The following is a 1,079,737-nucleotide window of genomic DNA, read 5'->3' on the forward strand; positions in this document are numbered from 1 at the left end:
GACTGCCCCAACGTCAGCTTCAATTAGATGCTGCCTGCGATAATGGTGGGCTAAGAATCCCGCTTGCCCGAGAATGGCTGCCCCATTTGATTGATTGGGTAGTTGACTTAGTAGGTATTAAGGGCGCAACGGGCCAACGGCAACACTGGAGTAGCAGCCTACTCAGACCAACCCAGACAGACCGACTGGTTCGGTCTGTCGGTCTGTCAGATCTGTCTGTTAGCCACACTGGTCTGAGTCTCAGCATCGCTGGGTGCCGACGGGGCAGGTGCCTCGCGGCGTGGGATGTCCCTGACGAGGCGTACAGAGCTGAATAACTCTTCTTTTCATGGCAGAGTCTGCAAAGCCAGTACCGTACTCCGTTGTGGTCTAAATTCGCGCCATGTCGATATATCCGCGATTCTTTGGTCTTTGTGTCGACGACACTTATGTGACGATGCCTCTTTTTGGCGTACACAGCTCGTTTTCCGCAGTGCCAGATGTTCTCCCAGTCGATATCAAATCCGCCTTGTGGAAAATCTGTCTCGTCTGGCGTGGCGTCTGGCGTGGCGGGCGCGGCCTCAGGGCCGTCATCAACCGGGGTTGGAGGTGGACGGGACGTTAGAGACCGCGGTATAGACGGCACGGGGCTCGGAGTCCTACTAGAAGACATAATATCGTGGGTATGAATGCGCATGTACAGGGCACGACGCGAAAGTTGCAGGGCAATGGATTCAGGCAAGTGCAGACGTGTGATGCCAAGTAAACATGCCTTCCCCTTATTCCTGAGAGCACGACGGGCCAAGGGCAATACTGAAGCAACAGCCTGCTCAGACCAACCCGGACGGACCGACTGGCCTGGTCTGTCGGTCTGTGGCCTGAGTCTCAGCTTGCTGGATGCGCCGCTTGTGTCGTCGAAGTCTTGCCCCTGATGCGGGTCTGGTGACATTCCTGTTGCAGTGGATCCAGGGATGCTGTCGTGGCACGAAGTGCTCACAAATGCTTCGCTATCCAAGAGTAGCGCCGGGATCACCTCAACAGGATTGGCAGTACGTGGATGGTGCGTGCGCACTGAAGGGGAACCCTGAGTGCTCTGTGCCACTTGAGACTCGTTTGGCCAAGTTGGAGAGTCTTCCACCTGAGCCATGGATGCCGTTGGCGTAGTGTCCACCCTGGTGGCGGCCTCTGACCCAGTTTCGCCATGTTTGGTGCCCATGCTATCTACACATCAGTTGTTAGGACCTTCACAGGAGAAAAGAACCATAATGTCAAAGGCTTACCTAAATGGCATGGGATGCTGATTGACGTACGGTAACTGTTGCACAAGATTACGAGTCGTCGAAGTCTCGACCCTCATCGTTGTCTTCATGTTCCATATCAGCGTCGACATCGGAGGGAATCCAAATTGTCATTTCCTTGGATTCCCAGAATCCAGGAGTGCCTTCTTGTCGCACAGCGATGCAGTGACCACCTGAGAAGCAGGAGAAGCAAAGCATTGCCCCAGATTCTGCATCAAAATGGCGAATGCCATGTTTAAGTTGCCGTGTGCCTGGGGAGATAAGAGATGAGTGGTTTGGTCGTAGTACGGCTAAGAGGAAGATGGGTGGCATTGTCCGGCTTATATGCTTGTAGTTGAATAGTGTAGATCCTATAGCCCGCAGGAGCCCAGCCCAATTTCTTCCTACCAACCTCTCCAAGTCCGAGATGGGGAGCTACTCACGAGGAAGCGACGCATGACCGTCTCGTTCCTTCAAGCCAATCATCCAACTGCCGAGTCACACCAACAGACTTGTGCAGATAAAAGAACCTCCTGGACGCGTCATCTTGTTCATCTCCAAGGATTGGATTCCTCTCATTGGCAAGGCAGGGTTCTCGGAGATACCGGACAAGCATGTATCCGTGACTGTTGGCTGTTCGCCCACGACTCGTGATCTCCAATCGGCCAGGCAGCACCGAGAGGAAGCAGAAGGCCACATGGCAAACGCTCCTGGTGCTCAACATGTGACCAATCCGAGGCAGACTTCGGACGGGCCGATGAGAGGGCGGGTAAATGGAAGTGAGGCAGAGTCAGAAGCATTGCACAGCATCGGAACATCAGAGTGAGGATGACATGAGAACAACAGCCATCGGAGGGGCCTGATCACTCCGCGGATCTTTCTCAACCAACCCGAAGACAAAGTTAGATGTTTCTCAGCATGCCTTATCTTACATCCAGGTATTATCCCAGGGCATCCATGGGCAGCCTGAGGCGCAAGTGTACGGTACCGCAAGAAAACTAAGTTTGACGCCCCTGGAATATCACGAGTTGAATCTCAGGGGCTCACTATACTATTTTTGTCAATCAAGGCCGTATTCAAGTATCATATACTCATCCTTCATCTGAAAACACCTAACCGTTCTTCCGAGGCGCAAGCATGCGCCTGCCATCTCACGCTCAGGGGCATAAACTCCGCCATCATCATTAGCCACCGAGACTTCATCCAATGCCCTCTCGCCACGATCATCTCGGACCACTGCCCCCCTATACTACCTTCCATCTCAAGGAATGGCCGAGCCGGTATCCTTCCTTCCGGTTTATCTCGGCTGTGTAAGGGCGCCTAGACGTGGGTATGGTTGCCTCGGTGTTGCTGTCATCAGGCTAACCCGGTGACGTCCCGACGCCGACAAGGCAGATTGAAGTGATCTATCGTTGGCCGTGTTGATTCCTCTGCGTTCTATGGGGGTGGTAGAGAAGCTGTCCGTATGTGTCGTTGGACTTACCAACTATCAACTCAACGTCCTGGATAAGCAACCATGTAGGTCTGGTGCCGGAGGTTTCTCACTTGGTCAGCATGGTATGGATGTGATTGTGAAATCAACATAAACTCTATGACAATCTCAACTAGTGGAATATACCGGCAACTGAAAATGAGATGCTGTGTGTTTATCTCCAATTTCATCAAAGCAACGGTTGAGCAAGCCATACGTAGTATGAGCTAGCATCTGTGAGGTTATTTATTGTGGGGTTGTTCTATTTTTGTCCATTACCGGGGGCCGAAACCAGAACCGCCGGCCCACATTTCTTTGTTGGCTCACCCGAGCTCACCACCAGCTCAGGTTAAAGCAGCGACTACTCAGGATCGTGGGCGAGAAAGGAAACAGTGCAAGTCGATATTCGCATTGTGTATTGAGCTGTTTCCGGGTTTTCCTTCAGTTAAATCCGCGATGCAATGACTTGGTAGAGACGTGTTGGTTGTTGGTTGTTCGTCCGGCTTTACGCCGTACACCTGCAGCGGATAAAATCCATCCTTCCACCAGAGCCAGGGCGGGACCTGGATGTTGCAGATAATTTCTTTTCTCCTTAGCCGATGTGATTTTCGCCGAATAAACCCAGCGCTGTCGTGGTATCTAAACTAAAGCAAACCTACGGCCCTGCACCAATTGTTCTTCACTCTCCTTCACCACCACCGCTCACTTCCTCCTGATCTGATTTAGAAGCCTGCGGCCCTTCACAATGGCATTTTTTATCGATGGCAAGGACTGTATGGTAAGTAAAATATTGGTCTTCTTAGCCAGGCTTCACGGTCCATAAACTCACAAGGCTATGTAGATCTCCGAATGGATCTTGTTGGCCGTCTCATATGTCTTTGTCGGCTTGCGTATTTACGCTCGCCTCTTCCGCCAGCGAGAAAGACTGTCATGGTCTGAAATTCTTCTGATCATTTCCGCACTCAACGCCCTCGCGCTCATCATCTGTGATACTTTGACCTTCCAACTTGGCGTCATGGATAGCTGGGAGCCGTCCGTGACGCTGTCCAAGGTAATATTGCCTGGCAAGCAACAGATTACGTTTGGATATGGCTCACACGATACCTCTAGATCTCTTTTGCTTCCAACTACTTCTACGATGTTGGTATGGGCTTCCCCAAAATGAGCATGCTGGCCTTCTACTGGGCTTACTTCCAGCCCTCCACTGGTATCAGCTCTGTCATGCGCAAGTCGCTTTACGGAATCACTGCCTTTGTTTGCATGTCATACATGGCCATCCTTTGGGACGACACTTTCTTCTGTGGCAAGGACGTTTCCGTTCAGTGGTCTCAGGAGGATGGAGCGTGCAGTGTCTTCTACGCGCCCGAGCCATTCATTCTCAATTTCACTCTGAACCTGGCCTGCTACATTGCCGGTAAGTTATAACGTCTCTCTCATTCCCCAACACATCTTGGCATGCACTAACTAACGCGTCTTTAGTCTACGCTCTTCCTCTTATCTTGTTGATCCAGGGTGTCATCAAGCCCTCAACTGGTGTCACTGTCACATTTGTCTTTGGAACCCTCACTATCTGTACCACTATTGTCCGATTCGTGACTCTGAAGGTCGGTACCGGACAGGAAAATCTTGTTTGTAAGTCATAACTACTCATTCATGACGATATATGATTATCTGACGACTTCTTTACAGACCCTCTCAGTATGCTTGAGATGGCACTGGCTAATATTGTTGTGTCTCTACCCGGCTTGAAGCCGCTTGTAAACCGCTCTTCCAAGTATGAGGCTACCAATGTGGTGATAGATGCAAAGAATTAGGGAAAGTGTAAAAGTAATGGAGTCTGCTTGTTAGTAGGTATTGAATCTCTCTTGTTATTAAAGTAAATTTAGAGGGTTAGTCGCCTCATTTTTGTTTGTTATCATCTTCTTAGTAGCATGGCATGTCTGGCTCAAGTTAAGATAATAATGTGTTATTGATCATGGTGGTCTCGCTGTGTAGCCACAAGATCTTGACCTTGATTATCATGTCATTTTTTTTTCCCTTGGCAGCTAGCCACAAAAGCAAAGTCAGGCACAAGAACAAAGAAGACGACCAACACAATATTAACATCACCGTGAACATAATGCTAGAAACAGCAGGCATCAAGTCGTAAAAGCAGCGGCCCGTGCTCGCTTGGGTTTCGTCTCATTATACCAAAGTTCCGTGAGAAGTCGACAGATGACGAGTTTGTCATGTCGAGACACATATTTCTATTTCATTTGCCAAGCCCAGAGAGTAAAACGAAGTATATAGAGCTTACGTTAGACCAGGCGTATGTCTTCCACACCGATGAGACTGTCTCCATACTCCCAATCGTACCACTCTGTATAGTAGTCGTAGCCCTCTCCGTACATTATCCCGTGTACATATGCCTCGCCCACGACCCGATACTTGCAACCCTCCACGTGGTGCAGAATAAAAGGCACTCTTGCCCCCATCAGGATCCATACCTCATCCTTGCTACTGGGATCTTGTCCAAGAGATTTTGGGCCCAGTCCGAATAACCCCGATTCTGTCATGAATAGCTTCCGCCCCTCGGTAGCACTGTGCATGTTTTTCTCAAAGTTGCGAAGTTTCCTCCTCTCCAGGGGTGTGAGTCGTTGCATTGAGGGTCTCTTGTATCTTCCGCGAAGAGGGTCTTTGTCTCCTTGGGCCTCGTCTACTTGAGCGTGGAAGCACTCGCGAATATGTGTCGCGGTGGGGAGGAACTCTCGCTGGGATAGAGGACCATCGTCATCCTCCTCCTCATGCTCATCTGGCTTTTTAAATTCTCGTTCAATTTTTCCCGTTTGATCTTCCAGAACCTTTTCAAGATCGGGAATTTCCATTTCGTCGGATAGTTGTTTTCCGTCATACATGGCCGACCAGAGAGCCATGCGAGTGCAAAAGGATTTCTCGATGAGTATCCGCGTCCACTGACCTTGCTCAAGCTTAGCCCATTCTGCGAGCAGATCGCGGGCCTCGAGGATGTCCGTCAAGATCCAGTTGCTGAAACCTATCCCGAGGTTGTCTCTCGACTGTAGACCACTATAGTCTTCTTCCATCTCCGTCAGATTGTCAATGACAAGCGTACGCCACAGAGCTTCTACCCGCGTTACTGCCCGCGACGGGCGTATATGACGGTCACCGTTCATGAACCACGCCCTTGGATTGATAGGGTAACGTGGTGGACTGCGAAGTGCCAGCCGTAAAGCCTGGATGACGGCGTCGTCGCCTAGCTGTGCCGACACTGCGACTTGGTCCACTTTGATGCCCTTGACGGTGAGAGTGTCATCAGGGTTGATATGGAAACCAAAATCTTCCATATCGATTTCCAAACTAGTCCCGGCACAGAAGCGGTCATCATGTCCACCCTGGTCGAATGGGATCCGGCCCAGCCTGGCACTGAAGTCGGGCACCCAGCTGGGAAGGCCTTGTATCCCGGTGTCTGACGAGTCTTGCAGGTGGGATAGAACAGCGAGTATAGAGCCCTTGCGCTTGTTGACCATGGCCCTGGCTGCCTGGATAAAGACGTCTCGTACCCCTGCAGAGTAGTTTGGTACCAATCCAAGGTCATCCTCGGCAAGATTCAGGAAGGCAAAGATCTTGTCTCGTGGGTCGGTGGCCTCAAGATCGCGGAAGTGAGAGAGAACAGACAGCAAGTGTAATGGTCGGCGTTCGAATCTGAATCCATATACCTTGAACTCCTCGCTATACTCGCGTATAATATCGTGATCAGCGAGTTTGATGGTCTCAGGGAGCTCGACGTGCCATCGATTGCTCATGGACGACTGATGACTCTGTTCTTCGCGATCTTGTAGATAAACCATGGGCATGCCCGCGTTGCAGAGCCCAAGGCGTGCACGGGTACGATGACACCCCAGGATGAATGATAATGCGTCGCGTGGATTGACTTGCAGCTCCTTCACCGTGTTCGGCGATTGGGACGAGAACGAAACCAGCTTCTCCCAATGCTGAGTCTGATCAGACGTGGCTCGATCGGTGAGAAAGTTACTGCCCAGCTGGCACAACTCATAGTCAAGTCCAGTTTCCTCAAGGAATGCAACGACTGCCAATACCAAACTCATGTCAAAAACTGTTGGACCGCATATCATATGTATGTTGTGCGCAAAAACCACCTCTTGAACGACCCAAGCCCTGCGGAACCACAATCGCTGAAAGAGGGCGAAAAGGGCAAACCAGTCCACCACAGTCATTCCCGAAACTGAAGAGAGCGTGACCTCTTCCTGCTCGGGATAGGACGAGTCTCGTGCATGGGAGCGGGTGGCGTCGAAATCTAGAATTGTACCCATCGCTAACAACGCCCGGTGTGAGAGCCTGTCAAGCTTGCCCACCCAGGCATACTCCAAGCGCGCTGTTCTGTATAGCTGGCCCATCAGCTTGACTTGGGAGGCGCGTTCTGCCAAGTCGGCTTGGTTGATACAAAGGGCATCCGCCCAGACAGGAGGCCACTTCTTGTCAGAATCCTGGTCGTTGTCGCCGCCTGAAGCTTCATCAAGTTGTTTTCGGATGTTCAACAGCGCTTCAAAGCAAAGGAACAGGTTCTCCTCGACGGGGACCCGATTCCCATCAACTTCGACCTCTCTCGACGAGCGATTCTGCCAACGTAACTCCTCACGTGGGATGTAGTCGTAATTGGCGTAGAAATCAAGTTTTGCCCTATCGACCATGCATATCGGCTCGCCATTTGGTCCCATTGGGGAAGTGAAGTAGCTAAAAGGTAGCTGGTCTGCATGTTCTTCCAGTGTAAGGCCGGTTATATCTGGCATCGGGTCCTCATGAATTGTGATGGGGTCGCCCCAAGTGTATGAGATGGCGGCAAACTCGAGACCCTCATCTTCCAGATCAACCACGCTCATGGAGCATCGAATTACATCGTCTCGGGATTCGATGATATCCAAGAGCCTAATGGACGTCGGTGTGGGAAGGATGTGGGTCTTGTACATCTTTGACGGTCTTACCGTCTACGTTGACGGTTTGGGACGTATGTTGAATAGACGAGTGTGGTTAACATTGTACAGTAGAAGCGCGGGGGCGCTACCGTTATTTCTAAGGCTTAAAAGAAGCGATTTGGGGCACGCAAAGACAGTCAAGAGTAGGCTGCCCTGCTGCATAGACGCTGGTGGCGCTCCTCATGAAACGCTGCCAAGACTCGAAACGCCTCGCCAACGCCGAGTTTGGTTGACGGTGTTTGAATGATTGGTTGAACAAGTCCGGGGTTTTTCAGCTTCTTCACTCTAATCTGTATTTACCAGGGTGTCGACTACTCTGTATCTTGAGTGTGGATGCTAAAATGCCTCACTACACTTCAACCCATGCTTCATTCCGCCTCACGGCTTTTTGGAAGCCTATGCCCAAAGTATCAAGTATTACTTGGAGCTGAACTGTATCAACATCAACCCTCAGCTGTGCGTGGTTTCCCCCCCTGGTTAGACCGGATTTGTACTACATCCATAGTGAGCCTGCGACGAGGACGACGGGGCCCTATCAGGTAATTTGTGATCTGTTAGGTAAAATAGGGCAAGCTAGATCGGCTGCGCCGAGAATTTAACGTATTACGATCGTATCAACCCTCATAACTCGTACTGCCACTCAAGGGCTTGCCTTGCCAAGGAGACGGAGAAGCCAGTCACAACAACAAAGAATATGCTTCTTACATAACAACAATACAGAGCCTCATCGTTGTGCATACTTGACTAATACTGTCTCAAAGGGCAGTCTCCTGGTTGGTTCCAGCACAGCCCCTTTCTGTAAGGGGCGCTTATTGTTGCAATAAGAGTGTCATCTTCCTCGTAGGAAAACAAAGCTCTTTCGACCCTTCTTCGTGCACTTCTATCAGGAGATTATGAAATAGCACCCCATCACACACAACCCCCCACCACTCCAAAGCCACGACTCTTCAAGCACGACACGATCCAGTGTCTATTCTCATCTCAGCGCCCTAATTGGATCGTCTGACCTGAGTATTTGCATCTTTTACCTTGCCTTTACGTTATGCCAGCGCCTAGAAATTTTAGGAACTACCTCTTCGACGATCAGGACCCTCAAAAACAGCCCATCCGCCGCCCGCCAGATCCTCGCCCACCAGATCCGAAGTGGATCGACATAGAGCTCATTCATACCTGGATCAGAGAGTGCGATGCCGAGCATGGCGATCACTGCCAAAGATCACGCCTGCCTGATGAATCTCATCTAGGCCTACCCCGCTGGCTGATACATGTCGGGACAAAACGCCTGGTGCCCTTCGACCCAGCCTGCCGATATGTCGCTCTCAGCTATGTCTGGGGAACAACGGACCGCAATGAGCCCCAGCTTTTATTGGACAATCTCCTTGCCTTTCAGGAAGTTGGCTCTCTTGAGACCATGTGGGAACAACTTCCCCGAACACTTCGGCATTCGATTGACTTTGTGAGACGAATCGGGGAAGAATATCTATGGGTCGATCGCCTCTGCATCGTCCAGGATGATGATGCGTCAAAGCAGGAACAGATTCGCCACATGGCCTTCATCTACGGCAGCGCGTACTTTACGCTGGTAGCTGCGGCTGCTTACCGTACCGCAGAAGGGTTGAAAGGAATTAAAGACGTCACGCCACCAATGGTTAGCGACCGCTGGTCAGCTGGAGGTCACTATGGTCTCGTCGCGGGCTCAGCGTGGAATCGCCGAGGCTGGACGCTGCAAGAACTCGTGTTTTCTCAACGATCACTCTTTTTCCATGAAAACGAGGTCACTTGGGAGTGCCATTGTGTAGTGTGGCATGAACGCACGCCCCTAGAAGACTTGAGCATGAAAAATTGCCTCGGGACATACGCACCAGATACTCGCGGTTTCCCCTATTCCCCTTGGCCGAATTTGGAGGAGTTCTATCAATTGGCGGCCAGCTATAGCCAGAGACAACTAACTTTCCCAACCGATATCCTGCCAGCTTTCACCGGTATCACGACGGCTTTGACTCATTCATTCCCTGGCGGTTTCCTATTTGGCCTCCCTGAAGTTGCGTTTGATGTTGCTCTCTTATGGAGAACAACAGGTGGAGCATCTTTCCGTCACCAAGTGGGCGCGGGATCTGTGCCTAGTTGGTCATGGATGTTTTGCCTGTACCTGGAGACATCGGCGGATTTGCCACCCTGGGCAAGCGCGTTCTCGTACTTGGATAGATCCGATTTTCACGAGGATCGCCATCAAAGATACGGTTCTGCTTCTTCGACTCGGAATTCTCCTCCTGAAGGTCTTTTGGATGGCCTAGTAACCAAGTCGTTCTGTACCTGGTATGTCAAGAAGAATACAGGAAACAGACACATTACGAACGACTCGGATCGGTTCAAAGGTTGCAGCCTTGAGCTCCCTCCAGGCTGGCAAAAGGACAGGAATCTCTTCCATCATCCATGCGACCCAGAACGCAGATTCAAGTACCCGATTCCTCTGGTGACCGATGGAGAGGAGAGAGGGCTGATGAAAGAAACGCCATTTTTTATAACGTGCAAGACGGAGCGAGCGTGGTTTTTGAACATTCCTGTGCCATACAGGCTGGCCGTTGACAAGCTTGAGGGAGAAGCCGTCATCAATCTCCACGACAGCGAAGTAACGTGGGTTGGGTGTCTTCGCGTTCATACTCGAACTGTGCTGTGGCGGCTTCTGTGCAAAAGGAAAAAGTGTGAGTTGGCGGCGATATCTATAGGATCTATAGATTCGACTACTGGTGGGTGGACTCGCCTTGATGAATATCCGGAGTTGAAGAATCAGAATAGGGAATCGTTCGAATTCTACAATGTCTTGTTTGTTGAATGGAAGGATGGTGTTGCTCACCGGCAGGGCATCGGCCGTGTTTAACAAGTCAGCTTGGGAACTGCAATCTCGGGAGGAGTTTGAATTGGTGTTGGGCTGAAGCATGCACAGAAGCCACAGATATTTCTTTGAAATGCTAGTCCGCGTCGTCAGTTCGAATTAACTCCCCAGATTCCTCGGCGGTCGGAGAAGAGCGAAGGCAGAAGGTGGAGAAGGAAGCATGATATCGTTGGGTGGCCGACACGCGTCAAAAGAAGTAAACAGACTGCTGCCAATGACGCTATCGACGATGGGGAAGGGGGAGATTAAGAAGCTACTTTGTGTTTGGCAGATTAGAGGCTGTGGCGAAAGGTAACCCACTAATAGAGGGCGTAAGAAGTGATCGTGATTGGCCATATTCAGTCCCTAGATATGGCACTCACAAGGTTCCGGGTAGGCCGCAAAGACGGACTCAGCAGCCTGGCAGGTTTAAATGTTATTTTAAGTTCGGATTTGTTTACTTTAAAACAAGGTTTTAGGGTATTTTATTAATTTATTTAGCAGTTTGTTTGATTGCATTTGATATGTGGGCAGCGCTGGTCATGGCCTGGCTCATAAAGCCCACCACCAGTAGCTCAAGTGGATCTTTACATGGTCGTGGACAACATGTTCACACCGGATTAGAGCCCTTTCGCAGTTATTCACACTCGAATCCATCAACAGCCACAAAGACAGCCAAGGTGTGGCATTGCCCTAATGCGCCCCAATGAGCATCCGGGACCTTGATTGTAGTATATTTGTTCTCCTTTTGACACTCCCGAGGACCCGAGTTCCGTTCGTGATTACGCTGACCCAGGTGTGACCCTGGCACCGGACTCGGAGGCGGCGCAGAGTGATACGGCCGAGACTCACCCCGACCTATCATGTCAGCAAACAGAGAAATGCATTCGAAGTCACGGTCTCACTGTGAGGGCCAAATGTCTAGATGAAATAAGGCTGTAAGTTCCTCTGCTTCCCCGTCCTCATTGGCATGATCGGATCTTGTTTAATCACACTGTAACGGATAAAAATCCAGGAGTTTGGGAACAAGTAGATTAAACAACAGGAAATTCTTGCCAGTAATGAAAAAGAAGACCCAACAGAGGGGGTGTATTGGATATGGTCTGTTTCACTCACCAGTGACACAAGAGTGCTGAGAGCCAACTCAATACTAACGTCATAGGAGTACATCATAGGAGCGCTAGGTACCGATCTGCAATGAGCTCAAGAGAAAGGTACGAGCGTCATATCACACAGTTTGCACAATATTTAAAAACCAGGACAAATCAGGGATGCTTTGAACTTGACAAGTTGTGTAAGAGCAAGGAATATCCATGGTTACTGGGTTGGGATGAATTTTATCGTTCCATGTTGTCTGCGTCCTGGATTATCCCACAAATAGCGGCACCTATACGAAACAGAATCCTCTAATGAAAAGATATTCCTCTTGCAATACTACCGCGTTACATTGCTTAGACCGGAAGATCATATAGTATTACCCTTCATTCAGGAAGGTGCTTATCCTTGTCCTGGGTATAATTGGCGCGTTTATTTCTATGCTTATTCCTAGAATAGCTTTCGGACGTGTATGGTCCGGGGAAGACCAATTAGACTTTTCCTTCGTATTTGGTACCACTGTGATTGGTGCGATTTGTCTTTCTTTTCTTTGCTTCCCGCCATTAGGATTAATAGGTATCCTTCCAGAAGCCAAGTATGATACTCGAAGCTCCTACGTGCTCGGACGACGTGGACTGATATAAAAACTAGTGTCCTGCATCGACAATAACCGTTTGACTATACACAACGGCCTACAAAGTCGAATCATCTTACATCACTTTTCATCTCTCTACTCAAGTCCTGATGCGTTTGACAGCCTCTCTCTCGGCCATTCTGGCCTTGGCACTAACCGTCAATGGCCTTGACTTGTCCGAAAGCCAAGACAGTGACTCTTCTGTCTGGCCAGCTCAAGAGACTAGTTCTCACGAGACTCGCGACACTCGGGTTTGGAATCGACCCGAGAAGCGTCAATCCGGCTGGAATCCGCCATCCAACTTGGTGACGCCACTGAAACAAGTATGGGATCATTGCAAGGCCACATATTCTAACGGTCTCTTTGGATTCCGCAACTACGGCTGGGATCAGATCAGAGCCACTTCGGGGTATGCATCATCTTTCGTTGGTATATGGAAGCGGCTAACCAATATTTTAGATCCATCAATGTTTGTGTCCGGTGGGAGTCCAACACCCCAGTCACCGAAGCCCAGCGCAGGCAGATTGCTACTGTTTACAACCAGCAGTATCAGAAATGGTTCCAGTGGGTCTATGGATTTGACGGATTTCCGTATTCTAACATCAAGGTCAACGTTGTGGGTTGGGCTGTTCGCGACCGATCTTTGCTTCAGGGATCAACGTCGGGCATTGATGTCTACACTGACAGAGATAGTGAGGGTGCTCCTCAATGCGCTCCGGCTTGTGGACGCTTCTTCCACCAGAACGGGGACTACAGCCAGTGCCCTGGGGGTGCCTCTCGTCACTATGATCAGTCTTTGTGGCTCACTGATGGCTTTGGCGGTGGTGCTGGTGGTGATTGGGGCCAGAGGATGGGTCGAGAGTATTTCATGAACAGCATCGGCCTCTCGGACATTCAAATCCTACTTCACGAGATGGGTCATACCTTTGGCTTGGATGATTTCTACGGTTTGTCTCTGACATCAAATTCACGCACTGAATTGCTGACTTTGACCCTAGACTGGACTCCCTCTGGTGTTAGTAACTTTATCATGCTGGCTGGTAGTTCTGGCAGAATTACTGATTTCGACGGCTGGATGCTGCGTAACTGGTGGTATGAGCTGAAGAGAAACCGTGGGTGGTGATCGGAACAACTCAACCAAGTATATCTTTCATAAATCATGTTGCTTTTTGGTATGGCATGGGTAACCTGTATTCGTTGATCCATGAATTGCGCCAGTTGTGTGGCATTCGATTCTTGTTTATCTATTAGTTCAGAGACACTCGCGAGTCTCTCCCTCGCAAATGAACAGTGTGCGGCCGTGGAACTGGATTCTGTAAAGTTGACCAATATCACTCCGGATGTCTAGTCAAGGTATTCTGTTTTGAGTCTAAATGAGTTACCGTGGCCTCGCTCAACATGACGGTTTTTACATGTTCAGTGCATGTCTTCGCTCAATCGGCATCACAATGCTCAGTTAGTTGCGAACATTGAGTTTGCAGTTTCTATAACTACGTTTTAGTGTCATACGCGATTGGGTGTTGATGCCGTCATTTTGTCGGTGAGTATACAGGCTCATTATAAGGGCCACGCGTTACATGTATAAACATACCCTACGATTTATTTATAAATAATACAAAGGCCTTTTAACCCCTTTAACCTGCTATAGTATAGGCTCGCTCTTTCATAGAAATCAATACATCCGTGTTCGGGAATCAAAAGGTTGCCATCCTCCAAGATGGGGTCTCCTCACGAGTCTCCCCACGACAGGGGCTGGCGCTTCGCATTTCCCTTTCCTCCATTTAGAGGGGGCATGATCGACCAAACGGGCCTTTACCCCAGTTTCAACATGGTCGGCAGTTGACGTCGGATTTGAAATTTACGTAGTAGGTCGAAAAGGCCCGATTTGTGGGGTTGTTAGTCGCGGGGAATGCACCCTTTGCGGAGATCAACAACGGTTCTGAGGTCATGGGACCGGTTAAACCATGGGGCCCCAAACCACTTCGCCGATGAGAACAACCCATATTGTAACGACTGCTAGCGGGACCTCGGATGGTTAATGTCACCGAGCGGGATGATAGAGCCGATGGAGGAGAGGAGACATGGCCCGATACATAAACCCAGTGGTTGTACTGTCGTCCAGGTGTGGTTTCGGGACGCAACCACGGGATTGATCAGACACTGTTTTCTACTTGTACTTCCTCCTATGTGAGCTACGGTCTCAATATGATGATTCCTTTGGTTCTCTTTGGACTTTTTGGGTCAGCAATATGCTTGCCCGCGAGACTTTCACCGACTGTCTCAGTCAAGAACGGCACCTACGCTGGTGTTTATAGTCCACAGTATGACCAGGATTTCTTCCTTGGCATGCCCTATGCTCAGGTTAGATATTGTTCTTGACACCCCTTCACCGTGCTGACTTCTGCCTAGCCGCCCGAGCGGTTCACGCTGGCGAAAGAGCTGGACACGGCATGGAATGGAACTCACCAAGCTGTCGAGTACCCGTCCCACTGCTTTGGCTATGGCTCCGATCAGATCGGATACGCCCAGTCCGAGGACTGCCTCTATCTGAATGTCGTGCGACCAGCTGGCATAAAAGATACCTCCAACCTCCCTGTTGCTGTCTGGATCCACGGAGGAGGCTTGTTCATGGGCGGCTCTGCTGACCGGAGGTATAATCTGTCCTTCATCGTAGAGCGCAGCGTCGAGATGAAGACCCCCGTCATCGGCGTCAGCATCAACTATCGCCTTTCTGCTCTCGGCTTCCCCTGCGGTAAGGAGGCTTTGGATGAAGGGATTACCAACCTCGGGTTCCGAGACCAACGTCTCGCCCTACGGTGGGTTAATGAAAACATTGGAGCTTTTGGTGGCTCTCCCGACAAGGTGACAATTTTTGGTGAAAGCTCGGGCGCTGAGAGTGTCTCTGCTCAGGTCTTTGCGTATAATGGTGAGTAAGACGTTTATTGACTAAGCCATTTCTAACAGAAATAGGACGCGGGGATGGTCTGTTCCGAGGTGCCATCGCTCAGTCTGGTTTCGGCGGCGCCATCGGCAGATTCCCAGGGGGCTTCAATGCGACCTCCGACATGCAGGCTGTATACGATGCTCTCGTCGGTAACGTCACTTCGTGTGCGGACTTGGTTGGGAAGCCAGAGTCTCTAGAGTGCCTACGAAAAGTACCTTTCGAAGAGATCAACCATGCGTTGAACGTGAGCAGTGTTGGACCATGGCCTCCAGTACTGGATCACGATTTCATTGCCGACTATCTCGCCAACCAGGTGGCCAATGGAGATTTCCCCAGGATCCCGATACTTGTTGGTGCCAACTCAGATGAAGGATCCGCCTTTGGTTCGGGCAAGGGACCCAACGGTGGCGGAGTCAACACAGACGATGAGATGCGGGATGCAATCGAAAGCATAATCCCTGCTGACGCAGAAATCCACTCTGGTAAGTCTGTTGATGAGTTGGTTGATGAACTCATGGTCCTCTACCCCAACGATCAGCGAGTGGGTATCCCGTCTCTAGAGACCTGGCCCCATGTCATTGAGCCGGGGGACACCTTTGCGCAACAACTTGGAGCCCAGTATCGACGAACGGGCGCTCTGTTCGGCGATTTCTCCATGCAGTATCAGAGACGTCGTGCCAACAAGGCCTGGGCAAAACACGGCGTTCCGAGCTACACATATCGCTTCAACGTCACCGTAAATGGTTTGCCACCGTTCACTGGCGCAACACACTTCCAAGAGGTAAGCCATCGACCACAATAGTATCATCCCTGTGCATGAGCTGACAGCTGACCGGTTAGGTTGCCTTTGTTTTCAACAATATCAACGGAGACGGATACAGCACGAACCCATTTGGCGGGAACGGGACGTATCCGGAAAAGGCCAAGGCGCTAGCCAAGACGATATCCTCTTCGTGGATCAGTTTCTTTGCTAACCTTGATCCCAACGGAAGCCATGACTTGGGTCTTCCAGATGGCCAAGACTGGCCAGTTTACTCTGCTTCATCGGATGTTCCTGATGGGGACGGTATTGTCTTTGATGTAAATAGAAACCATATTGAAGTCGATGATTGGAGAGCAGGAGGAATGGACTGGATGAACGAGCATGGTTTGACTGTCTTTGGGAACTAACAGACGGAGGGCATTGAATCTTCTCAGATAAAATAAAGCACCAATGAGACTTGGATGCTCCCCTCCATCTTTCTGTGACCCTGGATAGTAAGCACTCAAGCCAGACGGCACTGCCATCCATGTCACAATGACAATGTTGATTCGTAAATTCCAAGGGTATCCTCATTATTGCTATGGTAAATAAATGAAATGTACAATGCGCAACTCAGACTGTTATACCAACTCTCTTCATGCATCCAGCGCTGCCAACTCTTGCTCGACTTTGTCCCACAAGCCTTGTACTCGATATCCGCAGAGCCAAGTGTTCTCATGTGAGTCTTTTCCAACAACAATGAAGCCCTCTGGGAACTGGAAAGGCACTTGACAATGAGCGATGTACGACGCGTACAGTGGCTCGTCCCTGGGTGTGACAGCCGCCGCCGAAAAGTCCGCTCCGTACAAATCGGCCTTGGTCCAGTTGGAGTATGATATCTGGTATGTGTTTCCAGTTCCGAAAAACACTGGCAGCGGCGCGATTGAGTCTCGTACCAAAGCTTGGTATGCTTCGATCTGGGCGCGGGTGCCCTGCTCATTCAGCGCCGTGCGCATCTGCGACGCGATGCTGCTGACTGGTTCCCGCTTAAAGTTCATTGCTGGTAGTAGCAAATTGGTGAAGCCAAAGCAGTTGGAGACGTATGGGTTGCCGGGGGGTAGAAGGTCCTTCTCAAGAGACTTGCGCAGCGACATGGCGAGTTGTACGGTGACAGGACGGTCAGAGTCTGGAGGGAGATGGGACAGTGCAATGCGTGTCCACCAGGCGACGAGAACGTCATTGTCTGTGAGGAAGGGGTTCTGAACGCCTGCAGCAGAGAGCTCTTCGAGGGCAGTAGTGCGAAGCTTGTCTAGGTACGCGCCGGGAATACAAACCATTCGGCACTCCTTCTTACCGAACGCCAAGCTGTATCCATTCTTGAAGGCATATGTGAGTAGAGAACCAGTGTTCATGCGCTGGTCAGCCAACTTGTGAGCTTCCTTGGGATGCTTTCCCAGCACCTCGAGAGGGTCAGTATCGAAGCCCTGCTGGGCGGGGACTTCTTTTCCCTGCATCGTGAGGACCCAACCTCCCACCAACGCCTTCATCCCCAGGGCATCGCAGGCAATGTGTAGCCAGTGCAGCGTGACAAGAGTGGCATCCTTGAGGGAGACGACGTGCAGTCCGAGTATGGGCCGGTCAGAGTAGAGGTAATCGTCGATCGAAGTCGGACAGCCTGGCCCACAGGCGAGATCGATACACTCATCGGGATCACCGACCACAGCGGGACGTGAAGATGGCTTGGGGAGGCGGGAAGCGAGAGGGTGATCGACCTTTGTCACCCCACTGTAGTCGACCCTGGTGAAGCCGATAGCAGGACGTTGTGCGCTGAACTCTTCAGGAACATGATACTCAAGACCACCTTGGTCCTACACGTAGCAACGTTAGGTCCAGGGCACATTGAACGAGAAGAAAAGGCAACAGTGTCACTCACGTTCTTCCTCAACCTTCCTCCCAGCTTCCTCCAAGTGTCCTGAGAGGCCAGGGCCTCAAGACTACTACGGAGCATCTCCGGATCGAGAACATCATCAAACACCTTGAGATTGTACAATGCGATTCTCCGATAGAGGGGACTGTCGTCCCAGAAGTGCAGCGGGATAACCTTGTCGGTCGGTACGCGGGCCGGGGCCGCGGGGCCCTTGAAGAACGACATTGGGACTATTGAAACGGCAGATGCATGCAGAGCAAAAAGCACATGCAGAGAGAAAGAAGCAGGAAAGCAGACCTGGGAACGGGACTGGTAATGTAACAAAAACACGCCTCGCGGCATCAGCTACACGATAGCGTCCGTCCAACGGCTGTCCCCGAGACGAGTCCATTACCCCTTTTAGAAGCCGAAGGGAAATGCGTAAAAGAACTAATGAAACCCCGGTTCTTTAACACGGTTAAAACGCCCTTGCCTGGGCGCTGGACCCAGTGTCTGCGTTGCCGTGAAAATGGGTCGAAGAAAAAGGGCCCATACAAGGCGTGGGTGCAACGCTAGACGGGCAGGAAGCTCGGCTGTTGGTCGTCGGTTTCAAGTTTTGCGCCGGACCGCGTGCTTTGGATAAATAATATCGTGAGAGAGCCATGAAGTGTCGTTTCAGTGAGGTATAGTGTCTGAGCACGGTGGTTGTGGAGATGAAGCAATTCGATATACTCGGGGGATTAGGTAATCGATTTACGCAACCCCTCTGTTTATCACAGAGGGGGCATTATAACCTATAACTACGTCACTGCTATAACCACCTTAAGCAACTTAATTACCTTATTTCTCCACTAATTAAAGGCTAATTTTAATAAAAATATAATCATTAAAAAGCGCTTCATCTAATTAATTGATTCTAATAATTTGAACCTTTTAGAAGCTATTCCTATATTATTATATATAAGTGAATATAATACCTAGTCTCAGGCCTGCGACTACGGCATGGGAATTATCATCCTAGCCACCACAATGCACGCCTTGACCCTCTCGTCATCCGAGTAGTTATTAGGCACGCGATTATAGCCAAATCCGCCCCAATCTTCTCAGCGTAATAGATCCTCTTCCTAATCGCTATTTTTAGGCAAATAATCCCCTCTTCTGGCCCTCAAAGAGGCTTATATAAATCCCTCGATCTATATATTTATAATAATCTTAATATTATTATAATCCTCCTCTTTATTACTAGGCAATAGCGGTATTAAGTCTCTTAATAATACTAAGAAAATATCTTTAGGTATATTATCTAGCTAACCTCATAAGGCTACTACCTCTCGCAAGGCTATAGCCTTATTAAGGTTAGCTAAATAATTAGCGGCCTCGGGAATAGCTTTAAGAATATACTAGCTCTAAATTTAATAATAAAAGTGCTAGGTTTTCTTATTAACTTCGGTCTAAAGGCGCTAATAATAATCTAAGATATCCCTTTCTGACTTATCTATTAATCTCTAGCGGTTAGCCTCTTATAAAGCCATTACGGCCGCTTTTATTATTACCTTTTCCCGCTTTACTTTTATAGCTGCGCCGCCATAGAAATAAAGCTAGCTATTATTATAAAGGCTCTAAAGGAGGTTATTCTACTACTAGGTTAATTTCTTCTCTTTTAATCTCTTATCCTCTTACTTTTATGCTTTAATTATATACTTTAACTTATTTATACTAAAAGTATTATCTTTAATACCCTTAATTTACTATTAACTTTATATATAGTATCCCTTAAGTTATATATATTCCTTATATAAAGTAAGGCTATTCTTATATAATTTTTAAGTTATAATAGCGAAGTTAATATATACTTTAGCGTACTAGATAACCTTCCTTATTAGTATAAAAGTCCTTATTATAAAGGTCTTTTATAAATATAATTCTAGAAAAATAAGCTTATAAGATATAAGCCTAGGACTCTATTGCCCTATAGTATAGCTTATGCGCTATCTTATAGCTTGCTTACCTAAGCTTTATATTCTTAGATAAGTAAGATATTAAGGAGTTATAATAATTCCCCTTTTAGGTCCTATTACCCTTTTAGGAAGGGTCACGTGACTTCGGACTTAGGGCTCTTATAGAGCCCGATAAAGCCGATAAAGCTATGCCTTTCTATAGGGTATTTCCTATCCGGTTTTAAATCTCTTAGTTTAAAACCTTTAAGGGTTTTAGCTTCTTCCAACTATAGCCCGGCTTTAAGCTATCCGTTTCTAGCAAAACTAATAGGGTTTTAAAGCCCGGAATTAGAGCTATCCGACGGTATAACTTTTATCCGAATCGGGCTAATAGATTCCGATCAATTAGCTATATAAGCTATAAACCCTCTCTTAGAAATAGCTTCTTAGATCTTTAATCAATACAAGCAATAAGACTACCTATAAGAAGCTGGCCTTCTTCTTTATAACCTTATCTATTTTCCCCACTTTTATTGCTCTATGATACCTTATCTAGCTAATTAGCTTTTTATAAGGACTGATTCCTCTACCTATTCTCCTCCTATTTTAGTTACCTACCCTATACTATTTTTAGACTTTATAGTCTTTATTTTTTAGTCTTTTATAATTAGTATATTAAGGAGGAATATAGACCTTTAAATAGACTAATTAGAGAGCTACTTCTTAACCCTCCTTAGGGTTACCTTATTCTTATTTAATTTTACTAGGAATAAGGGCTTATCTCGCTCTTTAGCGTACTAGCAGAGTAGACCTAGGATAAATTCTAGGTTAAAAAGGGATAACCCTGACTTCTTAAACCTAATATATATATAATAGGCCTTAAAGGCAGCTACATATATCTAATTCTACTAGTTTAAGAAGTTAAATCGAGAGATCTAGAGACCGCCGGCTATTATAAAGTCCCTAAGTATATACTTTTACTTATTCTTAAGGTATTAATAGACCCCTATATTAAGAAGTTATAAATAATAGCTTATATAACTTAGGAGCCAATATAGGATAATATTAAATATCTTATAATACTATAGGAATTTAGGATTCTTATAAGCGGAAAAGAAGTCTACTAGGAAGAGCTAGTATAAGGTTAGAGCCTTCTTAACTTAATAGCGAGGTTTAAACGCATATTCCTTATTAAATTAGGACTTTATAATAGTTATTAAGTAATTAAACTACTCCTTAATAGAGGATCTAATAAAGGTCTCGCTAGCGATAAAGAAATAGTAGTTAAAGTATTATAGCTACTAGATAGCTTAATAAAAGTTATTAAAACCTATATTAATAAATATAAGGATAACTTAGCTATTAATATTAGCCTAGGTATATTCCTCTAATAATACCTTTACTATAAGTATTAAGAATAAAGGAATTAATTTCTTAGCTATATTAATTATATTAATAAAGGTTAAAGTTTTCTTATTCCTAGGCTAAAAGATAATTATCTATATATTTTATTTTATTTATATAAAAAAGAGCTTAATATTATTATTTACTTACTTAATTTATAAAGGGGTCTTATTAAAGTTCTAAAGATTATATTTTTAGATACTAAAAATATATATTAGGGCATTAAATTCCTTAAACTAATTATTAATATAATATATATTAATCTTAGTAGTAGCATAGGTAATTTCTTAGACTTTTAGGGACTTATATTAAAGCTCTAAATAATACTTTTTAAACCTCTATACCTAAGATATTAATATAAGAGGCTATAGGTTATTAAATTAGTATCCTTAATGGAAATTAGTATAATTATAGATAAAGGCTTTTAATACTATAAAAGTACTTCTTTTAATTAAATAAATAAAGGTCACTAGAGCCTATTCTTCTAGCCTAGTTAGCGCTATTAAAGTCCCTCCTTTAGAGTTAAAAGGTAATAGCTTTCTAGCTTTCAATAAATATATATATTTCTTAGTTAAGGCAATATTTATATAGTAGAGCATAGCTATCTCCTTAATGCTATATTTGCCTAGTAAGGGATTTACCTAAGTTATCGGCGGGGTTAATACCCCCGATAGATATATATACGCCGCATATGCTATAGTAGCGCTCTCTTTATTTAAAAATTAAGGCATAATTAATTTTAATTAAGTATAAAGTCTAGCTTTAATTTAAAGCTATTCGGACTTTAATTAATAGAGAAATAAGGCAATTAAGTTGCTCAAGGTAGTTACAGCAGTGACGTAGTTATAGGTTATGATGCCCCCTCTGTGATGAACAGAGAGGTACGTAACTTGCTTACCTAACCCCCTGGGTATCCCACACCATCTCACAATCACTCAAGCATCATCTACGGTTCTCCAAGAAACTCATGAAAGAAACAACAAAAGCAAAAAGTCCGGGTAATTTCCAACCTGAAGTAAAAAATAAAAGAACCCTGCCTAACTCAGGCGAGCAACAGTTCGTTCGCCTAACCACCCAACATCAAGCCCCCCTGGACCCTGCACGCCGCGCCGTCCCTGACGCTATCTAGGACCCGGGTGATCCTTCAGCCCAAAGACGCTCCAACGAGACGACCCAGCGGGTTTCTAGCGCCTATTTGGAATACAACCCTACCAGGCTTGTGGAACCCGGGAACTCATCCCTAGGGCTGCCGGTAGCTCAGGTCGAGATGGTTCGATTTAAACCACCAAAGGCGCGAGTGAGAGGCCGCGCTATCCCCTGCTCATTCCCCCTGGCCCGTATACCCGTTTTCCCTTCTTGGTAACTAAAGAAGCCAAGACTAGACATACTCTGCAGCTCTTTTCCTCAAGGGTTCTAGTGTAACGGGGTTCTAATCAAGTGGGCGAAACGGTCGCGCAATGCACGAAAAAAGCTCTCGCGAGGGATTGCCCTTGATATACAGATATGGCCTGGCGCCCCAGTTTCCGCTCCCTCGGAGCCGCCCTCTTTTTCGTTTCTCTCTGCTTGCTTGACCTTGTCCGTTGGTTCATCATTTTGCTTGTTGGTTCTCGCAGGCATATGTAGGCATGGTGCAGGTGCAGTCTACGGCCAACCTCACGGGGGAGGAGATCTCAGACATCGCCTACGCCCAGTCTTCCATCCCTTCGTCGGGCCTGGGGCTCGCGGCTGAGGTGCTGATTTACATCCTCACCGTCGTGTGCGCCGTCGTCATCGCGCTGCGGGTGTACGTCAAGACATGGAGTTCTGAGGCATCTCAGGGGTGGAGGGTCAATGACTACCTCGCCGTGATTGGGTTTGTGAGCCTTCCATTTCCGTGTGTCGTTGATCGAACCATGCTAACAATGGCTTGTTTGTAGCTCCCCTTCATCCCCGCAAGCGTGCTGGGCGCGCTCGCTGTCCACTATGGCATCGGTTCGACGGACGCGTATCTCAACAAATTCGAGATGAGAGAGTTTCTCGAGGTCCGAGGGATGGAGTATCTAATTCTCTACGAGCTCACCTACTACGCCTCGTCGTCGCTTACCAAGTTCGCCATCGCCGTCACGATCCTACACATCTGCGTCGAGAAGAGATACGTCTACATCATGTATAGTCTCATGGGCGTCATGATCGCCACCAATGGTACCTGCTTGATATGGCTGTTCGTCAATTGCGTTCCGTTTGCGACGTACTGGAATCCGAAGCTGGGCCATTGCAAGTCGGAGGACGGTTTCATGAACCTCAGCTACATCGGAACTGCCGTTCAGGTGGCTTCCGATTGGACATGTGCCATCACGCCCTTCTTCATCGTCTACTCGCTACAGATGCCGAAGAGAGTCAAGATATCGGTCGTCGCTATCCTTGGTCTTGGTGTTGTCGCCAGTGTCGCCGCTCTGATGCGCATCGTCAGTTACAAGTACATCGACGTCAGGGTGTATCCAAAGGATCACTTTCGTGAGTACCTGGTTTCCGCTGTTCTTATCACAAGCTAACCAGTGCCAGTCTCCCAAGGTCGACTACTTTTCTGGTCCCTTCTTGAGTCTGCCTTTGCCATCATCGCATGTTCACTACCGTCACTCAAACTCTTCGGCGGATGCATAGCCCGATCTATAAACCGCTCGACAAACAACGTATCAGGAGGAGCTGTAAGGTCCCCCAACATCATCCAACTCGAAATTTCATTGCTAACCTCAACTACAGAGACCGCCATACCGCCACGAGACGCCCCTCCATTCACTCACACCAAAAGGTCAGACTCGCACAACAGTCTCAGGAAAAGGAAATTGGGATCGATTGCATGATGATGACTCGAGCGGTCGACATATCATTCAAGAAACGACAATCCACGTCGATTCACGGAGCACCGCATCGACATCCAACTATCATAGGAGCGAGAGCAGTGTCGTTTAGCGACGGAGCGAAGGATAGTAGATGGCATAGATTACGAATAAAATACCCTATAAACATGCGAACGGTGCTCGCTTCAGCGTTCCATCGCCCTCCGCCCTGTGCCCATGGATGTCAACCAATGACTGGTGTAGAAAAGAAGGTATATGCCAAATTAATATTACTATATACTCTTACACATGTACAAAAGAGCTTGAATGCCTGAAGAGGCCCTCATCAATGCCCCACAGACAAGCGATCACCATGAGACCTAGTTATCGGTAACAATGCAAGTCTCATCACAGACGAAGCAGTCCAGGTTAGACCACTCCATCATATCAGCCTCATCACCACCACTCTCCCACTCAATATCGCTAACAGTGTTGACGCTAGCAATGGCGCATCGCTCATCAGTGTAGCCAAAGACCTTGCAGCCCTCGGTTTGCTGGCAGATGGTTGCGCAGCGCTCGGCGTATCCCTGCCAGGGGTATCTAGAGAGATCCAGAAGCTCAAATGCGGTGGAGGGGGCGTTGCCTTGGACAGCGCAGAAGGTGTCTTCGACCTCGAGCTTAGCCTCACAGAAGACGGGGCCGTCGTCCCAGGTCGAGGGAAGGCAGCCATCGGTGGCAGTGGCGGCAGAGGTGCCGGCGGTGGTTGTCTGATCTTCCTCTTCAGCAGCTGAGGTAGTCTCGGCAGCAGGGGTGGTGGTGATGGATTCCTCCTCTTCCTCGGCAGCAGAGGTGGTCTCGCTGGCAGCGGAAGTGACGGTAGTGGACTCGGCCTCCGCAGTGCTAGTCTCGGCTGCAGAAGTCTCCTCAACAGTGGTGGTTTCATCAGCAGCAGAGGTCTCAGCAGCGCTGGAGGTCTCGGCGACGGTGGTAGTCTCGAAACCAGAAGCGGTCTCCTCAGCAGTAGTGGCCTCCTCGGCAGTGGTGGTTTCCTCAGCAGAAGTCTCGGCAGCGGTAGAAGTCTCAATGACAGTGGTAGAGTCGGTAGCCTCAGTAGTAGACTCCTCAGTCTGAACATCGGTCTCAGAAGCCGTCTCGACAGCAGTCTCGCTGGCAGTAACAGAGCCAGTGGCGGCATCAGTCTGCTGAGCACCACCATCACCAAAGTCAAGGACGTAGTCATCAATAGTCTCTGGAGTAACAGCATCGGAAACAAAGATGGAGTCAACAAGGATGGTGGCATCGTCACCTTCGCAGGTCATGGTGATGTCAATGGGCGAAGTCTCATAAGGGGATGTAATCTGCTCGAGCACCTTGATCCATCCAGTCTCGCTGGAATCGACCTCGGCAGAATAGAACGGAGCTCCCCCGAGGGTGGCCGACAGCAGACATCCCGCGTTTCCAGGATGCGAGGTGATTCGGTAGAAGAACTGGATCGTGTACAGACCGTCCTTGTCCAAGTTGGAAAGATCCTGAGAGATGCTGACAGAGGGCCCAAGGGCTCTCTTACGCCTGGGGTTTCCGTTGGCAGCGAGAGAAGCGCAGTTAGTCTCCTTGCTACCGCCGCCGGTGTATCCCTGGCCGCTGACGCCCTGGCCGCTGCCCTCAATGCGGAAGTTGGGGATGTCGGAGGGATCATTGGGGTTGAGCTCGTTGCAACCACCGTTGGCGACCAAGTTCCTGACAACCTTGTTGCCTCCAGAGCTTCCAGTCTCGGAGGAAGAGGGCGCAGTAGTGGTGGTGGTACCAGAAGGCCGGCATTTGGCAGCCGCAGCGAGCTCAAGGGAGCCCGAGAGGACCAGGGCGCCCAAAGCGAAGAAAGAACGCATAGTGGTAAAGAAATTGTGACAGATAGAACGAAAGTATCACCGAGTTGGACGGTTGGGAAATCAAACAAGAGAGCTCCCAAGAGGGAGCGGAGTATTTCCCACATTATATGCTGTCTGGCCCCTTTCTCCAAGGTGCCAAGACAGTCACGAGCTACTGGCTCAAATTGAAGAGTTGGTGAGCCTGAGCTGAAAATAAGATGCGGCTTTGGAAATAGTAATCAATAGCTCAGGAGGCGCCGGTTGGCCGTCTCAACCGACATGCTCAGCTGGTGCAGTCTCACATGCCGCAACGGCATGATGGAGCCGAGGACTTGAGACCGGCATATTTTACATATTTCGCCTTGTTTTTTTTTTCTTGTCCTGATTTGTTTCGTTTCATCCCATCGTTCAGAAAGACGCAAGGAAAGGCCAATCGCCAAGGAGCCTGTTCATGTGTCGACAGATCCAGTCGAATCACAAACAGAATTAAGCTTGATTAAGAAATAAGACCGGGCCTTGATCGGTTGCTTTGGCCATGTGTTTGATGACGCCAAGAATAAAGTGTGGAGTTTATTGATTGAGGCGGCTGGCTTTTTCGTTCCAGACTTTGGCGCTTGAGCCGAGATGGATAGCGCATAGCTTCCAGCCAGTGACAAACTTCATGTGCCTGGAAATGGGACCTGCCAAGGATCTTTTGTTGGCGCCTCTTCATTTGAATCAAGGATCTACCGGATGTCGGCTACGAAACGACGGGGTTTGTTTGCTTAAATTCCCGAGCGGCTGCAGGGTGGATGGGGGAAGCCAGTTCAGTTCCCGGATGTGCCGAGCCTTATGAAAGATGGAAGCAGATCAAGTTTCTCCGGCAAGACAGAAGGAAAGGAGCCCTGCGGCTTGAGAATAACCATCAATCATATAGATAGAATATCAGATTGCAGAATTTTATTAATTACCGGGTCCTTAGCCTTCCCGAAACGCCGGGTAGGTAAGATCTTGTAACTGTTGAGTACTCGATCAAGACAAGACGGTCTCTCGCAGACTCGTCATTGAAGATGATAATGATTGTTCAAGACACGTTGATGATAAATGCTAAGAGATACCTCATACAGGTACCGCGGCAATAGGTCTTATATGCTTCTCAACAGCGAGATTCAGAGCTAGCTTTCCCTATACCCGTCTCGATGCCATATCATTTCATACTCCTCCAATGCTACCTAACAATGAACAATGCGCTAAACTATTGTCACTGTCTGCAACAGTTCACTGTCTCGCCGAAGTCTCAGCGTGCTGCCTGTTTCAGAACTCCCATCAACTTTCTCTACATGCAGCCTGAAAAGCTCAACTCCCCTCTCGCCTTCAACAGCGGGCGCATAAAGGTAGCCTATACGTTCGTAAGTGTCACCAGCACCAGTCCCTCCATCTGTTTCGCTTTTCCTTCGTAGCACCACCCCTTCTGCGCTACTCCAAGATCCGCCCGGCATTCCTTCTACTACAAGCATAGTCGGCATGACCCACAGTTGTTGGTCTTCGAGTTCATCTTTGAGTGCTGCGTCAAGAACAAATGTGCCCTCTCCACCCTCTGTGACCTTGCCATCTATCTCAAATGACAACTGATCTCCTTGTTGCGATATGACCTTGAAAGAATAGAGACTTGCTTTCACCGTCATTTGTCCGCCTTGAACTTGGGCCATCTCATCATTCCCGAGTGGCACGACACTTGCGTCTACCACTTCGACCAAGTACTCCTCCCAGACGAGAGTACGAAGCATCGCCGGAATTCGAGCAGTGAAATAGATGGGCCCATCGATTGACGCCCACGACCACGATGGTGCACGGTAATCCGGTCGAGCCCTTGCTTCCTTTTCCTGGCGATCATCTCGACTCCAACAAAGAAGCCTCGCAGACGGTGACCACCATATACCAGCGAGATAACGATCTTTAAACTTCTGTTGGAACAGCTTGGCTACTCCAGAGAGGGCAATCAGCTTGTCCTCGCCAAAGGTAAGCTTGCTCTGGGAATATTGGGTAACAAGACGTTCCCATACTGCAACTGGTTCCTGTGATGTAGTGTTGACCGGCACCTGGCACCATTTTGAAATTGGTGGGATATCCATGCAAGCCTTCTCATCCAATGCATCCAGGTCAGTGCCGAATCTAAGGGCTTCGCCTGTTGCAAAGCGAACACCCTGGGGCCAGGCTTCGGTTGCAAATAGCTCTGAGCATCTCCAATACACCTGCCTCTTGCCGAATTGCAAGATCCGAGGCGCCAACAGTCGCTCTTGGAAAACCCAACCGCGCTGCGTGAGAGGCGCGGATTCGAAGTCGTCTTGTAGAGCTGACTCGTCCCAGAGAAGATAGTTCGTCTCTGGTTGATCGTCCCATTTTGATCCGATAATGACTGATTCAACTGAAGATAAGTCTCGTGGAGGGAAGAGTCCATCTTCAGGGCCATCAGAATGACCTGCCACTATGTTGACGATAGCGAAGCCATAAACATGACGCATAGTGGGCGCCTCTCTGACCCAGTCTTCTCTAGAGTCTTGCTAAATGCATAGAGAGTCTATCCACATATAACGGACACCTAACTGCTGTGCAATGAAGACAGCATCTTGGAAGGTGGCCGGGAGCTCATGGATCGGTATGCCCGCTGTCAAGGCTCTCATGGTCTCTGAGTTGAGCTGTAGGAACGCAGACGAACCCCAGCGATGGCTGAGCGTGAGGTATTCTCCGGAGATGGAGCCCGAGTCAGTCAACACTAACCGACAAGCCTTACTTCCCAGTACTCCAACATCAAGAAGCCGGGTTGGAAGCTGGAATTCTTCAGCATTCTTGCCGCGCTGTGTACATTTTTGATGCCGAGCAAGGCAAGTTTCCAGCCATGACTGCATGAGTTGAAAAGTGGCCCTGGATTTAAAGCCGCAGCTCTTTGGCTGACATAGATGCTGAAGTTCAGCATCTACCATGGTAATGTGTGAGTAAGTCCTGTGAGGGGAAGAAGTGTCTTCTCACCGGAACTAAGTGGAAGTAGACCGAAATCTAGAGCGTCATTTTCCACTTCACCATCAATTTCCCAAGTCAGGAGAAATGTAACGTGGCCAGGGTGACCAAAGTCATAGAGAAGATAACCAGAGCCAAACGAGCCTAAGGTTTCTAGTCCCGCGGATTTCGACGCCACACGTCGAGCAAGCCCGGTACAAACAACGCATCCAGTATTGATCCCACTTCGGAGCTGTTCAAGAGATTTCAGGTGCTCGACTACGGTCAAGGCTCCACCAGCGCGAGATTGCTCGCGTTTAGGGCCTTTGAAAATCGTGTTGCAGATATCGCAGAGAAGATTCGACATTTTAGTGCCGCTAGCTGAAGAAGGGCGGTGGGCCAATATTGGAAAACCAAGATCGGACAGATCGATGCCAAATGCGGGATCTATAGTCACAGCGTGGGCCCGAGGTCGAAGAGTCGAGCGAAGATGTTTCTTCTGCAAAGTGCCCAGACACGATGGTGGGCAAAAGTCGCAGCTTGCGACACGTGATAGACCACGTGTCCCTAATAGACGTCTCTACATGCATCAGACACAAGATTTGCATAGAGAGTTTTTAGGGGGCGTGATTCTCAGGCCATATGGTGGAGAAAAGAGAAAATATTGAGCCCCAATAAGATCCCTTACACACAATGTCCCGCTTCTCAAGTGGTTTATACCTCATTTCAATAGATCTATTCGCCGCGCCAATATCAAGTTTCAGGATTTCGTCCCTCTCCTTCGGGCAGTCTTTGACCCTCAACTGCGGGTCTCCCCGTGGCTAGGCTCTGACATGATTCCCACTCGCAATCGCCTTGACCCCAGCCCCCGCTTTGACCGTCTTGAAAGACTGCACGCCTGTCAGCTTCTGGCAGAGGACGGTGAGTTCCAGGATCGTCTCCCACGCGCCGCTCATCTTGCCCGTCTTGGCGACGTAGATCGTATGTAGCATGTCCATAATTTTTACTATAGTGGCCTAAAACCATATTGCTTCGCTCGAGTTTCACTCAAGGCGTTCCATTACTACTAAAATGATGACTGAAACTCAGACGAGATGTGCTTGAACATCTTTCAAGAGAATCTCGTGTATCTCGGCCGTGCTCGATCCAGCCAACACGCACTGGCACACCTTGACGGTGCGGAGCAGGGCAACAAGTATGTACAACTGCTCGGCCTCGTTGAGCTCCTCGTCAGTGAGGAAGTCCATGACATTATCGGCCAGGCCCTGGATGTCCTGGTGACCGCCTTCCTTGGCCGAGAGGTCGATGTTCATGAAGTCGACCTCAAACTCGGTCTGGAGGAGCTGCACAAGCGCCGGCGCTCCGTTCAGCAGGTCCCTGGGCCCGCGCGAGATCATGTCAGTCCGACCGACGTAGGAGAGCCAGGCGTCGATTCGCATCAGCTCGATATTCTGCTCCTCGCAGTGGAGTTCCTGGTCGTGCAGGTAGCTAGACACCTGCCAGTCGTACGAATAGAGTAGCTCGAGCGCTGGGATGGTGCACTGGAAGGCCGGGACGTGCACGCCTTTATAGGCACCCTGCGCGATGACCCCACCGCGGGCATTGCTTGCGTAGGCCGGATACGATGTGCGGCCGCGAGAGATCCAACCCTGGGTCTGGTAGTAGAAGAGGCTTGGATCGCAGTAGATTAAGCTGGCCTTCTCTTCCAGAAACCCCAGTAACGCCTCCAGGATAACGGTGATAGCACCAACCAGTGACGTCTGCAGGGGCGCGACAGACGCCCATGGCGTGGCCCAGAATCCCTGGTAGATGTCCACCTGGCAGAACCAATACATGTCCATCCGATCGAGGGAAACAACGTTTCCTCGCGATTTGTTCCGCTTGTCTCGCTCGAGCTCCCTCTCCTCTCTTCTCTGGTGGCGTTCCGCCTCTCTCTCAAAAGCCATCTGCTCTTCTGTCATTGACACTGGCCTTGAAGGCTCTGAGTCCGACCCGTCCTGCGGGTACGTTAGCAAGCGTTGAGGCCTGCCCTCATTCTTTTTTAACCCTTCAACAACGGCTTTGTCCCTCTGGATCTCGCGACTGCGCTCGTTCCGTGCTTCTTGTCGCATCTTGGCAGCAAGACCCCGGTCATGCGTTTCGGGGTTCATTGAACTTCCATCGCGAGATGCCCCTTCTTCTTCGTCACTATCCGGTGCGTCTTCTACCGTGGCCTGTCTCCGCGTTTGGCGTTTCCTTGGCTGCTGGCTAGTCGACCCTTTGGGTCTTCCTTCGGGCGATCCCCCCCAATGCGGCGTCTGTGTGAGAAGGAGAGAAGACACTGGCCTTCCAAAAGTAGCCAGGGAGCCTCCTACACCGGCTTGAGGTGCTGGTGGCCTAGATTCACTAGCTTCCAAAGAGACTCCCCGTGATTCATTCTGATCTTGTTCCTCATCGATATCTTCCATCGGAAATGCTGATGCACTAGTCTTTGGCTCACCTTGAAATGTGGGCATTGGAACCGGCGCGGGTTGAGTATCATCACTTTGTCTCGATGCTTTGTCGCCCTCTTGCGTCGAGTCGTTGGTCTGGTCAGGGCGGAGTGCATGCTCAGGCCTTTCACCCCCAACGAGATGTATCCCACTGGACTCAGGAACTTCTTTGGCATTTGACTTCCCGCCCGAGTGTTGCTCCTGAGCCGTCTCTACGGACGTCGTAGCCTGCCCTCCAGACAAGGCCGGGCCAATGGTCGACTCAGGTGGATGTGATGGTGTGACATGAACTTCCTCATCTTCCCCGGCTTCGCTCTGGACGTTCACCACTGGGGCTTTTTCTTTGCCTCCAAGGTCTTCCACAACACCTGATCTGGGAGGCGAATCTGGCTGAGTGATGGTCCAAACGCCGTCCTGGGGCCGGCGGGTTACAGACCTGGTGGCTCGAGTCTGAGGAACCAATTGTGTGTTCTGTTCTTCTTCGGGCTTTTCACCGGCTTCGGCAGCCCCATCCTCTGTATCGTATAGCTGTTTGAGATCGAATTGAATTATTCCGCCCCGTTTGAACGCTCTTTTGCGTGCCTTGGCGCTGGTAGGGTTGTTGGCCTCCTCTTGATAACTGGTCCATCGATCGTCTAGGCGCCTAGCAGTACGTTTACTCAGCGAGTTGAAGAACGTCCCAGCGACGGTACAGACGTTCCATGTCCGCGCCAGCCATCTTGGTTCAACAATTCCCCTGCCATCGGCGCTCCCAGGTGCTAGAGACCGAGGTATGACTGAGGCAAAGGGCCTAGGGGTGAAATGAAGTATCGGTCCGAGAATGGCATGGTTGGAGCTAGTAATCGAGCCGACGGCGCCCTGCATCGAGATGGACTTTTCCATGAATGAACAGCTCGTAATTTTCATACCCGCCGTCAACCCCATCACGGCAACATCCCTCATAGAAACTTGCATCGGTGCCGTTACTAGATCTGAGGGGCATCGGTCGGCATCATAAGTGACCGAGTGGTATCGCACTGAAGCTCCACATGACCCGTTGATGGCTTTGGAGAAGGACACCCAAGATGCCTCACCCACAGATCCGTCGACAGAATGAATGGCTCGTCGTTCCTTTTTCGGGAACGGCATCCTTGATCGAATTTGACTGGACCAATAGCTAAGCCAGATGCCCACGAAAGGCCAACCAGTACGAAAGCGCTGAAAGCGAGTCAATTGACCCCAAGATTCACTGTCGACGTTCGCTGCATGGATTTCCCACTCCCTAGTACGTCGGCTTCGGGTAGTCGTACCGTCGACTGAGGAGCCTGAGAAGGTCGAGGTGCTCGATGATAAGTTGTCGGCCACAAGAACTAGATCGAGGTCAGGAAGATGCTGCTGCCCGATGGCATAAGACTTGATATGTGGGCTCTGTTCAGGCCACAGGTCGGCCTGGAGACTAATTTGAGGGATAACACCACGCGGAAGCGAAACTGGGAGAGTTGCCAGATGCGGCGGCCCTGGCCAGGGAGCGGGCCAAACACGACACTATCGCAGAGGCGGATGAGCTGGCCAGTGATTAAGTACTGTTGCAATGCTTGGGCTACAGCGACTAGGAGCGCGAACAATGCGAAAACCAGGGCCACTACGGCCGAGATCGCGCCTGCGTCCCATTCATTAGCCATAACGGCGGCACCCTGAAGAGGTGAAGAGAGAACTGTATGGGATTCTTGTTCGCCCTCCACGTGGCAAAAGTTAGGCTCGACGGGACGAGCCGTGATGGGTTGCCAAAACAAGAGTTCCTCCTAGAGTAGGTATATTCGACAAAGTGGCAAAATAGGTGACGAACACAGAACCCTTGCCGAATTTGACAGGAAGAAGAGGTAGACGTTTAAGAAGCGGAAGGTTGCCAATTGGAATCTCTCGGGGCCCAACAGTAGTAGGTTGGTCTGGCTACCTTATTTGTGCACATCAGATGATAACATTTGTGGTTATTGCGGCTGCTAAAGAAATAGAGGTAGCCTAATCCGGAGTGGCTTAAGATAACTTTACAAAAAGTGTAAAAACAAACGGCCGAGACCCCAAAAAATAGTACACGTGAACGCGCCATCAGCTTCCTTTGGGCTGCGCCTTTAGGCAGCCTTCAATGGCAGCCTTCTAAGCCTCTTTGGTGGCTGTGGTCATGGTACTGTTGGGTTGAAATTATCTAACATTTCTACACAAGCGAGCTGACGAGGATATGTCATTGACAGGCTCCTTACTGGCTATCATCTCTGAGTGGCGGCCACACGATGGCCTTTCGCCAGACCTGACTCCGTGATAAGATATCAAGGGCATGCAAGTCTACGAAAAAGGATAAAGACCTCCTTAGTTCGTTTAGGTAGTTATGCGTTAGGCAGATGATTGTCACATGTTGTTGTAGCCAGGTGTGTTAGATTTACGCGAGACCACGAATAAATCACAATATCCCACCATCCTCTGTGATGATTTGATCCGTAACTTCCTTCATGTTTCACCTAGACGAGCTTAAACCGAGTCTTTCGACCCTTCACAAACTCCTTCATAAGATCCGTGTCAAAGATACTCCCGACCCCAATCCTCTGATACACATTCTCTCCAAGCTCCCTCAGAAACAAAACATCATAAACTGTACCCCTATACCGGCCACGAAATAGGGACACCTGGACCTCAAATTTGCTCAGTCTGCTAGATCCCACGTTGTGGCGCGTAGTAAACCTCGTCAAATCTTGCGCTTTTGAGCTTCCCCTTAATGATGTTTTGAGGCTCACGAGTCATCTCACCTGTCATTTCCCGGGCTCTCCAAGTTGCAAACAGTTGCTCGACTCTCATCTCTCTGATATTCTGCGGGCTTTCCTCTGCGCCCTTGACGACCACCTTGACAAGCCTCCCGTTCAGATGAAGTGCCCTGTTTTTGAGAGCGTTTGGATCACCAGGCGCGTGGACTGGTACTCGTAGAATCTGGAGCGCTTTCTCTGTCCCCCGGTGGCGATTGAACCACACCACAGGGCTGCAGAGAGACAGCCACGACCACGAGGGAGCACCGCAGGTGCAAGCAGCCGCCTGAGGTGCTCGAGATCTCCAAAGCAGGCCATGATGCAAATCTTCTCTCCAGAGACCAAATGCATATGTTGAGACAGGAGGGACATACTCCTTGCCCCTTCGAGCCATTGATCTGGCAATCAACCTTTCCTGCCTTTTACGCTGCCACGAGCCCTTGACTACCTTGTCGTACTCACCAGCGACGCCAGAGATGGCCACGAGATGGTCTTTGCTGGGAAACGTAAGATCTGTACTCGAGTATCCAGCAACGATGGTGTACCAGCGAGTATAGTGTGCCGTCTTCCGTCCTTCTAGGTCGACCTTTAAGGTACGGTTGAGAGCCATGCCAAGCCTGCCGATACTAAAATTTACGTCTGGCAGGTTCCGAGCATTCATGGTGGATCCGGGCAGTAGTTGGTTGCTAGGGATGGTTTTGGGTGTGGAGGAGGCGCATTCTGCAAATGTTTCCGAGTCGATGAAATACACGATTCGGCGGGAGAGCATGTGTTCCTAGAATACTAACCTTGTTAGTAGAGTGAAGTTCAAGTTTAGAGAAAGCAACTCACCCATCCCCGGGACACCAAGTTGCTCTAGTCAACATCACGAGAGAACAGCCTCTCAGCTTTGAGTGGTCGTCGATACGCATACATGTGACCAGCACGCTTCCCGTCTTCAAAGAACGGCAGCTGGGCAATAGACTCCATGCCCGGGCTCTTCATCTCCAAGAAGCCATGCTCTTCTGCTCCACTGATGGCACAGATTGTGAAGAGTGAGTGCTGATAATAATCTCCCATCCTTGTTGCCTCTTCTGTCCAGTCTTGACCGTTATCTCCACTTTGGGTGATACAGAGGCTGTCGATCCAGATATAGGAGATTTTGAGGCCCCGAGCAACTGCTATGGCATCTTGAAAAGTCGGAGTGAGCATATGCACGTCCACCTCGTTTAGACGGTCGCCGAGATTTGAGACGGTGGTATTGCATGCTGACGTGTTGTCATGCCACCTATGGCTCAGCGTGATGTACTTTCCCTTCTTACCGCCGGTGTTTTCTAGACAGACATGGTTCTCTGTCACCTTGACGCACCGCGTTGGAAGAGGTGACTCCGAGGGCTTTGGGCGTGCGTCTCCTGATGTCAATTTGGCACACGCCGTGTGTGCCCGACCGCCGTTCATGCATTGATCCAACCACTGGTTTAGCATCTCGTAAAACTCAGGAGTGTCCCTGTCTGTGCCTAGATATCTCCCTCCTAGCATTCCACTTTGCAATGCCCGGCTCTCTGGACAAGATGACAGCGTCAGCTCAAGACGTCAAACTTCCGGGATAGGCTGGTAAAGGCTCACCATCGTCTGCGGCAAGACATATCTCGTAATTGGTGAACTCCTCTGTGATCAAAACATTGATATGATCCACGGTCGAACTCGCAAACTTGTCATTGGCCAGGACCACATGAACCGTATTGAGCCGAGGCTTATCCTTGTTGGTGCCAGTTCCTCTAACATGAAGTCGAAGCCAGCGGCATGTGTCGGGCAAAGCTTTCTTGGCCGGCGTAATATGTTCATATTCCTGTTTGCGGAAACCTTTCCTCATGCTTGAAGCCACCTCCCATAGCAGGGTGCAGAATCGACATCCATTGAGGCTTTTCTGTTCTAGATAGGCGAGACTGCGCGTCCAGGGCAGCACACTGGCTGCCATGTTGAACTTGCAGATGTCGAGCTCTGCAAATGTTGTACAGAGGGTCATTTTGACGAGAACTGGCGGCTAGGTGATGGAGGTCGAAGGAAATGGGGAGTTGGGTATTGATTGACAGCAACTTTCCTCGATTCATCACGCTGTCGCGTGAAAGAATAAATGTTACAGAACAAGACAACAATAAGCGCTTGCTACCCCCTGTCATCTTACTCCACCAGCCAAGATCCAATCATGCCAACAGTGGTGCTGATCCTACCTGCAAGAAATCCTTGGCATGCGTCGCAGATCCCTCAGCCTGATTTCAACCCCGGGCTCAACTCTCGCGTTCTTCCTTCTCTTAATGACGCCCCCAAAGAGGCCATCAGCTTCTCTTTAGCAACATCCTCAATGACTTTGCGACCATGGCGCGCTTCGACATATGGTCCTTCAGGCCGCCCCTCTTCTGGAGGCGGATTTTTCAGTCTCCATACCAGAAATGGCATATCGGATTATGTGCCTGGCATAGTCTTTGTTGTATCCCCATTATCACGCTCAACATCCTCGCTAGGGAGATTAGACCAGGGCTCGAGCTGCGTCTGACATCGATATTGCTGTCTGTGTCCTTTACCTTTGTCACCCTTTTTTGCGGAACAATGTCTGGGACTATGCTTCCTCAACAGGGGATTTTACTGATGCACGCTGTATTGGCCATGATTAGCGCTATCCCTGCTGTCATCTTGTTTGCTTCGCTCTTCAAGGAGGGCGATGCTCATCATTAGAAACTTACCTGGTGGTACTTTGCTACCGCCATCATGCCGGTTCCTCTGAGTTGCCTGGCAACACTTGTCACATCGGTTTACCTGATGATCGAAGATGGCCCAGTTGTCAAGACTTCAGCCCAGGCAATGAACAGTGATGAGCATCTCCGCAATGAACCCCAGACCAGCATGGAATCCCTCCACTATGAAGTTCTTCTTGGCGATTCAGGTGTCGATACCGAAGGCGCTATCAGCGATGGGCCAATTGGACAGTGATACCTGAAGCAGATACGCCGCGAAATCCCCGATGAAGCCATGAGCAACACCACCTTCCATCAAAGTGGAGGAAGTTGGCCTCCACCATATCCATGGGGCAAACGCACCAGATGGCCGCGTGATGAAGAGCAGCTTCCGGCAGACTCTACAATGTACAATACCGAAGACGGTGGAAGATACTTTACACACGTCTCTGATACCAAGCCGATCTGGAGGGACCCGCGATTCCGCACTGGATGGACCAAGTTTGTCGACGGAGGAACAGGGAGGACGTGTTATGTCGATCACAACAACAGATATACAACCTGGCTCAAGCCAGCTCTACCATATCTGAAGGGATTCGATGACGACAGTTTCAGAGAGTGCGAAAAGATCTGGATAAGGCGCGCAAACCGCTTCTTCTTTGTCAACCACCGAACAGGAGAGACAACATGGAAAAATCCGCAGCGCAAGAAGCAACCGAAGGCAGAATTCGTCGATAAATCAGGGGATCTGCCTCCTGGATGGGAAAAGTACTCCTCTCCCGAAGGCAGGGATTACTATGTCTGCCACAACACTCAAACCTGGACATGGCTCGACCCAAGGGGTTCCCAACCTCCTCTCGACGCCAGGTGGCTACAGGAGTTGCATCACGGCCGCGGCGGTGGCGAAGGCGCGACGATCCGCTTCTTGGACATGCAGACCGGCGAGTGGTCTTACAAAGACCCCAGAAGGCCTGAACAACCTCCAGACGCAGGTGAACCCCCAAAATCAGCCCAGTCGGAGCCAAGCAACAATGGAGAGAGTATACACAATGACATCGGCTTCAAACAGCGTTACATGGCGGCAAGGTACACCCGTCTGTATGCCCTTTTGTCAGGAATATTGATGTCGGCCCAGGGTGGAATTGCAGTTACTATTGCACTGCGGCTGCGACTTAATACAGGTGATAACTGGTATGCAGTTCGAGTTTACGTGTTGGAAGATTGTTAACATTGCTAGGTTGATATTTGTCCCATGGATGCCCGTACTCACCGGCACCATTGACTTGGGGGTAACACTGACGACCCTTTTCTTCTTCTTCTACCTTGGTCCTCCTACATTGGATGCAATAACTAATCATGTGAGCTGTTTAGCTTGGATAGCAAGTTCAGCTACGATGGCTTTTCCGGTTGCTGTGGAAGTCGTTTTCGTAGAGAACGTTCGCCCGAAGAATATAGGTCAAGATGATGCAGACGAGTATCTAAGGGTAACTCGAGGATTGATCAAAGGGCTACTAGTTGTGAGCTGTTCATCTGCACTGGCAATGGCTCTTTGGATATGGCATGGGTATGCCTTTGGCAGATATTGGAGGTAGCAATATTGTATACATACTATTGGTTAGGTGCTGTCAAGATCTACTATTCCCTAAACCTGCTCCTGACATCGATATTGTCATAAACACCAAATGCCAATTAAATAATCTTTAGCTTCTGTGACAAGGTTAAGTATTTGTACTGGGGCCTCCAGCTGCTGTTGAGCGTCGCTCATCAGAAGCCTTGCTTTCCAGCCTCGCCAAAAGATGCGGATATAGGTCTCGAAGATTGACCGCACGCTCCAACAAAGAGGGGTCGACGACGTCCTGCGCAAGCACTTCCAGTACAGATGCAGCTACATGCCGAATCTTCTCGGTACATGGCTCACCGTTCAGTCTGAGGCTGTCGAGGCCAGAAGTATGGATGACGTACAGCATGTCTTCGGCGATCTGCAATATTTGACGGTCTAAGCCAGCGCCGAGGCTTCTTTGTACATGCTCGGTCTGTGGTTGAGCTTGGTTGCCACGGTTTGAAGACAATCGAGACGTAGGACTCGCGGCCATCAAATCTGACTGCGATAGAGACATCTGGGAGTCTGTCCCGGGTGATAGGTTCGGCAGCTTTGGGGCTGCCAGAGGATTGTTAATCCCCAAGAATGAATAATTCCGTAGGAAAAAGAGTTTCAGATATTGATGAGATATGTGCAAGTTTGTTCGCTGTATTGCAAGGGCCTGGGGGACGCGAGGCTGATAGTCCCCTTGCTTGGCAAAGGAAAAGCCCTCGAGAGTGATGTCGACAGAGTTGTGGAACCGAAGAGCTGTGGGAAGATCGTCGAGAATTGCGCAAAACCTGAAATATGAAGTAGCCAGTCGGCTGTCCGATGTGGCTGTATCGACTGAATCTCCTTCTCGCACCGCCTGTAAGAGATTCTCTGCTGCCTTCCACAGATCCTGGTTTGCGTTGAAGCCTGTTAGGATGCCGATACTGTGTTGTCGACCATCATATTTTGTTATCACAGCCTGATCCTCTGGGCCAAACTCTTTGGGGTACCTCGGAACCCTGACACCCCTGAACAGGCTCTTGTTGAAGATACTCGGATGGTCGCCAAGGAAGCAAGATGCCTGACATCCAGTGTACAACGCCCAAAAGGCACGTCGGCACAGTTGGCTTTCTACAAAAGGCATTGACTCATACGTCTTCTCATCGTGCAATCGCATCAGCAATGCTGTATTCATGGCTTGCCCAAGAACATACCATGATGCCTGGGGATTTCCAGAAACATGGTGCCAGGCGGCATGCATGAGATGTATGACCACGGAAGAGCTGTCAAGGCATTCGATGTCCTGTAGCCCGTATTCATCCTGTGCCTTTTTGAAGGCTGCGTAGAATACATGGGCAACTGGCCATGAAACTCCAGATATTGAACTTGGCAGAACCGCAAGGGTATAAGCACAGATTGAGGTCGAGAGCATGAAGGATTTTGTGTCCCAGGCCCCTCCCGGGTCCTGTAACTCTACCAGAGTATGGTCAAGAGAAGGTCTGTACATGATGGGATATATCGGGTAGATGTTGTCATAAAATAATTCGACGCAGGTTTTCATATAGGAGATGACACTTTCTGCGTCGACATTGGCGGCCACCAAATCTCTGGACAAGTCTTGCAGCCAGACGTGAAACTTGAAGTTCTCAGAGCAGGGTAAAGCGCAAGATACTCTCAACGAAGCTTCTGGATTCGGACCGAAAGACGCTTGACGCCAATCTTGGCGAGAACCGGGCACGCCATGATGCTGCAGCCCAGGGCCATGGTCCAAATTACCCGCGGCAGTTCCAACATCCGCGGCCGTGTCCCGTGGCTCTGGCAAGGCGGGACGGAGAGGTGCCAAGGCTTCTGTATCAGGTAACCGGCTCCGGGCTTTTCTGCCACGCTTGCTAAGAGCTCGTAGCGTCTGGCATCGAACACCAATGTTTTGGCAATTTGCGCATGATGGTTGTCTAGCATCGCACTACCGGCCAGGACGGTTAGAATTTGGGCGCACTAGAGCATGTCTCGATCACTTACCTTGATCTTCCTTTTGTGGCATGAATCACAACTTAAGCTCACCCTTGAGGTGAGAGTTCGGGTTGGCCGTCGAACTGGAACATCCGATGTGATTGGCACAGGGTGCGGGATGGGAAAAGGCGATGTCGAGGTCTCGGGGCTGTCCAATGGAAGCCGATGCTCCCCTAAGAACGAGTCCGAATCTGACGGCATTGGAGCTTTCTAGGAAAAAGAAAAAATGGGATGGTTGGTTTAGAAGGGGTTGTTGGATGGGGCGAGTGTTGGAAAACTCCGCGACTTTTGAGTTTCCCCCCTGTCGAGAACGGCTAATTCATAGCCAATGACGGTTCAGGAGCTAGCAAGGACTCGAAATAAGCTTCTCGAGTCTCATTTGCAGAATCGTGCCGGCGCTAATCCCAAAGTGCTTGGATCGTGTTGATCCCCGGGACCTACTATGTAACAACCTCGCTCGTGTGATCGTGTTGTCGCGGCATCTCCAGTCTACCCCAGATCCATGAACCCAAGTCACAGACAGCTCCGCCTTCAGACTCCATTATTCGGTCCTATTGCAAGCCTAGAATGCATTAGTTCTTCAACCGACGTCCGTTGAACCTCCATGTTGGCAGTCCATGTTTTCAGGCCAGGGCTAGATACTAGCCGCGGCCATGCTCCCACTTCACCTCATGTTTCCTGGCCAAAGGCCCGAAAGAATGGCATCGCCAAGTGGACCTTGCTTTCCAGGTTTTGTAGAACCATTCATGACTATTACCGCGGGGTTCCGGGGTACGGGGATGCCCAACCTATCCATTATAAAGAGGGAAGCTTACGTACGGTCATGATGTGAACAAGATCTACATGGCCTCAACGCCCTTTGTTCATTCCAATCAAATCAACTCCCACCAGTACCTGGCTACACCATGAAGCTTCTTGTAGTTCTTGCAGTTGCGTTGGGAGCACCCGCTTATGCGGTCCAATGCGCCAACGAGAGCGCCTCTTGTCACGAGGAGCTCGAGAGGTTTTGGAGCTACGGCCGTTCACCTCCTGTCTACCCTTCTCGTAAGTCTTATTCACCAATCAGTCACTGTTTCACCCCGTGAGACTTATACTTATCCATTCAGCTCCCGCTACTGGTCTGGGTGACTGGCAGGAAGCATTCAAGCAAGCTCGGTTATTTGTTTCCCAAATGACCATCGAAGAAAAAGCAAACCTCACCAGTGGCTACGAAGGTATCAACGGCTGTGGCGGAAATGGTGGCAGTGTACCACGCCTCAACGTTCCTGGCCTATGCTACGCCGATGCGAGCGCCGGAGTGCGGGCGCAGGAGGGCGTCAACTCGTATCCCCCAGGCCTTCACGTCGGCGCCAGCTGGAACCGAGAACTAGCCTACGCCAGAGCTCTTCATCTGGGAGCGGAGTTCAAGCGCAAGGGAGCCAACGTCGCCTTGGCCCCTTCGATCGGTGGTTTGGGGAGAGTTGTCAAGGGAGGACGAAACTGGGAATCTCCGAGCAACGACCCTTACCTGACGGGCGCCTTGATTCGTCCGACGGTCCAGGGTCTACAGAAGTCGGTCATTGCTTGTGTAAAGCACTTAATCGCAAACGAACAAGAAACCAGCCGCAAGGCTCCCGAGTTTCTTCCCCACAAGTTCAATGCCTCTGTCTCGTCTAATCTCGATGACAAGACGATGCACGAACTTTACCTGTGGCCTTTTTACGATGCTATTCACGCAGGAGCTGGATCTGTCATGTGCGCCTACAATCGTGTCAACAACAGCTATTCCTGCCAGAACAGTAAGCTTATAAACGGCCTCTTGAAGGAAGAGCTTGGATTCCAGGGCTTTGTCGTCACGGATTGGTATGAGCACAAGAGCGGCGTGGCGAGCGCCAATGCTGGTCTGGACGTTGTCATGCCAGTGGCTCCCCTGTGGAACGGCAAAGAGGGCAGTCTGGTTGAGATGGTCAACAATGACTCAGTGGATGCTTCTCGTCTTGACGACATGGCGACTCGTATCGTTGCTTCTTGGCTGAAGTACGGTGCTTTGAATGGTACCAAGCCTGGTGTTGGCTTCCCCATCGACCCGACAAAGCCTCATGACTACGTCGAAGCCCGAGATCCTGCTTCCAATGCCGTCATCCTGCAAAGCGCCATCGAAGGCCATGTTCTCGTCAAAAACGTCAACAACGCTCTGCCTCTGAAGAAGCCTCGCTTCCTCTCCGTGTTTGGGTACGACGCTGCAGCACAGAACCTGAACACGCCCGATCCTAACCCCTTCACACTTTGGGCGATGGGATTCGGAGGTGGCCAACGCTACCTTAATGGTAGTCTATTCACCAACGATACCCTATTCTCGCTTTTCGGCGCGAGCCTAGACATGAGCCAAGTTGGGCCTTCTGTCTTTCTCAACGGAACTCTTATTTCTGGTGGAGGCTCTGGTTCTTCGACAGGCGTAATCGATGCACCTCTGGATGCACTGAAACGTCAAGCATACGATGATGGAACATTTCTCTTTTGGGACACGGTATCCTTCACCCCAAACGTCAACCCAGCTTCCGAAGCTTGCTTGGTCTTCATTAACGCGATGGCGTCCGAGAGCCACGACCGCAAAAACCTGACCGACCCTTACTCGGATCACCTCGTCACATCTGTGGCGTCCAAGTGCCGCAACACAATGGTTGTGGTGCACGCAGCAGGCATCCGGCTTGTTGACCCTTGGATCGAGCACCCCAACGTCACGGCCGTCATCATGGCCCACCTTCCAGGTCAAGATTCTGGTCGTGCCTTGGTAGAGATCCTGTATGGAAGACAGTCTCCATCCGGGAGACTACCCTACATGATAGCCAAGCAAGAGTCGGACTATGGATCTATCCTAGACCCGGGCTTTCCGAGTGATGAGACACCGTATTACCCTCAAAGCAACTTTACTGAAGGTGTCTTTATTGATTATAAGCACTTTGAACATTATAGTATCAAGCCGAGGTTCGAATTTGGATTCGGTTTGACTTACACGACATTTGAATACTCCAACCTGATGGTCGACGTTGATGAGTCTGCCAGTCTCCTCCCACCTAACCCGAAAATCGTGTTGGAAGGTGGGGTCAGCTCACTCTGGGATCAAATTGGTTCCGTAACTTGTACAATTAAGAACACGGGCAACTTTACATCCGCCGAGGTTGCTCAGCTGTACCTGCATCTCCCTGGCGACGGGCCATCCAAGGTCCTCCGCGGTTTCGAGAAGAAGACGCTTGTCCCAGGAGCGAGTAACAATTTCACATTTCCCCTGCAGAGGCGTGACCTCAGCTCCTGGGATACCGTTAGGCAGCAGTGGGTTCTTAATAGGGGTTCGTACGACGTCATGGTGGGCAAGAGTGTTTTGGATATCCAGCTTCGCGGAAACTTTACCTTGAACTGAGGTAATCGTCCATAGTGACAAAGTGTCCTGAATAACAGTATATTGGAGTCTTTCAATTTCACAGATACGTTCCATGGCGTAGAATGGGGTGCGATTCAATAGAGCAGAGTAAGCCGTATACTTCTCATGTCAATATCCCTTTGAATAAGCCCCGAGTCAATAGAGCAATGCATTCATGCTCCTCAAATAGACCTTATCTGCGAAAAGAAAAAAAAAAAAAAAAAAGCCTCCTTGGCGTAAAAGAACACGTATGTCATGCATGTTGACAGCAATGGCTCTGAAATGTGTTGGGCAAGATGTGACATGCGCAATTACGCCTTGCGAAAATCTTATTTTATTGCCGAACGTGGCTCCTCTATAACGCCTCGTCTCCTCCACCTCCGTACGTGCTCATTCGGTTTCTACTCTCGATTTCCCGGCCTTGGTAAAATGAAATCTTAGCAAACTGTCGCTCTCGTTGCAGACCTTCTCCCAGAAGGGCGTGACGGGCGAGATGCTAGAGGATACCGCCATCCTATTTAGGGGGCACTGTGGCTTCTGGGGCAATGGCACAGGTCCGGCCGGTAAGCCGTGGTGCCCTACGTCTTGTCAAGGCCAACTCTCTGATGTTTACAACAGGGAAGTGTGTCAGGATCAACCCGAAGCGACTTCGAGATCAATGCTTGCCTGCGCATGCCAACTACTGCTACACCAGAGCCCTTTTAGACGGTCGACCCGTGGGTCATATAATCACATGTCGATTGGACTGGGATGGAAAACGTGTCTGCTGGGTGACGCAGCTGGTGGTTCACATGGAATATCGTCATCAAGCATCGCAACCACCCTTCTATGACTATCCAGGGTCGAGTCCAACGACATCTATGGCATCCTGAGTTCGCATCCATTCGCATGTATGGCGGCGGCCACCTATTGTTGCCATCTATATCAAAGCGACATTAGGAGGCCACAGCGTTCCTCGCAACAGTTTAGGGTACGTATCTTTAAGATACTCCTCTAAGAGCATGATTCTTTTATCATAGGTTAAATAAATGATACATAAGTCTTATGCTCTTATAGATTACTCGTCCATAAGTATTAGTTATGGCTTGCACAACTCTGGTTCAAGTCTTTGTGAGTCATACATAAGGGCAAACCAACGCGAATACACCCACACATGCGACTGACTTTGCGCCAGCAGGCCTGTGCTTAACTCTCCCACTCTTCACTTGTACCACGGTGCAAGAACAAAGCAGTCATAGGCTCTTTTCCAGAGAGATATTAAGGGCAACTGATTTAACTGTTTTCAATTCCATGCAACAGGGCAATTTACTTAATGACTAATTTCCAGTGGCAATGCTATGTCTCACTCCCAAAGACCCATTCGTTAACAATGACCTCGCATCTCGCTCCTTAATCTCCAAACCAGCACCCAACGATTGAGGTACTTTGACCCCATCCTTTGACGGCGCAGGGCCAAAACCTCCTCCTCCAGGAGTCATGATAATGACACGATCCCCAACCCCGAAATGCGACGTCTTGCGTGGTCCAAGTGAAACCTGCCTTGTCGCGCCGGTGACGGCATCCTTGCGGACCCAGATGTTCTGGCCTCGCTGGCCATCCTCTCCACCTTCGAGTCCATATGGTGCGGTGACTCTTCGGTCTGTGAGGACGGAAACCTGGAGCGGCATTCGGAACTCCATCTCCCGAATACATCCATCACCACCTCGCCATTGACCATCACCACCACTTCCCTTGCGGATGGAGAACTCGTGAAGAATCACGGGATACCGTTTCTCCAAAATCTCTGGATCTGTGATGCGTGTGTTCGTCATGTGCGTGTGAACAGCGCTGGCACCGTGCCAGCCCTGACCAGCTCCAGCACCACCACAGATGGTCTCGTAGTATCCGAAGCCCTTGGTGACCTCCCCAGTGACGGGGTCAGTGCCACCACAGCCAAAGCTGAGGTTGTTCATTGTGCCTTGGGAGGCGGCTGCGGCGTTGAAGGCGCGGAGAACTAGATCGGCCACCTTCTGAGATGTCTCCGTGGTGCAACCGACGGTGCCGGCAGTTGGCGAGGGAGACAGAATGGTGTTCTTGGGGCAAACAACCTTGATCGGCTTGAGGCAGCCCTGGTTGAGCGGGATATCTGTCGAGATCATGGATCGGAGGCAGTACTGTTGAGAATGTTAGCGACCAATAACCTGGAGGTAGGCGGTGAAGCGAAACTTACCATGATGACAGAGTATGAGCAAGTAGGGGGAGCATTGAGGTTGCCCGAGTGCTCGGGGCCTGTACCAGTGAAATCGAAAACAGCCTCGCCAGTGTCCTTGTCGATGGTAACCTTGAGCTTGAAAGGAATGCCGTCGTCGTTGTACTCGGTGGCCTCAAGAACACCGCCCTCATGCTTGACGGCAAACTGCTTGAGCAGGTCGCGGACTGACTGAGCGGCATTGTCCTGAATAGCATGCATGTAAAGCTGCACAACGGGCCAGGTAAACTCCTTGATCAGAGCCCGAATCAGCTCAATTCCCTTTTGGTTGGAAGCAACGGCGGCCTTGAGATCGGCAATATTTTCGTTCAGTGTACGTGTTCCACTGCAGCCAGGGTAGGAAGCAGGCTCGTCATACAGACGCTTGATGAGACCAGCCTCATCGAACACGCCCTGGTCAATCATCTTGAACGACTCGATGGCGGCGCCCTCCTGCCACAGCTCAGTTGAGTTTGGCGGCATGGAACCTGGAACGATGCCGCCAATATCGGCGTGGTGACCACGGTTGGCGACAAAAAAGATGATCTCCTTAGGGTTCTCTTCATCGTCAAAGACGGGAGTGATGGTTGTGATATCCGGCAGATGTGTACCGCCAGCTGTGGGATGGTTGCTGATGATGACATCACCAGGCTTCAGCTCACCAGCCTTGTATCGCTGTGCTTGGTAGGCGATGGCTGTGCTCATGGATCCAAGATGGCTGGGAACATGAGGAGCATTGGCAACGAGGCCTCCATCCGCAGAGAAGATGGCACACGAGTAATCCAGTCGTTCCTTAATATTGACCGAAATGGACGTCTTTTCCATCGTGTGTCCCATCTGCTCCGCAACCGTCATGAAGCGGTGGCCGAAAACACTGAGCTGCACAGGATCGACTGTCTGAGTAGTGACGCTTTGCTGTTCAGCCTTATCCACCTCGAGGACAACATGCTCAGGAAGGACGACAGCCTTGCTCAGATGATCGACAACGATAGTCTGCGTCTTATCGATGATCATAGCAGGACCAGTGATATGAACTCCGGGGCTGATCGACTTGAGCTCATAGACACTTGTTTGAGTCCAGCCATGCTTCTCGAAGAAGATCTTCCGTGAAAAGATGGGCGTGGGCACAGGAGTCAAGCCGTCAGAGTTGTACTTCTTAAGCTCTGCGAACGGACTGGAGATGTTGAGCACACGAGACTTGCCCACACTTCGAACACGAACATCATCGATCAAGATGTCTCGGGACTGGGAGAATCCAAACTCCTGCGTATGTCTCGCGGTGAAGGCATCACCAGCATCCTCCACGCGAGAAGAAACGGGGATCATGAGGGATGTATCGCTTCCCTTATATCTCATGTTGAGGAAGTATTCGTGCTCGGTTGACTTGGCATCAAAGCCTTGAGATTCCAGGCCCTTAGCTCCCTGGGATGATAGAGAGTCGAGTCTTGCCTTCACCTCAGGCACAACCTCCTTGGAGAAGGTGATTGCTGCAGGCTCTTGGTTCTCGACAACGACATCAGCCAGGGCCATTCCATACGCTGACAAGATGCTTGAGTAGCAGGGAATGATGGCTCGCTTAATACCGAGATCGCGGGCGATAAAGACGGCGTGCTGTCCACCGGCACCACCAAAGCAACCAAGGTTATGACTAGCCGCTCCATAGCCGCGGCCTTCGCTAAGAGTTCGGATAGGTCGAGTCATGGTGGCATTCGCAATAGCGAGGAAGCCAAGAGCCAGTGTCTCTGGGGTGAAGGGCTCGCCACCATCCTTCTCGCGGTTGACGACGTCCGTGAGAGCGGCAAACTTGGACTTGACAATGTCGAGATCCAGTCTTCGGGGGAAGAAATCGGGGATGATTCGGCCGAGGAGGAAGTTGGCGTCCGTCACGGTCAAGGGACCTCCTCTTCCGTAGCACGCAGGTCCTGGATTCGCACCAGCACTGCTGGGGCCGACCTTGAGGAGACCGTTCTCCCAAGCCAGGATAGAGCCACCACCAGCGGCGACGGTGTTGATGTCGAGTTGAGGAGTTTGGATCGTGACCTCAGCAATGGTACTCTCGAAAATGTGTTCAAGGGCACCGGAGTATCTGGCAACATCCGTGCTTGTACCGCCCTGGAGAAACGGTTAGAAGGAAGAGAGAAAAAAATAGCGAAACGAGGCCTTCACATACCATATCAAAGCCTAGCACTGGTGTGCCGTCAGCATCATCGTAGCATGTCCTCGACAAACCGACAACGCCTCCAGCAGGACCACTCAGTACGCCTCTCAGTCCGGTGAACTTGGACCAACTCGTCAGGCCGCCATCAGACTGGCAGATAAGAAGCTTATTCGCACTCTCGTCCTCCAATTGGCCCTTGAAGTTCTTGCGGAAGCCATCAAGATAGGCCATAGTCATAGGTGTAAGATAGGCGTCGGCAACGGCAGATTGACTTCGAGGCACATACTTGGCCATGGACTGAAGAACGGAAGAAGCAGAAACCTTGAAGCCCATCTCTTCGGCGAGGTTCTTGACCTGGAGTTCGTGTTCTGGGTAGGTATAAGAGTGCATGAGACCGATGGCCACGTTCTTAAAACCTTGGGCTTTGAGCTTCTCGAGATCGGCCCGCACAGTGGCGAGATCTGGCTTCTTCATGATCCTCACGACTTCTCCGGTCTGGCCCATAACAAGGGCAGGGTCTGATGCAACATCGATGGGTGCATTTTCTGGTGCTTCGCTGGCACCCTCAATTGTAACTCGCTCATCGACCTCAACCACGGTCTCGTAGAGTTGCTCTAATCTCCGGACAGCAAGATCGAATAGGTCTGGTCTGGTCTGGTTGCCGATAAGAAGGATATCTCGGAACCCCTTTGTAGCAAGGAATGCGACTCTGTCTCCCTTTCGTTCTAAGAGAGCATTTGTGGCGACTGTTGTTCCCATGCGAATGGACTCGATGGGCTCGAGATCTAATAGAGATCCTTTGGGAATGGACTTCTCCAAGGCAATCTCGAGGATCTGTCTGATGCATTCTGTCGGAGCGTCGTCGTACTCATCTGGGCACACTGAGAGGATCTTGAAGACTATGTGCTCGCTTCGCCCAGGAACCTCTGCCCAGGCATCTGTAAAGGTGCCGCCACGGTCGATGGCGATGCGAATGCCTTGAGTTGCCATTGTGAATTGTGAAGGAGTCGTGGAGGAGGAAGTAGGAGGAGCTGTTCAGGGTGGGGGAGGATGACTGGGATGGAGAAGAAGTTGTAGGATTATCTGGATCTTGACCGCCTCCATGGTGTATTATATCAATGCCCAGTGCAATGATGAAGCCTCAATGTTGTGGGGGAATCTCCGTGATGCAATCCTGGGCGTCGTCTCCCGAAGACGGTATTGGTCGGTTCAAAGCTTAGTCATCGGCAAAGTTGAAATAGCCGGTAGACCCACTCGGTAACGTGACACTTGCCGACGTCTCCACCTCCGTCCTCGGCTCTCTAAGCTCACCAACCGGCAACTCGACTCGAAGCCAGGCCGACTACCCCGGAGTCAAGACATCCATCGGACCCGCACTCCGGAAGACCGAGTCTGTTCCATTTACCTGTGGGTTGACCAGGCATACGAATGGAATCCACCCAGTTCGTCACGCACCCAGGATGAGCGTCCAGACCACCAGACGACCCAGAAGACTGCTGGCAGCGTGAGCATCTCGCCTACTTCTGGCATCTTACGTACAAGATATTCTAACTAAGAATCACTGCAGCTGCCATAGATGTCATGTTCAAAAGATCAAATGCTCAGGGACCCAGCCGTGTCAGTCGTGCGTGAGTACCAGCAGGGTTAACGAGTGTCAATTCCCTGCCAGGGAGCGAAAGATTACAATCTCCGAAAGGTGTGTGCTCCGGCAGTGTGTCAGACTCCATGTACTCATCTGAATACTCTCCTTTAGCTACCTCAAGAAGCTCGAGGCAGACAGCAAACGACTACGTGCAGTTACTCAGAACCCAACACCCGAGAGCGAGCAGAGCTTCAACACCCCTTTCGACGATAACGAGACCGAGGACGAACCCCCATCGCTGTCTAAAGAGGAGAGCAATCTTTTCAATCCCCTATTCGATCGTCAACCAGAGAAGCCCGTTCATGAGCGTTCATCAGAGCCAGGCTTCATCGGAGAAGCATCATGTGCTGCCTTTAGTAACCGACTCATGTCGTGCCTAGACGACACCTACACACCGTCCTCAGCCGGCTTATCCAACTACTATCGTCTGAATACACATGGTCGAATGCCTCCAGAAGAAGGCCCCGAGTTTCCTGAGCGGATGCACGTCAAGCTCCTGTTGAACGTTGCTCGACGCTTCATTGGCAATTACCATCCTCTATTTCTAGAAGTCACGTTCATGCGAGAGATTGATGCTGTATATCGACGGGAGCTGATGCCCTCGACACTATGGCTATGCAAGTTCTACGCTCTGATGGCTCTGGGGGAGATCTACACACATAGAAGAGGCGTCGGTGACAACAACAGAGTGCCCGGCACAGACTATTATGTGCGGGCAGTGAACTTGCTCCAAGAGAATCAAGACGCCTATGAGGAACCCTCTCTGATGCAGGTCGAGGTTCTGACGTTATTGGTAAAGGGAAGGGTCCGATTAGTCTTACCCTGCTAACATTCAACCAGGCATGGGCGTCCAATATTCTCGGTCGAATCAGAACTGCATACTGCTATAGTGGCATCGCCATGAGGCTTGCTCAGAGTCTAGGCATGCATCGGTCCGCTTCAAGACATACAACTCTCACCCCGGTCGAACGAGAAAGCCGTCGGCGAACGTGGTGGGTGCTTTACTTCTTTGACCGATTCTCGGCCTCGAAGCTTGGTCAACCCATCACGGTCAGAGACGAGGATATCGACGTCGAGATGCCAAGTATGGACGGTCTGACAAGGGAAGAGATGGCAGAATTCTTGGACCCCCAGAACCTCATTATCAACATCAAGCTCGCGCGAATTATCGGGAACATCCGTGAGTTGTCACATCTTGCTTCCTGACTTGTTCTAACTTGGCTCTTCAGTGACACATATCTACGGTATACCGAAAGCTACGAACGGGCTCTATATCCATCAGGTACATGGCATCTTGAAACAACTTCGAGCATGGAACGACGAGCTGCCGCCTGAAATGCGAATCAAAGAACGAGGCACGCCTCGACCTGTCGCAAGTCTTCATCTTGCCTACAACCAATGCATCATCCAAACAACCCGCCCTGTCCTTTTACATCTCTTCAAGATGCAATTCCAGTTGGGTTCCAAGGTGCGAGAGGATGTGCCCCCACGCCAGAGCGTCTCTTCTATTACCTTGGCTTTGGCAGAGAGCTGTGTGAATGCGGCCCAAGCATCAAGCCGAATCGTCGAAGGCCTGTTCCTTGATGGTTCAATGGCTACTTTTGGGTACTGGGATGCACATCACATCTTTTCAGCGGCCATGATTCTGATCATGTCGGCCGTTATGAAGCCAACGGCTGTCAACTCGGATCATCTCGAAACCCTGCTGAGCGTGCTTCGGTCGCTCAAGACTGATGGAAACATTCCTGCTGTCGACTTTTGCGAGAGGTTATCGCAAATTCAGGCAGGAGTCTCGAACCTGAGAGCCACTGGTCGACTAGACCCCGTATGCATCGAGAAGCCTCCGGTTGCTGGTCAAGTGGATGCAACGCCAAATGCTACGATGGATGCAGGACATCACTTGCAAGCGACCATGAACATGCCGAGCGGTGCAGGAGGAGATTTGGGTATCATTAACTATGCTAATGTCGACGTTCTCGGCAATCCTCTCCTTGGTAGTTTTCTAGATGGGAATCAAGTACAGTGGTTGGATGCTCTGTTCTCAGAGAATGGCACTTGGAAAGAGTTTGCCTCTGAGATTGAGGAGCAGTTCCAGTTCGGCGCATAAAGCGGGCTTTCGGGTTAGATGACGATGATACCTCGACTGAAATGATTGACAAGCGAACGAAGCACTCCCTGCAATTACTCTGTCTTACTATGCTCCTTGATCGGCCGGCTATCAACCAGTTACGGAATACCTGCTACAAATAGACTAGTCGATAACGTAACAGTATTATCGGTCGGCAAGTTCAAAGTTGCCACGGGTATACTCGCTTGTAGATATCGCCTATCTAAACAATGGGAACCAGAACAAGGGTCCGAGATAGGTCAAGGCAGAAAATCATAAGTTTGTTATCGGAGTTTGTTATGAGATATATCCGTATCTACCGGGGTCTGTTTAAATGACTCGCGTGAAACCCAGCACCTGACCCTTTTATCCTCGTTTCGAGAAGGATTCCATGCAATCTTAACTCGGGCGGAGAAAACCTTGCGGCACACCAGCCAGTGACGTCAAAGCCTTGCCTCGAAAAAGATCGGCAAGACACAAAATACCGGTTGCAACTGATTCATGTCACCGGCAAACCCCTCACGGACCGGACCCTCTCCACCCCGACAAGGCAGGTCGTCGAGAACTACGGGATCCCATCCCGGTCTTATCCTGGTCTCCATCCATGAACAATCTGGTGATATCTCCAGACAAGATTCCCCTCACTATCTTTTAAGATCCGGGGTATTGTGGAGTAACGAGGCCCATAAATGGTCCATGACCCGGCTCTCTGTTTGACATTTTCCACCCTCTGCTCCATCACCTTTCTTCATCTTCTGCAATCATGGCTTCAAAGATCGATGCAGCACTTTCCGACACGCTCCCTGACAAGGAAATCGAGGAGCAGCAACGCACCGCTCAAGATGACATCTACATCGACCCAGCAGCCGAAAAGGCTCTCCTCCGCAAACTCGACAGATGGATTGTTCCTCCCGTCATGCTTCTCTACCTTCTCAGCTTCCTAGATCGCGTCAACATTGGCAACGCTCGACTTTACGGTATGGAAGAAGACCTCGGTCTCACCGGCGACCAGTACCAGATCGCAGTCTCGGTGCTATTCGTCACGTACATTCTGTCAGAGCTGCCTTCCAACTTGGTCATTAAAAAATTCACTCCGTCGCGCTGGATCGCGTTCATCACGACTGCTTGGGGAATTGTCGCAACTTTGACGGGCATCGTGCAGGACTACAAGAGCCTGGTGGCCTGTCGCGTGATCCTCGGTGCCCTCGAAGGTGGTCTATTCCCCGGTCTGACCATTTACCTCACCATGTTCTACACAAAGCGCGAGTACGCCCTCCGAATCGGCTACCTCTTCGTGTCAGCTGCCATTGCCGGTTCCATGGGTGGACTCCTCGCTTATGGCATCGGCCACATGGATGGCGTTGTTGGGCTACGCGGTTGGCGATGGATCATCATCCTTGAAGGCATTCCCACCGTAATCCTGGGCATCTCAATCTGGTTCTGGTTGGCCGACACGCCTGATTCGGCTCACTACTTGACCATCAACGAACGCGAGCTCATCGATCTGCGCATGCGACAGCAGATTGGACACACCAAGTCGTCAGACCAGATGCACAAGGAGGATGTGTATGCGGGCCTCAAGGACTGGAAGATCTGGCTGTTCTGCATTGGTCAGTTTGGCGGAGATGTTATTCTCTACGGCTACTCGACTTTCTTGCCTACTATTATCCGAGGCCTTGGTGATTGGAGCACCGCGCAGGTCCAGGCTCTTACGATCCCTTGCTATGCACTGGGAGCCATCAGCTACATCATTGTGGCCTGGCTCTCTGACCGCAGTCAACGCCGTGCAGTCTTTACTGTGATTTTCGGCCTTGTCTGTACCACTGGATATGCTGTTTTGGTTAGCACAGCTCCGGGAGGTGTCAAGTATTTTGGCTGCCTCCTCGCGGCCATGGGCTTGTACGTGGTCGTTGGACTTCCCCTCGCTTGGCTCCCAAGCAACAACCCTCGATATGGAAAGCGTACGGTCGCAACCGGTCTTCAGCTGACCATCGGAAACTCTGCCGGTATCCCGGCCCCATTTGTAAGTTTCATCTGCTCCAGTCAATTGAGGAACACTGTCTGACATTGTTGCAGTTGTACAAAACCCATGAAGGCCCTCGTTTCGTCAAGGGACACGCAGTCTCCATGGCCTTGATTGCCATGTCTTCGGTTATCTATCTATCATTCTGGGCCTTTTTCCGCCACCAGAACAAGCGAAAGATGGCTGGTAAGGAGGATCACAGGATCCAAGGTCTTACTGAGGAGGAGGCCGAGGAGTTGGGAGAGCACAACCCCCGGTTCCACTACACATACTAAGTCAACGGGCTGGAAGATGCATGGGTTTAATTCGTATATACTGCTTTTTAATATGCAGAAGAGTTGGATAATAGTCAAATTACCTTAGTAAATCGCAGTGACAGAGTCAATCGACAGGTCTACCACAATGACTGAACGAGCTGGATTGTATCGCAATACATGGCACAACCGCTTTAAAGCGAAAATTGAATGAGATATGAATATGTATAAGCCTCTGTCCTGTAACCTCCCAGTATTTACTTTGCTTTTCACATTGTACTTGTCTCATCCCACAACTGTGACAGCGGCTATCGAGTGCGCCTTGTCCTCCAAGCCTTCAGCTGGTGGTGGCGTTCACGCCAAGGCAAAAACAGCCATCCAAATACCTTACAACTCCCTGCCTACATGTAGGTGCCTCGCGCCATCGAAAACACCAGCCCCAATCGGCAATCCGGAACATCCACCACTTGAAACAGGGTCTAGATCATGTCGGCTGGCGAACTACGTACCTCAGGCAGAAAGGCTGATTGAGACTTGGCAGTCGGTGACAGGCCACAGTGAACCACTAGCCTCTACCCGATGACATGATGCGGCCATACGGACGTATGACACCAGCCAGTAAATCCAGTTCTTTCAGAGCCTTATGCAGCCACAGCTGAACTTGGTCGGCCTTGGATGCGGTCGCCTTGCCGCTGTGGAAAAACGAAACTGCGCGTCTCAGCCTGATTCTCGTTCTCAAGTGCAAAAATATGACGGATTACCCCTCCAAGTTTCTTTTTTGTTCTGCAGCAGTTCAATCATGTCTACCAAGTTGAGACGGAGCTTCTCCGAGGTCTTTCGGGGCAAGAAGGCCTCGAGATCGACCATCAGCCTCGCCCCGGTCTCCGAGTTTCCCGAAATCGACCATCGGGAGCCTCGTCGCGTTTCGAATGCCTATGAAGATGTCGCATCCTTCGCCCCGTCGATCCATGAAGAGGCTCAGTTCGAGACTCATCTCCAAGATGCTGTCGTCGAGTCTCTTCGCGATCGGATCAAGACTCTCGACCAGGAGCGAAACCAACAGGCTGCAAAGGCAGGGCGTCTAGAGCATCAGCTTCTGGCGAAGGATCAGGATCTTCAGGACATGCGACAACTTCTCGACCGGGACAGAGGAAGATGTCGACAACTGAATGACAAGATTGCTCGCTTGAGGCAAGAGAAGGGACAGCTAGAACACCAACATGCACAACAACTACAAGAACAGGAAGCTCGTCTGGCTGAGGAGAAGTCACTGATAAAGAATTATGCTGAGCAGTTGAAGGAGTACCAAGTGTCTTACATCAGAATGTCCGAAGCCCAGGGTCAACTACAAGAGAGAGTCGGCGAACTCGAGGCCGAAAACCGCGCCCTGCTACAACCCACTGACGATGCCCCCGCCACGATGCAGCAAGAAAGGATAATGCTCAAGAACAAGGTCAGGGCTCTGGAAACTGAGCTGGCACATGAAAAGGCAGAGTGCGATGAGGGAAGAAGGGCACTTTTCGAAATGCACCAACGAAAGAGCGCAGTCGATGCGGAAAACAGGGACATGGCTGAGAAATTGGCGATGCAGGTTCAAGAAATGGAGGATATAAAGGTGATGCTTGATCAACAGATGGCTGAAGTTGAGCAGGAGCGGCATAGGCATGAGGTTCAGATGGAAGAAGTGGCCAGGGTTCCTTGGAGTAACCCGACACCTCGGATAATCCTGGTTAACAACATGTTCTCCCAAGGTTTCCAGAACGCGGCAGCTCCTGGAAATGCACCGAACGCGGCTCCGTTCTTGCAGTCGTGTTCCCTGGCCATGCTGACCAACAACCTCCTCGACATCAAACTCGACACTCAACAAGCGCGTCGGCTAGCCGAAAACATTTCGACAGCAGATCTCAAGATCCTTCCTTGTGACTTGTGTCAGCTGCCCAAGTTTGCAAACAAGTCCAACAACCCGCGAGTCCGCGTCAACGAGTTTGCGAGCGCATCGCAGCCGACTGCTTGCTGCTCCAAGTTCATATGCACTGAGTGTTACTTGAACTCTATCACGGAATCTCTCACCAATGACTGGTGGAGTAACTTGGGGAGAGGAAGTTGGTTGACTTGCCCGGCGCCGAACTGCGACCATGGTCTGCGTCTCACTCATCGGGGAGCCCTTGCGAACCTGCTGCGGCAGCTGGGTGACAAGGACTCTGATAACAAGATGGCCATGTAAGCATCGCTCGATGAAGACCATTACTTATGCTCTTCACTAACTTCTGACAGGTACGATCGTATCCTCATCTTCCGAGCTGCTCTCGCCAAGTTAAATCCTCAGCCAAGTGATGAGGCGCTGAAGATTGCAGCCAGAATGCACAGCCAACTAGCCGTAGTAGGCCGAATGTATTCGCTCTTTGACCCAGCCTTCAACAACACCGAACCTGATGAAGATGGCCGTATCCCTCCTTTCAATCCTGGAAACATCAAGATGATCCGCGTCGATCACGAAGGTGGCAGCATCCTAGTGCCACTGTTTATCCGGTTTATCCGACGACAACGAACGCCAAAGGAATGTGCAGTCTGTACTGACGAATTCTTTGATGTCGACTTTGCTTCCGTGGAAGAGTGGCTAGACCTGTGTGCCGGTTTCCACGGCGAGTGGATGTGGAAGATTCTCCTGTTCCCAGTGAAGCTTAGGATAGGGTGTAGCCATGAAATCGACTTTTGCACAGGCTGTCTAGAGCAACATCTCAAGACGCAGCTTGAGCAGTATGGACGGAACAGATGTGATCAGCTCGCTTGTCCGTCTGATGGTTGTGCTCGACGGCTTGACTACGACGAAGTTCGACTCTATGCCGAACCGGAAACCTTTGAGCTGTAAGCCATCTCTTGGTTCGCTCAAACAAGCTACTCACGATATTTTAGGTATGACCGCTACCTTCACCTCAATGCAATAAGCAAGCTCGAAAACTTCCGATGGTGTCTCCGCCAAGGCTGCCCCAACGGCCAGCTCTACGACGACGGTGATGAGATTGACCCTCATATTCACTGCCAAGAGTGTGCCTTTGAAATGTGTTACAAACACATGATTCCTTGGCATGAGGGTCTCAGCTGTGAGGAGTTTGAGAGTGCAAGAGATCACGGTGATCCACAGTACCAGCAGACGCAAGACTGGATTGCCAACAACACCAAGCCGTGTCCAAACTGTAACCAGAACATCCAAAAGGGCGAGGCCTGTTTCCACATGACGTGTAAGTTTGCAGAGCTCTCTTAATAGCTAACCTCAAGCTAATTATTTCCCTTAGGCTCCAACTGTCACCATGAGTTCTGTTGGATATGCCTCGCAGACTGGGCCCAGATCACGCCCCGTCCGGGAGAACACAATCCGGAGGCGCATGGGCAGGACTGCATCTTTCGCACCAATGGATTAACGCCAAGTCAGCTTTTTGGAAGAACAGTGGAGGAGGCGTTGGCGCCCCGACGACGAAGATGAGCCGCTGAGTAAAATTGTCGGTTAAGATCAAAGAACAATGTGTGTGTTTCTTTGCCTATACGAAGAATGGATATGTCAGTGTAAATCGATAGAATTATTCTTTATAGCCAGTAGTAAATAGTATCTAAACCGTCTCTCCATGTAACGAGTGTCTAGGAGTTGTTGTCATTTGCCAATACACTCAGGTCGGCTCTTGCAGCGATGACATCGCATACCCTATAGCTCCATAGAGAAAACCAGGTTCCTTCGCGGGCGTCCCGAACACGACCACACACGTTGGCCAGCCATTCATGTCTCAGTTGAGGTTCTTAGCGAGAGAACACGTCGGAAATTTTCTTAACAGAAGACTCCGAACCCAGTGCATGAGCAAATTATGATCGCCAGCTATTGCATCCTACCCTGTCCCTTGACGCCGGCTGATTTGACACCTGGTCACGCGATCGACAAAAAACATGGCGATTCCAGATATCCGGGAGAGATCAACGCGTTTCGTGAAACAAACGACACGGCAGGAAGATAAGGAACCATTCTTTATCTCAAACATTTCCTATAAAACCAGAAGGCATGAACTTGTCTGTTTCATAAACTTTAGAAGAAGCAAAAGGATTGTCAAAGCGGTGGAGCTAAATCCGCCGAGTGGGCCACGTTTTGACCTCGGGTAAGCCACTTTGGCGTGAGAGAATATTCCAGCCGGCTTCAACGGAATCGATAACTGACCAGTTCTTTCATATTTATGTCAGCCTCTCCTCGCTTAAGGGGGACCCGAGTCATGGTGGAAACTTTAATACAAATATGGTCGTGAGATCATCAACTGCCGTGAAACGATAGACTCGCTCATCTTAGCGTACCCACCGGCAGAGACTGAGCGCCTCCAAGTCTAATTAGAGCTCAGGGGTGGACGATGCTAGATGATTACAAAGAGGATCTGTGCAGATACCTTCAGTATGCAGCAGAGTTCCCCTTGGGCCAAGTATCGTGTAAGGCTCAGCCCTGAGCCGCAAGTCTCCCCTTAGCAATCGCGGCATTCAGTCAAAGTGATGGAACACGTCCCGCATGAAACCCTTGTAATCTGCCTTGTAATCTGTGGGCATAACATGACAACGCGGATATACATGATCCGACAGATCCTTTGCACAAAGCCGACACCGGGCTGTCAAATATGGCTTGAAGGCGTTTATTACTAGACGCTACCCATCTTCTGACGCCTAGGTCCAGCTGGAGCTCCACGCAACAACTCCATCATAATGTTGTTCCACCGGCTGTCAGTTCTCTCGCTGCTTTCAGCGGTGGCTTGGGCGGCTCCAAGCACCACCCCTACTGAGGACGCTTGCGAGGAAATCTCCAAGGCCCTGCCGAAGCGCGTCTTCTTCCCCATCAGCATCAACTACAACTCCCAACAATCCGACTACTGGTCCACCCTCCTCCGCGGTATCAAGTCTGCCTGCATTGTCGTCCCACAGTCGGCCGAGCACGTCTCTACGGCAGTCAAGATCCTGAATAAGTACCCCGACGTCAAGTTTGCGGTCAAGAGTGGTGGACACGATCCCAATGCTGGGCATGCGACGGTCAGCAATGGAGTGCTCATTTCTCTTGCGGAACTCAAAGGAGCGACGTATGATAGGGACAATGGTGTCGCGTACGTGAAGCCTGGCGGAGAATGGAACGACGTTATCTCTGAGCTCAACAAAGAAGGTGTTGCCGTTGTTGGCGGCCGCCTAGGTTAGCCGGACATCAACTTGGGGATGATATGTGTATTGACCGAACCTAGGCATTGTTGGAGTTGGGGGTCTTCTCCTTCAAGGAGGCATCTCTTTCCTGAGCGCCCAGTATGGTCTTGCTGCCGATGTGAGTCGATGTTGCCCTTATGCCCTTGAGAAATGGAGACGTGGCATCTTGCATTGCAATCCTCCTCCTTCTATCTTTGAATTTCTATGGCGGCAGCCATGAAAGGTTAATAAGATGAGCTTACTATGTTTGGGCTTTGATGCCGTCATATATCTGTCTTGGCTATTGTGGCTGATGGAAAATCGACAACCCCTTTGGAACAGTGCTAACATCCGCTCAAGAACATCGTTGGCTGGGAAGTCGTCACCGCAAATGGCACCATCGTCCATGTCGATGCTGCTAAACAACCCGAGCTTGCCGTTGCCATGCGAGGCAGCGGTAGCCAGTTTGGTTGGTTCCTCCCTATGATCTATCAACAAACACATAACTAACAAGCTGCAGGTGTCGTCACGCAATTCACCATCAAGGCTTATCCCGTCAACGAAGTCTGGGGCGGTATCCGCATCTACGACGAGTCCAAGTCGGACGAGATCTTTGAGGCTCTGCACGAGTTCACGCCTTACAACAACCAGGACAACAAGGCTGCCATTATCGTTAGCAACCTGTACACTCTTGGTGCTGCGAGATCTTTCTTTGTCTTTTACTTCTACCATGGCCAGAAGCCCCCGACTACGGGTCCGTTTGCCAAGTTCTTGAAGATCAAGACTTTGGTTTCTACGACCAAGACACAGCCTTATCCCAAGCTGGTGAGTTACCCGCAATACTGGCAAGGCACATTTAACGAACATCACATTAGCTCAAAGCCAACGGATTTGGAGTTTCCCTCCTGAATTCGAGACAATCATTTAGAGTATGTCACCTCACCTCGCTGCGACTGGCCCCATCTGACATGTATAGACGATCACAATTCCATATGCCGCCTCCCATCCCGGTATCTACGCTGAAATCTCGGACAAGATGAAGTCCATCTCCAAGAAGTACTTCTCCAACCCCCTCAACCTAGCCTCTCAATGCTCCGTCGACTTCCAACCCCTCACATCCATCATCGGAAAGCACTCCGAGCAAAGAGGCGGCAACGCCATGGGCCTCACCAAGAACGACCCCGACCGCATCATCTTGGAGCTCCAGTGCAGCTGGACCGACAAGGCCCAGGATGACATTGTGCCCCAGTTCACCAGGGACTTGACGGATTGGATTGAGACGAGGATTCCAGAGTGGCTTGAATCCGATGGACAATCCGCGGATCAGTATCTTCCCCTGTTTATGAATGATGCCATGGCGGATCAGAATGTCACAGGGAGCTACAAGGATTACGCTAAGTTCAAGGCTCTTCAGCTCAAGGCGGATCCTGAGGGTGTTCTGAGGACGAGAGTCGGTGGATTCAAGTACTAAATTCTTTCCACGTGTTATAATAAGAGGATATTTGCCTGGTGCTGATTGCTAGAGGCAAACCTAAGTCTGCTGGCTTGGGCAATGGCCGCAGACTTTGTAATAATACCAGTAAAGTCGAGGACGAAACTGAGTATATAAAAATCTAGTTTCATTTCTAGGGCTGAGTTCCTGCTGGTCTAAGCTGAGCTACCGACTCGCTACCAAACGAGAGTCAAGGCCTTGATTGACTCACTCGTAGGTTTGAGCGCGCAATCAGGGCCTGGATACTACTTAAACAATCTTGACTACCTGCTTTTCACAGTCAAAGAAGGTAAAGAAATCTCCCTTCTGGTAATAAGTCGCTAGTCCTACGCGTGTCATCTCTGTACCCTGACCGGAGCGCTTGACGACAAGCCCGTTGAAGCGCCATTCGCCAAAAGTCGGCATTGTCACCATTGGAATAATATAAATGACAGGTATCTCTTCAATCTCATACGCCGCGTCAGGGAACCACTCCCGACGTAAGGATTCCAGCTCTGAGCAATTAGCGTGAATCCCCGTGGCCACGAGACTCGCAGGAATTAAAAACCCATCCAATGTAACAAACCCATCCTTGACTTCACCTGTCAGCGAAGGGCCTGCTGGAGTACACTTGGCCTCGCAAACCCGCGCGTGCTCCTTCCAAGGGGCTCTGAAGCCTTGCGAAAATAGCTCTGGATAGTAACTTATAAGTCCATCGATTGAGGCCCATGACCAACTCGGCGCCCGCCATCTCGCTTGATGCGGTTTCTTTGCTTTTGGAGAGTTCACCTTCCAACACATGTCAGCCAACAGGGTCTCTTTCCAAAGTCCTGCCAAGTAGCTCTCTTGACTTCTAGGCCTTATTGCTTGCGCCAATCCAGATAGAGCCGGCAGCTTGTCATTGGGACATGTGAGTTGCAATGGTGAGTATTGCATGACCAATCGACGCCATAGTCGACTATCGTCCTCGATGGCGGTCTGGTTATCGGAGTTGAACTTCGCGACCACTTGCCCCGAACCGTTTGTTGCTCCACACTCGCATGTGCACATTTCCATGCAATACCACACTATCTCCTGTTGTCCGAAGTAGATTACCCTGCGTGCCAACAATCGCTCTTGAAAAGTCCATGCCCTAGTGAGTATAGGAAACTCGGTTGAGTCTTCTGGAGTCGCTGTAAAGGGAAAATGGGATACCTTGCGCGCCATGACAGGCCCAATGGCAACGCCGGGATCTGGTGTAGTGAAACAGCCGCCGTTGGCTGAGGTTGCCCAAGCCGCAGCTATAGTCAGGTAGGAGTTACGATAAATGCTCGCCATGTTACCGCATTCGCGCTTCCAGTCTTCGTGATCGTCCTCATCTTGGATGATGCAGAGGGCGTCAATCCACAGATATCGCAACTTCAGTTCTCGGGCGACCTCAACGGCGTCCTGAAATGTTTGTGGGAGGCCTTTGAGTTCGATTCCCAGTTCTAGGTGGCCTTTAAGGTTGCCCCGTGTTGTTACCGTAAACTCGGACTTTCCCCAGCAGTAGCTGAGGCACGCATATCGGCCTCTCCTACCCATTGGTTCCCACAGTGATACCCTGGTAGATGCATCTACACCCAAATCCAGAACTCGGGTCGGTAGGACTGGATCGTCTGGTGATCCACACGACGGGTGATTGTTGATACAGTCGTCCAACCATCGGCGAACAAGACGCACACAAGCGGGAGACCATGTTGACTCTGCTGATGGTAGTAGGCCTTGAAGACCCCACGGATTCGGAGTGTCTATGGGTTTCAATATTATCGGTATCTACCCAAGTCACAAAAGAGAAGAAATACCACTCACTACCGATTGCGGACAGGGTTGCAGACAGCTCCAAAACTAACGATCGCTCGAGTCTCAAGAACGAAGTTTCCTCAATAGAGCGCCATCCAACTATGAAGGATGCCCGAATGATCACTTCCAGCTCATAACAGGACTGCAGGAGAATTTGGCACTGCTGACACTGTTCCGTACAACCTTGAGGGTATATCCAGTGGTCATGGCCGTCGTTTGGTTCGTAATTATCGCGAGCTTGGGATTTCAACGCTGTGTTTAACCACTCCCACTGCGGACAGGCCCTAGTGAGCTGAGTTCCAACTATGTCGGGAACAGGCACGGGTAACGAGTTTGGAGAGGCCGAGGTAGTTAGTTCCTTGATGTCGTCTCCGGTGATCTCGTTCAAACCAGCCTCGTTGGAAGCCATCCTCGGAGGCGATACCTCTGGAGAAGTTGCCGTGGCTGGAACGTAGAAATATTTAGAGTGACAAGTTAAAAATTAGGGGAAACTAGAGGGTCGATTGTATGACAATTTGGCTGGTGTCAGGAATTGATATCACCCATGACGGTGCGATAGGATGTAGTCATGATGGCTGCGTCGCGTAGTCGACAACAGAGTTGGGGTTTGACGTTAAATAGGTCTTTGGAAATAAAAATAAAGAATTGGAACTGTATCCATGTAGGAAAAAGCCTCGGAGGGCTTTTCTGCCCAACTGTGTGCCCAAGGCTATGCCCAAGGATGAGATTGCGGCAGTGTTGGCGAATGATGTGCGCAAATTTGTATTGGTGGGTGCGATTTGAGAAGGTGCGCGGGTGAACTACGTGTCAGTTTGGAGGAGAAACATATGGTGGGCAACATAATGCCTGGAGGCTGCCTTGAGGCTTGCCAGGTTTATCCGTGCCTTCGTAATTTCATTGGAGCCAAGCACCGAACTGACTGCAAGGCAAAGCGAGTTAGGCTCCTGGAAAACCCGTCTTTCGCCTCAAGCATCTGTTTCCGTATAGGTTCCATGACTACTCTGATTCTTTCAAAAGTAGCGCGATCAGAATCTTTGATGTAATTACTCCAAACTAGGCCCCCAAAGAAATGCGAGTTCATATCTAAAGTAGGTCGGATGGGCTTTTCTGAAGCTCATCTTGATCAACCAAGCCGCTCAACGTGAGACTGTGTTATCCTCACTCCGTAGTCTCCAAATAAGACGCATGGCCTTCAGATACTCCCCCCGATCTCTAGCTAGCCCCCACTGCGCAGGGTATTTGTACCGATTCGCCGACAATGCAACAAGCACCCTACCGTAAAGCATCGAGTTAACTAGCCCACGGAAGCCACCGGCACTCATCAACTCGGCCGCCGCATCTTCAAGGGGACCCCTGGGCTGTATGAGCCTCAGCTCTTGTGCTTCAACTTGCTCTTGGCTCATGACTGTGATTTCCTTGCTTGGGCCCAAACCGACTTGATCCAGAGTGGTGTTATGCCCACACCGTTCCTTAACGATGGTTTCAATCAGATTGGCAAATTCCTCCTCGTTTTTAACCTCCCAGTCATCGTGGTCATGGTGACCCTGGCAATCAATACCATACTTGCAAAGCGCCATGTTACCGTTGGGCGAACGTCGGTGAAAAGCAAGAAATGCGCGGAGAGCAAAATTCCACACGAAAAAGGTTGACTCCGGACAAGTCAACTTGTCTCTGTCTGTCGCTGTCGGTTCCAAACACGTTTCGCACGACCGTTCATTTTCCGGAAAGGGAGCATATGCCTTGGCAATATCAAAGTGCCGGAGGTAAGGATGTCTTTTCGGAAGCTCTAGGTGTTTGATAATATTCCGCCGTATCTCTGGGGGCATGTTGACCTTAACGAGGGCCTTGTGCACTAGAGCATATTCCGCCTCTGTCAAGCACGGCTCCGTCGTTTTTCGCGTGTCCAAGACAAACCGACGCGAACGATCGAGAAACTCGATATACTCGTGAAAAAAGCATAGTCTGAAACTGGCTGGGCGGAGGTGGTCGGACACTGTGGAATAGTAGCGGAACCGTTGTCGGATCGGGCCATCGGAGCCGACCTGTTTCCAGAAACATTCCCCAGGCTTCACCTGGTCATTGCCTGGGACCGAGTACTTGGCACATTCTGTGGCGTCACCTGGAAGACCACCCCTGAACAGCTTCCACTCTTCAAGATCTCCTTCCCGCTCGTTGGCCGACATTGCCCATATGAAACGTCGCCCCTCGATTCCGTTCATGGCATCCAGTTCCTCCGGCGTGAGCGCTTGTGCAAGCTTTCGTAAGCGACTCGCTCCGTCTTGTAGATCGTCTTCAGGTTGTAAAGAATATTGTGTAAAGACCCAATCGAATCTTTCACTCTCGCCACTCGCGGTCCAGATATAGCGCAGAGATGCAAGTAAGGTGTCGTCAATTGCCCTGCACAGTCGAAACACTGGCCGACCCTCTATTGCAGATCCAATTTTGGAGAATTTCAGGTCTAGAGAACGCTGATTCAATAGCCCACTGGACAGGTAGAGGGTCATGCGAGCAGAGAGGAAATGCCCCGAAGGAAGCTGACATAGGGCGCTGATGGGCCCCAGAAACGATTTCCAGACCGGGAGGATGTCTGGATTTCGTACGTCGGGATGGCGAGTCTGCTTGCTAAGCATGGCGATTGAGTCGTACATTTTCAACAAAAGCGTCTTGATCTTGGTGTAAACTTTATCTTGCCGGGTGATATTGATACGCAGTTCAATAGCTAGTTGGTTGATTTCGGATATCAAGTCGGAGTTTTGGATGGCAAGAGCCTGAAGGAACGCTTTATAGCCTGAAACTTCTGTCATGGCTCGAAGAGTAGCATTCGGCGAGGGTTGGTCTATTAAAGGAAGTCCGATGAAGGATGAGTTGTGAAAGGACCAACAGTTGAGTCGGGTCGCTAAGCTCCCGCCTCTGCCTCCAAGGAAATGCGGTGGATCATCTTTTGGCCGGAAGCAAGGACCAGCAACCTCCAAGACGCCCACGCTTAGCTAAGATTATAGAAAAGAACTACATCGTCTAAACATAAGTAAAATAAAGATAAATAAGGGAAATAATAATACAATCACTTTCTAATACTATTTAATTACTTATGAAATTTTCCTGCTTATGACTTAGTCTATTTTGCCGTGATAACTGCAGAGGGCTGGCTGGTTTAGCGTCAGATTTTTTTTACGACCGCTTGGGTGGCTTGTCAGGCGCGGGATTGGGGATGGTGTGTTCTAGATGAGATTATGTCAAGGTCGAAAACGATTGATTCAAGTTGAGATCAATGATGCTACGTGAACTATTAACGAGAAATTGCCAGCAAGAATCGACAAAGCACTGAAAATAAACAAAAATCATTGCTATGAATTCATCAAGCATGACTGTGATGTAATACCTGAAGCGTCAAAACAACGCCTCTTAATACGACACTGCCACCTGATCAGAATCCCCTAACACGGAATTTCTATGACAATAAAATCCCGATGGCCGGTAAATCAAATAATCTGAGGGTTCAATGTTGATTAGGTTGGACCGGGCTCCGAAATTCCGACCATCGAGGCTTAGAGACAGGGATCACCACCTTCATTAACCACTCCCGTCAGCCCAATACGTCGGGAACGGAATCCCGTTTGAGCCGGTAACCACCAAGTTGACGACGACTCGATGCAAAAAATGATCAATCAGCCCTGTAGCTCCAATTTTAGACAATTAAACGCGCGTCTTTAACGTCAATCATTTAAGCTTATTCCTCGATTTTATCTCTATAAGAACGTCGGACCATGATGTGTCGATGAGGTGGCCATCAACCACTTGAACCAGCTTCATCCCCTATTTCTACGATGGGGCTTTTTTGGCGACAGCTTTGGACCTTGACGGTCAAGGACTTGAGAATTATTCTGTTTCGGAAATGGATATGGACTCCCCTTCGCGCTTTTGTCCTGCCACTGCTTTTTGTCGTCTTTTTGCAAGTCTCCCATATAGTCGGAAGAGAGGCAATGCTAACTTAACCAGATGCTACACAAAGAACCTGTTCTTTCCTCCGTCTACCTACGGGATTGGACCACCTCTTGCTATTCGAACGCTTCCTCAGGCTATCAGTGCCGTAACCGGACACCGAGATCGCATCGTCTTTGTCAACAACGGCTTTACAGGAGGCGATATCGACAATGTCATTTCCAAAGTCACCGAGCCCCTCCACGATTCGAACATCAACATCAAGACTGTCAAGAGTGAAAGCGATCTCGGGGTTCTATGCAGTACTTCTGGCCAGGGTTCTTCTCCTTGCGTTGCTGCGGTAGTCTTCCACTCTTCACCTTCTGAGGGAGAATGGGGCGTTTGGAACTACACTCTCCAAACCGACGGCTCTCTGGGCGGCTCTGGCATCAACATTGACAAGTCGGACAATGATGCCCAAGTCTATAGCCTCCCATTACAACACGCCATCGACTTTGCCATCGGCAGCATCAACTCGACCGTTTCCAAAGACGTTCTGTCCACCAAAGTCCTCGAATATCCCTTCACGAACCGATCAAATAAGGAGCAAAAGAGATTCATCTACGAGCAATACATGAAAAACATTATCTCCATTCTGGCAATTCTCTTCTACCTCGCCTTGATTGGTGTCCTTTACCAACTCGCCGGCGTCATGGCTACCGAGCGAGAGCTAGGAATGGCGCAACTTCTCGATACCATGATGCCCAACGACGCAACATGGCAGCCCCAAACTGTTCGTCTCTTGGCTCACTACCTTGCCTTTGTCACTCTTTACAGCCCGGGCTGGATTGCCATGGGTGCTGTTATGGGCGGGATGGCGTTCAGAAAGACCACGGTTATCATTCCCATTCTTTCCATGATTTTCTGCGGACTTTCTTTGACTGGGTTTACCATGTTCATCGGAAGCTTCTTTCGAAAGGCACAGCTGAGCGGAATCACCTCGGTCCTCATTGGCCTAGTCTTTGCCATTATAGCCCAAGTCTCTGGCAACCTTCAGACTTGGCTCGTCGTTATTCTATCTCTCCTTTTCCCTCCCATGAACTTCGTCTATCTCATCGTTCTCATGGCCCGATGGGAAAGACACGGCAAGGGCGCAAGCTTCGTCGGTTCAGCTCCAGAATCCAATTCTACCAACCCGGTCATTGTCTTCTGGCTGTTTGCGATCGTCCATACGATCGTCTACCCTCTACTCGGTGCCTTCGTTGAGAGAGCATTATTCGGAGCGACTTCAGCCAATCGCAAAATTGGCCCAACTAACTCCCCGATAGCGGTTCGGCTTGACAAGTTTACAAAGACCTACGAGCCACGAGTCATCCAACGGGTTCTATCCCACTTTACAAAGAGGTCGCTGAATTCGGTCCATGCTGTTCGGAATCTTGACCTCGAGGCTTTCCGAGGAGAGATTATGGTCCTTCTCGGCGCCAACGGCAGCGGCAAATCAACCACTCTGGACGCCATTGCTGGCATGCATTGTGCTTCGGATGGCGAGATATCACTGAGCTACGAGATGAGTGGCGGAAAGCTCGGCTACTGCCCTCAGAAGAATGTCCTATGGGATGAACTCACAGTGGCGGAACACATCCACATCTTTGACGGCATTAAGAGCACCAGGGGTCACTCTTCAGCAACCCAGATCAAGAGACTGATCGAAGGATGCGACCTGTCCAAGAAAAAGTCGACATGCGCCAAGGCCCTATCGGGCGGTCAAAAGCGCAAGCTGCAGCTAGCTCTGATGCTGGTTGGTGACTCTACAGTCTGTTGCGTCGATGAGGTTTCTTCAGGTGTCGATCCTCTCTCTCGAAGAAAGCTCTGGGATATTCTCCTTGCTCAACGTGGCCGACGGACGATTCTTCTTACCACCCACTTTCTCGACGAAGCTGACTTGTTGGCTGATCGGCTTGCAATCCTCTCTCACGGTTCACTCAAGGCCAGCGGTACTTCAGTCGAGTTGAAGCAAACTTTGGGCGTGGGATATCGCATCCACGTCTACCATCCACCCGGATCCACCGAGCATCAAGTTTATGGTGACGAACTCCATACGAAGCATGACGAAGAGACGGTTTATCTGTCTGGGAGTTCTGAAAATACTTGTCGCCTCCTACGGAGATTGGAAGCAGATGGTGCCACTGAGTATCAAGTGGATGGCCCAACGCTCGAAGATGTCTTTCTGAAGATTGCAGATGAAGACTCTCCAAAGCCAGCTCGAAAGCCTCGGAGAAGCCGCCGTCATGAGCGAGGCATCTCTGGTGACTCGTCTGCCTCACTAGTAGGGCCATCACGCAGCAAGGGATCCTCGATCCAGAACCTCCTGACCGGAAAGCGAACGAGCATCTTTACTCAGGCCAAGGTGCTCTTCTCCAAGAGATTCGCCATCTTCCGCAAGAACCCGATGCCATACCTGGTAGCCATTGCCATACCCATCATCGCTGCAGGTTGTGCTTCAATCTTTATCGGTGGACTTGCTGCAACGACATGTGACCCCAGCATCGAATCGCTCAAGTCAAGTTCAGACTCGACATCCCCGCAATCCTATCGAATTGTGGCCGGTCCGGAAGAACAGCTCTCAGAAGCCGCAATGGATACAATCAGAAAGAGCCCTGAAGGATCTGTGACCCTTGTCGACACCCTTGAGGAGTTTCACCAAGAGGTCCAGAAACAGTATGCCAACCTCACACCGGGAGGTTTCTTCCTGGGAGATGAACCGAATTTTGCCTGGCGTGCAGATGGACCTCCGATATTCGGACATACGGTTCAAAATCTGCTCAATGTTGAACTTCTCAACGTCAGCATCTCAAGCAACTACAAGGTTCTCGCGGTTCCATATTCTGGAAGCATTGGAGACTTTTTCATCTTTTCAACCATCTTTGCTCTGGCCATGGCCGTGTACCCGGCGTTTCTTGGATTGTATCCAACTTTTGAAAGACTTCGAGGCATCAGAGCGATGCACTACAACAATGGAGTACATGCGTTGTCTCTATGGCTGGCATATCTTGCCTTCGACTTTTTGGTGACGTTGCTAGTCAGCACAGTGGCTACGATTATCTTTGCAGCCATGTCAAGAGTTTGGTACCATCTCGAGTATCTCTTCACGGTGCTGCTTCTCTACGGAATCACTTCAACACTCTTTTCTTATGTCTTATCGTTAAGAGCCAAGTCTCAGCTGGCCGTTTTTGCCATTTCGGCGGGAGTCCAAGTGCTGCTCTACCTGATCTTCTTCATCGCCAACACCACAACTTTTACGTTTCAGGATCCGGCAGACCAGAGCTCCATCCTGAACATCATTTTCTATGTCATGGGTGCAGTGTCGCCTATAGCCAGCTTGGGTCGCTCGATTTACTTGTCCATCAACTTGTGGGGAATTTCTTGTCAAGGAAGAGACTTCGCGTCTTATCCAGGCACGATCGACGTGTATGGAGGACCCATACTATACCTTATCATCCAATCCCTTATACTCTTGGCTGTTCTGCTCTGGAACGACTTGGGCTTCAGTCTCCGCTTCCCACGACCCCAGCCGAAGCCCAACAACACTGATGGGGATCCCATTGAGCTCGAGTTGGGATCACGGCGCAACGGAACCTCGACAATCAAGGAAAACTGTCTCGAGGTCATGGGTCTACAGAAGAAGTTCAAACGTGAATTCGCTGTCCAAGACGTCAGTTTCGGAGTTCCCAAAGGCGAGTGTTTCGCTCTTCTCGGCCCGAATGGAGCGGGCAAGACGACCTGTGTCTCCATGATCCAAGGTGATCTTCCGCCTAGTAACCGCGATGCCGAAATCTCTGTCGATGGCATTTCCATGATCAGACACCGTGCTCAAGCCAGGTCTAAGCTAGGAGTTTGTCCACAGATTGATCCGCTGGACACCATGACGGTCGGTGAACACTTGCGTTTCTACGCTGAGGTTCGCGGAATCAGCAAGCCAAATCACAACATTGACATCATTCTAGATGGTCTTGGCATTCGCCAGTATGTCGACAGAAAGGCGACCAAGCTTTCAGGTGGCAACAAGAGAAAACTGGCTCTTGGCATCGCACTGATGGGCAACCCGACTGTGTTGCTGCTTGACGAACCCTCTTCAGGAATGGATGCCCTGAGTAAACGCCTGATGTGGCGGACCCTTGCTTCCGTGATACCAGGACGAGCTCTTGTGCTGACAACACATTCGATGGAAGAGGCCAATGCCCTTGCGAGCCGAGCTGGAATCCTCGCTGGTAGGATGCTCGCCCAGGGCACCACAAAGGAGCTGAAGATGAGATACGGCGACGGCTACTCAGTGCACCTGGCTCATCGCGACGCACCAAACACCAATCAAGCCGACATGGAGGATATTTACGATTGGGTCCACGGGCAGTTCCGCAACTTGAAGAGTGTCGACACGGACTCTATGAATCACGGGCAGATGAAGTTTGAGATTTCCCTTGGTCGGGATGACACCAGCTTGTCGCTAGCGGATCTATTGGAGAGGATTGAGATGGCCAAGAGCAGACTTGGGATCGAGTATTATAGTGTTAGTAGGGCTACTCTTGATCAGGTCTTCTTTGGTGTTTTGGAGGAGAACCATTGTGACGAGGAAAATCATTAGGGAGGGTATGAAAAGGGACACACCTACTGTTATTGCGAGATCCATTCACCGAAAGAGATGAGGAAGCCAGAGCCTAGAAATGCAAACCTTGTGGCAGATGTGCATCTCTACTGCAGCACACGGTATGAGCCGAATCAGGCTCCCACTCCAGACATGTCAAACAGGAAGGATGGGGAGATGACGGTGCTTATTGGACCAAGCAGAGGACCTCATGCAGTCATCATTGTTTTTTGTGTCTCGGAACTGACAGGACCTTTTGCGTCACTGTTGTGATTGCCTCCCATGACACCAAATGTGACGATGATGCAGTGTGTAAATGGCATCAGAGGGGAAAACTCCCATCCTTCCGTGACATTGAGCGCCTGATATAAAACGAATAGATGCATTCTAGCGAGGAAACACCCTTGAACTCAACTCTGCACGGAATTTCTCAGCCAAACTAGAAGTGTACATCCTCATCACTGTAGAGCCAGACGAACTAAACGAGGCTGCGCACTTACACCAATGCAACCGTCGTACCATCACAACACCTCCGTGCCGCTTGCAGAAACACTGCCAATCAAAGATATCATGACGCAACCTTCTCGCCCGGCATGATAGCTCCTCTCTACTCATTGGCCCATAGCGAGATGCCAGTTCAGTCAATGCCGGCTCGAGTTGCATTTACTCCTTTATCCAGATGGCGCGTATGCTTTGGGCGTTCAACGTTGAAGCGGGCATCAATGAGACGACTGGCGAGAGGCACAAGGTGGATGATATGGACTGCACTGAGGGTTTCGTGACACTTTCCAAGCCCTTCGGGGCCGTTTATCATCCTCAAGGCCAGTGGGTGAGAGATGCGATTGCAGAGTCGGGCACTACGCATGATTTGGACCACGCTGCGATTCTTGATGGAGCGAAGAAAGAAGGAGCCAAGCCATAATGGATTGGATAGAGATATACCAGTTAATAGTATGTGGATAAGTTTATTACATAGCTCCTCGCACATATTGCGAACTAAGAACGTGCAAAAATAGCTGAGCAAGGACTTGGTGGACATAGCCAAATTGACAATCAATAAAAAGAGGTGTAAACACGAATACTTCCATCGAAGCTGGCCCCCTGATTAAACAACAAGCTTACTCAGCCAAAACCGCGTCGCGTCTTTGGGGGCTGAGCCGGGGCAATGATCTGACACAACCCATTCACTCATCCCAATGCTCGTACAAGCACAACTAAGTTGATGAAATATGGATGCTGACGCTTCAAGGCCGAAGGGTCTGAAAGCCTGCACAACATGTGCTACCGCCAAGGTTCGATGCGAAACAGTAGCTGGCCAAAGGAGATGCAAGAGGTACCATCAACGCCGCGCGTCAACCACTATGATACTAACCTAGACTTTACAAGATGTGATCGACTAGACAAAGAATGTAGTATACAGCCACGCGGGAGTCATAGTCGAAAGAATGGTGCTCGAGGATATGGAAGAGAGTGAGTACCTTGGACTTATCTCAGAGCATGGATTAACCAGGGCCAGGGACCTTTTGAGACTCGAGTCAAAGTTCGATTCGGTTGCCCAGCTCTTGTCCAGCTCCTCAACCGCCAGGGGAAACTCACCAGGAGCTGCTCCAACCTCAATATCAGCATCCGATTCTCCCATCGCTGCTGTCTTCACGCAGCCATTGACACCCGAAGCGCAATTGCTGGCTTACAAGATGTTTGAGCTCTATCACCGACAGATGATGCCTTTATTCCCCTTTGTATGGATATCCTTGGATGAGTCGCCTGAGACACTCTTCCGAGAGAGACCTATGCTGTACATGGCCATCATGGTGGTAGCATGCCAGCAGGACTTGGACGCTCAGCAAGCGCTTGCTCAACATTGGCGAGAGGAACTTGGCCGTAGGATATGGGCTCAAGGAGAGAAAAGCCTCCATCTTCTGCAGGGAGTTCTGGTATACCTAGCTTGGTACGACTGCATCTTCAAAATATTGAACTCTAGCTAACATCATGGCAGGCACCATGTTCATCTACACCTCGGTTCCCAACTCAACAGCCTCATGCACACAGCCATGTCATTGGCTGAAGAGCTTGGAATCAGCAGGGAGAAATCCATGAATACGAAGACCTCCCCAGGAGGATTGAATGATTATTTCACCACCAACCAAGGGACTAGGGAAAAGACTAACGAAGAACGACGATGCTACCTCGGCTTGTTTTGGATTAATTTAGTGTTTGTTAAATTTGATCTTTATGAAAGAAAGGTACTAATATCACCTCTAGGTTGAGGATGTGCGTAAAGGACACTTGCCCTATGCCAGGAGGACAGTCTATCGAAGAAGCTCGCTTAGCATTGCAGCAAGCGGCAGAGCTCCCTTGTGATGAGTATCTCGTCCAGCTTGTTCGAGTACAGCAAGTTGCCAACACTATCGACAAAACACTTTATCAAGATCTGAGTGCAACAGAAGCCATCCTTCCTAGTGCAGTACTCATGGCTGTTTCATATCTTGAAAAGGAAGTAGAGGCGATTAAAAGCTCTTTCCCACAAGGACTTCCTCAACAAGGTAAGTACAATTATGCTCAATAGGGTCAATCTTACTCACCTATGGCAGAGTTGTTGCTGATGTCTTGCCATGTGTTACAAATATTTTTGTACAAGGTGGGCATGGATGACCGCCTACTGCAGAGCCTAGACACAGCAGGTTCTTCGGCTTACTCTCTGCGAGTGTCTAACCTCCTGGCTTCATGCTTCAAGGCAGTAAAAGCCGAGACTGCATCCGTTCTGTCCTTGGCAAACACGGTCATTCTATCAATGCCATACCCATACTGGATCCAATTAGGCCATGCTATCTTGATATTTTCACGCCTGTTGGTCACACATCACAACTTCTGGAATCCAGGACTTCTCACCAGCATCCAAGATTTCGCAGATACTGTCGAGGCGTTATCGCAAAAAATCGAAACAGCCATGAACGAAGGCATTAATTCCTCCCCGCCTCGGTTCCTACCAACTATATTCACTAAACTGCGCGAAATATTTATTAATATCTGCAAAGGGGTCGAAGAAAGCTCAAGAGCAAACACACAAAATAATCTTGGCAGTACAGAAACATCAGCCTCTAACATTTTTGAGCCCGGAAACATAGTCATAGATGAGCAGACGGAGGCTTTGCTGTTTAGCTTTTTCACAGATGGGCTCATGTAGACATTGCTTTAAAGATGCTTTTGTGTTAAACGTTGCCAATGAAGCCAGTAATGAAACTTTGAAGAACAAAACCAGAATATTAACTCTCGTTAAGCCCTCAATCTCACGATTAATATGCGCAAAGAACCAAAACATAAGCCACTGATAGCCCTCCATTCAATAAATCCCACAAGGCCGTCCTGAAAGCAAAGTAGGTTTCGCCCATCCATCCAACACCTAACCACTGATCTCCCTTCTCAGTTCGTCCTGCTTAAGGGGCGACGCTGGGCCTCGTCAAAGTGAACTTTTCTTTGCGGCCCTGTTCTGTGGGGGCCATAAGTCACTGCCAGACAGAATCGGCGCTGCGCAAGGGGACTGGTATACCCGGAGGAGACACCAAGATATGGCTGCTCTCGGGGGGACTTCTCCAAGACTTGCCGTATTTGCCGTGCAGGTAGTACTGCGCCTGTAATGCCGCCTCCTCGTCATGGTAGGGGCACTGGCTGTTGTAGTTGTCCGGGCGTGTCCATTGCTTGTTGGGTTGTGAGGCACCTTGCTTTATAAATATTGGCACACTTGCTGTGCGAGGTGTCTGCTGCTGCAGCTGTGGTTGGGTGGCTGGGACCCTCGTTGGTCTCGGTTGACCGGTTGGATTTACAATTGGCTGGGTCCATGTCTTTTGCTTCTTACTGCCCAAGAGCGCAGAGAAAAAGCCACACATGTTGATTGTTGTGGTGTGTGAAGCCGTACAAAATCGTGGTCGGTGGTTCGTCGGTAGACAATTAAGTGGTGGATGAATTCATGAGGAGAAGTAAGACCGTGTTTGACCGAGTCAAAGAGCAGTGTAGAAAGAATGGGTAAAGATTGCTGTGAGATTCTGTCTGAGTAAGGGATCAAGTAGTGATGTGGGCTGACTGAAGTTGTGATGATGATGAAGATGGAGATGGGAAACCAGGCAACTCAACAGAGCCAGCAGAGGTTTTGATTATATAACTGAGTCTCACAAGCTTCAAACCTCAACGTGATTGTTGGCAAACAAAGCGTCGGTCAGGTCGGAAGACGTCTGCAGCTATTAATTAACTTTCGGGCGTCAACAACGTCTTGCATAGATGCGTTGACTTTGACGCACAACCTCACAATACTCAAAGTTAAAGATGCGAGGTCTAACCTACTTCTGCCGTAATTTTTAGAGTAACCTTGGAGAGGAGTGCAGACAATGTTTAAGTCAAGTATGTACAAACCGTTTACGTTCGAATCTACATAGAGGTGATAGCTCATACCTCAGGACATCATCCAAACGTTTTAATTCTTTCTACGTGTCTCCGGACCAGTGTGTATGCCACAATGCATAGCTTGAGCATAACGTCCAAGGTCAAAAACGCGGGACAGAGACTAACACTTTGTGGACGAGTTGCGTCCTCCACAGCACCGTCTATCACATCAGATGTCCGTGTATCTTCACTAGCCCAAGCTACTTATGATTCAAATCATCATCACATGCTTGGTGCGTCTAGAGTAGAGTAGTTGCCTCTGTAGCCCTAAAGGTCGCTTGTGACGCTTAATCCCCTTTCAGCCAAACTTTTCTCTGCCTAGTCTCCAAGTTCACCAAAGAACTCCTCAGGGTACTGTCCCCTCCATTTCTTGAGCTTCACCCCAAGATACTGAGCGTCCCCCTTGGATAATCTTCTTAACAGCCCCATCATAGATGTCTTCTTCAAACACGGTCGTGAGGATCCATTTTACTCTTTTCTCCAGCGCGCCAATCACTGCATTGAAGACAGTTATATTGGATTATCTCAAGATGAGCTTCGAGGCTAAAGGACGAGATTTAGAACGAGTTATCGCACTCTTCGATGAGGGAAGGAAAATTTTTGTCACGTGTCTGATCTGAACTCTGGCCTTTTTATGCTAAAGAAGTAGTTTAAAGCAGGTTAATAATTGTTCTCCCAAGTAGTATGAGAGGTATTTGAGCCAAGTGCCTAGGCTTTCAAAACCCTTGCTGTAGACGACGCCTTCTCAAGCTATGTCACCTAGCCGTTCTCTTCTTAAACTCTTTAACAAAGTTTCTCACCCTAGGCCCAATCCTATCAGGTCGGTTATCCCCCATTTCTACATCATTGCCTTCTTCCAACGAGACCAGCGCGTCTGCGTATGGCTCCCACCCTTGACTATTCCCAAAGTCAATCGCCACTGTTGGTCTCCCACTCTGGGGCTGAATGATAGATCTCTTGTACTCCTCTGTTTGCAGCTGGAAGAGTTTGAGGCAGGGACATGATACTATCCTGGCCTTCAGACAATATTTCTTTAGGAGGAAATCATGCGTGCCCATTGCGTAGTGAATCCCAACGCCCGCGCTTATCAGTGTGATATCAAAGTTCTCGTCATGACAGTTGGAGAATTCATATGCTCCAAGCGTTACGCCTAGACGAGATGAATGACCTGTAAAGCTGATGGCACCATTCTGCGGCAGAGAAATCGTTGTGGGCAACTCGGTCGACCTGATGGACACAAGAAAGGCGCCTGCAGCTTCTTCAGCGTCACAAGGGCGGATATGAAGGGTTTCGGATTTTGTTCCGCCTGGCATCGAGTGTCTACCTGGCTGTGACGGCTTGATTCTCCTCAGAGAGCTATGTTTTCCTCTCCGGGAGCGCGTCAAGGACGAAAGGGGTGGAGTTATAGGGCCTGCAGCGGTAGTCGGACAATGTTGGTGTCCCGTTGACTTAACGAGATTCTTGCCTGCAACATTGTCCCAAAACTCCTTGGCAAGTGCAGGGTACAATTCTTGATATGCCTTGACTTTGACTAGCCAGTCATCCTCATAGACGTGGCTTCTCTTGCTCACATCCTGGAAGAAGTCGTACAGTTCGAGAAGGAGGTGCAACGGAGTGTTGATATTAAGAGGGAAGGGCAGTCTATCGGACGTGGAGCTGTCTGGTGGTTGGATATTGACAAAAGTCGGTACATTGCTTCTTCTTGCGGCACCTAGAGCTATACACAAGGCTTTCTTTGGGGGTTAAAGACTAGTTTGAATCGACGCGGGAGAGACTGGATGAACTCACCAGTGACGAGGTCGTTGTCGTTCACCAGTTCAATCGCGTTCCAACCACGCGTCTTCAACTTTGAAACATCAACGCTAGGACTCAGAGCGCCATTGATGCCATCGTAGATAACGCAAAGGTTATTTAGTCTCCAGCAGCCAGCGAGGGCGACTGTCTCAAGAGCGCTGTCCTGTTGAAAGTTGGTATCGTCAATGACACACCAGATCATGTTATCCAACAGCTCCAAGCCAGGCTTGTTGTACAGCATTGCCAAGTTCTTCATTGCAATCGCCTGACCGATAGCATTCGAGATTGCTTGAGTTGAATGACACGATGGAGTTGATGTTCTGGAAAGGACGCTGACAAGACTAATCGGGTCGACGGCGAAGCCTTCAGATACAATGAGGTGCACGAATAAGTCTTGCCATTTGCTCGTATAGCCTATGGACACATGTTAGACTAAGTAAGTAAATACGTCCAGGGGGTGGCACCACGAACGAGACGTACGTCCTGATGTGACCAATCGATCGCGATTGAAGTAACGACTGTTGCCCACTCTATATCTCATCACATACTTAAAGAGGGCGATTCCGATAGAGGCTTTGAGCCTGGCGGATCTACATGAGGTTTCAGATAAACGATCTGCAAGAAACTATTTTCTGGTGAGACTTACTCATAGTCTCCTTCGTCCGAGTTGGAGACGAGACCAGTAAGCAGCTTCAAGACTCTATCGAGTTGCCGAGGATCATGACAGAAGCTTCCACTGGCCCGAGAGATATCTGAGCCCCCAGTGGAACTATGATGCATCGTATAATTCATGGCTGGAGATCAGGTCGACTGTGTGTAGTAGGTAGGCAGTGGTGAAGAGTGGACTGATGAATCCTGTGGGTCTGCTGCTTCATCTATCTATTCATTCTACAAGCTATTGTATTACCTATTCATACAACTGGTTAAGCTTACCCCCTACCCAGGTTCGCCAGTTGTCATTTTAGAGTTTCATTCGCCGACTCCTTTGATCACGTTTTGACTTTGCTTGATTCGAACAACATAGCCTAGAATCAGGGGGTGGACCTCGCTTCGAGGTCGGCTCGTAACGAGGCCGAGCAGCAGTTGAGCTCGGATGAGGCAACTCGGGGCCCAAATCTGGAGTCCGGTTCGATGCGGTTTAGAAGCCAAAATTGACCGCAGCTTGTTTTGTTCCAGCGAGGTGGCTACTTTGAGGCAGCTTCGGCCAGGCTAGAAACCTCGGTCCCTAGGATGATTGATCGTCAATACTCCTGAGTGAGAAACGCTCTTTTCTTGATCAGTGAGGTCTCCAAAAAGGCCATCAGCCATGTTATTACGCACGGATTTGACCGAAATTTCGAAGTATCCATTGCCAAGTAGCTACCACTGTGGGTGTTGACATAGATCTGAAAAAGAAGCCAGGGCAATAGAAATTCTAGTTGAGTCGAGTTATCATTGTCTGGATGATTGCAACTATTCTAAGCTTTCCCGCTGCTGCCGCAGATATCCATCCATCGCTCAACCTCGACCTGAAGAACTTCCATACCACCATCCATGAGCTGCATCAGCGGCTCTTGAGCGTGCTCTCTCACATGGACATTCCAGCTCTCCAGGATAAGCTTGTTAATGTTCAGCTTTACCGCACCGTGCTGGATACAGCGCTGCATAATCTCGGGTAAAAAGTCATTGGTCCCATGCAGCGCCATCACCACTCGGTTATTGATCTGGCTGTTAACCTTGGACAGTCGGTCAAAGTCCAGTTGAGGCCCGGCTGGGCCGTAGTCACCATGGATGTTGCCTATGCTTGGTGCGAGAAGATCAATCTCAGCAGCCAGAAAGTCCTCGACCTCCTCCGGCGTAGTAAAGAGTGCTGGCACCGAGTTAGCCATCAGTTTCAAGCTTCCTCCTTCAATTGTAACCTCTATATCGCCTCACCTTCTAGAGATCCCGTGTCTGCGATGCCCTCTTCTCCTCCATTAATGCGCCCGCTCTCAGCCTCGACGGCAATGCCGCGGTCATGGCAAACCCTCGTCAAGGCTTTTGTCTTTTCCAAGTTCTCGTCATGCTCATAGTGACTCATGTCCACCATAATCGAGTCAAATGGTAAAGTTGCAGCAGCCTCTCTGATCTGCGCTTCATCCTGCGCATGGTCGAGATGCAACGAGAGCGGCACAGTTGCCGACTTGACTGCTGCCGCCGCTGCATATGCCAGAGTCGGCAGCTGGCTGACGGTTGAGGGGAAGAGCTGAAGGATGAGAGGAGACTTCTTGGCCTCGGCAGCGCGGACTAGGGCTGTCAGGTGCTCGATATTGTAACTGTAAAAGACGTACATCGAGTGAGAACAGTTCATACCTGATGTGAATGGAGAAGTACCCACCAGATTATGGCCAAGACTCCATACTTGCCCTCAGTTGCTGAGCGGAGGATTTGCAGGGTGCGGTTTTGCTTCTGAATATCCAGCCAGGAACCCATTTTGCGGTCAGTTTTTCCTTGATCACGGATAAATGGAAGAGCGCGTGAATCTCCAGATACTCTCTGATATAATACTGACAAGGATCAAACATCTATGGCTTCCATACTGCTTGACCTCGCTTAGTGGTGAGTCGAGGTGGGGCTGTCCTCGAGACGAGGCCATCATGGACTCGAAGCGAGGGCGACCGAAGCGAGGTCTCACACCAATTAAGCCATCTGATCTACTCGGACATGCTACACGGCAATCATTCTCACTGCAATCGAGCTCAGGCTCGTCTCGAAGTTGGGAAGTCCCGGCCATCAACAGATTGAACGACTACAACTTGTCTTGGACGAACAATGAATGCGATGCAACGTCCCAGTATATCTAAGGGCAGACAGCTCGCGATGAATCTCCAGCTTTCACTTCATAAGCACATCTCATTACCAACAACAAGGACTCTACACTTATCGCGACATCATGGCTCCTACACTGGAACTTTACGAGAGGGCTGCCGTTGACAAGATCCCTACCAAGTCCCTCCCCACCAATGGCACCAGCGTCGTTGGCCTCAAGCTCGAGAGTCCAGAGAAACATGACAGAGTCTTGAAGGTTTTTAGAGCGTTCATCGCAGATCTCTGCCAGCAATTCAATGGTGGACATCCTGGGTAAGCGACCTTTGTTTGTTCGTTCTGTTCACATGACTGATTGGCTTGACTCCTTCAGGTCCGCTATGGGCATGGCAGCGATTGGCATCGCCCTCTACAAGTATGTCATGAGGTACTCTCCCAACAACTGCGAGTACTTTAACCGTGACCGCTTCGTACTGTCTAATGGTATGTGGTTTCTACCGATTCACGATGAATCACGCTGACCAACCAAGGGCATGCCTGTTTATGGCAATACCTCTTCATGCACCTCGTCGGTGTCAAGAGCATGACCCTCGAGCAGCTCAAATCATATCACTCAACAAAGACTGATTCGCTCTGCCCCGGCCATCCTGAAATCGAGAATGAAGGTGTCGAAGTCACTACGGGTCCCCTCGGCCAAGGAGTCGCCAACGCCGTCGGCCTCGCCATGGCCACCAAGAACCTGGCTGCCACATACAACAAGCCAGGATACGATCTGGTGAATAACATGACGTGGTGCATGATTGGTGATGCCTGTCTTCAGGAAGGTGTTGGTCTCGAAGCAGTGTCTCTCGCCGGTCATTGGAGACTCAATAACCTCTGTATTATTTATGACAACAACTCAATCACTTGTGATGGCACAGCGGATGTTGCCAACACCGAGGATATCAATGCCAAGATGAGAGCTACTGGGTGGAATGTACTGGATGTCCTTGACGGAGACTCGAATGTTGCTGGTAAGTTCCAAGCGGCCCTTGCCGAATAACCGTTAACCCATGATTAGCCATCGTCAACGCCCTCGTCGCGGCTCGATCAAGCGACAAGCCCACCTTTATCAACATTCGCACAACCATCGGTTTCGGGTCTTCCAAGGCTGGCAACGCAAAGACACACGGAGCTGCTCTCGGGGTTGACGACGTGGCCAGCATCAAGAAGTCGTTCGACCTTGACCCGAACGAGCATTTCCACATACCACAAGACGTCTATGACATATTCGCAGATGTTCGCACCCGTGGCGATGCCTACGAAGCCGAGTGGCAAGAGACTGTGCAGAGGTACAAGAAGGAAGATCCTGTGCTGGGCACAGAGTTCGGCCTCCGTGTTGCTGGAAAGATGCCCGACGACTGGACAAAGTGCATCCCCGAGAAGTCAGAGCTTCCAACGGAGCCCACGGCATCGCGAAAGTCTGCGGGCATCGTGACCAATATCCTTGGAGAGAGGATCAAGTCCTTCTTGATCGGCACCGCAGATCTTACTCCTTCGTGCAATGTGGCCTTTAACAACAAGGTCGACTTCCAATCAGTAAGTATGAAGAACGGGAGTGTTAGCAGCAAGCACTAACGCACGAACAGCCCGACCTTCGAACCGCCTGTGGTCTGAACGGAAACTACAGTGGCCGCTACATCCACTACGGCATCCGCGAACACGCCATGTGTGCCATCTCCAACGGCCTTGCTGCATTCAACAAGGGCACCTTCATTCCCATGACGAGCTCTTTCTTCATGTTCTACCTCTACGCCGCCCCGGCTGTCCGAATGGCAGCCCTCCAGGGACTCCAGCAGATTCACATCGCTACCCACGACAGTATCGGCACCGGCGAGGATGGACCAACGCATCAGCCGATTGCCCTTCCAGCTCTCTATCGTGCCATGCCGAACACTCTGTACATCCGTCCATGCGATTCGGAGGAGGTGGCAGGCGCTTTTGTGGCCGCTATCCAGGCCACTGAAACACCAACCATCATCTCTCTGTCTCGGCAGAACCTGACACAGTTCCCACAGCACTCCTCACGCGAGGGTGTGAGCCTGGGCGCATACGTCTTTGTAGAGGCTGACGGCGATGATTTCGACGTGACCCTAATCGGAGTTGGTTCCGAGATGGGTCTGACGATGCAGGCTAAGGATCTGCTTCTCAAAGAGTACGGCATCAAGTCAAGAGTAGTCTCTTTCCCCTGCCCCAGGCTCTTTGAGCAACAATCACGACTGTACAAGCAATCGGTCCTGAAGCCTCGCTCTGGAAAGCCGACCGTCGTCATTGAAGCATATGCTGCGAACGGATGGGAGCGGTATGCCGATGCGTCGATATCTATGAGGCGATTCGGAAAGAGTCTTCCATCAAAGGCAGCATACGAATATTTCGGATTCAAGCCTGATAATGTTGCGACAAAGATCAAGGATCTTGTGGAGGAGGTCAAGAGAGATGGCATTGAGATACTGAGGGGTGATTTCAGGGATCTCAATGGAAGCTTGGGCGTTGGCTTTGAGCATTAGGGAAGCTGGTCCATATTGTTTGTTATTGTATTTCAATATTCCAAGTGTGTCACTCAACTTGATGCAAAATTCTCAATGTGCATCAAATCATTCATTTTGACTCTTGCAATAGTAGAACTCGGACTAGTCACTTGCTGATATTCCCAACTTGAGAGACGCCTCGGATATCGACTTCCTTTCATGGAATCATCTCCACGGGGAACAAGCAGCTAAACTGGTCTTAGTTCGGTGGAGAAATGCGGGGTAATTCAACATTGGACGGGTCGTTTAAGCTCTTGTCAATAAATGGAGCTGGTGCCCTCGAGACGAGACCCAGAATGTTTGCCATCCGTCATCAATGGACGCCCATAATCACAATAACCCCCGACGATCTCGTCGCAACAGACCATCCCGTGCTCGCGGTTTGAGAACCTCAACGGGCTGGTAGGTGCTCACTCAGCTCACCTTTATCCTTACTGACACCATCCCACAGTCTCACTTGCAGAAAGAGACGCGTCAAGTGTGATGAAGGCAAGCCCAGATGTGTTCAGTGCTCGAAATCAGATCGTGACTGTCGCTATGCGCAGCCGAGCGACTCGGACCAAGCGGACCGGGATGTCCCCGAGACGGCCGGGCTGCAGGAGAGTGAAGCATGTTGCAGCGGGAATAGTCCGAGCGCCACTCAAGGAACAGACAATACAGAGAATCAGCCCAGTATCCAAGGCACAGCCAGCTACCAGGACACATTTACCGTTCCCCCCGAGACTTCCGTCACATTTCAGCTCCATGACTCCATCGAGGTACCACAAGATGACCCGCCGGAAGCGAGTAGTGGTGATGGAGGTCTACCCAACGTAGACTTTGCGTTTGCTGCCTCTCCGCTAGCCAGGAGCCAGGTCTCGCTGCTCAACATCTCGCCATTCGAATGGTATGACCTACTAGCTCAGGATGCCATCTCCCAGATTCAGCGATGGAACGATACCTCGAATGGTGAACCACGGTGGAACTTTGACGAGAGCACTCTCTCTCGTCGACAGTCACCGGCACCGATATCTACGGATGCCGACTCTCACACCCATCACCGTCACGATGATATTCTCGGGACTTCTTTGGTCGACCATGGTCTGGCGGACAAACCATGGAACACGGCTGAGAGCATTGAGCTCTCGCCAGAAGACCTTGGTTTCTTTCGCTACTACACTGAGGTCGTTGGGCCGATCCTCGATCTATTTGATCAAGCGCGTCATTTCACTAATGTCGTGCCTCATCTGGCCCTGCGGAATTCGGGGCTGTTGAAGGCTATACTTGCAGTCGCAGCCAAGCACATGTCTCTTGGCCTCAAATCCAGGAAGCGACAAGGTGATGGCGAAAGCACGAGCGAGAACAGCTCCTCGTCGCCAGAAGCAACAAATAGTGGTCAACCACAGGAGCACGGTCAAACTCCGGCACACATGGCCACCCAGTACTACTACGAGACTCTCCAGTATCTCTCACAGACCCTACTCTATCCCTCCTACGCCAAATCCCACGAGATCTTGGCCACGGCCATAATGATCAGCACATACGAAATGTTTGACGCCGACGGAACCTCGACGAGCGGAAATTGGGAACGGCACCTACGAGGCGCATTCTGGATACAGCGTTCCCAAGACAATGACGGCGAGTCTATTGATGGATTGAGGCGGGCCGTATGGTGGGCGTGGCTTAGACAAGACATTTGGGCAGCGTTCCGGGCAGGGAGGCCAACTCTCACGATATGGCGGCCTTGGAAGAGGCTCGAGGATCTTGATTCTGATGAGCTTGCCACGAGGATGGTCTACATTTGCGCAAAATGCGTCGAGTTTGCTGCTCTGGACAAGACTTCACCTGACCAAGATATACGACAGAGGATTGAACATGGCAACAAACTTCTCCAGGCACTTGATGATTGGCATCGGGTTCTTCCTAGCTCATACAAGCCGGTCACCTCGGCGTCCGGGTCTCAAAACAAGTTCCAGTCTATATGGTTTCATCCGCCTAACCACGCCGGTGCGATGCAAATGTACCATTTTGCAAAGGCCGTCGTGCTGCTGAACCAGCCCACGACCGGCGGCCTCAATGCATATCGCCAGCGGCAAAAGTGTCTCAACGAAAGCCTTCACATGGTCTGTGGGATTGCCAACGCCTGTCGAGAGGGGGAACCCGCCATGGCGTTTGTCAATGTGCAGGCCATATTTGCTGGTAAGCACCCATCTGATGAATCATTTTACTATACTAATCGGCTTAGTTGGCCAATGTGTTCAGATGCCAGAGAAGCAGGCCGAACTACTCGATACGTTGGACAGGATGCTGGATATTAGCAAGTTTCCTGCCTCAGGGCTCGTGGAGGAGCTAAAGAGTGTTTGGCAGGAATAAAACTCCACCTTGCGATTGTTAATGAGTTAACATGAAGCCTTGCCTGTTCAGTCAAGGATTTAGGGAATGCTGATCCATCAAGTCTTTCGGGTTCGGGTTCAAACAATAAGCCATTGATCTGGACAAACTCATAATATTCCTCCTATCTTATGCTTCTATTGCCTGCTTCTAACACTTCACCAAGCCCCTACAATTCCAGCAACCGGGATATCGATGCCCGTCGTATAGGAAGCACCGTCAGAGAGCAAGTAGACATACGCACCCCCCAGCTCCTTTGGATCAGCCAATCTCGGCATGCCGCCATAGTACTGCATCTTGAGACCCCAATCCGGTGTCTGGTCCACAAAGTATGTCATGGCCGTCTTGACGAAGCCAGGCGAGATCGAGTTGACGCGAATCCCGTGCTTGGCCCACTCCATGGCTAGAGTGTGCGTCATGTTTCGCACAGCACCTTTTGTGGCTCCGTAGGGAGCTGATGGTGCTGCACGGTTGGGACGGTAGGAAGTCATGGATGCCGTGAAGACGATAGAACCCTTGATCCCCAGCTCAATGAACCGCCTTGCAACGGTGGTTGCACAAAAGTATGCCCCAAACACATTGAGGTTGAACAGCTTGTCCAGTTGGGCACGGTCAAAGTCGAGCGCTGGTTGATGCTTTGTCATTCCAGCGTTGGCGACGAGACCGTGGATGGCACCTCGCTTGGAAATGATGGCATCGATGGCCGAGGTGATGCTCTCCTCGGAGGTGACATCGCAGTTGATGTAGCCAAGACGCTTAGGGTTGGCGGTCTGCACAGCGAGGAACTCGTCGCCGGGTTCGAAGAGGTCGAGGCTGAAGACGGCGGCTGCTTCGTTCGCTAGACAGACCTCTGCGATGCCCAGGCCGATGCCCCTGTTGGCACCAGTGATAGCGATGACTTTGTCCTTCAGGGTGATTCTCCAGTCGTGGTCTGGGCCAGGCTGAGTATTGAGAAACATCGACGATGTCTCAGGGGCGGCGTCTGGTGTTGGGGCTGGTACTGTATTGGTGTTGCCGTTGGTAGGGACGGCGGTAGGGGTATCAAGTGCGCCGGGAGACATTGTAAAGATTCTGTTGATGTGTAGCGAGTTTGAACTGGGGAATGTGGTCTGTGTTGTGTTGGCGCCTTTTGTTACAGAATGTTGTCGAGTGATTGTTGGAACATGGTCAAGAAGACAATGCGTCTTATTCTTATGCCCATAATAGAATAGCAACTTTGCCACAGAAACGATGAATCGATCGAGCATCTGGATGGAGCTGGTATAATGCACTCAATTGACGATACCCGAGGTCATCGAGACGAACCATCGAGACGAGCCATCGAGACGAGCCATCGAGACGAGGCACCGTTACATGGTCTTGGCATACATGGACCTCGTAACGAGACCATGAGGCTCGTTTCGAGGTCACCCTCGCTTTGGCGCCACCCTCGCATCCACGCCGGGCGTCCCCGATCGTACCAGCTTTACCGTTAGTTCATGTCAACGTGAGACTACCCCATACCCCATGGGGAATTGGTTACCCGTCCCCGTCCCCGCATTACTATTGATTCAACTCAACTGTAATGTCCGTCGCTCCGGCCAGAAAAAAACTTAGTTCTGTGACCGCGAGGTTGGTTATAAGTCTGTTGGATGCCACGACGACTCTCACCGTGTTCCAATGACATCGATTACTTGATTTGACAATCGCTTTATCGACAACCATTTAATCGCACCGCCTCAATTCTCACAACTCTTTCAACCCCCTACGCACCATGGCGCCCGACAGAACCAGTGCCGAGGCCGTCGACCAGAAGGACTATCTCGAAAGTCCCAGTCAAGTCGCTGAACATGTCGAAGTCACTCAAGACATTAGCTGGACTGCCGAGGAGGAGAAGAAGCTCGTCCGCAAGATCGACCTGTTCCTCTTGCCCAATATTTGGCTCATGTACCTACTGTCTTATATGGATCGAACCAAGTGAGTCAGGCCCCGGTTGATGATGTGAGTGACTGGCTCTAACCGTGTTGCAGCATTGGAAACGCCAAGATTGCCGGCATGGCTGATGATCTTGAACTCACCTCGTCTCAGTATAGCATCATTCTAGTTGTCTTCTTTGGTATGTCCCTCTGATGTTGATCACGCCGAGACCAATTAGCTGACACAGAACACGCAGTTGGTTATGTCGTCTTCGAACCACCGTCCAACATGATCCTAGTCCGAACCCGCCCGTCGCTCTATCTTCCCGCCATCATGATTGTTTGGGGCGTCCTGACATGCATCATGTCTGTAGTCCAGAGCTACCACCATCTCATCATTCTTCGAGTCTTTGTCGGTGTCATGGAATCAGGCTTCGCCCCAGGAATTCTCCTTATCTTTTCATCTTGGTATAAGCGAGGCGAACAGTCGAAGCGATTCGCCGTCTTCATGTCCGCCGCCATCCTTTCCGGTGCTTTTGGTGGTCTTCTTGCAGGCGCCATTACTGGAGGCCTCGAGGGTGCCCACGGCATTCGGGGATGGCGCTGGCTTTTCATCGTCGAGGGCGTGGCCACCATTGGTTGGGCTATCGTTGCCGCTTTTCTGCTCCTTGACTTTCCGGCCAATACCAAGCATCTTACAGACCGTGAGAGAGCCATCGCCATTGCACGACTGCAGGAGGATAGCGTGACTGTTAGGGGCGAGGGCGAGAAAGTTGGCAAGATGCAGTCGTTCATGCTCGCTCTGCGAGACTGGAGGACTTGGGGTTTCATCTTTGGCTACATGGTACGTCCCTGCAGTAAGGACGTCTTTGCTATTGGCACCTGCTAACTCTACTTAGGTCATTGTTGGTTCCTCGACTTTGTCCTACTTCTACCCGACTCTAGTTCACGGCCTTGGCTACACCAGCACTGTTCAAGCGCAGTACATGACGGTAAGACGACATTCATGGTCTGGGTTGCAGATAACTAATCAGCTTGAACTAGGTTCCCATTTACGCCGTAGCATTCGTCTGCACCGCCGTGAGCGGCTACTTTGCCGACAAGATCTCAAACTACCGTGGTCTCGTCATCGCCGGCTGGCTCAGCTTCTCCATGATAACATCAATCGCGGTGTGCGTCGTCTACGACTTCACAGCTCGATATGCCCTATTGGTTCTCATGGCTGCGGGCCTCTGGGCTTCCAATGCCATATCCCTGAGCTTCGCGTCCTCGACGTTTGGATCAATGGATGCCGAGGTTCGAGCTGTTGCGCTGGCGCTCATGAACGCTCTGGGCAATCTCGCGCAGATTTACGGCGCGTACTTGTTTCCTTCTGACGATGCACCCAAGTATCTGATGGGCTTTGGAGTTATTTCTGGCATGTTGGGTTTTGGTGTCTGCGTCTACATTGTTATGCATGTTCTTGTCCGACGGTGGAAGCCATAAGCATGAAACGGTGTCCAACCTTATCTTGAAGGATGGTGGTATCTAGGTTGTTATTCCTGTTGGGCGATTGACGTAGCTAGCTCGGCCAAGTCTTCGTGGAAAGACGAGAATAGACTCATCTATGAACCGATATTGAGGCAGTGAGGGTGACACTCAAGGGGCGTGCATGTCAAGAACATGATCTCCTCAACTGGGCTTTATATGGTCTGGAGAAATACCCTCCATGGCATAGGGTAAGAGGTCGTGATTCGTCTGTGCTTGGACTCGTCTCCAGGATCGTCGTCCGAATTAGGAACAAGCCGAATCAAGGGGATCTAGGCAGACGCTTGCAGGGTTATGTTGCATTATGAGACAAGGGGTGGTCTCAGCCCTGATCCTTCTGCCTTGGCAATTCGCTCACATCAAAAACTTGACAGCTGGACAATTGGTTAAATTGCTGCTTGGCAGGAACGATTCATTAACTCGTTTATATGCAAATGAAAAGGGTTGCTACATATAATGATCTTTCGTGCCTGGTCCAGGCTTCGTGCGGATATTCGGCAAACTTCCTTGCATTTGTGAGTTGGCAGAGTATCATTGCAACCCCTAATCCTTGCAGGTGCCAGCCCCTTGTATAAAAAGAATCTCCACTCGTCATTACTAAGGTATTTTAACGTCATATCCCACGGATCATCTCCACGGAAGCCTGTTCGCGTGGTGTTTGAAGATCACCGCCCTCCAGCCAAGGCACACAAACGCAGATCATCCACAGCCAGACTCATTAAGGACACAACACGCCACATCGCGACAACTAGCTACCACTAAATGACCCCCGGCGCCTTCGACTACGGGTCTTGTCGTCCCTTCACGCACAATGGGAGAGTATGAGCTGGCCTCTTTGGACTCGGAGCCTCTTTATCGTCCGCCCAGCATCGCGTCCAAGGCGAGTAGCCAGAAACCATTGACAGCCACGCCAGAGAAGAAGCGATATTTCGGCGGATGGAGAACCGGTCTGGCCATTTCTACTTCAGCAGCAGCCTTTGTCACGCTCGCCAACATCATCTTCCTAGGCGTCGTCGGAGCGAGGGTTAACGCCAATGGTGGAGCCCTATGGACGGGGGACTGCAAGACTGCGAAAGAGTATTCCCTATGGCTTCACCTTGCTATCAACGCGTTGGCTACCGTGCTACTTGGCGCCGGCAATTATACGCAGCAGGTCTTGACCGGGCCGACGAGGCAGGAAATCGACCAGGCTCATGATAAGAGGCAGTGGCTGGACATTGGCGTCTCGTCAATTCATAACCTAACTAAAATTTCTATCAAAAGAGTGGCCGCTTGGACAGTCCTGGCTTTGAGCTCTCTACCTATTCACCTACTGTACGCCACGGTCAGCCACAGTCAGCCATGGGTTGCTAACAGGCTGATAGATACAACTCGGTGGTCTCTTTCGAAACCAGCGCCAACTACTTCTTGGTCTATACTGCCACACCCAATGACCTCAAGGAGCAAACTCTCAGCAACGTAACCAAAACCTACAAGAACCTCAAAAGTTCTCTCAGCGATTTCGACAAACTTCCAGTTGACGAATGTCTATCAACCTATCGTCGAAATCTCCTCTCAACCAGAGGTGATGTGATTCTAGTCCTAGACACAGATATCCCATACATATGGAACAACAATTCCCTCCCAGTCGAGATTAACCCATTGCAGAACCAACCCCCATCCAGAAATTGGATGTGTAACTTGGACAGTGTCTCTGGCTTTGCCGTCTCCCTTCAAGCCTGGGACTGGGAATGCGATACGGCGGCCATCAAATCGGAAAACTGGACGATCGAATTCGATATTCAGTTGGATTCTGGCCTCAAGCCTCGCCAAGCAGTACGGGTTGATCACTGCTATAGTAAATCCACACATGAACATTGCAAGGTGGTTGTGAACCTTCCCCTGCTTGGCGGTGTTATTGCGTGCAACTTTGTCAAGCTTGTTGGTTTGGCTTTGACGTGGCTGTATCTGGAAAAACGACCTCTCCTAACCCTCGGAGGTATGTTTCCCTCGACCAAAGCTAGTGTTTGCTAACAACTTGTTAGATGCCGTAGATTCATTTCTCACCAATCCAGATCCAGCCACCGACAAGCGTCATCTCATGTCCAAGGTTTCTGGCAAAAAGCTGTCCTGGGAACCCGGACCTCGCGCTTGGATTCCTCAGAAGCGTCGCTGGGCCACGGCAGTTTCATGGAGAAGATACGGAGTAACAGTTTTTCTGTACTGTTCCCATTCGTACCCAATTGCATTTTTACGCAACTAATATGAACCTAGGTGTATTGTAACGATCATAGCGGCCGCAGTCCTCCTTAGCATGGGCCTCAACACGCTGGGACATCCAAGCATGACCGCCCTTTGGAATCGAGGTTTCGGCCAAGTCAATGTCGACTCTCTCATTAACTTTTCCGTGTACAACATCAACGGGGCCACGAAAATGGTGGTGATATCCAACTTGCCCCAGTTAATCTTATCCCTTCTATACACGGCGATAAACGGCATGTGGACAACCATGCTCGTTGGAGCCGAGTGGAATAGTTACGGAATGAAACACAAGGGCCTCCGTACGACGTATCCCGTTGGGAAGCAACGCAAGACATACTGGCTGTCTCTTCCTTTGGTGAGTAGAACCATTCTTGGTTATACAAGCACATTGCTGACGTTGGTGATTGTTAGCGATACGGAGTCCCTCTTATCCTCGGATCAGCTACCCTCCACTGGCTAATCTCGCAATCCATCTTCTTCGTAAAGGTCGTGCTTTGGAGAAACGACAAGCTGCTAGTGGACAGATACCCAGACGAAACAACTACATGTGGCTACTCTCCCATCGCCATCATCTTTTCCATCATTCTAGGAAGTCTGATCCTATTAGCCACTGTCGGTGGAAGTATGAGAACGATGACGCCGGTGATTCCTTCAGGAGCCACGTGCTCAGCTGTCATCAGCTCCGCTTGCCACGCACCCGAGGATGATGAGGATGCCGCTTCGGAATATGTCAGGTGGGGAGTTGTGCCAGGGACTGATCATTGCTCGATGACCAGCTTCGCAGCGGAAGATCCGGTGAGCGGGAAGTGGTATCAGTAGTGCAATAGATTTAATACAACCTTTCGAAATTCCGTTCATCTGAGGTCTTCGAAAGGAAGAGAGCGTCTCATGAAGTCTGGTCAGTGACATGTCGTGTAGACGTCTAATTCTCCATCATAGCCCTAGCTGACCATGGCACCCGGGGTGTGCCATTTATAACCAAACTACCGATTCACCTTATCTAAGCGGAAGCTTACATCTACCCGAATGACCCCATAACTGCGCTTACTTTATGTTGAAACGGAAGCTGCTATCCCCTGCCCCCTTTCTAGGTTCCCTGCCAGATATGCCGACTGATCCGTTACCTGTTACCATGAAGCAATCCAAACGCCCTTTTGTGGCGACGTGATTTTCGTATAGCTTAGAAATTAGGCGAATTACTTCTATACGCGGCATAAGCCTCGATGCCGCGGAAAGGACTGGCTAGGAAGAAATGACATCGATTACCGAGAGCCTCAAGACATGGGTTAGTCTTGGAACTATTGTCAGGACCCGTTTTGGAATGTTCGTTTGGTCGACCCATTGAAATCCAATGTCAGCGTGGATCAATTCACTATTCGTGGGCTTATTCACTAAACCATGTTTCATGACCAAAACCCCATGTCCGCCTCTACCCCTTCTAATTAAGTCGGCCTTTTGGATACGACGTCAGTCATTTTGAATACAAACATGTTCATCTACCGATCACAGCAGCTGAATCGGCGTGTGGCAGCTGATATAAGGCTCGAAAATACCCGTGTCTTGGCTTTTCTTGTACACCTCAAGACAGTTGATCTGTTTGTCATTTTCATAGCTTCATTCGCTCGTTCATTTCTATTCAAAACCGCCAACATGCGATCTGTATCTTCCCTTGCCGCCATCGTTGCCGCCCTCGCTGTGCGAGGTGTCGCTGGTCAGTATGACGACTGGAAATTTGGCAACTTATTCATCGCCGGTCCTGCCAAGAGCGCCATCAAGAAGGCGACTTACACCTTATCTCCTCCTCCCATCCCCTGCGGAACTCAAGTCAAGGACCCTTCGCACCAGCCTTGGATGTCTATCTGGGTCGGTATCTCGGATTCCGTCAGCGACCAATCCTCGGATCTGTATCAGCCTCTTCTGAACTGGGCCCCTAACAACGAGCAAGAGTAAGTTTTGCTATACGAAGGGAGCGAAATGTCACTAACTAGCTTCGTAGGGGTTGCCCTGCTCCTAACGATGCGTGGTGCGTTGCTGCCAGTACCTTTGACTGTAAGACAAGTCGAATCCCGCGACAGAGAGCATATCTGAAAATGTTTTAGCTGGAACCCAAGTTGCCCAACCCTACGTGGCCATTCCCAAGGGCGCCTCTGTTGGTTTTGAGAGTGAGTGCACCCGTCGAAGCTTTTAGATGAAAGACCTAACAAGACCCAGTCACCTACAATGGAAATGCCGTGACTCAGGTCGTTTCGATCAATGGCAAAGTTGTCTCGAAGCAGACTGACCGTGAGTTCAAGTCCCCAGTCGCCTACTCTAATCTCTTTCTAACCTCATCAAGGCACCGGCTCTCAAGTCCCTACCTACATCTACTCGAGCAACGAGTGCTATCTGGGAGCTTGCGGCACCCTCCAGGAGTATAGTGAGTCCACTTTCTCTTCAGGCTTGACAACCCACTGACACATATTAGGCTGGGACGACTTCACCGTCGAACTCACATCGGCCGACCCCAACTTTGGCAAGACCCTCACCGTCAACGGCGGCGACTCGACCGGTCTCAAGACTTCCGACGGCGGCAAGACCTGGCACGCCGACTCCATCGTCATTGCAAAGGATTACTTCTACACTGACGGCTCCAAGAAGGAGTGCTCTTAGAGGTGGAGAGGATAGGCTCATTGTATTCTGTTCGTAGACATATATTTGATTTGGCGATGTCGAGTTTTACAAAAAGGACATTGCTGCAACTTTTTAGATAGATAATTACAGTCTTTATTGGTTTGGAATCTTTTCTCAAATGTGAGGTGAACCCCAGCTCGACTCAATGACCTCGCCAAAGATGTGCCGGTCCGCTCATCAGACTCAGGGTCGAATTCAGCAGCTTTAGTTTACTTCTCAATCCCCCAAACAAATCCAATAGCATCAATGCACCCATCATAGTACCCATACACTCCGCGCAGAGCCCAAGTGCCATCAAGCGCCGGCGCAAGCGACGTCCTGGCAACAGCCGTGGTCCAGCGGTCGTGGGCATGCGGCGCGATGTACTCGTCTACCTGCTGGTACCCGTTGGTCTTGTCGAAGCCAAAGAAGGTCATGTTGGCGAGCGTCTGGTAGGGGAGACGAGGCTCGAAGTTATCCGTGACCACGTTGACGGCCACGATGGGCCGGTCGGGTGATTGGGAGACCGTGTGCACGGGTGACCCGTGGAGGACGCCGTAGCTCTTGCTGCTACCGTCCGTCCAGTCCACGGTGAAGCCGCTGACCCAGTTGCCGTCGCTGTGGATGCGGAGGGTCTTGAGCTTGGCGCTCTCGGGCGCGTCGTCGAGCGTGTTGAAGAAGTGGCCGCGGTTGGCCATGTTGCCGATCCAGGGCGACAGCCTGGCCCAGGTGGACTTGCCCTCGTGCGTGGCGATGCTCTGCTTCAGCGGGGTAGGGGTAGTCTGTTTGAAGGGGAAGATAGAGTCGTTTGGTGGCTGCCAGCCGCTGCCGCCCGTTGACGATGCCAGCTTGGCTTCAAGATCCTGAACCTTGGCCTCGAGATCCTGGATGGTGGCGTCGGTCTTCTTCTTCAGCTCCTCGATTGCCTTCTTCTTGGCATCACGATCCTTCTTGATGGCCACCAGACCAGCTTCCAGGCCCTCGATGATCTTGTCCTTGTCATCGCTCTCAGCCCTAGCCTGCTCGAGATCCTCCTGGGTGCGAGCAAGCTGCTTCTGAGTCGAGGCCAGGCCGGACTCCAACTTGGCGACCTTTTGGTTGAGTTCCTTGTTGCTCTTGTCAAGCTCCTTGTTGTGCTCACGCTCCACGTCCAGTTGTCCGCTGAGGTGGCTGACCTCGGAGTTCAACTCCGAGATCTGTGCTGACAACTGCTGGACGCGGGCCTGGGCTGCTGCCAGGGCAATCTCTGTCTCATCCAGGTGCTTCTGAAGCTTAGCCTTGGCTGCCTGCTCCTCGGCGATCATCCTGTGAGCGTCATCGAGGGCCTTGTGGTCGGCTGCGTCGTGATCACGATCACTCGAGATGATCTTTTGCAGGTCTTGGATCTGCTTGGTGAGCTCTGCTTCCTTCTTGGCATATTCATCACGCGCGTCGGACAGTTTCTTCTCTAGGTCGGCGCTCTTGTTCTTCTCGAGCTTGTTCTCAGCACTGAGCTCGCTGATCTTGCCGTTGAGGTCATGGATCTGCCTGTTGCACTTGTCCACCTGCTCTCTGAGCCCATGGAATGACTTGTCAAGAACGTTGAATCGCTGTGCATGGTCAGCGCGGTGCTCCTGGCAATATCTGGTAGACGAGTACAAACCTCGGTAGCATACTTGGCGAGGTAGCCGGCTTGGTCAACGAAAGAGGCCGTGTGCGTTAGGGTTTCGACAAGATCGTGAGGGAACGGCATCTGAGTCTGGATGCGAGGAAGCGCAGCCTCGGTTTGAGGGTAGCAAACTCTCAGTTCAGCCTTCTCCATGGGTGGTTCTGGCGGCGTCATCTCGCTGAAGAGATAATGTTAGCAGCGTCGAAGATGTCGGGGGCGTCCAGCTTACTGAGAGTGAGACTGCTTGCTAACTGCTTGCGTAAGACCTCCAAGTTCCTTATCACCTTCTGGCCCCTTCATATGGACTGCAAGCTTCGCAGTCCCCTCATCTCGGATGCAGTAGAGGCTATAAGGGGGGCCATCGAAATCGAATTTGAGAGGCTCGCCTGGTCCATTTTCCGCCCTCTGAACGGTGTTTATGGAGAACGGAACCTTGGACTTCTTTTCCGCGTCCTCGGTCCACTGCCAGAAAGCCAGGACGGGCTTTCCAGCTCCGACGCCCTCTGGGACAAGGACCAAGATCGGCTCGTTGCTAGCATACTTGGGCCAGTCCAGCTTTCCAGTCCAGATTCGGAAGGAATCGGTCGCTACCGCCTCTCCCTGGGGCTGGTAGACGCGATCAAGAGTCATGTAGCTCTTGTTGTTGGCCGGGTTCGACATGGTAATGTCGAGCTTCCCGTACGCTTGCTTGGTGGTGATGACATAGGTGTAGAAGTTGTGTGACATTTCGATTATGTCCTCACCATCCTCCGTCTTGGACACGTTTGTGACGACCTTGGTGTCGAACCAGTTGGGCTTCCTGTTTCCGGCGGCATCCTTAGTCCACTGGGAGAAGAGGTAGACGCTGTCGCCGCGACGGGCCGTGCCATCGGGGAGGATGACAATGAAGAGCTCGTCCGTAGCAGAGGTGCCCCAGTTTAGCTTTCCAGAGTAGACAAACATATTGATGGCGGAAGGAGGTGAAGGCTGAGAAGTATGAGTTGAAGAAGATTGGGTTATTGAGGAGATGCTGAGAGAGATGTTCCAAGTTTCACATTATCAGGCGTCAGTGAGTCCTTTATAGTTGCGCAACTCTTCTCTTCTCTTCTCTATTGTCTACCTCTTCTCTGAAAGCTCAGACTGTCATACAATCCACAGCTTCATCTTCAGCTGCCACCAGAACACGCATTGGCATTACCTTCTCAATACTTTTCTGCAGATTCTGGCTAGTAACGAGCTGAGAGACCCCATGTGGCTACCTGATGGCTAGATAGGGAAGGGAGAGGCAATCCCGCAGGTAAGCTGGCTACCAATGAACCTCTGCTCCTATGAATGCCATCAAGCGGTAGACCATTATGTTGACCCTTGTACCTTGCCATCACCATCCCGGCGGCCCTCTTCCAGCTGGGCAGTATCCATATTGGCCTTTCCTAGGACCCTCGGCCACCCCCGCTTTTATGCAGAAGGGCCTCATTCGTGCCCCGGGCGTTCCGGAACAGTCATTGTTGATTCTGTTTTCAGTCGATGCTGACCTGCATTCTGTCAGGGACCTAAGTGGCCTCGGGCTCTTGCGGAGAAACCATCCGGGCTCGCAATTGGCCCACAGCTTACATAGTGCAGGGGCCCGAGGCGCCTTGGCACATCTCGAAGCGGGAAGATTCCGGGTCAAGTGGAGAGCTGAAGACGCTGTAAGCAAGAGAATGGATAGCCGTCAGCACTTGTTCAGTGAGTTGATGAATATTGGATAGGAAACACCGTTGATGGTGCATTGGGGCCTTGGCTGTGGGCGAGTAAGCAGCTGCTCCGAATGCGGAGAGTTGCAGGAGTCGTACACCTAACGTTGTGATCCTCCTGGCTAGCTATGCCTGGGGACCGAAGTGTGCAGAATCTGGTCCAGCGCTGGCAAGGCTTGCGTCCGAGGTGGCTGGACGAAGCAGAAGGGGATTGTCTTCGCAAGGCACTGCCGAACATATTCCAGAGGAGGATTCTTCCTAATACAAGTCTAGCCGGTAGGTTTTTTCGAGTATTAGATAGTAGAAATAAGAGTACTTCCCTTCTTAAAGGCCTATATTACGTCTCGATCGGACGTAAGATCAAAGACCACTATCCTCCAGTACATGACATATGTTGTCGGTACAAACTACAAATGCCCTTCGGGTATACCAGCGCGGCCCTATTGGCCAATTCTAAAAACCACCACTGCGTTACCCTGGCCCTTACCAAGCCATCCGGGCCAGCACAGAGTTTGGCCAGCGACGAATACATGCCTTTCTACCCTCATCCAGGCAGAAAAGACCGAGTCCAAGCGCCGCGGGATAGAAGTAGTGCTCAACCGGAACGCCAGCGGTACTTAAAACGTCTTGAAGGCTTGGGATATACAGCCAAATGACGGCAACACCCAGGGTAAACAGGATTGCAGGAAAGAGAAGCAGATTCTGCGTGCGCTTGTTGAACACAGGGGGATGTTGGAAGATGGACAGGTGCCTATTGCGAACCGCCATCAGGTTGAACCATTGCCTACAAGGATCAGTTGGGCTCAAACATAAGTAGGTAGAGACTGACATGACGACGAGGTTCATAAAGTAAATCGAACTAGCCTCGTTAAGCCGCGCATTGTAGTAATCCGGATCAACATGTGTAGGAATCTCGCCAAACTTGAACCACAGGTCCGAGAAAGGGATGCCTTTTCGTTCAAGATACCAGTACGCCATAGCAAATGAGCAGACACTCTCGATGACGCCAACAAAGGCATACGCATGGAAGATGAGCTGCCAGTTGACAAGATGTGTCTTGCTAGGGTCTCGTGGAGGTCGGAATAGGACGTCTGCTTCGGGCTTTTCGTAGGCTAGGACGATGGCGCCGGCGCAATCGGTGAAGCAACTATAGCTATCAGCCTCCAAGTCAAAGCAGTACCGCACGCAGAACATACCATATGATGATCATGAGGAAAGAGGATAAAATCTGCGGAAGCCCAAAGACCACATTGGTGAAGACTGGCCAAAACTCGGAGAATGAGCCTGCTGGGAGCAGGTAGGCAATGACCTTCTTGAGGTTATCAAAGACGACCCGCCCAAATCTTACTGCCTCGACAATAGCGGAAAAAGACTCCAGCAGTACCATATCGGCCGCCTCGATAGCGATATCGGAACCACTGGTGAGACTTATGCCCACATCTGCGGCCTTGAGAGCCGGTGCATCATTGACTCCGTCACCGGTCATGCCGACGATCTGCTTCCTGGCCTGGAACTCGCGGACGATGCGTAGCTTCTGGTCAGGTGTTGTGCGTGAAAAGACAATCTCGTTATACTTGCAGAGCTGTTCCCACTGGTGTTCGTTGAGACTCATCAAGTCTGAGCCAGAGAGGAGGAGCGCGGCATCTCGTGGTGAATTCGAGTCGTCTTCACCTTCTGTTGGGAATCTCACAAGGGAGGATGCGTCGTGGACGACTTGAGCAGTAACCATGCCGCACTGGCGAGCGATAGCCAAGGCTGTAAGTCCAAAGTCACCCGTAACCTGTGTGAGTGTCAGCATCAGACGACCTATTTCACCACTTTCAGGTGTGTAAACAAACCATAAAGGCACGAATTCCAGCTCCACGCAGCGTGGCAATAACCTCAGGCATCTCAGGACGGGGCGGGTCGATCATGGCCAGGAGGGAAACCAGGGTAAGCTCAGATTGAAGTTCGTGCATCATCTGAGTCTCAAATTCAGGCGACGATGTATCCGGGGGGATTCTATCGGCACCGAGTATCTTTCGAGCGAGTAGAATCACGCGTTTGCCGTTAGAGGACCACTGATCTTTGAGTTGCTTCACCGCTATCGCTTCATCCTCAGTCAAGGCCGCCACAGAGCCATCTGGTTGAACCATGCTGGTGCATCGTCCGAGCAGAATGTCCGGGGCACCCTTGATTGTCAGCAGCCTGAAGTTGTCAGTACGGAGAATGAATACCTGGTTCCAGGGTACAACTTACACGCTGCCAGCCGTGAACTCTTTGGCCCCTGACACGCCAAGACAAATATCAACATCCTGATTCTTGGGCGCCTTAAACGCCTTTGCCATGAACTTGTTCTTGCTGTTGAAAGACAGCTCAAAAACGCTCGTCCACGTCTTACGTAGCTCCGAGACGGGACCAAACCCTTCCGAAAGCCTCAAGGCTGCCTGATCGGTGGCATCTCCAAAGATGTGCCGGTCCGTCAGAGCCTCTTTCTCAGACTCGGGGTCAAACTCAGCAGAGTTGCAGAGTCCTGCTACTGCTCGTATTTGATGGATACCTGAGCTTCGTTGATGGAGGCGGATGTCGTCCATGGCTGATTCGGGAGTGAAAGTGGTGGTGTATAGAGAGCAGTCGGTGGCAAACATCTTGTTCTGTATGCCTGTTAACGATCCACTGTCCACAGTATCACTTCATTCTAGCTCAATATGCATACCTTGGTCAAGGTTCCAGTCTTGTCAGAGCAGATGACAGAGACTGAACCTAGAGTCTCGACTGTTTTAAGTGACTTGCACAGAATCTTGTTCTTCTTCATTAGATTCGCCGTGATAGTCAGGCTAGACGTAACGGCGATTGGAAGACCCTCGGGGATATACGCAATGGCCACGCTGACACAGCTCACGATGAGAGCAGATACGTTGATCCAGTCAGGGTGAGACTTGCGGAGCCATCCAGCCCTAAGGTAGAGTTAGCAAATGTTCAAGTCCAAGCAGGATTTTGACGGTTTCATACCAGACGGCCACTAGAATAATGATCCACGACACCATGATGAGAACGATGAGTGAGACAAAGCGAAAGATGTCCTTTTCCATCGTTGTCAAACCCGTTTTGGGTTCGCCAGTCAGTTTTGCAATTTGGCCAAAGACTGTCGCATCACCAGTGGAAACGACAACACCGAGCGCACTACCGGAAACACAATGCGTGCCTTGCAGGCCAATGCAGTGAGTTTCGAGATAGTTGTCATCAGTTGAGTCGACAGTAGCCTTGATAGGCTTTGATTCACCTGATCAAGTCAGACATGCATCTCCCGACAAAGGTCAGATACTCACCGGTCAGAACAGCACGGTCAACGGATGTATCATGCGAGACCTGGAGGTAGCGAACATCGGCGGGGATCCTGTTCCCAGCCTTGATGAAGATGACATCGCCAGTAACAACGTCGGTAGCGCTGACTTCAACCTTGGCACCATCGCGAAGAAGAACGCACGACTCGGGTAGCATCTCGGTGATGGACTGCATGACACGAGATGAAGACCAGTCTTGCCATCCGTTGAAGGCCGCCTGAATGACAAAGACAGCCACGAGGACTATACCCAAGGCGAGGTTTGCGATGGCTGGAGGATCTCCCAGGGGCTTCCAGGAGATGAAGACGAGAATGCCTCCAACACAGAGGATAGACCCAAAGCCTTTGAAGAAGTATCCGAATATCTTCCAAAACAAGGGGTTCGGGAGAGGGGAGATCTTGTTTTTGCCCTGCTTTCGCAACCGATCGTCGGCTTCTCGAGCCGATAAGCCATGAGCCATGTCGACTTGAAGGCGTTTCTGAACTTCTTCGATTCGTAGCTTGTGCCACTCGATGGTTTCGAATTCTAGAAGTGTCAGTTTGGTTACATCGATTCATAGGATGCCGTACATACTCAAAACAACAGCATCCTTGGCCTTGGACTTGGACTGCGCGTGATGATGGTTTCTCTCAGCGTCGTCTATCTCGAACGAGCTGGTTCGCTTGGTCAGACATCAATCACTTACAAAAATAGTGGTTGACTCACATGCTGCGATACTGGATCGGCAGGGTCGCATTCCCTCGGCGGCTCTGGCTCGACGAGCGCTTCTGAGGCCCGGGTTCGCCATCCTCCCCAGAGCACGTCTGCGTTCTACCGCCGACTCGGGTGCCGTCCTCTTCGTCGCCTGTCTTCCAGCGCAGGGATCCTAACACGACCATGTTGTAGCTTCTAGAGTATCGAGATCAGATGCAAAAGAGATGATGTTGGAATGTGGTCAAACTCAACATCATCAAACGAGGGTCTTATATGGACAAGATGCAATACGACACCAAAGGAGGCATCCGAGCGCATCTTTTCGGGTGCAAAAGCCACACCGGAAGCACAGATTTGGTATTCCTTTGACCACCAGCCGAATATGACCTCGTCTCCAACAAAGACCAACTCTCCCACACCATCCAAGACACAATCCATAACGTTAAATTTACCTAATTGTTTTCCCAGCCCATTGCCTCTTCTTAAATGCCTCACATAGAGCCATCTCGCGACACGAGGAGGCCTCCTGATCCTGAAATGTACTGACTGACTCCGTCCAAGGGGATGTGTGGTACATCATGTACGGCATGCATTCCCCGCACTTCAGCTCCTGAGGTAGAGATACTTGGACAGTACTTATGACCGCTAGCGGCTCTTTTGGCCTGTCATTTGTGACTGAACCCCTGGATGGCGGTGACAGATGCACACCCGCCTCCATGCCGAGCAAAAGGGCGAATATGTTCTGACAACCTCAAATCCCTCAACGCAGGAAATAATTACATATGACATTGAGTCAAATATGACTCTGACGAGCTAAAAACTGGTTGTTTTCCCTTCCCATCCCACGTCTACTCTTCCACATAGCGTGACCCCCGCGCCTCGCTTCTTCTAGCGGTTCCCATGGCGGGATCCCAAGAGAACCCTGAAAGCCATGGCATGGACTCTAGTACATTGTACGGGCTTCTCTTAGTTGCTCTCATTATAGTAATCTTTGTCATCATCTACATCGCCCACCGTGCCTTGCACACCCGGCCAGTCCCTGATGTCATCAGCCACCAACTTCTCCGGTTCAGAACGACTGCGGGCTTGGGAAGAGACGCGGTAGAGAACATTCCGACCGTCGAGTTTCATGCGCGGCCAGCCGCAAACAAATCCCCTATACACATTTTCCGAAACCCTCCAGTTCACGCAAAACCGCCTGCGCCAAAACGCTCGATAATCCAAGTGTTCCAGCACCATCCGGGCTTCTCCCCTCGCTCTCTCGAGTCTGGGACAGGGAAGCCACAAGATATCTCATCTCTGTGCTCCATTTGCACCGAAGATTTTACCGAGGGAGTGAGATTACGGAAACTGCCGTGTGGACACGTTTTCCACCCACAGTGTATAGATCCGTGGCTAATGGATCGCGCCCGTACTTGTCCTCTATGGTCGGTAAGCCCAAGTCAGACATGAGCAGGCAACCAGCTAACATGAGTGATCTCCAATCTCAAGTCGAGTCGATCTAGCCTTTTTATCTGGCATGGCGATCCCTAGAGTGCCTCCTGCGGTTCGTACAGCTCCCTCCCCCAGCACCAGGGTTGCTGGTCGAAGTTAGTATGGTCTGAGAGGAAAGTCAAAGAGATCTACCTTGTATCAAGCAATGTGCTACGCTCGCCGCATCTCGAACCAAAAGCTCGGCTTCAAAGGGACAGCGCTGATTAGTTACCCCTTAAAATCATAAAACCTCACCCCTATTGATCTCTTCATACCCCTGAAAAGTAGAACCCCGAGACGACAACCACATATGCAAGCAAAAGAATGCTCCCCTTGAAGTAATTGCTCTTTCCTTCGCCATACAGATACCCCAAAAGGAACACACAAATGACAACAAGCACCATATCCCACTGTGGAAAAACAAGAGGAAACACATAGTTCCTCAAATCCTCGTGAGGGCCAGGTTGTGAGTGGAACACTGCAGAAAAGAGCACAAGGGCCGGGATCTGGAGGAGGCAGACCTGAAGTACGTAGGCAGAGCCAATCTCCATCGACAAGGCAATATTACCGTTTATTGCAAATAGAATAGCATTCTTCAAGTTGCGTTAGTGACGGCATCTTGTGGAGGGCAAAGAAACGTACCCAGATTTCTGTCGTGTTTGGCACAAGGGCGAAAATGGTCAGTCCGACAAACTTTTCATCTACATGGACTTCTTTGAGGATGGAATCAACCATCTCAATGATGATATTGGCAAGAATACCGTAGAGAATCGTTGCTCCAAGTAGTATCAGCAGGCTCTTTGTTCTGCTCCAGTTGGGTACAGAATGCCAGTCAGTCTCTTTTGATGCTCTCGTCCTGGAAACTTGAGCGTCTGTGGATGAGATGGGTGTTCTGTTTGTGCCATCCTGAGCGCCGTCCTCCTCAGGCAATTCAGGCAGAATATCGCAGTCTCTTCGTGCCAGATTCCTGGGTGGAACCTCTGGCTCGACCCTTTGCAATGGGGGTGACAGAGGAGATAGTTCTCCGTGCGGAGATCCCACCGTGGTGGTCGACCTAATGCTTGCGCGATAACTGCTGAAGGAGTGTCTCCGTGCACCAATGGGGAGTTCTGGCCTTCCCTGGTTCAAAGGTGTAGTCACTGGCTGTTGTCTGCGTGCGAGGTGCTTCTTATCCTCTGCATCGCTGGCCCAGATGACGGTGGCGTGAGTGCGAAGAGTGAACAGCAGCCCAATCACATATGCCAACAGGAGAAGAGCGGCACAGAAGTAGCTGAATGGTCGAAGAACATGGACGTAAAGGTACCCATCAAGATCAAGCTCCTGGGAGATGGAACAGGTTTGGCAATTTGCAACACTCCGCTGAGAGTTGACCGTCAAGGTCTGAGTGGGGTTGTAGGAGCAGCCCCGGCATCTCACGACATGAGTGCCATAGACTGCATAAAACAGCGTAGGGCTAAAGACCCCAATGATGGCGAAAAGTAACATGGTTGAGGTGACACCAGCTGATTTGGAGTTGAACCGCTGCGTCTTGCGCTTGAGGGCGCCAAAGCACATGGATAATCCTGGGAGGAATAGAACTCCAGCAAAGATGCTTCCAATGATGCACCCTTCGACGAGGCGGCTCTTTCCCTGCTTGAGGGCCACGCAGTAGAAAAGGACCTCGAATATCGTGGAGAAGAATGCATTCACCACGGCACTCACGCCCATAGATGATTGAGCAGAGATTGAAGCGACAGCCTGGCCTATAAAATAAGCTAGGGGTATGATGCCAAGAAGGCTGGCCGGGAAGAGTAGGCCGGGCGGGATAGTGAAGATGTGAATATGCAAGAGCTTCTGAAGAATAAGCCAGTTGAAGATTATGATCAAGGCGATGCCCATGAGGTCGATGAGAAAGATGCTGTTCCCGCCTATAGAGTAGCGCCAGTATCGAAAGCCGACGGCAGAGTAAGTGCAGAGCAAAACTTTGGAATCTTGCCCCTCATCTGATCGCACCGATTGTGCGTCTGAATCGAAAGCAAGGGCGAGAGGACAATGTCGAAGATGACGGAGCAAATGCATGCAGGTCTTGGCCATGGGAATGGTAAACACGAGGGCCCAGCAGGTCAACGAGACCAGGAACAACGGCGGGATAATAAAAATGTATAGGACAGAAAAGAAGACGACCCTTCCACTCTTCCACTGACCTCGACTGAACATGGTAGTCTGCCCCGTGGGCTGCCCTTGTCTGGGACCGAAGAAAAGATGACCATGATTCAGGCTGCCATTCTGCCATTGCTCATATTCATGCATGCTGCGTCCCTGGTTGAGGCGGTCGTTTGTCTCAAGTCGCACAAGCTTTCCAAGGGATAGAATATGTATGCAGCCAAGCTACACAAGACACGGCCATATTCTCTCGAACTGGATGTTGAAGAGGCTATACACACAAGACCGCCGACGGCAGCGAGGATAGCCAGCCACCAACCGAACAAGATAGTCCAGAGGATGTTGAACAGCAACGACCACAAATTGGCGTTCTGACCTGGTATGGAGTTGGTTCCATTGCTCTCATCGTCGTCGGGTGGTTTGCCTTGTTGATAAAGGGCGGGTTTCCATAGCCTGATTCCAAAGGGATGTGTCTCGTTGATGGCTTGCTGGCGGAGTTTGAGAGTGAAGCTCCCAGCGTCCGAGTCGACTTCCGCATCATCTTGCACAGGTGACTCGTCCGGGGCCTCTGTCAACTCCAACCTAGGTATTCTGGAGGGAGCAGGAGGGCCAACGTGATGCTCTGAAGGAACAAGGCCAGGCGGAGCTGATTTCCTGCGGCCTACGAGGCGGCGTCTGAATGCATCAGCCTCGACTTCGGCGGTATCGTCGTCTGCGGAAAAGAGATGGTCTCGACGAGGTACTCGTAGGGTTGTCGACAGTCGACGAGGCATTGCGGCGTGAGATGTGTCAGAGCAGGGCTATTTCGTTGGCCAGCGCCCTGCAAAAGGTTTCTGAAACAAAGAGACAAGCATCAGAATGCGAAGTCAGGCTCTCACCTTCTTGTCACAGCATTGAGAGGGCATTTAGAATCCCCCATTGTCCCGCAAACTACGTACCACACTGCCACCGTCAACAGCCCGCCTTGACCAGATGCGCTCCACAGGACGGAGCCTAGAACATGTTTTACCTGCTCACCGATCAGCGCTGGGGGCGTTATGCTTGATGATGCTGCCTCGGTAGGTAAATGCCTCTCACTACCGCGCTGTACATTGACTCAACAAACACATCTGCCTCCAACCGAGATGGAGACCGGGAGGCCGCCAGCCGTAAAGCATACGAATAGAGTATCCCGACATGTACGCTTGCCTTGTTATGATCGCCGTGACCGGGGCCGGGAATAGCATCTCCACTCGAGCTAATATGCCGTGTATCAGGTAGTCGACAACCATACAAAACACCAAGATTTCTACCTATCTCTACAATACAAAAGGGCATTGCCATGCCCAATCCAGCATCGCCGCAACGCCCTTCCAAAAAATCCCTCATCCACCGCCACTGCGGATTCGACAGACGCTCTGTGCATGTCGGCGTCATGGTCATTTCTCATGTCGCACAACCAACACAAGCATCGTCCGGGGATGCCAAGCTTTGAGCCCCTGTCTGTCTGTGTGCACAGGCCAAGGAATCGAGGTTCAAAATGCGTTTAATTGAGGTACTCGTGAGGTAACAGATTAATTCCAGGAGCGACTATACTCACTCACCCGAATATTCTGTCCGGGCTCAAGGCAATTCCTAGAATCAATTAGTCTGACCTTTTCTGCCGCCCCATCCCACGTACAAGCTGGGGATCCCAGGTTGGATTTATCCCTCATACCGTACCTCTTTCACCTGTTCATCTCCGGTGGGTGGATCGTCGTCTGCACCACGTTGCCAAGCTCCCTCTGGCCGGCGCTAAAAAGCTTACTTGGACCCTTGTCGTGTCAACAGAAAGCTTGACATGTGCCATGACGCAGTTCTTTTCTCTTTCCCTCTGTCCAACGAGGCGCAGCTCGGCTCCATGTGCTCCCTCGACACAGCCCCCGTCCCCTCTCGAGTCATTTCAGACAAGTGCCCCGTGCAGGTTGTCAGGTATGTCGATCGTGGGTATGATTGGGTCACCATCCGATAAGGTATTTCGTTTGTACCGTAGGAGCACCTTTGAACAAGACAGGTCGCGTGTGGTCGTACTTGTGCCTGATACTCTCAGCGTCATCGGTAGAGAACAAGTCTCGTAGGGTATTTCTCGTAGTGTGTTCCAATTCGCACTTGATGCTATGGCAAATTTCTCCACACATCCAGAGGCAAAGGTCACAGCCTCACGATCCGCTGATCCCGTCAGTTCACGAGAGGGGAAGGCCAAGCGATCTAAACGATGAAAAATCCCTCTGAACCTCCTGTAGCTATTACGGCTTCTGCCCGTATTTGCAGAGGCCGGCCTTGTACTCAAGCGATACATCCGTATTCCCTCTAATCCGTGCAATGGACGACAGCATAGACGATGCCGACCCAAGCCCCAGCAGCCACGTCGAACATGACGACAACGACATTCTCTTCTTTGAAGCGGATGAAAGCGTCGAGACGGATCCATGTTTTGACATGGAACAAGACCGGCGTGCACCTCCAGTTTTCATCAACATCCACCGGTAGGTTTTGGTGGAAATACCCATTCTCTCGAAACCGTGCTGACCAACCAAGGATACGGAAGTTCATTATCGCAAGCCTTGGTATGCTGCTCGACACAAATGAATCGCATTGACCAACATTAACCGTCAAACAGACGAGCCATATTCCCTGGATCATATGACTAGTCCAAGATTCAACAACCTTGTTATCCGCCCATTGCTCGACAGATTGTACGATGAGTATGATTACTCAATAGGTTCGCATCTTTCCTTTGCCCTCCCTGCCTGATCACCATGTTTTTCCTTAGCAGTTGTGCATGTCCTCCAAGTCTCAAAATCTCTGACTTTTTGTGACTAGTGTATTGCCTTTTGACAAACCGTGTTCAGTTCCTCCGCGAACAGTCCAGTGTTGTCCATCAAAGCACCAGCATCGCCAGAGCCAACCTGTGCGAGCTACTAGCCATACGTATCATACGCAACTTTCAAGAAGACAACCCTGGTCAGGGTGGCTTGCTCACACTCTCTAAAATCCTCGTCGAAGGCTTTGACCCCTTCTCGGGTGCTCCAGAGGATATCCAAACTTCAGGCCGCTACCCCCAATGGCCAATCCAAAACCGCGGTGGACACGAAAGAAAGATCACAGCCCTCGAGTTGGCAATCATCTCCGAGAGCAAGAACTTTATCAGTTCGCCGGGCTGTCAGCGAGTCATCGAGGCAGTGTACCAGGGGTGGGTTGTGTATACGCCACTGTCATTTGTTGACCTTTTACCAAATCACTTCGAGTATCAGCCCGTCACTCTCTACGATCCCCAGAAGGCGCCTTTGCTCAATCATCGTCGGCTTATCGTGCCGCGTTCTCGTTATGCAATCGAGTTTGTGCAGTACATTGTCCTAGTTGTGCTCTACATCTTGACAATGATGCACCGCGGTACCAACACTCTGTGGGTGTACGAGACGCTCTTCATAAGCTACTCGGCTGGTTGGGTCCTGCATGAGTTTGCCGCCATCATCGAACATGGATGGACCATTCACTCCCAGAAGCTGTGGTCATTTCTGGATCTCACCTTCACGCTCATCTTCACCATATACGTTATAATCCGGGGTTGCGAAGTCACCATTGCGTCCCTGGAAAGAGGCATGGCGCTCAATTTCTTATGTCTAGCAGCACCTGTGCTGCTCACCCGACTGGCTTTCAACATTCTTCCGGATCACATCGTCTTCATATCACTCCACGCCATGATGAAGGAATTTCTCATCTTGACTTTTCTCGCAACCTGGTGCTTCACTGGTTTCTTATTGGCACTGCAGTGGTTGGCAACAGGAGACGAGTCAACCACTATTCCTGGGGACTTCACCATCATCAAGTGGCTTCTATGGATCTGGTTTGGTCTAGATGGAACTGGCATAGAGGCATCTGTTCAGTTCCACGCGATTCTCGGACCAGGTCTCACAATCGCTTTTGCGTTTCTCGGCAATACTCTATTCCTCACTATTCTTGTCTCGCTTCTCACGAATCGGTTCTCCAAGATTGTTACGTCAGAAACGGTCGAGATACAGTTCAGACGTGCAGTTTTGACATTCGAAGGTGTCAAGAGCGATGCTATTTTTGCTTATCCTCCGCCCTTCAACCTATTCGCCCTTGCTATGCTTCTTCCCCTGAGGTTCATTCTTTCACCACGAACCTTTCACCTCACGCACGTAACACTTGTCAGAATATCCAACGCCCCGCTATTACTTGTCATTGGCCTCTACGAGAGGCATCGGCAATGGACCATAGTATCAGGAAGGAAGTCATCTAGACCGTGGCAGTTCACAGGTTTCTCGCCTCATGGTGATATACAGGCTGTTTTCGAGGTTGAACCGCCGTTGTATGTCCAAGAGGAGGCTGACGAGCTAGATGGCTTGAGTGAGATGGGATTTTCGGACAATGATGCGGTTTCCAGGTTGTCGAGGGAGATGAGACAACCAGTTGTGTTCTCACTAAGCAACGCGAAAGTAGGGAGCCCGAGGTAGACGACAGGAGGTACATAATATAGACACCGCCGGAGGTGCAAACAAGATATATTATTATATAAGAGGCATAGATATAAGAGAGAGATATCCTCTTTTTCATTCGTTGTTTCAAAAATCCGCTCTCGCTGTCAGCGTCGAAATCACGTTGCCCCTTACATAACAGATCTTATCTGCACAGCCAGCTGTGCACGTATGGGTCGCCGTAATAAAAGTCCTCCAGACTGAATGACATTCGTGATTCTATTTCGAATACCCTAACGAGCTAGACTATAGCGCGCTTATTCAAGCTTGTGGTCTGATTCTATGAAGACGGGACGGTCCTCGTAAATGCCATCTTTCAGGTCCTGACGTATCTTGTCAAACTTCTCCTTATGCTTTTCCATGATTTCCCGCTCCTCTTTCCGCTCCTCTTCTGACAATGGCAGAGGAAGTATACCAGCAGGTGGATTATACCACTGTTCTTTCGGTACCCTAGTTCCGTCGACTCCACGGTAGCGTTTCTCTGCCTCCTCATCGTATGGTAGACGGTCGAGAAGAGCCTTGATCAAGGTAGGCCTCAAAGGGGTAGCGTAATGAATGTTGCGATCGGCGTCAAGAAAGCGAAATATTCCGTCATCGCCCAGGTGTGCAATACCCATCAAGTCAGGGTCGCGATCCATGTGACGCAAGATGTCGCTCATTTCTTTTTGTTCCGGTGGAAGAGCTTCGTATGCGATGCCATCTTCAGTGCTGCATTGTGGTGTTTCTGTGGTCTCTTGAGTCTTTGGGCTGGGTTGAGACATGATTTATAGGAATTTCGTGTGAGAGAGAAAAGCAGGGAGGAGATGGGTTAAACTCAATAGATTGGAGCCAGGTAAATCTAGACTGATAGTGCAGATGGAGTTGGTCATATCAATCCTGGGTGACCATGCATTCCAGTTCGTGGTGACATGTGACACCAGGATTCTCTGATCCCCGTTGTTGGTTGAACCAACAATGTAACAACTCACAACATATCATATGATTTTATAACGTAATATTTATTGCCTTAAAAATTTCGTTTGTATTCAGCATCATGATTCGATCCATGACTACCTCGGCGAACAGTTCAAGAGTTTCTCCTCCTGCACCACATGAGTTTACTCTCTCACCGAGTATCAACCAAATTGGATACCAAGTTCAAATGCACCTGCCTCGCTTAAAAACCCCTCCGGTGAGCCCAGTACAGACATAGCAATGGGAGTAGGTAGTACAAATTCCTGGACCAAAGCAAGGAGGGTGAGAACATTTGTTTTTGTGTCCATGAATCTCCGTGTTCCGCCTGTTTGGAGTTTGTGGCTCGCTTTCGGGTTCCGCGTCATTCTTCTCCAGTCCAGCGAGTAGATCGTGAATCTTTTTGGTCATCTTCTCATCTGTGGCCAGAACAATCTTGTCATCCACTTCAACGACAAAGCCTCCGTACTTGTAAAGTACCGTCTTGCCAAACTGGGGGCCTTCAGCATGATATTGCTCCCAGGTGGTGACCCAGATAGCATCATCTGGAATCTGAACCGTGTATTTGGCGTTCACGAGGTTGCCAGCGAACAAGGCCACGAGAAGAGAAGAACCTACTACTCCTCCGTTAGACCTTGACAAGAATTCTGCACCACGAGAACGTTGAAACCGTACCGAGCTTCATATTTGCAAAAACGTTCAGAATGATTTATGACCTGCTGAAGGCAATGACTCAAAGGCAGTCAACGAACTGTACCAGTGCATTGAGAATCAACCGAACTGGCTTTGCTTATTAGTGTTTATATACCTGGAGAAGAGATTATCACATGGGATTTCCCAATGCTGTTCATATTTCCACAAGCATGATTAACCCCGGTTATGATGCTGGCTGGAAATACAACTTTCCTGATATAGTTGATAGTTTGAGAGTTGCCGCAGGTCAAGGTGCCCTCTCCAGGTTCGTTACCAGGAGAGGGATCGTGGATGAACGACTTAGCGTGCCGAGTGCCGAATCTGCGCGGCGCCTTCTCCTGTCTGATCTCATAGAATACATCCAATGAACGGGCATCGTTTGGATAACCTCCCTCCATGGCCAGGTCTGCGTATCTCTTGAGCGAATGACATTCCTACTTCTCTGCAACCGTGAGGGTTCGGGACCAACAAAAGGCGCATATAAATATACATCAACCATTTGCCATCTCAACACGGCATGACCCACAATGAAGTTTTGTTGTAGTCAAATCCAGACTCGCCGTTTTCATTGGTCATAGATCCTTGAGACGAAGTACAAGAGCTGCATTGGTCGGTCGATATTCGGCATCAAATAGGTACCTCAATGTCCTTTTGTCACCTGTTGGTTGAGAAAGAACAAGATCCACACGCTTGCGTGCGACTGGGTACTCAAGCCAGTATGTTTCCATCACCCTCAGCTCCTTGTCTTAGCTTAGACCTTATCAGATCAAAGTATCGGATCAAGCAAGGACTGAATACGACAACCAACATGCATACACTTCCTCCACCGACGTGGTAATAATGCCGAAAGATTTGATGCCCGAAATGACATCCATAGCCATCTGTGACAACCGCGGGTACTCCTCTTGGTCTGGCTGTCTAGCTAACATGTACTTGATTATGGCGATATAGATAATGAAATTTCTCAAATAGTCTTATTCGGCCTCCATCTTGCAAAAGTTGTAAATTGATTGGTTCCCTGATGGTCCGACTCAGTGTTCGTCTTGGTGATATTGGCGACCGTCCGAAAGTCAAGAGGAGCCACCTCTGTTCAAGCATTGCTAGCACATGGGCATACCAGCATCTCTCACGTGATGATCTGTCTTCTCTAACCCTCTTACTCCCCTCCACCGGACCCGTGATGACCTGTCTTTGCGAGATCCCGCATCAACCCACAAGACAACGTGGCCGAGTGGTTAAGGCGATGCCCTGCTATCATTGATCGTATAGGCATTGTGTTCGCACGCGCAAGTTCGAATCTTGTCGTTGTCGCTTTGTTTTTTTGCTGCTCTTGTCGACATGAGCATGGTGATGAAATGGTTGGTGTTGAGGTTGAGATGGTGGGCGGTGGTGAGTCCATCTCATCGAAAAATAATGGGACCTGGCTGTGAGGAACCTTCCGCTTAGTTTTTCCCAGTGCTTGTTATGGTTGCCTAAAGTTTTCTAGAATCCTGAATGCTTGCCGGCAACTCCAAGTCCAAGAGCAGCTTCACGCCAATCAGACAAGACACAGTCGAATCTTAGTAAAAGCAATTCGCTGATGTTTTATCCAGCTATTTTCAGTCCAGTTGTGGTCTTATTAGTACTTTATCCTGCCTCAAGTTGCGTGTTGTAAAGAAACAACCCAGTTGTGAGGTAAGTCTATTTTGCAGAGTGGTTAACAAATACCAGCACTCCGATAACTAGCCTCCTTCATATGAGCAAAACCGTGATCACTCAGAAAGGGCAAAGCAGATAAACTGCTTGATTCCCCATTTTGCAGAAGTTGTAAATTGATTGGCTCCCTAGTGGTCCAACTAAGTGTCCGTCTTGGTGACTGAGGGGACCGTCCAACAGTCAAGAGGAGCCACTATCTGTTCAGACATCATTGAAATTACATGACACAAGTGCCTTCAAGATTCCTCGTCTCCTCGAAGAAGTCTTCTCCTCTTCTCCTACACCCAGACCCATGATGAGGCGTCTTTGCGCGGTCCCGCATCAACCCAGCACAAGACAACGTGGCCGAGTGGTTAAGGCGATGCCCTGCTATCCTGCATAGAAAGGCATTGTGTTCGCACGCGTAGGTTCGAATCCTGCCGTTGTCGTTGTTCTTTTTGTGTTTTTAAGCAATTCCTTTGCTATTCTCAAGTGCTGATGCCATTGTCATTGTCTTGTGGCGTCGTTCGTTGACTTTTGCTGCGTTTCGCCGATTTGCCTGTTTGGGTAAATCCCTGTCCACGCTCCTATCATAAGAGTCATAATAAAATTTACAACCTCGTATTTTGCTCTTTTTACCTCTTGATATCATCATCTTCTGCTCTCGGTGTGGTTGTTGTCATCTCTCTTGATCCTCGCATCACGAGTCTTTTGGCGGGTGTAGCTGTCGTTTTCCCGCTCTAAACTCATTATGTGGAGTATTGAGCAAAATACCCTGTCATTCTTTTGGCCTGTCACTCATAAATGCCTCAATTGTATCGCTTGGCTTCATTTTGGCTTCCATCTCCTGGTCTCCGCGCCCAAAGTTCCCAAAACGCCATCTTCCGGCCGAAATGCGGGGCCGTGTGGGTCTCCACAGCGCCGACCACCGGGCCTTGGTGGGACGGGCTCCGGTCGATTTCGAGAAGGCTTCTCCGGAAATGCTCCCTACAATCTGGCCGAAAAATCTTTGGGCTGCTTTCAAAGCGATGTATCCGAATGTTGCATGCCGAATCACTTCAATACATAAACACTTAAAGATCAATAACGCTGTTCCTGTTGTAGGTAACGAGACAGACGGCCCAGGTCCCCCGATCGAAGCGAAGCCAGGTCAGAAAGAGGTCAAGCGCATTCCAACGTTATGATCATGTAAAGTATCGAGATAAGCCAGCAGGGGCCTTTACGCTCTGTGTTTATCCAGTCAACTGGTCACAACCTCTTGGTCCCGGGTAGCCTTGTTGTGTGCGGCAAGATTCACTTTGCGTTCGTTCCAGTTGAGCACGGAATATCAGATTAGTGTTGGTTGCATCTCCGTATTCATCATAAAAGAGGGCAGAGTATGTCCTAGTCTCGAGGCGGTTTTGCTAGTACAAGCAACCCAATAGTAACGAGGCAGCGAGAATGAGGTCCAAGTTCTGGTATCCCGCCAGATAGATGTATGACGACATCGCAGCTTCACCCAAACCTCACATCGGCAAACAGAAACGAGTCGAAGCAAGGCACTGGTTCATTTTGTTTTGTTATACAACATCTCGGTACACGTAATATACACATCATCTCTCCACCATCTTTTACAAGTCAAGACTCCCATCCCTGACCGAATGTCCCGTAATGCCTTCCCGTCCCAAAATGCTGTTTTTCTATAAGGCGACTTCTCTCTCTCTCCCTTCTCAGTCTGAAGATGACGTGACTAGCAGACTTCATCCCCTCCGTAAATTCGCCGTAACACAAAAAGATTACAAGACATTAATTAGTGGAGATGTGCTGGCACCTCTTTGGGGCTTCTTAGGCCTTCTTCTCGGGGGGTTGGTTGTTGCCAAAGATGCCAGAGAAGGAGCCCATCATGCTGTTCATGGCCTCCTTCTGGGCCTTCTCCATCATCTCGGCCTCCTCCTTGAGCCACTTCTCACCATTCTCCCGGATCTGCTTCTCGAGCTCCTCATAGTTTCTCTGGCCACGCTCACGGGCGATATCCTGCAACATCTTGCCTTGGGCGAAAGCCTCGGTGGGGTTCGGCTCGCCCTCGGGGGTCACCATCATGCTCATGTTGCTGGGGTTCAGACCGAGCAAACTTCCCAGGGCGCCAACACCAGAGCTGTGCTTGTGCTTGGCAGCGAGCTGCTTGGCGTTGAACTCCTTACGGGCGATGGCCTCACGACGGGCAAACTCGGTAGGGATGTGCTTGCCCTCAAACGACTTGATAACCTTGCGGACATCCGAGTACTGCATGGTGTGGATGTATTCGAGGAAGGGAATCAGACCAACAAGCTCCTTGTCACCGGGCTCACCCTTCCAGGGCTTTAGGACAATGGCGTTTTCGGGCTGGTTGCGGACGTGCTTGGCGTTGGTGTCGATAATGATGACCTTGGAGAGGTCACGGTTGAGATAGGACAGGTCCTGAAAAGTCAGCACAAATGGAAGCTATATGGAGGGGTTGAGCATACCTTGACGACCTCGCCATCCTCAAACTTGGTGGCCTCCCTGTACAGAGGCCAAAGAATGAAGCGGAAGGGATCCAGTTTCCTGAGAAGAGGTTCACCAGTGGCGAAGGGAACAGTAGTGAAGAGAACCAGCTCATAGTACTGGCTGAGGTATCGGATGAAATAGTCCATGCCAGGTCGCTTGGCGATTCTCCAGCCGTGCTCGCGAGTCCACTCGCTGTGCACAAGGAGGTCATCCAAGCTCAGACAGAGGGTGTAAGGGCGCTCAAAGGAAGGATCGGGGTCGGGCAACAACTTCTCGAATGAAGGTTCCTGGTAGTAGGTGACAGACTCGGTCATTCGGGCCTTGGCACGCTTCCACCAGAGACCGAGGCCAGGACCATTAGGAATATCGGAATGACGGTCGGCTTCGATGGTGTCCTCCCAGTTGCGGCCCATGTATAGCACGGCAAGGGTACCACCAGCAGCGGTCGCAACTAGCATGAATCTTGTCCACCACTTGCGGTTACGATCCGAGGTTGAGACATATTCCGATCGCTCACGTCCACCACGGCCACCCGAGCTTTCTTCCTCAAGTTCCTGCAGAGCCTGCGATGGCTTCTTCTTGTCGCCCTCCATCTCATACTCCAATGTCGAAGGAATACCCTGGGTCAAGTCGGGGAGCTTGTGGAAAGGTATTTGCTCGCCCTCCTTCGGGACCTCGGGCGACTGCTCTCCGGCCTTGTCGACATTCTGCTCGGAAGACTTGGCGGCATTCTCGTTCGCTGCGGCATCGACGTCTTTCTGGGGTTGCGCGGGCTTCTTGTTTGTCTCATTGGGAGGCGATTGGCTTGAAGGGCCCTTGTCCTTGGAGTAGGCTCGAAGCCACGGCGACACAAAGACGGGAGCTGCTGCGGGACGGACTCGGAGAGCAGGCGATGCGGCGGGCCTCGACAGACGAGCTGCCGTCAAGCCCAAGCGCGAAGCCTGGGCCACTCTGGACAGCATGACGAAGATTGAAGAGGGAGTCCCGGATAATACCACAAGAATTGGGGTGGCTGCTGGCGCGGGAGTCGATGGCGAAGCGGACTCGACTTCAATGGCGTAGCTTGACGAAGTTGGTCTGATTGCTCCGCCGTCGCAGGCACCGCGCCCGTCGGCTGTGGAAAAAAAATCGGACGGCGGGCGTGGAGTGGGGCTTTGGCCTTGGAGAGAGCCGCCGTGGATTAGCCGGGGTCACGGACTTTTAGATTGACCGATGGCGTCATGCCTTGATTGGTGAGACCTTCACGTGAGGCCCTGGTCACGCCCCCATCATGAAGCAGATTCCGATTCCCCGCCGCCCCCTCCATGATGCTCATGTCATCCAGTGAAGGCCCCTGCTCACCTCCCCAGGTTCATGGCGTTTATGCCCATCTTCCGACGTTGAAGGCGACATCGAACGGCGGCATGGCCTTTCCAATTTGCAACCCGAACCCTCATCTCCTTCCCCTCACAGTGCCTCACGATCCGTCCATCTTCTGAGTGGACGACAACGACAGTCAACATAATTGACTTTGCTGGTCTTGACCAATTTTCTCTCTAATTCGCCACGACCCCAATTCCCGCTGATTACCTATCCCGACTACCCGAGAGACACCATGGTGGCCGTGGCCGTGTCCGCTGCCTTCTAGAGGGTGGTCTCCTTGTCGTCGAATGCTACTACGCCATGGCACCACCCTCTATGATAAGCCTCGTTCCTCGAGACCGACCGCAACGACCCTGGCGACCTGCTGAGACCATATCATCTTAATTTGCGACCGTTGTCATTGCGCAAGGATTTGATACAAGCCTCTTCACCCTTTTTATAGACTGAATTCTCCTCGCCACCTCGCCTCGCCTACCAGACTCTGCAGTTGAACCGCATCACGACTTTACCAACTCACAACATGGCTCGACGAACGAGCAAGAGTTCTGTTTCTCGCCCGGTGGGCACGTTGCGCATTGTTATGCCTTCGTCTTCCAGCCGGGCGCAAACCCCATCCGCGAACCCGACATCTACTAAGCCTGTCACCGAAGATGACGTGAACAAGCTCTCCATCGCCGACCTCACCCTCGATACTCCTCTCATCCCCCTAAGGCCGAAGCGTCGCGTTCCTCGTACACCATTCCACTTCCTATCATTACCCGCCGAAGTCCGCATCCAGATATACACCTACTTCTTCAACGACGTCGACACAGTCCTCGACCTCGGACCGCACAACTACAAGCAAGTGCACAAGAAACTTGGTCTCATGAGAGTATGCAGACAGGTTCATGATGAGGCAACCTTTGCCTTTTACAGCACACGTACCTTTCGCCTATTCCCTACCTTTCCCGGCCGCTACTTCAAGAGCAAGAAACCTCTCCTAGCAAGGCTGAAGCCGCAACAGCGTCAGTGCATCACATCTCTCGAATTGCGCCTCGGCCCTGGGTGGAATGCGCCGCCCAAGGGGTGGGTCGTCAACCCGGCGCTCGGGCTCTCAGATTGCGTCGACGTGCAGCGGCTCAAGGTGTTTGTCGAGATCGACCCAAGCGACAGCGCAATTAGGGGATTCCGCCGCTCGGATGGATTCTACGAGGGGTTCAGTGTGAACCTCCTGACTGATGTCTTGGAGGAGCTGCCCTCTGTTGATACAGTTGAATTTGATGGCTGGACCAGCGTTAAGCAGTCTGGTGCCATGATGCAAGGTCTCATGGAGGCTGTTACACAGTTTGGCTGTGCCATTGAATGGGGTCCTGAGAGAGGATGGACCGACAAGATGGAGGACGACCAAGATATTCCGGCCACAGCAGTAGTGTACCCGGAAGGCCTTCCACATCCCGGCTACGAGTCGCACGGGTTGATGGCTCTGGCCTAGCTTTTACGGAGTGTTTGCATTCGTGCCAATGATTTCACGATAGTAACGAGTACAAGGGGTCTTTTGATATTGGGTTTATGCAATCAGATAGCACTTGGATTCGTCCACCTCTGTTCTACAATGTTCGACTCTGAAACTTCCTATGCATGGCCTATCCCATCCCAACGTGTGGTATCGTCCGCCTCGTTCTAGATGCAAGTCTCATCATAACCAATACTAACCTCACTACGCCAGACTACTTACTGCGCTCCCAGCAGAGCAAGGGCATTCCGCAGCTCCTTCACCGCCGTTGGAACATCCTCAAAGTTCAAGGCCGATATCGCCCACTTGGCATGTTTCTGTGCCTGGTTGATATCCCTATGATCCGCCGTAAAGCCGCCCATGCTTTGCGCCGACACAGGGGCAGGCACCGGTGCGGGAACAGGAGCTGGAGCCGGCACGTACGCGTGAGGAGCAGGCGCCTGAGGGATCGCTGGAGGAGGATTCGAAACGGCTGGATGAGGCACGCTCGGGGTCGTGGACCAGGAGGGCGGTGCAGAAGAGCCGGACGAAGGCTGTGGAGGAGGGGGCGCGAACTGGGAGGGAAGCTTGGTGGGAATCTGAGGAGATGGCTGGGGAGGGATCTGTGTCGCTGGGTGAGGCGGAGGGATCTCGGGTACGGGGGAGATGGCCGCTGGCGCCGCAGGAGGTGGCGGCGGAGGAACCCCCGAGAGACCGGGCGTCGGACTCTGGCTCAGTGGAGAGGGAACGAAGGGTTCCGGCGCCCTCGCATCAGGGTGCGGCTGAGGAGGGAAGTATCCCGGGTCAGGAATCTCTGGCGGCGCATCCGTGAAGGTGGGAACACTGGGCGGCTCCCCCGCGTCCGGCGCGTCCTCCACAGACGCCGGGTGCGGTCCCGTGAGCTGCTGCACATCAGGGTCGGACGGGTCCAGCGCCGGCGCCGCCTCAGGCTCGGGGGCCTTCGGATTCGACTCGTTCGGGTCCTTGCCCTCGCGGACGGCCTTGAAGATGCGGGCGGCGTTCCATTTGGCAAACTTTATCTTTTGCAGGACCTCGGGGTCGGGCTCGCCCCACTCGCGAGTGAGATCGAAGAAGGTGGCGGCGGCGTCGAATGTATCAGCAGTCTGTCTGTGGCCGGTCAGAGGCGATGAGGGTCAAGAGGTATGATGATGTGCTTACCTCGTTACTTTGTTGGCTCGTAGGGTTCGATCGGCGCGGTCGAATGTCTCGTTGGCAAACTGCTCGACGTATGCCTGGCCTGCGACATTGTCGACAATGGCGTCGTCGTCGGCGCGCTCTGTCTTTGTTGACTCTAGACGTTCGATGAGGGTCTTTGTGAACTCAAAGGTCTCGTCGTCTGTATTGTGTAGACCCTTTCCCACGATCTGATTGACGGCATGGTATTCACCTGGAATCTCATGTTAGCCATCTCTTAACTTCGTATCTTGCAGTGGTGCCTACACCAGTATGAGATGGCGGGCTTGTGGTTCCTCAGCTGATTTGCGCGGTTGATAAAGCGACTGACCTCGGGGATCTTCAGCGCGGCTGGGAGAGGTTGCGCCATGATGTCGATATCGATCCCCTAGACGTTCGAGGCAGTAGAGAATGAATTATACGAGTAGTAATTACCCTCGTCCTGGGAGATTTCACCGCAAGAATCGCGATGGCGCAAGTAATGTCAAGTCCAACTTCACCCCACCACCTCCTCCTCTCTTGGCTGCCTGCCTAACTTGACGTAACGGTGGCTGGTGCTGCGCCACATAGTTCCCCAGGTTTGGTAGCTCACGCCACAGGTGGCTCGAGCTGTCCTTCGCCCAATCAGAGACCTGCATACCCCCAGCTTCACATTGCACTGTGGCACCAGGTGGCTTTTTCTTTCTTTGGACATTCCGAAGATGCCACTTTGCATTCGACGGCAAACAACAGATGCTGACCTGGCCTCGGCCTTGACCTTGGAGCACAAAGAGATTCTTCTCCTCTATTTGGCCTTTTGATCCAAGTTTCTCCCTTTATTGCACCTCGTCGCCTGATTCAGCATTCGTGATGCATAACCCCACCTCTTCTCTGCTGGTGACGTTGACGGCAGCGCTGGCGGCTCTGCCCGCGGCTGACGCTGCCATCTACACCAAGAACTCGCCCGTTTTGCAGTTGAACGCGAAGACTTATGATAAGCTCATTGCAAAGTCCAACTACACTTCAGTATGTTTCTATTCACAAATGCTCATACTTGTCGCTGACAAATCAGATCGTCGAGTTCTACGCCCCTTGGTGCGGCCACTGTCAGAACCTCAAGCCCGCCTACGAAAAGGCCGCCAAGAACCTTGAGGGTCTCGCCAAGGTCGCGGCCATTGACTGCGATGATGACGCCAACAAGCCTTTCTGCGGCTCCATGGGCGTCCAGGGTTTCCCTACCCTCAAGATTGTCCGTCCTGGTAAGAAGTACGGCAAGCCTGTTGTTGAGGACTACCAGGGTCAGCGAACTGCTGGTGCCATCAGTGAGGCTGTCTCGAGCAAGATCAACAACCATGTCACCCGAGTGAGCGACAAGGATCTGGACTCTTTCCTGGGTGGTGATAAGCCCAAGGCTATCCTGTTCACCAAGAAGGGAACTACCAGCGCTCTCATCCGAAGTATCGCCATTGACTTCCTCGATGTCATTTCTGTGGCCCAGATCCGTGATAAGGAGAAGGCTGCGGTCAAGAAGTTTGGCATTAAGGATTTCCCAACTCTTGTCCTCATCCCAGGTGAGGGCAAAGAGCCTGTCCTCTACGACGGGGAGCTCGTCAAGAAGGACATGGTCAAGTTCCTCTCCCAGGCTGCTCAGCCCAACCCTGACCCTGCTCCCGACAATGGCAAGGCTTCCAAGGCCAAGAGCAACGGAGCCAAGAACAAGAAGAGCAAGTCGACCGAGACCGTCAAGGAGGAGCCTACTGCTGAGCCCGAGTCCGCTTCTGAAGCTGCTGAGTCTGCCATCCCCTCCATCATTCCCATCGACACCATCACTTCGCTTGAGAAGCTCACCAAGGAGTGCCTTGCCCCTAAGTCTCACACCTGCATCCTTGTCTTTACCCCCGGCGAAGCTGGCGAGAAGGCTGTCGATTCGCTGTCTCATCTCAACACCAAGTATTTCCACGGCGGACGACACACTTTCCCCTTCATCTCCATTCCCAGCGACAGCGAAGCTGCTTCAACTCTTCCTAAGGCTCTTGGCCTTAGCGACGAGGTTAACCTGATCGCCATCAACACACGCCGCAACTGGTGGCGTCAGTACCAGGGCGATTTTAGCCTCCACAGTGTCGAGAACTGGGTTGATGCCATTCGCATGGGCGAGGGCGCCAAGAAGAAGCTCCCCGAGGACTTCAACGCCGAGCCCAAGGCCGAAGGCGCCCAGGAGGAGGCCACCCAGGCTACCGACCCTGAGCCCGAAGTTGAGACCGAAGCCCCTAAGCAGGCTGAGACTGTCAAGGAGGCCGAGGTCGAAACCGAGGAAAAGACCAAGGCTGAGGCCAAGAAGGAAGCCGAAACTGAGGCTAGGCCCGAGGCCGAGCCTGAGGTTGAAGCTGAGACTGAGCCAGAGACCAAGAAGCCTGAGGCTGAGGCTGAACCCGAAGCTTCACCTGAAGTCAAGACCGAGGCTGAGCCCAAGGAGCAAAAGATTGTGCACGAGGAGCTGTAAAGGGGTTGGGTATCTTGAGAATGTAGGCATTAGCTTTGTGACACTATGATTTTTTACTGAAAGGCGGAGACAAACCTGTACCATACCTAACAAAACACAAAAACTCCGATATATCCATGGATATTTGCCTGAACCAAATAAAACCCTTCGTATGCCACCCAGGTATCAAAATCTATTCATCCAACATGACGTCCATGGCGTCGCTCCTCTCGGCCGCTCCCTCCCGAACCATCTCGGCGCCCTTGTCCTTCACTACCTGATCCAGGAACTGCTTCACTTGTTTACACCCGTCTACGCCTACTACCAACATTCCCTCTAGACGGCTGACCTGCACGCGACTCTCGCAGACGAGCGCAGCCACACGGTCACTCCCTCCCAATGTCGCGACAGTGAGGAACGGCAGTTCCTGCTCCTCTTGGTTGTTAAGGTCCAGCAGAGGATCCGCCGAGTCGTCGCCCGCGGCGTATGTAGAGGTTGAGCCTGCTGTGCAGGCGGCGATGTAGTCCGTCATGGGGATACCGGCGTCGATGAGGGCGAGGGTCGTCGCGTTGAGGAGGGCGGCGAGGAGAGAGCCGTCTTGGGAGAGGACGTGGAGGGAGATTGTGATTGAAGAGTGAGGGAACAGATGCGTGTGCAGATTCGAGGCGAATGCATTCGCAATTGTGACTTCAATCTCTTGAGTGCGCCTACAACGAGTTAGCACAGCTACCTTCAGCATCACATCTATAACTCACTTGTCGTTGCGCCCCCTCTTCTTGCGATCCACGCTCGAAAACCCAGCAATAACCACATTCACATTAATAGCGGCGACATCTCTCTGCGCTGTCTGCACACGTCGCTGTTGCTGCCCCTGCTCCGACGGACCTATCACTACACACATGACTTTTGTGTGGCCCATCTCGAGGTATGATGAACCATCTGCGGCATCTTGGGTGCGGATCTGGGCATTGAGACGGCGGAGCTCGTTCCAGCGACGGCCGTCTACGCGCAGGAGGGCTAATGAATATGTTGATGTGTCGAGAGGCATTGTTTTTCGCTGTTTGCGCAAAATGAGCTTTTGAGTGATCGCCAAACGAAAGGCTGAAGTTTATGGTGGGGGAAATTTCTTTGGAAGATGCCCGTCTGTGGCTGATGCTGTGGCTAATGCTGTGACATTGGTGGCTGACTGTGGCTCATGCTCTCATATTCCGGATAAACCATCGGATCAACTCTACGGCTTTGGAACATCTCCCCTTCAACAAATCCGATGCCTCATCCCGGCCCTTGGCACCCAAGCTCTGATCTCCGAACGCAAAAGACGCTAGCGGGAGCAGCCGACCGATCGGACTTGTCGACATCGTGATGTCACTCTTCGGCCGCTCGTCGGTGACGATTGGAAGACCATAATTCCGCATCTGAGGAGTGAGGGGCACGGAGTTTGCGGTGATTGAACCCGAAAGTTTCAGACAGGCAGGTTGATTGTTATTCTGTGTCTGGTTGGTGGGGATGATATGTTGTGATATGATTCTGGTCGTGTCTGGCTGATATAAAAGATATGGGCTTTCCCCGGTGTAAAGGTTGTGTATCATTCACTATTGAGCATCAAGCTTCATCCATCAATTGAACAAACAAGTCTCAACCCAATTGATCCAAACTTCATCATGTCTTCCCTCCCCAAAACCTACAAGGCCTGCATCCTCGAAAAGGCCAATGGCCCCTTCACCCTCCAAGAGGTCCCCCTCAAGCAACCCTCCCGAGGCGAGATCCTTGTCAAGGTCCTCGCCTGCGGTGTCTGCTTCTCCGATGTAGGCGTCGCAACCGGCCACATGGGTGATGTCTTCCCCCGAGTCCCCGGCCACGAGATTGTCGGCAACGTCGTCCAGATCGGCGAGGGCGTGACGGGCTTCCAGGATGGAGATCGTGTTGGTGGTCCTTGGCACGGTGGACATGACCAGACCTGTCGGCAGTGTCAGAGGGCTCAGTTCCAGATGTGTAGCAACAAGGCTGTCAACGGTGTAAGCCGTGACGGAGGCTTCGCCGAGTACGTCCTTCTCCGCGCCGAAGCCGTCGTGCGCGTCCCCAAGGAGATTGATCCCGCAGAGGCAGCTCCCCTGCTGTGTGCTGGCGTCACCGTCTTTAACGGAATGCGCAAGCTCCACGTTGAGCAGGGCGCCCTCGTTGCTGTGCAGGGTCTCGGAGGTCTCGGCCATCTCGCAGTTCAGTACGCCAACAAGATGGGCTACGAAGTCGCCGTGCTCTCCTCGGGCGACGACAAGGCGCAATTTGCAAAGGAGCTCGGAGCCAGCCATTATATCAACACAAAGAAGTCGGATGTGGCAGCTGAATTGAACAAGCTCGGTGGAGCCTCCATCATTGTCCAGACGGCACCCAACCCCAAGGCCATCACACCTCTTGTCGGAGCTCTCGCGGCCGAGGGAAAGCTACTGAGCCTTGCGCCTGTTGGACCTGTCGAGGTTGACAGTGCAGCTCTTGTCGCCAAGGGAGCGAGTGTGACTGGCTGGCCGAGCGGTCACGCCATCGACAGCGAGCAGGCTATCCGGTTCGCCATGATACACGATGTCAAGTGCATGATTGAGAGGTATCCGTTTGAGAAGGTTCAAGATGCGGTTGACAGTCTGATCGCTGGAAAGCCCCGATTCAGGAACGTGCTGGTTATGGAGTAGATGATTGAAAAGTGGTTTGGGGGTGACTGGAGTTGGGTGAAATAATTGTAGTTGAGGTGTTGAGGGGCGTTGTGTAGATACCAGGTCGAAGAAAAGTAGCATGAACAAGACATCACTCATTTCACGCAAGCTGTTTTCTGGAGTCCCTTCCAAGAGACTAAATGCCAATTATCTAATGGCCGATGAGGATCTTCAAGCGAAACCTTGATGCCATCACTTTGAAGAGATTACAACTGCAACTGTGTCTCGTTAACTTCACATCGTCATAATCTACCTACGGACCTTGCAGCTTCGTCCGAGAAGCTGGAGGTATCGTGACCACCAATATCTCGCATTGATATTTAAAAGGAGATTTTTATTAACAAAAGCTTTCTCTCTATAGTTTTGTTCATTCCCCATGTTCATCAACCCGATCATTCTTCACCTCGTGAACGCCTCAACTCCTACCCTACACGTACGAGATCTCAAAGTTTGTTCAACATTTCAACACATAACGCCGAAAGCTAATATAGAACCGTTGATAAAGATCAAAAGGACACAACAAAAAGAGGGGAAAACAACAATCTAACATGATCACACACAATCCCCACGATGCGTCTCCCCCTGTTGGCGACCCTGTTCGTTGCTGTCGCCCACGCCCGTAGGATACCACAACGCATGTTACCAGACTACAACAAAGATGTCTGCGGCTCCATCAAAAACACCACGACGATAGAAATCGCCTTTCCCATGGACAAAGAGTACCAAGACGAACGCTTGAGCTACCATTCGACCGCCGCTAGGTCAAGGACACCCTCCTGTGTCCTGTACCCTTACAACCCCGATCAGGTCCGCGGTATCATGACCATCCTGAGTCAGAGCGATCACAATTTCGCCATAAAAGCAGGAGGATCTAACCAAAACGATTTCTTCTCAAGCGTGGATAACGGGCCGCTTATTTCGCTGCGAAAGATGAACCATGTCATCCTCGACACCGAGTCTGGACAGATTGATCTTGGACCGGGAGCGATATGGAACGACGTCATCCCTAGACTCGAAGGAACAGGATGGATGTTGCCTACACCGAGGTTTGGACAAATCGGCGTTGGGGGGTATCTCACCGGGGGAGGCCTCTCTTTCTACACGCAGCAATACGGCTGGGGAGCCTCGTCAATCCTCGAGATGCAAGTCGTTCTCGCCAATGGATCCATGGCCATCGCCAACCACGTCAACCACGCAGACCTCTACCGTGCTATTCGAGGCGGCGGAAACAGATACGGCATTGTTACCTCGTTCCATATGCAGGGCTTCAAGCAGGGGATAGTCTGGGGCGGCGTTATGCTCTTCCACAGAGACGAGTACGTCGATAGACGTATTCTAACGGCGGTACGCGAGTTTACCCAGTATAACAGCGATCCAAAAGCATCCATCATGCTCAAGGCGAGGCGGATATACGAGGACAAGTTGGATATTTGGGTGCTACATGCGTTTTACGATGGGAGGCAGATGGACTGGACGATCAAGGCGGCGACACTATTTCAAGCCTTCCTATTCCTCGACCCGTACAGAAACACCTGCAGAGACCGAAGCTACTCGGATCTCATCAAAGAAAACGACAGGTTCGTAACAAAAGACCGCATTACCGTCATCGGAACAGAGACGATCCCCAACCCACCAAACGCATACCGCGATGAGCTCCTCGTGGGCATCTACAACCACTGGCGCAGCGTCGTCGACATGGTCCAAATCCTCCCCGGCATGATCTCCGAAATCAGCTACACGCCCTTGACACACCAAGCCGCGAGGGCAGCGCACGACAGAGGCCACGATATGCTCGACATGGAGACCAAGCACCACGACCGCATAATAATCGAAGCTAGCTTCAGCTTCTTCGGACACAAAGTCGAGGACCTGAAGCCGATTGCACGATACGACGAGATGCAGAAGCGCATAAACGATCTGATCAAGAATGTTACGGACGCGACGTGGGATATCACGCAGGACATGGTCTCGGACGGTGACATCAAGGGCATGTACGTGCCGCTGCTCATGAACAGCGCGGGGACTTATCAGGACTTTTACGAGAGGTTGAGGTTGCCGGGGCAGCAGTTTGCGAGGGACATGGTTGCCGACTATGATCCGAATCAGGTATTTAGGAGGACGGGAGGGTTTGAAGTTCCAAAGGTGTAGTTGTTGGTGTATGGAGTACAATAAAGTGATTGCATTATTGGAAGAATTGTTGCTCTTCAAAGTGGCTGAAACACCAAGACCCACTACCTCTCTCCGCTTTTACCCTGACATCATCAGCCTCACCTGCCTCAACAACTCCATCTCATCTCATGCTTCGCTCACTTCCCCGCCTCCAACACATGATCCCCCGCATTCTATCCTCCACAATGAAACCACCTCAGTCACCACCCTCCTTCACGACGACACCCTCCGCTCTCCTCGCCGAGACATCCTCCAACATCTCCTCCACAACTGCCCTCGAAGACAGCCTCGTCTCGACACTCACAACCTCTACTGCCACCTTCTCTAACCTTCTCCTCCCCATCTTGCATCATGACCACCATGTCTCCAAGTCTGGCCTCATCGCCCGTCTCTTCAGCTCCGTCTCCGAGGACAAAGACCTTCGCGACGCGTCCCGCAAGGTCGAAGAGATGACCCTCAAGGCCAACGCCGAGGGCCTCATGCGCAGAGACGTCGCATCCCTCGTAAAAGCCGTATACGAGAAACATCAACGTGGTGAAGAAGCGTTAGACGATGAGTCGGCGTACATGCTCTTCAAGACACACCGCGCCTATCAAAACACAGGCGCAGGCATCCAAGATGAAGCCCTGAGGGAAAAGTACATGGAAGCTGTTGAAGAACGCAACCAAGTCCTCGTAGCAGCACGGAAAACTATCAGCGAATCCGACGAGGGCATCTACTTCACACGTGATGAACTGGCCGGTGTCCCTTCCAACATCCTGGATGCCATGACCCTCAGTGAGGACGGCACGAAGCTCAAAGTCACATTTAAAAAGGGCCATCTCATCTCGGTCATGAAGCATGCTATTAGTCCTCGTACGCGCAAGGCTCTTCTCACAGCCAAGGAGCAGCGCTTCCCCGAGAACGTGGCGCGACTCGAGAGAGCCGTGGAGCTGCGCAACAGCACCGCGAGAATGCTGGGCTTCAAGACACACGCCGCTCTTAAAATGGAAGATAAAATGGCCAAGAGCGTCGAAAGCGTCATCGCAAGACTCGAGAGACTAAGAACAGAGCTCAAACCACTTGCCGAACAAGAAATGAAGACACTCTACAAGATCAAAAAGACGTACATCCAAGACCACGGCACCGACGAAGACATCGATGATGCATCCAGACTCAACGCATGGGACTGGGCCTTTTACGCACGAATCCTCGAAAAGGAGCGATACTCTGTCGACTCGCTGCTCATCTCCGAGTACTTCGAGGTCAACCACAGTCTCAAGGGCATGCTCGGCATCTTTGAGGAATTGTTTGGCATGGTCTTTGTCCCTACCGATGCGCCGACATGGCAGAAGGATGTCACAGTGTATGAAGCTTGGGATTCGGAGGAGCAGGGCGGAGGGTTCTTGGGATACCTGTACCTTGACCTCTATGCGCGAGAGGGTAAATACTCGGGTGCTCACAGCTCCCTCATCCAACCAGTAAGTACGCCCATCTCCATACGCATCCCATACTAACATCCCCAGGGCTTCACAACCCCCGAAAACACGCGCCACTACCCTTCCTCCTCCCTCGTAACATCCCTCATCCACACGCCCTCCCGTCCAACGCTCCTCATGCACTCGGAGCTCAAGACAATGTTCCACGAGCTCGGTCACGCAATCCACAAGCTTGTAACACGCACGACGCACCAGCACGGCTGCGCCCGCGACTTTGTCGAGATCCCCAGTATTCTTCTCGAGAGCTGGATCTGGGTTCCGTCCGTCCTGCGTCGTCTGGGCCGTCATTATAGCTACCTAAATGAAGAAGGCCTGGCATTCTGGGACAGTCAGAAGGGTGAACGGGCGAGGCCAAGTGAGACGCTGCCGGAAAAGCTGGCGCTAGATCTCGCGAGGACCAAGCATGTCAATGGAGCGCATGCGATGCTGCACCAAGTATTTCTTGCGCTGTTTGATCTTACCATTCACAACGCCGAGGAGGGCCATCCCGTGGACACCACCGAGCTCTGGAATAAGAGCAAGTCGGAGATCATGGGGCTATGGAGAGAAGACAGCATCGGCCAGGCTTCATTTGCTCATCCATTTAGAGGCTACGATGCTGCGTACTTCACCTATGCCCTGTAAGCTTTCACATCCCAGGCATTCACCTCATGCACTCACAGTCACAGGTCCAAAGTCTACGCCACAGATCTATGGGTCAGCGCATTCAAAGCAAACCCCATGGACAAGGCTGCAGGTCTCAAGTACCGTCAGCTCGTCCTGCAACCTGGAGGCAGTCAGCCAGAGCTCAAGAGTCTCACCAACTTTCTAGGACGTGAACCCAATGACGAGGCCTACTACTCCGAGATTTCCAGTTCACCAGACACCCAAGGGCTCAACACAACGCACCCATCGGCGCTTCTGTAATTATAGCAACTAAACAACGCTTATATGCCAAAGAGGGTATCGTGACAAGCTCCATCATAAATTACATCATGTACGACCGATTGATTAGTGCAGCAGCCTCAGTCTCGGGAACGGTGCTGCCTCAACATCCACCACAACCAGTCCCCTCTCATTAAGACTCACGCCCACATCCGTGATGGGCGTAATCTTTCTTGTGTGTGCCACCTCTTGTCGACTAACACGGGCGTCGTCTCGCGGGATCCATAGAACGGGCTTGGGCCTCCAGAGCTCGGGTGGCCAATAATTGGACAGCTTTTCGTCCACCTCGTAGTCAAACTCGGGCTGATCCTCAACGTGAATCAGCTTTCGCAGGGCGATAAAGTCTTCGTAAATCTCGGGGTGAAAGAATCGCTTCACAAACGTCGGGGGCTGATCGGACTCGGACGGCTCATTCCCACGAACGAGAATCCACTTGTTCAGAAATTTCATGACGGGCCCCTGTTCCGCCTCTTTCGCCTCCGTCTTTAGCTTCTCCTTTGTCATCGACTTGATCCATTCGGTCGTCAGCAGCTTGAGGCCACCTGCTCCTTCGACTGCTCTTGAGCTTTGGGGTCCCTCGTGTGTATGGTCGTCCTCGTCCTCGCTCGGGGCGTCTTCCATTTCTTCTTCGCCAAAATTCTGCTCTGTATCGAAATAACTGGCAGCAGTGCCTGTGCCGGCCTGGCCTGATTCGACAGCCTCCTGCAGCCTTGCCTCTGCCGCCGCCTTCTCTTCCTGCTGCAGTTCCTCCTCCAACGACAGCGTCTGCGGGAGGTTCGTGAGTAGCGGCGAGATCGAATCGCGGAGGGATAGGTGGACAAGGCCGGTGATGATGAGGAAGATGAGCATCATGACCATGGGCGGGAACGCAAACTTGAGGGCAAAGAGTCCAATCATGCAGATCTCGGCCAAGTACAACCCGACGATGAGATGGATCAGGGCGTTCGGATAAAACAAGCCCAGGCTGTCCATCTCCGAGTCGAAGACGTAGAGAATATTGTATCGATAAATGATGCGCACAAATGTCATTCCAGCACAGGCAAAGATGAGGATTAGAGGAGCAATGCATGTGTAAGAAAGGGCTGCCATAGAGTCAGCCACGCCTCCTTTATGAGATAATCCTGGAGCCAATACTTACCGATGACGGCCATATTGGTGTAAATAGGGTATATACCACCCCATCGAGGAGGCTGCAGTTTATACCAAACATTGAAACGAATCCTCGGAATCTGCGTGACCCTTGCAAAGCCATAATGCCGAATTAGTTCAAAGATATGTAGCAGACCAGTTGCGCCAATGGCCAGGCACTGGACGAGAATATACGAAAGGTAAAAGTTGGACGCCTTGGGGAGATTCTCGGCGAGAAGGTCGGGTGTCTTCAACGGCTCTTTGATGATGGTCATGACGGTCGCCGAGGCCGCCGAGGTAAGAGTCGTGATCAAAAAGACCTGCACGATCTGGAATGCAAAGTAGACTTCTTGTGTAAACAGTTCGACCAACACCATAGACGGGATGCCAGCCCTGATACCGCAGACTGCACAAGTTAGAAGGGGGGTTATCACGGGGGACATGAAACATACATCTAAGCATCGCAGGGACCAGCGACATCCAGAACGACAATGCAATGGCGGGCAGGAATCCCTGTAGAAAGCCAGTAACAGCACCGGGTAGCAGCTTGATCCAGGTGAGGAAGGGGAGGCTGCTGAGGAACTTGATGTTGGAGATGATGCCGATAAAAGCGGACGGAATCGACCAAAAGATGATGGCGACTGTGACCAAACCCATGATGAGAAAACGACGAATGATTCGTTCCCACCAACGCATCCTCAGCGAGCTCCATACAACCTCATCAGGACGGACACCTAAAATACGCGGTGCAAGCTGGAGAGGTCGATGGTGAGCCACTACTTGGTGGGCAGCCTGGGCGCTCTCTTGGGTATCGAACTCGATAAAGGCGGCGGGTAGAGTCTGGCCATCTCCTCGACGAACCTGACGGCGTAGCTTGAAGATCTCGAGGTTGAGTTCCTTGAGTCGCTTGCGGCACCATCGAATGGTATCGACACGTCGGAAAAAGTTGTGAAGGGGTCGGTGATGGGGCCGGACGGTGACTGGAATCCACTGAGCAGCCACGGATCCACGGACATCGGGGAGGTCTGGGTTGAGTCCGTACGGGTGGACATACTCGGGATCTTCAGCCGCCTTTTCGAGCAAGTCGTGTGTGTCGGTCTGAGACACTTGTGTCAGGTTAGATTTGAAACCTTGATCTTGGCCATTCTCGTTCTGGGTGTTGTCATTTTCGGTAATCTCAACACGAGGCCCACTAGATCGAGGCTGCTCGCTGTCGGTTTCTGTCCTGATGGAGGAATTGGAGGGTGCAGCGCATGGTTCGGCAGAAGAAGAGGTGGTCGGTGGTTGGACTTTCATCTGCTTCTTGCGGGCCATGTTGGCCTTTTTGATGAGCGTGATCTCGGCCTTTTCCAGTCGTAGTGCCGTCTGCTCTCTCTCTTCCACGAGCTTGATAAGGGCCTTGGCTGTTCGGGGGATCCATACACGCTTGACCGAATCGCCGTAGAGCTTCCGGATTCGAGCTTCGTCGAGATAGCGTTCGGGTATGGAGGTGACTAGGAGGGTTCTGGATGATAGACGCTTGGCATAGTGAGGTGAAGAGAGAAAGGCCTGGCGGATGCCGACGTAGTAGATACACTCTCGGCTGATTGTGAAGAGGACAAAGCCTGCATTGGTTAGATTGGGTATTCTCGTGACTGGACTGTTTGGTCGAGTAAGCATCGTCTATCACTTACCAAAGAATAGCCACGCAACGACGACGTGTGCCCACATGCGCCTGGGGTCCTTGATGTTGCCAATGGTCAAAAGATCAAGCTGCTTGACGTCGTTGTGGCCGGTGATGTGGACGGCAAAAAGGATGGGCCATGTAATACAGATGCCGACAAGGAAGATGTTGCGCAAGACCCTGAGGTAGCGCAGAAAGAAGAAGCCATCAAGAGAGCTATGGTTAAGGATGAAGGTATCTGGGATCTTGAAGAAGGGTACGACCCAATTGAACCAACCATTGGGGAGGGTTGGAGTTGCCGGGCTATCGACAGTCAGTAGGCCATATAAAATGAATCCGGGGTTTCGTACTGTGGCGATCTCAGACTGGGCATTGTCCGAGGAGCATAGACTCTACCGCATTTCCGGCGAAAGCAGCAGAAGAAGAGCAAGCAGCAGGTAGCATAGATAACAACGGGAATAAAGGTAGCTCCGAGGGATTGCAGAGAGGATGACTTCTCGTTGCTGTTGGCGCTGAGGGTGCCTCCGCTGCCACCATTTCTGGTAGAGCCGACACGGGAATCATCGCCTTCCTGGGAGGAGTTAGACACTACGATGATGGATAGAGTGGTGGATGAGACGCACAACACCGAACTGAAAGTCCGTCCTGGGAAAGAGGGAGGCCCAGCTGGAGGTCATGATGATACTGTCGGACCGGCGAGAGCAGGATCCGACTGTCTAGAAACGAGGATGGAGCGATTGGTGATGATAGCTCGCAGCGACAGTCGACGATTGCGGCACGGCATTGTCAGGGCGCGAGAAGAATGGCGAGAGAGTCAAGCATAGCTTGAATGCCTACAAGAGGCAGTAATAGCTTTGCTCGTGTGTAGTTGGAGGTGACGTCGTGATGAATGTCAAGTCAATGTCCAAGTGGGATGGATGTTTCTGAGAGATGGAGCCTTGTTGGTTCGTTGGCTGACAGCAGGAGCGGGCGGCGGACTTCTTGACACCTCAGGACCCGACACGTTTAGCGCGATTGCCAAGGGGAGTTTGAAGTCGTCGGGTAGAGGCACAGGTACGGGTACAGGTGTGTGTGGGCAGGTAAGCCGTTAAAAACAGGGGCTCGCGGGGCATTAAATTAGTTGGGCCGGGACTGCACTGCAGGTGAGCTCGATCCGATCCATGGAGAAATGTCTCGGAATCCCCTCGTCCGTTGACCAGGTCCAGGGCAGGCCTCCCGCTGTGATTGGGAGGGTGGCCCGTTGAGCAATGTCTTGGCGGTGCGGAAAGCGGGAGAAAGTCAAAAAGATGGGGAAACCACACGTACCCGATCTTGGGTAAAGGGAACGAAAAAAAAGAAAAAGGGTGTGATGGAGGTGATGGAGAAGGTGGGAAATTGGGCGAGAGGAGGCGTTGAGCGTTGTTGAAATGTGATTCGCGATGATCAAAATCAGCTAAAAAATCAACCCGGATGAAAAAAAAAACAGGGGTCTACGCTGCCCGGTAAGCCATTCCGTGTCCCCTGCAAAGACGCCAATCATCATCTTTGCCCTTCCTGCAGCTGCAGCCCTGGATAACGAAAAAACCAGGGTCCAATCCAATCCAAATCGCCATGGAGACGGTCAAGGGTTTGAGGAGGTGACAATTGCGCAAACAGGTCCCCGAGTCCTCAGTGGTCTAGACTCTTGGGATAGGCACAAACGACGCCATTTTCCCGCGGATCAGAATCTCACACAGACTGTTCTCGTCGACGATCCCGCGCTACGAATTGCTTTTGTGGCTCCTTGATGATCTGATGTCGCATGTGGCGAGTCAAGGCGAGAGAGACACGGCAAGATAATGGGGGAAAGCCAAGAACACACATTTCATCATCTGTCAATAATTCACAAAGAGACGTCACGTCACAGAGCCTGACTGCTGCTGCTGGTGCTGCGCCTCAAACGGCGTTGCCGCAAGCATCACCAAATGCAGGAAGCTGAAGCCCACCCTCGGACATGTTCGAGAGCTGAAGCCCAGGATTCACGGTCGGGATTCTCCTTTGGGAAGCCTTATCCTTATCTTACAGGGGGGAAGGGTCATCATCGCATCAATCTCGGCGTGGATGGTCTGGGCATGGGATGAGGTGTCTGTGCCTCCGGGCGAAACAACTTTAACCTCCCTGTCGGGTCCATCCATCGAAAGCGATATTATCGTGGCTGTCTCTGGATGCGACAGCAACGGTGCTGCCCAGGGAGGGACCTCCTCCGTCATCTCACGCTGGAATGGATAGATCGCCATCGCAAAAGGTAGATTTACCCCTGTTCAGCCCATCGTGAGTGGCTGTGCAGTCGTGGCTGGAAAGGCCTCCCACGTTAGGCTCGTAACGATTACCGTTTTAGCGATGGCCCCCCATATAGCGATGATATCATGAGCCAAACCTCGGTATTCGGAATGTCAAGAGACGGCTGGTGTCGAGTCAAGATGATTCTCAAGTTGCATCTTTCACAATGACGTTGATTCAGGGGAACTCATAGAACTGCACTTAATTCTAACCGAGCTGTACCATCCTCCAAAAGGCTAGGGAAGGACCCCATGTTGAGAATGTCACTCCTCCTCTACTAGACGCGCGTCTGGGACAACAGCTGAAAGTGGCTGTCAACTAGACAAGGACACGCTTCCGTGGCTATTCTAGTAAGGGTACAGGTTGGGGCGGCTGTCGCCAGATTGTTGGAGGAGCTTCTTGTTTGCCCTGACAAGCATCCATCGCAGCAACCAGGCCAGAAAAACAGCGCCAATGGAAAAGGCAGCACTCGCAAGCATAGGAATGGTATATCGCGGCGCGTTCGACTTTGGCCAGAGATACTGGAGAGGTCAGTCCATGAAGAGTTCAAGCCAGAGAGAGACAACCTACAGGACCGTAGATGGCAGAGATTGACGCAAATGTATTGACGATGGCGAGCGAGATGGCCTTCTTCTCCCTAGTTTGCCCACAGGTTGTCGATACCCAACCAAGGATGATGCTATTCGCCGAGTAAACTCCTGTTGCAAATGTACACATCGCAAAGTACCGGGCTCCAATGTTCAGAGTTGTACAAGCAAGCACAAATCCAAGTACTGCGACACACTTTGAAGCCGTGATGTGCCAGACTCTTTCATTAAAGTGCCCTAACATGGTTAGCCTGTTTCAAAAGTAGGTCGGGTGGCAATATACTGTATTGCTGTCAACTTACCGGAGCTCGCTGCCCACGCAATGGAGATGACGCCCGACACGAGGTAAGGAGGGCACGTCAGCGCGAGCGTGACGTTCCGAGAGAACCCTAGAGTTTCGACAATAGTCGGGAAAAAGTTCTTGAAATTGCTGGCGGCCAAGTGTAGATGTTGGACGAAGATCAGAACCCAGAGATTTGAGTCACGCAGCGCCTCGACGAGACCTGCCCAAGTGTTGGTGTTGGCCTTGAGACGGACCGTATCCTCAGCAATGCGAGAAGCTGCGAGGCTGCGTTCTTCCTGGGACAACCACCGAGTGTTTTGAGGCTCGTCTGGTAAGATGAAAACGGAAACGATAGACACAATAAAAGTGATGATACCCTGGAGGATGAATAACCACCTCCATCCCGCGAGACCGGCGACACCGCTCATCTTGAAAACGCCAATAGCAATGAGACCAGCGAACGCGGTGCCGCAAATATTCGCAGTAAAGAGGATAGAAATCCTCGTGGCGATTTCGTTCCTATTGTAGAACATGGACAACATATAAAGCGCACCGGGATAGAATGGAGCTTCGACAACGCCGAGGAAGAAACGAGTGAGAAGCAGCCCTTTGAAATCCTTGGCTATGGCTGTGAGGGTACTGATGACGGCCCAAAGGGCCATAAAGGATGCCATGAATAGGGACGGGCGGATTCGAGTGATGAGCATGTCTATGGGTGTCAGTATACGCTCCTCTCTGAAGTGGGCTCGAGATCGGGTACTCACTGCTGGGCACCTGGCCGAGGATATAACCGACAAAAAGGATAGCTACAGAGGTTTGATACTGGGTCGACGTCAAGTTGAGCTCCTCCTCGAGGCCGTCAAGGCGAGCAACCGTGATTGCGTTTCGATCTAGATAGTTGAACCAGTACCTTACTCCAGTCAGTTTTGCCTCCTTGTAACTATTGCATACGTACATGATCCAAAGAGTAGGCAAGATGATCCAGTCGAGCTTTCGCACAAGCTTGATCTCTGCAGGAGACGTCTTGGGGGCTGTAGTAGCATAGCTCCTAGTGTCTCCCTCAAGGTCGTCGGGCTTGAGTTCTTCGTGGACGCACTGTGACTTCTCAACATCATGCGAGACAGTTTGGGCCAAGTCACGGGCGTTATCCTGGGCTTGGTGCGCCATGGTTTGGGTTGGAATAAATAGATGATAAAGTAGATTGGGAAGAGAGAAGTGAGTGAGCTGGGTCTTGTTTCTGAGCTGTCGTACTTGATTCTCAAGCCTTCTTATACTTGTGAGAGCCCCCAGCAGGCACGTAGCCCCCCACCCCGGATTACCCCGGATTTTTAGAATTCCAAGCTCCTGGTGAACCTCTAGTCCATCTTAGATTATCCCGCTTCCTACCCAACTCGTCCAAGTCAGCATCCCCCACAATGCTGAACTGCCCTCGGATATCGTCTTGGGTATGCTCCGGGATGCTGGGCTCAACATTCGGCTAGAGAAGCCCCGGGAGTATTCAAGATCAGTGATTGACGTTCATCCGGAAGGAATCATTAGACAATGTCCCACGGCCAGGACTGCTCGGGCGTGGCTCTAAGTGTGCTTCATACACAGCCCCGGGTGGTTTGCAGCCAAGACTCGCCCTTGGATTAGTACATGGGCTGTCTGCCAAGTCGCCAAGCTCACAAGTTCAAGATCTCGATCCAATCAACTCTTGACCGTCACCATCCGTCACTTTCCATCAACACATGCCGAATGGAAGTTAGATGAACTTGTTGTTGTCTCCGAAGGCCGTTGCATGATCATATGTGTTGACATGACTATCGCGGGGTATAGCCAAGCAAAGACGTCTGTGATTGCGGTTTGATCTACCTTGGATAATCGATCGGTCAGCAGCTACGTGTAAAAGGCTGCGGTACACGATCTGGCGTTCGACTCGGATGGATATTGGTGATGGTCTTTGGTATATCGGTGGCTGTCCTCTGTGCTGACAGAAAAGCGCATGAGCGGATACTACCTTAGTTTGAGGAAATTGATGCAAGATATCTCAACAGATACCACAATAAAGCGAGAATCTAGAATGTTTTCTTTACCTTCTTATTATTCTTACGATGCTTTATTGAGTACCGATAAGAGAGCATGAGCTCATTGTCTTTGTATTTGTGTCTCGTTTGTAGCTTTTTTCCACCTCCACAACTTCCAACCCCGCCCCTGATATCACGAATTCAACAAAGTAGCCCTATTCTAGGATATGATTCATGCACCTCATTCATGCACCCCGGTGGCATCGTCATAGTGGGATCGAGAAGCGCATGAGCAAAATAAGCTTAAAAGCAACCGCCTCGAACCGTCGTGTGGGGGACCGGATGCGATCCGAACCTCAGAGATTCACGGCTAACAGGGTCGGAACGGGCTCGGAATGACATCTATCTACCAAGGTCATGACCACTGGGCTCGGCAATTGCTGTGATCTGACATGCCGGCCCCTCTCGTCAAGGGGTAGGATTGCGGGGAAGTCGGCACTCCTATCTCCTGAACTATCCGGACCTGGCCGGTTTCGCCCCCTGAGCGTCGGATAAACTCAACCTGCTCCGGAGATGGAGTCATTGCAGACACAAAGAGTCAAAGACGTTCGTACATATATAAGGAGCTTGTGATGTTCATGATGTTAGTGTCTTGGCCAAATGTCATCATCTAAACCCAAGGCATCAAACAAGTTTACATATCGCCATCATGAATTCAAGCATCGTCAACACCCACGAGTACCCCTTCCACTTTGACAACCCCATCAAGACGGAGCAGAATGGGAAGCCCGGAGAGTTGAGGGGTGTGTCACTCTTCATCTACCCAACGTCCGTGGCAAAATCCCGCCCATCCAGGCATCTCGCATGAGGACCATGATCCTCGAGTCTTATCGTGATCCGGCAAAGATCGCTGCTCATGTATGTACTTATGATGGTCTGACTTCGCGTCTTGCTGAAGAGGCTAGGTTTCCATTCGTCTTCCTTGCTGGATATGCCGTCGCAAGTTCGTATGGGTATGGTCCCCCATAGTTCAATCTAATAACCAAGAACCAACGAGCTTTACATTGCAGCCTTCCGGATACAGGATATATCGCCCTGCAGGAAGTCTGCGACAAGGTCCAAGAGGCTGTTCGCCAAGTCTCAGTGCCCGTCATGGCAGACGGCGATACCGGGTACGGCTCGCCGATGAACGCCAAAAGGACTTTGGAATCTTTTGCACGTGCTGGAGCCGCCGGTATCATGATTGAGGACCAGACCTAGCCGAAACGTAAGTCTAACTTATCCGCCTACCATCATCGACAAATCCTGCTTGACTAACAACCTCTTTCCGCAGCATGTGGCCACACAAAGGGCAAGTCAGTCGTTTCCAGGGGCGAGGCCTTTATCTGTATGAAGGCAGCCGTCGACGCCCGAGATGAAGGACTAGACATTGTCATCCAAGCGCGTACAGACTCTTATAATACCCACGGCTGGGAAGAAGCCATCCACCGAGCCAACAAGTTTCTCGAAATCGGCGTAGACCTTGTTTTCATCGAGGCTCTTCCCGACAGAGACACAATGATCCGCGCCGTCAAGGAGGTCAAGGGCCTTCTCTGCGCCAACATCATCGAGGGCGGCCTCATTGAGAACATGCCAGCCAAGGATCTTGCTGCCATCGGCATGGTCACCGTAGCCTATCCTTGGACGCTCGTGGCTGCACATCTGAGGAGCACAAGAGAGGCTCTCGAGTCGTTGAAGAAGAGCTTTTCTATTGGGAAGCCGGAGCAGAATCTCAGCTACAAGGAGGTCTGCTACGGAGTAGGGTTCAACAAGTACTGGGAATTGGAGGAGAGATACAAGTATTATGCCAATGGTCTGACGAATGGAGGAAAAAAGTCAGGTCAGAATGGCGCGAGTGCGTAGACAGATGGTTGATGCTGGGAAGTGGCCATTTCTAAGATTATGTTGATAGAAAGACGAATACCAAGTTAGGCTGCTAAATACTTTCTAGAAAGGCGATCTAGTCATATTTAGAAAGCTAAAGTAAGCCTTCCGGATATAGGTAGTTTATATTATATTTCTTTTTAATATTCTACTATGCTTAATAAACACTGTCCATGTCCGAGGCTGTTTGAACAAGGCCTAAATGCTAACTAGCTAAGTTACTATATATAGTTGCATAGTAGTATCTGAGCAATAAAAAGCTGCTTCGGGGTGTCCGAGATGGCTTCACGTCTATTAGCACGTAAGGCTTACCGAGGAATTCGAGGTGGGTTAACTATTTGTACCACGAGTCTAACAAGGGGCTGAACTGTTCAAACAGTGTCAGATATCGTCCAATCCTGATGGTCTGTCTGGCCATGTGCTTGCTGGGGAAGAAGCTATCCGTAGCAGTCCTGGGTAACTTGGTTTTGCAGAAATACTGCGGAAGAATCACCTCTCGGTCATAAAGGAAGCGCCTTGTAGGACTTGTGTAGTCCAGTAAGAGTGTCTGTTGAAAATAAGGAGGAGAGTTTTCCGCCACGTTCCCTTGCTTGCAGATCGACATAGGTAGTTGTCCCTTGAGCAGTAACCCAGCCCTGAACGTCGAATCTCCGACGACTCAACAGCTCAGAACCTTTACTCATGAGGTTCTAGAGAACCACCACATGGGGAGCCTGATTCGAGGCCTTCGTATCGTTAAAAGCCAAACCAACATCGCCCAGGTCGTTGGCGTAAGCCAGCTCGTCGTCTGAATCGCAGGGGTCATATTCATTTGCAAATCTGAACAGAACGTCTCTGGCATCATTAAAAGACAACCCAACAGTTCTTACAACTTCCTTGTCCATACTCATCTGGTGAAGATGAGTCGAGCTCCCTAGGTCTAGGTCTCACCCTGTACACTCACTGTGCTCCCTCACGTACTTGACGCACACTCGAAGATTGAAACTAGGCTCGCGCTTGGCCTTGGACTTGCAGTACTGGAGACACGCCTCGTAGGCCCGCTTCCGGACGTCTTGTTTGCTGACAATTGATCAATGTTCGTAGAGTGGGATGCCCGGTCTGTGGGGAGGTGCCGGGAAGCGACGGGCTGAGTTATAGCCGAGGGGGGCGGAATATTTCCGAGGTGACCGGCGTCAACTCAGGTGTCGATAGCCATCATTCGCCTAGCTAGGCTACCTAGGTAGGTAGGCATGAGTTTGGTATGTCTTCCATGGGCAGGTGGACAATTATGTTTGCTTCACCGTGGATGCTGTGAGCTCTTAGGAAGAGAAACAGGTAGGCTGCAATACACCCCCCATACTCCGCATGACAGGCATGCATTTACAGAGCGTCATTTGTTATAAAAGCATGCATCCAAGGCTAAATAGCGCTACCATTTCGCCTAGTGCAGCCTGCCAGCTTCAGAGCCGTGACTTTCCGGGTGGCACTCGGCATCTTGGCCAACTCCTCACTCCTTGGCGGACCTCAGATACAAAGTGTTTGGCTTGGTAGTTTTTATATAAGACCAATACCCTTCACCGTGACTGCACCAGTCTGTGACAACAGCGGCATCGCGCATCTCATCCCACCCTGATTTCCCTCAACTCACTTTCGACTGCCGGCTTTCATCCCGTTCGATGTCATCCCACCACCAATCATGGGCTCACTCACCGCTGAGGTATCATCCGATGCCACGACCCCTACTATCCCTCTCGGGCTGTACCTCTGGACTCGGTGAGTTCAGGTTCCTATCAAACAGGAGTCTCTTGCTGACCGCTGGTTAGAATTCGCCAGCAGGGTACAGAAAGCATCATGGGCGTTCCTGGTGACATGAACCTAGAACTGCTCGACTACGTCAAGCAAGTTCCGGGCCTAAGATGGGGTGAGTTGGCCTTTACAGCTGTGTTCTTTAACTGCTCACATGTCCGATAGTTGGCAACACAAACGAGCTCAACGCAGCATACGCCGCAGATGGTTACGCTCGTGTCAAAGATTGCCCAGGCGCAAGTAAGCTTTGTTCATCTTGGCAACTATGTACGATGCTTACAGAGGGTTTAGTCACAACCACCATGGGCGTGGGAGAAATGAGCGCCCTGAACGGTGTAGCAGGCGCTTATACCGAACAAGTCAAGGTCATCCACGTGGTGGGAACGACTCCGACTGAAGCGCAAAAGAACCGTGTCATGATCCATCATTGTCTAGGCTCAAATCCTGACCACAGAGTAAGTTTGCTTCATGTCTTAAAGATGGAAAGTCTGACGCAGTTACAGGTGTTTGACAAGATCTCCAGCCATGTCAGGTGTGCGCACGCATGGATCGACGATGCAGATACTGCGACGGCTGAAATCGATGTAGGCGAATTCTCATCTGGTTGACGATATCTAACTAATGCCTTCTAGCGGGTCATCCGGGAATGCTGGATCAAGTCTCTGCCTGTGTACATCTTTGTCCCAATGGATTTTGTGCACATCCCCGTGTCTGCTCGCCGTCTGGAGCAACCAATCGACCTGACGTATCCCATCAACATCGAAAAAGAAGCTATTGCTATTCAACAGATCGTCAACGCCGTCTGTCAAGCAAAACGTCCTCTTCTTCTCGTTGACGGTTTGGTATCTCGACACGGCGCGGTTGAGGAAGCGAGACAGTTGGCAAACCTTCTCAGCCTCCCCGTTTTCACGGCTCCGATGGGTAAAGGAATTATTGACGAGACCTTGCCGATCTGGAACGGTATTTATGCTGGGGATGTGTCTACACCTGGCCTGAAGCGATACGTCGAGGAGAGCGACTGCATCATCAACCTTGGTCCTTTCCTGTCAGATAGCAATACTGGAGGCCACAGCAGACAGATAGGTCTTCATCAGTCTCTCATGCTTGAACCAGACAGCTGTACGGTTCGTGTACCCTATTTTAACACAGCCTGTTTTCTTGTTACTGACTAGCTTCCAGATATTCGGCCAGAAGTTCGACCAAATCTTTCTGCGGCCTTGTAAGTCGGGCCTTTGAGTATCCGGACCATGGTACTGACGACCATCTGAAAAGTGTTGAAGAAACTACTGTCTGCATTCGAGGGTGCAAAGATCCCTCCTGTTCCTCTACCAACCTTTCACGAGGAGAACGCAAACGATGCAGATAGCAGCGAGATCAAGCAGTCCTGGATCTGGAAGCGTATCGGCCAATTCTCCAGACCAGGCGACGTCGTGGTTGTCGAGTCAGGCACAGCACAGTTCGGATTCTCCGATGCCATTCTGCCCAACGACGTCAAATATATCACGCAAGTGTACTTTGGCTCCATAGGCTACTCGGTCGGCTCGTGCTTGGGTGCTGCACTGGCGCAGTCTGAGATCCAGGCCCGGGGTGGCATTCCCAAAGGCCGGACTATTCTGGTAGTTGGCGATGGGAGTTTGCAGCTGACTGTCCAGGAGATAGCGACCATGATCCGGCACGGCTTGGCGCCTCTACTGTAAGTACTTCCCAAGAAGATATACCACAATCTAGCTAAGACAACCGCAGACTCGTCATCAACAACAACGGCTTCACTATCGAAAGAGCCATCCACGGACCCGAAGAAGAGTACAACGACATCTCGCAGTGGCGTCACCAGCAACTCCTCGAAACATTTGGCTCCCGCAACGGCCGAGCCAACAGCCGCGAGGTCAAGACAAGGGAGGAGTTGGAGGTAGTGCTCAACTCAGCGAGCTATCTTGAGCCAAAGGAGATTCAACTGCTTGAGATTTTCATGGGGACGTATGACTACCCGTGGCGTTTGGAGAAGCAGATAGCTTTGATAAATGCGAGAAACGCAGCCAAGAAGCAGGCTTTGGTGAATGGCTCTTCTTAGAAGGCTCACAGGTGCGGATCGAGTTTAGAATTAGAAGCAGATAATTCACAGCCATCTTTCCAGGCAAACACCTCATATTTTACATCCGCCCTCGTGAATATTCACTTCTTTAAAGAGGAGAAAGTACTGATTCCGCTTCAACGTGCTAGACTTCGATGCTGTTACTGAGCTTGGACATGTTTCTTTAATACTCGTAAGAAGAGAAGCATCGCCATCGACAACAACAAAGAATACTACATAGTTTGCGTTGGGCTGGAGAAATCATATTCAACAACAAATTACTAAGCTGTTGGTTGGCTTCCTCAAGGCCACAGAAAGAGTGTTTGGCGAAGCAACAAAGAAGACTGGCTTTGTTCCACCAAATTGTTGGTCGTACAAGGTGCCCAGATTGCTCACCCCGCGTTTGATAGTCTGGGTACAAACTGATGAGTGTCCAAGAACGCTAGCCACTGTCTAGTCCTCGGTTCGACCTAGGGTGCATTCCCATACCCCGCGTTTGTCGAGGTTATTCGATGTCGGAATGACGTCCGAGTTCCGACGGATAGTAGCCGATGCAACGAATATCCGCAAGAACTCGGCATTTCTTTCCCCAGACCAAGCCTATTAAGGCAGAAATAGAGTTTCAGTGTGTCTACAAGTACAGCTATTACGTCCAGGAGCTTTCCGCCCTGAAAAGAAAGCCTCCATTGCTGCAAGATGTTTATCCTCAGCTTTTTTTCAACCCATCTGGATCTCCTCGCTGGACTTCTTGTCCTGTCTCTCCTGGCCAGGTTAGTCTACAACAGATACGGCCATGGCATCTCGCACGTCCCTGGTCCCTTCTTGGCCTCTCTCAGCGACTTGTGGAGATTGTATGTTGTGTGGGGCCGGCGACCAGACATAGACCACGTCAAGCTACACGAACGATATGGCAAACTCGTGAGACTCGGACCTAACGCGATATCCATATCCGACCCCAGCGCCATCCGTCAGATCTACGGCCTAGCAGCCGGCTTCAAAAAGTCCGACTTTTATACCGTCCAGCAGACACTCGCCAAGGGACGACCTTTGTTCACACTCTTCACATCAACCGACACGAGATTCCACGCCAAGCTTAGGAGGTCTGTTAGTAGTGCCTACGCCATGAGCACGCTGGTGCAGTTTGAACCATACGTGGACTCGACGACGGTAGAGCTTATTCGACAGATTGACGCAAGGTTTAAAGATAAGCAGGTGCCTTGTGACCTTGGCAAGTGGTTGCAGTTTTATGCGTTTGATGTCATTGGTGAACTCACGTATTCAAAGAGGTTGGGGTTTGTTGACCGTGGTGTTGATGTTGATGGAATCATATCTAGCATCGAGTGGATGCTTGACTATGCCAGCGTTGTAAGATCTACAATGATTGTCTAACTGTCTGCCGGCTGACCGAGAGAACAGGTTGGCCAGATGCCACTCATTGACAGTTTCCTACTTAAAAACCCAATCCGGCTGTTTCTATCCCGGCTGGGCTTGATCGGCTCGACAACCCCCATGGTGGCATTTGCCCGCCAGAGATTCTCCGAACGAGTCGATCTCGCAACAGGTCAAGAAAAGCCATCTTCAAGAATGGACGCCTCGTCGGCCAGACGCGACTTTCTTTCTCGGTTTCTCGAGGCACACAAGAAGGATCCCGACTTTGTCACGAGTGAACGTGTCCTCGCACTGACTGTTGCCAATATCTTTGCCGGCTCCGACACAACGGCAATCTCTTTGCGATCGGTATTTTACTTCCTTTTGAAGAATCCAGACGAATTAGAAAGGCTCATGGCAGAGTTGGATGAGCAAAAGAGGACTGGACAGTTCAAACGGACAGATGGGCTAGTCGACTGGGAAGAAGCTCGCGACCTGCCCGTCTTGGGCGCCGTGATAAAAGAAGCACTGCGAATCCACCCAGCAGCTGGCCTAACCCTTGAAAGAATCACACCTCCTCAAGGAGTCAAGATCTCGGACAAGTTCATCCCGGGAGGCACCATCATTGGCTGCAACGCATGGACGATCCATCGCGACACCTCGATATTTGGATCGGATCCGGACAGTTTCCGACCTCTCCGATGGCTCGAGGCGTCTCCAGATCAGCGACGTCTGATGGATAATTGCCTCTTTAGCTTTGGGGCGGGATCGAGGACTTGTATCGGCAAGAACATTAGTTTGTTGGAGATGTACAAGTTGATACCCGCTCTGCTGATGCGGTATGAGGCAAGTAAAAGGAAGGTCTCGTCTTTTAACCAGCGGACTAACATTAAGACAGTTGGAGTTTCCAAGCGCAGACTCAGACTGGAAGCTACATAATGCGTGGTTTGTTAAGCAGAGTAACCTTTACGTCAAGTTTAAGAGTCGAGACTATAGTGTTTAGTATCAAGACGAGTGGGATCTATGAGTAATTCTACTACTTCTACTTGTCCCGTTTCCTCAGATGCAATTTTTAGATCATCGCCGGTCTCTATCTATTGTTACACAGTCTATCAGAAGAAAATGCACCGGCTTTGCCAATTTCTAAACGCCAGCAGACCGTTGTCTAAGTCTGCATCACCGCAAACAATTCCCGGCACCCGACTCAACAAGCAAACTCGAATACCGCCTATGCAAGAACCCAGCAACTCCACCAAACGGATCGGGATCCTCCTTGGCCCCCTCGGTCCCGTCAAATGTGAGGCATCTCAACTTGAGCTTGACGACTTTTCGCCGCTCATCCAGCTCGGCCCGCAGCTCAAACAGATTGTCGACGTTCTGTGGTACTATAGGGTCTTGGCGAGGGCCGAAGCAGCCGCGCATTGTGAGGCATGTTGGGGTTTTTTCGAGAACGGCAAAATGGTTTGTGAAGACTGTGCCTGCATGGTGTAAGTAATTTCCTGTGTTGCGTTGATAGGGTGTTGTACCAGGCTCGTATTTGCACTTGAAGAGTTCTTCTCGAGACCAAACATCGTGTTTGCACGTCTCATCCTTGAAAGATTCCAGGATTCTCCGTTGAATGGCATATGCTAGAGCTCGTTAACAAACATTCATCTGATTGCCATATTTACTCACCATAACCTCCCCACATTCCCTCCGAAAACCTCTCAATCAGCTTGGTCCCACCCTGTCTCGCATCCTCCAACAAGCCATCATCCAGGTTGTCAAACGAAACCTCTCGCACGCAGGAATCAAACGAAAGCGGTTTGTTCCATGGATTAAGCTGCTTCAGCATGGGATGTCTGAATAATGGTTCGTTTAATTCCGGTCCGAATGGCTCAAAATAGCAGTTGCGCGTCCAGAGATAAAAGCCAGTCGCGCCAGTGGCAGCGAGACCCACAGCGGTTTTGGCGATTTGACCGAGACGACGGCGAGAGATGGAGAAGCGAGACATGGCAATGAAAGCGATATTTGCACGCAAGAATTACAATCAAGAAATGGATGAAAACCGAATAAATCCAAGTGGAAAGGGGGAAGGGGGAGCTTGTTCTCCTTTTAAACATTAGACGCTGATCAGCCAAGCCCACCAAAAGTGTCCAGTTTTGTCTCCACGGCGCCCTTGGCTGCGGACTTTCTCGGCAAACCGAGCTGCGAAAATACGCATTTGGAAGAGAAGAAACGCCACTTGTCAGCCCAGGAGGCTCGAGCGTCGAGACAAGTCCTCAGATTAAGCCTCTTTTTCGTTTACAACGTCTTTTTTGACGTGTGGGTGGGCGGGAATGGTGGTTCAGCTGGATACGAGGGAGGCTTGATGCCAAGACCTGGGTGCTGATGGGCTGAACTTCACCGAATCAGTGGACGTCGAATGTACCAAGAATAGAATTCCTGCTATGGCTTCAGATTGACAAACTGTCAGCATCCACGTCAACAATCGAATTACCTAGGTGGCTCATCCTAGACGCACATCGACCGCCATCACCCGCAAAGCAAATGCTGTGTTCACGCCTTCATGCCAGACCTTGCCTAAACTAAACAGAGGTCCTCGGCTTCTCATCACCCAGCTGGTCTACCCCTCCGTCCTGACTCAAGATATGAGCGAGACCAATCTCACGGTTAATCTCATCCATGCGCTCAGCATCGGCCTGAGCTGTGCCCTCGGAGCCAAAGATGAGATCCTGCAGCATGTCAGCATTTGCCTGGTCAACAGTTTCTGTAATACATACCATTTCCTCGAGGGATAGACGCTTCGTCTCTGGCACGAAAAAGTAGATAAAGGCGGCACCGATATAGGTCAATAGACCAAAGAGGATGTAGGTGCCGTAGGTGATGCCGTCAAGCATGTCTGGTGTGACTTGGCCGACACTGTGAAGTCTTGTGTTAGATGGGTTAAATTATCTCTTGAATTTGACTTACATAAAGTTGTTCCTGTTCATCCATGTTAGATACTTAATAGTATATGAGGCATAGGGAGGAAACTTACATCCAGTTGCTCGAGGCACCAAGCGATGTGCCATAAGGACGAGTGCTGAGAGGCCAAATCTCGGCAATTATGATCCAAGCACAAGGACCCCAGGAGTCTATATCTGATTAGAGAGACTTCTAAGCAAAACTAATAAGTAACACTTACAGCCAAAGTGCACAACAAAGAGCCAGACCATGCAGATGGCAGCCCATCCCGCCGCTTGATGATTGTGGAAGTTGTCAATATTTTTGGCCAGTATAACAGCAATGATGATATGGCAAGTAGCCATGCCAATGGCACCGACTATGAGAACAGGCTTGCGGCCCAGACGATCGATCCACAAGACTGCTGGCACAGTTGCAATGAACATGGCAATACCCACAACACCTGTTGCAAGGAGGCTTGTGGTGTTCTCGCTCAGCCCCAGCTGACCGAAGATCTGGGGGGCATAGTAGAGGACCTAAATAGTGTTAGTTGTAGTCTTAAACAGCTATTTTAAAGGCAACTTTCGGCGTTAATTCCAGTCCACTGCTGGAAGAACATCGTAACGGTTGCGACAATAACACGCTTGAACATGGCACGTGACTGGAAGAGAGCCCTTATAGACACGAACTGGAGTTTGAAGATGTTGGACGCTGTCAGGGCTTGCAGGTGAGGGAACCGCTCTGCCAGGCTTCGTTTCTCGAACAGAGACTGAGCCTTGATCTCGAGGAACTCGAGTTCAATGAGTTCGTGGTCGGTGGGAAGGCCCCGGAGGTCGGCGAGGATCTCTCGGGCTTCGGTCTCTCTATCGTGATGGATTAGCCAACGAGGGGAGAAGGGCATCCATATCATTCCAATGAAGAGGATAAGAGCTGGAGCAAGCTGGAGGCAGATTGGTACCAGCCAAGCAGCGTCGGATTGGGTGTCGACGTGAGTGCCACCGATGTAGTTGCAGCCACTGCCTTGGTTAGCATTGTTTGGGATACCACAGAAGAGGAGCACGAACTAGTCAATCCAGAAACTGATCATGATGCCAAAGGTAATAGCTAGCTGCTGTAGAGCTACAAGGGCACCTCGTACTTCACTGTTGAGCAAAGAGTTAGCCAACATAGTTCTTTGAGCAAGGATGGCTTCTTTTGGAGACATCACTGAGACCCACAAAACCTCTTTGAGTAATGCAGCGATTATAGACAAGGAGGCGAAATCGGGGGCTCGGACTTACGGAGGAGCACATTCAGAGTTGTAAAGAGGGACGATGGTCGACAAACTACCAACTCCCATACCACTGGACAGTCTGTTAGCAGGGAAACCAAGCTCGCTTCGAGGGCTTCATACGTGATAAAACGGCCTGCGAGGATAGAGTCATGGCCGGCTTCAACTGCCGTAGCTTGGATGATAACACCCAGCATAAAGACAGTTGTGGCAATCAGAATACCGTACTTTCGGGAGCACAGCTCAGCAATGGCTCCAGAAAGAACAGCACCAAGCCAAGCACCAAGCTCAAGAATGGCCGTGAGCCAGCCTTTCTTGGTCGTGTTCTCAACGTAGTCGCCCATATCTGCAGCAGGTCAGGGGTTGTGGTTCGCCGAGAATCGGGGTGAGAGACACGTACGCCTTCCAAACGACGCCATGGTCAGGATACCCGAAAACATTCCCTGGTTGTAGCCGTAAAGAATACCGCCAATGCACGCAAAGGCTGCAATTCGAAAGACTTTGAAGTTCTTGATGAGAGCTCGGGCACCGCTGGCGCCCATGAGGGCCTGACGTCGCTGGAGGGCCACATCGTAGGTGGTTGTAGCCTTGGCTGCGCCCATCTTGGATGCTTGAAGTGATAGCTGAGGTTGCTCTTCAATTGATGTAAGGGAAGCTTGACGAATTCAGGCAGAGTCCCAGATAAAGAGTCCCCGGACGTCATCCATTATATGCACGAAGCATCATGACCGGGATGCACACGCCTCACCGTTTAAACGGCAGTTAACAAGGCTTCCCTACGACCGCATGTAGGATTCGGTTGCATCCAACTCTCAATTCAGGCTCAATACAAATGCCAACGTCCGCTCCAATCAAGCTTTGCGAAAAAGTAGCATCAGACGGTTCGGCACCGAGCGTCGACCGCCGATCTCATGCGGAGACGCACAACCTCCATGGGGCCCCCGCACAGGTAGACGTCGATCAGCTCAGGTCAGCATAGCCGGATCCCCAGGTGATCAGAGTGTATTTATCCGCTGTTGGATGGTTGCTGGGGTCTCTTTTCCGTGGATGTAACCGAACCCATGCTCTGACGTTACGTTGGAGTCGAAGCGTCGGGGGAACGCAAGTATGCATCCACTGGACAAGTCAAAGTGCTGGGAATGAAGATGCCTAAATGCTTGATCCTTGGGGAAATCGAACTGCAGGTTAGCTGGTAAAGTCGACAGTCATGTAAGCTTGCTTGGGTCTGGGCTTGGCAGGTGAGGAGTTCGAGATCGCAGGTAAACGCTGAGATGTTAACGAATCATGGAATGTCCTAAGATTCGCTACCTTGTTATGTTACTTTTGAAATTGAGGAAGCTCCGTGAAAACTCTCTCGCCAGCATTTCAGTGAATATCAACATCAAGCTGGGCAATGATGCTCATCCTGACCAGTGAGACAGTCCAGGAGGCAGGTGCTCCTTGAGCTTCTCAAACCCCGGTACTACAGTCCCCCGGGAAGATTCTAATTCTGCGATCGCATGCCCATATTCAAACTCAAGGAGTTGATCTGTTGTGTTGCTTAGTCTTTGATTGTAGACTATATCGAGGTCCCTGTTACGCTCGTGCTAGTCGTGCTCTCAAGCCAAGGCTCTCAGAGTTTCTTTCGCCCGGTAGCTTCCCATTCGTTCGTTTCCTCATTTAATGATCGGAGCAGTTCTCGGTCGCCTTTGGTACTGCTGGCCTTCGTTTGGGCCCTTATCGTTAGTCCACGATGGACACGGGAGGATGGGTTTCGGTGACGGAGGAGTGTTCGGAGACTTGAAAAACGCGTGCGAGTCAATGGCAGGATGGTAAATAAAGTATCAACCTCTGTTTCCGCCGGTCGGGGATTGTTCGGGGTCGTAACGCATCATCTCGGTTCTCGTGCCCATGTCGGCCGAGAGATGGCCCGAAACCAACAGTCGGTTGCGACTTTGCAGGGACAAGCTCCGAATCGGCCCTATTTCCCCAGCCTGGGCACCATGTCTGTCACAGGATGAATCTGCTGATTCTGGGCGCTTATAAACCGGGATAGAATATGGAGTAGCTAAAGCCAAAGCTGAGCCTGGTTAATATTGGGGAGAAAGAAGAGTTTGAACAGCTTATATCAAAGAAGCGGTAATCCCTTTGCTTGGTTCGCATTCGGAAGCTCGAGCCCATGTCATTTATCTTCGAGTTAGCAATACTATGCGATGCTTGAAGCCAAATCAACACACCTAGCACTCCCCGAAGGCTCGTAAACGGTTGTCCCGCCCAGAATTCACTGCCTTTTGGTTTGTACGTCGGAAAGGGACCTGCTGTCGGTCGGAGGTATCTTTCGTGGACTGGCGACTCGCGTGTGATTAGTGTCAAGGCTAGCCACTACAAATCGCGTACGCAGATGCTGTTCTCTCTTTTTACGAACGTGGAATTTCAGGTATGCTCGACTTTGTCGTTCCGAACTGTTGCGCTGTCAGCAATCGACTCCTGGCTGGTTTAACATGCTGCACCTGAAGACCACATTGAGCAAGGCCTCTATGAATCTTTGGGAATGTCTTTCACATGGAAGATAGGGAGCAAAGTGCGACCAGTCTTATCAAGGCAAGATTGAAAAGAAGGAACGGTAGGGGGGGGGGAAGAGCAGTCGCTGTCGTGATACCGAGATTTGGGGCGACATTTCGAGACCTGTGTTGTTTTCAGGAGCAAACAAGAGATCAAAGAAAATTTCCTTTTGAGAAACGAGAGCCGCAAACGTACCCACCATTCCCCGAATCGAATCGCATGATGGAAAGTGCATGCCTCGCCCCTGACTGTCGAAAAACTCGAATATCTGTTTGTGGGAGAATCCTGAACCTCGGCATCTCGACCTTCACCTGCCCAAAGATGCAGACTCAAACTCTCGGCGCGGCCCTCGTCCCGCGGCAGTGACTTGGAGGCCTCAAAATCGTGAATGACGATGTACAGAACTCGAATGTTCGAAAAGCGAGGGTGTCGGCTCTGGAAACCAGAGTCGCCGGTCTCGGGCCAAGGAGAGCCGCCCTTTTCTTAGCCGTTTCAAAGACAGCCACCTGTTTCTTCATCCGGTCGTAGCCAGGAGATGACATCGTCGTCGGTCATGAGCGCCATTCTCGGGATATGGATGGTTCTGGCTGGTTCAGTGGGAATCTCGGCTCGCTAGGATTTGGGGCTGGAGGGTCTGCCTACCTAAGGAAGTGAGCTCGACGGTCGAATTTGGCGCCAATGAATGGCCCTTGGTGACCACGCTGGGGATCACGAGAGGTTGAATCAAACCAAACATAATTTCTTCATCCAAAAAGTCAAGCAAGCATGTATGAATCATCGATGTCTCATGTCAAGGTGGCTCGCCGCTGGCAGTGCTCCATCACTTATATACCACTTCACAGCAGACGAAACTAAGATAAGGCGTTTGTCTCGGCCACTTGAGTTATAAAATTCCTAATAATCGAAAATAAAATATGGCGAGACACTCGATCGCCAAATGGTTAGCCATATAACAAAAGATGATCAAAAGAACAAAGACTTCACCGTGGCTAATCTTAAGTAAGAAAAATCAGTCATTATGAACATAGACGTAGCAAGGTGTTATTTAACTTGCTTCGTCTTGGCACATTGACATCAAGTAGCATCATGTAAAATCAGGTATCCCTCAAAATGTCACTTTATTATCTCGTCTTGCCCCTACTTAACCACCAAAGCCAACCACCCCCTCTCGTCCACCCTAACCACGCATGACGTTGCGGCAGTCCATGCACACACTGAAGCCGCAGCCTCGGCACACCATCTGGAAACGCCCCAAGTAGACGCCGCACCTGCTACAGGTGCCTGCCCCCTTTCGAGTATCCCACTCGAAATGGGGGCAGCCCGAACCGCTGGGAACGGGACGGGGGCCGGGGCGGCTGGGTCGCCAAGGGGCGACAGTGGTGGTGGTGGTGGTGGTGCCACAAGGGCACACGGCTAAAGTCAACGTTAGCTAAGTCAAAATACAAGATAGAACGAACACAAATTACCCTCTGACTGGCCGAGGAGACGTCTGCAGTGCTGGCACTGCTTCCGCCCTTCCCGGCGGCCGTCCCTCACCAACTGCTGCTTCGGCCGGTCCTCCTACGGACCGACCTTGGCAGCAGGCGGCAAGATCCGAGCCGCGCGGGTTGCCCTCGCCGACAACGGCAAGCCAAGCTTCTTCTCCATGAACGCCTCGAGGACGTCCTTGTCGAAGATGGTCGAGTTGACGTCGACCGGCACTGGCTTGCCGCAGCAGAGAGGCGGGAAGTGGGACGAGTCTCCGCCAACAGAAGACTCGACGATCCGGCCAAGACACTGGGGGCAGTAGTAGTGGCCGCACGGGCAAAGCACGACAGACTCTTCGCAGTCGTTTCCGCAGGAGTGGCAGTAGACGTTCTCCTTGTCGGGATCGGTCTCTGCGTTGGCGCCACGGAGTCGGACATTGTCTTCGGGTCGAGGGTTGGCGAAGGGCGCAAAGCGAGAAGACGAAGGCTGAGGGCGAAAAAGCCGAGAAGAAGAGGTCTCAGGTCGAAGAATAGTGCCGCTAGAACGAACAGAGGTCTCGGTACAAGAAGATTCCGGAGGAGAAGACTGAGAATAAGAAGAAGACGTCTCGGAATGAATAGAAAAGGTCTCAGGTCGACGAAGAGTGGTGTCAGGACAAAAAGACTGAGTGTGGCGAGAAGGTGTTCCAGGTCGAAGAAAACCAGAAGTCCGAGAATGAAGAGAAGCGGTCTCAGGGCGAGAAGGCTGGGAAGGAATAGAAGATGATCCAGAGATAAGAAAGCCAGAAGAGACAGAACGAAGAGGGTTGACAGGGAGAGAAGGCTGAGAACGAAGAGTACGAGTCTGCTGAGCTTGAAGAGAAGACTTTCCGGAGAGAGTAGAATCAGAGGCCATAGAACGAAGAGAAGAATCCTCGGGCTGAGTTTGAGGACGGAAGGTGACAGTGTTCTCAAACGAAATCAGATCTTCCTCGTCGTTGTCCTGGTGAATGACAACAGACTGAGAGCGTCGAGCAGGAGCACCAACGACTTGGGTAAGGCCACAGACGGTACGGCGGCGGTCGTTAGCTTCCACGGGGAGGTTGGAGAGTGGATCACGACGGCGAGCTTCGGCCGCGATGCGATGGGCTTCTCCTAGGTTGAGGATCTTGAAGGGTTTCTTGTCGCGAGGGAGGTTCTTGAGAGTTCTCTGCCGATAGGAGATGAATTTATCGTCACGGGAGAGATTAGTGTAGATGTCTTTATGAAACAGGATTAGCTTGTGCTTCTCTTGAGGTCTTGAGGGTTTGGGAGTAGTGTTTACCTGTGAGGCGAGCAACAGAAGGCTTGGGCTTCCGGTCAAGGGCCTTTCCATCGTCACGATAGATATCACTGTCTTCTTCTTTGTCAAACAGAGTTAGCCAGTACTTCTTTGAACAGGTACGAGGTGGTGCTTACCTGTCACGGGCGCAGGAACGGGAGCAACAGTACGGGCAGGACAAGCCTTGGGCTGCCGGTTGATGGTCGTTTCGTCGTCACGATAGAGGCATACACCGTCGTCTATGTCAAACAGAGTTAGCTGATGTTTGTCTCGAGGGTTGGGGGTGGTGTTTACCCGTCACGGGCGCAGGAGAAGCAGCGGCAGCTGGGGTAGGAGAAGCCTCGGGCCGCCGGTTGATGGTGACGCCATCATCCCGGTAGAGATCATCGTCATCTTCTCTGTGATCATCGTCTTCTACGTGAAGCAAGGTCAGCCTGAGTGTCTCGTGGGTTTGGAGGTGTTGTTTACCCGTGACGGGCGCAGGAGAAGGCTTGGGAGCATTGCCAGCAGCGTCAACAACGAGCCCTTTCTCGCCGGCAGTCTCTTGAGAAGGTTGATCGACGACAGAAGGACCGAGAGTATCCTGATAGAGATCACAAAGGCGACCTGTGTGAGTAGAAGTGCCCGAGGGCAAAGCGGTGCTCTCCTCAGGAGCAGTCCGATCAGCAAGCACCTCGGCAGAAGCACGCTGACGCCTCTTCTCCTTCAAAGCATCATCCACTTCAAGCTCCTCGATCAGCAGCTTGATTGCCAGCTGGTGAGACAAACTCTCCTCGTCATCCATGGTTGCTGTGGTGTTGTGTTTGGTCGTACCGTGAATGCGCGAGGAAGAAAGGCGTGGGAGGGGGGGAGGAAAAGGTGTGGGTGCAGAAGAATGAAAAACAAAATGGATGGGAGGGGGTGTGTGTGAATCACTGGGCCTGCGGCAACATGACTTGGGAGGGGAATTTGCCAGTTGACTTGACAGTGTTTGCAAGTGTCAAACGAGGGGAGAGGCTTTGTAGTCATTATGTCTAGACGAAAGATATTAATGGTCAACATCTAACTTTGAAACTGAATATTTTTCATCGCAACTTGAAATGATAGAAAAAAAGAAATAGAGATTAGAATATTAGATGTTTGAATTTTTCTATTATCCCAACTATTGAACCTCTTGCAGCTTGTTTGGCTGCTACGGTTGCATCTTCAGCAACCCAGTCAATATGCAGGCCCCCGTATCAATGCATCTCAGCGGCTAGATACAGCAGCACAGAGCCCATTTACAGCACAAGCAGCCTTGTAGAACCGTCGAGAATCCTGTCACAGAGAATTTGAGTAAGTCAAAGCCCGATGCATTGGCATTCTTGGTCATCTAGTAATACAGAACAAAAAAACGACAAAATACCTCCCCGAAACCAACCCTCAAACCCACCGTCCTGAAAGACATTTTCTCGTTCAAAGACATACCCAAAGGCAGATTCGATGCACAGAGGCAGAGTGGAAAGGTTTGTTATCCTTCAGGTCCTGGTCCGTTGCGTTGCTTTTCCTTCCCTTGCGCCGTTTCCTCCCATCCACGAGCTGACCTCTTTCGTGTTTCCTAGGTCATCATTGTCTTCAAGGCCATTCCGAGCGTCACCACCGAGTGATCTTCACCCTGTACCCCTGGGGGCTTCTTGTCAACGCCCATAAGCCCGTACACTGCGATCTGCGCGGACCGGACCGAGTACTCCATCGTAAACGTCACCTCGCGGTCGATCTCGACGAACTGACCCATCAGACCGAGGTTCTGGCTTCCTTTGGGGATCACGTCTGGTCTATCGCCCTTCTTGCGCGTCAGGAAAGGACTACCGATGAGCGGCATAAGGCAGGGGATGGTGATGGATCGCTCGAGAGTTGGGTGTAGAGGGAATGCCATTAGGTGAAGCAGCTCCGTCAGGATTTCAGCGCCTGTACATTCGAGCATGGGCTTCTTTACGTGTCGGCCTGCTTGGTCGGGGAAGAGGCCGTACCCCCAGAACACAAAGACATCGTCAGGCTGGTCCTTGATGTGTGGTTGCTGGGGGATCGTGAGCGACAGCATCCAGGGACAGTCGCGGAAGGTGATCAGAGGCACGGCACCGGTGAGTGTTCCCGTCCAGGAGCGGAGGTGCTCGAAGAAGGCCGGATCGCGGAGGGTGACGGTGAAGGAGAGCCAAGTCGACTTGGAGGGACGGTCGAAGAAGGCCTCTGGGTTGCCAAAGGTCTCCGGTCGGTCCATCGCCAGCTTGTCCCAGAAGGTCCATGAGGGATCCAGCTCATGGGGAGCAGAGTCGCGGAGTTCCATTGTCGGGGGAGGCTTGTTATTTGAGCCGTAGCCCATGCCAGAGGTGAGTGAGCCCAGCGTCATGAGAACGAGGTCCGAAGGACCCAAGGCGAGATCGACGTGCTTGTTGTCTTGGTAGGTCTTGAGCGCAGTCACTCTGAACTCGGGACCGATGTCCTCAATGTCCAGTCCGCTGACCTGAATGCCTGACGATGTTAGTCCCTCATACCGCTCGAACCGAGATCCCAAACTCACCATGACGAAACTCGACATCCATTGCCTTGAGATACTGCGTCAACGGCTTAATAATAGCTTCAAAGTCCTCCTCCGGAGCCTGCTCTACCCCAGACAAGGTCCCCATGTTGGGAAACTCGTGCAAGAAGCGGTGCAGACACCTCCTGAACTCGACGGCACTGCACCAAGGATGAAACCGGTTGAGCGACGACCACAGATCCCAGAAATTGGTCTCGAAGAAGTCGGGCTCGAATAGGGCCTGGATCTCGAGCCCCTCGAGCTCTTTCTCCGTCTCGAGCACTACCCTCATCAGGTCGCACTGGTTCTTGACACTCAGGCCCATGGTGCTCACGTCGACAGCCTCCGGCTTCTCAACACCGTATTTGTCCATTACCTGCCTCACCAATCTCGTACCCGATGCGCCCAGCTTTCTCCTCGCTTGGTTGAACCGGTTCAGCTTGTCGGCAAGCGTCTCGCCCTCAATGTCGGAGGGAACCTTCTCCAGCATGCCGTACAGACAGCGATACGTAAGACTCATCTTCCTGATGGCCGACACACGATACCCAGTCTCCCATGACGGCTTGGAAAAAGTAGCCATCGATCCCCCAGCCTTGGATGACGCCTCGAGAATGTGAATGTGATCTCCCGGGACGTGAGCATCGTCAATCAGAAAGACGGCGGCAGCCAGCGACGCTATCCCACCGCCGACAAGCCACACATGAGGGCTGGGTCCATTGATGATCTCGGGGCTGCTGCCGAGGCTGGCGACATTGTTCCCGTTGCTGTTGTCCATGTCACCTGGTGTCGCCGAGCCAGGTGTACCCGTTGTAACCGCAGGATCCTCCATCTTCTCCCCGTGGTTCGTTTCGTGCCCAGGCTCTCGGTCTAACCGAGAAGGATGCTGATCGTCAGCTTTGCGACCCTTGGCGAGTTGGCGAATATGCACGTATTTGAGCCTCTCTCCCCTCTTGGGCAATTCGTCGATATCGTGAAAAGATGCCCAGTCGCAAAAGAGAAGAAAAATATCACGAGAGATGGGAAAATTTATGACTGGCCGGTTCGTCTCCCCTCACCCAAAAAGACCACACAGAGCACAAACCTCCCCCCATCAGAGCTTGTCCCCGGCCGAATTTCAAGGGAGAAACAAGTGGGCGACCAATGGGGACGCCTGTCATCACACGCATTGTCTCCCCAAGCGTTGTTCCAACACCCCAGCCTCGGCGAGACCGGTTCAGAGTCTGGCGTCATTTCCGCCCACCTAACTCGTTTGTCTCAATTTTGACTTTCTCTGGCTATTCCTTATCTCTACTAAACTCGACTGTGGCCTTTGAACCGACAGAAAAATTGCAAAGACCCAGAGGGGAGCAATCGTACGATGTTGGACAGCGGACAGCTTGGCGTGGCACCGGGTGGATCGCCCGTCCATCGGAAGCGGGCCGCTGCGTAGGTTGCGGAGGGCCGAGGCATGAAGCTCCGGAGCTGTTTGATCGGTGTTGTGCATTGCTTCTTGATCGTACAGACGGGGACTCGCAGTGAGAGAAGCAAACTGCACTGCAGAGAAGCATCTCGTAGACGTACAAATAGCCGTCTTGCTTGCCTCCCTTTGCTACCAATCTCTACGCCTCGTCACGAAATCTCTTCACTTGCCAACGCAATGGGCCAATGCGCATAGGCCTCGACCTGGCCTGCGGTGTGTCGTCGAGTTAGCGGGGCCCTCAACGGAAGGCCTCTCTTATCAAGGTTGAAAGATTGGACAAAAGACAAGCTGCATCCATCCACAAATGCACTCATCAGGCTGCTCTTTCATCTGAGACCAAACCCTTTGCTAACCGCCCAATATCAACAGTTGTAATGCTCCATCGAGGACAACTTGAGAGTCGAGAATGATATGATGCCCCGTCACACCGGTCCTCAGGGTCCTTGACGGCCCCGCAAAGTGCTATCCGGAGGGTGGACCTCCAACGGCTGGGTCAGGGTTCCTTGGAGGAGCAGAGCGTGAGATGGGGATTTCTTGCATCATGACACCATGGGAAAGTTGAACCTCTCAAATCAGCATCATGGAAGAGGAAAAGCACGGCCGTCAAACTCTTTCCCTAGATCCGGGTGGTTTGCCGGTCACTTGTCTCAATGTCACATCATCAGCCGAGCCGTGGATTGCCGGCATACGGAACGGATGGATGCGCTGCTTGTTTCAAGAAGCCGCATTGTGCTCGCCTATTACTGCTGCTGCATGTTTGCGATACCACCTCGCGGGTATTGTTTCATATTCCACCTGCGGGAGATCACGCATGCTCCAGAGGGCATTCAAAACGTGGCCGCCAGGGTCTTACGGAGGCAGCCGGATTCCGAGCGGTTTTGCTGACGGGAATAAAGTCTGTGATGGAGACTCGTCAAGAGAGGTCACCGTGAGAGCTTCACCGAGGAGGGTCTTGGGGCGGTCAATTATTTACACGAAGAAACAGCTGGCAGGCTTAAGCGAACTCCATGTCAGATCTTGGTCATTGGAGATTTACCAGGTCGAGCGAGATGACCTGAATTTGCCCTACCGGGCTTGGCCAAATTGCCTTGACGAGGACCCTGTTGAGATCCTCGCCGACGGTGCAAAACCTGTTTCCTTCCCCAGCAATAGCCAGTCGCTTGCTGCCGATGAGCCTTGTCTTGGGGTTTCGAGACGCGGTTGAGGTTGATCGTTGCAGATCCTTGGCTGGGCTCTCACGACAAAAAAATTAAACAGAACTGAAATTGACCCCAAAATGTCTCGGCCACTGCCAGCAGCCGCAACCCGCAAGACCCGGAGTGCGTGCGGCTCGGCATCATCAGCCAAGGATCCAGCTCCTTTTTTTCCTTCAATCCCACTTTGAACAAACCCTCATCCGTACAGCCGTTCATCAGCAAAGCTCCGGTTCTTTACTCTTCTGAGACGCAGCCGCAGCCCCAAATGCCGAAGTCGCAGGTCCTCCCACGCTCTTAACCCCCACCGAGGTGGTCTAGCGCTGGACGAACTTGGACTTTGAAGCCGTGCTGATGCCCGTCCGTGATGGCGGCAGTCCAGTGACTGATTGATAAGGAGTGGGCCGCGGGCGACGGCGTCCGGGACGGTCTGAAACGGTTACGTACAGAATGTAGCGAGACCCATCGCGGACAGAGCCGGCGACGATTCCCGGAGGATGGGGGTGATGAGGTTTGAGAAGTGTCCCTTATGATGAATTGCGTATCCAATGTTGTTGCAACAGGTAGACAAGCTGTGTCTCTGCCAACCAACAAGGCATTGTCTGTACCTACGTATCCGTATAAGCAAGCAAGCGCTTAACAGTCTTGATATCAGAAACCAGATGGGGATCGGCATCAAGAGGGCATTTCGGCTTTGGTGTGGATGATCTGGGATACCCCTGGCTTGGCTTCACGCTGGACCCCCAGCTTCGCATTGGGTCCTTGACTTTTTTTTTTACCACAGGCCCGCCACCCTCAAGACGTGTCCCATCGACCTTGGAAGCATTGCCAGCGGCTGCGCCTCAGGTAATCATCAAAAGAGGGCAAAAAACCTGGTCGAGCTGGACATTACGCGTGCACAATGTCAGAAACGGGTTCACGACTGCGGCCTGCGAAGACGTGTTGATGCAGCTATCCATATGTAATCACCTTGAGGCGTATTCGGGTTTTTCGCGTTGACGATTACGAGAACGTGTTTGGAGGGGGGCACGGATAGATTAGTTAGCCTATTGCCGATGAAACGGAACAATTCTAAGGGACAATCGCAAGCCCTCGCCTCGGGCAAGCTAATGACAGCAGGGCAAACGCTTTGGCGACATTTGGAGCTATCAAAGGTGTTGTCCACGTGCAGGGCATGTCATCGAGTAGGCCGCTACAAAGGAAGACGTCTCATGACGGGCATACCCGTGATGCAAGGGCTCACAGTGTTGCAGCGACAGAGGCTCTTTCTGGCCCGTGTAAAAGAACAATATCATCAAGAACATCAGCAGAGCAAAACCACTGATATATACATTCCTCCCAACCCTCGAGATATCACTCGAAGCTCTGATGAATCTCAACTTCTTGCATTTGGCCCCACCCCATTGAGAAGATCCCCCCCGGTAATAACCCACGCGGTTGGTGCGCCACACCAACCTTGGAACCGACATCAAAGGGCGCTAAAAATGCCGCCTGCCAGCGGCGGTCTTTCAACGGGGGGGAGCGTCACAGCGTGGCATCCACCATCCTTTTTCCATCAGGCACACAAAAAGAGAGAGGGAGCTGGGGGAGCGAGATGAGACAGGGTCAGGGTGCTTGCATCGGCAATTAGCCAAAGAAAGACGAGAAAAAAAATTGAGAAAAAAAAATTCAAGCTCGTGCTTTGCAGAGTCAACAAAGATATTTTTTCCAAGATTTTTCTTGTATTTATTTACTTTTTTTCTTGTATCTTTGCCCGTCCTCTACGTGCACCTAATTTCAACAAAAAGGCGCCGCCTGTCAACGGACCATAACGCCCCAATTGCTCCTTCCTCTCGCCAATTTCTTTTTTTTTCCCTCTCTCGGCCCCCCGCTCAACCTCCGACCCGGCTTCCTCCTCCATCCTCCACCATCTTGGGCCGCTTCCGCTCCCTCCCCTCCACTTGTTCCGGTCTGGTTCGGGTCCCCAATTATTTTCTGTGAGCTTAGCTTCCCGCTGTTCACATTCTCTCTTATCCCTCCACACCCTCCCACCCCCTTTTACCGCCTTCTTTCCCTCCCCAACCCTCCTACGATCCTCATCCTCCTTCACCTCCATCTTGGTCTCGCTCTCTCTCTGTGCGTAGGCTACGGACCAGCAATTGGCTTTGTTTGTCCCTTTTATCGCCCGCTTTCTGTGGCCCAGGCCTCAACGCCTTGCCCCTCCTGCGCGTTTAGTCGCCCAGAAAACGTTGAAGCATTGTGTGCTGCCTCCGCCTCGGTGAACTTTTCGTCCGCCTCAGGACCTCACCCGCCCTAGCAACGTAAGTATCCCCCTCAGCCTCCTCTCCCGTCGTCATCTGTTGCCTCGGTTCAATCATGTGCCCTCCTGGTTGCCCTCAATGGCTCCGTCAAATATCTAGCCGTGCCCCAGACCGTCCATCTTGGCCCCGGACTTACACCTGCGCTTAGACCAACCAGCTCAAAACGCACCAGACATTCAATGTGGTAGACGACATCGACGGGTCACCTCTCATCACTCCGAAACCATCATGGCTTCCTTCCTCCCGCGTCGCTTTCGCGGCGAGACTCAGGTCACCGAAAAGACGACGCCGTCCTGGGCCTCCAAGCGCCTCACTCCTATCGCCCAGTACCTCGCTCGACGCGCCTGTTCCCACCCCATACATACCGTCGTCCTTGTCGCCGTCCTTGCGAGCACCTCATACGTCGGCTTTCTTCAAGAAAACTTCTTCAACGTCGATGTTGACACCACCGCTGTGGGCAAGGCCGATTGGTCTTCTCTAGTCGAGGGTAGCCGCGTCCTGCGCGCCGGCCCAGAGACCGCCTGGAAGTGGAAGGGCGTTGAGCAAGATGTTGACGTTGCTGGTGCCGATGCCGACCACCTCGCTCTCCTGACCCTCGTGTTCCCCGACACTCTATCTACCGACTCGCCTAGCACTGCGCCTCGATCTCACCACGTTCCTGTTCCTCAGAACCTGTCCATCAGGCAACTCCCGTCTACCGAGAACCCCTTTACCACCTACTCCCAGGACAGCATCCTCGCCTACTCTCTCCCCTACGCCGAGGGCCCCGAGTTCCTTGCTGCCACCCAGGAGATTCCCAATGAGGATTCGGAGGAGACCGAGACGGAACATGGCCGCGAGAAGAAGACCTGGATCATGAAGGCTGCCAAGGTCAACACCCGTAACAGCATTGTTCAGTGGGCCAGCAACGCCTGGACCGAGTTCCTCGATCTTCTCAAGAACGCCGAGACCCTCGACATTGTTATTATGCTCCTGGGCTACATTGCCATGCACCTGACCTTTGTCTCACTCTTCCTCTCGATGCGTCGCATGGGTTCCAAGTTCTGGCTCGGTGTATGCACCATCTTCTCCTCGGTCTTTGCTTTCCTCTTCGGTCTGGCTGTTACCACCAAGCTGGGTGTCCCCATCAGCGTTATTCTGCTGTCTGAGGGTCTTCCCTTCCTGGTTGTCACTATTGGCTTCGAGAAGAACATTGTCCTGACCCGCGCCGTCATGTCTCATGCCATTGAGCACCGACGCACGCAGGCCAAGAGCTCCAAGTCTGGCAAGCGATCCCCCGAGCGCTCTATGCAAAACGTCATCCAGTACGCTGTCCAGGCAGCCATCAAGGACAAGGGTTTCGAGATTATGCTCGACTACGCCATCGAGATTGTCATTCTCGTCGTCGGTGCTGCCTCTGGCGTGCAGGGTGGTCTCCAGCACTTCTGCTTCCTTGCTGCCTGGATCTTATTCTTTGATTGCATCCTGCTCTTCACCTTCTACACTGCCATTCTCAGCATTAAGCTCGAGATCAACCGTATCAAGCGCCACGTCGACATGCGCATGGCTCTCGAGGACGATGGCGTCAGCCGTCGTGTTGCCGAGACCGTTGCCAAGAGCGAGGACTGGCCCCGTGTCAACGGCAACGCCAAGGACACTTCCCTCTTTGGCCGTGAGAGCAGCAGCATTCCCAAGTTCAAGGTCCTCATGGTCCTCGGCTTCCTCCTCGTCAACGCTGTCAACCTCGGCTCGATTCCCTTCCGCAACCCCAGCTCCCTGTCCAACATCCGTACCTGGGCTAGCAGCTTTGGCGGAGTGGCTTCGCCCATGTCCGTTGACCCTTTCAAGGTTGCCTCCAACGGCCTGGACGCCATCCTGGCTGACGCCAAGGCCAACAACCGACCCACCCTCGTCACTGTCCTCACCCCAATCAAGTACGAGCTCGAGTATCCTTCCATCCACTACGCCCTGGCGTCTTCTCTCAACGGAAGCGGCCCTGAGGTTGAGGAGGGATTCCACCCCTTCCAGCGATATGGCCTCGGCGGTCGCATGGTCGGCGGTCTGCTCAAGAGTCTGGAGGATCCAGTTCTCTCCAAGTGGATTGTCGTCGCCCTCGCTCTCAGTGTCGCTCTGAACGGCTACCTCTTCAACGTCGCTCGATGGGGTATCAAGGACCCCAATGACCCCGAACACCACATTGACCGAAACGAGCTCGCGCGCGCCCAGCAGTTCAACGACACCAGCTCGACCACCCTCCCTCTGGGCGAATACGTTCCTCCCACTCCCCAGCGCACCGAGCCCAGCACCCCCGCCGTTACCGACGATGAGGCCGACGGCCTGCACATGACCAAGGCTCGACCCGCCAACCTGCCCAAGCGAAGCAACGAGGAGCTCGAGAAGCTGTTGGCCGAGAAGCGAGTGCGCGAGATGAACGATGAAGAGGTTGTTTCTCTGTCAATGCGCGGCAAGATCCCTGGTTATGCTCTGGAAAAGACTCTGGGCGACTTTACACGTGCTGTCAAGATTCGACGTACCATCATCTCCCGAACCAAGGCCACGACCGACCTGACTCACACCCTCGAGCGATCCAAGCTACCTTACGAGAACTACAACTGGGAGCGCGTGTTTGGTGCTTGCTGCGAGAACGTCATTGGATACATGCCCCTTCCTGTCGGTGTTGCTGGACCTCTTGTAATTGATGGCCAGAGCTACTTTATCCCCATGGCTACCACTGAAGGTGTCTTGGTTGCCAGTGCCAGTCGAGGTTGCAAGGCCATCAACTCCGGTGGCGGCGCCATCACTGTTCTCACCGCTGACGGTATGACTCGTGGACCCTGTGTTGCTTTTGAGACTCTCGAGCGTGCTGGTGCTGCCAAGCTTTGGCTCGACTCTGAGGCCGGCCAGACCACGATGAAGAAGGCTTTCAACTCTACCAGCCGATTCGCCCGTCTCCAGTCGATGAAGACTGCGCTTGCTGGTACCAACCTGTTTATCCGATTCAAGACGACTACCGGTGACGCCATGGGTATGAACATGATTTCCAAGGGTGTCGAGCACGCTCTCAGTGTCATGTCTACGGATGGAGGCTTCGACGATATGCAGATTATCTCCGTGTCAGGCAACTACTGCACGGACAAGAAGCCCGCTGCTCTGAACTGGATTGACGGCCGAGGCAAGGGAGTTGTTGCTGAGGCCATCATCCCTGGTGAGGTTGTCCGCAGTGTTCTCAAGAGTGATGTCGACTCTCTGGTTGAGCTCAACGTGACCAAGAACTTGGTCGGTTCGGCCATGGCTGGTTCCGTCGGTGGATTCAACGCCCACGCTGCCAACATGGTGGCTGCCATCTTCCTTGCCACCGGTCAGGACCCTGCTCAGGTTGTTGAGAGTGCCAACTGTATCACCATCATGAAGAAGTAAGTGTTTTAGTCACATATCACCAGAATCATGCTAACCAACTGTCACAGCCTGAACGGAGCTCTCCAGATTTCCGTGTCCATGCCCTCGCTTGAGGTTGGAACCCTGGGTGGTGGTACCATTCTTGAGCCTCAGGGCTCCATGCTCGACATCCTCGGTGTCAGGGGATCTCACCCCACAAACCCTGGAGACAATGCCCGACGCCTGGCCCGCATCATCGCCGCGGCTGTGCTCGCTGGTGAACTGTCTCTGTGCAGTGCCCTCGCCGCTGGTCACCTGGTGCGAGCGCACATGCAGCACAACCGAAGTGCGGCCCCCTCTCGCAGCACGACTCCGGCTCCTCCCATGACGCCGATTTCCCTGGCCATGACCAACGCCCAGGAGCGTTCTGCCTCAACGACATCGATGAGCGCAGCCGCCATCCAGCGATCAAAGAGGTAAAGATGATGAAGTGTTTGACGGAGCATTTGGCGGGTTGGTGTCAAAATTCATAGATGTTGCTTGTAGGGCACATCGTCTTGGTTGGTGAAGGTCACAGCATGGAGTTTTCGCATTATGGGACATTCTGGAAAGGTCACGCATAGCGTACATATACATACACTACACGTAAAAGATATAACAACAACAACAGGTGGATTAAGTTCCGCTTTAAAAAATGCATTTTAATCCTCTTTTGTACTTGTCGATCTGGTGTTTAAGTGAATGTCTTTACTCTAGCAACAGCCTCGCCGTCCATGGATGTGAACTTGATGCCCTTCTTCTCCATCTCCCTCTTGGACTCTTCCCACGTGTCCTGCATGACAGGCCTTGTACCCTCTTCCACGATCCAAGTCTGATATCCCTCGTCAACAGCATGCTCCGCTGTAGCCTTGACGCAATAATCACCCGCCAGACCAACAACGTAAACATCAGTAACCTCCTGCTCGTGAAGCATGCCCGCCAACCCACTGTCACTCAACCGAAACGGATCATAAAAAGCACTATACATCTCTACCCTCTCATCCTGTCCCTTCTCAATAACAGCATGCACCCTCGAGACATCCAGCTCAGGGACCAGCTCCGCGCCCTCGGTACCCTGGACGCAGTGCGTCGGCCAGAGTGTCGTCTCGTATGTGCGCGAGGGATCGTGGGGGTGGGTGATGACGGTGGAGGATGTGTAGGGTTCCGCGGAGGGGTGGTTGGATGCGAAGGAGATGTGTGTTGGCGGGTGGAAGTCTTTTGTTGCGAGGATGAGGGGGAAGGGGAGGGAGGTTAGGATGTTGATTGGGGTGGCGATGGAGCGGCCTTCTGGGACCGGGAGGGAGCCGTTCTATAAGAGTTAGTCCTGAATGTGAGGGTATTTTGAGAGAAGTGAGGAGCTCAATTGCGTGTTGAGAGTCGTATCACAGGTTCATGTCAAGATTGGGTTCGTGAGTCAAGGAAGTGGAATGTGAATAGAGATGCTCTCGTCATCGCCGGGCGGGCTTGAGTAAGATGCGCAATTTTGTCGCATCATCATCCCTCCGAGAAAATGAAAAATCACGGTTCGTGCAGTTGCAATTTCGGGTGAACGAGAGGACTCCTTGGTCGACTTCAACTTCACCATCTCACCCAGGTAGCATGTGACAGAGACAAAAAGAGGCAACTCACTGGTGGGCAAAAATCCTCCTGAAAGTCCACAATAATGAGGGCCGGCTTGAATTGTTTCTCGTATGCCATTCTGAGGTTCAGTAGTGACGTTCTATAGGTGGGTTGGCTGCAGGTGATGATGGAGGGGCTGTTGGGGAGTTCAAGTTGAGGGTCTCGGGATAAGCCGATAAGCGACCCCGCCATGAGGCATCACGGGACAAGAGTAGCACAGCGAGTCAAGCACAATTCTAGGCTTTGTACTGAGTACAAGGTTACCAGCACCATGAACCAAGCAAGGTTCATTCAACCAAAAAGAAAAAGTAGAGACAAACAGCAAAAAAGATGAGTTATGTTATAGGAAAAGCCCGATGCGGGGGTCGAACCCGCAACCTTGAGATCGCGTACTCATCACCTGGTTTTAAGAGGGACACTCTTTATTTTACCAAGGTGATCTAAGAGTCTCACGCTCTACCGATTGAGCTAACCGGGCTCAATCTTTGTTTGAAAATTTGCCTCAGAATGTAGTACATATTGGGCTGAATGAAAAGAATCTGCAAGTCAAAGTTTCTCTTCATGTGTGGGGCTGGGGCGTTGAGGTTTGGCTTGGTGGGTTTGGTGGGTTTTTTTGGTGGCGTGGCAGGGATACCCTTGTGTTTTAGGGCGTGATTATGTAATGGCAGGTGTCAGTTGAGCTACCCTGGACAAACATGTTGACTTCGGAGGTCATTCAATGAGGAGGAAACATGCAGCAATTGGCTTTTTAAGAATAATAGGTCGGGTCGTAGATCTCTTTATTTAGTCCCATTACGCGCTCGCATAAGCAAGTCACCAGATTGGTGTCTGCTTTTGCTTGTCAGCTTTGTCGTGCCTAGTCCTGCTCTGCTCATCTTTACCGGAAGAGGCGGAATGGCAACAGCTTGATTGACCCCAGCCAAGATATCGACATGATATGGCCTTACGATTTAATGTAGCTCGCTAAGCCCTTTACTATCTCTCTCTTTGGTCTAGAAGCTCAGGCAATCTACTCTCAGCGTGGGATGTGAAGGACACGAGTTCCATCTATGATGAATTGCTCAAAGGCTTCGTTTAAAAGAGCAACACGGACCATACGGCGAAAGAGGCAAGCATCTCACTGAATAATAACGCAAGTGCCCCCTTGTATCGTCCTCCCTTGCCACTATCCTATCCCTACGCCGCGTGAATGCCCAGTCCCTATCCACCCACTTCACATCACCTAACCGGGTACTTTACCCTGCCAGATCAATTCGAAATCTTACCCCAAGCAGAAAGACGCGCCATGATTTGTCTGCTCGAACTTCGTCAAAATCCGACCCGGTAAGCGCTAGCCTTAGCGAAGCGAGAGAGCATGGTCCGAAAAGCGCTTAACTATCCCAAGACCCTGGGTCAACTGCGGCTTCTTGTATCTACCGCTCGTTTAAATACAAGGTGTCGTCTCCCCCGCGGGTCTGTGGTTTCGTCATCTTTGTTATGGCGCCTTTACTGCTGGATCAGCTACCTAGCCTGACGAGCCCTCTGGGCATCGTCTTGGTGGTTTTGGTGACCATTGTGGTGCTTTACTTTGTCGAGAATCTCATTCATGTGCCGTATCCTCCGGGGATTCCGCTTATTCGTGAACCTGAGGGTGCTCGTCGGTTTAGTCTGCGGACGAGGTATGCCTACCTCACAGATTGCCAGGCACTCTTTCGCGAGGCATATCACGACGTTTGTCCAACCCTCGCCCAAACAAATCGACTCTACTAAGAATTTCTCTCAGTACATCAAAAAGGGAAAGCCCGTCGTCATCCCCGGCTTCGGCTTCCGAAAAGAAGTCATCCTCCCCCAAAGCTCCATGAAATGGGTCCTCTCCCAACCCGATGAAGTCCTCAACGTCACCAAAGCCTTTGCAGAGGTAAACCAGATCAGATGGAGCCTCGGACACGAAGAGATCGCCGTCGATGCATGGCAAGGCATGCTCGTCAAGAGCGATCTGAACCGCGTGCTGGAAAACATTGTCAACGCCATGAACAATGAGCTAAAGACTGTGTTTGATGAGCAGTTTGGGAAGGATACCGAGAATTGGAGGGAGATTGATCTTAGGTCAACGATTCAGATTATTGTTGCGCAGGCTGCTAGTCGGTTTACTGTTGGGCTGCCGTTGTGTAAGTTTGTTGCCTTGTTGATGTGGTGAGTTGCTGACAGGATGAAGGCCGTAACAAACATTACCTCAAGACATCTCTCAAGATCAACGACCTTCTCATTTTAAATGCTGGTCTCACTGGAGGCTTGCCTCTTGTCTTGCAGCCCATCGTCGGCACCCTTCTCAGCATCCCAACAGGCATACAATTCCGCAAACTTAAGAAGTGGTTCGTTCCTCTCTGGAAGGGGCGCATGGAAGCCGACCCAAGTGTTCCCGAGCCCCAGGATCATCTACAGATGATGCTTCGATATGGCCAGCGCGAACGCCCAGATGAGATCAACGACATGGATGTTATGACCGGGCGTCTGATTGCTCATAACTTTGGTTCAATGCATCAGACACAGATCCAAGTCACCAACCTGATTCTCAACGTGCTTGGTTCTGACGCCGAGTTCAACACCATCGCCGTCTTGCGCGATGAGATCGACCGCATCCTCGGTCCCGACGAGGACGCTCAATGGACGAAGGCTCTTGTTAACCAGATGACCCGTGCCGATAGTCTTTGCCGTGAGACTCTCCGCCTGGGTGCTTTCGGAGGAAGAGCCAACTTTCGCAAGGTCATGACGTCTGATTTCACGACCGAAGATGGCATCCCACTTCCCAAGGGTCTTATGATTTCGTTCCTCGGTCAGCCAGCCCAGACGGACGAGGAAACCATGGAAGACCCCCTCAAGTTCGACCCTTTCCGCTTCTCCCGCATGCGCGAACTTGCTGTCAGCCGTGATGAAAAGGTGCCTCTTGTGAGCATGGTGTCAACGTCGCCCGAGTTTCTCCCCTTCGGACATGGAAAACACGCTTGCCCTGGTCGGTTCTTGATTGATTTCGAGCTCAAGATGATTCTTGCGTATATGTTAAGGAATTATGATATTGCGTTCCCGAAAGAGTATGAGGGCAAGAGGCCGCCGAATGTCTGGATGGCTGAGGCCGTGTTACCGCCAGAGGGCGTTAGGATCAGGATCAGAAGAAGGACGAGTCAGCCTAGTAATTAGAAATATAGACTATGCTAGAGAGATATATGAATGGCCTGACTAGTTAATCGACTTCATCTTATTATCTAGCCTTCATATGTGGTATAATTAATTTTACCATTTTTCTTCTGAGTCTTGCAAGATCTAACCTCTGCCGAAGTAGATAGGTTGAAGCAGGCTGTATTTTATGCACGTATCTTTGAGCTCGGGGTCGTCTAACCCTGGCAGAGTAGAAACACGTAGAAACACGTAGATGAGATGGGATATCTTCCAAGGTGATTAAACACGCACATAGCATTATTATCAAACTTTCATAATATTTTTAAAAATACTTATTAGTCACAATAAAAAAAAACTCAGTCATTGACGCCTGCCAACATTAAACCCAACGCTGTAAAATACCGTACCCGCATAGCATTATCCCCGTCATTATCATCCTCTCCCAACCGAGATGGTGACATGCTGTCTGAACAGCTTTAGTCCGTATTAGGTTCCTCAAATCAACTTGACAAATGCCATCCTTGGGACTGTTTCTATTTCTCGGCATCTCGGTTCTGCATGTTGTTTCGTCAACCTTCTGCCGTTTCCCGTTGCAAACTTGGTGTACGTCAAGGTATCCATGACCCTACCCAACTTCTCGACCGCAGCTCTCTGTCTCGATTCAAACTGAAAGCCGGATTTGATAAGTACGTGACCGCTTGCCGGATTCCCCTCAAAGACTACGGCTTCCAGCCGCAGCAAGTGCTTAAAGTTTCCAAAGGCCCAGTTGGAGAAGGCAGTGACCACTTCTGTTGCGATGCCTTGATGCCAATAGTCTTCACATAACCAGTAGCCAATCTCCATGGTACGGTAGTGGATGTCGTCTCGCGGTTTGAGGCCGATGCCGCCGATGACGGCTAAGCCGTCCAGCCGGCAGATCGCAAAGTCGCGAATAGGGGATGGGACATTGGCGATGGAGATCCATTTCTTGGCATCTTCGACAGTGTATGGCTGCGGGAATGCGTTGGTCATCCATCGCGCTACTCGTGGGTTGTTTGCCGTTTTGGCGAGAGACTCAACGTCTCCTTCATTGTAAGCTCGCACCAGGCAGCTGTTGAGCTGAAGAATGGGTTTTGAGGACATTTTGGGCGTTGTAATTGCAGATATCCGCGTTGGTAGAGATGAGAGGTGCCGTGCCAGTTGCATGTACTTGTCTTGGGGCTTTATACCGAATACGCGACCGGCTGACTCACGTTTGAGCTCCGATTGCTGCTCCGGTGGCGGTGGGCGTATGACAGGAAATCAGTGGAACACACCTATTACTGACCAAGCAGATGGCGCGGGGGACGAATTGTGGTGTGACAAAAGCAGTCATTGCTTCCGATGACAGTTTTAGGCAGATTAAAGAGAGAAACAATGATACCTTGAAGGGAGGCTATCTCAACGACTGCCAGTCGCGTCATGTGGTCACAACGTTGGGAGCATATCGATCATTTAACCGCACTGTGGTCAAGCCGCCTTAATGAGTGAGCGCCAATGCCCTTCTGACTAAGGGTGTTTGCATTAGATAGCGTAGTGTCATGGAGGACCGGTATGAGCGAGCGAGATCTTGCCATCCCCTTAAGTGGAGAGCTGCAGAGTTCTTCAAGGACGTAAAGGTGAAGATGCAGCGCCTAACTAACACTTTGAGGCAATATGTCCATATGTCTAGCCGAGTATGAAGGAAGAGAGGAAAGTTTAGGTCTTGCCAGGGGAGGGAGACCTGGTTGAATGCCTAGGCTGCCTACTATAGGGGTAAGCCTTGAGAGACTTGTACCTGACCGCTGGCACCCCAAAGGGGCGACAGGCCAATACTGAGATTTGCATGACATAATGAAGAATGTGGTTATCAACATATGAGAGCGGTAAAACCCAATACCTTAAAACGCCAGTAGGTAAACACCAAGGTGGCTCTGGAGACGTCGTTGAAGCAAAGCCACCTCAAAGCAGGTATTACAACTTTCTCCTGGGACCATTGTTAACCCAGTGGAAATAGAAATAATAATTGAAGCTGACACTGTAAGTGGTTTACGTTTAGAACGGTTTACTTGAGGTCAATTCATTCTTCCTGGTAATCTGCCTCATATCTATCGGTTGATATTTAGGACCCGCAACACCGATAACTCTCAACTCAAGCGCTCAAAATAGTGCATGTCATGCTGTTTAACTCTGTTGACTTTATCTTACCAAGTACCCTATCTGAATGACTATTGAGGAACTCTCTGCTCGACTACAGAAGGGCCTGTAGCCTTTACGCTTGGCAACGCAGGCTTAATAGTCTCAACAGGGGCCGCCAATGTTGCATGAGCAGATAGTCTCTTCTTTCTCAAAAAGCTAACAAGTAGAGCAATTGTTAGCCAGTGATCAATACAAGATATCAAGAATGATTGGTGTGACTTTATGGTTGTCGGTCGGGAAATAAGGCAAAATTCAGTTCACTTATAAAACGGTAGCAAAACCTCCCAACAGAAGAGGCACTCTAAGCCCCATACTCACGCCTATAATGACGCTATTGGATACTCCGCTAGTATTTTGGTTCGAGATGCCAACGTCGTCATCGGGTGCGCTAGTTTCAGTCGAAGATGGGACAAAAGACTTTAGAGCACCTAAGGTTGCGGCCAACTTGTTCGCACTATCTCCGAATGGGATCACGCTTGCGACAGTATTATGAACCGAGTCGGGAAACTTGGCTTCGCTGTCGGTCGGAATAACTATAACATGGGTTCGGGTAGTCATGTACTTGGACGTTTTCTGAAGCGACACGGGGCAATTGGTTAAGTCTTCTAGACACGCGATAACGACAAAGGTCTCCTTAGTAGAAATCGTTATCGTCTCTATGCCAGATTGATCTTCGTCTTCATCTCTGGCTTCAAGTGCGGCGGATATTATAATAGCTTCAGCGGCCAAAGGTATGCTACGACTTCGTTAGATTGCACAAACCTCTGCCAACGTGGTATAGAAGATGGGAGTCTCAGTTTCAAGCACTGGCCCCCAAGTGGCATTCTGAATGGCAACTAAAGCTCCTCCTGCAAGCCCAACAGCTAGCTAATATCCTTCCTCAACATAAAGGCAGCAGTCGTCGTCTTCGTCCATGGAAAGGGTAACATTAGTAATGAACTCGGCGATATTGGCATATAGACCCATTTCAACGCCCACACCAACCTTTACCACGTCCTTTCCAAGAATAGTCAAGTCGTTTGATCCTACCTCAAAGCCTACTTGTACCCCTACATATAAGATAGCCTTAAACACGATACCAGCGCTCTCGACCGTGACTAATAGAAACTCGAACTCGCCACCATTACTATTGAGTGCTCTATCAGCTCAGGCTACTATATGCTCGCAGAGTCTAGACTTACTAGGCTATACTCGCAATCTCCTTAGAGAAAATGCCGAGCTCAAACACAACGCCATCATCCAGCCTAAGATAGAACCCACTGCTAATATTGATCTCCCCTTCCACGGATAGGATAAGGTTAACGGTGAAGATAACACCCACTTCCAGGTTATCGCTAACCGCAAAGCCCACAGGTATAGTAGAGGTATATAGATTAAGGGTATAAGTGGCCCTAGCCAAAAGAACCATATCGATCAGCATATATATTTCTAAACCATCAAACTAGAACTAGAGCTGGAACTCTGGGATTTCTAGAAGGTCAATATTGAAGTTAATATCTATTAGTAGTAGGTCAAAATCGTCCAAGTCTACTCCATTATCTAGCCTCATTATTACCCCATTAATATATTCCTCTACGTAATCAGTTACTTAGGTCGCCAGGCTATAGACTTCGCTTTTAACCTAGTTAGTAAAATTTTCAAATGCATTACTAATATTAAAGTCGCTATTATAAATGAACTTTATTATAGTAGTTCCTTTAATATAGCATATCACATAAGTAATTTCAATGCCTGCTAAAACTAAAGAATTTAAGCCCATATTTTGCTCGCTATATAAATAGTATCGTGGTTAAAGTCTAATGCATGAGAGAGAAATAGGGGAACTATAGGCGCACATTATAAAGGCAAGGAGTATAGCATCTTCCCAACTTTTATCCAAGGATATGCTCTTCTCCGTAGTATCTCTTTGGTATAAACCAGAGCCGGCAAAGGCTCTTCGCATGGCTTTCCATATATCGTATCCAGAAGACCCGGGCAGGCTGCGGGTACAAAGGAACGCAGAGCGTCCTAAGACGAGGAGAGTTTAAGTCAACCAAACAAGAGCAAGAAACAGAATATTAGGCAATATTATATCGGGAATCTAGTGAGGGCTATTCAGAAAATGAGGAAGCAAGACAAGAAGAGGCGAGAGGGGATCTAGCAAGATTTATGCCATTTCAGTAGCCGATTAACCCTCATTCGCAATTCTGCCTTTTGGTTCTAGGATATGCATATTGGTTCCATGTTCTGCATATTAGCTCCAAGCTTAAGGGGCAGGCAGGGGTGCGACAGGGGATTTGTGCCTCAGAGCCTGGGGCTGAAGGCTTTTCTTTGACCAGTTGGGGTAAAGCTAGGAAGTTAATGTTACAGTAATGTCACATCGGCACAAGATGCCATGTCTGTCTCAGAAAAGACCGTGTCTCATTAAAGGAATGGGTCGTCAAGGGTGAAAACGCCGGGGCAATGCCTCTCGGTGGGGGGAGTAGTTGAATCCGCGATAACGCCCCGATCAGGGTCAAGCAGTAGCGCGGAGAGTATACAATGATATAGGCTTTAAGCAGCGTTACTTGGCTGCAAGGTATACGCGCTTGCATGCCCCCTTATCCGCAATACTTCTATTTACCCAGTGTGGAATTGCATTTCTCTGGCATAGCGACTCCGTCTCAACACGGGCGTTATGGTATAGAGCGCCTATGGTTACCTTAAAGCATAAAAAAGTTAGTTAAAAGAGCCTTATTCTTTTAAAAATAAGGGTATTACCTAATAAGGTAATATAATAGCGCATAGCCCCTTTAGTGGGAGTATTTTAATTAATTAAAGTTTGCTTTTATTTTATATACCTCTTATTTAGACATATACTATTAATAGCGCTTAAATACTCTTATAAATAGCTTTAATAAAGAAAATTACTTAAAATAAATAATTTATAAAAAAAAAATTACTTATTAAATTATTTTTAAATATATATAAAAGAATTTATTATATTAGACTTATTTTTTATTTATATAAATTATTATATTAAGTATATAAATTAAAGTCTTTAAAGATAAAAGGGCTTTTATAAGTATAGCTTCTTTTTTTTTCCTTTTAATATTATTACTTTAAAATACTGTAACATAATTGGGTGGCATGCCAATTGAGCCAATAGACCCCTTTTGCAAAAGATCAACCAGTTCTGGCACTTCGTGCCGGAACCGTGCCACACCTCTATCTATAAGGTTCTTCCGTGGTCACATGACCCACTTCCTTACAAATACTATTTTTATTTTATAAAAACCTCTTTAAGCGCTATATTAATTTATTAATAATTGTTTTATATGTAAATGTTTATTATTATTATATCTTAGTGCTTTAATTATATAAGTTTATTACTTTATATATATTACTTTTATTAACTTTATAATATAACTTTAATATATTATTTTACTTTTAAGTAATTTCTTTATTTCTTTTTTTTAATTATCTTCTATTTATATTTTAATTATTATCTTTTAAATTATTAACTGCATCCTTTAACTATAGCCTATCCTTTATAAAGCGGGTATGGTATCTATCCGCCGTGGCCATCGCCCCATCAGTACTTGACTTGACTTGACTTGATAGTCGGAGGGAAGAGAGTGTACGGTGGACATCTTGTCAGTGCATTGAGCGTTGGTGAAGAGGGTGGAGCGATGAGCCAAAGTTTGGAGCGGGCGAGGGTTTTACATACGCAAAGTCGAGCAGATCAAGTTAGCGGATGCCCGGTGAGTTGTCTGTCTCGTCAAGATGGATATATTAAAGAGGTAGTTACTATGTTGCGACACGTAATCATATCATGTCATTGGTCTGTAAGAAAAATCTACAGTCGTTGCGTTTCGTGAGCCCGGCGATCATCAGTCTTGGACTAGATGATTTCGAGATACTGCACGCAATGATCCGCAGTGACGATCTACCTCCCTTAGAGTGGGAACAAGACATCGTAAAGACCTTCGATCCTAAACAATCTTAAACGACGGCCCCCCTAGCTAAAAGAAACGCAGATGCGTGCATATTCAGAGACCAAACTGTTTCAGATCCACCGTTGGGTGTGTCTTCTTGCAATGCCGCCTAAAATTGTCCTTCCTGAAATCTGGTTTATCATATCTCTTACAACCCTTCACCGTACAAACCCAATAGGTCCGACCATATTCATGTGTGGTTTCGACGTGACGTTTCAGGCCGCTGTTGCTAGCGAAACTCGTGTTGCAAACATCACAACAGTGGCGAGAAGTGCTGTCGCGCTGAGACACTCGTGTTGTTTCGATGGAGGTCGGGCCTAAGGACTGCTGCTGAATCTCATCCCAAGGGTGGGCAGAATCTGGTACAGGGGAGTGAGGAAGGTTATGGAGATCAAAGCGGCCGTAGCCTGAGAAACCGTCTTGTTGGGCATGAGACGAGACTCCTAATCCTGAATGGACGCCGTCGGCACTCTCATTTGCTGACAAAAACGAGGAACTATTGGGGGGTGGGACACTTTCGCATGCGCTACAAGTCTCGCAAGCGTCGCCTCCCACACAACCACTGAAGTAGGAATACTCGAAGTGCTCTGATGAGGGTGCTGAAAGATCGTAGCCGTCCGAATGGTAAAAGGAGGCGTGTTGTCTGAATGCTTCACACGGCTCGTCGCCTGACAAGGGTCCGGCGGGGCAGGCCTCCTGCTAAACGCGCGGGAGACCCGACTTTTATGGTTTGGTTTGGAAAAAAGAAGTTGGAAATTGTTCAGTCCTGGGCACTTCAAAAGAAGCTTTGCCCAGGACTGTTTATGGAAGATGAAGTGTATGAGGACGAGGCGAAGGGGGTCGGGTTGCTAGGAGCTTGAAAACCTTTGTGCCAGTGAGACATCCACCGGCTTTAAATCTACCGTTATCTTCACAACTCCTTCGCCCGGTTGATCAAGGGCAAGATTGTGTAGGGGCCAATTGCCCGCTTCCTGCACGTTCGATGAGGCTGTGCCCAACGTGGCTGTCCAATGACTTATGGTGATGCTGTAGTGTGGGGATTCGTAGCAAAAGCAGCCTCAAAACTGACCAATAAGGGAAGATGAAATGCCTAATGCAAGCCTCACCGAGCTGACCGCAGAACAAGAGCATTTTCCTCACAGCCCATGAATCATCTCGCGTGGAGCTTGAGATGTACGCAGCCTCAAAACTGGCCAATTGAAAGGGAACTACACATGCGCGCCTCACGACGAACCAATCACAGATGGTATCATAGCATCGCAAATGCGCTCGGTTTCTTTCAATCCGACCAATTTGTATTGGCCATTTTACTTGTGACCGAGACTCTCGCACAATCATGCATATGACAGGCTGGCAATAACTTTCTGGGTGTTGAGGGCCTCAAAAAGAGCCAACCGCAAGCCAAGCCACGTATCAATACGGAGATATCACCACCGGCCAACTGCGGGTTCTTTGTTTCTTGGAGTAACATGCAGCATCGCGAGTGACTTCTTCACTTATAAAAGAGATGGACGGACTCGAAATTTTGGACTTCAGACTTTCTACAATCATCTTCTATTTTCACACTGATTTCTCGACCAAGATCACATCACTCTGCCCACAACTTCTAAACATGAACGTCGGCCGCGATATCAGCATCTTGTCAGACCCGGCATTGCTTGAAAAGGTCGATAAGCTCCGCGACTTGAACATTGGTCAACATGTGCCTCTCCCTCAGGTAGGATCAGAAGACCGATATCTTGCATGATTCAGCATGAGCTCACACATAATATAGCTTGTTGTAGTCGGAGATCAAAGCTCTGGCAAATCCTCTGTACTGGAAAGCCTCACCGGAATTCCGTTTCCCAAGAACCAAAACCTTTGCACCCGCCACGCAACACAGATCACATCTCGGCGCGATAGGCAGGACAGTGTCATCATACGCATCATTCCTGGGCCAAACGCATCAGACGAGCATAGGAAGCATGTCGGGACATTTCAGGTGTCGGGACTTTCAGGTTTGGAGTTCCGGCAACAATTCGCGGACATTCTACGGAAGGTTTGTGAGCATTGAATATCGTTGATCAACTCCAATGGCTCACGAAAGACTAGGCGAATGATAGAATGGGTCTGCGAGCCGATGTCTCAGTCGGGAATGGCTCTGTGTTCAGCGAAGACGTCCTCAAGATTGAGGTATATGGGCCTCACGAGGACTATCTCACCATCATTGATGTTCCGGGAATCTTCCGCACTACTACCCAAGGAACCACTAAAGACGACATGATCATGGTGAAGGACCTCGTCACGAAGTATATCAAAGACGAACGAACCATCATCTTGGCGGTGTTGCCGAGTAATGTCGACATTGCCACGCAAGAGATCTTGGAGATTGCCGAAGATTACGACAAGAATGGTGAGCGTACTCTCGGAGTGCTCACTAAGCCCGACCTGGTACTTGAATCTAGTGCACAGGCTGCCGTCTGTGACCTTGTTCAAGGCCAGAAACGCCCGCTCACTCTTGGCTACTTTCTTGTCCGCAACCGTGGATCGGATGGCGCCTCAAAGGAGCAGTCAGAGCTTGACCAGATGTTCCGAAACCAGCCATGGGCTGATCTTCCACGGGATCGAGTAGGCATCCCGGCCCTCAAAGAGCAGCTTGCTTCGCTCTTGGTCGACATTACCCGACGAGAGTATCCTAAGCTGCTCCAAGATGTCGGCAGTCAGATTAAAGAGTGCAAGAGGGAACTGGACAGCCTTGGGCCTCCCCGCCAGGATGAGCGCGAGCAACGCAGATTTCTCTGCAACATTGCTGGAACTTTTCAAAGTCGTGCCAGGGCAGCGTTGGCGGCCGATTATAACGCAGATCCTGTTTTCGATCAAGACGCTCTTCGTCTCATCACGCACGTGGTTAACATCACTGATGTTTTCAGCGCCGATTTTCAACAGGGTGCCCATTCACGACACTTTCAGAGTCTTGAGCTGCTCCCACCATCTGATGACGATTGTGATGGGACTTCAGTCGAGCTGACGATAGATTACTTGCGAGAGCTACTTCATCGTGCAAAACTGGACGATGTTGCGCCAGCAGAGCTTGCCGAACTCGGCGACGTCATTGAACTTCCGCGGGAAACACCAATGCCGCATGACGATGTCACTTCATGGATCAGTAACATCTACTTGCAGAATAGGGGGCTTGACATTGGCACCTTCAACGCAAACTTGGTTGCTACGGCTTTTGCAGAGCAGTCGCGCAAGTGGGCCGAAATGACCAAGACCTATATGAGCAGAGTAATCCTCACCATCCACCGCTTTATCGCCGCCGCAATTCGTTCCGTCTGTCAGGAAGAGCAAGCCCGTTCCCAGTTGTGGTCCGCAATCCTTGACAGCCTAGTCGAACGCTACAGGATGGCAATGGATCAAGCGAAGCTATTGGTCGAAGTCGAACAGCATAAGCAACCTTACACCCTCAACCGACAGTTCGCCGAAGCTCTGTCAAAGGCTCGGGGCCACCGAATCACTGAGTTGCTGCGTCCTAAGGCAAGAAAAGACACCAAGCAGTGGGGAGAGATCCAGTATATGGTCAATCTGGACGACATTGCAAAAGCCGCTGAAGGCAAGAGCAATATGGAGCAACTGCAGGAAGAGATCCATGACATTCTTCGCGCCTACTACAGACTGGCGCTTGACCGGTTCATCGACAATGTCTTTCAACTCGCTGTTGACTACTCCCTGTTGCATGGCCCTTCCAGCCCTCTGAAAGTGTTCACTCAAGAGTGGGTGATCAATCTGGAGCCCGAGGAGCTGGAACGGATCGTTGGCGAGACCAAATCTGCCAAGAAGCGTCGCTCGAGACTTGCGAAGAAGATCGAGGATTTGTCTAGCGCTTTGAGGATCCTCAAAAGCTAGCTGTCTGTCCGTTCTTTTTTCGTGTGTGGTATCAAGTCTCGCAGGTGTGGTGGCAAGGGTCACGAATTTGTCAAGGGCAAGGATTACAACCATCGTGAATAGCTTCACGGTCAGCGTGAACGCTACACCATAGGTAGCACCCGGCAACAGCTTGCGGCCTTTGAGGCCGGCAGACTGAATATAGGTATAGGAAACTCACTCTCGTCGCTCCTTTAGATAGAAAATTAAGCGCTCATTTAATCTTCATGGCCCATCAGGACCTGCGGCAGACTTGAGGGGATACTATTTGGGCCCTGTCCGTTTGGGTGACTGAACTTCCGGATAAGGATCAGCTGCAGGGTGAAGGCTACCATCTTATGTAACATATCCTCTTCTTGGTATGAATACCAGACAGAAGCGCACTCTTTAGTTCAACCTTGCATCAGCTTGCTCATCGATGTGGAAATCATCTCTATGATCAGTAACGCTGAAAAGCATGATATCCTGAGGAAGGAAGGAAGCTCAGCTAGGAGCCAGGCGGTTAGCAAGGGTTACTCCCTTCTTATATACCGTTTTGATGAGTAGCCGTTACGGTAAGCCGGAAACGCCGATGCTCTAGAAACATTAGGCTGGTCGCTCATGGTAAGAGGAAGGTCTCTGAAGGTCGCGTGGTGTGATATGTAACCCGGTTATCCTATTATGCATAAAGCGTGGTTTACGACGCCATTGCAATCTAGGCAGCCACACATGAGATCCAGTTCGAGCGCAATGAAAGAGTGCAGGGGCAAAAGAGCGGTGCAAATAACTTTGCTGCTTCTAGCTTTTCATGGCAGTAGCTTAACACTTCATACCCTCTTCGTCCCTCGACACCTCAGTATCAGCACTTCTTTCCTCCGATACCCCCCATCCCGCCCAAACCGAAATTCACCGCAATGGCAATCGTTCTGGCAGAATGGTTTATGCTAACCTTTGCCCAGGCTCACTCCGTTGAGTTCTTCCAGTGCGCCATATAGCCACACGGAAAAGGGTGTGCGAGACAGTGTATCATGCTCAGGCGGCTCAAACGAAGCCCTCCGTAGATGAATCGTGTGTGGTCTTCAGTAGTCAACATTCCCTTCTTCCCATCGTCATCAACTTCGTAACCATAATTATAAACTCAGGTACTGCATTGCCGTTTGAAGATGAGGTTCAGCGTATCGGGGGCACACCATCGCGAAAAACGCGCTACAGGTAACTACCATCATATACTCGTGTCCATCTCATCCACCTCATCCGTCCTGACCCACGACATGGAACCCCGGCAGTCGCGGTACAAGTGCGCCGGCACAGGAGAGGCGTTTGATGTCCCTGGGTTCGCGTACTCCCTCTCCTCACCGTGGTAACTACCCACAATGTGGAGATTGCCACGGTGCTTGACGAGCCGGTCAACCAGGTGTTCACTGATCTGGTTGCCGATGGAGTTCTTGTCGCGACACACAAAGATCAAAAAGTCGAGGGCACCACGACCGATGGCTGCTCGTTCGTTGGCCCAGGAGATGTCTTCGGCCCTCGCGAGACGCTGCTCAACTTCCTCATCTTGCCGGATAAAGGCTATAGATGGGGGCTGCTCGGTGTTGGCAGCCTCGTCGTCCTTGTGGGCCAACATCTTGCGGTACTTGTTCTCAATCATTTGCCTGGCCTTGTAGCGTTCCACCCGTGAATCATTCTCGGGCGTCCTGGGAGTCGGGGGCATGCTCTGGCCTGTTCGGAGGCAGTGTGCCTTGCCGAAGTGGACAGACTTGATCTTCTTCTCCTTGACAAACCTTGGCATCCTCCCGGTTCTGGAGGCATTGTCCCCGTCAAACGAGTGACAAATGCTGTCAGTGTCACTGTCGTCATCAGATGACGAGAAATCACTGTCGCTCTCTCCAGAATCCAAGTCGTCACAAAAGTTGACGAGAGCCACCTTCCTGAGACACGACTTGACGGGTGTCCTTGTCCGATGCTTGGGCTTTCGAGGGGAAGCACCGGACGGTCAAAGTCGTAGGTCTTGTCGGACGGGGACTTGAGATCTCCCCACGAATTCCAGTTTAGGAGAATACCCTCTAGACGAAAGACCTCACAATTCTTCTTGACGACAGACCTAGAAGAACACCCGCAAGCGCTGTGATGATGTTCAGCAGGCTTTAAGGGGGGAGGTTTGGGAATCTCCTCCATTCTGACCAATCGGCGAAGTGCCTTCTTCTTCTCGTAGTCCACAACAAAACTACAATCCGCTCTGCGGCCTCGGCCCATACCGAGGATCCCACGGGGACGCGACGTAGGCTTGGAGTTTCGGTGAGATGTCGAGCGGACTGATCCCACCACTGAAAGAGAAGAGAACATGTCGGAGTCGGATTCTGGGGTGGTCATGGGGAAATTGACCTGTGCCCCCGACGAGAAAAAGCTGAAGCTGTGAGAGTCAACCATGGGTACGTCGGCGGAAGTGTTGTAGGAGATGGCGAGTTGAGCATGTCCGAAGACGGCGGAGTGTTGGCTAAAAACCGAGTTGCAGCCTTCTGAGTTCATCTTCCTGACTTGACTGCTGAAAGGTGGTGCAGCGGTATCGGGAAGGGTAGGAGTGTCGCTGAGATTGTTGAGCCAAGCCGTGATATGGTTTGGCTGAGGAGTAACTCGATCTTGTTCTTTCTGAATGTATTTTGTGACCGAAGAGCAGCCACAAAAGGGGGAGTGAATATGAGCCATAAAAGGTAGAGTGCCCAAAACGATCAAAAAAGGTTAAGAAAGAATCAAAAAGGTAAAAAAAAGGTCAAGAAAGTGTTAAAAAGTATAAGGTGGTGATCGGGAGAAGTTGAGGACTCGAGATAATCGGAGTCGAGGGTTGCAATGCGTGTGAGTGCCTGCTAAACGGAAGAAGCTGTTGTCAATTTTCGTGAATCTGTCAGAATGATGACCAGAGTGGAGAGAGTGGGTGATTGATCAAGGAGAAGAATCAAGCAGGGAGCTTGGTGGTTTAAGTAGATGTCGACGAGGGGCTGGAAAGTTTATCGTGTCGCAGGCTTCCGTGAAGATATATCAACAATTCGGCCGAGAGAGAGAAATTCGGATGCGATTGAACAAACGGACAGAGAGGGAAGGAAGCTGGTGTTATGTACATCGTGAAAGAAGCTCCCGTGCTGCACCTAGGTGGCTGAAGTTAATCTTTCAACGTAGTCACCGAGACGATGAGTTTTGTTAAGCGGAGTCATGCGATCATAGACTTGGCAGAAGTTTCAAGCTCCAAAGATTTATCGACTCTTGGATTTGGATGCCAGGAATAGATATGGGGTCTTAGAGCTAGGTGATATTGGATGAGAACCAAGTAGGCCATACATCAAATGAAGAGGCAGTACACAGCCGACACGAACGTTTCAAACACGTGCTTACAGGGCTGAGCAGACATTGCCATAAAGTAATCGAAGGCAGGAGCACTCCCCCGTGGGTCCAGGAAGGATGGGTTTACTGCAGACCCAGGTTATTGCATGTGGGCATAGATAAAACGCGGATCGGCCTAGAACCTCGGGGGGGAAATCAACTTTGCTTCTACACACACGCCTACCTCCCTGTTGGATCCGTACTCTTAATATCAGTCACATCTGGACTGTTACATGAGGTTCTCCTGAGTTCTTGACCCTCTGGATCTCCCTTGTGGGAAACTCGTTATCTACGTGGCATGCAGCAGCAGGAAGCAAATAAACTTTTGTTTGTGACTCAATCAAAGATACTTACGTTATGCATTTGTTTGTGAGGCAACGTGTGTTCTTGTGGTTGGTAGCTGGAGAGGAGGCTTCTTGGGAGGAGATGAGGATCGGGGCCAGAGAGCGGATGGTTGTTCGGGAGCGAAGGAACGGTAGATTGAGTTGAAAGTCAATCGTCCACTAAAATAATGCAAATGATTTTCGGAACTGGCTTGAGGGTAGCTGCCAATGTGGCTGTCTTGCTGTCTCTGAGTTGGAGTTGACCATGGGCCTAGTGGCCAGGACGACAAAACTGAAGGCATCAGAGCTTTTCATCCGGATACAAACGATGATTACCTCTTCAGCCAGGTACCGTAAGGTAACTCCTCAGTTGCATTGACTTTGGCGTTGTTAGAGTTCTGCCCTGCAGGGGGGCATGGGCCATGATGCGTGATTTCGAGCCCTCGCTTCCATCCAATGACATTGGTGAGATGGCCGAGTTGGTTATGGCGTCAGGTTAAGGTCACCTTAACAACCTAAGATTCCTGATGGAGCAATCCTCCTGGGTTCGAGTCCCAGTCTCATCAAATTCTTCTTTTTGACTTTTTGATGTTTACCTCTTTTACTGACTCTTTGTGGTTAGTGGCATTTTGCCGTTTGAACATTAGAAAACACTTCGCTAGATGTCTTCGCTGGATGGAATTAGCTTTTGTTTGGTACTCGAATTATAGCCGCAGTTAGCTTCCATCTTCAGGATAGCAACACATCTACTCGTATAGCTCGAGCCTGGACAAAGTAGCTACATGTCCATCTATTAAAATATTCTTCATTAACCTAAGAACTAGAATCGACCCACCGAATGATATGTTTGTCGTACGTTTGATCCTGGGGCACCAACCTGGCAAAGATCTGAGGCTTACATCGCATGCCTATCCTCAACAGCGCCTGTGACTCGTCAATGTATGCCGCAACGCTGACAAATGCATCTAGATAACGGCAACGATCTAGAGATATGGGTCGATATGTTTCAGGCTGGACTCGCTAGGCGGATGTCGGGGATTGATCATGAGGAGGCTCAACTTGCGTTGTATCTGTGCTACACTTGGCTGAATTACTTGGAGCTTATGAACAACCTCAGTCACCAAATTGTCAAACGCAAAGAAGCAACGCAATTCGTCCGACTTTTTGAGTCACAGCAAGATGAGTTGGCGATATCGTATCTGGTCTGACTCTTGTTTGTGCGGGGTTGAGCACATTCTTCGGTTCTCGGTAGAGGAGCTATAAAACCCACTACAAGCCAACAGATGCCGATTTCGCACTTCACATCTTTCACAAATAACTTTTCAACAAAGAGATACACCAATTGATTCACCGAAAACATGATTGGCTCGATATTAAGGCCTTGGGGCATCATGTCCATCTCGACATTCTACCTCTTCGCCACCGTCGCCAAGCTCGCTTTCTCTGGCGATTTACGCACCTTGTTCTCCTGGGAGGCCTTTCACGACGCATGGTTCGGCAACTTTTGGGTGTACATGGGTCCCAAGTCCAAGGCTGGGGCTGAGGGCTGGGTAGTCCCACTGCTTGAGGGTCGTGTCAAGGATGGCAAGATTCACGAGGATGCTCAGGGCCCGCCAATCGATGGTGTCATCTTGGAAATTGGAGCTGGCAGTGGAATCTGGACGCAGGTCCTGGCTGATGTCATTAAGAAGACGAAGGCGACTTCTGAGAAGTCCTCTAGCAAGATCTATGGCGTCGAGCCGAATCCCATCTCTGCTGCGGCTCTGAAGCGACGCGTCGATGAGACAGGGCTTGTCGGAACATACGAAGTCCTGCCTTTTGGCATCCAAGTCTTGAAGGATGAGACTTCTATTGGCCCAGGAAGCGTCGACTGCATCATCACTGTCCAATGTCTCTGCAGCATCCCAGAGCCAGAGAAGAACATTCGTCTTCTGTACGACTATCTCAAGCCAGGTGGCCGGTGGTACGTCTACGAGCATGTCAAGTCGGAGCAGGGCACCGTGATCCCATTGATCCAGCGTGGGTAACCTAAAAATCGCGATATTGATCACAAACTAACACTAACATGCGCCAGGTCTCACCAACATCCCCTGGGAGTATCTCGTCGGGTCCTGCAAACTGTGTCGGCCGACGCTTAGGTCGATCCTCAAAGTTGGCGATTGGGATAGATTCAATGTGGCTCCTCTCTCTGGTGAGAGTTGGCTCGAGGTGATTCCTCACATTGCTGGGACCTTGACCAAGGCGTCGTAGATGTTCAACGGAGGCTAAGACATCAAGCATGGAAGCAGTCTAGAGTCGTTGCTTGCCGAACATTTGGATGATACAGGTGTCACTAGCTTGCTAAGGCAGGATTTCTTTTTATAGTATTAGCAGCAGAGTGGTGTTAGCTGTAAGAATGACAGTCCACCCCCGCGGTGCCATTAGGCTGTTTCACGAAACACCCGACTTATTCGTGGCTGTAGCGGGAAATTACTGCTCGGCAGTTGTCAACAATGCATTTGTTTCTCATCGGCAATAGACCAGCTTCGATCTGGACGTAGCCCTGTAAGACGGACTAATAATTCCCGAAGCTTAACACGACCCCTGTGAATAGAGACCGAAACAACTCCAATAGAAAACAAAAAAATCTCTGCGGGGTGCCAATCACCGACGGTCCGTGACCGTAGATCATTGCAGTCCCTCAGTTTTCATCTAACTGTGGAGTCGATCTCAATGCTCCGAGTCAGCCTTGTGCCCCTTTTGCTAGAGGTCGATGCCTTGCACCTTGCTCTTCTTGGGTTGGGGGTTTGATGGTGCGACCAGACGCGGCAGGGATCAACGCGGACAACTCAGCTGGCAGTCTAATTTGGACAAGGTCGTGAGAAGCTTGTACAAGTCATCTGCAACGTCAACGGCACAATATTGCCCCGTCAATATGAAGGGTTGTGGTATAAAGACCTTCATTGACACTACCTATCTGATATTGCGTGATCAAGAGAGACTATCAAGCAGACAACTATTCAACTCCTTATTCAACTCTATCTTAACAGCTCTACCTTTTCAAGATTTCAACATGAAGTTCACCGCCGCGCTCCTCTTCCTCATCCCCCTCGCCGCCGCCGGCCCGGCTAAGCAGTCCGCCGAGGTCCTCCCTGAGCTGTCTTCTGCCTCTGCCGGCGAAGACCGTTATGATCTTGGTGGCCATGGCGAGGCTATGCAGCTCGCCGCTGTTACCTGCCCTGCCAACTACCCCCGATACTGCTCCATCGGTGGATTTTGCTGCCGTACCAAGAAGTGCTGCAAGTACGAGTGCTGCAAGAACACCGCGAGATACTGCAGCGCTGGCCGATGCTATCTCTAAGCGAATACACGGTGGGTGAAGGAAAGATGTCTTTGTGTGAGGGTATTGCTGATAGTTTTGATGACAGTAGAGACTGAATCGCTCTGAAGCATTGCAAACTCAGCCATGCAGCTTCGTTCATGAGACTGGGCGAACGACGTCCTCGTCGCCGGCACTTTCTGGATCTTTTCTTTATTAAATCTACAACATGCATTTTGGATTCAAGTAGAGAAATTTCAATGTATATAATTACAGAGATAAATTTTCTTTCTTATCACTCATCTTGCTCTCGGCCCTCGAGGGGATAACTGAGCCAGAAGACCAGCATTCCCCATGGCGCCGACGGGATGACCAGCCAATTATTCCTTGCTAATTAGGAGTTCTGTATCGTAAAGCCAATACAAAATCAGGGAATGAGACAGCAGCCAAGATTGATGAAGATAAAATGGAGAAGGATATGGCCGTGATAGCTTCTAGTCCTTAACGGGCAGCCTCCTGGGCAAATGCATCAAGGTCTTGTTATATTAAAAAAGAAAAGAAAATATACTAGCACATAAAACTCATAGCCTCTTTTCAATAGTCGCACGATCAATAATAGATGCCGGTGCCTGGACGACCTTGTCCCGGAAATAGTCAATAAAGCCCTTTCCAAAACCATCCAAACGTTTGGAACTGCTAACGCCACGACCAAGGATCCCATACACGACAAAGTGTACAGCGAAAATCTTTGGAAACTCTACACGCTCGATGGAGTAGCCAGCCTTCCAGTCAGCACCCAGAAACTCCTGGACCCTGGCTCGCGATAGATATGATCGTAGCCATTTCCACTGGGCGGGCGTGCGGACAAACAGGCCAAAGTTGAGATTTGCGCCCTTGTCACCGGAGCGACCAAGTGCAATGTCACCAAGACGCACATGACGGAGATCGGGATCAGTTTGGATATATGGCTCTGCGTCATATGATTGACGCTGGTCCTGATCCTCAAACGCTGGTGGCTGGCAAGTCGCAAACGACTCAGTTTCTCCCTCGGAGTCAACGAAATGAACACATTCGTTAATGTCAGACTGATGCCACAGGGCGGGATAGTATGCGATATAGGGACGGGGAATCGCTGTCCGCATATCGAGAGAGCTATGAAACCCTACGACTCGGATTAGTCATGCCAGCTCTACTCCCAGCAACCGGGCACTAACCTGAGAAATGTTTGAGTGAGATGTTGCGCACAGCAACACCGATGGCATTGAGAAGAGACGCTTCAGGGGCTTGCGCAAAAATGCGGAAATAGACGGTGCTGCTGTTTTGATCAGCCGGATCGGGGGCGGTAACTCCAATTCTTCAGCCTCAGTTAGTAAGTAAGATCAGACCAGGGTAGATCAACTTACTGCTGAAACTCAAGGACGTCAAATCGCTGTAAAGCTTCTTTTCCAAGAAAAAACCGAACCTGCTTCTGAAAAAGCTCCAACTTCTTAGTTACACCGTAACCTGAAGCATTGAATAGCGCCTGCATTTCGTAACCGCCCTTGTAGAAGACGGCAAGCTTTGTCGTGTTTGGAGGCGGAGCTCCACGAACTCCAGAAACACGGACCCTAGCACGAGGTTAACATTTCTTCGTCATAGACTGCCAGTTTCCATCATGTAAAGGCTCACCTATCTAACCCAACTTGTTCCATAGAAACATCATCCAGGTATGCCTTGACATCGCTGTTGAGATATACGTTGCCTTGCAACTCGTAAAGAAGCTGGCAACTGCAGGTATCAACAGTGACCATGCCTCCCGTCCCTGGATGCTTGGTAATCACGCATGTTCCATCCTGGTCTATCTCGGCAATTGGAAAGCCAGGGTCGACGAAGCGTTCAATGTCAAAGGCATCAAAGCCGGCAAAGTTGCCGCCTGTGACGTAGGCCGAACATTCGATCAAGTGGCCAGCGATCAAAGCGCCAGCTAGCTCGTTGTAGCTCGTGTTCTTCCATGACCACCAGTACCATGCGCAGGCTATCACGGGGCTTGCATCTGAGGCTCGGCCGCAAATGACGACATCTGCCCCTTTCTGTAGAGCCTCGTAGATGGAATGCGCGCCGAGGTAGGCATTGGCCGAAACAATTTCACGGGGCTCTTGGCCCTCTCGTGTAAAGAGATATGACTCTGGAGAAACGGTAACGTGATGGTTCCCAGAGTCAAAATGTGGCAGAGCTTGTTCCATCTGCTGAGGCATGTGATTGCCGAGCTGGGGCAATATGTTGTCGCCAGAGATGTATGCGACCTTTAGGTCATGGCCTCTGTCTTTGACCTAAGATCCTTTTAGTCAAGTATTTCAAGATCCAGTGCAAACTATTTACCAGTTTGGCCACTCTCGTGGCTAGACCGCCGGGATTCAGGGCGCCTCCATTAATGACAACCTTGATGCGTTTCTGCGAAATCATATCGATTGTCTGTTCTATTCCATCCCAAGCGGTTTCTTCGTAGCCGGGGTGCCGGCCCTGTCTAAATGCTTCGGCGTTATTTGCCATGTTGACCTCTTTGTACGATTAGCCAATCTCAAGCTTGAATATGGGATACTAAGGGACATACCGGCCAGATAATCGCCAGTAATGAAATCGACGTCGCCCAGGGTAGCCTGCTTATACATTTCTTGAGCCGGATCACCTACAAAGTTCATGATTAGTTTAATCCATGTATGCTCCGCCCTCCCAATCGAGCCTACCGTGATAGCCAGAGCAGTTTGCTATACGCACTGGCCTGACACCAAGTGCCCCGGCTCGCCAGTTGTTTGTGACACTCATGATGCAAAAAAGCGGCACACGATCAGAAAGTGGTGGTATCTTGGATGATGGAAAGTTTGGTGATTCTGCTCCGTTATCAAGGCACACCCCTCTCCCTTTATTTACGTCATGAACTGAACAGATATCTTCTTTCCGATGCCGAGAGTATTCTGATCGGACTCTTAACAATGTGGCCAAGGTCAAAACTCCGAGGACAAGACCCAGGCGGAGGACCCGGACCGCTCGGCCCGTTGGTCTATCGGAGTTCTGAAACTCCGACTCACTATCCGAGTGACACCGAATCGCCCAAGGCCGAATAATGGAGTTTTCATGCTCAAGGTAAAAACAAAGTCAAAGGGAATTATTCCCTTCTTTCTTAAATGGTTTTCTTCTTTCCTTCACTTCGTCTCTGAAAGCAACATTCAGAAAAGTCTAGTCCACCAAACCATTGCCTTTCACATTTTCCGAGACTCTCTTTGCTCAACAATGTCGCGTTACTCGATCTTCTCAGAATCTGCTAGGATTTTAAACCAAGTCCTCCTCTCTGATCCTAAACTCGACCTTCCTCCGAGCTTCGCCGAAGCAGCCAAAAAGGTCGAGTTCGTCGGAGGTGATGACCAGCCTTTCGTCCTGACCCCTCTTAAAATCACCGAGTCATGCGCCTCGCTCACTGGTCTTGTGGCCACTGCTGCAAATGTAGTGGCCGCAGAGCGATATGGGATTCCGTATCAAGGTGTTCAAGTCAACACTGATGTAGCCGCTCTATTCCTAGAATCAGTTTTGCTACCGACCATCGGTGGCAAGCCATTTACGCAACATCCACAAATGATCAAGGAGCTCGCCAAAATGGACATTCATCAAAATATGAAGCCCATCAAATTTTACGCTACCAACATCTATCGGACCAAGGATGGTCGATGGTACCACCTCCATGGTTCCATGAACGCAGGCCCGACTATGGGCATGCTTGGCGTGGACGATGCCGACGTTACTCCACAAGAGGCAATCGAGATTTATGCCGAAAAGGTCGCCAGCTGGGAATCCGAAGATCTCGAGGAGACTGCCAACAACAAATTCGATCAAGCGGGCGTTGTATGCCGGACACCTGAAGAATTCTTTTCCAGCGAGCACGGCAGGATCATGGCTCAAGAACCGCTGTGGAACAAGACGCCCATATCAGCACCAATGAAACCTTGGCCTCAGCCGAGAAGTCACGACGGATATAAACCTCTCGCTGGTATCCGAGTCATCGACTTCTCTCGCGTCATTGCAGCCCCAGCTGTATCCAAGCTTTTGGCTGCTCTTGGTGCTGACGTTCTTCGTGTGTCGTGCGACAAACTGCCCGAGTATCCTGCGACCATGCCCGATCTTCAAACTGGCAAGAGAGACACAAATCTTGACTTGAAGACAGAGGCAGGAAAGAAGGCCTTTTCCGAGCTTGTGAGAGGCGCTGATGTCCTTATCGATGGGTATCGCCCCGGGGCCTTACAGAGACTCGGGTTTGACTCGGGCTCGTTGCGAGGATTGAATCCCAGTTTGATATACTTGCGGGAAAACTGTTATGGTTTCAAGGGTCCACTGGCTGGCCGATCAGGCTGGCAACAGATCAGTGATTGCCTAGTTGGTTTGTCTTGGCTACAAGGCGAGTTCCTTGGACTGGATGAGCCTGTCGTACCACTTCTGCGTAAGTTGACCATCATTCTACTCCTCTCTTTTCTCTTCCTTGCTTCCGTCAGAACTCTCAGACTAACCCAATAATGCAGCCAATTCGGACTACCAGACGGGTTTAGTCGGCGCTGTGGCAGTTATCGACGCTCTACTGGCTCGCGCAAAAGACAACGTGACGTTTGATCTCGAAATCAGCTTGACTCAATATAACATCTGGTATTACCGGTTGGGCACATATAGCGAAGAGCAGCAGCAGCAACTGAGAAACCGGGACACCCATTTTAACCCACGGCATTACGACGAGATGAGTACCCTTGTCGGCAAGACGCACAAGTCTTTGGAAAAGGTTCGTCCGGATCTCTTTACCCACCCAGAATACTTTTGGAGCATGTCAGGCAAGGACTATGGCATCGATGAAGACCTCAGGATCCTAGCGCCTGCCTTCACTTTTGAGTCTTCAGATATAGCATGGGAGATTCCCACCGGGCGTCGGGGCAGGTCTAAGCCTGAATGGTTGCACTAGTAGATCGAGAGGACATCGGAGTTGTCACCGGGGGCTTGGCGGGTGGAAGAACCATCGAAGTTCCAGACGGGGAGGTCCTCAGGCTTTCTCTTGATGTCATCACCTAAAATGATATTTTTCACTGCCTCTATTGCGTTTCCCAACGACCCAGTGTCAATATAGGTTATAGCTTGGAAATACTCTTAAGGTATTCCTTCGAAGGTCGTAGCCTGACTCATGAAGCGTCCTCTTCAGGCCGGAGTTTCGGCAAATGAATTGTGGGTCCACCAAGCGGAATTGACTTTGGCAGACGTGAACCAAATGAACCAAGTTTGCTCATGACACTTTCATCATCGATTTGTTAGGACCCAGATTTCATTACTTTGAGATAACGCCCAATCGAGATCTACCGAAATCTGTACATCAGTAAACTCTACTCGGAAGAACCGTTTCTTGATTTCAATGGCTGGCGTGCGTGTGGACCGTCGGCGCCGCTTTGCCAAGGTACGTCATGCTGGGAACCATCTGAAACTCCGAACATTACTGAAATACGTCCACTCTAGGCTTGTGATGCTTGTCGGCGTAAGAAACTCCGATGTGATGGTCAGCGCCCAATTTGTACTCGCTGCCAGCGCCTCGGTAACTCATGTCGCTACGCCGATGTGGCCAAACCCAATAGGGGCTCTGTTCAGCGCTCCCTGGCTGCGTTACGAGAGGCACGCGCCGAGGAAGCCGGACCGAGCAATGCTTGTATGTCGGATGTGCAGACACCCCCTATCGGCGCAGCAGAGCAAGTCATAGTCGCACATGACAATGGTCCCCGCTCTCGAGAGTCTTCTCAGAACCCTGCCAGCCAAAGTCCGGGTGCAGCGAGCACCCATGGTTCGCCATCGGGCACTTCTACGGGCATCGTCGTGGGTGATAGCAAGGATATGCGTTTCTTTGGTAAGTACGAATCATGGAGCTTGAAAATGTGAACCCAAAAAATCCTTTAACATGTGCTCTTCTCATTCTAGGACCATCTGCTTGGGTGCCGCCCGGATTCTCGGATCTCACACACGGCCAGTCTACTCCTCAGCACGCACCAAAACAAGCCTTTCCTTATAAAGAATCTTGGTCCAGGTGGACACACCCGTCAGTTCGTACCACTTTAGAGAGACGTACGAAACAACCCTTGCCTCCTTGGTCAAAAGCCTTCACTCTAGTGAGCGAGTTCTTTGAACACGACCACAAAGCTATGCCGTGCCTGCATCCACCTACCTTTATGACTCTTCTTGGACAGCAATATTGCGATACTTCGGAAGAAAGTCCTGCTTGGTGGGTTGCTCTCAATGCGGTGCTGGCAATCGCTCAACGTCGCCGGGTTGAAACCGGCCGCAGCCCGCTGGCAGAGGAGGATCTGGCTTGGGGTTATGCAGCTAACGCATTGGGATCTACCTTGGACGTTCTCATGCGAAGCTCATGCCTCTTGTCAGTCCAAGCACTTTTGGCAATTGGCTGGTTCTTCATCGGCACGCCCAATCCGCAGCCAGCTTTCATGTTGGTAGGGAGTGCCGTGCGCCTGGCTCACACCATTGGGCTTCACAGAAATGACTACAACCATAACCTCGGCTCCATAGAAAAGGAAATGAGGAATCGAGTTTTCTGGGTCGCTGTGAGCCTTGATAGTCAGCTCTGTCTTCAAACGGGGAGACCCCCAGCACACGACTTGCACGATTTTCATCCCAGACTACCGAGCGATGCTCTAGAAGATGATTCAGGGATCCTACAGGCTACTGACGGCTCCAAGATCAACACTCTTAGAGTTCAAGCCCAATTCGCACTTATTCAGGCTAGTATTTCTCGGGAATTGTCTTCGGTCACCGGTAACTCGACTTTGAGCCGAGATCGCGCAGTAGAGCTCAATGGACAGCTAGACGAATGGTCTTCCAGCTTGCCTTTACTCTTCCAGCCAGGTGCACAATTTGGCAACCAGAATGACTGCTTATTAAAGCGGCTACACGCTTCCTATCACCATTCGGTGATAGCGGTCAATCGTTCTCAGAGTCCCGAATATTGGATGGCTCTAGATCGACCAACAACCTCAGAGTTGACTGCTAGTGTCATGGCATCAGTTCAACGTTGTCTGGCTGCGGCTAGGGCTATTGCTGCGATCGGTGGTACAATACCATATACCCGGAAAGAACTTTCTTGGTATGTCTGTCTCAAAGGAGTTTTCAAAGTTACCTCAAGTTTTTTCTTCTCTCTTTCTTCGTTACTAACCTCATTTTAGGAGCTTACTTCCTTCCATCCTGACGGCTGCTATTGTTCTCTCCTTCAATCTATTACGAACCCCCGGAACGGATAGTGCAGACGAGGACCTAGAAGCTATCCTCTGTCTTCTTAAGCTATTCGATGCTATGGATGAAGGAGATAAAATGACATATCTTGCGTATCTCCAGATGAGGTGCCGGAAACTATTTCAGATGGCTCAAGAAGCCTTGTCACTCTATAGAACGAGAAATGCCCCTTGTGCACAGCAACATGCGGACACAGGCCAGAATCACAAGGAACGGGGTCAGGGTCAGGAAATATCGGAAGAAAGACAGCCCACTCACGGTTATCGCAATACTGCGCCGCCACGGGATGATCCTGGCTCGATGCATTCTCAAATTGATTGGAGCGGCCCTCTCGCGGCGTTTAATACTCAACAGGGTGGCACAGAATGGATAAATGGTTCGGCGGGAGTGGAGAGAGAAATTCCATACCCTATGTTATGGGGGTGGAACTTGGATATGTTATTTGAGGGAAGTATATCCTTATAAAGTAAGTAATGGTATTATAAATAGTATACAGCCTAGTCTACTCTATCCCTACGTTGTATCCTGTTCCCACCTTTTCTCTCTCGAAATACACCTTGACATTTCCACTTGTCAGTGGATGTAATAGGACTCATTGACGTGGCAGAAAACAGAGGAAATTGGGTTCACTGAACCATGTACATGTAGCAAGTTCGCTAATTTTGTGTTTTTTTTTATATAGCCGAAGCCCGGCCCATGATGGGTTAACTGAGCCAGAAGATCGAACAGAAATTCCTGACCTAATCTAACCAGTTCCGCTTGCTCAGCAAGCGTTGTTATATCAACTGCACGAACCCTTATACACGTTACAGTATGAAGAATAAGCGTGAAGCTGTGGATACTCTTGAGGATGCTCGATTTATCAAGGCCTAGATTTGACACAGATGGCTGTTAGATAGCGATGGAGAGTATAAGACGACATTCTTCGAGTGCCGATTGCTTAACCAATAGTTACAATTTCTCGTACCCAAGACCCCGTCGCTTGGAGTGAGTTGCTGAATCAAGGGACGTCTCCAAACTGCCCCTAGGTAGTTCCTCTTCAAGCTGATGTCGCCGTGTGCTTTTTTAAAGGACACCGTTGTCCAACTCCCCATCTTCCAACCGTAATTCGATAGTTCAACGTTAAATAAAGCCCACAAATGCTGCAGCCGTAGCCCAAATGGACTGAAATATGTCTCCTTGACAAGGCAATCCATTAATTACGCGCTGGGCCGCGAACCCGCTAATAGTGGCTGCAACAAAGCAGGTTGCAATCTTGCGTGATATGCCAGGCATCACGATGGCTGTCGCGAGGATAAAGTCGAAGACAGGAATAAGACGGGCCTCAGTCGACCCGTCATCAGCCCTGCGCTCGTTCTGGAACTGGTAGAAGCTGGCTGTAGAGGTTGCGCCATGCGTGAACCGCGAGGCACTGCCGTAGTAAAGGAGCAGGGCGAGAGAGATGGGTAGATATTTTTTGAGCAGTGGCAGAGACATTTTGGCGGCGTAATCACAGAGAAAAGGGTTAGCATCCCAGGGAAAGATGCTGGCCTCGAGATGATGATGAGGAGAACTTCTTGTACGACGTTGAGTTGAGCATTTGAACCTTCGCTTACTAGGGCTTAGTCAGACTCGAAGCGACTTGAAGGAGGGCAAAGTTCAAAGTCTGTTATCTACTATTCATCGAGTTTGAGTATAATAAACATTGTTGAAAAATAGTTCCAAAAATGGATAGGTAGGCGAGAAAGTTGAGCCTTATCTGGCGACAAATGACCTTTGAACAACAGCGCCTTCTGTCCTTCTACGAAGGAAAGTCTGCGACCTTGTTCAGACCCTTTGGGAATGTAGTTGTCTTGGCTCTTCCAATAGATGGCTGTGTGTCTACCTTGACAAGGTCCGATATTCACGACAAAATTCGGCCCTGCGACCAACCTCTGGATATTTTCCCTTTCCACGACCTAGTCAATATCTTTCATGCATAGATTACATCTACAAGGAATAATATTAAGGGCAGATCTCGTGTTGGCCTCAACAAGATCCTTTCTTTCGCATTCCAAACCTGGTTTATTCAGGCGACATGGCGAACCGCGCCGACCCTAGCCGGGGGCTTGAAAATCAGGCTCGGGGATTGTAGGCCTCGCGGTATGCCTTGCCACACAGCAGGCGCTTCGACTTGCAGAAGCTGGACATCCATGTCGAAAAAGGATTGGTTGGCTGTCATTCTCTTTGATGACAGGGGGCGAAGGTCCCCAACGGTGACCTGATTACATCTTGGCTGTAACATGGCAGCCCCTTTTGCATTGCCCTTTCGGAATAACAAATTTGGCGGGAGGAGGTTAGCATTCGCCGTTCTTCCTCTCTAAATCCATCTCCCCTCCCTCATTTTTTCTCTTTTCATCAAACCCAAGCCATCGTTTGTCCTCCGGCGGCAGCCCCGGTCGCCCGCCCCAAAATGTCAGACCCGTTGTCCGTCGCGGGCACTGCCGTGGGAATCACATCTCTGGGGATCCAAGTGTGCCAAGGGCTTTTTTGGTACCTTCGTTCTGTCCATGGAAAAAGAGGGGAAATCGCCCGGGATCTGGGCGAGATCCAGACCTTGATATCCATTTTTTACTCGCTCAACGACATCCTCCCCAAGATTAATCAAACCCGATGCACAGAAGCGACGACGATTAGACGATGCCTCGAGGATAGTGAAGGAAAGCTGCTGGAGCTGCAGCAATTATTAGTCAAGCTAAGGGGGCCCCAAGAGTCCACCGCCAACCGCGACAAGATGAGAGAGGCGGGTCGAAAGCTTGTCTACCCATTCCGAGCCGATACGTTGAAATCGCTTCGCCAGTCGTTGCGGGAGCTCCTGAACAACTTGAACTTGGCTATCGACATCACGTCACTGTAAGTTCAGTTTGATGTCCCTGCCGATTGTCCATACCTATCTGACGATCCCTCAAGGGCGTCCCAAGTCACCAATCGTGACAAAATCGATAGCATCAGCCTCTCGATACAGAACTTGGACGTTCAGTCGAAAGACTCAAATGCCGGCATCCAAGATCTAAATACCAAGATGCAACAAAACCTGAGCCAGTTCCGATCACTAGAATCCACCATCGCCGACTCCCTCACTGAGTTCAACCAACGGATCTCACAGGTAGAGTGGGCTATCCAGGATCTCAGTAATGACATCTCTGGAAAGCTCACCATCACGGAAACCGAAGTAGTTTCGACTCGCCGTGCCATGTCGGAAATGTTGACAGACATGGCCGGGAAGCTGGACTCACAATCGGCAGAGATCTCACAGCTGGTAAGACGGTCTGGCGAGTGTGCATCCCTGAGAGTTTTCCGACTAACAATCCCACGTCAAGGGGATAAAACTATCCTGTATCCAAGACCAAGGCGCCTTGTTGCCGAACGGTGCTCCTGAACAGGTCACTCGCTATGCGTCAATTACTCGCTCCTCAAGTCGCTACTCCCCACCTATCTGTAATTGCAGACGGAACAGCCGCCCATCTGGGTTCTCCTTTGCATTTTGGAACTTGAAGTTCGAATTCCAGCAACAAGTCCCAGGAAAACACCGTCGGTCTTGCAAGTTCTTTGGAATTGACGGACAGGCACAAAGGCGCGTCAATGTGCAGTTTCCGCTGAGACTCGCATGGATGTCTGCCCGAATGACCCTGGCCTGCATGGAGTATACAGTCGGCACTAGCAGTCCAGGCTGTTCAGTGCGCTTGAAAAGCTTTGTACCTGGACAATATAGTCCAGTCGCTCGAGTGCTGATTGAAACGGGAGGCAGCATCCTAACTTCGCGATCTACTAACGAGACTATACAATTGCTCGAAGGCGCTGAAAGGGAAATCCTATCTCTATATAGGGATAGAGAGGCTTCTCCAGATGACCGGGATGAGGATGGCCGTTGCCACTTGAGGGTTAGTGTCAGAGAATACGTTCATATGTCGGCCACCTAACCCTCGATAGATGTTTATCGACGCATTGGCGAGCCCTGATGAGACGTACTACTCGATGCATGAGTTTGGGGTAAATTTAGCCGACCCTTATGAAATAGAGCAAATACTCTGGCGTGATAACTCAGTTCTGGCCACGATGCTGAGAATCTTGCAAGTGCTACATGAGCTTGTGCAAACAGATGATATCGAGGTGTAAGTTGCGCTCTCTTCTGGTGACCGCTAGCAAACAAAAGTTCCACTAGCTGATACTCACCCGAACTCGCCGATTAGCTGTATGCCAGTCTTCCCATTCTTCCGTTACAGCGAGGATGAAATGGGGGATGCCCGCCTGACTAGGCGCGGGGGGGTGGAATTGGTATCATACTTGGCAACAACGCAACATTTCGACCAGAAGTGGCTTATTGAGCAATGCCTTGAAGCCAAAACTATTTCCTCATTGAGTTCAGTACCCGGTCTTATGGATGGTGGGTGCTAGCCTCACAGGGGCGGTATGATTTAAGTTCGTCACTGAACGAGTCTCTAGTGATGGAACTCCCGCCGATGACGCGGGCCATTGTTTCGAAATCCGTCATGCAACTAAAACAGTGCATCTTGTCCAACCCAACAGATGTCAAAAAGAGAGTGTGGGGATACAGTACTCTCCAATTTAGCGCGGCGTGGCCCGAGGGACTGGGAATGTTACTCACGACCGAAGCTCGAAACCTTGTCCATGATGACACTGGAAATCCTTTTTACTGGCCCACCGCCTTGGCACTGCGATATGAGTGTGAAAAGTCCTTGGACATGCTTATGAAGGCAGGTTTCCGGTTTCAACTTGATCGGGGGTGGAGAAATACGTCACCGGGATGCGCCATGGTTGCTGCTCGCCGGCTCTTTGAGAGAAGGGCAAAGCTGTTTGAGCTCGCACAGAATCAACTCCAAGATTTCGAAGGCGAGTACACTTGCAATACTTCCGAAGAAGAAGCAGAGTGCCTTTATTACAGACTTGTAGCTGCAGGAATTCAGGTCGATCCGGGTCTGGAAGTCCAACATGGCTGCACAACAGTATTTCATTGTTCTAACCTGCCACTTGATTACTTCCGAATATTCTTTGAAAACGGGTTTCGGAATAACTCTGCCCATGACGAACTTGGGTTTACCGCGGCCATGGTCTACCGTCGCAACCTTTTCCCCGAAGACATGCATGGAAAAGTCAACATTGAGAGCTGCCTGAGCACCTTGCAATGGCTGCAAGAAAAAGCATTTCTCGACCACTCGCCCGAGGATCCATGCAATCTTGGTCTCAACACCAACTCCACTGGCTGGCACTATCTTGCTGCACACGCTTACTTTGAGGGACGGGCTAAGAGCATTAAGATGCCCTTACGCGAAGTTTCTCGATCGTCAGCTAGAGATTCCTGCGTTTGCTGGTGTATCCCTGAAGGAGAGGGCTGCTCCCCGCTGGGGTGTATCCTGAAAGCCCACGCTGATTCTTATTGCGCTCTTGCAAGGTTTTCTTGGAAGGAGAATCTTGCAGAACTCTTTGAAGTTTCGGGATGTGGCGACACGACATCAACTGTCATGACTCAATTTGTGCGGTTCCTTACATTCGAAGCTCTTGAGATGACACACACGTGTTGCCATTTTCAGATTTTGGACCAGGACACCTTGGAATTCGTCACTTTCGATGAGTGCGATCCGAGCTTCAAGCAGCTAGTAATTCTTGATCATGACGCAAAAGTGATCCAAAAGACTAGAGCTGACAGGGTCGAACAAAAGAATGCAGGTCTCCTGGATTCATTGATGGAGGAATTCAGTGTCCAGCTGAATGTGGCCGAGCCAACGGTGGAAAATTTTGTCAACTTTCTCAAAGGCGACTGGAGATCACGGATTGAACGATTGTTCACTGTTAATGAGGACATCGTCAATGGGATGAGGGAGTCTCTAAGCGATGTCAAGACGCGTAAGTGCTCAAAAAAGCGCGAATATGATGGTTTCTAATCTGGGGCCCAGACGTGTGGCCTGAAAGAGTCCAGTGCTTTGTTCATTTTGGTGACTCGGAGTCAGAGGATTCTTGCTCACGTGCCGAGTCAATGTGCGATACTGAATACGATTCGGGCGACGAAATGCCTCAATCAGAGCCTAGTGGAAGCGAGGAGGAATCTGAAGATGGTCAGGAGGAGTAACGCGGGCAGCGCCCTGAGCCCAACATTGCAACTCTCCTATTCTCCTTTTCGTTTGTAGTTGATGAATTACGCACAAGCTCACCCTGATATCCACTCAATACCGACTCGTGTGTCCTAGCCTCTGAGTGCCAAATAACAGCTTCAGAGACTGATTGGTGAAAACGGCGAACGCTCCCGTTGAGCTTGCGTATTTGGTCAGCCCCCGGTTGCGCCGTTGGGTTAATGACTGGTATCAGTGCTTGAAAGATGTTCATTTTCACTCGAAAATGCTTTGGGTTTCTGTTTCTTTGTGACGAGTGACTGCTCCTGTCGAGGGTGTCATTGTGCTTGGAACACGAGCATTCTGTCGACCCAGATGGTCGACGCTCGCTCCAAACTACGTCGTGGGCAGTGGCCTTGTGAAACGTTGGCTTGTCACGGTGCTACCGAATGCCAAGACCATCATTTGTGGCTTGCCTGTGTCTTGTTGGCTGCCTCCAACACGTGAGTTGATGGCGAGTGGCAGTGCATAAAGCAGGCTCGCCTGAATCGTCACGTAAAACCCCTCCTTAACGCTCTCCATTCTCCCAACAAACACGAATCTCAGAGAGACTGGACACAACCTGGAAATTGAAAGATCCATCCCCAGGCCAACTTCTTTCTGAGAAAATCACAGCCTCCTTGTTGAACAGCCTCTCATTCACTAGAGTTCGAGATGGGTGACAGCCAGAACTCTCGCGCCAACGACTCTGTTCGCAAGCGTCAAGACGCTTTTGGTATGCAGATAAAGGGTTTCCCGAAGCTGACCAGCGGGTCTCAAAATCCGGATGCCGTTAAGAAGGCCCAATTATCTATGCAGGCATCCCTCCTCGGTAAAACTCCTGTCTGGAGCGTCAAAGGGCCAACCGGCCTTTCCTCCACTTTCCAGAATCCGAACCAAGACATATCCGGGTTCAGTCCGCTGCAAGCTTGCTCTGAATGCGCCAAGCTTCTGTCATTTCGCGAGTCCCATGTCTTAAGACAAGGGTACAGCTGTACGCGATACCTGTCACTGCTGCATAAATCTGCTCGAGATGGATGTTCCCTCTGCCGCTGCATTTTATAGGACTTCAGGCCGTCGGTGGCTGGGAAACTGGGCTGCCCAATTTTTATGAAAACCCATCCTTACGAGACAGATATCTCGATGCGCGTGGCTATCCAGGGCTACAAGAAAGCTTCCCTTATGTTGAGGGATATCGAGAATCCTGAGGGGAAACCGCTTTCCTTCACCATTGCCAGACTCTCTCGATCAGGTAAGAACCAGTAGCCATGCCTACCTATATCAAGCATTTCCGCTATGCCGTTGGAATTAAGACGATGATCCGGCAAAGTCTCTTACTCAGGCCTGCATGTCGGAAAAGGAGGTAGCAACGGATCGCACTTTTGGACTTGTCAAGGGCTGGATCCAAGATTGCGATACAACTCATCAGCACTGTCATAGGTCTCTTGGGCCTCTTCCCACGCGGGTTATTCAGCTCCAGAAAGGCGCCCCTCCGAGGCTTGATGTCTCACAACGAGAACCCTTGCCTTATATATGCTTGAATTACTGCTGAGGCGCGAAGCAGCCAGTTGTCACAACCACCGCCACGCTCAGCTCTCACCTCCGGGAATTGCCAGTCGACCAACTCCCCAAAACTATCAAAGACGCCTTGCATGTCACCGAGAAACTTGGGTTTGAGTATTTGTGGATCGACGCCCTCTGCATCGTGAAGGACTCTGACGATGACAAGGCCGTAGAGGTCAGCAAGATGCATGAGGTCTATCAGAACTCCTCCCTTACTATTTGTGCCGCAAGAGCAGAAACCTGTCTCGAGGGATTTCTTGGCCCCCGGGAGATGGCGTCTGTAGATTTCACGATATCCTTTCGACTCAACTACAAAGCGACGATTCAAGCATTGAACGCTACGGTCCTTCTTGTCGAACAAAATCAAACATTCAAGGGGAAACCCATGGAACCTCTTCATCACCGTGCCTGGACTATGCAAGAAACCATTCTTTCACCGAGAATTCTGCTATTCTCCAAGTACCAGCTTTTCCTTGTGTGTCAGGAACAGGCTCAGCAGGATGGAGGTATCGATGACTGGAATGCGTATGCAGAGGCCTCAAGTTTTCACCGGTTATGGGGTCCACGCGACAGCTCAACAAACCCTACGAAGCGGGCGATAGGTGACTTTGAGCTTTATTTTAGGCCCTTAGCTTCCCAAGACACGACAAGCTTGGAAGAACCCTCGCTGCAGACAACCTGGGAGCGCATCATGCAGGACTATTCGCGACGAAGCATCTCTGTGCCATCTGACAAGCTTCCTGCACTTTATAGTCTAGCGACGATCTTTTCACAGAGAACCAACCTCGACTATGTCGCCGGCATGTGGAAGCAGTGGCTTCCTGGCGCTCTCCTCTGGCGATTGTATAAAACCGTCTCCATCTCCAGACCCAAAGAGTGGAGAGCGCCGACCTGGTTATGGTTCTCAGTTTAGGGGCAGGTGAAGAGCTATGAGAGCCTGTCTCAGTTATCTTCTTCTGCTGGTAACGTTGCAGAGATCGTGGAGTGCTACACAATCCCAAAAACGCCCTCCGCTCCTCTCGGAGAGATATCGAGTGCTCAATTAACCATCAGCACCTTCAAGCCTAAGAGTTTTGAGGTGGATGATTGGGGCGTAGGAGAACAGAATCTTTACAAGAAGTACGATTCTGACTACCCCTCAAGCTTGGCACCGCATATCTTGACCTTCCTATGGAAGATTCCCCGTCCGATAGACACTCCAGACAAGCCATGATGGTTGGTCGGTTGCTTCGTTTCACCAAATGCATGTGCATTCCTCTACGGATGTGTGTTATCTCTAAGTCAGTTCAGGGGCTGATAATTGAATCTGTGGGAGATGGTGCATTTCGGCGTGTCGGGATGTTTGAGTCAGGTCATTCTCAAGGTGGTGTCTATCTAGAGGGGCCGAAGGTGATATCCGAGTTGATTTGAGGATGTCTTGAAAGGGAGATGGGAGAGATACATTAGGATGTAGATTCCGTCTATTTGTGAGCTCGGTGGCGCTTCCAAAAGAAGCCATCAGTCACGAGAACAAGAACACGGTTATTGGCACGTATAGGGGTTAACGCAGTGCCGAAAAAAACCACAGAGCGGCAGACAAAACAAGGTTATCAAGCCCTCTGAGGCCAACGTGTAGTCTCACCTTGTACCCCCTGCAAAAGCTGTCATGACGCCAACTATGGATTATCCTGCTGCTCTTCCACGATACAGACAGCAGGAAATGATGTTACATCACCTCGACCGCTACATCTACATTATTTCTGACCCAGGAAGTGCCAATGGAAAGTAGACCCGAAGAAGTAGTTAAAGAATGAGTTTGAGATTGATCTTGGGTCCTCTGCTTCCCAACATACGAGCCGGGAAGTGTCCTCCCCGCAAACAGCATTCGAACGGATTATGCAGGATTATTCTCGACGAAGCATGCCTGTACCATCTTACAGGCTCTCTGAACTTTGTAGTCTAGCGACTATTGTGTTCTTTGCTATAGTCAAAGTCTGGCTCTTGATGGATAACTAGGCGAATGGATAGATAGCTCTTATATTTAAAGTCCTGATACAAATGAATCTAACTTTAAAATCAGCCCTTTTATCTCCTCTTCTGATAAAAACGAGCTGGAAATACTATTGCGAGCGAGAGTAATAATGTCGTGAATGGAAAGACCGAGCGCGGCTTGACTCTGTATGAAGTTGTCATTTATATAAGCGCCAAAGTATGGCGGATCGTCAGAGTTGATCGACACCTTGACTCCCGCGTCGAGCAGCTTTCGCAATGGATGGCTAGCAAGCGACGATACCACGCTGAGTTTCAGATTCGACACGGGGCAAACCGTCAGCGGGATCTGTTTTTCAACAAGTTCCGCGACTAGTGCTGCATCCGAAAGACAAGCAATTCCATGATCGATCCGGTCGATCCGTAGCTGCTCGATAGCCTGACGTACATAGTCCGAGGGGCCTTCTTCTCCAGCATGGATACAGGTTCGGAATCCACGTTCACGGCACGTTTCGAAGTAGGTAGCAAATTTTGAGGGTGGGTTTGGCATCTCGGGCCCACCCATGCCGATGCCAATAATGCGTTCTTTCCACGGCATGATCGAGTCGAGTAATTCAAGCGCTTCCTCTTCCGTTCGATGTCGGTGGGTGCTTATGATGAGCCCTGCGCTGATGCCCAAAGCCTGCTCGGCTTCGTGAATTGCACCGAGGACGCCCTCCATGAGTTCGGATAGAGGAGTACCATTTTCAGTAAAAGTTTGGGGGCCAATAAAGAGCTCGGCCCGGACGACGTTCTCGGCGTGTGCTCTCTCAAGGTATGCCAAAGTCACATCGTAGAAGTCCTGCATTTTGACCAGAACTTTGCATCCCTCAAAGTATAAGGCGAGGAATGACTGAAGATCATTGAACTCGTAGGCATCCCGCAATGCCTCAGGAGATTTCCATCGAAGAGGGATTCCATTCCGCTCAGCGAGGGCAAACATCATGGTCGGCTCACTACAGCCTTCGATGTGCATGTGAAGCTCTGCTTTCGGGATGCCCCTAATAAAATCCTGGATGTTCTCCATACTCGTCTGCTTGGTTTGGGATGTTTGGCGTCACTGTATGATTGAATGTCGGTTGCCTCCTTTAGCTGATGCTTAATGCAGATATGGAGGAAGACACGTACGTATGAGAAGTGTTGCGAGACCGAACTAATAAATCCTGTCGCTTATGGATAAGATGGTTGTTCTTGCACCAGAATCAGGGTGGCTTGTGGAAAAGCCGAGTGAAGACAGGCAAAAGAAAACAAGGAATGGAAAAAGCCTCTGTCCAAATCATCTCATAAATAACAATTTGTCGAAATTCGGGGCCCTGCTGACAAACCACATAGCTTTGGGACTTCGAGACTCATGGCGGTATGCAAGCTCAACTCCGACAAGTGGGCCCTTCAACTCCGAGATTAAGGTAGGCATCTCAACTCCAACACCTTGCAAGTAATGACACTTGATCAATGTCACTCCATGGTCTTGTGTTTCTAGCTTTGTACTCGTTGTGCGATACTTTGGGATGGAACTATTGCAAGAGGGGCGCTGATGTCGAGTATTCGTATCTTGACGATGATGACCTTGAAACGAGCGACCAGGTCCATGTACAGAAATCAGGGCAAGGGAATCATAAAGGCGCTCATGATTGGCGAACAGAGGGCGATGTTAGTGCTGAGGATTCTTCAGAGCCCGCTGACGGAGAGTCTTACAGAGATTAGACAAGTGGAGCATAGGCAAGTTAAGATGTATTCTTTATGCAGTCTAGGAGAATACAGAAAGGTAGAGAGATACCGATAACGAGGCAACGACAAAGGAAATGATCTCTATGAATCCAACCAAAACGAAAAGCAAATGTATCAAAACGCCGTGACCCATGCTTAACTTCTCCCAACTAGTTCCCTTGACTCCTCCTCTTCTTATACCCTCGGGCCCCAAAGTCGAAGCCTCTCAGCCTCAAAGCCAGCCTTATCCTCCGCCGTAGACTTCAAGAATCCAATCTCCTTCCAAATGTGAATGTACTTCCGAGTGACGACTTCTGGGACAGGCCCAACGGCCCTGAGAGACTTGGAATGCTCAAGAGTGTTCTTGACATCCAGGACGAGTCCTCCGCAGGCCATCCGGAGGTAAGTACTCTCTAGGAAGTCGACCAAGAGGGCGGCGGGGTTATCTTGCTGAGGCGCCTTTCGAACAAGTTGGAGCCAGTCCTTGAAAGGGACGAGGTTGGGGATTCGGAGGGCGTCTGAGAGGATGGCATTGACATCGCGCCACTGCTGACCAACTGGGTTGTCGATGTGATAGAAGGGGTGGGGGGTGCGGTCAGACAGAACAAGGTCGGACAGTGTATCAGCGATGTCGTTGACTGGCGTCCAGTTAAGAGCACCATCGACATCAGGCAGGGCATTCAGAGTTTGGGACGACTTGATGAGGAATCCGAAATGCTCCATTGGGTTCCAGTAACCGCTTGTCTTGGAACCAGCAATCTGACCAAGGCGGACAACCATGGCGCGGAAGCGGTTAGGATACCGGTGCAGAGTCTCATCAAGCATCCTCTCACACCCCCACTTCGCCTCTGCGTAGCCATTCGAGAGCAGAGAATCGACGGTCGCACTCTTCTCAGGGACGACAATCTTTCCAGTTTGGCCAGCAGCCAGACCGTATTGTCCGACGACACCGATTGAAGACACCATCTGGAAGCTGAACTTGAAGCTCTCAGGGCGACGAGAGGCGGCCTCATTGCCAAAGTCGACGAGGTTGCGGAAGACCTGGAACTGCGACTCAAAGCCCGACAGGGGACGCTTGGCGCTCATGGGCCAGGCGTTATGGATCAAGTGAGTGACTGAACCCACAAGGCCATCGTAGTCAAACCTGTCAAGTCCGAGATGAGGCTTGGAGGTATCGGTCTGGAAAATTCGGAGCTTGTGCTTCAGGTTCTCGGGGAAGCGGATTCCCTTCTCTCTCATGGCCTTGTACTGTCGCGTTTCAGGCTCTTCCCTGTTGTCACGGTTGAGACAGATGACGGTCTTGACGTCTTCGAGCTGGGCGATGGAGTAGACAAGATGGCTGCCAAGGCCTCCGGTGGCACCTGTGATAAGGACGACCTTTTCGTTGTCGGCGGGGGGAGTAGCTGAAGGGTCTGAGGATGGGGCGGAGAAGCCGGCGGTGTACTTCTGGACAAGCTTGTCGACGGCTTTCTGGCGGTCATCGAGGTTGGAAGTACCGCTGTGGGCATTGATGACTGCGATTGTCTTGCTGGGAGGAGCTTGAGCAACCTCAGGCACTGGGAGAGCGACTGGTTTGCTGATGGGAACAGACGGGACCGGGGGTGTTCCTGCCATCTCCCTCATCAGCATTTCCTTCAGGTCGCCGACAGTCTGGCAGTCAAGGAAGAGAGTCTCATGCCCAACATCAAGTCCAAAAGCATCCTGGAAACGACTGGTGATGACAAGAGACAGTAGAGAGTCAACGCCACAGTCAGCAAAGTTGGTGTCGTCGTCAAGCTCCTCTCGAGCAACTCCACTCTCTTCCGAGATGATGTCAAGCGCGCGGAGAAAGTCGACCTCAAAAGGGTTGGCAAAGTCCTCGTGCACATCAGGTGTGACGGCTCCAGTGATGAAGCCGCTGGGTGGCGACTCCAAGCCAGAGTCACTGGCGTTGGAGGAGGAGGTCGCGCTTCCATCGTCGCCGGGTCCCATCAGGAACATCTTGAGATCCTTAACTGTGGGATGGTCGAAGAAGAGGGCGTTGAAGTCAAGATCGACATCGAGTTCTTCTCTGAAGCGGGCGGAGATGGTCAATCCCAGAAGCGAATCGATGCCCACGTCAGAAAAGTTGGTGCTATCGGTAAGATCGGCCACGTCGATGCCACTCTCTTCAGCAATGATCAAGAGAGCGGTGGAGATCCTGGACGGCTGGACCTTCTCAAGTGGTAGCGCAAGCTTCTGGGCAGCCGATGTCCCATTCACAGGAGCAGAGATGGAGATGGTAGGTGCCTTGTTCTGAGCCGGACGCTGGGGCTGAGTCTTCTTGCCGCTCTCAAGAGAGAGAATGACCTTGAGGACTCTGCGAGGTACACCTTGAATCTGGTCAAAAGTCAGTTAGCTCTACTTGATGATGCAACTGGATGTACATACCGCAATCTGTCCGAAAAAGGCGACGACCCGGTCACCATCAAAGATGACCACATCACCATGCCAGAGTTTATCCTCACCGGGACGCATCTGAGTGTAAGTGGTATAAGTCTTGTCAAACTGAAGAGGCTCAAACATCTGCAGAGATCCCCAACCATGGTTCATAAAGACCTCAACATCCAAGTCGGTGTCATCGTTACAGTTCATGGCGAATCCACAGCCCTGGGTCAGAGAGTCAATGATGGCGGGATGAGTGTGGAAGTTGCCGTCGCGCTTGACACTGCCAAAGCTGAGACGACTCGAAGCCTCGTATGTTGGGCTGTTCAGGATGATCTCGTCAATCGCGCGGTAGTCGTCGTGGAAGCGGGCCAAGGGACGGATGGCTCGGAAGACCATGGCACGGTTGTATCGTGCCGTCTCACCGGTCGCGATTCCATTGCGGAGGACCTGCATCTTCTGCTTGACACTGGCTGCCTTGTCTTGCAGAGTCTTCTGGAGACTGTGGTCTCTGAAGCGGACAACACACTCCGAGTGCTTCTGCAGGTTACCCTTGTTCTGGATCTTGTTAGCTTACTGGCAAGTGCGAAAGATAAGATTGAGGTATCTTACATCAAAGGTCATGAACTTGATGGTTGCAGACTGAGAAGCCCAGTCGGCGTCAAGGTGGGCCTGAAGAGGCTGCTTGCTTCCATCGCCTCGCAGGATCAGAGCCTTGGAGATGGTCATGTCCGACACATCGATCAAGTTCTCCTTCTGCTGGGGCTGGTAGCGCTCCAGAAGGTATCTTCCAAGAGTCAAGGCCATGTCTGCGTAGACCGACGGGGTGCAGAGAGGGATTCCGTCGACCTCATGACCCTGCACCAGTGGACTCATGTCCTTGCGTGAGATGTCTGCTTCGACGATCATGTGTGTCTTCTTGGAGTCGCCACTTTCCTCAACAACAGAGTGGATCGTGGTGCTCTCGAGTCTGGGGGCGTTGTTGATCACAATTGGAGCATCTCCCTTGCGCAGAGACCAGTCGTTGACATACTGGATCCAGTAGTCCTTGAGGTCCCAGCTGTAAGCAGGAAGAGCGACGACAGAGTGAGAGCCCTCAAAGTCGCTCTGGTACTCTGCCCAGCTGATGTTGGCTCCAGCATCATACAGACCCTTCAGTGCAGCGCAAAGTACGTCCCAGGGCTGTCTGGCGCGCTGAAGGGAGGCGATGCATGTCACTTGCTGGCCAAGGGCAGCTTTGACCATGCCCGTGATGGCGGGGTGGGGACCAAGTTCGAGGATCATGGATCGATCGGTGATGACATGGTGGCGGTGGGCAGTTGAGAGTGCAGCCAGCATGTTGACAGGCTGGCGAGAGTGGTTCGCCAGGTACTCGGGACCAAAAGATTCGCAGTGGTCGACGACGGTACCGTCAAGAGGGCGCAGGACTGGGACACTGGGCTTGGAGAAGGTGACTCCAGCGGCAACCTCTTGGAACTCGGACAGAACCGGGTCAAGCTGTGAAGAGTGGAAAGCGTACGGGACCTTGAGAAGGGTGGACTTCATGCCGGCGGCCGTAAGAAGTTCCTTGAGATCAGCGACTTGCTCATTGGTTCCAGCGAGAACAGTCTCGATCGGAGAGTTGATGCAGGCAGTCTCATACTCGTTGCCCTTGAGAACATCGGCAATCTCGTCCTCGGATCCCTTCACAACAAGCATGGAGTGAGTGCTTCGAGTGCACTTCTGCTCAAGCAGCTGCGCCCTCTTGCCAACGAGGAACAGAGTATCGGTGTCGGACAGGACCCCCGCGACGTTGAGAGCGGCGTACTCCCCAAGACTGTGGCCGACAACAGCAGCAGGGTAAATACCCCACGAGGCCCAGAGTTTGCTGAGAGTAATCTGGAGACAGACACTGGCCAGCTGCACAGCTGTAGGAGCAAAGATTCCAATGTCTTGCTCCTCAGACTGAATAACAGGCAGCATGGAGGGGAAACCCAGACTCTGAGCAATCTGGTCAAGCTGAATAAGCTCGGAGCGGACGAAAGAGGACTCCTCGAAGAGCTGCTTGCCCATTCCGGGATACTGAGCGCCCTGACCTGTAAAAGTGAAGACGACGCTAGGAGAACTCTTGGGTCTGTTGACGCCAGTGTTGTTTTGCAGAGCTGCCTCAATCTTCTTGCAGATGTCCTCGGTGGTGGGGCCGTTGACAAGAACTCGGTGCTGGTGGTGGATGCGACGAGCTGTGGTGGTGTATGACAGCTCACCAAGAGACACTTCTGGGTTCTCCTTCAAGAATTTGAGCATCGATCTCAAGTTTCCCTGCAGAGCAGAACCACTCTTGGCCGTGACAGCAATGGGGAACTGGACTCGAGAGTCAACAGTGGCGGGTCGCTCAACCTTGGGCGGCGCGTCCTCCAGCAACAGGGCCGAGTTTCCACCCGCAGCGCTGAAGTTGTTCACAAAGACACGTCGAGGACCGTTGTTTCGATCCCAAGCAGTGGGTTTCAATGCAATGTGGACGTTGCGCTGGAGGAGATCGGTGGGGAACTTGTGGTTGATCTTGGTCTTGATGCCGCAGTGAGGAACGATCATGTTCTTCTGCATCATGTTGAGGACCTTGATCACACTGGATGCACCAGAAGCAGCTTCACCGTGTCCGATATTTGCTTTCGCTGAGCCTAGGAAGAGTGCTTGATCATTGGAACGAGCCTTCTTGCCGTTGACGAGAGGTGGTGCGAAGGTGTCGAGGACGCTGGCCATTTCTGTGGCATCACCAGCCTGGGTGCCTCTGCGAACATGTCAGTATCCAGACTTCAAGAGAATAGTGGGGCAACTTACGTTCCATGCATCTCAACATAGCTGACAGTGTAAGGATCAACAGCAGCTTCGCTCAAAATCTTGCTGAAGATGGCTCGCTGGGCCCCGACATGAGGTCGGGTGATGGACTCCGACTCAGCCGAGTGGTTGGTGTAAGCACCAAGAATAACACCAAGGATAGGATCATTCTCAGCCAGTGCATCGTCGAGACGCTTAATGATGAGAGTAGCAACACCCTCACCACGGCAATAACCATCAGCACCATCGTCAAAGGTCTTGCAGTTGCCAGTTCGAGAGAGGAAGTGGCCTCTATCAAGACCCGACGTGAAGTCGGGGTTGGTCAAGACATTGGTACCACCAGCGATGGCAGTGTCAATGTCGCCGCGCCAGAGAGAGTTGCAAGCAAGATGGATGCCAGCAAGACTGGAGGAGCAAGCCGTGTCAACCGCGTAGCTGGGGCCGCTGAACTTGAAGAAGTAGTTGATGCGACCAGGGATAAAAGCACGGTTTCCTCCAGGGATAAAGTATGTGTCAATTCCTTGAGCACTGTTGGTCTCCATCCAGTCATTACTGGTCACGCCGTAAAAGACACCGACGCGATCGGGGCGAGTAGAAGGAGTGGCATCGGGAACAATGCCAGCCTGCTCAATGGCCTCGTAAGCAGTCATCAGAGCAAGGCGCTGAGCAGGGTCAATCTGAGGTGCCTCTCGTGGCGAGATATTGAAGAAACGAGCGTCAAACTCGGCAGGATCATCAAGCCAGCAGCCAAAGGGAGTGGCACTAGTGTTCTTGCTCTTTCCAGTGGGATCAACATGGGTCTGGGCATCCCATCGGAGGCTTGGGACAGGCTTGTGAACGTCGAGACCCTTGAAGAGAAGATCCCAGTAGGCCTCGTTGTCCTTTGCGCCTGGAAATCGGCCAGACATGGCCACAATGGCGAGCTTGGGCTTCTTGGAGGTCGACTCAGGACCAACCTCAGGAATAGACTGACGGCTCTGTCCGTGAGTGCTGGGGACCAAAGACCGCAGGGGCGTCTGCTTGAGAGCCGTATAGATGAGGTGGTCTGCAGTTGATCCAATAGGCACGACGTTGAGCTGGCCCGGGTTCACCTCCTGAAGACAAGCCTGGATGTCGCCGAGGATAGAACTCCAGTGGAGAGGATGCACAAGAGCCTGAGCGACGGCATCCTCCAAGAGCGTCGCAAAGCTCCTCTCATCCAGCTTGACGCCAGTGTTGGAAAGGAGCGGAATCTGCTCAGAGAGCGCAGTAGCAGCATTGTACGACAAGCTCGATACAATCTTCTTGGCATCGATCTGAGAGTAGAGATGCGGAGCATGGTACGCGCCAAATATGGGGATGCTCTTGGATGTGAGACCCTTGAAGCTGGGAGAGCTGATGAGCTGGGCGAGGGTCTTGGGAGGGCCGCTGACGGTGATGCCGTTGGGGGCGTAGGCGCTGATGTAGGGTCGGCTGGTCAAGGGCAGGTTCTAGAAGTGACGGGGTTAGATAATTCACATGGGCTTTTGAGGACAGAAGGGAAGACTCACGCTCTCTTCGCAGAATTTCTCTACAGCCGCAGCAGACTTTGATCCAGGAACGAGAAGTGCCCAACTCTGGTCAAGATCTTGCGATTGATCAACCCTCCTGGCAACATCAGTCACGAGCATGCCTGTTCTGAAGGCAGCGATGACAGAGTAAACAGCCATGGGGATGAGATCGGCTGTAAAGCTACTACAGCTAATAGCAGCAGCAGCGAAGGCTCCTGTGCAGAGGCCAACGACTCTGGAGCTCTGAGCGTCGTAGGAAGAGATTCCAGCTTGGCTTGTAAGATGTCAGACACAATCCTTAAGCTGATTAGTAGATACTTACCTGATGAAAGTGCCAAGGTGGTAAAGAGTAGTCATCGCCATATCCAAAGCAATGCATCTCTTCCCACTCTCATCCCACCGCAGCAGATCCTCTTGACAGGTGAACCGCGGAAGATCATGCCTGACCTTGAACGGCAACCTGTACATCTCGACGCGGATGGCATTGTAGGCTTTTGTTAGGAAATCTTGGAGAAAGAGGTGGTCTCGCTGCTGGAAGAGCTTCTGAAGATGGGGCTTGATGTCATAGGTTTGGTCTCCGAAGAGGTAGAGATTGAGGTTGTCGGTCATGACGAAGGTGTTGAATCTTGGTGGGTTGGGAAAAGAGTGGTTGAAAGATTGGATGGTTTGATGTCTTGTCTCAGATTCAGATTCACCGCTGAAGAAGCTCTTATTTATCCATGGTCAACATCAAGGTGCCTCTTGATCCGTCCATATCCTGCAGCCTTCCAAGTGCCATCGTCTCCTCAACAATCCCGGCCGTTATCTTGCCGCAGATTCCATCGCCGTCAGCAATGCCTCACTCGGATCCCGGAGCTTTGCTACAAGCAGTATCATCTTCACGGTGATTATCAAGCTGTCCCCGGTCCCTGACAAAGCAGGCATTCTCCGGCCTCAGCCTTCCACCGTCGTCGCATGTGAGATACCTGAAAAGATTGAGGCTCAAGTTGATTTCACAGTCTCTCGGGCTTGCACCGAGCTGCAAGGCGCAGCGGCGCAGCCGCATGGAGCACGGCGCCCGAAACTACGGGGTTCCTCCGGGAACATGGTCGGTGATTCTTGCACCGTCTGAGGTCAGCAACCCCCGGCTTTCACCGACGACACCAACAAGTCCCGTAAGACTGCCGGACGTCTGTCAGACTCGTAAGGGGAATCAGCAATAGTCTTTCCTATCGTAAAAAGCTGTTGGCTGCGTGGAATGCTTCTCCCTCATAAGCAGCAGCCCTTGGCCCTCACTGATACGGTAATTCCAACCACACTGCATCTACTACCCACTATTTCCACACACACCAAAATGCACAAGACTGAAAGAGACGCCATTATTGAGCATGCAGCTCAAATCAAGCACCTTGTTCATGATCCCAACAGCTTCCTCACAGAGTTGGTCGTACAACAGCAGCAATATCACTGCATCGGTTGGCTCTGTCACTTTGATGTACTCTCTCACATTCCACTCCCTCCGGCTTCACTTTCATATGCCGATGTTTCAGCCAAGGCCGGCGTGCCAATCTCTACGCTTCGGTCTGTAGCCCGCATGGCCATGACTGCCGGCCTGCTCTGCGAGGACAGGGATGGCAGGCTTTCGCACAATCTGCTCTCCGCCTCGTTTGTTGAGAATCCTCACATGCGGGTTCAGCTACTGCACATGTTCAACCAGACTGTCCCAATTATGGAGAAATTGGCACAGGCAACCGAGAAATGGGGAAGCACGACGGCGAAGAACGAGACTGCGTATAATCTCGTGCATGAGACCGATTTGACGTTTTTCGAGCATCTCAAGTCTCGGCCCGATCTCAACGAGGGCTTCGATGCCTTTATGAAGAGTCGAGCGGTTTCTCATACTGGCTCGAATGTGGAGCATCTGCTGGAGGCTTTTGACTGGAAGTCTCTGGGAAAGGCCAAGGTCGTCGATGTAAGTCCAAACTTGCTTCACAACCTCATACTGGGATATACTAACAATTTCCAGGTTGGTGGAAGCAGCGGTTCTACCGCCACCATGCTTGCCACAACATATCCAGAACTCAAGCTGGTGGTTGAAGATCTTCCTGGCCCTGTCAAGAATGCCAGAGCTCGCATTCCTGAGCTTCCGGAAGACGTGAGAAGTCGTATCGAGATTCTCGATTACGACTTCTTTACTCCCCAACCAGTCAAGGGAGCAGATGTTTACCTTCTGCGAACCATCATCCACGACTGGCCGGATGCCGACGCGGTCAAGATTCTGCGAGGTATCGTAGAAGCGATGGGGCCGTCCAGCCGCCTTCTCATCATGGACATGGTCCTTCCAAAGCCAGGTTCTGGCTCAAGGACATTCGAAGCAGCCTTACGACAGAAGGATCTCACCATGATCCAGGCATTCAACGCCAAGGAGCGGGAGACTGAAGAGTGGACGGCTCTTTTGGCCAAGGCGGGGCTGACCATCCGGGCCATTGAGAGGCCGGCAGGAAGTGAGCTCTCGGTCATTGAGGCAACATTGAGCAGTGTCAACGGAGAGGTGGCGAATGGTGTGAATGGGCACGCTTAGATAATTAGTGTTACGAGATATGCAGTTGGCTATGAACATACATCGCTATTCTTACCAAGCTTTCCTCTCGGGATCATAAATAATATGATGAAGTTGTTGTTTGCCAAATGTAGGTAGGTTCCATGACTGCTTGGTGCTACCTATCATTCAACCGATCAATTGTGAGATCGAAGCCTTCCAACACCAACACCAGCCGCTTGTGTCGCCAAACACATGCGCCAGGACCTGAGGAACAAGCAACGAACAAATACGGAAAAAAAATTGGAGGATAGTACAGGAACAATCTGGTAGAAAATGAAAAGAACAATTTCGACAACTAATTGCTATAAAAGAGATGAGTTCGCAATACCTAATCAGTCTGCAATCACGCCAACAAGTTATCTAAGCCCAATCTCCATCCTGAAGCTCCTCTAGACTCTGTCCAGCCTGGATCTGTTCCTGCACCTCCTGCATAGTCCACTTCCTAAACTTGTGACCCTTGGGATAGTTTGTGTTGTTCAGCGGCACCTCACCGTCGCTCAGAACGTGGTGCAATGCCTCAGCAAACTTTTCGTACGCGTACGCCTCCGGGTCGTGCGACCACACCCACTTGGGGTACCGCGAGCGAACGAGGGCAGGGTTCTTGGCGATAGCGTCCCAGTCTGTGTGTTGCTTGAGTTGTTGGTTGACGAAGCCCATCTTTTGGCCGCAGGATACTCTTTGGTAGCGAAGCTTGTTGTAGGCCTTGGTTGCGTTGGCTGCTTCAGCCTTACCGGCAAGTTGGAGGCAGGTAGCCAGTGTGACACCGTCTTCGATGGCTTGGGTTGCGCCGTTTCCAGATGTTGGGAGGAAAGCGTGGGCTGCGTCTCCGAGCTGGACAACACGACCGCCAGGGGAAGTCCACTGCTCATGGGGATCTCTGAACTTGAGCTGCCAGTTGACAACGGACCCCTTGGGTGCTGTCCTGATGAATGCTGCGATGGCTGGATGGACGGCGGCATTCTTCTCCATAACCTCGATGACCTCAGCTGGGTCAATGTCTGGGACCCAGGACTCGGTAGCAGACTCGGCGTGCTGAGCAACACTGTTAGACATTGAAGATGCTGGTAGAGGAAGGAAATAGACTAACCGAGTGGATGAAGCTCCAGAAAGCAAGATCGTGGGTGAGAGCAATCATGGCATGAGCACCGTTGCTGTCATCAGTTAGCCACTGCTCTGTCTGTTGGGCACAAGAAACTCACCCAAGCCAAAACTGCCAGATGGGCTGGCTGTTGGGATCGAAGTTCCACATCTCCCTCACAGTCGGGTCCTTCAACGCGTGCTCGACAGGGTAGCCAGCCCTGTAGATGGCCTTTCCACTCGTCTTCAGCTCCTTAGGCATCCCTGGGACAATAGTGTTGGACTTTGTTCGCAGGCCATCGGCTGCGACAACAATATCGGCAGTTCGCTTCTCGCCGTTCTCCAGCACAACTCCTCCAGCACCTTGCTCAAGGTCCTCCCAGTACTCGACAACCTTGCAGCCCCATTCAATCTTCAACCCGATACGCTCAGCCTGTCGCAGGAACGCACGGTAAAGCTTGATTCGGCTGTGGGCATTGACAGAGGGAAAGCCCCTTCGGCCAGCAAGATGCTCGGGGTCGTTGAACATGGGTGGTGCAGGGCCCCAGATGCGCTCGCCGGTCTGCTTGTAGTAAGACATGGCGACGTCGTACTGGTTATCCTCAATCTCATAGCCCATTTCAGGCCAGTGACGGAGAAGGAGGATAGCGGAAGGTTGGATCTGGACGTTGTCACCTGTCCAGACAGGGCCAGGGCTTCTGTCAATGACTCGAACGTTGTGACCCTTGCGCCAGCACTCAAGGGCGCAAGTGATGCCGCCAAGACCAGCACCAGCGATGAGGACATTGATTCCGGTCTCGGGGTAGCGCATGACCTTGACGTCGATGCCTCTTTTGATGCAATCTTCGAGACGCTCTTTGGGGATTGGGTTTGTGCCGTTCTGATGTGTGCCGTTGGATGTGCCGTTTGGCTTCAATCCATTTGAGTGAGTCCCATTGGTAGAAATGCCATTGGTGTGAGTGCCATTTGGCTGTGTAGTGGTTTGGTCGTTGATTTGCATTGTGAATGAATGATGTTCAGTGTCTAGCTGAAACGGTAGATTGGCTTGTGATGAAGAGCTATCTTGTCTTTCTGGTGGCATTATGAGCCTCACTTATTTCAACATATTTTCATTCGGTCATCAAGCGCTACAATCTCACGTCGGAATAACCGGAGGTTTCATGTCTTCGCTGTGCCGAAATATGTCACCGAGATCCCCGAGGGGATTCCCGGTAATCCCCAGTCGCCTTCGGGCTTACGTGCTCAGCCTCGTCGCGGCTTCGGGTGTAAGCGCCAGTCGCGAACTTTCCAATCGTTCGATTTTTATCAGGAAAGAGTAAATATAGTTCCATAGGTAAGGAAGGCTACATGTTACACGTAGTATGATTTGTTCTGGTTCAGCCCTGCCAAGACAACATGGCAACACATACCGCAGCTTGGATCAAGCACAAGCACGCTCCTTTGGAGATTGGCCCTATTGAAACTCCGACTCCGGGGCCTGGGGAGATTCTTGTCAAAGTCAGCTTCATTGCTTTTAGTCCAATTGAATCCAAACAACAGAAGTAAGAGTGCTCCCGTGAAGAGTAACACCCGCTAACAATCTACTCCAGGATTGAAGTTCATCCTTTGACCTACCCCAATATCCTCGGTCTCTCATTCTCCGGCGTTGTTGAGAGTGTCGGCCCTGGTGTTGAGAAGTTCTCCAAAGGCGACAACGTAGCTGTTGCTCGCCCCCACGGCAAAGCGAATGATCCAAGATTTGGGTCTTTCCAGCAATATGCGCTTGCATGTGCCGAGAATACGTCCAAGTTGCCATCCAGCGAGTTCTTAGAGTCAGGAGCCAAGGTTGTTCTTAATCTCGCTACCGTCACAGCAGCATGCTCTCACTTTCTTGGCCTAGAACGGCCTGGTCTTGATAAACCCAAGTCTCAGAGGGGTGAAAGAATCCTTGTATATGGAGGTTCAAGCTCCTGTGGTGGCCTTGCCATACGATATGCGGCAGCTGCTGGTTATGAAGTTGTCACCACTTCTTCACCTAAAAACCGTCAATATGTCACTTCCTTGGGTCCGGTTGCGGTGATCGATCACACCAACCCTCCCGACAAGATCATCCAGGACCTGCAAAGCCACGGTCCCTATCATCGCATTTTGGACACCATCGGGGTTCCGCCAGTTACCAACATTATTACCAAGTATCTCAGCAGCGCCGGCGGAGGATCTTACAACACTCTTATTCCCGTTTTCCCAGGCACAAACCCAATCCCAGAAAATGTGGAACGCAGATTCGAGTCATACGGATGGATCTTCAATAACCCAGAGCATGAAGAGTTCAGGAAGTGGTACTATGAAGCGTTAGTACCCCAGGGACTTGAGTCTGTAGTCATTGTGCCCACTCCGTCGCAACGGGTCGATGGAGGGCTTGCCAACACTCAACATGCACTGGATATCATGGACCGAGGGGAAGTGAGCGGACATAAGCTTGTCCTGAACCCATGGAACTAGGACTTGATGTACATTAGCTGTCCTTTTGTTCATAATTGGCTTGCTTCAATGATACAATCTGCATTTGGTTTGGTATCACGCCCCTTTTTCCTACCGTAGCTCAACCATTGAGGCTGACTACGGTTTGTCTCAATAAAGCTCTGGGGGTCTAGATCTACCAAAAACACAGTTCCTCTAAACTGATAATGACCGTCCGCAGTCTTGCGCACTACAGCGGGCGCACCGCAGCCCTCGGCCACGTCCACAGTTCCCATCCCGATGTACCCACTGCTTGTTTCGAAATAGGTCAATTCCCGAGCATCGTCCAGCGTTGAAAACCAATGATGATAATCCACAGCGAACTCTATGCTATCCGGATTCTTAGCAAACACATTGTGGCGAAGCCCCAGCTGCTCCAAGATTGTGTCGGGGAAGGAAGCCTTGAAAATGTCGGGTGCCCAGTTTTGGAATGGAGGTATGGGATCCGCAATTGACAATGAAGGACCTGTCGAGCTTTGAAGGCTGCGTTTAACGTAGTTCGAGGCCATAGATCGTGAGAGCTGACACAGACAGACCATCGCCTCTTTTGTAATATCTGAGCCATGTGCTCGTGCTAGCAAGCGAGTGGCGGCCTGAAAGGAATGAGTACCTGAGATATACTGCGGATGTCGTGAAATAAAGCTAGAGGCAAATGACCCAAACTTCAAAATGCCCTTGTGACAATAGTGAGAGTTAACGAATTGGCTAGCTGATAAAAGCGATGGAGCGAATTACGCAAGCGGTGATCCTGGCCTGGCTGACCACGCCGAATCCGGGCGAGGAATGAGGCAAGGTTCGCCCCAACCTGGACGTTGCGGCCTTAAAGGACGATCGTTTCTTGGTTATGAGGGTCACCCCAAACGTATGAAAGTGCTGCATATTTCGGTGCGTTGTCAAGAGGGACAGTGATCAGGCCGAATCCTTCCGAAAGAATCCCAATGAGCCTGATCTCGGCGTTCGTAGTGTTGAGGGGTTGATAGAGAGGAGTCGACATGCTTGAACCCAACTACGCCAGTGCTAATATCTTCAAGGCAAAGACTGCGTTCAAGCGACACGAAAATAACGGAACAGGTTCAATCTGACAGGCAGACAAATCCAAGATTCCGACACTATCGTGGGCACGTGTGAGGCTGATTTAGCGACATGAGTTGTCAAAGCACATTGGCGGAATGTGCCGGACTACACCTCGTCTTAGCCAGCTGCAGCCTAACCCGAGATGTTGGTCAACAATGGGAGTAAACTCTTACGGCTAAGTAAGGATTTGTCTATTTCTTAAGAATACTATTTCTAGGAATATGCGTAAAGAGATACAGCTTGAAAGTATAGCAGCTTAGATAGGTACCTAAGGTACTTATATCTACTTACCCTGTACACTTAGACCTAAAGCACGTATATATAGTATTTTATTTGTATTGATAGTAGGCCCCTGGATAGCCTTAGGATTATTTTCTTCTTAATCGTATAAATATGATTTAGCCGCCGCCTGAAGAAAATTCGTTGAGGTGAAGTTATATCACGAGAGGGAGGTGGCGCCCGGGTTTCCACGGGCACGTCCTGAGCGCCGCGGAGACGTGGCTGAGTCAAGCAGACAAGTCGAGGTCACAAGCCATAGTTGGTACAGCCTCAAAGTCCAAAAAGGCCTCGCCAATGAGCTCCCGTAAAACTGGGTCAGTGGCGATGTTGTCCATTTCCGACGTCCAAGCCGTCGGATCAAAAAGATGGTCATAGGTGAGGACACCATCCGTGGCTTGCTGCGCAGAGTCCATCTGGGTACCAGGCATTTCTCCAGCTGTCGATCCGGCTGAACGATGAATTCTCTCAATGAACTCGAGGCAGAGGGCGGCGGAGCTATTCATTCGGGCAAGTGACTCAAGACATTGGGTGGCGGCAGATATTGAGGCCTCCCAGCCCTCAGAGTCGCACGGGAAATCTTGGTCAGGTTGGCCATCTCGGCCAAGACGGCTGGCTTCGAGTACCAGCATTGCTTGGAAGATGAAGTAGGTTCCATACCAAACGATTCCAGGGTGCAGGCTACTTCCATAGGAGGCGACAAAGGAGGAGATGGACTGTATAGTCTCCATCGCGGCATCAAGGCAGCGACCCCTGGCATCCATGCGACTTGGTAAATATGGATGAACCTTCTTGGTTCCCCTCCATAGCAGAATGCGCAAGTTTTGCTCTTTCCATAAAACGATTGACCGCGGGCCCAGAAACCAGGCCGGGACATCTGGACTAGTAAAGTATGCCGGGAGGTTGTCTCTCCACATGTCCAGCTTCTGGGCCATGATCTCAGCCAGCTGGTATTCCATCTTTTGGTTGGCCGTCTTTGCGGAGAGGAACTCGTGGTGAATCCCGTTTGCAATCCTGACTAGCTGAGCTTGAGCAATGAGGGCGGAGTAAGTGGTAGGGTAGTTGACAGGAGCCGGCACAATGGATGAATTATCACAGTCCTAGGCCAGCCGTGTTAGTATTCTAGGAACATATTCGCAAGATGATGACTCACTTGGTCGTCAATGTTCCGGGGTAGAGCTTGATCTATAAAGCCCTCAAGAACTGCCATCGGGCGACCAGTGGTGATGCTGAAACCACTATCAAAACAGTAGACGACCCAGAACAGCTGTCGATGCCGCTCGAACACGACCTTGTCCTCGGCCGACGGCCTTTCCCGATGCAAACCAATCCCGAATGCGATCCTTTGGGCAAGACCGATGAGACTGTATCCAGTATTCGGCCTGTCTCGCTTCTGCAGATAGTTGCCCATCAGAAGCAAACCCTGAACAGTTCTGATAGTACCGGCCTCAAATACCTGCATCGAGATACGTGATCTAGCAGCAGAGTAAAACGGGCATTGTTCGGGAGTTGTGTTATTGTCCAGCAGCCAGCTCCCAATGGCCAGAACCATATAATATATTATACGCCAGGTCGGGTTGGCACACACCCTGTCTCGGTTGGCGACTTCACTTCGGAATGTTGGCTCGTGGAGAATTGGGTAAGAGGTGTTGAACAGGCGAAAATACCCATCAATCAACGCGTTGATGACAGCCAAAGATGCAAGCTGTGGAGGGTCTGGGCCAACGCCTCTCGCAGCAGGCTGGGCGGGAAGCGGGTGGGATTCATCACTGCCACTGGGTGATAGAATCGTTGATGGCGGGAGTAAGGCCGTCACCTCTTGAAGGATCTCGGACCCTGAGCTTCGGCCTTGATGCGAACAGGATCAGCTCAAGTCAGATGCGCGATGGAAGGAGCTTACCGAGGTATCCAGCATTGAGGCTCGGTAGAATTGCCATGCCATCCTTGTGCATGGCTGAGGAACCGGGCGAGACGTGCGATGAGGCCTCATTCCACTCATAATCTTCTCGAGCCGCGCCATCTTCAACGCCATCGGGCGAATCTTGTACAACATCAGAACTGCTACCGAGTGCTGCGAGCTCGGCGTCGATATCCAAGCCAGGGTTGAACTTCTCCAGAAGCGACCTCAACTGCATGCAACGCGTCTCAGCGTCATCAAGGTTTTTGCGAGTGAGCGGGGTTCGATCCGGGCGCTGGTCAAAACTACACGTTTTCCCAGTGTTCAAGCAGTAACTGCAAGCTCTTTGGCCATTGTTGCTCCCCGCACAGCGTGTTTTGCGCCTTTGGCAGTGGACACAGGCTCGGCTGACTTGGAGCCGTGGCCCATCCCTCCCCATGGGACGACTCATGTCCGATCGGCTCGGGGGTTGAGCACCGAGTGGGGCGTTGCGGAGGTCCTGGTATTGGACCGGGGCCGTTGTTTGCTGATGCAAGGACGAGGTAACGGGGGGCGGCTGACTGTCGCCCGATGGACTAGGTCCGCCTCTTCAGATGTTGATGGAAGCGGAGGGAGAGAAACATTGGAGCTCTGTGGTTGGATCAACAGAGGTGTCGGAGCAGAGATCTCCGACGTGGGTCAGATGACACGACGTCGCCCAACATATAACCAGAGAATTCATCAACTCTCTCCTTCTCAATTGAAATCATCTAGCGAAACCAGGAAATTTTTCACCAAATTGACTTCAACCGCCACCATGTCCATGACATTCGAGGATTGCGCCAAGGTCCGGGAGGGATTCCCCAAGCCCTTCCCAGACACCCCGTCCAACGTTGTTGAGCAACTCCGCCTCAACGGCAAGGTCGTCGTTATCACGGGTGCTGCTGACGGAATTGGTCTGGCTGTGGCTACAGCCATGGCTGAAGCTGGCGGAAATGTCGCCCTGTGGTATAACTCGTATGTACCCGCTGGGCCTCGTTGCAACGCATCAACTCTAACATCTGCAGAAACACCGCCGCCGTCGACAGGGCCCAGGACTTGGTAAATCAGCATGGAGTTAAAGCAGCTGCTTACAAGGTCGACGGTAAGTACCATGAGCTGCTGATAATCCAGGTCAATCCTAACAACATTGTTAGTTTCGGATGTGAGCCAAGTTCAGGAGACTCTCCAAACTGTGCTGAAGGATTTCGGAAAGATTGACGTTTTCGTCGCCAACGCGGGTGAGTACCCATGACAGGTTATTCGTGGCGTCCCGAGGCTAATGGTGAATACTACACAGGAATGGCAATCTCGAAGCCGATTCTAGAGCAGACGATCGACGAATACAAGAAGCAGCTATCTGTCAATAGTAAGCGAGTCTCTGCCAGCTCTTGAGCTCAACTAATTCGCGTCTAGTGGACGGCGTCGTATTCACAGCCAAGTACGCCGGCGAGATCTTTAAGCGTCAAGGTTTCGGCAACTTCATCATCACCTCTAGCATGAGCGCTCACATCGTAAACGTCCCCACGGATCAACCGGTTTACAATGCCACCAAGGCTTTCATTACGCACTTTGGCAAGTCACTCGCTCGAGAGTGGCGGGAGTTTGCGCGCGTTAATATTGTTTCCCCTGGGTTCTTTGATACGAAGATGGGTGCGAGCCCTCTGGCGATCAATGAGGCTTATCGCATGTCGGCATTTGGGAGACAGGGGCACGTTAAGGAGATTAAGGGTCTCTATTTGTACCTCGCTAGCGATGCATCTACCTACATGACGGGAAGCGATATCCTGATCGATGGCGGATATGTCTTGCCTTAGAGTATCTATCTCAAACTAAAAAGAAATCATGATGCCTAACAAGTCCCATTGCAGCGAAGACGTGACCACAAGCGCGCGCGCCAGGCATAAATTATGATTCTGTAGCCTAAGTTGCGAGGAGAATATTCTAGAATTCTTATTGTATAGAGGTAAGCTTGAGTTTGAGCTTCCGACTTGAGGTTTTTCATCGCACACCTACTATTGAGGGCCAGGCTTCTTCTTCTTTTTCGATGACATCTTGATCGCGGACAAGAGCAAAGAACACACTAATTAACACACAGCGGCATTAAAACCCAATTCTGTAAAACACTGTAACTACCCAAGATAAAATTAAGCTTCTGCAGCCGTAGGAACTCAATAGTGGAAAGGTGAGTCTCGCAGTGCAAAGGGTCAGGTTTAGGCGGACAACATCACCGCACCATTGGACGTCTGGCGTCTGTTGGAAAAGGATCGAATCTAACAAGACATTGTTGTGTTCTTTATTATAGTTGAAGCCCGGCCCTCGATGGGTTAACTGAGCCGATAGATAGATAGTAACAGGGCATATGGCTGGTTTAAATTTGGCAGCAGAAGATCATAAGACTATGAAGTGCTGATACTATGCCATGGACTCAATCCTGTACCCCCCGGATCAAGTTCTTAATCCCCTCACCCTTTCTGGTCTTCTCCCAGGCTTCGGTAGCCTTTTCAAACGGCATAATACTGCTGATCAAAGGCCCCACAGAGACTTTACCAGACTCAAGCAGCTCGAGTGCGATTTCGTAGTCACCAGGCCCATAACGGAATGACGTCTTGAGAACGATTTCCTTCTCAGACATGGCGTGAATAGGAATTGCTTGCACTGGCTTCCCTATCCCGACCTGAACAAGAACACCACCGGGGGAGAGGGCAAGAAGCCCAGTCTGAGTCGATGCTTCAACGCCGGTGCATTCTAGGACTGCTTCAACGCCATCGTCGAGTCCCTTCTCAGTCTTGAACCTGGCTGCGTTTTCCTCTGGCGTCGACCCGAGATCTGGGACAAACGAAGAGCATTCCAGATAGTTCTTTGCGAATGTGATCTTGTCCAGGTTAACATCCGTGATGTAGACCTGCCTCGCGCCGTACGCTTTTGCGACCGCAGCAGTGAGGAGACCAATGGTCCCAGAGCCTTGTACCAGGACACGCTGCCCAACCTGAAGGCCTGCAAGGCGGATACCATGGACGGCAACTGCCAGAGGCTCAACGAGAACGGCTTCTTCAAGACTGAGAGAATCGGGAATTTTGTATGCAAAGTCCTCGGGGATGCTGAAAAAGCGAGACAGTGTACCCTGCGTGAGAGGAGGATCTGCGGCGAACTTCATCTTAGGACAAAGGTTATATCTTCCATTTTTGCATTGCTTGCATCTTTTGCAGGAGAACCCAGGCTCGATAGCCACGCGGTCACCAGGTTTGAGAAGCGTGACGTCAGGCCCAACCGAGTGAACAATGCCGGATGCCTCGTGGCCCATGACGATAGGTTGGTCCTCGGAAACTTTTCTCGCAAAGCCGCCATCCGTCCAAAAGTGAACCTGAAGAGGTGAGCATCTAAACGGTATCATGTTTTTGGATGCAACTCACATCACTGCCACAGACGCCGACGTAGGAAATGCGAATGATGACATCGTGGGGATCTTTGAGGGATGGGACCGGTCGATCCTCAAAACGGACTTTGCCGGGGCCATAGAGGACGCAAGAGAGATTCTGACAGGACATGAGACTCGGGAATTTCAATGGCGGTAGAGTTTATAGTTTACTCACTGTTTGGCTCATCTTGATACGAAAGTTAAGATGGTAGTAAAGGTTAGCGAGTCTGGAGCTGATGGACTACGCATTGACAGCGCTTGAAATAGCGAGATCCTCAACTAAGAAGTGGGATCGCAGGTACTTGGTGGGACCCAACCCCGCATCGGAGCACTGTCACCCGAGGGAGGATCGAAGCCCTTGTTCCCCTCACCTGATGGGGTAACGACGCCATATTCTGACTCCTGGACACTTCTTATGCGGAAGGCTGATCTAGGATAACCTCTCCTTGACTGCGCGAAGACTCCCATTGGGTATATTGCAGGGATCTCAGCCAATTACGAGTAGCATCTCTCTCCCCTCACTCAAATCGAGATATCAGGCTATCATATCGCCACCTAACTAGTGAGTGACTTAGATAGTGGCCTAGTGGTGGAGACTGGTACCCTGTGGGAGTCTTCGCGCAGTCAAGGAGATATCCGATGTTGGCCAAGTTCTCTACAAGCATGGCAGATGCAAAATGTATGGTTTGTTTGAGCAACCAAGGTTTTGGCATTGTGTTTCACGTAATTACTCGCTCTAATTACAGAACAATTCCACCTCCATCAACAACAATGTCAGCACCATTAATGTAACTTCCTGCCGAGCTGGCAAGAAGCACGACAGTCCCCGTCAACTCTGAAGGAGCGCCCATTCTCCCGCTGGGGTTATGCTCAGCCCAGATCTTACGGTGCTCCGCGATCCCATCTCCCTCATTCAAGATAGTGTCCATGTATCCCGGGCTAATGCTATTCGTCCGAATCCCATACCGAGCCCACTCGGCAGCGAGACAACTCTTGAGCATGAGAAGAGCCGATTTGCTCACGTTGTATGCTGCCTGGGGCTGAGGATAGTTGACACGATGGGCAGAGATGGACGCCACAAACACGATGGACCCTCCTCTGCCTCGCTTCACCATCTGTCGAGCCGCGGCTTGGGCGCAGATGAAAGAGCCGGTGGTGTTGATATCAAGGATTTTTCGCCACTGAGGAACGGGCATCTCCAATGTCTCGACGCACCCTACAACACCAACGAAGCAGATCAAAGTGTCGATGGATCCTAGAACCCGGGCCGTTTCTTCCATGGCCGCGTTGACACCATTCTCGTCCGTGACATCGACTTTGAGCGCCATGATCTTGGCTCTGGGAAACTTGTTCTGCAACTTGGCGATTTGCTCCTGCGACTGGGCAGGGTTGACGTCCAAGATCATTAGACCCTCTAGGCCATGCTCTAGGAGGGCGTCACAAGCATGGAGACCGAGGACGCCGGCGCCCCCAGTAACAACGGTGTTTCCGGTGACGGAGAACCTCTTCTGTGCACCGACAGCGGGATCGGACTCGAGTGCTGACTTTGGTGGCGGAGTCATGGAGGAAGCACTGCCGTCGCTGAAAATCATCATCGGGACGCTGCGAAGGGCAAGGGCCTCGCGGGCATCCAGTTCTGCGCTTGGAGACATCCTGAGTGTGATCGGGATGGAACGAAGACAATGCTGACTATGATTGAAAGGGAGAGGGGAAAGTCGCATGTAGATGACAGCACCCACCTTAGGTCTGAATGAGGTATGCTTTATGACCTGTAGTCAAGACTGGATCTTCCAGTGACGCTGTTCTCTCTCCTCCCTTGTTCCGGCTCGGAGCACAGCCGGCCGGGGCAGCATGGGGCTCAATTCGGAGCCCCGCCGACCGAGATCGCAAGTTCCGGTCCGGGTTGCATGTCAAGAGACGACAGGATAACATGACATCCGTCACGGCACGGCACATCCATTTTCAGAGGTGCCAGCCATCATAGCAGATCATCCAACAGTTCCCTTGAAATGGTCGCTTGGAACAATATCAACATCGTAAGTAGAGCATGGCCAAGAGTGAGTGTCCGCACGGCTGTCGGGAGAACTGGTTCGTCTTTGGATCTCAGACGAATATGTTTCGACTCATAGGCGACTGTCAGCCCGTCTACTTGATCAAGATTATCGGATAGGCTGAGCATGACTACACCGGCAGCTTTTCCGTGGTTAGCCTCAACACGTCACGCCATGAGACAAGCCCAACTCGTCGGTACCCCAGATTGAAAGACACAAGGAGACAACGCCATGGTGGCAAAGGTAATGAAGCCGCTATTGGCTTCTGGGTGAGGGGAACTAGTTTCAGGGTGCGGTCTGCCCGCCGACTACACCACACCAAACCCAACGATTCGGATTGAAGGTCGGATAACTGTCGCCCGAGGCCTGTGGCCCTTGCGCAAAGCAGGGGTTCCCTCGAGTCACGAGTCAGCATGGGGAGTATTATGGAGAGAAACTCTAAGTTATTACGGAGCTCAAGCTAGATTGAGCACTGGCCTAGTGTTCGGAGTACAGTGCTCCGATAGCTGTCTCCTTGGTCTACCCCGGCCGGCTTCCGGTCTAACGGTAACCGGGAGGGCCTATCCCCCACAGGGTGAAAAGTTCCTCCTCTCCAGACCCATGGGGTCAAATCCGGGGCAACTTCAGCTCGGTGGCGCTACTCACCATGTGGCTTTCTACAGTATAAGTAGACGTTTGAACGTTTGTAATTCCAACCGTTCCATTTGGATCAACCTTCCAACTTATCCATCCCTTATCACGATTCTCAGTTTACACATCTATCCAAATCGCCAACATGGGTCCCAAGGATTCAGACCAACCTGCTGTCAAGCCTTCTGAAGATAGCAGTCACGTTGAACATGTGGTGGGAAATGTAGAAGGAGGCGAGGCCCTGGAGACCAAGTATGCTTGTGAGTTGAACTGACACATCCGAGCCATCTACGGTTCACGAGTCTAACATGCCTCTCAGCTCTCGGGAAATGGGAGGTGGCCAAAGTCTTCTGGAGGACTACCATCTTCTGCTTGATCTTGAATTGGGCAGCCCTCAACGATGGGGTAAGTACACTTCGGTTCAGACGAGGAAGGCCAGAGAGCTGATGTACGTGTTCTACAGTTCCAGCAGCAGGTTCCCGGCAACGTCATTCCCATGCAGGCTTTCATCAACCAGATGGCCAACACGACCCTCGACGGCGAACCGGCTATCAGCGCCAAAGTCATATCGTATTGGCAGGGCTTTGCGGAAATGTCCAAGACTCTGGGCATGTTTACAGCGGGCTACTTCGCTGACCGCTTCGGCCGAAAGTAAAATTGTCCACTTCAAAAAGTAATCCGCTCTCTCCACTAACCTGTGTTTCCAGGCCAGCCATGATGGGTGCTATCGTGATTCTGCTCGGTGGCTCGGTTGCCCAGATCACAGCGTTCGACTGGAAGAGCTGGCTCGGAGCTGCCGTGCTCGTCCGTTTGGGCGTTGGTCTGGCTCAGTCCATCCTCGTCACTTACGTCTCTGAGCTATCGCCGTTCCAGATTCGAGGCTTGATGATTGGTGCCTACCAGCTCTTCATCGCCCTGGGTCAGCTCATTAGTGCCGTCGCTACTCAGCTCGTTGATGTTTACCAGCCAACAAAGTGGAGGCCTTTGATCGCTACCGAGTTCATCTTCACAGGAGTATGCTCTACCTGAGATTGACACTCCCTAGTCCTCTCCCTCCGGCTAACCTATTTCCCGTTCTGACAGGTCCTCATCATTCTGATCTTTTTCGTCCCCGAATCCCACCTCTACCACGCTCGAAAGGGCGACCATGAGAAAGCGAAGAGTTGCATGATCAAGCTGTATGGGACTGCGCCCGGCTATGATGTGGTATGTGTTCGAAAGAGAGAGTTGCGGAAGCTTGCTGACGACGTTCGTTCAGGACCACGAGTATCGTGTTATCCAGCATGGTCTCGAGGCAGAAAAGCGGTTCAACGAAACAGTCAAGGAGTCGTCCTTCTTGGAAATCTTCCAGCGTGCTCACTGGCGCAGGACATTCGCAGGCTGCTTGGGTATTTGCAGCCAGTGGGCTGCGGGTGCCCCGATCGTATTCGGGTATTCGACAGTGAGTATCTACTCCGCTGGTGATTGGCGCTGCGGAGGCTGACTCAGTTCACAGTATTTCTTCAAAGTTGCAGGCCTTAAAGACCCGTTTGTTGTTACCATTATTACGTGAGTACGGGCTCAACGCCTACCCGAACAGTCCCGCTAAATCTTGCTAGTTTTGTTCTCCTCATCGTCACTATTTCCTCGTCACTGATTGCATGCGAGTATATCGGCCGTAGGCCCCTTCTTATTGGGTAACTGTTATCTGTGCCTACTTTTGTTTCCAAGTGCTAATGTCTGCACTCAGTGGATGCTTCTTCATGATGGTCTTCAATGTCGGACTTGGAACGACCGGCTTCTTCAAATCAGACGCATCAGATAAGGCTGCTCTTGCCTTCTTGTTGCTTTGGGTAATCTGCTACGGCTGCTCAGCTGGACCCATTGGCTTCGTCGCAGCCGGAGAAACATCGACTCCTCGTCTCCGAGCTCAGACAACGTCCTTCAACCTGGGCTGTTATGGCATCGGCTTGTGGGTTGCCCTTTCGTCGATGCTCCCGTTCAAGCTAACGAAGTGCCAGTGTTGCCTTTCAGTGGTCCGTTTCGTACATGATTAGCCCTGATGCAGGAAATATGGGTATCAAGGCCGTCTATGTATGGGCTGGCATGTTGGTTCCTACAACCATCCTGTTGTGGTTCTTCTATCCCGAGGTACGTCATGTAGATGCAAATCAGGCTTTAGCTAACAAATTTTAGACTTATGGCCGAACCTACTGGGAACTCGACGAGCTTTACGAGCGAAAGATCCCCGCCTGGAGGTTTAAGGACACTAAGACTCTCACCGAGGAGAACGGCCACAAGGATAAAGCGGTCATGTCTGGCTAGGCTAGGGAGAATGTGTACCTCATGAGCTCCGGTGGTAGCACGATAAGCTGGGATGATCTTTATGCTGCAGTTTATCCCTTGAGTTGTATTGAGCCTCCCGGCCGTACCGAGCCTATAACAGAGTAGATAACGTAACCTCCAGGTGAGAATGCCGCTCAAATAATGCTTATTAGCCTAGCCCTACAGTCTAGGTTTTCTTCCCCAGAGAAAGTGAACAGGAAGATACAAATGGATGCTAGGATCTTTGATCTCGTTTTTGACCTTTGCCATAAAGACCTGTATCTCCTCTTGAGTCCACCCAAGAACGCTGGAAAATATCTGAGGTGTATACGACTCGATTGCCTGGGCTTCCTGGATAGCCTGAAACTTGCCAATCTCCTTCAGCTTTGGATCTTTGGGCCACGCGCCGAGGGGCATCTGATAAAATAGTTGAGTATTGCGTCTGTTGGCATGAAGCGTGTTGCTTGGAATCACGTACCTTGCGTATTTCCTCTTGCACGCCTTCAAATCCTGCTGCTATCATTTTGGCCTTCCACATGGGGGCGCAATCAATCGGTTTTCCAAACTTGGCAGATCCTTCGCAAAGAGTCTTTAGCCACAGCTGTGCGTTGACAGCCTTTTCCGCTGTTCCGTCATCAGATAAGAAAGGAGCAGCGACAGCTTGCATCTCTATGTAGCCACCAGGGACCAAGTGACGCAGTGCCTGTTGGAAAAATCGGTCGTCATCGCTGATGCATCCTTCCAGTTCCCGTGTGTGGATAAAGTCAAAGGGAGTGTGGTATAGCCATTCAGCTTCAAAATCATCCACCTCGAAAGCGCAGTTGGGTGGTGTCCTGCAATGAGTTCATAGTTGGCATCTCTTCGCACCAAGGGGATGGGTCTTTGTACCACTCGGGTTGAATAGGACTCAGGTCAGTGCCGAGAACTTCGGCTGATGGAAAATCGCTAAAGAATATTATCAGATCAGAGCCGGTGCTATCGGCAAGACTGTGTAGGTCGGAGCATAAACTCACTCGGCAAAGTCTATCGCCCAGATACCAGTGCCAGTTCCTAAATCCAAGACACGTTGAGGATTGTCACCGATGGGTGCCAGGTAAAGGCTGCCATCGAGAATCAGGGAGTAGATATGATGAACCAGGTCCATCCGCGTTTGCTCTTCTTCGTCATTAGGCTTGGGGCAGTTCGAGTCAGTGTCGGGCAATCAGGTGGTGTATAGGCCACCTACAACAAAGTACGCACCCTCGCGGAATGCGTGGTACCGCCGCCCGTTCTTGGCAGTTTGTCAGTAAGTGAAATGAATAGTTGAGGCGTCGAGGAGGTATCACCTTGTATCTGGTGAAGAAAGTTGTGTCAGATGTTCATTGAGCTGGAAAAGGTGACATTACTGAGCGCTCACCTGTAGTCCAGAATGCTCGAATTGATCGAAGAAGTTTCGCTGACAGAGCCCTCTCTTCATAAAGGATGGTGGTCAGTTTAAGCAGGGCTGGTCTAGGAATAACTCACGAGGGATTGTAAGTGGAGTCACGATCAAGGGCATCATCATCCTGTAAAATTATTAGAGAAGAGGAGATAATGCTTATTTCAAGACCCACGTCAACTTCTAGGGGACCTTCTGCTGGCAAAGGCTGAGCTGGAACCGTCGGCTCCGGGCTTGAGCCCGGGTCTAGGTTAGTATCATTGGCCATGCTAAAAAGACGCAATATAAAAAGAGGTGCGAGTTTGTGGGGCGTCGGGATCCCATCAATACTTATCTTCCGTTGTTCATCACGTGTTATCCCATTTGCTGTACAAGGCCTGTCAAGACCGTCCAATCGCAGCAAGAGTCATCGATACGTGGTCCAATGAACGAGTGGTGAACGTATGATAGCGACCTCGGTTGATATTCATCCCTGTACACTTTACCCCTCCAGTTTCCCAAATTCGCTCAGTCATTACAATCACATCTTGTTTCTGCATTCATCACGGCAGTCATGTCCACTCCAGCCATTCTTCTCATAGGTGCAACCGGCTATGTCGGCGGCACTGTTCTCGATCATTTCATCAAAGCCCAGGATGAGGTTCTGAAACACCTCACTTTTGACCTGCTTGTCCGAAGCGAGGACGCTGCTGATAAGCTTCGCTCAGCTTATGGTGATCGTGTCAATCCTATTCAGTGGGCAGGTCTTCACGATGTCGAGTTCATCAGTGACATTGCTTCCAACTATGATATTATCATCAGCACAGGCTCAGGGTTCATCACCGATGGAGCTGAAGCTTTCGTCAAAGGCCTCGCTCGTCGGGTCAAGCCAGGTGCTTCACCGCCTTGGATGCTGCATATATCTGGCTGTAGCAATCTGTCTGATCGACCTCTCACTCAGCAAGCGTATCCGGATAGGGAATGGGATGACACGGACGGCAACGCAGTCTATGAGTTCTTGAAGGCCGAAGACGCACGCGAGCCATATCCTCAAAGAACCACCGAGGTTCGTGTGCTGTCAACAGCCCAAGAAACTGGCGTCCAGGCAGTCAGTCTGAATACACCAATCATTTTTGGGACTGGAACGGGACTATTCAATCAACAAGGCATTATTATTCCAATCATAATGCGCTACGTCATCCAGCACGGGCACGGCTTCAAACTCAATGAGACCTCAGTCTGGGACTGGGTTCATGTTGAGGATCTTGCCGATGTCTTTGTTCTCTTGACTCGGACTATTCTGGAAAGGGAGGACCGCGGTGTTGGTTATATCCCTAGCGGAACGAACGGAATCATCTTTCCGGCTACCGGACGAGCTTTGCAAGTGGAGATCATGCAGAACTGTTTGGATGTGGCATTCGCAGAGGGAATATTGCCTCGTGAAGGCACGCCGTCTTCAAAGGAGATTCGACAGGTGACACTGCAGGAACTAGCTGACGAGATTACTGCTGGACTTACCGACATGGCTGAGCGAGGCTGGGCAGGCACCAAGTTGATGAAAGGGACAGAAGCAAAGAGGCTGTTGGGCTGGAATCCGATCAGGCTGGAAGAGGCTTGGAAGCAAGACTTTAAGGATGAGCTCGAGGCGTTGAGGAATGGGCAAAGACCGTGGACATTGGAAAGCTGCATTGGTCAGAAGAAATAAGCTCATCAAGTTGTGCGTAATATGAAGGCTATCCTGAAAGGCAAAGTCGACGCTTGCTGTCACTGTTGGAGTTGAATAACGAGTAAAATTGGATTGTGCCTCTAAAGATTATTGCCTCGTGGACCAATCGAAGCTCTCGGACCGATTTAATCTATTGCCCGACTCAATCGGAGCACAGTGCTCCGAGCTTAGGCTCCCCGCCTGTGGTAAGACTTGACCGTACGGAGATATATTTCCCATTAGTACCCTCTTCCCCCTCTCAATAGAAACCCCTTAGAACCGAGACTAGTGAGTTGAAGAGATTTCGGCTAGAGTAAAAAACCCCTGTTGTTCTGTCCGGAGCTGACATTGCTCCAGCCGAGATTCGACCAGGCCATCCCTGCAATGGAGTCAACCTACCACTCGTTGATAAATCGTGTTCAGCAAATCTGGGACAAGAAACGCGCAAAAGGCCATAGCCGTGTCATTATTGCCATTGCAGGTCCTCCAGGATCTGGAAAATCAACCGTTGCGCAGGAAGTTGCCCGTATCGTGGCAGGTCTTCCTGACGGCCCTTTGATCACATCGATTTCCGCCGATGGGTTCCATCTTTCCCTTGACACTCTTCGCACATTGCCAAACAGCAAAGAACTCATCGCGCGGAGAGGGGCCCCCTGGACATTCGACGGGGATGCAGTCGTTGAGCTCATACGGAGGCTTCGAAACTCGCCCGACAAAATCATCACAGCACCAACTTTTGACCATGCGAAAAAGGATCCAGTCCCAGACGGCTTGACCATAGGACCTGAGATTCAGGCCTGCCTCGTGGAGGGGAATTACCTTCTTAGCAACGAAGCGCCATGGGATGCCATTGCGGGACTTGTCGACGAGAAATGGCTGGTCACGGTAGACCAAGACGTCGCCATCAGGAGAATCGCCAATCGCCATTTAAAAGCAGGGATTGAGAGTACGATGGAGAAGGCACTTGAGCGAACCCTCAACAACGATATGCAGAATAGCGACTTTGTGATGCGCACCAGCCAGGGGAGATTTGATATAGAAGTGGAAAGCGTAGAGGTCGGGTCTTGTATCGATGCACCTTCACCATCATGTGGCTCTTGATCGGGAAAATCCAAGTTGACAGAAGTACTTGATAGGACTAAAGTTAAACATGTTTCACCTCGTCTATGCATTAGTCTATGCACTCATCTGCGCACTCGTCTATGCAAATCTAATGCCGATAATGTCAACTCTCCATCTAGCATAATGATAAGAGACCTATACGCTATCCATGAAACCCTGTGCAAATCTTGAGCAGCCTTTCGTTGTTCCAGTCTCGCTTCCGGTCCACAGTGGACTCCATGGCCCAATCCTCACATCTCTCCTCCCGTCACTCAAAAAAGCTTCCCTTACCCCGCGTCCACGGATCTTGAATTCCAAGATCTGCCAAGAGACAGTCACGCCCTTGGGGATTCCGCATTCTTGTAGTTTTAAGGTATCCGATCTGAGCACATGTCGCCACGACAAACTCCAGACACTCAATCAAAAGGTGGTATTGTGGCTTTCCCCGCAAAGTCCTCCCTAGGACCCTTTCTTGGCGATGGAATGACCCGGATGTCGCTAAGACTCGTCCTCCCTTGATTTAGGGACTTGGATTCCCAGCCCGTAGAGACATTGCGGGCAAGACAAGCCATGCATGCCCCGACGTACCGAGTGGCCTATGAAGGATCTTCTCTCGTAAATACTGGAATGTTGCGGGCTTTTTTCATCTGCCTACGGAACGGCTCGCTGCGTCTCCCAGTGCCGACATGAGGGGACCGGAGCCGTTCCAAGACATTGTCTCTAAACCATTCGGTACGACGATGTGACGTTGTGATAGGTCTTTTGCAGGTGGATCTCAACAATGGGATGGCTGTTTGCAAGATAAAATGGCTGGAAGAGGCGCAGTTGAAGAGATACAGTTCCACCTAGAACAAGCCCTCGGGGAAGCTACCATGCGGGTCAACAGAAGGATCCCCCGATACAACTCCGCAGATGTCATGGCATCCATTGGCCAATCGATGAATAACACCTCAATGGTATTCCATCTTAGGCATAAGGCCATGGACGATCATGGACACTCACACGGGTCATGCAGGCTAAAGTTCAGACATGGCGCGTAATGCTGTTCCCGTTTGTGATAGCATAGTTTCCTTGGCTTAACAGTATCCAGTGATAGGACCCTGCCACTCTTTGATCTACCTGCTTGATTCCATGGCAATCTGAGTTCGAGCTGTGAAGGCCTTCCTATGTCTCAAACCGTCAATACCATATGCCACTCAGCAACCATGATGGAAATTCCTGGAGGTCAGAGTGTGCTTTATCCATACCCGCAATCCTCAAGTTCGATGAGATGAGGCTGATCCATCTCCAAGCCCTAGTATGTATCATCGCGTAGTTTGAGAGTATTCCAACGGATGGCAACATATACCACCAAACTGACAACAACGAGCATCGGTACTGGGAGATACGTCGCATTTAAGGAATGCAAACGTCAATTGACTGATCAGCGTCCAGGATATCTCTGAAATGAGTTGGATACTGATCCAAAAGTAAAGCATGAAAGCGGAGTAACTTTTGGCGACCAGTATGAGCAGATTCACAAGCTGCAGGATGAACCAAAACAGGCACTACGGGCGTTCACGGCATTGCCAGTCATAGCCTGAACGCGGATGAAGCGGTGAACAATACTGTCAATCTCAAGACAGGAAGAAGATGCAAGACATGTGATATCACCGGCAGGACTTGGAAGAAATAACGACGCAGACTGACGAAAATGGGTATATAAATCCCCAGAGGTCCCTCTCAACCAGAACTTCTCATCATCACGACACACTCTTCTCTACAAACACATAAACACTTTACATCGCACTCTGCTCACCATGAAGGCTTCGGCGGCTTATCTTCTCACCTTTGCCTTGGGCGCTGTTCAGGCCCAGGCCTCCGTCCAGTGTGTCGACGGCCATCGTGAGATGATAAGCCCCGACTACATGGTCGAGTACAAGTGCGACCTTGTCCGCCAGGGAGATGTCCACAACAACATCGCCACCCAGCACCAGTGCGCCGAGCTCTGCAAGAACGCTGGCCGCTCTGTCTGCACCTACCACCCTCCCACCCGACGATGCGTCGTTGGTCAGGAAGGTGGCAGGGATATCCCTCGTCCTGGCGCCATCTACATGCAAAAGGTTGAGGAGGATGTCTACGATCCTTTCACCGATCCTCAGGACCCCTTTGGTTCGGCCTGCGAGGACGAGAAGGCTGCTTGCCTCCTCCGCGAGAGCAACCTCCAGGCTGAGCTGGCCAAGACTCAGACCGAAGCTGAGGACTCCAAGGACCTCTTTGCTTCCAGCTGTGAGTCATTCAGATGATACTTACGAGTCCCTGCGCTGACTGCTTCCCAGGCCCCGTCCAGCACACCAAGTACACCACCGTCGGTGGAAGGGACTACCGCATCTGGTGCGCCCGCTGTAAGAAATACCTCGCCAGATCACCGCAGCTTCCAGACTAACCAGAAGCAGACCACGACACTTCTTCCCCCAAGGAGACCTACAACAACGTCGACACCATGGCTGCTTGCATCAAGCTCTGCAGCTCCAAGAGCTGGTGCACCTACGCCCTCCACGGCATCTATCTTACCAACTGCCAGCTCTACGAGCGCAAGGTTTCCCACACTACTACTCCCGGTCTTGTCGGCTACATCTGGAACTGTGCTGTTAAGAAGTAAGCGACTTTTTGGAGTCTGTAAAGGATTGTTGCGCGCGCGATCCTCGATGGCTTGAAAAGCCCCTCAGCGGGTTTCTATAACCCAGCTCTCATCATTCCGTTCTCTGTACTGAACTGCCGATCTCTACCATGAAAAACCAGAGCACTCAAGTAACGGTAGTCTTGTCTAGCTAGACCAATACATCTCCTAGTTAATCCCGACTCGCTGTCACCTTAAAAGAGCCGTGAAACGCCACAACTTGTCTGAGGCGAATCCACAGAGGCACGTAATTATCACGGCTTGAAATTAATTTGAATTAATCCTGCTCTGCTATAACTTGGGGTCTTGGTATTCTTATGGTTGTCATTCAGCTTGACCGGCGCATTGGGCGTATGAAACCTTCACTGCATTTTTAACCCACGCCGAGATCCAACCGGGTCTCCATAACACTCAGGCACACCAAGAATTAATTGAACCATTGGGAAGAAAGCTAACATGTATGTCCATTTATCAAAATGCTGAACTCGCAGAGTTGAGTTGTCCCGCCAAGTCCTCACCTATACGTTCCATGCACTGAAATCGTCGTCACTATTTACCATCCGTAACCGAAAGCCCAACTTTGCCCGTCGTTTCCACTACGTCTTTTCATCCAAAGGCACTCAGCCAACTGGAAGAACAATGGATGAGATCCCTTGCGTCCCATGATAGACAGTGTGCTTCACTGAAACCAGGGTTGTCCCCGTAGCGAGTGGCTCTCCAGATCCATAGTTACGAGCAAACTGGGGATGAGATCCTCCAGAAATAAGAAGACGAATCCTTGAGCCCACAGGGAAGTTGTGCGCAATATGCCGCATTGGAATAGTCACTAAGCAACTGTCCCTCTCCACTGGAAGCCGTGTGAATGCTTCCGTCACATTATGGCTCTTGCCCTTTGCGTTTACTTCGCTAAGACGAACAAACAAGTCGGCATAGGGTCGATCCGTGGAATGCTCCAGCTTGACAACTGGTTGACCCAGGATTAGCACTCCCCTCTTCAAAGCTTCTGTCGTGAACACAAGGGTGTCGTCTCGGGCCGCTAGTGCTGTGTCGTCGGTGCTTCCGCCACCAGTCAGGAGAGGTCCTCCAACAGTTGGTGTAGGATCTTCGGGGTTGAAAGTGAAGGAGGAGAATGCTTCCTCCGAAGGCGCAGAACGCCCAAGAACCCCACCAAGGTGCAAGTAAAACTCTGAAGGTGTAGTATGTGGAGGCCAGCTCGGGAGCTCTAACCACCCCTGACCAGGACTTCCAACACAAACTCTAACCGGTGACTTCCTTTCGACACCCTCCTTGCCTGCAAGATATTTCTCGAGCCAGACCAAGGTGTCACGATTGCTGTCGCCGTTTTGGACATCCATGTGAGCTCCGGGGCCAATGCTAAGTGCGACGTTGCACCCTCGCTCGTGTAATCGTTGATACTGATGCACGGTCTGATCTAGGAAGACGTCGTGCCAGCCTGAGATTAGCAGGATTGGGATATCCGCCTTTTCAAGGGCCTCGGCATGTCTTTGTGATGCCCAACTTGGATCCGTGATATCCGGGTGCGTGAGCGAGTGTGTGAGCCAAGGCGCTTTATCACCAAAGTAGGCATCCACATGCTCCTGCAGCGGCGTCGCGTTCATCATGGGAGCGATTCTCGTGTTTCCCATCATCTTCAACCGATCACTCACAGTGGCCGTTTCCTGATGCACGATAAGATCAGCCCAGGAAAGACGTTGTTGAAATCTGAGTGCCCCGGTTCCCCAGTTGCTTTCAGCGAAATCGTGTGGGCCGATGGTGATGATGGCAGCGACCATGTCTTTTGGAGGGTCACGGAGAAGCGCCCATTGCGCGTATCCCATGAACGAGGCACCAATAGTAACGAAAGTCCCTGTATACCACGGCTGTTCGCGCATCCATGAGACAATTTCTTGTCCATCCTCAAGCTGCGAGAAGCCTCCATTGAAGTCACCTGTCGATCCAAAGGTTCCGCGACAGCTGACGAGAAGAATCTGATATCCTCTCGGCGCAAACATGCGAGCGTTTCCGGCCGCCATGAAAATGCCTCGACCGTACGGACACTGGGCGAGGATAGTTCCGAGGGGTTCCATGCCGGCAGGTTTATACAGGTCGGCTGCTAGGATGGCGCCATCTTTGAGTGGGATCGAAACGGGCTCGGTGGTGTAGCCGCATCGTTCCGAAGGCAGCCCAAAGAGCCACCCAATAGAACGATCCAGCACTGTATTGAGGATGCCGCGGCTTTGAGCCATAATTGTTTGACAATGGGATGGGTGATGTAGGTGGAGAGAAAGGCTGATGTAGAGGTGGCAGAAGAATTAGGCAACCATGGACAAGGCCAAGCCACTAAAGGTGGCAGATGCTACTTTGATAGTCACCTGACTATCTCATCTAATTGCCGTTTGCATTACTTTGTACTTGGCTCAGAATATTATGAGCTCAGGAAATCTTCATTGACTCTTGCTTGTCTGACGATGCGTAGGTTGGTGGCTGAGCATCAAGACCTGGGTTGTGAACGTCGAGTTACCCTATTCTCGTCCAGACCTTAGGAGCCGATAAGATATTAACTTTTGATAAGCTTAGTTTGCAAGGGTTAAGATAAGCCTTAAGTCCCCGCAAAACACGATAAGCGGCTCTCCGTATAAAACCCCACGGCCCCGTTCTCCCTCTAGACCATCGGCCCGAACTTCCAACCACACTGCAACTGATATCCAACCATGTCGCCCGTGCAGGAGAATACCGGCCGTAGGAGTCAGAGATGTCAAAAAGCGTGAGATTGCTACCCTGTTGAAGGAGAAGAACCCCAATTAAATGATATTTTAGATGTTCCCGATGTCGCGACATGAAGGTTCGCTGCTCCGGCACGTACCCGTGTGCCCGCTGTCAACGGAAGCGCAAGACGTGCGACTTTCAGTCTACTGAAAGCCGTGTTTCCATCTCGCGGAGGTATTTCATTCAGTGCTGCATATGCATGTGGAATTACTAACCCCAAGTTCCAGTTATTTACGGTCGTTGGAGAGCAGAGCAGGAGACGACCAATCTCCTAGACCTCGGCCCGACGCCGATCTCGCCTCACGCGATCAGGGAGCAACACCGGATGAAGCAAATCTGGGGCAAGATGACGACTGCAGCACTCAGAGTGGGCTAGCGACGTATGGTCCCACCAGTGCACGAGCTGGAACCTTGCCATCAGCGAGATTACCCTCGCTACAGCCTGAGAGGAGTGGGATTCCTACTCCCGCTACCGACTCATCTAATGCAGAGTTTAACACGAACCCTCTTATTGGTGGCGATGAAACGTTCGCAGTTGGTTCAGATGGCAAGTTTTGTAAGTTGTCCTAATCATTCTTGTCGCATATTCTTACCGGCCAGGGTTCCTGGGACCGACCTCGTCTTGGTCATTCTGTCGACGCGTCCTCTCCTTGATCGCCAGTCGTCTCCCCGAACATCATGTACCCCCAGATCCCTGGACGCTCGCGCAATTTGATCTGAACTGGACTCCTCTCGGCGCGGACGAGTCGCCCGCCATCAACGACCTACCAGCACAAGATTATGCGACCTTCCTTGCTCACACAGTCAAGTACCACTTGGGCACTCTATCGCCTATCCTCGACGACCAAGTCTTCTTTGTGCGGATAAATGACCTTTACAGTGACCCGGCTGCCGAGGTCCAGCGCTCAAGACTTTGGTACGCGCAGTTTCTGCTCGTTTTAGCTTTCGGAGAAGCCATTGTGAACTCCAAAGGAGCTTCAGCTACCCCAGGAACCCAGTATGCATCGCGAGCCATGTCGTTGATTCCCAACTTTTTCCGTGTCAACAAGAACTCGATACTCGCTGTGGAGACACTGTGCCTGGCAGCGCTGTATCTCCAGTCATTAGACCTGAGATTGGAGGCATTTCAGACAGTAGGTTGACCCTTCCCATCTTGATCTTGTTGCTCACCGCGATTGTTGCAAAGATCGGCCAGGCTCTTCGAATCTGCACCCTCGAAGGCTTTCACAGACATGCATCTCCAGCCGAGGTAGGACCAACACATTCCCGACGCTGCAACACCATGTTCTGGGCCACCTATATCCTTGATCGACACTTTTCGACCCTAGTAGGAGCACCGAGCTCCATACGTGACGAGGACATCACTGCAAAGCTTCCATCGGAGACAGTGAACTCTTCCTGGGCTCTCGCAATGACACTCAACATTCGCCTTTCACGCCTGACAGCTGAGATTCTAGCGGGTGAGTTTGCCCCATGTTTGAGAAGATGACGGATTAACGAGGATAAATCAGGCGTATATGGGACAGATGCACAAGTCAGCGATACTCTGGTGAAAAAGACACAGTCGATGTTGCACAGCACTGCAAACTTGTCGAGCGAACTCAACCGATACCTGCAGACAAATGTCCACGGCACCACCATCAAGTCGTCGTCAAGAATTGCGACGCGTCTGCTATTATCCTATCATCATGTAAGTTTTGCCATTCGCCCCCGGACGAAGACTGCTAACACAGGCAGTGCATTGTGTTGGCAACCCGTCCTCTAGTTATGTGTGTCCTACAGAAACATCTTGCCCAGGGCGTTGCAGATGAGCCCATACCCGAGGGACCAGTCAGCTCTCTACTACAGACGTGTGTGGACTCTGCATCAACCATTCTCGCCACTCTTAAGAACTTGCGTGATGCGGATCAGCTTGGTAGGTCATCTTTCATCAGAAGCAAGCCATACATGTTAACATTATCAGATTGCTTCATCCCATTTCAGCTCGAGGAGGCCTTCTCATCCGCGTTCATCCTCCACGTCATCGCTTCAGTCGTCCCTTCCTGGCTACAAGATCGACCCTGTCTACCTGTGGCGCACCTGGTACTCAACAAGATGATAGCAGGAGGTAGCCATGGGGCGCGGATCCGCAAGATGGAGCTGCAGCGACTAGAGAGGATATTCTTCTCGTATCTGCGGGTCAAGGCTGGCGAAGCAAATAACCAAGCGTCACAGTCTGAAGAGGCGCCAAGACTGTTTGATATGTCGAGAGTCGTGCCGCAGGATGATGACTCGGCCATGATGCAAGACTATTCCCCTGCTGACGATATGGCGGCATGGAACCTGTTGGACCTGCAGGACTCTTTTACGGTGTCTCCATCTGGGTTATTGACTCTGGCTGAGGGACTGGACTTGCAGAACTTTGTATGAACCAGATGGAAAAGCTTCTGCTTTTTAATGAATACGCCCAAGATTTAATAGTGACCCCAAAACAAGCTGTTTCTCGTGGCGTCCACGTTCCTGCTTCTCAAATGGAGGAACTCCAACTTGGAAGGCTCACACTATAAGAACAATCAGCTATAGAATCTCAGCACAACTTCAGTTAGCTAGCTGTGCATATGTGAACCCGCCACTACCCAACGGATCCTCATCTTCGACCACGAAAGTATGAAAACCAGTATAATACGCAGAGCCCTGTACTTCCACTTCAACCGGCCCCGCAGCATACCCTCCCTCCTTAATCTCTCTTCTTCCCTTCCCGCGTATAACCGTAGCAGTGAAACCCTCCTTCCTCTTGAGTGTGTTGGATAAGAGACTATGATAAGTCCACGACTGTCCGGGACCAAGATCACCCTTGGCAAAAGCAACGGCGTTTCTGGCGGCTGAAACACTACCGGTGGGAGACCGATCCAGTACACCGTCACCGAAAATGTAAAGCCCCGTCTCTACGCCTTCCGACCCCTTGCTGCATTGGCCCAGCCCCTTGTCCGCGATCAAGACGCCAAAGCAGGATCCAGATTCGCCAGTGAAAGGGTTCTTGAAATAATCTTGGTACTTTGGCTCCCCCAAAGCCTTCTTCAGCTGCGACACGGCGTATTTCAGGTCTTGAAATGGAACAGGCCCGCCTTGGAACGTCTGTGGCGGAAAGCCCAGTTCGTGCAGCTGGGTCTGACAGCTAAAGGCACTGCAATACGCCAGGGATACGTTGACGGTGGCGCGGCTGCCGAGTTCTGGCCAACGATACTCCAGAGGAATGGCCACGTCGAGGTCCGTGGCGATGGCGAAAGAAGGGACTGCGACAAAGGTGACGGGACGTGATGGATCTGACCGTTGGCCGTCGGCGGTAGTAGGGACAGTTGCCTTGACAGGCCCTCCAAGTGTGTGCAGAATAATTGTAGAGGTTTGTGTGATGGGATCATTCTTGACGAGGTGCCTCCGAGGAAAGATCTCAGGGTCGTGTATGTCGATGAGGACCCTGCTAACAGCGAGAGTGGCATGACCACACATCTTGCTGTAGCCTGCCCTATGAATATAAAACACACCCATGTGAGCCTCCCCGGATACTGTGGATTCGGTGTGCGGTCTTAAAACAGCTCCAAACATGTCTGCATGTCCTCGGGGTTCAAGGAGAAGACGTTTTCGGATATAGTCGTAACTGGCTTCCGCCTCGCATCTTTGCTCTAGCAAGGTTCCTGTTTGGCGCGGGAAGCCCTTGGTGACGATTCGACAGGGCATGCCGACAGTGTGAGTCTCGATGCAGGAGATGGCGCCATGAGAGTGGCATTCGATGCTAGTGTCCACGGTCATGTTGAAGTCTCGGGGTAGCGGAAACGTTGTAGGAGGAGTGGTCTATGGATTAGACCTGGATACTTGCAGTTTAGGGAAGCCAAGCATACAGGCCAAGCACGCAAGTTTAGATAAAAAGGCGAGATTTATGGACTCAAGTTTGAGGGGATGACATCCGACCCGTGGCGGACCGATGTTCGTGCCAAGTTTGTGATACGGGCCGACAATCAACATGGCCATCATTTCATGGACAGGGAATGCTGTCGGATCAAATGACAATGAGAAGCCTATCAAACTATATACGCTCTTTTCCACCAAGAATACAATCTATTGAATCAGTTCATCAAGAAATCACGCCTTGGTTTGACGCCTTATCTAGTCCATGACAAGTTCATGGCGCTTACCACAGGCAATAGATTGCGTGCTGATGATACAGATCCGATTTTCAAGACCTGGACCGACAAAAGTCGGCTCGTGATCCAATCATATTGCTGTGCCGGGCCGCCCTTCGCCACCTCATTACCTCTTAGCTCCATGTCGGCCCGGCCTTTACTGGGGTCTTCCTCAGACGCTATTAACCACCATCGTTAATCTTGATCTTTCGAAATGACATTATTTTCAGGGCCCATGGGGTTATAAGGCGGTCTACCCCACGCTTCATGGTCCAGGCATTTCCTCTGCATCAACCTCTCAAGACGAACGACTTGCATCAAGATGGACGCCGAACTGAAGAAGAACTTTGACATGGCTGTCAGCTCTGACACGGCCGAAGGTCAGGTCGATCTCCCGAGTCCTGTTAAATGCAGACAAGTTCGGATCAAGACGGACTTGGTTGTCATGCCTTTAATCACCATATCCATGACACTGGCATTCCTCGACAAGGTGAGCACCAACCCTTCTCCCAAGAACCACTCACCCTAACAAATTTGACCAGAATGCGTTGGCCTATGCAGCCATTTACGGTCTCAAAGAGGACACGAACCTAAAGAAGCAAGACTACAGCTGGCTTGGCAGCATCTTCTACTTTGGTTACCTCTTCATGGAATTCCCCAACCTTTGGATCATCTACAAGTTCCCAGCTGGCAAGTACATGGGGGCCTGCCTCATGGCGTGGGGAATCAGTCTTGGTCTGATGTCCATCTGCCACAACTTTGCTGGACTGGCAGTTATCCGATTTCTCCTTGGAGCTTTCGAGGCTAGCATTCTTCCTTGTCTCATCCTGGTCAATTCAACCTGGTACCGTCGCGAAGAGCAGCCTCTGCGAACTGCATTCTGGGCGAATACGTTTGCGGGTGTGTTTGGAGGAATCCTGAGCTATGCCATTGGCCGGATCAACGGAAGCCTGTCAACTTGGAAGGTATGTGTCCCTTTCCCCTGTGTCTTCGGCTCGGAGACTGACGATGGTAGTACATCTTCATCATCTACGGAGCATTCACTCTGGTTGTTGGAATCGCGGTCTTCTTCCTACTTCCCAACTCGCCCGCTCAGGCTTGGTTCCTCAACGATGAGCTCAAGTCAGTGGCTGCACTTCGACTAGCATCCAACCAAACGGCAACAGAAGCAAGCACAGTAAGTTGGCGCTCTCTGGTCTAGTATTCCCAGCTGACCCAGTCCAAGAAACTCCGCTGGGGACAAATTGGCGAAGCTCTCAAGGACACTAAGTACTGGTGCCTGGCCATCTTCTTCATCGCCCAGTCCATCACAAACGCTGGAATTACGAATTTCAATCCTCTCATCATCTCAGGTTATGGCTTCTCGCAAGCCAAGACTGTTCTGATGGCGACTCCCCAGGCTGCTGTTGCTATGGTTGCCCAAGCATCGATGACTGCCGTTACACTCTTTGTACCCAACATGCGTTGCATTTTCTGGGTCATCTCTAGTGGCATAGCCATGACCGGTGCTATCATGGTAAAGACATTGGATCCAGTGGCCAACAGAGACGCTTCTCTCGCTGGAGTATACCTGATGGGATTCTACAACGTCTCGTGGGTCATGGCGCTCAGTCTTCAGTCCTCAAACGTGACGGGCATGACAAAAAAGAGTTTTGTCTCGATTTCAGCAGCTTGCTTTTACGGTATGCTTATCATCTTCCGTTTCAGAGAACTCATCGCTAACAATAGCCCAGCCATTGGTAACATTGTCGGACCTCAATTCTTCCTCGAGAGCCAGCGCCCTCACTACAGCCTCGGTATCGGTGCAATGCTGTGCGGTTTCGCAGTCACGATGAGCACTGGTACTCTGTACTTCATCATTTGTGCCATTGAAAACAAGCGACGCGACCGAAAGAGCGGCGCCGTAGACTCTGAAGGCACCCGAATCACGGCTGGTCTTGACGCCATTCGTGATGACCTCACTGATAAGGAGAACAAGAACTTTCGATATACCTATTAAGCAAGACAGGACATTTGGTCTCAAGAGGAAATTTGTAGTTACCACAAAGACAGGAGCCAGAAAGAAAGCAATTTGGGCCTCAACCACCACGACCCGTTCCCACCAACTGCCTCATCCGTTCTGCAAGCGCCATGACTCCTGAAACCGTACAATGTGACAGGTCAGGAAGTCCACATAATGTCTATCCCTAAGCCTAGTCTTGAGGGAGAAAGACCACTCTAGAATCCCATATGAACCGGGCGTGTGGCTTAATCCACGTGAACCAAAATGAGGAGATTCTGTACGGGAAAATCCGTCGTAGGCTCGAAAGTAATGGAAAATCGCCTTGTGAGCAGCTCAAAGCCGCTTCGGTGGTCTCAGTCTGGTATGGAGGCTTCACTGGTTGGCGCAATCGGCTTCACTTAAGGGCCAAGGAGAGGGATGGCTACGAGTTCAGCCAATAGCCACCACAACCACGAACAAAGCTTAATCCAGGCTTTTGACTCAAATCACAGTTATCACACACAGCCGACCTCCACATAATTTAGGGCTGCCACCAGACCACGTTAACGGTGGCTAAAGCATCTGTCTTGCTAATAGATAGAGGGCGAAGGCCTTCCTTCAGCTTCTGCAAGCCACTTCACGAAGGGACGAGCATCCAAACACGTAAATTCCAGTTCGTGAGACTACTTAGGGGCCAATGCCCGCCATTCTCTCAGCTGGTTACTGTGAGCAGCTTTACACGCCCCCACTGACCCCCATCGACCTACGCAATGCTCCTACGCAGATTCGCAAAGACAATCGCCATAGTGGACATTTTGGCTGCAAAAGTCAATTCCCTTACCCCCCAGACACTCACATCATTCAACAATCTCGATTATGCGCGACTTCGCTCTGAAGAGCCAGAGCAGGGGCTTCGTCGGCGGCAGTATGACGATTACCTGACCACGGGAACTATCACTGTCACTGTGGCTCCTGATGAGATCTGCGGTTTTGATGATTGGTCGAGCGCCTATCATTGCCCACCTTCAACCGCTTGCTCATGGGAATTGGATTCGATCGCCAATGTCTTTTGCGGCTTTGAGGATATCCTAACTACCTGCCTCGACCGCATCGATGCAATTGACACAGACATATGCGATGATGATTGTTACTGGGACGATTACATCTTAAAATGGTAGGTAATCTAAACTCCGCAACACCTTTCTCAAGGCAGTAACTAAAACCCCTTGTCATGTAGCACCAAATTCAGTTCCCCCTACTGTGTAGAGTTGTACTTTGGGGACATTACTGCCTGGGGCTGTAGTGACTCCCGAACCTCGGAGACTATTTACAGCACCGATGATGGGGTGCCTCGAGAGTTCACGACTATTGTTTTCGTTGACGGAACGCCGAGCATGGTGTGGGTTGACACACCAATCGCCGAGAGCCCAATAAACGACCCGATTGAGACGTTCGAAACAACAACGACAGAGGAGCCGATTGAGACAGAACCAGCTCCGCCTCCGCCCCCACACCCTGGACTCAACGTTGGCGCGGTTGTGGGAGGTGTTGTGGGAGGCTTGGCCGTCATCAGTCTGACAATCCTGGGAATCCTATACATCTTGCGTCGCAATCGCAGAAGAGATCAGTCGCATGGCTCTTTGCCTGAGTCCACCGCTCATTCAAGCGTACCCGATACGAAAGTCGTGGGCTCTCCAACCATCACCCAACCCTATACCCCCCGCACAATGTCGCCTATCCAACCCCAGAACGATGCAACGCTTCCTCAGACAGCCTACTTTAATCACGATGCTGTTGAAGCAGCCACTAGCGACCATCTGAGTGCGAGCACCCACGAGTTTGGAGGATTGGTCGGAGATCGCCAATATGCGTCCATGCCGGGGACATAGTAAGTCCTCAGCATACGACAGTGCACACTGCTATGGTCTCAGGAATACACGGGGCTCTGCTATTAACTTTTACGGGGGCGGAAACGGGTTCTGGGCCGTCACGACGAGAAACAAGGCTGTCCACAAACGGCAAAGCAGTTGAATCCTGTCTGAGAATTTTCAGGCAGACAATTTTGCATTTATGCAGCCACGTGGCTTAATTTATGTAAATTCCATACCCAAAGGGGTAACCGACGTGTCCATTCTCAAATATCCAAGTTCAGCCAAGGCATAGCCAGCCAACATTTGCAGCCACCTGCTCTGAGGCGTTGCCAAGCTTGAATCAACATCGTCCCGAGTGACATGTGAATTTCTCAACTGCCGAGTCTAGACTCCCGTTGCCCGATGTCCTGACTCAAATATCACAGCCATGTGATAGAGCCTCAGCTGTCAGCTCAGACACCACTTGACTCCCATTTTCCGCTGCACTTAGCATTTCCTCCACAAAGTCCCTCGCTATAGCGTCATGTATCTTATTCACCCAGAGAACAGATTTCAACGAGGCTCTTACCTCGCCCCATGAACTCAATCCTTGGGTCTGGAGGAGCTCTGTCAGGCCAGGCCGGAGCCTGCTGTGGCTAGGCTCGTTAGCGTCCAAAGCCACACAGAAGACGTAGAGCCACAGCATCATCTGAGGAGGAAAATCATCTTTTCTTTCTTTGGCTCTGGTAAAGTTCTTCTTCAAACATCGATAGAGATGCTCATGACGGACCCAGACGCCACCTCCTTGGAGGAACACAGAGCTGGCAAAAGCCAGTAGGGCTAGGCGTATTGTCTCGTTTATGCTACCCGGCTCAAATATGAGACGGGTAAGACGATAGTGGATAGACACCATGACCTCTTGATAAAGCACAGTGTCCATTTCAAGGCCGCAATGTGCTGCCATATTGGCTGCTTGTGAATACGCCTTTAGGTCGTCCCAAACCAGGCATATCCGTGCATCTAAACCTCCAAGGAAATTCAAAAGACTTGAAGATCCTTCCTCAACTGTCTGTGCCTTCTTTCGTGCTTGGGGAGGAAGATAGGGGCTCCATGAGAGTTCCTCTGAGAAGAAAAGAGCCTCGCATCCTATGCTGAGAGCCACGCCAAGATCAACACTACTTGTCGTTAGAAGAAACTTTCTAGACTTAAGTGAGCTTTTGACTTACCGGCACAGTTTTGCTTGTAGTCGTTTATAGTGTGAAAAGGCCGAGATACCCCCTCTCAAAGTGACCATCCTGTGCAGGCCTACCATATGTTTTTGGGCGATGTCAGCATCTCCAAATGCCAACGCCGCTGTAGTGAGGCCGACAACAGTTAACACAGTTGAGTCAGACGTCGAAATGTCCATGTTTCCTGCCAAAAGGCGCCTCTGGAGTACATTCAAAGCCTTGGTGTGGTGAACTAGAGCATCCCGGGTATTATCGGCGTGACCCTTGAGGTAATCGAGATACATTTTCGATATGAACATGGTAAAGTGGAAACAAGCGATGTCTGTTAGAACAGGTTCAAGCCAAAGGGCCTCCTCTTGGCTAGATGCCGGGCCAAACTCCAAGGAAGGTGTTACGTTCCTGACTATCCAAGATGTTAGCCCGGGACATCCATCACACTCAAACTCGGAACCTTCTTACGTTTCCAGATTATTTCCAGCAATTCCGGCCCAAGATCTTCAGGGACGGCCGTAAATGAGAATTCACCACCGACCTTGGGCATGATAGGGAAACCTTGGCCCAAGTTCGGATTACCAGAGGTCTCTACTTTTCCTCCATTGATCCAAGATGAGGGTCTCATCGGACGCTTCTTTCGGTTCCTTCCACGCATCGCATAACTTCGTATAGTCTTGCGGTTTGCTTCCACGGATGGCATACTTGGTGTGGTGACGATGAAGGGGAGCTCGTCGCCGGTGGACGGGAATATCGGCATCGTCGCGACAACAAAACGGGGTAACTACCGGGGTCAAAGTAGGGAACAAGCGTAGGAACGCAGCAGCATAAGATTTGCCAAGTATGAATAGGGCTATCTAAAGAAGAGCGATGCCTTGAATGGGACAAGAGAGTGTAGACCCGCGTGTCAGGAGAGAAGCGGAAGCATGGGGAGTGAGAGATAATATGGGGCCTGACGTGCAAGACGCTCGAGCCAGAATGCCAAGACAAGAGTAAAGTCCGATCTTGGTTTAGCGGGTGTTGAACAATCTCGAACGTTGCCGAATTAGGAATATTCGCAGACCTGTGATGCTGGGATGAAGACTTGAAGAGAGTTGAGAAGTGTCACGGAGAAGTATATAGAGTCACCAGTTTCCCTCAGTAATTCTTATGGTCCTCGATCTTGTGGCTCAGTTAACCCATCAATGGCCGGGCTTCAACTATAATAAAGAACACATTGCTTATGGTCCTCTATCCCTATATTTTCTTCGATATTCAGACTCCTGACCCTTTTCATTCCTAACCCATCTTCCAACTACCTTCTTCCTCCTTGGTCATATACACCCACGACAACCCTCATGTCCGCGTCTCTAGATCTCGGCCCTCCAAAGGAGAGCCCCGGCTCTCTTTTTCTCAAGTCCCAATTCCGTAGCCCGGTCCAATGGCCCCCCAAAGACACCAACCTCAAAGGCAAGGTTGCCATCGTGACGGGTTCCACCAGTGGTCTCGGGCTTGAAGCATCGCGCCAGCTCTTATCCTACGGTCTATCGGGTCTCATCTTGGCCGTGCGGTCCAAAGAAAGAGGCGAAAAGGTCGCAGCCGCCTTCAAGGCCGAGTTTCCGGATGCTAATATCCGGGTCTGGTCCCTTGAGATGGAGTCGTATGACTCTATCCAGGCATTTACTCGCCGCGCCGAAGCCGAACTTGTTCGCCTGGATATCGCCATCTTGAATGCCGGAGTGCAGGGAGCCAACTTCGTTACGGTACCTAGAACTGGCCATGAGAAGTTGATCCAGGTCAACTATCTCTCCACTGCTTTCCTCGCCATTCTGCTCTTACCCATCCTCAAATCCAAGTCACCAGCGGGCAAGCCAGGTCGTTTGGCCATCGTCAGCTCTGGCACAGCCCGAGGAGCCACTCTCTCGGAACCAAAAGGCGATCCAATCCTGGCTGCTCTTGATGACAAAACCAGGCCATGGAAACCTGTTGAGCGATATGCCGTGAGCAAGCTCTTGGGTCACCTGTTTATCATCAACTTGGTCAACTACGTCAATTGTGAAGATGTCGTCGTCAATCTTGCCGACCCTGGACTTGTCAAGGATACGGCCTTGCAGAATTTTGCACCGTGGATTGTTGTGGCCTTCTTTTACATCTTCAAAGCAATTTTCGGGCGGTCACTGCCTGTCGGTGCGTCGACATATGTTGATGCGGTTGCAGTCAAGGGAAAAGAGTCTCATGGATGCTTCGTGTCAAACTGGAAGATTGCGCCGTAAGTCTCCCCAAGTAATCATTCCATTCTCCCTTCATATCAAGATGTCCTTTTCGCATACGTGGATTTCCATGCATAACTGAAAAGCTAACACGTTGACCAGCTTTGCCGCGTTTGTGTACACACCCGAGGGGGAGGCAGCCTGCGAGACGTTGTGGCAAGAAACAATGGCAGAGTTCGAGTTTGCTTGCGCGCAAGAAGTCCTGAACGAGCTCAAGAAATGAGTTTCTATCCAAGATAGCTCTGTTTGCGCGAAAAGGCATGGCACATGACTGGGCACGGCACCGGAGCTCTCCTCAAGGCAGTGGTGACAAAAATCTAACTTCTTCGCATCTCAATCCCCCAACATTTATTGATTCACATTGACTAACATGTCATGAATAAGTGTGTATTTTCTTTCCTTTAGTTGGCAATGTTGAGGATTGCATGTTGTTGTATTCACGCGATCGCGCCCAGCTTCAATCGCACGTTCACCCCAAGTCCCCGACTAACGTGCGCGTATCCCATGGCAATCATATTGCAAAGACTCAAGAAAAATCTCATGACTGTACACCTGGTGTATCAGCGATCCTAAAGATATACTTGACCGCACTCGCAGTGCCATTCTTGAGGTTTATGAGACCCTTCTCAACGCCCGCCAATCCACCTGGGATGATCTCCTGCGGCTGCGCCTTCAGCCAACCCTCCTCCAAACCCTTGCTAAAATACCGCGTATAAACATAACCAAAATCCTTCAGATCCTCGTGAATGCTAGCGACCGTCGTGACTGATTTCTGGATCGTCTTGGGAATATCCGAGTATGACTGCGCGGGCACAATGTTGGTGATCTTTCCCGTGTGGTGGTCGAGAACCTCGCAAATGGTCTGGTAGGAACCATCCTCGGAAATGGCGTCGAATGCGTACTCGAGCTTGGCCCCGTTCAAACTGGCCTTCATCTCCTCAGCCACGGCTTCGTGGCCTTTGCGGTAGTCAATGACCGTGTCGCCCTTGCTTCTGTCAATCAGCTTCTCCACATGCTCCTGGGCGCGACCGGCGACGCAAATGAGGGGGTGAATGTTGGAACGTTTGGCGAGTTGAACGGCGTATGACCCAACGGCTGATGAGGCGCCCCAAATGACCAGTGGGATCTTCTGAGAATCAGACGCAGGAAGCCATGGCTCGGGGAGCCCGAGACGCGCATAGAGACCGCACGCAGCGGTCAAGGCAGTCAGAGGCAGTGCAGCGCCCTCTAAATTGGCCCCGTCAGCTTGTGATGAATGTCACGATGATTCACATGCGCCCAAAACTCACCCTCAAAAGATGTCTTGTCGGGCAGACGAAATGTCGTGTACGCCCAGCTGACACCGTACTCGGCATAACTCCCTCCCGGCTGCTTCATCTCATGCATGGCTGCGACGCGGTCGCCGGGCCTGAATTCGGAGACGCCCTCACCAACTTCGTGGACAATGCCTGAAATGTCATCGCCCTGGTTGCCAGTGCCTCTGGCGCCCCAATATTCTGGTCGCTTCCTATAGATGTTCAGTATTTTGCGTTAATGCAACCAAAAAGTCTCTTACCAGTCTTTAGGATTGCTGCCCGAGAAGACGATCTTTGTCACAACCTGTCCAGGCCCAGCTTTGGGAATGGGGCTGTCGATAATCTCAACCTTGGGCCCTCTCGACACGATTGCTTCCTTCATGGTGCTCGCTGCTCTTACTTGTCCCGATAAAGCTGAAAGCCGCCTCGACGCCGACATGGGGAAACGAGACAACATTTTGACATGAACAGCACTTCAGCGTGAAAGTAAGCAAAGGCTGTGCAGCAATGATCTCCATGCTCCATCGGGGGTTGGAATGCATCACATCTCATGCACGGAGCTTAACGATTCGGGTGGCTAAAATCCGAGAAGCGAAAAAAAGGCGAAGTGCCGAGTAAAGGGTCCATGTATGTCGGGGAATATCTCGGGCATTGAGTGATGATGCCGAGACGCGAGATGCGTGAACCAACAGCATTCTCATGAAACTGTTGACAGGTGGTGAGCATGGGTGGCTGCTTACGCGCAGAGACCCGCTGTGAGAGGATTACGCAGATCTGGTGGGTGTTATCACAGCTTCACGAGGGTGAGAATAATAACAATTGATCTTGTTGAATATATTATTTTATCTGATTAAATCTATTGCGAATGCTTCATTGCAAGTTCAGGGCCATCCATGTCACGATAGAAGGGTAAAGGAACTTGCGCCAAAACTGGTGTATTGCTCAAAACGCCGTGATTATCCATCTACCCTGTATCACCACCCCTCAAATCTAAGACATCGACATCAGAGTACCACCAGTAGTCTCAACTATGCTACCAGACGCGTTCTTGTCCTTCATCAGATACACATACGCCTCAGCCACGTCCTCAACGGCGCCGATAGCACCGGTAGTCATCCTGGCCTTCATCTTGCCCGTCACGTGGTCCCAGTATCCCATCTCCTTGACCTTGCCCCAGATCTCGGTGTCGGTGGGACCCATGGCCACGGCGTTGACGCGGATGGGCGCCAGATCGACCGCCAAGCCTCGGGTCATGCCGCGGATGCCGCCAAGGTACGACTGCATCACCGTCCAGTCCTTGCCGACGTGCTCCTGAGCACCACCTGTGGCGATGGTGTATGAGGAGGTGGTGCTCTCGTTGAGGTTCTTGCGGAGCTGCTGGGCGATCACCAGGGGCGCAAAGAAGCGCACGGCTCCAGCCTGCTTGAGAGCGTCGAGAGTAAAGTCCTCAAGCTTGCCAACAGCAATCTGGTCACCAGCTGTGAAGACAACATGGTCGAGCTTGCCAGTCTTGGAAACCTCAGAAAAGAGCTTCTCAACCTCGGAGTTGAGGGTGTCAAAAGAAGCCAGGTTGCAGGGGAAGCCCTGGACCTCAGTCTTGGTGGATGTGTTGTTGCTCTTGAGGCGCTCAATGGCGCTGCTGATCTTGGATTGAGAGGACGAGGAGATGAAGACGGAAGAGGCGCCGTTCTGGAGGGCAGCCTCCGCGACGCCGAAGCCGACGCCTGAGGAGCCGCCAATGACAAGGACGCGCTTGCCGGCGAGCTTGGAGACGTATTTGCCAACTGCAGCAGCCATTTTGTGATTTTTGTGGTGGTTTTGGGGGTGAGGAATGGAGGGGTGATAGAACTAGTTGTTGATGCTGAATTGAGAGACAGACTTTCAGCTGGGCGCAGCTCAACTTAAGTAGGTATTCGAGATGCAATCATGGACAACAGGGATCAACATTCCAATACTGCAAGTGTTGGTTACAGCAACATATCTGCTACCTTGTGTATCAATTCCGACCTCATGATTACGGTGTGCGACGCAGACTCCCCATCTCACTAGCTCAGCCCATTTACAGTGGGGGCCACGCCTCTGACCGCCCGCTGCAAGGGGCTCCAGGGTTCCATTTTCGGCTCGACGGTTCGCTGCTGCAACACCCGACGATGCCCGGCTGATTCCCCGCATGAGTGCCCGCCACGCAGGCCAATCGCGATAATCTGGCTCAAAGCCGAGGCCGAATTCTGGGTTCGGCTCTTTCGCCTCTGTCTTGAGACGCGAGTTTCAGAGCCTGAATAGGGCGTTTGCGTATGTTGGTTGTCTCTTTGAGGCAGGAGAGAGGTTGAACGTGGCATATTACCCGCAGGTTTTTGGTTCTAGACTTAGGGATTGGATCCTTTTGTAGGGCCCTTTGTAGCGACGCACTTTGCAGCAATTCGTATTGTCGCTAATGAGGAAATCTCATATCTTACTGCAGCGAGAAGATGTTTCACAATTAGCAATCACATGTCGCTATGCAGATGTCCACTGCGAAGATGATGTCCAGACAGTTGTACAAACAAATGCGGTAGTCAATGATCAACCATGTCTTGGCAAGCTTGGCGATCTAAACCTATGCATAGTACACACAACCAAGACAGTAGATCTGTAACCGCATCATGCATAGTAATACTTTTTTGCGACTCACCGTCGCCCTCACTTCTGGGTCCCGGGTAGTCAGCTGTGTGAGATTAAGAAAAGGATCTTCGCTCGGCCTCGCTCGCAACACATAAAGGCGAGGCAGAGCAATTTCTGTATCCCCGAGAGGTCACCGAAACAATATGAGTGTCCGAGAATAAGCATATCCATCACCTAGGGAGCCTGGCACCATATTTTGTCTCTTTCAAAGAAGCGAGAAGCTCCTTGTTCAAAAATTTACAGCTTTCTTTGCAAAACAATCATGCAGCCTACACAGATTTCAGTGAACAACCTATCAGGGTCATCAAACGATACTCTCCCGTCCATCGAGTCTCAGAAAACCGAGGATCAACGCCGCGGAGCCACTCTGAACGATTTTCCAGATGGCGGCTTGCGAGCGTGGTTAGTCGTGTTCGGGGCTTGGGCTGCCAATATTTGCAGTTTTGGATGGATCAACTGTTAGTGCATTTCGACTAAATGAGGACTTTTAAGAGCTGACGTTTTATACACGACCAGGCATCGGGGTTTTCCAGGCTTACTACCAGGAGGAATATCTGAAAGGCTATTCTCCTAGCGCAATCTCATGGATTGCCTCTTTGGAATTGTCCATTCTCTTTGGTGGCGTGAGTTGCGCATATCAAGGTCATCGAGCAATAGCTAACCCGAGATTACAGGGCTTTGTTGTCGGCCGAATCTATGACAAGTATGGCCCGCGGTGGCTAATGGCCTTTGGCACCTTCATGCATGTCTTTGGACTGATGATGGCTTCGCTCTCCACCAAGTACTATCAAATCATTCTATCACAGGGCATATGCAGTCCCATTGGAATATGCTGCCTCTTTACACCAGGTACACATTCTTTGACTATCATACTCATAGCACTTTCGCTAACTAGTGATAGCTGTTGCATGCGTGAGCACCTGGTTTCAAAAGCGAAGAGGTCTTGCAATGGGCCTCGTCAGTGGTGGCTCTAGTCTCGGTGGTGTCTTCCTGCCTATCATGTTTAACCGCTTGATCAAGCAGATTGGTTTTCCATGGGCCATGCAAGTACTACATGGGCTGCCAGAAAGAGCTAAACTGACTTGTACAGGCGAGCTTGTGCCTTTTTGATCTTGGGCTTGCTCATCATCGCCAACCTGACCATCGTTTCACGCCTGCCACCATCGCCTGCTCCTCTACCTCTCAAAGGCTTCTTCAAGCCCTTTACGGAGCGTGCGTATCTCTTCACGGTAACATCTGCATTCATCTACTTTCTTGGCCTTTTCGTGCCCATCAACTACATTGCGGCGCAGGCAGCCCAACTCGGCATGTCCGAGAACCTGGCGCAGTATCTCATTCCAATTCTGAACGCAGCGAGGTAAGATCTGCACGATAGTATGCAGACAGTAAGACAATGCTGACAATCACAAGCCTCTTCGGGCGAATTCTGCCCGGAATTGCTGCTGACAAGTTTGGCGCATACAACACCCAGACAATCATGGCATTTTTCTCTGGCATTTTGGTTCTGGCATTGTGGCTCCCTGCATCAAGCAACGCCGCCATCATCGTTTTCGCCGCCCTCTACGGTTTTGGCTCGGGAGCATTTGTTACTCTCTGTCCAACCCTCATGGCACAAATCTCACCCATTCGTGAGATCGGGCTGAGAAATGGCATGCAGTTTGGAGTTCTTGCAATTCCGGCGCTTGTTAGCAACCCCGTTGGTGGCGCTTTTATCGCTAGCGATAATGGAGGGTATACTAACATCAAGATTTGGACGGGAGCTATTTTGATGGCGGGTGCATGTATGTATGCCGTTACGAGGATTTTGATCGGTGGTGTGAAGTTGGCGAAGAAGATATAGGAAAGGTTTGTAGAAATTGGCATGAATAGAGGGCGTTGGGATGCGTATCTGGGAAGTGCCAATTCGATACATGATATGCATTCCTCTATATGTTGCCCTAACCAAAATGCTTCAAACAGTGTCATTCTGGGTCGCTATCTAACTGTGTAAGAAGCCATAACCAAATTATGCCCATTCTCCTTGACCCTTCTTGATCTTCTGAATAATCGCCTGAAGCTCCTCCTTCATGTTCTGAATCGCCGTAGTATGCCACTTGGGCACCTCATCCTCACTCGCAGAACAAGCATCAAACTTCTCCATGACTTTCTCCGCCTTGCGCAGCTCTCTAAGAAGAACAGCTCGCTGCAGCGTGGCCTGATCATCATCATCAAGATCCAGCATCCCCAGCTGTATCTTCATCGGCCGCAATTCCGCTCCCTCGGCATGATACCGCGCAGTGACGGCAACACGGTACCAAAAGATGGTCTTGGAAAGAATGGTGCTGTGCAAAAGAGCAATATGCGGGTTTCTCGCACAGGGACACTTGAGCAGGGGGATCAGATTGGTCAGGGCAGCCTTGTTGGCGAACAGGACCGTGTCGATGCTTGGCATCGGCTTGGCGAGGTTCATGCCGTTGGCTGCAGGTCCCTTGCAGATGCCATCTGCGTTGTGGTGATGCAGCGAGCGGAGAACGCCAAGAGCTAGAGCCTCGCAGTCGTGTGCTTGTTTGGGATCGTGGGGCTCGATCGGCGGCGTCAAGGTAGCATTGGCTGGTTGCTCTGCAGGTGTTGTATGTTGCTCGGGAGGGGTGATTGTCTCGCTGAGGGTTTGTTGGCTCGTGAGGGACCCGGGTGTTGTTTTCCACGGCTCGTTCAGGGATATATAGGACGTGTCGTCAAAGTCGAACATCATGTCAATATCGTGGAATGCCCAGTTGTCGAGTTTTCCGATACCGTTGCCCAATGTGGACGCTTGGTAACTTGACAACTGCGGGCTAGTTTCCCTCTCCTCCCAAGAGAACTCTGAGCCATAAGAAATGCCTTTGATGCCGTTTGGTACTGGAATAGCCCCAGGCGTGGGCACCTCGCTTGACGAAGAGCGCTGGGCATCGGACTCGGCCTTTCTATGGCGAGACCTCTTGCCATGTCGTCGGGAAGCACTGTAAAAGCATTCCTGCCCATTGTCTATGCACCGTTCACACGGGTGAGTCTTGCTACACCTAACCTTGGCCGCGGTGCAGGCATCGCAAGCAAGTCTCAACCGGACAGGTTTCTGTGGACGCGGTACAGGTGGTGTGATGGTCGACGCATGGTCATCGATAGCTCGGAACGGATCAGATAGCATGGTCATGGTGTGGGTAGTTTCGATGATTCTCTGACCCAACAACGGCTAAGGGAACCCGATAGTTTAGTATACGCCGGAGTAATCCGCAAGTTTAACGGCCAAGCACCCGAGGGCAAGGTCTCGGGACTGCAAATCATCCGCAAATAAAGAACCGCCTGCAAACCTCGAACCCCCAAGCCTCGTTCTCCTCCCACTGCAGAGGACCGGTAAGCCGGAGGCTGACGTCTACAGCTCCATGTAGCAACGGCTCGCCTAACGATGCAAGTACCCCCCGGCCCCGTTGCAGACCGAAAGAGGAACATGGGCTTATGCCCTCAACCATTCCTGGAATGAGCCACAGTGGAGAGGCCGTTTCACAGCTCCACGGAGGCCATCTGCTTACAGCTGTCTCAGGCTTACTGACTGATTCTTCAGACTCGAATCTGCCTAGGGGGGTATATGCAAGGGATGTTATTCACGCTAGACGGCCTCCTGGTTTGAGTTTTGGTCCAAGGCTGAGCACAGCAGAAAAGCTTGTTTACCTGGCGCCGAGACACTTTACCTGGAGTAGAAGCTGGATCGCCGGAAAAGATCGAGAAAACCGGCTTGGCGAGCAGGGAATTCGGTTATTCACCCGCAGATATCCTTGACATGAGGGAGATGTCGAAAGTCCATAGGGCTACGACGGACCTCGGCATGTAGGGGATCTGCCAACCCCTGCGAGAGGCGAATCGGATGCGATGGCGGCGAGATTGGCGCTTACATATCTCCGTCCCCGTCTGATACGGATAAACCCGCATGCATGCAGGCTACAAATGGAAGGTAATAAAAGAACTTTGTCGTATATCATATCTGTTCGGGATGAGTGAGCGTGGGGTTAATTGGGGTCTCTATTCGCCATTGCAGAGGCGAGAGATACGAGTGTCCCATTGTGGCAAGCCTGGGGAGGTCGATACCTAGTAGAAACGTTGAAGCAACGTTGACTCCCGCGGGCTGACGCCTTGGCCCGCGTCATCCCGTCAGTGCCGGCACTTGAAGCGCTAGCGGCAGGGTTGAGCCTTGCTGCAAGACATCCTCCTGGAAGAGAAACACGTGTAATCGCTATTCCTTCTACTAGTTTTATCCCTTAATACGTTAGAAACCCCTTCCTCTTGGCACTCCCCCTGGTATAAACGCACTACCCAGGGTAGCATCCGGCGACAAGGAAAGACTAGAGGCCCCGCCAAGGATTGCGCCGCTGCGCCTTGGCGATAGATGAGGCTCCAGAAAACGTCAGCACGGCGGCCGAGCCATCGCGGAGCTGTGGATGCTGACTCATGAGTAAGCACTGAGCGAGCACTCCAGGTGGATACGGAGCGAGCAATATATGTAACTCCTCCCCGTTCCCATCGTACAGAAGGCCAATCCAGTGCCAAGACGCGGTCACATTCTGTCTGCATGATTACGGCCCCGGTGTCAGGGTGACATGTCGTCGTGCGGCGTTGTTGGGGGAGTGTTACTTCGGTGACAAAAGCGCCACGTAGTTGATATGAGGGATCGACACTATAGGGCGAATCCTAGGGGTCCGTCCTGTAGATCTACTCCGTGTATGTCTTGGTCTTGCTTCTTTTTTTACTCGAGCGTATCAACGCTACGGGTAATCTGGCCTGGTATTTGAAGTAATCTCTTGCGCCTCAGAGAAACAGAAGTTCGTCGACACTAAGAATAACGCCTGAAGATGTAATTTCTTGGTGGCTTAACGGCGAAGCCATGTGACTATTCCAACGTCGTTCGAGTCAAGGAGATTGTCCAGGGTCTCGACCACAGTACTGTAGTGCAAAAGTCAATGTTGACATCAGCGGCACCCAAGTTCCTCGGGAAATTGCTTCTTTTGGAGGAATTCTCATCTTATAGCTCACGATATCGCACAAACTCTTGTGTTTCCTGCCAAAAGAAGAAGCTCAATTGTTCATGTAAGAAGTCAGTTTGAAAATCAGCTGCATCGCACAGTGGAGAAAGGCGGTTGTACGGCAGCCAAGGTGAGACAAACACCTCAACAACTCGGGGGCCGAAACTTCAATGTCATGTGATATCCTGTGATCGACAACGTAACCCCTCTTGACTTCATTTCATCCACGTGAAAGGTCATCTTTCCACCCTCACGCTACGAAAAACCGCGTATCCGGATAAAGACTATCAAATCAAGTCGTCCCTGATGCATTTCGTTACTGCGGCGGCCGCGGCTGTGGCTGCCTTAAGCATCAGCTCGTCTCTAGTGGCAGCCTCTTCGCAACACGTCAGATCCGAAGCCGAGGTCCCTTCCATTCGTTCCTATTTTTATGTCGGCGGCGAATATGTTGATGATGGAAATGGGGGTCACATCTTTCGCGATCAGATGTACGTTGAGAAACTGTTGCCAGTTAGTGGTGCAACCCAAGACACACCAATTGTCCTCATCCATGGTCAAGCTCAGACAGGCAGTGTGAGTATAATTAGATTACAGCCTCCTTGAAAATGTCATGGTGCTAATGTTGATCCGAGAATTTCTTGAACAAGCCAGACGGCGGCCGCGGCTGGGCTTCTCAGTTCATCAGTCAAGGCTATGAAGTATACATCGTCGACCAAACTTTCCGCGGTCGTTCGGCGTGGATGCCTTCATACGGGGCTAAGCAACCTTTAACCCTCCCAGCTGAGACGATCGAAAAGGCATTCACCGCCACGCACAAGTTCAATATTTGGCCCCAGGCTGTGAACCACACTCAATGGCCCGGCACGGGTCTCCGAGGGGATCCTATCTTTGATGCCTTTTATAGTGCAAACGTACAATTTATCGGCAACACTACGTATCAGCAGGCTGCTGTTCAAGCCGCAGGTGCGGCTTTGCTGGACAAAATCGGCCGGCCTGTCGTCCTCTTAGGTCATAGTCAAGGCAGTTTTATGCCTATTCTCATTGCCGACGCCCGACCTACACTAGCCAAAGCCCTAATTCTGCTTGAAGCAGGTGGGCCGCCGTTCGTCGATGAAATCTTTGTCTTCGGGGGCGAGAATCCTCGGCAATGGGGTTTGACGGACATTCCTCTCACGTACGAACCAGCCGTAACCGATCCCACCGTCGATATCGTCAAGACGCGCGTTGCTTCAAAGGGAGATGGCTATAGCGACTGTACGCTGCAAGCTGCTGACCCCCAACCCCGTCAGTTGGTAAATCTATTGGAAAAGCCCATTCTTATGGTCACGGGAGAAGCGTCCTATCACATGCCTTACGATTATTGTACAGCCAATTACCTCAAGCAGGCTGGTTGCTCCAAGACTGAGCATGTAGAACTCGGAGATGTTGGAATTCATGGGAATGGGCACATGATGTTCATGGAGAAGAACAGTGATGAGATCCAGGCTTTTATTGAACGCTGGATTCAGTCGAGACTTAGCCTATACACCATGGACCTTCCCAAGACGGCCTAGATGTCCCATAAGCTGGCAGAAACCTCTGCAACAGTCACGACAGGGGGCGGCTGAAGTTAATCACATCTGTTTAAGTATCTTATGGGCACTTTAGGTAACACCTTAGCGTTGTCTAGATTAAAAAATATTCAAAGTATTAAGTCATAATAAGTGTACTCATACTAACAGCATAATCAATCCTTCTTACCTAGTATTATCCCAGTTCCCATCATATAGCATGACCACATTTGTATTGATTGCATCAAAATGTCTATCAGATACTTTCGGATCACCCTCTGCTGTTGGACGGCTCATCATTATACAATTAAGCGGCTTGAAGCATATGGCGACAATGGGTATGAGCATATCGAACATCCATCACCAGCAGAAGCAGCAGCATACCGGGAATGCGAAATCTGGTGGAGTTTTTGACTGCAGGCAGCAGAAAGGCTAAGAGCCCCTTGTAGAAACGGCATCAATAGTAACAACATTTGATGACAAGAAGAAGAGGGTTTGATTATGCTGTTAGTATGAGCATGCTTATCATAACCTAATGCTTTGAGTACTTCTCTCTTTAACAAGGATAGTATGTAAGCGAATTTTAATCAGTCTCTCCCGCGTGAAGCTGATCGGCAAAACATTGCCAGCATCTACTTCTTATTACCAAGTACTTGAAATGATATCTACAAGTCATTATTTAGCCGTGCAAATAAAATACGGATATGAATAGATGCCGCAATTAAAACCCAAAGCCGAAAAAGCCTGTATGTTTTGAACCTTGTCTTGATATTTCCCGTGAGGCAAAAGGTCTCCTGCAAAAATGAATAAACTTGAGCTGCTCAACAGTTTTTACACCGTCGTGGTATGACTCAGGAGGTTAAAGACTTATATCAACCCAGTCTTCTCCATTCCCAAAACAGAAACGCAGCATCAATGCCAACTCACGGTCCTCTATATCCAGATCAGTTCAGGTCAGTTTCTCTCGAAGATATCACCGACATGTTCCTTTTCGATAAGCTACCAGCCGAGCTTATGGTTCAGCTTCTTCGGACGCTAGACTCCCCGCTTGATCTCCAATCATTCCTCACAGCCTGCCGAGGGGCCTTTCAGTACTTCGACTTTCACCGCTGTCATGTACTCCAACCATACCTGGACCTGGTGCTAGAGGGGCTTGAACATGAATTTTCGATTCTCATAGCACTCCGAATTACTCGGCTCCGATCCATTCAGCGTCTTCTTCCCTACCTGGAGCCTGCTGAGGCTAAGGCCAAGGTTGAGCAAATCGATAATCTTCCAGAGCTAAAGCCAGAAGAGTGGCAGGGGTATCTCCCTATCCTTTGTGACCTCTTCTGCTTAGTATCAGAGGCCAATGATTATATCGAACATTTGATATTGGAGATAGGACTAACCTCTTCGAGGCTCCTAGAAGAGGTTATGTCTGATCTTAGCGTGACTTTCATGGAGTTTGAACACTGTCGTCATGTTCTATTCTACGATCGGCCGTTTTTATCAACAATCATATGTTGTGAAGGAGTTCTCTGGGACCCTATCCACTTGAAATCAATATTCAGCTTTATGCCTGCCAAGTACCATCGGCTTGCCCAACGAGTTGAATGGCACTTGCGAGCTATAATTGTATGCAATGGCGAGTCCCCCGACGGAAAGGCTACGATGCCAAATTCAGAGATCAACTCCAACCGTGTTTGGTAATTCCGCCCAAGGACCATTCATGAAGAATTAAGATATGTGGCATATCTTTGTTTCCAGAGATACGGACTTCTAATACGTCTGGAAAAGCTTGATATCAAGCAGCTAAGGCATTATATTCTCACCACATTTCTATGGGCATGTCTCCATGGAGCTTGTAATGAGTCGCCAGGGTTGTCTCTTGAGAGACTCTATTTCCGGGCACGAAAAGTGTCGAGGATCGCGGTCCAATCGAACTGGTCGAGAGCTTCACGTAGGTAGGTAATGAGGAGTGACGGTCTTGATTCTTGCCTTACTCTGCCTGTCATCACTAAGACTTTGGTGGCAAGGCCAAGACTGGCCATGAGCCGTCTCTTTCAAAAACAGACTCAAAATCCCACTCGCCGGACCCTACAATTTCCGTTCTCTCTCCATCCTTCCCAGGAATAACCACTTCAGCAGTAGTATTGGGGGGCACTGTGACCCGAAACCTGATGCTCTCGCTCTGAGGCGACTCCATAACTGGTGATGTCTCCCAAGAACAGGAAATCTTGCCGTAAGGAGTAATGTGAGATGCTGAGGCACTTGTAAATTCAGCCCCAATAGTGGGAGCAATTCGGCATCGTTTCCACCCTGGCTCGACCCGCTGTAGTCCGGCAAGTCTTTCGTACAGAAACTTGGCAATGGCACCGAAGGCGTAGTGGTTAAACGAAGTCATCTCGCCTGGATTGATGGAACCATCCGGTAGCATGCTATCCCACCTCTCCCACATGGTAGTTGCACCCATGGTAACGGGGTAAAGCCATGAGGGGCAGCCTTTCTCAAGCAGCGTGGCATAAGCAACTTGGGAATGGCCTGTGGAGGCGAGAGCTTCGCAGAGATACGGTGTTCCAGCAAAGCCTGTTCCGATCCTGAAGTTGTTCTTTCGCACCAGCCACGCAAGTCTATCCGCCGCGTGTTTCTTCTGTGCAGGGGAAAGAACGTTTAGACAAATTGCCAAAGCGTATGCCGCTTGAGAGTCGGAGACTAGACGTCCGTTGCGTGTGACGTATTCATCTTGGAATGCGCCCCGAGCAGCGTCGGACTCGGCTTGGAACTTGGCACTCTCGTCGTGATGGCCGAGTATGGCTGATATCTTGACCATTAAGTCTAGACTCTGGATGAGAAACATGTTGGCCACCATTTTGGCGTCCGTCGCTCCCTTCCATGGGGCATCGGGAGGTGCTGCTGGGTCAAGCCAGTCCTTGGACATGTCAGTAAGAGGGGTCGAATGAGTCAAGGACGGTACTTACTCCCAGTTGAAACGGCTTCGGATCCCACAAATGGTCTTTTCGTGGGAGCACCTTCATCCAAGTCGTCATGCTATTGTACTGCTGCGCAAGGATACTCTCATCCCCCGTCTCTTGATAAAGAGCCCAAGGCGCAAGAATCGTGACATCATGCCAAATAGCACAAGGCACTCTCCTACACCAGATAGGATCTGGGATAGTTGAGTTGGGGCTGACCATGGGCGGTACTCCCCCAAGAATAGTTTGATCGTGCTCCAGGTCAATCAGCCAGTTCTTCAACATGCCGAAGCAGTCGTAGATGAGAGTCGCAGTCGGGGCGAAGAGGGCCAAGTCTCCGGACCAACCGAGTCTTTCGTCGCGTTGAGGGCAATCAGTGGGAACGGATAGGAAGTTTCCTCGCATTCCCCAGACGACGTTCTTGTACAGTTGATTGAGCAAGGGCTCCGAACACTCAAATTCACCAACGGGCTTCATATCAGTATGGCAGACGACGGCTTCGATTGACTCCAAGTTCAGATCACCGACCCATCCATCAATCTCGGCGTATCGGAACCCGTGAAATGTGAATCGAGGCTCGTAGGACTCGCCACCCTCATCACCTTTCAGGGTATACTCGTCGGTCGCCTTGCAAATGCGGAGCGGACGCGTGCCAAGTTCTCCGTTCTCTAGGACTTCGGCATGGCGAAGCGTGATCTTGTGTCCACGAGGACCTTTGATGTTTCGAAGGCGAAGATATCCGACCAGGTTTTGGCCAAAGTCGAGGATGGTCTTTCCAGATGGTGTAATGATCTTCTCCAGGGGTTTGATCACTTCAACCCGGCGAACGGGCTCTCCGTAGCCAGCTGTCAGCTCGATCTCCGGAGGTAGGTTCTCCATAACCAGAACAGGGTCCCAGTTGGAGGCTGACTTGTCCATCGCGGGGGTTGACCAGGATGGGATCTCATCCCGGGCGTCGTACTTTTCGCCGTCGTAAATCTCGGCCAGCTTGATAGGGCCCTTGGTCACAGCCCAAGAACCATCAGAGACGATGATCTCAGAATGACCGTTGGCGTAGAAAATCTCGAGCTGTGCCAAAAGAGCAGTGTGAGGGCCCCAGATATTTCGATGGCCTCCCTCAAAGCCGATCCGACCAGAAAACCAGCCCTCAGCAAGACGTACTCCAATGCAGTTGGCGCCCTCAACGAGTGCTGACGTGAGATCATATGTCTGGTACTGTAGTCTGTTGTCATAGGCAGTCCACCCGGGAGCGAGGAAGTAGTCGCCGATGCGTTGGCCGTTGACCTCAGCTTCGTAAACGCCCTGAGACGTGATGTAGAGCCTCGCCTGCTCAATTTCGCTGGAAATCTGAAACTCCTTCCGGTAGAGCTGTTCTGGGTCTGGTTGAGAAGTACCAGGGCCCCAAGGAGCAGCAATACGCTGACATTGCCAATCACTGCGCTCGAGCAGGCCAACTTCGAGATGTGCCGGTTCGCTCCAAGGAGTAACGTTATCCTTGTCGTCATAGAGTCTTACTCTGATGGATATGTTCTGCCGCGAGCGAAGAGTGTGGTCGAAGGGCCATGGAACGAGCGTTGAGAGACTTGACGTTCGTTTCGCAGTCAAAGCAAGGCGTTGTTGCTGATTGGCGTTGCCATCGCTCACCTCGATCTCGTAGCTAGCTTGCTTGAACGAGCCGGTCACATCTTTGATCTTCCACGAGATTCTCGGCGTAGAATTCTGGACGCCCAGCGTGTTTGGGGCATGGTAGTGCTCAAACTGAGCGTCAATGACGGAGGCCATTTTTGCGCTGTGGCCGGAGAAACGAGATAAGAGTGTTGACCCTGGCTGCAGAGTCGTTGCGAGCCACCCTTGATCAAACCTCAATCATTTAACCCCTCGCAAGTGCCCGCCATGGAATCCATCATATGACTAGATTCGGGAGCAATTGACGCGAGCTGAGTCTTTGGCAAGTCCACGTTGGCAATCCCGGGGGAGAATAACCCCTCAAGTAGGGACTCAACCGTGGATTCTGACTCGGATACGGAGAAATACCGAACCAACGATGCAAATTAGCCAATATTAATGGACAATCAGCATTCCATTAGCTGATTAATCGGAAGGACTGTCCTATCGGAGTAATCACCTGCGCGGAAACAAGCCTTGGCCACGCTAAAAACTCCGCGCTACCGCATTTTCCAAGGCGGTTCTCTCGACTCCGCATGACAGGGAGGGTAGACGATGTGCATTAGCGGCGGAAAACCTGTCGGGAAACCTGTCGGGAAACTTGACCAGGGGCGTTAACCCTGTGGAGAAGCCATGAAGGCCTCAGCATGGTGTGAGGCAGGTGAGATAGGCTGTTTGGGTGTAAAGATCCTTGATGGTATGCTTTTTGTGCTCTATAAAAGATCAAGTAGCTTTTGGGTCACTTGTTGGTAGGTCAACTCACACCCCGTTATTCCTCTCCTCCACCATGGCCAACGAGGCGTCTATGTTCCTGGCTGACGATGTCGTCACATCGTACAGCAAGTCAACCGGCCATGACCTCCCCGTCCAGGATCTTCCCCTCCCTACAGACTTCAAATGGGGCACCGCCACGGCCGCATATCAGGTCGAGGGGGCTGTTACTCAAGGCGGCAAGGGTCCCTCCATTTGGGATACGTACACCCATCTCACCCCGTCGCGGACAAACAACCAGAACGGCGATATAGCGTGCGACCACTACAATCGCGTCCAAGAGGATATCGATTTGATGAAATCTTACGACGTCGACGTGTATCGCTTCTCCATCTCTTGGTCGCGCTTGATCCCTCTGGGTGGCCGTGACGATCCCATCAATGAAAAGGGAATTACCTTTTACAACGACCTCATCGATAAGCTCCTTGCAAAAGGCATTGAGCCGGTTGCAACTTTGTATCATTGGGATACTCCTCAGGGCATCTACGACCGATACGGTGCTTTTTTGAACACGGAGGAGTTCAAAGCTGATTACATCCGATACGCGAGATTATGCTTCTCGCGGTTTGGTGATCGAGTCAATAAATGGGTCACCTTCAATGAGCCTTACATCACATCCATCTTTGCTCATCATAATGGTGTTCTCGCTCCAGGGCGATGTGCTGCTGCAGGCAACGACACAAAGACGGAGCCATGGCGCGTAGGGCACACTCTCATCTTGTCTCACGCTGAAGTGGTGCATATCTACAGCAAAGAGTTCGCGTCTCAAAAAGGCGACATCTCCATTGTGCTGAATGGACACTTCTACGAGCCCTACTCGGATAGCAAGGCAGACATTGACGCTGCGCAAAGACGGCTAGAGTTCTACATCGGATGGTTCGGTGATCCTATTTTTCTCGGCCAAGATTATCCCGCCTCCATGAGAGAATATCTCGGCTCGAGACTGCCAGAGTTCACACCCGAGGAGCGCCAGCTGCTGAGAGACACGAGTCGCATCAACGCATTCTACGGCATGAACCACTACTCAACAAAGTACGCTCGCGCCCTACCAGATCCTCCAGCAGACGACGACTGGACAGGCAACATCGAAGAAGGCTCAGTCAACCATGCCGGCGTTGAGATCGGTCCCGTCTCTGGCACAAAGTGGCTCCGAGTCGCGCCGGAGGGATTCCGCAAACTGCTGAACTGGGTGTGGAACCGGTACCATCTCCCCGTCATCGTGACCGAGAATGGCTGTCCTTGTCCTGGAGAAGATGACGTTCAAGTGGCCGTGGACGACAAGTTCCGCACAAGATACTTCGGTCTGTATCTTGATGCTATTTCTCGAGCTATCTATGAAGATGGTGTACCTGTGCAAGGGTATTACGTCTGGACTTTGATGGACAACTTTGGTGCGTTTCCTTTCTCTATTCTCAAATACCACCGATACTAACGTTTTGAAGAATGGTCAGCTGGCTTCGGGCCACGGTTCGGAATAACTCACGTTGACTTTTCGACGTTGAAGCGCACGCCCAAAGACTCGTCGCGCTACCTCCGGGAAACGTTTCGTAAACGTCGATCTCAAAAGACCAACGGAAAGATTTGAAGCTGATGGCCAGGAATTTTTGGGATTCGTTTAGTGTTTGCATATAGAAACAAGTCACAACTCAGGGGTTTGGCTCCGGTGGAATTACTCCGGCCTGGTAGAAGAACCCTTGGGATTAGATATAAGAACAACACAAGAGGTCGCTTTCCAGTATAATTCCAGTTGTCTGCCCGATTCCTGCAGTAACGCGCCTTGGTAGACCTGCCCGGGCCCTGAATTCGCTGGTTTTGGGGGGCAACAGTCCGTGACACTCACTGAACGCAAAGTCTCGCGATCCGTCCGAGTACGCGGGTTCAGCTAAATCTTCCCAGGCCTACCAGACAAGCCCAATGCTGGTCTCCGGCCTTGAGCTTCTCGTACGAGTACCTAATGCGATTGTAAAACACGCCCCATGCCGTCGTTCTCTCTGCCCTTGAACCCAGATCCAACCTGCGGGGCAACCATCATCCCATTGGTCAATTGTTGGGGTCTCATTGTGGCCATCTCTTAACCGAGGCTATCCACACTCCATCGCCGGTGGAGATAGTGTATGAAGGAATATGCCAGACAGTGGGAGAACCGTTTAAGGGAGCCATCCTGCGTTATATTCAATTCTTCCAGTACACTTCCAGTGGTGCTATTTACAACCTCATCGACCCGTCACATAACTCGGTGATATTTTTCCGCCATGACATATGACATTCCGTGATGGTATTCCGTTATGATGATCCCGCTGTCAACTACCGGACCAACGGTTCAACCAACCTCGTATCCGTTATACCAGACAATTCAACCCTCGGGACAAACAATAGCGAAGCTATTCACCTTTATCCAATCAGTTCATGACAAAACACAAGTTGCTCTCTCCTGATACCCTACAGAACTTGCCCCACATCGTCCAACTAACCTCCCCCCTGGTTCTCCGCCTTTTCCCGCCAGCCAGATGATGCGGGGAGTGGGTTAACCTGGGGATAGACTCTCCGGGGTCAGGACGTTGCCTTGAGCCGGAATGACTCGACTTCCGACCGGATCACCACCTCATTCGATGACCATCCCGGAACCAACGTGATCCTCCACTTTGCGCTTGGCAGATATACCCAAGTCACCTCCGCATTCAGCTAGCTACTTCGTTCTTCGCTTTATTGTCACCCGAGTCATCTAATATTAAAACCTCGTGGCATCATGCCTAGTTTCTCCAAATTCCCCAGATTCTGCATCAACCTTCCCCGCATCCTTCACCATGGCACCCCCCAAGGAGACAGAGAACGTGGAGCACGCAGAGGCTCCCATGGAGATGGGCCTTAAAGAGTCCGAAGCCGCTGTCGACGCCGCCAGCAAGGGTCAGGCGGCGTCTGGTTATGAACATCTGACGCCATGGCAGACTGTCAAGACGTTCAAGGTGGCCACAGCTGTGTGCTTCTTTGCGGCTTTCAGCGCTGCAACTGATGGCTTCCAAGTTGGGTAAGACATCACTCACCTCCAACAAGCAATAACTAACAGTGTCTAGTATGAACGCTAGCATTGTCGCCAACAAGGGCTTCGTCCACGAGTTTGCCACCAAGCACGACGCTGAAGGAACCCCCTTCCTCGAATCTCCAATCCTCAGCGCCTGGAGCTCCATCATGTCCGTCGGTCAGGTCATCGGAATGACGTCCCTCGCCTTCGTCTCCAGTCGATTTGGCAGGAAGGTTGCCATGTACACGTACTGGTTCATTTTGGCTATGAGCGTAATGACTGAATCCCTCGCACGAACTTGGCCGGTCTGGCTGGTTGGCAAGCTGCTCGCCGGCATCGGTGTCGGTTGCCTTCAGTCGACTTTGCCTATCTATATCTCTGAGGTTGCCCCAGTGCGAATCCGCGGTGGTCTTCTCATGTGCTATAGCTTCTGGTGGACTGTTGGCACCTTCTTTGCCCATGTGGCACTCAACGTTCTCAACAAAACACATGAGATGGACTGGCTGATCCCGATCTATACTCAATGGGCTCAGATCGGACTTATGCTTCTCATCTATGTCTTCCTGCCTGAGTCGCCAGCTTGGTGTGTTGGGAGGAAGAACTACGAGCGAGCCCGCAAGGCGATGCAGCAACTGCACGGCAGAGTGCCCGATTACAACATCGATCAGCAACTCCAGGTCCTGATTCTCGCCGCGGAACACGAAGAAGCTGTCGCAGCTGAGCAGAAACGCCAGAGTTGGGTGTCCATCTTCCGAGGCACCGACGGCAGACGCACCGTGACAGCTCTCTGGGCCAACCTCTCCCAGCAGTTCCTCGGTCTTACCCTCTTCTCTAGCTTTGGCACTTACTTCTTCCAGCAGGCAGGTGTTGCCAAGCCATTCACGGTCAAGTGTATCACCTCTGGCATCAACATCGCCACCATCATCATTATTATTCTCGTTGCTGATCGAGTTGGCCGAAGATGGATCGCTTGCACATCTACCACGGTGGAAATGCTCGCTTGTGCAGTCATCGGAGTTCTTGGTCTCATTAAGAAGACAAAGGCAATGGACTACATCTTCGTACTCTTTGCCTGCTTCTGGAGTGAGTGTGCTCCATCCCTCAGCCTCTTCATAACTAACTCCAGCCACAGACATTGGTATGACCGCCAACGGAGCGGCAGGTTGGGGCTACATCGGCGAAATCTCCTCCCAGCGACTGCGACCTTATACCGCTGGCTTTGGTGCTGCCATCACCTGTGTAGTCGGAATTGTCATGAACGTCCTTGTTCCTTACATGGTTAACGAGCACGAGTGGAACTGGGGTTTCAAGACGGGTTGGTTTTACGCCGGCGTCGGTCTTCCTTTCGTGATCGGAATGTGGCTTCTGATCCCCGAGACCAAAGGGTGAGTGAACCTGCAATCACAAAACTAACCAATGCTAACAAGTTACTTTCTAGTCGTTCTGCTGCCGAGCTGGATGAGCTCTTTGAGAGGAAGATCAAGGCTTGGAGGTTCCACAAGACCGAGACAGCCACCCAGCGCCTTGTGGAGGTGCAGAACAAGTATTAGGGACCCGTTAGACGCTTTCTTTGCGCCCAAATGAAGTAAAATCGTTGGTACCCATGAATTATTCAGTAGATATACAGCGATTAGTCTGTACGAACCATGCACTCCCTTACACAGGTGAGGTATTGCAGTGCTGACAGTTGAGATTCTGTCACATGGCTGTGCACTTGAGTCAGGTTATCTGGAGGAGGGAGTCTGGACTCGGCTGTTGGGGAGAATTCACATGTAATTCGGGGTGAGGTTGAAATAAGCCTGGCATACTCCTCCCACTGGTGACTGCAATGTTGGGTGGTGTTGCCATGGCTGAACCTAGACTTCCCAAGTGTGGACGCAGTGGGTTTCTCTTCGGGTAAGGCCTTAACGTAAAAGCAAGCCAGTGGCTGTATAACCATAAAAGTTGGCTGGCTGAAAACACCTAATTGGGAATCCTCTGTTTCGCAGTTTATCCGCAGCCTCGTTTCTCTTCATCATTGCCCAGGGCCTGTCTTTCCCTCGTCCCTCCGTCATCGCCAGCCCCCGATACATCGGATGCGTAGAGTACACTAGTGAACTTTTAGACATGTGTAAGTGTTGCTCATACTGGGCGCTCATTTCGCTCCTGGAGAAGGCCCAGATTGGTGATCTCCCACCCGCCCCGAAAGTTCGTGGGCTTCCATGCTCTGGTGACCTGGGCCAGCTGTCCCATGCGGTTCTGGATGCTGATAGAAAGCCGGAGGGGGTATCCCACCGTTCTGAGGTTCGATCGACGAGATTAAAGTGGGGGAGTATGGCTGGGTTATAGTTGGAGAAACTGCCATGGCTTTCGCATCTGGCATGTTCGACTGGATGGCGTGGTCAGGGAGAGAGTCATTTGGTTCAGGTTTCTCGCGTTTTCGTCGCAAGAATAACGTGATTCCAATGACCACCAGACTGACGAAGGCCACACCTCCGATTACGCCCCCAACAACTGCACCGACGTTGACCCCAGGGGGCGGAGGTTTTGTCTGAGTTGTCCCGGTAGATTCCTTCGTAACTGTGACCGTTCGTGTCGTTGTCGATGTAGTTGGTGGGTCCATAGTCACGGCATTCGTCCACGACGTGACAGGGTTGCCATCAACCAGGACAACGGTAGTGAAGTCTCGAGGTTGCATATCGAGCGTGCTAAAAAGAACCAGGAAACTTGAAGTTGAGTGGCAAATCCACTGGCTGATGCTGCCGCTGAACTCAACCGGGAGGCAGTAGGGAAAGCTGGACTCGACGCTGTAGATCGAAATGTTAGCTGCTGTCTCGAAAAATTATCAGGCAAGGTTCAGCTCACCAAAGCAACGTATTTGTGTCCTCAATGCAATCCAAGTCGCATAGATCCGGGTCTAACGCGTCGGTGCGGTCGAGGCAGGCGGTTCGGATGTATCTCAAGTCGCAAAAGACCTTATCGATCCGACCGGATTCCCAAGAACAACGCTTTGAGCTGGGGCACGTTACGGATTCCTCATTTACGTCGAAGCCGCAAGTCGGATCAGGGGCTACAGTAATGGTGAGGGTACCTGCGGTCAGGCGGCTATTCTCTCGCCGATGAAGTCCATGGTCAAGCCTCAAATATCCAGAGCCGGGATCCCCAACACTGTCGGGAAAGGTACGTGTACGAGGAGCGATGGAAATAGCTTTTCCAATGAGCCCCTCCGACACGGCCATCACCTTTGCAAATCTTGATAAGAGCATTGCGTTGAGATGGCTGACGGTGGATCTGAAGGTATGCAAAAGCGCTGCAGGCAGGAGTGACCGGTGCAAAAAAAGGCCGGCATTGCTTTGACTAAATAAAGCCATGTATCAGCTCTTCAGTTTTCGCATGCTGCGACCGGCCATGAGGAGGCTTGCATGAGCTGAAAGATGGCCTTGGTCCTCTGTCTATTAGCGAGGCAGATGCTTTTAGCCACCGGCGACATGTTATGGTGCACATTGGCGACTCAAGGCCATGTGGATGCCGTCTAATCATTTCTTTTGGTGAAAATCGTTCAACAAGCTTTGCTTGTTGGTTATGGAGCAGATGTGGCTACCGATTCAACTCTTGGCCGTCCTGTTCGTTGGTCCTTCAAGGTTAGCCAAAAACGCCAATTGGCGAAGCCTCGATTCCAGACTCAGCCTGAATGGCATAAAGACTTTTAAATAATCAGGTGACATCGCTAATGTGCGCCCGAATCCCTAGCTGTACCGACCGTACAAGACTTCCCTATCTTGGCTAGGTCTGACGAAGCCACGCGCCTGGTTATCGAGAGATCTCCCAGTAAAGCCAAACCTATCCAAGATCATACTCAAGGAAAAAATGCTGATGGTTTTCGGATGTAATGCAATGGATGGACGGTAGTTCACGGTAGAGGCATGTCAAACGGCATATCATGGCTCAGGACACTATCTTTGTACCAGCTACAAAACACCCAGAATGAACGCGTTAACTCTCTCTTTGGGTATGGCTTTTACGTAAAAACGATCCAGTGGCTGCGTAACTACAAACTGGCTGGCTGAAAAGTCCTCAAGGGACGCCCAACTGTCTCCCCTCTGGGCGCAGCCTGGTTTCTACTGACGACACTCCGGGTCTCCGTTGTGGGTAGCAGGGCATCGCTCAATGCACCATGTACCGTCAAAATCCTCAGGAGCAGCCGTAAATGTGCAAGTGCAAGATCAATACATACGTGTATACTCATGACTTATCGTGTCCCCTGCCTCCGCACATGCCGTTGGTCTTCCGCTTATGCTCCAAGCTCGTGAGCGCTCGTATTTACATGGCCTGAAGTAGCTATAGCAGAAGCATTGGGCGCCGTGTAAGCCCCTGGGGGAGGCATCCCCGCGTCGTGGGGTTGTAGAGGCGAGGTTGTGCTGCTGGGGGAATATGGCTGCATCACCGCTGGAGCGCCCGCCACGGTCGCTGTATCTGGTGCCTTAGGTTGGACAGTGGAAACAGTGAGAGAGTCATGCGCTGCTGGCTGGCTGCGATTCCGGCGCACGATCATCAGAGCTCCCAAGATCGTTAGGCAGATAACGGTGACACCGCCCACGACACCTCCCACGATTGCACCAACGTTGGCTTTTGGGGGAGGCGGGTTGTCACTCGGTTGAGTAGTGACCAATGAAGGTATTGTTGGCGCTATGTCAGGCAAAGTACCCGATGAAGGCACATAGAATATGTTGATCCATGTCTCAGTAGGGCTTCCGTCGACTAGAACGACGGTGCTGAAGTAACGAGTCACTTTGGATCGGCTGCTAGAATAGTATCGCTTGAGTAAAGAGGATCCACACTCCCAAGTAGTCATGCCCACACCGAGCTGCATGGGTTGACAGTACGGCTCGTCCGAGTATGTGCTATCGGTAAAAGTATCAGCGGCAGCCTTTGGAAGAGCGTCATAGGGACTATAGCTCACCAGAACTTGTTGTATATAGTGTTAGAGGTACAGTCCGAGTCGCAAATATCTGTGTCCGTCGCCTTGGAGCGGTCAAGGCAGGTAGTGGTGATATCTTCCAGGCCACAAAACACAGCGTTGATTTTTCCTGCTTGCCACGAGCAACGAGTCGATCCAGGGCAGGTCATGTCGTAGCCATTCTCGTCGAAACCACAGGTGAGATCAGGTGCCACCGTGATGGTGACGGTTCCAGATAGTAGTTCACTATCATATTCGTACGATCGTCGGTAAAGCTCGTTCTCAGACCCAAAAGAGGTGGGTTAGGGCTTGTCAAAATTGGTGGATAATGCGTGTGTCTGCGGTACAAGTGGTGTTGCCCCCTGAGCAAGCATTTTTACCATGGCTATTAGCCTTGTGTTTCTTGACAGGAGCATTGTACAGGCTCTCAAAGGCCACACGGACGTGCTTGAGTGAGATACATACAAACTGTAGAAGAAGATGAACAGACAAGAACGGAACAGGCCAGCCTGTCAGATAATTAACACCAACAAATCAATCATGCGTGACCAGGCGCCGCCGTCAATCATGGAGTGGCTTGCATGAGCTGAAAGAAGTCCATCGGCCTCCGCAGGTGAGCGAGATAGATGCTTCAGCCATAGCCAAGGCATGATGGTGCACATTAGCAGCTCAAGACCAGGTGGATGCCGAATGGGAGGTAATTAAATATCAAAGATATCAATTAAGCTTTCACTGATTGGTTCTTGTGCACTTGTGGCCGCAGGCTTAACTCTTGGCCATTCCACTTGATGGCTGTCTCAGGACGCCATCGCCAAATACGACAACGGCCCAAGACTCAATATCAGGTTGAGGATGCTAAAGAGGCTTTGGGCCAACCTCAGGAAGGTGTCTCTTTGCGCCCAAGTAACCAATCGACTCGTCTAGCCGGCATAGGCGGCGTGTGTCTTGTGAAGTTTTCCCCGTCTTGGTTAAAACTGGAGAAAGCCACACGCCCGGCTGCTATGGTATTTCCAGTAACGTATACTTAAAACCTATGTATAAAGAAAAACGGTATGCTCGTTTTATGACCTACTTGACTACATGCTGTCAGGTTGTGCATCGTAGTTACTCTAGCGGACCGAATTCGTTTAATCATTGAACTTTTACCTGTCGGTTTAATATGTGGCACAAGACTGAAGCACCAACGCAGCGATCCAAGAAACAATGATTAGTTCATACGGACCCTGCTCTCCCTTGCGCATCCTGGGTGGCGTATTGGCCCTTCCTCCAAGACAAATAGGCAATACAGGACTCTCTATTCCCCGGAGATAGTATTTTTTGGAGGAATATGATGCAAAAGTGGCATTAAACTTCCAGAAACTCAAATATCTTCCTAACTTCTTCTTCGTCCCTTTCAACAGTCCTTTTCACCCAGTCATCCATCCATCCACCATCAAAGTCAATGACCCACGCATCATCGGTATCATTATGGATCAAGACATTAGAAGGATTCCCATCTCCCCATGCGACTCCAATTTCATGCAACCTTTGGACCGTTTCTCGGACTTGTCTCGCCCACTTGTTCCTCCTGCTCGCGGCAAACGAGGAAGCCCTGACATCTCCGAGACTGACAAGGGAGAGAACATCTGGGGGCGGAATGTACTGACTTAAGAACCCGATTATCTTGTCATGAACTGGACCCTTGACCAAACCGAGAATTTGTGGTACCCGGATAGTGTCGGCGTATTGGGAGGCCCGAATCTTCAAAAGAGTGTGCAGCTCCCTTTGGATAGACTCGGCCGGCAGATAAATCCCGACTTTGGCGCACATTTCTTCATTTTCCACAAGAACACGAGAGACACGTCCGTCGCTGATGATTTCATCCACCACAAATATGTCTTTGGTCGAGACTATGGGCAGATCCGCACCCTGGATAAGTTCAAGATTGAGTGGCAGTGCTCCCCTCAACGAGACGTCGGGGCTCTGGGCGCTGGTGTCGAGGATCCACTCTCCATCTTTGTGTCGCGTGTAAAAGAGAAAGGTAAATTCTTCTGGGAAAAGGAGAGAATGCAGGGACGGCGGGGGAGCAGGCTTGTCCTTCGGTGGGACAGTCTGGTCAAAGGTTGGCCTCCCAACTTCAACGACGGTGTCCAAGATCTTGTCCATCATAGCTTCTTCCTCTCGCTGGCTATTACAAACCGCGTCTTCGTACTCCTTGATGAGAGAATCCTGCATCAAGTCCCCAGCTGGGGATGGATCGATGTGCACAATCATTCGTGCCTTGTTCCAGCGAATCCACAGAGACAAGCCATCTCGATTGCCAAACTGAATGCGTTCAAGATAATGGATGCTCATGGTGCAAAAATAAGAAAATAAGAGAAGTTGACAAAGAAAAGAGATTGAAGAAATTGCGCCGTGAGGTTAAAAAAGGGAGGGTCATTGCAGGCAGCAAAGGGACTGGCAGCCAATAGAGATGTAAGAATGTCTTGCAACCATGGTTACGGGGTTTTCTTGGCGCAACAAGTCGCGGCGGAGCCAATCCCATCCTCACATCTCACGTCAGACTGAGCAGGATACTTTGACGTGTGGCCCGAAGCATTAAGCTAGGAACGGTTGTGATTGATATCGCACAAACACAAGCAATTATCCGGGTAGTAGCTCACTACCTAGTGAGATGAAAAAATCTAAAAGTGTCCTGCAATGGGCTTGGGAATGTACAGCTCCTCTAGATATTCCACTTCCTCCGCACTGAGCTCCTTGCCGCGCAGCTCCACAGCCTCCTCAACTTTGGAGATGGAGTTCAGGCCGGCAACTGGAATAGCATCTTTGCTCCTCAGCCAAAGCAGAGCCACTTGGGCCATCCTCCAGCCTTTCTTACCGGCTACCTCTTCCACCCTCTTGACGATGTGTTCGTCGGCTTGAGTGATTGCCGAGCCAAATGGAGACGGAATCTTGGAGCGCTCCGTGTCCTGGACACCGAACGGACGAGCCAGCAAACCGCCGAATAGAGGCGACCACGGAATAATTCCCACACCAGTTTCCTTGCAGAACCGGTTCATTTCTCGCTCTTCCTCGCGGTAGCATAAGTTATAGTAGTTCTGCATCGATACGAACTTGGTCCAACCGTTGCGCTCTGCTACATGCTGCAGGCCCGCAAACTGCGTAGCCCACATCGAGCTTGCGCCAAGGTATCGGACCTTGCCACTTTGTACGAGGTCGTGAAGTGCCTTCATCGTCTCTTCAGGTGGAGTCGATTGATCGTAGCGGTGAATCTGAAGGACATCGATATAGGTAGTTCCCAAGCGAGCGAGCGATGCTTCGACGGCGTCGAAAATGGCCGTGCGAGAGAGACCTGTTATGTCAGTACAGAGATCCAAGTGCAAGGGAAAATCCTACTCACCTCCCTGATTGACATAGTCTTTGCTCTGGACCATGCACTGTCCATGAGAGGGACCCACGACCTCCTGATCCTCACCGACAAAGACGGAGCACTTTGTCATGAGGACAAGCTTATGACGGGGGAGGTTGAACTTCTTGATTGCTTTTCCGAGAATCTCCTCAGAGACGCCGTTGGAATACATATTGGCCGTGTCCCAGGTGTTGATGCCTCGGTCATAGGCAGCCTTCAGGATCTCGAGAGCTTCCTCCTCTTCGATCAACCAGGGATGCCACTTCTTGGAACCAAAGGACATGCATCCGAGAATCGGAACTGAGACGCGTAGTCCAGACGCTCCCAGTTGGGCGTAGTCCACCTTGGTAGCATCCAAGCTGTTCTTGAGGGAGATTGGGAGATTTTGGGAGGCCATGGTGTTTGAAAAGGGAATAGGCTTAGGTAAAGGTTAGAGTTGAGCTTTCTAAGTAATTGCTTGAGGATGTGATAGTGATGAGTTACAATTTGATCATGAGCATCTAAGCTCTTTATAATCCCACTTCACCAGGCAGTTCATTGAGCTTTACCCACCAAGCACGATGCATTTGTAAGCTCAAAACGGCTTTAGGAGAATTGAATAGTAAAATCCGGGCTCTCATCTACAGAATCATCGTTGCAGATACCTCTCATGCCTTGGATACAATCACGACGAACAGCTTAGGAGCACCCTAGCCAATCAACGTTGACTCTGCACCCATTTTATGCACCCCCGGTTGACGCTAGTTGTTAGTTACCGAGCAGGCCAATCAGAGTTGGCTTGTGGGCGCCCAACTTCGACGACATTATCTCCGAGTTGAGGACCCGGCTTTAATGAACCTCAGACCGCTGACGTGAAAACCTCCAGCCGACTTTCCCTTGACAAGCAACCGATGATATGGCTTCAACTGGTAAAGAACGCAGCGGGCCGATGAATCACAGGCGGAGTAACGGCGGGTGCATCACCTGTAGGTGAGGGGCCAGTCAACAGACACACCCCAGGTTAACTCCAGAGCATCTAACCCTCCCAGGGTCCGACGTGTCAAGTGCGACGAGAAGAAGCCATCATGCAAGCGTTGCATCTCCACTGGTCGGAAATGTGACGGCTATCCCGTACCAAAGCCCAGGCTGGAGGCAGTCTCGGTGGTTGTCATGGGCTCAGGGTCCTGCTCAACCCCTGGTGCATGTCCCGCCAGGTCGAGGCAGTCGTTTCAGATGTTCAGCGAGCTGTATGCTCCGATGCTTTCCGGCTATGGCACAGAGGGCTTCTGGGGCATGGTTGTGCTGCAGGCCAGTCATGTCGATGAAAGCATCAAGCACCTGGTCATTGCAGCTTCAAACTTGAGCTCGAGCAACAACGTCCCGTTCCTTGCCCACTACAGCAGGGCACTGCAGATTCTGAGTCGCTCTCAGAACGTCGACGTCATCATCATACTCATTGCCTGTGTCTTGCTCACCGTTTGCGACGAGCTTCAGAACCGCGGCGACAGTGCACAGCGCCACATCTTGGCAGGCGAGAGAATCTTGGCAGAACAAGACGGATTATCTTTGGGTCCTTGGAGAGACAGCTTTGTCTTGAAAGAAATCATGTCGACCTTTTCGCGTCTTTGCTCCCCAAGGCCTATGATATCTCGGGTTCCCTATCCGTCAACTTGATCCTTAGCTGACTAGAACGTTGGGAGGAAAATCGGGTACAGCTAAAGAATAGAACCCAATAGCTATGCAAGGAAATAGCACAGCATCGTCACGTCGAGAGTATTGCCATAACAGGGAGAGCATAACAAATTAATAATTCAGGCACCTGCCCGCAGGCCTATGCTTACCTACCTGTGTGACGGGGATTTAGAACAGTCTGTTCGCACTGTATCATAAAGCCAGCTAGGCAGTTAAAGAAAGCATTATGTCAAGGAATAACGTCTGCTAAATAGATAAGCCTATTACGATAATGATATAGCTCTGTTGAGGGCTCGCCATAATTTTATATCCAATTTTTATCATAAAGTGAGGATATCAACCTAATAGTATAAAGCAAGCTATGTATCACTCCCCTGTACCCCTGTTCATCCGGGTAGGTACTTGAGCAACAGTCTCAGATGTTAGACAACATGAAATACAGCCACGGGTGGTAAAAGCTCTCATCATCGACCGTATCAATGACCTCAGGGAGATAAGTGGTATGCCATTCCTCTTGAAGGGCAGAAGTGAATTCCTCTTGAAGGGCAGAAGTGAATTCCTCTTGAAGGGCAGAAGTGAATTCCTCTTGAAGGGCAGAAGTGAATTCCTCATCCACGATACCTACTCGTCGTGCCTTGCAATACTCCCAATAGGAAGGATACCATCCTGATTGACCCCAATCAAGAATGCCCACGACCTTTGGGTTAGGGCCACGCGATAATAATATATTGGGGGGACAAAGGTCGTTATGGGTAAGAACAATCGGGATATCGTCGCCAATGTCGATTCCGCATGTGTCATGGAACTTTTCCACAGCATGTGCCCCTAGGAAGGGTCCTACGCGCTCTGGCTTGCCAGTGACGAAAATATCGTTTAGCGGGCGCTTTCCAATGCTCCCTGTTTGTATTAGAATAAATGGGAGGTAAGAAGGCAATCGTATGACAACATACCAACACATCTGTCTGGTTCCTGGGTTAAAGCCCTCCAAGCATTCACCATAGATCTTAGCTCCTTGCAGAAAACCTGCCGTTCGCTTTCATTCATGGTGCCGAATCTTGCTTGTAGAGTTTCGCCCTCGACCAGAGACATGTAAATGAACCTTTGGCCGCCATCTTCAGCCCAGCCGAAGACCTCGGGAATCGGAACACGGCCTTTTAGTTTTTCACGCATCGACACCTGGGTCTCGACCTCAGCGATAGTCACGTCGGCCCCATACTTGACGGCTAGTCCCAGGGATGAGATAAGGACGGGGGGCGGATGGTTCAAGGATGCGGCACGGTAGTGGCAGGATGCCTCATTCAGGGCTCTGATCTTTGTCGGCGAGGGTAGCGCGGGCGCTCTGCGCTCTTGGAAGAAACTGGACTGGGGGAAGGCCTTGGCGGTTGGTGTTGGTGCGGAGCACAGGCTTAGTTCTGGGGTATCACTTGTCGCCATCAAGGCTGAAAAGTGTCCAGTGTTCCCGGGCGCTAGATGTGACGCTGAGTTGAGATTCTTTGACAAAGTATGAGGGTGATTAGGCGGTAAGCAGAGCAGTCCCGGCTGGCTGGGTCGGTTGAATCGTTGAGCCGATCAATCATGTGGACTAAACCCCCCCTGTCGACGCGTACACTATTAGGAAATAAACTTGCGAGCAAACGTCTGCCTGTTTCTGCAACGCAAGCCAGGCCCATCCTTTTCCCCTAAGCGAGCTTATCTCGCAATGTCAAACACAATAGACTCTTATCAGATCACGCCACCCTGGCGCGGTTTCCGTCATGATCTGATGATTTATAAGAATTTGCACAAACGTTGTGCTCGATCCTTTTGTCAGCTGGGTACTGTTCCAGTCTTGGTATGCCTGCAAGAGACCTGACAGGTTTGTTCAGATAAGTCTGTGATAGGCTAATCGAGGGGTTTCAAATCGCCCGAGACCACGCACTTTGCCGTCACGTCATGGCAACTAATCAATATAAAAGGAAGGGCTTGGTATGCTTAGGGACTACCTTTTGCTTCCAATCGCTAACCTTATTATACCGACTCAGACGCTTAAAATTGTCAAAATGAAAGTCTTTATCGTCTTTGCTCATCCTGAGCCACAGTCCCTTACCAGCTCCCTCCTCAAAGTCGCAGTCGAAGAACTAGAGGCCCAAGGCCACGAAGTCAAGGTCTCCGATCTATACGCCATGAAATGGAAGTCCCAGGTTGACCGCGAGGACTTTCCCCAACATCCCGCCGATGAACGTCTCAGGGTGACAAAGGCATCCGCCGTTGCAACCTACTCAGGCACACTCACCGACGACGTGAAGCAAGAGCAAGAGAAGTTAAAGTGGGCTGACTTTGTCATTCTCCAATATCCTTTGTGGTGGTACAGCATGCCTGCCATCCTGAAAGGTTGGATAGACAGGGTCTTTTCCCTGGGATTCGCCTATGGTGTCGGGGAGCACAGCGACACGCACTGGGGCGATCGATACGGAGAAGGAACCCTCCTTGGGAAACGCGGCATGGTAGTCGTGACAATCGGAGGCTGGAAAGAACACTACTCTGCCCGAGGAATCGGCGGACCGCTTGAGCATGTTCTATACCCCGTAACTCATGGGGCCCTCTACTACACCGGCATCGAGGTTCTGCCGACGTTTGCCATGTATCAATCGGATCGAGCAGGCGATAAAAAGTTCAAAGAGGCGGCTGACGAGCTCCGTCAGAGGATGCAAACCTTGTTCACCGCAAAGCCTATTGCTTATCGGCGACAGAATGGCGGGGACTACGAGATACCGACTTTGACTCTGAAGCCCGGGCTTGAGGACCCTAATACTTCAGGTTTCTCGTTACATAGCCACAACGTCGACGACGCAACTGGACCTTGAAATGTCCCAGCAAGCTAGGGTTAGGTTGAATTTCTTTCATGCTAGGTGACATTAAATGAGGGTTAACCATAGCAACTTGACCATAGATAGAGCTTTGCTACAATACTATTGAGCAAGTCATCAGTGCATGGTGAGGTAGCAGAGAACAGGTACTACACATTGGCACGATATGCATAAAAGTTTTCAAACATGCGAGTTTTCTGGCCAGGGGTGAACTCTCGGTAGCAATCATCTCCCGTGTAGTCCATGTAGTTGAGCATGGGGTCGTTGCCCGGGCTGGTCAGGACAAGTATCTCGAGGCCCCGCGCATCCGACCTCTGGGTTGCATTGGTATGGCCCCGAAGAACCACATCATAATTGTCTAACGCTTCGATTGTCCTGACCCAAGCTTTCCCATGGAAAACCTGCCTCGAGTTACCCCTGCGCACAGCTGCCATCACTTTAGCCCGGCCTCCAGCCAGAACGCTGGCCTCATCTCTTGCGTCGATCTAGTGGATTACGACGGTTCCTTGCATCGAGGCGGAAGACTAGTCGCGGCAGGTAAGATGTTCTGCCTAAGCATCACCTTCTGAGATGGCAGTGAAGGTGTCAAAAACTGAAATGCGCCTAATCAAGGCCTGTCCCATCAGTACGACCCGCAGGGGCAGCAGTAAGGAGAGAACGGGACCTGTCTGCACAATGTGAACTCTAACTTTGAAGTGTCCGGTTAATGCATTTGCATATGGTGACTCTGTCGTGCTCGCAAGGTCAATTGTTTACAAGCAGAAAAGGGGCAAAAGTTCCAAGGATCACCAAAAACAACCCGATCATTAGCCCAGTCCTGCCTCTCAACTTTCCAGCTACTCTCACACCTCATAAGTGTCCAACTCAGTGTCTACCATGGCGTCGAAGGGGGATCAGCTCTGCCAGCGATGCTCAGACATTGACCTCAACAAGGTCTTTTCAGGTGGATATGAAACACCTCATCTGGCCATCGAGCTTGGCGATGTTCCCCGGGAGCAGCGCAAGTCACCATGCGGTCTGTACCGCTTGATCCCGAAGCTATCTACAGGCCTTACTGCAACGAGGATCTTGCCTCGCATCACGACAGATGCGACCTTTGTGAGCAGGTGGGCCCTGAGCAAGATGACGAACCACAGCCACACCTCCTCCTTGCAGTTGAGGTCCCTCTGGAAAATAACAGAGACTATATTGGCCATTCAGAGTCGTCCGAATACATGGACACAATGGATATATTCAAGGCCCAGCCCTCGCGTTCCAAATCCCAGGCAAAAGCCTCTGCTGCACAGGGCCTGGCTCGGTCTCCCTAATTTACACTGCTACAACCGATAGAGTGGGGCACCCAGGTCTCGCCATAACCCCCTTTTCGTCATCGTGATAGTTAGTATTATGTTACCCCTCACCAAAGAAGGGGTTAAGGAAATCAACTATAATATTATTAATTCTTTAGTAAATTAAATGAAATCTTTAATATATCTTCTTAAATAGATAAAGATTATAAATATCTAATTAAAAGCGCGATTGCGTAGACTAAATGGGACATAGTTAACTTATTAGCTATAGCCCATAGTATCCCGCGTTTAACCTTATATAGTTGGCTTTAAGGATATATAAATATCTATAAGGCGATAAAATTATTCTAAAGACTATTAAAAGAGTAAGAAAAAGACCTAGTATGATAGATTTTATAAAAAGAAGTAATTAGCTAAGCTCCCTCGAAAGCACATATCTAAGGATTCGCATAGTTAGTTATAAGTATAGCTAGGTAAGAAGAACCTATTAGATATAACTAGGTAGACTAGTTCTTAGACCGCCATGAGGACATTAAAATAAAGCTATTATAATTAATTAAGGCCTACTATATATATTCCACGACGAAAGAAAAGCTCAAAGAATACATAGACCGAGTTTCTTATACTATTAAGTCTCTAGGGATTTAAAATAATAATACCTATAATATTAATAAATATAGGCTTATAAAAAGGGAGATCTAGGCCGGCAGAGTATATAGATCTACTCTTATAAGATACTCTATTATTATAAATAGTAATTCTTATACCTAGGCTATAATTCTTAAGTATATTAGCATAGTAGGTATATAATTAACCCTTGCCCTTATTTTAACTAATATAAACCTCTAAGGATAATAATTTCTAGGGGAAAATATACTAAATTAGTTCTTTAATTATTCTCTTATAGGTTAATTAAATATTATTATCTTTAGGAAGTAATTTATTAAAATCTTCTTCTAGGAAACCTAACTAAAAGATATAATAGCTTAATATATACTTATCTTAGATAGCCACCGCATATATATTATAATTAAAATTATATATATAGCATAAGTAAATAAGGTTTAACTTATATACCTACTAGTGTACTTATTATATATCTCCTAGCCGCTAGATATAAGTTTATTCTCGCCTATTAAGTTTTATTTTTATTATATAACTAAGGACTTCGCGTTATTTAATACTATGGCCCTAATATAAAAGCAATGGTTTATTAAAGCTTATAAATAGGTATTAGACTAAGCTTTTACGAGCTAGAATATATAATTAGGGTTCTAGGCCATAGGAATATTCCCTTTTAATAAGAAAAGACTTCTAGATTAAGCTATTAAGGCCGAAGAGCTATTATCTTTATTATCGCCGCTATATATACTAAAGAAGAGGAAAGTTAGTAATACTAAGCTTTAATATACGCTAAAGAGCGGAAAAGATATAAAAGAGTAAGCTTAATGCCTTAATTAGAATTGTAATACCTTCCCGTGGGACCTATGGGATATTATAAATATATATAAGGGAATTAGATAGGAAGAATACTATAATTATAGCCTTATAGCTCTATATAATATTCCTCGAGGAAAAATTAAAGTCAAAGGAGATAACTAGGCGTAAGGCTATTGACTATAACCCTAATAAGACCTTTATATATATCCTAGAAATTATAATTATATATTTTAAAGCAATATAAGCAGCTTTACGTTATAAGGAAGCTCATAGTCTTAATCTTTATAATAAGGCGATAGAAATTATATAAATAGAAAAGGAATCTATATATATCAATTTCTAGCTTTAATTATTTAAATTGATTATTATTTCGTTAAGGAATCATCGATTAAATATTATGGTGTTGATCGCCGGTGAGGGATTTAGGGATGTCGAGACTGGGGTTATGGCGAGACCTGGGTGCCCCACTCTAATTCGCCGACTAACCGGAGGTTTTCCGAACCTTACTGTATTGAGTCTCACAAGATCTCTTGGGTACTAAAATATCATGCCCCTTAGCTAAATTCTACATTCATGGAGCTCGATCACAATCGCGAGTTGGGCTCGCTCTTCCCTTCACAAGATGTCTTCATTGAGAAGATACTTAAAGTCCAGCACCATGTTGTGGCTCGAACCCCTCCCTCCCACTGGGCTGGTCGACTCCGTTTTTTGGAGGTGCCCAACATTAATGGCAGCGAATTTATCTCTAAACCGAGGATTACTCTCAATCTTACAGATAAGGCCAAATTTCCCGGGGCAACAGACTATGTTGCAGTATCATATTGCTGGAACTCTTTTGATCAAGACATGCTTTGCCGCAGCCCTCGTTATTACGTTCGAACGAATAATAGCATCCGTCCTTGCCGCGCACCTGATGATGTTCTTGACAGAGCCATATCTTATGCTCTACGGCATGGGATTTCAATAATTTGGATCGACCAAGAGTGCATCGATCAAGATGATCCTCAGGACTTGGAACAAGGTGTTCAATGCATGGACGTCGTGTACTCCCAGAGTAGCAACCCCATCGGACTACTGAGCGCGCAGATTGCTCACCAAACGACGTCCGAGGCATTTCGGCAACTGCTATCTCATTTCGAAACCGCCTACAGCCTTAGCGACTCTCCTTGGGATCATGCTCCAGAGCCGCATACTGTTGCCGAGTTGATAAAAGTGCTTTGCAGTATAGCACGTGATAGATGGTTCTATCGATGCTGGACTTACCAGGAAGCAACCTGCTCGAGAAATACAATGAAGATCCTTATCCGGAGTGGACCAGGTAAGGGTTTATCTAACGACTTTTCTTTCCGACTCTCCGCGCTTTGGAGAGCCTCATCATGGTTAAGGAATTGCGAGTCAAAGACTTTGGGTCGACGATCCGATATTCCTGGATGGTCTACAATGGCAGGGCTTTGCTTGCAGGCTTGGGAGCAAGACAGAAGAGGCTCTCGCCCCTGCGACTACGAAGTCGCTCACATGTTACATCAACGAGAGAATCTGGTTGTCGCAGACCGGCTGGCCATTACTGCCAACTTGTGCGGATACGAGAAGCGGTTGGAGACTACCCCGCTGATTTCTGAGGGGCTTTCCTACAGCACTTGTGCACTCGGACTTGCCTTGCTCAATGGCTCTATTCATCCTCAAGGCGATTCCGACATGTTTGAGTGTTCTAGAAAGTCAAGGACTTCCTGGCGGCCGTTGAATATTCATCAGTTCCTAGAATCTCCGCGGCATATCTCCCATGTATATGGCAATGCTCGACGTAACGAACCACGCTTTCCAGAAGTGACTCTGGATGCCGCGGGTCTCGAAACTTGGGGATGGCTCTGGAAAGTCGAACGCAAAGTGTATCTTCCAAGATCCCAGGCAAGACACGGTCAGCTTTTCAGAAAACGGCTGTTCCAACCAGGAGAAGAACTCTCGTCCTTGAAAACGGCCTTCATCGATATCGTCGATGAGCTATTCCAGTTGAATCTGCCTAGCATTGTGGATAGTCTTACGGAGAGTATGGGTATGAGGGCTGGAGTTCGGCACATTCATTTTTGTGACGAATTCACAATGGATCCTTTTAGCTCGGCCCCTCTGATTAAGGACATGATTAAAAAAATTCTGCGGCAAGGGTATATTTGGTGTGGTGCGATATCTGGCGAGGATGAGCTGAAAGGTGTCTTTGATGTGAATATGCCTCGCATGGTTTTTACCTCCACTGATGTCCCTTTCAACGATATCGCCCGACCCTTAGCAACGCACAACTTTTTGTCCTTTGGAATTTCTCAGAAACTGGAGAGCCAAGGCGGAATCCAGCGTCTCCGGCACTCTGCAACTTCAGTGGATGGGATTTGGTTCCCCGCGGAGAGTTCAGCCAGAAGATATATGTTCCCATGGGGCCGATGAGGTTGGTGAGTTGATAATCTCGACTCTTAACTCTAGCCATTGGTAGTCATCCCTATAGGAGTATCATTAGTGGTCTACGAAGAAGAGGGAAATGTAGGACACGCTCAATGCAGGTAATTTATCTTTTGCACTCTAGTCTTCCCATATTTGCCTACCTAGATAGTTGTTACACAGTTTAACAAGTATATACGCTACCCTCAGGAAGTAGGTTGCGTAGTCCTCAAGTCCTCAAAATGCTCCATCTTTATTGTATTCTCGATATATCCCCAATTTCTAATTTAGGAACCTTAGAATATACCAGTACCTACTACGATATAATATACTAGATATCAGCTCAGAGTCTATGATAGCATATAAGATCTTATGATATTATATATCCTAGTATCTTAGATATACCATCATACCACATATCCCAGCCTATCACGCGTCTCAGTACCACTTCTCCTAGACATAGAATAATCTACAAACGGCCTAGTTCTAGAACCTTTGTTAAAATAAATTCGAAAATCAAAGTCTCGGTCCCAAAACAAGGGCTAAGCTAGCCCCCCTGGTTAGAGTTCCTATCACCTCTGTGACAATTAGACGGAATAATAGGAACAGTCCTTCGGCTGAGGGCCCAGAATTAAGAACAAATGCGGCCGCGGAGCTGCTTAGCTAAGGGGGTGAGTACAGCTGATGGGGGCTAATGAATAGCTGAGCAAAAGCTGAGCCGGAGAGCGAAGATGTCGTAAAAGCGGCTATCCGTACTAGACCACATGCCGCTTGAGTTTCGTCTCGTAATACCATGCGAGTGGTGACCCAGATGGGGTATCGGTACTTATGAGTAGACAAGTATGCATTTCCCTATCAACAATCCGCTGTCTTGGCTAACGTTCTACACAAATATTGCATCCCACAAGGTGACGAAGGAGTCCTCCATGAGCATCTCTGTCAGATGCACCTCATCTATCAGAAGGCATTGTTCACCATCGTAGCGGTAGCTAGCACACGTGCGTGGCATGGCCTGCCTGGTGTCTGGATGAGAGATCGACGAGGGCAGACGCGTGCGGAGATCAACGGTCATCTCCTCGTCTCTGCAGTTGAGCCATTCTTGCCCACAGCCGACCTTGGCGAGCACCGATTTGATCTCATCCTCGTCCATGCCTGGAAGCAACAGCCTAAGACTGTCTGCATCCTCCATTGCCATGTTGGCTCCCTGGCCTTGCATGGGCGTTATGGCGTGTGCGGCGTCGCCAATCACAATGGCGCGTCCCCTGTGCCAGTTTGGGAGAGGATCCATGTCCTGAAGGTCCCAAACCTTGACCTCTTTGGCAATGCTATGGCTGTCAGTGCTCCTGATTTTAGTTGAAGGTTAATGGAACAGGCTTACCTGAGTATCTTTCGGATGGGCTCGTAAAAGTCGACAAAGGTGCTAATCAACTCCTTGCGATCACCATCTGCATACCAAGACTCTTCAATACCTCCCCGGTCATTTCGCGTGGGGAAGAGACACGAGATGTTCATGTAGTCGTAATGTCGCAGGGGGTACGGGACAACAAGACGATTCGTGCCATCCAACACCTGCAGGGCGTTGATGCGATTGTCGGCCGTCTCGGGGTCCCACCACTCGGGCAGGTAGCCGACAGCGTCCTTGACCTCATCAGAGGAGATGGCGATGCGGTAGCAAGTATTTCCGTTCTTCTTGGCTCAATGAGTCTCGTCTCTGGTGATACGTTTACGGAGATGTGAGTGAACACCGTCAGCGACTGGTTAGTGCGTTAGTCTCACAAATTTATTTCTCAAGACACAGGGTGTCCTAGGAGATATTCTTACTGATAACGACGTCTCCCTGAACAATAGACCCGTCACCCAGCGTAACAGAAGCAACCTCAGGATCAACATCAACAACAGCAGTGTTGAAGACCATGCGCACAGGCTCTCCCTTGATACCATCCGCAGGTAGGGCAGTTGCCAGCCGTAGCAGCTCCGCTCGGAAATCAGACTGCTTCATTGTCAAGGTGTCGGCTCCATAGCTACCTTTGAAGTCAATGGGGAAATCCTTGAGCCGCTTGCCAGCCTTGTCGAACAGACGATAGCCATGGCAGGGGACGCCACCGCTGTGTCAAATCCCATTTTCTGAAGGACCCTAAAGCCGTTGCAGAATAGGCAATTGCCTTAGCCGCAAGTGGCAGCTTCAGGACCGCCGCGTTCATAGACGGCGACGTTTTGGTGCTCTCGGAGAACACTCGCTGCACCATGGTTGGCCAGTCCCGAGCCAATAATGATGATGTTCATTGTCGATACCGCCATTTTCTCAGTGATTGCGAGTTTCTTTTTGATTGGTAAAGGCAAGAGAAGTGTAGTAAGGGGAATGATACATAATTCGGTAGGTTGAATGGGAGCTCTCACTGAGTAGTACATTAATGGCAGGATCAGCCACGAGTGTAGCAAAACTTGGTAATTAATGCGCTGTGAGGCTATAGCCTACAGCTATACCTATCACTATTGAAGCTCTTGTAACGCATCGTTGATCATGGAGGCGTCATGTTCCCATGTTCAACTCCAAGAAGTGATTGAAGCTCTCTCCCCAACTCAACGGGACACATTCTCCCTCAAGCCCTTGGTCCTGAGCGTAAACTTGGCATCGCCCTCTCCAAACGGTAGCGAGAGATTGTCGTCTGGGCTGTCGGTGATGGAATTATCCCTGGTGTGTCCATTCGTCTTCAACAGTGCCGACCTCAGAGCGTCGCCATGCTGGTTCATAACTTCACTGTCGACACTTCCCCTTCGGCTCTCTGTTATACTGCCTCCATCGCCATCCGTCTGGCCCGACATTGTCGACATCCGTCCCTTCAGTCTACCAGCCCATAAACCGCGGACACCACCCTTTTTGCGCTCGGGGACTTGGTCGGTGCCAGCGCTGCACACATAGAGCAGGTACTCCAGATTGGGGAGCGAATGACGGATGTCAACAACCCGGAGCCCTTGGGATGCACAAAGAGCCTCAATGTCTTTGTTGAGGAGGAACCAGCCGTACTCGAAGCGCCACTGGCCTGCTGTAGAACCACCCCGTGGGAGATACAGAGGAAACTCTCTCCGTGAGACCTGCTTGTCTGACAGCTGAGAAATATGGTCGCGGGCGTATGATCGAGAACCGAACCAGTCAAGAGGGTATGGTAGCGGATGAGATAGATAGAACTGCAAATGATGGGTAAGCATTGTTGCATACCCAAGCCCGGCAGACAAGACATCCTCGGGGATGTGTTTCGCCGTGGCAGCGTCGTACGTCGAGTTCGGGAGAGGAAGATTGCAGATCTTGAAAGAAAGCGCTGGCGAGTTCGGTATGGGAGTTATAGGGAATATATCGGCGAGGTCGGAGCATATGCGTCTTCGTTGGCCGCGGATCTGTTGCTGTGTCGTCTCAAGAAGCTGTTTGGAAGCTTCCAACTGCTCCTTGTTGTTGGCAATATCCGCCTCGGCCTTAGCTTGAAGCTCTCTTCCCCTGGCGATGGCCTCTCTTCGACTTTGGAGCGATTCTTGTAATTCATCCCGTCTCTTTTCCGCTTGCTGATTCGCGCGCCGTTGCATAGCGACGTACTTTTCCACTAGCGAAGCTGATTCACGCGCTGTCCCCGATCTGTCCTTTGGCCTCGAAGCTAATATCTGATTTATCTCCTCCATGAGCCGTTGTTGCGTCTCTATCGCGTCCTCGATCGAGCTTTCTAGGTTGGCCAGCTTCATAAGTGTACTATATGACGACGTGGCCATTGGCGGAGCTTGTTTGGGTTCCGAGATCTTATTTGGGAAATCGAGCGAGTAAACACCATCCTCAAGGTGGAATACGAGTGCGTTCGGGGGAAAGTTTCGGTCTAGGAGCGTGCCTATAAAGTTGAGTCGACGAAGGTCTATCGATTCCTCGAGCAGGAAGATCCACGACGTGTGTTTCGGTCGGCGCACCCACACGCGGACAGTCAAAGCGCAACTTCTCGAGATGGTCGAATCGCTGTTTTCGAGGCTGAAGAACCTAAAGTTGAAGTTCTACTGCGTAGTCAGATGTCTGCACAGCTTGGAGGTGTCTGCACATCTTACCGCCGCCTTCTCGCGCACTTCGCTTATGTAGACGGGATCAGTCTCCCCTTCGACGTGCAGCGAGTAAAAGACATCCCCAACCGACTCCTCAATCAACGTCTCAAGCTTCTTCTGCCTCGCGACAGGGTTCGCATGCGCCAAGCTCAAGCTTGTCCTCCTCTTCTGCTGGGGTCGCAAAGCATCAGGCCGCGTACCATCCTTCCTCAAGCTCTCCGACGATCGCGACGGATGCAATTGGCTCGTCTCCCTCACCACGGGCAGCTTCTTGGGACTCGTATTCAGATCGGCATCGTCGGCAGTCCTGAGATTCGTCGGCGCAAAAGACAGGTTGCGCAGCCAGACTCCGCGCAAGTGGCGGAGCTTGCGATTGCGGGCGAGGAGACGGGGGCGACGGGGTTCAGCGAGAGAAGACATGGTGACGATAGCATGCTGCGAGTGCGCGCAGCTGATAAGTGTAGCTGATTATGACATTGGACGAGTAAGGAATATGGATCGAGGGTGAAGGCGAGAAACGGGGGCTATATCTTGGTTGTTGACGTGGTGGTCCGGGAGAGGAGGCGTCATGGAGGTATGGGAAGCTCGGAGCTTAAACTCGAAGTCACGAGCCGCGATAGTTGCAACTCGGCTATAGCGATGGGGACACGAGGGTAATGATTGTCTTGCGAAACAACACAAACAGGTTTAATTGTCATGGATGAAGTAGCATTTGATGTCTACGGATTATTCCAATTTATAATTATCACTATTGCTGGTCAAATGGAGCCAAGAAACATCAATCCACTACAATGGAGCCCCTACTGTCATTGCACAGTGAATGCCATGTCACATCTCACAAAGAGGGAACTCGATTATCATCGACAAAAGGAAACATATATTAAGTCTAAACTGTAAATGCCTAAAGTTTGTGAAAGAAATGAAATATCATCCGGCTGGATGTTTGTCCAAATGCGGTGTTTGTACCTCCCAGATGCCCGTACACCTTTCATATCCCAGCCAGTAAAGCCGTCAGTCGTCACCATGGATGTTTTTGCAATCTTGTACCGCTTAGTTGCGGATGAAGGAGTAGCAGTCCTTCTTCTCCTCGAGGTACTCCTCCTCGCAGGGCTCAGTCTCGGGGGCGACCACGTAGTGGCAGTTGCCGCTCTCGGCAGTCTGGTCGAACTGGATGGCAGCGCAGACGAGGATGTGGGCGATGTCACCGCGCTTGGTACCGGAGTGGATGGTCTGGAGAGCACCCTGGGCCTGGCAGATGGCGAGGCAGTGGTTGACGTCGTTGGCGTGCTCCTGCTTGGTGCGGGTGATGTACTCCTTCTTGAAGCCCTTGTTGCAGATGGGCTGGTAGTGGCTGCTGAGGTCCTTCTTGCTGTACTGAGATCCGGGGCCGTAGCTGGGAGTTCCGTGGCCGTTGTTGCTGCCAGAACCGTTGCCAGATCCAGAGCCGTTGCCGCTTCCATTGCCGGATCCGTTACCAGAGCCGTTACCACTTCCGTTGCCCGATCCGTTGCCATTGCCAGATCCGTTTCCGTTGCCACCGTTGTTCGAGCCGTTGCCATTGCCTCCGTTGTTAGATCCGTTGCCCGATCCGTTACCAGATCCGTTGCCGTTGCCGTTGCCTCCGTTGTTCGAGCCGTTACCGCTTCCATTGCCAGATCCGTTGCCGTTACCGCCGTTGTTCGAGCCATTGCCGTTGCCTCCATTGTTAGAACCATTGCCGTTTCCACCGTTGTTGCCGCCGTTGCCGTTGCCGTTCTCACCATCCTTGTCCTTGGGAGTGGTCAGGATATCGAGATCGATGGCAGCCTCATCCTCATCGGCCTCGCCACCAACGTCGAGGTCCAGGAGATCTTCAAGGTCCAGGCCATCTTTGCCCAGGAGACCGTCCAAAAGTTCAGGCACAACGCCATCCTCGCCCAGAAGGCCATCCAGGAGACCGCGGCGCTTGTGGGTCACGACATCGACATCGATGGTGGCCTGGTCGGTGTCCTTCCTGCCGCCGACATCGACGTCAACAAGGCGGTCGCTGCGTCGAGCGTGGGTAAGAACATCGACGTCGATAGTAGCCTGATCGGCATCCTTCTTACCACCGACATCGACATCGACGAGGCGGTCGGATCGGCGCTTGAGATCGATGAGAGGCTTGCCGTTGAGGTCAAGTCGAAGAAGACCATCGGGGCCGAGGAGGTTGAGGTTGGCCAGAGGAGGCTTGCCATCCTTGTTCTTGCCAAGGTTGAGGTTCACAAGGCCATCCTTGCCGCCGACCTTGAGATCAGCCAGGGAGCCGTCCTCGCCGACATCGAGACCAAGGAGAGGGTCGACAGTCATGCCATCCTTGTCCTCATCGATGTGCTCACTCTCAGGGAGCTCGCCAGTGATGTGAAGGTACTTCTCAAGATCCTCCTTGCTGAGGAGACCGAGAAGAACAAGCATCTGGATGTCGTGGATGACAGTGTTCTTCTTGCACACCTTCTCAGGAACCTGGTAGCAGTTGTCGGTGCTGCATCCTCGGCGGTAGTGGACCGACTTCTGAGGAGTGGTGGGGGTGACAGTGATGTACTTGTCCTTGGCCTCGACCTTGTTGGGCTTCTTGGTGATGATGTCGAGGGTAGGGCAGATGCTCAGGTCGATGAGGGTAGAGACGTCGAGGAGGCAACCGGTCTCACGGCTGATGACCTCGAGCTGGGAAATGATGTTGGAAGGCATCTTGAGATTAAAAAGTTGTAGTTGGTTTGTAGTCGAAAGAGTGACTGAAGTGTGTATTAAGGAGTGAATGAAGAGGAGAGAAGAGTAGATGAGATGAGATGATTGTGAGTGATGGTGATGATGAGATTCGAGTTTGGGAGGAACTACCATACCATTATATACCCCGGATCTCGCAACCCAAAGCCCCTCGAAGCTCTCACAAGAACTCCATCCTCGCAACAAGACCCTTCATTCTGAGACCTCTCTATTCCGCGTCCGAAGCTAATCTCGGTCGATTGATCATAGACTCCCTAGTCAATCTCGGGTCACAACTAACCAAGAGATTGATCCTTCACCAAAGCCTCCTCGAGGAAAAGAAACAATCCCGCCGATCGTAGAGAAGCAAAGTCTGCGGGATGGATATCCAGGAGGTCGGCTTAGATGTGCCTCCGAGACAACAGCTCCAGCCGACAATGAGTGTCTCATTGGCGCTGGGCCGCGGCGGATCTCGCTGCTTCAGAGTGTGGTCAGTCTCGATAGAGGCATTGTTCATTTGCATAGATAATGGCAAGCCCATGATAGTCTCAATGCCATCACTTCAATTCCTCTCGTCAACTTCAATCGCACTCAATTGCACTCACCTCTTCCCCTCCACAACTCCCTCCATGACGTATCCAACGCAAGGAGTCCCCCCCCCCGTCCCTGAAAATCGCCCTCACCCGCAAAAGCAAAGTTTGCCAGCCCCCCGAACCGATGATCGACAATGCAAAACACCAAAAAAACGCATTGATTCAACTGAACCCTGCCGAAAGGGGTCCTGACAGGTCAAAAATAGTGAGACGGCACGATGCTAGCTCCAAGACAATACAGAGGGGCGAACCCCGTTGTGACGGGTCCCCCCTGCAGCTGAGACAGAAACAAGTCTATTGTTCATCTCGGCGTCACGGAAAATCTAGTGGCGCCCTTGTTTGCTTTGCTTTGTGTGAATCGCTTCAGCTTAGTATCCCCCTCTCGTTCTATCCCGTTGACCAGGTCCTCGGCCCCCTTCCAACCTATGGTCTCAGGGTATCCAAGTTGTCCGTCTGCTCGAGCAGGTTCACCAGCGGCAGGAACAGGCTCTCTCCCTGCTCGCCCTGCGACACGGCTGGTAGAAGCTGCTTCAGGTCGTCCCATGTCTTCCAGTACCATCCGTCGCACTTCTGTGGCTCTAGTACCTGCGTTGTGGGTTAGTCAGGTGAGCGCGCGGGAGGAGTAGCTCGTATTGAACGTACCTGGGGTTGTGCCGTCTTGTCCTCCATCTCGCAGAGGACGAAAAGGGTGATGTAGTGCTTTTCCTCCTTTTTGAATACGTCGTTTGTCACAGCGACGACCTTGACGCCTTTGACCTTAAGGCCCGTCTCCTCGAGGACTTCGCGCTCAGCGCACACGAGGATGCTCTCACCATAGTCGAGATGGCCGCCAGGGAGTTGCCAGGTGCCTATATCCCTATTAGCTTGCGCGTATTTGTATAGTATCAGCGTTACTCACCCGCTCCATGGCTTCCCTTGCGCTTCCCTGTAACCATCTTGCCGTCAGGCCCATAAATGATGGCCGACACGCCAACGCGGGGGATTGGTACAGCTGAGGACATTGCGACTTGGATCAATGCTTGAGCGAAACTGTTAAACCAATGAATGGGCTTGTTCAAAATGAGGTGAATGTAATGACTTCAATGTGAATTGCGACAGACTACAAGCTGATGAGAACCACCTTTATCGATCTTTTGTGAGGGTACCCAAGGCGGCGCAGCGCGCTGAGTCATCGCCGAAAATCTGCCTTCTGCGGCCTCCATTTGTTGTACGGCGATCGTGGAGCAATAGGACTGACTGAACTAGAAGATTAGTGGGCGTGGATGGAACTGCCGATATGCCTTGTACAGATTCTACACATATTGGCGTCTTCTGAGGCGACAAGGTTGATATTTGTTGAGATCTTCCTGTGTGATGGTTCAGGGTAATTGAGGGTGTGTGCTGGGACGTCACAATTCGAATCATGTGTAGCAACTAGCAACGCCCATCACAGCCTCTATTTAGTGCTTATGATGGTTAATTACAGTTTCAATTCCTGAGTGAGGCCTCATGAATGAGATTTTCCTGTACTGTGAGGAGTATCACTGCCATAGCCCAACAACTCTGATGTGCGGTTGTTAAACATCACCAGTCTCCACAACACTCTAGCAACTGTTCATCATTTATTTACTCGTAAACACATCTAATATTGAACATGGCCAAATAACGCTCTAACAACTCTGATGGTCTATGCGCAAAAGAAACAAGAAGAAATGCCTTGCCAACAAAAAACGGCTCTCATCAAGTCGTAAATAATCCGTCAAGCAAGAGGCTTCACAGCGTCTAAATGCGAAGCCTCTCGAGATACTCCACGTGCCTTGGCGCTCTGCCTGCGATGGGGCGTCCATCCCCACAGCCACGACAATGGAGGTTCATAGGAAAGAGGGTGGCTAGTCGAGCCTCGCTGTCTCACAGCAACAACTCGACTTGAAACACTTTCAGAGAACAGTCGACAGAGCCTCGCAATGACGGCTCCTCGTCAACCAACCTTTGAAAGGGCAGCTATCTATTCCTCGACATCACGGGCAGCAACCCGCTACAAGGCTGTGTTAAGCCTCGGCTGCACGAGGCCTGCGAATATAGTTTTTCAACGTTCGGATTCTTGCACCGAACCTGTCTCAGCAAGCCGGCGAACCGAGGCATCGACACGTGCCGATGTCTGACGGGGGAGGACAGTCTCAGAGGGACAACGTTAGGCCAGACAGTAATGTCAGGCCGCTGGGGCTGGTCCTGCACCAAAGGTTTCGCCAGGCTCGCCCGCCAGTCACGGGAACGGCTGCGAGGGCGCAAACAGTCCATACAGCGCGTCCTGGGAAATGTCCTTTTCTTGGTCGTTCAAAAAGTCGAGCAGTCCTGGCGAGGTGCCAAAAGCGGGGTCGAAATGGTCCATATGAGGGATGTAATCGGATGGAACATACGTACCCGTCGATGCTGTCGTGGTCGGCGCGAGACCAGGAGCCGAAGGGGTCATGGCCAGAGGGAAGAAGAAGCTCTCGTCAAGGCCTGCTGGCGGGGGTCCCTGCTCCGGGCCTGCGGAACTGCTCTCCTTCAGAGTGGTCTGGAACTCACGGACCATATCTTGGAGGACGCTGAGCGGCTTCTTGAGGCCAAAGTTGCATCCAAGCTGCAGCTCGCTGAGGCATGTCCAGAAGAAGGAGATGGGCTCGGTGAATTGGCCTCTCTCGTGACGCTCTTGGCGAAGGATGACAATGACAGCCGAGTAGACAGCATACGACAGCAGGAATGGCGCGCGGCGGAGAGTAAACGACTCCCGATATCGCCGGACCAGCTTCTGGATCATCAGAGCACTCTGGATGCATGCCTCCTCACCGCGTCGCTTGGAGCTCTCGTCGGTGTGCCTCCTAAGGTGACCCTCCTCAAGGAACGCGCGGTGTAGCAGGATGGTGAGCGCATGGAACGTGGTACTGTACCGACTGTTAGCAAATAGGGACCCCTACGTGGGGGCACTGGGGTAAGCTCACTGTGGGGTGATTTGATGCGGTGGAGGCGTGATGGTGGTAGTATCATCGGGGTCGAATCGCAGGTGGCTGGGTAAGCTGTTCTGCCACTTCTCAAACTCCCTCTCGATCGATTCCTTCTTGTTGAGGAGGTACTCGGTCGTGTACTTGACACACTGGATGCCGTACAAGTCATTGATCCTTGTAGAGATCTGCAGTATACGGACGAGACTGCTAAACGTTGACACGGCGTGGGCAGGTTGACGTCCATACGGAGGTGGAGCCGAAGCCGGAGACTTGGGATCGACGTAGGGCTCCCACTCCTCGAGCTCCTCAAATGTGTCGAGCAGCTGGAGCGGCACCCTGGCCTGCGCCGAGGCGAACATGCAGGGGCGTCCGAGGTACAGGGCCTGGGTAGCATCGGTGGTAAAGGCGGCCCAGTATAGGCGCTTGCGCATCTCCTGCTCCAGGTCCCGTCGTAGTACTCGCTCAGTGGTGACACCGCCCGTGCTCTCATAGTCGGGACCCAGCATCAGGTGGCAGCCCAGGTCGATAATCATGCGATGCGCAGTTCCTGACAAACTCCAGCCGGCGCTCGGTCTACCCTGCGACACGAGCGACACACTGGTCAAGAGCAGAGCGAGGGCCGAAGGGATGCTAGGTTTGTCCAGCTCGTCAACAAGGAGTTCGCGGAATCGATCGTAGAAGCGTCTGCCGACGGTTTGGGGGTCATCACGGTCTGCGCGAAGACATAGGCGATCGCTGTAGAGAGAGGTCGAGTAGAAGATGGCATTGAGGAGGAGTTTATTTGCGAAAGGTCCACCGCCGCTGGCGAGACTGTCCATAATGGCAGGTCGGTAGGAGATGAGGTAGGCGTAGTGCTGCCGGTTGAAGTGCAGGTCGAGAAGATGCTTGGCCAGCTCAGGATCCACGCCGTCCAGGTCCATCAAGTCTCGTGGGTTACGGAACATACGCGCCTCTCGTTGTCGTTGAAGCGCAGCATTGCTAATGAGGCGGGCTTTCGAGGCGGAAATGGCATCGTCGCCCTTACGGGTCATGGTGTTGATATTCTCTCGGTGCTGGGCGCGGGACGTGGGGTTCATGATACTGGCGAGACCGTGGACTGCAGAAACGTAACCGTTTTCGTGGAAGACGCCAGCGACTCGGGCTTCGCTGGGTGACAAGCCGGTGCCATCGCCGTTGCCGTCGTTGCTGATGGGGCGAGGTACCAACTTTGCAGGAGCAAGTTCGGTCGAATCGACGGGTGCATTTGTTCGCGAGAGGATAGTGTTGAAGCTGTCGAGTCGCGGCTTAGTCTCACCGTCGGTCGGACCAACGCTGCTTCGGGGCGGCGAGGAGAGGAAACTAGCGCCCATTTCTTGCGCCGCTGTCGAGGCCGTCGGGGTCGGAAGAGGGCTCGCGATGGCGGCGGTCGAAGCCAGACGACTCAGGCCATGTGTGGTGTAGTCCTGAGATGCGCGGGAAGGATGATCGGTATCCATGAGTTCGGCAGTCCACGCAGCCTGCATCTCGGGGGTGAGGATTCCGGCAGCCTTCATGTGGTCGAGCATGGTTGCGATGGTCGCCTCCAGACTCTGCACACGGGCACGAGAGGGACGGGGCTCACGTCGGGCATCGTGAGGGTACACGCAGGCAAGGTTGTTTGTGCTGCACTCGATGCACTGGGGTCGCGCGCCGTCGCATCGAACCTTCTTCTGGCGACATGGTGTGCAAGTCTTGCAGAGAGCGCCACCGGACGAAGGGCGCGAAACTCCCCTAGAGTCTCGTCCGGTGCGTTTCACAATCTTGTTTGGGCCCGTCATTTGCGATCGCCTCTTGTGTGCCGCAGGCGCGGGCTTCGTCGGGGGCGGGGAGAGGTCAGCACGGCGGGCGACGGTAGTGGTGATGGTGATGAGGCTGGAAGGAATCTCGTGGTGTTGAGGCGTTGGCTTGAGCGAAATGTTAGTCAAGCCCTGGGTCTGGGCTTGGGCTTGGGGCATGGATCGAATCGGATGGGGATGGCAGGTGAGCGGCATCGGTCGCCGGTTATTTCGGTGAGCGTCTCTCCTGCCGTCAGGTCGGGTGTCTTGCCATTCCTGCGGGGAGCATCGGGCCATATTTCTAGGTGAACGGCCCACTGAACAGTAGCGGACTCGAACCCCGAGCCACTAGAATTCGGCCTCTGAGTCCGCTAGAGGGGCGCTTCCCCGGTCAAATCGGGGTCCAGCCCGGATCCACCCGATTTCCTCCGCAAAGGCAGGGTCATCAAGGCGACGGTGAGTGGTTGACGAAAAAGACTGATGCTCACCTCACCGGCCAGACGATTGAAGAAGAAGCTATCGTTCAATTGGGCTATGATATCCAGAGTTGTCACCCAGCACGTGCGGGCATAGCTCGGCATCCTCGGTGTCCAAGCTGAATATTGTGGCATCCAATACCTCGACAACTCTCTCAACAATGATGCACAACATGCAGTTCGGCATGTTGATACCCCGCATTCGTCTAATTTGGAACAGGTTAGGCATATAAACGATGCAGCCTGAGCCGTCATATGAAACGAGTCAAGAAATTCGTCACATATGCTGTGGTCAACTCGCGTTCGGGTGAATGGAACTTCTCTAGTCAGGAACCTACTACATATTGCACATCATAACTTCCCGTCCCCCGCATCAACAAGCCCGAGATATGTCCTAAGATCTGGCTCTTTGACTCCAAGAGTGTGAATTCGTCAACTCAGCACTTATTGGTCGTGGCCATGAACTTTGCAGATCCCGAAAGGCGATATTAGAAGGAGGTCATACTCATGTAACCACGTAAACTGTCATCAGCCGTGCTACCAAAAGTGGTGGCTTCAATCCTCTTTCACGAATACCATCATCTTACAACCCTCCTCTCTTCCGCCTTCCTTTCTCCCGAGCAGCTGACGAATCCAAAGTTTGATCAGACCTTGCCAGGGCCTAGGAGGCGTCAGGCGAGTGAGCCAAAACCAAGAAGGAATGCGAAGAACCGGAGATATGTGGACGAGGGCTGGCGAGCGTCGAGAAAGGATTCGGTTCCAAATCTATGCGTTGTGGCTGCTCCAGCTAGCTCACGCCCAAGCCATCGAATTTTCATGTTGTTGTCACATGAATAGACTATCAGGATCCGATGATCCGTCCTGGCACTCTCGCCCTGGTTACCCCTCTTTCACATGAAGGTGGCATCGAGTTAACAAGTTGGAAACATCTCGGCATCAATGATCCATTCAGGTAAGTATGGCTGTGTCTTCCGATTCTTCCCAGCCGGCTCTAGATGCCCCATCCAGCGAAGTGCATGTGCAGATAGGGCAGGAGGGTTGTTCAAGGAGGTCCCTGAGATTCCAAAAAGACTCAGAGCTTAGATATCTCGATAAAGATGGGAAATGGGTTAATGTCTCATTGTTGTTAAAGAGACTTAGTATAGTGGTTCATATCCGAATCGATACTATGGTCAACCTGACGGATGAGCCATGATAGCTGGCTGGTAGCAAGTACCTTTGTAATTCATCAGACACCTACACTTGAGTGGTAGGGATGATAATAAGAATAAACTTAAACTAATAATACCGAAGATGAGACATGAGATTATATAGCAAAAGTATTATTATTTCATTGTCTTGTTAAGCTATTTGAATAAAATATCTTATTTTCTGTAGGTAAGAAGCCAATCTTGTTCTGTTTCTGTGTTGCTCCCTTGGTAGAATGAACGCCCGGGTGGCTGGGTAATGTGCTTGAACTGGACGGAAACTGTAACCTACCAACAAGATTCTTGCGTGCGCCACAAATTCACCCAAACAGTGGAAGCGTGATGACGAAGAATCCGCTGAATTCGGCTATGTAGCTGTCAAATGACACTTTGGACAATTGCCGAAAGACGGGAACGTTGTTCGACTAGTGCCCGTCCTTAGCCACAATGGTGATAGGCAGGTACACAAGCCGAGCCAGTTATCAAGTACCTTTCCCCCGAACTACAGCTATAGGTCTAGTGCCGCTACCAATGACCAGACGATGAGCAAGTCTTGTTCTATCTAGCGAAAAGTCTAAACCGCAACTTAAGCCGGCATCGGACACCGCAAGGTTTCTTGTAAAATTGAACGGAAAATGGCCTATGACGATTGCCGGTTGTTACTACGATAGGACCAAGGCCAGGCTCCTTTTTTCGACCCGTTGGTACCAATTGCCGTTCTTTCTACAAATGCCATGTTTGCTTCTTGAGCGTCAGGGTATCATCCCATGGTTGGAAGACCAAGCAGTGACCCGGCTTTTGGGCAATGAATTCAGTCTCGCAAGTTTTATTAGCTTGTAGCTTCATATATGAGGTATCCAAGTACCATCTGCCCCACCTCCTTATCACGATTCCATCCCTTGTCTGTCCCATACCATAGTGCAGATCGTCCTCAAGAAGCTGCCCATCGAAACCAGTGCGATTACACCCTCAAAATAGAACCTGACAACTCATATTCACAACATAACTCCTGTAATTGGCCATAGGAAGGCTTGGCTTGCATCGGGTTCAGGAAGTGCCGGAGCATCTCCAAGCCGGAAGCCCAACATCCGAAAGCTTCGCAGACTCTGCCATCCTGCCTACAGCTTGACCACGCATTTCTGGCCAGAAAAAACTTCGCTTCAAGCATGGAACCGAAGATCCATTTGCAAGGGGTGCCTTCCTTTGTGGCGCAATCAGGCACGGTGGCCATGCGTTATCTACGGCGGTTTGCGGCGTCGCAGTGTGTTGCTGCATTGGGATTGATGTCGATCTTGCTTCAAACACTGTTTTCTTCGCACCCCTATCTCTGGAACCTCAGCATGAAACAAGCCTGTGATCAAGAATTAGCAAGTTTCCTGGCTTTTGCGGGATAAACGATGCTTCTTTGGGTTTACAGGTTTGTCCGCAACTTCCTTTGAGCTGTGGCTCCCGTGATCAGACAATCATAACTGGTTGCCTGGGCTTTCAAGTTTTGGTGACAAAGTCTTCACAATCATTTTTCTAGAGAGTTACAGGAGGATAAATTCGTAGTTCATATAGAAGTCCTGGCTACAGACAGAGGTTATCATGTCACCGAAGGTAACAAGTGCCTAGTCTCTGGGCGTTTTCAAATTGAAAAGTAGGCAGCTAAAGGCAAAATCAAGAGCCTGTAATTGGGGAATGCATATTAGCTACGGCATGCTAAGCCAAAACTTGAGAACTTCAAGAGGCGAGAGCAGAGTTGCAATCCGAGAACTCGAAAATGCCTATCTGGAGAAAGCATCCGAGGCCCAATTGAGTTGCAAGTAAGCTTTGGTAACGTTACCTTGGATAAGTCAGACAAGTAACCTTAAGTCAGCCGCATGATAATTGACGGTAAGTTTTATCGTTTCAAGTACGGGATGTGGCTGGATGACCGCTGCAATATTCTATGTGGGCTGACCAACATCTCCCAACTTGGGCCAACTCATAAAGTGCCTATCTTTGATATTTTTCTGTCTACCTGATTCATAGCCTCATAATTCCATATCCATTTAGATTATATGTGGGCAATGTTTGTGTTGGATAATGACAACCTTGTCATTCAGGGTCCTTTGTTTCTCTTGGCGTTCTTGATGGCCCCTGTCGAGCTGAACAACCATCACGCTGCACTCTCTCTCACGTAAGCTCTCGCTAAAGTATCACGCACTCACTCGGCGCTCCAATATCATGCACCCGCATATCATCCGATGGATCCTGCATGCATCCCACCATCGGTACTTCCGGTGGTGTCTGCGCCTGAAATTGTGTCTCGCGTCTTGCCATCCGGTAGAGCCTCCTCTTCATGGCGAGAGCCTCTTCTAGATACTCAGCGCCCTCTACGTCATTTTCATAGTCGAGTAGAATTGCCTCTATTTCAGCAGATCGGTAAGAGTCGGTGATGGACGCCCAGACCATCTTGAGGTAGTCTGGTGTAAATGCAGCACCATTGGGTCGGCTGGGAGCAGTCTGCTCTGTCAACACGATGGCTTCGTCGACATATTGGTGTGACTCGGTAAGAAGGTCCAGATCATGGTCGAATATCCGTAGAACGTGGTTCAAAATGGATCCCAGACCCAAGAGCAACCCCCACGCAAATCGGTATGAAGACAGGACTCTCATAGCCATGGGTGGCGCTTTAGGTGTCATGGTGGCCATTGTTGCAAATGTGACGAGCTGGCGGATTCTTGCCTTTTCGGACTGTACAAGATTGTACATGCACCGAAGCTGATACTGGTAACGCCTCGGCGAGCGAATATAGATTGCCGCTTCTGCCATAGTTGTGGGCTCCAGACTCAAAAATGTGCCTTGGTGGTACCGGACAGGACGAGGGGTGCCAGTGTTTTTGCAGGCATTCCAAAACCACGGGCCCAGCTCGAACCTCGGGTTGAGAATGTTTGCCAGAACCTAGTGACTTGATGTCAATATGTGGTGCAAAAATACATAAGATCAAGAACACTTACTGCCAATTGAGTCAGTCCCTGGAAGTATTCTGGCTCAATATCCTCTGCTTTTCCAGCTTCAACAGCTTCACGGAATAGATGTGATATCATTTCGCGATGCTGCTCAGCGTGTTTGCGGTCCAGCCAAGACTGAGGGCGTTAGTGGATGGATGGGTGCATATTGTGGCTTGCAGGTACTCACATGGCAAATGTACATGACAGAAACTGTGCGCATCTTTGTGACGACAGGTTCTGAAGGGTCTTCTATTGATTTTCGAGTCGCGGCCAGAGCTTCACCGTACTTGGAGAGAGCATCCACCTTGGATTGTTGGTATTGACGAGATCTGTATAGTGCGACCATGGCGGACACACAGGCGTCGAGGGCTGGACTGGAACCCAGTTGTTGGGGAAGATCGGGGATGAGCTTGCCTCCAAAGGCGCGGAGATCGTATCGAATGTCTTCGATGCCGAGGATGTGGACGAGCGACGATGCGACTCTTGTCTTGCCATTGCTGGGACTCCGTCTCGGTGTTGGAGTCAGGCGTTGATCCTCAACTCCAAAAGACTGAAACTTCCATCGCTTGACGCCATTCCCAACACAATTGATGGATAGTCGTTTGCATCGGCCGCACTTTGGTTGGACTTTGTCGCACTACCCACCATTCCATGGTTAGCGTGGGACGGGTCCCCACGTTAGGCGCGCATCCTCCCGCGGGTGGCTGGGCTTACCCGTTTCTTCTGCCTCCTACAGGCTTCGCAGCCCGTGCTAGAGGGAGTTCCGGGCATGTTTTAGGGGCTCAGGCGGTGGTATTTGGGGTAGTGGAACGAAGTAAAGACACGCGATGGTCGTGATGGCATGTGCTGACCTGATTACAGAGTTTAGAAGAGGTGACAACGGTCGGTATATAACGCGCGCATCAGCATCAGCAATGCCAACAAAGGTTCCACAGCACGTGACGTGATCTGTCGCTGCAGAGTTGCAGCACATGGGTTTCGGCCGAAGCGAGCATGCGGGCTGAGGTTGAATTAAACCAACTTCGCCCTGGGGGGCTGTGTGCGTGTGTGGCCCAGGGGTCTCAGCCTTATAGCCGACGGCTAAAAAAAGGAACCTCGAGATGACAGGACAAGGGCGCGTTTATCGTCTGAGAAGGTTTGGGGTCAAGATGCGGGCATCCGCGGAGAGACAAACTCTCCGGATGGTAACCCTTCCGCTGGAGATGGCCAATTAGACATGGGGAAAAAGACCTTTGAGCTGAGTAAGAGGGATAAGAGTGGATAGATACGAGAAAAAGTCACGCAATCCCTGGAGTCTACAGCGATAATTTGCCCACCACGGCAGATCAATTTGCAGACGAGCATGGCCCCAGACGGAACAGCCTCCCAATTTGCCCAGCGCCAACTGTCGACGGTGACAAGGTGGTCAGACCCTTAACTGCGGCTACGGACCAATCTCGTCGCCAAGCGACGATTGATAGCCCGTTGCGGCTGGAAGCTTCCCCACTTGGTATCGGGACTAATTGGATATCACCGGACGGGGCCGGACAGGGGATGCTAGTGACTTGCGTTTCAGTGGAACCGTGCGTTGGACGAGACGCGGATGAGGGACATGGATGGTCTGGGTGGTGGTGCTGTGTTGCACGGGAAGAGGGTGCACCAAAGGTCTTCCTTCGGCTTGACAGGTCGGCATGTGGGAGGCAGTCAGCCACAGTGAGGGAGTCATTGTCGGTCATGTGTGGCGCGCACCTCTAGGGTAGCATCCATGAGGAGGATGTATATACTCTCCATGTCCAACACAAGATTCGTTCTGAGACTTTCGAGTCTTCTAGTGTCTTCTCGACTATTGAAGTCTATTTAGTGCGTCAACTGAATGATCTGCATGCGTCACCTGCTAAGGCAACGAACCCTATCAGAGACCACAGGCCAACACCCACTACCTAATCAGAGGCCTCACCTTCACGACAAAGGGCCTCTTCACTACAACTGCACAGTCATCCATTACACGATCATTCGGCCGAGGAGGCAGAACACGTCCGCTTCACCACATTCGGCTTATTTTTTCGACGTTTCAAGCCCACAAGCGCGTGCGAGGCCTCATATCTGACCCCTATCGTGAGGGCCCAGCCACAGTAATCAGCCACCGGTATGCCCGATGCCACCAGGCCGGGGATTTTTGCATCCATCGCGCGGCTTGGGAGGCAGCAACACCGCAGCCTAAGAAATGCACGAATCGTACATATCTTCTGTGCCTCGCAAAAGAATTGACTAGAACATTTCGGTAGATCGAATAGCCAAACAGATTGCGTAGTTGCAAGATGCTGTGAATGACGCATGGCCAACGTGACGCAACGTATATGCACGAGAGCTCGTGTGCGAACTTGAAAGAACTACTAACACTTGCAGGGTCGATAATCTTATCTTATTGGACAATGGGACATTTTCGGATCTGCATGTCGTGATTCATCTGGGCTCCAAAGTCAGGGAGGCCTCGGCACCAAGGCTCCAGCTCCAGGCTCCAGGCTCCAGGCACAAACAGCCATTGATTCAGAAAACACGATACTCCAGGTACTCCATATCCGAGTTATGGTAAATGAATTGACAAGATGAAAAATCTAACTTCTAGAGTAGCCTCAAACAACTATCTACAGAATCATAAAGGAATGTAGCTAATCATTAAAACCATACAATCATAGACACTTACCTCGCGGCCCCCAATGTCTCTCCACGCCACCTCCCAATTACTAGGCACTCCTTGCATGAACCCCCCCTATATCCCTCCCAAACTTTCCACTCTACCCTGCGTGCGCCACACACACACTAGTTGGTTCCCAAGCGCCTGTTTCATCCACTCGCCCTGCTTTCCCCAGCACCAATTAGCTGGAGTATCACGATGCCGCTCATGGCGGCCATCAGGGACCAGTGGTAGCCAAGCTCAGACGTTGCGCCTGAACCCTTGAACTGGAAGCCTCCGACTTTAGACCTGTGGTTTGATCGTGACGATGGTTTTTCTTCGGAGAGAATCGCCACCGTTTCTTTTCTGGTGCTTGATCCGCTGTCTGTTGCTGCAGGGGAACCATAGTATTCTTGGCCGTATGGAGAGGGATACCACTGTTGCGACATGTCTTCTTCTCCACCGGGGCCCAGACGTGTGAGCTTCCACTTTCCGGCAGACTTGGAAGAACGTCGCCACTCGAAAGTTTCAAAGTGGTTGTTGGTGCCATCACCGACAACCATGGTGAACCTAAACCAGGTAACAGGGTCGGCGTACTCGCACTGCAGAACGATCTGGCAAGGCATGATACCGCAACTCGGGACACCGGGCAAGTGAAAGGTTGATTCACGGCCTGACCGCTCGACATAGAGCATCGGGCTTCCCTGGACTCTTGAACCAGCGTAGAGGATCGTTGGACCGTTCCAGCCCTGGGGCATGTCGGCAGAATATAAAGCTGAAGAGCCGGGGGCGGCGATATGTAGAACCATCCTGGAGGAAGAGTTCATCCAGGTGAATTGTATGTTCTGAGGGAGACCCATGAGAGCCACCTCGTGAGGAATCTCTATAGGACTATCCGGTCTCCAAGATCCTTCTCCAAGGGAGTAGGGGTCCTGAAGAGTTGGCACAAACAGTGGGAAGAGCATCTTGATCGTGTTGAAGGAAAACCTGGTGTAGTTTGCTGCTGCTTTTTCTGTATCGAGTGTTTGCTGCTTTGCTGCTTTGAAGCTTTGTCTTGAGACTTTGTCTGATTGCTGTTGAATATCCTCGAACAACGGGATACTGGCGGCCGTGTTATATACAAAAGAATCATCCATCTTGAAGAAACAAAGACTCGACCCAGATCTGGCACTGGCAGGCGTTTTCAGGTACCTGGCCATGGACCGTTTGGTATGACCTAATTTGCCCAGATTCTAGGTAGCTAGCGGCGCGAGTTACCCAACAAACTAGCGGGCGCCGGCCGTTGAACGGGTTGGTTGGCTCCAGGCAGTACAAGGGGACTAGGTGACACACCCCCGGGAAGACGACAACCGAAGGACCGGGCCCATTTCGCGTCTGTAAAACACACCAGGCGATTCTTCCTCTCAGCCTTAAGATGGAGCATCTACCGACACCTTCGAGCACATCGGCAGTGATTGGCTCTACCGAAGATCCCTCATCGTTGGTAACTAAAAAGCCACAGTTTTCCCGCTCTGGTTTATCCTTGTCGTGTGGTTTACAGCTTCAACTGGTGGACCTTCCCTAATCGGGTCCATCTTGCGCTGGCATGGGTCCGGTGCATGCAGCAACACGTCATGATCAACCTCTACAGGAGAGTTATTGGAGGGGGAAGGCTTGTAGCTGGCACCACATGGCGTCCAGGGGTGGTTACCAATCGAGCTGAATTTCGCGGTCCCTTGCAACATTGGGTCTTGGCGTTTGGTGATGCTATCCAACGGCGTTTCTCTACACACTCATATACACATAATCTCCTTACACGCCTCACACAGTCCACTCACCTACCATACACTCGTCCGTATTCACACTCCCCTACACTACATCCGTCGTTTTCCCCTGCAGAAGCCTACAAAGATGCCCACCGTGAACCAACCACAACACACAATCCCTCCCTCCTATACTTGGAAAGCCACCACCCCAGATCCCAAACGCCTCATCGTTTGACAGGCGGGAAAACGGGCTGTGCACACTTTTCAGCCCAAATGGTGGAGCCCAGATTGATGGCGGCGGGTCGTCACACGCACTCCCAAGGGCCCGGTATAGCACCCATATGCATCTTGCGCCATTCCGAAGCCCAGGGCGCAGTCCTTTTGGGAGAGGCTCAGATGCAGTCTGCTCCTTCAGGTACGTGGCTTGCCATGGCTTGGTTGGTTATTGGCTACTCTCTGCGAAGAATGGTCTTTGGGTTCGTGTATAAAGTGCTTAGAAGAATTCGTGTTTTCGTTGTTTCTGCATCGAACTTTGGTATCAGACTCCAAACAAACACACCCCTTCCTCTTTCGGACCTTGTTGCCGCTCAAAATTCTCTACTCATCCGCGTCTTTCATGCATCTTTGGGTTCATTTGTTGTCACGGACAAGGCAGAATCAGTGTCTTTATTGGAAGCCCCTGTTTGACTCACCACATGACACATGTCTTGATCCGGGTCCCGATCGTGTGTACCCATCCCACGGAAAGGCCCCAAGCCCGCAGATGATCCCAGAATCAGGGCTACCAATGAGACCTCTTAGACAGACACAACCTCTTCAGCCCAGGCGGGCCTTGACTAGGTATAGAGTTTGTCCAACGGCTTCCCACCCCAGTAAGCTGGACCATGTGACTCCTCCTGACACGACCAACGGGATCTAGGGTTACAGGAGGAACATTTGACATTGCAGGATTCGATCATCGGCACGTTGCATGATCCTCTGTTCTGTCTCAGCTCATCAGGGGTCACCAACGGTCGAACCATCTAGATCTCACGAGGATCTTCCGAACAGAACCAACACAACTCGAACCAAAGTGCCAATTTACAACGTCATTTTGTCTCAAGAAGGAATATGTACGAGATATCAATGTGCCCTTGTAGGAAGATCGCCAAGGGCCTTTGGTCGGTATTCGGGTGCGGTATTTGCGCAATGCGCATTTCGTCCAAGCTCTGCTCCTTCGTGTATGCGAAATCTCAGACGGGGCTGTCTACCCGGCCGAAGTAATGCCCTGATGTTCTCCGGGGATCTGGATCCATGGTCCCTGAGGCTGTCGTAGATCAGAAGTACTGTCCATGCCTTCAGCTGAGGCGCTTTGTCGGATCGACACTACATCTCATGTCCAAAAGCGTACATCGGTGCCGATTTCTAGCATCATGTCTCTCAACTTAAGTGGATCAAGTTGGTCAGCTGAAGTGGCCTTATCCTTGGAATCACCGTGGAAGTCTATTGTCTCTCTAGGAATGTACCTGCCGGATAGCCATGGCAGCATGGCTACATCGTGGGGGGTGTCAAGGACATCATCCACTACTACAGGCTCTAGGTCATTGGGTCCTCTTTCGACACTACCGTAGGTCATAGGAGCGCTCATCAGATCATGAATCATAATGATTGGAAACTAATCGAGGTTGAAAGAAACAAGCCAGGCAAAAAAAGGCCACCCGGTATCAAGTCGGGTGCTGCCTGGGACGACAATTTGCCACACAAACTTTCCACAAGACAATGGATGCTGTTTTGTTCAGGTAGGACTTGAAACTGATGCCCATGACTCAGATGCTGCTGTCTGCCTAAGTAGCCCCAATCTATCATCTTCCAAGAGACAACCAAACATGATGATCAGTACCTCCTCTACCACAACAAGGCAGTCAAGACATGATTCAAAAGTCCTTTGAAAATAGAATTATCAACTCTTGGCGAGTACAAACAGCCTCACTTTCATCATTGAGAAAGCAAACATCACTCAAGAAGAAACATGGACGTGCCAAATAGCGTCTTTATTCGTTTCCTAATTTTAGAAGACACGAAAGTCCTGAGATGATATGAACAACTTGACCAATCTTGGAAGTTCTCACAAGTGCCGAAAGGAACCTTGCGTGTTTGATACTGATATTGCTTGGACATAGTTGACCACTTCCCCATTCGGTATATTCTGCGCACTTCCGGATATATCTCGAGGTCAACCAACCCCTTACACCCTTGATAATCTCACCCCTTATGCAACGTTAACTTGACAGATGAATGATACCCACGGTGGGTAAGAGATCGTGTGTAACACACTCGGCAGGCAGAAATCTCTCCTGAGATTGCCGTCATAGCCCATCATGGTTAGTCATATGCACAACACCAAAGACCAAGAAATAAAGATCCAGCCTGAAAAATGACGTTCAATTTATCCCAGAAAACACCAATTAGCCCATTACCTGTCAGTGGGTCGGATCCGGTGAGGCGGAGGCGGGTTTGCCGGGGTCATGTAGACGAAGCTTGGCAGAGCAAGCATCTCATCCTGGGATCTCACTCCAGAGAAGCACAAGCCTCAGGCAAGGATCGACCCGCAGCGCAGCCCAGGGTTGCATTACACGTGGTGGTACTTGGGTATCAAATAGTATTAGTAGTAGTAAGTTAGTATCCCCCCTCGTAATAATCCGCTGTCACCAAAGATCCATCATCCATCAACGGTCCCATCATTAGATTCATCATCGTCCCTTGTCTCTCGTACGCCATGCTGTAAAGAGCACACCACCCAACGAGCCCACCCATGATGCATCGCAGCCAATTCTAACGGTCCGTTCCTGCAAACTTGACGCTCTTCCTCCTCTCCCTCTCCCCCGTAGCCACCACCCTCCCCGGACTCGAGCTAAGGATCCCGCCTGTGCCCTTGTTCAGGGCCTCCCGTGCCATACCCACAGCTCGGCTCTGCGGGATGTCGTTCCCGTCGCTCTTGACTGCCCGGTCCATTCCTGGCCGCGGGCTAGATCGTCGGCTACTGCTGGTGCCCCGCTCGTCCCGGGCCCGTGTCTTCTCCACAGCAGCGCGGCCGAGTTCATCAGCTCGGGCCGTTGTGGTCTCGTTTCGGTACTTGCCAGGGAGGCAGGCATGTCCGCAGCCGTCCAGGGGACAGCATCCATCGCTGTATGTAGATGGGCCGCTGCTTGGCTCAAACGGCTCCGTGGGCGCGTGCCAGGCTTGGAGACAGGAGGCATGGCCACCATGCGCGCACCCGGGGCAGTACCACCACTCCGACAGCCAGGAATCAGGAGAATCCATGGCGGTGACGATTTCGGCGGGGATATAGTTTGACTGTTCGGGATCTCGATGATGGCACACGGCACAAGGTGCCATGGCTGTGCGGCAGCGCTCGCATGTCCAGATGGCATCGGGCCCATGCTTGGGGTCGCGCTCTCTCGGCTTGCGGCACGAGGAGCAAAAGAAGCTGACTTTTCCTCCTTGTTGAGCTGGGCTAAAGATGGCCGTGTAGTTCTCGCCCCATTCAGGCAATCCCTCTGGCCATCCTTGGATACAGAGGTTACGTAGAAGAGATGCCTCAATGAAGAGGCTCATGCGCATGAGGCGTGAATGATGCTGCTGGAGAATCGCGCTGGCTTGGTAGTGATCGATGACAAACTCCGGCACCAGCGGCTTGAGGAGAAGAATAATGGCCGAGGCGTTCAAAGCAGAGGTCCGCGATTCGTAGTCTAGGGCCTTGGTTATAAGAGAGTAAGGATCCAAGGGCGAGATGACGGCATCTGTCCCAGAGGCAGCGGTCGGGTGAGGATAAGGTGGATCGTCGTCCCATGGGAGGTAGTCCGTCTCGATGACGTGCGGTCGGACGTCTTGCTGGGCAGGAAACGGTCCCTTGAGGGGACTCGGCGATCTGCTAGGGTGGCTAGCCGGAGCCAGAATAACGGGCTGTTGGGGCTGTTCCGGCGCTGGAGCTTGTTCAGCGGTCGGCGGGGACTGCTCAGCAGATTTCGGCGCTGGAATGTCGAGCTCCAACTCAGAGGTCTGAGAAGGAATGGTATCGTCTGTTCCCATTGTTGTCTGTGAAATCATAAACACTTCTTCCGGAGAGTCAATTACGGCCTTCTTGCTGCGTGGCTTAGGCGAATCGTTGGGGGTCTCGGTCGAGGCATCAACCTCCTCGCCACGTATCCGGCTAGGATACTCTTGACCCTCCTTGTCCATGTCCGAGGCGTGCCTTGCGAGGCTGGATCGCCATGGGCCGCTAGCACTCGAGGTCGATGTCGGTCGCTCTTTCGTCGCATCAGACGTGGAAAACATCTGAGCAAAGCTCTCGTCCGAGTCGTGTCTCGTCACTCTCCGAATGTTGGGGCTCACAGGACCAGCATAACCCAAGGACAAGGGCTCCTTCTTCTTGGGAGCAGGGACATCTACTGCTTTGGCCAACGATTCCGTATCATAAAAGTCATAACCCTCGGTGCTAGATATTTGTGAGCTTTCAATTTCATGGCTCATATCCGACACGGGGACCGAGTCGAGGCGCTGCCGGGGGGTATCTTCGAACCTGTCGTTTATACCGGGCCCCAGCGTGAAACCATCGGACGCGACCGACGCCAATCTCTTGCCAGCCTGCTGCGAGTTCCCGTTTTGACTGTCTGCTCCGTCTGCCGGTCGTGCAACCGGAGTCGGGACGTTCGAGGTGCTCTCAAATCCGAGGGCTAGAAGAGATCGGGTGCTTAGGGAGCGGCCGCCGAGACTGTTCTGTCCAGAAGGACGCCTAGGTGTTTCATCGCCGTAGCTTCGACTGGCAGTATAGTCAACGGGTCTCAGTCTTCCACTTCCTTTCCTGTCTTCTATCTTCACCTTCTGGAACCGACCGAGACGTATGTCGAGATGGTATTGAGCACGTCGTGCAAGGAGCAGGTCGACTGCATACGACAGAATCCGCCATGTCTGGGCGAGTCTGAAGAGTGAGACGTGTTCTGCTGCCCTCGCGTACTGCTCTAGAATGGACGCCACCCGTTTGATGAGTGGTTTGCCGTCCTTAACGTATGGAAGCTCACGCTGGAGCGTTTCGAGGTAGATCCCCGAGAGATGCTGGTATATCTGTGCCGTTCGTGAGGCAGGTAGACGCCCAAAGGCCATTGTTTGTTGGGTCTTGAAGATACCCGTCACCTTGATTGCCTGATCCAGTCCCAGGGGTTTGTGCTCGTCACCAAGACTTGGACCAGATGGCGGAGTTGTGCTCATAGGTGCAGATCTCCCCGCCGTTCTCTTTCGACTCAACTTTCGTCGAGGGCCAAGAAAGCTGCCGACGACATCCTCCTCTGAGTCGCTTCTACTGATGCTCAGCATTGGGGCGTTGGGGCTAGAGCCATAAGTCCCTCGAGGTACGATCTCGGCATGATGCGTGACAGGAGGTCGCGGCCGTTGTGAATGCGGTCGCTCATCGAGAAACATCATCACGTCGCCTCTGGGTGAGAATGCCATGGAGGACGTTGACTGTCGGTCAATCACCTTGGGAGCAAAGGCGACATCACATTGGGTAAAGAGTCCATCCGAGCCCACAGTCCACAACATGTCTTGATCTTGCCATAACAAGGCTGCCGGGGAGGTGTCGAACCTCTCAATCTCCTTGTACGGCATCGTTGGCCGAGCTAGATCCCAGATGTGCACTGCCGATGTTCCATAGCGTCGAGAACTAGTGTCATCATAGGAAACTGCGACTTGTGCAACACGCTTGCTCTGAGCTGTGGCTGACCATAGGCCAGGCCTCCAGGCGATCGAGAAGATGGGTGCAGGTGTTGTAACTGACCACTTTGGCTTCTGCCGTTTGTCGGCAGTATTCCCTAGATCCCACGCATGAAGTTTCGTGTCTGCGCCTCCGCTGACGAGATGATTTCCGTCAGGATGCCACGCAATAGAGGCGCATGCCTTCTCGTGGGCATTAATCCTGAGCAGCGGTCTCCCTGGTTGTCGTACGTCCCACTTCAAAACCACTCCGCCTTCGGTACAACACGCCATCTCATGTCCAACCTTGGGCGACCATTTGACTTGTCGGACCGGATCGATACATTTTAGAGGCGCAAAGCGCTGGCGAAAGGTGACACCGCCCGAGCGGCCTGGGACGGCAGTCGATGTGTCGAAAACGCGGGCTATTCCGTCCTGGCTACCTGATAGAAGCCAGCTCTTGAGGTGCGGGTTAACATCCAGAGTAGTGACTTGTCGAGAATCCTCCTGCATCTGTATATATTCCAAGGGCTCAGCCGCGCCAGATCCTACTCTTGCCACATCGTATGCAAAGATCTTGCCGTTGGCGCAAGCCGTAAAGATAGTCGAGCCACCGTGCCATTTCACATCCCGTATACTGAGCTGGTCTGCCACCTGGCTACCCTTCGAAGTAGTAGGTTGTGCAGTTATAACAGCCCTCAGATCCACGCCCTCGCGAAAGTTGAAGTTGAAGTTGTAAGGGTCGTCCAGCACCACCGTCTTGAGGATGTGCGCGCCAGCGAGGACGGCTGCTCGTCGATCGGGGGATACATCGAAGCTCAGAATCGGCACGCCTGCTTTATACTCGGCATCTTGCGACTTGGATGGGCGGAACGCTGCCCCGATGGTGGACGCGGGCGCGCTGGTGATGGAGAGGTTGCTCGGGTCGCCGGCTGGAGTTTCGGGAGCGGCTTTGCCGAGCAGCTTGCGCATAATCTTGGACTCGCGGTTATACATGGTTGCGGTATCGTCGAGCCGCTTGCGACGCCATTGGAGTCAGTTCAATGGGCCAGCTTCGGCATGTTCGAGGCGTCGCAGGATGGGTATCGCGATACTGTCGAGTGGTGGTTGAGGTGTGTGGCCGAGGGGAGCTTCTGTGGGGCTCTAAGGCAGAGGGGAAATTGTTCGTGCGCGCTCACGTGACGCCCCGGACTCTTGACACTGGTTCACTCCTCCGATTCTGGCGGCCTCAATACTGTTGACAGATGGCCAAGAGGCTATCTGTGTATCAGATATAACCAAGTCAGTAATTTATCTTGATCACTGATGCTCAGCCTAGACGAATCTGCTCTGGCGACAGACATGCGTCGTCATGAACGAGACATGTTGGCTTCCTACACCACGAGGGTTCATATCGCTGGATTTTAGGCAGTTAAACATCGCCGATTTCTATCGGCATGCCATGCTCGGAGAGAGGCGCATTTTATACCAAGATCATGTAGACACATCATCCCTCAGCAGCTGCCTTGTCCTCCACAAGTGACCTTCCTTAACAGTCCAATCCAGGCTGAGACAACCTTCCGCAACCATCAAGACAGGTAATCGCGATCGTCTTCAGCCAGTCATCAAGCTCTGTTCCTTGATCTGACGTCAATTCTTTTATTCTGCTTACACAAGCTTACGGCAGTCTCGGACTTAGTGTTGGACTCGACCGTTGGGAGTCCTTTTGTGGCGTGTGGGTCCACCCGCCTTGGCAAGTCCCTTAATTTCAGCCTTGGACGAGAGACTTGGTAAGGCTTCACTTGGAAGACTAAATATTGGGCTTAACAATGGCGACTGGGCGCCCGTGTGTAATTAAACTTTGAGTTCGTGTTGCTCTAACGTCGCAACGCAAGGCGACCTTTGGCAGCACGGCTCCTACGTGAAGACGGAAGCCTCGCAACATTGAAGAAGTGGAAACTGTTTGTGTATGAGACTCACAGGTGAGGTCTCAAACGCCGCATCCTTCTTGGCTACAAGACCAGTGATTATGTTCCTCTTTTTTCCCTCAATCGACTTCCAGCGAGACTGGCAACTTGCCAACTCGAAGTTTAGGTGGTTTGAATGGAAAGGACAGGTCTTAAATGCACGTTAATGATGCCCTGTCCAGAGAATACGGGGCAAATTGGCAGCATCTTCGTAGCCGACTGTTTCGGGCAATCCCACCGAGGGCACGTAAGTGGCTCCCTGTCTTTAGCTAGTGGATCCCTCGAGCTGTGGTTCCCAACGTCTTTTAAGGCTGGCCAACCATCGCCAACCACAAGCGCGACGAGCCGCCCTCTACCCAGCAGGGGGTTCCCATCGGCTACAACCACGCGGGTTCAACTGGTCCATGATTTGCAGAAATACGCAGTCAGCTTACCGATCAATGACCTTAATGCCTGTATGAAACAAGGACAGGGCAATACTAGCCTTGTTTGTGGATCCGAAAGCTACGATGGCTTCGCCCCCAAGCACACTCCGACCTTGTGCTCGCCCACTTCCCTGTTTTCTCAAAAGTCGCCCTATGGCTCAGCGGTGGGCATCCTGAGATTTCTTTCGTCCTGTTGTTGATCTTCCACTGTACGGGACCAGACGAGACAAAGATGCATCAGCCTCAAGACAGCGAAGGCCTTCAGGTCGATACACACTCCCAACAGGCGGCCAAGGCCCCGGAGGTCGCATATGATCAAAATGGCAATCCATACTATCTCCCTCCTGGATATCAACCGCCTTCAGGCCAAAAGTCTCAAAACATTCCCTTCGGTCTCGGTGTGTGGACATTTGCTGCTCTCGTCGCTCTCCTTACCGCCATCGTCGTGGGAGCTGGTGTAGGAGGTGGTCTTGGTGCAGCTCTGGCTAATGCTAAATCGTGAGTATTATTTCATCATTTCAATATTCATTACATGAGTGTATGCTGACATTGCCCTCAGCGACGACAATTGCTCTGCTGCTACCGCTGCCTCTGCTGCCCCGGTGGAGACAAGTACACCAACAGAATGCACAGCAGCCCCCGAAACAACCACGACTTCCGCCGATAATGATACCGCCCCCTACGTTCCCAGACCAGCCGACGAGGTCCAACTTCTCGAATTGGACTGTCCCAAGGACAAGAGCGAAGCAACGTCATTCAAGTCAAGCAAGGGATACGACTTCAAGTGGTGGTGCGGTGTAAACGCACCCGCGGGTTCACAGGCAGAGGAGGGCGGTGTCATCTCCGACGCCTCGCCGCTCATCGCGTACACTCTCCAGGACTGCCTAAACGCCTGCAGCGCCATGATCGACAAGGACGAGAACGAGGGATCTGGAGTCAAGTGCAGGAGTGTGGTCTTTGGCAAGAGGATGTCGGAGGAGCTGGGACGATGGGGTGTCAACTGTTGGCTCAAGAATGGCACCAAGACGAAGGGAAGTGAATGGGGATTCAAGGACGACTGGTATGCGTACGCAGAGAGGGTGGATTAAAGAGGTGGATGGCAAGATCACACACGACAGCGCTGATTTGGCAAAGCGATACTTTGATACCTCATACTTATTATTTATTAAATACTTTCTTCCTGACAATACCTCAGACTGTTTCCTTTGCCATTGGAATTGGTGTTGAGGATTGCAGTGGTGGCGTCTCCCGCCCCAGGACTGGATGCTTAGCGCAGGTACCGCGGCTTGGATTCAGGAACGCGCGGACATCAACGAATCCTCCCATGCAAAGAAGCAAACAATATCGTACCTATAATATGATGGTGAAATGACTCTTGTTAGCCCAGCTGTCATAATGCAAGGGCTCCTTGGCGGGCTTCACGTTGGCGGCCATCAGCTTGAACAAGGATCGGAAATGGAGGCCGGCATTAAGGCTAGCTCCGTTGGCCCCCAATCTGTAGCGCACGACGAAATCAGTTTTTATCGTGATGCAAAGTTTATGATTCAGAGTCGTCGACAGGAAGTAACCTTCTTTTTAAGGTTCGCGACAATAAGAAAGCTCTACCATTTTTGTAGTAGCTTGGTCCTAGCTCTTCGGTCATTGCCTGAGCGGAAAGAAAATGCCTTTAGCCGTAGGGTAGGTCGACCTATACCGATGGAGATGAAGACATTCAAGCAATACGCGCTCTGGGGAGATGCCCGGAGCGTACGGCGTCCGTTCAACGTCTCGCCAAGACAATTTCGCCTAGAACCTTGTCAGCAATTCAAGTGTTCAGCGTATAAGATTGTCTGGGACTAGCTCGGGTACGTGAATTGAAACCCTCCGTTTTTGGCAAGCAGCCAGGCAACGAAAGCGTCGGTCCCGAGCAAGTGACATGGTTCCACGAAGGATCAGTATCCAAGATCGAACATCGTGTCTGACTGGGTCGTTTGATTATCGAGCCATTATCCGACGTGACTCATGCATCCGTCACTACCCCTCAGGTACCCTGGGACGTCGATAGTACATAGCTGTTAAGCTCGCCTCGAACTTGGCACTAATTCACCGTGTTCGCCATCACTCCAACATGTCAATCAGCTCCTGTTGCACCAAAGGTTTCAAATGGGATGGAGAACCCACTGGCCGAACTGAGCGGTCCGTGGATCTGGATTGTTACGTGACAGGCGAAAACACCAAGGCCGCGGTCCTCATCGTTCACGATCTTTTTGGTTGGACGTTACCAAATATCCGTCTCTTAGCCGACCACTACGCCAAAGAAGCTGATGTGACAGCATACGTCCCCGACTTTTTTCAGGGTGATTCTCTTCCTCTTGATCTTCTCACGGCAGAGAAATGGAGTGAGATGGATATGCCGGGGTTTCTGAGACGAAACTCCCGCGAAATCCGTGAGCCACAGATTTTCGCCTTTGCCAGGGCTCTTCGCGAGAAGTACGACAAGGTGGGCGCAATTGGCTTTTGTTACGGCGGCTGGGCTGTGTTTCGACTCGGGGCTAGGGAGCATGTCCCGCCGCTTGTGGACTGTGTCACGTCTGCACACCCGTCTTTGCTGAAGGCGGAAGATATTGACGGGGTCGGCGTCCCGGTGCAGATGCTTGCCCCCGAGTTTGACCCCGTGTACACGGCGGAACTGAAGCTGCGCACGTTTCAGAGGCTGCAGGCTGCTGGGCTACCATTTGACTATCAGCATTTTCCCGGTCATGCCCATGGCTGTTTGGTGAGAGGAGATAAGGAGAGAAAGGGTGAGAGAGCGGCTATGGAAAGAGGAAAGAATGCAGCCGTTGCGTGGATGAGACTGTTCTTACATGATGAGTGATGATGCTGTCGATCTACAAGGTACCTTTCACTTTCTCCTCTAGCTTAACGTTTCGTCACCCAGGAAGTTGCCTGTATCTGGAGAAGAGACAAGAGTTATGTTCGAGGTGCATTAGACTACCTATCAACATCGTCGATTTACTGATGCTCGATCCACCTCCCCATCCATTCCTCGTTTACCTTCTTTGCCTCATCAATCATGCCAAGCTCAAGAAGAAGTTGGATAGTTCCTCTAGCGGACGAGTGAATGGCCGAGCTGATCCAGGCCTGCGTCGGCGCGGTGTGTTCGCCAATGAAGATGGTGTTGTGCTCGGTGCGATGATAAGCTGGGATGTATAGCTTGTGCTGTTCAACATCTGGCCGACACCAAGACGTGGCGGTGTGTTCATCCTGCAGCCAGCAGAGGCGTTCGTAGTGTCCTGTGTAGAGCTCTCTCGCCTGTTCTCCGTGCAAGCTCACGATGGAGTCTAAGACCAGCTGCGCATGCTCTTCGTCGGAGAAGCTGACGTAGCGATCACCCCAGTCGCCTCCACGATAGTGTGTAATGAGACCCGGTCGCGACTCGTTCAACCCGTAGACGGGGTAGTAGAGAGCCCCGATTGGCCTGCTGGTTGGCATCGAGTAGCCACCAAATATCGGTCTCTCGCCCTTTTCCCAGAAGCGTTCAGAGAAGAGCAGGGACACCTTGCAGGCAGACTTGAACCTGAGGCCTGCTTCGCTGATGGCGCGGCCGAGAACCGAGGAAAAAGTTGGCAGCTCCATGAATCGGGTCATAGTGAAAGGAACGGCCATGATGGTGTAGTCGTAGTCCTTGGACTCAAAGGCTCGGTTGCTGACACTGGGGTACCACGATAGTCGAGTGCGAGTGCGACCATCCTTGTCCTCCACAGTTTCGAGTTTTCTGATCTTCCGGTTCAGAACGAGTCTGTCAGAAACATGAGGCAGAAAGGCATTAGACAGTCTGTTGAAGCCACCGTCGACGCACTTCCACTCGGTCTCTCCCAACGAATCTCTGGTCCCGTCCAGTCCAAGGTTCGAGTTGTGAACCATTTCATCCCAGAAGACGTCATAGTTGGAAGCAGTCCAGATGGCATCGGTGACATTCTCAGTTGCGTGAAACGCTTCCCTCATCATGCACTGTTGACTCCAGTCATCGAGACCCATGTCCATGACACGTTTGTGCGAGCGCCAGACATCTCGCTGAATCTCCCTCAGCATGGTTTCGTTTTTGAGTATCTTGTTCATGCGGGCTTTGGTCCCGTTGTACTCCGCAGAGGTCAACGCTGGAGGCCTTCCAAGACTAGGATTGGCGAGGATGTCTGCTCGAGTTGGGACGCTGCCGTCTGGATGTCTCCTAGTTCCCCAAGCAATGAGCTCATTGGGATGGTGTTGAATCCATGGAATGAAGTCAACCCTCCACTTTGAATCGTTCTTGTTCATCTCGTTAAGAGTGTTGGCCAGTTGGTAGGTTAAGCCGTGCTCAGTGTAAACTTCTGTCGAGTTGTCGCTTTTGTACGTGACAGTATGAGGAAGCCTCATGGGTCCCATCTCAGCAAACTCCCGAGTTCCGCCGACGAACTTGGTTCTGAACCGTCCGCCGATTCTCTCACTGGCTTCGATGATCTCCCAGTTATGAAACCCGATGCTGTCGAGCATCAAAGCTGTGGTAAGACCAGAGATACCTCCGCCCACGATAGCGATAGAAACGTTCGAGTTTCTGGTGACTGAAGTGCAGTTGACTGCTGCGACGCCATCAAACCAAGCCCCGATGGAGTCAAAGTCCTCCATCAATGGCTTCTTTGAACATGTTTCGGTTCCATGTTGGGGCGCGTGCGGTACCGCTTGGACATACTCAGGGAAGGACAGTGTTGCTAGGAGAATTAAGGAAGTCTCCCACAAACGGTTTGATAGCCCGACCATGATTTGGGTGTGAGGCAGTAAAGGATTGAAGAAAGGGGGTTGAGAATACTGAGCTGTGCCTGTGAGCTGGAGAGCAGCGTCCTAGAGAGAATACAGTGAGCTATATATACATATCTCTATCTGAAGTTCGATCCGAGTCAATGTTACGATATCCCACGCTGTCTCAGCCATGGAAGTGGTGATTACTGTTGCGGAACCTCAACTCGACCTTGATGGCTTGGCGTTTCCCGTTCTTCCATGAGGGATATTCATAACCCATGAAGATCAGCGTTGAAACCATGCCACCGGACGTTTTAGTCAAACGTAAAGAAACTTGAATATGGTTAAATGTAACTGCATATGATGCCGGTAACCCGGATGGCTTGGCATCGAAGCCGCTAATTCAGCGTCCGCGGGGCGTGCCCGTTCAGGTTCAGGGATTATTCATATCCTCCTGTCGATTCCCTCGGTTTTTTTTTTTTGGCTCGCCGAATGAGAAAAATGATTTCGGTTCCCACACTTCGAAGATCTGCATATTTTCGTTCTCTAGGATCCCTGTTGTCCTGTGTGATTATGGGGCTTTCCATCAGGGTTCTTACAGGACGACATCGGCATCTCCCATCGATGTAGCGGTATAATGAAGTGTATATTGAAATAACCTGAACAATGCAATAGAAAAGACAACTTGGGATACTTTATCACTCAAGCGCCCGTTGCAAGTTAGTGACCTGGGTTGTTGTTTTCTTTGGAAACTCTCCTTCTGCCCCTATTCTTGAAGAGCACTTTACGTATCATAAGACGAACTGTTGATACTGTTTGAGAGCTGCAGCCAATGAATTACTGGTGGTATATGGTGGCGGCAGCCCTCCTGAGGCCTTTTTTGGCCTTTGCATATTCGTTTTCAACCACCGGGACGACCCTGCAGCTCAATGGCATCTCTTACTACGTACCACCTCATGCAGTCGGAAAAGTCCCGAGGGCTGTGTTTGAGGTTAATGAAAACATCGGGCTGCTCCCAATTACTGTTATCAACACGGACGAACAGTCGTTGAGTCTTGACGATGCCAATAACATCACAGCAACGTTTTCGAAGACGGATGATGTTTATCAAATTGGTTTCGCTCAAGGTGAGTCTCCTTACTTGAGGAATTGTATTTCGGAAAAATGCTAATTCTATGCAGGCTTCTACGTGCAGGGAAGGAGTGCTAGCAATGAGAGAGCTGACGCTACGGTGCTGGGTAACTCTACCGCTTTTTGGGTTTCCAAAGCTCAAAATAGCAATCCTCTCCCTGATGGCCCATACTTCGTCTCTATTACTGGGCGCATATACCAAGCCTATAGACTGTGCGCCGATGTTCAAGGGGCATTCAGTGAATCCTCAATCCAGAATCAAGATGGCTCGTACTCCGTTCTTCCAGCCCACCTACCTGGTCAATCTCTTGCAGTTGCCGTCCCTTCGAGACTCTATTTTACAAAGACTACGGACAAGCCACTGGCCGGTGTAAGACTTGGGGTTAAGGACATTTTCGATATCCAGGGGCTCAAGACCTCGAATGGCAACAGGGCTTGGTATCATCTTTATCCTGCACCCAACCGGACGGCACCTGCTGTTCAGAACCTGCTGGATGCTGGTGCTGTCATAGTCGGAAAGATGAAGACGAGCCAGTTTGAAAACGGGGAGTCGGCTACTGCTGATTGGGTGGATTACCACGCACCGTTTAATCCTCGAGGAGACGGGTATCAAGATCCATCATCCTCTTCTGCTGGTCCGGCTGCCGGCGTAGGTAAGTGTGGCAGGAAAAGCCGTCGATGGTCGGCGCTGACGAAGCAAACAGCTGCGTATCCATGGCTGGACATTGCCCTTGGCTCTGATACTGGAGGTAGCATAAGGTCGCCGAGTCAAGTTCAGGGGATCTATGGGAATAGGCCGAGTACGCCATGTCCTGACACATTGAATAACGAAGCTAACTGGTCTAGGCCATGGCATGGTTCCTCTGGACGGCACTATTCCTCTCTCACCTCAGTTTGACACGGCTGGCCTGTTTTCTCGTGATCCTGCTCTTTGGAAAACAGCCGCCCATGCGTTGTATGGCACAAACATCAGCTTCAAAAATTCATACCCTTCGAGTATCCTCACGATTGGCTTTCCGACACGGGCCAAATCTGAGCTGGATATGATCCTCGCCCAGTTTCTGGCGAATCTAACCACCTTTCTCTCGGCAAAAGCCACTGCTTTTGACCTTGACGAGCACTGGAATAGAACGAATCCTGACGTCCTCTCTGTGTCGGCCTTGCTCAACAACACATACGAGATTGTATCGTCCAAGGAGCAAGCAAGGCTTGTTCGAGATCCCTTCTTTAGAGATTATGGAGCTGATCACGATGGAAGGCGGCCCCATGTCAACCCTGCGCCCCTGAACCGTTGGGCATTTGGCGACAACTCAACGGCAACCGTTGAGCAGGGCATCGCAAACAAGACTCGATTCATGGAATGGTTCAGCACCAAAGTATTATCCCATGACGCGGAGTCTTGTTCTGACAACCTGCTCGTGTATGTTCCGAGAACGCCTGAGCCAGTTTACAGGGACACCTACCGGGCAGGCCCCCAAGTCCCAAAGGCTTTTTCGACAAGTCGAATATCAGTTATGAGTGAGACGCCTGACATGGTTGTGCCGATTGGTCAGATGGCTTATCATTCTTTGGTCACTTCTCACAAAGAATACTTGCCTATCGCCGTCGACATGATGGCCGCTAAAGGTTGTGATGGCATGTTATTTTCACTTATTCAGGACTTGTACGAAGCCGGAATCTTGGGGATTAGTCAAACAGGGACAAGTCATGTTACTGGTGAAGACGTATTTATCTAGAAAGACTGGCTGGCAGGCTTTTCGTGCGAGTACTCTATCAGACTGCGCGGCACCAATCTCCGTCAAGAGTAGTGAGCTCACCTCTGATTGAAGAGACCTCAGGAAGGGATACACTGTTTTTCGGTGCATAAACTTCAATATAGCTTGGAAACTATCTATCTTCTGGCGCAGTTATCCCATAAAGGCCTGGCTTCAACTGCATGAAAAAAAACAAAAAAACACAATCAACACATCATAGCATCATATACCAATGATAACACAGTGGCATAGCTTGGAAACAGTATAACCAGTGTCAAATTTGTTAAAATAGATACAATTCCCAAGAGAAAACCGTCAGAAACCCGACCCATCTCTTAAATCCACACTGCCGTCATGTCTTTCACACAACGTCTCTAACTCAATGTCCTTACATGAGACCTGGGCCTTCTCAACCACAGACTTTATTTCATACTGCTCGCCGTCATTATCACCGCACTTGTAAAGACCCGGTAAAATGATAATGTCGACACTCTTGAGGCATTGACCCCGTGCGTCGGCTTCCTCGTCGGAACTATCAATGTCTGCCATCTGATCAGGCTTGAAGATGTAAGGCTGCATGCGCTCATCGCTCAGAAGATTCTTGGCCGCCTTTATGTGCGGGAACTGCACATACCAGTACGCGCGCTGACGACGCAGTACTTGAGACAGCTCAACGGCGGGTATGAAGACGTTCTCGAGGAGGGTGCGCTCCAGCTCGACCATATCCGCAGTTGGGGAACCCAGAGGTCTAATCACTTCCAATGTCGTTTGCATGATGTTGTTCAACGTCTCACTGGTATCTTGGGTCCAGAGGCATGAGTGGAATCTCTTGTCCAACAGAGCAAGCGTTAGTGTCCTCCACTCGTGGTAGGAGGACTGGTCAATTTCTTCGTCCACGGTTTTTGGTTAACTGTTATCTTGTTGTCTAAAGGGAAATGGACGCTCACCGGAGGAAATGAATATCGACTCTAGGCTCTTGACAGCGCCCCTCTGCATCTTGGGCAACCATAGGTCGGACTCAGAGTCCGACTGCTTGAGATCGGACAGGACCCGAAAAGTCACGTTGAATGCGATCCAACCTCGGACAAACATCTTGCGGCGCTTCATGTCACTGCCTGGGAGAAAGACTGGCAAGTCTTCGAGACTGAGGATGCTCGGAATGACCCTCTGGATCAGGGGTGTAAACGAAGGCGAAATGCCGGCCACGTCGAAAGATTGTGAGGCATTTCTGCAGAAATTCGTGGTCCATTTCTTGATGGGTAGGAACACGTTGGCGACTTGCGCTTTGATAGAATCATCTTGCTCCTGACGCCCCAGACGGCTCTCCTGAGCGTCTCGTGCCGACTGCATAGCCTCGACGCGGTTCTTTAGCCGGCTACACTCACTGTCGAGCTTTTGTATATGTTCCTCGAGCCTCATCTTGCTTTCTTGAAGGATCCGATTGTCGTACATTGGCTCTTTGATGGACAGGTTCCGGGACGCGTCACTTCGAGGCGCCGACTGAGCTCCATACGGCTCTCGCCGGTTAGCACGACGGTCATCACGGCGGTTGTCACTGTTTGATGAAAACAAGCCGCCCACCTACAAAGTGTTAGTCTTTGAGAGTCTGCAAATTTCTGGGTCATCTTACGCCCTTTACGCCCTGAGAAAGGGACCACTTCCGTGGGGGCGGCCCCAGGCGTGAATCATCAGATCCGTTGTCGTATCTGGGATCACGGCTTCCTCCCATCGAGGTACCGGAACGCCTAGGTGACTCGCCGATCTGTCCTGAGCGCGGTGGCAGATTCGGAGGCTTGGTGGAGCGATATCCGCCGCTGCTCGAACTAGGACTGGCCTCTGGGCGGCCACGGCTCCTTTCTTCGTTCCGCATTTCTTCATCTCCGTGGTGCTCGTACTGTCGTCTCTCAGGCCCCTGAGGATGGTAGCGAGATTGTTCCTGGTGGTAATGCGTGTTTTTTCCAAACATGATAACTCTTGATGGGATGATACAAGAAGATACTTGTGCTAGGGACCAAGAAAAGGCGTGTCGGAAGGTGAGTTTGAGGGATGATGCCCCGAGCCCCACAGGGCTTTTGAGCTCTCTCCCCTTGTTGGGCCTTTTCTTTTCGCTCCTCTTACGCTTTCCGAATTGTGGGCCATTGGGAGTCTACAAGTCTGCCTTGTTGAGTGGTGAGGCTTTGGCAGGAGTACTTGACAGGTACCACCAAGACCGGGGACCACGCAACTGTGGCGGTATTGGAGAGACAACATATTCAGCCCTGAGCGCAGCCCAATAGTCATGAAAGTGGCTGAAGTCAAGTGAGTATAGCATTGAATTCAGTATATCACGCTAAGGCAGGCTGTGACGCCCATTGCCAGTTTCGTTACGCCTCGCAGTTAACTTGACGGTCTCGATCACAGCCCTGTGGTCTGGGCATCTTGCCTTAACCAATGAACCCATGGTTCTGTTTCAGCCCAATAGGCTCAGGTATCTGGTGGGATGCACAAGCTATGATTTTGCTCGACAATTGGCAAGTCTAGGCGGAGTGAACTCTAACTGAGACATTGTTGCTAATGATGCTTCCAGCCCTCTCCGCATCTACCTAAGAGGCCAAAGCGGATTTCATGGAGAGGGGATAACAGCTACAGCACAACGCCAGTATGAAGCCCAAGGTATTGAAACATCGTAAGTGAGACATCCTCCTCTCCCACTTCCAAGTGTTTGACCTGGACAGCCTGGTACGAAAGTGATTTTGTGTAGAGAATATATTCATAGTGACTATTGAATCACCTACTGAAAAGTTATTCTGTTGAAGCCCCCACGACTGTGAACTATGTGTGAAGATCCCCCAATCAAAAAGGTCCATCAGCTCCCAATCCACGTGCATTCAGCCTTCAAACGAGGTGATGTCCGAGAACCACTCCGAAAGCAGCTCAATGGAGCCTGGCGCAATGCCCACAAACATACTAAGCAGGTTTAACGACACTGGGATCAATGGTATCAGTCGTTTAAGCCCCCTGGGCTTGGTCTCAGTCTTGTCCTGCATCTCGCTCCTGACCTCCTCGTAAACGTCCCGCCGGAGACTGCCCTGTTGCTCCTCTGTCTTACGGAGCCAGGCCCGCTCCCGCTCCCACTCAGCCTGCATCTGGCGCTTCATGGCTCGGTCCGACTCCTTTAGCTCCCCCTTGAGGTTCTCGAGGGCCTCAATCTTGCCGAGGTACTCTTCACGGAGTTTTTCAAGGCCGTCGTCGACAAAAGAGCCTGCCGTTGTGTCATTGAGATTTTTACCCTCGTCGATCATCTCATGCTGAAGGCGTAGCACAACCGGGTCCTTGATTAGGAGCTGGCTTGCAAGCGTGACGGCTGACGACCGGTCTCCATGGAATCGGCTCATGCATGATCCGTGTCCGAGCATGTACGCCCAGATCCTCTCTCGAAGCTCGCGTTCACGATCAGCTCCGGTTGCCTCATCCACTTCGTTCCAGCGGCTCGTGACGAGCAAGACATTTTTCAGCGCCTCCTCGCCACAGATCCTCTTGAAGATCTCGAAAGTCTTGATACTGGATCCAGCGTAGCGGACGTCTATAATCCTGTGTATGTAGATGATACCTTTGAGTTCAAACCCCACACTATACTGAGCGGCTAGTACGCGGGCAATATCGCTCAAGATGTCTGCATCAGGCCTATCCGGGTCGTCGAATCCAGGGGTGTCAATCAACATGACCTTGGAATTGCCGATGTTGGCTGGAACCATCTGGCAGTCTTGGGTGCCTGGGGATACTTTGGTCAGACCTAGCTGCCTAGAAACTTAGGATACGTACTTACATGAGTCAAGAGTACCTCCCTCGGCGACAACTTGTCTTCCAGCAAGACGGTTGATGAGGTAACTCTTGCCAGAGCCGGTTACGCCCATGACGACAATCATGCTCATGCCATCTGCTTTGTTTTGGCCGTCATTGTTGAGGGTGTTTTCTTCGCGAGAGCCCATGGTGACGAAGCAGAGTAGATGTTATGATCGGATTTTGGGGTTTGGGCAACTAAGAAATGTCGCTGATGGGGTTTAAAGGACACTGCTGATCCTGGCAATTTATATTGAGCTATGCAAGATGTAGCTCCAGCTTTGAGTGATCCAAGACCTTCTCGGAGGAATGTAGTGCACCGTAGGCAATAGCACAGTTCACATGTTCAAGGCAAGTCAGACTGGGTGAGAATGCCTCGCCAGAAGATGATACAAGCCATGTACAAGCTGTAGAGTAAGCCAATACCTTGTCAATTTGACACATTCTCGCCACGGTGCTCAACTCTGTCATGTTTTCAATTCCAGACCACCTCCACACATCACGCCTTCATGTGAGGGAGAATCAATAGTTTGTGGTGACAGCCTCGATTATTGGACGAACCACGTCAGGGTCGGGAGGAAACGAGGCTCTGCAGCGTTGATGAGTGATACATGAGACAAATAACCTTTGACCATGCCCAATGGCACGAGGAATGTCTGATTCATGGGCCCTCGGTGGCTTTCAGCTCGGGGGCGGCTGAAGCATGGGTCTCGCCATTTCACGTCTTTCCATAACCCCTCTTTTAGATGCGCAGCCTCAGCCGGCAGACTGATAGGCTTTCAGCGCAAGGCTCCGCGGAAATGACACGTTTGCGGCTCGTGGGCAAAGAGGTAACATTCCTTAAACTGAGAGGCGAGGTCAATCATCACCACCCGGAGCACTTTTGGCACAGACGACAAACTCTTGACAGTTTTTTTTCTCAAGCTGCTTTGGTTGCCTTTCGGAGATAACTGGGTTCCCCCAACACATCACATTCACCAAGATGCCCTCATCTCTGAGCTCCGAGATCGTTGTCGGGATAGACTTTGGCACGACGCAAGTACCCTCCATGACCTGAGTTGCGCAAGACTAATGTAGGCCTCCGTAGATACTCTGGCGTGTCATGGGCTATCAACGAAGGGCAGAAAAAGATCAAACTCATCACTGACTGGCCTAATCCAGAAGCCACTATTGCCAATGCCGACAAAGTCCCAACCATCATCTCATACCAGAATGGCGGTGTCGCAAACTGGGGCTACGAGGTCGGTCTCAAGGAAGATGCCTTTCGATGGATCAAAATCCTTCTTGAGCCCAAGTCCAAGTACGCCAACGAGGAGCTGTATGTCCAGGGGAGTAGCAACCTTCTGGGCAAGGTCAATAAGACGGTTGAGGAGATTGTCAGTGACTACCTCAGGCTAATCTGGACGTACACCAAGGAGAACATCCGCAAGCACGTCGGTGACAGTGACTGGGAGAACAACTTTACTCTCCAAGTGGTGCTGACGGTACCGGCCATGTGGTCTCATGCGGCCAAAGACAAAACCCTCAGGGCGGCCCAGAGGGCTGGTCTTCCACAGGACATCCGCTTGGTGACTGAGCCAGAAGCTGCCGCCTTGGCCACGCTGCATGACAAAGCTGAAGAAAATTCACTCAAGGTATGTACTGTTCCCTGAGTTTGTATGTATAAAATTGACCTTGTTTAGAAGGGAGATGCATTCGTTGTCTGCGATGCGGGAGGTGGGACTGTGGTACGTTGAGATGCCTTGTGCTTGGTTTGGATGTATAGCTAATAGTCTGCAATAGGACCTCATTAGTTACAAAGTCAACAACACCTCCCCCCTTGAGATTGAAGAGTGTGCCATTGGCGATGGTACGTGGATCTTCGGATGCCTCTACACAAGTTCTGACACTTCCTAGGTGACCTCTGCGGCTCCACGCGATTGGATAAATGTTTTGAAAAATACATCGAAACACTAGTAGGCAAGGATCAGTACAGCAAACTAAAGGAGATCAACAAGAAGAAGATGATGCGAGTGTTCGAGAACGGCGTCAAACGATGCTTCACCCTCGAGTCGACCAAAGAGTACACGGTGGAGCTCAAGGGGGTCGAGGACAACGAAAGGCATGGTATCGAGGACGATACAATCACCTTGGATCAGTGAGTCAAAATCGACACCGACAGCGATGCCATGGCTAACTGGCCATGCAGCTCCATGCTGCGAACTTTGTTTGATCACGTCTGCGGTCAAATCGAAACGCTGGTTCAGAATCAGACCGACGAAGTAGCTTCAAATGGGCTAAACGTCAAATCTATCCTCCTCGTGGGCGGTTTTGGGTCCAGCAAGTATCTCCATCATCGACTTGAGAAGTCATATTCGTCACGGGGCATTTCCGTTCTCCAAGTTGACGGAGCGTTAGTACACCCTAAAAAGGAAGTCTTCACGTTCAATGCTTACATATCTCGATAGTTGGAGTTCTATCTGTAGGGGTGCTTGCCGCTGGGGGCTCGAGCATGCAAGAGGGCGACCTGACGCTTCAATGATGGCCCTAGTACGAACCGTTGTTGGACGGATCTCAACGTACAGCTACGGTGTGTGCGTCGACGAACCCTTTGACTCTAAACGGCATCTCTGGGATGATCGGTATCTCAACCTCGCGACCAACACTTACTATGCATCCAATCAAATGAAATGGCTCTTACGTCGGGTAAGCATTGACCTCTAGACTTGGGAACAGCTCGGGTTTAACAACACTTGCGTAGGGCGAAAGAGTTACTGAAGGAAGGGAATTGAAGATCGAGGTCTTGCAAAGGGTGCTCGGGGTTGGCATTTTCTCTACAAGTGAACGTAAATTTGACGAACCACTCTATTACTGCAAGGATAAAGAGCCCCCATCACGTCTTAACAGCAGTGAGTGCCCCCCAGGTCACCCGAACCCAACTGACCTTGCACACACAGACCTCAAGCAGCTCTGCAGCGTCCACTATTCCGTCGAAGAGGCAAAGATCTGGAACGAGCCAAGCTATAGGAGCGAAGCCAAGCCAGGGAAGTGGCGAGACATGAAGATGGAGCTGATTTTGATCTTGGGATATGCGACGCTTGACTTTAGGGTGAGATACCGGGATGAGTTTGTTGCTGCTGTGGAAGCCGAGTACATGCAGGATTTTTCTTGACTACTCAATAAAGGAAAGACAAGGGATAAGATTACTCGTGGGATCGCATGGCTGGCTGTGTTGGGCTAAGAATTGTTAGGTGCTGTAAAGGAAACAGGCTTTAAGGAAATTGTACCTCACTTTGAGCAGTGTTGTTCGTTCTAGCAGGGCTGAAAATACTGGGTATACGCTGTGAAGGCAAGTGGCCAGCTTTATAAACTCTTACTCTTAATGGCCCTTCCACGTATGGCAAGGAGAAATTGCATACCTCTTATGTTAGTGACACTTCCTACAAGACATAAGGGTGGTTTTTAGCTGGAGGCCATTAGAACGGACGGTTCAACGCCTGGGAACGATTGGTAGCTCAAGGCCACCATGAATAACCCTAAAACCCTTTCATCTCTAATTGAGGCCACATCTTCCTTCCTGTGACTAAGAGTAGAGGGTTGATAAGAATGAGTCTATCTGTGCCGGAGCCCAACATGCCAGGAGTTCTGTTAATCACCGGCAACGTTGCCAGTGACACTGCTACAATATAGAATTTTGTAAGTTCTTACCCTAACATCCAATAAGGTTGGTGAGATGGCCGAGTTGGTTATGGCGTCAGGTTAAGGTCACCTTAACAACCTAAGATTCCTGATGGAGCAATCCTCCTGGGTTCGAGTCCCAGTCTCATCATTTCTTTTTGCATTTTGCGCTGAAATGTCATGTTCCAGTAACGGCCGTGATCAAGTCAGCACAACAGTGCCTTTTTGTTGTGAGAGATGCCGGTTTCCCACTGTGACCCCTTTGCTCTTTGACTCACTTTGACCAATCAAGGTTCCTTGCAAAAAAACATTTCCGCTCTAACCAGACTCGGTTCTCCCACTTCGCTGCCGATTTGCGACTCGGTGGCGCCATATTGAAGCCGATCCTCTTGCCTTAGTCATTCCCCACAATTCGGACTTCCCTTCGTCCTTGCCGAGTAAGGCTTAGAACATCATCACGTCTTCCAACTTGATTCATCATCTCAGCTCTCGGATCCTTCTGGCCATATCCGATCAATCAACCCTTATTGTGGTCCATCACTGTTGTGATACACATGTCTGAAACACCGGAGCCTGAGGGCCAGCGACTTCGGCGTTCTATCGGAGCCTCAAGGGCAACGCCGAAGAACGCACGCATTGCGTATGTCTACGACGAGTTGCCGGTTTCCAATGAAATGAACCTTTACTAACTTTATCAGCTGCCGAAAATGTCACGCTCGCAAAGTGAAATGCTCAGGCGGTACCCCTTGTGCCAACTGTCTACAGGCCAATATCGGCGCTGAATGCTCCTATCCAAGGCGCATCAGGCGAGTGAAGGTCGATCAGAGGTATGGAAGCAAGTAAACAGTCCTTTGGGATAACTACTAATCGTGGGCTAGTTATATCGACGAACTACTAGAAGAGATTCATACTCTTAGAAAAGCGGTTCATACCCCTGAAGTCGCCAACTCAACACCGTCTCGGCATCATGAGACCAGAGCTCAGTCTTTCGTCTCAGATGGTGATGCCGTCAACCAGGAATCGCCTGCCGCCTCTGTCGTAAACGTTGACACGGGCGCATTACAAGCAAATCCTGAAGCGACTGTCGTTGTTGACCAGACAAGACCTGCCCCAGAGACCGACGACTCTATTCGGAACCCGATTCTCGAGGACCGTCCCTGGTTCTTCTCGTTGACTCCCGAGATGCCTATGCTTATCGAAGAAGCTGCAGATGCCCCCTTCGCCACTAGATTCCGTCAAGAGCTCTCTGGAAAATCGCAACGACATATTCCACGCACCGAAAATGTGACTGACGAAGCATTGACATCGTCATGGAACACCCCTTGCCCCTGGCCGCCTGCATCAAGAGCCCGCTTCTTGCTCAAGGTGGCACTGAACACAGTATGCAAGCGCTACTATCTCGTTCGAAGGAGCGCTACACAACGCTTACTGGAGCAAGCTATTCACAACCCTGACATGTGTGATCTTGTATCTGAGTGCAAACTCTTTGTCCTGTTTGCCTTGGGTGAGGTCTACTCAACGAGAACATCGCCTACCAAGGACAAGAACCAACTTCCTGGTATTGCTTACTATGTACGCGCCAGTCGGTTCCTCCGGGTCCTTACCGAACAACCTCGCATTGACTGTGTTGAGGTCATCTTGATGCTGGTAAGGATTTCACCCTTCCTAGAAGTGCAATGCTAATATCAAACAGTCGTTATACACTCTGGCTATGAATCGGCGATATAACGCATATTGCATGATTGGATCTGCTGTCAAATTCAGCACCATGATTGGCCTTCACCAAAATGTGCCCCTGTCTCTGATGCCGGACCGCGAGAAGCAAGAGCACCGGAAGAGAATATGGTGGTCGGTGTATACTCTTGACCGCTTCTGGGGAGCTCAGATCGGCCAGCCAGTTTCTATAAGAGACGAGGACATCGACGTTGATCCGCCTTCTATTGAGGGATTATCCGCTGAAAGTGCGGCTGAAGACTTTGCAGACGCCGAGTATCTGACGGCTAACCACCGGTTGACCAATCTCGCCGCTCAGATTGCGTCGCTGATTTACAGCCGGAAGAATCAGCGCACCTCCTTCTCTAGTAGGGTTCAGCAAGCGCTGAGAGATCTGACAAGCTGGCTTCAAGGCCTACCAGACTCTTTGCGGGCTGCCATGGAGGAACTTCCCCCTAACGCGACGGCACCCATCACCGCTTTGCATCTCTTTTTTAACCAGGTCAGTTGAGTTACATATATCCATTGTGAAACACTCCCCTAACCCATGCAGTGTCTAATCCGGGCCGCGAGACCAATTGTGCTGTATGTCTTTCGTATGCGTCGAGAGGCTCGCAAGTCTATCGAGGAAGACCGCCCTCTCATCGGCGAGGTTGCTCTGACTCTATCAGATGCCTGCATTCAATGTGCTCGACGGTCTTGCCGACTTCTGATAGAGTCATGGATTAACGGATCCTTTCCCACGTTCGATGTTTCCTACGTTCACCACCTCTTCTCATCATCCATCGTCCTCGCCATATCTAGTCTATCTCATACAAACGAGTCTCAAAGCGATAGTGATGACTTTGATGCTGCGATGCAAATACTCAAGCAGCTCGACGAGAGCGGCAATTTCATCGCGAGAGAGTTCTTGAAAAGCATGGAAGCCACCAGAGCCGCCCTTGACAGCATCGCTGCAGAAAGAAATCAAGCAGGTCAGGATAACCGTGAGCCTGATTCAATGGCCATGCGTGGGGGGCCATTCTCTTTCCACGACCCGAGAATATTCGATGCACCCACGGACACGGCTAGGATGGCCCTAACGGAGCCTTCGTTTCAAGACTTGCTGTCCCAGTCTGATTTGGATCTTCAGTTCCTTGAGTCATCCAATAATGATCAGGATTTTCCGGGATTTTTCTGGCCTAATGAGGGGTTTCAAGGATGGATGAACGGCTGATATAATACCTGGGTACACGACTTGAAAGTGATTGGATTCTACTCTTTGATCTACTCTTTTATCGACCCCCACGCTTCCTCATGCTTGGTCAAGGTGTGGGAGCACCATCGACTGTGAGAGTCCCCGTCTTGGAGATGAGATACTCTTCAATGGCAACATCCTTCCCGGCCTCCTTGCCATAGCCCGAAGACTTGATACCGCCGAAAGGAGACTCGGCGCATGATGCGTTTCCTTGAAATCTGTCAGTTCTAATATCTCTTTTAGTCGCATGACGAGATGCTTACCGGTATTCATTCCAATCATACCAGCCTCAAGGCTCTCGAGAAGCCTCCATGTACGACTGACATCCTTGGTGTAAAAGTACGAAGCTAGGCCCATAGATGTGTTGTTGGCCAACTCCACAGCTTCCTCCTCCATCTCGAACTTGTAGATACCCAGTAGAGGACCAAATATCTCCTCTTGCGTAGTCAACATGTCAGGCGTCATTCCCGAGATGATGGTAGGCTCAAAGAAGTAGCCATTCTTTAACCCAGACGGTCTCTTTCCGCCACATAGGATCTTGCCTCCCTTGCTAACGGCATCGGATACATGCTTCTCGACCTTTTCAACTTGTCGGCCTGTTGTCAGGGGACCCATGGTCGTCCCTGTCTCGGCGCCATGGCCCACTTTGAGCTTTTGCGTGGCCTCCAACATCTTTTGGGTAAACTTGTCGTACACGCCACTTTGCACGTAAACTCGGTTGGCGTGCGTGCAAGCCTGGCCAGCTGTGCGCCACTTGAGGATCATAAGTGCGGCAACAGCTTGGTCTAGGTCACCGTCGTCAAAGATGAGGAACGGGCAGTTGCCGCCAAGTTCCATGGTGACCTTCTTCAGGCCCTCGGCGCAATGCTTGGCGACAATGCTTCCGACGATGGTGCTTCCTGTGAAGGTGACCTTTCGCACCAACGGATGCTTGCAGAGCCTTTCGCTGACCGATGGTGTGTTGGTGTTGTCTGTCGATATGACGTTGAGCACACCGGCGGGCAGTCCAGCTCGGAGAGCCAGATCAGCGAGGGCCATGACGCTGAAGGGACTCTCGGGAGAAGGCTTGACAACCATGGTGCAGCCGGCAGCCAGAGCCGCAGCGACTTTGCGGATAATCATAGCAACCGGAAAGTTCCAAGGCACAAGAGCGACGCTCACACCAATGGGTTGCTTAATAACAAACGTCCGCCGGTTAGACACAGAAGGCAGGGCAATCGTCCCGCGAACACGCTCAGCTTCGCCTGCAAACCACCAAGCGAAACCAAGTGCGTAATCAACTTCACCTACGGCCTCGGCCATGGGCTTTCCCGTCTCGTAGACGACAATCTTGGCAATGTCCTCGCGGGCGTTGGTGATAAGCTCGTGCCATTTGAGGAGGATCTTGGCACGTTCGCGGGGGTTGGTGTAGCGGAAGCTGTTGAAGGCACTCTGAGATGACTCGATGTATTGGTCGACGTCTTCGACTTGATTGGTGGGCGAGGTGGCCCAGATCTTGCCAGAGCCGGGATCTACACATATTAGAAAATATCAGTATTTTAGATTAAAATTTTGAAAACTAACCCTCGACGTCGAAACGCTTGCCGGCCTGGGCCTGCACCCATTTGCCGTTCAGCAGGGAGGCCTCGTGGAGGAGTGAGGGGTCGTTTAACTTGGAGATTGGTTAGTGAGGGGTGTATCTCATGGATGAGGGGGAGGGGCCAGTACTATGAAGGGGAGAGACATTGTGCCTTGTTGTGTAAGTAGATTGGCGGAAGAGTGTGTGATTCTTGTCCGCCAACCGACATGATGGGGGTGAGATGCAGGGGTTTATATGCCAGTTCTTCTGGCTGGATATGTTGATGTTTAAATTGAATTCTGTATTACATCTTGAATCTTGACAAATCTCTCCACGGATGTTCCACCCGTTAGCGGCAACGTAGTTGTTGCTGCCGCGGAGAGTGCCTTGTCAGCATCTGATTAGGTCAACGAACTCGTGAATCGTTTCGGCCTCTACACCTTCTATAGCCGGAGTACTGACGAAGGGGAACTGTAGTAATATAATCTTTTGCTATCGCGTTTTAAGTGAAAAGCTTCAAGTTAATCATGATCTGGTTATGTTACGCCGCCCACGAGGACGACGCGTCGCACTGACAAGCCGAATCCGTTCCGAGACCGTTGGCACCCGATTTGAGATTTGGAGATTCCAAGAGCATGGCTTTTCCCATGTTTAAAAGACAAGGAACCTCCTGTTATTTCAGATCTGCAGCTGAGCTCGAGACTCACGGCCTATCACAAGAAGACTTCAGTCATCCGCCCTCAGCCTCCCAACATGACAGCGTCCACCCCTGAGGTTTCCATTGCCGTGATCGGTGAGTAGATACCTTCAAGGGCTACCATTGCCTAGGATTAGCCACTGACTCTTGGAATAGGCGCTGGCGGCGTTGGATCCGTCTTCCTCCAGCAACTGGCCTGGGTGGCCAAGAACAAGACCTCGCACCGTCTGAGACTCGTCTATGTCGCCATCATCGACAAGGCTCTCTACCACGTTGATTATGCAGCCATCGACATTGCCTCCGCTGTCTCAACGCTCGAAGCAAAGGGCGGACCACTACCTACAATCTCCCAAACCATCGAATATCTGGCTGGCGCACCTGGAAAGGTTATTGTTGTCGATAACACAAGCAGCCAGGCAGTTGCCGAGGCATATCCTTCATTTCTTTCCAGGGGATTCAGCGTCGTCACACCCAACAAGAAGGCTTTCTCTGGGAGCTGGAAGCTGTGGCAAGACATCTTTGTTACTGAGGGCACTTCTGGTTCCATGGTGTACCACGAGTGCTCGGTTGGCGCCGCTTTGCCGATTATCTCGACATTGAAGGAGCTCATCGCGACCGGCGATGAGATCACTCGCATCGAGGGTGTGTTTAGCGGCACAATGTCATATCTGTTTAACAATTTTGCCCCTACCCAGGGAACCGGTGGGAAGTGGTCAGATGAGGTCAAAAAGGCGAAGCAGTTGGGGTATACCGAGCCTGATCCTCGTGATGACCTCAACGGCCTCGATGTCGCTCGCAAGATCACCATCCTCGCTCGGTTAGCAGGTCTTCCCATCAAGTCCGCAACAGCTTTCCCTGTCCAGAGCCTCATTCCCAAAGAGCTAGAGAGTGTCAAGAGCGGCGACGAATTCCTTCAAAGACTCCCCGAGTTTGACGCACAGATGAACCAGCATAAGGAAGCTGCCGAAAAGGCCGGCAAGGTAGTGCGGTTTATCGGTTCTGTGGACGTTGTGACGAAGCAGCTCAAGGTTGGCCTTGAGGCTTTTGACAAGTCGCATCCCATTGCTTCACTTAAGGGAAGTGACAACATCATCAGCTTCTATACTAAGCGATATGGAGAACTGCCCTTGATTGTTCAAGGTGCTGGAGCCGGTGGACCTGTTACGGCTATGGGTGTGTTGGGTGATCTCCTCAAGGTGCTTACAAGGATAGCGTAGAGTAGAAGACGAATAGAATACGCCGTTTGATCATCAAGTTTGGACGTTTTGCTTCAATATTGAGATAATTGCTTAATTTTAATCATCTAGAATAGAGATGGTAATTGACCATGTTCGTTGTCCTTTTGTTTCCAACGTCTGTAGATGACGAAATACTCCCACCGCGATGAGCCTACTTAGTTTGCAAGACTTCACACAAGCACAGCCTGGTCGTTCGATGTATTGGCAGAGACAATGAAGTTGAGGAACGGTATGATGGGCCTTAAAAATGAATGTAATATTCATGATCTAACTTAGGAATCCTCCTTCAGAAGCGCTTCAAACGCTTGTGTAAAGTCCGCCTTCATATCCTCAAGGTCCTCAACACCGACACTAACACGAATTACAAGGGGATCCTCACACTTGTCGCTCATGGAGCGCCACTCGACCAAGCTCTCAACTCCTCCCAAGCTTGCGGCGTGCTGGAAGATGTACAGTTTGCTGGCCAACCGCTTAGCATACTCTCTCTTCTTGAGCCACATGCTGAACACGGGTCCGTAGCCTCCAGGCATCTGCTTCTGTAGCCAGCCGTCCTCTAGGGCGTCCTTTTGGATTGAGGCATGCGAAACCTTTAGAGCTGTTCTTCCAATGACCGAGGTTGGATCCTGGATACCATTATGGAGCCATGCGACGAGGGCTTCGGTCGTCTTTGCTTGCCGCGTCACACGTAGATGGAGGGTACGCAGGGATCGGATACCCAACCATCCCTCAAAGCTGCCCATGACACTTCCCAAGACCAGGCGCTCCTCGCGTAATTTCTCCTCCCATCCATTCTTGACACGATCGGGGTGGACGATAACGATGCCGCAGAGCATATCTGAGTGACCCCCGATATACTTGGTTCCGCTGTGCATCACCATGTCTGCACCAAACTGTAGAGGGTCTTGCAGAGGAGGGGGACCAAAAGTCGAGTCAACAGTGAGGATAGCTCCAACGGCACGAGCCCTCTCCTTATAATAAGCCAGGTTGCGGGCCTCTCCAGTCGGATTGAGCGGCGTCTCAACGTGGAGCATATCGCCCGGGCCCATCTGATCGATATCGTCGAGGGTCAACTTTTTCAAGCCGTTAAGCTTGGTAATGACGTCGATCACTCCGTGAACACCGTGATATCCCTCTGTGAGAAAGATTTTTTTCGGGTTCACCAAGACTAGCATGGCGTGGAAGGCTGAGAGACCAGAAGAGTATGAGACAACGCTGGTGCCGAAAAGGGTTTTGAGGACGATCTCGAAGCGGCTGGAGTTGGGCGCCGTGTAACGGGAGTAGACGTGCGAGTCGAACGGAGCATTAGGCTATCAATGGTCAGCATGGTTAACGGGTGGTGATGGCTGGGGTACGGACATCGTCATTCTCCATCTCAACCAAGTCATCCGGATCTCGGGCGTATCGGTAGTTCACAGCCGGGTGCATCGCTGGAGCGATGGCCCGATGGGAGCTAACAAAGTCATCGGCATGAACAGCCTGAGTGCTGAAGTGAAACTTGGGTAGGGCCTGATTCAAGGCCTCTGCCGTCAGCACAAAGTTGCCAGACTTTTTGGGGGCTTCGTTGGACGCCATTTTTCTCGGTGAATGGTTGGTAAAGCAGTTAGGGCTGGAGATGGCCGGGACAATGGACCAAATCCATTCTATATAAGCCCCTCGCCGATTTATACGCGATTCAGACATTATCATGATGCGGGGAATTATTGGTGAGGGGCACATGTCGAGAGCTGGGGTAGTCCCTCATCGGAAGCGCCCTATGTCGAACAGGGCACTTTTTAGTCGACAAGTGTCAAGAGAAGGGCGCTGCGCGTTATGTAACAAGAATGTTCCATACGCGCGGTCTTGTCACGAAAGAACTTTGTTGACGCTCTATGTAATATACGTATTATTTAATTGAGGTCTATCTTGCGATGATATGTGCGAGAATAGTGCGAGGCCAAGGTCAGATGCAAAGTTCATCACAGTTGTGACCAACTTCCTCTCTTAGGCACTCGATTTCCGCGCATCACCTAAGCATCGATTACGTCTTCTAACAAGAAAAAGATCACTTCTACACAAGCATCGATTCACCCATGATCCAACTTTCATCGTTACCTGGGGGTTGTCAGACACATTGGGAGCAAGGCAGTCAGTGCCGTCCTTACCTGTCTGAATCCCCGCAACGTAGAGATCAAAGTGAGCAATGAAGGGATGGTAAAGTGGAAATGAGGTCAATTCAATTAGTATTTCAGGTAATTCTTGCGGCTTGGTCGTCAGGCTGAGGCTGCGCACATGCTGACTAGTTTCACGACTAAAAAGGTTCCCACGCGAAACAATCTCTAGAAGGCTTTTCTCTTCTCTTTTAGTCCCACCCACCACTCTGTCGGTAGGAAAGATTACTTCTCAATAGCTGACATCAGCATACTCGGGTGGACTATCGTCCGAGTTACCGTATGCAGGCGGGACACTCGTCTCAACGAGCTCCGTCAAAACAACAGGCCGTGTCATGCGCAGTGTAGTCTCAGCCCTTGGTGGAGACGTCATCCAGGGCGACTCTGGCAGCACAAAATGCTTTTCCAGGTGAAGTTCGACGAGGAGAGCGTGTGTAATCTGTGGACCAGCACTCTCCTCACATGCATAGATAGTCTCGGAGCCAACCCGGTTGAGACTGTAGTCGAAACTGAAGGTGATGTGAGGCTGGGATTCATTCGCGTGTTCTTCCCACCCGTGGCGGAGACTCCTTTTCCCAAGTAGTCGGGTTTCCGACTGTTGACTTGCGTCGTTACTGGTGCCCTGACTAGTCGCTGAGGCTGTCGGATGACGAGGACAGGTGGGGAGAGCAACGGAAACAGACTCTTCAAGTTTCCAAGTAACCTTGTGAAGTTTCCACACCTCAAGTCCAATTGCAAGGGCTGAGGTGATGTTATCGATGCGAACTGAGACCGAGTTTGTTCCAGCGGGACGAATGACTCTGTTGAGACACAATGTGGCTGTCATGTTGGTGGAGTTGAAGTTGTAGGTATGGAATTGTTTGTTTGACTCGGCTTCAAGTATCCGCTCAACCTTGAGTATCTTTTTTGAGATGGTGAGTTCTTGTTCTGTGCAAATAGCGTTGGCGTATACTTCGTATTCTACTGTTGCAAGGGGCGTATCCATGGAGATGGGAAGGTGGCTTGGGATGATGAAGGACATGTCGAAGTCATGTTGCCCTTTAGGTAGTGGTGTCAAGGTGGATATAACACTCTGTTGGGATATTTGGATCAAGTCCTGGGTGCAGTTGGCACAATTCTTTTTCCGAGGACGTTTGTACCGCACATGAAGTTGTAGTGTAACAACAAGGCTTTCAACTTGTATGGTTTCTTCCGCGTTGAATAACAGTCGCCCCGAGACGTAGGCATCGCTGGTGCTGTTGAAATATCCGTGGAGAATAGCCGTAGGAGTTTCGAGTTCGATTTTCAAATTGGTTCGCCGACTCGGGGTTTGGTTCGGCTGCCGTGTTGAGAGCAGCCGCCGAGGGCTCCAGGGAGACATTGTGATGAGGGCAGGGCTGAGGATCTGTGATTGATGCCGAGACATCCGAATTGAGCCACGAGCTCAATTTTAACATGAAGTTAATGAGTCTTCACTAAAATGATTTATAATGCATGAACGCCGATGTTGAAGAGGCGTTCCCCGTACCTGAGTCACGTTGACTCGGCGTCGGTGACAGTCGCCGAAGGCCGCAGCAACCTATTGACCAGCTTACCGCATTCAAATCCACTGCATCTGTCAGAGGGCGCATTTCATCTTAAATGGGTATAGCATCAATCCTGTGGCATGCGTATTGCCCGTATACCCATTTGCGGTCTCAGGTGACTCACCTCGGACCGAGCTTGGCAGCGGTGACAAGGGTGAGTAATGAGGGCTTTAATGAGAGATTTCGGGTGAATGGACTCAATTTTGAGCCTTTTTACGGAGTCTTCGGTATGCTTCAAACACGTCACTATTAGGGTCGAATTAAAGTAGGTGGTAGGTATGTAGACTTGCGTATATCTATTGCCTTGGACGTATGTGGTAAAGACAATTTAACCCATATTGAATCAACAAAACAGAATTCACCAATCCTCCCACAGCTCAGATCTGCCTTGACAGTCCTCTTCTACACAGCCGTCTCTCTATTTCTTGGGGCCCATGCCAAGCTCCTCGATCATCTCAGGCCAGCCTGAGTCGGTCGAAAAAGGCTCAACCTCGGACTTGCAGACCGTGTTATTCTTGGGAAGCTTGCCCTCACTCCAGTAAGCCGCGGTAGCCTTGATAACACACTCAGAGCTTCGGCGGAGAATTGAATGCTGCAGACATTGTTAGCTTTTCACCGACGGGCCGTCAAGGGGTTACTTACGCCGGGGATGTCAAACTCGAGAAGCAAGCTGCCCTCAAGGGTCCCGGTGAGGTTACGCGCTGACGCCAGGGGAGTAATGGGGTCAGCAGTCTGTCCGATAACGAGCACCGGGTTCTTCGTCTTGGCCTTGAAGTCGCCCTCGTATCGTTCCTTGGCTGGGAGTTTCCACCTCGAGCATCGCATGACGACGTCTTCAATAGTGTCGGCGGCGAATCTGCTTGTATCCCACCGCTTGTTCAGTATAGGAATGATGTCGTGAATACCATCAGTCTGCCTGGTCATATCGCTGCAGCGAATACCCCAAAGAGACTCCTTGGTAATGCCGCTACTGCCCCCGCCGCCACCTTCCGACATTGCAGTTAGCGCCGCCTCAAGCAGCTCCGGGTCGCGCTTCAGCATGGCATCAAGGAGCCTCGACATTATCCGCCATGTCTCGGGCAGTTTGAGGTTAGAATATAGCAACACCTTGATCCACCTGTAGTCGATTATTGTGCCCTGGAACACGATGGGTTCGAGTCGAAGATCGTCAAAAAACTTGTATAGCTTCTTCTCGAGCTCGTTGGCGTTTAGTTTGCCAGCGAGAGGACAGATGTCCCGTGCTTCGACGCATTCTTGACAGAATCTGCTAAATGTCGCATCTGTATCTATAAGAAACTCAAAGTCACTGCGTCACATAGTCAGTCAAAGTTCTTGTGTGGTAGAAAATGTTCTTACTGGTTGATGCGCCAGTCAAAGGGATTGACAACAGCGTCAAGCATCATCTTGTCAATCTTGTCAGGAAACATGTTGGCTACCACGGCGCCAAGATAGGTGCCATAAGACATTCCTATAGGCATTTAGCACACTGTCAAGAGTTTGAAGCTGAGCGCATACCCCAGTAGCGCAGCATACCGTCCTCGTCTAAAGCATCAACGATCCGCATCATATCCCGAGCGACGAAAGATGTGCCGAGGAATTGACCGGTCTTGTTCTGTTTGAGGGCGCATGTCTCGGCAAAGATCTCACTGGAGGCCCAGTTTTGGCCTCTTGCGAGAGGAAACGCGCCAGCAACGGGTTTGGACGGGCCACTTCCGAAGTGTATCCTCTCCAAGTCTGTGGCAAAGCATGAGAAGGTGAGTGTATCTCCAGTTCCACTTTATGTCGATTTTCAGTCAGTCGCCGTAGTTTTCCATATCTCAGCATCTAATCTTACCGCGGATCAAAGCCGATAAGGTCGTATTCACCTCCAGTCAGGCCCAGCAATATCAAGGCTGCCGAGTTTGACGTGAGACTGGCGCGTGCAAGTTCTCCGGGACCTCCAAAGTTGATGAGGATGGAGCCTTTCGAAGGTTTCTTGAGCGCCTCGATCTTTGTGAGGTCGAGGGCGACTTCCTTCTTGTTGTCTGGGTCGGTGTAGTCGAGGGGGACCTTGAGCTTGACACATTGTCTGGGAAGAGTCTGGTTCTTGCTGAGGACACAATTTTTCCATTTGATCGTGTCTGCTCGGGCGTTGAGATGGTTGTCAACAGGCTTTGCCTGGGATAGCCCGAGGCAGATTGGGGCAAGAAGCTCCCTTACTTTCTTTAGGCGAGATAAAATCTTGCATTGATTTTGGACATTCAATCGCACTAATGCATATACATCTTGGTTACTCGATGACAGTCAGATGTATTGCCCTGCCCTTCATTGAAGTACTACCAGGAAATGTTGAGAATTAACTCTACTCAAGCAACTTCTTCAGTGATTCCTTCAAAGCATCTTCACCCTCATCCCAACCAGGCTCAACCTTGTCACTAAAGTTGGACCCATAGCGGTTGTTTTCATCCAGAAGCGCCACAGTTGAAAGCATCGGATATGCCTTGGAGCCGAGCCTATTCTCAACCCCGTTCGCCGTGTCCTCCTCCCAGAGCTTGAGCGCCTCTTGGTAGAGTCCCCCAATCGGCAAATCGGTGACCGACCACCCTTCAAGACCCAGGTCCTTGATGATATTGATGAGTTCGTTGGTTGAGAGGGTGTGGCTTGCAAAGTACGCAGGTCGGTTCTGGTACTTGTCCGGGTTTTGCAAGATTACAACTAGAGCCTCGCCATTCAGTGCCCGTCTGCTCATACTGCACTTTTGATCGCCAGATCCATAGCGGAAAATCTTCTTCTGCTCCTTGTTGATCCAAAAGATGCCAGTTTCAATAGTCCAGTCAAGCCATGGCCCGACGATAATAGACGTCCAAGATAGTCGACCCTCGGACTCAGCAATGATCTTTTCAAACTCGCGCTTGGCACGCAGCTTGGGTTCAAAGATGAGGAGCTCTCCAATATGAGGGTGGAAAGTGTCACCACTAAAGTCAGGAGTGATGATGTGTTTGATGCCGGCTTTGAGAGCCGAGCGGACAATCACCTCCTGATGAATGGCGGCTGCAGGATTGAAGGCCTCAACTAGAACATCCTGGTTTCTTAGAGCATCGGTAAGGGCCTCGCTGTCAGCGTAGTCGGCTATCTTTTTGGTAACATTGGCTGGGAGAACGGCTGAGCTGCCGGGACGGGTAATGCAGGTGACGTTGAAGTCAGCGTTGAGCAGGGCGGGAATGAGAACCTCTCCCAGAGATCCAGTACCCTGATTTTCGTGTCAACAAAAGATCTTGTATATCAGGTCAGAAGGCTTACACCAAGGATAGCGACGTTCTTGAGGGGTGACATGACAACGCTGTTGATGTGTGTAGGTCTATAGGGTAGGTTGGTACTTGATTCTCAGGTGATGGTGAAATAGAACTCGTTTTGAGACTTGATATGTGGGATATGGGGGCTCGTATTTATACGCCAGAGGCTAACATACTTTAACATCTTGCACCGACTCGCCCTCTTCTCGTCGAGATAGGTTTCCTTGTTGGTGGACCATGGCAATGGTCAAATCGGCGCTATTTCATGCATCGGCCGCTCCTGTCTTTTTCCACATTCACATCATTGGCTACAGGATGAACCCAGACGCCACGAGTTTGTCAGCATCAACGCCATGCACCATCCCTCATCAGCGTATGCTCCCATCTGCATTGGCCGACGCATGAAACATCCTCTTTCAATATCCGAAATTCTGCAATGACAGCTCCTGTTCAACTCGTCGAGAAAGCATCTCGTACTTGCACCCGATGTCGCGTCCGCAAACAGCGGTGCGACCGGTTGTTACCAGGATGCTCTCGATGTAGCCTGTAAGCTCCATCATCCCCATATACTTCGCGTGTTGACAAAGAGATAGGAAGCTGGTACGATGTGACTATTCCGCGACTCCAAATGGTCATTCCTGCGTGGAGTTAACGGGATCCCTTGTTGAGTTTGGGACGTGTGGCTGGGACTTGACACTTTTGGGGCAGAGCGAACTCATGAAGCTCGCCATGAACGATCCTGTTGATCGACACTGGAGCATTGGAAACAAGCCTCTTGAAAAGTTGAGCAATATCCTCTCTGAAGTCAATCTCACGTTTCCTAGTCTTGTCGAAGACTACACACGTTCAATTCATAACTGGTTCCCTATCGTCAACCTTGACCAATTACGACTCCATATCAACAACCCATCGACGCCTAGCACAGAGACATCAACGACTTTGCTATCTCTAGCTATGTTACTCGTCATCACTCCTCCGTGCGGTTATATCGAGCACTTGAGTCAGAAAAGATTGTACATGACTCTTCAGTGTCTTTGCGCGGCCTTGCAATCCCGAAACGACATCGGAGTTCCTCTTGTTGAAGCAAAATCTCTCATGACACTCTACGAGTGCGGTCATGGGATGACAAGACAAGCATATTTGACCATGAGCTCGACAGTGGCCATGATAAGTCTACTTGGTACTGATGCGGAGGGCTCGGAGGGACAAATACACTTGGAGGTGTGTTTGATGATACTTGATCGGTAGGCGAATTACACCCTTGAATATGATTCACGTACTTGGGTTGACCGAGTAGATTAATCGTGCTTTCATCTATCCACGACACCTTGCCCCCGCTTTGTCCGACATCCAGCACCTTGAGTACTCGAGCTCGTGCGTATCTCAACTCTCCCATCATGGAGTCTTTGCCACTTGACCCAATCTCCCAAAGAGTCCGCTCAATGAGACAGGTGGTGTTGCTCGCTGGAAGAGCCCTAGAGTATTTACGAGGCTCTAAGTTGGGAATTGGGACCAAAGACGACTATGATTCAATTGACAGTGACCTTGAAAGTATGCTGGATTATCTGCTCTCCCACAACGACAGTTATTCCGGATCATACTGCGACCCTACGACTATGGCACTCTGGTAAGATGCACTGATCTCAATTTAGAGATGGGCTTATTTACACTGATCCCTATCTAGCTGCCTTTTCATCATCCGCCAAGAGCGCGTGAGAGAACTAAAGACTCAACCTGGTTCCAAAGCGGACCTAGCTCTGCAGGCCTGCCGTCGCATGGCCTGGGACACATGCAGAGAATCCCTTGAAAGTAACAAGGGCGCTGATGTCAATTCACTGTCCTTGATTAGTATTTTTTGCGTGTTTCACTGTGTATCCGTACTGGTAAACGATACGGGAAGCGCCCCTGCCTCCGACGAGATTGCTCAGCTTGCCCCAACACTACGCATGTTTGCTCAGAGATGGACGGTAGGATGTATGTCAGTCCATTGAGATGAAAGAAAATCAAGCTAAATGTGGCAGACAAGTACTTGGGGAAGTTTGCCGTTGGGATCTAGTTCTATAATGCGCAGGCTCGCGCTGAACTCAGGCTGCGTACTTCAAAGAAAGTCGAGAGATCACCTGTGATGCTACTGCGTTGCAAGAATAAAATATATCTGCATCTAGCTTCCTGGCAGTATTTCAAGAATAGTAAGGAATAATCAGTTGGAGAATGGCAGTAAATGTCCACCAAATTCGTGTAACTACTGAGTCCTGGCACCAACCTAAAAAACAAGGCGCACTTTCAGTTTATCGCCCCCTACAATGTCGTCTTTCCTCTCTAGTAGCTCTGGAAGATCCCAAGTCACGTTGATATATCGTCCATTGAGCCAGGGCTGCCTCTCAGATGTCAGAAAGACAACCGAGTCAGCACTCAATTGAGGCGTCTCGACGAAAACTAACACAGCGTTCTCCGCGTCAACGCTTATGTCTGGGTAGAACCGCAATGCATACTCAACCCACCATGTTTTATTTCGAGATCAACTTCTTCTGGTCCTCCAACCATGTCGGTCGGGACGTTGCCGGGGTGGATCGAGTAGACTACGAGTCCGTCATCGCCATGCTTGGCCGCGAGGAACTCTGTGAGGCGGAGGACGCCCAACTTGGACATCTCGTACCCGCTAAAGCCGGGTAGCACTATGTGGGCTCCAACACTGCTGACAGTTACAATAGTCTTCTCACCCCCCGCGAACATCAGTGGCAAGAAGGCACTCGCCAGCAGGTAGGGCCCCATGACATTGACGATCCAGTTCCTCGCCCAATCTTCAGGGCTACTGTCAATTATCCTACCCTTGGTCAACACCCCAGCGTTGATGATCATGATATCCAGATAGCCAAACCCAGCCCGTACCACATCGACGGCGCTGGCGATGCTCACTTGGTCAGCCACCTCCATCTGAATAGGCAGGATGGAGGGCTTAGGAATCGGAAGATCAGCAGTGGCAGCCAACATCTCTCGGCATGTTTCAGAGGGCATCGAACTTGCTGCTATGGCAATTTTGCTGGCACCTGACTTGGCAAAGGACACGCTCATGGCCCGTCCTATGCCCCTGGATGCCCTTACAATCAAGACGGCTCTCCCGCCAAGATTAAATTGCACTGGATCGACGGCTCGATAGATATCGTTATGGACGGTTGGAGTAACGTCGTAGAGGTATTAGCGGGACCACTGCCTTCCTACCGAGAATTGTAAGCACCTTGAGCCAAAGCCAACCATGACACCCCCCCTTGGTGGCGGCCAAGTCGGCCAGGATCGGCCATCTGGGGGAGTTGGCCGAAACCGCCGAAACCTCCCCTTAGTATCCATTTTTGCTGTGTGGACAGAGCAATTCCCGATAACCGCCCATCGCTCTGAGGGATTCCAAGGGCATAATTAAACAGGTTCGGGGGCAGTCCAATGGTAATCATGTTCCTCTGTATCATGCGAGGAGACGAGTCATACATCCTCCGCACCAAAGCAACCAATACCTAGACAATGCCTGAATACAACTCGACGCCGGAGCTCATTGCCAATCTCAAGGACAAGGTAGTTGTGCTTACTGGTATGGCACCCCTGGCACATATCTGACCTGGGCTAACTGTCTTGTGAAAGTCATCCGATAAATCCAGGCGCCAGTAACAGGCTATGTTCAGATGTTAACCTTGTTGAGAAATTCATAGTTCTCCAACTTGTACTAAGCAGAAATTTAGAACGCTATTCTTTTTCTCTTTTTGCATCCTTAATCGTCCTGAGCAATTTTGAGCGTTACTCCTCGCTCTAGGGCATCTGCCAACGGTTGAAATGTCGATCTTGGGCCTTTGATTGGCCAACATTGAAGAGAGCTTATGTCATTCAGGTATCACGTGGAAACAGCCCAGAGCCAACAGACAGCCCGACGACGTCGCATCACATCTTCAGCACATGAAATCGCTCAACTCCTCAATCCTCCCATAAACAACGCCTTTGAATACGGTCAGCCTTGTATGTGCACATAATGAGTCAACCGGTCACGCCTGGGTCTGGCCGGCCTGACGAACCGGCCTCACTCGAGCGACTACCACCTGAGCTTCTCCTCCCCATCGTCAGCAGTTTACCTGGCCTCGACACGCTCTGGACCCTAATGAGGGCATCACCAAACACGTTCCGCCTTTTCAACTGCCATGCTATCGCCGTCACTGAAGGAATACTTTCCGGCCCGAATTCTATACTACCACCAAAAGTCCAAGAACTCGTTCGTGGAGTTATTCTTGCGAGATCCAAATCCCTTCCTTTCAAGAACCTGTACGAATTTCAAGTTCGTTTCATGTGTGGGTTCTTTGATCTTTTCGTAGCGAGGGACATAGAGCTCATACCTCTCGGACCTGGAACTCTATCAGTCTCAAACCCGCCAGTAACCGTGCTTCGGTCCGTTGTCGCGACAGCATACCAAGTCTCTGCTTTATCGCAAGCATGTCTGGCATCATGTTTGGAACGGTCGAGAGCGCTCAGGGTTTTGCATCCTGTCGATCCCAAGATTTGCTACACAGATGATTATGATCGTCCGGACGAGATAATTCGAGCCTTTGATCGTAAATATCCCGGTGCACCCGCCAAGACGGCTGATGCAGGGCAGCCCACCTGGGTGGAAGAGATGCGGGTCGTTCGCGCTATCTGGATCATCCAGTTGGTGGGCGAAATGCGGCGCCTCTCTGCAAACAAGGCAAACATGATCTGGCCAGATGAAGATATCGACAGCTTCAACAAAATGGATCTGATAGATCTCTTTCGTGTTTACCGCACAAACTACCAAGGAGAAGAAATCAGGTCAGCCATGGAATATCTGACGACACTTGGGGAGGTGACAAACGATGTATACCACCGTTTGCCCCGGCCGCCTGCAGCCTCGCTTGTTACGAGATGGACAACGGCCTTGATAATTCCAGAGGACACTACCTGGGTTGTGCGTGGCTATGTTAAGGACAGGGAGTTCCATCGTTTGCGCCCGGGGTCTCCTGTGCCAGCGGGTGCCAGACCAATCAAAGCTCCAAAGTACAGCGAAGACCATAGTTGGGGCAAGACCGAAACCGCTTTGAAGTACGACTCCTTTGGCGTCGACTTTTTCAGAGACCTTACAAGTAACAGAGTTGGTCCTAGAGAGTCCCCAATTACTGGTGTCAGGTTTGACTCTTTTCGTCCGCTCGGCTTTGCCTTTTGGGATCGGTGGAGAATGCACCTCTTGGGTCTAGCACCTCCTATTCACATCCGCAACGACGACTTTTACTATTTTGCGTGGAAAAGTATCTTGCCGCCGGAAGAAGTTGACAGCATCAAGAATGGACTTCGAGAGGACTGGTGGAAATCAATGGCTAGCTATAACGCTAGGCTTGCCGCGTCGCGTGCCCGGGAGAGGTAGACCTTTATACTGGCGCTAGTCACGGCTGGATCTGTTTGGACGACGCGAGTTTCTCAATATTTTGACGCCTTGTTCGAATTTCAAGTGCACATTAATTCCCAGTGTCTTCTGGCGTTGGGTGTTTGTTTCGGTGGAGTGTTCTCAGCCTGCACGAGAAGAAAGATCGGATCGTCTATAGTCTTTTTGCTTAGGGTGTAACGTACGGGTAAATTAAAAGCTGCTTGGGCTCTTGGGACCGTGTGTATTGTTTTATCTAGATAATTACTTGCATGCGGAACGGTTTGTCATTATCTAAACAATCTCAGAACTATACTCATCCCCCCAAACCGCTGTTTCATCACAACTGACACTGAATGTTGCCACTAGCCAGCCAATTCAGCCCACAGAAGAAACAGTAAACAACAACATAATCTTGGCATTCTTGGCAATGTCGTCAACGTTGGTCCCAACGACTGGATAGCCAATATTGGGGACGAATATATCAACCTTGTTGATGGTCTTGATCCCTAGGGCCTCCTTGTGAGTTAGCAGTAAAAACGCCGCTCCTGCTCCGTTGGGGCTGCTGAGAACAGCATGAAACTCATCACGGCTCTCTTCCACATCAAGAGTAAGGCGCTGGCCCCATCTGCTGATTGTCGGGAATCCGCCAAATTTGCTGATCAGGGCCTCGAAGATGAGGGATAGAGTCCTCTCATTGGTTATACGCGAGCGAACAATGTACTTGACATTCTTTGATTCGCCGCCGTGTAGTCTGCAGGCTTTGTACTATGAGTTTGTGAATACGGAGGTTAGCGGGTTGATAAAAAGGAGCGTTGAGGGTGATGCCCGGAGACAGATTTCATCAAGGAGCAAAGAGCAGAAAACCGTCAACTCACCCATTGAATCCATGCCGCGTCACTCCACTAAGACTAAGAGTTAGCTTTCGAAGGAAATGGAATAAACGGAAGGGATTGGGGGCAAGACTTACACGGCGAAGGTGGGTGACTGTGATCATGCTATTTGTCTCCCAACCCAGCATGTACTTGTCCATAACCGGTTTGACTGCAAAGTTGTTGTCCGCAATGATGACGCCCGACTTCAAAAGGTACGAGTTGGTGAAATATGCTCCGGAGGGCTGGGGGCGGCGTCGCCGAAAGTCAGTAGTGCTCATCTGTGTTGCCGTGGCTGGCCCATCAATCAGTCGGAACGCTTCAGCAACTTACAAAGCCTAGGTTTGATGGCCCGTCCCAGTCAAGAGGATCGTCAAATATTTCGACTTCCTTATTGTTCACCCAATGGAAATGATGGGTATCATCCGTGGAGATGTCAAGACTGCTAAACATTGCGTCCAAATAGTTTCGATAGTATGGAGCATTTGAGTCTGTTCCCTCTGTCCAGCCCTCATTCTCTTGCACCCCGTCGACTTCCAAGTAATCTTCAGCCTGTGCGCCATCGGGGACATCCGCAGCGTCCTCTATAGACATGGCCATCAGACAATGCAGTCTGGCTCCCTTTTCACGAGCTTTCTCATAATCATCACTTGCCCGCTTGGTGAGATTTGTGACTGCATCGTCATGGAGGTCTCTCTCTGTGAATGGGACGGCAAGGTCCTGACCAGAGTTTCGAGACGGGCCAACATAAAGAAGTAGAAGAAGGGAAAAGAGGGCAACGGAAAAGAAGGAGAGGAGTGACCTCCACGAGGACTGAGGCCCTAGACCCATCCTGTCTCAAGATGAATATCCAAGGACTTGTTTGTGTAGGATGGAGAGGAAAGACAGCAGAGCAGCTGGTATACCTTTTGACGTGGGTAAAACCCCCAAGTTGTCCGATATTAATGGGTAAACCATGCGAGCAGCCGAGTTGCAGTGCTATTTCTCAACCCCATTGCTGGGGTCGAGCCCCCCAGTGAAAAAAAAGAGGGCCTAGACAACCATGATGTGATGACCGGGGGCCCTGACCACGCGCTATGCATGTTGCCCCGATTGGCCATAGGCTAGACTAGAAAAAAAGTCCCCTGAACAGCCCGCCTCGTTGGATCACAGAAGACGGATGTTGCCGGCCGTTGGATGTCATCTGAGCGCATGCTACTACGTAGCATGCTTAATGGATGGGACCAGCAGGGTGGTATCATCCTTCAGAATGTTAGAACCAACAACACCCTTCAACGAACCAACCAACACCAAGCGCAGTACATATAAGACTAGGGATCTAAGTCCGGACGAGCCGAGTGATCCTATCGCATGACCTGTTCTCGAGGCTGATTTAGCCCATTGGATCCTTTCGGGGCCGAAAGTTCATCGGGCATGATGTTGGGGGCAAGATATGGAGTTTCGGCAGTTTTCGAATTCCGCTCTTTTCTCACAATTCCGATCTGCAGTACGGTATTTTCCCTGCCCTTGCCTAAGCGCGTGCGTCTATGAAAGAAAGATCTGACAGTGATGCCGCGGCTATGAATACTTATTTCTCACCTCTTGAGAACATCTACTTTCATGGAACTACTGGCCTTGATGCCTTGTGTTTTGGTAAAGTTTAGCTACACAGAACGATCATAACTGCTTCATACGCAACACCCAAATATGGATGTCAAGATAAAAGTTCTCGGATCAACCGGAGTTCTCCATCTGGAATGTCCTGGATGCAACCCTGTCGCCCCCAATTGCTATCTGTCAAGGGTATCGGAGATAGACCTTTGGGTTACCAGGGCTAGTGGGCTAGAACTATTCCAAGCACTCTACCGCGGTTATTGTTAACGCTGCAAGGCACTAAAGGCGCTTCTCCGGTTACGGAATACTAACCTGGCCGGATCAAGGTGCAGGCACTGGCGATCATGGGTCGGCCGCAAGGGCAGTGCAGAACTCTGGATTGGATAGGCAGACATCATATTCCCTCATTACTACCTGCTGTTGGTCGCTCAGACGTTGGTAAATGCAGACTCATCCAACCCTTGAACCTTCTTAGTCCCATCACCTCGCAGGGGAGCATTTTCGCACAGGTATCCTCTTTCAGCTGCCGCCGAAACCCCCTGTTAGCTTCAATCACACACTGGAGACAGCGGGAATGGGCCCCCGAAGGCCATCGGACCGGTGCTAATCGGCGTTTAGACAAACCAGAACTAGCGACCTGCCAGCACAGCCGAGCTAATATGCACAGGTCGGTTGATTTAGACGCCCGAGAATCTGCAGCCGCCCCCTGCCGCTCTAGACGCGGCTTTGCTTTCCGCTCTAGCGTTTAATTAGGCTTGGTTCGTGACAACCTTGCCAGTGCCAAGAGCCCATGGTCCCACGCTGGCCGGGCCGTGAGGGCGGGACCATGCTGGGTATGCCACTCGTGCTCCTGGAGCTTTATGGCAGGGGTTGGTAAGAAGGATATCTTCTCATGGCATCCGGTCGTGTACATTGGCGTAAGGAATTGACCTGGCTTCCAAGACAAAGTCAGAGTACACAGAGTACAGACAGTCAACATGGTGCCGAGTGCGCTGACCACCGGGTGGTGGGATGTCTAGACCACTTTGGCGGCAATTGTACTTGTGTCTAGGTTTTGGGTACCAGTTGCCAATGCTGCTACCCCGACTACGAATCTGAAGCCTCGGGCTCCTATTGCTGATGGCATTGATCTGAGAGTTCTTCCCATAGGAGAGTATGTCTTGCCTTTTATCCACTACCTACTGCGCAGGTGTCACACTTACACCTTACCTTCTCATATACCCCTTCTTTCGAACTTTTGAATGCGTTTCTGACATCTTCCAGTTCCATCACCTGAGGTGCTCAGAGTTCAGACGAGAATGGCTACCGCAAGAAGCTCTTTGACAAGCTCGCTGCACGAGGCAACAATGTGGACTTTGTCGGTGGCATGAGCACAGGCACAATGGCCGACAAGAACCATGAAGGACACCGAGGCTATGTGATCGATGAGATCCGTGAAGTCAGTGGTGTCGGCATTCACGCGGGCGCCAACATCGTCCTACTCCATGCCGGAACCAACGACATGAAGAACGACATCAATCCTGCCGGTGCTCCGGAACGTCTCAAGAAGCTGATTGATGAGATTTACGAGTTCTCTCCTGATACTGTGATTCTGTTATGCAATCTCATCCCGGCGGGCCCTGATAGGTATCCTGCTACAGTCCCACGCATTGACAAGTTCAACGAAGCCATCCCCGTCATAGCGACAGAGTACATCACTGTCCGCAAAAAGAAGATGCTCGTGGTTGGAATGAACCATGGGATTACTCTTAACGACTTGGCTGACAGTCTTCATCCCAACGATGTTGGTTATGGGAAAATGGCTGACCTGTTCTATTCCGCCATTGAATCCGTGGACGAACGTGGTTGGATCTCCAAGCCGGGCAAGAAGACCCCAGTTCCGGATTCAACTAGCCCTGAGAACTGCAAGTCGACGCCCTCTTGGTACAACGTGGGTATGATCGCCACTGGCGCAAAGGTGTATGTTATCCCATTCCTTCCCAGCATGATACTCAGGAGAATGCTAATACATTTCTTAGGGCTGATTCTGATGGCCCTTTCGTGCCCGCTTGGAACAAGAGAGGCGTTGTTGCTGAGGGTAATTGCCCTCGCGCTCGACTTCACTTCATGGACCTCGACGGCGATGGTCTAAAGGATTATGCTTGCGTTGATCCCAAGACAGGAGCGGTCAAGGTGCACATCAACATTCCAGACGCAGATGGCAAAACATCTGGAAACTGGAAAGTGCCCAGAACTGTCGTTAACCCAACCGAGCCTCGAGATGGATGGGGTGTCATGTTCGCCGAGTAAGTAGTTCTCCTTTCTATCTTGACTTGCCCTTGGCTAAGCTGCTTAGTCTGAATGGCGATGGTCGAGACGATTACATCTGGGTTGACCCTGACACGGGAGATGTTCACGGCTGGATCAACCGTCTTGAGAAGGATGGCGTGTGGCAGTGGCAGAGTCTTGGCCGTATTGCTGGGGGTGTTGGCGCAACCAATGAGACACTTCAGATGGTCGACATTGACGGTAAGAAACCTGCTGCTTTCACAAAATGCCTTATTGATAACGGTGCTATAGGTGATGGAAGAGATGATTTCCTTATTGAGTTGGGGGAAATGGGTGCTAAGCCGTTTTGGGCCATTGGGCAATTTCTTATACGTAGAAAAGGAGTCAGAGGCCTTAGACCTTCGACCATCATCATCTTCTTCACCAATCAGGTCGAGAAAGGGGAGCTTTGGGGCTCTCTTTTCTGGCGTGATTATTATTACTATCAATTGATTAGTTGCCCTTATTATTTTCTATGACATTGAGATCACGGAAAAGTATGTGAAATCTCTCTTCGAAAAGTCACTGAAAGAAAGACGCATTAGAAGATTTTTGGCTGTGTGGTTGGTGTATTCTATTTTCTCCAATAAATCTAGTGCCCCCACATAAGATATTCGATACTCTTGCTTTTATGATAACCAGGATACATCATCGAAGGTGATCTAATTAATCAAACAAGAGAGCGCACTTCCACGCTGCTAATTAATGAACTATAAACACAATCACTACCACTAGCTCAAAAGGCGCGAGGCATTAGGAACCGACATGGAAGTCAAGAAGTGGGCGATCAAGGAAACCCCGAAAAGTCGTTCAGTCGCGAGGAATGCTGATTATGAATGAATTCTACCCCTTTTCGATCTAGATTCAGCAGAACCATTTGATTAAACCTTCCCCTAGAGACCGAGATCAAAATAGATCCTCTTTATACCCTATAAAAAGCGAATATAGGGAGACGGAGGAATCCGCCCACGACAAATGAGGAAAAGAAGGATATTACTAACCTATGGCTGGCATGGAAAGTATTATTTCCTAATAAGATAAGCGACTTAGCCTTCCTTGACCTACCTGAGGATATCCTTACTAAGTAGCAATGGAAGGTCTTAGCTATTAGAATCCTGGTTTAGGCGGCCATAGGAAGCGAGACCCTTATAGCCCTCGTCCTCGTCCTCACGATATTTAAGAAGATACCCGTCATAAACCCCTTTTACTTTCCCTAGCAAAGAGGTTTAAACACGAGAGACTTAAGCTCCTAGAAACCATCTGATCAAACGCCTAATACCACGAGTATTGTTACTCTAACTATGGAAATGGCCTAGAACGATAAATCCACCGACTATGGGCATAAGTCTAACACTAGCTAGAGTATGGAAGCAAAAGGCAGTAAAGCTGCCGAAAGTAATGACGAGGTCACTAAGCTCTTAGTATAACTCTTAACTAAAGGATTAATTAGTCCCTCCTTTGCTATCCCGCTTAACTCTCTTCCTCTGTTTAAAGGAAAGGATGTGACTAAATACCTCCGGGTCTTTAATTAGTAGGCCGACCTTATGAATATCCCCGAAGATAAGAGAGGGGCGCTTTTTGAGTTATATTTTAACCCGGAGATTAAAAAAGAGGTCTGACAGGCTATGGATGGGCTTGAATGGGTAGTTGCTTAAGAGAATCTAAAGGAGTCCTTTGTGAGTGAGGACTCTGATTAATCTGAGACCGTCGAGGAAAAACTGGAAATGCTTAATGAGACCCGGTTAAAGGTGGATTTCTATGCTATCATTAAATGGTTAAATGGGTACTAGTACCTCTTCAGGTAGGTCGATAGTAACTAGAAGGAATCTAAGGCCTAGTCCCAGGCTATCTATAAAGCGCTTCTAGAGGAAGTCGTCGAGGGTATCTGCGAGAAGCATAATAAGAATGTCCGCGATATTACGGCCATAAAGTACTACGAACTTACTTAAATAATCAAACGGTATTGCGATAATAAGATCGAAATCAGGAAGACCTACTACCCCCGGACCGAAGATGACACTCACTGAGTCACCTAGGCCCCAACCCCTCTAAGGAGCCTAAGCCCCTCAGTAAAAGCAATGAAAGCCCCGAAGATCCTTAAGAAAGATCCCGAAGAGCCCTCTAGCTCAAAGATAGACTAACTGACTGCATAACTAAGTTAACTCGTGATTAATGTTGCGAAAGGTTAAGAATTATAGCTCTAGCTCGCGTAGATTATTAAAAGGGAATATAATAGGCAAGCGGCCTCGGGAACGCCCTAGCCCTTTAGGATGAATACCATATTAATTGATTAGACGTAAGACTACTAGAATTTTTATACGAACGCGGCATATAGGTCTAGGCGAAGCCTCTATTAGAGTGACTTGGCGTGCTGGTATTGCATTGGGAGAAATTACTTCCCGAATAACTACTTTGACCTCGCTTATGATAAGAGCAATGGAATTATGAGTTATGACCCCTAGGGTAGAGCTGCCCTCCTTGGAAGAAGCGATAAGATGCTGCCGCCGAATCTGGTCTATATCTTTAGGAAGTTTGGAATTAGGAAGCTAGTTTATAACTGGCTGAGTCGCTTCCCGAAGTTAGATATGTTCTACCTAGTTAGACGGATGGAATAGCATAACCGCGCCGGAATTAACTTTAAACCGATATAGCAAGAGGATGTAGTAATCGATGATTTTATATGAAAGAACCCTGAAGCCATAAGCCTCTATTGACCGTAGTATAAATCCCTTGAAGGATTTAATTGATTACCTATGGATGTTATGAAAGGCAACTAGGATATTCTAGATAGTTAGAACCCGCTACCGGGGACCACTATTAATGTAATCCTAGTTAATAAAAACTCTTTACCCTTGGATTGATTAGAAACGCCTTAGGTGCTTACTATGACTATAGTCGCTGTTAATACGAATGTAAGGAAGAGAGTTTATATTGAAGACATTGTTGAGGTTTAAGAAGCGGCATAGCCGATTCGGAAATCCACCCCAGTAGAGAGGCCTATAGCTATTGATAAGGAGAAGAACCAGAGGTTCTAGACGCTTGAGGAGAAGTAGGCCTTTATTTTGCGAGAATTAAGAGATGAGTATTGAACTAAGAAGATTTTTATTGCCGCTGATAAGCTTTTTATGCTGTTGTTGTAGCTCGGAAGAGAAGTAGCTGAAGATTATTGAGATATTGCTGATAGCGTTAAATAGATTACCTATATCGAGCTGGCCCTATATACTATCGGGGAGATATAAAGACTATCTGATTAGAAGCCTTAGGGCATGAACGCGATCTAGGTTAGCGAGTAAGACTGGGGAGAAGCCTATTGGGCTAAGATTAGCGAGAGAGCCGGAGTTAATATAATCCTTATTAATGATGAGCCCCGAACCGAATAGACTAATAATAATACTAAGGACCTTTAACCTGGTGACTATATTATGACAATTAATGTAGGAACGAGCTAGGAAGCGACTAGGACTATGGAAGTGCGAAGGGATATTATGGAAACCTTAGGAGAAACCGGAACTGTTATAGACCACGATGAAATGGCTGATTAGATGATTAATACCGTTAGATTGATATTGGAAGGTTAGGGTAAGATGGTTGTGTAGTTATAAGAACTGCCCCGGATTTTGGTCTGACTTGATAATGCAGAAGGTAAGGTGGTGGAGGCTATGGTGGATATTGGCTCTGAAGGGAATATAATCTTAGAAGAACTTATGAAAGCCTGTGGTCTTAATATCATAAAGATAAGAGCCTCTATGACGTCCTTCTTTTAAGACCGGATTACCATGCTTAGCTAAGTAACCATTTAACTATACCTGGGCAATATATAGATCTAATAGAGGATGTACATAGCGCCCTCTAGCGGAATCTTAATTCCCTTTATCCTCGGTATACCGTTTGTTTATTTAGCGAGGGTATTATTTAATTATTCGATAAGGGACGGTTCTATGCTCCTTAGATGCTAGCTAGGTAACACGCGAGTAGTTACCCTAGCTGCCGGTTCTATTAAGTTGGAAGCGCTAACCTACGGTGTGGATAGCAATATGTCATTAAAATAAACATTAACCTTCTCTCTAAACCTAAGGTTGACTAGAAGAGCGGTTTAGAATCAGATGATATCCTGATATCACTGCGGTGGCTGAGCTGGGAGTCGGGGGAGGAGGTGATCGGTATCGTTAAAGTAGAGACAATTAGGTAATACTATGTGGCCCTTGAGGATATAAACCATTTAATTAGAAAATGGATAAAGAAGAAACACGAGATACGGAAAGGAAAAGACCCGCCTGACCGGGGTAAGTTGAAGGAAATTTTAGTTAATACCCTCTATAAAAGGAAAGGCGTTAAGATCTACCTGAGAGATGATATCCTGTTAGATAGATCTACCCCGGAAGGTGATCTAGAATGGAAGGCTAAAAAGTAGGAAAGGGTAAAAGAGAAGTTATAAAAAGATTTAAAATACCGGGACTAGATTATACTGAAATTCTTAGATATTAAGCGAGGAGCCTGGATCTATAAAGAGCGACTCTAAGGACTGATTGATTAAGTGAATGGCACCCTTATGCGCGAAGAACTAGATATATTCCTCGAGATTATATATAATAGAGAAGCGGCGCTTATATGGGAATTTTTAGAGTGTGGAAAACTTAACCCGCTGGTCGCACTGCCATAAGTCATTAGGGTAGTCGAGTATAGAGCCTGGCAAGCAAAAGGCATATCTATTCCTAAAGGGTGCGAGAAGGAGGTTATTAAGCTATTGAGAACCCGGATAGAGAGAGGGATCCTCGAGGAAGGTTATGGCCCCTATAGAAACCTATTCTTCTTTGTTTAGAAAAAGGACGGTTAGTTTTAATTGATTAATTCGGCCATATTAATAAATAAGTATATAATACGGGATAGCCTTATCCCCCTGGGCTGCGATGAGTTCTCTGTAGATTTTGCTATGTATAAGATGTTGTTACTCCTGGATTTCTTCTTAGGATATGACTAGATAGAGCTAGCGGAGGTTAGCAGAGACTTGACTAGTTTTATAACGCTAATCGGACTATTAAGAATATGCATATTGCCGCAAGGAGCTATAAACTTAGTCGCCTAGTTTACCTGAAATATCCTCTGAATCTTAAGAGATCTGATCCTTGATGTTTGTTGGTCCTTTTTAGATAATATTTGCGTTAGAGGACTTATAATGGATTACGGTGGGGAGGAGGTAGCACTAGGGATACGTCGCTTTGTTCTGGAGCATTTGATTAATCTTGATAAAGTGCTAGTGAATATTGAGCTGTTAGGCTGCATGATTATAGGTTAGAAGTCTTAATTTTATAGAAAAACGGTAGTGGTTACTGGCTATCTCTGCGGGACCTATGGGAGGAAGCTAGAAGAGAGGAAGGTTGTGAAAATCTTGGAGTGGGAAGTCTGCCTTGATGTGGGGGAAGTAAGGTCCTTCCTTGGCATTGTGGGATACTACCGCTAATAGATCAAATGGTTCGCCTGGATTGTAAAGGCCTTAATAGACCTACTAAAGAAAGACGCTGAGTTTATCTAGGGATTAGACTAGAAAGAAGCTATGGAAACGTTGAAGAAAAAGGTTATGGCTCTACCGATCCTTATTACTCTTAATTACTCTAAGGAAGCCGGGGAGGTAATCCTTATAGTTAATGTAAGCCTATTGGGCTAGGGGTATGTTTTGATGTAAGTAATTGAAGGGAAGCGGAAACTAATCTGGTTTAAATCTGGATTATAGAACCCGGCTAAAACTAAGTACGACGCGATAAAAAGAGAGTATAGGGCGGTCCTCTATGCCTTTTGCCGCCTTAGGGGCATGATCTATGGCATTCCTTTTATTCTTAAGATTAATTCGTAAGTATTAGTCTATTAAATTAACGGTAAAGTAGACGATGTGCCTAGTTCCCTTGTCTTAAGATAGATTAGTTATATTTTTCTCTTTGATTTTATAGTTAGATATATACCTGGAAAGAAGAACCGCGTGGCTAATGGATTGTCACGGAAGTATGCGGGATTATCTAATTAATTAGATGCGCAAGTTGAAGGGGATATTAAGGACTTTATTGACCTCTACCTTAATATAGTTCACGTTAATGGGGAACCTGACGTCTTGAACGGCGTCTACTCCTAGGAGCATAAGGATATAGCTAAATACCTATGCACCTTTGAGAAGCCTAAGGGTCTAACTTGTTTATAATAATAATAGTTTAAAAAGAAAGCGCTCTCTTTCTTTATTTAAGGATAGTATCTATGGAAGCGGCCAAAATGGGAATATGACTTGCCCCTGCTAGTGGTAGATGACCCGGAGATATAGAAGAAGTTAATTAAATTATATTATTTTGATAGTGGCCATAAGGGCAGGGAAGTAACCTATAACCTTGCGAAGAGGAGATACTTCTGGAACGGCATATAGAACCAGGTCTCTGAGGCAGTACGGTGCTGCCCTACTTACTAAGCCTATGCTCCCTGGAGGCCATTAGAGGCCATCTAGCATACTAAACTATTTGATCCTATGGTTAAGGTCTATTTCGACTGCTAGTATATGCCGCTAAACTAAGGGTTTAAGTACCTCGCGGAGGCAAGATGCGATATAATAGGATAGGTAGAAGTGATTCCTCTAAAGAAGATTACGGCCAAAGCGCTAAGGCGCTTTATAATTAACCTTATCTACTGATTTAGTATAATTTCCATGGCGGTCGTGGATAGTGGACCTGAATTTAAAAAGGAATTTCTACCTTTACTTAAGGAATTGGGAATTCTACGCATCGTCATGTCCTTATATAACCCTAAAGCTAATGGCATTAATAAAAGAGGATACTATTTAATTTCTATGGCCTTAAGGAAGCTAGAGAAGGAAGGAAAGCCGAGATGGTATAATAACTTAGAAAGAGCGCTATTTGCCGATAGAATAGCTATGAAAGCGCTATATAGACACTCTCCCTTCTATCTTATCTACGGGTGGGAGCTAGCGTACCCTCTGGAAGTTAATCTTCCTACTTGGCGATTGATTAATTAAGATGAAGTATTAATAGCCGAAGACCTAATCCTTGCGAGGGTTAGGATCCTTGAAAGGAAAGGTAAAGATATAGAAGTAGCGCGGCAAAAGATTGGCGCATTTAGGGCGAAAGTTATAAAGAGATAGAACGAGAAGAATATCCATAGGTTAAGAAAGACCCCTCTGAAGGTTGGGGATTTAGTGTTGAGATTTAATGTTCCCTGATTAAATGATATGTCGATAAAGATAAAGATGGCATGTAAGTGGTATGGCCTATTTCGCATCTTTAAGTATTATGACGGGGCGAATCACTATAAACTTGAGATACTTAATGGCTATGAGATTACTAAATCTATCTATGGGGATTACCTAAAGAAATTCGTGAAGGATGAAAATGGCTAGTGGGAAGGGGAGTTAGATAAAGAGGAAGTCCTTAAGAAGCTTAAAGAAAAGAAGAAAAGACTAGAAGGCGGCGGAAATGAAGAAAGTGTGTGAGTGATAAGAAGTAAGAAATTAGCGGCTGATTAAATGGTTAGCTGAGAAAGCGATAATGAAAGCGATAAGATAGATAGCGGGGAGGAGGATCTTAGCGAAAAGAGTGAAATGCTATATCCGAAGAGAAATACTCTAATACGCATAGAAGTATAACTCCTTGGCCTCACTGCTAAGTAAGCTGCTTAGTATAAGAGCCTCTGAAATGAAATAAAGAGGAAAGAGGGTGGCATTAGAAACCTATAAGGACCCTTAGGTTTCTAGTGGGGGAGGAAGAGATAGAGGAGAAAGTTTTAATACTATAATATAACTACTGGAATTTTTAATAAATTCGGGCATTTATTTTACGAGGGATATATAGATCATTTGATTAGATACTAGGGATACCGCCTAAGACATTAGAGATGCTATCTAAGATAGGTAGGATATATTAAAAGATAGTAGCGATACTATCTATAATAATTTAGACGTAATGCCTGAATTCCTTATTTCATAAGAAATAAATTTAATGCATAACTTATGTAGGAGAATAAGAGCTAGATAGTGGGACTAATAAGAGGATTAGTAAGGAATAGGGAGTAAATAATTAATTAAAAGCAACTATGGACGTAAAGCTAGACCTTACTATTGGTTAAGTAAAAACAATAATGCCTTACCTATACTTAAAATTTATCCCTTAGTGGAAAAGCTTCTAGGACTTAAAATCTACCCCCTTCTAGAACCCAGAGGAGTTAGCCTTCTTATTAAGAGCTAATTAGCGTATTCCCTGGAGAAGCTGATGGTCCTGCTCTTGATTCCTATCCTCGGAAGGGTATAGGCAGGAAATGCGAGGATAAGATACCCGGTTTAATTGATTAATTCTAACCTCATTAGGCGGATCCTTTGGAGTATCCTTCCCCTACAGAGGCTAGTCTAAAGGACCTTTAGTAGTAGATTTTAGCTAGTACCTAGGCAGAAACTCCTACTCGTAAGGCTTTTAGTGCTAAATGTAGTTAGCATATTTCCCGCCTATGAAACCCTTGATCGAGATGTAAGATAAGAAGGGGTAGAGGATATGCTCCTTGTTCTAGCTGATATTAGTTAAGTAGGACTAGTAGTAGTATCGATAAAAGATGGGGTTGTAGAACCCGAGGAGGGCGATCCTAAGAGCTTTTTAGTGCTCTAGGCGAGTAATTAATTGCTTGAAGAACTATCCACGAGGATAGGTAAAGTCGGTAGGGATATAGATGGTCTGGAGGGAACGATTTGGTATTAACGAAATGAGCTCTCTTATGACCGCATCGGGAGCGCCGTAATGCTTAAAGAAATGTTTTGCGATGGCCTTTGGGTTCTTATGGCCCGTGTCGTCAAAGGCGAGCTCGATATATAGAGGGAAACCATCTCGGTTAAGGGCGAAGCGAGAATAGATCTAGACCTTGAGGTACTTATGGACCTATTTAATCATTTGGTTAGAAAGGCTATCGAGAGCAGAGAGGATATAGGAACTAGCCCTGGGGAGGTTGGCCGTCTGGGCCTCTGCAGGAGTCACCTTAAACCTGCCATGGTTACTCTACTAAGAAGAAGTACCCCTCTGGAAGTTAGTATGAGAAAGCTAAGGTTGAGCGAGAGTCTGAATGTTGGGGAGGACGTTTCGTCGCTTATTGGCGAGGATCTCGTGAGGAGTCTACGCAGATATGGTGAATTAATTAATTAAAAGCGTAGATAAGAGTAGTGAAGTTAGAAGAGAGGAGAATAAGAAAATAAGGAGTATATAGAAGTTATATGCGTGTAGGGTCAAAATGTATAAAGAAAGAGGAGCGGCGTGTTCAGGTGATCTCTGCGTGGGGAGCTATGATTTATAGCTATCCTCCGCGCATATCAGAAGAGCTGGATAGTCTCTCAAGATAAGAACAATATACTAACCTTCTTTTATACTTCGCACGTAAACTGGCCCGTTACTTGTTTTCCTTAAGGCACAAAGACGTAAACCCCTCCCTATTTATAATTACCCGCACCGACCATTTGATCAGAACACAAAGCCCTTTTCTGCCTATTTAAGAATATATATTTGCCTCCGTTCGACAAAGCAAGATTCTTTATCTAATAACAGCGAGATCAGCGCAGACTAGTGACTGACCTTGAGATTAACCTCTTTATACTCCGGAACCGATAAAGTTTAAAAGACCAAGCGATCCTCTTCTATTTAATTATATAAAGCGCAACTATATAATAACCATATACTACGCATACCATATATGAATTAACGAAAAGACTTTCCAAGAGCAATAACTCCATGTCCCTAAGTGCACTTCGAACCTTTAAGATGCCTCTACCTATATAACTAATTGTTTTCTTTGCCCCCGTTGACCACTCGCGGTTTATGAAGAAGGGGAAGATAGCCTACCTAGTGGCTTGGGTTAAATACTTTGGAGGAGCAGGAAGCTTCCTTGAGAAGAATAAGACTAGCCCTAATACGATCGAAGAGCTATATGACTCTGAGCAGCCGCCCTTCTTTTAGCTACGATAAGAATGGGACTATTGGGACCCCACTACCTTTAAATACCTTAGCGCATTAGATAGTCATTAATTAATTAAATCAAAGCTCGGGAAGGACGAGTTCTAGCGGTATTACTATAATAACCCCGCCTATAATGTATTATAGAGGGAGTATGCGCTAGCTTTATAGCGCTTATACTAGGACCTAGAGAAGGACGGGGAGATGCTCCTTAATGATTTAATCTCGTCGGTATTGCGAATGCTTAGGAATAGCCTCGAGAAGGTTATTATAGCTACGCGGTATGAAATCGATATCTAGGAGAAGAAGCTAGAGTGTAACTCCGACTAGGAGGAGCCTTTGCCTTTCCTCCCTGATGACTATAAGAGAGTCCTAATAAACTATGATATGGGTTTTAGAGGGATTCAGAGGTGGCGTAAGGCCTGTAGAGGGAGAAGATTCTTTATGGGATTCTTTAGGTTTAGGTATAATAAACACTTTACTATGTTTATATGGGATAGGGTTAAGGGCGACTTCTATTATTTCGATACGGTATTAACTAATTAGAAGCTCCATACAAAGCTCGCCTCTGTCGCCTGGCGGGAATACCTTGCAAGCGCTGGTTAACTATATCACTTTAACTTCTATTTAATCCCTTTGACTCTATAGCGAGGAGAGTGGGAATATGGTCTCCTTAGCACGTTCTGCCTCTTTTAAACCCTTAGAGGACTCATGGGAGTGACTTTAAGTGAGTTGGCTACGATTTGCCCTCCTATGGCCTTAAATATTGATGGGAGTGAGGAGGTATCTTCGTAACTATTTGATTTATTGGTCCGCGATTGGCTACTGGACTCGTGGACTAAGGGAGGAAAGCCTAGGGATATCCTATATGATAATAACCTAGAGGGGATCTAGGGCATCTACTAGACTATGATCTTTGACGAGCTAGGAATTAAGGATGGTTACTTCTGGCGTAGGAGCACCCGTAATAAGGTTATAGCGAAACGGCAGTCCCTCTATGTGGATTTGATTAATTATAGTCCGATCGGATTCGCTTAGAAGGTGCCCTGAGACTAGCTTTATATTGACTGGGGAGGATATGTACCGGCAGACGTGAGGGATATTAGCTATATTAGTAATTAGCGATCCCACCGCTTAATCCTAACTCCCTAGGGCAATCTAGGTGGTGTGGTAGAACTTCCTTAGGGACTAGGGCTATTTATAGTCCTTAACTCTGGGGTTATATTTCTTAACCTCCCCGCGCGATTGATTAAATAGTATACCGACTGAGGCGTGGAGATTATGGATAACTTCCCTATTTACTAAGAGGGAATGGTTATCTCGGCTGATGATGATGAGCCCGACCTAAAAGCGAAGAAGCTGATGGCGAAACTGGCTGGCCTAAGGCCTAAAGCTCAGAAGTAAACCGATAAATCCTTGACTCCTGTACCTTCTGATCAGAAGGATTAGCCTTAGACCCCGAGCAAACCTTTTAAGAATCTATTCCTAGGAACCCCAAAGCGGCTATGACCTTCGTTGAATAGCGGCTCTAAGTACTAGCAAAACGGGAGCCCTTCCTTATCTAAGGGTGCGGAAGATATGACTATGGGGTAAAAGCTATTAGGTTTATCTAATTAAATGATAACTAATTACGGATGGGGTTAAACTAGAGATGGGCATCCCTATGTCATTGAAGAAGGGCCTTATATCTGCGGCGCCGAAGATTTTGTCTGCTTAGACTATAAGACCGATGAGGGATCTGTATCAAAGCGAAAGGCAATTAGGGCAGGGATAAAGATTATGTTAGCCGACCTAGGGGAAAAGAGTTGGCTCGGCATGGTACGCAGCCGGCCTATATAGTGATTGCTAACCGGCAACTATGCTACTTACCTCCCTGACGGGATAGTAAGACCTTCATAGTAGGATAAGCTTCTGGCCGCCGCCGCTTAGCCTTAGATACCTACTGCGGTGTTAAAAGAGAGCCAAGATGAGAGAATAAAGAAGCGGTAGAAGAGCAGGGATATTTAATTAATTAATCTGTGGTGGCTATAAGCCTGGCATAGTGCTAGGTAAGGCGCAATGGGAATAATATGTGAAGAAGGGGGATAGGTTTAACGAGGCTTTTTGGGAACCGTGAGGATAGGTATTAAAGCCTCGTGGGGAGCTATGAGTTAGGGGAAATAGGTGCTAAGCCGTTTTGGGCTATTGGGCAATTTCTTATACGTAGAAAAGGAGTCAGAGGCCTTAGACCTTTGACTATTATTATCTTCTTTACTAATTAGGTTAAGAAAGGGGAGCTTTGGGGCTCTCTTTTCTAGCGTAATTATTATTACTATCAATTGATTAGTTGCCCTTATTATTTTCTATGATATTGAGATTACGGAAAAGTGTGTGAAATCCCTCTTTAAAAAGTCACTGAAAGAAAGACGTATTAGAAGATTTTTGGCTGTGTGGTTAGTGTGTTCTGTTTTCTCCAATAAATTATCGTCAGCAAAAAGTCTGGAGAAGTCACGGCCTGGCTAAACACTGGCGGCGAGGCCATGCCTGACTACCATAAGATCGGCATTATTGCTACCGGCGCCTCTCAGTCAGACGGAGACACCGTTATCCTCGGTGACCTAACAGGTGAAGGCAGAGCTGACTACATGATGGTCGGCGTCGGTGGTAAGGTCAACGGTCTCATCAACCGAAGACAGGAAACGAGCATGGTGCCCCGGTGGTCGCAGATGTTCAATGTTGCTGCGGGACCAGATGGTGCAAAGTCAAATCAAGTACGTTTGGTTGACATGACTGGTGATGGCAAGGTTGATTACTTGCTTGTCGATGAGAAGACTGGCGAAGTCACTCTGTGGGAGAACCTTGGAACTGGTGGAAAGTGGCAGCCAGGCGATGGTGTGTTTCTCTGCGATTGTAAGTGGCCCTGGTCTTTCCAATCTCGTCTTGGCTAATTGAGTGCTAGTGGACGGTGACGGTACCAGCGATTACTTCTGGATTGACCACACGGGCAAGGGCTATGGCTACCTCAATGCAGGGAAAGGCGAGAACAAATGGAATGATCTGGGTATGATCGCCAAGGGAGATCATCCTAGAGAGCAGATCCACATGGCTGTTCTAACTACGAGCGGTCGAGCCGACTACGTCGTTGTCGACCCAGAGATCGGAAGAGCTGATTGGTTTGAGAACCTTGGGCCTGACGGAGGCTGGGGTTGGAAAGCTCGTGGTGAGTTTGCTGCGGGACCCAAGAACACCGTCGAGACCAAGTTCGGGTTCAACTTTAAGGCGAAGAACGTTCGTTTTGCAGAGTAAGTCTTGGCCCCTCCCTTTTCATATCAGATCGACTAACAGAAGTGAAAAAGCTTGGATGGTGATGGTCTTGATGACTACCTCTACATCAGCGACACGGGAGCTGTCATTATGTGGAGGCATCTGGGCACTAATCCTCCATCCTGGGGCATCCCACGCTTAGTAGCCGATGGGCCAGTTGGTGTCAGCGCACAAAATGTTCAGTTTGCTGACACTAATGGCGACGGCAAACTTGACTATGTCGTTGTTGGTACTACGACAGGCATGGCGAGAACGTGGCATCACCTTGGATTCCGAGACGACGGATCTATTCGCTGGAATACACCTCTCAGTTTCGCCGACGGTGTTGGGTCTATTGGATCTGCCATCAGAATCACAGAGGCAAGTAACTCTTCCCGTACTAATGTCATTTCCTCTAAACTAACTTATTGTTACTCAGATGACTGGTGACAAGCGTGCTGATTATGTCTCCATCAACCCTGACAACGGTCGACTCAATCTCTGGCACAACCGCTGCTGGCCCAACGGCTCAGGCGGCGGCGGAGACGACGGTGGTTCCGGAGGTGGTGATGATGGCAATGGAGGCGGCAGCGGAGATGGCGACGGCGTTGTCTACATTGACCCAACCATCTGGAAATCCAGCGAGCCGACCGCGAGTTGCCGTCCTCCTTGCACCCTTGTTCTTCCACCTTGGCCGCTCTCTTCCAAGACCACCATCAGCTTCCCAGTTATTACCAAAACTATCAAGGAAACCTGGCCTGAAACTACCGACGGTGTCACTACATATCGCACAACCACGATCACCGTCCGGATCACACTGCCGCCAATCACCACTACTCAGATCGAGGTGTCTAACATCATTGTGAGCAAGTCTACCACAACAATTGTGCCTGTACGGACCAGCATCATTCCGCCCCCAGTCACTCTAACAGAGCTCACCCACGGCATCACTTACACATATAGTCCGGGTCCTTATCCGACCACCACCGAGGTTGGACCCCCACCTGGTGATAATCCAGGAGACATTCATGTCATTGGTGGTGGTAGTGGCCCTGGACCTGTCTGCAAGTCCGGCTGCGGTCATATTTGCCTCATTGGTTGTGGCTCAAGTGGGGGCGGAGGTGGTGGTGGTGGTGGATGTATCGGCTTGGGATGTCCTCCTGGATCCAAGAACTGTGTCGGTGTTGGATGCGGTGGAGGAGGTGGTGGTGGCGATGGCAACGACGACGACGACGATGATGATGACGATGATGATGACGATGATGACTGTGCCACTGAGACCAACACCGAGTGTCATCAGGTTTGCACGACAAGTCCCTGCAAGACCGTTTGCAACACCTATATCGGCTGCGACTGCACAACCTCCAAGGTCACAGACTATTGGGTGTCTTGCAAGTCCCAGTCATGCACTACCACCTCTACCGAGGTCATCACTGGCTGCTTCCTTACTGCAACTGCCACAACCACCGGCTCATACTGCCCCTTGGCCACTGTCGACGCAGAGAGGGATGAGAATGGCGATGACAACGGCAGCGGGATAGGAACTGCCTACAAGACCACTTTCTCCCCTACTGCCATTATCAAGTCAACTCAGTACCGTGTCAAGAGTGGATACGTGACGGTTGACAAGACCGCCTATCCGGTTCCATCTGCTACGTCAGTTATCAAGACCAAGATTGACGGGACATCGGCCACCATTATCCCTTCCTTTGTTGGAACCACTATCTCGATCACGGTTTCAAACATCAAGCTTTCCACCTCGTATGAGCCCGAGGCCACAACAACGATAGAACCTTCCAAGAAATCAACTGATACAGCATACCCGACGCACACGACCTTTACAGGCGATGGCTACTGCTACTCGGGGAAGTCTGGCTTCCTCAAGTTCACACAGAGTCAAGCTCAGCAAGTGATTGGGTCCTTCTGCTCCTCCAGCTACGTCCTCGATCCTGGCAACACCGCCGGTCAAGTCGACGCCCTCGAGGCGGACGGCTACAACGTCGTAGTCTCGGCAAAGTGGGCAACCGACCAGACCGGATGCGGAACGAAGGAGGCTTTCCACTTTGCCGATGACGAATCAAATTTTCAGTCCTGTCTCAGAGCCTGGAACATCCCCTTCTTCTGCACTGACCCAGATGCAACGTCCAGTTTCGGTGGAGCATACGTCTTTGATCCTCCTATAACTGGTGGCTGCCTCCTCTTGTGGTTGTATGCGTATAGCACGTCTTCTCTCAAGGTCAGGGCAGGCCTCGAGGGAGCTCTGGCACCAGCTGTAATGAACATTACGCACATGGGAGAAGTGAAACACCGCGTGAACAAGCCGAATGCTCCTCTTGTGTGACCAACGTCCAAGAGCGAGGATGGGCCCAGTTTATTCAGTTCAGAGGAGGTCAAGAAACTTGTAAAGAACACGACAAAGGAAACATAATTCAAAGGAGATAGAGGGCCGAAGATTCAACTACTATTCAATACCTACTTGATGGAGAATGTGGACCACGTGAATTGTAGTGATTGTCTCAATACTGAGGCTGATTGCGTAGACTTTATTTTTATTTTTATTTTTTTCTAAAAAAAGAAAAAAACAAAAAAAAAAAGCACTTGGAGACTTGAATCCTTGTTTTTACAGTTTTCCTTTGATAAGCCCGGCGGAGAAACCTGGAGGTGGAATGATACAGAGATGATCAAGAAAGAGGCAATCGAAAAATGTTGTTGGTTGAAGATGTTTCAAGAAGTCTTACGAGGAGGCTTAGCATATAACTAAATTTAACATTTTTCCATTTTATGGTCCAATTAACTCATGTCACAGCAGAATGGAGGGTCGCGTAGAGCCAACACGGCCTGGTTAATGGGCCTGGATCATGCGGCCATATCAAGACCTACCTACATTAGAAACATGTTATCGATCTTGGGCCTCTGAAACGGTCTCTTAGAGGATTCCTTGCCAAAAATAGAAGCTTTCTGGTCACTTATCATCTCTGAAGCTTTCAAACATGGTCGTATCCTATCCTTCCTGTCTAGACCTTGCATAACAATTTCCCGTATTATCCTTCTCTCTGCGTCGCCACATTTCCAATGAGCGGCACGGCAACATCCAAGGTATCTGCGGATGCTCAGATTGAGCACATCCGAACACAATTACGTGCCGGACGACACCGAGATACAGAACCAGACCGCATAGAACGGGGCTTCATTGCAGCTCTTAACCTGTACGAGATCCCCTTTCAACCCATAACCCAAGTGTTAACACCGAGTTAGTGTCTCGGATACGCTCTACCAAAATCCTTCACACTTCCTCCTTGAACTCATCCAAAATGCCGACGATACTAGGTTCTTGCCTGGGGTGTCACCTAGCCTTGGCTTGACCTTGTTCTCGGAATCTGAAAACGGATATCTACGAACGGACTGCAACGAAGCTGGCTTCACATTTGCAGACATTAACGCTATAACTGATATTGGAGAGAGTACCAAGAAGGGCGCCACCAATGGGCAGAGGGGTTACATAGGTGAGAAGGGAATCGGATTCAAGTCAGTCTTCAAGGCCGCCGACATTATTCATATTGCCAGCGGCTACTACGAGTTCAAGCTCGACCGGAACCAGCATCTCGGCATGGTTCTTCCTATCCACTCTTCCTTCCCCAGCGGACAACGCCTCCCGGACCATACCCAGTTCTTGCTCCAGTTGAAAAGTAAAAACGACTACACCGAGACCGAGGGCGACTTGCGCAATATGGAGCCTCAGCTTCTCATTTTCCTCAAAAACCTCCGTGTTTTAAACATCCAGATTGGCGACACCAGAAAATCATATCACATTGAAGGTGATATTTCGGCTGCGCTGGGAGAGATTGCGACTATTCATTCCAGTCACCAAGGTGAAGGCGCATCTGGCAAGACGAAGTATGCCATCACACGATACAGGACCAGCGAAATACCCAAGGATGAGCGGAGAGAGGGAATCACGACGTCCGAGATTATTCTGGCTTTTCCTATTGAACATTCAAAACCAAAGATCAGTCCGCAAAAAGCGTTTGCTTTTCTGCCGATTGACGACTTCGGCTTCACGGTTAGTTGCAATAGAGCAGAGAGAAGGGGAGAGCGCGGTTGGCTGAGTATATTAATCACAGTTCCTAATCCATGCGGATTTTCTACTCGTCGCTAGTCGTGAGGGTCTCGATTATAGCCGCGAGTGGAACACAGCCTTGGTTCAAGCCGTTAGAAAAGCCTTCTTAGGGGCCGTGAAACGGTTTGCCCGTGGTCCAGCGAACCATTCAGAAGGAGGACTACGATATTCGTGGCCCAAGTACATCAAGCACCATCGACACGCCCATGATTTCTGGAACACGTTGCACGAGAATATCTTGACCGATCTCAAAGCCGAAATGATCCTCGAATCACGGTATCATGCCACTGGTCCTTGTCGACCCCGAGAGCTCAAGTTTATGCCCCGCAAGTTCCGATTTGAAGGAGAGGCCCTCTTTGACTGTCCTTCTTTGCGGAAGAAGCATCTGTCGTTCAACTACGATGGCGTTTACGATGAGCTTGCTCTTCTTGGAGTCCAAAGAACCGGTACGTCCGACTTGTGCGAAGAGTTCTCAACGTGGGTCGCAGAGGTCGGCTCTTCTGGCCTCGACGCCAAACCTGCAGGGTGGCACCAGCACGTTGCCCGCCTATTCTATGGCAAGGAGGAGCTCAAGGAGAAACTGATGGGCCTCCCAATCATCCCTCTCCGAGATGGCTCTTGGGTCAGCGCGAGGACGGACCGCCTCTACATGGCCTCCGAGGCTGGCGACGAATACGTTCCTAGCGGTATCAGCATTTCAATTATCGACCAGACCGCATGTCAAGACTCGGATAGACGAAAGTTCTACCAATTCCTGGGTATCCTAGCCTACACTCCATTTCAGGTCTGCAGTCTAATCATGGAACTGCACTCCGGCAATGGTTCCGACCTGTCAGACCGCCAACCGGAAGATCTAATACGTGATGCCGGTTACTTCTTCAAGCATCGGCATCTACGCCCGGGACAAGGCGCCCCTGAGATATACTTCTATGTCAACAAGCCTGAGTATTCTACACGACGCAAGACTCAGATCTACATTGACGTCCGCACGGCCAAACCCCGCCTCATCAACAAGTACAAGGACATACCAAAAAATCCATTCAACATGCTGGATAAAGGGTACGTCAAGACCATCTGCGCCGAGGATAGTGCCTTGAAAGACGAATTTTACAACTGGCTCTTGAAGTCTGAGAACATTTCGGCAGTTCCAGTCCTCGTCCGGGACCACATGTTGAGTGCTGAGTGGTTGTTCCTGAGAGACACAAAGGTGACGGATCTATTGCTGGTGATTGAACAACTTTGCAAGAACAACGACGTCAACCCTCGGCTATTACCTGCTATCCCTGAGCTTCAGGTAGACTGTCGTGATGGTACCCATCGACTACTTGGCGAGTTGGCCATTCCGACACTAGATCTCGTACGGGCGTGTCCACATCTTGACTTCGCTAACCTCCCAGCCCCCGAGAGGTGGGCATTCCTCGATCAGTTTGGGATCCTCACGGCACCCAATACCACTTCCAGGTTGAAGGAGCTTCAGGCACTCGCGAGTATCCCTATTGAGTCGGTCGACAGGGACCTCGTTCACGAAACCTACCGTGGGCTCTGTCTAAGCCTGGATCGAGAAAGTCCAGAGATTTTGTAAGAACCTCGGCTGTCCACTTTTCTTTCTGTATAGAGACTAACACATAATTTCAGGGAAGTATTCAACTCGAAGCCTCTAGTGTTTGTGGCTAGACCTCATCCAGAATGGATCACACATGGATCCTGTGTCTGGAGTGCACCTTCAGCCCTCAAGCAGGTAACCAGGCTCTCAAACCGCTACGGTGACTGCAGAAAGTTGTTCTGCAACATCCTTGGCATCGGACCCGCCAGCATCGAAAACGTTGCCGATGAGCTCTGCTTGTTGCAAGAAGAGACTTCTGAAGGCATGGCGAAACGCTGCGAGGAACTGTTGACAATGCTGAGCGAACGCCTGACAGCAGGTTCAGAGTTGCCCGTCACCCATTACCTGCGGATTCTGCATGCCAAAGTCTTCCCCATCGTCAGAGCCGCGCATGCTGATGCAAAGTCCGAGATCATCCTCAGGTCCCTCCACAATGCAGATTGGTATATTCCAGACAGGTTAACATTGGAGGCAGCCTTCCGGGGCAAGGTCAACATCCTCAACTTCTCCGTCAGAGTGGTGAATGTTCTGGACTCCTTCTTCTCAAGGATGAACTCCCGGAGTAAGTACTTTTCGTCTGCTATCGAAGAGACGGTCGAGCCACGGGGGACACCAATCCACGACATGTCAACCGAACGAGATCTCAAGATCCGAGTGCAATACTTTTCTCTGTGAGCAACTCTAACTTTTGGTCTATGGTACACCTTGCTCACATCTGCAGTCTCAATCAACCACTCGATCCCGGTTCGAGACATGACCACAGGCCCCTGCGAGTGCGGTCTGTACCATCTGTCGTCATCACCAGACGTCTCGGTTCCATCACAGTCGAAGAAGACAACGAGTTCGTCACGTTTCAAGAAACAACAGATTACACAGAGATCTACTTTCGCGCAGTCACGCCTCAGTCAAAACAGGCCGAGGTCAACTACAAGCTGGCCGAGTTCTTTTCCAAACAGCACAATGTCAAACCTCAAGACATCAACCTCTTCAACCTCCTGTTGACTGCTCCGCTTGATGAGTTGAACACCATCATGGCTAAACACAATCGCTATCCACCAGATGCGGGAACCATCAACAGCCTGAATCTCTCAGCTGGAACAGACTCCGACGTGATGGTTTTAGATGAACCAAGTGGACAATTCGTTGCCGTCGGCCAGCCGGCTCGACTTTCCGAACAGAATCTTTCCACATTTTCGGAACAGATCCAAGCCCAGTACTCCCTACGCGAGCTGATCCCTTCCTTCCAGTCACGGCTTCAGAGCGTGGCTAGAAGTGCAAGAAACTATCGGATATCGAAACGTCCCATAACGCGAGGTTTTGTTGAAGCACGGACCCGAAACGAGAGACATCTACACTCCCTTCAACATTCTCATGCTCAAGGCAATATCCCCATAGCAGGAGTCTTCCCAGTCTCCTCAACAGAGGCTGATGAAGATGAGGATCGCGTTCCAGAATTGACCTCTACGTCAACTGCTCATCAAGTCAGAACGAGGAAGATTGGTTTCCTCGGAGAGGCTTTCGTAAGATACCTTTCGCTTGTTTCTTTATTCCAACGATGCTCATCTTTGTTGCAGATTTATGCGCTGTTTGAACGCAATGTCAGTGACTGGTCCTTTCAACACTGGACCAGTAGGCTACGAGTCGAGAACGGACATCCGCCTTTCGCTGGGCTCGAGAGAGATTTTAGCGACTTTACGTACCTCGACACCCACGGCCGCATGAAGGAGTTCCTCTTACGAGCTGGCCTGGATCTAAACCCGGCTTATGCCAGCAACACTACGTATCACCTGGAGGTCAAGACCACCACTGGTGGCGATGGTGAAATATTCTATGTTAGCCAAAATCAAGTCAACATGGTACGGCTTCTAAGAAAAATTCTTTGCTGGGTAATTGAGCTGATGATTTCTACAGATGCAGAGGTTTGACGACGACCCCAACAACGCTTATATTGTTCTGCGAGTTTACGACATCGAGGGGGAGAATCCGGATCTCAAGGCTTACCCACGCCCATGGAGCCTTTATCTTAATGGCTTTCTAACTTTTACCTCGCCTCATGGATACCAGGTTTGCGAAGGAAGTCGAGATTCTAGATAAGCTTGAGAGGGGGGGGTTGGGGTGGGTTGGGTTACTAGCCAAGCTATTGCACTAGTGTAGATATAGGGTATAATTGAATAACTATCCAGGCTAGGTTGACGAATTTTACCTCTTCTAGTGGCTTACTGGTTCAAGATTAAGTCTCAGATCGACGCTAAAGATGACCCGGATCTTGAACTCAGTCCCCCACCCCGTCATATCCTCGACTCTGTTTTCTTGTCAGATCTACTTGGAGGGGCCTTGGACGAAAAGCCTCTGATGATGAGTGGGAAGCTCTAATGCAGGATGACCATTTGGGCGGATGTTCCCATATCGCAATTGGAGGCCTTTGATCCCGATCAGCGAAGCCACCTCCTTGCCCTTCATACCCTCGCCGCACGCTGCTCTGATGATATCCTGCATCTCCGGAAAGCCCATTTGCGGCACGGCTTGCCGGGCATTGCCCAAGAGGGAAGATTCGGTGCGCTGCGCAAAGAGCACCATGGTGAGAGCAGTCACTACAAAGTGCGCAGCTATGATGGCCATGACCACAGCAAAACCCGTCCACTCTTGCGGGATGAGGACTTCTTGGGTGTTGATGGTTGTGATCTGGTGAGTGAGGTCGAAGATGGGAGGCCAGTCGTAGTACGGTACCTGGTTTTCTATGTCTGATATGAGTTAGGTGACACCCTATGCCGTTCTGTTGTCTCATTTATTTCTTGGCCGGGGTGCTGGTTGAGATGACTTGGAGTTTCGGATAAATAGTAAAAGTCCGATTTAGCACGGCTTCTAAGTCAGATAGAGGGCTCATGCATGCTGGTAGCTCCAGAAATCGAAAAAAGGAAGTCGGAGGTCGAAAGGATCCTGTTAATTTTAGCTCTCCCCACTACGAACAGACAACTGGTGATAATATCGTGAGGCTGGATGGGGAGACCTTGAAGGACATTTAAGCAGGGTCATATGAATCAGATAGTAAGCGAGCGACCACCAGCTTTCGACAGACGCCCCGATAAACATGCCTACGAGCCTAATAGGAGAGGTCAGTACAATTTAAGTCAAAAATGTCTATTAACAATTTAGGTTGGAGCTTTCTGCATCATCACATCACGGCTAGGTGTCAAGATGCGACGTCACATAACGTTCGTCTTTGTAAGACAAATGACTGCATATTTTTGTCATTTTTCCAACGGCCGAGGCTCAATTGATCCATGCACATGCAGATCACGCGTTCAAGACGTCAATCGGCATCCGCGGCTGCCGTATTCTCCATCTCCGAGAATAAAACCAACACACTCACCACTCGACAATTTGACACGCAACTGACTACTTCAACACCAGGTATTGTATCGCCATCATGAGCAAAGAACCAGAGGAGAGGAGGTTTTTCAACTATCCCGAGCCAAAGAAAGGGTACAGTGCATGCTGTTCCCCGCCATCTTGGTCTTGCAGCTGACGTTGCTGCTAGGCCAAATGTTCAATATGCCGTCGAAAGGAGGCCCAATCCCGTCCTCACGGGGCCGTTTCTTGTTGTCGCTGCCTTCTTGTGAGTCCCCCGACTTAGCTCCTTCAACATTTACTCATATTTCCAAGGATGGAATGGATCCGGTTCATCCGTGAGATGGCTTGGCACAATGCTGGCTTTTCCGATCTCCGCAAGATCTTACCCGACCTCATGAATATTGAGCCACGTTATGATCCCACCATTGTTCCGCTGCCTATTTCACAGTCGGAAGTTGAGGCTGGTGGTGAAAGGGTTCTCCTATCAGCCACCGAAGGCCTCTCGCAGTCGCAGAAGTCTCTCAAGCTGTACTCGGTGGCCGATTATCGTGCCAAGTACCTCTCTGGAGAGTTGACCCCTACCGATGTGGTCAGAGCCATCCTACCTCTTATCCGTCGCGATGGCGGCCAACCGGGCAAGCACTCCATCGCTTGGAGGGAAATACAGGTTGAGAGAATTCTCAAGGCAGCCGAAGAGTCCACTCAGCGGTATAAGAATAAGCAGCCTATTGGTCCCCTGGACGGCATTCCATCAAGTATTAAGGATGACTATGACTATGACGGATATGCGACGAGTCTTGGGTCCGTCAATGATTATTCTGAAGAGGCTGCCGACGGGACATCATCGACAAGCTGGGCTGTCCGTAAACTGGAGCAATCGGGTGCCATTATCATTGGTAAACTGCATATGCATGAGTATGGTCTGGGTAAGTCGAAACGTTCTCTACTTTATAATTATCATTGACAAGGACAGACACCACCGGAAATAACCCACACCATGGCACGCCTCCTAACCCATTTAACCCCGGCTATTACACTGGTGGGAGCTCCTCTGGCCCAGCCTATGCCGTTAGCAGCGGAATCATCCCTCTTGCTCTTGGCAGCGATGGTGGTGGCAGCATCCGTATTCCGGCGTCGTTCTGCTCAGTATTTGGACTCAAGCCAACTCACAACCGTATTACGTGCTGGCCTGGCCCGAACCACTCCCCAACTTGTGCAGTACAGGGTCCTCTTGCCATCGATATGGAATCTCTAGTGGCCGCCTACGAGACAATCGCAGAGCCGCACTCGTCAACCCAATATCCTCCTTTAAATCTTCAGCCATCACCACCTGTCACAAAGGTCCTCGGTATTTATGAAGCATGGTTCTCCCGCGCAAAGCCCAGCGTACAGAAATTGGTCCGTGGCCTTGTCGACTCCTTGGTTGCTCAGCATGGTTACACTGTTATCCCTATCGAAATCCCTTTCGCCGCTGAAGGCCAGATGGCTCACGCTCTCACTGTACTAACTGACGCCTCAACGTTACTTGTTGATACTCGAACCATTACTCCTGCCAACAAGATTCTGCTTTCTCTAGGTCGCACTACCCCGTCGACAGACTACCTTTTGGCGCAGAAGCTACGGAACTTGATTATGCAGCATCTTGCGTACCTCTGGAAGAAACATCCCGGGATGATTATAATTACACCGACGACCTCTTGCGCAGGCTGGCCTGTTAAGTCAGGTCAATCAGAGTTATCGTATGGTCTCAACGACGGAAGTCGCACCTTGGAAAGCATGGAATATGTCTGGTTAGCCAATTTCTGTGGCCTTCCGGCATTGAACGTGCCTGCCGGCTACGTGGTTCCAGATGGCAGCAAGGGGGCTGGAGAAATCGCTACCAAGGATACTGAAGGAATGGTTCCCGTCGGGCTCATGGCAACGGGCGAGTGGTGCAGCGAAGATGCGCTGTTGCGGTTCGGTTTCGATGCTGAGGCCGCGGGTCAGGATCGACGTTGCAAGCCTCCAATTTGGGAGGACATTATCTCGAGAGCTGAGACGGAGGCCAAAACCAACAAGGCTGTTGGGAATGGCGTCAATGGAGATTTATGAGGACAATGATAGTCAGGCAATTTTAGAGACAGTACTAAACTAGTTACAGAGAGAAGAATGAAAGAGAAATAGCCCTTTGCCTCTGCCAGTTCCCCGGAAAATGCATCTTCCTTTGTCATTGAACACTTAAACAATCACCAACCTCTCTCGCTGGATTGAATCAAGCCACGTGCATGTAATGTAAAGGTTGGACAGAGAGCCAATCCTCTCATACTCCTTAGACCCTGGCCGACTTTGCACCAAAACACCCCTTGCCACCATCTCTTCTTGGGGTTCTCGGGGATCAATGTCCGCGATAGAGATGATCACGGCCTTGTACCCCTCCTCGCGACATGATGCCTGATCAATCTCCAGCTCGCCGCCCTGGCGGAGGTTGGATCCGCCGAATGCTCTAGACTTCTCAACGAAGGTTAAAATAAGTCTTTGTTCATCCTTCATATATGGAAATATGCGTCACTCAAAGGGATATGGGTTCTCCCCATCTAGACACTCGTCGTATTTGCACCGCCCTATGGATATGGACTCAAAACCAGCCGTCTGAGCCACTTGTCTGCTGCGTATTAACGGTATCATGCGGCCCTCCACCACAAGTTGACCGCTCTTGACCTCGCCAAAAGGGCAGCCAGGGCTTAAAGGAAATACCTCGCAGCTCACAACTCTTAGGCCCATGCGCCATATCCTGTCCCAACCCGATCCGTATATCCCGGCAAAGGTGATGGAGCTGTCTGTAGTTGCCCATGTCCATGAGGGCGCCCGGTAAATAGACACGTGTGGTGCGTATGATGATGACACGGCTTGCCACATTAAGCCCCGGGGAAGGTCCATCTCCCACAGTCCTGCGAGATACGTGGGCGATGCGTTTTCTTGGGCCAACTTGTGGCTCAAAGGTTTTGCTATCGCTGACATGGCGGGTAGTTTGTCCGAGGGGAACGTCGAGGCTCGCCGAGAGTAAGCAGAAACAAGTCCATAATATTCTTCCATCAGTTTGGATAAATCCATGGAGATCCTAGGGTCGCAGGGAGGAGTAGGAGAGTGTAGGATTGGGTCTATCGTCTCGGTCGTCCTAAACAGCACATCGTGGACATGAACATGAGACAATTTAGACGCGCGAAGGTTTCGAGGGCATTTCCAGTATATCCCTTTCTCGCCGTAAATCAGGCACCTCGGTGCCAGAGCCTGCTCTTGAAACGTCCAGCCACGAGTGGCCAGGGGGCTCTGCGACCACATCTGTTTGAATGACTCCCTTGGGGAAAAGCATCTCACAGATGCTATGATAGTGGTATGATCCTCAGGGTCAGAGAAGAATTTAAGCTGAGCATCTTTTGGGTGTGAAATAGAAGGCTCTTTGTTCAAGATTCCTTCGTTGCTGTTCTTGGACGCTGCAGCGAAGAGGCCTAGGGTGCAATCGCGAAATATGGGCCCCATGTTGTTCGACTCTTGCTCCCAATCGTCTCGAGAGTCTTGAATAATACATAACGAGTCAATCCATAGATACTGGATGCCCAGGTTTCGCGCGATGGTGATGGCGTCTCGAAAAGTGGCTGGCAGTGACGAGTAGGGAATTGAGTTCTGGAACCTATTCAAGTTGCCCGTTTCCAGTACCGGTTCGATTTTTCCTCCCCAACAATGACTCAATGCAACGTACTTGGCCCTTATTCCTTGAGAGAAAAAGATGCGCACTTCGTCATTCTGGGCGTCCGCTGGCAGGGTACCAACGTCGATAACTCGCGTAGGGAGCACTGGAGTTTCGTTTGGCCAACAACCTGGATGGTCCTTCTTACAACGATGAAGCCACTGATTGACTGTGGCAAAATTGGATGCTGAGTGGAGGACTTGATTCTCTACGGTATAGTCGACCGAAAACGGACTTAGGTGAGGAATGCAATCTAGATCGTGATTCCCTGTTAGCCTGGAGGCATGGTTGATGGTTATGGACAGCACTAATACCTTCTTTGGCTATCAACCTAACTCTCACCTCCGCGAAGCCATCTAGGTCCTCGGCGCTTGTCTCCCCCACCCTGAAGACGATGGCTTGACGCACTTCGGGCGGCCCAGGGAATTCGGCATTCCCATGTTCCATCTCTATCCGTACCTTCACATCTGACCGTTTAAGATTTCTGGCTTTGTCATAGAGAGTCCGCCGCCGAAAGTCTTCAAGAGCCAGCCGGCACAGATCGCAACCAGCAAGCGCCGCAACTTCGAGGTCGCTGAAGGAATTGTGATGCTTGTAATGTGCCTGCCCTCGTTTGGCTTTTTGACGTGCGAATGCAACAAGCGACTCGATGGTCAACTTGGAGCAGTAGATACATGGATTTGACATGGGGAAAAGAGTGGTTGAAAGTGCTCATTTGGTTGAAAATGGCAAAATTCAGTGTCTGGTCAAAACCCCCGCCACCTGTCATCCGCAGAAGGCAGCCACACACCGGGGCTTGGGATATCATGTTTCTATTGGCCTCCAAGCCTATGAGTTAGCACTCAGCCTCGAAACGCCACTTCTCAGAAGAGAGACATGTGAGTACTGTTTGAATGTGTTTCGTCCAAGGCATCCATTCCCATTGCCATCGCTCCGATTCAAGCGCGAGCTCTTTTAGATTCTATCAACATCTACACTTGAATGCTTACGTCCGGTTGTTAATCTCTTCAAACACCCGAACGGCATCCGCAAATCCCTTCTCCTTGGCCAAGTCAAGGGGAGATTTACCACCCTCGTTCTTCACGTTGGGATCCGCTCCCCTACCAACCAAAAACTCAACCTTGTCCATGTTTCCAGTCTCAACTGCGCAGTGAAGTGCCGCGCCGCAACAGCAACCAACCCACGTACATGAAAATTCCCACTGGTATGGGAACGTGAGCTTGTTGATGGGAACACCAATCTCGTCGAGGAGATAGGTCATGGTGTCGATTTGAAGATCCCCTTCCCTGTGAGTAGCCTCATGAAGCGCATTTGTCTCCTTAAAGTCGACTCCGTATTCTCGAAGCAGTTGCATGACAGCAGGTGAAGCTGCTTTTCCAGCCAAGTGTGGGATATCATAGCTATCATCGGTATACATGGCTTTGGGATTGGCACCAAGTTCTAGTAGCCCACGAACGCATTCTTCCTTGTGTATGAGTCGCCTGTATATCACTGTCAGCACAATGATAGACCTGTTATCCGAGGAAGCGTACCCCAAGAGAGGAGGTTCAGAATCACTGCTAAGGTAGCCGTCAATCCACCATCCGCAATCCATATGAACCTTGATAACCCCCCAATGACAGCGGCGAGCAGCTCTCACGAGGACGTCGGTTTGGAACATCAGGCCCATGTTGAGCAGGTATCCAATTACCTCAGAGTTGCCTTCGTTGGCCATCTCTCTAGCCACAGAGACAAACTCGCGGTGGATAATTTTCGGCCATCGAAGGACTATCCTTCCAGGTGGTCTCAGCTCCTCATCCTTCAACATGTGCCATCGCTCAAGCTCCTGCCGCAGGCGTGGCATGTCTCTGTCTCTTGCGGCGTCGAGCATTTTGGCATGAATCTCTTTCTCCCTGACAGTGGGCGCTGGGTCAAGTGGTACATGAAACATGTTGATGCAGTGCGGATTTCGACTAGATGTGTGCTCGGGGGTTGCAGGCATGCTATTGCATGCCGTATTTCAACAATGAGACTGTTTTTCGGTTGAGCCAAGTTGTGCGAAGTGCTGACGGGAAAAGAAATGTCGCTTGCTGCTGACTTGGAGAAATTCGCCAGTGGCCATATGTCACGTGCTGTCATGGTCTCTCGTACACCTCTCAATCTGGTGATGTGTTGAAAGGCCCATGGCTTTTCTTCAAGGAATGCATCCATGAAAACGGCCAACTTGGTATTGGATAGTTAGCTATTACTTTAGTGTGGGGAAGGATTTGTCGACGCAGTGAGGACAGTGAGTGTTTGGTGTAGGGATTGCCTGCTGTTTTACTCCGTACATAGGTCAGAACTGAATCTCAGCCTGATCCTGAAAACCGCAACACCTTGGTCTTGACACCATCCACTGCAACGGCCGCCGGACCACCCTATACGTCCCCTGTATTTACACTGATACGTAGTGCATATCCATTCACTCCCCGCTCCGATCACATTCATAGCAGCCAAGTTCATAATAGGTTCCGGCACCTACACCTGGCGTGGCTGGAAGGAAGAACTCGCTGTCATCCATTTTCTGAGGAAAGATGTAGCAATACGGGTACGGGGGGCTCTCGCGGGGATCATAAAGCTCCACGTAAAGTGACACGCAGCCTTGTGTCTCTGCACACAACTTAACGCATGCCTCCAGGCTTGCCGGACGATACAGGATGGGGAGGTTTCGTAGGTATCCTGAGCGCCGGACTCCCTTCTCGCAGACTGTGCCATCCGGAGCCGTAGCAGCGGGCGTGTAGGCTGGGCATGGGAGGGTTGAAGTAGGTTCCGGAGACGACGACGTGCTTGATGGTTTGCAGACGCTGGCATTGGCCAGCGAAGAAGCCAATGCCAGGAGAGGAACGGCGATAAGTTTGAGCGAAGGCATTCTTGAAAAAAAGGCTTCAAGGTTGGGTAGGAAATGAAGCGGTAATTATTGGTGTCGGTGCAAATTGTGGCGACGCGTTGGCACAACGCAAGATGGAGTTCTTATAGTTGATAGATACCCCTGCGTCGATACCGAAATGATAATTGCTGTTTGTTGTTGGTTAGTCGAGCTGGGTCTTCATTTAAAGACTATTTGCTTGGCGCCGGGCTGACCCAACTTGAAAAGGCAAGGCGAAGAAGAACTATTGACGCCACGCCTGACGCTTCCAATAGTTCACATCTAAATTGCCTGAGTCCCCACTGCTCAGCACCTGTCAACCTGGCCTGGGTGGGCTATAATTGTCTTTTTTTCTTTCACTCTAGCCATGTTGGCCTAAGACCACTGTCAGGAGGTTGGAGGCTCAGATTTATATGCTCGGCTGTGTGAGCCGTGTTTCTATTCCTTGTCTGGATCGCACGGAGGAATCTTTAGTCTCGTTGTGAGTTGATACATTATCTCTTGAGGAATGAAGATGGCTAGGGCGGTTTTCAATGTGCCTTTATATAGCATTGACGGCCGAGAGTCCGCTACGGAGATTTTCACAAGTGCTATTCCCAAGGTTGCGTGGGTCGTCTTATATTTCCCGTCCGGAATTGTCTTTGGTCACTTACATGTGTCCAGGGTATCCTGGTGGCGCATGGCACGCTATGCAAAAGTCTAATGGCAGTTTGAAAGGGTGAGAAAATGGGGGGATCGTGAGACGAGCATGATGAAACTTTAAAAGGATGTTATTATAAAATAGCTAGGAATTATCCGAGGCCCTCCTTCAATAGAAGACACATTGCGTTCTTAGAATCCTTATTGTTATTGCACTATGGCCAGCTGCTCGGTTCTACTACAGCGAGACTCAAGAGCTCAAATACCCCCACGATCTTCCCATCCCAAACACCTCCCTGACACCCTCGCCCTTCAAGCTAGAACACTCGATATACTTGTAGGCACTATTCATCCACTTCATTTGCTCGCCTATATCCGAAGTCACAAATTCGACTTTCCCATCTTCATATCCCCTGTCGTGACAGTCCTTTCTTATTTTAACCAGGATGATGAGGACAAGTGGGTGGAAGTGGTCGATCTCTAGCAACCACTACACACAAAGTGATCAGTATCTAGTCGAGTGAGATTGATCGGATTTGAAGAAACTCACAGCCAAACTTACCCTCTTTTGAACTCTGTCGAGTGAATCCATTGAGTCGATCGCAAAACAGACGACAAATACGTCTACTTTCGCCCATGTTAGTGGCTCTAGGTGGCTATATTCAGAGCCTCCGGCCGTATCCTACAAGTCTAGCTGCACCGTTGTACTTAGACCATTCTTGCCGGCTTCACAACACTCGTAGGTCCCGGGCACTTGTTCGAAGGGGTACGGTCTCGAAGTTTCAGTCAGCCATCAATCTTATGAGGCTTTGCGGCCCCGGCCAGCACATACCGTTTGGGGAAAGCTCCCAGACAAAGCCACGCGGAGGAGTGAAGTCTTTCCGCAGCAGTCCTGTATTTCCTCGTCAGACCACTGATGGATGTTCCGTTCACCGCCTTTTTGAGGTTGGTAACGGCGTTGAAAAGGCCGAGGTATTGGACACACTTTCTCACGGTATCATTCTCGGTAGGCACGATTCACTGAGCGATGCATATTTCGCCGTCCAGGGTTGGGCTGAAATGATGAAAGGAAGCCTAGGCGGCGATTGAAAGTAGTAAAGAGATCAGCCCATGGACGGGAGTCAGAACCATAAGCCGGACCTTAATTCGCCCGTCGAGAAAAAAAACTTGCGAGAATCGGTATAATCTCTCGCTTCTTAAACTAGCCACATGTATCGAAACTGCTTCAACTGACTCTTACATAAATATGAGACCAAGGTTAGACCCTCCTATTTATACCGGTCAAGCGATGTTCTGTTGCTACTTGTTAACGTAGATCAAAGTTCGCCTTAGATGAGTACAAAGCTCTCGGGCGAGCCGACATCGCAGCCACTTCCACGGCGAGGAAAAGCATATGTGAACATATCCCTGTCCTTTAGTTTCCTCACCACTCCCATCGCGATGATAGCTGGACCTAGAAAGCTGAAGCATCCTGCTTCTGTATCCGGCCGCAAGATGAAAGGCATCTCGGCACCAGACGCATGAATCATGATATCTCCCTCTCGCACCAGATGCGACACAAATACGAAGCAGCGATGTTGAGATATATTGTACTCTTCGATGACATTGCTGTTCCTGGGTTCCAAGGCTGCCCAATTGTACGAGCAGCGCTTCTCAAGAATCTTGTATACCTCTTCGATGCCTTTGTTGCCCTGGTTATCGGGCATCCACCAGTCATGGCTCGAATAGCAGCTCTCCAGTCCTACACCTGAAGAGTAAGATCCCAAAATCTCGGAGTTGAACTCCCGGTGCATTCCGCCTTTCCATGGACTCTCTGTTGAGGTGATAACTCCAATCCGTGCTCCCTCGAGACGCAAAAGCCCATCTTCGTCATATGCCTGCACTGGAGGCGCCGTATAGGGCATGTCAAAGTGGAATACGCCGAATCGAAGCATCAAGCGGGTAACGTTTTGACGCAGATCGATAGCCCAGGATGGCAAGTCCTGTCCGATGGCGTCTCTGTCGTAGAAGATCTGGAGACTGGCAAGAGTCTGGCTGATGTTGATTGTGTGCTTCTGGAAGCTTTCGAACACTGCCGAAACCGATTTTGAGTAATCAATCTCCGGGAACCCTTCTGTAACGTCGTAGGCCTCCTTGGTCATCTCTGCAATGATCCCGAGGACAGCAAAGACCTTGTCCTGTGGTAAAGTCGCTTCATATAGACTGCTTCGCATAATCATCCTGAACCAGGCTTGATGAAATCCGCCGTCCTCAGTATACATGTCGCTCTCGCAATGATGTTTGAAGAAGACGTATGCTCTCCTCGCGCTCAAGGCTCGTTCCCGAGGGTCGCGATGGGGTCTGAACGTATCCCGAATCTCATCCATGTCTGGAAGCAGGCGATCCATGACAAACTGAAAGTCTTCGAAAGGACATTCCTGGCTTCCACATGCCACGTGGACTTTGTGAGCCGCATGTACCTCTTGTCGGGTCCAAGTCCGCTGGAACCATGGCTTGGTCTCGATGAGCTCGGTCGCTGCTCTGCGTGCTCTTGGGTCCTCGACCCCTCCACGAATGCCACCCATACCCTCCGTGCCGTAGATCTTGATCAGGCTGAAGAGATATTCGTCATCATTAGTCGCTTGACCCAGCCAGACAACGACCCTGTACGCCTTGAGATAGATGCTGAACATCATCCCCACCTGGCCTGATTTCTCAACTAGGTCGTTTTGATTGATGCAGATAGCATCTGTCCACAACACTCGAGGTCGTTCCGGGAGCCGAAGCTGTCTCAACGCCGCGAAGAGATTTGCAGAGATCCAGAACGGTAGCCCATTTACCAAGATTCTCTTGGTTGGCTCGGGATCCCCCCAAGTGTACGACAATGCCTCGTACCCAGCCTTCTTGGAGCTTCCCGCAACTGTTGCGCCTGATTTCTTCTTGAGGTCTACCGTGAACAGGTCGCATTCGATCTCGACATCGGAGTTGGTCGCAGAATGAACCCGAAGCACTCTTGTCTGCCGAGGGCTCAGTGGTTGATATACCTGGCGCTGTGCCCCAATTTCGCCTTGACGTTGGGCTGGATCCATATTGGGCATTGTCATATCGGAAGGGGATTGTAGCTCATCCCAGGCTTGCGGTCAAACTTGAGCGTCTGGGAACGATGTTAAGGGGAGAAGAGAGGAGGTTATGAGCTTTCAGATCACCTCTGGTTCGACATTGGCTGTCAGCCCCCCTGGAATCGGCACAATAGAACACCGAGCCCTGGAAGTTAGATACTGATAGTGTGGCTAACAAACAGACCATCTGACTGGTAGCCACGATGTTGCGGGGAAAAAAGTGGCACAGGGGAAATAAAGGTGACGCAGGGCGCGGAAGAAGGAACAGGAGACGGGTCCCGACGGGCCCGCCAACGCCTTTCAGAACGAAGCTTACGGCTTGGCTTGGCTTGGATGGCATTGGTCGTTAGGTGATCCGAGTGTTGGGATGACCTTGCGTTTTGAGGTCCTACATGCAAGCCGGGCCGTCTCACAACTAGGGTCTTTTCTATGAGGATGATTCCATGGCAATGAAATCTCTTCTGATCACACCTTCCGTTGCACGGCTCATCTTTCGAGACCCCGACTCCGGCTTCGCCCCAAGAACAGTTTGGCCGCCTCGGCCATCTTCCTGGCCGACTCTTCGGCTTCCTCTGCCGCTAGTTTGGCCAGGGCTTCCATCTTTGTTGACATGTGGAAGACCTGGATCTGTCGGTAGAGCTCACTGCCGATACCCATGGTCGGAGAAACTAGGAATCATTCGTTCCTATTATTCTATCTGACCCTCCAAACCTAGATTTCGCCCTGGTTGGGCGCAATTGACAAATCAGTTATGACCTTCTTCTTTGGGAAGCTTGGTGGAGAAGCCATGACTAGTGAAAACTTGAGGGGCCGTGTAAACCGGCCAAGCGAGTCCCGTCTTTGGTGTCCCAAGGTTTGCTATACTCGAAGAGTTCTTGCAACTTTGCTGTGCTCAGAAAGGTAACTAAACTTTCCCGAGCATAAGAAAGTCAAGAAGACTGACAACGGAATTCGCCATGCCTTTCTATTGGCCGGCCGACAAGACTCGGTGAGGTGCCAGGTGAGGTGATATCGGCTCACCCTAACACGCTGATCCCTCCTCAATGAGCTCAAGGCCCGAGATTTCATTACAATCTAGCCATCTTCCATATCTTGGACCCTTGCTCGCGTGCGTAATTGCCCACCCCCGCATTTCCCCTCTGCTAGGATCAACCGTGGTGTTGCCCTGTTATCAAGAGTCTCCAATTTTTGGTGTCACGTTGCGCGGTATTAATACAAGCCTGATTTCTCCCTCTTATTTCTGGCTTATCATCAGTCTACGGTTCTTCTTGTTCTATCCAAAAGACAGTCTGAACGATGAAGTCCCAAGTCCTCGGCGCTCTCTTGAGCTTCTTGACACAGCAGGTCGATGCTCACCCTTACCCGAATTACTATCCCCCGGCTACGTCACCATCGCACTCAAATCGCTACACCAACAAGCTTGGCGGTGTTGCCTGTGAAAATGAGATTTGCAGCACGATCGGTGTCGACATTCTGCGTGCTGGTGGTAATGCAGCCGATGCTATGGTAGCATCGGTTCTCTGCGTCGGGACAACCAGTAAGTGACTAATATCCAGCTACGCTGGCAAGTAACCAACTCTCGGCAGGCATGTATCACTCTGGAATTGGTGGAGGCGGCTTTATGCTCATTCACAAGCCCACTCGTAAGCAGGATGCATCGCCATACGAGTTCGTCGACTTTCGTGAGACGGCGCCGGCTGCGGCCACCGAAGACATGTTCAAGGACAATGTCAACGCCAGCATCTACGGGGGCCAGGCAAGGTACAGCATCTTCAAAATTCGCTTACCGAATATTTACTGACTTGGTACAGCGGCGTCCCTGGAGAGCTAAGAGGCCTTGAACACCTTCACAAGAAGTACGGCCGCTTGCCTTGGGCAAAGCTGGTACAGCCCTCCATCAACGTTGCTCGCTACGGCTTTCCCGTTCATGGCGACCTCGTCAAGTTCATGAAAACCACCTACACAAAGTTCGAGAACGAGAGTTTCCTAGTCACAGACCCGGCCTGGTCAATTGACTTTGCCCCGTCAGGCAGCCTGCTCAAACTCGGCGAGAAGATCACTCGCAAGAGGTATGCTGATTTCCTCGAAGCGATTGCTGTCAATGGCGCGGATGTTTTCTATGAGGGTGCTTTTGCAGATGCTATGGTCAAGACACTTAAGCAAAAAGGTGGCATCATGACAACGGAGGATGTCAAGAACTACTCCGTTGTCATTCGAGAGCCTTCTCAGATCAACTACCGAGGTGGCAAGATCACCAGTGGCTCTGCCCCTTCCAGCGGTGCAGTCGCTGCAGCCATCATGAATATCCTCAGCGGCTATGATTTCATTGGCGACCCTATCCGAGTGAATGAGAGCACTCATTTGATCGATGAGGCCATGAAGTTTGGTTATGGCATGCGCAGCAACCTGGGTGACCCAAGCTTCGTCAAGGGCTTGTCCCAGTATCAGGCCGAGATGCTCTCAAACGCTACAGCCGAGGAGGTTCGATCGAAAATCACAGGCAAGCCTTTGGGGCTTGAGGCATACGACCCTCAGGGCCTGGAGTCTTTGGATACACCTGGAACTTCACACCTGGTCGCTATGGACAAGTCCGGTCTTGCCATCTCTCTTACTACTACCGTCAACCTCATCTTTGGCTCTCAGGTTATGGTCCCGGAGACAGGCATGGTAATGAACAACGAAATGAACGATTTTAGTATCCCCGGAGAATCCAACGCTTTTGGATATATCCCAAGCGAGGCCAACTTTATCCGCCCTGGCAAACGGCCTCTTTCCAGCATCAGCACCTCCATTGTTGAACGTCCCGACGGTACTATATCTCTGGTCACAGGTTCCGCCGGTGGTAGCCGTATCATCACTGCGACTCTTCAAGTCATGTTGAATGTTCTCGAGAAGAACATGACAGCACATGAGGCATTGGCTGCACCACGAATGCATGACCAGCTTGTGCCACAAGAAGTCAGATTCGAGTACGCATTTGACAACTCGACAGTGGCATACATGAAGGAGATAGGGTGCAACATCACTTGGGTGGCGCCGGGACAGAGCACAGCTCAGGCTTTGAGGCGATTACCGGATGGATCGTTTGACGCAGCTGGAGAGCCCCGGCAATCCAACTCTGGAGGATATTCTACCTGAAGAAAAAAGATTCCATGCAGTGACTAGATAGAAGTAATCATGATATATACCGATTGTCACTTCGAATTCGAGGCCATGCAGCATAAGTACTGAAGTTATGTAGCCGCATACGTAAAATCGTTATTCCACCTCCACTGTAGATAAATCCTCTTAATAGCTTGCCTTGAAGTTCCAAAGTTGGATGCAACGTGGAGCTCACAGCTTCCACACTTCCAAGTTGCGATACCGTCCAACAAGCGGATTCATCTGACGGAACCCAATACGCCCATCCCGAACAACAGGACCCGTAGAACGATCAACATCCTCCCACTCAAACAACAGCAAGCCATTGACCGAAAATCGAACATCCCGCTTATCCTTGATGACTTCGACCTTGTAATAGGCTCCCTGAGTATCCTCCACAGAAGGGATAGGGTCAGCGCCCTGGGAGACGAGGTGGAAACCGGGCGACTTTCGGAGATTGGCGAGGTGGAAAGCCCGCTCTTCAGGCCATCGTCGACGGAAATATGAGGCGTGCAGAGTTCGGATATCGCCAGAGTGGTATTGAGGATAGGAACCATTGCGAGGAGCCAAGTTCTTGTCAAAGATGCTGCCACCTGCTACAGAGGCCGCACCAAAGAAAAACATGGCCAAACCGGGTTCATTGATAGGCGTGAACTCCCAGGTGATGCGAATGCGGTCAGGGAAAACTTCAGGAGCCCAAAAGACAAAGTGGTCATCAATGCCGCCGGCGCCGCTCAATTCCAAGGTGTGGTTGTTGATAGTGGCATTGACAGGACCTTCTGGCACCCAATCTGCAACAGCCTCGCTGCTGTCAAAGGTATTTCGGTAGAGAAGCTTCTCCGCCATAGCTGAGGAAGCCAGCATGAGGGGGTAAAGAAGGAGGGCTCGCATCTTGTCCGGGTGAAAAGAGAGAGCGCAGATGAGCCTTTCCAAGAGAATAATTCGCCATGTTGTCGAATTATATAGACAGCAAGAGAGCTTGTCTCGTCATTTATTAGACCCTCGCCTGCTACTTCCGGGCCAATGGCCGAAATTATTACCTCAACGGTCTGCAGTCGTGATTCGCGGATATTCTACTCAATACAGAATAGCCTCGAGACCCTGCCATGTTACCATCCGCGAAGAAAAGATGTCATGAGGCTTTAAAGCGACGATCGTTTCTTCAAGTGTCACGATTGGTCAGGCTAAGAAGGAGTTCTTCAATCAAATCCCACCAATCACTGTCTCGGAGCACGCTGCGAAATCGACACCGTCTTTTTTCTCATCAATTCACTCAGCCTCCTCCATCACACTCTCCAAATATTGTTTTTGTTCATCATGGGACTTGTCTCTGCCCTCACTCAGCGAGTATCAGTCACACTGGCAAAGAACAGATCATGTGCAGCTTCACGGGGCTTATCCTTGAGAGGCAATTTTGGGCGAGCCACTATTGCACCCTTTATTAACAGCACGCAAGGTCATCAAGTTGACAGCGGCCCAACATGTAATGAGAAGCTAACTGGGTTCGCTATAAAAGCTGACTCCTATAACATACAAGACAGGCAAATGTTCAATCGCATTGCTTCTCCGACTCAGCGTTAGACTTGATTTTCTCCTGCAGCAGTTTGGCGATAGCTTCATGTCCACTCTTGGTCGCCCGGGCCAGTGGTGTTTCGGTGTCTCCGCTGATTTCCGAATAGCTATGCTTGTAGGCAGGATCCGTTCCTTTAGCAAGCAATAACTTGACAACGCCAAGGTGGCCATTTTCCACAGCCGCGCACAAAGGCGTCAATCCGTCACCAGGTCATGTGAACAAGTCGAAAGACCCTATCTCATCTACAGCGTCGATGTCGACTTTACCCGTGTTGATGAGTAGCTCAACGATCGACTCATGTCCATTCTCAGCAGCATACACAGCGGAGTTCTGCCCCAATTTCTGTAGGCAGCATTCTTGGAGTCGGGATCGACGTTGTCCTTCTCGAGAAGCAGCTTGACGATGGCTTCGTGGCACATTTGGGCGGCGTACGATAACGGCGTCATGTCTCCATGCCACTTGAAGCTAGCCGCCGAGTTTGGATCTATACTACCTTATTCAAGCAGCGACTTCATGATGGTGTCAAGGTCAAAGTACGCTGTTAGGTGTAATCCTGTCACGCCATCTGGGTCCGTGCCGCCGCCGGTAGTCGAGCCTCGACTTTCGGGCCGCTTTCGAGAAACCCTATGATTTCCTCGGCCAGAGTGAGAGCCTTGCGAGCATGGTGGCCCCAGTGCTGCGTGGCGTAGTCATAGAGTGGGTTTGAACGCAGGCATTCGATGAGCTCCTTGTCCCCATAGAGAACCCCAGCCTCAAAAATGTCGAACGAAAGGTATGTGAGGCAAGTTGTTGTAATCTCTGCATCAGCGTCTGGGAACCACTTTCCCTGTGTCCGTTCAAAGTATTCCTGTGTGGTAGTGTGTACCAGCCGGATGATGCTGCTCTCGTTTTCGATCGTCACCAATCCACAGCAGGCAGATACCATTCCTTGAATGTCTGGGAGATTCTCTTCATTAAATTTAACGGTGTCGGGCTCCACTACGAGCGCGTGCTGGAGCTCTAGTTGGGTAAGTGGTGGTTTCGCGCAGGTGATCCATGCCAGAACCTGGAGTGCAATATCCCTCAAGCCTAGCTTTTAACTACTAATTCTTTCCATGGCCTTCTCGTATGCGCAGTCCAGCGCTTGGGCTTGGCCACCTTCCCCTGGTCCTTGAATTTGCCTGCGGAGGTCGTTCAGGCCGCTTCTGATGTCCTTGGCCCTCAGCTTGTCATCAAGCGAGTCGAGAAAGATCTGCGCCAGTAGAAACCTATACCGATGGTTAGCCAAATTTCGACAGCGAGATTTCTTTTACGCATACATTCCATCCACTGCTGCTGATATCCCGGCCTTGATCTCCTCTTGTAACTGCTTGTTCCGGCGGGCAAAGGGTTGGAGATGCTCCATGCGCCCTTTCACGTATCTCTCTATGTCCTTACTGCTTGCCCGTATCTCCAGTGTTGTGCCATTTTCGAATGTGTCAACAATATCCGGTATAAATCTTGATGTCGCAAAGATATTCACGCCACACCTGGCCTGGAGCTTGAACAGCTCTGAGAGAAGACTGGCTCGGCAACCATCCGACGCTTGACATTCGTCAAGTGCGTCGACGATGATGAAGGCACGTTAGAATCAAACAGCTACAGACTGAAGCGTTGTTGAAAACTCTTCGAGTGTTGAACGCCTGTTGCTTTTGTTACACTCGTTCTCAAGAGCGGTGACGCTCTCCGGTAGCCGATCCAAATGTTGGATACACTGCCTCAAGATGCTTCCCAACAAATTGGTGAGCTTTTGATCATCCTGCGGGTGAAAGTTGAAGTAAATGTACGAAATGACAGTTTTCTTGTCGCCACGATATCTCGTTGTAAGATCTTCGACCACGGTCGAGGTAAGGATTGTCTTTCCAGCTCCTGGCATACCCCGACAGAACAAGGTATGGCCCACAGTCGTCAGCCAGCTCTGGTACTCTTTAGAGTCCAAGAGCCACTTTCCAGTGCCCGGCTGTCTTCGACTAATGAAGTCCTGCTGTTGAGCGTCATAGTCAAGCGGCGTTAGCCAGTCGAGTGTCCTGAGACGCTGTTCGTTGTCTTGCTGAAGATTAAACCGACCTACGCCGTGTTTGATAGCGCAAATTGCTTGACTGACCGCTTTAGCATTTACTTAGTGTTACTCCAGAAAGGATAAGGCGTCCGTTACCTGAAAATCCCGCCAAGCAATGTATTGAGCAGCGTCGTGTTCAACGTGATCCACTCTCACAGTTCCCGAATATCGTCTGGTTCCCAGTTGATTCGCTTCCAAACCCTCTTTACCCGGCTTCTCAACTTTCCATTACCTGAACTCAAGTCCCTGTACTTTTCCAGCGTCTCTTCCAAGGTCTCAAGCACATCTCGACAGCTACTAACAAGATGCTGTAGGCCTGACCGCTGGTATGCGTCGAGTTCGGTCTCGGAAACGGTGACGTCGACCTCGGATAGCACAATCGAGAGACTTCTAACCCTGGTCCAACAGGTCAATAGGCGTTTTCGGGACTCAACGCAACCAAGCAACCAACTCATTGGAGATGTCCTCAAACTGGCTCGGGGCACTCTGAAAATCTTTGCGAACCTTGTTCACGAGCTCAAGGACCGCAATGGAGTCGCCAACACCGAAGCCGAAGCTCATCTTGTTACATTCACCTTGGAACGTTTGAAAACTCGGGTTATAGGAGGTCGCTGTATTGAGTTTGCAAACTGGGCACTCATCAGGCTCTTGAGAGATTTAGGATTCATGAGGTGCGGTGTTTATGCAGGAGAGATCATCAGCTGAAATATGACCAGTCGGCCATGGAAGCTGCATAACCAACCAGAAGCCAGATAATCCTCTTGTCTGAGCTTGGCACAAGAAGACAAGTTTCCTCCTACCACTGGGGCGCAAGAACCAGTATGAATGCGTGGCGGTGCAGAGTGAGATCTCCAGCTGGAGCCTGACCAACAGCGTTGGTATTGCACCATTGTCTACTCTTCGAAAAGAGCTTTATACTTCTCCTTCTCGTTGACGGTCACGGAGTGGAAGGAGTTGTAGCATCAGATCAGATCTATCATAGTCAGGGCCTATTCTAGCCTCCAGGAGAACCGGGCCCGGTGTATATGTCGATCTTACTATTGGTCTCCGCCAGCAGTTGACAGCAGTAATAACAACGGTTAAGAAGCCGCTCTCGTCCGAACTTGGTCAAAAAAGCTCCATGAGGCCGGGGGGGAGGGGCTTCAGAGCAACTCAACAGAAATAACACAGCCGAGGCACGACTTGACGATGCGCCCAAACTTTAATGACAGACTGACAATTTTCGACTAAATAACCTTATGTCCTCCTCCTCAAATCTCCGCCATTGATGCACGGCTTAGCGCGAACAGAAACCATGCTATATCCTTTTGGGCACGTAGCCGACGTGGGTGCAGGTGGACCATAGGGTTTGGCAAGCGTGTCCTTCGTCATCATCATATCAGGATACAAGCGGTGTGTGCCCTTGTCAGAGCTTGCAAACTCTATATTTGACCAAGTAGTCCTTCAGCCGCAGCGTAGGGAAAGCCTATTTTTATCTGACGCAAGATGGCACATGATAACGTATTTCGCAATTTCTATGTAATAGCATGCGGCAGCAGCGTGGTGATTAGAACACCTCCATGGCCGTCCAAGCTACGGCATCAGCTGGTGGGCGGTTTAAAGCACGGTTGCTGAAGATCTTCGATGCACTGGCCTCCTTCAACACCCAAAAGGGCAGTTCGGCCGAGATGCAACCCTCCAGGCGTAACATCTCTTGCCCGCAAAGAGTTTAAGGGTTCAAGGTTGCATGGTGTTAGTACAGAAGTTCCTACTGTGGCGCCGCGACAGTATGGCGATCGCGTTCCAATCCTTGGTGAACAGCCAATCACCATAAAATGAATAGTCATCTACTCTCCATACCATTTTCCCCAGAATCCTTGGTCTATAAAATCCCCATCCGCCAGGGACGGCCCGAGGTTCGCCTTCTTTCCTTAGCATCTAGCCACCTTAAAACTAACGGTGCTCCTTGCTATCACTCTTGTGTATACCTCCCTGGCCCAACGCAGACTATGGCTCCCTCAAAGAGTGACGACACTCCGGAAGTGTCCCAAAAGAGTGCTGATGCTCCTCAGCCCCCCAAAAATGAATCAGTCTTGACGGAAAAGGACCATGCCGAGATTGCCTTCACGGACAAATACAGCTCACCCGACGTCTACATCAACGGCGAAAACGATACCTTGTGGTTTCCATGGGTAGGCCCAATCGAGCTGAAGCCACTACGCATGGAAACCAGGACTGGAACCTTCGTGGTTGTCCTGCGATCCCCCGTCGATGCGTGGCTGGGCAAGCACCGACATCGCGGAAGTGTAACTGCAGTCACCGTCTCGGGAAATTGGAGATATAAAGAGTATGTCACATCCGCCTTAACTTACTATTTTAGTATGCTAAGATGCCTAGGTATGATTGGGTTGCCAGACCAGGAGACTACGTGGTCGAAAACCCTGGCACGATTCACACACTCTTCGTCAGCGGTGGTACTGAGATTGTGTTTACGATTACTGGCAGTCTCGAGTTCTTCAACGACGATGACAGTCTAAAGAACACCATGGATATTTTTACCTTTTCAAAGATGTACTATGACCACTGCAAGGAGAAGGGGTTGAAGCCGAACGATGGGCTGTGGTATTAAGCACACCGTCGTGAAAGAAACTCGGGGGCCAAATTGCGCAGGACAAGGCACGCAGGACATATGCAACCAAGATAATATAATCCATCATGTTACTCAGAGGGAGTCTTGAGTCAAGGCTCGCAGATCGACTACCAACCACGTTTTGGGCCTCTGGCTTATTGATACACTAAAGCCAACTTCATCGTCGCCTGGTAGCGCCCCGACGATAGCAGAGGACTCATCTCTGAATTACAAGTGGAATGTGTCAGGTTTGACCTCGAAAGCTGACCAATCCGGCGAATTGCTCAACTTTATGCCTCAGGCAGCACTCACCTTCACGTTGCAACTGCAACGCTATGGTCAGCGAAAAGGCCGCTGGAGATAGCACCATTTTCTCACAGAACATCGTACAACGAACAAGAAACCTCAATAATTCAGCCGACACCATGTGGTTGATTGATACTACAACTCTATCCCTTCGACTATTCGCTCGTTCTGAAGGCGTCGAATATGCCATCCTCTCACACACCTGGGGAGGAGACGATGAGGAAGTCACTTTCCAAGACATGGCAGATATCGCTCACTGCGAGACAAAGGCCGGCTGGGCAAAGATAAAAAAGACGTGCCAACTCGCAAAGAACATGGGCTTGGATTACGCCTGGGTCGATACTTGCTGTATCGACAAAACCAGCAGCGCCGAGCTGAGTGAGGCCATAAACTCCATGTTTTCATGGTATCGGGATTCCAAGATATGTTTCGTCTACTTGTGTACTCGGATACACGAGCCGCAGTTACATTCCAGTGGCAACCTCTTGGACGACGAGTTGGCCAGCTACAGGTGGTTTCAGAGAGGCTGGACACTTCAGGAGCTGATTGCACCATCCCATATGAGCTTTTTTAACGAAGACTGGGAAATTCTAGGAACCAAAGAATCACTGAGGGATCACTTGGCAAGGATCACTGGCATCGACACTGTAGTTCTCAAGAGCGTTGAGACACTGCAGAATATCAATATTGGCAAGAGGTTTTCATGGGCAGCCAAGCGGGAGACCAAGAGAGCCGAAGATATCGCCTACTGTCTCTTGGGTATCTTTGGCATAAACATGCCTCTTCTTTATGGAGAGGGTTCCAGGGCATTCATAAGGCTACAGGAGGAGATAGCCCGCTCAACAAACGACCTCACCTTGTTTGCCTGGCAGCAATCCAGAAAGTCGGCCGGGTCTAACTGGCAGCTCAGCGGTATCTTTGCCACCTCGCCCAACGAGTTTCGTCATTGCGACAAACTACTTGTTCCCCGGGGAAAGCTCGAGGCAGAAACCGAGTTCACCCTGACAAACAGAGGACTACGGTTCGATAGGAACTTTGACGTGAGCTACCCCGGATTCGACTCTAATGAAAATCATCTACCAGAGGGTGATTTATTCATGAGGCTGGACTGTCTCGAGAGGAGCGAACGCACCCGCCATGAGGCGAGATGGGTCGGCATTGCACTGCGCAGGATTGGAACAACCTACCTCAGGTTGTTTCCCGACGCTCTTCAATATTGCTCTTCCATGGTTACACACAAAGTCTCTCAGGTCAGGCAAGTTGTCTATATTGCAGCATCCCTATCTGATTCAGACGCCGAAATAATCACCAAGAATATCATGGTCGGCATATACTACAACAGCATTCCAAGATCTCCTATCATGAACACTGGGTACATGTCGGACCCTTCATTCAGAGATGAACCGCTCGGTGTGGACAGCTTTGGATCTGGGGGTCTGCGCAGCTGTATGCATCTACGATTCTTTGCGTTCAATGTAGGGAGGCCATCTAAGGTCTTTCGCATGGCCCTAGTCTGTGGATTGCAAGTTCATACGAGGGGTGAGGGGGTTCAAGATAGCCCTTGGGCTCTGTTGTGCTCGGAGAAACAGTTGCTCGAATCTGTCCCTCGAGCGGCTTCCTACAAGGACCTTTTTGCCCCAGGACCAACAGACGGAGGGGTCAGTTCCCAAGAGAGGACAGAATTCTTTCGGGATTACGTCTTTGAGAGATATCTAGATGACTCTGGGCATATCAGCCAGACGACGATGCCCGATTTGGTTGTCGTCGAAGACCCAAGTACGTCCTACGTGAAACATGAGGTTTCCGTCTCGGTCAATTCCCCTTCGGAGGCTAGGTTTCCGATGTCTTCCCGGTACGATTACGTGATTTTTCTGTCTTATCGAAAGGTCTATAAAAGCTCTGTGACCGATTCGTTACGTATAGGAGGGCGGGTAGGATAATAAAGACTAGTTCCTATGAATCACTTTGCAATCATGTTCTTGAGTATGTTTGTACTCTTGATTTGAGGGTTATAAAACCCATCAAAGACTCAAAATCTTTCGCATCTAAGCTTTGGCAGCCTTTGCACCCTCTGGATCATGTGCCACCACTTCAATCTCCACCCTCATATCATCTTCACCAAGTCTCGTAACCCCCACGCAAGTCCAAATCGGCTGATGTTCCGGCATCCACTTCTTAAAGTTTCTGGTCATGGCAGCGATGGCCTCGTTGTTGAGCGGAACATGATACGAGTTGACTCGAAACACCTGGCTCCATCCCTTGCCACCGGCGTGCTTGAGGTTGTGGTCGACCGTCTTGAAGGCTTGGTCGATTTGCTCGTTAATTTCGGTGGGGATCTCGGCCACCTTGCCCTCAGGACGCCATCCGCCTGGTATAAATCAGCTTTTGTCAATACTAGGGGCCGGTGCCACTCTGAACTCACCTTGTCCAGAACAGTGGATGCTATCTCCAACTCTAACAGCTTGGCTGTACGAGAACTGTTCTCTATTGCTGGTGCCAACACCGGGGTAGCTGTAATATTGGAGGTCCGACATCTTGCAGAGCTACAAAAATTGAATGATGAAGAGTCGTTGAAATCCTGCTTGACGGTTTATTAAGCTTCTTATACATGACATGATAAGCTGTGCGGAATCTATATTCCGTGACCCCGCAGCCTTGGTTGTATCGCCTATGACGCATTATGCATAGATCTTGAACTCTACCCGTCCGTGGCAATCCATCAAGTCAGGGTGAACCACCGCATCTTCGGTTGCACGATCGTGAGAAACCGTTTTCTATCCAGGGATTCGCCGGTCTCCGCTTCAGCTCTCTATATCACCACCCAAGGATGATGGCTCAAGCCAGTTCCATACAAAATGCTCCCATGGCATATCACTCCACAGTTCAGTGCTAACATCGGCTTCTGAAAATGACACAGTATTTGGCGATTCTTGGAGCCTGCTCGAGCCGCCCTCCGCCGTTGATATCCAGAAAGGCAAGTCCAAATTTCGGGATGCTTTGTCAGGTCCAGCATCATGCTTTAATATCTGGCCGTTGGGCTCACGATCAAGGCCAGTTCGGCTCACAACAGAGTCCAATGCTGTACCCTCCCTTCCCTGGCTCCCCATGCGCTTGTGTATATTTTTCATAGCACTGCAATGATATTTGGCAGGGGTCCTCCATGCAACCGATAGCTCATTCAGCGTTTGTAGGCACGACTTGATCCTATCGTCATCCGCTTCACTTAGTCCACGGCTCTCTCTGCTTTGACACTGGATCAAGTAGGGCTAGCGTCGCTGAAAGGTTTGCGTATGTTGCCACCAGTGGACTTTTTCGAAAACTGCCAAATACTTGGCGATATTGATCCCCAAGGGAAGATATACTCCTCGCAGCCTCTATGTAAATGGCCACCGCCTTTTGTGCTAGAGTGTCATCCTGTTGCAAAGGTGGTTGAGGCGAGCTGGAAGGCCTGCGGCGTTAGATATACGGCCTCGCAAGAAGAAGAATAACAGTGTGGTATACCATGCAAAGCGTGTAGGGCTGTGGGGATTTGTTAGGGACTCCGCCCTTGATAGGCTTGAGCTCTGTGCATAGGCCATATAACCAACTCTTCAGTTCGAGAAGAGTAGAGTCGAAAAGGTTTCGCCACTGGTCACCGACTGACAACTTCTTTGGGGCATATCTGGGACTTTGTGAGCCACGGTTCAGCTCTCCTAGGATGGTTACACCTCACAGGCTTGAGAGGATCCTTTCCATGATTTGACTGAGCTTAATCCAAGAAGTATGTAGCGCGACAAATATGTTCGGACGGACTGAGTAAAATTTGTGGCGAGAGTCGCTCTGCTGTGCGTGAGTCGGTGTCTGTGGGAGTTTGACAGCCCCCTGAAAGCCCTTCAATCCATCATCATTGCAAGAGTAAAGCTCCTATACTTTAACCAAGGGGACTCACAAGCATATCGCAAACCCTTCCCGTATAGCTGGCAGAGGTCTTATCCACGCAATACAACGCCCAGTACAACTGCCTCCAAAGTTCTGCTTCTTCCACATTCATACGTACCGAGCTAGCCAGAGAGTCCGGGTCGAGATGAAGACCCATGTCTACGACCAGTCTATTCGCCATGCCCGAGTACAGCCACCCGGCAGCGTCTTGTCCGGAACCCTACTGATATTAGAGTGAACCTTGAGCAACGGCGTGTAGGTGCTCACAAAGTAAAAGATACTCAGAATAGCGAGGGATTGGATCGTCGTGATATTCAGTCGCTTGAGTTCATCATGAAGGGCCTCGATCGTGTCGAGAAAAGGGCGACCAGCCGTGTTTGCATCGTCGGGATCCGAGCGTGCTTGGACACGATCCGAGTATCGAGAGCCACAAGCAAGTATGCAGTATAGCAACAACGGGCTGTAATACCGCCCCTTGTTGCTCTTGTTGTCACGAAATAGCGCCTCATCGACAACCTGGAACCAGGGGTTGTCCCAGATAAAGTAAAGGTCCAAGAGGTGAGCCTCAACTTCTTGGCCAACAATCACTTGGTCACCAAATACCAGTTCATACAATTTTGTGAGCGGTGAAGACTGCTCCTAGGGCGAAAGATTTTGTGCGTCTGCGAGTTTCCTTAGCTCTGAACAAGGGGCAAGTCTGTGGACTAGCAGGCGAAGATGAAAGGGATGAACAGAAAACACACCATCAGAAGCCCGAAACTCAAGACGACCGCTTGTAGTACCAAAATGCCGGGCTTGGCCGTCTTGATCAAATTTCATTGATTCATCAAGAGCCAATGCCCCCTCAACAGTGTCACACAATTGATCAAGCGCAGTCGCTGAGATATCGATGGTGGAGCTCTGTGGAACAACGTTCCGCTGCATCAGCTTGGCCGCAGAAGCATCAAATCAATAGAATTCATGCGTAGAATCTCCTCTAGAATTTGAATTCTAGCTTGTAGCTGTCGAACGCACGCATTGGGGGCCATTCCACGGCCGTCGTCCTCTGTAGTGTAGATGCATTCCAGTTGGCGGCTTGAACACAGTGGACATGTCGGCTTCTGACCATCACACTACCCACTAGTCAGCATAACATGCTAGAATAGGGTATAATCACATAGATTCATCTTTGCACGGCGACGGCGGCACTCTTGGCAAGCCTTTGCTGCGTATCGGCCCCGAGCTCCGGATTTGCCGGGAGCGGCCGCATTCTGCCGGGGATTGGAGGACAGGGGGGCTAGTCCTCGGCCAACATGCACTGCATCAGTCATCTTGATACAATGAGGAACCAGCAAATAATGATGGGGATCAGGTGAGAGGAAGGGACCGACTCGAATCTCGTTGAGGACGGGAATGCTCCGGTGCGGACCCACTTTTGCGGAATTTACATTCCGGGAATCCTCCGGAGCTCAACAGTAAGAGTTTCCAACACAGGCTATACCTTTCACAGGGGCCAGCTATATAGTTGGAGATTTCATAGGTATCATAGTCCAAATTGACCAATGTCTTTTCCAAGCCATGTTTTTTGCCGTTTGCTGCTAAAAAAAATAAAGGTAGCATTCGCCAAACACAGCGTGCCTTGCTGACCCAGTCTTCAGCCCGCGCCGCATGCAAGTACTGAGCATCCAACCCTCCAGCAAAAAACAAACCTCACTAAAGCAATTCAACGGTCACGGAGGCAAAAAGTGATGATGAGAGTGGGATTCGAACCCACGCCTATTTCTAGACTGCGAATCGTTGCTAGTTCTTGTGGAACCTGAACACAGCGCCTTAGACCGCTCGGCCATCTCACCTTACTGGTTGTTGGATTCCAGCGAAGAATTTGGGTACTATGTTGACCTGGGATTGAGTGGAAAGAAGACGAAACCCTACGGAGTTGGTGTGGGTGCTTGTCCTTGTCAATTGGGTGGTTGGGAGCAGAGATTTCACGGCTGCGTTGCACCCCGTTGTGAGGTTCCATAGACTTTCCCTTTTTGGTAAAGCCTCGAATTAGAGTGGCCAATGAGGGACGGCCTGAAGAGCGGGAACGGAGCTTAACGGAAACTCATGTTTAGACGAGATTTCATCAAGGATGTGCAACGGTCTTGAGAGAGTGATGGGATTATGAAATGTTGAAAGAATAATGAGAAAGTGGATGAAAGGGAATGAAATTCTCTCTAGCCTAGACATTTGCGTGAAAATATGTAAACGGAAAAAGAACAAGACCCATTGTCTCTACTGCTGAAGCATAATGCTGCCACAGGTTTGTTTGTCCACAATCACTGTTAACCCACCCTAGAGCAACTCAAGCAGTTCTGAGGCCCAAGACGTAGGTTTCCTTCGAGACTACCAGACGCCTGGATTGTTTTCTTCAAACACAAGCCATGTCTCCTGTCGTTCCTCGTCTCTCGTGACAGTCCATTACCATCAAGATTTCCACACCAACCTGCCTCTTCACGCTCGGATCCTCTCCACCTCCACAGAGACCATCCAAGCCCACAACAAAACAACACTGCCCCATCTTCTCAGCCTTCCCACTCTTATTCCGATTGTGCTTCTCTAGCTCTCATCCAATCACAAGGCAAGATGGCCGAGCGGTCTAAGGCGCTGTGTTCAGGTTCCACAAGAACTAGCAACGATTCGCAGTCTCGCAAGAGGCGTGGGTTCGAATCCCACTCTTGTCAGCTCTATTTTTGCGGTTTCCGCCTCTCTTTTTGCTATCCTGGCCCCCCTCGCTCGTGTCAAGTCACCTGGGGCCCCTGGTGTCATGACCCTCGTTGGTACGTGCTGGAAGGTGCGCTGTTTGTGGTGGCTTCCTAGTAGCTTTGCATGTACCGATTCGCTGGGCAAGTAAGTTGAACAGTTAATTTGCCCCTTATTCTTAAAAGAAATCAACTTGGCTGTGTCTAATGTTAATAACGAGGATAACGAACAGTCATATTGCTTTGCACTGGTAACTTTGCCTCTTATCAAGCCACACCTTATCACCACTCAACACTCTCATCAATTTGACACAACATTTCCCCATCTACGGTGAATCCAGACTTGGCTGAAGCGAGCACGTGGTATTTGAGTGCGAGAGTAAGTTTCCTGCTATTTAACCATTGAGATGCAGCCATAGAATGTTATTCTAGGTTATTGGGGTTTTCGGCGTTGGAATTTAATGCTGACATGTGTCAATCACTGCATTCTTTGTTATTGTGACTGATGGCTTCTTTTAGAAAGGTCGCCAATTTCATAACAGTTGGAAAGAGCACTACAAAGAAGAAAGGATGAATGAAAGCTTCTTCACGAATTTATCAGTTTCTACAATGACGGCTTAAGTTGGCACTCTTATCAATTACCAAGTAATAGTCTCGGTCACATAAAAGTATCATTCACGTAAAGTTCTCAACCAAGTAAGGTTCTTAGTACCAAAGGAAGGTGCCATGTACGAACGAAGCATAAAGAAGAATGAAAACTTTTTCAGTCTAAAATTTTGAAATATATAAGCCACGAAACCCTTCTGAAACTTTTTTCTTAAACCTACAACATCAACTACAGAACGATTGCTAGCTTGACCTGAGCCCAAGTCTAAACGGACACACCACCATCATATCACTCAATCAACAACAACCCATATAGAGCGGAGACAAGATGCCAGACGCCCCAATGTGCGGTATGGCTGAGAACAGACTGCTGTGGCCTATCGAGAAGCACTGGCTGAATGTCCGGTTCCTCAACGGGAGCCGGGACAACAGGGAGCTTGTGCGGTCGATTGTGGAAGAGCACTTCGACTCCCTGCCTATCGGCATCAAGTTCTACTTCTACCAGAGGGGCGAGACCGGTGAGGCCGACATCCGGATCAAATTCTCAAACAGGTCCCGCTGTTATGCAGGAACAGCTGCTAAGTCAGTTCGCTGGAGCAGCAAACCGACCATGAAGCTGGACCTTGAGACTCTGAGGCGCTTCAACGGCTAAGATCGACGACTCTGCTTTCAGAACTTCGTCCTGCACGAGTTCGGACATGCCCTTGGCCTTTTCCACGAGCATCAGCATCCGAATTGCGGGAAGAAGTGGGACATGACTTTTCTTCAATACAGAACTGGGTGGTCTCAGAAAATGGTTTACCATTCCTATGCCCCCCACTCACCCGAAGGCAAGACTTTGGAGCCCTATGACCCAAAGTCTATCATGCACTACATCATCCGAGAGGGCGATGAGCTCCACAGCAAGGCAACGGTTCCCGGCAACGCCGTCCTGTCGGAGGGAGACAAAAGAATCCTCGCCCTGCTCTACCCGCCACGAGAGGAGGGCACGTTTAAGCGACCGGGAGACAACTCAGAGAAGGACTTTCCCAAGAAGCAAAAGTGGTGGAAGCGCATGATTGAGAGAGTATCGAAAAGGAGATAATAATAGAATTACTAAATATAAAATTTCTCTCACCTTAGTAATATATACTAACTCCTTTTATTAATATTAACTTAAAAATAATATATCTGTCTCTTAAGAAACTAAAGGTATTATAATTTATTATGAAAGGTTTAGGAGATTATTAATTTAATTAATATGATAATTATAATTACTTCAAAATTATATTAAAAAATCATGTAGCTAAAATTACTTTATTATTTACCCTTACCGAGTAGTACTTAAGATTAAAATTTAATATAATTATACTACTAAACCAGGGCCTATCTATAACTCTCTTATTTTCTTAGCATGTTTTACTTATTAGCACGTGAGTCTCTTCTTCTCCTAGATATATTTAAGCTGTTACTCCTTCTTATTATCTCCTCTACTTCCTGTCTACTCTTTCACCGCCCCGACCAGATCTACTGCCACTGAAAAACGAACCGCCAGCAGATATTTCCCAACTTCTTCAAAATATGAACTATTTTATATCAGTGTAAGATAAATCACACATATAAGCTGTCACCATTCAAACAGGCCCCTAACCAACTGTACCTCGAGATCGTCCACAACCAGGACAAGCCAGCCGTTGAACTGGTCAGCGAAAAGGAGCTATCGGCGTACTCATGTTTCATGAAAAACAGGCAAGCCTCCCCAAATTCAGGCATATCTTTCACTGACTCGCTGGTATCCGTCGCCTTCAATAGCTATGGCGAACTCATGACTTTCTTTTCCAAGACAGTGGCAGACCGGACCCGACCGGGACAACGTCTAGATGGATTTTGAAAGGGAAAGCCATGGACATGGGGCGAGGAATCCGAGATAAATCCTACTTGAAACCTAATTTCGTGCCAAGTCCTGGCTAGTCTCCCGGGGACACCAAGATCCCGAGGGCCGAATAGGGATAAACTAATACGATAAACATCAAAGCCCCTATTAATAGGATGCACATTGTGCATTTAAAAGAAGTCGGCCGCTGAGCTTCATGGCCTCATTTTACCCATTACACAGGTAGACAGATACGGACTCTGAAAACCAAGCTTGGAATCTTACGACATCATGAGCTCCAACGGGGAACCAGGAGAGTTTATCTTTTATCATTACGATCCTTCCTTCCCGGCCGCTATTGTTTTCATCAGTTTTTTTCGGCATAACGTCCCTTCTTCACCTCTATCTGCTCATCAGGTCGCGGGCCTGGTATTTCATACCCTTCTTTGCTGGCTGCGTCTGTAAGTTTCCACACTCAAGCCTTGGATTGCTAAATTCGACCGTATTGTTAGTTGAAATCGTCGGATATATAGGTCGAGCTTTATCTGCGACAGAGACTCCGGACCGCACTCGGTCCATCATGATGGAACAAGTCTATAGACACTCGTTCATTTGCACTTTTATAGACTCAAGCCACCTCAGCTTTCAATACAACTTGGTTACACTGAATACCATTCAGCATGATAGAGCTAAAAAAATATATAGCCCCTTGAGTTCCCTAAAGCAACGACAGACAGCACCATCACCAATCGCCGGCTTCCTAAAGCCTCATGTCTCTGAAAGACAAGAATAAATTCATAAATAAGGCTACTTCTCGGACATCTTGTCAAGAAAATTGCAGACCATGTTAGCTTTCGTATGTGGGCCGAGATTTCTCCTTGCCCCTGACCTGGCTAAGGCAGAGTTTCAACAAACGTCTGCCAGGCACCAGAGACAACTACCGATAACTCGCACATAACTTCCACTAACCAGCTGATAAATGTGGCTCATGCAAGTGTCCTTATTGGTCCTCTTTTGGGGGCTGATAAATCAGGCTCTCCGAGTGACTCGGCCGGTGTGGTGTGCGCAAGCAGGCTGAGCTACTTGCAATTTCCGCGATCTCAGCTCCCGGGCTTATCTGCATTCTGAAAAGAGAGCTTTGGCTTGGCCAGCCAATACAAAACCACACAAGGCTCGAGCAACTCCACCAGGCTGTGCCCAAACTTGTGCGAACCGGCCGACGAGGCAGGCCGTCGATCCCGTTCTCCAAGAGCCGTATATGCAGCCACAGCTGTACTGGTCGAGTAACATGGCCTATTCTAGCCAACGCTGCGTAGCTCAGCCGCCACCGTGACAAACGAATGCACATCTAGAGCAAGTCGCCATTATTCAGCAACTTGAGCTGATTCAGGGATCCAAGGCTCTCTCCCTTGGCTTGCCTTGGCCTTCACAGCCTGATTTAAATGTGCTGGCACTCTGGCTTGCCCGTGTGGCTTGAAAAAGGGCTGTGCCACCCTTCAGAACCCCTACGCCATCACAATATGAATGGCAAAGTCCCTCAATGTGCAAATAACCCCAGCTTGGCTACTCGATAGTACGTAGGCCTCTGATGCAAGTAAGATGAGGCTGGCCTCTACCCCATGCGGCCTTCGATATATCCGTAGACTCAGCCTCAGCCCAAATTATGCTCATTAATTGGCATATAAGGGAAAGCCCAGTCACGCTTCTCCCCTCTGCCTCGAACCTGGTTTCCTCTCCACTCATCACTAACACTGCTTTCTGATTCAATTCAGCATGGATCAATACATCCCGTGGGACTACACACTGACTTCCACCGCCGGGCAGTGTCCTTCCAAGGCTCGAGTCCTCGGCACCTACGCCGTCACCGCCGCCATCATCAGCGCCCTATGCCTCCTCGTCGGCCACCGCCGCATCGCAAGATGGATCACCTGCCACTGGCTTGGACACCCAGACAGCCGAGCTTGGCGATGGACGTGGATCTTCCCACTTGGACTCTCACTAGCTGCGGCGGCCATCAACGTTGCCATCATAGTACAGCACGAGAGCCGCGACAGCGATTATCCTCGACACTCGCTCTTCTTCCTACAGCTCACCCTTCCAAGGATGTCCTTCTTTTGTCTTCTCATCGTATTCTGTATTCAACTACTCCACAGGAGACACGAACAGGTACGTGTACATGTGATTAGGCAACCCCTTGGTGCCAATCACGACTCTGAAAGGGGCCATTAGTCAGAATACTAAAGGACCTGGTTGTTAATACAAGGACAGACTAGGCAAATCCACGAAGGCCAAGATGTAGGGACACAATCTCTTGAAATGATCCCGTTAACAGTTTCTTGACTACCTAATATGAGACTGACATCCCGTTCCACCACACAGGAAAACGCAGTTAAGAAAGGATTAGTCTCCCAAGTGGACCACGGCTCAGCAGCAGCAAGCGCCTTGATCGCCGAGCTCCTCATTCAGCTCCCTCTCTTGTCCTACCTAGGCAAGATAGGCTACTTTGCTTTCAGCAACGGATATTTACCCACCGACTCAAACTACCCTCAAGTTCCCACGGCGGCGAGGATGATGCACGGCGCTGCTCTCTACCACCTCGGAAGCAGCTGCGTCGCCCTCCTCGTCTTGATTGTGTATTGCACGGGCCTTTTTCCGTCGTTTAGGCCCTCTCAACACCGTCACATAAAGTATCTCATGTGCGTGTGCGTTATCTTGGGAATGTTCACTTTCTGTGCCGATTGGATTTTCTGGGCTGGTTTTCTAGAACTGGCTGGAGATACGTAAGTTATCATCCTTGAAAAACACTGAAGCTTGACTAACCTTGATAGATACTGTGTACCCGAGCTTGAGTTGCAAGCTGGAATCCGGATTGTTCTGTCGGCACTTGGTGCTTTCTTTGGAGGAGCTATCTAGGAAGGGAACTTCTCTTGGAAACTCTATTGATACCAATAACAACAAGGGAAAAGATACAGGGACGTAGACTGGAAAAATTGTATCTATTATGAACTATGAAGTGTTTCGACTGTTATCGTATAGGTTCTTTTTCATTCTCGGCCTATTCTTGACCTATCTCTCCTGGATTGCGTATGTGATCGTCTTTTGACTTCGACAGTAGTAACGTCAGTTAATGATCAACAACCGTGATATGTCTCCTCAGTGGCTTAAACATATACTAGGAAAGCGTTGCAGAATACTGCCTTGATGGCTTTCGTTCATAATCATCAATGATAACAAACTAAGAGTACCTAAGTAAGAAAAGCTACTTGGCTAACCAATTCATCGCTCATCATATCTATATCCATCAAAATATCTTACAAAACGAACTACTTCTCACCAATCAATGCCAGAGCCAACTGCTCAAAGTCTCCATCCAAGCCAGCCTTGATATCGGACCTCAACGAAACCCTGAAATACTGCTCATACCCTGTTCGTGCCAGTTGGATGCCGTTGGGGCGCCAATACAGCGCGAGAAGCCTGTTGATAAAGTGCTTCTCCTTGCGCGAACTCCTCAGGGGCCTGTTCAACTTGGATGCCACAAAGAGTGCCGGGTCTGTTGCATGATCGAGCATCATAAGCAGAGCATCCTCCAAGTCGCCGCGGAACTCCTTCTCGATCACATCCTTGAGTCTTCGGTGGTACTTTTGCTGGTATGCGTCGCTGATGGCGCGAAGTTGCAGGTCGCTACTGCTGGTGAAGATCTGGGCCACCACAATAGCATTTGCGCCGATCTGTCCTTCAGTTGCATTCTGAAGCTCCGTCACCTTTTGATCGATTTCCACGGGGTCGATTGCCGTGATGCCCTCCGACCGGGTTCCAGAGAGGGCCATGCTATAGAGTCTGAAAAGGGTGTCGTCGACGTCATCCTTGATATCAGATAGCAGCTCCTTGCCCCTAACACGCTTGTATTCGGCAGCAATAGCACGAATGTCTGCGTTCGAGCGGCAGAGAAGAACATCGTTAAGAGCCTCCTCGTCAGTACCCAGGCGATTCAAGGCTTTTGACAGGACATAGACATCGTTTGCCAGGGGTCCACGTATCAGCGCAAGAAGGCCTGTCTCCAAGCTACCCCTTGTTTCGCTCTCAATGTCCTTTGCCAGGTCGCGCAGGAAGCGGCTGTTGTAAGCCTCGACAAACTGCGCCATGGCCCAAGGGTTGCGATATTTGCTGTTTGTGAGAACGCGAATCAAGGCACGCTCATCGCAACCCATACCCTTCATGGCTTTCCGAACAGCTTCAACATCGGCCGCTTTGTCAACGGCCATTGTTTCAAGCTTCTGCTGAGGGTCATATCCTGGCGATGCTTTTTCAGGGATGCTGACTGGTTTGGGTTGTGCGGGAGGCTGCGCTGGCCCTGAGGCATACTGTGATGGGGGCTGCTGCCATTGCTGTCCTTGCTGTCCTGGGTAGGGCTGCTGGCCGGGATATGGTGCTTGACCTTGAGGCGCACCATACTGTGGTTGAGGGGGATAGTTAGAAGGAGGCTGCCACTGCCCATATGGAGCGGGAGAAGGCTGTTGGCCATAGGGAGCCTGCGCTCCTTGAGGCTGCTGACCGTGGTATGGCTGTTGTGGCTGGCCCTGAGGGGGTTGCTGATATTGACCTGGCTGGCCTTGAGGAGGATACTGTTGTTGAGATGGATCCGAGTAGTAAGGCTGGTTTGGTGCTTGACCCTGTGGAGGATACGACTGCTGCGGGGTCGCGTAAGGATAGGGCTGATTCGGTTGCTGTCCCTGGGGCGCATAACCGTAGGGCTGCTGAGCAGGATAGCCCTGCTGTTGCTGGCCCTGAGGCGCCTGCCAATACGGAGGTTGTCCAGACATAGTTCTTGGTACGAGTGTTGATGGTGATCAAATGTGAATAGCGGAACAAGATGTGCAATGATGCTCGAACGCAGCGCTATTAAGTCGAACGATGAGGCGTTAACTGCGGAGGAGGCCTCCCCTGGCGGGTTGCCTCACAGGGACTAGACTGAGCTGTAAGCCTTGCATGTCACCCAACGTCACAGTAAGGCGTTTTGTCGATTAAGTCACATTTAGCCTATTCGATTAAGGTTAGCTCGAAGCTTGTTTAGCTTGTGTGGCGCCTTGTCGTGCTTGTGTCGCAGCACTGCCCCTCAACCAAGTCAGGCAGAACCGAGGCGCAGAAGCGGAGAAGCAGATCAGGACCTGGTTCCCTGTCTTGACCTCTATCATTGCAGATACCTTATTCGACCTTGTCTGCCTGGATATGATGCTATGATGCGCATCACGAAAACTACCCGCTGGTCGGAGAAGACAGGGATGGCTCAGTGATGCAGCCCCAACCAGCCATGCCATTAGCTCGGCTCAGCGCGGGCTGACACTGGGAGAGCCCATGAGCCAATGTCGCACCTAATCTTGACCGACTCCAAAAAGAAATCCGTCTTCTCGATGACAGGAAACCCCCACTCGGCCGTGTCTTTCAGTGCCTCGGCCTCCGGGCAGCGGACTTGGTGGGCAGTATCAGCCCAGCGCGGTTCTTGGTAGTTGCATTGAATGCTTAACACAATCATTCAGCTATCGATATGCCATTATTCTTGTTGGATTAGAGATAGTCAATAGTTAAGGCACTTAATGGAACATGATGTAAGGGTCAAAGAATAAGTTAGAGGCTGTATCTTTTTTATTTTCCGATAATTCTTTAATATCTCAGGACAGTTTTTTAACATTATAGGATTGATTTTACATAGTAGGATCATAAGATACTTGTGGATATCTGCTGAATATGAGTAGCTATTCTCAGTTACGTGCCAAATAGGGAGCCAAGTACTAGTAGAACGGCGGGTGATTCTTTTCAGAATTTTCAAGTCTCTCCCAACTTGTGCATTACGCCAGTTATCGTTGGAAAGTATGGCATTGCTTCGAATTGATGCCAAAATTCCGTCGCCAGTCAAATGTGACTCTAGAGGCCGCAGCTGAGGCGAGGATAAAGACCAATGACAAGAGAACATCGGATTTACTCCCCTCACAGCTAACCTTGGCATCGGGTTTATCTGACGCGTCAGCGCGACAGGCTTATACACATGTGAATTGATGGCTTTGGTGCATCAGCAACTTCAACTTGACGCAAGGGAAGCTCCCATGCCGATCATATTCTCTTGGCATGCAGTTGCAGATGATGTGTCTTAGATGCCAGCCACGACAATTACGAGGCATTTTCTGAATTCATCTGCAAGGAAAACCTGTATTGAGTTGTTAACTCGCGTATAATACAGAACGAGTGAACGTGTGTCCCATCATCGAAAATCATCTCCATCGAGCCTCATTGCATCTCTGTCCAGCAGCTGCACTAACAACAAGCATGCGTTTTGCTCTTATTGTCATTTCTACCCTCTGGGCGGCCACGTTGGCCAGTCCAACTCCTCATCCCCAAGGCACCTGGGAAATTCTATCCCCTATCCCCATCGCACCACGACAGGAACACTCAGTCGCTGCCCTCTCGGACACCACTCTCGCCATTATCGGTGGGATCATCCCAAATCCAGACGGAGAGGGTATCAATACAACCTCGATCGTACAGCTTTACGACATCCCCTCCGACACGTGGCGATCAGTTGCTCCGGTGCCTATCCAAGTCAATCACCCTAACGTTGCGGCGGTTGACGGCAAGATCTATCTCTTGGGTGGACTTTCTGTCGCCTCTGACGGTGCTTGGAGAGCCTTCTCGGACTCTTGGGTCTACGATCCTGACCGAGACGAGTGGTCGTCGCTAAATCCAATTCCAGATGCTGAGGAGAGGGGAAGTGCCGCTGTGGGCGTTTATGGAGGCACCATTTACATGGCGGGAGGCATGCGCACCTTGGTTCCAGGAGGCCCAGGCGGAGAGCAAGATACTGTCGACTTTGTGTCTGCCTTTGACACAGTCTCGTCAATGTGGATCAATCTTCCCAAGCCGGCGAAGAAAATTCCCGAAGGACGAGATCATGCCGGTGTTTCTGTCGTAGGAAAGAAGTTCTACATTCTCGGGGGAAGACTCCGAGGCCAGCACAACGTAAAAGACACCGCCTTCATCCTCGATCTCAAAAACCTACACAAGGGATGGACCACCAGCGAGGCAAGAATGCCCACTCCCCGTGGAGGTGTTGTTTCAGGCACAATCGGGTGTGAGGTTTACATCATGGGAGGCGAGGGCAACACGGCCGCCGGAGCAGAAGGCGTCTTTGATAACGTCGAGGTGTTTGACACTAAGTCCGAGACTTGGAGGAAGCTCGATGCCATGAGGCTTCCCAGGCACGGAGGGTCGGCTGTGGCGGTCAATGAAGGAATCTACCTTCCTGGAGGAGGCACGAGACTGGGTGGTTCTCCTGTTGATGTTTTGGATGTTTATTGGCCGTGAAGTCTGGATGCTCTCTGTCTGGAACTGATCTTCTTTGTATTAGATTTCTATGATAGGTACTAAATTCGCGCTATATTATTATACTTAGAGATAAAACTTAAGTATATTAAAAAAATTTTTTATTTTTAAAGCTAAGTTTTTATGACTTTAAGCTGAGCTATTATAAAGTAAGTGCTAAGGCTCTTATTAAAATTAAGATTTAATTATTTTTATAATTTTAATATATAATTATATATTATTAAAAATAATTTTCTTATATATAAGAGTTATTTCTTAGTCTTAGTCTTATTATATCTAAGTTAAGTTATTAACTAATAAGGGCTATAGCAGAGCTCTGGTGCCCCACCCTACCCATTTGCTACCCTGTAGTATTTGTCCCCACGAGCGGCGCAGATCACTTTGAGTATCTGCCCAAGACAACTGCGGTCCAGGTTGACCAATCTCGGGTTCTAATAAATGCCGCGGACATAGAAATCAATCATCACATCAGAACTCGCGGAACACCGCCAGGCAAGCGGTCCGTAACATCGGGTCATATTCCTTGTAGGCGGACGCAAACCATAGCACAGTTTCTCCGTCTCTGTCGCTCTTAAAGCGGGGGTCTCAGGTCTACTGATTTAGCATCAATGAGCCTTAGCGGCATGCCAGGTGTGTCGTGGGACCATCCGCGGACCCCGATTCCGGTTACCCAAAGACAGCACAGCAGTGAAGTCAAGTATAAAGCACCTGTGCAAACTTCAAGAACAGTGCATTCCCTTTTCAACCCGCATCACAGCATTTCTTCTACACCCTCCCTTTACCGGCCCAACTCCTTTTAGCCCAATTACGAGAACAATTCAAGATGGCGTCCCCGCAACCCTTTGCCAACAAGGTTATCGCCATCACCGGCGCCGGCAGTGGAATCGGCCGCGCCACCGCTCTCTACCTAGGCCAGCGGGGTGCCTCCCTCGCTATCTCAGATGTTAACAAGGCCTCCGTGGATGCCGTCGCTGCCGCAATCCACGCTGAAGTCCCTGGCGCCAAGGTCATCGCCTCGGCTGTGGACGTGAGCAAGGCCGATCAGGTTAAGTCGTGGATTGAGAAAACCGCTGCCGAGTTCGGTAAATTGGACGGCGCTGCCAATATTGCTGGCACGGGTGGCAGTGAAGAGCCTGTTCCCCTGGACGCCCAGACTGATGACGGCTGGAACTTTGTCCTTAATATCAACCTCGCGGGCACAATGTACTGCCTTCGCGAGGAGCTTCGGGTGCTTTCTGAAGGCGGATCAATCGTGAACACCTCGAGCGTGCTGGGCTTGCGCAGCTCGCCTACTCCAGGAGGCAGCCCGTATGTTACCAGCAAGCACGGCGTACTCGGATTGACCAGGACCGTCGCGAGAGAGTATGGCCACAAGAACATCCGTGTCAACTGCGTCAACCCGTGAGTTAAATCAAGTCTGGCCTGAGGATGAGAGCAAAGCTGACTACTCATGGAAAGAGGTGCGATTGCCACCCCCATGATGGGTTCGTATGACGGTCAACAGAATCCCTTGCCCGAATACATTCAGCCCCCTATCGCTAGATGGGGAGCTCCCCAGGAAGTCGCGCAATTGATTGGGTTCCTGCTGGGAGACGAGTCTCGCTATATTAGCGGGACTTCGGTTGTTATTGATGGAGGATTGCTTTGTTAGCTTTGAAACTCAGTGGGGGTTTAGCCATAAGGGCTAGAGTAGTGAAGTTATAGATAGAAATCTAAGCCATGTCTCGCTTGCAAGAACTAATCGATTCTTTCTCCACGACCGATGTTCTGCCGCCTAGATGCCTAAAAATTGGCATAATTTGTCCAGGTGCAGCCACAAGAGCTTGGCATAATGACCTACGGCGTGTGATTAAGTCACCAAGAAGGAATTGACTCCATCAGGACCGTGACTGGTATTAGCTCAATGTAGAACCTCGAAGAGCTGTGTGGATGAAGTACGTTGGAGAGGGAGGGAAAACGAAAGGGTGCAAAACCAGTGAGTTTCAGCCCGCCAGCCCAACCCGACCAAACTCAATTCCTCGTCGGCCCTGCTGTAACCTCTGTTGGCTCCGACAGAAAGCCTCCGTCTGGCCTTCCGTGCACGTTTGTGGAGCCTTGGCAAGTCTCGTCATCCCAAAGGGCGGGATGGCCCGTAAGCAAAGTTGAGCCACTAGGCAACTTGTCATGTAGATATATGGACCAGGAGAGGCCATCGTTTATCCGATTTGAAGAGAAGCAAATTCTTGGTAGCCGCTCTTTGCCTGCTCTAGCTACCCAAGGGCTCGAAGAGATATCATAGCCTCTCTGCGTTTGCTATGTCCGGCTAGCAATCCAAGTTAAAAATGCCGGACGGTCCGGTCTCATACCGACGATCTCTGTTGTTATCGGCCTCGTCACCACCCTCATCCCTGTGGGCGAAGTCGTCACCGGCTGTGCTCCCAACATGCTCCAGCCCTCTCTTAGTGATGCCACGGTTTCCTAGATATCTACTGGATCATGATCGTCGATACCACGCTCTGTGGGCGGGGCGATATGTGTCGTTTGCATCTTCTCACTCGCCGAAGCCTCGTTCCGCTCCAAGCGTCCGAGATCAATTTTTCAGAACACTCTCTATGATTGAGACAAGAGAGTCACAGATTCTCGAGCCGCCAGTGGGGCATGTCGAGGGTTGTCGAAATGGATGGGGGTTTGCAGCTTGGCCCAGGTAGAGGCCGACGCCTATTGAGGCAGTCATTCACCTACGTCGACACTGTTACTGTGCCCATAGTTACTATGTTGGCACAAGACGAATGCCTTGGGGGATCATCTGACGCTTTAGGTGCCGAGGCACTGAGTAAGATACATCCAACAACCATGCTAGAGTTCCATTGACATGTCTTGTGTTGCTGAGTTCTAGAGAATTCGGCCTCGCCCGGCTCTACTGCGTGCCAAACCTATCATATATACCCCAATAACTGGGCATTGTACTCCTGCAATACCTTACGATAAACTAGGACGATACTGCTGATGGTTTGGAGGACGGCTGCCTCTGGCGTACAAGAATGATTGAGGGGTGTTGTCAGATATTGAGATGAATTGTGTGTGTATTTCTTTCTGTGCGTCCCTTCTCCTTTCAGGGCTCAAGCGAGGTTATACATGCCTTTTCTACGAGATGTGGAATCATCTTGAGTGGCGATATTCCCATGGCTAATTCGTCCTCTTCCCGCAGCTTCCAATAGCTTCCTTTTGCCACATATTCAACAATTTTGGACGGGTCGTTATCAGCAACAAATATCATGACTGACGTACGCTTGAGTCAAGCACAGTTCGGCGCAGGGGCCAGGCTCGGGCACAGGAACCGGACTTGAGTTTGAAAATTGCGCCGAGGCGCCGTTCCTTACCGACCCGAGGTTGGCAAGACCTTTCAACTACTTGCTGCCGAAGGAGGGGATGTGTATTTTGTACATGGGCCAGCACCGCGACGGCGATCAGCTGAGATTCAGACGCCTGGTCCTAATCCACCAGTGCTCCTTCCGATGTCCAGAAGCCGCTAAGAAGGCCTACCTCGGGGGCAACCCAGATCTCAGCCCCACAGATGTGATGCAGAGTCTTGGAGCCGGGGGCCCCGGACCCCGTGGGGTATTCAGATGCATCTATGTTACTAATTAAATTTCATCGCTTCGGTCTGCGCCGGGGCCATCTTGTAAAGCTAACAGGTTGTCGATCCTGGAGTTGACGGGGCTGCTCTAGTGGCGGAAGAGAGGGGTTCTGAGACGAGACATCCGCGGACACCGAGGCGGAAAGGCAACCCAGTGGCATTGGGATATTTAAGTAGATTCTACACGGAATAATGAGTACATGTACAACAGAAACATCATTTAGTTCTAGTTCAAGGCCCTTTCACAGTCAAGACCACAACAGCAGCCAACACTTCCATCATGTCAACCGACAACCCCAAGTCTCCTACCGTCGTCTTCGATGTTGTCATAGTCGGAGCAGGAATCTCTGGCATCAACACAGCATACCATATCCAGAAGGGGGCGCCCCAGCCCACGTCCTATACTATACTCGAGGCAAGAGACAACATCGGAGGCACCTGGGATCTATTCAAGTATCCTGGCATCAGATCCGACTCGGACATTTTCACTTTCGGCTTCCCATGGAGTCCCTGGGATAGAGATGGAGTTCTGGCGCCCGGATCTGAAATCGCCAATTACATGACCGAATCTGCTGCGAAATTCGGCATCGATAAAAAGATCTGCTTCAATCACAAAGTTGTCTCTGCGAACTGGTCCTCCAAGCAGAGTCTCTGGGTGTTGGATGTCCAAACGAGGGAAGGCCACTCGACCATACACGCTCGGTTCCTAGTCCTAGGTACGGGATACTACGACTACGATGAGCCTCTCCAAGCTCACATACCGGGAATCAAAAACTTCCAGGGCCCTGTGATCCACCCACAGTTCTGGCCGGAGAACCTTGACTACACCAACGAAAACATCGTCGTCATCGGCAGCGGCGCCACCGCCATCACCATTGTTCCCGCCATGGCCGAGAAGGCCAAGCACATCACTATGCTTCAACGCAGCCCGACCTACGTCGGCTCGGTTTCCCAACACGACAGCTTGGCCAAGCTGGAGAGTTTTGTTCTGCCATCAAGGCTTGCTTGGAGTGTCACACGATTTCGCCACATGATCGTTGACTATCTGTTCTATTACTTCTGCATTTTCTTCCCCGAATTTGCCCGATCACTCATCCGCGGCGAGACGGCGAATCTTCTTCCATCGTCTGTTCCTGTCGATCCGCACTTCGAGCCGCGCTACCAGCCTTGGAGGCAACGCTTCTGTGCTTGCCCCGACGGCGACTTCTTCGCTGCCTTGAGGTCCGGGAAAGCAAGCGTGGTAACTGATACTATCAAGGAGGTGACGGAGAATGCGATTCAACTGGACTCTGGAGAAACCTTACGGCCAGACATGATCATTACCGCCACCGGTCTCAAGCTGCGATTGGCTGGCGGCATCCGTGTGTCCGTGGATGGTCAGGCTGTGGATTTTTCGAAAAAGTTCCTCTGGAAGGGCTTCATGCTTCAGGACCTCCCGAACCTAGCGCTTGTTCTTGGTTATGTAAACGCGTCCTGGACCTTGGGGGCCGAGGTAACTGGAAAGGCCGTCGTGCGCATTCTCCACCAAATAAAGCGAGAGTGCGCTTTGAGCGCCACACCCCGTCTGGAACACCCAGAGCGAATGCAGCCGCGGCCTTTGTTCCAAATCTCGGCTACGTATGTGCGAGACGCAGACTCCAAATTTCCCCAGGGAGGCACGGGCCCGTGGGCGCACAGGTGGAATTATCTGCCTGATTACTGGAAGTCGGTCTGGGGAGACATCAAGACTGGATTGGAGTATTCTTGATTCACTCGTTGTCCAGAGAAGACTCCCGCAATATTCAATGTGTACGCAAACATTGCTCCATGCTATGGGCCGTCAGATGTGCTTGGAATTGATTTTCGTCAGAAACAGAGAAGCCAATAGAAATGCCACTGATACAGTGCCCATGGAGGTGCTTTGAGAACTGATGATCGTAATTGCCGTATTATGGTGAGAATGAAGAGACAGGGGATCGAAGAAGAGATCTCCGGGAGCTGTGGTACGTGCCTGCGTAACAAGCGGCCAATTTCACGACAGGATACAGCTTAAACAAGATTAACAACCTGCTTCTTTGCCGTAAATCGTCCATCGCCTGCCATCCATATATGCGCTTGCATCAAGATAACAATCGCGAACCAGCTGGTGGCAGGGGTGCATGCCCCGGCCGGGCATATGTCGTATAACCTTACCGCCAGCGAAGACGAGGATCTCGTCGTTGGCCGGGTACGTGAGCCCCAGGGAACAGGGGCTAGCCCCACGCTGCCGCCCTTCTTCTTCTGATCTGCCACCCTCTTTCTGGGGAACTCGTCGCAGTGGGGCCTCAATATCGTTGCATCCATGGAAAGGCCCGGGGACTCTGGCAGTATCACCACAAAGGGTTCGTCAAAAAGTTCGTCGCCAGTCGTTACCAGACGCACTCTCCGAGTCTCTAGCAAGGGCATGCCAGTGACAAAAGACGTCAAACTGGTGGTTCTCGGCCGGGTACATCATTCCAGCGGATGTACGACAGGCAGGTATGTTTTCTTCAAAGACCGTATTGGAGGTTCAAACTTCCAGCACGGACGTTGTGTAGAGGCAGCCGTGTTGTAAATCGAACTAGGGTCCCAGCAAAGGTTAAGGATTGGGAAGAGTCCGCTGCCTAGGATGGGAGCCTGGAGAATGGGCGGGTGCGAGGGCTTGCCGTGTCGAAAAGATGCCAGCAGTCTCTGGGTTCGCGGTTAGACCCGGGCCCAGCGATCAGCGGCGACGGTTCGATTGTACAGTGTCCGATGCTTGGTTGATTGTTTGATTTCCTTATCCAAAGCACTGACCGTCGACGATCCAGTTTCATGCACTGCATCATGCTGCGTTGCTGCCTGGAGCCCGCGGACTCCAGGCGGCATTCTTGATGTACGGATTTCTGAGGAGACAACATCGACGTGTCCCGCTCGCTGCGTCCGTAGTTCGCTACAAAGAGACATCATTGCGGGGAAGCATGCCCCCCGGAGCCCGCGGACTCTGGTCAAACGGCGTGACGAAGCCAAAAGACTTCTGCCGCATGGAGTAGCTATCAAATTGTGTGCTGGCCCTTGCAAGGGGTGATGGCACAAAGTCTCAAGAGAAAGATGTCAATAAAACACCCGGGCCAGTCCCTGGTGCGGTGGGAGCCATCACTGCTTGTTCCTCACCGTATGCTAGACTCGAACACTGATATATCTTAAAGATGCACTCTTTGTGGTCGAGGCAGCCTTTCAAGGCTATGTATATTCTGTTTATTATACCGCCGGCCATGTTACTAGCTGTTGCCCATGCCGTGTTCGCGAACCTGATGCGATTCAGTCGTCCACACCCTTCCTGGTCGTTCCGGCAGGCGTTTGCTCTGCGGCTCGTCAAAGCCCTTGTCAAGCACCAATCTGCACTCCGCATGCCAGCACCGCTTTCTCTCGAGCCTGGATCAGAGGGTGACAGATTCGTCGTTGTGTCCCCAGCAGCCCCGGCGCGGTTCAAAGGCCCAACTGACGGAGTTGCCATCCAACCAGGAAAGGTCGGCGGGACCTGGTCTCCGGCTCCCATACCCGCACTGCCGAGGGCACAGCAGGATCAAGTCGTGGCCCTTCACTTTCACGGCGGTGCGTATGTAGCGGGCGACGGCCGGGACAACGACATGGGATTCCTTTCTCGAACACTGCTTCAGAATACGCCATGCACGCACATCTTTACCCCACAGTACAGGTTATCTAACAACCCAGGGGGCCGGTTCCCCGCTGCTCTCCAAGACGCCATCTCCTCATACTCTTACTTGGTTCACGAGCTTGGAATCGCGCCATCCAGGATCGTCTTGAGCGGCGACTCTGCTGGTGGTAACCTCGCACTAGCTCTGCTACGCTACGTATCTAGCTTTGGTTCCGAGGCCGACTTGCCGTGGCCACGCGCCGTGATGCTGTGGTCTCCGTGGGTTGACCTCGCCTTGGCCAAGGGCCCAAAAAATGCCGAGGCGCTCCCAAACTATTCCTCGGATTACATTCACAGCAGTTTCGGTGTCTGGGGCGTCGAGGCGCTCACAGGTGACGGGGCCGTATCAGCGATGGATCCATACATTTCTCCTGTATATAGCCCCTTTCGAAGTGAATCACCAATATGGGTACACGTCGGTGGGAAGGAATTGCTATTTGGCGAAATCATGAGGTTACTGGAGGGTTTACGCGGCGCTGGGACTAGCGTTGAATTAGCTGTCGAGGATCTTGCCCCCCACGATATCCTCAACTCGGGCCCCTTGTTGCAGTTTGAAAAGGAGGCGGTGCTGGGCGCCAAATTAGCCGGCGAGTTTCTTGGGCGTATTACTGGTTAGAAGGGGACGATGCGTATCTTAGACACCTTGACTAATTCATTCGATCTTCTGGTTCAGTTAACCCATCAAGGGCCGGGCTTCAACTATAATAAGAACACATTGTCAACACATCGACTAATTCATTCTTTCGGTGGGAGAATGGGTTTTCTGCCCATGAGAGAAATACCTAGCTATACGGTGCTACAAGGCTATCAGATCTCGCCGCAAGGAATCACTGTTCCTCTCGGCCGTCCCCTTCTCTTTATTTCACGGCGGGATCCTCTTCGCCGCCACAGACTTTAGGACTAAGAAAGCGCTTACATGGTAGATAGTTAACTCGGTACATCAACCGTAGAACATATTGTCCTCAAATGCTGAAGGGATCAAATTTGTATTCATTCTTGTCCAGCTTCCCGCGTAACAATCTCTGACATACTGGAGGCCATGATCCTCATGGTTGAATCTAATCCTAAAGAATGACCTTCTGAAGACGGGCATAGGCTTTCTGCGGCTTTCGGGTAACACCAGTAATCGCCTCATATCCTGAGAGCTCCGGCGGACAAGGCAAAAGCTCAAAGTTCCAAATGATGAGCGTGAAGATGAGTCGCATCTCCACATACGCCAGCTTTCTCCCGTAGCAGCCACGCGTACCCAAGCCAAAGGTCAGCGATGGCCCAGAGAGAGCATCGAATGTGGGGTTCCCGTTCTCATCCTGCATCCAGCGTTCGGGCGTGAAAGCAGCCATGTCGGAAGTCTCATCCCAGGCGCGAACCCGGCCCTCAACGCCGACCTTTTGGGAGCTTTCACTGCGAAGTTTATCATCTATCTTGAAAGCCGGCTCGAGCATGCTGGGTCCCATGCCCAGCAGCCAAAGCTCGGTGCCTTTTGGGATGGGGTGGCCGAGGATCTCCGTGTCCACCGTGGCAACCCTCTGGACGCCGTCCGATGTGCCGCTGAGGCGAACTATTTCCTCAATAGTTGCGTCAAGGTAAGGGGCCACGTTGGGCCTCATGATCTCGGCAGTAGTTGGGTTTCTTTTCTCAGCAAAGGCATCGGGATGGGCGACTTGGAGGGCAGTGCGTAGCTTCCTTTGGGCGTCTTGGTGGTCAGCCAGGAATTTGATGCCCCAGACGATAGTCGTGCTCGTGGTATCGTGCCCGGCAACTATGAGTACAAAAACCTGAACAGGAGCGTTAGAATAGAGATGGCATGGGTAATGTTCGCAAAGGCTTACCTCGTCAATCATGTGGTCGGTGTAGTACTGGGGTTCGCGGCCTTCCTTGGCAGCGGTCAACTTTTCCCGGCGGACCATGAGATCTATGGCAGAGCGGGCCCAATTCTCATCGTCACCATGTTTCTCAAGTTGAGTGACGGCTTTGAAGATCTCTTTTCGGCAGAGCTCTCTCCTGATGTTACATGCGTTCCGGAGGCCCGGTTCGAACGTCTCTCTTCGCCACCATTTGATCCTGGGGAATAATGTGGAGTTCTGTCCCTCAACCGCATCTGTGATGGTAAGAACGGCCTGGAGCTCGTCGCCGATGTGGGCTTTTGGGAATTTTATCTCCGCATCCCTGCTGGTAATCGACCCTTGAAGCATGGTGATGCTCTTCCGCCGGGCCTCTAGCTCCTTTAGCTGTGGAACAGTAGCTTTGTGGTTAAATGATGCGCCGAAAGAAAAGCTGGTGACCGCGTCAAGCGCAGTGTAGAAGATGTCCTTTTCCGCGTCAAACGGCCGCCCGTTGGCAATGTCACATTTGTTTTGCCAGAGATGGAGCAAATCCAGAGCGTTCGAGTAGATTGCTGGGGCGGCCACGTTTTGCAGAAACGCAGGAAGCATGAGATCCTGAAGCAGGCGCCGATGTCCCTTCCATACGTTGTTAGAAGGTAGGTGGATGTGTCCGAGAGGCGCCGGTCCAGCGAAGAGGTCAGCCCAGTACGGGGAACGGTCAAATTCCCTGGCTCGGCGGAGGCATATGTCTTGTGACTCCTGGAAATCTGCAATGACAACCCATGGGTTGCTAAAAGGTCGGACGAAGGCCTGGAAAATAGGGCTGTTGTGCTTCTTGATCTGGCGCGAAAGCCAGAGACCGACCTCTCCAGTTTCGAGGAAGAACTTTGTCAACTCCGGTCCATCGCCGAAAAGATTCTTGACGGCAGATTTGTTGTAAGGAATTCCTGGAAACGGCCTTGGAAGAAGTGACCGGTAGATTGCGTGCAAAACGATCAAGAAGAGACCCCCGAAGATGGTGTAGAGGGCAGTTGGACGATTAACTGAGAACCCAATCTCCGCTTGATCGAGGATGTGTGTCTTCTCCATCGTGTGGCGCTGTGATTTGAAGTGCAAGGTAACAATGCTGAACCAGTTGTGTCCAAACTAGATTGATGAAATTGCTGCTGCATTTGGCTGTTGTCTGTCAACTACACTTATATCAAGTCTTTCCTTTATCCATTCCGCAAGTACGATGAGCCAACGTCCGTTGCGACGTTTGTCAGCCATCCGGGCTTGTCGGATTCCGCAGCCAGGGAGTTTCAGTGACGTAGCCCTTCTTAGCCGTTACATCTCCTCTTTCGAGCGTAAGTAGCGTTAGCCAAAGCTCGCATAAACCCGGAGCTCACAAGGCCAGAGCGTAATCCGCGGATCCCGGGCGTAACCTGCGGATCCCGTCACATTGGGGGCAAGGTCAAGACGCAGAATTGTTTCATGATGAACATCTAGCGGCAAGAAGAAGAGGACTAAGGGGTAGACGGAGTCCGCGGAAATCTTGGCGAGTGAGCCTGGCCAGTTTATGGATGGCAAGCATGCTGTCGAGATGCTGTGGAGAAAGAAACTCATCCATAGCACAGTTGCCCTAACTGATGCTCATACTCTTTGTTAGAACGAGCTTCGATCCCCTGCTAAATAAATATTCTATTACTGAAAGTATGCGATCAGTTTCGGCATGCATTATTGTCGTGGCGAGCCCACTTAGCATCATATACGGAGGTCGCGGGACTCTGACCTACCAGGTGGCAAGCAAACACATAGAGCGGCAGGGGCTGAGAGGCAATTACTTGAACTCCACTTGTGAGAACCCTGTCTCAAGTCTGGCAAGGGCGAAAAATACCTGGTTAGGAGTCGAAACTTTGTACAGGCACCAAGTATGATGGCTGTTGTTCTCGAGAATCTTGGCGGAAAATTGTTCAATATTACAGGCGTCTCCTTGCAGCACTCGAGCTATGTCTCGCCTCATAAACAATCCCAAGACGATGATACAATATTGCCCCTCCTTACTACCAAGGTAGCCAACCTCTAGCCGATCTAACATACACGAACAAATATACCAAGCCATAGTTCGTAACCGTAAAGAGAGCAAAGATGCCCAGATAAGGCCAACCAACAGCCTTGTCAAGACCAATAGAATCTAAATACTAACAAGCCGTCAGTCCTGGTGCTAATTAAGGGTAGATTGAAGCAGCTACTTACGTCCTCACCGGCGGCATACTGGCAGTAGCCACAATCGCCAAAAGCTGAAGGGTTTTCCAAGTACCCTTTACTGCCCGAAAGCCAGGCATTGGCATACTCGCCGCATGTTGTGTTGGGAGGCACTTCAAAGCGGATCAACTCTGAGTCGAGGCATCTGACAGAGACTCTGCCGAGAATCATTGCCACAATCCCTGAGATCCAGTAGGTGAACGGCCCAATGTAGTACATCGTGTAGCGCCACACAACAGGCATGAGCTCCTTCGGCTGTAGGACACCGTTGAAAAACTCGCACATAACGACAAAGAACGGCATTATATTGGCAGCCATGCGTTTATCAGTGCTGCACATTGTCAGTCTCAGCATCATTCCGACCGGGTATCGACGGACACCCATGGGATGTTACCTTAGCGCTACGATCCACTGGCCCCATGAAGTCGAGAAGAGATGAAACATCATCATCATAAGGAATGTGTATCCTGCCGGCTCCCCAAGCGGGAGGCCCACGATGAAGTAGAACAAGACGTAAAAGAGCACTCCTCCGGCAAGGGCATAAGGAATCTCGGCGATGACATTCGCTGTTGTGAAGGCGACCCAGCCGTAAATTCGGCCCGGGTATTCCCGCCCGAGCCACACGCTCCTGTTGTCATCAAACATCATTGCGCATGCATTGATGAACTCGGGTATGATCATCAAGATCAGGAAGCATGAGAAGATCCGGTACTGCATATCGGCCCGCGTGTTGCCCAGTCTCAGGAAAATCAACCCATTCAGGAGCGAGTGGGCGAAGGAGCAGTAAAGTCGCGAGTAAATGTAATCCGGGGTGCGCCAGTATTGCAACAACGTTCTTTTCGTCAAGAAGAGTATTTGCTGGTATGTCGGTGAGGCGTACTGGTCGTGCGGCACTGATGGGCCCTGTTCTCTAGGAGCTTGTCGCACGGCGGTAGTGATAGTGTCAATCGTTCTCAGGACCACGGCAACCTCATCCGAATCCTGCCAAATCTGGCACCAGTCGTGCTCTGCATCCCTTGACTTTCGGGCAGTGACCTCTATTAAGAGGTCAGCCACGTTCTTGTCTGGCTCGACTGTCACGCCGTGTCTGGTAAAATAATCTATGACTGCCCTGCCGTTAACGCCAATGTCTCCGAAATAATAAACTTGACCGCCTCGGTCGAGGGCAAGCACACGGTCAAACTTGTGTTACAAGTAAGTGAATGTCCGTTACCCGAAATAGTTGTGAACTTACAAGCTCGAATTGCTCTTGACTGGCCTGGTGAATTGTACATAGAATCGTTTGACCGCTATCTGCCAGACGCCGAAGCAATCTGACGATGCTCATTGCTCCTTGGCCATCTAGACCCTAATCTAAAATTAGTTTGAACAATTCAGGTCGTCAAAATATGCCCAACTCACGCTTGTTGGCTCATCCAGAAACAGTAGGAGATCTGGGTTGGCGCAGAGCTCTACACCAATTGTTGTCCGCTTCTTCTGTTCGAGCGAGAGCGACCTGATCAGTATGTTTTGTAATTCGGACATTTCAAGAATGTCTAGAATCTTGGAAACATATGTGATCTTGTCCTCTCTGCTGATCTTCGAATTCTGCCTCAAGAGTGCGGAGAACTCAAAAGCCTCGCGCACTGTACTTGTCTCGAGGTGAATGTCCATTTGCTGGCAGAACCCGATCCGGCGTCCAAACGAGGGGTCAATTTCGTCATTATCAACCTTTATTTCGCCCGACACATCTCCCGCGGCCTGTTGAGACAGGACAGTCATCACTTCAATCACCGTTAGCAATCCAACCTGCACACGTGTATCCCCAAGTTCATCTTACGGGTGCTTTTGCCGGCTCCGGAACTTCCAACAAGAGCAGTGAGAGTTCCTGGCCTGCAAAACCCGGACACATTCCTCAAAAGCTGCTTGTCTTTGTTGTGCTGTCGGACACTGTAGTTGATATTGCGCCAAGAAAATGCCATGCCAGACCCCCGGAAAGAGCCGTTCGCTTGTCGCGTAGTCATGTCCGGCTTTTCTCTCTCTTGTACTCTGCGCTCATCTGTACTTTCTTCGTCGCATTTTTGGGACGAGAGAGGTGCTTTGACATCGTGAGCGGACTCGAGGGCTTGGGTTTGTCCACTGACCCAATCCACGTTCTCAACCAGCCACATGTTGAGGAGGCAAGGAGCAACAAGGAATAGTATCAGGATGCCATAGTTACGACCAACGTTGTCGAAGCTGAAACCGAATTCGTCCTTGACGTAATCATCTCCATTCAAGCTCAGTTGTCCGGGGGAAATGCCTCTGTAAGCGCAAACTTGGTAGGACGTATCGTTGTAAGCTGGGCCAGCAGGGATGATAGAGGCCTTGCCACAAGGGAATTCGCGGCCACGGAACTCGACCACCATCAAGATCTCGAAGGTGTAGAACGCTGGCGTCAGGTACTGTCAAGAGCCACTATTATTAGCCGCAAAATTGCCACCAAGGTCTGTAACTCACTCCAAGCCACCCAACCCATGGCACATCTGACACCAAGCGGTCAATCGGTCTCAGATAGCCTCCACATGCCATGGTAATAAGTGAAAAGAGGCCACAGTATCTGAGGGCAACTTCAAGATGAGCAGACGCCGCCCCAAAGACGCGAAAGCATGCCGTGAATGCCATGGTACAGAGGAAGATGGAGCTCAGGAATGCAAAAAATGACCCCGCCTACCTTCATTGTTAGCTTCGTTCATGAGTAATAATAAGCCACCAAGGCAAAATACGAGGCTCGAAACGTACATCTGACCTCAATCCGCTGAGAAAATAAGATATCAGCGAAAAGACTGCTGTTTGGATGAAAACGATGAGGATATCCATCAGCGTTTTCCCAGCGACCACGGCACTTGGTCGAACCATAGCATATCGTTTTTGTCGACTGACGACATCTCTGCCAGAGAAAGCGTTGTCCAGCTCCCCCAACTGGAACCAGGCAACCAATCCCGCAGCATAGAAGCAGAATCCACCCCTGGAGAAGACGCCATCTGTATCGTCTGGCATGTTGTAGAACATCGAGGAGAGCAGAAATGCGCAGACAAAAACGCACACAAGCTTGGAAATGAGGGGTGCTCGGTGTCCGTTTAATTGCCAGAATTCCCTCCGAGCACACCAGAGAACTTGCCGAAAGAAAGATGTGTTGTAAGAAGACGTGGTCACAACATACTTCGACTTCTGCAGGCTAGTGTGGTGTTTCAAGGCTTTAGACGTTCGTGAAGGCCCTTCGACACCGGTCTGGGAGCTAGACTGGTGCTCCTCAAACTCACTTTCATACCGATGGATGTCATCTTGAACATCCTTGAACGCCTGGCTGGCCCTGAACGCCTGCTCAAGGCCCAGAGCAGACTTGGGTACGCTCGAGTTATTTCTAACGCGAAGGCTACTCACTTGTCCGGATGCAATACTTGTGAGAAAGTCGCTCATGGTTTGTCGGGGAAGACGGTTGTAGCCGAGGGCATTAAAGTAGGCCTCAGCCGTCTTCGCAGGGCCTTGATAGAGCATCCTCCCTTGGTCGATGAGCATGACCTTGTCCATGAGGCCGAAGATGGTATCAGATGCTTGATACAAGGAAACGATTGTTGCTCGCTGGCAAGCGTCGGTCATGAGACGGAGAGACTTGATGTAATCAAGAGCGGAAGAGGCGTCAAGACCGCGGGTTGAGCCATCCCAGGCTTGGACCGAGGCACCGGATGCCAACGATTCCAAGATTGAAATGCGCTTCCTCTCGCCGCCCGAGATACCTCTGATGTACTCATTGCCGACGAGCGTGTCCATCGATTGAGTCATCCCAAAAGCTCTCCCAAATTCGTCCAGAAACCGGGGGATCTGGTCAGAGCATTTCTTAGGGGTCTTATTCTGGAGGGCGAATTCTAATGTCTGGCGACCAGTGAGAGTTGGCAGGTGGATGTCATCCTCTGGCACATATGAGACTGCACCGCGGAATCGCTTCTGGACCTCGTCAGGGGAGAGGCCAGAGTAGGCAATGTGTCCCTTGACGCCGAGGAATGAGGAGTGGTCGTTTCCAATTATGCGCAAGAAAGTGCTACATCCAGCGCCAGGGTTTCCGAGAACACTACGCTTGATGATTAATGATCAAGTCTTATGATGGCCCGAACGAGTACGACAATTCTGTGAACTTACAGCATCATCTCCCCACTCCGAACGACTCCTGAAAAGTCGCGAATCAGAGCCTGACCTTTTTCTACCCTGTCGGGAGATATCACTCTCTTGAAAGTCCACTCATAGGCATCCTGGAAAGTCAATGTTCTCCAGATCGCATGCCTGAGAGTTTTCACCCGCGCTATCCCTCCCGGTTGGCCATAGGCTGACACCGACTTGAAGCAGACGCTGAGTGGGAAAGCCCTGATTCTGGACTGCTGGTCATTGCGCAAGTACTTTCCTAGCTCAGAAATCCTAGGGTCAGAATCATTCGTGATTGTGTTGTGCAATTCGGCAATGGCCTCCTCTGCCTCCTGACTAACGATAACGTGTGAATTGTGGCCCGATTCACGCTCGCCCGCATGAAATCCTGGACCATGATTGGAATTTGCGAGCAACATTGGCGACAAGAATGGGCGCATTTTGGCGTTTATAAACCGGGCTTGAGAGAATCCGTGACTTGAACGTTCCTAAATCATTCACTCGAACAAGGCTGCCTTGAATTTAAGAATGGAGGCACAGTTGTTTCCTCCCGCAAGCGTATTTTGTACCTTAGTTACACTAAGGGGAGACCAGTGGTGGTCCCGTGAGAACGAAACTTTTGGATTGAGAAATATAGGTAACCGGTTCCCGCGGGATGCGTTGCTTCCCGGGTGGCTTGTCTCCTCCATTGCCCTCCCCCAATATCTCCACTCTTTATCGCAGCAAGTTTCCGACAAGGGCATACCAACGCGCAAGTGATGTCGCCTTGCAGCAGACTAGGGACATGGTGGCAGGGACACCTAAATCTTGCCGACTCAACAACCCCACGGGGCCCCGCGGATGACCGGCAGTTAAGTACAGAGACCGGCAAAACAGCCCGGCAAGTATGATTTATAATGAGAGTGTCGCCATAATATCAATAAGGCGAGTAGATCAAGTTCGTTAATAAGATACAGACAACAGTTGCAAAAACTAAGGTCGGGGAATGAAAGACTAAGGGTGCACCTCGCCAGACTGTATACTAAACCACATAGGCTTGCTAATCGATCAATTTAACTCAGTTCTGGCCAAATTGCAGTTGATTGATGCGGCTCTGCGGAAGAGCAGATTGATATTGATTACTATTGATCAATTTAGGTAGGTAGGTAGTTTTATTATGCCTGTTGCGTGGCCTCTTGAAACAACAAAACAAGAAGCAGGAATTGGGACGCAACTGGGTAGCCAATTTCATCAAACTTCATCCGGAGCTCAAGTCTAAACCTGGAAGATGCCAGGAGGCTAAAAGATTCAACTCATTCACTCCGAAAGCGGTGCTTGGTACTTTGATACCAGGGAAGAGGAGTATGGGTGGATCAAGGCAGAAAACACCGTGAACGTTGATGAGGGCGGTATTATGACCGGTTTTAATGAGTGTCTAACTTTCTATTCATAAACATAGCTAATCAAGCTTGTTTGCTAGGTCTGGATAGCCTGGTGGTTGGGAGTTTAGATCAAAACGACGCGCTGTACTCAAGGGTCCCCAGTCCCGTAACAGGACTTCATTTATTGAGGTTATCACTGGACTTGGCGGGTTTTGTATGGGAAGGCGACTTTTTGGTTACGGAAAGGGGGGTGTGACCAAAAGGGGGATGGTGCATGGTAGTGGGTGCATCCCTCAACCAGCGAAGTGCCTTGTTGCCAATGTGAGTTTGCTAACCGGGCAGCAAAAGCCGGTAGACAGTGCTAGAAGAAACGAAGCGATTGCGAGGTTGGATAGGAGATCACAACCGCGTTTATGCAAACGATTCAGCCGTCTGCTTTAATCGACGGCGGCTTGGTGCAGTGATGGTCAAAGAGAAGCTGCAGTCGATCCAGTGCCCACAATCGTCCTCCGTATTAGGATCCATAGTTTAACAGATCAATAGTTATTTTAATCCATCAGTAGCTAGGGTAGAGATATCTTATTAATAGCTTCTACTAGCTAGCGCTAGTTTTTTTCCTCTCAATTAATACCCGCAAGAAAACTTGACCACCTACAGAAGGGTTGACAGAGCGGGGGACCAGAGGTGAGCACTGGGTCGTAGTCTCTAAGGATGTCTACATACCGAGTGATGTTTCGTTACAGTTTTCCATCGTCCGATTCTGATATTCAAACTCATACCATGCAACGTTGCCATTGTTGAGTCCCGTTCGGGTTATCCGACGCAACTTAGTTGGCGTCTGTCGGTTTATCCGCCAGGCTCCCTGTCAACCCTCTCCTACCCCCTTTGGAGGAAAGGTCAATCAATCACGAGAATCCGATGTCACCGGGAACCTAGAGATAAGCCCCTTGGCGTCCCATGGGGAAGTGGGAAATGGCGGGGGACCATCATGACCATCGGAAGCATGTCGGGATGGGAATGAGGGGATGCAACATGCAAACATGATATAAATCAAGGCATTTTCCACAACGATACCTGATCATTAGCTCGCAGTAGAAGTCTCAAGTCGCATTGAGATGAACTCAAAATGCGTCTCTCCCTCTTAACCCTCTCGACTTTTGTCGTCTTGTCAGCTGCTTCGATCCTCCCTGGTATCCCCACGGCCAATTTTGTTCCCCGGAAACATGCCAAAGCGGTTGAATTCTCCTCATTCACTTCCATTATTGTCGATGCGAAATACGCCAATGTCCGTGACAACAATGGGCAGACGTTGATTCCCCCCTCGTTAGCCGAGTTTGCTGAAACCTTTGCCGATGACTTATCTTCTTTGGGCTTCAAGCTGTCGACACGGGTGGGTACCAAGCCTCGTTCAGGGACGATCTTCTTGACCCTCGGCAGAACAAGCGATTATCTGGATGTCGCTGGCCGAGAGATCTCTGAGGGTTACTCGATTGATATCGACAAGTCCATCACGGTGAGAGGCGCCAGTCCGCTTGGTGTCTGGTGGGGGACTCGAACCATTCTTCAACAGATTTTACTTACAGATGCAAAATTGCTGTCTGGAAGTATTCACGATAGTCCCGGATGGGGATCTCGTGGCATGATGGTAAGCCTCGTGATATAAACATCCCACGAACTAGAACCCTCTCACTGACATACTGTTAGCTCGATGCAGCTCGACAGTACTATCCTCCCGACTTTCTCGTGGAGCTCTGCTCATACATGTCCTTCTTCAAACAAAATACCCTCCACCTTCATCTTAGCGATAACCTCTGGAACAACCCAGAACTCTTTGACTTTGAAGAACAGATGAGGCTATACGCCACCTTCCGGCTGTACTCTGACGACCCGCGAGTCAAAGGGCTAAACAAGAGGCCAGAGGAGTCTTATACCCGTCAGGTTTTCGACGACATTCAGTCCAAGTGTGCTGCCCGTGGAGTCACTATTCTGCCCGAGATTGAGGCTCCAGGTCATGCTCTGGTCTTTTCTCAGTGGAAACCTCAGATCGGCATGTCTTCTGACTACACGCTGCTCAACATCACTCACCCGGAAACAATCCCAGCCGTCAAGACGGTGTGGAAGGTATTTTTGCCTTGGTTCCATAGCAAAACTGTCTCCATCGGTGCAGACGAATACAGAGACAGCAGCCTCGACGAAAAGTGAGCACAAAGGCTTTGGTCTGATATACATCCGCTAATTACTCTACTTCAGTGCTCTAACAGCTGAGTATGAGCGGTTCGTAAACGAGCTGAACCATTTCATCACTCAAGAATCCGGAAAGAAAGTCCGCATCTGGGGAACTTTTCCACCATCTTCGGGCAGCAACGTAGACAAGTCAGTCTCGATTCAGCATTGGGCCAACTTTGAAGCGCACGCCGTCACAGACTGGCTCGCCAACGACTACAACGTCCTGAACTCGGGAGACGACTTGTACGTCGTGTCGAAATGGTCAGCTGGCTACCCCCAGGTCCTGAATCAGACCTTCATCTTCCACGGGTCTCCTGACGGGAGTGCTTTTGCGCCAAACATTTTTGATCCTGCCAACGAGACCGAGAATACAGCACGCGATGATCCGAGGATCGAAGGTCACATCGCTCCTTTGTGGACTGACTGGGGCCCCAACTCGACTACCGTCTTGGAGGCATACTACAGCTGGCGGGATGGCCTTCCGGCTCTTGCCGACAAGCAATGGGGAGGCAAGTTAACTGAGCAGGAATATCCGTCGCTCTTTGGAACCCTTCAACCCTTTGTTCCTAACCAGAATCTGGATCGCCGGATTCATTCTAATGCCCCCACGATTCTGGAATATGACTTCTCCCACTCCGGTCCTCACGGCTTGGTCAAAGACAGGTCAGGCAACGGCTATGATGCCAAATCGTCTTGCAAAGGTTCCAAGGGGGGCGTCCGTCTCTCACCCTCCTGCAAGGTGACAACCCCGCTATCATCCAAAGGAAGAGACTATACCTTCTCATTCTCCATCAACCCAACATCCGGAAGCCCTGGGCCAATTTTCACAGGGCCCGACAGCTCGCTCTGGGTCGGACACGGAAGCACCACCAACGTAACCCTCGTGGCAGACGACTCAGCTTACACCCTAAACTACACCTTTCCCCTGAACAAGTGGACGAAGGCCAAGTTGATAGGCAAAGGATCTAGAACCTTCCTCGCTGTTGATGGCCTTGATCCAATGGAGTTTCTCACCAAGATTGGCATCCGTGGTAGGCGATATGTGTGGGACAAGATTGCAGTCGAAGCTCCGTTGAACGTGTTTGGCGGAGGAGACTTTGAGGGCATCCTGGGCTATGTCAAATTAGAAGATTATGCGTGAGCGTCCATTCTTAGCTTGTACAGACTCGTTTGAGTGGAGAGAATAAATGCCCCAGTTAGAGCTTGTGACCCTTTGAGAGACGCTTGAACTAACAGGCCATGTGCTTATTTATATTACTTTCTTGTAAGTTTAATAGCAAGTCAATAAGTACTTAACCCCGTTTCCATTTTTCAATAACTATCTGCCACTCCGCCTGCACACCAGCTTGTTCCTTAATCGTCTCTTCCCAATTCTTCAGGCAAGAAACCCACGCGCTCACAAACCGAGCTTTCTGGCATTCTTCAGCGCTCGAACGATTGTCTCCTGCCCTTGCGTCTAAAGACACTACCTCATCTCGCATCTGTTTGGACTGAATAACCAGATGCTGTTTTTCGTTCTTGCCCCCATTCCTATTCAGCAACTCCGAGTGTGCCGTGATCAACTCGGCATATTGCAAATGAAGGGCATCGTGAACCTCTTCTAGGTCTTGCTGCCACTCATATATCTCCTCGGATGGGTGTATTTGGGCAACCTGATCCTCCTCGGCGATTCTCCTGTAGAGCTTATTGCGCGCACTCTGGTCAGCCATGTGCTCAAGGGAGCTTGCCACGGCTTGCTGCACGAGGAACCGCTCCACGACCGCGGCTGCTGAGAATCCGACATTCCCGCCATCCATGAACTCGGCGCCCACTGACAGAGGGACGGCATTCTCCATGGTCGCCTGGGTCACATTGGCAGCAGTATCACCGGGGTCGAGCGCCGCGGAAACTGAATCGACTTGAGCTTCAACACCGTGGAAGAAGCCATCAACGAATGAACCGGGACTCTCTGCAGCCGAGCTCGCCACCTCCCCAACACTGGTGGGCGGATCGAACGTTACACCTTGAGCTGATGCTCCCTCGACGCCCATGGCTGCAACATCGCTGAGCAGGAATGACATGCCGCAGCCAATACCAGCCGTCAGCACGTTGGTAACAATGGGAACAACACGATCGCGGAAGCCACATTGATGTGGTGTGATGCCGTACTTTTTGATGATGCTATTGATCACGTCGAGTTTTGCGCAGGCGACCCAGAGCTGGCGGAAGCCAACAAGGGATGTGATGGTCGACAATCCCGCGGTAGGAACCCATAGGATGGCGCCCATCCCGATCTTTGTGGAGTAGCCGTATATTTGACGATTCTTGAGCACCTCGCGCTCTCGGACCTCATTGATGCGATGGCATGCAACGAGTCCTTCGAGCTTGTTCGAGTACTCGAGCTTGTTGAAGTAGAGCGTGTCTGAGAATCTCATTTTGCGTCTGCTTTTCGGTCGCTTCCTTTGGTGTCTGTTGCCATGACTCACATCTTTATCCCCCAGACTCCTCTCCTCCTGCTTCAAGCTCTACAGAACGCCTTGAAAGCCCAATTTGGGAGTTCATGGTCCAAGTCAGGCGATGGCGCTATGGCGCAGGCTGGAGCCTTGTTGGTGGCACGGCGCCACTTAAAGGTCAAGGGATAGGTCGAACCTACTAGCTCCTCTTCGCGCCAATATAGGTATGTGATGGATGTTGTGTTGGTGGCTTAGTTCATGAAGCCGTCTCAGGCCACGGTGCCTCTCTGCACAGCACGACGCCAGAGCATCCATCTTACTACACTCTACGAACCTTGTGGCCACCGCTATACAAACCAAACGCTTGGAGCAGCACATGCTCAACGACAAATATTACATGTCAATTGAGGCTCAGAGCCCGAATCCCAGACCAGACGCCTCAATGAGTGGTACACCGCATATCCAAGCCCTACCTAGCTTGTCAGCCTCCCCCGCCGCCATCCGAATGGGAGCGGAGGTGAGTCCTCAGATGCGCCGCCCTTGGAACTCCTCGGAGAAAGTACTTCGTCGTGTTGGGGGGCTAGGGCGCATGACCTTGTTCAGCCTTGACAATTCAGCACCGACATAGCATTTTCCACTAACGGCAAGGCAGTTTCTGCCGTCTTCAGACCTCATACGCATCACCAGACGTCAACCTAGGCGATGTGAGCACCAGAAAGAAAAACTGGTAGAGCTAAGATTCTTTAATATTATTCAGCAGTACGCATGAGGAAGACAGGGATTAATTAACTCAACGTAAACCTGAGGAGTGAAGGCTGGGGAGTGTCTAGGTGTAGACTTGGGAACCATACACCCCAACCCGTTCACGGATCTCGCTTCTATGAAACAGGCTTTGGCTGCCTTTCATCAAAGCTATAGTCCAACGCTTTCCAAGACCTACAATCCTCAACGTCACCTAAAAACGGAAATACATCGCCATAGCCGCCTCTTCTCCTACACCGCAGTTTGATACACTCTATCATGATTGCTAAGGACTCGAGCGAAGAGAATACATTCCTCACACGACCTAATTCATAGATAGCCGAGGGTGACCGGCCTCAACTGGGAGTTATGAGCTCGGTGGGAGCTATAGCGTCTGTTGTCAGTCTGCCCGGATCAGCCGTGGCGCATTAGCCTGGGGTGAGGAGGGTGAGGGGTGGTTCATAGCTAGAGACACAATTTTCTAGCCGCATCGGTGATTGCGAATCCAACATGCTGGGGTGCTCTGTGTATCTATGTAACCAACACATAATTACGCCCCGATCAACCATACACAAGTCTAAACCTCGCAACTTTCACTCTCTAAAGTTCACACACGCCCAAGCATCTTGCCCTTCGAATTATACGTGGGCAACACCAGCATCATACACTCCACGCCAGTGCCACCAGCGAGCACTGTGGTCCGCCGAGCATGAAATAGCAGATATGCCACTGCGTAGCAGGCCACGGCGACAGTAAGACAAGCCCCAGACGCCATATACGGTTGATCAAAGGCAAACGAGACCCAGTGTGCGACACCCAAGGCAGCCCAGCAAATGACGTTGAACAGAGTTTTATTCCTTATCAATCGATCTATGCGGGTTTCGGCCAGATCAACGTACCAGAGTTGCAGAGAGATAATGGCGGGGATACATATGCTTACAATTAGAGGTTAGGGAAAATAGTTAGAGGACGAATAAGACTGCGACATACATGCTTAGAAACGCAGCTAGTGCATCGCCTTCTGAATGAATGTAGGTTTTCTCAATCACGCCCGTGAATAGCAGAAAGCGCGTCAAAACCTCGACTATCAGTGCTAAAAGAAGCCACCTACTCGGGTTTGCCGTCAGCATGCGCCCTAGGATTTATGAGTTAGGAACTGACCATTGTGCATAAACATCTGGAGCTTGCAATTAGCAAACATGTCATGATGGTGTATGAACATTTGACTTGCAGAAGTTCAATGGCCTGACCTCGTCACCCAATAAACGTACAAACTCCTTGAGCAGTCAAGCCAAGCATAAGCTCTCGAATCTACCAGAACCTACCGAACCCAGCAACTTCAATACGTCTCCTCCGGATAGAGCCCGGCTGGCCAGCGGATCCCCTCTTGGTTCAACTTACGGTGGTTCCGGACCGAGACACCGCGCCGAGCTATGATGCCCTCTCGTACGTCTGGGGAAAAGATTTGAGCCCTGACCCTATCTCGTGTAAGGCTGATAGTAGAAACAGTCTAGCCAGGACGTCTTGAAATTCCTTGAAGGAAGCTTCAACAATGATGAGCCGCGTGTTGGCAAACCCAAATGTCGAGAGGCCCGCCCCGTTGCTGCCATGCGTCCGATTAACAGATGAAACACAAAGGAACAGGAGTTGTACACTCTCGTCCCAGTTGAGGCGCCATGGCTGCTTCTTGCTGCATCACAGGGTGTCCCAAGTCTTTCATGAAATAAAAAGATACCAAACTTTTAGAAGATAATAGTTAAATATAATAAAAGAGTTTACACGAAAGCGTAGAACAGATATCCTAATAAGAGGAAGACCCTAGCTTATCTTTGTATTATTCTTATTGCTTAACATCAAGCTCGGTCAAGCGGTCTCGACGGGCTGGATAGGTATGCTAGACATCCAATGGAAGTAAGCAGTGGAGGGCTTGCCATGGCCCTACGTACCAAGGTAGAGGTGAATTCTCACATTCGTGTTGTAGATGTATCGTATTTAAGAGGTAGCTAAGTAACAAGAATGGACCAAGACCAAAAACGCCAATCCAACATCTATTTGATTATACGACTTGTACCAACATAAACAAAAGAGTCATCAACTCCATTCGTCCCATGCAAGATGCCCAGGCTATGCACTATTGTATCAGGAATCATGATCCAATGTCTGCCTGTACTGATTTTGATGCACCTCATCGTCCGCCTCCCAGAGGTCTTGTCTCGCCCTTTTCGTCGTCGCTGTCGTCACTGTCGTCCCCGACAGCGTAATGCTCCGTGTCATCAGCCGCCAATCGGTCGGTTGACTGGTCTCGGTTGTCTCGGTAATCCTCAAACTGCTCGTCGTCGCTGCCCTCGGCGAAAGCATCATAAAGCTCTCCACCCCGGGTCCTGCGCGCCTTGGCACCAGCAGCCTTCTCACCAGAGTTCAGGCCTTCGGCTTCTTCATCGTCAAGGAGCTCGAATTCGTAGTTGTTACGGGAACTGTTGCGTAGACGACGGCGGCGGGCAATCCAGAAGTAGACACCGAGACCAATGCAGAAGGCTGAGATCAGGCCGATGGCTCCGTAGATCCAGATCTGAGCCTTCTTGGAGGCACCAAAGCTTGGGAGCCACGAGACCCAGGATGAGGAGGCGGATGTAGATTCCTGAGCTGCCTCTTCGGTGCCAGAGGGGCTTGCTTCTTCCGTGGTGCTAGGGTTAGCTGGGTTTGTAGGTCGCTCAGGATGGCCGGTAGGCTTTTCCACCAGGGTACCCTTAGTGGCCTCAGCCACCGAAGTTGTAGAAGCAGGCAGAGTTGTGGTCTCGACAATCTTGTCGTGATCATCGTCATCGTGAACATCGGGCATGGGCAGCTTGGTCGCCTTGTCGGCGTCGATGGCTTCACCCCACAGCTTCAGGCGCCAGTCGATAAACTTGCCCTTGAACTGGTTCTTCTCGGTATCGCGAACAATGATGGTCCACTTTCCAACGCCAGACTCACCCCTGTTCAATATTAGCGTAGATCCACAGCGCGGCGCGCAACAGACTTACCAGTGCACCACACTCATAAAGGTCCAGTCGACATAGCCCTCGGCCTTGGCGTCCCGCTCTCGCGACACTGCAAGGTGGCTCACAACGTTCTCGGGGCTGATGAGATCGACACTAAGATCGCCGCGTCGTTGGTGCTCGACGTTCATGGTGACGGTGACATGCTCCAGACGAGCGACATTGGCATCCTTGAGCATATCCTTGGTGACCTCAAAGGTGACGCTCAAACCGTCTCGGCCCTCGGGGATGGGCTTCTTGACGTGGATCCAAGGAGAGAAGTACCATGTCTGAGGCTTGACCAACTCCCAGTCCTTTGCCTTCTCAACCAGAGCCCACGAGTCAATCTTGCCGTATCCAAACGTGTGGCTGAACTTCTTGCCAATCGCCGTGTCCTGCTGATTGGCTTCGTCGCCCTCAATGGGCAAAGCCGTGTCCATGGCGAGGTACTGCAGGTCTCTCCAAGTCAGGTCAGGCCGAACCTGAAGGACTAGAGCAAAGATGCCAGCTGCAAGAGGAGCCGCAGCAGATGTGCCACCATGGGCCTTGTAGCAGTTGTTCTTTCCGACATCGGTTGTGTGCTGCTCCTGTTAGCGAAGTCCGTTCACGTCATCCGAAATACTTACAATGGCATCGCCGCTGCCACTGCTGTAAGTGACTACCAGCTGAGCTGAGCACTCTTCCGAGTAGTAGGGGTGCTGTCCAGTGCGGTCAACAGCTCCCACGGTGATACTGTAAATAGAATTGGTGTATCCGTCAAAGTTGCAGTTGTCTCCAGCACCGGCACCGTTACCGCTGGCAAAGACGTAGATGGAACCAAGACCACCACGGCCCTCCTGGATCGCCTTGAGCATCGCCCTCCGGATCACCACATCAGGAGCCTCCATGGTCTGGCCATCATCGGAGGGGCCCCAAGAGCACGAGTAAATATGGTTGTCGTCGTACTTGTACATGAGCGCCTCGGCCTCATCAGCATCGCTAATTAGCTTGCTGAGAATTCGGAGGCCAGCAACCTTGGAGTCGTAGGCAACACCAACACCGCAGACATCGTTACGAGCAGCAGCAACCTCGCCGGCGCAGCGAGTTCCGTGTCGGTCGTCGTCCAGTTCGGGGGCGGGGATGGGATCGTTATCGTTAAAGTCCCAAGAACCGGCCGCGAAGTAGTTGGGTTTAAGATCATCGCTGTTCATATCCAGACCATCATCAACAACCGCCACAGTAACGTTCTGCCCTGTAATTCCATCCAACCAGAGGCCAGTTACATTGACATCGTGTCCCAGCTGGATGGGGTTGAAAAGATGCCATTGTTCTGTAAAGATAGGGTCGACAATCTCCAGCTTCTTCATGAGCGTGGCCTGGTACTCCGCAGCCTGGTCTCGAGCCGCAACATCAATTGTCTTGTGGCCATTGCCTCGGCTGGCGACAGGCAAATCTCTCGGGCGCGGAGGGATGATTCGCTTCTCAAGATGCTTGCGCGCAAGTTGCTTCTTAGACAAAAGAATACCATCGAGGGGGTCTGAGCCGCCAATGTCTCGTTTCCTCCTCCTGCGCTCAGTAATTTCTCGCTTTACTATATCGTGTTCGACTTTTGGGGCGCGGAATACGTGGTGGTCATCGAGTGCACCAAGCTGACCCTCGTGGGTGAGTCCGAGGCGGTTGGCGATCTGGTCGGGCGCTGTCGAGCTGTCGAGATGCAGGACGTAGTAGTCATTATTGGCGTAGTCTCGGGCGACTTTGGAACCGTGGGCCAGCGCGGTCAAGCCGACGATGCTAAGGAACGAAGCAATCTTCATGTTGAAGGAAGGGAGGGAGTCTTTGCAGCGCAAAGACGACGCGAGTGAGCGGGATCTAGCGAGTCTAACACATCCAGGGAATCTTGAAACGGGCGATAAACAAAGAATCGAGAACTATAGAGGGCGACAGTGTCAGCGCTGAAGGGATCAAGATGTCGCGAAGGTTTGCATTCGACAGAAAGCTGACGGGTCGGATATTGCCACGCCGCGCAGGCCGACAGAACAGGCCGGTACAACCAGCGGATTCTCGACAAAGGTCGCACTGCGGATTCTGAGCAAATAGGGGATCATCGTACCTAGTAATCGGCCAAAAACGACGCGGTGATGAGCGCAGGCTCCAGGGTCGGGGATGGAGAGAAAGAGAAGCCCAAACTCGGGAGCTGTTTTGCGTCGCTGGTGATGTCGTGGCCTCCAGCTGAGAGCAGAAGGCTACCATGTACAAGACAGGTACCAAATTGCGGCTGGAACCTGGAATAGGGGACCACGGCCGGGGGGGGGCGTTAGTTACTGGGTGCCTACAGGGAAGAGCACGAGGCACGCGGCCACCTTCCACTGTCTGGGCAGGCAATGCCACAATTGATGACACCCCCGACTGCGCCACAATCTAAATCTGGGTGCGAGGCCAGCTGGCGCCTTTTGGTTGCATGAAATGCTGACTACAAAGTATCGCCGAAGTAGACAAGTTCTTCTCAGACAAAGATGAACAGGATCGTCAGCCAGTGAATGCTGACAATAATTCTTCTGCCTGGAATGGCATATTCCATTCTCCTTTTCTTTTACCTCTGTTTATTTCCTTGACACATCGCAATGTGTCCCCCTCGGTTACGCGTAACCATCTGCCGGCTGGCTCAAAACTTCATGATGGCTCCCACCAACAGCATCTCTTATTCAAAGACGCCACAGCTCCGCCATCTGAGACGCCACTCCTGATGGATCTCGTCCAACCCGGCTTGGGGATAGGCCCAGCGGCCAGGTCTCGACCCGTGCTCAAGATTGCATGGCGCGCTACGGTCGAGACGGTAAATCAATAGGCGGCTCAATAGGCGGCACGGCCCCGAGCCAGGGCATGTCGGGGAATGAGCATCGTTTTGGATACGGTAGGTTGCAACGAGATTACCCCTGTAATTGATAAACCATCGGAGTGACAGCTCACGTCGGGCATTTCTTGCATCAATAGCATTGAGTCTGTGTATTCTAACAAATCTTTTCTACAATACAAATGCCTATTACCTCTATGATCTTGTCCTAGCGCCCCAACGCCTTTCTCAAACACGTGCGTCAATCATCAATTCCCCCTCTCACAGCGATGCCTCCTTGTGAATCTCAATGCTTGGAGGAGCCCCCGTCAACGCCTTGCACTGTGCGTAAATCACAAACTGCCCTCCCACAAGACCACATGTCATCACCACACGAGGTCCCAGGCCTGACAGCAGGAGCCGTTTGGGTCCAAATTCTTTCGCCAGTTGGAACATGCGGCTCGTCGCGCCCTGCTTCGGATCGCCGGCGCCCTTGTTGATGGCCGACAGGAGTGTGTCGGCTGGGTGGGAGAGCACGGCCGCTGCAGCACCCGCCGTGACGCCCGAGGTGAGCTCTACTGCTGTTGACTCGAGCTGTGTGAGCTTTTTCTTGCGCTCGGGGCCCATGGCGCGATAGATGACCTCGTTGACTGCTTCGTGCACCGAGAATTGACCAACGGCAAAGGGAACCTGCTTGAACAGGAGGGGAACAAAGCCAGAGTAGAACCCCTTGAAGCCTTCCTCACGTGCCATCCTCCCAAAGCCCGACACCAATCCATTGGCGTAGCCTTTCTGAGAGACGAGACGGATACGCGTAGCCTCGAGTGGACAGAGGAGGATATCGGCAAAGAACTCGGCGGATGCACTGGCACCGAGGTAGATGCCTGTTCGACGGTCGATGGCCTTCTCGGGTCCTCCGACGAGGGTGATGTACTTCTTCTTGAAGAACTCGTAGCCGGCAAACTTGGCGCCGCCTTGCACCAGGTAACCAACAGCCGTCGGACCAAAACCCGTGAGAAGCGCTGATGCGCCCTCCTTGGCGACAATACTACGACCGGCCTTGAGCATGTTGTAACCCTTCAAGGCATCATCGACCTGAATCCTTGTCTTGACGACATCAATTGGCGTCGCGGCCTTGAATTGTTAGCTCAAAGCGATGCGACATGTGAAAGGAAGCACTTACACCATGCGTAGACGTCGCCGCGAGGGCGCCGGCACCAAAGAACTTGACATAGTCACTAGGTGTGAAATTGGGCACTTCAGATTGTTTGGATGCCATTTTGAATGTCGTTTATTTTGAGGCTCATACTACTGCGTTGGAAAAGTCGCGTTTGGCTGCTTTTATGTTGCGAGACTTGATGACGTCGTTCCGTGGCAGCCGATCGGAAACCTTGCTTCACGGCCGTCGACACGGCGCGTTTGCCGTCATCGGGCCGCTTTGACATTTGAGGTTATTTTTTAAACTGATAAGAGTTGCTTTTTGTATGAAAATTGAGCAAAGAATTGAATCAGTCTCTCGCGCAAGTTGAGCATATGCCTTCTCCCAAGGTAGACCATTGTTAATCTCAAGAGCAATGCGCTGAGGTCCTCCGTCGCAACCTGGCGCCCAAGACCGTCAAACAGATCGTCGCCCCAATCCGGGAAAGCAAATCTCGTTGTTATCGGCACCGACCACGGCGAGCCGCTCCGTCTCCGGAACACGGCATAACATGACATCACAAGGTGTCCGGCGGTTCCTTTTCGATAATGAAATGTGATATCAATGGGCGATTCGCTTGTTCGGCTTTGTTATCGGCTACTACTCCATACCCATTCATTGACACACAACGCCCAGGAACTTGGTCACGTGTGCCGCCCAGCCACCGTTCAAAGGAGCGAAGCAACAATTTCACCACATCAAAAAACAAAAAGAAGAATGCTTGAGCAAACGTCAAAAATTGATGATGAGAGTGGGATTCGAACCCACGCCTATTTCTAGACTGCGAATCGTTGCTAGTTCTTGTGGAACCTGAACACAGCGCCTTAGACCGCTCGGCCATCTCACCTTGAGTTGTTGAAGGCGAGCGATTTATTGAACATGATACTGCAAGTGTTTCCAGGAGGTACGAGCGATTGACTCCACCCGGCTTGACTCCTTTGTACATCAGAGTCTCTTTTCAAGTGTCCAGTAGAGGCTTCGGATTGTGGATGAGGCGGTATGGGAACTGACTTCGGTGTGTCCAGAAGCTGAGTGTTTCTGAGTGGTTCTGGCGTAACCCACTGGCACGACTCCCACTACCATGCATGGTCAAGTTAACCTAGCACCATAACCCTGAATTTATTCTCATGAAAACAGTCCCTCCTATTGCTAGAAATCCCTCGAGCTAGCTGACTCTTTACTAACTGAGGTTAGCTGACTCGTATCTCTCAAAGTTCCCCGACAACTCCTCCATAGCTCATCCATCCATACTACCCTAGGCCTCCGCCAAGACGAACTGCCAAACTGGAGCCCACTCCCAGACCGACCTTTCAAGCTCTTATCATCGTATAGTTCCCGTTCCTAGCCATCACTAAGCTAGCCTTGGAAACAGCCTACCGTCTCTTCCCCGCTTGTGGGGAGACTTTTGACTCTGCAATTTCGGCCTCATGCTACCTTACTGAGTAATTGAGCGACAGTCACGTGCGGAAACTGAGGCTATAACATGGTGAGGCCTGCTTCTTTGCGGTGTTTTCGTCAGGCTTGGCTCCCCGACTTTTTGCAACTTTTCCTTCATACTTATGGAGGTTGAGGTTTAAGGATCATGTTCAACTACATTGTTCTGGCGGCGACTCTGTCGCTGGCCTGTCCAGCCTCAGCCAGCTATGCCTTCTACGTTGGCAAGAACCTCACCAAGGATGGCAGCGTTATTGTCGGAGGCACTGGAGAAGAGGTCTCTAGCCATTGGCTTCAGCTCTTCCCAGCCCGCGATCATCCACCAAACGCGACCATCAGCGTCGGTGTCACCAAGGATGCTACCTTTCCCGGCGAGCTCATTCAGATTCCCCAAGTGAACCATACCTTCCGATACATGAGCATGGAGTACTCGGACTATGAGGGGTTTCCAGCGCCATTGACGAATGGAGGTCTAAACGAAAAGGGCGTTACTGTTCGTGATGTTTGGGCGGACAATCGTGAGGAGCTTCTCGAAATGACGCCGAATCCTCAACACGGCTTGCAGTACAGCGACTTGGCCCGCATTGTCATGGAGAGGGCCAGCACTGCCCGTGAAGGCGTCGAGATTATTGGGGATTTGATCAAAAAGTATGGCGAATCGACTTACGGCGGTAACTCTCATCTCATTGCCGATAAGGACGAGGGTTGGGTCGTTTGGGAGATGGCTGGTGGCAAGAAGCTATGGGCGGCGCAACGACTGGGACCCAATGATGTCAAAGTCCTCTACCCGGGATACATCGAGGACTTTCCCGTCAACTTTGCCCGAGACCCCAACTTTATGGGTTCTGACAATATCGTGTCGTTCGCTGTTGAGCAAGGTTGGTGGAACGAGAGCTCGGGCAAGCCATTCAACATCTTCAACGTCTACGGACCGCAAGATCCTCGATACAAGGCCCGCGACGGAGGATACAAGTTCATGTCGCAGGCAGCGCTTGAGAATGCCACACTCGAGATGGTGCCTTTGACGGAGGAGAAGATGATGGAGAGGGTTCGAGATCCTCGTATCGCCGACGATGAGGCTGGTTACGGACAGGTTGTCAGTCTTCATGCTGGCATTGATCGCGATATGCTGCGGATTTGGAATGCCCCGACTGGCTCTGTGTCGGCGCCTTTTGTCCCTTGGTGGCTTGGCGTTCAGTCAGTTCCTCCAGAGTATGGCGAGCACCGATACTTGACCACCGGCGCCTCGAGCAGCTTCCTGAACCCCGACTATCAACTCCAGGAAGCCTCCGAGTTTGCCGGCCGAGTGTTTAAGCGGGTGCTATACTACATGTGCTCAGACCCGAACCGCTACCACCCGATCGTGACAGACGTTCTCAAGGACTTTGAGACCGCGTCTAGAGTTCAAGTCCATGGCTGGGTGGAAAAGACAGCCTTGACCATGATCAAGCAGGGCGACCGGGAGGCGGCGCAGAGTCTACTGACCTTTTATTCGCACACACGCGCGGCGGAGGCGCTTGAGATTGGGCATACGCTGAACAATGCTCTTGACGGCTACATTAAGCTGACTGGACATTGGCGTGGTCCTGTAGGCAAGGAGATTAATGACAGCGGAGAGGGCAATGAGACGGTCAATTGCCTGGTAGGATATGACCCGGACAAGCCCAAGGATTTACAGCCAAACCCCAAATAGAGCCTTACAGGCGCAAGCCCTAGGAATAAGACCAATTTAACAAGTCGATGCCATCCCGTGATTGCCGTTCCGTTCCGTTCCGCTTTTCGGCCAAAGTGGATTCGGCCCGGAAGCCCGAAGACCATCCCGGCGGCGCAGTCAAAGCCCCGCATCCGGCAGCATAATATGTAACGGCCGGGACAAGTCATCCGAAGCTCCCGATACCGCTGGCATCTTTTTGCGGTGTGGGTGAATCGAGGGTGGAGGCATCGTGAGTTAGCCGGGAGTTCCGTGACAACCTGACCTCACTCAATTCGGAGGTCGCCGCGGAAAAACCCCGCTTGTTAATTTGCCCCCCCCACTTTCGACTTCTCCGCCAACCAGGCTGTCGTGATATCTAAACATCCCTTTCCACAAAAGCTAGTGAAGAAGGGCGGGTCTTGCAATTGAAGCCGTCATGTCGAAACGAACTTGGTCAGAGACCGAGAACGGCACCGCCGGAGCTGAGCAGCAGTTTCCTCCGCAGATCTCGAGAAAGGTCAAGGCCTGCACGGCTTGCCGGAGACACAAGGTGAGAGATCATTGGGCTGTAGTGATGGGTGAAGTTGACTAACCGGTGCTAGATAAAATGCTTGATTGACGAGAGTGGTCCGCCATGTCGACGGTGCGCGGAGAAGAACTTGAGTTGTGTCTTGGGCAAGAGTCTTCAGACCATTCTGGATGAGAAGTCACAGTGGGTTATTCATCTCCAATTGAGTCTTGACGTTGTTTAACAATAAGTTAGGTTCTCTCAGGATGTGCTACAAGATCTTGAACAGATGCATGGCTTTCTCAAGCAAGTCGCCGGAAAACTTGACCTGGAATTACCAGCTCTCCGCTCATCCGCTGGTGCGGAACTCCCTAAAGAGGACTCTCCCGGTCACTCAATACCCTCCAACAAGGGTCATCACGTTCCATCCCGCGATAACTCGCCCAAGCTGATGCCGGAAGATGAGGGCCTCCCTTATGTGCCCATCCACTCTCTCTATGCCCTCACAAAACTGCGGGCTCTTCGATCTCCCGACGACGTCGATTCACAACATAGCCAAGGCATCGATGACTTCATCACAAGACGCTCCATCTCTTTGGCTGATGCAGAGAGACTATTCAGCTTCTACCGGAGGCGCCTAAATCCATACATCTACCTCATCGGCTGCCCCTACGAGTCATTACAAGAACTAAGACAAAAAAGCCAGTTCTTGCTCGTAGCCATTCTCACAGTTGCCTCACTGCACGATTCAACAGCCGACTCCCTGTATCCCATCTGCAGCTCCGAGTTTCGAAGGCTCATAGAGATGACAATCTTTGAGAGACGACTAGACCGTGACTACCTGCGAGCTCTCTGTATTGGTTCCTACTGGCTGAGTGATGTATCGTGGATGCTTTCTGGGCATGCGATCCGTCGAGCTGCTGAATTTGATCTTCACAATAGCTACGACAGAGCTATCGAGGATTCAAGTGCCGAAGACGCTGACTGCGCGAGGATATGGTACATTCTCTATGTCTGCGACCAACAACTAGCAACCTTGTATGGCCGGCCATCAATCGTGCAAGAAGATGCTGCAACACAGAGCGTGATCAACTTTCTCCACTGTCCAGTCGCGAATGAAGAGGACCGACGTCTTCTTAGTCAAGTTGCGTCAGTCAGTATCCTCAGGAGTATCAGGGAGTTGTTCAGCATCAACAAGGGCAAGCCAATCCCGAGGATGCATCTAAATCACATCACCCACTTTCGAAAGCAGCTTGACCAGTGGTTCGACTTTTGGACGAAACAGGTTCAAGGTGAGATCTCTTCCTGACATGGCCCTCTGGAGTTACCACTGACAGAGCGTTTAGAGCAATGGCCTGGCATCGGAGGTTTCCCCCGCAAAGGCATCATCCTCCACTACAACTTTGTTCAGCTCTACCTCTACTCCCACGTCTTCCGCGGCTTATCGAAGAACGACCCCGTCCCACACTACTTTCTCGATTGTGCCCTCAACGCCATTTCGACTGCGACAACAATCATCGACAAGTTCATAAACGATCCCGATGTCGCCCTGGGCATCGTCGGCATGCCCTCATACGTCCACTCTATGACGGCATTCGCTTCTATGTTTCTCACCAAAGTCGCAACCAAATACGACGATCTCATAGAGAAAGAAAAGGTGTATGATCTAATCACAGGCCTTGTACAACAGTTTCGGTCACAACCAGCAGGAAAATGGCATCTAGCCAACCTAATGATTAGTGGGCTAGAGAGGATGGCGCAAACACTCAAGCCTGTTGCCCCAGGAGAGGCGGGAATCGGCACGGGTCTCGAAATGGATCCAAGCATGGACACGACAGGTCAGATGCCCGGCGTGGATAACCTCTTTTCTGATTTGGCGGGCGATTTCTTTTTCAACTACGACATGAGCTTTGGACTTTCTGGCCCATCGTAAGCGACGCGGCGTTAGCAAGCATGTTCTTTTCAGCGAGAAAGGTAAGGCGGAATGTAATCGACAACTTTAAGCCAGGACGTCTCAGTAAAAATGCCTTAATTCTCTCTAACTACGTTACCATTATTTGATGTAACATATACAAACTCATAGTGTTCATACTCAAAATTTCTACTCATCTTAACTTTTCTCTTGACTAGGCAGATCTAAACCCTTGAAAAGAGAGTACTTCACTGCTCCTCGGCTGCAGCCCATGATATGGGAAACCTAATGTGTTGACTTAGTCGACGTGATTCAGACTTTCAACATGCATCTTTTCCACAACCTTGTTCCAGGTTGCCTAGGGAGAAGGCAAAGTTTTCTTCTGCTTCACAATGTATAAACAATCCATGGTAAAAGAAGGCTTGTTGAGGCACACGAACATGTCGTGCTTTTGGGTATATATAATCAAGTCGTCTCCCTTGGTTCCAGTCAACCAACATTCCACCATCATCATTGCATCTCGGCTCACTAGAATCAACAACTCATTACCAACCATCATGATGACAATGAAATTATTCAAGGGCATGTACCAGTCCTTCGCCGCCTGGATCGTTCGGGTACTGCGTTGTAAGTCTAGCCTTTCCCCCCAGATCCGAACGATTTCTAACCTCTCAGCCCTCCACTTGCTATCACACAAAGAGTGGCAGATACAGCTCCGGTTTTCGTCAGATCCCGAAAACTTACTGAGAGACCCGCCACAAGACACGACCAAGGGGTGGACTGCCTCCCTGGACCTTGTCACCTCGGACCTTCCCAGCCTCATGCATGACGGCCTCTACTTGACCCCAGAGAATGTCCGAGAGCTGGAGAACCACGTACAGCGGTCCTACTCAAATAGGAGCAAGCGGTACTTCCTTAGCCGCTACTTCACTGTCGTGGATCTGAAGTGGTCAGGCAAGCTCTGCGTCACTTCATGGGATTACGAGCCAGTTGGGGATTTTCGGATTCATCATCTTTCAGCAGACAAGGTGTATAATGCCCAGGTCTTGAATAAAGACGGGAATGCGGTATACTACTATGACATGCGCAGTCCAGGGAAAAATGCGAATTACATATATGACGACATGCCCATGAGTGGACTCTGGCCATTCCCCAGGAAGGAAGAAGGGGTGAAAGATCAGGAAGTGTTGAAGCGTGAAGGAGAGCATGGTGATCAAGGGGAGGAGGAAGAGCGAAAGGAGACGGAGGAGGGCGAGGGAGTGTTGAAGGATGAAGGAGGAGGCAACGAGGGAGGGAGGGACGCAGAGGGGGGCGAGACTGAGTGGGAGGATGGAGAGATGGGCGGCTTTCCAGATTGGGAGTATGGGGACTCAATGATTGACTCGTGGCAGGATTGACGGATGCCAGCAACAGCCATCCAGCTATGGTCTACAGAGGTTTTCAGACAGTCAACAATATCAACAAGTAATCTCAAACCTTACTGCGTCCAACATTTTCTCTCTCTCCATGGACGTAAACAAAGAATCGAGAGTAACCCAAACTCTCACCAAAAGCATAGTACTTTCATCATGTTTACACAGTCACTCCCAATCTTCACAGCACTTTCCTCATATTCATCCTGATCTTGGCCCAAGTCCTCAAAGTGCTTTCCTCACACTGATCTTGATCATGGTAGCGCTTTCCTGACTCTCATCCTGAATCACATCCTTAAATTGTCCTCACTTCCATCCCCTTCTCCTCTTCTTTTCTCTTCTCTTCAAGTCCGGTATCATCATGGCGCTGTAAGTCTATCCTCCCCCCACCCCGCCTCTGTCTCTCTTACACACGCACACACTCGCTCTCTCTCTCTCTCTCTCTTTCTCTTCACCACTATGCACAACCTTCCAACACCCAAGCCTGGTTCATCTGGATGCTAACTTGCGTGCCATTAGTTTACTATTCACTCTCTACGTCCGCTCGGGCCCATGGCCACAACAGGGGCCACCACCATCACCGCCGCCGCCACGCCCACAACCACCACCGGGCCCGTACCCACACGCCCGCCATCCCCCTCGGCCCGTCGAGCCTGGGGGGCGGCTCAGCCTCTTGTCCGACTCCTTGTCGGCCCGCCGGGCACTCCTGGACCCTCTGTAAGTTTGCCCCCCGAACTTTCTTTGCAAACCCAATGAGTTGCTGACCATGGAATTGTCCTGCAGAAGCCCAGGGAGAGGAGTGGCCATGGGCCGCGAGGAGACGGCTGAGCCGTTCTTCCTCCAGGTCGATGTGATACACACATCCGAGGGGGACTGGCGGGTGTCTCTGTGGGTTGGGTCCGGTCGGGCGTTGTGGTGGTTGGTGGTGCTGGTGGTGTACTTCTTGTTGTGGTCGTGGGTGATGATTTGGTTGCTGCGCCGTTGATATTTTATTCAACATGATACCAACATCGTTACAACATCATTACAACATCGCTACAATAGCGTCAGCAACATCAATATAACAGCGTCAACCCAGCTTGCATCGTGCCCGTGTTTGACTGTGAAAACTGCTGGCGACCTTGGCCTAAGACTGAGAGCATCTTGTCTAATACATAGTAAACCCGCAATGGTTATCATCCTAAATGTGTAAATCTGACGTATAGTCTTTACTAACTCTGGCCTCAACTACCTCAAAAACGTCCGCCGCGATGACGAGGGCAATCTGATGTTGAGAGCCAGGGTTGTATGACCAAAGTAGCAGTACAGGCAACAAATTATCGAGAGCAAAAGACGAAACTCCAGGCCTCATTCATAGTGACTTGATATCACGGCTAGCTACCTCATCAACTAACCTCGTCTTCATCCCGAAACGCCCTAGTCCATTAAACGCCTCAAGTCCACACAAGATAAAAGTTCCTTCTTCTTCACGGCCTCACGGCACCGCCATCCTTCTCCATCTCCTGAACGTACTTTTCCCAAATGTCGACGACGTGGCCGTAGAACTCGACGTGGGCGTCGGCCAGGCCGCCCAGCTGCGTCTTCATCTCGATGCGCTTAATGCGCTCAAAGTCTGCCACCTCCTTGACCACCTCATCGTCAAACATGTCGCTCGTCTTGCGGGCGCTCTCTACCTCGTGGGTGAGCTCCTCTACCCGCAGCTCCAGCTTGCGAGCACGCTCTCGTCGGGCCTGCTCGTGGTCCACGCCGCGAACGTCCTCGATCTTGGCTCGGAGGAATCCACCTGCTCCACCGCCGGAGCCGTGGCCAGACTGTAGCGTGTCGCGCTCTGTAGTCGACTTGTTGAGGTACTCTGTCAGTTGCTCATAGTCGAGCTGCTTCTGCTCGCGGGCCTTGAGAAGACCCTTGAGTGCCATTGAGTAAGCCTGCATATCTCGCAGAGAGCCAAGGTAATCTTGGTCTGTGACATCCTTCAGTTCCCGGAGGTGAGTCGCCGTATCTTCAATGGAAGCAGCAAAAGCATGGACAGCGGGCTCAACATGAGGCTCGAGAGGAATGAGCTTCTGGAACTGCTCAGCGAGGTCGCGTAGGTCGACCTCTAGATCTGTCTCACGGCGGGCCACACGCGCAATGACCTTTTCAATATGGCCAAGGTCATCATCCAACTTGTCGCTCTTGTCCTTGACCTCAATAAACCGGCGATCCGGGCGATGGACCTTGGTAAAGGCATTAATAAAGGTATCGGCAAAGTTATCAAACACGCCAGTAGATCCAGCATCGCTCGTAGAGCTAGTCCTCGCGCCCCGACTGCGCATGGTGGCGTTCCAGTCGGGGCTCTCGAGGAAGACGTGCAGGATCGGGGCGCGACGCAGCGTGGGGTGGAGAGACAAGCGGACGAGGAAGCGCTGGAGAGAGTTTGCGCGGCGGGCGGTAAAGTCGGAGCCGAAGCGGTCGCCGCGGACGTACTCCATTCGCTGCTTGTCGGGCAGAGGGGGGACGGCGGCGGCAGGAAAGTCGCGGGTGAGCTGCTTGTAGAGGAAGACGAAGTCGGTGAAGCGTCGGCGGACGGTGGTGGTTGAGCGCTGGAAGGAGGAGAAGGTGGACTGTCGCCGTTAGCATCTGTAAGGATACTTGAAGTAATGAGGATACACACGTTGGTGGTGATCAGATACGATACGAATGCGTCCTTGGTGCCGTCATTCTCCTTGATGGGAGTGCCGACAGTGCACTCAAGCCTCTCGTTACCCAACGAAGGAGCATCGGCCTCAAGGCCAGTACCAGGTCCATTCATATCATGTCCAGGCTGCTCAGCAGGTGGAATAGTCCTCGAAGTCTGATCATGTACGTGGTCGCTCCACGAGACATTAGAGAAGTCGTCTTGATCCATGGCCGTCATTGAGGTGGACCGGGGGTGCGGGCAGCGCGGGGCCGTCGGCTATCGAGGATTTCGGGTTACGGGCGAAGTCGCGGGACGTTGCTGATACTCGCGCGGGGGGAGAGAGAAAAGATAAAGATAAAACGATCGCGAGGCTGCAGGTTGAGAGAGGCTGAGGGTTTGACGCGGGCGGAGTTGGCGGGAGGTTGAAGCTCGAGAGGTCGTAAGTGAGTGTGGGGAGCTGGTATGTGGCGCAGGGACCAAGTCGAGATGGAGATGACTTGGGAGGGTCGAGGAGACAGTGATTAAGTGCGTAACATGGGGTATTGAGGTCAAATAAAGTTGCTTGTGTACTCAATAGAGTGTCTTTATTATGTTAATGATTTTAAATTGATTCAAATATTACCATGAGTAGCTTGCTCGACGCTCTACTCTCCGTCACCAAGTACCCCCTACCAATGATCTACGCAACTGAGGCTGGGCTACGATGACGCAGCCGGCTCCATCTCAGGCTTCCACTTTGCTCCCGCGCCTTGACATTCAGCTTCACATGCACTACGACGCATTCAATCATAGACTCTCGGTGGTATTCATCCAATCTTGGCTATGGCCACGTATGTACACACAAAAAAAAATATCAGTGGAATCTATTGCTTTCCTGTGTCGAGAGTTGTCTATCCCAGTAGTAGTAGTAATCTCTTGCGGACCTCTCGGGGAGTCCGTTTTGATACAGCGCCATTGTTCCCATCCATCCCACCCTTGATGCCATACCATACAGTCATACATATGAAACAACTCCCAATCCCAAGTTCAAGTGTTCGTGGTACATGAGCCAGCTCCGTGGCCGGCCTCTCACTTCTGCTCCTCCTTCGCCGCGCCAGCGCTCGCTTTGATCTCAGCCTCCACCATCTCGGCCGTCTCAGCAGCCTTGTTCAGTTCCTTCTCTGCATCCACCATCTCACCGACTTGCTTCTTACCTAGGCCCTCGGCCTCAGCAAGAGCTTGTCTCTCCTCCTTCTCATCAATATCATCAACATCTCGGGGTGTGGCAAAGCCAGAGCTTGTGCTGGCGTGGTCTTGCTCGGCCTCATCCTCGATAAGATCCTGCTGCTCCTTGATAACCTCGAGTCGCTGCTTGTTGGTAGCCGCACCCTCGGCGGTGTGAACCTCGAGCTCAATCTCGTGGTAGAGCTCCTCGGGAATGGCCGACAGGACACCGACGAGGGCCTCAATCTGACTGGAGCCCTCACCCGAACCCTGACCGTACATGTAGGCGTTGCTCAGCACGAGCAGTGTTGAGGGAACGCCCTCCTTAAGTCGGAGGTCGAGCCAGGTCTGGAGATCGCTTCGCATCCGGGCGGGGGAAACGCTGTGTGTTCGGATACCTCGGGCAGCGCAAGCGCCTTGGAGCTCGGCCACGGTCAGGCTGTCAACGCCCTCAAAGCTGATGGCCTTGTCGTCTCGCTTGATCTGTCGCATACGGTGACGGATCTGGTATCGGAGCATCATGTCTGTTCCGAATGTGTTGAGGTTCATGTATCGGCACATGGAAACCAGCTGGGGTCGTGACAAGTTGTCGAGGGTCAAATCATCCCGGAACACCTTGCAGACCTTGATGACATCCTCGGCAGTGGGAGCCTCGCCGGTGGCCCGCACCTTGCGGAAAAAGTTGGAAAACTCCTCTCTTTGTGTTGTAGCCTGGCTCAGAGGCAGACCTGTCTCTCCGAGTGTCTGTCGGAGGAAAGTGCTGACTTCCTTTCGCGTCGATCGCAAAAGAGTGGCCTTGGCCTCCTTGGACTTGGGACCCTCAAACGTGCTGGGGAGCATGTTGGGGAAGAGTTTGAGGGCGAGGGGCAGAAGCGCCTCACCGAGAGGGACGATAATGAAGACGGAAAAGGGCACTAACCGACCCAGGTCTTGGACTGTTCGCTGCAGTTGCTTGTTCTCGCGACGGGTAAGCTCATATCCAGCAGCCATCTTGAGGGCCAATCGCCAGCTGATTTTGATCTCGGTGCCGAGCAGCTTGGATCCGTCCCAGTAGTGTTGGGCCTCCTTCTTGACCTTTTGCCACAGGGTCAACTTCTTCTCCTCCTGGTCCTTCTTGGCGGCATCTGACTTCTCCATGACACCCTCCTTGGTTGAAACAACCTCTGCCTTGGTCGCCTCGGCTGAAGCTTCAGCGGGCTTCGCAACCGCGGACTCCTTGGGCTGGGCATCAAGCTTCTTCTCCTCCTTCTTGGCGACTGTAGTGCTGGGATCCTTCGGGAGAGGCTTCTTAGCCATCTCGGCGTTGAATCCAGGGGGCGGGCCGGATAGGGGTCCGTCGGGGCGATGGTGCTCGGTGCCCATTGATCGGAGCGGGATCAAGATGGCAATGGCCGGAACCTTAGCATGGCGGCTGACATGGCGACCGAGAACGGCGGGAGAAACACCGCGAGAGAGAGCCCTGGCTGCAATAAAAGTCAGTACAACAATCTCAATGGCGATGATGACCGGCGGCGAAGCCGATAAGGCAGTTGCTCACCATTACCCAACAAGGGGTTCCGGGCAACGGCCCTGCGAGCGACGTTGGAGGAAGCGCTCATAGCGAGCCGAAGTGTCGGGAAGAATCTGGATTGCGAAACGAAGAGAAGGGCTGAATTCGATCGATCTCGCGTGGGGTAAGAAACGATGGCACAATCTAAGTTAAAGACGATGAAGATGAAGGAGGGACAGAGTGGATGCGCAGTCTAAGTTCTCAAGGTGGTGGTAGTGGTGGTTACGAGATATTGGATTGGATCTCCCCCATCCCGTGCTAAGCCCAGCCGGGCGGAAGAGCTGGCGTTCCGTTATCCGACAGGCGAGCGAGCCGGGGTTCGCCGCATCCGTAGAATCTGTTTTTCCGGTCGCGGCCCCGAAGGAACATGAGAACCCCCTCAATCTATCTCGCCTCCGGTTGGAAACGTCCAATCCCTGTCCTTGACTTGGGCTTGCGTCAGCAGAGATGAGGGAGCAACAGTCACGTGCCTTGCCGGGAGTCCCGTCTCCCCTCAACAAAAGAAGACAAATCCCCTGCATGTGAAATTTACGGGTCGAGGCCAGCTCTCAACAGACGAGAAGAGACAAGAACTCCGCCATATCTCCGAAGACATTTGCCGAGTTTAGTTTTTTATGCAGATTTCCCTTTCCTTTGTCAGCCGCTGGTGCTGCTCTGAGCTGTCACTCCCCAGTCAATTGGTTGCCTGGTGGCTTCATCGCTGTCTCACCTTGACCATGTCATGGGCTGCTTCTGGTGTGTCTGAGCTGGCATGGAAGCCCAGAGTCATGAGACATTTGGGCATTGGTCAGGATTGTTTGCGTCGTGTACCTGATTGAAGCCATCCACGTATAATCTTGGAGGCTGATGCTCTTCTTGTTGCATCTTCACCAACCGCATTCACACACGCCAAAACGTGCATGCAGATGCTTTGCGACGCCTTCTACACCATCTTCTACGTTTATAGCCAAGAACGTCGCCCCGTGTCGCAACACCCATTGACTTGTTCATCCCACTCCAACTGCAGAGTGCCAGTAACGTCGGACCCCCCACAACCGACCACCCCCCACAACCAACCACCTTTTTACACAACAACACCAAGGTCATGCGATCGCGATAATCAATTAATAACCAACAACGCATTATTGTATTGAGCTGATTTTTTGACTAATAAAGGTTTAGATGGAATGTATGCTCTAGATCAGCTTGTTTTATCTTAGAAACCCTCATGGCGGTCCTACGCGGCTATACGATCTTGAGCATCGCCTCACGAGCTTTCTTAATCGCGGGAACCTTTGCAAACTCGGCGTTGCCGTCAAAGACGACTTTTTTCCTCTTTTTCGGTCTTAATTCCTCGTTTTAACTCTTCAATAACGATATTTCCTTCGCCTACATCTCCATTATGACACCACGATCCTCAAGATAATGCCCCATTTTCCTCATAAGCAGCGACACAACCGGAGGGACCTCAGAGGTCAAGGAGATCAAGCCAAGTGCCCGTTTCACCTATGCCGTTGAGCGAGGGGTCTATATAGGACATTCAGAAGGACTTTCTGCGGGCGGCGGCGGCGTTTTGGGCCTCTCAGGTGTCTATATGACCATCGGGTTCATCAGAACCCGGGCTATGTTAACCGGCCACAATCCTAAAGCCTTCCAGCCTACTATGATATTATCTTTCGTGATTGCCTGCAGTCGTGCCTTATGATAGTTAACGAGGAAGGTTATCTTGCCAATTGGTGTTAAGTCTGCGATAGAGGCGAGGTCGGAAACAAGGCGACGATATGCGTTCTTCAGGGGACCAAAGACAGCAACGTCAAGGGGTTAGAGGATGTAAGAAGAGTAAGGGATAAGGAATAGAAGATAGATATTATTGTCGTAGCACTCAAAGAGAAAGTCCTCAGTCATATAACTACCGTGGCCATCAACAATAAGGAGTCGTGGTTCTCGAGGGTCCTTAGGCGCCATCTCCGGGATAAACACATTACGCAGCCATTGGAGCGCGATCTAGTTATTCGTCCACCCTTTCTCAGAGCATATAAAGTTCCAATCTTCAAGGAAGTCGATATTATAAGGGAACCATTATTGTTAAACCGATCTGCCTTTAAAGATCACTAGGGGCTTTAAGACTCTCCCCGTCGCCGAGATACACTCGAGAATTGAAATCCAAGACCTCGAACCAGGCTATTTCAAAAGAACTAACTTCTTCTCTGCTCGACCGAGAACCAGACCATTAAGTCCAATCCCTTCCATCATCCCGACCTCGTCCATATTATAACGATGCTTTTACTTGATCTTCTTAACGGGCGGCATCATTAGCAACATAAAAAACGCCTTAATAAGTTCAGTAGACGCGCCGTAATAACGATCAGAGTCTATTTTCTTGCCTTTGAGCGTCTTAACGTCGGGAAAACGCGTCAAAAAACCCTCAAGCCAGTGTTTTCCGACGCCATCTTGAAACCCGTTCCGTTGGGCCACCTTGCCGGCGAAGTCTCGGACTTAGGTATAAGAAACAGGGCAGCCTAGGTCGTGCTAGATGAGAATCCAGTCTCGTAGCTTTCTTTCCTGCCGTAGAGTAAGCTTTTGCCAGGTCTCATTTTCCTCCTTTCGCGTCTGGGCGCCATAAATCCAACCCTTAAGGGAGGAACGTGGTATCCCATGCGCGTCGGCGGCTTTGTTCATTGACACGCCGTCTGCGTACATCTGCAACGCATCTTGCATATTCTGTTCGGTCCATTCAGGCATGACGAAAACGATGCAAAAGTCGGTTTGGCGATAGCTTCAATATTGCGCGAGAAATCGCTGTCTGAAAATGGGGTGTGATGGTGTTGCAAGGTGGAAAATGGGTGGTCGGTTGTGGGGGGTGGTCGGTTGTGGGGGGTCCGACGTTACCTATGATCTAACACGTGTCCGCGGCACCTTGTCAGATTCCCCGTTGCCTAGTCTGTTCCCGCTGTCGCAAGATCATCTTGATCAACTAGATGCCCAGTCAATTCGACACTATAATAATCATTCCTAGTTGACTTGGCAACGAATTCAGTAAAATTGGAACTACATTTCTTCGTCTAATATGTGCGCTAGAAATAATGCCACCGTCATAAGCCCGCCTCCTGTCTCTTATCTCCCGCTAATTGGTCTCATCTCGACTATCGAGTCTCATCTCATTCATCGATCTACATCTCACCACCTCACGCTCCAGCTGCTTTGCACTCCTCCTTATACCGCAATCCATGTCCAAATCTAAACACTGGGTTCAGCGTATCAAACGGCACATCCTCAAATGCCGCTTCGGCCGCAGCATCGGATCGCGGAAGGTCAAACGGCAATTGTCCTTCAGGAGCCCAACCGTCAACGCCAAACACGACATCCAGGAACGCATCGTGGCTGCTGCCGTAGTTGCCAAACAGCGCCGCCGCCTTCTCTGCAATCTCAGGCACCGCGGCTGGTCGGTTGAGTCTGATGTCCACGACAGTTGGGACAGTCTCGTAGATCTTGGCCTGACGCGCCTTTTCGGTAGAGTTGAACTCGAGAGTACCATTGTTGATCATCGCAGCTAGGCCAGTGCCAGTGGTAGGCTTGTAAGGAGACGCGAGACGGAGGAACGCGTAGTCTGCATCCTCTGGCTTGTCCACCACCTTGAGGTTTCGCGACTCCAGGGCCTCGGGTTCAATGCCTTCGATGTAGAACTTGGCCTCGAGCGCCGACAGAGGTAGAGGCAGGATGTCATTCTGGTTAGTGAGCAGAGTGAAGGCCCGACGCTGCGTCTCGTTGCCCAGACGGCTGAAGTAAGGGTTGCCAGCCACACGCGCAGCATTGTCGGCATCCACGAAGGGGTTGTCGAAGAGTCCCAACTCAAACTTTTCCTTCATCAGCTTGCGGACCGACTCGTCGATGCGAGCCTCAGTCACCAAGCCCTTCTTGACGAGCTCAATAACCAACTCAGGCTTCGTCTCGCCACCAAAGATATCACAGCCGGCTTCAATGACACGGCGGGCACGCTCGAGCTCGGTCTTGTCCTCCAGACCCCAAGCTCGGTCAGTGACGATGCCCCAGTCTGTAACGACGATACCCTCAAAGCCAAGTTGGTTCTTAAGGAGGTCGGTGACAACTCCCTTGTTGAATCCAAAGGCAACCTCTTCCCATGAAGTTCCGATGGGTCTCGAGTAGTAGGGCATCATCTGCCTTGTGCCAGCAGCAATTGCCGCCTTGAAGGGGATCAAGTGATAAACCTGGTTGTTACCAGGGTACGTCTGGTTTTTGCCCTGTGACATATCAAGTTAGAAGATTGCCAATAGTTGGTTGATAGGTGTTACATACCCAAGGAAAGTGAGAGTCCTCTCCATTCTCCATAGGACCACCACCGGGGAAGTGCTTTGTTGTTGCAATGACCGAGTGAGGTCCAATCTTCTCACCCTGAAAGCCCTTGATGTATTCAACAAGCAGGGCGCTTGTCAGGTTGGCGTCCTCGCCCAGGGTACCACCAATTCGACCCCATCGAGGCTCAGTGGAAAGATCCACCTGAGGATGAAGAGCCTGGCGGATTCCCACGGAAACGTACTCCTCCCGAGCAATCTCAGCAAATGTGCGAGCCAACTGAGGGGACCGCAGGGCAGCAATGCCAAGAGGTTCGGTCCAACGAGAGAAGCCGTTGGCTACAACTGACACTGCGGCATCGTCCGTCCAACCGTGCTGGGGATCAGAAGAGATGGTGATAGGGATGCCCAGAGATGTATCTTGGGCTAGCTTCTGGAGCTTGTTGTACCAGTTTGCCACAGCGCGAGCGTCATTGACACCTCCACTCAAGATGTAGTGAGTTATGCGCTTGTCCTTTACATAGCCCTCAATGGTTTCATCGAACGTATTGTTGACAACCTGAGTACGGGCATGGAACATCTGCCCCGCCTTTTCCTCAAGGGACATGCGGGAGAGGAGGTCATCCACACGCTTGTCTAAGCAGAGAGATGTGTTTCGATATGGGGGAGGGTTTGCATCTTGACGAGCAACAGGGCTACTAAGAGCCAGTGAGATGCCTCCAAGGAGAACTAGATGAGACCACATGGTGATAATAGACTCTTTTGATTTAGTAGATAGCGCCCAAGTCACTTTGGAACAACCATGATGACCGGCACAAAGACAAGACTTTGACTCGCTTTTATAGAGCAATCGTAAACTTCTACTTCATCTAATACACTGCATTGTCTCTTCCGAAGTTGAAGCGTGATCATCCTATCGTCAGCGCTTCGGGAAACCGTTCCCGCGGTTCCCACGATCCATTCGGACCGACCATTCAACCCCAAGCTGCATTAGTGGTGGCATTTTACCAACGTCAGAGAGTCCGAGTTGAAGAAGAGCGGATGACCAAACCCACTGTACTGGGAAAAGAATCCAAATACATGACGTTCCCCCGGACCACTCATGACAGGTGAGTGCAACGCGGGGGTGTAAATCTGGGGACCCGCGTGGATCACGAAGAATCCTGGGATAAACGTGCGGGGAGGCCGTTGTGTTTCGGCCCGTTTCGCAAATCCCATGACTCTGGACGCCATGCGGTTCAAGAGACTCACCCATAAGAACAATACGAGCAGACAAGCGGTGTTGGTGGGATAGTGGATTCAGTATCAAGAGCCAAGCCGGCGTATCTACGGCCAGTTGCCATGAGCTCGGGCAGTCATAACTGGTCCATTATGAAGTTTTAATTCCGCAATGGGTACTCTTAAGCGCAGGTTTTTTTCTGTCGGCGAACGAGGTTGGTTCCATAGCATGATGTATGGGTTGACTTGGGTCAAAATGGATACAGCTCCGCCGATCCCACACTACTACCCTAGGTGGTCGGACACCTCGGGACTGTGTCTCGGCAGTTGACAAGGATTTTTTCTTCCCTGGGTTTCCAAGTGCACGGGGCTGGAACAGATTTTCAGAACGATGTACCTGCTGATATTGAGTAAGTACTCAATACCACGCTGCTGAGTTGCCGAGGTGAAGGGGGAGATGTTGGCACGCTCAAGCCCGTGAGAGCAGAGGTCTCTTGTGCGGTTCTGAAGTCTGATTGTGTTTCATTTATTACGAAGATAGGCTTAAAGGAGCCTGTTGGCATGGATGACCCTCTCTACTGGGTTTTCTCACATGCATATCGACGTGTACTATCGGATGACGAGTGAGCAGTGCCAATCAGGTTATCGCAAGCACTTGTACAACTAGCGATAAGCTTTTCCTCCGTATCATGCTTAGATATATCGCCGATTGCCAACGGTGTGGGAGTGGTGATAGAGGTCAAAGGTTAAGCTCAAAAGTAAGCTTATTTGGGTTCTGGGGATTGGCAGCGAAGCTCGCGTACCGGTTCTCCACCATGCGCATGGGCGAGACTGTTTGGTGTAGCGGTCATGGCATGAAGCATGCAAAATTTATAGAAACAATATTCTTTGATACGTATGGATACGGTAGAATTTATGAAGGTTCATTGTACTTCAGTCCAGATTGTCCTGAGAACCTCCGATCCTAGCACACCAGCACCACAACCACAACTTATCAATGGACACATGCATTGGGCGACGACGTGCACTTGATAAAGCCAAGCTTAAGATCAGCTTATCGCAGTGATAGATATTTATTGTCTTGGCATGATCGACATAGGTCACGCTGCGATTGTCTGACAGATGTGGCTTGGAGGACTAGGGTAGGCAGACGGTAGTGAATGACATGGGCCAAAAGCTGAGCGTGTATGTACCTAGTTTGTTAATATGTTTAGAGAAGTGAATGATACTTGGATATCTGTTTGATGTATCTTCGCGCCTGTCATACGAGATAACCAGTTTTATGCGGTGAAAGTTTGCATGAGGAAATCCGTCGTGGCTCAACAACACTTAAATCATTGGCTTGGCTTTGGCTGAGCAGCGGATGATTCGGGGAATGGCAGCGCTTCTTAAACCACTCTAACAAATAAAATCCCAGAAGAAAAGCGACAAACATCAACAAAATTGCCATAATCACTCGGAATATTCTTCGATGGAATGAGAGATTGGGATATTCTCATCAGATGCTCGCATTGAGTCAGCTGGTGTCCACGGCACAGCGCTTGGCGATGTGAAGAGAATACCCATTTCGCGGTATAGAAATAGGCAGTGACATCATAGGATTATTATTTATCAGTTTCGACCTTTAATACTTAGTCGGAGCTTTTTTGTGATATTTCTAAGCTGCTACATTATCACTTGGCGCTCACAACCGATCTGAACTCCCCACACTGCCGAGCCTTCACCTCACAAGGTTCGGGGGGCTTGTCTGCTTGGAAATCAAATTCACGCGAGGTGATTGGCCCATAGGAAATCCTTCACGTTTCATGCTGGAATGCAGTTTACAAAGCAAAAAGCCATTAAAAGGTTGCTAAACGGCACTCTCAGGATATGACGATGATACCTCCGTCCGAGGGCGCGAGAGCCGCAATGCCTTGGGATGATCGGACAGCGGGAGAAGTACCAAGCGTTTGCCCACGGATGAACGGCGCCAGTAACGGAGACGGACCCAGTGGCACCGCATGTATTCACATGCCGCCTGTCAAACGGGACCTGCTTGCCGACAGCCCAGCTCGTGCCTCGAGTATCGGATTGTTTCCGATGCCCTTTGTCCCGGGGCGCACGTTTCCCCTCCTCTCGTTGGACTTGGACTTTGGGGACGACCCCGGACTTAACGCGAAGGCGCCGATCCTTAGCACCGTCTCACATCTTCCCCGGAAACCCCCGGATTTTGAGCACGAGGGGGGTTAACGATGGTTGAACCTTTTTTCTGGAAGACGTCTTCGATCCAATACCTGTGCCTAGAAATAGATGTCATAGATCTTAGGCCCGTTCTTGGGCTGACTTTCTTGGCTGCTTAGAAACTCTGGGCTCCAGACGCTGCGACGGCAAGAGACGGAACGAGTCCATGCCCCGGACCGGCAGGGAAGGGATGTGTTGGTCCTTGCCCACCCTGACCGTTCCTGCTGCGCACGTTCCACGCCACGGTGCATGTTCCCATCCGTCATCGGCCGGTACATGTGTCGCAGGGAAAGACCACGCGCGTCGGCAGGTACCGCCTTAGCACTCAAAAACAAATCGACGCACTCAACACCACGCCAGCCCGTGCTTTCCGCCCCCCACCTCTCCCACCTTTTCCTCGATAACTTGCTCTCCGTCCTGTTCCCAACCTAAGCTCCTAGTTCCTCTTGATCTTTTGTCATCATCGTGTGTACGATTGTTTTGGGCATCTCTTTATTCCTTAGTTTGGCCTGTTCGAATCCCGTCATCCTGTTCTCGACGCAATTTAAACCCATCCCTGCCACTCCTCTCAACAACTCCCCGCGCTATCTTTGCACCGAGCACGCACTCCCCTCAACGAAAAGCCGACAGTATCCTTGGAATCCACCAGACTCCATCCAACCTCCTCGAAACTGTATCTAGACGAAATCGATTTTCTCCTTCGCAATTGAATAGTCTACCAATTTTTTGCATATTTCGCGATCGGTCGATAACGTTCCAGAACGCCTAGAATGAGACTGAACAAGGCTGCTCGAGTTATCCTCTTTGGTGCACCTGGCGTTGGTAAAGGAACCCAGAGCGAGCGGTTGCTCGCGCGCTTCCCGCAACTCAACTCTGTCAGCACTGGCGACCTCCTCCGTCGAAATGTCAAGGAAAGGACACCTCTCGGTAAGTTGTCAGCATCCAGCCCTTCCTCCCCAAGTCAATGCTAACATTCGCAATCGCAGGCATCAAGGTCGAGACTACGATGAAGTCTGGCGGTCTCGTCGCCGACGATCTCATCTTGCGACTCATTTCCAACGAGCTCTATACTCGCGGATGGCTGGCTAGTCGAGGACCTGTCATGACCCTCGCCTCCGAGGCGACCGCAATCGGCCAACATTCGTACGATGGGGCCCCTCCCGTGGACTCATTCATCAGCAATCCTTCCCTCTTTGACGCACATGTCCCGCCACGAGTCTCCGAAGACCCTAACGCCTCCTTTATCCTCGACGGTTTCCCCCGAACAGCCGCTCAGGCTGCTCCTCTCGACAAGCTGATTCCCATCAACCTTGTCGTTTCCCTCAAGACACCTGTATCTGTTATCCTGGAGCGAATCGCTGGTCGCTGGGTTCACGAGCCTTCGGGCCGAGTCTACAACACTTCCTTCAATGCGCCTCGCGTCCCTAGAATTGACGATGTTACTGGAGAGCCTCTCATCCAGCGGGCTGATGACTCGGAGGAAGTCTATCGTGCTCGTTTCAAGAAGTTCCAGGAGACGAGCGAGCCTGTTCTCAACCACTACGCCCAGAAGGGCGTTCTCGTCGAGATTGAGGGCATGAGCAGCGACGAGATCAGCCCCAAGCTGTTCCACGAGTTTGAGAAGCGCTTTGTCGACTAAGAAAGTGGCTTTGTCTGTTGAAAGGATACCCAGCGCCTTCAAGACGCCCCATTTTTATTTCTACTGCACGTTTTTTTTTTTTTTTTGGATGTATCTGTTTATTCTGTAGTTCTTTTTTCCTGTTTCGGAGTTTACTGCAGCTTTCTGGATGCTGCTGGTGGAGTTGCAACAAGACCAGTCTGTCGGATAGACAGCACTGGCACATGGCGCGTATTGATGGGACAAAGTGCTCGCCAAGAGCCTGTTTGTGTGGTTGGCTGTATATAACGAACGATTCCCCTTTGACAAAAGTGCGGGTTGGTTTAGCGAACGAAACGGATCTCGAGGGCAAAATTTAAAAAAGCTGGCCCTCGCACCCTGCGTCAATGATATGATCAACCGCCCTCTGTGTCCATGTGTGTCTGACTTTTGGTAACGTGATTCTGAGTGATTGATTTCCAGTTCATCTCGCTTTGAGATTCTCGTTAAAAGCATTGCGCTATCGATACACGTTGAGCCCAGAATAATGAAATCCCCTGATATCCTTCCCCCTTGCGTTCCACAGTCCGCCCTGCTGACAATGGATGCCACAGCAAGGACCCTCCTCTTCCGTCTCTTCTACAGCAGTCCTGGCATGGTGTCGTGTTCCCAAAGTGGCAGCCCAAGTTGAAATTGTATACCTTCCAAACAGTCCCAAACAAATAACCCGTCATACTCCGTCTCAGCCTTATACTCTGAACCATGAAATCTCCCAAAATGAAAAAGGGCAGAGGATCAGCTTGCGTTTAGTCGCGCCACTCCTCGCCACCTCGAAGCCCACTGGGCTGACCCTCTGTTTGACCGGGGCGCAGCGGGGTCTGCTCATCGTCGTCATCATCCAGAGCCCGCGCAAGCTCGTCAGGGTCCTGCATCTTGGCATCCGGGTCGACAGGTCCGCCGAGCTCATCCTGCTCACGGTTGTGTCGCTCCTGCTCGAGAACACCGTCGTCGGCGCTGACAGAGATGCCCCGAGCTCCCCACTTGGGCCGGGCGCTACGGCGGGCGCCGGTGTCGTCGTCTTCGAAGCCGGGGCCGCTCTCCTCATCATCCTCCGAGGTCTCGAAGCGCTTACCAAAGATGCGACGAAGGAGCCAGCCACGGCGCATATCGTCGGCGTCAACGATGCCGCCGCCACGAAGCTTGACGCGCTGACGGGTGTAGTATACCCAGGCAAAGTCGACGTACAGGGCGGTCTGGATAATGCCAAAGATGACGGAGACGGTGTTGGGCTTCTTTCCGGTAACCTCGAATTCGCGGAGGAACCAGTTGATGCAGTAAAGGGCGCGGTAGGAGCCGAGGGCGAGGAGGTAAAACGAGTCGATGACGGTAGGCACAGTCGTCTGCCTGAGGAGTAGAAGCTGGGGGAGGACGCAGACGGACTCGAGAATCTGGGAAAAGACCCACATCCACTGGAGGAGACAAGAGTCAGCGACGGTTTCGAGATCACGAAGTTAGTAGACTCACAGTCAGGAAGCCCTTGGATCTCTCAAAGATCAGCATAACAAAAGGCGACAGGACAAAAGAGCCACCGAGAATGATGGCACCAATCTTCCAGGCAATCTCCCTCTCGCGCGATCGAGGATAGACCCATTGCATTATACCGAGGATGTAGAATGACGATGTGATGTAGAAGATCTTGAAGATCAAGTTCCATGGGAACTTTTCAGAAAAGATATCGAGGTAGCGGGTGCAGAACACGAGCGCGTAAAGAATCTGGGTGATGAGAGAAACACCCTCGGCGCTGCGGTTGCGGTGGATGGCGAAGATGAGGATGCATTTGGAGAGGGCGTGGGACAAGTCGCCCAAGATACGGAAGAGCTACAACAGGTGTCAGTCTGCAATCAAGAGGATGGGGAGCACATGTTTCAAAGGCCGGCGACGTACGTTCCACGCGCCCATTGTGAATGGCGGGTTGCTCAATCAAGTAGACTCAAGCTGATGGCGATGTTGAGGGGAGCAAGGGAGTGACGAATAGGAGTCGCTGAGGCCTAGACCTTGCTGGACCAGAAGGACCTGCCAGCAGCAAGGTATACAGAACTCGGAGAAGCGATCTAGCACAAGCAGCTAGGATCGCCTGCGAAGAGGGATTGACAATGTGACAAAGATCCAAAGTTGAAGAAGAAGACAAGTTGCTTGCCTAGGCAGCTCTCCACGATGCGATGATGGAGGAGGAGCTGGGGCTGAGCTTGCGTCAGTCAGCTGCCCATTTGGGGGTTAGACTCACTAGCCACAGCATGCACTAGCGGGACTCTGCTGCGCCACGGGGAAGTGGGGGCTTGGCGGGAGAAGCGGTGCGGTTGGTTCGCTCGTAACAATGGCTCTCTTCAAGCCAAGTCTGTGGTTAAGGTTATTTGAGTGGGATCATTCTATACGAGGAATGCATAGTATATTAATTGAGTCTAAGTGGATTGTATATGTAAGTGTCTGAATAGCTTCATCGATGTCGAAAACGTTTGAACCCACTGTGAATGCGTTTACAGGTGACGCGGCGATCAGGGACGGGATGTGGCTGCACTGTAGGGAATCAGGGGTTGAATATATTGGAGCGGGACTGGACAATTCCACAGGAGGCGAGTCAAGCGCCCTTACGCTGCCCTTTGACGCGCCATACCATTGAATAGGTCTTGTTTGTTCTTTAGATCTCTATACTTGCTCGCCATCCTTCTCACTTTTTTTGATCTCTCAACCTTGTTGGCCGTTTGTTGATCCTGGCGATTGATGCTGGCGAGTGTGTGACGTGCCCCTGCGGATCTTCCGGACTCTTATCATCCCCTTCCACGTCGGCATCAGCCCCATTGCTTCATCCTCAACAGCTCGCGCTCTTGTACTATCGCGGCCTCTGAGTGATACTCTTTACGCCGGGCATGAAGTTATCGGCCGTTTGCGCCCTTGCCGCATGGCTTTCCTCTGTCAGCGCCTCGGTCATTCCGGACGTTCTTGAGAAGATTGAGCAGCTGGAGCAGAAAATTCCAAGTATTTCACCTCCACCACCAAAATACTTTAGTAAGTCTCAAACAAGAACATGCCAGACCTGTCTTCTATCTTTGATGACGAACTCAAGACTAACAAATCTACAGGAGAAGCAGCGTAAGTTTATTGCTGTTATTCGACACACCCATGCTAACCCATGATGCGCCAAGATCCCATCCGCACTATGACGGGAGATATATGCATGAGCCCCTCGAGCCCGCCGCACAAAACGCAGGCATCAAAGTCTTGATGCAAACATATCTAGCCACATTCCGAGATCTCGGCGTCCAGACATGGTTGATGCACGGCTCCCTGCTTGGCTGGTGGTGGGGGAAAAAGGTAAGAAGCCTCACAGCTGTCGTCTACTCTCCATTCTGACTCGATTGCCAGGTCATGCCGTGGGACCTGGATGCCGATGTCCAGGTGACCGAGGCGGACATGTACTTCTTGGCCGCATATCACAACATGACGGTTTATTACTACCAATACGAGAACGCACCCGAAGGTCGCTTCTTTCAGCTTGAGATTAACCCCTATTTTGAGCACCGCGGTCGGGATGACACTCTTAATGTCATTGATGCTCGGTGGATTGATATGCAGACCGGGCTGTTTATCGACATCACCGCGGCGAGGTATGATCCTGGCCACATCAGAGGTGAAGGAGTCCTCTACGACAAGCACGATCACGAGTTCAAGGTTTGCAGTCTTGCTTCTTGTATAGTAAATTCTCTAACTCTTGTGTTACAGGACAAGTACGTGTTTCCTCTGCTCGATACGACATTCGAGGGCCTCCCTGCCAAGATCCCTTATCGATACAAGGAGATACTCGCTTCCGAATATGGCAAAGGATCCTTGTCAAAGACAGAGTTTCATGAGTATGTTTCTATCTCGAAGGATTGGTTTGGGCCCATTTATTGACAACCAAATAGTCACAGGTTTGATCCAAAGAAGATGGAATGGGTTGCCATCAACTAGGTGGGCAAGGTTCCACAAACATCAAGTGTTTAGGGGCGTTCAGGTCAAACTTAGACGGGAAACTGTACGATGCTTTATGGGTAGATCCCTGGGAAGGTTATAGAAAGGCCTCTGTACATTAATTGATACCCGGCCAAGCAATAGAGGGTTACTGTATACACTGCATCATGAGTTGTTTACTTTGGCGCTGAAGATGATAGTAGACCACACTGATAGGTACCTGCGCCATTCAGAGTCAACGCCATCCCCCCTGAGGAAAAATGAAATAGTTATAGAAAGGATTCTGTTTTAGTTGCTGTGTATGCATCTACATACGTTTTATCATGGCCGGGGTTAAAGTGGTCATGATCAGTTAATTGATGCCCCGCGACTCCAAACGCGTCTGGCCCCACGCGTCACAAGCTCTCAAACATTGCTCCTACATCATCACCCAAGAATTCAATCTCAACGCCACATTCGCGCATCATCCCTACGAAATTTCTCCTAGGAATCACGCATGCGCAAGTCGAAGCGCCGGCCGCTTTTTATCCCACAATGGCCACAGGTAAGCCCACGCCGAGCTGCCAAACATCGACTTGGACTGTTGCTAACAACCGCCCAGGCCAGCAGCGCCGTGCTGATCGGCTAAACGAACGTCTTCGAGGCGCCCAGTACGACTCGCCAGTTCTCCAATACCGCCGATATAGACACTAATATCATGGCAGACGCGCCGTTATCGAAGACGATTCCTTCAATCTCGACATCGCCGGCCTTAACATTGCCGGATCGACTCCCGCCGCTCCGTCAGCGCCCGCGCCTCCAGCGCCCTCGGCGCGTCGCACACCAAACACATCAGCCAAGAGGAAGAGACTAGAGAATGACATACCGCCTTCTGCACAGCCGCCAGGGAGCGCGCGCAGACGATCACCGCGATCCGCACCGAGAGACCCCTACGATCTGCCCGACTCTTCTAAGGAATCAGCTGCGCAGGTCACAACGGCTGAGGTGACCGAGGCGGAAGAGGAAGAGGAAGAACCTAGTGTTGACAATGCAGAGGCGCCAGAGCCTCAGATACCGAGTCCAACCGAGGAGCCTCAAGACAACGAACCAGACGTTGCGCTACCGGTTCTACCAAACGAGAATGCCTCTGGTTCGCCAGCCATACCACGATCGAGAGAGAACGCTCAGGACGGAGCTCACAGTCCTCCAGATAGAAGACGAAACGTGCGCATGAGTGATGCCCTATCTTCGACTACGCGACTACACGATGGACTCTATACGGAAGAAGAGGTACCGCCCTCGTCCTCACCTCTGGTGCGCAAGGTTAGGCGCAGCGAAGGAGCTGCTTCCATCCGAGCCAGAATGTCTCGGCGACAGAGTTCAAGAGCTGCGGAGAAGGAGGATGTGGACGAGCTTTCGCCCGACCGACCAACCGATTATAATCCTGCGGATGATGAACTCTCAGACACGAATCCAGTGGAGGAGGAGCCGGAAGTTGGAGTTGAAGCCGAAGCAGCCGAAGCTGAGGAAACCGAGGAAGAACCTGTAGTAGAAGACGAAGTACCCGAAGAGACTGAAGTTCGAGAAGAAGAGGAAGCACCAGAAGACGCTGTGGCAGAGGAGATTGACGAGGTGGAAGCCGCCAAGACCATTGGAAGGAAGCGTCCTCGAAGAAGTCTACCCTCTCGCTCGCCTGAAGTAGAACTCTCCGAGGTTGTTGAGGAGGAAGCTGAAGAGGAAGAGCCAGCACCAAAACGACGCCGTGGACGACCATCAAGAAGCCCTGCCACGCAGAAACAGCCGACAATGAAACCGAAAACTGGTACAAGGACAAGGGCTCGCGATTCGGAACCCAAGACAAGAGCGAAACAGGCTGCTCGCAAGACGACACAAGCTGCCAAAGATAGGCGAATTAGTGACGGCACGGCCATCGACCTTACCGTACATAGATGGGTCAACGCCAAGCAGTTTCGTCAAGGCGATGGGAAGGAGGATCATTGCGCTAGCGAAGTCCCATTCCAAAATCAGGAAGAAACCGTTGTGGATGTTTTTGCGCAGGTGTGTCTGGAGGTAGTTGAGACTACGCTGGCCAAGCTTTACGAGACCATGGCCAGCACAGAAGACAAGGAGAAGAAGAAGGAGTGTCGTATCAAGATACGAGCTGTGGATGCGTATCGAGAGCAGCTGAGGTTGCAGCTACTTCAGCTGGTGAGTTTCTTTCACTGGTTACAGAGTACGGAAACTGACATGGGCAGGCCATTCATCTCAATGATTGGCATACGCTACGAAAACGAGTTCGCCTGATTCAACGGGAGAAGCTGAAACTAAGAGAAGACATCCTTCAGCTCAAGGCAGAGAGGGAACAGGTTGCTCTTCGGATGGACGCAGTGCGCATCAAACACGAAGAGGACACCGAAGAGTCAAAGGTGAGTAGCAGAGACTTTTTCAGTGCTGCGCTTGACTAACATTTCGCCTAGTACCGCCTCGACACATCTGCTATCATGTATGATGTAGACCTCGCGGTTGAACAGGGACGAGATGCTCCCGAACTATCACGCGCCCAAGAGAAAAAGGCTGAGCTGGCAAACCTCGAGCTACTTGTGGCACGCATCACAAATGAAGCTAGCTCTGCAAGCTCAGCAGGCGGAATGCTCCAGCAGGTCAAGGAGTTTAACGCTTTCTTGGAACGGGCAGCAGTGGCACTGGAAACAAGATGAGACACAGTCAAAGTAACTCAAATAACCATTGCCTTGGCCATGACAGGATATTACACTTTTTGGTTGCTCTCGCTCAGTTAATCTTGGCCTTGCTAAAGTCCATCTCGGGATGCTGCTCCTGGAACTGCTTGAGAATGTCGAGCCTCTTTTGCTCGTCCGAGGTGGGCAGGCCGCGCTCCTTTTGCTGCTGGTCAAACATCATCTTCTCGACCATGCCGCGCGTCTCGCCGTCGAGGTCCGACAGCTTGGACGAGTCGGGCTGGATCTTGGTCACGTCGATCTTGGGCGCGTTGGTCACGACGTGCGCCCACCACTCCATCTTGTTCACCTTGTCGAGGTGGATCTCGACCGTCTTGGTGCCGTCGGCGTTGGTACTCAGCGTCCAGGTTGAGTCGTCGACGTGGATGGGGTGGGGGAGGTCGCCCTGGGAGGTGTTAGCTTGGAGCTGAGACTGGCGGCGATGGAGGAGGAAAGTCAAGTCATGAGTGAGGGTGTATGTACCTTGATGAGGGGTTCCTGGCCCTTGATACCCGCCTGGAGGCTGTTCTTCTTGATCTCAATCACGAGATCTCTAGACTTGAAGTTCCCGGGGACAGTAAAGGTGATGTCGAGCTCAGAGATGACCTGCGTCCACTTGTAGGGCAGAGCAGCCTGCTCCTCGGCCTCCTTGGCGCGAGCGGCAGCGTCTTCAACGGGAGTGGGTTCTGCCATTGGAAGTTAGTTTAGCGGTAGAAACATGTCAAGGTAGAGTCAGGAACATACCTTTGTCGGCCATTTTCAGTTGTCGTGATAGAAGAAGATGATGGAAGCGATTCGTATGAGAGAAGGCTGACAATTCGATGGAGGGGCAGAGTCGGTGTGGGGCTAGCGGGTAACAAGCTTTATCCAATAGGAAGTGATCCATCACAGCTCAAATCCCTGTAGCCTCAGCCGCGCAGAACCAACAGTGAATCACTCTCGTCTTGCTAAACAAAGCGTGCTTCCTCTTCTGCCTTGTCCTCGCCCTCAACCTCGCATCTCGATCCCTCAACACCCGCAACCATGTCTCGAACAGGCGCCGTCTCGGTGCGCCACTCCGACTTTAGCAGCAATGCTCCTCCTCCGCCTGACCAAGACGAGACGTGCCCCGTGTGCAAGACGACGCGGTACTTCAACCGCGACATGGAATTCCGCATCAACCCCGAGTGCTACCACCGCATGTGCAAGACGTGCGTCGAGCGCATCTTCAAGGACGGACCCAACCAGTGTCCCTATGCTGGCTGCCACAAGACGCTGCGCCTCAGGGGTTTCAAGACGGCTTTCTTTGCGGATCTGGGCGTTGAGCGCGAGGTCGACATTCGAAGACGTGTCGCGGCTGTTTTCAACAAGGTTGAGGAGGACTTTGAGACGCTGGAGGATTATAATGAGTACCTTGAAATGGTCGAGTGCTTGACGAGCGATATCGTCAGCGGCAATGAGGAGGCGAAGCGCAAGGCAGAAGCTCAGCTGTCGGAGTGGGAAGCGAAGCACAAGGCCGACATTGAGCGCAACCGACGTCTCGCCCGAGAATCAGATGAAGCCCGTCAGCGCCGCTTGGCAGCTGAAGCAGAGGAAGCGCGACAGCGTCGTATGGAGGAGCACAAGGCCGAGATGGAAGAGAAAGCCAACGCGAAGCGCTTCCGCGAAGAGATGCTCGATTCCCTCCAGAGCGCCGAGGACGGTCGCGCAAACGAGGCAATGAACAAGATCCTGCTCAAGAAGCGAGGCCAAACCAAGCGCGATGGTGCTTTGAGTGCAGCTGGCGGTGCAGGAGGACTCTCGATCCGCGGTCTGCGCGACAAGAAGGGCCCAGCACATCATGTCGTCGACGACAAGCCATACGATCCCTACGGCGGCGTACAACTCACGACGCAGCGCGTCGACCTCGCGCCCGAGAAGTTGGCGGCGTACTCCAACGAGTGGGTCGAGATTACAAGGACAAAGACCGAGTTCAAGGCTGGAGGATACAGTCCTGACGAGTACCTCTCCCGAGCACTCTTCGAGGCATTCTCTGGCTTGGGCGTGTTTGTTGGTGAGGAGAAGCCAGACAGGAGTGTTGCTACAGCTGGAGCAAGGGAAGCGGCCGTCACAGGGGATACTGGAGGCAAGATGGACGTCGACGATCCATTCTAGAGGAGGACGGCTCAGTGTCTTTTTTTTTGGGTGGGAACATTGCACTTGGAAGCATAGCTACGGCGTTTACGGTTCAAAGGCGTCTAGGGGAAACAAATGGAGCAAGGTACGAGACGACACTCGCTATAGAGACTAGGGGTTTCACGAGGGGCACAAAAACACGACACGATACCATGGACACAATGGGTATAAAGCAGAATTTCGATCGAGACCAGGATATATAAAAGGAGGAGACAAGGGAGTTAATATAATAACACCAATGATATTTTTATGACTGCTACTATACTATACCAAGGAGAATAAAAATACCAACAAAAAGGGAATCAGAGGATCGCCAAGGTTCCGCAAAAGGGAGTAGATTCTCGCCAAGGCAGGTTAAATATAATTTGCTACTGGAGAGTCAAACACCCCCTTGCGTATCAAAAAACCATCCTTTCACCTTGCGGGGATCCCCTTTTCCCATCTTTCTTCATCCCCTCCCGAAAAACGCCTCGCTTACTATATGGAAAGGGAGGATTGTACAGCCAAAAAAGACAAAGAGAGCGCCGAGAAACGCGGGCTGTGGATATGAGAGAGAAAAAGACTCATAGTATTGAGTATAGTGTCGTGTAGATGTGAGAGTGGTGGAGAATTATGCCCCTTTATTGCTGCCAGGGGGTCTGCTGGGCAGGTCGGGGGAACACGGGCACTGTTTCGAGCTGATCGAGGCCACCTCCGATCGGTGCTTGATTGTGTTGCCATCCCGTGCCTGTGGCGTGGTTTACAAAGGCGCCGTGACGGAACGGGTTTGTGCTTCCAGTGGGCTGAGCGACCAGAGCTGCACCCGCCGTTTGAGGTCGCTGCTGTTCTTGGGTTTGCGCTGGCAGCATCGAGTGTCGAGCAAAGGGATTCGTACCAGTTGGAGTTGGCTGTAAAGCAGCAGCTTGTTGTTGAGGCTGTTGTTGAGTAGGTTGTTGGAAAGGTGAATTGGAGGCTTGGGCAAATGGCGACGTGTTCTGTCCTGGTGATCGAGCGAACGGGTTTGTTGATTGCCGGTTCAGTGCAGGTGTTGAGGCGGAAGAAGGCATCTGGTTCGCCTGAACACCTGTTTGTTGGGCCAGGAGCATTGACTGCCTGAAGGGATTGGTGCTCTGTTGCCCTGTTACCATTGGTTGAAGTCCTCCATTCTGCACAGGCTGGAGTCCTCCGTTTTGCACTGGCTGTTGAACGGCTGGAGCAGCAGCAGTAGGGAAGTTAGCCACAGAGTCCTGGGGAATTGGTGCAAGAGAGCTCGGCTGGAATCCAGGTTGTGAAGTGAACCCTCCGAAGCCGGCGCCGGTAAAGCTGGGTTGCAGGATTTGAGGTTGCTGCACAATCGCGCCCGTGGGCTGGGGCTGCTGGAAGGGGCTGTTGTTGGCTGCGAAGCCTGTAGGTTGAGCACCAAAGCCATTCTGCTGGAACTGCATGCCTGTCGGTTGCTGTTGGAAGGGCTGTGCTTGGTTGGTGGTCACACCCAGCGGCGTCTGGTTCTGCTCGATAGAGTCGAAGAAGTCGATCAAATCAGGATCAGGGCCCTTGTTGGCTTGAGGTTTCGACTCGGAAGGCTTGCCACCAGTTGAAGAAGCCTTGATGACCTTGGGGAAGGGGTTGTTGGAGGATGGCTCGGGGAAATCGAGGCTCTTCTTCTTACTGAGACCCGCCCCCTTAGAGCTCGAGCTCCCACCCCCGTGCTTCTTGACATCCTGCTCAGCGAGGTACTGCCTCCGGTGGACCTCAAAGTCTGGATCATTCAGGTATTCCTCAAGCTGGCGTCCCAAGTTCACAGGGGCATGCTTGAGTTTTGGAACCTCGACTCGTGTGTGGTGCTCGTACTGTCGGGCAACGCTAAGGTACTGGACCACGTAGTCTGTCTGCTTGGTGAACTTGCGGTAAATCGCCATGGCACGCTCGGCATCGACCTTTGACATTTCGAAAAAGTGGCCTAGAGACGGGTCTCGGTCAGTAAAGGAGGCGGACTGAGACATGAGGGGGAGGGGGAGGGGAACCAACCGAGGATGCTAATCAACCCTTGATTAAGAACCTGGAACAGCGCCAACAAGTCCAAGACAAGCAATCGGAAGACGGTTATAGTGATTTCATTTTCGGGCTCATTTTCCATGACCTGGGGGGAGTGTTAGCGCTTCAATGTCCGAAGATGTTGGAAGCAGCGCAATGGATGAGCGATGCTGCCATGTTCTCTGTGTCCACGTACATCGCACTTCAACAAGGCCTCGAGCTGGTGTTGCACCACCTCCGTCTCTCGTAATAGGCCTTTTTCGACTGAAAGCTTCTCCAGTCTTGACTCGGGGGCGCGGACCCAATCCGTCTTGGTATCTCGATATGCGCGCGCTCGCTCGGACAAATAATAGGCATAGTGTCGAATGTTGCGTCCTTGGGTTTGGGCTACAAATTCGTTAATCATCACGTTCGGAGATGTCCGCTCGACCCTTGTCGTAGATAGTACCACATACCATCTGTGAAGCTGCTTGTTGCCAACACGTTGCGGTGCGTTGAGAGAAAGGCGAGTGTGACGTCTGGTGAACCCTCCCGGATCATGAGATGCACAGTAATCAGACTCTTGAAGACGACGGTCCATGTGGAATCGCGGAGGCGGTATGTGAGGGCGCGAAAGACTTCGCCGACGCCAGCTTCGCCGGAATGGGTAGCGACGAGGATGTGCTCGATATACTTTGTCTTTGGAGGGGCATTCTAAGGAGAGGAGCTTGCGTCAGCATACCAAGTACAGGTCGCAGAACAAGACGAGAGGCGCGAGGCGCGAGGGTTGAGAGCTAGATATGCCGAATTCCGTGCTGGCCGCTGCATGCAAGCAGTCATTCAGACAACGCACCTTAATCTTGGTTGCGCCCTTGACGGACTTTTCGAAAGAGCTAGACATTGTGCTAGCTACTAGGACCTCGGTCGAGCTGTGTGACGAGAGAAGATAGCTTCGGGATTCGTGGGCGCCGAATGATAGAGGGGATAGATCGGAGCACTGAAGTTGGACTGGGAGACCGGGGCGGGATGAGGAAGCAGACGGGCCGGCGGTCGGAGGTTGAGGCGGAGGAGGAAGAGATGGAGGATCGACTCGAGATGGTGTCTTGGTGGAAGGTGGTCGTCGCAGGCGGTAGCCGTCACGTCGAGCTGGAGTTGAGGGCTTTCAAATCGCCAGCGCAGAGATAGAGGAACACGAAAGGAAAGAGAGAGAGTGCCCAAGGATCCGCATCCGCGCCGGGGGACGTGGACGAATTTGGGGCGTGGCAGGACCAGGGGAGGGGGGTGTGCGTTGTCAGGTTGGAGGTTGGGCGGTGGTGGTTGTCTGGGAGGTGGAGATTTGGAAGAGAAGAGGAGATAAGAGGGTACTTCCGCTTTCGCGTAGTCCATGGGACTATGGAGGTACCTCTATAACTCCCCTCCGCCGGACTGGTGGTTGAATCCGGCGCTGCCACTGTAATGAGTCCAGGGGACGCTACGGGGTCTCGGGCAAGATGTCGTCACCACCTCTCAGAGCTTTCTCTCAGGGACCATCAAGTGAGCTCCACTGAAGATGGAAATGGAGATGATGGTGCCCGAAGGATAATGGAGATTGACGCCGCCTAGAGATTGACAATGACAAGAACCAGGGGGAGTAAATCTCTCTAGCTTTTGCATCTCGGATGCAGAGAATAGGAGTCCCGCTGTTTGTTTACTCGACTGTGTGACATGTCGGTGCTGATTGTCTGCAAGTGGCACAGCATGTCTCTCTTCATTTCGGCTTGGGGCATTCATGGTAATCACGCAAACGGCAAACTGACACGGCAAACTTGACATGGATGGAAAACAATGTGAAACAGTTCAATTCTCCCAAGCTATCTGCAAACAACCATTCCCACCAGACTTACCTGTACTCGAAGCTTCAAATTCTGCTGCTGGGTCTCCCCAAGCCGCACAAAGCCAACAAGATCAAAGAATCCCTTTCCATTCGTCATAAGTCAGAGCTGTTTTTCATCGCGTCCGATGCTTAACAAGGTCGGTGTGTCGAACGCCCATTTCATGATACCGACCTCTCCTCGCCCCGGAACCGCTTAAGCCGACCCGAAGGAAGGAGGGTTTCGAGGTCCGGAGAGACGGCATCTGCATCATATTAGGCACGCGGTTCTCATCATCTGATAGATTGTTAGCAAGAGAAGCTTTCGGCGGTGTCGTGCGCTCTTTGCGCGATTGGAGGGACTCACGTTTATTTGAATGGAAGGGTCATGAGGAGAAAAGAAAAAGAAGAAGAAAAGGAGCGCGACCCGCGCAAAATTTAAAGCTCTGCTGGCGGGTGGGAATTGTGGGGTTCCTCGCCGTGGCTGATCCTCGGCTGATTTTCTTGTCTTCACCTCATTCTCACCCTACACCTTGACGCGCAAAGGTGGGAATGACGGCAAATTCACACATGGAAGCTGTCATGTGGCCGTGGACTTGTTCCGTCGCAGATAGACAATTACAATATGATTACAGGATATGTACAGATATGTGGGTGGCTTAGCAACGCTGTGATTGCGTGTTCTTTAGCCAAGCTGCGTCTGCGCCCACTGCGCAAGCCAATCAGTCGAAGCCTGATCAGATGCTGCGGTGAGAAGATACCCGCTTCAGAATGGGCGGCTTACTGTGTCACGAGCATGGAATGGAGGTAGCACACTCCAACTCAAAACAGGCACCTTGGGTCAGTCCAGTGACTACTGTTAGGCACAGTAGAGCGAATTCCTGTCAACGCGAACTGTGCTTCGTCCATGTAAGCCAGGAATGAAACTGCTCTGATTCCAAGCACATGTAGCCTCCCAAGTACCTACCTTGTGAAAGTGACTGTGTCGTGGATATGCATGTGATGGAGGTTCAAGAAATTAGCTTAAATAGGAGCAGAAATCAATGCACAAGTATCACTCTCTGACTGGAATCAGAGTCCTGACTGTTAACTGCAGGCAGGAATTTAATCGATAGTCTTTTAAAGTCCCAGGGGCGGGCCATTCTCCTTATACAAGAACTATAGTACCCCAGTAATGATAGTTAGACTGCTGATAACTCAGATACCGCGCTCGCTTGTTGCCAAGGCGAAGTCAAACACGCGGCGGCATTGTGTGCCTGATGACACTGGAAGCAATGGACATGACTGGAAAGTTTATATCATTAACCATAACTGATACTTAGGTAAGTGGTAGCCACGCTATTTCCTGTTTTGACCTAATACGTGTATTGGAGCATAAGTAGATTTTATTGAGGGTAGAAATGATCAAGTTGAGACAAAAAATCACCTTGAATTTGATCATTGGATTTCAGATCCGCCAGAAAGCAATTCTAAGCCTCATATATTGAACCCTGTTTTTCATTATTGAAATCGAAACTTGTCTCTCACACTTGTAGCTATGGTTTGTGCTAGTTTGGTGTTCACGCGTTGGTTACGATGTTGGTTTTGGTTTTCATAGTTTCTCACAGGCTTTGCAGTTTACACAAGAATAGCTTCACCCATCCCGGATTTGATCTTTCAGGCACGGGGTCTTTATTCGCGAGAATCAGGCCCCTTTCTGCAACCTGCTCCCGAGGTGCGAACCTAGGCATACTTGGTTAGCTAGATGTCTACATGGATAGCAAACTGACTAGTTTTCTAGCACTCATCAGGCAATGAACCTTGAGTCCTTGACAAACTGACTGCCCCTTCAGCCGTTACTGGTAAAGATGTAATCTAGGATTACATTCTTGCAAAAGAACCTGCTGTTGAGAGAGTCCGTCTCACCTACTCTGGTCAGCCGAGCGTTAAGCTCGCCAATCATAGAGAAGACATCACGGAGTATCAAACGGTAATTAAGGTAACCAAGTATAGACATGTTGACGAGAGGTTACCTAAGATGTTCCTGGGTAAACTATCTACTCATCCCAGATCGTAGCCACCACAGACCCGGTAAGTTGCACCTGTCCCAGCTTGCCACCCTCCTCTTCCGAGATGATTTTACCGGACTTGAGGTCCCGCTTCCAGATGACCACAGTTCTGTTAGTCTGGAGACCAACCGCAATCTTGTCTCCGACCTTGTTGAACGAGAATTGACGGGGCTGCCAACCGCCGGCCGGGGCCAGCTGCACGCGCTCTAGCTTGCCGCTTTCTTTGATGCGGAAAGTAGACAAGGTGTCATCAGGACCAGATCCTTTGATAGGGGAGCTGGCGAATGACTTTTCACGGTTCGAAACAACCAGGAATCGTTGATCCGGCTGAAATCGAGGTTAGCTTCAATGCTCGAAACAGAAGGTAGTGGCACTTACACTCATTGCGATCTCGCTGGTAGGAGCCGTGTTTGAAGGGAGGCTGGCATCAATCGCGGGGATCTCAAAGACCTTGGTGAATTGCAGACCAGCCTTCTTGTACTTGACACGGTAAGAGTAAACCTTCTGGCTAAGCTCGCCGTTGAAGAAGAAAAAAGTTTCCCCATTCTTCATGACCCTGAAAACACCATGGCGAGGGCCACTACCGGCATCGGCCTTGAGAACGCCCACCTGCTTGATAGGCGCGACGTTGTCGTTGTCGTAGGTGTAGACGCGGCATAGGTCACCGCCGAGGTCGGGGATGACAATGTACTTTTGCTTGGGGTCGATGATGACGTGGTGGAGGTAACTCCTGTCCTGGCGGGAGGGAATTGGGCCCGTCTTGCTGATGTTTGGGAAGATTTGCTGGAGAGGCTCGGTTCCTGGGAGGGCACCGTTCTCACCAAGGGCATATACAGCTGCCGCACTTCGGTTGCTGCCAACATATGAGCTTCTATTGACACAATTGATCAAAGGTTCCGTCTGGTCACTTACTATGAAGCACTCACGTAACCTCTCGCTCCGCTACCAGTCGTGACGATCTCGCCAGCCACGCCACTCAAAGGGGCAGTAACCCGCCCAATACGGCTCAAGACTCCGCCCTCTCCGATGGAGAACGAGTTGAGGGATCCCGAAACGGAAGTGCTCGCACCGCGGTCAAGGCAGTAGAGCACTCGGTTTGGGTGATCGAGTGTCAGCCACGAAGGATTGGCCTGACAGTCAGTCGTCCTCGAAGTGACAGCTAGATCATAACTTTCCTCAGAGCCAGTGAGAGCCAATGTGGTCAGGTTACCACCCGAGTCTGCCACAAAGAGCGTCACGGCTCCAGAAGAAGTAGCCCAAAGGGCCGAAGTCAAGAACAACTCAAGAGTCCCACAACGCATTTTCAATCACCCAGATGAAGAATACAAGAAGGTATGAGTGATGAGAGACGATATCAATCAGCATCTTGTGGGGAACGGTTCTTAAATGTGTCAACGTTTCAAAATAGGCTTTGCATGGCTACCCCGGCCCATTGCGAATACACCCCAACTAGCACCGGGAGATGATTGCCCCATCAAGTCAAGTCCTGAGCAAAGGCCACCTATAAGAAAAGTTTAACTGCATTTCCGGTTTCACGTTTTCCGATGTTTATTTTTCCGTTGTGAAATTTGGTGATGAACAGTCAAGATTGGTCAGCTTGATTAGCCTGAACAACCCTGCAAGTTAAGCATAGTAACCCGGTATGCTCGGAAGCTGTAATGGAGACGTGCTGGACGGATAAGGAAGGTAATTACGTTTGGGTTTATTAGAGAAACTCTGGCTATATGAACTGCCATCTTGCGTCTCAGACTTGCCTGGTTTTCTAGGCCTGCGGTTCATTAGGGCCTCCTTTATTGTCTCTTTCGAAGATATCTGTGTGAAAGACTGGATAGAAGCCGGTTTAGGGGTAACATGACATCCCTCTGACTGGCCGACTCCCATTCGGCCGGCTTGAACTGCGCGGACCCGAGTCTCCAATTGGCTGATGGCTGGTGAAAGACATTAGACACTTCTATCACGATGCATCAATCGGAGCCGCGGATGTGATGAAATGACCGGACCATGCGTGTTCACTCATGATATGTGGTATCCTATCCTATGCTCCCAATCCAAAGCGCCCAACGATTAAATCGTATACCGGAAAAAGCTTGCATCATCGCCCCTCTCCCGCTCAGCAGTCTTCTCCTCCTCAGTATACTCGCTCGGTGGCTTGTACGATGCATCTCGCCGAGCATTCTCACGGCGCAAATGGATCGTCATGCCCACAGCCAGGATGAACGCCATGGTCTGGCAGCCCAGGAGCGTACCGAAACCGGGGAAGTATCTCGGAGCATCCTTCTTCAGGAACAGGTATGCTGCAACAACACCTCCGAGGTTACCACAGCTCACGTTCATGGCGATTCCCACGCCTCGCTTGAGGGCACCGCCGATGTTGTTGCTGTTCCAGGCAATTCCCTGGGGCACGCTGGGGAAAAGACCCGAGGCGAGAAGAAAGCAGCCAAAGTATCGGACTCCGGCGTGTTGGACCGCCATGAGTAGAATAAGCCCGACTCCGCTGAAAGATTATTAGCACATCACCACATTAGACAACATGGCTTCAGGAACTTACGCCATAGCAATAAAGACAATCATGAAGATGCCTCGTTGCTGCACCTTGTCGGCCCACCAACCAGCTCCAACACAGACAGCGCATGCCACGATGTATGGAGGAGTGCTCATAAGCTGAGCTGTCGTGTTGGAATATCCAAGATCCCGAACGATTGTCGGCAAGAACAAAGAGTAAGAGTAGACTCCAGTAAAGGTTCCAGTGGCCATGAACATGTGGATCCAGATCTTCCAGTCACGGAGAGCGTCCCAGACATACTTTGTGTCAAACTCATCCGCTAGTGACGATCGGTCAAGCCTCAGGCGTTCCTGGATGTGCTTTCGCTCTTCCTCGGTTATGAACTTTGCTCGTTCGGGGTAGTCGGCCATGAACTTGAAAGACGCCAGGGCTGGTAAGAGCAATATGGTTAGAGATGGCATGGTGGTGCTTGGAGGGTATGTTAACGTACCAACCACAACTGTGAGAAGTCCCTCTAGGATGAAGATCCACTGCCAGCCAGAGAGCCCTGCGACACCACGCATCTCCATGATGCCGCGAGCTAGCAGACCGCCGAACGCACCTGCAGCTGTGGCTGCAGAGAAAAAGATTGCCATGCGGAAGCCGCATTCGTGGCGTCGATACCACATTGTGATGCTGTACAAAGTAAGCCAACAACGTCACAATCATGGCTGTCCGAGGCACCAACTAGTAGGCAATTCCAGGAAACAAGCCACCTTCAGTCAGGCCGAGGAAGCTTCGTGCAACGAGCAGACCTGGGTAGCTCTGAACAATTCCCATCAGGGTGCAGCAAATACCCCACGCCACCATCATCGAGGGGATCCAGATCCATGGCCTGAACCTCTTCATGGCCATGTTGGATGGGATCTCGGCCACAACGTAGAAAGGGAAGAAGACGGCCAGGGCATTATTGTACATGAGGCCCGACATGCCAAGGTCGGCCTCGAGCGTGTCGAGTCGAGCGTTGCCAATGTTGGTGCGGTCGAGGAAGGACAGGAGATAGAGCAGAGCCACAAAAGGGATGATGACCCAGTCAATCTTGCGGATCAACTTCTTTGTGTCTGCTTCGCTCCAGCCCGCATTCTCAACTGAGCCGGCCTTGTCGGAAAGGTTCACATTGTCGGGGCGTTCGGCAATCTGGACGCTTGCTGCGGCGCTGTCTGGCGATTTGTCTTTCATGGCGAAGTGCGAGTCAAGGGGTTAAAATAGAAGTGGATGTAGAAGATATCGAGACAATGGCCCTGAGGAGTGATGGATATGCGAGGATTGCCGTCAGGGCATACGTATTTATAGCCAGGCCCGGCCAAGATGTCTTGGTCCATGACATGATACCATGAGACGGTCAAAGTATATCCAAGGGCCGCCCCATAGCCTCGGATCGACATCTATCCTCGGATCTACTGATCGACTTGACATGGGCTGATGGTTTCTGGGGTAAACACAGGCGGGGAGGGGGAGCTAGCCTGGGTCTACACGAGTCGGCGCCAAGGCGTCAATCCATTGCGACATGATTGCTTGGCTCTGAGGGGCTGAGTACAAGTCACTTGGCGGCGAGTCCATGGAAGCTACAAGTCTATTAGACATGCTCTGGAGAGACTCTATTGCACTGGTACCTATGTTATACTGAGCAAGCACACTTGATCCAAGATCAAAATCTTGATCATCATGAACTCCCCACGGGGAGAATTATGCACTAGGGTCAAATTAAACTTATTTAGAGTACATTAGCCTTCCTCGCCCGCCATGTTCCATGTTGTTTCTTGGCTTGGCCAAGCTCCGCCTCCCCTCAGTTGTGGCGGACCAGCAGCCGGACCGCGGCCGGACCGAGAATCTGGGTCATAGCCGAGCGGGAAGAAGATGTGGGGGTAGATCTTCGCAGATGATCTCTCTGACAAGGAGATCATCCCTGTTTCACGTTACCTTATCTGCCTCCTTGATTCCCCTGCCTCCTGCTTGGTCCTTGATGGGGCCCCCAGAGACCAGTTCTAGGCGTGGAGACCCCGCAAGTAGCTGCTTGACCTGCCCGTCTAGGTTGTCTTTCCCCGCGCACTTCGGCCCGTGCCCGGCCTCTTGCAGCCAATACGACAATACCTGGCATAGAACAAGAGCTGCCTTTGTAAACCAGAGGCTCTGTTCTCTGTTTCTCAGTCCCTGGCCCTAAAGTATCTCTCGACTCTCCCAGAGCAACATGTTTAGTGACTCAGTCCCAAATGGCGTTGACATGTCGGCACGTTCAGCCCTTGTATACAACCACTGGCAACAGAATAGGAACAGGATTGAGAAATATGTTTGATGAAATCAGCCCGAATAATCTCATGGTAGAGATACACCCACTTTACACCACCCTTTGCGCCTTTGAGTAGATCGCCCTCCTTCTCAGTAGGCACATGAACCTTGGATATGCTTGATGTCGTCGACTACCTTCGAGACTCGTCGTCGGAGTACACTAACCGCAGCCATTTTGTTCAACCGCTTGCACAGGGGATTATGGGCGAGGTAGTTTCGGCCCTTGCCTCCATAAAAGTCCTTTGGGGGGGCGGGCTGATGTCCTTTTCTGTGAAGACGGTCTTGAACTTTTCCTGCGGCGACTTGCTCTGTACAGATGATTGTTTGCAAGGTAAGCTTCTACGTATGCGTTCAACGATCTTTTGAGATCGTTATCAACGCCGTCAGCCAGTTCGGACGGGAGTGCCTCCAACCTGCTTAGATCGTTGTTGACTGGTCTTATCTTGTCTGAAGGAGCTGCAAGATTTGTCATAAAATTGGTCACACCCGTGATACGACGTGCTGTCTCGGGGCCTTGAGTAACCGACCACGGCTGTTCTGGGTTCGTCGGCGTGGCCTCGCTTATATTCCTTTGGCTGTGGCCTCTGTTAAAGGTTTTGCGTGGACTAGGGTTCCTTGCGCCAGATGCTTGATGTCTTCGGCTATAGAGCTTCTAGAAGGTAGGTAATGAAATGTAATACTCCTGATTCTTCATATAGATTCCACCCTCCTTCTGTTCCCTTATCCAACCGGTCCGGAGCCTCGGTACTTCTAGCTAGCCGCATCCTCCACAACAAGCGACTCGCACACAATAGTCCTCGACTGAACTTGGTTATGTAATATCTAGTTAGGCATACATGTCACGAGTACATATTATTTAAAAATATTCAGTTTCGTCCCCGGAGATAGAGTAACTCGGGACTGGCCCGCTTGATGCCCGACCGGTTTCCTGCAGGCTGTGTAGGAATGTCGGTTTTCCCTCGCGGCTGGGCCAATCACGACCTACGAAAGGCGCCGACATTAATCATGCCCTCAAATCAGAAGGACTCCGGCCAGCTAAAAAGCAGGCTCGCGCTTACCTTTTCCCATCAATCACTTTTACTGGCAGATTCTTGTCTTGGGGGGCTGGGGGCTGCTTAATACTGGACGCCATTACCTCGGCAACTCCATTTCCTGCCTCAAAACCAGGATTCCTATTGGCATCGCTCTACACCTTGAGCCTACCAGCTTCCCTTAAAGGTCTCGGCGCATCATGGGCAAAGCAAAGTGCAAAGGCTTGCAGATGAGACGTGGCAGCCTGATCGCTGGAAGACATGCCTCGAGAACAAAAGCTTGTAAGGACCCTTCCCTCCCCTTCCCGCCCTACTTTCACCCAACATCACCAATCCCTTATTCGTCCTCACTTCAAGTGCTGATGGTCCACCGTATTATGACGACCACGGGCGTTCGCCTCCTGCTGTTGGCAGTCCTGGCGACTACCGTTGCCGCCGCAGATGATGCCGAATTCGCCTTCAATCTCCTCACAGACGTTGCACCGTAAGTCTGTCTAGGTACCATCAATTCGGCGGGGCACTTGGCTGACCAACACAATCACCAGAATCCTTGCGCTTTTTGGAGACGCCTTTGCAAAACAGTTCATGAGCGAGAGCCTGACATGGGTTGATCACCTCATCTTTGCGATGGTGCCCTTGGGCATCATTACCGCCATTACGGCCGCCATTCGGGTCCAGGGCATGCAGGTTGCCAAGGCCTTTGTTGGGCGTGCGAGAGAGAATCGAGCTCTTGCGGAAATCGAGCTGATGTCCTCTACATCCGGCGAGGTCTGCGAGCTGTTCAACGGCAATTCAATCGTCCGGGCCATGGGTAAGCCCAAAATTGAGCAATTTCTCATTTTCCCGAATGAATATGACGCGCTCGAGAAGAAGTACAAGGAATCCGATGAGGCTGGTGAAGAGCCCGACGACAAGTCGTGCGGCATCCATTCTCTGCGGACTGCGACTTCAAGAGAGCCAGGGGAATCTAAACTGATGGTGTGCAAACGTATGTCAAAGCCGTACAGTACTCTCTTGGTCTTGTTTGCTAATAGCTATGCCCATGAAGCCTACTCTGGTCACAGTGTGTCCATGATCCAAGAATGCTCTGAGTCGGCTTTGACATTTTCCCGCGATCTCTGGTCGCGTCCCTTTGACACGATAAAGAAGCTATTTAATTCCGCGCCCCCGGCAAGAGCAGAAGATGAAGAGCATATAGAGACTGTCTCCCACGAACCCGGCCACCCCCCTCTCCCTCCCCAAGCAGAGCCGGCCCTCAGTGGTCCACCGAATCTTCAGCTAAATCTTTCATCTGATCACTTCGATCAAAATACGCTGAAAAAGCGGCACGAGCTCATTCTGGCGGCCATCGCCGCTGTCCTTCTCCAAACCGGCCTGATTGTCATTGCGGCTACGATAACCTATCGCCTGAACACTGGATCCTCCAGCCTCTTCGAGACCAAAGTTTACGGTTTTCCTTGTTATGCTGCTGGTTCTCTTTTGCTCTCGATTGGTACGGGACTTTGTTCATTCATCGTCGAACACAGTACTATCGAACACTCCTGGGAGGCAGTGAACAGTGCGGGAGCGAAGCCGGATGGAGAGGAAGCGAAGCCGGAGGACATTGCACCTCGACTAGTATGGATCCAACGATACCAGACAGTGAATGACCAATCTTTCAAAGGTTACATCATACTGGCTGGCCCGAAGCGTCGGTTCATTACGTCGAGGCGGGATGACGACATGGAGAAGCATCATCTCAGCGACGATTCGGCCTCTGGAGGCTCACACTCAAGTCGGGATGGGAAAAATGAAGTATGTCTCCTCTCGTGTTATCACTTTGCAATTGATAGAACGATGTGTCTAACACACTCTCAGGGGTTTTGGCAGTGGCTCACTGTTGGCGCTGCTCTTGCGGCAGGCCTTGGGTTTATAGCTCAGTTCATGGGTCTCCGTGGACTTGCATTCCCGTGCTCTATTGCTCAGCTCGGCGCCATCTTCATCATGGCGCTCATTCGAGCTAGCATCCGAAGACGCCTAGGCAAGGTCCCGACACATTGTCCTACGCTTGAAGGATACGAGCTCGACTTTTTGGCGACACAGCTTGTATTCTATCCAGAGCTTCGGACTTCTCATCAGCATAAAAAGGGAGAGGAGAACTATGGGGGAGACAAGTTACCGAGTGACTTCTGCAGATGGAAAGTCAGGACTGCGGATCCAAAGCAACGGAATGCCTTTTTTGTTCAATCAGCGCCTACCAGTCAAGCGACCACATCCGAGCTAGAAGAACAAAACTCCAATGCCACTTCTGAGTCAGCACGACAAAGTTCTGGTACTGCATCCCCAAAGAGTAGAACTGGCCTAGATTTCGAAACATCATCGAGCCAACAACTCATCCGTGTGCGGGAGAGACTAAGCGACTTATGCCACTTCACATCCAAGTCCACAGAGAGCGCTCTATCCTTATCACAGTCCATTGAGCTTTTCATGAACAGCTTTTCGCCGCGCTCTAAGGGTGGGGATGGAAGCGAAGGGCCACTCTCGCACGTAACTGGCTGATTGAAGCCACTGAACTAACCTCCACTGCCATGTCTGAAAGGCCAGACAAGGTGAAGATTCCAGTGGTACGAAGGAACTCAGATGGCAAGTGGGAAGTGGATGTTGCCAAGATCGATGCGATACTCTCTCTTTGGATGGCCAGCATCGAGGCCAAGACGGCCAAAGATGCAAAGGATGCACAAAAGCGTAGGGACGCTCGACGGGGTTTAGGAAAAGGCAGATCAGCCACAGATCTGGCACAGGATTCTGGTGACCCATCGCCTGATTGGAGGCGTATCAAGGTTGGTGACGACTCAAGACGCACCTTTGGCCGTATCATCGGGGATAACTTGAATGATGAGGTACTCAAGCGGGATATCTCTTGGTGGGTCGACAGCATTGTCGCTGAGCAGAGTGATAGTGTGGTGGAAGATGACAATAACAGTAGCGATGGTGACAGCGATGTCGAGGGCAATGGGCGGCTTTGGAGCAGAGCAAGGAGCAGTGATGTTGATCTTGTGATTGGTTTCAACGCCAACAAGCCGCACGATGGTAAGCACCCCATGAGCCCATGCCTTGAACCCGCCTACACATTTCAAAACTAAATCGATCTAAACATGCACAGGCCCCGCATGGGAGCTTGGTATTACCTCGAATGATTGCCTCCACACGATTTTGGCGCAGCACCTTTTCACCAGTTTCATGTGGACTGTGGTCGAACTCCTACCGAGGAACTGCCTCAACCCTGGCATTGATGAAATCCAACAAGAGGTAGAGATGGAGGGCCCCAAGGAGTTCAACGCATACGATTCCAGTTTTGCCCAGGACTGGCTCCGAATCAAGCTTCGCCACCGTCAACTCACCAAAGTCGTCCGGAAGATGGAATCCTACGGCCTAGGAAGCACTACCGACATCCTCCTTTGCATGATACCAGCACTGAGTTCCAGGAACCTTTTGCCGAATCAGGCAATTCTCAAGCTCATGCCCCGTGTTAGCTCCGGCCGGGGATGGGTAGAAACAGCCATCTGCCACAAGAAGCTCCTTAAAACGATCAAGACAGACAAGGTAAGCGAGGAAGACCAATTCAGCGTTGCCATTGTTGTGGCCTCAATGGACTTCCTTTCCTTCGCTTATGAGCCGTACGATGAACAGACGAAACCTCCACAGGATCTGGACAGTGAGCTCAAGACCATTGCGCAAGAACTTCTCTCGCCCAAGTTCATCACCATCTTGGAAAAGCTTGCGCCTGTTTACCGCCGCCAGTACCGCCACAGATTACTCTACGACGTTCTTCAATATCCAGCAGGCCCGGTTCGTCGCCTAGATAAAGATTTTGCCAAGAACGTGCTGGGGTTCACGCAGCACCACCTTGCGATGGTTCAAACTAGGTTGAAGCGCGTGAGTGGCACGAAGCAACTACTCTGACGAGCAGTCTTGGCTCACAAACCAACAGACTGCCTATTTAAGCGCATTGAAAATCATAAGAGATGGTCAGTTATGGCTTTCCGCTTGTGTCCATCTAACGAGAGTTAATTCTGCTAACCTAATCTATTATGGAACTAGAAAAGGGCGCAAAAGCCCGCGACATCTTTGGATGGACTCCGTACCACTACGGCTGTATTAGGAATGATGATGAGCTTGGCAATGTAACCTTTTACTGGATTTCTAGGGAAGAAGTTGAGCGGTTGCTCAGCATGCTTGACAATTTAGGACGGAACCCAATCCAAATCGCTGCCATGGTAGGAAAGGACGACATCCTTTCGGTCACATTCCTCAAGCTGAGCAAAGAGGGTCGCAAGAGGGCCATTCAAGCAAGTGGCATCTATGGCATGACGCTTCTTCACTTGATTGCAAGAAGCGGGAGCCTCGCTTGCCTTGAATCAATGTCCACAGCTGAAGCAAAGGCCCTTCTCTCGAAGAAAGACATTTGGAGTCGCCAAGCACTTCACGTCGCTTCCAAGTTTGGGCACGAAGAGATTACTATCAAACTCTTGGAAATGGGATCGCGTTCTGATGAGCTCGATGATACTGGCAAATGCCCTATCGACTATTTCGTGCAAGGGTGGAAAGAGAAGGGCCTGGAAAGCACCATCCAAGAGCAGCACAGCAACAATTCAGAGGTCAATGATTCTCCTGGCAATGAGCTCTCCAAGAATATAAGCAAGGAAAGCTTCGACCTGTTTCTGAAATTTGCCATGGAGCCTCACTGTCGATACAGCAACGGAAAATCCTTCCTTCACTTCGCAGTCGAGGTCGCAGGCGACGACAACATTCGCACATTGGTATGTGAGAAAGGGTTCGACGTCGAGGCCCGGGACAATGATGGACGAACGCCTTTGCATTACGCGATTCTCAGCCGCTGTCCCAGCGTGGTTAGCACCCTCATCAAAGACTTGCAAGCGAAGCCATCCGTGAAGGACTCTCGCAACACTACAGCGCTCATGTTCGCTGTCCAGAAAAACTACATCGATGTCGCCCGAGCACTATTAGATGCGTCCGATCACAGCTCTGTCAATGAGGTTGATGATGACAAGAAGGCTGCGATTCATTATGTCCGTAGCCGAGATATGGCCGACTTTTTGATCACGAACAAATGCAACTTGCTGGCAACAGATTCGCGTGGCAGGACTGCACTGCACACGGCCATTGAGCGAAAAGACAATGTCGCACTATATCTTTTAGGACTCGAAGATCCACGCCAGGTGCAAACAGAACCATTCGACGACAACAAAGAATCACTACTCGTCACGGCATGCAGATGTGGTTTTTCTGAAATCGTTCCGGGAATCCTTGAGCTATGGCCCAACATCATCAACAATGAAGACGAGAAGGACCGTCTGCCACCTATCTCATGGGCTTGTGTGGGTGGGCATAGCGACGTTGTCGCAAAGCTGCTACAACACGAAGGCAGTGAACGTGTTGACGTGAACAAGGCTGGAAGGTGGATCAATCGTACCCCACTACACTTCGCTGCCAGATTGGAAGATTCCAAATGCTTGGCTCTCCTGCTTGAGCAATCATCTACCAAACTTCATCAAGAAGGTGGCACAGGGGAAACGCGAGCACTGAGACTAGCTGTGGGGCGCAAACGCAAAGATGCCGCCCGAATGCTACTCCAGGATCATCGAACCACCCCCAAAGAACGACTCCGCTACATTAAAGAGTTTACCTCTTCATCATCTGGTGTATTCCAAAGCATCATTGGGGATATACTTGAGACGTTTGCGGACACGTCTTTGATTTTTGAATACTTTCTATGGCTTTTCGGTCATACAGCTGCTCCAGGCGCGCAAGAGTCAATCAACAAATTCGTGGTAGATCTAAAACGAGGTGGTTGGAAGAAGTTGAAGACTCCTTATCATGTAGCGATCTTGCTTGGTGATGCCGAGTTCGTGCAGATTCTGAAGGAGCAGAACGCACCTCAAGGGGGGCTAGACGAAGACAACTGGTCTTTGGTCGACTACGCCAAACGCTTCGATCTTGATGGAACTTTGACAAGCCTTGTCGGCAACTTACAGCCTTTGGACACCACCATGGAACACAAGCATAAGGAGCCGACAGCCCTGATCTGGAATTCTTCTAGAGCGATTGTCAAAGTCACTTCCTGCACCACCGAGGGTCATGACCATTGCTTGAAAGTACAAGGCAAGTTGCTCTAATTTCCTTACTCTCAAGCCCAGTAGTCTAATAGTTACTTTTGCGTAGATGTCGAGGTTATTGAGGAGCGGGGCAATGTCAGAAGCCTGCGCAGCGATCACAGCATCCCTCCATCTAACAAATACTTTTATTTTGAGGTGGAGGTCCTTCGAGATTCAGGGCGCCGGTAAGTTGTGATTCACTTTATGCCATAGCCTCCAAGCGCAAGCGCTTATGACGCAATACAGAATTTTTGGGATCGGCTTCTGCCGCTTGAATGACAGCGATGATCAAATGCCAGGCTGGTTCAAGGGGTCATGGGGATACCATGGCGACGATGGGAAGCTCTTCATCGAATCAGGTACTGGGGCCACTCTGAGCTCAGACTTTGGAGATTCTGGCAAATTCAAGTCCGGTGATGTTGTGGGTGTCTGCTTGAACGTAAATACAGGACAAGGGTTCTGTACGCGCAATGGCAAGAAGTTGAACATGGGTAAGTTGCGACCACAGAGATGAGAGACATCCATCCACCGTGCTAACTCCATGTTAGGAAATGCTTTCGAGGGACATGAGGAGAGGTTTAAGTATGGTAAAATGTATCCCTGCATTGGATTTAGAAATGGATGGGATGGCAGGGGGCTTTGCGTCAGGGTTAACTTCGAGGGATTGGGTAATCATCCCTTTGTGTATAAAGGGCCTTTTGACTTTTAGGTAGGTATTTTGTATTGGTTTTTTCATCAACTTAACGTTCGAGTGTATTTTTAACTTGTTAGCTGTGGAAGAGCACGGTGCTCCTCTTCTTGCTCAAGGATCAGCCTGGGCTGGAGGGAATGGGGTTTTTTCTTCTTTTTCAATGACATATCCGTCATTCGCAGGATCAAAGAACACGCAAAGAGACACATGACAGCATCAAAGCCCAATGCTGTAAAACACCGTAACTACCTATAGGGAATGGGGTTCAAGGGAGTAAAAGAGGCGGCGAATGGGTTGGAAGTGAGGGTGAAGCGCCAGGAAAAGAATGACTGACCAGAAGAGCGAGGTTTGAAGCACACCTACTTTAGAGGCACACTGGGCGTTGCAGTCAGTCAACCTTGGATTGATTGGAACCCTAACGCTTGAGAGTGACACTCAGGGGCCCAGCCACCCCCAAGTCCTTAAGAACCAGTCACGAGAAGGGAAAGACTTGGTATCTGCTAGGAGGGTACTTGCTAACGACACCATCGACTCTAAGCTGATTAGTGCCGTTGACAAGGTAAAGTGGGCTTCAAGTTGTCGAAATTTAGTAATAATCTAGCTAAGTGTAAGAGTCGTCAGGTCGCACCCTCCAAATCCCCGCAGCCAACTCTGATATAATGGTTCCCATTCTTCATCCCTCTCTAGCCATCCATCAGAATCAGATCCTGCACTTGAACCTAGATCAAGGTACTCTGGGCCATACAAATAGTTAAAGACACCCAGCCTTGAAAACCTCTGGGGCCCAACCGGACGTAGAATGAGCCCATAGCAAGGCCCAGACTCATGCCTACACACTTCCAACATGGCGATATCCATATCAGCGTTGTCTTGGAACTCTTGCTCCGCTGCATCGAAGCTCATTGGAATCCAGGCTTCAGCCCCTTCCCAGACAGGTTCCAGCCACTGACAAAAAAGCTCTTGACGCTTATCACGATGCTCAGTCTCATCGGTCGCTTTTACCGCCGAGCGAGGACGTAGAACTTCGGGGACCGATGCAAAACCAAGCATATGCAAAAACTCCAGGGTGCTCAGCCATCCATCAGTTAGGTTGTTTATAGTCGAGCACCACCAAGTAGTGTGATCATCCTCATAGCCCAGAGTACGTGCCGACAGCATATTTTCCTGGAAAGCCCAAGCTCGAGAATCGAGGGGTTCTGAGCTATTTGTACCATGCAAGTAGCCTGAAAGTACTACCACCGACCCTAACTCGCCGTTAGGGCATCTCAGTGACATCTTGTAACGCTTGTCTCTTAATCGGAGGCTCGGAAATGAGTTTTGTCGTTTGTGCAGGAAGATAAAGTTGACTCCCTTGGCCTGAGAAGCAAGAACAGTGACGGCTGCTTCGCTGTATATTTCGGACATCTGCGCTATTTGGAGGTGTATATCCTCTTCATCGTCTTGAAGGATGCAGATCGAGTCCACAAATGAATAGCGAAGGCCCAGTCCATGAGTTGTAGTGATGGCATCCTGGAGTGTTGCTGGAAGCTTGTCGAAGGCGATGTTAGCCTTCAACTATGGGAGGGTTTCCTTTGTTGCCTTGGTCTTTTGATCACCACCCCAGCAGTAACTCAAGGCACAATAAAGATCGCGTAGACCCTCCGTTTCGAGTAGGCGTATGGAAAACCCGGACTGGTTTTGGCTGATGGAGATAACCCTCTTGGGCATGAAGTTGAGACTGGGCTTTGGACATTCGCATGATCAGCCAAGCATGTCTGAAGCCACCCCCTTGCTAGATCAAACGAGCTCTTTGACGCAGGATCAAGATTTATCGGACGACAGGGAATGATGTTAGAAGCAGCGTTGTCTAGACACACCTGATCAGTCTTAGACATCACTGTCACCGACATCCATGAGACAAGTACCTGAAGTTGTCATCAAATCGTGTCTCACTTTTAGGTACACCTTATGCCACTTGATTGGGTCTTGTCTTCACCGTCCTGATGATCGTAATCTTTATCGACCTCGTTTTCATCAACGTCATCTGGAGACTCTGGAACTCCAAACATGACAGCCTGATAGCGGGTTTTGTCGAATTCCTAGGGGATAAAGGAATATAGGACAGGGGGGTAATTAGATGGCGATTCGTAGCGTATTAGGTCGGAAAAAACTGACTCCCCAAATAGACAGCCATGCTTTCCTAGTTCCTTGAACTTGCCGATGGTAAGCTCAGCGTCAAAAGCCTTCCACGACCAACGGTGGATTTAGATGTCGGGTTGGCCGTCTGCGCTTAGGTCGAGTATGTACTTCTCGCAATGTGGACAGGAATGAACTGGCAGCAAGCCAGCGGGCAAGTTCATGGCAGCTAATAGAGGCGTAAGAGTGTTTGTTTTAGTGTACAGAAAAGTCCAGAAAGAGATTACTTAGGATGGAAGTGTTTTGACACAGAGGTGAAAGAGCGTAAGGGTAGATGTATAAGTAACATAAGTGATAGAAAGGCTTGTCTTGGAAGTTAAGCATAGCGAGGCACTAGGCAACTAGGCACAACTACCCATGCACTTATGTAGTTAGATATGTGGATATTGTTGACCTATTGCAGATGGCTGACTAGTGCTGAGTCTCATGCAGATGGACAGGTATTACAGTGATTTACAATATTGGGTTTTAATGTCAACATCTATTTATGTACTGATAACGATGCCCTTTGCTGTTGTTGCTGATGGCCCCTTTTGGGCTTGGCATTGAAGAAGAAAATAAAAAGAAAATAAACCCATCACATAGTCCGACCCAAGCTTGAGTAGTCGCAATATTATCCTCACCCAGGGTGCTTTGGCCTATTGTAAACCGTGGTTCTAATCCTTCAATGCTCCAATATCCTTTAAGAAACAAGAACACTCATTGCAACCGCAACTTCCGTGCCATACGCACATGCAGACTTCGAATACCTCTCTTGACTCGCTATTTTGGGTTTTTCATGCATCCAACAGCTGCCCCATCAGCCCTTCAAAGGGCTTTATCCATCAGTCGCATCGGCTGTCCCCTTTTGGAGTAGGACTCTGGTTTATAGTCGACCCGGCCAGAGTATGCGAGCCCCGTCCCGTCCTTTAATGACTCGAGATAGTAAAATGTCGAGTTTTTTTCGCGTTCTCTCAGAACATTGCATGGTCATAAAGGCATCTGGGAAGCCGTTGAGTAGGAAGCTCTTGGAATTGATGCACGAAATAAAGTTCGCTTTTTCCTGTAGGGTGCGATAAATAGGTATGAGTTTCTTATGGATTGTGATGATAGACCCTAATTGTTATTACAGGAGAACGTTTAGACGCCTATGAATTCTCTTGTTTCATGTTTTGAGAGACATACCTCGGAGAGGAATGCACTGACCATGGCTATTATTGGACCTTTCCTTTTGGTTTTGCTGGGCCTTCTGTCCCTGGTGGTTGGTATCTTGCAACTGATTGTAGCGTAGTTTGCATGGAAAGATGGCCAGGCATAGAACGAAGAGTGATGGCTGAGGAGGTATACACAGTATCAATTGTAAACGGTTACAGGGGCTTGGAAAGCGATCACAGGTACCATTTGGTTTGACGAACGAGACTACTCAAGGAACAATTTTCCTGAAAATAGACTTGGCCCGCGACTTGTTCACTCCAATAAAGAAGAGTGTCCTTTGAGGGTCGCTTGAATTTTCAGCACTCTCGTGACCGGCGGTGAGTTAGATTCGCTCGAATTGGCCTGATTTAGATTAAAGCTGGGTTTGTTATGAAGGAAACTGGAACGATGCGAGCTCCGCTTGCCTCATCCTACATGTCCAGAATACGGCCCCTTCATCTTCTCCGAAACATTATACATGCTCTGAACGGCGGATGGAGTGCCGCGCCTTGTCATGACCACCAGCGAGTCATGCCATGCATGGGCCAGCGCATTTGGAAAGAAGCGCCCAAGTGTCACTTGTTCAATCAATCGCTGCCATACCCACGAGTCTCTGGAGCGTTCAAGACGGCATGGCTTCTATCCAGCTGTGCAAGAGTATCACGAGACAGCTACTCTCTGACAAAGAGACCAGACATGCCCATACCAGTACCGACGCACATGCTGACTATGCCAACCTCGCTATCGCTTCGTTTCATGCTATGTAGCAAGGTGGTTACTAAGCGCGCTCCGGTAGCGCCCAAAGGATGTCCCAGAGCAATCGCCCCTCCGTGCGGGTTCACCTTGCCAACCTCCAATGCCTTCTCCAGACCAAGCTCTCTCACACAGTAGAGGAACTGACTGGCAAATGCCTCGTTGATCTCCCAAGCATCGACATCCGTCGCGGTCAACCCAAAGCGCTGCAGCAGGGCTGCGGTCGCCTTGACTGGCCCAACCCCCATCTCTTCGGGCTCGCAGCCCTGCACACTACCACCGAGGAACCGGCCCATAATGCTGCTTGCCAGCCCTAGGTCGACGGCAGATTGACGACGCATAAGCAAAAGGGCCGCAGCGCCGTCTGAAATCTGCGAGCTGTTGCCCGCAGTGCTCCGGCCGTCTTCAGCAAAGCTTGGCTTGAGCCGAGCCAGTCCGTCGCGAGAGACATCGGGCCGGGGCCCATCATCCACCAAGACGGTAACTTCTTGCTCAACCCCAGAATTCCATTGCAGCACAGTGAAGGGTACAATCTCGTCCTTAAATTTGCCCGTCTCCGCAGCGGCCACTGCCCTCCGATGGCTTTCGGCAGCCATGGTGTCCTGATCCCTTCGAGTGACTCCATACCGCCTCGCAACCTTTTCACTCGTCAGACCCATTGGCATGAAGCAATCTCGCGCCTGCTTAACACGGGAATCCTTCAGCGCAGGCCATGCTTGCTGCGGGATCGCGCGTGATGCGTAATTCATTGTCATACTCTCCATGCCGGCCGAGATGCCGACCGAGATGGTTCCGTCGCGGATATGCCCAGGGATTGTAGATATGCTCTGTAGAGACGATGCACAGGCACGATTGACGGAGTACAGGCTCGTCGAGGTGGCGTCGAAACCCTCGATTGAGTTGAGCGCCGCTCTGGCAGCTTTGGAGCCGCCCAGCTCAGAGAGGACTGTGCCGACCGCGACATCCTCGATCAAGGCTGGGTCAAGGCCTTCAACCTGCTTGGCTGTCGCGCGGAGCACGGCCGTCAGCAGCTCCTCGGGATATGCGTTTCTCAGACGTCCTTTGTAGGCGCGGCAAATGGGAGTGCGGAGCGCCGATAAGATGACAACGTCATGAGAAGATTTGGCAGCGATGCCTGCGAAACGTCTCGCTGTGGCAGTCATCGAAGCAGGGAATGGAGGGGACAACTTGGACAAGAGAACCGCTTTAATGAGTAGATTCCATGTTACGACGGTCAGCCTTGCTGGCTTATATCCCATTGAGTTACTCTACTTGTAAGAACGCAGGAGTCCTAGTTTCCCTCATGTTTGGTCTTGGTGGTTGGGCTACGATCCGATATCTGATTCTTGTTAGAGGAAACATGCCGAAAGGGAGGTCGTCTAGTTAGCGCGAGTTTTCGCGCCGAACTTTTAGACCAGGGTTAAGATGGCCTCACCGAGCTGACAAATTAACGTTGGAAACAGAGCGAACAAAAGCGGATCCCACAACTCAGATGTTGGGTTATCATCCAATGTGTACATTCCCTGGCCTAGCCGGGTTGAGCACAGGTGACGCAGCTGGACTAATCTACTACTGTTGGACCTCTCGTCGGGACCCCCGCACTTCTCTTGAAATTGCGGCTTCCTCTGAACGTGTAGCGGGCAGGAGGGAAGTGTAGATATCTACGTGGTGGGTTCCTGCTGGAGATCTAAGTGGGTTAGTAGGCTTTAGAAGCAGAAAATAGATAAGTGAAGACCGCTGATGGGTTCCCTGTGATGTTAGATCTTGTAGGATGCCGGCACTCCGAGATAGTTATTTACTCCGTAGACGACTTGGGAGTCCACTCCGGGTTCTTCCCCCCGGACTCCATAGATAACAGATCCGATGGATGGATTGGGAAGTTTTAGTCTACCCCGCGCGAAGCTAAAACATATCCCCTGTCCGTCTAACATGTCCCCGTATTTCTCCTCCACCTCCCGCACCCCATCCGACATCCACCTCGAAACCGTCCGCTTCACTTGCCTCTTCCCAAGATCTCGGACAGCAGCACTGATTATGGGCAGTCGGGGCGTGGCGGCTGCCGGGCCTGATGTCCCAACCGTGGATTCCGTCGACCTGGAGAGTGACCAGCTCACCGAGGTTCGGCGGTTGCTTTTCGGGGCCGAGTCTGCAGCACCCCCCCGCAAGCGCCGGCGAGGAGGCAAGGTCTACTCTGTAAGTCAACGTCGTCTTATCCCTCCTGCAAACCCGACCGTGCACCGTACTGACGGCAGATAGGGCTGCGGGACTTGTCGGACACGCAAGATCAAGGTGCAGTGTTCCCCCCGCCGCGTCGTGTGCCTGCCATCCGCTTATTTCCATCTCATCTCATCAGTGTGACGAGCGTCGGCCAAAATGCCACAACTGCGAACGATCCCGCATCTACATGTGCGATGGCTACGAAAACACCAGCGGCGCCTCAAGTGCCTTTCCAATCGGCCACGATGTCTTGGACTGGTCACAGATTGGGAGTCTTGCCCATGCCTCCGGCGCTATTAGGCATCAGGATGGATCGGCTGGGCCGGGCGGAGAGGGCGAGACGGCACATTGGGAGGCGTTGGGAGATATCATGAACATCTTCAGTTGGTCTCCAACGGTGGAACGAAGGCCTGCCAGCCCTGACCAGTCTGACGAGAGCGAGAGACGAGACGACGGCCTCGACAACGACGCGCCGCCTCACAGCGGGCCAATCACCCCTGTTGAGCTAGTGCAGCAACCAAGGCTGCCACTGTCCATTACCGATTCTGTTATCGCGTCCGAGGTGACACAGAAGCTGATTGACCATTATCGCACACGGGTCTGCGAATTGATGATGCCCACTTCAGCCCCCTCGAATAATCCCTGGCTCCAGGTCTATCTCCCCCTGGCTCTGAGACAGCCGCCGAGTCTGCCCCAGCAGATTCTCCTGCACGCCATTCTGGCCGTTGCAGCCTTTAACAGGTCCTATCTCGCCTCGACAACTTCAGTCGTTGATCGGAAACGGGGCCAGGAACACTATGGGCGAGCAATGGCCCTCCTCAGGACTGCTCTGGATTCCCCAGACTCGTCCTCGGTGCTGGGACACGAAACCTCGGCCAGACATGCGCTGATGGCATCAGCTCTTACGCTGACTACTGTTGAGGTCCGTCACTACTCCCCCTTCATCTGGGGCGCAGTCTAGCAAGTACCGACCGTTGCTGATAAATTCCCCAGGTGTTCAGTGGCGCATCCGGTGGTGACGGATACCAACATTTGCTCCTTTGCAAACGAGTCATTGAGCTGACGGGTGGTCTGGAGTCATGGCTGTCGGACCCAACCTGCCTCACCCTCTTGCAGATTTTCCGGTGCTATCGTATCGTTGCTGAGACATCGGGACGTCTGGATGTGCTCCAAGGCCCCCCAGACTGGTTACCTCTACACGATTCCGTCTCTGAATCACTTGAGAAGCCGCCGGATTCGTCGACTGCCGGAGGCATGGCTGAGACGGTGGCGATTACAGGACCAACCGGAACCTACTCTCTCGACGTGACTTTTGGCATCTCCGCCAAGACTCTCCACTACCTGAGCCAGATCAGCACATTCGCCAGGATCAAGTCGAAACTCGGCCCAGATGAAACATGGCCCCCAGACTGCGTGCCAGACTTACTCAGGCTGGAAGCTGATCTTTGTGACTCGCTGGACAACATTGAAACATTCATTGACGCCCCCAGCCCAGACTCGAATCCACTGAGGGGCACGTCTGGTTACATCGCAGACGTGATCAAGGAAAACCACATGCTAACCTTCCAATATAGCGCAAGCATCTTCTTCCGGAGAGCATTGTGTGATGGCTCGTCACGGATTTCTCCCCCAGCAGCTCCCGGACTGGCATCTGATGCAAGTGTGCGACCGTCGGGGCAAACCTTGGTTTCCAAGGCGCTGGACTATCTAGAGAATATCGACGCCGTCTCAAGAAACATAGCAGTAGCAAACACTCTCTGGCCTGGGTTCATCGCTGCGGTTGAAGCTGTAGATACTGATCTCAGGCATCGGGCCCTCATATGGTTCGCTCGGGCAAAACGTCATGGCATCGGCAATGTCTCCCAAGCAGTCTCTCTTGTCATGGAGGTCTGGAGGAGGGTCGATCGCCAGTTTATCAACCACGGTAACCAGGACGGGCTACAGCTTGAGCTGGGTAGTGTGGACTGGAGGGAAGTAATGCGGGAGAAGAACATGTATATTATGCTTACTTGATCGGAGAAGAAGAGTTCAACGTCTTGTATCTAGGGCATCTACGGAACGCACTGCTGTGACTCTCTGCTCGTCAGATCTTCCCGCGCCTGGGCTCCTCCCGAGACTTCATTACGTCGGTCAACGCCGCAACAAGAATATTAGCAAGCTTTTCCATCTCCAGATCCGTGGCAACGAAAGGCGGGCACAGCAGGACGGCATCGACAGCTGGAGAGCACAAGTACACCGCAGCACCCAATGCGAGAGCCCGGCGAGACACCTCGCCTGCCACAGGGCCACCGTACTGCTGGTACATGTTCCCGAAATCAACAGTTCGGAAGAGGCCTAGGCCTCTCAAGGTGCCTCCGTGTGTCCTCCACTCTGGGGGTAGGTTCGTCGCGAGTGTGTCGTGCAAGATTTCACCAAGCCTCTGGCAACGAGATACGAGGTCATCCCGGAATAGTATGCGCTGCACGGCCAGCGCGCCAGCGCACGCCATGGAGTGGCCCTGAAAGGTGTGCCCGCTTAAGAACGCCCTTGGCCCTCTGGAGTGTATCTCGAAGACATCTGACACTCGCTTGCCCAGTAGCACAGCGGACAGAGGCTGGTAGCCAGCACCTAATCCCTTGCCAATTGTCTGCAGGTCAGGGGCAACATTGCCCAGGCTTTGCCATGCGTGGTAGCTCCCCACGCGCCCCATGCCGCACATGACCTCATCGAAGATGGTGAGGACCCCGTACCGGTTGCATAGCTCGACAAGCCTTGGCAGATAGGTCGACGTCGCGGGCACAGAGCCGATGGTTGCGCCCACCACCGGTTCGACGATGACTGCAGCGACTGTCTCGGGACCGAGCTCCAGAAACCTTTGTTCAAATTCTAAAATCAGACCATCCTCATAGGCTCGTTCTGAGATGCCTTTCCCATCGGCTTGGTAGAAACATCGGTTGACGTGGTGGAATGTTATCCCTAGGACGGGCTCAAAGGTGGCCCGCCTTGCTGGGTTATACCCAGCTGCAAGGGCGCCGAGGGTGTTTCCGTGATAAGAATGTTTACGACCGATGATGTTTACCCGTTGGGGCTGGTTGTTGTAGACGTGGTATTGAAGAGCCAACTTCAGCGCGGACTCGACTGCCTCGGAGCCTGACGTCAAAAACAAGACCTTATTGAAGTGATAATTACTTTTCTCAATGATGAGACGTCCTAGCTCTTCGGCCGGGTCAGAAGTAAAGAATGAGGTGTGGGCGAAGGCCAGCTTTTGTGCCTGTTCGCAGATGGCGTCGATGACTTCCCGGTTGCCATGGCCAAGGCAGGAGACGGCGGCGCCGCTGCTCCCATCAAGGATCTTGCGTCCGTCTGCGGTCAAGAGATATATCCCTTCTGTGCCGACGGCGGTGGGATATGTCTTGTCGAGTGAGCGGTGGAGGAGGGCTGATGAAGTCGGCGGCGACATGTTTGTTGTTTCGTGGGCGGAAAAGCTGATGGGTGGATGGAGGATGATTTTGTTGGGGAGCCTGGAGCGGCGAGGATTCTTGAATGTTAAGTTAAAGCCGGAGAAACGCCAAGCGGACGCTGTGATTCACTAAATTGACAAACAATCTATTCTTCCTCTGCTCAAGCGTGCTCGCCCCGAAGGTTGGGCGATGGCTTAATCTGGTTTGGCCCCCCACACGTTCGCACCGAGAACGTCACCACCCGAGGTGTCTTTGACGCGCCTCCTGAGGGCTACGCCAAAATGCTGGCGTTCGGCACGGGCTTTCTAGATCAGTCAGGCAAGCCACCTGGCAATGTTGGCCATCAGGCCTGCATCTACAATCATCATTCTCGGGGCGAGCTTTGAGCGAGGATCCATCCCCCTTCAATGAATGAGTGAATCTTGGAACCTGCCGTGGGTGATGCTTCCATCCTGGGCAAGTAAAGCCTACTTCCAACCTCTATGCAGGGAGAAAGTGCTAAAGGATAAGATCATCTCACACCCAATCCCTGGCGAGGGAATACAGGATCAATATTCTAATTCTGTAATTGAACAACACAGGAATCTGCCACAGCCCAAATATGTATTCCACGGCAGCTTCCATTGTGAACCGGCCCAGTTCCATAGCTTATGCTTCGGGCGTCTCTCTCTTTATCGTCGCTGCGCTGCAGAGGACCTTCTCACTGCCAACCGTCTCCCTCGCCCTTGCCATAGGCGCCATAGTTGGCATCAAGGCTGCACTGGACAAAAGTAAGTTGGTCGCCTGAAACCCTCTCGGATTGCAGATAAAAGTTGGCAACGGGACAGACTCAGTTGACATCACCCCAGAGCCAAGAACTGTTCTCAAGCCTGACCTGTTTCTTGAACTTGAACTCTCCCACAAGTTCCCCATATCCAATAACACAGCAATGTTGGTCCGAATATTCCCTCCCTTGCTGGTAAAACTGACATATGGCTGTCAGTTACCGTTTCAAGCTTCCTCGCCCAAGTGACACTCTGGGTATCCCCATCGGCCAGCATATCTCGCTCGCGGCCCGGATCGATCGACAGGGGACAGACGTGATTCGCAGCTACACTCCCATCACCGATGACACCACAGCCGGCCATGTGGACCTGATCATCAAGTCATACGCCAATGGAAATATCTCTAAGCACGTGTCTACTCTGGACATCGGCCAGTCCATCAAGTTTCGAGGCCCCAAAGGAGCATTCCGGTACACTCCAAACATGGCTCGAAGAATCGGCATGATTGCTGGGGGCACGGGTATTACACCGATGCTTCAAATCGCCAGAGCCATTGTCAGAGGCCGCCCCTCCGGCGATAGGACTACCGTCGATTTGATCTACGCCAACGAGACCTTTGCCGACATCCTGCTCAAGGAAGAGCTAGATCAGATTGCCCGCGACGACAAGAGCTTCCACATACACTATGTCTTGAACAAGCCTCCGGCCAACTGGACTGGTCATATTGGTTTTGTCAGTCGCGAGTTGATCAAGGCATGGATCCCCCCCGGTTCCAATAGCGTTCGCGCAGTGATGAAAGCCTGTTGCGGCAAGCTGACTGTTTTGCCTTGACAGGATCAACTGCCCGCGGCCGCTGATGACGTGAAGATTCTTCTTTGTGGGCCACCGCCTATGATTCGTGCCATGAAGGGCCACACTGAGTCTCTGGGCTTTAATAAAGCCCGTTCTGTCAGCAAATTGGAGGATCAAGTGTTTTGCTTCTAGGAACTTGAGCTTGATATTGTAGCCAGCCGTGATCTTGTTTGGCGTCGTAAGATCAGCACTGTCCGATGTTAGACGCGTTGGAAAAGGTTGAAAGCGTGATAGTGTCTATAATTTACCATGTTGACTTATGTTCATTTCAAATGGAACCCACTTGAAGAACTAGCTGTGATCTCTTCCAATGTCATGGCTGTAATTCCCCCTCTGCCTTATTGTCCGACCCTCCACAAAATGCGACTAGCAGTGTTCTATGGCAACGTGCTCGAGCCGTAGGGCCAGTTCATTTTTAAAAGCTACTCTGTCTGCTAAAGACTGCTACTAATAGCTCTAGCTTGTTAGGGGACGATCGAGCTATTAAATGTTCTAGTCTATTGTTGGTATCAACGACGTCCCCAAGAGGAATTGTTGGCCACAATATCAAAGAACACACTGATAAACATATGACAGTGTTCTAGTCTGTAGAAGAAGATTATAAAGAGAGGTAGTCTTAGAACAGCCCCTAAATAGACCTGGGCTCCTTCAGCCAGCCGATGTTATATCATCGTCTTCAAATCTTTAGCTACAGTAAAGGGTGCCCCAGTCTTCCTCCCGAGCTCCTCTACCGTCACGCCAGGGCCGACCTCGATAAGGTGTAGGCCATGGGAAAAGTCGACGTCAAAAACAGCCTTTGAATACATAAATAGCATTAGTGACTGTCACGTTGCAGAAGAACACATGTAACTTGGGAACAGGGGAACACTCACCAATTCCGTAATAATACGCGAAACGCAAGCCCTTCCCGTCAAGGGAAAGGTGCATTGGTTGACGATCTTTGGGTTCCCCTTCTTATCCGTATGCTCCATGGTGACCACTACCCTGGTGGCAGCTGGGTTGCTCACCAAGTCCATCGCTCCGCCGAATCCCTTGACCTTTCCTGGGAGCATCCAGCTGGCGAGGTCACCCGTAGCGCTGACCTGCAGGGCACCTAGGATGGTTAGGTCGATGCGGCCACTGCGGATCATGCCGAAGCTCTCATCGCTCCCGAAGACAGAAGCACCCGCCTCCAGCGTGACCGTTTCCTTGCCAGCGTTGATTAAGTCGGCATCTTGCTGGCCCTCTGCTGGGTAGGGGCCCAGTCCCAGAATTCCGTTTTCCGATTGAAGCTGAACTTCAATGCCCGGCCCAACGAGTCCAGCTGCCAACATGGGCATGCCAATACCGAGATTGGCATACATACCATTCTTGAACTCGCGGGCAGCTCGCTGCACAATCCGTTGGCGATTCGCAGCCGCTCCTCCTTTACCCAACCCTGAGCCACCCTTGTTTGCCTTTGTGGCTAAAGTGAGCTTTTCGATCTTCTTGTCTGTGGTGCTTTTGATGACCCGTTTGACGTAGATACCAGGCAGATGAACCGACTCAGGAGAGATCTCCCCTGGCTCCACAATCTCTTCTGCCTCCACGATGGTCATCTTGGCATTCCGCCCCATCACGCCATTGAAGTTATGAGCTGCGAGCCTAAACTCGCAATTGCCCAGCCTGTCGGCTCTGAAAGCCTTGACGAATGCGTAATCGCCTTGGATGCTCTCCTCCAGCAGGAACGGCTTCCTGCCAAAGACCTTGACATCCTTTGGCGACGAGTACTCCTCCGGAACCCTATTTGTGTCATGCTTCAATGGCAGGTCGCCGGTCTGCACCACTGTCCCAAGACCGGCTGGCGTATAGAATGCCGGTATACCTTTGCCACCTGCAGCACATCGCTCGGCGAGAGTTCCCTGGGGGGTAAGCTCGAGCTCGACTTGGCCGGTAAGATACATTTTCTCAAACGTCTTGTTGTCTCCGATATAGCTCGAGATCATCTTCCGGATCTGTCGTGTTTGAAGAAGTTTTCCCAACCCTGATGTATCTGTTCCGGCATTGTTCGACACAGCGGTGAGACCATTGACCTGTGGCTTTTTGAGAATCTCGTCGATCAGTGTGTCAGGAACACCACAGAGACCAAACCCGCCGCAAAGTAGGATTGAATTGGGCTTCATATCCTCCAGCGCCTTGGTTGCTGATGGAAAGATTTTGTTAATAGCGGATCGGGTCCGAGTCGTCGATAAAAATCTCGTCCAGCTCACATGGCACTAGAAACGACGGCTGGGTTAGGATAGGAAGAAAGGTGTGCTGGACAGTTACCTACATGGAGATCGTACAAGCCCCTGGCTTGTAGTCTTTTGCTAAGAAACATCATTGTATTCGTGACCTTGACTATGGGCCCAGGATACTGTAGCATTATTTCTTTATCGCTATCACCGCCGTTCTAGAGATAAATTGAGGGTTTTTGAGGTTGGAAGCCCCAAATTATCCCGTGAGCCAAGCTACACCGGCCAATGATACGAAAACGGGTAGCGCGATGGTCCAAGGCCGAGCAACGAAGACTGGGCCAGGCACTCCGCGCCGAATTAAGGTAATAGTCAGCCAGCCGCTCCGCCTCACATCACGGGCCGAAATTTGAGCTCGGCCCGGATTCGTTGATTCCTGCCTACAGAGAAAGTTACAAGTCGAACAGCCTGGCGTAGACTGTCTGCCACCAAGTAAACAAGCTTGTATTCCTTGGGTTTGGTGCCGGACAACTTGCCTTGCTTTGTTTCCTGATCTTCTCCCCTCAGCTTTTTGCTGTGATAAATCATTCTTGCCATTTGATGGTCCCGGACATCAACACGAGTTATCTTCTCATTAACAGCCCTCATCGCGGGTTGGCCTCGTAATTCAAGACGGCACGAAGCATGGCAGGCTTGGTAATGCTACTGGATCTAGACACTGCCCCAGCAAACTGTAGCTCTTCGTCTTGAATTCACTTCCACATATGTCTGGCTATAACGAGAAAATTCCAGCAATTCATTACCCGGATCCTAGATAAACGATCTTGCACCATAAGCAGCCGCACTTGCAATCCCCAAGACTGCAACACCCAGAAGCTTTCCATTCCACCCAGATAAAGCCAGCATCTTGAAATTGGGTGAAACATGCTGTAAATCATTGCATAACAGCGTCAGAAAGCACACCCGGCTATCGGGGCCTCCGGGGAAAAAAGCTCACCGTCTGGTTCAGTTCACCAATCTGCATAGCTTGCAAGATTCCCCATGCCTCTTCACTGTGTCCCACGTCGTCAAAGGGGTCAGTAGCATCTTGGCCCGCGGAGTCTAGCATGACTTCCTCGCCGCCGCTGTGACGAGGTAGGGATTCTGGTTAGCATCCAATGTATTATCCCCGAGAGCATAGAAGGGAGTGGGAGCGGTTGAGTTTCTACGAATGCTGGTGGAGTCTGTACTTACGGATGCTCGTCGATAAACTTGGTTACATCGTAGACTTTCCCATGGACGATCATGTAGGCATCCTTCTTGGTATTGTGGCGAGCGATCTCCTCCAGGTCAAACAGTTTCACTGGACTCTTGGCCGCCATCTTGGAAGCCTGATGCCAATGAGCAAAGCCCGAAGATACGTCGGCTCTGCGGTCGAGCAATAACGGTTGAAAAGTCTCTTGTGAGGATAGTGTCGGCTGTGGCAGATTGGAGCTGGCCCAGGCGTCTGATCAACGAAATTCTACCCGAGCGCAGCAGTCAAATACTTGTGACATAACTCGGGGTAAAGATACGCGGATCCTCGAAGTTGACAGTACAAACTGGGTTCGCACCGAAAAGAGGGCCTGGCGGCTCATTCCCTTTAGCGTCTAGTTACCTGCTGTACTCCCTTTCGGCGAACTGTCGATCCCTCATTTCGCGGCTCGGCTGACAAAACTCGCGCCGAACTCGAGGCTCGAGCCAAGCTCATCAATGTCCACCCGAACAGCTAACCCCGCAGCCTACTTTGCATTTAACATCAGTGAGATAGGAGCGGAATTTAGACAGCGCGATAGCCAGGAATTTCTTCTTTGAGCATGGCTAAAAACCACTCCTTGTTGTAACCGGCGCCACGGGTGCACAGGGCGGATCAGTCATCAGAGCATTGGCAGCATCTCACGAAGCCTCTAGATTTCGCATCCGATGCGTTTGCCGGGACACGGGGAAAGACGCTGCCAAACGTCTAGCGTCGTCTAGCGTGGAGGTTGTATCGGTGAGTCGTTTACCAAGCTGGAACATTAGAATGGCGTGCTAATAACCCCGAGTAACCAGGCAGAGCTCTCATCTGAAAGAGATGTCAGAAGAGTCCTTGCCGGGGCCCATGCCGTCTTTCTCGTCACGGCGTACACTGGAAACCCAGGCAGCCGCGAAATCGAGGTCCAGCAGGGGAAACTAGTGGCCACGGTTTCAAAGGTAAGCAGAAAGGCAGACTCTCTCATTGGGACCGGGCTCATCTTGACGAGTAGGAACTTGGAGTTGAGCATTTGATCTACAGTTCGCTCTTATCCGTGACGGAATGTAAGTCATTGTATTGACTAATGTCAAGGTCTTCCTAATGTGTCAATCTTCTCAGGCTCTGCTGGGACAATCCGAACTGCCCATGAATTTGACAGCAAGGCGATTGTTGAGCAGTTTATCCGCCAACTGGAAATACCCGCCACATTTGTTCTCCCAGGGTTTTACATGAGCTTGTTTGCTCCTGGCCACTTTATCGTCCGAGAGAACGGGCCTCCTGGTACCTTACGGCTTGAACTCCCTCTACCTGTAGACGACGCCAACATCCCGCTCATTGATATCACCGATGACTTTGGAAAGTTTGTTGTGGCCGCATTGCTGAGAAGAGAGGAATTCCTGGGCAAGCGGATACTGGCGGCTGAGGCTTATTATTCCATGCGCGAGATTGCCACGACGGTGAACAAATTCAAGGCGGTCCACGGCTCCACCTGCAGCGTTAAACAACTTTCCGACCACGAATACCTTCGGTTTCAGCCTTCTTATGAACCAAGCACCAACGAGAGACAGATCGAGCGTCTGAGCATGTTCCGGTTCATGCGAGAATTTGGATACTACCAGCATGAAAGTCTGGAAGGAAACAAACGGGTAAGTCTGATGGAACCAACGCTTTACGCGAGGACATGGCTGACTAATGCTCTTGAAGGGTTTTGGTCATCAGCTCAAGTCATTTGAGGAGTTTGTAAAGGGGAGCGAGGAATTAGGCCTGTGAATATTACGATTTGAAGATTGGTATTTATTTTGTGCAACAAATATACTTGACCGCCGGCGTAACCTCGATGTTGCAGTCACCCTCCACCTCATCAGAGGAGCGATTTAACATTAGTTCACATACTGTTCATCCACCGTCATCATGACCGGCCACATCGAGGGTAAACCGCCTTTGAGAAATGTTTTAGATAACTGGAGCCGAAGATTGAGTCCGCGTGCATGTAATCATCTCAACGTCGGCATTCTTACGCATTTACCATGGCGTAAGCAACTTATGTGAAAATGGGCCCTGTCAAGTGGTGTGGAAAACAATCCGCACATGAAAGCAATGAGACGGCCAGAACACGGCTATAATGAATCGCAATTCGAGAAAAGAAATAGCATAGGCAATAGAAGCCATATCTCTTTCACAGCCTCCATTTCCCACAGGTATAGGGTAAGGGATTTTATTATATTAGCTAAAGTGATATTAGGCAATTTCCTATATTTAGAAAAAGAGTTAAAGGCAATTACGTTTAATTATTAATATCTTTATAATTAGAATAAAAAAAAAGAAAGCTTGAGACTTTTTTTCTTAAGATAATTTTTATTATTATTAATTAATCAACTACCCTTATTATTTTTTTAACATTTAATTTATATAAAAGAATATAAAATTTCTCTATTAAAAGATATCAACAGAAAATAATATTCTATATCGAGCTATAATTAGTATATTTTATTTCTCTAATAAAATACTTAAATATATATTTTACTTCCTTATAAGAAATATTATTATACTTAAATATAAATAATACTACTTATAGGAGAAAGACTTTTTTATTTTTATCTAGTAATTCTTACCTATTATTACTTCTATCTAGATATCCCCTTTATTATCTTTTAGAACCTCGGCCAAATGATCTTGCAGTAACTCATTCCAGAGATCCTTATTCTTATACTTGGATATATCATCCGTAAACCCCTGAACACTCCCTCTTAACTCCCGTGCGATTTCCTTGTCCTTGGTCACCTCGGTAATTGGAGTCACATACGTTCGAATAGTAAACAACAGGGCTCTGGTTTTTGGAAGTCGCTGAAGAACCTGGCGCTCGACCCGCAGATGCAAGTCCTGGATCTTCAAAGGTGTTTCCAGCTGCTCAGGCGTCAGGTTATGGTGAGAGTGGCGATGGAATAGCTCGCCCGAGGTATCAATGGCGAAGTTGAATCGACAGATTGCGTTCCCGACCTTGAGGCGCTGGAAGAACCGATCCATGGATTTAGCTAGCTTGGACTCGTATTGAGGAACCTTGCCGGCGTGGATTTGCCAAAGGTTGTGGCCTATACGTTCCTCGATTTTGAATCCCGCTGCTTCGTCGTCAGCCTGAGCTCATATGACAAGTGTTCGCGTTGAAACGGAAGACGTACCTGGAAAGCACACGCCAGCAGCTTTCAACGTTGTCTGCCCATCATCGCCGTTGTATAGAAGAAAAAAGTCTTCGGTGGCCAGAAGCCCCATGACTTCTAGCGGATGATGCTTCTCCCATGTGGTGGCGTTGGGCCGGAGGTCCCAGACATCTCCTGTGACCAAGTTTTCAATGACATGAGAGTCTCGGAGGCGGAACATGGTGGGAAATCTGTGGATCAGCGTGTCTTTGAGAAGCCCCAGGGCTTCGAATAAGCCTTCATCGCAGCCGGGGAGGCAGGAAAGGACATCATTGCGGTGGTTCTGGTAGAGATGCTTCTTTAGCTTGTACTTGTCGAGGTAAGTATCGTCAAGTTCGATCCAGTTCTCGACGTCGGTTTGCTTGAGGCCTGGACCAAGTCAGCATCACAGAACAGAACCAGTAAAGCAAGTCACAATAAATTCATGTACGATCTAACACAGCAAAGGGCAGAAGGAGGTACATGAGGCTCAAGTGCTCACCCATGGTAACGTGATAAGGGCCACTGCGCCATGGTCGGTAAGGAGTCTGCGGTTGTTTGCGCCAGTCGTAATCGGGCTTGAATGGTTTTATGCGTGACACGTTGATAGATGTTGGCTCGGTGTCGCGATCTGCAGATCCAATAGTGATTAGAATCGGTGACCTGTGAGTTCAGGTGCGCATGGGATCAAGGTTACCTGTGCCATGGCTGCCTCTGGAATCTACTGTGTAGCCAGGTCTGTTCCGGTAGCGGCAAAGCAGCCAGTGGCCGACCACAATGCCAAAGGAAAGACAACCAGCTAGTAGAAGGAGTTGCTGTGTCATCCTGAATTCCCAAGTTGAAACCATGGAGGTAGGTTTGCGATTGCTGAGAGGGCGCTTGCTGAAGATGAAGACAAGCAGCTGAGAGAAGAGAATGAGCAAATCAATTTTAACAAGTCCAGCCATGGCTATGAGGGGTGTTGTCTTGGAGCTGCGAGCTAATTTACCCACTGGCAGTCGGCGAGGTGAGAGGGCTTGTCTTCGCGGACCCACGCCGCTCAGCAGTCCTGATCTCCGCCCCGAAGTATGACGGCCCAGTGCTCGCCTTGGCTTGCCCCGCATGATCGCGCCGAAGTATGACTTGGGCGAATTCGCCTTCGGCCTCAACTCTCAGGCTGGCAAGGGGACTCAACAGGGAGACCGCGGGCGCTTGCAGGGCATCAGCCAAGAGCATCCTGTTGGTGCGGAACCGCCTAACTCTCTGATACGACCTTCGTGGCCAAGGTCTGAGGACGTACCTGGCATAACACGACTCTGGTACGATATGGCTTGACCAAGCAAAACGATGGTGCATCAATACGCTCCTTGTTCCTACCCCCTACCCCAGCACCAAGCCCAGCCATGTTTGCTAGCACATGTCTGGTATTCCCTTCACAGCGTCGCGTGACCCGAGCCTCCACGTAACGGGTGCACTACTTGCAGCATCACAATGTCGCGGTAATCAATGTGTTCTTTGCCTTGGTGCAAGCAACTTGCTCCCAGGATGAACATAATGCGATGAGGTAGTCACAGCAACAGCTTGAGGTAGATCAGGAGGCCAACAGTGTTATTAATCTCGACAGGGTGCTCTCTATCTATGAAGCCAGTCCTCAATCCAAGTTGGAAGGGTACAAGACGCTATCAATCATGGTGAATCCTTCTTTGATTGTTCTATACGAGACAAACCGCGTCAGCAATCCTGCAGAACCAGCCTTGTCGTTGGTTCCGCTGGCTCTTGATCCACCAAACGGCTGATGCCCCGGCATGGCTCCCGTGCACTGGTCGCTGAAGTGGGACAAATATTAATCGAGCTGCTCTCCAGGGGGGTCATTGCTTCAATGAAAGCTTACTTGATGTAAAAGTTTCCGGCAGCAAATCTCAGGGCCTCTGTCGCCTGGATGATAGCTTGCCGATCTTTGGCAAAGATAGCTCCTGACAAAGCGTACTCGGTGGTGGTATCGATCAAGTCGAAAATCTTGGGTCCAAAATCGGCATCCTCATAGACGTACAGAGTCAGGAATGGCCCAAAAATTTCTTCAACCATGAACTTTGTCCTCGGATCGGTTGTTTCCACAACGGTTGGGCGGATATAGTAGCCGGTCGAGTCATCAAACGTCCCTCCAGCAAGCAGAGTGATTTCACTTGCAGTTTTGGCGTCCCTGATATAGCCCGAAACGCGGTCGAAGGTGGATTGGCTGATGACGGGGCCGATGAAGTCTGTGAACTTGTCCCCCATGGTTAACGCCTCCGTCTCCTGGATGAGCACCTTCTTGAAATCCTCAGCCAGCGAACGGGGCACGTAGACGCGGGATAGAGCACTGCACTTTTGTCCCTGGTACTCAAAGGCCGCGCGGATCGACTTGAGAGCAGCGTTCCTCACATCGGCGGTGGGGTGGATAAGGTGGAAGTTCTTGCCGCCCGTCTCACCGACGATGCGAGGATAGGACCTCCAGAACTCCATCTTGGAGCCGATCTCGGCCGTGAGGCTACGAAACACCGAGGTGCTGCCGGTGAAATGGAGGCCGCTCATGTCCCGGCTCTTGAAGACCTGGGCAGTCACTTCGGCAGCATCGCCGGGGAGGAACTGAACCAGCCCTTTAGGTAGACCGGCCTCGATCAGAATGTGGTTGAAGAGCCAGCTGGAGTAGATGGCTCCAGGACTCGGCTTCCAGACGACAGCATTGCCGACGATCAGGGGTGCCAGGACCAGGTTGACCGCCAGAGCAGTGAAGTTGAAGGGAGATATAGCATAGACGAACCCGTCAAGTGGCCTTACCTCAGATCGGCTGCAAGAGTACGAGTGTCAGGAATCATAAGGTATTGGCTGCGGGGGACTTACTTCCACACCCCAGGGCTATTAAATGGTGGCTGGTTCTTGTACAGACCTTCTGCAAGTGTCGGGAAGATCATAAGGAAATCGATCACCTAAGCTTTCAGTAAGCCCTGCACCAGTCCAGCGGAGTGAACTGGCAAACCTCGGCGGCACAGTCAATATCTGCTTGGTATGCGTTTTTCCCCTGCCCAACCATGGTTGCCGCCATCATGCGGTAGCGGTAAGGCCCACGGACCAAAGCAGCAGCGCGGTAGAAGATGGCAGCGCGGTCGTTGAGGCTTGTTTTGGCCCATGCCTTCTTGGCCTCGAGCGCACCGAGAATCGCCTTGTCCACTAGTTCTGGAGTGGCATGAGAGTATCTTGCCAAGGGCGACTTGTGATCAAAGGGGCTCAGCTGAGCTTGATTCAGTGGTGAGACGATCTGACAAAGAACATGTTAGCACGGGCCAGTCAGATACAGAATCCTGATTGTAGGAAAATGGGTCAACTTACATCCTGACTGTCCACGTTGGGATGGACCTCGAAGGGCATCTCCTTCTTCAACGACGCGAGAGCCTCGATGAGACTGGCCCGTTCTGATGTGCCCGAAGCATACGAGACCTATAGAATCAGTCGCGATTCTCCAAGATTGGGGTAGTAGGCAGAAGGCAAGGTCTTGGCTTACAAAAGGTTCGTTTGTTAGCGCGGGCACGCTGAAGGCGCCAAGAATCGAGCTATTGTCCATGGCAGACATGTTCTCGTGGTTGTTGTTGTTGTTATTGTTATTGGTACAAAGGTCAACAGAGAAGGTAAGGCCTTTCGATAAGCCCGTGATAGTCTTGTTTGGCGTGCAACCCATGCATGATCCGCTATCTTGGGGTTATGTTATAAGTTATAGGGTGCGACGCCTCGTCTGAGGAGGGGTTAAGGATGTTCGGCGCGAATAAATTGTGGGCTCGGCAAGATTCAACCCAGATTTGCATTGCGGGGTTCCCATGGTCTCGGCTTGCTTCTCAGTTCATCGCTTCCCTAATGCAAGCTATCAACTAGACTATCTCGAGCACCCCGCTTGCCACTTCGCCAGCGCAGGATGGATGGGAACCTTCGTGACTCAGCGCTCGGGCCGAGCTGATCGACGAGTGCGGGTATGGGTGATGATAGTTGGACAAGCCTCGCAGCGAAAGTCCCATCTAGAACAGAAGATTTATACTTGTCAAAGGGCCTGGCTACAAGATGCTGCAACGACTCTCACAGATCAACAACAGCCTAGACACTCAAGCAGACGGCCGCACCATGTTTGACCAGATCTCTTCTCTACCACAAGACTACTGGATCCTGGGGGGCATCCTCTGTTTCTTGCTGCCTTGTCTGGCCTACCCATGTTACACCAGATGGAAGCAACACGCACCCAAGAGCAGCCCGGAGTTCTCTGGCAAAGCATCACCTGGGAAACCAAGGCCCGGTAGTGTGGCGTTTGATCTGGCCACCGCATATCCTCCTCCCCGTCGGCAATTCATGAATCCAAACATTGGAAGCGCCACGATAACAGACAGGTCACAACTGACCGCTACCGGGTTCTCCAAGGCTGACATAGATGTCCTGGGCGATTTCCCCGACTATGCTGCTCTTAGTGGTGTCCGTCTTCCTCACTCATACCCGGAGTTCGACATCGACAAGGCCAAGGCCCGACCCTACAGGCCTGTCCGATGGGTCTATCACCAGACCATGTGTAAGTGACAGGCGTTCACTCGCTCTCCTGATTGCCAGTATTAGTCGCCGTCTGACCTGCACAGCCCTGCAAAAACTCGAGCCTGACTGGTGGATTGAACTGGAAAGCTCTTACGCAAGGAGAATAGAACAACGCAGACGGATTGTGGCGGCCCATGGCGACTTCGTCATGAATGCCTTAGAGGGCTCTGAGCACGCCTGCAAGGAACTGATGGAGATCGTGCTCCAGTTCTTGACGGCCCGATATCCCCAGTATTTTTCGCTCGACGTGGCCAATATGACCTTCAACAACCGGATCCTGGGCACGACAACTGATTTGAGGGAGAAGCAGCCACTACAGGTCTTGCTCGAAAACGTCCCCGAAGACTTTGCCATGGTACTACGCGATCCAGCCACCGGCGTCTATCACTTCAGGGCAGGCATTGCGTGTACGTCGCAGGGATGGTCGGTCGGCACCAAGATCGGGCAGGATCTGAGGGAGATGCATGGTCCAGTCCCGGACTACCAAAAGCAGATGGCTGTTTCGATGGACAGGTGAGCTCTTCCGAGCCGGCGCCGTACCATACTGATCGACGCTGACCGTCCTAACCCGCAGGTTCTTTGCCAAGATGCCCACAGATAAACCGATCGAACGAGGCTCGTGGGCTCTGCCACGCGGCGAAACATACTTTGTGCTGCCAGGCGCGGGCTACAATCCCAATCCCGTCGAGGAGGATCCCACCGTCAAAGAGGACGAGTGCCACATGCGAGTCGACTGGCAAACCCTGCGACGTCTGCCAGTGTCCGGAGCCATTGTCTTCAACTTCAAGGCAATGTTCTATCCCGTGTCGGATCTCCGAGGCGACCCTTACATCCCTTCCCTTCTGCTCAAGAATCTCAAGGAGGGCAAGCAGAACCTAATCGAGCACAAACGCCTAGGAGAGACGAGACATGTTGTGCAGCCACTACTAGAAAGGTACGAGAGGGAGCAGATTGAAGAAGGACTGATAGAGAAGGACTGGGAGGTCGAGACTCTGGCTGAGCATCCTTTCTTTCCGGGGTGGGAGAAGCGCTGGCATGAAGCTCAAGGCTTTTAACTGTGGGCCACGGAGTAAGTTACGTCTTAGGGATCAGTGAGTTGATCAAGGCTTGGCGGGAATTGTGGGCAAGATGGCTGGTGGATAAGACCGTGTCAGTGGCAATGGCCTTCATACTGTTATACACCCATTCCCGGAACATCTACAGCAATACGGACTACAATTCTTCTCAAGCCAAGTACCTGTTTGTATTGACATTGATGCGGTTAGCTGAGCCGAGTATTCCTGCTCTCAGACTTACCTATCCTGATATCGTCCTTGCTATCCTGCTATATCCGATATGATACTCTTTATCTATCTATCTCGAATGCATTTCTGCTGAGATGCGGCCACATTGTCAAAGGACACGACAGGATACACATGGATTCCTGGCATTTCAAGACCCAATGCTAACTCAGTTGCCAAAGTACTGCATTGTACACTACTTGAACTACATATCTTTGCGAGAGTGGCACGCGAGAACTCCACAACAGACACTGTTAGTTTCAATGACGTCTCCAAGAGGAGTTGTCAGCCACAATATCAAACAACAGACTAATAAACACATGACAGCATTAAAACCCAATGCTGTGAAACACCGCAACACACAACAGACATATGAGTGACTAAACCCACTGCAGTGCCATTGCCAGACTCATGCACTCCTGTCATTTCCGCCCGCTTTGCGCCACCGGAACATGTCAATGCATTCCTGCCAGAATCCCGTGGGAGAGTCCTCAATCGATGCTTCGTACTCGTAGATCATCGGCTTCTCCCACACGAGATCTGCTTCAAGAGGCTTGACAAACTTGGTCTTCTTGATAACCTTCCAGAAGAAAAAGAGAACAGGGGCTAGGATGACCATGGCGTAACTGGTGACAAAGCCTGCAGTGTCCCAAGGGGCAAAGCTGGCATAGCCGGATGCGCCGACCAGCAAGACCAGGAAGACAAGGCTGAAATATCCGCAAAAGGGCTGAAGGTACGCCCGATATGGGAAAGCAGACCGATCAATCTCTTGAGCTTTGCAGGCCCGGTAAAAAAAGATGTATGTTGTGGTGATGACAATGTAGTTCATGGCACCGCCGGCCGTGATGACGCTTACAAGCCAGGTCAACACTTGACCAGTGCTGTTTGAAACTTGCAAGAAGGAGAGGAAAGGGAAGAGCATGACGATACCGACGCACCAGATAGGCACACCGCTACTGGTGCATCTAGTGAGGAATACAGGCGCGTGACCCTCAAGCGCTAACCCGTATAGGCTCCTGATGGCAGCGTAGGTATAAGTGTTGCCAGCGGAGAAGATACTGGTTAGGAGGAGTGCGTTGACGATGTGTGGCAAGACATCAACTCCGAGGTTTTGCATGCCGATAACGTAAGGTGATGCCTTTGCGGTTCCAGACCCGGCTGTGTCGCCTCCGAGGATAGCTAGGAGGGTAGGGTCATCGTAAGGGACGATAATGCCGACGCAAAGGGCGCTACCGATGAAGAAGAGGCCAAAACGCCAGTAAATCGTCTTGAAGGCATTCTTGAGATAGGTGCGTGGATGCTGCGATTCTCCGGCCACGAGGTTGATATACTCGGGGCCCACGATGGCGAAGATGGCGTTGGACAAGGCTGCAAAGAAGCCCTCGAACTGTCCCAAGGCACCAGCTGACTGGTACGCTGCGAATGCCCCAGGGTTATTCCAGTATCTGAACCCATAGACGTCATGCTGTGGATTTGCGCCGACCATGGTCAAGAAAGTAAAGGCAAAGACTATAAGGAGCAGGACCACCTTTCCGCCCGAGAGCCAGAATTCGGCCTCGCCGTAAACGCCCACGCTGAGGAGGTTGAGTGCCCTGAATCGTCATGGTTAGCTGTTGTCATGTCGCTGATTGTGTGATACCGGGGGAGCTCCATACCCATAGAGAACGATGCACACTCCGCAGACTGCGGCCGCGGGGATTCGATCCGTCCAGAAGGAGAGCACAAGAGTCAAGGCGGTGATTTCAAAGGGGACCAGGAGAGCTTCGTAGATGAAGAAGTTCCAGCCAGCCAGGAAGCCCCATGCGTCGTCAACCCACTTGCCTGCCATTCGGATAAATCCTCCCCCAACAGGCATGTAGACAGTCATCTCGGCAACGCAGTTGTTGACCAAGGCGATAACACAAGAGTATAGTGTCCAAGCAATCAACAAGCTTGCCGGGCCAGATTTAGAAAGCGTGCCGCCGATGCTGACAAAGATAAAGGTTCCGATCGAGCCTCCGATGGCGATCAGTTGGATCTGCCGGTTCTTGAGGTGGCGCTGGAGCTGATTCCTCGGGATTTGAAGACTCTCGCCGACAGCCACCTCGGACTTGGAGCCGTCAAATCCATCGTGGCCGATAGTCTTGGAGCCTTTATCTACGCCCATGGTTGTCGTGAGGAACAAGGTAAACACAATCAAGTAGGGGTAAAAGAGTGCGGGTGAGAGGTGTATGAGAAGCCTGGGACCGCTTGCGTTCTCGGTCAACCCAAGGTCAACACGGGTCCATTTTATGCATCACTACCCCCCTGCATTCTCTGGAGTTGGAATCTGGGGTAACCCACACTCACAGCCACCTCTACCCCAGAAAGGAGGAGCGCCCATATCTGGGTATCCCGTTGCCAACATCATGCTACTGCCATAGCTTCCCCCCAATCTAGATAACTTATTAGAGGGAGGGGCTTTCGCCCCGAAAGACATGGCTTATCGTTACCGATTACTGGCTGGTTACCCCTTTCCTCCTCACCAAACAAGGAGGGGAAATGACCGGGGCGGTTTCTCGCTCCGAACGCTTGGACTACAACGGCCTTGGCTTTCCCACCCCGCCTTCTTCTCGCTGCGAAGGCTTCACGGGCCACTGTTCAAGCGCGGACCCCGAAAACGCGAATCTCTGCGGACTCCCTTTGTCCAGGCCAAAACAGGGTCCACGAGGCGAAGTCTCGGCCCGAGCATAGGCCCTCTGCGAGGCAACCCACTTTGGGCTTGATCACGTTAGATTGTAGAGAGATTGTCAAGCGAAGACCATTACTGGGCCTCGCTGAAAGCCCTGTCTACCTCGTCGGTTCGGCGATCAAACGCCGAGACCCTGACGATCACGACTCTTCCAAGATCTGCGACTCGCTCCGACACTCGCATGCAAGTTTCATTAGGGAAATAGATCATGTCTTTGCAGTTGGCAGATCGTCTCAGGTCTATAAGTATGGAAGGCTCAAGCCGCGTTCTTCAACCCTCAACCCACCATCTTCTGAATACATCTAACTCCTTGAAAGTTAACGAGTCTTTGTATCTACCATGTCTCTCGCCCTGCAACACTTCCCCAAGGCCCAAGAGGCCAAGCTGCCTTTCTACGGTGATTACAAGAATCTTTACATTGGCGATACTGTTTCCAGGTAATGAACAAGCATATCTTGAGATAACTTCAGCGCGCCGCGATATCTAGCTAACCAATACGTCCCAATTCAGCACGAAAGATGACCCGGTTGCTCCCCTGACCAGTGGATTCTTCCGTGCCGAGGCCGGCGCTAAGACAACCTCAACCTACACTTACTTTGAGGTCAAGCTCGTTGTCGAAGGCGACTTGATCGTCTCTGACGGTACAGGCCAAAAGGTTAATGCTGTGGCTGGCGACGTCTTGTACTTCCCCAAGGGCGCTACCAGTAGGTTTACGAATTGCTGATATGTTATGAACTCTCTCTCTGACTATTTTCCAGTTACTTTCGAGTCCAAGAACGGAGGGGCTGCTTTCTATGTGAGTTATCATACATGTAGGAACTTGAATATTAATCTAATATCCCTTAGGTTGGACAGAGGGCCCAGAAGTTTGAGTAGGTGTGGGAATGAAACTCGCTGGGTAATGGGTTTTATAGCATAGGCTTAGTTTTTATGGAAGATTACTCCTAGGGAATCTTTTAGAGATAAATTGACTCTACATTATTTAAGTCTTTTTAACTCGCTTCGCTATAAGCTAATTGAAACTAATTTTACACCCTTTGTCCTTCTTGGGAATCTGTAGCATTGATGCATAAGCTATGCCACTGCACCAAAAGGTGGCAGTCTCTTCTCTTCTGATTGTTAGGAGAGAAGGCCTTATCTCAAGCTATAGGGCTAAGGCAGCCCGAGGCCATGCCGAAGGCTCGGCTATGCAGGTTCCACTTCCTTACAAAATTATACCCCTTGCTAATATAAACCTAGCACGACCGGTTTATCCCTTGAGGGGAATTACAGTAGGGGCTAATGACATGACCGATTTCGTTCTGAGTGAGACATTTAATCTTGCCGAAGCAAAGGGAGGAAAACTGGATGATGATGGATGCAATCTCTGACAGTACAACTTTCTTGTGGCCGAGTGATAGACCATCCCAGGTCTTTAGAGAAGCCGACCAGGGAGTTTCTCCATCAACACAAAGACCGCACCGATCTTGTTTTCAGGGTTGAGATCTTGGTAGTATATCTCTGGCACAGGGATACTGGTGTGCTGCTTCACATACCGGATGGTGGCAATCTCGCTCTCCTCCTTGGCCGAAGTCCCCCTGACACGAGCAAAGCGGGCTATACAGGTGTACCTGGAGCGCATCAGAGACTGGTAAGGAGGGTTACTTGACTCTTCGAACTCGAGGACAAATATTTCATGCGAGGAGCCTCGTGTCATGGGCCTAGTATTGATGCAGGCGGCCTGCAAGACTCTGGTGGCAATGATTCTTAGGCTATCAAGGTTGAGGTCGAGTTTAGATGGCTCGCCAGGATCATACTCTTCGTCGGCGCTTGGGTACGAAGACATCTTTCGTTGAAAGGGGAGGGAATGTCGGTGTACAAGTGAAACCTGAGAGAGGGGAAGCAAATAAACACGTGAGGAGAGCAAAAGCCTCACCTTGAGTCAATCTTGGCATTAGTAATCAAGCTATGAGTCTGGATCTGAAACCAAATGTGTTAAGATATCATACCAGTTAACGGTGCTGTTAGAAGAAAAGCTCTGGGTAGACTACTTCAGACGTCTTGAGCTCCCATACTACGAGACTAGTGGGTGCAATTTCGTTTTAAGTAATAGTATTTCCTGTATACTAAAGATCTAATCTCCACTTTATCCTCCACTGTGCTGCGTTGTACCTTCTTGAGGACGAAATGTCATACGTTACCAGCTCCTAGAGATCTGAAACAGACAACACATCACCGAACTCTTCCAAACGTGCAACGTGGACTCCAACAGGAAGACGTCTGTATGAAAGCATTATTAGACCTTGATGGTATCTGAAATGTTGAGTTAAACCTGCATACTTATGAATTGTCAGTCGCATCTGGCGCAGTTGTCGTCGTATTCTCTTCCACACTTCTCGCACGCCTGATTCTTTCCCTGAACCCACTCGCTATGATCGTTGGCGCACGTCCACTGATGCTTGGTGCAATGGCCTGCTTTGGACATGGTCTTGGTGATACTCTGACAAATTGGACAGTGATGCTTTGTGGGGAACCTCGGCATTGTGACACTGACTGGGGCTGTGCTAGCTTCTGTGTGTACAACGGGGTGTGAGCCAGAACTTGAGAAGTATCTGAAAGGTATGGGCTTAAATAGAGGAGGGAAGTAGATACTGCGGGAGCAGGCTGTGCCATGCTGACACTGACGAGATCAGCTGAGACCCCTAGAGCCTCATTCTCCATCGTTTCTCAGAGCCTGCCTTAATATCGGGCCATCTCGGTTGTGACACATGCAATAACTGGTTATCTGGAGGTGGGCGACTAGACACTATTGGGTCTGGGGTCAGCCTCACTTAAGAATGTCAACTCGGTGTGTACAATTGCTTTAAACGCCAAGACACTTCTCTTGAGGCCAGAAACCGAGCCTTCTTGGGCCAGTGCTTGTTCATTTAGAGCTGCACATGGCTGAGCAGCCTGCATACAGAAACATCGTTGGACCATCGGAATGACCGTTGTGAACCTTGAGCCGGGGAGCCTTATTTTCTTGAAAATCATAAGGAACCCAACTGACAATCTTTGAGCTGATTAGAGCTGCCTTCACCACCTGTATAGTGCGATGGACACTGCTGTCGTATTGGAAGACAACAAAGCTATTGGAAATTTTGACAGCGCACTTGTAAGCCAATAGTCTTAGGTAACGGCAAGAGAACCGGACACAGACAAGAGGGCATCGCTTCTTCTCAATTTCTCATTACATGACGTTCTCCCTAGAGTCTACCTCTCGCTATTCCACCGAGAAATGATTCAAGGAAAATGGATCGTCTGCATTAAACTGTAGCCGAAAGTCATTGTTGTGCACTTTGACAGCCTCACGCCAGATATCTGACGTCTCCTTGCTCACTTCAGGCTCTGGCTTACCAGCCAGTACCAGACAAGGAATCTCGGGAAATTCCGTACAGAAATGGAGGTTTGAGAGCCATGCATCGCTGAAACTGATGGAGCAGTACTCCACCCTTGGCATGCGGGCTACGCATTTCCCCATGTTGCAGAAGAAGGGATCCATGAGTGAATAGACGGGATAGTCCCGGAACCGACGTTCGAGCCCCTCGCCTGGGATGTCAGCCGCGAGGTGTATCATCACGCTCGGAGGAAGGCGACTGCCAGGTCTCTGCATGGTAAGCCACTCCCCTGAGGGGAGGACCTCATGCGGGTAGACGTCTATAGACTTGAGACTTGGCCAGTAGGGCTGCTCATCTGAGCTCTCTGATGAAGGCCAGAATATAGTGTGATCAACACTACCGGAAAATGTAAAGTCTTTGAGCCCTATCCTTTGCGTAAATTTGCAGAGAGCTTCGCTTAAAGGGTCTTGTTGAGAGTCGGGCGGGATAATACTGGGAGGTTGAAAAGAGTGGTTGCTTGGTAGTTCTCGAACATAGGTGAGATGAAACATTTCGAGGGACGTTGGTAATCTTTTGAGCGTGCTGGCAAGACCTATGAAAATCGCAATTAGCATGGGCAAAGGTTGAAGGCAATGTCTTTGACTTGCCGTTTCTTTGCTGTATTCTGACAGCCGTCTCTAGTTTCTCTGCATCGCTGAGCTCCCAAGTCACCTTTCTCAACTTGGGCATCTTGCTCGCCATCAAGCAGATTGATTGCGGAGAAAAGACGACGCTTCTAGAGATGAGGCTTGTCGACATTTTGTACACCATAGGTAGTTCTGGAAGTTCTGCATCATATCCTGGCGGGAAGTCCAGATATGATGTCCGCACTTGTCCCTGAGCCACGAACGGGTAGTCTACAGGTTCCCCGTAGTCACTAGCATACTGTTCTGAAGACCCAAAAACACCAGGTACTGGGATTTCGAGACAGAGGTAGACTAGGGGATCCTTGCATGGTGGTGTTTTGCTCAATATGTTGAAGAGTTGATTAACCGTTTTGATAAAGACGGTCTCATCATCCGGGTCGCCCGGATATGTGGAATCAGTTTCATGGGCGGGAAAAATGAATTCGCACCGCAAGTAGCGGAGATAGGAAAGACGCGTTGGAGAAAGAAGGTTTTGACTTATTGCCTCTAAGAGTCTGGCTGGGTTTAGGAATAGGCGCCGAAACGTCTGGGCTTCGATGTAAGGTTGCCATTGTCGCGATAGAGTTGCAAATGGGGCTAGTGACTCTTCCGAGTCTTCCCACAAACACAAGGCAATGCTCGACAAGATCTCGGGGGCGAGTTGCTCCATGTCGTAACTGTGATCAAGTTTTGAGGTGAGTCAAGATTGTCTTGATAAAAATCGGGGTTGAGAACCAACCGGAAACGGAGCGGGATTAGTATAACCCATGTTTTGTATGCATGACTGCCTGAAGTTAGCAAGCTCGGTGATGCCTGGAGCTGGCTCGTGCGGGATGAAGCCATACATGCACAGAGGTTGTTGTACGCCTATAGAGGTTAATGAAACGATTTAAAAGAGTTGTAGTCTTTATGTGATATATGATTGATTGCCCTAGTTGAGGAATAATTCTTCACCACAAAGATAGACAACAAAAACACCTTAACGGTTCAATTCGTTCAACGAGTAAGCAACAGTCATTGTCGGCGATGTATTTCGCCGATTGGCAGGCCATGGCTCAAGGCCACAATAGCAGCGATATGTAAAGTGGTCACACGCAGGTCTCTAACATAGCTACGGGGTCAAAACCTTGATCTGGGTTTGACGTTGTCTATCAGCCCTTGGCCTATCTCCCACCGAAGCGCGTGATCAGATATTGCCAACGGCTCATTCAGGCAGAATGGCGGGGTTAATGATTCCCTAATGGGCCGCCGGTTCAGCTGTGCTCTATGAAAGGCAAGGTTAAGCGCAGTGGGGAGGTCCAAGTGCATGTCCTTTATGCGGGGGAGGGATCTTGTCCATTGCCATTCCGCGTTAGGTTATTCGCATCTATTCGTATTCAAGGCGTTGTGAGACTACATATATGGCCATGACAATACCTGCGATAGCCATCCATCCCAAGACAAACACCCTATTTACAATATTTCACCATGTCTCAAGCAGCCAAGCTCCGCGTCTGCAAGAACAAGACCAGAGTCTTTATCCTCACCGACATCACCAACGAGCCCGACGACTCCGAGTCGCTGGTCCGTTACCTTCTTTACAGCAATGAATTCAACACGAGGGGTCTCGTGGCATGCACGTCCACACACATGATGTCCCGCGTGGCCCCTCAAGAGATTGAAGACATTGTTAACGGATACGCCGAGGTTGTGGCCAATCTGAATGCCCACGCCCATCCGGAGAATCAGTACCCTGACCCCCAGGCTCTTCGCGACATGATCAGGAGTGGACCACCCGTGTATGGCAAGATCGCCCTTGAACCTGATGCGCCACTCTCTGGTGGCTCAGAGCTTCTCATCAACCGTGTCGACGAGTCGGAAAAGCCTCTTTGGGTTCTCTGCTGGGGTGGTGCCAACCCCCTTGCGCAGGCTGTTGCTCACGTCGACAAGACGAGATCGGCCGCCGAGAGTGCCCACTTCCGCTCAAAGCTAAGAGTCTACGCCATCTCCGACCAAGACGACACGGGTGCGTGGATGAGGATCAAGTATCCCGACATCTTTTATATCTGCTCCATCCACGGCTGGTGCCAGTATTACTGCGCAACATGGACAGGTATCTCAGGCCCTACCGATGTGGGCGGCTCAGATCCAAGCCAGTTCACGAGGGAGTGGATCAAGGAGAATATCCAGATCGGTCCCCTAGGCAAGAAATACCCCGACTTCAAGTTCCTCGTCGAAGGCGACACACCCACCTTTCTCTACCTCATCCAGAACGGCCTCGGCTCACCTGAACATCCTCACTGGGGCAGCTGGGGTGGCCGGTACACCTACTTTGACCCTAGCATGAGTGGTAAACACTTTACGGATGCCGTCGAAACTGCTGTGGGAATAGACGGCAAGACTTATGTGAGCAACTGGGCTACCATTTGGCGATGGCGCCCGGCTTTCCAGAATGACTTTGCCGCTCGCATGCAGTGGACCCTGACGGACAAGTTTGAGGATGCCAACCACGCTCCTGTTGTGTTCGTCAACGACAGCACTGGCGGGCCTGAGCCGCTGCTCATTGAGGTGGAAGCTGGCGAGAAGATTGTACTAGATGCCTCAAAGAGTTACGACCCAGATGACGGAGAGATTGAGTTTCACTGGTTCCAGTACAGAGAACCAACTGGTGTGTCTGGTCTCCTCGGAGAGATGGTCCCTGATCTTGATATCGAAGACGTCGATCCAGAAGGTTTGGGGCGCAAGGTGGAGGTGCCAATTCCACCCCCTGAAGTGTCGTGTCTTGAGCAGCGCAGCGGTAAGCCCTTGGAGAAGGGACAGGAGTACCACATCGTTTTGGAGGTCAAGGATAATGGGACTCCCAGCCTGACGACTTACAAGCGGGTGGTGATCCAGTGTACCAACCGGGAGCTACGAGGTGGTAGAGACACTGTGGCGGAGACGAATGCCGAGTGGTTGCTGCTGAGGAAGTAGGGCAACAGGCTAAATCCTCCAGGATTATGAGATTGGTGGGCAACAAAACAATGAGTAGAAGAATTACCGTTCCTCGTGCTACAAACACAGAGGCTGGATAAATATATGAATATTGAAACTGGCTCACTTCGACTACAATGCTGCAATGATCTAACCGAATCTCTGAGTGCCGTGATTCCCTCCTTATAATACATTATCTATCTAGATTCAGCTGTAATGCTTTTGTTGAGAGCCGTAGTCAGAGCTAACAATGCCTTAAGAAGAGGTGTAGCCACTCGGTGCTCTCGCGCAATTTTGACCGTATTTCCCAAGATGACACCAACTTCCATCTGCCGCCCTGCAAGCACGTCAGCCATCATACTAGGCATGACCCCAGGCAGCTGTCTTATGGTCAACAGTTTTAGCTGTTCTTGAACTATCCCCTCGTCAATGGCAGTGTAGCCAGCGGCTCGCGCGGTCGCAGCAATTTCTGACATGACATCCCTCATAAAAGCCGTCGCCCCACAAGAGCTCCGGAAGAATTCGGCGTCTCGGAGACGACAGAGGGCACAGATTGGGTTCTCAGAACCGTTTATGAGAAGCTTCTTCCATCGTTCGATCTGAATGTCGGTGACGTGATGCGCCTTTGCGCCTCCTGTTCTGACAAGGCAAGTGAACTTGGCACAAGCGTTCAAATGAAGGACAGGGGCTTCGGCCGGAAATGTTCCCAGGAATACTTCGTCTAGAGTCCCGTGAGTGAAGGTGGTATGCCCTTTCTGGCTGACGGGTGTGTAGAGAACACCGCTAAGGATGGGTACTTGAGGGTATGCAGCTCGGAATGGCTCTTCAATGGCTATGCCGTTTTGCAGGATGACGATTGTTGAGTTGGGTGAAACAGCTGGCTTAATGGCATCTGCCTCGGGACAATCAATTGTAGCCTTTGTTGTAACGAGGACCCATCTGAATGGCTGAGGTGATGACTCGACAGCCTCCTCGACAGAGCGCACGATACATGGGCGCACAGATAGGCCAGTTCCCCACAGATCCGAATCGATGGTGAAGCCCTGTTCCTTGCCGGCATCATAGTTGGAACGGCAGATGGAGTAAATATTCTTCTCCGGGATACTTTTGGATAGGAGGTATGCGAAGATGGCTCCGATACTACCAGTTCCGTATATCAAGACAGACATATCCTTATAGGAGGGAGCCATGGTTGAGAACTAGCAAGTGACGATGTTTGTGGAAGCTGAAACATTCCGAAAACTAGAAACTTGCAAATTTCCAGTGATAGCAATCTTTAGAAGACAGACCCAGGAATGTCTGTACCAAGTCGGGTCTAATCCAGAGGCAGAATCGGACGCTGGATCCAAAGCCGATGTTCGCTCTCGTGGCACGCCCTACGCCCCACGCCTTTATATCTACATGCCGTGGGGATGCTACGACGGCTACACGTCATGCACGCCCTTTCCAAATTGGTTGACATCGCGAAAATGCTGCTATGTTTCGCATGAGTTACCAAATGTCATGGAAAGATATGGAAATGGTGTCAAAATGATCACAGAGTGGTTGTCAAGTTGTGAGTCGCCCTACGCCCTACGCCCTGACTATCTACACGTCTTGCGCAACCGGTATTAAGAAATGGGGAGTGTGTTTGAGTACTTTTATTGAGCCTCATAATGTGCTGTGGTTTGTACTTCCCTCATCCAGTTCCCTCATCAACCACTTTTGCTGGCCAAGCCCGAAGCCACCATGGCAGTCGATTCCCCTCTTGCGCCCTTGGACGCTTCCAAGCTCGAGATCAAGGCACATGGCACCCCAAAGCCTGTTCCAGATGTCGACAGCCCCGAACTTGCGAGCTTGAAGGTCTCGACGGATCGTATGGTGGTGGCCACCTGGACCGCTCACCAAGGCTGGGCCAACCCCCAAGTGGTCCCCTACGGTCCGGTCCCTCTAATGCCCTCCGCCAGCGCCCTGCAATATGCAACCCAGTGCTTCGAGGGTATGAAATTGTTTCGCGGGTACGACGGCCGTCTACGCCTCTTCCGCCCCCTGTACAACTGCGAGCGCATGCTCAAGTCGGCGACTCGCATCTCCCTACCTGGTTTCGATCCTGAAGAACTTCTCAAGCTCATCCGAAAACTGTGCATCCTTGAGGCGCCCAAATGGCTCCCTAAGGATAAGCCTGGGTCTGCACTTTACCTCAGACCGACCATGATCGGAACGGATTCGAGCTTGGGCTTCAAGGTCCCGGATGAGGCGGCACTTTACATCTTCATGGTGTACTGGCCGCCTCCCAACCCTGCCGCTCTTAATGGAGGCGCTGCGTCTGGAACCCGACTGCTCGCCAGCAGTGAATCAGCAGTCAGGGCGTGGCCTGGAGGTACCGGAGCAGCCAAGGTTGGAGGCAATTACGGGTCAGCTCTTGTCGAGCATGCTCTTGCAAAGAAGCAGGGCTATGATCAAGTTCTCTGGCTCTACGGGCCTGCCCGTCAAATCACTGAGGCTGGTTCCACCAACATCTTTATCATGTGGAAGACGGCTTCTGGCACCGTCGAGATGGTTACTTCGCCACTGGACGAGAACAATCTCATCCTGGCAGGAAACACTAGACGCAGCATCATCGAACTCAGCCGCGAAATTTTTGCCCCTGGGAAAGCAGAGGAGGGCATGGAGTGTGAGGTCTTTGAGAGAGTCATCACCATGGGGGAGGTGGAAAGCGCCGCTGGTGAGGGTCGGCTGATCGGTGCGTTTGTTGTTGGCACCGCTTTCTGGATACAGGAGGTCAGTGAAATCATGTATAATGGGCAGACTATCGAGGTCGGCATGGGTTCGGCACGACATGTTTCGTTGCTCAGGGAGCGGATGTCGGATATAATATATGGCAGGGAGGAGAGCAGCTGGGCTGATGTTGTAGAAGAGTTTTGAAATAGAATTGGTGATGGAAAAGCATCAATGAAGGGTATTTCTCTATTAATGAAAGTCTGCATAGCGATAATGAAGCATGGGATTTGATGTCAGTATTTTGGCGACTGCGTTGTGTGCAACAATGCATCTCTACCTGATGCTCCAATACCCAAGAGGCCATCTTCACAAGAAACAGATGTGGGCCAACAACTTATTCTTGGAGCGCACAGGCAGGTACGTCATATGAAGAGTCGACAGGCCGTTTGCGATGCTGACAGCTATCTCCCTAAAGTCCGAAGAACATCAACCAAGACGGCGTTGCCGAGGCCGGGATCGGGCATGTCATTCAGGCGTGAAATCGGAGGCAAGTCGCCAAATGTCATCCGTGGGGCGTAGGGCGTGAGCTGCAGGCGAAAAGAGGCGATGCCTATTAGCGGAAAGAGATTTTATTGACATAGGATCCATTTTTATTGCTGTTACATGGCTTTCCTACGACCCTGCTATCGTTCGTTGCCGACTTACCCTCTTGGAGAATGGCTGTTGAAATGGCGTCGACGCCGGGAGCGAGTCTCTGGAGAGACCCTTATGAGTCTGTCAACCTCCCACAAGACAAGAACCCTGTCAACTTTTCCACTGTAAGCTTCTAAGTCACCATTCTTTGTCCATTGTGTCTGAATACACATTATAGGGCAAGAAGGCACGAGTCGTTGCAGCAGGCGTCATCATCATCGTCAACAGCGCCCTGGGCTCGTCATTACCCTCCGGGGCTGCAAGCGACATTGCCAAAGAGTTCTCCATCACAGCCCCTCTACAGCTCGTCCTCCTAAACTCGATATACATGCTTGGCTTCGCGATTGGGCCCCTCATCTTTGGTCCCCTGAGCGAACATGTCGGGCGCCGAATCGTGCTCATAGGCACATACCTCGCGTACATAGTCTTTACGCTCTGTTGCGCCGTGAGTCCAACATATGGTACGCTGCTGCTATTTCGCCTCCTGTGTGGCATAGCAGCCGCAGCTCCCAACGCTGTGGTCGGACCGCTGTTTGCCGATATATATGATCGTCCCGAACCCAGGGGCAGGTCGATGGCGTACTTTATGTGTGCCACCTCGATGATGCCGCCATTTGGACCTATAATTTCAGGATATGCAACCAGAGTCTCTTGGAGGTTGGCCTTCTGGATTGGCCTCGCCATCGCCGGTGTCTGCCTCCCGCTTGTGGTATTTCTCCCAGAGACGTACGTCCCCGTTCTCAAGAAAAAGTATGCCAGAAAGAATAGCGACGACATATCGTTGGATTTGCCATGCCCGGAGAAGAAAAAATATCAGCTTCTACAGGAACTTGGAACCATCTTCTCAAGGCCTTTTGTCATGATCACCAAGGAACCAGTGGTCCTTTTCTCGGCCCTTTACCTGGCGCTGATCTATTCGACGCTGTACCTGTTCTTTCAAGCATATCCAATCATCTTTCAAGGTTCGTCACCTTCTATTATAGTACGAATGACTTGCTGACTAGTGGCAGGGGTGTATGGGTTGTCGTATGGCGAAGTTGGCTTGACTTTCCTACCAGGTGAGTTGATCAAATCCTGGATCAAGACGCGAAGAGCTGACTAGTCTATAGTGTCTGCTGGCTCTGTTCTTGCTCTGGTGATCTTCCTCTGCTATAGCACTTACCACTCTTCGGCCATGAAAGCGGGTGTGCCTTGGGCGGCCAAGATTGAATATCGCCGACTTCCCCTTGCCTGTGCAGGCGGTCCAATGTGAGTAACTCCATTAAAGTTCTGGTACCACAGGTGTGCTAACAGAATCTAGGATCGTGATATCCCTGTTCTGGCTTGGATGGACAGCCTACCCGAGCATTCATCCAGCAGTACCTGCAGTTTCAGGCCTATTCTTCGGAGCTGGCTATCTCATCATCTTTATAGCGCTGCTAAACTACATCACCGACGCTTACAGGCAATTCTCTGCCTCTGCACAAGCATCTGCTAGCACGCTGCGGTCCATCACTGCTGTCTGCCTACCCCTGGCGGCACCCCAGATGTATAACAAACTTGGGGTCCAGTGGGCATGCTCACTTCTTGCATTTGTCACCTTGGGGCTGGCACTGATACCGTTTGTTTTTATTCGATACGGAGAAGCCCTTCGGAAACGGAGCCCGTTCTGTCAAAAGCTTGCCCAGACTCCAAGCATGATTGTCGCGACATGACGAGCCGCTTGTGTAGGAACACTTTGCCACATCTTAGAGAAGATAGAAGAAAACCATCATTTTGTATGATTAAAAAGCGTTTAAGCTTCCTGATACACAAAACTTGTTCAAATTTACACCCTCTCCTGTAGAGTTGATCTCATCACTCCCTGTCACATCTCTCGCTCCAGTTCAGTATATGCGGATGCGCCAACTTCCAGGTCTTCAGCTCTAATATTTACATAGTTATCCGCGTTTAATAAGTAACTCCGAAACGTCGGGCCTGCGGACCAGCACCCCAGAGTCCACACATGTTGCTACTGCCAGTTAGCATCGTTGTCCAAAATCATGAAGGGCAGCACACCTTGGCCAAGTCAACAAGATCAATGTTTCCACTGGCTTCGTCCTTGTACAGTGCTTGATCAAGCTCATATGGCCACTCGCACTGAATCGAGTTGGATAAGTCGATAAGCCACTCCATATGCTCTTGCATGGATGGTAGCTGAACCACAAGCTCACGGAAGCCTGGCCAGATGGCAAAATCGACCATATTGATATGAGGTATGAAGAGTTGGTTTGGCCTGCACAAGTTAGCATCGTGCACTGCCCACAGGAGCAGTAGTCCTCACGTTGGCCTGATCCATTCTGGTATGGCGGCATATGTTTCGGGAGATGGGCTGATCATCCATCGCATCAGGTACCAGAAGACGTACATCGATGCAAAGCAGGTAAAGTCGTATCCTGTCACTTGGTAAGCTTCTATGTCTCGAGCTACATCTCCATAGCGGAAATACCTTTAAGCTTGACGCTATGCACCATCTGTACAGCCCGTTTCGAAAGAATAGTTGACTTGTCAAATACCTCTTGGTCAAATAATGCCGCTATCTCAGGATGTGTCCCAACTATCTTTTCAAGGGCGGCGCCTTCTTGGAGTAACCTCGTCGCCTCGTTGTACACGTTGGTAAATGCTTCTCTCAGGCCGCCTGGGTCAGGCAGGGTGTTCAGTGTCGTCACAGCCCATATGGGCACTGTGAAGTTTCGGAGTTGAGCATCTTGAACGGCCGGAGGGTAGTTGTTAGCTCGGATGCTGCTAGAGAGTAGAAGATTGCCAAAGAAATTTCCATAGTTGGAGTGGATTCTAAGGAACGCAGCCAGGCTCTGACTGGTTTGCACCGGTATTCTCGGTTCGCCAAGACTAGCCAACTGCTCAAAGGTGGGAGATGGGTAGGAGCTGTGAGAGTTGAGAAGGTTAAAGGCCCCCGTGGATGGGAAGCAGCGAATCTTTCGATCTGTGTCTCTGAGGGAGTCCGGACTCGCATCATGGTCGTCGATAGGAGCACCCAAGAGATAATCCAAACGGTTGAACAATGGAAATACAAACAAGAGACTATCTCGTTTGATCCGAGATGCTTCGGGCATGAGAACTGGACTTTGCAAGTACGGCCTAACTGTGATGGCGTTCTGAGGAGTAGAGCTAGATGCCAAAGGTTCGAGAGAAGATGGACCTTCTAGCAGCATCTGCTCATGTTAACAGGCATCAAGAAGCCAACTGAGACAGACTTCGTACAGGAGACATATCCAAAGTATTGGAAACCGGAGTTCCTGAAGTGTCCGTATCAGAAGGCTGCCATGAGGGCTGACCAAATACGGGCATGATGGTTGAATCAGTAACAGAATTGGCTGGGGTCGGTAGCGACAATGGCACATAGTCTTTGTCACTTTCCATCGTATAATGGCTTGTCGATTGAGGCGCCTGTGAGCCTAGCAATCGATAGACGATCTTGTCTTACAAGTTCGTGTAAGAATTCCGCTCAAGAACGAAAAGGCAAGGAATGAGGTTCTAGAAGTGTTACATACCTTGCCGTCGCTCCGACGACTTTGGTCGAAGCCCAAGGCTATTATCGATCCTCAAAGCTCGAATGATCTCCTGAGGCTGCTTGTTGCCCGCCAAAAACTGGAGAATAGGACCTCGGACTTCTGGAGCACCTGACGCCAGCTGCCTCAGAAGCAGATTTGAGGCGTCTAGCTGCTCTCGAAGCTCTTGGTTGGCGAGCTGAAGAGCTCTTGTGTTTGAATCCCTGATATTGGTGTCGTAGACGCATTCCCTGGTTGACTTTATGCAGTTTGCACATGCTGGTCGTTGCCCATCACACTAAGACACAGCGTGAGCTCACTCGTCTTAGTGGAATAGTCCTCTGGATGACATACTTTGGCTTTTCGCTTGCGGCATCCCCAGCAAGCAGTCTTGGTTGCTGGTAGCCTCTTCGGTGCTGATCGAGATGATTTGTCCACTCGATGGCTCCCATCCATCGGGGGAGCAGGCTTGATAGGTCTGTAATTCATCGCCATGATCTCATTCCGCGGGGTGAAGAGTAAAGTCTTATTCAAACGATTGTTGTTAATTGGCAGCTCATCAAGAGTCACCGGAAAGGGATATTATAATTATAATATCCTTTTTTGAGGCCTGTCATTGCAGCAATCTGATATGGCGCAAGGTTGATGACACTCCCCAATTCGTCGACAAGAGCGCTTTGACTGCGTCAGAACGACGTCAGTTCCAACCCGAGTCATGCTTCACCGCCGATTCAGGCATCGTCGAGGCCCAGCTCGACTCTGGACAGCAATAGTTTGCACACCGTATTTTCGGAAAAGTCAATATACTATTTCGCCGACTCTGGGCTTGATGTTATTCACGTACATGTACGAATGCTAGACGCCAGGACACGGCACGAGGCGCCACTAATTTGTGCCACGAAAGCTTAAATCGAAAGCTTAAATGATGGCTTCCGTTTTTCCCCTGAAGCATCTCGGGAGGCACCGCTAACACTGAGGATCGTGAAGATTCACTGTGTTCTACTGGTCTGATCGTGGTGTGGTTATTGCATATTTAACTATTCAAAATCATCCTTGTTTGCCCCTGGCCTAGACCTCCTTGTCAAGGTAGGCTGGCTCTGTAGTGTACTCGGTGTCCTCGTCTCCTTCAATGCGACACTCGATGGTATCCGTCCCCCTGCGGTTGCTATCAACGGTGAGTGCAACTATGCAAGACGGTCCACAATACTCAGAAGTCTGTGTGCTAAAAGACCAAACCAGGTCCCGGCCAGCAAACAAGCTCTCGCTTCGTATCCACCGCTCAAGCTCATCCTTCTTGATCCTATGCACACTGAAGTCAAGGCGTCTGTTCGTGCAGCGATCACACCAATCGCGATAGCGTCGGTCAAAGGAGAGTCTGATCTGGGTCTTGACGCAGGCCAAGTCGGGGCGGTAACGGTTGATGGCCCTCATGCTATCCTTCCAGTGACTATCCGGGTTAAGGTCGCCCCAGATGTCGTTGTCGTCAATGTGCACCTGCAACTCCCTCAAGTTTGGAAAGTCGTGCAAGACTTTGAGGCTTCCATCACGGAACCATTGGTGGTAGGTTCGGAAGATGCGAATCCGTGAGATGCACTGCAGATTGGCCTCTTTGAGCGGAGAGCTTTCGAAGCGCGGGAAAGGCTTGCGTCCAGTTTTGATCCAAGTGCGTCTCCAGAGAAATTCCCGTCGAAACACATTCTCCGAGTATAGGATCGAAGTGCCTTCTCGGTTGATCTGACGACAAGTCGCGAGGATCTCAGGGTATAGTCGAAAGGGTCCATCGTAGTACTCTCGTGGCAGAACACGGAACCCGTCCGGGTCTGGGCAAAGAACAGCGAGGCCTTTGGTAATGAGCAGATGGCGATAGATGCAGAGTCGTATTTCGACAGGCAGCGTGAAGAGGGGACTCCGGAAATCCCGATGCTCGGGTTCCACATTGGCAGCGGCACGTTTGCCTGTCAACTGAGAATACCAGCTTCGAGGGCTTGCAATGGCGACGACGCCATCCGGGCTCACTAGACGAGACTGTGACCTGAGCTTCCTGGGCAGTCTCCCAAAGTTGCCGTGGCTGCGGTGATGTGGCTGTAGCTGAGGAGATGTCTGAAACGTTTCGAGGCATATGTCGTCAAGATGTGACTTCATCCAGTCTCTAGCCCAGGGGTCTTGAGTTTGGCAGCCCCGCTCAGGTGCCTCGAGTCGAAAAGAACCATTCTGGATGGAAAGAAGGCACTGCGCCATTGTCATATTCACAGTAAGAAATAATTCAAAAGAAGAACTCTCAGATATGCATGTTTCGTGCCGAGATGCGGTAAGCAGTAAGCAAGCAGCAGCCGGCATCGGGATAACTGATAGTCCATCATGATGAGCCAATTGTGTCTCGTTCCCATCGCCAACTTGAAACAACACTCTTGTCCAGCCCAAATCAGGTCCATCTTTCGAACTACAGTTACTTGATCAACTTCTCACGAATACTCCACAGCTTTGCCGCTATGGTAGGATCAACTGCAGCTGGCAAGAGGCCTCGCTCAGTGAGAGCTCCGTCAGCGAGAAAGTATCCTTGTTCATATGAAAAATTGTCAGTCTTAGTATATTCTGTAGGCAAGCAGTTCAAAACTTACTAGAAATTCTACGATCAAAAGCGGCGATGATGCCAGTGGCGGCACCCTCATCCAATGTCTTGATCTTGAGAGCAGAGTTCAGGTTGCCATTCTCATCAACCCACCCTACCACTTGTAAGCACATGTCACAATACAAAACCAATAAAAATCATACCCATGGCCTGAAAGTCTTCTTGAGGCACAGATCGGGGCAGTGAGGTGCTGACGATGATGCCGGGGTCGACACTGAACGAGCGAAGGCCGCGTTTGCCAAACTTCTCGACTAATCCAACCGAAAGCAAAATATCGCAAGCCTTGGAATTGCTGTATGCAGTCCACTTCTCGTAGGTCTTGCACTCACTGTAAGTCAGGTCATTTGGGAAGCCCAAGTCGGCGCGTGTGTGGGCTTCACTGGTATAAGTGACCACGGTAGCGTCCCCAGCAAGGCGCTTGTCGACCAAAAGATTGATGAACAAAAAGTGACCAAGATAGTTAACCGCAAACTGCACCTCAATGCCATTCTTGGACTTCTGGTACGACGGCAAAGCCATGACTCCCGCGGTGCAAATAATTGCATCGATAGCATCGACATACGCCGAAAGCTCGCCAGCAGCCTTGCGAACTGCATTATGCGAGGCAAGATTCAGACCAGGGGATAAACAGAAGACCCTGCAGGAGTATCAAGAGACTTGATTACCTCGTGCAGCTTCAACTCTGTCTAGCTAGCCAGGATGAGCTTAGCAGGGGACTGGACCAGGATAGCCCGGGCTGTGTCTGCGCCAAGGGATCCTGGACTGACGCCCGTAATGATGACTGCGCATAATTAGCAAGTACTTAAGAGACCAGCACTTTGATTTTCTCTTACTTATCCTGCCGGTGATGTTTTCTTTGAGAGCTTTGCTGGCCTCGTCAGAGGTGGTGTGGAAGCCAGATGCCATGGTCATGGTGCAGAACTCTGGTTTCGGTAATGCAGATTGAGTAGTTGAAAGAGATGAAAATGTTGTGAGCTTGAATTCATGTCTATCAACGTGTCTTTCATCTTATAACAAAAATCATAAAAGTCCTGCTCACTACACACATTCATTCGCGTCAGCTGCTTATCCCATCTGCCGCTGCACGCTGACGCGAGCATGCCAGGGTCTCAACGTCCGCGACTCAAGCCTTGAATTGCCTTGATAAACATTTTTGCCATCATTGCATGCACCTCTTTGACAGGATGATATGAGTCAAAGAACAGATGACGCTCGGGATCGCTGCATAAATGCCGTGGCATCCCTTCGCTCGTGTACACACCCGTCAAGCATGCAGTTGGCGGATCGACGTATTTCTGGTCAATGTTGTACCTGGTTGGTCGTTCCATGATGTCCAGGAATAGAGCACCTATGTCAACGAAGGCGGTTCGGAAGAAACCCGAGTAACCAGCGGCGATGTCTATTAGTCCGATGGTAAGATCGCCGGCAAAGGCCTGCACACTGGGGATATTGTAGTCGGACGAGTTGTACGTCGCCGGAAAGGTCGTGGCATTGTTGTAATTGGCCAGGATAAGATTCTGTATTCCCGCACGATATAATCTGTTCACATGCTTTGAGATCAGACTGGTGACCTCTATGCCCGTAATACTCGTGTTGAAGAGGATGTCGTTGGCCCCGATCCAAAGGACGAAGACGTCAGTTTCAGTTGGTTTATCCCGCGACAAGAACGCGGTGATCTGGTCATCGGCAGAAGGGACTGGGATTGTTGAGCTGGCTCCGGTGCCGCCGGCTACGAAGTCGTTGTCTGTGGTAGCGCCTCCAGTAGCAAGATTGATGAGCTCGAGATCTAGAACGTCGGCAGCAATATCATTCCATTTAGGGCCATTTCTAAACAGTCAGAATGGAAGGAATTAGAATGAGGACATTGACCTACGAGAAAGAGTGGTTGAAATAGGCCGGATCTACCGGCCACGTTCCATTGCTTGCGACCCACGCCCCATTGCCATTGTCGCTGAAGCTGTCGCCAAACACGATCAATCGCGAGAAGAGGCGATGTGGGCGAGGATACGCAGACGTCAAAAAGGCGCCGCAAGTCAAGACCAATGAGATACTCAGTCGCATCGTTGAGAGGTTTTGCTAACGAGAGAATGTGCCTTAATCGGATGCAGCGGACTCGATAATCAGGACACAGCAAGAAATGCCTAATTTATCATCTCCCTTCCCCCCCAACAATCTTGAGCTACGTAATCTCAGACATCGGCCCTGTTCTAGCGCGCTTTAGAGTCGTGTCTAGCACGCAAAGCATCAGGCGCCACGTTTGTTGCAGATTCGATGTTTTGATGAGAGAAACAGTGAGATTGTGACAAGATTTTGGAGTTACAGAGGCCTGGCCCGCCATTGGATGCGTGCAATTACCGCGGGCCAAATACATCACATGCATTGACAGACAACACTGTCAAGTTATTGACAATGCTATCTTGGGGACAGGATAGCCTTGGACTGGGCTGAAGCCTGTGACGTCAAGACTAACGATGAGTTGTTATGCTGGGGAAGATGATCACAGATGATGATGAATCAAGACGAGTTCATAAAATATCATTCGTAAAGGCATGTCAAACTGCATGCGTCCAGACTTTCGCTGAATCCTATCTCGTACACTATCCATATCGTACCCGCACTCTTTTTTGAGTGTCTTCTCCTTTTTCCCTCTATGCAAAAATCGACTCGAGAACCACGTTGACAAACTTGGCATCGGGCGCGGCGAGCGTCTTGTTTTGCGCCGCGTTGAATTGGTTTAATCGCTGCTGGGATCGGGCGAGGCCGCCAGCTACTGTGGCGCCTCCGACGGCCAGAACGACGGGCAGGACCCTGGGAGTGGTCAGGACTTGGTATTGATAGTGGATTGGGGAATTGGTCGTCTTACTTGGTACCGACCTGAGTAGTGGCGTTGGCAACAGGAAGCATTGGGATGATTGTGGGTGTTGTAATTGTTTTGGTGGTGATTGTAGGCAGTGACGGCCTTGTATGCTTTTGATGATTGCAATTGTGCTTGATGATGATCCAAAACCGAGAGGGAAACGGTGGTATTATATAATTACGTTCCAAATGCTTCAATTTCATGATTCGACCCTCGGCTGTCTGATATCGAACGTTTCTTACGACTGCCGGTGGCGTGATGATCACCGTCCAGTACCGTGACGGCGCATGTCAGACCCTGGTCGGGCGACTCCGGGATGTGCCAGTGGCGAGGCCTGGAAGCGATTGAAGAGGAAGTCATCTTGCATTGCCGCATCCTCCTGGCGAATCGGATGACTGCAAAGAAGCAGACTCATCTGATCATGACATGGCCCTCTTCCAGCCTCGCCTCACAGACGTCAATCCCTTGAATCAATGCCCAACATCATCGCCCTCGTGTCGCAATACCCGTGACCATGAAACCACACCGGGGCTTCCGGGATATTCTCGCCTCGCCCAACCTCAGCGCAGAAGAAGCAACCACCAGAGCAATCCTACGAGCCTCTCAATGCTACAATGCATCTTTAGACTAATCTTCCCCGCGTTCGCCAATTGACCCTAAGGAGATGCTTTCGCGCGACCCCGGATTCTGCCCGTGGGTCTACACCACATGGCTCGAGAGTGGGCTCATCTTGGTGCGGCTCCTTAGCCGGGATAACCGCGATGTTGACGTTGTCCGTATTGAAGCGGTGACACGTGAAAACGTTTGGTAAGTAAATGTATTAGTTGGCCAGATTACTTGTCTCCGATAGCCCGGTTCTGGGACGACAACACACCGTGGTCAATCTCCAATTGGGCATGGTAGCCCGGGAGCTTCACCGACATCAAGGTGTACCACCCACGTAGACCCCCACGGCGATATCCTGACCTTCGGTGTTCCTCTCCCGCGTCGATATCTTCTCTCCCTTTTGTGACGCCCACCACGTGGACGATTGCCACAGCTCTCCATCCTGGCCACCCACGAGCCACCACCATTTCCGCAGAAACCAGCCCTTGGCTTCCCAGCTGCGGCGGTCCCAAGGTGTTCCTCGATCCATGCCGCTCTCACACGTCGATCCCCAACACACAAGTCCATCGTTCAACATCAAGTCGATGCAGAGATCATCCAAAAGTGGCGGATTCGTCGATAGAGCGGCCAGCGCCCGACGTCGAAATTCGGGGAACGGAAGCGAGTCGATATAAGGGTGATGAGAAATGGAACGCTGCCACGCTAACGGCCGGAGGCTGGGGGGAACATCGGTATCATCGAGATCAGAACGACCGACACAGGGGGACACGCTTGCTTCGTCGAGGAACAACGAAAAGTCGAAGCCGAGCGAACTCAAGTTTGCGAATAATGCTGCAAAGTAGGAGAATCGTGTAATGTGCAAGACGTTCCGATAGGGACAGTATGGTGAGTCTTCCAAAGTCCTCTGCCTTGGACTTCGACTGGATTGTTGCTGCCAGGCCCAAGTCGTGACTTGATGACATCTACAAACGAGAAGTCGCCCGCCTTTGCCAATTCTTGAAGCTCGTCTCTTATAGTCTATGGCAGGGATGTGTAGAATTCTCGTAGAACCCAAGGACTGAAAGACATCATGTTCCCGCTAGGGCGAGATACCTGTATGGCTTTTCCATCTGTTGTCAAGGAGGGTGTGTGTTGGGTTATGGGGCTTGGATAGGCAGGAGTATGAGTCGATCTCGTGGAAGGTAGTCCTTCCGTGTCGTCAGAAGCGTTGTTGATTTGGAGATTGCTCTCTAGCTGTGCCGGATTCAACCACCTGTCGGTATAATTCCAACTTGAGGCTTCGGTGAAACTAGATGTTGTACTGGAGAAGACGTGCAGGGCAACACCGTTTAGAGCATCTCCCAAAAGGTCGAAAGACGCGTCGATGGTCTGACTTGGTATAGTGTCGAGGCTGCCAACAGACTACAGCGTTGAAAGATGTATAAATGATGCACTCTCCAGAGCATGTACCTTGCTCTCCAACTCCTATAGCCTTTGTCGTTTCCTTTCGCCTGGCTTCGGTTAGTACCTTGACTCAACACCATTTGTGGAGCTCACGATATGCCTTTTGAGCCTTTCGGTTTTGTATCCGTCGTTCCATCGATATCTGTTTCTTTGCGACATGATTGGTAGAAGCATTGCTACCAACAATGTCTTGTGCGGACCCCATGTTGATGGAGAGAGTGGTTGAAAACGAGATGTGTGGTTTGCTAACTTGAGTTGGTATCTGATGCATGGAGATGTGGGTTGCGTGATGACGAGAGATAGCATTTGTCAGCTAGTGATGAGCACATCACACAGGACCCAAACGCATTGTTCTCGTATCCTCGCTGAGCGGTGTCCAACAGGCTATGGCAATCCCTTCAAATAATATGAAGAGAGAAGAACTGATGGACTCATGGCAATTCAAGCCCATGACTCAGCGCTGCAGAAAGCGCAACAATGGCTCCGTTATTATGCCTTCAGGCCCATTCATATTGTCTTTTACGCCCTTTCTCGGCAGAAGGTGTGAATCATCCTTGTCCAATCCGGCTTCCCCCACTCGGGGATTGAACTGCGAACTCCGAAAAAAACACTTGCTTCATCCATCATCGAATGAACCCCCATCGCATATCTCAATGATGGCTTCATCTAGAATGATGGCATCAAATGATGTCCAATCCCCCGATGCAAACGCCCTACGACTCGAAGAGAACCTGGAGCAAGCGCCTTCCAACTTTGACCATGCTGTCTCAACGAACGAGTTTGACATTCCCAAGTGGTATGTGACTCAATCCATACAACCAGCTTTCCCAAGACTGACACCTCAACAGGAAGTCAATTATCATGGTCGTCTCTTCCTTCACCATAGTATTCACCTGCTGCGGTCTCAACTTTGCCTTTGGCGTCTACCAAGCCTTGTACGAAGCCATGGCTCTGAAGCCCGACACGCCATTCACGGGAGCCTCTCCCGCGCAAATCGACTTGATCGGCACGCTCTCCATCTCCTTGATGACAATGGGCGCTCCCTTTATCGTAGCATGGGCCAAGCGCTTTTCTCCCCACAGTGTCTCGTTTGTCGGCGGCATTGTCTTCGGCCTGTCCCTCATCCTCGCCAGCTTTGGCACCAGACTCTGGCACTTTACGCTCAGTCAAGGTTTGCTTCTTGGCTTTGGCACATGCTCATCATACATGATGGCTGTAACAGTTGCTCCGACTTGGTTCACGACGCATCGAGGCTTGGCCATGGGAATCATCCTCTCCGGCACTGGCGTGGGAGGTCTTGTTTGGGCACCGGCCCTTAAAGCATGCAACGATCAAATCGGCTTCCGAAACACCCTGCGACTCACGGGTGGCATCTCATTCTTTCTCGTCACAGCTGCAAGCTTCGCCATGGCCTGGGAGCCGAGAACAGGAGCACAGCTTCGAGTCGTCAATGCAGCCCGCGTCAGTCGTGCCGATGGCATCTTCAACGTTCCTCTCGTCGATCTCCGAGTCGCGAAGTCGCAAAGATTCCTGGCTCAGGCACTCAGTGCCATCTTCCAAGCAGCTGCATATTACACCCCGGTCTTCTTCTTCGCGTCCTACGCTGCCACTCTTGGATACAGCACCACAGCAGGCGCAAACTTTATCGCAATTAGCAACGCATGCAACGCCGTTGGGAAAATTGTCATCGGCCATGCAGCCGATCGTATCGGGCGGCTCAACTCACTCTTCATGACAACCCTTCTGAGTGCTGTAGTTACCTTGGGCTTTTGGTTGCCCTCAACATTACACGGCCAAGCCTCCAGTTCGCAAAATCTCTTCATCACATTCACCATCTTCTACGGCATTTTTGCCAGCGCCTACATCTCTCTCTTCCCCGCCAGCCTAGTAGAGCTCTTTGGACCGCAAAACTTTGCCTCGGTCAACGGCGTGCTGTACATGGTTCGTGGCATGGCTACCATGATCGGCACCCCAGTAGGCGGTGTTCTCATCCGGACATCGAGCACGAACATTGGGCCCAAGGCATATGAGCGAATGTCGATACTGGTAGGGACACTCATGTGTGCAGCAACGGTTGCCGTGTTTTGGGTGAGGCTGGAGGCCATGGTTGGAACCGACGGCAAGCGGAAGTGGAAGTGGAAGCTGTAAGGAAAGGATTCTCATAGGTCAGATATCGCTGAGGACTTGATGAAATTGTCCAAGTTCGGGCATCCTGTGATTGACACTCTGTCCAAGTGAGACGGAATGTCTGGGTGGGAACAACGAAGACCAGCCATAGTAACTACTCCGTTCTCCTCGCATTGACAGCTGGTATTGATCCAGGCTCAAATCACCCAAGGAAAAGAGCTTGCGAGAGATCTCTATGCGGGGTAATTAGATCATCACTGAAAGGATTCAAGATAAGCCACATGATTCTCATCTATTTGTCTAGACACTACCTGTTTCAGTCCTTCTCAAAGCCACCCATCAACCTAAAGAAGCATTCTGTAAGGGTAACGGAGAGATACTCGTGAGCTGACCGGGGTTTCAGGATAAGAGAGACTTGTACTCCACGTATCTTGCCAGTCCTAGAGCTGCAGAGCTCAGCATAACTGCCAACTCCCCAGGGGTACCATACTGCCCTAGCGTGAGCTTAGGCCGAAAGGGCCACTTCTCTACAATTGTGTGATTCTCCTTGACAGCCATGCTATCGCGATTCATGCGATGGGCTTGGTTGGAATCCAAATACCTAAGCAACGAGTTAGGGCCATCACCATCTCCTGCTCCTGGGAACGAAAACTCACTTGTCGAATAAATGGTCGACGTCGATGATGAGTCCCATCCCCGAAAGCATCTTTGACACTATCGGGTCCTGGTTATCCGGTGGCATCACCACTTGAGGTATCAAGGTCGCCATTGTGGGTGCGCATTTCGCCATCGCCGGAATTCCATAGGAAGTATTCATCTGGGCCCAGACAGCTTTTGTGAACAGCATGATGAGTGTGGCGTAAGGATTCGTGGTTCGAACTTGTAATAGGGGGACAAGACATCTCGAGACAAGGTCAGGGTCTATGTAGGGTTCTTCTGAGATGTTGGATAACTATTCAGTATCAGCTGAGGGCAAAACATTCTGGCCCTCCATGGCCCAGCCGATGACATACCTCGATCCTTGCAAAGGACTGGACCCGTAGGTTTCTGGCCAAGTGCTGAATGTCCTGGTAGTAGAGGCGAAAAGATATGTTTCTCGATCTCAACTCTCCGCAAAACTTAACAAAGAGCTCCTGAAGATAGTAGAAGAGCTTCCCATAGTGGTCCATAGAAGCTTCTCCAGTCGATATCTTGATGACTTCACCAAAGCCCCATCCGTGGATAGGCTGCAAATCACCTCTGTACGGCCAGTGGGCACTATGGAACAATGTTCTAATAACATTGCTCGTATCAGTATCACTTTGGGCAAAAGAAGTGGAGGTACACTAACGGATTTGGTGTGTCAAATGGCTTCCTGGATGCCCCAAAGGGCAACAGGACACCATCTAAACGGAACCGATGCCAGCAGATGCGTTGTGCTGGCAATAAGGGAACATAAGTGCGTTCTATGTAGTCAAGGTGGCCGGCTGGTAGGGTAACAGCAGTTCGAATTTGTCGAGCTTGGTCAAGAGACAGGCCCTCTGGCACCTCAAAGTACTTGAGGAGCGCAAACCACGACTTCTTGGGCAGCACGACAATGACCCGGGAGTAGGGCCCGCATGAAAAGGTTTCCGAGTGTAGACGTTCCGGATCCTCACCTTCAAGATTGCTGCAAACTCTCTCGATTTTGGGGCGGACCACGCCGCGTAAAAACTCGAGATCACTTCGTCGGACAAAAGCAGAATACCAGATGTGAATCATACGAGTGGCTGCATCTTCAGGTTCGGCGCTGAAGAGGGCAGTGAGGAGCAGGATGATGTTCCTTGCCACAACTTCGAGGTCATTGTCGTTGATTGTGATTCTGAGATCATTTCGGAACGTCCAGGGGAGAGAGGTGACGGTTTTGATGACATTACGAAGGTCTCCAGATGCTAGAGAGTATCAGTCCCAACACTACCGCAAAGGACTAGGGCGATACTTGCCAGCAAACAAGAGTGCCAAGTCTTGATCGTATTGCACACCCTCGTTCTGGGCCAGCTTCAGGATATCCAACGCCGGAACATCACCCCAGATGTTTTTGTGTGTCGCGAAGGGTGCCACGTAACCTTCCCGACTGAACATGGGCTCTCGGCCTTCGACTGACCAGGATGGGACCCATGTCGAATTTACGAACGGGAGCGTGCAATACGGTGCGTGATGGATCCAATCGTCCCTCTGACAGTCACGGTCGCAATACTTGGATGTCCGTTTAGAACCCCCCTGGGTAGAAGCCGCAGACGGTGCAACTTACTGGAATTAACATGCAAGATCCGCATGCCTTCTTGCTAGTATTCGTACAGGGTTTCTCTCCATTTATATTGGCACAAGGAAAGGATTGGCCTTGTAAGGCGGAGTTGGGTTGTTGTGGTTGTGACATTTCGTCGTAGCGTCGCCGTTTCCGGGATAACCGATGCGTAGGGGATGTTTCCGACTCGAATATCGATGGCTTCTGAAGACTTGATGCGTGAAGGATGCTCAAGACGTGCAATTCGATGGATGCTGATGGTGGCGAGGGAGGAATCAAAGGCAGACGGGGGAGCGATTGATCTCCCGTCTTGCCGCGAATCCATGGGGAGACAGGAACAGACAGGAATCACCTCAATGCCCGGGCTCCTTCCTCTACGATTTTGTCCTCTTCTGCCCAAAGGCGAGAGGGCAGGATCGGAAGGTGGCATATGGAAAGGTCCTTCCGATTCCCAAGTTCAGTCGAGCTGGCACACTCGGAGCCCAAATCAGGAGACGAGATGGCGAACGACAAATGAGCATGATACATGCGGTAGTTCAAGTACGGGTCTTACTATCTTTGCAACAGCTCATCTACAGTGTTTAACATCCTCACACAATTGACTCGTTCCCTGCCGCCCTTCGTCAAGACTCAGCGTTCAATCTCTGTCCTACTTCAGCCCACCTGAGAGCACAATTTCTTGTCCGGTGAGATATCCCGTCTTTGCCATCCTTTAAGAGTCATCAGCATGCGCAACTAGTATGGTACAGGTCTCCAACTTACATGACGGCAACGTTGGCGACCTCATCAGGCTGTCCAAGTCGGTGGACTGGGATGCTTGCAGCAATTGCAAGACCCGGGTCTGAGGCCTTTAGCGCGTCTAGGTTGGTATCGCTTGTCCATGTTCTAGTCGGGGGTATCCGTCAGTAACTCAGTCTTCCCAAGGCAGTGTGTATACGCACGTAGATTTTGGTGTTGGAATCATATCTGTTGCACCAATCATTGCAGGGAGGATCTAGACTCTCGTTAACATAATGACCAATAGAGGTAAGGTGCTGGCTTACAGTGTTGACTGTTACCCCCTCGCCAGCGAGCAGGGTGGCCAAGTTCAAACCCATGGAGCTACCGACAGTCAGCAAGATCACATCTCGAGGGGGGCAGGTCAACATACGTGAGCGCTCCTTTTGTAGCAGCATAGTGACACCCATTGATGCCACCGCCTTTGCTTGCAATACTCCCGACGAGAATCACTCGTCCCCAAGACTGCGCCCTCATCCCAGGCAAACAGCTCTTTGTCACCACAAACTGACTTCGGGCGTTAACCTCCATCATCTCATCCCAATTATCCTCTTCTATCTCTTGTACATCTCGAATCCGCTTGCCAAGGCCAGCATTAGCCACAAGAATGGATATGGCTTTATGCTTTGAGGACACTGTAGGGTTCTGGAATATGGCATCGACGAGACCGCGTGTTTGGTCGCGAGAGCTGAGGTCGGCTGAGACACATGGGAAGAGTTGGTTGGGGTGGGCGGACTGAAGACTTTTGGAGAGGGCCTCAACTTTGTGCTATGCATTCCAATTATTAGCATGGTGCCCTTACGAAGTGTCTTCCATCACGGAAAGATGGGTGTGTGCTACCAAGCTTGAGTTGCAATGAAGAACCACGTCACAGCCCTCCGCAGCTAGAGCACGAGCAATCGCGGAACCGATGCCTCCACTTCAAGTAATGATATCAGTTTCTGATCCGAAACAATGGAGACTGAGATAACTCACCTGGCTCCAGTCACAAGGGCAAGACGCCCTCGTAAGCGGTTATCAACGTCTCGAATGTGATAAGTAGGCATGGCGTGGGCATGATAATGTGTCTTGGAACACGGGATCGAGATAACAAGGATGATGCAGACCCTGGTTAGAAAAGTCGGGCGAATAAATAATTAGCGGGCTGTCTTGGAGGAGGTGGTGCGGAGAAGGTGTTGGAGGAGCACACCAGGTGGGTGGGTTCGCATCGGGGGGAAGGCCGTGGCTGCATACCCCGACGTCGGAGGAGCTTAGCGAAAACGGTAATGACAGCGTCGATCATAAAGACATGGCAGATTGTACGAAGATTGAAAGATGAGATCAGCAGGGTCAGTGATTGTGGATGTTTCCTCTCAGGCATGGGTTTAAACAAGATCTTGCTACAAGATGCCGGCAGGGTTTCAAAGCAGGCAAGGAAGCCATTGTTTCTTCGAGGCAGATAATCTTTAGAACAATTGACCAACATTGAATTGACACCAATCTATATGCATCTAAACCTTTCCCTCAAGATATCTAATACTACTTCTATGACCGCGCAATCTCAAACTCAGCCATGTACCAATTTTGAATAGCCTTGGTATCTCCAGTAATAGCGACAGTATCATACCGTGACCTAGCCTCCTTGGCCGCAATACCGTTGTTAACCATGCGGCCAACCCACTTGCCATGTCTCCGTCCCGCAGCAATGATCTTGTCAATAGCAGCCAGGAACTCGGGCTCGTCTCCCCGGGCGGGGACATATCCCAGCAGGGACTGGGCCAGGTCGTTGGGACCGATAAAGACCATGTCCACGCCGGGGACCGCGCAGATCTCGTCGACGTTCTCGACTCCTGCGCGAGTCTCTATTTGGATCATGGTCAAGATGGTCTCGTTGGCTGACTTCATGTACTCAGGAGTCGTGAGACCGTGGCCGATGGCAGGGAAGGCTGAGCCCTGGCCGCGAACACCCTGGGGAGGGAACTTGGAGGACTGGACAATCTGTCGGGCCTCCTCGGCGTTGTTGATCTGGGGAACCATGATGCCGTGGGCGCCAGTGTCAAGAGCGCGCTTGATGATGTCGTGGGCGGGTCCACGGATGCGGATGATGGGGGAGACTCCGAGAGCCGAGATGGCAGCCACAGAGTTGTGCATAGAGTCATCTCCAATGTGACCGTGTTCACAGTCGAGAATGACACCGTCAAGACCAGTTAGGGCAACGATCTGGGCTTGGCGGACAGAGGGGATGGCCACAAAGGTCATCAGGGGGTATTCACCCGCCTTGATCTTGTTGAGGAACCTCAACCGAGGGTTCTCGATCTCGGTTGTGAGGGCAGTGGGATAGGTCTTTTGAGTCATGATGGATGAATAGAGTGAAATGATTGGTTGGTTTTTTCTTGGTGGTTTGAAATGGGCTGATGATGATAAGGAGGGGGATGATGAGATGGTCTGTTCAGAAAGCAAGGGTCTTTATGATTTCCAGGCCTCTCTTTTCTACTCGCCGAGATAAAGTCGTCATCTAGATAAAGATGGCATCCATAGGTTGCAGGCACAGCATCTCTTCGCGATGTTGGTTATCTCGGGCCCCACTGGGAGGAGCTCCCCCCCGAGATGGCTGCACGATGAGCGCCGATCAGGGTTGCTTCCCTGCAGGCCATGGAACAACGCCTCCCTGCAAGCCATGAGCTCCTCCTCCGATAAGCCCAGCCAATGCGCTATCGCGCCGCCAACCCCGGACCCCGGATTTTGGTAATGGCCGAATGGGGCTAGAGATCGTCGTTTTTGGGGCTCCTCCGAATCTTTTCTCTTCTCCCCCACCGCTTCCTATCATTCCAACCTGCGTTAAAAAGGGACCCGTTAATCGGGGAAGATATCGACAAATCAAGATCCTTTTGTAAAAGAGTCTCAATCATTCGTCGTCTTCCCCAGAGTTGGCAAGATAACGCCGAACTAGTGGGCGAGATAAGCGTTATCTCTTGACTCGTTGTCGATATATACCACGCTTGCCCGACGACAACTCACAACTCATTCCCACAACATCCTTCACCTTTTTAACATCTCTTTTATCCAACTACACTTGTCATCATGACGACTGCCACTCTGGAGGATGCCAAGCGGCCTGCTTCGTCCCAGGCCGAGGGCACCAGCACCGCCTACCAGCGAATGCCAGAGTCCCTTGTTCACCTTAGCGAAGCTGAATTGTCCGCCATGAACAAGAAGCTCGTTCGAAAAATCGACCTCATCATCCTTCCCATCATCGGTATCCTCTACATCCTCAACTACATCGATCGTCAGAACTTGGCCGCTGCCAAACTCCAAGGTATCACAGAGGACCTTAACATGACGACCGAGCAATTCGCCACCTCCATCTCGATCCTCTTCGTCGGTTACCTTCCCTTCCAGATCCCTAGCAACCTCATCATCTCGAGGATTGCTCGACCGGGCTTGTATATCTGCTGCGCTGTTGTCATCTGGGGTTCCATCTCAGCCTGCACAGCTGCTGTCAAAAGCTACGGACAACTGTTGGCTGTTCGCGCCATCCTAGGTGTCTCTGAAGCTGTCTTCTTCCCTGGAGCCATCTACTACCTTTCTGCTTGGTACACCAAGACTGAGCTCGGAAAGCGTATCGCCAGTCTGTACATCGCCCAGCAGGTCGGCAACGCGTTCGGTGGTCTCTTTGCCGCCGGAATCTTCCAGCTTGATGGTGCTCATGGCATTCGCGGCTGGCAGTGGCTTTTCATCATCGAAGGTTCTGCTACAGTTGGAATTGGTTTCATCTGCGCCTTTTTCATGCCCGAGTTCCCCTACAACAGCCGAATCCTCTCCCAGCTTGAGCGCGATCTCGCTGTCTGGCGTGTCGAGTCCGATGCGGGTGCAGCTGAGGGTACTGAAAAGGAGAGCACCCTCAAGGGCTTTACCAGCGCTCTTAAGGATCCCAAGCTTCTGCTCCTCATCCTCTGCAACATGCTTTCTCAGGCTCAGGGTTCCATCGCCAACTACTTCCCCACGCTCGTCGCGTCTCTCAACTTCAACCGAACCGTTAGTCTGCTCCTCACCGCACCTCCTTACGTCCTTGCCGGTGGTGTCTACTGGGTTCTCATGTGGTACTCTGACCGCAAGAACACGGCGTACCCCATCATCCTTGGATGCATTGCCATTGCGATCGGCATGTACATCATTCCCATGTCGACTCTCAACATTCCCGCCCGCTACTTTTCAATGATGATTCTACCATTCGCCTCGGTCGGTCCTCAGCTCGTCCTCTTCAAGACAATCAACCTCCATCTAGCACGACCGGTCACCAAGCGAGCGGCCGCTTCTGCCCTGGTCAATGCCATCGGTGGCACATCCAACATCTGGGCCTCATACCTCTACTATGCTCCCCCTCAGTTCTACGCCGCATTCGGCACTCTGATGGGCTGCGCTTTCCTGTTTGCTGGCACCATCACGTTCTACCGCTGGCTGGTGCTCCGAGAGAACAAGCGCCTGGATTCAGGTGACCCCGATCAGATTGCCAAGGTTGTCAAGGGCGGCGTCACCGAGGAGATGGTTCAGCTCGGCTGGCGCTACGAGATGTACTGATGATAGGTATCGGAACAGGTCCCGGAGTGCTAGGTGTAGTAGGAATTCTCTTCTCTTCATTAGACCATGTCAGCTTGTAAATTCGGACGGTCTCCCGTTACATAGGTTCTAGTTAGAGCCAATAGTGTTGGATCAAAAACCCATAATGTGCCACTCTCAAAGTTGTGAATCCAATTGTCCAAAATTCATGATGTCAAGGTCATGGGCCGGCCGAGGAGCCGACGGAATACAGATTAGCGGTCCGGGTGCGGAGATAGGGACTAGAAACGATGCCGGTTTGGGGTTGCCACGGGGTCGCCACACCGCTGAAGAGAGCACCACAGACACAAAGTTTGAGGGATATATATCGGACCGAAAGTTAAAGAAAGGAGAATTGAAGAGAGGATAAAGATTCTTGCATAGCACGCATAGATACGCTATCAACAGACCCATCGATAGTAAAATTACTCAGCGTCCCTCGTGATAAGACTCTCCAAGCAACGAATGACAAAAGGCGCGAAAAAGATAGGAGAACCACCGGAGTGGATCACCAGATAAGTCAGGGCTCCACTTTTAGATTGCGGGGAAGGAAAGCGAATTGTCTGGGGGAAAGGGAAAGCGTCACCTGCGCCTGTACAACCCGACCCGGTCGAGTCTCTCTCCGCCCGCATCTTCACCTGGAACAGACAACGATAAAAATGGCATCGCCGCACGCCGGGAATATCGCTCTCGCTTCCGCCATACCTGCTTCTCCCGCCGTCGAGAGGAGATCTTCCTATCAGCCATTCCAATGCCTTGTCTGCTCCAGTCGCTTCACCCGCCATGAGAACCTGAAGCGTCATGCTGCGCTTCACACGCGCTCCCCCAGCGAGGCCTCACTCCCTTGCGAACTTTGCTCTGCCACCTTTTCGCGCCCCGATCTACGTCATCGCCACATGAAGCGAAAGCACATGGGTCATCTGGAGAAGCGCTCCAAGGGGAAGCGACAACGAGACCTGCAGGCGCCGACGCCGCCTTCGCAGGGGGGTGATGGGAGATCTCACGGCGACAAGGCCTCGTCTGCTTCGCCCGCGCAGAGCCATCAAGATGATTTGGAGATGGACAGTGGGATATGGCTTGATCAGAATGACCAGAACCCAGACGCAATCAACCTTGCCGTCGCACCCTCCAGCACCGAAGGCGATCACACCCAGACCGTCGCCGCTCCATTGTCATTACCAACATCCATCGGCGATTCATCATGCATCACCTCCATCGTTCAAGGCTCGGCCGACCTGCAATTACTGGGTGCTGACTTTCTCGAGCACGCCAGCAATGCCCAGATGGATGCCGTCACCATCCCACACTCCGCTCCGTTTGGCACCAACATCCTCGGCTTCAGCTTCGACCAAGGCAGCCCCGAGAGGTTACTATACGGATCAATCGACATCACACAAGCACAGGAGGACTGGTCACCCTCCACCTCACAAATTGCACACGGCTGCCAACTCTTTTTTACGCACATCTCCCACTTCGTACCCTTCCTCCACCAACCTACCTTTGACGCCGCACACATCCCCAACCACTTACTACTTAGCATGCTCTGCATCGCCTACCAGTACGGCGAAGACCCAGATTGCGTTGGTCAACCGGGATCTGGAGTGAGCTTATCCGAGCGGTGCTTCCATCGAGCGCGTGCTGTTGTCCTCGCCGATGAGGACAAGACCGATGATCCGGCACACAATGTCTCCATGGTCCAGGCATACTTGCTACTCCAGATCTACGCCATGATGTATCTCTGCGGAAACAACTCGGCATATGCTCTCAAGACGCACTCCAAGATGATCTCGCTTGCCCGAGCAAGCGGACTGTCGCAACCGATACCGACGGAGCCAACGACGACCAAGGACCTCGACTCATTATGGCGGGAATTCATCAGGGCTGAATCACACAAAAGGACGCTCTTTGCTGCCCATCAGATTGATACCCTGTGGTATCAGCTCTTGTCGATCCCTCGCCAATTCTCACATTTGGAGATCAAGCACGAGCTCCCATGTCCAGAAGACCACTGGACAGCGTCATCTTCGGTCGAATGGGCGCATCGGAAGTTGGTCGCGGGGAATTCTGGCACATCGGTCCAATATCCGGATGCTGTTCGACGGTTCTTGTCAGGTGCAGATCTCAGCTCTCTCCCAGCATTCGACCCGTACGGCGCCATCAATATTACTCACTTTCTCGTCTCGAGCGCGCAAGAGATCTCTGGTTGGTGTACAATGACGGGGATGCTCAGCACAGAACGACTCGAACCCTTACGGTCATCACTCCTGGCGCTTGGTCCTTTTATCCGTTCGAAACCCGAGTCGACAGACGTAGCGCATGCGGCATTGTGTGAAGCGACATGGGAGTCGGCCATGATTGAGGTGCAGATATGGTCTCCGTCGCATACTGGGGGAATCGTGGGGGGAAGCATGGATGCGGTGCTGCATCAGCTGAGCTACCTGGCGCCGTCTTGCGAGTTTCTGTGCGAATCCAACACTGCCAAGACAATACAGCCCCATGTCGACTGGTTCTTGCGCTATCTCGACGCAACAATTGAGCCAGACGCCGAGGCCCCGTGGATAACGCTCTATGCGTACAAGGCGTTCATGATTGCCTGGCAGCTGGTTCGGGGGAGCATATTGGGTTCAATGCAAGCTGTGGGGGTCGAGGATGGAGACACTGAAGGAGCGCTGGCGTGGGCTAGAAAGGTATTCGGGCGAAGGCAGCGGTGGCAGTTGGGCAAGATTATCATGGGATGCTTAGATTCATTACAGAAGTAGGTAACCACAGCTTAAATGTACAACACAAAGAACGAAAGACCAGATATTTGGGTCGATTCATGTCACCGGCGAGCTCCCGGTGAAAAATACATGGGGGACGGGGTTCTCCGGGGTCTCCGAGGGGGTTTATCCTCCGATGGAGCCCAAGGAATGGCCTGATGGGTCGCAGGGGTGGGTTTGTGCCGGTACAGACATTGAGAGGGCGCATAACGTGGAATTCCTCTAGACTTGAACCATACCACGAGGACGTAGCAATGATCTCTCGGGGATCTTTGTAGCTTAGAGCCGAAAAACGTAAAAAGAGAAGGGGAGACAAAAAGGCCCGGCTTTCCATGATTGACATGCGCTCTGAAGCAACTCAATCAGCGGTCAAAAAGCAAAAATATGAGGTCCTACCCGGGTTCGAACCGGGGTCTTCGGAAGGCTTTTTGAGAGTAATCAAAATCCGACGTCATAACCACTAAACAATAGGACCCTTACTAAGCTTGTGATATGCAACAGCACAATTTTAGCTTTATCAAGACTTGCGCCCAGTTAGTATGGTACAGGTTAGCACATGCCTCTGAGAGAGATCTGCTGGTCTTTTCTTCCAGTAACTTCAGGATAGGGCGGTATTTCTTCTAGTATAAGATAGTAGAGACCTTGCCATCTCTGATGTTTCTATCAATGGTTTGAGAGCATGTAAAAGACTGCTTGCTCTTTCAATGACTACAGATCGAACAGGACAGGTGAGCCATGATGGATCGAAAGCCAACGACATCCTCAAACACACAAGACAGGGAACTTTCGAGTCGCGAAAGCGTTTGCAATGCTAACTTTTTCGCTAAAGAGACACGATGTTCACATAAATACTTATGCAAGACGGCCTATGACGATTGTGACGAAAAACATTGATGCATTCCTTTCTATCTATCTTTTACTATGTCCATTTCCCACACTCTAAGCCTGAGCAATGCACTCAATCTCGATAACAGTACCATCACCAGGGGGAAGAGCCTGGAGGCAAGATCGCGAGGGCATGGGCTTGGGAAGGAACTCGATGTAGACCTCGTTCATGGCGGCGAAATCCTTCATGTCGGCAAGGTAGACGTTGTACTTGACAACCTGCTCAAGGGAAGATCCCGAAAGCTCGAGGACCTCCTTGAGGTTCTGAAGAACAGTTCTCTGGAATCAAGTCAGTGATTTGTTCGAAAGGTGATCAAGTGTAAGACGTACCGTGGCCTGCTTAATCTCTCCGGTGGCAGTCTGACCAGCACAGAACACAAGACCCGGAACCTTGGTAGCGGGGCCTGTCAATGTTAGTGACCCGTCAAGAGAGCCAAGACATACTCCGACTTACAGTTGTGGGGCTTGGGAGGGAACTTCTCGCTGGAAATGAGTTGGCGCGACATGGTTGCTGAGGAAAAGGGTGTGAAAGTGTGGATGGTGGTACGATGAATGCGTGATAATGGTAAGATGGTCTAGAATGCTTGATGCTGAACAAGAAGAGTATCCCTTGTCTCTTCTGTCGCTTTTTTAAGTCCAAATCGGTCGAGTGCCGATTGGACCTTGTGGCTTATCTCGGAGGAGCTCAGCGGGCCGTGGTCTAGGGTCCGGGAGGAGCTCCTCCCGTTCTCCGGGGCCCCGGGGGGCACTAACCGCTTGCGGCAGGTATGGGCAAGATCATCGACAGAGGGAGGAGGAGAGATTGCGGAGGGGGCGATAGATAGCAGCGGAGGAGATGCATGACAGACATTGGGGGAGGAGGTTGGTCGGCATTGGAGGAGGAGCAAAAGCAATGCGTCGGAGATGGAATTGGGTGCCGATCGATGTGGTAGGGGGAGTTGCACGCGACAGGTAAGCTGGAAACACCGGATCTCTGGCTTACACCCTTTCTTTGCTTCGTTTGGTGGCGGAGCTCGAATCCGAAGAGCCGGCTAGACTTGAAGCCTTTGACGGCTTGTCTAATTCCGTCTCTAGCTTATAGATGTATAAGAAGAACGCGATTCAACCATCTTATCACTAGCATCAAACAACTCAAACCAACCATCCATCCACACCTCTTCTATCAATCACAATTCTCAAGTCTAAGCAGCAATGGCTCCCGCCGCCCCTTTCAACCCCCCCGCCGCCGACCTCCCTGGCAAGCCCTCTGTTCCTCAATGGGTTCCCCCTCCGGTAACGCAGGAGAAGGAGAACTTTGCAGAGCTCACGAGCATTGACCTCTCGCTGCTTGACTCGGAGGATCCTGCTGTCGTTGAGGACTTGATCAAGCAGGTCAAGCGGGCTATCCGCGATGATGGCTTCTTGTTTCTTGAGAACTATGGTATCTCGCTAGAGCAGGTATGTGACAGAGCATTGGGCAAGAGTTCGTGACGACTGACAAGGTATAGCTCCACCGTCAATTCTCTATTGCGCAGTACATGTACCACAACATCACCGAGGAGGACAAGGAACGTCTGCTCTTCCACCCCGAGACTGGTGTCTGGTCCGGCTACAAGCATCCCTACGGCTTCAAGGTACACACACCCCGCCTACCCACACCCACGAACCAACACTAACATTTTGTCTCCTCCAGCGCGAGCGTGGCCCCCCTGATGGCATCGAGCAGTTTAACTGGTACAAGCCCGACTGGGAGGACGTTAACGGCCGCGTCCCCAAGTGCCTCCACCCCTTCATGGACGAGATCGAGGCCTTTGCCAACTACCTCACAAAGTCTGTCAACCGCCGTCTCCTCACCCTCTTCTCCCGCGTCCTCGAGCTCCCCGACGACTACCTCTGGGACAATGTCCAGTCCCACGGCAGCCCTACCGGCGAGGGATACTTCCGCCACGCTCTGTTCCGCCCCGTGCAAAAGACTACCGAGGAGGCCTCCAAGGGTCTGCGCATGCATGGACACACAGACTTCGGCTTGACAACTCTGTTGTTCTCTGTGCCTATCTCGTGTCTTCAGATTTGGGGTCGGGATGAGAAGTGGTACTATGTTCCTTACAAGCCTGGTGCTCTCGTCATCAACATTGGTGATACTCTCGAGATTGTTTCTGGTGGTCACTTCAAGGCTACTCGTCACCGTGTCTTCAAGCCCCCGATCGACCAGCGCCAGCAAGAGCGTCTGTCCCTCGTCCTATTCAACAGCTCCGTTGGTGACCTCCGCATGACACCCGCCAAAGGTAAGCCACCCAATGCTCCCAGCTATCGTACATATTAACACAACCTTCAGATTCTCCCCTTATCCAGCGCGAGGGATGCGTCGAGGACCAGGGCGTCTACTCCGAGTTCAAGAAGCGCACATCGCAAGGCCAGCTCGTGCCCACAAACCGTCAATGGCGCGAGATCCAGATCTCCACGTGTACGGATCCCACGGATACTGTGCGCAACCGGGTCGGTGCTGATCAGGTTCTGATTGATGGCAAGCTTATGCACCAGCGAGAGTACATGGGCGTCAAGGTTGTTCTGCCCGTTTAAGCGACATAGGAAAGGGGAAAAGAATATGCATCAGAGAGGAGCTTGCATCATGTACGCGACATTTTGATTTGTTAGCTATTGCGTAGTTTAGTGTTTATGGATATGGCAATGTTTCAGTATACATCTGTCCCTGATGTTTAGCAATGATTGGTGATGATCCGTTGCTGATATAGTCGATCAGCTTTTCATCTGCATCCATGCACTAGGAATAGGACAGGCCAGCTCATCAATGAAGACACAGACATCAGCGCAATAAAGTTATCATAGGTGAATGCATTTCGACGCAAGGGCAGCATCCATCAAGCTCTGCAGATATACCACACGTCCACAAAACATAGCACATCAAGTCCTTATCAGGACTATCATAGCCTTCAACAATCCTCTAAAAAGGCCCTTTCATAACAACAACAGCTGTATAAGAAGGCAATATCGAATTCATCTCATGAAGGTTTTGCATACATCGCCACGTCTACAAACTATAATGCCCTACTGTGTCTCTACGAGTGAAGGAGTGACTCGGCCAACGAGTCTAGTCGGGCAATCGTGTTTTATTTCAAATTAAGCTACGTATATAACGGGGATCTAGGCTATCTTTGATTGACAATTGGCTGCCCAGAGAACCTCGAGCTGTTTCCGCCGCAGTCTTCATCAATAACCCTCAAGAGCCTCTGCCAGAGTTCCGGAAAGCCCAAGGTACATTTTCCCATGACATCAAGGGCTGGCATGCTCCACAGTCTCGACCTGCTTCTCTGTCCCGTCCACAAAGGCACTCGGTTCAGTCTTTCCACCAAGTGACCTCTCTACATCCAAACGTCCCTCTCTGGCGAGCTCCTTTTGCATCTCTCTGGCAACTTCCACCGCGTTCTCTCCACGAGCAAAGATGTAGTCAACTTCTTCTAAGGCAAGGTTCGAGGTTTCGGGGTAGAAGAAGTAGATGATGGGGATAAAGACGAGGTTGGTGGCCATGAAGATCAAGTAGGCCTTCCACTTGAGACGGTTGATGATGATAGGAGTGATCATGACCTGATGACTATCGTTAGTTTGTGGTGATTTGGAAGAGGTATAACCCAAACACTTACAACTGTAAAGTTCCAGAGCCAGTTTGAGCTCACTCCAATAGCCGTTCCTCTAGTTCTAGCATGAAGAGGAAGAATCTCGGGCACATAAACCCAGGGCACACAGTTCATACTAGCTCCAAAGACAAGCATGTAAGTAAAGAAGAAGGCAATGGATCCAGAGGCAAATGCCTTTCCTCTCGCAGTGTCGTCGGCCTGGGACAGGAGAGCAGAAACCATGAGCATCGAGACACAAAGTCCTGCTGATCCCCACATCATTGTTGACCGACGACCCATACGGTCAAGAGCCAAAGAGGGAAGAAGCGAGCCAATCGGAAACATGAGCTGGATGCATCCGGCGATGATCTGGGCGAGTCGGTGTTCAAGACCAACATTGTCCGTCAAGACAGCTTCACAGCATTAGATATAGCTTCAAGCAGAACGGGTCGCACTTACTCAAGATGAAATATACGACCAAATTTATGCCTCCCATTTGATTCATAAACTGCACGAACCAAGCGAGGAAGACTCGATATCGTGTGCTGACTTTGTCGTTGCGAAAGGTGGACGCCCACGAGGCACTTCCCTCGGCTTCAGCCTCCATAGAAAGAGCTGCTTCGATGGCGTTGGCCTCTCGAACAATATCCGGATGATCGACTGGTTTGTCATAGACGGCAGACAGCACGTTGATGGCCTCTTCCCTGTTGCCGTGGTTGAGGAGCCAACGGGGTGACTCTGGGATACCAAAGACGACCACGATAACCCAGAGGGCGAAGACAGCTTGGAAGGCGAGGGGCCATCGCCATGCGAATGCACCTCCGACGTAGCTAAAGGCAAAATCCCACCAGTAGGCAAAGGCAATGCCGATACCGACGAACATGACCTCGGCAGAGACGAGTCGGCCTCTCTTTGTGCCCTCACAAAGCTCAGATTGATACCTGGTATGGTTAGTGAGTCTCAGCACTTGTCTGTTTGAAAATGTACTCACATTGGGACGGTAGACGTCTTGAGACCAGTTCCAACACCAGTAACGATTCTCCCCACAATCAAATGCCCCCGAGTAAACGCAGTAGTCTGCAAAGCAGCACCAACAAGAATCCACCCCATAGCAAGCCAAATCGTCCATCGTCTACCAAGCTTCTCGCCAACGAAAAAGTTGGCAAAGCAGCCCACGAGACAACCGAGATTGTAGCTCGATGTGATGAAGCCGGTGAGTGTATCGCCGGGATGGTTGAACTGTCTCAGCCAGTCCTCGTTTTCAAGAATACCACCAAAAACCCCTTGGTCATACCCGTAGAGAACAAAGGCGCAGAGACAGCATGATGTTACTGCGAGTTGCAGCTTTTTGCCACGGCCGAACCAGGTCCGCATCTTGATTAATGAAGACGGTGTTGGTTATGTCTAAAGAGCAGAAAGTGGCGATCCTACAGCAGGCTGAGCTGATTTATATAATGTTACGTCAATGTAAAACATTCTTCATATATACAAGTACATGGTTTCGGAAACATGCCGGGCTTGGGGAACATGGAGGCCCCAGAGATCGACATGGAAAGGCTGGGGAAGGGAACCCGTTCCCTGCCCCATGTGGGGAACCGACCAAGGTCATCACAGCATGAGTGGTGCTTGCAACTTCTACCCTGGGCAAGATGTCGGACGGGTGTTACATCACCTGCCGAATCAGGGAATGTGAAGCATCCGGATCACCAGGTCATGAACGAGAGAGGTAGGTTTAAGCTTCGGTGTTTGTATTTCGGTGTCGGTTGATGGTTGAATCCTTGCTGAAGGCTCAGGCAGCCATTTAACCTTCTCCACAACCCCGTATGCGAACGACTCATAATGATCCTCACTCTGGAGGGACTCGAGTCAGTTATTACCCCAGGTTGCTGTTCAGTGGCGGGGAGTGTTACGGAACACTGTCATATAGACATACGACGCTGCGAGCTGAGTAGGGTCGGAGACATGGAACATCATCCCTCACGCTCGCTTAAAGAATGCAGTGACCGGGAATAAGACTTGACGTCTCATCCCCGTCTTTCTTGAGGGCAAATTCTCTTCATTCGAATCCTTGGACCACAGACTTCGGTTAACTTGGCCGACTCTGAGACAGCATCGGGTAGAACAAGCGATGGTCATGCTGACATCATTGTGGGCCTCCTAAATTGGTGCTCGCTTTCAGTTGTCATTGGTAACGTTACGAAACACCAACATCGATAATTCGCCCCTACACAAGGTTTAGGAAGGGAGAAGCGCGGGATACAAGTATAGAAGTAAGCGATTTGAAATGCAGATGTCTCCTGCCTTGTCTGGACTAGAGAGTTGACTGAGAGCTGACCTGACGGCAGTAGTTTTGAGTTGACTTTCGCCAATACTTACCTATGCGGTATACCTTCACTTGAGGTAATAATAAGCTTCCTGGACTTTACGCAACTGAGGCGAGACTACCAAAGACAAGAAAAGCTGGTTGATGACAGCAAAAAGAGAAAAACACCAACAACTCTGGTGACACTTGGCAAAAAAACAAGGCTCGACGTGGGCCTGATTCGAACAGACGCCTCCGAAGAGAATAGATTTCTAGTCTATCGCATTAGACCACTCTGCCACCACGCCTTGGATGCTTGTGATTCGTTGAAACCGGAGCCGGCAATTGGGGACTGGATAGCTTGCTACGCCCAGAGAATTCGTTGAACGAGTTGCTCCTAGTTGGAAGAAGTCGGAAAGAACAGCGAAAATCATAATTATATGAGAATCCGTAAGAGTGCTTTTTGTGTTTGCCACGGTGAAGTCAGACACCACCACCAGCCAGGCGAGAAATGGACGGGACTGGGGCACATAATGAGGCCTCCTCACATTAGAAACGAGAAAAATGCTTGTCTCCTACAAGTAACCACTTTCCCAGCCATTTGTATCATAGAGAATCACCAATCAGACCCGTGATTTGGTAGCCCTTCATAACTATAGTGCTTGTAGCGTTTACTCACTAAGCTCTCTAACGTATATATCACCTTTCAGCGAACTCTCCTCGTGTCTCAATAGAGAATTCAAACACTAACGGTGTTGCTGGACACTTCTAATCTCTTCTGCGCCAGTTATTGGATGCCATCGCATTACTCGCTTCCGTCGCATCTTCAGATCCAGTGTTTCCTGGACGCGCGTAAGCCCTGTCATACACTCGACGACCATTCCTCCTATCTGGATGCCGAGCCACCAGCTTAGCAGGGGTCTTTTCCGCCAGAGACACCTTGAGCGGGCCTCCTGTGGTGGTGCCGTTCAGAGCGTCGGCTGCGGCGAGAGCTTCCTCCTTAGTTTCAAAGTCCACAAAGCAGTAATGATGTCTGCCGGGCTGTGCCCTGGTGCTCTCATGCGGTGTGATCCGCTTGCCGATTGCAGTTCTAACGCATGTCAGCAAAGAGTGTATCGTCAATAGAGATCTCGCATACGGGTTGAAGCCAGTGAAAATCTCGGTGATTTCACGTTGATGTTGAGCTTGGTCAATCATCTTGCCCAGGCCACCGACATAGAGCCTCCGAACCTCTTCACTGCGAATGGCATCATCAAAGTGATCCATCGCCCAGTAAGGACCCTTCTCCTCTCCCTTGTTGTTCAATTGCCCGATAGGAACCCCGCCTTCATCTGGCTTGGTGCGCCAGTCGCCCCATCGACGAGACGTAGCAGGCTCATCCCCAAAGTTACGTCGAGGTTTCTTGGGTTCACAAGGACCAACCTTGATGGACCGTCCACGGATAGTTGCACTCAACGACTCAAGAGCACTCTGAGCAGTCTCGCGGTCGGGAAAGTCGACAAAGCAGTAACCCGGGTTTCGGGCACTAACAGGGTCGATGGAGATGTGAATCTTGTCCAGATTGCCGAAGCCATTGCTGGAGAGGACTTCCTCGACGTCGTAGGGCTTGGCCTCGTAAGGGAGGTTACCTGAGCTCAAATGGTCAGCCTTCAAGGCCCGGGTCTAGGCTCATGATTGTCGTGCCTATGTAGATGCGCCTGCCCTCGGCGATGGCATCTGGCTGGCTCTGGGAGGCTCGTTCCATTGTTTCCAGGTGTCAAAGACTGAGAATATTTTGAGTTTCGCGTTAAGCGCCGACTCAACACCTGGCTCGTGTGGGTGGGGAACATCATCGGACCGATGGTCAGTCAAGAGAGGTACCCTACACAGACCGAAATGTCAAGAAAAGATGATGGTTTTGCTACTGGGAATGGTCGAGAGGGATTCTATCTACTAATGGGCAAATGAGCTTATTTTCCATTTTCTCATGTCTTCTGAAATACAAAGAGTGCCCAAGTTCTGAGGCTTCTCTTCTCAACACACGTCTTGACCATCACCTAGCCTGTCTCAGTTGAGGCCACATCCACACTCAGCTCTCCACAATCGAGATCCCAGGTACATACCGGGAAATGGCGTGATAATTAGACTCAGCGGTTAACTATGGGGGGCATTGTTGTCTAATGGCTGCAAACTTGAAGGCGCCAAGCGCGGAACACATTCCACAAGCGCGTACAGGAGGGGATTGCTCTCATGGACAAGTTGGAGACCTCAACACAATCAGACTTCAGAACGATCACTTTGGCTGCTCTGGCAATGAATATGGAAAGTTGGTCTGAACATCCGTTGCTAACGCTCGGTGCCATCCTCCCAACTTCTGTTGCCTATGAGCTGATTGCTCGACTGGGGGTCAAGTCCTTGTCTCATCACCGGCAAAACTTAATAATTGAGAGCCTGCCACGAGCCGGTAGAAGCGGATTTGCGACCTCTTCGCGGCTAAAGTTGTGACCACGACCGGGAGATTTGTGATGAAGCAGGGATGTGGAGCGCTTATCGATGGCGAACGCGTCGAAAATGGATCTCTTCCCGCGATGCACGACGGGGACTCCCGTGAAAATCTTCCGGTAAAGCATGATAAAAGCGTGTCTTGCCGAATTACATCCAGGGTACAACCAATCAGACTACCTCCCTCTTCAAAAAGACGTGATGCCATGCGCCCATCCGATGTGATGATGCAAGTCACGCAAGCGCGAACTCAGAGCTGACAAGGATTGATGACCTCCAATGGTTAGTCTCTGTGAAACTTGAACAGGCAACAGGGGCCCGCCAACTTCTGATAGGTTCGATACCGTGGCCAGAGGGTACTGTACCTGAAACGAGATGTCTCAGCAAAGTTAATTGCTGGGTAGCATTCATGCAGCTATTCACTGCCTGTGGTCATTGCGCGTACAAGTCCCTCTTCATTTCTCCGCTCCTCTTCTGCTCAACAATGAACTTGTTAAAAAACATCTCGAGACAGCCATGCGTCACAAGCTTGTGCTGGTGCTGGTGGTGCCGGCTCTTTGCTTCCTCTTTGTCGCCACGAGTCTATACTTGGGCCGTGATCATTTGAGTCGCATCTCTCACACGTATCTTCCGCTCCAGAACGAACCGGTGCAATCTTCACTGAGCCCCACCAGGATCTCGATTACGACGACAGTCTCAGACCCCGACCAAACGAGTTCCTCGACGCCAAGCGCGCAGATCACACCAACCCTCGTTTCTTCGGCAAACATCTCCACTCCATCTGCGACGGTTTCGTTTGTCCCGTCAATACAAAGTGGTGAGAAGTTGTACTTGGATCAGAAGTGGCGAAATTCTCACGGATTGCAGGAACCATCCTTTCAGCCGAGCAGATCTCTCGTTATGTATCAGCCATCCTCGATCCTACTGCGACAGACCTTCCCCGACTTGAGTGCCCCGCGTTAGGCAAAGAGAGATACGAAGTTCTTCAACAAGGGTGGGAGGAACGAGACGACCAGGAAGATGTTTTGGACGAGCGAATCGACTACTTCTTTGCCCTCAACTTGCGCGAATGCGTGCACCTTCTCCCACGTCTTTTGGGTAGTGTTGTCGAAGCCATCCGCTTCCTCGGTCCTCATCGCTGCGCCCTTTCAATAGTGGAAGGCAATTCACCAGATGGAACCGGCGATGTTCTTCTCGCTTTGCGTCCCTTTCTTAAGGACCTTGGCGTAACCTACATTTACAACAGGTCAAAGGTCAACCCGTCCAAAGGCGACCGTATTCAGAAGCTAGCTGAACTACGAAACCTGGCACTCAGGCCATTATATCAGCAAAAAGTCGCAGCCACGGAGGAAACTACTGTCTTGTTTATCAACGATGTGGCCGCCTGTCCCGAGGATCTCCTTGAGTTGGCCCTCCAGCGACGCAACATTGGCGCAGACATGACGTGCGCGATGGACTGGACTTATGTGGGAAATGATCCCACCTTTTATGATATCTGGGTCGCTAGAGCCCTGTCGGGTGACTCCTTCTTTCGAGTTGGTGATGACGGCAATTGGAACTCGGCGTGGAACCTCTTTTGGAACGCGCCGGAAACCAAGGACCGATACAACAGGCACCTACCCTTTCAGGTCTTTGCCTGCTGGAATGGAGCCACTGCGTTCACAGCAGCTCCTCTGCTCCATGGCCTTCGCTTCCGCTCTCCTCACGGCGACAAGGGCGAGTGTTTTCAGGGTGAACCAGAGCTCTTCTGCAAAGACCTCTGGTTTAGGGGATATCGCAAGATTGCCGTGGTGCCAACGGTAAATCTCGAATATTCGGACGAGCGTGGGGCAGACATCAAAAGCCTCAAGGGGTATGTCTCAGGGATGGTTGAGGAACAGGACAAGGAGAGTAGTAGAATCGACTGGGTGCTAGAGCCGCCACGTGAGGTGAGGTGCATGCCAGATTTCCAACATCAAACCTGGCGGCCGTGGAACGAAACCCTGAGTTAGAAGTCGAAATTTGTATATAAACCTAATATGATGTGACGTGAACTAATATAACTTGAGTGTGCCATAGTTGATAATTCCGTTCTTGCTCGGGACTCAACTTCAATGAGAGGAGAAGTCATCATGTCAAGAGCCAATAAGACAAGCTCTTTATATATTGTTCCGTCTCAGTTATTGGCTTAGAAACAGGTAGAAGTTGCATCTCAGCAAAGCATTGGCCTATTGGCCGAGCTTATTCGAACCCGACATTCCTTACCTACACAGTCGACGGCCCCAAGATCAGCCAAGAGCTAGTCAACTCGCTGTTCATGCTGCTCGTCACCAGTCTCTGCTACGGAGGGTTTCACATGCTGGCCTGGAATTCTGCGGCGCTGGCGCCACGCGGACACAAGCGGGTGCTGTGGAAGGTCGCCTGTCGTCCCTTGGGCATGATGATGTGGGTGGGACTGAAGCTCTGGAGAGGTGCTGACGCCCGTCTGAGGCTGAATCAGGCAATGAGCATCGGGTTTGGTGCGTTTGGCATTGTTTTATTTGTAGCCTATATCGCGTCCCGTGTGTATCTCATTACTGAGGTGGTCCTCGTCATCCCGTATCTCGACCCAGGGGTGTACAAGACTCTGGCCCTTTCGGAATATTGGCCACACCTTGGATAGGTAGAGCAGTCTGGATAGCCAAACTCTGTATATTAGAACCATTGAATATTTTGATCTTGCATGCCATTTCATGCGCGTTACCCTGCCGTACCTAGTGATTGACCTTCCAAGTGTCTTATAAATGAGATGCAGTCCTCCCATCATTTCTCGTGATCCCAAACCTCAAACTCCCGGCTCAAATCTTTGTTCTGCCTAGGGTCATCCTGCCCCCATAGTCAATCAACCCATCTCTTCCCTTAGCAACTCCGAGATGGTCACCACTTCGTAACCTCTCCTCTTCATTTCCGGCAGCACTTTTCGGAGCATCGGTACAGTCCAGCTCCTCCGATCGTGACAAATGATGATGCCGCCAGGCTGTAGCATGCTCAAGATGTGGCTCGCATTGACATTGCGTATGGGATCTGCGGGTCATGCGGGTAGATGTTGCCAAGCACGAGACGGTAGCCCAGACGGCCCACCAGCTGTCGCATGGCGGTGCTGAAGAAGCCTGACCCAGGTCGGAAATACCGGGGAGCCGGGGACGAGGCTCCCTCGACGGCGGCATATGACGCGTCCAGCATCTCTTCGACTTGGTGAATCTGCTCCGTCAACATGGTAGTGCTCAGCGACCGCGACGGCTCGTCGTACATCGCGTGGTTGCCCAGCTCGCAGCCGCTGCGGATCAGGCTCTGAAGCATCGCCTCCTGGCCGACCGCTTGGGAGCCGATGACAAAGAAGGTTGCCTTGACGTCGTTCTCCCGCAAGACGTCAAGGATTTCCTGAGTATGCTCGGAAGGTGCATCATCGATGGTGAGCGCAATCACCCTTTTGCTGGTTTTGACGGACCACAGCACATCCGGCCATCGTGATTGAAAGTACCGGATAAGAGCTGACGGGGGCTTGTAAACGAAGTAGAGGGGAGTGGCCAAAGCCCAGACCATGAACAGAGCGGCCAACATGTTTAGAGCATCCCCTTGAGAAAAAGAGAATCCGCGAGATTCAGGAAGCAAATGGATGTGTGATCACGGTGCAGGTTGGGCAGGTAAGTAGGTGTAGCCATGCAGCAGGTTGATTGGTCTGGAACTTTAGGAATCAGACGGTAAGGCAGTACCAGTGACCAGAGTTGATGGACGGCTGAGCTGAAGCTGAGGCGTGCCTGCATTGAATGTGACAGTGACCAGGCGACTCACAACTCAAGTCTCCTTTGCATATCCTCCAATTAAGTTTTCCACCTCTAGAGCCTTATTTTAACCTGCTGTAATTGATAGGACGGAATCTAGTGCAGCCAGCGGCTAACAGAAACGCCCGCCTTGTTGAACGACCAAGCGCCCTTGGCTCGAAGGCGGCAACTGGATCTTGCTACACCCCTATCATGGAGGCTTGAGGAATTATCTTCGAAACCGCCACCTGGCTTCATCTTGCTTGGTAGCGAGAGCGGCTGAGGTCCTCCTCGCTGCAACCGACGAACCAACAAGCCCTTCACGTCCAATGATTTCAGACTAGGCTCGGCCTTTCGGCCACCCATTGATTGGTTGTTTTCCCCCTCGAGTTCTAGGTACTTCAAGCCCAGAACGAAGAAGCAAAGCAAGGGTGTCCCCTGCTACACCAACCTTGAATGGGCAAAAGTTTTAATAGAATTACATCTGCGGCAGGACCGCCGAGTTAGATATAGATGAATGGTGACAAAGCATACGCCTTCATGCTATGCATCTTAGGATGGATGGCTTCCTGCCCGGGAGTTGGACGAGGATGCGGGATATAGTTAGACGAGTTCAAATACGGTTGTTTGCCCATGTTGGAAACCAGGATGTGGTGATGTTATGAGCCTTGATGCTCTCATCCAGGCGCACTTGGTCAGGCTACGCTGACCACCACTCCCCCGGCACCTTGTGGCCCAGCTGTTAGGTCTTGGTAAGGATAGATAAGGAAAAAGGTAAGCTTAGCAGCGGAAGCGATGTCGTTGAAATATATCTTTATTAATATCTTGCTTTTAGCTTAGTATTAGAGCGTAAAAGTAATATAACTTGGCAGATTATCTCTCCTTTAGTATATAATAATTTACGGTGTTTTACGGCACTGGGTTTTAATGCCGTTACGCATTAATAACTGCGTCTTTTTGCTGTTGTGGCGGACGGCTTCTTGTCGTCGTTGCAGATAACAATAGTATGTAAAGTATCCAGTAATTCCACCTATTAAACCATTTGAAGCTGAACTCCTAGATAAGCCTATAACTTAGATGCTCTCTCCTCTATCCCTCGCCTGTTGCTACTTGCTGCTCCAACCCCGCAACTTCTCACAACTTTTATACCATCGCCTCCACAATCTCTCTTGCGGACTTTCTATCTCGAGGCAGAGGGCTCAACATGTCACTTACCAAAGACTCAACATGACTAGTCTCATCAAGCTTAGCACGCATCGCCAGCACTTTTGATAGCCATGCCTCCATGTGCACCGTCTCTGAACTGTCCCGGGGAGCCTTGCAGATCACCCAACCACGCTGTGTCACATCGGGCAACGGAGTCTTTCTCAGTAGATATAGCAAAGTTACGCCTAGGGCATAGACATCGCTTTTGGGTCCTCGCTCCAGGTCACGGATGAACTCGCGCGGCACATACCATGGTGTGCCGCCGGTACATAGTTGCCCACCGTGTAGCGAGGCTAGGCCAAAGTCTATTAAGACAGGACCACGTTCGCGGTCGTAGAGAATATTCCCTGGTTTTATGTCGTTGTGCTGGATCTTTTGCCCATGGAGATACTCGAGTGCCGAGGCCATCTCACGAAGGATACGCTCAGCGTCATCAGCTGTGCCGACAAAATAGTGATCATGTGGGCGATTTCTCCACGCATTGAGGTCTGGGAAGGGCAAGTGCTCCATGTATATGGAGTAGAGACGAGCATCGGACCCGAAGAACCTGATGATAGATGGCTTCATAGTGTTAGCATACATATGCGGCTGCGACGTGATTCACTGACATGTTTGACTTTTCTCAAAATCTGTTCTTCGTGCTTCCAGTTCTGGGCCATGGTCGGTATATAAGAATATTGCGACGCCTGCTTGGTCCGAATAACTTTGACTGCAGTATCGCCAAACACACTGTGGCGAGCGCTGAAGACAGATGCAAACCCCTTGGTACTAGCAATGTCCCGCATATGGAGGAGTGAATAGCTCTCGGGTATATCTTGGGCATACGAAGCAACAATCTCCTTCTTGGGATTGCCTTTGGGTGAATTTACAGCTTCATTGGCTCCTCCCGGGGTGGTGACAAACACCGCCTGTCCAGGCTCGAGGCTGATCAAAGGGTTGCCAGCACGAACAAGTTCCAGTTGGACTTTTTCTGTTCTCAAGCTCTGAGAGGGTTGGGTTGGTCAAATACAAGTAAGTAAAGCTACTGCGGTTTGCATGACTCACGCTGGGTGGTTTGCTAATCAACACTATGCTCTGATCGATGCTCCCGGCTTCGGCTTCGGTGCGATACCGTTTGACCGGAGCCTCGATCGGTGCGGCGTCCTTCCTTTTCGACCCGGCCTGCGTTCCTCCGGCTTGTGTTTCAAGAAGGTACCGCCGTCTGAGAACGAGAAAGTCAACGAGCACGGCACCGTCTTCCGAGTAAATCCTCCAGGGCCCAGGAGAAACGAGGTGGACATCGCGGTACTCCAACGTGCGCAGACCCGTATCACTAGTTTCGTCCTCAATTGGGCCGATTTTTAGGGACTGATAGCTCGAATTACGAAGGACAAGGTTGTCACTTGCTGGATCGTAGTAGAAGGTGCACTGGAGGTCGGCGGCCAAGGTGAGGGAAAACCAGGCCGACTTGGAAGTCTGGAGGACGGCAAGCAACTCCCCGGGGCCCCGGCCGAAATGGAACGGCACGACTGCTTCTATATCATCCAACGGTGAGGGGGCCGGCCCGCGTGGAGAAATGACGAGGCGAGCATTTTCGGCTCCCGCCGGTATCTCACTGAGGGACAGGTCTTGGATCGCGACGGGTGCGTCGAGGGGTTCGCGGGCGGCGAGCTCAGTTTGGTCGGCATCATGATCCGCCTTTGCAGGCTCGTCTTTTACGACGGCGAAATGGGCTTCAAAGAAGCCTGACGAGAACGGGTTTGTTGGGGAACCATGGTCTTCCATTCTGAACTTCTATGAACGAAGTCGATTGGCGCTGCGGTTGTGGAAGCTCACAGAGGGGTCGTGTTAGCTCAGTCTGCGTGCAATACCAGGCAGGTCAATGAAAAAATCAGACACCAGGAAAAGGACATTGGCATATGGTCCCCTAAGGAGACCTAGGAAGTCACAATGAATCCAAATCATACTCGAATTTCAGTTGGAGATACTTTTTAATATGTTTTTATTATTTTTTAACCCAGGTTAGTTGTAATATATCTCCATTATTAGAAAGTAGTTAGACATGCTTGCCATTCTCTGTCTCGTTTATTTCTGAACCCCCGCCATCTTAACGCTGTAATGAAATGCTGATGGGGAATGTTCGGACTGGGTTAAAGTAAAGCCGAGGCTCAAGGATCCGCTCCATCACTCAGCTCCACCACCTTCAACACACCCATCGTCATCCATCACCATCACCACCGCGACAGACACCATCAACATGCCGTGGCGAAAACCCCCCCGCGTTAATTTCGAAGAGCAGGCCGAGTATCGGTGGCCGTTTTGGAAGCTTGGCCTGCAAGAAGACGACCTCTTTGGAGACCTCCACGAGCGTTTCAACACTGTTCCCATGTTCATCCAAGACCCCGACGCCTTTCACCACGACGTCAACGAGATCGCACACCAGGCTCTTGACAAAGAAGACTTTTACGCACGTCTCCAGAAGAGGAGAGATCAGAGGGTGGAAGAACTACTGGACATGGAAAACAAAATCGGGGCATTACATCTCTCAGGCTACAACCGACTCACCGACGATCAACGGTTCCATCGTCTACGCCTCGAGTGCTTTGCGAGCCTTGATTGTCTTGTCGCATTTTGCGCGTCGTTCCTTACACCCAACGAAAAGGGCATGAAGCCATCTTTGGGTCAGTTCGGTGCTGCCGCTTGGTCAGGAAGACAGGCTAACCTAATCACAGACATCTTCCTCAGATCCGAAGAGCGCAAAGCCCGAAGCACGCTATTCAAAGGCCTAGCTGCCAGCCTGAATTCCTCGACCCCCGATTCCCGCGATTTAGGACATGCCGATTTGCCTCCGTCACCACCAGAAGGTGATGGAGAGTGCCCGCCTTCGACAACATTGGGAAGAGACTCGACATCGCTGCCGCCCGAACCATGTGCACCTGAGACGCCCATAAGACGAAAGAGGAAACACTCTGTGGACTTTGATGCCGACGACTCGCCGCAAGTGAAGCGCCCGCGCCCGGAATCTATCGACGACCTGGAACACGATGAGGCAGATACATCCGGCGTTTCGGAAGAGACGAATCGTGAAGATGATGTCTCCGAATTCTCTTCCCAACGCAACGAGCATAGCGCAGACAATGCTGTCGGCCAAAACACGGCCATACCGCCAATCCCCGATCCCCGGCCATATTTATCTCCCGTTTGCCCAAAACTCGCAGTTGAACAAGCCTCCCCGCAATCTCCGTCGCGCTCCGACAACAAGACGGGGCAATCGAGTAACCAGGATCCTAGTTCGACTCGACCATCAACGAAACATTATACACCAGAACCAAGCATTGGAGAGAACACCGTATCACCTCAAAGAAGGAGTGACCGAATATCAGCCCGATCCGCAACAAGAGAACTGAAAACATGACATCCGCATACTACCGAATTACTGAACAAATATTAATGACTGTCTTGAGTCCACCACAAGCAAAGAAACGACTACCGAGTCTATGACTCTGATCGGGCATTCATACATGACGGCACCAAGACTCGATACCGTAAAACACCGTAACCTAATTATTTTGACTTTTTGTGGCGGCAACCATGGAAGCATCAGACGGAGGCCCTTCGATCGCTACCGCCATAAAAGGCCAAAGTAACTAGGTTAAGGTGTTTTACGGTCTTAGTTTTTGATTCCGTCGTATGTTGATATCTATATCTTTGGCTGTTATGGCTGGTAGCTTCCTTTGGACTCGCCATTAAAGATAATGATCAGGCGCCCATCAGTCATGAGGCCAGGATACGATCCGGATGCAATTTTGCTATCTCGTGCTGGCCCTTATTTCCACTCCGGGCGACCCGCCCTGCTGGAGAGCAAACAGGCGTGTAGGACTCGCTCAAACGGAACCGAGTTCTCTCGTTAACCAGCCACCACGGCGACCTGTTTTCATCAATCGAGTTCGAAGGGAGCCACCCATCCAGGGACCCTGAGCAGCTCAGAGTTGATGCAGTGGCTCTTCAGGGCCCGAACCCTTTTTCCTGTGAACTACCATTTCCAAAGACAGGCCCCATAGTGTCTCGTAGTCGTTAATGCCCCATGTCGTGCATTGTACGACCTATCGATCAATCTTCCTGCCAACCCCGACTGGTCACTGAGAGGATCTTGACAATGGATCAAGTTTGCATAGCCCCCTTGCCATGCGCAGCTATTTTGAGGAAGTGGATCAAGATAGTTCTAAACGCCAGAAACAAGAGGCAGAAGGCAACGGGTAGGGTGTTTATCCTCCCCTTAAACAGCAAAGGTGGCATCTTGGCCCAAACGCAATAGTAAAGCTTGCACCATTTATTCACCTAGCAACAGCCATAGAGAGTTATTATTCTCGGTTATGGTTTTTGATGATTGGGTTTCAATGCCTTGGTGTGCCAATGACTATTCTTGATCAATACCCGGGGGGTTTGGTGATACATGAATGGTCATCGTCTTGCTCGCGGCCCTTCTCCTTTCCGTTAGCCTTGAATACTACTTCCCCCTCAAGCTCTGAAGGACATCTCGGAGATACATATTGTAGAGATTCAAATGCATCTCTAGCAGCTTTCCGATCTTCTAGCTCAGTTAACCCATCAAGGGCCAAGCTTCAACTATCATAAAGAATACATTGTCAAGACATCATAGCATCATATCCCAATGCTAACACATTGGCCTCTATTTTTTAGCCTTTCTGCTGCCTGCAGCAGAAGACTCTTGCAGCTTTCCAATCTTTCAAGAGAGCACGGCTCTACTTCTTCAAGACAAACATGCCCCCAAACCAGCCATACGCCCTCGCCAGCCGTCTCCCATGCCGTCTAGCCACCTCGAAAGGAATCTTACCCTTGGGGTGAGGCTCATGGAAGTGGATGCTCCTCTCCACATCCAACGTGGTGGACGAAAACTGCCAAACAGAGCCGTAGAGCTTCTCTGCTTGGAAGCCCGTGGCCACCATCTCGTGGAGGAAGTCGTTCCAAAGAACCGAGCCGGGAGTCGAGTTTATCTCGGGGTTGAAGAATAGGGTACGGAATACTTTGAGCGTTCTAGCATCCACGTGGAGTGTTGGTTGAGGATCCGGGTTCTCTGGTTCAGGTGCCTCAGGTGCCGCAGCTGGTTTTGCCGATGAGACGCCCTTGGTTTTGGTCTTGACCTTTGTTGAGCCTTTGGCCCCTGTACTTTATCCTCTGAATGACCCAAAAACACATTTGAAAGCGGTCGGTTCAAGGTGCCAAGGTTGGGATCCGCGACCTTCTTGTCTTTCGTTGGCACCGTCGGTTCAACCCATTCTGCAGTTCTCCGGAGCATGCGCAGCTTCGAAAGGAAGCGATGAACAGCTGTTCCTTGCAGCTCCGGCACCTTGAATCGCAGTTGGTCATCAATCTTGTCCCAAACGGCATCCAGGTTGGCCTCTGCTCTCCGCAACGCATCCACCGTCTCCTTTGTGTGGCGCTTGTCAAAGGGGTAAGAAAACTTGCAACCAGAAGGCTCAGCGAGTCTCCCAACACTGGCCAAGTTCTGCTCCCTGGTGGCGGGAAGAAACTGTTCCCAGGGCTGCCCCCACTGTGCATGTTCGGCTTTGAAGTTATCCGCATGATCCAAGGATACGGTTTCAAATGTCTGAGCCCATGGCTGGTAGAGCTCAAGTTGCCTTGAGCACTGGGCCATGATGGTTTGTTGGAGAAAACAAAACACACCAACCACATAGCCAAAAATCTTCTAATACGTCTTTCTTTCAGTGACTTTTCAAAGAGGGATTTCACACACTTTTCCGTGATCTCAATATCATAGAAAATAATAAGGGCAACTAATCAATTGATAGTAATAATAATCACGCCAGAAAAGAGAGCCCCAAAGCTCCCCTTTCTCGACCTGATTAGTGAAGAAAATAATAATGGTCGAAGGTCTAAGGCCTCTGACTCCTTTTCTATGTATAAGAAATTGCCCAATGGCCCAAAACGGCTTAGCATCTATTTCCCCTAACTTATAGCTCCCCACGAGGCTTTAATACCTATCCTCACGGTTCCCAAAAAGCCTTGTTAAACCTGTCCCCCTTCTTCACATGTTGTTCCTATCGCGCCTCACCCAGCACTATGCTAGGCTTATAGCCACCACAGATCAATTAATTAAGTGTCCCTGCTCTTCTGCTGCTTCTTCATTCTCTCATCTCAGCTCTCTTTTGACACCGCAGCAGGTATCCAAGGCTAAGCAGCGGCGGCTAGAAGCTCATCCCACTATGAAGGTCTTACTATCCCATCAGGGAGGTAAGTAGCATAGTTGCCGGTTAGCAATCGCTGCGTAGGCCGGCCGCGCACCATGCCGAGCCAACTCTTTTCCCCTAGGTCGGCTGATATAATCTTTGTCCCTGCCCTAATCGCCTTTCGCTTCGATATAGATCCCTCATTGGTCTTATAGTCTAAGCAGACGAAATCTTCGGCGCCGCGGATGTAAGGCCCTTCTTCGACGATATAGGGACGCCCGTCTCTGGTTTAACCCCATCCGTAATTAGTTATCATTTGATTAGATGAACCTGATGGCTTTTGCCCCGTAGTCGTGTCTTTTGTACCCTTAGATGAGGAAGGGCTCCTGTTTTGCTAGTACTTAGAGCCGCTATTTGACGAAGGTCATGGCCACTTTGGGGTTCCTAGGGATAGATTCTTGAAAGGTTTGCTCGGGGTCTAAGGCTAATCCTTCTGATTAGAAGGTATAGGAGTCGAGGATTTGTTGGTTTGCTTCTGAGCTTTAGGCCTTAGGCCGGCTGGTTTCGCCATTGGCTTTTTCACTTTTAGGTCGGGCTTATCGTTGTTAGCTGAGATGACTATTCCCTCTTGGTAAATGGGGAAGTTATCTGTGATCTCTACGCCTCGGTTGGTATACCATTTGATTAGTCGCGCGGGGAGGTTAGGAAATGTGACCTTAGAGTTAAGGATTGCAAATGGCCTTGGTCCCTGAGGAAGTTCTATTGCACTACCTAGATTGCCCTGGGGAGTTAGGATTAAGCGGTGGGATTGCTAATTACTAATGTGGCTAATATCCCTCACGTCTGCTGGTATATATCCTCCCTAGTCGGTGTAAAGCTGGTCTCGGGGCACCTTCTAAGCGAATCCGATCGGATTATAGTTGATTAAATCCGCGTAGAGGGACTGCTGTTTCGCTATGACCTTATTGCGGGTGCTCTTGCGCTAGAAGTAACCGTCCTTGATTCCTAGCTCGTCAAAGATTATGGTCTGGTAGATGCCTTGGATCCCCTCTAGGTTGTTATCGTATAGGATATCCCTGGGCTTTCCTCCCTTAGTCCACGAGTCCAGTAGCTAGTCGCGGACTAATAGATCAAATGGTTGCGAAGGTACCTCCTTACTCCCGTCGATGTTTAAGGCCGTGGGAGGGCAAATCGTGGCTAACTCGCTTAAAGTTACTCCTATGAGTCCTCTAAGGGTTTAAAAGAGGCAGAACATGCTGAGGAGACTATATTCCTACTTTCCTCGCTGTGGAGTTAAAGGGATTAAATGGAAGTTGAAGTGGTATGGTTGACCGGCGCTTGTAAGGTGTTCCCGCTAGGCGATGGAGGCGAGCTTTGCATAGAGCTTCTGATTAGTTGATACTGTATCGAAGTGATAGAAGTCGCCCTTGACCCTGTCCTATATGAACGTGGTAAAGTGTTTGTTATACCTGAACCTAAAGAATCCCATAAAGAATCTTCTCCCTCTGCAGGCCTTACGCCACCTTTGAATCCCTCTAAAACCTATATTATGGTTTATTGGGACTCTCTCGTAGTCATCGGGGAGGAAGGGCAAAGGCTCCTCCTAGTCGGAGTTATACTCTGGCTTCTTCTCCTGGATATCGATTTCATACCGCGCAGCTATAATAACCTTCTCGAGGCTATTCCTAAGTATTTATAGTACCGATGAGATTGAATTATTAAGGAGTATCTCCCCGTCCTTCTCTAGGTCTTAGTGTAAGCGCTATAGAGCTAGCGTATGCTCCCTCTATGATATATTATAGGCGGGGTTATTATAGTAGTACCGCTAGAACTCGTCCTTCCCGAGCTTTGATTTAATTAATTGATGACTGTCTGATGCGCTGGGGTATTCGAAGGTGGCGGGGTCCTAATGGTCCCATTCTTATCGTAGCTAAAAGAAGGGCGGCTGCTCGGAGTCGTATAGCTCTTCGATCGTATTAGGGCTAGTCTTATTCTTCTCAAGGAAGCTTCCTACTCCTCTAAAGTGTTTAACCTGAGCCACTAGGTAGGCTATCTTCCCCTTCTTCATGAACCGCGAGTGGTCAATGGGGGCGAAGAAAACGGTCAGTTGCGTGGGTGGAGGCATCTTGAAGGTTCGAAGTGCACTCGGGGACGTGGAGTTGTTGCTCTTGGAAAGTCTTTTCGTTGATTTGTGTGTGGTGTGCGTAGTGTGTGGTTATCGTGTGGTTGCGCTTCATATGATCAAATGGAAGAGGATCGCTTGGTCTTTTAAACTTCGTTGGTTCTGGAGTGCAAAGAGGTTGATCTTAAGGTCGGTTACTAGTCTGCGCTGATCTCGCCGTTGTTGGATAAAGAATCTTGCTTTGTCGAATGGAGGTAGATGTGTGTTTTTGAATAGGTAGAAAGGGGCTTTGTGTTCTGATTAAATGGTCGGTGTGGGTGATTATGAATAGGGAGGGGTTTGCGTCTTTATGCCTTGAGGAAAATAAGTGACGGGCCGGTTTACGTGCGAAGTATAAAAGAAGGTTGGTGTGTTGTTCTTGTCTTGAGAGACTGTCTAGCTCTTTTGATATGCGCGGAGGGTGGCTATGAATTATAGCTCCCCACGCAGAGATCACCTAAATATGCCGCTCCTCTTTCTTCACATGTTTTGACCCTACATGTATATAACTTCTATGTGCTCCTTATTTTCTTATTCTCCTCTCTTCTAACTTTATTACTCTTATCTGCGCTTTTGATTAATTGATTTACCATGTCTACGTAGACTCCTCACGAGATCCTCGCTAATAAGCGACGGAATGTCCTCCCTAACATTTAGACTCTTGCTCGACCTTAGCTTTCTCATACTAACTTCTAGAGGGGTACTTTTTCTTAGTGGAGTGACTATGGCGGGTTTAAGGTGACTCCTATAGAGGCCTAGATAGCTAACCTCCCTAGGGCTAGTTCCTGTATCCTCTCTGCTCTCGATAGCCTTTTTGACCAAATGATTAAATAGGTCTATGAGTGCCTTAAGGTCTGGATCTGTTCTTGCTTTGCCCTTGACCGAGATGGTTTCCCTCTGTATGTCGAGCTCGCCTTTGACGATATGGGCCGTGAGAACCTAAAGGCTATCGCGAAACGTTTCTTTAAGCGTTGCGGCGCTCCCGATGCGGTTATGAGAGAGCTTATTTTGTTGATACCGAATTGTTCCCTCTAGACTATCTATATCCCTGCCGACTTTGCCCATCCTCGTGGATGGTTCTTTAAGCAATTGATTACTCGCCTAGAGCACCGGAAAGCTCTTAGGATTGCCCTCCTCGGGTTCCATAACCCTATTTTCTATCGACACTGCTGCTAGTCCTACTTGACCAATATTAGCTGGAATAAGGAGTATATTCTCTATCCCTTCTTATCTTGCGTCTTAATCAAGGGTTTTATAGGCGGGAAATATGCTAATTGCGTTTGGCACTAGAAGCCTTGCGAGTGGGAGTTTCTGCCTAGGTACTAGCTAAAATCTGCCACTGAAGGTCCTTTAGACTGGCCTCTATAGGGGAAGGATACTCCAAAGGATCCGCCTAATAAGGTTAGAATTGATTAATTAAACCAGGTGTCTTATCCTTGCATTTCTTACTTATACCCTTCCGAGGATGGGAATTAAGAGTAGGACCATTAGCTTCTCTAGGGAATGCGCTAATTAGCTCTTAATGAGAAGGCTAATTCCTCTGGGTTCTAGAAGGGGGTAGATTTTGAGTCTTAGAAGCTTTTCCGCTAAGGGATAAATTTTAAGTATGGGTAAGGCGTTATTGTTTTTGCTTGACCAATAGTGAGGTCTAGCTTTACGTCTATAGTTACTTTTAATTAATTATTTACTCCTTATTCCTTATTAATCCTCTTATTAGTCCCATTATCTAGCTTTTATTCTCCTGCGTAGGTTATGCGTCGAATTTATTTCTTATGAAATAGGGAATTTAGGCGTTATATCTAAATTATTATAGATAGTATCGCTGTTATTTTTTAATATGTCCTGCCTATTTTAGATAGTATCTCTAGTGTCTTAGGCGGTATCCCTAGTATCTAATTAAATAATCTATATGTCCCTCGTAAAATAAATGCCTGAATTTGTTAAAAATTCTGGTGGTTATATTATGGTACTAAAACTTTCTTCTCTATCTCTTCTTCCCTTACTAGAAACCTAAGGGTCCTTATAGGTTTTTAGTGCTACTTTCTTTTCTCTTTATTTCGTTTTAGAGGCTCTTATACTAAGCAGCTTGCTCAGTAGTAAGGCTAAGGAGTTATACTTCTATGTGCATTAAAGTATTTCTCTTTGGATATGGCATTTTACTCTTTTCGCTAAGATCCTCCTCCCCGCTGTCTGTCTTATTACTTTTATTATTACTTTCTTGGCTAACCATTTAATCAGCTGCTAATTTCTTATTTCTTGTCACTTGCATGCTTTCTTTGTTTTTGCTGCCTTTTGGTCTTTTCTTTTTTTCTTCGAGCTTCTTAAGGACTTCCTCTTTATTTAACTCCCCTTCCTACTAGCTATTTTTATCCTTTATAAATTTCTTTAGGTGATCCCTATGGATAGATTTAGTGATCTCATAGCCATCAAGTATCTTAAGTTTATAGTAATTCGCCCCGTTATAATACTTAAAGATATGAAATAGGCTATACCACTTGCGTGCTATCTTTATCTTTATTGACATATTATTTAATCGGGGAATATTAAATCTTAACACTAAATCCCCGACCTTTAGAGGGGTCTTTCTTAATCTATAGATATTCTTCTTATTTTATCTCTTTATAACTTTTGCCCTAAATGCGTTAATCTTTTGCCGCGCTACTTCTATATCTTTACCTTTCCTTTTAAGGATCCTAACCCTCGTAAGGATTAAGTCTTCGGCTATTAATACTTTATCTTAATTAATTAATCGCCAAGTAGGAAGATTAACTTCCAGAGGGTATGCTAGCTCTTACCTGTGGATAAAATAGAAGGGAGAGTATCTATGTGGCGCTTTCGCAGCTATTCTGTCGGTGAATAGCGCTCTTTCTAGGTTATTATACTATCTCGGCTTTCCTTCCTTCTCTAGCTTCCTTAAGGCTATAGAAATTAAATAGTATCCTCTTTTATTAATGCCGTTAGCTTTAGGGTTATATAGGGACGTAATGATACATAGAATTCCTAATTCCTTGAGTAAAGGTAGAAATTCCTTCTTAAATTCGGGTCTATTATCTATAATCGCTATGGAAATTATGCTAAATCGGTAGATAAGGTTAACTACGAAGCGCCTTAGCGCTTTAGCCGTGATCTTCTTTAGAGGAATCACTTCTACCCATCCTATTATATCGCATTTTGCCTCCGCGAGGTACTTAAACCCTTAGTCTAGCGGTATATACTAGTAGTCGAAATAGACCTTGACCATAGGATCAAATGGTTTAGTGTATTAGATGGCCTCTAATGGCCTCTAGGGAGCGTAGGCTTAGTAAGTGGGGCAGCACTATACTGCCTTAGAGACCTGGTTCTATATACCGTTCTAGAAGTATCTCCTCTTCGCAAGGTTATAGGTTACTTCCCTGCCCTTATGGCTACTATTGAAATAGTATGATTTAATTAACTTCTTTTGTATCTCCGGGTTATCTATTACTAGCAGGGGCGAGTCATATTCCCGTTTTAGCTGCTTCCATAGATGCCGTCCTTAAACAAAGAAAGAGAGCGCTTTCTTTTTGAACTATTATTATTATAAATAAGTTAGACCCTTAGGCTTCTTAAAGGTGCATAGGTATTTAGCTATATCTTTATGCTCCTAGGAGTAGACGCCGTTTAGGACGTTAAGTTCCCTGTTAATGTGAATTATATTAAGGTGGAGGTTAATGAAGTCCTTAATATCCCCTTTAACTTGCGTATCTAGTTAATTAGATAGTCCTGTATGCTTCTGTGACAATCCGTTAGCCATGCGGTTCTTCTTTCTGGGTATATGTCTAACTATAAAATCAAAGAGAAGAATATAACTGATCTATCTTAAGACGAGGGAACTAGGCATATTATCTACTTTGCCGTTAATTTGGTGGACCAATACTTACGAATCAGTCTTAAGAACAAAGGGAATGCCATAGATTATGCCCCTAAGGCGGCAAAAGGCATAAAGGACTGCCCTGTACTCTCTTTTTATCGCGTCGTACTTAGTTTCGGCTGGGTTCTATAATCTAGATTTAAACCGGATTAATTTCCGCTTCCCTTTAATTACTTGCATTAAAATATACCCCTAGCCTAGTAGGCTTGCGTTAACTATGAGGATTACCTCCCTGGCTTCCTTAGAGTAGTTAAGAGTAATAAGGATTAGTAGAGCCGTGACCTTTTTCTTTAATGTTTCTATGGCTTCTTTCTGGTCTAATCCCTAGATAAACTCGGCGTCTTTCTTTAATAGGTCTATTAAGGCCTTTGTAATCTAGGCGAACCATTTGATCTATTAGCGGTAATATCCCATAATGCTAAGGAAGGACCTTACTTCCCCCATATTAAGGTAGACTTCCTACTCTAAGATTTTTATAACCTTCCTCTCTTCTAGCTTCCTCCCATAGGTCCCGCAGAGGTAGCTAGTAACTACTGCCGTTTTTCTGTAAAATTAAGACTTCTAACCTATAATCATGTAGCCTAATAGCTTAATATTTACTAGCACTTTATCGAGGTTAATTAAATACTCTAGAACAAAGCGATATATCCCTAGTGCTACCTCCTCCCCACCGTAATCTATTATAGGTCCTCTAACGCAGATATTATCTAGAAAGGACCGATAAACATTAGGGATTAGATCTCTCAAGATTTAGAGGATATTTCGGGTGAACTAGGCGACTAAGTTTATAGCTCCTTGCGGCAACGTGCATATTCTTAGTAGTCTAATTAGCGTTATGAAACTAGTTAGGTCTCTGCTAACCTCTGCTAGCTCTATCTGGTCATATCCTAAGAAGAAATCCAGGAGTAATAATATCTTATATATAGCAAAATCTGCGGAGAACTCATCGTAGCCCGGGGGGATAAGGCTATCCCGTATTGTATGCTTATTTATTAATGTGGCCGAATTAATTAATTGAAATTAACCGTCCTTTTTCTAAATAAGGAAGAATGGGTTTCTATAGGGGCTATGACCTTCCTCGAGGATCCCTCTCTCCATCCGGGTTCTTAATAGCTTAATGACCTCCTTCTCGCACCCTTTGGGAATAAGTATGCCTTTTGCTTGCTAGGCTCTATGCTCGACCACCCTGATAACTTATGGCGGTGCGACTAGCGGGTTAAGTTTTCTATACTCTGAAAATTCCTATATAAGCGCCGCTTCTCTATTATACATAATCTCGAGGAATATATCTAGTTCTTCGCGCGTAAGGGTGCTATTCATTTGATTAATTAGTCCTTAGAGTCGCTCTTTATAGATCTAGGCTTCTCGCTTAATATCTAAGAATTTCGGTATAATCTAATCCCGGTATTTCGAATCTTCTTATAACTTCTCCTTTACCTTTTCCTACTTTTTAGCCTTCTATTCTAGATTACCTTCCGGGGTAGATCTATCTAATAGGATGTTATCTCTTAGGTAGATCTTAATGCCTTTCCTTTTGTAGAGGGTATTAACTAAAATTTCCTTTAACTTACCCTAGTTAGGCGGGTCTTTTCCTTTTTATATCTTATATTTCTTTTTTATCTATTTTCTAATTAAATGGTTTGTATCCTTAAGGGCTATGTAGTATTACCTAATTGTCTCTGCTTTAATAATACTGATTACCTCCTCCCCTGACTCCCGGCTTAGCCACTACAGTGATGTCGAGATATCGTCTAGTTCTAAACCGCTCTTCTAGTTAACCTTAGGTTTAGAGAGAAGGTTAATGTTTATTTTAATGATATATTATTATCCATACCGTAGGTTAGCGCTTCCTACTTAATAGAACCGGCAGCTAGGGTAATTACTTGCGTGTTGCCTAGCTGGCATCTAAGGAGCATAGAACTATCCCTTATCGAATAATCAAATAATACCCTCGCTAAACAAACGAATGGTATACCGAGGATAAAGGGAATTAAGATTCCGCTAGAGGGCGCTACATATATCCTCTATTAGATCTATATATTGCCTAGGTATAGTCGAATGGTTGCTTAGCTAAGTATAGTGATCCGGTCTTAAGAGAAGGATGTTATGGAGGCTCTTATCTTCGTGATATTAAGACTATAGGCTTTTGCAAGTTCTTCCGAGATTATATTCCCTTTAAAGCTAGTATCTACCATAGCCTCTACCACCTTACCTTCTGCATTATTAAGTCAGACCAAAATCCGGGGTAGTTCTTGCGACTACGCAACTATCTTGCCCTAACCTTCCAGTATCAGTCCAATGGTATTAATTATCTAATTAGCCGTTTCATCATGGTCTATAATAGTTCTGGTTTCTCCTGAGGTTTCCGTGGTATTCCTTTGCACTTCCACAGTCCTAGTTGCTTCCTAGCTCGTTCTTATATTAGTTATTATAATATAGTTACTGGGTTAAAGGTCCTTGGTGTTATTATTGGTCTATTTGGTTCGGGGCTTGTCGTTAATAAGGATTATATTGACTCTGGCTCTCTCGCTAATCTTAGCCTAGTAGGCTTCTCCTTAGTCTTACTCGCTAACCTAGATCACGTTCATGCCCTAAGGCTTCTAATCAGATAGTCTTTATGTCTCCCTGATAGTATATAGGGCCGGCTTGATGTAGGTAATCTATTCGACGCTATTAGTAATATCTCGATAATCTTTAGCCACTTCTCTTCTAAGCTATGGCAATAGCGTAAAAAGCTTATCAGCGGCAATAGAAATCTTCTTAATTTAATACTTATCTCTTAATTCTCGTAAAATAGAGGCCTACTTCTCCTTAAGCGTCTAGAACCTCTGGTTCTTCTCCTTATCAATAGCTATAGGCCTCTCTACTAAGGTGGATTTCCGAATTGGCTATGCTGCTTCTTAAACCTCGATAATATCTTTGATATAAACTCTTTTCCTTGCATTTGCATTAACGGCGACTATAGTTGTAGTGAGCACCTAAGGCGTTTCTAATCGATCTAAGGGTAAAAAGTTTTTATTGACTAAGATTATATTAGTGGCGGTCCTCGGTGGCGGGTTCTAATTATCTAGAATATCCTAGTTGCCTTTCGTAATGTCTATGGGTAATCGATTAAATCCTTCAGGGGATTTATACTGCGGTCAATAGAGGCTTATAGCTTTAGGGTTCTTTCGCATAAAATTATCGATTACTATGTCCTCTTACTGCGTCGGTTTAAAGTTGATTCCGGCGCGGTTGTGCTATTCCATCCATCTAACCAGGTGGAACATATCTGACTTCGGGAAGCAACTCAGCCAGTTATAAACTAGCTTCCTGATTCCAAACTTCCTAAAGATATAGACCAGATTCGGCGGCAGCATCTTATCGCTTCTTCCGAGGAGGGCAGCTCCACCCTAGGGGTCATAGCTCGCAATTCCATTGCTTTTATCGTAAGCGAGGTCAGAGTAGTTATTCGGGAAGTGATTTCTCCTAGTGCAATACCAGCACGCTAAGTCACTCTAGTAGAGGCTTCGCCCAGACCTATATGCCGCGTTCATATAGAAATTCTAGTAGTCTTACGTCTAATCAATTAATACGATATTTGTCCTAAAGGGCTAAGGCATTCCCGAGGCCGCTTGCCTATTATATTCCCTTTCGATGATCTACGCGAGCTAGAGCTATGATTCTTGACCTTTCGCAACATTAATCGCGAGTTAACTCAGTTGTGTAGTCAATTGGTCTATCTTCGAGCTAGAGGGCTCTTCGGGATCTTTCTTAAGGATCTTCAGGGCTTTCGTCGCTTTTACTAAGGGGCTTAGGCTCCTTAAAGGGGTTGGGGCCCAGGTGACTCAATAAGTATCATCTTCGGTCCGAGGGCAGTGGGTCTTCCTAATTTTAATCTTATTATCGCAATACCGTTTAATCATTTAAGTGAGTTTATGGTACTTTATAGCTGTGATATCGCGGATGTTCTTATTATGCTTCTCGCAGATACCCTCGATGACTTCCTCTGGAAGCGCTTTATAGATAGCCCGGGACTAGGCCTTAGATTCCTTCTAGTTGCTATTGACCTGCCTAAAGAGGTACTAGTGCCTATTTAACCATTTAACGATAGCATAGAAATCCACCTTTAACTAGGTCTCATTAAGCATTTCTAGTTTTTCCTTGATGGTCTTAGATTAATTAGAGTCCTTACTCGCAAAGGACTCCTTTAGATTCTCTTAAGCAGCTACCTATTTAAGCCTATCTATAGCCTATCGGACCTCTTTCTTAATCTCCGGGTTAGAGTATAACTCAAAAAGCGCCCCTCTCTTATCTTCGGGGATATTTATAAGGTTGGCCTGCTAATTAAAGACCCGGAGGTATTTAGTCATATCCTTTCCTTTGAACGGAGGAAGAGGGTTAAGCGGGATAGCGAAGGAGGGACCAATTAATCCTTTAGTTAAGAGTTATACTAAGAGCTTAGTGACCTCGTCGTTGCTTTTAGTAGCTTTACTGCCTTTTGCTTCTATGCTCTGGCTAGTATTAGACTTATGCCCGTGGTCAGTAGATTTATTATTCTAGGCCATTTCTGTAGTTAGAGTAATGGTACTCGTAGTATTAGGCGTTTAATTAGATGGTTTCTAGGAGCTTAAGTCTCTCGTATTTAAACCTCTTTGCTAGGGAAAGTAAAAAGGGTTTATGATAGGTATCTTCTTAAATATCGTGAGGACGAGGACGAGGGCTATAAGGGTCTCGCTTCCTATAGCCACCCAAACCAGGATTCTAATAGCTAAGACCTTCTATTACTACTTAGTAAGGATATCCTTAGGTAGATTAAGGAAGGCTAAGTCGCTTATCTTATTAGGAAATAATGCTTTCCGTGCCAGCCACAGGTTAGTAATATCCTTCTTTTCCTTATTTATCGTAGGCGGATTCCTCTGTCTCCCTATATTCGCTTTTTATGAGATACAAAGAGGATCTATTTTAATCTTAGTCCCCAGGGGAAGGTTTAATCAAATAGTTCTACTAAATCTAGATCGAAAAGGGGTAGAATTTATTCGCAATTAGCATTCCTTGCGACTAAATGACTTTTCGGGGTTTCCTTAATCGCCCACTTCTTAACTTCTATATCGGTTCCTAATGCCTCGCGCCTTTTGAGCTAGTAGTAGTAGTTATGTTTATAGTTTATCGATTAGCAGTATAGAAGTGCGCTCTCTTATTTAATTAATTAGATCACCTTCGATGATATATCCTAGTTATCACAAAAGCAAGAATATCGAATATCCTATATGGGGGCACTAGATTTATTAGAGAAAATAGAATATACCAACCATATAGCCAAAAATCTTCTAATGCGTCTTTCTTTTAGTGACTTTTCGAAGAGGGATTTCACACACTTTTCCGTAATCTTAATATCATAGAAAATAATAAGGGCAACTAATTAATTGATAGTAATAATAATCACGCCAGAAAAGAGAGCCCCAAAGCTCCCCTTTCTCGACCTGATTGGTGAAGAAGATAATGATGGTCGAAGGTCTAAGGCCTCTGACTCCTTTTCTACGTACAAGAAATTGCCCAATGGCCCAAAACGGCTTAGCACCCATTTCCCCCAACTCAATGGACAGATCACCGAGGATCTTGATCACATGGGCCGATACCAGCACATCCGCCTCAGGGCTCGCCTGTAGTAGGCGCTCGAGCTCATCCATGATGTGAGGTAGACCGATCAGGAAGAGGTTATACTCGTCTTCCCACAAGTTCTGCAGGAGCCAGATCAGATGCTCCTCGGCCTTGCTCTTCTTGACTTCAGCCCTCTTACGAAGCACTATGTTTGTCGAGTTGAGATCAGTTGGGGGGTCGCGAACAAAGAACTTGTGCATTGGCGGCGAAGAGGCGACCACCATCTTGAGCCTCTCCAACGGGCTCTTTGCCGTCGTCTCGAGAAAGTACCTGAACCGCAGCAAAGTGACCATGTATTCTTCTGGCAAGTCCTTTCGGGCGATATTTCTGCCTTGTACTTGTCCTGTAGGTTGCGAAGATGCTGAGCTTGTCGGTGAAGCTCAGTAAAGGCCTCAAGGCTGATGTAGGCATCGGTGAGCATGGTCCCAGTGACCCTAGCCCAGAGAAGATGTTCCCGCAGTTTGTTAGTCACGGGGTGCGAGCGTCCTTGGCTGTCTTTGAGCATCTCTTGTCGGTGGTCCTTGACCTCTAGGAACTCCTGAGCAAAGTACGCGGGATCCTCACGAAGTGCCCAGACGTGATCCTCTGCTGCCGACTTCTTGGCCTCGAGGAGAGACTCGACTCTTGCCAGATCAAGACGTACTGGGAGTCTATACGGAGCTTCTGCGGCCATCGCCGACAGGTTTGCGAACCCAGATGTATCATTGTCTGTCTTGAGGGGAGGCTCTGGCTGAACAGGATATGCATCGCTGATCAACTCGGCTTCCGGGATCTCGTGGAGGATCTCATGACAACAGTCGACAAGAAATTTCATCAGGCGAGCTTGCACCTCGAGAATAACAAGTCCTTCTCCCGGGAGGAACTGCTTTCGCGTGTGCATCCACTCAAAGGCATTAGGATGATCCTCTCACGCGACTAGTTTTCCATATCCTTCTGTTGTAGTAGTCCCGTTGAGAACCATGACATGATTGTTGAGAAAGATGGGAACCAATGCTCTGGAAGCAATACCGAGATGCACAGAGGCGTTGTCTGCCGCAGCGAACGCGGGAGGAGGATGACGTCCTCTCGAATTGAGGAGTAGCGGCATCACTTTCGGTTGGGTGAGATCCTCCTGGTTGATATAGGGCCACATGAAGTGGTCCTTGTATCTGGTACCTCTCTCTCTTTGCTCCTTGGACTCTTTTCGCACGGCTTCAAAGTCTGGACGGTGGGAGGCTGACATTCCTGGCCAAGCGTTGAGAAGAATCTGTAGTCTCTGCTGCCTTGTCTTCTTGGACCATCTCTTTTGGATCGTGGCCTCATGGCGCTGAATAATTTTGCTCAAAGTGTCGTGCGCAGCGAAGATCTCGCAAGTGTTTCCCTCGGCCTCACGTCGAACCTCCGCTGCTGTGGGCATTTTGGGAACCGGACCTTTAATCCCCATTGCATCGAGGAAGCTCTTAGGGTTGGACCAATTGACTCCGGCGAGTTTTCGATCATCAAAGTCTTCAGGATTACCTAGTTCTGGGTCAAATTTCCAGGGATTAGATCGGAAATCTTGTCTGGGTTCCATGGAGACATTTGAACGTGTCTCTATCCGGTTAGGTAGGTAGTTGAATGCCGGTGGGGAGCGTGGGTCGGTCTCGCAAGTTGTGGGGGTGTATCACGTGCCCTGTCACTTGGAGGTTTATTTTAGCGAGGCAGGGGTCCCTGACAGTTGACAGCCACTAACAGCCAGGGTCTGCCACTCTGCCTCGGGGGCTTGCTCCGCCCACCTCAGCTCGAGGTCTAGAATCCTCAGCCCTAGCAGCCATCGCGACCAAATTACCTGATTGGTATCGAGGCGTCGATACGTGGCAGGCTAAGCCCGTTGCCCCGTGACAGGAAAAAGCGAAAAAGGGAGCAAAGTGGTTGCAGAGGCGGTGTCATATTGTGATGCCCGCCAACGTGATGCCCAAACTACCGTCTTGGCTCTCTAACCAACAGCGTATCACAGACGTCTTCTTTGATACTCCTTGTTCACAATGGCCTTGGCAGCGTCGTTTCTGTGACTGAGAGAAGCGAATGTGGGTTATACAAATGAATGGGCGGCGCCTTCTCAATATGTTTGAGACAAGGTGCATTACCTGAAGCAGGGCGATCTTGTGCCCACTTCAGCCCTTTCCCTGAATCTAGCGTTGGACCCTTGATTTCTCTCGTCGTTTCTGCAGATTTGCCTCTTCATTCTCTTCGCTTTGCCTGGTCTTGTTGTGGATAATGCAGAAGCATTTGCGCAGGGGCTTGCACAAGACCCTCCTACTCACACCTGTACTCCTTGCCGCGCTTGTCTTTCTCCATCTTCTGAGCTACGCCAACAGCAATATCGAAGCCGAGCCAAGATCAGCGGCGGCCAAGACGGTCAAGAAATGCCAAGTCTCTCCTCCCGACTCGGCAAACGAGACGCATTATCACTCTGCACTTTTTATCCCCAACGTGATCCATCAGATTTGGAAGACAGCCGATGTCAGCACCTACCCTGCTGAAGCATCACACGAGTCTTGGAAGGCGGCCCTTGAACCCTTGAACTACACTGTCAAGCTATGGACCGAGGACGATGTCGTTTCGCTCATCAAGACGAACTACTCTTGGCTCCGGTCGACCTATGAGAGCTATCCGGAGAACATTCAGCGGGCAGATATGGCCAGACTTGTGGTGGTTCATGCAGAGGGAGGCGTGTACGCGGATTTGGACGCCTTTTTAATGTCGGTCGACGGACTAATCTGCCTGCAACGTCTCGGCTTCCAAGAACTCTTTCCTCCCACCGGAGACGGTGCTGGGATAAGCAACCACTTCTTCATGGCGGAACAAGGGTCGAAATTTCTTCTATGGGCGCTTCAGGAAGCCAAGCGTCGCGGCGGCGCAGCATCAAGATGGATACTTCTGCCGTATCTTCAGGTCTTTTGGTCGACAGGTCCGATGATGATGACATCAGCTCTTCAACAGTACCTATGGCTGAACAACGAGAAAGATTGTAATTTGGGCATCTTTGAAGACCTTTTTGGGGACTCTGTGGTTCACCACGCCGCGGGACGGTCGTGGCAGAGGCTGGATGGGCAACTGTTGAACTGGACGGCAGATCATGTGGAGTTGGTGACCAAATGGTTAACTATTGGGTCGTTGGCTCTGGCTCTGGGGTTCACGTGCGTGATAATTTGGCGGCGTCGCTTTTCAAGGCGAGTCAGCTTGTATTAAGTAGTTGGGGAACTGTGCCATGTCATCGCGGGTGGGCCATTCTTGTCTCTTTTTGTTCATATACATTGTAAATCAGCAGGCATTCTTCATTCCTGCAAGCACGTTGTAAGAACTTACGATTCTCTATCACCACTACGTGGGGGCCTAGTCTCATCAGGACGGCCAAAGGATACACTCGTCATCCCGAGGATTGTACTCTGAGAGAAGTCGAGTCCGCTCACAGCTGTGGCGTTTCTGTATTGATACCAGCGATACTCGGCCTGGATAACTCGACCATAACCACGATTCGGATTTTAATTAGGTTATGGCCTTTTCGTGCATTGGGTGTTAATGCTGGCATGTGTGATACATGTGTTTTTTGTGGTTATGGCTGATGGCTTCGTTGAGAAGCGTCACCAACTTCACACAACGATTCGGGCTCTGGGAGGGCATTTGCGGAACTGTTGGATGAGTTTAATCATGGCCTGGCCACTGTAATAACAAGCTTGGACATGACTTGGTTATAGGAGAACCTCCAACGCTCAGCCTAATAGAATAGACTTCCAAGAGCACGGCTTAAAAGGCCTGCAAAAAATCGAAGACTGATGGATCTTGGCTAATCCAACCCTCTCGGCCACAGTTTCTGCATTGGTGTCCTCCTTCCAGCTCAGCATCAGAGCCCAACTTGTCGGTGAGGCCGAAACATCCACGTCAGTAATGCCTCACGCGAGAGGCGTATATATGGTGTCGAAACTCTTATATCCCACACCTTGGACGAATGTCTGCAGCCACGGGCCTTGTGTTTTGGCGTGGGCCAGCTCCCAGTAGAGATTTGCATGTGAGTCGCCGTCGACGCGGTATTTGGGCGATCCGTCCGCCTTCCGTTCGTCGGCATAGTAGAATCTTCACGTCATTAGTCTCCCAGGCGCGAATTCTGGAAGCGGATCGAGGGCTTACTTGTATCCACGGTCTTTGTACGCCGCCGAGGCCACCCAGATCATGTGAGCGGCGCCCGACTTGCCGACGCCCTGGGCGAGAAATCTCGGGAGGGTGGCGACGTTGAGGACATTGCCGGTGTAGATAAAGGTGCGTGCGGCCGATGCCGGAAGCTGTGCAAAGCCCGAGACGGCCTGTTGCGCGGCGATAAAGGCACTGTGGATGTTGATGGTCGTGTCGACACTGAAGTCGGCAAAGGAGAGGGCGAAGGGGTCGTCGGCGGGGGTGAAGTGCACGGCGCTGACTGCGATGCGTCAGTCGGCCAGCGATGGTACCGCGGGGGACGAGGGCTTACCATTGTAGATGACGACACTGGGGATGCCAAACACCTTCTTCACTTTCGTAAAGGCATTGACCACATCGTCGGTCTTGGAGAAGTCGCTCGGGATGTTCAGCTGGCTCTCGGTGCTGTCGCCCTCCTTTAGTGAGCGGGCGGCAAGGGCCACCTTGTAGCCCTTGGAGGCAAAGGTGCGGGTGACGGCCTGGCCGATATTAGGACCTGCGCCGAGGATGAGGACAACGGGGGATTTGGCGGCCATCGTTTAATGCTGGATCGACCAATGATAAGTTACTTGGAAGTATTTCGTACTTGGTTGTGCCTCAAAAGGGGAGAAGTTAGGCCCAAGTCCTATTCAGCATGAAGCCTTCTAGCTGTTATAACTAGCCGAGTACTTGGATATAGTCGTACTTATAGCACTCTGTACTCTTACTTCTAGTGGCATATGACTCGTATGTTAATCCTTATCAAGCTATAGCACGTCATGGCCGTCTTTGATGTGATAGAAACATGCATCATACTGCAGGTTTCAGCCGGAGCCTTTTGTCAGCCAAGCAATTTGTCAGCCCAAGCAATTTGTCAGGCGGAGAGTAAAGAACGTCTCCTCCGGTGGCCGAACGACTAATCATAAGCCCTAGCTCTGTTAAACGTGGGGGGGAACATGGAAGTGTGGTGTTTAATCAAGCAATGATGCTAGTCGTTGCTCCTATGGCCAAATCATTCCATCTACCCAGCATGACCTGCCCACAGCACTAAATATGTTCCTCGAGGTCAAAGGGTCAGATAGGGTAGCAGCTGTTGCTAAACGCCAACTTGCCTATGATATGGCACTGGAGTGAGAGGCCAACGTACTCTTCACTCTTGTAGGGCTCCACAGCCAATCCTTGACAACAAGGCTTACACTAATAGCTGCTCATATTCAGATGGGCAGCTGAAGATGTATGCCACTCACCCGATAGAGCCACCCGGGTCAGGAGTAGAGCCTAGGTATGTCATGGCCCAAAGCATTTCATGACCAACGGCCTCAATACCTTTTAACAAGGCGCTACTGCGTATCGTAATGGCAGGGATTGGGCGAAACGGCAGAGCCAAGGTGGCCAGGGACGAAGTCAATAGCCTAGATCGAAGCCTCACCAGCGTGGTATCAGCTGCAGTCAGAGCATCCTCCCTTTACGACTCTGGCATTTCTGCAGATTCAGGCCTCGCTGAGCAAACAACAGATTGGACTTGAGGATTAGTCAACGAGTCGTGAGGGAAGAAACCGCATCTGGTAGTTCAAAGCAATTCATGACTGATCTAGAGATACAAGGCACTTTTTGTATCCGGAGCGCGCGCAGGGGAGATACAAGGCGCTTGTTAGATTCCGGAGCGCGCGCCTAGTACATCCGGAGCGCGCGCCTGCGTCATGAAGGATTATAAACCATCTAATCTGATTGATAAGATAGATAAGATCTGCTAGAATGCTAGTAGCATCTCTATATAAATGGTACATCTCAACCCGTTATTCCAGCTAGATGCTCATGCCCTCAACCCGCTCTATCAAGTCATTTACCGCTTCATGGTAAAAAGAAAAGCCTAGTAGACCTCACGATATCAGCGATTATCCTGTCTCAACATAATAGTTTCCTGCCAGCCAGCCCGTCACCTCGATCCGTGCAACTCTCACAAAGGACGCACAATATGACTAGACTGAATGGAAAGACGGCTGTCATCACCGGCGGCGCTACCGGCATCGGCCTCGCAGCGGCAAAGCGCTTCATCGAGGAGGGTGCCTTCGTCTTCATCTTCGGCCGCCGACAGGAAGCGCTCGACGCGGCTCTGGCCGACCTTGGGCCCAATGCCCGCGCGGTAAAGGGCTCAGTCTCCGATCTGGCCGACCTCGACCGACTATACGCGGCGGTGAAGGCTGAGCGCGGAACCATCGATATCGTCTTTGCCAATGCCGGGACGGGAAACCAGCTTCCGCTCGGCGAGATCACCGTCGAGCACTGTGACGAAATCCTCGACACCAATGTGAAGGGTTCGATCTTCACGGTCCAGAAGGCGCTGCCGCTGATGGGCCAGGGCGGTTCAATCATCCTAACCGGATCGAGCGCTGGCACCACGGGCTCCCCAGCTTTCAGCCTTTACGCCGCGAGCAAGGCGGCTGTGCGCAACCTCGCGCGGACCTGGGCGGAGGACCTGAAGAGCACCGGCATCCGGGTAAACGTGCTGTCGCCCGGGCCGACGGCGACCGAGCTCGCGAAGGAAGCGCTGGGCGAGGAGGGCATGAAGGCCTTCGCCTCGCTCAATCCGCTCCAGCGTATGGCCGATCCAGCGGAAATTGGCGCCGTGGCTGCCTTTCTCGCGTCGCAGGACAGCAGCTTCATGACCGCCAGCGAGGTTGCCGTCGACGGCGGCCTCGCGCAAATCTGACGGGCTACGCGCAGCCGGTCGTGGCAGGCTCGGGCTGTTGCCAGATACCTGAGAACGAGGGGCTGCTTGTCTATTTGACGATAGAGGGCGAAGCGGGACGCAGCTTAGGACTACAGTTCAATGCCAGCTGAGCTTCTGACATGGTGTCTTTGCTTGCCTCCTTTCGTAGAGCTCCTCCCGTAGTCGATCTTTATACGAGGAAGGTTGCTGCTTCTGGAGGCGCAGGAAGCGATGCCGCCGGAGCAGAACTCTTTGGGCTAGAGTTTTCAGGTTGCCTTCACATCCACGTTAGCACAATCAAAAATCCTCCACGCGTGGCACATACTAGGGGCGACACTGATACTGCGAACTTGACCAATCACACCAGGAGGCTAGTTGCAGAATTGCTTGTCTTGAATACCAAATGGAGTTGTGATTACCTTGACGGCAGCCTGAAAACACAGGCCATAAGGGATATGTTTGAGGCGTTGGTGTGACACTGCCGGCCACTGGAGGTTACGCAGTTGTAGCACAGATATTAGTAAAGAGGCAGAGGACGCGAGTTAGTAAAGCAAAGATAAATTTAAATATTACTATATGAATTTGTAAGGATTTAACTTGTAAAAGGTGAAATTGTTACCCGTTTCAGTACAGAGCCAGCGGCTGCTCGAGGGGGCACTCCTTAATGTTTTGTAGAAAGACTCCGCTCTACCGTATCACCAGTTGAAACAAATGGAAATGCACACTATATGGTGCGGTAGCTACTAATTACCGATAGCCTGAATGTGATGCGTTCATTGTGGGGGCGATAGCCTAGCCAGAGCTCTTCATGGTGATCATGAGCGTTTTGCCTGGCCTGCCAGGGTCCTCATCGCGTACATGGAAGGTTCTTTTGACCAGGTTGACCTGAAAAATGAGTGCCTCCTTTCATCCGACAGTGAAATTGTCTCAAATATTAGAGGACCTGCTTTATAGGCATTGGCGAGGGACCTTCCCCTGACACGTCTTGACCTTATGCAGAAAGTCAAACTCGATGAACAGGTTGATATTAAGGCCTCGGGCTTGTGAAGAGGTGTACTTAGTAAGGATAAGTGCCGAGAATCGCGGGAGCCGATTCACTACGTTCTCCTTATCACGCTTTCTGGGGACCTGTCAGAAGGGAGAGAGGTTCATGTTCGAACAGATGTGGCCCGGCTCCTTGAACATAACATGACGCCAGGTACAGAAGTAGTAGAGTTACTAGCTTATTTAATCGACCTAGAAATTGTTCACTCAAATCGCCTTTCAGCGTGTCCTTTCTCAAGCCTATCGAGGCAGTGCTTTACCAATGCCATTGAAATCAAAACCCGTGCCCATAATCTCTTCCATGATCCATGTACTGGTACGCCAACCATCTGCCACTATCATTCCTCCCCTAAAAGCTCAAGAAAGGTCCATCTCAGGCCTCGCGGTGAGAAGTCGGTTGTCGGTCTCGGTTGACCCTGTCCCGGTAAAGTCCTCCTCCGATACTCTGAGCGCGACCAGACTGGCACCGGAACGCCGCATCATCTTATTCAGATGGTGGGTTCTCTCGGTCACCTTGGGATGAACAATTCCTGCCACAACCACAATGCGTATTTGTGGATGAAATTTGCGGATCTGCTCAATAAACTCCATCATCGTCTGCCCGTCGTTGATGGCCGAGTCAACCAAGATGACCGTTCTTTGATGCTGCAAATCGTCATGATTGATTCTAGCCATCGATGCAACAAGGATGAACATGATAGATGGAAATACTTCGCTGAGACCACAGGCGATGGGCTCGCCTTTACGTGTGATAGCCACGATCGAAGTCCGTTGTTCATCCCGTAGCCGGCAGTGTCCCAGCTGGTGTTCCTGTACGTCTGTGATGGGGTGATCCTCGAGGCCAATCAACTCAGACACAAACTCAAGAGCCAGATACGCCCCGATAGACTTGTGCACTGCCCTCAGCACGGGGCCGGCAGCGGATGCAGCTCGCATCGAGGACAGTAGCAACTTCGCCGCCCCTTTTTCGGTGGCATGGACCATCTCGAACCGATGACGCAATACTGAATTGACAAAGTCTGGGTCGCCCAGGCGTGCCACCGGTAGTGTGGCCTTGTTAAACCAGCAAGAGGCAATGGTTTCCATGGCTGAGATGAAACCCGCGCTGGAGGTTCCATCCCGCTCATGTCCAACCACGATTTTGGCTTCGTTTGCTGCTTTGAGCATCAGGAAGTCCAAAGCGCCTTCTCCAAAAGCCCAGGCATGTAGATTCCAATCCTTCCGGAGGTAATTGCGATTTCTAGTTTGGTAAATGGTGAAATGACGAACCCGTCAGAGATTCTCCCTCCACCAAGAACCCTCACCCTGCCAGAGAGATCATGTCTTCTCAAGACCTTTTCCCAGACACGGGCCAGCCGATGAGTCACAACCACCACCAAAATGTGAGGGCGCGCCGCAGCTACCCGCAGCAGTGTGAGGGCCTCTGAGTAGATCGTGACAGACGAGGCTACGGTTTCGCACAGGGAATCGTACTCGTCGTCATCTGCAGCCCCCTCGTACAGCAGGGTTGCCCGATGAAATGCATTTGGCGAGTAATCCAGACGGCCAGCAAAGATGCCCTTCACCGGAGAAGTTCTCGTGCTTGGTGGCCGGATCTGATGAACGGCCTCCCAGAATAAAAAGTCCGTGTCTACCGACGTCAAGGTCTTGTCGGCATCCAGAACCAAAGCAGTTTCTAACTGTTCACCTCCAGAATAATGGCACATGTTGTTCAATTCTTCAATGACCGCCTGGTCGTTGACACGCCCAGGTGTGATGAAGCACAAGTATTCGATTACGAGTGTGGCCTTTTCACACATGGATTCCGGATCCGTCAGAACGTGAAGTAAGATGTCAGACTGGGAACAGACAAGGCGCGGCCTATTGAGTTCATCCTCCTGCCACTTGCGCAAATGTTCGACAGCTACCGCAGGTTGGTACTTCAGCTTGTCGACTGAGCGGCGCTGAAGGATGCATTCCGCAGGCGTGTTCAGGTAGATGATATGAGTGAAGACATCAAGGTCGCTCAGTACGTACACTGGATGGCCGGTAGCCTGCTCTTCGGGCCAAAACATGAAGTGTGCGCTGACAATGGCCATCTTTTCGTTGGCAAACGCGTCTTTCTTGATTTCTTGGATAACTCGTCCACGCCAACCTGCTTTTCGCTGCCTACCCATAGCTTGGAATGCTTCGAGGCCACCTGGGACGAGGCTTTCGATCATTTCGGAGCTTTCATAGTAGGAAATATTGTTGAGCGAGAGTGCTCCCTTCAGATAGTTCATCAAGAAAGACTTTCCTAGCCTGGTATACCGTAGAGTCCGATGACTGTCGGTTTCTTGCTCTCGAAGGCCGCCTGGCCCATGTCATTGGTGTTTGGACGGGCCGGGGGAACTGAATAGCCTAGCTCACGTAGGCGGGTGAGTGCTTCATTCACTGCCGAATCCGTCGTGATGAGTGTATCCCTCTTGTGTTGGAAAAGACCACAACAGAAAGGCAGAGTTCAGTGAGGGGGGCTCAGATAGGATTGTAGAGATGTCATTTCAAGAAAATGGTCGCTTGAACTTTCCACTGTTATACTAATTCTTCCTCGGGCACATGCCCAAAGTCTCTTCTATCATTGAACGTGGTGCTCTCGGCAACTAGCCATCAGTCGACGCCTCTCAGACTGCCGTGTCGCGAGAACAGGGTTTTTTATCACTATCTGCAACCATCCGTCGTTATTCCAGCGTATTCCCGACCAAACGAATGAGGACGGCATTTGTAAAATGTTAATACTTCAGAGGGCTGTTGATGAGTGGCCAAGAAAATCTGTTTGGCTCGGGATCAACGGCATCGACATACGGCTCGCCTAAGTACTTCCCCAACTAATCTAGAAACCGTTTCCTAATGTTTCATGTATGGAAAAGGGGACAAAAAATATTGGAGCCGGCGACAAACTCAAGCAAGCATTACCTTTGCTATTGGCGGCCTCGCCAAGTTTGTGGTCCTTAGCGTGATTGGCGACTTCACACGTGAAACCCGGATCTGGAGAGCGACATAAATATGCAAGTAAGCGGGAAATCTACCGTCTCAGAGTGCGTTTCGACAAGATATGGATTAGAACACAAAATGTCCCCAACCCTGAAGAGTCTCCTCGGCCGACATACGTGAGGTGGAAGGTGAAGATTCCCCAGCCCGGCTGAACACATGGGGCTCAATTAAGCGAGCGGTTGTTCGTTTACCAACCAATCACATGGGTGTAATCATTGTCACAACTGAGGCGAAGCAACTGCGTCTTGGCTGCGGTATTTTTAGCCCTCCTTGCGCCTCGGTTAAATCTTGCATGGCCAAGGTCTGCGGGATGGGGGCCATGCCAGATACCCAGGATAGGTACAGGAAGCGTTGCTTTGCGCACAACTGTCCTTGTAGCTCCTCCGCGATTTGTATAAGAGTAGAGTTTCAGAAAGTTGCTTCACTTTGTGAAATTAGAGACGAAGGAGACAGGAGTTTCAGTCGCTGGCATGGTTGTTGCCAGCGCCTTGTATCAATCAGGAATGTCTACTTCTTGGCTGCAGGAGATTCGGCCGCCAAGTACCCTTCGGCCATAATCAAGTCGAAAGTCGCCTAGGCTCGACAAAAATAGGTACCGAGGCATATTGCGTGAAGGGGGCTGAAAAGCTGCAAATATTACAATCAGGCTGTGAGCTGTCCATAAGAACCGGCAATCAACCCCAATCATATTGGCTTCGTTTGTGGAGGGAAAGAAAAAGTAAAGAAAGAGAACTGCTCTATAGAGTAAAGACATCGGCTGCCCCATTTGTGGTCATTTTTGTCTCGGTGAGTCCTTATCAGAGGTGATCAATAGCCTCAGGTCTAACCAGGAACATTGCAGCAATGGCCCGACACATCAACCGCCAGATCCACTGGCTTACGCCGGTGAGTATGGTTGGCGCACTGTTGCTCGGGGGTCTCTTCGCTCTCGGTCATGATCTGTTCTACGCGAACCTAGCGGGAACGGCAGTTGCGGCAGATTCTTTCGAGTTGGCCGGCGCCGAGGTCTCAAGGCAGCAGCTGAACCTGGCGGCTGGCACAACACTTGCATTTCTTTTCAAGAGTTCCGTGGTTTCCGCCGTGTCAATCGCCTACTTCCAGGCTGTCTGGCATGTCGTTAAGGGCAGCAAGCGCGACATCGACATCTCCAACATGGACGTTCTGCTATCGGCCTTGGGTAATGCCATCTCTTTGGTCAGCTTTTCGACATGGCTGAAGGGGCCTCTACTTCTTCTTATAGCTATTATGGCTTGGTATGTGTTTGTATAGAGCCCAAAGACACGGTGTCTGACTTCTTTAGGCTTGTTCCCGTCGTGTCCATTATCACCCCTGCGACTCTCTCGGTCGGCTTCGCGTCTCCTCCAGATGCGTCTCTACAGGTCCCAAATGTCGCATTTACTGGACTCAGCCTCCTTCGTATGATGCCGAGAAACCCCGGTCGGGATATGACACCTGCGCCATGTCGCGACCGCAACAACCCTAACCGTCCAACGGACTGCGACAATGATCTAACCAACTACTTGTATAACGGGCCGAGTGATGCTGTCAGCAAAGTAGTTGTCGCTACTGCTGCAGAGGGAAATATCATTGCGGTAGATGCGCCTGCTCCAAATTCGAGCTGGAGTCTTGAGTTTCTGGCTCCGACGTTGCGATGCGACGAGGTCACTGGAGATACCAGACGCCGAATTGAAGAAAGCATCACCGACTTCACAGACCGTTATTGCGAACAGGCGCCGGGCTACGTGGCTTGGACACCACTCAACAACGAGCCCGATTCTCTTCTGCCATATGCCCTCGTTGAAAATAGCAAAAGTGGCAAAATGACCGAGTTCGTCTATAACGGGTTCACCATATTTGATCGTCAAGGCAGAAAGGCATGGGAGGCCGTTGATAAGGGACAGAATGAAAGGAATGATTTGGTTCTTTTCATGGCCATAGTCCCGGCGGCACTCAAGTTGGGCTCGAGGCCTGACGATAGATTCGCATGCGAAATGGCCTCAAAGAGCAGGAGTGAAGGCCAAGAGGTGCTGAGCAAGGCATTGTTTGACTCGACAGCCTCGGTGCTACGCTGCGACCTCCGCAACTCAACGTACGAGGCACATTTCAACGTCACCAATGGAAACCAGCAGGTCAAACTAAAGGTAAAAGAGATTGAAGAGAAACCGCTCGATGTCATCACTGGCGTCTGGGGCAGCAACCCAGACAGCAACAACACGAGCTGCACGCCTCTCAACATGGACTCTGAATGCACCTTTGATCCCTCTATCCTTCGCCACCTATCTTACCAGGCTCTAATGGATGCCTTCACCGACATGCTCATCGGCAGTTTGACTCTTCGCCGTCGCCAGGCGGATGATTCCCTTGTCTTTCATGGGAACACGAGTGTCCAGAGCACAGTTCTTACAGCCACACCTGAGCTCCAGATTCTTAGTAACCTGACACTCTTATCGAAAGATTTACCTATACTCCAGAAGGTAGAGCCGGATGAGCGTGAGTGGGTCTATAAAGGACTGTGGAACGGACCTGGAGAGCAGAGAGCCACGCCGCTGAAAGAGGCACTTGAAGAGCTCTTCCAGAATATCACAATAAGTCTCATGAGCTCGCCACTCCTACAGTAAGTCCCTGCTCATATTCCATACCTGCACATAGGACTAACTGTCTTCCCAGGCCAAACAAACACTCCGCCTTCAAGCCCAAAAACACAACCGTCGCCTTCTCAACCATACATCCTGTCTACATCTACGCCCGAAGTCGCCTCTGGCTCGCCTACGGCCTTGGTATCGCGTGCTCTACACTCATCGTGTGCATCGGGATGCTAGCAATCTACATGAATGGAGCTTCTTTTAGTAATACCTTTTCGACCTTGCTTCGACTGGGGCGTGGGGCAAGTCTAAGCAGCGAGATTGAAAAGGTTGATCTCGATGGTCAAGATCCACTTCCTGAATACATCAAGGATATGAAGGTCAAGTTTAGCAAAGGGCCGGTACAAACTGATGAGTACATTCCAATGTCGGAGGCTGATGAGTGGGAGGCGGAAGGGAGACGACAATGAAGATTGGTTGCAGGGATGAATGGAAGTAGAGTGTTCTTAATTGTAATAAACCACAATGATTGCCTAGTTATGGCTTGAAAAGATTTGTAAACATAGAATAAATCCATGATTACCCCAGAAGCCACAAGCACAGAAAATGAGGCTTCGAGGTTGCATTGCCTGCCACTGTAGGGTATTTACAGGTGCTGAGAGAAGACGAATGAATATTAGTAAACAAGGCATGAAGGACATTTCACAATAGAGCAGGTAGGAAAAAAGAGACTCTTAAAGAAAGAATGCCATTAAATAGTAAATGCACCTAAAATTCGAGATTGAAACTAGACCTTAAGGTAGGTAGGTAGGTAATGTATGAATAAATGTTCAAATTGAATGGTAAAAATGAGGTCTCCCTAAATGCATTGTTATTCTTTGATCTTCATTGGTTCGATAAGACAGCACGGTGATAAGATAAAAGATAAGCCTGGATGAAAGGTCAAACCCGAAGTCCGAAGGACTCGGGACATCTCCACCTTCCTTCCTTTCATCCTTACAGGGCTGGGAATCCTTGACATGATCTCGTATTAGCCCAAGATTTGCCCACGATGGAGTCCTCGGCTGGCTTCCTGAGGCTGAGATTGGGTCGCGCAGGATACCGTTTTAACCCTGTCGAGGGCGAATGAGCAAGGATCGAGCTCCAACGTGTCCACCGGGCTGGGCTAATCTCCTCGGACGATGTAACCCCAGCGTCGAATCTGGGGCGCAGCCTCTCCCACGCTTGTTTTGCTGGTTCTTGCTTGACGACAATCCTCATCTACGTGGTCGTCATTGATTCAGAATCTCGAGTCGCACAAGAGCCTGATATTTGAGCTCTTCTTCAGAAGCGGTAGCCTAACTGCGCTCTTTTTTTGCGCAGGACCCCTGAGTACAACATGGATGGCCCCTGGAGTAAGCACATCTACACAGACCTATCGACACCAAAAGTTTCACATCACTGCCACCTTTGGCCCCCATCGCGTCCACTCGAGCCCTGCCTCGATTGAAACTAGTTTAATCTGCAGATTGCACCGCACGACGGTGCCTAATTTGGGAATCGCCGACCGCCTGTCGTTATGGTCCGACCCTTCTTCTTGCGCAAAACAATGACAAGATCAGCGACTCCCACTCCCGACAAACGCACTCCTCTCGACCCCGATTCCTCAAGATAGCGTCATTCTTTTCTTGAGCCATGGTGTCCCCACGAACGAACCTCGGTCCTCTGACGACCAAGTTCACATACCCAGCCAAGTGCAGTGCGACAGCCCTCGAGTGTACCGACTGCACTAAGGGATGGCAGGCCCAATCGTGCGGAACGCTCAACAAGGCAAACACGCAAGGTCTTCAGGATGACACCGACTGCTGGCCGCCGAGAGCGACGTCGAGGACGGCTCCATATGCCCTCAACGGATGGGGCTACTACTCCCCCGGCCTCGAGTGCCCCGATGGTTACGAGCCCGCCTGTAGTGCGACCGGATCAATGACGGGCGATTTCAACTTCCAATTCTCGGTCCTCGACCATGAGACCGTCATTGGGTGCTGTCCGAGGTGAGTTCAACAGAAGCACGTCGTGCTGAATGGAAGCTGATGCGATGTAGTGGCTACACTTGCGTCCAGCCTGGCGGACCGCAGACATGCGAGAGTATCGCGTCGAGGGGCTCAATCCAAGTCGTATCGTGCTCCGAGGGCGACTCGATTCTCAACTGGCTCACACTACCCGCGACCTTCACACAGACCAACAGCGATGGAGACGAGAGCGTGGCGACGATGGACGGCGTCACAATTAGAGCCCCCCTGTTCCAGCTCAACTACCAATCCTCGGACCTTCCCTCCTCGACCGGCACATCAAGCGAGACCACAGGCAGCACCCGCGAAGCGACGGCCTCAAATACATCCGACGCTGATACCGAGCCTTCACCAGGTCTATCGACGGGAGCCCAGGCAGGCATCGGCGTGGGTGTGGGCGTCGCTGGTCTCCTCCTCATCGGAGCTGGTCTGTACTTCTGGCGAAGGAAGCGCAACACGCGGGCACCTGTTCCCACAGAGGAGGAGCCCAAGTCGGAGTTACCAAGCAACTACATCTCGGAAGTGGACGGCTCAACACCAGCGAGGTACCCTCCAGCGGAGCTCGAGGCGGCTACTCCTGAGCTAGAGGGCTCTCACACGCCGTCTCACACAGTGAGGAGCTAGTGGGGGATGTCGGGAGGTGTTTGTTTTAACTTCGTTTGCGGGCGCAGAGGGTCATGTATACCTTGGGTAGCGTGTAGATGAATATTTAATGTCAAGTTATTGCTAATCTGATTACCTGTTGGCTCATATGGGTCAAGGCCCGGGCGAGCCAACCTAATATATAGGCTAGCTGAGTTTATCATCTCGACCAGTAGGAAGCACTCTCAGCTCTCTGATCTGCCTAATACCCAGCCCCAGCTCTAGAGGCAACTCAGATAAGCCGCACAGTCTTGGTTCCGCACCCCTCAAAGAACCCAAGACCTCCAAGTTGAGAACACTGGGACTGAAAAGTCCCGACTCGGACAAACTCGCCAGGTTTCTCTGTTGGGTGTATCAAAAGTCCATACGCCATTCTGCCCGGCTTGGCGCCATCTTCTGAGCCTCGGCCATCCGTGCCAGACCCTTTCCTCAGACCTTCAGACTCGTCTTGATCTCTTCCCCCCTGATTCCTCTCCTCCCTTATGGTACTTCCGATAAGTAGGAAGCTAATCGGTGCGCTTAGCTCGCTTTTCCCGTCTCTTTCCTCAAAGAGGTCACGCAGAATGCAATCAGTTTCAATGTCCACTAGGTACTGATCTCCCAAGTGCAGCGTCTGTCTCGGAATCCCCCCCCCACCATCCATCTCCTGGTACACCAACTGTCGTGATCCGGTGTAGAGTTTGGCTGAAATGTCCAAATATCCTCCCGTCACTTCTCCGAATGCGCTCGTGCCCTTGAGCTGAATTACAGCTTCTAGGACAGCGCATTCGCTCCTGGCGTTCGTGATGTATACCTCCCAGTACACAGGAAACATGACCAGGCCCGATCGACTTGCCCAGCCCCAGGAGGGCGCCAAGTACGGAGCAGGATGCTGGAGCTCGTCTAGGAGGCCTTTGTATCCCGTGAGTCTATCTGAACGGTGCATATCCCACTTGAGGCACCGATATAGGTCCTTCTTCCACAGACCAGCCAGATAGTCATCGCGCAAGCGGTGGGAAAATAAAGTGGCAAGCCCGGCAATTGACGGCAAGACATCTGTTCCGCGCGTGAATTCAAGGCGGTAGGCGCTGAACTCCGAGGCAATTTCGCTAGCCCACTCCTCGTAGATCAACGCAACATCGCCTTCGTTTAGGAGGTCCCGGTTGACCACGTTGAAGTGATAGTCAAGTTGGTACTTGCTCATAGAGAAACAGTCATCCCGACACTGGAAGTGGACATTGCTTTTTCCGAACATGAGCATGCGCGTTGACGCTATCCTTTCTTGGAACGTCCAGCCTCTATTCACCCAAGTCGCGGCTGCAATGTCTTCAGAGGTCGTTTTGTGGTACGAGGGGAAGTAAATAGCAATAGGCATCGGAGAAACGGAGACGTCTCGGAGATGAAAGGGAACCGTTATCATATCCTTCCTCGCAATGAAGCCCTCCTCACAGTTGTCAGACACTGTAGCACTGATGGTGACGTGTGCATTGCCATAAATGTTGTCCATCTGGGTGCACTGATGGGCCCAGTCTGAGTCTACATCCTGGAGGATGCAGAGAGCATCGATCCATAGATATGGAATAGATAGCGCTCTGGTGACCAAGACAGCATCTTTAATGGCCTGAGGTAACTTATCCTCTGGGATTTCCCTCAAGTGATCTGAGATGTTGGATTGCTTTGTCTTGAGCTGCCTATCCGAATGTGGAGGTGGCCCCCAACAGTAAGTAAGAGCAGCGTAGTATGGCAGCTCAGTAGATGGGCCTCGATGGAACTGCGAGTTCGAGGAGTCCTTTGTGAGGATAAGAGAGAGTTTGCCTTGGTCGACTTTGATGAGTCGGTCAGGCACAAAGTTCCGCTGTGCCCTCGTGTGGTTATGAGCCACGCATGAATTAATCTTCGATTCCATCCAAGCAAGTGGCTTGGGATCGAGGTGTGTAAGAGGACTCTCGAGGCCTAACGGTGATCCTTGGGGATGGGCTGTGGTGGAGGTGATAGGGCAATCAAAATGGACATCATCCATCCCGTCTTAATACTTGGGTATTAGTGTGTTAATCAAGAGTTTGACTGTGTCTGGGTCTCGCACCGTGGTGAATCTTGACACGGAGAGCTTCGAGCCTCTTTTGACGGATCACATAGCATAGTGAGACACGCCTATTGTGTTTCGGGAGACGTGCTAGATCACTTTGTGACTCCCAAGGAGAAGATATGATTGAGGATATAAGACGGCAAGAATCGCAGCCCTTCTTATCTAGCACGTCGATTCGCGGAACTAAACCCCAGTCAAGGGCGAGTTCACACACAGGCGCCGATGCGTCCAGAGCGGAGTCGGGGAGTGATTTTTCGTCCAGCTCAAGAACTTTGCACTTCTGGCAGAGTCTGGCAAACGGTGATGGAGACTGAAGGGCAGCCATGGTGGCTCTCGATGGTGCTGAGGTGTTGTGGAGTGTGCTTGGGGGTTGGTGGCTCAACCCAACGCAATAGGACTCGGAGGTTGGGCATAAGAGAATGCGGCCTCACGTGATATCCTTAGCGCCTAGCAGTTACCGTTACCTGACCACTTGATACTTCGACGCATGAATGACTTGCTTGTACATAGTACGAGTATAGGGTTCTTAAACCTTTGGCTATAGCGCTATGGCCATTTCTTTGCGATACGTAGGATACCTAGGGAGCCTCCCTAAGAGATAATAGAATAGGAAACTAAGAGAAGAATGAAATTATGAGATAAGGCTATAAATATAGGATTAATTATAGCTAGCAAATGGCTCCTGATACCTCGGTAAACCATTAGATCGAAAGCCTCCTTAATGTAAGGCCCTGAGGTAATTTAAGAAAAAAAAAATAATTAATATCACTTTTAACCCAACCCTCCTTTCTAATAGCTTCTTTAAGGAGTGTGTAGTTGTTCAGTAGTTACCTCATCTTCAGAGCAATGTCCAGACCCAAGGGCTTCCTCAGGAAACCCTCCCTGGTCTCCATGATTTCCTGCTTCAGTTCAACATTATACCTCCTCGCCCATGTCGCCGCTATCAGCTTCATCTCCATCTCGGCCACATTCCTCCCGACACACGCCCTCGGTCCATGGCTAAAGGGAATAAATGCATTCTTCTGGCGGGGAGTCACATCCTCCCACCTCTCTGGCTTGAAATCATCGGCATCAGGACCCCAAATCTCCTTGGAGTGATGGATCGAATATGTCGGAACGCTGAGCACGCTGCCTGCTGGGAAAAAGTGTCCGCGAATGGTGACGCCGGGAGAACCTTCGGGGACTTGCCGTGGGAGACCAATGCCTGATGTGGAATGGTACCGGAGAGTTTCGTTGATGACGCAGTTGAGGTAGGGAAGGTCACGGACCATGTCGAAGGTTGGAACCGAGACGTGCGACGGGATAGAAGCATCAAGTTCGGCCTGAAGTTTCTCGAGAACACTGGGAGTCCGAGTAACATGGTACAGCAACGCACACGAAGAGTTGGAGGTCGTGTCACTACCAGCGATGAGCTGCGTCAGAGCCTCAGCAGTAAGTTCCTCACGGCCCAGCGGCTCGCCCTTTTCATCCCTTCCTTCCATGAGACGCGCGAGGAGGTCCTTTCGTTCAACGGGCGGGGGATTGTCGAGTCGTGCCTTGACCCGTGCGATGGCGATGCCTGCGAGGTTCTGAACGGCGTTCAGGCCGTTGCTGAAGAAAGGGTCCGGAAGCCATTTGGCGTACGGCTTGAGCTGGGGAAAGCAACCGAGCGTAGCGCTCACTTCGCCTCTTCGGTTGAGGATTTCAATCGCTGAGGCGTAGATTGGGGGAGACTCGGGCGTGGCTCTGACTTCTGCTACGTCGGCGCCGTTTGCGAGCATACCGAACGGAGCACCGAAAGCGAGGTCGCCAATAACGTCAAAAGCTAGATAGTTGAACCAAGGAAGGCAGTCGATCAGGGCCTGTTGACGACCTTGCTTGTCCTTAGTTGTGCCTGAGGTAATGAGCTTGTCGAGCTGTTTGACGAAAAGCTCAAGGTTGGAGTGGATGTATGGCTCAAACTGGCTGATAGATTTGGTCGAAAAGGTGTGAGAGATGAGCTTGCGCTTGCGTGTGTGTTCTGCGCGGTCCCGAGTGTTGAAGAGTCCTCGACGGATAGACACGAAGGCGTCGTAAAATTCGCTGGCATCTGTTAGTCGTGGCAGGAGACCGACATTTAATCTTATCGACTTACGACTTCAGAAAGCCATTTCCATGGCCATAGATGATGGGGATGGCCTCGTCATCAGCTATGGACACATGGTTTGGCTGAATTCGAACAACAGGACCCATCTTCTTATGAATCTTATCCATAACGTCATACCTCTCACCCCGTCGGCACACGTACAAAAGCCATAGATTTGAAAACTGAGCGGGGAAGGGCGCCGGGATGCCTCTCAGGTAGCCGTACGTGACAAAGTACGCGTAGAGGTATGTGCCGACGAGCACTGCTACCCCGATGGGCAGCGTCCACCAAGACAGGAGGAGGTCGACTATGGCCATGGTGTTGTTTTTGGCAAGTGAGGGGATCTCGCGGCAGATGGGAGGTGAGATATATAAGCTTCACGGGATGTGGGAGAGTCGTGCCTCGTCTCCGCAAGTCTCCACGAGCGATTCGAGGTGGAGAAGGGATCCGACGAGGTTCTGCTCAATTGAGAATTCTCTTTTTCACAATAACCCTTCAATTGATCTTGAAGAAAAAGATGTAGAATTTTCTGTCAGGCGCGCTAGATGGATATACCCGCTTGCCCTGCAGTTCGGTGAATGAAGATGTCCGTCCGTCGAGAGCAGTCGTCAGCCATTTTTCAAGCTTTTGCTGAGATCCTTTCACGTGCTGAAAATGGAAAGAAACAGTGAAGGTCGCTGTCAATGGACGAATCATATCCTGCGATTAGCTTCCCCAGAGTTTGGAGAGGTTGCTGCGCTTGTGGAGGGAGTTTGCGGGGAAGACAGACTCGGGATTTGAAATCGGCAAAGGATGAGTGGAATGCCGGGTGTGCCGGTCGGTGAGGAGGTGAGCACGTGAGGCCGCTGCGCCTAATAATGGGCTATTCATATTTTAAAACTGACTGATGCTATTTCTGTCGACGTTTGGAGAGCCTGATTCTGAAATGCATCGCTGGCTGGGCTAAGGGCCAATTGAAACCGTGGCGCTCCAGTCCCTGATGGCCTCTAGACGCGCCTGCAAAGGGGGGGCCTCAGCCAAGCAACTGGCGCGGAATCAGCACCAGCCGACTCGATGTGACCTCTCGGTAACCGGCTAAGCCTGCCAGATCAATGCATTGACTCAGTTTTGGCTGCCAAGTTCCAGGTTTGGCACCAGATGACGCTGAGACGTTGGCTCGGCTTGAGGCCCGTCCAGGGGTCAAAGTGTCTGATCTGCCGTCTCACCAGCGCCGCCTCGAGCGACTCCCGGTTTCGCCTTACAGGCGGATCTAGGAAGTCTCAAACAGTTGCAACTGACCGCATTTTTTAGACTCCACATATCATGTCGTCGTTCTGCACTCTTTTTTCTTCTTTTCTTTTTGGATCGCAATCCTTGACGGATGTCCTTCTTTTCTTGTAATCCTTGATGGATGAGCGGACTCTTTGACGACTATCTTTAACGGCCTATTAATTTTCTTCAACTGCGTGATTGATTCACCTTTTCCTTCATTGGCTGGCCATCAAACCGAATTCAACGACTTTCCCGTCCTCAGTTGATCCATCGATCGTTTCCTTTATCGATTCCATATCTCGGATACCTCACACAACACACTACCAAATGGAGAGCATAGCACTTTACGATCAAGTCTCTCAAATCATTTCGGCAGTCGAATCAACAACACTCTTTACATCTATTACACCTCGTCTGGTACCGCAAACCGAGGCTGCAAGTGGGGTTCTACCAAGACCGACGGTCACGGTCACATCAGAGAGCACTGCTGAGGACGCTGAGGGCCACAATGGGGGCGGCATCAAGTTTATCGGGGCTGTCGAGATTGCAATTGCTTTTGGAATTCTGGGTAAGTTATCCTCTTGATGTCTGGAATATCTGTCTAACAAGTGCATAGTCGCCTTGACCATCCTAGTGGCGAGCATCATCCTCTGCACAAGACACAGAAAAGCGAAAAAGAACCGCGCAGCACAGCGCCAAATGCCCAGGATGATGGACGAGAAGCTTCAAGAGGTATCAGGACACGCTCCGCCGACGGCAGCCCGGTTACCAGAGGCGATATGGCCGCGAATGGGAGACAAGAATCAAAAGGTGCACGACTACTGGCACAACGAGTCGTCACACCGAACGCAGGGCTGGAATCAGGCGCCGCAGGCCGGCATGCAGACTGGTCCGCCTAGATATAGATAGATCTTTTTAATGAATAAAATAGGTCTGTGAAGAATGGTTTAAGTCATGTAGGAATCCGACTTGAAATGTGATGTTTAATCATTGTTAGGGTTCTACGCTCCTTGTCCAGCCTCACCTGACAGCCCTTAAAGGCCAGGGTTAATTAGAGGAACTTCCCTCTCAGCGTCAAGAAATACTACGGATGAAACGAGATGCCATTGTTACAGTAGCATTCTCTGAAGGCATTGATATTAACGGAGATCTGAAGTGAGACGAACGATGTAGGATGTTATCCCGCAATGTTACCCTGCAGCCCCATAACCCTTTTGACATCAGAAGCTCCATGACTCCCTCGCTAATCGAATCCGGTATCCGATCTTGACATGATGGAGTGTGTGACTGATTTTTACTATTTAAAACTTTAAAATTCAAAACTGTTATTGTTCGAGTTCATTGTGACCTCCTAGGGTCTCTCGATACCTATGCCTCTCACCTTGCACCCCACTCACCATTGTGATCAGATCACTGATTTTGTTGTCTTGTATCGACTTCACCAACATAAAACAGCAAATATGCCTCGACGAGATTTTATGAAGTACGCAATATGGTGATATGTAATTCCAACGTTGTCAGGCCTGAGAGGTTATCAAGCGGGGCACCAACTCGTCATCACAAGCTCCAATCACGAAAGTATCACAAGGGCGATTGCGCCAGACATGACCCAAGCTAACCAATAAGAGAACTGTTAGACCGAGTTGCGAGGCATCCTCCGACAATCTCCAGCGCTTCTTGCTGAATCCCACGCTCGCCGTGGGGTGTTCTACCCAATGGCTTGCGAGGACAGGTCTCACTCGTGGGTGAGATTGTCGAGCAGAGATGTGGCGTCATAAACCCCAAAACCACGTCGCGATGTCGTGCTTCGTGGGTAGGGGTATTTGGATGCTGGATTTCTCATTTCAGATCTCGAGTTTGAGCTTCAAACTACTGAAAATTTGAGTGTATCTATCGAGGTGGGCCTCATCCTTCAGGTCAACATGTCTTCTTCTTTTCGCTTGCCGCGGAGTTCCTCCAGAGTCACGTATCAGCACCTTGAGAACCAAGATCCAGACGCCACAGGGGCTGTCGTCTGGACATCTGACAGAGAAGATGAGATCCCCCTCCTCAGCGGCGACAGCAAGACACCACCAGTCTCCACGAAAGACCTCGACCTATTAGAGCCCCTTTCAACAGTCACAGAGAAGCGCTTCTGGTGGCAGCGAGGTGATGAACCAGATGGTGATGCCATCGCGACTCAAAAATCAGTGTTTGACGACCCTGAGCTCGCAAAGAGATATCAGCCTCGTCCAGACTGGGAAAACATTCATCGCTTTGACCCTTCGGCCAGATGGACATGGAACGAGGAGAGAAAGCTCGTGAGAAAGATTGATATTCGCATCATGGTCTTTTCTTGTGTCATGTTTATGGCTCTACAGCTGGACAGGGCGAACCTCAGCCAGGCTCTTTCGGATAATTTCCTACCAGATCTCGGACTCACCACTGATGGTCCGCATCCTTGTTCAACCCCTTTCTTTGATCAGCGGCTGATTTCCCCCAGATTATAACCTCGGGAACACGGTTTTCAAACTGTCGTTCCTCTGCGCCGAGCTCCCCTCGCAGGTGCTCAGCAAATGGGTCGGCCCAGACAGATGGGTTCCCATGCAGATATGCGTCTGGAGCGTGGTATCAGCCAGCCAATTCTGGCTTACAGGCAAGACATCCTTTCTCGTAAGCCGTGCTTTGCTGGCGATATGCGAAGGCGGCTTCATCCCCGACGTGAGTGTGACACCACACCATTTACCAGGTTTCGAAACGCCAACGCAGATTATAGGTCATTCTATATCTTAGTTACTTTTACAAATCTCACGAGCTTTCGCTACGTCTTGCCTTTTTCTGGGCTGCCATGTCACTCTCTGACATCATGGCTGGGTTTCTCGCAGCTGGCCTGTTGCAGCTCCGAGGCTTGCATGGATTTGAAGGGTGGCGGTACCTGTTTCTGATCGAGGTGAGTGGGCGGAACAAAATGTGTCGAGCATTAAAAGAGACTCATCATTTTACTCAGGGCGCTCTAACTTTCGTTGTGGGCTTATTAGCCGTCGGTCTGATGCCACCCTCGCCGACTCAGACGGCGAACTGGTTCCGCGGGGAGCAGGGGTGGTTCGATGAGCGGTATTTAGCTGCCCCCCCTGCTATATCTAGCTTCTCGAAGCCCTCTTGCTGACCTTTACCAAAGAGAGGAGGTGATCATGGTTAATCGGGTGATCAGGGACGACCCTAGTAAGGGCGACATGCACAACCGCCAGCCCATCACCCTCAGCCTCCTGGCCCAGAGCCTTCTGGACTACGACCTCTGGCCACTGTACGCGCTCGGCTTGGTCTGGGGCCAGCCCGTGACACCGCCGCACCAGTACCTTACGCTTATACTCCGCGAGCTGGGGTTCAGCACCCTTGTCACGAATCTGCTAACTGTTCCCACCACGTTTCTGACCATGTGCTCCATCATGGGCATCACGTACCTGTCTGACCTTCTCGACGAGAGGGCCCTCGTAGCCATGATATCTCAGATCTGGGCGCTTCCGTTTCTGATTTTTCTGTATGTAGTAGATGTCACGCAGATTAACAGATGGGCAGCATGGATGATTCTGACATTGTTACTCGCCTACCCATCCCGTGAGACTACATCTACATCAGACAATATGACGACGCTAATTCGTGGGGTGCAGCGCATGCCATACAGGTGGGATGGAACTCTCGCAACTCCAACGCTGTCCGGCTGCGCACCGTCTCGGCGGCCATGTACAACATGTGCGTCCAGACCGCCGGCATAATGGCGTCCAACATCTACCGGGCCGACGACAAGCCCCGCTACCGCCGAGGCAACAGGACCCTGATCGTCCTGGCCTGCGTCAACATTTGTCTGTATCTACTCGTCAAGGTTTATTACGTCTGGCGCAACAAGACGCGTGAGGAGAGGTGGAACGCCATGTCGGAAGAACAGAGGCAGCATTACCTCGACACGACGACTGATGAGGGGAACAAGCGTCTGGATTTCCGATTCGCGCATTGATAACAAAAACGTCAAGATGCATGCCATTTTACCCCGGATTTCTCCTTGGCAATAGCGCACCAGTCACTGGCTGAATCTGGCGCTGATATAGACCCCCCAGTCTGTGGCCCAGCATCTTGGCCTCGACCTCGCCCAACCAGGCGCCGGGATGACCCAGTTGTGGCTTTGTCTGGGCAGAGCTGATGTTTCAACACAATTCTTGGGAGGCGGACTTGGTCGCCTAGTCGGTCGTAGAACGAGGTCGGAGTGAAGCTATCGCCGAGATGGATGGTGCCATGGGGGGGATATGCAGATGCCAAATAGTTGGATAGTGGGCGGGCCACCATGCATCCGGTTCCAGACCTGGATGTCCGTGGCATGGCACGATATGGGCCACCGCTGTACTGTATTATCCGAAGCTAGCCAATTGCCCCCAGAATGTGAAAGATTGCCCCGGCATAGGTGTGAGGGGTATCTCCAGCTTCCTCGTCGGGGCCCTCCGTCCCCGTTTTGTGTTGAGAAGGGTGGACAAGGATGATGGCACACACACTCGGATCAAGGGAAAACGCCACCGCGGATGGACATGTCAGAAAACGTGTATATATTGATATTTCGTACGAGGCCCAGCCTTCCAAGACATCGAACAATAAAAGGCCTTGGACGGGACGCACCCCAAGAAGCAGCTGAAATGCCACACTTCCTCTCCCTGGTCGACCGAGTCCTCTCCTCCCTCTTCAAAAGACCAGAGCCTCACCCTCCTCTGCCTAGCATGCCTTCCATCATCCCTTCGACAAAGTTCTTCTCCTCCTCTGTCAAGTCCGACTTTGAGGCTGCCAACAAGAAGTATGCGGCTACGTTCAACGAGGCCCACCTGCCCTCGCCGCCCCGTCGGTATGAGATCTACGAAGAGTGAATTATGACATGGATCAAGGGCTGACAACGCGATTGTGCAGCAAGGTGGTAATTGTGGCTTGCATGGATTCGCGACTCGACCCAGCCAAAGTGCTAGGGCTAGATCTTGGCGACGCCCATGTCATTCGAAATGGTCCGTTCTTGCGCCTGTCTTGTTATCACCGAGTCTGACACTTTTTTTCTTCTAGCTGGCGGCCGCGCTGTTGAAGCTCTTCGTTCCATCTTGATCTCTCAGCAGATGCTGGGAACCCGGGAGATTATCGTCATGCACCACGTAAGATGACCCCATGATTTTTGTTGTTCCCCCCTCCTTTTCCGGCAGAAGAAAAAAAGACGACCGGCCCGGTGTTTTCAGCAAGCTAACCCCACGCTCCCAACACACAGACCGGCTGTGGCATGCAGAGCTTCTCCGACCACGAGTTCCGGTCCAAGATCCGGAAGGAGCTCAAGGAGGACGTCGACCACATGGCGTTCCTGCCCTTTTCTGATTTGCGGCAGAGCGTGCTGGACGATGTCTCGTTCCTCAGAAAGAGCCCCCTGGTCCTGGATGTGCCCATCACGGGGTACGTGTACGACGTCAAGACGGGCATGATCGAGCAGGTCGAGGAACCAGTCGAGTCCGAGTCCGAGCCTTCCAGCCCTTAACTGGGGTGTGAACAGTGTACATACAACAGGCGTTGAGGGATTAGGTACATTTGGGTTAGGTATGGGAAGGATGTTTGAGTATGGATTGGCGGTCTCATTACATAGCGAGCGGGCATTACAAGTTTTACTGGGATATACAAACGGATAAATATTAAGCATTTTCAACCAAGATTCGAATCTAAAGCCATCTCTTGGACCTGCATGAATTTTGGGAGGCAAAAAATTCCCGTTGACGACTCGTCCCCACTCGGTCTCGGTTATCTACGACGAAATCTTGCATGAGGTAGTAGCCAAGCCGTCGTGAAATTCTAACTTGTCTTGTGCATAAGCCCTCCGTTATGTTCCGTGATTTTTGACCGTTGAAGAAATGCCTGTTCCTTTTGGCGAAGCTTTGGTGATGTATAGATAGCCGTCTTGGCTGACCTTGGCGTGCACGACAGAGACATTTTGACAAAGCAAATCCTCGGCAAAGAATTACACGGCATCTTTTGCATATGTATGGATGTGAATCATCTTTATTTTATTTTTATTTTTTCAACCGCGGTTTGATGCATAGAAATGCCGAATTGTCATCAAGCCAAGACTTGCACTTGCGCAATCTCATCGCCCGCCCGTGATTCAACGACTACACCCAATCGCGAGATGATGAGCGACACCATGAGCGTCTTTCTGCAAAAAAAAAAAAAAAAAAAAAGACAGTTCACCTGACGCGCACAGACGTCTTCTACCAGAGAATGATGACCATTGATTGAATAACTATAGGATAATAGCAACTCGAGAGACATCCGGTGGAGTTGTCTTAATTACCCAAACAGGTAAGGGATTCCGGTGGGGAGTTGATGTTACGGAGGCTAGAGTTAGTCACAAACTCTAAAGACGTCTCCGAGGCAGCTAATTAGTACTGCAAATCTTACTAAGTCGATATCTTGATGATGGGATTGAGACATATCGGTCTTTTATTCTCATACCTTTCCCTCTGGCTATACTAGGAGGAGAGGAATCCTCCAGGGAGTTCAACGCACAGATTATGGTTGGGGCTTGAAGTGTCAAATATCCCACACAACGCTCATATACACTTCCATCTCATTGTTCAATCCAGTTTCCATAATACGGATACCCTGCCTGTCAAGACATTCAAAATGCATTCGCAAAATTTCAATAAGAAAACAGACCAGCTCTCCAGCTCGGCCAACCTCGTCTCCCGCTTCCTCGCCCTCGAACAAATCTACAGCGTCAACGAACTCGAAACCTACCTCCACTCCCTATCAAAAACCCGAAACACCACTCCCGACTCTGAACCACAACCAACAGATGTAGTCGTCCTGTGCGCTTCGGCAATCCTCGTCATTGCCGAGGCGGTATTCGAGTGGGCCGCCCGGCATATCCAAAAGTCCACCCCGGACGGCAACCAGGAACATCCTAGGAGGATGGTGCTTGTCCTGTGCGGCGGCATTGGACCCTCTACTCCGTTCGTCTATGATGCAGTCAAGGCCAATGCGCGGTACTCGTGCATTTTTGACAGTATTGAGGGAAAACCTGAGGCGCATGTTTTGAAGGTTATTGCGGAGCGGTTTTATGGGTTGGAGGTTGGGGGCTCTAATTTGACGCCATCACGAAGTGACTTGAAGAATCAAGATGGGTTGACCATCTTGATGGCCGACCGTTCCATCAACTGCGGAGCGAGCCCGGAAGAGACACAAAAGGTCTTGGAAAGTCATGGTATTCACAACCCCAGCTCCATCACTGTGGTCCAAGACCCAGCCATGAGCAGACGAACAGTCGCATGCTTCGAGAGCGTTTATAGCAAGTGTGCGCAAAGACCCAAGATAGCAAGCTGGCCTGTCTTGGCACCGGAACCGGCGGCATATGGTGTCAAGTTGGATGATGGAAAGGGACTGTGGTCAATGGATCGCTTCCTGGACCGCATACTTGGAGAGATGCCGGGAGTACGGGACAGTGGTCACGGATATAGACGAGGGTCTGGCTCATCTCGTGTCGATATTCCCGATGAAGTGGAGGACGCTTGGTCAACTGTTCTGGAAGGATACGGCTCAAGATGCTTTGCACCAACCCTCAAAAGCTAGAATAGAATCAGTGTGCCAGTGCAAGGATGATTGGTTCTTGGGTATGTCCTTGCTGAATACCACCTCTTGCCACACCTCAACTTGACGCACACCTCCTCAACAACCATTATGCTCTTCGAATTCGTAAAACATAGGCCCGGCAAGTTCGCGCCGGTTGGGAGCGTGCCTCTGATTCGCCCGCATCGGGCGTGTCCGCTCCTCAGCTGCAGACATGGTGCCATGGATGACCTCGCGGCTTACCAAATGGGTTACGCAGATTCGCCCAGCGACGTCACATGATTGCAGGCTTGCATCTTGTGGAGATTTGCATCTTTGTTTGACTGTGCCTCAAATGCTTTAGCTGAATTTCTCGAACCATCAAAAAAAAAAAAAAAAAGAAGCACAATCGTTCGGACATCTCGGCGCTTATCTCGCACCTCCGGGCCGGAACAGTATCATCGCCACCCTCAGCTCAGTTCATCCATCGCATCTCCCCGAGCACTCATCGGCAATCGCCTTTTGGCAAAAATGGCATCACTAACCCCACCTCTTCGACGTTTCAGCCTCGTCTTCTACGCGCCCCCCGCGTCCGTCGCCGCCTGCAAAGCCGCCATCTTCAAGGCCGGCGCGGGCCGCTACCCGGGGCCCGGGGGCTACACGGAATGCTGCTGGCAGGCGACGGGCACGGGGCAGTTTCGTCCGGGCGACGCGGCCAACCCGGCTATTGGGGAGGTGGGCAAGCTCGAGGAGATCCCCGAGGTCCGAGTCGAGACGGTGTGCGCGGGGGAGGAGACTGTCAAGAAGGTTGTCTCGGCGCTGAAGGAGTGAGTGTGTCTTGTTGGTGTTGGGCTGATTGCTGACAAAGTGAAGGGCGCATCCTTATGAAGAGGTTGCTTACCAGGTTTATCGAATTGAGGACTTTTAGTCAACATGCTGTAAGCTATTGTTTGGGCAGCTCTTGAGGTGGAGGGTTTTTTCCATGACGCGGGCGACATGCTACACATTCATCACCTTGACGCGGCGACGGTATTGAAGCAATAACACACATTTCACGCCCGCATACTGTGACCTTTTTAATAAACTTCTTTGACAAGCAAATTCATTCTCCCCGCGCTGACTGCATTCACGCTAACCCTGCCTGCACAGGCGCCTAACTAGCCGGCAATCTGGCATAAGCGTCAGGATGTGATCTCAAGCACGGTCCATGTGAATTCCTCTGCATTTCTCGGGTTTCGACAGCTGGGTTCTTCCCTGTACAACATTGCCGTGTCTTGAAAGTCATGGTGTTGCCATTCTACTGCCGAAAAGTGAATGCATGTCTTGGCCTAGACCCTTAGTTGGCCTATCCTTACATGCACAAGATATACTGGGGTGGGAAAGAGTCAAGATTATTAGGGTATTATACAAAAACTCTATCTTCACTTCCAATTTTGGTGGTCATGTCTTCGTCCCAGGTCCAGCTTTAAAATCACGCAACAAGGACCTTTTCCTGTGGTAACAAAGAAGTCCACCTCTCCCCCGGCTTCCGACTCCATAACTTCTTGAGTGACTCTATACCCTTGAGCAAGTTCCCAAACCCACTTCTCGCATGATGCCGTCGAAGAACCTTTTCGAAAAACGCCTTGTGCTCATCAAGCTGCGCGTCTGAAGCCGCCACGAATGTTGTCCAGATGAGCATGTGCTCCACGGGAGACGTGTGTGGAATTTTCTTGAGTGACTCGATGAATTTTTCGAGGCGGGCCACGGAGCCTGGGTTCCCTGGGACGGGCTCAAAGTTGAAAAACGCCGAGGTCTGGTCTGACATGACTTGTTGGAGATAAATGTCTCGCGCCTGGTACACGAGATCTGCGAATTGTGAAGATAGAGATGAGTGCTGGGGATACTGGTCTATGCAGTGGTTGAGGCATCCGAATAGTTGGGCAGTCCGGGCTTGTGAGGAGATCATTTCGAGGCCTGTTTCTTCGCCGAGGTGCGGAGCAGCGTAGACCCGAAGTCTAGACAACATTGTTAGACGCGAGAACTAACTCCATGAAGCGTCTGTCAACTTACTTGTGTAGCTCCCGCATGATAAACTCGGCCAATGTTCCAGTCCCGAGTCCTTCTTTGCCTCCAATGGCATCAAACGCTGACTCCATCATCCGGAACAGAACCGGAAAGTCAGAACCGCCAGTCACCAGAACGGCAGTAATGAGAAGCAATAGACTTATCAAGACCGAGTGCTTCTCGGTTTGATCAGCGTTAACGAGCTCCTGTCGCTGTCGTAGACCTCGGAGGGTGCGTCCGCATAGCTGGTACGGATCCGGGACGTAAAAGTCGTGAATGTCAAAGCTTCCGCCAAAGATGGCGTGCTGCTGGTTGTTGGCGTGTATGTTATGGGATAGCTTGTTTAGATGGAAGTGAAAGGCAGAGACGGTGAGGACGGCGTCCATGACAAGCTCGTCGGTCTGGGCTAGAGGGAGTAATATGTGACGCCAGTCGTTGAGCACGCCGTCGATGGCGACCATCTCGGTCGAGATGTACTGCGAGACTGAGATTCGTTAGAAATTGAATGTGACGGTTCATTTGAAATCACGTACAGTGTAGGAACAGGTTCCTCTTCCATCCTGGTGTGCTCTGGGGGATCTCCTGAAGAAAGACGCTGCAGAAATTGGTGTGATCCTCTAACCAACCAATTCCTCCAGGTACAAGATCCTGGACGTCTGATATGATGAATTCGATGTCGTCATCGTCTTGCTCCTCAGTCTCGCCATCGAGCTGCATGCCTGTCTTATCCGATAGGACAAGATTCACCGTGGAAGTCGGCTTTGAGGGTATCGTGTCATGTTTGTCGTTTCCGGTAAGACTCCATGAATTCCTATCACTGCTATTAGTGAGGATAGCATAGATGACCTCTCTGCGTATGCGCACTCTTCATATACCCTCTCGATGGTCTTTCCAGCCCACTTGCCCCTCGCAGCAACACCCTTGTTGAATCGATGACGAATCCCAAGTCCACTGCACTTTAGACCACGAGAGGCGCATTTGTTGCAGCTAGGCTCGGTGCGGTCGCAGTGAATGCGTCGTTTCGAGCACTCGTGGCAACCTGTGACGGATTAGTGATTGTTTTCGACGGACAATGAAGCTGTATTGACCCTTCGTCTTTGGTACATAGGGCCGTTTCTTTGGCGGCATGGCATTCACAACTCTTCACCCCCCACGTTTGCTACCGCTCTGCTCTGGGCAAATCGGATCGATCGACGCTGAACGGCGTGAGTTTATGGCCGTGGATCGCATGAACGGGCCGGGGTTTTGCACAAGAAGGACGGGCCTCGTCTTTTTAAAATCCAGGCACATCACATGGATGTCCCCCAAACTTCCCCGCAGTGCGAGTGAACAGCTCCGCAGATTGGTTCGCGCTATTCTAGAAGCTAGCTTGGAAGCAGATGTTGGAGGCGAGGGGCTAGACTGGAATAGGAGGGTCAAGTGAGAGCAGCTCCGATTTTAGGCAAATATGAGTGATACTATTGGTGGATGTGTACAGGGGCGTCTTGAGGTGCTTGGATGGCCTCATTCTGTGACTGGCTAGAACCCCAAGGAACCGTCTCCAACGGCCGACGATCGGATGTTTCTTGTATGACCTTGTTTGCGAATCTCCTCATCTTAGAGGCTATTGTCTATTGTGGAGGCGAGCATTACTATTTAAAAGGACGTAATATCGTATCAATACTCTTTAAAAGGCTGTCGACTGTCGTGCTCGGACTATTGTCATGTTCTGATGGAGCTGAGGCCCATTTCACGACGTGTTCATTTCAGGCCACGCGCCAACACCTCATGATGCAAAGACTCGAGTGGCCGCATATACAACATCATGCATTATGCACGACCTATACTTGAAGAATCAGTGGCAGAAATAATTGGGCGATTTTAGACATGCCCACTACCCTGGAGCAAGCCTAACACAACATTAAAACGACAGGTTCACCAAGACAGACTCAGAAGTGGTTATACCTTTTTGTAGTGGGAATTGGAATTCATAGTATTTTCTGATATCATGGCGCAATTAGGAAAAAAAGGACTTAAGGCAATGAGGGGCAAGGGTCTTGTTTTACTCACCTCACATCGATGTTTGTCTATCAAGGCAAGGTTAGTTGAGAAGGGACCTTTGTCTATATTTTAGTATTCCAGGTGGATATAGTACTGCTATGTAAAGCTATCCTTAAACCAGGCAATTGCTTGTAGAAATGCTTGTTCCTTGGCAAAACGCTGTACGGCTATGGAGGAGTCACCTCGCACCGCAAAACCATGCTCCACGCCAGAAAAGAGATTAATTTGGTATCGTTGACCTGTTTTGGCAACAATCCTCTCCGACTCGTGACGCTTTTCAACAGTGAAGATGTCGTCGTTCTCGGCTGCAGCAACCGACAACGGCCCAGAAATAGCGGCCAGCTCATCAGCTTCGACAAAGGAAGGGTGAGCGATGAAGCCACATTCGATGCCATGCTTGTAATGACGAATAACGTACTGAACATGCAATTAGTATTGTTCAATGGTATGCAGAGACGATAATGCAGGGAATAACAGGGAACTGAACCTCACCTTAGCTCCCAGGCAGTAGCCAACAGCACCGATACGAGCCAAGCCGAGAGACTTGAGGTGAGCAAGGCCTTTGAGGATAATTGGATCAATAATCTTTGGTGTATGAGGGTAGCTTCCGTTGGACCCATGAGATAGCCAACCCATAATGTCGAAATCGTCAGGCATGTGAAAGGGTGCAGGATCACCATTGAAGATATCCAAGACCAGAGTAGTATAGCCTTGAGCGGCGAATAAGTCGGCCATGAGTTTACTGTTTTGCCATATCCCGAGGATATCTGGTACATAGAGAATGCCCATGTTTAGCGACTCTACCTGCTTGGGCGGCGTGGCTAGGTAGGCATCGACCTGGCCCTCGAGCACAATCAGGTCTCCGGTGGGTTCACCTCTGTCCTTGAATGAGCATTTGGTTTAGGCATTATCGGTGGCTGTGAACTCACTCATGGAGGCTCCCGAGGGAGCAGCACTGGCTGGGAGGAAACGAGGACATGTTTGGTGTGCCGTGCTTGCTTTGAACTTGATTTGTTAGACAAGATATAGTGACTTTAATGACAGAAGACGGGATAGCACAGCAGCAGCTTAATTGAATCCTTCTCACAACTCCCAGTGGGGGGCCGCATTAAGACCACGACAAGGCCAGGACGGATTGTCGGTACGGATCACGGCCCGACGTATGTGTTGTCGGCTAGGGCACTGCACAGTAGGCGCAGCGGTTGCCGATCGGCACCACAAATGGAAGCCGGTAGGATCGGCCAGTGACTTCTTGCCATGCATCAGGTAGCACAAGATAGATGCCGTAGGTAGAACATGGCTAGGTTGGTGAGTCGTGAAATATTGAACCGCTCCTTGATCCTCCAACGCCTACATACCCGACCCAACCCAGCCCCCCGAACTAGTATCGACATATCCTTGCATCTACTGCCATAGGTACTGTGTACACAATCATCATGTTTGCAGACATCACAAAGCCGGCAGCCCCGCTTCCCACCTCGCAGCTCACGACGCTGAGCAAGGGCATGTTCTTGCTGCCTCCCCTCTCGCGGCGTGGTCATGGGCCCGGCCTGATCATCCTGCACCGACACTCAGAGGATCCAGTGGCCTTTTATGATGGAGCGCCGTCACCCTTGCTCAAATGGGCCGAAGAGGGATACGCCGTTGTGCAACTGGATCCCACCTCTTTCGACGGCAGGCCGGCCGAGGATGTACTGCGCGAGGCTGTAGAGGCCCTCGACCAGTGTGCAAAATGCGACCCAAAGGGAAACGTTGGCCTGGTGTGTAAGTGGAAGCTGCCTGGTTCGTCCTCGTCCCAACGCTGACCATCGACAGCCTACGAGCCCGATCTCTGGAACCAAGCAGCCCCGGCGCTGGCTCAAGTCCCCCAGGTCATTGCCGGTATCATCTACGCTGATACACCCGCCCTCAACAGCCTCGCAGCAGTGAAGATCCCTACATTGAACCATATAGCTGGGCAGAATGGTCCGTCAGCAGCATCTACCAAAATAAAGGGCGTCACCCAGTACCAATATCCCACGGTGAAGGGCTATGGATTTGGAACACCTGTCAGTGAGCATTTCCACTACATCACAGAATCCATATCGCATACAAGGAGCCTCCAGTTTCTCAAGCCCCTCATGGGCGGTCCGAACTTTGACCTGGAAACGATCTGGGAAGAACATACCTACTACGAATTCGCTGACCGCTCCGTTGAGCATACCATGAGCACCATGGTGCAAGAGCCTTATGTGAACCATGTTCCCACGGTACGTTGGCAGCTGTGATGCCCGTCTTAGACCAAACTAACCAACAAATCTGCTGTAGCTGACCGGCGGTATTGGTCGACAGAAGTTGACAAACTTCTATCGGCATAATTTCATATTCAACAACTCTGTCGATACTGAGTTGGAGCTCATTAGCCGGACGCTAGGCATCAACACGGTTGTCGATGAGTTCATCTTCAAATTCACTCACGATCGAGAGATTGACTGGCTGTAAGTCACTCGCACACAAGTTGAGATGGATCACAGCCCGACTGTTTTGCTAATTCGTATCCATAGTATCCCTGGAGTCCCTCCCACAGGACGAAAGGCAGAAGTGCCCTTCACAGCCGTTGTCAACATCCGTGGGGATAGGCTGTACCATGAACACATCTCGTGGGACCAGGGTACTGTCCTGAAGCAGCTCGGCTTGATGCCCGAGTATCTACCTTTTCCTTACGATCTACCGGACGCGAAAACAGGCTCATTTGAGTATCGAGTCCCCGTCGCTGGGCCAGAGGCTGCGGTGAAGATGAGGGACAGGAACGGCGTGCGATCCAACGAAATGTTCAAGTTTGAGGGAAGAAAAACGGAGGACAAGTGACTGATATTGGCAGAAGAGTTTGAGTATTGTTAGCTAGCAAACTATACCTTGCCTATCACTACGAATATCCATAATCACAAAGAGATGTCAGTGTAACCAAGGCCAGCCGTGGTGGTGCTAGAGTCTCTTGAAATTCTCAAGCAAGCGTGGATATAGATTTTATCACTGGTCTGGCGAGATATGCACAGCTCATTACTCTAAAACCAGTTACCTTTGCAATTGGCATCCGCAATCTGGTCTTGTCTTGGAAGCAATTACTTGTGAGTTAGCATAGCCAGCTGAGAGTTGATGGCTGAGACTTGAAGGCATGCACTAACTAGATGAAGCTAACTCTATAGCTTTAAACTCTTCTGCAAAAAACATTCTGACATGTGTGTCCTTGGACGTGTCCGTAATACCTTCTATTTCCTTCTCATCAAGGTCAAAAGCAGCAAGCTCATTCATATAACTCTGTAACCGTTCTTTTCGGCCACTCGTAGTCACCACCCGAATCCCCTGTTGAATCACCCACTTGAGAAGGATGGCCGGCTCGCTCACACGATACTTGTCTGACAACGACTTGACGATGCTGTTGACTGGGCCAGGCTGGGGATTTGTGAGAGGAACAAGACACCCAAAGGCTTCCATCGGGATCCCTTTTGCTTCAAGGTATGTCTTGAGATGGGCTTGTGGTAAGTAAGGGTGCATCTCGACCTGGTCAACCGCCGGTCGTATCCTCGCTGTCTCGAGAATGGTGTTGATATGCTGCTCGCTGAAACTCGAGACCCCGATGTTTCTGGTGAGGCCTTTATCGACGCAAACTTCCATCCTTCGCCATGCTTCCTGAAGATGTGATGGAGATGTGGCCGAGAAGGGGGCGTGTATGAGATACCTGGAGGGAGACGGTCAGATCTGCAATGCGTGGAAGAGAGGGATTGAAGGGGAAAGGGGATAACTTGCATGTCCACGTACGGCGTCTTGAGTTTTTCGAGTGTATCCACAAGAGCTGATTCTGGATCGTCAAGATTTAAAGTCTTGCTGACGATGAACAGCTCGGATCTTGGCACTCCCGACTCTTTAAGTGCGACCCCCAGCTCTCGTTCATTGTTGTACACTTTTTGAGGCACATCAGTACAAGAAGCACTTTAAGATCATATAGAGGCTTACTCTGAGCTGAATCTATGTGTCGGTACCCTACTTCCAACGCCGTCTTTATCCCATTGACGATATTGCGGCTAATGTCCTGGCGACTCTCCTCGAACCACAGCGTCCCCACCCCAAAGGCCAGAGGGAAGGGAGCCGTGTTAGCAGCTGGGTGCTGCATCGTGTGTGTGTGTGTGTGTGTGTGTGTGTGTGTAGTTATTGACAGTCTTTGTATCGAACGCTCAATCTTACTGATGCTTTATCAATCGATGGGAGCTCGGAGGCGGCCCAGGCGGTACCATCTGCTGGAGTCTGTCTGCATCTCAACCAACCTGACCCGTAACTGACTGAGCTGGCGGATATGTTCCTGGTGCATTACCCGAAAGATTGGCGAAAATGGCCTGATGTTGATATAGGATTGACAAGTCCACGGATCTGGGGTAAACCTCCTCGGATCTCGGCCCGTGAGCTACACCTCGGGCCATGATAGTTACCAGATGTCAGATGAGCCTCAAGGCGGAATTAGTGCAAAGGAGACCCACCCTCCTGTCTCTCATGGGCTTAGGTAAAGTCGAAAAGGTGTCTGAACTCATCCAGTCCGTACTTGGCCCTGCGAAGCCAGCCGTGAAACGCGATCTTAGGGGCCAGGGCAGCCCAGTGAAGGTACCACGGCGAGAGGATAGCTACCTACTAATCCCGACTGTCCACTCCAGCAACACCGATAGCAATGTTGTCCTGCTAACACGATCTTATTTAATGTCAATTAAGCTGCGTCGGTATCTCAAACACCAACAATGGACCCTCGACACCAGATGAATAGTCGCAGCAATCATTCAGTGCCAGACTCTCGGGTCCAATGCCAAGTCTGACATCCCTCATCCGACAACTCCTACCCGACCGCTGGAGGCATTCTCATTATCAATGACGTCTCTGGAAGAGGCCATCAGCCACCATAACATTCAATACACGGCGGTCTCATAAAGCTCAACACCGTAAAGACCGTAACCCAATTGACTCTCATCGCTTGCATGCAGACATGCAGCTGTAGTCTCATTTCCCCGCGTTTTGAGCTTCGCTTGATTGTGGGGGAGATACGGCGGAGCAGGTGGCCCAGATAACGGAGCTTTTTCTAGCTCCAGACAATCTTATCTGTGGGAATATCCCGGGTACACTATCAGCTAGGTAGGGAGGAGTCCGGAGGAGATCCGGCCGACGATATGAATCGCGAGCTAGTTAGCAAGCGAGAACCGGCGGGGACATGGTGATATCGCCTTGATGCTGGGGTCATGGTGATTGACTCATATATCGGCCGTTCAGGCTGCTTGATTCATCATCTCCATCTTCACGGCAGCCTCGCACACAACCTCGAGCAGCAATAATGACAAGCGAAATCCCCAAAGCCCTCGACGATATCGAGATGAAGCGCAAACCCTCCGATACGGACGTCCAAGAAGGCATCGTCGACGACGTGGCCGTCGAGTACTCGGACGCCTACTACCGCAAGCTCCTCTGGAAGATCGACCTCTGGCTTCTGCCCCTCATGTGGATCTGCTACGGTACGCAGCAGACTGACAAGACATCCCTCAGTGTGCAGGCCGTCTTTGGTATCCGCGAGGACACGGGTCTCGTGGGCGAGCAGTTCAACTGGCTGAGCACCATCTTCTACCTCTCGTACATGGTCTGTGAGGGCCCCGGCAACTGGCTCATGCAAAAGTGCCACACGGGCAAGTTCCTGTCTATCGTTATGGTCCTCTGGGGTGTCATTGTGCTGTGCATCGCCTTTGCAAAGAACTTTGCACACCTGATGATTCTCCGGACTTTTCAGGGCGCTCTCGAGTGCACCATCTCTCCCACTTTTATGCTCATCACCGGCGCGTGGTATACCTCCCAGGAGCACACTTTGCGCTCTCTGATCTGGGGAACCTCCAATGCCGGCATGAACATCCTAGCCGGTCTCAGCATGTACGGTATTGGTCTCCATGCCGAGAAGCACCCTGGCGGTCTGGCTGCTGTAAGCAACCCCTGCCCCCCTGTAAATCGAGCGTACGGCTAACCCACTTGACCCCTGAAACAGTGGAAGGGCATCTCATTCTTGCTCGGAGCTTTGACGATTACCTGCGGCATCCTCGTCTGGTTTGTGCTCGGAACTCCTCGTGAGGTCCGCTGGCTGAGCGAGGATGAGAAGCGCGCCGCCATCGCCCGCGTCGTCGCCAACCAGACGGGATCTGATCGCGAGAAGCGATCCGAGTTCAAGTGGGAGCAGGTCTGGGCCACATTCAAGGGTAAGCAATCCGAGCCAAACCGAGTAAACACTGCTCACATCGTGTCTAGACCCCCAGACCTACTTCTTCTTCTTCGTCACCATCATCAACGCTCTCCCTAATGGTGCCAACACGACTTTTTCTAAGCTCATCTGGAAGTCGTTTGGTTTCACTCCCCTGGAGACGCTGCTCAAGGGGTCCACTCCCTACTACTGCGTGAGCATCTGCTGGTTCCTAGTAGTCGGCTATGTTACTCTCAAGAAGCCCAACCTTCGATGTAGGTTTTCGTCGTCTTTTGTTGACTCCTAGCTGACAAAGACTAGTCGTTATGATGATGTTCTCTCTCGTGCCGGCCTTCTCGGGAATGATGGCTCTTGCATTCTTGCCTAAGGATGGCATGAAGTGGACGAGATGGGGCATGTATATCCTGCAAGTCTTTGGATCACTCCCCGGACTCAGTGAGTTTTATTCCATCCTGCTAGCATTGGTGGTATCACATCTTGCTCACCGCTTCATCACCAGTGATCTGGACCTTCCTGCCATCCAACGTCGCAGGCCGAACCAAGAAAACAGTCACGGCCACGATTCTCTTCATCGCTTACTGTGTCGGCAACGCCGTCGGAGCCCAGATGTTTGTTGCCTCGGATGCGCCCAGATATATTCGAGGCCTCACCGCTTGCGCTGTCCTCTACTGTGTCGAGTTCTGCAGCATGGGAACGTGGCGAGCCTACTGTCAGTATCCCAAGACGCTGCTTGTCCGGCCTAGACTAACTCTATTCTTCAGACATGTGGGAGAACCGTCGACGAGCAAAGTTGATCCGGGAACAGGGCATTTCTGAGGAGGAGAGCCTGCGCCTCGGAAAGGAGAATGCGGAGGCCGACATGACTGATCGGGAGAACATTCACTTCAAGTACAAGTATTGATCGAATCAGGATAGGCTGCTAGTGGTCGAATTTTGTGCATAAATTGTCCCCTGTTCTAGGGGAGGTTAGGGAAGGGGGAAAGCTCTGAAATATATCCAATATTGCTAGCGAAACTGCCATGACTGATAAGCACTGTAATCTCATATTCGGCGTCTTTAAAGTCCCGGATCTAGCTGATTACAAGATTTATCCTCATCCTTGCCATGGATGTTTCCCTCGTGTGTATACTGGTTCATCACAGCGCTTCCAACCATGTTAGCTCTTCACGGAGGACACCACGCTGGGGCTAAACATCTTCTTTCAAGCTCTCTCACTAACCATAACGTATTCAGTATAAGAGTCGCTCTCATTCTTCAACATTCACTTTGTTATTAATTTTCGCCTACGCCTTGCCACCGCTAAAGATATTGCCAATTCTAACAAGCTCATCCCAACGCTGATCCTTCTGAACCTCGATAGTACCTTCCGGCGTGATAACCTTCATCTCCTGAACCGTCTTGGTTCCGTAGTCGTAAGTCTCGTCGTTGTTGACAAAGGCGACCAGGATCCGAATCCAGTCAGTCATGAGTTGCTTTTCCCTAGGCGCCGGACCGTATGATATCGAGAAGCTGTTTTCCTGTTAAACGGGCCTGTTTAGAACACCCCAATGAGTGTAGACTTACTTCCAAAATGGTTTATCCATTGCGTGTGCAACTCCAAATGACAACGGTGCCACTGCCTCATCGATGAATGATAGCCGATAGGCGATCTGATATCGCCATATATCGCGGATGCTCACACCATTCTCTTCCAGGTGTTTCACCAGTGCTCTTGACGGTGCTCTTACCTGACCATCAGACACGATGTTACCTAGAAATGGGTGGATCAGCCTACTGATGACGGCTTTTGTTCAAGGGAGTGTGTTACCAAAGAGCTTCTTCCAAACAGCCAAGTCGTTGGATGTCGGCAGCGGATAGCAGTCAATCGCCCTGTCCGTGACTTCCGGCGCATAGTAGTTCATCACCTGAGTCCTGAGAGACTCAAGAGTTGGTTCTTCTGGACTATTATATGTTGAGTACAGAGTCTCTTCGTTGGCAACTTCGCCGATGAGGATCTTGTATCCCCTGGCCTGGAACTCGTCGGCAAACTCCTTGCTCTGGAGATAATCCATCATTCCAGAATGAATAAATAGGTCATCGGTGACTGGTCGGAAGGTGTGGTGCGTCAGCTTGGGGATAACTTCGATCAGTTCCTGGACGCCGAGTTTCCTCAGGGCCGCAAGCCTTTTATCGGCAGGCCACGATTCTTGGATCCTAAAGTGCCGACACAGCTCATTGAACTGAGTCTGGGCGTTTTCTAGGGACCTGGGCTGCGCGGGTATGGCGTTCGAATCCATAAAGATGCGCCGGAATAAGGGAGCCCCTTGGCTCGGCCGGCGAAATTCATGCAGCATCTGAGCCTCGACACTGTAGGCTCCGGCGCTGCGACCTGCGAGTGTGATGTTTTCCGGGTCGCCTCCAAAGAGAGAGATGTTCTCTTTGACCCATTCGGCCGCCATCCGCTGGTCCCAGAGCCCAAAATTGCCCCCCGAAACGCCGCCGCTCTCCTCGACCAGGTCCTGACCAGCAAGGAAGCCAAATATGTTAAGACGGTAGCCTATGGCCACGACAATCGCGTTGAGACCACCGGTGGAAATAAGTTCTGTAGGATCCATGCCGGGTTCTTGTGAAGGGTCGCCCATCTGAAACCATCCACCGTGCAGCCAAAGCATGACGGGCCACTTGCTCTGCCTTTCGTCTCCCACAGGTGTCCAAATGTTGACAAAGAGGCAGTCCTCGCTGTACGCCCCGTCGCCGCCCTCGGCCTTGCCGACGTGGAATGCCTTCTGGGGGCATACGGCTCTAAACTTGGTGGCATCCAATGGCCCGCCTGCGTCACTTCCATAGGTGTAACCTGGTGGGAGCGGTCTCGGCTTGCGCCAGCGATGCTCTCCGGTTGGAGGAAGAGCATAGGGTATACCGGCATATCGACGCGACTTCTCGTCAAGTTGGAGACCACGAATGACTCCCTTGTCGCCCAGATCCAGATCAAAGGGTTTTTCGTTGTAAGATATTGTGTTTCCCATCTTGATAGTGTGATTTCAGTACAAATGGTCGGACAAACGATGTTAAACGCGGCCAAGAAAGAGTCCGAGGACTTGATGATTGAATCATCTACACAGGTGTCAATCCGTTTGTCGGCTGCCGAGATCCGTTCCTTATCGGCGGCGGGCCGGCCCCCGCACGGATCTCCGGCCGAGGATTCGGGTAGAGAGAGGCGGGGCGGACCTTGTTCTCGTTCCGGGCTACGCAACCTCGCAAGTCTTCTGAATAGCTAAGTAGACCCTTGTCAGGCACCATAGAAGGGGGAGCGATGCTAAACAGGTCGCATCTCAGATCTCAACTAAGCCCAGCCCCAACGCATAAACAAATTCAACGCAGCAGCACAGAGAAGCAACCATGGGCAGCATCAAGGACAAACTGACGCCAGTGGATCTCTCCCACCACATCAACATCAAGAGCAAGTCTCGCCATCCATCGCCGCTCAAGGACATTATTAAGTTTATGGGCTATGATGGCATGATCAGCTTAGCTGGAGGTACCTTTTATAGGACAACTACCCGCCAAGATTACTAGCTGACCATGTGCCAAGGTCTTCCTCACCCTTCTCTGTTCCCCCTTGAGCAGGCCAAATTTGAGTGCCTCGCTCCTCCCACGGCGCCGTCCCAAAAGACGGCGGAGGACGGGCTTGTGAGCCTCAACCTTGGTCGCGGATCGTCACCAGGAGATCTGGACCTCACCCAGTTTTTACAATACGGTATGAGGAGCCCGCCGAGGTTTTGTGTAGCCACTTACGGCTAACCTCCTAATCCCAGGATCTGGCGCTGGTAACCGGCAGATGATCCAGCTTGCGACAGAGCTCACCGAGAGAGTGCACGCTCCGCCCTGCGAGTATGAGTGTCTCTTGCACCCGGGAAACACAAACGCATGGGCAAAGGTAGTTGGTCTGCTCTGCGAGGACAACGACTATGTTATCGTCGAGGAGTACACATATCCTTCGGCACAGGCGCTCTGGATCCCTCTTGGGATCAAGGCGGCTCCTGTGGCGGCCGACGCAGAAGGTATCCTAGCGACCAGTTTGCGGGATCTGCTCGAGAACTGGGACGAAAAGGCTAGGGGCAGGGGGCGGCCCAAGCTGTACGCACTCTTTCGACCCGATTGATGGGTTCTGCAAACTGATTATGTGCTTTCTGCAGGTTGTACCTTGTCTCAGTTGGGTCAAATCCTACTGGTATAACAATTTCAGCACGCCGGCGCAAGGAAATCTACGCCGTTTGTGTTGAGTTTGGTATGCACACAGCTCATCTCTCTCATAGTGTGTCTACTAACACCATCCAGATTTGATCATTGTTGAAGATGACCCGTACTACTTCCTACAGTTCCCGAGATATTCGCCTCAAAAGGAAGACAAGCCCTTCCAGCCGGTTCCCACAGAAGACTTCCTCAAGTCACTAACCCCGTCCTTCCTTTCTATGGACACACAGGGCCGCGTCGTCCGCCTCGAGTCCTTCTCCAAGACGCTATTCCCCGGTCTGCGGCTCGGCTACTTTGTCGCCAACCCCGTCTTCACAGAGCGACTCCTCCGCGTCACGGAGGTCGAGACCCAGGATCCCGCAGGCCTCAGCCAGGCCTTTACGATCGCTCTTTTCATGCAGTGGGGGATTGACGGGTACCTATCGTGGCTGCAGAATCTGCAGTATCGGTACGAGACAAGGCGCAACTGGCTTCTCTCGGCCTTTTACGACCAGTTCACCGTCGTCCCAGCCGCCGAGTCGCCGGTACCTACCGCCCAGGGCTATGTCGCCTGCCTCCAGGGGAAGAACGGCGAGCTACGGCCCGTCTTTAGCTATGTAGACCCCGGGGCCGGCATGTTTGTCTGGTCTAAGTTCTACTTCAACAGTGTCCCTCGCTTCGCTGAGCTCGAGGGCCAGTCGCTTGAGGATCCGGAGCAGGCCTTTGCACAGGAGCTCTGGGAGGCCTTGGCTGCGGGGCTTGTGCTATTGACTCCGGGATCATACTACCACGCCTGGCAGGGCGCTGATAAGGTTTCGACCAAGGCTCGAGGAGCAGATCCGAGGTCCGCCTACTTTCGATTCTCGTTTGCAACTCCCACTGTAAGGATAAAGCCCCAGAAATTCGCAGGATTACGATGCTGACACTACTGTGATTCAGAAAGAGCAGATCCACGAGGGCGTAAAGCGTCTCAGGAAAGTAGTGGACCAGTTCTGGGGGGAGACAATATGAGGTACTACATAAATAGCCTCTTCCCAGTGCCCGATGTATCGGAAACTGAACTATCTAGCTTCAAGTCCAGGGTCAGCTTTAGGTTCAATCCCAAAAGTTCATCCATCACAATGTGCCCCAGAAGTTTGCGCACCCCGTCACAGATGACTCCAGGCTGAACAAGTCAGGCATCTGGCTGTGAAGCATGGCCGAAAACTGAAGATCTAGGTCTAATGAAGAACCCTGACGATTTCTTGTCATATTCCCCAGTGTTTGTTCAATGATTGCCCTCCCCTTGGATGCCCCTGAACATGCCCCTTCCAAGTCATGCAAGAATCGAACACACTTCTCCACATCTGGGTCGGGCTTTTCAGGGGATGGATCTTGCATCCATAGCCTGAACAGTCATGGTTAGTTCCGAATTTCCAAATATTTACTTGAAATAGGGTGGCTTGATTTCTTACAGGGCCAAACCAGATATTGTTAGGCAGTGTACGGACAATGCCAAGTAGTGTGATGGCGGAACAAAGTCCCGGACCAACTCGGCCGCGTTGACACAGCTACGAGCGGCACTAATGCAGTTCTTCACGGGGTCTAGTTGACTAAATGTCTGCTTATCGTTGGAGAAGGTTCTAGGCTATTGTTGAGTATGCTGGGAGCACATCTGTAAGAGATACAGGGCACCTTACCTGTAGAGATTGAGGAGAGACCCTGCATGTATGACGAAAACAAGAATGGACATTGTCAAGGTTGGTCCCCGATCTAAGGTGCTGTAGCAATGGTCAGCCATTTCTCTACTGATGATTATCTTCAGCAGGGTATATACTTGGCAGAGAAACGAATCTCATCCGGTAAGCCATCGAGCCACTCGTCCAGGGATTTCTCAATTCCCTTAGCTAACCTCACCGTTCTTATCCTACCTTGTGGCGAGCCGAGGCTTGCTATTCTGGCCGGCGCCTGGAGATTCTGGATCTTACTGGATATCTGACACAGCTGAATAAATGCCAAGAAGCCCGACAAGGGTGATTTCGACGACGCCGGCTGGTCATCGAGGCCCTCTGGACGGCTGCATGCTGCTTCAAGTTCCTCGTCGGGGATAGATCGAGGCAAGGCGCAACAGCAATCGCCATCGTTAGCAGCCATTGGTCTTCCAAGGCAGACGGACGTGACTCTGTGAGAAAAAAGCAATCAAAGGCTGCCCAGCACAGTCATTAACAAGTGTTTAACGAGATGGCTTACCTGTCGAGGCAGTATACGCTCCACCAAACTCGTCGAGACAGCTCGGCTTCCAGCAGAGATGCCCCTGAATCCCTTGTCGAGTCTTGAGACGGCGCCGTCTATTGAACATAAGCGAGGCCACTTTGCACGGAGATAAGACATACGAGGTTGCTGAGATGCATCCCGAGATCTTGGGCTGCCCTAACGGCTTGCCCAGCAAAGTGCCAACTCGAAGACAGAGTATTCCACCCAGAGCAGCACATTGACACGAGTGCCAGACACTGCGTCCGTTCCACGCTTGCCTGGCCGATGGTTGAGAAGTGCAGCAGCAAAGCCTTCTCGTAAAACTCCAAGCCTGGGAAGGCCGACTGGTTTCCACCGGAAGCGATGAGGCCTGACGCACATGCACAGACTGCGAAGAAGACGGAGAGAAATTCTTGGTCCCTAGGTGTCTGCTTTTGGGTAACGTATAGGCGGGTGTAGCGATCCATGAAGTGAGGCTTGAACAAGACTGGGAATGTATAGTGCAACTGGTCAAAGTAGAGCCCAATGAGCATGTCGGCAATGTATCGCGGGGGCAGGTTCAGATCATCGGGCTTTGGCAGGTAGGGTAACTCGCGCCATTTGAGGCCTTGGATGAACAGAGGAACCTCAACTGAAGGATTACCATCCCTCTGATCTGGTCCATGTCGCATACTTGTGATAAAAGTGTCGGGTTCTGGGTCTTTTTGAGGGTTATCAGTGGCTAGGCTCTGGATAGACTTGACGAGGAGCTGGTTGCTGGCACCACCAATGAACCTAGGCACACAAGTCAGCAGCTATGAAATGACACAGTTTGGGGGCTGAAGGCATACCTTAGCTTCCCGTATGAGTCAGGAACCAGCGACCCAAAGCTCTCAAGGGCCGGGTTATGCTGGAGAGCCAAGTCGACAGACTCATCAGAAAGGTCGACCTCGATCTCCCGGTCGGGACTCGGGTGATGGGATGCACTGTGGTAATCGGTGTCACGTTCCGGTTCGGATGGCGCAAACTCAGTATGAGACGCGCCCGATGCTGCTCCCGAGTCGAGCGGATCGAGGAGCGACTGCAGATGTTGAGAGACCTGCTCCAGCTCCGTGGCGGCGGATCCTCGATGTGGTGAAGGTTGGACGTCGCTGGGCAGCTTCTCAATGGCGCGGGTGAGTTGAGCCGTGACAGCTTCAAGCCTCTGACACAAGGTATCAAGCTGCTGGAAGCGAGCCTCGAACAAGGTAGCATAGCTACGCCGGTCAGATGAATGACACTGCATGGTGAGCCGGTGGGGGGAATGCTTACCTGCGACTGCTAGAAGCATTGTCGTTGCTTCCAGGGTACTCACATGTGAGATGACGAGAGCCGCAGTTATGACAGGGGTTATTCCCGTCGCATTTTATCTGGATAAGATGAATTATTCGTATCAGTCGGATTGCCCGCAAAACAAGACTCGATAAATGGTTGCTCGCCTCCTCACCTTTTTGCGCCGACAAGTGAGGCATGCTTGCCACACACGAGGCGCAACACCGTCACCAGGCTCTTTACTCATGGCATCCGTCAGTCAAGTCGATGGGTCTAGGGTACGCAATGCAACAGCAGCAGGAAAATGGCGAATGGCAATGGATTGGATGTCCCAATATCGATCACCGAGTGGGTGGCAGGCGAGGATCTCATTGTCGCGCGGTCGGCTCCGCTGGACATCAGTTGCCCGCCTGACCCAGTGGTACATAGCCGCTTCCTGGTGCCGTCCGCCCATCTCGACGTAGAACAATGGGCCCCAGGCGCGGGCTCGGTCTTCGTTATCCTTAACTTGATAACGCTGGAGCTCGGGGTTATATCTGTGGGCCGAGTGCGGGGACGGTCGCCTATCCTATCCTCGTTTAACCATGATTCCTTTTCGCTAGTTATTCCCTGATAAAACAATAGGGGAGCGGCTAGCGGCCCAGTGCTTGGGGGTTGAGCGGAACATGTTATCGTTGATGGATCCATCCATCGAGGGGGCAAAGGCCACGGCCCGAGCTCCGGCCGGTCGGACATACAGTCACGTGTACCCCCGGAGCGGACGGTAGGATAAGTAGGTAGAGAGCTGTTTTTAAGGCCTAACCAACCTACCCACTTTGTGCCATAGGTAGTGGATCGCCTCTGTGTGAAATAATGTCGAATCAAATTGCATCCCCCGTCGTCGACGGCAAGACGCGTCTCCAACACTCCCTTGAGCGAGCCAGAGATGGCCACGGCCCCAGTCTCGGGCAGTGGCTCGCCTTGCCAGGGTATACACTTGCAAGAACTGTTGCACCTCTAGGGCAAGACGTCGGTGATCTCCAGCAGCCCTCCCCTCCCTGGCCTTGAGACTAATGTTGTTTCCATAGTGGGTGCTCATTGACTGTGAACATGGCAATATTGATGATCACAACATGTACCTCCAGATCGGTGCCGTCTCATCAAGTGGAGTGTCGCCAGTCGTGAGGATCCCCGCCGATGCGCCTTGGATGGTCAAGCGTGCCCTCGACGCCGGAGCCCACGCCATCATGGTGCCAATGTGCGAGACCAAGGAGCAGGCCGAACAGCTTGTTCGAGCGGCCAAGTACCCATCAAAAGCCCATCCTGAAGGAATACGGGGCACCGGCGCCATGTTTGCCCCGGCGGCATTCAACCTCACGGGGCGAGACTACCTTCTCAAGGCAAACGAAAAGGTCATGGTTTTTGTGCAGATTGAGTCTCGCAGGGGTATGGAAAATGTCGAGGAGATTGCCAAAGTGGACGGGATCGGTATGCCTCCAATCAATTGCTTGCCTATGTCACCATCTATTGACTAACCTCTCTCCGCCCAGACATGCTCTTCATTGGACCGAATGATCTTGCATCCTCTTTAGGGTACGTGGCTTTTGACCACGCTTCAATCCCTGAGGTCCAGCAAGCCTCTCAGAGGATTCTCGACGCAGCGCTAGCAGCCGGAAAGTACGCAGGGCATTTCGCTCTCGACGCAGGGACAGGCAGGTCACATACACCCATGGGACTGTGATATTTTGTTAACCATCAGCTCAGCCGCTCAAAAGTATAAGCAAGGCTTTCACTTTGTCAATTGCGGTGCCGATATCGTCGCCCTAACGACATCCATGTCCAACGAGATACAACGAGTGAGGGTTCTGACGCAGGAACCAGCCACGAACGGCGTAAAAAATACCGATAAGGACGGAAGCATAGTGGAACATAAAGAGATATTAGTTGATGCTAAAGACATAAAGATCTACTAGATAATGTTTACTCTTCGCAATCGCCCAGCCAGCCGCCTGGACTTAGGTACCCTATGTCTAGTCACCGGTTATGCTTCTTTCACAGCCCGAATGTCTACTTGTCCTCATTAATTAACCTTTTTCTTGGAAAGATAACATCCAGAGAAGTACAGAGCGCTCAACAGCTCTGGCACATGGGATGGACTTTGGGCACAACTGCCAAGGGCTGCTTGTTTAGCCCTCAGCCAGAGGATGCATAGTTACCAGACCGTCACGACTTAACATCACGCTTCATCTCAATAACAGAGAAGAATCTACATGGTTTTAGTATTTAATAGCCTCGTGGAGCAGCGGGTCACAGGCTAAATAGTGAAAAGTCTAATGTAATATTGAAAAGTGTGTAGGGGGGTAGAAAACCAGTGTGAAATGAAACAGCTGTAGGTACAGAATATATGAACATATGAATGTAGATGGAATAGACATGCTGATGTTGTAAATGTGTAAAATAACATAAGTATAATCACACCAGGTTTATTATCATTCAAATTGATCTCGCTGGTCAACGATATTTCCAACCCGCTGGAGCAACCCGCTGGAGCCACCGGGGGAAGGTCTTTTATAGGCCAAATCCTTAAAGCTTCTTAGAGCACATCCGGCGAGTTTATGTTACAATTCGAATTCTCTAGGGTCCCTCATTTCTTTAGACTGGTTTGATGTGAGTCCCTTGTCTGGCAAAGCTAGATCTGAGACTGCCGGTTCTGAACGATGTGTCAGATGCAGAAATGTACCCCGAAATGCGGTAGGCTCATGGAGAGAAAGCCCATCAACGTCGAAGGCCGAATGAGGGTTGGTTAAGTGGAATGTCTCACTGGACCCCGGTTATCTCCGGAATCTCAGAGAACACCTAACCGAAGCGTCGGGGTCCAGGCACAGGGTTTATGACTTCATGTCAGGCACAGCATCTTGATCAAGATTTGATTCAATCTGGACTTCAATCGGAGGATCGGCATCAAGTAGCTTTGTCACACCTAGCATCCTTTACGCCGCCTCGGCCGCCATTGAACCTTGAGCTGTCCATTCCACAGCAGCTTTACATATAAGAGCTGAAATCCATCTTCAGGAGATCAAGCAGACGGGGGGATGGCACACTCCCATGCGAGGAACCTTCAATAGCCCCCTTGCGTCCGCCGGGCCGCGTGAGACAGCCTCCCCCTTGCAGACAAAGGAGAGTGGCAACAGGGGCAGACTCAGCTAGCCAGCCATCAGGAGAAAAACAAAGAAGTGGTTGACGCCAGAATTCTAATGGAATGCAAATACAGGAGTCGTCGGCTCAGGGTCCCCAACTCAATCGGATTAGGAAGAGCGCCATGCCCGATACAGCTGACAGGCACGAATCATTATCTCATGGGCATCGCCACCAAGTCCCATGTCTTATCCGCATGTGGCATAGAAGCCATATCGCAAACAATCGACTGCCCCTCGTGGCGCCAATCTTGGCTCCGTATGCTCCGGCACTATAACCCAGATTATGCAAGCTGCAAGGGCCCGTCGAACGACACGGGAATGCTGCCGCCTCGTGGCGCCAGTTCGCGGCCCTGCTTGGTGAGCCCGACCAAAAGGTTAACGGCCAGACGCGTGCTGAATGGAGCATGAATGACCTGCCGGACTGAGAAGTCAGGTCACCCTGTTTGAACCAAGGATGATGGAGTCTCCTTGGCGAACTTGCGGTGACGATGAAGAAGGATCTGGACCTTTGAACTCCTGAGTTGCCCCTGACGCCGATCCCCACCGACCGTTTTGAGGGTATATATGAAGAACCTTTGCACCGCGAAACGCCTCTCGAGGGGAAGAAGTTGGAGCTTCTCGCCAAAACGCAATTCCGACTCTTGAGGGCTCGAGGTATCAGCTGCATAGCCATCATGAAGGTCTTGGTTGCACTGCTCCTCTCGGCACTAGCCGGCCGGGTTCGGGGTCTTGGTTCTACAGATACTATAACCTGGGGTGGTGACAATTCCCGAACAGGCTACCAGACGTAAGTGATGTTTGAGAATGAGTGTGTTGGTGATACTAATCAGGAGGGTTACAGGAACCACAACATGGACCCTGCCGTTGTTGGTAGTCCTCAGTTCGACATTGTCTTCAAGACTTCCCTCCCCGGTCGATACGTCGGAGCAGCCGAGCAAATATTCTCACAACCTCTCGTCTACACTCCTTCTGGTGGCACCACGCAGTACGTGTTTCTCGCGACGACACAGAACAACATCTACAAGCTCGATGCCAAGACAGGCGAGATTCTCGCCTCTCGAAAACTGCACATTCCTTTCCTGACGGCTGATCTCGACGGCTGTGTCGACGTGAACCCGACAGTTGGCGTGACTGCTACTGGCGTCATCGATCCTTCGACTGATACTTGGTATCTTACGGCAAAGACGTATTTTGATCAGACGGCTGGACAGGTCCCACAGGGAAGGCCGGCTGGTCGATACTACGTTCATGCTATCAACGTCAATGACCTCACCGAGAGACCGAATTTTCCGATCAATCTCGAAGGTCTGATTGCCAATAACAACCCCGAACGAATGTTTACGGGTGGAATTCACCACCAGCGTCCTGGATTGCTCCACACCGGGCAGTACGTCTATGCCGGTTTCGCTTCTCACTGCGTCCAGTACAACTTCACAGGTTGGATCATTGGCTGGGACAAGACAACTGGCAAGATTGTTGAGAAGTGGGCTGCAGAAGGCAAGGGTGTCCCCAACACCATTCAAGGCGCGGGTATCTGGATGTCTGGAGGTGGTCTTGCGTCTGACAATGCCGGATCCATGTTCTTTGCCAGTGGAAATGGCTACGCTTCCCAACTCTCGACGATCCCTGTCAATGGCTTCACGCCGCCCACGGCCATTGAACAAGCAGCAGTTCACATGTCGATCAACGACGACGGTTCACTCAGCGTGATTGACTTTTTCATGCCATTCGAAAAGCAGGAGCTGGATGGTGCAGATAAGGATCTGGGAACGAGCCCTCTGGAACTTCTACCAAGTCAGTTCTCGTGCGGCGATGTCAAACGGATGGGCGTCGTGACGGGAAAGTCAGGCAAGACATACTGGCTCAACCTCGACAATCTTGGCGGATATAGAAATGGACCGAATAACAAGGATAGGGTGATTCAGACGTTTCAAAACGAGAACTCTGTCTACGCTGGAGCTGGCGTTTATCCTCTTGAGGGCGGCTACATCTACATCAATGGTACGTTCTTGAGATATTTGTGAGTCTGTTATGCTAACTTTTGCAGTCATTCAATATCCCACGCATGTTTTCAAGTTCTCATGCACCAACGGCGTTCCTTACTTCACCAAGGTTGCTGATAGTCCGACAAATAACGCGTACATCTTGGGCGTGAGCCATGGGACAACTACATCCTTGAACGGGCAGCCAGGTACAGGTCTACTCTGGGTATCTGACGTTCAAAACACCAACTTCAAGATCTACGACGCTATTCCTAAGAACGGTTACCTGAATGTCATCAGGAACTTTACCATTGTTGGTATCACCAAGTTCAGCAGGCCAGTCTTTGGCGATGGAATGGCTTACATCGGAACGACGGTCGGTTACTTTTACGGCCTTGGTGCTACGAACAAGGTTCCTCTCAACTGCACCTCGCCTGTCGACTTTGGAACTGCCGACTTTCAGGACGTTACGAATCCGCAGACGGTGAACTGCACTGCTTTGTTCGACATGACCATCACTGGCATCGATCTTGCCGATGGTACCAACTACAACATTTCGACTGTTCCCACTCTGCCCCTGACTTTGACCAAGGGCAAGTCATTTACTTTCAAGGCCCAGTTCTTTCCCAAGAGCATCGGCCGACTTGGTGGAACCGTCAACATTCAAACCACCGGTGTGACAGATGACTCGTACAGCAAGACTACCAGAGTTCGGCTGACGGGAGTTGGAAAGAGCACTAATGCCTTGTTGTCAGTGAACCCAAAGTCTGTCACATTTGCCGGGCTAGTTACCGGGACGGACCCCGACCGAGAGACTGTTCTTCTATCCAACGATGGAACCAATCAACTCCAAGTATCAGCCGTGTTGTTCTCAAACACATCTGCCGATGGCCCCTTTGATACGTGGACGGGCGCAGGAAGTCTCAAGGTTGGCAAATTCTCGTTGACAGACATCCCCGCTACTATCGACGGAGGCATCTCGACTGCCGTTTCCATCAGACCTGATACATCTTCCGCTGGAAATTTCCAAGGATGGGTCAAGTTTGTCACGACTGGAGGCAACGGAACTGTCTACATGGCGGCTTCAGCGGGTGACCCAGCATCAGCCCTGCTTGAGTTTCAGACACCAGATGGTTCTGGTTGGGTGACCTATGAATCTGGTAAGCCCTTTACCTTTGGTAATGTCACAGAGAACACTTCGAGGTCTTTGCGGTTCAGAGTCACCAACAACGTTGCACCGGGCGGCGTCAAACTCTCTCTCACCGTGTCTAAGCCGCCCTTCGGAGTTGCTGGTCTTATTCGAGCTGCCAACCAAATCGACCTGGCTGAGGGAACTCTGCTCGCACCGGGCCAGAGTCAGACAGCAGTGCTCACCTGCACTGTCCCCAAGAGTCAATGGAACTTGGAGCCCTACAACGGAACGGCGCAGTGGACCATGAACACCAACGATCCTACCTGGGACAAGCAGTTTGTCCAATTCTTCTGCAACGCCGTGACAGAGCAGGCCGCGCCTCTTCTTCCCAGCGGCCTAGGACAGTACCGCTACGTAGGCTGCTTCAAAGAGAACAACCCCGGTCGTCAGCTGTCCAATCTCTTATACGGCGACGGGACAAACACCAACAAGATGTGCATCAATGCCTGTGGACAAAAGGGCTCGACATTCTGCGGGACACAGTACCGTCGGGAGTGCTGGAGTGGAAACAAGATTCCCAATCTCAAGGTTGATGACAAGAACTGTAACTTTGACTGTGCTGGGGACTTGAACCAGATTTGCGGCGGTAATGGCATTGATGGAGCTGGTGCATACATCAGTCTGTTTGCTGACACGTTGTCCTGGGATGGCAGCTTTGGGGCTATTGGAGGCGACGATGGTCCCAAGGGGCCTTATGTGAACCCTGGAGTCTATGGATACAACAGTATTGGCTGCTATACTGAGGCTACTAGCGGTCGAGCGCTCAGAACTGGCAAAGGTGTAGATTCGCCCACAGTTGCCAACTGTGTTCAAGCTTGCAAGGCCGGGAGCTTCACATATGCTGGAGTTGAGTACGGCGGGGAAGCAAGTATACCCTCAAAGTGAATTTCTGACAGAGGTACTAACAATATCCAGTGCTACTGTGGCAACGACTTCTCTGCCGGGTCGGTCCCTGCGCCTATCGGAGAGTGTGCTATGCTCTGCAACGGTTGGTTCCCCTGTTCCTATTGATTGATTAAAGATACTGACGTGCATCAGGTAACTCGACCGAGTTTTGCGGTGGTCCCAACCGTCTGAACGTGTACCAGTTTAATGCACCCGTGAGCAGTTCATCGTCTACATCTAGTTCCACCACGAGCAGCAGCCTCGCTTCAACCTCAACTTCCTCCTCGCCCTCAACTACCTCGTCTGTCTCGAGTGTTGTCTCAAGCTTAACGACCAGCAGCTTGACAACTAGCAGCTTGACTTCAACCACGAGCTCTACAACGGCAAGTGCCTCGACTAGCAGCAGTAGCTCTACTGTATCGAGCAGTAGCAGCACCACTTCGAGTACAGCATTGAGCAGTACGTCGAGTGGATCTACAAGCAGCACCACAAGAGCGACGACCATGACGTCGAGTAGCGCCATCAGTAGTAGTGCTGTGACGAGCAGTACCACGACCAGCAGCACTGCTAGCTCTTCGACAACCTCAAGCGCTGGAACCAGCAGCAGCTCAAGTACGGTGAGCGTCAATATTGCTGGAGGTGGTAGCAGCAGCGCGTCAAGCAGCATGTCGACCACTTCATCAAGCAGCACCAGCTCTTCGAGTGTCTCGACCTCGCGCAGTACTACAAGCAGCACCCCGAGCATCCAAAGTAGCTCAAGCAGTATTTCTAGCTCCCAAAGCAGCTCGAGTAGCACTCAAAGTAGTTCAAGTAGTTTGAGCAGCACCACTGCTTCTACATCACGACCAACTACCACCACTACGTCAAGCTCGAGTGTCTCTACGACGGCCTCAAGCTCTTCGACTTCGACTACTTCAACTTCAAGTACCTCCACAACATTGAGCGCTGCCACTACCTCTTCTTCGACGGCAACCTCGCGATCAACGACGTCGACGGCATCCTCTGGCTCATCATCTACCGTCTCCTCAACCACTTCCTCATCCTCGCCTACTTCCCCAACTGCAAGCTCTACGACGTCTCGTTCTAGTTCTACTACCACATCTTCAGCATCGTCCAGCACTTCGTCTTCAAGCACCACTTCATCTGCAACGTCCTCTACATCCCAAGTCACAGTTAATCCAGCTGGTGCTGGAGATAGCTTCACCACTACATCTTCTACGACATCCTCCACTACTACATCATCTTCCCTTTCATCGTCCATAACTTCATCTAGCTCAACCTCTAGTACAACATCTCGGTCCACTTCAACCACGGCCTCGAGTACGTCTTCATCGAGTGTGACTTCAACATCCTCATCCACAACATCCTCCGCAGCGTCCTCGACATCGTCCTCGACAACATCCTCATCCACATCGCGCCCAACCTCCTCCACCTCAACTACCAGCAGCACGACAACAACCTCTTCAACCACAAGTTCCAGTGCCAAGGCCACCCCCACGGGGCCACAAATTTCGGACAAGATCGGGAACTGGAACTTTCAAGGCTGTTGGACGGAAGCCTCCAGCATGCGAGCCCTCAGCCAGAAGGCGTATGCCAAGGACGACATGACGCTCGACAACTGTGCCTCCTTCTGTGACGGCTTCGGTTACTTTGGGGCAGAGTATGGACGCGAGTGCTACTGTGGAAATTTCCTCAACTCGGGCAGCGTCAAGGCCGACAACCAGAAGGACTGCTCGTTCACCTGCCCTGGAGACAAGACCCAGTACTGTGGTGCTGGTAACAGGCTTCAGCTTTATCGAAACGCTGCTCTGCCAACTACGACTTCAAGCACCACTCTCAGCACTAGAAGCAGTACTACAACAACCAAGGCAGCTACTCCCACTGTCGTAGCGGGCAACAAGAACTTTACCATGTACAACTGCGTCTCCGAGCCATCCAACGGCCGCATCCTCCCCCGACAGATGCTGAACGATGGCGACGCCATGACTATCGACGCCTGCCTCGAAAAATGCTGGATGTTTAAGTACGCCGGCGTCGAATATGGCCGAGAGTGCTGGTGCGGCGACACTCTCAACTGGGAGGGCAACACGGGTGCAACCCCCGGAAAGAACGTCACCATGGACGACTGCAATTTCAAGTGTCCCGGAAACAGCCTCACTTTCTGCGGAGCGGGATCGAGGATGAACTTGTACATAAACAACTCTACGGCGTTGTCGGAGATTAGAAGGCGGCGAAGGCGTCACTGGACGGGTCCTTTACGTAGCTTGACATAGCACATTTCCTAGCGTTAAAGACAGGATTAGATAGTATTTCGTATATATCATAAATTTACTTTCATGTCCTATATGTAACTCATATCAAGTTCTCTTCTGCGGCTCTACTGTCAATCTCCTTGGTACTCCTGGACTATGCTAGGCCGAGAAGACGACTCTGCACTTCAATACAGCAACTACTGTTCATTTGGGACTCGTCAAGTTCGTCTAGGAAATAAAGTATATCCCTATCTGGATTGAAGAAATAGTGACCGAATAGATAGGACACGAAAAGCTGTGGGTAGAGCGAATGTTGATCAAGTTGGCGACTGAACGATATCCAAACAAAACCGATCTGAGATATCCAACAACCCCTCAAAGTACAAGTTGAAATCTTCCCTCTTGGGAATCATCCCGGTTCAATATGCAATTAGCATTACAAAATGCCCCGCCCTCCCCTCCTTGTAGAATCAGCTGGCAAAGGCAGCTGGGCGACCGTCTCGTGGACCTATCACCGTGATGAGCGTGATGAGGCTTGCAGCCAGCCATGTTCAGCCTGTGTCAGAATGCCGGAGCCTGGTTCAAGTTCTCCACTTTTATTGTCCCATGAGATTCCGTTTTCAACCCCCCTGCTCGTCCATTTCATCTGTGCATCTTGTCGACTTCTTATCCTGCTGAGATGCCATCACCAGCAAGTCCAAACGCGCAACATGGACAGACAAGGGCGGGCAGAGATTTCTGACACCTCGCGTGAATGCGATGAGCTATTCACGCGGTATATCCGCCGAAATCGACCGCGACATGTCGCTATTCAGGCTTCTCAACAGCGGTTCTGGGCCTGGCTACATGCTTTCAATTCCTTCTCAAGACCGCCTTTGCCGCTTGATTCGCAGCTCGACGAGAAACAAAACTTCCAGACTCGAAGGGTAGTACTGCTACTTCTTGGAGTATTAAAGCAAAATCTTTGTCTTGGTAAGTTGCAGAATAATGGAATTACTCGCCAACCGAAAACTAAATCATCCATCTAGCACTACAGCCTGTGCAAGACAACGAGAGGCTGTATGCGTCAGATAAGAACGATCCACCAGGCAGACTGGATATAGCTCTGTTTGGAATCGAAGGTTCGCTTAAGAGACTTGAAAAGGTCGTCTCTACGATTCACAGAGCTACGACAACAAGCCTGGAAAACCGAGTCTTAGCATACGCCGGCGAAAAACGAGACAGGCGTTTTGAGCAGCATGTGGACCGCGTACTTCAATTCGGGCGCCCTGAGCTTAGGAAACTCCTCTCTGTCTCTTTCTTTTACCGCCACTATCGGATTCTCCACGAGCGCAGGACGGACCCAAGACACGAGGGGCGTGGGAAGAGGCCTTTCAGGGCACTGGCAGACAGCGACAGCCCCAAAAAAGTATTTCCAGCTCTACAAGTTGTGGGATAAGCTTATTGATAATAGGAGCTCGGTTCAGGGATGTCCGCTTTAAAACGGTTCATGGACGGTTCTTCGCTGCTTAGGGCCGGAGATATACGCTGCCCCAAACCCCCAACCATCACCAACGGACAGAAGAAGGCCGTCTGCCCGATTTGCAGGAAGTCATACAATGTTGAGGTATTCAAACCAGAAAAATGGAGGTAAGTTGTGAATCAGAGAGCTGCCAGGTATGCCACAGGCTTATCAATGACGTAGTTCTCATGTACACCAAGACTTGAAACCATATGTATGCATTTCGCAGAACTGCAGCAAGAACCTTTTGTTTTTTGCCGACAAAACGTCTTGGATCCAACACATGAGGCAAGTACATACAACCACGTGGGTTCGCCATCTCCACGGACCGTGTTGTGTGGAAATGCGCACTACCACACGACAGAAATCTCGTGTCTGAACATCCCACTAAAGAAAGTCTATTGGAGCACATTAAGGCTGGGCACAAGGATATATGTGAGAAGGATGAGGACCTAACAAACCTCGCTGGCAGCAGTGGTGTTTCCATACCTCAACCCCTGAACATTTGCCCAATCTGCGGAGATGAACACTCTGAAACCGGCTCTTAGATGAACGACGATTACAATCACAAGTCAAATGCCGAAACACCAAAACATGAAGGAGGCTCCGGAAAATCAACTGTGCAGGTCATCTTCCCTCAGGATCGATTAGAGCGAGACCAATCACCTGTCGCATCTGGGGCTGATTTCGCTGCCACACAGGAGAATCGCGATCATCAGCGTATAGAGAGGTACATAGGCAAGCACCTGGAAGCCCTCTCGTACTACTTCTGCCATTACCTCATCCAGCCTCCGAGTGCTGAAGACAACTGGATCGCGGGTGACGAAGACGATGTTTGGGGCCCCCTTACACCTGTGTCCAACGAAGCTCCTAGCGTACATGAAGATGAAGACGAAGAAGAAGAAGACCCTAGAGGGCAAGAGAGAAAGAAAAAGAGGCGCAGAGTTCATGAAACCTCTAAAGAGTCTAATTATCTGCCCATCGGGGGCGAAAAGGTCACATTCACCATTTGGCGCGAGGAGTACACTAGGGACGGCCCATTTGTGCCTGGTACATCCAGTCAATCACTTGCTGGTGTCCGAGGCATCTTGGATGACTTTCGGCGCTCGGTACAGCACGAATTTGTACAATCAGGTAGATCTCGATGAGGTATGCTATTGTCTGATTTCTCTCTAAGGCGCTGTAGGGAGTATATAGGGGCTGTACTGGGGCAGCAAATTTCAATAGAATTGAGCAAACTGTCGCTTCGGTATTGTGATCTTTGTTGTAGCTGAAGCCCGGTCCTTGATGAGATGATTGAGCGAATAGATAGTCTGGTCGCTTCGGGCTTATCGAACTTACCACGGTGTGTTAACGACGTGGGCTATGCCTGGATTACATTTCCTCCTTCTCACATAGCCTATAGGTACCCCTGGCTGCTCCAGACTTGTTAATCTTGTTATTCAACACTCTGATCACTTCTGGAAACATTATTCATAAGCGCTATCTTTATGTTCTGCTCAAAAATCATTAAGATTTGAATCTTGATTTGAGTGTATTCAACTTTTATCTACCATGGCTTTCTTATACGTTAATATCGACCAACAACTTGCCTCCACTAATCTCTCCTTTCCTCATCCTATCCAAGCCCTTGTTGACGTTATGCAACCCATCCTCAACGTCAATAATTCTAGGGGGTACAAGGGCGCGGGTAGCGAGCAGCCTCTCCAGCCAGCTCGACAGAGCCTCTCCAACTTCGGGAACCTCATGGTATAGCTTCACAGGCATGGTGTGGAATATCACTCCCGCAGACGCTTGCTTGGGCAGTCCGCTCATGCCCACGATATGAGCGGGAACTGTCGGCTCAGAGGGTGGAGTGCTCGGGGGCGAGTTGACCGGAGGAGTCTTGCGGTGGAGCTCCTCGGGTCCCAATGCACGCAGAAGAATCTCGGCTGTATCCTTTCCTCGTGTGTCGATACCGAAACGCAGCTTGCCCTTGGTGTTGGCCCGGAGAATGGCCACGGCCCGCTCGGGGTCGTGGCTGTCGACGAGAAGATCTGGGCGGAGGACGGGGTTCTCGGAAATGCGGACACCGTGCTTCGCGTTGTCGACGACTAGAGCTACCCGGAGACCGACAAGACGGGCAAGCTGGGCGGCGATGACGGCTGAGGTTGATGAACCGCCCCAGATGGCGATCCAGTCTCCGGGCTTGGCACCCTCACCGGGAAGAATACCATTCAAGCACTCGCCTCTGATATCCTGTGGAAGCGACTCCTCAGGAACCTCCCGGACAAGGTTCAGGATATTTGGACCATCATGGACACTGGTAAAATCAACGCCGAGACACACGCCCAGTGACAATGAGGCAGCAACGTAGGCGACTCCTAGCGTGGCACCTTGGTTGACGGTAATTTCCTTTGGAATCCTCACAACGTTAAAGTCGGATGCCACGACGTACTGCTGGTATGTGGCTTTTCGAAGGTCTCGGTAATCGGTGGAAATGACGATGACCTTGTCGTTGACCTTGACTCTTGAGGGGCCAAGTGGAGCGCGGACGACTGTACCTGATGCCTCGCGGCCTGAGATGTAGGGGAGCTCGGGGATACCAAAGCCATAGTCCCTGACAGACCAATTAGACCCGACTTGAGTTACATTCAGCTCATTTACTTACGGTGACTTCCAGTCGATAGGGTTCAGGCCAATAGTGTTGGTGCGCACCAATAGCTCATGGTCGTGCTTGGTATCGGGAATAGCGTAGCCATGAGTCACTTCGTATTGTTGCCTCACACCGTGTAGTAATAGGACTGTCTGGGCGGAGGGTATGGTGTGTTCGTTTGTTGTCTCGGGTATTTGGGATGGCGCTGATGAGTCTGTCGATTGGTCGGAAGGTTGTGTTGGCTGAGGTTGGGCTGCAGGTGATGGCTGGGCGGTTTGAGAGGCGGGCTGTTGCTCCTCCTTCTGTGTTGTCTCTTGTATTTGCAAGTGAGGGAACTTGGCCTCGAGAACAGGCTCGGGTGTGAGGGTGACAAAAGTACTCGTGCTCATTGTGGGCGAATCGTTTGCTTGGTCCAAGTCAGGGCGATCGAGTAGTTGTTGTATAAGCCGAAATTATCGAATCGACTCTTGAAAAAGACAACGTCTAAAACCAGGGGTAACGCCCTTTTCAATGATCTACAACAAAAAGCAAGCCCGCCTCTGACTCGGAGCAAACACGTAAGAAGTACAATCCCTCACCCTCCAACAACCGAGGGTGGGAAGAGGGCGCATTTTGTTCCAACCGTCGAATTCGGCGACGAGCATCGGTTAGCGCTCCCACGCGGCGGATGGCGTCATGGCGACTCTTGTCGAATCAAGCCCGAGATGCTTATCCCATGCCCGCATTTTCTAGATGACGTGACTTGGGTTGTCGTCTGCCGGTGTCGGGCTGAGATCGAGGCGTCTCCACACGAGGCGATGGTGTTATTTCGCCTATCAATCACTCAACCCCCAGGATGTTCGCTCACTTTGGGTTTAGCCTTCTCTTCATCAATTCGCTTAAGGATTGTCAATGAAGGTTTAGAAGATCTTGATTGGGGAGAATCTTTTCTTGATGCTTCTTAGTTGCCGTTTGAGGCTTGGCCGGTCGTTGCCGGTTCCATCTGACGGGGTATCAATCTAGGAGCGACCAACACTAAAGCACGCATCTGATTCATCAGGAAGCATCTCGTCAGCTTCAACATGACTCCTATCTGCACCGGAGTTAACACGGACTGAGCCAAGAACCTCCTTCAGTTCACCCTGCGATGCCGGGACATGTACGCCGGCATTTCACCCCGCGAGAACGTGACAATCCCGGCAAGGATCGCACATCGACAACTCAACCATGCTTTTGCGGGGTTCTCCATTCGTACATGCTGCCTAGGCGGAAAGGTTCGGGTATAAGGACTGAGGTGTTTGTGGGATGTCGATGGTGCAACACCCCTATGTAGATGACGCCATTCAGGATTCAGAGGAACAGCAGCCTCTGAAGTTCGCTTGCCAGAGCGGCTGTGGGTAATTATCTCGTCCTATTTGTAAGCCTTGTCTAGACTATCGGTTATCCAGGATTTCTTTGCCATCTTGTGATGCATCCAGACCTCTCGGTGCCGACCAGGAGGCTTTCAGACCCACGCAGTTGTCTGTATACAGCCGGTTACAGCGTTTAGAGACGCAATCGCGCAATCAGTCACGAAAAAGAAAATGAGTGAATCTCGCTAGTTATTCGTGATTGGGTCCGAGGCCGAAAATAGCCAGCAGCACAAAGTAGGTCAAGCCAGATCCGATCTGATGATTCCGCCGGGCAGGGGTAGAGATTTGCCAGGGATCTCAGCTCAAATCTCTAACCTGATTGCACAGGGCAAGACATGTAAACAGGTGTTTCACGCTGTCAGCAGCACTTTGTGCATGTCCTGAAACTCTTGAGTTTTGTTTCAATGATCTACACGGCGATTCTACACTCACCAGAGAAATAGCTCTGGGTCATTATATAACCCCGCCATTGCCGTTCTTCTTGCAACATCGTATAGGACTATTCAATACGAGTGAGTGGGTAGTTAACAACCAAGCGTAGACCTAGAGGTCCACTATAGTCTTGATGCAAAGCCTCGACGCGGCTAGCATTACCAGGCAACTGGCCATGCATGATCGTGCATTGACTCCGTTAAATCCGGCTGTCAGTGTCCGGGAAATTGAGCACTCAGAGTTATCTTTGTCAGCCTGTGCGAATTCTCGTCGAACCAGGTGGGCATAATTCTTTCATCCGCAACGTTCGTCCACTTGTCTTGCCTGAACACTCAGAGAGACCTTCCTTACTATCCTTTATAACCACTAGGCAAGGACGCCTACAAGGCCTGAGTCTTTACGGGGTTTCACGAATGCTTAAAGAGTAGAGAGGCCGTTCAGGACAAATCACGTCGGAAAAGGAGCAAAAATGGTGAGAAATTTAACTATTCATAATTATCATGCTAATACCCTATAGCGCTAATTAAGCAAACACTTTTACTGAGCCGCAGCCTTGATAATCTCATAAACCTCCTCATCAGTCTTTCCCTTGAGACCAAGCAGCTCGTTGTCCAGCTTGGGGAACTTGGGCACGCTAGCGGGGTCGTAGATGGCGCGGTAAAGGTAAGCGCCAAAGGTCTCCCAGTCGAGCAGACCCTTGGCAAGTCGCTCGTTGGCAGTGTTGATGAGGTCGTCGAGGACAGCCTCCTTGACGGTCCAGGTCTTGTTGGGGTTGGCCTTCTGGGCGAGCTCGAGGACCTTCTTCTGGGTGAGGACGGCGTCTTGGATGTAGACGACGCGGTTCTTGGTCTCTTCGGGGTGGCTCACGACGCCGACGACGGCATCGGCGACGCTGGAGAGGGTGGTGGTGCTGAACTCGGCGTTGCCACCGTCGATGAGAGTGGCCTCAGACTTGGAAAAGTCGACGAAGAAGTTGTGGGCCAGACCCCAGTCGAGGAAGACCGAGTTGTACACGAAAGTATATGAGATCTTGCCCTCCTTGGCAAGGGCCTTGAGCTTCTCCTGAATAGCGACCTTGGCGCCAAAGAGAGGAAGCGCCCGAACGCTGGGAATATCGAGGTTGGAGCCAAACTCGGAGGGGATGAAGCGCTTGACGCCAGCGGCTACGGCAGCATCAACAAGGGTCTCCTGTGCACCGGCGGCAAGGGTTGTGAGGGTCGAGACGACGGCATCCTGGCCCTTCAGGGCGGCAGTGAGAGACTCGAGGGACGAGTAGTCGACCTCGACGACATCGGTACCCTCGGGAAAGGTGGACTCGGAGCCGGCGCGCTTAAGGACTCGGATGGTGAACTCGCTGGCGACAAACTTCTTGAAGACGTGGGAGCCGAGATCGCCAGAGGCTCCGGCGATGGCGACAGTCTTGATGGTAGACATGGTGTGTATGTGTGGATGTGTTCAAGGTTATGGGGTGGTAGCCGGGATTGGGTATTGAGCTGGTTGATGATGATCAAAAGGGCTGTCAATGAAGGCATCTCGTCTCATGTTATATATCTATCGTCGATATGCTCAATATGCGCTTCGACGGCGTCATGGACATGCTTTGTCATGAGGTGATAGTGTGAGTTGACACCATTTTCGTCCATCGGCACATTACCCAAGGTTTGACAAACCGTCTAGGGTATGATTTGAACTTTAGACACCCATTACGAATAGCAGGAGAATTACTCCAGGTGGACGGACTGGGCAAGATTGACCGATCAGATCAACGCCTCACGCGAGCCTGAATCGGCTAGAACAGGTTCGAGGCATGAACCGCACTCCTTTCACGTCCGAGATCCAGATGGTCCCGTCTTGACTCCGTGTTTTAGTTCCGGCCCCGAGACTGAGACCGATCCCAGTCCATGTGGGATGCCGAGTGGGATCGCCGAGCGGGATGACAATTCAGTGACTGGGGCAACGGGGAGCCCGACAACGAATCACATCCAATAGCGTCGTGTGGCTTCCGTTCCCCATATTATCCCATCCCACAGAATCGCCCCCGAGGTCGCCGATCCCACTTCATCCCACTCGCATCCCGGTCATCCCGCTCTCCCACCGATAGGATTACCAAGTCGGGATACTACCAAGTTTGCGCGTCTCGGTGTGGGATAAACTCGCGGGAGGCCCTTTACATTCGATCCTCTTTTTTGTATTACATAGCTTTTTGGTTACTCCTCGCTTGCGGAGCTCTACATCCCATTCTTGCGTGATTTGATTGATCAATCCCACTCGGGTCATTACCACTGGCATTCACCTCGCCCAGTATGGCATCCGCTCTGGATGTTTCTCAGGGGAGCACCCAGGAGTTATACTCTGAAAATAGGTGAGTCCATCTTCGCATCATGACATCTCTGGATGTGGGATCTCCGATGTCAACAATCCTACACACGTCCGATCTGACACATTTTCACCAGATCATCAGCCGAGCAACCTCCCGCCCGTCATGTCTGCCACTGTGGGAAAGGCTTTATCAGGAAGGAGCATCTTCGACGGCATCAAGCCACCCACGGAGAGCGGAACTTTGTATGCTCCGTATGCCAACGGTCGTTTACACGAAAGTCAGTTAACTCTTTGCGCGCCCCGGATTCCGTTCTTGTGCTGACTTACTCTAAGTGACCTGCTACGTCGTCACCTGACACGTCATGACATGCCAACGGCTCCAGATCCTCGCCGGGGTAGAGCTTGCGATGCCTGCCATGCAAACAAGACAAAGTGCGATGGAGGTATTCAGTGCACACTCTGTGCCAAGAGAGGCATCAGCTGCACATACAAGCTTGTATCAAAAAGCAGCAGCGACGGCAAGACATCCAAAAGCAATGCCTCGCCTTCAAATTCGCCCACTTCTCCTTCTCCAGCAGCAGCTATTGGATCCCGAGAGGCTTTTGCATCAGCTGCTGCCAACATGAGAACAACACTGCAATCAAGTCCAAAAGAAGACGAAGTTACAGCCGGACTAAAGAGAATCGCTGGCGAGCTGGCATCTCGGGAAATCTCTATCGACGGCAGTACCCGCATGTCTAGCGCCGACAAGGATTGGATGGAGGCGAGTTCGAAAGAGTTCTTTGAGCGGTTCCACGATTCTTGGCCGATACTCCACGCGCCCTCATTCTTTCCCATGGACCATGCACTTGTTGTGTCAGTCTCCGTGGTCATGATCAGTTCATGGTTAAAGAACCCTGATGGAATGGCTGAGCCTGTGCTGAGACTACACGAAGTCTTGATGGAGCGTTTCTTTGAGTGGGTTGTAAGTTGTGCCACCCCTGGAAGAAGCACCAGTATCTAACAGCTTCAGTCAAATCCCAGACCTCGACATAACTTGGAAGAACCTTGGCCGATGGACGTATTCCAGGGCATCATCCTCAACATCATTTTCGCCTTCTACTACGGGGTTCGTACACTCTTTAGTACGTGGCTTGTCGGAAACTAACTGGTACTACAGAGCGAAAAGTCGGTTGCAAGGGCAACATTACTACGAGGAATGCTCGTCGTCTACATGAGGGAGATGGAGTTCTTTGTCTGTGAAAGCGCGGCATATGAACAACGAGTTCACTTTCCAGGCACCTTCATCCCTTGGTTACAAACAATCCGTGAACGATGGAAGAGGTGAGTACCATTTCTTCAACTCTAAAATCCATTCATTGACTCTTCAGACTCATCGTTGCTTTATACAAAATCGACGTATATCTTTCAATAGCCCGCGGCCAACCCGCAGCCCTCCACCGGGAAGAAATCGACGCTACAATGCCTTCGACCTTCTCTCTATGGAACGCATACGGCTTGAACGTCTTTTTTAGACGGCTCTCGCAGGAACCCACTGATCGAGTGGGATTCAAGCTCTCTGAAGTTATCAGCAACCCAAACTCACCCGCAAAGTCCCTCGTGCTTCTCGAAGACGTTCACCTCGCTCTATGTGGGCTGCTCCCTGGGATATGGAACCACACCCAGATCGTGCGACGAACAACCGAAGCTGGGAGGCCAATGCCGAATTCATTGACCTCGCTCGCTTGGCAGCTTGAGACATGGAAAGCAGACCTGGAGCGCATCTCTCATCAGTGCACACAATGCTTCCACACTAATCAGATCGAAGAGTTTCCCTTCTTTGCCTACGTTGGGAAATACGAAGAGGAACCACAACGAGCCAAAGTGACGGCGATGAACCATATCAAATGCCTCGTCTCGGACTGCATGATGACGTATCACCTTCAAGGGATGCAGCTCTATTCCGACATCCGGATCATGAACACAGTCGCCAGGTTCTCTTCACAATCATCCACCGAAGATTCCTCCAAGTCATTACGAATCCAAAAGCATCAAGCCCAACTCAACGCATGGGCTACGACATCAGAGAGCAGACGCGCCCTCCTCCACGCCCTCAGTGTCCTACGCGGATGCGAAGCTGACATCCAAACAAACGAGCCTCAAACACAATCGGTAGACCCCGTCGCATACCTCACAATCTCGATGAGCGCGCTCGTAGTCTGGGCATGGCTCATCTTCTCTGAGCATGCTTGCAACTGCGTTCCAAGCCTAAGCCACATAAATGTCGGTGTGGACCCGACGAATCTGCAGAGCACGGCTCAGTTGGAGAACTGGATACAGTCTGGAGGCACGGCAGCACTTCACAGTATACCGCTTTGTAGATGCGTTGCTGAAGGGTGGATGGCTAGATTCAATGCTCTGCTTCCTCAAGGGAGCAGAAGGTGGGAGCTGAGTGATGATGTGGCTCCGATTTTGCAGCCTATAGCTGCGGCTAGTTGATTAAATATGAATTGATACCCCTTTAAGCAAGTTTGTCAATGTCTCCGTGGTGTTTTGTGGTATTGTGTTTGATGCCAATGTTGTAATGAAAGTTAGGCTCTTTGCCATTGCACCCAGCACCCGTTGTCTGAGAAAAACCAGGGGTAATTATATCAAGAAGTTCCCTCTTACAATACCTCAGAATATCTCACCTTCTATTTCGGTTATGATAAGTGTTCAAAGGTGTAGTATATCAACGTCAGATGCCAAGACCCATGTCTCGCGCTATGGCCGTGAATTCCATTGTGCCGCATTCGGTTCAATGTACCGCTGCCTAAGGCCATGGTATTTCATGACACAATCCAAACCATTTGTCAGCGCGACATGAATCTATCCGACCAAGGGCGTGAATGACGTTGAGAACACGACATCACCAAGGGCTGAGAGGACACGTATAAGAGGCTTTGTCTCATGCAGGGACCAGGACCAAGCCATGCACAGCTGAGTACACCTAACCTACAATACGGTTGATTCATAAACATGACCACCAACATCCCCAAACTCACCCTTTATCGATTCAACGGGTCTTGTGCCCTCATCCCTCATGCTCTTCTCCTCCACTACAAGATCCCCTTCTCAGCCATTCGAATGCGAAGCGGCCCTGATGGGTTCGAAGCAGCAGACGGGAGCTTCACGAATGCCGAGTATCGGAAAGTCCACCACATGGGCTATGTCCCTGCGCTTGTCGTCGACGACGAGGTCATCACCGAACTGCCCGCCGTGGTGGGCTACATCTCCTCTCTCGTCCCCGACGAGAACCTTTTAGGCGTCACAGTTCTTGACAAGGCTAGAGTCACCGAGTGGCTCGCTTGGCTTTCAGGAACTGTGCACGGTCGCGCCTACGGCATGATGAGGAGACCTGGACGTTTCAGCAATGATCCTGCTACTTTCGACGGTATCCGTGCTAAGGGCAGGGAGGCTCTTGACGAAGCATATGCCAGAATTGACAGCAAACTTCAAGGCAAGGAGTTTGCAGTCGGTAGTGCTTTGACAGTGGTTGACTTTACCTTGTACATCTTTTACCGATGGATACTTGAGCTCGAGGTGGATGTTGAAACTGTGTACCCTGCTCTGCACAAGCACGGCAAAGCGCTCGAGAAGCTGCAGGGCGTCAAGGAGGTGTTGGAGACTGAGCAGCTCGACGCGCCTGATTTTTCCTTTCCTCTTGGGGGTCGCAAGTCTGAGCAGTGAGAGCCAGTGATGGAAAGGTCACCCTATTGTGACCCAGTTCAGGAGGGCGACTCATCGTCAGCTGTGGCTTTGTTATTTTGAAACTAGTCTCAGATAAGTCCGTGTATGCGCGCAGCTGTGGTGTTGCATTTCTGCCTGACCCCCCTGACCGAGAGCTGAACAACCCTTATTATCTACCCGGGCAACTAGCCGTCTTTTCCATTTGGGGGCCTATTCTTCAAGTTGCAAATTGGTTGGTAGGGCCAGGCTGACTTTAAATAAACTGTATCGCCAAAGTCGTTTCTCACGTACGCCGAAAGTCCTACATGCCTAGTCTCCTTTGGCCTTGGTCACTCGGCGTGAGTCGTGCACTTTTAAAGGATCACATGATGGAAGCCTGGCCCCCAATGCCGTAAAATGTCGGGCACTGCCGATGCAAGTCATCTGGTCATGAACCGGGAATGACAATCTCCATCCGGGGAGAGTCACAGCCGTGGGGAAACTGACGATATCGTCGCACACTCACACAGCTGTGGCTGGTAGAACCGCGCGGATGCCGTGCAGACGGTTCACGGCTCTACCCTTCTTTATAGTGCAGTGCACCCTCAAACAGCCCACTGAGCCTCATTTCAAGCCCAACGAGGCGTTAAATCGCGAGATGACTGAACCTCACACCTGCAACAATAAGAATCCGCTGACAGGGGTAACGCGTGATAACGCCAGGTGATTGGCCAGTATTGACTTTCACAGGCGCCGTGGTTGGCCAACCTCTGAACGCACAGCTGTGGTGTGCGAATTCTCCAGTGCGCAATTGCGCACTCGAAAACTTCAAATACAGACTACTGGACGTTAACTCGGCCCGAACCGCTCAGAACATTACATGGCTCTCTACTTGTCCTCCCAGGAAGCCCCTGCAGTAGCTTCATCTAAACATCATGGCCCGGCGGATTCTGTCCTGCCGGGGGAACGGCTCCCCTGGCCAACCGCAAACTCCAAAGAACGAACCTGACGACCAACCAACGTCTGCCATCTACCAGATTCCATACAGACCTGTATCAGGTCCTCCACGCGAATCATCTCAAACCTCGCCACCTGCCAACTCAGCTGGCATCAAACGGGAGCGGTCCGGAAAACCCAGGACCCCTGCCCGGAATCAACGTTTCCAAAGCTCGGACTGGTCCAGTTCCGACGACGAACTGGACAGCAGTTCTTTATCCAGTGACAGCGACTCAGATGACAGCTCATGCGAGGGCAAGCATGGCTGGCGAGGCGCTGTCCCTGCATACGTTTTGCCCCAAAACCACCGGTTCCAGGATATCAGACCGGAACTGGTACAATCCATCCTAGATTCTCTGGAACGCTGGATGAAAACCACTCGATACGTTTCGCCACCTGACGACAGGTTGCCTCCCCGGAAACGACTCCGGACATCACACTGGCAGGAGGGTGAAGACAGCGACGACGGGTTCGTAGTTGTCGATCCTCCGACTGGGTACTTCCACCTGGCCTGCCCACTCTACGTTGCCAACCCGGCCAAATACCAGGACTGCTTGCTTCATCACGACCTGCAGTCCAACGAAGACGTTATCCGCCATATTTGGCGCCACCACATGAAGCCACCATACTGTCCTATCTGTTCCCGGACTTTTGATAGTCTGTCCAGCAGGGACTCTCACATCTTAGAGAGGAAGTGTGAGCTTCGCGACCTACAGCCTATCGATGGCATCAACTTCTACCAAAAGTCCAAATTGAAACGACGAGACAGGGTCTATCTCGGCGAGGCAAAGCGCTGGAGACGCATCTATGCCACCGTGTTTCCCACCTCGGACCGTTCTCCTTCTCCGTACCTAGATAAAGGATGTGGAAAAGCTGTTTCCATGGCCCGAGATTATTGGGCAGCAAAGGGCCAACGTAGCGTCTCCAAGTTCCTGGAGAGCCGCAAGTTGCTCGGGGATGATGAGGATGAGGAGAATGCGCAAGAGGCATTGTGCAAGCTGGTATTGGAGGATGTGCTCCGGGAAATAGTTAGACGGTATGGGCGTTAGTGAGATCGTTGTGAACGGAAGGATTGGGAATACACGGATATGGATTATGACGAGTTATGATAGAATGCTTTCATTGAAGTATACTGGTATAGTCTCTTTTGTAAGGAGGAACTTAATTGGAACATCTCTTTTCTCTTTTCAACCACGACGTATTTATGCCCGTATGGTCGTGCCTTACAATCACATCAGGTATGTCAAGCGCATTCATTTCAATCAACGCCAAGGCTGGGTAATACAGAGTCTTCAGAGTAGCCAATGGGTGGATAGTACCACCCAGTAGGTTTCTACAGCGCCAGAACTCTGGCCATGGAATCTAGTGATACACAATAGGTATGCCACTATCATTCGCTCAGTTATCTCATCAAGGACCGGGCTCCAACTATAAGAAAAATCACAATATCAAAGCTTCTCAGCATCATATCCCAATGCTAACACAGTGGGATAGGTATGCTACGAAGTCTCTTAGTTGAGTTTAAAGGGAAGTCTGCGGGAAACCTAGTGACCACATGAGCTTTCCAAGAGTCATCAAACATTTAAACAGGATTTAACCGCAAATGCCTTTTGCATATATATATATATATATATATGGGATGTATTTATTCACATATCTGGCCCACAACTACAGATCCTAGCGGCAACGTCAAGGAGTCCTACCCTTTCAACTACCATTATCAAGACCAGTTCTCGAGAGGACATATCCAGATTCAGCAGTTATATGTCTCTTGATTATTAATACGACGCAGTAATACCTGGAAATGTGGAGAGCCACAGCCAAAGGGTCGTCAAGTTATGTCACTTCGAATATCAGACAACCAGAGACAACGTACAAAGCGGTATCAAGGACAGGGCTTTCATTTAACATGAGAATTCAAAAGGAAGTAACAAATATCTAGCCCAACGGTAACCTTCTTACTATGTAGGTTTATGAGCACGTACTGTTGCTCATTGAAGCCTTCGCCCAGCATATCAAAACCACATGCGTCGGTTTGCAAATCTGGGGAACTCTTCACATGTTCCGCTCGCTATGCCAATACAGGTCATAATAAGATTTTGTCGGAACAGTAGGGACAATGAATGTTCAATGGGAATCAAATAATTAGACCACTCTCTATATCTGCAAGAAGGGGAGTGAGCCACTCTACAGCGGGACTATAGAGTTGGGTCCGAATCTTTTAAAAGAATGCAAATAATTAGAAGCCGAATATACTCTCTCGCATCTCTCTCCTCTATGACGCAATTCATCGCTAGGATCCTCTGACAACTTTACCAAACAACCGCTTGAGCTGATGGGAAGCCGAGTCAATAGGTCCACAGAATGACCGCGAATAGAGACAATACCTGCAACTCTGCCCCAGAGCGGCTGGCGACTCGAGTTTAGTAAGAGACCAACAAGAGTGTGCCTAGTATTGAGTATCTCCTCACTCAATCTATCACCCTCGCTATCTCGTCCAGGGATACCCAGACGCTTCGGCCGGCCGCCGAGATGGCGAATATCCCCACACCTTCCGGTAGCATGGCCGATTGGAGTTACGTTATTGTCTTTCATGTTGGTCTTACTGTCATGTTCGTTACTACTATATCTAGAACTATTTCTATGTTCTCTGTTCTCTAGATGTGGCAAGGGGTGCTCTCTACGACGACACTCCCCATCCTCAGTGAAACAGCCTTGAAATCAACTAATGGAGCCGCCGAAGGACAATTATTTGTCGCCTTCTTTCCAAAGACCTTCGAATGCTTCAAACACTGAAGCGGTCCCGGAGCCTTTGGCCATGTCATTGAGATGCTTAAACATAGCCACCAACTCAACACTACTCCAAACTACAGCCTTCAGTTTCGAGCTCACAAATGTAAACTGAGCGTTTTCTCTGTTTCCCGCGCCTTATTTTATACCACTAAGCCTTGGCTTGAACAATGTGTATCATAAAATCAGATTCGAAACGCCATACGAGCACCATCCAACCATCTCACACCAATTGGGTTCATCGAGCAGAAGCAATACCCGTCCCGCCGTTCGATTCACAGCAGCTGTTTCTTCATTATTGACCTAAAAGCAACCGATGCCGTAGGGGTTGTTCATGGTCCCCTAACACGCGTAGGAGGATGATCGATACTGATCGATTTCTGGAATTTCGGGATGGCGACGAGATGAGAAACGGTGCAGAACTGAAGAGGCTCTTGACAACTTGTCGATCTTGAGGCATATAAATAGAAAAATGATTATGGTTGACAAAGACCTAGTAAGCGATCTCGTCTCCATTGCAACCTCAACAACCTGACGTCAGATTTTAGGCGCTGAGCCACGGCCCGTCAGAGTCCATATAACTACCAATTTTCTCTTCTCTGCCAAGAAATTTGAGCGCTTCTTACCATTCTTTCATCTCAACTCCTTGTACGGCGCTATTCTTTGCAACTATGGCAACCTCACTTTCGGGACTTGACTCTGTCAAACACCTCGTCAGCTCGGGCGTGTCTACGGAAAGGCCCTCGCGCTGGTCTGACACGAACATTGAGCGACCTGCTTTGATCGTCACGCCCAAGACCGAGCAAGATGTTCAGGCTGCTCTTCAAGTCGCCAAAACCAACAGCCTTACTGTCGTCGCCAGTGGTGGAGGCCACGGCACCTTTGTTACCGTGAGTCCCAAGACGCTATACCTGGACATGAAGGAGTTCAAAGCCATCGAGTTGGACAAGGACAAAGGAACGGTCCGAGTCGGTGGCGGTGTTGTTACCGGGGAGTTGTCCAAGGCTTTGGCTAAAGAGGGCTACTACACCCCCCTTCCCAACTCTAACGCTGTGGGCGTCGTGGGATGTGTGATTGGAGGAGGCAACACTCCTCTGAATGGCCTTCACGGATGGATGGCTGATATTGTCGTCTCATTCCGCGTCGTTACTGCTGGAGGTGACACTCTCGAAGTCAGCTCTTCATCAACCGGACAGGAACTTACCCTGTTCAATGCTCTCTGCGGAGCGGGTCACGGGCTGGCTGTCATCACGTCCATCGAGACATCTGCCTATCCTATCGCCAATCTCAACATGCCAGAAGGCAAGGTTTGGACTCGTTCGCTTGTCTTTCCGGTCTCAGCCATCGACACAGCTGCACAGTTGTTCTTGGATCTTCTACGTCCTCCCCCAGCCGCGAGCATCACCCTTCTGGGTATGCGCAGCCCGCCGGGTACACCAGCAGCCGGAGCCCCAATCATCGTCTTGGGATATTCATACTTTGGTCCTGCAGAGGAGGCTGAGAAGCACGCCGCCCCGTTATTCCAGGAGGACGTGGTCAGCAAGGCTGTCATGGCCAACACGCTGTTTGTTTCCATGGAAAACATCAACGATAAGCTTGATCCGCTCAACACACACGGTGGGCACAAGGCGATTGCATCTTGTCGTCTGGAAAAGACAAACATCGAAGCCATCAAGAACGCTTTCCAGCTGTGGCTTTCAGTCACGACCAAGTATCCTGATTCTCAGAAGAGCCCATTGGCCCTCTCTTCGCTTAACAGCACGAAGCCAACAGAGCTTGGCCAAGGACATGCAGGTTCTGTCAAGTTCATCGAGGGCCGGAACAGAGATATTTCCGCCCAGATTGTGACCATCTGCGAGAAGGAGGAGACAATGGCTGCCCTCACTGGGTTCATGGACGATACCGTCGCTGAACTCAGGAAGGGTGATCCAGGGACTGTCCCGAGGAGTTTTCCCAATAACTTGAGATTTGGGATAAATCTGGAAGAGATGTTTGATAAGGAGAGGCTGGCGAAGCTGAGAGAGGTCAAGAAGCTGTGGGATGCCGAGGGACTCTTTTGGAACCCGTTTGAAGTCTAGGCTCTGAGATTCCAAAGTAGACTGGTCGAGATTCTTTCCCTTTGATCTGTTCGCGAGTAAACACGGGTATAGGTATATTATTAAAGCCCAATCTCAATCTTACGGAAATCCTGTGATATATATCTTCTTCTATTCCACACACTTCACATCCAGGCCTGTTTCCTGGGCGGGTAAACCCATCAAGGGGTATTTGAATTAACGTATGTTGGGATCACCCTGACATCTTTGCTTCAAGGGTTGATTCACCATGGGTGGTAGATCTGCTCGTCTGGCATTAGGATAATCGAATGGTTGCGGCAGCACCGACTCACCAGTCACATCATTCCCGTCAAACATGTCGAGGTGCCCAGGATATTGGGGGGCCCAAACAGGGTTGCCAGGCGCAAAGGCCGAGGTGCCCAGACCGTGGTAATCTATCACAGGATCCATATAGCCGATAAGTCCGCGGGTTTCCAGACAGTTCCCCTCCAGCTGGCCACTAAATGCCATGGCGAGCTCGTCATTGTCAGCCGAGGTTACATACGGCTGCTCCATCATCTGGTCGAAAGAATCCTCTTGCGGAGATGGATCATATGTGAATGGTTCTAGTTTCAAAGATTGAAAATTCGAGCCCGAGATGTCGGGCAAGATCGGTGTCGTTGGCGAAGGGCTTTTGGATAGCTTGGGGGTAGCGCTATAGTCGCTGGGCGGTGCAAGAAATGCTGAGCCTCCAATATCAAGAGTCTGTCCTGTCTGGTCAGTTATGTAGGGGGTGCTGCTGTCTGTGTTAGAAGGGGTTTCAGACACCCCAGAGTCGTGCTGCGGGGGGTCAACCCGAGCTTCGACTCGATCGAGAAGCCCAGGCAGAAGCATCCCAAGAACACCAGCCTCATTCTCAGATATTCCTTCACTTCTAACAAGCTCAGAAAGAATCTGCCCACTCTCTTCATGCCAGCAATCACGGATGATGCTAATCACCTCCCCAATCACACTGCCCTGCTGAGGGCTATGTGGTGGTTTCTCATCCTCAAACAGAATCTTCCAGATCTCATTCCACTGCTCTGTAGCAGTCATTGTCCTATCGACACGGACCTTAAGACGGTCCTGGGCTTGTGGCGTGACTCGGTGAGGCGGACAAGGCCGCCTTGTGCAGTCCCTGCGTTGAGTATGCTGTTCCCACTCCTGATGGAGCTGAAACTCTTGAAAGCATGTCGAGCAGTACAATTCAGCCGTATGTCGTCGGGTGAGATGTTGCTTGACGTCTTGGATGCGGTTCAACGTGAGGGTTATGCAGTCCATATGACGGATTGGGTCCTTTCTAAAAAACGGACACACCCAAGGGCCATTGTCCTCTTGCTTCTTGGGGACATCAGCTTCGCCCATAAGGCAATCCCCTTCTTGGTCGTGATCATCGCGAGATGCGCCCTTTCGGCTTCGCTTATGGGACGACTTGCTGACCGATGCCTGTTTGGTGCTTCGCCTCGAGGTGGCTAATGCTCTGGAAGATTTGCTCCTAACAGGGACAGGAGGAGCTTGTTGCGTGAGGGTGGGCTTGATATCCTCTTGACGGGAGTCTACGCTGGACGCATCGTCATGAAGTGAACCGTCGCCGGTTGTGCGGACAAAGAGGCGCGTGAAGGGACTCGGACGCTCTAGCTGGTTACGACCGAATACGGATGTGTACAAAGGTATTTGCCTCTGAAGAGGCTTCCACCTCCTCTGGTCATCCGAAGGCCATCCTGGAGGAGGCATCGGTGCAGCCCGATCTATGTCGCCAGAGCAGAGGAGATCATACTCAGATACTGGAGCACTCAAGCCCAACGATCAGCATCCGCGACAATTCTAACAACCGGTGCCATCTTACACGTATCTTCCCCATCGGGCGGTATTGGGTGTTTGTCACTTGTCTCTTTGGACTCGGGTTGTGGTATCGTAATCTCGTCGAGACACAGCGACGGCGACGACCGTGGCTCTCGCGATGGCTGACGCTTTGCGTCGCTTTCATCTCCGGCTACAATTATCTCGTCCCGCATGCTAAGCTTGTCTTTGTTGAGTACCCTCGGCCTCCTAGCCTTTGCAGAGAGAGCAGGGTATCGACTCGTAGTACGTGTAGATGCCATGTCTGTGCAGAGCAGCAGCAGTAACAAGTGGGAGGATGGACTCGAGTTTAGCCAGGCCGATTTCGTAAAACAGGTTGAAAAGAAGAGATAATCTCCTTGAGTGGCAAAAAAATGAAGCAGGTTTTCGGCCCTCGGTAAAAGAAGCAGGTTGAAAATGGAAAAAGAACAGGAGAAGATGGGACGCCTTTTGCGAGGTGCTGGGCATGGGCAGTAGATCAGGCTGGGGGGCCTACAGGGCTTGGAGGGAGACAAGTACCCGAGCCGTTAGGTCATGACACTCCTTTATGCAAGGATAAACATGCATTAACAGACTTGTGCTCACTTCTGTTACGGGTAGTATCCTAATTCTAACACGGAGACCGGAGGACCGAGTTGTATCTTGCGCCGTCATGGTTACGATTACAGGATTGCGGCTTCACCTCCCCCGTCTTACAGGTATGGAAAGCATACTTGATTACGCTCGAGATCATCAATTAAAATGGTTAAATCGCTACAGAGCACGCTCATCAGAAACACGGCGCCACACCATCACTCAGAGTCCGTTCTGCGGCCTCCTATTAAACACCCATCACAAGACGGCTTGCCTCACTTTTCTGCCTACTGCTTCGCCCTCTTGGCGGACGCCTCGGGGTGGTGTGGGCCTGCTGCTGCGGCCGCTAAGAAGTCTGCCTTGGATGTCGAGACCGGGGTCTGACAGCCAGTCTTGGATCCGCTGCTTGTACTCTTGCTCCGAGGGCTGCTTGTTCTCCCAAGGACTTGTGCCGCTGGGCGACCTTGTGTGAGTTTGGGGCGCGCGATGCTCTGTGAGGACAGGACTAACCTTTTTTGTGTTGCCGTGGACATTGTTCGTCAAAGTGCACCGAGATCTTGGTGTTTCGTTGGGCGCTGTTTTGAGATACCCTGGATTGAAGCTGAATGACGGTCACAGAGTCAATCTTTAAAGATACAGATATCAATAGTCTTACTACGAGATATGCGGAGATTTTATATACTAAATTCCTCTGCTATTACTCTCATTTTCCTCCCACAGTTGAGTGATTGACTACTCAGCTGTGATGGGCTCTCACTCAATCGTGGGCGATTCGACTTTAAACCCAGCACCGTAGCCAACAGACAGACAGACGCGATACAAACATCCGTGTCAAGGCTTTTTCCCGTCTCTCTATTCGAGGTATAGTCGCGGTGTTTATCCCATCTGTGTTAACACATACCATGTCTGAAACGACGCCTTCTCTTCTTGGCGGGGTTCACTCGACATCGTTTCTCCCACAGCTGTGATTGACAGGGGTGCTCACCTGGTGTACCCAGTAGTGTACGCGCGTTTTCAATTGTGAGCATCACAGCTGTGATGGCCAATGGCGTCTCGCAACCTGCCCGTTTAAGCCCATTGCGAAAAAGTCACACACTCTCAATCAACACATTCGTGATGGTTACGCCCCGCTAGATAAGGGAGTTGGGCGAAACCGAACCCCGAGGCCGTCACTTCCGCAGCAGTCAACCTTGATCTCGAGTCTGCCAGTTCTTAAAGGGAGCGTCGCCGCAAGTGATTTGCAGCGGCGGCAAGTTGTTCGCCAGGTGGTTCGCCCACAGGCGTGGGTTCGTTTCTTGCAAGGTGCTTGAAAAAGGAGGACTCAGCCTCCAGATGTACCACAGATGGTTGGATAATCAACCCGCCTTGTATTAAATTCACAGCATTGTCTGTCTCTTCGAGGCGCGCATCGCTTAGACTTCCACTTCTTTATCTATTAACAATACGGCTGGCCTCAAAAATAAGTATCTTCACCCATTTCCACTCGATAACGTTGGTCTTTGTGGTACACGGGCTGGTTTGTTTGGCAAACAGCCACAATGTACCTCTCCGCATTTCCGCACCTGTTAAGGGCCCCTGGCGAGGACTCGGGCCCATGCTCCTCCCTCATTATCCAGCCGTCATATCGCACTCGTCATATTGCCAACACCTTCAAGAAACCTGGATCCAAGTCACTAACGCCGTCTACCTGCAACGCCAATGGTGGAGGAGGGCAGGATACCGGACAGTGCCTCGCCGTCCTGTACCCTGACCCATTTTCCCTCTATACCCAGTGCCAGTTAACTGTAGACGGTCATGGTATGTTTCACTTGACCATTCGGCCCGTTGAACGTTGCTTAACCGCCATCGCATCTTAGTTGACTGGGATTTGAACCAAACCTTGGCCAATTTATCGACTTTCCTAGTCAACGACATCAAGCTGTTAAGCAGTTCAAACACCTTCCCTCCATGTGCGTCGCAGAAAGAAAACCTACCATTCCCACCTTGGTTCTTTGCCTTCTTTCTGCTCAAGGTATTTCTTATCCAATGCCTTGGAAACGAATCACACCCTTCATCATCATCAAACCCCTTTGCTACGAAGCACACACTTTCATTCGGCAACGACCAAGGCGGCAGCAACAAAAAGCCACGTCAAGATGATAACGGCGACAACGATGATCCCCATGATCCAGACGACCCCGGTGACAGTGGGCACAACGATAACAATGACGGCGAGACGCCCGAGGGGAAAGGTGCCGGGAAAGGCAAAGAGAAGGACGAACCCCTCTATTGCTGCGCCTTCTACAAGGTTGACCCAGTCAAATACCGGAAATGCGGGCATCTTGAGATCAAATCGGTCGCCTACTTCTTACAGCACATAATCCGCCAACATTTACTAGACGATAAACACTACCACTGCGATAACTGCCGTTTCGGGTGGCCCAAGGATGGAAGGAACTCGGACACACAGTGGGAAGAGCACACACGGGCTAGGACCTGTCAAAGGGTCACTCTGGAGGAGCTGGGCAAACTTCTACCTGAGGAACACCGTCGACTGAAGAGGAAGTTGAAGGAGAAACCGGCCGGCAGCGAATTCGAACGGTGGTACAAGGTGTGGGAGCAGCTGTTCCCCGGATACAAGAGGCCCGACTCGCCATATCTCAGCAACGAGGCTGAAGAGATAGAGGCTAGCAACGTCCGCAGGTTGGATGGTATTTTGGACGAGGACTTGTCTCAAATGCCGCCAGGGCCGGAGCGGGATCGGATTGAAGCATTTACCCGCCGCCTGATTGTGCGCGCGTTTCCGGCACACGCCAGGCAGGGTTCCGCAAATGCCGGTCCCTCTACCCCTCGCGCCCCGGAGCATGCCCCACAGACCATAGGCCGACACAGGGCCCCGGTCACAACCCCGGCATCCACACCCGCACCGAGACCCCTTCCAGCGGGGCCCGTTATTGGCACCCGGACACCCGCCGGACACCGGGCCCCACCTCACCGGCCAACGCCAAACACCTCGGATCGGCATCCCGGATCGGCCAGATTCCCTACAAACCCGGGGCTCACGATGAATCACGGTGGACCTCCGGCAAACTATATGCCGATGGACCCTACACTTTTAGGAAACCCTGCATTCGCGAGGCATCCCGGACTTACGAACGCCAGGCTTCCAGTAGATCCCAGGCTGATGGACACGAGGCTCCTGGAAAACCCTGCACTCACGATGAACTCTGGAATGATGAACACAGCAGACCCTGGATACTTGAGGATCACTGGACAGGCCGGCTTTGGACTGGTGGACTATGGAACCCCGACTAATCCTGGAAACTCGATGGGTACGATAAATCCTCGCCTCTTGACCAACTCTGGACTGCCTAACACAAGATCTCCGGCCAACCCTAGACCCTCGGCCCACCCCCCCTCAAATCCCATTAATATCCAACATCCCAACAGGAATGCCTTTCGAAGAAATAATAACACAAATGGATTCGACCACGCAGCCTTTGCATTAAGCGTCGACCGTGGGGTTGAGGCCTTCAACTCCTTATCACAAGACCCCGAACAACCCTCCGACACGGAGGACTACCCTGAGACGGTTCAAAACCCGTGGCGGCGGGTACCATAATGACAGTGCCATCTTCAACAGAGCACACATGGGACGCAGCGAATGAACTTCTTCTCTTCTACCACTTCACTAGGGGAGGAAGGGATAGACAAAAAAGGTACAAAAAGGCGACGAGGGCGTTAAAAGGATTTGAATGAAAGCCATGTAACCGAATGAAGCTATGTAAGGCACTTGAGTATACTATACTACTACAGTGGGAGGACAGAAGCATCGCTTGTACATGTACGGAACCTCCAGAAATGTGTTCATTGTCTTGTTTGAAGCGAGAGTTAACAACCTAAGTGTAAAAATAAAGAAATAAACAGAACTGCACAAAAACTATTCCTCTACATCGTTTTCTTATACATAAAAAGTGCTATTCTATGTGTGAACTTGCTGATACCAACCCAAATGATTCATAGACGACAGTGCGATTCAGCCAGCTTCTCGCACTTGACGCACCACAGCGTCTCAACATCCTGGAGCATGTCTACCTTCCCTCCCCTATCATCATTAACGAACACGGGCAGCGGCTCAACAATATCGCACTCATCACAGATGAGAGGAAACTCGTTACCAGGCACGGCATTGCACCTGACGCACCACCCAGGGCCAAGATGCAGCGTCTTGGGAGTACGCTTATCCGCTCTAGGCTCCAGCTGAGGGAGACATACCTTGCACACGTCGAGGTAGGCGTCGGGTTTGGGTTTCTTGTTAGGGTAGAGGATTTTGGCGCATGGGCGGCAGACGTTGGAGACGCCGGTGAAGTTGTTCTTGCAGTTGAAGCATGTCTTTGTCGGGGGTGGGATGAGGAGGCCGCGTTGGTGTAATCGGGTGATGTAGGTGCCGTTCTCCTCGTCCGGTTGGGGGTTGTTTGGTCGCGACATGTTACCTGATGTGATGGGTAATCTAGATGTGCTGTGTATGATTAGCTTATTCAAGTGAAATTGGATGGCTTGGAGCTGATGTTGTGTTCTGAGTGAACCAAGTAGTTCTCGCAACGGTCATATATAAACGCAGTTCGTTGAAAGACTTTTCTCAAGTATCCAGTGCATAGAAGAGAATACCCGAAAGATCAAAGAGCGCAATGTAGTTGCGACAAGGTATGCCTTTGTTCCCTCAGATTTGTTCAGCGCCCACCAACTCACTGAACATGGTCAGTCGCCTTTCACCACACGCCATATTCATCAAAGACTCGAAAAGAGAAATATTGTCGATTCATGTTCACCGCTCTGAGCAGCCAATGGCCTACTCCATCATCGTAAGTCGTATCTCGTTCTATCGTCGCCATAGGTTCTAGGTATCCCCTCCCAATCCTCACCAAAACAAGCATCCCATCAAACGCATCAACTCCTAAAGCGCCGGCCCATCCCACTGCTCGCGGCGGAGGCGCACGTACCAAGACTGCTTGTGCGGGAAGGAAATCTGCTTCTCCCGCGAAAAGCCCGTGAACTCGAGGCGCTGCAAGAACCTTGACATTGTTAGAACAGTACTCACTCCTGTCAAAGGAGACTTACCTCGCATTGTCCACTCTTGGCTCGAGACAAATGTTCATTGTTCGATAGTCCGAAGTCAAGCACCAATGAACCAGCCCTGTCAACCAGATTGGAACACGTCCTCTGGCCCATTCCTCTCCAATCAAGACATGGAGACCTCGGTCCCAGTCTCCAGCATCACTTCCCAAGTGCTGGCCCAGGATATCCTCCTTTACCCAATAAATCTCAAAATACCCAAAAGGCACACCATCCCACATTCCAATCACAGGGAAAGAATTGGTCGAGTTCAGCGAGTTGGTGAGGAATTGGGGGCTATAGTCGTTCCAAAACGCACTCACACGCGGCTTACCCATCCACATCTGTAGCAGAGACGTGTCGCTGAGCGCAGACAAGTGAGTCTGCTCTGGAGGCTTGGGCCCAACTGGGCCCAGGTATGGCACTGGGTTGGGCGAGATTGAAGCAACTCTGAAGGACAAGTATTGGCAAACACTTGGAACGAATCGGGTATAGAAGACTTCTCCCATCCTCGGCGGCTTGGGCCGCATGGGGTGCCGAATGTTGTTTGTAAATACATACTGCAGCGGCGGAGGAGGATAGTAAGTCGGCAGGTGAGAACTTGAAAAGAATGGGCCGATAGGGAAATTCGGCACCGACGTCATCGAGGTCGGCATAGGACCCCCAGGAAGATCCGTGTCTAATCGCCCATAGGACGAATGGGGAGAGTGACGCGGATACGACTTGTGGAAAGGCGCCTGGGATTCACCTCGAATGGGAGAACCCGGACGGCTACCAATGGGTGATCCAGGGATCGAGTCAAAGGTTCCAGCCTTGTTGGGCTGCAGGGAGAAGAGAAACAACCTCCCCGGGAGCTGCCAGAACATGCGCCGCGACACAAACATGTTGGACCAGCCATCGCTGTTGTCGTCCAGGCTCGTGCCCACGGCGCTGTCGGCAGACGCAATCAGGCCCATGCGCTCGAGCTTGGGGATGAGGTTGCGGCCCCGGAGCACGCCATCCCGCTTGATATTGATCCTCCACTCGCCCCGTGGCTTGGCCGCGTGCGGCGTGAGCTTTGCGGCGTCGGCAGGGACCTGGGGTGCAGGTTCGGGCTGGTGGAAGTACCAGTAGAGCGTGATCCACAGCATCATGGCGATCTGGCGTGTGGGGCTCGCCGCGGGCTTGAACTCGGAGCTCGAAGGGTTCGCGATGGAAGAGATGAAGAGGTTGTCGCCCTGCAGTGTGGGCTTGGCGAACGAGTGAATATGGCGCTTCACGCTGCGCGTGGCCGACGACGACTCGCCGTCGAGGGCGACGCCGTTGCCCTCATTCTCGGGCCCTTGCTTCTCAACATCGTTATCGTTCTTATCCTCCGAAGTAGGATCCGCCTCCGGGTCGGCATCGGTCTCGGTCTCGGTGTTGAGGACGACAGTCCATCCGATGGGGAAGGCGTTGTGGTGGGTGTTGAGCTCGTGGCTCTTGAAGCCCAGGCCGGCAAAGACAGGCGTGACGGTAAAGGTCTGGCCGTCTGGCAGGCGAATGACTTGGGGCGCCATCGTTCTAGGTAGTTCCGATCTCCGTTCCGATTTATTCGGTTCTGCGGGGGGTTCTCCTCCGGGCTTTTAAGCAGCTAACGCAATGCTGGATGAGGGCTCAAAGAGGGGAAGCTTCGAAGCTCGCTGGGACATGGCTTCTGGAAAACGTCGAGAACAGTTCCAGAAGACTGCCTCTTCCGGTCACATGCTGACCTTGGACGAGGCGATCGTGACAAACGCCAGAGAAATGGTTGGACGCTGCAGTGGAGTTGGGAGAGACGCTTTTATGTGGTTGTTGGTGGGATGGTGGTGGGTGGTGGGATCTCAGGCGCGGGATGGAGTTGAGGCGCGCACTGTGTGACCACCATTTTCCTAGTGCGATACAGTGTGAACATGACATCTCACTATTTGTGATACGTCATCCAAAACATCAGCCCACGGACCTGGAATGCTTCTCCCCCATGAATCAATCACAAGACAAATTGCCGACCTTGATCGGTCCGGCAAAGCAAGAAAAGAAACGTAAAATCATGAGAGTCATCATTATTCCCTAATTCGCAGCCGACTTATGCGTCACTCTGGTCCTTTCCCACGTTTGCTATCGCTCAATGCTCCCTTGCAATGCCTCGTTCAAGCTGATGTATGTACAGCCCAGCTTGAGTGCCTCACCACTAACAAGCTATCTTCACCCTCCACCACCACAAGCCATTGTCTGTTCTAAACTTCTTGGTCTCGCCATGATCTGATGCTTTACTGCACAAGCTTCATCTTGCGTCTAAGCGCTCGACACCCTCTTACTGCCTCTTCTTGGCCTCTGTTGGCCGTTCATCGTCGCTCATGTTCTTGGCTGCCTTGGTGCCATCCCTACCCTTCTCCTCCTCCTCAAGCACCTTCTTCACTTCCTCACCACCAAGGTCCTTGTTCTCATCCCAATCAACGTCGTATTCGCTCGCCACCACCTTGATCTCATTTCGCAGAGTGTTGGCCTCGTGCACCAGCTGTTCCCACTTTTGTTGGTTGAAGCCACGCTCCTGGTACAGAGCTGTCTGGCGCTTCGAGACCGTCACCCTCATGGCGGCCTTGTAGCTGAGATCCTTGCTGATGTAGAGGAACCACAGGTAACCGCCCATGATGGTCGACAGGCCAGCGAGGTATGTCACGGGCTCCACCAGATCCCATCCCCATTGCGTGTGGAATGTAACATAGTAAACAACCCCCCACCATCCAGCCAGAGCCGCAAACCCTCCCTGCGCAAGCCTGTGGGCTCCTTGGTGGGCAAGCGCATCGCATTCATTCTTCACCTTGGCCATGGTATCAATGTCGCGAGACATGCGTCTTAATCGCATGCGCATGTAGTATGTGCGGTCTCTGAAGCTGGGAACGGCGACTCGGAGCTCTTTTCTGTAGCCCTCAATGTCAATGGCAAACTCACGTCCTCTGGCTGCGTCTCGAATAAAGTCGCCAACCTCGGTGCTGCCGCTCCAGCGCACCCAGTTGGCCTCTTTGCGAGAAGGACCCTCGTGGCCAAGACCAGAGTACGAAGCAACGTTGGCCCCATTCTTCTTGTTATCCTTTTTTCCATGTTGCTCTTCTTGGTCCGCTTCGGCGCGGAAGACGATGTCGGGAAGTTTCTCACGACCCTTGTAATGTACTGGGGGGATCTCGGCCTGGATGAGTCGCTCCAGGTAGGAGAGGGGTTGTTGGGGATGGACAAGCAGCGCTAATGGCTCAACTGTGTCGTCTGCATCCTTCACATCTTCACCCACTGGTCTATTGACGTGTTCTTGCTCGGGGTGGAAGGGCATCGGTAGGATCAATTTGAGGAGTCGAGTCGGTGTTGTTAGGAGACGGCCTGGGCTCGTTAGCATCGATTTGATCGAGGCATATTGGGTACGTACCCTTGGTCATGTCCTCCTTCTTGGGAAGATCTTCTTCGCCAGCCCCCGTCTCGGCTTGACTGTCCATCCGATGCCATGGCCGGTCGTTTTCCAGCGCCTGGGCGCTCGTGCCAGAGGTGACCTTTCGCACTTGTCTCTTGTGCGCTCTGTCGCTCAAGTCCTCATCTCTAGTCGCGGCTTGCTCCTGCTGGAAGTATTTTGATGTTGTGAATGTTCGTGTGAAGGGTGTCTGGACCGTTTCGCATCTGCAAAAGGTTGGAGAGAATGTTTGAGTTGGCAATCGCGTGCGCAGAGCTGGAGAAAGGCGAAGCGTCGCGCGTCTTAGTGCATGGTTCATCTCGGAGGTGGTTCTCGAGGGAGCGATGAGGAACGAAAGATAGAAGGTAAGCTGTCTGACAAAGATAGCAGACAAGGGACGTATGAAGTGGAAATAAGAATATTTACAGGTCTTGGTATCCCTTGGCCTTTCTATTCACGGCCGTCGCAAGCTGCTCAGCTCAACTTGGCAGAGGCATCCATCGATGGTCATGACGTCAGCATCCGCGGCAGCTAAGAGCTATCATGCACCCAGCTTCTGATTGGCCGTGTCTTGAACGCGATCTTCCATGTTCCTGGGATTCCTGGTGTCATTCTCGTCAATTGATGTGTTGCGAGGATTTCGTTCATCTATCACTGGTTTCTATCCCGAACCGGCCATTCCTCCTCATACGGGTCAAGAAATGAACAAGGCATGAGGACCGCATTGAACCAATCTCGCTATCAATTGTCTTTACTTCGGTCTATTCATTCCTTGCTCTCCTAAATGTCTTTTTCGTGCCTCCTACGGACCGACTCGGCTTCTGTGCCTCGCGACAGGGCCGAGACATCCCACTTCCGTGTGTGCAAGATGGAGCGTGTCAGTAACCTTAGAATGCGAGAGACACTGTACCTATGATCACGATAGCTTCTCCTCCATAGTATCCCGCCTAGTATCCGATACCTCTGTGCTTTATCTAATACCCGTCTAAATTGATCTTTAGCCAGGGGTCCCGGATAGTTGACTTCTATCGGAAGAGGTGAATGTGAGTGTACGATGAATCAGTCCTTTACCTAGGTTCCCCTATAGGTGTTTGGTGTAACGTCGATGTGTCGAGCACTCAACAGCCAGCGTCGGTAACTTATCTTGATGTGGTTCCCCAATCTATCAGGACCATCCAGCGGATAGACACCTAGGAACCATCACAAAGGCTCAAGTGGTCAAAACAGCCCGGTAATGATCATTCACTAAATCCCATGAAGCAATTCGCTTTTCTGTCTATAGTCACGAACGAGGTCGCCAAAGAAACCCATGCAGTAATTATTCACTGACCCCTAAGAAGCAATCTGCCTTTCCGTCTTAAAACCACCAGATAGACCAGTCCCTATGAGCCGGTATAGGCGCAGCTGAGGGCACGTACATCTCTGTCTCTCACCACACCGCAGCGAATGAGCGACTCTATCGTCTCCTTCCTGATCTGGTCCCGTCTGTCCCTCTCTTCTTCCTCCCGGGCTTGCCTCGTCTTTTGTATCCGGGGTTTTTCATCCGACAGCGAGTGGAACAGCCACGAGTTGTCATGCCCTGCCATGACTCGGTTCTGCATGATCTCGAGCTTGGCGAGCCTCCGGTTCACGTTGTAGCTGACGTGACCCTGAGTTGGTTGGGCTTGAACTTTTTCAGGTCCTTGACCGTCTGTTTGAAGCCCTTCTTCTGCTCTCGAGTCCAGAACCTGTTGCATCCCAGGGTGTTTGCCCATGCCAAAACATCCCGGTTGCGCTTCTTCTCCCCGTCCCAGATATACGTGTCGAGCACCAGGAACTCGTCATACTCGTACTCCATTTCCTTGTCCTCTGTCTCAGTCGGGGTACAAGGATCGACGACCTTGATGGGAAGTCTATCTCCACTAATCGTGATCATCGTGAGGGGAGGTTGAGCGTGTTGAGAGCCGATGGAGTATTGGCTCAACATGGTAGATTTCAGATCTTCCTCCTGCGACACTTCGCTCATGTTGCAAGTGTTGGTAGAGAACTCAAGACTCGGTGTAGCTTGAGATGAGTAGTAGGTAAGTGTGAAGAGATTAGAGCGTAAGTTGATAGTAAGCTTGTTGGTGATAACAATCATAAGACGATGGTAATTCTCGAGTGTTGAGTTGATGGAAGAGGAAGAAGAGAAGGATGACCGAGAGAGGGCGACGAAGGCATTATATGGACACTCCAATGCGACTCCCTATTCCCAAATCGCAGCCTGCTCGACTACATTGGTAAACAAATAAAGGAAGGTTAATTGAGTCACCGTAAAACTTAATTGTAAAAGCATGCGATGCTTCGCCGATAGGTTCGCTCGATCTCGGCCTTGTAGGATAGACATTCACACCCCATCTCAAGCGTTGAGAAGCCATCCCTACCCAATGTGTCCGCTAAATTTTGTCTCCTACGTCGATTGATTGCTCTCATTGGTTTCGGAGGCGGCATGAAACCTCCTTTTCTCTCTGCTGTCTTGATGTTGGCCTCCGCGCTTGTTCAGTCTGACTATAGCCACAGTCGTGTCCCCATGTTGACCCAATCGCGATAGACTCTTCAATCTAAGGGGGGAATACTTTTTTACTCAAAATTCAGTGATAACTTTACTTCTTTGATCTTCGTATGCTGTTACTGGGCGTTCTTTTGAACTCTGTAGACTATCATACCCCATGAGTTGACAGGGGCTCGGCCAGAAGCCGGTCCTCGAGCAAGGTCTAACTGTAAATGCCATCCACGCGCACGTGAACGATTTTAGAATGGCATTGATCCTACAGTAGGTAGTATTAGAGTTAACTTTGCGGCATGGCTACATGAGTGATTAAGAGGGGTTTACCGGGGTGTGGGCTCTGCGAAAGACGGGCATGTTAAGGCAAAATCAAGTCAACAGCAAACGTGTTTCAACCGTCTTCTACAGCATTGTTAGATATTCCAACGGTAAATTGTCTTGTAACCACAGCAACAGCGGCAGTAATACCACGAATTGGGCTGCATGTCGTCCGTTTTCTGCAAGTTGAAGTTTGGTGATACAAACGGGCATATCCGCCTGGCTCGGGATAACCTCAACGTCCAGCATGTATGACGACGATAAGTCCCGAGTCGATATCGGAAACTGAGCATCACCTGCAGGGCCCCATCAACCAGCCTCGGTCGCAAAACGACAAGGATCCAACGTTGAGGGGATTCGCGGATCACAAGCCCAGGGGTCCAATAGAGGGGTTGAACCCCGCACTAAACCCCTTCAGGCTACCACCTCTGTATTGGCGCCGAGAGTGCTCATCTCCAACTCTTCCCGACAATCAAACAAGTCGGTGTAGTCGAGATTGCTTTTTCCTCAGGCACGAGTCTGGTCTTCTGTTGTTCAATTGAGCGAGTACTTGAGTTCTGAGACATTCTCTTTCTTTAGACTTTGCCTCTCGTCATCTTCACACCCAGCAGATACCCCCTCCGCGACAAAATGGCCGACAACAAAGTCTATCGCGCCAGCACCACGGCCCCCGTCAACATTGCCGTTGTCAAGTACATCTCCCGAGTCTGAATACCCTCACCATGTCTAACTCTAAACAGGTACTGGGGAAAGCGCGATCCCAAGCTCAACCTTCCCACCAACAGCTCCCTCTCCGTCACCCTCTCGCAAGCCGACCTCCGAACCCTCACGACCGCCTCTTGCTCCAACTCGTACACCAGCGGAGACAGCCTCACCCTGAATGGAGAATCTGCTGATGTCTCTGGCGCCAGAACTCAGGCTTGCTTCCGTGAGCTGCGGGCTCGTCGCGCCGCTCTTGAGGCTGCTGACTCTTCGCTGCCTAAGCTCTCGACCATGAACTTGAAGCTTGTCTCGGAGAACAACTTCCCCACTGCTGCTGGTCTTGCTTCTTCCGCCGCTGGCTTCGCTGCGCTGGTCCAGGCCATTGCCCTCCTCTACGAGCTCCCTGACTCACCCTCGGACCTTTCGCTCGTTGCTCGACAAGGTTCTGGATCGGCTTGCCGCAGTCTGTTCGGTGGCTATGTCGCATGGAGAATGGGAGAGAAGGACGATGGAAGCGACTCCAAGGCTGAGCTTGTCGCCCCTGCGTCTCACTGGCCCGAGATGCGAGCTCTCATCCTCGTTGCCAGCGCTGCCAAGAAGGGCGTCTCATCGACCTCTGGCATGCAGCAGACCGTCGCCACCTCTGGTCTCTTCAAGGAGAGGATAACAAACATTGTTCCCGCCAACATGGCCTCGATGGAGGAGGCCGTCAAGAACAAGGACTTTGCCAAGTTCGCCGAAGTGACGATGCGCGAGTCCAATTCCTTCCACGCCACCTGCGCCGACACCTACCCCCCCATCTTTTACATGAACGACGTGTCCCGAGCCGCCATCCGCGCCGTCGAGGACATCAACACCAAGGCCGGCAAGACCGTTGCTGCCTACACTTTCGACGCTGGTCCCAACTGTGTCGTGTACTACCTGGAGGAGAACGCCAATGCCGTCCTCGGCACTTTCTACCAGGCTCTTTCTGGTGTGGATGGCTTCAAGGAGAATGCCGCCATCGCCAAGTCTGCTTTCGAGCTTGACAGTGGTCTTGCTGCTACGCTGAAGGAGGGCGTGAGCAGAGTCATCTCGACTGGCGTCGGTGAAGGTCCTATCAAGACGGAGGAGTACCTGGTTGGAGAGGATGGTGCGGCTGTCCGACGGTAGATTGGGAATGAAAAGCAAATAATTCGACAGAAATGATACACATTGGAATAGCCCCGCATATACGATTCGAGTATGTTTCTCCGGGACCCAAAATCAGTGTGATTGTACCATATCGACAGATCAAACCCGCAGCATGCAGTTGCATATACAAAGTGGCCTTCAATCCTCTTACCAGAATGCTGGGATTTCCGAGATGAATCATGGGTCATACAATCAGTCGATACGGGAGAGCACGGGAGAGGGAGGGGGTTGACAGCTTCAACTTGACCACGTACACAAGTAGACAAAGAGACCCTCGCCGTCAAGAACAGAGCTGCCAGAGTGTTACAAGGAGGTTAAACCCCTTCTCCCCCACCCTAAAAGCACATACCAGTGCTCAGCGTGCGTCCTGGTCAAGTGGTAAATCTCTCCTAAAATCCGCTCCTATAAACCTTCTTCTTTCCGCTCACCTAAATCCACCTCTGACCAGGCGCTACCTAAAAAACTACCATCCACCTAAAAACCCCTCTTTTTGGGTGTTGATGTTTCCAATTCCATTAGATTTCTTGTAAATACAAGGAGAATGCTGTGTATAATGGCGCACGGAGACTCATGCCCCGTCGTCTTACAAGACTCAAGACATCATCATCAGTATCTGCAAGCTGCACCTCAGCGACATGCGAAGCTGGTCCAAAAGACAGGTTGTTGGGTTCAAATGAGGATAGATGGTTATATTAGAAGGTAAAAAACATGTTGTACTTTTTCCATTTTCGTTTTTAGTCCCCAAGGTTAGGTAACCATTTTCTGACCTTTTCGAGCAGTGAGCAGTGATGAGTCGCGGGTAGTAGGTCGTCGTTTGAGCACTGTGCCACAAGTGACGCTTCTCCCTCACAACCCCAGCTCAACTCATCTCATCTCCTCCTCGCATCAACACCATCGCGATGGAAGGCCTCACAAAGCATCTCGGCCGCGGCCGCGAGGTCGAAGTCATCGACCTCGACAAGTCAGGAAATGTCGCCCGCCGCTGGGTACACATGCCCAGCAACCGCGTACGTCGCCTTCCATCGCCAGCAAAGCGTTCCAGCTAACCACCTGCGATAGATCATTCGCAAGGCCAAGCCCAGCCTTCTTAAGCGCTCGATGCGCAAGATCCTCATGGACGCTTTTCTCCCCGTTGGATACCCGCATTCTGTCTCGGGTGATTACCTCGCCTATCAGTTCTTTGACTCTCTGCAGGCCTTCTTCTCCACCATCACCGCTCTCCTCGCAAACAGAGCCCTCCTCCAGGGTCTCGGCGTCGGAGATGCCAACTCGTCGGCCACCTTTGCCATGCTTCTCTCTGTCCTCAAGGATGCCATGTCTCGCGTCGCCACCATCATTTTCGCCCAGCAGTTTGGTCTTCGGATCGAGCCTGATGCTAAGCGGTACCGTTTCCTGGCTGATCTGTTCAACGACACGGCCTTCTTTCTCGAGCTCTACAGCCCTTACTTTGGTCCCTACGGCAAGATCTTGGCCCTCACTTCTGGTGAAGCTCTTCGCGCCCTTTGTGGTGTTGCGGGTGGAGCGAGCAAGGCTGCTCTGAGCGTTCACTTTGCAAAGCATGACAACCTCGCCGAGCTCAACGCAAAGGAGGCCAGCCAGGAGACGGCGGTCGGCTTGATTGGCTTGCTCGTCGGCACATTCGTCGTCAAGCATGTTGAGGATCACACGAGCGTCGTTTATTTGATGACGGTCCTTGTCCTCGCTCACCTGTGGATGAATTATCTGGGCGTCCGCAGCGTCTGCATGAACGTTCTCAACCGACAGCGCGCCACAATTCTGTTCGAGGAGTATCTCAGGTCAGGAAATGTCTTGACTCCTGGCGAAGTCGCTCGCCGCGAGAGCATTCTCTTCTGGAGCCCCGTTGTTCGAAACCGACACGGACAGCGTATCGCTCGCATCGAGATGGCTGATAGCTTCGGAAACGCCATGGGAGGTCAGGAAGTCCGCGTTAACATTGCCATCCTTGACGGCTTGATGAGCACCCTGTTCATCTGGTCCCACGCAAGCCACAAGCACATGCCCATCAAAATCATGCTCTGGAAGGATTCCGAGGCGGTTCATGCCATCAGCGCTTGGTTCATGGCCATGGAGATTGCCTGGCAGATGGATAAGGGTAAGGGCTACACCGAGAGACTGGACCGCATTTTCTGTGGCAAAAGTTCCCGCCCTAGCAACTGGAACACTGAGCCCAAGAAGGACGATGATCAGATTGATCAAGATTACCAGCAAAAGTACGACGACCGCGAGCTTTGGGACGCGATGCTCGCCAAGGGGTGGAACCTGGAGTCTCAGGCTTTCGAGACCGAAGCACCTGTTCGCATGGCCATCCTGCACGAAGACAAGAAGGACCAGTGAAGATACACAGACTGGTATGGGTTACACGGAGTTTTGGCGTCAAGGAACAAGGGTATCGCCTCATGAGCGCGCGATGGATTTGACATGTGTAGAGTAAAAAATACCCAGAGATGCAGCTCAAGAGAGCTTTCAAAATGATAATTGGAGATGTTGCTAGAGTCCCCCAGACTCATTACGCCTTTTTCTATATGCCTTTCCATGTTGTACATTTTCCCCAACGCCCAAATCGACATCATTCATCATACAGCTTTTCATACAACCTACGCGCATACAGACCCTATGCCAGCCACGCCCACCTCATGGCTCGCATCTTGACGCCCTCCCACGTATTCAGCTTTGGCCGCACATCCAAGTAGAAACTAGGTCCGCCCTTGCCGTCTGGCCGCCCGGCGTAAAAGTCAATCACATAGTCAACCCGGGTGCCACAGCGGTCAATGACCCAGTCGTGCCGGTCAAAGGGCGCCGTGTAGCCGAGGATGGTGTTGAAGCGGGCTGTCGGCGTCATGCGGTCCATCTTGTTGGCAAAGGACTCAAGCTTAGGTCCATCGCATCTTGGACAGTCAGTATGTTACATAGAATAAGAGGATTGGAGACTTACTTGGTGCCCTTTAGATAGGGAGCTTCCCACTCCTTGATCTCCTTCCATGCTCTCTCATTCACAGCGTTGTGAATCGGAACCACAGTCTTCATATCCGCCACTCGCGCATCGTATCCCTTTCGCTTCATGGCATCGAAAAACATCTTCTCTGAAGGATATACCCAGTTTCCCGAGGGGTCCAACCCCGTCTCCATCTCATGATTCGCAGGTTTCGCAGGCTCCTCCTTTCCATGATCCACCGGACACACAGCAGGACCACCAGACGTTCGTGGAATCGTAGAAATAACGCGATCGGTATCTAGGCCGTCGTGGGGCGTAGGAGGATGATGGGCGGGTGGAGGCGCAGGCGAAGAGGAGGACCACGGGAGGTATGATGTGAGAGTTTGAGACCACGACTTGGGCTTCGCCTGCGCTGTATGATCGACGGGGCACTTTGCAGGTTGTGCTTGCGCCTTCGCGGCTTCAGCTTGACGAGCTTGTTCGAGCCAGGCCTCGCGGGCCTTGTGGTCGACGGGACAGGCAGAGTTGTCGTCGGCCATTGCGTCTCAACTCTCGAACTAGTGTTATCAATCGACGGTTTGTTATACGGAATCGTGTCGTGGGAGAATTCAATGGCAAGTCGTGATGGCGTAATTCGTCGTGATGAGGATGAATGGTAATGCGCCGGGATGGATTGGCTCTGTCTTTGTTATGGAGGGATAAAAAAAAATTGGGCCGGTTTTTTACCGGGTCCGGGCCGGCCGGGCTTCGGCATCTTCAACCTCACTTGGTGATAGCTTCACTTGCGACAACCTTAAAGGTCTGTGTTTGATGTCTGTCTAGCTCAAATACAAGTCAAATACATTTTGATGTCATACAATCCCGTCAATCATTATCATACAGCCCAATCCCAATCCTCAGTTCCCTGTAGTCCCCCAACGTCTCATCCATAGTTCCGAATTCCAATCAACTTTACTTACAACATCCGCACTGAATGTTTTTTCCCCACACCATCCTGACCTTCAATCATATTCCTCCGAGTGAGAGCATTTCACAATGCTAGGAAAGGTCTCGTTCTCAGGCATAGCGCCACGTCATGACGCGGAAAGCCAGTCGTTGCTGGCGGTTCGGGTATTCGCCCCGGTGCCATCCTTTGACTTCGGAAATATCCTGCAGAAGCCGACTGAATTCGTCAGTGCGAGGGAACTGCTCAGGCTTGATCTCATAGTAAATTCGATCCCCGAGGGGATAGGTGGCCGAAGAAGTCTGTGGCTCGAGATCTTTGAGTTCCTGTTTGTACCACTCAAGTATGTGCCCAGCTGTCGCTTCGAAATCCTCCGCTAGCGGCTTTGACTGCGAACCCTGAAAGTTGTGAATGACGATGTATAGAACTCGAATATCCGGGCACAAGGGTAGCATGTTCTTCAGCCTGTACGTGAGCTCACCAGGCGCGCCCGGGAGCGAACAGTCGGAATGGTGTGCCACCAGCTCATGGGGCAAGTAGATCTCGGTAATGTTATCGTTCTTCTTGGATCTTCCAATGTTGGGTATAACCATCAGATCCTTTGCAGCATCCACCTTGATTCGTGGGGCTGTGGGCGATTCTGCTTTTATAAGCGACATGGGATCGCCCACATTCGAACGGTCCTCCAGCCTGAAGGGCACTTCGGGTCGCCAAAGTCTCCATTGCAGCTTGGCAACGCCAGCTCCAGCGAGTCCCGTTGCCATTACATTTCGGGTCGTTTCATTGGGTCCAATGCGGGGAGTATGCTGTTGTCGGATCTTTCTGAGACCCCATCGGATAGTCGTGGAGCCTGGAGCGATTGGGGTAGCTGTGAATCCAACATTGTACCCTCGTGGACTGTCCACGTCAATGGCAAAGGCCCAAATCTTGTCCTGAATTTCCTGCGGGAATTTGGGAAAGATATGAAAGGTTGTAAGAGCTGGGCTAGTAGGGTGAGCCATGGTGGCCAGGGGGGGAACAGCCGTTGAGTGAGCGGATGATGCCGTGTTGGCCGCCATGATGAGGGAAGTGACACCGACATGCGATCCAGTCTTCAAGTCGATATGTGGCAGCTCGATGGCAGATAATTTTGAAGGTGATAGATTTGGGCAATGACCCAGGCGAGTGTAGATGCGTCTGGAGTCTAGAGACACGGTGCTGGGTAGAGGACTTTATCAAAACAAAACTTGCTCGCGGCGAAGGGCGTTGGGCGGTACACCTTGCGCTAATGAAAGGGATGGGAAGCCAGCCAAGCATAGACCAGCGGAAGGCTGAGGTGATAGCTTGGGCAGATGAGGAAGAGGGTGAGTTGAAGGGGGTGCGGGTGAAGAGAAATCTGCGGGAGAGAGGGGAGGAAGAAGAGAGAGGTGAGGAACAGAAGAAAAGACAGAAGCGTGGAAGAATGAGCCTGAGGATGGAATTTGTTTGTTTACATCGACAGTGGCAGTGATTCACTGTCACAAACGCATCTGAGGTTGAGGCTAAGCTCCAGCACTGGCGACGGCCGCCACAGGGGTTGAGATGCTGCAGCGCACGGCGGTACTGGGTATGGGCTGCCTGGGCTCCAAGGCCAACTGAGAAGGCCCTAAAGACCCCTCCTAGAAAGTTATGTCACTCAGAGCCCTAATCTGTCTTGATGTGCATCAAGATTATACGCAATGTTCCTGGCGATGCGATGTAGGCGGTACCGAGGCGAGTCCTGGAAGCATGCTGGCTGGCTTACGATATCAGGAGGTCACCTTGTCAAAGCCGTATAGAATTCAATTATCACGATATCTCGGCAACAAAGTCTGCTTAAAATGACATGCGCACAGTTGGCCGAGATCCTGATGCTTCTTTCTTCCCTGATGGTGGTGATGTATTGTTCCCCTCGCGTGGTGACAAAGGAGACAACGAATGACTACCCATGACAATGCCCAACACAAAGCACCTTCTGTTTCATCGAGCATCGAGAACTACGATACGTATCTCTTACCAAATCGCGCCCCAAGAATCCTACGAAACATCGAAAGCCAGAAGGATCTACTCCTCAATCCAGGTAGGGGGCATCGCGACCGAAGCAAGACTCTCCCCCCGTATACGCACACCGTCATAGAAACGCAGCCAATTTTTTGCTCGCCTTGCAAGGTTTGTTCGGTATTCGGTAGAGCTACCATCAAGGCCGCACAACAAAAGCGGGTAAGGGGGTGGCCTCGGTGCCCTGGGAACTCGTCGGTCAACGGTCGGAAGCCGCGACTAGAGATCTGAGATACTGATATCCCACAGCTCGGAATAACTGTTTCGCGCTGTCTGTGTACTCGTTGAGCTATCTGCTTCTTTGTGGTCGTGGTCTCGAAGTGATAGGGGTGCCATTGCCAGTGCCTAGCGGATCTTCAGCAGAGTAAGAGCTCAGTTCAAGGCAAACCACTTACTACAGACCTTTCTCAGTAGGCATTAAAGCCTTCCACATGTCTTCCAATCGCGAAAGGAGAGACCTCTTACCCAGATCGTAGTAGTCTCTGGCCCAAACACTCAGCAGCCGGCGCAGCGAACGAGACGGATACCTCCAGCGCATCGTAGATCGACAGGGCCTTCGAGGCCGTAACTTCGTGAAAGCTCCCTTCGAAAAGCATACTCATCCTTCCAAATTCTTTAAAAGCCAAGCTGCTTGGAGTTGCCATCCCTAAAGGCCACCCGAGTGTTCTGGGCGTCCGTCGCGTCGTCGGATCGAGCTGGTGAATCGGAGATCCCAATTATGGCGTTGCAGTTAGCTCTCACAGAAGCTCCTTGAGTCTCCCGGTAAACCGTTGTCGAGAGGATATAGCATTCATAGGTTGCTGCCACTCGCAGCCCTGCGGTCTGGTTCGTTTAAGGGTGAAGTCGTGAGCCACACCACGCAACTGACTCCAGGGATGGAGACTGACCAGATAAGCACCACGAGAGTCAAAATACCATGCCAGCTTCCTGCTGATCATAGATGAGCGAGCAAACCTGGTCGGCCATGGCCCCGGATTGCACGGCGGGTACATTGCATCTTCCGGCCAGGATTCAAACCAATGGGTGCGAAGAGAGAAACAAGCACTTTCCGGGCCAGAGATTCGACGGAAAGGGTCTCTCTCATCGCTGTGTGGCATTAAAGGCTTTGGAAGCAAAGCGCTGGCTTGCTATACCACTCGGTAGAAGATGTGCCACCCTTCTCAGGGGCTCAGGCAGGAATATGCGGGGAGGGGTCGTTCTCGTGGTATGTAGGTTTTGGTTTTCGCTTCTTATCCTTGGTTTGAAGATTCTCGAGTTTTTAGAGCGACAGTGAAGCTAGATTCTGCAGGTTAGATATGGGGTTCGGCCTTCCCTGTGGTGTTCCTACCACCAGCTTACCACTTCGTCAGGGAAAAGCGCGTCTGGAGTGATGTAGCTAATCTCCTCATCGTGGCCCTGTAGTCTTCGTATCAGCTCGGGGTTCTGTTGCTCCTTCCTGGGAACGTCCGAGGGCGCCCAGGTCGCATGGCATCGGTCAGGGTGTCGGCACGTTTCCCTGACCACATCGGCCTTCGTCGTGATGGTCCACTTACGGTCGGGCAAATTCCAATAGATCCAGGACCACCTCATGAATGAATGGACCGTCAAGGCGGGTTGAGAGCCGGCCATGGGTGCGAGTGCCATTGTTTAGTCAATGAGTCCCCTATAATTTTCAGCAAACGGCTCCCCGCCAGTAGTCGGGTGCCAAAGCTCGGCTGGCACTGCCCGCCTAACGCCTGGGATCCATCATCCGGATGTCCTGTACCTTTGGTCCCTCTCTGTCTAATCTTAGTAGAGATTCACACACAAATTAAGACAGTATCGGCTTTAAATACAAGATGCCATGTCTAAGGGGCAGAGGACTCCGTTCTGATCTGGTGAGCCCGAACCACGTGGGCTACCACCTCGCATCGTGCCTCAGGTTTCTTTTTCTCTCACCTTCTTCTCCTCCAAACATCTCCAGATTCCCCCCGTTTATCTTGTCATGGAACGACCTCCCTTCCCCTTTATTATTGTCTGCAATGATGACAAGAAGCCATCAGCCACAACAGCAAAAAGCACAGTCATTAATCCATCTTGGCATTTTGCCCGGTTACTTCCTCGTCGGGGTACCTTGCTACCACCCACACAATCACCTTTGATTGTCTTCCCGCGACCTCAGCTACCAACGCAAGACCCTTGGCCTTGGCCTTGTTCGCCGCCTTTGGAGAATGGACCTCGAACACCATGAGGGCAAGTTAGGTATTCAACAGCTCATCTCAGTGGAAATGCCCAACTAACGAGTATTGGTAGTGACAGACCAGTACCAACTACTGGCGATCACCGCCTCAAACCTTAGCTCTTGAGCTTCAACCGCAATTGCGAAGTGCCATTTCTGGGGACATCTCGCGACGGAGGAAACAGCGGTGGCACCAGATGCAACGAGCAGAGCTCGGGTGAGCTTCAGACAGATGGTAAACGACAGAAGCGTGGCCATCCCGAGAGATTGGCTTCATGAAGGAGACGCCCCGACCCTGTTCACCTTGATTGCTCCGCCCTCTGCCTCCCGTCTCCCTCCTGTCTCTGCCGGGCCCTGCGGCCGAACTTTCCAAAGGGGACTCACGAGGAGAGGAGTACTAGTCGACAGCACACAGCCGTATGTCATTATCAAGTCATCGTGACGGGAATCATCTAACATGATGTTACAGCTGAGATTCTTCAGGGCACAGCGACGATTGTGCTCGCACCAGGGGCTGTTCGGGGAGACTTCAAGATCCACAAGACGCATGGTCTCGGTCGGGGACAGTCCAAGATAGGTCAAAGTGCTGGGAGTCAGCCACGGACGCGGCGGGCCTTCGTGAGCTTTCACAGCACTCAGTTGAAGCAGTCGGATCTGGTGGGTTCTTGAAAGCTTCGGGGCGTCTTGATGGGCTGCATCTTGACCACCACCACCACCGTTGAGGCCGGAGACAATGGTGTGTTGAGCTGGATAACAGGAGTGAGTAATCTGCCGCCGCTATCCGCCCGAAGTATGCCGGGACGAAGCGGTTATCCAGTCTATCAGCACAAGAGTTTAATAAGCTAACCCGAACTACAGATCAGAGACACGCTCCCCAAGAAACTCGTTCACAGCTTTCCGAGCACATCATCTTGTTGCCAGGGATACAGTACGTAGAAGTCTAGAAGTACAAGTAGAATAGAACAAAACAAAACAAGCTCATCTTATTCATGAGCATTCCCTAAAAGTACAGACAGCAAATTCCCCTTTTCCATCCAGTCTACTCTCCTACATGAATCATACAACAACACTCCAAATCCCTTTCTGCGCATCACCGTAATCCAAATTCCTCCTGACAAGTTCTGGTCGCACCGGCCATCAGGAGAAACGTGGGCTCACTCTATGAGCCTGCTCCCACGTCATCACCCTGATGACCGGTCTCCGCAATGCTTCCCCTTCTGCCTCCGCCTCCGCGCAGCGAGCGTCGAAGTTCTCATAAAATTGTTTGATGTCCGACAAGGGCTCATAGAGTCCGCCCATCTTGGATAGGTTCTTCGCCGCGATCTCCTGATAGATAAGCCCTTCGGATAGGAACTCGATATCTGTCTCGATGGAGGCCGTCTCCTGGCATTCTTTCAAGTACTCCTCCAGGATAGGTAACTTCTCACTCTCCCACGCTTCTAGATGGGGATGGATCGTCGAGGCTCCTGTTACTACGACATAGACAGCCTCTAGTTCTGGGAATAGGTCGACGACCTTTTCCAGCTTCTCAACAACGTGGAGGTCCCACATGCCCTCCCATGTCACTCCAGCGTGCCGAACAGCAGGTATCCGGTCGGCTTCTTGGATATCTCCTTCCAAGTTATTGGAGACGATAAATAAGTCTCTGGCAAGATCCACTTGTTGAGTAGGCGCCCAGGGCCTATCTGACCGAAGTTCGTAGGGCACTTGGCCCCTCCATCGTCGGGGTTCCCTTCGGCCAGCCGCTCTGGAGCGGCGGCAGATTCGGTGTAAGGCATCTCGAACCGGGTAAATCGGGGTTCTTTGAACGCCCGTATTCGAATTCCATAGACCGGTTTCGACCATGCTGGCTGTGGGCTGGTCTGTTGTCGAGCGTCGGACTTCAATACCGTGCACGGTTGGCGCGTCGAGGTCCAAGACCTCCTTCCAAATGAGATCTTGGACCTCCAGAGGAAGCTTTGAGAACATCCGGAAGCTTTTTGGGCCTTCGCCTCGCTTCTGAATAGATGCAGCTGATGTTAAGCTCTGCCGAGGGACATACCGAGTAGGACTATTGGCCGTGGTTCTGTCGCTCGCTTCAGACGAGGCTGGGCTGGTCGATCTGCGTTGCGGAGTCGTCGGGCGAGATGGAGCCATCGTGCCAAGTACTCAAAAGACGAGGTATCGAAAAAAAAGTGAGAAGGTCGCTTATGACAACTCTTTCGGCGAGTGTCAAGTGCCGGGTTGCTGAGTGAAGAAACCGCAATCGCGCTCAACGGTCAAGTTTCGTAAGAAACGAACACAACGGTGTTATCGGGAGATGCAGTGTGAAAAGAGATAGCAAGAGCTTCTCCTGACGTCGCTGCTAAGCCGGATGTTAATTGAGAGGGTTTCAGAAACAGAGTTGACTACTTACAACGATCAAAGTCCAAGGGAAGCTGTCGGTTTGAGGGCAGTGTCGTAGCAAGTGCTTGTGCGAGGATGTTTGTGTGAAAGGAAGGGAAGGGGAATGCACAGCCGAGGTCTTCAAGATCTTCGGATGCAAAGAAGTCTCTTGCGCCCTTTCGGTGAATGAACAAGGGGTGTGAAAATAAACGCCGAAGCTTGCTTCCGCAGGATGTATGTCTCCTTGAGAAGTGGGAATGATGTCGATAAAGCAAGGGGGCGGTCGACGATTCTCGGGGAGATAGAACTCAGCACCAGAGGCACTTGCAGTAAATGAATACGCTGGGTGAAGAAGAGCAGAGGCGGTTCTTGACGATGAAGTAAATCGACATGCGAAAGCGAGGACCCTTCAAGATCAAGATGTCGAGTATGTGGACGCTCGGGGAAGATGAGGTGGAAGAACCGTGTCGGATAACCTTCAGGTAGCGGATTCCTGAAGAATCTGTTGTCTCGAACGGGGTTACCTTCGGAAGCCCAGATATGTGTGTGCAAGGAAGAGACAGGGGAAGGCAAAGGGAATGTCGCCGAGCTGCTCTAGATGGGAAGCCTCTTCTCTCCTTCAGTGAATGAAGAAGGCGAAAATGCGAGCCACAGACTACTTTCGTGAGAAAAGCGTCCTTCGTCCTGGGGGCAAGTGTGCTGAAGTGGGCGAAGGATGATGATGGGCACAAGTGATCCGATGATTCAGATCGAAGGATACCGTAGCAAATGCCGGATATGCGTCAAGATAAAGGACGAGTCGTTCTTGCGTGTTATTTGTCTTTCTGCGAGAGTGTGAGAGCGCAAGCGAGAAGAAAGAGAAGTCACCGACGACGCTCGGGAAGATGCAAAGCAACGCAAATAACGAGCTTCAAAGAATGAAGGGTCCAGTAGAAGTTCTCGGCGATAAAGTAAATCGATGTGCGATAGCGATAACTCTTCAAGATCAAGGTGCGAAGTGCGTCGATGATCGAGGAAGATGTGAAGGAAGAGTCGTGTCGCGATGTTGTGAAGTGGGAGGAAAGATAAAGTAGCTGCTGCACAGTGTTTGAGCCACAGTGTTTGCGTGAAGCTAGAAACTGTGTCGACAATAGGCGGACGGTGGGATTTTTCTGAGGTTGAATCTGAGGTTGGCTTGAGCAGTGTCAACGGGCTGTAGGCGTTTGGCGCTACGCGACTGCACAATTCTCAGGCCCGCGCTCACAATAGCGCATTGTAAACAAACAAGTGCATAATTCAAGTCTGAAAAGAAGGCTTGTTTACGTTCAACATCGGTGTTTTGCTCAATAGGAGTGTATCGGTCGGTCTGCGATCGCTTCAGGGGGGCGTTTTCAGGGGGGGATCTCTCGGGCACTCTTCTCTCAGCCGTGCAAAAGACGTCTAGGTGACCCAAGACGTGCAGACAGTGGAATTGGGTTGGTATGTATGCATTCAGCTGGTACTAAAAAGTTGGCAGCTCAAGGCTGGGATCGCATGGCATCATGTTCAGCATCTTCCAAAGCCCAGCCAACGTTCACGATGTGTTCACATTCCTCCCCGACAAAGGAGCAGCAGAATAACACAGAAGTTCCACGGGGAAAGGGACTTCCAGGATCTATATACAGGGTCTTGCTTATTGCTATGCTCTGCGTGGCACGCAATACTGATTCCTGCTACAAGATACGACCCGGCACCTTACTACGCACGACAAACCCTCTCGCTCGCTTGTTACTTCAAAGACCACGAAGACATCAAATCCTCATTCCTATCTTCCCGATCGATTTTCAGGTGCAGTTTTAGACGTCATGTGCCATGCAGCGTGTGAAGGCCAGTATTGAGATCTCCTCAAGACACACCTCCTTTAAGTATTGCGCTATTGCTGCTCAACATCAAACAAACGAGCGATGGCTAGCATTCTCGAGCGTGGTAGGATTCAGCTTTTCATTATTGAAATATTACAAACTACTCAAGATAATCATACAGGATACAATTCCAACGACACTATCCATCACCCCTACGGTCGCTCACTCTCCTTACTCGCCTGCGTCACACTATCAGGCGCAACCCAACCCTCAGCCGAGATGCTGTCAGGCACGCTCTCGGGCTGGTAATAGTCCTCGCCCTTGAATTGAGAACCGCCAGGGCCGGGAGGGTTTCGGCCGACATTTGCGCGCGTCGCCTCCTGGCCCTGAGATGCGATATCTTTAGCACTGTCCAAGCCTGAGGTCTGGGGCACGCGGCCACCGACAACATCATTGTCGTTCTGGCCGCCCTGATTTTGGTACGACTGGTTAAGCTTGTCGACAGGGCCTCCCTCGCCCTCATACTGCTCTCCACGAGCTTGTCTGCCAAGTGTAAGTTACTACAATTGAAAAGAGAGTGAGAGTACTTACCGGCCTCGATCGTCGAGGATACCGCCCTCACTAGGAGGGATGCGCTTGTTGTAGCCTCGGTTTGTGCTAAGCTCATCGCCAAACTCGACCTGAGCTCCCTCAAACTGATTCTCAGCAAGGGGGTTCACGCCAGCATTGTCCGCATCTTGACGTCGGGCGTTGCCAGTCTTGGCCTGATAGGTGTTCAGGTCCTGCTCGGCCTGCTTTGCGATCTGTTCGTAGTTGGACATTGTGGGTGCGGTAATTGCGCCTTTTTCTTTGTCTAATGAATAAAGTGTTGAGGATGATGAATCTGATCTATTCAGCTTTGGAAGTAGTCTCTTGTCGCGTATTTGTAGTAATCGCAGGCGAGGTGATGTCATCTATATGATTTCATTCTTTCGTCGATGATCTCATCACCACGATAGAAATGTGGAACTGGTCCCAGAGACCACCCCTAGCAACCTGGATCTAACATGTTCTCAGAAGATAATGGATCTCGAAAGAATCCTTATCGAGCGGTATCTTATCATCAGGATCTGGCGTGGATGGTTCCTTTGGGGCTGGTGTGGTCGGTGCCATGTTGCGAATAGCGTCAGGCTGGACAGAGCCAGCTCTTCTAACTTCACCCATACTGTATGATGATTCGTGATAAAAAGTACATAAAATTTATGATTGCTATATTCTAAAGTCATCATATCTTTTCAACTAATCTTAGAGGAGAATAGTTCTTTGACCCGGGTGGATGATCCTCTCGAGGTCGGGGTCTGACAACAGACGGCCGTTTCCAGTCCTGTCCAATATCCATCCATGTATAATTACCATCCGTGACCCCCTGCTATAGACATATGGCTCCGATTGACCAAATAGCGCAGCCTTGGACCGAAAGACGACAAACTGGCAGAGGTCGGTGCTCGGCCGTTTACCCTCACCGGCATCGTGTCAGCCAACAATCCGGTCGATTCTGGGAAATGCTTTGGCCGCTTCTGGTGTCAGAGGGCCCTTTGCACGATTGGAAAGCAGACTTTGAACGGTATATGAACCCATAAATGCTTGGTACTTACTCTCAAGCATTCCCTTCTTTGTAGTGTCCCCTTTGTTAATGGCAGCGCGGCGTTTGTCGGACGCCAGGTAGGTGCTCTAGCAAGTTGACAACTGCTTCTTCGCCCAAGGCGCCTTTGTAAGAGGCGCCTCTGCAGACCGCGGACCGGCGCGTGGTCTTCGTAGCCACCGTTAGGCCACTGAGGTGGGAGGTGATGGTGTAAAGGGGGCTGTACCCCTTCGAGACTGCATCTTCCATGTCTGCCACCAAAGTCGGAACCTTTGCTAAGAGTCGAGGGAACATTTCCCTGAGCAGAGGGATTGTCATGAGGAGAACGCCATCACTCTCTCGTCGCTGTAGGGCTTTCCACATATTGTGGTTGGGACCATTGCCCACCATTGCCCACCATTGCCTTGAGGCTGCTGTCTGCTCGGCCTTGAGTCACCATTGCGCAGTACTCAAAAAAGGTATGTTTTTGGACTTCAACACCGGCCATTTCACAGGCCGCGTTGTAAATCATGTCCCAAAGGGCACCTCGGCGAAGGCTGTCATTTCGGAAGGCGTATTGTCCATGGAACGATCGGAAAATGACTCGGCGCACCTGACCAGAGGCGTCCATGGCCACAAGGGTGTGAGGTGCGTTCCCGAACATTTCTTCTTCGATGGCGCTGCGCTCACTGTACCTGATCTTGCAGACCTCCACTACGTCTCCCTTCATACAAGCTTGCAATGGACTCGTAACTGCTTCGGCGAAAACCCCTGGGATTGAAGGATAGAACAAGTGTCGGAAAATTGCGCCTCTCCTATGACGATAATGATCCGGCTTTCCTTCAACAAGTCGCTCGCGAACTTGGCACATGCTTGTTCGATCATCGGCCAATGGGTGAATTCGTTCTTCCAGTCCGGGTTCGATTTTGTATCGTACTTCTTTCGAGTTGAAATCATATTGAATGTGAGGACGGAAGGTTCAGCCCAATTTTGACCTTTGCGACAGGTATGTTAGATGAGATAAAACTGACAATGGCAACAACGCAAACATACCTGCTGGGTTAGAAGACATGGGTTGTCCGGGTCCATGACATGGGAGTACTGCGTGTTGCGGGACAGTCTTCTGGCTCAGTTATTCCATCAAGGGCCGGGCTTGCGTGTTGCGGAACGTTGTTGTTGGGTAGTGCCGCACACATGTGAGTAACGCCCGCATTGGGCCCGACGGTACCGCCAATGCTGGGATATCTACCTCTCCGTTGGAAACTTGCTGGATCTCTCGGCAGAATTCGTTCAGTCGCTCTTTGGTGACAGGGCAATGCACATCCCAATCCTTGCGATCTAGTACGCCATAAAACGCATCAAAGGGGATAAGTGACGTATCGGTGGGAGGGGTTGGCTACGAGTGGAAGTCCAACAGTTTTGCTTTAGGGAGCAAGCTGCCACATGAGAAAGGAGGAATACGGCATAAGTCATTTCTAAAGTGGTGATCCCAAGTGTCTTCACCTGAGTTGCACATAGCGAGAAACTGGTTGGCTATCAATGGGAACATCATCCTCCTCCTCTGCAATCTCGAACTGTGACTCAAGGATTTTGAGATCTTCGAAATCCGTTCGCATTGGACCCGATGGTGCTGCCATTGCTGGTATGTCGAATTCTCCGCTGGAAACTCGCTTGATTTCCGAGCGGTGCACTCGGCCAGATGGGCGAGGTGCGCGGGGACTCCATCACTCTCTCATCGTTGCAACGTTTTCCGCATGTTGTGGTCGGGAAACTTTCCCGTCGCGCCGGTTGGGCATGTGCAAAAAAGTCGGGGCATTTTCTGGCAAGCTGAGTTGTAGGTGTAGAAGTATGTCCGTTGATGAAATTGATGAGGCGGTTGATGTTTCCTCCAAGTTCGCGTCGTTGATGTGAGGGAAGGCACGATGTGGCTAAAGTCAGTGGGTCCGCAGTGACTGCAACAGGTGAGGCAGGAGCGATCCCCGCCCTCGCAACACCACAACTTGGCTTGAAAGACTTTGTGATCTTGAGAGATAATCATTCTAAGGCCTTCAATCTTTCGGGTAGGTTCTTTTGATCCATGCTTTCGCATCTGAATGAGCTCCCATAAACCTCAGTCATGTGATAAGATACAGAACTCCTCGCATGGATGACGTATTGTCATGAACGAAGGGAGAGATGTGTATAAACTTAGAAGTAATTAATCGTAAAATAAAGACCAAATCATCATAAGAATAGAGTAGATAGTCATAAAATAATCAGGAGATAATCATAATCTTTGACCATCTGTAGATAGGGCATGCGTGCTCCCGGCCGACAGAACGTGCGCCTACAACAGCGAGTTATCAACACATCAACAGTCGAGAGTCTCTTTGACTGTCTCTCGATCTTAGACAAATCCCCACATCCACTTGTTCCAGTGCATATCGTATTTCACCTCGCTCTTCGGTCCTCCCTCCTCGAAGCTATTGCTGTTCGCAGCAACATGCCCCGTTTCACATTAACCAAGGCCATCAGCCCAACGAGGGAAGAGGTGCTACGTCAATGAACTCTGAAAAGCGAGAGCACAGCACATCAAAGCCATGTCAGCCCGTTCGAGCACGTAAGCGGATCCTCCCGACGTCTACCGTCAGCGCTATTTCAGGACACGAGGCTCAGCAGTGTGTAGAAAAGATCAACGGGAACTGCGCGATTACAGAACCAACACTGAACTCAACTCCTCGACGATGTTTAGAGGCCTCCTGTGCGACGGAAAGATGCCAAGAGTATTTACGATATCCTCAGTGGACCAACTGACGATCTGCACTGACACGCAAAAGGCTTGCCGATTCCCGACGCCAAGATCTTGGACTGGGTCGTCCGGCCCGCGGTTGGAAGTGGTGTCACCGCTGCTTGGGCGGTAACGTCGCGTGTCAAGTCTGTGTAATGATCAGATGGCGACGTTGGAAGATGTGCTACAGTGAATGAAGTCTTGGTTGGCATCCATTGGGAAGGGTCTCAATGCGTTGGATGCAGGCCACATGGCATGTTATGCCAATAAGAGTTCAAGACCACACACGCTCGACTCGATCAAGGGCGCCTAGAAACAACAGATCTTGCAACTGAATGTGTGCAAGTAAGAAACGGATTGTGTATTCAATAATTCTTTATTTCATACCAGTCTTCAATAATGGAAACCCTTCGTTGCATTTGCTGGTGGCATAGGGTAGCACCGCCACGTGAGTCGATAACCGACTGGGTCCTCTGATCTGACAAGGCGATTCTTGCGAGGCATGAAACGGTATTGAGACATTCCTTCTTCCTTCGCTCGATATTCATGATCCTTTGATTGGAAAGCATATTCATTTCTTAATATTATTATTATCATAAGAGTTAGGTGGCTAGGTGAGCACCATCTTCGTCCCCCAGCCCAACTCACGCAGGTCAAGACATCAGACATCCAGTCAAGCCATCGTAGAGGCCCGTAACTCTGATATTCCCTATTGCCTCGTTTCATATATACCCGAGTCATTGCGTAGATTCCGTTCGTCTCCTAGAAACGCATGATCTGATCTTGCATCATGGGGAAATCCAAGTTTCCCTAATTCAACGGTCAAGGCCATAAGCAACCATAACACTCCCAAGAACACCGTGAAACCCCTTGGAGAGGAACCCTCTCCTGGATGGTATAGTACAGTTATTAAAAAGATTCAAAGCCATCCCCATGTCATGCCCGCCTTTTATTACTTCATTAAGCATTTCATTCGGCGTCAGGTGCACCCATCAGGTCCCTCTCGGACACGAAGAAATCCTTCTTCTCGTCCATAAACTGTCGGTGGAAAGTCTCGAGCAGCACGCCAGGGAGCTGCTGGCCGATGGCCACCTTGATGTGGTCCTTCTTTCCGGTCCAGAGATGCTTGATGAACTTGCCATCGCATCCCGAACGGCTCTCGGGGAAGCCGTTGGCCTCAGTGCACTTAAGCTCCTTGATGTCCTTGGGGTAATCGTAGCGGATGTAGGTACCGAAGCCGCCCTGGTCGGTAGGCTTGCCGGGGCGGTTCTTTCGGAAATCGACACACTCGGGATGCTTGCCGCCCTCGTTGGGGCAGTCCTCCCACTCCTTCAAGATCTCAAACGTCTTCTCGTTGTTCTGGAGAATGATGAAACCAGTGTTGAGATAAACCTTTCCAAACTTATCCTGGTTGTTCTTGGCGTTAGGATCGGCAGCGAGAGCCATCGAGTTGGTGTCGGGGTGAAGCTGCCAGTAGTTCATGAGCCACTCGAAGGGGAGGTCGAGGCGGTTGAAAATGGCATCGGAGTCGAGGAAAATGCAGGCCTTGTGCTTCTTGAGGATCTTGGTCAGGATCGGGGGCTTCTTCCACGAGTTGCGGCGGTCCTCAAAGGGATCGGTGATGTCGACGTAGTAGTACTTGTAACCGTGGATCTTGGCTGATAAGAGTTAGCAACAAGAGCAGAGTTTCGGGACAACAGCAAAACGTACAGTAAACCCAGTGGTTCAAGACACCGGCGGACAGACCGTGAACCTCGGAGCCGCGGTCCCAGCTCATCAAATCAGGGGAGAAGATCTGGCCGGGCTCGTTGAAAGGTCGGTTGTCGAGATCAATGATGCACAAGTCCTCGCCAATGAGCTCAGTCCACTTGGGGTCGGCGGGCAGCTCGAAGGGGAACGCGCCAAAGGACGAGTACACGGGGGTAGTAGGGCCGACCGAGGGCCTCATGATGTACTTCAGGTAGTAATCGCCCAGCTCGGTTGAAGCGTTGGAAGGGCGATCGGGCTTGGAGAAAGCGCCATGAGGCTCCTCAACGACGGTGTCGGTATCGGTGCTGTAGATTCCATGTCGTTAGTCGCCAGATCAACACAGATCGGTCGCAAGAGGGCGAGAACTCACACATCAGCGGGAGGCTCCCACTTATCCAGGTGGTTGTAGGCAAGACCAACAAAAGCCACGAGGAAGATGATGGTGGCGGCCATTAAGGCCGTCGACCGATTTGTACGCACTTGTCCGAACATGGTCGCAATAGCCGCCTCTGTCACAGACTTTACTGACTGGAGAGAGAGAATGGGGATTGCGATGCGTGTTGCGATACGAGCCGTGCAGTAAAAAAGAGGGACGAAGAAATACGAACGAAGCGGACCGGGTGGGAAGAAGAGCGAGTGGATGGCGCCGACGAGGACACGCAATAAAAATCAACCCGAAGCGCGGCGCGACGTTTGGCGGGCCAAGCAAATTACCAGGGGGGTTCGCAGAAGAGAAGAGAAGACAGACGGGGACGGTGAGGGAAGGAGGAAGTGAAAAATGAACAGAATAAAGGGACAAGGTTCAGATAAGGCTCCTCTTGCTGGGATTAATTAAATCTGAACAGGGGAAGGGGGGGCAAAGGACGACGGGAGGGGCCTGGGGGGATGATGATGAGAGGAAGAAGCGAGTTGATTTTGGCTTGTGGAGAGAGGCAAGGAGCGCCCGGCGGACTTGGCCTCAACTCAAGCAAGGACGGAACCACCCACAACCCAGCGACAGCAAGGCAAGTGCAAGGCAAGGCAGGAACGCCCCAACCGCTTTTTGGAAGGGGGGCGGGTGGCGACCTGGCGAATGGCGTGGCACGAAACAGCAGTAGACCTCTCACTCGGGAAGGAAGGAAGCGGAAGGCGGGTCAAGGCCTGGGCGGGCATGGATGGGCATGGAGTCAACTTGGCGAATGTTTGGAGGTGGCGATTTGACTTGTCCCCAGTGAATCAGGGGGAGGACGTCTCCTTTTTCGCTGGCCTCGGCGAGGTGGACACTTCGCTCCATCCTCACTCAGCGCTGGACAACCCCCCTGAACATTCAGGCTGGAACTCACCCAATACACGCGGCTCTTGGTGGCTGACTCAGCCCTGTAAACCCAGCCACTGCACTGCTGGCTCCATCGTGAGACAAAAAGGAGAAGCTTGAATTATGGTTTATCACCTTGTATCATCTGCCCGAGAAGATCCTACTGAACAATTTCGATGCGGGTTCATCAACCTCGCAATTTCCAAGGCCTTTTCCCCGCAGACTTGCATTTCTGATAGGATAGGGGGGCGGGACAGAACTCAAATCTGTGCCAAACATTGGATGGTAGCCCAGCACGCGCTTGCAAGGCCCCGGCCTTGATTGCATTCTCGTCTGACCAATGAGGACGCGGCTGATGGGTGCACTTTGGCTGCAACGTCGGCCATGACGGAGATGAGGCTTGGCCTTTTCTTCAGAGGATGCAGACAAGAGGATCTGATGCCATTCCGGTAAGAGGTGCAGTTTCTCCCCCAGGAAATTCAGGAGGCGATAATTATTATAGCCCCAACCTTCAAGAAGAATGATGACCATTGTCCTGAGGCATTTAGCATCCCTTGAAAGGTTGAGATTCGGGCACGCCATTCTCAAGTCTTGGTCTCCCTGCAATGCCGTCAGCCGCATTGCTTCCCGGCAACGCGCTCCCCTGCCTCGCAAAACTCGAGCCTTGACTCGGTTATAAAAATCGAGATCAGCAAGAAAAAGGCCTGATCGTTCCAGAGTCTCAAGCCTCATCGTTAACCGCAATGACTTTGGGCCCTGCGGCTGACAAGCATCATTCTCCAGACCCACGGTCTTCATCCATCCATCTCAGCCCTTCCAGGGGGGCCCTCGCAAACCAACACCGCGATTCTGATGTCAGCAGGACTCCTCCCCCTTCCCTTCGCGTCAGCGCTTCCGTAGCGCCTGGGCCGCGTCTCACTGGATCAATGCAATGCGAGCCTAGCGGGGATAGAGAATTTGCTGATCACCAACTCTCTTTTCATCTCGCAGGGGAGTGAAACTGGGTAGGAAGTGGCCCGGTCAGCGCTAGGCCATTTACGGTCAAGAGTCACGATGCGATGTTATCGCCATTCAAATCATCTCGTCACCTTCGCCATCGGGTAACGTAATTCGCTTGGATGCACCGGCCCCGTATCTGGTCTGGGCATCGTGATATACTATCGCAAGTCTCCTGCCTTGAGCTCGTATATAGAGTGACACTTGCTCTGCCGCGTGTTGAGCCTCTTGGCGTCTTTGTTCGAATTGGTTCTGCAGCTGTCAACGGAGATGGCGTGGCTATCAAAGCCACAAGCCATAAGCCATAAGCCACAAGCCACAAGCCACAAGCCATCGCGTCGCTTGTCCGGCAATGAAACTTTCCACCAAGCAACCCGTTCAGTCCGTATTCTTGGACTCGAAAACCCAATTCAGTCAGATCTTACCTATCCCAAGGTCAAAGTTCTCGGGTGGCGCAGAATCGATACTTTTCTGGAATGACCTCATCTCGAGCCACAAAAACGCCAAGCCGGATCCCGCCAACTCGTGATAAAACCCGGCTATGCTATGCCGCCTGCAGGTAATTAAACTCGTCGTCCCTTTTTTTTTGCCGCAGGGAGCTCCTTGCCCCCTCATGGTACAGTATCCGGACGTATCTTAACTGGAGACGGGAACGTGGAGACCTGTCTCTGGCCGCCTCTGTTTCCGATTCATTGGCTGCTCTCTGTCATCCCATGTTTCGCATCAAGATCCAGTTCTCTTCCTTCAGGAGCAGCATCATACCAGTAGACGGGACCCCGGATCGTCTCAAGGACTGAGACAAGCGAGCAAGGCCTTTGTTCCTCCAGGCTCCCTGACAATGGCCGGAAAGCGGTGTAATGAACTTGTCCTGGGGGTTGTTCCCGTCGCAGGGTTTTGAGTCAACTGTCACAATGAACTGCCCCATATGAGATAGACGTAATCCCGCTTATCGACCATTGAGAGGTGATCGAAATAATCCAGCAGGGATAAACGTTTTGGCGCGGACATAGAGGCACGTTCCCTAGTTTTGCTTTCCCCGAGGTTCCTTTGCAAGGTCGGGGTACACGTCCCGGGATTGTATTTGACCAACGAACAAAGCTAGATAACCTGAAGAACTCCCTTGCATGCAATGCATGATCCAGTATATACGCTGTATGTAACCGAGATACAGATATGTATCAAACTTACCCGGACATAACGCCAGATGTATTGGGTATCCAAGTCCGACGACCTAACTCCCCTGAGCATGGATCCGCCGACACCAATCCCTACCATGCGCCACCTGGTAATCGCATAATCTGGTCTCCATGATGATGCTGATAATGCCTGCAATGGAGATACCCCCGCTATCGCTGACGGTTGTCGCTCCCAAGCTGAACTCGCGTTCCTCCGGTGGGACGTTTTCCATGATCTCGGCAAAGCAGTTGACGTACACGCCTCCACCCAGCAGACCCTCCCAAAAGATGACGATAAACACGATGTACACCGAGGGAAGAAAGAAGTACATCGCATGCAGGGTGAGAAGGATAAGGTTGGCGACCTGCAACAACGACGGGAGGTAGAGGTGATGGATGCGGATAAAAGGTGTCGAGGAACGCGAAATAAAGACGCCGAGCTGGTAGAGGAACCCGTAGAACGGGTAGAAGCCGCGAAACTCGTCGAAGGGAGACTCGTCTAGAGGGAAAAGCAGAGTCGGCGCCACTCCTTGGTTGATGGTGTACTCTGCCACGTACACAAGTAGCAACGGGAACATGTATGGGATGAATAGTCCCTTCGCCTTCTTCAACCTGTCCTTGAGAGTGAGTGTCTCTGGTGTGTTGTTGGTAGAGAACGCCGTCGATGCAACAGACGGCCCTGGAGCGAGGAGAGCAGACGCGGCAGTTCCCTGGTCCATGTTGTCCACGTCTTCATCCTCCAAGTCTCGCTCGGGAAGGGCATCGTATCCTTTCCGCCTGGTTCCCTCCTTTAACGGTCCTAGCGGCAGGATGACGAAGAAGCTGATGAACATGATCGCGGGGAAGCACGCCGAGATGAGCAGACTGTCTCTGACGCTCAGACCCCACCAGTCCGTGAACACCACATAGAGCCCCGCGCCAACCAAGCCCGCAGCACCTGTACCAGATCCCCAGCCGGCAAGGCTGATCGGTCCGTAAAAGTGTGTAAGCCCCAGGAAGCTCAGCTCGCCGCCTCCAGCGCTTATACTCGCGAGAACGACTCCAACAAGCTTGATGGCGACGGATTGTGTTCGGGGAGTCAGGGCGACCATGAGCATGCCGACCGCGGACAGAGCGATGAATATGAGGATGCGGATGTGGTACGAGATGCGGTGGATGAAGTATGGCGCGACGAGCTTCGTGAGGAACGAGGGCAGTACATCGGCGAGGAGAACGACGCCTTTCGGAAGCGAACCGACGAGATCTTGAGCGGCGGATAAGATGATGACATAGAGGACGTTGTTGATGAGGCCTGGCACATTCCTGATCAGTAGGTTGTCGCAATAGGGGGTATTTTCGACCTACCAAACAGCCAAAAGGCCACGATCACCTTCATATCCCTATGTCCTAGCATAGCCGCGATTTTTGCCTTGTAGACGGCCCATGAAGACGAAGGCGAGCCTGGCATGGGGAGCAGCCCCGAAGACGAAGGTGACACGCCCGACATGACGACGACGGATAGTTCGCAATCAGCACTCTCGCGATGGCTATGAGAGTGCAACCGACATTGCGCTTGGCAATTGAGGGAGGGAAGGGCTTCAACTCGTCGTTAGGGGGGTTTCGTGACGGGTGTTGGCGATAAGGGTTGTAGGTTTAGCTTGGGGTGGTCACGAGATAAGAGGTCCGTCCTCATGACGTTGATCATGCTGACTCGGGGGTCCGGGAGCCGAGTGGGTCCGGGAGCTTGCTGACCGAGATCCATGTAGGGTTTCACCGAGATCGATCATCTCGGGTCTCTCGACATGGGGACGCGCCTCATTCTTCAAGCATCACACAATGGTTACTCAAGACCGAACAGCCCTCAGGCACGCAGGTCAACGAAAACAGACGCCAGAACTACAAAGAATCTTGACTCCTCTCCAATAATTTACGTAAATGTGCATAAACTTTATTCAGAATAATGAAGAAGATATCCTAAAAAGGGACGATACTCTGTTATTTTTATTATACCTTAGAGAGTACTCTTAGGGAAAGATAACCTAATGCCTTAGTACTGACATCTTGTGCTTTCTTTGTACCCTGTGCTGCCAGCAAGGCTTCCAGCCAGAACACAACTCCCTCCACACGGACCTCACGACCATGAGGGCCGAGAAACGTCTCGTTTGTAAACTGACGGAAGATAACGCTCGGATAAGGTACACAATCCACTATCACATGGAAACCTTGGCAAACCAGACCAGACGGAATGGGGAGACGCAAGGTGGATATGGAAAGCATTGCAGCGACGGGTGGGTGATGGGGTTCTGGTATACAACATTGGGTTTTGATGCTATCATGTGTTTATTATTGTGTTCTTTGATATTGTGCACGACGGAGACGTTGTTGAACGTAATAATGGGACTCTGGTCATCAAAATCCCCCTCCTCTAGCAACATAGCCCAAGGCTACGCGCCAACCCCTATTCCGGCGCCCCAATGGAGATCAGATCTTGCCTTTCTTGCCTTTCTTGCCTTTATATCAACGAGTCTTTCTGTGTTCGTGCCATTTGACCACTTGACCACTTGACCACGAAGTAATGTAATTCCGTCGGCATTATCTGTCCACCGCTGTAAAGATGAAAGGGTCGTCTCTCGCCCTGACGGAGGGCTTCAGCTGGTTCCTGCCTGGGCGTTGGCCATCTGGGGAGTGCCGTTCGTTCAGACGCTTCAATGTCATCGGCCGTAGCCTTCTCGGTCTGTTTTCAGATGTTAGCTCGGAATTCTGTACATAACGTTGACTTCTCTGACATACCTGGCGAGTTGAACCATATCTGGTCTTCTAGCTCAGTTATCCCATCGAGGGCCGGGCTTCAACTATAACAAAGAACACATTTGAACCATATCTGGTCCTCCGAAATATCCTTGTAGAAGGCATCCGAGGCAGAATCCGTGCTTCAAAGCTATCGCTACACCACAAGCAGGCTTGAACAACTCAGTCTTCATAGCAAGACCCCAAGAGGGCCTAGGACACAGCGGGAGAAGGTCCCCGGAAAAAGGGCACACTGGATCAGGGGTTGGATGGTGCAGGTTGGGGGGCGATGGCAGCTATCCCCTCCCGAAGGGAGTTCCAAATCTACATCGTATCGGCCGTTGGATGGTGGTGTTTGAAGGACTCAAGCGTCTGGGCCCCCAAGAATGTTCGTGTAGGGGTGGTACTGGCGGGCGCAATGTACTAAGAAATATCGTCGTCATCGGCCAGAAAGGCAAGCATCGCCAGTTGCCTTGACCTTGTTTGGCACGTCAGCCTCATACATGCTGAATCTGTAGCCCACCGATATCACGTACAATGCGCTCGTTCGCATATCTGACCGAAAGAGACGTTGGATCGGTATTTAGGTGTCCTGGGCGTGAGTCGCCTATCCTTACCTCCAACTGATCCCGCCCCGTGTTCTATGCCTCAGGAGAAGCTCAACTCCGGGTCGATATGGCATGGGAGATTTCTGATACTGACGCCATAGCTCGAAGTGTTCAGGAACTTTCGTATCTGCGCGATGCCAATACCTGTTTCTTGCAGTTGGGCGCAGCATACAAACCTGCGCCAACAGTCTGGAAATAGCAAGAAGCCTCCACCGGCGTTGAGCGTCGGCGCTCACAACGAAGTGCATAGTCACCGCAGCCCAGAACGTGGATGTTCTCCTGGGAAATGTCAGTAAGGGTTCTGGCGATGAACTGGTGGGAAAGGCACCTTGTTCGCATCCTTCCGCCGCAATCGGGACCAAGGCACGCCATCATTCGGGTACTGTTGGTAAGTCCGACTCTCGAGATACCAGAGATTTGTGTGAGGCCCATCGAGCGTTGCGTGAAGGAAGATTATATAAAGAAAAGACAAAGACGAGCGGTGATGATGGAGAAGGGGCATGAGGAGGAGAAAACGGAAAAATTGGCCCGAGGCGAGAGGAGCCCCCGTGCCGAATAATGGGTGAATGCGTTGGATGGATCAGGGAAAATTGGTCGATGCCGCGCTTTTGTGACGTTGGCTAAGGCTTAGGATCCAGAATGTTCATGCCCTCTCTTTGATGCGCGCAGTCCCTGAACACCCTCACCATCACCCTCATGAACAACCCAACTCAACCAGATTAAGCCCGTGTATTCTTCCCACCAGAACAGTTCTATTCGCAGCAAATCATCTCTAAATCGACGCATTTTCGAATACTGTGGTTCATTTAGTCCACAACCAACGCCGATCCCGACCACCCCATTGCCGCTGGGAACCCACACGGGAGTCTTTTGTATGTACCCTCGCTCTACCGCAGCGATGCCTTCAACTAATCTCGATATGGCCGTCTAGCCTTGGGGAGCCCTGGAAACTGGCACTTGAAGTCTAGGCGAAGAAGAATGACGAAACGACGAGGACGACGCCAGCGCCAGTCGCGAAAGAAGACGACGGAGGCGCCCAAGATGCCAGAAACGACAGAGACAGCAGAAGAAACAGAATCAACGGCAGAAGAACCCACGACTGCCGGCCCTGGCGATGGTAGAGGCGATACGCCAGGCCCGAGAGCCGTAGTAGTGAACGAGATCGAGCGCCGACAAACCGTAGAAGAGAACAGGATCCATGCCACTGACGACAAGTCACTTTCTGCAATAAAAATTGTGAGGAAGAACGGGCAGGGTCGAGTTGTAGTTGATCTCAACAAGCTCAACGAGGTCGTTCGGGATTCCTGAGGTGGTTCGAGAGGAGCTCCTTGTGCAAGAGGAGGGCCGCATTGGTTATATCGAGCAGAACGGAGCAGCGAAGTATCTAGATGTTTATCTTCGAGGGACTGAGAGTCGGCTATAAATTAGAGGCGTGACAGAGACCGGCAGCACTTCGATCCAGAAGCGCGGGCGACAAGGAGACCACAATCCCGACACCAAAACGCGAGGTTGGAAAAACGGGTGCCACAAAGAAGCCATCCAGGGCTTGCGTAGGGCTTTAGAATGCACATATTGGGATTAAATGTGCAATAAAGAGCAGAGAATGAACATCTGGCGGATCCGAATGAACAAGACGGGGGGGATTCGTTGGTGTGTATAGCTACGTCGTGACATCTACCTGGGATTCTTGATGGCTCGACACGGTTGTTCTAAATTATAAATAATAACTAGACGTCGCACTGATATCTACTTGACCTCTGTCCATCTCAGCTTTTGGTGCAGTGCAAGTGGTGAGTAGACTGTTGGGGAGTGATGGTTTCCAGGGCAATATCCCTCTACCCCCCGCCCACTCCCCTATTCAACACCATCACGGTTGGCTTCGTAGGCAGGATTCAGCAATTTTTAGAGCTCGCAGCTAAATTTCCTCTGCCACAGCTTCCAAAGACCCGTGAGCCACTGAACTCGAGTCCCTGGTCCGCATCCTCGACCCGGCTCCCTTCCATAGGCTGTGCCGCCGTCCCGACCGACCTGCTGGCACTGTCAACGACCGTCAACGGCCTGTAAGCTCTGTTATTGACAGTGCACCCTAAGTCTTAGGGTATCTTGACGCGTTTTATTTATTCTAAATTTCTTCTTTCCCCTCTCCTCCATTCATCAACATCACACATTTTTGCCTCTCTCCCGCTCACCCAGCCTGAAACTTTCACAACTCCAAAATAAAACCCAGATATCTTCTTCATTCAAAACATGGACTCTGATATCACGGCCATCGAGTTTCATGAGACGTCACCCCTCACCGCGGAAAATGTCCGCCGTATCGGCGACGATGACCGCGCTGAGCGTGTCTCAAGCTGGGTCTTGGCTCATGCCAAGGGTCCCGTGAGTTGTGCCAAAACCGCAGAAAAGGACTGCCGGTACTAATCTTTGGTATTAGGGACCATTCGTACACAGTTCTTTTCTTCCCCTCTTCTGCGAGAACGATGGCACCTCGCCTACCTACTCTGATAGAGAATTCATCATTCAGGACGACGATTCTCAGTACTCGCACGGCGAGGGAGATGACGAACTGAGCGAACCACTTGAAGAGTGGGAAATTCAAGAGTTGTTTTACGAGGTAGTGGCACACAATGCCTGGACGCTGATGTGGGAGTGACCTCCCAGGTTCACGGCTTTTCAACCCGCCCTTACTTGAGACAAATGCGTGGGCCGGCCCTTTGTTTGAGTGAACTGGCGGGGCGACGACCAGCCGTCATAAACAACACATAGCCGGAATCCACAGGGCATTGTGTTAAGTTTCGTGGAACGGGGAAGGTATCATGAAAGGAGCCTATGGAGCGTGGTCCATTGGGGTTGTTATTCATGTTTGTCGCCACTCGATCAACCAGGGCAGAGGACGAAGGGAGGAGACACAACATTAGGCAGATCTCGTTATTGGCATCAATAAATGACTGGTTTCTGATTGTCGAACAATACTGCGCTTTGCCATCGTGATTAACCTGGTAAAGCCAAACGCGTCCTGCGTGGTGTTGTTGCTAGTCATCCATTGGGCAAGTACGTCAGGACCTAAACAAAAGAGGCTCGTGGTCAGTTCGAAAAGGGACAATACCAAAGGATATCTATTGTTCACAAAAGGATATTCAACTGTTCGGTACGCGCTTATTTGTACTGTTATCATTTGGGCTATTTCTAACCAGGCGTTAGACTGCCTCGCCATCCATTGCCAGTGACCACCAGATGTGGAAAATTGAGCACGACCTGATCTGAACGAACGCACTTGCAGCCTGGCCACGCATTTACTCTTCTTATCCCCTCGTTCTGTTCTTCTCTTTCTTTCTTCTTCGCCATTCTTCGCCACACATGAAAGCGACAACACCCATCTCAGGAGCAATACCTGCTTTTCTCATCGTTGCCTTTCTCCCTCTGGTGTCTGTTTGGCCTTGAGCGCTTGGCAAAGATCACATATTTGCCAAGAAGCAACAAAAGTTTCCCTCTGCTCACTTCGCGGCCGCGTCCAGAGGGACCGACGACGTTTGATAGACACCACGCAAAGGTTGGCAAACATCACAGCCTGACAGGTATTTATTGCGCTCTGCCCCCCGACCACCTTACCCTCCTCCTTCTTCCGTTCCTCTCAAGCTCTTTCGTCTTCTTCAAGGGGCCTTTGTCTTTCCCTCAACATGTCAGAGAGGTGTGGTCGCGAGGCCATCCTCTCTGAACATATTCAGTCTTGTCGCTGACTTTTTGTTCCTTTGATTAGTACTCAGAGCGCCGTCGTCGCTCCCAGTATCGGTGAACAATCTTTTGCCTTCACACCATACCTTCGTAAGCCATTACCTCTTCCAGCAACCTAGGTCAACTGGCCCTGACAATCTATAGCGTATCGACACTACTCAAGATGTCGGACTTGGTTTCGCCCCGACAGGACGTCCCTGACCCACGTGAGCTGCCTTTGGGCGAATTTGGGGCAAGCGACTATGCAATTGTCCAGCGCCTCTGTGGAATTTTGGAGGCGCATGGTCATCTCATGCGAGATGATCACTACAATTCGATCATTGCCCTCCTCCGCGCTGGCTACCACCGACACTCGAGCGGCTCTGTCGTTGACCCAGAGCACCACCATATCTATTCGATCATGTTTGATAGCCTGGCAGGCAATTTCAACATGAGGCATGTCACTTATGTCAACTGGATCTTCTTGGCGGCGATCTATGGCCCGTCCCATGGCCGGCTTGAGAAATTCCGCAAGCCCCTCCTGTCCACGTATGGATGGGATCTCACCAGAGATCTGACATTCCACCACGATATATACACGGAAACCAGCCAGAGGCATGGGATGCGAATGAGGCCCCTGGGGCTTCAGCTCCACCGGCCGGATTGTCCTTAGAGACGCATTGCAAACACTCTATACGACCGGGAGCGTAGCTGAGGTCGTGGGAAGCGGGGGTTAGGTTGCCACAATGCTTATACCTTATTACTCAAATGAATTAAAAAGCTCTTCTCCTTGCACTGTATTGTTTATTGTTGTCTCTTTCGGTTCTTTTCTCTTCTGACATGCTCGAGCATCTTTCAACCTGGCCCCTCCTTATGACATGCTCTCCGCATCCGACAACACCATCTATATATTATATATACCAGCGGCTCCATGCTATACGGCGCCAGTACGGATGTATAAAGAACAGTATCAATACGCTTTTCGACCGGAAAGAGACAACGGTCCAGGAACGTGCACGCCCACGGCGTAAATGCAACATGAGATACCCCAGCCCTTCAAGAACCAGAAGTGAATAGATGGACCGCCGACTGGATTTACAGAGATTGGAGCCAACATGTGGACGCCTAGAAAGTATCCTGGTTTGGATACGACGACAAATCCAACCTCAATCCAGGCTTCCAGTGTACAGTGTCGACTTTGCACGGAACGTCTCTGCGATTGCATCGTACGAAAGGTGGTCAAGGCTACTCCCAAGACTGTGCCCACGGCAGAAATGGGCGATGGCGTGGTTACAACAAAGGACTACAAGCCTAATGATCTTATGGGTGAGCTCACAGGAGTGCTTGCTACGCCGAAGACTTATGTAGATGATTGGGCAGCTGATTTGGAGCGAAATGACTTGGAATGTGGCAATGAGGATTGGTAAAATGGTGCCAAGTGATGCGTTCTTCACTAAAGGGCACTAACTCAGAGAACATGCGATGCCTTGGTGATGAAAACCGTACGGATTACATCCGGAAGTGGTGTTTTTGCAAGGAGCATCTCAGGGGTGGCACGTGACCTGGTCTGATCACGTGCGCGACATCGGGTTCTGTGGGTAATCGACCTTCTCGACGATCGTGGAGGAAGATGCCAAATGGGCAATCCAAGATATCTCGACTACTATGATCAAGGCGTTCACGGGAGAAGCCAAGCCTATATATGACCTTTTCAACCCCTTATGTCAATCATGAGCCAGGAATCGGCAGGCCAACGGACCCGCCGTTGCAACCAACCACCTCAATCAAGCGTTGCCCTCGAGGCATGAACAGTCTCGAACCTCAAAAGCCAGAACGGCTTTGTCTTCTTCACCCTTGGGCCCTCTTTCTGCCTTACCAAAGGTATTCTCTATGGTTTCGCAATCGAGTACGCAAGACGACCACTCTTGCGAGCCTGATGCCATGTTTGTTCGAGTCAACGGCAGTCTCAGGAAGATGGCGAGTCATGGCGTCATTACAGGAACGCATCTCTGTACACTTCTATTCGATATTTCATCTTTCGGATATCCGACATTTTCATTTGTTAGGAAGATCCTCAACGAGCTACCCTAACTCAAAGCAATCCCCGCCGGCCGGACAAAAAGGACCGTCCTGGTCATGGGAAACCGATTTCGATGAAGAAGTATGCCTCCCCTGCATTCATTGCGTCAAGATTACCACTAACGGAGAACCTATCAGCCATGTTCCTTCTCGAGGGGTTATATGTATGGTATATCGAGAGTCTCAGGGGCCTGGGAACAGTCCCCCCTAACCGACCTAGCCTCACCCACAACAACTTATTCGCCACGTTATCGCTGCTACCAAAAATAACGGGCATATTCTCATAGCGGCAGCCCCGAGAGAGAAGCAACCCAGCCTACCCATACAAAGGAAGTGGCAGGAGAGATGTACTTGTGGAACGGCCAATTGTACAAGTAACTGCCCGCCTACCGCGACAACGAGAGACGACGTGCAAGCATGAAGAACAGGATAAAGCGGCAAGGGAAACAACTGAAGATCCCGAGAAGTTCGACGTCTCTGCGCATCGACGTGCGCCATATGTCAGCCGTCTCCCCCTTTCGCGCACTATCACCATCCACCTCATTTCACGTTACCTTCATGAGTGCTCAAAAATGAATTTCCAGATTCCAGAAGGCGAAGCGGTTGGGGACGAAGAGCTCCAAGAACTGTTCGAAAGCCTTGACACGATCCCTGAGTTTACCATCACCGATGATGTCTTGATTGAAGATGAAGACCTAGGCGCACTCTTCGACGAACTAGAGGATGCGCCGACTCCCTCCCCAAAGGTTTCGACTTGAAATATCGGCAGGAATTGGCTTGGCCTTCTATCTTGGCGAAGGACCTTTGAGATCGGCTCGGGCTCCTCAAAGGAAGGGTCGTTTGCTCCAACCAGACGCATCAGTTCTCCCAGGCTCCCAGGCACCATTATCATTCGTGTAGAAGCGCATTACTTCTGGCAACATGGCGAGATGGCTCGGCCCTCAACTGGAAGGAGAGAAATGGTCGCCGTAACCGGGACGGGCGCCCATCGTCACTGTCTAGGATCCACCAACGGAATGTGGCGACATTATATACCAAACGCAAGGGAAGGCTGTGCTTCCTTCTGCATGCTACCCAGGGCACTGCTCATCAAGAATTCCCTTGAGCTCTTTTTTCGTTGAAGCTCTTCATTCACCGCAAGCGACTCTCGGGTTGTTATATCTCTTCGAATATCATCGACATCCTCGTCCTCTACCCGTTCTTCCAAGAATAAACTACTGTTAAGTTGTACGAGACTTTGTTTAAAAGACAAAGAAAGTCCCTCGACTTTTTCATCTGCCACTCCCTTTCAGTGTGGTCAAGTACCGAACATGTCAAGAACATGACACGCCGACTCTTTGAGCCACATTGGGGGGTAGAGACGACTACCATCAAACCCCTACGAGCACGCTTTGTCTCCATATTGTTTTCTTTTTGGCCATAAAGAGTCCTCTGGACACCAATATCCTACTCACACCCGGTGAAGTCCATGGACCGACGACACACATCGCCCTGACAACAACCCAACACATCAACACCAAGGTTCATGATAAGCTTGAGGCTCATCATGCAAGACTAGAGCATAAATTTTGTAGAAGAAACTTCACGAGCAATCTTTACTTCACCATCCTATAAGTAAACTGCTTTTTGCCTCCAGAATCTCCCACGAATTCTTCCCTTTCTCACCACCCACTGTCGGCTTCCCACTCGACCACGACCACTACTCGCCCCCGTACTTATTTAAAACCTCTTCAAGCTCATATAGTCACGCCAGCACGCCGCCATGTCTTCCTACTCCGAAACCCTCACTGCCGAGCAGGCTATCAGCCTGCTCAACGGCAGATTTCAACTCGACTTGATGCTCAAGCTGTCCAAGCTTGACATTACCGACTTCCATCATCTTTCTCGGTCAACTGCATTCCGGGACGCCCTCAAGAGGGCGCTTCGAGTCTCCTGGAGCCAACAGCACGATGGAGAGTGGAATCCTGTGTGTGGCCAGGGCGTGACCGTCAAGCGCCTTGAGGAGTGGGCGACGTCTGCCGTGTACGTGCAAATGATGAATCGTCGCTAGGCACATCGTACCGCAAGCGTAAGCAGCTCAAAGAAAACAAAGTCGATGAGAAGCTAACTTGACCAGCGACCTAGGCGGTGGCTCGCAGGGAAGGACGCATTGAAGTCCACCCACAACAAATTCAACCTCTGAAGCTTAGGCTTTGGTCATCAACTTTTACGTTTCAGAAGGATACATTGCCAACACGGTGATTATTTAGATCATGGAAAAGTTTATTATTGACATTGGCTTTCGCTGTCGAAAACTATGATCGCTTGATTGTCTCGCATGGAGTCAATCACTTGTGGTTTAGTCTTGGAATTACATGGATGTTACAACCCCTTCCTCTATAAGCGGCAATAATGAAACGAATGAGAAAATGAAGCATAATCAGACAAATGGCAGTCATGTGTTTCCGTGCCAATGCCTAGCTGAACTGAACCGTCTCGTACTCGCTCTTGGCTCTGATGCGAGGGCCGTATTTGAACAGCACCCAAGGAACAGGAAGCAATGCCACTGCGATAAATCCCAAAAGACTGCTCGCCCAGTCGATTCCCAGCTTCTGGTACACTTCAAAGAGTCAGCTATCGTCTGTGCTTCAGGGTGGGATGTACTTACTCTGGATCGTGAACAGTGGGAACACTCCAGCAAAGCCGTACCGCGCAAGACTGTTCGCGCTGGCTGCACTAGCCACCACACTTCCGTGATATGTATCGGTTGTGTACTGGATAGTGCTGACGAACACGCATAGATTTCCCCATGCAAATACGATCATGGCTGCTGCTGGACTGGCCCACGATACTCCCGGCCGCGCTGTCCAGGCAAACCAGAATAGGCCGATCGGCAACCCAATACTCCCGATCATCGCTGGATACAGTCGGTGCTCAGGCGGGATCTGGTGGGGAGGATACTTGTGGGCTTTTGTGCGGTAGAGGAAGACGTCGCAGAGGATGACCGTAACGAGACCGAGGATACACCCGATGACGATGGAGAGAAATACCAAGCCCGACTCCTCGATCGAAAACTGATAAACCCTCCCGAACGTATACGGCACAGCAGCGAAGAAGCTAAAGAGCGTCCCAAACTCGGCCGAAACGTAAAGACAGATGAGCCCAGTGATGGGCTCGAAGAAAAGCATTCGGATCGGTCGCACGACAGCCACGACGGCAAAGGCCTTGAGGCGAGCGGAAAGAGGCGGCGAGGGTTCGACCTTGAGGCCCATCTTCTTGGCCAGTTTGCGCTTGATTGCTGGGTGGAAGGTTTCCTCGGAGAAGGCTGTGACAATCATGGCGAAGATGGCGAAGAAGATCAGGGTCCATTGTGTCCAGCGCCAACCTTTGCGGTTGACGACGAACGAGCCGATGACTGGTCTTTGAAGGGTTAGTAAGGCTACACGAGAGGCTTGACAAGGTGTATACTTGCCCTAGTCCAGGCCCTAGAAACGGCATCAGGATAAACACGGCAGACACAGGCCCCCTATTCTTGGGCGTAAACGTCTCCGACAACGTCCCCGGCGCGACAGCGAGCACAGGACCCCAACACAACCCAGCCATGAAGCGCAAGAAACACAGCCCGCCCATGTTGTGCACGAAGCCTGCGCCGAGGGTGAAGAAGGCCCCGAGGGGCACGCTCGCAGCGTAGATAATGTACCGACCGATGGTCTCGGACAGAGGACCGCCGATGACGGGGCCGAAGCCGAGTGCGAGGACGTACATTGTCAGAGGGAGGAGGGCGACAGTGCTGCTGACGTTGAACTCAGTCATAAGTTGGCCGCGGGCGGCGCTCATGATGGAGGTACCAACTGATCTGAATGCCAAGGTTAGGAATGGTCTCGAAGAAGGTATTCGCACTTACGCTAGAAATGCCGCCGAGGATAGCATCACGACTTGCAATGCCTTCTTCCTCGCTGGCCAGTTGAAGGGGTTGTGCGGGCTGTTGTCCCAGTCCAACTCGTCCACGACATCAGGACTCTCCTTTGACTGCGCAACTTCGACATCATTTTCAGTCGTGGAGTCGTTTCGAATTGAAGCAGCCAACGCGACATCCCCATTCACCGTCGCGGCGTCTTCAATCAGAGTTGTCGCCATTGTAATGCACGATCTATCACACAAAGGGCTTGTTTCTCATCTCCAGAACAGCACCCCCATCTAGATATAAAAGATCTAAGATCTCGCCTGCTGATCAAACAAGTGCTCAATAATAGAAATGCCCTGGAATTGCGACATTGTGGTCATCCGGGGCATAAATGGAAATAATTCCGACGGGGTTTATGGCGGTTAATGTGATTACTGATCCTTTGATGCGGTGTTGCCCACGGCCAAGCCCATCACTAGTGCGGGAATGGGCCTGGGGAATAAATGATGACTATGCCAGAGCTCAACCTAGGATGAAATTATGTCACTTCTCCGAGGTTTGGTTGAGTTTTTGTTGGGTGTCGTCCTTGGCCTCGCATCCATCATCTGCCACGCCCTTAAGTTGACCTCCCCTCGGCAACAGATTAATAACCTGCTGCAATGAAAGGAAACCGGTTTCCTAGGTTGCCATGCAATACAAAGCATCAACGGTCCCTCGGCTTGTTCTGTCGCTTAGAAATCGCACCCATCATTGGATCATCGCCACGTCGAGATACCACGAGGAACATGGCCAAGCTCGCCTTTGAGATTATTAAATAGCGAAAGCCTTACACGGCAAACTCAACCCGATGTTTGAATTTGCCATGGACTTTTGCCGAGGTTTGACCAAACATCCTCTGAGGAGCATGACCTCGGGCTCTTTGATGATGAGGGGTAGACTTCACAATGGTAAGGCAGGTTCAGAGTGAATGCACCAACGGTGGGGGTCCATTAATGTTAATCTCTATGCCTCTACACACGCGTCTAGAATGGCCGTTGGCGACGAGACCGCTCGAGCTGACTTAGTCAGTTGCCAGGCAGCTGAATCAACTTGTAGTCACCATCCAGGTAAAACCACTGATCGTACTTGGCAGGCCTCTCAGCAGCAGGCAGGACATTGGACTTGGCGGGGAGGTTAAACTTCTTGGTGGCATCCTTGCTGGGGACGAAGCTCTTCTTGTACTTCTTGGTGCTGGTCTGGTTGTAGTTGATCTCGTTGGAGTCGACCTTGCCCCGGACGAGGTCCTGCCAGTCGCCGTGGCTGTCCTTGATGGTCTTGGCCATAAACTTGGCGTTTTGGTAGTCGCCGCCCACGATCTCGAGGACATCGTCGCCACGAGCGACCTTGTAGTACTGGGGGACTGGTTAGGAAAAGTCTATGGGGCTTAGGTTTGGAACTCACAGTGAACCATTCGTAAAAAGTCTGAGCCAGACCAGGTCGGTATTTTTCGAGATCCTCGACAGCTAACAGGGGTTAGCTGAATTCTGCCTGTGTGGGATCATGACTTACTGTCAACCAGAGCCGCAAGGGGGTCCTTGGTGTCAATGGCAATGACCTTCCAATCAGTCTCGCCACCCTGTGAGAAGGTCAGATTATTGGCTCTGTCAATTATTCGGAAGACTCACATCGTTCAGAGCGAGACCACCCAGAACCTTGACCGACTTGACTTGGCCGACATGGGCAGGGCTGTGATACGCATTAGCCATAGGCCTCAACGGCATTCAATGCGAACATACACTTCAGTGATATCGAACAAGTCGATAGGATCATTGTCACCAGGGTAGCCGGTAAAGTCATGGTCGTAGTTAGGGCTCTCCCAAGTCTGGGGGATGGAACCATAGTGGAAAGGGTAAGACTTGTGAGGCCAGACACTCTCAACAAAGCGAGGCTTGTCCTTCTTGTCATCGTGGAAGATGGGGTCTAGCCGGAATTAGTGCTTGTGTCTTTCGTGAGCTAGATGAGAAGATTCACTGAGGGGCTCGCTGCGCTTGGTCTCGATCTTGCCATCAGTCCATCGAGGGATCTCGACAACGTAGCTCACGATGCGGTTGTTGCCCTTCTCAGGGTACAGGGGAACATCGTGCCAGAAGGAGATGGGCTGGCCATCCTTTTCCAACCACACACGCCATTCCTGCTGATAGTCAACATCATATTCTAGCCTTGGAGAGGTGACAAGTACTGACGAGGGTGTTGCGCGCTCCGACCTCTCGCAGAGTAAGAGAGTCGTAGTCAAAAGACTTGGCCCGGGGCTCAATAATCGAACCAAGAGCCACAACGGGCAGCAAGGCCAGACGGAGGAGCACAGAGGTAGCAACCATGATGACTTGAGAGAAAGTGGACAGCTGTGAAGAAACTCTGCGGCTGATCTGAACAAACTTCAGAGTTTCACCGGCGCTCGGGGTGTTTTTAAGCTTGTCGGGAAGATCGCATCGGGTGCATAGCTCGCGTGAGGAGCAACACCAATGACGCCTCCGTAGCACAAGAACCCAACCGAACCCTCGGTGACGAGAACGGGAGAAGTGGGGAACCGGTAGCCCGGGACCCGGCGTAGCGGGTGCCCGCCGAGAGCGACGGATCGTCACCCCGGCCGGGGCAATAAAGCGTAGGGCTCCAACGGCGAGGCAAAAGGGGAGCACGTGCCAGGGGGTCATGTCGATCACTTTTGGATGGGACCAGTTGGCCATCTTACATCGAGGCACGTGGGACTTGGGAGATGCTGAAATCGATGTCCAAAAGGGTAGGTGCTACTGCAGGTCGACCAAAGAGCTGGAATTGCCATGAACCGTTTTAATTCCATGATAGGCCCGAGTCAATTCGCTTCTTGGCGACGCGAATCCATCGATTCACCATCAAGGAAGATAGAGAGAGCGAATGGACAAAATCCCGCGCCAGAGTCCACCCAGTTGGGCAGCACTCCTAAGGACGTTGTTTAAAGTATTGGCGAAAATGTAGATGTTTCATGGCAAGAATATCTTGCTTTTAGAGTAGTTTTATGATAATAACGTATAATTCAATAGTAATATTATATTGATGTTGAACAAGAGCTGTCCCTTGTTCTTGTCTAAAGACGAAGCGAGGTGGCCCAGAATACATGTAAGACCAGCCCTGCCCCGATCTCAATACAGGGTATCTAGGTATGCAACAAGCCGTCATCCATTACTCCCATCTCGGAGACTATACTTCTCGCCGAATATTGCGCGAAAATCTGTGGTAAAACGGCACTGAGAGCGTGCCAATAGCGCTATCGTCAGGTCCACAACGACCAATTGGTCACACCGGCGACACCGTACTTGGTCAATGGATTCACAGGGATAGGGTAGTCCCTATACTTCATGAACACATGTGAAATGAAGTCCAAGGCGTTTTCAAACTGTGGAAGTGTTGAAGATATCGTCGGATCTCGGTGGAAATAATGCAGTTGGAGATACGACACTATTTTGCGCAAGTGAAAGCCAGAGGTATCACGGAGAGATGCCCAATTAACCACTCCGCCACCACGCCTGGGGTTGTTGTTGAGGTTGGAGCGGGGTCAAGGAGAGTACAGCACTGTTAACAGTGGCACAACTCGACGTCGCAAATATCGTCATCCACACCCAACGGTATGGCTATTCAAGCCCGTTTATTCATCCTGCTTGACTCGCTACATCCTCCTCCGAGCCGTCTTGATCTTCGGATACCCAGGGCCGGTCTCCACCCGGAGCGGAGGACCGCTCCGGGGCCGTCGTGGGGTAGTCCCCGGTGTCCCGGGCCCGGCCTCATCATGCACCTTAGATAGGATCATCAATATTTGGGGATGAGTTCGTTATAATAAAGAGAGTAGAGTATGAGCATAAATGGATGAGTATGGTATACCAAATCGTCTAAAACCCGATGCCGGCTCAGTCCACGGGCTTGGGAGGATACACTCTCGGGAACTGATCAGCCAATAAGGTATGAGAAGAGCCAGCGAGATGGTGACAGCATTGATGGAAGCTGAAGCTGGAGGCAGGATGATGTGGCTGAACGTCGAGATGCGTGTTGAGGCTTCATCCGGCCATGCAGACCGGTAACCAGGCAGCCAGGGCAGACAAGGCCCCTAAAGCCACTCGATGCAGTTGCTTTTGCAGCCTGACGAATCACAGGGTCGCACCAAGCCCACCACACCTTGCACAAGCATCATGTGCAACGGACTTAGCACAGCCGTTGTCTCCGTCGCAAAAACAATCCATGACACCATCCAGGGGTTTGCCTCTAACCGCTATTCCCTTTTTGTAAACAACGCTAACCTTGTTTCGTATTCCTTTGTAAACTGCGCTAACCTCGTTTCGTATTCCTTCAACGCTATACCCTTTGTCGTATTCACAGGTTATCTGATTCATTGAGAGATCCCGAATGTCAAGCAGATACTGATTAATCTTCGCGAGGATGATGAATCTCGTGGAGAATGCCTATTAACTCCGTCTCAGATGTTGAGGTCTAGATTCCTTGCAGTGGGTAGACTCTAGGTATAAAAACCCAAGAGGTGCCCTTGGTAGATGTGAATAGACAAGACAATCAACCTCATCAAGCAACTCATTCAACCATCTACACTCCCACTCTCACAATGGCTCTCCCTTCCACCATGAAAGGTCTCGTCCTCCACGAGGACGACTCCATCACCCTCGAGACATCCCTCCCCGTCCCCTCCCCAATCCACGGTTCCGCCATCGTCAAGGTCCTCGCCAACCAGGCCAACCCCAACTTCTTTAACATGATCCGTGGCCAGAGCGGCGCTCATCCCTTCACACAACCAAGACCCCTAGTCCCAGGTGCTGCTTGTATCGCTCGCGTCGCTGCCGTGGGACCGGATGCCGTCTCCCTCAAGGTCGGCCAGCTCGTCGCCATCGACAACTTTATCCGAGCTCGTGATGATCCCAATGTCAACATCCTCTGGACCATGTCTGATGGACAGACTGAAGAGTCCAAGAAGTTGCATAAAGATGTCTGGCGAAATGGCACCCTCGCTGAATATGCGAGGGCACCTCTCGAGAACCTCTACCCCCTGGACGAGGAAACCCTCTGTGGCCCTGAGAGTGAAGGAGGTCTGGGGTACTCGATTGAAGACCTTCTTCACATCATTCCACACAGCGTTCCCTTTGGCGGTCTTCGAAGCATCCATCTTGAGCCCGGCGAGACTCTTGTCGTCACCCCTGCCACAGGTCTCTTCTCCGGCGCTACCGTTTCCGCCGCCCTCGCCATGGGCGCCAAGGTCATCGCTGTATCTCGCTCCTCCTCCGGCCTCGAAAAGCTCAAGGCCAACTTCCCTTCAGTTCGCACCGTCGTGGCAACTGGCGATGTCAAGGCTGACACCGCCGCCATTCTCGCTGCATCTGGAAAGAACGCCCCTGACGCATGCATGGAGATTGGCCCTCCCGCGAGCACTGGCAGCACTATTGTCACCTCGTGCATGCTGTCCGTCAAGTCCTATGGACGCATCGTCCTCATGGGTGGTCGCGGCGACACCAACCTCCCCTTCCCCTGGCCTCAACTGCTCTACCGTAACCTCACCGTCAAGGGAGGCTTCATGTATCAGCGTGAAGACGTTCAAAAGATGATCAAGCTGGCTGAGACTGGCCAACTGAAGGTTGGCAAGGAGAACGGTTTCGAAATCGTGTCCTCCTTTTCCTATGAGGATTGGGATAAGTGTGGGGATGCCGCCGTTGAGCACACGGCCTTCGGCAAGATGGTTGTTCTGAAGCCTTGAGTTTAGGCTGCCCTCCAAATTATGGACGATGTGTAACAAGCCCCTTGATAGTGTAGTTAGAGATGTATAGGAACCCGATTATCACCATGGAAGAGCCTCTCCTCATGACCCCTTCTCAGATTGCCAATGAAAGTGAATTTCCAGCCGTCATGTCTTGTAGACTACTCGATGTTGACCTTGAGCTCAAACAATGTCCGGCCCAGCGCCTCAGTCATGGCCACCCTCGCCGACAATTGTATACTGATATCGTCATCATCCAGAATGTTGGGCATAGAGTCCTCTGACCATACTTCTTCGCAAGACGTAGGAAACAAGGACTTGGGTCCCGTCTTCTGCCGGATCCAGTGCGCCTGGTAGCCTGAGTAGCAGAGCCGTCTGCGCTGCTTCCCCATCCTTCGTTGAATCTCGCCAGGGCTAAGAGCTTCCTGTTCCAGATACAGCTGAGATGGTCGCAAGTCGTCATCTGAAGTTCGTGCACATTCGATGAAATTGTGCATGTTAAAGACTCGACACCAGAGCTGCCATGGATGCTCCTCTTTTCCCCCAAGCTTTAGCGTCCTCTGTATACCCCAGATGATGGCGACGTATCCACGCTTTTGGACGACCTGAATGGCTGGATCTGGCCATGAGTGGGTGCGTAGCACTCGTCGGGTATGGATGGTAAAGTTGACAAAGTGAATACCGCCAAAGTACCGGTCGACACCCGCATGATCACACTTCTTGAAGGTCCAAGGGGATGGGATCTGAGTCGCGCGTGATGTGTATCGGCTGAACGGAGGATGACTTCCGCCACTGTCCATTCTATATTGCATCTCACGGGCTGAGACGACAAAGTACACTGGCCCGGTTGCGGGTCCCCCTTCAAGGGAAGGGTTTGTTCTCACTGCGTTGATGGGGCTCTGTTGTAAGAGAATGCCAACATCTTTCTTGAAAGCTTGGTCAAGGGATCGAGCTATGACAATGGTTGACTTGTCGGTCAAGGTGTGTGTTGATGAACGACCCTCGACGTCTCGATCTAAGGCAAGTTGAAGAGAGGTGTCGTTTTCTCGGGGATTGACAGTAATTATCAGCTGGTGGTAGACCCTTCGGTAGAAATCGACAGCGCCCATGTGCTCAAGTAAGATGGCAGGCCGGGCGAGGTAATCGTCATCGTAGGCGAGATCAAGAATGCCTAACCAAAGCTTCCGGTGGACATCGCTCTCAACATGAGGATCGTAGGCACTGACGGTACAAGGACATATCCAGAGGTTTGTGCGAAGGACCGTGTCTGTAATCTCCATCGGGGCCATGTTTCCGAGAAAGTCAGCTTCGTACCGTCGATCCACGTTGCTAAAGACTCTACGTCCAACGATGCGCTCGGGATTCTTGAAGGTTTCGCAGAGGGGAGCTAAGCAACCTGGGGCTCGCTCCTGGGGAATTCGGCTTGGTCCAGCTTTCCATAGGAGAATGGACTGGTCCTTCGATTGTCTTACTATCGCTTCTTGAAGTCGTAGAAATGCCTTGTCTCCTTCTCCGTAGAGCATCGGCATATTGATGCTGAACAACCCCAGTAAGCAGTATGCAGCGTCTTCTTTACGGGTTGTGACACGGCTGGCTGCCCAGCTCATCTTGACTGAGACGGCAAAGGTGTCAAGAATCTGGGGGAGACAGTCGGGTTTGTGACACTCCATGCAATTGCCGTCGCGGACGGGCGGAGCCGGGTCTCCTCCAGGACAAGCACATCGGGGTTCGGAAAACAACTGAGGCCAGACTCCAGTTCGCTGGCAGACGCGATCGAGTAAATCGCCATCTCTTGTCCCAAATCTGATCCAGTTTTGGTCAAAGAAGTCAACACTCCGTGGCGCGATCAGCTCTTGCAGGGTCCATCCTCGAGTGAACCAACGACTGCTAAAGAATTCAGTGTCATCTGGAGGTAGATCAATTTCCCGGTTCTTTTGCTGAGCGGTGGGTAGATACGAAAACCCGGAGTCAAAGTCGCTTAGATAGACGTAACATAAGGCGGACTGCTGGTACCACTTGAACATGGAGTTGATGGCCTCGGACAACTCAGCGCTGCTGGTCTTGTCGATGCAGCAAGTATCGATCCAGATGTAATCAAAGCCATCGCGCCGGGCCTGGTCGCAGCCTTCCTTGACTTTGTAGAATGAGGCCCGATAGCTCAAGTCGTCGAGCGACAGCTGCGTGATGTCCTGGAAGGAGATCTCATCATCACCCCAGGTATGAGACAAGATGGCATATGGGGGGATGTCGGCCTCGGCACCGTTGAAGAGCTCAAGTCGGCATTTGTGCGCATTCAGAAGTCGCATTTTCGAGGCAGACTCTCCTTTGGAATTTGCGATGCAGGAGAAGGATGCAGGCTGATGATTTGGGAGGCGTGGTTCAAGCCAAGGCTTTTATTGAGAGGCTGAGCTGTGACGAGGCACTGCACCAGGCATTCAGCGCTGACAGCCCAAAGGCACCACCTGATGCATCCTGATCCCTGCAAAGTAGATCATTCTTGTCATTCTCGTGAAGCCACGAATGATGAGAGCTGAAGCGATGATGTAAATACCAATGAATGCCCAAGTGAACGATCTGATGGGTTCATGGTGTTAAGGTTGTAAAGGAGAAGGTGCCCGGGATGGGTGCAGGAAGTTCAGTTCTTGCTGGCTTAGTCATGGGTCTACCGTGGCACATCAACACCTTTAATCCGAGACTGCATGAAAAGAGAAGAAAAGACGATCTACAGAAATCATGGGGGAAGCCGATGCCCAGGTCTAACACAAATGTGCTTCCGAGGGTGCCGTGAATCCCCAGGTTCCACCGTTGCCAAGCCCTCGATCCGATCGCATTCGGGGTCCACACGCCATCTCCTCGACAAGGTTCAGGGTCTCGATAAACGAACGGGCAAATGGTTGGCTGACACTTTAAATATCAAGTGATATAAGCTCATCACGCTCTTTTCTATTTGTATATAGAAGCAATCTCTCCTCTCTCCCTGGGAGACTTCCATCACGACTGCCTTCATGTCCTTCACTTGCCATTGACCAAGCAACATGTCGCAAACGAGCGTCGAACAACTGGAAGTTCCATCTACCCAAGCCGGAGGGCCTCAAAGCAACTTGAAGCAACAAGATGGATCTAATACCCAGGATCGGAATCATCACCAAAGTCAACCCCCCGAGACCGTCGGCGAGGTTCCTCCCTCCGCCTCCAACGATGAACCTACATCATCTCCCCCAAAGTCGAAGCAATCTTTGGCAAAAATCGCCACAGTCATGGCATCTCTTTGTGCCTGTGTCTTCCTCGCCGCTCTTGAAGTAACAATCGTGTCGACCGCTCTCCCTGCCATCGCCTCCCATTTTGCCTCTGATTCGGGCTACACCTGGATTGGAACCTCTTTCGTCCTAGCCCATACTGCTTCAACGCCATCATGGGGGAAGATCTCAGATATCTGGGGGAGAAAGCCGATCTTGCTGATTGCAAACGTCATCTTCTTTGGGGGAAGCCTCATCTGCGCCTTGGTCGACGACTTGGCTGCCTTCATTGCAGGGAGGGCCATCCAGGGCCTTGGAGCCGCAGGCATGCAAACCATGGTCAACATCTGCATTAGCGACATGTTCTCGCAAAGAGATAGAGGATTGTACTATGGATTGACTTCCATCGTATGGGCAGTGGCATCCGGAGTAGGCCCCGTACTTGGCGGCGCTTTTACAGACAGATTGAGGTTAGTGAGTTTGCCTGAATGTCTATTCTGAAGCCTGACTTTGATCTAGTTGGAGATGGTGCTTCTGGATCAATTGTAAGTATAGCATCCCTAAGTTTGTAGCCATTACTAATTGCCTTCAGTGCCGATTACCGCCGCGGTCTTCGTCCTCCTAATACTCACACTTAAGTTGCCCTCTCCAAACACTCCTGTTTGGGCAGGCCTGAAAGCGATCGACTGGCCAGGCAGCTTTCTGATAATTGGGGGCACTCTGATGCTCCTCTTGGGTCTCTATCTGGGTGGTGTCTACGAACCTTGGAACTCGGCGCCAGTCGTCTGTCTGATCCTCTTTGGCATCATCACCGCCGGCCTCTTCATCCTCAACGAGTGGAAACTGGCTGAGTATCCCGTGATACCGGTACATCTCTTTAAAACTTGGTCATCAGCTGCAGCATATGCTGTCACTTTCTTCCACGCGTTCGTATTTATGGGCGTCGCCTACTATCTACCGCTGTATTTCCAGGCAGTCCTTCTCGCAAGCCCTCTCCGCTCAGGCCTTTACCTTCTCCCCTTTATCCTTTCAATAACCGTCACAGCTGCGGCGACCGGCGCATATATCCAACTTTCCGGGAAGTATCTCCCAGCTGTTCATATTGGCCTGGTCATTATGACGCTAGGCATTGGTTTGATGATTGGCTTGGATCTCGATCTCAACTGGTCAAAGTTGATCCCATTCCAAATGGTTAGCGGAATTGGTGTGGGTATGAACTTTGAAGGCCCCTTGCTTGCAGTTCAGACCGTCGTCCCGCACAAGGACGTCGCGGCTGCTACCACGGCTATGAGTTTTGTCAGAACAATTGCCACAGCCATCTCTGTGGTTATCGGCGGTGTTCTATTTCAGAACGAGATGAAGGGCAAGAAGCAAACTCTTGTGGATGGTTTAGGGCCTCAACTTGCCCGGTTTTTCGATGGAGCAACTGCGTCCGCAAGCGTCGATCTCGTCAAGACACTACCTCCAGAGCAGCAACTGATCGTCAGAAGGGCCTTCTTCTACTCCTTGGATAAGATGTGGATCATGGTAAGCTTTTTAAATGAATTCTGTGTAAACTAGCTAACAAGGCTAGTATACGGCATTCTCAGGCGTGGGCTTGTTGCTCGGCTTCTTCATCAGGGCACAACACTTGAGCAAGGAACATGAGGCAGCAGAGCTGGGTATCCGCAAGAATGGCCACACGCCTAACTCAACAACAGACGGAGTGGTAGCTTCGACGGGAACTGGCGAGGAACATGGCATGGGGCGCATTTCTCCCGATCGTGAGGTTCTCCGATTGAGAGACTGATTCGTAGCCGCAAGGGGGAGCGTGGCTTTGAGTGTCAACGGCATTCGCATATTAAATCTTGACTCCCACTGGATAGCCACTGTTTAGATTCTAAAAAGTCATCAAACTTGATGTTGAGTTGTTGAACAAAGGCTATTAACAAGGACTCATACAGCCAGTTGAACTTGTCTAGCCCGATTGCGCAGTTCTAGAACCCTCCGATAAACTAGGCATCACCAAAATCGAATGCGAGATGTGTTCACCCCACCGATATCATCTTCACCATGTGACTACTCAAGTGTCGGGTCTTTGACAACAGAGGCGGCGACACCGGACAGAACCAAACCGGATAGAATGAACCCTGGGAAAAGACGGAAAAGAATCTCCTCAAGAGCCCACTGTATAATCCAGCCACAAACCATCCCGAGAACCCCGCTGCAAACAATACTAATATCGATGAAGGGGATGCCAGAGTAGATGAAGTAGAGCGTTCCAGTAGTAGCAGCGTAGGACCATATCGCAGCCAAAAACATCATTGCTGGAGGGTCCACCCCTGGTCGAGCGAGTCGCTCCATCATCCAACACGATGCTGTCGAGAATAACCACAATATCGGTTCGAGCAACACAAACAGCCCAATCGGCGAGTTCCTTTGCCTATGTTCCCCGAAAGAGTTCTTGTCTTTGTGATGATGTGGGTGCGGATTGTGCTGCTCGATTCCTCCTTCAGGGTCTGGACATCGAGTTTGGCCGAGTTTCTCTCTTAATCTCTGAAGGATGCTGGTTCCGATTCGTTCTTCGGTTGGATTGGACATCTCCTCGTGGTGTATCGGTGTGTTTTGAGGGCTTTCGGTGCTGATAGCGTCACAGAGTTAGAGAATTATGATCAAATGGACTTGGGTCCTACCAGATTGCCACCGCTTTCCCACTCAGGTTGTTGCGCATTATCACACAGTAGGCTGTCGTGTCATTCATTCTGTCCTCTTCCGGCGGCTGGTCTTTTGTTTCATTGAAGATGGAATCCGATTCCTTGCTTTGACTTCGTTGCTGAGCTGCAAACGCCATGACGCATAGAAGCCCTTTCTTGACTTCCGAGACTGGATGAAGTCTGCTGGTGTATTCCCTGGTAGAAGTAATGAGAAGCGGGGGTTGAAACGAGGTCCGCCTCATTCTCAAATCAGGCTGATGCCTCCGACCAACTTGAGCTGCAACTGACGAATAGAATTCATTACTCCCTGGCACTGCCGCAGAATGGGAAGATGGGACTTGAAAGCGACCAAGATAATGGGCTATTCCTGCTTCGCTACTCCTCTCGCAGACAAAGCTTGTCGGCTTCGATCCCTAACCGCAGGTAGGCCCCTGATAATTCTTTGAAGAGCCTCCATCTGATCAGTGAAGGAAACAGACCAGATCTAATCGAACAACTCCCTGCTTGTTATTCGACAAGGTACGAATTCGCGAGGACTGTCGCCATGGAGGGATCTACGAGACACGAGCCTCGACCCTTCGAGCCAAACCCCGACGATGCCTTCGAATTTGAATATACTCCCTTCGCTTTCAGTCCCGGCCATCTCAGCAAACTCGTCAATCCCAAAAACATTCAGGCCTTCCAAGCCCTTAGAGGTTTTGAGAGCTTGGAGAGAAGAAGCTTGAGGAAGGACTTGGAAACCTACCGAAAGGAAAGACTCTCCTTTGCTGAAGTAGCCTCTCCCTATAACGCCCCTATGGGTGACGCTACCGAGCCGGTTCTAACACTCCCATGCAACATTGTCGCTGCAAATAACCAAACGACTTCTAAGTGGCACTCGCGAGATGCATGCCCAGGCATAGTTGAAGGGCAACTTGCCGTCGGAGGTACAAACAGGCGTAGCATGTTCAACGCAAGCAGGCCGAAATTGAGCTCAGAACCTTCGTTTCTCACCACACCCCGTCTGAGGATACCCAAGAACACCTCCAAACTCTTCAAGGTCCGGCGCTCAGAGAAGACCTGTGTGGTCTCTGTCCACGATATTCTGATCGGCGACTTGCTTCTCCTTGAGCCCGGTGATGTGGTTCCAGCTCATGGAATTTTGGTCGATAGCTCAGGAATCGCTTGTGACGAATCTGCTTTGACAGGAGAGTCTGATCTAGTGAGGAAAACCCTGAGCAATGACGTGTACAAAACCTTGAACGAGCCCCTTGAGGATGAGGGTCCGAAGCGAACTGGCAGCAAGGGCCCTTTCATTCTATCTGGCAGCAAGGTAGTTGGCGGGTCTGGTACCTATTTGGTTACAGCGTTCGGCCAGAACAACAGGTCCCTTCGACACCTGGCTTCTCCCCCTGAACCAACCCCTCTCGAGGAGAGTGCCGTTCACTGGTTCAAGCGCTTTGGCTCTGGCCTGGTCGTCAATTGCTTTGACCTCCTCTGTGGCCTCTTCAACATCATTCTTGGCTCTTTGCAGCTCCTTTATGTGCCGGCCAAGCCGGCGCGCGGTGGGAAGAGTGTCTTTAAGACCATCTCGAAGATCGACTTTAAGAAAAGCTGCCCCCCTTTCATCTCTTTGGCCTTATTGATTCCAACTTGTCGAAACCCCAACTCTATAATCGGCCCTATCAATTCCCTGCGGTCGTCATTTCTGGCTCTGGCGATCCTCACTGTCCAACACCGTCGTCGACTTAAGCCTGTTCTCGATCAGATTCTATCACCCTACCGATCTGTTGTTTCGGATGCCAAGAACTCACCATCTGTCAACGTCGGACACCTAACACAGCCCCATTGGAAGTTGGCACTTACATTGCTAGCTTTTCTTCATACCGCCCCTGTGATAGCTATAGCATGGGCACCTACACGCGCTCTCAGAATCGCAAGTGGTGTCACTGCTTCAGGCACCGCCGCTGCAGTTATCCCCCTCCGCACCATCGATGGCGTTCCATCGTGGGCATGGATTTCGTGAGCTTCTCCAAATATTTGAACCAAAGCTCTGGGCTGATGCTTTACACAGAGACTATACGGTCTGGATAATCTGCTTTGCCGCATATCTCACCCTACAGATTCACCACATCCCCCGCCATAGAGACCATCGCCGGCAACTGTCAGTCTCTCCGTGAAACTTCTCAAGCCAAGAGGCACCGTTACTGACAATGATGCTTAGCTATCTCTTCTTGGTGATCCTCCTGGCAGTACACTTTGCCATAGCTCTAGCGCAGAGCTCCCCCACACTGATCGATGGCTTCACCATCTTCGGACCTATGGTGTTGACTATTACCACATTTCTCGTGGCACTTCTCTTTGGTGCCATTGCCGCCATGGAGGCACGAGGCGGCAACGATGGCGTTGAAGAAAACGCCTCCAGCACGTCACATCACCCTGCCGGCATCGCCATGGCCGCTATGGGCATGTGTGCGTGAACAGAATTCACAGAGAAAACTAAAGGACTCTGATTCTGTTTTCGTTAAAATTCCCGACATTGCTTTCAAAGCCTGGATAGGCCTGCCTCTGGGAAAGACGACTGATCACTCTTGGACTAGTTAAGGCGTTGGGCTGTTTATTCTTGGGGTACCTGGGCAACATCAATATACAATTGAGTCCTTATTCGTTTGTCTACCGGTGACCGAAGAGTGGAGGTAGCAATATGCTCTCCGTTGTCGAGCAAAAGCGTTCTTATCTCCAGTTTTGATTCAGAGTCTTAGTCCGTCACAGATTACTAGGGGACCTTGAAACAAATATTCTAATACCTCTTTATCTATTTGCTAATCCTTAGAGTCTATTCTATGCCAACTCTCCCTAAATTTGTACATTAATCTTCAAGTATAGATTCCCTGTAGCATCATATCACCTTGAGAATGCCTTTCTAATTGCCGGCTCTAGACAATCGAGTTACACAGCGATATATGTACAGTGCTCGCATGCTTACCCACACGGCCATTATACGCACCAAACCTACTAACGGTAAGTATCCACCCATCCATGTCCTCTCCCTCCACTCTCACCAACCCAGGCGATGACGATGACGATGACGATGGATGAAGCAGAATTCCCAGTGTCCTCAAACGAGGAACTCGGTTCATCTGTTCTTAACCACCCCTCGGTGTCAGAAGTCTTGTATGGCAGTGATAATGATTCAACACAACCCCTGCTCGCCCGTCATGGGGAACCTCAGCAGCCAAACCAAGCGTTTTTGCGACAGGAAGCCGCCTTTGACACAGAAGCAGCGCGAAGAGTTCTCCAGAAAATTGACAGAGCCATTATTCCTCTATTGTTCATAACCTATATGCTCAGTTTTATGGACAAGATCATTCTCTCTAGTGCTGCGGTTTTTGGACTTCGTGAAGACAACGTACGCCCCCAGTTCCACATCTCGTGCGTGCTGTCGCTGATAAGCTGTATCACAGAAGCTCGAGGGACAGCAGTACAGCTGGGTCGGGAGCGTGTTTTACATGGGATATCTCCAGTGGACGTATCCTACTAATTTACTCGTGACGCGTCTTCCTGCTGGAAAGTATCTGTCTGCCAACACCCTATTCTGGGGGACCGTTGTCACTCTTACTGCTGCATGTAACAGCTTTGGGGGACTCTTAACGGTGCGATTCTTGCTCGGGGTTGCAGAGGCCACCATCACACCAGGCTTCATGTTTCTTACTTCAACCTGGTACACTCGCGATGAGATGCCAACCCGCGTGGGGATTTGGTTCGCAGGGAACTCTGTCGGTGGCTTGGCCGCAAGTCTTCTCGCGTTTGGGGTTGGACACGTTGATAACACCGCTATTCGACCTTGGAGATGGATGTACATCATCCTGGGCAGTACAACCTTTCTCTGGACGATTCCCATGTTCATCCTCCTCCCAGACAACATCTCAAAGGCCAAGTTCCTTACACCGAAAGAGAGGCAAGTCGCTGCCCAAAGAGTAGCATCTGCCGGGACTGGGACAACCGAGAACACGTACTGGAAACAGGATCAATTTCACGAATGTTTGGCTGATCCCAAGACTTGGTTCATTGTCGGAATCCAGTTGCTCACCCAAATCCCCAACGGCGGCTCCCAAAGCTTCGCCAACATTGTTGTGGAATCGTTCGGGTTCACCAATCTGCAGTCCACGCTCATTAATATCCCTTATTCCTTGTTGTCGGCTGGCATCATTGCTGGAAGTGGGTACCTCGCTGGCCGCTTTCGAACCTGGAATTGCGTCCTGATCATCGCCGTTATTTTACCATGTGTCTTGGGAAGCGCCATCATCTACAACCGGGGCCATTTACCTCACGGAGTGCATCTCTTTGCTTACTTTCTCTTATCAAGCGGCTCTGCCGCGATGCCTCTGAACATGGCCCTAGTCCAATCCAACTACCGTGGCGTCACGAAGAAAACGACCATTACAGTAATGCTTTTTATCGCCTACTGTAACGGGAACATGGTAGGGCCGCATTTCTTTCGCGAATCTGAAGATCCGCTCTACGAGACTGCCTTCAAGGCCATCATGGTCTGTTATAGTTTGGCTATCATCTGTGCTGCAGCCCTAAGAGTTTATCTCGGTCGGCTCAACGCAAAGAGAACGCGGGAGGAAGGGATTTTAGGCAGTGCAGGATCTGGCGGCGTTTCGAGAGATGACGTTGGTGACGACTCTGAAGACATCACGGACTGGCAAGCAGTTGGCTTCAGATATCGACTTTAGCGATCTCAGAATGGACTCTGAGTAGGAAATCCCCATACTTAATAACTAACATGAAGTATAAGCATACAAAGTCCTTTATACGGAGAGAAATCTCTAGACTTCCTCCTGCGCACCGCCGAAGACGGTGTCGAGGTTGCTGCCCAACAGAACAAAGGGATCTCGGCAGCTTGTGCATCAGAATCTCACGCCACGACGACACAGCTCAAACCTTTGCAGGCTTTCCTGCGCAAGGACAAATTCAACACCCAGGTTTCGCATTAACAGCATTACAGAGCATTATTCACGCTTACGCGTGAATCCAGCGCACTCAGGTCTGACTGGCCAAGCAGGCTGCTCCACATCACGTGTCGTGTACTGGTAAAGCCGGCTCCACATTTCGCCGACCCCGAAGTCGCCCCAGATTCATTTCAAACCATCAAACAGCAGCCACTTCTGCCCCCGACACTGCAAACAAAGTCCAGCATCACCAACTGGACCTTTTTCCTTCATTTTACCCTGAGCGTATCGATTTTGATCGCGAAAAGTTTGACAGAATGTCGTGGAGAAATCAGGGGATCACGGGATCTAACAACATCCCTCTGGGCAAGCGCCGCTTTGCAGAAGAAGATGGCCCCGATGGGTTTGTCGATGGCGACCGTGACTTGAAGCGCGGACGCGACCCCGAGCCACGAAGCGAAGCCGACGGACCTCGACGACGCAAGAAGCGAAACAGATGGGGTGATGCATCCGAGAATAAGGCCGCTGGCCTCATGGGACTGCCCACTGCCATCTTGTCCAACATGACGAGCGAGCAGCTCGAAGCCTACACCCTCCATCTGCGCATCGAAGAAATCTCCCAGAAGCTGCGCATCGACGATGTCGTCCCAGCAGATGGCGACCGGTATGTTTGCAACCATGCTTGATCCCTCCTGTTCATTACTGACGTTGCACAGATCGCCTTCGCCTCCACCTCAGTACGACAACCACGGTCGACGTATCAACACGCGAGAATACCGTTACCGCAAGCGGCTCGAGGACGAACGCCACAAGCTGATCGAGAAGGCCATGAAGACCATCCCTAACTATCACCCACCACAGGATTACCGTAGACCGACCAAGACGCAGGAGAAGGTCTACGTTCCTGTCAACGATTACCCGGAGATTAACTTCAGTATGATTGCTAACCCTTTAACCCTACTTACCAATGTCTTATCCCTGTTTCCCCTTTGGAGTTTGATCAGACTCACCATGACACCTTTGGGTGTCTTTGAGAGGCCTGGTCCTTCATCAATCGGACTAACCCTTCACTCGTTCACCTAATCTTTGCGAACTGCACACTGACACTAGCTCTCTCCCACTCAAGTTGGTTTACTTATCGGACCCCGAGGTAATACTCTGAAGAAGATGGAGGCAGATTCAGGTGCCAAGATTGCTATTCGTGGCAAGGGCTCCGTCAAGGAGGGCAAGGGTCGGTCTGATGCCGCTCACGCCAGCAACCAGGAGGAAGATCTGCACTGTCTCATCATGGCCGATACCGAAGAAAAGGTCAACAAGGCCAAGAAGCTCATTCACAATATCATTGAGACTGTAAGTTGACTGTCCAGCTACACAGTTGCTTGTACTAACATTCCTAGGCTGCTTCTATCCCTGAAGGCCAGAACGAGCTCAAGCGCAACCAGCTCCGAGAACTCGCCGCACTCAACGGTACCCTCCGAGATGACGAGAACCAGGCTTGCCAAAACTGTGGCAAGATTGGCCACCGCAAGTATGACTGCCCTGAGCGACAGAACTACACTGCTAGCATCATCTGCCGTGTCTGTGGTAACGCAGGCCACATGGCCCGTGATTGTCCCGACCGCCAGCGTGGTGCTAGCTGGCGTAATAACGATATGGGCGGCCGTAGTGCTGGTCGCATCGGCGGTGGGGATGCTGTTGATCGCGAGATGGAGGTAAGAATTCCTGGTGTACCAAACACGACTCAAATACTGACTCTGTACAGCAACTCATGCAAGAGCTTGGCGGAGGTTCTTCCAACGGACCTCCTGCGCGCATCGAGGCCGGCCCTGGCAGCAACGGAGACGCGAAGCCCTGGCAGCGTGGCCCTACTGGAGGACCTGCGCCTTGGCGTTCTCGCAACCATGATTCTAACAACGAGGGAGGTTCATCGGCTCCCTGGAGAGACCGCGGCGGTCGCAACCAGGATCACCACAGCGGCAGCAACGGCGGCGACAGCTACTACGGCCAAGGTTACGGCGGATCTTCCGGTGCCGCCGCGCCATGGCAACAACAGGCTCCCGGAACTCAGGGTGGGTATGCTGGATATCCTGGTTACGGCAGCTATGGAGCCGCTCCTGGAATGGGCGCTCCTCCTGGCCTTGCCGCTGCTCCTGGCGGCGCTCCTCCACCTCCTCCGGGTGCTCCCCCTGGCCTGGGAGATATCAACGCCTTCATCCAGCAGTACGCTGGAGCGGCGCCTCCCCCACCACCTCCTTCGGGCGATGCTCCCCCTCCTCCTCCCAGTGACCAGCCTCCACCCCCACCTCCCGGTGCCTAGATGAGGACAAGACTAACCGCCGTTGCTGAACATGGCACACTTCTGACACCACGTAAGGTTTTGGCCAGACAATAGGAGAAGTCTGGAGTATATCAGACTGGACCGGAGGATAACACGGGACCGGGCGATGCCTTTGACTGGGTTTGCAACTAACCACTGCGACTGAAAATTGTCTTACAATTCGTAACAACGTTCTTGACGGCAAACTCATGTATTGCAGCTAGTCAGAAATCATCCAGCGGAAAACGGACTAATCGCGTAGGCAAAATGTATTGATTGTTTTAATTGTCTTTAAAAATATGGTTCGTGATGTCGACTATTGCGACTCTTGAATAGACATGACATCTTGATTGTGCCTTGGTTGTGCCCAGGTGATAGCCTCAAGTTCCCTGTTTATGCACCCTATTTTATGCAAATCATCCAAGCCTAAGACCCCGCATGCAGCGGCTTTGGCGTCATTGTACGTACCTCACCCGAAACGGGGAGCTTGGGCCATGTGACAAGGGGAGCAACGCAATCGCCGCCGTCGCACCTGCCTCATCTCGAGTCCTACGACTTCACCTACAGCGATTCGTTTGGGCGTTCTCATTCTCAAGGAAGGTGCTGAACGGCGTCGCGAGTGATCTACGGCGAGGAAGGCGCATCTTTTAGAGCGCGTCTCATCTTCTGCGTCTCCCTTCAGCTTCGTCGGATGACAAAGCTCATCTGACTGATCTCAGCAAACTCCAGCCTTCGTGTCTCATCTTGACTTCTCTCTTCCTTGTCCTACGTGCTCCGTCTGCCTCTATCCCTACCATTCTACGCGTCGATTCGCAGTCTTACGATGATCCTGAAGAAATAGAAGGCATCCGTTTATTCACCTCGTCCCGCTTCTCGCCGGCGCATTGACATTCGCGCTTCTCATGATCTTCAAGCAGAACCCTCAGCCTCAGTGATTGAATCGACTCATCGCTGAACAGCGAGGCAGCAATCATGCGCTTCCAAAACCCCTTCGCCTTTCGGTCGGGTCCGGTCTCATTCTGGACCACCGTCATCTACCTCGCCCTCGTCATCCCTCTTATCTACGTCCACGAGACTGTCCCACCAGCTCCTTCGGATCGCTCGCTCTACCAAGGCCTCAACTTGACCGAGGCGTGGTTGGATCTTCAAACGATAAGCCGCGCATTCCATCCGTACAACAGTCACGAGAACGATGTAGTTCGGCAATTTCTCATCGATCGCACCAAGGAGATTCTGGATCGCAACAGCATGCCCTACACGACTGAGACGATTGGTGGTGTGGATTGGCACACAAGGCGCGTCCTCATTGCGCATGTCGACAAAGACACCAAAACTAACATCTCACAGGACCGCTTTTGCGCGAACTCAAGATTCGGACCTCAATTCTCGTGATGAGTTCATCCAGTCTCGGCCTCGCGGGGCCACTCTTTTCGACGACAAAATCTCCAACGTCACCTGGACCTACAACACAGCCAGGCCTACTGGTACCAACATCGCTAAGGGCACTTGGATGGGGCAGTACTTTGAGGGGAACAACTACTACGTTTACATCCATGGCAAAGATGACCCCGAGGGCGAGTGGTGGCGCTCAGAATCGGCTTACAAGAAGTTCCGCGGCCAAGGTGGTGTCCTCGTCAACTGCCATTTTGACTCGTGAGTTACGATGATCATCCTCTTGCACTTCGCTCACATTATTACAGGGTCTCTACTGGCTACGGAGCTACTGATGACGGCATGTCTTGTGTGTCGATGCTCCAGCTGCTGAGCTACTTTACATTGCAAGGCCGTCAGCCCAAGAACGGCATTGTTTTGCTCTTCAACAATGCTGAAGAAGATGGTCTTCTTGGTGCCCGAGCCTTTGGCTACAGTCCTCTGCTGCACTTCACACATACCTTTGTCAATCTTGAAGGTGCCGGAGCTGGTGGCCGTGCCATCCTCTTCCGAACTACCGACTTGCAAGCTGCCAAGGTGTACGCCAAGAGCCCTCATCCCTTTGGATCTGTTGTTGCTGCCAACGCTTTTGAGAGAGGTGTCATCAAGAGTGCGACCGATTACGAGATCTTTGCCGACATTTTCGGACAGCGTGGAATGGACATTGCCTTTTACGCTCCTCGCGCTCGGTACCACACCAACCAGGATGATACTCGTCACACCTCTGTTAACAGCATTTGGCACATGCTCTCGGCGGCCCTTGCATCGACTGAGAGGTTTTCACAGATTACCGGCACTACATTCCATGGCGATCGATCTGATGGAAAGTCTGACCTTGTGCAGAATGGTAAAAAGGCCGAGGGTGTGTGGTTCGACATTTTTGGCTCAGCTTGGGCTGTCTTTGCGCTTAGGGGGCTGTTTGCATGGTCTCTAACGCTCCTCGTCGCCACACCCTTGATCCTGGTTGCCGTCACTTATATTCTGGCGCGGAAGGACAAGTACTACTTCTTTTCCAGAGACATCAAGATGCATCACGACATTAATGATGACCCGGTGGTGCTGGGTGGCTGGAAGGGCTTCTTGCGCTTCCCGTTTGCCCTCGCCTTTGCAGGGGCCCTTACTATTGCGTCTACTCTTCTTCTTGCTAAGTTCAACCCTCTCATCATCTACAGCAGCCCTTATGCTGTGTAAGTAACCCCGAAACTTAGTCTAGGTAGTTCACTAACATGCTATAGTTGGTCCATGACTCTCTCGCTCTTCTACTTTTCGTTTTGGCTTATCATGCGAGGGGCCAGTTTTGTTCGCCCGAGCGCCCTTCACCGTGGATTTGTTCTTATCTGGCTCTTTGCTCTTGGCTGGGGGTTGCAGGTTGTGGGTGCTGTGGCAGAGGATCGCATGCACATTGCCGCCCTATATGCGACTGTGTTCCTCCAGTCTGCTGTCTTCCTAGCCTTGTTCATCTCTCTGTTGGAGCAGTTCGCCCTTCTTGGAAAACACGATTTTGCCATGCAGCTTCATGATGCCCATCAGGCACGAGATGTCTCAAGCCATGGCACTGACCACGAATCGCGACCTCAGCCCGAGGAGGAACCTACTCAGCCTGAGGGCGACGACGACGCATCCGAGGATGCAACGGAGACAACACCGCTCAGAGCGAACGAGCCAGGCTATGGATCCAGCACTAGGACATCGTTTGCTACCACCTATCGTCGCTCCGTTGCTGAGAACGCGCCCTCCCCGCCTAGGATGCGAAGATATCAACCTTACGAACATGAGCAATCGTGGTCGGGGCGACTCCCTTCTTGGACTTGGATTATCCAATTCCTTCTCTTGGCCCCTGTACCTGTTATCTTGTTTGGCAACCTCGGCCTAGTTGCTATGTCTGCTTTGCAGATGACAGGCACAGATGGTGGCAGCCTCCTAGTGCCCGTGCTGTCTTTGGGTATCGTGAGCATTTTCCTCTTGCTCCCGCTCACGCCCTTTATCCACCGTGTCTCGCATCATGTCCCTATGTTCTTGTTGTGCGTATTCGCAGGCACCTTCATCTACAACCTGGTGGCATTCCCGTTCTCAGACAGCCATCGCTTCAAGTTTTACTTCCAGCAGGTTGTTGACCTCGATAATGGAACCGACACTGTTTCCATTGTGGGACTGGAGAAGTTTTCGCGCTCAGTCATTAAGTCATTGCCGAGTGCTAGCAGTCAGGACATTAAGTGTGAGAAAGCTGTTGGGCGAGATCTCATGGAGTGTCTGTACGACTCATCTACTCTGTCCCCTCACTTGGTCGAAGGCAAGACACCTAGAGAGTTGATCACGTTTGAGACGGTGGATGGCACGAACGCGTCGAAGGGACGACTCCGAATTGATGCCTTGGACTCGAGACTTTGTTACCTTCACACGTCACGACCGATTTACGGCTTTGCTGTTGATGGCGGAGCCGCAAGAGATCCTCGCTTTGGCGGATTCCCCTCAGAGGGTTTTAAGACCATCCAACTTTGGCGACGTGATCGGGATCGACCTTGGACTGTGAATCTCTATCTGGACGAGCACGCTCAACAAGCTGACAAGTCTTTTGAGGGAGGGCACAACAAGCAACTTGGAGATGGCTCAGTCGTGCACCGCCGGGCGGATGATCCTCTCGAAGTGACGGTTCGGTGTGCTTGGAGCGATGCCAACAAGCCTGGAACCATCCCGGCGCTTGATGAGCTTCTTAAGTACATGCCGACTTGGGCTGCCGTTACCAAGAAGAATGTTGGATTGGTGGAAGTTCACAAGACGTACAAAGTTTGAGTATGAGACGTGTTGTTTGAGCCGTATAAGGCTATCGGCAAGGGTTGGATTCGCGTATGGTTAGAGTGACTGAGATTTGGGTTTGCGAGCGTCGGCGTTGGCCACGCCTGGAGTTTGGGATTGGCTGCTTGGGTACGACCTACTGTTGATTAAACACGAAGCATAAACAGCTACCATTGGGGTTGTCAGATAATACAATCGCATTGATCAAAAGCTCGCCCAAGAGGTGTCTTTGCTCCGTCTCAGGCTAAGATCCTAAAGCCCGGTAATTATCATTGTGACAGCAGGTAGAAATTCCTAGTCTCGTCCTTTCAAAGTCCGATGTTCATATAAGCATTTGATGTGAAGCATTCATAATTCGTGATATTGTTCCGATCTCGGTTTGTTTGATAGGCGCAACTCTCGGGTAGCTCGGGTTACCCACCAAGTGCATCTTGGCGTAATCCACTTCCTCGGGCGTTGATTTAACTTCAACAACGTTCCCGACCGCAAGATAACTCATTGAGACTCAAAATGGTCTCAAATATCTGGCTGCCATCAAACCGGCACAATGAGGCCACTCATCATGCTCTTATATACTACGTGTGCGGCAATCCCGGCCTCATTGAGTACTACACCGACTTCTTGAAGCTGCTTCGCGGTCTCCTTGATAAGGTCGAGCACGACACGGCCTACGACATTTACGGGAGAAACCTCTTTGGATTCGTTGACGATGAGCATGAGCCTTTTGGTCCCGAGAGCCAGCCATGGGATCTCAATGGCCAAATTGAGGGTATCTACGACGACGTGGCGGCTAGACGTGTCGACTCGAAGCCTTACGACTTTGTCATCCTCATGGGCCATTCTGTTGGGAGTTATATCTGCGTCGAGATATTTCACAGGCACTTGGAGTCCCCTGAGCGAGCACCTCATCTCAAACTTCGTCATGGCTTCCTTCTCTTCCCGACGTTGACGCATATTGCTCGTTCGCCAAGCGGTCTCAAGGTCACGGCACTTCGTCGCGCAGTGCCCTTTCTTGATACTACTACACACATTGTTGCGCGGCTTCTCCTCAGCTTCTTGACGGTGGCTGGTTTGACGTGGTTGGTGCAGCGAGTGATGGGCTTCACTCCCCCAACAGCATCCGTGACAGCACGCTGGCTGAAGAGTAGGGATGGTGTTCGCCAGGCAGTCCACCTCGGTATGTCGGAGCTCGAAACAATATGTGAAGAGCGATGGAGCGAAGAACTCTGGGCCGCAAGCCAAGGACCTAAAGGAGACGCACCCCGATTCTTTGTGTTTTACGCAAAGTCGGATCACTGGGTCGACGACGGCGAAAGAGAGGGCTTCATCGAGAGGCGCAAGGGAGGCGTGACGAAGATTGAAGTTGATGAGGGTGATATTCCGCATGCGTTTTGCACAAGAGATGGTAAGTCTTCAATGGTCTGTGTTGATGAGTTGTGCTGATTTTGGTAGATGCGAGTTTGGAGGTTGCGAAGAGGGTTTGTGGGTGGATTGAGGAGATTGATCGAGTTGGAGAGAACTATTGATGGCAGATTTGAGGTAGTATAGAGCTGTCTGATGCTTGGAGAGCTTCATTATGGCATATATCACGCTGGATTGGGTTGACGCACCACGGATAACGAACAATGGAGTATGTACACTTGGCTTCATAATGGCCCGACACGTCAAACAACAGTTCCCAACCATAAAAAGACGGTTACAGAGGCGACGCGTTCATCTGACGGACATGTCTTTGGGTCACATCGCAAATGGTTGCTCATTGGAGACCCCGCACATCGAAGTGAAACATTCAACGTCATCATGGTGATGTCCAGCAGTAAATACGGGATGAGTTCCGATTCTGTCAAGGGCCCGGTAGCCACGTAGAAACGAACCCAGGGAGACAGCAAGGAATCAAACAGTTAACAGCCAATCGTTAGCTGAACAACCAAGATTAGTCGCCACGGCGACGAAACAAAGGACCGAGATCGCCTTTCCCCGCAAACTTTACCAGCCAGCGATGCCGCCCAGCTTCTAATTCCGGCACTCTTGGCACTTCTAGAAAAGGGCGTCGGACGGCGTTGATTTGACGGCTCTGACAACCCACACGGCGTCACCTAGCGTCGGCCGAGGGAGAAAGATGGTGTGTTGACGACGGCAAGTGGTATGATGTTTTTGATAAGAGAGAACTTTTGTGAAGAGAATGGAGAAGGTGTAAGCATCACTTGTGTATTGACGATAGCTTTTTGGTCTTGAGACCATTACCATTAACCCATTTCTTGTCATTCCTAATTACAACGTCCCAATTCCATGTGGAATTCTCATTGTGTTCTTGAAACCGTTCCATGAACCATAGCCGGCATCATAAAATCTCACATCTGAGCCATTTCTGGCAAGATGGTCTTTCATGAATACCTCATAATTTACAGAGCAATGGCAGCGAGGGCAACCATGGCGATGGCACCAACACCCTTGAGGCCAGCAGCGCCGTTGACCTCGACGGTGGAGGCGCTGGGGGTAGAGACGGGAGCGGCGGAGGTGGTCTCTGGGGCAGAGGTGGTGGAGACGACGGGAGGGACGGTGGTGCTCTCCTCCTCGGCCTCGGAGGTGGTCTCGGCGGCGGCAGAGGTGGTGGCAGCAGCCTCGCTCGTGGTCTCGGGAGCGGCGGAGGTCTCCTCGGCGGCGGTGGTAGCCTCAGCGGCAGTGGTCTCTGCCTTGGAGGACTCGGCACCGGACGCGGAGCCGCCGCTGCCGGGGTTCTTGCAGAGACCCTCGGTAGCAGGGAGGACCTTGTCTGGGAAAAGAGTCAGTAAACATTCAAGATACAAATGTATAAGTGAGACATACTGATGGCAACGTCGGCACCGCACTTGTCAATCACGCAAGAGGTAGCCTTGCTGCGGACCTTGTCAAAGTCCTTGCAGACGCAGACAAGGTCGGTGGTCTTGCAGTCCGTCTCGCTCTCGATGGCATCGTCGAGGCAGGGAAGGGCGCACGAGGGGACGTCACTGAGAGACTGAGCCTGGACGGAGGCGACGAGGGCGAGGACAGCGAGAGAGAACTTCATCTTGACTGATTTTTGTTGTTTGAGTGAGAGCTTGAGAGGCTTGTAAGAGACAACGAATGAAGACTGGTCCAAGTGATAGCGAGTGGATGAGGAGGAAGTGAAAGGAGAAGACGAGATGGATGGATGATGGCCCTTTATGTATGCGAGTCTACTCGACGACAAGCTTCGGCATCACACTGCATTGGCCTCTTTTGCCTGGTTTGTTAGGTAGTTCCCATGTCATAGCCAGGGCGAATACGACCAGCCTTTCCCCTTCTTCCTCCAGCTTTTCCCCGCGATGAAGTGGTGTGGATGGACCGGGATCCAAGCGACGAGCCGGGGGAAGCAAGACAGGGGGGGGGGGCGTGTGTCTCTTGGAAGGCTTCCATGTGTGTGCAAGTGCATGTGTGTGATAACTATTCCCGGACGAGACATTTGTTGGAGACGGACGACGTTTCCGCATTTGAACCACACCACCGAGGGGAGAGGGGGAAAGAACTTTTTTGTTCAAATTTCGGGGGTTGGCCAAGATTGAAGATGGGCTTGGTCGATCCACCCCCGGATTTCGGAGGTGAATCCTGTATAGGTTCATGTGAGCCGATGCTTTCTTCTGGGGAAATGGGGAGTTTCTGGAGATCTTGATATTAGATGCCGAGAAATCCGGGGATATCAAGTTCACCGCTTGAGTGAAGGCAAGGGGAATGACAACATGAGCAATTCAAATGACAACACTGCCAGTTCAATACCAACAATAATCGTACCCGCAGGTATAACGTAAAAGGGCATCCAGCTGCCCCCGGGACATTGCATTGGGTCACATGCTAAGGCCGATCTTGTCCATCCAAGAACAGTCCCTCGGCCGATACGACCACCCTAGTACAACTTGAGCGACAAGGCCGAGAAAATTAACATTTTCAGCAACACCCCAAAAAACCGGTTCTTTTTTTTTTCGGGGTAACTAAATGACTGATTCGGCGGAGATGAGTGTGGTAATACAGTAACAGGGCGGGCGCCAGACATGCAGGAACCGGGATGAGGCGTTGATGGTCAAGGTGAACTTTGCCGGTAGAAGCTGTCTTGATGTCTATTATGAGATGCCCTCATCTGTCAATTCACCTGTCAAGACTCAATTGACTGTCAACGAGCCATAACAACGCCTCTCTCGACCCATGCCATATCCCCTACGCTCAACCAACCATACACCAACCTCTCATTTCCAACCTCAATCGCCAAGAAGGCAGTACGTCCGGGGAAGAAATAACAGCACCCTGTCTCTCCATTCCCATTTTCCCTCCCCCGCATCCCAAACCCCGCGGGTATAACTCCACCCCTGCAGCTGAACAAGGATCTTGACCAACTCGCCTTCCTTGTTGGAAGAGAACTACTGTCATCACCCTTGTTCTTCCGCCGCCACGCCGAGGCTCACATGAAAGCCGCATGCTTTGGTCAAGAGGAATAACTGAGGATCCGGGAGAGCCGCGTGCACGGTTGGTGTCCGTAGTTGCCGACTTGGCAAGTGGCCTTGTGGAGAGGTGGATGAGCTTGGAAATTGTTGGTTGCATTGCATTTGGAGAGCTGGGGAGGGTATCAGGATTGCCATGGTGGACTGCAGTACGATCGTACTACGTAGTATACGCGGGTTAGATTCTTGGAGAGGTTGGTACAGTAACAAGGACAGTCTGTGAGCCGTCATTTACCGGCCTTGTCTATCGGATGTCGCCGTTTGTCGTCTTGATCCCTTAAAGATCTACAGCTTCAGAATTGGCGTATAATCCACACAATTCAGATGCTGAAAAAGATGAATCTATTCATGCACAATCATGCATAAAGCATCGGCATTTAGCAAATTAAGCTATCTTGTGAAGCATCGGACCATGGTGATGGAGTGAACAACTTGGAGTGGGTGTGAAGGAGTACGTAGGCAACTGCGCAAATTTCAAGGAACCCGGCCAGCCTAATCCATCAGCTCATCAAGAATAGAAAGATCCAGTCCATGAAATCTTGCTCTCTTTGGGCAAGGTGCGTCGTCACATCCAGGGGCATCCAACGCCGGCACATGTCGGGGGACACACCAAGATCGAACCATCCCCAAACTCAGGCGCTTGAAAGACCCAGAATCAGCTCTCATGACATCAATAGAGGATCTCTGATGTTACTCTGAGATGTGGAAATAAAAAACTGCATACGACTTTAGCTACGCCGTTGAAATGCATTGCGTTGTTCTCACACACCCCCTCTTGATCACAAGCAAGTCTCTGGCACAGGATCTACATGCGCTGCACCCGGAGATTGAGAAAGGTTAGACTGGTTCCTGCAGGATTCACTTGCCGAGGTAGTAGCAAGCTGTTCCTGAGCATATGATGATGGTCGTTTCCCCAAGCACGTTGCTGTGCCTGAAGCTGCCACACCTTTTCGTCGATGACTTCAAACTCAGCCCTTGGACATTAATCCGAAACACGACATGTTCAAACGATTTCTATCCTGTGAATATTTCGAAAAAAGACCGAGCTATGGAAAGCTCAGGTGTCGATCCAACATGATGGCTTGTGATGCTTGGCCCCGAAACCAGCCGGGAAGTCACCGGAAGAACAAGACTCGCAGTTACGACAGTTGAGGCGTTGATACTATTTTCGAGCGCACTCTTGGCGAACTCTCCATTCCAAGATTGAACACGGGGGAGGCACAATACCCCAACCCGAAAACCACGCGCTTCGAAACCATCCCCCCAACATGGCTTTGACCCGAGAAACGTCCACTCTGAAGCAATCTGTCGCTCAACACTGACTAGGAATCACACAACCGACTAATCCCATCCTTTATAATCAGGAAAATACTTTTCATGTATCCTACCCGCATACTCAAGAAGAGCCGGATACTGCCTCACAACCTTTCCACTCGTCGGTGAACTAAAGACATCAAATTAGCAAAACCCATGAACAACATCCAACAGCCAGACTCACGCATCACACGTCAAAGCCGAAGCGATGAAAGCAAAAAGCGTCGCATCAACTTCTGTTGGCTCTTCACCTCCAAGAGCCCAAAACGGCCCATCCCGACCCGCGCCGCTCGTTCTCGCCTCAGATATCAGCGCGTCAATACTCTCCCAGACTTCTTCCCTCAGAGTCGCAACTTCGTCATCCGTAAAACGCCCTGTACCTTGCCCCCAAAGCGCCTTGGTGACATTTCGATGTACGAGCAGACCAACAAGAACCTGAAGAGGCCACGGGATGGGAGCTAGAGCGTTGGACCTCATGGTATAGTAGTTATCGCACCACCTCTCGCGCGTTCCATAAAACGACACCTTATCCTCAACAAGAGCTCTAAAAGCAACATCAGTCGCCTTCTGAGCAGGCGAGAGTTTAGCGTTTAGATCCTCCACGATGCCATCCTCGATGAAGCGCTTGATGATAAAGGTCGAGTCGCCTAGGCGCTCTTGGGTGTCGAGCTCGACGTAGGGAATCTTTCCCCGTGGTCCAGTCTTTGGTGAACCTCCGCCGACTTTGTATGGGATTCCGGCGAAGCGCAGACGTGTTTCGAGCTTGATGACGAAGGGAGACCATGTAAATGTTCCTGGTTCTCCGAATCCGCGGAAGAGGGTGATCTGGAGGATGCTCTTGGATGCCATTTTGCGCAACGACATAGTTTATTTGCAATTATTGCTATTAAAACTCATACCAGTATTTCTCTCGGATTCATTTTATGATTTATATCATCTTTCCCGGTGTTTTCATCGTGGTTCGCGCCGTCTCGCGGCTCCGTCGCTGGCCGGACTTTGACTCGGAGTCCGGACCCACACCGGGCGCGAGCCGCGAGCACGACAAGACGAAAAGGCCGGCGCGGCCCTTGGCACGGCCGTCTATATACCAGACTGTCCCAATCGACAAAACAACTTCGATACTGAAGCCATTGTCAAGACTGCAGCGAGTACGGGCTCGGATAGACTTGCCGTGCTTGTGGACAGAATTGCCAAGAATGGAAGTCCGCCGGCCCCACACACCGGCTCTGTCTTGGCGAGCTGCCACGGAGCAGCCCTTTTGCGATGGTGCAAGCTGAGTTGGAGGAATTGCATTAGTTTCGTTCGTCCCTAGCTATTCCTGTCGCCTTGCTGATCATGGGTCAGATATAGCCCCGGAGAGAAACACGTTGTGTAAACCGACCATGTCCCATCATGAGATCCTGCCCTGAACAGCTCAATATTCAGAAACAACAAAACTTGATCAAATCTTGAGTAGAATCTCGTGAGATGACTAATACCTTTCGCCTGGACCTTCTTCACTATCCTCTGTCGTCCCTTTTCTCGGCCAAATCCACCTTAGGTCTACCACCGACAGCCAATCGTGGCGTCGAGGAGCCCGCTCAATTCGCCCAGAGCTCCAGGGACGGCGAGAAGCCCGTGGGGTCTAGTCCCCGCCCCATGACGGAATTACCGCATGGAGGGGCATTGACGACGATGGCATGAGCGGATGGTGAATGATACAATTACTCAGCTCTGAGACGTTGACTGACAAGTTTTTGAGTATATAGACACGTCGTTAGCCCTCGACTCTTGTCTCGAGCATTGCAACTTGTCCCGGTGTAAAAACTAGAATCAAAATGAGCGGAAAGACTTACAACGTGGGTGTCATTGGATACGGGTAAGCTCACCAAGCCATCTCATGAATACAACTGACAACAACAGCGCCTCTGCCAAAATCTTCCACATCCCCTTCCTCACGCAAACACCTCAGCTTAAGCTGTACAGCATTGTTCAGCGATCACCCAAGGAGGGTAACTCGGCACCACACGACTACCCCGACATCAAGCACTATACCGACTACAAGCAGCTGCTTGCCGACCCTGCTGTCGACCTGGTCGTCGTCAGCACACCCCCTGGAAACCACTTTGAGCTCACCAAGGCTGCCCTCGAGGCTGGAAAGCATGTCTTGACCGAGAAGCCCTTCGTGCCCACCTCGGCCGAGGCTGATCAGCTTATCGACATTGCCAAGAAGAATGGCAAGCTCCTTATCGTTTATCAGAACCGACGATGGGACAATGACTTTGTCACCGTTAAGAAGCTTATCTCTGAGGGAACCCTTGGTCGAATCGTTCAGTTCGATACTCACTTTGACCGATATCGCCCTACACCCTCCAACAACTGGAAGCTCGACCTCACCATCGCCCAGGGCGGCAGTGCCCTCTTCGACCTGGGCACCCATCTCATCGACCAGGCCTACCACCTGTTTGGCAAGCCCCAGGCTGTCCACGGCCGTCTCCTCTCTCAGCGTAGCGGCAAGTTCGACTTTGAGAACCCTGACGGTGTCTCTGCTGAGCTCACCTACCCGGACGGTCTCCTGGTCAACATCCGCATCAGCGTCATGAGCGCCGAGGCCGACCAGCCCCGATTCTGGGTCCGCGGCACAAAGGGCAGCTTCCGCAAGTTCGGCCTCGACACCCAAGAGGAGCAGCTCCATGCGGGCAAGAAGGCGACCGACGCCGACTTTGGCAAGGATGACCCCAAGCACCTGAAGCTTGTACTTGTGGGCGATGACGGTGTTCCCAAGGAGCAGCCCGCTCCCATCTTGGAGCCTGTCACGTACAAGGCCTTCTATGCGCAGTTGGCCAAGGCTATTGAGAGTGGACGGGAGGAGGATGTGCCAGTCAGTGCAACTGATGCTAGGGATGTTTTGCAGTTGATTGAGGCTGTTTTCGAGAGTGCCAAGACGGGCAAGGATGTCACTTTTGCTTAATTTAACCGGGACATTAATGAGTTTGATTATTAAAGTTGAAGTTATACCCAACATTGGAGGTTGAACGAGGAGTGATAGTGATAGTGATGGTGATGGGGCTCAGGCCCAAGCAGGAGGAACAGCTGCCACCTCCCTTTACTACCTGCCTCACGAAGGCGAATCTCTCAACAACGGCAAGTGACTTAGGTACCTAATTCGCCTTACATAACACCAAAAGCTCTCTCGCCGAGAAGTCGAAACAATTCAATTCAACATATGCATTCTTCCATCTCGTCAGTGCTGATGGCGCACTCAGATCCGTCATCACCAGGCATCACCACTCAGCAGCATCATTATCCTGTGAGGCTCTCATTTTGGAGAGATTCATGTTCCATCTTTTGATTAGCAACGTTCACTTTGACCTCATTCGCAGCCTCCGCAGCCCTAGCACCGAACCGACATCCTTCCCTAATGGCCTTCCGATTATATACTGGCCGAAACTCGACCAGAAACTCAAGACCGCCATCGAGAGTATCCAGCCCCCTTTCCGAGATACGAAAGTCTCTCGAAAGAATCCTCTCAAAGAGGGAAGTGACCTTTGCCCCTCCCTCAATAGACGGGACCGCCGACCAAGATCGAGAGTCAGACCCGGACGTAGACCTTGAAGCCGCGGACCCGAGTATCAGATCACGAAATGAGAAACGAAGCTAGCGGCGACGAATTGTGCGATTCCCTCCAATAGGAAACCCGACAATACTCTTGAAGCGCGGTTTTCACTGGTTTCTCAGGACGCGGAGGGACATACGCATCGAGAAGAAGATTGGCAACCCATGGTCATGCCGTCGCATCAACTACAACATTCACAAGCTATCGAACTTGACTGGATGGTGTCTGCGCTTCTTCTTGACGATCCTGTGGTGTGTATTTATAGGACTCTTGCACGATCGACTGCCCTTTATTTGCGGACCTTCTGCATCGACAATCGAGGAGGCGGCCGCAGCAAGATTCCTCTTCCAGCAGCAGATATTTCGTCCCAATATTATCCTCTTCTTCGAGGCTTTGGCTGCGGGTGGTGGTAGCTTTGCAATGACCCAGGGTTTCATAAGGTCGGTCTCCTCGACTGCAGGGGAAGACACGACTAACCATTACTAGTTTAAGAGCATCAAGAGAGAGGATGGAGAGAGTCGCACATACGGCGACTACAGTGGCGGCAGCAGTTCTCAAGAGCGCCAAACCTGGTGATATGCGGCGAGAGGATCTGCAACTCAACGTCTTGTGAGTTCCTGTGCTGTGTTGGTGGCTGAACATTTCTGATGTGTTACAGTAACTGCCTCGCCTTGGTCACCGCCTATCCCGTATGCCTAGTGAATCGTATACGCGGTAATACGCATGACCCTTGTGTGGTAACGTTGTGCAACCGGGCCGCAAAAAGACTTCAACAGTTGCGCCCAATCGAAAAAGACGCCCCCGGGACCAGGAGTGTGACCAATACCTCAAGCGATACCTTCCAAGAGGGCACAAGAAACGAGATGGAACATTTCTTTGAGATACTGTCCCTTCAACTTGAACGGGAGTTCCGAACCTCTTCACCATCCAAGCTGCCGTCGATTGCCCCTCAACGCGTCATGTACAATATCCGTAACCACTTGGATGATCTCGCCGATATCTGCGACTTTGGCACGTTTCGAACGCCACTTATCCGTAAGTTCCTATGCTGGGCATCGCCAATTCTCTAACAAGAACAGGCGAAAACGTCGACCTCATGGCCATGATCGGGCGGGAATCCAGCGTCTATGCTTACAGTGATAATGTGAAACCCATTGCCTTTCTCTGGACCTTTGACATCGTGGCGCGTGTCCTCTGCCTCAGCCTTCCTATTCAGACATGCACCACGTTGGCCTGGTCCATGATGGGCAGGGCAGTCCTTGAGATCGCGGGAATCTCAGTCATCACTGCTACGGCTCTGACGATCCTCAATGAGATCTGGGGTCTATGGGATCCTTACGCAAAAGGCGTCAATATATACTCATGGACACTTGGCGTCGCGAGGGAGATTGACGCCATGCTCAACGATGTCTATGACAGTGATAGAGATAGGGACAAGGGGCTGCCTTTGAGGAAACACGGGTATGATGCTTGGAAGATACCGAGTGACAAACCTCGGCCTTCACCGGCAGATGAAGAGCTTCCCCGGGTAGTTGATGAGTTATACGAAATCAACCATCACTTAGAGGCCTTGAGGCGTTGTCGCGAAGGAATATGAGGCGACCAGGGAGTCAAGTTGACGACGGTGTTTGTGAAGGGCTTCCATGTAGGATTAAGCAGAGAATAAAAGCATGGACTATGACGAATATTGAAGTAAATAGTGATAGAAGGCATTGGATACGCAGGGCATGTACTATGACAGAAATCATTAGATTCACTGCTACTAAATAGCTAAGGTATCCTAAGTAAACAATGCCCATCCGACCGCCCATGACCGGATATATATATGAAAAAATGCGAGCCTGTGATGCAAGCTCATCTATCAACCCTTTGTATCCTCTCGATGCATTCCTCAGGGTGCTGGAAAAACAACAGACTCCGACTTTTTCGTTTTCTTATATGCAAGAATCAAATGTACAAGAAATGTTGAGTTTTAAATGGCGAGAACAAGGCCGGCAAATGCCGCGACGAATGCAGCTACGGCACTGCTGCCCAGGACCCTTACGCCGAAACTCTCGATATCGATGCGCTCGCCGATGAACGAGGGCCAGTAGTCGGCGGCCGGGGACTCGTCGAGGGTGCCGTTCCAGCAGTAGTTCTGGAAGCACTCACGGCACTTGTCCGGGAGTGTCGTGTTTGTGCGGTCGAAGCTGCGGGCGAGCATGGCGCAGCCTACACAGACGGGCCAGTCTGGGTCGCGGGTCGCGTTGAGCATTGTTGCGGCCGCGTAGCCGTTCTCGATTATGGCGGAGAGCTCGGACGAGTTGACGGTGGTTTGGAAGGTGGAGATGTTGGAGGCGTAGACGTAGGGGTAGTTGGGGATGTAGACGATCAGGGGTGACGGCTCGGACGTGTTGGAGGCGTCGCAGCCAAAGAATGTCGGCCGCGTGTTGAGGCCAAGGTTGAGGAAGGTGTCGCGGCCGGGGACGACGGGGAACGCGGATCCCTTGGAGATGTCGGCGAGGGATCGCTCGTACGTCTTGATGGGCGATGCGCCGTCGGGCCAGCCCGATTCGGTGTCGGCGGACGAGTCGAACGAGAAGACGACGTCGACCTCGCGCTCGATGCGGATGTGCGGGTAGTAGGGGACGTTTTGGAGATCTTCGCCTCCGTCGACGAGGGTTAGGCGGTCCGAGTCGACACTGAGGTTCTCGAGCTTGTTCCACCCCTTGAAGGGGTTGGGAGTCCAGTCTGCGATGTCGTTGTTGTCGTCGCCGATGGACTCGAGGAGCGCGGAGACGGCATCGATGGCTACGTCGGGCACGTCGTCGGGGACGTATGGGCTATCGGTTTCGTTGAGGTAAATGACGATGGCGTTGAACAAACTACTCGATGTTCCCATGACGAAACCAGCATTGTCGAAGCCACGGATGCATGCCTTATCCTTGGGCAGCTTGCCGCCGCTAAACTCGGAACCGACGTACTTGAGGGGGACGAAACCGTTGAGCGTCGGGTCGAAGGAGCCGAGCTCCCAGGGCGTAAACTCAAAGACTGTCGAGTTGAGCGAGACGATGGTCTCGTCCGGGTCGCGGCCGTCGGCAATGAGGATGGGCATGGGCGCCTTGCCCTCTGAAAAGGCCGTGTCGTCGGCGAGGGAGGACCAGGTGTACCCAGGACCTCCATTGGTGGCGTTGATGAGCTGGTACGAGAGCATGCGACCCCAGTAATCCGTCATGGAGCGTTCATACCCAGCATCCTTCTTGTCCGAGACTTCGTCGAGAATGTTGTTGTAGTACTGCAGCAGGGCGTAGTTGTTGGGACCTTCAAGAATCGAGTTCTCCAGCTGCCAGATGCCCGGGTAGTTGACGCTCTCCTGCACAGAGGTAAAGTTGTTCATCATCAAGCTGCCAACCAGCCATCCGCCACCCGACAATCCAGAGAGGTACGTCGCACTCTGGAGAAGACCACCGAGGTTACCGTCCTTGTCGCTGCCGTCTGAGCGATCATCCCACGCAGCCAGGGCGCCGGCGCCGCACAGCATGGCACGGTAACCACCTCCCGAAATAGCGATACCAATATTAGGCAGAGCCGTAGAGTTATTCTCAACATCCTTCAGGTACTCGTCGCTGTCAAAGCCAGGAATGGCTATACGCTTCAGGAGGGTTCGGATGTGCGGGATCGTCTCGTTGCGTCGCTTGGGGAGCCACTCGCGCTCCTGGTCGGAGATGCGGGTGCCATTTCGAATAGAAGGTCGCTCGCTGGGGCAGGTGACTTCGGTGGGAACGTAGCCATTGGGGGCTTGAGGTGATCCTCGCCTCGAGAGGGAGGCGGGTTGTGAGAGGAGGTCCGAGTTGGCGATGGCGACGACCGAGTCTTCGGCTGCGGATTGATAATGTTAGGAATGGGAGCAAAGAAAGCGCAAGGCTACTATGCACCAGCTGCGCTATGGATATAGCTTCTAGGTAGCAGAGCGCATTGCGGCGACGCAGACGTAGAGATAATACTTACGCGCAGGTCTCGCGGCGACCGGAGTCAAGGCTGTAGCAGCAGCCAACAATAGCGTGAGGCTATTGGAAAGGGAGGCCATGCTACTTGTTGGCCCACCAGGGAGTAAGAAAAAAAAAAGGGAGGGGGGTAATAAAGAAATAAAAGAGAAAATAAAGTTAAAGAGTTTTCCAAAAAGGTTAAACAAGAAACAATAAAAAGAGGCGAGATTCCTCTGTCTCTCTTCTCAGTCGATAATTGCTTCGTATTCTTATGCGACGCGCGGATGGATCCCCTCCTCAAGGCAAGGGTTAAAAAATAAGGAGATGATGGAATAATGTGGAGTAACAGGGAGAAGAAGAGAAAAAAAAGAAGAACCCAAGACTCTAAAACAACAGCTTCAAGAAGTACAATAGAAAAGGAAGGAAAAAGAAGCTGCCCGGGTTATTTCAACGAGGGAGAATGTGAAGGAGGGAGGTTTATTGCGTGGATGGAGACTGAGATGGATGATCCAGGTCGAGTTTAATTAGTATCGCCCTTCAATTTTGCGTGGGGGCAAAGCTCTTCTCTTGCGATAGGATCTACCAGCGTAGAAAAAAAAGGTTGAAATGTCAATGTCAATTCCCCGCGGGCGGGCTTCTTGAATTATTTCTTCCCTTCAAAAAAAACACCGACACAAGTCCCGTCCCCGTTCTCTTGCGCCTCTGCCAAGGTCTGCCCAGCCCTGCCCAGCCCCCGTCATCAATCGAAGCGGGCACCTATGATTCTTCTGATGCGAGTTCCATCCGCGGGTTGCGAACTTGGCATACATGTTAGTTGAAGTTTCCGTGTTCGGGTACGACCAGGAGATTTTTGCTTGTGTATACACTGCCCAACATGAACTCTTCAACAAGTACAATTCCTCTCAACATGTTCTAAACACAGCATCACCATCACCATCTCTAACGCACCCGGCCCGCCCGAAACAGCGCCAAGTCCTTGGTGGTGAGAGTGAGCTTATGGTGCAGTCCAATCCACCCACCTTATGGATTGCATCTTACGGCGGGGCTTAGCGTGGTATTTGGGTCCCCCCTGGCCTGGCGCGCGGCCACTAGAATGGACCCCGAAGAATTGAAAGTTTGAAGGGGGGACCGGAATTCGGATTGGATCCATGCTCCGCGATGAAAGCGTGTACATTGATTCGATTTACTGTTACTACCCACGTGCAGCTCATATCATGTCTACTGGAACTTAGGTTATGACTACAGGAGACGTTAATGTCTTTATCTGAGATGTGAGATCTCTCCCTCTAGTTATACGATTACTCGCATCAGCCCAAAACCGAGATTAAAAGGAACGTGCCTCATCCAACTCCGAAACCCAGCCAAGCATCTCACAAAAACAAACCACCTCATGCCTGCGTCAATAAACGAGACCCTCGTCCTTCAGCCTTGGCGATGGAGCCTGCCAAGACGGATTGGCGGCTGCTTCGTGCTCTCCGCCCTCTCTTCTCTGTAAGACTCGTCTAGATAGCTCACTTCTGAGCTGCCAGAGAACAGCACCGCCATCTTTGTCAGCCCGCAGCTCGCATTCTTCGGGCCCCCGAACACACAATGTCCCCTAGTTACCGTCACAACCTATTTTTGAGCCAGGCACTGGAATCAAAAAAGAAAAAGAAAGAAAAAAAAAAAAAAATCACTCGGCCGATCGGAAGGCTGTGAATGATCTTGTCGTATTCTTCTGGAGCTATCCGCGTATCAGAGTCTGTATTCAAGCCATGCACCCTCTCAGTTGCTCGTCAACAGCCCACGAATATCTCTCCACTTGACTCAGCGGGAGGCTCGGCATACATAACGACACCGCTTATTTCACTCTTGTGTTCGCCGAACGTGCCTACTGCCAAGTCTTTTTTTTTTTTTAGGTGTTTCCAAGCGACATTATCATCAATCCGATGCGTCTTGATCTTGTGCCACGGATTGGCCAAAAAAGGGGGTATCAAACAAAAGAAGAAGAAAAAAAGAGGTAGTCTACACATACAAGTATACGTATAACCGCCGTATCAATCGGCGTATAATCGCCCATCAACCATCAAACTCATCCCCTGCCGGCTCCCTCCCAAAGGGATGATTAAACTTGAGCAGACCTGTCAGTCCGCCCACCCACGGATCATCGTCCTCGGTGCGGATCACGCACGGCACGCCCCCGTGCCACTCCTCCCCGGGGCCCGCGCGCCCCACGAACTCGCCCTCGACCCGAATCTCAGTCCCGGGGGAGACTCCCACGCACCGCTTCCCGTCGATGCTGAGGTCGAGCTCGCGCCCGCGGTTCTTGGGGCTCATTCGCAGGTTGACCTTTGTGTCGAGCGGTAGCACCAGGGACCGGAAGCTGAGGCTACACGGGCTGATGGGCGTGATGAGGAGGGACTTGACTAGAGGGTGTACGATGGGACCACCAGCGCTGAGGCTGTATGCCGTTGAACCTGTCGGTGTGCTGATTAGAATTCCATCAGCTGTGGTCTCAGTGAGAAAGTGCCCGTTCTGGTAAATGTCAATGACAGCCAGATGTGGATGAGATCCTCGGTGCACTGAAATCTCGTTGATAGCCCTCAGCGACGGTGAAGACTCTTTGGATCCCGCAATCGGCTTCGCCCCTGACTCAGCATCGCTCGATAACGTATCAGACAGCCAGTGGTTGATGTTGTTACCAGATGGGTCGTAGACATCAGCCTTGATGCGGTGTCGAAGCAGCACCTTGGATGCCCTCTGAGATCCCAAGCTTTTGCCCTTGTGCCTCTCCCATCCAGCGTAGGACCCTGTACTCGTCTTGTCCCAAGCCCCTCGAGGATAAGCGGCGTCCCTCATAGCGACGTCACTGCCACTCATGTACATCTCCCTCCACGCCTTTTTGTGCTCGCCAAAATCCCACTCGCCCAGAAATCCCAGTGTACCCATGCTGAAGGACAAGATCGGGGGCACCGACCCGTGCAACTTGTACAGGCTCGCAGCTCGCAGGACAGTGCCGTCGCCGCCAAAGGTTGCAATGACGTCAATCTTGTCGGCCATGTTGGAGCGGTTGTCCGAAGAGTATATGGGGAAGCGGAGGCGCTCCTTCAATGACTCGGCTATGCGTGGCTCAAAGACGAGGTTGACTTCAGGGTACTCATTGTGGATGTACTTGGAGAACTTGACGACGGCTTCGACGACGGGGGCCGAGTAGAGCTTATGGATCAGGAGTAGGTTTTGCGGTGGCTTTGGCCAGTTTAATGATAGCAGCGATGAGCCGGGTTTTGTACTCTGCAAGTATCGGGGACTGATTCGTTGTGGAAGCTCTGCGATGCTGCGAATCTCGTGTGTTTGAAGGGAGGACGTGGTGGACAAAGAGCGACACGAGGGGAACCGAGTTAATGGCCGGACAGGTAGAGTTACTGCTCGTGGATACAAGGTAGGCTCAAGAGCCGCCAAGCCCCTGATGAGGGTCCTATTAAACATGTTGTAGCTCAAGAGGCATGACCGATGTCTCGTGAAAAGATAAGGGTCTTTGCAAGACGGAATAAATTTGTGGAAGAATGACGCCGAAGACGGGCACAGCTTAGCTCGAACGACAGCGGCTTTGCAACGGCTTTACACATGAGGGCAGAAAACGAGGGAGCTTGTGGTGGGCTGTTTTCTCACCGCCTGCCTGTTTCGGCTGAGGAGCTCAGTGTGGGGAAGCTCGCACATGGAGATCTGCATTAAGCTTTGACAGAGAAACAAAGAATAGCATGTTGACAGCGAGTGTTTGGTCAAAGTTTTTACCTCTGCAGCAAGCATAGATCACCTGGAGTCTTCACCTGATCCTTATGAGCCCATCCGGCCAAGTCTCTATCTCCAGGGTAGCTCTGACAGCTCCAGATCTGGCATGTCGGCACCGAGACACATGATATCGAAGCCCTCTGATTGGCTCATCGGCGTCGGCACTCCCCAACCACCGGACCTCCGTCTCAGGCGTCATACCCTCCGCCTCCGAGGCATCCGCTAGGCGGCTGATGTCACTCGCAACTAGGAAGCCTTAGCAGGACTGGCATCATGTGCGCAATGTCTCGCAGCCTCGTCCCTCTCCATCTCCAGCTTCATCTTTGACTTGCCCAGTGGTAGACCGCTCTCTTTCACTTCGCTTGATAGCTGCCACGAGGCTGGACTCTGGTGGCGGCCTCTTTTACCTCGTGTGCGTCCCACGCGACCCCTCGCCTTCTTCTGTTTGGCTGCAGCTCAAGGCAGGCAACTCTCCTTGTTGAGCTGGACGTTATATTAGCTTGAGACCGCCATTTCGTTCGCTTCAACAGCGTCCCTACTTGTCATTATCAATACCCAGCAATATCGAGCAACATATACGACGCGCCCGATTATCATCCGCCGCCATGGCCGATCTCAAGAACGCCGACCCCTCCGAGGCCTCTCTCCCCAGTCCGGACCTCCCTGCGGGGCTGACCGAGAAGCCCAATGTCGCGCCAAAGGTTGCTCATCCATCGGGGAGGGAAGGATACGGAACCCTGATGCAGATCCTCCGCGGCGCCTTGTTCAGCTTCTACTTTATGACATGCTGCATCATGTAGGCCACACATTATCCATCTTATGGCCCTATCTAACCTTCACAGCATCCACATTACCCAGCTCATTGGGGCGCCGCTGTACTTCTTCAACCGCGATTGGTACTACGCATACATGGCCATGACGAAGCGGTCCTTTTGTCTCACCACAACCGTCATGACCCAGATCTGGGGTCCTACAACTATTCGAATCAGCGGTGACGAGTCTGTTGCAGGCCAGATCAAGCTACGACCTGACGGGGGAGTGCAGTTTGAGTTTCCTGAGCGCTTGGTCTTGATTGCCAACCACCAGGTAGGAATCTCGAGTTGTGTGGGAGGCTGCCGACTAACTGAATGTAGATCTACACTGACTGGTTGTACCTGTGGTGGGTGGGATATGCCAACTCGCCTGGAATGCACGGTCACATCTACATCGTCCTCAAGGAGTCTCTCAAGCTGATTCCTCTAATCGGATGGGGAATGCTCTTTTACGGATTCATCTTCATGTCGAGAAAGATGGCAACTGACCAACCCCGACTGGCCTATCGCCTGAACAAGCTCAAGCAGCGCAAGGTGGACCCAAATGGAAAGTCTTATATGGATCCCATGTGGTTACTGTTGTTTCCCGAAGGCACAAACCTGTCAAGGAATGGAAGAAGAAAGTCGGCTGGTTGGGCTGCCAAGAATGACCTCAAGGACCCTGAGCATGTCATGCTTCCACGGAGTACGGGCATGTTTTTCTGTCTGAACGAACTCAAGGGCACGATGGACTACGTCTACGACTGCACAGTCGCGTATGAGGGAATCCCGTAAGTTCTGCAAACCTTGTTGCACAGCGTTAGCCTCGTCGACTGACTGACGACTATAGCCGAGATGGATATGGAGAGGAGTTGTTTGGCCTATCCAGCACTTACTTCCAGGGTCGACCCCCAAAGTCGGTCAACTTTCACTGGCGTCGTTTCCGCATGGCCGACATCCCCCTGGATGACCAGAAGGAGTTTGACTTGTGGCTGCGTGAGCAGTGGTATCAGAAGGATGCCCTGATGGAGCAGTACATGACGACCGGCCGGTTCCCGCGCATGGCTGGGAGCAAGATTGACTATATCGAGACCGAGATCAAGACGCGGCAGCCGTGGGAGATTCTTCAGATCTTTGCCGTGGTGGGCACGGCTGGGTTGATCTGGCACAACATCAAGAAGACATTTGTGACGGCGACGTCGATGTTTCGGTGATGAGGTTGGAAGAGCGTCAGCGTGTTCGCGAGCGAGTGGGTTGATGCCACTTTTTTCAGGGGTTGTCTTTGCTTTTGCGTCGACTTGGGGATACACGGTAAGAGGGGGACGGCGGGACACACTCGACGACTTGCACGGTTCTTTGGTTGAGACCCCTTCCTTGGTCTTTCGGTTCTGGTTCGGTTTGTTTCTAGCATTGGAGGAGATACCGAGGCGTACACAGGACAAGATGGGTTGACACGGAGCATGAAGGAAAGATGGTGAGGTGGGAGAGTATGGATTCGGTCAGTGTCCGAAGACAAAGGACAACTCATGACACGTAGAGTAGGGCGGAACCTCCCGAAGACTCACAGTTGTTGAAATGGCAAATTTCCACTCTCATGATCTGGCCAAGAATCACAGGCCACACGAGTGACAGGCGGTCCCAATGCAACTCGATGGAGTAGACTATGACACGCCAGGAAACCAGCTCCGAAGATGATGCATACATACACCTTGATGCATCAACAAATCTGGCGCCGAGAAGAACGTTGAAGCGGTCTCGTTCCGGGTGAAAACAACCATATCCACTAGCGTCGTCGCCGATCATGGGGTGGGCACAACAACCTGGGGGGGGCGCTCCGCCTAGACCAAGATTCTAATCTGCACTTCTGTTGGATCAATGTCTGTTTCTGTACAGAGCCTCGGCATCCAAGGTGCTTCTATGAGCCGTCATTGGTCGACATGGCTGCTGCTCGGGAGATGCTGCGGGGGAAGTGAGTGTGTGTCTGTGCGGGAAGGGGGGGAAACTGGGGAGGGGGGGAAGATGGCTTTCGGTCATGATGTGGTTGATTTTTCGGTTCTGATGGTGGTGTAGTGGCGGCTCGCCAATGATATTGGATTTGCTTGGCTCTTTGGATAATTGGTTCCTGCTGTGCCCTTCTTTGCTAGTGAAGGTCATCATTCCTACTGTGTGTCTATAATTTAACCATTGTAGCGAAAATTACCCAGTATGAATCTCTCTTGGACGAGACATAGCAGCTTAGCCTCTTATGCGCCGGCGTTCTCCCACGCAATAAAGGGCCTCGACGCTCGCTTCGGACTACAGGCTGCGTAACCCGGGCGCTTGGGTATAGTTTCACGATTGCACGAGAGGACACAAGTGAGAAGGGGAAAGCATGGGGCAAGGCATATCCTTGCTCTCCCCTACACAGCCAAGAAATCAATACGCAAGCCACGCTGAACAAGGAACATGGGGTCAGGCTTTCCTATCAAGCGAAAGGGCAATATCCCCAGAAAAACCTGGGGTCGGGTGATATGGGGAGAGAGAAAAGGCAAACACCAATCACCCCTCCATCGCGTCTCGCTCCTGATCGGGCAATACTCCGGCGTTGCCAAGCGGAGCTCTGCCTCCATCTACCCCGCAAAGTCGGACGACGAACGACCCCGGATCGTCGGTGGAGAATGAAGGAGTCCGTCCACACGGCAGATCTTGCGGGGGAGAGAGGGAAAGAGAGCAAGGTCTGGGGTGGAAATCTGGGTAGACAAAGATATCCGAGGCATCTTGGGTCCTTGTCTCGAGGGTGATTGGGCTGTCGGTTAACTCGTAGGGCCAGTTGTGGATTCGAGATCCCCGGAGAGGATATAAAGGAAGTGATGGTCGATCAAACTGGGGAGTGTTCAAAGCAAGAAGTAGGCCCAGCTTCCTGGTACGACTTCCTCACCTTCTTCTTTCTCTTGCAAAAGAGGGCCTCTGTGTAACTTTGGCTTTTGTACTGCCGATCACCAACCCCCCCCTTGCATCCTCCTTTTTACTGTCCTACCAATCTCCCGGGGATTGTTATAACACTCTCCTTCTTCCCTCCTCCTCCTCTCTCTCTCTTCTTTGAGACTTCCATATCTCATTGCAATCATGGAAAAGACGCACGCTACCGATGACCACGTCGCGCTCGAGGCGCAGGCAGAGTACAAGCACCTCGACCAGGCTCCAAGCAAGATCAGCTCCGAGCAGGATCAGGATCATGGCTTCACTCCCGAGGAGCAGAAGAGCATCATACGGCGCATTGACCGCCGTCTTGTTGTCACTGTGGGAGCCATGTACTGCGTCTCCCTCATGGATCGAACCAACATGAGCGCCGCCAACATTGCCGGCATGAGTGTTGAGCTGAACCTCATTGGCTTTCGATACGCAAGTAACCCTTCAACTCACCGAGATCCATCGCTAACAGAGTGTTAGAACATTTGCAACCTCGTCTTCTTCATCCCCTACATCCTCTTCCAGCCTCCCTCCACGATCCTCATTCGCAAAGTCGGCCCGCGCATTCACCTGGCCCTCATCACCATGTGCTGGGGAGCCGTCATGATCGGCATGGGTTTCGTCAAGAAGTTTCCTCAGCTTGCTGCTCTCAGAGCGGTCCTCGGTGTCTTCGAGGCTGGCTTCTTCCCCAGCTGTGTCTATCTCCTGAGCACATGGTACACACGATGTAAGTGATGCCCCTGGAAATACCCATGCCAGTGGCTAATGTGTTTTATAGATGAGGTTGGTAAGCGATATTCCGTCTTTTACCTCCTCGGCTGTGTTGCCTCCGCCTTTTCCGGTATTCTCGCCTACGGTGTAAGTCCCAATACCCCCCTTTTACAACTCTCACTCACACAATGTAGCTCATGCAGCTCAACGGTCGTGAGGGTCTCACGGGCTGGCGCTGGATCTTCATCATCGAAGGTGCCCTCACCGTGGCCCTGGGCATCGCCGGTTACTGGCTCCTCGTCGATTTCCCCGACTCGAAGCGAAAGTCTTGGTCCTTCCTCGGCCAGCGTGAGAGAGACTGGGTCGTCAGCCGTATCCATCGTGACCGTGGCGATACCGAGGTCCCCCCTTTCCAGCTTGGCAAGTTCCTCGGTGGTGCCAGGGACTGGAAGGTTTGGGCTTATGCTCTCATCTTCTTTGATACCACCACCATCACTTATGCCCTCGCTTACACGCTCCCCATTATTCTCGTCGGCAACATGGGTTTCAGCGTTGGTGAGGCTCAGTGTCTCGTAGCTCCCCCCTACGCTTTCGCCGGTATCGTCATGTTCGCAACAGCCTGGGTCGGCGACAAGTACCACATCCGCGGTCCCATCATCATCTTCAACATGATTCTCTGCCTCATCGGCCTCCCCATCATGGGCTGGGCGACCAACGCCAACGTCCGCTACTTTGGCGTCTTCCTCGTCACTGCCGGTGCCAACAGCAACATCCCCGCGTCCATGTCTTTCCAGGCCAACAACATCCGTGGTCAGTGGAAGCGCGCTCTCTGCAGCGCCACGCTCGTGGGTTTCGGCGGCGTGGGCGGCATCGCGGGTAGTCTCGTGTTCCGCGAGCAGGACAAGCTGACGGGGTACAAGCCGGGCATGTGGGCGTGCATCGCGTGCTCTCTTCTGTCCATCGTGCTGGTGCTTCTGTGTGATTTCGAGTTCAAGAGGTCCAACGCCAAGGCGGATAGGGGTGAGAAGGTGCTCGAGGCTTATGATGTGAGTAACACTCCTTATACACACCGAAATGGTCGCTAACTTTTCTAGGACGATGCTTCGCCTGATTTCCGGTATACCTACTAAGTTATGATGTACGGGCATGTGATGAGAATATGAGGTCAACTGTCGATGTATCGGGTCCGAGGGATGGGTGACTTGGAGGGGGAATAGCCTCAAGCAATGCAGCAAATACAAATCTTGGTGCAATGTCGTCACAGAATTCCGTTACGTCAGGAGATGATGCATCTGCCTCAGTCCCTCGAGTCATATCCTCGATAGCGTTACTCCTCGACAACGCCGTGCTCTTTGTCCATCCATGGCACATTGTGCGATCTCTCTCTTGCTCAGACGACTTTGATCCCTTTTATTCCATTGCCCACCTGTTGAACAAAGGGACCTTTTTCACAAAGAACCCTTTTTTCTTTCTGCTTCGCACAAATACTCAAAACCTGTCGACGCCGCCCAACATGTTAACATTTTCCTGATAAAACATTGTTCGAGAAGCATGGGCCATCCTGAATACGCTGTCCCAGTCTACCTGGGTATCCTCCTATTTCTGCTACTATTTTGGCTCACTGTGCCTGTTCTATTCCTGACCCTCCTGTGGTTCAAGTTTCGTGTCGAGATGAGGGATTCTGAGTGGTTGGAGGAAGATGGGGTGTTGCCTGAAGAGGATGAGGTACAGAGAGAATATCACACTTTTGCCCAGCGATGGAAGGATACTGGGTGAAGGCTGTGGTGTTGACTACCGTCTTCCGTGAGTGATCTTGTTTCCTTTCCTCTCTTTAGCATACTGACCAGTGGAAATCAGACGTGAGAAGGGGTCCAGAGTATTCTCGAGCTAGGAACACTTTCACATCTTCTGGGTGATAACTGTAAGATCAAATACAGAGTACGTATACTTCATCCATTTACATCGTCAACAGGACCATGGCAACACCCGCAACAGCAGCAAACAGCGACACCTTGGCACTGCTGGCCGCATTTTCTCCGCTACCTCCGCTACCTCCACTACTTCCCGTACCCGACTTGGCCTCCTCCTGCTCCTCTTCCTCAGAAGCGCTAGTCTCGTTCGTCGTCACGACACGCTCCTCCAGCTTGGCGTCCAGGGGGTTATACGCCGTGAGGTACTGGATGAGAACCTCATCCTGGCTGTCCAAGGTCGCCAGGTTCTTGTTCGGCGTCGCAATAAAGTTGTCGCCGCCTCCAGCCAAGAAATCGAGCGTGACGACACGGTAGTTGGTCTTGCTCTCGAAAGCCTTGCCGTCGAGGGTGAGGCTGATAAGCTTGGAGCCGTTGTTGTTCTCGGGGTTGTACTCGATCTTGAGACCTTTGGACACCTGGAACCACGAGGTGATGGGTTTCTTGTTCTTCTGGTTGAAGCGGGACACGGCACCCTCGAATAGCTCCTCCAACTCGGCCCCGGTAAAAGTGAGCTCGACAATGGCGTTGCCAAAGGGGAACGAGGTGAGGACCTCGCCGCGGGTGATGTCGCCCTTGTCGATGGTGGCGCGGACGCCGCCGGCGTTGACAAAGGCAAGAGCAGGCTTATCATCCTCGCTGCGGCTCTGGTTAAGACGGTACTCGAGCATGGCGTCGGCCATGACCTGGCCAAGGAGGCAGTCTCCCTTCTGGCACTGGGTCTGGTCAAGCTCGGCCTTGGTGTTGCCGACCTTTTCAGCGGCAAACTCCTCAAAGGGTCCGCGCCAGGCCTCGACCTTCTTCTGCAGGTCCTCGTCCACGTCGGTCTTGTTATCCATGTGGATAGGGCCTCCGTGGTAGGCAAGGGCCTTGCCGTCCTTGTCAAAGGTCAGGTCGATGTAGCCGAGGTACTCGCCCCATCGGTACGCCGTCACGATAAAGACCTCGTCACCGTTGATGTTCTCAACGATGGTAGGGTACTTGCCCTCGGCGTTCTTCATCTCTCCAAGAGGGGTGTGGCTGTGGCCGCCGATGATGAGCGAGATGCCCTCGGTCTTGGCGGCGAGCTCCTTGTCGACGTCGTAGCCAATGTGGGTGAGGGCGACGATGCGCTTGATGTCGGTCTTGTTGCGGATCTCGTAGACGGACTTTTGGACCTCCTCGATGGGGTCAAGGAAGGTGGTCTTGTTGCCGACACTCGAGATGCCGGGCGTGGTGTCAGTGGTGACGCCAATGACAGCCAGGTCATGCTCCTCAAAGATGTGATAGTTCTTGATAGTCTTGTTCAAGTTCTCATACTCGCTCTTGACATTGCAAGAAATGACGGGGAAAGTCAAGTTCTTGAGGAACTCTCCAAGCTCCTCATCACCGCCGTCCCACTCGTGGTTTCCGAGCGTCATGGCGTCAAACTCGAGGTCGTTTAGGGTCTCGGCGATCTTCTCAGGTCCGTAGAAGGAGTAGAAGAGGGTTCCCTGGAACTCGTCGCCGGCATTGAGCCAGAGGTTATCCGGGTACTTCTTGCGGAGGCCATCAACGGTGTGCTTAATGCGAGCATAGCCGCCATAGCAGCCCTTCTTGGGGTCGACGCAGTCGGTGCCTGAAGAGGAGAACTCGTCGAGATGGGCGTGGACATCATTGACGTGGAAGAAGGCTTATCTGTTAGCTGGGTAGCTATTAAAGTGTCAATTGAGACGTACACATGTTGTAGTTGCCATCGTCATCGACAAAGCGCTTGACCAGACGCTTGCTGTAGAGGACATCCTCAGCCAAAGCTGAGCTCACCAAAGCGAGGGCACCAAGAGCAAAGACCTTCATGATTGCGACGACGACGGTTGCTGAGTGAAAGTGGAAAACCAGAAGGGATCATCGCTGGCTTTAACTGCACCGAGAGACCCTGTCAGTGGGCATGACGATCCTCTCTCTCACCGAGACAGGGTACTCAGGAGATGCATCGCCAAGACACACGTGGGGATGGTGACTGGCTGGTCGCGATAGCAGGGATGAGAAGGAGCGGATGTCTATACAAAAGAGGAAGGTTTTGAAGCTCAGTTGGAGAATCGATTTGTTGCTAGCCAAGACATCTATCTCTTTGATCCAAGAAAGCTCAAAATGTGGCTGGAAAGTGAAGCTTAACCGGCCTATCGCGCCCATCATCACATCCAGCAATTGCCCCGAACTTGACTGATAACCTCTACATTAACCTTGTTTTTAAGCACGTGGAGTTAGTTGACAGAGCCGATAATCGGGAGGGGAAGGCCAAGATGAACTTTTGTAGTCGACGGACATTTCTCCATTTCCCATTCCCATCACCGAGCTTATCATTGTACCCCAGTGCAGGGCGCCAATCTCGATAGCGACGGCGGCAACGTGAGCATTCGCAGATGCCTGTTTCGGCAAGCTCCAAAAAATCCTGCAAAACATTTGAGACAGGGGTGGGCGCGTTTCAGATAGTGTGGTAATTGTTGGTTAATTGAATTGGGGGAGATATTGTTGGTTATTGAGTTGGAGGATGTAAGCGAGGGGTGAGTTGGGTGTGTGATTGTTTTTGGCCACCCTGTACTAGACGGTGAGGCCGAGATTTGAGGTGTTGCTTTCGATTTATGTACCCATATTAATGTCTAAACATGTCTCACCATAATACGGCTTCTTGTACCTTTCTCATTTCTCTCATATTTCCCAAATTAAAGCTATTCTGACCCAGGATAGTTCACTGAATAGATATCTATGTTGTAATGGACCGATAGCGCAGAGTCATCCGGGCCGGCCTGGCGGGACGACAGAAGCACGTCTAATCCTCCTCATGTTCTTACCCAATCCCTACTCTAAGGATGAGCTAATACTGTCTAGGAAATATTACAACACCTGCCATATTTATGAATATTTTTTGTAGTTTTTTCTAGTAGTTATGATGAGTTCTCTTGGCAAAACGCATGCCTTGACATCGCGGGCTCCGGATGGATTGTGTTGGGAGCTGGAATGTGCGCTTTGACTTTAGCACAGCCAGACTACTGTAATGCGCAGTACTGTAGGCAGCATCATAATAGAGTCAGTGACATCCATTCCGCATATCCCCAACATTCATGCATGCATCTCTGGTGCCACAGCTGTCATAATGCTCGCAACAGCCACACTTATGCACGTCCATCTTATCAATCAGAGTATAGACACGAGGAACTTGAGCATGTGATACATTGCCGCAAATGAGCTTTCGTCTATTCGTTAATTCGTTACTCGTAACCCCGTACCCGATCCGCTGCAGATAGCATCAGTGACCGGCCGTGGAACCAGATTTAACACTGGCTTATATCCGTCCCTAGCTCCATATTCCTCATTGACGGCTGTCGGATATGTTAACCAAGGCTCGTCAATGTCCCTCTCCATAGCGCGTTTGACGCACATATTCTAGTTCGCCAGCTTCTGTTCCAGTTCTCCGAGTTTGATCCTCACAAGATTGGGTTCTTCTCAACGCGACTCTTCAATTCTTTGAAGATGCCGTTTCGCTTGTGCCGTTCTTGGCCTTTTCATAGCAATCGGGACACTCCATGGGGAAAAGGATGACCTCGCGAGGCGTCCTTTTCTTGCAGAGACGGCTGTTGTTTCCATACGGGCAGAGTACGGGAGGGCCTGGTTTGGTGTATTCCCAGCTGCAATCTTCATGGTGGCAGCTGTGAAGCTCAAGTGTTTCGGTGCACATCTTGGCTGTCGTGAATCAGATGGCTGTTCTCATGTGATAAATGTGGTGTTGAGTGAGATGGATGCTGGATGCGCTTCACAAATCAGGAACAGACGAGATTTTATGTTGTTGTTGCGGAAAGAATTTGCTGCGGTATCTACAGGCAACAGATATTTATCCATCTTGACTCATAAATCGAACGTTAATTTCTATTGTGTCGTTCAGTATGTTGATTATGCACGTTTGAAGTTATTCAGACCGTTGGCAAACGGTAAATAAAGAGGGTCTGTTCGCCTGCGGACGGTAGATACGCGGCGTTTAATTTAGACTCGGACCTGAAGCTATTCAGGACATGGCTAAACACCAGCTGAGCCGTGACTAATTAGACTCAAAACGATCAAATTCTGACCGAAAAGCGTTTGACCAGACCCTGATCTAACATGACCAACCACAATCGCCAACCGTCACCGAAACCCCCAATCTCGGCTTTCGAAATCGAAAAAACGTCAGCAACAAAGCCACAAAGGACGGCATTTCGAAAAGATGAGGTCATAGCTTTCGGGGCATACGTCATTTCAGTAATCAAATCAGACTTTCAGGGTCGTTCCTCCGCCATCCTTTGCCAAGACTCGGCGGCAACGGGATCGGGGGCGCACGACCATCCCACTTCAGCTCCCGAAACCACGGAACCGGAAGAGATCTTGGGGGGGTAGAAGCTCAGAGGTTCTTTTGCTCAGGGCAGGGTCGAGAACTGTGGCGGGCCACGTATTGGTACAGCCTTTGTGCCATGGCGTCTTGGTGCGGCGAGGCGGCGCAAGCACATGGGCTTTTTACATGAACCGGTCTCAACTCTAATAAACGGTCCCCGGACGAACCATGGACGAATCTGATCTTGAGGCATCAAAAAGGGTCGTTTGAGCCTCGCCGTCTGGTTACAGGTCGAACAAGGTGCCCAAGCACGGTTCCCCCCTCCATCCCCTGGTGGAAAGTCGGGGAGAGTCTCAGCCCGAGCAAGTCTCAGCCTCCCTCGTCATCCGGGCTGGCTACCTAAATGGCGCGCGTGCCTTGGCGGAGAGTGTTTGAAGCCCTCGAGAGTTCCTTCTCAAAGGGATCTTAAACTTGACTTTGAGGCTGACGACATCACCTTTGCCTCATCTGGTCCAGCATCCATCTGGCACAGCCTCACTCACCGAGAAAGCTATATTCACCGAGTTTGCCTCGGGGTGTAGCTGAGACACAGGCTGCTTGACAGGCTTGCTTCTGACCTGCAGCAACTAACACAGCACGAAAACGCAACAAGCAAAAGAAGCAACAGCAAAACGAAAGCGGGGAGACGGTGAAGAGCCAACCAGATTCACCAACTTCCCAACCGCACACCACACACAACTTCTCACTGAATGGACATGGCCATCGAGGACCCGGACTCCCCCTATCCCTGAACTCCTTCCTCCTTCCTTCTTCCGTTCACAAATGGAAATCATCACGCCCCAGGACTACCAGAACAACGCCCGGAAGCGACAGCGCCGGAGCCTGCGGCCCTGCGACGCCTGTCGGAAGCGCAAGACTCGCTGCGTCACAAAGGACGGTGACGGCGACTGCGTCCACTGCCAGCTGAGGGCGACGCCCTGCACCTTCCAGCACGACCCCCCGGAGCGACAGATCACCAGCGCCAGCGGGAGCAGCATCCAGGGGAGCAGCGCCGGTCCTCACAGCGGGGACGAGCCCGGTCCGGCTGATGAGCAGCAGCAGCTTTCCCAAAGCCAGCAGCTGCCGAGTCACCCGGCCGCCGTCCAGGGCCACCACCAGGTGGTCCGCAAGGAGTCTCGGGACGATGCCGTGTCCGTCCAGTCGGTCCCGCCGTTCCTGTCTCCCGCCGAGACGCGAGCATCGGCCGACAGCGCCCACCCCGTCGCCCCGGCCTCGGTCATGGTCCCCGAGCTTGTCGAGTTGGGGCCTCTAGATCGTACCATGGGGTGCTCATCCACACGCTTCGCTGAGCTGTACGGTCTGGGGAGCGACATGGAACCTATACTGATGCGTCACCGCCCTTACGACCATAGGACTCACGAGTTTAGCCTCGAGACACATGCTATACGTCGTGTGCTGGAGAGGGATGACGGCCAGGAGTATCCCCTGACCTTTCACATAGCCCGCGACGAAAAAGCCATCGAGGGTGACCCGACCTTTTCCCAGGTTGACGCAATAGAGGCTTGCGTACGTCCTCATGGCCCCAGCCTCGTAGAGCTGTTCTGGCGGCATGTCCAGCCATGTTATCCCATCCTGTCCAAGGATCCCTTCGCCCTGGCATACTGCCAGTCTTATCGTCGCATCCCTGCAGCCCTCCTCGGGGCTGTCTATCTTTCCGCCATCCGCTGGTGGACCTACGACCCGGAGCTCTCCATCCGGACGCCCCCGGACGCCGCCCTTCTCCGACGGATGCTGCGGACTGCCATCCCGGCCTCGTATCATCGGCCCAAGCTCAGCTCCATCCAGGCTGCCTTGCTGCTACTCCAGTGCCAGCCCGAAGACCCCCTCAACCCTGACCACACCTTCCAATGGGGTCTTACATGCCAGGCGCTTGCCATCGGCCAGTGTCTGGGACTTCACCTCGACGCCAGCAACTGGACGATTCCTCAATGGGAGCGCAACGTCCGCAAGCGTCTAAGTTGGGCGCTATTCATGCAAGATCGCTGGACTGCTCTAGCTTACGGGCGTCCTGTGCACATTCACGACGATGACTGGACAGTCGGCGACCTCACGACTGCCGACTTTTCAGATTTTGAGAGTGAAGGCCAGTCAACGTCGTCGAGTTCGGGCTCTGATGATGACCGAAGATCTATTGCTTCCACGGGGAAGACGCAGTATATACAGATGGTGCGGCTGACGCAGATCCTCTCAGTCGTCTACTCCAATTTCTACACTGCCAGAACATGTCGAGAGCAGGACACTTTTATCCTCTTTGAAAAGGCCCGGCCGCTCTTTGAGATGCTGACGAGCTGGTACCACAGCATCCCGCCTTCGCTACAGATGAATGTCATCTACCAGCGCAAGCTGTGCTTTCATGGTTACCTTCACTTCTCCTACTACGGAGTTGTAATGACCCTCCTCCGCCGCCTGATTCGATCTACTGCGCTACCTCCGCGATGCACCGACGATCGAGTCCTCTCAGATATTCGTCAGATAGCCCTCCAGACTGCTCAAAACGCCATCAGTTTCGTCACAAGCCTAAGACCCGATCATCTCGAGGCCTTTTGGTACTTCACATCACCCTACCTCTTCTCGCTCCTGGGCTCCTTTACCACTCTTCTCCTCGTCACCTCTCTATCATCCCAGGAGCGTCACTTTTGGCAAGAAACTCTCAACTCGTACCTCTGGAACCTCCGAATGATGAGCAAAAGCCATGAGCCAATGCAATACGCCGTGAATCGTCTCGAGGGCGCCATCCTGCGAGGTTTGGAGCACGCCCTCGCTGTCAACCTCAATGAGCCCCTCAACGACAAGGTCAGCCCCATGATGGGCAACTACGCCCCGGATATATACGAATTCACCGACTTTGGCGACTGGGATCTGGCCGCGGGTGGTAACGGGGCGTACGATCTCCTCAGCGGCCTGGTGATGCAGTCGAACCCGACCCCCATGATGCCGCAGGAGGACCTGAGATGAAAAACAAAGGCAGTAGTCGAAAAATATTGGCTGCAATGTTAGTGATGTTTACTCGGCGTCCTCGAGACCGTTGTCCGACTCGACTGATAGGTCTTTGAGTCCCATGGAGTGTCGCATACACATGTCGACAATGTCAACCATGCCATCCTCCACAAACCATCCGAACCGGCGGACGTCCTTTTGGCAATTCTCCGTCCAAGATGCAGGTATTGGGAGGCGGAAGCTCAGTGCTCGTCCTCCACAAAAGGCTTCCACTAGCTGACCTCGCAAAAAGAGGAAGACGCCATCGACGAGACTGACACTCTCGTGTCGCACCAGCTCGGGCCCGTCGATAGGTCGAGGGAGATGAAGGCGATACTGGTCCGCCCAAAAGTCATCAAGGGGAGGAAAATCTGTAATCAGAGAAACAGAAAACAAGCCGTTTCCCGAGGGACTAAACTGCAGCCTGTGCCCCTTTCCCGAGCCGTCAGTCTGAAGCATGACCCCAAAGCTGTGAGCGTCACAAGCCGCAACTTTAAAGTCCACTATGAGATCTCTCCTCCACTCCGCAGAGCCCAGCTCTGGAAAGTGCGTGGCCGTCGACCCGAGGGAGCAGAGGTAAAGGTTTGGAGCTGCGTTGCTGGGAGACACAGGTCTTGAGGTCTGCCAGATGTAGCTCCTAAACTCTTGCGAGGCGTCTATGCGGAGACACGCGTTTGTGTCTGCCCACATGACCCTGGTGACGCCGAGATCGCCGCCCCAGAGCCACTTGTTCTCGTCGTCAACATAGTCCCCGATCCAGCCGAAGCAAACCCTCTTGTCTGGATTGCCCGCCTTGGGACACGACTTGGCCGCGTACCAGCGTCGACCGTCGAGGCGACCGTGGGAGCCGTCTCGTGGAACACGGAACGGTCCCCGGGGGGTGTCGGCGATGCGGTAAACGGTGCCGGCGTTGGGGGCGTGGAACCGCGAGTATACGAGATACCATTTGCCATTCGGCAGAGAGAAGAGCTCTGGACACTCGGGGCAGAAGACGTCATTGGGTGCGTACAGCGGCTCTGGAGCTACCGTCCAGGCTTCGAGGTCGGGAGACGTGAGCAGGGCAATGCACCCGCGACTCCAGTACGGGCCGCTAGAGAGACGAGTACCCACGAGCATCCAATATCGACCTTCACTCCGGTTGTACATGACAAAGGGATCGCGAAAGTCAATTTCCTCGAACTTTGTGAGCCCCTCACCGAGGATCGTTATAGGCTTCGCGGGCCTTTGGAATCTCGACCCGTGTCGATCCGTCGCCTTTATTCGCAGTATCGTCTGTCGGCCGTTTTGGGATAGGTTGTAGCCAGTATAAAAGATGTTCATATTCTCGTCCGGACCGAGTATGGCAGAGCCCGTCCATGCCCCATCGGCGTCAGCATCGAGATCAGACTCCCCAGGCGACAGGACAAAGTCCTGGTCCCTTGTCCATTCGACAAGGTTTGTTGATCGCAGTCGCGACCATGATGATCTTAGACGCTCGGGATGATGTCTTGTCGAAGGAGGCGTGGTAAGGTGAAAGACGTGGTATGTGTCGTCGACGAGTAGAGGAATGACATCGGCAGAGGCTTCAGTTGAAGAAGGTCGAGAGTAAGGACAAGTCTCTGGAGGAGGAGTTGGGACTGGAAGGATGGATCGCATACTCGGGACTTTTGTTGGGTTGTCTCAGGGATAAAGAGTCAAGGGTGTCTTGTCGCTAGATAATGTGTAATGTCTTGTGCACATCAACAAAGAAAACATCCATTGGCAAAAGCTGCTTCAGTCAAGTTTATATTTCAATTCTTCTCTCACTTACTACGTTACCCGAGTCCCATTTTATCTTTGCCCGCGTTCTTTATGCCCAACCTCGTGCCATCTCCAAAAAGGCAAAAAGGTGTAGTTTCGTCTCTCCTTTTCCCGGAGCAAACTCCAAAACGAACCTTTGGAGAAAAGCACCCCCGGCCGACGGCATCTCACGTGTCGGCACCCAAAGGGTCTCGATCATCAGCTCATCTCCCTTCCCGCCACGGCGCGGCGTTCCCCAAGGAGCAAGGCGCATCCCTGAATGCGGGTTCCGTGCGACGAAGCCGTCCAAACTCTATTGCGACAACCCCGGCATGCCCAGGCCAACGAGAGCGAGGCGGGCGGGGGGACAAGAGCCAGACGCCGCATGTTGGGCAGGACAAGAAGGCAGAAGGAAAGACGGCAATTCACGAGGGGGGACCCTTGGGATTGTGGGATTGGGGAGAAATGTTATCTCTTCATCTTGTTTCCAAACTCGGCATTGCGGGCGGCTCAACAACTCCATTTGATATTGAATGCCGGAGCTTTAACCCCCATCTCACGCCGACATCCTGGACACTTTTCCAAGTGCCGGCCTTTTTCTGATCCAGATTCCAGACCGTTTGAACTAGTTTGTGGTCCTTCAGCCCTGTATCCGCTCGCAAAGAGTCTCGGGGCCCGAGAGAGCTCCCCACCGCCCCGGTCATGTTCAAGATACAGCACCCGTACGTCTGGCTTTTCTGCGGCTTTGCAGCCATCGGAGCATGCCTTTATGGATATGATGGCGTCTACTTCAACGGTACAAGTACGCTTGGTATGTGATGCATCTTTGTGGTGTTGAAAGTGGTAGAATGTCTCATGGGTGTAGATGTCTTCATCCGCCACTTTGGCCACCGCAATGCCGACGGCGATTACGAAATCTCCCCTGCCAGCTTAGCTATCATGACGTCCATGATCAACGTCGGCGAACTAGTCGGCTCGCTCGCTGCCGCACCGCTGAACGACTTGTTCGGCCGAAAGGGGGCCTTTGGATCGGGCACCTTGGCCATTATCATCGGCGTTGTCATGCAGCTCTCCACCACATCTAGCAAGGCCCTCATGACTGCCGGAAGAGCTGTCCTAGGCTTTGGAGTGGGTAACTTCTCGGCCACGTCGCCGCTATACATGGGCGTAGGTCAACCAACCCCTGAACACCAAGCTCGGGGACTTGACGCTTCTATAGGAAATCGCACCAGAATCCCTCCGCAGCCCACTGCTCATGTGCTGGCAACTCACCCTATCCATCTCGCAGATCATAGCCGCGGCCATAAACCGCGGCGTAGTCGACAACCAGACCACCTTTGCCTACCGCTTCCCAATCGGCTTCCAGCTCATCTTCCCGCTCGTAATCGTCCTCGGAATAGCATGGGTCCCCGAGTCCCCGCGCTGGCTGCTCCGCCGCGGCCGTTCCGATGACGCCGACAGGTCGCTGCGCCTTCTTCATCGCGAGGACAAGGCTTACAACCCGATGCCAGTGATGCGTTCCATACAGGAAGATCTTGAGAGGGAACGTGCGAGCGAGGCCGAGGGAGCATGGATACAGCTCCTTACGGATCCTATAGAGAGACGAAAGGTGGTGTATAGTGCGGGAGCGTTGGTTGCGCAGCAAATCAACGGCATCCAATGGTTCTACTACTTTGGCACTGTCTTTTCCAAAGCCATTGGGCTAAAGGATCCCTTCCTCATGACTCTGATTGTCTTTATCATTCAGGTTTTTGTTGTCTTGGCAGCTGTGTTGCTGGCTAACAAGCTTCCTCGACGGCCACTGTTGATGATTACAACGGGCATCATGACTGTTTCCATCTTTGTCGTTGGCTGCCTAGGTATCCCTGGTGGAAACCCTAGCGAAACTATCGGTAAGGTCATTATCAGTTTTGTTATTATTGAGATTGTAGCCTTTAACTTTGCCTGGGGACCCCTTGGCTGGACTATTGTAAGTGGACACCTTTCTCTACATACACTCCTATCTGATCCATGATAGGCATCTGAAATGGCCGTCGGCCGGAACCGCAACAAGATCTACGCCGTAGCCGTTGCTGCCTTTTGGGTGACCGTCTGGGTGACCGTCTTCACGCTCCCGTATCTCTACTACTCGGCGAACCTCGGACCTAAGACGGGCTTCGTGTACACAGGACTATGTTTCGTTACTTGGGCCTACGTCTACTTCTGTGTTGGGGAAGTGACGGGTCGCAGTATCGAGGAGATCAATGGCTTCTTCCGTGATGGCATCCCTGCGAGGCACTGGAAGCGACAGCCGCACAAGGGAGAGGCGGCGCACGAGGTAAGGGGGAGCAATGGGACGAGCATAGTGGAGGTGGAGGGAGATTCCAAGGCGTCGAGCGCATAAGCGATGACTATTAAGATATTGATATCCAGATTGATACCTTGTTATATTGGGCGTTTGGTACGAGGGGAATGGTTGATGTATATGACGATACACGACTTGCATCTTAGCATGAGGATTGAACAAAAGTTTAACGGAGATCATGAAATTATGTTTGATTTATATGCTTTTCGCCCTAATTTAATATGGTTCTTGTCTGAAGTTGCCGAAACGCCGATGAGGATTTTCTTGACCACCGCGACTCTTGTAACATGGAAGAAGGACATTTGATGTGGATTTACTATTTTTCTTAACCTAAGATTGCTATTGTAAGGTGAAATGGAATAAATTCTGGTAATGGTTTGCAAATGATCGTCCCAGGGATGTGTCAATAGCCAAGTTGATGTATCAGATATCCGCTCTATCAATAATGACAACTCGCGCTACTTGATCCTTTCAATTGTGGGCTCTAAACTATCTAACTCTCGTTTGCATGACATAAGCACGATGTGGAACCAGTCTCTCCTGCCCATTACACATGACCTTGACATTCGTGTTAAAGTAGGTCGGTTGACGCTGTTGAGGAACCCATCCCACGTTTGGTCTGAACCGCGGCACCGGTGGTGTTCGCTGCTGCTGAGGAGGAGGGGGTGGTAGAGGTGGAAGATGCTCTTCTAGGCCAAAGAGAGGCTCCAATGGTTCGGGTTCGTATCTGAGTAACGCGCCCCAGTTTGGTCGGAAGTTTCCCATGCTACTCCTTGTGAAGCTCATTGGGTACCCTGAGCTACCCATCCACGCGTCTCTTGCATTCATGGTATATGGAGATGGGCTAGAGGTGCTGTTAGGTGGTGGCTGAGTGAAATTTGGCGACTGAATGGGTTGTGAAGGGGTTTCTGAAGATTGAAGGGCTTTTGTTCCTCGGTTCAATAGCAAAGCTGGATTCATGGTCTGCAGTTGCTGTTGAACATGAGGCTGTGGAGATACGCCAGCGCAATAGCTAGTAGATGCCATTGTTATTTAGGATGTTTCTTGAATAGTGTTTCAAGTTCCTCGATGCCTCGAATGCCACAATCCGGCTATATAACTGTCGAGGTCCCTCGTTCTGTTTCAGCTGAGACTTTGATATCCTCCACCAGCCTACACCACCCATTCCTTTTAATAGACGAAACACACAAAGAAAATGCGGAACAGGCTTGAAGAAGTTGCTATAACAGACTTGTGCTGACGGCTGTACCTTGCAGGTGCGTCTTGTTCTTTGTTCACTCGACAGGGGTATCTGCACCACCTGCATGTTCAAGGGTACTTTTAATAGATCAAACCGTGAACAGGTTGCGTCCAAGCTCTTGGAATGGCTTACATCATTGGAGCTATATGGGGGGTATCTTTGATAGGTGACAGTAGCTTCAACTCCAATAATTGCCACGGCGCAACACAACTCCAACTTCCACACAACCATTACACCTTCACACCAGACTCCAATCTCACACAATAACCCTTGCGCTTCTTAGACTCTCTCCTCAGAGTGCTCAATCGCAGATCCCTTTGAGGCCGTCTTGACGAAATCGTCGTGCTCGCTAGGCGCCCGATCGTGAACGTAGCCAAACATGACATCCATCTCCTCGAGGGTCTTGCCCTTGGTCTCGGGGAGGAAGAAGAAGGCCCAGATGGCGGCGATGATCATCCAGCAGGCAAAGAAGAACCAGGTTCCGTAGCCGAAGGACTTGAAGATGTAGGGGAGGGCCTTTGTGATGGCGAATTGGGTGACCCTGCAGACACTGTAAGTGATTGTCAAGATTGAGGATTCTTGGGAGATCTTACCATTGGATGCAGGCAGCCCAGGTTCCGGTCAAGTTTCGCAGGGCACCGGGGAAGATCTCGGCAGAGACGATCCAGGGGATACCGTTGAGACCAAAGGACCAGCTAAAGATGGTTAGAAATAGCTCTTGAGGCGGAAAGGGGGTCAATCCCTACAAGACAGAGTAAATCATAATCATGGCCGTAGCGGCCTTGCCACCAGCAGCCGTAGAGGGAGAAAGCTCCTTTCCTTCGGCAATGATGCTGGCGGGATGGCCAATCTTGACGTACGCACCCACGATCCACAGGCAGGTAGAGCACATGGCGGACGAGATGATTGTGGGATTGCGTCGTCCCCACATGTCGATGAGGGCACCGTAGAAGATGATGGAAGCAACAGCTAGAAAGGGTCAGCTTGTGAGGTGTAATTGAGCCTGGGGTGCTTACCCTTGACGAGGCCGTAGATGCCGGTATAGAGAGCCACATCGCTGATTCCGAGGGAACCAAAGAGGGTGGGAGAGTAGTAGTTGATGGCTGACCCCTGTTAGTCTATGCAAATTCGCAGATTTCATCAAACTTACCGGCAGCACCAGACATGTTCTGCAGAGCAAAGGAGCAGAAGACGAGGAGAACACGGTTCCACATGCCCTTGCGAGACAGCTCAAAGAGAGCACCGCGGAAGAAGGCCCAAGGACCCGAGCCATACTTGCTAGCGATGACGGCTTCATCAGCCAGACGGCTTCGGATCATGTCGAGATCCTCCTGCAGATCTGCTCTGGGTTAGTACTTGTCTCTGTCTGCTACTGTTGATGCCACTTACACTTGTGATCCCGCGAAAGCTTTCGCAGACTCTCGAGCGCCTGAGTAGCCTCCTCCTCACGATTCTTGCGCATCAACCACAACGGACTCTCATGGAGGAAGAAACCGCCAACCAAGAGAATACCCGCGGGAATGATCTGCACAGCCATTGGGACACGCCAGCTGGTAGCGCTGGTAGGGTCCATATTCTGGTTGATACCATAGTTGATCCAGAAACCGACGAGAGAACCAATCTGGTATGCGACTTCGAAGAGACCCGTCAGGATACCGCGGATTGAGACGATAGAGAGCTCGGCGATGTAACTCGGGACGGTGGCGGTGATGGCACCACAGGCGATTCCGGTAAGAGCACGGCCAGCATCTGGAACTGTTAGATGACGTTGACACATCAATGGGATAGATACTCACAGATGAAAGAGAGCTGATGAGTGGCAGCCGTCATGAGGATGGCGCCGATGAGGAAGACGACAACATTGGACTGCAACGCCCACTTGCGACCGACCTTTTCAGTGACTGAGACAATATTAGTCTCTTGTACATGCAACTCCACGATAGAACATACCCAGGAAGCAAATAATGGCACCAAAGAAAGCACCAGCCTGAAAGGTAGCGGTAATGTTGCTAGAAATATCCGCCGAGTGCTCGGGGCTGATCTTAAAGTCGCGCTTGAAGCTCTCACGAGCAATAGTGGTGCCAACAAAAGCAGAGTCATAGCCGAACCTAACAAGGTCAGATACAAAGAACATGAAATTTTTTGTCATGAGAATACTCACAGCAGTGATCCAGTAGCGATGACAGCGGCTTCGGTGTAGAGACGCCAGTTATACACCTCCTTCGGCGTAGGCCGATCCTCCACAGCGCGAAAGCCACCCATTGTGAGTAACGTGGAGTTGATGAACAACAAAAAGTGCTGATAGATTAAAAAAACTCAATTATTGAACGGGACGATCCCTGCTCATGCTCTGATACAGACCAGATAAGAAAAAAAACCAATTACCCCCGCGGGGAGGCTAGACAAGATATTTATCCCAAGTTCTCCATCCAGTCGTGACCTTGTTTCTGGGAACGAACCATGACCGGGGTAAAAAGCGGGGAAAACCACCAAAAAGTCTGGGGATTGTGTTCGGTGAATTCCCGTGCTGTGTCAAAAGTTGGAGAAATGGTAGGCTCCACTGAGAAGGGGGGGGAGTTTGGGAAATCTGGGGATGTCACGAGGGGTGGAGAGTCATGCCAGGCGAGTTGGATCAAGTTGTATCGATGGCATAACATCCGAGTAGCGAGCCGAGGCGAGCGAGGGAAGCGATTGGAGGGATTGGGGCGCGTGCGGGGGATCCAAGTGTGAGTGTGTTCGGGTTAGCTTGGGCCGATGATCGGATATTCTGACTCGGGAATGGTTTCTTCAGTCAGGTCAGATCAGATGGAGCAGGGGTGTTTGATCATGTTGATGCTTGGGTTCCTAAAGGCTCCGAGAAGAAGATGGTATCATGATGCCAAGGAAGACCGGTTGGCACGTAATGTGAGAGGGTGGTGTTTCTCATGGCACAACACTCCAACACTCTCTGAGACCTCCAATTGAGGGCTCAGCTAGCCCCCAGTGGCCAATTATTGATCTTTCCAAGATGTAGTCACACAGTAGCAAACCGCAAGTTCTATTCATGCTCATAATTTCATCCATTGCATGCATGTACTCTATACCAAGTCGATCAACCCACGCAATGCCTTAAGCATCAATTCCTCTCTTCCCAATACTCTTCTCAACAACCGCAAGCGGCTCTACAACCTTGAGAATCCACTCCTGCTTGCTCTCATCGCTATACTTGGGATACGGCCGTCGGCAGTGGCAGCTCTCGAGAGGATACCCCCTAAGCTTGGCCACAACCCACTTTGTACCGTTGATGCCTCCCTTGGCGAATCCCCATTCCATCTTGGCCAGCCGGAGCTGTGCCGCCTCGGCTTCTTGCGTCTTGCCGGCCTTGTAGAGGTCAAAGATCTGTGTGCAGACCTTGGGGTAAAGGTTTGCGACGCCCGTGATGGTTCCTGTGGCTCCCACGGCCATGGCGGGGACGAGCCAGTCGCTCTGTCCGGCGAGTGCTGTAAACTCGTCGGGCTTGTACTGAGCAGCCACACGAGCGACCTTGGCGATACCTCCACATGTCAACTTCACGCCGACAATGTTTGGGTGCTGACCAAGGCGCTCCAGCATCTCCGAGTTGACGTCGAGTCCAGCGACGACGCCGGGGAAGTTGTAGATGACGACAGGCACCGGGCTCGCGTCGGCCAGCTCCTCAAAAAAGTCCACAATGGCATCTTGCGTCATGGCAAAGTGGAAGTAGCTGGGCGTCAGGACGAGGACAAAGTCAGCGCCCGCATCCTTAGCCAGCCGTGTCTCGTTGATGACTTCTCGAGTGCATTGCGACGAGGTGCCGAGTGTGATGGTGATGTTTGGACGACCGGCAAGGGTCGCAATTTCTCGAGTCGTTCGTACCAATTGCGACTTTTCGGCTGCTGTGAGGGTCACGGCCTCGCCGTTGGTGCCAGCAATGACGACTACCAGCATGTTAGCGATGAATTGAACGAGGGTCGTCAGGTCCACGTACTGCCATCAAGGCCAGAGTTCACAAGGAACTCAATGTGCTTCTTCTGAAGGTCCCAGTCAATCTCCTGGTTGGCATCATTGGCGAACCAAGTGAGACAAGGAACGTGAATTCCAGGAGGAAAGGGCTTGCCCTTTGTCGTCGCGATTGAGCCCATATTGACCGAGTCTGATGTGTGTGTGAAATCAGAGACCAACTCCGTAGAATGCAGACGAAGAGTAGAATAGAAGAAAAAGTTGCCTCGGGGATCAGAAACAAAGACTTGGTTTCCTGCGTGGGACTAACAGCGACTTATTCGTGTCATGCTCAATTCCGCCCCCACGGAGTTTCCAGCGGCGTCTCCATCAAGCTCAAACGACGTCATGCCACGTCTCAAGGCAACGACTCAGAAGCAGCAACATGTCTCGCGAGCTGTCGTACCGGTGAAGCTCTAACCTGCGGCAATGGCTTCATGCGGGGAAGTTGGGGGATGGGATGTCAACCGCATCCGATCGGCACCAAGAGTGTGTGTGGGGCGTCGAGCCGACCACCAGGCAGGGGTCTGTGGAAGCGATCGAAGCTGTACCTCGTGCCTTGGAAGACTCTAAAGCCGACCGGACCGGATCATCGGTATTGTTGATGTGGATTCTGGGGTGGGCTCTGGGGTGATGCTCTGCCGGGTGACAAGGCGAGTGGCTCCTCGGAACAAAGACCATGCAGCTGAACCGTTGTGCATGCGTCAAGAGCTCAGACGATGGCAAAGCACGAGTTGAAGACTGCATGCATGACGGCTCGGATATCCATTCGCACCTTGCCCGCTTCCTGCCGGGCCTGAACCTCTTCGAGAACCTGGGCCGTGATGCGAGCGTTGGTAGCCACCTTTTCCATCTTGAGAATCTGCGTCTTGATCCACACCTTTTCGTTTGGATCCTGCTCCTCGACGCCTAGCATCAGCAGAGGCCAGAGCATGTTGACCGGGAGGATATCCTCGGGTTCCAGGTCCTCGACGATCTGACGAGCCAACTTCCGAATCTGATCCAGCGCCTCGGACGCCTCCTTTGTCAGGGGGAGGGTCTTGTAAGCGACGCGGTGTAAGTGGACCTTGCTGGCGTGAAAGTTGGCGAGATATGTGCGAAAAGCCCTCGTGATTACAAAAGCCAAGTGTTTCGAGACGTGCGGCTCCGTCAGCTTCCCTGCAACTGCATAGTCCATCAGCGGAGGACGCTGCTCGTACAGGGTCCGCAGGTCAGCCGCAATCACGGCCCCGATGTTCATGACCTCTATCTCATCCTCGACAGTACCCCTCGAACGATGCCAAGGATCAATCTTTGAGATTCTCCCCATGAAGCTCTGCACCTTTTGGTAAAAGACAACACCAGGTTGGTACAGGACTTGGAAAAGAACATCTTCAATGTCATCGGCGCCATCAGGCCTGGAAACGTCGTCGGGGTCCCCGTCGAGGCTTGCAGGTGACGCTTCCACAAGCAAAATCTCATCGTCCTTTGTCAAGAACAGACCGTCACCGCCCGCCGATACCGCTCGCCCGTCCAGAAGTCGAATCCATAGGAGCAACTGCTTTTCGTTCGATGTCAAGGTGCTCTTGTTGCTTCCTTGAAACAAGATATATGCTCGCTTGAGGTTGGAGTGCGCCGCGTCGAGTCGACTTTCAAGAATATCGATATAACCGAGGAAGAATAGAGCTGCAAGAAGGTATTCGCGGGCAGCGCTGTGCTCTGTCATGAGGGTGCCATCACGACTAGCAACCTCTGCTACAGCATGCTCATAGTGACTTTGGTCGTTTGTGTTCCACGTCCCATCCTTCCGAGAGAGAAGTAGGTTCGAAAAAGCAAGTATCGCGTGTCGAACCATTGGGGAGACCTTGGCCATTTCAACGACGGCCTGCCGCATCGAAACCCACTTCTTCTGTGTCTCAACTTCTGCAATGATAGGGGGATTGACTGAGCTGGCGAAAAAGTCCATCAGCTTGTCGCTCCCAGTTCCTTGAGGCAAGGGTGCTTTCTCTGGGCTGTCGTTGCTTTGTGTAACTGATGACCCCGGAAAGGGGTTTCCAAACGCTGTCCTGTCCGGAAAGGTGATTTGTGAATGTGCAGCCTATACCAAGTTAATAGATGTCCATTGTTCTCTCTTTAGCTGTAGACCTACCAGCATATGCGCCTCGAGCCCTGGATTTGGATTCATATCCGGAGACACTTGCTGCCAGAAGTCGCCCGAGTCCCACATGAAGCTCGCATAGTCAAACACCTCATCCACAGCATGCGCAGGCTGGAATACTGAGGTTCCTGGCGATGCATCTGTCGCAGGGGAGAGGTTCTGCTCAGGTTGCTGGTTGCCCACATCGTTGTTTGCTTGCCTCCTTTGAGCGGTAGATCGCTGTTGAGGTCGCCACTTGCACTCAAAGTTGAGTCTCTCGCAATGAGAGCACCGCGGCCTCTGCTCATCACACTTGACCTTTCTCCTCCTAAAACAATTGTCAGTTTACAAGCCGCATCGGCACTGGATTTACACGCACTTGCACGTCAAGCATCCCTCGCGCGAGCGGAGATGCCTCCTCGGCCGCGGAGGCGACGCGGCATAATCCTGAGGGGTCATTCCGCTTGGAATCCGGGGGATCAGCGGCCTTGACCCATTCGAGTCCATGATGATCAGTAGCGCAACGCGGATTAAGCAACTGTCGAGATGTTGGAGTCTGGGCTCATGGCGAGGGAGCTCCAATATTGCCCCGTCACCTGACAGCCCCGGCTGAACAATTTGCGGGGCATGGGGCATCCAGAATGGGAAAGAAGATGGCTCTGGTTGTCGAGGTAACATTACCCCGGGCCGGGAGTCATTGATGGATATGAAGAGAATATTCACAAACTGCTTCTAGACTACTAAAAAAATCTTTAATATCTCATGAGTATCTTCCCTCATCTCTTACCCTGAGATTTGGCCTGGAAACTGGCTACCAATTCATTGACCGCCATCCAGTTCTCATGAGGTACCGACCATGCGACAAGAGCCGCTAATCATGCACGCTTAAAGCCGGGAATTCGGGGTAAGTTTGGCAGGGCCCAGGCTATCGGTATCCTTCTGATGGATCTTGAACAACCGTTCATTCCTGACCCATCCAACTTGCTCTTTAGGCATATATCCACTGATGCCGTAGAATTCCATGTTTGTAGTACCTTGGGTATTAATTCGGAATAGTATTAGTACTCACCCGCTCAACAACCGGTCCTCCAAGCTACGCCCTCCGTCGTGGCCTCTCATAACTGGTGTTCACGATAGCGCAGGTACGACCAACTACTTGCCAAACAGACCACAAATTCCCATCATTGCTCTATCTCTATGTTGTGAAATCGGTGACGTAAGGCCATGAATCACAAAGAGTAGGAATAGGTAGGCAACTGCCAGTTCACTCTTAATCCTCACCCTGTCTCTCACTCTCGTCCATCAACACCTGCATCAACACACCTGAATCCCTACAACATCTTTACTACGCGAAAACCTACTCCAAGAAGCAGCCAAAATGCCTTCTCGTGAAGTCGTCCAACATTTTGAAGACGTTGTCAAAGAGGCTACGGGTGAAGGGCCAGTCCAAGAGATTACAATCGGTTCGGTTGCTCGTTCTTAATGCCCCGCGAGCCTCGACAAGCACTAACACAAGAAAGAAACACCACAAAGCCTGATAACCAAGCACAAGTGCCTCGCAGCCAGGCCAAACGCGCAGTCATGTCCACAGCACTATGATGACGGGCGACTCCAGCCTGACCAGGTAAATCGACCTCAACATGTACGGAATAGAAATCTGACGGCTCGATAATAGAATCGAGTTCAGAGCACAGGCGCGCGCACTCCATTTTCTATCGCTACCGAGATCGAAGCGCAGGTGGCCGCCACCAAGGCGAGACGAGAGTCAGAGGCCAAGGACAGGGAGAAGGCAGAGGCTGAAGCCAGGGCGAAGAATGAGACAGAGTCACTTCAGTAAACGACAGTCGAAAGAGACCGCATCGACGATAATTTGCTACAGAAATTCGTGTCTGCATACCTGCTCTGAAGAAGTGTGGCCGGAAAGTGATTGTCTCCTGAGTTCTTCTTTGCTGATGCATAACCTACACCTCGCGTCAACAAGTCGGAAGGATTCAATGCCATCACTTGATGAGAGCCGATATGGGATTCTTTTTAGAAATTTTGAATGCTAGAGAGGGCTATGCTCTCTTTTTTGGTCACTATCTTAACAGCCTACGAGAAGTTGGCGAGTGAAAAACTAGGGAGGGAGCCACGCTTTACCCCATGGACGATGCGCAACAAAGATCCCCAGGCTCCAGATGCCAGAATAGTAGGCTTTCAGGATTCACATATGAAGAGAAAGGATAATTTAGAGGTGGTTCGAGTAAATGGATTCTGTCTTTTGGCAGTTGAGAGTAGAGATTGTTGAAGCTAGGCATCATGAGGCCGCCCCAGCCAACACGCCTGTCATTCATCAGCAGCAGATCAAATCCAAGCCCGATAAACTTACCTATCAACGTAAAAACAGCCCAAATGATCCCTGTCTCTATCATCTTTGGCGGACAGAACCTATCTGTGTCAGCTCAAGTCCTCTCACACATGCACAGTACTTACAAAACACCCGGCAGCTCCAAGAACCTCGTCCAGTACGACCACTGCACCAACGTGGCATATCCCATAAGTGCCGCTGCAGCCACTGCACTTCCAATTCTCTTCACAGCCGCACCCTTGTATATACCTCTCTTGACGGCCACCCTCGCCGTGCCGTCCGCTGCCACTGTCGCGCCCCAGTGCCGGCCCGTCTCGTATCTCCTCCCCTCGATCGGAAAAGCGTCGCCGTAGCGCTTGTATATGGGTACAAACCCAAGAAGGCATAGACACATGACTCCCGGAATGCTCGAGACGTAGTTGATGTGATCGTCCATGTACTCGCGAGACGACATCTCAATTTTTGGGTACCGATGCCATGTCACCCCCGTAAAGATGGCCGAGATGATGAAGACAAGCATCTCAGAAGCGACGACAGCGATATATGAATCCGTAAAAGGAAATTCGATTCGGTTGTCCAGGCGGCGATTGATGATGGTTGTCTTGTCCCACTCTCGAGGGCGCTTCACTCCAACGAGACTGCGCAGGAGAGCTAGGACGATAAAATGAAAGCGCGGACGGGTCATGTAGACTGTAAAGATGCGAAGCATGTTTAGGTGGCCATAACCAGGTGTATTGCCAATCATGCCAGCGATGATGGCGTTGGCCAGAAGTTGACACGCAAATGTGACTGTCCATGCCACCGCGATGGAGTTCTTGGAGCGTCGGCCGAGCCATCCTCGTGAGAGTCTGTGTATGAACGGACGATAGGCAAATATTGGCACAAGAATAGTAATGACAGCCTCCGAGACCCCGAAGAAGGTGAGTATCGTGTCCCCGTTGGGACATGAATCGGTGACCCGGTCTGCATCTGGGGAGACGATCCACTCGAAGGGTATCGGAGGAAGATTCGACGTTGGGATACCACCATATAAGCCCGTGTTAATTCCGGCGTAAGGGAAAATGGAAGAAGCATTGAGGGATGAAATGTTGCCAACGGGATATGCTCCCTCAGGGAACGTCTCCTGGGCCGGACGAGAGAAGAGAATGCCCATTGTCGAGTTTATGCTGGACACGACCACAAAGAAGAAGAGTTCAAGGCTCCAAAGCCACGATACGGGACTTCCGCTCTCTTTAAAGATTCATCCTCAGCCCCATATACGAACAATGCGATCAAACGATTCACACAGGAACCCCCGCTTACAGCAGCCAATCATAATGGCGCTGTAAGATCAGCAAGCTGAGATGGTGGCAGGGATGTGAATCCTACTGTGGGTCATTTCCGAGCTTCAAATTAGTAGATCCTAGCTGGGCCTTGTCTCGGTTGTTTTCCTTCTCTATAAATAAAAGTCTATCATCACGTCTATCATTCCTTCATATCAACAAGAAACTGCATGGTCAATATTGATGAAAAAATCACTTTTAATGACCCTGGGACAGGCACACGACCGCCCACTTTCCGTGCCACGCCCATCGTCGAGCACCAGTGTCGCCGCCGCCGCCCTCGAGGCTCCTAAGCTCCTCGTCCTTACCCTCAGGGAGACCGACGACGACATCAGCCTTGCAGGTTCGCAGGGAGAGTACGTTGAGGCCTGAGGAGGGTCCCATGGGGCCGAGAGCCTCGGTGAAGGGTGTGGTGGCCGGCCACCAGGCCTAATTGTTTGTCAGCGTTGTACTTCTCAGGGCGGTAGGGATAACTCACATCACCGGTCAGCTTTCGGTAGTTCAGGTCACCCTTAAAGATGATAAGTTCAGCAGGCTTGAGCTCCTCGTGCAGCTCGGGGTTCTCATGAGGCAGTCGCCAGAAGCTACCACCGGCAGTCCAGTATCGGTTGGGACGGAGAATGAGCTGACCCTCGGAGTGGAATGTGGCCCACTCCTGGAAAAGAAACTTGAGGTCTCCCTCGGCCTCATCAGACAGAGGCTCAGGGGTCTTGCCCTGAAGCTCCTCATCCTCAGAAGCAGTCTCGTACAGGGCACGAGGGTTGGCGATGGCGTTGAGGAGGCCGCTGAAATCGCTGGGCAGAACATCCGAAACGAACCAGGGGATGGACTTGGGTCGAAGGACAATCTGAGTAGCAAGACCTGAAGAGAGCAGGTAGCCGGCCAAGATAAGGTCGACGTACAGCTCAAAGCCAGCATTGTCAAGGACAAAGTCAACACGGCGCTCCTTCTTGCCCTCAGCCTGAGCCTTCTTCAGAATCTCATACGCCTTGGGAAGGTCGTTAACCAGAATGTTCTTCTCAGCCGCCTTACGAGCCTCGGCACCCTGCAGCTTCTGAATATCCTCGTAGGTCAGGTTGGTGAGCAGGGACAGATCGGTGGCGTTGCCCCAGAGGCAAATCTCAAACATTTCGGTGAAGAGGAGCCTCTCGGCGTTAGCGTCGTGGGTCGAGTCCTTGTCGGCGCGGAGCTGCTCGACAAACTGCCTGTACTTGCTGGCGAGCTCGAGGACGGCCGGCCGCGACGATCGGAACGTGTCCATCTTCTGGCGGGCAAACATGTCGTAGTTTTTCCAGTGCTTGGTCAGGCGGAAGAAGGTGCTCATGCGTCTGTTGGGTGTAAGCATTGGTTTGGTCAGAAGCTTCTTGAGCTTCGTACCTATACATGTAGCACTCGGAGAAGAGCCAAGGCACATCGTACCAGTGGGCATCAGGGCCTAGCGCCTCAACCTCCTTGTTGTATGCTGTAATCTCGTCTGTGAAGCCATCGTCGGGGATGGGACTATGGAAGTCAGCTTCGAATTGTTCGACGATGAGGCAATTCCGTACGTGAGCTTTCGGTCGTGCTCGACCTCGTACTTGAGACCAGCCAACTGCTCAATGATCTTCTTGCCCTCTGCGATGGCCTCGGGGTCGGTGGCCTTGGTGACAGCTCGGTAAACGTCGTCAATGGATTGGGTCTGGTCACGTCAGCAGCTGGACTCCATTTGGCACATTCGGACATCTCACCAGAATGACTGGCCATCTCTTTCGGACCGAGTCGCTAGCAAATGACTTGGGATCGCTGGTGACAGACACCGCTGTAATCAGGCAGTTAGTCGCAGCTCTGCCAACGCTTCGAGACACTCACGGGTCTTGGTATCGTACTCCATCTTGAGCAGCTCTTACCGCGTAAAAGATGAGAAAAGAAAAAAACGAAAGAAAGACGGAAAATATTGCTGATCTTCCTCAGGATCTTCAGGCAACTGGTGGCTTTAAGGGTTCTCCTCCAAAACTTTCCCGCTCGAACATGGAGGGGCATCGAGGGGTACCTTGGGTGGGGCTTGTGGATAAAGGCATGACGTCAAGCCTCGTTAGGTGCGTTGATCTGGATACCGGCATTTTCCTGTTCATGAGGGAGTTCTTATGAAGCTCAGCTCTTGAATGGAAGCAAGAGGTTTGATGGCTTCAATTGGATATTCTTTTCCTTTCAGAAGAGCTGTTGATCATAACCTCGTCACCTCCCAAGTTTGTACTCATGGAACACCAACTTAAGTTACCCTGCATCACCAACCCAAAACACCTGCAAACCCCAGTAACCGCGCAAGACGCCGTGAACTGGAGAGCGTCCCACTCTATATCCCTACGAGTCAAACCGCCATCCCTCGTCTTAACCAATCTGACAGCAGGACTAGGCCATCTGGGCGCGCGGTTTTCTCCCAAGGATTGACGTCTCCCAGCCCCTGGCATTGCTAATAATCGCTCAGTCTGGAACGTTTGAACCTCATTCGTCTGGGGGGGACCTTGATGATGCGGTTCTGCTCTAGGCTTATCTTTGTCTGTTTCGGATTGAAGAAAGGAGTAAACCGAGCCGTGAGCCCGAGATTGGCGCCCTTGGCGAGTGAGCCGCGCTGATGTTGTTACTAAATCAGCCAAAATAGATGCATTGCTAGGTCAATCGATATCTAGTTGTACATGGCGTAGGCTAAACAGTCAGCATGAGGCTGGTAGAGGCATGCTTTGCTTGAACGTGGGAGGCATGTCTAATTCTCACCGACATTGCCATCCTTTCTCTCCCTCAACCCTTCGATCCTAGCTGGTCTTGGGAGCTTCCGATTGTCCGTCTTTCTTCTCCTGCTCCGAGTCGGGTCGCTTCGTCAGAATCTCATCAATAACACCCAGCTCCAAGGCCTCATCTGGCGACAGGTACTTGTCTCGCTCCATTAAGTCGTTGATCTCCTCGATCGTGTACTTGTCGTGGCCCTTGGCCTTGTTGAGGTGGTATTGCATGATCTGATTCGACTGCTCTCGTATCTTTTGGATCTGGTTCGCATAAATCAGGATATCTGAAGCTTGTCCCCGGGTTCCTCCCAATGGCTGGTGGATCATGATGGAGCTATGCGGTAGCGAGAATCGCTTGCCAGCTTCACCTCCCGCCAAGAGAATCGCGGCCATGGACGCGGCACCACCGACACAGACCGTCGACACGGGGGATTTGATATATGACATAGTATCGTAAATCGCCATTCCTACATCCGGTGAGCTTCGACCAGGGCGTGTATCCAAGCGATCGTACCTGACGTGACCGAGCCGCCGGGAGAGTTTATGTACATCGTGATGGGCTTATCGGGGGTATCGGACTCGAGCCATAGTAGCTGGGAGACTATGGAAGCGGACATGTAATCGTTGATTTCGCCATTGAGACAGATGATGCGTTCCTAGAAATGTTAGCTGGGACTCGACACGATGAACAGGACCTCACCTGTAGGAGCTTGGAAAAGATGTCCCCTGCAACCCATTAGCATTTCTAGCCGGTCGCGACAGTCAGTTAAAACGGACAAGTCTTTCTGCCAGCAGCCTGACACCGTTAGACACGAGCAATGGCGAGTAACCGAGCTGGCTCACCGATGATTCCTCAATGTAGGGCATGGGAATGTTGGCCATTGGAGGGGCCGATGGCGGCGCAGAGGAGCTGGAGAAGCCAAATGTCCTCACATGCTGCTGCGACACGCCACGAAGCACGCGCAACGTCCTCGGTCGTAGAAGCATCTTGGTAGAGGTCGAGGAAGTTGGTGATGGAAGGTCTGAGTATGCGACCGGAATTGGTGGGGGAGCTAGATCGGAGCTCGGCCCGTGGGACGGTGGCAGCTCAGGGTAGGTCTCATAAACACTATAAGGAATTATACGTGCAAAGATCGAAAGTTGTTAAATATTAAAAAATCTCTAAATTATAAGAAGCATTTCTAAGTTATCTAGAGATATTGTAAACTTATTGTTTTTTTTTGGAGGTTTCTTTCATTACTTTCAGGGTTTATCCGCTACGCTGCATTATCTGATCTATCCCCATCTAACTCAATGTTTCACCACTCTCAAGACCCATAGATGTAGGTAGTTCCCTGCGTCACAGTAACAGTATCAGGCGTCACCGTAGCATAGGCCACAGCCGTATTCGTTACCGGATCATACTGGGTGATTGTAACGTAACCTGTCCTCGTGACAGTAGCAACTACAGTATCCGTGCTGGAGACCGTGTTGACATTGGTGAAGTAGGCCGTATTGTAGTTGGTGGCGTAAGCCGTGTTACGGTTCGTGACGGTAACGGTGATGTACTGAGTGGTCGTTACAGTAACCGGGCTGGTGGCCGTGGCGGTGTTACGATTGGTTACCGTGATCGTCTTGTAGTTTGTGTTGGTCACAGTTCCGTAGCTCGTGGCCGTGTAGATCTTGCGATCAGTGACAGTAATGGTTCTCTGCTTCGTCGTCGTCACCGTCTTGCACTTGACTACCGTAGACACCACCGTTTTGGGATACTTGGCAGTAACGGTGGTAGTGGCTGGAGCAGGCGGCCTGGTAACGAGGCACGAACAGGCGCTGCTCACTTCGCGGGGATTGTGGCGTGGCAGATATGCAGGGACTTGAACACGCTTGGTTAAGTCTCGCTTGGTAGGCTGGTTGTTAGAGTTAGCTCAGCCCGATAACCTGGTGGCTTGTTAAGAATGGTTGAACGGGCTTACCTGATTGGCAGAGGGACAAGTCATGTCGTAGAAATAGTATGCCGTTCCAGAGCTTTGTGGTTGAGCATTGATCTCCCTATTTCGTTTTTAGTCATTGTCGATTGAATCCGAAGATGATAGTGAAAACACGGGAGGAAGATGGGGAAAATGAGATGGTTCACTTACGCTGACTGGCTGTAGCAACCGCAGATACCAGAACCAAAGCCGAAGCTGACGGCGCCGGAAATGGCAGAGCAGTACTCTTTGCAGGTGTCAAAGTTGATGCCACTGTTACTGGTCTGGCCAATACTGTAGGCGCTAGTTCCATAACCATTGATAGCGCAGTGGTACTCTACATGAGTGTGTCAGGGTTTGTCTTAAGGTGCATTGAAGTGTGCGATGATGACATACCTTGGCTTACAGTCACCGTGGGAGTGTCCGCTCTAGATGGTGTTTTAGTAAGAGATTCGCGATTCTAGGAGTAAGAGAAAGCTTACGTAGAGCTATAGGAGCAGCTGTTAGTGATCGAATACCTGAAAAGAAGGGGAGTAGCGGAGATTCTTACGTTAAGGTAACCGTGGACGAATCCGTGTTTGTGATTTCCTCGGTTTTAGTGCTCATGACCGTCTTTGTGACGATCTTCGTGATGGTGTAAGCGGCAGTGCTGGTAATCTGCTCCGTGACGCTGTCCGTGACTTGTTCCGTCACAGTTTCCGTAATCTGAGCTGTGTCCGTCCTGGTGACTTTGTTTGTGAAAGTGCCCGTGACCTTTTTGGTGGTGGTATCGGTGACTTGGTTAGTGCGAGTCTTTGTGATGGTGGCTTGTGCCGTTCTCGTCGATTTGGCTGTGACAGTGTACGAAGCCTTGGCTGTGACAGTTCCGGTTCTCTGGACCGTGGCGACTTTAGTGGTTGTTTTGGTAGTGGTCTTGCGAACAACCGGGGTCACCGTCTTGGTCTTGGTGGTTCGAAGGTAGGCAGAGCAGAAAGCGGATCCCTTTGCCTGGTTGTTCTTCAAGGCCCGATAATTCTGGTCACGAGAGTTGCAGACTGGTGAAAAGAATTACAAAGAGTACTCAATACGGGTTCCAACTGTTGCATACCTGGGTAAGGAGGTGCGTAATAGTTTGACCTCTTGTCGACATCTGAGTCTAGCATCTCGCCATTGATGCCGTATTCAGGGTTCTTGGTGCTGGCAGGCAAGGCGAAAACGGTGCTTGCTGCGCTGAGCAACAGCAACATGGACTTGAATGCAACCATATTTGCTGTCTTTGTAATAAGAAACCAACAAATGTCAAGCAAGTTGCAGATGAGCACAGTGTCACAGAAAGCCACAACAGAGGAGCCAAGACCTCGGGTTAAATATACAGAATACACTCTGACGTGTCGGGGGCCCAAGATCTGGGCCCAAGATGAGATTCATCATCATCCGTGGAGAGCTGAGTGTAAGGGTCCTGGGATGCGGGTTGACGGCAAAGCTGCCCCATTCATTTGGTATAGGATCTGAGCACCCCATGCCTTGCATGTCCCCTCCGACACTATTGATCTGACTATGCCAATCGAGGTATTGCTGGGGAAAAATCCTCCGTACCCCAGATCCAACACAACGGGTTTTGCAGAGCGCTATTGAATCTAGACTTGTGAGGTCTTCTATTCCTGGATCTGCTTGATGAGTTGTTACCTTTTCCTCATATGACCCTGTTCTCAGCCGTCGGTAAACTCTTGTTCTTGCCACCAGAGAATATTATCACAGACGTCGAGGTTGCATCGCGTGTATGCCCTGCTTTTCTCTAAGCGCACATGCGCAACACCTACTGTATTCTCTCAAGTTCTTGACGGATCTAGAGAGCTGATCCAGACCCAACTCTCACAAGCTCATGCTATGAGATTTTTAAGTAGGAAATAGGAGGAAAATGCAAAAAGTTCAGGTAAATTGTATATCTGTCTTGTATAGGATTTTTATTGAGAATAAAATAACCCCTTTCACATGTTATCGAGGCATTGTCTTTAGATTCCATTATTTACGGCGCTCTTAGGACCCACCCTAACGTTTGGTAGCGTTGACGTCAGCCACTCAGATCTCAGATCTGACTCTCGCAAATTTCCATCCTCTCAACGCCCACGCGATGGCTCGCGACGGGTGACGAATTGACGACATACCCTCCGACCGCCATGAAACGATGCGCAATAACCTGCACAGGCCGCTTTCAGGCCAATCGCCTGACCGCTGAAGCCCAGAAGCGATGGGCGTCCTGGGACAGGTCCGACCTCACAGAGGAGGCCCTCACCAAGCAGGTCGAATCTGGACTCGGCCATGATGCGGAGGGCAACCCCCTCAAGATTGACATCAAATCCAAGACGGTCTCGACGGCAAGCGGACCACTACCCATATCCCCAGTCTTGGATCCGAAATGGATGAAGGCGAAACGCAGACCAAAAAAGAAGGATGCGGGAAAGATATCAGGGCAGTTCCGGAAAAAGTTGTCCAACAACCCATTCGGTAGGCAGGATATCCCATGTTGGAGGCGCTCTTACTGACGCCGTGTGTAGCATTGGCGCTCATGACCCCCATGAGACGGTGCAACAACTCGAACACCTCTCTCCCTCGATATTTTTACCAGGACTTTGAACTGGTTGACAACCCAGATCCAAAAATCGAGGCCGGATGGTGGGCACCCGGCCCTCTGACCTTCGAAAACCTCGAACCTTTTCACGATCCCAATGTCTCACCACCTGTAGTGAAGCGCGAAAGATATCTAACCCAAGGTGAGGAGGATGTTGAGGAGGATTTCAAGAAGGTTGTTGAGGAGGAGGGCGAGGAAGATGTCGAAGAGGATGTCGAGGAGGATGTCGAGGAAGATGTCGAGGACGAGTTGCCAACCGAAGGCGCCTCCCTGGGATCAGAGGCTGTCGCCGCGGAAGCAAAATCGTCTCCAGCAGAGTCCGACGCTGTCGAAGGTACAACAGAGTCCGAAACGGTCGAGAGTACATCAGAATCTACCGCTGTCGAGGGTACATCAGAGTCTGCTGCTGTCGAAGGCACATCCGAGTCCACCGCCATCGAAGGCACATCAGACTCTGCCGCTGTCGAGGATACATCATCTGAGGGACGACGACCTCGACGAGCGCCATTGACGGTTTACGTCCTCGCTCGGAAGAGGGCTATTGAGATCCTTAGCACGCCCGGCCAAAATCACAAATACTTATCCAACCTGACTTCTTCCCGCCACGGAATGGCTATGCTCGCAAAAGGGGAGCGGAGAATATGGCGGGAGGGCATGGACCACATACTCCTCCAAATGATGAGACGAGAGGCCACCAACACTCTCATCCTGCGTGCTCAGGGCAGCGAGCCCCCGGTTTACAAATTCATTCACCCTTGCGAGGGCTGGGAAGACACGAATATGCTTTACAGGGGCGGATGCGTACTATGGCTCCCCAAGCGATGGCAGGGCAAAAGGTCAGTCTACCAGACCATGGACGGTGATCCCAAATTTGGCGCCGAAAAGGTGCCGGTTCATGACCTGCTGTGGCTGCTGGGCGAGAAAGAGGTGAGGAGGCTAAGGGAAGAGGCCGAGCTCTTCCGAGGTCGAGAGGTCTTGGTGTTGAAGCCTTGGAAATCCCGGGCTATGAGGAACCTCCATCTGCTGCTTTGGAAGCTGCAGGGATATCTGGCGGATCCTAAGGTCACGGAGACGGACTTTGCCAGCCTGGGCAATGTCGAGGCTCTATCAATGATAGAGTCCAAGGCTCGATCAACGACCGAGTCCGAGGCTCGACCAATGATAGAGCCCAAGGCTCGATCATGGACAGAGTCCAAGGCTCAGCCGACGGCAGAGTCCGAGGCTCGATCAACAACACAGTCCAAGGCTTGGCCAACGACAAAGTCCGAGGGCAAGCCTAAACAGAAACCTAAAATTACCTGGTAGCGGGATATGATTCCCATGTAACATTAAAACAAATAAATGTGTCAAACGTACTGAACCTCTGTTTTCCGTCATGATGCCGTGTCGCCGGCCGGCCTCCGAAGATTGGGTCCGTAAGGCGCCGGTGGGACCCACGTTTCACCGCCGATACTTGCCTTAACGCGCCTTGCCCTGCGCGACATGGAAGCATCTCACTCAGCGATACCACAATCAAGACATTCAACCGTCTCTTTCTGTTTAACCAGCTGCTGTCCTGTTTGTCACTCCCCTATTCTGTGGTCTTGGTTTGCATTTCTGATTGGATCTCGCCATTGAGCGAATTATTGCCTGTTGGCAACCTGAGTCGTTTGCTCTTGGTACATCTGCCCATTACGAGCTGCTCAAGGGCCCTTGCTAAACTCACATTATCCTCTAGTTGAACGATTCATTCCAAGCCAAGCATCACCGCAACTCACTTATTCTACAAGCCAGGCCATGGACTCAAACCCAGAGCTCATCCAGCCAGAGGACTGGCTCAGTCCTGGCGCCAGCGGCCATTCCATCCCAGCCGTCCTCATGCACGATGGCGGCGGCACAACCTTTGCCTACCACTGCCTAAACTCACTATCCCGACCCGTATACGGCATTCACAACCCCAATTTTCGCAGCGGAGAGCCCTTTGAGGGTGGCCTCTCTGACCTAGCTCGTCTGTACTGCGGTTTCGTCAAGGAAGCCGTCAAGAGCCCCGAATTTCCCAAGCGACGCAACGCAGAGGGAAAAGTACGAGTCATCCTTGGTGGGTGGAGCTTTGGAGGACACTTGAGTCTTGAGATGGCGAAGCAGCTTGAGCAAGACGGCAGCGGAGTCCAAGTCATTGGGATCCTCATGGTTGACACTATCTTCCCCATCGCGCGGTCCAAGGCCGCCAAGATCACCAAAGATGATTCCAAGGAAGAGGGCAAGTCAAAGAACCAGATCTTGGCCGACCGCGCCATGGCTGATGCCCGGCGGATGATCACCGACTGGACCCCTCCGGTCTGGGAGGCCGGACAGCGGCCACGCATCATGCTGGTCCGGGCTAAGGAGACGGTACCGATGGACGGGGATGGGGTCAGCCTCGTGGATCTGAGCCGTGAGGAGCGGAACCTCGGGTGGGACGCCTACGAAAAGGACATGTTTGCGGATATTATTGATGTGGAGGGACATCACTTCAATTTGTTTTCTTTTGAGAAGATTGAAGGGACTACAAAGGCCATAAAGGGGGGCTTGGTTAAACTAGAACTGGCTGCTTTGCGAGCGTGAAGCTGAGTCTGGAATTGGAAGTTGATGAGGGTATGTAGATGAAAAGGCGGTTGGCAATGCGGTAGGGCTGAGGATGGTTGTTGGTTGGAGCCAGCTTGACTTTCCTACTTAATGAATAGACGAGGGAATATGTCTAGTGTGTTTCATGGATACTAGAAAAAGAACAAACGAAATAAACTATGACTTGGTTACTCATGAATGCCAAGTCTTGACTTCTATAAGAGCTTAACGTCAATGAAGCTCTCTAACCCAATACAATATGGCTGGGTTTATGAGGTGTCTAGATGACCTTGCGGGTATTGGTGAATTTAGTGAGCTTTCAAGTGGATTGAATTAAACTCAACACATGTGTGAGCTGAGGCTTCTACATTCGTCATTGCATCTATAACCTGGGGTCATGGAACTGGTCATGGTGTGGAAAGACGGATATGTTAATTATAGTTAATTAAGAAAGCTGAAGCAAAATTAGAAAATACGGCGTAAAGACCAGAAATAATGTGTTTCTTCGGAAGCCCCCAGCGAGTGCAGGAGAGCTCCTAGTGAAGGGTAGCTGCGCCGACCTCCCTCAAACCTCACCAGGTGCACTTGACCACGGTGTAATCATACTCCCAGCACCTGTTGCAAACGCCATTGTAGCAGCCTTCACCACCACCGCAAAGGTAAGACCATGAGCGGGTTCGCTTGAAGCACTTCTTGGTGCCGCCGGAATAGATAATGTGCGCTCTTCCCTTCTTGTCATCAATACAAATCTCCTTGATCCAATTGTAGCTAGTCTTTCTGCAACCATCGGAGAAGCTGCCACCCAAAGGGTAGGTGATGCCATCATCGCCAATGTAAGCGGTTGAGGAAACGGGGATGAGGCCGGGTCCAGTTGTGGTCCTGACCTCGATTTTGGCGGCATCGCCAGCACCGAGCAGGGAGAGGCCAAAGACCACGGCTGGGAGAGAGAACTTCATTGTGACTAGAGGGCTCAGTCAGCCATTACTAGGCTTGCTAACGATGCGAATCAGGTCAGCTTACTTGTGGAGGACACAAGTGTCGAAGTTGTGAGTGATAGTTGATAGTTGAGGATGAGTGGATGAGTGGATGAGTGGATGATGGGAGTGATAGAGCAGGCAGGAAAGACGCAGAGGAATCGACTCTTTTATATCTTAGCTTGATAAACTTTTTATTGACAGCGGCCCGCCATACCGTTCAACAGCAGTGCTATGGCATGATTCACCCATGGTCAACGTTTGCTTTTCGAAAATTGAGGCATCCCCAAGGGAACAGCAGAAGGATTTCGCACGCGTGACAACCCTGAACCCCTGCCATAAATTTCGTCACTCATGAACGAAGCTCTTGCGCCTTTTCGAAGTCTACTTCGAATTCTCACATTAGTGTTGATCTCGCGTCTGAGCTTGAAGGTTTGCACTCTATGGGTAGCTATAGCCTAACATTTCATGATGGAAACCCATATTCAAGAGGAAGTTTACATTTGATCTTTAGAATATGGACTTAGAATCTTACAGCAGATATTTGAAGTTGTGAATTAGGTTTAGTGATGCAGAGCGAGGACTATCGGAGTGTCGGCCCAAACTTCCAGAACGTTAGTCTAGACTTCTAGAATACACATAGAACGACAAGGGGTTCGGAGAAGTAGATAACCACCTCCCTCTCCGGTACCTAGCTGTAACGTCTGGATTGTTTCGGTTAACCCACTGCAGGTAGATTCGCTGCATGTTGGTTGTTGCTCCCTCTTGGCAACCGAGCTAGTAGGAGAGTCAAGATTGTGCCTTTATTCCTCGCGATGGGAAAGGTAGCCATCTTAGAAGAAGCTTTATGAAGGACATCGCGACCTCATTTCCCCTCTCTTAAAGCTATTACGGAGTTACCTATAGCAGTGAGAAACTTTGTTGACTTAATATATGTTATTCAAGCTTGTGTATAAGCGCCTCACGCAGCCTCTTTAACCAAGCTACCTGCCTTCCTCTTCTGAGCTTGATACGAGCCCTCCTATCCACCCCTCCTAGATCTCCCACGTGCCCACCAGACGCAGCCCCATGCCGCAACTCGTCCAGACTGCGAGGATACCATAAATGCTATCAGATATCAGAAAGAACCCTGAACGCCACCGTGGCCCGGCAGAAGGTGAGGGTGAGCCGATGAAAGAGGCCATTCCCATCGAAAGGACCAGCACGGACAGGGCCACGCTGTAAATGATCACACGGCTTGACTCTGGGAGAGTAGATGGGTTTGTGGATCACATGGTGGACCAGGTCGTAAGTGGCTGGAAATGATCGATACCAGGATCATGACAATAGATACTCGGGTCCGCGAGTTGATGTATTTTCGTGCTGTAACGTGGGATCCCCCACACGACCACTTCCCATAACCGACCATCCCCCCTGACTTGGGACGGCAGATCGGTATCAACCGAGACCAATCCAACAACATCATCCTGACCACTTGGTCGGATGGTCCCGAGAAATGCAAGCGAAGGGAAACTTGGCCATAGAGATTTGCCGACCTGGCCACCAACGAGCTTGTATGAGAACGGCCCGAGAGCGACCATGTCTGCGGGTTCATGGACTACGGCACCGAGAGAGTCAATAGCAACGGCTACAACTTCCACATCAACAGCGTCCGCAAGCCCGACGACAGGAATCAGCTCATGTCGAGCTGCTCTTCCACTCCGTCTACTTCTTCTCTGAGCTGACGAGGGATATGAAGACAGTGCGTTAGGTAGTAGACCTTTACTGATAAGTTAAAACACACCCTGGTATCGGCGAAACCGACATCAAGTGGCAGCACGGCGCAGCGCGCGCTTCCAGGACGCCAAGCGCATGCGCCGCACACTCTTCGAAAACTCGGCATCGCAACCCAAGGGACCTGCCGACGGCAAGCTCGCCACCACTCAAGCAGCGTGATGTCAGGCGCGCAGGAGAGCATGTTCAAGGTTCTGGAGAGCGGCAATGCGCGGGTCGCGTGGGGCCGGTGGTGACGAGCACGGGGGTGACGGAGCCGAGCTGCATGGGCGGCGGCTAGACGCCAAGAGGACGGGGCGGGCCGGGCATGTGCCGCGCCTAGGTAGGGATGGAAATAAAACAGGAGACTGTTTAGGCGGCTGGTCACCCAAATCATCTCCTGTGCTATTTCTTCCCCCACTGGCGCGCTTGTCAGGGTGATTAAGCCGACGTATGACCTGAGCGTGGCAATGGTGGACGGCGAGGTGTTTGTGAGCTTGGTGCAGTATTTGCACACGATGAAACCAAGGGTCGAGCATGCCGGGGAGGGTGAACCTCACGGCGGTCGGGGCCCGGATCGTGGTCCGACCAATGTGCTCCCAAAGTGCGCACGCCATGCGGCCATTGGTGAGCATGACGGGATTCTGTGAGCTAGCAGAATCGATCGTGCATAGACTGCTAACGAGCGGGGCAATTGCGAGCCCCGAGTGCGGTAGGAACTTGATCCCAATAGGGTGTTATTCAGACAGCCCCGGGTGGCCAAGATGACTATGAAGAACATGATGAGAGCGCCCCTGCTCGGATAGAGGTTGACGGGTCTGTGGAGGTGGTAAAGCTGCTGGTGGCCAAGGATGCCGACATCTCTCTAGCCGACGAGGATGGCTGGATACCTACAAGGGAGAAGCCATGAAGGGCGAACACTCGACCATCATCGTTCCTCTCGCGCTCTCGCCTAAGAGTTTTGATGTTAGCCAGACTTTGGTCCAGCTTAGTCTGGAGATTCCTGGTCAGGTTAGTCAAGTGAGGTCACATACCCTCTCAAAACGACAGCCTACTTCAATGTCCTGTATGACTCATTTAACTGCTTCAATGGCATAAGATGGTCAATGTTCCCTCCATCAGCCGAATTACGCAAAATATCTTTGATCTTCTTTCCTATACTGTCGTTGTCAACAAACGTCCTGGTGACAGAGATGGCAGGCCCTGAAGATGAATGATTGCATCACTCGCGCGAGTGAGGTCGACTTCGGTGTAACTGTGTTGCTGAGGTAATGATCGCCTGAGTTGCTCAGTACGTTGAAGAATACTACCGTAGGCGAGGTGGTGAATAGTGTCTAGGTAGTTGAGCGGTTGTGGTTGTCCTTTGCGAAGCCATTGGTGCTGAGATGGAGCCGTTAGCCGGTGCTGCCCCGCAAGTCTGGCGACCTAGGGCTATTAGTGGGAGGGCGAGGAATAGTTGTTGCATAGCTGGACTGGCTGTCCTAAATAATGGATAGAGGAAGAAGCATAGAGAGTCTCACTAAGATGCCGAGGAGCAAATAAAATAAACTATCATCTGGTCAGGATGAATGCCAAGTCCCAACTTCCATAAGCTTGACGTCAATGCAGCTATCTAGGATGTCAGCCAGCCCGGTGTCGCTCTGACCTAATCTATGTCCAATGGCAAGCTCGACGAGGGTAATCTAAAGCTTCTAGATGTCTGAATAGGCAACAATAGCTATCAAAATGAGGAGCAAACACACAAAACAGCTACAGTTGATCAAAAAGCGGACGCCTCGGCAACCATTGGCCGTCATAGTCTCGGTGAGGTTATTGTGGGCTCGCCTCCGGAGTTGAAGCAGTTTCCCCGGAAGCATCCTTGGCGGCGCAGGTGGCTGCTGCAGCTGGCCCCTCCTTGGGCCCCCGAGCCAATCATAGGGACCGAATTGTCATGCGGGGAGCGTTCCAGCGGGGAGGGAGCGCCCAGAAGTCACAGGGAAGATCACAGGGAAAGGTGGGCATGGAATTTTTGGTCAAAAGGCGAGCCGACATCGCAGCGACGCACCGAAAGAAAAGAAATCCTCCTTTCGTAAGACACCGCCTCGACATTTGATTCTGTGGCATCAAAGTCTAAAAGGCCTGTTTTTATCGTCTTAACGCCTCAATTGGCTTTGGATACCCTCTTGGCCGTCCGTCACAATGCTCTCCCGCTCCCTGCGCCTGCGGTCGAGAGCTCTTGGAGCTCTCCCCCTCTCTTCGAGGAGTCATGGGTACGTGACCTCACCACCCACAATTCAGCACGAATTCATCGCCAACAATTGTACAATGTCGATTAATACTAACACCCCTTCTCCTACAGCCGTCTACTCTCCACCACTGCCCTCCGCGCCGCCGATGACAAGCTCAACAAGGTCTCCGCCAACATCACCCAGCCCAAGGCCCAGGGTGCCTCCCAGGCCATGCTGTACGCCACCGGCCTCTCTGAGGATGACATGAACAAGGCTCAGGTCGGTATCTCGTCCGTCTGGTACGAGGGAAACCCTTGCAACATGCACTTGATGGACCTGTCCGCCATTGTCAAAGAGTCGGTGGCCAAGGCTGGTCTGATTCCCTATCGCTTCAACACCATTGGTGTTTCTGATGGTATCTCTATGGGTACTACTGGTATGCGATACTCCCTCCAGAGCAGAGAGATTATCGCCGATAGTATCGAGACTGTCATGAATGGACAATGGTACGACGGCAACATCAGCTTGCCCGGTTGCGACAAGAACATGCCTGGTGTTGCTATCGCCATGGGTCGTGTGAACCGCCCTAGTATCATGGTCTATGGTGGAACTATCCGTCCGGGCTGCACCAAGGGTGGTGAGCCCATTGATATCGTTTCTGCTTTCCAGGCCTACGGTCAGTACATCACTGGCGAGATCACCGAAGAGGAGCGCTTCGACATTATCCGACATGCTTGCCCCGGTGGTGGTGCTTGCGGTGGCATGTACACTGCCAACACCATGGCCACCGCCATCGAGACTCTGGGTTTGACTCTTCCCGGTAGCAGCAGCAGCCCTGCTGAGGACCCTAGCAAGAAGGCCGAGTGTGAGAAGGTTGGACCTGCTATCCGCAACATTCTCAAGGAGGACATCCGACCCCGCGATATCATGACCCGCCAGGCCTTTGAGAATGCCATGATTGTCACCACTATCCTTGGCGGCAGCACCAACGCCGTCCTCCACTTGATCGCTATCGCCGACTCTGTTGGTATCAAGCTTGACATTGAGGACTTCCAGAAGGTCTCTGACCGCACTCCTTTCCTTGCCGACCTGAAGCCTTCCGGCAAGTGGGTCATGGCGGATATGCACAAGATTGGTGGTACTCCTGCTCTGCTCAAGTTCCTCATCAAGGAGGGCATCATTGACGGCTCCGGTATCACTGTTACCGGTAAGACCATGAAGGAGAACGTCGAGAACATGCCCGGCTTCCCCGAGGACCAGACCATTATCCGACCCCTCAGCAACCCCATCAAGCCCACCGGCCACATCCAAATCCTCCGCGGTTCGCTGGCCCCTGGCGGCTGTGTCGGTAAGATTACCGGCAAGGAGGGTCTCCGATTCGCGGGTAAGGCCCGTGTTTACGACTCGGAGCCTGCCTTCATTGCCAGTCTCGAGGCTGGTGAGATTAAGAAGGGCGAGAAGACTGTCGTCATCATCCGTTACGACGGCCCCAAGGGTGGTCCCGGTATGCCTGAGATGTTGAAGCCCTCTTCTGCTATTATGGGTGCTGGTCTCGGCAAAGACGTTGCCCTTCTTACTGACGGCCGTTTCTCTGGTGGTTCTCACGGTTTCATCATTGGCCACATCGTCCCTGAGGCCATGGAGGGTGGCCCCATCGCCCTCGTCGAGGACGGTGACTCTATCGTCATTGACGCTGAGAAGCGCGCCATTGACCTCGAGATCTCTGATGAGGAGTTTGCCCGCCGTCGCAAGGCATGGAAGGCTCCCCCTCCTCGTTACACCAAGGGCACTCTTAGCAAGTACGCCCAGCTCGTCAAGAACGCGAGCGAGGGCTGCGTCACCGACAGCGGTCTGACCAACTAAAAGGCACAGCGAGGAAGCCAAAGATGTCCTCGAATCATGTAATGTTTGTGTGTTTTGTCCGGGATCGGAAAAGGCGAATTAGATTTTCTGGGTCAGTTTTTATATCCCAATGATTTCTTGTTACACAGTTGCACTGTGTGAACCTCGCAGTGTGATACCAATGTGATACTTCAACGTGCCCTAAGCCTCTTGTCTACGTACAAGCTACCTTATAACAAATATGAAGTACAAACAAGACCAATACAAGCCCCAAAGAGATTGAAACAAGACACAAGAACAAGCGGAAACGTAACCCCCGCTCCACGAGTGATTGTGGGTATTTCGCGAGACCAAGGTAAAAAGCCAGCCACCCAAATAGCTCCTTGCAATGCGAACTCCATATTCCATCCCATCTGAGAAAGGGATCAAGTCCGCCTTCTCTAAGCCAAATAGATACCGCTTCAACTGACAAAGACTGCAACATTTTCATTTCTTACATACTTAGTTCTTCTTGCCCTTCAGAGCCTCCACGAAGGCGGCCTTGTCCTTCATGGTGAGACCAACACGCTTGACACGGCCTAGTCTGGCAAGTGCCTCGCCTATGCGATCCAACACACGCTGCTCATCTCCAGAGACAGCAGCGCCCGCATCATTGCGATAACGCAGATCAGAGGGGACGGATGAGGCGCCGTTGGTCTTTGCGGCAGCAGAGTTCATCTGACCCTCAGCAATGCGAACGCGAATGCAAGTTGTAGGCCGGGAGAGCAGGTTCCACAGAAACTTGAACCATCTTCCGGGCACAGGGGTCGTAATATCGGGTGGCGTGTAACGGATGCTGACGGGGAAGATGTGGACGTCGGGCGGGCATTGGAGAATGCTCGGGCTGAAGGGCAGGATGGCCTTGCCGTTGGTGGTACCGCACTCGGGGAAAACGGCAATGACCCGGTTCGGGTTGTCGGCTAGGAGATCGCTGATATCGACAAGCTTGGCGTTCTTTGGGGGAGCTGTTCGTACGGGCGATAGGGCCATCAAGACGGCGCCGAGGAGACTGAGACGCTGCACCTGACGAGTCTCGGGGTACGAGACGGTAAAGATGGGGTCGAAAATAGCGGCGAGGTAGATGGCGTCAACGGGACTCGTAAAGTTGGCGGCGATGACAGATCCAGGATGCGGGAAGCGCTCTCGGGGCTGGTCGGCGAGGGTGCCACGCTTGACACCGTCGAGTTGGAGATCCACCCACCATATGCCCGGGATGGCCATCAAACCCCAGAGGGCCACCTTGCGGAAGATGACGGGCAATGGTAGGAAGTGGAAGATGAGGAAGTAGCCCAGGAAGAAGAAGATGAAGAATGGGAGGCGGAAGAGGAAGAGGGCGCCATGGGTGAATGTTGCGACGGCAGAGAGGGGTGTCGAGACGGGGAGAAAGGGCGCAATGCCGGTAGCTAGAAGGGATTAGCACGTGAGCAAGGGGTTGAAATGGAAATCGTGCTTACCCCGATCTCGAAACTGGCTATATTTTTCCATGGTGTTTTCGCTCGCGTGTGTTGGACAAAGGATGAAAGAAGCTGAAGTTGTCTATCAAGACATGGAGAACAAGAGATTGCGCAAGACCCCGTCTCTTTATGATCTGACCCAAAGTTCAAGGTTGCAGACGCGACTCAGGTTCACCCAACAAAGGGACAAGAGATTGCGAGTCTAGGTTAGAGTCTGCAACAGCGCATCTGTTTTCTCACGCGGACGTCATGACATGTGAATATCAACGACGACGTGGACGCAAAAAAGCCCCCACGTTGCAACTGACGTTGAACAACCTGGCGTCTGAGTCAGCAAGTCAAGCCACATGCAAGGTCAAGCCACACAACGCCGGAATAGAGTAGCCCGTTTCGGGAGACCCCACGTCGCCTGGGCAACACATTCACGCCCGCATCACGCCGATAAACAAGCGGCCTCATCGCCAATCTAAAGCCAACAGCACCAAGTCTTGAGCGGAGCTAACACGCATTTGGAACCTCCAACCAAAATAACAGCCTTTGGTTGCGAGGTGGGTTATACTAACTACGCATCCTGCTTCCGTCCACTTCACCTTTCATCACGCCTTCTTCCACCGCTGGCAGCGCGCTACTCTTTGTTGTCCACGTACTAGTTCCTTTGCTTTTGCACCGCGCGCGTGCTCTACTCGCCATGGACACAGTATGTTTGAGTGCAAGACAAGGTTATGCAACAAGACACATTGCTGACATTGGAACAGTCGTTTCGAAGCTCCAAGATGAGCAGGCTGCCCGCACCGTCGACGCAAATAGGGGGAGGACTCACAGAATGGAGCGAGTCGCAGCACAATGCACGCATTCAGTCAACAATGACCTCTCTCGCATCTCTGAAGAACCTCAAGCGCGAGATTCCTCAGCCAGGTACTCTTAGGATCGAGCCTCTTCACGGTCGCTCCTACTGACGAACGAGTAGCATCACAATCCGAAGCCAAGCGCAAGCCTCTTTCCGATCGAGCCCTCGAGTATCCCGCAAAGCCGACGTCCCTTGCGGCTGCCCCGTCGGCCATCCGATCCAACATGAAGCCCCAGAGTCTTGCGGGCATGTCCGGGGTGAGTACCTGTCTGTTGTCATATCAATGCCACCTTGTACAATTGGCAAGCCGCCTCTTCCCATCATCTCTATTGCTTTCTTTCTCGTCTTTTCAATTGTCTCGACGAGTACATACTGCAAGGGGCCTTTGGTTGTGTTTCATGTCGAAAATTGCAATATGAGGTCGTTCAGTGCCAGTCACATTCTGCCTGCACGGAGACCTGGAGCACAAAAGCGGACGGCTTCTAGCAACCTCCCGACATGCAGGAAAGGACTTGTGGTTACTGCTAAGAATGGCATTGAAAGGCTTTCTTTCGTACTGGCGGATGATCATGCACTTGGAACTCTGCTAACTATGCTCTCAGCTCAAGCAACCTTCGGCTCCCCAATCACGACTTGGAACGTCAACATCGAGCAACTTCGCTAAGAGCGTCGGCCCCAATCGATATGCCCCCTCGAACCCCCCACGAACAGCTACTCGTCCCGGACACATGCGATCGAAGAGCCAAGCGCCCCGACCACGAACAGCTCACGGGCTTCGCGAGGAGGACAGAGATTACTCGGGGCCTAGCAATGGTATGCCGATCACTTTCCAGCCAGACAGTTCTCAACCTTTTGCTCCACTCCACAACAACAAAGTCAGAAAGGCCCAGTCATATTCAACTGTGACGGCCAGCAGAGATAGTTCTCTGACTTCGAGATTTACTCAACTAAGCCTTGAAGACGATAATTCGCCTCCCAGCGGGAATCAAGTGTTTTCTCGCCCCTTGACGCGACAGTCGTCTCTGTCATCGGTCACCTCTCAGATCTCCAACATAACCACCAGGCGTCACGACAGAGATACCCACGGCAAGATTCCTGCGTGCTCTCGAATCGACTCTTCGGGACAGACCTAGGCGGTTCCCCCAAGACCGAGCAAGGAGCAGCAGGTACAGCGAAAGCTTGATCAGTTTCAGGAGTCGCTGTCCTTGTCACCTGTCAAGACGTTTACCTCACCCATCAAGTCCCCTTGTCCAAGTAAAGCGTTTCTCACCAAGGATTCTAAACTGACATCGTATGTAGCCTGGGATGTCGACGGTCGAGTCGTGGACATGGAGTCCCAGTTCAAAGAGTTGAAGGAGATGGTCAACACCACTCTAAGCGAGCGAAAGGGGCAAGATGATGCGCTCGAACTTGCCAAGACTCGAGGTGAGTATGCCTTCACTGTGGGAGTCCAAATATTAACGGTTTTGTAGTCAAGGAGCTCGAAAACGACAGAGAGAAGCTTGACTTGAGGAATGAGTCACTAAAGTCAGATCTCGACATGGCCAGAGAGGAAGGACGTCAAATCCGACATCAGATGGAGAAGCAACAGTGGGAGCAGACACGACGAATGGAAGACCAAGAACGAAAGCACCGAGAAGTAATGGAAGACATGGCACGACAGCACAGATCAGCGGTTGACGAAATGAGACGAGAACTAGACCGACTGAAGGAGTACGAGGCCAGGAACAATGAGCAGAAAATCGAGGGCCTCACACGACAATACCAGCAGGAATTGGAAAGCGAACGACAAAGAAAGGACCGCGAAATTCAAGAGCTGCGAACTCGAATGGGCAACGAGTACCAAGACATGGGCATGGCCCTGCAGAAGAGGGAGCGGGAACTCAAGGAGGCCAACTCCCAAGTCGAAAGCCTGCAAGGGGATCTTGAGCGAGAGAGGACTCTCAAGAACAGCCTACAAGCTAACATTGCCGAGCTCTCGGCAGCCAACACAACACTGGAGGCCAAGATCAACTCGCTACGGTCGCACGTCGAATTCCTCGAGTCTGATAGCAAGGCTCAGTCTGACTCGTTTGCCAACATGGAGGCAAGACTCCAGGATGCCCTTCGCGCAGCTGAGGAAGCGCAGCAGAAGCTCATCAAGGAGGAGACGGAGCGCCGAGTCCTATTCAACAAGTACCAGGAGCTCAAGGGCAACATCCGCGTCATGTGTCGAGTCCGACCCCCTCTGGGTGATGGTGAGGGCGAGCAGGCAAAGATGTCGTTCCCTGATGACAAGACTTCTGCCGAGATTGTGCTGGCTGGACCTGAGGAGAAGAGCAGCTTGGGCAATGTGACACGGAAGAACTATCCTTTCGAGTTTGACCGAGTCTTCATCCCCGGCACTCAGAACGAGGAGATCTTTGGCGAGATTTCCCAGCTTGTCCAGAGTGCCCTTGACGGCTACAACGTGTGCATCTTCTGCTATGGCCAAACAGGATCTGGAAAGACCTTTACCATGTCTTCAGCAGATGGCATGATTCCTCGCGCCACGCACATGATTTACGACACCATCACCAAGCTCAGGGAGAAGTCCTGGGAGTACACGATGGAGGGCTCGTTTGTTGAAGTGTACAACGAGGAACTCAACGATTTGTTGACCCCCAACGAGCGATCCTCTGAAGGCCGACCGAAGAAGCTCGAGATCCGACACGACGAGTCCCGCAAGCAGACAGTCATCGTGAACTGCAAGTCAGTACGCCTTAACAGCCCGTCCAGCGTGGAGACTATGCTTGCGGAGGCTCAGAACAACCGATCAGTGGCTGCAACCAAGGCCAATGAGCGATCATCGCGTTCTCACAGTGTGTTCATTCTCAAGCTGGTTGGCGAGAACTCAGCAACAGGCGAGCGATGCGAAGGCACACTCAACCTTGTGGATCTTGCAGGTTCCGAGCGTCTCAAGCACTCGCAGGCCGAGGGCGACCGTATGAAGGAGACCCAGAACATCAACAAGAGTCTGAGCTGCCTGGGTGATGTCATTGAAGCTCTTGGACGAGGATCTGGCCATGTGCCATACCGAAACTCGAAGTTGACCCACCTCCTGCAGTACAGCTTGGGTGGCAACAGCAAGACTCTGATGTTTGTCATGGTATCACCGCTTGAGACGCACCTGAAGGAGACATTGACAAGTCTTCGATTCGCAACCAAGGTATGTAGTGTTTGCTTCATGAAAAGACTAAGCTAACAAAGAGCAGGTGCACAACACTCACATCGGCACAGCCAAGGCAACAAAGAAGATCAGAGACTCTTCATAGGAGGTGAAAAAGTCCCAGACTTGTCCCAGCAGGACCTCGTCGCCTGGGAACCCAAGGCAGCGATGACTTGATTGATTTTGTTTGTTCAAGTTGGTTCACCAAGGATAGCGCATCCGGGTTGCAGGAGTTGGCGGCGCATTATTGATTGAGTGGTTGTGTCAAAAAAGGTTGACGATTATGAAGTGTTTATGGCAGGCAGGTTTTATCTTGTTATTTCTGGACATGGGTTGGGACAGCTGGATTAAGACCCTACTCAGCTGTGTGCTTTTTTCAACATGAAGATTGTATATATCGATATGGAATGATTACGAGATGCATTGTTGAAGGGTTGGGAGTGGTTCTCTAATGGTGGGAAATGAGCAAGTGTCCTGAATCAACACCCGATTTCTCCGTCATTTTCTGCCTGCTGGTCAATCACTAGAGCGGTGCTCTGGTCGCTGCGTGGTAGTTTCGAGGGACTGCAACGTCCACAGTGAAGCCATCATGAGCGGCGGAGGATGCCTGGCTAGACAAACTGTTGCTAAACACTCTGTGAATTAAGAGACTCATCAAGAAGGTGTGCTGTAGATCAGTGGAGTAACTCTTCTCTCAATTGGACTCATCTTCTCTTGAGATATCCTTCTACTATCTTCAATGTCGCTTCGGCCACTTCGGCCAGGGGCCGGTTGCCATGGAAGTCATCCGGGGCCGGAGCCCCGCTTGGCCATCAAATGGATCCCGTCATCGTCAGGGGTCTACATCACCTCTGTTTAGCGCTCAACTTCAGCGCTTGCTCAGCTCCCGCGCGAGGCAAACCAGCCAATCAGAGTCGCCCCAGGTCATTGAATCTCCATCCATTCCGATCGTTGTCTGTCAGCTCCTTCACCATCAATATCTGCCCCGCACGTTCTTTGATACTGCTTCTATAAGCGCTCATATTCTTGGTTGATTGTGTGTTCTCATCCTTGTAGGGTTCATCTTCGAGTCAGAGTTACCAATTGCGTGATTTGAAGACGTCATTGACGCGCTGCAACTTCGGCACGCGACATTTGAAGCGAAGAACGAGAGAAGCTCAAAGACGGCCTATCGTATCTCAGCGACTAGCTCTTCGGCTCTATCGATCGGCAAAGACTTGAAGTGGCGCTCATTCAGTCTCATAGCGACAAAGCCATTGAGCTCGACGCAGGGGGAGTCATTCCCCTGCGTCCTTGACCCTCCCCATCAACCCTCTCATCTCCAGCTCGCGATCGAGCCTCTCCGACTCAGCCATGACCAAGAAACCCTCTGGCCTAGATGGCTCAATATGGTCAAACGGCCGATCTAACTACAACTCACCCGCCCCCTCAAACCGAGGCTCCCCTTCACAACCGCCTCCACTGGCATCCTCAACAGCACCTAAACCTGCCATAGCCTCGACAACGCGCTTAACACCGGCGCAGGCGTTCCATCGCTTCGAGCAGGCCTGTCAACGGCTGCGGTGGAAGTTTATCGATCTCCACGCCTCATATCAACGGGCTACGAATCCGGAGGAGTTTGGCTTTACAAAAGAGGATGCGGAGCAGAACTTCAAGGTTGACTTTCATGAGTTTTATGTGTGGATTGAGCAAGCCATCGTGTTGCTTCTTCTCATCTTTGGGGTTACAGTCTCCAAGTCTGCGAGACCTGAGGATAACATCTCCTCGCGAGGGAATTTCGGGAGGGGAAACTATGTGGCCTCCAGCCATGCGTATCATCACAACGTGCTCAAGGCGCTTGAAGACGAAGATTGTCCTGTATATAACGCACTAGGCAAGGGAGAAGTGAACCAAGCGCTATGGAAAGCCAAGGAGCTACGGAACCGATGGAAAGACGCCAGCGAGGGCAAGGAGACACCGCCACTCAAGATGTACGATCTGACGTGGATCGTGACGGAGGTGTTGCGCGGGCTAGAGGCCGCATACGGCATAGCCTCATCGCACGTCGAGCAGGAGCTGGCTCAGCAGCATGAGAGTCTGGATGAGACCATGGCTGTGGATGATGAGTGGGAGTGGATGGTGGAGCCGATGGACTGGGAGGCGGCGTGATGGTGTACTTGGTCTGGTGAGATGAGTCTGAGAGCATCTAAAGGTACTCTAATTTGTATCCTCTTTTTATCTAGGATTGAGAGCCTATTTCCTCCATCCAGCCTGCTATTAGGCCTCCTCCACTCCCAAGGTTTAGAACATATTTCCTGAATTCAGTTTATTCTAGTGCCCCATCTGTGCCTAAAGCTCGGTAAATAACTCTTAATTTTGGTCGTCAGGATGTTCACCTTTGCTTCACTCATCCATGTCGTGTTGGTCCATCGGCTGCGGCAATCTTTGGGTGCTTCACTTCAACAACAAGCATTTACTTGCCACTCTTTTCTAAGTCGCTACCACTTATACTGCCGCAACAGTGATTGTAAGCCATGTAACTCTAGATAGCTGTGTCTCTTGAAGTGACGAGAGTAATGGCTCTGCCTTGGGCTCAAGCATAGTCTATTCGATGAGCCCCTCGAAGAGGGGCTCAGGTGAAGAGACGATTCATCATCATGACGGCAGGCTCGAAGACCGCCGAATGACTATTTCAGCAAAAGGGACCACGAGGTTCCAAAGAGAATTCCTCTTCTACATCAATTGTGCTCTCGGACATCGCTCATTGAGTAAAGGTACGTACAGAACCGTTGAGGCCCACTTGTAGATCGACCAATGGTAATTCCAATTTCAGTGGGTCGATCCGATCACGATAAAAATAACGAACCTAAACCTTAATGTGCGCCACACCCAGAGTAATTCCCAACATCTCAACCCTTGATATCTTCCACCACCTTTTCATTGTCTGAAGAATCGGCACCCATAGGGCGCAAGCGCCCTTCCTTGAGTTCCTTCTGCATTCTCTCTGCGACTGTAACCGGGTTTTCTCCGGAAGCAAAGATGTTGTCCACCATTTCGAGGTCCAAGTTGCTGGTCTCCGGGAAAAACCACCAGGTCGCAACAACAAACAAATAATTGGTGATAGCGAAGATCAGGTAGCTCTTCCAGCCTATTCTCTCTATAAGGATTGGGGTCAGCATTACTATAACGAAGTTCCACATCCAATTAGAACTGATGCCGACAGCTGTGCCTCGAGCTCGAGCTTTGAGTGGGAGGATCTCGGGGACGTAAACCCAAGGGACGCAGTTGACGGAGAAGCCGAAGAAGAGCTGGTAAAGGAAGAAGAAGGCAACAGCGGCTGAGGCGCACTTCTCGCCGTTGGAAGCGTTCTTAGCCTGGGACAGAAGGATGGCAACCATCATCATACAGAACCCTAAGCCGAAGGAGCCCCACATCATCGTTTTTCTGCGGCCCATGCGGTCCAGGGCAAGTGCAGGTAAAATGGCCCCAACCATGAACATGATCTGAATACAACCACCAAGGATTTGAGCCATATGAGCAGTTGTTCCAACGTTTGTGACGAGAACAGAGGGTACGTAGTAGACTACGAGGTTAATCCCACCCAATTGATTCATTAATTGCATTCCCCAGGCCATCATGACTCTGCTGCCGGTCTTGACGCGGTCGTTCTTGAAGCAGTCGACCAAGGAGACTTGCGCCTCCGCCTCAAGCTCGATAGCAGCCTCAATTGCCTTGGTTTGCTCTATAATCCAAGCGTCATTGACGTCTTTATCATAGACATAACACATAACAGCAATTGCGTCGTCGCGGCGGCCGTGTTGGAAGAGCCAACGGGGGGAGTCGGGGAGAGCAAACACAAGGACGACGACGAGGAGCGCAAAAACGATTTGGAAGGCAAGAGGAAGGCGCCAGGCCATTGCTCCACCTGCATACGAGAGGCCGAAATCGAACCAGTAGGCAAATACTATGCCAACGCCAACAAAGAGGGACTCTGAGGCGATGAGGCGGCCACGATATTTAGCCTCACAAAGCTCAGACTGGTACCTGAAAAAGTATTGATTAGAGACATAAGAGACGCGGGAGCGAGATGGAGAGACCGAGAGACACTCACATAGGCACGGTTGAGGTCTTCATGCCAGTTCCAAAGCCGGTCACCACTCGTCCGATGACGAGATGAGGGACATTGTAGGCTGTGGCTTGAAGGGTCGCGCCAACTATAACTAGAGCCATTGCAACCCAAATGGTCATTCGCCGACCAAGCTTATCCGCGGTGAAGAAGTTGACTGTAGGTGAATGTTAGTACCCCTATTTCTGACTCGGTGGCCGTGCTTGGGCGTCCGCCCAAGCACACACGACAGAGACATAACACAATATACAAGCAAAAACAAGACACAACTCACTGATACATCCTGTCAAACAGCCAAGGTTATAGCAGGAAACGATGATACCGGTTTTGCTATCAGAGGGGTGGTCGAATTGATTGAGCCAGTCTTCATTCTGAAGAATGCCCCCAAAAACCCCTTGATCATAGCCGAACAACACAAATGCTATGAGGCAACAAATGGTTATGCCTACGCGGACGCCTTTGCCGCGGCTAAGCCAGGTCTTCATGATGATTGAGGGATGAGGGAGGGGGTGCTGGGGCAACTGACTTGTAGTGATCACGATTTCTAAACAAGGCAGTTCTTACACTACAAAAAGGGTTTTACGCATTGTATTTAAACTTGTTTGTCCATTGCGAACTACGCTTAAAGGGCTTGGAAGGCAGCGGATCCGATCCGAGTCAACGGGTCCGCTCGTTGACACTCGCTTAATCCTCCACGACGACCGCCGCCTGTCGATCCTGACTCAAGACGTTGGGCTGGATGGTACCATACTCGTATGGTGTAGGTAATCCGGGGTGATGAGGGAAAAGTCGGGGTGATCTGCTCGCAGGATGGGGTAGTACTACGTAGTAGAAGAGCACAAGGGTACGTGATGTGTGATGGCAGGGATGATTCATGTGGTCATACCCGCCCCTATCCGCTTTATTCCCATTTCGAATATTTCATTGACCAGAATCATACAGCGGGTAAAGATTGCCGTTAAGGTTTTCTCGGTATGGTGGAGTGGTTAAGGGCTGTGCTTGAGAGCGGAGGACGTGGCCGACAGTTCATATAGAAGACAGGACATAGAAGACTTATAAGATATTATTTCAATTTACGATGATTATCTACCATTTTAGGATTCATTTACGTAAAAATTTTTATTGTAATAGTCATAGGTCTTTGAGGAATTATAGCGTTCTATTGCTCCGATGTCCTGTTTGCTTCAAATTGGGCATTCCATAGGATCGAGATGCATTTGCTTGCAGGTTTGACCTCGATGTTTGTTCCATTGGGAAACCATACACTCAGCTTCATGTTACTGGTGCTATTATTTGCGGTGAGGTAACCAGCCTTGACTATTCCTTCGGCCAGACTTGGCAACAAGACATTGGCTTGATGCTTTGTTGGAGAAACCCCATGATCAGCAGACCAATACCCCCACCTACCGAAAACCGAGAATTCACTCATCCACATCGCAGCATCCATTGTGACCTGGCCCGTGCCATGTTTGAAGCAGAAGCAAGGTCCTTGGCGCTCACAGCAGGCGCCCCAATCAACACACTTGACATGACTTGCAGGGTCTCCTGGAATTCGTCATTGGGCGAGGTACGTTTCGTTCCTTGACCTTGGCAAACCAAACCCATGTGAACCAACATGGTGTGGCGCTAAGTGCGGGCTGAATCAACGACAAGGACCCAGAGCGAGTTTGAAGCGACTGGTTGTTTGTGACTGACAATGACATCAATGCTCAAAGAGACATCATGCCATTGAACAAGTGGGGATGATCACACAGCCCCGTCAGTTCCCCCAACCCTCAGTAAATGTCATAGACAAGGATCACTCGTCTCGCTTGCGCTAGGCTCCAGCTCTTCTCATTAAGCTTGTTCAAGTCTCCATTCTTGTCTCCATGCTTCCCCAACTGCCCCTCATCTCGCGTCCAGCTACCATCCATGCCATACAGGCGCACAAAAGGACGACAGAACAACGGTATCGGTTAGCTTATTATCATCTAATAAGAAGCATAAAGATATGATAAGATTGTAAAGTAGTATGTATAAGAATTACCTTTCTTTATGATCCATGGGTACTCGGTTGTCGGATGATGACAAGGTCGGGGGAGACGTTAACTACAAGGCATTGACAGGATATTTATCGTGTCGGAGAAGATGCGGGTAGCGTGTCCAGCCAATGGCAAGTCATTCACTAAAAGATACCCACGAATATGGAATCTCCTACTAACAGAAAAGGGATCGCAAACGAATGCCCGGTTTTGAGGTCAAGCACAGGGAGGCACAGTCAAGGATCAAAGCCTACTTATTTTCTACCTTATCATTATCTAACCCCCAAAAGTATGTCAAGTATCAAGTATCCCAAAGATCAAGTATCCCAGATACACGAAAGAAAGTCAAGAATGAAAAAGAAGACGTCAACTCATTTGACAAACACGCCCTTTGCCAGGAAACTTGTACTTCTTCCCCTCTTACCACCCGAGACCCCAGCGCTTACCAGCGGGAGCGCGGTACGAGGGGGGCTCGTAGGCGGGAGGCTGGTAAGGAGGTTCGGTGGTGGTGCTCGCAGTAGAGGTGTCGGCCTTGCTGGTCGTCATGAAGGTGGTGGGGGAGAAGGAGGAGGAGCCAACGGCGTCGGCGCTGGAGGCGAAGGAGTCGCTGGTGGTGTCGGGGCTGAGGGTGGAGGTCTCCCAGTCGCTCTCTGTGCCAAAGTCGTATCCATACGGGCCAGTTGTCTCTACGTCGGCGGCGCTGGTGGTGGACAAGGCGGAAGACTCGGAGAGGGTAGAGGTTTCAATGGACTCAGTAGCAGTGGGGGTGGTCTGGGAGATGGGTGTAGACAAAGAAGAGACATGAATGCTAGTCGACTCGGCAGTAATAGACTCGGTGGTCGCAACTCCAGGGGTAGATTCCCAAGTGTCAGAAGAAGGAGTGGGCAGCCACGAAGATCCTGTGTCAACGCTTCCAGAGGTGGACTCGGTGCCAGGAATCTCACTAGTACTGGAAGTTCCAAGAAGCTCACTCTCCGAGGTCTGAATACCAGTGGTGGTAGTCTCCACGGTCACGCCTGGAGTAGTCGAAGAGCTGTCCCCATTGTCAAGGAGCGAGGTAGAGGTGAAGCTACCGGGGAGAGCAGAAGAGTCGGTGTCCTGCTCAGCAGTGCTGTGAACAACGGTAGTGTTGGGGTAAATATGAGTGTGAGAGTATGGTGGGCAGGGAGTCTTGGTGGACTCGGTCTCGCTGGTACCAGAGGAAATCTTGGAGGTGGACTCGGGGTTGACAACGCTGCCAGTGGATCCAGTAGTGACAGAAGTCTTGGAAGAGGAACTTCCAATTACACTGGTGCTCTGGATGGACAAAGAGTCTGTCTCGGAGGCTGTAGCTCCAGTGTTGGATGGCTTAGAGGAGGAGACTTCGCCGGAGCTGGTGTCCTCAGGGGTATCAGTCGACTCAACGCCAGAGGAAGATTCGGCTTGGGTGATGGTGATTTGAGACGTCAACTTAGTGACAGTAGTTCCTTCAGATGAGACAGAGTCGGTAGAGAAGGTGCCCTGGTCCGTCTCAGTGCTGGCGTCCTCGGTAGTGCTGGCAGAGCTAGCTCTGGAGGAAGACTTGCGAGTCTTGATGGAGAAGCCCCCCTCGGATGTCTCTGAAAGCGTAGTAGAGCCCTCGCCGGTGGTAGATGCGCTCTCGGAGACGGTGACTTGGCTGGTAATGACTGATCTGAGAGTAGTCGTAGAGAGCTCCTCAGTGGTGGCAGTAGAGCTGCCGATGCCCTCGGTGGAGGTGTCCTGCTCAGAGACAGTGCTGGGGCTCTCACTACCAGTTGGCGCAGATGGAAGGGCAGAGGTCTCCGTGCTAGCGACCGAAGAAGTGGAGGATCCTGAGTAAGAAGTCTCCTTGCTGGAGGCAGAAGTGGTAACCTCACTCTCAGCCGAAGTACCGGAAGGCAGAGCGCTAGAGTCGACACTCTGGACAAGAGTAGGCATCGTCTCAAGGTTGGTGATAGAGGTGGAGGTCCCCACGCTCTGCGAGGGAGTGCTGGAGGAGCATCCATAGGGCTCGGTGCAGACCTGAGACTGAGAGGAAGTCACCTCAGGATGAGCGCTAGAGGCCTCCGACGCGGTGGTGGAATCAGAAACGACGGTAGTCTCAGTAGAAGCAGTGCCGGAGGAGAGGGTAGAAGGGCTAGCATCAAAAGTGGTGTTTCCAGGAAGAGTCGAAGAAGAAGAAGTAGGGGCAATGACAATCTTGGTTCGAGGAGTAGACACAACGACAAAGGTCTCAGAGCCAGACACAGAGGAAGAACCACTCGGAACCTCGACAGAAGTGTCAGAGCCGAGAGTACAAGTCATGGTCCCAGCACACGAGGTAAGGTACTCGGTCGAGGTACACTGCGAGACCACAGAGTAGCAAGACGAAGCACACTCGGTGACAGTCTCGGTAACGGTGGTAGTGTAGGTCTGAGCATGAGCGACCGAAGCCCTAGACAAGATAAAACGTCAGTCAACTTCAAGACAGGAGAAGCTCCTTTACGTACCCAAGCCCAGCAAGGGCGAAGCGAGCAAGACGAGACATGATCTCGAGAGTAGGAAGGTTAAAAAGCGAGGGTAGTGTAGGTAAGGTAACGACAGAGGAGAGAAGATGATGAACGAATGACAGAAGCGTACCAGTTGACCTGGTCTCACTGACTTGAAAACTTTCCCATCTTTCCATCCTCCTCATCCTCCCCTCTTTATACCCAATTCTTTCCCCTTCCCCAGGACACGTCCCTCGCACAAGTCTACATCTCTCGACGTCTACAGTCCAGCTGCACGCTGCCGTCGCACCGGGGACGCGAGGGACCAAGCGCAGGCCGCACGGGAATGCCGTCTCCAGTATCTTGACCCATTATCGGGACGCCGTTTGAAGGGGGGATGCTAGATTTAGCATACGGGCGGACGGCAACAGGCGCCAAGTTTCGCATTTCCGTTGATCTACAGTATTTCGACTCGTTTTGACCAGACGCCATTGTTTGCCTTGTCCTCTCCATCAGCGCAAGCCCGTTTCTTAAAATAATCTTTGACAGCCTATACATGCCTCGACCCGTGGTGGGGGCCAAGTCGATACTGTTCAGCCCTCGGCTTGGAATTAGCACTATTATACACTCTGAGCACAGGTTGAGTCAGTCAGACGTGCCACGGTTTTATCACGCACAACTACGCAGTTGGTATCACGTCTACCACGGACTATCCCGTCTGCAACAAAAGTGCCTTTTTTGATAATCCATCATCGTTTACAAAAAGTCAATCAAGCTTTCTTTGACCGTGCAGATCTACGGTGCAGCCAGGGCCCCCGGTACCTGCGTCCAAACAGCCACAATGCACACTCCCGGTCAGCCCGTCACACAAACGCGCAGCAGTGTCGCAGATACGTTGTCCCAATTCTATAATCTTGTCTTTGTATGGTTACACACAGCTCACCCCCCAGTCAGGAGAGGCTGGGAGTGACAAGCAGCATTAGAATCTTGGCGCGTGTGTGGCTGACGGTGAAAACATGCATATCTAGAGCCTCGATTCACCCGTGACAAAACGGGTAGACGGCAAATCCGTTTTCGCCCGTCCTTTTCAGCTCCGAACGGAAGACTGCATGGCACGCGGGAGTCAAAATGTGACTCGCAAAAGGGGGAGACAACAACATCGCACGGCAATTAATCAGCACCTTGTCACAGAATGGGAGGCTTATTTGGCGGTCAGAAAGTTACGCAGCGTCTGCCGGGCGAGGCATATGCTAGCCGTGGCCTTGGTAACCAGCCGAGACTAAGGGTAGAGTGTCAGACGTTGAGCACGTTGATAGTGTCACTGGGAGATAAGTGATGGAGAATGACAACATTCAGCTGAACAAGTCTTGCCATGCTTTGTGCGTGTAGGACTAATCCCACCAAAGGGAACGTGAATCTACATTGTTCACCTTGTGAAGTTGTTTAATGCTGTGTCCCTGCTCATTCTTTTCCCTCGACCTCAAGTCAAATGGAAGCCCGCAGAACCTTGAAAGCATCCTCCCGGGTACCGGCAAACCGCGCCTCAGATGTCTTCCAGTTAATGACGTTCCAGATGTTGTCGACGTAGGCAGCCTTGCCGTTGAGGTACTATCCAACCCAGTCAGCTCCCCGACCCGATATGTGATGAAACTTGTGTTACTACTCACCTGCAGGTAGTAGGCATGCTCCCACATGTCAACGCCAAAGATGGGCACCTCACCCCCGACGACGGGATCCTGGTCCTTTGTGGTGACGATGCGCAGGCCCTGGGTGTCCTTGACCAACCATCCCCAGCCACTTCCCTGCAGACCCAGCAGAGTCTTCTTGAAGGTCTCCTGGAAAGCCTCGAGGCTGCCCCAGGTCTTGGAGATCTCGGCGACAAGGGTAGGGGCGCTGTCGGGCTTGGAGTCTGGGGAGCTGGAGGGGCTCAGGTTCTCCCAGAAGAGAGAGTGGTTGATGTGGCCGCCTCCGTTGAACTTGATAGCTGACTGGAGGGCGATCTGGCCGGCAATATCGTTGGACGATGTGGCCGAGGCGTATGTCTTGAGGGCGGCATTGAGGTTGTTGACGTATGCCTGGTGGTGCTTGCTGTGGTGGAGCTCCATGATCTGGGCCGAGATGCTAGGCTCAAGGGCCTGTGATACAGAAATCAGCTCATTGTCCGGGGTACTGTGAACAAGTCCGAGGTGTGGTGTTGCTCACATCGTAGGCGTACGGCAGCGCCGGGAGAGAGTAGGTTCCAACAGACATGACGGGCAGAGAGCAGGTATTCTCAGTCAGAGAGTATTGTTCAAGACAGGAGAGAGAGAGAAAAGGTAAAGACGAAGAAGAAGCTGAGGCAAAGAAGAGGGGTAGAAGAGGGAGCTGGAGGATATGGAGGAACATGACGGAAGGATAAAGACCGACACGGCAATCAAGCACCGAATTGCGTCAGAGGGGTAATTATTAATCCTATTCATAAACAAAGGAATAGCATTATCATAATTCATTTATCGAAGCGCAGGTAAATCTGTTCAAGAGGTCATCAAGGTGCTCAAACTTGCTCACCGTGGATTGCCCGATTCGGGAACAGCGCTGCCAAATGCGGTGCTGTGATTGGCCAATGTCGAGTGAGCAAGTTTGGCGGACAAAGCGGTTCCGAGCTATGAAACTCTGGTCTGTGTGAGTGAGAAACTATGAGAAAGATGGCATGATGAACTGTCCTTTAAAGCTACATCTGCTCTCTTGTTCTTCTTCCAAACATCTTCAACATCTTCACAACATCAATCATCATGTGTGGCCCTGACAACTCCAACCGACCTCGAGGAGGTGCCCTGGCGGCTCTCAACCCTCCCGTCAACACAACCACCTCCAACCTCTGCGCCGACCTAGCCTTTCATACTCCTGGCTGCCCTGGAAACTCAAGTGCAACACACGCAAGACTAACGCCGAGCGATGAGTGCGACATCAAGAACCTCTCAGATCTCCGTGTCGTCATCCAGTAAGCCAACCTCAACTTGCCCTACTCTCTACGCATACTAATACGTGAATAGTTCCAGCGGCGACATGACAAGAAAAGCAAGCGACTGTGGGCTTTTTCGCCAATTCGCTCTCCCAGCTACCAAACCAACACCTCGAGACACCTTCGTCGAGCTTCCTCTGGAAAGACCACTGTCCCTAGAAGTCGGCAACGATGGCATCATCGGCCGTCGCGTGTCCCTCTACTCACGCCTTGAATCTGGCCAAGATAAGATCGTGGCCGAAGGCATCGTCGGGTTCAACTTTTTGAGCGAAGCATCATCACCAGCCCCATCTTCACCATCGCCGTCAATCTGAAGTGCTGTGTTGAAGATAGACCATCAAGGTGTCGCCGCTACCCGGTGTGGATTGCAAGATGGCCGATAACACACTGTAAGGATCGAGTCGGCCCATGCATGTATTAGCAAAGAGGACATCATCATTGGGGCTACGGGACAGTGACAATCGTTGCTGTTTAATCATGGCGTGTTCAAGGACGAAGGCATCACGGAACAGGGACTGCATAGCTACGGAAGGCGCATAAATCACGGACTGCTTTAATTTTTTATGAATAATTAACTATGAATATTTGCTTCTATGTATTCAGACAGAATTACCCTGTTAGCCATGTAAAGAGTTGAAGAACCTTGATGGCTCCATGGCGTCAGCGTCAACCCTATACAAGGCACTCAGTCCTCTCAATCTGTATTTCCGGTTTGACTGGGCGGCTTGACTTGAACTTGAATGATTCATGCTAATGAAACTTGCGCATGAGCATACGCTGGCCTTCATTCCTCCAACAGCTTTTATCTACATCCAACAAACCACTTCCTTGGCTCGCGAAACAACACTAACGGCACGCTTACATCGGTCAGCCAGAACGAGCACTCACCTCCCTCAACTTCCAGTGCATTTTATAAAGAAGCTTCCCAAGTGTTTCCCTCGGGCGTCCCAATACACGGTTATACACCGCAGAGCTAGGCCAGATGAGATGTTTCTAGATTCCAGTAGTGGTCCTAGCATCCATCCTTGCGACGGCGCTGAAGAATCGAGACAGTATCTGCCTGCCTATCTATTCCCTGTCCCTTTCTCGGCGCATGTAGCGGAATCAGGGGAGTTTCAGAGTAACCAGAATACAAAAGGCATGCCCTTGCGGGTTTCTCTGCGAGTGCAAGAGACTCCATCCAATGTCTTTAAGCTACTGTTCTCAGTCTCTTGCAGGGTTCAGCTTGCATCAAGAGCAGATAGGTTACATCTCAACAAGATATTAAAGAGGCGATCAAAACACCCTTCATACGTCTTTTTTGGACCGAAATTCTGTTCTTTCTTTAGGATTCTTGCTATATCATGGCACTCATAATGTGTGCATCGTGTCCTCATGATGACCTCCTTGAGTGCCCCATCGCGACGTCGCACCAAACAATCAATCCTCGACCATGATTAACACCACAATTATCCATCTCACAATCAATCAATCACTGTCATTCCCAAACTAACACATTCAACACATCATCACTTCTTTAGTGGCTGCCTCCTCAGCCAGTCTCGCCGCCCCTTGCACAGCCACACGACCCAGCCACGACGACAGCTCACTACCAGACACTCCCCAATCCATCCCCAGCCCAGCCTCGCTGGTTCACCGCGCTTCGCCCACCAACCAAGATGTGAAAAAACCAAACTTTTGGGCGGTCCCCGAGCGGGCCTGTCCCTTTCTCCCTGAATCACTTTCCTCGGTTCGATCCTTATTCAAAAAGGGGCTGCTGGGTCTCTCTTTCTCTCTCGTTTCAATCCCCAGTTTAAACACCGACAGAGGACCACTCCAAAGACAACACCAACGATGCCCTTTGTCGCCAACACCCCCGAGTCCCTCCTCTCCCGCTCCGACTCCAAGAATCCATCCTCAACATGCCGCGGCATAACCTCCAACGGCCGGCCCTGCCGTCGCCCTGTGCCCGCAAAGCCAGCAACCTCGAGACCCAGCACGCCCGACCCCCGCGACGAGTCCCTCTACTGCTGGCAGCACCGTGAGCAGGCGAGCATGTCTGCGCACTCGAGTCCCGGCCCGAGAGCCACGGCGACGCCTATACTCGAGGGACGCACGAGTCTTGATACGTTGGCTGATAGGCTTGGGTTGGTGGAGTTGCAGGATGAGAAGAAGAGGAGGCAGAGGACGGATAGTGGAGGACGGAAGACGAGCAAGCCAAAGCCAAAGCAGACTCTTTCCTGCTGCTTCTGCTTCTCCATCCCTCTCGAGGAAGTTCCCGAGACTCGTCCAGCGCGTCCTCAACCGCGTCCCGTTCAGCGAACCTCCATACCCGTTCCTCCGAAACGCAACTCCAAGCAGCACCTATCCGCCTCGCAGGATACATCCCCCGGCAAATCCTCCCGCCGATCTCGCAAGTCGACAGGCTCGCAAACAGGGCAGATCAAGAACTTCATCCCCGATTCTCTAGACACGACAACTGCCTCTGCCCTCATGACAGAGCTGGCACGTCCATTCGTAGATTCAGAAGAACCAGGCTTCATCTACATGTTTTGGCTCACGCCCACCTCCGACTCGACCTCTCCACCCGTCGACGCCGCTCGTTCTCTCCTATCACCTCCATCGCCATCCCGTCCTTCACGATCCCGCCGTCCAAGCGACGTGGTCTCCTCATTTGCAGCCACAGACCCATCAACCGCCCGCTCCACCATGCTCCTCAAGATTGGCCGCGCCTCCAACGTCCAGCGCCGGCTAAATCAATGGCAGCGGCAGTGTGGACATGAAGTGGAGATGCTACGGTACTACCCTTACCTTCCCGGGTCGCAAGAGTCGTCGGGCGTGGTACCACATATGACGACCCACGTGCACCGTGTTGAGCGGTTGGTGCACATTGAGCTTGCGGGTATGGGACTCAAGGCAAACGGCGGCAAGTGTGAGGCGTGTGGAAGGGAGCATAGAGAGTGGTTTGAAGTGGAGGCGACGAGGAAGGGCATCAGAGCGGTAGATGGAGTTATAAGGAGATGGATTGAGTGGGATGAGACGAATCCATCAAGTTAACGATGATGATGGCATGATTTATAGCATAAGCGGGCGTTGAGTTACAAGCATATCACGAATACACGAATCACAAGTACAAGATCAAGTCACACTCATCCGTAGACCTGAGAATGTTACGTTTAACCAGACCCGAGAACACGGCCTCGGCTTCAGTAATTCAATCACTTATCCACCCATTCGCGCCTAGTCTACAAAGCAAAAGCACCCCACGCCGTCTACTAACAGATACTCATCAATCGTAAGAATACTCTTCGATCTTGTTCGAGGAACGTTACCGCCTCCACCTCGCGACGTAGTGCTACACGAACCGCACCTCGTCGAATAGACCCGCCCTGACTTGGACCAGACTCGCCAGTTCGAACAGGAAGGATTGTAGGATGATGACGTTGGTGACGATGTGAGAGACTGACACTGTGACTGGAGGCTCCTTCTCGGTCTTGGTCTCAGGGGTTGGGGGTTCGATAATCTCTGGTTGGACGGTTTCTTCTTTGCGGGCGACATTATCGGGAGCCTCGGCCTCTGGGGCCTCTGGGGTCTCAGCTAGAGCCTCAATTGGAGCATCAGCTTCAGGGGCATCAGCTTCAGCAGAATTGGCAACCTCCTTATCCTCAGTTTGAGCGACCTCTTCGACCTTGTCAGTCTCTTCAGTCTTGGCAGTCTCCCCAACCTCGGATTTAGGAGCCTCCTGCTCAGGGGAAACGGCTTCAGCAGCCCCAGTCTCGTCACCCTCCGACTCCGTTTGGTCCTTGTTCTCAGCATCAGGGGACGCCGGCTTAGCATCTTCAGCTCCCTCCGCCTCTGCCGTCTCGACAGGCTCCGGCATCGGCTTCTTGTCAAATGAGAGGGGGATGGGATCAATTTTGGGTTCTGGCAGACCAACCCTCTTAGCAAGAATGGTCTGGTCCATGGCCGCAAACTCTGCCATCTGTCGGGCAAGTGCCTCCTCCTTAGCCTTCTGGACTGGGTCGGTGTGGTCCCGGCCCTTGTTCGGAGAGCGACTACGTCCGGGCGTGCCTCGTCCTCTGCTGTGCGAGAGCTCCTTCGAGGGAGCCAAGCCTGACTTGCCAAGTGTCCCGCTGCCACTTCCAGAGCTTCGAGACAGCTCTTTGCGTCCTCGGGGACTGTTAGGACGGCTAGGCGTTCCCAATTCTGAAAGCAGACGGTGGGCTAGACCCTCCAGCGCCGAGGGTCGAGACGGAGATCCATTACGGGAAGCCTCCTCGAGGCTTCGTCGATCGGGCGTATCCTGCTGCGCGGGGGTAGGCTTTGGAGTAGGGCCCGAGCTGTGCAGCATCTGATCCGCTGTCTTAAAGGCATCACGCCGTTGCTGCACCAGTTCTTCAAAGCGAGGTATGGTCTGCTTGTATGACAAAACCTGCTCCTCCAATAGCTTGAGGACGTTGAACACTCGCGGCAAAGAAGCTTGTGACCATTGTGGCCGTTGTCGGCATCTTTCCATGGCCTTGAGCTGCTCCTGCTCAGGAGACGTCGGCGGCTCTTCAAGGTCTTCGTCCATCTCGGTGTCCACTGTCTCTTCATCGTCATGCCTGCGTTGCTTCTTTTCATCCTCGTCATACTTGTACGTGGTTGGGTTACGCGCCAGCCATCCTTCAATCTTCATAAAACCGCAGATGGCTAGGTTCACAAGTGTTTCCGTCACAGAAAGATTGGTCTCCACCGGGTTAACAAAGAAGGTCTCGAGAAGATCCAGGAGCGCATTGAGAAGGGGATCATCGGGTCGGAGGGTATGCTCTCCAACGTCCCTGGGAGCTCCAGGGAGGCTGTCAGGGAGTCGCTGGTTGGTTGTCGACACCCTTGGCGCAACAAGCTTAAGTGAGCATGGGTGGCTTTCAAGTTTAGACATGGTATCCCTCAGAACAGCCTCGTACACCTCGTCAAAGTTGTCGTCTCCTCCTATTGTTCCAGCCAATGACATGATGTATTCGACCTCTTGCTCTTGCGCTCCAACTGTTCGAACCGTATTCTGAAGAGGGAGGATCTCGGTTTTGAGAAGAGTAATGACAGCATATCGATGGTGTCGCTTGAGAATAGCCGACACCAGCTGTAGAGTGACGTGAATTGTCTGCTGATTCTGCGACCTCAGGCACGCAAGAATGAGATCCACGAGGTTGAACAGCAAAGGAGTAGCCGTGATGTCAGACTTCTCAGCTAGCATGGTAGCAAGATCCATCGACTTGCGCTTTCGTGCCTTGCTAACTGAGGAGCTCGAACCCGGCCGTCCAGAAGATACAGAATCGGGCAGGGCCAGGAGGTAGTGAAGAATAAGGTTAATCATATCGGGGTGATCAAGGGATTCGAGGATGCGTCGTAGATAAGTCAATACAGCCACTGACGAGCCTCCATCAATATCGGATGATTCGAGCAGTGAGGGGTATCTAAGCTGTTAGTAGGAATCAACAACATGTCTAAGGCCCACTCACAATAGCTGTTGTAGAAAAATAACTTGAAAGTGCTCCAGCAGAGTCGACTTGACCTCCACCGACCGACAGTGGTTCAAGACATCCTGCCAAAACAAAAGATGTGATAGAAAAGTCTCAAGGTGGGATTGAAACTCGGGGGAGCACGAGCTGATAATCTCATAATTAGAAGTAGGATGTTCGTAGTCGGAGAAGGCGAGAATAGGGGGTAAGTCATGGGGGAGATGGTCGATCACCAACTTGCGGCTCAGCTGGCTGTACAGAGCACCAAGACCCGTGGCCATCAATGTCGACAGGTCGCTCTCAACAATCCACTGCTCTAGCGGTCCAGAGCTCGACGCCGCCTCGATGATGTAGAGCAAGCCCGTTCGTGCAAAGTCGCCCACCTTGCCCTCATGATGGATATAGTCCATGAGGATGTAAAACAGAGGAAAGTCGGCTCGTTGGGTCCGCCCAACAAATGCTTCGCGATTATCCTCGTCCTTCTCCCTCTGCTGGAGCGCCACGCCGCGGTGCGTCTTGAACCATGCTGGCAAGATACTCGGGTCCAGCCGAATCTTGGTGGTGATGTTGAATGCGAGCTCGACAACGCGTGACTCGGTATCCAGGCCGAGGCGCACACTATTAACGCCGGTGATGCGGACGAGGAGGTTGGTCAAGCTGGCGGCAAAGGTCTGGTTTTCGACGAAAGCCTCCTCTTCGCTCTCAATCAGAGTCGCAAAGAAGAGGACAGCTTCCTTGATGATCCACTCATTGTACGAAGTCGTGGCGATCTTGCCGATGGGGATGTAGATCTGCTTGAGCGAGCAGTACTGGATGCATGGGTGCGGAAGAGGTCGGCGACTCTCGTCGCTTAGGATGTTGGTGAGCTCTTGGAGGCGGATCTCGAGTGTCTCGGCAGCGTCGCTATCTCGGGATAGGTTGGACGAGGTCCTCCAAGTCGACTGGGTCGGTCAGCAAAGGTGGCATGCATGAGGGCACGTTGGCGGAATCTCACAAGTAAATGGCCGTATTCCTTCTCGAACCGGTGAAGGCGCTTCGCAGGATCCTTTGCCTGGTCCTTGCGGGAGCTCCCGGAGGAGAGGGGGCTCAACAGGCGCGACCACTATCATGACGAGGGACAGTTAGCTACCTAGGTAGGGGAGGGGGACCCCAGATCTGCGGGTGAAGCACGTCTACGGGAGACTCACAAAATCCATGGCGCTGTTGGAGTCATCTCCAGGCGACTATGGTGAGAAAAGACGTGACCTTGACCGCATTCCGCCGCGGGGGATACTTGTAAGTTGTCGTGTTGAGAGCTGGCGTCGCTGTCCAGTCTCAGGAGGCATGTCCCTGGAGGGTGTGGCTGTGGCTGAAAAGTGTGGCTGATGTCGAGGTCCAGGGTAGAGGGCGTTGTTAGACTCTTTAAGGTCTGAACAAGATTGGGGTTTGGGGATGCATTAGGTGTCTAATCACGATGTTGTTTAACTACTTTCATTATCTTAACTCTTTGCCCTCTCTTTGATTCCTCCCTTGCTCCTTTAGGTGTAGTGGACATGCGTTGAGATGTGCGATCAAGGGCCACGATTTAATGCGAAGGGTTCCACGCGGATGTTTGAGGCTCTTGACACAACTTCATGCGACATCATGCGAAAGAGTAAGCCACAAAAGCACACTCGCTACCACAAAGGAGGTACATTTCTCAAACCAAGCTGTGCCAAGTAACCCGCCGCTAATCGGCCATTCCAAATCCTTTCCCCATAGCGAGGAAGCATTTAAGCAGCGTGCGCTGTCGACATAAACGAGATCTCCCGTGCCCTTGCCTCAGTTGCTCGACTTGGCGCATTGTTTCCTGATCTCTTCAAATCTCTTCGACAGGCGGTCGATCCGTCTTTCGTGAACTTCGAGCCGCATGCAGTGGTTTTGTCGGATCCTGCGCAGGTCACGTTCCATCGCTTCCCGCTCCTCCTCCTCCTTGCGCTTGAACTTGTCCATGAAGGCACCGGCATCCCGCTTCCACTTGTCGAGGGTGGCGGACCCCTTCGCAATCTTCTCGTCAACGACGGATGTGACGCGGCGCTGGAAGCCCAGATACTGGCGCTCCATCTTTTCAGGGCGATCATAGTAGTGGCGGTCCTGTCAAAGGGGATTAGGGGATGAACAGGCATGGAGGGAAGGACGAGAAAACCCACGGGGACTTTGCGGTGCTTGCACCGCTGCTTAGCCTCCGAGGGAGGCGTCTTCTGATCGGTGGTGGATGCGGTCTTTGGGCCGGGTGCGTCCTTGTCCGAGGGCAGGGCAGTGCCGGCTGGCCCAGCGCCATCTCCCGTGCCATCGGCCTGGGCATTCTGCTGTTCGACAAAAGCACAAAGTTCTTGGAGTCGCTTCTTCCTCTCGTAGTCTCTCCTGCGCCGATGAGGGTTCTTTCGGATCCGAGCGCGAGCCATGGTGGTGAGTTGGGTGTCTGATGCCCAGTGCAGATTCAGGGGTAAATGGGAACTGGAGAGTGTTATCTTGAAAACCAGGAAAATATGACCCAGATGATGCTGCGAGTGCGTTGACTGACATGAGCTTACTGAAAAATAAGAACATGAGTGTTTTTGGTTGTTGTGCGGAGGTCAACCTCCGGTGCCAGTGCTGGCAGTGCTGGCCAGCCGACATCACCACCTCCTCACTTCAACCTCACTTCAACCTCACTTTCTGCCGCCCCGCGCAATCAGCCCGCGAGTCTTCTCCGATAGACCAGTGGAGACTGTCCAGATGTCACTTGGTGTGTTCTGGGGCTGGAATGCGAGGTTCAGAAGCGCCTGTCCGAACAGGATCCAAGTGCATATCGAGGTGCAGACATACTCAGCTCATGGACTCTTGGCTGACTGGATGTGAACAGACGACCTCTACCGACCTCACGAGCACCGCCTTCGGCGAGGCTGCTCGTCTCGACGCGCGACTGGAGCGGATCGAATTGAAGCATACCAAGGCTCTCGAGAGCCACGCCGAAGAGATTGAACGACAGGCCGGCGCGATCGGCGAGATGGACGAGTTGATCCTCACCTGCGGCAGAGAGTTCTCGCGTGTGGAGAGCGATGCCGATAACACCAACGGCATGCTGCTACGTTTCGAGCGCCAGATCGAAGAGCATGCCACAAGGCAGGACGCCAAGATCAACGAGCTGGCAAAGACCGTAAGTCACCTTACTCCCAAGTCTTGAATCACGACCAAGCTGACTGTTTTGCCTACCCATAGATCAGAGACCAGGGCAGACGGCAGGACATGCTGTAGGACAGTAATGCCAGCAGACTGGCCAGACTTGAGGAGATGATGGCGAGCCTCATGAACAACCAGAACACCGAGAAGCTGGGCAACATGGCTGTGTGAGGGACTCGGAGGTTGGAGAATGTGGTCTTGTTATAATGATGCATGATGATGATACCCCGATCAAATGGCACACCAAAGGTAGAATAATCGAGCAATCGAATGTGTTGATCATTTCACGACAATAATCTCTTTGTCCCCCATCCTTTCCAGTGACCGATAAAAGCCTGCCTCCCCGAGATGATGGCCGTAGCTGTGCCAGGCGACGCGACTGACATGTGAAAGGAGGAGGCTGAGTGAAGCCAGACACGGCGGCTGTGATTAACAAAGCCGACTGTTAATAAACTGGTGACCATGAGAAAAAGGGAATGACGAAAGATCGAAGACAAGGATTGAGGCCACTTGGGACAATGATTTTGTTGGGCAAGGGCCAATATGACGGCGATCACCGCCCAGCTCAGTCAGCCCATAGTCAGAGACACACCTGTCGTTAAGAGCCATGCGGATATGGAGAGTATTTCTGATGTTAAATGGTTAATGGAATCGAATGGAAAATATAGACGCGACAAGCCAGAGCGGGAATAATGATTTGGGAGATGAAGTAATAGTGGGAGATCTCGGCACTGGTCGCGATTCAACCACCACGGCCTGCTTTGCCAGCGGGATAAGTATCCCAGCAACCTCACGCTAGCCGTCACTTGGTCAAGCTGGCTTCATCTCTCTTGACGTCCATTTACTCAGGTTGGCCACTTAGCGGTCTTGGGCATCATCATCATCTCCATGTTCTGTCCCAGCAGAAAGCTTGTTTGGAAGGCGTCAAAGAGACACTGGGAAGGATTCCTCGCACGCCCACACATCCTGAACCTTGTCAAAATATCATCGCCTAGAGCAAAAGCGCAAAGGCCTCGTCACTGTGGCATGTAGTCAAATCCAAGCTGGGTTAGCTTACCCCGTCAAGACGAGGAATGAAGGGTCCACCCCATTCACCTCTGCCAAGACTACAGGATCTGTCCAATGGCGGCTCAACAAACATCAGAGACAACAAAGGGAAGCGGTCACGGTACACCGCCTCACGCTGGTCGGGAAATCATATAACAAAGGCACTACTTTTATTCACCTGCAAGAGCTATTCACAGCCTAGCCATCTCGAATCAAACCAAACAGCCGCTTCCACCAGTTACAGATCTCCATCAAGTCCAAACGAATCGCTCACACAGCTGTGCAGACACTCAAGGGCTTGTCGGATCACCGCTGCTGCCGGTGCTACCGCCACCGCTTCCGCTGGCCCTGGTGCGACTCGCCCAGATGTGTCTGACTCGATGAGGCTCCATGGGTGGCGACGCATACTCCTCATCGCTCGACTGCGTGAAGCCGCTGACGTTACTCAGCATGCTGGAGCTGCGTCCTCTAGATCGGGTCACTCGTGGCTCAAAAGACAACGCAGTCGGCGGGGGCTGCCAAAGCGACATGGACGGGAGTGCAGGAGCAGAAACAGAAGGAAGGACATCGCTCGAACCCTGCCAGAGACCGGTCGGGTAGTGCGGAGGAGCTGTGGGATCAGGATTCCAAGTACTCGTCGTGGTCGTGGTGGGTTGGAAAGGAGGACCAAGGTGCGGGTGGCCTGCATCAGCCAGCTCATACGCCATGCCGTTGGCCGAGTTGATGAACTCATGGAAGCTCTGCAGCTGCATCTGGGCGTTCCTGATGTGCTCAGCCCGAGCCGCGTTGTCAGCACGGACTTGGGCAAGCCGCTCATTGTAGTTCGCTTCGATGCCGGCTACATGCTCCTGCCAGACATTACGCTCCTGGTTGCGTCGTTCGGCTTCGTCAAGACCACGGTTGTTAGCATCGGTGATGTTGGCAAGCTCGTTCTCAACCTTGGCAATGCGCGTGGCGACCTTGTTTCGGCGAGTGTTGAGGTTGGACTTTTCAACCTCCTTGGCCTTGATCTCCTTCTCCAGTCCGACCTTGTGTTCCTTGAACGCTTTCTGAGCCGTATCAAAAACCTTCTTTTCACTGCTGTATTGTCTCTCGACTCTCTTCTTATGCTCGAGGAGGTCAGGCGAGTGGTCAAAGTTTTTGAGCTGTTCAGTAATCTCCTTGGTCTCCCGCTCGGCTTGCGCTTTTCCAAGTTCCTGTTGGCGAATCTTTTGTCTGAATTTTTCGTCGTGGTTTCCGGCAGACGCAAGTTGGTTATCCAAAAGCTCGTTGTCCTTTCTGAGACTGCTGGCCCGGTTCTTAAACTCCTTTCGAAGAGTCTTGAGGCGTGACTTTTCCTCGTTGAACTTCAGCTCAACCGCAGCAAGCGAAGTCCTGAGAGTCGTGGCGGGGGAATCCGGTCGGAGAGAACGCTGTCCATTGGCCACGGGAGGGGGGACACCGTCCGCCTCTCGCTGCGTAGCCTGGACGGTCCTGATGCTGGTCGAGAAAAGAACCTTGTCCGTCTGGCTGTCTAGAAACTCGCACTCGTACTTGGAAGCAGGTCGGAGTCCGTAAATATCGCCCGTCCAACGCACACCCTCTCGTGAATCCTCCGGGGATTCCTCAATAGGAAACATGCGCGTAGGCTGCCAGACAGCGTTGTTAACCCGGACGTAGAAAGGCTTCGAAGTGTCGATATTGGAAGGTCGCGAGTCCTCGCCTGAAGACTCGACGGATCGCGGTGCGTCGTCATCGATTTCGGGGAAATGGCTGGTGCTAAAACATACTTCATCGCTTCCGATGTAGGATATCCATATTTGGCTGGGTTGGTTGTTGAAAGGAGCGTTTCCAAGGTTGTGAATGTCAGTTGCGTTAGTCCCAGCCGACTCTGAGGCCGCATGGGACAGCTCATATTCCTTCACTACAACAATCTTTGTGCTCGCTAGTGCCGCCCATAGTGGTTGCTGTAGGCGAACTTGAGTGCTTTGTTTTCTTCTTTTTTTGCTTGTTGACACAGGAGGCGCTGATTGCAGCCCTGTCTCTGTATCGGGCGTCGCGAATCCTCCCTCGTTGGTCGTGTCACCTACCACGCTGGGCGGCTTCCCGGCCTCGGGATCGCTGACTCCGACAGAGGCATTGGCCTTTTCGCGCCTCAAATACCATTCTCGAACATATCGTACGATGCCCTGTGTCAAGATGTGTATAGCCAAAACGCTCCTCACCCACCCATATGCACTCCTCTTATCGTACACGCTCGAGGTGGGGTTGAGAGAGCTGTTGAAAACATGAGGGATTCGCCAATGCTCCGGGATGTGGCGAGCCACGCGACCCCAGTGAGCTTTAGTTCCTCGGAGTAGATGATGGCCAACCACCCACATGAAGCATGTGGTGAGTCCTCTCGAAGTCCCGTCCCTCGTGCTGGTCCCTCCTCCTAGAGTAATGGCAATGACTGGTTTGGCGAAATCTAGAATTGCATCCTGGATCGGACCCCACAGGAAAAGCCATATCAAAAGGAAGAAGAAATCCATACACAAAACTGTGACCAAGGACGGCATAGTAGAGTTTCCGTCAAAGATCTCGGCGAGGTTGATGTTCATGCCCGAGCTGGTCGTGACGGGAGGGACAAAGGTGAGGAACGTGAAGATGGTGTAGATGACCGTAAGCGAGAGCGACGGGACGTGCATGAGGATGATCAGAATCGCGAGCGTATCCTGCATGGGCAGAGTCTTGAGGACGGTGGTGGCGAGATCGAATGGACCCGAGTCGCGGTGAACGTCGGCGTTCTTCATGGCATTGACATCGATCTGACGGTGGCCGGCGTCGACGACACCATTGGTGCCGCCGGAGTTGGATGAGTCGGAGGACATTTCGGATACGGCGCCGAGCGAGGAGCGGCGGGGATCGTCGTTGGCGCGAGAATCGTTGGAGGCATCATAAACGCAGTGCTTGTAGGAACCGTTGGTGAGGCCGTTGGCTGGCGTCGACTGCCCTGCAGCGCCGGCGACGCCTTGGTCGGATCGGCGAGCAGAGCTGTCGAGCTGCCCTGAGCCCTTCTTGTCTGAAGATCGCTTGGCCGGGCCTACAAGGCCATTCTCATGACGAGTGTCGCGGTGACTGGCGGCGCCTTGCTGTCGCTTGCCCGAACCTGGAGCGCGAGGCATGCGCAACGACTTTGACCTCTTGCCACAGTCTGACGAACCCAAGCACCTCTTCGGACCAGGGCCGGCAGCCGGGGCAAGCCTTTCGAGATGAAGGGCTTGAAAGGTCGAGGGATTTGGCTAGTTGCAAGCCCAGACTGATTTTGTCGGCCACCTAGTACGAACCGAGGGGCAGAGAATCTGATATCGGAGTCGAGGTCGGTAGAAAAGGTAGGAAAGTCGTTGCGACAATAGAGTTCGGGGTCGACATATGCATTCGAATCGGTGGGCGTCCAGACGGATCACAGCAAAAACAACGGTCGAGGGACCTGACGTGAAAACGATAAGGACCGGCAAGGAGGGGGACTACTCGTCGGCTCGAGAAGCGAAAAATGTGGCTAGTATCGGCCGGAGGGCCTCAGGGAGCGAATGTGTCGTGTAGTTCTGCCTGATTTACGAGACGCTACAAACTGTGCGAGGTTGTTGATGTGGATAAGAGTTGAAGTTGGTGGAGGTGGGAGATTTTTGGCTGTCGAGGCCAGGCTCGTGCTTGTGGAAGTGGAAGTAAGAGAAATGGAAAGGAATGGAGCGACCGAATGCAAAAGGATGGATGGACGGGAACGGGAATAGCGAGCGAGGCAGTGGGCGGGGTGCTGGGATGCGGATTCACACTGTGCCACGGGGGGCTGCCATAGGGCCATGGTCCACTGAGCCCACTGTAGATTTAGTGGCTGAACAGGTCGGGTCCAGGGCTCGAGGCCCAGCTGCGTTCAGAACCACATTATCACGAGCCGCGAGGGGTCCAGGGCGGAATTGAGGGGGACTTGGGTCTACCTGAGGTGAGCGCTAAAGGCGTGTCAATAGGTGGGGAAGTACGAGCGTTGCAGGTATCGGTGGGTACCGATTCGTGTCAGTGAGTCGATAATTGGCCCTGGGCCGTCGGGTCAGCGAGGAGCGTGTCAAGCTTTGCTGCGCCGCGTTTTCTTGTCCCCGCGAGCGGCTAAACGCTGGTCTTCTGGCAAGAGGATTTGATTTTGATACAAGATTCGTACAAAGTTCCCGGTGCTTCCTTGATCAACAAATGCCAACGGATCAGGTACCCAGGAACAAGGTTGGGTCGGATGAGACGAGGCGCTACTCTGCGCTGACTGTGTCCACGATCGACCAATCGACCAGCCCTAATCAACTCATGACACGGGGAGCTCATCTGTCAATGCATCCATTCGTCCATAGCATATGATAAGGACGATCGATGAAGAACACCACTGTTCAAATACCGAGGCTGGCTCTCGAATTCCGTAACGGAGTTTTGCCTGGAAAACTAAGTTGGAGGAGGGCTTGGAGTCCTCTCCACAATCAATCGCACCGTCTTGAATACTGTGCGAGCCCTGCTTTTGGCAAAGGAAAGAAGGCGCGAAACAATTGGCAGGCTGCTCCATCCACATCCATCACAAGACCAAAGCTTTGATTGATTGACAGACAGACACAAAGTTGACAGTCTCACTCCTTCATAAACAAACCACGTTGATTGGCGCATCACCGCGTCTTGGTCTATTCATGACGTGAGGAGACAATCGACAATTATTGCGACTTGGCCTCGTGTCTCAAGATGACCATGAATACCACGACAACGGCATGATTGACTGACTGACTCCCTTTACCTGCATCCGCGTATCCGGATCTTCTCACAAGATGGCTTCTGCCTTTCATAAGACAAACACAACGTGTGCGTGCGTGCGCACGCCATCGCTTGCATCCTCTGTCACGGGCTTGGCCAGGGTTCACCCCGGGACTCCCGGTCTCGTCTCAGCTCCCTCCGCAAAACAGACAACAACATCCAGCCTCATCAGATGGTACGGTGCGGTACCTGTCTTCTCTCACCTGGTTACATACCTGCCTAGCCCTGGAGCGAAGCCCTCACCTCGGCAGCCTCCGGTGGCCACACTGCTGGCTCGCCTCGGACGAATCGCCGAGTAGCGCCCCAGATGTTAAGCTTTTGGCGGTCGCCCCTCAGCTCGGCCGGATCAAGGTGAAACTTGGGAAGACGGCCGATACCACCTCTTGGTCATTTTCCCCTCCAAGGCCTGTGTTTTGCTACTGACGTCGTTTACGCCACGGACTGCCGATTGGGGGAAAGGGCCTGGGTCGATCAAGGGGAAATGGGCCGGCCATGGGCATGGCAGCAAGGGTTATTGAACCATGTTTCCAGGATCATCAATCCCTGGCTACGTACGGACACGGACGATGAAAGTCCTTTGGCTTGAGTCGTGTCGAAACGCCCATGCCATGCAGAGAGCGTGGTGGCTGATTTTGAACGAGTAACGTGGGTTGGCTGATGCTATGTCAGGTAAGTTGGCCATCACACAGTCGCAGTCTGTGTAACTGAGAGATATCAGATCTCAATTGCTTCAGATCCTCTTCAACTCTTTCACTCTCTGCTCGTTTAAAACCTGGTCTCGCGCATCCTTCAATCTCTCGTCCCGCTTTTGACCAACATTATCACGAACGATCCTTGGCTCAACTTGGACCATCGCCGATTGTGACCAGCATCGCAGGCCTTCTTGTCCAATCCTACGCTGTACTTACTCTTTAGGAACTTTCGCCTGTTGCCTTTATCCAGAATACTACTCAGTTGCAGCATGTCGCACTCACAAGACCCCTGCTAGAACGCACAAGTCTCTTCAAGTCCCCACCCCTGGTAAATGATGCCTGTACCACTGGCCGCAACAACACCAGCAAAACCCCCTCATTACTCAGTCACGACCGAAAACAGACGCGCCGATCGTCCCGCTATTTTTGCTCTGCGAATGGAGTATCTCGCCGTGAACCAGATCTGCTGCCACGGCATAAACGGTCAGGGTGCAAGGCCATGCTCATCCATGCTTGTGCCCTCTCCACACGACAGATCCCATCCACTCATGGCCTGGCATGTGCGCTATGGCAAGGACAAGCCCTGGAGCCATGTCTGTCGTGTCAGACCGCCGCTTTCACCTTGGCCTTGGTCTTTGTTATTTTCCGAGGCCTTTTTCCTTGGCCAAGGGAGGACTATCCCATAACGAGAATGCACGATCGTGCTTCTCGGTAATTTGCCCTCGATTCTCGGTAGATAGATTCAGCGCGCCTTGGATCCTCAACTCACATGCTCGGGTCTCGCTTCAACAATACAGGGATGAGGAGGCCGATACTTGCAAGGAGGACGACGATCATGGTCGCTCTAGCAAATCGCAACACTACGCCCGCATCTTGGCTTTGGCCTTGGTCCCTTTGATGCCGCCGGCGCCGGCACTTGTCTTGATTTTCTTTGGTCCGCCTTATCACGCCGTCCCTGCACAACATCCTCCATCACGCATTGCGGCCATGCTAGCAACAAGCCGTGTGCAAGAGCCAGAGCCAGAGCCCGCGGGGTGGTCATGGTCAAATGACGGTGAGGGGTTATCCAGTTGCTGCTGGGTTACCGTGACGGTCTGCTCTAGGCAGTGATTTGCTTGCCTACGGCGGCAGTCTCTGGTGGCGGTGGCCTGACTCTAATGTCGTTTGCCTCACTGATCATCTCGAGCTTCTCCATGGTCAGAGTCAATCCCGGAGCCGAACCCTGAAGGCCCCAACGGCAGTCGAAGCGACCAGCACCACCAGCTCCCTGGTCTGGACCCTTTTCGAGGGCGGGGATCGCTGTACAGTAGCTCTGGCCGCGCGCGGGATGCGCCGTGCTGCATGAAGGGCGCCACTCCAAGCTGGCGTTTTTAGCTGGGAGGCTCTGGTGTCTGTCAAAGACATCCATGGCTTTGTCAGGTTGTCTCTGCAGAAGCGCCCGGTTACGATCCCGATGCGTGGTTTTCTCTGGGGAGCTGACGTCGGATGCTTCCAGATATGGGACTTGATTGACATGCGAATCCTCTCAAGATCGTCTTGCGTTATCACGATGGAGTATCTCTTGACCTACTTCCATAATAGGCAAACCGGAGGTTGCTTGAAACATCCCGTCCCATCCAACAGGCTCGAAACAACCACAATACCATGACGATTGGATCGCAACACTTGGGGATACCCAGCATCATGCTATTTTCGTGGGATGCTCCTTTCAAGTGCCTCCCACCCTTCTCCTGCACACGACGCATCTCTTTGCTGCGCGTGACGACAACCCGGCACCAATCAACCCCGACCACGCCGATGGGAACAAGACGGTGTGTTGGGAGGTTGCCGCGCCCGTTACACGACAACTTGGTGCTGCGAAGCGTTTAGCCACACCGTTTTGTGCTTGCTTTTTTCCCCTTTTCCGCGCCGTTTTTTCTTCGTGGGTTTTCCGGCTGTCGCGTGCTTGCGAGACAAGGGCTGTCTATGGATGAATAAAATCCCGGACATGGGGTATCGTCGAGGTGAGCAGGGCTTGTGAAGGTGAGCACGGTGAGATACAGGGACCGTATCGAGCTTTGAACAAAACTGACATCTCTAGATGACCCCATTTCTTTGAAGTGATCTTGTCTCTGCTGGCTTGCTCTGTCAAGCGGTGAATGTATGCTGTCATCGTACAATATCTCCCCCGAACTCAACGCTCATGTCCTCAACTTTTGGTGGAAGGCTCAGCACTGTTTTGTTCTGGCTGAGCATCGATCTCTTCTGGCTTTTTAGTTTGAGACTCCGCTTCTTCCTCCTCCACTTGGGCTTTTGCCTCTTCCTCTATCTCGGCTTTGGCTTCTTCCTCCTTTTTGGCTTTCGCCTCAGCCTCCTTCAAGTAGATATCGTCCCAAACCTCACGTTCCAGGTTGTAAAAGCTGTCCATTGTCTCCCGTAGTAGCGCAACATCGGAGCCACAGTCGTTCGGGGCGAGTTTGAATATTTCTTTCACCGTCGACTCCCACGTCGGTATGTCGACATGGCCATCTCGCTTACTGTATGGCACAAGATTGATGTTTACCCTCCCGAGGGATTTCCTCATGCCGGCGCTGACGAGGTTCACCCTGAGTGAGAACTTGTTTCCCCCTGCTGCGAGGACGTATGCCTCGACGGGGAGACGTCGGGGTCCGTTCGTTGTGTGCTGCGTCATGTTGGTCTGGTATTCGCCCAAAGGGAGAGATGTAGTGACTTACAAGGATGACACCGCCACGGTTGGTAGAGTCGTATGCTATTTTCACCTCTGTTTCTGTAAGCCCAAAAGAGCCCTTCAATGACTCTATACCCTCGGCCTTTTCCAAGATATGGCCTGCCCATTGCCGCGCCGCCTTGAGAGCCAAGTCGAATAATCCTTCGAGAGTGATGGATCCACGCTGGGAAGAGAAGAAACAAGTCAGCACCCGTACCAGAACGACATGAGAAAATCAATTCGGCTTCAACAAACCTTGGGCTTGAAAACCTGGTCGACATGCCACTCCTCCGTCTGCAGCCGGTACATGGTGAACTTGTCAAACTTGGCATCGCCCTGCTCCTTCGGGGGTATGCTGAGCCGGAAACTCGGTTTGGTAGCCTCATTCAGCACGTCGCCGATCCTGTTAACCTGCGCCGTGCTGATACCCGAGTACACCATGACGCCCATGTCCTGGTACATGGAGCGCAGGGTCTTCCTCCGTTCCGCATCGTTCGGGTCCTTGGGGATGCCGCCTCGCCGCGGCTGCAATCCGGGCTGGATGTTACGGAGGTTTGGAAAGACTCTTGTTGCGGGTGTTGAGCGCCGGGTAAATAATCTCGGAGGTTTCGGAACCATGGTGAACGGTCAATTGGGTGTGTATCTTGGTGGGTGGTTTGATGATGGGAGGTTGGTTTGTGGCTGAAGCTGTAGCGGGGTGGAATAACTTGAGGTAGCCTTGCATGGGTGGAGGCTGATGTGGCGATGCGGGGGTGGTTGAGCCACAGCATGGGGGAAACATGTCGACTCGGCATCATACATTCGGCTTCATACTTGAAGCAGTGCCATTGAACCTGTTGGCGCTGGATCATGCAGACGCAAGATGGCGAGTCTTAACCCCGAGCTACGACGTCAAGTCATTGCTATCTACAAAGGTCTGAGCCTTGGCTCTCCATCGAGAGGGGATATAACTAACGCCTCGGTAGAGCTGCTATATCTTGGCCGAGAATACCCCCTCGGCTTCGACTACTTTCGTCCTCGTCTGCACAAGGCCTTCATCTCCAAGGCTGCTGAGCGCGATGAGGACAAGATCCGGCAGGGCATTGCGCAGGCTGAATATGTCAAGAAGGGTGAGATCCCCTAGCCGGACTCATGGATCACATGTACTGACTTGTTGCAGAGATCGAGACATTGTAAGTGACGTCGTTCCTTCCTGTTGAATGTGTTACGTGGGAGCGGACTCGCTCGATTCACCAGCAACTGTCTTCTCACGGGGCATCCCTTCATGTTCGGCCATCAAGATGTTGGTTCAAGCATCAATTCATCCGTCTATTTGGAAAACACTACCCAAATTCATATCATTTTCCCACCCATCCGCCCAAACCACCTCATCAAAAAGCCTCCATAAATCATGGGAGAAAAAAGCTGCAAGCCGAAAACAACACCAGTATGTGCGGCATCAGCGTCTCAGTGTTCCTGTTTACACGAGAAAAAGAAAATATCCAAGAAACCTCATTTGTCCCGAGGCAAGCCATGTCCAGAAAAAAACATATTCTCATCCTTCTCATCCTCTTCCATTCTCCAACCTCGCCCTCCCCCCCCCTGCCAAAATTCCAAGCCTGGTCCTTGCTATTTTTGCTAATCATCTGGGTATAGGTACTATTTAAAAAGGTATCGCACTTTGAGAAAACGGTATGATGCCGACGCGTAAAGGGGGTATGTAGAAGATGCTGGTATCGAAAGGCGTGAGGAAGTCGAGAGAGATCGAGGTGACGGAGTAGTCGAGTAGGAAGCCGTATCGGGATATAAGACATGTGCCCCCACGTTGTGACCGTGGGAGCATTCCAGCCCTGGCATCGGATAGAAACTATTGCCAGATCGTCTGCTGTCACCCACGTGGGCGACTTTCTTTGCTTTTGCGTGATGCCCCCGTGATTTAACTAGCGGGAACGAGTCTCTTCTTCGCTGTCCATGCTCCCACCTCCAAGCACTCTCCCCAGCTTGTCCCACTCTCGCTCATAAGGTCCGCCATCATCTTGCTGAGCCAGACATCCCACTCATCCTGGCTCTTGCCACTCGCTTCTCGGAGAATCGGTTCCAGCGCCTGCACCAGCTGCGCAACCGTCAGGAGAGCAGTCTTGCGCAGTGCAGCTTGCCCTGCTGTCAAGGTCTTCTTCTCGACCTTCTGGTGCGGCGTTGACTTGGCCTTCATCTCCACGTACGATTTGCCGTCCTTGGTCACAACACCGCCGACGCCCTCTCGCTCCCATCGGACTTCGCTTAGGGGAATAGCCAACCGCTTTGATCGGATCTCGGTCAAAATCTCGGCTTCCTGCATAAGGTAGGCCTTGATGAGAGAGCAAGGGACAGGCGAAAGTTGCCGAGCCTCGAGAGCACGTGATAGCCAGGTGTTGTACTCGACTAGAAATGCGTTCAGTGGTGCTGAGAGTGGCGTCTTTGGTGTCATCAGATAGGCGCCGAGGTCCAGAGCTGCTTCATGCTCCTCTGCTTCATTGGAGCCGGGTACCGCGCTGGGTACATGTGGCCGAAGCATACGGAACGTCGGGTCGCTGTCCCATATCTCAATCACACCGCCAGGCTTGAGCATGCGTAGGTACTCCTCGATGAAGAGCTGGTAGACATGACTTGGAACCATCATGCACGAGTCTTTGACCATGATGAGGTCGAACTCTTCCTCCGCAAAAGGCCAGGGGAACTGACGAAGATCGTGCTGGACGAACCGCCAATTCATGTCCTTGTCGGGCTTGCAAAGCTCGGCTGGTGACCCAGGGCTCCCCGGGGCTAGAGGCGCGATGTCGACGCCTGTGAATGAGATCCCGCTGTGGCCTCGCTCCTTAAAGTACCGGTGGCACATCATACTCCAGAACCCAGTACCACATCCCAGCTCCAAAACGCGCTGTGGCGGATTTACCCTTAGTGACGGGGTAACCACGGGCGCGCCATAGACTTGTATCAAGAGCAGCGTTCGAAGGGACTGTCGATGGAGCTCGGTCAAGTCGGCGGGGAGAGGATAGGCTGCCCCTGGGTCGTTAAAGTAGGTGCGTCCATTGCGGACGACAAAGGGTTTTGTAGCGGGGTTCTCGGTCGAGTTGGCAGGGTCAGTTGAGGTCATGGTGTGTGTTGATAGTATCGTGGTACCGCTGGCCGATGATACAGAGTCGGTTCGTGGAAAGGAAAGGTTTATCTGCTTGGTGACGCCCGACATGGGCTTGTTACTGGCATCCAGCTCGGAATACATGGCGACATTTTTCAGATCAACAGAAGCAGACGAAGGGGTCTCGGGGCGACGATGGCGAATCTGACGGTCGCGCTGGCGGTTCTTGTCGGCGGCCACCAGAGGTCGGTTGAAGAAGATGGACGACGCTGTGCTGCCTGTCCCAAGGCTCAGGAGAGATTTGTTGGAAGAGTTCACGGTCGAGGTCAAGGTAGCAGACACGCGCGAGTCAGATGACACCACCTTGGACTGAGGACGAGAGTGATGGGTGTCGTCTTCCCCCACGGCGGGGCTGCTGGAATGCAGCAGGGACGACTCGTGCGACGAGCGGCTACCCTGGCTGCCGCTGGACGTCCTCGTGTGTCGAAACGGACGTCGACTGCGGTTGGGGTCTTGTGAGGCCGAATTGGATCGTGGGGGAGTCTCAGGGCGCTGCCACTCCTTTTCACCCTGCGTCCGTCGACTGAAGGTGGGTAAAGGGGCGGCAGAGGCGTAGATAAATCCGCTCCATTCCGACATTGTCACGGTCCTGGGCTATCCTCTTTGGCGCAAGCTGGCCGATGGATGGGGGGTTAGGCCAGGGCTACCTCCGTGTGCGGTGCGGTACCCTACCCAAGCCCAAGCAAACAGGGGTGGCTGAGGCGTTCCACCGCCGCTAAAGAAAGACGCTGGAACCGCGGCACCCAATTGCTGCTGCCCTGCAGAGTCTGCGAGCGTCCTGTGCCTGGCCGTATCCACCGCCTTCGCCGAAAGCTGGTGCTTCTAGAACCCTTCTCCTACCGCGGAACTGGGTTGTGAAGCCCGGACCTGGCCCGGATTGCCTCCCGGAAGGAATCCCCTACTAGGGCGCTGACCGTGCAGGGGAAACAACACTGGGCACTGGTCGGTCTGGCTGATCCAAGATGAGGAAGCCCCCTGCCTTGCGTTGCTTTGGCCCTTTTGTCGATGCTCAGCAGCAGCTGATCGTGCCCTACCCGTTCTTGGGAGGACGGACCGTTGACCAGACGGAGACAGACGACGTCAGGAGATGATTTCGGAAACGGTGCCTCTTATCCGTTTGGGACTGCTGGGACCCGACCCGGCTTCGAAACAGATCCTTCCGTCAAACGCGCCCCGAATGGTACTGTCGTATCGTCTGTATGCCGACAGAGATGATCGGTGTAAAACCAACCACCAGAGGCGAGAACTGAAACGTGGATTTCGGGCAGATGGCCTGCCAAATGTGATGTATCGGAAGCGCTCGCAACCGTGGATCCTCCTATCCGTTGGCACTTGTTTGCTCGTCGAGTTGCGCGTCCGGGTGGTTGTCTTCCTGGTAGAGGCGCGCTGGCGTGACTGTCATCTTTCACGCTCTCGATGATTGTGTCTTGGACGCCGTCAGGCTGTTTGGACAAGGCGTTGACGCTGCCGTAGCATCCGACTCTATGGTGAGACCAGCCCGATCTAGTAGTCTGCGATGATGGCGTCGCTTCTCGGGCAGTACGGCCCCCGTGATGCTTGGCCCTGTCAACAAGTTGAGCGAGCTGGCGACCAGCGCCTCCCGTGTCAAATGTCAGACCGATACCGTACAGTAAACCCTCTCGCCTGAAGGGGCTCTGGCGTCGACGCCTCAAACAGAACAGCAGGACCGGCACTCGCACTGAAAACGAGTTACTGTCGCGGGTGATAGAGTTTGGCGCGGTTTGCACACGGCGGAGCGGATGGCAAGCCAACTGTAAAGTTTCAGGTCGCGGCAGAGGGCGGCGGCAGCAGTCACATTCTATATACGGAACCCGACGAGAAGAGAAGGGACGCACACATCCTCCCCTCCCCTCCCCTCCTCACCTGCTTCTCCCGGGGCGATGCTTTTTCCCACCACGAACGGACAATTCGGCTGTCATTAGCCCTGTAGAGCCAGATTCCCATTCGACTGCGGAGCGAGTCTGGGTTCTGGGGTGTGGAGCGGCGGCCGTCCGTTGGCTCTCCCCCGCACATGAGAGGCCCTTTTCCCGCCCGTCATCCGGGTCGCTGATGTGCTATTGACGCATATCGAATTATCAACCTCAGCCTGGCGCCAGGGCGTCCCGAGGCCTGTTTGGTTGGCCCGAGAGGGGGTCGTGGCTGGTGAAGCCCGTCATCAGCGTCTTCTATGCCAGTTGAAATATCAATATCCATGCTCAAAGGACCCGTCCTGCAACTCGACTCGAACTGCAACCGGCGCAATCTGCAACGGACATGGTGATGCGACTTTGGCATTGCTGCTAGGATCAGCCTTGTTCGAGTGTCCCAGTGGCCTGCACGATGGATGATCGAATGCATCTCTTCTCCATGGCGGGTCGCCTGAATGATTGCTAGCCGAGACACCGAGGCTTCGATTTGCAACCGCGCTTCGAGCCTCAAACAGCTTCTTCCCACGGACCGTATTCAGGAGAGCTCGAGTTGTCTGAAAGCAAGCACGGAACGGCACACATAGCCTCACGGTCCTCGTACCACTGGTTGCACCACTTTTCCTGGGAGAACGGTGCTATTTTCGGCAGATTAGTAGAGATGTCACCCCCAGCCGGGTTTGTTGTTGCCTAAGAGGCCCAGCAATCCGGACTCGTGCATGCTTAGGACGACAGAGATGGAACTCTTCATTCCGGAGTTTTGCGATCAGCCCCATGCTACTTTGCGCGATGTTTTGGCAAGTTCCAATTGCTCGGAAGCACCGTCGGGAGGACCGTGATTGCAATTTGAATGGCATTGACCGAACATCGAATGCAGTCGCTAGTTGGAGAAGCCTGACTCGGGCAATGCTTGGCCTAGCTTGTCGGCCCAGGCCTCATTCGAAGAAGGCCCCGAAAATGGGTGCGGCTTGTCCTAGTGGATCAAATCGCGTCGGCAAAACGCCAATAAACAAGCTTGATCGAAACGCTTCCGCCCGGAGCTGAAAGCGCCATCGCTTCCGTTGAGGAGTTGAACTCATTGCGTCACTGCTGTGGTTGCGGAATCCCAGTTCCTATACGACAGTCTTCTTGCAGCGTTGGACTCGCTCTAGGAGGTTTCGAACCCATGCTTCCATACCGTTTTCATGGAATGCTGTGGAAGTGACGAGGCCTGTGCGCTGTTTCTGTCCCTGTCGATGCCATCGAGATAGACGCTTGAGATGCTGCGAGAATCCTAGTCAGTCCCGCACCCGCAATGCTTGTACGGAGTTGGTTGTTGTAACTGCAGGCCGGGCAGAAGAGTTGTGTGAATTCGATGAATGCAAACTCGGATCACGGTGCGTAACCATCTTTTGAATGCGAGAAAAAAGTCCAAAACTTGCGATTCTCCAAGGTGAAGCAATTTCTATTCATGTTTCTGTGTTTTCTGTCAGTGCTAGGCGAGTTGTGGTTGTTGTTGCCCTACTGAGCTCGCCCTTCAAGACTCAATAAGGCTGCTGCACGTGACCTCTCAGCCGCACGAGCCATCGAGATGCGGAGCAGTTGCACGTGATTCCATATCGCTCGCTCCGGCACTCGTCCCTCGTCGCAGTGCCACCAGCATCACAGTCACGACCCGATGCTCTCTTGATATCGCCCACTACTCTTCTGTCCAAGTATCAGTTGACCTTTCAGTGAATATTTCGCATTGCTGCGTTCGCTCTTTTCTGTGTGTGGTCCCTGCATGAGCTGAGGACACCTCCACGTGTCGCAAAAGCTTGGATCCCCTCCCATGATGACCTTGCCTCAAGCTTTGACTGACATGTCTTTGTAGCTGCATTTCTTGACTCTCGCATACTCCTTGCGATCCTCCTCTTGCCTCCGAAAGCACCGTCGCTCCAAAGGCTGTGGCTTATTCTAAACCGCCGGATAAACACCAAAACACCCCAGCCTTCCCCGGAAACCGCTGCGACACGACCTTTCGATGAGCTCTTGACCTGCGACGAATCGACATTCGAGCCGGAATTCTTCACCACGAAACTGCACACGCAGAGCGGCTGACCCGACGGGCCCATGCGCAAACGCGAGCTACTATTGCCATCTCTCCTTTTGAATCTTGGGTGAGGTGTCGAGTCACTCCACACCTGTCGAGTCCCCCGCGCCACTACGATCGCGAATTGCACCAACCCAACCCATCGCGTTCACTCGACGGCCGATGAGCTGGTCTAGTCGCTTGATACACCCCCCACCATCGATAAAGACTGCCGAAAAGCGCCACCTGCTGCCGTGCTGCTCGCCGGCGCAGTTACCAAAACCACCCCCAAATCTATAACCCACCATCAGACTGAAATACCCCTGCCGGGATGTTTACCCAACACTCCGGGCAAGGTCAACATGCCCGGATCAATGGCGCCGGGCGAGGCATGCCCAACCTACTGTACAACTTCCAACACTCCCAACATCAACACCCTTCTCAGACCCAACACCACCAGGGGCTTCAGCATGACCATGGCATGCCCAACGCCAATGGATTGAGCCACCACTCGAGCTTCGCCTCGGGCGTACTCTCAAACTCGAGTCCTTTCAATGCGAGCGCTCTCCAGAATGGGCATTCGGCGACAACGCGAGGACAAGCACCCCCGAACGAGATGTGGCAGGAGCAATTGAGGATGCACAAGGAGGCTGAGCGAGCACATGCTGCCATGACCGATCAACAACAACCGCACTACTATGCTAGGCTCAAGGCGTCGGAAAACAGAGGCATTGGCGGCCCTCCGCCCACCACCGTGCGCGCCCAGGCGGATAGCGAGAACGATAGTGTTGACCGACGGCGTCCCGCGCCCGTGGAGAAGGAGACCCGGCGCCAGGATTGGCATAATATGGACATGAGCGGCCAGGGTCTGCGAAACTTGGCACCGGAGCTGTTCAGGTATCAGTTCCTGAACGAGCTATACATTGCTTCAAACAAGCTCACTCGACTTCCCAACGCCATTGGAGAGCTACGCCAGTTACGCCATCTTGACGCCTCCTTCAACCAGATTTCAGAGATCCCCCCTGAAGTCGGAATGTGCACCTACCTGAAGCAGCTGCTGCTATTCAACAACAATATCCAGACATTGCCTTTTGAACTGGGATCGCTCCACCTTCTTGAGATGCTGGGCATCGAAGGAAACCCCCTGGAGCATGACGTGAAGCAGGAGATTATGGAGAAGGGAACAAAGAGCCTGGTCAATGCACTGAGAGAAGGCGCTCCGAGTAAGTTGATACGTATCATGACAATAGAGTTTATGCTGAACGCAAACCAGTTCCCCTGGCTCCTGCACCACGCAAGCCCATCGTCATTCAGGAAGATGTGTCACCCAACTTGGAAAAGATCAAGGTTTTCTCATGGAACATTCTCTGCGACAAGTATGCGACTCCACAGACATACGGCTACACCCCCACGGGTGCCCTCAACTGGGAGTATCGCAAGGACTGTATCTTGGAGGAGCTTCGAATCCGCGACGCCGACTTTCTTGCTCTTCAGGAGGTCTCCACGGATGCCTTCAAAGAGGACCTCAGCCCCGACCTGGCGCAAATGGACTACAAGGGCGTTCACTGGCCCAAGTCCCGAGCAAAGACCATGTCGGAAAAGGACGCTCAGTCAGTGGATGGATGTGCCGTCTTTTACAAGCAGAGCAAGTTTATCCTGCTGGATAAGCAGTTGATCGAGTTTGCTACTATTGCTATCAACCGACCCGACATGAAGAACCAGCACGATGTCTTCAACCGTGTGATGCCAAAGGACAACATTGCCGTCATCTGCTTCTTTGAGTCACGACTGACGGGAGCGCGCATCATCTTGGTCAACGTTCATCTCACCTGGGACTCTGCTTTGGCCGATGTCAAGGTTATCCAGACGGGTATCCTGATGGAGCACGTTACCAAGCTCGCCGAGAAGTATGCTAGGTGGCCAGCGGTGAAGGACAAGAAGATGATTGTCCTGCCAACGTCGGACGATGAGGTTCCCACGCCCCAAATCGAACCGGGCCCCAGCCAAGAGTACCGGACCAACACAGAGATCCCTCTTTTGGTTTGTGGTGACTTCAACTCGACTGAAGACTCTTCGGTGTACGAGTTGATGTCCATGGGTCGAGTACCCCCGGATCATCTCGAGTTGAGCAACTTCCAGTACGGTAGCTTCACACGAGACGGTATCGAGCATCCCTTCAGCCTCCGAGACGCCTACGCCCACACCAAGCACACGGCTGATGAGATGCCGTTCACGAACTACACGCCAGGCTTTGCTGACGTGATTGACTATATCTGGTACTCGACCAACACACTCGAGGTGGTGGACCTTCTTGGACCCCCCGACCCCGAATATCTTAAGCGAGTGCCCGCGTTCCCCAACTGGCACTTCCCGGCGGATCACATCCAGATCATGTCCGAGTTTGTGATCAAGGGGCGCAAGGAGAAGAAGCACCTGCCGGACCGAGAACCCGATTTTGGAGGCGGCTCCAGCGGACCACGAGGCTAGTAGCCGAGCCGGTAGTGCCCAAAAGCTCGCCAAGGCCAAATTGCTCGGACTGTCCGGACAGTTGACGCCCATACCATCTGGATGTAGTGTTTTTGGTTTTGCGAAACGACACACGGAGTTTTAAGGATCTTGCACGGTTCTTGGGGCGGTGGACGGGACGGGTATTGATGCATGGCGATGTATCCGATGGAATGTATATGCAGCGGAGATAGAGGAAGCGGTTTGGGGGAAGCGAGTTGGGAGGAACTGTAGGAATTGATTCATCATGCTCTTTTGCGACTTCAAACTGGTTTTCTTGTCACCACTTCGCTGTGATTGAACTGGTGTTAGGGCCCTGACTTATGGCTATCTCTAGGATATTTGGCAATTTGTTTGGCTATGTGTTGATGGGTGCGAGCGGTGTTGGCGTCGCAGTCCTGGGACCCTTGTATAAGGCGAAGTCTCCGGTGAGTCTCATCGTGGTCTTGAAGCAGGCAGATAGTCTGGTGTCCCTTAAGGTCTCCTATCAAGTCACATGATACTTGCGCTAGCTTATACCCAAAGATGAGGTGGGTGTTTGGTTCAGAACTAATGAAGTCATCACCAAAGCTTGCGACATGAGGCCCGCCTCCTGCCTCACTTCCTCAAGCTCTATCCCAAGTCTCGAGCACGAACTCTGGAAGTGTTTCTCTTTTGATACCTTTATCTCTGGGCTAAGGGTCGCTGACGTTTGAGTTTTTAGTTGAAGAGGCGAGATGCTGTCGTGGACGATCTTGGTGATGGAATCGGGTGCTTCCCCTGACTGCCTCGTTCAGGTGGATTAGTTATGAGCTTCATGATGCTCGGTAAAGGTACCAGACTAACTGAAATAACGGAATTCAATCTCTGATGGGAGGTTTCTATCCTCTGCCTTGTTGTCATCGAGCCTGTTACGCCATCTGCAGAACATCCCCGTACACGCAGCCATCTCAGGATCAAAGGGGGGCCGCCGAAACCAGGTGCTATGACTTAACGGGAGATCCCTGCATATTGCCATTATCTGCGAGCGCCTCGAGAGGTTGTTCGTTGTCGTCTAGACCGTGCTTATTATCGTGGATGTGTCGATGGCTGGAAGTGAGTTGTGAAGGGGTTACCTGCCCGAGCCCAGTTGCGACGTCCTCGGCAGTCTGAACAGCGCTACCACGAAGCTCCTCACCTGATATGACTGGACTCACAAGAGCCAGTCTCGAGTTCTTCGTCTGAGCTGGCCCAAGGGCATTTGTGATCTTCTTCTGTGGGTGTCATTTCCAATAACACAAGTTCGCCAGGAATTCCCTCGGAGCTATGTGAAATAGTCCTTCGGGGAGTTTCGGCTCAGGGTTCCCGATTTAAAGATACTTTAAGAAGTGTCAAGCAGGTTAATATGCTTATTAGAGATATCAGGCGCATCTCAACATGCCAAGAGTTTCCCCCCAAAGACTGACCTCCTGAGGCACTTCTAAAGCATCACCAGGTCCTGCGCAGCTGTCACCCATGCCCAACGGCGCAGTACCTCGTCCATAGATCATACTTGCAGTGTCAGGTCAAAGGTGCCAGTGTTCGTTTGGCGTCATTGTCCACGTGCGTGAACAGACGTGAATGCGGTCATTCAGATGCACCCACTCCTAAGTTTATTCATGCCGGCAGAACAATAAGCGTTTGCAGGTGAACAATAGCAGTTTATCTGCCTCTTTTGGCACTGATTCAAACGCCAGTAGGTCCACACGGTTCCCCCGTCGCCTAAAAATGAGAACAGAGGTCACTTCTACTCTTCTTCTTTTCCACACAAACCAGCATCGCGAAAGCTTCGGTTTCTTCGCACCACAGCAAAAGCTCATCCCGTCGGTTCGTTACCTTCATTCATCGACACCTTCGTTCGTTGTAGAATCGGCTCACTGTTGGCTTTGGAAGGTATAAATACCCCGTGCCCCCTCCTGGAGCTTCTCTCTCTTCTCTTCATCACTTCTGACATGGTCCTTCTTGGATACGCAGGCCCTCGCTCAACCTCGCTTCCCATCTTCCACCTTCGCCTCGCCCCCTTTTCCCTTCCGTCCTCTTTCTACGGAGCGCTTTTTCCTCTTTAAGGTGCCTTTCATTCATCTCTAAGAAGATCGCGGACGGAATTCATTTCCTCTTATCCCACGAGTCAACCCTTTGAGACCAGGAAGGTTCAACCACGTCTCCCCAGCGATACCACCTTTTCCTTCCATTCTCTCAATAGCGACCTGGATTCTTCCCAGAGTTATTACAGCTTCATACCACTTGGTAAATACTTATTTCCTTATGATACTCGGACCTCAATACTAACCACTAAGCCTACCAGTGCATCAGACTTTTACGAAATCTTTCGAGCCGGAGAGGCATTGACGTCCCCTCAGCACTATTTACATTTTCCATCACTCAACGCAGAGAAGATGGCTTCTTTAACAGCCTCTGTCAATCCTGCGGCAGTAGATGGAGAAGATATCAATCTGATCGACGCAAACCGTGTGAACAGGCCCCAGATCCGCGTTGATCGCGGAGAAGGTGGAGAGGGCTAAAGCCGACTGGGAAGAGGGAAACCATGGTACCTTTGCGACACTTCTTGAGGAATATATTCCGCTGGAACTGATGGATATCGCAATGACCACCTTCAATTTGCTTAGAATTCCCTTCCAGACGCGACGCCCATTTGGTGATTCCTTTGCGGGATGCCTGCTACCTAGTAGGTTCAAGTTAACCAATGCTTGGAACATTCTCCATTATTTCACCGACACATTTGGCAACTGGAACAAGTTCCGCGAGTTCCTCGAGCTCGCCGACAAGGTCCGGCAACTGGCTACAGCCTATTGCTGCGTACCAGATCCCGAGACCTTCTGGGCCCATATGGACCACCTCTGGGAGGAGGCCAGTACCCAGGTTGCCCACCCCGTGGGAGAAGACGGATTGGCCGAGCCTCTCATCTACCCGAGGCGATGCGTAACCGGAATCGTCCGACGAATTCTGATGAGGAATATGGAGAATAACCCCCCTGGGGAACAACCGAAAGACTTGGAGGGAGAACTTATTGGTCCAGCACTCTTTCATCATGCCTTGCGCATGAACTGGGAGGAAGAGAGGGCTCAACGATCCTTTCACCTTCTGGGCCTTCACCGCCGAGATACTGTCGATCTTTCCGAATCCAGGCCACTCCTTCGACAGTGGAAGGACAGCTGGAGCCCAATCAACGAATTTCATTGGGCTGTGCTTCGGACTCGAGGAGCCTCCATCTGCAGCAGGCTCAACCTCAACGAGCTGCAAGAGGCTCGACTCCTTGGGGAGCTCCAATGGATGAACAACTATGAACTCGGAGTGCAAGCGTACGCGCTTTGTCTCCCCCAGCAGGGCGGGGATTACTATGACCCGTGCTTTCTCGCACAGATGACTCGTAACAGACGACAAGTCATAACTTTTCTACACCAGATAGATCGAGACAATGACAACTTCTCCGAGGGATGGTTCCAGAGATATCCCGCCGCCCTTCCACCTCTGAGATGTTGAGAGAGGGCATGTGTTGGGTTGTACGGTCGACACCGAAGGGGATGATCAGTGAGATGACTAACCTGCATTCATGTAACAACGTTGAGGGATCAAGGGCAGGACTGACAGCAGGATGTGCGAGCTTTGTTTTCATTTTCATTCTTCTTTTCTCTTCTTCATTCTTCCTTTCTTCTTCTGTTTCTGTTTCTATTTCTTCTCTTGCTTTTTCTTTTCTTTTCCTTCTCTTCTTGTTTGTTAGCATTTGTATGATTATCGTACGGAGTTGTAGGTTTACAGTTGAGGACCCCGAGGGGAACGGGATTGCGTTGTGTTTTTTGCCGAATGCATCATCTCTACGTGATATGTGATGTGGTGTTGACTAGGTAGCTAAAGACGTGCTTGGTGATAAGGGGGGCCATCAACACTGTCGCTCCTTTGTCACTTGACACCTCCTCAGACCAGAACATCACTGGACACAAGGAACAAGCTCTCAAATCATGTACCATTTCTATGCGATTATCCATCGCTCTACAACAAAGAGGAGAAAAGTCTACCATCAAAATCGCAACGCCAATACCGCGCGCTCAGTGGAGAAGAATATCGTACCCATCCTTGGTGATCCTCACCTCCTCCTGTCCAAACCCATACTTGCGCCGAATCAGCTCAAAGATGATCAATCCCGCGCTCGTGCTCGGCACCTGCCGGATGGCATTCCACCAGAATCCGCGGTACAGCCATTTTGTCAGGCTCAGACCTTCGCTCCTCGCCTCGGCCGTGCAGACCGCCAGGGACTCTTGGTACGCGTGGTAGTAGGCTCGGAGCATCCTCCAGCGCCGACGGGGTTTGTCGGGGTTTGCCACTGCTGAGGCGCGGAGTTTGGCAGCTTTTGCGTCGAGGTCTTCCAGGTGGTCCCAGTGCTTGACTTGGAAGTGTGTCAGGGGGTGGAGGAGGACTTGTTGGGAGAAGGAGGCGCTGATGCCGGCCATGAGGAGAAACATTGGCTCAATGGTATAGTGAGGTCGGATAAGCGTGATGCCCTCATTTCGGTGTTGATGAGTCGGTCGCTTCATTGCTAGCACGTCGACAATGTCCTCGGCAAGACCGCCGTAGTACCAGGTTACGAAGCGATAATATCCCTGCGCCTTGACGTACTCAAATATGCTGAAGAAGATGGCGCTTCCCAGGCTGTCCTTTGCGAGTGAAAGTCCCCATCCGGCAAAGATTCCCCTCAGACCAATCTCGCGCAGCTTCTCAGAGCCAAACGTCCACATACTCCGAGGCTTGCCGCTACCGTCGTTGGGCATCATATCACGGTGGTCGTATCTTGCCTGGAGGGCGTCCAGCGGAGCTGCGACAACACTCTGTAAGCCACCTGCGAGTAGGCCTGCTGTGAAGGTGTGCACTGGTTGCGGTGGTGGGTAAACCCTCTTTCTCGCCTGGCCGCTCTCCTCGTGTAGGCGTCCTAGGATTTGCAGGTAACTCGTGTATAACACTGCACCAACACCAACATTCGCAATAAGAGGCGGTAAAATCTGATGGGGTATAATCCCCCATCCTTGTTGACTAATAGCCGAAGTCAACACCCCCGGCGTCGTACTTCTCAACAGCAACCAACTCCTCCTCAAAAACACAGTAAGCGGCGAAGCACTAGCATCGCTCATAACAGCCTTCATGAGCAACTGCGTCCTCGCATGGTGAATAGTCCTCGCATAAGCGAGATAATCCACCCTGGTGCGGAAAAACGCCTTTGCGGGAGCGCGAAAGTAAAAGGCGACGACCTGGGCGCTCAGGGCACGCACACCGGCTGCCGAGGCGGCAGTGGCAGCGTTGCTGCGGGGGTCGCGGTCCGGGAGGGCCTCGGGGGGTATGACGGGGAGGACGCCGGTTAGGGAGTCCGGGACGTCATGGCGGCGGCCGATGTTCATGGCGTTGGGCGGCTTTCATGACGGCCGGGAGTTCAGGGATTCAGAGGTGAAGAAGTAGAGGCCGCTGAGAGGTAACCCGGGACGCGGCGACGTTGGAAGCATGACTAAGCGAGATTGGCCAATCGGGTTTACTGATCTTGAGGCTCGAGATCCTTAGATCTGAGGCGTCATTCGGCACTCACGCGCTCACTAAATGGTCACTTGATGCTGAGGAGAGAGTCAAGAGATGCAAGCCACGTGTTCATGTAGAGCTGACAAGGGGGATGTGCAAGGCAACAGTGTGGAATGCCCATGTCAAATCTTGCAAAAGTGTACAATCTTCACGACACAGCACCACTGAAAAACACCACTGAACATCAAATAAATGACTCTCATTGACCATGTCTCATGATACCAATCCCCAATTGCGCCTATTCTATAAACCCATGCTTTTCCCCGCCCCGAGGTATTTATGAATCCCATCCCAAGTCCAATTCTCTTCACTGAGGACCCTCCCGTCCGTCCAGCCACTTGCTCATATAAGGCCCGTCCAGCCAGAACCCAAGCTTCTTGTAATAACTCCTCACGCCGACGCCAGAGATGACGCTGATCTTGTCGCTGCCGTGCTCCTCCCGTGCGATCCTCTCGGCTTCTTCCATCAGTAGAGTACCGAAGCCCTGGTGCTGGAACTTGCGGGGGTCACGGGCGTGGACGGGGACCGCTGTGCCGTAGACGTGAAGCTCTCGCACCATGCTGGTAGGCTGGCCGATGAGCTCTTCTCTGTAAGTGTACTTTTCTGTGCACTTTCGCAACCGTAGAAGAGCAACGAGGATATCCTGCTTGGGGTCCTCGTAGGCAAGGAAGGTCTCCCAGCCACCGTTGGCGACATAGTCTCTTCGAACAAGTTCAATCTGATTGGGTCGAATCTTGTTCTTGATCTCGTTAACACCGACCTCTCTCGTCCGCACATCTCGGCAAGTCGTTCCAAAGTCCTTCATTCGAGCCAAAGCCAACTCACGCAAGTTACCGTTCTCGACTCCAGAGGTGACCAGGGGCATGGGGATATCTCGCTGCACTCGGTAGATGCGCGTCCAGGGTGGGATCAGAGCCAAGATCCTAGCCACCAGATCGATCAGGCCATTTGGTGTGTAGTTCTGGTAGCGCCCCGTCCGCCACAGCTCATAAAGGCCTGTGCCTCGGATGACAAGGGTCGGGTAGATCTTGAGACCATCCGTTCTGAAGGCAGGGTTCTCGAAATACTCTCGGAATTGGTCAATGTCTCGTTCCATGCCCACGTTGGGCAGGTCGGGCATCATGTGACTGACGACCTTGTATCCAGCATCCTTGGCAAGGCAGAATGTCTCTGCGACAGCAGCCACTGTGTGTCCTCGGTTTGTGTCTCGTGCCACATCTTCGTAAAGCGACTGAACTCCAACCTCCAATCTAGTGCAGCCGTATCGCAACATATCGGAAAGGTGAGGCTGTAGACAATAGTCGGGTCGTGTCTCAATTGTAATACCGACACACTTGATGTTGCTCATCTCGCCAGCCTCCACAGCTTCGTCCACATTGGTTGTTTGGTATCCGCTTAGCGCATTGTGAAGCTGTGCAATAAATTCATTTCGGTATGACTCGGGTAGCGACATGAAGGTGCCTCCCATAATGATATATTCGACCTTGTCAACAGAGTGACCAAGAGACTTGAGCTGATCGACTCGTCCTCGCGCCTGCTCGAAGGGGTCGTATCGCGCACGAATGGCTCGCATTGAAGTCGGCTCATATCCAGTATATGACTGTGTACTGTATTCGAAATCGGAGTCCGGTCCACCAGGGCAGTAGACACAGATGTTGCCGGTATAAGCGATGTGAGGGCATCGATGCGGTTTGCACATGACAGCAACGACCGCAATTCCAGACGACGTCCGAATGGGCTTTGCGATGAGCTTCGGCAGAATATACTTCTTGTAATGCTCGGGAATAGAGGCGATGATGGCGGTCAAGGGCGGAATGTTCATGAGCTTGTGCTTCTTGGCGAGCTTGTTGCGCAGCGAGTTGAGGTTGATGTCGCGGGTGGTGCGACCGGCCTTGGAGGCTTCATGATCTTCGATGAGGGCGTTGGCGACGTCGGCGCAACATCGTAGGAAGCGCTCGCTCTCTGGTGCCAGGTCGGGCTTCTTCTTGGTGTGGACCGCGACGGCGGTCATGGTGGCGGTCGCCATGGTGAGGGCTTGGGTACTGAGATTGTGCTTTTCGTCGGTCTGTGAGGTCCAAGAGGCCCTTTAGAGAGTATCGAGAAGTTGTATAGTCCTGTCGAGGCTCTTGCGATGAGTCAGGCCGGGGTGTCAAGTCGTCTCGATCCTGGATATTGACTTTGCCCCTCCAAAAATCGAAGCTTCACAAAAATCTTGGTGGGGCTGTTTTTTCCCCGCCCAATGCGGAGCCACGGAATTGCAATGAAGTCACGTGCACCCTTCAGTGTCAACTCTCGGGTAGGTTATGAGTTGCGTTCTTTTGCAACCATACCGAGTTGATTGCGAATTGACGCAAGTTTAGAAAGATGAAAACTTATCTTAGTACTCTATACTTAGACAAATGAGTTCTAGTAGAATGAAGTGTATATTTACAAGTCTAAACAGGGAGCTCATACACTATTACAGCGTCAGGATCCAGACGTGGGTGCATTCGAGTCGCTTTCCATGAGGTATCCGTTTTCTTGCTCAACACATGGGTTTAAATCTACTACAATATCGCTTTTCGTTCAACCCCCAGTTGCCGCCTGAGCCCTAGTCTTTCCGTGTTACGATTGGCCGCGCTCAATTCTTGAAATGTCTCGCCTGTCACAAAGATTCAATGAGAAGCCCGTTGATCCTAGAGATACCAATCTACTAGACCTCTAACCTTGAATATTGCCTCACACACACCATGTCTTCAACCGTTTCCTACCGCTTTCTCACTGTTGCTCAAGTGATGAGGCTGCACAGGCGTCACATTGCGAAAGCATCACCAACCTAACCAGCCATGCTAGAGTCTGCTGTCAATTCACCGGTCAGCCACGAGAACTTCGGACAGAAATACTACTTCATTCTGGCTGGCGTTCTTGCGGAAAAGATTGCTCTCGACCACTCATATCAAGACAACAACAAACGTAGTGCCCTTTATTAGTTGACATCAGCAATAACTGCTCAGGGGTTCTGGGTACGAAATGGGCCATGATTGTAATTGAGATGCGGCATCAAAGGCCTAGAGTAGAAAGAGAAGCTCAAGAGAAAGGCTAGATAGAACCAGCCCTCAATAAGACCAACACTCCGTCGATACTTGAGTAACTCCCCCACGGATGAGACAACTATGAGCTCAATTCTTGAGACTCAACCTTGTAGTCACACGTCCAACAGTCTGATCCTCCGTGCCCTGTGAGCTGGAAGTGCTCCCCTCGTTCTCGCTGCTGATTTCACCTTCTTCCACCACATCGCGATCCTTGATCAAGTGGGCCGCCCAAGTTGTAAAAGGAACAGCGGCGTAAAACACGACAGTGGCGACAATTAGATTGGTCATGAGTGATGCGCTCCGAACCGAGCCAACCGCGTACGCCAACGCCGAGCCAAGTGATTCACCGCCTCGCAAGACCGCCATGGAGAGGGTGATGGCATCGAGGTCCGTGTCGAATGTGCCAAGACCCCAGTACAGCCACAGGCCGACGGTTTCGTATGCAATTCTATTGTAGTTAGTTACAGGCCAGGTTCAGGGAAGATTTTAATCGGGCCTACTCACCTGTAGAGAATGAAGATCGCAACGCCCACCCTGAAGTTGCGACTGCTCCAGTCAATGTCTCCTGGACTCTCCCTGGCCCATCGAGTTTGAATGACAAGGTTCCAAATCCAGACAAGAGTGAACAGAGCTAGGAGGAAATACCACATGCTCCGGGCCTGGGTTGACCTCTTTAGGTGCTTTGTGTCCAGCCACCAGCCAGCAATAACATTGACAATGGCGCCGACAATGGCAACGAGAAAGCCTGCTAATGTGCGCGCTCTCACTGTGAAGTAGGCGGCGAGGTAGTTGCCTTGGTATGTGACTCCCCACTGAGCCGTGATAAAAGCCGGTATCAAGAGTAGAACTTCACGACGACGGAACTGGGCAAGATAGCCCCGGACCTGGGCCTTGAACGAACGGTTCGTCGAGCCAAATGTCGGCTTCTTTCCATCTGAGCGGACGAGTTTGTGTGCTGGTGCAAGAAGGAGGGCAAGAGGGAGACCTAGACATTGGATTGCGATGAGGACGAGGTACGTTTTGGTGGAGATGGCGCCCTTGGAAGAGCTGTCCTTGTTGAGGGCGAGCTGGATGGCTGAGGCGATGATGGAACCAAGTTTTCCAAGTGCGAGCCATATTCCGACTAATAAGTAATGTTAGAGCGACTGAAAGTATCGAGTAGTATTGAGACTTACTGCAGATGCCTCGTCTTCGAATCTCAGGGTATCCGACTGCCATGGCCGCTTCGCCAGTCCACAGCGCGGTAGCCTGTGCTTGGTCAGATAAAGCGAATGGAAATTTACGACAACGGATATCATTACCGAGAGACCGCACGTCACAGCTCCAAAGATGAGAAACCATTGCGTTCCGTTCGTGGAGTTGACGTATAGTGCAGCTGAGTACGGCACGTAGCCAATGGTGCCAAACACGACGACCCAGTGCAGACCGATGATGTTGCCGGCAATACTAGCCAGAGGGGACAGAACAAACATGACCCTATTTGTCTACTTGTTAGATAAATTTCACGGGTCTAGCATTCAATGGGGCTGCAGGACGGGTGACTTACACAAAAGTAATGACATTGGCGGCGTTGACGACATATGGTTCAGCTTGCCCGCCAGCTCCAAGACCTAAAGGAAACTCAGTATATATACAACATTGGGTGACGACGATGTCTCACTGTTCAAGGCATTCCATATGCCGGGCTGAGTAAAACTGATCAGGCCCAATAGTACGGCCTGGACGTAGGTGCCACGAAAAATGTCGTGCGCCTTTTGGTAAAGGCCAACAACCAGCGGCTCAGCCATTTTGAATTTTTCGCGAACAAAAGACAAGAGGATGTTATTGATAATACTCTTCAGTCTCTGGTCCAGGTACCCGCAGAGCAGTATCCCGTTTTATATCAAAGTCTTTACCCTCGTCCACGAGCATGGCATTCTTATCAACCCCCATTCTCGCATCTTCAAGATAGAAATTGCATCAGCGTTTCCAGTGGAGTTTTCATCTCGGCCCGATGTGCATCTTTAGAAGAAGCAGGGTTTTGTAGCACGTTGGGCTCTTTCTATATCCTGATAGAGATGAAAGCCGTGGGTCTGTTCCAGGGTGCGTAGTATTGGTGCCATCACGTCATCGCTTCACTATCACGATAGATAGAAATAGACATAGATCTACAAAGAGGATAAGAGAGACTGAGATATCCGAAGAGTCGCCTTGGTTTTCCCACTAGTTCATTGCATCATTGACAGCAACGGGGAACGGGCAACGTCTTGGAGTTGAACGATGGCCGATATAGGAGAGAGGCTCTGCGATATCTGATATCATGATTGATTATCTGATCAAACTAGTTAGCGCATATAATTCCCAAAAATATTCGCAACAGACCGCTCTGACGTGCACTATAACCCCATATCGCCCATCACCTCTAGCCCGCGTGATAGACCATCGCGCGAGTAGAGAAGTAAGCAGAGTATCAAGAGGGTTACCCAACTCCTCACAAATATCATAAATTAATTCATAGAAATATTATATTATAGTACAATAATCTAGAAGATTCTTATCAATTTTTATCATATTTTATTTGCCATATTTAGGGCAGAGTAGGCTAATATGTCTATCCTCGTGTCTCGTTTTTTCCTTAACCCAGGTGACCATATCCCAACACCCCGGAACCAACGTTTCAAAAACCATCAAAACAAGCTTCTGCATCAAGCAGGACGAGCCATTAAAAATAAAACAGAACAAACTGGACCCTTTGGTCCGCCCTGCCACTCAGCTGCAGAGCCTCCACCTTGGCCGGAAACCTTCACGCCTCGTCTGGAGCCACACACGACACAGACGTGACAGTCGAGAGCACTGACCTTGCGCCCGTTTCCGAACGGCCGAGTCATGGGCGGCGTCAGTTGACCGCTCCTTTAGAAACATGACTCTTTGTTGGAAAATTCTCGCCGCCAATTATCGGCCTGGGACCCCAGCGTGTTGGTGTGGGATGGAGACGAAGTAAGCCGAGGTTCTGGCTACATAAGGGTGTGCTGGTGTTGTTTCCTTGTGGGGATTTCCTTGTTACTGACTCTTTTCTCTCCGTAATCATTATTTCTTGAAAACCTTTTTGCTGCAATGGATGGTCAGTTTGTCGAGATACCCAGTCTACGCAGCAAAGAAACCCACGAACCCACCACAATGCTACAACTATATCCAAACGGCGATGCCATCCTCGTGGTCCACCATCGGACAAAACCGTCCATAAAATGTCTCGTCTCATCCACAATTCTGCGCGTTGCCTCACCGTATTTTGAATCACTCTTTGGATCCAACTTTAAAGAAGGCGCCGCTGTTCGACAGGGAGAGTGTCCCGAGATTACACTCCAGGAAGACGACCCTGAGGCTATGGAGATTATCCTCTCTATTCTTCACTTCAAGTACAGCGAGAAGTTCTCTAGTCTCAAGCCTGCTCTGTTGGCTGCGGTGGCGAGACAAAGCGACAAGTACAGCTGCAACGTTGCCCTGCGACCTTGGATTTCCACCTGGTTGTCCGGAATCGAAAGCGAGTCTGATCCCAAGGATATTGGACTCCTTCTCACGGCGGCGTACTTTTTCCGATCGACTGAATCCATCTCGACTGTGTCAAAAGGAGCCGTGCCGCATCTGAATTTGGATTTTGACTCTGAGTGGTCCAAGCACGAGATGACTGCCATCTTGCCGTTTGAGATAAAAGGTTTGTCCTCTTCCTGAGTCGAATTGCGTATAAAAACTAAAAAAAAAAACGTCCAGATGCCCTGGCTGGTGAGATTTCGAGAGTGTTGGATCAAATTCACCTCGCCATCCAGTGGAACGAGCGCACATTAGGAAGCTACGAGAAGAGCTACACCACCGACCAGAAGCTCTGCATGAAATGCGGACGGCTTCCTTCCCGTGATGTGAGAGATGATCGTTGTCGAAGATGTTCAAGTGATGTTATTGATTCACTATGCACGACCGAAACGCGCATCGCCGCTTACTTTCGTTGTCTGGAAACACACAAACTCTGGCCGTCGGTACAACCCTTCAAGATCCATACGGTATCAACTCTGGAAGATCGGATCAAGAGGGTAAGCGAGGATCGTGAGCATCGATGTAGTGCTGGGTTGGATTGTCCTTTGTACAAAGTGTTGTGGGCGATGCCTGAGACCGTGTCTGGCATTGTAGCTGATGTCAACGGTATATCCCTTGACAAACTTGATCTTGACGTTATGACATAGGATTGAATTGCACGATTTTGGTTTTGGGTCATGATTATAGATGGTGGGCTGGCGCTTTAGTACACGGCATGTGTCAGCTTTTCATAATGAACATCTTGAAGCATACAGTTCTTTGACTCTACATCTGCTGCTCCCGCGATGAATTTTGCTTTGCATATTTCATAGTCATACAAGATTGCCATCCTCCTATTGTCTGGAAAGAGCAGACACCCATCTTCGGGAAACTCATGGCTTACGACAGAAAACGTCATGTAGACCTCATGAGACATCCATCACCGTGTTTAGGTCTAAGTCGGTGTCAGGGTTGTATTAACCTGTTTCCAGAGATAATGGCGTCACCGTCAGCCCGAGGTGCATGCAGCTTGAGAGTTTGCGCCAACAAACGTCGCGTCGACCTCTGTGACATCTTCCGAGGCCCAAGAAGTCCTCGGGGGATGGTTGGGACACTGCATGGCAACATCTCAAAAGTAGTATTGAGAATTGATAAGAAGGGAAACCAAACGCGACAAGACGCTGGCTACTGGCTATCATAACACACAATTCAGAAACAGAAGTGAAGGTCTTGGCCCACGGTTCAGTACGCCATCCTCACTTCTAAGCACTTGTAGGCACCATCCATCCGCCATGCCCACCCCCTTATTCATAGACCAAGACACCTATTTCTTCGTCCTCGTCTTCAGATGAAGACGAACCCGCGATCTCATCGGGATCAAACAGCTCCCCAGTGCAGCGAAGCCGAGCGCCATCGAGCTCAACATCGACAGCACCATCAGTCCCAAACCAGTGCTCGAAAGAATCTCTGTCGACGGCCATTTGCATTTCTGGCAAGTCTTCAACCTCATCTCCATCCTCGGCTAGAAAAACCTCGAGATCGATGCGAGAATGAAAGGAAGAGAGACCAGCGATCTGGGCACCGTGGAGAACATTTAGTTCCTCGTCGTATTCCGAATAGTAAGGTTCGTCTGAGAGATAATTGTCAACAGAGACTTGATCATCGAAACCGTCCGAGTCATTGGAATCCGTGTCCACGTCAGTATCGGAGCCGGAACCAGTATCAGGACCTAGCGGATCAGATGGGAGCGCATTCGTAGTGACGGAAGATCCGCTTTGGGCGAAGGCATCTGAGGTATCGGTGCTGCCGAAAAAGAAGGGATCTTCGCTGTTCTCTTCAGACTCCTGGCTGCTTGTTCGTTCATCGTCAATATTAGAGTACAATGTCATTGAGACATGGTGTGCTGCAGTCCCCTAGACAGGCAGTAGAGCCTCGTTGATGCGAATGTCCTCCAATTGGTGACCCAAGGCCCTTGCTTCATCGAGCTTCCTGTTCGACTTCCAGATGATGTCTTGCCGTACGAGAATGCTGGCATGGCCGGAGGCTTCGTGAGTCAAGAGGCGGGACTGGATGTTGTGGTGGAGAGACTCCTCGCGCGGATCCCACGTATGGGTAGGCCATGTTGGGAGACATTCCTGGCCGATGGAGATGTCAGAGAGGGCGGCACCATCGCGTTTCGCGCGTTCCAGGCGGTAGTTTGAGTGCCAGAAGAGATAGCGCTTGAACTCGGGTGTCATGAGATTGAGAGGTAGGCTGTTAAGGCGAAGTTCGTTGAACTCATTGATGCGGGCAGTGATCTCATCTTGGCCTGTCGCAATGTTAGAGAGACGTTGTTGCAAGTCTGCGACGCGACAGCTGCAGCGGCGATAGAGGGGACGGACTCAAGGGCTCGGTCAAAGGAGGGTATGCATCAGGATCAATACGGGGACGGCGGATGCGAAGGAGAGGGATGTCGTCGATATCATCAGCGTCTAGTATGTCGGCCAGTGTTCTCTTGGAGCCTCCCATTTTGCAGTTTAAATGAAGAACCTGTCGGACGGGAGAAAAGAGAGTGCGACAAAGGTGATGACGTGAAAACAACCTAGCTCGATGTTTACGATCATCATAAGGCTTAGGGTCCACCATGTTTTTCGGTCGAGGAAGGCAGGGCCGACGAGCCTGGGGCCAGTTGCAGAGATGGTCGTGACCCCAAATGGAAAAGACAATTACATAGTAATATGCAATCCTAGCCATTCTCTATATCATACGCACATAGGTTCTGTTCTCCCATTGTCAACAAGGTGAGTGAGTGAACATGATGATTTGCCAAAAAGGGCAAAAAAGGAACTCCGGTACAGGGAATCGAACCCTGGGCTCCGCGGTACTATTCCCTCAGGTTATGAGAGCGCGAAATGTTAGCCACTACACCATACCGGATATGATGTGATTGGTTGAACGTGCCAGCTCGAGAGAGTCACCATGAGGAGAAGCGATAGGGCTCGGATGGCAGGCCGACTCATGGTGATGGAGTCGCGGCTTCATGATGCTGCCAATGTCAAGACTCAAGGCCAAAGGCACACTTGGATGGAAACTTGGCCTCGACACAAGTTTCAATACCGGAGGTGTAGCTGTCAGCTTGAACTTGAGGTTCTCGTAAGCGATAGTATTGCCGCTATCGGGCGGGAAATACAGGTGCAAGGCGGCTTAAGACTGACGCGTGGAGGCATAACGTTAAGGCAGTCAGCTCCCCATCTCTCATCCCAGCCAAGAGGATCGAGTACTATCGCAGATTAAGAGCAACTTGCTCTAGCCTCCCCCAACTAGGATCTTTGGTCAGCAACTTCCGATAAACCCGGCTCTCAAACAAAATGCTATTCGTCCAGCGAGGTGTCTGGGTGTTGTTCAGCTTACAGTGCATGTGAGCCAGGATGTTAAGAATAGAGCCAGGGACGCGGGACAATCAGTTCTTGATGGAGTGTGTAAGCCAATCAGATAGTTTGGTGGCGTTTTTTCGGCTTGATTTATGCTCCGTCTGCATAAGCCACCGTCTTACATGTTGGGATGAGACCATGTATAAAGGCAGTGTGATATCAACGTGTTGGCCAGCTTCAGAATCCAGCATCAAAGGCTTCATACATCGCAGATTTCCCTTTCTCGTAGATTCTCTCAAAATGGGTCAAACTCAGACCATGATTGCCGAGATCGAGATCCAGGCACCACCTGAGACTGTCAGATCGGTGGTAAGCCAGAACACCATCTCCTTGACCAGTACAATGCTAAGTAGGCTAGTTCATGGACTTTTCAAGATATAAAGAATGGAACGGATGGAAAGTTGAGCCAGCCAACTCATCGAAAAAACCGGACGAGTTGCAACCAAAGGACAAACTCAAAGTTGACCTAGGGACCATGAAGTTCTCCCCAACTCTCTTGGTACGCGGTTTGACCATGCCTGGCAGCTATTACTAATACACAGTAGCAAAACTCAATAGACGCTTTTGAATGGCATGGAAATCTATGGCCCATATTTTCGGGCAAGCACGAGTTCACATGGCAGCCAAGCTCCAAGACTCCAGGCAGCACGACATTCAGACAGAAGGAAGATTTCACTGGCCTTTTAGCGTTCCTTATGGCACCCGCACGCAGCTCTAGTAAAAAGTCCTTGGATAATTGGGAGAGTTTCAATGCGGATTTGAAGAAGGAAGTGGAGAGGAAGTCATAGATCTGACATTGCAACTTGGATGGCAAGCAGGTCTGTTTGTTTGACCTGCGCGAGATAGAAGACAGCTCAAGGGGTTTCTAGCTTAGGCCAAAGTGATCGCATATGGTAGTAGACTTGACGAGTTGATCTTCTAGGGGCTGTGACTGCTGTCCGTAAGTTAGCATGCACATGGTAGACAGATTAAGGCTAATGGGCGGAGCAAATAGATCCATCGGCGACTCCTTGACACGGACCTGATCTTTTTTAATGATTTGTAAATCGAGTGTAAGGTGTTTCCCGAGGAAATGTGGTTATCGTGTGAACTCGGGGATTTGGAGTTGAAGACTCCTCATGATTCCGAGGCTAAGGAATGGGCCAATGGCATCACGGGCGACTGAGTTGAACCGCGCTGCGGCAGAGTCTGTTAGTGCTGAAGTAAGCTTTGGACTTCAGAATAGGGAATGATGTCGTTAGTTGTCTTCCACATGGAAAAGCCTGTTTGGTTGACAAATTCGAGCTAGGCTCTCTTTTGGCCGTCGTTGAGCATCTCCTCGGGTAACGAATCTTCCGCAACTTGCTCGTATAGATGATCTCAAATACAACGGCTATTTTTAATTGGAAAATACAAATCATGGGCTCTCATAGCCACCTTCAATTCCTGTTGGGCAATATAAAATGAGGCCGGCTGGCACTTGGGGATTTCCGGAACAATCACTTCAGCATTCTCTCATCACAACAACCAATCTCTTCTTTGACGACTAGTATTATCCACTCAAAACATCCATCATGATCTCACACACCATTATTCTACCCATCCTTCTCGGGGCTGCAAATGCAGCGAGCATTCCCAACATCTTCAAGCGAGACCTGACGGCCCAACTCACCGTCGGTAGTAGCTTGATCCCACTGAGCACAGGCGATGGAGCCAAAATTGTTGGCGATGCTCTCCGCCAAGTGTGCTCCCAGTTTGGCTGCGACTCCGGAACAACCGTCAACAACGGCCCATTCGTCGTCCAGTTTGAGGACTTTGGCGACAAGCTCGAGTGCACCTGGTCTGTCACTGGAAGCGGAAATTATGACAGTCTTGATGAACGAGACTACATGATAAACGTCCTTACGACCTCCCTCACTGCGACGGCCGACGTTAGCAGCATCAAAGTCAGCATCGAGGACAACCCCCTTTGCACCAGCCAGGGGCAGCCCAGCTGCGAGACTCAGGTCCTCCCTGTTACCAAAGGTGTCAACTTCCAGCAAGTTGTCCTTAATAAGGACGATGGCAGCAACACGGCCCAGCTGGACTACAGATTGTCTGTGGAATGCAAGGGATCGAGCGACTTTAATTGCCCGGCAGTCATTTCAGGGGCTCTGAAGGATGTCCTTGGTGGGATCCCTGCAGTTGGCGGTATTATTGCTGGTGTTTTCAGCCTCGCCTGTGCTGCTTAGAGAACTGAGGTGTAGACATTCACGGGTTCGTTTGTTGGGGTGTGTGGTTCCAAGTGTGGTGTGGGTGGGAAGCAGATGTAACGCTCATCATCGATTGACTTTGACACCTTCGCATAGCAAGACTTTCGAGCCCACGTTTAGACGAGACGATATTTTTACGCGGAATTATGGTGGAATTCATGGTAGAATTGGATGTTAATCTTGTCATCGGGGTCTTCGGATTGCCCTCGGGTTCTTTCACAAGCCTCGGCATCTTGAGAAACCTCGGTGTCTTGAGCACCGTTTCTTGGATTTGTAATTATTCGCTTATAGAACATAACGTTTTGATTTCTAAGCTTGATACTATTTGTTTATATTTGGATGAGGCTGAAAACGCTTCAAATTTAGTAAAGTGTGCATGAACTATCAATTTGAATATCTCTGGCTTGACATATAGGTTGTTACAACCTCACCTTCACTCTTAAAAACCACTCTCAATAATATCACCACTACCAAAAAACTACTTCATATCATGGCATCCTCAATTCCTATCCCAGTTCTCACCATCTCATTTGCTCGCCATCTCGTCGGCCACAGCATCACCGAGGTTCTAGAGCAACAATGGGACCCCGCCAAAGTCCCTACCTCGACCACCTCCCGCTTCTCGAACGTCGGCTTCGATCTGGATGTCAACGGTGCCAATCTTGAAGACCTGAGGAAAGTACTGGCGGAAAGGCAATGGAGTGGCATTATAGTTGGATGGTGTACACGCGGCCACGTTGAATTTACCGAACTTTTTGAGTCGGTTGTGGCTATTTGCGTTGACTACATTGTCGAGAGGAAGCAAGTAAATGCTTCTGCCATGGAGCCCAAGCTCATATTTTGCCGTGGTGCAGACGATGTGGTTAATGCTACGCTACGCAACTTTCCCTTGGAGGATTAGGGGTCTAGTACAGACTCCAATCTGATAATGTTAACCATCATTCTTACCATATAACAACATCCCCTACTTCTACCAATCGGTCCCTAATAATTTCCATGTGTAAAGCAACCCCGAGGACATCTATTGTCAGGCAGTAGCACAATCCTATACCCCAGCTGAACACTAATCGAAGTTGCTGCGAGACGTCGGCTGCGTACGAGAACAGGACTGCCTGGCTTATGCAGAAGTTCGCACCAGCTGTCGAAACACCAGGCCTCATGAGCAGATCCTCTTTGGCATAAATCAGTGAGCAGCATTATAAGAAGGTGACTTGCCCTAGGTAAATAAATGAATCCTTCTCTATTCCCTTTCTCAAGCTTAGGTAGTGTCGCAAGCAAGCACTCCTACAAATACAACTAATGGATTTAAACCTCATACCTGTCGCATAGTTCCCAGATTTCATCACGAACGCGGTTGACAAGATCGATCGAGCTAAACCCCACCCTGCCTGAGACTCTTTCAATGTACTTTCCGTTCACTTTCTCGATCTCAATCCAGCCTTCTTCGCGATCTCGATATGTGTTGACCGGGATCAACCGCCGGCCGTTCAAATGGAAAGCCACACTTTCATCCCCATGGGATGTAGTTTTCTGCCCAACAGCCGCACTATCTCTTCGCCTTAGGGTGTAGTCGACGATCCAGATGCTAAGTCCGGAAGAATGAAAGCCAGCGTTCATGGCCATGTCAACGATTTTGTCTTCGATATCATACCCCCATTCTGGGTTGTATTCTAGAGCGATGTTTTGGAACCCTCCGAAGCCGCGGCGATACGATCCAAGCTCAATGTCCCAATGGAATTCAGACCAGTCGATTGTCTCTAGGTTTTGAGGTCGAAGGATAAAGATATCCCTGTGGGGGAAAACAGTAAAAAAGTGTGTATGCCCATTGTGACACGCGAAGTAGCTTGTTTCCGCCATATCCATCCTCGTCTCTATTATCTCAGAGCGCAATAGTATGCCGTTTTCCAATGAAGACTTCCATTTGTGGCAATTAAACTTGCGCTTCATGACGAGCCTAGACTCTTTGCAAGCAGTCCATAGGCCTCCGTCGATGAGATATGTGGAAGGATTGTTGCGGTTCCGGGTAATAGATGACTTGTTGCTTTGTGGAACGGCAAGGCGTAAAGTAATATGATCGTAAGGGTTGAACACGTCAATGTTCTTGTGAACACCGTCATCTGTCTTTGAATTGTAGAGTTTGAAGATGTGTACGCCGGGAACAGAAGGCCGAAGAGCGAAATTCCAGATCATGTCCCTGAGCTCCCAGGGGAAGTCAGAAAAGCGATGAAATGTGCCGTCCATATTGGGTCTTGAAAAGGGAAGATGAGAATTGCTGATGATGATGGGTAGAAAGAGAATGAAGAAGGGCTTGTTTGCTTACCTGGGGTGGATTGCTTTATTTGTATTGCTACTCACTGAAAAATGCCGAACATAGTTCACTGTCGTCCGAGTCACCGAACTTCGACTGATGCAGCGCTGAACCTTGAACTACACAGCCACGCGGGTCAATGACTGTGTTTTTTGCTGTTGTGGCTGATGGCTTCTTGTGATCATTGTGGACAAAAAAAAAAAAAAGGGTACTACTATATGTATTATGAAGGTGAAGATGAGGTGAAGGGTTCATATCGGGAATGGGAGAGGGAAGGCAGTCGGGCATTTTCTTGTTCTCGTACGCAGCCACGGACACCAGCTTGGACGCCTTACAAACCCTGCAACTTTGTTCTGCTTCTCATTCTCTTCAGACTCCTGGTCGTGTCGCATAAATATCACTATGGATCCATCCGGCATAACCCAGAGGACCCTGCATACAAATCGGCACCGCGGCCTTTCATCAATGTCCCAGCCGGCCTCAACGTAAACCCACGGCTCATCAGCCCGAACTCAGCTCCATCGCTATCCACCAAGGCATCCCCGTTTCCCAAGTCAGCCCCGACCGACAAAATCATCGAAGCAGTCGGCCCAACTCATCCGAGAGATATATCGAACCTTTGACCCGACAGAAAACGTGCTGTGTCCTCTTCATCTTCATGGCTCGGCCCGGCCAATACAGGCGGTGAGAGGCGTGAATTCGAAAGAGAGGTGTTTCAGGGATGGCTGGGCCAAAGGATAGCTTCCATTGTCGCTCAACCGCCGTTACGGGATGCATTCAAAGTTTTCGTGCTCGTCTGAGGGCCGTCACTCCGACCGTGCTGAATGACTGGGCGATGAAGCAGTCCATAGCATGCAGGCCGATTGCGAAGAGCATGTCGCAAGCCACTCGTTCCGTAGTACGGCTAGGAGTTGGTTTCTTTGGCGAAAGTAGTTCGGTGTTGAGGCCCGTTTGTGGTCGACGCCAGGCCTGGGCGAAGGCTTATCGTTTCTTTTGTTGGCTGAAAGGGGTCGTCGATATCGCAATGAGGTAACTATTGCAGGTCACTAATTAGCTCCTGAAGCCCTGAATGCCAGTGCCTACCTTGTATACGGCTAGTCAGAGCCATCGTGAGGGTGTTGCTTGTGCTGCCCCATGACGCTCCCCCCGGAGGACTCAGCTTGCCGGTGTTCCTCCTCTCGGGCAGCCCACATCTAGTCACGCGTCAGTGCGCATCTTATAGCAAGTGTGCACCATCAGTTACTCACGGCAGCGTCATCAGCGAGTTTCTATCAAATGTATTAGTATTTTGTCGGCGTGATAGCCTCGCGGATGGAAGGATGTTTACCAAGGACAGCTTATTGAGTCGCTGTAAAGAATTGGTCAGTAAGAGCAGAATGAGTGGGCAAGTATGAAGGTACCTTGGATTCTGCCATGGCCTCCTACAATAGTACCTATATCAGCATATTGACTTCAAGCTAGAACGCTATCGATTCGTACATGGGCCTTGGTGAGGGCGGCCTGGGTCCATGTCAGTTATAGAGATCCATGTGCCATCGGGGCTGTACTCACGGTCTTCTTTTCGGCGCAAAACTAAAAACACTCAGGTCAGCACTTGTGCAGATACTTCAACGCAGGGGATGGAGTTTGTTCTGACTTTGGCGGTGTGGGGCTGTGAGTAAGAGGATCAGCATCCCTCTGTATGTGCAAGGGCAAGGATGGGTTGAAGGCGGCATACGGTCTGCTTCTTGGGCATGCTGAGTCGATGGTATTAGCGATACACGCAATGACAATGGGACCGGTAAGAGGACTGGGCCTTACGTGGCGGTTCGTGTAGCTAGAGAGACAGATGATCAGTCTGACAGTCCACTGCAAAGAGGCCATCTGCGCGACAGCGCAACAGCGGGCGTGAATGACTTACAAAGTTGGGTAAAGTGGTTTGCTAACGTTCGCAAAGACTTGTGTCAGTAGCTCTATCGCATGAATGAAGAAGATTGGGAGTGGGATGAGATTTACGAAACAACAGGGTTGGTGGTATGGTTCTTCAGACAATCAACCGTTAGCAAGCCCATACTCTCAACGACAAATGGAACATGACGAGAAAACAGGTGGTTGAAACATACCTCGGCCAGCTCGGTGGTGGTGATGGTGATTGAAGAAGGGAAAAGCAACACCTCACGAATGACCTTGGGATTCCATGCCACCCACAGAACGGAAAGAACGTCCAGCCGCCGCGTTCACATCCATCCATGGCTTGGGGTGAGGTCATGTCCGCCAACAAGCAAGAACATTTGCAAAACTGCACTACCTACCTAATTAATGTCTCACATATTGGTTAGGTCCCCATCTGTTGCGTCCAAGTCAAGGAGATCTTTGAGGCTGCACATCGGCAAAAACTTTTGATATTACCTACTTATTTAATCTTGTGTCTCGCCACACAACGAATGGCCAGACCCAAAATTTTTGCACCGACAACCTAGGTAGGGAATAAAAGCTAGAAGGTGTACCATATCAAACGGTTTGGGGAGCAAGGAGCGGCCATTTTCACAGGCGTGGACTCGCAGTTACGGTCCCCATCTCTCTCTGGATTCAGGGAAGATGCGATTCACGTCAGCTAACTTGAATTGATGCGTAAGACAGATCCGCGGTGCCGCGACACGCGTCAGGAGCTTGTCATCCGCTTTGCGAAGTCATGTGCCTTCGTGTCAGCCCTTCTGTAAGTGTTTCGGGCAACACGCACTGAGGACTCAGAATGCCAGCGGCCGAGGGAAGGCACACCCCTGCCTTGATTCCATTGTTTCTCAAGTAATTAGCTCTGTCCCAGCAGGCTGATGACATCGGTAGCCCAATATCAATCAGCTGACGCACACCTAATGGGGCAATTCACTGCGCGCCCAATCTTCCGACTTCCATAAAACCACTCTCAAAAGACGCTGGAGATTACCTGGCACACGGGTTAAGGGATAAACAAAACGCCAGATCATGAAGAGGGTTACCTAAGTCCCACTAGGTATCATAGATGAAGTTGTAGAAAATATAACAAAGTAATCTCATAATTTAAATCATCTTTTATTTATTCTTATCATATTCTCTTGATCATCTTTAGGGGAGGACAGACTAATATGATAGTATGGATCTCGGTTGTTCCTTTGCCTGAATGACTGGGCTTTGCAGGAGAGCTGAAATCAAATCTTGCAGAATTCATCAATATCGTTACGCAAGGAAGCAATCACGTTGTTGCACACAAAATTTCATTAACTCAACATGCACAAAATCGTCATCGTCATCACACGTAAAAGTTACCTGTCGCACAGAATCCATGCTTTTTGATCCTTCAGAGGCCTTCTGCCCATGACGCCTGGGTGGGGAGACTCGTAGTGGCTGGGTGCTTCTCGTCCTGCTAGGCCATATCTTAAACGGCGATCAAGCATACTGCTCTTCATCTAACCGAGACAAGAGGAACTTTTCCATCTTTCAATTAGGGCTAATATATCAGCAGTCATTTCTATCTGCGTCACTGACAACTAAGTCATCATTCGTTTGCCGACGCCCCTGGCGGAATGATGCTACCAGTTTCGGACTGTTAATATACAGCCTGGTTTCATATATCGACTGACGAAGTCGGTGCAACATCTCCTCAGCACCTGCAAAGGTCCCAGCGTCAAGACCCTTGTATGAACTACCGAATCACATCCCTTGTTGCTCGCTTGATAACTTGCGAAGGATGATTCGGAGGATTTAATGAGGGATCGTGATCGTGCATGCATTTCAGGCAGCGGGATAAAGGTGTTGTGAGATGGCAAAAACTTGATACCATCACGACGGACGGACCGATTGGCCGGCCTTGGTGTCTAGTTGTGCTTTGATGGCCCCTATATAGTCTCGGGTGGTCAGCACTTCACTCTCCCACTCGTTCTCCAGACATTCAATCTTTCTTCTTTGAGCTCTCTGCCCAACCAAAATCAAGTCTTCTTCCTTGACATCTGTGCTATGCGCTTCATTTCATTCCTTGTAGCTTTTGGAGCTGCGAATGCAGCAATCGACGTCCAGCTTGTATGGCGCCTCGAGAAGGACTCCGAACACTCTTCTGTGAGCGCCCTTGACCTGAAGAAAGGCACCCTACTTGCTGGATCTTGCGGCAGCACCCTTGAGGCCGACACCCCCATCGACTTCTCGAACGTCGACAAAGACGGTAATGGAAACTTTACCGTTGGTGATGCAAACTACCGAGTCCACTCGAAGCCCGAGTTCTCGGGCGGCCCTTCGTGCTCCAAGACGTTCAACGCCAAATACTCCCTGGTTCAGTGTTCTGGCGTGAAGTGGCCTGGTACTCCAGATAGCGCTAAGGGTAACGCCACGGACTGTTTCAAGGACGAGGACTCGCAGGCCACTTTCCATGCTCTTGAGGCCCGCGGTCTTTCTCATGAGCTGCATTCGGCTCACAGACGAGATAGGCACCAGAATGACGAGAGACAGTTTTGTTCCTGGTACACCACCACGAACCTGGTCGATGATGGCATGTTTGTAGTTTCGACTTCTACTAGGCTGCAGTCTAACATTTTGCAGGCAACCCGCATCAGAACTATCTCCATAAACAACTCTCGGTAAGTCCTCTACTTAAATACTCGCCCATACACACAGTACAATCACACATCATTGTGGAGTATCTAGAACTGGGCTGACCATCTTGTCTAATCAGGAAACTATCAACTGCGGCACTGCCGAGTCATGCTCGGTTGGTAGTATGCAATCAAAGTCCTTCACAATTGGATGGAGTTCCGATTTCAGTGGCGTGCCATGGATCTCGGGAGGCTTCAGTGTGTCGGAAAGCTGGACTACGGGCAACTCCTATACATGCAATGCTGGAAAAGGAGAAACGGCGTGCATCTGGTACAACACCGCCCACACGGCTTGTAAGCACCCATAATATACGAAGATAGGTGTCAACTAGATCTAATCTTGTCTAGATACTGTACGTGAGACCGCACGAAACTCATGTGGCGGCTCTTATACTGCGCGCGGCCCATATATTCTCTTCTCCCCTAACGAGCAGAACCGCGGGGGTGGATACTATTGTGTCATTGGTACCTGCCGCTCGCAGGGAGACGAATACTGGGATAAGTCGGGTCGTGCCGGTGGTCCTTAAGTCTCGTCGCTCATAGCGGGCACGCTGCAGGGCAACCAGTGTGTGCGGACCCAAGTTGACCGTGTAACAGTTTGTTAGAGGATATTAGTTAACTTCGTGTAGCTTAAAGTTTTTTAGAGGCTTGAGTTTCATCTTGAGTTATCTTGCAAGTATGTTGGTACGGTGCATCGAGAACAATATGTGATGCGGGACAGTGAGAAGGGATACGGTCTAGAAATATATTTGACAACCTATAGAGTACAAATAGCCCAAAATAAGCGTTAAAATGACAAGATGCACCAAAATTCAACCGAAGACCAACATGACGAGCAGGAAGAAAACCCAAAGTCCAAGTAATCACACAAACTCCAACAACCCTCCCCAGACAAAACGCCACCTTCAACGCCTAGGAGCAGCAGATTGACTGTGAAATAGTCAAGGAAGAACTATACAGAAATGGTGAAGTGCCAGAAAGGAGTGAAAGCAAAACCTTTTCTGGAAGCCCGTCAGCCCTGAGGCATGGAAGGGTGCATCGACTTGTCAAGACGCTTAAGAAGTGGTGTTGGAAGGCGACGAGTCATCATCGTCATCATCATCATCATCGTCGTCGTCTTGACCGGTAGGGTTAGCAGCGACCACTGAGGTGCTAGTCGCCGAAGCAGTAGCTGAACCGGTAGAACTGGGAGGCACGCCAGTAGAAGTAGCCGAACTACCAATGTTTGCAAGACAAGTAGAGAGATCCGAATAACAGTTCGACTGCTTCCCTCCAGATTGCGCACGGCAAGCCCAATAAGCTTCGTTACACTTCCTCACTCGGCCATGATGTTTGCCAAGGTGCGACAGCGGAGGAAGGAGAGGATGGGGCAGGTTGAATGTAGGCATTCCTCCCGGGGCTGAAGTGACAGATGTGGCTGGCATGCGGGAACTGGCTTGAGTCCCGATGCAAGCGGCGTAGGTAGACACGCATGCTCCAGACCCAGAGTCAGGGTTCCGACGGCAATCTTTGAAGTCACTCCAGCATTTGTTGTTGTTGCTCTTGGGGCCCCGGAAAGGCCAGAAGGGGAAGAATTTGTTGGATGCTGGTGATGAGGGTTGGGGAGGCTTTGTAGTTGTAGAGACGGCGGCTGTGGTGGTTGTGGCGATGGTGGTAGTAGATCTGCTTGGCGGGTTGGGGCCGGGCTTTCTTCCCTTGTCCCAGTCCCCGGGACGAGCAGCAACAGTGGCCGCGAGGGCGATGGTGAGGAATTGAAGAGAGAGGATCATGGTGGAGTGGTGATGTTGGCTTGAGACAAAGTCGAGATTTGCGTGAGATGAAGGCGTCGATGAGGACTCTTGGCAGGGTTTTATATGTATGCAGAAGCTCAATGACAACTTGCTGATGAGGGTAGAGGAGGCGAATAATGACGGATGGTCTCTATCTATATGTTTTCGGCCTCTTTTTAACTCCTCGACGCATACCAACCTACCAAGGATTTGATAATGGTGGCATGCTCGGAGTCGCCACTCAGGAACCATGCGCCACTGGCCCTGAAGGCTATCCAGGAACCGTCAACTTGCAAGTAATTCTCAAAAAGTATCGCGGGTGGTCGGAACCAGAGCCCTCGAGATGCCTCGCCCTGCCAAGGACCTGATCCAGGAACCGATCAGGGCGGCAGGGGCCGAGACACACATGGAGACCCCGGTGCCACAAAGGGTTATTTCTATAGTGTGAATGGCTAGAATGCTTCACGTTCCAGTCCCCAACACCATCCAGGGGTAGTGCGGGATCGGCGAAGTGGGCGTAAACTATCGAGTGTCGCCGGAAAAAGCCATCTTTTGAGATGATCCAGATCGCGACACGTGGAAGGCTAACTGAAAGAGATGAAATGTAGGTTGGTGACGGCCGATACAAGTCGGAGCGTGGCAAGAAAGGTGTAGGCGAGAGTGATGAATGAGGTGTGACAAGAGTTCAATGGCAGTAGAACTGCCGATGTCTTTCAAAGGCTTTTCAAACCACTAGATCCAATCGAGGAATGTAAAAGGTCTCAAACGATTGCCCCTCCAGAGGTCTGAATGCCGTCAACTCATACAGGCCACTTCTCAATAACAGACTTGAGTGCATCCGTACGAACAGGCTTCTCAATTGCCCCATCCATCCCAAACTCATTCTTGAATCTCTCAAACTGACTGTCAAATTGCTTGCCGACGATCATCCGTGGGTGCATGCCCACGATGACAGCAGGAGAAAGGCCATGTTCACGCTCGTAGTCCCGAATCTCCTTGGACGCCTCCATGCCGCCCTTGATGGGCATGGCTATGTCCATAAAGATCAATCTGCACTGCAGCGGGTTCTTTTTGTAGGCATCGATGCCTTCTTGGCCATTTGTAGCCATGTGGAATTGCCCTTCTAGCCCCAGCTTGCCCAACAGCTTCTCCATGACCTTTCTGTTTACCATGTTGTCTTCGACGATGAGGTACTTGAGCTCTCCACTGGATGGAGGAGAAGTTTTGGATTGCTGATGTCCGCTTGGAGATGGCTGCAGTTGGCTGGTGGACGCCAATGGAGGCTGCTCCGAAGGAGCTGTGTCATGGGGTTCCACGCCGGTGCTGGATGGATTGTTGCTCATTTTTGCTCCAGATTAACCTTGATGTAGTCAGTCCAAGTTTCCTTGCTTCCAGGCTTAACTCAAAGTATAACTAGACTCACCAAGTTGGAAATAATCCTGTTTATTAAAGACAGTTCTTTGCAACTTGTCAAGGTCAGGTGAGTGAGAAACTGAGAGTTGATGAGGGGGAGCAAAATGATCGTCATTCTCCGCCATGAGCCGACAAATAAATGGGGTGCATGTCGAGTTGACTAAGCCACCAAGTCCTGAACCCAACGTCAGTCCTGGCAAGAAAGTCCTAGATCTATACAATAGGGGCTAGTAAATGTGCCTAGGTGAACACTCATCTACGTTTGCTTGGGACACGATAGTGACATGAGTCTGACTGAATGGACGACTCATATCTGAAAGACAAGTAATTGGTCTCATGGTTGTTGAATGAACAAGTCAAAAGACCTGAACGTATCATTGATAATTCTGGTTCACCTCTCATAAACACAAAGAGCGGTGGAATCATTGCGAGCCCCTTCATGGTCCCCATGCGCTTCTTGCTTCTCCATCTCCAAGATGAATGCTTGCATCCACCATTCCCAACATACAATTCCAGCATCATCCTCACCGTGACGGCTCCTCTAGACCCCAAGAAATCGTTTAGACATTATAGCTGTCTTTACGCCTGGTTCAAGAAAAGGGGGCCTCCGCAAGGTCGCATGCCGGCTAAAACATATCCACCATGCAATATCGGACCGTACCATAGAGTTCGGCCTCGGGACTCGCGGCCACCGACAGCCCTGCCTACGGTCTGACTCCCTCGGAGGCCGACTTCATCGATCAAATAACGGCGAGTTTGATAGGGTTTAGTCCAAAGGTCACCGATCTTTCACATGTGACTTGGCGTTGTGTTGAATAAATTCATTAACGAGCGATGCAAATTTGGCTTCCTGGACGTTTCTCATCCCAGCACCCAATGATACATCACAGCAGGATCGCTTCACTCAACGGAATGTCTTCCAAGAAAGTGGCTGCGAAGAAGACGGCTGAGCCCAAGGAGACTGTGTCCTTGGGCCCGGCTAACAATGGTATGATCAACAGTTGTGGTGTTTGTCTTGCCATGATCTAATTCTTACCTCAAGAGCTTGTATTCGGAGTTGCCCGCATCTTTGCCTCTTTCAACGACACCTTTGTCCACATCACCGACATGAGGTTTGTTCCATGCCCAAAACCGACAGCCCAGCAAAGGGCTGTGACTCTCAAAGGCCGAGATCTTAGGGCTGACACTCGATTGCTAGCGGTCGTGAGACAATTGCGCGTGTCACGGGTGGCATGAAGGTCAAGGCTGATCGAGATGAATCTTCCCCTTATGCCGCAATGTTGGCTGCCCAGGATGCTGCCGCCAAATGCAAGGAGAAGGGCATCAACGCTTTGCACATCAAGCTCAGAGGGACTGGCGGTGCGATTCTCCCCAGACCTGAACTAGCTTCTAGACGGTTAAGCTAATTCTATACTGGTGTAGGTAACGGAAGAATGACACCTGGTCCTGGTGGTCAGGCTGCTCTCCGTGCCCTTGCCCGTGCCGGCATGAAGATCGGCCGTATCGAAGACGTTACTCCTACTCCTTCCGACTCGACTCGACGAAAGCAGGGACGCCGTGGTCGCCGTCGCTAGAAGGGTTCTGGGTTGGATTGGGAAAAGAGTGTTTGGGTATCTGAAAGCATTCCGAAAACAAAACCACTCAGTAAATAAGACAATAGATGGCTGTCGTTGTCTCAAGTTGCACGTTTTCCGCTCGAAGTATCAGGAGCGTCACCGGCTGGAGTTCATAGATTTGGCCTTGGTCAGCATTTTCTGTTGTCACGCCCATTTTTTGAATTCCGTGCTCATCGTTCTTTGCTGATACCGACCCTATTCCCTTGCTAAATTGACAACTCCATCCATTTCCCGGGTTCCCTTCCGATGCTTTTCGTCATTTCATACGTAACCTATCAAAAGTAGTACATGATAAACAGTCAAGTGGTGCCCAAGAACGATGGATGGATCAACCAAGCAATCCTGGCTTGAAATCATCTAACTTGAATGAGGCGGCAGAAAATTAGGCTTCTCCATCAATTCCCACATGGCCTGATTACTATGCAACCAATGCTCCAACTCTGCTCCGTTCCCCATGCGCATTATGGGGTTGATCAGTCCCTGCCCATCCCCAGGATTGGCTCCGGCCATATCCAACTCTCCCTGAGCAAAGTCGGAGCCCATACTTTGCACAAACCCCTTTTGCAGCCCCTGTCCTAATGGTGGTGGTATACCCAAGGCCGTCAGGTATCTGTCTATCTCGCCACTAGTCTCCGCTTGACCATCGTCCGGCGTGGAAGCGTGGAGCTCGAAGTAGCGGAGGGCGACGCTGTGGAGGACTTGGAAGAGGCGATGGAGTTTGGCGGCGGCATCGGATATGTCTGTAGCTGGTTGGATTGAGGCGACGAATGTGCCGAGGCGGTCAAGGTCAGTTTGGTCTCTCGCTTCAATTATGTGACAAAACAGGACGATAAAGGGGACAAAGGGGGAGAACAGGAGAGTCCTAGATGAGCAAGTGATTAGCATTCAACATAGACCGGTGAGCAATTGATTCGAGCTTACCAGTTAACGTAAGTAGTTAAATAGGCACCACCGCATTTGTTGACGACGGCCATGCAGTCTTGGTGTCTCGCCAAGGTAGCTCGAGCAGCGTCCAAGCAGGAACGGCTAAAAGTTGTTGAAGTACCAGATTCTCGAGGAGCCGCCCGATAGATCAGAGTGAGGAGTGATAGACGCAGAACATCATCCGAGATGTAATAGAAGTCCATCAAATCCTCTCCCGAGTTCTTCTTTGAGATTTCGATCCATTTTTCCTGTATCGAGTTTCAGCAAGAAGAATACATCCAACGGTACAGCTGCTAGCTTACATTGGTCTCCTGTGTCGCCTTCTGAAGATTGGCCATGTCAGACACGAGATGCTCAACCCGGGCTCGCCTTACGTCGCCAGGTTGATTCATGGAGTCTGCGCTGTAAAGAAGCTCATAAATATTCCCCTGGCAGCGTGCGGACTCGATCCATAACACAAAGTAGGCCATAACAGGGTGCTGGTGGGTATCTGTCGTTGAGGGTCGGCTTATGGTAATATCCCAGTCAGGCATTGTTGATGGCCGACCGAGACGAAGGGACAGGCATTTTTCGATAAAGTAGACGCTCCAAAACAGGAACTTCTTGAATTGTACCTCGTCTGGTGCATCGGTCTGCATCGAAGTGGCTCGGTGATAGCCCAAAGTGTGGCATAGCTCGGATGCCTTGGAGCACAGCGTCCATGATAAGGAGGGTTTCGAGAGTTCAATTGCGTGCCAGGCCTTTTGGTCTAGTTACTACCAGTGTTCATCTTCAGGCCGGGGTGAGGTGGTAACTTACACCAAAGAGTAGCGCGACAATGAAATCCGTCGTCGCAGGCAGTTGCAGCGGCAGGTTGGCAAGAGCCGTCTCGAGGTTCTCGCGGCACAAATGGGCATACTTGAGATAAGTGCCCTTCTCTTCTACAGGGACTTGGCCGCTGTAATCCCCAAACAGAGAGTGGAGGCCGGCGTTGACGATGATGAAGTCTGTCTCGGAATACTCCTCGGAGAAGTAGACGTTAAGGCATATTTCCGAAAACTGCCTGATGAGGATAAACTCGTAAATCCAGCCGGACCCTGCGAGGCGCTGAGCTGGTCCCGGAAAGCGTGAGCCTATAGCATTGCAGTAGAATGTCGGGGCAAGGTACACCTACCTTTGGCAAGGCGGATCACCGTGAGAGCATTTTGGAAGGGAGGCAACTCGCGTTCTCCAATGCTGGGACGCTGGATCGGCCGGGCATGAGGATAGACCATCTCGTTGGCGACAGTCGGCTGTTTCAAGGCATCGACGACACAAGAGAGCGCCTCCAACGTCTCCTGCATATCCAAGGCGGAGCTCTGGAGAGGCTCTGCCCCGGCGGCTTGTTGCACAAAGTCATTTGCAAAGGTGCAGTGAGCGGTAAGCGAGGAATCTCCCTCGACGACGGCAGACGCTGACGGGGTAGTGTAGTTTCCAGGACTCAGGGCACAAGACTGCACAGTTGGCGCGTGATCGGCTTTTTGAGGATTGCCAGGTGAGGGGTTCGTCTTGAGATCTTGCAGCAGACCAATGACTGCCTGCAGTTGGCCGTCGATCCGATCGATCTTTTTCTCACTAAGTCGAGTATATCAGAGGATGCTGGTGACCAACGGCACACGAGCCACAGAAAGCTGGTTGAGGAAACGTGACGGAAGTGGTAAGGCAAGGGACGCACTACTGCGGCGTCAAGAGAATCCGCGTACGTTTCTCTCTCGGCGCTGTGTCGCTATGGGTGCACTCAATCTTGGTGGTGATGCATCGAGAGCATGGGTCCTCTCTATTGCAGCGGATCTAGTTCAACGCAACATCAGCACGCATCCGGGGTGTCAGTACGCCTTGTACTGCATACCTTTCGGGCACGACAAGGGTCACACTACAGTACATTTATTAGCTGTGATGAGTGTGGCACTAGATCCTGCCAAGAGGACAAGACTTACAGCTCGTCGGAGGGTGTGTTGCGGCGACGCTTCTGGCTTGTCGTCGTACGTATCGGGCTCCATGGCTTACTGGGACGGGTTGGGCATGCAGAGGGGGAGATGGCTGTAAGGAAGAGGCATGCGGCGGGCTCGGGAAGGGAGAGGTCGGCCCCCGAGGAATGATTGGGTTTGTATGATAGAACTTTCGGAGGTGGATGACGTCGGCCCCCGGGAAATGAGCGAGTCATACCGGCGAACGACCCACGGGAGAGACCGCCGGCTCGGTGGCCGCAGGCTCCGCGCGCGAGGATACATTTTACTGCGGGGCGCCGTGGCGCAAATGGCGACCCTAATTGAGACTGCTGATGTTGATCACCTCCATCGCCTCTTGGGTTGGGTTAAATTTGCAGTGCAAATTAAACAGAAGTGCTCCTACTACTGGTCGGCTGGCCGCACAAAGATCTACTTTTTTAGTATTATCTGCAATGACGACAAGAAGCCATCAGCCACAATAGCAAAAAACACAGTCATTAATACACGACGGTATCAAAACCCAATACCGTAAACACCATAACCCAAAAGTTCTACTTACTTTGGCAACCTGACTCTCAGTAGTTGTGCACCGGATAAACTAGACATGAGCAGCCAGAATCACGGCGTTTATGAGAATCCTTCATTCGGCGGTGCGGTTAAACGTGCTGATTAAGCCTGGCATCATATCGCAGCACCGATTTCTATCACAACATGCGTGAGCGCCGGCCAGATGCCAATCATTGGACTTCGAGACGATCCACTGGTAGGTAGCTATTATTAAAACCAGGCCAGCCTACCGAAATAAAGAGACCAAATCCCATGCATTCTTGGCTGTCAATGCTCGTTCCACAAGTATTGCATAAACCAGGAATCAACAGGCAACATCAGCCGAGGTGGAGCTTTCATATCCGTCGAGTCAGCCCGCGTAAGCAGACACGATTGTCAATCATGCATCCTAGATATCTCCAACACTCCCATCTCTCACTCACAACTATTCTGTCCTTGAACTTTATCGTCATGGAAGAGCACCGCATCTGGACGATCAAACTTCCGCCCGAGGAGTGCCCTGATCCGGACTCCTTGGGCTCACTTGAAGCCATTTACCGCGAATTATGTCGCATCGACGACATAGATCGGAGCCTCACCAAGGCAAGGCTTGAGGGATACGACGACAGTTGGTGGGAATACTTTGACGGTAACAGCGATGGAGACTACGCAACGGAAGAACAGATCGACGCTGCGTGCCGAGATGCAATCTGGCGGGTTGATCGTGACCGCGAGGCCCTCAGGGGGAAAGCTATGCATCTTTCACGCGACACCTTGAGACGCCTCGGTATTCTTGATTTATCCGTGGAGATCCTTGTCCAAGTCTTCGGCTACCTCCAGCACCAAGACATTGAGGTTAGAGACAACAGCATCATCTACTGGCCCTCCAAAGTCCAGTCCGTGTCGAATGCAAGTGAGCCATTTCTCACAATATACAACGCGCGTCAAGTTTGCCGTGTCTTCAACACACTCGCTTCACCACACCTCTGTCCATTTCTCAATCTGAAAATCGAACAAGAATCTCTGGATCGCGCCGAGATTCTCCTCGAGAACCCATACATCGCCAGTGGTGTCATGGGCATCCAGGTGTCACTCGAGTACCGCCCCATCGAACTAGCAGAGAGTTTCAGGCAGTTCGCCACATGGAGGATGGGAGATCTAACCCAGATGAATCACACCGTGAATTGGCCCATCGGCGTCACCCATGAGGAGGATCCAGAATCTAGGCCGGGACAGCTCCGAAAAGGTAATCACTAGGAGATATACGATGCGTGGGATTATTTTCTCGGGTTCATGGAAGAGTCGGACTACTTGCCTGAAGAGGATGGCCGAATCTATCAGCCAAGGGGAACGTACCTACCAGACAAGGCAGCACTCGAATTCTGGAGAATATTCTGCAACGGCCACAAAGAATACGTCAAACTTCAAAAGTCCCAGTACGGCTTGATCCATTCCCGGACCTTTGTCACAACTCTGTCATCGCTAGCCTCGCGACTAAACCGGCCCCTCGCCCTGAGGATGCACGGCAGTTTCGACGCTGACGGATTATCGAACCGGTACGACGCCTACAAGATCTTCACCGACAGCGCGGAACTCGCCAAGTTCATGCCTACTGCAAACACCTGGCGTGAGTTGTACAGCATGAGGGGGCCTGTCATGCTCCATCAGGCAAAGATTCTTTCCGAACTCCCCATAGCCATGCACGAGGCTGGAGTTGTGCTGAGGCACCTGACGGTCGGTTGCCTGCCTGAATTAAACAGCTACTCCACACTGTGTCCCGGCGAGGACGAGAGTCTAGATTCTCCAGCATGGGGAGACTTGTCGGCAGCATGCCAGCATCTTGAAGTTTTCCAGGTTGAATGGGGTGGCCGCCCTGCGCGAGGAAAGTTCCTCTACCTCGGGGACGAGGTCTACAATGAAAGATACGTCAACTCGGTGCTTTCAAGTCAACAGCTTGAACATGTCAATGTTACAATCAGCCCCTTTGGTCTAACCGACGGCACTGGCCATACCACAATAGCAGTACCACACATGCCAGCTGTCCTGGCAAACATCAACTGGCCACGAATCGAAAAAGTCAGCATCAACACTTTAAGTCTACGCTATGAGGAGATTGAACAGTTCTGCAAAGCTCTAGGTTCAAAAGTCGAGTACATCGGACTCATTTCGATCAACTTGGAAAGCGGCAGCTGGGTAGATATCCTCGATATACTGCGCGACAAGATGGCCAGCAGCCGCAAATCAGGGAGGTGCCGAGTCTGGCTGGCCGATCTGCGAGGAGGCGAACTTGGTCAAAGGGGGAGTAACTTTGTCAACCGTACGCCGTTCCCCAGGGGACAGGAGCTCGAGGACCCAGGGTTGATAGACTGGTTTCGGGACTACATCAAGGGAGATATGGACAAGAATCCAGCGGTCAAAAGTAGATTTTTCTGGAGTTCAGGGACGCCCAAGGCTTGATATGTTGCCAGTAATAGGTGGTGGATTTCAATACCAGATTATTCTCGAGACCAGCCCTCGCGATACATTATTTACACCTTGTGGCGGCTTCCTTCCTCCGCAAGTGGAGAGACGCTCTGTGGAAGAAGTCAAGGTAGCATACCCCTTCAAATTCAATACGTGATAATCTTACATTGAAAATACATACCAAATATGGGCAAAAACACCATGATAAAGTCATCATCTGATTTCCCCGGACAATCATCAAAACCCGTAAAATCCGCAGCCCCCGTGAGCCACCAAATCTTATCTCCACTTCTGGCGAAGCCATTTCCTATCATGGACCAGTTGGGCTGACAGACTCCAATCAACCGAGGCCAATTATAAGCCTGGGCTGAACCGCGGCGTCAAGTGGTTTCCGTCTCCGACGGTCACCGCTCCCAACCTCTTCATAATCATCTATTTTCAAAATATCAAACAGATCATTACTCAAACATCACTCTGGGTATCGCTGGCAGGTCGGTCGTCTTGAGCCCAAGAGCCGAAATCTCAGCATGGCTTCACTATTCGCTTGGCTTCTTGGCCGCTCTCACTCGGGACCGCCTGTGTTCCCTGACGACGAGGTGTTGCCAATGCACCCATTCGACGATACGGCCACTCTTCGCGACTATACTTTGATATGGACATTCCGCTACGATGAAGTACTCGACGCCGACATGCTGGGAGATAGTCTGTCTCGGCTCTTTCAAATGGAGGGATGGCGGAAGCTTGGAGGAAGACTTCGCTTACGCGTAAGCAAACTGCTAAACAATTTTGAGGCCTCTTCTGACATACGCAGCCGGACGGGAAAACTGAAGTTCACGTCCCTCGTGAGTTTACCACGGAACGGCCATCTCTGCATTTTACAAAGGAGCACCATGACATCACCATGGTCGAACACCCAGAGGCATCCAAGCTTCCAGCCTCCACAGCAGAGCCCACTACGTTTCCGGGCGCTCGCAATTTTGCCAGCTTGGCCTTGGGTCCTGGCGCGCCTAGAACTATCCAGGACTACTTTCAGAAGGATGTGCCGCAGTTTTCTCTGCATCTTGTGACCTTTACTGATGGCACTCTGGTCTCTATCAACTTTAACCACGTCTCTAGCGATCTTGGCGGTTTAAAGGCAATTTTCAAGGCCTGGCAGAGCATTCTTGCCGGCAAGCCAGAGGAAGTTGCGCCTTTCGTTGGATACAAGGATGATCCTATGGCAGGTCTCTACAACGACGAGACTACCGTTAAGCCGACCCTTGCAGACACCCAACTCACAGGTTGGAAAATTCCCTTGTGGGCGCTGAGGCATCTAGTCGAGACTTGGTGGAAGGGTCTCGACGCACGCATCATCTGTATCCCGAAGAAAGTCATCGACGCCATTGTCCAAGAGGCAAAAGATCATGTCACCCTCAAAGGTAATGCTGATCTCTTTGTATCCGAAAACGACGTCATCATGGCATTCTGCAACAAGATGGTGGCCAGTAGTCTGGCTGCGCATCGTCACATTGCCAATCTCCTCGTGATCGACCCTCGGACTCGAGTCAAGTCCGTGTTTCGGGATGATACAGCCTATGTGCAGAACATCACCTCGTCGGCCATTTTCCTCTGTCAGGCGGGCGAAGCACTCACTGCGCCGACTGGAGAGATAGCCCTCAGGTCTCGGGCAGCCCTTGATGAACAATGCACGGAGGAGCAACTCAAGGCGACCACAAAGTATGCCTACCGATCCATGATGGACGCAGGAAACCCGCTCGTGCTGGGCAAAGGTGTCAGCTCTGTCCTCATGGTGGTGTCCAACTGGAGCAAGGCCGGATTCCTAGACAATTTTGACTTTAGTCCAGCTATCGTCAAGCCCTCGCACAAGAAGAGGCCAGGGGCCAAGCCGGGACACCCTGTGTACTACCACTCGCAGTCCCTGGGAACGGGTATGGTTACTATGAATATGGTTACCATCATGGGAAGGGATTTGGAGGGTAACTTGTGGTTATCAGGAGAGTTTTCTGGTCCCACTTGGAATTCAGCCTTGGAGTATTTCCGATCCTACATGTAAAATCGATGTCGACGAGGTTCTGAATTTCGGCACATATCCTAAAATTCTAGGAGTCTCTTCTTCTATTCCTCCAACTGTAGCAAGTTTACTATTAGTTCTTGAACAAAAATCTGCGTTGGTTCCATCCCTAGGATGCGGATATCTCGAGGAAGGCTGCCCACTCTTGGTCAAACCCCCACTTTCGAGATGATTATCACCATCTCCTTCAAACAAGTTGAAGGAGTGGAACAATGGAGACCCCACTTACTCAGAAGTGGAATAGACGATAGGAGATTATCTTGATATAAGAAGAAGGGTCTCTTATGCGTTTAGTTGTCGAAAGTGACCTGCTAAACTTCACCAACAAAGGAGATTTAACCTACCAATTCAGCATAGATTTACTCTCAGTACAACAGCCATCGACGAATAGTAAGTACCGAAGAAGCAATATGACTAGAACAATTGACTGACTGTTCAAGTGTCTTCTGATATTGGACAAATCACCGCTGCTCTACACGCCTACGGCGCAGCCCTCAAGAGCGGCGACGTAGACCAAGCCGTCAACCTCTACACATCAGACGGCGTCATCCTCCCACCACACTTCACCGCCAGCGCCGGCACCAAAGCCCTCCACGAAGCCTACACACGTATTTTCAGCAGCATTGAACTCGACCCCACGTTCCACATCGACGAGATAGTCGTCATGTCACCAGAGTGGGCGTTTGCGAGGACGACGGCCTCGGGGACAAAGACCATGAAGGCTACGCAGGAGTCGGAGCCGCATTCCAACCAGGAGCTGTTTATTATGAAGAAGGAGGAGGGGGATTGGAAAATTGCTAGGTATGCGTTTTCGACTATGAAGCCGCTGATTCAAAATGGAGTTCGGAGGAGTTGAGCGGGTTATGGGGAAGGGTTCGACCCAGCTTAGAAGGATTGTTAATAATGACGATTAAGCTTCCCCTCTAAGTCAACGAAATCAGCTCGAAGCCGTTAAATAGAAGTTAGAAATAGATAAATACTCTAAAATCTAGTTGTGCCTGAGTACAACTTATCTACCTATCTTTATCTACATACTCTAAGCATTCGCTCTGTTAAAATCATCTACCGATCCTAGCAAATCAAAACGGATAACTTCTTACTTGGAACCACGGAGGACTTTACTTTCCTATTCTCACTGGACTCCAAGTCTCTCAAGCAAATCACAGTGGTTGGACCCTGGGCTACTCGCAAGTGCTGCTAAGCCACCGTACCAATTAATGCCGGAAAAGCCGGTTGCCTATTATGGGGCGCAGTGTGACTAACTCAGCCACAATATTGATATCTGCGACACTCCCTTGAATTCACAACTCAGCTGAACCAAGACCTTCAAACTACCCGAACGGCCAAAGATTGACGGTTAATCCTACCGATTGCCTCTCATGGAGCCGTTTGATTACATCCAAGACGTCTACCATCCAGAGAGCAGGCGCTTAGCCATCTCTATCGCCTACGAAGCCAGCCAAGAGGCATTTCAGCTAGTCCTGCAGGCACTCTCTGAATCTGTCTCCATGGCGGCATCTACTCTTTTCTTTTTCATCGTGGCAGCGGCCCCTTGGCTGGCCATCGGGTACCTGCTTATTGCGATAAATCCAAATTTTATTGAAGAACACTGGTTTCTTTCATTCTTTGCTTGTTTCTTCGTGGTATATCTCGCCAAGTTCCTCGTTTCATATGCTCTTGATCTGTTTAATCGAGTTGCAGAGAGGATTTGGGGACGCGCCTATATCCGAAGAATTCCAAGATGGTTGATAACGGGGCATCTAAGGCGGACTACGCGCGATCTGACATGGTCCATGTCTCAGATCAAAGGGGCCTTGAACGTCACGAAACGCCTGCTGAAATACTTCAGGCGTACTGAAACCAAGCCAATCTGCGAGCTCTGCCACAATCTCAACTCTTACCATCGCGAAGTCTCGATGAGCTACACCAAGGTCCTTCAGAACCGAGGCAATTGTACCACGTGCGCCATCATGTCAGCAGGAGTCAGACGCTTCTTCCCGCCCAAGGACACCACTTCCGACTTCTTCCTGCCGTGGAGGAGATATCGGCGTGGTGATGAGATTACTCTGACATGGGATCGCTACGATAAAACAATTCGGGTTGAGACGGGTGACGTTCATACCCATTGGCCAAGTCTTATCTTTTACTGTTTTGGCAAGGGGCCTGATTTACCCATCCTATCATCACCGAAAGCTTACGTCGACGACACTAGATCTGAAGCTAGTTTACACTGGATGCAATCTTGGATTATGAAGTGCACAACAGAGCACGAGCACTGCAACAAGAGTGAACCACAACCTCTCCCCGACCGTGTTCTTGACTTGGGCGTTTCCGGGGACTCGACAATTCGACTTATGGACACGCAGAATCAGCTCGGATACTACGCCTGCTTAAGTCATAGATGGAGTTCTGACCAACCCCTGCGGACACTTGAGGAAAATATAGAGTCGTTCAAATCCGGGATTCCAATGGGGGTGCTTCCAAAGACGTTTCGAGAGGCCGTTTCTGTTTGTAGACGCCTCTCGCTACGATATCTCTGGATAGACTCTCTTTGCATCACACAAGACTCGCCCGAAGAAAAACAACGTCAATTTCCCAAGATGGCCTCGATCTATGAGAATTCGCTGCTCACTATCGCCGCCACAAAGGCTTCTGGCCACCAAGAAGGTCTGCACGCTGAAGAAGACGAAGAGGCAGTCTATCTGGAGTGTATACCAGCGTCTGAACTAGGACATGGACTCATCGATGACATTTGGGTGCGCCTCGCCTACCCAAACAGCTGGGAAGCCATAAATCACTGGCATGATGGCATCAATGCAAAAGACAACGAGCAAGAGTGGCCTCTTCTCACTCGAGCATGGGTGTTTCAAGAACGTCTTCTATCGCCTAGAATGCTTCATTTTGCCAAGAGAGAACTGGTTTGGGAGTGCCGGGCCTGCGTTTCCTGCGACTGCGGCAAGGATCATGGCAAACCAAGTGATGATCTCGAGTTTCGAAGGCTGGTCAGTAGTCAGTCGATCAAGACCAGCGATGTCACACCGATGCAGTTGAGATACCTTTGGTACGCCATCGCGCAAAGGTACTCACACGTGATGGGAAACTTGACACACGAGAGTGACGTCTTTCCAGCCCTCTCTGGTCTCGCCAGTCGAATCTCAGGGCTTCTCAACGATGACTACATGGCCGGGCTCTGGCGTAGCAATATGGTCGAGGGCCTGCTCTGGACCCGCGATACCAAACACGGGTGCAGGAAAGACGGCAAACCAAAAGAATGGCGCGCTCCAAGCTGGTCGTGGGCATCTATCGTGGGCGAGATAGTCTACCAGCACAAGGGCCGATCCTACTTTGGATCTGAGCTCCAGGAGATATACACAAACGCCGTCAACGTTTACTGCGACCCAGCAGGCTTGGACAGGACAGGAGAAATATCCTCGGCTATGTTGACACTTTCTGGCTGGACATCCCCTGCTACACTACGAATACGCCGTACAGAACGACGATCCATGCGATCAGATGAACCAATAGTCGAGGTCTCCCACACTCTTGTCCGGTACCATAGTGGCGAAGGAACAAGATTTATCCCTGACCACCCTGAAGACATGATTGACGGAACCGTGGTTCTCTGTATGAGACTTGCCAAGATTGGGGGCCGCGACTGGTACATGGTTCTCGGAAAAGAGTCACCGACGTCGACGAATTACAAGAGGCTGGGGTTGTTGGAAGGGGAAAATGTGACTTGGTCCTGGTTTTCCCCAGCAAGTTGGCGCCGGCGAGCTGAGGAACGATTTCATGAGGAGAAGAAAGTGATTTATGTTGTATAGAAGCCTCAGGGGCTCGTTCCATAATGCTTGGGTGATAGATCCGTGATAATAGACTTGAGGGGCCCACACTAACCTGCCCTGAGTATCCCCCTTTCACCTTGAAAGCCCGAGTTTTAGCGATGCGTTCACACTATGTTTACCTACTGATATCCCTTCAAGCGATTTGAGCTAAAAGGCTCCACCACCAAGTCCCAATGAGCCCTCGGCTGCTTCTTCAATTCGCTATCTTAGGTCAGCATGCAATGCCAGCACATAGTTCCCCGCCGAGAAGATCTAACATTGGCTGTGGTTTTACTAGCTGTGCTCCATAAACGACTCAGCGGCTAATAAGCGAGGATAAAACCCATCGCATATGCGGCTGAATAGACAGACGCACTCGAGCATCTCTCCAAACCAAGAGTCAAACAATATGAACTGTCCACCCCCAGTAACAGTCTGCCAACTTTGCAAGGAGCTGCTTATCCCAGAGATCAACACCCATGACGACCATACTTCCTCAGGCAAGAGGGAGTCCTGCCGGGACCAACAGACCCTCAAACACGCGGCTGATCAAACGATGCTTCCTTTGTAGTCGAATTCGGGAGCTTCTAGGACCTTTCGACGAACAGACAACCCCCAACGATGAAAGACTCTCCATTGTCTCCGGACAAGCTCGGCTGTGAATGGCCTAGGGGGACTATGCTGCTTTATTATCCCGAAGGGCATCACTGTGGGGCCATAGAGATCATTATTGATCCTTCGATGTTTCAGGCATCTCCTGAACGGAGAAATGGCATCTTCTTCATACTTAACCCTCTGGATGGTACCAATCACACATCTATTTCCACAATTTGCTGTCTAACTTTGATAGAATCATCCATGGCGGATACCATCAACCAGCTCCCAGAAAGCACAAAGTCCCCGGCGACATTGTCCACGGCCAAGGAATGGATTTTCAACTGCATGAAACCACCCAAAGTGCGAAAAAGTCAACCCTGAAAGGGATTAGTACCCAACCAGGCTCCTAGACTGCGGATCCCAGGCAGATACAGACCCACGGTGCATCCTGGTAGAAACTGGAACCAACATCATCACCGGCGGTTATATGACTCTAAGCCATTGCTGGGGTCTTGTCGACTGCATGAAGCTGACAACGGACAACCATGACGAGATGGTCAGGGGAGTACCCTCGTCCCAGCTGCCTCAGTTATACCAAGACGCACTCTATGTGACTCGCAGCCTGGGCGTACGATACCTCTGGGCCGATTCCCTATGTATTATACAGAAAGGTGGCAATCTCACTGACTGGAATCACGAGGTGGCCCTCATGAGCAAAGTCTACTCCAGGTCGCTATGCAATATCTCTGCGAGTGACGCCCCAGATGCCACCTACTCTTTGTTCAACACTCGAGATACGGACACATGCTTTCCCGAAACGATAGAATTCGCCTTTAACGGAATTACCTCTCGTTATTTGATATCCGAGGATTGATATTGGGACACCGAAATTACAGATCGTTGGTAAACACACGAGTCTGGGTTCTTCAAGAACGTCTTTTAGCCCCTCGCGTCTTGCATTTCGGCAAACGTCACTTGGTATGGGAATGCAAGGAGAAACTCGCTTCAGATGCCTACCCCGAGGGCTTACCTCGCGCTGGCACATCCTCTGACTTGCGTCTTAAGGGGATGTTTCCACGTCCAGGTTTATCAAGCCGAGAGTACAGGCATATCTGGCAGATAATTGTCTATCTATACGCGAGCTGCATGCTCACCTTCCCCGGCGATAGACTAGTCGCCCTCTCCGCTCTGGCAAGGACCATGGGAGGTTTTATGCAACAAAAGTACGTCGCTGGCATGTGGCGTGATAACTTGGAGCTCGAGATGCTCTGGTGTGTTGACGGCTTCTTTGGAGCTTCAACACCAGCCACTTATAGAGCTCCTTCTTAGTCATGGGTAGCATCAGTATGGCACCTGTTTCCGGCTGACACTGGGACGGATGGTCGGTCACTCATCAAGGTGGAAGAGGTACATCTGTATTATGTCGCCGACGACACATGGGGTATGCTGCGAGGCGGATGGCTTCATCTACGCGGCCATTTAAACAAGTTGTCACTAATTGACCCAGAGGACTGTAAGATGGCGGTGAATGGTGTCCAAGCCGAATTTTCGACACTCCAAACAACGAGAGGGATAAGGACTCCAAGCCAAATTTGTACTGCATGTTGGCACGAAGGGGTGAGAGTAGGCACGAAAATGTTGTCTTTATCTTGTTATTGGAGTTGATCGATGGTGAAACTGGAACATTCAAGCGCATTGGGCTTGCTCGTGGCGAGGTCAAGGACGCGCAGGCAACGTTTATAAGCCCCAGTGAAGGAGAAGACGAGTGTCCTTGTCTAGAGTATGTATATGGGCATCATTTAATACGCATCGTCTAGGTGCATAAGCTTCGACTAGCACTGCCTCAATCTGTGCGCAGCGTGGTCATTTCAATAGTGTCATCATAGCCACTCGGCCCTCTCTCCTCGCTTCTCAAATTCACACTGTTAATTTCTGTTGTTATCTATCAGATTAGGTTAAGTCTGGCACTGGCTCAAACCTCAACATTCCCCGAGTGTCCTCGTGTCCAGATGATTGGGTTCAGTCCACCCCCCCCAAATATCCTGCTGCTGTTCTGGATGAAAAGATTCTCTCGCCCATTGTTGATGCCAGCCATTGGTACTTTTCTGGCGGGAAACTAAATGGTATAGGTTTTCGAAATAGGTATTCTACTGAAGGCTACTAGTGACAATAAGTGACAGAGGTGTTGAGAGGTCGCGCAGCCTCAAACTCTCATGGCCGTGTGACTAGATATCAAGAGTCTATCCTGTTGATCTTCACTAGGCAACAATAAACAACAAACAGATTATTAAGAGCCGCTCATAAATATGAGGCTCTCCCCCGTTCATCCGCACTGAGATTTCTGGCTATTCCCCCACCTTTCACATCATTCCTAGGCTCAGATTGATAACCACGACACGACCACAATGAACACAACAACAAACACAACGCTTCTGGAGGACATCCAGAAGCTTCAAGGTGAACCATTCGGTGAGAGCCTGACCACGAATACTTTCTGGATGCTTCTATTCCTCATCTTCTCCAACCTCTTCTGGACTCTCTGGCAGTTGGCTGACCTCGCCTTCTGCAAGTCGGTCGACCGTTCAACACACAACAGCGACCTGGCAAGCGAGAATAATGATGAGCCGACGCGGCAGGACTTTATGTCACGAAACATCGCATCACGTAATGTCCAGTGCCTTGCTGTCACCTTTTCTAGCTTTCTTCTCCTGGCACAGCTCGTCGAAGGCTACTGGGTGTCACGACTATTTACTGGGATTACCGTCATCAGGTTCACCGAGTGGAGTGAAGCGACTTCCCACTTCGAGCCCCCTGTCCTGCACTACATCTTCAATGTCCCTGCGATCGCCTTCTTGTTAATTACTTGGATCGGAATCCTCAGTTTTGGCGCTGTCATACTTGATGTCCAGTGGAGATACACCAAGGAGCTTCTCACGCTCAGGATCAAGGACCAGAACAAGGGACATTGCCAAGGCCTTCAGTGCGCAGCAGAAACTGGAAATGGGGGGAACGGCAGCGAGGCTGATCTGGAATCTGGCTTGTTTATGGCGGACAAGGAAGCCCCGGGAAACCTTTTCGGAACGACATATCGATGAATTTGTGCGAGCTGTTTGGCTTAGTCACGTTCCCGTGCGAGGCAATTGGAAGGAATGGCATGGGGTTTAAGAGGAATAATGAACGAATTGGCATCTGCTGGGTTCTTGATAATGGCCGGGATGGAACACAAGGACAGAGTAACGAAAACTGAGCTGGAAAGCGGACTGTAGGCAGTTTGTGAGATGTTTGTTGCAACTGACTGGCTCTCACTTTGAAGACTCGAACAGGCATGAGTGTCGTTCCAATATTTGGACCAGACATGATTTGATTGTGCTACGAATTGTAATACTATGCAACTACTGTGTTGGCATTGGGATATGATGCTATGATGTGTTGACAATGTGTTCTTTGTTATAGTTGAAGCCTGTCCCTCGATGGAATAACTGAGCCAGGAGGCCGTAATGCCAAGCAAGTCCTGACTGTCTTTCGCTAGAGGACAAACACTGGTCAAAAGATAGCAGGTTGAACCATCATACGTACGAAATGATGTAGAGTTTCATCCATTTTCAGATCTTTGATCATCAAGCCGCTTGTAGCTCGTCTTTCATGCCTGCGTCTCACACCCTCAAAAGTGTCCAGATGATCCCGTCCACGACACTAACACGCACAACCATACCAATGTCGACCATCCCGAGGGGACCGAAACGGCAACATCAGCCCACGGCGAATCGGTCGATGCCAACTCATCTTTGTCAACCGAAACTTGCTCCTGCAAATCCCAAACACTTTTCTGGTGGAAACCACTGAGCCCAGCGTTCACATCACGAAACACCCAATGCGGTGTCGTCATATTTTCTAGTCTCCTTCTTCTGATTGATCCCGAACGTGGCACATATTCTCCGTTGGGGGTAATTTGGGAATCGCCCGCCGAATGAGAGATGAACATGTGGCTGATGACCTCTTCTAGATTGACGGTGATGATTATGGCAGTACGATGTCTTCCAGCGTTGGGTTTTGATGCTGCTGCGTGTCTCTCAGTGTGTTCTTTGATCTCGCGTACGACCAAGACGACATTGAAAAAGAAAAGAAAAAAGTGATTACGAGAAGGGAGACGGATGCTTATCTGGAAAGTTTAGCCAGCCCCTGGCTGTCTCACAAGCTAGTGAATCCATAGGAAGTAGATCCTAAAATAATCTTATTCTTCGACTTGATCAGTGCGAGCTAGTAGATTGCGAGTTGGCTGGGGAGACCAGTAAAAGTTACAACAGGTGCCGGAAGTCATCCACGCGGCGTTCATTGTAACTTGGTGGCTTCGATTCGGGGTCTTTGAAGACGATGAGGCCTTGAGAAAAGAATAAGAGGATGTATTGGACGGGCAAGTAGGTATCAAACAGAAAATAAATGATGATTTCAGGTACTCTCGAACATGGGGAACCAAAAATGGAGTGGTTTTTAGGTCTGCGGATAGAAGAGAATTTGTAGGTTTTTAGGTGCGGAATTAAGGAAGAGATAACCACTCCACTAGGGAGCACTCGTGTGTGCTTTTAGGGTGGGATACTAAGAGTTAACCTTACTTATAAAGGTCTTGCCTTTCATGACTTGGACTTAATGGTGCGGCGGTGTTGAACACAGTGTTTTTTACCGTTTTGATCGACACTCCCTTCCACTCTATCCTGCTCTAGTCGACAATTCTTGATATTGTGCAGTCATAAAGAAAGTCGTCTCGACTGTTTTCGAACCAGGGTAGGGTCAAAAAGAGTGGTTTTGAGGTCTGCGGAAAGAAGAGATTTGAGTTTTAGGTACGGAATTAAGGAAGAGTTAACCACTCGATTAGGTGAGCACTCGGATGTGCTTTTAGGATGGGAGTGAAAGGGTTAACCTTACCTATAAACCTCTGATCGTTCACGGATCTGGCTGGCGGTAACCATTGTGTTGAAAACTGTCTTCTTTCCCAGTGTGCTCGGATGATATCCTTGCGTCCGCGACCCTATTGATGATAGCCATTAGCAATGCATAATAATAAAAAGAACAACCTCAGGTCAGAGACCGGGAATTGAATCAAAAAGAGTGGTTTTTAGGTCTGCGGAAAGAAGAGATTTTAGGTTTTAGGTGCGGATGTGAGGAAGAGTTAACCACTCGATTAGGTATGAGCACGCGGATGTGCTTTTAGGATAGGAGAGAGAGGGTTGAACACCCTTATAAAGGTACTTCAGGCAGCTGACCAACCTTGAGTTTAGAGGCCTCCATGGCGCAGCAGAGTTTCCAACGAGAGGTCACCCCCTTCGTGGGTCACATAAATGACGAACATAGATACTCGATGGTAAATACTCCGATGAATTCGCTATGTCAAGTTCGTAATACATACAAGAAAACTATATACAAGAAGAGGACAATGAAACAGGCGTAGAGCCAAGACTAATAATCACATATAAAAAGGTGGAACGGATTATCCACACACGCTTTAAACCAAAGAACGAACAAAGGTAGCAACCTTGTTAGACACACGGCTCGCAAGAGTCATGTCTGACTCATCGGAGAAACCACTCCGTGCAGTCTCGCTAGACCGTCTTCGAGACTGCATCTCCTTGACAAACTTGGGCCATGTGTTTGTCAGGACGAGGTACTTGACGTGGCCCTCTGCGGCGTCAAAGACTGTGGGGCCAAAGGTGTCAGGGATTTCGCCCGTGTAGCGAGCTCCGCTTGTGAGTGTTGGTGAACGGCTTGATCCTGTTCCTGCGGAAGAAGGCATCTCAAAGGGCAGGGCAGGGTCGACGCGGGCCTCGCCGCAGAGGATGCGTGTTGCCTTTTCAAAGATTTCCTCAAGATACTTCAGGTCAGGAGAGGAGAGGTTCAGGGGGAACTCAGCATCGCGGGGGCTAATAAAGTCGGCATAAATCTCGAGGGCCCGGTTGTACGCCTCAATAGTCTGCTCCTTGGAAGGCTCCGCATGCCAGGAAGCCTTCCACCTTGAAAGCCGGGTAAGAAAGGCAATGTTCTCTCCAGAGAAATCACTCAGGGCCGAGAAGTCCTGCAGCGGACCAGGGTTGTCATCAAGGACCTGGTTGAGAGCACTCATAGTAAACAACCGATCTCCCACGGTCGAGTCAGAGTAATCGAGTGTCTGACTCTTATCAGTGATGCTCTGAGAGGGAGAGTGCTTGCGCTCCATGGAATGAGACGTCCTGAGTGTCGTGATCTGTGAGTCGGTCTCCCACCTGGCATTGTGGGCGGCTGCACGCTTGGCCTGCGCCCATTGCCGGATGACCTGGCATGCAGGGACAAAGACGGTGAAAATCTCAAACATGAAGACGGAGAGGTGGATCCTGTAGTTATCAATGATATGTTCTGAACCTGACGTCTTGTTTGACTGTAGTGGAGGTGTACTCACCATTGACTTGGAGCGAAATACATGTTGAACTTGTTGAACGCAGGCACGTAACTCGCAATCAAGAACATGGGCGTAGCATGCAAGCTGATTAACTGTTAGTGAATACCAACGTCAAAGCAGTGAGGAAGACATACTTGGAGATGCAGCATCCAATGGTCTGCGTTCGCCATCCCATGGTATCACGGATACCCCAAGCTCGCCAGATGAGAATAGGAGCGACCTGCAATATGTCAGTGATGAGCCCTCAGTTAACCGACACACACTCACAATCCAAGTCCAGATGACCTGCCAGAGAACAGATGGCCACCATTCCCAACCTCGACCCAGATCGATCAACTGCTCTGGCAGCGTCGCCCCACGGATCTCGGTGCCAGGAATACCAAACGTAGGATGGTACTTGCGACAGGCCAGCCACATACCGACGGTGAGAAGAACCTAACAATAGTCAGCATTGTACAAAGAATTATTAGTAAACAAATATTCACCTGAAAGATCATCCCGAAGCCAATGAAGATCATTATCCTCTTTGTGTAGTTCATGTTCCTGAGTCGACACAGCCACGAACTGTGAGACCCATTGCACCCCATGCTGGCCCGCAGATGAGGACTAGTAAACTGCTTCTGCAGCTTTGCAATATGAAGGAAACGAGTATTAGAAGCCTGGAAAAGAGCGATACCAAGCGGGAACCATATGCCCATGAAGAAATACTGAATATCATACGCCAGGACCGTCGGCACTGTAGCCCCAATGGGATACACGATCTGTCCGAGGACCCAGTAGCAGTGAAGGAACGCGATGGCGGAAAAAGAGAGTGGCATGCCTCGTAGTCTGAGGATAGGATTTTGACGGTTGGCCAGGCAAAATGCCATGCCGGAAAAGACGAGCGTGGTCCATACCGCGCAGAAAGTAACATAAAAGACGCCCACCGAGTCCCAGTTGGGGGGACTCGGTGGCATGTTGTAAATAGTAAGAGCCGGAACCTTGTCCATTGTTGCTGCAAGCAAAACAAGGTTTCGCCGGAGACAAAGCTTCGAAGAGGAAAAAAATTCCAGCTGCGAAGGTTAAGAGCTTTATTCTTGACAGCGGCTCAGGTTGTCTTACTCCCCTGTGTCCTGCATCTTGATGATCGACACCAGGGCTCCCCCACTTGAACCAAGTCCCGGGTTCCCCTCTAAGACGGTGATCGACTTGTTAGTGCGCGATGGTCAAATCACAGCATCTGAGTGCAAAGCGAAAAAGGCCGCAAAGCTTGGAAATTCCGAGACAACTCTACCGCCATGGACCAAAGATCGACATCAGACACGGCACAGCAAACAAGCCAGGGGAAAAGCAAAGAGAGGAAAAACCCAAATCACTCACAGCGTCGCATCCCGAGATCTAAAAAGCCAAGACCATCCTGCATCGCGGCCCCTGCCAATCTCGTATGGCGAAAGGCCCTATTGTGGGACGGAGATCAAACTATCCGGACCCATGGCTGAGACCAAGCAAGTATAAATCCCATCCACGGGTCAAGGGGCAAGGGGAAATAAAAAGCAGGGTCCCCCAGATTGAGCTGCTAGTTGGCCCCGCCAAGATCTGAGCCTGACATTGTCCCCATTTTGGCGTAACTTGGCAAATCTTGGCTTGTGAAATGATGCTATATCGTGGACCGAAAAATCTCGGGCACAACCTTTTTTTTCTTATTTCTATCCGTATATCCAGTGACAACCACTTATTCCGTCTTGTGCAATACTTGTGCCATGCATCAAATAACATACAGGCCTATTTTCTCGGAATCACGCTCATGCTCCCAAGCATTGGTCATATAATTCCTTATGAACCCAACCCGCTGGTACACATGCTCGTACCCTCGGACCTCGTCCGGCTGGTCTCCCCGGGCCTCCGCATCCGCTTTGACCAGGACAAGGGCCGAATCGTCATCATACGCGTTCCTCGTGGTCGGACGGCGACAGAATCTGAGACAGTACACCACTTTATCCGGCAGGTTACGCAACCGAGACAGGTTGTCGGGCCTTTCAAGCTCCTTCGTGGTCTCGTGGCCTTTCTTCTCTAGCCAGACGGTTTTGCCTCTGATGGAGAAGGTGAGGGGCATGATGCGGCCTGTGAGGAATATATAGCCCGATCCCACTGCTCCAAGAGGGTTGTTTTCTTTCTTGGGTTGGCAATCGGTACGGCTCAGGTCGACGTCCACAAAAAACGTGTCATCGACGAAGCTCTCGACACCCCATGTGACACCTCGCTGAGCACTCAGCCAGCTCCAACTAGGAACGATATACTCTGGTTTCTTTCTGGGTTTCTTCTCGTCGGGTTCCTCCTCAGATTCCGCCTCATCAGGCATCCAGCGCAAATGGTTCAGCAAATCCTTCTCCCACAGACCCGCGAGGTACTTCCCCGTTAAACCGTTACGCCACTCGTGGGCCAACCCAGCCACGGCGGGTAAACCGTCTGTTCTTTGCGTGATCTGCTTCTGGGAATACTGAACAATCAGGTCGCGCCATAGTTCGTGATGTTGATCAAACTCTTTGTCCTCTCCCTGACGAGGGTTAGTCAACCATGTCCGACCGGCCCTGAGGCTCTTGGTTCCCGTGATGTATTTGTGTCCCGTCTTCATGATGCGGCGGGCGGGTATCAACGGGTCTTCGTCGTGTTTCTCCAAGGCACCGCACTCGCACTCCATCGAAGAGAGGCAGTCAAAGACAATCTCGTTCTTGGTGTAGTGGAGGACCCGCGTCGCCAGCAACCTTTCTTGGAAACACCAAGCTCGAGTCATCAGAGGGTGGTCCTGAACATCTGTCTGCCTCGTACCCGCGATGGGATTTGAAGAGCCTTTTGCCATGTTGTTCTCCACATTCCACCCAAACACGCCATGTTGAAGGGTCTTTCGACCATAGACCTCCCAAGACTTGCCATCCGGAAAGGTTCCAGAAACCGTCACGTATGGATCCCTTTTAAATAGACAGCCCCCGCTGCCGTCCACCGAGCCAGTGGCAGAGAGTACCAATTCTGCCCCATTGTAGATGGAAGCCATCTTGGCTGCCTCTGTTTGCCAATCGTCGTCATCATCTTGAATGATGCAAAGCGAGTCGATCCAAATGTAGCGAATTCCCAGTTTCCTCGAGATTATGACTGCATCCTGGAACGTCTTGGCCATCGACTCAAACGGGATATTCCTCTTCCGCTCATCAATAGTCGCTTTCTTTGAGACCAAGTGCTGGGTCTTTCCCCAGCAATGAGACAGCGCAATGTACGGCTCGTCAATCCTCTCGGTGGGATTATCCCGTTCAAAAACGTGGATCCCGTCGTTTGACTCAGGACCAATATCGATGACTCGTTTCGGGAGGTCTCGCGTTATCTTGGCCTCGGCTTCAGAACAAACGGCGTGTTCCGTCTTGCATATTTTGATCCATCTCTTAATCCTATCAAAAGATGATTCAGATGCAGGGTCCAACTCGACGTGCCTGGCATGACCGCCAATCTCTGCCGGTAAACTCCAGTCTGGTTTCTCGATAGTCATGCATGGTCCAATAGTTGGCCACGGACATGGAGAGCCTAACCATCATGAATCGGTGTCACATCGACATAGGATTTGCCTGACTCACCTGGCAAAGTGTACAATTCGTAAGCTTCGATAACATCCCAGTCTCCTCCCCGCCCATCCGAGAACATGTCAAAGTCATCCGGCGGATCTCCTCTCACGAGCTTAACCCTCATTGCATTCCCCTTACAGAAAATGATTTCCAACCAAAGCTCGGGGTCCTGGAAGTCCACAGTCCCGTTGGTGAGCTTGTTCAAGACCTCTGTTAGCAATAAACAGGACACACAACCCGATGCCCGCGATTCTGGAATGTCGGGGAGGTAAACTTGGATCTGCCATGAGGCATAGTCTATGCGCCCAGAGCTTGCCCAGGTCGGGGCCTTATCAACATGTCCCTCCTTGGTTGCTTTGGCCGCGTTGGTGAAGCCAGAGTGCTCGTGCATCGAGATACCCGGGAGCGGAACAGCCGTGGTAGCTGAGCCGGCGTAAAGGTCCCAGCAAGTTCGGCATAGCTTTGGATCCCGTCTGATCTCATCTTCGGTGTCCCCCAGAGGAAATGGCGACTCGGTAAGGTTGAGTGAGGACATTTCGATGTGGATTTAACCCCGCAGTAGCAGATCCGTGCTGTAGGGTGGCTCGGGCTATTAGACAATCTGGTGCTTGAGTGAGGGCATTCAAATAAACAAGACAGCTTGCGGGGTCAGCATGAAAGAGGAGAAAGGGTAAGATGCTCGTCGCATAGTCATTTCTGTTCCGGCCCCCAAAGTCATGTGATGACATGGGTTGTGAGGGTCTCTCCGCTGTTCACCCGAGGGAGGATCGTGACGCATTCGAGCACCACGCCGAAACGACAGCCACTGATTGTGCTGGTTTACCAGTGGATGTGATCGATCTCACAGGATCAAGCAATTCGCAGGGCGATGCTGGAAGGACGATTCAATCACGAACCAATTCGCCCGCATCCATCTCTACAAAGCATTCAGACGACACAGCAGAATGGGGATTGATCAAGGTAGGCCCAGCACAATGGGGTGATGCTGTTGTACAGGGTGATATGGTGTCTGTCGGATTTAGCATGGATTATGCTTATTTAGAGGCAATGTTAGGCTTAATAGGTAATACAGAATTACTTTAGGGTAAATAGCTTATATATACTAAAAGAATAATAGCACCTAGATATTGTTTACCTTGCTAGCTGTACCATCGAGCCTCGTTACATGCAAAAGCTTTGTGGCCGGTCTCACAGCAGCTAAAACACTAAGCCGGACCTTGTCGCCGCTTGAAGGTGTTATGCTGGTGGACTCTTCGGGGAGGTAGAAGTACTTCTCCTCCAGCAGCCATCATGCATCGCTCGGCTTGGTGACATCCTTTTCTGACGGTCGACAACCCCGTCACAATATCCTACGTTTATAGAACGCACGTATTTGCACATGTTCTGGACCAAAACTACCAACTTTCTAGACTACTTCATTATTTCAATACGCCTACCCCGCTAAATCGACTATCACGAGACGTAGCCTCGTCACTACGATTAGATTCACCCTACACTTCTACCAACAACAAACCCGGAACGATAAGGTACGTAGAGTCGGCTACCTAACCGTCACATGGAGGACGGCTTCGGATGATAGACAGGGGGCGTCAAGAGTGGGGGAAAGGGCTTATGATTCAGGTTTGAAGAAGCGTGTGACGCGCGCGATGCGCGGAATCCGGCTGAAGCAATCGTCCTGTCCTTGCTCCATTAGGCTATATTAACCTCCGCGGATGGGGGTTATCCTCCACTGTGAGTTAATCTGTTACGTCATGTTTAATTCGCTGAAATCTCATTCCTGAAGCTCGTTTAGCGTAGGCCTTTGTTTAACTTCTAGTCGGCGGTGATGGAGCGGTAAGGTTTACTAAACGGCCGTGTTTATATCACAGGGCTTGACTGCTTGTTCATTGTCGCTTATATAAGGGGGACGGTCTGTCGATGGTGTCGAACAGTCTGGCAGCCTCATCAAGTCGTGATTGCCCTGATGGTAGTTTATGGATGTCAGAATGCCTGCCTGAGTTAGCCAATGACGACAAGGACACAGACATGGTGTTGTGACGCGATCTTACCGGAGCATCAGTTGCCACGTTATTAACGGTTGAATTTGTCAGCGTCTCTCCATACATAAACAAGGACAGCACCACCGTGGATGGCAAATCAGCTCTGCTAATTCCAGTCAATAAACAAATCGTCCTATCAATATTCCCCTGACATCATCAATATGGTCAAGGTCGCCATTGCTGGCATTGGAGGTTGTAAAAGCTGGTCCGATACGTATCGCACAGTCCATCATTAAGACTGACGGATTTCTAGAATTGGCCCAAGAGCTCATCAAGGTGCTTCTGAAAGGAGGTCGGCATGAAATCACAGCATTATCACGCAAGGCAGGTCAACAATGGCTCGTGTTAGAGTTCTGCTTCTCATCTTATCTGCTTCACAGGACTCGCCCCGGAACATCCCACCGGGATTGAGCTGGTCCAAGGTCGATTACAATGATAAGACAAAGTTGGCTCGGGCTTTAACAGGCTTTGATGCTGTTTTATCGTTCATTTTGGTGTTCTCTGATGAGGCATATCGGGCTCAGCTCAACTTGATTGATGCAGCTATTGGAGCCGGCGTTAAGAGATTTGCTCCAAGTGAATGGTCAATGTAAGTTATCCAAACGCAAATTCGTTGTTCGTTACCATCAAGTTGATATGCTGATTCCGGAGCCGCAGGTTTGTGCTGGACCACTATCCAATGTACAGCTACAAGCTTCAAACAAGGCAGTACTTGGAACATTTGAACAGAGATGGCAAGGTGCGTATACCGAAGTTGCAATGGACAAACAAAGTGAGTCTAAAAGCACAAGGTTCTTGAGTACAGTTTATTCACTCCAGGAATTTTCATGGACTACCTTGGCCCACCAGAGAAATTAAGCCAGAAGAACCTCTCTTATAGTGGGCTATTTATCGACTTTGAGAAATGCCGCGCTATTCTTCCAGAATACACTGACGCCCTTATTTCATTCGTTGCAGTTGACGACTTAATCGCAGTCGTAAACGAAGCCTTGGAGTTTGACAGTGATTGGCCTGTCATCGGTGGCATTTCTGGGAGTAGACTGACTATCTCTGAACTCGTTCAGCTTGGCGAGAAAATTCGAGGTGTGTTATTTTGGGAAGAGGGTTGGCCATATTTATTTTCATGCACTAATATATCTCGGTGCAGGTGAGAAATTCACAATCGAAGTGGTTGGTCGGCACGACCTCCAGCTAGGCAAACTTGGGACGTCTTGGATACCGGGCTCTCACCATTCTGGCACTTCCAGTCAACAGCAATTGACGATGGAGCAAATGACAGCATATACGCTCTTGGCAATTCCTGATGGGCATTGGAACCTCTCGGATGAATGGAACAAGCTTCTGCCAGCGCACAAGTTCTTGGATATTGAGACATTTCTAAGAGAAACTTGGAGTTAGACAATACCACTTACTGGATGTGCTATATCTGATACTAGAGGGGGTGGTCATACTCGATGATGTTAACTCGGAGCAGTGGTCAGTTCTAAGGGGGACGGGATAGCCTGCCAGTGTATCCTCCGTTTCCGACCACGTTTTCGGGCTCTTGTATACGTGGTACAGATCAGCTTTCAGTTTCCTATGTCATAGGACTGAACTCGAGGTACCTAGCTATGGTACATTCTCTAATGGTTCTTGTTTAATGTTGATCTCGATCCCCGGTCATATGGCAATATCAGGGCTCAACATGACGGGGTATGTTGAGACTATCTACTCAACATCGACCACTCGCCGAGTGCGAATCTCTTCACTCCAGCTTCGATGGCTGTATCGATTAAGCGCTTCTGAACATCACCGAAAGGGTCTCGAACAGGGTCAATGAAGCACAAGTCTGTGTGTATGCCAGCGAAGATGCGTGTCACGGCCCAAAGACCCCTAGGTCCCATGACCAGAAAATACCCATATCACACCACCAATCACGGTGGATCAGAACGGATCACGTCCTGCAGACCATGATCCCTTAGGTTATAGAGGAGGATTATAGCGAGGGTTAGGTTGATTAGAGCTTAAATGTAATATCTCAGTGAATTGCCAAACTTTGTCTGGTACGTATTAACTTTGAATACAATATTGGAACTTAGGCAGGAGCGCCTTTAGTCAGTGAAAGCTCACTGCATGGTGTCATAATGGGCATTCGTAGAAGAGTTCAGGTCTTCTAACGAGTGATAGGCAAGATAGACAGTTCTTGCTGGTCTTGTACAGAGTGATAACATAAAAATGTCTTGATGATGTTCGATGCCAGCCCCAATATGACCAGTAGAAGTTGATCATAGTTGGATTGGGACCAGTCCGAACAGCTGAAACAGCACGAGCGTGTAGATCTAACAGCTTCAACCACTTTTGATCCATTCTTAGCGTCATGTTCGAAACTAGATATGGAGTAGTTTGAGGTTGAGATGGCAGCTTAGGCCTCAGCCCTCAAATACATGCATTTGAGGTTCCGTCAATATGTTAATTCTTGCCCTCAGTGCTCTCGCAGTGATAGGTTTCAGCCTGCTCTGCACCCTGAGTTTTGGCCTCCACTGCCTCATGCACTTCCATCCGAGCCAGCTGCGTAGCCTCCTTCCAGGTCATATCTTTCCCACCCTCGTACTTGATTTGAAAGAGGCGGTCGACCTGCTCGAGCGATAATTTTGCCGTCTCCACGTAGAAGAACCACGCAATTGGGACGAAGACAAAATTGAAAATACCATACATCAGGTAGTATTTCCACCCAATCGTATCAATCGCCACAGGGGTTACCACAACTACCAGGTAGACGCAAGTCCAATTGACTGCAGTAGCAATAGATGTACCGGTATTCCGCATTCGTTGTGCATTGATCTCGGCAGGATACATGAAGGGAATAGAGAGTAAAGACATGCCATAGAAGACATAATAAAGGAAGATGAAGGTAACAGCCAGAATTGACATGGCCCTGTTGCTGTCGTCGGCGCTGGGTCCGCCATAACGTAGTCCAACTGCCACAAGGGTGAAGCAGACACCACTGCAGCCAACCCCCATGATCATCAGACGTCGACGACCGACTCGATCGATCAGAAAGGCGGCCAAAGCACCCCAAAACATAAGCTGCATAGAGTCGACAGCTGAGAGGATAAGGGCTAGCCGTTCCGACATGCCAAAAGACCGGACGAGCACGACGGGTAGATAATAGGCAATGACGTTTACGCCTCCAATCTGCTGGAATACTGACGTGCCGGCGCCAAGCAGGACACGGCGTAGCGTCTGTTGTTCGCCGTTGCGGAATATCTCCTTTACCGTCACAGCATCTTGAACTGCAGCCTCGTGGCGGACGGATGTCACAAGACGACTAATTTCCTCAACAACAGACGCGTCAGTCTCGGGTTTGGCTGCGAGGCGTGCCAAGATAGTTTGTGCCTCCCCAGTGCGGTCACGCATAACGAGCCATCGGGGTGACTCTGGAGCCACACACACCAGACACATGGTGACCAGGCCGAAGAAGCACTGAAAAGCCAATGGGAAGCGCCAGGATACGGGGTTATCTGGGATGTACGTGAAGCCAAGGTTCATCCAGTTGGTAAGGGCGATTCCAAAGATATTGGTGACCATTTGAAGGACAATCAGCTTGCCGCGGTGTTCGGGCTTAGCCGTCTCAGACTGCCAAACAGGAATGGCGATCGTATTCATGCCATTGCCTATGCCGGCTATAATGCGACCTAGAATCATAGGCGCCAGAGAGTATGAAGCAGCCTGCATAATACCGCCGATGATGAGGATAATGCAGCCCGCAAGAATTGACCGTCGACGACCGATCTTGTCGCCGATAAAGATAGATAGCAGTGTACCCATAATGCAGCCGATATCGTAGGTGGCTACGATCTGGCCCTGGATAGTTGAGCTTGGGTAGTTGAACGTCTTTAGAAAGGTCTGGTTGCTCAGAAGACCACCAAAGACGCCCTGGTCGTATCCAAAAAGGAGAAAACCGCTGCCACAAGCCGCTGTGATACGGTAGCGGAGGGCGTTGCCTTGACTTCCGAAGAGCCGAGGCATGGTTTGGATGAGAAATGATAAATCAAGGTAGTGGGTAGGTATGAAAGGGAGGCTGAGCGAGTATTGTAGATAGGGAAGGGGCTGACTAGAGGAAGATCGGCTTCTTATAGATGAGCGTGCAGTCCGGGCCTGAGATGCTTGCCCTGGGTAGGGAAGTCAGTATTGTCAGCCGGAGAGCCGGTACCTCCCCTTTCCCCCTCCCCAGCTTTCTCCAGGTTCCCCATGGGGTTCGCTCGCTGCGGAGAATTTGACAAAACCTTGGCCCGGCGACGCCTAACCCCCTAAGTTCATATTGGGGACAAGGTTGTAAATTTGTACGCTGTTTGTGTCTGGGGAAGTGTGGAGAAATCCCGTGCCTCTGAATGCAGTTATTGGTAGAGGAATGGGATACAGCTGGCTGGGGATCAAATGGACCCCTTAGGTTCAGTGTTTGGATCGAATCGTTGGATGCGACAGGCCCCTTACAGCCATCGCATGACCCGTGTGGGGAAACCTTGGGGGCAGGTAGGATCTCCACCACCGCGGCTATATGGTTAGATGTAGGCTCTATGGTAAATGCTACGTGTATCAATCTAGGCTATGTGTCCGTACTCACGGATATCACGTCGTTGTATTAGAGCATGTCACATCCATGGCACGCATTCAAATGCACCGCGATTCGGCACATTTCCCAGAGATCAAACGCACCACGACAAATCCGATAGTGTCAAGAGAAACACATAATGACAACGCCAATCAAGCTGAACGTGGGAGTAGTTGGCATTGGCCGTATGGGCCAGTCGCATGCTCTTAACCTGCTTCACAAGACACCTCGTGCTGATTTGCTCTGCGCCTGTTCGCCAGCAGAGCAGGATCTCAGCTGGGGGAGGGAGCACCTGGCACCCCATGGGGTCAAATTATACGCTACCTTTGATGAGATGATTGAGACACCGGGCCTTCAGGCCATTGTCATCGCCTCGTTGTCTGCTCTACACGCCGAACAGACAAAGGCAGCGCTCGACAGGGGCATTCACGTCCTCTGCGAGAAGCCCGTCTGTACTACAGTGAAGGAGGTAAGGGAGATGACCACGGATGATTTGGCGAGTGGTCTGACTGATAATCAAATAGCTTGAGAATATTATCCAACGTGTCGAGGCGAATCCCCAAACAAAGCTGATGGTTGGATTTGTGAGGCGTTTTGACGAAAGCTACCAGGACGCCCTCGCCAAGATCGAAGGAGGGGGGATTGGAAAGCCACTTATCTACCGGTCGCAACAATGTGAGAAGGGAGATACCGGCCCTTTCTTCAAGGGGTACCTTAGGAACTCTGGCGGTATCTTTGTGGACTCAATCATCCACGATATTGATCTCGCATTGATGTTCCTCGGAGGCGATAACTGTATTCCAAAGTCCGTGTCAGCGGTTGGAATAAACGCTGTGCACACAGATCTCAGTGATCTTGGAGATGCTGACAATGCTGTGGGAACGTGCGAGTTTTGGGACGGCCAGTTTGCCTTCTTCTATAACTCACGAATCGCCGCGCATGGATACGACAGTCAGAGTGAAGTATTTGGCACCTCTGGAAAGATATCGGTGAACCTCACGTCGCGAAGAAATCGAGTCGAACTTTGTGATAGGGACGGCTTCATCAAGAGCGATCCGACACCGTCGTGGTACGATCGCTACAAGGATGCTTTCGTGTCGGAGGTGAATGGATGGGTTAACGCGATCTTGGATGGAACACCGATGCCCATCCCTCTGAGATCGTCCTTGACGAGCCTCGTAATTGCTACGTCGCTGCAGGAGAGTCTCAAGACAGGCCAGAAGATCCAGTTTGACCGCTCTGGAAAGCCACTGGAGTTGCCTTATCTTAGATTGTAGGTAGATTAGGCATGCGCATAAATATCACTTGATCACTGTGGCATATGGTGCTGCGTCCATTTGAATTGCTCATACTCTTTTTATGATGTGTTCGTTACATAATTCTATTTAAACACAGCATTAGAAGTGTTGAAAGGTATTATTCTAGACTACCATTAAGCACAGGATGGGAGGAATCAATTATCATTGATATTATGCCAATTGATAATCACTATGAATCACTCTAGAGATGTATCATAACCAAGTATATGGAGGTCACCTATCTAGCAGCGTCTTGCGAAGAGTTTACTAAGTTCAACGAGAGCCACCGACGGTTTATCCACACATCGATAGACGACGAGTTGTACATTTCACTTGACTACTAAACTACTTGCTCGAAAACACCGAGAGTAAATTTGACATATTGAGACTCCGTAAATAGCGTAAATAGACTCCCCACCAGTCGACCTTTCCAGACAAGTCTCGATCTTTCGCCGAGGCGAACATGAGAATAAACATACGTGATGTTAGCCTAACGGATGTTCCCATCCCTCACTCTCGCGGTGGCCAGCATTTGGGTTTGATATGCAGGGTTGAACATTAGGCAACGTACCTGGACATTCTCTGACCAATTAGCCTTGGCACCCGGCGCCGAAGCGGTTTGAACGCGAGACTTCTGGGTAGCCGGAGTAGGTATTAGTTCTTGACGATCAAGAATGGATTGGAGGAACTGTTTACATGTTGCAACCCAGTAACGGGCTGGGCTATCGCGACGGAGGCCGCATCGTGTTATCAGGCGATGTGATGTTGCTGAAGTGAAACATGGTCATGTAAATAGAAAACTCTGCTACGCCCCATTCTCAGTGTGGAAAATCACTGGGGAATTGCTGTGGAATATAGAACCAAAGAATGTTCCTTTAGATATGAAATAGTTCAGCAGGAAGTTGAGTTAAGCATACATATTCCCTTGGACTGCCAAATGAATCAGAGTCCTGCCTTAGTCGCCTCAGACCGGACAATGTCTGGCACCTCCTCACTGAGGCTTCTCTCCTGTGGCTTCCAACCTAGGAACTTCCTGGCTCGCTTGGCCTTGCCCCGAGAGTTCATACCCCAGCTTGCAGCCTCGAACCCGGCAGAAGATTTGACGGCTTCATTAATGGACCAATCTCGAAGCTCAGGGGTTACTTTGAGGAACCCCTGCTTATAGGCTTCTTGGCCGATCTCGGCCGACAGCTCACCCCAAGTATGCTCACCATTCTCAGTGAGGAAGTACCCATGGGCTCCCCAGACCTCGGTGTCATTCTTCCTGGAGGGATCCAACGCAGCTTCTACGAGAAGCCCAAACACCCGGCTCAGGTCATACACATGGACGTTATTCCATTGAGAAAGACCCTTCCCAATGCGAGGGCAGTACTTCTCTCTGAGTATGAAAGCCGCGAGTTCGTAAACTTGGCGTCCACGTCCGGAGGTAGGGCCACGTCCCTTGCCGTAAATAGTAGGCGGGCAGATGATGGCAGTCTTGACTGAGTCCGCGTGCTTGGTCCCGGTGTTTAAGACTATTTTGTCAACGTTACGGTGAAACGCAGCATCTGGCAGGTTTACCAGCTCGTCAACGCCCTCAAAATCATTGAACACTTTGTCGTCATGTTCTCCGAATGTCTTCTTAACTTCTGAGTCAAAGTAGGTAAGAATGCCAGTGCCGCCGGTGTGCAGCCAGAATCCAGGTCGAGAGGCGGAATGCCCTTGCACGAGACCCTTGGCTATAGCCTTTGCACTTCCATCATGGTCTGATGAGTCGGCGGTATCTAGTGACTGTTAGCGTTGCCACTGTGGGATGAGGGCGAGTACCTACGGACGACGATATCGGCCCATGCTGCCTCACGTTCGAGCGTTTCAGTGTCATCAAGCCCGCCGATGACAGCTCGCGCTTTCGGATACTTAGATAGAACCTTGTTCGCCTTTTCCCCTGAGCGAATGAGAAGCGCAAACTCGAGGTCGGGGTACCTCTGGTGGAGGTGGTACAGAGCATCACCTCCGATGTACCCAGTGGCCCCAGTAAGGAAGACTTTGGCTGTCATGGTGAAGATGATTGGATTGTTTGTTAGAAGCTAGGCTGGACGTGATCGTTTTCTGTGCTCGTGATACAGACAGCCGCTCCTTCCTTATCCGCCAGTGCTGTGCTTAAAGCACTGCTTGCACTTTCATGACGTAAATCAGCTCACTGAATGATGACTAAACAGCCTCTACGCCCGAGTGGAGCTTGCGGCTATGAGAGTTTGGATAGCATATCCCATAAGTTGGCAAAAACCTCCGGCGGGGTCACGACTAGGGGGTTGATCCAATTAAAATGCAGAAAATGAAAGGTACTTCCCTTTCCTAGTAAATTAGGCTATGATAGAAGTCCCAGCAATCTTAGTTATTACAAATCGCAACCTTGCAAATCTTGCAGCCGTATACAGTCTGCCCCCCCCTTTTTCTGCGGTTGCCATCAACCTACTCAAGCGGCCTCGTTTTTTTGCTTCTTGGCCTAACCCTGCCAAGCTAATGGCCTTTACAGGCAAGGCAGTCTAACTTTACCTTCCGATTAACATAATTGACCAAACGGATGCCGTGATTACGGCGTTTTTCGAGGTCTTCTTGGTCAAGCTCGTCGCCGGTCCGGTAATGCTTCCTTGCCTAGCTATCACAATGATAGGTATTAAACAAGGCATTAAAAATACACTCTCGCCACTGCGTTTGATTCTTATATCGCTGCCAATTTAGCTGGGGCGCATGAAGCTGCAATAGATAGGTGTTAATAAGGATAACATCGAGGAGAAAGGTCCACGCGAGAGCCTACCAGGGGCCCCGGCGAAGGCGGTGATCATAAGGTGTATATAACCTCAATTGGTCACCCCGGTCAACGTGATTCATTTCGTCGTTATAGGCAGCTACCACTATCGGGATTAAGATGACCTTCTTCGCTTCGTCACTAAAAAAACGCTATATTAGCCGGGCTCGTGAGTGATCTATAGATGGCCTCTTCCTCTCGCGTTAACTGCGTTCGTCGCCCTTGAACACACTTATCATAAAAAGCATAAGGGCGTTGTCTTTCTAAGCGATCTAATTGACCTAAGTAAGAGATAAATTAGTAAGGGATTTGCATATAATCTTATTAAAAGCTCATGCCTTATTATCTGCCATAGGGACGGTTCTGACTTCGTTAAACGTATAGCCGCAAGTTCTACCTTTATCACGCTTCTTATCCCTCTTGAGGTCGGTGTAGATGCCGCTGTCGACGCATGCCGTGCCTATGGCGCCGTAGCCATATGCGCGGAGGCAGCGGAAGAGATCTACGGACGAGAAGAGGTTATCAAAGAAGACATAATATATCGCAAGCGGCAGCGTATTACATAGGGCAATAACGACGCCCTATGTATTATTTAGAGGGATAAGCTTATTATTGACTTCTCCTTCCTTTCCTTCTTGCTTCTTCTGCCTCGTGCCTTTGATCTTCTTCTTCGTGATGCCTGCCGCGCCGTATTGTGAGTCCTTAAGGTGCCACAACCAGTGAATAAAGAAGCCGGCTTAGGCTATAACCCAGATTTTGAAGCCTCGAGGAATAGGCTTTCCTTTGACAAATGCTGTATCGTTAGATCGGCCGGTATAGCATATCATGCCCTCATCTACAGCGAGATAAGAGCCCGGGTGAAAGAGCGCTACCGACATCCTCTATATATGCTCAGACCATTCTTCAACGCCTTGGAAAACCTTAGGTAAGTCGGCATCGTCGGCTTCATTGATCTTCGTGTGGTCGAAGATACGTAGATATCGGTAGATGAGTTAAAACCTCCGCAGAGACATGAACTTCATGATTGAATGAAGAGGGTGTTGATCTCCTAGCCCAGGGGCTCTCCAGTGGCTCGCGATGGTCTTTTCCTTATGAATCCCTATGTAAATCAGCATGCCGAGCCATACATAAATCTACGCGGCAGAGATCCCCTCCCAATCCAAGAGGCGCGAATGTTCTTCGAGGGGCGTATTCCAGCCATCGGCGACCCCATTTTCGAGGCATCTAACGACCCAGCTATTGGTATATTCAACCCATTTCTAAAGCAGCGATATAGGCACAAAAAGCTAGAATAGCTCGAGCGGGCTCTGGGGCAGTTAATCGATATGAAAATCACGATATTCTACGTTGAAAGGTTGAAAGTTGAAGCCGCGAGCCTTATCGGCGGGGAAGTCAGGGCTGCGCGTGGGGTCGTTAGGGCCGACCCGGCCGCCGTGCGTTTCCTTAATAAAGCTCTTGTCATCATAGGCATTAGGTGCCTGTGACTCCTTGGGATCTGATTGTGTATTCATTGTTGAGATGAAAATGATTTCTATGGTGTTTTGCAAAGAAATCCTTCAATGAGAGAACAAAGTGTACCCCTCATGTACTCTCGTCATTATGGCGCTAAGTGGGGCGGGGTACGGAGCGGAGGTTTTTGCCAACTTATGGGATAGCCATATAACCATCCTGAATAATCACGTGCCACCAACGCCGGGCCTTGCCGCCACCACCACAGTCAAAGGCTGGATACCAACAGTGCGTCAATGGTCCTGCACAAATAGACTCGACGTCACTGTGCGTGCTATTCTGTAACCGTTAGGCATCATTGAACTTGAGAAAGGAAGCAGTGTATTCTCTTCGGAGCGCTATGTGAGCAACTCATTTGGTTGGTGCAAATGTCGGACAGGCTACGTTCGCGGCCTCTGAGTCACCACATAGCAATATTTCCCAGAGCAATATACGAGGTATTCAAGCAGGTACATAATTAACAGAATAATGATATTCCTGTGATACTCACTGCGATATCCGGACACTATCTATTTATATTGCGATTTGCCCGTTCATCAAAGAACAGATTGCTTCCATGCTTACAAGAAGACTGTTTTATCTTGTCACTTTGTTGATCTGCCTCAGGACATTCACTTACCGAAGGCAGGCAGAGGCCGGCCACAGCACCAAAGAACACAACCTTCACCCATCAGCAGCCTCTGAACAGCTCAAGGCTGTATGAATGTTGCCTCTTCCCGCCAAGGGCAGGTCTTCCTCGGCAACAAAGGACACAATATTCCCTCAATGAATAGAATCATGGTACAATGCTAACAAGGTTGCCTCCAACGTCGTATCACACTTGAATTGCAAAAAGGAGCAAAGTAATGCCAGTAGCCCGAAGCATGTTGGTTATCGGGATTTGGGCCGAGAGCTGGCGCAACCTCGCACAGGATGCATTCGGTCGCTATGGAACCTCAACGCCCGCATTTTGTCTGGGGCCTCTGTTCCCTGAGGTCCCTTGACCGTGGCTAGAGGTCGCTGGCAAATCTACCGCGCTTATCGTGTCTCTTTATGGCGATGATCCGACTATTGAGGCTGTGGTAACCAACTATAAGAGCACGTCTATAGCAACCAAGTACTATTTCCAAGATCTCTATTCGCGCATCATGGAGTGACAGGTCATGGTCTTGAAGACACAGCTGGTTATCAGCTGATCAGTGAGGCGGAGCAGAAGACAATTATTCTTTGCTTTAGAAGGATGGGGACTGGGTTGTCCGTTACCAATACGGAATTCCTTATTCTTGTTTGGGGTGTAGTGTGTATGCTGCTAAGCAGGAAGGCAGATATGTATCAGATACGCAGGTCCCCCGGGGAAAGGTTAAGTCTTGACGTATATTACAATCCTTGTGTTCGCCAGTGGCACAATTACAAGCATCTTTATTGCTTCAATTTGTGGTCTGTGCCTATGAAGCAGCCTTCCCCTAGCCCTTCTGGGCCAGGTCTTTTCCCATCTGCTTCAACCTTTTACTCCCCTCCTCATGGCCTGAGGCTTAAGGTCGGTCCATGGCTGTAAGGGGTTAAGCCGAGATTGGAGTGTAGATGAAACGTGAGAATGACGGCAGGGGTTAAATGAAGAAGGCAGCCATTATTACTTCCTTTTGGAGGGTGGAATATAGCGTCTTTAGGATCATCTTTAGAGAATGAATGTGGTCATTAAAGCAATTTGTAATGACTTGAGATTTAACTAGGCATACCGTAACTAACCTTCCCATCGTCTTTGAACCAGCGTTAAAAATACCGTAGCTCTTCTGGCGTTTTCTAACCGCACACTAAGCTCGTCTAACGCATAAAAGCAGGTTGAGAGATCCTGTGCTGGATTGTGTGAGCCACCCTTGCCTGCTAGAGCAAAAAGAAGCATAAGAGCAGCTGAACAAACGCTGCCTACTACTTGGGCGTTCAGGTACCGGATGCCATAGTGTGCATCGTACATGCGAATTAGCTTTGCGATAGCTTCAGCAGACTCGATACACCGAGTTCTACTCTGCAAGATATTTGAATAGTCTCTGAAAAAGACATTGTCCGCGACCCCTGATAAGAATGGACGGTAGGCATGAATTATACCGTGGTGATATTGAATACTAAAAATAAGTCAGTTGACAGGAATGGCCTTCGCGTCTTTGGCTGAACCCACTGCAGAAGAAGGACGTGAGGAAGATGTTTTGATTGCGGGTCATCAACATCAACCTTTAGACTAGCCGGTAAACTATCGAGCCAATTGTGCAATGCCTCGGAAGATCCGGCATTTAAATTCTGTATAGCAGAAAGTGGAACATTGTGCCTTCCATATCTATGTAGATAATTATCAGTATCAGTGCTCAGAGTCAAGGGGTTCTTCTGTCTCTGTTTCCCCCCCCCCCTTCTCCTTACTTACAAACCGTGCATAAGAGGGGTGAGTATCTCGTAGAGAATTGTTCGTTGACGGTGCACCTCCTTAGCGAAATCCGGTAACGCAATCGAACAGGTCAAACTCGCATAGCTCGTATATGGAGACCACTCTTCAGCAATATCATTACCTGTGCGATCCGCAGGCCTGGAAATGGTGACATCTCCCAAACTGATATAACCTGGACGTCCGATTGAATACTTCCACATGCTGATAGCACTTAGACCTGAATCCCGGGAGGTACACGAGGGACATAAAGACACATACCAGTCAGAGTTGTACGCACTCCAAAATACATCCCTTCGGAGATCTGCTTCTTGCTGTGTTACAAATCCTTTCTCCACGTCCCGGGAGAGATCGAGATGCAATGCTAGGTCAAACGCAAGTCGAACAGCCATACCTAGAGACCGTTAGCCTCCGGAGGTAGAGAGCGAGTTTGAACGTGGCACAGCATACCACTATAAAGCCAGCCACGTGTGTCCCTCCTGCAGCCAATCTCGTGACCAGTAAGTATGACCATTGCTTGGACTGTAGCGACAGTAGGATCGTCTAACTCAATCTCGAGTAGAGCTTTGGCCCGGTCAGCGAAGAAGTCCGAGAGCGACCGAGGAAAAGTGTCAAGGCTAGGAGAGTGCCGTGATTCGAACATAGCACCCGCGGCGCATCTAACATGCAACTGTTCAGCACATGTTGAAACTGGTGATGGGGCATATAAAAATATCTTACATCGAGTTCATGAGAGCTTCCGAAAAGTACCGTGTGTTCTGAGCCCTGTTATGCCAGGCCATTTTAGCCTTTTCAAACACAGGCCGGTTTACAATGCAGAGTATCGGATTCTGCCAAACAAAAAAGAGATTGGTGAGATGTTGCACTAGTTCAGAAGAAACAGCTTGACCTAGACCCAGCGCACTCAAACACTCTTGACCGTGATCTCGAACAGTACGGTGGATTGTCAGCTTATCGGGTTCGGGCATATGGACCAAGTTGAAGTTGGAGGTGGGGCCATGATGCCGAATCTGACCGCCTTCATGTATGTTCAGTGATCCAAACCGATCTGAGAGCTGTTCAGCAAGGCGATGTACGACTTCCGAGTCATCAGTAGGCGTTTGTGAACCAATACCAGGTGGTATTTTGGCCCATGATTCTGCCATCAATTCTGGGGACAAGAGATCTGGCATTCCTCCCCAGCTTAGCTGGATCCCAAAGCCTAGATTGCCAGGATCGTTGATGCTGGATGGTGTGTAACCCATGGGGCCGACATCTAGTGATTTACTATCCTCGACAGGGCCAATGTCCGAATCGCCCTGATTGGGATACATCGAAACGACAGAGTTGACCTTGGAGTGTTTGTGTCTTGCCGTTGGACTGTTGTCATCACCACTGTCGTCTTGAAAAGGGCTCGAGTCCAGTAGTTGTGTGCCTGAAAGAAGTTGGCTATGTCTTCCAGCATACGACGCGGGCGGTGTGGGAATTGAGGCGTCGTAATTCTGTGGCACGGTAGGTGTTGTTTCCCTCGAAAACTTCTTTCGCCTCCTCAATAGACGAAATCGCGCCTGGCAGAGACTCTTCATGACCATTACCTCATCCTTCTTATCCATGCCAGGCGCCTCCAGTGAGTTATCTTGGATGAAGTCGCTGAGCTGGGTAACTCGTTCTGCTAGGACCTCAATCAGAGTTCGAAGTGAGAGTCTCGACTTTTGTTTCAGTATGTATAGTCATACAGGCTCTTGATTGTTGCGTTACTCACATTCTTCCGTCATATTGCCGTGCATAATGACAATCCCGGTTCCTAAGCATGCAGCTGGTGCAAGTCGGGGATAGGCCATCGCACTGTCAAGTCAGCAAGCCAGTCAATCGGGGTGAAACAAAAGCACATGAGTGAAACAAAGGATCCACGATACAGGTGGCGATGCCTGGCTTACAAACCTTTATCTTGCTGGTCCGGCAAGGTGCGCATGCAGTTGCCACGTTCTTGCGTTTAGCCTCGGAGCTCGATTTGCATAACGCCATTCTGGACTAATTGTGGGAACTGGCAAATCCTATCTTCTTGCAATAAGATATCGAGAAATATGGTGATCCTATAGGGCTAGGATAGAGAGTGGTGAACACCCGGGTGAGGTTCTCTAGAGTAATAAGGCCATTATTGAGAGGACTAGGTAGACTTACTGGTTTTAAATATAGAGCACGGTAAAATGCATTATAGACAACCACGAGGAAGATGACAGAGGCATATTGATGTACCGAGAAACACGGCTGTGCCATACGATTAAATCGGATCACGAATACGAAACCCATAAAAGCGGTTAGATAAGCGATGGATCTTTAATGGGACTAAAGGTCGGCGACTGGTGGAGCGGTTATATGCTTCCTTGCTGACCATGGCTGTGCGCTTATACGGTTATGCGGGGACAGGGATCCGGGTGTCCGCTCAGTCGCGTCATTGTAGTTTTGGTAGGATGGCTGACCAATCGTGCTCATGAGTAGCTGGTCGGCTAAGAGCACTATTGGGTGTATTCGCCTCTTACCGTAACCCTCGTATGTGACGATGGCAGACTTCGCAATGCGTTCTTCATGAGTCTTTTGCCGCATTCACACTTGGGACTACCAGGGATAGCTTTAGCAAAGCTTTGTATACCAATCTTAAAAAAATATGTTTGGCATGCCACAAAGCCCTTAGTCGCTCATTGAAGAGAATAAAGACACCGAGAAAAAGTCTAGAGGGGGTTGCAGACTTATCGATAATCTGCCAAATTTTACCCCGGCTACTCATCTCTTTTCAATGCTGATATCGTGTCACCCAATAACCGTATGTCCGTCCTCTGACGTCTCATAAATGTGAACGGGTTCATTTCAAACTACACGAAAGGGTAACAGCCGGCCTTATTTTAACAATCTCCAACGCCTTGGAGCAGAATCACCACCAAAACTACCAACATGAGCCTTGACCTTCGCAGCAACGCTTTCATCGTCAATTCCAAATCGGGAAAAGTTATCCCTCCCAGCCCCAGAATATCCAAACGAATCCATCCCAATAGAAGCCGTGCAGATGCGTGCCCAGAATCCAGGGACATATGCCTCGACAGAGATAATATGTAGGACGTCAGAGAGAACTGACTTCTGGTATTCTGCGCTTTGAGCTTCGAAGAGACGCAAACAAGGCATGCTTACAACCCTCGTACCAATTCCTTCTTCTCCTAGTTTAGCAGCCGCACCAATAGCAAACTGTAGCTCGGAGCCACAAGATACAAGAGTCACGACTGGCTTGGGGTGGTCCACGATAACGTAACCTCCTTTGGATACTTTCGTGCGGCTTGTATTTGGTATTGTGATTTCAGGCGGATCTCTGGCAAGGGATATAATGACTGGTTGCCCTTGGACCTCTAGGGCTGAAGACCACGCACCGATGATCTCCTCGCCGTCGGCAGGGCGGATATAGAGTAGGTTGGGCATGGCACGATACAGGGAGTCAAGCTCCACGGGCTGATGGGTCGGCCCATTCTGCCCCTCTCCAATAGAGTCATGCGTGGCAACATGGATGACTTTGAGAGAGCTCAGCGCCCCCATCCTTACTCCAGGAGCGGCGTAAAGATAGAACATGAAGAAGGTTGCGGTAACGGGAATTATAACATTGGGAGAGTAGGCAGCTAGGCCATTCGAAATCGCGGCCATGGCATGCTCACGGATCCCATAGCGGATGACTCGGCCCTCGCGCCTTGATCCATCAAAGATTCGGTGCGAGTGGTCACCCATCTGATTGGAAGTCCACAAATCAGCGCCCCCGGCAATAATGTTAGGGATGTGGTCCATTAATTGCTGAAAAATGATTCCATTGAGAGAACGTGCAGCAGTGGGCTCCTGGGGGAACTGTATGCGTGAAAGCACGTCGCTGTAGTTCACCTCGCCCGCGATTCGGGCACGAAGAAGCGTTCCTTCCCTGGGGAAGTCTTGACAGTAACGGTCGAGCATCTCAAGCCAGAGATCTTGGCCACGATTGCCTTGATCTGCCCGCTCGTTAAAATATGCTTTGCACTCCTTGGAGACGCGGTGTGAGGCCTGGTCACTAGTCTCGGCGTACAAGGCAGCGTCTGCCTCACTGTAGGTTCCGTGGTGAGACTTGGCTGTCCCAGCGGTCGCTGTGCCGTAGCCGATTGTTGACCTGATATTGATGAATGTCGGCATGTGCTTTGTTGCTTTGCCAAGGTTGAGAGCGTTGACGATGCTCTCAACCGAGTTGTCGCCATCAAAGACGTCGATCACGTTCCAACCCATGGACCTCATCTTTGAGTTGGTATCCTCCGAGACGATCCACTCCAGGGGTCCATCGCATGTGACCTGGTTATTGTCATAGCACAAGACAAGATTGTCCAGCTTTAGATGACCTGCAACTGCCATGGCCTCCATCGCCACGCCCTCTTGGAGACATCCATCACCAGTTGAGCAGTATACTCGGGATTGTATGATGTCGTATCCCGGCTTGTTAAATGTCGCTGCCAGATGCTTGGATGCGATGGCCAGACCAACGGCGTTGGCAATTCCTTGTCCAAGAGGGCCCGTCGTTACTTCAACCCCAGGTACCTCGATTTCCGGGTGCCCATGACAGATGGTAGATTTCCATGTACCTGTCTTGTGGTCAAAGGCCTTTGGATCTGCGTACATCTTGAGCTCGTCAAGGGTCATGTGTGGGTACCCTGCGACATGGAGCATGACGTATAGGAAGATTGCTGCGTGTCCGTTTGATAGAACGAATCTATCCCGGTCGAACCATGCGGGATTCTTCGTGCTGAATCGAAGCGTGTGGCGCCAAAGGGCGACGCCCAGCGGCGCCATGCCAATTGCTGAGCCACCATGGCCGCCCCCGTTTTGTCGACAGCAGTCAATAACCAGCTTCCTGATGTCGCGAACAGCGATATCGTCGGCCGTAAGGTTTCTGGAATTGCCCGGTACCATGTTTGTTGCAGTCATCATGATTTGATAAGAAAGATAAGAAGCGTTTGAGTGCACTCTAGTGTTAAACCTGCGTCAATGTTTGCTTGATATTGTGGTGCCCTTTATGGGGGAAGGGGGTGCGACCGAGCTATGCAATACTTACAGCGCAACCTTGTTACCGGCTAAATGGGTATGGTATGTAGCTGATGGCGATGGGGTAGTGGATGCAGGCCATACAGCCTTTATGTTTTGCAGACTGCCCACAGCCTCGACCGCAACAGCAAGTTGAAGGATCCAGGCTTTATGCAGATAATGCAACTCAGTCTCCAAGTGGTCAGTATCTTGCCTCCTGGAGCACTTTTACATTCATAACAGCTATAACTAACATATCCTATTTCTGAACCTCATCTCTCCCGACAATCCCATAGGCAGGTGCTACGGAAATAAGATTGCAATCACCGTTACTCAATAGCATCGATCGGCATTGGGTCTTGCGCTACGAAACCACCAATACTCCGACTCTCTCTACGGCATGGCTTCCCATCAAGAGCCAAGGTTAATTATCATCGGCTGCGGTATTGCAGGCATTGCCCTCGCAGCCGGCCTTAGAACACGACTTAACTATCAAAACTTCACCATCTACGAAAGAGAGGTCGCGTTGGGAGGTACCTGGCACCTAAACACTTATCCAGGTGTAGGATGCGATGTCGACTCGCATCTCTATTCCTTCTCTTTTAACCCAAACCCGGACTGGTCTAAGCGGTTCGCCGAGCAAGGTGAAATCCTGCAATACCTCAATGACACCGTGGACAAGTTCGGGATTCGGCCCCACGTGCGTCTCCAGATGGAGGTGGACTCGGCTGAATGGATTGAGGAACGCTCGGTATGGCGTGTGAATCTCGTCGACTTGGCAACGGGCCACAAATTCTTTCGAGAGGCCGAGATGCTTGTGTCTTGCGTGGGCACTATATCCGTACCAAAAGACTGCACCATCCCAGGCCACGACAATTTTAAAGGCCAGATTTGGCATTCGGCACGATGGAATCATGAATTTGACATGGCGGGCAAAACCGTCGCGGTGGTTGGTAACGGGTGCTCGGGGGCCCAGCTCATGCCCTACGTCGTCAAAACAGCAGCACACGTCGTCCAATTTCAACGGTCAGCACAGTGGATTAATGAACGACCAAACCGCAAATTTACACCTTTTGAGAAGTGGTGCTTCCGCTATCTTCCTCTTTACCACAGACTGTACCGCTTTTACCTGTGGAAGGCAACCGACAGTCTCCACGATTTGTACCTTGGCAACAGTCCCACCGCAGCTCGCAAACGGGCCGTTCAGACCAGGGAGGCTGAGAAGTATATGCGCCGAGTCGCCCCAGCCAAGTTTCATGATCTCCTCATCCCCGACTTTCCCCTGGGCTGCAAACGCCGCATCTTCGACCCCGACTATCTCGAGTGCTTACATAGCCCAAATGTTGAGCTCACGGATGAATCTATCGTCGAATTTACGGAAACAGGCCTCCAAACCACCAAGAGGCACCTAGAGTTTGACGCAGTGATCCTCAGCACAGGCTTCAAGATTCAAGAGTTTCTGACACCCATGGAGATCAAAGGCAGGAGTGGAAAGACGATCAATGAACACTGGAAGGAAACTCGTGGTGCTCAGGCTTATCGCGCGACTTTTGTCTCAGGGTTTCCAAATTTCGGGATTGTATTTGGACCTAACGCATTTCCTGCGCACAACTCATGTATCTTCTCCAACGAGACGCAGGCTGAATATGTCATCAAGACGCTCGTGGCCCCGATCGTCAAGCATCACTTTGATGTAATTGACGTCAAGGAGGCCGCCGAGACAAGGGACGCTAACTTTGTGCAAGAGAAGCTCAAGGGCATGGTCTGGAGCTCTGGCTGTGCTAACTGGAATCTTGACGCCGCAGGGCGTAACACGACCAACTATCATGACCCGACATGGAAGTTCTGGTGGCAGCTCTATTGGCCCATTTGGAAGGATTTCAATATCTACGGTGGAAACGGAAGTCTTCCCATCAGTCCATTCTCGAAATTGGCTTTCTGGGGTGTCATGGCTGGAGCCTTGGTCTCTTCTCTTGCACTGGGCTTGAGTGATAGCTTTTCGGGCAAGTAGATACGGAGCCGTTGGTTACATGTAGCAGTCCAGCTTGAGCGGCATGTATCTTTAGGATGAGGAAATAGAGATTGCCAGTCGTATTGGCTTATATTATATTATATTAAAGGTGTCGATGTGATAAATCTATGGTCGCCGGTCTGACCACATTGACGCATTATAGCATACTACGGGATTAAATAAGCTAATTATATAACTCTTCTTTTTATTAAAGAGAGGGTATTATAATTTATAATTATATTATTAGGATAATTATCTTATACTTTTAAAGTTATTTTTAAAGTAAATAATTACTCAATTAATTTAAATATAATATATATAATAAATAAGTAAGCTAAATAAATAAATAAATTAAAAATCTTAACTTTTAAGATAAGATTTAAAATAAAAATATAATAAAATATTTAATTAATTAAATTAAATTATTATTATTTTTCCTTAAATAGCTTAATAATAATTTAATATATTTTTTTATTATAACTAGTCTTGTTATATATTTTATAATAGCTTTTTTTTAATTATATTAATTTATTTTAATTTATTATTTTTTAATAATTTAGCTTATACTTATATATTAATATTTATTTAATTAATTATTTTTTTTTTATTTATAATATTTTATTTTTTATTTTATAAATAAGTTTTTTTAATTTTATATTATTTATTAAGGGCTTTATTTAATTATTAAAGGTTTTTAACCTTAGATTTTAATAAGATTATTATATATATTATTACTTTTATCACTTTTATTAATAACTTTAAAGCCTTAAAAATAGATTTTAAATATTTGTTTTAATGCTTTTTAATTTATTTTTTAAGGTATTTAAACTAAGAGCTAGCTTTAAGAGCTATCCTTAGGGTCTTTAAGACCTAAGAGTTAGGCTAATTAATTTCCTTTTTAAGAAGTATTAAGGTTTATAAATATATATTAAGCTTTAATATAATACTTTTAAGATCTAAAGAAATAAATTTAATTTCTTTAAAACTTCTCTTAATATTATTTATTATTATAATAACTTAATAAATAATATTAAAAGCTAAAAAAAAACTTAGTTTTTAAAATATAAATAATAAAATATTTAATTAGTTATTTAATTTTTTAATTATATATTTTTTTTTAATACTTTAAAGTATTTAATATTAAGAAACTAAAATAAATAATATAAATAAAATAATAATATATATATATAATAAATATATTAGATAAATAAATATATTAAGAATTTCTTAATTTTTATTTTTTTATTTAATTAATTAATTCTTAATTATTTAATATATTATTTAGTAATAATAAAGCTGGATTATGTTATATATTTTAAGCTTTTTAAAATAACCTAAGTTTAAACCTTTAATTAATTATAAGAGTTTACTAAGTTAGTTATTATACCTTATATTATTACTAATATAATATTTAATCTTAATATAATTATATTTTATATTTATATAAATTATTATTTATAAAAAAAGAGATTTTTATTTATTATATTTTTAATTTAAATTTATATAGATTTCTCCCTTAGTTATATAATATTAAAGAAATTACTAATTAATTACTTATTAATTATAATATATTACTAATTAATATATATTAAGTTTTTAACTTTATTAAGTAATACTTAGAACTTAAAATATGTGTTTTTTTAAAAATATAATTACTAGAGCGCTAAATATAAAAATCTAATTATCATTTTTAACTTATTTATACTTATAGTAAATATAATTATAAAGAATAATATCTAATTAAATAATTTATATAATTTTAATAAAATTAACTTTTTTATAGGTATAATTATAAGTAAAATAATTATTAGAAGTTTAGAGAGGTATTTAAAGCTAAAATTAATATAGTTTAAAAACTAAAAATAAATTATAATTATTTAAATAATTAATATAAAAGGCTAAATAATCTAGCTATTTATTATTAATATAAAATAATATTACCTTACTAATTAATACTAAGATAATAACCTCTTAAGTAATTAAGCTATTATAATAACTTAAAATAACTAGACTTATAATAATATTAATCTTAAATAGCTTAAGTATTTTAATTAATATATAACCAAATAATTAAATAATTATTATTACTTTTTAATTTTAATAGCTATAAAAATTATTAATATATTAAATTTAAGAAATATTATAAAAGAAAATTATTTAATTTTATATATTATTTTATTTTTTTTATTTACTTTAATTTCTTAATATTTAATACTTTAATACATTAAAATAAACTTATAATTAAAAAATATAATATTTAATTAAATATTTTATAATTTATATTTTAAAAATTAAGTTTTTTTAAATTTTTAATATTATATATAAGTTTATAATAATAAAAAGAAATATATATAAAATTATATTATTAAGGGCTAAGATTAAAGACTTTTAAAAAATATATAAAATATTAAATTAATAATAAAAAATAAAAAAAAAATTAAATTATAAAAAAAATAATAGTAATAAAAAAACTAAATAATTAAGTAAATAAATATTAATATATAAATAATAATTAAATTAATAAGATATAAGAATTAAAAAAAATATTAATATAGTTAAGAGGTTAATATTATAATATTTATAATTAACGTAGTTATAATATAAGGATTTATTAAGTAATAATTAATATATTTAAGAAAAAATATAATAAATAATTTTAGTTAATTAAATAATTTATAGTATTTTTATTAAAATCTTTATTAAAATAACGAATATTTTTAATATATTTATGTATTTAATATATTTATTATATACATATATTATATAAAATATAATAATTTTATTTTTTTATAATATTTTTTAAATTTAATTAAAAAAAACTTTTATATATATTAAGAATTAAAAAATAATAATTATTATTTAATTAAATAATTATATATTCATTAAAATACTTAAGCTATTTAAGACTTATATTATTATAAATTTAATTATTATAAAAGTTATAATAATAGCTTAATTACCTAAGAGCTTACTTTTTTTATATTAATTAATAAAATAATATTAGCTTATAATTATAAGAAATAGCTAGATTATTTATTTTCTTATATTAACTACTTAAATAGTTATAGCTTATTTTTAATTTCTATACTAAATTAATTTTAGCTTTTTATACTTCTTTATACCTATAATAACTATTTTACTTATAATTATACTTATTATAAAGTTAATCTTATTAAAGTTATAAATAATACTAAAAATAATATTCTATTTTATAATTATAACATATATAATAAGTAAGTATTATAGTTATATAAGTATTATACTTTTATTTTACTTCTTAAAACTAGGTTTTTTAAAAAAAATTCTAAAGAATTTAAGCTAAGCCTAAAATAGCTAAAAATAAGCATTTGGATATATTACTAAATAAAGTACTAATAGAAATTTTTCTAAGTTTTTTAAAAAAATTCCTTATAAGATAGTTTAGAAAAAAGCTTATGTATATTATATAAAAAGCTATTTTACTATAAAGGAGTTTTTTTAAAAGTCTATAAAATTATATATATTTTATTTACTAGCTAGATAGATAAGAATGCCTCTTTTAAGTCTTTACTATTTTTAATATAAATTTTATTAAATTTAAAAAATCTTAATTTTAGTATATAATATGGCTATAATACTTACTTGTTTATAATACTTATTATATATATATGTTATTTATTATAAATATAAACTAATTATAAATAATAATTAGGTCTTTATATTTAACCTTTTAATAATAATATTTATAAAAGAAATAAGTCTTAAGGTTTAAATATTACTTAATAATATTAATAGCTTATTACTTATTTATAATAATTATATATTTCCTAAGCGATAAACCAGTCAGACTAGGTTTATATTAGCAGAGAGTACTAGGCATAGTCTAAGTAATAAGGTATAAGTTATATCTAATAATATACTTAAAGGTATTAAGTATAACTAAGTTATATTAATAGCTAAGGTAATTACTATATAAGAAAGTATAATATATATATCTTATATACTTAGGGTATTAGCCCTAATTACTTTATTTATTTATCTTAATTATAATAATTATATAAGTAATTATAATAATTAAAGAGGTAATTATTATAATTACTTAGTATTAAAAGTAATTACTTATTAATTAGCTAGTAAGGTAATAGGTCCTGCTATATATATAATAAGTATATATTAAGCTATAATATAATATCTCCCCTCTATTAGTCTTATCCTTAAGGCCTCTAAAGTTAGCTATTTCTAAATTTCCCTTAGTTTATTGTAAAAGACTGAAAAATAAAGACTATAAAGTCTGAAAATAGTATAGGGTAGGTAACTAAAATAGGAGGAGAATAGGCAGTGGAATCAGTCCTTATAAATAGCTGATTGGCTAGATAAGGTATTATAGAGTAATAAGAGTGGGGAAAATAATAGATAAGGTTATAAAGGAGAAGGCCAGCTTCTTATAGGTAGTCTTATTGGTTGAATTGGTTGAAGATCTAGGAAGCTATTTCTAAGAGAGGGTTTATAGCTTATATAGCTAATTGATCGGAATCTATTAGCCCGATTCGGATAAAAGTTATACCGTCGGATAGCTCTAATTCCGGGCTTTAAAACCCTATTAGTTTTGCTAGAAACGGATAACTAGAAGCCGAGCTATAGTTAGAAGAAGCTGAAACCCTTAAAGGTTTTAAACTAAGAGATTTAAAACCAGATAGGAAATACCCTATAGAAAGGCATGGCTTTACCGGCTTTATCGGACTCTATAAGAGCCCTAAGTCCGAAGTCACGTGACCCTTCCTAAAAGGGTAATATTGCCTAAAAGGGGCATTATTGTAACTCCTTAATATCTTCCTTATCTAAGTATATAAAGCTTAGGTAAGCAAGCTGTAAGATAGCGCAAAAGCTATACTATAGGGTAATAGAATCCTAGGCTTATATCTTATAAGCCTATTTTTCTAGAATTATATTTATAAAAGACCTTTATAATAAGGACTTTTATAATTTTTTATTAGATTTTTCTATATATTATTTAAACTATTAATTATTAATTTTAATAGCTATATTAATATAATCTTAAAGATTATTAGGTTTTTCTATCTTATAGAGTTTATTTTTAATCTTATCTTTAAGTCCTTTAGAGAATATAATCTAAAAGGCGCTTATTCCCTAGTTAAGAAATAAAATAATTTATATAAACTTAGCTATATAAGTTAAAATAGCCTTTATTTATTATAAGTTCTTAAGTTTTTATATAACTTATTATTTTTTATTAATAATTTTAAAGTTTTATTTAATTATATTTTTAAAGTTTTTATATTTAATAAAAAAAATATTATATTTCTTTAGTAGGCTTATTTTTAAGAAAATTATATAACTTTAGCTTAAACTAAGTAAATATATTACTTATAAGATATCTATTAATATATAAGACCTTACTTTTAATATTAATTATCTTAATAAGAAAATATTATTAATATGCCTTAAGGGATATAAGAAATATCTTAATATAAATAACTTATTTATTAAATAGCTTTAAGTCCTTAGGCTTAATAATCTTACTAATATCCTTATAGGTAATATTAATAGTATTATATTTAAATATTAAGCTACTAAGATTATAAATCTATTATTATATTAGGTTATTTTATTAAACTTAAAATATAATAAATTAATTAATTTAATTTTATTACTTATTAATTATTTATTAATATTATTATTATTATTATTTTATAGCTTAATAAAAATATTCTTATATAATATTTATAGATATTTTTATACTTATAAGTTATTCTTAAGTAATCTTAGTATTATTATATATATTATCTAAGAGTTTATTATACTAAGTAATTAAATAATTATACTTATTTCTAAGCTTATAAACCTTATCCTTATATAAGGCTAGAATAATATATTCTTTCTTATTATTATTTATATCTATTAGGATATTAGGTTCTTTTAGCTTAATCGCGGGCTATCCCTATTAAGGGGTTATAAATAGCTTACTACGAGAGATAAAAAGAGATCTAATATTAAGCGCTATAATAATAGTATTACTTAGAGTTTATAATATATTACTAAATAAGAGCTATTAATATATAATAATTATATATTTCTTAAGAAATAAACTAATTAGACTAGGTTTATATTAATAGAGAGTATTAGGTATAGTCTAAGTAATAAGGTATAAGTTATATCTAATAATATACTTAAAGGTATTAAGTATAACTAAGTTATATTAATAGCTAAAGTAGCTATTATATAAGAAAGTATAATATATATATCTTATATACTTAGGGTATTAGCCTTAATTACTTTATTTATTTATCTTAATTATAGTAATTATATAAGTAATTATAATAATTAAGGAGGTAATTACTATAATTACCTTAGTGCTAAGAGTAATTATTTATTAATTAGCTAGTAGGGTAATAGGTCCTGCTATATATATAATGAGTATATATTAGGCTGTGATATTATTAATAAGTAATATATTATAATTAATAAATAGCTAATTTATTATTTCTTTAATATTATATAATTAGAAAGAAAACCCTTATAAATCTAAGTTAAAAATAAATTAAATAATAATTTATCCCTATAGATTAAATAACTTATATAATTTAGGAATAATATTATATTAAGACTATATGCCTTTTTGCTAGCGACCTAAGGTATTATAATATATATTATAGATCTTTATAGCTTTTTAGATACTTAATTTTAAGTTATTTTAGAAGGCTTAAAGAATAAGAAGAATATTTACTTTTTTATTTAATTAAGATATCTTAGGTAATTAAGAATTAATTAATTAATTAAGAAAAAGAAAGGTTAAGGGACTTTTAGCCTATGTACTTATCTAGCCTACTTACTTATTATATATATTAATTATATTTTAGAAAAATAATACTTTTATTAGATTAATTAAATAATATATTTAAAATATATATTTTATATTATTAAAAAACTAAGTATTATTATTATAAGCCTAAGACTAAGTATTTTACTTATTTTTATATAATACTATAAAAACAATCTTAAAAAAGACTTAAATAAAAAAAAATACTTAATAAAATTAATTATTATTTATAAATAATATTTATATTAAAATTAGGCTTTAATTTATATAAAAATAGTATAATTATAATATATAAGGCTGTTATTATAATAATATAACTATAAGCTATAATACCTCTTCTATAATAAATAATAGGGCGGCCTATTATTAGTCAGCCCTCTGGGTACATAGTGAAGTCATTATCGCTACTCAATGCTAAACCAATTCCACTCTGATAGGCTATAGGACGGGTATTGCCACCAGCCATGAAGGCCATATGGAAGCGCAGCCCAGATTTCGGGGAGAAAATAGTCAAACATGGCATGAACCATATAGCCTAGCAGCCTTGGAGCCATTAAATTAATTTAGCGTGGTATTTTCTTGACAGCAAGATGCATAAAAAGAGCCCAACAGGGCCTTTAAGATATGATGACGGGCGATATACTCTCGCGTTCACCTGCCGAATTCACAAGCTTCCTGCTCCCATACCTATTGCGAAGCGACAATCAGGCTATCGATTACTCAACCCACACGCTTCAACATGTCGAACAACCCGAATATCAGCAGTCACAATGCGGTTGTGTTACACGGCGCTCAAAAGTTGGTCGTCGAGCGTGTCGAAACGGCGGCCCCACGGCCTGACGAGGTCCAGATCGCACCGAGAGCGACAGGAATCTGCGGAACAGATCAGCACTACTATCAGAATGGACGAAATAGTATTTACGAAGTCACTGAGCCTCTTATTCTGGGACACGAGGCTGCAGGGGAGGTGGTAGCCGTTGGTTCCCAGGTAACAAACATCCGTGTTGGGGATCGTGTCACGTTGGAACCTCAGCAGGCGTGTCTGTGCTGCGAACATTGCCTCGACGGCAGGTATAATCTCTGCAGTCGGATGCGATTCAATGGATCTGCAAGCGCGAAGCCTCCAGTACAAGGGTCCCTTCAAGAACGCCTTAATCATCCTGCTAGATTGGTCTACAAGCTCCCGGATGGCGTCTCATATGAAGAGGCGGCTTTGATTGAGCCTCTGTCGGTAGCAATCCACTCAGTCCGCAAGGCGAGAATACACGCTGGACACTCGGTTCTGGTCTTTGGAGCCGGTGCAGTTGGTCTGCTCTGTGCTGCTGTGGCTAAAGCGTCGGGAGCAGCGTCAGTAGCCATGGTTGATGTCGATGAGGCCAGGCTTGAGTTTGCCAAGGACCAGAACCTTGCCGATATGACCTACGCACGCCTTCCGGGGGGCGAGGGACAGAGAGGATTGAAAGTGGATGCAGCTTTTGAATGCACCGGCGTCGAGGCATGCCTGAATGCCTGTATCGGAGCCACCACGGCCGGAGGAAGGGTGGTGGTTGTCGGGCTCGGTAGACCGATGCAGACGCTCAATCTGGGGTTGGCGGTCGTCAGGGAAGTGGAGCTACTTGGGGTCTGGAGATATGCCAACACCTTTCCGACAGCCATCAACCTGCTGGCTGCCGGCCGACTCGACCTCAAGTCTCTCGTCACGCACAGGTTCGATTTACTGGACGCCGAGAAAGGTCTGCAGCTAGTTCTAGGTAAGCCTTCGGACCTGATAAAATGTATTATTACTTCCGAGCTGTAGACAGAGTACTTAGAATTCAGACCACGCGTCCCCCAGGTTGTCGGAAGATGGATTCCATCGGGGTGGATTTCCGTCTAGCGGAAGTGTGATGCCGCGCCAACGTTATTGTGTCGGGTTTGTTGGCCAGTTTGATTCATAAGCATGGGGCAGGCTCCCTGTGACCAATCAAACCAGGCGGCGCTACGCTGCCGATGAAAAAAATACAGTACGCAGCCAGAAGAGAACCAATCGGTTCCTGTCTAGGTTCCGTGACACTCGACAAGCCTCTGCATCCAACTGTCTGTCTGTCTGTTACCTGTTGTCTCTCGTCTGCGCATGGCGTCACCTAGTACATACTTGCACTTGCGACTGTCGAGGTTTCTTGAGGTCGGGAAAAGCATTGTCACTCAAACCAGATGACGCTCACCACACTGGACTGGGGCAGGGGGTTAATTATTGGGTTGCCCCTTCAGTGAACTACGAAACAGCAATGGATGCTTGCCTAGACCATTCCATCTTGACTCGATTAGCGTGATCTCCATGTGAGGGCAGCCCGTGCACGGCGTCAACGTGGGGAAGCGAGGAGAAGGTTCTTCAGCTCGTACTCAACTTATCATGCTCATCGGTCATATCCTGCACACTCAGCATTGCTTACCCCCGAATCCTTTGCTGTATACCCGTTGCCTTGCCCATTCCCGTACCCTTTCTCTAATGGGCACTGCTGCAAAACCTGCCTCTGTCCGCTGCCGAGCAGCCAAGGCTTGCAAAGCCTGCCATGACCGTCGGGTCAAGTGTGACGCAGTCGCGCGAGGCACGCCTTGCACGCGGTGTGAGCAGTTTGGTATCTCCCCTTGCAACCTCATCAAATCGAAAAGAGGGACCTACCCTAGGAACAAATCGCGACCCGACAAAGCCAGGCAACAGCCCCTTGCCCCTGTGTCCGAGGACGAGGGCGAGGGCGAACCTGTGAGCGCCGGTGTTATCACAGCAGAAGCGAGCCGAGCACGGGAAGGGGAAGGTCGGCAACCAGCAACAGACGCCTCCCAGTTGGCGCAAGCGCTGGAAAATGATATCGTGGCCCCCCAGGAACCCGAGTCTGCGGCACAAGATACTATGGACATGGACCGTCAACTTCGAGACACCCGTCACAATTCCATGCAGGCAGTATCGGAAGTGCTGGCTCAATCGCCTACATGCCGTTCTGACGTTGCGGATCCGAATAATGCCGCTCGGTCTGCCATGCCTGACCCGTCCCCCCGTCGCCTTTCTCTCCACGAGGCTGCAGGCCAGAATCTCTCGTCACCGGGCTCTGACGTGTCTCACTCGACCACCTCGTCGTACCGCGAGATTAGTTGGCCCGCCATGTTCGATCACTTCCTCGACACCCGCCGGCGAGACCGAGAGAGGCTTATTGACAAATGCTCCATCACTTACCTGGGCGAGTCTTTCCCCTTGGCCATGGTACTGGAGGATCTGGAGGAGGGTGGTACCATCAAGTTGCACTACCCTGGGCCCCCTGTGCCCGAGCCAGCGTCCCAGCGCGATCAACTTCCTGCTGAGCAGCACCCAGCTCACATGAATGATGACGAGATCCGCAGTCTCACGACAAAGGGTGCTTTTGAGTATCCCCAGGCTGAGATCTTGGACGGCTTGATGACAGTGTTTCTGGATCGAGTCTACCCATTGTATCCTATCGTCAATCGACTCGAGTTCCTCAATCAAGTCGGCAGCAAGACGACGCCATGGCTCTTGTTGCACGCTGTCTGTTTCATCGCATCAACCTTCAGCCCAATATCTATACTGCATCAAGCCAGGTTCGACAGCCGTAAACAGGCGCGCTATCATTACTATAGCAGAGCCAAGGCACTCTTCGATGCGGGCTATGAGGTCAACAAGATTGTGACGCTGCAAAGCACCATCCTACTTGCATTCTGGGCTGGGGGACCAAACAACTTTTGGAACTGCTACAGCTGGAACAGCACCAGCGTCACTATTGCCGAAGGCCTTGGACTTCACCGTTCCATGGCCAATGCCAATATCAACCCTCAAGATCGTAGCCTTTTACGTCGCTTGTGGTGGACCCTTGTCATTCGCGATGCCTCTTGCGGCGCCCTCTTTGGACGACCCTTTCGGATCAACATGGAGTTCTGCGATACCGAGATGCTGACCATGGACGACTTCAAAACCGACTCTGGGAGCCTCGAATTTGCTGACAATCCCCTCAAGCCAACCTACGGTCTGTATCAGATACACGTGGCCAGGCTATCCATCATTCTACGCAGCATCATTGCTTCACGCTTCGCCCAGCGCAATGAGGTACAACCTGACCTCATGAACCAGCTACAGTGCTGGCTACGGGAGCTGCCAGCCAGTTTGCGGTGGGACGACGCTGCCCACACAACAAATGTCTTCTCGTGGTGTCTCTCGATCCTTTACGATCATCATGTCATTCTCTGCACTCTGGGCCACCTATCGTCAGGTAGCCACCGTCTGGACCCTGGGAGCTCGGCCCCATTCCACGGCCGCTCTGGCTCAGTCTCCAGTGTCTCGCCCTGGGCGTTGAGGGAAGGCAAGGGCTGCGCATCTACCATTGATTCCGCAGCGCAGCGGATTCTTACGCTTGCTTGTGGCATCGTTCGAAGATCGGCAACCCTCACCTTGCCGCACGAGGCATATCCCGGCCTGTTTCTGGCTGAAGTCGTATTTTATACGCAGATGAAGAGCAGTAGTCCTTCTCGGGCCCAGCTAGGGCAATCATCGATGATGATGTGCCAAATGGCATGGCACAACATCAGTGACGCTTGGGATTCGACGCCCTGGGTGATGAGACTCTTTGACAACCTCGTCTCCAACACGCAAAACGATGTGCAGGGTCCGCCGCTCAATGGCGATGGCCAGTCCGCTGACCCCAATCCCGCCGAGATTCACGCCGGTTCAAGAATACCGGGATTGGCTCTGGTGGCTGGTATGCCTGATGACATCATCCCAGACATACAAGACATGGACACAGGCTTCATGGAAGACTCCTGGCATACCCACCCAATGCTGTCGTCCTTCCTGGAAACCAACTTGAATTGGGGAGACGCTAATATGGGGCCTACTTTTCTTGACCCAGGCATGGTTGACCAACAACAGGTGTGATCCATCAAACGCACTACAGCGAATGCGGCTTAGGCCGTTTTACCCTGAGGCGTTCGGTTACATGCTCAAAGCAGTAGGCTATGTGATATGGATGCTTGCTGTCTCCAAGGGTATAGGCTTAGTGGGACTGTGATGGAATGGAGCGTATCACCAGCCGACGCAGTTTGGCAACGAATTTCGGTATTGTGTTCTCGTAATAGGTATACCGGATACTGAGTTCCTGGTCTTGAATTGATAGATTTCTGACCACAGGAAGCTCTACGAATATGACAGACACTTGCTGAGAGTGGTCGAAACTTGTGACACTTTGGCCAGTGATGGCTCAGTTGGATAAAGTTCGATAGTATGCAGCGTTGCATCGTTAAGGCGCTGCTGATGTGTCAAAACTGTGTTGGTGTTGTGGCTGGTCTCACTGCCTGTGGCACGAGAAGTTCATCTAACATCCACAATGACTTAACTGGAGCAAAACACGGCGTCTGCATCGATCTTTCCCAAAAGAAAAAAGAAAAAAACAAGACAGACCACCACTGGTTTCTAAGATAACAGAGACAACGAAAAACATCGGTGCGGGGGCCGTCATTTGCTATCGGCTATGACAGCCCATGCCGTGACTATTAGCCAGGTGTGGTGTTGAGCTCAGCAGATTATCTATCTGCATCCATCCCTGCTCCATGTCAATATGTTCACGGGGTCGCAGACTGGACTTGAGGATCACGCCGGCATCGTCCCGCTGAATTCAAAGTGAACCGACCGACCTCGTACTCATTTTTTATTCGTTATCCAGATCTAAAAGGGGCTGCTCAGCAATGCCTCAATTCACCACCGAAGTAGTAATATTGTACCCCCATTATTCACAGCGTATCTCTCCTCAGTCTTTTGTCTTATGCCTGCCGAGCAGCATCATTGTGCATACCTGCGAGTAGTCTAAAGCTTCTCAGTGTCCTGCCTGGGCCTCCTCGCCGCCCGCTCATATTGATTCGGCCACTTGACTCTCACGCCAAGCTCATTGGCGACATTCAGAACCCACTGAGGGTCCCTAAGGAATTGCCTCGCAGCCAATATCAGCTCGGCCTGTGCAACTCCGTGGTCGCCATCCACCTCTACTGTGCCGTCGCCATTGCATTCAACCGGCTTCCCTTCCTCAACAAGCGAGCGTGCCATTTCTGCTTCGGTAATCTTGCCGACTGCCGCAATCTGAAGCTGCAGCCCTTCAGCACGAACGGCAGCGCGGATGGATCCTGCGAGGTCGGTCTGGTATCGGTTGTGGGATGGGATGCGAGAAAGGGGTGTATTGCCTGCCGAAGACACGTCCAGCACATCGATGCCCAGACCTGGTAGTAGCTTGGCGAGACGGATCGACTCTTCGAGGTTCCAGGACGGCTGTTCGCTATGATCCATCCATTCTGTGGCCGAGATGCGCAGCCACAGCGGCATCGACTCGGGGATTACAGCCCGAACAGCTTGTATGGTTTCTACGAGGAAACGAGTGCGGTTTTCAAAGGAGCCACCGTATTGATCGGTCCGGATGTTGGAGATGGGTGACAGGAAATTGTTGTGCAGGTAACCGTGCGCGCCGTGGAGCTCAATGACATCGAACCCAGCCTTGACCGCCCTCGATGCGGAAGCAGCAAACTTCTGCACCAAGTTCTTGATCTCCTCGACCGAGAGCTCCTTGGGAGGAGCGTGGTCATCTGCGTAGGGAAGGGGACTAGCCCCCACAACATCTGTTGGCCAACCGCCGATAGACTCATCAGCCAGAGGTTTGGCAGTTGTACCCCCTAACCAGGGGGCAATGGTGCTCGCCTTGCGTCCGGCGTGACCTATCTGGATACCTGCCAGACTGCCCTGGCTGTGGACAACATCCACGATTCTTGTTAGTGGCGCAATTTGCGAATCCTGCCAGAGCCCTGAATCCTCAGGTGAAATGCGACCCCTTGGCTCGACAGCAGTTGCCTCCACCATTACGGTCCCAGCGCCACCGAGTGCGAATTGACCAAGGTGCGCGATATGCCAGTCTGACAGATGTCCATCGGAGGCTGAGTAGGTGCACATGGGCGACACGACAAAACGGTTGTGGGCTACCACGCCACGGGTCGTCAGGGGCTTAAAAAGCGTGGGTGCTGAGCTGGGGCTCAGAGGAGTGCCCGCTGGCGGAGACTGGGCCGGCGTGAAGAAAGGAACGCCCTTTGCGGCGACGTTAACCAACTTGGACGACATGATTGGCGCGATTGTGATGGTGCGTCAGAGTTGAAACTTTTAACAAGAGAGGAATGAAATGAATGACGAGTCTTCGATCGGCGAGAGAATGGCGGTGGAAAACGGCACGAACAAACTTTGTACTTGTGCTAGGTTAAGTCTATTCTTAACAGCAAGAGGCCTCATTACGGGTTGTTTGTTTTATACAATTGTGAAACCAGGAGTGGAGTTCGAATGTTGTCATTCAAAAGTTTCCGTGCCCGATGAAGCAAATTTTCGGTTATTAGAGTCTCCCCAAGACACATCTAGTATCGCAGCTTCTCTTCTCTCACAACGCCCCCACAAATGGCAAGATCCTGTCATTTCAGTTTGTTAATCACAGACATGTGGGTGGAGGGGAGGGGAGCAGAGCGCAGCGGCTATAAGAGTTGGCACGTACTGTAAGGGGATGAAAGGCTATTTGCTAACGATTAGACAAGTATAAACCGCCGACCTCTGATAAATAACTTACTTAATCAAGAGACTAACTTAAAAACAGTATAGTGCGGCCTTGGCATAGGTAGTTGTTGTGAAGCACTTTACTGGCAATTCCGTCCCGTACGCCTTTTGATCGTCATCCTTGCCCGTACTACCCGTGTGTCTGGTGTGTTGGAAAGGCGGTGGCCGAGTCCTTGCGCGGCTATATGCCTGTAGCCACAAAGCACCAGTGTGTTCGGCAGCCTTGGCCGCTCTCGTTTGCTGAACTGTATTGATTTACGTTGCTTTAACCTGGGGACTAAGCTAGTGCGTGAAATCACAATTGCAGTTCCAAAGCTAATCGCCTCAAGCCAGCGCAGGACCGCTACATTTTCCTAACCTATCCCATGAGCTGTCATAAACCTCCGCTCCGTACCTCGCCCCAGTGTTAGAGGGCTAACAGATTGAGCCTAATGACGGCGTAATGATGCTATGGTCTGTTATGTTCATATGTGCAGAGTACCCCGTCAATGGGCATAGCTTGGTGTATGATAATGTATCCCTAATATGAATCGATGTGATTGACTTATGCCCCCTGTCGTGACCGCTCCGGAGGCTTATGACAGCTCATGGGATAGGACTAAAATCGCAATAAAAACACCACAAACCACACCTTCCTTTGTAATCACATTTTCTTCGCATACAAGTGTTAAGACAGTGGCTCTGTCTACACCTAGTTCCTTAACAAGTGCACAACAAATGCCCCAACCTGCGCCCTGCGCAGCTGCAAGCTGCGGCGATGGCCCCGTCAATGACGAACCCGCCTGCTGCCCCGGACCGCTTCGATCTGGGGATCCACACTCCCGCCAATCTCAATCGAGGAGCCTGTGCAGCCCTCTGGCAGAACAGCCCGGCGGCCGCCACTCCGACTCAGCCGGGTAAGGGATAGGTAATAATAGACGACGAGTTTAAACGATTTATAATAAGCTTAATTATAATATAAAAACTTATTAAATAACTATTTTATAACTTTCTATTACTTAAAATAAGAATTAAAGTATTATAATTAATATTTTAATAGCTTTAATAATATAAGCTTTATACTTAAAGCCTAAGGTCTTAATAAGCTTAAGTTAATAAGATTTATCTATATAATTATTAATAGCTTTAATATATATTAAAACTAGCTCTATTTATAATAAATAGCTTATATATTAATTAGCTAAAAAGGTTAAAATCTAACTCTTATATATAATAATTCTTCTCTTTAATATTAATCTTTTAATTACTATCTCTTTTATTTTTATTTCTTATATTTATAGCTTTTTCTTAACTTATTTAATAAGGTTAAAGCTAAATATAAAAATAAAAAAAAAATTCTTAAGATTAATTTTTATTTTATTTTTAATAAGATAATATTTATTATTAATTTATATTAAAAAGGTTTATAATACTTACCTTATTTAATAAATATAAGTTATTATAAGGCTAGCCTATAAATAAAAGTAAATTATAATGCCCTTTAGTCTCTTAGATTAGCTCTTTAAAGTCTTTTAAATTAAGAAAATTTAATAAGATATTTCTTAGGCTACTTTTTATAATAAATTATAAAATAAATAATTATTTTAAGAAATAATAAGGTTTTCTTAATTCTTTTATCTTAATTTTATATTAATTATTTATTAAAAAAGAAATTAAAGAATTATAAGATAATAACCTTAATAGCTACCTTATATTTTAATATAAATATAATAACTTATAAAAAAAACTTAATAGTTAATATTAATATTTAAATTATAAAAATAAAAATCTTTAAGATATAATTTATAATAATTATAATAATAAATATAAATTATAATTTTATTAATTAAATAAAGTTTTTTATAATTTTTATATATATTATTTTAAATTAAAAAATATTATAATATTTATTATTAAATATTATTAAAAAAAACTTAAAACTAATAATTAATTTAAGCTTAATATACTTAATAAGTAAGTAAAATAGATAAGTAAGTAAAATAAAAATCCCTTAACCTATACCTTATCTATTTAATTAATTAATTCTTAACCACCTAGTATATTATAATCTAATTATAAGGCTAGAATACTTCTTGCCCTTTAGGCCCTTTAAAATGACCTAAAATTAAAGCTCTAACGCGCTGCAACGATCTATACAGTCAATCTAATAACGCTCTAGCGTCAGCAGCAAGGCATCTAATCTTGACATAATACTATCTAGAAATCACATTAGCTATTTAATCTAGAGGAATAGATACTTATTTACTTTATTCTTAACCTAGATTCGCGAGGATTTCCCCCTTAGCTTTATAGTATAAAAGATATAGCTAATTAATTACTTATTAACCGCGATACGCTACTTATTAGTATATATTAGGCTTATAACTTTATTAAGAGATACTAAGAGCTTAAGATATATTTCTTTTATAAATATAATTACTAAAAAGCTAAATATAAAGACCTAATAATTATTTATAATTAGTTTTAGCTTATAGTAAATATAATTATAAAATATAATATCTAATTAAATAATTTTTATAACTTTAATAAGATTAGCTTTCTTATAGGTATAATTATAAGTAAAATAGTTATTATAGATTTAAAAAAGTATTTAAAGCTAAAATTAATATAACTTAGAAATTAAAAATAAATTATAATTATTTAAGTAATTAATATAAAAAGCTAAGTAATTTAATTATTTATTATTAATATAAGTTAATATTATTTTATTAATTAATATTAAGATAATAATCTCCTAAGTATAAGATAATAAGCCTTAATAGCTTAATTAAGGTAAAATCATAGATTAAAGGTAGGTCTCTATTATATATAAGACTTTAACTTACTAAGCCTTCTATAGTGGCTTAGCTATAAAGCTTTTAGGAGGTCTCTATATATATAATAACTAGCCGGGGTTACCCCGATTAGTTAGTAGATTTAATAGCCGCCTTATATCCTTATAATTACCTCCCCTCTAGAGATCTTAGTCCCTAAGATCTTTAAGTAAATAAAAAAGCTTTAAATAATTCCTTTAAGTTCCTTAGTCTATAAATAAAGCCTTAATAAAAGCTTTTTATTATATTACCTTAAATATTTAAGATTAGTCTTTATTCCTTTTTTATTATAATATAAATAATTAAAATACTTTATTAGTCCTTTAATATTACTAGTTCTATTAGAGCCTTATTTTTATTTTAGCTTATTAATACTTATTAAATAAATAATATTTATTACTTAATATATTTTATTTTAATCTTTTTTATTATAATAATATTTTATCTTTTAGTTAAGGTTTTTTTATATATCTTACTCCTTTTTAATAACATATTAGCTTTTTTTTTATAATATTTACTCTTAATATTATTACTTATATTTTTAGGCCTTATTATATCTTTAATAATAATATTAGTTTTATTAATTAATAAGCTAATAATTACTTATATTTTAGCTATCTTATTTATATCTATAAAGATACTTACTTAATATATATTATTAATACTAATAATATTATTTATATTTATTATAATTATTATACCTAGAGATATAATATTATAAGTTCTCTTAGTTAATCTATTAGCTTTATATTATTAACCTCTAGCCTAGATTCCTAATAAGCTCCTTAGCGCTACCTAGTAATACTAGAACTTCTATATTGCCCTCTAAGAGTATTACTTAATTATTATTAATCCTTTAATAAGTATTAGCCTAATAACCTCTTATATTATTATTTAGTACTATATTATTAACCTTAATAATTATAATATTACCTAAAATAATATTAAGAATTAATATATTAATCCCGCTAAGAATATAAATAACTAGATAATAGTTAGCTATTAGCTCGCCGAGCTTGCCTCTTCTTATAAGCTTTAGTCCATTTATATTCTTATAACTATAGGTTATCCTTTCTTTTGCCTTATATTTCTCACTAACTTAGCATATAGGCCTAGGTCTATATAGATAAGACTAAGATCTGCGGTCTTATTAATATTACTTAGCCCGCCTATACCTATAATAATACTAAGCTTTATTCCCTCTATCATATATTAATTTACCTTTAATTCACTAAGATTATAGCTATCCCTAATAAGAGGAAAACTTATTCTTTTTATTGCAATTTACCTTAGCTACTTATTATATATACTCTTACTAGTATTTTAGCTAATACTCTCGCTACTATTTATATTATAGTATATATTAGTACTCCTTTTATTTCTTATAGTATAAAGCGCCTTACTAATAATAATAATAATAGTAATAATAATAGTAATAGTAATAGTAATAACTCTAGTAATAACTTGCTGCTTATTCCCCTTACTCCTAAGAGAGCTTATATTACTTATACTTTTACTTATAGTAAGGCTAAGGCTAAGGGTAAAGGCCTAATAAACCCTAGGCCTATTAATAGTAATAAGTCTAATATTAGTCCTTTTAACCCTTAAGTAATTATTTATTATTATAGTTTTTATTTTTTATAATTTATATTTTATAGGTTTTAGCTTATGCTTAATAATAACTTAGTAATAATTATTTTCTTATAGTCCTATTAGGTTATAGTTTTTATTATTTATTTTTTTTATTTAAGTCTTTTTTATAATTAATACTTTTATTTTCTTATAGATATTCTAGCTAAGTATTAGCTAGGTATTATTTTATTTCTTATAATTTCTTTTTATAACTTTATAATATTTCTTAATTATTACTTTTATATTTTTTAAGTAATAATTAAGCTCCTAAGTATTATACTCTATTAGCTAGCCTTTTTATTTAATAAGATAAAATAATACTTTATTAATAAGCTTATAATCTATTATTTCTTTTACCTTTTACTTATTAAGCTTAGCTTTAAGCTTTAATAAGGCTTTTAGTATTATAGCATTATTTAGTTAATTATTTTATAATTTAAAGAATAATATATAAAATATATTATATATATATTAATAGATTTCTAATAGCTCTATAATATAGGCTTACTTACTATATCTTATAAGGATTTTTATTTTAATAAATCTTAGGGCTAATTTAAGGTATTTAAACTTTTAGTTCTTTATGTAAAAGTCCTTATTATAAAGGTCTTTTATAAATATAATTCTAGAAAAATAGGCTTATAAGATATAAGCCTAGGATTCTATTACCCTATAGTATAGCTTTTGCGCTATCTTACAGCTTGCTTACCTAAGCTTTATATGCTTAGATAAGCAAGATATTAAGGAGTTATAATAATACCCCTTTTAGGCAATATTACCCTTTTAGGAAGGGTCACGTGACTTCGGACTTAGGGCTCTTATAGAGCCCGATAAAGCCGGTAAAGCCGTGCCTTTCTATAGGGTATTTCCTATCTGGTTTTAAATCTCTTAGTTTAAAACCTTTAAGGGTTTTAGCTTCTCCTAACTATAGCTCGGCTTCTAGTTATCCGTTTCTAGCAAAACTAATAGGGTTTTAAAGCCCGGAATTAGAGCTATCCGACGGTATAACTTTTATCCGAATCGGGCTAATAGATTCCGATCAATTAGCTATATAAGCTATAAACCCTCTCTTAGAAATAGCTTCCTAGATCTTCAATCAATTCAACCAATAAGACTACCTATAAGAAGCTGGCCTTCTCCTTTATAACCTTATCTATTATTTTCCCCACTCTTATTACTCTATAATACCTTATCTAGCCAATTAGCTATTTATAAGGACTGATTTCACTGCCTATTCTCCTCCTATTTTAGTTACCTGCCCTATACTATTTTCAGACTTTATAGTCTCTATTTTTCAGTCTTTTACACTTTATAAATACTCTAATATATTATCCTTAATAATATACCTATAACTTATACCTTATATTATAATATTTAGATTAGGATTCTAAAGTATAATACTAATAGTCCCTTGCTAGCTTATATATTTAGCTAAGTATCTCTAAGCGCTTAGTAATGCCTTAAATATTTATCTTTACCTTTAAGGGGATATACTTAATATACCTTAAGTAATACCTATATAATATCTTATTAAGAGAGACCCTAATTATTAAATATTAGCTATTATTATATATAAAGATAGCCTCTAAGAGTTATATTGCCTAATAGGTAGGCTTATTTCTTATATATACTCTTAGGTATTTTTCTAAGGTTTAATATATTTACTTTATTTACTTATTTATTTATAGGTAATAAGTAATTAATAATTAGTAAAATATTACCTTTTTTTTTATTAAGTTTACCTAAAATTTATTAATAATAAATTTATTTTTATTACTTATAATACCTTTAGATATATTAAAGTAGCTTTTTATATACTTATATAATAATACTACTAAGCTAATAGCCTTAAGCTTTTTTATAATTAGAATAAATATTATATACTTTATAATATAATATATAATAACTAATATAGCATTATAGCTCTTACTATTATTATATATACTCTTTAGTAAGCTAATTATAAAATTAAGACTAATTTCTTAGAATAAATATAATAAGAATAATAATAATTAGAGTTTATTATATAGCTTATACCTTAGTATATAAATACCTTAGTATATTAGGCAGCTTTTAATATACTTATAGATATTATTTACTATGCCTAGCTAATAGAATTTCCTCTTTATTAAGTCTAAGGTCTTTTAAGTACCTATATATCTTACCCTTAGATTATTATAATATTAATAAAGTATCTTTAACCTTAAGGCTCCTTACTTTAAGATAACTAACTAATCTTTATATTATAATAATCTAGGTTTATTAATAGTATAGCCCTTATATTTACTAGTAGTCCTATATACCTTATCTTTTAGCTCTCTATATTATTAATCTTAGCTTTATAGTTCCTTAATTAATGCTTTAAGCTTCCTAGAGGGCAATAAGAGAAATACTATTTTACCTTCTATAAGTTATTTTATAATAAGGCATAGAATATATTACTTTAGAATAATAACCCTAGCTATAAATAGTTCCCTAGAGACTTAACTAGAGCTCTTTACCTCCTAAGTAATCCGCGATATAGTAATCTCTTCTTACCTAACCTTTTAGCGCCTAGTAATAACTATAGATATAATATAATAAGCGCTACTCTTTAGTATATATTTACTATAGGGGATAAAGCCCCTTATTATTACTCTAATAGTATATATATATATAATTATAACTTAGGTCTTACCCTTAAGGCTAATAATAATATATTAAAGCTCTAGTAGTAACTTATATATAAGAGCTAACTTCTTAGTTAATATAAGAAATATATCTTTATATAATATTTTTCTTTTTATATAATCTAGCTGCCTTAATAAGCTATTAGTAAGTATAACAATCGTGTGTATTCCCAAGGGATAAACCGGTCGTGCTGGGTTTATATTGGCAGATAGAGTAGTCGCGCTATGCTTAAACAATAGGGGGGGGTATTACATCTAGTAATATACTTAAAGGTATTAAGTATAACTAAGTTATATTAATAGCTAAGGTAGCTTCTATATAAGAGAGTATAATAAGTATATTCTATATACTTATAGTTACTTCTTTAGACCGCCATTCTATAGGTTCAGTCTAGGGTAGGACCAATGCATTTAATATTTAGTCCTAGGACTAATATAAGCGATATTTAGTCCCTTTAGTCCTTTGCTTAGTTAGAGTATTTCTACTATATTTCCCCGCCTAGCTTATATCATAGTCATAATATAAGGTTCCCCCTCTATTAATCTTATCCTTAAGACTAGTTTTAGTGACTAAGTATTATTAGTAGGTAATTCTAACTTATAAAAATCTACTTTTATTAACGCGATATTAGGCCGAGTTTCTAAGTATACTTCCTTATATAAACTTTCTAAAACATAAAGTCTTTCTACTTATATTAAGGCTTTTAGCTCTAAAATTATACCTTATACTTATTACTTCCGCTAGGGCTTATCTTATAAGGTAGTCTTTAACCATTCTAACTGTTATTCTAATTATATTAATGCGAAGGTTATATGCGATAGGGCTAGTATAGCTTCCTTTTATGAGTATATATTAATGCTTCCTCGCGGCTATTAGCTAATTTTCTATAGTCGCGAAAAATATCTAAGAGCGCAAATATCTAAAAAATAAGGAGGCCAAGGCGAAGGCTACCTTAGAGGAGGCGATAGCTAAACTTGCTCGTATCTAGAAATAGAAGAGGTTACTTAAGGCGCGTGGTGACGAGGCCTTTAAGCGCGGCCTTTATGCCTTAGAGGAATTAAGCGAGCTCCACGAGAAGTTATCTATTATTATAGAGGCGTATTCCTTTAGGGCTATTAATTTAATTAATTAGAATACTATTGGTCTTAATAAGCCTATACTTGGCATTATTAGTAGAAGTTCTTTAGAAGGCATTATATACTAGTGAGGTACTCTAGGGGTTCTTATGTATTTTCTAGGTCTAGGTAGCCTTTTTATTTAATAAAATATATTATTTTACTATTAATTTTATTTATATTAAAGATAGCTTCTATAATATATTCTTCTAGTCTATTAACTTTAGTCTCTAATTTATTTCTAGTTTTAACTTAGATAGTATTTTCTATTGATTTAAATAATAAAATATAAATAATTAAATAAAGCTTAACTTTTAGTAATAAGTCTAGTTTATAGTTATTTTCTAAGATTCTCTATTTAATTTTATATAATCTAATATATTTATAATTAAGTTTTTTATTTTAATATTTTATTTTAATATTTTTTATTATAAAATAGACTATATCTCCCTCTAAGAAGATTAATCCCTTAATTCTTTTCTTATTAATATAGTTTATTATCTTATTTCTAATAAATTTAAGTTTTATTTTTATTTCTTTATATAGGTTCTTTAGCTAATCGCTAATAAGGATTACTTTAGGGTTAATAATTATATCTCTTATTTATTAATAGGCATCTAGGGTAAATCTAAAATTAGTATAAGCTAATATAATTTTTATGCTTTTATTTATAGCTATATTATAGGCTAGCTATATAGCTAATAGCTTCTTAACTTAGTTAGTTTATTTATAGTTAATATAGTATTAAAGGTATTATTCTAGTATTTGGTTTATGCGTTTAATCTATCTATCTATCTCCTTATAGTATACTATAGAGAGTTTATAGTTAATTCCTAAGTATTCTATAAGGCTTTATTAGAATTTTAAAGCAAATAATAGTCCTTAGTCTATAATGATTTTAAGTAATATATTATATATCTTAGTGATATAAAAGTAAAAAAGGTAAATAAATTCTTTTATTATTATTAATTCTCTATAAGGTATAAAATAAGAAAATTTTATAAGTCTATCTATAATAATAAGAATATTATTATAAAAGTTTCTAGTAGCTAGTTCTTCTAATAGGGGTAGTTTAGTAATGAAATCTATAGTAATAGAGTCCTATAGTTATTATGCGACTAGGAGTAATTATAGCTTTCTATAAGGTTTATAGCATTATGCCTTAATTTTTACGTAAAGGTTGTATTATTTAATAACTATTGCGATTATTTTCTTTATATTAAGAAAGGTAAATATTATTTTAACTTATTTTAGGGTTTTATTAATTCCTTAGTATCTATATAGCAGGTAGCTATGTATTTTATATATAAATTTATAGCATAGTTTATTTAGGACTTATTATTTATCGGTCTTTTTATTATCTAAGAGCTATTTATTATACTACTAGATTTATTCTAGAAGTAAATTACCTTATTCTACTATATATATAGCCGCGTTAATTTAATAAGGTATCTCTATAATTCTACTTTATTTATAAATTAGTATTTTTCCTTATTTCTAGATATACTTATAAATAATATAATTCTAGGCTTATCTATAGTATTTCTCTAGGAAGTCTCCTTAGAAATACTTATTAATATGTTTTACTAGTCTTTCTAAGTATTTATAGTTTATATTATAGAATTATTTAATAATTTATTCCTTATATTCCTTTTCCAAGAGGTAGGTCTATTTCTAGCTTACTTATTTAACTACCTTATAATATTTTTTATATTAGAACATTTTTCTTTATACTTTAGCCTAGAGTTTATAGTTATTATAGTATTATTATATAGCCTAGGTTATTTCTTTTAGGTTTTTATAATATATAACTTAATAGTAATAATAATTAAGGATAATCTAAAATACTTTATTAGGGATAAAGAGTTTTTTTTTATAAGTCTATAATCTATATTTTCTTTATTAATATCCCTATATATAATTAATAAAGTCTATAACCTATTATCTATATTTCTTAATAAATATAAGGTACTCTAGTAAGGGTATTAGTTTTTATTTTACCTAATAAACTTCTATTTAAGGTATCCCTTTAGTATAAAATATAAAAGTTACTTCTTAGCTTTGATTTTTCTAGTATCTAGATTAGGTTATTAGCTAATAGTATCTGCTCTATTATTCTCTATTCCTTTAATATAAATAATAATATAATTAAATTCTAAAAGGTATTTAGCATATTATAATTATTATCCGCTAAGTTCTTATATTTTCGCGAAGTAAGTAATATTCTTATAATCCATATATACCTTAATTTAATATTTACTTCTAAGAAGATAATATTAAAACTCCTTAAAGGTATTAATAATTATAAGGAATTCTTTATTATAAATAGGGTAATTAAGTTCTACTCTATATAGCTTATAAGAGTAGAATGCAATTAAGTATAAGAGTCCTTTATTATCTTATTATCTAATCTAAGCTCTTAGCGCGAAGTCTAAGGTATTTATCTTAAGTTCTATTAATCGGGATAGATTAAATATCTTAAGTATTAGTTTACTTAGGATAAGTTCCTTAATTATATAAAAGGCTTTTTATGCCTTATTCCTAAATATAAATATTTTATCTTTCTTTATAAGGTTAATTAATAATACTATGATCTTCCTAAATTATTTAAGAAATCTATAGTAGTAATTAATAAAACTAAAAAAGGCTTATATTTCTTTAATATTAGTTAATTCCTTCTAGTCCTTAATTACTAAGACCTTCTTAGGGTTTATATATATCTTATTATATAAGATAATATATCTAAGAAATTCTACCTCTAAGGCATAGAACTTATTTTTCTTAGGTTCTATTAATAAATTAGTATCTTATAGTATTTATAATACCTTATAGATATATTTTATATATTTTTTTTCTATTTTAAAGAAGATAAAGATATTATCTAAGTAATATATAATAAATATATCTAGGTATTTTTATAATATATTATTAATTATTTATTAGAATATAGTAGGTATATTAATAAGTCTAAAAGGCATAATAAGGTACTTAAATAATCTATACTTAGTACGAAAAGTGGTTTTTTACTTATATCTTTCTTTAATCTAAATAAGGTTATAGGCTCCTTTAAGGTCAAGCGCTATAAAATACTTTATTTTAAATAGTTAGTCCTTTAGCTCGCTAATAAGGGGCAGTGATATATAATCCTTAATTATAATAGTATTAAGTATCCTAAAGTTAATATAGAGGTAGAGCTTTTTATTCTTTTTTAGGATAAATATAATAAGATATCTAATAGATAACTTACTTTTCCTAATATATCCTTTCTATAGTATTTCTTTAATATATTCCTTTAATACTAGTAATTATACCGTATTAAATAAGTAGAGTTTATTAAAGCTAGGTTACTTCCTATTAATAAATTTAATTTCTAAATTATAATATATATATAATAATAGGCTTATTTTAAGTTCTTTTATAAAGAGTTTCTTATAGATCTAGTATTAGAGTAGGATATTCCTAAGTTATTTATCTTCTAGTATTTTCTTAATTTACTTAAGGTTCTCTTCTAATTAATAGAATTATTAGATAATATATATAATTATTTGCTAGTTCTATTATTTTTATTTATTATAGTATTTATATTATATCCCTTTGGGTAAAGAGGTATCTTATATTTATCTCTACCTAACTTCTCTAGTATCCTTAGTAAAAGTTTAAGATCTTATATTATTTCCTAAGTTATTATTTATTATAGAGGGTATTTTATTATTAAAAAAGAATACCTAGCTAGTTTTCTAGTTAAAATATAGGTTAAATTAATATAACTATAGGTACCTAAGTACTAGGTTATAGCCTTCCACGGGTATAATATTAAATAAGATTCCTTAGTTTTTTCTTTTAATAAAAACTTTAAGGTAATTAATCTCGCTATTAATAACTCTATTATTATAATTAAATTATTTCTCTTTAAGATTAATTATTATATATAGCTTTGCCTTATACCTTTATAATAACTTAAGCCTATTTATTATCCTTAGGTTAAAAAGGTTCTACTTAGCTCTACTATCTACTAAAGCGCATAGTTATTCTCCCTTAACTTATACTAGTATTTTAAAGTATCTTAAATTAATACCTCCTTTTATAGTATATAAGGCCCTTCGTAGTATTATTAGCTATTCTTCCGCCTATGGCCCTTTTATAGGTAGGTTTCCTAGTTTTTTAGTAATATATAGCTAATATAGTTATGCTTATAATTATTATTATTATATACTTTATAGTTATATATATTATCCTAGCTATATAGCTAGTCCTAGTATTATTATTCTTATTCCTATCCTAGGTCTTCTTTGTCTTTTAACTAGGTTACTAGTTATTAGTCTTTTATTTCTTCTTATTCCTCTTAGCTAACTTACTCTTACTAGTCTTTAACCTTATAAATAATCTACTTATGCTTCTAGATAGCTCTATATAATTCTTTCTTATACTTAGCGTATATAATACTAATAGTATTATATTAATAAAATACCTAGTATCTTTTTATTTTATATTATATATAGGGTTTATTATTAGGTTATACTAATAAGGTAATAAAGAAATAATCTTACTTTTATTTCTCTTCCTAATATTCTTCGCATTAGTAGTATTAATAGGATATCTATGAGATACTAGGGTATTCCCTATATATTAGGTATATCTATATATTATCTTATAGGTTAAAGGGTGCTTTTTAATATTATAGGTTTTTAGCTAGTTCCTTATAATAGGCTCTAATATAGATTTCTTACTTATATATAATATCTATATATTCTTATATTATCTAGATATACTTTTCCTATAGGCTATTTTAATACTAGTTACCGTTTTTATTATATAGCTATAAGTAGTTTTCTTCTATCTATAATTTTTTATTACTTTCTTAGCGCTTTTATTATTAAGAGCGCCCTTTATATAGTTCTTTTTATAATCTCTAGGTATCTTATTTAAACTTAGTTTGGTTTATATCGCTATTGCTTATTTTAGCGGTCTAGTTATTACATAGTAGCCTACCGTATTAATCTACTCTTTATTATTCGTAGATTTTATTATATTCTTATAATACCTCAACTTAGTATTAGGGGCATAAAGTATAATTATATTATATAGGATTATCTTATTTATAGTCTCTTTAGTAAACTATAGTAAGTACTAAAACTTATTTCTTTTTTTTATATCCTATAACCTACTTCTTATAAGGGAAGCCTTTTATAGTAGCTTCCTAGAAATTAGTTTATTTATTTATTATTAGGGGTATTTATTATTTCTGCCTTATTAGTACTACTTCTTCCTTTTATTTAAGTTTCTTAGTTACTATAATAATAACCCTTTTACCCTTTATTATATCTAGCATAGGGTTTCCTTACTTTATTAGTTCTAGGAGTAATTATTACTATATATCTTAGGTTTTTTTTAATTATTCCCTTGTTTATCCTACTTAACTATAAGCTACTCTAGTATCTAGTTTTTATTCGCGCTTACCTTTATCTCTTCTTATTAGTATATTATAGCCGCTTCGCGATATTATAATAAGTTTAATTATCTAAATCGCAATCTAGGGTTTTTTATCTTCCTATTAGACTTATTATACTATGTTTATATATTTCTTACCTTCTAGGAGGAATTATTATTAGTTTAGCTAATAATATCCCTCCTTAATATCTCGCTATTTCTTATAATAAACCTTCTTAATATAGTTTATTTTATAATAATATTAGTATTCTAAGCCATAGTAATCCCATTTGCCCTTTTATATAGCTCTAAGTACTATAAGGCTAGCTTTAGTATTATAAGAGGTATTATTATTTCTTTTCTTACTTTAATTAATATTAAACCATAGGTTATTAGCCTTATTATTACTAAACTTAGAGTTTTATAATTTCTTTTATAAGAACTACTAGTTATTAATCCTTATTACCTTACTAATATAATTAATAAGGTTACTAGGTTAATTTTCCTTATAAAGTTCTACTTAGACCTCCTTCTTAAGTCTATTAAAGAAAAAGGATATTAAGGGTTCTTAGTCCTAGTTAAGCTTTAAGGCAAATTAAAAATACTTTATTCTATATTCTAAGGCTAAGTAGGTTTATTTAAAGACCTTAATTTCTCTTTTAGCTTATACCTTTTTATTAATTATCTTAAATACTTATTAAAGCGTGGCCTTAAAGGTCTTAAAACTAGAGTAAAGGTTAATAGTCCTAGGTAAGAGCTTAATAAATAGGATAATAAGATATTTCTTTATAATAGGTTTAAACTAGGCTATAGCATACTTAGTAAGTTATCCCATAGTATACTAGACCTTATTAGATACTAAGTTAAATTATATTAAATAGTAGGTTATAAAGGCATATAGCTATATAAGGAAAGTAGGCAGCTTATATGCAGTCCTATTAAACTTCTCCGGGGGGTCTAGCTTTAGGATCTCTCTTATATCTTTACCTCTTATAGTAATAATTACTATATTATTAACCTCCTAGATATTATTTATATATTAGGCATTTTATATTTACTATATTTCGCCTATTCTCTTAATTAAGTTATATATATTATCTATTTCGGCGCTTATAATAATAATCTAAGCCTAAAGCTATTTAACTTCTTTATTATTAAAGCTATCTATGTCGTCTATATCTTTATCTTAGTTAGCTAGGGCTAATATGGTAGGTAAGTAATTAATAGGTAGGACCTATTAGTAATTATTTACGGGGGTTACTTAGGTAGCTATTATATTTAATATTATTTAAGGTAACGCGAGTATTCTACTAAATAAGAGCTATTAATATATAATAATTATATATATTCCTAAGGGATAAACTAGTCGTGCTAGGTTTATATTAGCAGATAGAGTAATCGCGCTATGCTTAAATAATAAGGGGGGGTATTACATCTAGTAATATACTTAAAGGTATTAAGTATAACTAAGTTATATTAATAGCTAAGGTAGCTTTTATATAAGAGAGTATAATAAATATATTCTATATATTTATAGTTACTTCTTTAGACCGCCATTCTATAGGTTCAGTCTAGGGTAAGACTAATGCGTTTAATATTTAGTCCTAGGACCGATATAGGCGATATTCGGTCCCTTTAGTCCTTTGCTTAGTTAGAGTGTTTTTGCTATGCTTCCCCGCCTGGCCTATGTCATGGTCGTAATAGTAAGGTTTTTACTCTTAGGCTAATATTAAATATTAAAATTAAAAGTAAAGAATTTATAAATCTATCTTATTAATCTATTTCTTAGCTCTTTTAGTAATACCTCTATAATGCCTATAAGGGCTTAGTAGTTAATAAAGATTAAAAACTTCTCTAAGAGGCCTTATAAGTAATAATTCTAGTATTTAAAGCTATTAATTATAGCTAATAACTCTTATTGCCCTATAGCCTAGTATTACTTTATATCCTAAAGCTTTTATAATTAATAAGTAATAAATTACTATTAGGAATCTATTAATTAGATAAGGATACCTAAGATTACTTTAACTAATATATCTATTTTAACCCTAGTTAATCTTAATAGGTCCTAGTAATAAAAAATAATTATAAAATAAAAGGTATATTTTAGGCTTTTAAAGGTATTATTAGCCTCCCTAGACTAACTAAAGTCTTTAGTTTTTTTCTTATTTTTATTACTTTTTAATTATTTTATTAAAGGGCTTATTATTATTAAATAATATATAATAAACTTTTAATAGAAATTATAAAATCCTAAGAAGACTTATATATCTCTAAAGGAGGTTAATATTAGTTATTTCTTAATTAAGTTAATATATAAGGGTTTTATTTAAATGCCCTCTTATATAATAATATATCTAAGAAACTTAATACTTTATTAATAGAAATTATACTTAGATAGCTTTCTATAGAGCTATACTTTAGTGAGCTATTATAAAACCTCTTATAAGTAATAGGTATATTTTTCCCTAGTTTAAGAGTATATAAAGATATTATTTATATATAAGATATAATATATATTAAGTAAATTAATAAGTAATTAATAAATATATACTTAGAAAGTAATTAGTATATTTATTAATCTAAATAATATAATAATATACTTAAAGTAATTATATCTTATATAAAAGGTAATCTTTTGGTAATCTTTTTTATTAACCTTAATCTTATAATAAGTATTATAGATATTAATCTTAGATATATATTTAGCTCTATAGAGCCTATCTAATAGGTCGCTAATAAGTAAAAGGATATAATAATTCTTAATTATTACCTTATTTAGCCCTTTATAATCTATATAGAGCCTTAGCCCTTTATTTTTCTTAGGGATAAAAAGTATTAATATACTAGCCCTACTTATAAAATATTATATATACTTATTCGCTAGGTTTTCTATAATATATTCCCTAAGGGCTTAATATTATACCTTATTTATAAGGTATAATAAATTATATAAGGGTTTTTTTCCTTTAATTAGGTTAATCTTATATATAGCTTTTGCGAGTATTAATATATATTTTATTACTTATTTATTAAAGAACCCTTTTAATCCTTTAAGTTTTAAAGGAAGCTCCTTAAGTACTTTTATAAATATACCTATTTTAGCTTTATATATTTATTAAGTAACCTCCTTTAGGGTAAAAAATATTATAATATTTAGTATATATGCTTTTTTTTTTATTTTTAATAATTTCTTAAGTAAAAAATATTAAATTAATAGTAATAATTATAATATAATATTATTTATTAGTAATATAATTAATTATTATACTTTTTTATCTTATTAATAATTATAATAAAATAATATTATATAAGTTATCTTTAAATTCTAACCTAGTTAATACTTATTATATTTTTTATGGTTTATTATATAAGTTAATAAGAAAGAAGGTTAATTAATAGGTATTTCCTAGGTTTACTTTTTCTCCTCTAAAGGACTTAAGCCTCGGGGCTATATAGTTACTTACTAGCTTAAGGCTAAGCTTTTATATAAACTTTATATTAATAATATTAATCTTTATACTAATATCTATAAGGACTTTAATCTCTTTTTTAGCTATCTCTTAGAGAATTAATATAGAGGTTATAGTTATTTTTTTAATTAATACCTATTTTTATATAAGTAGGAATAAAGGTTTAGGTTTAATCTTTACCCTCTTTAGTTTTTTAATAAATTAAGCTCTTAGGCTTTAATTTTACTAACTTTTATTAATAGCCTACCTTTATTTCTAAGGTAGGTTTAGTTTATAAGGAGGTTATTACTATTAGTATATATCTTAGTATAATATACTTAGGTCTTATAGCCCTAATAGCTATATTTTCTATACCTAGGCAGCGGCTTATTTCCTCCTTATCCCTAATATAGCGCTAGTATAAGCATACTTAAACTACTTATATTATAGTAGCCTTATTTTAATATAAGATATAAGTTATATTTACTAAAGGAACCTCCTCTAAAGCTTTCTTTATAACTTAGGCCGCTAGGGAAATAATACCTCTTACCTAGCTATTTATTATTATCTTAGAGGTATTTTCTCTTAGCATAGCTATTTTAATTAATAATTTAGATCTAGAGGTATTTAGCTTCTTATATAATATAATAAGCCCTTTATATAAAGTATTTTTACCTCTTAAGTTTCTTTTTTAGTCTATTATATAGGTTATAAAAAAAATAATAAGCTATAGCCTTATTATATAAAAGACTGAAAAATAGAGACTATAAAGTCTGAAAATAGTATAGGGTAGGTAACTAAAATAGGAGGAGAATAGGCAGTGGAATTAGTCCTTATAAATAGCTAATTAGCTAGATAAGGTATTATAGAGTAATAAGAGTAGGGAAAATAATAGATAAGGTTATAAAGAAGAAGGCTAGCTTCTTATAGGTAGTCTTATTAGTTGAATTAGTTAAAGATCTAGGAAGCTATTTCTAAGAGAGGGTTTATAGCTTATATAGCTAATTAATCGGAATCTATTAGCCCGATTCGGATAAAAGTTATACCGTCGGATAGCTCTAATTCCGGGCTTTAAAACCCTATTAGTTTTGCTAGAAACGGATAGCTAGAAGCCGAGCTATAGTTAGGAGAAGCTGAAACCCTTAAAGGTTTTAAACTAAGAGATTTAAAACCAGATAGGAAATACCCTATAGAAAGGCACGGCTTTACCGGCTTTATCGGGCTCTATAAGAGCCCTAAGTCCGAAGTCACGTGACCCTTCCTAAAAGGGTAATATTGCCTAAAAGGGGTATTATTATAACTCCTTAATATCTTGCTTATCTAAGCATATAAAGCTTAGGTAAGCAAGCTGTAAGATAGCGCAAAAGCTATACTATAGGGTAATAGAATGCTAGGCTTATATCTTATAAGCCTATTTTTCTAGAATTATATTTATAAAAGACCTTTATAATAAGGACTTTTATATATTATCTTTTTATTCTTCTAGTAAGCTTTTATAGAGCGTATACTAGCGGGTAAAATATTATATTAGTGCCTTATTAGGCCTTTAGGCTATAATTATAAGTTAATCTCTTGCCTACCTTTCTTAGAGCTCTAGGTTAATATACTATTTCTATATAAATACCTTAAACTCTTCCTATATAGGTTCTTCCGCTAAGCCTATAATATAATTATGCTAATTAGTCTATAATAAGTAAGTAAGCTTATTTATTACTTATTTAATTTATTACTTTAGTATTATTTCTATGCAAAGCTAATTACTTATATTAATTGCCTTAAGCTAGTTATTAATATTAATAGTAATAGCTTCTTTAGTTAATATCTTATAGTTATATCTAAGTAGCCTTTTATAGTCCCTAGGCTAGGTACTAGCTAGTTAATCTATAAGGCATTCTAGGATTTTTAATAAGAGGGTCTCTTATTTCTTTTTTTTTATTTATCTCTTTTGCCTTTATTCCTTATACTTATAGCTCTTTCTTAACTTATTTAATAAGGTTAAGGCCGAGGATAAGGATAAAGAGGAGATTATTAAGGTTAACCTTTATCTTTCCCTTAGCGAGGTATCTCTCTTAGTATAAGATCTTATTAATTATAATAGTTTTAATATTTATTATTAATCTATATTAAGGAGGTTTATAATACTTACTTTATTTATTAGGGATAGGCCGCTATAAGGCTAGCCTATAGATAATAATAAATTATAATGCCTTTTAGTTTCTTAAATTAATTCTTTAAGGTCTTTTAAATTAGGAAAGTTTAATAAGGTATTTCTTAGGTTACCCTTTATAATAAATTATAAAGTAGATAATTATTCCGGGGAGTAATAAGGTTTTCTTAATTTTTTTATCTCGACTTTATATTAATTATTTATTAAGAAGAAATTAAAGAATTATAAGATAGTAGGCCTTAATAGCTTAATTAGGGTAAAATCATAGATTAAAGATAGGTCTTTATTATATATAAGACTTTAATTTACTAAGCCTTTTATAGTAGCTTAGCTATAGAGCTTTTAGGAGGTCTTTATATATATAATAACTAGCCAGGGTTACCCCGATTAGTTAGCGGATTTAATAGCTGCCCTATATCCTTATACTAAGTAATTAAGCTATTATAATAACTTAAAATAGCTAGATTAATAATAAGATTAATCTAAAGTAATTAAAGTATTTTAATTAATATATAACTAAATAATTAAATAATTATTATTATCTTTTAATCTTTAATAGCTATAAAAGTTATTATTTTATTAAATTTAAGAAATATTATAAAAAAAAAAAGATTATCTTACTTTATATATTATTTTATTTCTTTTATTTATTTTAGCCCCTTAATATTAAGTATTTTAGGCTATTTAAGAAGGCTTATAATTAAAAAATAAAATATTTAATTAAATATTTTATTATTTATATTTTAAAGACTAAGTTCTTTTTAGCCTTTTATATTATATATAAGATTATTATAATAAAAAGAAATATTAAAGGGGTATTTAAAAAAGCTAGCTTTATTTCTCTTAACTTAGAAATTATAATCTTAAAGCTTAATATTTAGCTATAAATACTAATATTAATTAAAGAAATAACTAAATTATTAACCCTTTAGGCTTTAAAGACCTTAAAGATTATATTTAAGGCCTAATCTTAGTTTAAATACCTTAAAAGCTAGATTAAAAGGCATTAAAGTAGCTCTCTAGAGTTAATTCTTAAAGTATTAAAGTCTTTTATAAAAGAAATAAAGGTAATTATATATAAGATAGCTTTTATAAGGGCAAAGGTCTAAGACTTTTAATAAGTAAATAAGATATTAAGTTAGCGCTAGAAAATAAAAAAGACTAAATTATAAAAAAGAGAAGTAATAATAATAAAAAAAAAAATAAGTAATTAATTAAATAGATATAAATATATAAGTAGTAATTAAATTATTAAGGAGTAATAATTAAAGGAGGTTAATTAGATTAAATATTTAGCGCTATAATATATATAATAAGCTTAAGTATAATATAAAGACTTATTAGGTAGTAATTAAGATATTTAAGGAAAAATATAATAAGTAATTTTAATTAATTAAATAGTTTATAGTATTTTTATTATAATTTTTATCTCTAAGGTTAGGATTTTTATTTTATTTACTTATTTATTTTACTTTTTTATTAAGTATATTATAATAATAATATATATATTAAATAAATATTATAATTATATAAGTATTATAAAAATCCTAACCTTAGAGATAAAAATTAAAATAAAAATATTATAAATTATTTAATTAATTAAAACTAATTATTATATTTTTTCTTAAATATTTTAATTATTACTTAATATATCTTTATATTATAACTAAGCTTATTATAAATATTATAATATTAAACCCTTAGTTATATTAATTTCTTTTAATTATTATTTCTTAATAATTTAATTATTACTTATATATTAATATTTATTTAATTAATTATTTTTTTTTTTAATTATTATTATTTTTTTTTTTATAATTAAGTTTTTTTTATTTTTTAATATTAATTAAATATCTTATTTACCTCTTAAAGGTTTATATTCTTAATAATTAATAAAGTAATTTAATATATAATTATTTTTATTTTTTACTTAAGAGATCTTAAGGCTTTAAAGATTAATTCTAAGGTATTATTTTAATACTTTTTAATTTACCTTTTAAGATATTTAAACTAAGATTTAGCCTTAAGTATTATTCTTAAAGTCTTTAAGACCTAAGAGGTTAAGGCTTAGCTTTTTTCTTAATAAGTATTAAAGTCTATAGCTATATATTAAGCTTTAAGACTATAATATCTAAGTTAACATACTTAATAAGTAAGCTATATAAATAAGTAAGCTATATAAAAATGCCTTATTTTATATCTTCTTTATTTAATTAATTAATTCCTTACTACCTAGCATATTATAATCTAATAGAGAGGCTAAGGTCTTTTTTACTCTTTAAGCCTATTAAAATAACCTAAAACTTAGTCTCTAATATGCTATATTAATTTATTAAGTTAATTATAATACCCTCTGCACCTAGTAGAATAATATCTAAGCCCGAGCTAATATTATCCCTAAATTATATAAGCTATCTAAATTAAAAAAAGAGATTTTTATTTATTTTATTCTTAATTTAGATTTATAAGGATTTCCCCCCTAGCTTTATAATATAAAAGAAATAACTAATTAATTACTTATTAATTATAATATATTATTAATTAATATATATTAGGCTTATAATTTTATTAAGTAATACTTAGACCTTAAGATATATTTTTTTTATTAAATATAATTATTAGAGAGCTAAATATAAAGATTTAATTATTATTTATAATTAATTTTAGTTTATAATAAATATAATTATAAAATATAATATTTAATTAAATAATATTTATAACTTTAATAAAATTAGCTTTCTTCTAGGTATAATTATAAGTAAAATAATTATTATAGGTATAAAAAAGTATTTAAAGCTAAAATTAATATAGCCTAGAAACTAAGAATAAATTATAATTATTTAAGTAATTAATATAAAAGGCTAAGTAATTTAGCTATTTATTATTAATATAAGCTAATATTACCTTACTAATTAATATTAAAAAAATAACCTCTTAGGTAATTAAGTTATTATAATAACTTAAAATAATTAAATTAATAATAAGATTAATCTTAAATAACTTAAGTATTTTAATTAATATATAGCTAATTAATTAATTAATTTTTATTATCTCTTAATTCTTAATAATTATAAAAATTATTATTTTATTAAATTTAAGAGATATTATAAAAAAAAAATTATCTAGCTTTATATATTACCTTATTTATTTTATTTACTTTAATCCCTTAATATTAAATACTTTAATATATTAAAATTAGCTTATAATTAAGAAATAAAACAATTAATTAAATATTTTATAACTTATATTTTAAAAATTAAATTCTTTTTAGTCTTTTATATTATATATAAGGCTATTATAATAAAAAGAAATATTAAAGGGGCTTTTAAAGAAAGTAGCTTTATTCCTTTTAACCTAAAAATTATAATCTTAAAGCTTAATATTTAGCTATAAATATTAATATTAATTAAAGAAATAATTAAATTATTAACCCTTTAGGCTTTAAAGACCCTAAAGATTATACTTAAGGCCTAATCTTAGTTTAAATACCTTAAAAGATAGATTAAAAGGCATTAAAGTAACTCTTTAAAGTTAATTCTTAAAGTATTAAAGTCTTTTATAAAAGAAATAAAGGTAATTATATATAAAATAGTATTTATAAGGGCAAAGATCTAAGACCTTTATTAAGTAAATAAAATATTAAGTTAATACTAAAAGGTAAAAAAGATTAAAGTATAAAAAAAAAAAGTAATAATAATAAAAAAAAAAAATAAGTAATTAATTAAATAAATATAAATATATAAGTAATAGCTAAATTATTAAAGAGTAATAATTAAGGAAGATTAATTAGGCTAAGTATTTAGTAATATAATATTTATAATAAGCCTAGGCATAATATAAAGACTTATTAAATAATAATTAAGATATCTAGGGAAGAATATAATAAATAGATTTAATTAATTAAATAATTTATAGTTTTTTTATAATAATTTCTATTTAAAAAGGTAAGGAAAAGTATATAGCTTACTTATCTATATAGCTTACTTATTAAGTATATTAAGAAAAATAAAATTAACTTTTTTAAAAGCTCTTTTAATATTTTTTTTATTATAATAGCTTAATATATAATATAAAAAACTAAAAAAAAACTTAGTTTTTAAAATATAAATTTTAAAATCTATTATTAAAATTACTATTAAAATTACTATTATTTATATATTTATATAAGCTAAAATATATATATTATATATTTAACTAGATAGGTTTAATTAATTAAACCTATAGACCTCTATCTGCCTCTAAGTCCAGCGCTAAGCCCTGGCGCTAACTCTTTTTAGGTTTAAACTCCGACGCTAACTCTAGGAACCAATCCCTCTAAAACCTATGACGCTGATAACCCTTATTTCCTAATATAGTTATGCCTATAGCTACATAGCCAGATCCTAGCTAGCCATAGTAAGACTTCTTTAATCCTCTTATTTAGCGGTGCAGAAGGTCTTTACGGTTATTATGAGTGTTATAACCTATGCCCTATGCTGGGTATTATCTTTTAAGTCCTCGAGGAATTTAATATCTTCGCCGATGGGATATTCCCCTTCTTATAGCTTTTTTTAAGAGCCTCGAATAAGGAAAGCTCTTTTCTAAGGAAGCTAAACCTTCTATTAGTATTATAACTAGGTAGAAAGAGGCTAGGCAGAAGAAGGATAATATAACTAAAGATCATAAGTTTAACTAGTAGTAGATCGCTATATCGCGTGCTTATATTAATACTCTTAAGGCCTCTATCTAATATTATTACTCGCAGCCTATTATAGGTGCTTTTTGCGTCCTTGCGAAGCTTATAGACCTCCTCGCTAAGGTTATCTTAGTTATACTAGAGGGTATGCCGATAGGCATTAGCCGCGCTGCTTTAATTGTCTGGTTAAAGGTCTCTACGGAAAGCTATTATGATCTCCTTGATGTGTTATTTATTAGTTGACTGCTTGTTAATTGGTTGACTAGTTAGTTGACTAGTTAGTTATGGTTAAACCTCCTCTTACGAGGATAATAGAAGCGATTTTGACCTCTTTGAGTGGTTAAGAATTGCGATCGGAAGGTTAACGTTAGAGGGGAGAGCTGCTATATAAAGGGGATTTTAACCTTTTTAGTTAGTTAAGATGTAAGCTATTTATTATGAATAGAGCTGGCTTTAGCGTATTATTGAAGCTATTAATAATTGCGTAGATAAACCTTATTGATTTAAGCCTATTAAGACCTCTGGCTTTAGGTATAGAGCCCTTATTATTAAAATTACTAAGATATAAATTGAGATACTTTGATCCCTATTTTGGGTAGTATAAAATTAAGTAATAAAAAAAAAATAAATTATAAAATATTTAATTAAATATTTTATTTATTAATTATAAGCCTTTTTAAATAACTTAAAATATGTAATATTAAATAATTAAAAAAAATAAAAAAACTATATTAATATATAAAATTAAATATTTTTTTTTATAATATTTCTTAAAATTAATAAATTAATAATTTTTATAATTATTAAAAATTAATAAATTATAAAAATTAATTAATTAATTAAAATATTTAAGTTATTTAAAATTAATTTTATTATTAATTTAATTATTTTAAGTTAGTATAATTATTTAATTACTTAAAAGGTTACTTTTTTAATATTAATTAATAAAATAATATTAACTTATATTAATAATAAATAATTAAATTACTTAGCTTTTTATATTAATTACTTAAATAATTATAATTTATTTTTAATTTCTAAGCTATATTAATTTTAATTTTAAATATATCTTTAAACCTATAATAATTATTTTATTTATAACTATATTTATAAAAAAACTAATTTTATTAAAATTATAAATATTATTTAATTAAATATTATATTTTATAATTATATTTATTATAAGCTTAAATTAATTATAAATAATAATTAAATCTCTATACTTAGCTTTTTAATAAGTATATTTATAAAAGAAATATATTTTATATTTTTTATTATTAAAATTACTATTAAAATTACTATTATTTATATATTTATATAAGCTAAAATATATATATTATATATTTAACTAGATAGGTTTAATTAATTAAACTTATAGACCTCTATCTACCTTTAAGTCTAGCGCTAAGCCCTAGCGCTAACTCTTTTTAGGGTTATAGAACTCTAATGCTAACTCTAGGAATTAATCCCTCTAAAACCTATAATGCTAATAACCCCTATTTCCTAATATTGCGCCTATAGCTATATAGGTAGATCCTAGCTAGCTATAAGACTTTTTTAATCCTCTTATTTAGCAGTATAGAAGGTTTTTATAGTTATTATAAGTATTATAACTTATACCCTATGCTAGGTATTATCTTTTAAGTCCTCGAGGAATTTAATATCTTTACTAATAAGATATTTTCCTTTTTATAATTTCTTTTTAAGAGCTTTTAATAAAAAAAAGCTTTTTTCTAAGAAAATTAAACCTTTTATTAATATTATAATTAAATAAAAAAAGGCTAAATAAAAAAAGAATAATATAACTAAAGATTATAAGTTTAATTAATAATAAATTATTATATTATATATTTATATTAATATTCTTAAGGCCTTTATTTAATATTATTACTTATAGCTTATTATAAATACTTTTTATATTTTTATAAAATTTATAGATTTTCTTACTAAGGTTATCTTAAATATATTAAAGGATATATTAATAGGTATTAGTTATATTACTTTAAGTATTTAATTAAAGGTCTCTATAGAAAGCTATTATAATTTCTTTAATATATTATTTATTAATTAACTAGTTATTAATTAGTTAATTAATTAATTATAATTAAATCTCTTCTTATAAGGATAATAAAAGTAATTTTAACCTCTTTAAGTAATTAAAAATTATAATTAAAAGGTTAATATTAGAGAAAAGAGCTATTATATAAAGGGGATTTTAATCTCTTTAGTTAATTAATATATAAGCTATTTATTATAAATAGAGCTAGCTTTAGTATATTATTAAAGCTATTAATAATTATATAGATAAATCTTATTAATTTAAGCCTATTAAGACCTCTAGCTTTAAGTATAGAGCCTATATTATTAAAATTACTAAGATATAAATTAAGATACTTTAATTCTTATTTTAAGTAATATAAAGTTAAGTTATAATATTTTATACTTTAAATATTACTTAATAAAGTTTAAAGCCTAATATATATAATAAGTAAGTATTATAGTTATATAAGTATTATATTTTTATTTTATTTCTTAAAATAATATTTTTTAAAAAAACTTTAAAAAATTTAAGCTAAGCTTAAAATAGCTAAAAATAAGGATTTAAATATATTATTAAATAAAGTACTAATAAGAATTTTTCTAGGTTTTTAAAAAAATTCCTTATAAGGTAGTTTAGAAAGAAGCTTATATATATTATATAAAAAGCTATTTTATTATAAAGGAATTTTTTTAAAAATTTATAAAAATTATATATAGTTTATTTACTAGTTAAATACCTAAAAAATACTCCTTTTAAGTCTCTAGCATTTTTAATATAGTTTTTATTAAATTTAAAAAATCTTAATTTTAGTATATAATATAGCTATAATACTTACTTATTTATTATACTTACTATATATATATATTAATATAAATTAATTGATAATATATTATAATTAAAAAATAATTAATTAATTATTTCTTTAATATTATAAAATTAAAGAGAAAATCCTTATAAATCTAAGTAAAAAATAAAATAAATAAAAATTTATTTTTTAAAATTAAATAATTAATATAATTTCTAGATAATATTATATTTATAATAATTATATATTTCCTAAGAGATAAACCTAGTTATACTAGGTTTATATTAGTAAAAAGTACTAAGTATAGTCTAAGTAATAAGATATAAGTTATATCTAGTAATATACTTAAAGGTATTAAGTATAACTAAGTTATATTAATAACTAAGGTAGCTATTATATAAAAAAGTATAAATAAATATATTTTATATATTTATATAGTTTTTTTTAAACTAATAGTTTTAAGGTTTAATCTAAGATAAAACTAATATTTTTATTTCTTAGTCCTTAGACTAATATAAATAAAGTTTAATCCCTTTAGTCCTTCGCTTATATTAGGGAAATCCCTGGGAACTATGTAACTAAGAAATCCCTAAGAAATCCCCGGGAATTCCCTAGAATTTAGACCCACTTTCCTAGAGACTTCCTAGAGAAATCCCCAGGAATTCCCTAAGAATTCCCTAAAAGATCCTCAGAGGAAACCTAAGGGAATTCCTAGGGAAATCTCTTATAAAAACCCCTAAGTAAATTAAATAATTTATTATTAAATTCTTACCTTATTATTATCCCTTTTAAAAATCTATACCTTCTCTAAGGATTTATAACTTCTAAGAGGCCTAATAAGTGATAAATAAGTATTATTATTATTATTCCCTTATAAATAATAATAATTAATAATACTATTATTTATTATTAAATTTTTATTTTCTCTTATTTATACTTAAAGAAGAATTATTTAAAAGGTATCTCTACTTAGTATATAAAACTAATAAATACCTATAGAGCTTTCTAGATCTTATTATTAAAGAGCTTAAGGAATATAAAGACTTATAGGTAATAGATTTTATTTATTTTAAAAACTAACTTTCTTAAGGTATCCCTCTATTTATAATTAAATAATAATACCTTAGGGCTATAAAGTAAATAATTTTATTTATCTCTTAGGAAAAATAGCCTATAGTTATAACTAAGAATATAAAATAATAATAAATATATTATTAATATATATATATTTAAAAAGACTTATAGAAATAAATAAATAAAAATATAGCTTTTTAATTAAAGTAATTACTTATATTTCTTAGGTATTTTTTATTATTAAAACTAGCCTTTCTAAAAATAAAACCTTATTATAAGTCTTAAGAAACTAATAATTCCCTTACTAATTAATTTATATAACTCTTTTTAAATTAAAATTACTTAGCTCTAATTTAATTTAATTAATTTATTAAATTTTATTTATTTTTATAAATACTTAGACCTAAAACTTAGTTTAGATAAACTAATAAGCATAAGAACTTATTAATATCCCTATTACCCTTAAAAGGTATTCCTTAAATTACCTCTTAGTATTAATTCTAAAACTAATTATTATAAATTAAATTAAAAAAATTAAACTCCCTAGGCTTATTTATAATAATCACCTAAGTTATAACCTTTAAAATAATAAAAAGTCTAAGAATAAGACCTTTTAGTAATTATAATAAGATAATAATTACTTAATTATAAAAGTAAAATATAGCTCCTTAGTAAGCCTTAGCTATTAATAAGAGTAATTAAAATAATATAAAAATATAACTATTATTATAATTAAGGAATATATTAATAAATAATAATAATAATTAATTACTTATTAATTTTATTCCCTTAAATTAAATCTACTAAAGCCTAAGCCTAAATAATAATAATAATAATAATAACTAGCTATAGCCCTCGCTAGTATTATATACCCTTAGCCTAAATTAAATAAAATAATTAATAAGTATTATATAAGGATCCTATTAACCCTAAGTTTATTTTTATACTAAGGATATAAGAAAATTTTAATTAGCTAATAATTATAATTAAACTTATAATAAAGTAATTATTTAAAGTACTTATATAATTTTTTAAAGTATAATATAATTTATTAATACCCTTAATTAATATTATACCTAAAGCTAAGAGTATATTAAGGCCTTTATACCTAATATCTTATTCTTACTTCTTAGGATAGCACTAAAATAATATATTAATAATATTAATATAAATAAAAGATATATATTATAAGATATATAAAGCTTTTAAAGATAAAAAGACCTTCTCTATAAATAATTCTATTTATAATTAAATATAATACTTTAAGCCTTATTTAAAGAAAAATTTATTATTAATAATATCTATAAAAAATAAAACTTCTATAGCTAAGTAACTTCCCTAAAGTATATAAAAATAAAGACTAAGTAGCCTAACTTATAATTAATTATATAAGCTTATATCTAGCTTAATAATTACCTAAAAAAAGGCTTTCCTTAATTATAATTAATAGATTCCTTTAATAACTAAATAAAGAATTATAAATAAAAAATACTAAATATCTATATCTAGGTGATAATAAGAAATTAAGCTAATTAAAAAAATACCTTAACTTATTAACCTATAGCCCTAGTAATTATATAAACCTTTTACCTTCTTAATTTAAAAAGAGCTAATAAGGATACTAAGTAAGTTTATATATCTAAGGCCTAAATAAGCCTAAGTAATTACTATAACCTAGTAAGCCTAACTAGGAATTACTAACCCTTAGATTATATAGGAAATATATATAATATTATGCCTTCTTAAAATAATATTTAATAAAATATTTTTTAAGCCCTTATATTAATAACTTAAGTATTTATTATTATTAAAAAAGCATAAAGAAATATAAAAAATATATATTTCCTTACTAAGAAATAATAAATTACCCTATAAGCTATTATTAAGAATAAAAAAACTTATATATATTTTACCTAGGTAATATCTAATTATAATACTACTAGTAAATTAAATAAAGAGGTAATTAACTTAGTAATAAAAGCCTTATTAATAGCTAGGATCTTAGAAATTATAAATTTTATACTTAATAAATAATAAGTAAAATCTATAATAAAAATATATAATAAGCTAACCTTTATTATTATAGTAAAATATAAGCTTATATATATTATACTAAGACTTAGTTAATTAATTATTTATATATTTATATAGATATAAATTATAAACTCCTTAGGTAATAAAACCTAGAGAGAAGTCTATATTAATATAAGAGCTAGATATTTAGTTATTAAATAAGATTTCTTTTCTTTTTTAATAAATATATAATAAGACCTTATTTAAATTATTACTTTTTATAAAGTAAAGTAATTTTATATTATTAGATAGGCTAAGTTTATCTTATATATCCTTAGAATAAAAAATAAATAGCTTATTATAACTAAAACTAAAATAAGCGCCTAGATTATAAATTAACTTAGTATAGAATTACTCTTAGGATAAGAATTTAATACCTTATATAAACTAGATATTCTTAATAATAAGAATTATATCTATATTAGATTAGCTAAAGGGATTTTAGTCTTCATAACCCTAGGCTAATTTAAATAATTCTATGCTTAATAAATTAAAGCCTAGGTAACTATTAATATATTAGCTTATAGCGAGGTATATATCCCTATAAAAATATATAAAGTAAAAAAAAATAATAATTTCTTCTTTAAATTATATATTAAAAGTAATATATTAATAATAATATAAGAAACTAATAATATCTTTTTTTATAATAAGTCCCTAAAAGCCTAGATTATTTATTAAGGCTAAAAAATAAATATCCTAAGGCTAGCTAATATTAATAAGTACTTTAAAGAAAAACACTAAGTATAACTTCTAGTAATATATAGAGATATTATATTAAATAGGTAAATATTCTCATAAGTAATAATACCTAAACCTAGTAAGAGACTTATTATATTCCTTATAAAAGGCTCTATTAGATATATAATTAAGTATAAGCTAGCTTATAAAACTATAATTCCCTAGGGACTAAATAGCCCCCTATATAATAACTAGCTTTAATAATTTAAGCTAGATCTAAGATTTAAACTAAGAATTACTTAATTAAAAAACCTCCTAGAGATTATTATTAACCTAGGAATATAGATTTATAACTAGGGTAAATTAGTTATTAATATAATCCTCGCGCTACTTATAAAGTTCTTAACCCTATAAGAAGATATAAGACTAATTATTATTAATAAAAATAAATAAATAAAAATCTTATTTATTAATAATTAGTATTAATAAAAGCTTAGGTTTTAACTATACTTACTTAGCCTAAAGGCTAAGGAATTCTTAGATAAAACCTTTAAAGCCCTTTATAATTAAGACTAAATAAAGTTCTAATAAGAACTTATATTATTTATAAGCCTTATATTTATAATTTAATAAGTAATTAATAAAAAAAAAAAAAAAAGGGTTATAATAAACCTCTAAGTATTAAATAAAGCTATACTTATTAATATATACTTAATACTCTTATAAAATAAAATAATAAATAAACTTAAAGAAAAATAATATATTAATATAATAAATATTAAATCTTTTTTTTATTAATTTTTTATTTATATAAAATATTAAGATTATTGTATAATTATTAATTACTAAGGGCTAGAATAATCTAAGGTTATTTTTATAGATTTTAAAAACTTATTAATATATATATAAAGGTTTATAAATAATATCCTAAGACTATATTAAGAGTATATTATAGCTTTTATTAATAATATTATAATCTTCTTAGATATTATAAAAAAATACTTTTAATACCTTTATGCTCTTTTTAATTTCTTTAGGGATTAGAATATAACTTTATTAATAAATAAATCCTTTATAATATACCTATTAATATAATTACTTAGATTTAAGGTAAATAATCTAAGACTATTAAATATTAATAAATAAATCTAAGCCTTATATAACTTAGAATTCCTTAAAACCTTAGCTAATTTAAAAACCTAAATTAATATAATTAGATAGCTCTAAAGCCTTATTTCTTAGTTTTCTAATTAAATTAAATTATTATAAAAATAAAAGGTAAAGCTATTTTCTAAGGGATATAATTTAAGAAAATTAAAGTCTAATTAATAGCGCAAAGGGTATATTTCCTTAATAATATAAAAGAGTATTAAGAAGGAAAAAAAAGCCTTTATTAATATAACTAGCGGGCTAGCTAATACTAGCGCTATATAGTATTTTAACCTAGACTAAGAGCTTCTAGCTATATTAAATATATCTAAATAGGGGCTAAGAGCTATGATTTTTTATTTAGATCTCTCTTATATTTAAAATAAGATAAATTATATCCTAAGTATAATAATTAGACTAATATTATATCTAAGCCGCGCCCTAAGAAGCGCTAAGATATAATATTAGCCTATAGAACTAGAGATTATATGCCTAGTATAGATATATAAAAAGTTATATATAATATTTTTTTTTAATTAATTTAATAAAATATAAATCCTTATTAATTATATTATTATTTATAATATTATAAATTAGCTTATAATATTTTTATTAAGCCTATAAGTAAATAATTAATTAATCTAAGTATTTTAATACCTTAGTTAATACCTTATTATAATTTAATATATACTAGGGATTATTAATCTAATTAAGGATACTTTCTTATAGCTACTAAGGGCTTAATTATTACTAGATAATAATAAAAGAGAGCTTAACTAAGAATAAAATACTAAGGGATTATATAATATTATTTATTATTACTTAAAAATATTAATAAGTCTTATTATTAAAAATATTATTTTATAGTAATATAAGACTAATATATAATAAAAAAGTATCCTTAAATAACTAAGAGACTAAGATAAGTAAGATAGCCTTACCTTTATTTATTAATATAGCTCATTATATTTAATTAAGTATAATAGCTATTATTAACTCTATATTTCTAATTAAATTATAATAGACTTAATATAAGATATATATAACTAGAAGTTTTATTTAGGCCTTAAAATAATAAAAAAGAAACTCTAGAAATCTTTTATAATTAATTACTTTAATTATAAAATTAAAAATATATAAAGATAATATAATATTTATAAATAAAATAAAACTAATAGAAATATATTATTTAATAAATTAATACTTATCTAAACCTTATTAGTTTTATTTTATATTATTATAATAGATTTTATTATAAGGTTATTAGATATTCTTAATAAAAAATAATTATAAATAAATTATAGCTTTAATATATTTAATACCTTTCTTATAATTATATATAAGTTTAGCTATATATTCTTAGTTATTCTAGGCTATATAGAGTTTATAGTAGAATAATAGGCCTTATCCTTAATAGATAAGCTAAGGAGGTATAACTAAGGCTTATTATAAGTAATTATATTAGACTAGGATCTAAAGTTCCTTAGTGCCTTTTAGTAAATACTCTAGGCCGCTATAAGAACTAAGTTATATATATTTATAGTATAGTACTTATAGTCTAATAAGGCTATAAAATAATATAATTAAGCTATTAAGATTACCTTATAATATTAAATAAATAATAACTTAATAGCCTTATAAATAATAATAGTTATATTATTATAATTTATTATAAATAATACTTATATTAATATAATTTAAACTTTCCCTAATAAACTTATTACTAGGCAAAGAATAAATAATAACTTTTAGTATATAAGAGATATAATAAATTAGCTTAATAAGGCTATACTCTAGGAATATATATAGCTATTAATCGCCTTTATTTAGGCCGCTATAGAGTATATTTATAATAAAAAGTATTATTCCTTTTAATTTAAACTAAGAGACTAAGTATTATTATAACTAAGAAAAGGTTATAAAGTAATAAATAATAAAATAAAAAAGCTTAAAGAAAAATAAATTAGCCCTTATTATATTATTAAGTAAGTAAAAAAACTAATATATTACCTTAATATAGAAAATAATCTCTTTATTTACCTAATAATCTTTATTATTTATTTTTTATTTACTAGGGATCTAAGGGAATAACTAGGCCTTATAATAATTAAGAAAAATATAAAGAAATAAAAAAATAATTATTAATACTTTAAAGTAAAATAAATTATTAATATAAAATAAAAAGAATTTAAATATAATAAGCTTAAAATAAAATACCTTATAATTTAAAAAAGGTACCTAAGTAATTTTAATAATTAGATTAATAAAAATATTATTAATATATTAAAGGTAATAATTAAATTTAAATAAAAAAAAAATAAAAATTAAGTACTTATTAATAAATCTAAGATATATATACGAGAAATATAAGCTAAGAATAAAAAAATACCCTTTATATTAAATTAAAGGTACTTACTATAAAGATATATAATAAAAAAACTAATTATATTAAAAATATAAAAACTAATAAAAAAAGAGCTAGGTTAGCTATATAAATATATATAAAGAAATTCCTAGGGAAATCTAAGGGATTTCTTTATAATTTCCCTACTAATATATAGTTAATATTATTAGTCTAATAATTAAGTATTACCTAGGTATTAATAATATATTTTTATAATAATAATAAACTAATATATTTAGTCCTTAAACTTTTATCTTTTTTTCTCCCTTAGCTTTTTTAGATTTACTTTTTTTTTTTTTTTATTAATATAGCTAAACTATAGTAAGTAAACCGTGGCTTATTAAGCGCTTTTCCCCTTATAATACCTAAGCCTACTTAGCTAAAGACTTAACTTATTATGCCTTATTTTCTTATATTATTACTAAATTAATAGGTAATTTATTATATAATAGGTATATCTAAGCTATTTAAATCTATAGTTAAGAAGCTTATATTATTAATACCTAGAAGGCTAGTTATTTTAGCCACTAGATTAGCTATAACCTTATTATTTATACTTTATTTTAAGCTTAGGCTATCTAAAATAGCTATAACCCTATTATAGGCGCCTTAGATCTATAGTAAAAACTTTACTTTTTATTTAGAAACCTTTATTATAATTACCCTAAGTACCTAGAGGTAAAAAAAAATAACCTTACTATTTATAATTAGCCCTTTATATTAATCTTATTTACTTTATATAAATAAAGAACTATTATATATATCCTAAGTATATAGTTTTTTAGGGATTTCTTTAAGATAGATAATAATAGTAATAAGTTAGAAGTTATTTTTATTTTTATATTTATAATAATATAAAAATAGCCCTATAGCTTAGGTAGATAATTTAAGAAAAAAAATAATTAGCTTTAGGGTAATTATAAGCCTAAGAAAGGGGATATTATTAGTAATATACTAGGGTTAGCTAAGATAGCTTAACATACTTAATAAGTAAGCTATATAGATAAGTAAGCTATATACTTTTCTTTACCCCCTTAAATAGAAATTATTATAAAAAAACTATAAACTATTTAATTAATTAAATCTATTTATTATATTCTTCCCTAGATATTTTAATTATTACCTAATAAGTTCTTATATTATACCTAGGCTTACTATAAATACTATATTACTAAATACCTAGCCTAACTAACCTTTCTTAATTACTATTCCTTAATAATTTAGCTATTACCTATATATTTATATCTATCTAATTAATTATTTACCTTCCTTTTTCTATTATTATTACTCCTCTTTTTTATAATTTAATCCTTTTTGCCCTTTAGCGCTAACTTAGTATTTTATTTACCTATTAAAGGTCTTAGATCTTTACCCTTATAAGTATTATTTTATATATAATTACCTTTATTTCTTTTATAAGAGACTTTAATACTTTAAGAATTAACTCTAGAGAGCTACTTTAATGCCTTTTAATCTATCTTTTAAGGTATTTAGACTAAGATTAAGCCTTAAGTATAATCTTTAGGGTTTTTAAAGCCTAAAGGGTTAATAATTTAATTACTTCCTTAACTAGCATTAACATCTATAGCTAAATATTAAGCTTTAAGACTATAGTTTCTAGGTTAAGAGAAATAAGGCTAGCTCCTTTAAAAGCCCCTTTAATATTTCTTTTTATTATAATAGCCTTATATATAATATAAAAAGCTAAAAAGAACTTAATCTTTAAAATATAAGTTATAAAGTATTTAATTAATTACTTTATTTCTTAACTATAAGCTTACTTTAATACGCTAAAATATCTAATATTAAGAGGCTAGAATAAATAAGATAAATAAGGTAATATATAAAGCTAAATAATCTTCTTTTTCTTATAATATCTCTTAAATTTAATAAAATAATAATTTTTATAGCTATTAAGGATTAAGAAATAATAAGAACTAATTAATTAATTAGCTATATATTAATTAAAATACTTAAGTTATTTAAGACTAATCTTATTATTAATCTAGCTATTTTAGGTTATTATAATAGCCTAATTACCTAAGAGGTTATTTTCTTAGTATTAATTAGCGAGGTAATATTAGCTTATATTAATAATAAATAGCTAGATTACCTAGCCTTTTATATTAATTACTTAAATAATTATAATTTATTCTTAATTTCTAGGCTATATTAATTTTAGCTTTAAATGCTTTTTTATACTTATAATAATTATTTTACTTATAATTATACCTATAAGAAAGCTAATCTTATTAAAATTATAGATATTATTTAATTAGATATTATACTTTATGATTATATTTATTATAAGTTAAAATTAATTATAGATAATAATTAGATCTTTATATTTAGCTCTCTAATAGTTATATTTATAAAAGAAATATATCTTAAGGTCTAAGTATTACTTAATAAAGTTATAAGCCTAATATATATTAATTAATAGCGCATTATAATTAGTAAGTAATTAATTAGTTATTTTTTTTATATTATAAAGCTAAGAGGGAAATCCTCGCGAATTTAAATTAAGAATAAAGTAAATAAAAATCTTTTCTTTTAATTTAAATAGCTTATATAATTTAGAGATAATATTAGCTTAGGCTTAGATATTATTTTATTAGGCGCAGAGGGTATTATAATTAATTTAATAGATTAATATAATATATTAGAGATTAAGTTTTAGGTTATTTTAATAGGCTTAAAGGGTAAAAAGGACCCTAGCCTCTTTATTAAATTATAATATACTAAGTAGTAAGGAATTAATTAATTAAATAGAGAAGATATAGGATAAGGGATTTTTATATAGCTTACTTATCTATATAGCTTACTTATTAAGTATGTTATATCCTTTTTAAGGCTATTAATTAGCTTACTTAGCCCTAGGTCTCTAATAACCTTATTATAGCCGCAAAGGACTAATTAAAAGAGCTTAAAAGGGCTAAGGATATTACTAATTTTTATAATTAAGTCTAGAAGTAATATAATACTAATAATACTTAGCCTTTTACCCCTATCTTTAGGTCTTACCTCTAATTAACTAAGTAAACTAATTATACCTCTAGAAACTATAATAATATATTTATTCCCTTTAATATTAGCTATTTATAAGTAAAATTATCTAAGAAAGGCTACCTTAATAAGATAAAGGATAATAATAATAATATCTTAGCGTAATTTATTAAGTATTAGGCTAAGTAAAACTAAGGTATAGCTATAAGTAATAAAAAGAAATTCCCCGCGGGATATATTATTATTAAAAACTAGTATAGCATAAATAACTAATTAGTAGCTTACTTCTAGGTTATTTTTACTAATTAAGTTATTTTTTTTTTTAATAATATATATACTAAGAGCTTTAATATTACCCTTAAGATAATATAAGATAAAACTAAGAAGAACTTTTTTCTTTTTAAGGCTATATACCTCCTTAAGATTAATAACTATTTTATATTAATAATAAACCTCCTATTATATAAGCTATAGCTTACTTACCTAAGTATAAATAAATTAATCCCTAATATCTTAGATTAATCTATCTTTAATAACTCTAATAATAGGCTTATTTATTTCCTCTAAGCTATATAAAATACCTAGATTATTAATTATTATATCTTTGCTATTATAAGTAATTTAATCCTATAGGGATTAACTAAGGATAATAATATATTTACCCTAAGAAGACTTATATTAATCGCAGCTAGTTATAATAATTAGTTCTAATACCCCTATTATATTATAAATAATAATAAGTTTATATAGACCTTAAAAATTAATTACTAAGACTAATATAACTAAGATACTTATAATATTAAGCCTATTTAAAATAATAATAAAAATAATAATAATAAAAATATAATAAGTAATAAAAATAATAATACCTAAAGAGGTATATTAATAAAATAAGATAATACTTAGAGAAGCTATAATATATAATAAAAAGAGGATTATATATATAATATTAATAATTATAAGGAGTATAAAGATAAGAAGAAAATATATTCGCGGGATATAATTATTATACTAAGATAGTAATTTCTTTTATTTATTTTAGCTCTTATTAATATTTCCTTAATATTATAATAATAAAACCACTATATAGGATATAACTAGGCAGAGGGTAGATACTAGGGATAATACCTATCTTAGTTAGGGGGACTTATTAGGGAAATCCCTAGGAATTATATAACTAAGAAATCCCTAGGAAATCCCTAGGAATTCCCTAGAATTTAGACTTACTTTCCTAGAGACTTCCTAGAGAAATCCCTAGGAATTTCCTAGGAATTCCCTAAAGGATCCTTAGGGAAAACCTAAGGGAATTCTTAGGGAAATCTTTTATAAAAACCCCTAAGTAAATTAGATAATTTATTATTAAATTCTTACCTTATTATTATCTCTTTTAGAAATCTATATTTTCTCTAAGGACTTATAACTTCTAAGAGGCCTAGTAAGGGATAAATAAGTATTATTATTATTATTTCTTTATGTTTCTTTAATATTAATAATTATATTTTATTAAATAAGTAAAGTTTATTAAAGCTAGGTTATTTTTTATTAATAAATTTAATTTCTAAGTTATAATATATATATTTAAATAAGCTTATTTTAAGTTTTTTTATAAAAAGCTTTTTATAAATATAATATTATAATAAAATATTCTTAAGTTATCTTTTATTTAATAGCTTCTTAACTTACTTAAGGTTTTTTTTTAACTTACAAAATTATTTTATAATATATATAATTATTTACTAATTTTATTATTTTTATTTATTATAATATTTATATTATATCCCTTTAGGTAAAGAGGTATTTTATATTTATCCTTACTTAACTTCTCTAATATCTTTAATAGAAATTTAAGATCTTATATTATATTCTAAGTTATTATTTATTATAAAAAATACCTTAATATTAAAAAAAAATACTTAGTTAATTCTCTAATTAAAATATAGATTATAATATTATAATTATAGGTACCTAAGTATAAAATTATATTACTTATTTAATATAATATTAAATAATATCCCTTAGTTATTTTTTTTAATAAAAACCTTAAGGTAATTAATCTTATTATTAATAATACTATTATTATAATTAAAAGGGGTTCTTTCTAGGTTAATAACTAAATAAGATATCTACTTATACTTTTATAATAGCTTAAGCCTATTTACTATTATAAGGTTAAAGTAATTCTATTTAGCTTTATTATCTACTAAAGTATTTAATTATTTTCCCTTAATTTATACTATTAATTCTAAGTAATATTACTTATATATTTTATTTATAAAGTAAAGGGCCTTCTAGGGTAATTTCTTCTTATATTTATCTATTTATTGCCCTATGCTAAATAAGGTATTTAGTTTTTTAATATTATATAGCTAAAGTAATTAAACTTATATTTACTATCTATATAGTCTTTATAGTTATAATTATCTACTTAGCTATTAATCTATTCCTAATAACTTTGCTCTATAGCCTTACTACTATTATAGGCATAATCTAATTATTAGGTTTCTAGATAGACCTTATTAAGGTCTCTATGCTAGATATAATTAGTATATTCCTATAAGATTTAATTAATAAACCTATAGTCCCTTTTAAGGTATAATTAAATATTTTTATATTATTCTTTATTTATAGTATCCTTTTAATAAATAAAGAAATTAAATCCTTTTTTTATTATTTATTTTAGTTTATTATATATAGCTAGTACTTATTATCTATATTATAGGTATATTTCTTTATAATATAAGGTTACTTTTATATTAGGGTAACTTCTATTTAGTGCTTTTCCTTATTTTAGTATAATTTACTATATTATAATAATAATCTATTACTCTAAGCTAATAGCTCTTTTTTTTATAGGGTAAAAATATAATATAATAATACTAAGTTTTTTATATTATTTATTAACCCTATATTAATAGGTTTTATTGGCTAAATAAGGTCTAATATTTAGCTATAATAATTAGACTAAGAAGTAATTATTTTATTATTTATTTATAATATAAGTATTATATTAGTAATCTTTATATAATACCTAAGAGATCTCTTTATATTAGGGGTATATTAATATAATTTAAGTATTATCCCATAGGTTATATTAGGGTTCTAGCTATTAGGAATTTATAGCGAGTTCTCTATAGTATATATAGATATAAATATCTTTTATTTTATTTATATTTTATTATTCCCTAGCTAGCTAGATATATTATATATCTAGGTTAATCTAATAGCATAGGTTAATTCTTTCCTTAATAAGGATTTTATAGTTATCTTCTTATAATATTATATATAAGTCCCTTTATTACCTTTATAGCCTTCTTGCCTTTATCTCTTATTATATTTAAGCTCCTTTAGTATATTAGCTATTATTAATAGGTTTATAGTATCAGTTTAGTTAAATAGCCGCGATAATTTATTATTTATTAATAAGACTTACCTTTTAGCTATTTAGCTCTAATAGGGGGTTTTATATATCTAGGTTAATAAGATATAACTAATAGACTTTTAGGGGTTTAACTAATTTATAAAGTTATTTCTTTATAATATTATTAATTATATAGTTATTAGTGGCTTATTCCTTTATTAAGTAAGCGGCTTAGTAGGGCATAGTAATTTCTCCTCGCTATATACTAATATAATTATATCTAGTTTATATTATTTTAAGTATCTTAGTAATATAAATAGCTATCTAGGGTTTATCCTATTAGTAAGTAAAGTTAACTTATTTTTTACCTTCTAGAAGGGGCTATTATAGCTTTAGCTAATAATATCTTTCTTTAATATCTTATTACTTTTTTTTATATTTACTAGCTTTATAGCCCTTCTTATAATAATAATAATATTTAATATCCTTAGGTCCCTATTAGGTTACTCTTAGCTCTATAGGTCCTATATAAGTCTTATATAATATATTACTTTTAGCCTATTCCCTTTTTTAAGACTAATTAATATTATTCTTATTACCTTAGATTTATTTTTTATTAGATTTTTCTATATATTATTTAAACTCCTAGTTATTAATTTTAATAGTTATATTAATATAATCTTAAAAGTAATTAGGTTTTTTTACCTTATACAGTTTATTCTTAATTTTATTTTTAAGTCTTTTATAAAATATAATTTAGAGGGTATTTATTTCTTAGTTAAAAAATAAAATAATTTATATAAATTTAGCTATATAAGTTAATATAGCCTTTATTTATTATAGGTTTTTAAGTTTCTATATAGCTTATTATTCTTTATTAATAATCCTAAAGTTTTATTTAATTACCTCTTTAAAGTTTTTATATTTTATAAAAAAAAATTAAGTTTCTTTAGTAGGCTTATTTCTAAGGAAATTATATAGCTTAGGCTTAAACTAAGTAAATATACTACCTATAAGGCATCTATTAGTATAGAGGACCTTACTTTTAGTATTAATTATTTATATTAAGAAATATTATTAATATGCCCTAAGGGATATAAAGAATATCCTAATATAAATAGCCTACTTATTAAATAGCTCTAAGTCCTTAGGTTTAATAATTTTACTAATATCTTTATAGGTAATATTAGCGGTATTATACTTAAATATTAGGCTACTAAGGTTATAGACTTATTATTATACTAGGTTATTTTATTAGGCTTAAAGTATAATAAGTTAGTTAATTTAGTTTTATTATTCGCTAATAGTTTACTAATACTATTATTATTACTATTTTATAGCTTATTAGAATTATTTTTATATATTATTTATAGATATTTTTATACTTATAAGTTATTCCTAGGTAATCTTAGTATTATTTTATATATTATTTAAAAGGTTATTATATTAAATACTTAGGCTATTATATTTATTCCTAAGTTTATATATTTTATTTTTATATAAGGCTACGGTAATATATTCCTCCTTATTATTATTTATATCTATTAAAATATTAGATTCCTTTAGCTTAATTAATAATTATCCCTATTAGGGTATAATAGGTAGCTTACTATAAGGGATAAAAGGAGATCTAGTATTAGGTGCTATAATAATAATATTACTTAGAGTATATAATATATTACTAAATAAGAGCTATTAATATATAATAATTATATATTTCCTAAGGGATAAACCTAGTTATATTAGGTTTATATTAATAGAGAGTATTAAGTATAGTCTAAGTAATAAGGTATAAGTTATATCTAGTTGTAACGATTATATGTTTCCCAAGGGATAAACCGGTCGTGCTAGGTTTATATTAGCAGAGAGTACTAGGCATAGTCTAAGTAATAGTAGGTATAAATTACATCTAGTAATATACTTAAGGTATTAAGTATAACTAAGTTATATTAATAGCTAAGGTAGCTACTATATAAGAAAATATAATAAATATATTCTATATACTTTGGCTTCCTTAAGTAAAGCTAATCGTAGGTAGGTATAATATTATTCTAAGACTAACGCGATCTAGGAATAATATTAGTCCTTAGTATATTAGTCTTACTATAATTAGTAGTTTAAGACTTGGGATTTATAAAGACCACATAATATAGCTATAAGAGTCATAATATAATATCTCCCCTCTATTAGGTCTTATCCTTAAGACCTATATACCCTTATCTTCCTAGTTTTATTCTTAGTATATATTAACTTAGACCTTTTATTATTATATCACGTAATATCTAACTATATCTCTAAATAGTCTTCCCGCAAGGATAAAGAAATTAATATACTTGCCCTCTTTATTAAGTTTACTAATAAAAAGGCTAATATGCCTTATACTTATTACTTCTATTTAGGTAAAAGGTACCTAATATCTATAGACTTTACTCGCTATAGTAAGTATATTTATAATAAAAAATCTTATAATAATACTTATATAGTATTATCTTATAAGTCTAACCTTTTTTTTATACCTTCTTACTATAATCCTTATTTCTAATATTATCTTATAATTACTAATCTAATAAAGTAAGAAAAAAAACTAGAAATAGATAAGGGTAAGGCTAGTAATAATTTGCTAAGGCTTTATAAGGAGATAACTATGCTATAGTCTTACCTAGCGGCTACTATAGGCTATTTATTACGCATTTATAAGATTTAGGCCTAAGTAAAAGAGAAGCATTTAGAGGCCACCTATTAGGGTCTCTAAGAGGTAAAGCAATAAGATAGCATTTTATCTATATTAGATACTTATAAAGGTACTATTATTTGCGATCTCTAGGTTAATTATATCCCTAATAATATTAACTAGGCATCCCTTAGCTTAGGTAATAACTTTCTTAATACTTTGCCTTTATTTAATCCTAGCATTATTAATAAAAGTTCTTTAAAAGGCATTATATATTAGTAAGGTACTTTAGGGGTTCTTATATATTTTCTAAGTCTAGGTAGTTTTTCTATTTAATAAAATATATTATTTTATTATTAATTTTATCTATATTAAGGATACTTTTTATAATATATTCCTCTAGTTTATTAACTTCTATTTTAGGCTTATTACTAGTTTTAACTTAAATAGTATTTTCTACTAATTTAAGTAATAAAATATAAATAATTAAATAAAGCTTAACTTTTAATAATAAATCTAATTTATAGTTATTTCCTAAGATTTTTTACTTAATTTTATAAGGTCTAATATATTTATAATTAAGTTTTTTATTTTATTATTTTATTTTAATATTTTTTATTATAAAGTAAATTATATCTCCTTTTATAAAGATTAATCTCTTAATTCTTTTCTTATTAGTATAGTTTATTATTTTATTTCTAATAAATTCTAATTTTATTTTTATTTCTTTATATAGGTTTTTTAGTTAATTATTAATAAGAATTACTTTAAGGTTAATAATAATATCCTATATTTATTAATATATATCTAGTATAAATCTAAAATTAGTATAAGCTAATATAATTTTTATATTTTTATTTATAGCTATATTATAGGCTAGCTATATAGCTAATAGCTTTTTAACCTAATTAGTTTATTTATAATTAATATAATATTAAAGGTATTATTCTAGTATTTAATTTATATATTTAGTTTATTTATTTATCTCTTTATAATATATAATAGAGAGCTTATAATTAATCCCTAAGTATCCTATAAGGCTCTACTAGAATTTTAAAGTAAATAATAGTCCTTAATCTATAATAATTTTAAGTAATATATTATATATCTTAGTAATATAGAAATAAAAAAAGTAAGTAAATTCTTTAGCTATTATTAATTTTCTATAAGGTATAAAATAAGAAAATTTTATAAGTCTATTTATAATAATAAGAATATTATTATAGAAGTTTCTAATAGCTAGTTCTTTTAATAGGAATAATTTAGTAATAAAGTCTATAGTAATTAAGTCTTATAGTTATTATATAATTAAGAGTAATTATAGTTTTTTATAAGGTTTATAGTATTATGCCTTAGTTTTTATATAGAGGTTATATTATTTAATAACTATTATAACTACTTTCTTTATATTAAGAAATATAAATATTACTTTAACTTACTTTAGGGTTTTATTAATTCCTTAGTATCTATATAATAGATAACTATATATTTTATATATAAGTTTATAGTATAATTTATTTAGGACTTATTATTTATTAGTTTTCTTATTATCTAAGAGTTATATATTATATTCTTAGATTTATTTTAAGAGTTAATTTCCTTATTCTATTATATAGGTACTTCTAATACTAATATAAGATATCTCTATAACTTGGTTATATTTATATAATTTTAGTAAGTCCTTATCTCTTAATTATATATTATTATAGCATATTTTATAATTAAAGTAGCTTTTAGGTCTTATACTAAGGTTTTCTTAATAAAAATATTAATATATTATTTCCTAGAAATCTCTATTATTAAGTTTTTTATTATATTTTATTATCTAATAGTAATATTTAATAAATTCTTTTATATATTTCTAAGGTATAAAGATATATTTCTAGTATATAATTATTCCTTATTAGCTTCTTACTTAGTCTACTTATTTAATTATAAGTCTCCTAAGTTTTCTAAGGGTATTATTAATAATAATCTTATTTTTTTATTTATTTATTAAGTAATATAATAATATTTATTACTTAATATAAGTAATTATTTATTACTTTAGGTATTTTTCTTATATAAACTATAAGAATTATTTTTTTAATTTAATCTTTTTAGTATCTAGGTTAGGTTATTAGCTAATAATATTTACCTTATTATTTTCTATTCCTTTAATATAGATAATAATATAATTAAATTCTAAAAGATATTTAGTATATTATAATTATTATTTACTAAGTTCTTAGGTTTTTATAAAATAGGTAATATTTTTATAATCTATATATACCTTAATCTAATATTTACTTTTAAGAAAATAATATTAAAATTCCTTAAAGGTATTAATTATTATAAGGAATTCTTTATTATAAATAAGATAATTAAGTTTTATTCTATATAACTTATAAGAATAAAATATAATAAGGTATAAAAGTCTTTTATTATTTTATTATTTAATCTAGACGCCTAGTATAAAGTCTAAGGCATTTATTTTAAGTTTAATTTATTAAGATAGGTTAAATATCCTAAGTATTAATTTACTTAGGATAAGTTCTTTAATTATATTAAAGGCTTTTTTTACCTTATCCCTAAATATAAATATTTTATCTTTTTTTATAAGATTAATTAGTAATATAATAATCTTCTTAAATTATTAGAGGAATTTATAGTAGTAATTAATAAAGCTAAGAAAGGCTTATACTTTTTTAATATTTATTAGTTCTTTTTAATCCCTAACTATTAAGACTTTTTTAGGGTCTATATATATCTTATTATATAAGATAATATATCTAAGGAATTCTACTTCTAAGGTATAGAATTTACTTTTTTTAGGTTTTATTAATAACTTAGTATCTTATAGTATTTATAATACCTTATAGATATATTTTATATATTTTCTTTTTATTTTAGAGAAAATAAGGATATTATCTAAGTAATATATAATAAATATATCTAGATATTCTTATAGTATATTATTAATTATTTATTAAAATATAATAGGTATATTAATAAGTCTAAAAGGTATAATTAGGTACTTAAATAATTTATACTTAATATAAAAAATAGTTTTCTATTTATATCTTTCTTTAATTTAAATAAGATTATAAGCTCTTTTAAGGTTAAATACTATAAAGTATTTTATCTTAAAAAGTTAATCTTTTAACTTATTAATAAGGGGTAATAATATATAATCTCTAATTATAATAGTATTAAGTATTTTAAAGTTAATATAAAGTTAGAGCTTTTTATTCTTTTTTAGGATAAATATAATAAGATATCTAATAAATAACTTACTTTCCCTAATATATCCTTTTTATAATATATCTTTAATATATTCCTTTAATATTAATAATTATACTTTATTAAGTAAATAAAGTTTATTAAAGCTAGGTTATTTTTTATTAATAAACTTAATTTTAAGGTTATAATATATATATTTAGGTAAACCTATTTTAAGTTTTTTTATAAAGAGTTTTTTTATAAATATGGTATTATAATAAAATATTCTTAAGTTATTCTTTTTTTAATATCTTCTTAGCTTACTTAAGGTTTTTTTTTAATTTATAAAATTATTATATAATATATATAATTATTTATTAGTTTTATTATTTTTATTTATTATAGTATTTATATTATATCCCTTTAGGTAGAGAGGTATTTTATATTTATCTCTACCTAACTTCTCTAGTATCTCTAATAGAAATTTAAGATCTTATATCTAAGTTATTATCTAATATAGAAGGTATCTTATTATTAAAAGAGAGCACTTAGCTAATTCTCTAGTTAAAATATAAGTTAAATTAGCATAACTATAGGTACCTAAGTATAAAATTATATTACTTATTTGATATAATATTAAATAATATCTCTTAGTTTTTTCTTTTAATAAAAACTTTAAGGTAATTAATCTTATTATTAATAATATTATTATTATAATTAAAAGGGGTTCTTTCTAGGTTAATAACTAAGTAAGGTATTTATTTATACCTTTATAGTAGCTTAAGCCTATTTACTATTATTAGGTTAAAGTAATTCTACTTAGCTCTATTATCTACTAAAGTATTTAATTATTCTCCCTTGACTTATACTTTTAGTTCTAGGTAGTATTACTTATATGCTTTATTTATAGAGTAGAGGGCCTTTTAGGGTAATTCCTATCCCTATTTATCTATTTATTGCCTTATATTAAATAAGCTATTTAGTTTTTTAATATTATATAATTAAAATAATTAAACTTATATTTATTATTTATATAGGCTTTATAATTATAGTTATCTGCTTAGCTATTAATCTATTTCTAATAACTTTATTTTATAGCCTTATTATTATTATAGTTATAATCTAGTTATTAGGTTTCTAAGTAAGCCTTATTAAGGCCTTTATACTAGATATATTTAATATATTCTTATAGGACCTTATCTATAGGTCTATAATCTTTTCTAAGGTATAGTTAAATGCCTTTATATTATTTCTTATTAATAGTATTTCCTTAGTAGGTTAGGAAGTTAAATCCTTTCTTTACTATATATTTTAGCTAATTATATATAGCTAGTACCTATTATCTATATTATAGGTATATTTCTTTATAGTAAAGGGTTACTTTTATATTAGGATAACTCCTATTTAGTATTTCCTCTTACTCTATCATAGTTTGCTATATAGTAATAATAATCTATTGCTCTAGGCTAATAGCTCTTTTCTTTAAGGGGTAAAAGTATAATATAGTAATACTAAGTCCTTTATATTATTCCTTTACCTTATACTAAAAGGTTTTATAGGCTAAGTAGGGTTTAGTATTAGGTTAGGGTAATTAAACTAGAAAATAATTATTTTATTGCTTATTTATAATATATATATTATAGTAATAGTCTTTATATAATACCTAAGAGATTTCTTTATATTATAGGTATATAAATATTATATATAGGTTATCCTATAGGTTATAATAGGGTTTAAGCTATCTTAGGTTTAATACTACTTCCTTATAGTATACTTATATATAGATATCTTTTATATTATTTATATTTTATTATTCTCTAGCTAGTTAGATATATTAGGTAGCTATACTAAGCTAATAATATTTATTAATCCCTTTATAGATTAATACCTTATAGTTATCTTTTTAGAGCGTTATATATTAGCTATGCTATTATCTATAAATTTATATAGTATTTTATTCTTGCTATATTTATACTCCCGTGAAATATTAACTATAGTTAATAGGTTTATAATATCTATTTAGCTAAGTAGTAGTAATTATTTATTATTTATTAATAGGGTTTTCTTTTTTATTATCTAGTTTTAATAAAGGGTTTTATATATCTAGGTTAATAAGGTATAATTAGTAGACCTTTAAGGGCTTAATTAGTTTATAGAGTTATTTCTTTATAATATTATTAACTATATAATTATTAGTAGCTTATTCCTCTATTAGGTAGGTAGCTTAGTAAGGCATAGTAATTTCTCTAGGTTAGAGTCTTATTTTATTATATTCTTTTTGCGCTATTCCTAGTATTTTAGCGGTATAAATAGCTATCTAAGGGTTATTATCTTAGTTAGTTATATTTAGGTACTTTTTACCTTCTAAGAGGTTTTATTATAGCTTTAATTAATAATATCCTTCCTTAATATCTTATTATTTCTTTTAATATTTATTAGCCTTATAGCCCTTCTTATAATAATAATAATACTTAATATTTTTATTATCTTTTTAGGCTACTTTAAGTTTTATAGGTTTTATATAAGTCTTATAAGATATATTACTCTTAGCTTATTTTCTTTTTTAGGATTAATTAATATTATTCTTATTACCCTAGATTTATCCCTTATTAGATTTTTTTATATATTATTTAAACTATTAGTTATTAATCTTAATAGCTATATTAATATAATCTTAAAGGTTATTAAGTTTTTCTATTTTATAGAGTTTATTCTTAACCTTATCTTTAAGTCTTTTATAAAATATAATCTAGAGGGCGCTTATTCCCTAGTTAAAAAATAAAGTAATCTATATAAACTTAGCTATATAGGTTAAAGTAGCTTTTATTTATTATAAGTTCTTAAGTTTCTATATAGCTTATTATTTTTTATTAATAGTTTTAAAGTTATACCTAATTATATCCTTAAAGTTTTTATATTTAGTAAAAAAAAGTTATATTTCTTTAGTAAGTTTATTTCTAAGAAAGTCATATAGCTTAGGCTTAAACTAAGTAAATATATTACCTATAAGGCATTTACTAGTATATAAGACCTTGCTTTTTATACTAGCTATCTTAGTAGGGAAATACTATTAATATGCCCTAAGGGATATAAAGAATATCCTAATATAGATAGCTTATCTATTAAATAGCTCTAAGTCCTTAGGCTTAATAATTTTATTAATATTGTTATAAGTAATATTAGTAGTATTATATTTAAATATTAGGCTACTAAGATTATAAACCTATTATTATGCTAGGTTATTTTACTAAGCTTAGAATATAGTAAGTTAATTAATCTAGTTCTATTATTTATTAATTATTTACTAGTATTATTATTATTATTATTTTATAGCTTAATAGAATTATTCTTATATATTATTTATAAATACTTCTATACTTATAAGTTACTCTTAAGTAATTCTAGTATTATTTTATATACTATCTAAGAGGTTATTATACTAAGTAGTTAGGTAGTTATATTTATTCCTAAGTTTATAGACTTTATCCTTATATAAGGCTAGGATAATATATTTCTTATTATTATTATTTATATCTATCGGGATATTAGGTTCCTCTAGCTTAGTTACGAGCTATCCCTATTAGGGGGTAATAAATAGCTTACTATAAAAAGTAAAAGAGGATTTAATATTAGGCGCTATAGTAATAGTATTACTTAAAGTATATAATATACTACTAAATAAGAGCTATTAATATATAATAATTATATATTTCCTAAGGGATAAATTAATTATGCTAGGTTTATATTAATAGAGAGTACTAAGCATAATCTAAGTAATAATAAGTATAAGTTATATCTAGTAATATACTTAAGGTATTAAGTATAACTAAGTTATATTAATAGCTAAGGTAGCTATTATATAAAAAAGTATAATAAATATATTTTATATACTTTGGCTTCCTTAAGTAAAGCTAATCGCGAGTAGGCGTGATATTATTCTAAGACCGACGCGGTCTAGGAATAATATTAGTCCTTAGTGTGTCGGTCCTGCTGTAATTAGTGGTTTAGGACTTGGGATTTGTGGAGACCATGTGATATAGCCGCGAGGGTTATAATACTAGTAATATACTTAAAGGTATTAAGTATAACTAAGTTATATTAATAGCTAAGGTAATTATTATATAAGAAAATATAAATAAGTATATTTTATATACTTATATAGTTTTCCTTAGATTAATAGTTTTAGGGTTTAGTCTAGGGTAAGACTAGTGTTTTTATTCCTTAGTCCCTAGACTAATATAAATAAAGTTCGGTCCCTTTAGTCCCTAGCTTAGTTAGGTCATTCTGCTAGGCTCTACTGCCTAGCCCCTGTCATAACTGTAATAATATTAAGATTAAATATTATACTATTAATAATATAAGGTATAATAATAAACCTTTTAAATAGTTATAGCTTATTAAATACTTAACTTACGATTATTTTATATAACCTAAAAAGTAAGTAATATCCTATGTCATGGCCTATGTCACGAGTGGCTAAAGAGATAGCTATACTAAGATAAGTCAGTAAGCATAGAGAATAATAGACCTAATAATTAATCTAATATATCCTATATTAAATATATTAAATGCGATTAATAGTGATATATTCTATATTACTATAATCACACCTCGGAGGATAAGTATATAAGATATACTTATTTTATTTTCCTATATAGTAGCTACCTTAGCTATTAATATAACTTAGTTATACTTAATACCCTTAAGTATATTACTAGATATAATACCCCCTAATTATTTAAGCATAATATAATTAGTCTATCTACTAATATAAACCTAGTATAACTGGTTTATCCCTTAGGAATATATATGCTTATTATATATTAATAGCTCTTATTTAATAGATTACTTATATTACCTTAAATAATATTAAATATAATAACTACCTAGGTAACTCCCGTAAATAATTACTAGTAAGTCTTACTTACTAACTACTTACCTACTGCATTAGCCCTAGCTAACTAGGATAAAGATATAGATAACGCAAATAGCTCTAATAATAAAGAAGTTAAATAGCTTTGGGCTTAAATTACTGCTATAAGCGCTAAAATAGATAGCATATATGACCTAATTAAAAGAATAGGCGAAATATAGTAAATATAAAATGCCTAGTATATAAATAGCATCTAGGAAGTTAATAATATAGTAATTACCACTATAAGGGGCAAAGATATAGGAGAAATCCTAAAGCTAGACCCCCTAGAGAAATTTAATAAGATTATATATAAGCTACCTATATTCCTCACGTAGCTATATGCCTTTATAATATATTATCTAATATAATTTAACCTAGCATCTAGTAAGGTCTAATATGCTATAGGGCGACTTACTAAGTATACTATAGCCTAGTTTAAACCTATTATAAAAAAATACCTTATTACCTTATTTATTAAACTTTTACCTAGGATTATTAACCTTTACTCTAGCTTTAAGACCTTTAAGGCTATGCTTTAATAAGTATTTAGAATAATTAATAAAAAGGCATAAGCTAAAAGAGAGATTAAGGCACTTAGGTAAACCTACTTAGCCTTAGAATATAAAATAAAATATTTCTAACTTATCTTAAAGCTTAATTAGGACTAAAAACTCCTAATATTATTCTTTTTTAATAGATTTAAGAAGGAAGTCTAAGTAAAACTCTATAAGGAAAATTAACCTAATAACCTTATTAATTATATTAATAGGGTAATTAAGATTAATAATTAATAGTTCTTATAAAAGAAATTATAAAACTCTAAGTTTAATAGTAATAAGGCTAATAACCTATAGTTTAATATTAATTAAGGTAAGAAAAGAAGTAGTAATACCTCTTATAGTATTAAAGCTAGCCCTATAGTACTTAAAGTAGCATAAAAGGGCAAATAAGACTACTATAGCCTTAAATGCCGCTATTGCTATAAATTAAATTATATTAAAAAGGTTTATTATAAGAAATAGCGAGATATTATAGAAGGATATTATTAGCTAAATTAATAATAATCCCTCCTAAAAGGTAAGAAATATATAAATATAGTATAATAAGTTTAATAAGAAGATAAGGAACCCTAGACTGCGATTTAAATAACTAAACTTATTATAATATCGCGAAGTAGCTATAATATGTTAATAAAAAGAAATAAAGATAAATATAAATAAAAACCAAATATTAAAGTAGCCTATAGTTAGGTAAGATAAATAAAGAAATAACTAAAGAAAACCTAAGATATATAATAGTAATTACTCCTAGAACTAATAAAGTAAAGAAACCTTATGCTAGGCATAATAAATAGTAAAAAGGTTATTATTATAGTAATTAAGAAACTTAAATAAAAGGAAGAAGTAGTATTAATAGGGTAGAAATAATAAGTACCCTTAGCGATAAATAAATAAGCTAACTTCTAAGAAGCCGCTATAGAAGGCTTCCCTTATAAGAAGTAGATTATAGGATATAAAAGAAAGGGATAAGTTTTAATACTTACTATAATTTATTAAAGGGACTATAGATAAAATAATCCTATATAATATAACTATACTTTATGCCCCTAATACTAGGTTAAGGCATTATAAGAATATAATAAAATCTATAAATAATAAAAAGTAGACTAATATAATAGGCTACTATATAATAATTAGACCACTAAAGTAAGTAATAATAGGGCAAATTAAACTAAGTTTAAATAAGATGCCTAGAAACTATAAAAGGAACTATATAAAGGATACTCTTAATAATAAAAGCGCTAAAAAAGCAATAAAAAACTATAGATAAAAGAAAACTACCTATAGCTATATAATAAAAATAATAACTAATACTAAAATAGCCTATAGGAAAGGTATATCTAAATAGTATAAAAATATATAGATATTATATATAAGTAAGAAATCTATATTAAAGCCTATTATAAGGAATTAGCTAAAAACCCATAATATTAAGAAGTACCCTTTAATCTATAAAATAATATATAGATATACCTAATATATAGGGAATACCTTAGTATCTTATAGATATCTTATTAATATTATTATTATAAAGAATATTAGGAAGAGAAATAAAAATAAAATTATTTTTTTATTACCTTATTAGCTTAATTAAATAATAAACCTTATATATAATATAAGATAGAAGGGTATTAGGTATTCTATTAGTATAACTTTATTAGCATTATATACGCTAAGTATAAGAAAGAACTATATAGAGCTATCTAGAAGCGTAAGTAGATTATTTATAAGGTTAAGGACTAATAGAAGCGGGTTAGCTAGGAGGAATAAAAAGAATTAAAAGACTAGTAACTAATAACCTAGTTAGAAGATAAAGAAGACCTAAGATAGAAATAAAAATAATAATACTAGGACTAGCTATATAGCTAGGATAATATATATAACTATGAAGTATATAATAATAATAACTATAGGTATAATTATATTAGCTATATACTATTAAAAAACTAAGAAACCTACCTATAAAAGGGCTATAAATAAAAGGATAGCTAATAATACTATAAAGGGCCCTATATACTATAAAAGGAAGTATTAATCTAAGATACTTTAAAATACTAGTATAAGTTAAGGGAAAATAGCTATGCGCTTTAGTAGATAGTAGAGCTAAGTAGAATCTATTTAACCTAAGGATAGTAAATAGGCTTAAGCTATTATAGAGGTATAAGGTAAAACCCTATATAATAATTAACCTTAAAGGGAAATAGTTTAATTATAATAATAGAGTTATTAATAGTAAGATTAATTACCTTAAAGTTTTTATTAAAAGAAAAAATTAAGAAATCTTATTTAATATTATACCTATAGAATGCTATAACTTAATACTTAGGTACCTATAATTATACTGATTTAACCTATATTTTAACTAGAGGATTAGCTAAGTACTCTCTTTTAATAAGGAAATACCCCTTATAATAAATAATAACTTAGAAAATAATATAAGATCTTAAACTTTTATTAAAGATACTAGAGAAGTTAGGTAGAGGCAAATATAAGATACCTTTTTACCTAAGGGAATATAATATAAATATTATAATAGATAGAAATAATAGAATTAGTAAATAATTATATATATTATATAATAATTCTATAGGCTAAAAGAAGACCTTAAGTATATTAAGAAGATATTAGAAAAAGAATAACTTAAGAATATTTTACTATAATATTATATCTATAAGAAATTCTTTATAAAAGAACTTAAATAGGTCTACTAGAATATATATACTATGACCTTAAAATTAAGTTTATTAATAAGAAGTAACCTAGCTTTAATAAACTCTATTTACTTAATAAAGCATAACTACTAGTATTAAAGAAATATATTAAAGATATATTATAGAAAAGATATATTAGGAAAAATAAGTTATTTATTAGATATCCTATTATATTTATCCTAAAGAAGAATAAAAAGCTCTAACTCTATATTAATTTTAAAATACTTAATGCTATTATAGTTAAAGATTATATATTATTGCCCTTTATTAATAAATTAAAGGACTAATTTTTTAGTATAAAATATTTTATTATATTTAACCTTAAAAGAGCTTATAACCTTATTTAAATTAAAGAAAGATATAAATAAAAAACCGCTTTTTATACTAAGTATAAATTATTTAAATACCTTATTATGCCTTTTAGACTTATAAATATACCTATTATATTTTAATAAATAATTAATAATATATTATAAAAATATCTAGATATATTTATTATATATTACTTAGATAATATCCTTATTTTCTCTAAAATAGAAGAAAAACATATAGAATATATCTATAAGGTATTATAGATATTATAAGACGCTAAGTTACTAGTAGAACCTAAGAAAAGTAAGTTTTATACCTTAGAGGTAGAATTTCTTAGATATATTATCTCTTATAATAAGATATATATAAACCCTAAGAAAGTCTCTATAATTAAGGACTAAAAGGAACTAACTAATATTAAGGAAATATAAGCTTTTCTTAGTTTTATTAATTATTATTATAGATTTCTTAAATAATTTAGGAAAATTATAATACTATTAATAGATCTTATAAAGAAAGATAAGATATTTATATTTAGGAATAAGGCATAAGAAGCTTTTTATATAATTAAGGAATTTATCCTAAGTAAACTAATACTTAGAATATTTAATCTATCCTAACTAATAGAACTTAAAATAAATACTTTAGACTTCGCACTAGGAGCTTAGATTAGGCAATAAGATAATAAAGAACTCTTATACTTAATTATATTTTACTCTTATAAGCTATATAGAGTAGAACTTAATTACCTTATTTATAATAAAGAATTCCTTATAATTATAAATACTTTTAAGGAATTTTAATATTACCTCCTTAGAAGTAAATACTAGATTAAGGTATATATAGACTATAAGAATATTACCTACTTCGCAAAAATATAGGAACTTAGCGGATAATAACTATAATATGCTAAATATCTCTTAGAATTTAATTATATTATTATTTATATTAAAGGAATAAAGAATAGCCGAGCTAATATTATTAGCTAATAACTTAACCTAGATATTAGAAAAATTAAAGCTAAAGAATAATTATTATATTTTATTATAAAAGGATACCTTAAGTAGAAATTTATTAGATAAATATAGAAACTAGTACCCCTACTAGAATACCTTGCACTTATTAGAAAATATAAATAACTAGTTATAGACTTTATTAATTATATACTAGGATACTAATAATAGAGCGATAGAGTTTAGACCTATAAAGGGAAGATTTTTATCCCTAATAAAGTATTCTAACCTATCTTTAATTATTATTATTACTAAGTTATATATTATAGTAACTTAGAAGAAATAACCTAAGCTATATGATAATACTATAATAACTATGACCTTGAAAGTAGGATAGAAGGGAAGATATATTAGTATAAGAAATACTACTAATTATTAATATAAAGACTATTAATTTATAAATAGAATAGAGTTATAGGGACGCCCTATTAGATTAATATAGCTACCTATATAGTAGAATAGGGTAGTTTACTCTTAGAATGGATCTAGTAATATAATAAATAACTCCCGGATAATAAGAAAATAAATAAATAATAAGTTCTAGATAAACTATATTATAAACTTATATATAAAATATATAGCTACCCGCTATATAGATACTAAGGAATTAATAAAACCCTAGAATGAATTAAGATGATATTTATTTTCCCTAATATAAAGAAAATAGTTATAATAGTCGCTAAATAATATAACCTTTGCGCAAAAACTAAGGCATAACGCTATAAACCTTATAGAAAACTCTAACTACTCTTAGTTATATAATAGCTATAAGACTTAATTATTATAAATTTTATTATAAAATTACCCTTATTAGAAGAACTAGCTACTAGGAACTTTTATAATAATATTCTTATTATTATAAATAGACTTATAAAATTTTTATATTTTATACCCTATAGAGAATTAATAATAGCTAAAGAATTTACCTATCTTTTCTATTTTTATATCGCTAAGATATATAATATATTACTTAAAATTATTATAAACCGAGGATTACTATTTGCTTTAAAATTCTAATAAAGCCTTATAGGATACTTAGGAATTAACTATAAACTCTTTATTATATATTATAAGGAAATAGATAAATAGATTAAATATATAAACTAAATACTAGAATAATACCTTTAATGCTATATTAACTATAAATAAATTAACTAAGTTAAGAAGCTACTAGCTATATAGCTAGCCTATAATATAGCTATAAATAAAAGCATAAAGATTATATTAGTATATACTAATTTTAGATTTACCCTAGATATCTATTAATAAATAAGAGATATAATTATTAACCCTAAAGTAATCTTTATTAGTAATTAACTATAAAACCTATATAAAGAAATAAGAATAAAACTTAAATTTATTAGGAATAAGATAATAAACTATATTAATAAAAAAAGAATTAAGGGATTAATCTTCTTAAAGGGAGATATAGTCCTACTAATAATAAAAAATATTAAAATAAAATAATAAAATAAGAAACTTAATTATAAATATATTAGACCCTATAAAATTAAGCGAAAAATCTTAAAGTATAATTATAAACTAGACTTACCTCCTAAGGTTAAGCTCTATCTAATCTTTTATATTTCGCTATTTAAATTAGTAAATATTATTATTATTAAAACTAGTAATAAACTAGAAATAAAAGTCAATAGACTAGAGGAATATACTATAGAAGCTATCCTTAATATAGATAAAATTAATAATAAAATGATATATTTTATTAAATAGAAGGACTATCTTAATTCTAAAAATACTTAGGAACCCCTAGAATACCTTAACTATATATAATACCTCCTAAAGTAGTTTTACTAAAAACGGCGTTAGGACTAGAAGACCTTAAAGTAGTAACCCTTATACCGATAAAAAATAAAGAAGAAAGCGCTATATTATTATCTAGAAAGATTAGATTAATATTAATACCAGAAAACTAGTCTCTGCGAGATAAAGGTCTTTACTCCTTTACCCGACAGGCCTTATGCTCTGCCTCTTCTTTTTCCATACACTCTAGCTCCTCTATTATATTAATCCCATAAGAAACCGCTCATATTATCTTTTCCAGCCATATCTTTTTCTATTTATAAAGACGGCGAACCTTCGCGCTCGCTCTCTCTAGCTCCTCCTCGGCGGCATCTAGCTCTACCTCGGTCCTTTGGTAGATCGCACCTAGACGACGGATTTGCTAGGCAGATAACCCTTAGATATCGCAGCGAGACTGCCTATACTACATGTAATCTAGATAGCGGGATAAATCAGACAAAGAAGCCTAGTAAGACGATTTGCCGCGGCGCTTATAGTAAGAATAAACGGCCATGATAGAAGGATTTCCTAAAATAGCGGAAATAAGGGCGTTATAACGATTAGTCGATAACTTAGGCTTAGGAGATTTGTTCTTAGAAATACGGCCTAACATAATATCAATGCAATAATATCACGAAGGAATAAAGGAAGAAGGTTAGCCTACGCAGTTAGAAGCGGGCATGGCCACTATTTAAACCAATGGTCTCGGGACAAAGACCTTTAGAGAGGGGATATCATATCACGGCCTATATCATAAGTAGCCAAAGAGACGGCCATACCAAGATAAGTCAGTAAGCATAGAGAATAATAGACCCGACGATTAATCTAATATATCCCATATCGAATATATTAAACGCGATTAATAGTAATATATTCTATATTACTATGATTATACCTCGGAGGATAAGTATATAGGATATACTTATTTTACTTTCCTATATAATAGCTACCTTAGCTATTAATATAACTTAGTTACACTTAATACCCTTAAGCACATTACTAGATATAATACCCCCTAATTGTTTAAGCATAACACGACTAATCTATCTGCCAACATAAACCCAGCACGACTAGTTTATCCCTTGGGAATATATACGCTCATCATATCCTAGACTTAATAAAAGCTTATAATAGATTAGGTAATTAAGAAATAATTAATTAAGTAAAGAAAATATAAGTTAAGGGATTTTTATAATACTTATATAACTATAATACTCACTTATTATATATATTATAAGTATAATAATTTATTAATAATATATAATAATTTAAGCTTATAATAAGACTTTATTTTTTAAAAATAATTAAAAATAATTAAAAATAATTTTTAATTAAAATATAAATTATTATATTATTAATTAAATAAAACTTATTATAATTTTTAATTATATTATTTTTAATAAATAATAATATTTTAATATTATTAATACATATAAGCTTAATAAGTATAGGTTTATACTTAATAATTAATATATAATATATATATTACCTAAGTATAATAGTTAACTAAGTATAATAGTTTTTTATTTCTTAGTAATTATACCTTATTTTAAAAATACTTTAAAATTTTCTTATAAATTTAAGCTAAGCCTAATATAGCTATATTTTAAGAATTATATAAATTAAAAAATCTAATCTTAAGAAAGGTTTTTTTTAAGAATTTTTAAAAAATTCCTTAGTCAGCTATTTATAAAAACCTTATTTGCACTATTTTTTTTTTAGTTTTTTATTTTTTAAAAATTAAGAGGGTTTTTGAAAAATATAAAGAAATTATAACCCTATGACTTTTCTAATTAAACCTATAATAATTCTTTTTTTAGACCTATAGCTATTTTATAGTAGTTTTTAGAAATTTAAGGTTAACGATTTTTAGGTGCACAGTATGCTGTTGCACTCGCTTGCATGTTGCACTCGCTTATCATATACGTTAATATATTACTTAAGATAATAGCCTCTAGGAAAATATATACTAGCTAAGGTAAGATACTTATCGCATAGTTATTTCTATTCTAGCCCCCAAAGTCATATAATAATATGGGTTGTGAGGGCCTCTCTCCGCTGTTTAGCTGAAACCGCGCGAAGCCTTGGCTGTGTCAATTGTTATCTGAAGGGCTGTCCATGCCCTTACCTGTATTCTTTCCCTCTTCTCAAGTGATATTTGTTATTTTTTCAATCAGAGGAAATTACAATATTCAGTGCCCAGGTAGAGGTGCATAACACTCACTCGAGGCCATCACCACCGGATGTCTGTCTTTGCCAAGCAATGATGCAGCATGCTCTCCTGTCCCGGCTTCTTCCCTCAAGTCCAACAGAGGTAAACTACCCGTTGTTCTGCATCGCTTCGTTCATTCATTCCATGGAATCTGTCCAATTGTAGTCCTCAACGGGCCCAAAGTCCGCCCTCATCGAGGCCTGCCCTCACTCAACGCCTTGCAAGGGCCAGAAAAACGACCAAATGGTCATCTCGGAGCCTGACCAAGATACACGCAATCAGGTACCAAGGCTTACGCGACCAAAAGACCCTCAAGTCCTTTTGTTGGCTGCATGAATTCAGCCTCACTGATGGCGGGTGACCAAAAGGCCCCTCTTCAGGATGGTAAAAGTGTAGGAAAAAAAGGCAACCAAGCAGGTCGCCTTGGCCAAAAGGCCCAATAAATGTTTGCCACGCAGAGCCTGCACTGATGAAATACATGTTCTGGCTACAATGCCAAGACCGTCTCCTAAATTATAAAGAGTCTCGTCTGTTCGACTCCAAGATGTCATTGTCCTGCATCAAGCACCACACAGACACTGAAACCAACTCACTAATTCTCACCACCTTCCTCTCATCTACTCATCTTGTCCAACTTCCTTCAACATGGCAATTGACTGGAAGCTGTACGAACGAGAAGTCAACCGCTGGTACCTTGACGAGGGCAAAACCGCCAACGAGGTCATTCAACTTCTCCTTGGGAAGTACAACTTGGCAGTCACGTAAGTATTTCGATCAGCACATCACAAAACACGGTTGAACCTAACGTCGACGCAGACCCAGACAGTTCAAGGCAAAGTTCGGTGGTTGCAAGAAGATCAGTTCCAAAGAATGGAGCATCCTCATACCCAAGATCCGAGAACGAGAGGCCAATGGGCTCAAGTCTGTCATCTATGTCTGCGGCAAGGCCGTCAAACAGGAGAGTGTGGCGAGGTCCATCCGCCGATACTCCAAGTTCTGCAAGGACGGTAGCCAGTCAGACATGGCGATAGGTACCTTTCATCCAGACCCTCAGTCTCTAATGAATTTTCCAACCTAACAATCGATAGACCTGGGCATTGGTACTATCGGTCAACATCGAATCGAAATCCGAGCTTCATCAGAGCCCGGGACCCAGTTACCCCGGGACCTCAGTACCGATGAAATTCAACCCATAAGAGAAGGAGAGAACTCCTCGAGCTCCCAGAGCGATGAGCCGGACGTCGACGAAGAGTTTGGTCTGGCCGAGATGGACAGCGAACCAGGTGTCCTAGCATCTGCTGAAACCGCCATCTACCCTTCTCCCTCCATGTTTCTTCGCAGTTTGGATCAGTTTCCTCCTGACCTGCTAGAGTCCCTATCTTTCAGCGGCACCCACGAGATGCAAATGGAAAGCGATGAAACGGCGCTATCCAGCTCCCAGTGGTTGCCCCTATCTTCCATTGACCTGACCACATTGTTTCCCATTCAACACACCTTTGCGTCCTTCTGGGACTCCCCAGGTACTTTGATTCCCCCCTGCAAACCTTAAGTTTTCATTCTCTGATCATTTCTATCTAGATATATCTGGTCTCACCTTGAAGGGTTGTGAGGCGGCCGTGGACATCGCCAAGCGGATTGGCATCTTTGTCCCTGATCACAGTCGGCATCAATTCCTACCGAGTCTCAACATCAGCCCAGCGCAAACAGAAGTTTTCAACCCAATCATACAGTCGATTGAGGACCTACTGGAACCCCCGAAATCGAAGATCCCGGGGATGCCACGAACCAGGCTGGCGGATCGAGCCCAACTCAACTTCTCTCCTAACCTTCTCGACATCGTCCAAGGCCATTCTCTTGCTCAAGCGCTGTCGGTCATCGTGTATATGATTTCCAACAATCTTCTCAATAAGGAAAAGAGCCTTCTCCTGATTTGCTGGGTATTAAAGAAGGGCCATGCGCCAGCCCTCTTGACTTTTTCTCGACTCCCCGCTGTCAATCACCTTGCTTTTGGCTCCGCGTTTCTTAGGGCCATGTCCAAAGCGGCGGATAGGCTTCTTCGCAGTAATGCGGAGGCAATAAGTCTAATTGGTGACTTTGTCTCTTCAGAGGAGTTCTTATGCCTAGTGAAGAGTCACCACGAAGACATGTCGGGCCCCCTCGGGATGATGCTTTTTCGATTAGCAATCAAGGGGGACAGTATGGAGCTTGCAAAACTTCTAGCCTTTCACGGGGTTGATCTCAGATCGGATTCAGAATCCCCATGTGATCATAGCCACATGACACTCCTAGATTATGCCATTTGTTGGGGCAGACACTCAATGTTGGAGTTAATCATCCGTCTCGGGGTCAATGTCAACCAAAACTTTCATAGAGGCTCAGCCCTCAAGTCAGCCATTTCGATGGGCGACCACGTCGCAGTCCAAACCCTGCTAGATGCGGGGGCACTCATTCCAGATGAAACCCTCTTCAGGTCTGCACCTCACAGATCTGCAAACATTCGTGCACTCCTACGAAAAAGTCTAAGGCACGACTCCAGATTTGTTTGCTGGGAACTCTTCATTGCCGCGCAGAAGGGCAACCGTGAACTTTCAAGGGTCTCTGTTGCTTATGACGTCGTTTCACCCCTGGTCTTGGAACAAGCCATGTGTCGAGCGATCAAGTCGCTTGACTTGGCGGCAACGAGAACATTTCTGCAACGCAGGATCGACCCGAATGTTGGGATGTCAGCCTTTCGAAACTCTCTCAGCACATTAGATAGACTGATGGCCTCCAGTCGGTTCCATTCAGACACACTTTATCTTTTGTTACAAGCAGGGGCGCAAGTCTGTGGTGAAACGGCCCTATCAGTGCAGCGTTTCTTGGATTCTCAATCTTCAGGTTACTTTGACGGCAGCCACCTGCTTCGCGTCCTTCTCGACGCTGGGTACGATGAGACCTGGGTGCATCGATATCTCCTCACTTCCTATGCGAGAGAAGGCTCCATATTCGAGTGTGATGCCCGTATCGACGCAGGGACTCCAATCAATGGCTATGGATTATGGGGGCAAAGTGCCCTCAGTGCCGCTGCAGGGATGGGTCACCTTGTTGAGATCCGTTGCTTTGACGGATCAATGGCTATTCCGATCCATTGGTGGCTGGGATGTGGATGTCTTCTTGTCTATAGCTTTCGCTGGTTCGCGCTAGTCTTTCTTCTTCTTTAATCAATACAACATGCTCATCTCAACAGGTTATGAGCCCGGAAAGCCACCTTACAGCTGAGTATCCTCCTAATCATAATTTCCAATATAACTCGAGGTCTAACCGCCTCCTTCCACTGCGTTAAAGATACTCATCACACCTTACCCGAATTTTCACTGAATACTGCTAGCCGCCTTATCTAGGAATCAAGTGCTTGATTTTGCACGCCTCCCGGCCTCATCCGTCACCAGCCTCTCGACCAAAATACTTGCGCAAAATTTTTACTCGAGACTCGGCCTCATGATGGCCTCACACGACTCTAATTTGAGAGCTAGACCGCTCTAGAAACCGACATTGTTTTGTTTCCTCCACAAGCAACATTTTCCTCATCGTGTCGCTGACTTTGACAAACTTTCCGCTGTCGAATTCTGTTGATGGATTGCACAGGACCTTTGAGACCTTGCATCTTCGAGTGGTCCTCTCTCGGACTGGAGTACTTGATGCGACAAGCCGGACGTGAAACCGCATGTGAAACCGGATGAAACGGGATACACGACCTAAGGTCCGAGCCGCGTTTCGCATCGGTCGCACGAACCTGGTGGTGATATGCGATATCCTACGATCTAAGTGAGCCCTCAGTCCTTCCAATAGGTTCTAGGGCAACCCACTTGGACACCGACGACTCGCTTTCAGACGCAAGTCCAACCAGCATTTGGAGCCTTGAAGCTGCCTCGATTGCCTCATCAGAACCAGAACAAATCCACGTTACATCCAGTGGGAGTTCTGACGCACCCGTTGCCGATACCATCAACAACGATCAGAACTCCAGCTTCGCGCTCGCAAGAGACATCGCTACACCGAAAAGGGAAGATTCACCTGAGCCTACCTCACACTCTTCCTACGCCTTCTCTCGTCCAGCCATCAAGGAACCCATCCTCAAGCATGTCGGCCTCGAAGGAATCGACTGGAACACTTGGCAACCTAGCCAACATCCCGAAGCTAGAATCGACAGCCGGATGGATCAACTGGAGCCGAGAAATGAAGGACCATCTCACAATGTCGGGATACGGAGACTTGTTCAAACGAAACAAGGACAAACCCACCGGCACCAGCGCCGCGACCGTCGAAAAGATCGACAACTGGCTCTCCAAGCAGGAACGCGCGTGCGGAGCCGTCCTCAATCGACTTGGATACAACGCCAGGGAGCAGGTAAAGGACAAGGAGACCGTCACGGAGATGTTCGATGAGCTTGAGAAGCGCTTCAAACCAAAAGGAAGTGCGGTCTTCCAAGAGCTCGACCGACGATACAACTGCCTCACCCTAGACCAATGCTCGGGAGTCATGAACTTTGCAGAACGGCTGCGAGAAGCTCAATCTGAACTCTTGCAACTAGACGAGACATGCAAAATCGGCACGCCTCAATTCATCAATAAGTTCCTAACCGGACTTGGCCCCGAATACGAAATGTTCCTCACTGCCTTCTACCAAAACCACAACTTGCTACCCGAGCGAGGCTCCAACGGAGAAATAACCAAACCTGCCGTAACATTCGAAATCGCTCTTGCCGCCGCAGAGCAAGAGGAAATGAACATTCAACAACGAGAAAAGGCCAAGACGCAAACGGCTCTGCTGGCTAGAATGCGTGGCCCTGGAAAAGAACGAGTAGCTCAGACGTGCGGCCACTGCAACAAACCAGGTCATACCAAGGCCGGATGTTTTGGCCTACACCCCGACCTTCTTGAGGAGTTCAGAAGAAAACGAGCACTTCGGAGTGGACGACGAGAAGCCAAGCTTGAGAAGAGAAAGGAGAACACCTCGTCACTGGAACTCGACGAGGATCACACTGCCGCCGTCGCCTTCTTAAACGCGGCCCTTCTATCCTTTCAACCCCAGTTTGGCCTGGCTGCATCAGAGCCGTCCGGGCTGCTCGAGCGAATTCACGTATTGGACAGTGGCGCCTCCTCCCACACGTTCTGCCGTCGACAGAACTTTACATCACTCGAGAAATTCACCGGCTCTGCCATCAACGGCATAGCTGGCTCGGCCATTATGCCCGCGGGGCAAGGCACATACACCCTCAGAACCATACGGAACAATGCCAAAGGAACAACGATCTTTCATAAGGCACTTTACGTCCCAGACGCTCACTGCAACCTTGTCTCGGTCTCAGCCCTCGAGGAAGATGGAGCAACTATTTTATTTCGAAAAGGACGAGCCGTCATTACAAGCCACGGTAAAGTCATCCTCAGCGCCACTAGGAAATTTGGTCTGTACGTGATCGACGAGGACGACCAACAACTGCACACTGCCATGGCCGCATACTCTGTCAGCGACCCCAAACTGCAGATCTGGCATGACCGACTCGGCCATTTGGGAGAACAGAACGTGCATTTACTCATGAAGATGTCCACGGGCATCACTCCTCTATCTGACTCCAACGTCTGTGAAGCGTGCGTAAAAGGGCGCATGAAGGAAAGGCCTCACCGCGGATGCATTCGAAAAGGAACAAGACCACTGGAGAGCCTGCATGGCGATATCGCTGGCCCCTTCCCAGACGAAGGCATCGACGGCCATAGATACTGGGCCTGCTTCATAGACGATTTCACCAAAATGACCTGGGTCTTCCCAATCAGGCAAAAGTCCGAATTTGGCAACTGCCTTCGACAACTTCTGGAACAAGCCGAGACACCAACCCGTCGCTGCCGTTACCTTCGCCTCGATCGAGGGGGAGAAAACCAAGCTGATGCAATCACTCTCTACTGCGAAAACAAGATGATTGAGATGATCTTTTCTGCTACCGAGCAGCACGAACAAAACGGAGTGGCCGAAGTAGCAAACCGTGTCCTACTCGAGAAGCTCACAGCGACTCTCATCCATTCAGGACTGGAAAAGAAATTCTGGCCATACGTCCTCAAAGCCATGGCATACGTACGAAACCTCTCACCAGCCTCGGGTCGTCAAATCACACCTTATGAAGCATGGCACAAGGAAGTGCCGGATCTCTCCCATCTCCGAGTTATCGGCAGCCGAGGCTTTGCAAAGATGCCTTCAGCCAAACGGAAGAAGATGGACGACAAGACAGTCCCCTGCCGACTCCTCGGCTATCAAGGGAGCACAAACTACGTCTTAGTCGACGACGATGGAAGAATATTCTTTGCGAATAACGTCGTGTTCGATGAGAAATCCCTGCTGAGAAAACGAATTGCATCCGAGCAACCAACTGACGAACCCAACGCAAAACGGATGGATCTCACACCATCTCTTCCAACTATACCCCTAACCGAAAACATCAGAACAGACGAAGAGATACAGTCAGCCCCCAGCCAATCCTATCAACTGAATCAAGACGAGCCAAGCTTCCATGTGGAACTGGGGACTCCAGAAAGAACACAAAGCCCCGACAGTGCAGTCGACGAACACCAAGTCGTTGCGGAAGCAGCCGACGGTCATCCCCAACAACGTTTTCCAGTACGGGAAACCCGAGGACAAATTCCATCAAGATACACAGTCCTAGCTCAACAAGACCCATCAGCCCAACAAAACCAGTGGCGCTTCACCATGATCGCCATTCACCTGGCTATGATCGCCAACAACCTTGAACCGACCGAACCCAAAACCTTTGCCGAAGCAATGAACTCGCCTCATAGCGAACAATGGATGCAAGCCATGATTGACGAAATCGACTCCTTGATGAGAAACGGCACCTTCATACCAGTCAGCCTGCCTCCAGGAAAACATACCCTCCAAGGCAAATGGGTGTATAAGCTCAAACGGGGAAAGGATGGCGAGATTACCAGATTCAAAGCTCGCTTCGTCGTCAGAGGCTTCGAACAAAAAGAGGGAATCGACTACCACGAAACGTTTGCCTCCGTGGTCAAGCCGATGAGCTATAAAATGATCTTCGCCATCGCTGCGGCCCTAGACCTTGAACTGGAACAGATGGATGTCAAAACTGCCTTCCTTTATGGCGGCGTCAAAGAAGAAATCTACGTGACTCAGCCACAGGGTTTCGACGACAAGTCAGGCAGAGTCTTCCGACTGCGGAAAGCTCTCTACGGCCTCAAACAATCTCCCCGAATCTGGTACCAGACTTTATCTGATTTCCTGGAAACCCTCGGCTTCAAACCACTCAACGCCGACGTTGGCGTCTTCATCCGTGGCACAACCTACATCGCCGTCTACGTGGATGATCTCCTAATCGCTGGTCCCGATAAGGAAGAAATCCGCCAAATCAAAGCCGCCTTGAGCGAGAAATTCGAAATGACTGACCTTGGCCCGTGTCAGTACTATCTGGGAATGTCCGTCCGGAGAGACAGACGCAACAAGGCCATCTTCCTCTCCCAACGAGCATATGTCGAGAAGGTCCTACGGGAATTTGACATGTGGGAGAGCAAGCCAGTCACAACTCCCCTGAGCACGTCAAAATTCCAACCTGTCCCAGACGAATACAGAGCTCCTAAAACGACGAAACTATGGTACGCAAAAGCAATTGGGTCACTTATGTACGCCATGCTTGGCACTCGCCCAGACATCGCATTTGCCGTCTCCCTCTGCAGCCGATATCTGGGAAACCCAACCAACGAACACGTCCAAGCCGTCAAGCGCATCATGAGGTACTTGCGAGGGACGATCGACTTGGAACTCACCTTCAGCGGACCACTCAGACCGTTAGTTGGGTACAGCGACTCAGACTGGGCTGGCGATCACGACACCAGACGATCAACGGCTGGCTACGTCTTCAACGTCGGCACAGGCGCCATCAGTTGGAACTCCAAACGACAACCAACGGTCGCACTATCATCCTGCGAAGCGGAGTACATGGGACAAACACAATGCACCAAAGAGGCGATCTGGCTACGAGGGTTGCTGCGCGAACTTCTGGCCCAATACAAACATGGAGACCTTCAAACAACTATTCTCTACGGGGACAATCAAGGGGCAATTGCAATGGCCAAAAATCCACAGTTCCACGCCAGGACTAAGCACATTGATCTTCAATGGCATTACGTTCGAGAACGAGTCTCGGATGGAGACGTTGAACTCCAATATGTCCCAACCGAGCAACAAATCGCAGACGGACTTACGAAAGCTCTCCCAAAAGACCGGTTTATCGTGTTTCGCAACGCGCTGGGCCTCTCCAACCCATGATTCGCTGTTGGTCACGCAAGTATGGATCATGAGAAAAGGAGGTGGCCGGGAACACCTGGCCAACTGACACTCCGCGATCTCTCGACAACCAAGTAACCTACCAACAAACTGACTTGGGATTTGGAAGCAGCGGCGTCGAAAGTCTATTATATCAAGTTCACACGATTTCTCTTTTCTTTTATCCCTTTTCATCATGCCCCAAGTGGGAGAGAATGGGTGCCCAACAGTCTATCTCGTTCATCGAGCCTCCAAGCGACCCACAGGTCCTCAGCTCGGAATTCCTCGGCTTCTTATAACAAATTCTACAACAATTCCAGCTATAACTGAACGCTCAATACGTACATACAAGAGCCATTTCATTCAGAAACGGATCACACAGGATCCAATTGCAAAAGAATCCCATTGCAGGTGCACATGGCCGAGCTACAAAACTACAAAACTACAAAACTACAAAACTACAAAACTACAAAACTACAAAACTACAAAACTACAAAACTACAAAACTACAAAACTACAAAACTACAAAACTACAAAACTACAAAACTACAAAACTACAAAACTACAAAACACAAAAACACAAAAACACAAAAAACGCAGCGAACGCCGCTGGATTGGCTTCTTCAGCCTTAACAACCACAGTCCTACGAGACATACAACGGAACCTGCTCAATCGGATCCGGCCAAAGAAAGCAAGACAGTTCGACTATCGTAGTCAGCCGTCAATATCAACAAAGGATAGTATCAATGTCCTCTACATTTATTTCGGAAAATATAAACCTAGAATGGAGTGGGAGATCTGGAGTGCTAAGGCTCCAGTGATCGAAGATTCCAAGGCTTCATTCAAACATCAAACATCAAACAAACGTTAAACCTAGGATGAAGTGGGAGATCTGGGGTGTTAAGGCTCCAGTGATCGAAGATTCCAAGGCTTCATCCAAACATCAAAACCACCTGTCCGTGATGAAGTGGGAGATCTGGGGTGCTAAGGCTCCAGTGATCGAAGATTCCAAGGCTTCATCCAAACATCAAAACCACCTGTCCGTGATGAAGTGGGAGATCTGGGGTGCTAAGGCTCCAGTGATCGAAGATTCCAAGGCTTCATCCAAACATCAAACAATCTGGAGGATATGGGGTGCTAAGGCTCCAGTGACCAGAAACTCAAGGCTGTCCGCCTCACAAATATCAAATCATCAAACAATCTGGGGGATCCAGGGTGCTAAGGCCCCGGCGACCGAACAATCCAACGCAGGTGTGGTAATAGAAGCTCTTTCCTATTTTTCACCCACGAAGGTGTTTTTGAGGTTTTAATGAGGCCACACTCTGTTACGCAGAAACATCTCGCACCAATGGCTCGAGTGGGAGTGTTGAGATCCGTTGCTTTGACGGATCAATGGCTATTCCGATCCATTGGTGGCTGGGATGTGGATGTCTTCTTGTCTATAGCTTTCGCTGGTTCGCGCTAGTCTTTCTTCTTCTTTAATCAATACAACATGCTCATCTCAACACACCTTGCTTTAGTGCAGCACCTCATCAGTCGGGGAGCTGCTCCCAATCTACCTCCGAGCAGCGACCACACAGATGGAAAATCAGCCCTCTACGCCGCTTTGAGCGGGGGACATTGGAAGGTAGCAGCCTATCTCATTGATTCTGGAAGCGATGTCACTACAGAGGCAACAACGGCGGGAGTCACTTTCCTTGAGGCTGTGGTCGTCGACTCTGCTGGAGACCGTAAGACCATTGAGGACGTGAACACGAATTTTCGGAACTTTCTTGCTCTTGGTGCACCAGTCAATCGCCGCAACAGTACAAACAATTTCCTTCTCCATGAGCTGATACGTGCAGATCAACTGGAATGTCTGGAACTGGCGCTTCGAGCTGGGGCACGAACCGAGGACAAATACGAGGGAATGACACCCATTCAGCTGGCGGTCTTAGAGAAAGACTCTGAGGCTATTCGGTCTTTACTGCAATACGGCGCAAATATCAACGGGTGTCCTAGACCAGTCGGTGGCGACACGATGATCCCCGAGATGCCCTCACCAAGTCCAATCCGGCTACACAATGTTGACAGGTATCATGAGGCCACGAAACACATGCTTTTTAGCCATGTTTACTCCTCTGGTTTCCTGATGGGTGTTTTCGCGAACAAGGAGCCCTATTTTCCTCACACTCCACTTCAACTTGCCTCGTCTTCCCATGATCCGGACTTTGGCATTGTCGAGTCCCTTCTGAACCAGGGGGCAGACGTCAATTCTCCCGCCGCGGAATGGCACGGCCGAACTGCTCTTCAAGGCGCCATATCTGCTAAAAAGCTAGATATTGACATTGTCAAGCTGCTTCTCGATCAGGGTGCAGATGTGAACGCGCCCCCGGCCCAAGTTGGCGGTGTTACCGCTTTACAAGCTGCCGCGATTCGGGGGGATATACAACTTGTGAGGCTCCTACTTGCATGGGGGGCCAAGATAAATGCACCGGGAGCTCCTGATGAGGGCCGCACAGCACTGGAGGGGGCAGCTGAGCATGGCAGGATGGAGATGCTACGATTCCTCCTCAGCAAGGGAGCGATGCCAGACTTTGTCACAGCGTACTCGAGAGCTATCAAGCTGGCTGAGAAGGAGTTGCATCTTGGCATTGCAAAGTTTTTGAGAGAAGAACAGCGCAAACTTCAAGAGGTGGGGTGGGGTCTTGGATCTCTTGGGTTTGATTTGCAGTCTCTTTAGTTAGATGAAGTTCAGGATAGGGTTGTCAAAGTTAGTGGTATTCCTATGATTTGGGCCATCGGGGGGGATTAGCTGAGTGGCTAAGGAAGCAGGGTTTCACATAGACTGAGGACATGTGGAGGCGCAGGGTAACAATCATGGCCAATCGTTTTTATGTGTTCTCAACTGGAACTGCCTCTCTGTTCAGATGAGAGTGTGTGGCTTTTCGTCACATATATCGAGGGCATTCCTCGCTCGTCCCTACTAGACAAGATGATATCCTCGCTGCCATCAGATGACAACCTCGTGCCTTTGATCTCCTTCCCACTAACTCTCCAGTCAGCAGCCCCCTCCTCTTCCATGTCGGTTCTACCACGTTGACCAGATCCTCCGAAAGTTACCAGTTCGTGTGTTCCCTTCTTGCCCCGACTTCCATTATAGTAGGCGGCGTCATCGGCGGTGGAACGGAATCGGAACCAGCGCGAGCGACTAAACAGGGGCTTGATACCGGGGATGCTGACGGCGACAGCAGCGACAAATGTCTCGCGTGAGGTCCAGCCTGAAGCGACGGGGAGAAGTGTGATCGACTTGAGCGAGTAGTACGAGCGGAGGATGGTGGCGATGATGACGAAGATACCCGAGCAGAGGAGCGAAGCGAGGAGGAGACGGCGCCAGAGAGGGATTCGGGCTTTGAAGATAATGGGGACGGGAACGGCGATGATGGCGAGGTCGGAGCTGGCGTTGAAGAAGCTGACAAGATAGTAGTTGAGATTTCGTAGCGCGCACGCATCTGTGACAGACAGTCAGCTAGTGAACTTCGAGTTGGCCAACACTGGGCAGTCTTTACCTCCAGGATACGGCACCACTTGCCACGACTTGTGAACCGGCAAACAGACGCAAATATGCGATATCGCAGCGCCTACAAAGGCAAAAGCCGTGTACCCAATCACAATCTTGAGGATCAATTCCTCCCGAGGAAGATCCTTGGCCAACCTCGCAAACATGGCCAGCAGCGTCGACTTCAGGGACCAGATATAGAGGAGATAAATCAGCCAGTCGGCAAACGTGAGCTTCTGCCCGATGACGAAGCTCGCGACTTGTTCATCCGTAAGGAGGTATACCGACTCGGGCGTCTGGCCGATGGTGCTGCCGTACTGTGTGATGAGGTGGATGAGCGCTGTGATGGCCGAATAAGTCACCAGGGCGACACCCATAAAGGCATCCTCAAGTCCAAAGTTCTCGATGCCAATGACCTTCCACCGGGCAAAGAACCGCAGTATGATCATGAAGGCGCCTGCGGCGTACTCACCCCAGAGCTCCTTATCAACAGGCATGGCTGCGGTCGTGTGTCCAAGACAGCCACATTCGCTTGTTCTTCTCGAAATGGAGGTGCGGGATCTAAGTATAAGCCGACGGGAGGAGGCGTAACCGAGCGAGCAATCTCATTGTTAACGATCCAAACGAAGCGGGTCGTATATCTGCCGTATGAGGAAACCGTTGAGCCGATAGGATTTTCCCCCTGTCATCTCCTGATTGCAAAACCAGGCTGTAAAACCCACGATGCTACTTCATAAAAAAGGCCCCTGATCCAAGCTCTGGGTATCGAAAAAATACTAGGTTCCCGCGCCTATGGGAAGGCGACCAAACAATGGGGCCATACCCTGGTATTTTGACAAACACCCAGGAACCAACATAGAGTTACATTCTGGGGTCCCACACGACAATTCATCATTCGACATTGCGAAACGAACCCCTCGAGCTTCGGGGACTAGCAAAGGGTCCCTGTCCGGCTCTCCGGGCCAGCTTCCCATATGTCTTGCCTCCCTCGCCCGTTTCTCGGAGCCCCGAAGGTTGATCATTTTTTTCTCTCTACTAATATTTTCTCAAAAATACGACGCAAACGAAAAAGCAATGTTTCAATGGCTGGGACTCTCGCAGAGTGCACCCACTGTGCTGCCCACAGACAAGATTATCCCCCTGCATTGGTTCGAGGACGGGGTTATGTGGAAGAAAGTTATCGTTTACACACTTTTTGTATTTGATGATACACTGAGCCCCGATAAGCTCCGTGATTCCTTAGAGAGGCTCGTTGATCGCGAGGGATATAGGAAGTTGGGTGGCCGGCTCAGGAGAAACGTACGTCCACTATCTCACCTGACTATCATGAGTTCCTCTCACGCTCGTCATCTAGGCCCAAGGTGGAGTGGAATATCATGTGCCCGCCGAGTTTAACTCATCACGGCCCGCGGTGGCCTTTTCACATATCCATCACGATGTGAACGCGGGTGATCATCCTGTAGCCTCCAAGATCCCCAAGCCGCAGAATCTCACCGGCCCAGCTATCGTTGGTGACCCTGAAGATTTGTCTGATCTAACTCGACCCAACGGTGCCACTCTCTCTCTGAACGACTACCTTACAACGGACCGTCCAACACTTGGACTTCACATCACGACCTTCCGCGATAAGACATGCATGTCTCTTTACTGGCCGCATGTAGCGTTCGACGCCATGGGCAAGAAGGCCATCGTCCAGGGCTGGACTTTGATGCTGCAGGACCGTGAAGATGAGATCCCAACGCCAATTGGCCACGACACCGACCTCTTGGCCGACTTTGGCAAGAATCCTACTGAGCCTCATCTACTTGCTGATCAGAGAGTGGGCAATGCAGGCCTAGCTGGCTATGCCATTCGTAACATCATGGGCTTGGCCGGACCCAAGGAGATCCGGATGGTCTGTATCCCCGCCGTCTTCTGGGAGAAGATGGTGGCCGATGTCCGCCACGAACTTTCCGAGAACGCTACTGAAGGCGAGGACCCCTTCGTCACCGAGGGTGATGTCCTCGTAGCTTGGTGGACACGTCTCTGCGCTTCTCACCTAGGCAAAGACTCAACAACAACCGTCGCCGCCCAAAACTCCATGTCACTCCGCAAAGTCCTCGCCTCAGATCTCCTATCCCCCTCCGACCGTCCCTACATCTCCATGGCCCTCGGTTTTCCAACGGTTCTCCACCCCGCTCGGGACATCCTCACGAAACCCCTGAGCTGGCTTGCCCTGCAGTTCCGTCAAGCCATCAACAACCAAGGCACACGAGCACAGGTCGAAGCCTACGCAGCACTGCAGCGTGAATTCAGCGCAACACTACGCATGCCCATCTTCTTTGGCGATACTGGCATGTACAATCTGTTCTACTCCAACTGGCAAAAGGCTACACTCTTTGACTTTGACTTTGGGGCGGCTGCTATAAAATCGAGGGATGGTGAGCCGCTCCGTTCATCGTATATCCAGTGCGTGCAGGACCCTGCCTTCCCTGAGGGATGGCCTATAAGTGGAAAGGACGAGAACGGGAATTACTGGATATCAGGGTTCAGGGCAAAGGGTCTTTGGGCCAAGATTGAGAGTGAGTTGGAAGCTCAAGCGACCAACGGTAAGGTATAGTCAAGCCAGAATAGTGTTGTCTTATATTTTAAACAGTTACAAAAACAAGTAAACTTTCGCTGCTAACACATTCCCATGGCGCCATTGAGAGAATAAGCATTCGTGGCGTACAATCATGCATTCATTTCCTATACAAGAGTAATAGTTTCAGCCGTGCAAATCTGGAACCTGCCCTTCTTGTAACCTTTGCGATTCAGACAAATATACTCCAGCGAAAACAAGTTCTCTGATTCAAACAATTCCTTCAACCTAAACAACTCCCCTTGACTGAATTGAGCCCTCATCGTGAGAAGATGAGGGATCGACTGGATCGTTTCAGTCCATTTCTTATCCCAAAGCTCAAGAATTTGCCAGATTCTCCAACGCTGTCTATCGGTTTCAGTTAGATTGAACAAGAACCGAACGCCTTGAAATTTACTCTTGACCACCCAATCAACTGTCGGTTCCTCAAAACGGGAGCTGACTTCCGGTTTGCTGCATCCTGCTTCTCCTTCGCCATCTTTATCTTCACTGTCTTCGCACCAGTTCCATACTTGGGCCCTTGAGGGTTTGTCGCGATACCATACCCGGACCCTAGGGCGTGTTTCAAACGGCCAAAACCCTTCGGTCCAATTCAATGCTTCTGATAGTTTTTCGGTAGTGCTCTCCCAGGCCTCTATATGTTCCAAAATCTCCGGTCTCACAGTTGCATCTTCATTAGTTGCCACCAAAAATCTGTTGATCAGGTCCTTGGCTGTCTTGTAGCACTGTAGCCAAGCCTCACAAAGCTCAGTGGTAGTCCCGATATCGTAGCCCTCGGGGTAGTGCAAGGCTTTGTCGAGCCTGTGCAGGGTCTCCCACGTGTCTTGGCTCTCCCAGAATTTGGTAAAGCTGAGCATCTGTTCAACATGGGACATCGATGGCCTGTTCCAGCTCAAAAGAACCATCAGACTGTATGGGATGGGAGCACGGGATGCTTTAATGAAACTTTCGGCGTTTTCCCATCCGATACTTATATTTGGGAAGTTGATAGATGTTAGTCTGAGCCCCGTCTGAGCAGACTCGTGCTGCAGAATCTCTTCGAAATGTGTGCAGAATTTCCAGAGGAACCTGAGATCCTGCAGTTTCCATCCGTGAACGGCATCTGCAAAGGGTATAAGGCAATTGTCTTGGACCATGGTGGGGACAGGGCCAGCAGATTTCACCACATCATTTCCAAGGAATGTATATGTGCCTTCTCTGGTCGGATGTCTCTTCAACTGAAGGGCCAATCCTCCGGGCATCCAGAAAGCAACGTGGTCCACGGGGTCGAAGGCTATTGGGAACTTGGCTCGAATTTCCCATCTGAGGTCCAGTCTCGCGGCCTCGCCCCTGACGACTTGGAAATGTCGAGTGAATCCTGTAGCCGCGTCTGGGAAGATTATCAATTTATGCCCCCGAAGGCATAGTTCGTCCGTCCCACCACAGGATACCAATTTCTCTGATGTGATGCTAGATTGGATCTGCAAGTCGCCAAATCCCTTATCAGGCATGAAAGCTCCTAGGAGCACAGATCTTGATCGAAAATCGGGGACCCAAGAGGGAAGCTGCTCGCCGTCAATGAGGGGGGCGTCGTGGTTGGCATGTCGTAGGACCGCCCGCAAGGCGTTATGTTTTTTGATTAAATGAGTGGCCATATTTGTGAAAACTTGTACCACTGATAGACTGTAATCGACTATGAGGCCTTCTTCCTCTGCATCGAGTAGTAGTCCGTAGATCCCATACACCTTATCCCTATTGTTGCTCGCGGTGCTGCCCATGGCGCTGAACAACAATTCGGCCAAGGTCTCGGACTTCCGGAAATTCTTCGTGGTGGCCTGAATTCGCATCCACTCAGGGACAAAGCGTGCGATGCCGTACTTCTTCATCACCCTAAGGTGGTCTTCGCTCAGCGTCTGCCACGGAATTCTGGCTGTTCCCCAGTGCAGCTCAGCGGCCTTTGCGAGAAGAACTTCTTGTATAATCCACATGCGAGAAAAGTAAGTCTGGGAGAACAAGGTTTTGAGCGCTTGTACCCTAGTAGCCGTACGAAGACTTGTGTCAAACTCGTACAGGCTTCCCATTGAACCCAGCACAGCAAAAACATCTGATAAAGTCTTGTCGTCAACATTATTGCCGAGGTATATGTGGACCTTCTGCGCCCCTGAGAAGATTTTACCCATCTGGCTGACTTGAACCGACCTCTCATTGATATCATTCTGGTTGATGCAAAGTGAATCGATCCAGATAACTCTGATTTCTCGCGGCCTGCGAATTTGGTGGAGCACTGCTGCACAGTTCTTCGTGATTGGAAAGAGCCTGCCGTCGATGATGATGAATTCGGACTTAGTATAGTCACCATCATCTCCACCCCAACAGTAGGAAACTGCTTCATAATAGGGTAAATGGGTAATCGAAGCTCGTTCGAATGTGCCACTTAGAATCGGGGACGCGTCATCGTCCAGATGTAGGACTCTCAAATTGTTTCTCGGATTTCCTATTAGAAGGTGACGTCGGGGCAGATTAGGATCCTCGATCGGTCGACCATCTCTATCGTAGGTATTGATAGCTTGTTGTCGGAGGTCTTCGAAATTGACTGGATTGCCACAGCTTCGGCACATCTCGAAGATGGTTATGTCCGGCTTCCTGCAGCCGCACCTCTCTTGCATGTCGCCCATCCTGAATTGGTGCTTGAGAGAATGACAGGAGAATTGAACTAGATGGCGCTAGACTGTCGGCAGTGATGAAACGATGGCGACTGAAAGTCATAATTCTGGCTGGCTTCCATCCCCAGATATGGCTGGGCATGGCACTTCCTCGTTCCGCCTGTCAGAATGCCTTGAAACGAGGCTCTGTTGTGTGAGGCAGTTTCTACGTCCTGCCTTTGACGTGGCACCAATCAGCCAGATGTACAGACGCCCTCCCTCTTTTCTACCTTGGCAGCGGCTGCAAGAAAGCAAAACGGGAGTCAGAGATGCCCCTGTTTGCCTTGTGAACAATCATGGATCTGTCTGTTAAACCAACGCCTGCAATGCATCAACCATGGGGCCTCAATTGCAATTGAGCTACAAGTTATGATTTAAGGGCAACAAGGAGTTTGCGAGCTTGAACAGAGTTAAAATACCAAAGCATCTCATACCCAGAACGCGCTACGCCCTTGTCATGATCTGACATGCCTGAAATCCAGCCTGGTTTGTTGTGGCTGCGGCTTAGCAAGACACCTAACTTGCCCAGCATTTCAACCCTCTCAGTTGACAAATCGAGCAAGACTGGTTTGCTGCCAAGAGAGGCTGAACCGAACTTCCCCGCCCCAAATCAGCCTCATTCCTCGAAACACACAGATGTGTCTTTCAAGCCAGATCCAAATAAATTCTACTTACCACATACAGTTCAAACGAAAAACATAAAGGGGATTTCTGACAGCTTAGCCCCATTAGTCACGGGGCTCTGGGTGCCGTATCTCGCATTTGCGATCTAGGTCTCATCAACTCCAGTGTTGACAGGTTATTTCACTCAATTCGATGAGAGCCGGCAGATAGATAACTCTTCCGCAACAGAAGCACTGTTATCAACACAATCAAGCCATTATGCCCCATCGAAGAATGCTGTATAACAAAAGTCTTGAAGACGAGACATGACATTCTATTTCAAGAGTCGGCTTAGCCGCCTTGGAGAAGCTCTGCGAGCTTTATTTCCGGGCATCGCGGCCAGGCTAGGAAAAGCTTAACAGACGTAAGCTTAAATCGCTGGCTCACCTCGCAAGCGTACACCTTAATCAGTCCTCGGACAGGCCACTCTGTGGTGAGCAGCTCGGGACGGTAATTGCATGATCTGAGAAACTCATCATACGTCTGCCTATCCTGACTGAATGAAGCTGGCTGTCTTGAACTTGAGTTCAGTCAGCTTGAAGCGGACTGTTGTGAATAGCGGCCATGATACTGCGCCACCACGTCATCTCAGCAACGGGGAAGTTGGAGGTGAATCCTCGACTGCCGGATAAGGGGCGGGCTTTTTCGTTTCTAGCATGTAACATTGCTATTTCAGCCAAAGATGGAGATGACTTTAAAGACCTTTTGGAACCTGACTCTTCTTACTAGCAATTACGAACCACCCCCATCATTCCCATGATGAGCCAAGGCTCAGAGTGCGCGATCCGCCATGGCCGAGCTGGAGTCCGGTGACGGCGCCGCCGTAGAACCGTGGAAGTCGCCGTCCCCGCAAGGAGCATCCAATAAGGGCACCGCCTTGCACGTCGCCCTGGTTGGGGTTTTTAAATGGAAGGAGGGAAGAACATTCTCCAGCAAGCCATCAGCGTCTGTGGATGGACGCCCCGGTGTAAGTGGGCAGGCAGGTTAGAAGATGGCGAGCCGGGGACACGACTTTGCAACGTTCACCATTATTTCTTCTCCATCTTTATATCTACTCTACTCCCACATCCCCAAATCCTTCTGTTCACTCCATAATTTCTCTTTTAGCTCTTACTCTGTATCTACGACGGTCCTCCTCTCCTCCTCTCCTCCTTGATACCCCATAGATTCACCTCCCCATGTCTTCCAGCCCAATCCACCCAGATCTCGAAAATGCAAGCCCACCAAGATCCTCATCATGGCTTGCATCCGCCTTTGGAGGTAGAAACCTCGTGGTCGGCCCGCGCATCGAACCGCTCCCCAACGGCAGCCTGCCCAAGACCATCCGCGATAGCGACAGTCAGACGGCTGACCTCGTGGACAAACAGCCCGTCTTCGAAGTGGGCAACACCATTCAGTACCGGACATGTTCTTGGCAAAAGACGGCCGGGCTTCTGTTCAGCGAGTACATTGTCCTGTCCATCATGAGCTTTCCTTGGTCTTACAGCTTGCTCGGCCTCGTCCCCGGCTTGATCCTCACGGCCTTGATCGCCGGCGTTGTGTTATACACGAGCTTGATTCTCTGGGAGTTCTGTCTACGACATCCCGAGGTTAGAGATATCTGCGATATTGGACAGATACTCTGCTGGAATAAAAAATGGGCGTGGTGGTGTACAGCGATTATGTTCACCCTCAACAACACCTTCATTCAAGCCCTCCACATCCTCGTCGGCGCCATCTACCTCAACACCATGACCGTGTCCGATCCAATCCGGGCATGTCGCACTGTCGCATTTGCCATCGTCGTCACAGCCATCAGCTGGCTAGGTTCTCTACCACGCACATTCGACATGATGGCCAAACTCGGTGCCATATCGACATTCTTCACCTTCATCTCGGTCATCCTGGCCACAGCATTCACGGCTGCCCAGGGCGAGCCGGCGGGATATCCTTCAATGGGCGAACCAATCATCTCCATCTGGACGCCAAAGACCACAACTCTCGTGATGGGAATGTCAGCCTTCTTGAACATAAGCTTCACATTTATGGGGCAGCTCACGCTCCCTAGCTTCATTGCAGAGATGCGCGAGCCTCGGTAAGATTCTCACAGCCTCTCTTGTGGCCCTCCATTCTAATCCTCGGTAGAGACTTTCCTAAAGCGCTGTGGGTTTGTACGATTGCTGAGATCATCACATTCAGCGTCGTTGGCACCGTCATCTACGTATACACCGGCAATCAATACATGGTGACCCCAGCCTTTGGTGCCCTGGAAACCGTCTACAAGAAGGTGTCGTATTCATTCATGGTTCCCACGATAGTATTTGTCGGATGCCTCTATGCCTCTGTCACTGGCCGATTCATCTTCTTTCGGATGTTCCAGGACTCCCGTCACCTCACCGAGCACACCTTCAAGGCTGGTTCTGGTGGGCATTCGTTCTACTTATGACTTGGGTGTTCGCCTTTCTCATTTCTGGAATAATTCCCTTCTTCGAGTCATGTAAGCATCCCTAGCGAACCCTGATAACTCCCCACGCTAATACGAGCCAGTGCTGTCTGTCATGGCGTCGCTATTCAACTGTTGGTTTGGCTTCATCTTCTGGGGTCTAGCCTGCTTTCGCATGCGGAACGCAGATCGAAGGATGGGTAAAGCGCGAAAGTCTCACCTTGATTACATGTCAATCGTCTTGAGCATCGCCCTCATCTTGATCGGCTTCTTGTATCTCACCTTGGGTACATACGTGAGTGTTCAAGGCATCATTGATCAGTTCAAGGAAGGAAACGTGAGCGGAGTTTTCTCCTGCAAGAGCAACGGTCTGTAGATGGTCGGTAGACTTGGAAGCATTGTTATAGAGTAGATTATAGAGTAGATCACTAGAGATTAGAGATGCTGGACAAGCCAGTGTCACCCAGGGGCATCGGCCCGTCACACTTGGCGTGAATAGTCCATGTATTTATACTTTCCGGGTTTCCAATGGCCCCCAAGTGCAAATGAGTCTGACACTGACAGCCAATACCAAAGAGAGACCTGACGCAAGGTCCATTCCACCACAAACCACTAACATCCCAAGTGCTGCAATTCTGTTCGAAATCTGCAGGTTAAGCTGCGATATTTAGTCTCAGGAATTACATTGATGGTATCCAACACTGATAGTTCGTTTGTTTCGATAGTTATACAACCCACGAAGTGTCGAGGCTTGGTTTCAGGGACTATTTATTAGCTACCTGCTGAAAAGAGAGTCCCTGCAACATCCTAAAAGCAACAAAGCTGTAGTAGATACTCAGAGAATGGAATATAAAGTATCAATTCTTCTCGATGTTCGTGGGCACGGTTATGTCTAGGCTTAGACAAACAACATTCAAGGCTATCTCAAGCTGAACGATGGGCTCATAAACACTCGGAGCCATATGACACAACTTAGTCTTGACAATAAAGAAAACTGAGGAGGTTATCTAGAATAAGTTAACAGTTATATATCCCCTTGCTCAGATGTGAGAAGCTTGTTGACTTGTAGACAGTTTCTTCTCCTATAGTTGTTAGAGGGATTTGTCTGAATCCCTTATGCACAACGAAGTCCCTCATCGAGTAAGATTAACTACTAAAATAGAAACCACCGTTTCATCTCTGCGTCTCAGGTTGGGTAGAGGAGTCAAGCTTCAATATTGTGGCATGGTGGCTGGGCTAGTCAGCTCGTATCCGGCTAGCATGTCGGAGCGAGCAAGTTCAGCTGAACCTCCTGCAGTCAACTCTAAGGTCAGAGCGGGACTGCTACTTTGAACTGTCGTAACCCATTCATGTCAATGAGACAGCCTGCAGCGCTCTGCGGGACAACAACATTGATCCAGCTCATAGCAATGAATCACTTGGTTCAGTAGCAAGACTCATGGGTTCTAGAACTCGGTGTAGATGATAGCCTGCCAAGCCTGCAAGCCGCTTCCGCAACCCTCCCCACCGATCACTCAATTGTTACCCGACTTCGGCATCTCATCTGCCCGATCGACATGGGCATAAATTCCTGCCACCCCTCCTCGCTTTGACCTGTTCAATTTCTCTTCCTCTCCCATCTTTCCCATCCGTGAAACACATACAACTTGAAGAAAGTTGCCTGCAAACCTACCCATCCATTGAGGAATCCCCTCCCACTTATGACTCTTGCACACAATGCAGAGGAAACCTGCCTAAAAAACCAGAGTGCCGTCGGCCCTGCGCCGACCGAGCCTGTCCAAACCACCGTGACCGAAAAAAGTCACCCCGACCATGACCCCGAAAAGGCCGGCCCCCTCCGGTACGGGGCCATAAGAGGCTCGGCCACCGCCGACACGGCATCCAACGCAACCGACCTTGAATTCCCAGAGGGCGGACTTCAAGCGTGGCTCGTCGTGTTTGGCGCCTTTTGTGCCATGCTCTCCGTTTTTGGTCTTATCAACACTGCCGCCGTCTTTGAGTCGTACTTTTCTCAGAACCAGCTGCGCGACTACTCGTCGTCCGAGATTGGTTGGATCTTTAGTCTGTACCTGTTTATTGTCTTTTTTGTCGGCATCCAGGTCGGTCCTGTCTTTGACAAGTATGGACCGAAGCTCATGGTCGCTGCGGGCGGCGTGCTCATTGGGAGCAGCCTCTTGATCCTGAGCGTCTGTGAAGGTAAGTCTGAACCTCCAATTGATGAATACAAAGTCTAAGTTTTGTCAAGAGTTCTATCAGATCATTCTTTCGTACTCGGTGATGGGAGGTTTGGGAGGCGCACTCCTCAATTCGCCTGCCTACGCATCAATTGCGCACTTCTTCGACGCCAAACGCGGTTTCGCAACTGGCATCGCCATCACCGCAGGTTCAATCGGAGGCGTCGTCTTCCCGATTCTCCTACAGAAGCTCCTCCCGAGCGTGGGCTTCGCCTGGACGACCCGCATTCTCGGGTTCATCCTGCTGGGCCTCGCCGTTCCAGCGACCACCTTCTTGCGGTCACGTCTACCGCCGCAGGATAAGATCACTTCTGTGTGGCCTGACCTTACCATGTTCAAGGACCTCAAGTTTACCTTGTCGGCATTTGGAATCTTTTTTATGGAATGGGGACTCTTTGTGCCGTTGACGTACATTGTGTCTTATGCTGGAAGGGATTCGGACCACACGACCGACTCTTACACTCTTCTCTCGATCCTCAATGCAGGTTCTCTGGTTGGTCGATTCCTACCAGGTTTCCTTGCAGATAAGCTTGGCCGGTTCAACGTGATTGTCATCACGATTGTTCTGTGCAGCATCTCTGTATTTGGATTGTGGTTACCCGCTGGAGACTCCAAACCAATGTTGATCACCTTCGCGGTCGTGTTTGGCTTTGCGAGCGGCAGTAACCTGGGTCTGGCTCCAGTGTGTCTCGGACAACTCTGCGATCCGAGAGACTACGGTCGCTTCGTCTCGACAGCATTCATGGTGGCCAGCTTTGGAACTCTCAGCAGTCTCCCTATTGCTGGAGCAATCCTCGAGGCCGGTAATCGCGGTGACGCAGGCTGGAAAGCTCTCATCGCGTTTGCGGGTCTGTCATATGCACTAGCCGTCGCCTGTTACCTCGCCGCGAGGGTTCTGGCAGTTGGCTGGAGCATCAAAAGGATCTTTTAAGATCAAGACAATGGCTGCAATTGAGGCTTCGTCAATTGGCGCACCAGGTTTCGAAATATTGCGCGCAAAAACCTCATTGACGTAAGCACAAGCAAAAAGGGTCTCGGCCTCAATTGACCCAGCCGAATTTCGGTAGACACTCAACCGACAACAAGTGCCGTACCGAGGCATCCAGGGGACCAAGGCAGTGGTGAAGCCTCGGTTTCTCAAGTCAAGCATGTTCCATCACCAGGAACTTTTTTTTTTTTTTTTCAGCCGTCTTGGGGTTTACGTGAAAGGCGGTATTTTATGGCAGAGATTTTCTTGAGATCAGGAAGATGTAAAACAGGCATTCTTGGTAGATCACATCAGGTGCTTTTTTTTTTTTCTTCGGCAGTTTCAAATCCATGCCGCTCACACATCCACGGGGACGGGCTCTCATCGTCCGCAATTCGATTTTTTTCCCTCATCGGAAGTGATTTTTCTCTGGACTTTAATCAAATTGACCACTGGACATGCAAGTCCGATGCAAGAAGAACCCCGTGGGCTCTCCCCACACGAATGAAAAAGAAAAAACGACGCCCAATGACGCAGGCTCGTGCAGTGGTCAAGCTTCACCGAAGCACCCGTGATTAGCCGCGCTGGAGACGCTCGGCGAGGGTTTCGAGGTAAGGGCAAGCGCCGCACCGGCACTCGTGAGTGGTCTACAGGCCCCCCAAGGGTACTGGCGAGGGTTTCTTAAACGGCAACGGTCGGATCAAATAGTAGCCGTCTGCCGACTCTCGGCACAATTCCTCCGTGACCACCCGTAGCGTCACTCAAAAAGCAGGTGAACAAGGTCGGGCCCTTTTGGGCTTAGGCCGTTGCGTCCCGGCCACGGGATAATCTTGATACGAGAGCACACTCGCACTCACTCTCTCCCGAAGGGCAAAGCTCCTTAGTTGGACCATCGACAGTTTTCCTCCCCAACAGCTCCCCTCCTCAAACCACCACCACCGCACGCCCGCCCGCCCTTGCTTTTGCTTCTGACGTTGCACCAGCGGCGTCTTCTCACCTCGTTCCCTCCTCTTATAATACACATTCCAATCATGCAGTCCTTTTCCAGAGCCACCCGCGCCTCTGCGCTGCGCAATGTCGGCCGCCGCGCCTACTCGTCGTCGCAGTACGCCAAGACCATCAACAACCTGCGCATCAACAGCGACACCAAGGTCATCTACCAGGGCTTCACCGGAAAGCAGGGAACGTGAGTTGTTTTTTTCACACACAATTTTTTGGATTAACCAAAACTAATCGGGTGACGTAGCTTCCACGCGCAACAAGCTATCGAATACGGTACGGTTCCTCGCTACATCAATGCTACGACACATGTCATGATGCATGTGACAGGGGTGCGCTTTTGAGGCTGACTCTCGCCGTCAATAGGAACCAAGGTTGTTGGTGGAACGAACCCCAAGAAGGCTGGCACGACTCATCTCGACCTCCCCGTCTTCAAGAATGTGTCGGAAGCCGTCAAGGAGACTGGCGCCACTGCGACCGCCCTCTTCGTCCCGTATGTGTATCTGGTGGGGATCAATGTCAACGAGACCTAACAAAAAAATTTCACAGTCCTCCCGTTGCCGCCGCCGGTATCGAGGAGGCTCTCGAGGCCGAGATCCCTCTCGTCGTCTGCATCACTGAGGGTATTCCCCAGCATGGTACGTTTTCACCCTGATGACAGTTTCAATTTGCGTGGTGAGTGGTCTAACGTGGGCCCACTTCCCAGACATGGTTCGCATCACCGACATGCTCAAGTCGCAAAACAAGACCCGCCTCGTCGGCCCCAACTGCCCCGGCATTATCGCTCCCGAACAGTGCAAGATCGGTATCATGCCCGGCTTCATCCACAAGCGCGGCCGCATCGGTATCGTCTCCCGCTCCGGTACCCTGACCTACGAGGCCGTCAACCAGACCACCCAGGCCGGTCTGGGTCAGTCCCTCGTCGTCGGTATCGGTGGTGACCCCTTCAGCGGCACCAACTTTATCGACTGCCTCAAGGTCTTCACCGAGGACCCCGACACCGACGGTATCATCATGATTGGTGAGATTGGTGGTTCCGCCGAAGAGGACGCCGCCGAGTTCCTCAAGCAGGCCAACACCGTCAAGGGTGGCAAGCCCGTCGTCAGCTTCATCGCCGGTATCTCTGCTCCTCCCGGCCGACGAATGGGTCACGCCGGTGCCATCGTTTCCGGCGGCAAGGGTGGTGCCGACACCAAGATCAAGGCCCTCGAGGACGCCGGCGTCATTGTTGAGCGCTCTCCCGCTGGTCTGGGCAAGGCTCTGTACAACGAGTTTGTCCGTCGGGATCTGCTATAAAGTGGCAGCCTTGCTGCATCTCCCTGTGGGCTCCGGCCAATGGAGTCTCGTATGAGAGAATGTGAGAGGCTATGAGAAGGGTGTGAGAGGGAGTGTTCAAGTGAGCTTAGTAGAGCCCAGTACGGTCAGCTGAGGACTCGCTCACGGAGGGCTATCTGCATTATGTTCCATGATTTTTCGTACCTACCTGATAGAGAAGGACGGTCTGGCTGGCGCTAGATTGTGGATGGGCCCCTTGGTGTTTTCTTTTTCGCAGGCGAATGCGTGCCATACATAATCCACTGCCTGCATGCAGCGCGCCATACAATGTCAATGTCACATTTACGCTGCGAAAAATAGGTCCAATGCTGAAAAGTGTTTCTGAGCTACACATGATGATATCATGGGGCAGCCTGGTTGGGGCTAGAAGTACACGTGAGCTGTAAAGGTTGGCTCGCTGCAGAACCTGTCTCGCTTGGTGCTTGGGCAGTAAGAGGACAGTCTGGTTCAGGCGCCCAGAAAGAATGCATCACAAGATGCACTAACAAATCATTCGCTGCGTGGTTTTCCTCCTCTTGCACGCGGTCTAACGTACAAGTACCTGACTGAAGGAATCGGTTCCATCGCTGTCATTCAATTCACCCAGTCTATGCCAGCAAAAGAAGACGGGAAAAAAACAAAGATGACATATAACAAAAGCAAGACCTCGTTCAAACTCCCCATACCATGCAAAATATTCGTAACTATCTCGTGTTCGCTGGTTCCGTATTCGGTCGTGTCGCTGAGAGCTTCAATGCTCACCCAGTAGGCGGGCCGTGATGTCTCCCATGTATGCCTCCTCCAGCTCGTAATCTTGTCCGTTGTTCTGGTCGATGCCAAAGAACAGGAAGGCTTCGGTTACGGCATCGAGGGCGAATCCCATGTTGACGAAGCGATCGACGAGGTCCCTGTTGTAGCCCATATACCTATCTCGCGGTTAATACGAGGCGTCTCCAGTAGCCCAAACTGCACATATCCCGTCAACATACCTGCTGTTATCATTCTTATTGGTAGTAGTGGAATCCTCTTTCCTCCACTTGCTCAGATCAATGTCCTGTCGTGGGGCACCGGCGTGCTTAACAGCCCACTCGTGAGCCATGAGGGCGAAGCGTTCAGGGTCATTAAGCATCATGTTTGCCACCTCTGCGTCTTGTGGGTCCTTGGGGTTTGGGAACTCGAGGAGCATTCGGAGGGAGAGCAGGGCCGTCTTGATGGTCTGGACGGGAGACCAGTTGGAGCCGAGGGTATCGAGACAGATGGCGCCCTGCAGAAGCAAGAGTCAGCAATGGGGTAAGCTTCCCGGACAAAGAATCTTACCGTCTGGCTGCTGATGTTAGGATGCCAGATCTTGGTGTCGAATCGTATTATAGGAGACTTGAAGGGATACTGCTCGGGGATCTGGATGTCGACCTGGTAGGTGCCGCCTGCGTAGGGAGTGTCGGGGGGGGCGGGAAAGATGCCCTTTAGGTGGACGAGGTTGCCATCAGTGACTGGGGTCGCATTCACGCCTGAGCTGTCATGATCAGCCTCGATGTCCTTGAGCTCCTTTGCGATGCGGCGCTCTCTAGCCATGTTTGCTGGAGGTGTGTCGTGGCAGGAGGGAAGAGATGATGCTGGCGGTAATAGGTTGATGCGTGGCAGTAGGATAACGTCGGATGTTGAGGAGGAGGAGTTAAGTGGTGGTGGTGCTTCTGCAGCTGCAGATGGAAGGCTCTGGTGCTTGCTGTGCTGTGCTATGCTCGTGTGTGGTCGAGGAAGGTGCCCCAGGCTTTGTTCTTTCTGATGAGGGGTCTGCCTTGTGGCGTGTGTGGCTGTGAATGCCCGCGACGTCACTCCACTAAGCAACCACTAAGGATTACCTTGCTCTAGCGCTTGCAGGGATGTCCTTAGTAAAGAATGTTAATAATGAGGCAGTTGACTACACCTCAAAGCAGTTTCTTTGGTGTTGAGTTTTGTCATTCAAAAGAATAAAATATTAAGGCGAGCTCATAACTTATTCTTTGGTCATATACGTATTACATGTTCACTTCAAAGATGTCCACAGCCAGGTGTGTCACACACAACTACCGGGTAGGCATTATCCCTGAGTAAAGCGTTCCCCGTCTCATCGAGGTAGTTAATACAGACAGACCACAGAAGCAAAGAAAACAGTTTAAGAATGATCTTTAGGTAGGAAAGGGACAAGTATTGCTTTTCCAGGACTGGCAATACTACAATGCAGTTTCCATTCAATCACTGAAAGCCCAGTCCATCAAGGTGCAGACACAGAAATCTGGGTTAAAAGACCCCACTGTCTACAGTTGACAAGCTCGCTGAAGGAATCTCCTTTGAGCTGAACTTTTTTCATTGAATACCTGACAACCAAGTTACAAAAACAAAGACATACTCAAAGGAATCCTACATCTACTCGACACAGCTAACTATTCTCTTGAGAAGCATCTCCTCATGCTTGAACCCCTCGCCCGTTGACTTACCCCTTTTCATCACACCCGGAGCAACTATCCAGTTCACCACCCGTGGCTTAACAGGATCCCCCCGTCTCGAGACCCATGGTCTCTTCGTTAAACGGTGATTTCTCTTGTCCCTTGTCGAGGTCAAATGTCCAAGTGATGCGCGAAATCTGCCTGCTGATCTCTTTTCCCACGACAAACGCCTCGCTGATGATGCTGGAGAATTCGTTTTCCACATCTTGCTCTCGAAATTTGGCCATGGTATCGAAAGTGTTGAACAGGCAGTCAGTGATACGGGCTCTCTCGTTTTCCTGCCATTCCTGGATCTGAGACTGCTCTTCTGGGCCCTGAGCGTCTAGGAGGAGTGCGGTATTCAGACACATCCGTGATGGGTTCGTGCAAGTCTGCCTGCTCTCCGCTAGGGGAAATGAGTCTCTACAAATGGCAGTGGGCTATTAGTTGTTTTAAATTAAATATCTGCAACAGAAGATATTATGGTTACTTCTCAGGCTTGGTGAAGTATAGTCTCCTTTCTCATCTCTCGATCAACACTTTGTCTCATAGCATTAGTCTCAACAAAAACATCACTTACGGGACGAATCTTTTCCCGTATGATTGAAATGAAGAGACACAGCTCCTGTGGCTGGCGCCATCAATGGTTAGAAATATGAAGGTTACGGTGCTTTAGGGCGCTGGGTTTAATGCCGTAATCTGGTGACAACTTTGTTCGCTGATGCCTTCCTTTGATGACGTGTCACAACGACCGATGTAAGGACAATGGAGGATATAAAGCTATATAATAGGATAAATCTCTTTCTGTGTGGTTGATGTGGAGAAAGATAGAGATAAACCACTTTGACCTGATCTCTTCCCACATCATGACGCTTCTCATAGCCAACATGGTTTCCAGAAACAGACTGGCGAAGTTGAATGGTCTAAAGTCATCAGACAACCCGCCTGCCTATGAGCAAGACGAAAATCTACTCGTCATCGGCATCGATTTCGGGACCATGTGAGTACCAATCTTCTATCCAGGAACCATGTCTGACTCGTCGTAGCTATTCAGGTATTGCGTGGGCTACCCAAACCGACTTCAACAGCGAACAGATCAATCTAATAACTAGCTGGCCAGGGTCGGGTCGAGAAGAGGGTAAGACTCCAATCGAGATATACTATGAAAACTATGTCATGGGGGTTCGAGGTGGAAAAGGATGCCAACCCCATGACTTGGTTTAAGCTCTTGCTCCTGAAGCAGGAGGACCTATCTCCCGAGCTGTGCTCTTCCGAGTTCCTCATCCGAGCCCGGAAGATGGCGTTAGAGCATCAAAAGACACCCTTCGACCTGATCGCGGACTACCTGCAGGCGATTTGGAACCACACGCTTGAGGGCATCGCCAAGGACCGCGGAGACTCAGTCCTCGAAGCGTACCAGTTCCACGTCGTCATTACTGTCCCTGCCATCTGGAAGGACTATGCCAGGCAGGACATGGAGAAGGCGGCCAAAAAGGCCGGTATTCTCGATCGCAGAACGGCGGGCAAGACTATCCTGACATTTGCCCCAAAACCAGAGGCTGCCGTCCTATCGACTCTGTGTGACCCAGGGCGCGAACCCAAGACGGGTGATGTGTACTTCATTTGCGATGCCGGAGGTGGCACAGTTGTGAGTTGCCAAAGAGCTTTGCCCTCGGTCGTGTCACTGTCGTAAGGATCCCAGGATCTCATCACCTACGAGATCACGGGCGTCGACCCGATCCTGATGAGGGAGGCCGTTGAAGGAACAGGTTAGCAAACTTAGCGCCCCATTCATTTCCCATGCACTAAGCAACGCAGGCGGACTCTGTGGAGGTACCTTCATCGACGAGGAGCTCGAGGCCAGGATAAGGAATCGCCTAAGCTGCAAGTGGGGTCAAATCAGCCAGTCGGGAATCAAGGAGATGCTCAAGGGCGACTGGGAGCTTTCCATTAAGCCACAGGATAAGCCTGGAAAAGGGAAAAAGGAATACGTGGTGTCGATCCCGGCCGAAGCTTACCAGAAGGACAACGAGCTATTCGACGACATGACAAGAGAGCCTTTCATCAAGAAGGGCCGTATGCATCTCAAAGGGTTCAGTCATCTCCTCCTTGGCCATATCTTGATCTAACCGTTTCGCTAGATGTCACATCGAACAGGTCTTTGAAGAGTCGTTTTCCAAGATTGATAAGCTTATTGAAGCCCAAATCCTTAAGGCCAAGAAGCAGGGCCTGTCGTTGACTGTAAGCAGAACCCCGGTTGACTCATAACATACTCTAACCACTTCTCGTGGCTCACAGGGAATCATTCTCGTTGGCGGTTTGGGGGGCAGCCCTTATCTGTATGAGCACTTGAGGGCTCAACATGGACCAGCCAGCATCAGCATCCTGCAATCAACCGGAATGAGACCGTCAGTATCCCTCCCTGTCACCCTTAAATAGGTATACAGCTAACACCCTGCCAACCAGGCGTACGGCAATCTGTCGAGGAGCCATGTACAAAGGCTTCATGAGCGGAACCGCGTCCTCCAACCGAGAGTGCCATATTCCAATCCAAGTCACCTCGACCGTCTCAAGAGCTAGTTACGGGGTATGGCACAGAACCACGTTTGACCCAGAAGTACATCTCTAGCAGGACAAGGTATGGGACGAAACGTCACAAGAGTGGGAGGCCGGAAACCAAATGACATGGTACCTGAAAAAGGTTTGTCGCTGCCGCTCTCTACAACATTTCCGGCACCTAATGCTTATTCTAGGGAGAAAACGTGTCAACCAAGGCCCCAGTGTCCCACTCCTGGCACGTGCTGTACGAAACAAACAGCAGCTTCGACGGAACCATTAAAGTAACGATCTGTCAGTGCCAGGAGGATACGCCCCCCACGCGCAAGAACGACAGCGTTGAGACGTGGGCCACCATCGAGTGCTCGATCGATACTCCCTTCTGGGGCATGAAATATCACTGGAACGAGGTCGGGATCAGAGTAAAGAAGCTAGACTACCACGTCGAGATGGTTCCGTCTGGTGCCTCTGTGAGTTTGCGGTTGTAGTGAATGGAAAGAAGGTAGGCAAGTCCCAATTTCAAACTCGCTTCAGTTAGGTAGACTAGATTACATCCACCTCGTGGTTTCTTCTTCTTCTTTTTTTTTTTTAATTGGTATCAATCATGTTTCTAAGAGGAGAGTTCTATTAAATAATGATAAGGTAGTGCAATGCAAAAGCTGCTCACATCTCCAATATCTCCCCACACAAAAACATTGGATGGACCAAACCTAAAAATAAAAAAGTCCTTGACGCTACCTTGCTATTCCCGGGTTTCGCTTCAAGCCATGTTAGTCTTGATTGGCTTGAAAGGACTCAGCTCAGGGGTTAAATTTAGCTGCACGCGCCAACAGGCAACAGCATATTCGCCAAGCATATAACTTGCCATCTCCAGCATTCATCCCAGTCCTTTACATCCTTCGAACTGCCACTGAAATGGACTGCTTCCATCATTCGTGATGAGTTTCAGTCGTATCGAGCACCCAGGGTGGCACGTCATGGCCCCAACAGCCAAGCTCTGTCATAGGCTGAATCTAGACCCTGTCACCTGTTTCGAAACCTTTGGGGCCTTCAGAAAGCTATACCGACCAGCAGAGCGAGATCTTTCGCCTCTATCGTACATACATCCCTCTTCCCACCTCGAGAGACTACCCCCTGAGCTGATCGACATGATCCTTGAACCCCTCGGCGCCTCTGGAATGGTGGCTCTGGGCCTCTGCTCTCGGACCCTCTGGCGACATGTCACCTCAATGGTCAGGAGTGTCTATCGCACTTCGGCCAGCGACCCAAGCTGGGCCGGCATTCCTCTCATATGCGCCAGCTCATACATTGATGATCTACCTGAAAGCTTACACGACCTCTATCCTGAGGCCAACGAACCGTGGGCCGTCGACGAGAATGATGACCGAATAAATCCATCTGACACTTGGAGAAAACGCATGCTCCAATGCTCCATCGAAGTTTCGAAAAAGGGCCGCAACATTTATCTTGAAGCATTCGACAAGTACATCACAATGAGCCGCATCCCAAAACAACTGCACACACTTCTCAAGGCATCAATAGACCGAATCCCCTATGTGGAGGGAACTCGTTGGCAACTCCGTAACCTGACAACAAATGAATACGTCTCTTTGGGCTTGGTCCTCGAGAACAACAACCGAGACCGCATGACGCTTGCCCTTGAAAACCACCGCTGGGCCACTGTGGACTCAATCTTGCTGTGGTACATCTGCTGGACATCTCTACTCGGAGCAAAGGCTATTCCAGCTGATAGTTCCACTGCAAAACTTGAGCGTCTCTTTCAACGGCGAGGACCGTGGGCTGGACACTGTTTCGACATCATACAAGAGAAGGACCCAGATCCAGGGTGGGAGGATGTCACAAGCATCTTTGTCAGATACGCCGACCTGCTTATGGAGAAGAAACAAAAAGAATGGTCGAAAGAGCCCGTACAGGTGCTTAAAAAGGTCAAAAGTCTGCCTCAAACTGCAGCTCAACGGCTATTCCCAAGGCTGACTCGAAGGCGAGAAAGGGCCAAGGCTCGCAAGGAGATCACGGGGTTGAAAAGGGTGAGGGATGCTCTACACCGCATTTACTCCCTCGTTCGCTAGATGTGGATTTGATTCACGTAGGATCCTTTTTTTATAATCTTATAATAAATGAGCGGAGTTGGTTGTGATTGGGATTTGTCTTTCTAAGATCGTTATAATGCGCGAGGTTGGAGGAAACTAATGATGAAATGAATTCACATGTATTCTTGCTGCATATCTCACGACTGTCGAAATGCAAGCAGATATTTTCTTACGCTCGTTTATCCCTCAGGAAGTGGACAAGCGCTCTCCTTGGATCCATGGACATCTCTTCGATGCAGCTGCCGCTGAGTAAACGCCTGAGAAGGGTCGTCAAACACAGCATCGCACTGGTCGCAGTACTGAGGAACCTAGCCAAGACTCTAGGTTAGCATCGATCAGATCAAGCGACGAAAGGGCAAGAATGAACCCTTACCTTGGCCCATTCACGCATTTCTTGGGGTGTATATAAGCCTCGGATCTCGTATATGTGAACCAAGAACAGACCCATCTTGCCCTCGTCGGCAATTTTGTCACGGTCCTCAAACTTTTCGCCAAATGACAAGATCTCTCGCCTCAACTCTTCAAATCCTTCAGGAACGGCAGTGGGGAGATCTTCATCCAGAAGAACCTCGCGATGTGCGTAGACCGTGACCCAGGCATAAGTGACGTACGCAACGGTCGACTTGCCATGACCTTCCATCAAAGGAATCATGACCCGGAACCTATTCTTGTCCGCAGTTCCGCCTGCTTGTGCGATCTTGGCATAGAAAAGCTTTGAGATTTCATCTTTGTCGGGATGATCTTTGTAGAAAGGGGGAGTTCCGTATGTCTCATCTACGCCGTTGGCGTCAAGGAAGGCATCAAGGGTACTAATGGAAACTTTGAAGCCACGAAGGAGCGTTGTAGAACCCATTTTTCACCGAATATGATTGATATTCACAGAGTCAAGTTTGTTCCTGAAAGAAATACCATTAAATGTGAGAAACCGCATGAAGTCCAGTCAGCAGCGTGGCCCTCTAGGCTGCAACCGACAGGGATGCCCCCGATTTCGCTCAATAACAATGGACTCAAAAATGGTTTTCGACAAAATGCCAACCTCCAGTCATTAATATTTCCGTCCAAAAGTCGAAAGCTAAAATTATTAACGATTTGTATGGGATTGAATGCCATAGTCGGTCGAGATGTTGTTGAGGGTTCACGTGACCGAAGCACGTGATTAGCCTCCAGCTGCTGTCGTGTTTCCCTGGCGCCTGATTGCATTGGCGCTTTCGCATTCATCATCACTGGGTCGCCTGGAGCCTCGACCTCGATCTTCCACAACAACCACCTCCGCCACACCTCCACACAACAACATCGCGAGCATCTCTTTTATCGATAATCAGAAGAACTTGAGCTCCTAGAGCTAGATAAGCCAAGATGGTGAGCTTCCGTGGCCACACACGGTGTCTGGCAGCTGTTGACGTCGTTACAGGGTCAAGGTCAATCTGGCATGGGGGGAGATGGGCGCGATGACAAGGACAAGAAGGCAAGTGCATCGCGGACACTTGATGAATGCTGTTCTAACCTCATGATAGAAGGATAAGCCCAAGTACGAGCCTCCGCCCCGACCCACGACTCGAGTTGGCCGCAAGAAGAGAAAGGCCGGTGGCACCAGCGCCGCCCAGAAGCTTCCCGCCGTCTACCCGACCAGCCGATGCAAGCTTCGTCTCTTGCGAATGCAGCGAATCCACGATCATCTCTTGCTTGAGGAGGAGTACGTCGAGAACCAGGAGCGTCTACGCAAGGCCAAGGCCGCCAAGGAGGGCCAGACCTCCGCCACCGATGCGGATATCGACCGGTTAGCGGATGAGCGAGGTCGCGTTGATGACATGCGAGGAAGTCCCATGGGCGTCGGAACCTTGGAGGAGCTGATTGACGATGACCACGCGATCGTCAGTAGTACGACCGGTCCTGAGTACTACGTCAGCATCATGAGCTTCGTCGACAAGGACCTGCTGGAGCCCGGTGCCAGTGTTCTTCTCCATCACAAGAGTGTCAGCATCGTTGGTGTCTTGACAGATGATGCCGACCCTATCGTCAGTGTCATGAAGCTTGACAAGGCTCCTACCGAATCATACGCCGACATTGGTGGTCTCGAGCAGCAGATTCAGGAAGTGAGGGAGTCGGTGGAGCTGCCGCTGCTCCATCCTGAGCTGTACGAGGAGATGGGTATCAAGCCTCCCAAGGGTGTCATTCTCTACGGTGCCCCTGGTACAGGAAAGACGCTGCTGGCCAAGGCAGTTGCCAACCAAACCTCTGCCACTTTCCTGCGCATTGTGGGCAGTGAACTGATCCAGAAGTATCTCGGTGATGGACCGAGACTTGTGCGACAGCTTTTCCAGGCAAGTTGAGTTGTTGAACAGATGTAACCTCTACTAACATGGAGCAGGTTGCTGGAGAAAATGCCCCGTCCATTGTCTTCATTGACGAAATCGATGCCATTGGTACGAAGCGATACGATTCGACGTCGGGTGGTGAGCGAGAAGTCCAGCGAACTATGCTGGAGCTTCTGAACCAGCTGGACGGATTCGACGACCGAGGTGACGTCAAGGTCATCATGGCCACCAACAAGATCGAGAGTCTGGACCCTGCCCTGATCCGACCAGGACGTATCGACCGAAAGATTCTCTTCGAGAACCCCGACCAGAACACCAAGCGCAAGATCTTTACACTGCACACGTCCAAGATGAACCTGAACGACGATGTTGATCTGGAGGAGTTTATCTCGCAGAAGGACGACCTTTCTGGTGCCGACATCAAGGCCATCTGCTCCGAGGCGGGTCTGCTGGCTCTCCGAGAGCGGAGAATGCGTGTCCAGATGGCGGATTTCCGATCGGCGCGTGAGAGAGTGCTCCGCACCAAGCAGGAGGGTGAGCCAGAGGGTCTGTATTTGTAATGTACCTATCACTGGGTTGGGATGCTCGATAGACGGACGGCTCTGCTTGTAATGTGGAATAGAAGTTGACTGTCAACATGCCTGTGATTTGACGAGGACATGTGATTTGGAAGTGACGGCAAGTTTACCAATGTGGAAGTGAAATGATGTGATGTATTCTGCCTGTCATCACCTATTACCAGCTAAACAGGAGTGTTGACGCTATTGTTGGAACCTATCCGTGTCCATCAATCCATCGTGTCGTACAAGACCTAGACACACGAAACTCTGAGAAACGCTGATTATCTTCCCATTACCATAAACCTTCTTCCTCGTCCTCAGTTCCCCAAACATAACTGCCACAAGAAAAGAAAATACCATGCCCTGGAAAGAAGACTGTTTGGGTCTAGCTCCTATTCTCCTGCTTGATGGCGACCTCACTGCCCTTGCCCCCAATGGGTGCATGCTCATACAGCCACCGGACAACGACGAAGCTTCCTGCAGCCCAGGCCCAGGCGAGAACGGCAATGGACGATGTGATGAGCAGGGTGGGCACCAGGATCATAAGGGCGACACCGATCCAGAAGAGCGAAAAGAGGACGGCAGCGCCGAGGGCAAAGGCGACGGTGGAGAGGCTAAATGTGATGAAGAGGAGGATTGGGAGGAAGGCGAAGAGAAGCTGAAAGACAATGATAGACTGGTCAAGGTCAGATTGGTGGTAGCTTCAAGGGAGGCATTAGCAAGGGAGCTCACGAAGACAAAAGGTCGGTCAGAGGCGAATGAGGCCGTGTTCTTGTACGCGCGCTCGCGAGAATCAGGGGATACAACACGATCGACGGAGCTGCGGGCATAGGCGATGAAGCCAGAAGCAGTCTTGTGGGCGGCGTCGCCGTACGAGCGGGAGTCCTCGGCAGGCATGGTAGCGGAAGCTGTCGCGATAGACGATCGAGCTGGCCCTTGCAGAAGTATGGGAGGATCTCGTGTGAGATGTGGGTTACAGAATGAATGGAGCTCGAGTTGAGAAAATTGGTCTTTTTGATGGTGATGGTGGAGCTGTCATGATGGAGGAGAGCTCCCGCAGCTTGGAAGCTCCAGGCAATGGATGACGTGGGGGAAGAGCGCGCATTCCTTTGGTCGAGTTATAGAGGTACGTACCTCCCGTCGGACTCGGGAATCTGAGCATCCGGGGAAGGGCCCTACAGCCCTGCGAGGAACAAAAAGGGACCGCACCGATACAGCAAAACATCCGAGACAGGGGCATTCAAAAAGATTGAAAGCCAAAAAAGAATCAGAAGAAGCTGGTTGAATGCCTCCACCAGGGATCGAACCTGGGACCTTATCATGACCACTGGGGGGTACTAGTGATACGCTCTACCACTGAGCCATAGAGGCTTGCTTCTGATTGGTTGATGACGGCAGTGGTAGGACGGTTCTTGTCGAGATCGGCAGGGGAACAGCCATCTTGGGTAGCCAAGTCAAGATACGACTCACAATTTACACGCAAATCACTGGCAAGCCAAACCGCAGCTGCTTTCCTATTGATGGATGCATTTATACCTATGCTTCAATTCTAAAAATGAGTTGACGGGTGTTGGCTCTCCAGCCAACGTCTGTCTAGTGGTCACTTCAGCCAGTGCTGGATACCATCTCCAACCCACAACATGGCTTCAAGTTAGCACCCTCACGTCAACGGCGCTGCAGAAGCCTCAGCGCCTCCCTCCAACAACCAAAATGTCAATTTTTTCCTTGCTTCTCTACAGCTACTCGCTGACTGCCTCTTGCCGGTTGGTCCAAACCCGCAGAGCTGACAGCTGCTGGGAATTACAACTTGCGCCACTGCGGGCTTTCTGAAGCGTGCTATTGACAAACTATTGATCCGACAGGACAGCCATGGTCAACAACAAAACAGCACCGTCTCCTTTCTTATTTTTAAGCTTCTTTTTCTTATCCATCTTGTCAAGTCTTCACTGTCACTCGTTCATTGTCCTGAAGAATCTTCAAGTCTTGTCTTAATCATGAGGTCCGAGATATTTGCGCTTCCGTTGTTGGCTTTGGCCCGTGGAGTATTGGCTTCACCATGCTTGCCGCCTTTGTCTTCTTCCTCTCTGAGCGGTACCACTACTGCTTCCTTGGAGACCGAGTCAACAGCTTCTACTGAGAGTAGTACTGTCCTTACAACCACTGAATCGACAACTGCCTCGGCCAGCGAGACTGCTACCACTTCTGCTACTCTATCTTCGGCTTCCACTGAGAGCACTGAATCAACCACCGCTGAGTCCACTACGACTTCTGCGCTATCTACAGCCTCCATCGAGTCCACCACCACCTCTGCCGAGCCCGAGCCACAGGAAACCAACCTAATCGTCAACGGAGGCTTCGAAGCGAGCACCCCTCAGCCTTGGGGAATCTTCAACCCAAGAAACCCGGGCAGCTTAGGCATCTCGACGGACCAGTTCTACGCGGGTCAACAATCGGGCACCTACGAGCACAGCGACAATGCTCTGAATGAGGACTGGGGCATATACCAGACCATCGACAATACCCGCCTCGAACTCGGCGGGAGGTACATGGTCACCATCCGCATCCGCGTACCCGACGACTCTTGCTCCGATATCACGTTGGTGCCCTCGATTGGCAACGGCGGTTGGATAACTCTGGGCTCCTCTGTCATAAACGTGGGCAACGCCGTCAACAACTGGCATGAGGTCCGGGCCATGTTCCGGTACAACCAGCAAGCATTGATCAACAATTCGCCTGGCGTCGCCATAATATCCCGTTGCGAGAGTGTTTCTTTCTTGGTTGATGAGGTCAGCATGGTCAAGTACGTAGAGCCGACGACCGATTAGTGTACAAGGGGTGTGTAGAGCGTGTATATTAGTGATAATCTAATAGGTGTACATAATAGGCACTTTTGCTCTTGATTGCCTCTAATGCAAACTAGCATCATCTAAACAAGCAAATAACCACGTTTACCGCATTATAGTATAAGAGTCGGGCAGTGTATATTTTGTCCATCAGCTACTCTTGGAGATATTTTCCCCATATTCTCGTGAAGGGCATCTTATTAGTTATATTGCGATCTCACATAAGAAAATAGTTGGACACGAAGGAGAGCTCTCATTGAGCCTTTCATGTCACCACGAATCCGTATAGTAGAAAATAAACCATAGATGAGTTGTGCCAAATGCAGTGTCAAAAGATGTCCTCCCATGGAGAAGTAGACGCTCACTCAAATAATCCCTTTCCTGACCGATACTCAGTCATAACTACGTCGCCAACACCATCTCTTCGTGCCGTACGGAGTAGGCCCCCAATATAAGCACGGACACCGTTAATACCGATGCGAGTCTCGTGAACCGGGTTCAACATGGTGGTCACGAGCGGGTATGCTGCATGGTCTTCCCAAGACCTAGGCGAGTAGATGTCTCTGAAGCTCTTCATAAAGTTACCATGCTCACCCGCAATCTGACACGAGCAATCCTCTCCCGACCGTGAGAAGCTCATCCAGAGCTGTCTGTACCCCGACGTTCCAGCCTTGGACACGGCCAGCAGCAGAGCGAAGCAGCATCCGAGCTGCCAGATGTCTGCACGGAGGCTGCTATCCCTTTTTTTCACTTGCTCCGGGGCCAGATAAGGGTATGAGCAATCGTCATACTTGGTAGATCCGTTGCGGACCAGAACCTTGCTGACTCCAACGTCGGCAACGATAGCACGGGGTGGGGTAGATTCCGGCTTGTGAAGAAGGATATTATCTGGCTTAATGTCCTTGTGCTTGATGGAAAGGCCGTGCAGGTATGCAACAGCATCGGCCAGTTGCTGCATGATGCGGTAGATCCACCAGTTAGATTGGGGCGAGCCAGGCTGGAACCAGGGGCATCGGGCTTTCCTCTCTTCTTCAGACGATTCCAGGAACTTTTGGAGTGTAAATGGAGCCCAGGGCCTCATGACGATACTTATCGTGTCTTCCTCGTCTTCGGTCGCCACGGTGAAGGCCTCGACTAGCTTCAGAATGTTTGGGTGGTCACACACTTCGAGGATGCCAATCTCACGGAGGATCTGGACCCTGTCGCTCCCGTTGAAAAAGGTCTTCATGGCCAAGAATTCACCGGTGCCCTTGTGCCTGACCTTTCGAACTGAGGCAAAACTGCCTTTTGATATGCTCAAGGAGATGTTGTGATTGTATGGGACGTCTCCCATATTCTGATATGTATGGACGTATCGTGGATCGAGCCGGGCGGCGATCTCGGAGAAGAAGGCATTGATGTCGTTGCTTTTACATTGTTAGCTCTCTGAAAAGCAACTTCCCACGTTCCTTGTGTCCATCAACCATCGTTTGACCGGATATGACTGTGATTACTGACCGTTGCCTCTTCAGAGGACGGATAGCTTCGTCTTGAGAGATACTTAGGGCTTGGTCGACTCCCATCGTTTCCAGCAGCCTTCGGAGGTCCGTCACTATTCGCTGAGCAACATCGGACCCCAGCGAAGGAAACGCCGAGCAAGCGCCTGAATCATTCCCCACGATGAACTTGGATGCAAACAAAGCATTCAAGCCCCCATCCTGGCCGGTCGCTGAGTAGCGAGCGTGCATTCCGACCAAGTTGAGAACCTTGAAGAGTTGCGTGCATACAATCTGCAGCTGGGCCACAACGTCGGCTGGCACATCGTCTCCAGGTCCCAGGTTGGCGTCCAGCAGCTTCGTTTGGAGAGAGCACACGGCGTCTTGCAAACACTTTGTGTGCTTGTCGAGGAGGATGGCGACGGGGGAATCCAGTGACGCCCTCGCCTCAGACCAGGCTGTCACACGGCGGCATATGGCGACCGACTTGTCGAGGAGGTCTGTGACTTCCCGAAGGCCATGGTCGGCTTGCTGAGGAAAGTGGATCAGGGGTCTTGGTTGGTGCAACATGGTGCCTCTGAAGGTGGATTATTTGAGGGGAGGCTGAAAGGCAAACTTTTGCAGGAAGATTCTTCGTGGTTCGCCAGCTGCCGTGTGTCTTGATATTGGACGAACCCCTGCTTGTACGACGTGGCCAACAACCCGTCCGTGGTCCTATCACAATTCAAGGAGTGCATTGCTATCATCTGTGGCGTTTCAGCAATAAGCATTTATTAGAACTGAGCCCATCAATCATAACAATTACTACCTAGTCGTGTTTGTCATTGTTAATGAGACGTAGAGTCTTGGCCCATCCAGGATGAGCTCCCCTCCTGAGAAGGCCTCAATGAGGAGGCTGAGACAAGCGAGCATACCGTCTCTGGTTCCGAGATCAATTTCCAACACCAATTACGGTTGGTGGGTCAAAGAAAGCAGGTATCCAGATACTTTACCCATGTACGTACAGTCAGTTGAAGAGTCCGCACGACAGACTAATACCTATTAAATGGCAGAGAGGGCTCATTTATCGCAACAGCGGGGACTGGGAAAGGTAGGGAAGAAAAGACACCGGGGCGCTTGATCTGCACATTCAAGGCAAAAAGAGACACTGGCCGATATATGATGGATGCCCTATTGACACATATGGGTGGGTGGATATAGAGCAACAAGACTTGCTTGGTGCGAAGCAACAAAAAGTAGCAAGGATTCATTGCCAAAGGCAAAAAGAACTGTCGGTGGAGAGGCTCGAACTCTCGACCTTTGGATGTCCCTGACCTTGGGCCAAGTCATGCTATGAGACCAACGCTCTAACCAACTGAGCCACACCGACTGTTTCTGATTGTTGAAGGCAAGTGATCTAATTGGATCCAAGAGGAGGAGAAAGTTCTAGTCCATTCAGCGAGCAGCGAGACAAGTCATTCCTGTTATCGAGTAACCTAGCAAGCCACCATTCCACCGCTGTCTCGCGGGTACTCGCCTAATCCCGCTCCATCGCCCCTCGCCCTCGCCTCCCAACCCTCGCGTCACCAAAAATCGCCCTCTCGCATCACTCGCTCTTCACAAAACTCGGTGCTGCGCCACGCTCGTCCACGAAGCTCCCACGCAACGCGCACCCATCTCGGGACTCCGACTGCGGTCAGCGGCTGCCAATGTTGGTCCGCTGGTGCCTTGCGCCCACCGAAATAGTCTATTGTGATTAGTATGCATTGCGTATGGTGGTGCGAAAGAGAGTGCGAGATTTGGAGGAGGCGAGGGTGGGATATAAGGCTGCCATGAACCCGTCGATTTGGAATGATCAGATCAAGCAATACACACAATAACCTTCAATCCTTACATCTACTCTACATAATACTCAATTTCTACACCATCTCATCTCATCTCATCAAGCAAAATGACTGTCGTCTACTCCACCAACGAGCCCGTTGACCCTCTCAAGCAGTCTGGCCAGGCCCCTCCCACTTACACGGTCGAGCCGGACTACCAGCAACCTACCCCATCGGAGCAACAACCCCAAGATGCCTCCAGCAAGCAGGCCAAGGGTCACCACTTTCACAGAATCAGCTCCAAGGCTGGCTGGCCACTGAACAAGGCCGCCAACTTAATCGGTGCTGAGGGATGGTGGCCTACTACCATGGATAAGGAGTGCAACAAGGCCGCTCGCATCCTCCACAGCTTCACCAGTGAGTGCCCAGTAACAATAACCACCAACTATACTGACCTATCTCCAGACCTCAGCTCTTCCACCCCTCCCAAGACCAGTGGCCCCATGCATCCTACCGGCCTCACCCGCAAGTCCATGGTCAAGATCCCCCCTCACGTCCTCCACCGCGCCGCCGGTCTCGCCATCTTCAACGTCCTCCGCGCTGGTGCCTGCCACGGCTCCCTCGCCGGCGGTTCTGGTGTTGTCGTCGCCCGCCGCCCCGACGGTACCTGGTCTCCTCCCTCGTCCTTCATCGTGAGCACCCTTGGTGCTGGCTTCGTCTTTGGCCTCGATGTCTACGATTGCGTCTGCGTTCTCAACACTCCCGAACAGGTCGCCGCCTTTACAAAGCCCCGCTTGTCCCTCGGCGCTGAGGGTTCCATCGCCGTCGGACCTCTCGGTACCGGCGGAAGTGTCGAGGCTACTGTCACCAAGACTGCACGACCGGTCTGGAGCTACATGAAGAGCCGGGGGCTGTGGGCAGGCGTACAGATTGATGGCACTATCATCGTCAGCCGAGGAGATGCCAACTCTGCCTTCTACAACGAGCGCGGCATCACCGCCCGCAAGATCTTGACCGAGGACGTAGCCTGGCCAATGAGCGCCAAGCCCCTGTTTGAGGTGCTCCGAGCCATCGAGGGTCGACCCGACTACGATCGAACTATTGTCCAGGAAGTTGGAAGCGTTCCTCCCCCTGGCGACGCCATCCTATCCGAGAAGCAGGAGAGGTACACCGATGAGCCCGAGCTGCCCGCTCAGCAGACCCGAGAACAGACCGAAGAACCCAAGGAGGAGCTCCCCAACTATACGGACGTGAAGCCGGAGGTTAAGGAGGAGGAGGATGATACTGTCATGAGTGAGAAGGAAAAGCTGGCCAAGTCTGGTTACTAAGTCTTTTGGTTATGTCTGCATAGTATAGTGTTTCCTTTGTTCGCTGGGATAGGAGTTTTGGGCTGGATCTCAAATTGGGCTGGATATAGAATGAGCAATCGTATCAGATAATCGCATCAACATGTTTTCAAGACTAGAGCACCTAATTGAGACTCGAGATCAACAAATGGGCCAATAGACCGGCTGATTCATTCTGATGCTGCAATCAAGACCTTCATGATGCCGAGAGGGTGCCTTAAGGTTGGACAAAGCTTTCCATCTCCCTTGCCTACATAACATATCTCATCCAATGCTACGGCATAACCTTGCCTCTCATCTCTAATATCGATAGCCAAGAGTCATGACTGAAATGGGGCAAGAATCAATTTGAGAGGCAGGAAGACCTAACCATCGCCATCACACAACCGGAAGTTGTGAGGGACACCATCACAGCGGCGGACCGTCTGGACCGGATGTCTCGAGCCAACCCTATTTGAAGTAAACTTTCAAGAGCGCTCTATCTGACGGTTGGATGCTGTCTGGTATCTGTAGTGCAAGTGTTGCAGGCGAACAAATATGTGCAAACTGACTTTTTTTACACGACTGACTTTATCAGGTGAACCATATCTCTCGTTGCTCATCTCAACTTGTTTACGACAACTAATCACCAAGCATCGAATGCGTCTTCATCTCAGTCTTGGACCGAGAAACTCACGAGTTACTCTGGACCGGTTGTGCAACCTCGCACCCTATACACAGCACTTATCCATGAGCGCTCCCAACCCTACCGACAAACAACCGGAAACAAGAGCAGAAGCAGAAAAGATGAATGAGCAGACAAAGAAGGGTGACAAAAAGGTGTCGTGGGCTCGTAATTCTCAAATGGAAGATGATACTGACCAGGGTTTATGTAGGGGTCGCAGGGGCAGATGCAGGGCAGCAAATGTCCGCGCTGTGGACGCGTGGGAGGTCATGAACTCGATTGCCCTAGGCGATACCGGGACTGCTGGACGTATGGAGAGAGAAAGGGACAGACGGAGAGGACTTGAGTGTTTGGCTGCGTCGCCGTTGATGGCTACGCCGGGGTGGCTATAATCCGGAATGAGATGATGTGCTGGTTAAGAATATGGCAGCAATAATGGACTTTTGCCTGGAGTACAGCCCAACCTAGGTCTTGTCGAATGTCAACAAAGGGACTTTGGTAGATGGGCTCCGAGAACCTTGCCGAAGCCAAGCGGCTGCAAGCTCCGAGTTGTTGACCAGAAGGAGGTAGCCCACTGCTTCCCCCACGACCAGCATACAGGGACATCAGCTGGCCGACTAAAGATCAATCATGGCGTGATGCCGTAGAAAGATTTATCCCTCAATCAAAAGGAGTGGTAGGTCACTGTGTCTGTATCTGGTCCGGCCTTCTGTCGCACGAAAGGGGCTCCAAGATGTTAATACGTTCCTGGGCACCAGGTTGCTTCACCATCTCCTCCCGTTTCTTGATTATATCATCAATCTGTAGTAAGAATTCATCGACAACTTTAAATCCAAGTGTCGGAGTATTAAGGGCCAGTCTCCCAGTATTGGGCACCAGTGCCAGACGTGGTATCTGCTCGAGTATGCCAGCGCCAGGCCGGCATGTCGGACCCATAAGATGGAATCACAACCACTCCTAGCATTTGACCAAACTCCGAGCAACCTTGCAGTTGCAGAACGGGTCCAAGGCCTGAGAGCTGCGGAGTTTAGGCTGTCTGAGAAGGCCTCCCTTCCGAAGGAACTACGTCAGACAGATTGGACACACGCTGCCAGCAGATTCATCCACAGATAGCAAAAGTTAATCTGTCTTATCTTGTCTCTATTTTGGTTGTTTCTTCTTCTCTCGTCACCATCGCCTGATGACCAGACCATTGTTCTGTCGTTACTTTCCTGCAGACATTGTCAGCCTCGACAGCGGGCAACACCACCACATCACTCAGGTTAGCAAACTATGTGCATAGCCTCAAAATTCATGAAATCATCATAAAGTTCCAGCGGGCGTGGTATGTTTGCGCTCTAATAGTCACATAGGGGGCTGACGAGGGCGACTCAACATGACCCCTAAGGTCTCACTTGATTACTCGGGCAGCTAGGTAAGATAGGTAATTGATGAATGAGAAGGAATTCATCGTGAATCTTCATAAAGGATATGAACAAAGTGCATAAGATATAAGTGTATAACCTAAATTCTTGTAATATTCTCTGTTTCTCTAAGAATGGTACTATATAAAGGTCTTGGAATGGGAAAATGTTTATCATTAGCAGCATCATAACAACTACAGGCACCAGAGGGTTACATAATGCACTGCTTTCTTTTTCAGAGGCTTTCCGCTCCGATCCCTTCCGCACAACAAACACAAGTCATGGCTCCCCAGTCACCAGCCTCCCCATGACAGCATCCTACGCGACCTCAAAGACGGAAACAAGATTCCCTCAAATGACGAGGTCGCGTCGAATCGAATTCCTGACCGTCAGCAAAACCCCGGCCCCCGATTGTAAGCAAGCTGGGGGAATGACCCTGGGCTGGCTGCGCCTTGACCGGGCTTGATCACTCATCATCCGCCTCAACGCCATCTATTTCAGCTTTGATTACGCTAAAAGAAAAAAACGTGGAGGCAGGAAAAATCATGGCCTTGCCACGATTCTTATGTCCGTTTCGGAAATATCGGTTGCGGATCTTTAACAACAAAAACGTGCATTGTCAGCGTTGCAATGTCTTTCTGCGGAAGGATTCTTTCTCCACGACTCGTTTAAACATCCTAATCTGGTCCACCAAAGTCCCTCTCAATCTTGAGAGGGGGCGCTGGTCACGATGGCTTCACGCTCGCGCTACTTTCGTTGGGCTGAGGCTAAGCCCGCCTCGTGGGTTCAGCTCTAGGTCTCAAAAAGCTGACATGGGCAAGCAAGAAAAGGCAGCCTCGTTGACTGTAAAAATAGCCGTTAGGCAGATCGACAAGGGAGGGGGGCCAAAATGCTGAGGGGAAACGGTTAAGTGAACTGTCTTGGAATGGACGCCAAGTTTTCTCTTTGTGGAGGCCTTGTAAGACTCGACTGATTCTTACAGCCTGATAGATCATTGACAACTCAGCCAAGTCCTTCACGGCTTCTGTACCCGAGAGAAAAAGCACTTTCGAGCAAGAAACTCCCAACTCACCGCATTGATCAAATCTTCCCGTTACAACTTGGCTTGGTGCTTACTCAAATCCCCCCTGCAAAAATCAGCAATCGAGACCCGCTGCTCTGGATGAACGTCTAGCGTCTGGCGGAGATCCCAACACAGCCCGCGTCTAAAACAAGCCAGGTTCCTGACCATGACCACCCGGAGCCAACCGGAGGCCCTCGCCGGGCTCCAAGTCCCACAGTCCGGCCCCTCCGCTAAGCAGAAATGGTGGCCACTCGGCCCCGTCCACAGGGCAGAACACATCCCAGCTCCTGGGGCTGGGATGAGACGGGGCGGCTGAGGCTTTGCAGTTGAAACGCTTGGGAAGGATCCATCATTGTGTTGACTCGTGAAGGATGGCCCGGCATATAAGGGTTGGTAGGCGCCCAGAGAGGTCATCTCCATCCAGCCCCATCACTCCAGCTTTCAATCATTCCGAGTCGGTTTTTCTTTGTTCGTCATGATTGCCCTTGGTGTCCTGGCCCTCGCGGGCCTTGCCGCCGCTCTCGAACCCAGGCAGATCATGCACGAGGGTCGGAATGAGCCTTCTTTCATCTCCTCTAGGGACTACACCAATAGCGATGCCGAGCCTTGCAAGATACTCAGTCAGGTGTATGAGGAGTCAAATACCGAGCCGGGCAAGGCTGCTTTTCTTCAAGTTCCTGTGTCAGTGGGTATTGCTTGTCTCAAGTCGGTTCCCCTCGACAAAGAGCGTGACCTTGCGCTTCTGGACTACCTTGAGCCCTTGATCAGTTTTCAGAGCACGCTCGAGGTCCTGGCCGATCCTCCTGAGGGATACCTCTTCCCTGGTGTCAATGTCCTGGGTGGATTGGATACTATCCGTGACAACTTGAACAAGGACAAGTACAAGAGCCAGTACGAGGTCATGACTGATCTGCGCAGCCTTGTAAGACATCTACATCTGCATCTACTGAAACATTGCTCACCATGTTAGTTCGCGGCCGCCAACGATCTCCACTTTGACTACCCTCCAGCTCTCCTCAACACCTTCCTCTATGTCCGACGAGGCCTCGACTTCAAGTCCATCTCTTCGAATGGTCTCAGCCTCCCTCAGATGTTCCACAGCATTGATGTCGTCCGCGGTAACGCAGGCAATCTCGACTACTATCCCTCTGCCATCAAGAGCATCGATGGCATCCCCATCAACAAATGGCTCGAGGAGGACGCTGCCCACAACACCAACAACATGAACGACCCCGACGCTCAGTTCAACAACCTGTTCTCAACTCTGCCCCGTGCCGCCGTTGGCATGGCTGGTACGACGCTCATCACACAGTTTGAGATTCCCGACAAGTACACCATCAAGTTCTACAACGGCAGCACGCTCGAGGTTGTAAACGAGATCGCCATCCCCGCCACCATCGACTTTTCAGGCATCGAGTCGGGCAAGGATTTCCACGAGTACTTTGAGATCCCTCACAACAAGACCAGCAAGAAGCCATCGGGCAATGAGCGCCGCGCCGCCACCAAGGAGAGCCCCAACCTTAATGGATACCCCAAGCCTGTGGTCAAGCACTCCAAGAATTCACTGGCTGGTTACTTTCTCGAGGGCGAGGGATACGAGAAGACGGCTGTTCTATCCATCCTGAGCTTCCTGCCCATCGGCTTCGACTTTAGCACGCTCGGCGATTTCAACTTTACTGAATACGTTCTCGAGGGCGAGCAGGTGCTTGGCGAGTTCATCGAAAAGGCCAAGAAGGCCGGCCGCGACAAGCTCATCATTGACGTCTCGGCCAACGGCGGCGGCTCTCTCGCCCTGGCCCAGTCCATCTACCAAGTGCTGTTCCCTGATGGCGAGTTCACCACCTTTGGCCGATACCGCGCCACCGAGGCCCTCGCGGCCGCTTCAGAAGCCGACTACGAGACACTCCTCGAGGTCCTCATCACCAAGAGTAACGAGTGGCCCATCGACACCAAGGGCAAGCCCATCGAGGAGGGCAAGGAGTGGTTCGGTCCTTACACGATCAAGGGCGGTCAGAACATGACTGCGGCATTCCAGAGCAATCTTGCCCGCTTCGACGGCGACGAAGACTCCGGTAACGAGACCCCCGCGGCCAAGGCTCCCTGGAAACCCGAGAACATTCTCATCATCACCGACGGCACTTGCGCTTCCGCCTGCACCGTCCTGACCGGCTGGTTGACCCGCAACTACGGTATCCGCACAGTGGCTGTCGGTGGACGTCCCCTCCACCTCGCCATGCAGGCTATGGGTGGTGTCAAGGGTACTCTGCTCTCGTTCCACTCCGACTTTGTCACTGCGACTGCGTCTTTCCTCTCGGGCGTCAAGAACGACAAGAAGGCTCTCAAGATCCTTCAAGACCACGAGGATGCATTCCCCAGCCTCGACGACCCTCCCCTGCTGCCCCTCACAGACGGCGCCAACGCCGGCAAGGTCAACGCGCTGAGCGGCTACACCGAGGACGACGTCGACGGATACCCCGTGCACTTCCGGTACGAGGCCGCCAACTGCCGACTATTCTACACCCAGCGCATGCTGGCTGATCCCTCCGAGACGTGGAGACACGTTTCAGCTGTGGGATGGGGCGGTGCACCTTGCGTCTCTGGATCTACCGTCAACACAGACGGTACCATTGGTGACAAGGCGCTCAAGTATGACGTCCGTGTGCGAAGTCGTGCTCGTGGTGTCCAGGGTCCTGGATCTCTGAAGAAGTAATGTCATATATGATAAATATGCAGATGTAGATATTGGATTGGATATATGGGGGGCATTTGATGGTTATATTTGCATGGAACGGCGTTTTTTGTATGATCGATACCATAGATACACGTTATACCTTGGTGTTTAGAATAGAACTTACTTTGAGCTTCACATTCTTTGATGATCTCTAGTGATTGCAGTGATAGTCTTTTCTTTTGTAACAGGTAATAAAACGGGCAAGATGAATCAAGATGTTGTCCAACCAATCTCTGCATCGACGTTTACGCTGCGATCGGATTCGGTGCACCATGACGTCAGACAAAAGGGAGCACGCGACAGCCAACTCTCAATCCATTCCTCGTGATCAAGCAACACCACATTGTTTCTCGTTCCTGTTGATCTTTTCTTCCTCTTTTTCTCCGTAACATGAAATAATCGACTGGCTGCTGGATCTCTTTGGCCCAGCATGCCGCCATCTTCAGGGTCCAAGTCCCAAAGAGCCCGGCTGTTTATGCGACAATGGTTCTTGATCAACTGGATTGATCTTCTTTGCATGGCCATAGTCGGCGGTCTTGCATTCGGCGTACGTTTCCTCTCTTCTTCATACCGACTCTACTAACTTTGTTGTCTAGCTATATCACACCCCCGTCATCATCACTCGAACCTTTCCCATCACCTTCGACAAAACCTCAGGCGACATCATATACCCAGAATGGGCGTACCCCGATCGAGGCTGGATAATCCCCTCCTGGCTCTCGGGCGTAATCTCCATCGCCGGACCGTTTAGCGTGTACCTCCTCGTGCAGATACAAATCAGATCTATATGGGACGCCAGCAACGCCATAATGGGAACCACATGGTCCGTCATATTGGCGTCTCTCTTCCAGGTAACGCTCAAGCAACTCGTCGGAGGCTTCAGACCGTACTTTCTAGACGTCTGCATGCCCGATACATCACTCGCATCCGAGAGAAACGCATCTGGTCTTAATGGCGTTGGGTTCCACAAGGTCATGTACACGACAGAGATTTGCACGCAGCCCGACAAGTCCAAGATACAAAACGCCATAACCTCATTTCCAAGCGGTCACACAACAGCCGCCTTTGCGGGATTCGGCTTCCTCTTCCTCTGGCTAAACGCAAAGCTCAAGGTCTGGGCGGACCACAAGCCCACGTTTTGGAAGCTGTGCCTCACGTTTGTGCCGCTGTTAGCTGCGGTGCTTATCGCTGGATCTTTGACCATAGACGCCGCGCATAATTGGTATGATATCGTGGGAGGTGCAGTGATTGGCTCGATAATGGCGTTTGCCTCATACAGGTCTACCTATGCCGCCGTGTGGGATTGGCGGTTTAATCACCTCCCGCTTCAAGAGAAGGAGGGGTTCAGATACGGGTTGGATGGAGATCTCGACTATGCGGCTCAGACGCTGAGCATGAGTGCTGGCTGGGGAGGCAAGAGGGTTAGGTTACCTGACACGCCAGACGACGGTGATGAAACTCCGCGGCAGACGAGTAGCGGCCAGCAGATAGAGAGTCTGGATGCTGCTAGGAGGAAGCGACGGGCGCCTGTTGGAGACGAGGCCGTGTAATAGATGTATTGAGTAGGATAATAGTAATTTCGAGTAGCTTTACTCGATGGAATACACCTTTCGACCCCTTACATACACCTCGACAATGTTTCTATCATCCCCCGTCATGAGAAACTTGTCAAACACCCTCCTCGTCGAATCCTCCTCCTCAACAGGGGCATTCACACCTCGCCTCGAAGAATCCATGTCCACGACGACAGCATCAAACTGCTTCCCAACGTCAAAGTTTCCAATCTCATCCCCCACGCCCATGACCCTCGCACCTCCCATCGTCGAAAGATAAAACACTTCATCTAGGCTCAGCCCTTTATCAGCACCTTGTGTTTCTGCTTCTTTTGAGAATGATGCAATCAGCGCGTGACGCATAGAGTCGAGAATCGATGACGAGAATCCACCGCCGGAATCAGTGCCCAACCCGACCTTGATACCTCTCCTCATAAAGTCCCGTACAGGAGCAGCCATGAAGCCTCCTCCAACCGTCATGTTGGCCGTCGGACAGTGCGCTACACCACAGCCATGAGTCTCCAACTTGTCCGTCTCTGCAGGCGTCATGATGGTGCAATGCGCAAGGACGGACCTCTGGTTCAGCAGGTTGTAGTGCGCATACAAATCAACCTCGTTGTCAAACTCCGGAAACAAGGAGAGCGTAGCATCAATCTCCTGCTGCGCCTCGTTGAAATGCGTCTGTATCGGCAGATCCGTATTCTCCGATGCGATAACTCCAAGTCCCTCTAGGAGATCTGGCTCACACGATATAGCGAAGCGAGGCGTGATGACGTATCTGACAAGATGGCCGTCAGGATCGATAGACCGGACGTGCTGGATACACCGCTTCGTCTCAGCCAAAGACTCTTCCGTGCTAGCATCACGGTAGAAATCAGGCGAGTTCCTGTTCATGTTGCACTTGCCCACGAACGCCCTCTGACCCTTTGCAAGACACGTATCAGCTAGGACACACGTAGCATCTCCATGCAGCGAGCCATAATAACTCGCAGTAGTAACACCCTGCCTAAGCATACCATCAACCAAAGAAGCATAAACACGCCTCGCATACTCAACATCCTGAAAGCGCGCCTCATTGGGAAACGTCACGCCCTCAAGCCAGTCAAGAATGTGCATGCCCTGTCCGAGGCCGCGCTGCATCCATTGCGGAGCATGGTTATGTGTATCGACAAAACCGGGGATGAGAAATTGATGAGGTGCGAGCTTTGTGATGGGGATGTTGAGAGAGGAGAGCTTATCGGGGGATGTTTCTGGCTGGAGAGAGACGATACGGCCTGATGAGATGGTGAGGAGGGTGTTTTGGAGGATTGTGATTGTGGTGGGGGATGTTGAGTGAATGACGGTGCCGTAAAAGGCTGATGATGCGTTCTCGGAGGTTGCCATGTTCAAGTTTGGTTGTCAGACGGAAAATGTTGAGTTGTCGATGGTGGTTGAAGGTTCCAAGTTTGAAGCTGCCTGTCTCACTCGCATGTGAGTTCAACTTATCGCCATGGCTTATTAACCAGCAGCTATTGTGGTACAACAGTACCACTCTTCAGAACACGAAACGCAGGATAACCAAGACATACTAAAGCCCGACCAAGTAGAAAATTAATGCTCAAGATATTTCTGGGCCAGAGAAGAAATCCCAGCAACCTGATCATTCACCTCAGCCAATGTTCCGTCATTTGAGGTAGCTAACGCGAGAGATATCGGAAGGGCTCAAGACATCCCAACTTGGCATGTTTCAATGTATCCAAACCAAAGATTATAACCGCTTTCAACTTATACAAATGGCCTTTGAAGACAAACAACCATCAAGCGGCAAAGCATCAGGTTGAACTGCATCGCAATCACGAGCTATGGGTTACTGCCTGCTGATAGTGGCTCTCGGCACAACCAGCTCTCAACCAATCATATCACATCCGGTATGGTGTAGTGGCTAACATTTCGCGCTCTCATAACCTGAGGGAATAGTACCGCGGAGCCCAGGGTTCGATTCCCTGTACCGGAGAACTTATTCTTTTGCTGTTGATAGCTTCTTTTTGCTGTTCTTAACAACTTCTTCAAGGCGTGGTTAGCCGCCTCCCAGTCTCACCTGCGGGGGACCGGCCTGTCTCTCTTTTAAAATTTAACTTTACTATAAAACAAACTCTCACTTGTTTAACAAACTTGTACATAGCAAAAAGAGACGTAACTGCTGACTTCTACTTGATTCACAGGGCCTAGCCCCTGGCAAAAATAAACTCCGGTACAGGGAATCGAACCCTGGGCTCCGCGGTACTATTCCCTCAGGTTATGAGAGCGCGAAATGTTAGCCACTACACCATACCGGATGTGGCTTTTGATGGACGTCGGGACTCAGATTGGACCTCACAAGCCTGAGGCAGGCCACAGCCATCCATGGCAGACACCAGCATCACACACCCTCAGATACACCATCAGATACATCAACATCGCAGACCGAGTGAACAAGTACGCACTGTTTCCGTCCGTCTATGCCTACGTAATAATAGTACAGTGTCCACCTCGGCGACAGCCACCTCCTAGAGTGACTCTGCCGTCCTTCTTTTGGCTTTTGTTTTCCCCCTCTAACCCCTTCCTTCATCAAAAACCTTCACCGTGATCAAATATCAACAACAAAAGCTAGTACAATAACTCCCTTCATCTCCCAACCTTGAGCCACCCGGGGCTCCAAGCATCCGTTATCAAACACCCAGCTCAACTCAACATTGTGCAATCCATATCCATCCACTAAACCATGCCATCGGCGATAGCCAGCCTTTGCTTGGCCGTTTTGGCTCGTTTAGATCCCTTCACCCTACCCTTCTTGCCCTTGGTGTCGCTCTCAGCAGCGGCGGGCGTGTTCGGTGTCGCCGTTCCAGAAAGCCCCTTGGAACCGTCATCAAAGTGACCCTCGCCTAGAACTTGTTAGCTTGTGTCATCTTGTGGGAAAAGAACTTGCTCACCTTCATGATACATCTCATCCAAGCTGGCAGAAGTCTCTGCCTTACGTCGCTTGCCTCCCTTCTTCTTCTGTTGCTTCTCCAACTCGCCCGACTCGAGGAGTTCCTTTTCGCGGCGTTCAATCATCTCCGCCTGCTCGTCATCCGCCAACCACATGGCAATGTCGCGGTTGCGGTTCTCAGGAGCACGGCGACCAGAGAAGTCGACGCTGGCACCGCCACCTTGGATAACAACGCGCTGGACTTCCTCCTTCTGCAGAGCACGCTTTCGGATACGCTCCTCGATGGTACCGCGAGTGATGAGACGGTACACAGTAACCTGCCTAGTCTGGCCCAGTCGATGGGCTCGGTCCATGGCCTGTGAGTCGATGGTCGGGTTCCAATCCGAGTCGTAGAAGATGACGGTATCGGCGGATGTGAGGTTGATACCGAGACCACCGGCACGAGTGGACAGGAGGAAGATGAAGATCTCGGGACGGGTCTGGAAATCGTGCACAGTGTCTCGTCGATCTTCGAGCTTGGTCGAACCATCCAGTCGGCAGTACTTGTAGTTGCGGTATGTCAGGTACTCCTCCATCATGTCGATCATGCGTGTCATCTGGAAGTACAGCAGTACACGATGACCCTCGGCCTTGAGTTTGAAGAGCAGGTCGTCGAGCTTGGCAAGTTTGCCACTGTCGGTGACGAATCGCTGCATGGACGGGACCGAGATGTTGGTAAAGCCCTTCTTCTCGTGATCCGGTTTGGGAAGCATCTCGCGCGAAGGGTACAGCTCCAGAGGAACCTTCTTCTCCACGAGCGCCCTCTGCTCAAACACTGTCGGTCCGAAGAGGATCTTGCGAATGTCAACATTGAACAGGTTGTTGGCTCGCTCGATCTCGGAACCCGAGCTACGGCAAGAAACTTGAATCGGGGGAGCCGACGCGCGAGGTTTGCCAGCTGGCTCCAGTCGTCCCAGACCAGACTCGTCATAGTCTGCCCGGGCAACATTCATCAGCTGGGCCAAGACGCCCTCGGTGGTGATTTCTGCAACAGGCTTCCGGTTCTGACGGGCCCGAATCTGGAAGAGAGCATGGGCCGGGGTGTAGTTCTTGTCTTCAGACTCGGCGTAGGCAACATTGAAGTAGCCAAGTCGATCACGCTTTTGAATCTCCTTGGCAGCTCGGGTGATCAAGCTCGAGTGTGTAGCCTCATAGACTTCGTTGGGCGAAGCATCAGCAAACCGAAGCCATGAGAATGCCTTGGATCCACTGCTACTCTCTCGAACGTTTTCTGGACTCCAGATGTTCATCATGCGGTTGAGTGCCTGGCTTCGCCAACCAGCTGTCTGATTGTCCGGGCCAGCCTTGTGCAGGCGACCACCTTCTCGCCAGATGAGACGGGGAAGTTCGTACTCGATCATGTTGCGACTCGAGTAACCCACGGAGACCTCACTGCCCTCGCGGACAAATGACGCAGTCTCGGCAAAGTAGGCGCAGGCAAAAGGTGAACGGACTTCAGCACGCTCAAACAGATCAGGATGATTACAGACCTTTCGGAACTGCATCACCAAGTTCATCAGAGTGCCAGAGTCTTGGTCATCTCCCATGGTAGCCTTCTCAACGAGATCCATAATGTTAATCTGGTTCCGCAGGTTGCTGTAGTAAGCCCGTTGTCGGTAGGTGAGATCGCAGAACACGTCGAGTTCAATCTTGTCGCCAAGCTCCTTCTGCACATGCTTCTTCACACGTCGAAGCATGAAGGGCTTCAAGATCATGTGAAGACGCTTGAGTTGATCCTCGTTGAGCTTGGTGTTACTCTGCGCGTGCGACTCAATATCCTTGGAGAACCATTCGCTGAACTCGTCGTGAGAGTCAAACAGCGACGGCATGATGAAATGGAGAAGGGCCCAAAGTTCCTGCATGTTGTTCTGGATAGGAGTACCCGTAAGCAACAGTCGGTTTCGGCAATGGAAGCCGAGAAGGCACTTCCAACGAGAACTCTGCGAGCTCTTGATGGCCTGGGCCTCGTCCAGAATCATGTATTGCCATCTCATCTTCTGGAAGTAGGCCACATCTGAGACAACAAGCTGGTACGAAGTCACGCAAACATGGAAAGGAGCGTCCTTTCGGTACGTAGTGTGCTTGCGGTCCCAAAACTTTCGGAGAACCTTTCGGTCGCCAGCGCCACCCCAGTACGGCAGAATCTTGAACTCGGGAACGAACTTGGCGATTTCTTGCTGCCAGTTGTGAAGCGTTGAAGCTGGGGCGACAACCAGGAAAGGACCCCAAATGTCGTGCTTCTCGGCAAGGTACGCCATGACGGAAATAGACTGGACAGTCTTTCCGAGACCCATTTCGTCTGCCAAGATACCGTTGATGCCCTGCTCGTACAGGTTGACAAGCCAGTTGAGACCCTTGAGCTGGTACTCCTTGAGCTGAGCATTGATGAGCTTGGGTTGCTCGATTTCGACGTCTCCCAGACCTGTGGGGTTCTGGAAGTTCATCTCGCCCTCCTCGTCCATGTCGAGGCCTTGGTTGTTGAAGTCGCGAGCCTTCTTTTGAGCCTCTGCAATGGCGTTCTGGGCGTTGGCCATGGCAGCAGCACGAAGAGCTTCGTCACTGCCCTCCTCAAAGTCAAGATTGGCAAAGTCTGTGACCTTGCCGGCAACCGTGGTAGGCTCCTCAATGTCGAGTTTCTGCTCGTCAATCTGGTGCGCATCCCTGGCCACATCAGGGTTGTCGGTACTACGCTCCACCTCATCAGTCTTGATCTTCTTGCCGATGAAGTGAGAGTAGAGCTCAGTCTGAGAGATAAGGAAGTTGAGCTTCCTCTTCTGACGAGCGGCTTCACGATCAGCTTCCTCCTTGCGGGCATTCTCGATCTCTTGCTTCTCGGCAGCCTTGCGAAGGTCTCGCTCCTCACGTTCGTTGCGTTTCCAGAAGCCCATCATGTCACGCATGACTCGCTTGGCACGGGCCTGAAGATCCTTGGTGCCCTTGTTGGTTCGGAGCTGCCAGCGCTTAGCCTCCTTGGAGGCCAGAATCGCCGTCTTCTTGAGGTTAGAAGCCTTTGTGGCGTAAGAGTCGACTGCCAGCTTGAAGGTCTTGTTGACATCCTTCCTAGCCATGTCTCGCCAGATCTGGTCGTAAATTTGGTTGTAACCCTTGGACATGAAGCGCTTCTCGTTCTCGGGGATGTCGTCGACCTTTTCCTTGTCTTTATCTTTGTCTTTATCTTTGCCCTTCTTGGTCTTCTTCTCGGTAGGCTCCTCCTCGTCCTTGTCGGCCTCATCCTTGTCCTTTTCGGCTTCCAAGGCGGCCTCCTTCTTGGACTTCTTGATCTTGATGCGGACGCGATTTTCCTCCTTGGTGGGCAACTCCTCGCCAGCATCCAAAGCTGCCTGAGCAGCTTCGGCAGAATCCTTCTCGGCCTGCTTCTGCTCCTTCGACTTCTTAAGACGAGGACCACCTCGTCCCTTGCCTTTTCGTTTGCCGGATGGCGTTCCTGCTTCGCCAGATTCCATGTCGGAAGCCTGGAATGAAGACATGGTGCCACCCTCGAGGTTGAGCTCCAGGTTCCGGGCGGGGCCCTTGATTCCTTGTTGTAGAATAAGCTTCGTCTGCTGTGCCTTCTTACTGGCACGCTCGGCATCACGGAGGTGCTTCTGGCGCTCTGCCTCGTCTTCGGCTGCCTCGGCGCGCGCGAGAGCCGCCTCCTTTTGCTCCATGGTGACAGCCATGGACTTTTCGCGGCGTCGCTTGCGTTGCATGTCCTTCTTGCGTTCCTTCTCAGCGTAGACCTCTTGCTCGCGAACTTCGTGAAGAGCTTCATCGTAGAAAACATCGTCATATCGCCGCTTGCCGAGCTCAGCATGTAGCACCAGCTTCTTGCTTGCTGACGCTGCGTAAGCATCTCGTCGAAGTCGGCTCTGATCCAGGTCCAGCTCGGCCATTACACGTCGGCGCTTCTGGGCGCGTTCCTTGTACTGCTGCTCGTCGAACTCATCAGGATCGAGGGTCGCGGCCTTGCTGTCAATCTGAGACTCGGCATTCTGGATCTTCTTTTCCATCTCGCTCGACCACGCCTTTTGCTTGGGCTGACCGTTCGCTTGTCGCTTAGCAGGTAGACGGGGAGTCGGGGATTCCTTCTTGATGGATAATCGTCGCCCATTCTTGGGGGTCACTGCCTCTCTTGCCGCCTCTCGGATGTCAGAGGCGCGGCCCTTGGTCGACTTGCGGCCCCCTCTCTTTTTGGCAGGTTCTCTTGGTTTTCCCCTGACGGGTTCGGGCTCCGTCTCGACGTCTTTCTCGACTTCAGTATCGTGATCCTCGGGTTCCAGCTCGCGCTTTGACGGCTTCGCTTCTCGCGAATCACGCTTCAGCTCTCGGTCGCGTCGGTCTCGGTCATGGTCTCGCTCGCGCTCTTCAACCACAGGTGTTCGTTCCCGAGGTTTTGGTGCAGGTTCGGCACTAGAAAGAATGTTGGAGAAGGACATGGGGTCAGCAGCTCGGCTCGGCGTCTTGTATCGAGTTAGCATTGATGCATCAGAATAAAGATCGAAATGGCATACGCTGGTGGATGGAGGATTAGGCTTTGGTGGTGATGGGGCCGCGAGGTCCGACTTGAAGGGTGGAAGGGCAGGAGCCCCGTTGGTTGTCGAGCTCATATTGGCTGTTGCACCATGTCTCAAGCTCGGAGAAGCTAGGAGCGGCTGTCGACCTGGAGGACTGAGAGACCCAGGCTGAGGGTGCGAATGGGATAACGGGCTGCGCGGGCGATTGAATGAAGATGCGCGTGGTGATGTGTAAGAGCCGTTGTAATAGGAAGGAGTGTGCTGTTCACCAGATTGCGAATAGTTGTATGGCTCACGAGTCTGTTGGGGTGGAAAGAAAAGGTTAGCTCCACGTCAGCAAAGTTGTGATGTGGTTGTTTTGGTTTTGGTTTGCGGCGGGTGAGAGAAAGAATGCGTGTTGCCGCGTTAAGGGGAGTGGTGATGAAATTAAGCGTGATGCGATGGATGTTACGGGAGCGTGGGAAAAATTACTAAGATAGTGTTCAGAAGGGAAGCAGGCATTGATGGCCTGGAGACGATGGGTGATGAAATAGACGAGAATCAAAAAGTGAATGATGTTGGGGGAGGGAAAGAAAATCAAGGGCCGACAGGTGCATTCAATCAAATCAAGCCTGGGCGAGACGACGGAGAGTCAAAGACAAAAAAAAGAAGTGGATTTGCCCCCCTTACCTTGGGAGTGCCAGCCGGGGGCGCGTTGGCGTTGGCGTTGGCGTTGTGCCAGGAGGCGGCAGGCGTAGCCGCGTCGGAAACAGAAACTCGACGCTCCTTGGTGGTGTCGGTCGTTGGGTCATAGAAGCCTCGCGATGCGGGTTTACTGTCACGGCCGTGATGGACGTCGGGCGCCGAGGGCGAATAGTATCCAGCCGGCGGGTGCAGGGGCGACACCGGGGGAGGAGCTTGGTGTTGATGCTGCTGGTGCGACGGGTGCTGTGAAGGATGGTGTTGAAGGCCACCCGGCGTGCTCGCCGCAGGTGATGATGACTTGAGACCAACGGGAGGTGGTAGAGTGGGAGCGACGGGGCCGCCCGGTGCGCCCGAGGACGAGGAAGACATGTAGGGATTGGGATTATGCAAGGCCTGGCGAGGCGGGGATTGATGAGGATGACCAGCACTCGAGGTGCTGGTGTTGTGAGAATGGGCGTGGCCGTGGTTTGGGGGAGAGAAGGGAGGAGGACGGAACTCGGACTGCTTGGGCGAGCGCAGGCTGAAGGTGGAGTGCCGATGCGCATTCGCGTTCGCATTCGATGAGGCTGTCGCCGTCGCACCAGCTGGAGGACCAGCCGAGTCGCCGCCAGGACGAGGAGCATCAGAACCGCCCATCACGTCGCGCCGGTGATGGTGATGATGATGGTGGTGATGGTGGTGGTGATGCGAGCGAGGTTCCCGCTCCTCATCGCCACCGTCTTCTCTATGTGGCCGCTGCAGCACCGTTGAGTTGTAGCCGTTCTTGTCCATGCTGGAGACCTAGCGCTCAAGGAAAGACGAAGTCGACCCAGCAAGGACCAAGAATAACAAGCAGCGTGTGATATTCGACGGCCAAAGATGTATCAGAGTTGAGAACCCATGTGCACGATGGGCAGTGACGCGACGATTGAGGGGGTGGGATTTCGAGGCGAGGATGCGCACTCGATCAGCTAGAGGTCGCGATGCGCACGCGAGGCTCTGTGGGGTGTCGATCCGATTCGATTCGGTCGCGACCAAGGGTGCGATGATGCAGCCAGGCGCAACAGCAGAACACGCACGGGGGAATCGATGGGCGACGAGGATGGGATCGCGAGGTTTGTCGGGTCTGGGTTGAGCTCAGGTCTAAGGCGAGTTCAAAGGGACGGGTGCCCTGACTGGGGGGGCAGATGTGTTCTGGTGTGGAGGTGATGGGGATGGAGCGTGGCGCTGGGATGGGATGGGATGCGGCGATGCAAGCGGAGCGGCAGTCGAGATGGGGGAAAGGGACAGGGTGAGTAAACGAGGGTGAGGAAGGGCAATCAGGGCCAATGGGTATGCCAGAGCTAGCGGGGGAACGGAGAATACGGACAATGGCGACAAGACGAGGGGGGAGGCACACGAATGGACGGGAATCGAGCAAGAGAGGGGTGGAGTCGAGTCGAGTTTGTTTCTGGAGGCTGATGGTGATGAGGTGGGTGCGGTGCAGCGCAGTGGTGATGGATGGAGCCGAGTGACAGCCAGGCCCGGCGCAGGTGAGACAAGGCAAGTGTAAGTACCAAGCTGAAATCGAAGTAATCGGGAAAAGAGAGGGAGGGGGTGACAATGAATGCTGGTGGTGGTGTGGCGATGGGATGGTGGAGAAGCCCAAACAAAAGACAAGAGAGAAGAGAAGAGGGAGGAGGTGAGGCGTACGGTACAGTAACCTAGGGGAAGGGAAATCCCCCGTCCTGGCCGTGATGCGCACGCGGATGGAGGCGCCGGGTGTGGACGTGGAATTGGCGGATGGAGACAACCCCAAGATTTTGAGAAGCGAGAGTCGAGAATTTCCACGGGTGCCGGGGGGGTCAACCGGTGGGCTTGAGCGGCCTAAAATATGACCACCGAGATGGCATTTGCTGGCACAACAAGCTCACGCCATCAGGACGAGTGTTTCTATCGACTCTTGACTCATGTTTGAATTCACCAACTGGTGCAAGGCACGATTCCCCAAAGAGGAGTTGGCGATGGGCTCAGATGGTGATGATTTTGATTCTGATGCTTGACTGTTTGTATGGCCAGTCCCTGTTGTGTACCTACCTATCTATGCCCTGGCTGTACACATCATCCTTGATCGCCTTACGGATACACATCCAGCCATAGATCGTGGCACAAATCAAGGCACGCACAACCTCGAGTCTCCTCACCCGCCGCGCCTTTTTTTTTTTTCCTTCTTCTGCTTCTGTTCTCTTCCATCTTTGGGGCTTGCTGAGCTTCCAGGTTCCAGGTCCCGACTGCTGCCCCTGTCCCGTTCGTCTCCGTCCCATGTGGGCCACGCGCCGAGCTATGCCTTGCAGCGTTAAACCTGTTTTGGACGCCCCGTCCTCCCGTCGCTCCGGCAGCGGGGAATAGAATCCGGAGATGGCCTCATTTTGTGTTGTAGGGTAGTCGATGGCTAGGCTTTCTCGGCAATGGCTTTTGACATTTCTGCGGACTCGATTACAATTGTTGGGCACGGCCTTTGTGGCTTCCCATGCAGCTATACATTTGTTGTTTTGTGATAATTGTTGTTTATCTCTTATGCTTCTACTTTAGTCGGTGAATTATTGCCAACCGACCAAGACAAGTGTTTCACTGGTCACGCGAATCAATATCCACAAGCAAAATATATGACCTGTGCTACACGTCAACATTGTCATATCCAAAGTTACAAGTATCACCATGATTTTATACTTGATGATGGTGGATGTCGAATAACGGGAAATTGCAATGTAATAAACATTCATCAGGTACGCTCGAGCCTCTAATAAGGCACCAGAGCATCCAACGTCGAGGCGATCACACGAAGGGCACCCGACGCAACGACCATTTCCCCCAAGGTACGGCCACAGTTCTCCCTGTCAACAAATCCCCATACTCGTCTCCAATACTTCGTATAGTGGATCGCAACGCCTCCAAGTCCCAACTACCGAGCTCAGAGTCTAGCCTTACGCTGACATTCACGATGCATCATCTCAACAAGCATGATATCAAACAGAGTAGCCATGTTCATACTAATCAAGGCCTCTAAACAGCCGGACCCAAGAAAAAGAAATCTATCCCGTGAACATTTCCGCATCTTCATGAACGCTTCCGGGCCTCTCTATGAGATGAGGCCGTGCCCTGCGTCCTGGTAGCGTCGTCGTGGCCTTCGTGTCCCATCGTGTCAAATATCCTGATGGTCTAGCCACCCGCCGCTGAAAACCCATGAAAATACCCACGTCATGCTAATGTCATTCATTAACTTTTGGAACAGAATCCTCTATAGTCAATTTTCCCTTTCATGCTGAGTGGTAAAACGTCACACCTCCTCGCATGCACCTCAGACGGCACCGGCCGTGATCATCTTCTTGCGAAGGTAGTTCTTGTACTCGGAGATGGAGCCGTCCCACTCGCGGATAGTCTGGTTCTCGCACACGAGAATCTGTTTGGCAATCTTGTCGAGCAATCTATTCATTGTTAGCATGAGCCCCTCAAGTAAGTTAATTCCTGATGCTTACCGGAAGTCGTGAGACACGACAATGACACCTCCGCTAAAGGCGTTGATGGCATCCGCCAAACTGTCAATGGTGGGGATATCCAGACCGTTGGTAGGCTCGTCAAGCAGCAGCATGTTGGGACCATCGATGGCGAGGAGGGCAAAGACGATTCGGCTCTTCTGACCCTCAGACAGAGTGCCCATCAGAGCAGTCTGGGAATCACCAGTGAGACCGTATCGGCCGAGCTGTTGACGCCAGTACTGGTAGTCCTGAGACTTCTCGCTGTACTTGTCTCGCACAAAGTCGAGAGCAGACTTGGTCAGGTCGAGCTGCTCAGCACTGTGCTGCGAGTAGAGACCCAGCTTCAAGTGAGTGTGTCGGGTCACGACACCGCCAGTGGGAGAAAGCTTGCCAGTCATGAGTCGGAGAAGAGTGGACTTGCCCACACCGTTGGGACCGACAAGGGCAGTTCGGGAGTCCATGTCGAAACCAAGGTCCAGGTTGCGGTACAGGTCGTCCTCGGGGTTTCCAGAGTAAGAGAAGGTGACGTTGTCGAAAGACAGAACGGGAGGGGGGAGCTTCTCGACGTCAGCGAAGCGGAAGGTGAAGACCCTGTCCTGCTCAACAGGCTGGATGAAGCCATCGGCCTCCATCTTGTCGAGAATCTTCTGGCGCGACTTGGCCTGTCGCACCAGGTTGGCGTAGGTACCGGCACTGGCAATGAACTTCTTGATGTGGGCAATCTCATCCTGCTGCTTCTGGTAGGCCTTCATCTGGTTGGTATCGTTCTCGGACTTGGTCTTGCTGTACGAGTCGTAGTTACCACCGTAGTAGACGAGCTGCTTTCCACGCATATCGATCATGTTGGAGCAGACACCGTTAAGGAAATCCATGGAGTGGGAAACGAGCACAAGGGTTCGCTCCCACTTCTTGAGGTACTCCTCCAGCCACACACAGGCCTCGAGATCCAGATGGGCAGTGGGGTCATCGAGAAGCAGCAGCGAGGGCTTGACGAAAAGGGCCTTGGCGAGGGCGACTCGCATTCGCCAACCACCGGACATGTCCTTGGTCTTCTTTTGGATGGTCTTCTTGTTGAAACCCAGACCCGTGAGGATCAGGGAGGCACGGGTAGCAAAGGTGGAGGGGTCCAGCTTGTCCATGTGCTATGAAGCGTTAGCGGTGCACCTCAGGTATGGGACAAGAAACTCACGTCGTAGAGATCAATGAGAACAGGGCTCTCAGGGCCCTCATCCTCGAGAAGCTTCTCGGCCATCTTGTCGAGACGCTCCAGCTCCAACTCGGCCTCTCGGACAACCCAATCAAGGGCGCCGAGGTCGCTAGGAGGGGCACCCTCGTTGAGAAGGTAGATATCGAGATGGTCGGGAATGGGGTACTCGCGGGCGGCAATAGCCTTGAGGAAGGTGGACTTTCCGCAACCGTTCTCACCGAGGAGACCGTATCGTCGACCGTACGAGAGCTCGAGGGTGGAATCGGTGATGAGGACTCGGCCGTGGAAGACCAGACTGGCACTGGTGATCTTGACGTCCTTGCTGGAGGGGACGGAGGACAGGACACCGGTGGTGACTCGGTCTGAGATGCCGTGCTTGTCCATCTGATCAGCGAGGCGCTTCACCTCGTCGAGCTTGTCGCCCGAGGTCGCGGGGCCACCATCGTCCTTGATGGGGTTGCCGTGAGCGTCGAGCTGGACCTCCTCGGCCTTCTTGCCCTTCTTGCCCTTGAGCTTGCCCTCGGCAGCCTTCTTTGCGAGACGCTTCTCCTTGGACGCGGAGGGAGCCATTGTGACGACGGACTGGGGAAAAAAAAGAAAGCGCGGGGTCGAAGGAACGGAGACTGTCGAAGAGAGAGTCTAGAAAATCCAAACCGAGGGGTATATGGGTGGCTTGGAAGATGGACCGTTCGATGACTGGGAGGGAGGAAGAAGGATGATGAAAAAGGAAGAGCTGACTTGACCGACAAAGAAAAAAAGTGGCCAAGCAAAACAATGAGCGTGGCGGTTCCAGTCCTGCCGGTTGGATGGGTGTGTTCAGGTTCAAGGCTTTTTTCGCGGCGGTTGATGGAGGCGAGGCGGGGTGAATTTTTGTTTGGTGGGGCAAGATTTTCAGATTTTTTGGCTGATAGAGAGTCAGGCAGCAACTAAGGCATCAACCTGGATGGTGGATGATGGAGAGATAAGGGGATATGCGTTGAATTTGTTGACGAGTAGGTTGTTAAATGACTTCAACCCTATGTATATATCCCTTATTTGCTATTTATCTATATTATTTTGTTCCAATTCCTTTCATATTTCGTGCTTCGAGACCCCTCTACCAAAGCACATGCCAAGACTCGGTACCACCTCTACTTTGACGTCATGAATCCATCTCCCCTGATTGGCTGATAAGATTCAGGATTTTCACACAGCCCTCCCGTCGCCTTGCTCACAACCTTGAAAGGCGGCGAGTCCGTAGCCTTTGGGAGTGAGGGTTGTGTTCATTTGCCTTTACGACTCGGATGCCCCGATCTAATGGTAAAAAACTGCATGATTGAAACATCTTTTTGTGAATTGTTTGACATTGGGTATGCTTGATTCGATCAGAATCATGCTGCCGCGCGTTGCGCCCGGCAAGGCAACGGCCTTTATGCTTGTACAATCCCTGCAGACAAACTCGTATCAGGCATTTATACCGTCAAGGCCCTGACTCATTTCATGAGGATTTTCATTAGCCTGAGATGCCTCATTCGATGTAAGACGTTTGTATGGTTGCCTTGACTATGGCTGTGGTTGGCAGTTGGTCTCATGCAACTTTCAGTGTCAATGCCTGGTCATGTGAGGCCAACTGTGGTTGAAACAGCCTGTAGGAGCACTGTGTCATGCAATCATTCATCATTGATACTATCACATAGTACAAGTAATAGTGCCCAAACTACTTAAGAAGGAGTCTCGGCGTTCAAAGCATCGTAGCCAGACTTGGTCGATAGTTTTCCTTCCCTGGGACCAGCACCTCCTCCAGCTTGTTGCTGCTGGAACTTCAGCTCTGCCAACCGACCAGGGTCGTCGTCGCTACCGGGCTCAGCATTCAACGCCTTCTGAAGGCCATCCTCTGTCTTGGAATCATCCCAGCTTCCCTCGAGATTCTTGCTGTGACGGCGGTGCTGACCCTCGGCTTGTCCAGTGGAGGACTTGGAAACGTTGCCAGTTCGACCGGTGGAGGTAGTATCGCGGCCTGCGCCCGAGGCCTCGGAGGACTTGGAGGGAACATTCTCGGAGCGGATGCCCTTGTTGGAGGTGAACTCACCGCCCTCCTTGAAGGACTCGGCAGCCAGAGATTCCGAAGGCACAGCGCCAGCGCCTTCCTTCTTAGTGGGAGCGTTTTTGCCGAGATCGACCTGTATCATGTCAGTGTCACATTCTGAAACGAGTGTTTTCAGACTCGCCTTGGTGCCAGCGCTGGAGGCCATGTTTGAAGATTTGACGATGGGATGTGTTTGAGATTTGAGACGGTGTTCGATTCAGGTCTTTTACAGTGTTAGAATAACGTTGACAAAGGTGTAAGACTGATGCTGAGTGGAAACTTGCACGACAGCTCTCGAGCTCAATAATATACTGCCTCTTGATCTTTGTATGACATCACGTCGGTGAACGCCAACTGACGTCTGTATCCTCCAGCATGACACCGAATTACATCATGATGTCTCTTTGACGTCGTTTTGGCTGCGAAAGCAAGCAAACGACAGGTACAGGTTACAATTCCACTCGGAAGCGACCGTCTTCGAAAGTTCGATGGAGAAACTACTCCAAAGCCGTCGAGATCCTTGGTCTGGTCACTAACTTCGGCTTGGGATGAGGTTATACTGGACTATGGAATAGGTGTGTCATAACATCATGGGTTATCGGTTGAAGAGAGATGAGATGAAACGAGATCATTGGTAACGGCGAGACGGTTCGTCGTTCAGCCCTATCGTTGCCGAAAAAGAGCGTGACAGCACGTGCTGGTCTGAAGCACCCCGAATAATAACCAAGAGTTTCATATAAAGACAGAGTCCATTTAATTCCGCCTTCAACACCTGAAATAGATTCCGTATTGGCCCCTTACCAAGACAATACTAAAAATGGGGTCTGTGGCCGTGCAAATGCCAACAAAGTCTTGGCACTTGGCCTTCATCAATGCGTCACGGCATTGCAACTTGTCATGTGTGGATCGACCGGATGGCTGAGCAACTGCACAGGACATTAATACGATAAACCTGATTTTTGATTTGTTGCCCTGTCTTTGGTGAGACCACTTGTTGCGCAGCTGATCAGACGTGGTTTGGTGTAAGTCTGTGGTGCAGCTGAACACGCGCTCAGATACTCGATTCTGTCAGAGTGTGCCTTGCCAGAGAACCCCATATCCCACCAACTAATGAGAAAACCGCAACATTTTCCCAAAAGCGGAGGCTTTATGCTTGAATGCATCCTTGTTTCTGCTGGCATTCTCAATATCACATGAGATATTGAGCCGACACATCCGGCTTCTTGGCCAATGACCCATCCCCAGCGCACATTCGGCCTGCCCTACGACTCCGAAGCACCAATGCCGTCTGCCGATTCTATGCCAAGACGTCTCGGCATCATGGTGGTTCAATCTCGGTACGTGCTGGGGCTGGTGAAGTGGATGGGAGGCGGTGATAAAGTTGAGTCGTGTCAACGGCTGACTGTGGTTATTTATGGTGCTGGCTGTCGTCAGTGAATCCAACGGCGATCGGTATAAACGGAGTAGACGCTCTCTGAAGGCCGTCGGTCGGATACACGAACCTGCAGCGCGGATCGAACATGTTCAAGGAGAAGCAAGCAACCCTGCATAGGTGGCCAAGGACAAGGCTCTACCAACGATCGACTAGCCGATGGGCACGAGTAACGGCCGTACTCTGCCTGATTCTTGGAGCATTCCACTGGATATCCGTCATCCATACCCACCGAGAAGCCTTGGTCGCCAAGTTTAGCCCGACTATTTTTACCCATCTGACGCCATGGGACAACTCGACGCTCGCAGATACACACTGGAGATGGAATGAGACGGGGGGTTTCGCCTGGGGATCGTACTCCAGAAGAGAGATATGGGCGAATCGGCACGAGTGGAAGCGGCTCGGCTCGGGGTCTGAGGGAGAGACGTTCACCTATAATGGTACAGTCATCAAAGTATACAAGACAGCAAAGTTTCCGTTTCGAAACTGCGTCCCTGATGCTTCTCTGGAGCTGCGATGGCCGACCGAGATAGAAGCGTCGTTGTTATTGGGGGGAATGGCCGGTGACAATAGTCAGAGGGATGTCGGGTTTCTGCCTGTGACGGATTACTTCATGTCACCACCGGAGGAGGGTGAAGCTCGGTGGCATTTCTTGACGCCCTTTCTGGAGTCTGGAAGTCTTGTCAGACTCGCGGAGCACTTGCACCACTCTGGACACACGTACACGGCCCATGATCTCGACATCCTCTACCGACCGTCGCTCGAGCGACTGTTCGAAGCTCTCGACCGAATGCATAATCGACATGGACTGTGTCATGACGATATCAAGCCAGACAACATCTTTCTCTCAGGAAAGGGGTCCTTGGGGGAGGTTGATGTGACAAAAGATTGGATACTGGCAGACCTGGGGAACGCTCGAGAACCCGATCATCCATATCACTCGTCGATTTTGTGGTCGCGACTGAACAACAACCTCCCCAACTGCCGAGTCAACGACGTGGTGAGACTTGTCAAGTCATACATGCTCTTCCTAAGAGCCGCAGTCGACGATGGTGGTGCATTCGACGAACAGTTCTTCCAAGGACGCGAGCCGTGGGCCAAGATGTTCTGGACCATCGTCGACGGGGTCAACAGCGACGCTGTCTCAGCTGTTTCGGCCCGGGTGTTATCCATGGCGCTTGATCCCTCACTTGAAGATCATAATGATACTCTTGTACACGGCCGTGACCCGCAAGGCGTGTGGAACCCAGTCAAGAGACTGTTGATGAGCCGAGACGAGGTCATTTCTCATGGAGTAGATGACCAACTTAGAATCAGTGCTGCAGATAGTGTAGCGAGGCTTAAGGGGCTGGCGTTTCTGTTGGGGGTCCCGGTCGGAGAATGTCAGGTCGAAAGATAGCACACTGACTAAGTGCCAAAGTTGGAAACTACAGGAATAACTTTTGCGTTACAGAAATAGACGTTGATGAGTAACAAGACAAAGCGACTTTGATAGTCGGACTTACGTATACACGTCTTCTCGCCAAGCGACCGCCAAGCCTCCCCTCTACAACACATGCAGTCGCTCTGACGCAAATGCGAAAAGAAGATCCGGTCCTTGAACGGCATTTCGCCACCTCTCGCCGGTATCACGGGGGTGAAGGCGTGTGATCGGCCGGCGGTGGAGTCAGCCGAGCGGCGGCCGGACAATTCATAGCATCCGAGAGGTTGACGGCCGGCGACAAAGAGGCTTGGAGGCTCGTGCCAAGGGCAGATGATGGGTGGTTGATGGAAGGTTGATAAGAAGGTTGGCAGGTCAGTGGTTGCAATCACTCGTTGGCGGGCTGGCATGCTGCATTCTTTACCTCCAGAGGAAATACTTAAGAGAAGCCAAGCACCAAAGGGACAGCCAAGGAATGCCAGGTCAAACATCCAGTAACCAAAAACGCTCAAGACACCATCGAAAAACACATACACAATGACGGAACTAGTCTATCACGACGGCCACTACCACACGGCCCCGGCACAGTCGGAACAGCGGCACGGCAGCCGCTCCGGAGGGCTGTGGCAGAAGACATACGAGTTCTGGGACCACATCCTCTACGGCGTTGGTAGCGTCTACTACAAGATTCGAGGACGGTGAGGGAGGTTGGTGGTGATGACGACGCTTAGCCCTCGACGCGCCCACGCAATGCTATACGAGGGAGGAGGAGGGTCGGGAACACGGCTTGGCTGACCCGCCATCGAGAGAAAAAAGAAGCGTTGGCTCTTCTCCACTGTCGTCTCCCTCACGATGGCGGCAATTCGACCATTTGCAAACTTCAGAGAGAGGCCGCGCTGCCGCCGTGATGAGGATAGACAGCAGGTTGACGATCCAGGGGATGGAAAGCAGGAAAATCACCCAAAATATCCTCCGGCACTGGGTCGTCATGACATGGCAGGCTCCATTGATGTGCAGTGCAGAGCCGCCCATGCCCTTTGCGCTTTGTTTCAGACTGCGACCAGCCGAGGATCCCTTCGATAGAGCCAACCAGCAGACGGCAGTGAGAGATTGTACAATGGACCTGCTTGCGTACGGTACAGTGTGTTGTGCAGCGCATGACAGACAGGAAGCGGCGCCTGAGGATGAGCCAGAGGTCAAACACGAGCTGGGGGGCCGAGAACATCCCTGAGGTTGACAATCTCCATGCGACAGAGGGAAATACGGATACACGTAAGCTGTCTTGAGTTAGATTTGACTGCCCCAGGCAAGTGGGAGGTGGGCGATAGATGAATGGATGACATTGGACCAATATCTCCGAGATTCACATGATTCAAGTCGAAGTTGGATTTTGATTAATCGCAAGCCCAAGCGACTCCAGACCGACTTCCGATTGTCTGTAGCTACTACGTAGTATGGAGGCTGGCAATTTCCCGGTCGCTCGAGGTTCGTATAGTGCTTGTTCGACAAGAAGCAAGGCAAGAGAAGGGCCCTGCCCGTCACCGAACGGAGGCGCCCCTGATGGATGTTTGGCGTGAGCGAGATTCAGTGGAGATTATCCCCTATTTTACAGTGCCCGATGTGCTGCAAGATGAGGTACTAACAGGTTCTGGCTCAGTGAGGGCTGGATACTGTTAATCAACAAGCCAATCACAGTGCGCATTGACTCACCGCACATTATCACCGTCCAGCGAGATGAGATCCCACGTTGACATGCCCTGATTGGCCACGGGTGGCGCCGGACAAGTCCCAAACAAGCTTCCATCGCTGGTGCTGCGCCTCGAAATCGACAGGGGAACTGCCTCTATTGGTCCACAGCGCTGCGAGCCTGGCCCCTTTGGTTCGACTGGGATGGGAGAGGTTCCTGGTCACCGTAGGGGGGCACCCGGGGGGGCACAGTCCAGTGCCACAGTGCCCAGCGCTAGAACCAACCCCCTGCCGGAATCTCTAGCGGTCTTCATTCGCTGCGAGGCAGGGGTCCCCCCTGGCTAGTCGCCTCCCGCTGGCCATTTTCCCTCTCAAATCTCCCCATCCTTCCTCGACCCGTCCTCCTCCTCCTCCATAATCAACGCCTCCCTTCCTTCTTCATCAACCTTCGCTAACTCTTTAATTCTTTCTTCCTCTTTTTCGGTTCTCTGTGTTTTGAGGCCGTTTACTCCTTCCCGTCACTCTTTTGAACTAGAACGCTCTTATCCCTCTCCGAGAGGCGATTGATTGAAAAAAGGGGTGCAAACCAACATTCCTGCGCTCCCGATCCCTCAACTTGAACTATTCAACTTGATTCTCGTCCTTCCTTTGACAACTCGTTATTTTCGCATAGCACAATGAAGTTCTCCGCTGCCCTCGTCGCTGCGGCGGCCACGGCTGCCAACGCCAAGCTGCAGCCCATCGTCATGAAGGTTCGTGGATTCGACATGAGGCAACCGACCGTTGCAATACTAACCCCATACAGGGCTCCAAGCTCTTCTACGAAAACGGTACCGAATTCTTCATGAAGGGTGTTGCCTACCAGCAGGATACCGCCGCCGCTGGCGCGACCAACACCAAGAAGGATAGCTACATTGACCCCCTTGCCGACGTCACCAGCTGCAAGCGCGATGTTCCCCTTCTCAAGGAGCTCGGCACCAACACCATCCGAACGTACGCCATCAACCCCAAGGAGGACCACTCCGAGTGCATGGAGCTCCTCGACGAGGCCGGCATCTACGTCATCTCCGATCTGAGCGAGCCCAGCCTCTCCATCAACCGTGATGACGCCCAGTGGAACGTCGACCTGTACGAGCGCTACACCGCAGTTGTTGACGAGCTCGCCAAGTACGACAACGTCATCGGTTTCTTCGCTGGTAACGAGGTGTCCAACAACAAGTCCAACACTGACGCCTCCGCCTTCGTCAAGGCCGCCGTCCGTGACACCAAGGCTCACATCAAGAAGACTCACAGCCGCTGGCTCGGTGTCGGCTACGCCGCCAACGACGATGTCGACATCCGTGAGGATATTGCCGACTACTTCAACTGTGGTAAGGATGAGGACCGCATCGACTACTGGGGTTACAACATTTACTCGTGGTGCGGCAAGAGCGACATGCAGAAGTCTGGCTATGCCGATCAGGTCAAGTTCTTCAAGGATTACTCTGTTCCTGTCTTCTTCGCCGAGTACGGTTGCAATGAGCCCGATGGTGCTGCTGGCCGTATCTTTGAGGAGACCACTGCTCTGTACAGCGACGAGATGACCGGTGTCTTCAGCGGCGGTATCGTCTACATGTACTTCCAGGAGGACAACGACTACGGCCTGGTCCAGGTCAAGAACGGCAAGGTTAGCAAGCTTAAGGACTTCAACGCTCTCAAGACCAAGGTCACCGCCGCCCGCCCCAACGGTGTCGAGGCCGACGACTACAAGCCCTCTGGCAAGGCTGCCACCTGCCCCGAGCTGTCTGAGACCTGGAACGCCAACAGCGTCCTCCCCCGCACCCCTGACTCCACCCTCTGCGACTGCATGGTTGCCTCCCGCGAGTGTGTCCCTGCCAAGGGCCTTAAGGAGAAGAGCTACGGCGAAATCTTTGGCTACATTTGCGGTGAGAAGCCTGAGCTCTGCAAGGGTATCCAGGCCAACGCCTCCACCGGTATCTACGGCGCCTACAGCATGTGCGGCGAGTCCGCCAAGCTCGCCTACGTCCTGGACGCCTACTACCAGGACCAGAAGAAGGCTTCCACCGCCTGCGACTTCGATGGCTCTGCCACCACCCAGAAGGCCTCCTCCGAGTCCTCTTGCAAGTCTGCCCTCGCCTCCGCCAGCTCCATCAACGCTGAGGTCGCCACTGCCACCGCTGCCTCCGGTGCCGCTTCCACCGGCGGCTCCGAGGAGTCGGACGACGACAGCTTCGGCATCCACTCCGCCTCGATTGCCCGCCTCTTCTCCCTGGGCGACTTCGCCGTCGGCGCCTACATGGCCGTCGCCGGTGTCGTCGGTGCCGGCATGGTCCTCCTGTAAAAGATGGACCCCAAGGAATTGGATTCTGGGTTTTTTGTTGAGTCGATGAATCAAGTTTTTTTGCCGTTGCTTATTTCTGGACCCGTGCGTATTTTTTCCCCAATGGTGTGGTTTTTCTTGTATCTGCATCGCCGGTGTTGCATGGCTCCCATTGTGATAGAACGAGGTACCTAGATGTTAATGCCACGTTTGCTTGCGATGATTATTTGTCGTGTGATCACTGTGATTCGTATATACCATGTATGGTCTCTGGCCTGTCCCTGTAGCACGTAGTTGAAGCTCGGGGTTGCCGGTGTATGGTTTGCTGGTGACGGTGTTCAGTCACTGTGGTTGCTTGAGCATCTTAATCGCTGTCTACCTAGTGAGATTCAGGCCCACAGCCTCCTCTGCAGATGCCAGTTCCATGTCTTGGTCGTCAAGTTGTCAAGCTTTGGTACTTGCGAGAATGATCACGTTGGGATGCCCTGAGTAGCAGAGTCGTGAACGAAGCAAGCAATAGTTAGGAAATGTGAACTTGTCTACTTAGTTCCTCCCTCGTTTCCAGCTTGATATCCTCATAGTTGCTATCCATTATCTTCCATGTGGTATAGGGTGTCTCCCTCGCATATTGTTATCTCCCGGCAGGTAACAACTCTGCCATGAGTAGAGTAATTTCGCTGGGCTTTTAGGACTTTAGGAACCAAATTTTGATAACTGCAGGATACTGAATGATTGGTAAGTCTGTTAACCGAGGGTCGTTGCAAAAGAATTGGGATGCCCAGGACAAATTCTCATGTAACAATAGACGTTACACAAACCTATGGTGATACGCTCTAGTCAACCTTGAGTACTTCGCACCAGCGTCTCAGCACACCAGCGCAACGAAGAATACTCAGGATAGCCTATTATGTATGCCAAGGAGGTCTACGCAAAGAAAGGAGAGGCTGCCTGACTCTTAACTCTAGAGTATCGCAGCCGCAACAACTGTCACAGCACAAACCAATTGGGCAAAAAGCAAGAGCAAGAATTGGCAAAAAGAAACTCCGGTACAGGGAATCGAACCCTGGGCTCCGCGGATCAAGTGATCTCTCAGGTTATGAGAGCGCGAAATGTTAGCCACTACACCATACCGGATATTGGTGCTGTTGACGACGCTCGCAAACAGTCCCTACGACGACAGGGGACTCGGCTGGAGACGGAGAGACGCCAGTGGCAGGGAGCATTATTGCATTGTCGTAGCTGTCAATGGCTCGTTATGAGAAAGTTGGGATCCATTGGCATCCTCAGTCAGGTCCAGAGGATGTCATATTGACACCCCTTCTCCTGAAATTGCGAGGAGTGTTGCTGGAGAGAACAACGACGGTTGGCATATTCGATAGACACCGGGTCCAAACAAGGCCTTATTTTGTTCGAGGGCTGGTTGTTTCGGCCATGCTTTGGCAGTTCCCGACGTATGTATGGACTAGGACCACATATATCTTCTGTTGATATGCCGGGTGAAGCAGTTCTATCGACCGACACGAGATAGAGTCGCAGTGGACCAGGACATTTGCAAACACAAGAGCAGGGAAAGACAAGGGACGGGAATTGGTCGTGCATGCTTCTGTAGTGGGAGGTCTGGGAATCGCACGTCTACCATCCGTAGATGGGCATCAACTCAAGGTCGCAAAGGCTGCTCAACCTCTGAGCGTTATCAGCCAACCTCGACATGTGACTCTGTACTTTACCAGCCTGCTATTGTTGGGAGATATATCTCGGCAATAAGAGATCGGGGTGATTCGAGGGTGGAAGAGAGCATCGTGGGTCACCGACGACAACTCAGCTTCCTCCTTCTCCTCCGATGCCAACGCTAAAGACGGAGTAAACCACTCCGCACCCTCATAGCGTTGTCTTGAGTGTGCTTTGTTCAGAGAAGTTGACTTTTCACCCACTAAGATGATGATGCTGGGCCATGATGTCCTGACCTGCAAAAAGAACAGGAGGGCAGCCTGTCAAAAAGAAATACTCTCCGGTACAGGGAATCGAACCCTGGGCTCCGCGGTACTGTTCCCTCAGCTTTGAAGTTGAGAGCGCGAAATGTTAGCCACTACACCATACCGGATTGTGATTGGCTATTGATAGTGGTCTCGACGGGTAGGACGCCTAACACTAGAGGCCCAGTGATGCCAGCTCGATGTGTTGTCATTGAGGATTGGGGAAGAGGTTCATGGTGACGGTGGAAGATGGAGGCTGGCTTTGACTCCCGTTTGCTTTTGGCAGGATGAGAAATGTGCCAAAGCTTCCCCGAGACAATTTTTGGTCGTTTTGAGTTGCGGTGACTGAAGGGCAGTTGCCAGGGTTGCACTCCCTTGGCTAGGGTGCATGTATGTCAAGGTTCAGCATCGACAGATACTGTGATCAAGTTCATTCAGCCAAAGCTTCTCAGTTCGTTAACAGTTGTCATGGCATCTGAATCTTGTAGGATCATCTGTCATGCAGCGTTGGGTTTCTGTAAACGTACGCAGAGTAAGAAGGCTCACAGAGCCTAGAGAGGCCAGCCAGATCGTGAGGGGCTGACGAGGATGGCAAAAAGAGCAGAACCCTTTCGCCAGAGGCCAAAAAGAAGACATTCTCCGGTACAGGGAATCGAACCCTGGGCTCCGCGGAACTAATCCCTCAGGTTATGAGAGCGCGAAATGTTAGCCACTACACCATACCGGATATGATTGGCTGTTGTTGAGTTTCGACGTTGTGGGAAATGCTCAAGTCGGGGGCGACGGGATAGCGGAGGAGACCAGGGATCCGTCATCTCAGTTGTATGACAATGGAGTTTCCAAGGCCAGGGTGGTGGCTGGTTGAGGGAAAGCCTTTGGACGAAGTGTGAGTTGGCGAACTAGGGGATGTAGAGCCAATATCGGCCAGTTGATCTTCTTTGCCTGGGCTCGTATGTGTCCATCTCTAAGGGGAGGATAGTTGCCGAGCCAAAAAGCCAAGGAACTCAGCCGTTACTATCCCAGTCAGCTATTTATTCCGCGCAAACACAACGCACCGTGTTGGTAGTTGTCTGGTCAAGAACTGAGGAAACTATGATCTCGAGCCCCTCGAGGTAAACGCAACTTACCTTGGTTAGCACCGTTGTTTAGTCAATTGATGGGGTAATAAGAGAGATCGCGAGACATCGTGTCCTTGATCACTAGCCAACAATGTTTGGTAAAGAGACAAAAAGATACGTCAACCATGTGCTCAGGAAGCAAAAAGATAAGGTCTCCGGTACAGGGAATCGAACCCTGGGCTCCGCGGTTCAAGATAATCTCTCAACTTGGTGATGAGAGCGCGAAATGTTAGCCACTACACCATACCGGATGCTGATTGGCTGCTGATGCAAGTAGGAGATGGCCAAGGCGAACAAGAGGTCCCAGGTGAGTGCTGGGGGAGAGTGGACAATCATTGGTTCTCTCGTTGCGAAGAGGTTGTTTAGTTATGGTTGGCTTCTGGGATACGATGGAAGGCTACGTAGGCGAAAGTATGTCGGCAGTTCGGGCTTTGTACTAGCCCGTGTTCACCGTAACCCCTGAGAGGTCAAAGTCACGGGGCGTCAGCAAGGATCAATGTCTCATCGAAGTGGTCGGTCAGAGCACGGGCGACTTGGAACCCATCAACCGGACTTCATTCCTTGCCAACCGTGCGTTTCTAATCCTTCAAGCAGTTCCTTCGTCATTTATCAGACTTCTATCAAAACTATGAGCGACAGAGGGTTTCTCCCTGTGAGATTACGGACGTCGTTGCTTACCCAGGCCCTGCTGCTGAACCCAAAGCCAGTGCCCCCGTGTTCCCCTTGGTCCCTGTTCTCGTCGCCGCTTTCAGCACCAAAAGCACTATCCGGTATGGTGTAGTGGCTAACATTTCGCGCTCTCATAACCTGAGAGATCAAGTACCGCGGAGCCCAGGGTTCGATTCCCTGTACCGGAGTTTCTTTTTGCCCTCCAGCGTGCCAGCTGGTGAAATGCGTGATACTTTTTGCGTAGAACAACAAACAGCCTTGGGGATTATGGGCAATATGGTGACTAGTCGGCATACCTGTATGTACTTGTTTCATGGCTAAAGACGAAAGGACTTCATAACTCTGGACGTGGCATCTATTCTGCCATGGAGACGGGATTACTCCCTTAGTTTGGGAGGCGGCAAGAGACAGGTTTCGATACCGCAGCAAAAGGGCCTGGGCTGTACAAACGGGATGAACGAACTTAGAATTTCCCATATTTTCTTTCAGAAACCATGTTTATTCGGGTGGCAGTGAATCACTGTCGGCTGAGTGTTTGACACTGCCGCCTGCCGCCCATCTTGCAGTCTTCACCTCAACACACATAGCACACGGGACAACTTTTCATCTCAAACACCGCAGGGCCCCAGAGAGTGGTATGTAGCCCAGTGTCCCTACTCACATTGTGATATACGTTGACGATAAGGCTCCAGTACAAATCAGCGTTACCTCGTATCCATTCCCTGTCTTCATCCTGAGCTCGGCTATAGTAACACAGTAAGCCATCACCTTTCGCCTTGTTGATATCTCTGGGCCACTGCTGATAATTTCTATAAATACAAATCGCCGACCACGATTGGCAGCTTCTCACTCGGGAGAGAACAGGGTGCTCGACTCTTCGAACCATGGGGAAAGACAAAAGCCAATCATCCACGTCGCGTGGAAAGAAGAGAAGTCGCCCCAAGGTGGAAGATGAGCCTGAGCCTGAAAGACCGCCACCTGCTCTCCGACCTGACTCAAAGATTGACAACGAGCGAAAATTCGTCATCACCAGAACAGACGCCATGAGGAGAGCTGGAGGCTTGGAGAAGAAGATCGGTAACGAGACCTATGACCAGATGGCTCTCACTACAGGGATGAAGAGATGGCTCAGCAAACCCGTCATCATGGTCCTCGGCGAGGGCATGAAGAAAAAGGTCTTTGAATGGTGTCAGAAGTTTGACCACTCCTGGCTGGGCGTTCTATTTGAGGCCAAGGGGAACAGCCTGGTATCCTACGAATACACGGCAACTGAAGAGGAGCCGATCCTTCCCGAGTCCATGTTCGAGGCTCTGCGGGCTTTGGTGATGGGGTTGCCTCCTGACAGAGAAACCTACCGGCGCCTCTGGGGACTTGCTCGGATGGTCACGACGCACTCACAGCGCGCGTTTCTCATGGACGAGCTTCAGGCGACCCGGCCGGAATTTGAATACTTTGCCGAGGGGAATCAAGTCACTGGTCTGGTTCTCCCTCGGTATTGAGGGGAACGCTGTGATGGGGTGGGTAATTGCCGTAGGACCTGTGTGGAAGAGCCATGGGATGGAGAGGAGACAATGGTGATGCACCTCTCTTATCCATATTGCATCTGTTGGCTTTGAAGCTACTGGAAAAGAGTAAGCTCTATTCACAAACTTTCCCCTACTACTTCCTGTTCACTATCACTCATGTCTATGTTGTTATGACCCCCTGCCATCCTTCCTCGCTCTGCCTGTTGAAACCAGACTTTCACGAACACCTTTCGACATCTTTTTCTTCCATCAAGCGAGCTTGCGACTTAAGAGAAAATTCTGATTGTCGTTGACTTGCTAGAAGTGCAACAAACCTCTGGTCAGGCCCGAACCACTCAACTATTTGGGAGAAACCCAGACTTGTACTCACACCTGGTGGAAACAGACAGTTACAGAAATGATGTCCTTCTCCAAGTCGAGCCGCGGGCCGAACTTTCTTCTATGGTTATGAAGACGGCAGGTTTGTTTCTACCACTATTGGAATTAGTAGTGCTCGCACCTTGCGGAGAGAGAACCCAAGAGGACGAGACACTGTGCTCAGAGGGCCGATGGCTACCAGCTATAGTAAGTGGAGTGACACAGCTCAGAGAGCTTTACGTCAACAACTCGAGCTTTAGCCGTGTCACTGTTGTTGGTATATCTGCCGCGGGTGGCGTGGACATAAAGGAATAAGCTTCAATATATGCTTATCCCGCCCAAAGGGCACCATGCTTAGCTGGACCACTCGGAGGTCCCATTGGACCTCTCACTGACCCTGGTGTATATGATGACCTTTGCCAGGTTCAGCACCTTTACGGAAGGTCGGCGATGTGTCTGCCTGGGAGGACCTTGGATCTTTGTAAAGAGCTTGAACTCATGGAACCTCTTGGCCACCGACAATCCGAAATGGCCTTGCAAACCGTGGCCTCGGGCCTCGTCTTGGCCCTGGCTGAGTCAACTGCGGTTCTACCTCGAGCTGTGACCAATCCGTCAGCTTCGACTTGCATGTAGCTCTCAAAGAGCCACGAGCATGCTCGAGTTTCACTGACCTGATGAACCCTCAGAGCCAGCATCAGCACCCGTTACGGCATCGATGCCGCCGTAACCGACTACAAGAGCTGGTATAGTTCTTTCAACTCCAAGTACTACACTGAGGGATGGACCTGGTGTGGCTCTCGTGTTCCCATCTACACCCAGTACCTCGCCTACCTCGCCGACAAAGATGGAAAGCTGACAAAAACCGCCTATGGCTTCATTTCCCCGGACATTCTCGAGGCTGATGGGTACCGCATCATCTCGTCCATGTTCATTGTGACTAAGTGCGCTACAACGACTGGGGATAGACCCCCCACATGACCTACCGGCTCTGTTTGCTTCCCACATGGAGATCATTGTAAGTGTTGAATACGCTGCCAAGTATCAATGCTGACTTGCTTCGAGGGCATTGTGAACCATCTCCAAGCACGACAGATGATAAACTTCCTCCATCCCCGACTGGCTCTATTTGCAGTTTCCACAGAGACCACTGTGGGTTCATTATCTAGCTAAAGTTTAGTGTGGTTGCATATCTTTCATGTAGGGTATTGTAAACCATCCCCTACCACTACTGATGACAAGCCCCCTTCGCCGACGGGTCAGTCCCATGTGCTCTCCCCACGGTGGTCAATATTAGTATTATCCGCAAGCATAAGAGCCGAGGACTGACCCTTTAGGGCACTGCGAGCCTACGAACGGCGGCGAACAGTCCCCCGTGAAGACTCAACCCACTCAGGGAGGCCCCAAGACTGCTTACCAAGCCTCAGGCTCTGAAGAGCGCGAAGCTCATTATGGCCACTGGCACTGCCCCCCTGGAGTGAAAGTGCCCCTTTATCCTCCTGGAGGCAAGGTCGGCGATGGCAACAACAGTTCTGGGAACGGAAACAGCGGTGGAAGCGGTGGCCCTGGAGAGTGCCAGGCTCACGGTGATCATTGGCATTGTTCTGAAGGCGTGGAGGAGCCACCTTATCCACCCAGACAAGAACCAGGCAGCGGCAACGGCGGCAGCGGAGGTTCCGGTGAAAGCTCTGCTGGGGAACGTGTAGCCCATAGCGATCATTGGCACTGCCCTGAAGGCATTGGGGAACCTCCTTACCCTCCCGGTCAAGAACCGGAGGGCGAGACTGGTAATGGATCTCACGGCGGCTCCGAGGGTTCATCAACTGAATGCGTGGCTCACGGTGACTACTAGCACTGCCCTGAAGGAGTCGAAGAGCCCTCGCACGCCCCTAACGAAGCGCCCGGCAGCGAGGCCAGCGGTAAGTCTAGTCCCCGAGCTGAAAATAACGGCTGTACACCGCACGGAGATTACTGGCATTGCCCCGAGGGTGTTGAAGAACTCACAACTCCTCCTCCTGCGGTTTCCTCCACCCTTACCACGGTCAAGGAGCCCGCAGTTAGCTCGCAGCCCGAGGAATCAGTGCCTGCCGTCGTTGCCAACGGAGGCTCCAAACTGGCCGGGTCGTTGACTTGCATGGCCCTTCTTCTTCGGAGCCCTCATGGCTTAGGCGCTCCGCGGTATTGTAGATAATTAATTTCGAGTTCTGGGCTTGTTGGTGAGATGGCAGAGAACTAACATCATTTCCAGAACCCATGCTCCTTGCCAACATAAATTGACGTCGAACTATTGCATACCATAACTGAGACGTGTCGTCAGTGAAGGTTCGGGACGGCCCTAGCCGATGTTAAATGCTCCTTGCCATGCTGCGAGATTGGCTTTGATCTGTGGTGGATGAACTCTAAAGCGACGTTTCGAGCTCAGAGCTTCAACGGTCCAGCCACACGAGGGGCAAATCTGCCATGGACAGCCGGGAGGCCGTGTGAATCAAGGGATGTTGATCAATTGCTGGGCACGGTGTCCTTGGGCGTATCGCAAGGCGTCGTCCGGATGTTCCGTAGATGAATGATGAGTTGAACCTCTTGGCAAATGGCGGGGATTGGAATACGATTTACGAATTTTCCATGGAACGAGCGAGATACGAGGAAATTGATACGCGGATAGGCCGGCTGTGCAAAGGCAGTGAATTATGCATGGCGAAAATGGGTCTATGAATGAGGTTATACAGACGTGGACTTGACCAATTGACGTACCTGCCTCTACTGTCTGCCTAGAACAGGCGAACAAGCCAGCCTGGCAGCGTAATAACGTGTGAATTATGCACTAGATCGGACGAACTGAACGATGCCTCGTCCTCGTCCGTCGGACGTTTAAGCAGTGGATGCGTTGCATGAATGACGACGCGGAGCTCCGACTCGTAGGTGTCTTACGTCATACGCCTCCAGGGGTCGTTACAGGAGGGAACGAGAGGAAACTGCACTAAAAAGAGGGCAGCTGTCATCTGGAAGGAGCATCCCGCCGCAGCCGAAGAGTCGCATTCGCTCCATCGCACGGCAGTCACAACTCACCTTCCACCTTCCAGCCTAACCCAAAACCAAGTCGCGCCTTCCCAACAAGTAGCTGCCTACCTATGACAGCTTGTTGTGGCTTTCCCGTTTCTTGCTCCTTCCTCTTCCTTTTTGCCTAGGAAGCCTCTTTCTGCCTTCCTTCTCCCCTCTTCTATTTCGACATCATCCATCTCCTTACAAGTCGTTGACGACTGGGGAAGATAAGCACAATTATCATTATCGTGTCTCACCACAAAGCAAAGCCCCGAATTTACTTTTCTCACTTTATTCCCGTTCTCCTCTGGGCTATCTATCCTGCGTCATTCCTTGTTTGCGCCATTCGACTTATTCTGTCATCTTCACCCTCCGAGAGCTTGCCCCAGAGAGTAGATCGTCCAGAAACTCGCCCGATGCGCCTCCGAGATTGATCGCCACCACCACGATACCAATACCTCGAGGATGAGCTCCTCAATAGATACCGCGACCAACGGCAACGCCTATGCCGGCGACCACGATCATGTCCTCCGCCCGCGCCCGCGCAAACCCCAACATTCTCAGGTCTCCGAGATCCTTCGCATGTCCACGGCGAGCGACGACAATGGACACCTCATGCCTGACAATCTCAGCACTGGCACAGCGAGTGGTTTGACTAGGTATATCTCTTTTGCTCTCGGTACATGCCAATGGCCTAGCATCTTCTAACATTATACAGTGGTCGTTCCACGCCTGTCCCCGACAATGCGCCTCCGTCTGTCAAGTCCCTTTCCACTGCTCGCAAGCAGGCTCGAGCCGAGCAGCGCCGTCGCATCTTTCCTACCATCGAGTTCGCCTCGCGCGTCAGTCATTTCGATCCAGAAAGCGACTACCGAGACTTCCATGGCTTCTTCAACCTCTTCTGGATTGGCCTCGCCATTATGGGCATTACCTCGATGCTTCGAAACATCAAAGACACCGGCTTCCCTCTGAGAGTGCAAATCTGGAGTCTTTTTACTGTAAAGCTCTGGCATCTCGCTATCGCCGACTTCCTCATGGTCGCTACCACTGCTATCAGCTTGCCCTTGCATCGCGCAGCTCGTGCTGCCAAGCCTGGTGGCATTGCAACTTGGAGTCGTGGAGGAATGGCTCTCCAGAGCATTTACCAGGTCGCCTGGCTATCACTCTGGATTGCTGTGCCTTTTTACTTCGAGTGGACTTGGACTGCCCAGGTCTTCTTCCTTCTGCATACTATGGTGCTTCTCATGAAGATGCACTCGTACGCTTTCTACAACGGCCACTTGTCTGAAACAGAGAAGCGCCTCCACGCCCTCGACAACCCCTCCTCCGTCCCTGATCGCCGACCGGCCTACCAATATCCCAGCGCCGACTTCCCCGGAAGTTCTATCAGCACTTCTAGTGCCCCAGCGAATACCAATGGCAAGAAGCGCCGTCGACAGCGCAGTCAGCGAAGACGCCAGCAACCGAAACGACTGGCGAGTGATAGCAACAAGAGCAACGATGAGGAAGAAACTCCCAGCGTCGTACAGCAAATCCAGAGCCCTCCTGCGAGCGCCAGCAACAGTTCCGACGAAGTTGACGAGCTGCGCGAAGACCTCGCCCGTGAGCTTACGAGCCCCATGGGCAACGTCACATACCCAAGCAACCTCACCTGGTCAAACTACACGGACTACCTCCTCTGCCCTACGCTATGCTACGAGATCGAGTACCCTCGAACCTCCTCTATCAACTGGATCTCGCTTATCTCCAAGATCATTGCCACCTTTGGTTGCATTTTCCTCTTGACCATTATTTCCGAGGACTTTATCCTTCCTGTTCTCACCGACGCTTCGGAGCGCCTCGATGCCGTTCCAGCTGTATCATCTGTTTCTGAGACGGCTCTCATTCTTGCCGAGACCATCTCGTGGCTTCTTTTCCCGTTTATGCTCACATTCCTCCTCGTCTTCCTTGTCATCTTTGAATACGTCCTCGGCGCCTTTGCCGAAATCACTCGATTTGCCGATCGCCACTTCTACTCGGACTGGTGGAACTCGACCGACTGGATGGAGTTCTCTCGGGAGTGGAATATCCCCGTTTACAGCTTCCTCCGTCGTCATGTTTATAGCGCTTCAAGGTCCCGCATAGGCAAGGGTGCAGCCACAGCGCTGACCTTTCTCATCTCTGCCATTGGCCACGAGATTGTCATGGCCTGCATCACCAAGAAGCTCCGCGGGTACGGCTTCGTTTGTCAGATGCTCCAGCTGCCTATTGTCGTCCTTCAGCGCACGAAGTGGGTTCGCGGTCGCGAAACCTTGAACAATGTTTGCTTCTGGGCCTCGATGATTCTGGGTCTCAGCTTGGTACGTTATCCTCTTGATGATTTGCAATAATTCTAACCAATCTCTAGATATGTGCACTCTATGTCCTTCTTTAGTTGCAATGCATGTGATTTCGGAATAGATCTCTCTCATCTCCCTGCTCTGTTGCTTGACCATATAGCTTGTTCCAAGCACATCCATACCCATCCTTTCAGGTCATCAACAGTAGAGGGACTCTGTACGATATACGAAGCGGAGGAACGCACCACTCGTTTTGTCTTTCCTCCCTATACTACATATCTCTTGTCTGTCTGTCTGTATACATATATCGGTTTGGGATTTGGGGATCAACTGGATGGATGGATTATAGACACTCATGGTATGGCATTTACCACTTTGCTTGACTAGAAATATACCCATAGGCTTGTTTGGATGTTATTTCTTCTCTGGCATCCTCCCTTTTCCTTAGCTATCATCAGTGTTGGAAAGCCTCGAGCACAAGTATCAATATTAAAATCATCAACATTCAGCCAGTAATAGCAGTCATGGCAGTACAAACAGTCACAGTCACAATTTAGACACAAACTTGTTCTATACCATCTTTTCGCGTCTACTTCATCTTTCTCATGATCATAGAGCTAACTAGAGTACACCCCGTCCTCCTGTCAAGAACCGGGAATTATGGTAGAGTGCGCGGCTGCTCTAAATCCGACGAGTCCGCATTCATCAAAAGAGGAAAACATGACGACATAAAAGACCTTGTTGCTCATAAAAAACCGAAACCCTTCAACTCCGTTGACTTTTTGTGGTATCCCGTTTCTCATGCATGGTCATTTAGTCGACCTCCTCCATGGCGCTGTCGCCAGTGGTGGCAGCGGGGGCGTCGGTAGCCTCAGCCTCAGCAGGGGCAGAGTCATCCTCCTCAATGTTGAGGCCGAGCTGGACGAGCTTGTGGATGCGCTCGGCGAAGCCAGCGGGCTCATCAATGGTGAAGCCGGAGACGAGCAGAGAGGTCTCGAAGAGGAGCTGGACGATGGACTTGACGGTGCGGTCGTTCTCGCCGTCAGCCTCGACCTTCTTCTTGAGCTCCTGGACGATAGGAGACTTGGGAGAGATCTCAAAGGTCTTCTTGGAAGACATGTAGCTGGACATGGAGGTGTCACGGAGGGCCTGAGCCTTCATGATACGCTCCATGTTGGCGGACCAACCGAACTGGCCAGTTCGGATAGCGCAAGGGGAGAGACCAAGCTTGTGGGAGACAACGACCTTCTCGACCTTGTCGCCGAGGACGTTCTTGAGAGCCTTGGCAAGAGACTCGTACTCCTTCTCCTCAGCCTCGCGGGCCTTCTTCTCCTCCTCAGTCTCCTCGAGCTCGAAGTCCTTGGTGATATCAACCAGCTTCTTGCCCTCGAACTCCTTGAGCTGAGTCATGGCGTACTCATCAATGGGGTCGACGAGGAAGAGAACCTCGAAGCCCTTCTCCTTGAGGGTGTCGAGGAAGGGCGACTTGGAGACGGCCTTGATCGACTCACCAGTGATGTAGTACATGTTGTTCTGGTGCTCAGGCATGCGGGTGACGTAGTCGGAGAGAGAGGTGAGCTCATCGCCAGACTTGGTGGAGTTGAATCGGAGGAGCTTGGCAAGGATCTGGCGGTTCTGGGAGTCCTCGTGGATGCCGAGCTTGAGGTTCTTGGAGAAGGCGCTGTAGAACTTGTCGAACTGCTCCTTGTCCTCAGCGATCTCCTGGAAGAGCTCAAGAGACTTCTTGACGATGTTCTTCTTGATGACCTTCATGATCTTGTTCTGCTGGAGAGTCTCACGGGACAGGTTGAGGGGAAGATCCTCAGAGTCGACAACACCCTTGACAAAGCCGAGCCACTCGGGGATGAGGTCGGTGGCATCGTCGGTGATGAAGACGCGGCGGACGTAGAGCTTGATGTTGTTCTTGGTCTTCTTGGTCTCGAAGAGATCGAAGGGAGCGCGCTTGGGAACGAAGAGGATAGCGCGGAACTCAAGCTGGCCCTCGACGGAGAAGTGCTTGACAGCAAGGTGGTCCTCCCAGTCGTTGGAGAGGGACTTGTAGAAGGAAGCGTACTCCTCCTGGGTGATGTCCTGAGGGTTGCGGGTCCAGATGGGCTTCTGCTTGTTGAGCTCCTCCTCCTCGATCTTGGTCTCCTTGATCTTCTTGGTCTTGGGCTTCTTCTCCTTGCCCTCCTCCTCGTCGACCTCCTCGATCTTGGGCTTCTTGTCGTCACCCTCCTCGGTGACCTCCTCAACCTCAGCGTCCTCATCAGGGACCTCCTTCTCGGTCTCCTTCTCGACGTGGAGGTAGATGGGGTAGGAGATGAACTCGGAGTGCTTCTTGATGACCTCCTTGATCTTGGACTCGTTCAGGTACTCAGTCTGCTCATCCTTGAGGTGGAGGATGATGGAGGTACCGCGGCCGAGCTGCTCACCCTCGGTGTCGGCGGTGATGGAGAAGGTGCCACCGGCGCTGGACTCCCAGATGTACTGCTCGTCATCGTTGTTCTTGGAGATGACGCGGACCTGGTCGGCGACGAGGTAGGCAGAGTAGAAACCGACACCGAACTGACCGATCATAGAAACATCAGCGCCAGCGGTGAGGGCCTCCATGAACTGCTTGGTGCCGGAGCGGGCAATGGTACCAAGGTTGTTGACGAGATCCTGGGAATGTTAGCATATGCGTTGACAGATGGTGCACGTGTAAGAACTTACAGCCTTGGTCATACCGATACCGGTATCCCGGATGGTCAGGGTCTTGTTGGCCTTGTCGGGGATGATGTCGATGCGGAGGTCCTTGCCAGAGTCAAGCTGGCTAGGGTCCGAAAGGGCCTTGTATCGGATCTTGTCGAGAGCATCGGAGGCGTTGGAGACGATCTCTCGGAGGAAAATCTCCTTGTTGGAGTAGACGGTGTTGATGATGAGCGAGAGAAGCTGAGAGATCTCAGCCTGGAACTCGAAAGTCTCAGCCATCGTGTCGGGTATCAAAGAAAATCGTGACTGCGGGGAAGAATGTTAGCGATCGAGGTGGGGTTGAAAGAGCGTAGATTGTGGTGGGTTGTTGGCCAAAGAGGTTGTGCAAGTGGATGGAGGGGTATGGAAGGCTCTGGAATTCGAGCTCCCAGCAGCCGCACGCAGCACTCAATCACGAACGAAACAGTGATGAATGCGATCGACGATGGCTCAGCAGTCAAGCTGATGGCTGTGCTATCGCGATGCACCAATCTGTTCGTCGAAAGATGTGCGGCGAAGGAAGGGGAATCGAGGGTGGGCAGCTCGCAACCGTGCGGCTCGAGGTGGGATGGCGGCAGCAAGCGCAGCGCAACAACGTACCTTGAGATGGTTTTGACAAAAAGGAAATGCAAAAGACAAGTAGACTCGTCTGTGATTGAGAGTTGATTCTCCGGTGAGAGGGAGGAGAGGATGATATGAATGAGGGAGAGATGTTTGGGAGAGAGAAGGGAAGATGGAGGAAGCAGAGGTCAAAAAATATGTAGGCAGTGGCAGAGGCGGCCTGGCCCCTCCTTCCTTCCATCTGCTTCTCTCACGGTGAGGCTTCCATGGGATTCCACGACCACAAGAGCCCACCTAGCGCCTACCTCCCTAACAAACTCCCCTCTCCCCGCCTTGCAGCGCTGACAGGCGCTGGGCACTCGTCTCAGGCAACCACGGCAACCAACCGCCCTTGCGCTACGCTACTGTACGGCAAGTGGCCACCGCCTTGTGCCTGCTGCCCGCCACTTTGTTCTGTACCTATCTCGGGCTCTCTCTCCCCCGCCCTCTCACAGCTTAGTTGTATCAGGTACGTACCTCTCTCTACCCCAAAAGCATCAAGGGACCAGGCGGCAAACGCACGCACGCACGCACGCACCGCCCCAGCTTAGACTCTTGCGATTGGCCAGAACCTGCTAGGGCCTTCCCACGTTTCCCCCAACTCAAGTCGCATCGCCTCACGGGGTTCATGTGTTGCGAGATCAGGTACCGAAAAGGTACCGAGTCAAGCATTTGACTTTTAGATAGAAGACGACAGATTTTTCCTTCTGGTCTAGCGAGTCATTGATAGTAAAACTCGGTCTGCCACAAGCTGAACCAGAGCCTTGCCCTATGCAAATCTTCAAGGTGGTCCGAGGTTGGTCAAACCCCCCCTCCTCTTTGTTCGAGGCTGAAAGGAATGACCCCTGCTCGAGTTTCTAGTCTCTTCCGCCAACAAAGGTCCCCACCGCCTCCGAACCCCAGCAGCGAGCAGAAGAGACAAAACAACCCCTCGATCGAATCTTCTAGCCAACTCACGGCCGGATTGCCTTGTGTATCATTTGTTGTGTTTGATGGGCCAGGTCTCTTGAGGCCTACCAGGCACCTTGAAACTGTTTACGTAGATGCGCTCAGCCTCAGGAAGGAGGGGCCAATGGTTGGCACTGCATCAAGGCAGCAAGGCTGAGCTGAGCTGTTGAGGATAAGCTTGGGCACACAAAGCAACCTCATGATGCCCATCCATTGATGCTTCTGCATAGGGTAGCACCTTGATCATCTAAAACCTTGGACAAGGGGTTGAAGACTGTAGCTGTTCTTTTTCCACTTTTACCCTTTCTCGTCCGGGGTAGAAAACCTGTCGTCTATCCATGCCTCGTTTCTTTCATTGGTTGTATGCCGAGACGGAAAGTGAGGCGGATCCTTGTGTGATTTACGACTTGGCTCTATTCCGTGCTTGGAATCACAACAAATTCACAGTCAATGTTCCAGAGCCTTCTCAGATAATCTCGTTTCCGCCAGGGATGCGAACGAGTTTGCCAATTGTTTGCCCATGCTCTCCTAGGCCGGGGTCTCCATGAATCCCGAGATACCTGGTTAGCAGCAGCCGCCTGAGCGTACAACACTTTGTAAGTCGCCAACATCAACGAAGCGTGAGATCCCTGACATGATATCCTCGAGAGCCAAAGCATCTCAAGTGGTGAGTATGTATGAGTCGTGAAGTGCGTTCTACATGATCCCTATGACCTTTTATACAGGTATATACTACACTCTATCCCACCTTTTCACTTCTCCAACACACCCCCAACCTGTCTATACTTCCTATCCGCATACGCAAGTCCAAACTCCTCCTCTCCCTCCACCCTCACCATCTCCACAACCTCTCCGACCACAATCACATGGTCCCTCACCCTCACGAGCCCACTCTCAGGTGCGTCCCGCAATACCCGGCACCGCAGGGCAAACATGACCCCTTCGCCCTTTAACACCGGAGCCTCCTTTCCGGGTTCACCATCGGGGTAGCTGTACCCAAGGCCTTCCAGATCCTCTAGTACATGGCCGCCCACATTGCCCTTTGTAAAGTGATTCGCCACCCTTGCGCCGCATTCATCTCCAGCTAGGACATGGACGTTGAACCCACCGCTCGCACGTATAGCATCCAGCGTCCGGCTCGGCGTCGCAATGTTGAACGTCACTAGCGGCGTAGGCGAGAGCGTGAGAGATGTGAAAGACGACATGGTCATGGCGCGGGGCCCGTCGCCAGGCTGGTTCGAGGTGCAAACAACCACGCTATGAGGTAGGAGACGCATGATGGAGCGGAGTTGTTCGGGGAGGGGAGTCGCGGTGGTCGGATGAACGGTCGGGGGTTTCGAGGGAGAGGAGTGCCATGGTTTTGACGTGGCAGATGTGTGATTGCTTCTTATTGAGTTGTCTAAGCCCACCATATATCAGCTCAAGTCCTAGGTTCCGGTTGGAGGGGCACTCACGATGTTGAGTCTGACCTGGTCTTGTTAAAGGCCATTGTAACTGAGGAAACCCCAAAGATAATGTCATAGGCCTTCCACAGTCATGACATATCGCCCTTCCACTCCCGCAACCTTGTAAAGCTCGCAAAGAGCTCATCCCTCTTGTCCCTCCCCTCGCTGTGACGAAAGCCGTCGCGGCGCCATTGCGCAGCGCCCGAGAGCCCTTCATTTCCCACCACAGCGCATTATCTACCAGAAACTCTTCTCTAGTCTTTCTCTAGAAAAAAAAGACCTCTGGTCTGGAAAAGGTCGTCGATCGAGGGAATTGCCTATCTCGATTCGTAGTTGAAGCTCGTTCCCCGAAAATGACGGAGGGACCTTTAATTTTCTTATCGATAAGAAGACACACCCCTGCATCCCACCCTCCAATCCATCCATCGGCCTCACGCCCCAAATTTTACCCGGTCCATCGACGACGAACGACTTCAACCACCACCCGCCGAGACAAAGTCGACGACAACCTCCCCTGCCGCCCAGGGCCTCCAATTCCTCTTCCTCGGCCTCGACAACGCTCCCTCGTCGCAGCGCCTCCTTCACAATGGCCAAGCTCCCAGTCACGCCGGCGACTCTCTCGCCCATCCGCACAACCCTCTCATCATCAACCCCATCACCAACACGCTTCTCTCTCGGCCAAGTCCGTCATGCCACCTTTATCCCCCGTCCTCGCCGACCATACACCTTCACCCAGCTCGTCACCCTCTCCGATGGCTCCGCCTACACCATGCGCACCACCTCTCCCCTCCCAATCTACCGAGCCGCAAAGGATACCCGAAACACACTCCTGTGGCAGCCCTCCGAAAAGTCTCTTAAGAACGTCGAGCTGGATGAGGCCGGTAAGCTGGCTGCTTTCCGAGAGCGCTTCGGTCGCGCATACGACAGTGGTACTGGCGAGGGCGACGAGGCGGATGCAGATGCCGGTTATGCGGATCTTATCACAGGGTATGCGCCAGCGCAAGATGCTGGAGCCATGAAGGACTCTGGGCCCAAGAAGCAGGCCAAGAAGAGAAAGTAAACGACGGGTTGGTGTGGCCATTGGATAGCCGAGGCCATTGCCCACACCTTGATATCATGCCCAGTTCCAACATAAGGGGTATAAATGTGTCATGTCTAAACTACTACTGGCAAGATCCGAGCATTGCGGAGCATGAGGTGGATGGGGAGGTTCGATATGTACAACAGTGTTAGGCCTCGAGGCTTGTATGATATAAAAACACGGTCTCCAGTTCCCGGAAGTGGTCAATAGTCAAACAGTCCCCACGGATTTGAGTCCCTCTCCATCTCCATAACTCGAGATCCCCCGTTTCGCTATAAAATGTAATAATGGTAGAGGGAGCTAGACCAATCGGCTCGGAGAACCTAGTCCGAATCCTCGTCTATCCTGGCTCGGGCGCGATCAACTGCGGTATCACCCGACTTTTGCTGTTGCTGCTGCTGCGGCTGGTATACAGGGGGTCTGTAGAATGCCGAGTCGTCGTCTTCAGCGTCCAGTTGCATAAGGAACGTCTCCCACTTCTCAATGAGCTGCGTCGTGTTAGCAATCGACTCCATGAGTGGACATGGTCAGTAACTCACCTCCTTCTGCGCCTCAACCGCACTCTCCAGGAATGTCTCAACCCCGCTCTTGAAATCC

At 49.4% G+C, this 1,079,737-nt stretch overlaps 338 protein-coding genes and 13 pseudogenes across 351 annotated transcripts in view, besides 13 other annotated features; 166 read left to right on the top strand and 185 right to left on the bottom strand.

Annotated features, from left to right (window-relative positions):
• Positions 1 to 3,472: 3,472 nt before the first annotated feature.
• NCS54_01215000 (Hypothetical protein) lies at positions 3,473 to 4,541 on the top strand (the record flags this gene model as incomplete). Its single annotated transcript, XM_053157396.1, has 5 exons — positions 3,473 to 3,505; positions 3,569 to 3,778; positions 3,838 to 4,141; positions 4,207 to 4,359; positions 4,417 to 4,541. The coding sequence occupies 5 exons, from the start codon at positions 3,473 to 3,475 to the stop codon at positions 4,539 to 4,541; spliced, it is 825 nt and encodes a 274-aa protein (XP_053013371.1).
• Positions 4,542 to 5,024: 483 nt separating this feature from the next.
• Positions 5,025 to 7,709, bottom strand: NCS54_01215100 (HET domain-containing protein; the record flags this gene model as incomplete). Its single annotated transcript, XM_053157397.1, has 1 exon — positions 5,025 to 7,709. One exon carries the CDS (start codon positions 7,707 to 7,709, stop codon positions 5,025 to 5,027), a length of 2,685 nt encoding a protein of 894 aa, XP_053013372.1.
• Positions 7,710 to 12,426: 4,717 nt separating this feature from the next.
• On the top strand, positions 12,427 to 13,439 carry NCS54_01215200 (Hypothetical protein; the record flags this gene model as incomplete). Its single annotated transcript, XM_053157398.1, has 3 exons — positions 12,427 to 12,725; positions 12,776 to 13,263; positions 13,315 to 13,439. The coding sequence occupies 3 exons, from the start codon at positions 12,427 to 12,429 to the stop codon at positions 13,437 to 13,439; spliced, it is 912 nt and encodes a 303-aa protein (XP_053013373.1).
• Positions 13,440 to 14,521: 1,082 nt separating this feature from the next.
• NCS54_01215300 (Carboxylic ester hydrolase) lies at positions 14,522 to 16,430 on the top strand (the record flags this gene model as incomplete). The annotated part of the gene is made up of 4 exons (XM_053157399.1): positions 14,522 to 14,677; positions 14,726 to 15,242; positions 15,287 to 16,041; positions 16,101 to 16,430. 4 exons carry the CDS (start codon positions 14,522 to 14,524, stop codon positions 16,428 to 16,430), a joined length of 1,758 nt encoding a protein of 585 aa, XP_053013374.1.
• A 228-nt stretch (positions 16,431 to 16,658) lies between these two features.
• On the bottom strand, positions 16,659 to 18,154 carry NCS54_01215400 (Hypothetical protein; the record flags this gene model as incomplete). Its single annotated transcript, XM_053157400.1, has 2 exons — positions 16,659 to 17,870; positions 17,936 to 18,154. 2 exons carry the CDS (start codon positions 18,152 to 18,154, stop codon positions 16,659 to 16,661), a joined length of 1,431 nt encoding a protein of 476 aa, XP_053013375.1.
• Positions 18,155 to 22,874: 4,720 nt separating this feature from the next.
• Positions 22,875 to 24,198, top strand: NCS54_01215500 (Hypothetical protein; the record flags this gene model as incomplete). Its single annotated transcript, XM_053157401.1, has 4 exons — positions 22,875 to 23,105; positions 23,166 to 23,742; positions 23,791 to 23,933; positions 23,989 to 24,198. The coding sequence occupies 4 exons, from the start codon at positions 22,875 to 22,877 to the stop codon at positions 24,196 to 24,198; spliced, it is 1,161 nt and encodes a 386-aa protein (XP_053013376.1).
• Positions 24,199 to 24,445: 247 nt separating this feature from the next.
• NCS54_01215600 (Hypothetical protein) lies at positions 24,446 to 25,951 on the bottom strand (the record flags this gene model as incomplete). Its single annotated transcript, XM_053157402.1, has 1 exon — positions 24,446 to 25,951. One exon carries the CDS (start codon positions 25,949 to 25,951, stop codon positions 24,446 to 24,448), a length of 1,506 nt encoding a protein of 501 aa, XP_053013377.1.
• Positions 25,952 to 27,159: 1,208 nt separating this feature from the next.
• Positions 27,160 to 28,431, bottom strand: NCS54_01215700 (HET domain-containing protein; the record flags this gene model as incomplete). The annotated part of the gene is made up of 1 exon (XM_053157403.1): positions 27,160 to 28,431. One exon carries the CDS (start codon positions 28,429 to 28,431, stop codon positions 27,160 to 27,162), a length of 1,272 nt encoding a protein of 423 aa, XP_053013378.1.
• Positions 28,432 to 29,988: 1,557 nt separating this feature from the next.
• NCS54_01215800 (Hypothetical protein) lies at positions 29,989 to 32,502 on the bottom strand (the record flags this gene model as incomplete). Its single annotated transcript, XM_053157404.1, has 2 exons — positions 29,989 to 30,900; positions 30,958 to 32,502. The coding sequence occupies 2 exons, from the start codon at positions 32,500 to 32,502 to the stop codon at positions 29,989 to 29,991; spliced, it is 2,457 nt and encodes an 818-aa protein (XP_053013379.1).
• A 2,498-nt stretch (positions 32,503 to 35,000) lies between these two features.
• On the bottom strand, positions 35,001 to 36,150 carry NCS54_01215900 (HET domain-containing protein; the record flags this gene model as incomplete). The annotated part of the gene is made up of 2 exons (XM_053157405.1): positions 35,001 to 35,686; positions 35,751 to 36,150. 2 exons carry the CDS (start codon positions 36,148 to 36,150, stop codon positions 35,001 to 35,003), a joined length of 1,086 nt encoding a protein of 361 aa, XP_053013380.1.
• Positions 36,151 to 37,262: 1,112 nt separating this feature from the next.
• NCS54_01216000 (Hypothetical protein) lies at positions 37,263 to 38,084 on the top strand (the record flags this gene model as incomplete). The annotated part of the gene is made up of 1 exon (XM_053157406.1): positions 37,263 to 38,084. One exon carries the CDS (start codon positions 37,263 to 37,265, stop codon positions 38,082 to 38,084), a length of 822 nt encoding a protein of 273 aa, XP_053013381.1.
• Positions 38,085 to 38,574: 490 nt separating this feature from the next.
• On the bottom strand, positions 38,575 to 39,933 carry NCS54_01216100 (Fungal-trans domain-containing protein; the record flags this gene model as incomplete). Its single annotated transcript, XM_053157407.1, has 1 exon — positions 38,575 to 39,933. The coding sequence occupies one exon, from the start codon at positions 39,931 to 39,933 to the stop codon at positions 38,575 to 38,577; it is 1,359 nt and encodes a 452-aa protein (XP_053013382.1).
• A 1,408-nt stretch (positions 39,934 to 41,341) lies between these two features.
• NCS54_01216200 (Fn3-like domain-containing protein) lies at positions 41,342 to 43,833 on the top strand (the record flags this gene model as incomplete). The annotated part of the gene is made up of 2 exons (XM_053157408.1): positions 41,342 to 41,480; positions 41,543 to 43,833. 2 exons carry the CDS (start codon positions 41,342 to 41,344, stop codon positions 43,831 to 43,833), a joined length of 2,430 nt encoding a protein of 809 aa, XP_053013383.1.
• Positions 43,834 to 45,149: 1,316 nt separating this feature from the next.
• Positions 45,150 to 49,208, bottom strand: NCS54_01216300 (Hypothetical protein; the record flags this gene model as incomplete). The annotated part of the gene is made up of 3 exons (XM_053157409.1): positions 45,150 to 45,986; positions 46,043 to 48,172; positions 48,231 to 49,208. 3 exons carry the CDS (start codon positions 49,206 to 49,208, stop codon positions 45,150 to 45,152), a joined length of 3,945 nt encoding a protein of 1,314 aa, XP_053013384.1.
• A 591-nt stretch (positions 49,209 to 49,799) lies between these two features.
• On the top strand, positions 49,800 to 51,967 carry NCS54_01216400 (Zn(2)-C6 fungal-type domain-containing protein; the record flags this gene model as incomplete). The annotated part of the gene is made up of 5 exons (XM_053157410.1): positions 49,800 to 49,846; positions 49,888 to 49,914; positions 49,972 to 50,653; positions 50,701 to 51,040; positions 51,090 to 51,967. The coding sequence occupies 5 exons, from the start codon at positions 49,800 to 49,802 to the stop codon at positions 51,965 to 51,967; spliced, it is 1,974 nt and encodes a 657-aa protein (XP_053013385.1).
• Positions 51,968 to 52,730: 763 nt separating this feature from the next.
• Positions 52,731 to 54,265, top strand: NCS54_01216500 (MFS domain-containing protein; the record flags this gene model as incomplete). Its single annotated transcript, XM_053157411.1, has 2 exons — positions 52,731 to 53,990; positions 54,044 to 54,265. The coding sequence occupies 2 exons, from the start codon at positions 52,731 to 52,733 to the stop codon at positions 54,263 to 54,265; spliced, it is 1,482 nt and encodes a 493-aa protein (XP_053013386.1).
• A 778-nt stretch (positions 54,266 to 55,043) lies between these two features.
• On the top strand, positions 55,044 to 57,725 carry NCS54_01216600 (RING-type domain-containing protein; the record flags this gene model as incomplete). The annotated part of the gene is made up of 4 exons (XM_053157412.1): positions 55,044 to 56,464; positions 56,519 to 57,109; positions 57,158 to 57,483; positions 57,538 to 57,725. 4 exons carry the CDS (start codon positions 55,044 to 55,046, stop codon positions 57,723 to 57,725), a joined length of 2,526 nt encoding a protein of 841 aa, XP_053013387.1.
• Positions 57,726 to 58,969: 1,244 nt separating this feature from the next.
• NCS54_01216700 (FAD-binding PCMH-type domain-containing protein) lies at positions 58,970 to 60,902 on the top strand (the record flags this gene model as incomplete). Its single annotated transcript, XM_053157413.1, has 6 exons — positions 58,970 to 59,444; positions 59,494 to 59,570; positions 59,792 to 59,900; positions 59,952 to 60,256; positions 60,307 to 60,360; positions 60,408 to 60,902. 6 exons carry the CDS (start codon positions 58,970 to 58,972, stop codon positions 60,900 to 60,902), a joined length of 1,515 nt encoding a protein of 504 aa, XP_053013388.1.
• Positions 60,903 to 61,172: 270 nt separating this feature from the next.
• Positions 61,173 to 62,465, bottom strand: NCS54_01216800 (HET domain-containing protein; the record flags this gene model as incomplete). The annotated part of the gene is made up of 3 exons (XM_053157414.1): positions 61,173 to 61,417; positions 61,998 to 62,034; positions 62,097 to 62,465. The coding sequence occupies 3 exons, from the start codon at positions 62,463 to 62,465 to the stop codon at positions 61,173 to 61,175; spliced, it is 651 nt and encodes a 216-aa protein (XP_053013389.1).
• A 1,394-nt stretch (positions 62,466 to 63,859) lies between these two features.
• On the bottom strand, positions 63,860 to 65,527 carry NCS54_01216900 (Hypothetical protein; the record flags this gene model as incomplete). Its single annotated transcript, XM_053157415.1, has 1 exon — positions 63,860 to 65,527. The coding sequence occupies one exon, from the start codon at positions 65,525 to 65,527 to the stop codon at positions 63,860 to 63,862; it is 1,668 nt and encodes a 555-aa protein (XP_053013390.1).
• Positions 65,528 to 66,547: 1,020 nt separating this feature from the next.
• Positions 66,548 to 71,280, top strand: NCS54_01217000 (Hypothetical protein; the record flags this gene model as incomplete). The annotated part of the gene is made up of 2 exons (XM_053157416.1): positions 66,548 to 66,672; positions 66,720 to 71,280. 2 exons carry the CDS (start codon positions 66,548 to 66,550, stop codon positions 71,278 to 71,280), a joined length of 4,686 nt encoding a protein of 1,561 aa, XP_053013391.1.
• Positions 71,281 to 77,431: 6,151 nt separating this feature from the next.
• On the bottom strand, positions 77,432 to 78,300 carry NCS54_01217100 (TRANSKETOLASE-1 domain-containing protein; the record flags this gene model as incomplete). Its single annotated transcript, XM_053157417.1, has 3 exons — positions 77,432 to 77,922; positions 77,989 to 78,098; positions 78,155 to 78,300. The coding sequence occupies 3 exons, from the start codon at positions 78,298 to 78,300 to the stop codon at positions 77,432 to 77,434; spliced, it is 747 nt and encodes a 248-aa protein (XP_053013392.1).
• Positions 78,301 to 78,965: 665 nt separating this feature from the next.
• On the bottom strand, positions 78,966 to 79,959 carry NCS54_01217200 (Fructose-bisphosphate aldolase; the record flags this gene model as incomplete). The annotated part of the gene is made up of 3 exons (XM_053157418.1): positions 78,966 to 79,357; positions 79,423 to 79,802; positions 79,865 to 79,959. The coding sequence occupies 3 exons, from the start codon at positions 79,957 to 79,959 to the stop codon at positions 78,966 to 78,968; spliced, it is 867 nt and encodes a 288-aa protein (XP_053013393.1).
• Positions 79,960 to 80,419: 460 nt separating this feature from the next.
• NCS54_01217300 (Transketolase) lies at positions 80,420 to 82,838 on the top strand (the record flags this gene model as incomplete). The annotated part of the gene is made up of 5 exons (XM_053157419.1): positions 80,420 to 80,607; positions 80,666 to 80,775; positions 80,823 to 81,305; positions 81,353 to 81,870; positions 81,921 to 82,838. 5 exons carry the CDS (start codon positions 80,420 to 80,422, stop codon positions 82,836 to 82,838), a joined length of 2,217 nt encoding a protein of 738 aa, XP_053013394.1.
• Positions 82,839 to 83,175: 337 nt separating this feature from the next.
• On the top strand, positions 83,176 to 85,211 carry NCS54_01217400 (Zn(2)-C6 fungal-type domain-containing protein; the record flags this gene model as incomplete). Its single annotated transcript, XM_053157420.1, has 3 exons — positions 83,176 to 83,261; positions 83,311 to 85,037; positions 85,084 to 85,211. The coding sequence occupies 3 exons, from the start codon at positions 83,176 to 83,178 to the stop codon at positions 85,209 to 85,211; spliced, it is 1,941 nt and encodes a 646-aa protein (XP_053013395.1).
• Positions 85,212 to 85,387: 176 nt separating this feature from the next.
• NCS54_01217500 (Hypothetical protein) lies at positions 85,388 to 86,290 on the bottom strand (the record flags this gene model as incomplete). Its single annotated transcript, XM_053157421.1, has 1 exon — positions 85,388 to 86,290. One exon carries the CDS (start codon positions 86,288 to 86,290, stop codon positions 85,388 to 85,390), a length of 903 nt encoding a protein of 300 aa, XP_053013396.1.
• Positions 86,291 to 86,982: 692 nt separating this feature from the next.
• Positions 86,983 to 88,609, top strand: NCS54_01217600 (MFS domain-containing protein; the record flags this gene model as incomplete). Its single annotated transcript, XM_053157422.1, has 5 exons — positions 86,983 to 87,185; positions 87,239 to 87,324; positions 87,382 to 87,968; positions 88,024 to 88,116; positions 88,169 to 88,609. The coding sequence occupies 5 exons, from the start codon at positions 86,983 to 86,985 to the stop codon at positions 88,607 to 88,609; spliced, it is 1,410 nt and encodes a 469-aa protein (XP_053013397.1).
• Positions 88,610 to 89,462: 853 nt separating this feature from the next.
• Positions 89,463 to 91,711, top strand: NCS54_01217700 (Hypothetical protein; the record flags this gene model as incomplete). Its single annotated transcript, XM_053157423.1, has 5 exons — positions 89,463 to 89,965; positions 90,016 to 90,629; positions 90,676 to 90,850; positions 90,905 to 91,247; positions 91,304 to 91,711. The coding sequence occupies 5 exons, from the start codon at positions 89,463 to 89,465 to the stop codon at positions 91,709 to 91,711; spliced, it is 2,043 nt and encodes a 680-aa protein (XP_053013398.1).
• An 831-nt stretch (positions 91,712 to 92,542) lies between these two features.
• On the top strand, positions 92,543 to 93,541 carry NCS54_01217800 (Hypothetical protein; the record flags this gene model as incomplete). The annotated part of the gene is made up of 6 exons (XM_053157424.1): positions 92,543 to 92,838; positions 92,889 to 92,941; positions 92,992 to 93,054; positions 93,104 to 93,175; positions 93,228 to 93,308; positions 93,357 to 93,541. 6 exons carry the CDS (start codon positions 92,543 to 92,545, stop codon positions 93,539 to 93,541), a joined length of 750 nt encoding a protein of 249 aa, XP_053013399.1.
• A 230-nt stretch (positions 93,542 to 93,771) lies between these two features.
• NCS54_01217900 (Hypothetical protein) lies at positions 93,772 to 96,131 on the bottom strand (the record flags this gene model as incomplete). Its single annotated transcript, XM_053157425.1, has 3 exons — positions 93,772 to 95,130; positions 95,184 to 95,367; positions 95,419 to 96,131. 3 exons carry the CDS (start codon positions 96,129 to 96,131, stop codon positions 93,772 to 93,774), a joined length of 2,256 nt encoding a protein of 751 aa, XP_053013400.1.
• Positions 96,132 to 97,384: 1,253 nt separating this feature from the next.
• Positions 97,385 to 101,102, bottom strand: NCS54_01218000 (Cation-ATPase-N domain-containing protein; the record flags this gene model as incomplete). The annotated part of the gene is made up of 10 exons (XM_053157426.1): positions 97,385 to 97,685; positions 97,731 to 98,048; positions 98,098 to 98,681; positions 98,740 to 99,088; positions 99,140 to 99,534; positions 99,597 to 99,837; positions 99,893 to 100,163; positions 100,210 to 100,749; positions 100,798 to 100,877; positions 100,930 to 101,102. The coding sequence occupies 10 exons, from the start codon at positions 101,100 to 101,102 to the stop codon at positions 97,385 to 97,387; spliced, it is 3,252 nt and encodes a 1,083-aa protein (XP_053013401.1).
• A 1,557-nt stretch (positions 101,103 to 102,659) lies between these two features.
• On the bottom strand, positions 102,660 to 105,305 carry NCS54_01218100 (Hypothetical protein; the record flags this gene model as incomplete). Its single annotated transcript, XM_053157427.1, has 3 exons — positions 102,660 to 102,983; positions 103,033 to 104,724; positions 104,814 to 105,305. The coding sequence occupies 3 exons, from the start codon at positions 105,303 to 105,305 to the stop codon at positions 102,660 to 102,662; spliced, it is 2,508 nt and encodes an 835-aa protein (XP_053013402.1).
• Positions 105,306 to 106,872: 1,567 nt separating this feature from the next.
• On the top strand, positions 106,873 to 109,028 carry NCS54_01218200 (Hypothetical protein; the record flags this gene model as incomplete). The annotated part of the gene is made up of 4 exons (XM_053157428.1): positions 106,873 to 107,036; positions 107,089 to 107,117; positions 107,171 to 107,272; positions 107,374 to 109,028. The coding sequence occupies 4 exons, from the start codon at positions 106,873 to 106,875 to the stop codon at positions 109,026 to 109,028; spliced, it is 1,950 nt and encodes a 649-aa protein (XP_053013403.1).
• Positions 109,029 to 109,306: 278 nt separating this feature from the next.
• On the bottom strand, positions 109,307 to 109,810 carry NCS54_01218300 (Hypothetical protein; the record flags this gene model as incomplete). The annotated part of the gene is made up of 1 exon (XM_053157429.1): positions 109,307 to 109,810. The coding sequence occupies one exon, from the start codon at positions 109,808 to 109,810 to the stop codon at positions 109,307 to 109,309; it is 504 nt and encodes a 167-aa protein (XP_053013404.1).
• Positions 109,811 to 114,191: 4,381 nt separating this feature from the next.
• NCS54_01218400 lies at positions 114,192 to 115,933 on the bottom strand (annotated as a pseudogene). The gene is made up of 2 exons: positions 114,851 to 115,933; positions 114,192 to 114,803 (listed from the first exon to the last, which is right to left on the bottom strand).
• Positions 114,192 to 115,933: a sequence feature.
• An 821-nt stretch (positions 115,934 to 116,754) lies between these two features.
• Positions 116,755 to 117,705, top strand: NCS54_01218500 (Hypothetical protein; the record flags this gene model as incomplete). Its single annotated transcript, XM_053157430.1, has 1 exon — positions 116,755 to 117,705. One exon carries the CDS (start codon positions 116,755 to 116,757, stop codon positions 117,703 to 117,705), a length of 951 nt encoding a protein of 316 aa, XP_053013405.1.
• Positions 117,706 to 117,944: 239 nt separating this feature from the next.
• Positions 117,945 to 119,269, bottom strand: NCS54_01218600 (Hypothetical protein; the record flags this gene model as incomplete). Its single annotated transcript, XM_053157431.1, has 3 exons — positions 117,945 to 118,833; positions 118,885 to 119,113; positions 119,167 to 119,269. The coding sequence occupies 3 exons, from the start codon at positions 119,267 to 119,269 to the stop codon at positions 117,945 to 117,947; spliced, it is 1,221 nt and encodes a 406-aa protein (XP_053013406.1).
• A 479-nt stretch (positions 119,270 to 119,748) lies between these two features.
• Positions 119,749 to 121,381, top strand: NCS54_01218700 (Thioredoxin domain-containing protein; the record flags this gene model as incomplete). Its single annotated transcript, XM_053157432.1, has 2 exons — positions 119,749 to 119,904; positions 119,951 to 121,381. 2 exons carry the CDS (start codon positions 119,749 to 119,751, stop codon positions 121,379 to 121,381), a joined length of 1,587 nt encoding a protein of 528 aa, XP_053013407.1.
• Positions 121,382 to 121,553: 172 nt separating this feature from the next.
• On the bottom strand, positions 121,554 to 122,417 carry NCS54_01218800 (RNase-PH domain-containing protein; the record flags this gene model as incomplete). Its single annotated transcript, XM_053157433.1, has 2 exons — positions 122,116 to 122,417; positions 121,554 to 122,067 (listed from the first exon to the last, which is right to left on the bottom strand). Exons 1-2 carry the CDS (start codon positions 122,406 to 122,408, stop codon positions 121,554 to 121,556), a joined length of 807 nt encoding a protein of 268 aa, XP_053013408.1. The 5' UTR covers positions 122,409 to 122,417.
• A 604-nt stretch (positions 122,418 to 123,021) lies between these two features.
• On the top strand, positions 123,022 to 124,044 carry NCS54_01218900 (PKS-ER domain-containing protein; the record flags this gene model as incomplete). The annotated part of the gene is made up of 1 exon (XM_053157434.1): positions 123,022 to 124,044. The coding sequence occupies one exon, from the start codon at positions 123,022 to 123,024 to the stop codon at positions 124,042 to 124,044; it is 1,023 nt and encodes a 340-aa protein (XP_053013409.1).
• A 2,288-nt stretch (positions 124,045 to 126,332) lies between these two features.
• NCS54_01219000 lies at positions 126,333 to 128,618 on the top strand (annotated as a pseudogene). The gene is made up of 3 exons: positions 126,333 to 127,694; positions 127,740 to 128,332; positions 128,381 to 128,618.
• Positions 126,333 to 128,618: a sequence feature.
• Positions 128,619 to 128,702: 84 nt separating this feature from the next.
• Positions 128,703 to 132,104, bottom strand: NCS54_01219100 (Hypothetical protein; the record flags this gene model as incomplete). The annotated part of the gene is made up of 6 exons (XM_053157435.1): positions 128,703 to 129,718; positions 129,775 to 130,170; positions 130,217 to 131,368; positions 131,438 to 131,730; positions 131,778 to 131,998; positions 132,051 to 132,104. The coding sequence occupies 6 exons, from the start codon at positions 132,102 to 132,104 to the stop codon at positions 128,703 to 128,705; spliced, it is 3,132 nt and encodes a 1,043-aa protein (XP_053013410.1).
• Positions 132,105 to 134,072: 1,968 nt separating this feature from the next.
• NCS54_01219200 (MFS domain-containing protein) lies at positions 134,073 to 135,762 on the bottom strand (the record flags this gene model as incomplete). Its single annotated transcript, XM_053157436.1, has 5 exons — positions 134,073 to 134,246; positions 134,296 to 134,549; positions 134,615 to 135,304; positions 135,360 to 135,505; positions 135,551 to 135,762. 5 exons carry the CDS (start codon positions 135,760 to 135,762, stop codon positions 134,073 to 134,075), a joined length of 1,476 nt encoding a protein of 491 aa, XP_053013411.1.
• Positions 135,763 to 137,310: 1,548 nt separating this feature from the next.
• Positions 137,311 to 138,503, top strand: NCS54_01219300 (Hypothetical protein; the record flags this gene model as incomplete). The annotated part of the gene is made up of 3 exons (XM_053157437.1): positions 137,311 to 137,429; positions 137,672 to 137,835; positions 137,935 to 138,503. 3 exons carry the CDS (start codon positions 137,311 to 137,313, stop codon positions 138,501 to 138,503), a joined length of 852 nt encoding a protein of 283 aa, XP_053013412.1.
• Positions 138,504 to 140,199: 1,696 nt separating this feature from the next.
• NCS54_01219400 (Pyruvate decarboxylase) lies at positions 140,200 to 142,380 on the top strand (the record flags this gene model as incomplete). The annotated part of the gene is made up of 9 exons (XM_053157438.1): positions 140,200 to 140,276; positions 140,327 to 140,424; positions 140,475 to 140,549; positions 140,601 to 140,764; positions 140,813 to 140,893; positions 140,942 to 141,433; positions 141,489 to 141,528; positions 141,582 to 142,002; positions 142,053 to 142,380. The coding sequence occupies 9 exons, from the start codon at positions 140,200 to 140,202 to the stop codon at positions 142,378 to 142,380; spliced, it is 1,776 nt and encodes a 591-aa protein (XP_053013413.1).
• Positions 142,381 to 143,076: 696 nt separating this feature from the next.
• NCS54_01219500 (Hypothetical protein) lies at positions 143,077 to 144,751 on the top strand (the record flags this gene model as incomplete). The annotated part of the gene is made up of 3 exons (XM_053157439.1): positions 143,077 to 143,745; positions 143,797 to 144,609; positions 144,647 to 144,751. The coding sequence occupies 3 exons, from the start codon at positions 143,077 to 143,079 to the stop codon at positions 144,749 to 144,751; spliced, it is 1,587 nt and encodes a 528-aa protein (XP_053013414.1).
• Positions 144,752 to 144,924: 173 nt separating this feature from the next.
• Positions 144,925 to 145,741, bottom strand: NCS54_01219600 (Hypothetical protein; the record flags this gene model as incomplete). The annotated part of the gene is made up of 3 exons (XM_053157440.1): positions 144,925 to 145,226; positions 145,275 to 145,376; positions 145,423 to 145,741. The coding sequence occupies 3 exons, from the start codon at positions 145,739 to 145,741 to the stop codon at positions 144,925 to 144,927; spliced, it is 723 nt and encodes a 240-aa protein (XP_053013415.1).
• Positions 145,742 to 146,315: 574 nt separating this feature from the next.
• On the bottom strand, positions 146,316 to 148,545 carry NCS54_01219700 (Hypothetical protein; the record flags this gene model as incomplete). The annotated part of the gene is made up of 10 exons (XM_053157441.1): positions 146,316 to 146,462; positions 146,511 to 146,649; positions 146,701 to 146,712; positions 146,768 to 146,864; positions 146,915 to 147,209; positions 147,299 to 147,689; positions 147,738 to 147,815; positions 147,954 to 148,016; positions 148,067 to 148,289; positions 148,344 to 148,545. The coding sequence occupies 10 exons, from the start codon at positions 148,543 to 148,545 to the stop codon at positions 146,316 to 146,318; spliced, it is 1,647 nt and encodes a 548-aa protein (XP_053013416.1).
• A 3,499-nt stretch (positions 148,546 to 152,044) lies between these two features.
• Positions 152,045 to 154,034, bottom strand: NCS54_01219800 (Hypothetical protein; the record flags this gene model as incomplete). Its single annotated transcript, XM_053157442.1, has 5 exons — positions 152,045 to 153,189; positions 153,254 to 153,331; positions 153,388 to 153,489; positions 153,545 to 153,664; positions 153,719 to 154,034. 5 exons carry the CDS (start codon positions 154,032 to 154,034, stop codon positions 152,045 to 152,047), a joined length of 1,761 nt encoding a protein of 586 aa, XP_053013417.1.
• Positions 154,035 to 154,826: 792 nt separating this feature from the next.
• Positions 154,827 to 156,765, bottom strand: NCS54_01219900 (Hypothetical protein; the record flags this gene model as incomplete). Its single annotated transcript, XM_053157443.1, has 2 exons — positions 155,787 to 156,765; positions 154,827 to 155,737 (listed from the first exon to the last, which is right to left on the bottom strand). Exons 1-2 carry the CDS (start codon positions 156,610 to 156,612, stop codon positions 154,827 to 154,829), a joined length of 1,737 nt encoding a protein of 578 aa, XP_053013418.1. The 5' UTR covers positions 156,613 to 156,765.
• A 4,198-nt stretch (positions 156,766 to 160,963) lies between these two features.
• NCS54_01220000 (3-hydroxy-3-methylglutaryl coenzyme A reductase) lies at positions 160,964 to 164,569 on the top strand (the record flags this gene model as incomplete). The annotated part of the gene is made up of 2 exons (XM_053157444.1): positions 160,964 to 164,127; positions 164,179 to 164,569. The coding sequence occupies 2 exons, from the start codon at positions 160,964 to 160,966 to the stop codon at positions 164,567 to 164,569; spliced, it is 3,555 nt and encodes a 1,184-aa protein (XP_053013419.1).
• A 253-nt stretch (positions 164,570 to 164,822) lies between these two features.
• Positions 164,823 to 165,940, bottom strand: NCS54_01220100 (Isochorismatase domain-containing protein; the record flags this gene model as incomplete). Its single annotated transcript, XM_053157445.1, has 2 exons — positions 164,823 to 165,437; positions 165,758 to 165,940. 2 exons carry the CDS (start codon positions 165,938 to 165,940, stop codon positions 164,823 to 164,825), a joined length of 798 nt encoding a protein of 265 aa, XP_053013420.1.
• Positions 165,941 to 167,224: 1,284 nt separating this feature from the next.
• On the top strand, positions 167,225 to 168,922 carry NCS54_01220200 (Hypothetical protein; the record flags this gene model as incomplete). Its single annotated transcript, XM_053157446.1, has 3 exons — positions 167,225 to 167,458; positions 167,511 to 167,895; positions 167,943 to 168,922. 3 exons carry the CDS (start codon positions 167,225 to 167,227, stop codon positions 168,920 to 168,922), a joined length of 1,599 nt encoding a protein of 532 aa, XP_053013421.1.
• A 474-nt stretch (positions 168,923 to 169,396) lies between these two features.
• Positions 169,397 to 170,023, bottom strand: NCS54_01220300 (N-acetyltransferase domain-containing protein; the record flags this gene model as incomplete). Its single annotated transcript, XM_053157447.1, has 1 exon — positions 169,397 to 170,023. The coding sequence occupies one exon, from the start codon at positions 170,021 to 170,023 to the stop codon at positions 169,397 to 169,399; it is 627 nt and encodes a 208-aa protein (XP_053013422.1).
• A 6,642-nt stretch (positions 170,024 to 176,665) lies between these two features.
• NCS54_01220400 (uncharacterized protein) lies at positions 176,666 to 178,938 on the top strand (the record flags this gene model as incomplete). Its single annotated transcript, XM_053157448.1, has 3 exons — positions 176,666 to 176,770; positions 176,828 to 177,091; positions 177,145 to 178,938. The coding sequence occupies 3 exons, from the start codon at positions 176,666 to 176,668 to the stop codon at positions 178,936 to 178,938; spliced, it is 2,163 nt and encodes a 720-aa protein (XP_053013423.1).
• A 1,219-nt stretch (positions 178,939 to 180,157) lies between these two features.
• Positions 180,158 to 181,641, bottom strand: NCS54_01220500 (Hypothetical protein; the record flags this gene model as incomplete). The annotated part of the gene is made up of 2 exons (XM_053157449.1): positions 180,158 to 180,877; positions 180,925 to 181,641. 2 exons carry the CDS (start codon positions 181,639 to 181,641, stop codon positions 180,158 to 180,160), a joined length of 1,437 nt encoding a protein of 478 aa, XP_053013424.1.
• A 2,350-nt stretch (positions 181,642 to 183,991) lies between these two features.
• Positions 183,992 to 184,883, top strand: NCS54_01220600 (Hypothetical protein; the record flags this gene model as incomplete). The annotated part of the gene is made up of 2 exons (XM_053157450.1): positions 183,992 to 184,652; positions 184,708 to 184,883. 2 exons carry the CDS (start codon positions 183,992 to 183,994, stop codon positions 184,881 to 184,883), a joined length of 837 nt encoding a protein of 278 aa, XP_053013425.1.
• A 727-nt stretch (positions 184,884 to 185,610) lies between these two features.
• On the top strand, positions 185,611 to 185,973 carry NCS54_01220700 (Hypothetical protein; the record flags this gene model as incomplete). The annotated part of the gene is made up of 1 exon (XM_053157451.1): positions 185,611 to 185,973. The coding sequence occupies exon 1, from the start codon at positions 185,686 to 185,688 to the stop codon at positions 185,971 to 185,973; it is 288 nt and encodes a 95-aa protein (XP_053013426.1). The 5' UTR covers positions 185,611 to 185,685.
• Positions 185,974 to 186,512: 539 nt separating this feature from the next.
• NCS54_01220800 (Hypothetical protein) lies at positions 186,513 to 188,733 on the bottom strand (the record flags this gene model as incomplete). The annotated part of the gene is made up of 7 exons (XM_053157452.1): positions 186,513 to 187,093; positions 187,146 to 187,285; positions 187,335 to 187,538; positions 187,600 to 188,240; positions 188,290 to 188,468; positions 188,522 to 188,596; positions 188,655 to 188,733. 7 exons carry the CDS (start codon positions 188,731 to 188,733, stop codon positions 186,513 to 186,515), a joined length of 1,899 nt encoding a protein of 632 aa, XP_053013427.1.
• A 465-nt stretch (positions 188,734 to 189,198) lies between these two features.
• Positions 189,199 to 190,903, top strand: NCS54_01220900 (Hypothetical protein; the record flags this gene model as incomplete). The annotated part of the gene is made up of 2 exons (XM_053157453.1): positions 189,199 to 190,396; positions 190,476 to 190,903. 2 exons carry the CDS (start codon positions 189,199 to 189,201, stop codon positions 190,901 to 190,903), a joined length of 1,626 nt encoding a protein of 541 aa, XP_053013428.1.
• A 543-nt stretch (positions 190,904 to 191,446) lies between these two features.
• On the top strand, positions 191,447 to 192,630 carry NCS54_01221000 (annotated as a pseudogene). The gene is made up of 4 exons: positions 191,447 to 191,464; positions 191,515 to 191,827; positions 191,899 to 192,536; positions 192,583 to 192,630.
• Positions 191,447 to 192,630: a sequence feature.
• Positions 192,631 to 194,343: 1,713 nt separating this feature from the next.
• Positions 194,344 to 194,697, bottom strand: NCS54_01221100 (Hypothetical protein; the record flags this gene model as incomplete). The annotated part of the gene is made up of 1 exon (XM_053157454.1): positions 194,344 to 194,697. The coding sequence occupies one exon, from the start codon at positions 194,695 to 194,697 to the stop codon at positions 194,344 to 194,346; it is 354 nt and encodes a 117-aa protein (XP_053013429.1).
• Positions 194,698 to 195,652: 955 nt separating this feature from the next.
• NCS54_01221200 (Hypothetical protein) lies at positions 195,653 to 199,324 on the top strand (the record flags this gene model as incomplete). Its single annotated transcript, XM_053157455.1, has 5 exons — positions 195,653 to 196,092; positions 196,150 to 196,498; positions 197,170 to 197,351; positions 197,810 to 199,101; positions 199,152 to 199,324. The coding sequence occupies 5 exons, from the start codon at positions 195,653 to 195,655 to the stop codon at positions 199,322 to 199,324; spliced, it is 2,436 nt and encodes an 811-aa protein (XP_053013430.1).
• Positions 199,325 to 200,018: 694 nt separating this feature from the next.
• Positions 200,019 to 201,819, top strand: NCS54_01221300 (HET-domain-containing protein; the record flags this gene model as incomplete). The annotated part of the gene is made up of 2 exons (XM_053157456.1): positions 200,019 to 200,175; positions 200,897 to 201,819. 2 exons carry the CDS (start codon positions 200,019 to 200,021, stop codon positions 201,817 to 201,819), a joined length of 1,080 nt encoding a protein of 359 aa, XP_053013431.1.
• A 1,107-nt stretch (positions 201,820 to 202,926) lies between these two features.
• NCS54_01221400 (Adenine deaminase) lies at positions 202,927 to 203,940 on the bottom strand (the record flags this gene model as incomplete). The annotated part of the gene is made up of 1 exon (XM_053157457.1): positions 202,927 to 203,940. One exon carries the CDS (start codon positions 203,938 to 203,940, stop codon positions 202,927 to 202,929), a length of 1,014 nt encoding a protein of 337 aa, XP_053013432.1.
• An 875-nt stretch (positions 203,941 to 204,815) lies between these two features.
• On the bottom strand, positions 204,816 to 211,975 carry NCS54_01221500 (Hypothetical protein; the record flags this gene model as incomplete). Its single annotated transcript, XM_053157458.1, has 6 exons — positions 204,816 to 206,978; positions 207,030 to 207,581; positions 207,636 to 209,790; positions 209,841 to 211,306; positions 211,367 to 211,640; positions 211,689 to 211,975. The coding sequence occupies 6 exons, from the start codon at positions 211,973 to 211,975 to the stop codon at positions 204,816 to 204,818; spliced, it is 6,897 nt and encodes a 2,298-aa protein (XP_053013433.1).
• Positions 211,976 to 212,690: 715 nt separating this feature from the next.
• NCS54_01221600 (Methyltransf-2 domain-containing protein) lies at positions 212,691 to 213,926 on the top strand (the record flags this gene model as incomplete). The annotated part of the gene is made up of 2 exons (XM_053157459.1): positions 212,691 to 213,317; positions 213,372 to 213,926. The coding sequence occupies exons 1-2, from the start codon at positions 212,700 to 212,702 to the stop codon at positions 213,924 to 213,926; spliced, it is 1,173 nt and encodes a 390-aa protein (XP_053013434.1). The 5' UTR covers positions 212,691 to 212,699.
• A 381-nt stretch (positions 213,927 to 214,307) lies between these two features.
• On the bottom strand, positions 214,308 to 216,024 carry NCS54_01221700 (FAD-binding-3 domain-containing protein; the record flags this gene model as incomplete). Its single annotated transcript, XM_053157460.1, has 3 exons — positions 214,308 to 214,979; positions 215,035 to 215,098; positions 215,147 to 216,024. 3 exons carry the CDS (start codon positions 216,022 to 216,024, stop codon positions 214,308 to 214,310), a joined length of 1,614 nt encoding a protein of 537 aa, XP_053013435.1.
• A 395-nt stretch (positions 216,025 to 216,419) lies between these two features.
• NCS54_01221800 (PKS-ER domain-containing protein) lies at positions 216,420 to 217,505 on the top strand (the record flags this gene model as incomplete). The annotated part of the gene is made up of 2 exons (XM_053157461.1): positions 216,420 to 216,565; positions 216,614 to 217,505. The coding sequence occupies 2 exons, from the start codon at positions 216,420 to 216,422 to the stop codon at positions 217,503 to 217,505; spliced, it is 1,038 nt and encodes a 345-aa protein (XP_053013436.1).
• A 1,598-nt stretch (positions 217,506 to 219,103) lies between these two features.
• Positions 219,104 to 221,221, bottom strand: NCS54_01221900 (Zn(2)-C6 fungal-type domain-containing protein; the record flags this gene model as incomplete). Its single annotated transcript, XM_053157462.1, has 3 exons — positions 219,104 to 219,973; positions 220,027 to 220,721; positions 220,774 to 221,221. 3 exons carry the CDS (start codon positions 221,219 to 221,221, stop codon positions 219,104 to 219,106), a joined length of 2,013 nt encoding a protein of 670 aa, XP_053013437.1.
• Positions 221,222 to 221,566: 345 nt separating this feature from the next.
• NCS54_01222000 (Hypothetical protein) lies at positions 221,567 to 222,605 on the top strand (the record flags this gene model as incomplete). Its single annotated transcript, XM_053157463.1, has 5 exons — positions 221,567 to 221,766; positions 221,817 to 221,893; positions 221,946 to 222,029; positions 222,089 to 222,157; positions 222,205 to 222,605. 5 exons carry the CDS (start codon positions 221,567 to 221,569, stop codon positions 222,603 to 222,605), a joined length of 831 nt encoding a protein of 276 aa, XP_053013438.1.
• Positions 222,606 to 223,216: 611 nt separating this feature from the next.
• NCS54_01222100 (PKS-ER domain-containing protein) lies at positions 223,217 to 224,393 on the bottom strand (the record flags this gene model as incomplete). The annotated part of the gene is made up of 3 exons (XM_053157464.1): positions 223,217 to 224,152; positions 224,202 to 224,324; positions 224,382 to 224,393. 3 exons carry the CDS (start codon positions 224,391 to 224,393, stop codon positions 223,217 to 223,219), a joined length of 1,071 nt encoding a protein of 356 aa, XP_053013439.1.
• A 553-nt stretch (positions 224,394 to 224,946) lies between these two features.
• NCS54_01222200 (Hypothetical protein) lies at positions 224,947 to 225,858 on the bottom strand (the record flags this gene model as incomplete). Its single annotated transcript, XM_053157465.1, has 1 exon — positions 224,947 to 225,858. One exon carries the CDS (start codon positions 225,856 to 225,858, stop codon positions 224,947 to 224,949), a length of 912 nt encoding a protein of 303 aa, XP_053013440.1.
• Positions 225,859 to 227,032: 1,174 nt separating this feature from the next.
• NCS54_01222300 (MFS domain-containing protein) lies at positions 227,033 to 229,191 on the top strand (the record flags this gene model as incomplete). Its single annotated transcript, XM_053157466.1, has 11 exons — positions 227,033 to 227,147; positions 227,207 to 227,292; positions 227,351 to 227,538; positions 227,595 to 227,901; positions 227,971 to 228,093; positions 228,146 to 228,328; positions 228,383 to 228,435; positions 228,486 to 228,563; positions 228,617 to 228,838; positions 228,888 to 229,017; positions 229,063 to 229,191. The coding sequence occupies 11 exons, from the start codon at positions 227,033 to 227,035 to the stop codon at positions 229,189 to 229,191; spliced, it is 1,614 nt and encodes a 537-aa protein (XP_053013441.1).
• Positions 229,192 to 229,371: 180 nt separating this feature from the next.
• On the bottom strand, positions 229,372 to 230,876 carry NCS54_01222400 (Hypothetical protein; the record flags this gene model as incomplete). Its single annotated transcript, XM_053157467.1, has 9 exons — positions 229,372 to 229,608; positions 229,670 to 230,024; positions 230,080 to 230,136; positions 230,205 to 230,362; positions 230,417 to 230,461; positions 230,517 to 230,523; positions 230,588 to 230,641; positions 230,695 to 230,735; positions 230,784 to 230,876. The coding sequence occupies 9 exons, from the start codon at positions 230,874 to 230,876 to the stop codon at positions 229,372 to 229,374; spliced, it is 1,047 nt and encodes a 348-aa protein (XP_053013442.1).
• Positions 230,877 to 231,161: 285 nt separating this feature from the next.
• On the top strand, positions 231,162 to 232,292 carry NCS54_01222500 (Epimerase domain-containing protein; the record flags this gene model as incomplete). The annotated part of the gene is made up of 1 exon (XM_053157468.1): positions 231,162 to 232,292. One exon carries the CDS (start codon positions 231,162 to 231,164, stop codon positions 232,290 to 232,292), a length of 1,131 nt encoding a protein of 376 aa, XP_053013443.1.
• Positions 232,293 to 232,676: 384 nt separating this feature from the next.
• Positions 232,677 to 233,393, top strand: NCS54_01222600 (PRK domain-containing protein; the record flags this gene model as incomplete). The annotated part of the gene is made up of 1 exon (XM_053157469.1): positions 232,677 to 233,393. One exon carries the CDS (start codon positions 232,677 to 232,679, stop codon positions 233,391 to 233,393), a length of 717 nt encoding a protein of 238 aa, XP_053013444.1.
• Positions 233,394 to 235,192: 1,799 nt separating this feature from the next.
• On the top strand, positions 235,193 to 236,034 carry NCS54_01222700 (Hypothetical protein; the record flags this gene model as incomplete). The annotated part of the gene is made up of 3 exons (XM_053157470.1): positions 235,193 to 235,661; positions 235,712 to 235,777; positions 235,829 to 236,034. 3 exons carry the CDS (start codon positions 235,193 to 235,195, stop codon positions 236,032 to 236,034), a joined length of 741 nt encoding a protein of 246 aa, XP_053013445.1.
• A 638-nt stretch (positions 236,035 to 236,672) lies between these two features.
• Positions 236,673 to 238,298, bottom strand: NCS54_01222800 (PepX-C domain-containing protein; the record flags this gene model as incomplete). The annotated part of the gene is made up of 1 exon (XM_053157471.1): positions 236,673 to 238,298. The coding sequence occupies one exon, from the start codon at positions 238,296 to 238,298 to the stop codon at positions 236,673 to 236,675; it is 1,626 nt and encodes a 541-aa protein (XP_053013446.1).
• Positions 238,299 to 238,757: 459 nt separating this feature from the next.
• NCS54_01222900 (Zn(2)-C6 fungal-type domain-containing protein) lies at positions 238,758 to 241,227 on the top strand (the record flags this gene model as incomplete). Its single annotated transcript, XM_053157472.1, has 8 exons — positions 238,758 to 238,816; positions 238,870 to 238,992; positions 239,046 to 239,374; positions 239,419 to 239,951; positions 240,005 to 240,278; positions 240,330 to 240,508; positions 240,556 to 240,733; positions 240,782 to 241,227. Exons 1-8 carry the CDS (start codon positions 238,764 to 238,766, stop codon positions 241,225 to 241,227), a joined length of 2,115 nt encoding a protein of 704 aa, XP_053013447.1. The 5' UTR covers positions 238,758 to 238,763.
• A 168-nt stretch (positions 241,228 to 241,395) lies between these two features.
• On the bottom strand, positions 241,396 to 242,604 carry NCS54_01223000 (Hypothetical protein; the record flags this gene model as incomplete). The annotated part of the gene is made up of 1 exon (XM_053157473.1): positions 241,396 to 242,604. The coding sequence occupies one exon, from the start codon at positions 242,602 to 242,604 to the stop codon at positions 241,396 to 241,398; it is 1,209 nt and encodes a 402-aa protein (XP_053013448.1).
• A 693-nt stretch (positions 242,605 to 243,297) lies between these two features.
• On the top strand, positions 243,298 to 244,974 carry NCS54_01223100 (Hypothetical protein; the record flags this gene model as incomplete). Its single annotated transcript, XM_053157474.1, has 5 exons — positions 243,298 to 243,465; positions 243,518 to 243,940; positions 243,991 to 244,152; positions 244,195 to 244,657; positions 244,709 to 244,974. The coding sequence occupies 5 exons, from the start codon at positions 243,298 to 243,300 to the stop codon at positions 244,972 to 244,974; spliced, it is 1,482 nt and encodes a 493-aa protein (XP_053013449.1).
• A 752-nt stretch (positions 244,975 to 245,726) lies between these two features.
• NCS54_01223200 (Hypothetical protein) lies at positions 245,727 to 246,845 on the top strand (the record flags this gene model as incomplete). The annotated part of the gene is made up of 2 exons (XM_053157475.1): positions 245,727 to 246,130; positions 246,194 to 246,845. The coding sequence occupies 2 exons, from the start codon at positions 245,727 to 245,729 to the stop codon at positions 246,843 to 246,845; spliced, it is 1,056 nt and encodes a 351-aa protein (XP_053013450.1).
• Positions 246,846 to 247,313: 468 nt separating this feature from the next.
• On the bottom strand, positions 247,314 to 248,576 carry NCS54_01223300 (Hypothetical protein; the record flags this gene model as incomplete). The annotated part of the gene is made up of 4 exons (XM_053157476.1): positions 247,314 to 247,340; positions 247,396 to 247,981; positions 248,033 to 248,438; positions 248,495 to 248,576. 4 exons carry the CDS (start codon positions 248,574 to 248,576, stop codon positions 247,314 to 247,316), a joined length of 1,101 nt encoding a protein of 366 aa, XP_053013451.1.
• Positions 248,577 to 249,363: 787 nt separating this feature from the next.
• Positions 249,364 to 250,498, top strand: NCS54_01223400 (Hypothetical protein; the record flags this gene model as incomplete). The annotated part of the gene is made up of 2 exons (XM_053157477.1): positions 249,364 to 250,274; positions 250,378 to 250,498. 2 exons carry the CDS (start codon positions 249,364 to 249,366, stop codon positions 250,496 to 250,498), a joined length of 1,032 nt encoding a protein of 343 aa, XP_053013452.1.
• Positions 250,499 to 250,813: 315 nt separating this feature from the next.
• Positions 250,814 to 252,027, bottom strand: NCS54_01223500 (PKS-ER domain-containing protein; the record flags this gene model as incomplete). Its single annotated transcript, XM_053157478.1, has 3 exons — positions 250,814 to 251,502; positions 251,565 to 251,782; positions 251,831 to 252,027. The coding sequence occupies 3 exons, from the start codon at positions 252,025 to 252,027 to the stop codon at positions 250,814 to 250,816; spliced, it is 1,104 nt and encodes a 367-aa protein (XP_053013453.1).
• A 533-nt stretch (positions 252,028 to 252,560) lies between these two features.
• NCS54_01223600 (Hypothetical protein) lies at positions 252,561 to 253,367 on the bottom strand (the record flags this gene model as incomplete). The annotated part of the gene is made up of 1 exon (XM_053157479.1): positions 252,561 to 253,367. One exon carries the CDS (start codon positions 253,365 to 253,367, stop codon positions 252,561 to 252,563), a length of 807 nt encoding a protein of 268 aa, XP_053013454.1.
• A 1,126-nt stretch (positions 253,368 to 254,493) lies between these two features.
• On the top strand, positions 254,494 to 256,071 carry NCS54_01223700 (MFS domain-containing protein; the record flags this gene model as incomplete). The annotated part of the gene is made up of 6 exons (XM_053157480.1): positions 254,494 to 254,689; positions 254,748 to 254,854; positions 254,906 to 255,080; positions 255,133 to 255,274; positions 255,322 to 255,588; positions 255,642 to 256,071. 6 exons carry the CDS (start codon positions 254,494 to 254,496, stop codon positions 256,069 to 256,071), a joined length of 1,317 nt encoding a protein of 438 aa, XP_053013455.1.
• A 165-nt stretch (positions 256,072 to 256,236) lies between these two features.
• Positions 256,237 to 257,400, bottom strand: NCS54_01223800 (Zn(2)-C6 fungal-type domain-containing protein; the record flags this gene model as incomplete). Its single annotated transcript, XM_053157481.1, has 1 exon — positions 256,237 to 257,400. One exon carries the CDS (start codon positions 257,398 to 257,400, stop codon positions 256,237 to 256,239), a length of 1,164 nt encoding a protein of 387 aa, XP_053013456.1.
• Positions 257,401 to 259,522: 2,122 nt separating this feature from the next.
• On the top strand, positions 259,523 to 260,814 carry NCS54_01223900 (AB hydrolase-1 domain-containing protein; the record flags this gene model as incomplete). The annotated part of the gene is made up of 2 exons (XM_053157482.1): positions 259,523 to 259,834; positions 259,894 to 260,814. The coding sequence occupies exons 1-2, from the start codon at positions 259,568 to 259,570 to the stop codon at positions 260,812 to 260,814; spliced, it is 1,188 nt and encodes a 395-aa protein (XP_053013457.1). The 5' UTR covers positions 259,523 to 259,567.
• Positions 260,815 to 262,810: 1,996 nt separating this feature from the next.
• NCS54_01224000 (Alpha-L-rhamnosidase) lies at positions 262,811 to 265,547 on the bottom strand (the record flags this gene model as incomplete). Its single annotated transcript, XM_053157483.1, has 2 exons — positions 262,811 to 263,722; positions 263,772 to 265,547. The coding sequence occupies 2 exons, from the start codon at positions 265,545 to 265,547 to the stop codon at positions 262,811 to 262,813; spliced, it is 2,688 nt and encodes an 895-aa protein (XP_053013458.1).
• Positions 265,548 to 266,217: 670 nt separating this feature from the next.
• On the top strand, positions 266,218 to 267,786 carry NCS54_01224100 (Hypothetical protein; the record flags this gene model as incomplete). Its single annotated transcript, XM_053157484.1, has 2 exons — positions 266,218 to 267,592; positions 267,644 to 267,786. 2 exons carry the CDS (start codon positions 266,218 to 266,220, stop codon positions 267,784 to 267,786), a joined length of 1,518 nt encoding a protein of 505 aa, XP_053013459.1.
• Positions 267,787 to 269,005: 1,219 nt separating this feature from the next.
• On the top strand, positions 269,006 to 270,770 carry NCS54_01224200 (MFS domain-containing protein; the record flags this gene model as incomplete). Its single annotated transcript, XM_053157485.1, has 4 exons — positions 269,006 to 269,226; positions 269,273 to 270,303; positions 270,353 to 270,605; positions 270,659 to 270,770. 4 exons carry the CDS (start codon positions 269,006 to 269,008, stop codon positions 270,768 to 270,770), a joined length of 1,617 nt encoding a protein of 538 aa, XP_053013460.1.
• Positions 270,771 to 271,354: 584 nt separating this feature from the next.
• Positions 271,355 to 272,465, bottom strand: NCS54_01224300 (Hypothetical protein; the record flags this gene model as incomplete). Its single annotated transcript, XM_053157486.1, has 2 exons — positions 271,355 to 272,006; positions 272,065 to 272,465. The coding sequence occupies 2 exons, from the start codon at positions 272,463 to 272,465 to the stop codon at positions 271,355 to 271,357; spliced, it is 1,053 nt and encodes a 350-aa protein (XP_053013461.1).
• A 1,025-nt stretch (positions 272,466 to 273,490) lies between these two features.
• Positions 273,491 to 276,490, bottom strand: NCS54_01224400 (Hypothetical protein; the record flags this gene model as incomplete). The annotated part of the gene is made up of 3 exons (XM_053157487.1): positions 273,491 to 274,100; positions 274,160 to 274,402; positions 275,715 to 276,490. The coding sequence occupies 3 exons, from the start codon at positions 276,488 to 276,490 to the stop codon at positions 273,491 to 273,493; spliced, it is 1,629 nt and encodes a 542-aa protein (XP_053013462.1).
• Positions 276,491 to 276,819: 329 nt separating this feature from the next.
• NCS54_01224500 (Aldo-ket-red domain-containing protein) lies at positions 276,820 to 277,941 on the bottom strand (the record flags this gene model as incomplete). The annotated part of the gene is made up of 2 exons (XM_053157488.1): positions 276,820 to 277,487; positions 277,536 to 277,941. The coding sequence occupies 2 exons, from the start codon at positions 277,939 to 277,941 to the stop codon at positions 276,820 to 276,822; spliced, it is 1,074 nt and encodes a 357-aa protein (XP_053013463.1).
• A 498-nt stretch (positions 277,942 to 278,439) lies between these two features.
• On the top strand, positions 278,440 to 279,197 carry NCS54_01224600 (Zn(2)-C6 fungal-type domain-containing protein; the record flags this gene model as incomplete). Its single annotated transcript, XM_053157489.1, has 2 exons — positions 278,440 to 278,513; positions 278,573 to 279,197. 2 exons carry the CDS (start codon positions 278,440 to 278,442, stop codon positions 279,195 to 279,197), a joined length of 699 nt encoding a protein of 232 aa, XP_053013464.1.
• A 433-nt stretch (positions 279,198 to 279,630) lies between these two features.
• NCS54_01224700 (APH domain-containing protein) lies at positions 279,631 to 280,649 on the bottom strand (the record flags this gene model as incomplete). The annotated part of the gene is made up of 2 exons (XM_053157490.1): positions 279,631 to 280,112; positions 280,166 to 280,649. 2 exons carry the CDS (start codon positions 280,647 to 280,649, stop codon positions 279,631 to 279,633), a joined length of 966 nt encoding a protein of 321 aa, XP_053013465.1.
• Positions 280,650 to 281,254: 605 nt separating this feature from the next.
• NCS54_01224800 (Flavodoxin-2 domain-containing protein) lies at positions 281,255 to 282,058 on the top strand (the record flags this gene model as incomplete). Its single annotated transcript, XM_053157491.1, has 1 exon — positions 281,255 to 282,058. One exon carries the CDS (start codon positions 281,255 to 281,257, stop codon positions 282,056 to 282,058), a length of 804 nt encoding a protein of 267 aa, XP_053013466.1.
• Positions 282,059 to 288,097: 6,039 nt separating this feature from the next.
• NCS54_01224900 (FAD binding domain protein) lies at positions 288,098 to 289,213 on the bottom strand (the record flags this gene model as incomplete). Its single annotated transcript, XM_053157492.1, has 4 exons — positions 288,098 to 288,539; positions 288,593 to 288,903; positions 288,958 to 288,968; positions 289,036 to 289,213. 4 exons carry the CDS (start codon positions 289,211 to 289,213, stop codon positions 288,098 to 288,100), a joined length of 942 nt encoding a protein of 313 aa, XP_053013467.1.
• Positions 289,214 to 289,794: 581 nt separating this feature from the next.
• On the bottom strand, positions 289,795 to 291,735 carry NCS54_01225000 (annotated as a pseudogene). Its single transcript has 2 exons — positions 291,292 to 291,735; positions 289,795 to 291,240 (listed from the first exon to the last, which is right to left on the bottom strand).
• Positions 289,795 to 291,735: a sequence feature.
• Positions 291,736 to 292,335: 600 nt separating this feature from the next.
• NCS54_01225100 (Hypothetical protein) lies at positions 292,336 to 294,141 on the bottom strand (the record flags this gene model as incomplete). Its single annotated transcript, XM_053157493.1, has 1 exon — positions 292,336 to 294,141. One exon carries the CDS (start codon positions 294,139 to 294,141, stop codon positions 292,336 to 292,338), a length of 1,806 nt encoding a protein of 601 aa, XP_053013468.1.
• An 881-nt stretch (positions 294,142 to 295,022) lies between these two features.
• On the bottom strand, positions 295,023 to 295,600 carry NCS54_01225200 (Nudix hydrolase domain-containing protein; the record flags this gene model as incomplete). Its single annotated transcript, XM_053157494.1, has 3 exons — positions 295,023 to 295,184; positions 295,242 to 295,447; positions 295,498 to 295,600. 3 exons carry the CDS (start codon positions 295,598 to 295,600, stop codon positions 295,023 to 295,025), a joined length of 471 nt encoding a protein of 156 aa, XP_053013469.1.
• A 1,241-nt stretch (positions 295,601 to 296,841) lies between these two features.
• NCS54_01225300 (Zn(2)-C6 fungal-type domain-containing protein) lies at positions 296,842 to 299,622 on the bottom strand (the record flags this gene model as incomplete). The annotated part of the gene is made up of 2 exons (XM_053157495.1): positions 297,560 to 299,622; positions 296,842 to 297,502 (listed from the first exon to the last, which is right to left on the bottom strand). Exons 1-2 carry the CDS (start codon positions 299,569 to 299,571, stop codon positions 296,842 to 296,844), a joined length of 2,673 nt encoding a protein of 890 aa, XP_053013470.1. The 5' UTR covers positions 299,572 to 299,622.
• A 3,568-nt stretch (positions 299,623 to 303,190) lies between these two features.
• Positions 303,191 to 304,764, bottom strand: NCS54_01225400 (Zn(2)-C6 fungal-type domain-containing protein; the record flags this gene model as incomplete). Its single annotated transcript, XM_053157496.1, has 4 exons — positions 303,191 to 303,943; positions 304,000 to 304,128; positions 304,181 to 304,630; positions 304,708 to 304,764. 4 exons carry the CDS (start codon positions 304,762 to 304,764, stop codon positions 303,191 to 303,193), a joined length of 1,389 nt encoding a protein of 462 aa, XP_053013471.1.
• A 2,052-nt stretch (positions 304,765 to 306,816) lies between these two features.
• NCS54_01225500 (Hypothetical protein) lies at positions 306,817 to 307,782 on the bottom strand (the record flags this gene model as incomplete). Its single annotated transcript, XM_053157497.1, has 1 exon — positions 306,817 to 307,782. One exon carries the CDS (start codon positions 307,780 to 307,782, stop codon positions 306,817 to 306,819), a length of 966 nt encoding a protein of 321 aa, XP_053013472.1.
• A 3,420-nt stretch (positions 307,783 to 311,202) lies between these two features.
• On the bottom strand, positions 311,203 to 315,111 carry NCS54_01225600 (Hypothetical protein; the record flags this gene model as incomplete). Its single annotated transcript, XM_053157498.1, has 1 exon — positions 311,203 to 315,111. The coding sequence occupies one exon, from the start codon at positions 315,109 to 315,111 to the stop codon at positions 311,203 to 311,205; it is 3,909 nt and encodes a 1,302-aa protein (XP_053013473.1).
• A 1,607-nt stretch (positions 315,112 to 316,718) lies between these two features.
• NCS54_01225700 (Hypothetical protein) lies at positions 316,719 to 317,574 on the top strand (the record flags this gene model as incomplete). The annotated part of the gene is made up of 2 exons (XM_053157499.1): positions 316,719 to 316,984; positions 317,046 to 317,574. 2 exons carry the CDS (start codon positions 316,719 to 316,721, stop codon positions 317,572 to 317,574), a joined length of 795 nt encoding a protein of 264 aa, XP_053013474.1.
• Positions 317,575 to 318,593: 1,019 nt separating this feature from the next.
• Positions 318,594 to 319,340, top strand: NCS54_01225800 (DLH domain-containing protein; the record flags this gene model as incomplete). Its single annotated transcript, XM_053157500.1, has 1 exon — positions 318,594 to 319,340. The coding sequence occupies one exon, from the start codon at positions 318,594 to 318,596 to the stop codon at positions 319,338 to 319,340; it is 747 nt and encodes a 248-aa protein (XP_053013475.1).
• A 137-nt stretch (positions 319,341 to 319,477) lies between these two features.
• Positions 319,478 to 321,259, bottom strand: NCS54_01225900 (Amino-oxidase domain-containing protein; the record flags this gene model as incomplete). Its single annotated transcript, XM_053157501.1, has 1 exon — positions 319,478 to 321,259. The coding sequence occupies one exon, from the start codon at positions 321,257 to 321,259 to the stop codon at positions 319,478 to 319,480; it is 1,782 nt and encodes a 593-aa protein (XP_053013476.1).
• An 811-nt stretch (positions 321,260 to 322,070) lies between these two features.
• Positions 322,071 to 324,105, top strand: NCS54_01226000 (Amidase domain-containing protein; the record flags this gene model as incomplete). The annotated part of the gene is made up of 4 exons (XM_053157502.1): positions 322,071 to 322,365; positions 322,420 to 323,022; positions 323,074 to 323,169; positions 323,216 to 324,105. The coding sequence occupies 4 exons, from the start codon at positions 322,071 to 322,073 to the stop codon at positions 324,103 to 324,105; spliced, it is 1,884 nt and encodes a 627-aa protein (XP_053013477.1).
• A 411-nt stretch (positions 324,106 to 324,516) lies between these two features.
• On the bottom strand, positions 324,517 to 326,089 carry NCS54_01226100 (annotated as a pseudogene). The gene is made up of 3 exons: positions 325,754 to 326,089; positions 325,071 to 325,704; positions 324,517 to 325,010 (listed from the first exon to the last, which is right to left on the bottom strand).
• Positions 324,517 to 326,089: a sequence feature.
• A 901-nt stretch (positions 326,090 to 326,990) lies between these two features.
• NCS54_01226200 (AIG1-type G domain-containing protein) lies at positions 326,991 to 328,091 on the bottom strand (the record flags this gene model as incomplete). Its single annotated transcript, XM_053157503.1, has 2 exons — positions 326,991 to 327,874; positions 327,929 to 328,091. 2 exons carry the CDS (start codon positions 328,089 to 328,091, stop codon positions 326,991 to 326,993), a joined length of 1,047 nt encoding a protein of 348 aa, XP_053013478.1.
• Positions 328,092 to 328,924: 833 nt separating this feature from the next.
• NCS54_01226300 (Hypothetical protein) lies at positions 328,925 to 331,093 on the top strand (the record flags this gene model as incomplete). Its single annotated transcript, XM_053157504.1, has 9 exons — positions 328,925 to 328,977; positions 329,030 to 329,576; positions 329,625 to 329,669; positions 329,725 to 329,791; positions 329,839 to 330,079; positions 330,131 to 330,334; positions 330,390 to 330,627; positions 330,683 to 330,830; positions 330,879 to 331,093. The coding sequence occupies 9 exons, from the start codon at positions 328,925 to 328,927 to the stop codon at positions 331,091 to 331,093; spliced, it is 1,758 nt and encodes a 585-aa protein (XP_053013479.1).
• A 1,060-nt stretch (positions 331,094 to 332,153) lies between these two features.
• Positions 332,154 to 334,528, top strand: NCS54_01226400 (Zn(2)-C6 fungal-type domain-containing protein; the record flags this gene model as incomplete). Its single annotated transcript, XM_053157505.1, has 5 exons — positions 332,154 to 332,239; positions 332,298 to 332,426; positions 332,478 to 333,246; positions 333,293 to 333,814; positions 333,866 to 334,528. The coding sequence occupies 5 exons, from the start codon at positions 332,154 to 332,156 to the stop codon at positions 334,526 to 334,528; spliced, it is 2,169 nt and encodes a 722-aa protein (XP_053013480.1).
• Positions 334,529 to 334,616: 88 nt separating this feature from the next.
• On the bottom strand, positions 334,617 to 336,274 carry NCS54_01226500 (Hypothetical protein; the record flags this gene model as incomplete). The annotated part of the gene is made up of 4 exons (XM_053157506.1): positions 334,617 to 334,759; positions 334,813 to 336,060; positions 336,113 to 336,200; positions 336,257 to 336,274. The coding sequence occupies 4 exons, from the start codon at positions 336,272 to 336,274 to the stop codon at positions 334,617 to 334,619; spliced, it is 1,497 nt and encodes a 498-aa protein (XP_053013481.1).
• Positions 336,275 to 336,860: 586 nt separating this feature from the next.
• On the top strand, positions 336,861 to 338,021 carry NCS54_01226600 (Homoserine dehydrogenase; the record flags this gene model as incomplete). The annotated part of the gene is made up of 2 exons (XM_053157507.1): positions 336,861 to 336,900; positions 336,961 to 338,021. The coding sequence occupies 2 exons, from the start codon at positions 336,861 to 336,863 to the stop codon at positions 338,019 to 338,021; spliced, it is 1,101 nt and encodes a 366-aa protein (XP_053013482.1).
• Positions 338,022 to 338,314: 293 nt separating this feature from the next.
• NCS54_01226700 (Hypothetical protein) lies at positions 338,315 to 339,614 on the bottom strand (the record flags this gene model as incomplete). The annotated part of the gene is made up of 2 exons (XM_053157508.1): positions 338,315 to 339,349; positions 339,399 to 339,614. 2 exons carry the CDS (start codon positions 339,612 to 339,614, stop codon positions 338,315 to 338,317), a joined length of 1,251 nt encoding a protein of 416 aa, XP_053013483.1.
• An 807-nt stretch (positions 339,615 to 340,421) lies between these two features.
• Positions 340,422 to 341,549, bottom strand: NCS54_01226800 (LDB19 domain-containing protein; the record flags this gene model as incomplete). The annotated part of the gene is made up of 1 exon (XM_053157509.1): positions 340,422 to 341,549. One exon carries the CDS (start codon positions 341,547 to 341,549, stop codon positions 340,422 to 340,424), a length of 1,128 nt encoding a protein of 375 aa, XP_053013484.1.
• Positions 341,550 to 342,172: 623 nt separating this feature from the next.
• Positions 342,173 to 345,210, bottom strand: NCS54_01226900 (Hypothetical protein; the record flags this gene model as incomplete). The annotated part of the gene is made up of 8 exons (XM_053157510.1): positions 342,173 to 342,346; positions 342,397 to 343,060; positions 343,111 to 343,222; positions 343,270 to 343,529; positions 343,589 to 343,948; positions 344,100 to 344,983; positions 345,034 to 345,091; positions 345,203 to 345,210. 8 exons carry the CDS (start codon positions 345,208 to 345,210, stop codon positions 342,173 to 342,175), a joined length of 2,520 nt encoding a protein of 839 aa, XP_053013485.1.
• Positions 345,211 to 347,489: 2,279 nt separating this feature from the next.
• NCS54_01227000 (Hypothetical protein) lies at positions 347,490 to 348,098 on the bottom strand (the record flags this gene model as incomplete). Its single annotated transcript, XM_053157511.1, has 1 exon — positions 347,490 to 348,098. The coding sequence occupies one exon, from the start codon at positions 348,096 to 348,098 to the stop codon at positions 347,490 to 347,492; it is 609 nt and encodes a 202-aa protein (XP_053013486.1).
• A 940-nt stretch (positions 348,099 to 349,038) lies between these two features.
• NCS54_01227100 (Hypothetical protein) lies at positions 349,039 to 350,436 on the top strand (the record flags this gene model as incomplete). The annotated part of the gene is made up of 1 exon (XM_053157512.1): positions 349,039 to 350,436. One exon carries the CDS (start codon positions 349,039 to 349,041, stop codon positions 350,434 to 350,436), a length of 1,398 nt encoding a protein of 465 aa, XP_053013487.1.
• A 375-nt stretch (positions 350,437 to 350,811) lies between these two features.
• NCS54_01227200 (Hypothetical protein) lies at positions 350,812 to 352,136 on the bottom strand (the record flags this gene model as incomplete). Its single annotated transcript, XM_053157513.1, has 4 exons — positions 350,812 to 351,201; positions 351,312 to 351,338; positions 351,404 to 351,586; positions 351,639 to 352,136. 4 exons carry the CDS (start codon positions 352,134 to 352,136, stop codon positions 350,812 to 350,814), a joined length of 1,098 nt encoding a protein of 365 aa, XP_053013488.1.
• A 1,739-nt stretch (positions 352,137 to 353,875) lies between these two features.
• NCS54_01227300 (SGNH-hydro domain-containing protein) lies at positions 353,876 to 355,187 on the top strand (the record flags this gene model as incomplete). Its single annotated transcript, XM_053157514.1, has 3 exons — positions 353,876 to 353,885; positions 354,191 to 354,857; positions 354,917 to 355,187. 3 exons carry the CDS (start codon positions 353,876 to 353,878, stop codon positions 355,185 to 355,187), a joined length of 948 nt encoding a protein of 315 aa, XP_053013489.1.
• Positions 355,188 to 367,695: 12,508 nt separating this feature from the next.
• On the top strand, positions 367,696 to 370,799 carry NCS54_01227400 (SGNH-hydro domain-containing protein; the record flags this gene model as incomplete). The annotated part of the gene is made up of 4 exons (XM_053157515.1): positions 367,696 to 368,065; positions 368,115 to 368,457; positions 368,512 to 368,839; positions 368,898 to 370,799. The coding sequence occupies 4 exons, from the start codon at positions 367,696 to 367,698 to the stop codon at positions 370,797 to 370,799; spliced, it is 2,943 nt and encodes a 980-aa protein (XP_053013490.1).
• Positions 370,800 to 371,530: 731 nt separating this feature from the next.
• On the top strand, positions 371,531 to 376,272 carry NCS54_01227500 (DUF3883 domain-containing protein; the record flags this gene model as incomplete). The annotated part of the gene is made up of 7 exons (XM_053157516.1): positions 371,531 to 371,664; positions 371,714 to 372,518; positions 372,580 to 374,153; positions 374,211 to 374,849; positions 374,900 to 375,698; positions 375,753 to 376,034; positions 376,090 to 376,272. The coding sequence occupies 7 exons, from the start codon at positions 371,531 to 371,533 to the stop codon at positions 376,270 to 376,272; spliced, it is 4,416 nt and encodes a 1,471-aa protein (XP_053013491.1).
• Positions 376,273 to 377,590: 1,318 nt separating this feature from the next.
• Positions 377,591 to 379,620, top strand: NCS54_01227600 (annotated as a pseudogene). Its single transcript has 4 exons — positions 377,591 to 377,661; positions 377,717 to 377,794; positions 377,842 to 378,455; positions 378,503 to 379,620.
• Positions 377,591 to 379,620: a sequence feature.
• Positions 379,621 to 382,238: 2,618 nt separating this feature from the next.
• NCS54_01227700 (Hypothetical protein) lies at positions 382,239 to 383,123 on the bottom strand (the record flags this gene model as incomplete). Its single annotated transcript, XM_053157517.1, has 3 exons — positions 382,239 to 382,396; positions 382,442 to 382,734; positions 382,786 to 383,123. 3 exons carry the CDS (start codon positions 383,121 to 383,123, stop codon positions 382,239 to 382,241), a joined length of 789 nt encoding a protein of 262 aa, XP_053013492.1.
• A 2,981-nt stretch (positions 383,124 to 386,104) lies between these two features.
• Positions 386,105 to 387,844, bottom strand: NCS54_01227800 (HET domain-containing protein; the record flags this gene model as incomplete). Its single annotated transcript, XM_053157518.1, has 1 exon — positions 386,105 to 387,844. The coding sequence occupies one exon, from the start codon at positions 387,842 to 387,844 to the stop codon at positions 386,105 to 386,107; it is 1,740 nt and encodes a 579-aa protein (XP_053013493.1).
• A 1,326-nt stretch (positions 387,845 to 389,170) lies between these two features.
• Positions 389,171 to 391,012, top strand: NCS54_01227900 (Glutathione hydrolase; the record flags this gene model as incomplete). The annotated part of the gene is made up of 3 exons (XM_053157519.1): positions 389,171 to 389,411; positions 389,461 to 389,635; positions 389,686 to 391,012. The coding sequence occupies 3 exons, from the start codon at positions 389,171 to 389,173 to the stop codon at positions 391,010 to 391,012; spliced, it is 1,743 nt and encodes a 580-aa protein (XP_053013494.1).
• A 195-nt stretch (positions 391,013 to 391,207) lies between these two features.
• Positions 391,208 to 391,906, bottom strand: NCS54_01228000 (Hypothetical protein; the record flags this gene model as incomplete). The annotated part of the gene is made up of 1 exon (XM_053157520.1): positions 391,208 to 391,906. One exon carries the CDS (start codon positions 391,904 to 391,906, stop codon positions 391,208 to 391,210), a length of 699 nt encoding a protein of 232 aa, XP_053013495.1.
• Positions 391,907 to 393,144: 1,238 nt separating this feature from the next.
• Positions 393,145 to 395,226, bottom strand: NCS54_01228100 (NACHT domain-containing protein; the record flags this gene model as incomplete). Its single annotated transcript, XM_053157521.1, has 6 exons — positions 393,145 to 393,587; positions 393,672 to 393,835; positions 393,887 to 394,151; positions 394,266 to 394,705; positions 394,822 to 395,061; positions 395,117 to 395,226. 6 exons carry the CDS (start codon positions 395,224 to 395,226, stop codon positions 393,145 to 393,147), a joined length of 1,662 nt encoding a protein of 553 aa, XP_053013496.1.
• A 1,355-nt stretch (positions 395,227 to 396,581) lies between these two features.
• On the top strand, positions 396,582 to 397,273 carry NCS54_01228200 (Cupin-7 domain-containing protein; the record flags this gene model as incomplete). The annotated part of the gene is made up of 2 exons (XM_053157522.1): positions 396,582 to 396,991; positions 397,042 to 397,273. Exons 1-2 carry the CDS (start codon positions 396,654 to 396,656, stop codon positions 397,271 to 397,273), a joined length of 570 nt encoding a protein of 189 aa, XP_053013497.1. The 5' UTR covers positions 396,582 to 396,653.
• A 425-nt stretch (positions 397,274 to 397,698) lies between these two features.
• NCS54_01228300 (HET domain-containing protein) lies at positions 397,699 to 399,071 on the top strand (the record flags this gene model as incomplete). The annotated part of the gene is made up of 2 exons (XM_053157523.1): positions 397,699 to 398,951; positions 399,059 to 399,071. 2 exons carry the CDS (start codon positions 397,699 to 397,701, stop codon positions 399,069 to 399,071), a joined length of 1,266 nt encoding a protein of 421 aa, XP_053013498.1.
• A 553-nt stretch (positions 399,072 to 399,624) lies between these two features.
• NCS54_01228400 (Hypothetical protein) lies at positions 399,625 to 400,113 on the bottom strand (the record flags this gene model as incomplete). The annotated part of the gene is made up of 2 exons (XM_053157524.1): positions 399,625 to 399,947; positions 400,002 to 400,113. 2 exons carry the CDS (start codon positions 400,111 to 400,113, stop codon positions 399,625 to 399,627), a joined length of 435 nt encoding a protein of 144 aa, XP_053013499.1.
• An 875-nt stretch (positions 400,114 to 400,988) lies between these two features.
• NCS54_01228500 (Zn(2)-C6 fungal-type domain-containing protein) lies at positions 400,989 to 401,461 on the bottom strand (the record flags this gene model as incomplete). Its single annotated transcript, XM_053157525.1, has 3 exons — positions 401,292 to 401,461; positions 401,081 to 401,240; positions 400,989 to 401,018 (listed from the first exon to the last, which is right to left on the bottom strand). Exons 1-3 carry the CDS (start codon positions 401,312 to 401,314, stop codon positions 400,989 to 400,991), a joined length of 213 nt encoding a protein of 70 aa, XP_053013500.1. The 5' UTR covers positions 401,315 to 401,461.
• Positions 401,462 to 408,436: 6,975 nt separating this feature from the next.
• On the top strand, positions 408,437 to 409,588 carry NCS54_01228600 (Hypothetical protein; the record flags this gene model as incomplete). Its single annotated transcript, XM_053157526.1, has 4 exons — positions 408,437 to 408,841; positions 408,944 to 408,970; positions 409,055 to 409,455; positions 409,504 to 409,588. The coding sequence occupies exons 1-4, from the start codon at positions 408,449 to 408,451 to the stop codon at positions 409,586 to 409,588; spliced, it is 906 nt and encodes a 301-aa protein (XP_053013501.1). The 5' UTR covers positions 408,437 to 408,448.
• A 410-nt stretch (positions 409,589 to 409,998) lies between these two features.
• Positions 409,999 to 411,522, bottom strand: NCS54_01228700 (Hypothetical protein; the record flags this gene model as incomplete). The annotated part of the gene is made up of 1 exon (XM_053157527.1): positions 409,999 to 411,522. Exon 1 carries the CDS (start codon positions 411,493 to 411,495, stop codon positions 409,999 to 410,001), a length of 1,497 nt encoding a protein of 498 aa, XP_053013502.1. The 5' UTR covers positions 411,496 to 411,522.
• A 1,429-nt stretch (positions 411,523 to 412,951) lies between these two features.
• NCS54_01228800 (Hypothetical protein) lies at positions 412,952 to 414,028 on the top strand (the record flags this gene model as incomplete). Its single annotated transcript, XM_053157528.1, has 1 exon — positions 412,952 to 414,028. The coding sequence occupies exon 1, from the start codon at positions 412,994 to 412,996 to the stop codon at positions 414,026 to 414,028; it is 1,035 nt and encodes a 344-aa protein (XP_053013503.1). The 5' UTR covers positions 412,952 to 412,993.
• Positions 414,029 to 414,869: 841 nt separating this feature from the next.
• NCS54_01228900 (3-oxoacyl-acyl-carrier-reductase) lies at positions 414,870 to 415,697 on the top strand (the record flags this gene model as incomplete). The annotated part of the gene is made up of 2 exons (XM_053157529.1): positions 414,870 to 415,447; positions 415,505 to 415,697. The coding sequence occupies 2 exons, from the start codon at positions 414,870 to 414,872 to the stop codon at positions 415,695 to 415,697; spliced, it is 771 nt and encodes a 256-aa protein (XP_053013504.1).
• A 2,245-nt stretch (positions 415,698 to 417,942) lies between these two features.
• Positions 417,943 to 419,409, top strand: NCS54_01229000 (Hypothetical protein; the record flags this gene model as incomplete). Its single annotated transcript, XM_053157530.1, has 1 exon — positions 417,943 to 419,409. The coding sequence occupies one exon, from the start codon at positions 417,943 to 417,945 to the stop codon at positions 419,407 to 419,409; it is 1,467 nt and encodes a 488-aa protein (XP_053013505.1).
• Positions 419,410 to 420,913: 1,504 nt separating this feature from the next.
• On the top strand, positions 420,914 to 421,972 carry NCS54_01229100 (Hypothetical protein; the record flags this gene model as incomplete). Its single annotated transcript, XM_053157531.1, has 1 exon — positions 420,914 to 421,972. One exon carries the CDS (start codon positions 420,914 to 420,916, stop codon positions 421,970 to 421,972), a length of 1,059 nt encoding a protein of 352 aa, XP_053013506.1.
• Positions 421,973 to 422,420: 448 nt separating this feature from the next.
• NCS54_01229200 (Cytochrome P450 monooxygenase) lies at positions 422,421 to 424,268 on the bottom strand (the record flags this gene model as incomplete). The annotated part of the gene is made up of 2 exons (XM_053157532.1): positions 422,421 to 423,131; positions 423,186 to 424,268. 2 exons carry the CDS (start codon positions 424,266 to 424,268, stop codon positions 422,421 to 422,423), a joined length of 1,794 nt encoding a protein of 597 aa, XP_053013507.1.
• A 953-nt stretch (positions 424,269 to 425,221) lies between these two features.
• Positions 425,222 to 430,018, bottom strand: NCS54_01229300 (Hypothetical protein; the record flags this gene model as incomplete). Its single annotated transcript, XM_053157533.1, has 9 exons — positions 425,222 to 425,359; positions 425,415 to 425,754; positions 425,818 to 426,605; positions 426,658 to 426,771; positions 426,825 to 427,186; positions 427,243 to 427,846; positions 427,902 to 428,111; positions 428,184 to 429,510; positions 429,579 to 430,018. The coding sequence occupies 9 exons, from the start codon at positions 430,016 to 430,018 to the stop codon at positions 425,222 to 425,224; spliced, it is 4,323 nt and encodes a 1,440-aa protein (XP_053013508.1).
• Positions 430,019 to 432,065: 2,047 nt separating this feature from the next.
• NCS54_01229400 (Beta-N-acetylhexosaminidase) lies at positions 432,066 to 434,306 on the top strand (the record flags this gene model as incomplete). The annotated part of the gene is made up of 3 exons (XM_053157534.1): positions 432,066 to 432,593; positions 432,644 to 433,137; positions 433,190 to 434,306. 3 exons carry the CDS (start codon positions 432,066 to 432,068, stop codon positions 434,304 to 434,306), a joined length of 2,139 nt encoding a protein of 712 aa, XP_053013509.1.
• Positions 434,307 to 434,457: 151 nt separating this feature from the next.
• NCS54_01229500 (Hypothetical protein) lies at positions 434,458 to 435,579 on the bottom strand (the record flags this gene model as incomplete). The annotated part of the gene is made up of 1 exon (XM_053157535.1): positions 434,458 to 435,579. The coding sequence occupies one exon, from the start codon at positions 435,577 to 435,579 to the stop codon at positions 434,458 to 434,460; it is 1,122 nt and encodes a 373-aa protein (XP_053013510.1).
• A 2,944-nt stretch (positions 435,580 to 438,523) lies between these two features.
• Positions 438,524 to 441,148, bottom strand: NCS54_01229600 (Hypothetical protein; the record flags this gene model as incomplete). Its single annotated transcript, XM_053157536.1, has 3 exons — positions 438,524 to 439,313; positions 439,362 to 439,936; positions 439,982 to 441,148. 3 exons carry the CDS (start codon positions 441,146 to 441,148, stop codon positions 438,524 to 438,526), a joined length of 2,532 nt encoding a protein of 843 aa, XP_053013511.1.
• Positions 441,149 to 442,446: 1,298 nt separating this feature from the next.
• Positions 442,447 to 443,443, bottom strand: NCS54_01229700 (Hypothetical protein; the record flags this gene model as incomplete). The annotated part of the gene is made up of 2 exons (XM_053157537.1): positions 442,447 to 443,298; positions 443,348 to 443,443. The coding sequence occupies 2 exons, from the start codon at positions 443,441 to 443,443 to the stop codon at positions 442,447 to 442,449; spliced, it is 948 nt and encodes a 315-aa protein (XP_053013512.1).
• A 1,501-nt stretch (positions 443,444 to 444,944) lies between these two features.
• NCS54_01229800 (Hypothetical protein) lies at positions 444,945 to 446,489 on the top strand (the record flags this gene model as incomplete). The annotated part of the gene is made up of 1 exon (XM_053157538.1): positions 444,945 to 446,489. One exon carries the CDS (start codon positions 444,945 to 444,947, stop codon positions 446,487 to 446,489), a length of 1,545 nt encoding a protein of 514 aa, XP_053013513.1.
• Positions 446,490 to 446,925: 436 nt separating this feature from the next.
• Positions 446,926 to 448,930, top strand: NCS54_01229900 (Zn(2)-C6 fungal-type domain-containing protein; the record flags this gene model as incomplete). Its single annotated transcript, XM_053157539.1, has 4 exons — positions 446,926 to 447,039; positions 447,092 to 447,201; positions 447,253 to 448,289; positions 448,344 to 448,930. The coding sequence occupies 4 exons, from the start codon at positions 446,926 to 446,928 to the stop codon at positions 448,928 to 448,930; spliced, it is 1,848 nt and encodes a 615-aa protein (XP_053013514.1).
• A 545-nt stretch (positions 448,931 to 449,475) lies between these two features.
• NCS54_01230000 (Hypothetical protein) lies at positions 449,476 to 450,306 on the top strand (the record flags this gene model as incomplete). Its single annotated transcript, XM_053157540.1, has 2 exons — positions 449,476 to 449,536; positions 449,585 to 450,306. 2 exons carry the CDS (start codon positions 449,476 to 449,478, stop codon positions 450,304 to 450,306), a joined length of 783 nt encoding a protein of 260 aa, XP_053013515.1.
• A 1,481-nt stretch (positions 450,307 to 451,787) lies between these two features.
• NCS54_01230100 lies at positions 451,788 to 453,256 on the bottom strand (annotated as a pseudogene). The gene is made up of 2 exons: positions 452,975 to 453,256; positions 451,788 to 452,924 (listed from the first exon to the last, which is right to left on the bottom strand).
• Positions 451,788 to 453,256: a sequence feature.
• A 792-nt stretch (positions 453,257 to 454,048) lies between these two features.
• On the bottom strand, positions 454,049 to 455,781 carry NCS54_01230200 (Letm1 RBD domain-containing protein; the record flags this gene model as incomplete). Its single annotated transcript, XM_053157541.1, has 2 exons — positions 454,049 to 455,646; positions 455,721 to 455,781. 2 exons carry the CDS (start codon positions 455,779 to 455,781, stop codon positions 454,049 to 454,051), a joined length of 1,659 nt encoding a protein of 552 aa, XP_053013516.1.
• Positions 455,782 to 458,896: 3,115 nt separating this feature from the next.
• Positions 458,897 to 460,766, bottom strand: NCS54_01230300 (Glycoside hydrolase family 3; the record flags this gene model as incomplete). Its single annotated transcript, XM_053157542.1, has 2 exons — positions 458,897 to 459,970; positions 460,026 to 460,766. The coding sequence occupies 2 exons, from the start codon at positions 460,764 to 460,766 to the stop codon at positions 458,897 to 458,899; spliced, it is 1,815 nt and encodes a 604-aa protein (XP_053013517.1).
• Positions 460,767 to 464,229: 3,463 nt separating this feature from the next.
• On the top strand, positions 464,230 to 465,098 carry NCS54_01230400 (GTP:AMP phosphotransferase, mitochondrial; the record flags this gene model as incomplete). Its single annotated transcript, XM_053157543.1, has 2 exons — positions 464,230 to 464,386; positions 464,446 to 465,098. 2 exons carry the CDS (start codon positions 464,230 to 464,232, stop codon positions 465,096 to 465,098), a joined length of 810 nt encoding a protein of 269 aa, XP_053013518.1.
• A 764-nt stretch (positions 465,099 to 465,862) lies between these two features.
• Positions 465,863 to 467,015, bottom strand: NCS54_01230500 (Hypothetical protein; the record flags this gene model as incomplete). Its single annotated transcript, XM_053157544.1, has 3 exons — positions 465,863 to 466,525; positions 466,581 to 466,934; positions 467,001 to 467,015. The coding sequence occupies 3 exons, from the start codon at positions 467,013 to 467,015 to the stop codon at positions 465,863 to 465,865; spliced, it is 1,032 nt and encodes a 343-aa protein (XP_053013519.1).
• Positions 467,016 to 467,980: 965 nt separating this feature from the next.
• On the top strand, positions 467,981 to 469,061 carry NCS54_01230600 (Hypothetical protein; the record flags this gene model as incomplete). Its single annotated transcript, XM_053157545.1, has 6 exons — positions 467,981 to 468,119; positions 468,194 to 468,203; positions 468,257 to 468,425; positions 468,477 to 468,782; positions 468,834 to 468,961; positions 469,016 to 469,061. The coding sequence occupies 6 exons, from the start codon at positions 467,981 to 467,983 to the stop codon at positions 469,059 to 469,061; spliced, it is 798 nt and encodes a 265-aa protein (XP_053013520.1).
• A 534-nt stretch (positions 469,062 to 469,595) lies between these two features.
• NCS54_01230700 (Hypothetical protein) lies at positions 469,596 to 471,757 on the top strand (the record flags this gene model as incomplete). Its single annotated transcript, XM_053157546.1, has 4 exons — positions 469,596 to 469,711; positions 469,766 to 471,248; positions 471,296 to 471,466; positions 471,518 to 471,757. The coding sequence occupies 4 exons, from the start codon at positions 469,596 to 469,598 to the stop codon at positions 471,755 to 471,757; spliced, it is 2,010 nt and encodes a 669-aa protein (XP_053013521.1).
• Positions 471,758 to 471,830: 73 nt separating this feature from the next.
• Positions 471,831 to 472,556, bottom strand: NCS54_01230800 (CS domain-containing protein; the record flags this gene model as incomplete). Its single annotated transcript, XM_053157547.1, has 3 exons — positions 472,520 to 472,556; positions 472,259 to 472,461; positions 471,831 to 472,181 (listed from the first exon to the last, which is right to left on the bottom strand). The coding sequence occupies exons 1-3, from the start codon at positions 472,530 to 472,532 to the stop codon at positions 471,831 to 471,833; spliced, it is 567 nt and encodes a 188-aa protein (XP_053013522.1). The 5' UTR covers positions 472,533 to 472,556.
• A 242-nt stretch (positions 472,557 to 472,798) lies between these two features.
• On the top strand, positions 472,799 to 473,908 carry NCS54_01230900 (RNA polymerase II transcription factor B subunit 3; the record flags this gene model as incomplete). Its single annotated transcript, XM_053157548.1, has 1 exon — positions 472,799 to 473,908. One exon carries the CDS (start codon positions 472,799 to 472,801, stop codon positions 473,906 to 473,908), a length of 1,110 nt encoding a protein of 369 aa, XP_053013523.1.
• A 641-nt stretch (positions 473,909 to 474,549) lies between these two features.
• NCS54_01231000 (ENTH domain-containing protein) lies at positions 474,550 to 476,822 on the bottom strand (the record flags this gene model as incomplete). Its single annotated transcript, XM_053157549.1, has 5 exons — positions 474,550 to 475,868; positions 475,937 to 476,048; positions 476,139 to 476,329; positions 476,398 to 476,635; positions 476,775 to 476,822. The coding sequence occupies 5 exons, from the start codon at positions 476,820 to 476,822 to the stop codon at positions 474,550 to 474,552; spliced, it is 1,908 nt and encodes a 635-aa protein (XP_053013524.1).
• Positions 476,823 to 479,806: 2,984 nt separating this feature from the next.
• On the bottom strand, positions 479,807 to 481,119 carry NCS54_01231100 (Hypothetical protein; the record flags this gene model as incomplete). Its single annotated transcript, XM_053157550.1, has 3 exons — positions 479,807 to 480,145; positions 480,197 to 480,671; positions 480,731 to 481,119. The coding sequence occupies 3 exons, from the start codon at positions 481,117 to 481,119 to the stop codon at positions 479,807 to 479,809; spliced, it is 1,203 nt and encodes a 400-aa protein (XP_053013525.1).
• Positions 481,120 to 481,882: 763 nt separating this feature from the next.
• Positions 481,883 to 483,539, bottom strand: NCS54_01231200 (MFS domain-containing protein; the record flags this gene model as incomplete). Its single annotated transcript, XM_053157551.1, has 4 exons — positions 481,883 to 482,312; positions 482,367 to 482,751; positions 482,812 to 482,996; positions 483,049 to 483,539. The coding sequence occupies 4 exons, from the start codon at positions 483,537 to 483,539 to the stop codon at positions 481,883 to 481,885; spliced, it is 1,491 nt and encodes a 496-aa protein (XP_053013526.1).
• A 2,515-nt stretch (positions 483,540 to 486,054) lies between these two features.
• Positions 486,055 to 492,541, top strand: NCS54_01231300 (Protein SSH4; the record flags this gene model as incomplete). The annotated part of the gene is made up of 11 exons (XM_053157552.1): positions 486,055 to 486,161; positions 486,223 to 486,665; positions 486,726 to 487,471; positions 487,535 to 488,171; positions 488,261 to 488,746; positions 488,820 to 489,592; positions 489,648 to 489,684; positions 489,758 to 491,839; positions 491,900 to 492,017; positions 492,079 to 492,323; positions 492,381 to 492,541. The coding sequence occupies 11 exons, from the start codon at positions 486,055 to 486,057 to the stop codon at positions 492,539 to 492,541; spliced, it is 5,835 nt and encodes a 1,944-aa protein (XP_053013527.1).
• Positions 492,542 to 496,542: 4,001 nt separating this feature from the next.
• NCS54_01231400 (Acetyl-CoA C-acetyltransferase) lies at positions 496,543 to 497,787 on the bottom strand (the record flags this gene model as incomplete). Its single annotated transcript, XM_053157553.1, has 1 exon — positions 496,543 to 497,787. One exon carries the CDS (start codon positions 497,785 to 497,787, stop codon positions 496,543 to 496,545), a length of 1,245 nt encoding a protein of 414 aa, XP_053013528.1.
• A 766-nt stretch (positions 497,788 to 498,553) lies between these two features.
• On the top strand, positions 498,554 to 500,854 carry NCS54_01231500 (Hypothetical protein; the record flags this gene model as incomplete). The annotated part of the gene is made up of 4 exons (XM_053157554.1): positions 498,554 to 498,817; positions 498,881 to 498,913; positions 498,978 to 499,763; positions 499,835 to 500,854. The coding sequence occupies 4 exons, from the start codon at positions 498,554 to 498,556 to the stop codon at positions 500,852 to 500,854; spliced, it is 2,103 nt and encodes a 700-aa protein (XP_053013529.1).
• Positions 500,855 to 500,924: 70 nt separating this feature from the next.
• On the bottom strand, positions 500,925 to 502,280 carry NCS54_01231600 (Hypothetical protein; the record flags this gene model as incomplete). Its single annotated transcript, XM_053157555.1, has 1 exon — positions 500,925 to 502,280. The coding sequence occupies one exon, from the start codon at positions 502,278 to 502,280 to the stop codon at positions 500,925 to 500,927; it is 1,356 nt and encodes a 451-aa protein (XP_053013530.1).
• A 602-nt stretch (positions 502,281 to 502,882) lies between these two features.
• NCS54_01231700 (NADH-cytochrome b5 reductase) lies at positions 502,883 to 504,029 on the top strand (the record flags this gene model as incomplete). Its single annotated transcript, XM_053157556.1, has 4 exons — positions 502,883 to 503,051; positions 503,130 to 503,211; positions 503,264 to 503,825; positions 503,880 to 504,029. The coding sequence occupies 4 exons, from the start codon at positions 502,883 to 502,885 to the stop codon at positions 504,027 to 504,029; spliced, it is 963 nt and encodes a 320-aa protein (XP_053013531.1).
• Positions 504,030 to 504,559: 530 nt separating this feature from the next.
• NCS54_01231800 (Succinyl-CoA:3-ketoacid-coenzyme A transferase subunit A) lies at positions 504,560 to 507,450 on the bottom strand (the record flags this gene model as incomplete). Its single annotated transcript, XM_053157557.1, has 5 exons — positions 504,560 to 504,691; positions 504,770 to 506,058; positions 506,920 to 507,016; positions 507,087 to 507,213; positions 507,323 to 507,450. 5 exons carry the CDS (start codon positions 507,448 to 507,450, stop codon positions 504,560 to 504,562), a joined length of 1,773 nt encoding a protein of 590 aa, XP_053013532.1.
• Positions 507,451 to 508,159: 709 nt separating this feature from the next.
• NCS54_01231900 lies at positions 508,160 to 509,111 on the top strand (annotated as a pseudogene). Its single transcript has 4 exons — positions 508,160 to 508,300; positions 508,354 to 508,405; positions 508,461 to 508,987; positions 509,046 to 509,111.
• Positions 508,160 to 509,111: a sequence feature.
• Positions 509,112 to 509,969: 858 nt separating this feature from the next.
• On the bottom strand, positions 509,970 to 514,100 carry NCS54_01232000 (Multifunctional fusion protein; the record flags this gene model as incomplete). The annotated part of the gene is made up of 8 exons (XM_053157558.1): positions 509,970 to 510,457; positions 510,518 to 510,904; positions 510,966 to 511,177; positions 512,385 to 513,320; positions 513,374 to 513,459; positions 513,510 to 513,788; positions 513,860 to 513,967; positions 514,032 to 514,100. The coding sequence occupies 8 exons, from the start codon at positions 514,098 to 514,100 to the stop codon at positions 509,970 to 509,972; spliced, it is 2,565 nt and encodes an 854-aa protein (XP_053013533.1).
• Positions 514,101 to 514,639: 539 nt separating this feature from the next.
• NCS54_01232100 (Hypothetical protein) lies at positions 514,640 to 516,150 on the top strand (the record flags this gene model as incomplete). Its single annotated transcript, XM_053157559.1, has 3 exons — positions 514,640 to 515,075; positions 515,140 to 515,608; positions 515,670 to 516,150. 3 exons carry the CDS (start codon positions 514,640 to 514,642, stop codon positions 516,148 to 516,150), a joined length of 1,386 nt encoding a protein of 461 aa, XP_053013534.1.
• A 634-nt stretch (positions 516,151 to 516,784) lies between these two features.
• Positions 516,785 to 518,521, bottom strand: NCS54_01232200 (General amino acid permease AGP2-like protein 2; the record flags this gene model as incomplete). Its single annotated transcript, XM_053157560.1, has 2 exons — positions 516,785 to 517,967; positions 518,031 to 518,521. The coding sequence occupies 2 exons, from the start codon at positions 518,519 to 518,521 to the stop codon at positions 516,785 to 516,787; spliced, it is 1,674 nt and encodes a 557-aa protein (XP_053013535.1).
• A 903-nt stretch (positions 518,522 to 519,424) lies between these two features.
• NCS54_01232300 (Cupin-3 domain-containing protein) lies at positions 519,425 to 519,961 on the top strand (the record flags this gene model as incomplete). The annotated part of the gene is made up of 4 exons (XM_053157561.1): positions 519,425 to 519,522; positions 519,596 to 519,789; positions 519,844 to 519,881; positions 519,932 to 519,961. 4 exons carry the CDS (start codon positions 519,425 to 519,427, stop codon positions 519,959 to 519,961), a joined length of 360 nt encoding a protein of 119 aa, XP_053013536.1.
• Positions 519,962 to 522,326: 2,365 nt separating this feature from the next.
• On the bottom strand, positions 522,327 to 523,239 carry NCS54_01232400 (Hypothetical protein; the record flags this gene model as incomplete). Its single annotated transcript, XM_053157562.1, has 2 exons — positions 522,327 to 523,033; positions 523,089 to 523,239. The coding sequence occupies 2 exons, from the start codon at positions 523,237 to 523,239 to the stop codon at positions 522,327 to 522,329; spliced, it is 858 nt and encodes a 285-aa protein (XP_053013537.1).
• A 1,334-nt stretch (positions 523,240 to 524,573) lies between these two features.
• Positions 524,574 to 526,058, top strand: NCS54_01232500 (Hypothetical protein; the record flags this gene model as incomplete). The annotated part of the gene is made up of 1 exon (XM_053157563.1): positions 524,574 to 526,058. One exon carries the CDS (start codon positions 524,574 to 524,576, stop codon positions 526,056 to 526,058), a length of 1,485 nt encoding a protein of 494 aa, XP_053013538.1.
• A 197-nt stretch (positions 526,059 to 526,255) lies between these two features.
• Positions 526,256 to 527,248, bottom strand: NCS54_01232600 (2-dehydropantoate 2-reductase; the record flags this gene model as incomplete). Its single annotated transcript, XM_053157564.1, has 1 exon — positions 526,256 to 527,248. The coding sequence occupies one exon, from the start codon at positions 527,246 to 527,248 to the stop codon at positions 526,256 to 526,258; it is 993 nt and encodes a 330-aa protein (XP_053013539.1).
• Positions 527,249 to 527,786: 538 nt separating this feature from the next.
• Positions 527,787 to 528,962, top strand: NCS54_01232700 (Hypothetical protein; the record flags this gene model as incomplete). The annotated part of the gene is made up of 1 exon (XM_053157565.1): positions 527,787 to 528,962. One exon carries the CDS (start codon positions 527,787 to 527,789, stop codon positions 528,960 to 528,962), a length of 1,176 nt encoding a protein of 391 aa, XP_053013540.1.
• Positions 528,963 to 529,486: 524 nt separating this feature from the next.
• Positions 529,487 to 531,145, top strand: NCS54_01232800 (MFS domain-containing protein; the record flags this gene model as incomplete). The annotated part of the gene is made up of 5 exons (XM_053157566.1): positions 529,487 to 529,576; positions 529,630 to 530,413; positions 530,462 to 530,509; positions 530,561 to 530,699; positions 530,752 to 531,145. 5 exons carry the CDS (start codon positions 529,487 to 529,489, stop codon positions 531,143 to 531,145), a joined length of 1,455 nt encoding a protein of 484 aa, XP_053013541.1.
• A 152-nt stretch (positions 531,146 to 531,297) lies between these two features.
• Positions 531,298 to 533,473, bottom strand: NCS54_01232900 (Zn(2)-C6 fungal-type domain-containing protein; the record flags this gene model as incomplete). Its single annotated transcript, XM_053157567.1, has 3 exons — positions 532,840 to 532,904; positions 532,982 to 533,276; positions 533,333 to 533,473. 3 exons carry the CDS (start codon positions 533,471 to 533,473, stop codon positions 532,840 to 532,842), a joined length of 501 nt encoding a protein of 166 aa, XP_053013542.1.
• A 573-nt stretch (positions 533,474 to 534,046) lies between these two features.
• Positions 534,047 to 535,216, bottom strand: NCS54_01233000 (Hypothetical protein; the record flags this gene model as incomplete). Its single annotated transcript, XM_053157568.1, has 1 exon — positions 534,047 to 535,216. The coding sequence occupies one exon, from the start codon at positions 535,214 to 535,216 to the stop codon at positions 534,047 to 534,049; it is 1,170 nt and encodes a 389-aa protein (XP_053013543.1).
• A 208-nt stretch (positions 535,217 to 535,424) lies between these two features.
• On the bottom strand, positions 535,425 to 537,668 carry NCS54_01233200 (Hypothetical protein; the record flags this gene model as incomplete). The annotated part of the gene is made up of 8 exons (XM_053157569.1): positions 535,425 to 535,534; positions 535,597 to 535,701; positions 535,751 to 536,197; positions 536,273 to 536,297; positions 536,375 to 536,388; positions 536,441 to 536,530; positions 536,869 to 537,434; positions 537,481 to 537,668. The coding sequence occupies 8 exons, from the start codon at positions 537,666 to 537,668 to the stop codon at positions 535,425 to 535,427; spliced, it is 1,545 nt and encodes a 514-aa protein (XP_053013544.1).
• A 587-nt stretch (positions 537,669 to 538,255) lies between these two features.
• NCS54_01233300 (Hypothetical protein) lies at positions 538,256 to 538,637 on the bottom strand (the record flags this gene model as incomplete). Its single annotated transcript, XM_053157570.1, has 2 exons — positions 538,471 to 538,637; positions 538,256 to 538,415 (listed from the first exon to the last, which is right to left on the bottom strand). Exons 1-2 carry the CDS (start codon positions 538,509 to 538,511, stop codon positions 538,256 to 538,258), a joined length of 201 nt encoding a protein of 66 aa, XP_053013545.1. The 5' UTR covers positions 538,512 to 538,637.
• Positions 538,638 to 541,166: 2,529 nt separating this feature from the next.
• On the top strand, positions 541,167 to 542,661 carry NCS54_01233400 (MFS domain-containing protein; the record flags this gene model as incomplete). The annotated part of the gene is made up of 2 exons (XM_053157571.1): positions 541,167 to 541,309; positions 541,362 to 542,661. 2 exons carry the CDS (start codon positions 541,167 to 541,169, stop codon positions 542,659 to 542,661), a joined length of 1,443 nt encoding a protein of 480 aa, XP_053013546.1.
• A 378-nt stretch (positions 542,662 to 543,039) lies between these two features.
• On the bottom strand, positions 543,040 to 545,035 carry NCS54_01233500 (DUF4470 domain-containing protein; the record flags this gene model as incomplete). The annotated part of the gene is made up of 6 exons (XM_053157572.1): positions 543,040 to 543,241; positions 543,297 to 543,592; positions 543,654 to 543,897; positions 543,941 to 544,550; positions 544,587 to 544,904; positions 544,957 to 545,035. 6 exons carry the CDS (start codon positions 545,033 to 545,035, stop codon positions 543,040 to 543,042), a joined length of 1,749 nt encoding a protein of 582 aa, XP_053013547.1.
• A 517-nt stretch (positions 545,036 to 545,552) lies between these two features.
• Positions 545,553 to 546,726, bottom strand: NCS54_01233600 (Hypothetical protein; the record flags this gene model as incomplete). The annotated part of the gene is made up of 7 exons (XM_053157573.1): positions 545,553 to 545,613; positions 545,666 to 545,788; positions 545,845 to 545,897; positions 545,947 to 546,004; positions 546,054 to 546,448; positions 546,521 to 546,599; positions 546,656 to 546,726. 7 exons carry the CDS (start codon positions 546,724 to 546,726, stop codon positions 545,553 to 545,555), a joined length of 840 nt encoding a protein of 279 aa, XP_053013548.1.
• Positions 546,727 to 547,204: 478 nt separating this feature from the next.
• Positions 547,205 to 548,014, bottom strand: NCS54_01233700 (Hypothetical protein; the record flags this gene model as incomplete). Its single annotated transcript, XM_053157574.1, has 1 exon — positions 547,205 to 548,014. One exon carries the CDS (start codon positions 548,012 to 548,014, stop codon positions 547,205 to 547,207), a length of 810 nt encoding a protein of 269 aa, XP_053013549.1.
• A 726-nt stretch (positions 548,015 to 548,740) lies between these two features.
• Positions 548,741 to 550,237, top strand: NCS54_01233800 (Hypothetical protein; the record flags this gene model as incomplete). The annotated part of the gene is made up of 1 exon (XM_053157575.1): positions 548,741 to 550,237. One exon carries the CDS (start codon positions 548,741 to 548,743, stop codon positions 550,235 to 550,237), a length of 1,497 nt encoding a protein of 498 aa, XP_053013550.1.
• A 659-nt stretch (positions 550,238 to 550,896) lies between these two features.
• Positions 550,897 to 553,014, top strand: NCS54_01233900 (Hypothetical protein; the record flags this gene model as incomplete). The annotated part of the gene is made up of 1 exon (XM_053157576.1): positions 550,897 to 553,014. Exon 1 carries the CDS (start codon positions 550,915 to 550,917, stop codon positions 553,012 to 553,014), a length of 2,100 nt encoding a protein of 699 aa, XP_053013551.1. The 5' UTR covers positions 550,897 to 550,914.
• A 939-nt stretch (positions 553,015 to 553,953) lies between these two features.
• On the bottom strand, positions 553,954 to 554,405 carry NCS54_01234000 (Hypothetical protein; the record flags this gene model as incomplete). Its single annotated transcript, XM_053157577.1, has 3 exons — positions 553,954 to 554,178; positions 554,230 to 554,303; positions 554,354 to 554,405. The coding sequence occupies 3 exons, from the start codon at positions 554,403 to 554,405 to the stop codon at positions 553,954 to 553,956; spliced, it is 351 nt and encodes a 116-aa protein (XP_053013552.1).
• Positions 554,406 to 555,090: 685 nt separating this feature from the next.
• On the top strand, positions 555,091 to 556,458 carry NCS54_01234100 (Fe2OG dioxygenase domain-containing protein; the record flags this gene model as incomplete). Its single annotated transcript, XM_053157578.1, has 4 exons — positions 555,091 to 555,336; positions 555,387 to 555,512; positions 555,572 to 556,163; positions 556,214 to 556,458. 4 exons carry the CDS (start codon positions 555,091 to 555,093, stop codon positions 556,456 to 556,458), a joined length of 1,209 nt encoding a protein of 402 aa, XP_053013553.1.
• A 711-nt stretch (positions 556,459 to 557,169) lies between these two features.
• NCS54_01234200 (MFS domain-containing protein) lies at positions 557,170 to 558,884 on the bottom strand (the record flags this gene model as incomplete). The annotated part of the gene is made up of 4 exons (XM_053157579.1): positions 557,170 to 557,481; positions 557,538 to 557,923; positions 557,970 to 558,451; positions 558,502 to 558,884. 4 exons carry the CDS (start codon positions 558,882 to 558,884, stop codon positions 557,170 to 557,172), a joined length of 1,563 nt encoding a protein of 520 aa, XP_053013554.1.
• A 1,696-nt stretch (positions 558,885 to 560,580) lies between these two features.
• On the bottom strand, positions 560,581 to 561,556 carry NCS54_01234300 (Hypothetical protein; the record flags this gene model as incomplete). The annotated part of the gene is made up of 3 exons (XM_053157580.1): positions 560,581 to 560,902; positions 560,951 to 561,440; positions 561,496 to 561,556. 3 exons carry the CDS (start codon positions 561,554 to 561,556, stop codon positions 560,581 to 560,583), a joined length of 873 nt encoding a protein of 290 aa, XP_053013555.1.
• Positions 561,557 to 562,809: 1,253 nt separating this feature from the next.
• Positions 562,810 to 564,284, top strand: NCS54_01234400 (Hypothetical protein; the record flags this gene model as incomplete). The annotated part of the gene is made up of 2 exons (XM_053157581.1): positions 562,810 to 563,110; positions 563,161 to 564,284. 2 exons carry the CDS (start codon positions 562,810 to 562,812, stop codon positions 564,282 to 564,284), a joined length of 1,425 nt encoding a protein of 474 aa, XP_053013556.1.
• Positions 564,285 to 565,299: 1,015 nt separating this feature from the next.
• On the bottom strand, positions 565,300 to 565,872 carry NCS54_01234500 (Carbohydrate esterase family 4 protein; the record flags this gene model as incomplete). Its single annotated transcript, XM_053157582.1, has 1 exon — positions 565,300 to 565,872. The coding sequence occupies one exon, from the start codon at positions 565,870 to 565,872 to the stop codon at positions 565,300 to 565,302; it is 573 nt and encodes a 190-aa protein (XP_053013557.1).
• A 1,343-nt stretch (positions 565,873 to 567,215) lies between these two features.
• NCS54_01234600 (Protein kinase domain-containing protein) lies at positions 567,216 to 569,042 on the bottom strand (the record flags this gene model as incomplete). The annotated part of the gene is made up of 3 exons (XM_053157583.1): positions 567,216 to 567,839; positions 567,887 to 568,261; positions 568,323 to 569,042. The coding sequence occupies 3 exons, from the start codon at positions 569,040 to 569,042 to the stop codon at positions 567,216 to 567,218; spliced, it is 1,719 nt and encodes a 572-aa protein (XP_053013558.1).
• Positions 569,043 to 569,514: 472 nt separating this feature from the next.
• Positions 569,515 to 570,672, top strand: NCS54_01234700 (Hypothetical protein; the record flags this gene model as incomplete). Its single annotated transcript, XM_053157584.1, has 1 exon — positions 569,515 to 570,672. One exon carries the CDS (start codon positions 569,515 to 569,517, stop codon positions 570,670 to 570,672), a length of 1,158 nt encoding a protein of 385 aa, XP_053013559.1.
• Positions 570,673 to 572,020: 1,348 nt separating this feature from the next.
• On the bottom strand, positions 572,021 to 572,934 carry NCS54_01234800 (Hypothetical protein; the record flags this gene model as incomplete). The annotated part of the gene is made up of 2 exons (XM_053157585.1): positions 572,021 to 572,419; positions 572,473 to 572,934. The coding sequence occupies 2 exons, from the start codon at positions 572,932 to 572,934 to the stop codon at positions 572,021 to 572,023; spliced, it is 861 nt and encodes a 286-aa protein (XP_053013560.1).
• An 11,827-nt stretch (positions 572,935 to 584,761) lies between these two features.
• Positions 584,762 to 586,552, bottom strand: NCS54_01234900 (Hypothetical protein; the record flags this gene model as incomplete). Its single annotated transcript, XM_053157586.1, has 4 exons — positions 584,762 to 584,774; positions 585,091 to 585,426; positions 585,495 to 586,018; positions 586,073 to 586,552. 4 exons carry the CDS (start codon positions 586,550 to 586,552, stop codon positions 584,762 to 584,764), a joined length of 1,353 nt encoding a protein of 450 aa, XP_053013561.1.
• A 2,515-nt stretch (positions 586,553 to 589,067) lies between these two features.
• On the bottom strand, positions 589,068 to 589,880 carry NCS54_01235000 (Hypothetical protein; the record flags this gene model as incomplete). The annotated part of the gene is made up of 3 exons (XM_053157587.1): positions 589,068 to 589,248; positions 589,303 to 589,585; positions 589,637 to 589,880. 3 exons carry the CDS (start codon positions 589,878 to 589,880, stop codon positions 589,068 to 589,070), a joined length of 708 nt encoding a protein of 235 aa, XP_053013562.1.
• Positions 589,881 to 591,298: 1,418 nt separating this feature from the next.
• NCS54_01235100 (Hypothetical protein) lies at positions 591,299 to 592,033 on the top strand (the record flags this gene model as incomplete). Its single annotated transcript, XM_053157588.1, has 1 exon — positions 591,299 to 592,033. One exon carries the CDS (start codon positions 591,299 to 591,301, stop codon positions 592,031 to 592,033), a length of 735 nt encoding a protein of 244 aa, XP_053013563.1.
• A 1,401-nt stretch (positions 592,034 to 593,434) lies between these two features.
• NCS54_01235200 (Hypothetical protein) lies at positions 593,435 to 595,278 on the bottom strand (the record flags this gene model as incomplete). Its single annotated transcript, XM_053157589.1, has 2 exons — positions 593,435 to 594,317; positions 594,347 to 595,278. The coding sequence occupies 2 exons, from the start codon at positions 595,276 to 595,278 to the stop codon at positions 593,435 to 593,437; spliced, it is 1,815 nt and encodes a 604-aa protein (XP_053013564.1).
• A 1,651-nt stretch (positions 595,279 to 596,929) lies between these two features.
• NCS54_01235300 (Hypothetical protein) lies at positions 596,930 to 599,138 on the top strand (the record flags this gene model as incomplete). The annotated part of the gene is made up of 3 exons (XM_053157590.1): positions 596,930 to 597,339; positions 597,387 to 598,700; positions 598,754 to 599,138. 3 exons carry the CDS (start codon positions 596,930 to 596,932, stop codon positions 599,136 to 599,138), a joined length of 2,109 nt encoding a protein of 702 aa, XP_053013565.1.
• Positions 599,139 to 600,342: 1,204 nt separating this feature from the next.
• Positions 600,343 to 601,340, top strand: NCS54_01235400 (Hypothetical protein; the record flags this gene model as incomplete). Its single annotated transcript, XM_053157591.1, has 2 exons — positions 600,343 to 600,698; positions 600,749 to 601,340. 2 exons carry the CDS (start codon positions 600,343 to 600,345, stop codon positions 601,338 to 601,340), a joined length of 948 nt encoding a protein of 315 aa, XP_053013566.1.
• A 250-nt stretch (positions 601,341 to 601,590) lies between these two features.
• NCS54_01235500 (HET domain-containing protein) lies at positions 601,591 to 603,748 on the bottom strand (the record flags this gene model as incomplete). The annotated part of the gene is made up of 2 exons (XM_053157592.1): positions 601,591 to 603,362; positions 603,421 to 603,748. 2 exons carry the CDS (start codon positions 603,746 to 603,748, stop codon positions 601,591 to 601,593), a joined length of 2,100 nt encoding a protein of 699 aa, XP_053013567.1.
• A 502-nt stretch (positions 603,749 to 604,250) lies between these two features.
• Positions 604,251 to 605,844, bottom strand: NCS54_01235600 (Hypothetical protein; the record flags this gene model as incomplete). The annotated part of the gene is made up of 2 exons (XM_053157593.1): positions 604,251 to 605,484; positions 605,537 to 605,844. The coding sequence occupies 2 exons, from the start codon at positions 605,842 to 605,844 to the stop codon at positions 604,251 to 604,253; spliced, it is 1,542 nt and encodes a 513-aa protein (XP_053013568.1).
• A 1,261-nt stretch (positions 605,845 to 607,105) lies between these two features.
• Positions 607,106 to 607,687, top strand: NCS54_01235700 (Hypothetical protein; the record flags this gene model as incomplete). The annotated part of the gene is made up of 2 exons (XM_053157594.1): positions 607,106 to 607,346; positions 607,395 to 607,687. The coding sequence occupies 2 exons, from the start codon at positions 607,106 to 607,108 to the stop codon at positions 607,685 to 607,687; spliced, it is 534 nt and encodes a 177-aa protein (XP_053013569.1).
• Positions 607,688 to 608,700: 1,013 nt separating this feature from the next.
• Positions 608,701 to 610,769, top strand: NCS54_01235800 (Hypothetical protein; the record flags this gene model as incomplete). Its single annotated transcript, XM_053157595.1, has 6 exons — positions 608,701 to 609,208; positions 609,261 to 609,478; positions 609,534 to 609,707; positions 609,765 to 609,871; positions 609,936 to 610,372; positions 610,426 to 610,769. 6 exons carry the CDS (start codon positions 608,701 to 608,703, stop codon positions 610,767 to 610,769), a joined length of 1,788 nt encoding a protein of 595 aa, XP_053013570.1.
• A 748-nt stretch (positions 610,770 to 611,517) lies between these two features.
• On the top strand, positions 611,518 to 612,305 carry NCS54_01235900 (Carbonic anhydrase; the record flags this gene model as incomplete). The annotated part of the gene is made up of 4 exons (XM_053157596.1): positions 611,518 to 611,639; positions 611,702 to 611,793; positions 611,849 to 611,934; positions 612,045 to 612,305. The coding sequence occupies 4 exons, from the start codon at positions 611,518 to 611,520 to the stop codon at positions 612,303 to 612,305; spliced, it is 561 nt and encodes a 186-aa protein (XP_053013571.1).
• Positions 612,306 to 613,444: 1,139 nt separating this feature from the next.
• Positions 613,445 to 614,389, top strand: NCS54_01236000 (Hypothetical protein; the record flags this gene model as incomplete). The annotated part of the gene is made up of 1 exon (XM_053157597.1): positions 613,445 to 614,389. The coding sequence occupies one exon, from the start codon at positions 613,445 to 613,447 to the stop codon at positions 614,387 to 614,389; it is 945 nt and encodes a 314-aa protein (XP_053013572.1).
• Positions 614,390 to 614,770: 381 nt separating this feature from the next.
• On the top strand, positions 614,771 to 615,293 carry NCS54_01236100 (ATP phosphoribosyltransferase; the record flags this gene model as incomplete). Its single annotated transcript, XM_053157598.1, has 2 exons — positions 614,771 to 615,192; positions 615,239 to 615,293. The coding sequence occupies exons 1-2, from the start codon at positions 614,897 to 614,899 to the stop codon at positions 615,291 to 615,293; spliced, it is 351 nt and encodes a 116-aa protein (XP_053013573.1). The 5' UTR covers positions 614,771 to 614,896.
• Positions 615,294 to 615,836: 543 nt separating this feature from the next.
• NCS54_01236200 lies at positions 615,837 to 617,551 on the bottom strand (annotated as a pseudogene). The gene is made up of 5 exons: positions 617,500 to 617,551; positions 617,276 to 617,450; positions 616,945 to 617,222; positions 616,418 to 616,895; positions 615,837 to 616,362 (listed from the first exon to the last, which is right to left on the bottom strand).
• Positions 615,837 to 617,551: a sequence feature.
• A 996-nt stretch (positions 617,552 to 618,547) lies between these two features.
• Positions 618,548 to 619,430, bottom strand: NCS54_01236300 (DLH domain-containing protein; the record flags this gene model as incomplete). Its single annotated transcript, XM_053157599.1, has 3 exons — positions 618,548 to 618,868; positions 618,944 to 619,328; positions 619,381 to 619,430. 3 exons carry the CDS (start codon positions 619,428 to 619,430, stop codon positions 618,548 to 618,550), a joined length of 756 nt encoding a protein of 251 aa, XP_053013574.1.
• Positions 619,431 to 619,887: 457 nt separating this feature from the next.
• On the top strand, positions 619,888 to 621,298 carry NCS54_01236400 (Hypothetical protein; the record flags this gene model as incomplete). The annotated part of the gene is made up of 4 exons (XM_053157600.1): positions 619,888 to 620,215; positions 620,267 to 620,700; positions 620,759 to 620,928; positions 620,995 to 621,298. The coding sequence occupies 4 exons, from the start codon at positions 619,888 to 619,890 to the stop codon at positions 621,296 to 621,298; spliced, it is 1,236 nt and encodes a 411-aa protein (XP_053013575.1).
• Positions 621,299 to 621,697: 399 nt separating this feature from the next.
• On the bottom strand, positions 621,698 to 622,601 carry NCS54_01236500 (annotated as a pseudogene). The gene is made up of 3 exons: positions 622,445 to 622,601; positions 622,250 to 622,391; positions 621,698 to 622,169 (listed from the first exon to the last, which is right to left on the bottom strand).
• Positions 621,698 to 622,601: a sequence feature.
• Positions 622,602 to 623,798: 1,197 nt separating this feature from the next.
• On the top strand, positions 623,799 to 625,605 carry NCS54_01236600 (Hypothetical protein; the record flags this gene model as incomplete). Its single annotated transcript, XM_053157601.1, has 6 exons — positions 623,799 to 624,431; positions 624,495 to 624,702; positions 624,752 to 624,958; positions 625,005 to 625,139; positions 625,204 to 625,413; positions 625,466 to 625,605. 6 exons carry the CDS (start codon positions 623,799 to 623,801, stop codon positions 625,603 to 625,605), a joined length of 1,533 nt encoding a protein of 510 aa, XP_053013576.1.
• Positions 625,606 to 625,987: 382 nt separating this feature from the next.
• NCS54_01236700 (Carboxylic ester hydrolase) lies at positions 625,988 to 627,709 on the bottom strand (the record flags this gene model as incomplete). Its single annotated transcript, XM_053157602.1, has 3 exons — positions 625,988 to 626,213; positions 626,268 to 626,454; positions 626,512 to 627,709. The coding sequence occupies 3 exons, from the start codon at positions 627,707 to 627,709 to the stop codon at positions 625,988 to 625,990; spliced, it is 1,611 nt and encodes a 536-aa protein (XP_053013577.1).
• Positions 627,710 to 628,082: 373 nt separating this feature from the next.
• NCS54_01236800 (Aminotran-1-2 domain-containing protein) lies at positions 628,083 to 629,927 on the top strand (the record flags this gene model as incomplete). Its single annotated transcript, XM_053157603.1, has 6 exons — positions 628,083 to 628,221; positions 628,276 to 628,440; positions 628,499 to 628,820; positions 628,880 to 628,971; positions 629,022 to 629,797; positions 629,856 to 629,927. The coding sequence occupies 6 exons, from the start codon at positions 628,083 to 628,085 to the stop codon at positions 629,925 to 629,927; spliced, it is 1,566 nt and encodes a 521-aa protein (XP_053013578.1).
• Positions 629,928 to 630,032: 105 nt separating this feature from the next.
• Positions 630,033 to 632,685, bottom strand: NCS54_01236900 (Zn(2)-C6 fungal-type domain-containing protein; the record flags this gene model as incomplete). The annotated part of the gene is made up of 9 exons (XM_053157604.1): positions 630,033 to 630,303; positions 630,371 to 630,538; positions 630,596 to 630,676; positions 630,733 to 631,077; positions 631,146 to 631,243; positions 631,289 to 631,922; positions 631,979 to 632,383; positions 632,439 to 632,536; positions 632,614 to 632,685. 9 exons carry the CDS (start codon positions 632,683 to 632,685, stop codon positions 630,033 to 630,035), a joined length of 2,172 nt encoding a protein of 723 aa, XP_053013579.1.
• Positions 632,686 to 633,290: 605 nt separating this feature from the next.
• On the top strand, positions 633,291 to 634,390 carry NCS54_01237000 (HpcH-HpaI domain-containing protein; the record flags this gene model as incomplete). The annotated part of the gene is made up of 4 exons (XM_053157605.1): positions 633,291 to 633,446; positions 633,506 to 633,905; positions 633,968 to 634,094; positions 634,177 to 634,390. 4 exons carry the CDS (start codon positions 633,291 to 633,293, stop codon positions 634,388 to 634,390), a joined length of 897 nt encoding a protein of 298 aa, XP_053013580.1.
• A 1,898-nt stretch (positions 634,391 to 636,288) lies between these two features.
• Positions 636,289 to 641,946, top strand: NCS54_01237100 (Hypothetical protein; the record flags this gene model as incomplete). The annotated part of the gene is made up of 8 exons (XM_053157606.1): positions 636,289 to 636,401; positions 636,456 to 637,615; positions 637,662 to 639,652; positions 639,704 to 639,776; positions 639,827 to 640,290; positions 640,488 to 640,748; positions 640,959 to 641,152; positions 641,238 to 641,946. The coding sequence occupies 8 exons, from the start codon at positions 636,289 to 636,291 to the stop codon at positions 641,944 to 641,946; spliced, it is 4,965 nt and encodes a 1,654-aa protein (XP_053013581.1).
• Positions 641,947 to 643,974: 2,028 nt separating this feature from the next.
• On the top strand, positions 643,975 to 644,574 carry NCS54_01237200 (Hypothetical protein; the record flags this gene model as incomplete). Its single annotated transcript, XM_053157607.1, has 1 exon — positions 643,975 to 644,574. The coding sequence occupies one exon, from the start codon at positions 643,975 to 643,977 to the stop codon at positions 644,572 to 644,574; it is 600 nt and encodes a 199-aa protein (XP_053013582.1).
• A 415-nt stretch (positions 644,575 to 644,989) lies between these two features.
• On the bottom strand, positions 644,990 to 646,450 carry NCS54_01237300 (Hypothetical protein; the record flags this gene model as incomplete). The annotated part of the gene is made up of 2 exons (XM_053157608.1): positions 644,990 to 646,025; positions 646,077 to 646,450. 2 exons carry the CDS (start codon positions 646,448 to 646,450, stop codon positions 644,990 to 644,992), a joined length of 1,410 nt encoding a protein of 469 aa, XP_053013583.1.
• A 1,971-nt stretch (positions 646,451 to 648,421) lies between these two features.
• NCS54_01237400 (NmrA domain-containing protein) lies at positions 648,422 to 649,318 on the bottom strand (the record flags this gene model as incomplete). Its single annotated transcript, XM_053157609.1, has 1 exon — positions 648,422 to 649,318. One exon carries the CDS (start codon positions 649,316 to 649,318, stop codon positions 648,422 to 648,424), a length of 897 nt encoding a protein of 298 aa, XP_053013584.1.
• An 869-nt stretch (positions 649,319 to 650,187) lies between these two features.
• NCS54_01237500 (Zn(2)-C6 fungal-type domain-containing protein) lies at positions 650,188 to 652,681 on the top strand (the record flags this gene model as incomplete). Its single annotated transcript, XM_053157610.1, has 6 exons — positions 650,188 to 650,246; positions 650,338 to 650,481; positions 650,537 to 651,167; positions 651,216 to 651,311; positions 651,363 to 651,526; positions 651,574 to 652,681. 6 exons carry the CDS (start codon positions 650,188 to 650,190, stop codon positions 652,679 to 652,681), a joined length of 2,202 nt encoding a protein of 733 aa, XP_053013585.1.
• A 519-nt stretch (positions 652,682 to 653,200) lies between these two features.
• Positions 653,201 to 653,911, top strand: NCS54_01237600 (Hypothetical protein; the record flags this gene model as incomplete). The annotated part of the gene is made up of 1 exon (XM_053157611.1): positions 653,201 to 653,911. The coding sequence occupies one exon, from the start codon at positions 653,201 to 653,203 to the stop codon at positions 653,909 to 653,911; it is 711 nt and encodes a 236-aa protein (XP_053013586.1).
• Positions 653,912 to 654,825: 914 nt separating this feature from the next.
• NCS54_01237700 (uncharacterized protein) lies at positions 654,826 to 655,935 on the top strand (the record flags this gene model as incomplete). Its single annotated transcript, XM_053157612.1, has 1 exon — positions 654,826 to 655,935. The coding sequence occupies one exon, from the start codon at positions 654,826 to 654,828 to the stop codon at positions 655,933 to 655,935; it is 1,110 nt and encodes a 369-aa protein (XP_053013587.1).
• A 2,412-nt stretch (positions 655,936 to 658,347) lies between these two features.
• NCS54_01237800 (FAD-binding PCMH-type domain-containing protein) lies at positions 658,348 to 659,754 on the top strand (the record flags this gene model as incomplete). Its single annotated transcript, XM_053157613.1, has 1 exon — positions 658,348 to 659,754. The coding sequence occupies one exon, from the start codon at positions 658,348 to 658,350 to the stop codon at positions 659,752 to 659,754; it is 1,407 nt and encodes a 468-aa protein (XP_053013588.1).
• A 195-nt stretch (positions 659,755 to 659,949) lies between these two features.
• NCS54_01237900 (Hypothetical protein) lies at positions 659,950 to 661,853 on the bottom strand (the record flags this gene model as incomplete). The annotated part of the gene is made up of 2 exons (XM_053157614.1): positions 659,950 to 661,535; positions 661,598 to 661,853. 2 exons carry the CDS (start codon positions 661,851 to 661,853, stop codon positions 659,950 to 659,952), a joined length of 1,842 nt encoding a protein of 613 aa, XP_053013589.1.
• A 568-nt stretch (positions 661,854 to 662,421) lies between these two features.
• NCS54_01238000 (Hypothetical protein) lies at positions 662,422 to 662,696 on the bottom strand (the record flags this gene model as incomplete). Its single annotated transcript, XM_053157615.1, has 2 exons — positions 662,422 to 662,617; positions 662,674 to 662,696. The coding sequence occupies 2 exons, from the start codon at positions 662,694 to 662,696 to the stop codon at positions 662,422 to 662,424; spliced, it is 219 nt and encodes a 72-aa protein (XP_053013590.1).
• A 1,005-nt stretch (positions 662,697 to 663,701) lies between these two features.
• On the top strand, positions 663,702 to 665,764 carry NCS54_01238100 (Hypothetical protein; the record flags this gene model as incomplete). Its single annotated transcript, XM_053157616.1, has 2 exons — positions 663,702 to 663,960; positions 664,020 to 665,764. The coding sequence occupies 2 exons, from the start codon at positions 663,702 to 663,704 to the stop codon at positions 665,762 to 665,764; spliced, it is 2,004 nt and encodes a 667-aa protein (XP_053013591.1).
• A 395-nt stretch (positions 665,765 to 666,159) lies between these two features.
• On the bottom strand, positions 666,160 to 666,630 carry NCS54_01238200 (Hypothetical protein; the record flags this gene model as incomplete). The annotated part of the gene is made up of 1 exon (XM_053157617.1): positions 666,160 to 666,630. The coding sequence occupies one exon, from the start codon at positions 666,628 to 666,630 to the stop codon at positions 666,160 to 666,162; it is 471 nt and encodes a 156-aa protein (XP_053013592.1).
• A 466-nt stretch (positions 666,631 to 667,096) lies between these two features.
• Positions 667,097 to 668,792, bottom strand: NCS54_01238300 (Hypothetical protein; the record flags this gene model as incomplete). Its single annotated transcript, XM_053157618.1, has 2 exons — positions 667,097 to 667,214; positions 667,261 to 668,792. The coding sequence occupies 2 exons, from the start codon at positions 668,790 to 668,792 to the stop codon at positions 667,097 to 667,099; spliced, it is 1,650 nt and encodes a 549-aa protein (XP_053013593.1).
• A 773-nt stretch (positions 668,793 to 669,565) lies between these two features.
• Positions 669,566 to 671,084, bottom strand: NCS54_01238400 (Calcium uniporter protein; the record flags this gene model as incomplete). Its single annotated transcript, XM_053157619.1, has 2 exons — positions 670,670 to 671,084; positions 669,566 to 670,623 (listed from the first exon to the last, which is right to left on the bottom strand). Exons 1-2 carry the CDS (start codon positions 671,004 to 671,006, stop codon positions 669,566 to 669,568), a joined length of 1,395 nt encoding a protein of 464 aa, XP_053013594.1. The 5' UTR covers positions 671,007 to 671,084.
• A 1,230-nt stretch (positions 671,085 to 672,314) lies between these two features.
• NCS54_01238500 (Hypothetical protein) lies at positions 672,315 to 672,824 on the bottom strand (the record flags this gene model as incomplete). The annotated part of the gene is made up of 1 exon (XM_053157620.1): positions 672,315 to 672,824. Exon 1 carries the CDS (start codon positions 672,804 to 672,806, stop codon positions 672,315 to 672,317), a length of 492 nt encoding a protein of 163 aa, XP_053013595.1. The 5' UTR covers positions 672,807 to 672,824.
• Positions 672,825 to 674,159: 1,335 nt separating this feature from the next.
• On the top strand, positions 674,160 to 675,383 carry NCS54_01238600 (Diphosphomevalonate decarboxylase; the record flags this gene model as incomplete). The annotated part of the gene is made up of 2 exons (XM_053157621.1): positions 674,160 to 674,221; positions 674,270 to 675,383. The coding sequence occupies 2 exons, from the start codon at positions 674,160 to 674,162 to the stop codon at positions 675,381 to 675,383; spliced, it is 1,176 nt and encodes a 391-aa protein (XP_053013596.1).
• Positions 675,384 to 676,303: 920 nt separating this feature from the next.
• On the top strand, positions 676,304 to 677,759 carry NCS54_01238700 (Hypothetical protein; the record flags this gene model as incomplete). The annotated part of the gene is made up of 2 exons (XM_053157622.1): positions 676,304 to 676,411; positions 676,464 to 677,759. 2 exons carry the CDS (start codon positions 676,304 to 676,306, stop codon positions 677,757 to 677,759), a joined length of 1,404 nt encoding a protein of 467 aa, XP_053013597.1.
• A 277-nt stretch (positions 677,760 to 678,036) lies between these two features.
• Positions 678,037 to 678,896, bottom strand: NCS54_01238800 (Holocytochrome c-type synthase; the record flags this gene model as incomplete). Its single annotated transcript, XM_053157623.1, has 2 exons — positions 678,037 to 678,310; positions 678,358 to 678,896. 2 exons carry the CDS (start codon positions 678,894 to 678,896, stop codon positions 678,037 to 678,039), a joined length of 813 nt encoding a protein of 270 aa, XP_053013598.1.
• A 517-nt stretch (positions 678,897 to 679,413) lies between these two features.
• Positions 679,414 to 680,358, bottom strand: NCS54_01238900 (Hypothetical protein; the record flags this gene model as incomplete). Its single annotated transcript, XM_053157624.1, has 1 exon — positions 679,414 to 680,358. The coding sequence occupies one exon, from the start codon at positions 680,356 to 680,358 to the stop codon at positions 679,414 to 679,416; it is 945 nt and encodes a 314-aa protein (XP_053013599.1).
• Positions 680,359 to 682,613: 2,255 nt separating this feature from the next.
• Positions 682,614 to 682,978, bottom strand: NCS54_01239000 (Hypothetical protein; the record flags this gene model as incomplete). Its single annotated transcript, XM_053157625.1, has 2 exons — positions 682,614 to 682,637; positions 682,694 to 682,978. The coding sequence occupies 2 exons, from the start codon at positions 682,976 to 682,978 to the stop codon at positions 682,614 to 682,616; spliced, it is 309 nt and encodes a 102-aa protein (XP_053013600.1).
• A 1,711-nt stretch (positions 682,979 to 684,689) lies between these two features.
• Positions 684,690 to 685,688, bottom strand: NCS54_01239100 (Hypothetical protein; the record flags this gene model as incomplete). The annotated part of the gene is made up of 1 exon (XM_053157626.1): positions 684,690 to 685,688. The coding sequence occupies one exon, from the start codon at positions 685,686 to 685,688 to the stop codon at positions 684,690 to 684,692; it is 999 nt and encodes a 332-aa protein (XP_053013601.1).
• Positions 685,689 to 687,948: 2,260 nt separating this feature from the next.
• Positions 687,949 to 688,557, bottom strand: NCS54_01239200 (Hypothetical protein; the record flags this gene model as incomplete). The annotated part of the gene is made up of 2 exons (XM_053157627.1): positions 687,949 to 688,279; positions 688,328 to 688,557. 2 exons carry the CDS (start codon positions 688,555 to 688,557, stop codon positions 687,949 to 687,951), a joined length of 561 nt encoding a protein of 186 aa, XP_053013602.1.
• A 4,515-nt stretch (positions 688,558 to 693,072) lies between these two features.
• NCS54_01239300 (Nucleotid-trans domain-containing protein) lies at positions 693,073 to 694,344 on the bottom strand (the record flags this gene model as incomplete). Its single annotated transcript, XM_053157628.1, has 3 exons — positions 693,073 to 693,761; positions 693,814 to 694,157; positions 694,223 to 694,344. 3 exons carry the CDS (start codon positions 694,342 to 694,344, stop codon positions 693,073 to 693,075), a joined length of 1,155 nt encoding a protein of 384 aa, XP_053013603.1.
• A 3,029-nt stretch (positions 694,345 to 697,373) lies between these two features.
• NCS54_01239400 (Protein BTN) lies at positions 697,374 to 698,803 on the bottom strand (the record flags this gene model as incomplete). The annotated part of the gene is made up of 2 exons (XM_053157629.1): positions 697,374 to 698,608; positions 698,662 to 698,803. 2 exons carry the CDS (start codon positions 698,801 to 698,803, stop codon positions 697,374 to 697,376), a joined length of 1,377 nt encoding a protein of 458 aa, XP_053013604.1.
• A 5,646-nt stretch (positions 698,804 to 704,449) lies between these two features.
• On the top strand, positions 704,450 to 705,075 carry NCS54_01239500 (annotated as a pseudogene). The gene is made up of 3 exons: positions 704,450 to 704,513; positions 704,568 to 704,629; positions 704,680 to 705,075.
• Positions 704,450 to 705,075: a sequence feature.
• A 3,862-nt stretch (positions 705,076 to 708,937) lies between these two features.
• NCS54_01239600 (MFS domain-containing protein) lies at positions 708,938 to 710,597 on the bottom strand (the record flags this gene model as incomplete). The annotated part of the gene is made up of 4 exons (XM_053157630.1): positions 708,938 to 709,080; positions 709,129 to 709,880; positions 709,918 to 710,316; positions 710,365 to 710,597. The coding sequence occupies 4 exons, from the start codon at positions 710,595 to 710,597 to the stop codon at positions 708,938 to 708,940; spliced, it is 1,527 nt and encodes a 508-aa protein (XP_053013605.1).
• An 831-nt stretch (positions 710,598 to 711,428) lies between these two features.
• NCS54_01239700 (Inorganic diphosphatase) lies at positions 711,429 to 712,745 on the bottom strand (the record flags this gene model as incomplete). The annotated part of the gene is made up of 7 exons (XM_053157631.1): positions 711,429 to 711,755; positions 711,805 to 711,866; positions 711,913 to 711,979; positions 712,029 to 712,089; positions 712,140 to 712,323; positions 712,375 to 712,534; positions 712,587 to 712,745. The coding sequence occupies 7 exons, from the start codon at positions 712,743 to 712,745 to the stop codon at positions 711,429 to 711,431; spliced, it is 1,020 nt and encodes a 339-aa protein (XP_053013606.1).
• Positions 712,746 to 714,985: 2,240 nt separating this feature from the next.
• Positions 714,986 to 716,125, top strand: NCS54_01239800 (Hypothetical protein; the record flags this gene model as incomplete). The annotated part of the gene is made up of 1 exon (XM_053157632.1): positions 714,986 to 716,125. One exon carries the CDS (start codon positions 714,986 to 714,988, stop codon positions 716,123 to 716,125), a length of 1,140 nt encoding a protein of 379 aa, XP_053013607.1.
• Positions 716,126 to 716,286: 161 nt separating this feature from the next.
• NCS54_01239900 (HET domain-containing protein) lies at positions 716,287 to 718,431 on the bottom strand (the record flags this gene model as incomplete). Its single annotated transcript, XM_053157633.1, has 1 exon — positions 716,287 to 718,431. The coding sequence occupies one exon, from the start codon at positions 718,429 to 718,431 to the stop codon at positions 716,287 to 716,289; it is 2,145 nt and encodes a 714-aa protein (XP_053013608.1).
• A 729-nt stretch (positions 718,432 to 719,160) lies between these two features.
• NCS54_01240000 (MFS domain-containing protein) lies at positions 719,161 to 721,150 on the top strand (the record flags this gene model as incomplete). Its single annotated transcript, XM_053157634.1, has 4 exons — positions 719,161 to 719,831; positions 719,881 to 719,906; positions 719,954 to 720,888; positions 720,935 to 721,150. The coding sequence occupies 4 exons, from the start codon at positions 719,161 to 719,163 to the stop codon at positions 721,148 to 721,150; spliced, it is 1,848 nt and encodes a 615-aa protein (XP_053013609.1).
• Positions 721,151 to 725,124: 3,974 nt separating this feature from the next.
• NCS54_01240100 (MFS domain-containing protein) lies at positions 725,125 to 726,772 on the top strand (the record flags this gene model as incomplete). The annotated part of the gene is made up of 2 exons (XM_053157635.1): positions 725,125 to 725,442; positions 725,498 to 726,772. 2 exons carry the CDS (start codon positions 725,125 to 725,127, stop codon positions 726,770 to 726,772), a joined length of 1,593 nt encoding a protein of 530 aa, XP_053013610.1.
• A 446-nt stretch (positions 726,773 to 727,218) lies between these two features.
• On the top strand, positions 727,219 to 729,305 carry NCS54_01240200 (Branchpoint-bridging protein; the record flags this gene model as incomplete). The annotated part of the gene is made up of 5 exons (XM_053157636.1): positions 727,219 to 727,652; positions 727,705 to 727,922; positions 728,115 to 728,338; positions 728,386 to 728,700; positions 728,751 to 729,305. Exons 1-5 carry the CDS (start codon positions 727,306 to 727,308, stop codon positions 729,303 to 729,305), a joined length of 1,659 nt encoding a protein of 552 aa, XP_053013611.1. The 5' UTR covers positions 727,219 to 727,305.
• Positions 729,306 to 730,277: 972 nt separating this feature from the next.
• Positions 730,278 to 733,526, top strand: NCS54_01240300 (Vacuolar membrane protease; the record flags this gene model as incomplete). Its single annotated transcript, XM_053157637.1, has 4 exons — positions 730,278 to 730,600; positions 730,653 to 730,958; positions 731,006 to 731,923; positions 731,972 to 733,526. 4 exons carry the CDS (start codon positions 730,278 to 730,280, stop codon positions 733,524 to 733,526), a joined length of 3,102 nt encoding a protein of 1,033 aa, XP_053013612.1.
• A 513-nt stretch (positions 733,527 to 734,039) lies between these two features.
• NCS54_01240400 (Hypothetical protein) lies at positions 734,040 to 735,055 on the top strand (the record flags this gene model as incomplete). The annotated part of the gene is made up of 2 exons (XM_053157638.1): positions 734,040 to 734,934; positions 734,982 to 735,055. The coding sequence occupies 2 exons, from the start codon at positions 734,040 to 734,042 to the stop codon at positions 735,053 to 735,055; spliced, it is 969 nt and encodes a 322-aa protein (XP_053013613.1).
• Positions 735,056 to 735,931: 876 nt separating this feature from the next.
• On the bottom strand, positions 735,932 to 736,656 carry NCS54_01240500 (CFEM domain-containing protein; the record flags this gene model as incomplete). The annotated part of the gene is made up of 2 exons (XM_053157639.1): positions 736,356 to 736,656; positions 735,932 to 736,302 (listed from the first exon to the last, which is right to left on the bottom strand). Exons 1-2 carry the CDS (start codon positions 736,573 to 736,575, stop codon positions 735,932 to 735,934), a joined length of 591 nt encoding a protein of 196 aa, XP_053013614.1. The 5' UTR covers positions 736,576 to 736,656.
• A 2,701-nt stretch (positions 736,657 to 739,357) lies between these two features.
• Positions 739,358 to 740,194, bottom strand: NCS54_01240600 (Hypothetical protein; the record flags this gene model as incomplete). Its single annotated transcript, XM_053157640.1, has 2 exons — positions 739,358 to 739,460; positions 739,515 to 740,194. 2 exons carry the CDS (start codon positions 740,192 to 740,194, stop codon positions 739,358 to 739,360), a joined length of 783 nt encoding a protein of 260 aa, XP_053013615.1.
• Positions 740,195 to 741,147: 953 nt separating this feature from the next.
• On the top strand, positions 741,148 to 742,280 carry NCS54_01240700 (Hypothetical protein; the record flags this gene model as incomplete). The annotated part of the gene is made up of 2 exons (XM_053157641.1): positions 741,148 to 741,188; positions 741,233 to 742,280. 2 exons carry the CDS (start codon positions 741,148 to 741,150, stop codon positions 742,278 to 742,280), a joined length of 1,089 nt encoding a protein of 362 aa, XP_053013616.1.
• A 690-nt stretch (positions 742,281 to 742,970) lies between these two features.
• NCS54_01240800 lies at positions 742,971 to 744,522 on the top strand (annotated as a pseudogene). The gene is made up of 4 exons: positions 742,971 to 743,365; positions 743,412 to 743,534; positions 743,584 to 743,960; positions 744,005 to 744,522.
• Positions 742,971 to 744,522: a sequence feature.
• Positions 744,523 to 744,897: 375 nt separating this feature from the next.
• On the bottom strand, positions 744,898 to 746,991 carry NCS54_01240900 (Lysophospholipase; the record flags this gene model as incomplete). The annotated part of the gene is made up of 2 exons (XM_053157642.1): positions 744,898 to 746,783; positions 746,913 to 746,991. The coding sequence occupies 2 exons, from the start codon at positions 746,989 to 746,991 to the stop codon at positions 744,898 to 744,900; spliced, it is 1,965 nt and encodes a 654-aa protein (XP_053013617.1).
• A 1,957-nt stretch (positions 746,992 to 748,948) lies between these two features.
• NCS54_01241000 (Hypothetical protein) lies at positions 748,949 to 750,439 on the bottom strand (the record flags this gene model as incomplete). The annotated part of the gene is made up of 1 exon (XM_053157643.1): positions 748,949 to 750,439. The coding sequence occupies exon 1, from the start codon at positions 750,353 to 750,355 to the stop codon at positions 748,949 to 748,951; it is 1,407 nt and encodes a 468-aa protein (XP_053013618.1). The 5' UTR covers positions 750,356 to 750,439.
• An 824-nt stretch (positions 750,440 to 751,263) lies between these two features.
• NCS54_01241100 (Hypothetical protein) lies at positions 751,264 to 752,663 on the top strand (the record flags this gene model as incomplete). The annotated part of the gene is made up of 4 exons (XM_053157644.1): positions 751,264 to 751,454; positions 751,501 to 751,744; positions 751,792 to 752,240; positions 752,300 to 752,663. 4 exons carry the CDS (start codon positions 751,264 to 751,266, stop codon positions 752,661 to 752,663), a joined length of 1,248 nt encoding a protein of 415 aa, XP_053013619.1.
• A 1,891-nt stretch (positions 752,664 to 754,554) lies between these two features.
• NCS54_01241200 (MFS domain-containing protein) lies at positions 754,555 to 756,239 on the top strand (the record flags this gene model as incomplete). Its single annotated transcript, XM_053157645.1, has 5 exons — positions 754,555 to 754,830; positions 754,879 to 755,125; positions 755,177 to 755,256; positions 755,304 to 756,155; positions 756,204 to 756,239. 5 exons carry the CDS (start codon positions 754,555 to 754,557, stop codon positions 756,237 to 756,239), a joined length of 1,491 nt encoding a protein of 496 aa, XP_053013620.1.
• An 827-nt stretch (positions 756,240 to 757,066) lies between these two features.
• On the bottom strand, positions 757,067 to 758,891 carry NCS54_01241300 (Hypothetical protein; the record flags this gene model as incomplete). The annotated part of the gene is made up of 2 exons (XM_053157646.1): positions 757,067 to 758,727; positions 758,774 to 758,891. 2 exons carry the CDS (start codon positions 758,889 to 758,891, stop codon positions 757,067 to 757,069), a joined length of 1,779 nt encoding a protein of 592 aa, XP_053013621.1.
• Positions 758,892 to 762,219: 3,328 nt separating this feature from the next.
• Positions 762,220 to 764,412, top strand: NCS54_01241400 (Hypothetical protein; the record flags this gene model as incomplete). Its single annotated transcript, XM_053157647.1, has 1 exon — positions 762,220 to 764,412. One exon carries the CDS (start codon positions 762,220 to 762,222, stop codon positions 764,410 to 764,412), a length of 2,193 nt encoding a protein of 730 aa, XP_053013622.1.
• Positions 764,413 to 764,460: 48 nt separating this feature from the next.
• Positions 764,461 to 766,068, bottom strand: NCS54_01241500 (Glyco-hydro-32N domain-containing protein; the record flags this gene model as incomplete). The annotated part of the gene is made up of 1 exon (XM_053157648.1): positions 764,461 to 766,068. The coding sequence occupies one exon, from the start codon at positions 766,066 to 766,068 to the stop codon at positions 764,461 to 764,463; it is 1,608 nt and encodes a 535-aa protein (XP_053013623.1).
• Positions 766,069 to 766,893: 825 nt separating this feature from the next.
• On the top strand, positions 766,894 to 768,574 carry NCS54_01241600 (MFS domain-containing protein; the record flags this gene model as incomplete). Its single annotated transcript, XM_053157649.1, has 4 exons — positions 766,894 to 767,002; positions 767,057 to 767,358; positions 767,411 to 768,160; positions 768,209 to 768,574. The coding sequence occupies 4 exons, from the start codon at positions 766,894 to 766,896 to the stop codon at positions 768,572 to 768,574; spliced, it is 1,527 nt and encodes a 508-aa protein (XP_053013624.1).
• Positions 768,575 to 770,054: 1,480 nt separating this feature from the next.
• Positions 770,055 to 772,037, bottom strand: NCS54_01241700 (MFS domain-containing protein; the record flags this gene model as incomplete). Its single annotated transcript, XM_053157650.1, has 9 exons — positions 770,055 to 770,316; positions 770,369 to 770,470; positions 770,522 to 770,744; positions 770,792 to 770,878; positions 770,926 to 771,114; positions 771,165 to 771,524; positions 771,572 to 771,676; positions 771,726 to 771,883; positions 771,937 to 772,037. The coding sequence occupies 9 exons, from the start codon at positions 772,035 to 772,037 to the stop codon at positions 770,055 to 770,057; spliced, it is 1,587 nt and encodes a 528-aa protein (XP_053013625.1).
• An 846-nt stretch (positions 772,038 to 772,883) lies between these two features.
• On the bottom strand, positions 772,884 to 773,914 carry NCS54_01241800 (Hypothetical protein; the record flags this gene model as incomplete). The annotated part of the gene is made up of 2 exons (XM_053157651.1): positions 772,884 to 773,710; positions 773,761 to 773,914. 2 exons carry the CDS (start codon positions 773,912 to 773,914, stop codon positions 772,884 to 772,886), a joined length of 981 nt encoding a protein of 326 aa, XP_053013626.1.
• A 569-nt stretch (positions 773,915 to 774,483) lies between these two features.
• NCS54_01241900 (Zn(2)-C6 fungal-type domain-containing protein) lies at positions 774,484 to 776,394 on the bottom strand (the record flags this gene model as incomplete). Its single annotated transcript, XM_053157652.1, has 3 exons — positions 774,484 to 775,848; positions 775,900 to 776,215; positions 776,267 to 776,394. The coding sequence occupies 3 exons, from the start codon at positions 776,392 to 776,394 to the stop codon at positions 774,484 to 774,486; spliced, it is 1,809 nt and encodes a 602-aa protein (XP_053013627.1).
• Positions 776,395 to 777,265: 871 nt separating this feature from the next.
• Positions 777,266 to 777,724, top strand: NCS54_01242000 (Hypothetical protein; the record flags this gene model as incomplete). The annotated part of the gene is made up of 3 exons (XM_053157653.1): positions 777,266 to 777,350; positions 777,408 to 777,511; positions 777,563 to 777,724. 3 exons carry the CDS (start codon positions 777,266 to 777,268, stop codon positions 777,722 to 777,724), a joined length of 351 nt encoding a protein of 116 aa, XP_053013628.1.
• A 459-nt stretch (positions 777,725 to 778,183) lies between these two features.
• Positions 778,184 to 779,405, bottom strand: NCS54_01242100 (Hypothetical protein; the record flags this gene model as incomplete). The annotated part of the gene is made up of 3 exons (XM_053157654.1): positions 778,360 to 779,405; positions 778,256 to 778,314; positions 778,184 to 778,209 (listed from the first exon to the last, which is right to left on the bottom strand). Exons 1-3 carry the CDS (start codon positions 779,385 to 779,387, stop codon positions 778,184 to 778,186), a joined length of 1,113 nt encoding a protein of 370 aa, XP_053013629.1. The 5' UTR covers positions 779,388 to 779,405.
• A 349-nt stretch (positions 779,406 to 779,754) lies between these two features.
• On the bottom strand, positions 779,755 to 781,426 carry NCS54_01242200 (Sugar phosphate phosphatase; the record flags this gene model as incomplete). Its single annotated transcript, XM_053157655.1, has 6 exons — positions 779,755 to 779,985; positions 780,035 to 780,884; positions 780,934 to 781,056; positions 781,104 to 781,234; positions 781,284 to 781,354; positions 781,405 to 781,426. 6 exons carry the CDS (start codon positions 781,424 to 781,426, stop codon positions 779,755 to 779,757), a joined length of 1,428 nt encoding a protein of 475 aa, XP_053013630.1.
• A 919-nt stretch (positions 781,427 to 782,345) lies between these two features.
• On the bottom strand, positions 782,346 to 783,302 carry NCS54_01242300 (ATP-dependent Clp protease proteolytic subunit; the record flags this gene model as incomplete). Its single annotated transcript, XM_053157656.1, has 5 exons — positions 782,346 to 782,782; positions 782,830 to 782,971; positions 783,016 to 783,041; positions 783,093 to 783,111; positions 783,159 to 783,302. The coding sequence occupies 5 exons, from the start codon at positions 783,300 to 783,302 to the stop codon at positions 782,346 to 782,348; spliced, it is 768 nt and encodes a 255-aa protein (XP_053013631.1).
• Positions 783,303 to 783,622: 320 nt separating this feature from the next.
• Positions 783,623 to 786,561, bottom strand: NCS54_01242400 (Hypothetical protein; the record flags this gene model as incomplete). Its single annotated transcript, XM_053157657.1, has 9 exons — positions 783,623 to 784,201; positions 784,268 to 784,343; positions 784,433 to 784,598; positions 784,658 to 784,689; positions 784,744 to 784,749; positions 784,812 to 785,295; positions 785,349 to 785,514; positions 785,621 to 785,748; positions 786,402 to 786,561. 9 exons carry the CDS (start codon positions 786,559 to 786,561, stop codon positions 783,623 to 783,625), a joined length of 1,797 nt encoding a protein of 598 aa, XP_053013632.1.
• NCS54_01242500 (Hypothetical protein) lies at positions 786,418 to 788,174 on the top strand (the record flags this gene model as incomplete). The annotated part of the gene is made up of 2 exons (XM_053157658.1): positions 786,418 to 786,745; positions 786,796 to 788,174. The coding sequence occupies 2 exons, from the start codon at positions 786,418 to 786,420 to the stop codon at positions 788,172 to 788,174; spliced, it is 1,707 nt and encodes a 568-aa protein (XP_053013633.1).
• Positions 788,175 to 788,645: 471 nt separating this feature from the next.
• Positions 788,646 to 789,452, top strand: NCS54_01242600 (Thioesterase domain-containing protein; the record flags this gene model as incomplete). The annotated part of the gene is made up of 1 exon (XM_053157659.1): positions 788,646 to 789,452. One exon carries the CDS (start codon positions 788,646 to 788,648, stop codon positions 789,450 to 789,452), a length of 807 nt encoding a protein of 268 aa, XP_053013634.1.
• Positions 789,453 to 790,024: 572 nt separating this feature from the next.
• NCS54_01242700 (Hypothetical protein) lies at positions 790,025 to 790,408 on the bottom strand (the record flags this gene model as incomplete). Its single annotated transcript, XM_053157660.1, has 1 exon — positions 790,025 to 790,408. One exon carries the CDS (start codon positions 790,406 to 790,408, stop codon positions 790,025 to 790,027), a length of 384 nt encoding a protein of 127 aa, XP_053013635.1.
• Positions 790,409 to 794,356: 3,948 nt separating this feature from the next.
• On the top strand, positions 794,357 to 796,248 carry NCS54_01242800 (Dihydroxy-acid dehydratase; the record flags this gene model as incomplete). The annotated part of the gene is made up of 2 exons (XM_053157661.1): positions 794,357 to 794,427; positions 794,517 to 796,248. The coding sequence occupies 2 exons, from the start codon at positions 794,357 to 794,359 to the stop codon at positions 796,246 to 796,248; spliced, it is 1,803 nt and encodes a 600-aa protein (XP_053013636.1).
• A 480-nt stretch (positions 796,249 to 796,728) lies between these two features.
• Positions 796,729 to 797,751, bottom strand: NCS54_01242900 (PlsC domain-containing protein; the record flags this gene model as incomplete). Its single annotated transcript, XM_053157662.1, has 2 exons — positions 796,729 to 797,669; positions 797,721 to 797,751. 2 exons carry the CDS (start codon positions 797,749 to 797,751, stop codon positions 796,729 to 796,731), a joined length of 972 nt encoding a protein of 323 aa, XP_053013637.1.
• A 657-nt stretch (positions 797,752 to 798,408) lies between these two features.
• On the top strand, positions 798,409 to 801,860 carry NCS54_01243000 (Kinesin-like protein; the record flags this gene model as incomplete). The annotated part of the gene is made up of 7 exons (XM_053157663.1): positions 798,409 to 798,417; positions 798,476 to 798,635; positions 798,688 to 798,824; positions 799,170 to 799,380; positions 799,867 to 799,992; positions 800,040 to 801,754; positions 801,801 to 801,860. 7 exons carry the CDS (start codon positions 798,409 to 798,411, stop codon positions 801,858 to 801,860), a joined length of 2,418 nt encoding a protein of 805 aa, XP_053013638.1.
• Positions 801,861 to 803,107: 1,247 nt separating this feature from the next.
• NCS54_01243100 (Hypothetical protein) lies at positions 803,108 to 803,902 on the top strand (the record flags this gene model as incomplete). The annotated part of the gene is made up of 1 exon (XM_053157664.1): positions 803,108 to 803,902. One exon carries the CDS (start codon positions 803,108 to 803,110, stop codon positions 803,900 to 803,902), a length of 795 nt encoding a protein of 264 aa, XP_053013639.1.
• A 740-nt stretch (positions 803,903 to 804,642) lies between these two features.
• Positions 804,643 to 806,344, bottom strand: NCS54_01243200 (MFS domain-containing protein; the record flags this gene model as incomplete). The annotated part of the gene is made up of 3 exons (XM_053157665.1): positions 804,643 to 805,777; positions 805,845 to 806,016; positions 806,134 to 806,344. 3 exons carry the CDS (start codon positions 806,342 to 806,344, stop codon positions 804,643 to 804,645), a joined length of 1,518 nt encoding a protein of 505 aa, XP_053013640.1.
• Positions 806,345 to 808,300: 1,956 nt separating this feature from the next.
• NCS54_01243300 (Hypothetical protein) lies at positions 808,301 to 810,407 on the bottom strand (the record flags this gene model as incomplete). Its single annotated transcript, XM_053157666.1, has 2 exons — positions 808,301 to 810,314; positions 810,370 to 810,407. 2 exons carry the CDS (start codon positions 810,405 to 810,407, stop codon positions 808,301 to 808,303), a joined length of 2,052 nt encoding a protein of 683 aa, XP_053013641.1.
• A 1,426-nt stretch (positions 810,408 to 811,833) lies between these two features.
• Positions 811,834 to 812,733, bottom strand: NCS54_01243400 (Hypothetical protein; the record flags this gene model as incomplete). Its single annotated transcript, XM_053157667.1, has 3 exons — positions 811,834 to 811,956; positions 812,016 to 812,483; positions 812,551 to 812,733. 3 exons carry the CDS (start codon positions 812,731 to 812,733, stop codon positions 811,834 to 811,836), a joined length of 774 nt encoding a protein of 257 aa, XP_053013642.1.
• A 374-nt stretch (positions 812,734 to 813,107) lies between these two features.
• Positions 813,108 to 813,663, top strand: NCS54_01243500 (Hypothetical protein; the record flags this gene model as incomplete). The annotated part of the gene is made up of 2 exons (XM_053157668.1): positions 813,108 to 813,328; positions 813,381 to 813,663. Exons 1-2 carry the CDS (start codon positions 813,120 to 813,122, stop codon positions 813,661 to 813,663), a joined length of 492 nt encoding a protein of 163 aa, XP_053013643.1. The 5' UTR covers positions 813,108 to 813,119.
• Positions 813,664 to 815,182: 1,519 nt separating this feature from the next.
• Positions 815,183 to 816,385, top strand: NCS54_01243600 (Hypothetical protein; the record flags this gene model as incomplete). The annotated part of the gene is made up of 1 exon (XM_053157669.1): positions 815,183 to 816,385. The coding sequence occupies one exon, from the start codon at positions 815,183 to 815,185 to the stop codon at positions 816,383 to 816,385; it is 1,203 nt and encodes a 400-aa protein (XP_053013644.1).
• A 298-nt stretch (positions 816,386 to 816,683) lies between these two features.
• Positions 816,684 to 820,022, bottom strand: NCS54_01243700 (Hypothetical protein; the record flags this gene model as incomplete). The annotated part of the gene is made up of 4 exons (XM_053157670.1): positions 816,684 to 818,781; positions 818,827 to 819,767; positions 819,821 to 819,928; positions 820,014 to 820,022. 4 exons carry the CDS (start codon positions 820,020 to 820,022, stop codon positions 816,684 to 816,686), a joined length of 3,156 nt encoding a protein of 1,051 aa, XP_053013645.1.
• Positions 820,023 to 820,626: 604 nt separating this feature from the next.
• Positions 820,627 to 821,249, bottom strand: NCS54_01243800 (Hypothetical protein; the record flags this gene model as incomplete). Its single annotated transcript, XM_053157671.1, has 2 exons — positions 820,627 to 820,938; positions 820,995 to 821,249. The coding sequence occupies 2 exons, from the start codon at positions 821,247 to 821,249 to the stop codon at positions 820,627 to 820,629; spliced, it is 567 nt and encodes a 188-aa protein (XP_053013646.1).
• Positions 821,250 to 823,343: 2,094 nt separating this feature from the next.
• NCS54_01243900 (Hypothetical protein) lies at positions 823,344 to 826,196 on the bottom strand (the record flags this gene model as incomplete). Its single annotated transcript, XM_053157672.1, has 1 exon — positions 823,344 to 826,196. One exon carries the CDS (start codon positions 826,194 to 826,196, stop codon positions 823,344 to 823,346), a length of 2,853 nt encoding a protein of 950 aa, XP_053013647.1.
• A 4,534-nt stretch (positions 826,197 to 830,730) lies between these two features.
• Positions 830,731 to 831,867, bottom strand: NCS54_01244000 (Hypothetical protein; the record flags this gene model as incomplete). The annotated part of the gene is made up of 3 exons (XM_053157673.1): positions 830,731 to 831,204; positions 831,257 to 831,433; positions 831,505 to 831,867. The coding sequence occupies 3 exons, from the start codon at positions 831,865 to 831,867 to the stop codon at positions 830,731 to 830,733; spliced, it is 1,014 nt and encodes a 337-aa protein (XP_053013648.1).
• Positions 831,868 to 832,111: 244 nt separating this feature from the next.
• On the top strand, positions 832,112 to 832,939 carry NCS54_01244100 (Hypothetical protein; the record flags this gene model as incomplete). Its single annotated transcript, XM_053157674.1, has 4 exons — positions 832,112 to 832,163; positions 832,215 to 832,358; positions 832,409 to 832,421; positions 832,885 to 832,939. The coding sequence occupies 4 exons, from the start codon at positions 832,112 to 832,114 to the stop codon at positions 832,937 to 832,939; spliced, it is 264 nt and encodes an 87-aa protein (XP_053013649.1).
• Positions 832,940 to 833,164: 225 nt separating this feature from the next.
• On the bottom strand, positions 833,165 to 834,982 carry NCS54_01244200 (Methyltransf-25 domain-containing protein; the record flags this gene model as incomplete). The annotated part of the gene is made up of 1 exon (XM_053157675.1): positions 833,165 to 834,982. The coding sequence occupies one exon, from the start codon at positions 834,980 to 834,982 to the stop codon at positions 833,165 to 833,167; it is 1,818 nt and encodes a 605-aa protein (XP_053013650.1).
• A 3,727-nt stretch (positions 834,983 to 838,709) lies between these two features.
• NCS54_01244300 (CCR4-Not complex 3'-5'-exoribonuclease subunit Ccr4) lies at positions 838,710 to 840,865 on the top strand (the record flags this gene model as incomplete). The annotated part of the gene is made up of 2 exons (XM_053157676.1): positions 838,710 to 839,601; positions 839,652 to 840,865. 2 exons carry the CDS (start codon positions 838,710 to 838,712, stop codon positions 840,863 to 840,865), a joined length of 2,106 nt encoding a protein of 701 aa, XP_053013651.1.
• A 2,619-nt stretch (positions 840,866 to 843,484) lies between these two features.
• Positions 843,485 to 844,381, top strand: NCS54_01244400 (Hypothetical protein; the record flags this gene model as incomplete). The annotated part of the gene is made up of 1 exon (XM_053157677.1): positions 843,485 to 844,381. The coding sequence occupies one exon, from the start codon at positions 843,485 to 843,487 to the stop codon at positions 844,379 to 844,381; it is 897 nt and encodes a 298-aa protein (XP_053013652.1).
• Positions 844,382 to 844,944: 563 nt separating this feature from the next.
• Positions 844,945 to 846,285, bottom strand: NCS54_01244500 (Hypothetical protein; the record flags this gene model as incomplete). Its single annotated transcript, XM_053157678.1, has 1 exon — positions 844,945 to 846,285. One exon carries the CDS (start codon positions 846,283 to 846,285, stop codon positions 844,945 to 844,947), a length of 1,341 nt encoding a protein of 446 aa, XP_053013653.1.
• A 479-nt stretch (positions 846,286 to 846,764) lies between these two features.
• Positions 846,765 to 848,483, bottom strand: NCS54_01244600 (Elongator complex protein 3; the record flags this gene model as incomplete). Its single annotated transcript, XM_053157679.1, has 1 exon — positions 846,765 to 848,483. One exon carries the CDS (start codon positions 848,481 to 848,483, stop codon positions 846,765 to 846,767), a length of 1,719 nt encoding a protein of 572 aa, XP_053013654.1.
• A 1,132-nt stretch (positions 848,484 to 849,615) lies between these two features.
• NCS54_01244700 (Hypothetical protein) lies at positions 849,616 to 851,315 on the bottom strand (the record flags this gene model as incomplete). Its single annotated transcript, XM_053157680.1, has 6 exons — positions 849,616 to 849,976; positions 850,033 to 850,651; positions 850,704 to 850,776; positions 850,830 to 851,004; positions 851,075 to 851,138; positions 851,189 to 851,315. 6 exons carry the CDS (start codon positions 851,313 to 851,315, stop codon positions 849,616 to 849,618), a joined length of 1,419 nt encoding a protein of 472 aa, XP_053013655.1.
• A 1,369-nt stretch (positions 851,316 to 852,684) lies between these two features.
• Positions 852,685 to 853,236, top strand: NCS54_01244800 (BTB domain-containing protein; the record flags this gene model as incomplete). Its single annotated transcript, XM_053157681.1, has 1 exon — positions 852,685 to 853,236. One exon carries the CDS (start codon positions 852,685 to 852,687, stop codon positions 853,234 to 853,236), a length of 552 nt encoding a protein of 183 aa, XP_053013656.1.
• A 1,142-nt stretch (positions 853,237 to 854,378) lies between these two features.
• Positions 854,379 to 854,963, bottom strand: NCS54_01244900 (Hypothetical protein; the record flags this gene model as incomplete). Its single annotated transcript, XM_053157682.1, has 1 exon — positions 854,379 to 854,963. One exon carries the CDS (start codon positions 854,961 to 854,963, stop codon positions 854,379 to 854,381), a length of 585 nt encoding a protein of 194 aa, XP_053013657.1.
• Positions 854,964 to 854,987: 24 nt separating this feature from the next.
• On the bottom strand, positions 854,988 to 855,582 carry NCS54_01245000 (Hypothetical protein; the record flags this gene model as incomplete). Its single annotated transcript, XM_053157683.1, has 2 exons — positions 854,988 to 855,382; positions 855,456 to 855,582. 2 exons carry the CDS (start codon positions 855,580 to 855,582, stop codon positions 854,988 to 854,990), a joined length of 522 nt encoding a protein of 173 aa, XP_053013658.1.
• A 1,142-nt stretch (positions 855,583 to 856,724) lies between these two features.
• NCS54_01245100 (Hypothetical protein) lies at positions 856,725 to 857,272 on the top strand (the record flags this gene model as incomplete). Its single annotated transcript, XM_053157684.1, has 3 exons — positions 856,725 to 856,793; positions 856,843 to 856,983; positions 857,030 to 857,272. 3 exons carry the CDS (start codon positions 856,725 to 856,727, stop codon positions 857,270 to 857,272), a joined length of 453 nt encoding a protein of 150 aa, XP_053013659.1.
• A 1,933-nt stretch (positions 857,273 to 859,205) lies between these two features.
• Positions 859,206 to 859,616, top strand: NCS54_01245200 (Hypothetical protein; the record flags this gene model as incomplete). The annotated part of the gene is made up of 1 exon (XM_053157685.1): positions 859,206 to 859,616. One exon carries the CDS (start codon positions 859,206 to 859,208, stop codon positions 859,614 to 859,616), a length of 411 nt encoding a protein of 136 aa, XP_053013660.1.
• Positions 859,617 to 860,020: 404 nt separating this feature from the next.
• NCS54_01245300 (2EXR domain-containing protein) lies at positions 860,021 to 860,956 on the bottom strand (the record flags this gene model as incomplete). Its single annotated transcript, XM_053157686.1, has 1 exon — positions 860,021 to 860,956. The coding sequence occupies one exon, from the start codon at positions 860,954 to 860,956 to the stop codon at positions 860,021 to 860,023; it is 936 nt and encodes a 311-aa protein (XP_053013661.1).
• A 4,036-nt stretch (positions 860,957 to 864,992) lies between these two features.
• On the top strand, positions 864,993 to 866,148 carry NCS54_01245400 (Hypothetical protein; the record flags this gene model as incomplete). The annotated part of the gene is made up of 3 exons (XM_053157687.1): positions 864,993 to 865,606; positions 865,674 to 865,915; positions 865,970 to 866,148. The coding sequence occupies 3 exons, from the start codon at positions 864,993 to 864,995 to the stop codon at positions 866,146 to 866,148; spliced, it is 1,035 nt and encodes a 344-aa protein (XP_053013662.1).
• A 528-nt stretch (positions 866,149 to 866,676) lies between these two features.
• NCS54_01245500 (Hypothetical protein) lies at positions 866,677 to 867,612 on the bottom strand (the record flags this gene model as incomplete). Its single annotated transcript, XM_053157688.1, has 1 exon — positions 866,677 to 867,612. The coding sequence occupies exon 1, from the start codon at positions 867,388 to 867,390 to the stop codon at positions 866,677 to 866,679; it is 714 nt and encodes a 237-aa protein (XP_053013663.1). The 5' UTR covers positions 867,391 to 867,612.
• A 578-nt stretch (positions 867,613 to 868,190) lies between these two features.
• NCS54_01245600 (Response regulatory domain-containing protein) lies at positions 868,191 to 868,733 on the bottom strand (the record flags this gene model as incomplete). Its single annotated transcript, XM_053157689.1, has 1 exon — positions 868,191 to 868,733. One exon carries the CDS (start codon positions 868,731 to 868,733, stop codon positions 868,191 to 868,193), a length of 543 nt encoding a protein of 180 aa, XP_053013664.1.
• A 982-nt stretch (positions 868,734 to 869,715) lies between these two features.
• NCS54_01245700 (Hypothetical protein) lies at positions 869,716 to 870,377 on the top strand (the record flags this gene model as incomplete). Its single annotated transcript, XM_053157690.1, has 4 exons — positions 869,716 to 869,791; positions 869,846 to 869,915; positions 870,002 to 870,162; positions 870,226 to 870,377. 4 exons carry the CDS (start codon positions 869,716 to 869,718, stop codon positions 870,375 to 870,377), a joined length of 459 nt encoding a protein of 152 aa, XP_053013665.1.
• A 399-nt stretch (positions 870,378 to 870,776) lies between these two features.
• Positions 870,777 to 873,361, bottom strand: NCS54_01245800 (Zn(2)-C6 fungal-type domain-containing protein; the record flags this gene model as incomplete). The annotated part of the gene is made up of 8 exons (XM_053157691.1): positions 870,777 to 871,281; positions 871,341 to 871,591; positions 871,646 to 872,083; positions 872,142 to 872,434; positions 872,497 to 872,936; positions 873,037 to 873,152; positions 873,211 to 873,234; positions 873,299 to 873,361. 8 exons carry the CDS (start codon positions 873,359 to 873,361, stop codon positions 870,777 to 870,779), a joined length of 2,130 nt encoding a protein of 709 aa, XP_053013666.1.
• A 966-nt stretch (positions 873,362 to 874,327) lies between these two features.
• NCS54_01245900 (Hypothetical protein) lies at positions 874,328 to 876,313 on the top strand (the record flags this gene model as incomplete). Its single annotated transcript, XM_053157692.1, has 2 exons — positions 874,328 to 875,102; positions 875,157 to 876,313. The coding sequence occupies 2 exons, from the start codon at positions 874,328 to 874,330 to the stop codon at positions 876,311 to 876,313; spliced, it is 1,932 nt and encodes a 643-aa protein (XP_053013667.1).
• A 533-nt stretch (positions 876,314 to 876,846) lies between these two features.
• Positions 876,847 to 878,372, top strand: NCS54_01246000 (Hypothetical protein; the record flags this gene model as incomplete). The annotated part of the gene is made up of 2 exons (XM_053157693.1): positions 876,847 to 877,083; positions 877,131 to 878,372. 2 exons carry the CDS (start codon positions 876,847 to 876,849, stop codon positions 878,370 to 878,372), a joined length of 1,479 nt encoding a protein of 492 aa, XP_053013668.1.
• A 2,618-nt stretch (positions 878,373 to 880,990) lies between these two features.
• On the top strand, positions 880,991 to 882,211 carry NCS54_01246100 (Hypothetical protein; the record flags this gene model as incomplete). Its single annotated transcript, XM_053157694.1, has 1 exon — positions 880,991 to 882,211. The coding sequence occupies one exon, from the start codon at positions 880,991 to 880,993 to the stop codon at positions 882,209 to 882,211; it is 1,221 nt and encodes a 406-aa protein (XP_053013669.1).
• Positions 882,212 to 885,213: 3,002 nt separating this feature from the next.
• NCS54_01246200 (Hypothetical protein) lies at positions 885,214 to 885,903 on the top strand (the record flags this gene model as incomplete). The annotated part of the gene is made up of 1 exon (XM_053157695.1): positions 885,214 to 885,903. One exon carries the CDS (start codon positions 885,214 to 885,216, stop codon positions 885,901 to 885,903), a length of 690 nt encoding a protein of 229 aa, XP_053013670.1.
• Positions 885,904 to 888,305: 2,402 nt separating this feature from the next.
• Positions 888,306 to 890,221, bottom strand: NCS54_01246300 (Hypothetical protein; the record flags this gene model as incomplete). Its single annotated transcript, XM_053157696.1, has 5 exons — positions 888,306 to 889,167; positions 889,233 to 889,316; positions 889,367 to 889,452; positions 889,500 to 889,667; positions 889,718 to 890,221. 5 exons carry the CDS (start codon positions 890,219 to 890,221, stop codon positions 888,306 to 888,308), a joined length of 1,704 nt encoding a protein of 567 aa, XP_053013671.1.
• A 755-nt stretch (positions 890,222 to 890,976) lies between these two features.
• Positions 890,977 to 893,354, bottom strand: NCS54_01246400 (HET domain-containing protein; the record flags this gene model as incomplete). The annotated part of the gene is made up of 2 exons (XM_053157697.1): positions 890,977 to 892,781; positions 892,832 to 893,354. 2 exons carry the CDS (start codon positions 893,352 to 893,354, stop codon positions 890,977 to 890,979), a joined length of 2,328 nt encoding a protein of 775 aa, XP_053013672.1.
• A 1,839-nt stretch (positions 893,355 to 895,193) lies between these two features.
• On the top strand, positions 895,194 to 896,256 carry NCS54_01246500 (NmrA domain-containing protein; the record flags this gene model as incomplete). Its single annotated transcript, XM_053157698.1, has 4 exons — positions 895,194 to 895,447; positions 895,516 to 895,597; positions 895,644 to 895,941; positions 896,006 to 896,256. 4 exons carry the CDS (start codon positions 895,194 to 895,196, stop codon positions 896,254 to 896,256), a joined length of 885 nt encoding a protein of 294 aa, XP_053013673.1.
• Positions 896,257 to 897,306: 1,050 nt separating this feature from the next.
• Positions 897,307 to 898,866, bottom strand: NCS54_01246600 (Putative hexose carrier protein; the record flags this gene model as incomplete). Its single annotated transcript, XM_053157699.1, has 1 exon — positions 897,307 to 898,866. The coding sequence occupies one exon, from the start codon at positions 898,864 to 898,866 to the stop codon at positions 897,307 to 897,309; it is 1,560 nt and encodes a 519-aa protein (XP_053013674.1).
• Positions 898,867 to 899,588: 722 nt separating this feature from the next.
• Positions 899,589 to 900,726, top strand: NCS54_01246700 (Oxidoreductase family, alpha/beta domain-containing protein; the record flags this gene model as incomplete). Its single annotated transcript, XM_053157700.1, has 2 exons — positions 899,589 to 899,918; positions 899,974 to 900,726. 2 exons carry the CDS (start codon positions 899,589 to 899,591, stop codon positions 900,724 to 900,726), a joined length of 1,083 nt encoding a protein of 360 aa, XP_053013675.1.
• Positions 900,727 to 901,689: 963 nt separating this feature from the next.
• Positions 901,690 to 902,783, bottom strand: NCS54_01246800 (NAD(P)-binding protein; the record flags this gene model as incomplete). The annotated part of the gene is made up of 2 exons (XM_053157701.1): positions 901,690 to 902,510; positions 902,558 to 902,783. 2 exons carry the CDS (start codon positions 902,781 to 902,783, stop codon positions 901,690 to 901,692), a joined length of 1,047 nt encoding a protein of 348 aa, XP_053013676.1.
• A 4,649-nt stretch (positions 902,784 to 907,432) lies between these two features.
• NCS54_01246900 (Transket-pyr domain-containing protein) lies at positions 907,433 to 912,395 on the bottom strand (the record flags this gene model as incomplete). Its single annotated transcript, XM_053157702.1, has 5 exons — positions 907,433 to 907,658; positions 907,716 to 907,848; positions 907,905 to 908,113; positions 908,175 to 909,142; positions 910,617 to 912,395. 5 exons carry the CDS (start codon positions 912,393 to 912,395, stop codon positions 907,433 to 907,435), a joined length of 3,315 nt encoding a protein of 1,104 aa, XP_053013677.1.
• Positions 912,396 to 912,906: 511 nt separating this feature from the next.
• NCS54_01247000 (Hypothetical protein) lies at positions 912,907 to 914,517 on the top strand (the record flags this gene model as incomplete). The annotated part of the gene is made up of 1 exon (XM_053157703.1): positions 912,907 to 914,517. The coding sequence occupies one exon, from the start codon at positions 912,907 to 912,909 to the stop codon at positions 914,515 to 914,517; it is 1,611 nt and encodes a 536-aa protein (XP_053013678.1).
• A 7,556-nt stretch (positions 914,518 to 922,073) lies between these two features.
• Positions 922,074 to 926,252, top strand: NCS54_01247100 (Hypothetical protein; the record flags this gene model as incomplete). Its single annotated transcript, XM_053157704.1, has 2 exons — positions 922,074 to 923,085; positions 924,025 to 926,252. 2 exons carry the CDS (start codon positions 922,074 to 922,076, stop codon positions 926,250 to 926,252), a joined length of 3,240 nt encoding a protein of 1,079 aa, XP_053013679.1.
• A 924-nt stretch (positions 926,253 to 927,176) lies between these two features.
• On the bottom strand, positions 927,177 to 928,469 carry NCS54_01247200 (Putative NADPH dehydrogenase C23G7.10c; the record flags this gene model as incomplete). Its single annotated transcript, XM_053157705.1, has 1 exon — positions 927,177 to 928,469. The coding sequence occupies one exon, from the start codon at positions 928,467 to 928,469 to the stop codon at positions 927,177 to 927,179; it is 1,293 nt and encodes a 430-aa protein (XP_053013680.1).
• A 61,059-nt stretch (positions 928,470 to 989,528) lies between these two features.
• On the top strand, positions 989,529 to 997,208 carry NCS54_01247300 (Integrase catalytic domain-containing protein; the record flags this gene model as incomplete). The annotated part of the gene is made up of 5 exons (XM_053157706.1): positions 989,529 to 989,644; positions 989,700 to 989,914; positions 989,972 to 990,403; positions 990,462 to 990,762; positions 992,882 to 997,208. The coding sequence occupies 5 exons, from the start codon at positions 989,529 to 989,531 to the stop codon at positions 997,206 to 997,208; spliced, it is 5,391 nt and encodes a 1,796-aa protein (XP_053013681.1).
• A 2,881-nt stretch (positions 997,209 to 1,000,089) lies between these two features.
• On the bottom strand, positions 1,000,090 to 1,001,241 carry NCS54_01247400 (Hypothetical protein; the record flags this gene model as incomplete). The annotated part of the gene is made up of 2 exons (XM_053157707.1): positions 1,000,090 to 1,000,697; positions 1,000,755 to 1,001,241. The coding sequence occupies 2 exons, from the start codon at positions 1,001,239 to 1,001,241 to the stop codon at positions 1,000,090 to 1,000,092; spliced, it is 1,095 nt and encodes a 364-aa protein (XP_053013682.1).
• A 577-nt stretch (positions 1,001,242 to 1,001,818) lies between these two features.
• On the top strand, positions 1,001,819 to 1,003,343 carry NCS54_01247500 (Hypothetical protein; the record flags this gene model as incomplete). The annotated part of the gene is made up of 2 exons (XM_053157708.1): positions 1,001,819 to 1,002,043; positions 1,002,099 to 1,003,343. The coding sequence occupies 2 exons, from the start codon at positions 1,001,819 to 1,001,821 to the stop codon at positions 1,003,341 to 1,003,343; spliced, it is 1,470 nt and encodes a 489-aa protein (XP_053013683.1).
• Positions 1,003,344 to 1,003,623: 280 nt separating this feature from the next.
• On the bottom strand, positions 1,003,624 to 1,006,018 carry NCS54_01247600 (HET domain-containing protein; the record flags this gene model as incomplete). Its single annotated transcript, XM_053157709.1, has 2 exons — positions 1,003,624 to 1,003,712; positions 1,003,762 to 1,006,018. The coding sequence occupies 2 exons, from the start codon at positions 1,006,016 to 1,006,018 to the stop codon at positions 1,003,624 to 1,003,626; spliced, it is 2,346 nt and encodes a 781-aa protein (XP_053013684.1).
• Positions 1,006,019 to 1,007,886: 1,868 nt separating this feature from the next.
• Positions 1,007,887 to 1,009,506, top strand: NCS54_01247700 (Aa-trans domain-containing protein; the record flags this gene model as incomplete). Its single annotated transcript, XM_053157710.1, has 3 exons — positions 1,007,887 to 1,008,782; positions 1,008,833 to 1,009,110; positions 1,009,235 to 1,009,506. The coding sequence occupies 3 exons, from the start codon at positions 1,007,887 to 1,007,889 to the stop codon at positions 1,009,504 to 1,009,506; spliced, it is 1,446 nt and encodes a 481-aa protein (XP_053013685.1).
• A 1,324-nt stretch (positions 1,009,507 to 1,010,830) lies between these two features.
• Positions 1,010,831 to 1,012,295, top strand: NCS54_01247800 (MFS domain-containing protein; the record flags this gene model as incomplete). Its single annotated transcript, XM_053157711.1, has 2 exons — positions 1,010,831 to 1,011,326; positions 1,011,376 to 1,012,295. 2 exons carry the CDS (start codon positions 1,010,831 to 1,010,833, stop codon positions 1,012,293 to 1,012,295), a joined length of 1,416 nt encoding a protein of 471 aa, XP_053013686.1.
• A 1,067-nt stretch (positions 1,012,296 to 1,013,362) lies between these two features.
• NCS54_01247900 (Succinate--CoA ligase [ADP-forming] subunit alpha, mitochondrial) lies at positions 1,013,363 to 1,014,626 on the top strand (the record flags this gene model as incomplete). The annotated part of the gene is made up of 5 exons (XM_053157712.1): positions 1,013,363 to 1,013,517; positions 1,013,578 to 1,013,606; positions 1,013,697 to 1,013,823; positions 1,013,880 to 1,013,968; positions 1,014,037 to 1,014,626. 5 exons carry the CDS (start codon positions 1,013,363 to 1,013,365, stop codon positions 1,014,624 to 1,014,626), a joined length of 990 nt encoding a protein of 329 aa, XP_053013687.1.
• Positions 1,014,627 to 1,015,395: 769 nt separating this feature from the next.
• NCS54_01248000 (E2 ubiquitin-conjugating enzyme) lies at positions 1,015,396 to 1,016,381 on the bottom strand (the record flags this gene model as incomplete). The annotated part of the gene is made up of 3 exons (XM_053157713.1): positions 1,015,962 to 1,016,381; positions 1,015,634 to 1,015,908; positions 1,015,396 to 1,015,570 (listed from the first exon to the last, which is right to left on the bottom strand). Exons 1-3 carry the CDS (start codon positions 1,016,214 to 1,016,216, stop codon positions 1,015,396 to 1,015,398), a joined length of 705 nt encoding a protein of 234 aa, XP_053013688.1. The 5' UTR covers positions 1,016,217 to 1,016,381.
• Positions 1,016,382 to 1,017,972: 1,591 nt separating this feature from the next.
• NCS54_01248100 (Hypothetical protein) lies at positions 1,017,973 to 1,020,150 on the top strand (the record flags this gene model as incomplete). Its single annotated transcript, XM_053157714.1, has 11 exons — positions 1,017,973 to 1,018,106; positions 1,018,153 to 1,018,160; positions 1,018,219 to 1,018,244; positions 1,018,296 to 1,018,754; positions 1,018,809 to 1,018,875; positions 1,018,925 to 1,019,198; positions 1,019,248 to 1,019,347; positions 1,019,405 to 1,019,514; positions 1,019,573 to 1,019,693; positions 1,019,739 to 1,019,807; positions 1,019,860 to 1,020,150. The coding sequence occupies 11 exons, from the start codon at positions 1,017,973 to 1,017,975 to the stop codon at positions 1,020,148 to 1,020,150; spliced, it is 1,659 nt and encodes a 552-aa protein (XP_053013689.1).
• Positions 1,020,151 to 1,020,639: 489 nt separating this feature from the next.
• Positions 1,020,640 to 1,021,752, top strand: NCS54_01248200 (Hypothetical protein; the record flags this gene model as incomplete). Its single annotated transcript, XM_053157715.1, has 1 exon — positions 1,020,640 to 1,021,752. The coding sequence occupies one exon, from the start codon at positions 1,020,640 to 1,020,642 to the stop codon at positions 1,021,750 to 1,021,752; it is 1,113 nt and encodes a 370-aa protein (XP_053013690.1).
• A 200-nt stretch (positions 1,021,753 to 1,021,952) lies between these two features.
• NCS54_01248300 (Hypothetical protein) lies at positions 1,021,953 to 1,022,626 on the bottom strand (the record flags this gene model as incomplete). The annotated part of the gene is made up of 2 exons (XM_053157716.1): positions 1,021,953 to 1,022,081; positions 1,022,147 to 1,022,626. The coding sequence occupies 2 exons, from the start codon at positions 1,022,624 to 1,022,626 to the stop codon at positions 1,021,953 to 1,021,955; spliced, it is 609 nt and encodes a 202-aa protein (XP_053013691.1).
• Positions 1,022,627 to 1,023,129: 503 nt separating this feature from the next.
• On the top strand, positions 1,023,130 to 1,024,648 carry NCS54_01248400 (Hypothetical protein; the record flags this gene model as incomplete). The annotated part of the gene is made up of 4 exons (XM_053157717.1): positions 1,023,130 to 1,023,132; positions 1,023,185 to 1,023,238; positions 1,023,288 to 1,024,094; positions 1,024,142 to 1,024,648. 4 exons carry the CDS (start codon positions 1,023,130 to 1,023,132, stop codon positions 1,024,646 to 1,024,648), a joined length of 1,371 nt encoding a protein of 456 aa, XP_053013692.1.
• A 385-nt stretch (positions 1,024,649 to 1,025,033) lies between these two features.
• On the bottom strand, positions 1,025,034 to 1,025,683 carry NCS54_01248500 (Hypothetical protein; the record flags this gene model as incomplete). The annotated part of the gene is made up of 2 exons (XM_053157718.1): positions 1,025,381 to 1,025,683; positions 1,025,034 to 1,025,324 (listed from the first exon to the last, which is right to left on the bottom strand). Exons 1-2 carry the CDS (start codon positions 1,025,543 to 1,025,545, stop codon positions 1,025,034 to 1,025,036), a joined length of 456 nt encoding a protein of 151 aa, XP_053013693.1. The 5' UTR covers positions 1,025,546 to 1,025,683.
• Positions 1,025,684 to 1,027,852: 2,169 nt separating this feature from the next.
• Positions 1,027,853 to 1,029,536, bottom strand: NCS54_01248600 (Protein kinase domain-containing protein; the record flags this gene model as incomplete). The annotated part of the gene is made up of 2 exons (XM_053157719.1): positions 1,027,853 to 1,028,897; positions 1,028,989 to 1,029,536. 2 exons carry the CDS (start codon positions 1,029,534 to 1,029,536, stop codon positions 1,027,853 to 1,027,855), a joined length of 1,593 nt encoding a protein of 530 aa, XP_053013694.1.
• Positions 1,029,537 to 1,030,896: 1,360 nt separating this feature from the next.
• Positions 1,030,897 to 1,032,096, top strand: NCS54_01248700 (Ysc84 domain-containing protein; the record flags this gene model as incomplete). The annotated part of the gene is made up of 2 exons (XM_053157720.1): positions 1,030,897 to 1,031,185; positions 1,031,234 to 1,032,096. 2 exons carry the CDS (start codon positions 1,030,897 to 1,030,899, stop codon positions 1,032,094 to 1,032,096), a joined length of 1,152 nt encoding a protein of 383 aa, XP_053013695.1.
• A 3,623-nt stretch (positions 1,032,097 to 1,035,719) lies between these two features.
• NCS54_01248800 (TSPc domain-containing protein) lies at positions 1,035,720 to 1,037,954 on the top strand (the record flags this gene model as incomplete). The annotated part of the gene is made up of 2 exons (XM_053157721.1): positions 1,035,720 to 1,036,166; positions 1,036,215 to 1,037,954. The coding sequence occupies 2 exons, from the start codon at positions 1,035,720 to 1,035,722 to the stop codon at positions 1,037,952 to 1,037,954; spliced, it is 2,187 nt and encodes a 728-aa protein (XP_053013696.1).
• Positions 1,037,955 to 1,038,405: 451 nt separating this feature from the next.
• NCS54_01248900 (Hypothetical protein) lies at positions 1,038,406 to 1,039,525 on the top strand (the record flags this gene model as incomplete). Its single annotated transcript, XM_053157722.1, has 2 exons — positions 1,038,406 to 1,038,522; positions 1,038,572 to 1,039,525. The coding sequence occupies 2 exons, from the start codon at positions 1,038,406 to 1,038,408 to the stop codon at positions 1,039,523 to 1,039,525; spliced, it is 1,071 nt and encodes a 356-aa protein (XP_053013697.1).
• Positions 1,039,526 to 1,039,564: 39 nt separating this feature from the next.
• NCS54_01249000 (Guanine deaminase) lies at positions 1,039,565 to 1,040,911 on the bottom strand (the record flags this gene model as incomplete). Its single annotated transcript, XM_053157723.1, has 1 exon — positions 1,039,565 to 1,040,911. One exon carries the CDS (start codon positions 1,040,909 to 1,040,911, stop codon positions 1,039,565 to 1,039,567), a length of 1,347 nt encoding a protein of 448 aa, XP_053013698.1.
• A 1,350-nt stretch (positions 1,040,912 to 1,042,261) lies between these two features.
• Positions 1,042,262 to 1,048,483, bottom strand: NCS54_01249100 (Chromatin-remodeling ATPase INO80; the record flags this gene model as incomplete). The annotated part of the gene is made up of 4 exons (XM_053157724.1): positions 1,042,262 to 1,042,428; positions 1,042,477 to 1,046,974; positions 1,047,026 to 1,047,328; positions 1,047,698 to 1,048,483. The coding sequence occupies 4 exons, from the start codon at positions 1,048,481 to 1,048,483 to the stop codon at positions 1,042,262 to 1,042,264; spliced, it is 5,754 nt and encodes a 1,917-aa protein (XP_053013699.1).
• A 2,545-nt stretch (positions 1,048,484 to 1,051,028) lies between these two features.
• Positions 1,051,029 to 1,052,983, bottom strand: NCS54_01249200 (ABC transporter ATP-binding protein ARB1; the record flags this gene model as incomplete). Its single annotated transcript, XM_053157725.1, has 3 exons — positions 1,051,029 to 1,051,155; positions 1,051,207 to 1,052,348; positions 1,052,396 to 1,052,983. The coding sequence occupies 3 exons, from the start codon at positions 1,052,981 to 1,052,983 to the stop codon at positions 1,051,029 to 1,051,031; spliced, it is 1,857 nt and encodes a 618-aa protein (XP_053013700.1).
• Positions 1,052,984 to 1,054,113: 1,130 nt separating this feature from the next.
• Positions 1,054,114 to 1,054,644, bottom strand: NCS54_01249300 (Hypothetical protein; the record flags this gene model as incomplete). Its single annotated transcript, XM_053157726.1, has 1 exon — positions 1,054,114 to 1,054,644. One exon carries the CDS (start codon positions 1,054,642 to 1,054,644, stop codon positions 1,054,114 to 1,054,116), a length of 531 nt encoding a protein of 176 aa, XP_053013701.1.
• A 1,318-nt stretch (positions 1,054,645 to 1,055,962) lies between these two features.
• Positions 1,055,963 to 1,057,309, top strand: NCS54_01249400 (Protein kinase domain-containing protein; the record flags this gene model as incomplete). Its single annotated transcript, XM_053157727.1, has 1 exon — positions 1,055,963 to 1,057,309. Exon 1 carries the CDS (start codon positions 1,055,999 to 1,056,001, stop codon positions 1,057,307 to 1,057,309), a length of 1,311 nt encoding a protein of 436 aa, XP_053013702.1. The 5' UTR covers positions 1,055,963 to 1,055,998.
• A 2,381-nt stretch (positions 1,057,310 to 1,059,690) lies between these two features.
• On the top strand, positions 1,059,691 to 1,061,357 carry NCS54_01249500 (annotated as a pseudogene). Its single transcript has 2 exons — positions 1,059,691 to 1,059,768; positions 1,059,822 to 1,061,357.
• Positions 1,059,691 to 1,061,357: a sequence feature.
• Positions 1,061,358 to 1,065,980: 4,623 nt separating this feature from the next.
• On the top strand, positions 1,065,981 to 1,066,595 carry NCS54_01249600 (Hypothetical protein; the record flags this gene model as incomplete). The annotated part of the gene is made up of 1 exon (XM_053157728.1): positions 1,065,981 to 1,066,595. One exon carries the CDS (start codon positions 1,065,981 to 1,065,983, stop codon positions 1,066,593 to 1,066,595), a length of 615 nt encoding a protein of 204 aa, XP_053013703.1.
• A 3,885-nt stretch (positions 1,066,596 to 1,070,480) lies between these two features.
• On the top strand, positions 1,070,481 to 1,072,428 carry NCS54_01249700 (O-acyltransferase; the record flags this gene model as incomplete). The annotated part of the gene is made up of 3 exons (XM_053157729.1): positions 1,070,481 to 1,070,674; positions 1,070,734 to 1,072,354; positions 1,072,402 to 1,072,428. 3 exons carry the CDS (start codon positions 1,070,481 to 1,070,483, stop codon positions 1,072,426 to 1,072,428), a joined length of 1,842 nt encoding a protein of 613 aa, XP_053013704.1.
• A 718-nt stretch (positions 1,072,429 to 1,073,146) lies between these two features.
• On the bottom strand, positions 1,073,147 to 1,075,895 carry NCS54_01249800 (Heat shock protein 90; the record flags this gene model as incomplete). The annotated part of the gene is made up of 4 exons (XM_053157730.1): positions 1,073,147 to 1,074,997; positions 1,075,049 to 1,075,333; positions 1,075,667 to 1,075,715; positions 1,075,882 to 1,075,895. The coding sequence occupies 4 exons, from the start codon at positions 1,075,893 to 1,075,895 to the stop codon at positions 1,073,147 to 1,073,149; spliced, it is 2,199 nt and encodes a 732-aa protein (XP_053013705.1).
• A 1,471-nt stretch (positions 1,075,896 to 1,077,366) lies between these two features.
• On the bottom strand, positions 1,077,367 to 1,078,276 carry NCS54_01249900 (Flavin-Reduct domain-containing protein; the record flags this gene model as incomplete). The annotated part of the gene is made up of 2 exons (XM_053157731.1): positions 1,077,367 to 1,078,013; positions 1,078,069 to 1,078,276. The coding sequence occupies 2 exons, from the start codon at positions 1,078,274 to 1,078,276 to the stop codon at positions 1,077,367 to 1,077,369; spliced, it is 855 nt and encodes a 284-aa protein (XP_053013706.1).
• A 234-nt stretch (positions 1,078,277 to 1,078,510) lies between these two features.
• Positions 1,078,511 to 1,079,119, top strand: NCS54_01250000 (Hypothetical protein; the record flags this gene model as incomplete). The annotated part of the gene is made up of 1 exon (XM_053157732.1): positions 1,078,511 to 1,079,119. Exon 1 carries the CDS (start codon positions 1,078,646 to 1,078,648, stop codon positions 1,079,117 to 1,079,119), a length of 474 nt encoding a protein of 157 aa, XP_053013707.1. The 5' UTR covers positions 1,078,511 to 1,078,645.
• Positions 1,079,120 to 1,079,463: 344 nt separating this feature from the next.
• Positions 1,079,464 to 1,079,737, bottom strand: part of NCS54_01250100 (PX domain-containing protein) — a gene marked incomplete at both ends in the record, with an annotated part of 1,784 nt that continues 1,510 nt past the window's right edge. Inside the window, 2 exons of the mRNA XM_053157733.1 lie at positions 1,079,464 to 1,079,628; positions 1,079,680 to 1,079,737. The exon at positions 1,079,680 to 1,079,737 is cut by the window's right edge and continues 926 nt beyond it. Coding sequence (XP_053013708.1) covers positions 1,079,464 to 1,079,628; positions 1,079,680 to 1,079,737 — 223 coding nt within the window. The remainder of the gene's footprint in view (positions 1,079,629 to 1,079,679) is intronic.

Source organism: Fusarium falciforme, chromosome 10 (assembly GCF_026873545.1).
Source record: "Fusarium falciforme chromosome 10, complete sequence".
Taxonomy (NCBI): domain Eukaryota; kingdom Fungi; phylum Ascomycota; class Sordariomycetes; order Hypocreales; family Nectriaceae; genus Fusarium; species Fusarium falciforme.